At 38.7% G+C, this 1,014,815-nt stretch overlaps 47 protein-coding genes, 2 long non-coding RNA genes and 2 other non-coding genes across 61 annotated transcripts; 23 read left to right on the forward strand and 28 right to left on the reverse strand.

Annotated features, from left to right (window-relative positions):
- The first annotated feature begins 229 nt into the window (after positions 1–229).
- On the forward strand, positions 230–956 carry LOC134749972 (uncharacterized). Its single transcript, XR_010128531.1, has 2 exons — positions 230–365; positions 736–956. It is a non-coding gene; the product is annotated as an uncharacterized LOC134749972 (long non-coding RNA).
- Positions 957–11,239: 10,283 nt separating this feature from the next.
- Positions 11,240–16,886, forward strand: LOC134750371 (uncharacterized). Its single transcript, XM_063685532.1, has 4 exons — positions 11,240–11,272; positions 11,545–11,817; positions 14,241–14,394; positions 16,222–16,886. The coding sequence occupies exons 1-4, from the start codon at positions 11,240–11,242 to the stop codon at positions 16,884–16,886; spliced, it is 1,125 nt and encodes a 374-aa protein (XP_063541602.1).
- Positions 16,887–27,086: 10,200 nt separating this feature from the next.
- Positions 27,087–28,072, reverse strand: LOC134750410 (glucose 1-dehydrogenase 3-like). The gene has a single exon (XM_063685583.1). It carries the CDS (start codon positions 27,996–27,998, stop codon positions 27,237–27,239), a length of 762 nt encoding a protein of 253 aa, XP_063541653.1. The 5' UTR covers positions 27,999–28,072; the 3' UTR covers positions 27,087–27,236.
- Positions 28,073–31,314: 3,242 nt separating this feature from the next.
- Positions 31,315–32,356, reverse strand: LOC134750204 (uncharacterized). The gene is made up of 2 exons (XR_010128549.1): positions 32,279–32,356; positions 31,315–31,493 (listed from the first exon to the last, which is right to left on the reverse strand). It is a non-coding gene; the product is annotated as an uncharacterized LOC134750204 (long non-coding RNA).
- Positions 32,357–40,612: 8,256 nt separating this feature from the next.
- Positions 40,613–46,706, forward strand: LOC134750071 (hsp70-binding protein 1-like). The gene is made up of 7 exons (XM_063685158.1): positions 40,613–40,926; positions 41,596–41,676; positions 42,018–42,210; positions 42,952–43,170; positions 44,122–44,277; positions 44,892–45,053; positions 45,858–46,706. The coding sequence occupies exons 1-7, from the start codon at positions 40,810–40,812 to the stop codon at positions 45,998–46,000; spliced, it is 1,071 nt and encodes a 356-aa protein (XP_063541228.1). The 5' UTR covers positions 40,613–40,809; the 3' UTR covers positions 46,001–46,706.
- A 518-nt stretch (positions 46,707–47,224) lies between these two features.
- On the reverse strand, positions 47,225–53,464 carry LOC134749878 (trypsin-7-like). Its single transcript, XM_063684876.1, has 8 exons — positions 53,378–53,464; positions 52,417–52,471; positions 51,789–51,948; positions 50,955–51,121; positions 49,735–49,842; positions 48,898–49,046; positions 47,885–47,993; positions 47,225–47,363 (listed from the first exon to the last, which is right to left on the reverse strand). The coding sequence occupies exons 1-8, from the start codon at positions 53,423–53,425 to the stop codon at positions 47,236–47,238; spliced, it is 924 nt and encodes a 307-aa protein (XP_063540946.1). The 5' UTR covers positions 53,426–53,464; the 3' UTR covers positions 47,225–47,235.
- Positions 53,465–56,826: 3,362 nt separating this feature from the next.
- On the reverse strand, positions 56,827–59,880 carry LOC134750180 (DNA repair and recombination protein RAD54-like). The gene has a single exon (XM_063685305.1). It carries the CDS (start codon positions 59,785–59,787, stop codon positions 57,499–57,501), a length of 2,289 nt encoding a protein of 762 aa, XP_063541375.1. The 5' UTR covers positions 59,788–59,880; the 3' UTR covers positions 56,827–57,498.
- A 1,864-nt stretch (positions 59,881–61,744) lies between these two features.
- LOC134749964 (leucine-rich repeat-containing protein 47-like) lies at positions 61,745–67,361 on the reverse strand. The gene is made up of 6 exons (XM_063685002.1): positions 66,643–67,361; positions 64,910–65,341; positions 64,439–64,598; positions 63,859–63,961; positions 62,762–62,914; positions 61,745–61,870 (listed from the first exon to the last, which is right to left on the reverse strand). The coding sequence occupies exons 1-6, from the start codon at positions 67,262–67,264 to the stop codon at positions 61,760–61,762; spliced, it is 1,581 nt and encodes a 526-aa protein (XP_063541072.1). The 5' UTR covers positions 67,265–67,361; the 3' UTR covers positions 61,745–61,759.
- A 1,622-nt stretch (positions 67,362–68,983) lies between these two features.
- On the reverse strand, positions 68,984–96,025 carry LOC134750372 (collagenase-like). Its single transcript, XM_063685533.1, has 8 exons — positions 95,989–96,025; positions 93,426–93,465; positions 92,049–92,211; positions 91,102–91,271; positions 89,996–90,097; positions 77,926–78,074; positions 77,688–77,796; positions 68,984–69,354 (listed from the first exon to the last, which is right to left on the reverse strand). Exons 1-8 carry the CDS (start codon positions 96,007–96,009, stop codon positions 68,984–68,986), a joined length of 1,125 nt encoding a protein of 374 aa, XP_063541603.1. The 5' UTR covers positions 96,010–96,025.
- A 2,013-nt stretch (positions 96,026–98,038) lies between these two features.
- On the reverse strand, positions 98,039–104,249 carry LOC134750373 (uncharacterized). Its single transcript, XM_063685534.1, has 8 exons — positions 104,111–104,249; positions 103,285–103,324; positions 102,368–102,530; positions 101,348–101,517; positions 100,679–100,780; positions 100,020–100,165; positions 99,772–99,880; positions 98,039–99,069 (listed from the first exon to the last, which is right to left on the reverse strand). The coding sequence occupies exons 1-8, from the start codon at positions 104,159–104,161 to the stop codon at positions 98,039–98,041; spliced, it is 1,812 nt and encodes a 603-aa protein (XP_063541604.1). The 5' UTR covers positions 104,162–104,249.
- Positions 104,250–107,453: 3,204 nt separating this feature from the next.
- On the forward strand, positions 107,454–183,564 carry LOC134749903 (cholesterol transporter ABCA5-like). The gene is made up of 37 exons (XM_063684907.1): positions 107,454–107,650; positions 150,217–150,379; positions 150,836–151,015; positions 151,318–151,490; positions 152,396–152,633; positions 153,088–153,314; positions 153,871–153,949; positions 154,365–154,472; positions 154,878–155,021; positions 155,412–155,562; positions 155,878–156,019; positions 157,036–157,266; positions 157,785–157,899; positions 158,830–158,979; positions 159,467–159,634; positions 160,110–160,185; positions 160,618–160,794; positions 162,733–162,905; positions 163,222–163,317; positions 163,740–163,896; positions 164,196–164,384; positions 164,821–164,983; positions 165,405–165,591; positions 166,014–166,130; positions 166,652–166,871; positions 168,821–168,908; positions 169,256–169,424; positions 170,223–170,372; positions 171,080–171,286; positions 171,484–171,644; positions 172,153–172,360; positions 172,851–172,942; positions 173,020–173,107; positions 173,307–173,385; positions 174,205–174,331; positions 175,021–175,184; positions 175,407–183,564. Exons 1-37 carry the CDS (start codon positions 107,592–107,594, stop codon positions 175,523–175,525), a joined length of 5,535 nt encoding a protein of 1,844 aa, XP_063540977.1. The 5' UTR covers positions 107,454–107,591; the 3' UTR covers positions 175,526–183,564.
- A 46,166-nt stretch (positions 183,565–229,730) lies between these two features.
- On the reverse strand, positions 229,731–233,140 carry LOC134749953 (mitochondrial fission process protein 1). The gene is made up of 4 exons (XM_063684989.1): positions 232,703–233,140; positions 232,032–232,159; positions 230,645–230,742; positions 229,731–229,944 (listed from the first exon to the last, which is right to left on the reverse strand). Exons 1-4 carry the CDS (start codon positions 232,749–232,751, stop codon positions 229,767–229,769), a joined length of 453 nt encoding a protein of 150 aa, XP_063541059.1. The 5' UTR covers positions 232,752–233,140; the 3' UTR covers positions 229,731–229,766.
- LOC134749910 (prestin) lies at positions 232,079–285,051 on the forward strand. 4 transcript variants are annotated; one of them, XM_063684920.1, is made up of 18 exons: positions 233,495–233,730; positions 244,604–244,797; positions 258,816–258,916; positions 259,544–259,705; positions 261,753–261,898; positions 262,445–262,520; positions 262,796–262,872; positions 264,250–264,414; positions 271,419–271,523; positions 272,690–272,823; positions 273,240–273,402; positions 273,735–273,815; positions 276,681–276,844; positions 277,327–277,407; positions 277,676–277,799; positions 280,604–280,804; positions 281,389–281,515; positions 282,025–285,051. In XM_063684920.1, the coding sequence occupies exons 2-18, from the start codon at positions 244,730–244,732 to the stop codon at positions 282,180–282,182; spliced, it is 2,133 nt and encodes a 710-aa protein (XP_063540990.1). In that variant the 5' UTR covers positions 233,495–233,730; positions 244,604–244,729; the 3' UTR covers positions 282,183–285,051. The 4 variants fall into 4 exon arrangements, with proteins under 4 accessions (XP_063540991.1, XP_063540990.1, XP_063540989.1 ...); XM_063684919.1 differs by lacking the exon at positions 233,495–233,730 and adding an exon at positions 240,048–240,138; XM_063684921.1 differs by lacking the exons at positions 233,495–233,730; positions 244,604–244,797 and adding an exon at positions 232,079–232,207.
- On the reverse strand, positions 248,694–250,745 carry LOC134749898 (uncharacterized). The gene is made up of 2 exons (XM_063684901.1): positions 249,484–250,745; positions 248,694–249,404 (listed from the first exon to the last, which is right to left on the reverse strand). Exon 1 carries the CDS (start codon positions 250,613–250,615, stop codon positions 249,662–249,664), a length of 954 nt encoding a protein of 317 aa, XP_063540971.1. The 5' UTR covers positions 250,616–250,745; the 3' UTR covers positions 248,694–249,404; positions 249,484–249,661.
- Positions 285,052–285,174: 123 nt separating the features above from the next.
- Positions 285,175–302,954, reverse strand: LOC134749920 (protein adenylyltransferase SelO-like). The gene is made up of 12 exons (XM_063684938.1): positions 302,621–302,954; positions 301,161–301,324; positions 299,713–299,793; positions 299,404–299,567; positions 297,752–297,927; positions 297,455–297,551; positions 296,547–296,707; positions 295,999–296,120; positions 295,364–295,493; positions 287,943–288,069; positions 287,089–287,201; positions 285,175–286,421 (listed from the first exon to the last, which is right to left on the reverse strand). Exons 1-12 carry the CDS (start codon positions 302,810–302,812, stop codon positions 286,299–286,301), a joined length of 1,650 nt encoding a protein of 549 aa, XP_063541008.1. The 5' UTR covers positions 302,813–302,954; the 3' UTR covers positions 285,175–286,298.
- On the forward strand, positions 289,343–292,205 carry LOC134749924 (cytochrome P450 6B2-like). The gene is made up of 2 exons (XM_063684943.1): positions 289,343–290,723; positions 292,019–292,205. The coding sequence occupies exons 1-2, from the start codon at positions 289,358–289,360 to the stop codon at positions 292,186–292,188; spliced, it is 1,536 nt and encodes a 511-aa protein (XP_063541013.1). The 5' UTR covers positions 289,343–289,357; the 3' UTR covers positions 292,189–292,205.
- Positions 302,955–303,193: 239 nt separating the features above from the next.
- Positions 303,194–308,112, reverse strand: LOC134749851 (protein adenylyltransferase SelO-like). The gene is made up of 12 exons (XM_063684850.1): positions 307,881–308,112; positions 307,655–307,818; positions 307,318–307,398; positions 307,028–307,191; positions 306,418–306,590; positions 306,004–306,103; positions 305,645–305,805; positions 304,942–305,063; positions 304,726–304,855; positions 304,335–304,461; positions 303,997–304,130; positions 303,194–303,380 (listed from the first exon to the last, which is right to left on the reverse strand). The coding sequence occupies exons 1-12, from the start codon at positions 308,022–308,024 to the stop codon at positions 303,258–303,260; spliced, it is 1,623 nt and encodes a 540-aa protein (XP_063540920.1). The 5' UTR covers positions 308,025–308,112; the 3' UTR covers positions 303,194–303,257.
- Positions 308,113–308,699: 587 nt separating this feature from the next.
- Positions 308,700–310,474, forward strand: LOC134749922 (dolichyl pyrophosphate Man9GlcNAc2 alpha-1,3-glucosyltransferase). Its single transcript, XM_063684941.1, has one exon. It carries the CDS (start codon positions 308,812–308,814, stop codon positions 310,411–310,413), a length of 1,602 nt encoding a protein of 533 aa, XP_063541011.1. The 5' UTR covers positions 308,700–308,811; the 3' UTR covers positions 310,414–310,474.
- Positions 310,475–334,815: 24,341 nt separating this feature from the next.
- LOC134749937 (mevalonate kinase) lies at positions 334,816–373,130 on the forward strand. Its single transcript, XM_063684957.1, has 9 exons — positions 334,816–335,004; positions 357,067–357,161; positions 361,210–361,491; positions 363,096–363,398; positions 364,388–364,610; positions 370,155–370,384; positions 370,654–370,719; positions 370,885–371,012; positions 371,325–373,130. The coding sequence occupies exons 3-9, from the start codon at positions 361,354–361,356 to the stop codon at positions 371,455–371,457; spliced, it is 1,221 nt and encodes a 406-aa protein (XP_063541027.1). The 5' UTR covers positions 334,816–335,004; positions 357,067–357,161; positions 361,210–361,353; the 3' UTR covers positions 371,458–373,130.
- A 1,759-nt stretch (positions 373,131–374,889) lies between these two features.
- On the reverse strand, positions 374,890–374,961 carry Trnat-cgu (transfer RNA threonine (anticodon CGU)). The gene has a single exon. It is a non-coding gene; the product is annotated as a tRNA-Thr (tRNA).
- Positions 374,962–382,957: 7,996 nt separating this feature from the next.
- LOC134749908 (two pore channel protein 1-like) lies at positions 382,958–425,738 on the reverse strand. Of its 2 annotated transcripts, none has more exons than XM_063684916.1 (18): positions 425,577–425,738; positions 404,680–404,813; positions 404,029–404,193; positions 402,836–402,961; positions 402,455–402,635; positions 399,268–399,400; positions 398,812–398,911; positions 398,149–398,329; positions 397,086–397,174; positions 394,859–394,982; positions 393,190–393,330; positions 392,375–392,543; positions 391,230–391,400; positions 390,163–390,358; positions 389,505–389,610; positions 388,040–388,146; positions 385,420–385,528; positions 382,958–384,310 (listed from the first exon to the last, which is right to left on the reverse strand). In XM_063684916.1, the coding sequence occupies exons 1-18, from the start codon at positions 425,677–425,679 to the stop codon at positions 384,204–384,206; spliced, it is 2,442 nt and encodes an 813-aa protein (XP_063540986.1). In that variant the 5' UTR covers positions 425,680–425,738; the 3' UTR covers positions 382,958–384,203. The 2 variants fall into 2 exon arrangements, with proteins under 2 accessions (XP_063540986.1, XP_063540987.1); XM_063684917.1 differs by lacking the exon at positions 425,577–425,738 and adding an exon at positions 411,495–411,603.
- Positions 425,739–425,886: 148 nt separating this feature from the next.
- LOC134749946 (large ribosomal subunit protein eL6) lies at positions 425,887–433,757 on the forward strand. 2 transcript variants are annotated; one of them, XM_063684977.1, is made up of 6 exons: positions 425,887–426,019; positions 426,397–426,550; positions 426,904–427,055; positions 429,753–429,924; positions 431,726–431,911; positions 433,572–433,757. In XM_063684977.1, exons 2-6 carry the CDS (start codon positions 426,404–426,406, stop codon positions 433,731–433,733), a joined length of 819 nt encoding a protein of 272 aa, XP_063541047.1. In that variant the 5' UTR covers positions 425,887–426,019; positions 426,397–426,403; the 3' UTR covers positions 433,734–433,757. The 2 variants fall into 2 exon arrangements, with proteins under 2 accessions (XP_063541047.1, XP_063541048.1); XM_063684978.1 differs by lacking the exon at positions 425,887–426,019 and having other exon boundaries at positions 426,378–426,550.
- Positions 433,758–434,724: 967 nt separating this feature from the next.
- Positions 434,725–448,742, reverse strand: LOC134750374 (SANT and BTB domain regulator of class switch recombination). Its single transcript, XM_063685535.1, has 17 exons — positions 448,072–448,742; positions 447,883–447,977; positions 447,651–447,798; positions 447,486–447,576; positions 446,869–447,028; positions 445,264–445,377; positions 444,938–445,044; positions 444,623–444,787; positions 443,750–443,851; positions 442,956–443,097; positions 442,517–442,648; positions 441,851–441,998; positions 441,401–441,532; positions 439,589–439,701; positions 437,887–438,026; positions 435,261–435,421; positions 434,725–434,828 (listed from the first exon to the last, which is right to left on the reverse strand). Exons 1-17 carry the CDS (start codon positions 448,472–448,474, stop codon positions 434,725–434,727), a joined length of 2,457 nt encoding a protein of 818 aa, XP_063541605.1. The 5' UTR covers positions 448,475–448,742.
- On the reverse strand, positions 447,064–447,135 carry Trnae-cuc (transfer RNA glutamic acid (anticodon CUC)). The gene has a single exon. It is a non-coding gene; the product is annotated as a tRNA-Glu (tRNA).
- A 160-nt stretch (positions 448,743–448,902) lies between the features above and the next one.
- On the forward strand, positions 448,903–465,302 carry LOC134750223 (TBC1 domain family member 22A). Its single transcript, XM_063685364.1, has 5 exons — positions 448,903–449,559; positions 453,819–454,031; positions 455,364–455,630; positions 456,365–456,575; positions 457,595–465,302. Exons 1-5 carry the CDS (start codon positions 449,017–449,019, stop codon positions 457,786–457,788), a joined length of 1,428 nt encoding a protein of 475 aa, XP_063541434.1. The 5' UTR covers positions 448,903–449,016; the 3' UTR covers positions 457,789–465,302.
- Positions 465,303–483,815: 18,513 nt separating this feature from the next.
- Positions 483,816–499,626, forward strand: LOC134749954 (uncharacterized). The gene is made up of 4 exons (XM_063684990.1): positions 483,816–483,980; positions 498,026–498,211; positions 498,873–499,044; positions 499,448–499,626. The coding sequence occupies exons 1-4, from the start codon at positions 483,973–483,975 to the stop codon at positions 499,478–499,480; spliced, it is 399 nt and encodes a 132-aa protein (XP_063541060.1). The 5' UTR covers positions 483,816–483,972; the 3' UTR covers positions 499,481–499,626.
- Positions 499,627–501,452: 1,826 nt separating this feature from the next.
- Positions 501,453–522,607, reverse strand: LOC134749914 (uncharacterized). Its single transcript, XM_063684927.1, has 12 exons — positions 522,329–522,607; positions 520,837–520,973; positions 519,818–519,908; positions 518,654–518,811; positions 517,506–517,911; positions 516,486–516,655; positions 515,068–515,299; positions 511,781–512,078; positions 510,259–510,308; positions 508,853–508,973; positions 505,206–505,379; positions 501,453–504,532 (listed from the first exon to the last, which is right to left on the reverse strand). Exons 1-12 carry the CDS (start codon positions 522,361–522,363, stop codon positions 504,491–504,493), a joined length of 1,914 nt encoding a protein of 637 aa, XP_063540997.1. The 5' UTR covers positions 522,364–522,607; the 3' UTR covers positions 501,453–504,490.
- Positions 505,675–507,234, reverse strand: LOC134749931 (adenosine deaminase 2-like). Its single transcript, XM_063684952.1, has one exon. The coding sequence runs from the start codon at positions 507,208–507,210 to the stop codon at positions 505,807–505,809; it is 1,404 nt and encodes a 467-aa protein (XP_063541022.1). The 5' UTR covers positions 507,211–507,234; the 3' UTR covers positions 505,675–505,806.
- A 1,070-nt stretch (positions 522,608–523,677) lies between the features above and the next one.
- Positions 523,678–549,332, reverse strand: LOC134749934 (arginine/serine-rich coiled-coil protein 2-like). Its single transcript, XM_063684955.1, has 12 exons — positions 549,133–549,332; positions 548,375–548,437; positions 545,124–545,193; positions 544,451–544,577; positions 543,143–543,227; positions 542,353–542,411; positions 537,550–537,657; positions 536,477–536,617; positions 533,745–533,836; positions 528,574–528,704; positions 527,381–527,531; positions 523,678–526,038 (listed from the first exon to the last, which is right to left on the reverse strand). The coding sequence occupies exons 1-12, from the start codon at positions 549,202–549,204 to the stop codon at positions 525,884–525,886; spliced, it is 1,254 nt and encodes a 417-aa protein (XP_063541025.1). The 5' UTR covers positions 549,205–549,332; the 3' UTR covers positions 523,678–525,883.
- A 631-nt stretch (positions 549,333–549,963) lies between these two features.
- LOC134749960 (protein strawberry notch) lies at positions 549,964–616,000 on the forward strand. The gene is made up of 30 exons (XM_063684998.1): positions 549,964–550,203; positions 551,046–551,148; positions 559,631–559,735; positions 560,321–560,431; positions 561,818–561,886; positions 566,452–566,615; positions 567,110–567,188; positions 567,649–567,757; positions 568,767–568,867; positions 569,563–569,738; positions 570,462–570,626; positions 571,266–571,507; positions 573,759–573,912; positions 574,749–574,883; positions 575,229–575,374; positions 580,542–580,708; positions 581,435–581,617; positions 582,473–582,664; positions 583,470–583,633; positions 584,544–584,734; positions 585,157–585,233; positions 588,224–588,412; positions 595,035–595,129; positions 596,058–596,135; positions 597,175–597,286; positions 597,682–597,824; positions 598,316–598,503; positions 600,109–600,283; positions 606,039–606,186; positions 606,910–616,000. Exons 1-30 carry the CDS (start codon positions 550,201–550,203, stop codon positions 607,011–607,013), a joined length of 4,068 nt encoding a protein of 1,355 aa, XP_063541068.1. The 5' UTR covers positions 549,964–550,200; the 3' UTR covers positions 607,014–616,000.
- Positions 576,825–579,843, reverse strand: LOC134750097 (uncharacterized). The gene is made up of 2 exons (XM_063685191.1): positions 579,572–579,843; positions 576,825–579,003 (listed from the first exon to the last, which is right to left on the reverse strand). The coding sequence occupies exon 2, from the start codon at positions 578,994–578,996 to the stop codon at positions 576,903–576,905; it is 2,094 nt and encodes a 697-aa protein (XP_063541261.1). The 5' UTR covers positions 578,997–579,003; positions 579,572–579,843; the 3' UTR covers positions 576,825–576,902.
- Positions 616,001–617,676: 1,676 nt separating the features above from the next.
- On the forward strand, positions 617,677–624,421 carry LOC134750002 (uncharacterized). Its single transcript, XM_063685053.1, has 3 exons — positions 617,677–617,807; positions 619,061–619,183; positions 622,021–624,421. The coding sequence occupies exons 1-3, from the start codon at positions 617,766–617,768 to the stop codon at positions 622,189–622,191; spliced, it is 336 nt and encodes a 111-aa protein (XP_063541123.1). The 5' UTR covers positions 617,677–617,765; the 3' UTR covers positions 622,192–624,421.
- Positions 624,422–631,445: 7,024 nt separating this feature from the next.
- On the reverse strand, positions 631,446–662,020 carry LOC134750375 (uncharacterized). Its single transcript, XM_063685536.1, has 29 exons — positions 661,995–662,020; positions 660,492–660,614; positions 659,314–659,428; positions 658,709–658,836; positions 657,916–658,077; positions 657,381–657,467; positions 655,279–655,390; positions 654,266–654,468; positions 653,458–653,575; positions 651,830–651,958; positions 650,090–650,215; positions 648,967–649,098; positions 647,093–647,197; positions 646,119–646,217; positions 645,149–645,303; positions 642,941–643,100; positions 642,401–642,609; positions 642,153–642,275; positions 641,905–642,027; positions 641,657–641,779; positions 641,409–641,531; positions 641,161–641,283; positions 640,913–641,035; positions 640,665–640,787; positions 640,434–640,539; positions 639,801–640,033; positions 638,640–639,108; positions 637,544–637,712; positions 631,446–637,031 (listed from the first exon to the last, which is right to left on the reverse strand). Exons 1-29 carry the CDS (start codon positions 662,018–662,020, stop codon positions 636,820–636,822), a joined length of 4,239 nt encoding a protein of 1,412 aa, XP_063541606.1. The 3' UTR covers positions 631,446–636,819.
- Positions 662,021–662,907: 887 nt separating this feature from the next.
- LOC134750378 (uncharacterized) lies at positions 662,908–718,451 on the reverse strand. The gene is made up of 17 exons (XM_063685539.1): positions 718,265–718,451; positions 701,781–701,878; positions 692,124–692,273; positions 691,332–691,494; positions 690,561–690,670; positions 689,992–690,055; positions 683,899–683,993; positions 681,964–682,099; positions 680,772–680,904; positions 671,860–671,921; positions 669,102–669,192; positions 667,568–667,730; positions 666,223–666,392; positions 665,669–665,770; positions 665,065–665,204; positions 664,116–664,230; positions 662,908–663,426 (listed from the first exon to the last, which is right to left on the reverse strand). Exons 1-17 carry the CDS (start codon positions 718,283–718,285, stop codon positions 663,038–663,040), a joined length of 2,202 nt encoding a protein of 733 aa, XP_063541609.1. The 5' UTR covers positions 718,286–718,451; the 3' UTR covers positions 662,908–663,037.
- Positions 704,727–706,597, forward strand: LOC134750315 (uncharacterized protein K02A2.6-like). The gene is made up of 2 exons (XM_063685479.1): positions 704,727–706,397; positions 706,439–706,597. The coding sequence occupies exons 1-2, from the start codon at positions 704,727–704,729 to the stop codon at positions 706,595–706,597; spliced, it is 1,830 nt and encodes a 609-aa protein (XP_063541549.1).
- A 306-nt stretch (positions 718,452–718,757) lies between the features above and the next one.
- Positions 718,758–746,391, forward strand: LOC134749919 (coronin-1C-A). Of its 4 annotated transcripts, none has more exons than XM_063684933.1 (13): positions 718,758–718,895; positions 719,160–719,318; positions 719,915–720,112; positions 729,825–729,947; positions 730,921–731,064; positions 732,249–732,379; positions 733,982–734,089; positions 734,453–734,627; positions 734,993–735,056; positions 735,383–735,471; positions 736,741–736,881; positions 740,245–740,451; positions 740,828–746,391. In XM_063684933.1, exons 1-13 carry the CDS (start codon positions 718,869–718,871, stop codon positions 741,020–741,022), a joined length of 1,761 nt encoding a protein of 586 aa, XP_063541003.1. In that variant the 5' UTR covers positions 718,758–718,868; the 3' UTR covers positions 741,023–746,391. The 4 variants fall into 4 exon arrangements, with proteins under 4 accessions (XP_063541003.1, XP_063541004.1, XP_063541006.1 ...); XM_063684934.1 differs by having other exon boundaries at positions 740,266–740,451; XM_063684936.1 differs by lacking the exons at positions 718,758–718,895; positions 719,160–719,318 and adding an exon at positions 719,429–719,613.
- A 1,399-nt stretch (positions 746,392–747,790) lies between these two features.
- On the reverse strand, positions 747,791–755,724 carry LOC134749864 (probable ATP-dependent RNA helicase DDX55 homolog). The gene is made up of 9 exons (XM_063684861.1): positions 755,358–755,724; positions 754,990–755,184; positions 754,323–754,457; positions 753,584–753,726; positions 753,100–753,300; positions 752,308–752,548; positions 751,877–752,015; positions 750,207–750,415; positions 747,791–748,027 (listed from the first exon to the last, which is right to left on the reverse strand). The coding sequence occupies exons 1-9, from the start codon at positions 755,652–755,654 to the stop codon at positions 747,800–747,802; spliced, it is 1,788 nt and encodes a 595-aa protein (XP_063540931.1). The 5' UTR covers positions 755,655–755,724; the 3' UTR covers positions 747,791–747,799.
- A 2,833-nt stretch (positions 755,725–758,557) lies between these two features.
- On the forward strand, positions 758,558–768,852 carry LOC134750376 (transmembrane protein 134). Of its 2 annotated transcripts, XR_010128556.1 has the most exons (4): positions 758,558–758,834; positions 760,723–760,964; positions 763,560–766,521; positions 766,666–768,852. XR_010128556.1 is itself a non-coding variant. In XM_063685537.1 (3 exons), exons 1-3 carry the CDS (start codon positions 758,680–758,682, stop codon positions 763,661–763,663), a joined length of 501 nt encoding a protein of 166 aa, XP_063541607.1. In that variant the 5' UTR covers positions 758,558–758,679; the 3' UTR covers positions 763,664–766,601. The 2 variants fall into 2 exon arrangements, 1 of the variants encoding a protein (XP_063541607.1); XM_063685537.1 differs by lacking the exon at positions 766,666–768,852 and having other exon boundaries at positions 763,560–766,601.
- A 651-nt stretch (positions 768,853–769,503) lies between these two features.
- On the reverse strand, positions 769,504–770,081 carry LOC134750377 (translation machinery-associated protein 16 homolog). The gene has a single exon (XM_063685538.1). It carries the CDS (start codon positions 770,007–770,009, stop codon positions 769,518–769,520), a length of 492 nt encoding a protein of 163 aa, XP_063541608.1. The 5' UTR covers positions 770,010–770,081; the 3' UTR covers positions 769,504–769,517.
- Positions 770,082–770,387: 306 nt separating this feature from the next.
- On the forward strand, positions 770,388–774,169 carry LOC134750184 (RNA polymerase II-associated protein 1). Its single transcript, XM_063685309.1, has one exon. The coding sequence runs from the start codon at positions 770,485–770,487 to the stop codon at positions 774,052–774,054; it is 3,570 nt and encodes a 1,189-aa protein (XP_063541379.1). The 5' UTR covers positions 770,388–770,484; the 3' UTR covers positions 774,055–774,169.
- A 1,316-nt stretch (positions 774,170–775,485) lies between these two features.
- LOC134750202 (cell division control protein 45 homolog) lies at positions 775,486–783,302 on the forward strand. Its single transcript, XM_063685334.1, has 11 exons — positions 775,486–775,663; positions 775,733–776,023; positions 776,328–776,405; positions 777,302–777,433; positions 777,970–778,143; positions 779,618–779,775; positions 780,568–780,702; positions 781,286–781,352; positions 781,598–781,792; positions 782,784–782,947; positions 783,144–783,302. The coding sequence occupies exons 1-11, from the start codon at positions 775,613–775,615 to the stop codon at positions 783,289–783,291; spliced, it is 1,593 nt and encodes a 530-aa protein (XP_063541404.1). The 5' UTR covers positions 775,486–775,612; the 3' UTR covers positions 783,292–783,302.
- A 678-nt stretch (positions 783,303–783,980) lies between these two features.
- On the reverse strand, positions 783,981–785,754 carry LOC134750203 (venom serine carboxypeptidase-like). Its single transcript, XM_063685335.1, has one exon. The coding sequence runs from the start codon at positions 785,718–785,720 to the stop codon at positions 784,317–784,319; it is 1,404 nt and encodes a 467-aa protein (XP_063541405.1). The 5' UTR covers positions 785,721–785,754; the 3' UTR covers positions 783,981–784,316.
- A 1,263-nt stretch (positions 785,755–787,017) lies between these two features.
- On the forward strand, positions 787,018–788,564 carry LOC134749932 (venom serine carboxypeptidase-like). Its single transcript, XM_063684953.1, has one exon. It carries the CDS (start codon positions 787,062–787,064, stop codon positions 788,460–788,462), a length of 1,401 nt encoding a protein of 466 aa, XP_063541023.1. The 5' UTR covers positions 787,018–787,061; the 3' UTR covers positions 788,463–788,564.
- On the reverse strand, positions 788,547–791,015 carry LOC134749933 (venom serine carboxypeptidase-like). Its single transcript, XM_063684954.1, has one exon. It carries the CDS (start codon positions 790,970–790,972, stop codon positions 789,641–789,643), a length of 1,332 nt encoding a protein of 443 aa, XP_063541024.1. The 5' UTR covers positions 790,973–791,015; the 3' UTR covers positions 788,547–789,640.
- A 427-nt stretch (positions 791,016–791,442) lies between these two features.
- On the forward strand, positions 791,443–793,198 carry LOC134749930 (venom serine carboxypeptidase). The gene has a single exon (XM_063684951.1). The coding sequence runs from the start codon at positions 791,593–791,595 to the stop codon at positions 793,027–793,029; it is 1,437 nt and encodes a 478-aa protein (XP_063541021.1). The 5' UTR covers positions 791,443–791,592; the 3' UTR covers positions 793,030–793,198.
- Positions 793,199–794,402: 1,204 nt separating this feature from the next.
- On the reverse strand, positions 794,403–796,019 carry LOC134750175 (ATP-dependent RNA helicase WM6). Its single transcript, XM_063685299.1, has one exon. It carries the CDS (start codon positions 795,875–795,877, stop codon positions 794,600–794,602), a length of 1,278 nt encoding a protein of 425 aa, XP_063541369.1. The 5' UTR covers positions 795,878–796,019; the 3' UTR covers positions 794,403–794,599.
- A 2,109-nt stretch (positions 796,020–798,128) lies between these two features.
- Positions 798,129–850,246, reverse strand: LOC134749929 (nucleoredoxin-like). Its single transcript, XM_063684950.1, has 7 exons — positions 849,283–850,246; positions 823,901–824,131; positions 823,127–823,236; positions 799,628–799,832; positions 799,207–799,297; positions 798,623–798,826; positions 798,129–798,346 (listed from the first exon to the last, which is right to left on the reverse strand). Exons 1-7 carry the CDS (start codon positions 849,691–849,693, stop codon positions 798,129–798,131), a joined length of 1,470 nt encoding a protein of 489 aa, XP_063541020.1. The 5' UTR covers positions 849,694–850,246.
- A 3,029-nt stretch (positions 850,247–853,275) lies between these two features.
- On the forward strand, positions 853,276–857,703 carry LOC134749849 (crossover junction endonuclease EME1). 2 transcript variants are annotated; one of them, XM_063684848.1, is made up of 10 exons: positions 853,276–853,564; positions 853,646–853,750; positions 854,143–854,334; positions 854,948–855,078; positions 855,290–855,463; positions 855,824–856,064; positions 856,604–856,709; positions 856,962–857,044; positions 857,232–857,344; positions 857,495–857,703. In XM_063684848.1, the coding sequence occupies exons 1-10, from the start codon at positions 853,519–853,521 to the stop codon at positions 857,648–857,650; spliced, it is 1,347 nt and encodes a 448-aa protein (XP_063540918.1). In that variant the 5' UTR covers positions 853,276–853,518; the 3' UTR covers positions 857,651–857,703. The 2 variants fall into 2 exon arrangements, with proteins under 2 accessions (XP_063540918.1, XP_063540919.1); XM_063684849.1 differs by having other exon boundaries at positions 853,277–853,564; positions 853,646–853,738.
- A 125-nt stretch (positions 857,704–857,828) lies between these two features.
- LOC134749935 (required for meiotic nuclear division protein 1 homolog) lies at positions 857,829–872,475 on the forward strand. The gene is made up of 8 exons (XM_063684956.1): positions 857,829–858,316; positions 859,554–859,712; positions 860,439–860,516; positions 861,623–861,700; positions 862,449–862,575; positions 865,693–865,848; positions 866,336–866,499; positions 872,221–872,475. The coding sequence occupies exons 1-8, from the start codon at positions 857,946–857,948 to the stop codon at positions 872,315–872,317; spliced, it is 1,230 nt and encodes a 409-aa protein (XP_063541026.1). The 5' UTR covers positions 857,829–857,945; the 3' UTR covers positions 872,318–872,475.
- On the forward strand, positions 866,496–869,828 carry LOC134749905 (uncharacterized protein PF3D7_1120000-like). The gene has a single exon (XM_063684908.1). The coding sequence runs from the start codon at positions 866,519–866,521 to the stop codon at positions 869,732–869,734; it is 3,216 nt and encodes a 1,071-aa protein (XP_063540978.1). The 5' UTR covers positions 866,496–866,518; the 3' UTR covers positions 869,735–869,828.
- A 5,947-nt stretch (positions 872,476–878,422) lies between the features above and the next one.
- Positions 878,423–882,239, reverse strand: LOC134749951 (apolipophorin-3-like). Its single transcript, XM_063684987.1, has 4 exons — positions 882,107–882,239; positions 880,688–880,891; positions 879,392–879,550; positions 878,423–878,606 (listed from the first exon to the last, which is right to left on the reverse strand). The coding sequence occupies exons 1-4, from the start codon at positions 882,146–882,148 to the stop codon at positions 878,457–878,459; spliced, it is 555 nt and encodes a 184-aa protein (XP_063541057.1). The 5' UTR covers positions 882,149–882,239; the 3' UTR covers positions 878,423–878,456.
- Between the last annotated feature and the right edge of the window lie 132,576 nt (positions 882,240–1,014,815).

The raw sequence follows: 1,014,815 nt of genomic DNA on the forward strand, positions 1-1,014,815 counted from the left end.
TTTTTTGGCTTCTAGGATTTTTAGACCTGGCGTATAGGGTGTCAAAATAAACCGATTTTAGTGTAGAATCGATTGGTAACATCACTGTTCAAATTAAAAAAAAAAAAAAAATTTCTTTCCCACATGGCTTGGCATGGTCGTCCACGTTGGCATAACTTTAAGGGTTTAATTATAGGTAACTAGAGATATGAATTAATTTATTATATTTCCGTGTTCGTTAATTGGATGTGCAAAGCGCCGTGCTATTTCTGCAAAGCCAAAGGGCGAGAGGACGAAAATAACAATGTCTCTAGCCACTAGATAAGCTTTATCGTATGCCTTATGTAATGTTTAAAACACGTGGTGTACTACCATATAGGCTACAGGTCTGTTACCCTGCTTCACTCGATGCCTAAACCGTTATATGCGCAGCAAAATGAACTAGAAAACTATGACGAAATAGTAAAAGTTTAGAGAAATGCTAAGTACATTTTCCACTGGTGACACTAATTAATCACTTTTCTAATAGTCTAAATGGGTTTTGGATAGAGGAAGACCGTTTTAAACGTACCTTTTTAGCTGTAATCCAACGTGGTGGCTCCAAGCAGATCGCGACACCACACAAGACACGACAATGGAACTTCGCACTTAGAAAACACACAAAATAACGCAAACGAACGCTTTAAACAACACTTACAACGATTTCCAAGTTAACACATGCCGTTTTACGTATACTGACACGTTTTTAGTTTTGAGAAAGTCCATTGAACTGTTTAGTATGAAATTTACGTCGAGCGAAATTATACGGAGTGGCAACGCCGTAGAGACGATCGTGTTGCGCGGCGCGACCGCCAGGCGGCGCGACCGTCGGGGGGAGGGGCCGAGCGAGACGAAAGCGAGTGGGACAGAAGACATACAAGACGCCACGTCGTAAGATTATTTTTTTAGTTATGGGATAAAATAAAATTGTATGAAACTGCGATTGTTTAGCCAAACGAAGACATTAGCGGACGGTGGACGCCGCGGCTGGTGACCTTTCAGATCGCGTCACCGCGGGTGGCGATAGCGAGGTCGACGCGCGACGTTGCGAGCTCGCCCAGGCATTCGGTACCACGTTCCACGGATTACGAAAGTGCTGGGACGGGCGAAATCCCTCGTGGGCCTTTTGATACCTGACTCTGGTATAGATATAGAGATCCTAGCTATCTAGACATATATGCGCATTGCCCTAACCCACATAGTTGCTGGCAGGATCGTGAACTATGCTAAAATCGTGTGGCGTACGAATCCGGCCTTCCCAACGGTGTCGTTTTCATTCTACGCGTGGAATTTTTATGAAAAATTGCACTTTGAGGCAGAATTACGTTGGAAATTGCCGATAAAAATGCCTGGCAGAGCATAATTCCATTAGCTACACCTACATACCTACTATTTTGTATCGTTGAAGGTGTTTGACATGACAATTAAAAATACTTCATAAGGAAACTCGATGCAACAATTCGGTCAATTCAAAGTTTGAATTTCAAACTAAAATGCACCTATTATTTTAGCCAATTTACCTAAAGGTATACACAGTAATACTTGCAATGCCAGGTGGTCTGTGCCCTCGGACCCCAGTTGTAGGAAACCTGTTTTGCAGTCACCTCAGTTGCACCCAGCCAGCGTAGGTAGATAATGTAGTATTCCGTGCGTTGGCAGTTTGTGTGGCAGTTTGGCACGAAATTTAGAAATTGCCTTGGTCTCGATCACAATCTGCCGCATTTCACATTTCAAATTATAATGTCTTAAGACTTGGCAAGCTACGGAAATCCTACCCTACCCTACTGTATACCCTAGGGTCAGGTGGGGTAAATAGGAAGACACGGGTAAAAATAAGAGTAAGTTTTTAACACTCAAAAACTTATTACATTTCATTCTTATTCCATTTAAAAAGAAGTCTACACAAGGCTTCTTTATAAATGGAATAGGTTGTATATTTACCCGATACAAGATCCGACATGCGGGTTCTGCCAGGAGTCAGAGGAGACTGCAATGCACATTCTCTGTTCCTGTGGACCATGTCAAAAAGAAGTACCTACTTAGGGCGGCACGTACTGCAACCCTATGAGGTACAGAACATTACGGCCAAAAGAATCTGGAATTTTCTGGATTCAACGGGCAATAGTAATGAGCTTTAAAGGGCCGTCACAATAGATCGCTGTTTGGTCGACGTGAAACTCAAAGGCCCACAGCGCCCCAATAATAATAATAATATTTACCCCACCTGAACCTGACCTTACAAGACGTAACGTAGATTGAGAGTATTTGAGAGGTGCTTACCTATGTTATCTATGTTCTTGCGTTTTGTTTTTAAATAGTTGTACATTGGTACTTTGGCTAATGGCTGGCACCTACAGATAAAAAAAAACTAAAGTTAACTAACGCTTCCTAAACGAATAAGCAAAAACTCAAGGACCATAGATTAAATTGTTAGTATGAGTATAGCGGGGCAAATTGCGGGGATCTTTCTCTTTTACTCCAATGTAAGCGTAATTAGAGTGACAGAGAAAAATGCCCGCAATTTGCGAACTTCGATTTTCGCGGTTATAGCCCAGTCGCTATCAGATATATCTGAGTGGCTTCTCAAATATCTCAAGTATCTCAACATAAGCCTCTTTTATCAAGGCATTAAAGTGCATGCTCAGATATTTATGAGCACCCTGGCAGCTCCGATGGGCATTTTTATCTTACTTGTACTTGAAAGCGTCACATTCCTGACAATATGTATGGGCATAGAGTAACTTATACTAGAGCGGTACTGTCATAGTAAATTTTGTAACGGGTAAATTCACTGCCATCTGTCGACACACTTTAAAACTAAAAATGAAGATTTATAAAAATACGATAGAATGTATTTTAATATAGATAAATGATTTTTTTTATTTGCATTAATTATTTTTATGATTTTGCACCATGTTTTTTCACTGATATGCGTTAAAATTGTTAAATAACAAACGAAACCGTCAACGCCATCTATACGACTGTAGGCCAAAGCTAGTAGCGCCCTCTGATCGAGAGTCAAATTTTCTTTATTTTCGAGGCACGTTTTTTCCTTAGACTGTATCTATCTATTACGGAGTTATATGTATCTTTGGTATGGGATTTGACCACAGACCTAAAATTTATGCTCTAGTTCTGTGGATTTGACATTGACCGTCAGTTTTGTGACGATTGCTAACCGGCCGTTAATGGTACAGTTAAGTGAAAATGCCCCGATATACCTAAGTATCTGTAAAAATATCGCAAATAATAAGAGACGCTACGTCATTAAAAGGGACGAAACCCTTCAAAGTACCTACGTTCTGCAGAGGGTTGCAAAAGGGGACTAAATTGCAGGAAATGCCTATTACTACGTAAAAATTGTCCAGTACGCGACGGACGGGAAAATGTAGGGAGGTAACTATGACGAGTATTATGGTATGCGGAGGGCAGGCCCCGCTGACCCTACCTGGATACAGTACCTACTTTCAAAGATTTATTTCAGAACATTTTGTTATTTATGTAGTTTCGTTCTTTAACATTAGCATCGATCCAAATAAATTCAGGCAATAAAAAGAATATCCCAAATTATGTAATTGTAATTTCCGGAATGTCACGTTTTACTTACTTCTAAAACTTATGAACTTTTTATATGTGTGACGCACCGGAAAATCAGTTTTACTTTAGAAATAGAAAATATTTATTTGGCGTTAAACATTGTACCCCAAATTAATTGTAATTTCCGGAATGTCACGATTCAGTAGGTATGAAAGTATGAACTTATATGTGTGACGCACCGGAAGAAATAGAAAATATTTATTTGGCGTAAAACATTGTACGAGTACAGTGAGGTTTGAACTTGCATGGAAAAATTATTAATGGAATTCAGTCATAATTTCTCCATGTAATTTCGAACCTCACTGTACCTACATGCATAGGACAAGCCTACAAACAAGAAACAACAAATTAATTAAATTAATTACAGATAGGTAGGTATTAGGTATACCAAATAGAAAGCCGCTCAGCATAAGTCGTGTCCTAGACACTACACTGGTTTTCAGTGCACCCAGGAGTAAAAAGTGTCCTACGGTTTTTTTTTGCTTTGTAGATAGATAAACATTCTAATTAGGAAAACGCTTGCGACGAACAAAAATTTCGTAAACCACCCAAATGTCAAAAGTGTGACTGTGAGTGTGTGAGAAGTTGATGGTTTTGGGATTCTGACGAAACCTAACCTCTGTGGAAGTATTAATGGATTTGAATTGACAAATCCATAAATAGGTACTTACTTCCACCTCTGTAACCAAAAACTTACAAACTCATGACCAGACCATGGGGATCATGTTAGCGATTTTAAAAATAAGTACTTAGTTTCAGATTGGAAAAAGTTTTTTCTCAAAATCAGAATATATATGATTCTTCTTTATAAAATAGGTTATAAATAATTGTAATATTTTTGTATAAGAAAAAGTGCTCCTGTGCGTCACGCACTCACGCAAAATTATTTAAATCCTCAAAACGTGACGAAACCGGGAAATACAATATGGTACTTATTTACTGGCCGAGATAATTAGATAAATGATTTTAACTATAATTTGAGCAAGAAAACCCATTTTTTTTTTAAATCAAGATTTTTTTTGTACAAAAAGTTTCGAAATCGATCATGTCAAGCTGTTTAGGAACAAACATAACTTAATGACGTGCCACGTCGAAATGACATAAATGTCAATTTCACTATGGAGTGATCGACGCGTACGGACGGAGCTTGTACGGAGGCCGGGTCGGGTCCGGAATACGGTGTGCACGCTTTGGGGCTTTGGAGGAGTCTCGTTTATGTTTTATTTTATTTTATTTAATGTGGATCTTGGTTATCTAAATAAAGAACTTTTATTATTATTATTATAAAAAGTGGCTACATAAAGGAATGCAATTATTTTTATTATACCTCCGCATGCCGTTGTTCCGTAGCCAAATGGCAAAAAACTGAACCCTTATGGATTCGTCATGTCTGTCTGTCCGTCCGTCCGTCCGTATGTCACAGCCACTTTTTTCCGAAACTATAAGAACTATACTGTTGAAACTTGGTAAATAGATGTATTCTGTGAACCGCATTAAGATTTTCACACAAAAATAAAAATAAAAACATAAATTTTTGGGGTTCCCCATACTTAGAACAGAAACACAAAAAAATTTTTTTCATCAAACCCATACGTGTGGGATACCTATATAGGTAGATAGGTCTTCAAAAATGATATTGAGGTTTCTAATATATATTTTTTCCTAAACTGAATAGTTTGCGCGAGAGACACTTTCAAAGTGGTATAATGTGTGTGTCCCCCCCCCTGTAACTTCTAAAATAAGATAATGATAAAACTAAAAAAATATATATGTTAGGTACATTACCATGCAAACTTTTTCTTTCAATGATGAATAGGCAGGTGTTTGACCACGATCCCACCTGATGGTAAGTGATGATGCATCAGTCTACGGTGGAGCACGCTTACCTAACCTACTCTTCCACCGAAAATTGGTTTGAACGAGATCTAGTACTTAAGTAGTTTTTTTTAATACGTCATAAATCGTAAACCGCAATTTACCTTTCATTCAATCAACTCGAATATAAAAATAAAAAATATAAAAAGTACGGAACCCTCGCCCTCGGTGCGCGAGTCCAACTCGCACTTGGCCGGTTTTGGTAAGCATTGAAGACATTTAATACTTAGAAGTAAGGCGCAAAGTTCTTAAACAATTTTGCAAATGGAGATTAGATAACCGACATAAAACGACTGTATGTATTTTTGTGCTCTTAACTTTTGACTGTTCTAAATCAACAATCGATCTAGGTATCTTAACCCTTTTCTAGAACGCACCAATCTACAAGGTAAATAATAAATAATCCAAATACATACATATTCCAATTAATCCAGCTTTGATGGTTTTGAAGACAAAGTCACATCACATTTACCGAAAGTAGGTAGTGTTAGCATTTTATATTCTGTACTATTTTTATATTATATAGTATTATTCCAAGCTTAACAACGTAACGGCTTAATAAAACAATATGGCTAATACTGTACCAACCATGAAGTTATACCCTAAACAGGAGCGAACTGTCACTTTTTTTGCCATACTAAATTGAACCTTATCACCGAGCTAGAAAGGTGTTCGTACCAGACTAGAGAAAACGGTCCACATGAGATAGCAAAAGTGGGTCGCGGTGTCCCACTCGCACATGTTGCCAATGTTAAAAAAATACCATTTTGGTAGTATTTATATCAATACCTACTAAAATTAAATACCTTCTTATATTATTTGAGTGCTATATTCAGAGTGCGGTTCTGATATCTTTTACGTAATTTGTAAATAGTTATAATGTCAATATTATTAACTGATTTAACCAAGCATGTGCACAACAAAAAATACATTAATTTTAATATGGTAGACATTGTAGTAACTTTGAATATTAATTGGTATCCCCAACTTGATAAAGAAATTTTCAAAATACATGAATGGCGGCGCTCAAGATTTATTTGCGAAATAAAGTATAAAATGGGTAAAAGATGTTGTGTGAAAGGTTGCAGAAGTGAAAGTTTTGTTGATTGTGGTATATCTTTTCACAGGTAAGCCTCAACTATTAAAGTTTACGATAAAAATACAAGAAAACATTGTCAAACTCATTAGGGCGACTATGATGTCGGCACGATGTGAATCGGCCTTACAGAGTTCTTATTACCTACATACTTACTTAATGTAAAAATAAGTTTACCTAAATAAGTATATCTTTATTTCGGCATGTTTAATTATTTGGTTGATAGATAGATAGATAAATGATTTATTTGTGCACGTAATGAGAGCTATATAATTGCCAAAATTTAAATCCAAAATCCTTAAATATTACAAACACATTTATACATAATATTCTATATAGGTTGAACACACATTTCCGTCAGTACACAAAGGCGGCAAATTAAAAAAAAATGGTGCAATTAACTACGATGACGCTTAAAGAATAGCTGAAGTGTGCAAAAGAGAAGCCATTACGTATATGAACATACCATGAGTGCGAAAGAGGCAGACTACAAATGAAAAAAACGTGACCATTTTTAGGGTTCCGTACCCAAAGGGTAAAAACGGGACCCTATCACTAAGACTCCGCTGTCCGTCTGTCAGTCTGTCTGTCATCAGTAACAGCTTTTATAACGACTAAATTAAGTAAGGTTTTGTGAAGCGTTTTACAGAGGAGAAAAAAACTATATCCATTCTCTCTGACTTCCTATGCATGAATGAAAAAAGATCTTGGCCAAACTATACATTCCAACTTATCCTAATATCCCACATACATATGACTTATGGTCACCCTAATTGGAAAGAGATGCAACCGCCCACTTTGACTTCTCATGTGGACACACTTTTTGGCCCGTGTACTCCATCCGGTTTATTAAAATCTAAATCCGTGGTACCAACATAAGGTGATTGTAATATTAGTTCTAATGACAGTTATTGAAAGCCCGCCAAAAAGCATACTTTGAGCGTGTAGGGCTGATATATGTTATCTGTGATAACTTAGCTTTGCCTGTCAACTTGTCAAGAATTACGGCTTAAATGAGAAAACCAGATTTGTAAAACTAGTATTAATTAAAAACCTGTCAAGAAGAACATCATCTTTATATTTGTAGGCAGCATACGAATCCCCAGAACGAGGCTCACAAGGTGGGCTATCAGTAGGTAGGTACCATACATATATATTCCAATTAATCCAGCTTTGATGATTTTGAAGACAGTCACATTTCCCGAAAGTACCTAACAAACAAACTATTATAATACCTAATACTCATCGAGACGATTCAAATAAACATGCAATTAGGTTGCGTTGTTTCATTACAGAGTTCCTATGGCCACCTCCTGTATCCATCAGATCTCAGTGGTGCCAGAATATTACATTGTCATCCAACTTAGATGTGAAGTTTAATTGAAAGGAAGTGGGTCTAATGTACCTTTCAAGATTTGAGCCAAAAATCATACATACATTGCAATACATACAAATAAAAGCACATAAAAAGTATTCCCAAATATCCTCCCTAAAAAGCATGGAATCCCTACCTGACAGGGTAGGGCAGTAATTATGTGTCGCGTCCACGAAGGTCGCCCCCCCTCACCCCGAGGGTGCTCCCCCACCACCCTCCCTTCGCGGGGCTGTAGCTCTACGTATTGTGCGAGTTTTCAGAATGGATAATGTATTTACGCATGTAGAAGTAGGTAAATTTCGAGGCGGGTTCCACACGATTTACAGGCAAATAGATAAAACTCATAAAACTTGAGGCCCTACCGCGAACGTTGAAAATCTAAATTTCGTTTACTCTGCTCTGCCTCTATCTATATCGCTCTTGAGTCACGCATATTTATTTTGAGTGATGACGAAATTCTGGTTTTTATTATACTTTATACAATAGCGATAGCGGTAGACCATCTAGATTTATTTGTAAAACGATTTTTGAAGTAAAACTTCTTTAGGCGCGACTAGAGGGAAACTCAGTTTTTTACTTATTCTGTGCAATTCTGTGGCTCAGTAGTGACACACGCACAATAGGACACACGTCAAAATGCCAACATAGCGATAAACGTCATCGTCAAAGAAGTTTTACTTCAATCGCGCGTAAAGAACACGCACACACTTTTTAGGGTTCCGTACCCAAAGGGTAAAAACGGGACCCTATTACTAAGACTCCGCTGTCCGTCTAGCTGTCCGTCTGTCTGTCTGTCACCAGGCTGTATCTTATGAACCGTGATAGCTGGACGGTTGAAATTTTCACAGATGATGTATTTCTGTTGCCGCTATAACAACAAATACTTTTTAAATGATTTTTTTTGCTGTTTATTTCCGTAATGGTACGGAACCCTGCGTGCGCGAGTCCGACTCGCACTTGGCCGGTTTTTATTGATGTTATAACTTATGTATGGGATAGTGTCTAGGGTTCAGACATTCGAATATAATGGAATTACTACTAAAAATAATATAATAAATAATCTCACACAAGCCCAGTACAGTCAGCGTCAATAGTAGCGGGAACAACGCACTAAATGTATCTTCCATCCAAGAATACTCTTCAATTAGCCTCATGCATGAAGTTTATATTTGAGCGAAATATGTTTTATTCGGATGTTTGTTACCGTTATATCATGTTACAAATGCATACCCGTTTTTAAATTACCATTTAATTACTTAAAATTATAAATAAAAAGTACAAAAATTTGCCCGCGAAAAGCTAGTGAGCGAAACGCTCGAAACGCCACGTGACGTCACGCGTTTGACAGATTAGTGTCATTAGTAGCAAACGTCAGTTGGGCCGCCCAACGTGTGACGTCATCACGCTCTGTCGAATTCGCTCCAAAAATTATGAGCGTTTCAACCGCTCAAAAATTTTCAACATTTTAAATATTTTTTAATAAAATAATGTTAAGGTTTACAAAAGTATTTTTATCATTTCCGGTGTTCCAACGATATAAATTATGAATCCAAAAATAAAAATAAATTCATGCATGGAGCTAATTGAGATATATATATCTCAACAGTTTGCGTTTAAAAGTGAATGCTACAGTTTAATTCTACATAGGCAAATGTGTCTTGGTTACATGAAATAAATGTATTGAATTGAATTGAAAGGCATATCTTTGTTTTTTATGCTATTAAAGAATGGTAGATGCTTTTGACGCGTAGTCTGGTCACTGGTCCTTTTTTTTTATCCTGACTTGGGCTCTATTGCACTAGGGCAATTACAGCGGTAGGACTGTGTGGGGGGATGGTAGCCTGGGAAAATTCCAGAACCCTTCCGCATCACACGAGACGGTACGGTCACTGGTCCGTTACTTTAGATGCTGAGGTGACTGTACATAGTTATTAGACACTAGTTAAGCCTGATGGCTTTAATAGAAACTCCGCTACGACTGGAAGTAATCCAAAGAAAATCGTTGACAGCTGGAACTTTTTCAATATTTCTGCCGAAAAAAGTTGTTTGTGATTTTTTCTTGGCGCTAGTCTAGGTTTTCTGAACACAATTAATGCCCAAGTTTATCTATATAGGTAGTTTATGTTTATATACCAAGTCAAATGGTTTTGGCATCAAACTATTTTTTAAACTATGTATACTTACCAATACCATCTAATACTATTATTTGGCAGAATTTAAATTATTTTTTTAAGACCAACAAAGGATCAATTTCGTTGTTAGTAGGTACACACACGAAAAAATTGTATTTCGAGTGTTTGTTTTTAATTCTAAATAATCTGACCTGCGTTTTGTATCACATGTTTTTAAGTTATTAGTTGGCACCGGAAAACACGATATTATCAACTCTCTCTCGCTACAACGTAAATCCGTAAGGAGTTCGTTTAGGAGGTGCAAGCGCGCACTGCTTGCCCTTAGAGCTGGTCAAAGACGCCTAGTCTTACTAAGATGGCATATAGTCGAGAAATTCAGACGGGCACCACCGTGGCGGGGTGGCCTAGGGGTTCATGGCGTTAACCGCGATAGCTAAAGACGCCGGTTAGAATCCGGCCTTCACCACTGGAGGGCTTCGTCACTTTTTCTTTAATATATGACATGTATTGCAGTTTTTACGATATTATCAAGTTTTATCTTAGTCTTACTTAAATTAACATGCATCATTGTTATGTTTACAATAAGAATCGTTCACACTTTCGATTTAGGCAATAAAAAAAATCGTATTTCCGGTATGTCACGCAAAAAACAAGTAAGTACCTACTTTATTATAATTTATACAGTTGTTCCAAACGTGACGATCCGGAAAGGACAATTTGGGGCATAAGTATTTTTATTTCGAGTAAAAAAAGTATGTCCTAATTGTTAGCGCCTCGTTGGTGCTACCTTCATGCGTTGCTGGCCGCTGATCGCCGTCTTTATTTTGAATTGAGATTACTGACATTGAGGATACATGCCAATTTTTTGATTCGGTGTGATAAAATATATTATAAATAAATGTTATTAATGTTATTATATTAAATGATTGTATGTTCTCAAACATATTTTGGTGACCCCGACGTGATATATTCGCAATATTTGTATGAAGATTGCGCTGAGCTGAAATGAAAATTATCCTTCGGAGAATCTCCCAATTTATCCAATAACGATTACCAGATGTTGTGAGTTTAAGCCGGTGAGAGCACGGATGGCTATTGCTGGCACCCATCAACAATCAATCGCTATTAAATTATCGTAAGTAATTAATGGGTAATTCTACGAAGCGCGAGATTATTACTGTAAGTACCTCTATGTACCTAAATTTGCTTTAATGCGTATGCAAGTATAATTTACCAGTTTAAAATAAGCTCGCACCCTCAAAATGGAGGAACTCAAACGACAAAGAGGAACAGTTCGGAGGGTTTTAACCCTATTCAAAAAATTCCTCACGCCGTTGTTAGAAACAAAGAATCTAACTCAAGTTCTTGTTAATGAATGCACTCTTAGGTTGTCTAAAATACAGGAGGCATTTAATCTTTTCGATGAAATTCAAACTAATATTGAATTACAGGATGATTCTCAGAGTGAGCTGGATGCTCGCGAGGCCACAGAAAATGAGTTTTATTGTTTAATGGCTCAGGCCCAAGAGGTAATTGCCGCCTTTAAGGAAAAAGACCATCAAGGGGACGAGTTCTTCAGCCAGAGCAGCCGTCAGCGAGGAGGAGCTAAGAATGTGAAGCTCCCGCAGCTAAGACTTCCTCCCTTTGATGGAAAGACAGATAAGTGGCTTGAATTTAGAGACCTTTACCTGTCTTTAATACATGACAACGAGAACATTGATGACGTTTGTAAATTTCACTATCTCAAGTCATGCCTTCAAGGCGATGCAAGCTTAGTTATTAATTCTGTGTCCGTCTCAGCTGAGAACTATCCTGTCGCTTGGTCGCTTTTACGCGAGCGATATGATAATAAACGTTTGTTAATCAACCAGTATTTAAAGGGTTTGTTTAGTATAGAGCCTTTGTCGAGGGAAAGTGATGAGGGTTTACGCAAATTAATTGACAGTTTGTCAAAAAATTTACAAGCACTCAAGTCTCTTGGTGAGGAGACCGATAAGTGGGATACCTTGGTTATCTATATGGCCTCGTCGAAACTTGACTTTAGTACCGCGCGAAAATGGGAAGAGTTTCGTAGTGACATAACTTCTCCCTCATTACAGGAGTTTTATAAATTCCTTCGTAACAGAGCTGACGTTTTAGAAACGGTATCTAGTTCGAGGAACGACAAACGTCAATTTCAGACGGATTTAAATAAAAACGATAAACGTCAAAATGTTACTCGAACTAAATGCTTTGTTTCGTCGGACCTGTCACCGAGATCTTCAACTATCGGGGTGGTAAATGAGTGTCATTATTGTAAGCAGGATCATAGGCTGAGCGATTGTCCCAAATTTAATTCCTTATCGGTTGATGAGCGCATTCTACAGGTGAGTCAGTGGAAGTTGTGCAAAAACTGTTTACGCCCCGGCCACACTGCTTATCAGTGCCGCACCAGTACTGCGTGTAGGGTTTGCAAAAAAAGGCACAACACCATATTGCATAAAGAAGTGATTAACCAGCCGCAAGATGAAGAGGAAGCAGCTGCCGGACCTAGTAATAATATTTCACGTCCTCAAATGTCAGCAGCTCCTTCGCCTTCAAGCGTAAGTCAAGAAGCTAAGCCCCAAGCATGACTAGCACTGTCGCGCGCCGATCCGTGGGTCAAGTCGTGCTCTATGTATAAAGACGCTAGCGGCGGCGCAAGCTATGATGAGACTTCTGATTCGGCTATCGCAACGAACTCGACTAACACGACTGTCACGTTAACAGCGGCAGACCGTCGTCATATTATATTGGCTACAGCTCTAGTTGAGGTGACTATTCACGGAAACAAGTTTGTTTTGCGTGCATTGTTAGACAATGGTAGTCAGTCCTCATTTATAACTGAAAAGGCTAAACAAAAGATAAGTTGCAGTACAATTATTGTAAATCGCTCCATTTCGTGTCTTAATAAAATACCTTTGTTTATAAATGAATATTGTGATCTTAATTTACATTCACTCATACGTCATTTATAGCTGAAGTGAGGTGCTATATCATACCAGAGATTACGGAGGAGCTTCCTGCAGTCAAGATAGGAATAAAAGTCGGTATTCCTAACAATATTACCCTAGCTGATCCTAAGTTTCAGTCACCGGCAGAAGTCGATCTCTTGCTTGGTTCCGACATATACTGGGACTTGATTGGGCAAAGAAAAATTAAGCTAGGTATAAGACAACCATATTTAGTAGAAACCGAGCTAGGTTGGATAGTGGCTGGCCCTACGGGGGGGAGGCCCAGGGACTCTACGAGTTCTCATACTATCCGCTGTAACTTTTCACAAGAAATTAAAAACCAGTTGTCAAAATTTTGGGAACTGGAAGAGTTACCTAGTTCAAAACCTGTAGTATCTTCAGATGATGCTTATTGTGAAAAGCTTTTTAGCGACACTACCCACCGTAATGGTGACGGAAGATATATTGTGAGTATCCCATTTCGAGAATCGCCAGATGCCCTTGGTGATTCATACAAAATGGCCGAAGGGATGCTCTATAGCATTGAAAGAAAAATGTCTAGGAATCCTAAACTTAAAAAAGGTTATTCTGATTTTATTAAGGAATATGAAGACCTTGGGCATTTGACTGAAGTTTCGAAAGCTGAAGAAGGTAGTCAGTTTCTTCCCCATCATGCTATTTTAAGGGAACAGAGTGAAACTACCAAACTACGGGTCGTGTTTAATGCGTCAGCAAAAACTACGTCAGGCAAGTCCTTAACCCTTAAATGCATGATTTTTTGTATAACTTTTTAATAAATTGAAATAGATGTGTCATGCTGTATAAAAGTAATAAATGTGATTTTGGATAGCTGCATATTGAGCCACGGACCATCAAATATACGATGCATATATACATCATTATGCATTTAAGGGTTAAATGACGTACAGTATGTAGGACCCGTAGTGCAAGACGACTTGTTGTCTATTTTGTTAAGATTTAGGCAACATAAATACGTAGTTACAGCAGATGTAGAGAAAATGTACAGACAGATTCTAGTAGAGCCCAGCCAACGTAAATACCAGCAGATTCTTTGGAAAGACCCAGATACTAAAAAGATGCGTATATTACAATTAAATACGATTACATACGGTACTGCTTCAGCGCCTTTTTTAAGCACGCGATGTTTGCTGCAGTTAGCGAAGGAATGCGACAGTCAAACTATCGCCCAAATAATAAAGCATGATTTCTACATGGACGACCTTTTGACTGGTGCGCAGACTGAAGCGGAGCTCGGCAACATATGCGAATCAGTTACCAATATATTAAACGGAGCTTGCTTACCTCTTCGTAAGTTCCATACGAACGCTCCTACTATTGTCAAAACCAGCCTAAGTACCATGATACCTAAAGATTTAGATTTAGCTGGCCAGTCGAGTGTTCTGGGCTTAAAATGGCAACCAGCACCCGATTGTTTACAATTTTCAGTGGACATTGAATACCAACCGCCAGTAACAAAACGTACTATTTTGTCAAACTCGGCAAAAATATTTGATCCTCTCGGCTTATTAAGTGCGGTTACAATTACACCTAAAATCATTCTTCAGAGGTTGTGGTTATCAAAACTGGACTGGGACGATCCAGTTCCAGCTGATTTATGTAAAAAATGGACAGATTTTGTAGGCAAGCTCAAAGAGTTGACAAAAATTAATATACTGAGATACGTATTGTGTAGTCAACCCGTAAACATTACTCTACACTCATTCTCAGATGCATCTCAGGATGCGTATGCTGCATGCATTTATTTAACCTCCTCAGATGTTGAGGGTGCTACACTTACACGTCTACTGTGCGCAAAAACAAAGGTTGCTCCTTTGCGGCCGACGTCTATTCCACGTTTGGAACTTTTAGGCGCGTTACTGTCTGTTCGATTGACTGTTAAGGTCCAGAAATCGCTACGCTGTAATATTGAGCAAGTTTTCCACTGGACTGACTCCGCTGTCGTTCTAAGTTGGCTTCAAGCGGAACCTCGGAGTTTAAAAACGTTCGTAGCAAATCGGGTTGGTGAGATTCAAGAATTGTCTCAACATAGTTCATGGAGACACGTGCCAGGAGAGATGAACCCTGCTGATTTGGCATCAAGGGGGGTTGACCCTCAAACATTATGTACCGCCGATATTTGGTGGCAGGGTCCCTCTTTTCTTAATGACCATATGTCAAACTGGCCACAACTGAATCAGCTCATCAGCGATACTAGTTGCATACCCGAATTGAAAACATTTACTCTTATCGATAATACAGTAGATAAAAACTACGGTGTCGTAGACTTTGAAAGACATTCGAAGCTGACGACTTTGCAAAGAGTCTTTGCATATGTGCAAAGATTTATCTACAATTTAAGAAATCCTGCGTTTAAACGTTGTTGTTATTTAACTACAGAAGAATTAAATTCATCTTTAAAATATCTGACGAAGCAATCTCAACTAGAGTCTTTCGGTGATGATCTTTGCACACTGCAAAAAGGTAAACCTTTACCTTTAAAGTCTCGAATACTTAAGCTTACACCATTTATAGATGAGGACGGACTACTACGTGTCGGTGGTCGTATTCAGAATTCTTCAGTCAGTTACACGCAAAAGCACCCCGCATTATTAGATGCTAAACACACATTTACAAAGCTGCTTTTTCAGCGTGAGCGTAATAAAACTTTGCATGGACCTGTTACACTAATACTAAATAATCTACGCAATCAATTTTGGCCTATACGCGGGAGAGGTTTAGCTAAGAGTACGATGAATAAATGTAAAAAGTGTTGGATTATGAAAGCAAAAACTGTAAATCCTATAATGGGGAACTTACCTGAAACCAGAGTCACGCCAAGTCTGCCCTTTAAGGTTTGTGGAGTTGACTTTGCGGGACCCTTCTTGATCACAGATCGTAAAGGACGAGGCTGTAAGATAACCAAGGCTTACTTAGCTCTTTTCGTTTGTTTTTCGACAAGAGCTTTACATTTAGAACTCGTAAGTAGTCTTTCTACTGACGCCTTTATTCAATGTCTCCGACGGTTTATATCTCGTCGTGGTTATCCACGCGAGATTTATTGCGATAACGGTTCAAATTTTGTGGGTGCGAGTAACGAACTTGCTTCCTTTCTGAAGTCTAGCAATAATTCTGTAGCTTCGTGGGGGGCTAATGAGGGTATAAAATTCGTGTTCTCGCCGGCTTATTCTCCACATTTCGGAGGGATATGGGAAGCCGGAGTGAAGTCAGCCAAATTCCATATGGCGCGGGTCCTAGGCAATACCCACATGACGTTTGAAGAATTGTCAACGCTTTTCAATCAAATTGAAGCCATTTTGAATTCGCGGCCGCTGACCTATTTATCGACCGATCCCAACGACCTGGAGCCATTGACGCCCGGTCATTTTCTGATCGGTCAATCATTGATGTCGTTACCTTCTCCGAACCTGTTGGACATCAACCCAAATCGGCTAAGCAGATACGAGCACATCGAGCAAATGCGGCAGCAATTTTGGAATCGCTGGCACAAGGAGTTTCTGGCCGAATTACAGGAACGGATTAAGTGGAAGGTCGACACACAACAACTTCAAGTTAACGACGTGGTTGTTGTTAAAGAGACAAACGTCCCTCCAATGAAATGGAGAATGGGCCGAATAGTTAAGTTGTTTCCCGGACAAGACAACGTATCCAGAGTGGCGGATGTTGGCACGGCACGTGGCATAATACGAAGAGCAGTTCATCGTCTATGTCCACTACCCAAACCGGAAGAAGCTTTCTTCGTCCTCGAGGCTCTACCTCCTCGAGGGGGGGGAGCATGTTAGCGCCTCGTTGGTGCTACCTTCATGCGTTGCTGGCCGCTGATCGCCGTCTTTATTTTGAATTGAGATTACTGACATTGAGGATACATGCCAATTTTTTGATTCGGTGTGATAAAATATATTATAAATAAATGTTATTAATGTTATTATATTAAATGATTGTATGTTCTCAAACACTAATTCTAATCTTAATTCGAAACGATATCGCAAACTTTATGGTTATAGGCTTATAGGTATGTAATTTTTCATAGTTCATATGAGAGTTACACAGGGTGCTAAAACCAACGCCAACACAAAGGGCTTATAGAATAGCTGATGGGCTACAAGATTAAGTTAATTTACCCTTAATGAAAATCTTATTTTTTTTAGATATTTGAAACAAATATACACTGAAACAAACTTACTGCGGTCGGATAAGTATAAGTTTCAGAATTAGGCTCATAACTATAGGTATCTATATATATACATATTTGTAAAGGTCTGTAAAACACCTAAAGGAACTTTTGTACTTACATTACGATCCTACCGTACCTACAGCATATTAATCAATAGTTGTTTTATGGCTTTCCCGTAAAAAAACTCCCAAAGTAATAAACAAAAACTTTTACCCCGACTGGAAAGCTTTATGCATATTTCAAAAGCTTTAAAAAGCTTCCCAGCGTAGGTTTTTTGCAACACATTTAAAAATTGGCTCCATAACGATTGCTGCTAAATTACTTTTAGGTTTTTACTTTGGAAAATACATTTATTTACATACAAGATATATACAGTGGTACTACGTAAACGAAATTAATAACTAGCTTAAATCTAAAATAGGCCCTTGAGGCATTGTACCAAGGATGCTGGCGGCATTTCCCCGCTGTATCGCAATGCTGATACGTTGTGCGAGAAAGCCGCCAGCTCTTCGGTCACCAGTTACGTCAACCAGACGCTTCGCGATTTCTGCAAACAACTTATGCGCGCTGGGACCCCATGGACCTAGAGTTTCAACTCCAAATGGAACGAAATGATACTCTCTACCGAGGCTCTTATTTTTTTTACGTTTTACTTTTACTTTTAGATTTATTATGTAGAAGGATTTCCAGCTAAAAGTTTAGGATATGAATTAGTGACGTGTCAAAGCGTCAATTAGCTATTAATCGTTTATCTTTAGAAAATCACGAAAATTTGATTCTCGATCAGATGGCGCCACTGGTTTTGGCCTACTCTCGTATAGAGGGCGTTGACTGTTTCGTTTGTTATTTATAATTTTAACGCATATCAGTGAAAGAACATGGGTCAAAATCATATAAAAATAATTAATGCAAATAAAAAAATCAACTATCCATATTTAAATACATTTTATCGTATTTTTATAAATATTTATTTTTAGTTTTAAAGTGTGTCGACAGATGGCAGTGAATTTACTGGGGTTACAAAATTTACTATGACAGTACCGCTCTAGTATAAGTTACTCTATGTCTTAAATTTGTCAATTGACTTATGTATTTTATTAGAAAGGTTGAGGCTTGTGAAGTTATTTTAGCGCCGGAAAGACGACCAAAAGTAAAGCAATATCGTAACGTAAGTTTTATATTTTTTATTTCTTCAAAACTTGTGCGCTTGTGTGGTTATCAATCAATTCATGTTGTCGCGCGAGTGACTAAAACAAATGAGTCTAAACCGTAAAATGATTAATTGTTAGTATGTCTCACAACAGTTTAAATTCGATTCATGTTTGATGTTGTACAAGAATGAAGGTTGTATTGTATATATACGAGTCCGATTCGCACTTGGCTGAATTTTATTAATTTCTACATGCCAGTAACGTGAACTTTCTTTTGGTATCTAAATCAAGCAGATTAATTATTGTTCAGAAATAATTTACTAAAATGAAAGAATAAAAAAAAAGTGTATGGTTAATACCTACGTAAGAACTATTTCGCTCTTTTTTTTTATAGTTCGGTCATCCTTGAAAAAAATTGAATATGTACTAATCTCCGAACACCTACAGAAAAACTGTATTCCAATATGCATTTAAAAATTGATCGAGTGGTCTCTTATAATAATTTAAATTCAAATAAGACGCCTACATGCGGTCAAGATACTTGTGGTTCTCTTGGAAAGGCGTGCACGGAGTGGCAACGTCGCCTGTATAAATAGCTATACCATAGTTATTTGCCATGCTGCTTTCATTTTTATTTATTTATCTTTTACGAAGTCTATGCTCACGCAAATTTAGATAACCCTGTTTTGATACAAAAAAAGGTGTTATTATTGCTACCTGGCCTACCTGCATACAATTTAGTACCTGGCATGTCATAGACCATAGTACTCAGTAGTTACATTACATATTAGCCAGCAAAAGGTTTTCCCGAGGGGCTACAACATGGGGTTCTTCAAAAAAGGAGTGTACAGGTTTTTAAAGGGTCGGCAACGCGCGTGTAATATCTCCGGTATTGCAGGCGTCCATAGGCTATGGTAACTGCTTACCATCAGGCGGGCCGTATGCTTGATTGCCACCGACGTGGTATATAAAAAAAGAAGAGCATTGAATTGAATAGGGTGCATATTTTGGACGCTGGCTAAGGGTTAAAATTAAATAAAAAAATTAAACAATGCCCTTAATGTGTAGTTATTCTAAATTTTGTTTGTGTAATAAAACAAAAATTAATTATTGCTTGATAAACCACGACAAATTCGGTCCATTTTTTTTAACCAAACAGACACAAACAGACAGACAGACGCTAGACGTAGGTACAATTAATAAATACAGAATAATATACGAGTAATGTTACGGTCATTTAGCATGTCACAATCATTAATTTTACGACTACGACGGAAACGAACTATTCCAACGGGAGTGAAACTCGTAAATTAACTAAATTAGCCGATATTAATAGAGGAACATTAATTAAATAATTAGGGTTTCGACCTATTTTGCTTACCTATATATCGTAGTTTGCGTTTGATTTAGCATAAAAATACAAATACACAACATAAAAATGTTTTCCTTATAGAGTTGCCTATAATCAAAAACCAAAAACTTTATTTTGCACTTAATATCATAAAATATAACAAATAAGTGAACTCGTCAAGATAATTAATTATTAGTATAGGTACTCATGTAAGTGAATTGTAATATTCTTATGAGTAATAAAATTCATGAAATAAAACTATGAAAACGGATTATATCGCGTATATTGAATTTATAATTCATCCCGACGTTTCGAACTCTTTACAGCGTTCGTGGTCAACGGGTGACAAAATAAAAAAAAAAAAAAAAATTCTTTAAACCTATATTTAGGTAAGTCACCGTCAGATATATCGGAGCGGCCGAGATGCTCACAAATATCTGAACACGCCTCTATTGTCAAGGCGTTAGAGTGCGTGTTCAGATATTTCTAAGCACCTCGGCCGCTCCGATATATCTGATGGCGACTGTACAGTGAGCTGCGAAATTGCATGGAGAAATTATAAATGAATTTATTGATATATTCGCCATGCACTTTTACGGCTGATGGTACCTGCATGGTATTCGATATCTTTTACAACAACATTTTCAGTAACAAATTGGTTTGTACAAGTGATGATTTGAAAAATAATATTAAACTCCGCGATAAAAAGCTATCAAAACCTAATATGCATCCGTCTTCCAGCTATAAGTATATGTGATTATGTGCAATTAATACTGTTTCCATTATAAAAACCTGTCATACAAACATGCATAATGCGTAGCAAGGCGTCTTTGTAGGAAGTTCTCACCGAGTCTCTTTACTGCACTAACTGCACTTTCGAATTCAATTTATTATCTTAAGGCGGTTCCCTGAGCCGGAAGGCGAAAAATCTCCTTATATGATCATGTTTTTCTAAGAGGCGTTGATATACGTGGACGTGGAAAAAATATATGTAGTTCTTGACTATATTATTCTTAACAACATAGCTTCCGATACAGGAATTATGACACTTCGCTCGATACAATTAATTCCCAAAATAAACCTCTAACTCGGACTTGTAATCCTACTTTACTCGGTTATTTATTATGTGATACTAATAAACAAAAAAAGAAGAAAAAACAATCTTAACTTAAATAGTAATTTCATAGCTTTCGAATTTCTATATTGTAAGGTAACGTTTTTAAAATAAATAAAAATCGACAAAATTCGATCAAAATTGACACTTGGCGCGTATGATCTTTCCCGTTCTTTCTTGCGAAATGTGACAGTGACAGCGGCAAACCGATGGAACGGCCTTAATGTAGAATGTTCGAAACAGAGGATGAAAATAATTAATTTTGCTAACTGCCTATTTGATATTAATTAACCTATACTTATGTATTTATATAACAATTACAAGGAATATATTTATGCAGATAGGTATAAGCATATTAGTAACGAATAATAAGGTAATGTTTTACTAGTGTATTTTTGTATACACGGTGTTACTTGAGCCACTGTAAACCTGAGACACCCCAACAGCTTTTTTTTTATTTTAAACTCGTCTTGAGTAATTATTCTTTATTCCGATAAATATTTAAAAAAATATTCGTTGTTTAGTTTTCTTAAGAATTCTATTCGACTGGTAATTCTACACAAGATACTTCGTCGTTTTAGTGACATCAAAAAATTGCTAGTTTGAGTAGTTACCATCGTAAACACTGTTAACTGACCATTTGCATACCTTACTGCAACGAGATAAGGTTTACCAATGGCCAGTTAAGGGTGTTGCTCATTGACAAATAACGTGTCAAATGCTAGTTATTGATATTGTTGTATTACAAACTTGAATACTGAGCATGTAAAAATAATAATAAAAAAAAAAAAAAATTGCCCCCATTGAAATATAGCGCAATCGATTCTCCTATCGATTCTGAACAAACTGTTTTTAGGTTATGGGTCATGAAACACCGTGTATACATATATATGTAACATGTTTGTATCTAGAGTCCGTCAAAGCTAGATGCACGGTGTTCGATAGCACAGAGTGGAATGGAAGCGTTATTTTAAACTTTAAACGTCATCATTTCATAGAAGTTGAGTTGAGCAGTTTCATAGTGTGACCGATATGATAACACTTCCACACTCTGTGCTATCAAACACGATGCAGAGTTAGCTTAAACCGACTTTATTTCTTTGTAGAAGTCAGTAGGTACGAACAAAGATAGATATAACTCCGTAATAGATGGATACAGTCTAAGGAAAAAACGTGCCTCGAAAATCACGAAAATTTGATTCTCGATCAGAGGGCGCCACTAGTTTTGGCCTACACTCGTATATAGGGCGTTGACGGTTTCGTTTGTTATTTATAATTTTAACGCATATCAGTGAAAGAACATGGATCAAAATTATAAAAATAATTAATGCAAATAAAAAAAAAACATTTATCCACATTTAAATACATTTTATCGTATTTTTATAAATATTTATTTTTAGTTTTAAAGTGTGTCGACAGATGGCAGTGAATTTACTGGGGTTACAAAATTTACTATGACAGTACCGCTCTAGTGTAAGTTACTCTATGGTACGAAATAGGTATAGGATTTTGTATGTACGAATCGTGACAAACCGGAATATAATTTTTATACCCTACAAATTTTTTGCAGGGTACATTAGGTTTTAACTCACTTGAGGTGAGGCGAAATTACAGACTATGTACTTTAGCCAGTAGAATTTTACGTGGGGATTCTGACTGCCCCGAACTAGTAGCTCAGTTGCTGCGTCTATATGTTCCCTCACCGACTAGAGTTCTGTTTCGACCGCGTTGTCGCCATTTGTTAGCGCTGCCACCAGTACGAACTGTGTCCCGCCGTAAATCACCGCTTGTTCAAGCCTTGCACCTGCTAAACTCACTCCTCGAATCAGCACCAAACTGTGATGTGTTTGCGAGTGGATGGTTGGACGTGTGTTATGAATGCTTGAGGTTCTGCGAGACGAGGAATGAACGGCCTTCTTCTGTTATATGTTAGTTTAGATTTGTGTACTATGTGTATGAAATGTCTATTGGTTTCACAGTGCTTTGGATCACTGTTATGCTGTGAAATGTAATGAATAAAAAATAATAATAAAAAAATAAATAAATAATTTTGGGATATTTAATTTAATTAATGATTTGAATGATTCTCCTATTGTGTCGTGTTTAATAAAAGCTCTTTTTACCCCCTTTATTATACCTATCACAATAAATCCATTCTGTTCAACATAATTATTTTATAGCTGTATATACCTACCTATGTATTTGAAACTGGTGTGAACAGAATGGAATTGTTGGGTGAAAAGAATCGAAAATTAAATATTCCCATATTTTATTCCGATTCGTCACGATTCACGAAAGTAAAATTACAAAAATGTTTATAGGGAAATTAGGAAATCCTGATTTCTGTCTAAACAATATTTTTTACACAAAAACAGGGTAAAATGGGTTATGAAATTGTGAAAAATAAAAAATACAAGTAGGTAGGTACATACAACAACAAATACAATACAATTATTAGGGGTTTTCTGTGGTTCCAAATGAATTTTCTAGAGCATTAATTAGGTAAACTATTAATACTACTTACTTAAGTATGTGGTATATATATGTATAGGTACTTACTTATGTATCTTTGTGATAGCCTTTTTTTTAATTTTACCTGCGTGCCTTAATTGTGTCTTCACAATTCAAATTCTATTCACGTAAGTAGGTACCTATCCCAAAGAGTAGTATAATACCTATCCTCAAAATACATTAAAAATTAAAAACTATAAACCTACCGCTCACACGTACCTGAAGTCGTGTGCTTACACATTCTATATCCCATTACAAATTGCAACTAAGTTGTAACGCAAAAAGAGTAGTAACATTAGTAACAAACCTATTTTTATAGTTATAACCTAGCTGGGCAAAGAAACTACACGAATCTCTTTGTACAATAGGTTATATGTACACGAAAAGACCACGGCGCGTACTCCCTTCTTTCGTAGCCAGCTCAGGCCGGGCCGCTTTCGCCGATCGATACGCGGCGTTGCCGCTCCGTGCGTGTTTATTTTTATTATTTGTTGCCAATCAATTGTGATGAGGGAATAATGACACCTGCCGCGCTGTTAACATTTGTTTTTACATGTCAGTTGGGACCATAGGGTTGTGCTTTTAGGTTTTTAAATCATGACATCCGGGAAAAAGTTATAAGATAAATTTCCATGCCTTAACCACCTGTCTACAGCTCTTACTATTTTCGTAATTACAGAATTATAATGATACAAAGGTATAATAACAAATTATAATTTCTTATCTTATTTTGATACCCTAAATAGTGACACTAGCCGTACAACAGACACATAACACAGAACACACACAACAACCAGCTTTGCGATTACTGGAAAAATGTCGTTCTTAACGCCATCTAGTATCTTTTTACTTGAACGTCCTACCAATCTTTATTCTTTTATCCCCGCATTTTATTTTTTAAGGCATTTGGCACGTTTGGGCATAGAGAAATATAAGTAAGAGTGTAGTAGTAAAGTGCTCTATATCAGTTTTCTTACCAAAACGAGTTATTTTCGTAGTCGACATCTAGCGTCGAGTAGCGAATTTATCAGTACTGCTAGTTGACAATAGATGTCGCGACAAACGAAAAGTCTAACGCTCAACAATTTTCAGCTAATATATTTTACCCGGATTAACTGGAACTCTATTTTCAACTCCTTCTGGTTGTAATACTAGTTGTAAATTGTTCTAGCATTAACATTTTTGTCAGTCGCGACTTCGCGGGTGTCGGTGCTGTACTGATAAATCCACTTCTTGACGCTAGATGCCGACTACGAAATAACTCGCGTTTTGGTATGAAAATATAGGTATGGAGCACAGAGTAACTTATAGTAGAGCGGTACTGTCATTTTGTAACCCCAGTAAATTCACTGCCATCTGTCGACACACTTTAAAACTAAAAATAAATATTTATAAAAATACGATAAAATGTATTTAAATATGGATAAATGATTTTTTTATTTGCATTAATTATTTTTATATGATTTTGACCCATGTTCTTTCACTGGTATGCGTTAAAATTATAAATAACAAACGAAACAGTCAACGCCCTCTATACGAGTGTAGGCCAAAACTAGTGGCGCCATCTGATCGAGAATCAAATTTTCGTGATTCTCGAGGCACGTTTTTTCCTTAGACTGTATCCATCTATTACGGAGTTATACCTATCTTTGGTATGGAGTTAGCACTATTTCCTTACCTACTTATTTTATTTATTTTATTTTATTTTGAAATTTAATTCAGGCAACATATATATACTTCTATTTATTTCTCTAAGGTTTGGGCCGGCGCGCCTCATAATACGCACTTTTGGTATAATTTCAATTTACAAATGTTCGAAAAGTATAATACGAGCAAATACGAGTAAGGGGTCATCTAATAATTAGGTACGTCACACGTTTAGGGGGAGGGAGAGGGTCAAGAAAATGTGTCAAGTGTGACAAGGGGGAGGGGGAGTCACACATTTGGTGAGACGTCACTTCTTTAACATCAACTGTTGTGACGTAAAATTGTTTTAAGTTTTTTTTTTGATAAATTGAACCACGATTCCAGTGAAACATAAAAATTTTCACCAGTCAACACACCACACCAACCCCAATAAAATAATAAAAGTATAATTATAATAACAGTAAGATATCAAACAAAATCAAATCCAAATTTAGATTTAAGATTTTAGATTTAAGCTAGTTATTAATTTCGTTTACGTAGTACCACTGTATATATCTTGTATGTAAATAAATTTGTGAGTTCAATCCAAATGAACGTTATTAAATATCATAATATTATTATCTGATTACTTTGCCCCACATGTGGAGAAAATGCAACTTTCTAATCAGTTTTTGAACAATCAAGACAGCCTTTACCAGCTGGTGTGGTGAAAAATAATATGTTTGTACAATAATAAATGTTTATATTCGTGTAAATTTTATTTCTAATCGGATTTGTGTCTTTCCATTTTCTAATATTTGCTTTTATCGAAAATAGGTTATTTTTTAGTAAAATAGTAATTAATATCTAATTAGAATTGCTGATTTCATTAATTGACATCCAAATTTCCAAAAATGTGACGTTACATTAGAGGGGAGGGGGTTGCCATGCCAAATGTGACCTGCGTGTGATGTGAGTGACAACTCATGAAATGAGTGTGACGTAATTTATAAATGGCCCCTAAGATACTAAAATAGTGAAAGAAAAAAAAAACCGGCCAAGTGCGAGTCGGACTCGCGCACCGAGGGTTCCGTACATTACATAATTTTAACAATGTATTTTCTATGCGAAACGTGAGTGAAAGGTATATTGCGGTTTACGATTTATGACGTATTATAAAAAAAAACTTCTTACCAGATCTCGTTCAAACCAATTTTCGGTGGAAGTTTGTATGGTAATGTACATCATATATATTTTTTTCAGTTTTATCATTCTCTTATTTTAGAAGTTACAGGGGGGGGGGACACACACACACACACCTTTTACCACTTTGGAAGTGTCTCTCGCGCAAACTATTCAGTTTAGAAAAAAATGATTTTAGAAACCTCAATATCATTTTTGAAGACCTATCTATAGATACCCCATACGTATGGGTATGATGAAAAAAAAATTTTGCGTTTCAGTTCCAAGTATGGGGAGCCCCCAAAATTTATTGTTTTTTTTATTTTTGTATGAAAATCTTAATCGGTTCACAGAATAGATCTACTTACCAAGTTTCAACAGTATAGTTCTTATAGTTTCAGAGAAAAGTGGCTGTGACATACGGACGGACAGACAGACAGACATGACGAATCTATAAGGATTCCGTTTTTTGCCATTTGGCTACGGAACCCTAAAAAAGGGTGTTATTATTTCGGACTAAGTATAGATGTCCGAAATGACTTTGACATGTCATAATTTTCTATTGTTTGGTTGAGTTAATTGTAGTGCATGTTCTAGAATAGCGGAAGAAGGAACATATTTTTTATGAAAAAACAACAGAAGTTACGAAAACTATAGTTGGTCAGGCAAATCTTGTCAGTACAAAAAGGCGGCAAATTTAAAAAATGTCGGCGCGAAGGAATATCGTCTCCGAAAATTTGAATTTCGCTCCTTTTTCTACTGACAACATTTGCTTGACCAACTATAACTTCTTATGCCATTCACTTTCCTTCAATATGTACTTAGCCAAACCAAACTAAAAATAAAACAAAAAAACACCCGTAGAATTCTTTATTAATAAAGGAATACATAATTCATCAACGGCACTAATCTAACATAATAATATAATTATTATGTGAAATACTTTTTTGATACATTTAGGTTTTGAACCATAAACATTTCTAATTAAGTACATAATATATTGTACTTTGAGATTGCATAGCTTTACTTTAACAAGCTACCGCCATCTATCACGTAACAAGATCCAGTAATGCTTCTTGCTTTGTCGCTCGCTAAAAATGCGATGACGCCAGCAACCTCATCCACCTCCAGGGGCTTCTTCAGCGGCATGTTGTTCACAATATTCTGCACGACCAGCTCCAATTGGTCTTCCGATAATCCCGCATCACTCAGGATATTCGTTTTCACAAATCCAGGGTTCACGGAGTTGACGCGAACCCCATCTTCCGCTAATTCCAGCGCTACGCATTTTGTAAACTGATCCAATGCGGCCTTCGAAACGTTGTAAGCTATGGTTAAAGCGCTAGGCTTCGTACTATTTATGCTTGACACGTTGACAATGCAGCCTTTACTTTCGACGAGATGACGCGTAGCCCGCATAGTTAAGTGGTAAACGGCGCGCATATTCGTAGACATGATAGTGTCATAGTTACCCATATCGGAGTTCTTCATTCCGCCCGGCTTTAAAATGCCGGCACTGTTAACCAACACGTCCAGCTTCCCGAAATGTCCCACGGCATCGTCGACGATCCTTTCTACGTCTCCGTCCTCAGTAACATCTGCGACTATAGTAAAAGGTTTTATTCCTTTTGCATTCTCACAATATGCAGCGATTGTCCGCAAGGCCTTTTCTTTACGGCCAACTAATACCAGCTTTGCTGACAGGTTGGCAAAGTAAATAGCGGTAGCCGCTCCAATTCCTGAACTGCCGCCGGTTATTAAAACAACTTTGTCGCTGAAATCCATTTTGTTTGGTTTATTTTGTTACTGCGCACAAGGTCGAACAGCTGACTGATACGAGAGCGCCGGCGCGTTGAGTCGACTACTGAACAGACTGGAAATAATTTAGCCAGACATTATATAGGCATATACTGCGCATAGACGGATATAGTCGCATTTAGTAAACAAAGTAAACAAAGGTGTGACCGGTGAAAAATAACTGGAACATTCGAGATTGATTCGAGATATTGACTTTTCGCAGTTTCTATATAAATAAGTAATGTAACTTATATTCTACTGCGGCAGTATTTATTTCATTGATAGAAAACTTAATTTTTACATAAATACTTTTGTACCTATGTTAAAAGAGAAAAAATGAAAAGTATTGTTGACACCATAATTTGTTTATTGCACTGGTATCACTGTCTGGAGGACACAGCGGAGGGCACACAGGGCGACCAAGTTGCGGCCGCTTCTAATTGCTCGTTTCACAGATGATTGAGATTTAGTGTTTCTATAATGGCTAATATTAGTTACTTAGCTAGTTTGTTAATGCATTTTTTACAGACTTAGGTTAATTATGTTCGATTGTATCCTTTTTAGGGTTCCGTACCCAAATGGTAAAAACGGGACCCTATTACTTAGACTCCGCTGTCCGTCTGCCTGTCTGTCACTAGGCTGTATCTCATGAACCGTGATAGCTAGACAGTTGAAATTTTCACAGATGATGTATTTCTGTTGCCGCTATAACTATAAATACTAAAAAGTACGGAACCCTCAGTGCGCGAGTCCGACTCGCACTTGGCCGGTTTTTTACTTTTTAGGGTTCCATCGTCAACTAGGAAACGTAGTCAAATAGTTTCGCCATGTCTGTCTGTCTGTATGTCCGTCCGCGGAATTGCTCCGTGATAGAAAGCTTGGCTTGGATACTTACCTAAATCAATCATGCTGACCAAGTGGTAATATAAAAAATAACTTTTTTTTAGTGTCCCGAGTCCCTCCCCACACGTGAAGTGGGGTGTAAATTTTTTTTTTCGTTTTAACCCTATCACAGAATAAATAATAATAGTACTAGGTAACCCTATGGTGTGGGGTGTCGTTGAATAGGTATTTGAATACGATTATGGGTCTTCACCAACCATTTTCTGATAAGGAAATAATTTTTGGAAACAATCGCTCCAATGAAAAAAAAATTTTTGAACCATGAGGTCCATATGAGTCCAAAAAATATGAAAAATATCATGAAAGTAAAGCTTAATAAAGACTTTCATTGAAAAATTAAAACTATATTAGCTTAACCTCTTCGCCAGATTTTTGAGTGATTTAAAAAAAAACATAATGATTAGGTACCTTATAGTGCGACATAAAATATATAGTAGAAATTAAATAAAATGGACCAAAAAAAATTTCCATACCTACTAAATTGATGCCCTGTTTAAGCATTTCACGTTTAAACTGTGACAGTTACTTACAGTTACGTTAGGAAGTGGTGCGGCACCACTGGTGCTCTCAATAATTTTCTACAATTTCTTGATTACCTTTCTTAATTTAATTTGTACATCACAGTTCAAGCGAAATTATAACTATATCTCCATTGCGGGCCTTATACTGTTAGGTACTGTAAACAATAGTGACGTCTGTTTGTTTATTTACAATAATTCTGTGAGAATAAAAATGATAAAAACTTATACCAGAGAGACCATACGGCTAATATGACAAAACTCAGCCAAAAGTGAACCCGAAACACGATGTATGTGAGGATGTGTGCATGCGTACTGCGAGTAGGTATACCTAAGGGGAGGGGGTCGAGCCGAATCTCAGTCAAAAACGCCTGACGTAATTAATGGACGCCCCCAAGAGTTCATGTGACTATGGAACCCTAAAAAGCTTCGTTGTTATAAATTTTAAATATACACACTTGCAAATTACTGATAAATGATAATCCTGTATAAGGTGTTTTTAAAATCACCGTACTTTCAGGGGAATAAATTTAATAAAGAAATACTGTAAAAGTAATCCGTTCCGCGATATAATCCGTTTTCATAGTTTTATTACATCAGTAATTATCGCGGTAACCGAAAACAATATTACTGTAAAAGTAACTAAAGTAAGTATATATTACCTTTATATATATTACATTATAAGCTGAATATACGTTATTCTGTTACTTAACTACCTGTTTGGGCCAATTAGCTTTGTGACAAAACAGATAAGATATTTCAATAAGTAACTACATATTACGTAGTGAGATACTCAACTACTCACTAACCGATTCTAGCATTGCTACACTCGCTAGCATTTCTAAATATTTCACTACTACTTGTCATGTCCACCTTATTTTTGTAGCGCTTAAAAATTTGACAATAGCGTCGAATAGCGACATTAGCGACGTTACAGTAGTCTGTCAAATTCTTGTTTTTTTTATGGCCTCGATGCCAGCCCTTTAAGCCAAATCTCATAGAACAAAACAAGAGAAAGGGGCAATCTATGATGGCGCCATCTATGCAAACCTTTGACAGTTTCCATCCCCATTACCACACCGCATTTTGTGTTTTTTTACACACTAAGTCTGGCTATGAGTGTAGTTAACCAACTGCTGACAGTGACACTGATATGTATGCTTGTTTTGCTTGTTAAAAATATTAAAAACGTGTAGCGCTTAAAATATTGAATAACAGCGCCATCTAGCGTCGGATAGCGACGTTATCCCTGACGGTGGCTGGTCGTATGTAGACGTCGGGTTGGTCGTGTGGGGGGCGCTGCAGTCGTCGGGGGGCTAGGGGCGGTTTGTAAGCATAAATTTCAGGTCTGTGGTTTGTACATCCTCTTTGGTACTGGGGTGCGCTCTGGCGGCGCGATCATTACTGAGATATTCCAAAGCTATAAAAGTAATTACTCGTATCGTATGATTAGCCAACTATAGGTACAAGTTAGATTAGTTAAATCCAAAATTAAAATCATTTATATCAGACTAGACTTATATTTTTTACACATAATACAGATACCTTAGAGACTAAATTATTAATATGACAATTCTAATGACAATACTCGTAATCGTAATAGCTAGTGTTCAATGTTTATGCCGAAATCAGACGATATTTTTAGTCTCATATCCAGAATTAGATAGTTTTGTTTAATTAATAAAGTGATCGTTTTACGTTACACGATACCACGCTTTCTAAATCATATTTGTTTATAACATATTTATGAATCAGAAACATTGTTTCAACCTACCTATTGTCATTTAATATTTACCTTTCTAATACTGGATATGAGTGTTGTAACCCGACTGTTTACAGTAACACTGACAGTGCTTACAGTTAAAATTTAAAATCAAGGTTAATAATAACGCCACCTAGCGTCGGATAGCGATGTTAGGCCTGACGGTGGCTGGTCGTATGTAGACGGCGGGGTGGTCGTGAGGGGGGCGCTGCAGTCGTCCGGGGGCCGGGGGGCGGGGGGCTGTTTGGACTGGAGCGCGCTCTGGCGGTGGAGATATGATCTCTTCCCGGGGCGCCATTGCTGAAATTACGAGGGAAAAAGTTACGGTATTTGATACATGAAAGTCCACCCGTCGGTCTTATTTTGAACGTAAATCTTAGATTTCAGAACGTTGCTATACCGGAAACTTGATTGGACAAGAAAAAAACACATTCAATTTTTATTGCAAATCGATAAAGAGGTCAAAATTATGAATTTTGTTTATGTAGTGTTTTTGTCCCAAAAAAATGTGACGGAGTGGAGCTTAATTATTGTATGGGGTGAAATTAAATTTTTATTTTTTCTTAAGATAGTTATAATCTACGGCTAGAAAGACGTGTAAATAGCACTCAACTTTTTTTTATTGAATTTGAAAAAGACAAAAATAGAAGCGTGACAGAGTGGTCGGAAACAAGACAACGAAAAGAATTTTGACCCAAAGCACCCCAAAGACAGATTAGCGCTCAAGGTACATTACATGCTATGGCATACCCATTTGAGTGCAGTTATGATAATACTATTACTTGTTCTGTACAGTCAGCCGTCAGCGTCAATAGAAACGGACCAGACAATACCCCAAACCCAAAACTATTTGCCGACACCGACAAGATGCTTAATTGTTTTTTACCTTCAGAAATATAATTCTGTCTGTAAAGCTATTGGATTGGAAAACGATGATATTAACTGTATAAATTTGGCTACTCAAAATCTGACAATGATAAAGCTGCCTTGACCTAAATAAAGGCATTGAAAACAATAGATTTAGTATTACATCTAGATTTAATTTAAAGTTAAATTACCTCAATAATAATATTAATATCACTTACCAATTTAATGTTTCAAACTGTCAAGTATTTTAAGACTAAAATGAATACATTTAAGCGTTGTTATGTATCGGAGTGACGGTAGCTACTAGCTACTTTGATTGTTGTTTTGAACGTTGCAAGAGCTAAAGATTTGTTATCGCTATCTCGGGATTAGAGAGTGATAAATATTACAGGTGAATAGATACCTAGATGTGTTTTATAAGCCTACGTGATTTTAGCCATCTATATAGTTAGGTTTTAAATCCTGATCAGGAATATATGATCATGCGCCATGTTGCGGAATTTCACTGGAACTAATATTTTCATACTATACTGAACTGTCACCCTATACATGAAAATAACAGCGCCCTCTTGACAATGATCATATATTCCTGGTCAGGCAGATAACAAAATAATATGCATAATGCATGTTACTTTTACATTTCGCTTGAATTTTTGTTGTTGTTAGTTTCAGTTAATTTTTAAAGTGGTAGAAATTTTACAGGTATCATTGAAATATTAATAGTACATTATGATACAAGTGTGCTAAGTTGGTCATTGCACACGAGGCGATATTGTGCGCGCGAGCTGTAAGCGAGCGCGCATAAGAAAGCCGATGTGTGCAATGACCAATCCATACGCGTTTCATACGACGTTTTTCAACACACTTGCGAGAAAAAAAAAGAAACTCATATTAATCGAATTTTAATATTAAAACAGTTAGTACTGTGTGTTGCATCTGTCATACTGCCGGCCGCCCCTCGCCCCGGCCGCGGGCCGCGCACCGCGCAGGCGGTCGGGCGCGCCGGTGCCCGCCAGTCTGACCAATTAAAGAAGGCTCCCTTTTCATGCATATTATTAGCAATCAGTTACCTTCTTAACTCAGTCGGATAATATAATGAAAAAGCACGAGTGGAATAATACACTGAAAGAGCACGCGTGTTTAATATCTAGAATTATGAGCCAAAAATCGGTGGAATAAAAACGTCGTTTTGAGCAAGTGTGTTGAAAAAATACTTAAGTACTTCAAATTTTCTTGACGTCTCATGATTCGTGCCATGTTGCTATACTACTAAAATAGAATGAGGGTAGTTTTCCTTCCGTGACAAATGTTAGTCTCGAAAAAAGTCAATAGCGCGTTATGCTAGCACGCCGGCAAGGTAATTCGTGCTAGCCACGCAATGTGGTATAATGCTGGCACCACACTTCGCCTTATGTGGCAAATATTCGTGTTGCATCTCTTTCCTTTGACATACAAAACAAAAGGGATGCAATACGAATATTTGCCAAATACAGCGCAGTGTGGTGCTGGCATAAAACTGATTAATTAATAGTACCTGTTTTAACCGTAATTTGAAACCGTTTCAAAATTAAAACGAATGTGTAATTGAGTCGCGCGTCATTTACATTTTAGAAGTGATAAAAACCGCCATTATCGTAATAATAGCTTATTAATAATTTATAACGTTAACGGTCATAGTCATAAAGTCATAACTGTATAGGAAGTTCATAGAATTTGTGTCCTTTTTTAACAAATTAGTAACGGCACCAGTCATGGGACATTTAAGATGGAATTTGGAGTATTTGTGATATTTTATTTCCCTGATACATGTTAAAGTTCCACCGCTTAGCGTGTTAAAACTTAAAAGATGAATGTCCTATTCGGTTTTCATGTTTCAGGCGTCTTGTATCAAAGATACCGCAATTAGTTTTCACATACTAAAATGAAAACTATTTTTTTTCTCCAGTCATCGTCACCAAAGCTCCAGTAATGGTACCCCGGTAATGGGCGTGGATCCAGTAATGGGCCCCCTATAATGGGCATTACCCTATCAGTGTAAAATATTGGAATACGGAATAAGATTATGGCAAAAAAATTATATAGTGCGCGTGTGTATCACCTGTGAGTCAAATCCATAAGAGCGTATGTCACGTACATTTCAAGCAAAGGACGAGTGACCTTATAATTAAAAGTTTGGGTGCTAGTACTAGTGTAAGACAAAGATAGTATGATTCTCTTTGTCTACGTTTGAAATGAGACAGTCCTTTGACAAACTATATGTGTCACTGATTTGCAATATGCAGTCCCTATATTGGGCCAACGTAGGCCAATCTAAGGGACGCATTTATGCGTTAGAGGGAGCAAGTGATATTGCTATCTCATTCCACCGCATAGCTGCGTCCCTTATGGCCGTAACACACCATCGCACCGCACCAAGGTCATTGTGCGACGTACCCACAAGTAACTCAGCCTCTTTGCGGATCATCCGTGGTCCAAAAAGAGCCGGTCACAAGCCCGGATAAATGAGGAGTGCAAGGGTCGTGTTGTCGTCTTGGAGGAAACCCCATCATGGCAACACGCCCCAAAACCCCCAGGGTCAAGGTGGGAGGACGTGCCAAGGACCCTCACAGCCGGCTGTGGGCAGCGGGGGGTTGGTGCTGATTGGGCTCGCAAGCGGAAGAGGGGAGGGTGGACAGGGCCTGTGGTGTGTCTGGTTGAAGGGGAGGTGCGGCTGTCGGGGATCCCCGGGGCGTCGAGGAGAGATGCTCTTGGGGTGAACTACTGCTGCGTCAAACCGGAAACTGGAGTGGTAGGAAATATGTGTGCAATGGTTCGCCCCGGGAGGTCAGGAGAGATCTCCTAGGGGTAAACCGACGTGCACATTCTCACCACAAACAAGCAACACAGGAGCTGTCTTCCCATGCCTGCGAGCCTACTTAGCACAATCGCTGCCGTTAACGACTATGCGCAGGGGGGTGGCACCACTGCGTAGGAGTAAATGTAGCTGGATGGGCGGTAAGGGAGCTCTGCCACCATTCTAATGTATTTCTTCCCATTATCTAGACAGTGAATTATGAGTAATAAAATGAATGCCAATGAAATAAACACCGCGTCAGCGGAGAAGCAGCCCGAAAGGGCAAAAGTGCGAGAGGGTGTGAAACCAGCCGGTGGACCCCCGACCGTGCTAATAGAAGGAGGAACTCTGAGTACTGACGAGGAACTCCTAGCACCGAAGCAAGGAAGATCCGGACAGGGTACCCCAGATGTCCTTATGCTGGGGAGCCTGACACTGGAAGAGGACGAGCTGTTGCGGTCACCACCGGGGGGGAAAACCGTTAGGGAAGTCGAACCGGTGTTGGAAGGACAGTTTCACAAGTATGAGTCGAAGGCACAGAAGAAGAGGGCAAAGCTGCTTAGGAGAAAGGCTGCGCTTGCGGGGGATGGGGGTGGCATTCCCGAGATTAAAATGGGGGAGGCCAAACCTGGCCCGGGCAAGCGCGGTCTGAAGGTGAAGAGGCAAAGTACGGATGAGGGTCGCTCAGAGCGTCCCCCGGCGAAGCGCCCCAACCAAGGTAAGGCAGCCGCTGACGGACCACGGAGCGTAGCTAAGGCGTACCGTGGTCTGGCAGTGGCTGTGTGCCGAGAGGATGGTGCTTCGGTGGACGAGGCTCTGGCGAAGCTCATCAGGAAGAGGCTTACGCACCTGATCGAGGTGGTCGTCCTAAAGGTAGTGAGGGGGGAGCCTGGCTTAGTAGCACCGAGATTTGCTACGTCGGGGTTGGTGTCAGAAGGGTTTTTCCTGGTGACACCAAAAACGGCGGAGTCGAGGGAGTGGCTACTAAGTCAGGACTTCGGAGAGTTGGACGGCCACCGGATCATCTCGCGTAAGCTAGAGCAGAATAGGGTGCAGGTTTGGGTTCCGGGAGATACGGACACTGAGCACGTAAAGGAGTTCCTTTTTGCGCAGAATCCCGATCGGCCGGAACTCAAAATTCTGGGCTGGAAGGCAGTAGGTAGGGAGGCTCTAGAGCTGGGGACCCGTCTGACCTATACGGTTCCTGATGGAGTCGAGGAGAGCTGGGGGCCGGAAAAGACCAAGGTACTGGACTTTTCGGCTACCAGTGTACGAGTTCGGATTCTGAGGGCCAATTCAAATCAACAACCCTCAGAATCCAAACCAGAAGGGACGACAGGAGAACCCGTGCTGAAGCAGGAGAGCGCAAAAACCGACGATGTCTATACAGGAGGAGAGGAGGGTATGGATGTCGCCGGCGTTGAGCTCTCCGAGTAGCAGCTCGGGGACAACTACACTACACACTGAATGAAAAAGAAGGGCGACACAAAGGGAACACTACACAATAACACACACACAAATACACACACAAGAATATGCCAAGTAAACCTCCAACATTGCAAGGACGCAATGTCCGAGTTAGGACAGTATGTTAGGAGGGCCAAAGTAGACATAGCACTGATGCAAGAACCGTATGCATGGAGGAATCAGGTGTCAGGCCTGGGACATCTGGGGGGAGCTCTCTACTATGAACATAATGGTGAGCTACCTCCTAGAGCATGCATATATGTGAGCAATAATGTGAGAAACATGGGTTGTGTCATGACCTTATGTTACAGAGACCTTGTTGCGGTGGAAACTCACTTCATAGAGGATGATGGGAGAAGATACAAGGTGGCGCTAGCGTCCTGCTACCTGCCGGGCGATGGAGTGACACCAACAAAGGAACTAGAAGAAATGGTACTGTGGTACAGAGGTAAGGGAATTCCCCTGATTATTGGCTGCGATGCTAACGCACATCACGAGGTGTGGGGTAGCACCGACACCAATGAAAGGGGGGAATCAGTAATAGAATTTATAATCAGCAATGACCTAGAGATCATGAATATTGGTAACACACCAACGTTCGTAACGAGGGCGAGAAAAGAAGTACTTGACATCACCATGGCAACGAAAGAGATGAGCGATAAGGTAAGGGGCTGGAGGGTGGATGCGGAGGATAGCATGTCTGACCACCGCAGAATACTCTACAGCATCGAAAGCCGAGTAGAAAAGATGAAGGTAAGAAATCCACGCAAAACCGACTGGGCGAAGTATGAAGAGGAGCTAAGGGAATTGGCTGACTCGGAAGTCAGGTATGAGAATGTGGACGACCTAGAATATGGGGCGCGCAGACTGAAAGAGATTATAATGGGAGCTTACCACAAGGCATGCCCGGAGAAGCTGGTACAAACTGGCAAAGGGCAGCCATGGTGGAACAGAGAACTACAAAAGGTAAGAAAGAAGGTGCGTAGGGCAATGAGAGTAGCGACAAAGAGGGACGACTCTCAGAGCTGGGAAGCGTACAGAGAGGTCAGGAACAAATACACCAGACTGAGAGAGAAAGCTAGACAAGAGGGTTGGAGAAGGTTCACGGGAGACATAAACAGCTACTCGGAGGGGGCGCGAGTGGTAAAACTGCTGGCGGGAGACCGAGCGAGTCAACTGGGCAGCCTGAGAGTGAATGGAGACTTAGTCACAGAACCGGAAGAGATATTAAGCGTCATGTTGAAATCTCATTTCCCGGACTGTAAGGAGTCGACAGAAGGTGAGGAACAGAGTGGTCGGGGGGGCTCCGACTGGGCGGCGGCATTGGAGGTGGTGGAGGAGGAAAGGGTAGAATGGGCGATCGGCTCCTTTGCGTCCTTCAAGGCTGCGGGCCCGGACGGAGTCCTACCGATACTACTGCAGAAGGGTTACAGATTCATAAAAGAGGACCTGGTGAAATTATACAGGGCAAGTATAGCACTAGGGTACATTCCGAGGGTATGGAGAGAGGTGAGGGTGGTCTTTCTGCCAAAACCGGGTAAGAAATCGTACCAAGAAGCGAAGTCATTCAGAAGCATAAGTCTATCGTCGTTTGTTCTGAAGGCTTTAGAGAAAGTGATAGATAGGCATATAAGAGAGAAAGTGGAAAGCAGTGGGGACCCGCTGCACGGGAACCAGCATGCTTACATGGCAGGAAAGTCAACGGAGACCGCTCTACACAACCTAACGGTAAGGGTGGAGAGGGCACTAGAAACGAAACAATATGCATTAGGTTGCTTCTTCGACGTAGAGGGGGCCTTTGACAAGGCAACTTTCGAGGCCGTGGAGGAAAGCCTAAAGAGAGAGGGCATCCGACCGACTATAGCACAATGGATTGAGAGAATGCTCAAAGGAAGATCCATAACGGCGGAGCTAGGAGGAGTAGTAAAGACGATTAGTCCAAGGAGAGGATTCCCACAAGGGGGATGTCTGTCCCCCCTAATGTGGTGTCTTCTGCTAGACTCAATGGTGAAAGAGCTGAACAGAGGAGGTGTGTACATGCAGGCATACTCTGACGATGGAGTGCTGCTAGTGAGAGGGACGGTTATCAGCGTCATAAGAGATATAATGATAAGAGGTCTCAGACAGGTTCTGGGATGGTGCAGAGAGAGAGGACTGGATCTTAATCCGGCGAAAACAAAGCTAGTGCTATTTACTAATAAAAGGATAAAGGAGATAAGACCCATAAAGATACAAGGCACGGAATTAGAATTGGTGGATGAGCTAAGATATCTGGGCGTTACTCTTGATAGTAAACTCAGGTATAAGACTCACATCAAGGAACAAACGGCAAAAGCTATAAGAACACTGTTTCAATGCAAAAGGGCAGTGGGAAAGAACTGGGGATTGAAGCCGGGAATGATGCACTGGATCTACAAGGCGGTAATATTACCCAGGGTGCTATATGGAGCCGTGATATGGTGGCATAGGGCACAAGTTAAAGAATACCAAAAAGAACTAACCAAAATACAGAGACTAGCGTGCCTCATGATGACGGGGGCGTTGAGAACGACCCCGACACACGCGATGGAGGTAATGCTAGGTTTGAAGCCTCTATGGACTGAAGTGGAGAAAAGGGCCATGGAACAGTGGTATAGAATGAAAGCGTGCAAGGAATGGAGAGGAAGCTGCGTGGACAAGAGACACGCACTGATACAAAGAGAGGCGCTATCAAAATTCGATATGCTGATGGCCAATAATGACCTTATAAAGAGGCAGGAGATATTTGACAAAAAATACAGAGTACATATAGGAGAGAGGGACAACTGGAAGGTGGAAGTCAGGCACCCAACGACTATCTGCTTTACGGATGGGTCAAGAAGAAGCTCGACGAATCTAGCAGGGGCGGGCATAGTTATCCCTAAACTGGGAGAGAAGGTATCGGTACCACTGGGTAGGTATGCCAGCGTGTTCCAAGCAGAGGTATGTGCTATAGCGCGCTGTGCGCGTATAGTGAATGAGAGTATGCAGCAAGAGGGCGCTGTTGTAATATATACAGACAGCCAGGCAGCACTGAAAGCACTAAAGAAAATATCGGTCACCTCCTCTCTAGTGAGAGAATGTCGAGAGGAGCTGAACTCGCTAGGCAAGCATAGAAATGTCACGGTGGCATGGGTACCAGGACACCAGGGGGTGACAGGAAATGAGAAAGCGGACGAGCTAGCGAGGATAGGGGCGGAGACGGAATATATAGGTCCGGAACCGGCTCTGCCTATGTCAGCGGATGTCACAAAGGGAGTCATCGAGAAGGTAAAAGAGATGGAAGCACAGAGAGAATGGGTAGAAGAAACAGGATGCAGACAGTCGAAGATGATGATTAAAGGGATAGACCACAGGAGAACCAGGTATCTCTTGAAACTAGGTAAGAGCAGTTTGAGACTGTTAACAGGTATTATTACAGGTCACAACACTCTCAATAGACACCTTAAGATAATGAGAATCAGTGCGGACGCCTCCTGTCCACACTGTGGTAGGGAGGAAACTAGCTTGCACTTACTAGCAGAATGTATTATGTACGCAGCACCGCGATATAATACATTTGGTAGAGACATACTAGAAGAAAACGAACTAAAGGATATCGAACTTAAAGATGTCCTTCTGTTCTGCAGGAAAACAAGAAGATTTGAGGAGAAGGGTGTGGGAATGCCGCCGGAACAGTAACCTGCAGCTCCAACTACAGGGAATTGGGCTGAATGAACACGACATGTGATCGACAGCCCGCCTGCTTCCGGCCGGGCGTCCCTACACTACATCTACATCTACATCTAAGAGCGAGAAAGCGATATCATACATATTGCATATTATATATCATATATATATATAAGCGATATATACTTATCGGTGCGTCGCACAATGACCTTGGTGCGGTGCGATGATGTGCTACGGCCATTAGATTGGCCTACGTTGGTCCAATATGTGGACTCGGCATTAAATTGAGTCAAAGTTGTATATCAAGCAAATCTTGTCAGTAAATAAGAACAAAAAAAAACTATACTCATCCTTTTCTTTTGGGTGCTAGTACTAGTGTAAGATAAAGATAGTATGATTCTCTCTGTCTATGTTTGAAATGAGACAGTCCTTTGACAAACTATAACTATAATTTTAATAATTAGCACTAGTTTAATTTGGACCAAACACTAGGTCATGATGACAGCATTGACACTTGACAGCTCACTTTTGACTTTGACAAGTTTGACAGTTGTAAAATAAAGCAAGAACTGCAAGAAGAGCACGGTGTTACGGTGTTGCTTCGAGAACTCCAAAGAACGCAACAATTTCTAGAATTTACATCAGCTTTCGTGAATCATTCCAAACGATATAAACCCACGCTATAATACATATTCAACCAGTGTCACAATAACTACAAGTTTGACTGGTTGGTTAACCTCAAATAAGTTGTTAATTCAAAACATGGCTTCGAGTAATCCTGGCGGTAACAATCCTATTGCTGGAGCCCCGACGTTCCCCAGCAGGAGTGAGGATGTTCATCGAATGGCGGAGCAACCTCGGCAGCCACGGAATTTACAGGCAAGTATCACTACATATTATCCTCGTGAGTCTTAACTGTACATTAAAATGTACATATTCATTGCAATCTAATTTGAACCTTTTGAAGAAACAAATAGAGTAGCATTTCTTTTGTTTCACTACGTTGTAAAACAAACGAAATTCGTTCCAATTTACTTATAGAATACTTACTTTTTTTTCTTATAGAATGAGGATCAAATTAAAAATTGAAAAACTTTAAATGGTGGGTCTTACTAAGTTATAAAAACAAAGTCTACTGCCGCGTCTCTCTGTGTATGTATGTTCGCGATAATCTATATATATGTATAATTGAGTAGGTACCAGTTTTTAAGAACGCTACAAGTACAACCATCTATACAAAACAAAAATTCTACTGGAAGAGGCCTATACCTCTTATGAGGGTTCAGTGGGCGCAGCACGGTCGCATTTTTATCGCTTGTCACCATGCATGTCACATTCTAACAAGTATGTAAGTGCAAAAGTGACGGGCATAGTGACAGGCGATAAAAATGGAACCATGCTGCGCCTGCTAGAGTTAACTTTCTTTTTCAGTAATTAAGATTTATTTTAGATACAGAGCTAGATTTTTTTTTAAAGACTATTTTAAATGCCAGAGTATTTATTTTGTGGTAGTGTAATAATTGAATTCTTCAATTTTAATTATTTCAGGGTCTCCTCAGGTTTGCTATGGAAGCAACGAAGGCTGAAGATGCCCCAGGGAATTCAGAGTTAGGTCCAATGGATGAAGAGGTATGTTATTATAAACCCTACCTTAAAGTTTTTTTTGAGAATCTGCAATATGGGGTTTTAAAAAAAAGGAGCATACAGATCTTTCAAGTTGGCAATAAGCATATGGAACTGCTGAAGTTGATAAGTAAGTTAAGAAAATTTATTAAAATTACACACACAGTCTACACATTTGTTTCAAATTTGGGATTTATGTTGTTTAGGACCATTTTTTTCTTTTATGGGAATCAAAAAGCTCGTTATTCTGACATAAAACATCCATATTTAAAACAAAATTCATAACTTTGTAAACTTTTAGGTGAATTATCAAAATACATTTATTATTTGACATCTTATTATTCCAGCGCAAGCGTTTCTTAGAAGATGCCCTCAAAAGCCTCACAGTGGACGTAGCAAAGGTGCTACAAGATGCCATAGCTGTGCTGTCAGACGCAGACAAGATACACAGTGTGCAGTTAGGGCAGTCGTTGCCCAATGAGATCAATCAGGCCTTCACTAGCATCATGGACTTCATTGATGACATTGACACCGCTAATGGTTAGTCTCAGCATATATTGTAATTTAATATTATGAAATAAATAAATCTAAATCTAAATCATACATACAATCTTCTTCTTCTTTCCCTAGCCTTAATCCCATCATTTGGGGTCGGCTCTCCTGGTAATTCTTCACCAAGACTGTCTGTCCCAGGTGGTTGCCGCATGACGTGACCATACCATCTGAGTCAGGTTTCTTGCAATTTGCATGTCAGGGATAGGTTTTACTCTGAAGCTGCCTCGTATGTGTAAGTTTCGTACGCGATCCAGTAATGTCACACCACCTGCCCAACGCAACATTCTCATTTCCGCAGTGTGCAGCTTATTTTTTAGGCGTCTTTGACCAACTCTAAGGGCAAGCAGTGCGCGCTTGCACCTCCTATACGAATTTCTTACGGCTTAATATTTAATAAAATAATTTGATTCGTTTCCATAGTTGTTTCCATTAGTCTATGCAACTGTAAAAAGCCTTACTGCCATACCCTTTCTCTGTAAGCTGCTTGCTACCTACGTTAGCCGGGTCCACACAGAGCGGACATATGCGCGAGGCAATTTCCTCTCGCACAAAACGGCCAGTGTAGACGTGTCTTGGCCGAGGCGGCGCGCGCGAGGCACGTCTACACTGGCCGTTTTGTGCGCAAGGTAATTGCCTCGCGCGTATGCTCGCTCTGTGTGGACCCGGCTATTCACTAAAAATACATTAATTTTACATAAATTACACCAACAACCAATATCTTTCCAGATTTCTACAAACTAGGCGGCTTCTCCGTCTTCCCCGTCTGCTATGGCAGCGAAAACGAAGAAATCCGCACCCGAGCCAGTGGAATACTGGCAGAATTGTGCCAGAACAACCCCTTCTGCCAGTCGCGAGCGTTGGAGAGCGGGCTGCTCAATGTGTTGCTGGCTTTAGCGAGGACAGAGCGCGGGGAAGCGTTGGCGAAGTGTGTCGCTGCTATCTCTTGTAAGTATGGTTAACTGTGCACTCTGTGGTTGACTGTGTACTCTGTCAGTCTAGTGAGCAATCTAATCAGAGAACAATTATTCAGACAACAACATACAATTATGCGGACCGTATGAAAGAAATACATCATCTGTGAAAATTTCAACTGTCTAGTTATCACCAAAGATAGATATAACTTCGTAATAGATGGATACAGTCTAAGGAAAAAACGTGCCTCGGAAATCAAGAAAATTTGATTCTCGTTCAGAGGGCGCTACTAGTTTTGGCCAACTGTCGTATAGATGGCGTTGACGGTTTCGTTTGTTATTTAACAATTTTAACGCATATCAGTGACAGAACATGGGTCAAAATCATAAAAATAATTAATGCAAATAAAAAAATCATTTATCTATATTTAAATACATTTTATCGTATTTTTATAAACCGTCATTTTTAGTTTTAAAGTGTGTCGACAGATGGCAGTGAATTTACTGGGGTTACAAAATTTACTATGACAGTACCGCTCTAGTATAAGTTACTCTATGTTATCATGGTTCATGAGATACCGCCTGGTGATAGACATACGGACAGACAGACAGACGGACAGTGGAGTCTCAGTAATAGGGTCCCGTTTTTACCCTTTGGGTACGGAACCCTAAAAGCAGCAATGTACATTTCGTCGGGTGACAAGCAAGTCACTAAGTACCACGACAAGTTGATAGTCATAGTGAACCGTATTATTATCCGTTTAAGGTTGATTTTTGTTTAATAATTTTTAGTAATTAGTGAGTTTTGCTTGTTACCTGACGATTTGTATTTGTGTTGTTTTCAATCAATAGGTACCACATTGTCGCTTGCCATAAGGACGCTCTGACATGTTATTCGTATAGAGATACAATCCAATTTCGTCCTTATGGTAAGCGACAATGTGGTACCTTTTGATTGAAAACATCACATTTGTTTTCTTATCAGGTACATGTCGTGAATATCCCCCCTCCTGCCGTGAGCTGGTGTCCCAGGGTGGATGTGATACCATAGCCACCGTGTGCGGTGCTACAGACGTCCGGGCTAGGACAAAGGCCGCGCTGCTGGCTCGGCATCTTTGTGATCACTACCCTGAGGCCAGAGGTTAGATTCAAATTCAAGATTCATATCATATCATATCATATCGTTTATTGCATACATGTGTTTGCATACATATATTAACCATGGCTATGCCCCTAGGTTTGACTTTTTTAGATTTTTCGATTATTGTTAAAATTAGGAGCGAAAAACAAATTTCATTCAAATTTTAAAATGCTCCTTGCTCTTATAATAATAATAAAAATTAGAAAAAAAAAATACTGTGGTTGATATACAACAAATCGTGTCAAAATATATTTTCAGTACATATGGTGCTACTTTCTCGCACTAGTGCGTAAAAGGGCCATTTTTCGTGCATATGTCGAAAGTTTAAAGGGCCATATGTACTGTAAAACGTTGTACGATACACGTGCGAAAAGGTAATTCGCAACTCGTGTCGATTTAAAACACTCCCTGCGGTCGTGTTTCAATTTATCGCCACTTTCGAATTTCCTCAATAACTATTTCAATAATGTTAATATCCATAGAGGAAAATGAAGACTACGTTTGTATGAAAAGGCGATTTCACGCGGGTCCGCCTCTTTCGTCTTAAGAGTTGAATAAAAGCATAGCTGATCTTCAGAACCTTAAGAATAAATCACATAAAATTACTTTTCCAGAAAAATTGGCGCAGTTGAACCTCGTGAAGACATTAGCAGAGCAACTGTCAGCGGGCAGGGATGCATCATCAGAACACCTGCTGAACACATTACTTACTCTTCTGGCTGACTTGGATGAGAGGGTGTTGGCGCAGTGTAGGGATCCTGGCTTAGGGCTTAAAGGTATGATCATCATCAATTCGTCCAGTTGAACGTAGTGAAGACACTAGCAGAACAAATGTAGCGGGCAGGGATGCATCATCAGAATTAGAACACCTCCTGAACACATTACTCACTCTTCTGGCTGACTTGGATGAGAGGGCGCTGTCGCAGTGTAGGGACCCTAGCTTAGGGCTTAAAGGTATGATCATCAGAACACGCGCTAAACACATTACCGACTCTTCTGGCTGCCTTAGTTAATAGCCAAGTACACACAAAGCGAGCATACGCGCGAGGCAATTTCCTCGCGCACAAAACGGCCAGTGTAGACGTGCCTTGGCCGAGGCGCGCGTGTTGTATCATCATTTTTAGACGTGCCTCGCGCGCGCCTCCTCGGCCGAGGCACGTCTACACTGGCCGTTTCGTGCTCGAGGAAATTGCCTCGCGCCTCGTGCGTAAGCATGGTATAATAATATACTTCGCCTGGTACTCTCTTCCGAGACTCGCGACCCACGTGACTGACACAAGCCTATGTTACCTCTTCACGCTTAAAACGCTGAAGCGATTTAGATGAAATTTGGCATAGAGATAGTTTGAGTCCCGGAGAAGGACAGGATAGTTTTTATCCCGAAAATCATCCCTTAAGAAAGTGAAAAGCGGGATGGAACAGAGATAATTTATGAAATGCCTGCTAATTTGTGTGCATACTATTCTCAAATTGAATAATTGCCATGAGAATTTTTCTAGGCGCTATACTTACTTTAACTGAACATCAGTCCGCGCAGACGAAGTCGCGGGCAAAAGCTAGTTTATTATATTTTTCCGCAGGTATCCTAGAGAGGCACCTAAAACACCCGGAGCTAAAAGACGACACGTTCAGAGAAGAGGTGGACTACTGCCAAGAGATCCTCTGCAAGGTGTTCCTGAACCGACCAGACGTGGTGCCAGCCAACGAGGAAGCGGACAGATAGGATTTCACAGACTCTTAGAGCCGGTGACTCTTAATTCTTTAGGTTTTTTAGCTTTTTATGCGTGTTTGCGGATGCGAAAAAAACCGGCCAAGTGTGAGTCGGTCTCGCGCACGAAGAGTTTCGTATCATTACGCAAAAAACGGTAAAAAAAACATGTTGTATGGGAGCCCCACTTAAATATGTATTTATTTTATTCTGTTTTTAGTATTAGCGGCAACAGAAATACATCATTTGTGAAAATTTCAACTATCTACCTATCACGGTTCATGAGATACAGCCTGGTGACAGACAGACAGCGGAGTTTTAGTAATAGGGTCCCGTTTTTACCCTTTGGGTACGGAACCCTAAAAAATCCATACTAATATTCCATACTAGTCCATACTAATATTATAAATGCGAAAGTGTGTCTGTCTGTTACCTCTTCACGCTTAAACCGCTGAACCGATTTAGTTGAAATTTGGTATAGAGATAGTTTGAGTCCGGGGGAAGGACATAGGGTAGTTTTTATCCCAGAAGTCATCCTTTAAGGGGGTGGAAGTTTGTATGGGGAATTGTTAAAAAGCAGATTGGATAAAGTTACCCAAATTACTAACTCCACGCAGATGAAATCGCGGGCAAAAGCTAGTGGTGTTATAAATGGACTTAACTTATTTGTATGTACGAGAGAGAGCTTTAAGATCTAATATAATGTTTTTTTTTTATATCACTGAAGTTTTTTTATTTCAAGTCCCACTGCTATGCGTTTATTTGCTGCTGGAACAATCTATGTAGGTATACCTAGGTAATCATCCCTGGACTTAGAAACTACAACTTTTAGCATAGGTATAACCTTCGATATGGCTTTGTATTAACGCTCCAGGTGTTGACCTAGGTTTTCAGGGGTGCAGGGTCTAAAAAACCGGACATCGAGGATTCCGTACTTTTTAGTATTTGTTGTTATAGCGGCAACAGAAATACATCATCTGTGAAAATTCCAACTGTTCATGAGATACCCCAGGTAGCAAAGTGACGTCAGCGACCTCATAATGACGTTATTATGACGTTATTATGACGTCATTATGACGTCGCTGACGTATAAATGCTACCTGGGACTGCCTGGTGACAGACAGACGGACAGTGGAGTCTAAGTAATAGGGTCCCGTTTTTACCCTTTGTAAGAAACCCTAACAAAAATGAAACAAAATACTATCTTAAAAAGTATGCATTTATTGCAAAGGTTCTCATGTCAAATAAATCTAGATTTCAAGGCCTTCAACGGGTTGTATGTGTTTGTATGAAGTCTCCAGGTCTTCGCTGGACCAGTCGAAGTTGATGCCAGTTATCTCCAGGAACCAGTCGTGGTAGTGCCCGGGACGAACGTACGCTGAAAACGAAATAAACATTAGTGGCGAGGGATAAAGTAGGGATTAAGGACGCTAAGCACGAAAAAATTCGTTCAATAGGCGGGTCCACACACAACGAGCCGCCTCGCGAGAAAATTGCCGTGCGAAGCAGCTCGGTCTGTATAGCCCAAGTAGCAAAGTGACGTCAGCGACGTCATAATGACGGAATAATGACGGCATTATTACGTCATAATGACGTACAAATGCTACCTGGGGATGTGCCACGCTCGAGGCAATGCGGCCGTGGCACGTCAATACAGACCGAGCTGCTTCGCACGGCAATTTTCTCGCAAGGCGGCTCGCTCTGTGTGGACCCGCGCGCCTACTCGCACAATGGCATTGACCGCCGGCGTCATAGTACGAACCGCATGATGGTAGGTTGATGGTTTTATACTAAGTAGCAGTGGATTCGGCATTTAATTACCTACTTGGGATAGGAATTTGTTGGTTTAGTAAGTTTAAGATGAGGATAATGGTTTATAGGTACCAAAGAGATACTTACCAGAGGGGAAGGGGCTGTTGCAGCCGGCCGAGGAACCGAAGCTAACGATGCCCACCATGGTCGGCTTGCCATCCAAGTCCACTTCCGTTAGGGGACCGCCGCTGTCACCCTGTAAAAAAAAAACCATTTAAATTTTCTTGGCAAATTCAATAATCTTCGAAATTGAGGAAAATATTTATTAAAACTTCCAATGCCATTTGCCGATTAGGCATAGGCACTACATTGAATGGGCTGCCTCATGAGAAAATTGCCACGCGAAGCAGGATTGTGTAGACGTGTCTCGGCTCGGGCGAAACAAAAGCCATCGCGGCCGCAAAGCTTCGGGCGAGGCACGTCTAACGTGATTAATGTCATTACCGGGTCTAACGCGATTAAATTCCATTATTTTGCCATTAATTATGACATAATTAATTAATTAATTATGACATTATTCATTATTAATTCATTATTCATTAATTTTATGTGAAAAAAACGCGGGAGTTTAAAGTGTTATACGTCTAACGTCACGTCTTCACAGATCGAGCTGCTTCGCGGCAATTTCCTTACGAGGCAGCTTGTTCATGTGTAGACACTGTAGATCTGCTTATTTGGATAACCTTCGGTGTCCCAGCGGCCAGTGTCATGACGAGATTGAATTTCGCCGGGATTTATATAATGTAACGTTGTCGAAGGTGAAAATATCGATCAACACAAAGAGCTCAAAAATATGTGAACACCACTTTATTGTCTAAAGCGTTTCTAATCTTGTTAGTACTGTGACCCTTTTGACTAACTAGGGAACTCGATTTTACCCCTCCTTCATAATCATCAATATTTTACCCCCGTATAATGCCAGTTTTACCCCCGCGGGGGTAATTACCCCCAGGTTAGGAACCGCTGGTCTAAGGTGTAAGAGCGTACACATATTTTTGAAACTTTGGGAATGTATACATATTTATGCCCTTGACTGTATGTATATGTTAGGCTGTGCTGACGCTCAGGCTCTAACTTCAGATGTACGTGATGGCTCTTACCTGGCAAGATGACTGTGCTGTGTCGTTATAGTATTCAGCGCAGATGGTCTCGTCCTGGACGACGGTGCTGGTGCTGTACCACTGCTTACACTCCTCGTTGGAAATGCCTCGCAGGTGCACCCAGCGTAGGACCTCGGAGGCTACGCCACCTGGTGACAGAACCATGTAGATAGGTACACTGTATTTTTATATCCCAATCTACTGGACCTAAAGTGCCCAATCCATCTGTCTTTTTAGTACAAAACTAGACAAATTTAACCAGTTTAGTGGTCATTTTAGTATTTAGCTTAGTACTTAGGTAGTTAGATCCGTACACAAAGTATGACAGTACCGCCAGTACCGTTTTTAGGGTGCCGTACCGTACCCGAAGGGTAAAAACGGGACCCTATTAGGTACTATTAAGACTCCACTGTCCGTCTGTCTGTCACCAGGCTGTATCTCATGAACAGGGATAGCTAGACAGCTGAAATTTTCATAGATTATGCATTTCTTTTGTAGCCATAACCAAAAATACTAAAAAATAAGTTTGTACGGAACCCTCGGTGGGCGAGTCCGACTCGCATTTGTCCGGTTTTTTAGTCAGCCCGTTTGTGTGACACGCACACTACCAAACACGAACAAGTAGAAAGAGATCGTTCGGAAAACAATTCGTGGAGGTCACATCGGTCACAACTTTCAGCAATGAGGAATACGCCGAATACGATACGACTCAAAGAGGATGGGGGAGTGTTTAAAGCTGCGCAATGGCCTGTGTTTAAGAAGATGGCTTGGAGGCTTTCGATAGCGAGGGTGTGTGCGGTGAGGATGTGGGCCAAGTGTCTAAATATTGATGCAAACCGTTGATGGGATCTTCAGTCCTGCCGTAGCCGCTGACGGTCAAGACTACTCCGGTGTATACGTTGTTCTTTTTCTCGCTGTTCTGCAGGCGGCAGGGCTGGATGAATTCTGTTAAAGAAGTTCTATTAGTGTGTGACCTTGATAGATATATACAAAAATTAAACTAGAACACAAACTAAACTATTTTATTATTTGTTCGAAGTTTGAATGTAATATAAAATTTAATCTGATATTATTATTAGGCAATTGTAACATTTTCACACATAATAAATTTAATTTATAATTTTATTATTATTTTGTGATTCATTAGAGGATTCTTAATCGTGTCTTTTGAAAGTTGTGATTTCGCGTAGAACGCGTGTATATAGTACATACGTACTCGTAGGTACAGTCGCCATCAGATATATCGAAGCGGCCGAGGTGCTCACAAATATCTGAACACGCCTCTATTGTCAAGGCGTGCGTGTGCGTGTTCAGATGTTTTTGAGAACCTCGGCCTTGGCGACTGTACGCGGAACGAAAAAGGCGTGAAGGCCTGACCATAATCTGAATGCACCTTGGTGACCGGTGTTTTGTTGCTCGGTTGTTCACCGACCCGTGAAAAAGATATAGTAAAAGAAGGCTTGTCAGGGACCTACTATTAGGACGGTGGAAAAGCTGAATTGTGAGCCGTGATGGTGCAGAAAACTGACTTCATCGCGACCTTCAGTCAGGAAACGAGGATGAACATTGTGTAAAACTTCAGAAGCATCCCGAACTTTTTTTTAATTTATTTATTCACTTTAAATATTCAACTACAATACAACTTTTGCCAGCATGCCACTATTGTAAAGCTCTATGGTTTATCTAATAGTTGGCGAGATCGCGCGGTCCGATCAGCGTTTGCTTAATACTATTAGGTATATAATTATTATACTTTTATATATATAAAATTAATCTATACACATCAAATCTCTGCATCTATTTTATACATTACTCTACATTATTTATTATTTTAATTTATTTAATTTTTATTTTAGTTGTTATGACAGTTGTATAATTTTTTGTGATTATTTCTATCTAAATGTATGATATTATGAATTGTCCTAGTATATAAGCGACTTGGTTTCTGTTGACTGTAATGCTTATATATTTTGAAATAAATAAATAGAATTACTCTAGACTTTAGTATTTTTTTTAGTTTTGGCATACTTTTAATAGTGTATACGCTCTTGACTTACCTCCGTAAGGGATGCTCTGCTCAAGGCCCAACAGAGCAATATCATCTGTCTGTACCCCTGCCCAGATTTCATGGTATTTAGGGTGGATGAATTTGCGGGACGTCTCCACGATGTACTCTGGGCGGGTGAGGTTGGTCAGGCCTAGGCGGACCACGAAGGTTAGACGGCTGTGGAGTTAAAGTAGGAATATCAAGAATAGGTCTAAATATAAGATTTAGGGGCAATCGGCAATAGACGAGAAATACTTATAAATTGGACAAAACTTCGAATAAAATTTCTAATCTATTAAAATATTGCGAAATTTGTAGCAACTTTGGAAATAAATAAAACATATAAACGCCACAAGATATATATATATTGTTATTTAAAAGCCACGGAAATCAACCTTATTAAATAAAATGTCACGGAAATCAATTTTATGAAAAATGCCACGGAAATTAACCTTATTAAATAAAATGTCACGGAAATCAATTTTATAAAGAATGTCACGGAAATTAATCTTATTAATAAAATAAAAAACAAAGATAGAAATAGTGTACATAGGTACAAAACAGCTGGAGAACGTCCTTCTGCAAAATAAACTGGGTATCTTCCTAAACGACGATAAAGATTAATATTCAATAATTTACGATTGTAGGCTGGTACCTACCTAATCAACGCACTGAGCAGATCAGGTGACTAGAAAGTAGGTGCAGGCAGCAGCCATCCGCCATGAAGCCAGTCAAAGCTGTTCTTAAGAAACTTTTAAGTATCTAAGGTACTTATATCTAGGGAGATGGCACCGAGATTGCTCACCATAGATTGGTCCTAGGCAACCTGGGATTTAAAACTTACTTGGCCACGCAGTGGGCGGCAGTGATGACCCACTCATGGTGTATGATAGAGCCCCCGCAGGAGGACACGGCGCCGAGGACGCTGACCATGCGGAGGCTGATCTGATGCGGGATCTGGCCGTCTTTGGCTTCCCAGCCGGCCACAATGCGGCCGCCGTTACCTAAAAATATATATTTTAATGTCACACAAAGACAGAAAAATAAAATCACTTCCAATGTGTTTGGCTTAGCGTTGTTCATGAATATTCCAGATTTCAAATCGATAGCATCAGTAGTTCTCGAGATATTTAGCAATGTGACAGACAGACAGACGGACGGAAAGAGTCGCACCATAAGGAATCCTTTTGTACCTTTTTGGTACGGAACCCTTAAAACTGACTTCTCAAAACAGTGAAATGCCGTTTTAATTATTTACCACCATAGTGCCATTCATATCAATTTCAATTAGCCCCAAGACTTACAAAAACCTTTTGTTATAGAGGAGTTCCATTTTGGTCTTCATGAGCAGTTCCATTTTACCAAATAGCAGTATCTAAAAGCTTGTAAAGGCAGCCACGTGAGCTACGACCTCGTAATGGTTTTGATCATATCTTCATTAGTACTTAAATTGGGATTAACCCAATTCTTACCCATTCGCAAGTCCTCAATGATAGCGGGGTCGTTATCTCTTTGGAGAGGTTCACTCTGTAAATGTAAAGGCATGTAAATAAAGCTTAATTTCTCGTCACTAATTATTGGCAGAGAAAAACCACTTAGTTCAGCGCATTATGACGATAAAAAAACCGGCCAAGTGCGAGACGGACTCGTGCACCGAGGGTTCCGTACTATTTAGTATTTGTTGTTATAGCGGCAACAGTGTATCATCTATGAAAATTTCAACTGTCTAGCTATCACGGTTCATGAGATACAGCCTGGTGACAGACAGACAGCGGAGTCTTAGTAATAGGGTCCCGTTTTTACCCTTTGGGTAAACTAAAGATATGGATAGAGAAAATAAAAATTATGAAACTTTTGAAGAGTTATCACTTTGTTGTCCATCCGTCTGTCTGTCAAGACCCTTTATTTTGGGAACGCGTGGAGGTATCGAATTGAAATTTAAACCGTATACTCAGATCTACGGTCCCTTGAAGTTTTGAAAAAATTACACTTCTAAGTTAACGTAAAAAAAAGATATTGCAGTTTATGCCGCAAAAACGTAGGTGTACTTTGACACTCAAGGAAATCAACATTGATAGGGTTCTTCCCGTTGACCTAGAACTATGAAATTTGGCAAGTAATATGGTCTTACACTACAGATACGGGGAAAAATTTGAAAACTAAATTTGTAAAAAATAAAATTAGTCAAATTTGTACGGAACCCGTGGTCATTGGTGGGCGAGTCTGACTCGTTTTTTGGTTTTGGCATTATATATGTGGAAGCTTGTAATTTGCATTTAGTAGATAAGTCCATTAACCTATGCAGTAAAGCATCCCGAATAAAATAAAAAATATATATATCCCTAACCTACGCCCAGTGTATGCCCGCCGGATCGACAGACCCGAAAGTTTAAAAATGACGGCAGATATTAGTTATTAATTAATATTAATTACCTGAACCAGCCCAAAGATAAACAAAACTAGAAGATACGCGGCCGCCATTCTTCGATCGACTCACGAAAGTGATTGAACCGTTGAGTACCTATAGCGCTAATCTCTCATTAACGCAAACTTATCAAACATTATAGTGTTAACCCGCTGCGTTGCCTAACTTGTATTACTTGTAGATTGTATATTAATGCCAATTTAAAAGGATCTACCGCGAAAATATAATGTATTTTGTTATGAAACTATAGGTCTGATCTAGGGCTCCCGGTATCCGTGTTACACGCCGATACGAATACCCGTGTTCTTAAGCCCGGCGGTACTAAGAACCCGGTTTACACGGAACCGCCGGGATTCGAAAACGTTTCGAAGGAACGTTCCCAAGAAACGTATCTCAGACACGTATCTCCGTTTACACGGGTACTTAAGACCGTTCCGAACGGGTCCAAATACTCCGAACCAGTTTGAGCCAATGTACAATGGTAACAAGGTCCACTATTATTATGTTGACTTCAGATGAATTCGTTTGTCGTACGATGTTTAAAGTGAAGCTTTTATTCTATCGCCCCAATTTATTAAGTTAAGATTAAAACCGCGATTTTAATACCGTAAATCGAATTAATTTCCGATTTTTTTTAGTTAAATGCCTACAATCCGAAAAAAGTTTCACTTGCATCGTGGTTTCATAAAACCGCACAATTACTTTTTTTTTTTATTGTTTTTAACCGTATTAATAAAACATAGGTACTGAGCCATCTTCCTAATCTTCCTATGTTTAATAGTAGGGATACATAATTTTTATTTTAAACTATTTATATCATTTAATAAAACCGATCGCTTCTAAGCTAATTACAAAAATTTGATATCGATCATAGTTTTTTTTTATAATTACATAATGGTATAGTATTTTCGTTAAAAATAGGTGTGCAGACAGAATACAATATTAATTAAAAATAACAGTTTAATTATTTCGTGGTTATTTTTATCTCGGATCTATTACTGCTTTGCGAAAACAACAAACCTGCCAACGGCGCAAAAATGTTATTAGTAGGTACACAAAAGCGGGATTATCGAGTAATTTTACCCAAGAACCATAAAAACCCATACTACCTTGGATAACTATTGCTAATTACATTAAGATAGATCTTTAAATTGGTAATCATTCATAATTCACTTTGGTCATTTTCGCACTAGCGTTCAGGTAATAAACTTAAATGCGCACGTTGCCGACCGGTGGTCCATCCATCCATTGTTTTCCAATATCCTTTTGTTTGTCATCGTCGAAAACATGTAGGTTCCCAAACTATTATCACAAGTGTCACCGCCAATTACAAGCTTTATGTCGTTGTAATAAGGTCAAAACATCTGCACAAGAAAATGTTTTCAATTGTTTTGTAGCTGCACCGCACTAAAAAGCGTTTTACTGTGGTAAGAGGTACCTAAAGTAAAAACAATTAGAATTTATTGAGAAGGTGCAATTTTATCAAGTTGATTTAAAGTGTTTATTAATAACTATAGCGACCCGCCCCGGCTTCGCATGGAGAGTCAAGCATAATAAAATACATTCTGTAACAAGTATTCACTTCGGAAGCCTAATCATACTAAGAGTTCAATGTCCATTTATCTGTCACCACTCACTAGGCTGTATCTCATGAACCGTGATAGCTAGACAGTTGAATTTTTTACAGATGTATTTGTACGGAACATTCGGTGGGCGAGTCCGACTCGCACTTGTCCGGTTTTTTTAAAAGTTAATAATGGGTTAATTATTCTTAAAATATAGACAGACAGCCATCGCGCACTTTTTTGTAGACCAATGAAAGAGAGACAAGTCCACCATACATTGATATCAAATAGATTGGGCAGCGTTTTCGATTAAGCCAGCGTGTTTTTTTTCTAACTTCATTAGCAAACATCGTCATATTTCTACCAATTTAAACAAAACCTTAACAAAATATACACAAACATTCCCAAAGAAAAACTTCATTCATAGGTGAGGTCTGGTTATCGCGAACATACAGACAGACATACGGACCCGGCGGGGGACTTTGTTTTATAAGGTTTACCTACATTATATGACAAGAAATACAATTTCATATCATGTTCTTAAATTAAACTTAAAATAAAGAAGCAAGTTAAAATTGTATTTTTTTATAAATACTTACTTAATGCCAATTTCGAACATTAGTTTGACTTCCTGCCTACATACTGAACTCGATGGTTCTAATATTCTTTTTAAATAGGCACTAGCAGGTTTTTATATTATATTGCTAACCCGCAACGTAAAAAAAAGTAGCTATTTAAAGTGCTACATAAAATACTATACTTTGATAAGAAGCGTGAATACTCTTAATACCTAATGCAAGCCAAACGCCGCCACTGTTCATGTAGACCTAGCAACAAGCACTTATGAATGGTGAATAATATGTACATATATATTATCAATATTATCTTAAGCTAATTATCAGAGCAATTTATTGATGTTAATATTATTCCATAGTAATATTGAATATTATACAGATCAAATTTTATACTAAAAATTTCACAAAAAGATTAAAAAAAAACAAAAAAAAATAAAATTAAAATATAGGTACCTACGTAATAACCGTATAATAATGTTTGTATTATCTGGGATAATTAATTGTTTAACGATGATTAATATCAGACACTCGAGACTAGGTATATTATTTTGATTCAAAGTGAATTGTGTTGCCAAACGTTTTAAAGATATGTACATACATATACCCAACTAATCTATTGTAATCACAGGGACCGTTACAGGTATAACTAAAAAAAAAAAACAAAATCTCATAGCATTCTCAATATTTATTTGATATTATATATTATAGAATAGTATTTAGGTAAGGATAATGATTGATCGTGAATTGATCAGATTAGCTAAATTAAGTGCAAAAATATACATAAACAACCGTGATACCGAATTGAATACTGGTTAATTTGTATGAAAAATATACCGGTATTCGGTCTCTGATTGTAATACCGCCTGCCTAAAAAAACGGCTATAGTCCGACGAGTGTATAAAGGAATATGAAATCATCTTTACGCACGTGTATCATACAATGTTTTACTATGCATTGTGCGAGTAAATAAAAAAACATATTTATTCATTATCTATTCAACAATATTTATTCATGGCAAATAAGTTTAATACTTTTCGTGCATATGTACTGTAAAACGTTGTACCTACGATACACGTGCGAATAGGTAATTCGCAACTTGTGTCGATTTAAAACACTCCCTGCGGTCGTGTTTTAATTTATCGCCACTCGTTTCGCGGAGTTAAAAAAATAATAATTGAAAACAAAAAGCACTAGTGCGGAAAAGTAGTACTTTCCGCATGATATGGCTCCGTAGGAAACGCACTCTTCGAGCACATGCATTGTAAAATAAGTAATGAGTCACATGGCTTAGTAGGTCTTGAAAAATCAAATGCAAAATTATATACAAATGGAAAATATAATCACTCCTCATAATAGTTAACTTAGAACAGAATTATTTACATTTCAAGAAATTTATGTCACAGAAAACTCTCTCATTTTGCTACAAATTTAAACAAAAGTTAACTCATATTTTGGGGGTTTTCATACATTTCTGCAACAAAACCAACCTTATAGTACAAAGTAAAAAACAACCTGAAATAATATGATAGAAATCGTTGGTGTACTTGAAAATATGTCAGTGTTTTTCGAAAGGTATCTGTTTTTTAGTAGATTGTGCAAGCGCAAAAATGAGTTCTTCAATATTTATATAATAACATAATTTCTTCTTCTATCGTAAATTAAAAAAAACTAACTAAAAACTTTAAACTTTTTAACTAAAAAGGTCACTGAAATTCTGACGCATATCCAGGCAAAAATATTGGGTGCCAATATGAAAATCGGCGGGTCCACACAGAACGAGGTGCCTCGCGAGGAAAATGCCGCGCGAAGCAACTCCGTCTGTGTAGACGTGCCTCGGGCGAAGCAAACGCACTCGCGGTCGCAATGCCTCGGGTGAGGCACGTCTTCGCAGACCGAGCTGCCTCGCGAGGCGGCTCTTTCTGTGTCGAGTTGTGGACCCGCCTAATCTAAAAGTGTCTGAGAAACAAACAAAATAATACATGATTTAAACTAAGCATAATCTTCATCAGCACTGTCATCTGGCTCTGAATAATCTTCATCTATCTCAATTTTCCTTCTCTTCTTTTCCTGTACATTTTCCTTATCCTCTATCTCGTTCTGCGCTTCAGTCTTAGCTGAGCGGTGATGGAAAACGAAGGAAATACTCTTTGCGAGATCCCAGCATTGCTTAAGAACAAGATCTGCTAAGTTTTTCTTGTCGGCACAGTGATACCAGTTAGATAAGTCTGATGTACAATCTGAATTCTCTGGAGGTACGGTAATTTGGATGTTATTTACACATCTTCGACATTTAAACTTGCTGTGAGTGTCAGACAATGTGTTCTCTTCCAATCTAAACAAGTCTTTCAAGTCATCTGAAGTGAAATGCCTTAGAGATTCCTCATTTTGGTCTACAACAGTGTCACTTAGGGCTTTCTTGTGGGCTTGTCGTTGGAATATCTTCTCTTCTATTGTCCCTGTGGCTAGGAGTCGGTAGATGTAGCAAGGTTTCTTTTGTCCATCGCGCCACACTCGAGCCATAGCTTGGTCATCGTTAGCCGGGTTCCAATCGGGATCAAACATGATCAAACGGTTTGCTCCTATGAGATTCAATCCACATCCTCCCGCTTTCGAACTTAACATGAAGATCCATTCCTTAGATTCCTTATTGTTGAAGCTCTCAACAACTTTAGCTCGTTTTTTGATCGTCATAGAGCCATCCAGTCTTACATATTGGTAGCATCGTTTACGGCAAAGCTTTTCAAACAGATCTAAAGTTTGTGTGTAGTTTGATACAAGGACTATCTTGTCATCTGTGTTCGTTTTCAGATTAGCAAGAATGCAATCTAGGATCATGAGTTTTCCAGAGTATTCGGGCTTGACATCTTTAATGTCATAGTGGTTTGGCAGTAAGTCTTTCGCCTTTTCAAAACCTTCTGATCTTTCTATAATCTTGTCATAAATTAGGTCAGGATGGTTGCAGAGCTTTTTCAGTGAGGTGATGCTTGACAAGGCACTCAGAGTATTCTTCTCTCCATTGCCGGAGAATTTATTTCGAATTGCATCAGAATTGATGAAGTTCTTGTAGATTTGAGTCTGAAGTGGCGTCATTTTCACGCAAATGACCTGTTCAAACTTGACCGGCAAGTATTTTGTGAGCAGACTGCTTGTTCTTCGGATCATACATTTGTTGACTATTCCAGTGAGGGTAGCTAGGCATTCCTGCGCCTTTTCTCTCTCTAGCTCAGTTGCTAAGGCATCCTGGCCTCTTAAAATTGCGTTTTCGTATTTCTTCTTGAACTCTTGTGCCGTTCCAAGAATCCCTTCATTGACAAAGTGTACTAAACTGAAATATTCAGTCAAATCATTTTGAATAGGTGTGCCTGAGATCAAAATCCTCCTTTTAGCTTTCAAACCCATCAGTGCTTGGTATGTCTGATTCTCACTGTTCTTTAATCTGTGGCCCTCATCACAGAGGACCAAGCCGACCTCTGATGAGTGCAGTATATTTGAGTATATCCTGAATGTCTCGTAGGAGATTATCAACACTGGAGTAGCAACTCTAGTCGCAGAGTACGTGTTCATGAATTGCTGTAACTTCAAGGTTATGTCTGCTTTAGAACCTCCGTCCATAGCTAAAGCATTAATCCTTGACGCAAGCCATTTCTGTATCTCATTATACCAGTTCTTCACCAAACTGCTGGGGCACACGATGATTGCCTTACAAATGGTTGGTTTGCACTCCGGGCTCTGTCTTAACAATGTCCATAGTAAAGTTATGCATTGGAGAGTCTTCCCGAGACCCATTTCGTCAGCCATAATACAGCCAAAGGCGTTTTCAATCTGCTGTCCGGTCACGCAGTCGTACATGAATTTAACTCCGTCGCGCTGATGCGGCCTTAGTATATTTCCTAGCACGGGATCGACCACAACCCCTACTCTAATGTCTTTTGGGTTCATTTTCATCTTTTCATGTTCAGGTATATGAGGAGGGCGATACAGAACCAACGCATTCGGCTCATCGGGGTCGTGTAGAGCCCGTCTGACTTGTGTCCGTTTTAACCCTAAACTTTTGCTGCAATACGACGAAACGTAGTTCGGAATGGGCACTTTGAACGGCTTGCTTAATATCTGCTTGATTAAGTTCTCGTGGTCTGATGCAGACATGGATTGAGTGAGGGTTCGAGGTGCGACCGTCTTTGTGCATTCTCGCTTCTTGCGTTTGGACGAATTTAGCAGAGGGCTTTTGAAAACACTGTCTCCGGAGCCGAGTTGGCTCGGCGCTAGACTGCGTCGCATTTTGTCAGTTCACCATAGCGGAATAAAAGGTAAAATCTTGAAAACAAACTATTTTTGAGGGAAATGAACCAATTTGAAACAAATCAAGACTTGTTCGAGTTGTTTGACATTTAACCTGACAGTGTTGCTGTAGTCTTCAAAAGTAATGTCGTAACTGTCAGCGTGAAAGAATGTAGCTCAAACAGTCGCGAAGAATAGTTTTGGTTTTGAGCACGGCAGTGGTAACGTCAAGCTCAGATTTTGAACAAATTTTGCATTTCAATGTACCTATAAAAAAATATTCGCACAGTTAGTTATAATTAGGTTAGGATTACAAGAATTTAAGGTTACTAACGAATCAAAACATAGATACAATGAAAAAATATTTATTAGAAAAACAAGCGTTGACACTTTTTCATAACATTAGGTACCTATTTGATGTTTCACATCGACAAATTGGTGGTTTAATCACAGAGATTTTAAGAAACAACCTTAAAGCTAACACACTCGTTAATTTCAATTCATAACACTGTTTGACATAATTTAGCTTAGGTTTTTTTTAATTACTGGGAAGGTTTAAAGGGGCCCACCGATTATCAGTCCGCCGGACGATATCAGCCTGTCAGAACAAAAATTTGACAGTTCTGAACAACCGACAGGCCGATATCGTCCGGCGGACTGGTAATCAGTGGGCCCCTTAAGAGTAACAATCGATATTATTCACTGTGAACATGACATTTTAAACTGTAAAGCAAAAAACTGTTGTATCAGATGTTTCTACTTATATTTGACTTTGACATTCATTAAACACAAGTCTGACAAAAAATATTACCAAATACGAGTCTGATGAGGACAAGCACCTCAGAAACAAAATACTTAACTTATAAAAAAATAAAATAAAAATAAAAACAAGTAAAAAATAAATCACCGTCTCTGAGAAAGGAAATGACAAAGAAAAAAATAACTGGGTACACAATTACACTGCACTTTTCTTTGTCAATCGTCTAAGAAGGAATTCATTACACTCTCTAGCACACTACAAGAACGCCAATAACAAAATACTGTGTAGAATCAACACCTTTCGACTTTCACCATTAACAAAAGGATTCACAATACATTCACTTCTTGAATCAAAATTTGGAAATTATAGTGTTAAATCTGTTAAAATTCAGAACTATAAGAACTAATAATTATACAACAAGATCCTGTCAAAATTTAGTCTAGTTGGAAACATGTAAGTTTATCATTATCATATATGTAAAAGTCTCTACCAGTTTCAAGGGCCTGACACTCTTTGATAGAGAAAGATAGTCTTATTGCGATTCCTATAAGAGGAAAGAGAAAATAGTGCCATGCTTTGTCCTTATCCCCAACCGGTTTTTTTTTCATGGTCGGGTTATGGCAGCATAGGTAGGAGGCGATGGCGAAATACCGAAATTTATAAGAGTGAAAGAGAAAGGATTATGCTGCCATACATTAACCTGTCATTACATGAATATGTCTTTCTTATACCCCTGGTCGCTCGGTTTCATGTCTATAACTACTATTGACCAGTTTCGTTTATGAATGAAACTTTTTTAACAGTCAGACCATGAAAATTCTCAACGATTTTGATAGCACACGCGGTGCAAGTGTTATTTTAAACGTCAAACTTCTATGAAATTATGACGTATAAATAACACTTGCACTGCGTGTGCTATCAATATCGTTGCAGACTTATCTTGGTCTAACTTTATACTTCTAAAAATACAAGAAAACTTGGCTTAAAAAATGAACAATTACTAAGCAAAATAGGCTTCTCCGCATTCTCAAAAAAAAAAGTGTTTGTAAGCGACATTCAGGGCCCCATTTTATAAAAATACAGATTACAATTTTACAAGTGTAAAACGCAAGATTGATGTAACTTGTTGAAGTTTGGGCTGTCGTCAAATCCAAATTAACAAAATCCAACTTTTTAAACAAAGAAAAAGGCAGTGCGTGATTTTTCCACAGCTTATTTCTTGGGCAGCCGGAACACTTTGACGTTTGCCGCGTCCTCGTACACGCAGTCCGTCCGCGACGGGTACACGCTTTTCAGGTTGCCTTCTGTGTCCACTATCTTCACCTGGAAATAAATTTACGTAATTATTATTTTTTATAGTATGTCAAGCAATTTCCGTCAGTAAAAAAAAGCGGCAAATGTTAAAATTGTAGGCGCGAAGGGTAATCGTTCCATAGAAAATTTGAATTTCGCGCCTTTTGCTACTGACATACTTGATTGACCCGCTATAGTTCCTAAGAAGCGGGCACACTTTTAAGAGCCAGCCAGAGCAAAAAGTTATAATCACCAGAGAGAGACACAAATATGGAATTTCTGTTTTAAAATTAGATGATAAAAAATGGAAATGCCTACCAAAAATGTGTACGTATTCATTAAGGCGGTTATTACACTTGTACAATCATTACACGGTAGCGAAGTGCGAAGCGACGAATTCGCGTGCGGCGACGACGGCACGATGGTGCGGTTTTCTCCGTATCTTCGCGCGAAGCTGCGATGCGCGACGAATCGCGTTTATGAACAAAAATCAGGACGCAACAGGTCAGGGGTAAGGCGTTTAGCACACTGGATCCGTTTTGCACGTCGCTCTGATGTTTAAGCGAGACAACGCTATGCGCGTATTATAGCGACATCCCGCTGAGCGGCACGTTGAGCGAGTGTTACCCCTGAACCGCTGCATCCGGCAGCCCTCCAGGTGTTCCAGGTCTTGCGGAAGTTGCATACTCTACCTGCTGCACGTTCAACGTGTGGTAGCCCTGGTCCTGACCAGCCTGCCCCAGCAGCAGCGTCTCCAGCAGGAACTTGTCGAGGACAGTCCTGCAGATGTTCCAGGTCTTGCAGAACTCAACCTGCCTACAGCATACTGTAACACCAGCTTCACATTTAGCGAGTTTACCCCTCATCCGAGGCACTCAGCAGCCCTCCAGGTGTTCCAGGTCTTGCGGAAGTATACTCTACCTGCTGCACGTTCAACGTGTGGTAGCCCTGGTCCTGGCCAGGCTGCCCCAGCAGCAGCGTCTCCAGCAGGAACTTGTCGAGGACAGTCTTGCAGGCGCCGAGGGACGCGTGGGAAGTCACCTCCACGAACATGCTTGTGCTCTCGTGCGACATCTGAGGAAGTACGAGTAAGTTTACTATAGTAGTGGGAGTAATCATAGAACATAAATATAAAAGGCCCTTATACAATTTATTGACATTATGGAGAAAAGGAGATGGCGGGACTTGGACGCATTCTACCCAAAATGGTGGGATAATGCCGATGACAGGGTCGAGTGGAGAAAACGAGGGGAGGCCTTGGCCCAGCAGTGGGACACCAAAGTAGGCTAATAAAAATAAAATAAAAATCTATACATTTTCTGTATCAACCGCCGTCTTCTATTTCTTAGTTTTCGTCATAATTTCATATCACTACACATAGTATAAAACAAAGTCGCTTCCTGCTGTCTGTCTGTCCATATGTATGCTTAGACCTTTAAAACTACGCAACGGATTTAATGCGTTTTTTTTTTAAATAGAGTGTTTCAAGAGGAAGATTTATATGTATAATACATCAGCATTGCACCCATGCGAAGCCGGGGCGGGTCGCTAGTTTTTTAATAGTTCATACTCGGTTGACCGTTAGTCTCATTCCATCCCTACATTCTGGCGCCAAACGTGCGGCCAAGTGCGAAAACGGAAGGAAGACAAAAGGGAACAAAGTCGTGGTCTCGCCGGTTCATTCGGAATTTTGCAGAAGTGGCTAGACCCCTCACAAGTCTGACTAAGAAAAACACAGCATGGAAATGGGCAGAACCACAGCAAACTGCATTCAATATGCTTAAAACTGCTGGAAAAACTGATTGAATAATACGAAACTAAAAAATTTAAATACCAGAATTTCAAATTCAATATCGTAAAAATTTGCCCGATATCTTGAGATTCCGGTATACATGTAACATAATTATACTGGGTGATTTTGTTACCTTGCCATAATCTCATACCCGAGTTAGTCTAGGTCAGACTGAACAACTTAACAATGCGGACATGTAGTCCATTTGACTTGGCAATATTTTTACCTTAGTGACTTCAGAGTTGGTGATGGGCGGGAAGCTGATGACCTGCTTGTTGGAGTCCTGCAGGCACGGGTACTTCGGTTTGCCCTCCAGTAGGTACAAATACCTGGAATACAAAATAAAGTTCTTTAGTAGTCTTTTACCTTAAAACATTTTCAAACCATGTTTGCTTTCGATTATTCAAATATAATATAATATTAAACCTCATCTCGATAAATATGTATACTTGAAAATACTATTAATTATTTTTCCTATTGCATGCGTCTTGCTTTCTGTAAATCCTTGTAAAGGACTCGGCAGGACAGGCTCAGCCTAGTTTTGTTAATAATGTTTTTCTGGCAATAAATGTATTTTGTATTTTTTTTGTATGTTTCGGACAAAACTTCAGCTTGCAATCTTGGTTCATTAATCATCAAATCTTGGACAGAATTTACGGAACAGGAAATCTCCATTCATATTTTTACTTAATGTTCAAAATGATCTTGACCCGACTTTATTGTTAAGAGAATAAGAGCGTGTCTAGGTAATTTTGAACACCTCGCCCGCTTTGCAACTTCTGCTGACTATAGCTAAACTTCCATACTTATGTATCCCCGAGTAGACATTCCTCTTCTTTTCCTTCCGAAGCGCGTCGGCCTCAGCCACCAGCTGTTGAAACAGCTGTTCACCGGTGAAAGGCTTGGAGCGCCCGAGTGGTACCAGCTTGAGGACGTTCGGGGGCTTCGCTGTGTAGGTTAAGTTTCCTGTGAGGAAAGAATTAGAATGTAATGAGGCAACAAGGGACTCTCACGACGCAGCTTTCTCGCGCAAAGGATTGCTATAGCGCGGGAACGCTGCTTGCGTGGTGGGCACCTCGCCGAGGGGCCTAGGCTTAGAAGATAGGTTTTAGGGATATTTATATTTTAGTTAAGACCATCAAGGATATTTAGACATTGTAATGTCTTCGAAACTAAAATGTCTTATGTATTGTAACTAAATGTTACTTCTCAAAACAAACCTGTACAAAGATATCTTACATTAAACAAAATCATAAACATATTTCCAAACAACTCACCGGGTGCAATTTTCTTCAAGTCATGTGTGGCTATAGTTGCAACATTCCTCTTTTCACACACCGTGTCATGGAGCTTCGTCTGCATCTGAATGAACTTCTTAAAAGACGCCTCGGTAAAGTTCAAATCATTAACAATACAACACACTATGAATGGACGGACAGCGCCAACATGAGACTCTATGATTTGTACGTTAGGGATATTATCTTCGACATATAAAATCTTCATTGAATGGCATAGATCACAGACAGCTTCTTCGATAGGTGTGTCTTCTTGTTTTTTGGAGCCCTTTTTCCCTTTTCCTTTCATCTGCGCTTGAGGATCACTCGTCGGGCAGTGTTCCCTGACGTAATCAAGGACTTGCTTGGTGCGGCATTGGTCGACTAGTTTCATGAGACGCTTGTCAGTGAGCTTGTTGCCTTTGAGGTTTAGTTCTGGAAGATATGATGCAATTTTAGTTAATTTATAATCAAATATTTTTTGGAAGACTAAGCAGCATACATGCATATGTTGGTAGAGTACTGCAACTGAGGAGTGTCTTTTTAAAAGGGCCTTTTTTTGTATGGTGTTCAGAGAAATAAGCCCTTTTGAAAAGACTCTCTTCAACTAATGTATGAAAAGGAAATTTTTATTTTTTATTTTTATTTTCTTTATTTAGAAACAAACAGTCTCTTATATTAATAAGTTGTTACAATATAGGGTAATAGACTCATAGACCTACAGTTTCCTAAAAAATAGTATGAAAACCATGTGACTTATATAAATACTAAATTAAACTAGAAATAGAACTTCTAAGTTGTCAAAAACAATGTTACAAAAAAGAAAAAAAACTTTCATTTTAACAATAATAAAATAAAAATAAAAATAAAACTAAAAATAAAAATAAAACTAAACTATCATGTTTCTTAAGATACCAAGTCAGCAGTATATCTTTAGCATGACAATCAAATGTTGTGCAATATTGATGTCATTTACTAATATAATTTTGCAATATTGCATTTTTTTGCAACCTGTTCAAACCTTAAGTTATAAATAAATATTTTTACCTTTTAGATTTTGCAGATTGGCAAGCTCTCCCGGTATAACTTTGATTTTATTATCACCCATATCATAGTTCTTCAGCAACGGCAAACTTTGTGGTAAATAGCTAGGAATTGTCTCAATAGCAAAGAAATAAATACAAGAATTACCAATGGATGGAAAAAATATTGGTCTATGAAGGAAGTCATGAAGTCCACTAATCTCAGCATTACCATAAAAAGAAAAGTATTTAACACATGTATCTTACCCTGCATTACATACGGATGTGAGACATGGGCACTCAACAAAGAGCACCGAGACAGGCTTAAGTACTGCCAGAGATCAATGGAAAGAAGTATGACGGGAACACGCAGACTAGACAAAGTGAGAAATGAAGACCTGAGACAAAAAACAAAAGTGACCGACATACTCACTAAAATAGATCAGCAGAAGTGGAGATGGACTGGCCACATGTTGAGAGACAGGCGGGAAAAATGGAGCAAAATAGTAACGGATTGGTACACGGGGCCAGAGGAGACCTCGAACAAGATGGGAGGATGAACTCAAACTCACAGCGGGCCCGAACTGGAGAAGAGTGGCCCACGACAGACCTCAATGGAAAGAGCTAGAGGAGGCCTTTGCCAAGCGGCACACTGAGCTACGGGACATACTCTAGCTCAGAATAAAAGGGCTAGATAGATAGATAGATTTTTACCTTTTAGTTTTTGCAGATTGGCAAGCTCTCCCGGTATAACTTTGATTTTATTATCACCCATATCATAGTTCTTCAGCAACGGCAAACTTTGTGGTAAATAGCTAGGAATTGTCTCAATAGCGTTGCCTTTCAGCTTTAGATCCGTCAAATGTGGCAAATTAGAGCCTTCCAGATCTATAAACTCGGTTAATTTATTATTAGACACATCCACTATGATCAAGTTGGGAAAATCGACGAATTTCGGCATAGCTTCGATTTGGTTCGAACTGAAATTGATGCTTGTCAATTCTTTCATCTTATTCAGACTGTCTGGAATACTTTTAATCTCGTTTCTGGACAAGTCGAGCACCTTTAACTTCGGCAGAGAGGTTATATTTTCGTTAAAGTCTTGCAGTTTGTTTCCGAATAACAACAGCGATTGTAGGTTAACTAGCCTCTTTATATCATCAGGAATAATCGTGAGGCACGTATCACTAATATTTAGCAGGTTTAAATTGGTTAATTGGAACAAATTGTTGTCTAAACCTTCTTCGGATATTCGTTTTGATATTGATGCGCCAGACAGCTTGATTTCATGTCTGTTTTCATTTTTCACAGTTGTCACTTCTGGCCAAACTCCCATTTTGTATATTGATTACTAAAGAACTTGTTTTTTATAAAATTTAGATGAAATTTTGTTTTAAACACACCACGTCTTTCTTGTTAGCAAACTGAAAATGATATGAAAATGACAAATGAGGAGTGGTGTTGCTACACTCAAAAATAGTTTGAATTAAGTGTGTGCTAGACGGTCGCTGACAAGCCTTTAGACCGTCTGACCTTGGTCTGACCTTGGTAATGTTTGCATGAAATTTTGTTGGAAACACTGTCTACACGGTCCGTCCAGACCAAGGCCACGCGGTCCGGTCTAGCAAGCGCTTTAAGCTGTTCTAGTTACTGAATATACGGTTGATAAACTATAGCCGGCCAAACAACTTTTTCATTAGAAGGCGCGAAATTAAAATTTTCTATGGGATGATTACCCTTCGCACCCTGAACCCCCCCGATTATAGTCCCTGATTATAGTCTAGTAAGTCTAGTAAGTAGTAAAAAAGGTACGTATAGTCTTTCAAGCCATTTCCGTCAATAGAAAAAAGCGGCCAATTTAAAAAATATAGGCGCCAAGGGTTATCGTCCCATAGAAAATTTGAATTTCGCGCCTTTTTCTACTGGCAGTTGTTTGACCGGCTATAAGTAATTATATTTTTTAAAGGGTAAGTCATAGGTAAGTCACTTACTGACAATAAATTTCCATCTGTAAAATCTGCTGTAATTTTGAAAAATATAGACGCGAAGTTACAGGAAGTTATAGTCTGGCAAGAAGTTATTTTCCAGGGAATTATGAATTAAATGTCTAAAATGTTAATAAGTTTTTATAAACTTCTCCATCCTGTGTATCTTCTTAGATAGGACCAGCCTCTTTATATGATTCTCAGGGAATTATATAAATATAACCAAATATAACTAAAAAACACAAGATTTATTTCAAAATAACGTTCATTTTATTTAATTCTACTAATCTTCTTTACATCATGGGGGAAAGTAAAGCTCACAGACTCCGTTGGTTGAACCATCTTGAGAGAATAGATGAAGATCGGAACGTGAAAAGAGGAGAAGGAAGGAAGACGTCCTGTCGCACGCCCCAGGTATGCTAGGGCTGGTGCGACATGGTGGAAGCGGATCTGCGCGAACTTCGAGTTACCAATTGGCGAGAGGTCCCATAGGACCGAGAAAAGTGCAGAAATCCGACACAGGACCGCTGTCTTGTGTCGGAGGCCAAGTCTCATTTTGGGTCGCTGAGCCAACGGAGTGAGTGAGTGAATCTTCTTTAATCTAATATTGAGGCACCGCGGAAGACCGACCAGAAAACGCGAGACTGTTTTTCTCGCTAGTCTTTTCAGTTTTGTTTCCCCAGATTCGGCCTCAGTGGTCTCCGTAGATTCAGAAGACTCCTTCGATTCAGATTTTACAAATACAAATACAAATGAATTTTTTTCATTACTTTCTACAGCTGTTCTTAGTTATAGTGTAAGGACTGTAAGGTAAGGTAAGGTAAGGTCCGTAAGGTATCGATCCATCTTAAGTATAAAAAGCAAGTATTAGGTAAGTATTTATCTATACATTGTGCAACAATTTATTAGTGTAAGTAATGAAAAAGGTGCAGGTACAGCTTGCTGGATTTAAACCCGCCCTTGGTCAGCTAATTGGAAAGGTTTTAAAATTATATTAGAAACCATGCAATTAACATAAACAAAAGAACATTAGTAGGTAACAATTGTAACAATATTTTTCTACGGGGTACTTAAGATTTTTCTTCGCTGGACTCGCTAGAGCTGGAATCACTGGATTTAGACTCGCTGGAGCTGGACTCGCTAGAGCTGGATTCGCTGGATTTAGACTCGCTGGAGCTGGACTCGCTAGAGCTGGATTCACTGGATTTAGACTCGCTGGAGCTGGACTCGCTAGAGCTGGATTCACTGGATTTAGACTCGCTGGAGCTGGACTCGCTAGATTTGGACTTGCTAGAGCTGGATTCGCTGGATTTAGACTCGCTGGAGCTAGACTCGCTAGATTTAGACTCGCTGGAGTCAGTGGGCGGTTCAGGGACCCAGTCGAAATTGATACCGGTCACGTCGGTAATCCAATCGTGGTAGTGCCCGGGACGAATGAAACCTGGAAACAAAAAAGATTTTTTGCCATTGATATTTGTATGAAAAATTTAGATTTACAGTAGTAATATATAAAGGGCCACTTGCGTGTTTCAGGGTTAGCCAACTAACTTGGAGTTAACTGTTTATACAGGGTTAAATTGTACTGTTAACTCCGAGTTAGTTAGCTAACCCTGGAACGCGCCCGGAAGTGGCCCTAATAAATGTAATAGGCCCTTTCACCAAGTTTTGCCGAAGTGTCTTTTCGTGAAACGGTTATTTTGCGAAAACGGCATTTCTTTAGTAGAAAGATTATGGGAATATTTCGACAAAAGATTATGAAACTGAATAAGAACGAATAGGGAATATTACGCGAAACTCTGCGTGGTGGCGCCACTACCACAATCTGAGGGTCTATCGCGAAACAAGAAAATAAAAATTTCGTTATCTAACATCTCTGTCACTATTGGATATTCGAGCGATAAAGAGGCAGATAGCGAAGTTTCGGATTCGCGTTTCCCGGTAGGTCTTCTGTAAACAAACCGCCTTGATGCATCAATGTCATATTTTATTATCTCTGAAAATTTGTATAAAACCTATTAAAGGTACAGTATGTATAAGTTACTCTATGGTTTACTAAAAAGGCTAGTGGTGCACTCTGGTGGCAGAACATTGCAGTAATATCCCCTACCTAAGTCTTATTGGGACATGTAATGTCCATGTGCAAATTTCTATGTCGCCGACCAGGAGGGCTATGATGCTTTGTCACCATTTCATTTATAATTGTATAAGTGAAAAGACGACATATCTGATAAGTGATATAATTGGATATAAAGTCGCGAGGATAACGTATAAGTGACAAATGATAGCGATGAGGTTTTGAAAAATCAATTTTAAAGTCGATAACTTAAGGTGTATTTTAAAGAATAGATTGTTAAATCACATTCTACCACTTATCTATGTACAAATGACATAGACAGTTATAAATTATCCATGGTTTGAGCTTTTGAAAAATCAATTCTAAACAAGTTTAATTAAAGTGTATTTTAATGAATATTTGGCTAAATGACGTCCTATCACTTATCCATGTACATGTGATATTGATAGTTAAAAATTATCCATGGTGTAAGCTTTTGAAAAATAAACTCTAATTGAGTTTATTTAAGGCGTTTATTAAAGTAAAACTTTTATACCGTCGCCTCAAATTTAACCGTCTTTAGCATGTCGCATTACAGCAGTAGTAAAATTCTATTTTAATCATATATATGTAAAAATGTTCTTTTAAAATGGAAATATGCAATGTAAGAATTTTGTGGTACGGTTTGAAATTGTGTTACGATTACGACCCTATCGAATTCATTGTTTACCGATGTCCCCGAAGGCGCCTGTAAAAACTAGGCCTACCCATTGGAGTGCCGGCTTTCGCCTGCCCTTTAGCCCCTTTCGTTTCGACGCCCTGTCTGAGGCCTAGCGCTCCGGCTCCGACCAAGTCCCCGCTGCCGCCGCTAGATGCGACGGTGCACCGTGCACACATCGAGAGTGTATCGACTCTGCAGTATCGTGCCAGACGTTAATTGTGAATTGTTTAGTTATACATAATTATATACTGTGGTTTGTGTTTGTTATTTGATATAAGTTTCTCATTTACTATGTTACTATTTCATGGTGTTAGATGCAATGAGTTCTCTGTCTGAGTCGTCGTGCCCCTTACTGTCTTGACTCGTCGCGAGTGTTCACGTCCCGAGGTCTTAAGTCGCATATTACTCGTTAACACAAAGATGTTCCCCGCCTCATGCCTCCGCAACTCGCCGGCGAGGCCTCTGTTCGCTTTAATATCACACCACCATCACCAGCTCCAGCTTCACAAACATATAGCTGTAGCCTGGACCAACTTGTTTCATTAAGGGTCAGTGCGAGATTTTCGCCACATTCCAAAAGGGGCGAGGAGTATCGCCGCTAGTAACTGATGTAGTATCATTGATAATTGCATTACAATTAATGGATTGAACGAATGGTTCGCCCTCCTATCTTTTTCCTACAGAGCCCTACGAACGCCTGTATCAGAAGAAGCAGAATTTCTTACCGCCATGCCATTTTAAATGCGTCTATCTTTCTCAAACATGCATGAATTAGGTATTTTATTTAGTAACTAGCTTTTCCATGTGACTCTGATCCTATTAGCAGATGCTTTTAGGGGTAAACGCTATCCTATATGTTAATCTTATGAATGATACTTTTTGTTCCGCCATGTAAACAGTAATCTTCATGTAAGAGTCCCGGGCAAGCTCGGCCGAATTTCACCTTCCCATACAAACGGAGTTTCGTTCTCATTTTAAAACTACGTGTTGGATTTTAATGAAACCTTGCATATACGATAACATGAGGTATATCTAGGTCTGTAATTAGTTTATATAGCTCTCGTAAACGTAAACGAAATAGAGCAAAAACAAGTTTTCTATAAAAACTTATATTCGCTGTATTTTTTTTACTATGGTATCTGAAGCTACATAAACTAATTATAGCCGGGCTAGCACATGTTTGGCGCGAGAGTATTTCGTCACGACATAGACTACCCGACCCCCTTTAATTCATACAGAAAGACGGGTAGTCTATCTCGCGGCGAGATACTGTCGCGTCAATCATTAGGTAAGGGAAATTAGCTAAAATTACGGCATAATTAATGGAAGACTTTTTTAAATTGGGATATGTACGTTATGGACCGAGGTTATTTTTCATCAACCCTCCCCATCCCTCCCCCCTCTGCGTCACCCCCCCCCCACCCCCCGCAATGGGCCTGAAACCCGGGTTTTCTCAATTTTTAAGGAAACCGTTCAAGATACAGAAAAAGTGTGTAGGAACGAAGTGATCCTTAATAAATTTGCTATTAATCTCTTATACACACTACAGTGCTATCACTTATAGTTTTTGTGCAATCTGTCACCAAAGATGCAAATTTTTTAGCATTTAACGTTTTTTTCTTTTTTAAGATAACTTTTCTCAAAAAATTCTCACGATATCGCCCAATTTTGGTTTTATTTAAGTAAATAGTTAATATGTTCTTTAAAACTAAGTATTACTTATTATTAAACTCCTTCATTTGACGATTTTATGCCATTTTGAAAATACATCCTCGTCAAACATATTCAAAGTCAGCGAATATCCTTATTAACCACTTGTCTGTATGAAACGGACCCTAACCGAAATTCATAGCTAAAGCACAACCCGAGGGTGAACCCACGATTTTCGACCACCACATTTACATATGAAAAGTAATGAGCGAAAGAGATATAGATAGTTGGATTTTGCTGTTAGGACACTTTACGAATGGGAAACGTAAACATTTCAAAAGCTCCCTACGTGTGTCCAATGTATATGGTTCCTTGGTTACTTTTTAGGTTTCCGTACCCAAAGTGTAAAAACGGGACTCTATTGCTAAGACTCTACTGTCCGTCTGTCTGTCACCAGGCTGTATGTCATAAAGCGTGATGACAACACGTGCGCTTGTTTTTTAAGAAATTCAGCACCTGAATAGATATTCAGGTCAATTTGGTATAAATTCAGATATTCTTTGTCAAATAAACTGGTCGGAATGTTTATCCTACCTATTCATAAACTTTGTCTTAAACTGAAACTGAAAAGTCCAGACTCAAGGTTTGTCAGAGAGCAATGGAACGCAGCATGCTGGATGTTCGTAGAACCGACCAACCGAGCATATTACATATAAACACCGCACTGCGATCCAAAACCGGTATTGTGGATGTGGGCATGAAGGTCGCAAAGCTATAAGTGGGCTAAATGGGGCTGGGCAGGGCACGTTGGCCGAATTAACGAACTAGCCACATACTGGATCCCACAGGATGGACCTCGGAGCAGAGAAAGACCAAAATAGAGATGGCAGGACACTTATTTAGAAAAGAAGTGGGAGTGTACATTGGACAATTTGGATAGGACTAAATAGCGGTGAGAGGGAAGGCCTTTGCCGAGCAGTGGAACACTCTTATATGTATATGTCATCATCATAACTCTTAAGAGCCTGATGGCTCTTGTCGGTGGAGTAACCGCCACGCCACTCCGTTCTTCTTTCTGCCACTGTTTTGAGCTCCTGATACGTCACTACGTTGATTTTCTCTTTGGCTTGGTCCAAAAACGCACGTCTCGATCTTCCTCTGCCTCTCCTTTTTTCTATTCTTCCTTCTATTATATATGTATAGGCTAGTAAAAAAACACACAAAATAGGTGACATAGACAATATCTAAATTAATTCCGTGACCATAAGAGGTTCAAGTGCTGAATATCTGAAAAAAAGGCATAGAGCATGTCGGGCCATGCTCATTGTAGGGCTCCGTAGTTACCCGTCCGTCACAATAGGCTGCCTTGAATGGAACCTATTAGTAAGTAACAACATAACATAACAGGCAAAAGGGAGTAGGTGCATACCTTCGCAACGCTTTGTACATAGGTACGTCTTTTTACTAAGAAGGGAAGTTTTAGCGATAAGTCAAAAACGACTTTTCATTGAATGTCTTTCTACAGCTCTACATTCACGTTTTTTTTTTTGTTTTGAACCCATGGTTCAAATGATAGACTTTATACGACATATAATTTGATGTTTACCAGTCGCTTTTCGGTGAAGGAAAACATCGTGAGGAAACCGGACTGATCCTAACAATGCCTAGTTCCCCCTCTGGGTTGGAAGGTCATCAAATGAAAGAGCTCATTGTGAGAATCTCAAATATATATTTTTTATAATTTTAGGATAAACAATTTAGAAGTTATTCAAGAAAATAGACAAAAAATTACCATTCCCCCCCTTTATCTCCGATACTACTGGGTCTTAAATTAAAAAAAAAACACACAAAACAGATCTTTACATATAGATTACAGAAAAACCTACTAAAAATGTGCAGTCAAGTGTGAATTGGGCTTAATTACTTAGTTTTTGATCCTACCCCTACGGGTTTTTTAAAGACATTTCACTCACGTTTCACATAAAAAATACATTGCTTAAATTGTTAAATTGTGTAATGTACGGAACCCTAGGAACGCGAGTCCGACTCGCACTTGGCCGGTTTTTTTTATTCCCCATCGTAAATTTGAATGGTTTATGGTGGGCTACTCGACCAATCATATTGTCGCATTGCGTATGTTCTATCCCTCACGGGCGCACGCGGTAGGCCACTTCTATTATAGTTCGATAACTTTTATTATTCGATGACAATACAGCCCATGAGAAAAATCTAAGATCATCAGTATTTTTGTTAAAATGTTTTCAATCCTCGATTTATCGCAGGAAATGTCAGAAACTGTTTAAAAACCTCATATCATTTTTTTCGATTGATTTATATGTTATATATCCATGCCAAATTTCAGCTTTCTAGCACTAACGATCACGGAGCAAAGCCTCGGACAGACAGACAGACGAACGGACATGGCGAAACTATAAGGGTTCCTAGTTGACTACGGAACCCTAGAAAAGAAAAATCCTAATTCCCAACGATAGGCTAGCAAGCATGTAGACATCTCGGAAACCCCAGTATTTATAACGTGACCGTGAGATTCGTAACAACCTATGCGTAATCGGAGAGCTTACTTATACCGATTTCTTTAGCCATTGACTCGCGTATACACAATACTTGGTTGTATGAAGTAACATTGAGAAGGTTGCATATACCTACCTAATTTTTCAAGCCCATTATTTATTCATAATTTATTATTGATATAAAGTACATATTAATTACTTTCATCAGCTTTATGCATACTTATCTTATGAACTTCATTTTTAAGTTCCACATTTATTTATATTAATACAAAAAAATATCAAAAAATTTATTAGCTATATGTGTATTTATTTATATAACAAATATTAAAAAGTATACAGAAATTTACAAACTTAAAACCTACATCTAAAAATTATGGATACTATATACTAGGGTCGACTCGACAGGTACCCGGGTAAACCTCTGGCGATGGATTGCCGGGACCGCTCGTCTCCTGGGAAGAGATATCCATTTGTCCTTAAGTCTGTAAACAACCCACCACTTTTATGATTTGGTACCTTAGCTACACGTAGCTAATATTGAATAATACTTCCATAAATATGGAAGTACAAGCTTCGAAGAGTCCTAAAGAAGTTGCATTTAATAACAAAAGTTAGGTACATATGAATATGAATATGCATTGAAATATTTAGAAACACTTCAAATTACTTTTAATTTTCAAAAATACACATTCAAGCCTTATTTCTATTTCATAGTCCTCAAAATTCTACGTAAGTATGTATTAGGAAAAATGTATAAATATAATGTTACTGACTATGTATGTGATTACGCCGTATAAAAGGAACATCATTATAGTTCTCATCACCTGCGTCAGTGGTGTTCAGTACCAAAATGGACATACCTTCTATTCACCGCAGTCACAAATTGATCTAGGGACTTGCTGACGGTAGATTGAGCAATGGACAAGCCATGGTCTTGTCCAGTTCCCCTTTGGTAACTACCGTCAGTTAATAGGTGCAGTGATGTTAGAACCTAAAATAAAGAGTTGTAAGTTGGTATGTCATTATTAAACAAGTATTAAGATCAAGGTGGTGGTAAAGGTGACAAGAAAGATTTGAGGAATAGTGCAACATTATATCTTTACTTTAAGATGTGCCGGCAATCCATCGCCATGTTGAGGTTTGAGGTCGGCGTCGAGTTCGCCACACAAATAGAGTGCCAATTTTTTGCGCACTCTATAGGTATATATGTGACGAAACTCCTTGTTAGGCATATCGGTTGCATGCATCCCTTATGGCCCGTCGTTGCAGTTTTCTTTCCTCTTTTTTTAATAGCAGCAGCTGCCAAGAAGAAATGGTGTCTTGCCATCCCTACAAAGAATGTATTGATAATATTATATGTAAATAAATGGAATCCAAATTGTATATATTATAGTGAAAAAAAAAACAGATACTTACTGATATTTAACTCCAAAAACTGGTATATTTCACAATTTATATTCCACAAGTCTTTTTCGCTAATCTTAGCAGAACAAACGAAAGATGTACTATCCTCACAAAAAGACCTTAAACCAAACTTCACGGTAGAATATGATGGAACTTGCATTAATTCTAACTTAAGATCACATCAATGTACCATATTCTGACAAATAAATACTTTTAATTACATTTCATTTCATTTCAAATCCCCTTCTAGTATTCAAGTCTATGTGTTTCCACTTATCGTGCCCAGTGAGCACTACGATAAATTAATCAAAGGCTAGCCGTCAAAAATCGACTATATATCTATTTATCCAACAATCGTAGCCATTTACCGGCTATTGCTGTCAAAGTGGACAAAAGTGTATAAAAATGTATAAATCTGGACAAGTGTCATATATATCATTTAACTTATCCACTTATCATCAAATTTTAAGGTGGAAATGTGGACAAATGACATATTATCCAACGACCATGTTATGCAGTATATCATTTAACGGCTATCGTTGTCAAAAGTGGATAAGACGTCAAAACTGGATAAAATGTCAGTTTTATCATCATTTATACAGCTATATCATTTATACAGTCGAGCATCATAGCCCGGCAGCTGATTTATTTTACTCATAATTAATATCACTACAGATGCCGCTTTTATATTCAGCCGAAGTAAGCAGGGAAGTGGGCAAGACCAGTGTGTAAACACGATACTTCTCATGCCACTGCCATGGGGTTGGCCGGTCGAAATAATTAGCAGATGGCGCCAGCATAGCTTGCCCTGTCAATCCCTAGAATAGTGTAAAATTTTTGTTTTTTTAATGCCCTGGATGCCAGCCCTTTAAGCCAAATCTCATAGAAAAAGGGGCAAGCTATGATGGCGCCATCTCTGCAAACCTTTGACAGTTGCCAACCCCATTACCACTCGCGCTGCCCGGCGCTCCCCAAAAGAGCGTTTTTTTGCGCGGAAGTCAAAGGATCGGCAGCACGAGCGGCAGTGCGTGTAGTCTGTGTAATGTTAGTGTTTTAAGGTAGACGTCCAGTCCAGAGGGCCGCATTGCACGCATCGGAAGCATCGCACGCAACGGATTTTAGTATTCTATGAATAGAAAGTCACACAAGTGCGGCCACTGATCCGCAGTGGACGTCCGATGCGTGATGCGTGCAATGCGGCCCTGAGAACGTCTACCTTTACATTCCGCTCCGCCGCTCTAGCTCAGTACTCGCCAAGCGTCTGGAAGAGAAAGACTTCTGCCATTGCTGAAACTAGAAAGCGAAGTGAGTGACATGTATACACACTCGAGCTCGATCGTGCTGCAGCAGTATTTAGGGAATTATTGCCGGCAGCGGCAGGGGCTGAATGTAAATGTAGTAAAATAATTATTTACCGGCAGGCATGTCAGCATGGCAGCCTAGAGATGACACGAAGGAAGCGATGCCGACCAGCGTGTATTTGCCGTCTTCTTCCAACTCGACGAGAGGGCCGCCACTGTCACCCTGTAGTTAATAAGTAGGTACAATCATTATCGACACAGAACAGACTTATATTGCATGTGCCTGTTGCTTAATTGTTAGTCATCAAGTCAAGTCTGTCTTTATATTTTCTTTTTAGGTTACATTGTTTACCTGACAAGTAGACTGACTGGTGACATTGTAGCCACTAGCGCAGATGGTGGAATCTACGACGATGGAGCTCCCGGGGAAGAAGGCAGACCAGCAGCGTTCGTTTGAGTCTCCGGTCAGGTACACCCACTGCAGGTTTTCGGGAGTAGCTCCTGCGGATAGGTCAAACACATTTTACAAAAAGGTCACTTCTGTCGACAATACAATAAAGGTAACGACTCGGGTGCATATGTATCACGTTCTCTTATTTGTTTTTCTTTTCGTTTTACTAAAAAAAAAACCCTGTAAGGGTGCAGCGCAAAATTTTTACTGCGATGTCTACAGGAAAGACGCGAATAAGTTAAGCATAAAATGCGTATGATCCGGATAGATATACAGTTTGTTAGAAGGAAATTAGATTCGGACCACAAGATGGAATATACAAAACAGCCATGTCAACACAGGCGTCCCCGTAATAATTAAGAAAAAAACTTAGAATCCAGTGAGACGATTACGTAAATTAAAGATATCGACAACTGGGGGTGAATGGACGGTTGTAGTATAAAATGTTGCCTATATGGTCCGCGAGCCAGGCGAAAATTTCGTCAATCATCGCCTTCCTCGCGAAAACTCGTATAGTGGTTAACGGCTATTTAAGATGCACCCTAGTGGAAGTCAGCTGCCGCTCCGTTGGTGGGTTGAGGAATGGCAGCCACCGAAACACGTAAAAAAAAAAATGTTTTTAGTCATCGCCTTCCTCTTGATACTTTGTCAGATGGTAGTTTAGGTGCTATTGAAAGTAAAACCAATCGTCAGCCGGTTGTATCGCGGTGGAAACATCGTCAGCTGGTCACATGAACTTGTAAAAAAAAAAAATGTTTTTAGTCATCGCCTTCCTCTTGATACTTTGTCAGATGGTAGTTTAGGTGCTATTGATAGTAAAACCAATCGTCAGCCGGTTGTATCGCGGTGGAAACACCGTCAGCTGGTCACATGAACTTGTAAAAAAAAAAATGTTTTCAGTCATCGCCTTCCTCTTGATACTTTGTCAGATGGTAGTTTTGGTGCTATTGTTAGTAAAAACAATCGTCAGCCGGTTGTATCGCGGTGGAAACACCGTCAGCTGGTCACATGAAAATTTAAAAAAAAAGTTTCAGTCATCGCCTCCCGTTTGATACTTTGTCAGATGATAGTTTAGGATCTGTTGTGAATAAAAATAATCGTCAGCCGGCTGTATCGCGGTGGAAACACCGTCAGCTGGTCACATGAACTTGTAAAAAAAAAAAATGTTTTTAGTCATCGCCTTCCTCTTGATACTTTGTCAGATGGTAGTTTAGGTGCTATTGATAGTAAAACCAATCGTCAGCCGGTTGTATCGCGGTGGAAACACCGTCAGCTGGTCACATGAACTTGTAAAAAAAAAAAATGTTTTCAGTCATCGCCTTCCTCTTGATACTTTGTCAGATGGTAGTTTTGGTGCTATTGTTAGTAAAAACAATCGTCAGCCGGTTGTATCGCGGTGGAAACATCGTCAGCTGGTCACATGAACTTGTAAAAAAAAAACTGTTTTCAGTCATCGCCTTCCTCTTGATACTTTGTCAGATGGTAGTTTTGGTGCTATTGTTAGTAAAAACAATCGTCAGCCGGTTGTATCGCGGTGGAAACATCGTCAGCTGGTCACATGAACTTGTAAAAAAAAAAACTGTTTTCAGTCATCGCCTTCCTCTTGATACTTTGTCAGATGGTAGTTTAGGTGCTATTGTTAGTAAAAACAATCGTCAGCTGGTTGTATCGCGGTGGAAACACCGTCAGCTGGTCACATGAACATATAAAAAAAATTGTTTTCAGTCATGGCCTCCCGTCCCGTTGTTTGATACTTTGTCAGATGCTGCTGTGTTGCTGCTGCACAAAAAACTGTTTTAGGTGCAGAGCAGGCATGAGTTTCAATAAAATTTTAGTTAATTTACTTTCATATATTTAGTGATAGCATATCAGTAGTGTGTTAGTGCCGGTTCTAGACCAAAACTTTTCCGCTAGGGGACGACACTAAATCTAATAAAAAATACTGCAAAAATGGAAAATATATCCACCTGGTGCATCAAAACATTCAAAGTATTTAAGATGCACCCTAGTGGAAGTCAGCTGCCGCTCCGTTGGTGGGTTGAGGACTCCCGGTTGATACTTTGTCAGGTGGTAGTTTAGGTGTTTAGGTGGTCAGTGAACTTGTAAACTTGTGAACTTGTTGGTTGATGTTAAAATAAATGTATTTTCTTTGTTTCTTTCTTTCTTTCTTTAAAAAAAAATTGTTTTCAGTCATTGCCTCCCGTTTGATACTTTGTCAGATGATAGTTTAGGTGCTGTTGTGAATAAAAATAATCGTTAGCTGGCTGTATCGCGGTGGAAACACCGTCAGCTGGTCACATGAATTTGTAAAATGCTAATTTACTCATTGTTATCCTTATACATAGTAATTTATTAATCTCATGAAAAAGATCGTTAACTATTTATAAGCATTTGGGTATACATATTTTCATTCCTTTTGCTTGATACCCTCTAGCCACAAAGACGATAAAGAAATTAAAAGTAAAAAACGTTGAAACTTCATTCCCCTCCAATTCATTTCTATCCATTCCTTCCAATATTTTCGGAGAAAGAAATGAATCAAAGGACCACGGTGGGTACGTATTTTACCGGTCAATTAATTAATCTAATTCTGGTTGTTTAAATAAATTTAAATGAGTACTAAAATAAATAGATTAGCAACTAAAACGGAGCTAAGTTATACATATAAATATGAGTAGTGTTTTAATGCTGTTACAGCTTTTGTTTGTTTTCAGAAAGGTAACAAGTATTTATTTGGCAACTGAATTATTATAGGTACTCGTATTGGAGACCATTTATGAAGCACATTTTAAAAATAAATCGTCTATCTATTAATTCAAAAATGAAGTTGTTTTAAATCATGGGTAAATGTTGTTGTTGTTGTTGTTTGTTGTTGTTGTCCTATGGTACCCCATCGGTACAAAGGGCCTTCGTGAGACGTCGCCATCCGCTCCTGTCCTGCGCCTCGCGCTTCGCGTCCCTCCAACTCAGTCCTGCTGCCCGCAGCTCAGCGTCGATTGTGCGCTGCCACGTGCAGGGGTCGGAAACCGGTATTTGCTCCATACAAAAATACCGGTATTATTACGTTCTTTTTCGTTCTTTTGTTTATAATTTCATTTTTAATGGGACATTTTAATAATGCAAAATTGTTTCCTAAATACATGATTCAGTCCTACGTAATGAGCATAAAACAATTCAAAATATTGGGCTATTTCGGGGTTTAAAAAAAATACCGGTTCCGAGCCCTGGCCACGTGTGCGCCGGCCGGCCCTGTCGCTTGCTCCCGTGCGGCTTCCACTTGTAAGCAATCCTGGCCGTGTTGTCATCTGGTCTTCGGAGGGTGTGCCCTATCCACTTCCACTTCCGTTTCGCGATTTCTTGTTTGACCGGGACTTGGTGGCATCGATTCCATAGATCCTTGTTGCTGGAAATGGGAATCCTTGTCGAAGGAATGGATCTTAAGCACTTGGTAAATGAGAAAATTAAAAAATAAAGTTTTTCAAACTATATCGTGTTATATATCAAATGAAAGAACTCATTGTGAAAATCTCAAATATTTTTTGAAGTGAAACTTCTTATGGCACTTCCAACTGACAGCGTTAAACGTTTAACGCTACCATACATAATAATTTAATTTATACCATACATAACATACATACATATACCAGGCGAACATAACTATGAACATACAAATACAAGAGTGTGACCAGTAAGTTGAATAGGGTAATTTCCCGAAAGTAGGGTAATTGATGCTCTTCTTAATAAATCAAGAATAAATCGCTACCATAGATAATTTAATTTTATACTCTATTATTAACTCACTAAAGTTAACTTTCGCTCGACCAGCACGGTGTCTTATCTCCCTCTCTCTCTGTGTATACTTGTTTGATACATACATGTACCAGGCTAACATAACTATAAAGGAGGTTTAAGAATTATATAACTGGAGAGGTGACAGATAAAAATGCCAATAGATAATTTATACCAACGAGTAAAGTAAGTATAATAGGTAAAGAGAGCACTTGAAGCATTTTATGGAAACTGATTTGAAAGCGCCATCTTTGATTTTATTCTGAAACTAAGTATATATGTGTGCGTGCACAACTACATATGCATACATACGTGTACTTTCGTCCCACATAATATTAGGTCTACTTGGCCAGTTTACAAGTACCATTTTTTGTTTGTAACAAAAAACTTTTATTGATTGCAAGATATCAAACAAAAAAAATTACTTGTAAACCGCCCAAGTAGTCCTAATATTATGTAAAAAAGATTTAAAAGAGTTGAATGAATATAACAAAACCATAATAGTAAAGGAAGTATTTTTATTGCTTTTCAATTTGGTATAGAAAGATAGTACCTAATAAGAGCAGGTGTACCAGGTTGTCCCATAATGACCTGGACTGACCCATTTCTGCGCGACATGTCATGACATGTTATGCACTATTGGATAGCAATGTCCAAAATTGAGTACCGAAGTGTCATAAAATTCCTGTTTAAAGAAGGATTATCTCCCGCTCAAATCAAAGATCGTTTAGATGGCGTATTCGGCGAGTCTTCTCCTTCTTATAGCACCGTAAAAAACTGGGTAAACGAGTTTCGATTTGGTCGGGAAGCTGTCGAAGATCTGGGACATGATGGAAGACCAGTGGAGGTCCTCACTTCTGAAAATATCAACAGCGTCCAAGAGGAAGTTTTAAGTGATCGCCGCCTAAAGATCAGAGAAATAGCAGCAAGACTAGGGCTTTCTAAGAGCACCGTCCACCGCATAATTCACGATCATCTTCACATGAGTAAGGTCAGTGCAAGGTGGGTACCTAAACTTCTATCAGCTGTTCAGAAAGAAGAACGCGTGAAATGTGCCTCTAAATTTTTGGAGCTCTGTGGCGAAAACCCTAAAAGCATAATTAAACGGCTGGTAACTGGAGACGAAACAATGGTGCTTTATTATGATCCCGAGAGCAAACGCGAGTCGATTGAGTGGCGTTTTAAAAACGAAAAGCCCCCTATTAAAGCGAAGGTGCACCAGTCCACCAAAAAGCTGATGTGCACAATCTTTTGGGATGGCCATGGTATCCTGATTGTCGATTTTAAAGAACGTAATACCGTTATAAATGGCTCTTATAAATTTTTCAATATATTTGTACATTCTTATACGATGGCCCAGCGTAGGCCAGTCCAAGGGACGCAGCTATGCGGTGGAATGAGATATCAATATCACTTGCTCGCTCTCGCTCTAACGCATAAATGCGTCCCTTGGACTCCCTCGTGACCTTGTAGATACTACTACTTTCCGAATCAGAAAATAGATATTTTGTCAGCGCATAAGGTGGTAAAGATTGACAACTAACTGAACTAACGGATTAGCGTCTTTAACATTTCATACAAGTTATATGGGTCGAAATGGAAGTTTAATTTACGATTACTCCTGAGATATTAATTTAAATTGTATGGTGTAAGGGACCTTTGTAATCTGTATGAAATGCTTAATATAACTGACGTATTTAATTTGGTAATTATTATTAATACTGTATCCGTGTAAATAGCTTTGCAAATACCACATACTATGAAATCTTTTTGTAGTAAAGATAAGAATGGGTATAGTAAGTTATCCTTAAAAGATAGACATACACCATCGCGGACTTTTTTGTAGAGCAATGAAAGAGAGATCTTTCCACCATACATTGTTTTGTTATATCTCAAACGGGTTGGGCAGCGTTTTCGATTAAATGTGTTAGCCAGCGTGATTTTTTTCTGACTTGATTACCAAATATCGTCATATTACAACCAATTTACACAAAACCTTAACAAATTATACGACTTAACCTTCCTCAAGAATCACTCTATTCATAGGTGAAAACCGCATAAAAATCCGTTGAGTAGTTTTCACTGAAATTATTACGATATACTTACTGCTCGCTTAATACTTTGATAAAATACAAGCCTATAGTTGCAACCGCTGTGTGGCGCTGTCTTCGTGCACGGTCCCAATAACCATTATTCGATAAATTGTCCTTGAAATGAATAATGTGCTGATTTTATAACGTTTTCAAGGCAAAATCATATTTTTCTGCCTTAATTTTGATTTGAATTCTTTTTGCATACCTACCTACATCAAGCCTTTTAAGGCCATCCCGCCGATTCGTCGCCGCCGCCGACTAATTTTGACCGGCGGCGCTCATATCTAATCAGTAGGCCGAGCACATGATTGACGCGACAGTATCTCGCCGCGAAATAGACTACCCGTCTTTTACTAACTGTATGAATTAAAGAGGGACGAGTAGTCTATGTCGCGGCGAGATACTCTCGCGCCAATCATGTGCTAGCCCGGCTGATCACGTCTATTTTTGCATTAGCATATTATTACACTGTCATCGGACATAAAGAAGTAATTTAAATTTCAACTGAATCAGATCACGGTTGTTCCTAAAGGTAGGTATTTTAGTTTTTCGTAAATAACTCGTAACATCATATAGCAAATTTATATACAATTTTCCATAAAAAGTTTCTGAACACTCACTTGGATCAAATATCTGGACCCAAAGAGGGAACAGTGGCTTGGTAGAAAATAGGTGGCTGACCGAGCCAATTTTGATTCACAACAGCACCTAAGCTATAATCTGACAAAGTATCAAACGGGAGGCGATGACTGAATTTTTTTTTTTTGACAAGTTCATGTGACCAGCTGACGGTGTTTCCACCGCGATACAACCGGCTGACGATTGTTTTTATTCACAACAGCACCTAAACTATCATCTGACAAAGTATCGAACGGGAGGCGATGACTAAAAACAATTTTTTTTTACAAGTTCATGTGACCAGCTGACGGTGTTTCCACCGCGATACAACCGGCTGACGATTATTTTTAATCACAACAGAAGCTAAACTATCATCAGTAGGGTGCATCTTAAATAGGCGTTAACCACTATACGAGTTTTCGCGAGGAAGGTGATTGATCACGGAAACTGTTCGTGGCTCGCGGTCTATAATGAATTAATGCCTCAACTTAATAGTTAATAACCACCAGGTGGGGTTCGTTCACCAGACTTAGTTAATTCGGTCGTTAATTATATTAAATAGTCAGTTTAAATTTAAGGAACGTAAGGACATTGTATCCATGTCTGTTGAACGGACTATAGAACTAAGTGCAGTAGAATGGGAGCAATTTTAAGATAAAGCGGATGATACCTGTATTATTGTACAAGCGGATAATTTCAACAATTTAAAGTACAAACTCTGTCACGTGACAAGTTTAATCGAAAAATGGTTCTCTGCAAATGGCATGTTAATTAATCTTGACAAGACAAATATTGTTCATTTTCGACTATAAAATACAAATACAAATAAACTGAATATTGTAGTAAATGACACCTAAATCCCACAAGTAGACACTGTGAAATACCTAGGATACCAAATCGACTCAGGACTAACGTGGGCCCCGCACATACAATCCACCTGCGACAGACTTGCCTCAGCCTGTTTTGCGCTGTCCCGAATAGCACCCAGTTTATCTATTGAGAACTTAAAGACCGCCTACTATGGATATTTCCGCGCAATACTTTCTCAAGGTGTCGATCTTTGGGGTACAGCTGCTGATCGAGATAGACTGCTTAGAATGCAGAAACGCGCCCTTCGTATTATTGATGGCAAACCCGTTGACTATCCTGCACAATCTCTGTTTAAAAAACACAAGATATTAACGCTACCGTGTATATATATACTGACCGCATGTACGTATGTCAGAACAAATATGCACTTGTATAAATCCAGTGGATCTACCCGCAGTGGCCCAGCCCGCAGGTTGCCTATTCTTCTCGCCCCTAAATGCAGGCTCGCGAAGTCACGAAAGTCACTAAATATTATGGGACCAAAGCTTTATAACTCAGTACCGACCGATATAAAAGAATCGAAAAGTGACACAATATTTAACAAAAAGCTAAAATCGTTACTTGTAGAAAAGGCTTACTACTCGATCGACGAATTCATGATGTCTATGCGAAATGATCATTGATTCCATATCGTAACTTCCTCTAAACATTTATATTAACCTATTATTGTGTATAATAATTTTATCTTTATTTTATTCTTAAGAATTTGTGACTTGTAAAATGTACTTTATTTTACCAATAAAGATCTGTATATCTGTAAAGATGTAACACTTTAAACTCTCACGTTTTGTACACATAATTAATGTCATTACCGGGTCTAACGCGATTAAATTTCATTATTTTCCCTTTTATTTCGACGTTTCAACTAGGTTTACAGTTAAAGATAAAGATGTGTTTATTTGTACAAATGTAGTGATGAACATAGGTGGACGGTAATTTTGGATGCGTACATTTCACTTAAAGAAGCATGCAAATTTTTCTTACTAGCTACGTACTATAACTAATAAGTTATACAATAATAACATCATCGGGATACAGATCATACATGATTTCATTTCTACCTACGGTTTTACAATATTACTATTACATAAAATTATTTATTCAATTACAGATGTGAAATATTCATTAATTTTATAATAGCATTTATATAAGTAATTTCTTACTAGAAGGTGATATTTTAAGTAGGACAGATTCCATTATGCTTTCAAATATTTCAAAATTGCTCCAATTCTACTGCATCGTTCAACAGGCATGGATACAATGTCCTTACGTTCCTTAAATTTTAAATGACTATTTAATATCAGTTTAATGTCAGCGATGCGCACAGGGCCGCAAGAGAGAAATTTCACGAGTGGACACTCTGTGGTAGACCGGAAGTGGGCAGGTTATTTAATGAGATGTGTGAAACGCGAAGAATATTCAAATCTCGCTTAAAATGGTGCCAGGACCATCAAACCCAAATAAAAATGAATATTCTAGCTTCACAGCACTCCAAAAAGGACTTCCGGTCATTTTGGAACGCCACAAACAACATGAAGTTTCGACCTTCGTGCCCTGTGAGTGTTAATGGCAAAACTGACACCAAAGACATAGCTAACACTTTTAAAGATCATTTCGTTGTCAAATCACCTCTTGTGCGGTCGCAGGATGAGATGAACGGTGCTGAGGTCAACGTGAAACCTGGACCGGGATACTCTGCTAAGGATGTAGCAGAGGCTATTAAATCTATCACCCGAGGCAAATCCCCAGGACACGATGGCCTCAGCATCGAACACCTTCAAAATGCGGGTCCCCATATCTCGAGAGTGTTAGCTTTGTTTTATACGCTGTGTGTAAGGCACTGTTATCTGCCCGAGGATATGATGAAAACTGTAGTTATTCCTGTACCCAAAAATAAAACTGGAGATTTGTCCGACACCAATAACTACAGGCCTATATCCCTTGCGACTATTATTGCTAAGGTATTTGATAGTGTGCTTAATGTACAATTAAATAAGTACGTGAGCCTTAACCCCAACCAGTTTGGTTTTCGACCAGGGTTATCAACGGAAAGTGCAATACTGTGCCTTAAGCACACTGTCAATTACTATTTAAACAGAAAGACGCCAGTTTATGCGTGCTTCTTAGACCTGTCTAAGGCTTTTGACCTGGTTTCCTACAATATCCTATGGAAAAAACTAGAAGCCATTAAATTACCTAATGAGACCATACAAATCCTGAGGTACTGGTATGGAAATCAGGTCAATAGCGTTAGATGGTCAAGTACCTTATCGGACCCGTATCGGTTGGAGTGTGGGGTGAGACAGGGGGGGTTTGACCTCGCCCACACTTTTTAACCTTTACGTAAATGAGCTTCTCGAGGCGCTCGGCAAAACTCATGTCGGCTGCCATATCGACACAGTTTGTCTGAATAATTTGAGTTATGCAGACGATATGGTTTTGTTGAGCGCGTCGGCTTGTGGTTTGCGAAAACTTTTATGTATTTGCGAGACCTACGCCATCCATCATGGGCTAAAATATAATGTGGGTAAAACGCAATACATGGTGTTTGAACCTACTGGGTATCGGATACCCAAGGTACCTCCCATCAACCTGAGTGGTACTCCACTGGAAAGGGTGAGGGCTTTTAAATATTTAGGCCATGTTGTCACCTCAGACCTAAAAGACAACATGGATATCGAGCGTGAACGGAGGGCCCTGTCGGTGAGGGCAAACATGATTGCGCGTAAGTTTGCGCGATGTACTAGGGAGGTGAAATTAACTCTCTTTAGAGCATATTGCACTTCCCTCTATACGTGCAGCTTATGGACATACTACACGCAGCGGGCCTATGGGGCTCTCCGGGTCCAATATAACAACGCGTTCCGGGTCCTGGTGGGGCTGCCTCGCTTCTGCAGCGCGTCAGGGATGTTTGCTGAAGCACGCATAGATTGCTTTTATACGACTATGCGCAAACGATGCACATCCCTGGTGCGCCGGGTGCGGGCCAGCCCCAACCCCATCCTGCGGTTGATAGCCGAGAGGTTTGACTGCCCATATATGAGGCACTGTGAGGACATGCATGTTTCTAGAAGTACTTATTATGTATAAGCTACTTGGGTATGTACTTCTAGAAACATAAGTCAGTTCATTTCAATATTGTTTATTTTTTATTATTTATTGTAATGTTAATTTTTGTGATAATAATTATTCTGTATATATAGTGATAGATGTAAGCATTAACATAGCTATAAGTACTTACTAACACAAGCTATATGAGTCTGTAAAGTTACTCGAAATAAAAATGATTTATTATTTATTATTTAATATAATTAACGACCGAATTAACTAGGTCTGGTGAACGAACTTCCCACCTGGTGGTTATTAAGTTGAGGCATTAATTCATTATTAGTTCAGTAATACATAAAATATCAATATCAAAATCATTCAATAAAGTTCTATCTGTAAATATTTTCCTCTAATACATTGAATGTTTTAATGCACCAGGTGGATATACTTTCCATTTTTGCAGTATTTTTCATTAGATTAGTGTTGTCCCCTAGCAGAAAAGTTTTGGTCTAGAACCGGCACAAACACACTACTGATATGCTATCACTTTTTACAAGTTCATGTGACCAGCTGACGGTGTTTCCACCGCGATACAACCGGCTGACGATTGTTTTTACTAACAATAGCACCAAAACTACCATCTGACAAAGTATCAAGAGGAAGGCGATGACTGAAAACAGTTTTTTTTTTTACAAGTTCATGTGACCAGCTGACGATGTTTCCACCGCGATACAACCGGCTGACGATTGTTTTTACTAACAATAGCACCAAAACTACCATCTGACAAAGTATCAAGAGGAAGGCGATGACTGAAAACATTTTTTTTTTTTACAAGTTCATGTGACCAGCTGACGGTGTTTCCACCGCGATACAACCGGCTGACGATTGGTTTTACTATCAATAGCACCTAAACTACCATCTGACAAAGTATCAAGAGGAAGGCGATGACTGAAAACATTTTTTTTTTTTACAAGTTCATGTGACCAGCTGACGGTGTTTCCACCGCGATACAACCGGCTGACGATTGGTTTTACTATCAATAGCACCTAAACTACCATCTGACAAAGTATCAAGAGAAAGGCGATGACTAAAAACATTTTTTTTTTTACAAGTTCATGTGACCAGCTGACGATGTTTCCACCGCGATACAACCGGCTGACGATTGGTTTTACTATCAATAGCACCTAAACTACCATCTGACAAAGTATCAAGAGGAAGGCGATGACTAAAAACATTTTTTTTTTTACGTGTTTCGGTGGCGGCCATTCCTCAACCCACCAACGGAGCGGCAGCTGACTTCCACTAGGGTGCATCTTAAATAGCCGTTAACCACTATACGAGTTTTCGCGAGGAAGGCGATGATTGACGAAATTTTCGCCTGGCTCGCGGTCTAATAGCTCTTAGCCCTTCCTACGATTCCTGATACGATGGTCGTTTTTGTCTACACGACGGTGTGATAAAGACAGTGTCAGTCGTTTTCAATCGCGTGGTGTTAAAAAGTGACGGCTATTTTATCACGTGGATAAGGTCAACCATACTGGGACTTATATTACCGTTGGTCCAAGTGCGACCCCAGCCAGAAGCTTCAAGCCTGACGCCATCGTAGTTGCGGTTCTTATCGAGAGAGTTCTGAACACGGATGGGCTGCACACGGTCTGTGAAAGAGCAACACATCATTAGAATATAATGATATTGTATTCAAACCACATAATGTCTGCCAAACTGCATGATATATAGTAAGTATATGAATATGATTTATTTATGATTACAATTACAATTTATATATATATATTTATTTTAGTATATGAATTATCTCAGATGATTTTTTCGGGCTCGCGCCCTAATCTGTTAAACAAAAGGTATTGTTTCCTTTATGCAGTGGTTACCTAACTACACCGCTTACTGCTACATAACATTATGCCCCGACATAAGTAACGGGAACAAGCCCGTTAAAAAAGCAAATTTACCATCCTATTTGTATGGTTCAAATTCATGACACGGCCCATTCGGAGATAACACGTTTTGTTATCTCCAAAGAAAATACCACCATGATTGTTCTCTAAATGGGCTGTCACATAAATTTGAACCTTAATACTATCACGATAGTTGCTTTTTAAGCGACAAGGTTGCTTTGGCACGTGCTAAAGACCGCTCTTATAAGAAACAAAGGCTTTTGTTTAACAGATTAGGGCCGAGCCCGAAAAAAAATTATATAATTTATACTATACCAATCATCATTGGCCACAGCATATTTGCAGAAGATAGTTGCAGCGTCTAAGGAGGTATTTTGAAATTTTGAGGAGGTAGTCTACAGCCTACCTACACATTGACTGCGATGGCTGTATGGTCATGATCCAATAGCCGTTCGGCATTTCTTGCCGCATCGATCACAAGGAAGTCGTCTGCTAATGGCTTGTGACGTACAGGGGATGTTGTAGAGAAGTTGAAAACTTTTTTTTTTTGCGCGGCTGGCTGCGGTTTTCTGTAAGGTGGAGGTACCTCCCCAGTTGGGCTCTGCTCTAGATCTGGAATGACATCCGCTGTCCTGTGCCCTACCACACAAAGCGAGATGTCATTCACAGTGCCCATACCTCTCTTTTGGACGTAGTTTAAGCACATACCCGGGGTCCTTACTTACCGGGGAATACCGGGAACTTACCAGAGAGGGTGATAGTACGTTGGAACTTCATAATAGCGATGTCATGAGGCTGGACGAAGATAAGCATAGCATCATTATACAGGGGATGATTGAAATACTCGAAGGTCTCGAAGATGAGCTCAGGACGCCACAGGCTGACGGCGCCGGCGCGAAGCACCATGGTGACGCGCCTGGAACAGATATGGAAATTGTGTGTAAAGGGGTGATTATCAGTCCGCCGTACGATATCAGCCTGTCAGAACAAAAATTTGACAGTTCCGAATAACTGACAGGCCGATATCGTCCGGCGGACTGGTAATCAGTGAACCCCTTTATGGTTTACTCGTACATGTCACCTAGATATTTTAAACAGCGCTAAATTCGAACAGAACTGTCTTATATATTAAGCCCCCAACTATAGGGACATAACATAGCCAAGATCGTATATCGACAAATGCTAAATGAAAAGCAAAATTGAGTCGGGATGACAAATGATACGAAAAGTCACGTGATTATTTATTTCTATACATTGTTTAAGTTTCGACTTTTCGACTGGCGTTTTCTTTTAACGATCCTCTTGGCTACGCCCAACAATAGGTCCTGCCTTAAATGGTTCAGTCAGAAAGTTTAAACTGGGTATGTATTTAACCTCCCTATATTTATAGTTGGTCAAGCAAATTTTGTCAGTAGAAAAAGGCGCGAAATTCAAATTTTCTATGGGACGATATCCTTTCGCGCCTACATTTTTTAAATTTGCCGCCTTTTTCTACTGACAAGTTTTGCTTGTCCAGCTATATAATGTATATTTAATAAGCCCGCTTCAGACTACGCGGCGCGAAGCCGCGATTCACGCACGAGTGTGGAGGGCCCTATAGACACATGACAATGTTTGTGTCTCACGAAATTTTTGTTGCTAGAACCTTTGGTTAGAACTATGTATATTTATCTATTATTATTGTAATACGTACGTAGCAGTGCAGTGAGCGGCAGTTAGGCCCCATTCAGGGTGGATGATGGACCCACCGCAAGAAGTGACAGCTCCCGTTGGGTCCACCATTCGCAGGGACAGCTGCCATGGGATCTGGCCCTCTGCGGCCTCCCAACCGGACACAATACGGGCACCGGAGGGACCTAAAAATGTAAATGCAAGATTTTATTGCCGACTTTACGCTTTAGAGAGTCACTTTTAGGTGCTACGATAGGCACTCAACAAAATGGAGGCCGATTCTGATGATAAAATTACGGTTTAATCTAGTTATGATCCTATGACACGACTCGCTGTGCATCTCACACGCACCAATAAATCCGAGCGAAATGTGTATAGTTGAAACTTTTATTGCTGACCGTTTAGCACTTGAGAGATTATCTTGTGAACAATGACATTATTTTTTAATGTTTAATGCTACCGCTTATAACAAATAATAGCGACTAACAAAAAAACCGGACAAATGTGAGTCGGACTCGCCCACCAAGGGTTCCGTGTAGGCGTGTCTTTTTTTGTCACTAATTTTATAGTTTTCAGATTTTTTCTGTACTTGTAGTGTAAGACGACATAACTTGCCAAATTTCATAGTTCTAGGGTCAACGGGGAGTACTCTATAAATTTTGATTCCATTGAGTGTTGAAATATACGTTTTTTGCGGCATAAACGGCCGTATCTTTTTTTTTAAGTTAAATTAGAAGTCTTGACAGACAGACAGACGGACGGACAACAAAGTGATCCTATAAGGGTTCTGTTTTTTCCTTTTGAGGTACGGAACCCTAAAAATGCATACAAACTACCATCTTCTCTAATTCACAAGGTTGAAATTGCAATAAAATAGTACATTCGACAATGAGACTTGGACATTGAAAGCCGTACTCAGGTTCTTACTGGCGCAGCTGGCGTTGTAGGGGAGACCGAGGTAAGTTAACACAAAGATAAGTTGACACAGCGTCCATATCTCGCAAACTCACAAACTTGCTATTATTTGTTATAAGCGGGCAGCGGCAGCTTTTGGTAGCACGGGTCCGAGCCGAGGCTTTCCGAAACTTCGTTTTCTTTGAGGGTTGATCGGCGATCACGTGATGATTTGTTTACAAAACTAAAGTGTCAGGCGCCTCGGCCCAGACTACTAGAGTTAGACCAAGATAAGTCTGCAACGATTTTGATAACACACAAGTGTTATTTTAAACGTTAATCTTCTATGAAAAAACGAAAAAAAAAAGAAAAAAAAATTATGACATGTAAATAACACTTGCACTGCGTGTGATATCAAAATAGTTGTAGAATTATCTTGGTCTAACTCTATTACTATTGGGAATGTGTCCAACATTGGGACATTTGTGTTACTCGTGGTACTTACTTCTTGCATTTTCGGGAAACGCGAGATCCTCGGCGAATACCTAAAACATCTAGAGATGGGTCACGGGTATTTACCGAATTTACCCACCCAATACCCGGTAAATACCCATCTACCCGGTATTTATTTCAATTTCAATTATTTATTTATAAAATAATAATTTTACACGTCACATTTTCAAATTTACAATTATAATTTATATATTCCATATACAACAATAATTAGTATTAATTATAGTAGGTATTTATAGCTAATTATATCACTTGAGCTTGAGCTCCGAGTATGAATGTCACATGAATGTATTTAGTAACTCGACTGTACTTTTTTATAAACTTTTCTTATAATTTTACTTGCTTAAGAACTCTTGCAACGAATAGTACAACGAATAGTTTACTCGTACCCGTACCCAAATGGACGGGTAGATTCATTTCTTGTTGCACAATGTCAATTTGTGTTATAGTGGAGATATATACTGAGTAAGTGGTTGTAATTATTATGTGTCATTTAAAATGAGGAGGTTTCCGGAGGTCAGGGAATAATTTTACACGATTTGCATAATTGGACTGATATGTTAAAATCGAACTTCACCTCATAGAAACCTTTCCGTTATTTGAATATACATTATACTATTTATACTTAACATTACAAAAATTTACTTAAATTAATATTATTTAAACTCACACACCACTTAACACATCAAATTTTGAAGAAAAACGAAAATACCCGCGTATTTACCCGCGGGTAGGTAAATATTGGGTATCAACTTATTAAATTTAATTTTTAATTAACAAGATAAGTATTCTTATCAACTTTAATTTTTAATTAACAAGATAAGTATTCTTATCAACTTTAATTTTTAATTAACAAGATAAGTATTCTTATCAACTTTAATTTTTAATTAACAAGATAACATATTGAAATTACTGATATGAGTGATATGTAATGCTTATCGATGACGATAATTCGCGGTTGGACTAAAGCAAAGGGGGTGCCGACACTTAGAAAAATTTCACTTAGAAATCGGAGTGATGTTATTATGACACCTATTTTTTATTGTGTTATCGTAGAGAATACGCTAAAATAAGCATGTTTTGTAGGAAAAACTTTTCTCTAAAATCAAAAATGGCCGAGATATTTGACCCGCAACTTGAAACCACTACTTGACAAATTAAAATCAATCATTTGTAACAGTAAATTTAAGTAACAGAGACAAGATAGGTGCGACGACGAGCGAAGCGAGGAGGAGTGTGTTAGGTTGACCGCGATGATCGCGATCAAACAGAGCGCCAGAACAGACATGTTATTGTACCTACTAAAAAAATTCTAAGTCTTTTTTTGCACCCCTTTTTTTGCTTAAGGCCAACCTAATTCGCTCATTCTCATTCTCTGCTTTGTCTAAAGGTTAAGGTTAAAAGGGATCTACACATCGTTGGTTCAGCCCGTGTTAACCTATTGTTTGCCTGTTTGGGGTGGTGCTGCCAAGACTCGCTTTATAGACGTAGAGAGAGCTCATCGTAGTCTTCTCAAAATTATGTACTTTAAGAAGATGTGGTTCTCAACTGACAAATTATATCAATTGTGTAAGTTGCTTACTGTCAGAAAATTATATATACTAACCTCTGTTCTAAGAAAGCACAAAACAACTACTTTTGATTGCAACATTTTGACAAGACGGAGGAAAGATATTGCTATGCACCTACCTAAAACCAACACCACTTTTGCTAGTAGACAGTATAAATAAGCGTTCATCGCACCTATACATATAATACTTTAAACAAATCACTAGATATATACCCAAAGCTACAATATGATGTAAAAAATAAAATAACAAATTGGTTGGAAGATAAAAACTACGATCAGGTGGAAGACTTACTAGGATATGTAGCCTAGGCTAGCCACACACACACACACACACACACACACACACACACACACACACACAATTAATAAAGAAACATAGTTTTAAGAATAGTATAATACTAAATAATTGTAATTTAGATATGGAAGAGCGGTGCCTCCTAGCACAGGTTATTTTGTAAATAACTTAAAAGGAGACACCAGCAACTGTAATATTTGTAAAGTTTTTGAATGCAATAAACAATTTTGAATTTTTGACTGAGAGAATGCCTCATGGCATTAAGTCCGCTTTTTGTACTGTAAGTTATTATTTGTGCCATTTTCAATCAAAAGGGTACTTATTGTCGCTTGTCAGTAAGGCGCTATTTCCATATAGCTTCAATTAGAAATCAACCTTATCGACAACCGACAATGTGGTGCCTTTTGGTTGAAAACGTCACATTTTGTGCAATAAAGGTTAAATAAATAAATAATCCGTATGAATTGTAATCGTACACGGGCTAAATTCTAGAACAACTAAAATTAAATATGGAAATTGTGGAAAAACTACTCAAATCTGGAAAGCAGAAAAATAGAAAATAATAAATAAATATAAAACCTGGCCTTAATTACCGAAACTTGAGAAAAATTAGGAAAAAATTACAAAAACATTTATATAAATGTTTTCTAAGATTTTTTTGGCTAGTTTACATTATATTAGGTATAATACCTGTATCCCGGCAACAGCCATCAAAAACACTATCACTCCCCACGACTTCATCTTGTCAAGTAATTAATAAAATTGGATTATTTAATTTGGAAATAATCATTCGTGACGTACATAACAACATAAACAATCAATATAATCATGGCTTAAATGATAAAGCCGTGCATAATTCTGATGCACGGTAGTGCACTCGCCAAGTACTTACACAAGTCTAATCTGCCATAGCGGGGCTCTCGCCAGTAGTGGTATGTTCCGTTGTTCTATACAACATCAGAAACCTATCGAGAGCCTAATCACATTTTCACAAATACGCGCTGGAACTTCTGCCGTGCCATTAGAAGATGGGTGATAAGGCGCTGTTAAGCATTTATCGAGTCCCACGTTGAGAGTTGATCGTCGTTGATTTTTTCATTGTGATTGACATCTGCATATACAATTTATAAATTATGAAGCTATTCCTATTTTTCATACAAAATAAATATTATCTTCAATGTACGGCGTTACCATTGTGATTGACGTTGCTTGTCACGCCTTAAGCATAACAAAATTCGCAATACTCGTACATTCCGTCTTAGAATAAACTTTAAAGTGTATTAAAAATCAAAACACAAGTTATTTTTGAGAGTCGCTGAACAAATGTTCGTCAGTATAAGGAGTACAGCCTACAGTTTTTTTTAAACATTTATTTACATACAAGATATATACAGTGGTACTACGTAAACGAAATTAATAACTAGCTTAAATCTAAAATAGGCCCTTGAGGCATTGTACCAAGGATGCTGGCGGCATTTCCCCGCTGTATCGCAATGCTGATACGTCGTGCGAGAAAGCCGCCAGCTCTTCGGTCAACAGTTACGTCAACCAGACGCTTCGCGATTTCTGCAAACAACTTATGCGCGCTGGGACCCCATGGACCTAGAGTTTCAACTCCAAATGGAACGAAATGATACTCTCTACCGAGGCTCTTATATTTATTACGTTTTAAAATTTCGGCGCTTTCCGCCGCTCCGCCCGCTTTTACATTAGTCCGTTGGAGGTGGGACGGTGCCAGTGTGTCTACGCAGGTAGCATTCCACACCAACATCCGTCCCAAACTCCAAGGAACCAAGGACATCCCATCGGGCCTCTTGCCATCATCTCTGATAATGCCAGTCGGCTCAAGAAGAGCGGGTACATTGATGGTGGCAAGAGACCGACGGATTATGTCATTAAGGGACGCATGTCTTGAAAAACGGCCGGCACTTTTTTGACAAGATAATTTATTACATCATAATGACGTCGCTGACGTCATAATGACGTATTTATGCTACTGGGGTTATTACTAATGTAAACAACGGTAGTTTTTTTTTATATCGTGCCGCACATTTCTTAGGGTTCCGTACCCAAAGAGTAAAAACGGGACCCTATTACTAAGACTCCGCTGTCCGCCTGTCTGTCACCAGGCTGTATCTCATGAACCGTGATAGCTAGAGTAGCTAGACAGTTGAAATATAGTTGCCGCTATAACAACAAATACTAAAAAGTACGGAACCCTTGGTGGGCGAGTCTGACTCACACTTGTCCGGTTTTTTATCTACGTAACTTTCTAAGCGCCACTTGCATCATCCTACTAACCCGGGGTTAACCTGGAGTTACCATGGTTATTAGTACTATTTGACACGGGTAGGTTTAACCGCTTAACCCCGGGTTGGTACGATGGTGCAAGTGGCCCTAAATGAGTATTTTGTTTATGTTAATATTTAAGTATTTTTTAAAATTTTTGTCAATTTCTCCACCCTGTGTATCTTCTTGGATAGGACCAGCCTAGTACAGTCAGGTGTAAAAATAAGGGTGCATATAACTTGCTCAAAAATATGTCCCATAGTTCTTAATTCGCTGACATAAGAGCGATGGGACATATTTTTGAGTATGATGTGTGCACCCATATTTTTACACTTGACTGTACGACACTATTTATATGATTCTCAGGGAATTAAATAGTATATAACTAAAAGACACAAGATCTATTTCAAAATAACGTTCATTTTATTAAATTCTTCTATTCTTCTTTAATTTAATATTTGCCAAAGAGACGCAGTGAGGCACCGCGGAAAACTGACCAGAAAAGGCGAGACTGTTCTTCCTCAGTGGTTTCCTCGGATTCTGCCTCCGAGGTTTCCTTAGATTCAGAAGACTCGCTGGAGCTGGACTCGCTAGATTTGGATTCACTGGATTTAGACTCGCTTGATTTAGACTCGCTGGAGCTGGACTCGCTAGATTTGGACTCAGCGGTTTCCTTAGATTCCGTCTCTACTGTTTCCTGGGATGCGGTCTCAGATGTCTCCTTGGATTCGGCTTCACTGGTTTCCTCGGATTCTGCCTCAGCGGTTTCCTTAGATTCCGTTTCTACTGTTTCCTGGGATGCGGCCTCAGATTTTTCTTCGCTGGACTCGCTAGAGCTGGATTCACTGGATTTGGATTCGCTGGATTTAGACTCGCTGGAGCTGGACTCGCTAGATTTGGACTCAGCGGTTTCCTTAGATTCCGTCTCTACTGTTTCCTGGGATGCGGCCTCAGATGTCTCCTTGGATTCGGCTTCAATTGTTTCCTCGGATTCTGCCTCAGAGGTTTCCTCAGATTGAGCAGACTCCTTCGATTCAGATTTTTCTTCGCTGGACTCGCTAGAGCTGGATTCACTGGATTTGGACTCGCTGGATTTAGACTCGCTGGAGCTGGACTCGCTAGATTTGGACTCAGCGGTTTCCTTAGATTCCGTCTCTACTGTTTCCTGGGATGCGGCTTCAGATGTCTCCTTGGATTCGGCTTCAGTTGTTTCCTCGGTTTCTGCCTCAGAGGTTTCCTTAGATTCTGAAGACTCCTTCGATTCAGATTTTTCTTCGCTGGACTCGCTAGAGCTGGATTCACTGGATTTGGACTCGCTGGAGCTGGACTCGCTAGAGCTGGATTCACTGGATTTAGACTCGCTGGAGCTAGACTCGCTAGATTTAGACTCGCTGGAGTCAGTGGGCGGTTCAGGGACCCAGTCGAAATTGATACCGGTCACGTCGGTAATCCAATCGTGGTAGTGCCCGGGACGAATGAAACCTGGAAAAAATGGTATTAAAAGTTTGAAATCATATTAGGAATATAGAAAGAAATGTAATAGTCCCTTTCACTATGTTTAGCCGAAGTGTTTTTTTTTTGTGAACGGTTATTTTGCGAAAGTGGCATTTGTTAAGGAGACTAGGCAGTTTGGGAATTTTTCAAAAAAGACTGAATAACAATGATTTTAATTATTGGTACGTGGTGTTTACCTTTACAATTGATCATTAAATACTATAGGGACAGCTTATGACGTTGTCAGCATTCCGCGTGCCAACGGAAGGTCCAACGCAAAGTTCGCTCATTAGTTGTCGCCCGGTCGTGAATACTAAGTATTTCCTTTGTTATCATTTGAACTCGCTTGTAGTGATAACCTATAATTTTAGTTAAAACGTGTATTAGTATTCACGACCGGGCGACAACTAATGAGCGAGCTTTGCGTTGGACCTTCCGTTGGCACGCGGAATGCTGACAACGTCATAAGCTGTCCCTATAAATACTGTGATCATTTATTTTTAGAAATAATTTAGTAGCAATGGGGCATATTAAGGTATGTACGGTCAGCTGCAGAGAAAAGGTGCCACGCTGCATACAAACTTCTGGCATCTTTTCTCTGCAGCTGAACGAAGCGAATTTCTATGTACTATGTCGCCGACTAGCAGATTTCTCTTACTCATAATTGATATCACTAGAAGAAGTATTTACCGGCAGGCATGTCAGCATGGCATCCTAGGGCTGAGACGAAGGAAGTGACTCCTACCAGCGTGTATTTGCCGTCTTCTTCCAACTCGACGAGAGGGCCGCCACTGTCACCCTGTAGTTAAACTAGTTAATAAGTACAATTCATTATCGATACAGACTTATATTCCATTTCATCTTCCTGTTGTATAATTGTTAGTCATCAAGTCAAGTCTATGTTTATATTTTCTTTTTAAGTCAGGTACATTGTTTACCTGACAAGTAGATTGACTGGTGACATTGTAGGCACTGGCGCAGATGGTGGAGTCTACGACGATGGAGCTCCCGCTGAAGGCAGACCAGCAGTGTTGGTTCGAGTCTCCGGTCAGGTACACCCACTGCAGGTTCTCGGGAGTAGCTCCTGCGGATAGGTCAAATACATTTTAGAAAAAGGTAAAATCTGTGGACAATGCAATAAAAGGTAACGACTCGGGTAAATATATATATTAAGTTTGCTTATTTGAGTCTAATACTGAAAAAAATATCGCGCCTGTAAGGCAGCGCAAAAATTTGCTTTAGATTCCCATAACTTTGCGATGTCTACAGGGAAAACCGGATTGATATACAGTTCGTTAGAAGGGATTCCGACCACAAATCACCTCAACTACAAGATGGAATATACAAAAGAGCCAGTCAACACATCTTAGGCGCCCCGTGATCATTTAGTAAAAGAAACTTAGAATTCAGTTGAGTCCCCGTGAAAGGGTTGAATATAAAATGTTGCCTACAGCTCTTAGACCATTCTACGGATACGATGGTCGTTGTTGTCTACGCGACAGCGTGATAAAGACATCCGTCACTTTCAATCGCGCAGTGTTAAAAAGTGACGATTATATCACGTGGATAAGGTCAACCGTACAGGGTCTTATATTACCGTTGGTCCAAGTGCGACCCCAGCCAGAAGCTTCAAGCCTGACGCCATCGTAGTTGCGGTTCTTATCAAGAGAGTTCTGAACACGGATGGGTTGCACACGGTCTGTGAAAGAGCAACACAGAACATAATATTAATAAAATTGTATTCTAGCTTTTGCCCGCGACTTCGTCTGCGTGGAGTTAGTAATTTCTATTAAGCTTAGAACAAATTTAAACGTGGAAAAATTACTGCCTTGGGTGAGACTTGACTCTGAGACTGGTATCGATCCACAGGCCGTGAGTTCAAGTTTCACCCAAGGCAGTAATTTTTCCACTTTTAAATTTGTACTAAAATTTTTTTTTGCGAAATTGACCTAAGCTCATATTACATTTTTTCCTTTTTTTGGCCTCAGAAAAGCATGGTAAAATCTTTTGGGTTCCTGTGAACACCTTAAGTGTTGTTGAAACGATCGTGTCATGAATGAATGAATGAATGAAATCGTTTATTCACAATGAACATATGGTAACATAAGATCTTAATTTATATACATTGCTTCCCATTATACATTTAGTCAAGATAGACATGCGAAAATATTTGTCAGTGATATATATATGTCACTTAGTCTGATGAAATTTGAATTAAATACAATAACACGATTAATTACAATATGGCGCAAATATTTATGCTTACCAGAGAAGGTGATGGTACGTTGGAACTTCAGAATAGAGATGTCATGAGGCTGCACGATGGACTGCAGGGCATCGATGTACAACGGGTGGTTAAAGTACTCGAAGGTCTCGAAGATGAGCTCGGGACGCCACAGGCTGACGGCGCCGGCGCGGAGCACCATGGTGACGCGGCTGAAACAGTTATGGGAATGAGGGCTACCGTTTTTGTGCTCGCTAGTTGGCGCCACTGTAGATATAGGTATTTTTATAAAATCAATACGTTCCAATATACACAAAGTATTTTAACGTCTAAATGTGTAATTTTTTTCAACATGTTTAATTTTGCATATATTTTAGTTGGCACTTTTTTTAAACCACTAACATTTATTAAGCTATATCTATTTACCATGATTAATCAAAGATGGACAAAGATTTACCACAATTATGAATAAGGAGTGATAATTCCCGATAAAAAAGCTTGAAACCCCCAAAATTTCTATGCATTTAACATTTTTAAAGACATCCATCTACACTAGCGCCCCTAGCGGCAAAATTAAACGCGGTATATCATTGTGTGTTATGTTATCACCTTTATTTACATGAGAGATATTTCGAACAAAGATAAAAAGAGAGAGAGAGCGCTAGTAGCTTAGCGGTGAGGTGAGAGTATTGCGACTTTCAAAGCTCGTCTCGGGAGCTCGTGTCAATGAGTTTTTCGAAACATAGGTACGATATAGGTATCATTTGATATTTATCAGTCGCTTTTCGATGAAGGAAAACATCTGAAACTCTTCCTTTCACTGTGGCTGAGCGTTCTTGCCCTATGACAGTCTCCCCAGCAATAAATTTTATATGCCGGTCTTACCCCACTGTAGGCGACAGACTTACCGAGCTGCCGACCTCTGTGCTGCGCGCGTGATGGCCGGTTCGGATGCCGCGGCCAGCGCGCGTCTTTAATTGTTTCATAGTATACTTTTCCAACCTACACCCATATTGACCTTAGGTATGTGTATTTATCTATGGTAATATTGGTAATACGTACGTAGCAGTGCAGTGAGCGGCAGTTACACCCCACTCAGGGTGGATGATGGAGCCACCGCATGAAGACACAGCTCCCGTCGGGTTCACCATGCGCAAGGACAGCTGCCATGGGATCTGGCCCTCTGCGGCTTCCCAGCCGGACACAATACGGGCACCGGAGGGGCCTAAAAATGTAAATACAAGATTTTCTTGCTGACTGTACTTTGCTTTTGAGACATTTAGGTTCTATGATAGGGAACTTCACAAAATTAGTTAGTTTACAAAATTAATTAGTTAGTTAGTAGTTATTTTATTTTATTTTAAATTGTAATTTTAAATATATAATTATTGATTTTTAACTGTTATTTCTACTTTTAACTTTTTACACTTTTGTCTCATTTTTCATTTTATAGGTAATTTTGTGTTTTATACGGGTGCTTGCCTGAAATAAAATCAATTTATTTATTTATTTTAAAATGGAGACCGATTCTGTTAAATGATTTGTTACGCTTGATCTTGTTACGACTTTGACACGGTTCGCTGTGCATCTCACGCGCGCCAATAAGTGCGAGCGAAATGCGCAATGACATAGCTTCCAGTGCATTTTGCGCGCTTCTGTGGGAGAAGCAGGCAGCCGACCGCATGGAGATCTTTCGTGTTTAAGCAAACAAATAAAATTAAATTTTGCGAACGCTTTAACGGTGACAGACGGTTTGGTGTTGGTGCAACCGACCCTTAGCGCCACTTGCAGCATCCACTATCCCGGGGTAAACCGGTTAAACCGTTAACCCAGTGTCAACTTGTATTGATAACCATGGTAACTTCAGGTCTAACCGGTTAACCCCGGGTTAGTTAGTGGGATGGTCCAAGTTGCGCTTAGTAAATTTGTGTAATACTCTTAATATCCTATAATAATTATTCATTTATATATTTACTTACTTCTTGCATTTTCGGGAAACGCTAGCTCCTCCGCGAATACCTAAAACATTAAATCTTATCAATATTAATTTTTAATTAACAAGATAACACACTGATACGAGGGCCGCAGCGCGGCGCCCTCATTCTTTATTCCGTGAGGGGCCGCCTTTTAAGTCTTGTCGTTTGCAAATCTCTCACAATTATTAAAATAATTGTAATCATTTTTAAGAAAAAAAAAGTCGATGAAAGATTGTCGTTGATGGTCTACCTAATGGTTATTAATGTAAATGCTTAATTTTCTGATGAAAATACAAAAATATCTAATCTCTATACGTATGCTCGTATACGTATGAAAGTTTTGAGGAGTTCCGTCGTTTCCTCATGGATCCCATCATCAGAACTCGAGCTTGACAACAATGTGACTTAAAAACTTAACTTGCTTATCAAACATAACGAAGAGGACACATCACCAAACGTGTACAAAAACACAAAACAAAAATTGTTGAAATCGGTTCACATGATAAAGAATTAAGTATCCTTGAAAAACCGACATACTTACATACAGGTCGCGCAAATTAGTTAGCCAATTTGCTTTGCTTGCTTTGCTTATACTACTTCTGGTCAAGTCTTTCGTGATTATATTTACATGAGAAAATTGAAAGTTTGTACGGAACCCTGGGTGCCCGAGTTAAACGAACTCGCACTTAATCGGTTTATTTTACCCTTTGGGTACGGAACCCTAAAAACCTGGCCTTAATTACCAAAACTTGAGAAATAATAGGGGAAAATAACAAGTCATTTAATGGTTTTTTAAGAATTTTTGGCTAGTATACATTATAATATTAACCTGTATTCCGGCAACAGCCACCAAAAACACTATCACTCCCCACGATTTCATCTTGTCAATTAATTAATTGCATTGGATGAATTGATTTGGAAATAATTATTAGTGACGTACATAAATAATCAATATAATCATGGCTTAAATGATAAAGCCGCGGATAATTCTGATGCACGGTAGTGCGCCCGCCAAGTAAACAAGTCTAATCTGCCTACAAATGGGAAATCAAGATTCATATTTTGTACTTTAGTTTTTTTAACCGACTTCAACATTACAGGGAAGGGAGTTCTAAATTTGTCGGAACATAAGTTTTCTTATGTATATTTTCGATTTCTCGAAAACGGTTAGAGTGATCAGGATCTGATGATGGGATCGGGACAAATCGAGGGAACCCATAAATTTTATACGAATAGTTTTAGTGATTTCAGTATTTTTTTAAGTACTTAATTTCGTGCATTTGCTATAGAAAAGCATCATTAGGTTAAGTGGATCTGCAGATGATGACATATATGTATATTGAACTGTTTTGAGAAACAGTTCCTGTTTTTGTTAAAAGTTATTAGACTATAATTTTAAATTTCATAGATACAGTCGTTGTCAACATTTTTCGTCTTCTAAAGTAATTTCGAAGATTGTATAAAGTTAAATGTTTGTGATTGATGATACACATATATTTAAGCCACATTTCTAAATGCCACTTACCTACATATTTATTATACTTAATCGTAATGTGAAACTGTCTAATAATGACTATAGTTGGTCAAACCAAATTGGCAGTAAATAAGGACCAAAAAAACTATACTCATCCTTTTTTTTGGGTGCTAGTACTAGTGTAAGACAAAGATAGTATGATTCTCTATGTCTATGATTGAAATGAGTGAATCCTTTGACAAACTATATTTATATGTATAAAACTCCCGTGAGTCTCAACCACACACACATCTACACTGAAACATGTCGAGCTATTCGACTTAATAATACGTGAGTGACCCGGTTTAAAATAATCTAATATATTTATATGTGTTGTTATTTGTGTCAAAAGACATTGAGACTCCTTCGACTTGGCCTGCGTGTTTACAAATTTCAATTTTATTTTTTAATTGTCATAATTAATGGGTATTGTTGAGGTATTGTTATTATCTACTGTCACATATGCATACAATACAAGTCATCGATTAGTATATCTATGCATTATTTTTCACATAAAAATTTTTAGTCTGATAAAAACAAAGACTGTGAAAAAAAAAACGTTATGGGCCAATCACTTAAGACATGTAATTTTAGGGTAAAAAACGGAACCCTTATAGCATCACTTTGTTGTCCGTCCTTCTGTCTGTCAAGACCCTTTATCTCGGGAACGCGTGGAGGTATCGAGTTGAAATTAAAAATAAATACTGAGGTCCACGGTCCCTTGAAGCTGTGAAAAAATCAAACTTCTAAGTGAACGTAAACAAAATTAGTTTAATTTATTGTACATATTTTTACTATTATATTGTTTTATTATAAGAACCTAGTTTTCATTTTCTACCGCTCGCCGGCTACACGCTACGAGCGTAGCGTAGCAGTGAAAACATGCTAACACCTATTGCCGCTGCGCAACAGCAAATACCATTTTATGCTTTTGCTATTACAATTTGGGGCTCTTCAAGGCAAGAGTTAATAGGTATCTCATAGGTAAGCGTGCTCCACCGTAGACCACATCATCACTTACCATCAGGTGGGATCGTGGTCAAATCCTGCCTATTCATCATAAAAAAAAAAAAAAACTTGTAGGATCTTATCGATCTATGAGGTTTTTAGGGTCTCTATTGTTTCCCATATAGTTTAAAGTCTTATGTATTATTTGTCCACATTTTCGTTAGTCATAATTTGGTTTTTCTCAGAAACGCGTAACTTTTCAGGATTGCCATAAAACAAACCTAACCTAACCTAACCTATCTATAGAATAACCTGAGGAAAATCCTGAAAAATTAACGGTTTCAGAATTATGACTAATGATAATTAAAATAAATAAACTAACTAACTAATGGTAATATACTGATTTAAACTTTCACGATTTTTACTCATTATTATTTACAACGACGGGACTTAATCGCGTAAAATAAGTTTTAAATTTACCTCCGACGTTCGACTCCTTCGAGACCTCGGGGACAACGCCGTCCTCGAAACGTCGGAGGTAAATTTAAAACTTATTTTACGCGATTAAGTCCCGTCGTTGTAAATAATAATGATAATATGACAATCATTACATTATGACTTTCAATAATTACAAAGGGACCCCGGTTTGTTAATTTTACCGATTTCGACAGTACTAGTCGTATATGACATTCCTAAAAATGTACCACATTACGTCCTAAATCCTCAAGTGTCCGGATTGCGTCAACCGGAAATCGGAAGTCCGGCAAAATGGACGAACCGGAAAAGTAAAACTAGTCCGCGATTGCCTATAAATCTCGTAAAAATTGTTATTTATTGAATAATTTCAGTTAATATATTAAAAATGCTATTATAGCAAGCAAGCATTATCCAGGAAATGGTACAGCTGCGCCGGCAGAAATCATTTTCACATGGAATTGGATTTTCACGTGGATTTCATCGTTGAAACTGACTGGTCATACATAACCCTTATTGCGATGACATAAGACCGACCAAAGGGCAGTGAAATGTGTTACTGTACGTACGTCTGGCTTCTTGGTCGCGTGGATAATAAAAATAGGCGCAAGTCGCTCGCGTCGTAATGCAGTAGCGTTGACGCGCAGGCGCGAGAAGGTTGCCAGCCGTGGCAATCAATAATCCGAGAGAGGGTTAGTTTTCTGTAGAAATAAGTTTTTTGTACCCATATAACCTAAAAGTTCAATTAACGCGGCGAGTGACACGCGGCGAAGGTCTTTTTGCTGGCCTAGGCCGGTAATTTTGTACGGAAATTCATTGCCGGCGCGCTCCGCAGAGCGCGCGCAACGACGTTTCGCAGCCTATTATTATGAATTATGACAATATTTTCTTTCCAATCATCATTCGCTTGCTCTTATCCCATTCACTCGGGGTCGGCGCAACACAATATATTCTTTCCAATGTTCCTTAAAAATACTTTGAGACTGCCGTTTTCGTTTATATGTCGGCGGCCGATCGTAATATCCGCCCGGTCGTAAAGTTCATGTGTAATGTCTTGATGGACTAATGACGATACACCAATAGACAGGTAGGAATGTTGCATCAGATGCCCGAAGGGCAAACTGTCCAGAAATAGGCGGATATTACAATCAGTTGCTGACATATAAAATAAAACTTAAATTCCCGCTAACCGCCCTACCCTGGCAACACCTTATTAAAATTGGCGCGCGCGCGAATCGCTCCCCAAGTCTCATCATGGCCGCCGCTCGCACCGTGCGCCTCGCGTCTCAATAACCGTGTTCAAAGTGTCCAAAATAATGTTATAGTGCACAAAAGTGTCTGTTGTTTCGTGTCGAAGTGCCGTTTAGTTCTTTGCATGATTGACCGGCATGGCGGGGACGGCCGGGACTCGCCGGCCAGCACCGAGCAGCTAACGTTAGTAACGATTGATTTTTGTATTTCGAACGTGTTTTTAATGTTTTTAAGGTTTGGACGCGGTTGCAGCGCTTAGGGTTCTAGGTTTTTGAGCAACATTTTAAAAACCGTAAATTACTGTGCTTCGTTATAATTTATGTACATTTGTAACAATTGAAAATTATTACATATATTTCATGTATGTAACAGTTGAAACTATGTCATTATCTATAATTTAATGCATAAAAAATACTTTACAGAAATAACCTTGCAACGATTTAAAAGGTTTAGGGCTTTAAGAGATCGGCCATAGTTAACCTACATAGTGATTGCGTCTCTAGGTTAGTTGTCCGTCGCGGCTTTTCACAGTTCACTGAGTTTTCATTTTATTATGACAATTGTTCGTAGAATGAAAACTAAAATAAATAAATAATAATATCTACCCTTTGACCTTTGACTAATATGATTTGAAAATAATATGCTCTACATTTTAGCTTTGCCTGCGTGGCATGTCAATTCTACATATATTTTTTCTCGAACAGCGCAATGTTTCCGGTATCAAAGTTGAAGTAGGTATGTTGGTTAAATTATACGACTTATAAAGATTATAAACACGTATTCGTTTAAAAAACCGGCCAAGTGCGAGTCGGACTCGTCCACCGAGGGTTCCGTACTTTTTAGTATTTGTTGTTATAGCGGCAACAGAAATACATCATCTGTGAAAATTTCAACTGTTTCATGAGACAGACAGACTGACAGACAGACGGACAGCTGAGTCTTAGTAATAGGGTCCCGTTTTTACCCTTTGGGTATGGAACCCTAAAAACGCCACATAACTGATTTGTTTCGTATAAAACTTCGCCTTTTGGAAATCCATTTAAAATTTTGGCCTACCCCGGCCGTCTATGACCGTAAGGTCTGGATACCTCGTTCTCCAAAAGCTGCTAAATCTTTCATATAGTATATTCCTTCCTACTATACTGTTGAGGTGAAAAGTTGTAGGGTCATTGCGCTACTTTTCGTCAATTTGACGAAATTTTAATATGTCCTACATTGCTGCATAAAATTGGACTTATTGCAATGCAATCCTTAATGTCTAAACAATATATCTATCTACATAATAATTATATTTCGCGCACCAAGCCGTACTTTTTAGTATTTGTTGTTATAGCGGCAACAGAAATACATCATCTGTGAAAATTTTAACTGTCTAGCTATCACGGTTCATGAGATACAGCCTGGTGACAGACGGACAGATGGACAGCGGAGTCTTAGTAATAGGGTTCCGTTTTTACCCTTTGGGTACGGAACCCTAAAAATATTATTTACTAATCCGTCAAGTGGACGAAAACAAGAGCCCCCTAGTGGCCCTAGTCCCTCTTAGAGTCAGTTCTAATCTTATCTTATCTTATCTTTTTTTAAACAATTTGCTACCTCGCGAAATACCTAGTTATATCATAAATGCGAAATTAACTATGTTTCTTGTTGCCTCTTCACGCTTAAACCGCTTTTAACTTTTAATAATAAAAAAATAAAAACAGAAGTTATTAAATTCACTTGAAATGTAATATGAACTCAAAAATACAGCGGCAAAAAAGAAACTCAATTTGAAATGTTTTTGTTTTATTTTCAAATTTTTTAACAAACTTGATAAAATTCAATAAAATATCTTCCTGCACGAATCCAATAAGATACAGATCACATTTGAAATGTAATATGAATTTAGTAAAAACAAAATGCAATTTTCTCTTCACTCAATGTATTTTCACAATAAAAATTTAAAACTCAATAACATAAGAGTGCATATCATACTTGAAATGTAATATTAAACTCCTCGAAAATGCAACAGCAAAAACGAGATGCAATTTCCAAGTCACAAGGGCCCGATGCACGAGTACTTGAAGTATTGGAAACATTGATTGGATGCGCTCTCTAGATACCGATTCTGATTTCTCAACTTGTTACGGTTTTAATTTTTAATTTTTATGTTTTATTCCATTTATTTCACATTAAAAGTTATGTGCATTACAGTAGATGTGCATTATAGTATGTAGAATGTAGCCAGTAGGCATGACACCCGGGTAGGGCGCATAATGTTAGTACTTATGAGGTACCTAATTACCTACTTATTATACCTATTCTAGTGCTTATGCCAATTATAATGCATGGATATCTAATTTCATTGAACACTTTTATAAAAATTAATTCTAAACTTACAATAAAAAGTAACCTAAAATTAAAACTACCTACAAAACTAAAACTAATACCTAAAAAAGAAATAAAACATAACATGGGTGACCTAGCCTAATATGTATATATTAGGCTAGATCACCCAGGTCCGAGCCCTATGGAAGGGTTCCCATAAGGCTGGCTGCGTTCCCCCTTTGGATGGCTATGCCGATCCGTTGGCTGAGGAACGAGCCAGCCCTACGGTCCCCGGTGACCTTTTATAATATAATATTATCTTCGGTTACCGCGATAGTTACTCATGAAATAAAACAATGGATATATTATAAATTCAATATACGCGATATAATCCGTTTTCATAGTTTTACTTTTATATTAAATTAATAAAACTTTATTAATGAAAACTTAAGTAACATAATAATTATAAATTAATAATATATTACAAACAAAAACTACCATTAAAATAAACTATCTAAAACTAAACTAAACTTAACTATTACTTTTATAATATGTCAAGAAGCTAACAATTAAATTTTTCGTAAGTTTTACTACGATATATTACTTACTCAAAGTAACAACGAAGTTGGTGTAATCGTGAAGTTGGTCAAGCAAATCTTGTCAGTAGAAAAAGGCGGTTAAAAAATGTAGGCGCGAAGGGATATCGTCCCAAAGGAAATTTGAATTTCGCGCCTTTTTCTACTGACAAGATTTGCTTGACCAACTATATTTTGTTAATAGGAATATCGGGATGATTTGATTAATCAATAGTAATTTAGAAGTTGATTCATATATTTATTTAACAACATATTACCATATAATTATACAATTAAAAGTAAAACTAAAACTAAGAATAACAACTTATAAATAATAAAAAATAGAAAACAAAACTACTCTTAATTAAAAAACATCTAAATAAGGCCCCCGCGGCGTTGTGCCAAAGATGCTGGCAGCATTCCCTCGCTGAATGGCAATACTTATGCGCTTCGAGAGAAAGCCGCCAGCTCTCTGGTCTCATTTAGTTTTGTAATATTTGCTATAAAACTTCGGCCTAGTAAAGAACCTTAAACGAGATCGAATATTTAGCCATTTGAGGGTAAATGAAAACATTACACGATTAAATGAAATAGGTTAAAGCCAGAACGATGAAGGAACAATTCCAGGCAGTTTTCTATTTGGTTGGTTTACTGATAAATCTTTCAAGTTACTTACCTTCTTTTTCCTTATTGTGTCTTGTACATATATATGATACATATACATTAAGCATGCAGTTTGAGCGAAGTGATGCATTTGCACCACGCATAAACTTTAATAAGTTTCTGTGGCGAATCTTAGTTTTAAGTTTTTTGTTTTATGTTTTGTGATATAAATAAAATAAAAGAAGTAGTCAAAAATGTAAAAACCTACTGTTTACATTTATTTAACTACCTAGACATACAGACTGTGAAGTAAGTGCTAAGTGTTTCGTAGCAGTCTACGCCACGCGCGTAGAGGTCTCCCGGTCGTAGCCCCGTAGCGTGACGTCACAAATTAATTTACTTCGTAGACGCGTTTATGAGTGACACAGGCGAAAATGTGGAGCAAGCGGGTAATGAGGGGCGGGTTTGAGTTGGTTTAATAGCGTGACATAACTTTATTTTATTTGAAAATTAGCTAAAATTAGTTAGAATTTAGTATTTACAAAAGTTAATCATTGTAATAGTAACACAAACAGGAGAATTCGACCGTACACTGACATCAGAACGATATTTGAATCAGTTTATTTAGTTATCTTGCGTCTCGCGCTGCCCGCGCTAATACATGTACGGACAAGTATAGCGGAAATTGGCACAAAGGACTTAGGGTTATTAGGGTCTACGCTCAATAAATATAAATATTAAATATTATAGGGACATTCTTACACAAATTGGCTAAGTCCCACGGTAAGCTCAAGAAGGCTTGTGTTGTGGGTACTCAGACAACGATATATATAATACCTATACAAATACTTAAATACATAGAAAACATCCATGACGCAGGAACAAATATTTGTGTTCATCACACAAATAAATGCCCTTACCGGGATTCGAACCCAGGACCATCGGCTTCACAGGCAAGGTCACTACCCACTAGGCCAGACCGGTCGTCAAAGCTCAAGACTATTCTGAGTGCGCTGTGGTCTTAATTTTTGAACTTATTTTTTATTAGTCATAGTCATAGTTTATTCATAAACAGTTTTCACTGTGTTTGAAATTAATTTACATATTAATCATATTATATTCAAAAAATCTTATAAAAGAATTATAACAACATACAAAACGTCAAATTAAATACACTTTAAGAAATAATATTACATAAACAAAAGAAAAAAAAAACAATATGAAATCGAATGTCATGAACAATAAATATTGGAATTAAATTTCATTAAAAGGAAAATTAAAATGTAATACATCATTAGAACAATAATTTAACTTATCGCGAGGTCTACAGCTCACGCAGCGTACTACGTCGGCGAACAACATGCGAACGCGAAGCTGCGCGGGGTGAATCAATCCTTTGATACCTATAGAAGTGTCCTACGTGGGCGATCTCGTTGCGAACGCGAACTCCGTGGGCCCGCCGCGTCGCGCCGCTTCGTTTCGCGTTCGCGAATTGTTCGCTTACGTAAGACGTGTCACAGAGCCACTAGGTATAAGTTATTTGTGTGCGTATATGTAGGCATAATTTTTGCTGTAGTGTGAGTGACCGCTGAACAGCTGCGGCGCGTTACATCCGATGTCGGATCGGATAATGCGAAAACGCTCTTGAGTTCCTTTGTGTAGACAATTGCTAAACAATCAGTCGACGGCGTCGACGTTCAACCCTTCAGTCCTAAAACGTCAGGCAAATGTAAATCAATAATAGTACATTGTGATACAAGTGTGCTAAGTTGGTTATTACACACGAGGCGATATAAGCGAGCGCGCAATAAGAAAGCCAATGTGTGTAATGACCAATGCACACACGTTTCATATGACGTTTTTCAACACACTTGCGAGGAAAAAAAAAGAAAGTTTCATTTTAATCAAATTTTAATTGTTAAAACAGTAAAAGTCTGAAATCTGTCATACTGCCGGCCGGCCCTCGCCCCGGCCGCGGGCGGGTCGGTCGGGCGCGCCCGTGCCCGCCAGTCCGACCAATTAAAGAAGGCTCCCTTTCCATGCATATTATTAGCAATCAGTTACCTTCTTAACTCAGTTGGATAAAATAATGAAAAAGAACGAGTGTTATAATATACTGAAAGAGCACGAGGATTATGAGCCTAAAATCGTTGGAATAAAAACGTCGTTTTGAGCAAGTGTGTTGAAAAACACTTTATGAGTTATGTAACTTCGCCAAAGATATACACCAACCTTTTCAAGATTATCTAATATGTATGACTTGACTTCGGTGTTCTTCATAGCAAGTATGAGTGATTGAGGTTAGACTTTCGGTCATTTCCTCGCTAGAGTAACATATTGTGATTGTGAATCAATTATTATTTTACCTTTACATTCATAGTAAAGCGCTTAACACACCTTACTTAATTCAGTAACTGACGACAGGTACGCAGCTATATTAGACACGGTAGAGATATCTGTACCCCTACCGTGGTGGCACCAGTAATGGACAAGAACCAATTATGGACATTTTTTCCCGTAAACTCAATTTTTAAGAAACAGACATAATATTATATTTTTAAAGTACAGTTTGTCAAAGGACTGTCTCATTTCAAACATAGACAGAGAGAATCATACTATCTTTGTTTTACACTAGTACTAGCACCCAAAAGAAAAGGATGAAAAAGGATGGTTCAATATACGCGATATAATCCGTTTTCATAGTTTTATTTCATGAGTAACTATCGCGGTAGCCGAAGACAATATTAAGATGAGTATAGTTTTATTTGTTCTTATTTTAACAATTTGGTTTGACCAACTATAATAACACTATGTTTACCATAATAACTAGTAAATATCATAAATGGTGGGCTATAGGGCATTACAACTTTGCTGTCCATTACTGGTTACTACTGTGCTTATCATGTCCATGATTGGTGTCGTCACCCGATAGCGTGACGTGACGTGTTTCATTCGATAGCGTGACGTGACGTACGCGTTTGCGTTAAGCCTCATTTTGTATAAAAAAAACATTTTTTTTCAGGTCTTATAAACCCATATTTTACCACATTACAAAAATATAAAATAAAAATATAACTGATAAAAATTAATAATAAAAACAACACAATAACATTGATTAAATTAATTAATTTCATTTTGTATAGGATTATGAGTTTCTAAAACGTCCCGCTTGGCGCGCAGTTCAAAATGAGTATTAGCAAACGCGTCCGTGACGCTATCGGCGAATGAAATTTACACTAGGGGTTCTGTATAAGTATAACTTCTACGTATAGCTGCATGCTGTATCTCTGTCATCAGTTACTGAATTAAGTAAGGTGTGTGAAGCGTAATATGTATTTAGAACGAAAGAGTAATCGGAAGTCAGAATATTTTGGTGTTTGTTGAGTGATCGTTTTGAATATGCCCAGTGATGGCGCGCGGCCAACCGTTGCGCAATGAGGGAACGAACGAAACTTTGGGCATTTATGATTTGTTGATAATAACAACAAATCAATCAAAAGCCAACTCACCCCGTGTCTGCATGTCGAACGGCTGGTCGGTACCGACACTCTCCAACGGCGAGCTGATGCTGTAGTGGCTGCTGCGAGGGTTTTGAGCACACAAATCGACAGTTTTTTACACGTTTTGGGTTTATCACCGCGAACGAGCTTGCGCATACGAGAATGAGCGGCCATCGAATCGATCTACCTTCACCTGGCTTTTCATAAACGTCAAAAATATTCGAAAAACTACCCTACCTACTGTCGCTAATCAATGTATTCCATTTTACGATATATAGAATGACATTTCTCAAAGAAAATAACAAATTAAACTAAACTAGATATGGGTCCGGAACGATCATTCCGCCCACCAATACGAAGTATTTACGAATAAACTAGTCTAATAGGTAACATTGACACATACATTGATCAGTGAGATGAATGTGGAGAAGACCGGCATATAAAATTTTTGGTTGGGAAACCGTCATAGGGCAAACAACTCGTATTAAACGAGATAAAACTCTCGTATTTAAAATGGATGCTGTTTAGCAAAAAAACCGGTCAAGTGCGAGTCGGACTCGCGCACCGAGGGTTCCGTACTTTTTAGTATTTGTTGTTATAGCGGCAACAGAAATACATCATCTCCATCATCATCCCCTGTATCATGCCTGTATCACAAAAAATGTACATTTTTATGAAATAAAGAATTTTGTATTTTTTTTTGTATTTGTATCATCTGTGAAAATTTCAACTGTCTAGCTATCACAGTTCATGATATAGAGCCTGGTAGACAGACAGACGGACAGACGGACAGCGGAGTCTTAATACTCTTAATAATAGGGTCCCGGTTTTACCCTTTGGGTACGGAACCCTAAAAATGCAAATGTTTTGCCTTATTTAATATCCGCCGACAGAATCCACTTTCATCTATAAATACATCCGTATTTGTAGCCCATTCACGTCTATTAATACCCGTTTACACTTGGCGGGACCGGACTTTGCCCCCTGCGACGTTCGACTACGGGTACGTTGTTAGACGACAATCTATAATTTTTTTTCTCAAATATGCGTCGTAATAATATATCGACATTACCAGACAATAGGAAAGTTTAAGTTTGTTTATGCCGGGTGCTCTCATACAACATTGCTGGACTGTGGTCATTGCTGGTCTGTGGTCATTGCTGGTCTGTGGTCATTTCTGGTCTGTGGTCATTGCTGGTTTGTGGTCATTGACGTTCGTATTGCGTTCGTAATAGTAGGCTGCACAACATGCGTAAGTGAGCTTAAGTGAGGCGCAGTGGCAATGTATTTGCCGTACCTAGGATAGCAATAGTAGATTGTGTCACAAGGGAGCAAAATGACATATTTACGGCGAGGGCGTACATTGAATCTTGAACGAAGCGAAAGATTCTATAATTGAATCCTGAGCGTAGCGAGGCATTTTTAATTAGAATCCTGAGCGTAGTGAGGGATTCAAGTGTTAACGCCCAAGGTGGAAATAATTTTGCTACCGTGTGACACATACTGTTTTTCACACCACCTATGACGAAACTGTTATGTTCCAAAATATTATTTAACCTAAAAAAATTGTATGCAAAAAAGAAAAAATATCATGTCCTAGAACAGAAAAGTGTCACTTTGATCCCTCCTAGCTATAGCTATGAAAAATGACTTAGGGTGCGTGACATGCGCTGCACTGTATACATTGAACTGTAAGGTTATTATCATTTTTAGAAAACCTCGGCTGAGATAGGAATTACCGGCCTTAATGTTCATAAAATGGCCTCCCTTCGCTCGGCCTTTATATTATATCACACTCGACCAGCAATTCCCCATTTCCCGGCCTTTGTAGGTAATGCATTTAAATAACAAAATACTAATAGGACAACAACACACAAAACAACAAATACACACAATATACAATATTAAGCACAAAACAGTTTAAAATGCCAACATTTTGTGGTCTTCATTAGCAATTCCACTTCATCAAAAAGCTAGTGATTAAGAGACGTTCCCAAAAACACTACATTAAAATTAAAATACAGAATTTGAGAAAATCTTAAAAAATAATATAGTTACATGTAAAAAATCCGCAACGCAGGCTTCGTCAGGTGGCTACAAATGCAAATCAGCAACATGCTTCGTCCCAAAAATACCAATGATGATATCCGCAACAGGCTTCGTCATTTTTTTTTTGTTTAAATAAAATAACCGTCACGAATCGCACCTGGCTCAAATGTCCCCATTACGCTGGCAGCGTTACCGCGCTGAATGGCCAACGAGATCTGTTGGACCAGGTACGATCCGGACCGAGGGTCGCACCCCCTGTCCCTCAGCCGCCGACCCAAATCCCTCACAAAGTCCCTAGCCTCCACAGCCCAAGGTCCCGCAGTCTCGACTGCAACCTGCCGGTTCTCCGGTCTCGTTGGCCTTTGTGCCCAAAGTCGTACGTTGGTTCCAGGGCAGAGTACTTGGCATGCAAAAACATTTCTGAAAACGATTCTCAATTATAGTGCGACTCGGCCCTTCAATTTTAAGAACCTATATATTTTTTCTTTGCAAATATGAGGGCTATCGTTTTTTTGCTCACCAGTTGGCGCCTCTGTTGATGGTGGTCCAAAAGACTATAGAAAAGCTGTCAGTCATTGAAGTGACAAGTGACATTTGACATTTCGAACTATGGAAAAGACCACCATCTACACTAGCGCCCCTAGCGGCGAATTCATACGCGTTAGCCCTCATTGTTGCCATGTTTAAGCATTTTACGTCAAAAATGTGACAGTTTCGTAAGAAGTGGCGCCCTCAATAATTTTCTACAATTTCTTGTCGGGCTATACTTCAAAAGCCCAACCCAAAGCTCGTTTAACTAATTAGATTGATTGGAAAGGCGAGCGACTGTTTGATGCGTATATTTGTTGATGTGACGAACAAATGATTTTAAATTCTATAATTTCTATTTCTGTCCATTTGACCTGACCTTGTACAAGGAATCCAAAATAAACAAGATTTATTGATATTCCATATGGACGCTATAAATACAATTGAAGCGACAAATTACATTTCAACTTCGACTTGGGAGTCGATTCGAACTCGCAATTTGATTTAATTTGATTTCATTTCGACGTCGCTCCTCCATCTCGATCATACATTAGTTGTAAGTAAGATGTCTCATCTCTGGTCTGGCGCTCCACAATACCAGCTCCTTCCCCTTGACTCCATCCAACGGCGGGCAGTTCGTATTGTCGGCAATCCCGAACTTACTGACGGCTTAGAACCTCTTAGTCTTCGGAGAGACGTTGGCTCTCTTTGCATGTTCTACCGTCTGTACAATGGGGAATGTTCCGAAGAACTTTTTGATCTGGTGCCATCGTCTCGTTTCGATCACCGCACCTCCCGCCAAAGGAGCAAAGCTCATCCTCACTTCTTAGACACATGGCACACCATAAATAAGCGGGCATCTCGCTCGTTTCTTCCCAGAACGTGCAGAATGTGGAATGAGTTGCCTCCTGAGGTATTTCCTTTGTGCTACGACATGGGATTCTTCAAGAAGCGGGTATTTAGGGTTCTCAAGGGTCGGCAATGCTTAAGTGGCTCCTGTGATGTTGCTTACGTCCATGGGCGACGATGACTGCTTCCCATCAGGCGGCTCGTCTGCTCGTTTGCTGACTATCACATAAAAAAAAAGATGTGTTACGAGTATTAACATATCGATAATCAAAATATAAATCCGTCGCATTATATATGTCGGCGGCCGATCGGAAAATCCGGCCGATTGTAAAGTTGCTGTGTAATGTTTTGACTGGGTTACCTCATCTGGCAGAATATTATTTGTTAGAAATACACTTCGCATAACACATATCGCAGAAAACTTTTAGTCGAATGATACTTTCACATAAATAAATACTTGCCATAATAGTCATTTCGCATAATATTCATTGGGCAGAATTTTCTAAGTGGTTTAGGTTAGGGTTTTCTGCCAAATAATATTATGCGAAAAGAAATTCTGCAAAGTAATATTATGCGAAACGCAGTATGCCAAAATTATTTCTGCCAAACTATATTTCTACCAAATAACATTATGCAATACAAAAATATGTCAAATAACTTTCTGCAACACAATAGGGAACCGTTTTGACGTTAATAGTCACATTAACCCAATAGATAGGTAGGGTAGGATAGGTTCCTTAGGTTGCTTCAGATGCCATAAGGGTAAACTGTCTAGAAATAGGAGATATGCTCCGTTCACTGAGTGAACGAGACAAAGAACATTTGTTTTACACCGTTAGGTTGCTTTAAATGCCTGAAGGGCAAACTGTCCAGAAATAGAAGATAGGCTCCGTTCACTGAGTGAACGAGACAAAGAACATTTGATTTTCACCGTTAGGTTGCTTCAGATGCCCGAAGGGCAAACTGTCCAGAAATAAGAGATAGGCTCCGTTCACTGAGTGAACGAGACAAAGAACATTTGATTTTCACGTTTCACGATATGCCTAGGAATTTCACGATCTGCCTGATCTTACGATCGACCGCCGAGATATAAATACTGAAGAATACTGACAAAACACTGAAGGTAGGGTCGGGCCAAGCTAATTTTGCACAGACTTTTGCATGACTTTGCAATGAGAAATGGCGTTATTGTTAAACGCGTTACTGGCGAATTAGCTATGAATCGTTTGTCTTTATCTGTCATTTTGACTTATGTATTTGTAAGAAAGGGATAAAACATAATTTAACTAAATCAGACCCGTAAAGTTTTATGAATAAGGGGGAAAATGGTTATCAAATTTCTATGAAAATACGTTTATTGTACACGTGGACGTATTGTACACTTTATTGGGTCAAAGTCGGAACCGAGTGTCCTTAGAAGGACTCACGGACCTTGAAACATATAGTTTGTCAAAGGACTGTCTCATTTCAAACATAGACAGAAAGAATCATACTATCTTTGTCTTACACTACTAGCGCCCAAAAGAAAATGATGAGTATAGTTTCTTTTGTTTTTATTTACTGACAATTTGGTTTGACCAACTATATTTTTGAACTAGCGTAAATCTGCACTTAAAGATTTTTTTATATTCAACCTCAAAGCGGGTGAGAATGGGCTTGAAAGTTTTGGACGACATTTAGGTAGGTACAAGAAAATCAATAAACAGAGTTGTAGGTAATTATTCTTCAAGGACTGCTGTATTTGACATTATGACGTGTCCTATTTGTGCTCTCTTTGTTACTACAATACTGTTTGTATTTCTAAAAACAAATAACGGTAATTAGCGTCACGTATATTTGGGAAGGACAGTATTATTCCGAACGTTGTAATACGACCGAGGAACTAGACAGTAATATCGTAAGATTTTGTGTACACTAATTTAAATCTTTGCGCCAGGGGGGCCAACTCGGGGGGGACTTTTTGACTAGGCTTAAGTTTAGTCTTAAGTTGTTATTGTATTGAAATAAAACTATGAAAACGGATTATATCGCGTATATTGAATTTATAATACATCCGCGTATATATATATATCTTTACTTGAAAAATAATTATAGTGTATAACTAGCCTTATGAACCGATTTTGCATGTACAACCAGCCTTAAAGTTTGTAGTCTATGATTGTTCATTATTTTAGTATGTGGGTATTTTTGCATTTTGTAATTTTTCCTCAGTCACCCGTTGACCACGAACGCTGTAAAGAGTTCGAAACGTCGGGATGTATTATAAATTCAATATACGCGATATAATCCGTTTTCATAGTTTTATTTCATGAGTAACTATCGCGGTAACCGAAGACAATATTTTGTTATTGTATTGTTTTTTTTTGTTGTACTGACTTTTATTGAATAAAATTCTTGAGGGAATCTCAAATAAAGCTAATTTAAATCCGTCACTACTAATAATTACATTTCGGTTTTCGATTTTCGCGGTAGGTGCTCTGTGACAAGAACTTAGCGTAAAATAGACGCTCGTGCAAAGCACCCGTTGTAAAGTTGTAATGTTAGAGGTGATATGTCAGCTGTCACATCGCTAGCGTGTCCATGAACTCGCATAGAGCACGCAATTCAAGCGATTTGACAGTTGACATTATAATTACATAGTTTGGCATTTAGTTACATAATTTGTGCCATTTTCAACTAAAAGGGTAGTTATTGTCGCTTGTCAGTAAGGTGCTATTTCCATATAGCTTCAATTAGAAATCAACCTTATCGACAACCGACAATGTGGTACCTTTTGGTTCAAAACGTCACATTTATTTAACTGTTTTTGGGTAAAACCGGCCGGGTGGTTGGTGGTTGCACGATAGCGGAAGACAGGTTATGATTTTAACATTTCTATAAGTACTTGATATTTAATTTCAATGAAAATATGCCGTAAAAAATAACACTTCCATACACTGTACTATGAAACACGGAAGCGCTGGTGGCCTAGCGGTAAGAGCGCGCGACTTGCAATACGGAGGTCGCGGGTTCAAACCCCGGCTCGTATCAATGAGTTTTTCGGAACTTATGTACGAAATATCATTTGATATTTACCAGCCGCTTTTCGGTGAAGGAAAACATCGTGAGGAAACCGGACTAATGCCAATAAGGCCTGGTTTACCCTCTGGATTGGAAGGTCAGATGGCAGTCGCCTTCGTAAAAGCTGGTGCCTATGTCAATTGGAATTAGTTGCCAAGCGGACCCCAAGCTCCCATGAGCCGTGGCAAAATGCCGGGACAACCCGGGGAAGATAATGACTGTGCTATCAAACACGGTACAAAGTTAGCTTAGACAGACTCTATCGTTTCTTTGAACCGTCTCTAGATTTTGTTGTTATAAAACAAGATGTTGACAGTAATATCAACTGTCGGGTCGGGTCGAAATACTGGCGACACCTGGCGGCGCACTACTTAGTGTAACGTCCACTGTTACCGTGAGGGGGGCTTAACACAATGTTGTTATTTACGTTCACCGACGCTACGTCTGCTATCCGCGCCTTCTACCCTCGTACTGCCGGGAGCGGGCGGACCGCAGTGCACATTTATTTATGTTACATTAGGGGAGACCGAGGTGAGTTAACACCACGTTAACACAGAGGTAAGTTATCGAGCCGGATATACATCTATAAATGTTATCGAGCCGGAAATAACTATGTTTAACCTCGTCCCGCCGTCCGCTGGTCCCTCAATATGCGTCCTTGCCTCAAGACGGTTATAAATACCTCAAAATTGATGTTGTTTCAACTTCAATTCAATCGAAGTTTCAATTGAATTTGTACATATGTAAATAATTGTGAATATTTTGCATGTTTATGGCTAATTAAGGAGTATACATAAAAATATTATAATAACACCTGTAAATCAACCCTTATTGCTGTAAAATAAAATTGATGTATTGATTGATTACAATGATTACCTGTTTTAACTCAGTCTCCCCTACACTCAGCCTTATATGTTTTTATTATTTATAAATTTATAATAGAACATGTTGTACTAGAATACCGAACTGTCTTGGTTTACTTAGTTCACTAACGGTCGGTAAGTCACTAGAATACAACCAGACAGGTGGCGTTACACCCACTGTTTGCGTCACACCAGGCCTTTCCGCATTTTCAACCTAATATTAAAGGGAATAAAGTATAAATTGCGCTACCAACGATAAAATAACAAATAACAGTACTGAGACTAGACGTCACGGGTGTCATTGAGCGCTGTGACGTGACGTATGTACGTACGCACGAAATTGTACTATAGCGTCATGTGCTGTAGGGCCTGTAGGTAGGTATTACTAAGACTCTGCTCTCCGTCTGTCTGTCTGTCCGTCTGTCACCAGGCTGTATCTCATGAACCGTGATAGCTAGACAGTTGAAATTTTCACAGATGATGTATTTCTTGTACCGCTATAATAACAAATACTAAAAACAGAATAAAATAAATATTTAAGTGGGGCTCACATACATCAACAATCAACAAACGTTTTGCCGTTTTTTTGCGTAATGGTACGGAACCCTTCGTGCGCAAGTCCGACTCGCACTTGGCCGGTTTTATTTTTATTTAGGTAGGGGTGTTTTTTATGGCCACACTGGTTGGATAGGTCTTTAAAAACTAGAAGCTCTGTGTGCTTCAAACTCACCATCCTCCAAGGCTCTGCAGCCATTAAGGCCCCGTGGGTTCAGGTTCTTCTCTCACTTTCACCACAGATTAATAAATAGTTCTTTCACTGAGTGTAAGCGTGAGCGAGATGGCTGTCCGTGCCCGAAATCGCAGATATCATGTTTTTGAAGGGTGGACGCTTCGCGGTAGGCCCTGCGGCCGTATCACGGTCGCATTTTTATCACCTGTCACATGCCTGTCATGTAACAAATATGTAAGTGCGAAAGTGACAGGCATAGTGACAGACGATAAAAATGGAACCATGCTGCCACCGCTGGAAACCATAGCGCGATTATTTCGGCGCTTTCGTGGGAAACTGCCCAACCCGATACACCGGAACAGATGACGCAGCAAAATTGAAACAAAACACTGATTTAAACTTTCACGATTTTTACTCATTATTATTCACAACGACGGGACTTAATCGCGTAAAATAAGTTTTAAATTCACCTCCGACGTTTCGAGGACGGCGTTGTGCCCGTAAAATGGAAACAAGTCTTGGATATCGGCAGATTATTGATTGTGGTGCAATATTCAGGCGACCTTCATTGCGAGTCGGCCGCGCGCCAAATAAAAGCGCCGCCCGGTCTAGGATGCAGGACATTACAAGTCTCTATTGTTTCCCATAAAATTTTAAGTCATAACGTATTGTTTGTCCGCATTTTCGTTAGTCATAATTTGGCTTTTCTCAGAAACGTGTAACTTTTCAGGATTGTCATAAAACAAACCTAAACTAACCTATCTATATTTAGGATAACCTAACGAAAATTCTGAAATTTAACGGTTTCAAAATTATTTTATTTTATTTTATACTTTATTGCAACTGTGGTATTCATCAATATACAATTGTTATAAATAAAGTTACAGTATCTCATGGACCCTGATTAGGACATAGAAAATTACATATTTTAGCAACTGTATTTCACAATACTAATTATGACTAACTAGCGACCCGCCCCGGCTTCGCACGGGTGCAATGCTGATGTATTATACATATAAACCTTCCTCTTGAATCACTCTATCTATTAAAAAACCGCATCAAAATCCGTTGCGTAGTTTTAAAGATCTAAGCATACATAGGGACAGAGAGACAGCGGAAAGCGACTTTGTTTTATACTATTATATTCAATAATTGTGGTATTTTCTATAAAAAGGGACCTTATTGTCGATGGCGCTTACGCCATTATAAACGATGCTCCGATATAAATACAATACCGCGCGACGCTGTGCGTCGTAAGCGCCATCGACAATAAGGTCCCTTTTCATAGAAAATGCCCCAAATATCCTCCTGAAGCCCTTTCTCTCTGTTTACGGACATTATTTTTAATGCTAAACAAAGTACGTTTCAAGGACATATCGATTGGTGCGTATCGATAGAGAAAGTTCAACGAATGGAATTTGATTGTTAAAGGGCTTTGTACCGAATAGGGAATGATTTTATGTGAGCACTTTTTCTTTTGTGAAAACTTGATACGTGCCTATTTAAAGTATAGAAATAAGATCATAGATTAACATTTTTTGAAATAGTGCGTTAACGTTTTAATGGAATGGAAGGATTGAATGCAAACGAATTTTGGAACGAGATGGCAAATTATATACGAAGAGTAGCAAAAGATGTCTTGGGAGAGTCGAAAGGGAAAGGTGTGATAGATAAGGAAACGTGGTGGTGGAATGAGGAGGTACAGGGAGTATTAAAGGAAAAGAAGCAGGCATTTAAAGAATGGCAAAGTGTTGAAACTGGGCAGGAAGTTGAGAAGGAAATAAAGAGGACAGAGTATATAGAATGTAAGAAGAAAGCAAAGCGTGCAGTTGCTATAGCCAGAACCGCAGCACAGGACAATTTGTACGAGTCTTTAAATAGCCCTAAAGGCGAAAAGCAGCTGTACCGCCTAGCGAAAGCGAGAGAAAGAAGTTCTCGGGATATGGCTCATATAAAATGTGTGAAAGATGATGCAGGTAAGGTGATTACGAAAGATGAAGCGATAAAAGAACGTTGGAAAGTCTACTTCGAAAGGTTGATGAATGAAGAAAATGAATGGGGCAGGGTGCTAGAGCACAGGCTGATAAATATGGGTGCAGTGAAAGAAATATGTATGGATGAAGTAAGAACGGCTGTGAGAAGTATGAAAAAAGGAAAATCTGTATGACCAGATGATATACCAGGAGAGGTATGGAAGTTATTGCGTGAGGATGGATGTATGTGGCTGACTTTATTCTTCAATAAGTTGTTGCATGAAGAAACAATCCCCGACGAATGGTGTGACAGTTTGCTGGTGCCCATTTTTAAAAACAAAGGGGATGTACAGGAATGCAACAACTATAGAGGAATAAAGCTCATATCACATAGCATGAAAATATGGGAAAAAGTGATAGAGAGACGCCTGAGAGATGAGAGTGATATAACACAAAACCAGTTCGGGTTTATGCCGGGGAGAGGTACAACAGACGCCATTTTTGCACTTCGCCAAATGTGCGAAAAATACAGACATGCCAAAAAGAACCTGCATATGGTGTTTGTTGACCTCGAAAAAGCATACGATCGAGTACCCCGAGAGGTTTTGTGGTGGGCTCTGAAAGAGAAATGCGTGCCTGGGAAGTATGTGGAGCTAATCCGGTCAATGTACAACCGATGTTATACACGCGTCCGGTCAGCCGCTGGCACCACCGACAGGTTCAGTGTCACAGTAGGCTTGCACCAGGGATCGGCTTTAAGCCCTTACCTCTTCCTGCTAGTTATGGACGCTCTGTCGTCGGACATACAGGAGGAGGCACCTTGGTGTATGCTGTTTGCTGATGACATTGTGCTTGTAGGTGAAAACGAACTAGAGGTGCAGAGCAGATTTGAGAAATGGCGGCAAAAATTGGAGAATGTTGGCCTAAAGATCAGCAGATCTAAAACAGAACACATGTTCTGCGATTTTGGCGGTCTCTCCAGTTTTGCTGCCATAGAACTCGATAGCGTTACATTGCCGGTCTGCTCCGACTTCAAGTACCTCGGTTCGCTCCTACAGTGCGATGGCGATATTGACCGTAACGTGAAAAACCGGATTAGCACAGGATGGATGAAATGGCGACAGGTTACGGGAACCATTTGTGACGCCCGTATGCCCCTTCGGTTGAAGGGTAAAATTTATAAAACGATCATAAGACCTGTCGTCATGTATGGATCAGAGTGTTGGGCCCTAAAGGTGAGGGATGAAAAGAGATTGCATGTAGCGGAGATGAGAATGTTAAGGTGGATGTGTGGCGTGACGAGAATAGATAGGATAAGGAATGAGTATATAAGAGGAAGCCTGAAAGTTGCACCCATAACAGAAAAAGTAAGGGCAAATCACCTAGCATGGTACGGGCATGTGATGCGGAGGGATGAAAGTCATGTGACAAGAAAGGTATTAAGAATGAATGTGGAGGGAAGTACGAGGAGAGGAAAACCGAGGAAAAGGTGGATGGACTGTGTGAAAGATGATATGAAACTAACGCAAGTGAATGATGAGATGACGGGTGACAGAGATGTATGGAAGAAAAAGACATGCTGCGCCGACCCCAAGTGAAAGGGACAAGGGCAAGCGAATGATGATTGTCTTCGGTTACCGCGATAGTTACTCATGAAATAAAACTATGAAAACGGATTATATCGCGTATATTGAATTTATAATACATCCCGATACGATTCAATATACGCGATATAATCCGTTTTCATAGTTTTATTTTAATGTGTAGCGCCAGCTAGCTCGGGGTTCGATGACGAGGCTATATTTTAAAGTGAAAAGACACACATATCAGATTAAAAGTGTATTCTGCTAAGTATTGCACTGGTAGAGTACACAATTGGATAACTTAAGAGTTAAACACTGATTACTTTTATGAATTAACAAAATATTAGATAGAGGTGTATCAATTGTACCGCGTCGGTTGCCGGACTGCGCGGGAGCGGCGGGAACGTATCTGTATACGGTCGCTCACGCGCAGCGCGTTGCGATTCGGAGCCGTGATTGGCTCATGGGGTGCAGCAATGAAGTCGTCCAATACGCGAGCTTGGCTTGACGTTTGTGGTTGGCGCGTTATAAATGTTTAATTAAGTTATAAATATTGGACAATATTACCTGCACAAATCGATGGTTCCATGGTAACGGTCGCTTGGGTCACTCTTTAAACTTATTGTCGCCTGGCTGACGGGACAGAACAACAAAAAAAAACACTAATTCCCGGAAATTGATTTTACATAATCCAGCTTAGTACATAAATACTACTTAATATAACAAAAGCCTACGGCCCGATTCGAACAATGATTTTAAGAAGTCACAGCGGTACGATACTAATCCGTCAGTGTCAAAAGTGACGTAATTTGGTTGAAGAAATGTCACTTTTGACGCTGACAGATCGGTATCGTACCGTGGTGACTTCTTATGAGCATTGTTCGAATCGGGCCGCTGGACGATATCGGCCTGTCAGTTAGAACAAAAATTTGGCAGTTCCGAACAACTGGCAGGCCCATATCGTCCGGCGGACTGATAGTCAGTGGGCCCCTTAAGAACCTATAACTATCTAGAAAGCACAAGAAGCATACCTAATTCTTAAATAAAGGTCGCGGCACGCCTCCGCGCCGCGACGGCGGCGGCGAAGGCCATAATTATTGCAACGAAGGTTGTATGATTACGATTAGGGTGTTTTTACGATGAAAATCACAGACCTGTGTGTAAGTAGACCACGCAAATAGACTTCAATGATAAATAAACCCTTTTCGTGGCCGAAGACAGTAGCGATGCGTTTAACTAGTTGACCCACAGACTGCACGTGTACAAGGACTGGCAATATGATTTAAATAGGGTTACCTTAGTATCCCTTGAACATCGTGCCAACCTGCGAGCCACCATGTTACCCCTGACAGCCAGCGCCCTGCGCTCCCTCTCAATGTCTGGATCATCCGAGAGGCAGGTACTTTAATTTCTTGGTTCTGTTAAGAGGTATTCCATACAGCAAGATTTCCGGTACCCTGTATGCAAGTGTGATAAATATGTAGCTTTTATTTATAAGAATCGCGACCTATGCGTTATATATTTACATATATGTCTGTGGTAGCAGTAGGGTTGTTCTATAATTCATACAATGGGAATACCCGCTATGACAGTCAACAAGTAAAGTAGGTCCTATGTGAGGTCATTGGCAGTTACAAAACTGTTAGGTTATTTATATTGTCCATACTAATATTATAAAATACGAAAGTTACTCTGTCTGAATGTCTGTTAACTATTTACGCTTAAACCACTGAATCGATTTAGATGGAAATTTGAAGCCCGGGGTAGTTTTTATCAATCATCATCAAAAGCGGGCAAAAGCTAGTAACCTACTTAATAAGGTTAAATTAAAACGACATCATGACCTTATGACCTCATCCCCAATGAAATATCAATAGTTATTTGTGCAACAAGAGAGGAAAGTTGGCTTTTCTTGCGAGTGTTGATTTTGAGGCCCGAGTAAGCGAAAGATTCTAAGTTAAAATCTTGAGCGTAGCGAGGGACTCAAAAACACGAGATGTAAAATAACTTTGCTCTCGTGTTGCACATATAATTTTTCACCTCAGTAGTGAGAACATATTAAAGGTTAAAATGTATTTCGAATTTTTTACAGACCCCGAAGTATGAAGTGGCAGTTCATGGCCTTCACTAAATTAAAAAGCTACTTTGTTTCACGAAAGTAGGCTTGTTCGAGCTGCTGAGGTGAATATGTATATTGTATATTGTTATGTATTTGACGTTCACCCCCCATAACACTAATAGTAAATTATGAGCCATTTGTATTAATTAATACAATAGCTAATGAGGGTGATAAAATTTGCATAATTGGATGGGGCTTGCTCAGGTCGGTGTTTTGCTAGAATATATAGGTATTATGATTAGATGCCAATATACTTGATAACTTTAATCCATACTATCCATACTAATATTATAAATGCGAAAGTGTGTCTGTCTGTCTGTTACCTCTTCACGCTTAAACCGCTAAACCGATTTAGTTGAAATTTGGTACAGAGGTAGTTTGAGTCCCGAGGAAGGACATAGGGTAGTTTTTATCCCAGTAATCATCCTTTGTGGGGGTGAAAGGGGGGTGGAAATTTGTATGGGGAATCAATAACCGCTGAACCGATTTAGATGATATTTGGTATAGAGATAGTTTGAAATGTGGGTAGTGACAGAATAGGTTTTATCAACGAAATCATCCATTAGGGGGGTATAAAGTGGGGTGAAAGTTTCTATGGGGAATCAATAATTTCATTCTTATTACTAATTCCACGCAGACGAAGTCGCGGGCAAAATAAAAGCTAGTATTAAATAAAAGCTGTTACCTCTTAAAGCTAAAACCGTTTAATTTATTTAGTTGAAATTTGGTATTTTAAAAGAATGTCCTGCGGACATAGGATAGTTTTTATCCCGCGAAAAGCGAGCAGGAAGTGAGATAATTGATGCATCGCCTGATAATTGATGTAAGCATATGCTCAAATTGAATGATTGCTATTATACATTATCTAGGCGTTATTATATTATTATTAATTAATTTATTCATATAAAACAATTACACAGTTACATATATATTATAAATGCGCCAAACTGGAGTAATAACTGGTATAATTGTCTGTCAAATAAGAAAGTTTTTATGGGGCGTAAATAAAAAGCAGATTGGATAAATAATAAGCTATCCAAATTAATAATTCCGCGCAGACGAAGTTGCGGGCAAAAGCTAGCTATTAATAACTTTTTAAACAAAAAAGAAATTACTTCCCAAAATGGTTTTTAAAACCATTTGTTTATTTTATGTGGGCATTTTTCTGTGAAGTGATACACTCGATTTTTTTAAAGTAAGGAAATTTAATGTTATTTCTATCCAACCTCCTAGGAGAAAAAAATTGTCCCAAAATTGTCATACATATTACGTACTTTCCATTTTGTTACCGCCATACAAAGTGTGTGAAAAATGGTAACGGAATGGAAAAATAAAACTTTTTTTTCTCCTAGTAGGATCGAAAGAGCTCGTGATTCTCAGTAGGATAAACATTAAATTTACCTACCTTGGAAAAAAGTCGAGTGTATCTCTTTAGAAAAAAAACCGGCCAAGTGCGAGTCGGACTCGCGCACCGAGGGTTCCGTACTTTTTAGTATTTGTTGTTATAGCGGAAACAGAAATACATCATCTGTGAAAATTTCAACCGTCTAGCTATCACGGTTCATGAGATACAGCCTGGTGACAGACAGACGGACAGCGGAATCTTAGTAATAGGGTCTCGTTTTTATCCTTTGGGTACGGAACCCTAAAAAATGCCCAAGTACATCATAAGTCTGTTTTCATTAGCAGTTCCAAAGTGGTGTAGCAAAAGCAAAAGCTATTCAAATTGCAATTTTAAGTGGATTAACTTCCATTCTGGGTCAAATCGGGGTGTGATTTTAGACAACGCCCTTTAGATTACGAGGGGGTCGAGGGGTCGCCGAAAAATGGAACATAGGCAGTAGAGGGTCGAAGACAAAACTGTCTTACAACACGTTGATTTCCTCGTGTTTACACGTGACACGCACACATTCATAACTCGAAAGCGAGCGCTGAATGTCTCTAATCCGATAAGTGGTGTGTGTGCGAAATTGGTTATGCATGAAGTCACAATTTTGTAAATAAGAGGCCAGCCAAATAAAGCCAGGAAATTTGACGGAAATATTAAGATATGAGACGCCGCGTAAACTTGTGACGTCATAATTACATAGAAGTTTGAAGTTTTAAATAACACTTGCACAGTCTGTGCTATCAAAATCGCTGCCGAGTTAGCTTGTTCTGACTCTACTTTGAAAGTATGATTCTGTTAAAAATTCTGCTCGTCAGATTCCTCGGCTGTATCAGCTATAAACTAAATAAAAAAAAAATTTTACTCATTATTATTTACAACGACGGGACTTAATCCTGTAAAATAAGTATTAAACCCACCTCCGACGTTTCGAGGACGGCGTTGTCCCCGTGGTCTCGGAGAAGACTGACTAAAGTTGACATCAACATCAACATCTTCTAGGCGCACAACGCCGTCCTCGAAACGTCGGAGGTGGGTTTAATACTTATTTTACGCGATTAAGTCCCGTCGTTGTAAATTATAATAAAAATGACATATTTATGGCGAGGGCGTACATTGATTAATCCTAAAGGGATTCAAGTGTGTTACGCCCAAGATGGAAATAATTTTGCTACCGTGTGACACATACTGCTTTTCCACATCACCTATGAGGTAATTATGATGTTTAAAAATATTATATAAGCAAAAAAAATATTGTGCAAAAAAAATGCAAAAATAGTGTCCTAGAACAGAAAAGTGTTACTTTGATCCCTCCTAGCAGGGAAGAAAAGTGCCACTTTGATCCCTCCTAGCAGGGAAGAAAAACCCCTTTTTCGAATTGGTGATGTGAAAATTATATTGCTATGGTATGCAGGGTAATTATATATACAAATGAAAATCTTTATTAAAGCCCGCGCCCAATTTTCATTGATTGTGCGCAGCGTAACCTGCTCATAATCTAAAAACATCGATGTCGTAAAACCAATACCCTGATCCCACAATATAAACGTTACCTTCTAATTAACTCGCCTTTACGACGTACTGTGACGTCATAGTTTAGACGGCCTCCGATAGATTCCGTGTATACCTACCCTGGGGACCTACCCAAGATGACAAACGTTAATAATGCATGGTAATGATAGCGTTTCATTGCTTGCGAATAATTGTCAAGTTGACTACGCTGATAAGCTAAAACACAGTAATTTAAATGAAAAAATGCAAACATTGTACCTTCAAATATCAATCTGAATGTTCCATGAGTTCCATCAAGTTCATTTGTTTTTGGGATACCACCTGTGACATTTATATAATAAGTGCAATGCGAACTACCTGCAAGTCGACACTCCGTTGTCAACCGTCATGGCGAGCGGACAGGTCGTAAAGCACACGAGCACAAACTGAGTTTATTTACCACCTTCTAATACAATGGAGCCTAGACGTCACACCACCTTTTAGCATAGGGGACCTCCTGCCTATGTATGTAAGATGATTAAAAATTCGGTCAGGATTGTTATCATACAACAGTCCTGACCGAATTTTTATACATCTTTTTGAATTTTATTCAAGATCGATTATTTCTGCTCTATACAGCACAACCGAAGTTTTTTTATCTGATTTCCTTGAGTCTGCATTCTCTTGAACAATATTTAATTTTAAGAACGGTCCGGGTCCGGGCCGAGACGTCCAACAATTCATTTTCTATGATGAGTAATGTGATCACTTGATGCTTTCCATAGAAAACGAAACGTTTTAGCCTGAGTCAGCCGTAACTCAATTTAGCTCCGGCATGTTTTCGAACTTTTACGACGCTCTATACACTGGTAGCTTGAATAGCATGGCTCGCCCTTAATGCGCCCTCTAGCGGGCAAATGATTTGCGTCACGGCAATCAAGTTTGGAGGCCGGGACCCTGACGCGCCCTGCAGCCCTGGATTTTGTTTTCGCGTTCTTTGCTCCGCCTATATACATTCTGTCAGGGAAGGGGAAGCGTGGAATGCTTGATCAATTAAACATGCTAGATAATTAATTTGAGATTTTTATGCACTTAAACTTCGCTACTATCCTGTAATAGAGTTTACTAAGGCGCCTCTCCATAAAATGTTCTAATAATGTTCCTTGGATGTGTTTCACGATAGTGAAGTCTTATTTAAAACAAATTATTGTCTGTTGACAACCTCAGCTAGCTCGGCTAAGTTACCTTAGTTATTATTAATATTAACTATTAGGTGTCTTGTTAATTAGTATTATATACTTATTCTAAATTATTCTAATGTATACTAAGTCTTTTTCTAGGTGTTACTGTTGACTTAATGTTTAAATTAATATAATAATGCATGCTGTGATTGCCTGTAAGTGGGGGATCAATAAAAAATGTGCCCTTTTTGTAAGTTAATACTAGTATGTAAATTGTATAAATATAAATAAACAAATAAAAGAAACAAAGGCTTTTGTTTACCGGATTAAGGATGACTCACGTTAGACCGGGCCGTGTCCGGGCCGGAGCTTCCGGCGCTTCGTTTTCTATAGAAAGCATCACGTGATCACCTGTCATGTCACAGAAAAGTAAGCGCCGGAAGCTCCGGCCCGGTCACGGCCCGGTCTAACGTGAGTTATCCTTTAGGGTCTGAGGCCTCAAAATCATTTGAGAAAATTCATACCAAGAGGTTCATCTATTTATATTCCGGCGCTGGTTCCGGCGTCGGTGTTGAAAATTGTCAATTATTTTATCACGTGGATAACGCCGATCGATATAGAAGGTCGCGTCCGAAATTGAAGTGTTCGGATCAGATTACGAAGCCGTTGTATATTACGTGCTTTATCGTTGACGAGGGTAGAGCCGACAAAATCTGTCGTGTTTGAGAACATAAAATGTGATTGATGATTACCTACTGATTTAAACTTTTACGATTTTCACACATTATTATTTGCTAAGAGTTCCCGGCGATACAAACGTAGTTACGCTCTCATTTTAAAACGACTAGCTAGATTGCTCTGAAACTTTGTACTTACAATAGGATAAGGTATATCTATGTCTGTAATTAGTTTATGTAGCTTCAGATATATTAAAAAAATACAGCGAATTTAAATTATTCATACAAAACTTGTTTATGCTCTATTTCGTTTGTTTTATAAACTGGAGCTATATAAACTAATGAAAGACCTAGATATACCTCATGTCATTGTATGTGCAAAGTTTCATTACAATCCAACACGTGTTTTTAAAATGAGAACGAAACTCCGTTTGTATGGGAAGGTGAAATTCGGCCGAGCTTGCCGGGGCTTTCCCTCCAAATGTCAGAGGTAATTTTAAAGCTTAAGAGTTTAAGCTTCAAAATTACCTCCGACATTTGGAGGATGGCATTTCTAGGTAACGAGGGGTGTTCCTTAGGAATTTTCCGGAATAATCCTTGCCGCTTCTGTCCGCCATCGCTCGTCGCTATAACATTTCCATCTTCACCACTTAGATGGTTGGCAGTCCTCAACTTTACGTTTCTCTTGAATTTTTTGCCTCGTACAGCTAAACTATATGGAATGAACTGCGACCTTAAAAAAAAAATAGCGTACTCCCATCTTAAACTCCGGCAACGCTTTTGCAACGCCTCTGGTGTTGCTTACCACGGTAATAGAATATTTGACTATATTTAAAATAAATTATTTTACACCATGCAAAAAATAAATCACCTAAAGATTTATAGAGAAACGTAGACAACAGTTATTTTTAGACACAATTTCTGTTTTAAAACCCGTATAAAACTATAAAGAGTAGGTAATTTGATTGTGACGTCACATGCTAGTGTTTCATATAAATTCCATAGTAGCAAATCGTTTTGACAGTTCGAAAAAAGAAACTGATTTGACTAGATACTCTATTGCTTAATTTGCTTACGATTAGGCGATACGTTTTCGTCCTAGGTATATCAAAACAAAAAAGAAATATTGTTATTATTTTTCTCCTAACTCTTCAAATCATAGATATAGTATATACAAGTAGTTATAGATGCGCCACCGAGCAACCGGGGGTAAGAGAAAGAATATTCATATAAAATTTGGGCAGCATAGGATTTTTTCTCTTTTAAATTTCGGTATTTCGCCATCGCCTCCTACCTATGATACCACCCGGTCGGTGACAAGGACAAAGCATGGCACTATTTTCTCTTTCCTCTTATAGGAATCGCAATAAGACTATCTTTCTCTATCAAAGAGTGTCAGGCCCTTGCTTCAAATGTAAAGTGCTCGTGTCGGATTAGGAAGCCGTTTAATTCGATGACGAGTTCGACACGTGACGAGGGTTGAGCCGATTATACGTGATGAGCCTATAATCCGGAGAACATTGGTGTTATAAACACTAAAGGATGACGCACACGCACGGTCTCAGCCTGACATGTACGAGAATATAACCTGACTAACCGGTCAATTCGAACAACGTGATAATTACTAGATACGAGAACAATACGAAATCTAATAGATACGTTTTTGTTCTCAAGCTGTGTTCTCAAGTCTCAACCACGTCTCAACTCGTTATCCTTTGCAGTTCGATTCGAGAAACCAATTGTCATTTTACGCTATTATTGTGACGTATTGGGATATCCATTAGATATCCATTGGATGTCTAAGTAATATCTCAAGCAAATCTTAAAGAGATCGTACCTTTTGGCGTCGAGACCCTTGGTCCGTGGGGTCCGAACGCGTCTTCATTATTTAAGGAATTGGCTAAAAGAATAATAGACGTCACCGGTGATCGTAGAGCTGGCAGCTTCCTCGCACAAAATGCTTATTGCGATACAGCGAGGAAATGCTGCCAGCATCTACGGCACCATGCCGCAGGGGAATAGTTTTTAGTTATTTATTTTAAGATTAGTTTTATTTATTTTTAGTTTTAGTTTTTAAGTTTTATACGTTAGTTATTTCAGACCAAGATATACCTAAAAAAAAGAGATCGTTCAAGAGGATATTCGGAATCGCGGAAATGTCAAGTTTGACATGACTTTCTTAAATATCTCTTTATCGTTTCTATTTCATATGTAGTGCATATCTAAGAGTTTTGAATGATTCAAGGTTAGTTTCACTAGACTTATATTGACTGGGATATATACCGTGATTACCTTTTGTATTGTTTTTGAGCTCCCGATATTGCGACGCAGTTACGTGCATCTCCCATCTAGCATTATCTATGCATGTATCTGGTTGGATGACCCGTGAACAAGATGCATGTAACTGCGTCGAAAATATCGGGAGCTCAAAAACAATACAAAAGGTAATCACGGTACATATCCCGGTCAATATAAGTCTAGTGGGTATCTAGTTGATATTTAGATCATTGTTCGAATTAGCCCGTAAATGTTTATTGTTAGTAATAGGTAGTCTGAAATAGAAAAAGAATTGATCTGGAAAGGTCGTCATCATTATTTCTGTTCGCTTTTTATTAACGTCGGGTGAGAATACGTTAGTTTCATACGCCACTTATATTGGTTTGCAAGACAGCGAAAAAAAGCAAAAAAATAAATATTTACAGTACATATGGTGCTACTTTCTCGCACTAGTGCGGGAATGAGCACTTTTCGTGCATATGTCGAAAGTTTAAAGGGCCATATGTACTGTAAAACGTTGTACGATACACGTGCGAAAAGGTAATTCGCAACTCGTGTCGATTTAAAACACTCCCTGCGGTCGTGTTTTAATTTATCGCCACTCGTTTCGAATTTACTCTTTTCCGCACTTGTATCGTAAATAACTATTTTCGAAAAGTTTTATTTTTACAATGTATGACATGACACAAAGTTTTGGATATGTCACAACTTTTGTGATAATTTTCTGTTAACAGAGTGTACATTTTCTAGTTAAATGCGGATGAGACAAAAACTTTTGAAAATATTTTTTTTATAACCGATTGGTGTCAATAGCATATTTTTGTTATTTTAGGAATCATTAAAAAACGATTTTGTTTAAAAATGGATATGGGACACAAAAGTATTCTCGTTTACGATCGTCCATTGCGGGGCGAAATCCCTTTGCAATCGTAAAATCGCTGTATTATGGATTACCTTCGTGCCTCGGCCACAATATAAGTATACCTGTAATAATCAGTATCATAACCACATGCTTAAAATAACTGTGTAAGTGTAAGTAATTTAAAAATACAGCTGGTCAAGCAAATGTTGTCAGCAGAAAAAGGCGGCAAATTTAAAAAAATGTAGGCGCGAAGCGATATCGCCTCATAGAAAATTTGAATTTCGTGCCTTTTTCCACTGACAAGATTTGCTTGACCATCTCTAGCTACAATTTTCCTAAAACATACGCTGTTTTAAGCCCGCTCCAGACTACGAGCGCGAAGCCGCGAACGCGAGTGTGGAGTCGATTTCGTTATTTAGACGCCACACTCGCGTTCGCGGCTTCGCGCTGCGATTCGCGCACGAGTGTGGAGGGGCCTTTAAAACCAACAATATTGTATATTGCACGTTCAATCGATGTCAAAGATATGTTTACATTTTTCGACCTGTTACAAAGGAGTAGGGTGGATAAGTGTCAACATCTTTTCACCACACCAGCTTGTAAAGGCTCTCTTGATTGTTCATAAACTGATAAGAAAGTTGCATTTTATTCACATGAGGCAAAGTAATCAAATGCAAATTTTGAGTTGTTTTCTTTTAGGTTTGCTGGTAGAGTTGACTTTTAAATGATGATTTTGAATGATAATAACATTCATTTTGAATCGATTTGGTTTGATTTTGTTTGATATTTTACAGTTAGTATTTCCTTGTGTTGGTGTGGTGAAAAATTTTGTGTTTCACTCGGTGGCAAAATTTGTTTACCCCCGTGCCTTGAAACCCTCGCAACGCTCAAGATACCATTTTTTGAAATCTTTTCCTTGCTAGGGTATCAATATTCAATATTGGCACGAGAGGTTAAACAACAACTTTTCCCCCTTTTAAAACAAATAAGTACGTCGACTGTACATATGGCGGGGTCGTAACCGGTATTTACAATTTTTCGAATATCTTTCTTAAATATTTTACATTTTTCTATTTTTATTTTAAAATGGGAGTTTAGTGTTTATTAGCCTCAATCTATTAAATTAATTATGTAAAGAACAAAAAAACGCCACGGTTTACGATTAACCGAAATCATTAACCGATTAATTGTATGGAGAAAATACCGGTATGCGATCACTACCCATATGATAAAAAACTTCGTTTATATTATTTATTTATTTAAAATTTTAATCAGGCTACAAGGCCCATATTACAAATACCTTACAGACTAACATACAAATGTACGTATTTTATAAATTTAAAACTAAACACTATTTATGCGACAAACCGGCGTGGCTTCGTTAAATCGTCTGGTCTTGTGTCGGATTCGGCAGTTTGCCCCGGAACCTCCGAAACACGACAACCTTCGGCCAAAAGTCGGCGCACTCGATGGTCCCCTGCAGCGGTCGCGGCACGCGCACCACAAAACAATTGAAGTGCACGTAGTGGCGCGATCGAAGCTACAAATTATTGCATGTTACTGTACTGTGATATTTAAACTGTACTCAGACCTTTTCTCGTCCTTGGCATTTTGACGTTTCAGGCTCTAGCGAGTGTCGTAAAGTTGCCCATAATCGTAACTAGTAGCCTCCAGGGCTTACCAAGTCTTAAGTCTGAAGCCTGGATTTACAACAAAAACCGGCCAAGTGCGAGTCGGACTCGCGCACTGAGGGTTCCGTACTTTTTAGTTTTTGTTGTTATAGCGGCAACAGAAATAAATTATCTGTGAAAATTTCAACTCTCTAGCTATCACGTTTCATGAGATACAGCCTGGTGACAGACGGACAGACGGTGTTGGGCGCAGGTCGTTAAAGGAAACGCCAACATAAATTTTAAATTACAGACTATATTTCCACTTCCATATGTGCCAAAGGTTACCGTTAAACTGACTGACATTTTTCTTACTTTACCTACATGTCTAAATATCTAAATGTACGCTATGTATCGTACAGACGGACAGACGGACAGCGAAGTCTTAGTAATAGGGTTCCGTTTTTACCCTTTGGGTACGGAACCCTAAAAAGTATTTTTAGAATTTAGCATTAGTAACAGTAACAGTTTTGAATGATTCACGGTTAGTGTTACTAGACTTATATCGACCGGGTGCAACTGCGTCGAAATATCAGCTCGAAAAATAGCTCGAAAACAATACAAAAGGTAATCACGGTCCATTCCATATCCCAATCAATATGTTAAGTGACATTCGGCGCGATTCGGGAAATGAATTAGAGATTCACTAGATATAGATATGAAATAGTAAAGATATTTGACGTCCCACGGGTAAAGGTACCTTATGGCGGTTGGAGCTTATGCTATTTATTATTAACACCGCTCCAATTAATATTGGATGGTCGCAATAGTTTGCGACGCTATGAGACGTAAGCGCCAGCCGCCATAAGGTACCTTTTGCCGTGAAATGTCACATATATCTTTACTATTTCATATCTAGTGAATCTTTAATTAATTTAAATATATTAATAACGGGCCACTAACGTGTGACACTCCTCGGTACGGAGTGAAACATGTCGAGCGTTTTTCGACTTAAAATACGTGAGTGACCCGTTATTAATATATTTAATATGTCTGTGTCTCACGGAAGTTTTGTTTCTAATTCATTTCTCGAATCGCGCCGATTGTCGTTACGCCTACACGCAGCATTTTTGTTACATAGCGGGAAAGCTATGCGGCTACATTGTAGCGCTACGAGCGTAGCGCAGCGGTGAATGAGTTAAGAAAAAACATAATATATGTAGGGCTTAGTAAAAAATAAAAGCTTCTAGGAGGGAGGGCAATTAGAGCTCCCGCACATGTTGCTGCAAATATATATATGTAGTGGTACATATATGTACCTATTATGGGTATGAACAAGTACGAGCGAAATGCATATGCGAACAATGGTAAAATGACATCATTTAGATATAATTTTGACATCACTATGTAATATAACATCATATGGAGCCGTGGCAAAATGCCGGGACAACGCGAGGAAGATGATGATGTAATATAACATTTAAAACTTCGCGTTTTGAACACATATTAAATCACATTTATAAACGGGTCTATCGCGAATTTATTTTGTTACCTTTATTTACCGACGTTTCGACACAGGTTTCACTGGTCGTGGTCGCGGCTAACTGATGTCCCAGCAAAATGTCAAAACAGAGATATGTGTGACTACCCCACGAAAAGTGTCCTGTAACCTGTGTCGAAACGTCGGTAAATAAAAAATAAATTCGCGAGAGACCTGTTTTTAAATGTGATTTAATCTCACTATGTAAGTTCGAATTAGCTTCCTGACTAGAGAAGGTCTAATGTTTTGTTTGAACATGTAAAAACTATACAATAGGAGAATTATACCTAAGACATATTATTTTCGTCACACTGGTTTCTTTATTTTACTTATGAGCTGATTACTAAGGAGGGAATATTAAAAACATAAAAAAGCTCCCAAAATAGTTGTGGTTAAAGGATCTCACGCTAGACCGGGCCGGGCCCGGGCCGAGGCGCCCGCACGTCATTTTCTGTGACGGCTGACGGCTGATCAGTGATCACGTGGTGCATTCCATAGAAAACGAAGCGCCGGAAGCTCTGGCCGGGCCCCGGCCCGGTCTAGCGTGAGTCGTCCTTTATACACATCGAATTGACTAAAAATATTTTCTATTTAAATGATTTATTCCCCTTTTTTAGGGTTCCGTACCCAAAGGGTAAAAACGGGACCCTATTACTAAGAGTCCGCTGTCCGTCTTTCTGTCTGTCACCAGGCTGTATCTCATGAACCGTGATAGCTAGACAGTTGAAATTTTCACACGATGTATTTCTGTTGCCGTTATAACAACAAATACTAAAAAGTACGGAACCCTCGGTGCGCGAGTCCGACTAGCACTTGGCCGGTTTTTCTTAAGTATACTTATTCCGGAGAATGAACAGACAAATGGCGCAGAAAAAAGCCTATTTAAGCTCCGTCTGGTTCCGATCTGAATAAATTTACAACACGTCTTCTAAGCAAATACATTTTTCAAAAGACTAAAGACCTAAACGCCTAGTTCTTAACTTCTTACACTGGAACTTACTCTTTAGTCCTTTCGGGGCAAAACTTCGCGGCAAGGGCAGACTCCCCGGCGGCGGGGGTTGGCATTTATCCCAGAGAATCTAGGTTACCCGGGCAAAATGGAATGAATAACCGGTTCAAAGCGGTTTGGTGTAAGGAAAACTAGTTCAGAAAAATATTTATATTAAAATCTTTAGCCAAAAAAGATATGTAGGTATGCAAACCGATCTGCAAAATACAGTTGTGGTAACATTTCCGTCATCCGTTGACACATTTGTGCCATTTTCAACCAAAAGGGTACTTATTGTCGGTTGTCAATAAGACGCTATTTCCATAAAGCTTCAATTTGAAATCAACCTTATCGACAAGCGACAATGTGGTACCTTTTAGTTGAAAACGTCACATTTTTGAATTGGTTGCAAAGATAGCTGATATAATCGTGGCTATATACCTATTCGAATATATTAACACCTCGTTTAATATAAATCTGTAGTTTTGACCCATATGAATACGAGGGTTTAACGTAAATACCACAGGATTAAACCTTTGCCGTATTCGGGTAGAACAAGAACCTCACTGGGTATACAAAGCAATTAGGTTCACGTCTCTCCTATGAATATAAGTAGAAGTAGGCGCTCTTGATGAAGGGTCAGCTGAGGTGGTGTGGGCATGTTTGGCGTATGAGTGATTGTAGACTACCTAAAGCCGTTTTCTACTCCCAGCTATAACGGAAGCAAGGTGGGCAGCACCTACGTTACAAGGACATGCTTAAGCGTCACCTAACTGCCTGCGGTATACCACCTGACAAATGGGAGGAGTATGCTTCTCAGCGGCCAGAATGGCGTTCTCGTGTTAAGATGAGCGTAAAGAACTTTGAAGACGCTCGTCTCATTGAACTTGATACGAAACGTCAGATACGTAAGTCCCGGCCGAAACCCTCCTATAATTACACTTACAATGATTCTGGTCAGCTTTATTGCCCCACCTGCGATAGAGTTTTTGAAAAATAAGTTCGGCTTTGCCAGCCATGTCAGAGCCCACGCTCGTAACTAGCTAGGGTCGCCGTTGCCGATTACGGCATGGAGCTACATATATAAGTACCCAAAGTAAAGGGCTTTTAAGCGTCATGTTTTGGTTGATTCCTTATCCACTATATGTAGTCCCTGTGATAAAATCACACAAGTTAGTAACTATTGTCTACAGAATTGACAGACTTTGTTTTAAAATGACATATAATGTACATATAATCTAATAGTATTATTATTTTGACCATATATTTTATTTTATTTTATTGTAATGTATTTCCTTTGAGATTGTGTAATTAATTTCGACATTACTGGTAGAGTAATGTGTCTTATAAATGTATTTGCATGCATTATATACTATGTTTTATGTGCAAATAAAAGATTGATTGATTGATTGATTGAAAATATGTACATGACCCCACACCTATCTTGCAAAAATTCGTACGATCACAGTCAACCTTTTCTTATTTTTTACAGAGTATTTACACTCGGCAATCATTTTATCTATCGCACCATGGGGTTTGCATAAAATAGGCAATCAGTCAAACAAGTCACGTCTCCAATGCAATCAGTCCGTACCAGTATGATTGACAGATTAATGCGTAACTGTACTAATGAGCTGCGTTGAACAATGGAAATCCAATAGGTCCTTATTTGAATTGAATGTCGCATCGTGACCCAAAATAGGATTAGAGCGCATTTTGGGGTTATATGTAATTTATTTTTCACTTGTCATGCTCGTAAAGTTCGACTTTAACCCTTAAATGCATGATTTTTTCTTTTTGCCTGGAATTAATATATGTCTTACATAATTGTTTACTGATTCTAGGAAAAATAAAAATAAAAATTAAAACATCGATTTTTCACTGCTTAACCAGTATTAGAAGTTACATAGGGTAAATAATAATTTATGTAAATTTATACAATTATTGGTAAAAGATATATCAAAAATCTTACTACCATTAGAAATTTATACTATTTGTAATATACCTATAATAAAGATTTTAAATATAAATAATTACAAACCCCGAAAAAACCGCCTAAATTACATACTAAAAATCATCAAATTTTTCCAATTTTCCGCCATTTCGTGTTAAAACGTAATGTAATTTTTTTTAAACTTAAATACTGCGCAAATTTGAATAAAACAACGGAAAGCTTATTAATTTACGATCAAAATAATTATACAGGACCAAATAGATTTTACCTAATTATGCATAAAATTATATGTTTTTTGTTGTGTACATACATACATCACTATGCATTCAAGGGTTAAGTCGTGCGTAGACGACATAAAGTTGCTTATTATGTTCTAGAGCATAAAGTAAAATCATCTATTACGACCCTTATTGACTTAGCAATAAAGTCCAAAATCTGCCATACAAACTGCCAGCCCTGCCGGCGTGCCCCGCGCCCCCGACACAACAGAGTACAATTTACTTTAGTCTTGAATAAATACGGTAAAATAACCTAAAATATTGGATATTATTGTATATTTTAATTACACTCGAAGTGAAAAGCAGAGTATAACAGGCATAAATGTCCATTTTTATCCTCGACTATATTGCTTGAACAAATAAATTGCCTCTACTATTTATGTACTATCTACTATTTATAGTATTTTGTTACCCTCGTGCACGTGTATTAACTAAAATGGATCAATTTTTCGCAAAAATTGGGCTTAGTGACTCTTTTATCTGGACCTGCTCACAAAACCATAAAATACACGAGATGATAGTCTCGCAGCATTTTGTAACAACATCTGCCGCTTCCATCTGGAATGCATTGAAAATTGTAAAAAAATTGGTCACCTGAATATTTTTTTCCGAACATGAATGTCTTATTTCCGCAAAAAATGGTGCATAAATTAGGCCCTCTTCGCTTAAGGCATGTATTAAGGTGAAAGCTGGCAACATGGAATAATTATTTGGCATTTTTTATTCGTTATTAGACCCTTTATTAGGTATATAAAATTTTATTAAATAACTTTGAAATTATAGTCTAGAGACAATCAACTTTGTAACAGAATTTATGGCTAGACTAGGTAATAATCTTATAAAGTACAATTGCACATCAGGTATTTAGGTAAAAGTAACAAGTTTGTTAATAAAATAATACACTAATATATGACTACTCTGGTTAGCTTTATCTCAAGCTCTTCGGAATTTAAACTCATGGAATTGGAAAGTTTGTCAATTTTAAAGAAATAAAAACTATATTCGTAGATTTCGTAGACTGTATAAAAGTTATTTTTATTTGATGACCAGTTTTTCTGTGACTAGCACAACTACCTATATATGTTAAGTCACTATTAGTCGCAGAAAATGAGTCAGTCTTCTTGTTCTTTGTCGTACACTATATATTAGAAATAAATATTTAGATGTGCTAAAGGGCCTGAACACTGTTATGTATCATCAAACATCGTCATAAAGACATTACTCGTCAGCTGGACAGCTGCCGCGTGCCAGATTTACGACGAAAACCTTTTTATTCCAAAACAATATAAAACCATGAAAATTTCACGGCGTATAAGTCCTTCTTCCACTAAAACAGATGATACAACCAACTCCAAAACGTCTTGTCAGCTTATTTATGTAATGATTTCATGCTCTTATTCTAATGAAGACAGATAATATAGGGAAATGGATTCGCGCCAAAAATGGACGCTTTTGTGGCCTTCACCTCGTATTATTACGAGTTACGAGATTACGTTCGCGTTGATAGGAAACGGCGACGGTGTGCTTAATAAAAACAAATGAAATACCGCATCGTTTAAGGCGTTATGTTCAAGGAGTAGGACTAGTTACTCCTGAACATGGCCACAGAATAAGTAATAATACAGAACGGCCACGCACCGCCCCGCCCCGATTTGAATTACTTCCCCCGCGACAGCAGATTGACGACCTTTTGCCGACCGCTTAGTACTGTTTTAAGCAACTTACTCACACAATGGCGCATGCCGCGTGTACAGATGTGTCGTTGACACAGAAACGCAAGTGATTTTTGGTGTATAGCGTGTCCGCCCCTGTGACATGGCACTTAACTCGATTTTAGATACCTCTCTAAACGGGTCCCTCTTTGCACAGAACTAGATGACAAAGAACGACTGTCAAACCATATAAGTGCGACACTTATTATGTCATGTTACAACATGTTAATAATAATGATCTATCGGTGTTTGACTGCTTTATCCACTACTTTTTCAAATGCCGTTATTTTATCGAAATAAAAATGTTATTAGCGCTATTAGCGCCTTTTGTATCTTTAATTTTCCTTTCGAACGGAAATAAGTAAATAACGAAACTTGTAACCGAGGGCACAGTCAGAATCAAAGTGGATTAATATAGCCTCTTTGTCACTATAGCATATTCGAGTGATAGAGCGAGAGATAGACGAGACATCGATTTTAAATGTTCGCGAATATAGCCCTGGGGGCCTAGCTGAGATGCATTAGCATCTGCGCCGTTTGCGCGTCTCTCTGTCACTTCCATATTAGTTTCCATATTAGCGTTTCGTTCGCTACGGCGCAAAGGATTAGCATCTTGGTTAAGGCCCCCTAATATCAATATCGGTATAGGTATAATTACTCGTAGTCTTTGAGCGGATCGATATTACGCCAATAGCCAAGGACAGAATTTTCAATTTTTTTTCTAAATAGCTACAGATAAACAACGACTATACTAAATACTCGTAACTACAGCATATTAAATGTGAAATGCAAGAATGTTACTAATGTGAGCGAGTACCTACAAAATATCAAATCTGGGACTACAAATGAATATTAAATGAGAATTAAAACGAAATTTCACGAATTCAGCCGAAATATTCATGTCAAATGTACAACGGACTGTAAATATTGGCCGAGTTTCTTTTATGCCCTGTTTTTTGTAGCCCATGCAATGCCAACGAGTTTAACGACGCCGTGTGTTTGGCTTGGCCGATGAATCCCCGTTTTTTTGCATTAGAAAAGACTACACGACCTTGACGTGTCTTTTTTTAAACACGCTTTAAAAAAATAGTAACTATATAATAGTAACTTAAGAATGGAGCGGTGGTGGCCGAGTGGATATGACGTCCGACTTTCAATCCGGAGGTCGCGGGTTCAAATCCTGGCTCGTACTAAGTTTTTCGGGACTTATGTACGAAATATCATTTGATATTTACCACTAACTTTTCGGTGAAGGAAAACATCGTGAGGAAACCTGCATACATCTGCGAAGAAATTCAAAGGTGTATGTGACGTCCCCAATCCGCATTGGGCTAGCGTGGGGACTGGGGACTATAGCCCAAGCCCTCTCGCACATGAGAGGAGGTCTGTGCCCAGCAGTGGGACATATGAGTACGCTCGCGTAATTATATTCGGGGCGGAATGCAGCAAAGCCATTCTGTACGAGGTTAGATTTTTGAAATGTATTTTTGCGTCGGTTTTCTCCTTGAAGGTCGTGTCAAAACCATTTCAAACCCAAAACAAAAGGTTAAATCGGAATCGGGCTAGGTAAATGGCCGAACAGAATTCCAATGACCTGACTACTTCAGAATACTTTGCCAACTTCCATAATTCCAGTAACGCAAGTATTTATCTCATTGCTCACTTCCTTTATGATTCACAGATGAAAAATAAACTTCCTTGGAATTTATTTGATGTTTCATAATGTATTGAAATGAACTGTTTCTATAGTTTCAAAAGCTAGAACTTTTGCGTAGTTCGAATGTCTCTACTTTTTACAGTATTTAAATATGATTTGCAGTGACGATCTTTAGAGAGTGTTAGCTGCCAAGTTTATTGCACTTTTAGCACCACCTAGAGGTCACTTGTGGCGGTGGGTAACTTCCTACGGACGTAGTGCAATATCGACCGAACATAGTATTTAAATCAGGCGATTGTTTAATTTTCTCTACTACTAGGAACTTCTTCTTGTCCTGAGCCTTATCCCATCATCTGGGGTCGGCTCTCCTTGTCTGCATTTTCCACTGTTCCCGGTTTTGGGCTACTGTGTTGTCTATTCCTATTACTTTTAGGTCCTTCTGGACCGTCGTCAACCAGGAGTCGTAGCACGGTACGCTTATCACCATGCCTGTCACGTTCTAACAAGTATGTGAGTGCGAAAGTGACGGACTTAGTGATAGGGGAAACCATGCTGCGCGGGCAGGTGGCGGGTGGCGGGCCGTCTTCCGGCGCCTCGCGCTGTGGTGGGTATGCTCAGGGCAGCTCTCTACTACTAGGAACGGGCACAATGTTTTGTTTATCTTTATTGAAACGAAAACGGAGTTACGTACAATATATGTCACAGTTTTGAATGATTCACGGTTAATTTCACTAGACTTATATTGTTTTATATTTCCTTCCCCACATTGACCTGACTTCAAAAGGAGGTAATTCACAACTGTCGATCAAACCTACGCAAACGCTACTAAAAACGAAATCTACTTTCAAAGTGACTTTCACTTGTATATTAGGTTAAGTAATATTACAAATCAAAATGGATCGTTTTACCCTATAAAGCAGGTTTTTACCTTCCCCTGTCACCTTGGCCCCTCCGGAAGTGCTGTCCTGAGGGTGCGGTGCATATTGTATGGCAGGGACTCTATTCTGCAATATACACAAATATACCGTTTATTCGTACTAAGTATACAATGTTTTTGTAGTACAAACCAGTTGACATTTTTTTAAATAAAAAAACCATTTAGACATAATCTATAAATGAAATAAATATCATATACAAAGGAAAAAATTACAAAGGCCTCCAGTGTTCGGGGCTGGAATCGAACCAGCGTCCTCCGTTTACGCGACAGATGCCTCAACCGCTCGGCAAAAATAGTAGTGACACTTGTAAAAACACAAATTAAAAATTATTTTCATAAGAAAGTAATTTAATTTGTTCTTAGGGTAAACATAATCTAGTCAATCAAGCGCTAAGTAACTCACAAAATATTTTACTAATGTATCATTTAATGAAATGAAATTCTTAATTTTCAGGCAACTACTAAAAATAACTCTATTTTCTTATTCAACTAATTTTGAATATACAATGCCAATTAGAAACGGCACTGATGTACTAAGAAATAAAAATAGCCTATTATTAAACTTAAAATCGAAATGTATAAATTATCCAAAATCCACGTCAGGTCGTTGCGCCACAGCACTAAGTAGGTAAATAAGTAAGTAAAAGTTATCAACCTAATTTCAATAACATTCTTACCGCGCGAGAACATAGCCCCAGTTATAATGCATGACACTGGCGCCTGGGGGGCTCACTCATTAGGGCGCCCTAATAATCACTCACAATAAAGGTAGGGTTCAAAAACACGCATTAAAGGTAAAGTTAAACTGCATGTGTGCGTTAAATTACTAGGTTATCGTTATCGCACGCAATGGGGAAATTGACAATGTGACATTTCCAGAAATGAAAAAAACGAAAAAAGCAAGTTTAAATATGGCCACAGAATAAATATAGTTGGTCAAACCAATTTGGCAGTCAGTAACAACCAGGAAAATTATACTCATCCCTTTTCTTTTGGGTACTAGTACTAGTGTAAGACAAGATAGTATGATTCTCTCTGTCTATGTTTGAAATGAGACAGTCCTTTGACAAACTATAATAGGGTATTTGACTGTATTTAAAATAAATTATTTTACACCATGCATGAAATAAAGCACCAGAAGATTAATAGAAAAGCGTAGACAGCAGTTATTTTTAGACACTATTTCTATTTTAAAACCCACATACAATTATAAAGAGTAGGTAATTTGATTGTGACGTCGCATGCTAGTGTTTCATATAAATTCCATAGTAGTAAAATCGTTTTGACAGTTCGAAAAAAGAAGCTGATTTGAATAGTAGTCAAAGACCCTATAGTACTACCGTACAGAAAGGAAACAAAACGGAAGTTTGACAGCGGTTCAGGGTCGAATCATGCTGTCCCTTTCTAATATATGGCACTATCCCTTTCGGCTATTTATGGTTGTCAAAATTCGAGTCATTATCTTATCTGTGGTCGTGCACGCAAAGGGACGTCAAGTTGTGCCAACCCTAATACTCGTAATTGCTCGGAGCAATGCTGAGCCGAACGGAGCCGAGTTTGACCGAAAGGAGAAGTGTCCCCCCACTGGTCGTACTCCCTGTCTTGTGGACGTGTAGTAATAAAAACACGCTTCATTTTTAAGTAGTTCATTTCCGTATTCCGGTAAATATTTAATAGTAATGATCGAGACTCGACTTCTATAATTAACAATTCGCTATCGAGCTCCCACATAGTTATTAACTAAACTAAACACAGACAAAACAAAATACATGAGTTTTAGCATCACGAATTCCACCCAACCCAACTTTGATGAAGATCTAAAAATTCACACTTGTGACAGAACGAATCTAAAAAATTGTAGCTGCCCGATCATTGAAAAAGTATCAAAAATTAAATACCTAGGGATCACCTTGGACGAGCATCTAGATTGGTACGTTCACATTGATCAACTAATCTGTAGGGTCCGTAAGCTGCACTGGATCTTCAGGACGCTAAGGCATATTGTACCAGGTAGAGCACTAACAACCCCGTATAAACAACGGAATATATTAACAGAAATTTACACATCCCTGGTGCAGTCCGTCTTGGTGTACTGTATACCTGTCTGGGGTGGGGCGGCTAAAACGCGACTCATTAACCTGGAAAGAGCTCAGCGTGCACTCTTAAAAACAATGTATTTTAAAAAGATCCGTTTCCCCACAGAATCATTATACCATCTAACCGACCTATTATCAATAAGGAAACTATATATTTTACAAATGACCTTAAAAAAACATAAAACCCTTTCTTACAGTGCCGACTATGACTCCAGAAGGACAATAAAAAACGTTGCTAATATAACTAAAACTAAAACCAAGTTTGCGCGCTCACAATACAATGTGAAGTCTAGTCACATGTACAACAAAGTCAATAGGTGCCTAAACATTTACCCAAAACTTTACTACGATTGCAAATCAACAATTACAAAATGGTTAAAATCAAAAAGCTACGAGGAAATAGAAGACTTACAAAAATAAAATACTATATGTTACTAGAGATTCACACATCAACTTACTAAATACATACATACATACGCACACACACACACACACACACACACACACACACACACACACACACACACACACACACACACACACACAAATTACTGGCTCCTTTACTCCTTTTTTAATTTTAATTTTAATTCCTCTAATTCCTTTTTTATTACTGCATGTCTAACAACCCAGTTATTCACTTAGTTCTTTAAACAAATGTTATATATAAAATTTTAATTGTATACATGTTTATATTACTTAAACTAGTACTTAAAAAAAAAGTTTCGTGTAACAATCTGTTAATTAAGGAAGAGCGGTGTTGCCCAACACAGGCAAATTTTGCTTACCGGGCAGCACTATCCCCTACTTATAGACACCTGTATATTTTACGAAAATAAATAATTTTAATTTTAATTTTTTTTTAATTTTTTTTTTAATTAATAATTTCATATTAATTTAAAAATCCTTTAAAATAACATTACAATGCGGATTAAAATAACGGAGTTCAGTACGGATATGATAGTCGTTCTTGTCAACGTGACAGCGTGATAAAACGGTGTCTGTCACTTTCAATCCCGCGGTGCCATAAGTGACGGTTATTTTATCACGTGGATAAAGCCATCCATAATACACCTGCTGAGGTACCTAATTAATTATGATGATGACAATAAATAATTCACTCGATAACCTTTTAAATCGATTAAAAATAGGTACTAATCTCAAAACCTATAACCTGGGGTTCTATGTATAAGGCTGTATGTTGTTTACTTTTGTATTATATGTGTTTGCTTGTAAATTTATTTTGAGGTTAAGGCAATATAGAGGATTTGTATTGTATTGTAATCTCTATAGAATAGTGTTATGGTAGGTATAGTCTGAAATGTGGCATGATCATAACAATGACGGTCAACACTTATTGTTACAGGAAATGCGAAAAAGGCGCCGGCACACCCGACTGCGTGGCGGCGGGCAGCAGGCTGCGCGGGAGCATGGGCTCGCGGCCGCCCGCTCGCTTCTGGCCGCAGCTCTGGGCCACCACCGTGCGCAACCTGCTGCTCAAGAAGAGGGACACGAGAAAGACCTTGGCTGTGAGTAGGACACTATCACTCAGTTTAATCTGGGTTAAAACATGATTAATACGCTTCAAAGGTCAGATTGGTAAGAATCCTGGTCACGGCACCAACTTGTAACTGCTCATCCATTGTTAATTTAGAGATACGATACAGGTAACGATGATGCCGTTCTTATACCAGGTGTGGCTTGTAACACAAGCAAAACTTAAGTCTGTACACCTCAAACTATCCAACATTTAACATTTAAAACCTTCGCGCTTTGAACACATATTAAATCACATTTGTAATCGGGTATATCGCGAATTTATTTTGTTAACTTTATTTATCTTTTCGTCGGGTAGTCGCAGTTGAACCAGTGAAACCTTTGTCGAAACGTCGGTAAATAAAGGTAACAAAATAAATTCTCGATTTACTATGTATGTCTAGACAATCTTACTGTCCATTAATTTTGACTCATATATTATTTCACAGGAGGTGCTAGTGCCGCTATACTCATTGGGCGTCTTAATATTCCTGAAGATGCTGGTACCGAACCCCAACTTCCCTGAAGTCATTAAGCCTGGCCGAACGGTGCGCGTGCACTATGACGCCTTCCCAGCAAACCACTCTGTTGCTGTCGTCGCGGATTGGCTGAATGATAATGGGACTGTGGTGAGTACAAAAAGTAATACATTTGACCGGTTGTAACCAGATTTCGATGTAACTAACACAAAGGAGCCCCAGAACAAGTGTTGTGTTTTTTAGTTTCTTGCAAAGAATAATAACTAAATTTCTCTTATCCGTCACTGATTATCAGATCGTCAGAAGTCAACCAAATCTCACTAATTACTACTACAAGTTAACAGCCAAAGTGGACCATATTAACATCTAAATAAGGTTGTTTTCGTTTAATAATTTTTTAGTAATTAGTGAGTTTTGGTTGTCATATTCAGATTATATTATTCCTCCTGCAGGCTTTCCTCGAAGAACTGAACGAGATGCTATTGGAGTCCCATCAGCAGCCAATCCGCTGGGTGCGCTATAACAACACCACCGAGCTGAACGACGCCTACCACAGCGACGCCAAGAACTTCCCCATCGCCATCATATTCCATACGGATCCTACAAGCTTCGGGGAACCACTTAGGTAAGACAAAACCATTTTCTGCTAACAAATCTCTTCTTTCCTGTTTGACCCCGTCGGAGATCCCATTATAATGGTACCCTCTTCCTTATTCCCTACTGCCAGTACTGCCATTTAAAAAAATACATGAGTTGCTCTTAGATTCCTGGCAGTAACTCATTTAGGTGAACTTTAATAATACCACCGAGCTGAACGATGCCTACCAGAGTAACACCCATCGTAGTCATATTTCATACACGGATCCGAATAGCTTCAGGGAACCACTAAAGTAAACAATAACACCTTCACTAATGAAAAAATCCCTTCTCTGATCTATGACTTCGTCCGAGACCTCATGGTTTTTACTTCCATATTATACTGCTATCTTAAGATGCTATCAAAACCATCCCTTCGGTGAAATGTTATACTTAATGACACCACCGAGCTGAACGAAGCCTATCATAATTTCCGATATACACTGCCAGTTAATTGAAATAAAACTGTGCGCTAGATACTTATCGATAACTACGTTTGTTTGGCAACATTTCGGATTCCCTTTCGCTGTTTTAAACCACTCTAAACACAGATGCTAGAAGTACTGTTTCTATTTCCTGATACGAACGTATGAAATAACTTTACAATATGTAATGCAATATAGATCTCTTCGCAAGTCATTCTTTCGCGCCAGAAAAAGTCATTATTCGCTTTAACTTTACTTCTGTGCACATGCTTAGAAAGGTAACTCAGGGAGCTATGACATTGTGTAAATACCTTCCTGCTTACGCTGCTGCCGATATTTATGCTGCTACTCGAATTGCCGTCAGAGTAATTTTGAGTATGACAGTTTACAGTTTGCCCGATGCGGCGTGTTTACACAATGCAGCTCTGTAGCACGAGCGTGTTAACGACATATAACGCTTTTTCTGCAGATACACAATCCGCACAAATCCGTCAAACTTCGGGACCCCCTCAACTCGAACCCTCTACACATCCGACGCGTTCTGCCGCGAGGCTCCTCCGAAAGGTGACTGGTCGTCAGACTGGTCGCGCGGAGGACAGCTGATACCGCTGTCGGAGATGCACAGCGAGGATACGTGTCCTGTGCTGCAGTATTACTATTCTGGGTTCTTGGCGCTGCAGACTTTGATAGATTTTACGAAGATTAAGGTAAAACTTTTATTTATTTGTTTTCCACGGTAAAAGTTATATTGATACAATTTTAATCTCAGAAAGAGCCTATTCCATTTGTTTAAAGCTGTCAATCACTTTATTACCTACCTGTGTTTATCTTTAATCGAGGTTGTCAATGTTTTGCTATCAAATTTGTCTTTAGCTGATTAATATGACTTTATCCTCAAGTTCCTCAACTGCTACTGCCCTTCTTTATGAATTAATTTTTTAACAAGCAGAAACGTCTGCGATCGATGCTATCCAGAGGCCGTGAGTTCAAGTCTCACCCAAGGCAGTAATTTTTCCACTTTTAAATTTATTCTAAGCTTCTTTATGAATGTTCTGTGATTTGTATATCGTATGGATGTTCTCGTCATGATCATGAAAAACGTTAAATTTCGATTGTCGAATGGCTGTAAGTACCTACGTATGCACTTTTATCATTTTTCAGCTGGACACCGGCACACCCTTCCCCCCACCTCGAGTGGACCTAACCCAGTTCCCAAAACGCCAGCACACCGGCGACTGGCTGGTCATCTTTCGCGTCATCATGCCCATGTACATGGTGATGACCCTCAGCCAATTCATCACGTATCTGCTCATGTTTGTAGTGGGCGAGAAGGAAAAGAAGATCAGGGAGGGGATGAGGATTATGGGGCTGAAGGATTCTGTTTACTGGTAAGTTTTGTGTAAATATTATTATGCTATAAGGTATCCCCTCTTGCTACTGCCAATTATGTGAAAAGTTTCTATAGAGATTGGGCATCTTAGAAAAATCTGTTTGGTATTATTGAAGTTATAAATTACACACAGACTGAAAAATAAAAATTGCCCATTCAAATTCTGTGTACTTATTTAATCATCAAAAATTGTATCACTAATCGGGAATACTAATGACAAATGAGAACACTGAACGTGTGTATGCCGCACTGACTAATCATTTACGAATTGAGCCACAGGTCAAAGTCTTTCTCAAAGAAATAGGATTAAAAATGAGGTACAAAGTGAAATGTTTGATACAGAGAGGTACAGAGAGGTAACGCCGCCGGCGTAATGGGGTCCATGCCGCAGGCCGACCTGTTGGACGGGGCATTTTTTTATGATTGGGTTTTATGTTTTAGGTTAGTTTAATTTTTATACTCTATGTTTAGGTAGTTATTTATTTAATTTTAAATTGTATTTCTCAAATAAATGTTTGATTAATTTTAATGTATACCTATATTGTATCTTTAAGGGCATCATGGTTCCTGATCTACGCAGTCTTCGTAACAATTCTATCAGTCTTCAGCACTGTTCTACTGTTTGCTTTAAAGGTAAGATTATAATTGAGAATATTGCGAAATTTACTGTTGTAGCCCTGTTAAGAGTACGAAGACGTTCATAATAAATATTACAGACTACTGATGAAGATTACTGATGATACTGATGAAGGATTATTAGTTTTAGTTTTATAATTTATATATTATATTGTATATATTAGGTATATGTATATATATTATATGTATTGTATATGTATTTTGATGGTCTTGCATATGTACCTATATGTTAAATTTTAATTTAGCTTTGCGTATTATATTTTGTTAGTAGTAGTAGCACCGCCCACAATCTCTCTGCTTTGCCCTAAGGCTGACTGATAGAGAATGCTTTTGGCATTAAGTCCACCTTTTGTACGATAAGTATTTCTTTTGTGCAATAAAGATTAAATAAATACTGGTGTATCTTTTTCAGGTGTTCCAACATTCGTCGTACATCCTAATCTTCCTTCTGATGCTGCTGTTCGGATTCACGATAATCACCTTTGCATTCATGCTCACACCATTCTTCGATAAGGCTAGGGTGAGTATGATGTTTGTCAAAATTTGTATCAATGATATATTGTAGCTTCATAATTTATTTAAAAATCGATATGAGATCAGTAGGGTAGAATTCCCGATTCTGGACCAGTGACGTCATGATGACGTCACAGAGACGTCATCACATGACGAGAAGCTATAAGAAGGCTTGACAAATGAACCTAGGATCTTATTGGGTGTCAGTTGATTCTCCACGATGCAAAATATTCTGAGAAAACTTACATTGCATTGGTAGAAAGAAAAAGAGTGTGTGCGTGGGAGTCCCTCTCAAACCCTCTTGTAAAATTAGAGGAGGCTTCTGCCTAGTAGTACGGTATAACTATAGGCAAGAGATGTGATATGTGAGAAACTCTAGCATAAAACAATAATGTTATCTTTTTGTATCCAGACGGCCGGTATCCTAGGCAGCTTCGCAGTGAACCTGATGAGCGGCCTCTACTTCATCCAAGTGTTTGTGCAAAACGCCGACTCACTTGCCTTCTGGTTCGTCTCTCTCATCAGCTCCAGTGCATACGCGCTTGCTATGGATAAGGTGAGTTTTGTACTCCTGATTTTTGTCTCTTTGTGTTGTCGTGGCCAGATATGGCATTAATTTAAAAAAATATCGGTTGGCCACATCCTGAAAAAGTCAACCTTAATTAAGTGTATATTAGTAGCAAAAATTCTAAAATTATATTTTATGAAATGATCCTATTCTATGATCTGGCCACGACATATCTCCAGACTAATTATGACCACTACCCAACGACTGACGATGATCTTGTGTTTGTTCATGGATTATTACTTTGCTTGACTTAGCCTGGTTTTACCGTAAAAGGGTTGGTTAGCAGATCAGACGCATATTGCTTTGTTTGTGTATCTATTATAAGTTTTCTGTATTCTGGCAATAAATCAATTCTGTTTCTGTATTTGTATGTTCCAGGCCTTAGTACTAGACATGCAAGGGCAGGGCGTGACGTGGGATAGTCTTTGGAGCGGACCTGGAGTGCCATTCGGCGGCAGCCTTATCATGATGGCGGTGGACACAGTGCTTTACGCCCTCATAGCTTATTGGCTTGATGCTGTGATGCCCAGTAAGTCCTCTGGTTCCTTAGGGAAGTGGGGCGCCGCCTGCAGGAAAGGGGCTCATAGCATGCCCTGTCAATCCCTAGAATTGTGTCAACTTTTTTTTTATAGAATTTTATGCCCTGGATGCCAGCCCTATAAGCCAAATCTCATAGAAAACGGGGCAAGTTCTGATGGCGCCATATATGTAAACCTTTGACAGTTGCCAACCCCATTACCACAAAACTCATGGCGTCCTACAGCACCATCTACGTCTAAAATAAGTCCTCCTTGATTCAACGTTGTATGACTATGACTATACTAAAAAAACGTCTCCTTTCTAGGTGAATACGGTATAAAACAAAAACCTTGGTTTTGCCTGTTACCCTCCTACTGGGTTGGCAGTCGACGTGGGCGAGTGTCGGCCGTGCACTTCCACTCTAACGGCGACACGCAACATAATAAGGATATTGAGCCAGTGCCTAGGTAAATTTCAAGTTATATTCTTGATTTATATTTATTTTATGGACTATATATGGTACATTTTGTTAGCCGAAGCCTGCAACTTCGTCGGCGTAGTAGTCGTTAAAACTTCCATTGTCAGTCCCTTACTTACTTACTCCGTTGGCTCATCGACAAAAATTAGACTTGGCCTTCGACACCGGCACAAGTGTCTCGGTTTTCAGTTTTTACCTTAAGAGTTTAATTTCAAAAAATCTTATTGGAGTTTAAAATATTTCAAGAAAATGCGCTTTAAATTTGAAGGTCCTACATTCAACAGTTTAAGTTGTAAGTATCAGCATTCAACTATTTGTTAGTGTCCGATCGATACAAGATTATTTGCCGAAACCGAACCTACGGCCAAAACTTCAGTTGGGCACTACTATTTGTATGGGAGCGCTTACGTGTGGTGACCTTGATTATTCTATTTGCTTCGTCTAGTATTTGAGTTGGTCTGTGCTTAGCCCACACAACTATACTGGATATACGATATACGGCATAAGTAATTTTGCATTGATCTACACCAGCAAACGTTTGAGGAGAAGAGCCAACCACGCTAAAAATCCTCAGTTCTAGAAATCTCAGAGCCATAAAACTTAATTTGAGTCGTCTAAGCCCTATGTGAGTAATATTTAGGGTTTCTCGGATAGCCGCTATTGCAGCTCCAAATAGCCCCATGCAGCTCGCGAGCCGCAGTTTTCCGACCCAAGGTACAAGGTTAGGTACCGTACCTAATTCAGGCCCCGTAGACGACATGCCAATCGCTAGCGCTACGCAGCGAACGAAACGCAACTGTCACTGTCACACTAATATGAAAGAGTGATAGAGAGACACAAAGCGATTTGATGGCGAAGCGATAGCGATTGTCACCTTAGCTAGGCCAGCAGATATATTCCGAATTGGGCTGGATGTAGAATGTAGACCTGCATATATGGTCACAATCCTCAGACATTAGGGAACGACAAAAAAATCTATTTAAATTTAACGACCTTTTTCAACAGAGAACTCCAAGACAAAGAAGCCATCCGCATCGTTGGCCTCCAGAAGTCCTTCCGTCACTGCCGCAGACCAGAGGTCAAGGCCATCGACAACATAGAGTTGAGCATCTATGAGGGACAGATCACGGCGGTGCTGGGACATAATGGGGCGGGGAAATCTACGCTGTTTAACATACTGACTGGGTTGACCGCTCCCACGGCTGGGACGGCGTATGTGTATGGATTGGATGTTAGGTAATCTTTTAACTGTTTGTATATTTATTTATCAGGCTGTATTTAAAAATGTACAGCTACGAAGAGCAAACAGCAAATGAAGAGAACAGTAGTTTTAGGAAGACAATGGGGCTAAGAAATCCACCCTGTTTCCCTGACCTCGGCTGACGAATGTATTTGGATTGTATTGCATGTTGTATAAGCCCTCTGTTAAATCACAGAAAGATAATACATATATCTCGGTATCTATAGGTACATGGTGCCCGCACAAATCATTATTAAGTTTGCAATTTTTTTTAAATACAAAAAAAGGAAGATTTTCATTTCTGAATGTTCTCCAAACTCAAAAGAACCCCCACCCCCTCTTACAACCCCTTTGGTGTTGCGGGTGTCCATGGGCGGCGGTAATCGCTTACCATCAGGTGATCCGTCTGCTCGTTTGCCTCCTATTTCATAAAAAAAAATATTTGAGAATTTTCGAGCACTGATGTTTTTTTTTTAAATTATTAGCGAACTTAAACATTTGATGACGTTTTCAGGGACCCCAACGACATGCACGAGATCCGGCAGATGATCGGCGTGTGTCCGCAGCAGGATGTCCTGTTTGATCTGCTGACTGTACGGGAACATCTCCAATTTTTCGCTGCCGTTAAGGTGAGCCTTACAAAATACCGTGATTTGGAGTCCCTACATGCCTAGAGAACTGCAGATTAGTGAACGGACTATCATCATTAACTTAAGAGTTATTCTCTTGTCGGTGGAGTATCTTCCAGCTTTCCCTATCCCGCGCCAGCTCTTTGACTTTTTGATACGACACGACCCCTACTTTTTCTTTCACTTGATCTAAAAAGCTGCGTCTGGGTTTTCCTCTACCCCGCTTCCTTCCTATCCGCCCCTCCAGGATAGTTTTAAAGAAGTAGTCGTGTCGTATTAAGTGTCCAATCATTTTCCCGCGTCTATTTGCAATAGTGTTCAGAATAGCTCTTCTTTCACTCACTCTTCTTAGCACCTCCTCATTCGTTATCCTGTCTCTCCAACTAATGCCTTCCATTCGCCTCCAGCACCACATTTCAAATGCTTCCATTCTCTTTCTATCTCTTAGGGTCATTGTCCACGTTTCACTTCCATAAAGGGCTATACTCCAGATGTACACCTTAATCAGTAGAACGGACTACCTGGGTCAATAATATGACTTCTAATTCACTTTCGTAGATACGTATTTGGCGAATTCATTGCACTTCTTTTAGATAACCGGGCACGCGATTCTGAATAAAAGATTACTCCCGTTCCGTTCCGGGTCCGAGCAGAGGCATCCGATACTTTGTTTTCTATGAGGGGTGATCAATGACCACGTGATGCTTTCTAAACATGGAAAACTGAAGTGTCGGACGCCTCGACCCCGACCCGGCCCGTTCTAGCCTTAGTCATCCTTGAATGCTCGTTTAATCCACCTAGGGTCTTACATTTGTAAGATAAAAAGAGGGAAAAGACAAACAGAAGTACCTACCTGCAAATCCGTCATCTTATTTAAGACATTTGACGGAAATTGTACAGTAGACACCTTTATTTTTCTTTTTTTACCAGGGTATACCGCGCAAGCGTCAGAACGAGGAGATCAGCAAAGCAATGAGTGACGTCGGTCTCAAAGACCAGGCCAACGTGTTCTCCAAACATCTCTCTGGGGGACAGAAGAGGAAGCTTAGCATCGCTATAGCTTGCATAGGCGATCCCAAGGTAATTCAACCCTTTACATGTTCAGCTACTTTTCCCCATCCAACATACCATCTCTTGCTCCACGGGGCTACGACAATTAAATTCAGAGCGTCCGATACACGAGACCGAGAGTTGTGGGATATTTCCCCTTAATTAAAAAATTAGTTGATATATTTTCATTAGCCTGGCATGTTTCAGATAAAGGCTATTTTAGATAAGTGGGTATCAGGTTTTTAACATCTAGAGCTGGAGAAAGTTAGAAAGGTCATTCCAACAAAAGACATGCTCTTTAAAAAAATCGTATCTCCTTGTAGTAGGAAATAATGGAACATCGGAAAGTCAATTGGCAGGAGTACCTATCTTCTCGAGATCGGAATAGGTTCTGAATTCCAATTTGTGTTTAGTCTCTAGTTTTCTAAACAGTTATATGCTTTAAGGGTTAAGCCTAAAGCGATTTCCCGTTTTACCATAACAATAATTCTCAGATAATAATGATTATAATTCTCAGATAATAATCCTGGATGAACCAACGGCAGGCGTGGATCCCGTGTCTCGCAGACAAACATGGCGGATCCTGCAGCGGGCCAAAAAGGGGAAGGTTCTTCTCTTGACCACGCACTTTATGGACGAGGCGGACATATTGGGGGATCGGAAGGCGGTCATTAGTAAAGGCAGGGTGAGTAGCAAAGAACCCTAACCAGCCGTAGATGTACACTCGCAATCTAGAAACGTTTAAATATTCTTTCTTTTTTTCTTCTTTCTTTTTTTCTTTTATTTTCCTAAAAGTTTGGGAGATTGGAATTGCAGGAGATTTTTGTTTATTACACTGGTGACTCATTGCGGCCGAAACCGTCCCCAACGCAGTTTTGACCTTTAACCAAAAACTTCAACGGTTTCTGGGATCAGAAAATATAGGTTCATTTGCTAAATCTTTCTATGACCCAAATCGTTAGGGGTTGGGACCTAGCACTACTTATGATAATTATGATATTAGTGGCTATAGTTTGCGAACAAAATCCGAATAAGCGAAATCAAGTCCTGCTTTCGCCAGATGACCGGCTGTAGCACCCTCCCGCTTCTCAGACCTTCCATGAAACTCGTGCGGAACTTGTAAGAATTTTTAATATTTTTAATACCCAATTTGATTACAGGTGAGATGTGCTGGCACATCATTATTCCTGAAGAATAAATTCGGTATTGGATACCACCTCACTTTAGTATTAGATGGTAAGTATACTTACTTAGAGCCAATTGCACCATTCCACTTACCCGAGGTTAAGCGGTTAAACCGTTAACCCAGTGTTAAATTGTACTGGTAACCATGGTAACTCCAGGTTTAACCGGTTAACCCCGGGTTAGTGGGATGGTTCTAGCGGCCCTAAATAACATAGTTAAGTCTTATGTATACCAAAGCTGTATATACTTATTTCGTTTTATAGTAGATGGTAGTAGACGGTAGATGATAAGATAAGAAAGGATAAGATAATCTTTATTGGTACAATACAGATGTCGTTGCGATATCTATTGTAGCTTTCAACTTGCAATGTTCGGTTATCGATATGATATCATGAAGCCGCTGTGGGAAACTAAAAGTGGCCATAGGAAAGGAACTCTATGATAAAAAAACGTTTAAGATAAAAAATAAAACTTTTTGTCTAGGAGCGTGCCGTGAGCACCAAATAACGCGGCTGGTCCGCGGACACGTGCCCCGAGCTGAAAAAGCACGCAGACACGGACGGGAGCTGTCCTACATCCTTCCCCATTATGCCGTTCATCTATTTCCACCTCTTTTCCTCGCTATCGAGCAGGAGATACGGGAGAAGACTAATAGATTAGGTAAGTTTATACAATGCCATCTAGTGGTGCATTATGGAACTATACTATACGACGCCATCTAGTGGCGTTATATGATTGGTCTGTGGACACGTGCCCTGATAGCGGAAGCCGCTCGACCCCAATTTCAAAGGAATACCGCAAATCGATGTACAGGTAAGCCATTTGGCACACGCATACATAGAGGTCAAAACAAAATTTTTGACCCGCAGTTCCTAAAAAAATTTCGCTGGGGGGAGTGGTAAAATATTTATTTTTTTGTATGGAAAAAAGAAAAAAATCCAAAACCTATCGAGTGTGGTATCATACGAAAGGGCTTTTTGAGGCAATTCTAAAAATATATCACATCATTACATGTCGGGCATTTTTTTTTAATTAAAACAAAAAGAATTTTTGAAACATACCAAGTTTGGGCTCCTCCAGACACGATATGGCTGATTTTTTTTGTACAATATACCACAAATGATACGTGATATCCTCATGTCTAACCCCAAGAAAGCAATTTTGAAAATAATATCATTAACAATTTTTTTTTTTTCAATTTTACAAAGTGACACAGTTCTACTTCAATACCTTTTTCACGAGACATGTAACTATACTGCAGATACGGTACATATTAATCATAAAATGATACGTAATATCCATATATCCAACGGGAAATACCTCTTTAACCCTTTAACTGCGCCTTTTCATCAGTTGGTATAGTTTGTTTACTTATTGACACAAAATATTAAGGTCGTATCCTTCAGCTACGATATACCTTACTGATTTTTAACGAGAAGTAACCGACCGAAAGCCATGACTGCGGGCGGCTAAAGAGCAGTAGCTCGCGATCGGAACTCAGATCTTGAGGGACGGGCGGGGGGACGGGGGGAAAAAGACCTTATCATTTGTGATCGTAATCATCGATTAGATAACACCAATAATAAACAAAACAGCACAATCCCATACAATTCCATTACACTTTGTAACATTGAAAAATTATATACATATAAAATATTTAAAAAAAATACTAAATGAAACTATTTTCAATATTGCTTTCTTGGGGTTCGATATCAAGATATTACGTATCATTTGTGGTATATTGTACAAAAAAAATCATTAAGGTATATCGTAGCTGGAGGATACAACCTTGATATTTTGTGTCAATAACTAAACAAATTATACCAACTGATGAAAATGCGCAGTTAAAGGGTTAAAGAGGTGTTTCCCGTTGGATATATGGATGTTACGTATCATTTTATGATTAATATGTACCGTATCTCATCACACGATAGGGTTTGGATTTTTTTTTCATACAAAAAAATAAATGTTTTACCACTCCCCCCAGCGAAATTTTTTTAGGAACTGCGGGTAAAAAAAATTGTTTTGACCTCTAGTATGTGTGTGCCAAACGGCTAACCTGTACATCGTTTTGCGGTATTTTTATACGAACGGGTTAGACTATGAGCAGAGAAGGCTCGCAGACACGGAGCCTTCTCTTCTCGGAGCACGTTTGATAAAATAATTGTAATTCCATCTGGGGCCCATTTCTCGAAAGGTATTATACTAATATTATTGGTCCACGAACTGTCTAATCGTATGAGTTTCCATAGCAACACACTAATAATATTAGTCTAATATCGTTCGAGAAATGGGCCCCTGGGTTCCATTTCTGGAACGGTATTCGGGCCCTTCGTGGAGTATTATATATAAGTCTACAAGTTGTGGGTATTCAATAACGCGGCTGAAACTACTACATTGAATCTTGACCAGTAGGTCTTGACCTTCGTAGTAACATTAAGTAACGGATCTGCCAATAATCCAACCTCTAAAACCGATAATTCGATAGATATACAGAACTCATTTACCATCGGGCAGCTATTTATATTCAAAATATCATAAAAAAGTGCCTTGTAATTAATTTATTCCATACGTTTAATCCCTCTTCAACTATTCCAGGAGTAACAAGTTACGGCGTCTCAATGACAACTCTAGAAGAGGTGTTCCTGAGCTTGGAAGGTGAGAACGCCGAAGAGATTGAGGCGGTGGAAGGAGTGTCGTCAGTGAAGCTGGTCAGAGCTCGCGCGCTGTCCAGAAGCCTGTCGTTGCAGAGCAAGACATTGAGCTATCAGGTACCTAAGCTAAAAATGTCATATCGGTAACAACCAAATATAAAATTTCAAAAGCCTTCGGTGGTCAATGTCGATTTGAACTAGCATCTTTAGCTTTCACGGTTGACGCCATGACTATATCACCCAGCCCCAGGAGCCATTGTCATAATTTCTCGGATTTATGATTAGATTAGAAACATTGGGGCAAGAGAAAAACTTGTAGGAAATCCTCATCAAGTTTCCGTTAAGCTTATGGCGATGAAAACCTGATGGACCAGCCAGAACATAGAGCCAATACATAAACAAATACACAAATTGGCAGAAATGTATGTTTCAGGAGCTGAACGACAAGGACAACCAGAAGGCGACGTCACTACCCACAACTGCGTCGCATGCGTTACACTCAACCACGCATGGCGTGGAACATGTCAAGGTAATCTACGTACTTCATATAATTTTATTTTAATCTAAAGAGGGATTAAGTTACATTCCTTTAACTCACTTTCTTATTATTAGATTGAACTTCTCAAATATGGATGGATCATTTGGAAATTTCTTTAAAGAACCTTGCATGTTATCACTTTTGACCTTTAGAGGAACTGATTATGGGATCCTAGACTAGAGAAATCGCAAGAACTCTCTGAATATATAAACGAAAAAAAAAAAAAAAGTGTTACAGGCAAAACGATAGTTGTTGTGAATTTTATTGTAACATGCCTTTAAAAATTTGCTTGGAAAGTTTTGGTTCTGGACCACATAATTAGGGCATTTTTAGACTATTTTGTGAAGTTGATCCTTTATTTTTTAAACATCAAAGTTTTAAATTGTTTAATTAAATATTATATTTTGCATCAGGTGACTCCTGAAGCCCCAATCTCAGTGGATACACTGGGTGACGTGGTGAAGACCAACCCCTCTTGCTGGCGAACTTTCTGCGCATTAGTGTACATCCGAACCGTACGGATGATCCGTGATCCGTACAAGCTTTATGTCATGATCTTCATGCCTATTAGTAAGTGCTCTTATTATTAATGGATAATATAATATTGATGGCATATACTAAGAAAAAAGGTAGCCGAGGCTGGATTTGAACCGGCCTCTTTGGTTTCTCCAGCTGATACCATATCCAGCCAGACTTTTTAAATCTTCATGAATTGTATCATGGAAGGGACTGGAATTGTATCTTATGGAAATCATAAGTTGTCATTAGACTGTCATTTGTCTCAAAAGAATTGCGTGGTTTTAAATTATACATCATTTTAAATACTTGCTGTGGTATGAACTTTAAAAGACAGAAGTTTCTTTTTGCAGTATCTTGCGCTCTCGGTCTCTACATCAAATCGAAACAGATAGTATTCTTCAGAATGCAGCCACTAAAATTGGATCCTTATGCGTACCAAAATAAGACTCCAATTGCATTGTTCAGCGAGCAAAACAACACCAGAGACCTCCTTGATTTGAGGAGTTCATTGGAAGTTTTAGGAGCTACGCCGATTGGAGGTAAATCACAGTTTCATTCGTATATTGGTGATTGATTCTTATGATCTTGGCGTCATCTATTTTTAATGATGTGTTGAACCGTATGTTGTTTTATTATTGACTCATCAGCGATTGACCCTAGTCTCACCTGATAGAAAGCGACGACAGAGCCTAAGATTTAGCTGACTGATTCAGTAACAGCCTAACAGCCTATATTGATATCTAGATAGATGAACGGATTGTCCATCTAGTGGGATTTTATTAAACCATACTAACAAGTAAAAGTAAAAAAAATATAAAATTGTATGTGACGTCATAAGACAAGGTGGTGTCGAAAACTGCAAACCCCGTAAAAGGTGTAACTTTTAAATGCATAGCTCACATTAAACCCATATCACTTAGGTGAATCACTGCTTGAAATACATTGTTTCAATTTTCCAAACCATTGTATTTCCAGGCTACGATGGCGACTTCTCAAGCCTGCTAAAAATGGAGAACATCGGAGCTTTCAGCGTGAGAGACAGCGTGATTCCGTATGGGAAAATAATGACATACTACAATACCACCCTCACTCACGGCCTGCCAATAATTATTAATCTGCTCGACAATAGTATATTTAGGTGAGTTAATACATCACATATTTCTAAACCCAAAATCCCCTTACTTTTCAAGTGTTTACATGTCTTTGTCAGTTCAAATTTGTTGGAGATTTGGTTCAAAGTTCAGACGGACTCTTAGAAAGTATCATTAAGTCCTAAACTACTGGTCAAAGCCCTATCCCTTTTGACTCCAAGAATCTCGATTATATGCTTCTTCCGGACATTTGTTAAGGAAGCTGACTAAATTGATCCTCTATTTCCATTACCTGCAATCCTCGCCCACCTTTTGACTAGAACAAGCCCGCTTATCGCAATACATGCGGCAAACGCGACCGCCTCAGTCCTACATCAGCATGGTAATTTTCTCGCCTGAGCTATGTGGTTTTTCGAGGGTAGTATTCCTGATGTGGTCAAGAAACATTAACAAGCTTGTTCCTACCAGAATCCTAATGCACACATCGGGCCAGCCAGAAAACTTCAGGCCAATCGAAGTATTCGCTCACCCGTTCCAACAGACAGAGCAGCCAGAAGAATTTAACCTGGGCAATCTGGTCTGCGCCATCTTCATGGGCATGATCTTCGCATTGGTTCCTGTCACGTTGGCGGTGGACATCGTGTATGACAGAGAGGTGGGTTAAGTATGCCAGATGGCATTTTTTGTTAATGGTATTTTTCTTGTGAGTATCCAATGTCTATAATGTACAAATCGCGTTAGAGTCAGACCAAGATAAGTCTGCAACGATTTTGATAGCACACGTAATCATTTCATAGAAGTTTGACGTTTAAAATAACTTTAAAAAAATCGTCCCTCTTGTAGAAAGTGGATACGTTGTGGATCATTGCTCTAGACTAGAGTCTAGGGCCTTTAGACCAATCCTGAAGAGTCATCTAGTCTTCTCGCTCTTACTCGTCTAGTCTTGCGCATCTTAGGGTCGGTTTTTTTGTTGAGACTCTCGGCGAGAGGCTCTCGGCGAGTGTGTACAGTCGGCATGAAATCTCAGAGCGTATACTTGGTCGATTATATTTGAAGACAACCTTCTTCCATTTTCAGATAAAAGCCAAGAATCAACTACGAGTGAACGGGCTGTCAATGAGCATGTATTTTCTAACGTATTTCACTATCCTGATCTTCATTATGATTGTTACGAGCATCGGTGTCCTGCTCTTGGTAAGTTCATAATGATTATTCATAAATTAAATTAAATGATACTACGTTGGTGTTAAACAAGCAATTCAATCCGACTTGACGTGTACCTACATTCCTTTCTTGAAGGACCCTGCGATTCCCTAATACAATCCGTCGAGAATGCCTCGAGAAACTATTTTTATGTTAAATTGTGATTTGTTAGTTTAAATTAGTTTTAAGAAAGACGGATAGTCATAAATAATAAATACTTGGTTTATTGGCTTGGCTTATTTACACAAATACGAGTAGAAGTTTACTCTTTTAACACATTGAGTGCCGAGAACCCGCTTGACGGGTTCTCTGTTCGTAGTTACTTTTCTCGACAAAGTGGAAAAACGCTGGGATCGGCTTCGAGCATTGAGCTACGAAAACGTTGGCAGTGAATGCGTAAACGTATGTGCTAAAGGAAGGCCTAGTTTGAAGTTGAATAAAATTATTGGTTAATTGGCGACAGTAGACGCAACATACTTAATTAATTTAAACTTTAACTCATGATATTTCAGGTGATCCTAAACGACATCCCAAGCTTAACCAACGGCTCGGCCATCACGATGCTGTCCTTCCTGCTCGCTCTCTACGCGCCATCGGCCATTTTGTTCAACACATGCCTCTCATACGTGTTCGACAAGATGGACTCTGCGCAGAGCATCATGCCGAACATCACTACGTGGGTTGGCGTCGTGCCCTTCGTGCTCGTTGCTGTTGTTGAGAAGTTTACTAGAGGTCAGTACAAAATAATTAATCATTAAAACATAATCATTACTTAATTAATTTTGTATTAAGCAGAAATATCCGCATACGATACCAAAAAGCTTAGAAAAAAAATCTTGTTAAATGCATGATAAATCTGATAATCTTGTTGACTGCACGTGCATGGTGATTTTTGCGTATTTGGCGTATTTTTGCTTTCGACTGCAGACCGCACGTCAAATCTGTCACCTGCACTGAAATGTCTTTGGTCACAGTCACAGATATTAGTAGTTCTAAGCAAAGAGGATATAACCACTGCATTCTAAGGAGTTACAATTGAATTCTTTACCTTCAAGATTCCTAATTTCTGTTGGTAGATTGTTGTAAACGAGAATACAAATAATACGCATTCCGTTTGTAAATTTTAGTCTTACAGCGTGGCTGGTCTAAAAGATGCTCTGTAAGGTGCCCTCAAGTTACCTGCGAATACATCAGACCTTCTCTTAATAGTTATTTGTTATACAAGGGTGCAAAGTTGTATTTTACCCGCGAGTGTTTCAACACACGAGAAGTAAAATACATTTGCACCCGTGTGTAACACAAAACTTTTCCCCTCACTATAGCGAGGAAAGTGCAACATCCACAGGCGTTAGATCATCTTCATCACTGGAATCACTAATTTTTTTACGATATTATAACAGAAAACACTAGAAATTCTGATTTTTACGTGAGTCGGTGAGAAGAACAGTAAACATTTTGTTGACAATGTTGACATTTCTGTTCTGACGTATGAAATGTCAACGATGCGTTTTGAAATTGCATCGACTCAACTTGTGCGTTCAGAATTATATTTAACATCATTATAAAAAATCTAACGTTTCTTATGGAATTTTAAGGTTTATGACTTAAAATTATTAAATAAAGCTAAATTTGGTATCTTTTATTAGATTCTCAAACCATTTATTTAATGATAATTAATATCGAACGAACCATTATTATGAGCGTTTTACGTTTTCTTATCTGTCAAGCTACTTAAACACGCTCCATCCAAGGTTGAATTACTTTCCCCACTAGTGGACAAAATGCGTTTTTCCCCGCTTGTTTTAAATGATAAAAGACGGCTTTCCGAGCTAGTGAGGGGAAATATAATTATTTGTTGTACCATTTTTTTTTTCTAATTTTCAGAGCCAAATATATTATATTCAGTGTTGCATCGTTGTATGAAACGTCTGGTAGATGGCACTGTACTCAGTGAGTACTAGACAACTGTATGCTTCCACTAAAAGTAGGGAAGTATAGAATATTTAATTTATTTTCATGTTTACAAGACGGATACATTCTGAGAAAGAATTTTTTAAAACAGCAAACGCTGGTAAACAGCGGCGCTGTTAAACATTGCGGCCAAGTGTGAGTCAACTATCACATAATTTTTTAAATGATTTCTTCTTAAGATCGACTTACCGCGGTTTTTATTATTTGTTATCATGCAGTATATACAGGTGGTCAAACCAAACTGTCAGTAAATAAGAACAAAAAAACTATACTCAACCTTTTCTTTTGGGTGCTAGTACTAGTGTAAGACAAAGATAGTATGATTCTCTCTATGTTTGAAATGAGACAGTCCTTTGACAAACTATATTTTAGTTCATTACCACACCAGAAGGTCGATTGTAATTTAACAATTTCTTATTTAAACTGGTTTTGATACGACCCTCACGATTTTGAGTCACATCAAAATGAGATCAAAACCGTAACAAGTTATAAAACCGTTATGGAGAACCGAATGTCACCTTTATAATTAAAATCATTTCTTTACATACAAGATATATACAGTGCTACTAAACGGAATTAAAAGCTAGCTTAAATCTAAAATAGGCCCTTGAGGCAATGTACCCAGGATGCTGGCGGCATTACTGAGCTGATTATTTCCTTTTACTTTATAATTAAACTGATTTCATTGTGTATTTTATATATTGTTTCAGGCAACGACGTGGCATTCTGGCTGCACTTAATATTCAGCTTCCTGAACGTCTTGTACATACCGTACGCCATCATTTACTACGTTGATAGGTAAGACAGATCTGTTTATTATTATTGTTATTTTCGTGTTGCACCTAATTATTTTAATGAGAATGTTCTTTTAAACAATCTATTTAATTATCTGCTTCTATTTATCCAGCCTATATCCACCCACTGCTGAATTTAGGTGATTTCTTAGGCATTAAGATTCTTGTGAAAATGATGAACCCAGATCAGATCTCATTTTTACTTACAATACCCGCAGCAAAAGCGGCGTGCGTGCTTTCTTCGCCACGTCGTTCCAAAAACATCCTGGTTGATAAAGTATATTTACTTACTAACAAGCGTCAGTGAGCTTACTGTAGGCCGATTTGAGTAAGACTGTCAATATTTTCCAGGGTGTACGTGACATGCAACTTACGCGGGCTCTGCACCACGCCAGCACTGTGGAGCTACTTCACAGCGGAGATATGGGTGCTTATCGTGGCCATGGTGTTCCATGTGCCCGTCTGCGGGGCTGCACTCTTGGCAGCTGACCGACTTAAATCTGGTGGACGGCTCTGCAAAGTAAGAAGGAGCAAGTAAAAAAAAACTACTGTCGATTCTATTTTATTAGGTACTAGCTTCTGAACGCGACTACGTTTGCGTAAAATATACTTATTTTACATCGACACATCGCCTACATCGACATCCCACAATTAAAGTAACTTCCTCACCCCTTGTTATCCTTGTGGCATAATTTCAGGCATAAAAACTATCCCTATGTCCTTTCCCATGACTCAAATATCTCCATGCCAAATGTTGTCTAAATCGGTTCAGCAAGCACGCTTAAACAAGCGTGAAGAAGTAACAGACAGGGTTTACTTTCGCTCTTTCGCAGTGACACAAAAAATCACAATTATCTTCTGAACAGCTTTGTTTCTTAACAAACTCAGAATACTGGTTTTTCTTTGCGAACCGGTGAAAGTTTTTGAGAAATGCAATAATGCATAAAGTATTAAGTTTAAGACTTACTTTTTAGGGTTCCGTACCCAAAGGGTAAAAACGGGACCCTATTACTAAGACTCCGCTGTCCGTCTGTCCGTCCGTCTGTCCGTCTGTCTGTCTGTCACCAGGCTGTATCTCATGAACCGTGATAGCTAGACAGTTGAATTTTTCACAGATGATGTATTTCTGTTGACGCTATAACAACAAATATTAAAAAGTACGGAACCCTCGGTGCGCGAGTCCGACTCGCACTTGACCGGTTTTTTTAGCATATTAATGAAGCAAGAAGCTGCCGTGGCCGAGTAATTAAGGCGTGAGATTTTCATATTATACCTAAAGTTAAACTTCAAACTAAAACAAATAATTGTTTTTTTACAGAAAAGAGCCAGTGAGCCTCAAGAGCCCCCCGACCCTGAAATAGAAGCAGGGGGTGAGGCGGGGGAAGATGAAGATGTGAGACGGGAGCGGCGTCGGGTCGCCGCCATCTTGCAAAACAAGGGCAAGGCGGCGCCTGCGCTGGTGGTGCATGTGAGTAACACACTACATATTGGCTATATGCGACATCGGTGGTGCGGGAAATACAAGCAACGCCAACGCAAGACTCGGTGAAAACATGTACTTTCATGACACGACATATTTATTCTATTTGGCAGCTGTCAAGTAAGCAATGTGTCCCACACCCACACCCGCTAGGGCGGCGCCACAGTCATGCACGGAGCTAATACGAAATAACGATGATGACGATGTGTCATGTTCCCAAGAAGATTCGTTACCAGCTGAGGGTGTTCCCAGGGGCGTAGCTAGAGGATATGGCGCCCGGGGCAGTCACCAAATTTGCGCCCCCTGACGACTGACAAAAGTTTCCCAGCTGCTGTTGCCAATTAATTTTGGCGTCCCCCCTTGGATTACGCCCGGGCACTTGCCCCCTCTGCCCCCCCCTAGTTACGCCACTGGGTGTTCCAGCTACGATCTGGACATTACATGCATTTATCACCAATATTTTTACACACGTAACTCATCATTACACAAAGACACCGTCATATACAAATAAATATGCCATTGTATCGTAGGTATATCTTTAAAATTTAGAAGACACGGAAGTGTTGTTATTGCAAAAAAATCGGACTACTTCAGAAAAGGTGAGGTTAATATGATAAATCTAAATCTGCGCCAAATAGGTATATCGTAATCACCGAAACGATAATAAGTAGATTTACTTGTTACTTCTTTTTCAGAATCTCCGAAAAGAGTTCAAAGTCCGCGGCACGGGCGAGGCGGCCTGCTGCGGCGCCAGCGACGTGCCGGCGCGCAAGGCCGGCGTGGCGCGCCTCAGCCTCGCCGTGGAGGGCGGGGAGGTGTTCGGGCTGCTGGGCCATAACGGCGCTGGGAAAACTACTACTATGAAGATTATCACCGCTGAGATAAGACCGACTTGCGGCTCGGTAAGTGACAACTAGGCATATCAGCTTTTCACAAAAATACATGATGTGTGAAATGGAACCTGAAATTTCAGTCGAGTCCCGATAAATTTGCCCGGATACTGGTCAACCCTCTCTGATCCTGATGACGATCCCCTCCAAAATATTTGCTCTTCAATTTAATATACTCATTAAAACCAAATCTCCCGGTCTGATTGCAGGTGATGCTGGGCGGCCAGAACGTCTGCGACAACACAGCGTCAGCCTTCCAGGTGCTCGGCTACTGTCCACAGCATGACGCTCTGTGGAAGAACGTCACCATACGCGAGCATATCGAGTGCTACGCGGCCATCAGAGGTGTCAGCAAGTCTGATATACCCAAGTAAGTATCACAGAATCCAGAAGACTCCCTCCATTCGTCTCCTACTCTCTGTACTATTTGAAGAAAGTTTCAAGATTCTCCTGGTTAAAAGCCGTAAGCGATTTATCTATTTAATCTTATCTCTGACATACACTTTACACGGGCACAGGCGGGACACTTTAGCCGGGCGTTAGATTTGTTCGTCCTCAACCCTAATTTTGAAAGACAGTAATTTTAATTTTTTATTTTTAACAAATTTCTTACGTTAGTTGTTGCGAAGCGAATCCGGACACTTCAAAATTCAATATTATGTTCTAGTAGATGACTTTTAAAGCCGTCCGCTTCGCGTGGGCGGGTGCACGGGGGTGCCATTGTAGGTAAAATCCGTCGCACGCGTCCGCGCCAGTTAGCAATGCTCATATTATTTTTCATTAACCCGCTCACCCGCTCCGTGCGGTTGCACCAGCTAGCGGATGCCCTAAAACACTTGCCATATCGGATATAACCAATTCAACAACATTCTTTTCAGGATAGTAGACGCATACCTAAACGGTCTGCAAATAATGGAGCACGCACACAAGAACGCCGAAGAATGCTCGGGCGGCACGCGGCGGAAGTTGTCATTTGCGTTGGCTATGGTCGGGGGGCCGAGAGTGGTATTGCTGGATGAACCTAGCACAGGCATGGACCCTAGGTCCAAGCGGTTCCTCTGGAACACCATCCTGGCCAGCTTCCAGGTGAGAAATCCGACACTAAGGGCTTAATACTCTGAAAGTTACAATCCTGGCTTTTCGGGCAAGATCGATAGTGCTGCTCGCTACACTACAGTTACGCACATTTCCTTACGCGTAAGATTTGCTACCTTGTGTCCTATATCAGGAACTTAAACATGACTTTGACACTTTGCGCCGATACATAGAAGGCTCCTGTGTTGCAGCCTACTGAAAGAAAAAGAAAGAAAGAAAATAAATTTATTCAGGACGCTTACAGTATTGCTTAAATCGAATACAACACTTTTATTAACATAAAACATAAAGTCACTGAAAAGGTCTCCCCTCTAGAGTTTGATGGAGGAGCTTACCTTTCTTGACGCTGGTCTTCTGTTCATGTAAGCTTCCCATTTAGAATCAAAAATGTATAAGAATGTAGACGATTAGAAGTATCTATCATTACATCGTAACCTGAAGGTACCTGATGGCCTGTTTATAACTGACTATTTTTTCACAGGGTAAAAAAGGTGCTATTCTCACAACACATTCCATGGAAGAGGCTGATGCTTTATGTTCTAGAGTTGGGATAATGGTTAAAGGTGGCCTTAGGTAAGATATACCTCATCTTGATTTATTCAAATAAACTTGACCTTGACCGATTTCTTGTACCTTTTTTCCTTTTTTAGGTGTATTGGTTCAACGCAACACCTGAAGAATTTGTATGGGGCTGGTTACACGTTAGAAATGAAGATTGGACAGCCGTATCAGAAATCGGTATTTATTCATAATGTTGGCTAGACGACAAGTCTTAATTATTTGCGACGGATATCAAAGCGCCTTCCCGCAAACCTTTTGGCATTCAAACTCAAAACAAACCCAAAACTTTGAGGAACAGACTTAGGAGAAAAGTATAATATCAATATAATCAAGCTAGTCAAGTATAATCGATGTTAATACGAAAATGTTATTTCAGGTGCTAGAGTCAGAGTCGTTGTCACCTTCACCGCTGAGGTCGACAGAGAATTCTCCGTCATTAGGAGAAGCCGATGAAGGTACGATAATTAATCTTCAATCTATTTATCATCAATCAGATATATTTCGTATAAGTTTACTTTTGGGCGCCAAAGCGGTCCGTGGAATGGCTGACTCGAGCTCTTATGTTATTGTGAGACAGTTTATACATAGTAATAATAAAAATATCCGGACTTCTTTACAATAGCCCAGTCTCATTGCCCGCCCAAACTTCAATCCATAGATCGGTATATTGTTCACTTTTTCTACAATAGTCCTAATGCCTGCTGCGACCGGTTCATGGGTGTCTATTGTTGCGCCTGTGAATAAGCTACAGCAGGCGTTTTACATGACATTAAAGCTCTTCAAAGGGCCCCTACGTGTTGGATTTATATCCTCACGCAAGTCTATCAAAAGACCGGGATTTATACAACTTTTGAATTTCTTCGCAGATGTATGTAGGTTTCCTCACGATATTTTCCTTCACCGAAAAGCTAGTGGTAAATATCAAATGATATTCCGTAGGTAGTAGGTACATAAGTTCCAAGAAACTCATTGGTACAAGTCAGGACTTGAACCCGCGACCCCCGGATTGAAAGTCGGACGTCATATCAACTCGGCCACCATCGCTACACATACATGATTCTATTAATATTATAAATTGAAATTCTAAAGCTGGTATGCTTAGATGTTTATTGAGTAACAAATCAAAAAATACGGATATAATGTAACCTGGCATAACTTAAAGGACAGTTTTTATGATGAGGGTGAAATATAGGTTGAAAGTTTACTGAACGTAACAAATTTTACTGAACGACTTGACGAGTAGTTACCTAAATTATAATTTGGTGTATTTGCAGGTAACTCGCGCACGGCGTCGATGTGCGCGGAGGGAGCGGAAGCGGAGACGGAAGCGGAAACCGTGGACGTCAGTATACACACGCCATTGGTGGCTGGCACGCCAATGCGACACCAGACACACCAGAGGTATTGCGTCACGTCATATTATCGAAAGAGTCAATAGAAATAAATAAATATAAATATGATAGGGACATTCTTACACAAATTGACTAAGACTTTGCGTATTCATTTTTAAAATAGTTAATTGTAGGTAATCAATAAAGCGGTACCTACTGTGTTTTTCTATCTACGTCTCGTTTAGCTTATTGTGAATTTAGCTTAGGTATGTTGTTCTCAGAAAATATATATATGATGAAAATATGTATATGTATATGATCTAATTGAAAACTCGTTGGCGCCAAATACATTCATGAAATCACACCCAGCGCCGACAATTTTAAGAAAACTTAGGAGCACAATTACGCGTTCTATCAGAGCCTAGACTACCCTTACTATTCTACTCTGTACTCCCTTAACCTTATAACACAACCCTAAATAAGAGTACGAGTCTGCAATATAACATTTAAAACTTTCGCGTTTTAAACACATATTAAATCACATTTAAAATCGGGTCTCTCTCGAAAATCGGGTCGGGTCGGGAATCTCTGTTTGGACATTTTGCTGGGATATCAGTTAGCCGCGACCACGACCAGTGAAACCTGCGTCGAAACGTCGGTAAATAAAGGTAACAAAATAAATTCGCGATAGACCCGATTTTAAATGTGATTTAATAAGAATACGAGTCGTTCGATTTGACAGGTTCTTTTGTTTCTCAGGATGGAATCCTCAGGCGGTGTGAGCGCTGAAGCCTGCGTATCTCTCGTCAACCAGCTGTTCCCGGCAGCAGTTCTGGAAGAAAACTTCGCGGATCGTCTCGTGTTCTCCGTACCGCAATCTTCGGTCTCTAGTTTAGCTCGCTGCTTCCAACAAATTGAAGAAGGTAAACCAAATAACCTTGTACATCCAACTACAGATATGTTTGGATAATAATAAAATAAATATTGGCGCCCAACGTGTAATTTGTAAATTTAATGATGGCGCCCAACGTGGGCCGTAATACTTAACTAGTGTGTGAACTAACTTCTAACACTTCTAACAAAAATCTTCGAAAATTGCGTTACGTAATATTTGAACGCCCCCCTAACCGCAATTTTATTTTTAGCGAAAGAAAAACTGAACATCATAGAGTACAGCTTCAGTCAAACGACGCTCGAGCAGGTGTTCCTCAAGTTCGCGCAGTCGGAGAGCCACGACAGAGATTCAGACCAAAAAGCGGATTAGGGCTAGTTATTCCGAAACGCAGCTGGTAACACTGAGATTCAGACCAAGAGGCGGATTAGAGCTAGTTATTCCGAAACGCAGCTGGTAACACGGAGATTCAGACCAAGAGGCGGATTAGAGCTAGTTATTCCGAAACGCAGCTGGCAACACTGACATAAATTCTCCTTAAGGTTAATTAAAAATAAAGACTTGGCTTAAAGGTCTAGTAACCAGGCCATAAAATCGAAAAAAAAAATCCTTAAGGTTAACTTATAGGTATTGCAAATTGCAACCAGGCAACATTTTTTTTATACGTAGGTATACAAATAAAAGTTTATCGGTCATTCGGCGAATGAAATAGGTACCGTTGAAATAATAAATTATGATTTTTGTATCATTTGTTGAATGACAAAGCTACGTAGTTTTATTTGCTAAGATTGTTTTAAATGACGAAAACTTTTGTTGCCTGGCAAGACCAAAGAGGGAAAGTTTTACAAGTGTATCAAATACGCACGTTTTTAACTTCAATCCGTTAATCTTGTCTGAATTTTCTTGTTTCGTCAATAGAATTAGGGCACCCGCGACGAAACACATTACATGAAAATTATATTAATTTGAAGGATTGGCCAGTCAGTTAAAAAGGTCCTGCTTATAATACAACAGGGAAAAATAAACAAAGGAGGTTAAATAATTACTATTCATAGTGGGAATCCCAGTGATCCCGTTATTTTACTTAGATCGTGTAATGAACCTTAGAACAATACGAGTTCTTATAGTCTGGCCCTTTCACTGAACAAGAGCTAAATAAAAAAAAAAAAATCTACATTCAACATGCCGCGCTTTTTTTTGCGAACGCGAGTCTGGACCGGCTGTCGCAGAGTGTGGAGCGCGCTTTAGGTTGAATACAATTTGTTTATTCTAAATTAGTGTTGCCAGTTGTTTAAGTCGGTTGGTGTTAAAATATGGATAAAATATTAGTCTAAGAGCGATGGTGAGCGATGTTAAAGCTTTATTTTATTTGTAAGCTGTTTGTGGCTGACTATCCTTAAGGAAATCGTAATATTTATGTGATATTATCCGTGAAAGTATTCATAAGGTTCGTTTAGTAGGATTTAGTTTTTTTTATAAATCTTCTAAATAGGTGACACAAATGACAATTTTGTTTACGCTTTAAAAGGTAGAAATAAGTCAAATAAGTCGAGTCCAAGTTATTGAGCTTTTGGAGCACGAGTCACTGACAGTGTCAAAACTTACATATACGCTAACGTAATTACGTAATTTACTTTCTATACATCTCGCTCGCACTAGTATACGAGTACGAGCGAGATGAATAGAAAGTAAGTAAAGTAAGTTACGTTCTCGATAGCGTTTATGTCAGTGCCAAACTGGTGGTAGCCACACTTTATGATAAAAAATGCTTCACATATTTTTTGATGTTATTATTTTTGTGTTTTTTTAGGCTTTTTGTAAGTGTTTCCATTTGATGAGAGAATATTGTATCTAGTCGTGTTAGTAATATCTAGGTCGGGGTGACGTGATTTTTTTATAATTTAATACTTTGAGTAGCCAGTTTTATACATACTAAAGTAGACTTGTTACATTATGTTTGTTTTATGTGACTTTTAGAAAAGTTATTACCAATTTAAATGTTATAGATAATCTGCTTTTTTTAATAAGGAGTAATAGGTATATAATATACCTATCGAAATTCCTTTTTTCTAAGCCTCGTAATTACAATATATAGTCTAGGTCCTACTAAGTCACATACAACAGATATAGTGTATGTAAATACGTATAAAAGTATATCACCAGTACTTACGGTCTAACAGTGCCTATGACCACTTTCGTCAGTCCCAAACATATACAGTATAACAAAAATAATGGTGATCCGTTTAAGGGCGTAATCGGTATAGTGTCCAGAATCTTGACACTGTACCTAGTCATAGTCATGTAAGTCATAAGTAATTTATTTGCGAAAGATAGGGTATAGGTACATAGGATGTTACAGTTCACAGTAAGTGAGCCAAGCTACCTTGTCACACAGTGACATGCAAATTTCAAGTTTTATGCCCAATACTAAACATGCACTTATTTAGATAATGTCTAAACTTAATTTATATTTGGACTCCAGATAGGCAAAAAAAAATTTGGGCGCGGAAAAAACTTTTTTTACCTATAGGCCGGTCGTCCAAGTCAGCTAACCCTCCATACAAAGGTAAACCGTTTTTCGCGTGATATATTTTTTCTTCTACTTTTTCCTAATCAGAACAGATTATGCCCTTAATTTGATTACCATTATTTTAGTTATAACTATAACCTGTATAAACAACTTGTTGTTTGTATATTTTAGCGCTAAATTTATATGTAGTTGAAATAAATGTTCACCAGTACATTTTAATAATTACATGTTTAATTTATGTGATGTTTGCTAGTCAGGAATTTTGTATATAGCTTATGTACATAATTCCGATGTCTCTGAGAATACATAGTTTTTACAAATTTGGGTATATCGGATATTACCTAAACAACGTTTTTATTTTTTAGACATTCTAAAAAAACCACACTCATATATTAATTTGGCATGCTGCGATATAGGTAGATTAACTTGTAACTTGTAGAAATCTATGTTTCTTTTGAGACGAAATTCTTTCTTAAATAAAATTTGTGTTAACACAGATATATCATGTATATTTCTAATGTTGAAATTGTCGTATAATCCATATGTACGTTAAACATAAATCTATTCCAAGGATTATAAAGGAATGACTGGGATGTAAATTAGGTATGGGTTATATACCTATATACAGGGTGCTTTTCAACCCTTAGACCCTTATTTTGTCCTATATATATACATTATGGAAACAACCCAAACAAAATTAACTGTTTCATAGATTTTGGCTAATCAAAATCGATGTTTTGTATGGGAGCCAAATTATTTTTCGCGATTTCGAAGTTGGTCCCATAGTAAAGTTTCTAAGTATACTCAATAGTCAGACTAAGCTAACTCTGCATGACATGTGCACAAAAAACAAGTTGTGGTAAAGTCACTATTATCTCAATGGGTAAAGTCATCGTTAATGCCAAATTACTATGTTTTTTTAAACAATTATGGCCTGGATGCGAGTCCTTTAAACCACAAATTACTATGAAATTATGACGTCTTTAATGACACTTCCTCACATTGCTCTTATTAAGTCGATGCAAAGACTGCAAAGTTAGCTTAGACGGACTACACAAAATTTGGGTTTGGGTTGAAAAAACACTCCGTAAGAATCGGACACCAAAACACCTAAAAGTGCTTTTAGCAAGGGGATCATTGCTAGCGTATTTAAAAAAATATTTTTTTTTACTTACCGGCGCTTAGTGTTGCCATAGTCGAAAATAATCCGCCTCAGATTAGGCGCCAAATATGGGAAATGTAATGTCGTGTGATTCTTTGATATTAATACACTGATGCGGATCGATTTAAGTTATTATTTGAGCGTTTGTTGTGAGAACATTCGGGCACACATTTTTTAAGAAGTGGCAGTAGATTTTGGTTTAGTTTGCTATTTACTGGCAGGAAGTACATGAGTTTTAAATGTAAACAGCCATTTCGACAAAATTGTATGCCTTTCGAATTTACTACTTACCTAAAAAAATCCGCTAATGTTTAATTAATTTAAATATTATAAGTTAACAATGTTTATCTTTGATTTAATATTAGTAGCAGCCTTAACGATAACGTTATTATCTTATCTATGTCGTACACATCCTAAATTTCGCAGAAATAATTTATGACTATTGACTAAAACATGGGAATAATATTAACAAAATATGGTGTTGCTGTCTTATTATATTTTCAATATCATTATTGCTATAGTCTGACACACTACTTTTTCAGTACAAAAAGACGCGAAATTCCAGTTTTCTGTGGGATGATCTCTTTGCGCCTACATTTTTTTTAAATTTGCCGCTCTTTTCTACTAAATACCTTGACAGACTTCACAATAAGAATAATCACGCAAATCTTAACGCAAATGGCGATGCTATCGTTTAAAAAAACATGCCATGCGTTATTCCACATCGAAAGAACCATAAACCATAGAACACAGATTTTATTGGCATTCTGACAGTTGTTGTTGCATTTTCGTCAATAGAAAATGGCGGCAAATTTGAAAAATGGAGGCGCGAAGGGTTGTCCTTGCGAAGAAAATTTGAATTTCGCGCCTTTTTCTGCTGACAAAGTGGGTCTGCCAGAGTATATAATCTCTGGGTATTTAACCTGTCACACATCGTCACAATTTCCCATATATCAGTTTCAATAACGAAACATTGGCGATAATTTCTATACTTATCGAAAAATTCGACTTCATGTATAGTAAAGACGTTAACAATAACACTTTGCGAATGTATTTTTAAAGAACAATAAGTATGAATGAATAATCAAGATCAACATTTTTTAAATAATTTAGACAAATAACTTAGCAAAATATGTCTAAAAAAATTTATGTAACTTAACTTAGTCTACTAGTACCTAAACTAAACAAAAGCATACAACTTTGGTCTCCGAGAATTAGATATTATTTAATGTAAATTCTTCAGATAAGCCATTTAAGAAGACTTTGCAAAACTGAGGAGTATCGGGTGATTCCGAGAGGTTTTGAGTTAGTTCAGAGATGGTTCAGAGTAATGTGCGTCATTCGACTCGAAAGTCGAAAGTTATAACTTTTTTCAAGTGAATCTGGCAAACTGCTTGGAAATGGCTTGCCAAGCTATAGTTCTAGCTAGAATGTTGCCATTGTATATTTTAATAGGTAACGCGTAGATTAAGATTTTTGAAACTCCACAATTGGGGTATTTGGGGTATTCAAGGATCTCAAGGGTCCGCGTCCCGAGTGGCTCCTCCGATGTTAGTTATGTCCACGATGATGGTGACCGTTTTCCAGCAGGCGGCTCGTCTGCTTGTTTGTTGACTATTTAAAAAAACTTTATTTTGACTACCTAATTCAATTACTACTATAGTTTGGCAAGTCAAATCCGTGAGTAGAGAAAGGCGGGAAATTAAAAAAATTTAGGCGCGAATGGTTGTCCTTCCATAGAGAATTTGAATTTCGTGCCCTTTTCTGCTGACAAACTGGGCTTGCCAGAGTAGATGTGTTTGTACAAAAAAAATCGAAATGCAATCTCAAAAACAAAGTATTTTATAAATCACATCGTAATTATTTGAAATGGCTTTTCTGTTGATTTACTTTCTGAAACGTGGAAAAGGAAATGTAAGATCGTTATAGTTGATAAGTATATAAAGTGCTTGACAAAAAAGTTAAGGTTTTTATGCTTGTTTCACTCTGTTGATAATTTTAAACCGACGATCTAGTTCTAAAAAACATACAGTCCGACAAGAAATTGTAGATTTAAAAAGTGGCAATACTGTAGTGTCGTCCCGTTTTCTTAGATTGATTTGAAAGGGACAACACTACAGTGTTGCCACTTTTTAATTACTACAATTTCTTGTCAGACTAAAATACTGATACCTTTTGTTAGTGAAATAACAGACATATGGGATTTAAAGAGAGATGGTAATATTTAACCATATAACTTTCTTAGTTAAACCTCCTGAGACCCAGAAGCAGTTGTTTTTGAAATTGGAACGCTTTTTTTACCCTAAAAAAGTTCAGAATAGACTGTGGAATGCGTACAAAAATTTGTACGCGGGGTCTTAGGAGGCTAAGATAGATTCTCTTGCAGAACTACAAAAAAGACCGCGAGTATGTACTAGGCAATTCGCGTCGAAATCTGATACCTACTTCAGAATTAAAATTAAAATAAAGAATGACTGCATTGCGCATTGTGACTTTTTGGTATAAAAACTAGATCGTCGAAATGAAATTAGGCTTTGCATTCGACGTGGTCGCAACGTGTACGGGAGCAATTTTTAAAGACAATTGGGGTTTTGTATACTTGGATAATTAGTAACATTTTAAATAAAAATGTAGAAGTCAGTTGACCAAACTAAGTATTCATATTATGCAACATAGTGGCACCCGATTTGACCTTCACTCCTCAATTTTAGAGATTATAAATTTTACTTTAAAATAAGTATTTTTAAAGTCAATGTTTTTTTATGTAAACCAATGCTCAGAACTATTAATGATTGGGAATGGAGGCCTATTGGGCTTCTAAAACATAATGTCGCGCTAATGACTAAAAAAAATCCTAAAAATAGTTTAACACATTTTTTACTGAATGAATTAATGAATTTATTTAATCCAGAAAATATTACCATATGAGGTTATGAGGTTAAAACATTTAAAACTAATTATATATTAAATTTGATTAAATTAAATTAAGACGAAATATGACGTACCTAAAATAAGGGGATTAACTTTTATTGTCCTATATACAAATTCCAATTGTCTTTAATATTGATTTGTTATCACTTTTTACTATTTACAGAATGTCAATGATGTGTTTAAATTTGTAGTTGGACGTAAATTTTCGCTAAATTTAAGCAAAACTATGGCGTTCCATGCCTAGGGTCTTAAGGACCCTTCACTATGGAAAGCCACAAATGTTATCTAAAATTTGTAACGGTAAAAGAATTTGAAAATCACTCGGTCCAGATATAAATTAGTTTCACATTTCTTGCTTCATAATACGATATAGGACATTGACAGCAACTTTGTGTTACTCTAAGAACAAATTAAATTATTTTCTATGAAAATATTTTAATTTGTGTTTTTTCAAGTAGACAATGTATAGGTAGATGTTAACATGTAAAGTTTTTCACAGTCAATGGCACACTATCTAAAATTAAGAAGGGCTAACGCAAATGCCTAATTTTCATTATTTTCAGTCGTATATCGTTACTCTGCATGCCATTACCATATATAGCAGTATAATTTTAATACTTATAAAATATTTTTTATATTACGGCATTAGGTGTCCTAATGCCGTGCCGAGGGATGTAATAAGCAGTTTTAAACTGGACTATATTTTCAAGAGTAATTTTTTATTTTTTTATTTATTAAAGAACATCCACATCATACTTTACTTACACTGACACCATTTTAAAAGGTAATAAATACTGATATATATGACAATTATGGAGTACATGACATTGAATAATAGCATCATCATCTTCCTCGCGTTGTCCCGGCATTTTGCCACGGCTCCATGGGAGCCTGGGGTCCGCTTGGCAACTAATCCCAAGAATTGGCGTAGGCACTAGTTTTTACGAAAGCGACTGCCATCTGACCGTCCAACCCAGGGGGGAAACTAGGCCTTGTCGGGATTAGTCCGGTTTCCTTGTGTTTTCCTTCACCGAAAAGCGACTGGTAAATATCAAATGATATTTCGTACATAAGTTCCGAAAAACTCATCGGTACGAGCCGCGGTTTGAACCCGCGACCTCCGGATTGCGAGTCGCACGCTCTTACCGCTAGGCCACCAGCGCTCTGAATAATAGCATCGCGTAGTAATTGAGATATAAATAAGTGAAAATCCGCGCGAAGGACATATCTTCCGATGTTAGTTTCGCGCGGCGCGCATCCCTTGTAAATTCCTGGCATTATGCCTCTTCTTAAGGAGGGACATAAAATAACTACTATAGTTGGTCAAACCAATTTGTCAGTCAGTAACAACCAGGAAAATTATACTCATCCCTTTCTTTTGGGCGATAGTACTAGTGTAAGACAAAGATAGTATGATTCTCTCTGTCTATGTTTGAAATGAGACAGTCCTTTGACATACTTTACGTGTTTATTTACTGTTTAGGTATTATCGTGGGAGCTTAGTTTCAGTACTATTTTTTAATTGTTATAGGTAGTTAAATTATGTCGTAATATTTTTTAAATTTATCATTATGTTATATCAGGTTAAAATATCTTATGTAAAGTATATTACTAAATTTTTTAAAATATCTTATGTAAAGTATATTCGAGAAAGATATTTAAAATGCTGTTAATGTCCCATCGTATGTATGAAAGCAAAACGCAGTTTGTACAAATGTGCGCTTGGTTAAGTTTGATTTGTGAATTTTAGTCAATTAATTTAGTACAGAATAAAACAACCGACACGTATATCTGGTTTTAATTCAACACCTAAATAATGCCTATAAATAACACAGGAAAATAAAAGTACCTAAGTACAAACAGCTGCAGATACTTTACTAATATAATACATCTTTGGCAATAATTTCATTTTTGGAACAAGCTTTTATCTCTGACTGTACTTTTCTTTCCACAGGTAACTAATAGTCGCCGAGACAATTCTAACCCCAAACAATTAGTTTGGGTTGTTTTATCACAGAGTTCCCATGGTCACCTCCTGTCTCCATCATCAGTAAAAATACGGAAAAAAAAAAACTTTTGTTTTTAAATTATTTCATAAATTAAACCCAAATAAAAATACTTGAAGGAACTTTCATAGGAACTTTAGATGTGAGAGATATAGAATCAATTTCTATTGTCGCGTCCAAAGAGTATATAACCACTACGTTTTAGCGTCTAGCAACAGTCCGCCGACTTCAGTCCGACTTCAGTCCGCCGGACGATATCGGCCTGTCAGTTAGAAGAAAAATTTGACAGTTCCAAACAACTGACAGGCCGATATATCATTTGGCGGACTGATAGTCACTGGGCCCCTTTAGTAAGATGCCTTGGTAAGCGTTGCAGTAGCGAGTGCTGAATTGTGAAGTGCTTCTGGTTTTATAGATATTTGCCATTTCCAAAAATGCACCGCATTCAAAGTTGCCCCAATACAGTCTGGCAACAATACACTCCTTTTTTTGGGCAGTCGTGTAAAAAAGAGTAGAAATTAAAAAGTGGCAACACTGTAGTGTCGTCCCGTTTTTCTTAGATTGATTTGAAAGGGACGACACTACAGTGTTGCCACTTTTTAATTTCTACTCTTTTTTGCCAGACTGTATATATACATACTTTCTTGTTATAAATACTCTTTATCTCGTTACGTTAGAGATACTTTACCACAGAAATACTTTAGGTATACATATAATATTAGGTCAACTAAGTAGATACTAATGTTTTGTAATCAATCAACCGCACGCAAGTATTATTTGGAACCGTGTGAAAAAAAAACAATTATATTGATTAGGTCATGAGAACAATACATTCATGAACATATTTATATTTCAAGCGTCGTTTGTATTGTTTACAAAATGATGATGGAAAACAATCATACAGTCCGCTTGATAGAACAGACACAAATGGGGTTGGCAACTGTCAAAGGTTTGCAGAGATGGCGCCATCATAGCTTGCCCCTTTTTCTATGAGATTTGGCTTAAAGGGCTGGCATCCAGGGCATGAAAAAAACAAAAATTTGACACAATTCTAGGGATTGACAGGGCAAGCTATGCTGGCGCCATCTGCTAATTATTTCGACCGGCCAACCCCATTGTGAACTTCTGGGTGCGTAGCCAACATGTCAATCATTGACGCTCCGTAGCGTACTAAACGCAACGGTCACTGTCGCACTAATAAGCCAGCTCCAGACTACGCGGCGCGAAGCCGCGAACGCGAGTGTGGAGTCGATTTCGCTGATTAGCGAACAAGACTCCACACTCGCGTTCGCGGCTTCGCGCCGTGATTCGCGCATGAGTGTGGAAGGCCATAGGGCCTTCATAGGTATGGAAGAGTGATAGAGAGACACAAAGCGTTTCGTTGTGGTAGCGCAAGCGATTGTAACCTTGGCTAGGCACCCTGATCATTTATACCCTGATCTATTTTTATTTGGCTTCGCCAGCATATTGCGAATTTTCAGCGACGTTGAAAGTTATCAAATGTTACCGATGTAAACAAGAAGAAAAGATTTCGCAATTATAAACGATTTTACCACAAAAACGCATTTCTTTTTGTCAAAGATGCAAGAAAAACTATTTTGAATGTACAATAAGACATTTACATATTAATTAAAGGACGAAGGCTTGCCTAACATTCCCCTAAATTCACAAAACCTTAACATACTATACACCTCCCTCAAGAATCACACTATTGATAGGTGAAAACCGCATTAAAATCCGTTCAGTAGTTTTTGAGTTTATTGCTAACATACATACATACAAACAAACAGACAGACGCGGCGGGGAACTTTGTTTTATAAAGTGTAGTTAGGATTTAAATAATGTTGTAAGAAATCGCACATTCTTGTAATGCAAAGATTATACAAACAAATGACTAACTAAATATTTTCATAGACAATATAGTTATGATATGAATTCCTTCGCAAACGTGCTCAAGTAATGTTACTTTTTTAACAGATTGAAAATTTTCAATATTTCCATACAGGAGACATTGAACTATTATTACTAACGTATATAGTTGGTCAAACCAATTTGTCAGTCAGTAACAACCAGGAAAATTATACTCATCCCTTTCTTTTGGGTGCTAGTACTGTTGTAAGACAAAGATAGTATGATTCTCTCTGTCTATGTTTGAAATGAGACAGTCCTTTGACAAACTATAGAACCGGCACACAGAACCAGTATTTTGCACCATGAGTTAATGTTGTTTTGACAACAAACCATAGAAGCGGAGCGTGAATCTCACGACTAAACGCGTAAGCGCCATGAAGATAATGCGCGATAAAAGGAAGAAGACTAGAGTTAGACCAAGATAACTGCAACGATTTTGACAGCACATACTGTGCTCTGTTATTTACACGTCATAATTTCATAGAAGTTTGACGTTCTAGATAGCACTTTTACAGTCTGGGCTATCATAATCATAATCATAATCATAATATAATCATAATATATTTATTGTGACTATAGGTAAAAAAAAAGGTGTTACATTTTATGGGTACTAAAACCATAGCCTACCATCTTAATGGCGTACAATATTTCTTACTTAAAGCTAACAATAATATTTAATGTCAAAAGATAACATAATTAGTACCTATATTAACATAATTATATTTGGCTAAGCATAATAAATTATTACTAAGACTAATTGACAATCAGTTTAAAGTAGACATTTTTTATATAATAGTATTTAATTATAAGCACCCTTTATTATTTAAAAAGTCATTAACCGTGTAAAACATTCTATGCAGTAACCATTCATTTATTTTCCTTTTAAATTTGTTATCATCAAAGGATTTAAATTCGTCTGGAATACAATTAAATATTTTAATTGCCATGAAATAAATACTGTTCTTATAGAAGACAGTGCGTGGGCAATGAATACTAGCCAATTTATGATTGTTTCGAAAATTTCTGTTATACCTGGCTACTTTTTCAAACAGTTGTAGGTGTTTTTTAACAAACATCGCCACCTCTTTAATATAAAGACATGGTAGCGGTAATATCTTATATCTTATCTTATCAAAATCGCTTCAGACAAATCTTGGTCTAACTCAAGACCGATTTGAATTATCATTTGACAGAGTATATTTCACATCATCATCATCATAACTCTTAAGAGCCTGGCTCTTGTCGGTGGAGTAACCGCCACTCCGTTCTTCCTTCTGCCGCTGTTTTGAGCTCCTGATACGTCACTACGTTGATTTTCTCTTTGGCTTGGTCCAAAAACGCACGTCTCGGTCTTCCTCTGCCTCTGCTTTTTTCTATTCTTCCTTCTATTATAGACTTTATGTAAGTATCGTGACGTATCAGGTGCCCCAACATGTTTCCCCTTCTGTTTTCAATCATTCTCAGCAGAGATCGCTTCTCACCTACCAAGTCCAACACTTCTGCATTCGTTTTCCTCTCCTTCCAGCTTATACCTTCCATTCTTCTCCATGTCCACATTTCAAAAGCGCTTAGTCTGTCTCTATCACGCTGGGTTAATGTCCACGTCTCGCTACCATATAACGCTATACTCCAGACGTAGGTCTTGATAAATCGCTTTCTAATGTTTCGAGATATCTTTGCTTTAAATAGGTGTTTTTTGGTGTTGAAAGCTTTCTTAGGCATGGCTATGCGTGTGACGATATCCGAAGTGCATCTGGAGTTGCATGTTATAATGCTTCCTAAGTATTTAAAACTTTTTACTTGCTCAATGACTGTATTTCTGATTTTTATAGGATCTATTTTGTTATTGTGCTTGGATGTTATTAATGTTTTTGTTTTATTGATGTTGATTTTAAGTCCAAATTCTGTAAATATGTGGTCCATTTCCGTTACAAGCTGTTCAAGTTCTATAGAATTTTCTGCTATGGCTGCTATGTCATCTGCAAACCTAACGAAATAAAACCTTTCTCCGTTAAGTTTTACACCCCCCTTTTCTAGTTCAACAATTTTTCTGATGGCGGTTTCAATGAATATATTAAAAATTAGTGGCGAGAGTGGACAACCCTGACGCACTCCCTGTCTTACTTTCGCCTTTCCTTTTTCCTGTCCTATTTCTACTATAGTTTCCTGTTCCTTATATAATGCATGTATAATTCGTCTGTCTCTATAATCTATGCCTATTGTTTTCATAATGTTCATCATCTTTATCCAGTCTATCTTGTCAAATGCTTTCTCTAAATCTATAAATGCGATGTGGGTATTAAGCCCTACATCCAATCTTCTATCAATAATTAACCTAAGAGCGAGAATGGCTTCCCTAGTTCCTTTATGTTGTCTGAAACCGTATTGGTCGGGTCCTAAATAGCTTTTATCTATCGGTCTTATTCTGCTTTGTATTATTTTCAGAAGTATTTTAGAGGCCTGTGATATAAGACTTAATGTTCTATGCTCTTCGCATTTAAGTGTGTTTAATTTCTTAGGTAATGCTATAGTTTTACTAATTTTGAAATCACTTGGAACTTCGCCTGTATTGTATATATCCTTAACTATTGTAAATATTTCATTTTTCATGAATTCACACTCTAACTTGTTTATATATTCAATGTAAATTTGATCGTCTCCTGCAGCTTTACCGTTCTGAATACTATTTATCGCTCTATCAAATTCTTCTCTCATAATTTCTGGGCCTAATCTATCATCATCTACTTCCATTACGGTTTCTAAATCATTGTCTGTTAAACCATTGCCTTCATATAATCTTTCAATGTATCTTATCCATCTTTGCAAAATATCTTCATTGTTTATTAAAATTTTACCGTTTTCATCTTTTATTGTAGCACTTTTTGTCCTGTGGCGTTTTCCTATGTCTCTAACCACCTTATAGGCTATGTCTATTTTTCCTCTTTTCATACAACCTTCTATATTATCGCACGCTTTTTCAATATCTGCTGCCTTTGCTTCTCTGCACTTCAAGGTTATTCTATTTGTAAGTTGTTTATATTGTCTTATGCTTTCTTCATCTGTTCTATTCCTTACTTTCCGTCTTTTAATCATCAGATCCATAATTTCTGTAGTCAACCAATTCTTTTTAGGTGTAATTTTTTCCTTTCCCAGTGCTTCTTCCGCACTGGTCTTAATAATATCTCTTATATTATTCCATCTATTTTCTATACTTATGCTATCTAAGTTATCTATTGCATCATTCTTATACTGTTCTAATTTTAATCCTACCTTATTACTATATTGCACTCTGTGATTGCTATCGGTTTCCTTAAGCTTACTGAGATCGATTTTCTTTGGCCTGTTCTTCCTTTTTGGTCTATTGCTCGTGAAGTTAAATGTGCTAACTAGTAGATTATGATCCGAGTTTACGTCTGCCCCGGGCAATGTTTTACATGAACTGACTTGTTGATAATGTTTCTGTTTAGTAATAATAAAATCCAATTGATATCTACCTATGTCGCCAGGCATTTTCCAAGTATATAGCCGCCGTTTGGGTTGTTCAAAGATTGTGTTTGCTATGAATAAGTTATTTTCTTTACAAAACTGTACTAGTCTATTTCCTCTATTGTTCCTCCTTCCAAGTCCAAATTTCCCTACTATATTACCACGAATTAATAAACTAGTGGATGTGAAATGACTCCTATTTAGTATGAAAACCAGTGTCGCTAAACTCACACATTCATAGCCACGTTAAAATACGTCACACACTTACAAAATTGCTCTGATTCGTAGCAACTTTCCATACCAAAAAGTTATTACCGGTGGACATTTCTCGAACGAATATCAACTGTAGGCTACATGAGTGACGGTTTAAATTATAATGTCAAAGCTATATGACATACGACTCTTTCATTATCTCATTCATTTCACAAAAGCTCGCTCAACGTTCACCTAATACAACTACTCAACACCAGATGGCGTTATTTTATATAATTTTAAAATCACTTACTTATTACAGGCGAGAAAAGGGCTAAAAAACCAGTATAAGTAAGGTCTAATTACGCATGGTTTGTTACGGATCTCACGGTCACGTTACACTGGTGTTTTCGAGACCTCTACACGCCTGCGAGTAGCTAACCGTTGGAACTTCTTTCCATTCGACGATATAGGGAGGGGACAGTGTAATCGGAGTGTTTTATCGATATTTGTGTGTTCAGTTAGGTATTGATATTTCATTACCGTATGTTTTAACACATTTAGATGATACTTTACTTATGATTATAATATAGGTAGTGATAATCGTGATTGTATGAAAAATAATATGTAGTACAGTACAACAAATATCTAACTAGTTTCTTATTAATTGACCAACTAGGTTGTTAATGTGAACATTAAATATAGGTATATCTTAAAGTCAAACAGATAAAATCATAGTTCTTTAAAGGTCTATTAACTCGGTATTGCTGTTATTTTGTGATCACAAATCTGCAATTACTTACATAGGTAAGTATTCGTCTTTAACAATATATTTACTTGTAGCAGCATTTAAGGCCAATCTAGACGGGACAACCTGATTAAATTGTCAAATTAATTGTATGGTGTGAAAGCATACATGAAACTGGCTCATCGATCCCACTTGATTTGATTGTAAGATTGTGACCTATCAAATCAGGAAGGGGGGCGGCAAAATTCCAATATTTCACGCTAGTTTGCGTGGTACGGAACACTTTTTATTAATTAAGTGAGCCCGAATGTCACTAATAATTACTAAATTAGTAACTAAGTTTTAGGCGTGTGGACGCTAGATGAGATGTATGGCAATTTTATCCCCAGAAATCTTTCTCTAAGAAATGCTCCTAGCAAATGGTGCTATATTTTTGCGGAAACTAATTTTCTTGCCCAGTAGCATTGACCCATTTATTTTTAATATCGGCATCTTGTGGTAACCTACAATAATTAATAATAAAGAAATAGAAAATATAAAACGTTTATTCATGGCACATTGCATGCATTGTACGCATAAGTGCATTAAGTACCTAGTCTAATTATATTAACGATGAAAATATGATGGGTGTAAAAAACAAAAACGTATGTAAAGGAATACGAAGGTTTGAAAGGTTGCCATGAAATGACCCCGACTTAACTTAGTGCTTGATGACCAGAGCTGCCATATTTACTAAGACATTGATTATCCCAAATAATAATTAGAAACGTGTCTAAAATAATAATTTATTACCGAACTACCAAACATCAAACTTGAAATATCGTAACTTTAACTTTATCGATATAAATATCGACATTGCGCAGCATCTGAGTAGCGAAGTTATTTGACATTTAGGATAGCGAATATTCCAGATAAACGTAAAGAATAGTGACAAAGGATTGTGAACTCTTAAGTTCTAACTGATAAAATATAGATTTACTTAACGAACATTCGTAAATAATGCAATAGAAACAGATTTTTCGTATTTATCGGATTATATTTAAATAAATAACCACCGGTGATAAGAAATACCTCCACGTGAAAGATTTTTTAAACCGCTGTGATTTCTGCAGCTTAATACTGCACAATACGGCATTTTAAATTTAATTATCAATTTTTGTTAGACGAGCCTACGTACGACGTGAATGTCATTCGAGCATGAAGTTTACACAACAACTGAGCATAGTCTGTGCATAAAGTGAGTCGGTCGCTACTAACTGTCGGATAGACGGGAACGCCCAATTGCCATCTCCATCCTACTCCGTGTATATTACCTTCTGACCCTTCTCCCACGACTGAATTAAAATCCCCCATTACTATTAACATATCTTTTTCCTTAACAGAATCCAGTATTGTGTCGATATGGTTATACATCTCTTCGATATCATCGTCAGAATATCTGCTAGTTGGCATATATACTTGGACTATAATTATATTATCCGGACTATTTGTTAATTTTATCGCTGTTATTCTATCACTGTAATGTATTGTGTTTTCTATATTTGTACCCCATTTTTTGTTCAAAACTATAGCTGTACCGTTAGCTCCTTGTTCATCTCCAGTGTAAATTATCCTAAAATCATCGCTCCAATAGTCACCACTTCCTTCCCATCTTACTTCACTAAGTCCTAGTATATCTATATTTAGTCTGCTCATCTCTGCTTTTAATTCTTCCAATTTTCCTGGTGTGAGCATAGTTCTCACATTCCACGTTCCGATTTTGCAAGGGTTTCGCATGATGACGACCGAGTCAGCCTTACTCCTGACCCTGCCGGACTCAGACCGCCACGGAATGTTACGTCGTGGAAGCCCGTTGTCAAGAACGTTATTTCTTATTTGTGACATTTTCATTACTCCGTATCGGGAACTTGTTATGTGGTGGTTTCCCCACTTGCCTTCCACATCGCAGTGTAATGGCCGGTTTGGATCGCCCATTACTTTATGGTCAAAAGCCCTACCGGAACCCGCTTCCTCGGCCTCTTGCCACTACTGATATAGCTGCTGCTCTACATCAGGGGAATGCTTATTTGATGGCGGCATTTACTCGCCATGTCACAAGGTCTTCATAGGGCTCATGTAGCTTTTAATGGGAAGTCCGTCCCACCGTCCTACCCACTACGCCCGATGACCTCGCCGCTTCTTGATCGGGGACTGCTTATTCATCATATTCACAGCTAACCACCATATCTGATGGCCGTTCACTATCCGTCACCTGTGACCCCGTTGGTAGCCTGTAGCTCAGCCCCAACTTCACAGCCACAACTTCACTATTTCACAGTTGGTCTCATTTTCACTGGTCATTTCACAGATGTCATTTTATTTTAACTTTTACTATTTTAAACCGATTTAAATCACAGCCACAACTTCACTATTTCACAGTTGGTCTCATTTTCACTGGTCATTTCACAGATGTCATTTTATTTTAACTTTTACTATTTTAAACCGATTTAAATTAAATTTCATCCGTTCTGATTTTTGCTTAAAAACTACGTCCGCGAAAACATACACCTGCGAAATCTGCCCCACCGCACCTAGAAACTGTCTACGTGACTAATCTGCCATTATGGACTGCCTGCTGCTGCTGCTGGTGAAACCTGCTTAATACGATAACAATTAAATACGCTTAACGTTAATTACCCCTTTATACTGGTCCCTGAAACTTTTTTTCATCTATTTTTCACAATTAATACGCTATCCCGATTAAGGCACATTCTTCAGCGGGTTATACAGTATAAAGCTTTAAGGCCCGTCCAGACGCGAAAATCAAATTGTTAATTAGATCAGAAATTAAATTGACAGTTTGATTGTCAATCTAGCGGCAACACGTACACAATTTCATAGTGGGAATGTCGAGCCAAAATATCCTTGAATTTCATTTTTGCGTCGACACCACACAATTAAGTTTTCATCTGATTGAGCGGAAAATTGTCCCGTCTGGACATCCACTAATAACGGCCAACGGCTTATCGCAATTTTGACGAAAGTTGCAAAACATAAAGATATAAAAAGCAATTAAGGTAAGAAGGGGTAAAAATAACATAGTTTATTTTGCTCGGGGCAAGACTAAACAGTAGCGTAAAACCACCGTATACCGTACCGTACTATAGTCCAAAAGCTCCCAACTATGGTCCAAATTTAACTCTAATATCTTCGTTCAGGTGTGACTTTTATATGATTTTATAATAGGTCTCTATTGTTTCCCATAAAGTTTAAAGTCATAATTATGTCAAATAAAGGTATCCGTTTTTTAAGTTGTAAGACAAAATAGTATTACAATGATAATTCCATACAAGTGATAGTCTTAGGTACCCCACCTTACCTTACCTACTTAAAGTTAATTATTTTTACATGCACTGCTGGGCCCAAGACAGAGCGGCCTGGAGAGCACTGGTGAAGAGTGTCCACACTCGTCACGTCCCTCAGCCATGAGGTTACGACAAAGAAGAAGATATTTTACTACTTAATTACGCGTACTTACTAATTACATAATGGGAGTTGTCGGAAAATATACGTAATATTTTTACAACAGTTTACAGTTACTTAATTGCTTGATAATTTTATAAGATAGTGTTAACTACTTACGAGCTATCATTATCACGGACGTCATAAAACTCATAAATAATGTTGCATTTCAGTATGACGTTAGGAAACAAGGTTTTCACACTTGTATTCTTTAGCACTTCCTTCAATTTAAGATCAAATGTATGACGACGAAATTTTAAAAATACCTACTTAGGCCCACTTGCACCATTTCACTAACCCGGGGTTAGAAGCTTGCAATGCTATTACAAGACGACAAGTGAAACACGAAACCATACTAATACTGTCAGACAGTAAATCGGTACTACAAGCGCTATGCAGCGACAAACTTACCTCAGAGCTTATACTTGAATGCCATCGGAGCCTCACTGAAGTGAGCAAAGAAGGCAACAAAGTAAGAGTACAATGGATAAAGGGGCATAGTGGATCAAGAGGAAACGATGCAGCGGATGAACTGGCCAGAAAAGGTTCAGAAACACCGGCATATGGACCCGAGCCAATTATGCCTCTACCAATATCCTACATACACAACCAGCTAGAACAACATCACAGACAACTGCACAACAAGTACTGGAATGAAATGAAGACATGCAGGCAAACCAAAGAAATTCTACCGGAACTGAACCACAAACTTACCAAAATATTACTGAAAACACCAAGAAGCCAACTACGTAAAATAGTAGGATTAATAACAGGACATAACACACTAAACAAACACCTACATATCATGGGTAAAACGGACAGCCCCATGTGCAGAGCGTGCATGGCAGAAGAAGAAACAACAAAACATATTCTCCTAGACTGTAAACAGGTAGAAGTATATAGGAGCAAATACCTAGGAAATCCATGCACACTAAAGGAAGCAACTAGCAACCTGAAGACCTTGCTAGGCTTCGTGGAGGAGCTGGGGTGGTTAGAGTAGCGCTACCTCGTTTCACGCAAAATAGGCACATTGGATGTCGAGTTGCGGAAAATGCCCAGCAAAACTAACTAACTAACTAACCCGGGGTTAACCGGTTAAACCGACTTACCATGGTAACCAGTACAATTTGACACTTGGTTAACGGTTTAACCGCTTAACCTCGGGTTAGTGGGATGGTGGAAGTGGACCTTCAGATGGTAACTACAGCTGCATTACTGTAGCGGCGCGGCGTTACCGCTGCGTCCTACGCGGGCACTGTCACTGTTAGCGCCACTTGCACCATCCCACTAAGAGCGTTTTCACATTGTCCGATCATATATCGGATGTAGGATCCTACATCCGCGTAGCCAGGCCCCGGGGGCGCGCCCGGGCTCATGGTAGTGCACTGGCGTTCCCATGGCCTCGCCTTACAGCACCGAGGCGACAGACAGGTGGTTTTAGTGGGTATACCGGACTTACGTGGTGTCCCATATAACCATCCCGGGTACATCCCCGCGCCCGGGTGGTATGCGTAACGCATTTCCCCTGTATAAAAAAGGGGGCCCGGGCGCCGTCTCTATACCGGTCACGAACACTACAACAGTTTGGCCGGTTACTGCATTCCCTAATGGTGCTGCAGTAGCAAAAAATACATGTCACAGAAACAAATAATATACTAATTTTTTTTTTTCAGAACGCAACACCAACACAATAAATGTTTACTAAACATTGTAGTTAACGGTACAATTGTATATTGACTAACACGATTTTCACTCATAATAATAAATAAACCCACCGCCTTTAAAAAATAACCTTAAAAAACTGCTAATTGAAAAATGCTATTATACTGTTAACGAATTCCTAAACGACGCCAATGTATGACTTATTTAAAGTAATTTGATTGCCTAACTTTGACTCAAATATTGACGAATCAGAATTTATTTATTTAGCAAAATTATTGAGATTAAATCATTAGAATAAATTTACGGTTAAACATGTATGTACTCGTAAGTAAATTATGTGACGTATTATGAAGATTTGATTATTCTTACTGTAAATTATGTGTTAGATATAATTAGTAAATTGCTTCACCCTATCCGGGTTCATGTACCATAGTAATAAGTCCTAGACATAATTCATTGTACATGACTGCAATAAACGAATACGAATACGAATAAACGTAAGTTTTTACGCGATAAGAGGTTAAGCAACTTTGATTTACTTAAAAGCTGTTGAATGAAGTAAGTATCATATTAATTTTCGTCGTAGTACTTCTAAAATAAGGGAAAATAGTAAATTTTAAGCATATTTTCCAAAGAAAATTATATCGAGGAAATAATGAGCCATCGTGTTTCTGACAAGCAGATAACGAATTCAAGGACTGAAGTTATAGACCTGTACCGCTGGCTATATTTTGACCCCTAGGTTATAAAAATATTAAAGTCAATTCTGTTTTCGCTTATGAATACTTTGTTAAGATGTAAATCTTACATTTTGTTTTGTGTCATATATATAATTTGCTTTTCTAGTAATTTGTTATTTTGTGGTAATTATTTTTTATTTTGAATTATCTTGGAGAAAAAAATATTCGAGAGAAAACATGTAACTGTGTTGCATTTAGGATAGTGTTTTTAGTGTGAAAACATAGTTTGTGTCAATTACGTCCACTGCAATCTGATACTATGTCATAATATTCTAAATGACACAAAAAAAAATTAGAGTTAAAAAAAATTACTTAGGTCGAATTTAATCGTTTAAATAGGTCCATTAAATGATTTTGTGTCTTATTAAGGCTTAGCTTCATAAGATATTTGATAATTTTGTTGTAACAGGCTGTCACCGTTACAAAAGAATATTAAAGATATTAGAGTTTACATCTTATTAATTTGAAATGCGGGATAAATAAGATGTATGAATTTGTGTCACTTGCATCCACTGCATAAACAAATATTACAAAAATATTATTTGCGTTCAAACGAAGCTAGCGGGCGGTCTGAATGGGCAACGGAGGCCGTGCAGGGTGGGGCCGCGGCGTGACCTTGCCGTACGCAACGTATGTTTACTTCGCCTGTGCGCCAAATTAACGCAACTTATTCAAGGAAGTTACGCAAACAACACAACAACAAGCAACAAGCAAGCAAAGAATGCGTCGAATTATCTTTTACCTATTTAAAACTCATAGATATTGTACAATGTCACCATTATGCAAAAAAACTGTAAGTACATGTTTGATTTGCGAGCGAGCTGGCAATATTGCGCAGGGAAATCTTAAAAATATCGCGTTTACGTGAACGCCACATACATTTGTGACAGTGATAGGGAAAAGGTACCACTAAAGTAAAATTTGGTTATTAATACCGTGACTTTCTTTCATTCTTTGATAAAAAAAATGCTATTTATGCAACAAGTGCGGAAATCATCTTTACGCACGTGTATCATACAATGTTTTACTATGCATTGTGCGAGTAAATAAAAAAAACATGTCATGGCAAATAAGTTTAATTATTAAAAGGAGTGTTTTAAATCGACACGAGTTGCGAATTACCTATTCGCACGTGTATCGTACGTTTTACAGTACATATGGCCCTTTAAACTTTCGACATATGCACGGTAAGTGCTCTTTTCCGCACTAGTGCAAGAAAGTAGCACCATATGTACTGTAAAAAAAAATTGAAAACAAAAAGCACTAGTGCGGAAAAGCAATACTTTCCGCACGATATGGCTCCGTAGGAAACGCACTTTTCGAGCACATGCAGTGTAAAAAAATATATAGGACTGTATCTCCTAAACCATGCGTCGTAGCGCAAAAATAATACAATTTTCGTTCCCCTTTATCTAACCCAAAAGTAATACATGAGAAATACAATGAAAAAAAAAGAAACAAAATCTTTATAGGGCTGTATTAGCTGTATCTATCTCCTATATCGTGCAACGTAGCGCAAAAATAATCAAATTTTCGCTCCCCTTTAAGAAGCCCCTAATTAAGATTTAAAAACGCAAAAAAGAAAAAAAAGAGGAAAAAATCTTTATAGGGCTGCATCTCCTAAACCGTGCATCGTAGGCTACGATGCACGGTTTAGGAGATACAGCCCTATAAAGTTCTTTTTGTTATTTTTTTTCACTGTGTTTTTTATATATTACTTTGGGGCTTCATAAAGGGGAACGAAACTTTTATTATTTTTGCGCTACGATGCACGGTGTAGGAGATACAGCCCTATAAAGTTCTTTTTGTTTTTTTTTTCATTGTGTTTTTTTATATAAATATTACTTTGGGGCTTCATAAAGGGGAACGAAACTTTTATTATTTTTGCGCTACGACGCATGGTTTAGGAGATACAGCCCTATAAAGTTTTTTTTTGTTTTTATTTTTCATTGTGTTTTTTGTATATTACTTTGGGGTTCCATGAAGGGGAACGAAAATTTCGTTCCCCTTAAGAAACCCTTAATTAAAACTTTAAAAAAAAACAGGAAAAAAACTTTATAGAGCTATTATAGCTTTATATATAGATATAATATCTCCTAAACCGTGCGTGGTGGCGCAAAAATAATAAAAATTTCGTTCCCCTTTATGAAGCCCCTAAGTAAAAACACAATGAAAAAAAAGAAAAAAAATAACAAAAAAACTTTATAGGGCTGTATCTCCTACACCGTGCATCGTAGCGCAAAAATAATTAAAAAAATCCCTTTAAGAAACCCCTAATTAAGATTGAAAAACGCAAAAAAGAAAAAGAGGAAAAAAAATCATTTTAGGGCTGTATCTCCTAAACCGTGCGTGGTACCGCAAAAACAATAAAATTTTCGTTCCCCTGTATGCAACCCATAATTTATATTAAAAAAAAACGCAAAATTTAAAAAAAAAAATCTTTATAGGGCTGTATCTCCTAAACCATGCGTCGTAGCGCAAAAATAATAAAATTTTCGTTTCCCTTTATGCAACCCATAATTTATATTTAAAAAAAAACGCAAAATTAAAAAAAAAAAAACATTATAGGGCTGTATCTCTTAAACCATGCGTCGTAGCGCAAAAATAATTTAAAAAACCCCTTTAAGAAACCCGTAATTAATACTTAAAAAAAAAAAACAAAAAAACCAGGAAAAAAAACTTTATAGAGCTGTATCTCCTAAACCGTGCGTGGTACCGCAAAAACAATAAAATTTTCGTTCCCCTTTATGCAACCCATAATTTATATTTAAAAAAACGCAAAATTTAAAAAAAAAACTTTATAGGGCTGTATCTCCTAAACCGTCGTAGCGCAAAAATAATCAAATTTTCGTTCCCCTTTGTGGAACCCCAAACTAATATACAAAAATCACAATGAAAAAAAAAACAAAAAAAAAATCTTTATAGGGCTGCATCTCCTAAATCGTGCATCGTAGCGCAAAAATAATCAATTTTTCGTTCCCCTTTAAGGATCCCTTAATTAATACTTAAAAAAAAACAAAAAAAACAGGAAAAAATCTTTATAGAGCTATATCTCCTAAACCATGCGTGGTAGCGCAAAAAGAACAAAATTTTCGTTCCCCTTTACGGAACCCCAAAATAATATACAAAAAACACAATGAAAAAAAAAAACAACAAAAAAAATCTTTATAGGGCTGCATCTCCTAAACCGTGCATCGTAGCACAAAAATAATCAAATTTTCGTTCCCCTTTAAGAAACCCTTAATTAAAACTTAAAAAAAAAACCAGGAAAAAAAACTTTATAGAGCTATTATAGCTATATTATGTATATATATATATATATAGATATAATATCTCCTAAACCGTGCGTGGTGGCGCAAAAATAATAAAATTTTCGTTCCCCTTTATGCAACCCATAATTTATATTTAAAAAAAAAACGCAAAATTTTAAAAAAAATCATTATAGGGCTGTATCTCCTAAACCATGCGTCGTAGCGCAAAAATAATTTAAAAAAAACCCCTTTAAGAAACCCGTAATTAATACTTAAAAAAAAAACAAAAAAACCAGGAAAAAAAACTTTATAGAGCTGTATCTCCTAAACCGTGCGTGGTACCGCAAAAACAATAAAATTTTCGTTCCCCTGTATGCAACCCATAATTTATATTAAAAAAAAACGCAAAATTTAAAAAAAAAAAATCTTTATAGGGCTGTATCTCCTAAACCATGCGTCGTAGCGCAAAAATAATAAAATTTTCGTTCCCCTTTATGCAACCCATAATTTATATTTAAAAAAAAACGCAAAATTAAAAAAAAAAAAACATTATAGGGCTGTATCTCTTAAACCATGCGTCGTAGCGCAAAAATAATTTAAAAAACCCCTTTAAGAAACCCGTAATTAATACTTAAAAAAAAAAAACAAAAAAACCAGGAAAAAAAACTTTATAGAGCTGTATCTCCTAAACCGTGCGTGGTACCGCAAAAACAATAAAATTTTCGTTCCCCTTTATGCAACCCATAATTTATATTTAAAAAAACGCAAAATTTAAAAAAAAAACTTTATAGGGCTGTATCTCCTAAACCGTCGTAGCGCAAAAATAATCAAATTTTCGTTCCCCTTTGTGGAACCCCAAACTAATATACAAAAATCACAATGAAAAAAAAAACAAAAAAAAAATCTTTATAGGGCTGCATCTCCTAAATCGTGCATCGTAGCGCAAAAATAATCAATTTTTCGTTCCCCTTTAAGGATCCCTTAATTAATACTTAAAAAAAAAACAAAAAAAACAGGAAAAAATCTTTATAGAGCTATATTTCCTAAACCATGCGTGGTAGCGCAAAAAGAACAAAATTTTCGTTCCCCTTTACGGAACCCCAAAATAATATACAAAAAACACAATGAAAAAAAAAAACAACAAAAAAAATCTTTATAGGGCTGCATCTCCTAAACCGTGCATCGTAGCACAAAAATAATCAAATTTTCGTTCCCCTTTAAGAAACCCTTAATTAAAACTTAAAAAAAAAACCAGGAAAAAAAACTTTATAGAGCTATTATAGCTATATTATGTATATATATATATATATATAGATATAATATCTCCTAAACCGTGCGTGGTGGCGCAAAAATAATAAAATTTTCGTTCCCCTTTATGCAACCCATAATTTATATTTAAAAAAAAAACGCAAAATTTAAAAAAAAATCATTATAGGGCTGTATCTCCTAAACCATGCGTCGTAGCGCAAAAATAATTTAAAAAAAACCCCTTTAAGAAACCCGTAATTAATACTTAAAAAAAAAACAAAAAAACCAGGAAAAAAAACTTTATAGAGCTGTATCTCCTAAACCGTGCGTGGTACCGCAAAAACAATAAAATTTTCGTTCCCCTGTATGCAACCCATAATTTATATTTAAAAAAAACGCAAAATTTAAAAAAAAAAAATCTTTATAGGGCTGTATCTCCTAAACCATGCGTCGTAGCGCAAAAATAATAAAATTTTCGTTCCCCTTTATGCAACCCATAATTTATATTTAAAAAAAAACGCAAAATTAAAAAAAAAAAAACATTATAGGGCTGTATCTCTTAAACCATGCGTCGTAGCGCAAAAATAATTTAAAAAACCCCTTTAAGAAACCCGTAATTAATACTTAAAAAAAAAACAAAAAAACCAGGAAAAAAAACTTTATAGAGCTGTATCTCCTAAACCGTGCGTGGTACCGCAAAAACAATAAAATTTTCGTTCCCCTTTATGCAACCCATAATTTATATTTAAAAAAACGCAAAATTTAAAAAAAAAATCTTTATAGGGCTGTATCTCCTAAACCATGTGTCGTAGCGCAAAAATAATAAAATTTTCGTTCTCCTTTATGAAACCCCAAAGTAATATACAAAAAACACACTGTAAAAAAGAAAAAAAAGAAAAAAAACAATAAAAAAATCTTTATAGGGCTGTATCTCCTAAACTATGCGTCGTAGCGCAAAAATAATAAAATTTTCGTTCCCCTTTATGCAACCCATAATTTATATTTAAAAAAACGCAAAATTAAAAAAAAAATCTTTATAGGGCTGTATCTCCTAAACCATGCGTCGTAGCGCAAAAATAATAAAATTTTCGTTCCCCTTTATGAAGCCCCAAAATAATATACAAAAACACAAGAAAAAGAAAGAAAAAAATAATAACAAAAAAACTTTATAGGGCTGTATCTCCTAAACCGTGCATCGTAGCGCAAAAATAATCAATATCCGTTCCCCTTTAAGAAGCCCCTAATTAAGATTTAAAAACGCAAAAAAGAAAAAGAGAAAAAAATCATTTTAGGGCTGTATCTCCTAAACCGTGCGTCGTAGCGCAAAAATAATAAAATTTTCGTTCCCTTTTATGAAACCCCAAAGTAATAACAAAAAACGCAATGACAAAAAAAGAAAAAAAAAAACAACAAAAAAAACTTTAGGGATGTATCTCCTAAACCGTGCATGGTAGCGAAAAATAATCAAATTTTCGTTCCCCTTAAGAAGCCCTTAATTAAGATTTAAAAACGTAAAAAAGAAAAAGAAAAAAATCTATATAGGCCTGTATCTCCTAAACCGTGCGTCGTAGCGCAAAAATAATCAACTTTTCGGTCCCCTTTATGTAACCATTAATTTATACAAAAAAAAAAGTTTTTTTTTATAGGGCTTGATCTCCTAAACCATGCGTCGTAGCGCAAAAATAATTAAATTTTCGTTCCCCTTTATGAAACCCCAAAGTAATATACAAAAAACACAATGTAAAAAAGAAAAAAAGAAAAAAACAATAAAAAAAACTTTATAGGGCTGTATCTCCTAAACCGTGCGTCGTAGCGCAAAAATAATCAAATTTTCTTTCCTCTTTATTCAACCCTTAATTTATATTTAAAAAAAACGCTTTCACTAAACTGCTGTAACTCGGAAACTTAGAATCCACAAAGGGGACTTTACTAAATTATGACACATATTAAAGCCTGACCAGTAATATATGATCATTGTCAAGAGGGCGCTGTTCATTCTCATGTATAGGGTGACAGTTCAGTATAGTATGAAAAAATATTGTATTTAATGAACATCATCATCAATGTAATTAATGTTGCTTGCCACGCTTAAACATAACAAAAATCACAATAAATTGCGTCTTAAAATAAACTTAAAAAGTCTACTAAAAATCGAAACAAAAGTAATTTTTAAGTCGCTGATGTGACATTCTCAATCAAAAGGTAGGTACCACTTTGTCGTTTACCATAAAGACGAAATTTGATTATATCTCTATACAAATAACCTGTCAGAGAAAGTGGTACCTTTTGATTAGGAACGTCACAAATGTTGGTCAGTATGAGGAGTGCAGCCTACAGTTTATTTTTAATTATATTTATATACCTACTACGGTAAGATTGATAAGACAATGTAATTATGCCTCCGAATGAAATAAATACACTGTATCGCAAAACTAAGTGGCGAGACAGCTCATAATGCCATCTCTTGGTTGGTATTAACAAGGGTAAAGGAGATAGTATTAAGATCTCAGTCGCCAGCTGATATTGCGGCAAGTATAATAAGCACCCCACCCGCGTAGGTACCCTTCCCCGCGCACGCCCTTCTTGCTCAATTGAGTTTTATTTTGCCAGATGGTAAAAAAACCGTGGATCAAAATGACCCAAATTATGAATGATGTCTTAATGTGGTATTATAATATTGTAGACGTAAACTTAATAATATGAATTTTTTTTTGTGGCAGATACAGGGTGTTAATTAGAAATTTTTTTTTTTTTAATAAAAGCGGTGGATGAATTTGACACAGATTTGTTTGAATAACATATAACAATGTTCTGTAAAGTACAACACTTCACTTACCGACTCTAATATTTTTTTAGGCGTTTTAGGATCAATATTAGGTATTTATTAAATGCCATTATACCCGTGGATGAAAATGACACAAAATGCGTGTGTACGTCGGAAGCCACTTTGCCTTTACAGGGAAACAAAGAATTTCGTCTCGAATATTTTTTTTACAGAATGCTGATTGAAAAAAGAAATACCTAAATTTCTACCTAAGCAAATACCTAGGATGACACAAAATATTATTTTTAGGTTTAGTATATGGTCTGGAAACTATATATAAAAAATAAGCAACATTAATATTCTTATAACCTCAGAAGTTATTGGTACAGGTCTATTATATACATACTAGAAAATAATGCAGGAAATCCTTGTAAAAGTCTGTAAATATGGCTTTAAAATACCGCATTTTACTATACACCGCGCCTTAGTCCCGTGTTAGTTTAAAATAGCGCATTTTACTATACACCGCGCCTTAGTCCCGTGTTAGTTTAAAATAGCGCATTTTACTATACACCGCGCCTTAGTCCCGTGTTAGTTTAAAATAGCGCATTTTACTATACACCGCGCCTTAGTCCCGTGTTAGTTTAAAATAGCGCATTTTACTATACACCGCGCCTTAGTCCCGTGTTAGTTTAAAAGTATGCGACAATTGTACATCTTATTTTAACGACAGTGACTATAGTTGTGCCTACCTGGTAACTAAGACATCACTTTGTAGCAACTAAGATACCTAAACTATAGAGTAGTAAACCAAAAAGCAGACATGGTTCCTTCATTAATGAATAAAGATTTTTCGTTTTCATTTTAATCTTCAATCAATGCTACCCCACTACTTTACCGTGAAACCGTTATCTTTATGAATGGCATTATGTGTACACACAACAAACACCGGCAGCCGTTTACTATGTGATGATGAAATGGAAAATACATTTTAATTAATGATAAGATTCTTTCACCTTCAGGGATATGAGAGAAATATTATGGGCAGTAAACTCGCTATAATACAGCGAAATTAAAAACGGTCATATTCTCATCTCGGTAGGAAATAAATACAATACTGTAAAATATAATTGAGTAGTGATAGTGACACCCCCTTTTTTCTTACGTCAATTTTTTTTTACCTTAATTTTATTGTATTTTTTTTTTCATTTATTTCTACCTGAGAAGGTGTCAAATATAAGATCAAAGCAAATATGTAAGATTAAATTAATTCTTTGTAACTATAATTATATTGTATGGGTACAGAGTCTGTACTACAGACAACATCTGTATGCAAAAAAAAGACATTTAGGGTTGCCACTTGCACCATTCCCGAACCGGTGTTAGCCGGTTACCCCTGGAATACCATGGTTACCAGTACAATTAGACACAGGGTTAACGGTTTAACCGCTTAACGCTGGGTTAGTTAAACGGTGCAAGTAGGCCTTATAGGATAGCTAGTTTTTCCCTCGGGTCCGCAAACTAGGCTACTTAAATCAAGTAACCCATTGACAAGACCAGTTGACTAGTATCGACAAACGAAACCGGCTGTCACTGGCAGACAGGGCAAATTACAAGTCATAGGAGCCGTTGACCCTTTCACTGCCACAACACGGGTCATATGTAGATCGCTATGATTGCGGAATTTTCGTACATTTCGTACATTTCGTTCATTTCGTACATTTCTCGCTTATCGCGTTGATAACGACATATTGATCGTGTTTCTTTCCGCACAGCGTTTCTTGCTTATTGCGTCCGGTGTCAGCATGGTTGCAGTTTTATCACCTGTCACTATGCCTGTAACTTTCGCACTTACCTACTTGTTAGAACGTGACAGGCATGGTGACAGGCGATAAAAATGCTACAGTGCTAAGCCCGGGATCGGATACCGGTATTTTTTATATGGGAACGAAAACGGTATTTTTTCGTTCTTTGTTAATTATTTCATTTCTAATTGGGCAATCTAATAATACGAAGTCGTGACCTAAGAACACAACTGAGTTCTACATTAGTATAAAATAATTCGAAATATATGGTTATTTCGAAGTTTTTACCAAAAAACCAGTTCCGATCCCTGATTGCGTCAATAACGACAACGTTAAAGAGATTTTCTTTTTGCACGGCGTTTCTCTCTTATCGCGTCGAATAACGAATAAAATAGAGCGATTTTTTTGGCGGGGTATGGGATTTTTTTATAGGTAAGTACTAAGTACTTATATACTTTCTTAATGCATGTGTTATTAATTTTAATAACAAAACTTCCATAAATCAATCAATATGTTTAATATGCATGCCTCAACCGCCAGACGGTCCTTTAGTACCTACTTAAATCTTCCCTATCTTTAGCACAGAAAGTATCATTGGAGGTATGTATTCGCAAACTAGGGTACTTAAGTCGATCAAGTAACCCATTTACCAATCGACTAGTATGCGACAAACGAAACCGGCTGCCACTGGCAGACCGGACAAGTTGTAGGAGCCGTTGACCCTTTCACTGCCACAACACGGGTCAAATTTAGATCGCTATGATTCCACAATTTTCGCACGTTTCTCGCTTATTTATTTATTTTATTTATTTAACCTTTATGGCACAGTACAAGAAACAAACAGAAAATTTACAATTGGTGGGGAAAAGAAAATCAGTACAGAGATAAAATTCACTATCTGAATACTACTTACATACACTACTAATATACGTAAAATACATACACAATGTGTAATGTATACATACATATAATTATAATAATATTATTATCGCGTTGATAATGACATATTGATCGGTTTTCTTTCCGCACAGCGTTTCTTACTTATTGTTATTGCGTCAATAACGCCAACGTTTGAGAGATTTTCTTTTTGCACAGCGTTTCTCTCTTATCGAATAATGGAAAAATAGAGCGGTTTTTTCGGCGGGGTATGGGATTTTTTTATAGGTAAGGTACTGATATACTTTAGATGCGATGCGCTTATGAACGTTAAATAAAGCTACGCCAACTCTAACCCTACACCTCTTTCCCGAGAAGATTTTAATTTCTTAATGCTTGTGTTATTACTTTGCAAAATCACGTCTCAACTCAACCCCTAGAGGGTCCTTTAGTACCTATTTAAATCTTCCCTATCTTGGAGCTGGTCCTTTTGACTTATAGATTAATTTAGGAAGGGGAACCAATCAATTATTTTATGCGAAATTTAGACTTAAAGCGGAGTGCCCCCAAAAAAATTTAGAAAAAAATGCTATAAGGTCAAGTTTGATATTATTTTGATGTAAATCAGGAATGCTATAATCATTTCTGCTTTTTGATCTACCTATATTCCTTTTCATATACAATTTTAGAATAAACTTACAAAAATGATTTTTTCTTTTTTTTTTCAAATAAACGTCTATATTTTTTTAATTTTAATTTGTAGAAAATTAATGATTTCCTAATTATAAAAAGTTTACAAAAATGGTTACACCATTTTTTAAAAATTGGACAGATTGAAATAAAATGGGCACCAGAAAAGTATAAAAGTTCAATAATTACAAGTGTAGGTACTTCTTTACAAGTTTTTTTTCAGTAAGTACTTATTTTACCAGAGACTAAAATATAGGTACCGTATAATTCGTTAATAATTAATATGCTAAGGTTCTTCAAAGCGTAACATATTTCCATACGAATTAAAATTTCTTAAATAGCATTAACTACGTAACAAAAGCCATTATATTTTAAATAAGCAATTTAACCGAATTTTGCGAAAAATTTGATTTGGTACCAGACATTAATACGGCCTGCAACCAACTTCCTTGATATTTTCCATAATTTTGGTTTGTAATACTTATAAAATTTCGTAACGTAATGTGTGTGCTACTTGATTAGCCGGGCAGTATAAATAATGACCGGTCATTATGAATAATGCCCAATTTCTTTCTGTGTGGGATTGCAGTTCTAACCTTTTTTTTTTTTTTTTTTTTTACGCAGGGGTAAATGCATTTACGCATCTCACCCCCCGGGCTGGGGAAGCCGGGGGGGGTGGTATGTGGGACTCGCTCCTCCCGTACATCCTCTAACCAGAGGATGGGGAGGAGAATACCCACTAACATCCCCTGCGGCGTCACCCTCTCAGACGTTGTATGGGGGCATCATGGGCTCGCGCATTCATTCTTCCACCATGCCCCCCGCCTTTTCCCGGTCTTACACCGGGGAACCCGCGCCAAGGGAGGGGAGAATCAGGGACGCTTCTGATTCTCCCCCCAGACGTGTAGGACCGTGCAATGTGGGCCCCCAACCCACTAGCCCTACCGAGGGAGGACGCAGTTTACAGCGGCGTACTGCGCACGTCTTCTCCCTCTTCGTCTGCGCCGAAGCGGGGGCGCGTCGGCCGCGTCTTCGCGCCCCCGCTCCGCTGTCTCCTTCTGCAAGATGACCTCCTCGCAGAAGGAGATTACCGTCTTCCAGTTCCTCTCGCTGCCCAGCATGGCCGCAACTACGCAGTGCAGCGAGAGATCCGTCATTCCTATTGCTGCCGCAAGAGCGCGGCGATTCCCTTCCCAACGACTGCATACCTCTAGGGTGTGTTGGGCCGTGTCATCAGGGTCGCCGCACTCGTGACACTGGGGCCCCATTTCCCTCTTTATGTTGTGCAGGTAATGACCGAAGCAGCCGTGTCCGGTCATCACCTGCGTTGCCCTATATGATAGGGCCCCGTGTTCCCTCTTCAACCACGCCTCTATATGAGGGAGGATTGCCCCTATGGTGCGTGTTCCATAGAGGGAGTCCTCCAGGCCGGTCTCCCATAGCTCTTGGAGCCTGACCTTAGCCTCTCGGTCTGCCCGCTTTAACACTTCTGGGTCTAAACGCTCTCCTCGAGCCCTGGCCTCCGCCCTCAACACGTATCTCTCCGCTAGGACCCGCGCCTCGAGCTCCCACGGAGGGGTGCAAGCGAGGAGACACGCTGCCGCATGGGATACCGTTGAGTAGGCCCTAATTATTCTTAGGGCCACCACCCTTTGCGGTCGCCGGAGCCGGGATTTGTTCTCGCTCGACAGCCGGTCCGCCCAAATCGGGGCCCCGTATAGGGCCATACTTCTTACAACCCCCGCAAAGAGGCGGCGGCATGGGGCACTCGGTCCTCCCACGTTGGGCAGCAGCCTGCCTAGGGCAGAAGCCGCACCCACAATTCGGGGAGCAAGTCGGGTAAAATGTTCCCCGAAATCCCACTTTCTGTCCAGGACCAAGCCAAGATATTTGATGTTGGCCTTGACCTGGACAGGTTCTCTTTCCACCTGGATCGTCAAGCCGGCGGGCAGGCGCCATCCTTTTCCCCCAAAGACTATCGCCTCTGTCTTATGGAGGGCCACCCTTAACCCAAGCAGGCGTATGCGGCCTATCGTCAGTTCTGTGGCGACCGCCGCCCTCCTCAGGGTCTCCCCCAATTCTCTTCCCCGCACAGCCACCATCGTGTCGTCCGCGTAACATATGGTGGACATGCGGGAAAGCTGTGCCCCCCTTATTACCCAATCGTAGCCGATGTTCCACAGGAGAGGTCCTAAGACTGACCCCTGTGGAACACCGCAGGCCATTTCGCGCTCGCGACGGCCCCCTCTCATTTCATAGAGCACTACCCTCTCAGATAGGTAGTGCTCCACGATTTTACTCAGGTATAGAGGCACTTCGTGGTACCGAAGTGCCTCCTTAATCACAGTATACGGGAGGGTGCCGAAGGCATTGGCGATGTCAAGGGACACCGCCACAACACCCTCCCCTCTCCCCGCTGCATCTTCACTAAATTTCCTAAGAGAGGAAAGTGCGTCCATTGTGGACAGCCCCGCCCGAAAACCGAACTGCCTGTCGCTGACGTCCGGGCCGGCGTTCCTGAGGTGTTGGAGAATGCGGCCAGCGAGGATGCGTTCCAACATCTTCCCGACTTCGTCAAGGAGTACTAACGGCCGATATCCGGAGGGACTGTCCGGCGGGCGGCCCTCCTTCCTGAGGAGGCATAGCCTACCCCCCTTCCAGCATCTCGGAAACCGGCCCTCTTTCAGGCAATCATCAAATAGTTCCCTAAACCGGTCTCCGAGATGCTTTAGTACGATAGGGAGGACCTTCCCAGGTACCCCGTCAGGCCCAGGAGCCTTTTTACATCCCCTTAAGCGGATGTCTACCCTCATCATCTCGATATCAGAGATCACGGGGATCTCCATCGGACCCTCTGGTTCCGCCAGGGGGATCGACATTACCGGCGGTGTAAAGTCGGGCGCCGGTGGGAAGAGGCCCTCCACTATTCGCGTGAGGAGTTCCGGTTCCAGGGAGTCCATAGGGGGGGCAAGCTTCATTTTGTTGCGTACAAGCCTGTACGGTCGCCCCCATGGATCCCGGTCCAGTGTGGCCAGAAACTCCTCCCGCGCCTCATCCTTTCTTTTGGCAATTTCCCGGTTGAGAGCCTCTTTTGTCGTTTTGAGGGCCTGGTATGCTGCCTCTTCCTCCTCCTCAGTATGCCTCCTCCGTCGACATCGATTATATGCGCGGCGGCACGCGTTACAGGTGACACGGAGGGCCGCGATTTCTTCCGACCACCAGTATACACTCCTCCTTGCTGTAGGTCGTCCGGCACGTGGCATTGCTGCGTCGCATATTGATTGCAGACTTTCGCGGAGGCGTGAGGCACGCTCATCCACTCCTAGCGCTATTGGAGGAGGGTTATTCCACGCCTCAACCATTGCGGCTTCGTCCGCCATCTCGCGGTCCAGCTCTGATATTTTCCACTTAGGAAAACAGTTTCTTCTACTTCGGCCGGGCATCGGTGGGGCTACCGGTGCATTGTGGACCCTCATTTGTATATAAAGGTGGTCGGACAAGGTCTCCACCTCCTCCAGGACCCGCCAATTCGTTATACGCGCGGCGACGGCAGGGGTCGCGAACGATATGTCGACAATAGACCCCCCCTGCCGTCGCACGCATGTATTGGCGTTGCCCTGGTTCAGGACAGCCAAACCCGTCGCCACCGCCCAGTCCCTTAGGGCAGCTCCCTTTGGGGTTGTGAGGGGCGAGCCCCAAGCTTCACTTTTGGCGTTAAAATCGCCCAATACGAGCACCTGGCTGGGGCTCGCTCTCCTCACAATATTCCCGACCTCTTCTAGGAATCGCTCAAGATCGCGAAGCGGTTTATTGGGGGTAGTGATGGGTCGTTACCAGTAACTTACTCTAAAGTGGGAATATTCCCGGTAATGCTACCAGTAACATTACCCAGATCGGTAACATTGAGTAACTTTGAAAAAATTATTAGAATTGTATATGCTTTTTTCGTGTTAAATACTTAAGTAAATAATAATGCTATTATTTACAGTCATAAAACAGTCAAGGAATCTCTGAGAGAGTAAATTCCCAATGTTACCGGTAACATTCCCAATATTACCAGGTATTTTTCCAAAGTTACTGGGAACATTACTATCTGGAAATAATGATTAAAATAATGCTTAACTGTATAAAGTAAAAGAAAATATGTGTATAAATCAGTTTAATTATTAGAATAAACCAATCAACATCTAAATATATAAAAGAAGAAACTGACTGACTGACTGACTGACTGACTGCCTGACTGACATATCAACACACAACCCAAACCGTTGGTTCTAGAGATTCCAAATTTGGCACGTAGGTTTTTTATAAGCTCTAGGGGTGCACTGAGAAATAATTTTTCAAAATTCACCCCCCAAGGGGGTTAAATGGGGGTTCAAAGTTTGTATGGGGAAACAAGATTAGTTAGACTATTATATTCGAAACTTCACAGGAGTATTCCTAACGATAAATGAATAAACACGTGTTACAGGTTTTTATGCAAATATGGTAACAAAGTCTGAAAATCAACATGGGTATTGTTTCTATGGTTTATCGGGTCGCTAATTAGGAAAACAAGAACGATTTTAAAATCCAACGTGACGGACGTGAAAAAACCATCTCCCCTGTTGGGGTGCAATGGGGTTGAAATGTCTAAATATCAATATAGGTGTCGTTTTTATGGTTTTTTGGGACGTTAATTACGAAAATCGCATCGATTTTGAAATTGAATAATGTGCTCATAAAAATTCTTGAAAGTACTCGTATTTGTGCCAAATTGCAATTCAAACGGTCCTGTAGTTTCGGAGCAAATCGGTTGTAACAGACGGACCGACAGACAGCCACACGTGATCCTATAAGGGTTCTAATTTTGCTTTTGAGGTATGGAGACCCGCGTTATCCTAATAGATTTTTAAATTTGTATTTGGTGCCATCTCGATCGTCGTCAATCGGTACCTAGGCGAGTGCGGGCGGCGCGGCGGGATGGACGGGGCGGGAGGAGTAAGTCATCGGGAAACTTCCTGCATCCGTAATGAGTACATTCAAGGTGCTACAAGAAGGTAGCACCTTGAATGTACTCATTACGGATTTTGCTTCTTATAAGTTTAGGTTTCCATTCTAAGTAAAATGCAAAAAACATCGTAAGTACATATATATGTATTCTACCTACGAACCATATAAACCATCTTTTGTAAGTCGTTATAAAACCATATTTTCTCCTTCCCCTGCCTCCCCTGCACCCTGTACATCAGACAAAACGACATAGATTTATAAATCACGCGGGCGAAGCCGCGGGCAAAGTTTTGTATAACGTTTCAAGTGGAAACATTTCGATTTTATATTAATTAATCGAAGTTGAAATTAGAGTAGTAGTAGTAAAGGGATAATAAATAATGATCACAGTTTCCTATAAACTACTAGCTTTTGCCCGCGACTTCGTCTGCAAACAGTATCTACTGCACGTTAAGCGTGTGGTAGCTCTGGTCAGACGCCTGCTTCATCTGGCAGACCTCCAGGTGTTCCAGGTCTTGGAGAACTTAACCTGCCTACAGCATACTCTACCAACTTCAGATTAAAGGAATTTTACCCTCATCAGATACATCCAGCAGCACTCCAGGGGTTTAGGTCTTGAGCTATCTCCATCATACACTACCAACGACACGTTGAGCGAGTGTTACCCCTAACCTTTTGTACCCAGCAGCACTCCAGGTGTTCCAGATCTTGAGCTTTTCCCATAATACACTACTAGCGGTACGTTGTGCGAGTGTTACCCCTGATCCGTTGCACCCATCAGCACTCCAGGTGTTCCAGGTCTTGAGCTTTCCTCATCATATACAAACATCGTCACGTTGAGCGAGTGTTACCCCTGACCCTTTGCGCCCAGTAGCACTCCACATTGTCTTGAGCTTTATCCATCGTATAGTACCAGCAGCACGTTGAGCGATTGTTACCCCTGACCCGTTGCACCCAGGAGCACTTCAGGTGTTCCAGGTCTTGAGCTGCCTCCATCATACATTACCAGCGGCACTTTGAGTGAGTGTTAGAAGAGTGGAGAAGAGAACAGGATGTCTTCGGGAATAAAAACTACTCTACATCCTCCCCAACAATTAAGACTATCTCCATATCAAATTTCATCTAAATCGGTTTTATTGGGTTCCATACAAATTTCCACTCCCCTTTTCACCCCCTTTAGGGTTGATTTCTAGGGTAAAACCTATCCTATGTTCCTCACGCAAAATAGGCGCAATAGTAAGACGTCTAGTTGCGGAAACCAAGCTCGCGAATATCTATCCTATGTTCTTCCCTAGGACTTAAATTATCTCCATACCAAACTTCATCTAAATCGGTTCAGCGGTTATTGATTCCCCATACAAATGTCAACTCCCCTAACTTCCCCTTAAGGAGTGTTCTGGGATAAAAAGTATCCTATGTCCTTCCCCGGTACTCACTATCTGTATACCAAATTTATAAAATTGATCCCATAGCTCTTATGTCAGCGAATTAAGAACTATGGGACATATTTTTTAAGTAAGTTATACTAAAAAAATAAGTTTTGAACCTTATTTTATCTCATATAAGTCATCACTATCATCAGTTTCGTATGTTACCGGCTTTTGGGAATGTTACTGGTAACATTGGTAACTTACTAGTAACATTCCCAAATGGAAAATTACTGGTAGCGGGAATGTTACCGCTGCCCATCACTAATTGGGGGAAAAGTAACATGCCACGACTACAGTTTCACCCCATTTTGCCGCCGCGTATCCCCGGCCACGGGCTATAGGCGTAAGGGGCGGAAAGTCACCCACCGCCGGTACCATCATTGCTACCCTGTCGTCTGTGGCCCCCACCCAGTTAGTTTGGGTAGGAACAAAATATGGTTCCGCCACCACCGCTATGGAGATGCCCCACTCCGCCGTGGATTGCATGAGCAGATCTTGAGCACGAGCGCAGTGGTTGACATTACACTGTAAAATGTCCAGATACGGGTGTACTGGCATTAAAGATCCATACTTTGTCCCTCACTGGCCGGTTGGTCGGCGTTACACATTGGGGCTCTTTGGGTCTTCAGAAGAGCCTCTTTACCTTTTGCTGGTGGGGGCGCACAGGAGAAACCACCCATTATATGCTCCGCTGGACGTTTGGCCGCATGACACACAGAGCAAAAGGCAGCCTCCGCCTTGCAGTCCACTATCCTGTGGTCCGGCCTGCTACACCGAAAGCAGAGGCTGCTCCTGTCCACTGGCGAAGGGCACAGTGCTCTGGTGTGCCCCGTGCCCATACACCTGTAGCATCTCATCGGTGTCGGGTCCAGCGCCACTACCAGGGCCGAGGACCATCCTATCAGTAGTCGACCCGCTGTAGTGACTTTCTTGGCCGCTGTTATAGGGCATTGTGCCAGTGCCGACCCTGTTCCATTATATTGGGCCCTAATTTTTCCCACCTTAACTTCATTCGGTGGGCATTCGCCCAATCGAGCGATTGCTCCCGCGATCGCCTCTTGAGTGGCCGCCTCATCTAGGCCAGAAATGCGTAGGTCCGCCATTTTGGTGGGCCTGTATACACGGGCTTCATCTCCGATCACCTCCGCCATTCTTCGACAAAGTTCGTCAGCCGCTCTGCCATTGTCCGACCCAGACACCTCAATTATCCTGGCTCCAGCAGCTGTTTTGCGGACTTTGACGTGCCCTAGACCCACATCAGCAAGGTTCACCGATGTGGTGGCTTTAGACATGATTGAGGCGTATGTCGCCTCAGACTCCGGCTTCAAGGCCACCACAATCGCGGCCGTAGAGGGCACAACCAGCTTTCGTGGGCCCGCAGGTGCCGGTTTCCGGGCCGGAGCGGCGGGGGGAGGGGAGGGCTTGGATGATTTGCCGGATTTGCCCTTCCTGATAACCTGCGTCCAAGACTCATTAAGCTGTTGTGTTCTAGTTGCCGGCTGCGAGGAGGGGGGGGCTTTGGGCTCCTTCGCCATCTTCTGCCTGGGAGCAGAATTAGCCCTCTTCTTGGCCGCTGGTGTCGAAGGCTGGGCCGCAGGGGTCCTAGGTTGCCTAGCGGGCAGCGCACGTGTCTCTGTCCTTGGGGGTGCCTCAGGCAGCAGTTCCAGCTGGGGGGTGGGCTGACTCGCAGTCGTCTTACTTCTGTCCGCCGCGAGAGGGGGGCGGGGGACCGGCTCGGGGGTATAGCCCGTGCGGGCCGAGATCATGTTCCCCATGGTAATTGTAAGGTCCTGCTTCAGGTCCTCCTTCAGTTCCTTGAGGGCCTCAGCGAGGGCCTCAGCGAAGCCCGCCGGAAGCTGATCGGATTGAGCCGTCGGGGCCTGTGCTAGGGGCCGGGTCTCCCTCTCAGAAAAGGCTCTACGAAGGGCCTTCATCTCGGTCTGGCATTGAGCAAGTTGCTCCCGCATTCTCTTATTATCAGCCTTTAAGGCCCGCAACTCCTCGCCTTCTTGTCTATCCGCCAGACAGTCCGTGGCCGCCAATATGTCCCGGCAGGCCTGGTTCATTTTACCCCAGACTTGTCCATTTAGGTTGCCGGATTTCCCGGCAGCCTCTAAGACAATATGGGTCGAATCCCGCAGTATTTCAATGTAGTCCGCGTAGTCCGTGTACGGGAGCGGGCTGCGGCTGCGTACTCCACTTTCTCGGCTTGGGGACGGGGACGGGGACAGCCTCCCCGGCTCCTTATCCTCCTTCTTCTTGTTGTCCCCCTGGGACCTTGTTCGGCAGGTGGGGAGAGGGAGAACCATCCCCTTCACCCCTTGGGCGTCCCGCACCTCCAAAAGGAAGTCCTCCTTATGTGCCCTCAGTTTGGCCTTGGCTTTTGACAGGCCAGTAGAGTGGGATTTGGGGGCTTTCATCCCCACGGCCTTGGCCCTACCCCTCCGCCCGGTGCTAATCTTAGGCCCTCTTCCATGAGCTTCATGGTGCAGGTCCTCCTGGTCCTGGTCCCCCTCATGGGGCCTCTTGTAAGAGACGGCCTCGGCCATGTCCTGGCCCTCCATAGGTTCCTCACAGTAGGGCAAGATCGGAGAATACGCCCCTACAGCCCCTTTATGGGGCCCCGTAGTTGGAGCCCCCTCCGGGTTCGACCCCTTCGCGGAGTCTTCCATACTTTTACCACGCGAAAACCACCCCTTACGGGGTGGAATTCGCCGAAATAGGTGGAAAACCCAGAGACCTAATCTAACCTAACTATTTTGGTCAAGTGGGAGTCGCAGCAAAACCAAAATCGCAAAAACAAACTTAAATTTTTCTTATGCGACGGGCTGTAGCGTCACTCCTGGTTGAGCTACAGATCTCAAACCTGGGTCAAAAAAATAGCTCTAAGTATGCTCTATTTACCTCTAATTTTTGAAATAAAAATATTCAATATTTTACGAGTTATTAAATTCCTAACACAAAACCAACTTATGTTTTGTTGTTTTTAGCGCCTAAAGAACTTAATAGCAATCTTTCAAAAAAAGTAATAACTAATTAACTATACACTCCAAAGACTCCTTTCTAAACCTACACTACAGCTCATCTGTTTTATTACATTGCCCAACGTAGGGTGGTTATTATTCATACTAACCGGTCAAAGTGATTATTCAAGCAGTTTTAATTAAGTACATTACCCACTTGATGCGGGCATTATGCATACAGACCGGTCATTATTCATGGTGACCAGATTTATCAAGTTGCCCGTAACATATGTAGGTATGTAAACGCTTTAAGTACCTATCGTTTATAAGACAGGTGGAAATTAAAAAAAATAATAATAAGACTTTTATTGATTGTAAATATAAATAAAAAAAAATCGCTCCTAATTCATGTAAAAAAAATCTAAAAAAGTCAAACGAAATAATTTCCATAGTGTCAATATCCAGAGAGGAAAATGCGGACTAGGCGCGTTTTTATGAAAAAGCGGTGGATCACTTTCCCCCAACGAAGACCGTAAAATGTTTTTGTAAAAGGTTATTTTATCGTAAGTTAGCTACGCTAAACAAGGAGCATGCGTAATGAAGTAGTGATCGCACGTGTAAGAACGTAGTTATTATCAAACGTTTGTTTGCTTTAATAATGTTTTCTTATCTAACTGTGAAATTAAATACAAAATACGTAAAGATGTATAGTCAGACCAAGCTAACTCGGCAGCGATTTTAATAGCACAAACTGTGCAAGGATTATTTTAAACGTCATAATTTCATAGAAGTTTGACGTTTAAAGTAACACTTGCACAGTCTATATGCTATCAAAATTGCTGCCGAGTTAGCTTAATTAGTCTGACTCTAGACATGTTTTTAGCTGCTTTTTTTATGATATAAGAGGTAAACGAGCAGATGGATCGTCTGATGGTAAGCGATTACCGCCGCCCATGGGGTGTCCAACACCAGAGTTATAAGTGCGTTGCCGGCCTTTTTACATACACTAATTGACTAAGCCCCTCAGTAAGCTCAAGGAGGCTTGTGTTGTGGGTACTCAGACAACGATATATTATTAAAACTTCCCTTCAACCCTTCTTCGATCCGAGTACCGACTAGGCTAAAGCGGCCAGAATCCTATGGATGTTACTCTCACAAGATATATAGGTAGTATCAACATAATTAGTTCAAGCTCAAATAAGCCTTTCCTCTCGTCTCAGGTTTATGTAACGGTTTACTAATGGCTACAAGTCACAGGCGACACACAGTAGCTTCGAGGAACACCGGGAAGGGAGACGGCATTAGTATTATTTTTCCTCTGCAATACAACTGTACCTATGGCTACGCACGTGTTGTGACTCGTCCATACACAAAAAGAGATCGAGGTGTGCAAGATTTGTCTTTGACGTGTGTCATTTTCTATGTATTTGTCGTCATTACAGATTGGATTTTGTATGTAGTGAGTGAAAAGTGCGACTTTGTGCACGTTCCCGCCCGCAAATAATGGCGGAATGATTTATACGGTAAGATCTCGCTTGGGCTCCTCCCTTCCGACAAGTCGGAAGCCGGCGTTGCTCGAAGCACAGCAGCGTTGACGGTGCAGCATAATTGGGTCCAGTCGGTGCTGGACCGCACTGATTCGGACGAACTGGCTTCCTTCTTTTCTTCCTTCTTGAAACCATCCATTTCACATCGCGACTACCTTAGTGTCGGCTGTGATTCGTCCTTGTGAACAGGCTCACTAAGGCTCTGCACTCCTTTCTTCGGCCATTTTTTTTATACTACGTCGGCGGCAAACAAGCATACGGCCCGCCTGATGTTAAGCAGTCTCCGTAGCCTATGTACGCCTGCAACTCCAGAGGAGTTACATAGCGTTGCCGACCCTAACACTCCGCACCCTCATTGAGCTCTGGCAACCTTATTCACCGGCAGGAACACAACACTATGAGTAGGATCTAGTGTTATTTGGCTGCGGTTTTCTGTAAGGTGAAGGTGCTGTGCCTACCACACAAAGCGAAATGACATTCACAGTGCCCATACCTCTCTTTTGGACGTAGTTTAAGGACATTCCTGGGTCCGCCATTGCTTGGGCTTGGACACAGCAGGCGGTAATAGCAGCGGTAGAACGTTACGAGGTCCACGTACTTTCGCAACTGCATCTGCAATCTACTTTTGCAATCTGCTTTTATTTTTGCGACTGTATCGCTCCAAAAAGTCGCTGTGTGCGACCTCCCTATCCCGCTCATCGCTCCTCGCTTGCAACTCTCTCCCGTATCGCCCGCTATCGAATAAATGTTGCGATCGCTCAGTGCCGGCGCAGCCGCGATGATCGATAACCGAACGCTGCGCACAAGCAGTTTGCGCGAAATTGCAGACGCGGAAGTGTTAAGTTAAGAGGTAAGCTTCATGTCTCGTTTTAGTAAGTAAGACCCATTGGATTATTTTTAGGGCGAAAATATGTAGTCATAATGGCTCGCAAAATCAGGTTTTTTAACTAACTAGGGAATAAATCAAATTATTTTATGAAATATTTTTTGATTTGTGTTTTTAGGGTTCCGTACCCAAAGGGTAAAAACGGGACCCTATTACTAAGACTCCGCTGTCCGTCTGTCTGTCACCAGGCTGTAATCTCATGAACCGTGATAGCTAGACAGTTGAAATTTTCGCAGATGATGTATTTCTGCTGCCGCTATGACAACAAATACTAAAAAGTACGGAACACTCGGTGGGCGAATCCGACTCGCACTTGGCCGGTTTTTTTTAAATTATAAACTGCAATAGACAACACTATATATACGTGATATACGAATCAGACCTTGTATTGGAGCCTGAAAGTTTAAAATAAGTGTCCTGTTTTCAAGATATTAGGTTATTATTTAACTTGTCCTAAAATAATGAAAAGACGACGACGAGACGAGACTAAAACGAAGACGAGATTAAAAAGTTACCGTCAATAATATATTTTTATAAATACTTTTATTGATGTAGGTTCTCTCCTTTGCTTGCATGTTTATCAAGTAGGTACTTTAAAAGATTTTTCAAATCAGCCTAAACTTCATATTTCTCGGACTGACTGAACTCGGGTAAATCCCAGATTATGCGATTTTGGTATTAAGAATAATAGGGTAGATATTTGCTGAGGGTCGAATGGATTTACCCGGGTTTGAAGTTAAGTGACACAAATCTCCGTGCTCATCACACAAAAAAATCCCTTAAATCAAGATTCACACCTCAGAACCATCGGCTTCATAGGCTGGGTCACTGCCGAGTGCCGACTACAGATACACCTAGTGCGTAATTGTTTTCCATCGTATTTTATCCGAAACTTTCGTATTTGTCTACTTCAGTCAACCTCAGTACTCTTTGTACCGAGACTGACTGAAATAGCAAGACTCGTTCGTATTACGTACGTTTCCGTGAAAATACGATCGAAAATTATTTTTTAATACAGTTGCTCAAAAAGCGCTACTTTTCGTGGCTGTTTAGCGTGCGGAAAGTTGGTTTTCGCGAACTAGTGCTTTTTACTTTTCCAATTTTTTTAAATTTTTACTTGTGCCAATTCATGACTACTTATTGATGAGTGTTAATATTAGTTTCCTTTAAACGACGTAATCAACATAAAAACCTACTGTTAATGTAAGAATACGAAAAATATGCATATTTCATATTTTATTACTTACCTCTTCATCATTATAAGTATTATAACACGTTTTTTTTTAAATGTTGAAAAACCGTTCTTAATAAGTTGTCTGAATGGAACGGAACGCCTGTCAAAGAAGAGGCGTATTTTCTTACTGCAAGAATGTTTTAAGTTTCCAAAGGCAACATTCGATATTGTTTTTATAAATAGTACTATGTATTAATATTTACAATTGTTTCTGTCATATAGAACATGCATTTGAAAACAAAACTTTCATTGAAGTGGGTTCATTCTAGTCGAATAAAAGCTAGAAAAACACCTCTTCATAATGTCAATGATGTCACAGAATTAATAATATAAAAGTTTCGACTTTCGAATTCCATTCCTTACTTGTTGCTTTTCTTATTTTTTCGCAACTGTATTAAAAAACGTCGTTCGATACACGTGCGGAAATGTCATTCTTCCCTCGTCCCGAGTCTTGCCACTCGCCTACGGCTCGTGGCAAGATATCTCGGTGCTCGTGAAGTAATGACATACTTTCCGCACTAGCATCGAAATGTACTAATGCGCTACATCTCGCTGCCCTAATATTACAGGGTTCTATGTTACATTTTCAAGATCATAGTTGAAATTCGACTTAATGTCACTATGATGAAGTTCAAATTTCAGTTCGATAAAAGTGAAACATATAGAACCCTGTAATATTTATTGAGGCAGCGATCTGTAGGCCAGACCAGTCGTTAAAAATATCACACTACACTGCGCTCTTTTCCAAAGTCAAGGTAAGTTTATCAACAGCATTATGCAACTTAAGTGCAGCAAGGTTGCACATACACATATCAGTCAAGTCTGTTTCCGGCCCAAACTTGGAATTAATCGGTATAACCTTGGCTTTAATGTGAATGCCCTAATTGAAAGGAAACGCGATTATTCAATGTAATTTTTTTTTCTCGTAAATCGTGTTTTGGTTTGCATGTCAATCTGAAATAAAACTAAAATATTCCTTGATCCCAGAGAAAGATGGGATAATATTTAAAACAAAACGGCCAAGAGCAAGTCGGGTTATGCTTAGTGTAGGGTTCCGTAGTACCAATATTGTTAGAAATTTAATTTTGTTGTTGGAAGCTTTTGTTTTAAAGGGGTAATGCATTGACGATTTGGATGTACTAAAGACTTGGTCAAGGAACTGGTCGAAGTATTTTACAGATGGCGCTAGCATAGCTTGCCCTGTCAATCCTTAGAATTGTGACAAATTCTTTTTTTATGGCTTGGATGCCAGGCCTAAGCCAAATCTCAGAACAAAACTAGAGAAAGGGGCAACCTTTGACAGTTGCCAACCGTGCCAACCCCATTATTAAACAATCTTTGAGAGAAGCGTATGACCCGCAGTAACATTTTTACTCATGCATGATATGATATAGATATGCAGGCTTTAAAAAAATCAGCACATCACAGAGAGATTTAAATATCAAAGTTATCGCAGTGACTTGACAGGTTAAATAACCAGAAACGTAGGCATTCTTATTTACCGAGCAAACTTTACTGTCTTTCTCTTCATTGAGAAAATATTTTAGTATCTCATATTAATTTTAATAAACTTACTTTTATACCACACCAGCTCATAATCAAATGAAATCAAAAATCATTTCGAACCACGAGCGTAGCCACTGGTTCAATTTTACAATATTTCGCTTGCTAAGGTGTCAATATTAGCACGAAGAGTGATACAACAAGTTTTACCCCCTTTGTAAACTGTGACGATTTCTTAACCAAATGGCAATAATGGAACCCTCATTTATTATGTCCCTTCCGCCGACTTCATACTACTTCCCAATAGGGAATATTGCGCAAAACTCTGCGTCGAGGGCGTAACTAGCACAAAATCGAAAGTTCAGTTTCTGCCTCTCTATCACTTGCATATTCGATCGATAGAGAGACAGATAGCGAAATTTCGATTTTCGCGATTATTCAATGTAATTTTTTTTTTCTCGTAAATCGTGTTTTGGTTTGAATGTCAATCTGAAATAAAACTAAAATATTCCTTGATCCCAGAGAAAGATGGGATAATATTTAAAACAAAACGGCCAAGCCCAAGTCGGGTTATGCTCAGTGTAGGGTTCCGTAGTACCAATATTGTTAGAAATTTAATTTTGTTGTTGGGAGCTTTTGCTTTAAAGGGGTAATGCATTGACGATTTGGATGTACTAAAGACTTGGTCAAGGAACTAGTCGAAGTATTTTACAGATGGCGCTAGCATAGCTTGCCCTGTCAATCCTTAGAATTGTGACAAATTCTTTTTTTATGGCTTGGATGCCAGGCCTAAGCCAAATCTCAGAACAAAACTAGAGAAAGGGGCAACCTTTGACAGTTGCCAACCGTGCCAACCCCATTATTAAACAATCTTTGAGAGAAGCGTATGACCCGCAGTAACATTTTTACTCATGCATGATATGATATAGATATGCAGGCTTTAAAAAAATCAGCACATCACAGAGAGATTTAAATATCAAAGTTATCGCAGTGACTTGACAGGTTAAATAACCAGAAACGTAGGCATTCTTATTTACCGAGCAAACTTTACTGTCTTTCTCTTCATTGAGAAAATATTTTAGTATCTCATATTAATTTTAATAAACTTACTTTTATACCACACCAGCTCATAATCAAATGAAATCAAAAATCATTTCGAACCACGAGCGTAGCCACTGGTTCAATTTTACAATATTTCGCTTGCTAAGGTGTCAATATTAGCACGAAGAGTGATACAACAAGTTTTACCCCCTTTGTAAACTGTGACGATTTCTTAACCAAATGGCAATAATGGAACCCTCATTTATTATGTCCCTTCCGCCGACTTCATACTACTTCCCAATAGGGAATATTGCGCAAAACTCTGCGTCGAGGGCGTAACTAGCACAAAATCGAAAGTTCAGTTTCTGCCTCTCTATCACTTGCATATTCGATCGATAGAGAGACAGATAGCGAAATTTCGATTTTCGCGATTATTCAATGTAATTTTTTTTTTCTCGTAAATCGTGTTTTGGTTTGAATGTCAATCTGAAATAAAACTAAAATATTCCTTGATCCCAGAGAAAGATGGGATAATATTTAAAACAAAACGGCCAAGCCCAAGTCGGGTTATGCTCAGTGTAGGGTTCCGTAGTACCAATATTGTTAGAAATTTAATTTTGTTGTTGGGAGCTTTTGCTTTAAAGGGGTAATGCATTGACGATTTGGATGTACTAAAGACTTGGTCAAGGAACTAGTCGAAGTATTTTACAGATGGCGCTAGCATAGCTTGCCCTGTCAATCCTTAGAATTGTGACAAATTCTTTTTTTATGGCTTGGATGCCAGGCCTAAGCCAAATCTCAGAACAAAACTAGAGAAAGGGGCAACCTTTGACAGTTGCCAACCGTGCCAACCCCATTATTAAACAATCTTTGAGAGAAGCGTATGACCCGCAGTAACATTTTTACTCATGCATGATATGATATAGATATGCAGGCTTTAAAAAAATCAGCACATCACAGAGAGATTTAAATATCAAAGTTATCGCAGTGACTTGACAGGTTAAATAACCAGAAACGTAGGCATTCTTATTTACCGAGCAAACTTTACTGTCTTTCTCTTCATTGAGAAAATATTTTAGTATCTCATATTAATTTTAATAAACTTACTTTTATACCACACCAGCTCATAATCAAATGAAATCAAAAATCATTTCGAACCACGAGCGTAGCCACTGGTTCAATTTTACAATATTTCGCTTGCTAAGGTGTCAATATTAGCACGAAGAGTGATACAACAAGTTTTACCCCCTTTGTAAACTGTGACGATTTCTTAACCAAATGGCAATAATGGAACCCTCATTTATTATGTCCCTTCCGCCGACTTCATACTACTTCCCAATAGGGAATATTGCGCAAAACTCTGCGTCGAGGGCGTAACTAGCACAAAATCGAAAGTTCAGTTTCTGCCTCTCTATCACTTGCATATTCGATCGATAGAGAGACAGATAGCGAAATTTCGATTTTCGCGTTTCGCGATAGGCCACCTGTAGGTAAACAAACCGCCTTGATGCATCAATGTCATAGTGTCGGTAATGAAAGCCATGCGCCTAATATTTCTTTAAAATAACTTTGCTATTGTTATTTTCAAAGGAGTTATAAGATCGCAATTAATAAGAACAGAATTTTAACAGCACATTTATTAATCAATGATAACAATACTATTCTTAATCTTAATATAAAAGGTGTATATGTATAATAAGGTATTTGACTGTATTTAAAATAAATTATTCTACACGATGCAAGAAATAAAGCACCAGAAGATTAATACAGAAACGTAGATAGCAGTTATTTAGGTAATTTGATTGTGACGTCACATGCTAGTGTTTCATATCAATTCCATAGTAGCAAAATCGTTTGACAGTTCGAAAAAAGAAGCTGATTTGACTAGTAGTCAAATACCCTATTGAACAATAATATAAGATTTAAGGATTTCCAAATAAAACAGATCATTTGAATTATATTCGTTCAATAATCAATACATGTCAACAAAGTATCGAGACTTAAATATAATTTAATTTTGGTTTAAAATTTGTGTAATTAATAAATAATGCCTTTTTCTCATATAATTAACAAATAGAGGTTTAGTGTAACTCGTAATTAAACATACTTTGCATAGGGTCTTTCGACCCCGTCCCGCAGTGAACGTGTTCGAACTCAAATATATATTTTTTTGTCATGACACTGGCCGAACTATAAGCGTTTTCTACATTTTGCAATTTATTCTAATTTGACAAATTCTAACTGCATTTTTTATTATGTTCTACCATAACATACATACTGATAAACTAGTTTTAGGTAGTAAGTGATTGACAGATAGTTTACATTTAATTTTCTACTTAAAGCAAACCAAATTAAGTCGATATTTAAAACACGACCTGAATTACAGTATTTTTCTCATAGCTTGGGTACGATAACAGCTGTCATCTCAAACAATAACCTTAAAATAAAAATGCGGCTGTTACCGTACCCAAGCTATTTGTTAAATACTATATTAAGATTTTGTAGAAAATCAAATGTATATGTCATTTGTCAATCGCAAACAAGAAGGGTCCAAGGAACTAAAAATTACAGAAATAAACCTGTGAAAAAAAAAATATAAAAAAAAAATATAAAAAATAAATAAATAAATAAATAAACCTATTAAATTCAAACAGAAACATACATTTTCACAAGCGTGTCTAATACTGTGGAATCATTTCAACTATCACAGCAATTACTAATATAATAGAGAATAGAGGGAAATAGTCTTATTCTCTAGCCGCCCAGAGACCTATAAAAGGGTCTCCTATTTCATCTTTATTTTGACAAATCAAAATTGTATTTGTCTTGGCAAATTTTGACATCTGAGCGGCTAGATAGAGGATCAATATGCCATTTTGCCACGAACGTTACCCCTTTGATTTTCCTGCGAAAGCTAGTAAGTAGTTAACATATTATTAAATACTAGCTTTTGCCCGCGACTTAGTCTGCGTGTAACAGCAGCTAAAGTAAGTATAGCGCCTGGAAAAATTCTCATAGAAGTTATTCAATATTTTTATGCAAACAAATTAGCAGGCACTTCATTAATTATCTCAATTCCACCCCGCTTTTTACTTTAAGGGATGATTTTCGGGATAAAAACTATCCTATGTCCTTCTCAGGGACTTAACCTATATCTATGCCAAATTTCATTTAAATCGATTCAGCGGTTTAAGCGTGAAGAAGGAACACACAGACAGAAAGACAGACAGACAGAGACTTTCGCATTTATAATATTAGTATGGATAAGCAGGCGTAAAATCGTCTTCCTAGCCTTTATAAAGGTATTAAAGTATGGATATTAAAAGGTAGCGCTCGTAATTGACATTCTGTGTGCCTGGGAGCATCCAGGAAAACTCCCATGACCACTCAAACTAACTACTAAAATAGTGGTAAAAAAGTGTGTGCGTGCAATCTTTACGCTCGATTGAAGTAAAACTTCTTTGACGACCGGTCTGGCCTAGTGGGTAGTGACCCTGCCTGTGAAGCCGATGGTCCTGGGTTCGAATCCCGGTAAGGGTATTTATTTGTGTGATGATGAGCACAGATATTTGTTCCTGAGTCATGGACGTTTCTATGTATGTATAAGTATTATATATATCGTTGTTGAGTAGCCACAACACAAGCCTTCTTGAGCTTACCGTGGGACTTAGTCAATTTGTGTAAGAATGTCCTATAATATTTATTTATTTATTATATTTATTCTTTGACGATAACGTTTATCGCTATGTTGGCACTTTGACGTGTGTCCTATTGTGCGTGTGTCACTATTGAGCGTTACTTCCGTCAGGAAAAAAAATCTGAGTTACCCTCTAGTCGCGCGTAAAGAAGTTTTACTTCAAAGATAAAAACTAACTTAGTGTTTTGGTGATTGAATAAAGTATGTTTCTAATACTTTTCAAAGAGGGAGCATGCTCGTATTTATAATTTACACAATTAATTATTACCTTTATATTTCGTTTATTAAGGGTCTCCGGCAAGCTCGGTTCTCCATACAAACGTAGTGCCGCTCTCATTTTAAAACGACTAGCTAGATTGGTCTGAAACTTTGTACTTACAATAGGATAAGGTATATCTATGTCTGTAATTAGTTTATGTAGCTTCAGATACCATAGTAAAAAAAATACAGCGAATTTAAGTTTTACATACAAAACTTGTTTGTTTGTTTTATAAACTTCAGACCTAGATATACCTCATGTCTTTGTATGTGCAAAGTTTCATTACAATCCAACACGTAGTTTAAAAATGAGAGCGGAACTACGTTTGTATGGGAAGGTGCAACTCGGCCTAGCTTGCCGGGGACTCTTGAGACGCTTTTACAAAATTTAGAATTTGTGTCATAAACGTAACTAGACAGAGTCGCCATATCGGAGCGGCCAAGGTGTTCACAAATATCTGAACAAACTTCTTTACATATCTATCGTTACAGAGTAGATATGTTCAGATATCTATTTTAAATTAGCCGCTCTGATAGGTGTATCTGGGGGCTTAGATGCCAACCGTTTGCGCCAATTGCGCCGTAGCGAACGAAACGGTAATGTCTCATCATCACTTTTCCATATTAGTGCGACAGAGAGACATTTAGCATTTCGTTCGCTACGGCGCAAACGATTGGCATCTTGGCTAGGCCACCAGATGGCGCTTGTAGGTACGAGTTTGTGAATCCATACTATAATATTAATATTATAAACGCAAAAGTGTGTCTGTTTGTCTGTCTGTTACCTCTTCACGCTTAAACCTGAACCGATTTAGTTGAAACTTGGTATAAAGATAGTTTGAGTCCCGGGGAAGGATATAGGGTAGTTTTTATCCCAGAAGTCATCGTTTAAGGACTGAAAGGGGGGATGGAAGTTTGTATGGGGAAATTGGGGAATCGATAAAAAGCAGATTGGATAAAAAATAAGCTACTCAAATTACTAACTCCACGCAGACGAAGTCGCGGGCAAAAGCTAGTTCTATATAACACCATTTAAGTCCGTTCTAAGGCACCTCTCTACTCTCTTCTATGAAAAATTCTAATATAGTTCCTAAGGTGCCCGTATTAGCGCTAGTGTCACTAGGTGCATCTTACAATCGCTATTAAGCAATTTAATGGTTACTTTCTAAGCTATGGCAGTGTTGTACTGTACTAATACTTAGCTGTAATATTAGTTATAGTTGGTCAAGCAAATCTTGTCAGTAGAAAAAGGCGCGAAACTCAAATTTTCTATGGGACCATATGCCTTGCGCCTACATTTTTTAAGTTTGCCGTCTTTTTATACTGACAAGATTTGCTTGGCCAACTTTATATTATAAGCATAGCTGCATAGCATCGATTGTCTTGGCAATTAGCGTCGACTAATTTACTAATTTGTGTTTTATAATAGGTATATGGGGCATTTTCTATGAAAAGGGACCTTATTGTCGATGGCGCTTACGCCGCACAGCCCCGCGCGGCATTGTATTTATATCAGAGCATCGTTTATAATGGCGTAAGCGCCATCGACAATAAGGTCCCTTTTTATAGAAAATACCACATATGTTTTAGTAATAAGGTGTAAAGAACAGTATGGTTTAGTATGTAAGTCCAAGAAACAAACGCTTTGTTAGAATTAAACAAAATACTGAAGTTGACGGGAAATTATAATTTTGTATTTTTGTCTTAAAAGCCTAATCTAGACGTATTTTAAGGCCACTTACAATTTATTTGAATAGTATTTAAATTAAAAATTCTTGTATAATTATTTCTTGAGTTTCGATACAATACCTATAATTTGTTTTTTTGTTTTCGAATTCAATTAAGTAGCAATGAGGCAGGCGTGGCTCACTCCGCGATTACGTCGCGTCGCTACAAGTACATGCGGCCCACACCAATTTTGGTGTCTAGCCATAGTAGTTGCCGCGCACCGCCACGGAACGGAAGCAGCTCGCGCTTACGCCACCTAGCGGTCATATCTGTCGTAATTGACGTGTTTTGTTAGAGAGTGAACCTTCTGTACGTAGTATTATTATTTATTCTGTGCTTGATGTAGAATGATTTTTAACCATTCTTGTATCCTGATATCACTTTGTCATTGTATTCGATCTGTCTAATATCTTGGTCAAATGTGTATTTCGCGTCTCACATTTTGCTTAATGAGAGAGTGAGACGCAATGCACATTGGACAAAAAAATTGGACAGGTGAAATACCACCCTAAGTTCGAACATAATTAGGTAACCGATCAAAAGTCAGTTTCGTCGAAATTGCTCGTACAAAACTCATAGGCGTTTCGAGTAAGTACGCGATAATTCAAAAAGAAAAATATTATCAAATTATATTTGTATTGTTTTTTGTACATTGTGGTCCGAGAATTTTGTTTAATTTTACAAAAACTTTTTTTCGAAACCGTGTGGCCTAATAATAATGCACCAATTCTGTACTATAGTTAAATAGGTACCTTATGTACAGCCCTAATAATGTTTTAACCTATGGTTCATTTTGTTTTCCTTACTGAGTGGACTTTTATCTTCATCGATTTTCTTTGCTTACAATGCACCCATATGTATTTAATTTTTAAAAATTTCTATGAAGCATCTAAACACCAGCTAGTTCTATAATTGAGAAAGCGAGCTTTTAAAGATATTCCTTGTGCGCGTCTATATGCATTTTGTTCTACATTTATTAGCTATAAATTAAATCTAAACATATCATTATAATTTTTGTTAGTTACCAGATCTAATCTGCAGTTCTAATTCTAACGAATTTGAATAAAGAATATTTTGACTTTGACTTTGAAATAAAATATATAGGTATGGAGTGTGCATGAATTGTAGTGAGCAGTACCCCCTGTTTGTTAACGCGGAGTGTATGTCAAGTTTAAGTTTCCGATTTAGGCCACTAGGTGGCACACTTTACAACGCGCAAAGAAGGGTAAACTGTAGGGAGCAGCACCTGCTATTTATAGCATCTGTTGATTCCATAAATTGGCGTGAATGTCAATGTGAATTTTTCGATTTCGTTCACGAAAAGATCACCTTCTAATTCACTCTTTCCTTCCTGTGGGGACCGATAGAAAAATAAAGTATTTTTCTAGTTGTTCTTAGATTTGAAATTTAAGTGTAGGGTAAAACGGGGTGGCTTTCAAATGCAGGGGCGACTTTGAAATGTTAGTTTTTAAGCCATAATATATTTTTATGCGAGATTTTTTTACAGTAGGTAACCAGTAGGTTACAGGAACAGTTTCAGTAAATGTGACGTTTTCAAACAAAAGGTACCACATTGACGCTTACCATAAGGACGTAAATTGCTTGTATATTTATACGAAAAACCTGTCAGAGCGTCCTTATGGCAGGCGACAATGTGGTACCTTTTGCTTGAAAACGAAACAAATAATGGTAATTTTATGGCCGTTTTAAAACTATCGAAGTAACCCCAAATTTTCCTAAACCCACCCCGTTTAACGGTATTGTGGGTTTTAAAGAAAAATTGAGAGTGAATCATAATCACAAATTCAAGTTACCTGACTGCGTGTGTAGTTTAATGATGGTGTCCAAAGATAAGCCTGTATGTGACATTCATGAACATGGAAACTGCCCGGTCGATCGGAGTGACTATGATTGGGATGCAGGCCAGACCGACTGCGACCGGGGCAAACCGCTGCACTGCTGGAGGGACTGGTTTACCTTTCAGTGCTCTGCCTGTGTAGAAGACAATCCTGAAAAAAAAAAAAAACAATTTAAAAAAAAACACCTTTTTTTATAAAAAATCCTACTCCAACTTCAACTTCTTTCCTAAAACCCGTCAAAGTTGCACCGTAACTTTGCACCAATGTAATTTTCCCAGCAGCCATGACCCATATCATATTCACCTAATTTAATACCCATTTTTTTGCACTGCACTTACAACTTCACAAAAAGTCACTAACCCGGCCACGACATTGCGCGGCGGCGGCAGCGGCGAGCGGCGGCCATAGATTGGAGCGAGACACAGCGACCGGACCTTTCGTTCCCACCTATGGCTGCCGCTCGCCGCTGTCGCCACCGCGCGATGTCGTGGCCGGACCGTAACACAGTCTAATACACGCTTTTATTACCGATTTGTCTCGTAGCCACTATTATGTCGCGATATTATCACCGAAATTCGGGAGGACACATGTGCTTACGTACCTGACAAATCCAGACTGGTTTTCTTGAAGTACCCTCATATGTGGTATTTTCTATAAAAAGGGACCTTATTGTCGATGGCGCTTACGCCATTATAAACGATGCTCCTAAATAAATACAATGCCGCGCGACGCTGTGCGGCGTAAGCGCCATCGACAATAAGGTCCCTTTTCATAGAAAATGCCCCATATTTCAATACACTACAGAACAAAACAGAGAGAGAGAGAGGGTAATAATTTTAACATTAGGTACCTGTTGACGGTGATTCCTGGGATGACGATGGAGGCCAGGGTCTGCCAGATCAGGGCGTCGCCGGTGCCCACAATCATGCTTGAGATCTTACCCTCACGCTGAAATGCAAAATTAAACATGTATATTCCATTAATCTTACGTTTGTGTGTGGCAAAAGGAAGGTGAGAAAACCCATATCAAGATGGTCCAAGGATATCATAGCTGGAGAAAACTGGCTAATCAAGATTAAAGACCGAGAAAGGTGGAAAGATATGGAGGAGGCCTATACCCGACAGGGGTCCTCAATATAGTAAAATGAAAAAACAATACAATTAGAAAACTTTTATTCTGTAAAACTATTTTAAGGAAAAATAAAGGCTTAAATAAATAAAATAAATAAAAATCTTGCATTTGTACAACATACAGAAGGTAGGTAGAGCAAAAGGAGCGAAGCTAAGTACGTATACAAATATAGTATAAATCTTCTCCAACCACATGACAAGAAAAGTGAACTGGAACTCGAACTACATGGATATCCGTCATAAAGAAAGACCTCAAAAACTCCAACACGGACGCAGAGACGACCCAGAAAAGACCACTCTGGAGACTAAGGATTAGGAGAGCCGACCCCAAATAGAGATGGGAATAAGGCCTGAAGAAGAAGTCTAAATTTATAAATCTTCTCAAATGATTTTTACGTCTAAGAGCCTAATCTGTTAAACAAAAGCCATTGTTTCTTTTCTGCGAGCGGTCAGCCATTGTGTGCCATTGTCTTTGAGCGCGTGCCACGGCGCGTGATATTGTGTCTAACATTGGCACACAATGGCTCGACTACGAAATTTGGCGCGAAAACTGATGCATGGAGTTTACCACTATTTCTTTACTTATATTACTCTATGATAATTATAGTCACTTTCATTAAATTTCCATATAGCAGGTCACATTTTCTACATTTTCAGAAGCTATTTTTTATATAATTTCCTGTTCCTAAAAGGAAGGAGGAAGGGACAAGTTCACAGTTCACTTTTGTTCTTCTTACTAATTGTATGTAACTTTTAATATGTATTTTTGTACAATAAAGAGTTTACTAAAATTACAGTATCATTCATTACTCAATCTGTCTTAGAGCCAGTTGCACCATCCACATTTGACAGACTGATCAACAGCAATTGGCCTTGAACTATGAAACTTCCCATACAATAAAATTTTGCGAACACTTTAACGGTGACAGACGGTTTGGTTCAACCGACCCTAAGTTTGTACTAAAATGACCATTTGTCAGAATGAACAATACTCATACTCATACTCATATTATTTATTATATTTCTAATATAACAGGTCAAATAGCTTGGCTACTCAAACTGCTACTTTAGTATCTGAGATATAAAGCTCAGTTCAATACACTTACCCATAACATCTTCAAACTCTTGTCAGCAGTGTCAGCGAGCACATATGCCCCGGCCACCTTGTAGCTGAGGTTCACCACGTTCTTGGTGACCAGCGGCCGGAACGCCTCACCCACCTCATTGGCGTAGCCTGCAACATGAATCTGTTCAGCGACTTTTACATCACCAGAGATGAACAGTGAGTAATCCACCTTTATATCTTTTTCTTTATCTGTTTGTATTTCATGGTAGTGAAAGAAAACAAATAATTATGCGTCATAATCACTATATACATATACGCTTCCGAATATCACCCATAATTCCGTCAAATTAGAGTCCGCATTCTGAACGCTTCGGAATTACCCGTTATTTGTTTAGATGTATATTTGTTACGTATGACTATTATTAATATTATTATTCCTACAACAGCAAATAAAAATTAGGGATTGTAAATTTGTTTAAGGAGTAATAGTAACTAAGTACATATTGTGTGTGTGTGTGTAACTTCTAATACAGTTAGATATAGACATGGTACACTCTGCTTCACAACTTATTTCGACTTTAAACTTTATTACTTCTAAACTGATAGTTACTATTAGGGAATACATAAAATTTTCAGGCACTATTTCTCTGTCTATAAAAATCATTAGATTATTTAGGTTTATTAAATTGTCTACGGAAAAGGGAAACTTACCTAAATACCGCACTTTAGTATCGCGGAAAAAATCCCTATCGTTACCCATACTTAAATAGTATTATATCAGGATCAAATCAACTTCCGTCGTGCCCCCGAGGCGGCCTGCACTGGTTCAATTCATTGACGGCCTTCAAGGCTGTCTCGTTCACTAATTTATTTATTATTAAGATCATTTACGCTAACAGACGTTAGGTAACAGTTTTCAATCCATATTTGGCTTTCAGATAATTTTCTTTTAGAGTTTTATGTAAATAAAGGGTTAAGGTTGAGCTTGTGATTATTCTGTATGGGTTTACGTGAAATATGTTACATATTTTGTAATTTTGAGACTAATCTTTTTGAATTTTGATAAATTAGTGCTGTCATTTTCAATCAGTAAAATATTAGATCTGAATAAAACTGTTTTAATTAATTTGGTTATAATCATTAAACATAAAATCAACTCTAAAGTTAGTTTGATAGGGTGTATTTTATAGCAACGTATTGTCAGCAATTTAATGTAACTAGCGGCCAACAGCCCGTGTGTCAATTTGACATTGCGGTATTGCCATATCATAAAAATACGTCAATGTTATTGTCAAGTACAATCATAGTACAATAATATTTATATTTCTTATAAATTAAATACAAATATTTACCTGTGAATTTAATTATTCACAATCCACTGTTAATATACCCATCATACCAGATTTTTTAGAATGAATAAACTACAATCAGTTTGAAACGAGAAATGAGTGAGTAGCGCACCAAATCGTAGTAGCGCAGCGAATCAGCGATGTTTTGCAAAGTCAAAAACAGCTGTTTGTGCGCCCTTGACGGAGGTGCTTGTGTGACAATGACTTAGGTTATGTTATTAATTTGCAAAATATAACTAATGGACACTATAACAAAAACTAATAGTGCCAGTGAAAATAAGTGTTCTTTAAAATTAGTTCTGTGCGTATACAATCATGGTCATTCATCCACCATTTATTTATTAAGTTTGCGATATGTTGCGCTATAAGCCATTTGTTTTTATTTCTATGGTGAGTCTTCCGTATTTTCTGTTGCAAGAACCACCTTGACCATTAACCACTTGGTTCAAACGTTATATGTATGTATATAGTTTGATAACATGCTTTTTGCTTCCCCATAAAATTAATATCAATAAGTATTTATTTTACCACGTTAAACGTTTTTGTGGATGTTTTAAATGGACATTTGTTAACTTTTAACAGTTTTAACTTCAGTAGGTACAGTCGCCATCAGATATATCGGAGCGGCCAAGGTGCTCAAAAATATCTGAACACGCACTCTTAACGCCTTGACAATAGAGGCGTGTTCAGATATTTGTGAGAGCCTCGGCCGCTCTGATATATCTGATGGCGACTGTACCTATATCCAAGCAGTAGGTATCTAGTGATGGCTATAAGTCCATAATTAACAAGTTAACAAAGTTATCGATATTCTTAAGTCCATAATAGATAAAAAAAAACTTGAATTGTTGATTAGTCTACAGTAGATTATGTCAAGTGTATGTAAGACACATGAGACTAAATTAAATTATACTTTCTATTATCTCAAATAGGTAACTTATCATTTTCAATACCTAGATATGAATAATATAGCCCAGTGGTTGACTGGTAGAGAATGCCTTATGGCATTAAGTCCGTCATTTGTACTTATAATTTTATGTGCAATAAAGTTTAAAATAATAATAATAATAATATTCTTAAGCCATTCATTTACCATTTACATTTGTATAAATTGTATAATAGGTATTTACAGTACCTATTATACAAATCTACAGTTCCTGTGCGACAATAATATACGAAATAAAATTATATCAAACTTATTGCACATGTGACTAAAACGGGACCTAATCGCGTAAATAAACTTCAAAAATTAACCTGTGACGTATCGAGCGTGACATTACACTCGTAGCTGCATAAAAAAACCGGCCAAGTGCGAGTCGGACTCGCGCACGAAGGGTTCCGTACCAAAAAATGGCAAAAAATCACGTTTGTTGTATGGGAGCCCTACTTAAATTATTATTTTATTCTGTTTTTAGTATTTGCTGTTATTGCGGGATCAGAAATACATCATTTGTGAAAATTTCAACTGTCTAGCTATAACGGTTCATGAGATACAGCCTGGAGTCAGACGGACAGACAGACAGCGGAGTCTTAGTAATATGATCCCGTTTTTACCCTTTGGGTCCAGAACCCTAAAAAGGGTTAAATCATGTATATACATTTTCCAGTCGCGTGTTGTGCGCTGCACTAACGAACAACATTGTTGACCTCTCATTAGTCCCTCGCGATTACAATATTATAGAAGGTATAGGTAATGTATAGGCATACCAAACTAACGCTTAGTAACCTTAACTAAATTGAACCATATTTCATGGGTTTACATCGTTTTTATTCTAAAAAAAAACAACCGCGAAAAACGTCGCGATACTGAAGACCCATAATTATGTTGATCGTTATTTCCGTCGTCGTCTGCGCAATGGTATCAAGTTTTTAAACACCTGCTAAGAGTAAACAGAAAAAAACTCGTGCACCTGAGTACCTAATTTTTTCATTGCAGTGATTCATATGATTCATATCTCAAATATTTAATACATGACCGCGAATAACCTACTCGCAGTTTTTATTCATTTCGCAACGACTGCTTTTTGAATGACGCATTAAGAGGTAGGGAAACCTGCTGAGAACTATAGAAAATAGACGAGGCAGAATGATAGGTCACTTGATAAGACACGACACTTTCTTTAACACTATATTAGAAGGCAAGATAGAAGCGAGAAGAGGCCGCGGAAAACCACGAGCAAGCTACACACAACAACTGAAAGCGAAAGCAAATGTCGTGTCTTACAGGGACCTAAAGAACCTGGCCGAGGACCGAGAAAACTGGCGCATACTCCACCGACAAGAGCCATGCTCTTAAATTATGAATGAATGAATTAAGAGGTAGGTAACTACGGACTACCAAGTTGAGAATTATAGTCACGCAAATGTGTGTAAGCATGTGAATGAAATGATTTTTAAACTGCTTTGCTTTGGACTATAGTTTTCATTTACTTAAATTAGGTATAATCTCTATGGTTTTCGCAAAAGCTCTATAGACTTTTAATCAAATGAAATTAAAAATGCAGTTTACATTTTTATCAAGCAAAGTCCGTAGCTAACGTTGTAATTAATATAAGATATAAACAACCTTTACTCTCAGGTTTATCTGAAATCCTCTTACGTAAGTACAACATATTAGTTGCTTACGTATTTCTCAACATATGAAATGTGGATTTTGTACATTACTTATATCTCATAAAACCAGGACTAAAGATACGGTATAATAAACAACATAAGCTTACTCAGACCCATTATCGTACACTCAACAGTTTATCTGTTTGCAAGAGCCAGATTGTCTTAAGCATATTAAAATCATGTATAAATCCTACATTAATATGTTTACCTACTCATAAAATGAATCTTGTACCCAAACATGAAAATTGTCTGGTCTAGACGTAAGAGGAATATTTTAAATACAAGACAGCAAAATACGATTAAGTATATTTGTTAAAAATATTATTGAATTTAACGTTAAATATTTAGTAGACTTAAATAACTTCGTCTTATGTCAGACACTGAATACAATGCAAATCGTATAGGATCAGTGAAATCGCCTAATGCAAAATAAAAAAACCGGCCAAGTGCGAGTCGCACTCGCACACGAAGGGTTCCGTAACATTAACGCCCGACGTTGCTTAACTTCGGTCAAAAATCACGTTTGTTGTATGGGAGCCCCACTTAAATCTCTATTTTATTCTGTTTTTAGTATTTGTTGTTATAGCGGCAACAGAAATACATCATCTGTGAAAATTTCAACTGTCTAGCTATCACGGTTCATGAGATACAGCCTTGTGACAGACGGACAGACGGACAGCGGAGTCTTAGTAATAGGGTCCCGTTTTTACCCTTTGGGTACGGAACCCTAAAAATCGAGGAAACGATGCCTTCTCTTGATTATTTAGTATCCCTATACCCATAGAATTATAACAAGAAAGCGTAATGTAAAATCGATTTTGCTAGTGCTCCTAATGTAAACTTTTGCGAGTTACAGACTGCACACCTGTAGGTAGGTAAGGTAGGTATCTAATTACAGTGGAATATGGTATTGTGACAGCGTAAACTGATACCTATGTGATCACTTTCAACAGGAAAGCTATCGCACACTGACTTTTAACAGCGATGCATTTACACTTCTTCCTTAATGCTAGAGAAAAGCATCACCCCATTTTTTTTCCTAAGGTAGTCATAGTCAGCCTATCTTGTCAGCTTTTTGTTCGGTGGATTTACACATCTCTTTCGTTTTACTTGGGCTAACACATGAAGTCATCTGCTGTTTGTTTTGATTCAGTAGCAACATTTGCAGAGAGAGATTACGAGTACCTACATAGCAATTTGGGTTCGAATTGCTATGTAGGTACTCGTAATCTTAAATGATCATAACCATACAAGTGCAGGTTGATATAATGATATACATATAGGCTGTATAGACGTATAGGATAGGTATACGTTTTAACGCCCATGTGATAATTTACGGAAACGCTTGTGTCAACCTATGTGTTAATTTCCTGCTATCAAATTTGTAGCATAAAATAAATACATCTTTCGTACATGGATAGATTGGATATTGGATAGGCTAGTTACCTGTTAATATTTACTCCTAAAAGACGTTATGTTCTTCAATAGAAGTATTATAATTATTATTATGTAAATGAATAATAATTGGCGTAATCAACAAAAACAATAGAATTACCGCTACTAAAGCGAAATGCGTGACGCTGCTAAGATTGGACTGCCACTTTCCAATGCTCTATAATTAGTACACAAGGGCAATGTCGCTGCCATTGATCCTAATATTGTCTGCGACGGTTGCTGCCCATTTTATACAAATTACACATATTTATTTTATCAATCAATTGTTGTAAGGTTGTCTGGAAGAGATCGCTTTTTAGCGATAAGACCGCCTGTTGTTACCTGGTTCTATTTTTTCTTTAAATATTTCTTTGTAGTTTTACATGTATGTAAAATGTATAATTTTGGTGCAATAAAGAATATTTACTTACTTACTTACTTACTTACTTACATACATGTTTTTCAACGACAGTTGTAGCTATCCTAAGGAATCCTAAGCGTTTAAGATTATGTAGGAACCGCTATGGATTTCTCATATGTTACTTGACATTGGCAGTGACCTCGAGCACTAACCTTTAAAACACTGCGATATAACTGTTAACTCTACATTAATAACAACGATGACGTAGTTTTTTTAACAACCATTTAACAATAATTTTTAATTTTTAATACTTCTTAAGCGTTCTTGACTTTTCTTAAACATTTTTGTCTATTTACGAGTATTTGAAACACAAGAAGACATTAGTCTGAGTGCGTATAGTACAATACAATTCGAGAAAATCTAATGTTATTATTGTACTTTTCAATATCTGTTTGGTAGCAGTGACTTTTGGAGTTTGACATACTTAACCCTTTATGCTTAAAATGATACCTTAATAAGTAAAGTTTTCTTTCCATTTATCAGACGTCATATGTAATTGCCATTGATAATATAATGTATGACGCGACGTTTCATCATTTGATCTTATGTCCGGAATGTTCAATGTAACTAACATTGAAGTAAGATAAAATTGACATTGAAAATATTTCAATAAAAAACCGGCCAAGTGCGAGTCGGACTCGCGCACGAAGGGTTCCTACCATTACGCAAAAAACGGCAAAATAATCACGTTTATTATATGGGAGTTAAATATTTATTTTATTCTGTTTTTAGTATTTGTAGTTTGCGGCAACAGAAATACATAGACTGTGAAATTTTCAACTGTCTAGCTATCACGGTTCATGAGATACGGCCTAGTGACAGACAGATGGACAGTGGAGTCTTAGTAATAGGGTCCCGTTTTTACCCTTTGGGTACGGAACCCTAAAAATTATAATCAAACTCAACAACTACGAAAACAAAGTTATGATATAGGTACATCTGTTTTCATTAAGCTTTTTATTGTAAAAGAAATAAACATATAATTAAACCAACGTAAACTTGTATTTAAGGGCTCAAAATAACATTGTTAAGTCCACACAAAAAGATTTCTGCCAATTAAGATATTATTTAAAACACCAAGGTCAGACATATGTGGCTATTACAGTAATGTCATAGTGAACGTGTTAATTGGTCTCGTATTTTCCTTGTAGACATAGTAACTCATCTTACTAGTATTCTATCGCGCTAAAGATATTCGTATTTCGTACATATTTTATATATATTTCGTACAAGTGTATCGTTTTTTCAAATTAGTACGTGTGACAAAGAACTGCAATGCTTTTGCGACTGACATTCTGAAACATGTAGTAGACGTGGCTAAAGTAGAAAGTAGCATATTGTAGTTTTAATTTCACGGAAGACAAATTCTTTATACATATAATTTTTGTCAAATCCGTTGCTCAAATCATAGGTGCTATTGTTAATCTGACTAGAAATCTTATCATTATAAGATAAGTCTATCATATGTCGTAATATTATGAATCGCCTTTCAAGTCGTTCATTATATCTTAAATAAAATTGAATGTGCTATCGTGTTGAGGTTCCTTGGTTTAAATATATTTTGTAACTATTAGTCCACAACTCCACATAGAGATTTGTTCTATTTACATTTTTTTTTCAGAATTGAATGCCAATAATAATGTAATAATGTTTGTAAATCAAATTTACATTTTCGAAGAAATATTGTTGATTCATTCATTTAATTGTTCAGGTTGTTACAACAACCAAACACTATGACAACATGGCTGCTGCTTTTGTTGCTCTGCCGCCTAACAATTTACTAATTACTATCAATAATATAAATTGGCATCAAGGGATAGCATCTCATCATAATTAGATAGATAATGCAAAAACCGGATTAAATTAAAAACCGGTTATTAACCAAAAATTATACCTAAAGTTAACCAAGAAGTTCTTGAAAAAAATACCGAACCATTTTTGAGCGTTTTAGGTTATAACTAGATGTATTTTTTGTATACTGCATATATAAACTAAACAAGTATTTAAATATTTTAAATTATAATTATTTTGGCTTACTCACAGAATCTAAATAAGAAATCCCAAATAAAAAGCACACTAGTTACGGTCATATTTGAACAGAACCTTAAAACTACACATCTTATTAACATGAAAAAGTAATATGTATATTTTGCTTTATCATGAGGCAAATCTGTGCCTGTTATCGATACTTCAACTTGCCGATTTGAAGATTGCAAAAACGTCAGATCATATTGACAGTACACGGTTACCGCTCGATAAGGCGGGACGTGGGACATCACTACTTGGTCCCATTTTACGCGCTTTTTTTTTTAAGTGATAATTTTGTTGAAGTTTGTATATGTCATATATGTGTCAATGTTTATTTTTTAAATAACCCTTGCTTGTTTTAATAATTTGTATTTAGGTTTTAAAGCCTGGCCAGTAATATATGATCAAGCGCCATGTTGCGGAATTTCACTGGAACAAATTTTTTCATACTATACTGAAAAGTCACCCTATACATGAGAATAACAGCGCCCTCTTTACAATGAGCATATATTACTAGTCAGGCTTTATATAGATCACGTGTGAAAATATTAAATAATATAACCCAGTCTGTGTTAAATTATGATACTACAATGGAAATATTTATTGATTATAACTTTAAATGCCTGATTAATATTTTCATTAGGCATTCTAATCTTCATTAGACATTCTAATTTAATACAGCACTTGAAAAAGGAATTAGTGAAGTGAATGTATTAGGTCTTGCAAAATCCGTGCCCTAAAATTTAAAACCTGTTCAAGTGAAGGCTGAGTTTAGAAAGAAATCATTTAATCAAAAGACGTAATATTTAAAAATCTTTATCCTTATAGCAGAGGTGATTTCACTTGCAAGGTGGAAATCCCCATATACAGTGGTCAATATTTATCATACACATGCTTACAGGGGCCCGTTTCTCAAAAGCTTGTAGCTTGAAATACAAGTGGAAGTCCCTTTCTAACAAAAGCTGTCAAAAAGTGACATCCGCTTGTATTACAAGTTACAGGCTTTTGAGAAACGGGCCCCAGATATGTATATATGTAATCAAATGGTGGATGAGTGTACATATTTATTATCAAATTGTGTTAACTGTGTTTTAACAAAATTGCAGTCTTTATTGACATATTCATTGTACTAAATTTTCGTTGTGCAAAAATATACTAAATATTAATTGCATTTTTTTTACATTTTAATGAACTGATTAATTTCATCAAAATGCTATGATAACATTACATCGCCTACTAGAAAGCGATCTAGTCTTAAATTCATTCGGAAATTCGTTTAGTAAGTTTCGATGAAAAAATAAAAAGACCGATAAATTTAAAGCATGCAACGTGCACCTAAAGACTATACAAAATACAGTACGTAGCGGCCCCCTTTTTTGAATATCTATCGTTAATTTTAAATAAATCACAATTATTTAGCAGTGGCGCTAGTGAGCACGTTGATGGGCTCTTAAGTAGATCAATCTTTTTTTTCATTAATGGCTTTTAATCCTCGATCTAATATTAAGATCAAATTAGTGACGAATATAATGAAAATGGCATTGCATACCGGTGTCCACAAGACAGCATTGAATTCCAATGAATGCCGTAACATTGGCGTGTTTAAGGAAGGAAATTCCGAGGAATGACTGTGATGTGCTATAAATTCGAAGAGATTTCGTTAATATGACGGAAAAATACCTTCGAATAAAACCTTCGTCTTAGTATTCGCCAATACAGGTCTTGTAGTTTTTCCTTTTTTTAAGAGTTGGACACGAAAAGCAAATAAACAATTCTCGGTGGAACATAATGTTATTTTATACGCCATAAGTCTCAGAGCAATTAACTCAATGGTTTTGCAATTTATTCTTATCGTTATTTTTATCGGACAAACAGTATTTTTCTCTAGTTTATAATACAATCACCTAGATATTCTACCTCGATAGCTATGGTGGCTAAACATACAATTTGCTATCAATGTCAAAAAGTTGCATTGACGTCAGTACATCTGGTAGGTAGGTACACAATTATCTACGGCATTGGCTACTTTTGGTTCTTTAAGATTTTATTTTGTAAAGTAATTATTAAATTAATTTAATACTACTTTAGTTTAACCACCGCCCGTAACGACGTCCGCGTAGAAGTCTTAAAAAAATCCAACTCCAATTTTGCCCCCTTAGTAGTCGACATTCCAAAAATTCTTACTTAGTAGGTACATTAAATTTGTGACATATTTGTTTCAAATCTGAATGTCCTTCAATGGTGTCGTCGTCGTCCGTCGTTGCCTGTCCGTCTGTGCATTGCGAAATGCGATTTTTTAAGTAATTCCTAAGTTCCTAACGGCTTCTTTAATATAAATGCACCCAAGGACCCAAATAATGGTTTTAATAAAGTTTACTAATTGTTTGTTAACTGTGGACGATAGTACTATCTGCTCTGGCGTATCCTTTGTATTGTATATTATATTAGCAATTAATATTCTATTGCAATCTCGTTACGTTTCCTGGGTTCACTGTTTGCTGATTACTAAATCACTCCACATTCGTATTATAAATTACAGATAGGTGGTCTTGCTGATTATTAATAAGTAGAACAAATATACATACCAATATTTCATATAATATTGTCCTTTATTTCTAGAAAAATAGGTATGAAATTAGTCTTAGCCAATTGAAAAATAGTGCAGATAATTCTGACCTTCTTTTAGACAAATATTTTCATCAATGAACAAAACAGGAACAAATGAAATAAACTTTATTATGCTATGTACAGTATGTACATATTCACCACTAAACATAAATATTTCTAAACTTAAATATAAATATAAACCACACAATCAGTCGCACTCGAGCAGTGGCGAATTTATTCTAGAGTTAGACCAAGATAAGTCTGCAACGATTTTGATAGCACACGCAGTGCAAGTGTTATTTTAAACGTCAAACTTCTATGTAATTATGAAGTGTAAATAAGACTTGCACTGCGTATGCTTGTATGCTATCAAAATCGTTGCGAACTCTTCTCGGTCTAACTCATCAACTATTTTTTAACGTTATTAACTTATTAAATTATGATTAGGTATTTGACTCTAGCGGCCCCTAGATTTGGAAGAAGAGTCGAAAAATTATTTTCCTTGAGATCCAGTCACACTTGACGCTTGAAAATTTATTTTTTACAAAATATTAATTGTAAATTAATATTTAACAAATCGCTGGTAGCCAGTGGTGAGAGCGTCGGACTAAACACATATTAAATCACATTTAGAATCAGGTCTATCGCGATTTTATTTTGTTACCTTTATTTACCGACGTTTCAACACAGGTTTCAATGGTCGTGGTCGCGGCTAACTAACGTCCCAGCAAAATGTCAAAACAGAGATTTGTGTGACTGCCCGACGACCCGACTTTTTCATACACTTTTCGTCGAGTAGTCACACAAATCTATGTTTTGACATTTTGCTGGGACGTCAGTTAAGGGGCCCACCCATTACCAGTTCGCCGGACGATATCAGCCTGTCAGTTAGAACCAAAATTTGACAGTTCCGAACAACTGACAGGCCGATATCGTCCGGCGGACTGGTAATGGGTGGGCCCCTTTAGCCGCGACCACGACCAGTGAAACCTTTGTCGAAATGTCGGTAAATAAAGGTAACAAAATAAATTCTCTGGAGTTGCAGGCGTACATACTGTACATAGTTTGCCACCGACGTAGTATAAAAAAAAATCGCGATGGACCCGACTGTAAATGTTATTTAATAAAGTATTCACTGGCAATGGCAGATATTTTGATAACGGTAGTTACGCACAAACTCGCTATAGGTACTGCTGTAGCGAGCCTAATTGCTACTCGTATGTAAATGTAACTATAATAATTTTGAAGTGTCATTCAAATATGTGGAGGTCATATCTGAAATTAGAAGCTGAAAAGAATTACTGAAAAAAACATAGTTTTTATACAGCGTGTATTTTTTATATAACTACAAGCGAGTTTTAACTGATATGAAACAATGTTTACAACACTAAATGTATGTATGTATGTATGGGATGTATTATAAATTCAATATACGCGATATAATCCGTTTTCATAGTTTTATTTCATGAGTAACTATCGCGGTAACCGAAGACAATATTATGAAACAATGTTTAATAAAAAAAAAATGTTAACTGCCAGAGCATAATTTTTTTTTTTTTTTGAGCGGCCGTGTATTACGTAGTACGAGTAAGACCAAGATAAGTCTGCAATGCAACGATTTTGATAGCACACGCAGTGCAAGTGTTATTTATACGATATAATGTCATAGAAGTTTGAAGTTTAAAATAAAATTTGCACTGCGTGTACTATCAAAATCGTTGCAGACTTTTCTTGGTTCATTTTTACGTATCTACTTATCTAGCCATCAATAAAATTATGACAGTTGATATGTAGTAGTGATACACTGCGTGCTGAATAATTTTATAAAGTAAAATAAAAGCCGTACATTTAAAATAAAACATACATACCATTAAGATTTGTATTAACTACTCTTAAGGGGCCCACTGACTATCAGTCCGCCGGACGATATCGGCCTGCAAGTTAAAACAAAAATTTGACATTTCCGAACAACTGACAGGCCGATATCGTCCGGCGGACTGATAGTCAGTGGTCCCCTTTAGAAGAGTTAGAACATGTGGTCGTAATAAACATACACGCTATAAGCGCTATATACCAATCATGTATCAAGGCTATTTTATATATATTTTATCCTTACTAAACTCAGCTTCCATTAATATTATCATTATTTATTAAATTCAGAATACGCATCGCTTAAAGACGTATAACACAGAACTAACTAAACCCAGTGTGTGCTAGTTAATATATAGTGATACTGATGTGCGTAAATAGAAGAAAAGTATTTATATTTGAATAAATCAAGACAAAATGAGAAACGGCAATCGCCCTAGCAAAGATGAAGAAAAAGAGGAATTGAATCCCGAAAAAAATGGATGGTGAGTAAAATAATGTGTCGTTCTTAACTTAAAGGGATATTTTACAAATACACTCCACTTACGCGCTGGTGGCCTAGCGGTAAGAGCGTGCGACTTGAAATCCGGAGGTCGCGGGTTCAAACCCCGGCTTGTACCAATGACGTTTTCGGAACTTATGTACAAAATATCATTTGATATTTACCAGTCGCTTTTCGGTGAAGGAAAACATCGTGAGGAAACCGGACTGATCCCAATAGGTCCTAGTCCTAGTTTACCCTCTGGGTTGGAAGGTCATATGGCAGTCGCTTTCGTAAAAACTAGTGCCTACGCCAATTCTTGGGGTTAGTTGCCAAGCGTACCCCAGGCTCCCACATGAGCCGTGGCAAAATGCCGGGACAACGCGAGGAATATGATGAACGATCTTCACAAATACGCACCACGGTCCCTTTTTCACGGGGATCGCCTAGCCGCGAGCGGTTGGTGTAGCCTGCGGACACTTCCTCTAAATGTCAAATGAGGGCGCTGACCCTCAGTGTATTCCCATGTGTCATCGCCTAACTTGACCGCCGCCATACACGAGGCGGGGTCAAATGGGAATAGACCTGACCCTCGAAGTACCGATATTACGACAGTACGATTTACTTCGACTTGAGAAAACATTCCAAATTTCCAACGTAGTTGAATAGATTTTTTGAAATTTGTATAGGTAAGTATTTTTCCAATAAAACAATCAATAAGTCGGAAACTTTTTTATCTCGTCTCAATCTATAATGTGAAGTGCACCGCCCGATATTGGTACGTATTACGTATTATCTATAAGTGCGCACACGTTTTTATACTGTGATCGTCTGATCGTTCACGTGATGCTTCCCGTGAGCACGTGCTTTCTTTGTTCATTTATAGGAAAGGGGACGATCACTTCTCCATACAAATACAAACACAGTCCTCATTTTCCTCCCTGGATATTGTCAATATGCCCATTATGGAAATTACTTCAGCGGCAAGTGTCAGGATTTTTAGGAATGACCCACCGCAGAGCGCAGCGCGCCGCCGGTTCGTCGAAAGTCGAAAGCTACGCCAAATCTCTGTTACAAGAAATGTCAGGATTTATGTGGCAAACGGTTATCGGTGGCTTATCTATTCAAGTTGTTCCGGGTTTAATTACTTTTTATTATTTATTGTTGGGGTGTTGTGGGCCTGTGAGTGTCACGTCGACCAAGCAGTGATCTATTGTGACGGCCCTTTAAAGTTCGTTACTAATGCCCGTTGAGTCCAGAAAATTCCAGATTCTTTGGGCCGTAATGTTCTGTACCTCATAGGGTTGCAGTATGTGCCGCCCTAAGTGGATACTTCTTTTTGACATTAGTGGTCCACAGGAACAGAGAATGTGCATTGCAGTCTCCTCTGATTCCTGGCAGAACCTGCATGTCGCATCCTGTTTCTTCCCAATTCGGAACATGTGTTTGTTCAACTTACAGTGTCCAGTCAATATTCTAGTCACTGCGCAGGTTTTATATCTTTTGAGCCTTAGAAGCTCCTTAGCAGTTTTGCCATTGAACCCTTTGATTAGAGCTTTCGAGTGTTCTTGTCCTTTGACGAACTTCCACCAATCGATTGCTCTCGTTTTTTCTATGTTGCTGAGCAGAGAGTATGCATCCCGTTTTGTGATTCCACAGAACGGTTCTGGGCCGACCAGGGGTGTGTCTGCGCCCTTTCTAGCAAGTTCGTCCGCTTCTTCGTTTCCGTTAATGTCGGAGTGCCCTGGTACCCATCTAAGTATGACTTTGTTGGAGTTAGCCAGTGCATTTAGGTTTGTTTTACAGTTCTGGACTAGTTTTGAGTTTGACTCGAGGGAATCTAGTGCCAGCAGAGCAGCCTGGCTGTCTGAGTTGATGTAGATATGATGGTGTCTTAGGTTTCTATCCAGGTTAAGCTCCGCACATTTGTTGATGGCGAAGACTTCTGCCTGGAAGATTGATGCCTGTGTGCCCATGCTGACGCTAGCTCTGAGCTTAGGTCTCTCACCATAGATCCCACATCCTACATCATTGCCTTTCTTGGAACCATCCGTGTACCAAATATGGCTTCCCTCTTCGACGTACATTTGGTCGTTGGTCCATTTGTCTCTAGGAGGGATTTCTACTGTGTACAGTTTGGTAAAATGACATTCGGTGTGCGTGTCATCAGTGGGCATGCTAAGGGTTCTATTTGCAAATACCCAGGCCTTTAGTTTGGTTAGTGCTTGAGAGCGCCATTTTGGCCTGTTTAGCGTGCATATTCTGTAGACGCACTGCTTGGCCTCCTTTTGCACGTGCAGGTGGAGTGGTGTAATGTCCAGCAGTGCGTCTAGGGCCGCTCCCGGTGTCGTGGAGAAGGCGCCTGTTGCGGTTAAACAAGCCGTGTGTTGCAGGCTGTTTAGAGTATCTATCGCCGTCTTTTGGCTGGTTTTGTTACACCAGACTGCGGAGGCATAGGTGATAATGGGCCTCACTACCGCTGTGTACAACCACATAGCAATTTGGGGTCTTATGCCCCATCTTGCTCCTGCCATTCGACAGCATGACCACATGGCCATTTTTGCTTTTTGTATAATATTTCTCAAGTGAGGGTTCCAAGTTAACTTTTGGTCGAAAGTGACCCCTAGATACTTGACCTCTTCTGAGAACGGTATTATTTGTCCATTAAGTCTTGGTTGTGTAAGCTTTTCCAGCTTTCGTTTCCTTGTGAATGGTACTATTACAGTCTTGCTCGGATTAATGGACAAGTCATTTTCTCTACACCATTTGAATATAGTGTTTAGAGCTCCTTGCATTAGGTTGGAAATCGTGTGGAGGCCTTGACAATGACTACCAGGTCGTCGGCATATCCCTGTGTGTCATAGTCATGGCCTGACATAATTGCAAGAAGTTGGTCCACTGCTAGGGTCCATAATAGTGGGGATAGAACGCCTCCTTGTGGACACCCTTTTGTGGTATAAAATTCATGCTCTATGGTATTGAGGGTCAGAGTGGCTACTCTGTTCGAGAGCATGCTATGTACCCATCTGGTGGTGGTTTCGTCTACTCCCTTTGAATTCATACCATTGAGTATGGTCTCTGTGGGCGTATTGTCGAAAGCACCCTCGACATCAAGGAACGCACATAGAGCGGTTTGCTTTTCCTCTAGGGTTTTCTGCACCTTGTCAACCAGGTCGAGTAGGGCAGTCTCCGTAGATTTCCCCTTTTGGTAAGCATGTTGGTTTACACTTAGTGGTCTATCCACCAGGTATTTCGCTCTAATGTGTTGATCAATGATTCTTTCCATCGTTTTGAGTAGGAACGATGTTAGACTAATAGGTCTGAAGGATTTAGGTTGTGAATAGTCCTTTTTCCCTGCTTTTGGTATGAAGCGTACCTTGACCCTAGTCCATTCATCTGGTATAATTCCCTATGCAAAACTTGCTCGGAATATTCTGGCCAGATGCGGGAGGAGGAGTTCCTGTCCTTGCTGTAAAAGCGCCGGAAATACTCCATCTTCTCCTGCCGATTTAAATGGTTTAAATTTATCCAATGCCCATCTAATTTTGTTTGGTCTGAAAATGTTAGTTGCCAAATTCCAGTCGATATTGCTTGCCCTGTGGTTTCGAGAATTCCTTTGGGCGCAAAGTTGTGTGTTACTGGTTGAGTACGAACCGGGGAAGTGGGTGCTTCTGAGCAAGTCCAGAGTTTCCTCTTCTGTGTTCGTAAATGTGCCATCTGGTCTTTTAAGAAGACCGAGATAGTTGGTTGGTGTCTTGGAGAGTATTTTGTGAATTCTCGCTCCTTTATGAGTTTGGGCAATCTCTTCACAGAACTTCCTCCATGACCTTCTTTTTGCTTTCCTGATTTGTTTATTATATTCAGTCAGCGCTCTACCACACCTTTCCCATTCATTCGGTGTGGTCGAGTGATTGAATATGCGACGTGTGGACCTACGGAGATTTTCTAGCCTTTTGTTCCACCACGTCGTTGTGTTAGTAGTTTTTGACTCTTTCAGTGGGCAGCTTTGTTCGTAGGCCCTACGTATGCCTTCAGATATTAAATTAACTGCCAAGTTGAGAGAATCTGGGGTTTTGACATATTTTGGGACATCCTTTAGACGGTATTCGAGGTCGGCCTTGTAGGCTTCCCAAGACGTTTCTTTTGGATTTCTACGCGTAAGTGGTTCCCTATCTAGAGAGCCTTTTACCCTGAACAAAATATGTCTATGGTCCGACATTGAATTTTCGCTGCTGACACGCCAGTCGGCTAGGCAGCTCGCCGCCTTTTCAGTAGCGAAGGTTATATCTAATACTTCTTGCCTAGCTCTAGTTACGAAGGTGGGCGTATTGCCCTTATTCAACAAGTGCAGGCAATTAGTAAAGATAAATTGGGATAGTAACTCACCCCTTTTGTTGATTCCAGTGCTCCCCCAGATGGTGTGGTGGGCGTTGGCGTCACATCCCACAATAAGTTCCGCCTTTTGTGCCTGAGCGTACTCTAGCACTTTAGTCAGTTCTTCTGTGGGATCTTGCTTCTCTCCGGGCAGGTAGGCGGAGCAGACTATTACCTTGCGTGCTCCTCTCCCTTTGAGATCGACGTAGGCAGCTACTTGGTCTTCACTGCATAGTTCTGTAACAGGCAAGAAGTTAATATTTTTGTGAAATACGATGCAGGCTCTCGGTTTGGCACCTTTTTCGTAGATCAGTACCTTTCCTGCCCTGTTCAGTCCTGGTGCCATGGACTTGGTGTTGATCCATGGTTCTTGAATGAGAGCGATGTCCAGGCCATTTTCGCCAAAAAGCTTTTCAACGACCGCTGTGGCCGCTATGGCGTGGTGGAGATTGGCCTGAAGGAACATCACCCCCCTACCCCCGAATGCGTCGTGTTTATTTGCCACCGCGGTGGGCACTGGTGCGCCCTTGGTAGCCTCCTCTGTCCCCTTTACCCCTTGGGCGGTTGTTGCCCCTATGGCCTCCCCGGTTGGCGAGAAACCGCTGCGCGCCCGATGATCCTGGTTTGGGATTGGGTGTCGAAGGAGCCGCCCGTTTTGGACCTGAAGGCACCTTTCGGGCAGGCGTTTGGGATAAGGTGTTGGGTGGGTTAGGGTTTGCATCCTGCGGTGGTGGGTCTAGGGAAGGTTGAGTTTCGGTCTGTTGGGTTTTTGGTTGGCCCTTTAGCCGAAACTGGACCTCCCGGAAACCTAAGTTTGCCTTTAGGCCCTTTTTTTGTAGATTCTCCACCGACATGTCGTCCAGAGATAGGGTTACCATAGCCCCACTCTTCTCGACTTTGGTGTGGAGAATCTTCCAGTGCTCTGTGTACAGCCCCTGGTTCTGTGCATAGAGCAGAGATAGCGACTGCTTTACCTTGGAGTCGTCTATCTCTGGGATGAACACCATCCCTATATTAGGCTTGGGAAGCTCATTTTCAGGGATAACCCCGAGATTGGCTTCCGGCCATGGTTTTAGGGATGGTGTTATTAGTTCAAGCCAGGCTTTTGACCTTTGGTCACTACAGGTGATGAGTAACCAGCCTGGCTTGTATGAGTAACCCTTGAACTTTGGTCCCTCGTCCATCTCCAGGGTCGCAATCTTTTGCAAGATGGTATTGCAGAGGGACTCCAGTTGCGCGACACTCATCGGCTTGGAGTCCTTGATTCCGACTCGGACTTGGCTGAGGACCTCGTTGTAGGGTTGTGAGGGTTGGGGTTGGGTTGGGGGAGTCACAGTCACCCTTGGGTTCTTGCACATGTTACCCTGTGGTGATTTTTCCTCCGAGCGCGGCCGTTTGGCCGATTTTGGCTCGGGCCTGGAATGTGTGGACCCGAACTTGTACCCCATTTTTTTAAGCTCCGCGAAACCCTTTGCGGACAGTTGTAGCGCCTCCTCATGCGCAACTCCTAGTCCTCTAAGAGCTTTATAGCGGCCCTTCGCTGAGCCCGTCAATTTCTTGACGGACTTGCGTGTCTCAGGGTTGGGAGCCTTCGTTAGGTTGCTTGGGCGATGGGTATCGCTCCTTTCAACCGTGTCGGCGCTCTCCACTCCCTCCATGGCTTGCTCCGATGTTTGGGCAGAGTTTTCCGCGCCTACCATCAGGGGCATTAGTTCCTGGCATAGGTCTTCCAGGGTACCTTCAGATTTTTTATTGTTATTCTCCATACAAATCCCACGAGAAGCTAGGGAAAAAAGTGTCGGTTGCCAGCAGAGCCCCGCTTGCTGGAACAAGGCAAAATACACCTCGAGGTTGCCCGGTATCGAGGGTCATCGTTAGCGGCTGAGCTCCCCCTCAGCCACGCATCTCTCGGCACGATTGTTCGACCTTAGTTTGGGGTTTTTTAAAGAGGTTGTCTCCTCTTGGAGTGGAGTAGGAGTAATGGTGTGAAAGGAAGCCTAGGGTTTGCATTCCGGGTCCCAAATGTGCGGAGGAATTCCGCACATTCAGGCTCCGGACTGCAAACCCTAGGAGAAGGGAAGATAAGACGGAAATAACAGACAGGAAATGACGTTTTGGAGCATGGGATTACAGACGGGAATTCTAGGGTAAGGAAAGGAACACCTGGCGGGTGGGGATGCCACATCACTTGGCGTGGCCCACACCAGGCGGGGCCCTCATACTTGGCTACTAGTGGTCCGGGGTATGTTGGTAAATGTAGCGACGCCCGTTACGACCACTAGCATTGCCCGGGGGAGACGGCCCACCCACAAATGTAACCCTGGGTGAGCTCGTCCCTGATCCGCGGCGGCAGATACAGGGACGACGGGGACGTGTATGATGGACTTGAGGTGTAGGCCAATAGCCCAGCGTCGCATACCTGAGCGTACCTACCCCTCCACCCCCCCTTTTTTACTTACTTATTGGTCTTACTTAGGACGTCCAAAGTCTCGGTACAAAAATACGTAAATACTAAATATTGTGAACTATTATACTTATAATATTTTAAACTAGCTTTTGCCTGCGACTTCGTCTGCGTGGAGTTAGTAATTTGGGTAGCTTATTTTTTATCCAATCTGCTTTTTATCAATTTCCCATACAAACTTCCACCCCCCTTTTCACCCCCTTAAAGGATGATTTCTGGGATAAAAACTACCCTATGTCCTTCCCCGGGACTCAAACTATCTCTATACCAAATTTCAACTAAATCGGTTTAACGGTTTAAGCGTGAAGAGGTAACAGACAGACAGACACACTTTCGCATTTATAAAACTAGCTTTTGCCCGCGACTACGTCTGCGTGGAATTAGTAATTTGGATACCTTAATTCTTAAACAAATCTGCTTTTTAATCCACCCTTTTTTCACCCCCAAATTGGTCCACACTATATACACCCCATTTTTTACACCCTTAAGGGATGATTTCGGGGATTAAAGTTATTCTATATCCTTTCCCACAGCTCAAACTATCCCCATACCAAGTTTCATCTAAATCGGTTCAGCGGTTATTGATTCCCCATACAAATTTCCACCCCCCTTTTCACCCCCTTGAGGGGTGAGTTCTGGGATAAAAAGTATCCTATGTCCTTCCCCGGGACTCAAACTATCTGTATACCAAATTTCAACTAAATCGGTTCAGCGGTTTAAGCTTGAAGAGGTAACACACAGACAGACAGACTTTCGCATTTATAATATTAGTATGGATTAGTATGGATATGTATTTTTAAGTAGGTTTCTACATGAGTATTACCCGTTTATTTACTAAGGCGGTTACCGCCTTATGCCTTTGGAACTGGAACATATCCTATTGTTCCAACAGTAATATTAATTAGTTCACTGTGTCAAGCAAATACATAAATTAAATTATTAATAGGAGCTATATATTTTATTTATTTCTTTAGTAAACGACAGTTGCTACAACAGATAATGCCTACATCCAGGTACAATGTCCTTTAAATAAGTTATCTGTATAGAAGAATAACCACAGTTCTTATCTAATTTATTCATTTATCGATAAAAGTTTTGTCGATAAATCAGTGTACGTCACTGGCACGCTTCGTTGACGTTTGACATTATCGACAAACTCACGATGCGCTACCATGAGATCACGCTCGATGAATGTTGACAGCTCGAGTGAAAACAGCGTGAGATTTTGACGTCGCGTTCGAATGGCGGGATATTTAAAAAGTTTATATGTGTTGTCAACTGTACCTAAAACCTAGTTTTTGGGGTTCCGTACCCAAAGGATAAAAACGGGACCCTATTACTAAGACTCCGCTGTCCGTCTGTCTGTCTGTCACCAGGCTGTATCTCAGGAACCGTGATAGCTAGACAGTAGAAATTTTCACAGATGATGTATTTCTGTTGCCGCTATAACAACAAATACTAAAAACAAAATAATATAAATATTTAAATGGGGCTCCCATACAACAAACGTGATTTTTTTTGCTGTTTTTTTTTCCGTAATGGTACGGAACCCTTCGTGCGGGAGTCCGACTCGCACTTGGCCGGTCTTAATAGATACTGACGTACACTAACTTTACGCCTTTGTCTATTCAAGGTATTTATAGTTGGTCAAGCAAATCTTGTCAGTAGAAAAAGGCGCGAAATTAAAAAATTCTATGGGACGATAACCCTTTTTTAATTTTTTTTTAATTTGCCGCCTTATTTACTGACAATATTTGCTTGACCAACTATAGCTTAAATATAGTGGAAGTCCCTTTCTAACAAAAGAAACAGGCCCCTGGTCAATGCCCTTGTAATCGCAATAGTCGCAAAGGTTAGCTGCCATCAATATAATAGTGATATTACTACCTAATGACTTATTTATATTTGTAATATTTGTTGATACGGAATCACATGACTGGGTAAATGGAGCATTTCCAGATAAAGCCAGGGATCTGCAACCCTCTGACGAAACGAAATCATTATTTCGTTGGCTGAGAAATACGTTTGTGCCATGTCCATTTTTGAGCAAAATCGTTTTTTAATGATTCCTATAAGAACAGAACATATGCTATAATTGACACTAATCCTCTCTCTCTCTTCCAAGCTATATATCCCACATGGTGATGGGGTCAGCTTTCCGAATCTTTCGCTTCCACTTCGCCCTATCCCCGACGTCGTCTTCGGACACTTTGCACCCAATCATATCTTTTAGCACTACGTCTTTCCATCTTGTTTTCGGTTTACCTCTGCCTCTTTTACCGGGGATGGAAAGTCGCAGTGCCAAATTTCCAACGTAGTCTGGTGGTCTCCTCCTTACGTGGCCATACCATCGCAGCCTACTCTCTTGCATTTTGTCGGCGATGTCACGCACGCCCAGGCTGCCTCGCACGTATTCGTTGCGGATTTTGTCGAGCCTGGTAACGCCGCACATCCACCTCAGTAACTTCATTTTTGTTTTTTATCAAATAAATAAAAAAAGTTGAGTGCTATTGCATGTCTTTCTAGCTGTAAATTATAATTCTCTTGAGAAAAATAAAAACTGAATTTACCCCATACAAAAAGCTCCACTCCGTCACATTTTTTTGGGGACAAAAAACAAGACAACGAAAAGAATTTTGATCTTGTGGCCCTTTAAATTTTCGACATGAAAAGTGCTAATTAACGCACTGGTGCGGTAACGTAGCACCATATAGTAATATGTACCTATACTATAAAAATTACGTTAATTACGTTACATTTTTATAACATTAACATTTTTTTATTTTGTTAAGTTTTTGTAGTTACAGAAACATTAATATTCAAAATAAATCTCTAAGAGGGCCCGTTTCTCAAAAGCTTGTAGCTTGTAATACAAGTGGAAGTCCCGGGCCCGTTTATCAAAAGCTTGTAGCTTGTAATACAAGTGGAAGTCTCTTTCTAACAAAAGCTATCAAAAAGGGACATCCACTTTTATTACAAGTCACAAGCTTTTGATAAACGGGCCCCCTTTCTAACAAAAGCTGTCTAAAAGTGACATCCGCTTGTATTACAAGTTACAAGCTTTTGGAAACGGGCCCCTGTTGTATAACTAGTTTTGTCTCTCTGTATATTACGCCACATTATCCGTTCTAAAAATGTAGGCATCGGTTTTTGCCAGTTTGTACGAACAGGCTTCCATCATGATACTAGTCAGTGAAATTAACAAATGCTAATATAAACAAAATAAAATGTTATACATACATACATACATACATATAATCACGCCTTTTTCCTGGAGGGGTAGGCAGAGACCACGGATTTCCACTTGTTACGATCCTGACATACCTTCGCTTCCTTCACTTTCATAACATTCCTCATACACGCTCGCCGGTTTAGGGTGTATCAAAGGAGTATAATATATTATCAAAAAAACGCGTCTTCAATTTACCCGTTCCAAGAGTAAATTCAGCTTTTGGCAAACGTTTTGGGGAACGCATCAGGGCGTCTACATACAATGCTATAAATAAACTATGTAACCTCAGGGATTGCACACAAATGGAAGCGAAAAAACTGCTTTTCAAACTGCTGCACTCACAAAATTATGCCGAGACAGAAGCCATATTTAACAAAATTTAGTTTCAATATTGTGTCTAGATTAAGCCTTAGTTTGTAGTTTTAATTGTAACAAAGTCTGATATTTAAATTATAATTGGTTCCCCGCGATACAGGCACTGCCTAGTGCGGAGACCCCTGGAATGTCTGTAACCTTTAGCCGAAAATAAATGATCTTTATTCTTCTTTTATTCTTGACCTGGCCTTTCTTCAGGATTTCCCCGATCTGATCAGAGAAAGTCCGCCGAGGTCTACCCCTTCCAACTCCCGTTTCTACTTCTCCCTTATACACTCTCTTTGTTAGCCTTCTTTCACTCATTCTTTCCACGTGTCCAAACCATCTCAACATACCTAAAATTAAAATTTTATAATAAAATTTAAAAGCGGCAAAATACTGCCTTGGTTGAGACTTCAACTACCGTGTCCCGTGTTGAGGCTGTGAGTTCAAGTCTCACCCAAGGGAGTAATTTTTCCACTTTTAAATTTAATCGAAGCTTAATAGCATCGTTCGCAGTCGTTTCTGCTTGTTAAAAATTAAAATTCAATAATATTGTTAAAATTTAAAAACACTACCACAATATTTTGTAGTAATAATTAAGTTAGTTAATAAGTTAAGTACATAATATAATTAATATATGTAACTAAGGATGACCCCACAGTCAAACTCTTTATTGATCGAGTTTTGCGGGGCTTTGATTATATTAATAATTATCTTTATTTTACTAAATAAATAAATAATACGTATATGCAATCAAACAGCAATTAATCGCATATTAAAAAAGATTTCGTTTTAACTTAATGTTTTTACATTATTTTTCATTCATTTCATTTATTTATTTCTATAACAATATGATATTGTGTTAGAAAAATCTTATAAACTAATACATGCACATAAATAATAGCGGGACATGTCAAGAGATAAAATTCCAAAAATACACTTAAAACAAAAAACAAAAAAATAAGTACAGATCATCTTCCTCGCGTTGTCCCGGCATTTTGCCACGGCTCCATGGGAGCCTGGGGTCCGCTTGGCAACTAATCCCAAGAATTGGCGTAGGCACTAGTTTTTACGAAAGCGACTGCCATCTGACCGTCCAACCCAGAGGGGAAACTAGGCCTTGTCGGGATTAGTCCGGTTTCCTCACGATGTTTTCCTTCACCGAAAAGCGACTGGTAAATATCAAATGATATTTCGTACATACGTTCCGAAAAACTCATCGGTACGAGCCGGGGTTTGAACCCGCGACCTCCGGATTGCAAGTCGCACGCTCTTACCGCTAGGCCACCAGCGCTCTGATAATAAAAAAATAAGTACAGATAAAGTAGGTAATAAAAATGTCATCATTAATGTGTAAAGTTCTGGTAAAGTTACATAAGATAATTTTGTAAAAACAGTTTAATTTGCAAATATCTCGTCAATCCCCAATTTCCCCAATTTAATAACATTTGACCTTTATCTAAACTGTAATCGGTGGACCAACAGTTGTTCGCCCATCCACGACGTTGCGTTATCACGCTGCCTTACTGACCAGTAGCACACCAAATCTGCCCCAGTTACACACGGACTTTCTTATAAATCGAGTAACTTTGCCCGCAAAATACTAGTCAAATTAAATAAACGAGAAACTGAAAATGTGCCCGGATTATTGGATTTATTCGAAAAAACTGACGTGAAATTTTAGAGATTTTTAGAGAGATATAAGTCTAGTGAAATTTTAAGTGTTACATCAAGTGAAGTTAAAAAACAGAAGTCTCGTGATAGTTCAAAATACTAAGAAGGAAAAAATCTTGTGTGACTTATTTTTGGACAAACTTTATCCTTTCAAGTGGCATTGAGTTGCATTTTTGAGTTGAAGGAATTTCGATTTTATTTTAATTAATCAAATTCCAAATTTAAATGACGTTAATTGTCCGCGAGGCGGTTCCTCCCGGGTTAAACAAGATTTTCTTATTTGCCGAGAAAAGTTGGCATAACTATAAACAGTAAACATAAATTGATGGTGCCTAATTTTTATATGATCTTTCAGTGTTTCTTTTTAGTGATAAATAAAATAAAATCAAGCAATAATTTCCGTTTATATGAAAAGTTCACATTAAATCCTTCGTTAGTGTTGTGTTTTTCGCATAAATTCAGCATAAATCGGTTCAGTGATTAGAAAATTAGCTACTCATATAATTTGTATGTTCACGGATTTCCTAATAACATCGACGTAATGCCCGTTTTTTGATACCTGTGTATTTTGAATAGAGTTGAATAATGCGTATGAGAAAAACGTTTATATTCTTCGAGTCGGATCTGACCCGTCTCGGGGAGAGAGAGCCGCTCTTACAGGATTGCGACAATGAATGGCAAGTTACCTCAACACCAAGGGCCTGACACTCTTTGATAGAGAAAAATAGTCTTATTGCAATTCCTATAAGAGGAAAGAGAAAATAGTGCCATGCTTTGTCCTTATCACCGACCGGGTGGCGTCATAGGTAGGAGGCGATGGCGAAATACCGAAATTTATAAGAGTGAAAGAGAAATAAATTTTATATGAATATTCTTTCTCTTACCCCCGGTCGCTCGGTGGCGCGTATACTATGTCTATGTTCAACACCAAGTTTAGCTATAGCCTCACCACGAGCTTGACACTAACCTGATATACTCTGCATCTTCTCAAATGATTTTTTCGCCAAAGACTCTAATCTGTTAAACAAAAGCCTTTGTTCCTTTTATGCGTGCGCGTGCCCATTGTGTACAGTCGCCATCAGATATATCGGAGCGCCTAAGGCGCTCACAAATATGTGAACACGCCTCTATTGTCAAGGCGTTAGAGTGCGTGTTCAGATATTTTTGAGCACCTCGGCCGCTCCGATATATCTGATGGCGACTGTACCATTGAGTCTGAGCTCGTGCTACGGCGCGTGCCATTGTCAGACAATGGTACACAATATGCGGACCGCTCGCATAAAAGGAGGTTTTTGTTTAACAGATTACCACAGTCCACAGGAACTAAGAATGTGCATAGCAGTCTCCTCTGACTGCTGGCAGAACCTGCATGGCCCAATCTTTTTCTTTCCAATTTGAAACATTGTTGGAAAATAATTGTGCACTATATCTGTAATGACATTACTTTTAATTACATTACATTTAATTCAATGATGTGTAATTTAATTTAATTTAATTGGTTCATTTTATCCAATCAATTTAAAAAAATTAATTTAATTATTTATTTTAATTCTATTTTAATTGTAATTTTATATTTAAACAATACTATAATTTTAACTCTAATTTTGAATTTTATATCTAATTTTTTTTAAAGTTGATTGTATTTTAATTTTAATTTTAATTTTAATTTTAATTTTAATTTTAATTTTAATATTTGATATGTTAAATTGTATATGGATTCCGAATTGTCCGAAATAAATGAATTTTTTTTTTTTAAGTAACTACTTTTAAGTAATGTCATGGTTAGGAATTTTCGCTGCATAAAACGAAACAAGAACAATCCTACTGGGACCAGGAATTCCCGATTCTCGCCTTACAGGTTCCCTAAATTCCCTATGTTGCCGAGTTCCCATTGTGATTATTTTTGTTTTTTTTTTCCCAGGGCACGAGTGCGTCCAAGCCAACAGTTCAACGTCGTGCGACGTGTGTACCAACAGGACGCGCTGAACGAAGACGCAGACTACCACGAGCCTGTTCGACCATGTAAGTTGCCAACCACCAACAATACCTATTGCTATTTAATCGCTTATATTTCAGTTTTAAAATTACCTCCAACGTTTCAAAGACTGTGATATGCTGCGCGAGTTATTCGAACTACGCGCACTTGGTTTTGTTTATCAACTTGAACGTTTTACACACTAGAGAAGTAGAGATGTGGCGATAAATCCCGTTTTCGTTAATAATAATGTGTAAAAATCACATACGAGCAAACACTGTTCTACCATAGAGTTGGCAAAAAAATTTCGACCGTCATTTGGTTGGCTACTAAGGTAATGTCGTCTGCCGGGGATGCGGCACACGCTGGTTCGATCCCAGCCTTGGGTACTGGAGGTCTTGGTCACCTTTCCTTTCGTATATGACATCTATTTCAGTTTACCAATAATGTTACAAAGTAATATTTGAAATCTATTACACACAATTAAATCTAGCCAAAAAACAACCATAACCTGAAATAGATATCTCATACTGATGAAAAAGTGACCAAGCCCTCCGCTGGCCGAGGCCGGAATATAGTTGTGTACTTAAAAACATTAAAATTTATTGATAGATGATTTCAGTTTAAAATTGATTTTTGAAGCAAGGGTAAAACCAGTCTTCTATCGTTTACAGGGAAATACCACGTCAAAAAGTGCATCCGCGACTGTGGCATTGCAAAATGCATCTGTGGCGTCCTTCCCATAATAGACTGGCTTCCCAAGTACAAGATCAAGGAGTACACGATTGGGGACTTGACTGCTGGAGCGACTACTGCCGTCATGCATATCCCTCAGGGTAATGTACACTCATCATAAGACGACGAAATATTTTCTTCCCCTCATAGACTGACTTCCGAAGTACAAGCTCAAGGAGTACGCGATTGGGAAGTTGCCTGCTGGAGCGACTACTGCCGTCATGATGTGATGCATATCCCTCAAGGTAATGTACACTCATCATAAGACGACGAAATATTTCCTTCCCCTCATAGACTGACTTCCGAAGTACAAGCTCAAGGAGTACGCGATTGGGGATTTAACTGCTGGAGCCAGTACTGCCGTCATGCATATTCCTCAGGGTAATGTTCACTCATCATAAGACAGAAGAAATATCTATCCTTCCCCCCATTGGCTTCCGAAGTACAAGTTCAAGGAACATACATACTAAGCTATCTATATGCCAGATTATGTGGACGTCATATTTATAATAAATCTTTGTTATTACAATAATATATTTTTGAATGGCATGTTTATAATAAAAATATTGTTTTCTAGGTGTTAAAGCAAATAAATCAAACAGATGCAAACCATCTGTGCAAAGTCTGCAAGTTTTATACAAATATTGTGTTTTTTAATTACATGCACAGCGTGTTTCGACCACAGATTCGATACAAACAATCGTCGCGAATCATGTTGTGCAAAAGTGCTGCCTCTGGCGGTAGAACATTGCAGTATTACTCCCCATTGGTACCATCTTCGAGCAACACCGGCTTCCGACACATCGGAAGGGAGGTGCCAAAGCGATATCTTACCGTACAAATCATTCTGCCATTTTTTGCGGGGGGAAACGAGCACACAGTCGAACTTCTCACTCACTACATACAAAATCCAATCTGTAATGTATTGATGACACAAATACATTGAAAGTGACACACGTCAGAGACAAATCTTGCACACCTCGATCTCTTTTTGTGTACGGACGAGTCACAACACGCACCGCCATAAGGCACAGTTGTGTCAGTTGTGCCTATGCTTCGGCAGAGGGGAAATATTACGTAGTACGAATGCCGTTTCCCTTCTGCTGTCATGATTTATTTATGTTTATATGACAGATAGCAGTTGAATAAAAATTATAATGTGGCAACATCATTGCGTTACCCCGATTAGTACGGGGTAGTTGGGAAAATACCTGGCAACACGGTAGGTAGCTAGGTAGTGGGGCACGAAAGCCAGTTGGACTGGCTCGTGAGACTCGTTCACTTGGATCGAGGCAGTCAAAGAGGACACATCGTGAAGGATCAGTCAAGTCAGAGTACCTGCAAGTACCTCCATTGGGGTATAAGTAATAACAAAGATAGATATAACTCCGTAATAGATAGATACAGTCTAAGGAAAAAAGTGCCTCGAAAATCAAGAAAATTTGATTCTCGTTCAGAGGGCGCTACTAGTTTTGGCCTACAGTCGAATAGATGGCGTTGACGGTTTCGTTTGTTATTTAACAATTTTAACGCATATCAGTGAAAGAACATGGGTCAAAATCATAAAAATAATTAATGCAAATAAAAAAAATCATTTATCTATATTTAAATACATTCTATCGTATTTTTATAAATCTTCATTTTTAGTTTTAAAGTGTGTCGACAGATGGCAGTGAATTTACTGGGGTTACAAAATTTACTATGACAGTACCGCTCTAGTATAAGTTACTCTATGGTAATAATTAGAGTAACCCATAGAAGCTGAATCTTCACACTGTGTTGATCAATTTTTGTTGTATGGTGGACCGCTAGAAGCCTAGAGCACAGGGCGGACACGCTATACAACAAAATCACTTGCGTTTTTATGTGTGAACGGTACGTCTGTACACGCGTCATGCGTCATTGTGTGAGTAAGTTGCTTAAAAACAGTACTGAGCGGCCGGCAAATGGCCGTCAATCTGGTGTCGCGGGGCGAGGTAATTCGAGTCGGGGCAGGGCGGCGCGTGGCCGTTCTGTATGATAATATTATTACTTATTCTGTGCCTAGAGATTAAACGATTATTGCTCGCAGCAGTCATAGATCATGAAAAATTGAATGGCGTACCATTGCCTCTTACTTTTGATAATAAAACATTTTTCATTTTTCAGGAATGGCATACGCGATGCTAGCGGAAGTGGCCCCAGTAGCGGGTCTGTACATGGCGTTCTTCCCAGTTCTGATCTACGTTCTGTTCGGGACCTCACCGCACATCTCGTTGGGGACCTTCGCTGTGGCCTGTCTTATGTCTGGAAAGGTATATTATACAGGGTGGCTAAAAATAAGTGCATTCCCGTGTTGCCAGGGAGGTTTTGGGATTATACTGAGCAACTTTTACTATGGGACCAACCCCGAAATCGCAAAAAAGAAAATTAGGTGTTTCATACATTTTGGCTGGTCCATTTTCGATGGGAGGGTAACTGTCAGATTATAATTTTATTTTTGGTTTTTCCATTGCCTTATTTAACTTTAATAATTCATTATAATTCATATAATAATAATAATTCAGCCTATATACGTCCCACTGCTGGGCACAGGCCTCCTCTCATGCGCGAGACGGTTTGGGCTATAGTCCCCACGCTAGCCCAATGCGGATTGGGGACTTCACATACACCTTTGAATTTCTTCGCACATGTATGCAGGTTTCCTCACGATAATTTATATGCTTCTTGTAAATTCTTGTTAAGTAGATAAAATAATTTAAATTCAAAACAAATTCTAACTCGATTAAATTTAATTATTTTACCTTTTTTCCGACGTTAAAGTGTTATAAAATAATAGTTTTTCTAAATGTCTTTTCCAGGTTGTGAGCACTTACGCGAGGATGCCAGAAATGGACAATATTAGTAATATTACAAATGTAACGAATGTTGTTACAGGTAAGTAATGTATAAAAAAATTAACTCGTAAATTTTTCTTACTGCACCCACTTTGAAAATACAGACAGCAAAATAATTGAAAAAACAAAGAACCTAATTAATAAATTAAATTATTTAAAACTATATTTTTAATTTAGGATTTCTTATTTAGACATTTCTAAGCTATTCAATGAGTTTTTAATTTCTGTTACGGTTGTTTTTCACTAAGAATAACAAACAAGCTTTTTATTAACAATTTTTCAAAATGGTATCAATATTTTATGTCAACATTTCAGATTCAGGAAGCGGACCAATGGAGTACACTCCAGAGCAAGTTCTCAGCGTGTTATGTCTAACTGTCGGTATTATGCAGGTCGGTACTTCCTGTTCCTGATTTTTTTCAGATTATAAATTTTATAACCTCAAAACAAAGAGGGATATAATAAGATAGAGCGGTACTGTCATAGTAAATTTTGTAACCACAGAAAATTCACTGCCATCTATCGATACACTTTAAAACTAAAAATGAAGATTTATAAAAATACGATAAAATGTATTTAAATATGGATAAATGATTTTTTTATATGCATTAATTATTTTTATATGACTTGACCCATGTCCTTTCACTGATATGCATTAAAATTGTTAAATAACAAACGAAACTGTCAACGCCCTCTATACGAGAGTAGGCCAAAGCTAGTGGCGCCCTCTGTTCGAGAATCAAATTTTCTTGATTTTCGAGGCACGTTTTATGCATCTATTACGGAGTTATATCTATCTTTGCTTAAAAGTAGAGTAAGTAAAGACTAGGACAAATCGTGCTCCGAATTTGACAGCAAATGTAGATTATGCGGTAACAAAAGTTGACGTTTGACAATCATCCGACCACAAAACATAATTATGGTGCATTACCGTGCCATCTATACCAGCTGTCAATATCATCAGAACACGATTTTTGCATGAGATTTACATTACTACATAGTACAACCAAAGGGACATTGGTGTCCGCGCGCCAGTTCCGTGCATTCGGAGGTCGAGGAAGTGGGGGGGTGTGCGCCGCGCCCGTACGTACAAAATGACACCACTCTGTCATGACGCCCAACATTCCTAACATTCGTCAGCCGTGCACGGAATTCGCGCGCGGACAGTATTGCGTCAGAAAAAAGTCAATTATCTCTTAGGGCCATTGGCGCGTTCCAGTGCTGGGGTAGGTAGCTAACTAACTCGGATTTAACCGTTCATACATGGTTAAACTGTACTGAATAAACGGTCAACTTCGAGTTGCGAACGCGCAAGTGGCCCTTAATGTTTTAAAATTAAATATCATCATTTTGATTTTGATAAATAATTAAGTGATTTCCCTCCTATTCTCCACATATGTAACTATTAAATTCAGCTTACACACCATACCAGCAATTGTTCTGTCCAAATTCTAAAACATAGTTTACACTCATACATACATGTTAACATAATTCTAAGCCATTTAGTTTCCGACTAACAGCGAGTAAGGGATAATGTATCAAGGGTCTGCCTGAAAACCAGCGTTGTAGTAAATACACTGCAACATTATGCTGAGGCAAGCTCCTATTTAACACGCATGAATATTTCTCTCTGATATGTGCAACTCAATTTCTTAGTTTAAAAAAAAATGTACTACGCTATCTGTTAACTCTGCCATTTCATGTGATGTTGAATAAAAATGTTCTATGTCTGTCTTCTATTAAATCTAATGGACGCCTACGATTTCCAGACTTGTATGTGGATATTTCGACTTGGAGCGGTATCGACCCTACTCTCCGAGCCGCTGGTGTCCGGGTTCACGACCGGCGCCGCCTTCATCGTGATCGCCTCGCAGCTCAAGGACCTGTTCGGCATCAGGATACCCAAGTTGTCGGGGAACCATAAAATCGTGCTTGTAAGTCGAAAATCCAAGTCTTGAACACTGTAACTAACTTTTTTTTTAGTCTGGCAATTTTTTGATTTCATAATCTAGCTTTAGGGCCCTACGCGTTAAACTAGGGGGTATTCATTCTAAAGATTCAAAGATTCAAAGATTCAAAGATTTATTTGTTCAACATAGGTAAGTTACAAGATGTTAAATACATATTTCAGTATCACTATGTCGTGCCTATTGGCATACAAATTCAATAAAAATACACGCTAATCATAATATCACAGAAAACAATAATAGTCAAAACAGGGTTATGTCATGCAGTAAATCTTAATTAGGTAATTCAGTCAAAAATTCTAAAATAGAGTAATATGCTTTCTCGGTAAGAAAAGCTTTTAGGTTTTTTTTAAAAACATTATTCTTGTTTTTACATGCAATTATATTCGCCGGTAACTTGTTATATATTTTGTGAGCCATTCCAAGTATACTTTTTTGTAGAAGTGCCGTTTTATTTGGTACTTTTTGCATAGACTTTAGTTTGTTTTGAAGGCGAACGCTTTTAAACTTACTAAATAGGCTGTGGTTTGTATTTACAAAATTGGCCATTTCGTATATATACAAACATGGCAATGTAAGAATTTTGAGACTCTTGAAAAATGGTTTACATGGCTCACTTTCTTGGACACCGCAAATTGTTCGTATGCATTTCTTCTGAGCCTTAAATACAAATTCTTTATTGGTGGAGTTTCCCCAAAAAAGGATACCATATCTTAAATTAGATGTGACATAAGCATGATAGGCGGTTAAAAGTGTCGATTCGTTTGCGATTTTTTTCAAATTGTACAACGCGTATGAATATTTACTTAATTTATTACATATATTGTCAGTTTGTGTTTTCCATGTCAACTTATTATCTATACTTAATCCTAGAAATTTCGTTATGTCCGTTTCATTCACTTTATGTCCCTTATAAACTATGTTTAAACTAGTAGATTTGGTTCTTTGCTTAAATGTCATAATATTTGTTTTGTCCAGGTTTATTCTAAGATTATTGTTATCAAGCCATTCTATAATAGTTTCTAAGGTATTATTTATGTCAGTTTCATATGATTCTATATTTTGTCCAGAAAAAATAATGGTGCTATCATCTGCAAAGAGAACCATCGGGTGTACCGTAGCTTTAGGCATATCGTTAATGTAAATTAAAAACAATAGTGGGCCCAACACACTTCCCTGGGGTACCCCATAACAAATACTCCTAAAGTTAGATGAGTAGGTTTCCTCTTTTTTCGTACTGGGAGATATTCTTTTGATTTGTGTAATTTGTTTCCTATCTCTCAGGTAAGAACGGATTAGACTGAAAACATTACCGCGAATTCCATAAGCATGTAGTTTGTCTAAGAGAATATTATGGTCAACAAAGTCAAACGCTTTTGACATGTCCATATATAAAGCGCATGTAGGGATTTTTTTGTCCATGTTATTAATAACTTTTTGTACTAAATCGAAAATTGCTAAATTTATTGATTTTCCCTTTCGAAACCCTTTTTGTTCGTTTGCAAATAAGTTTTTTTTTTCAAAGTAATTGTAAAGACTGTTGTATATAACTTTCTCTATGATTTTGGCAAAGACAGAGATTAACGCAATAGGCCTGTAGTTCTTCATGTTATCTTTATCCTCCTTTTTATAAAGAGGTCTCACAATGGATAGCTTTAGTTTGCTAGGAAACTCACCATGCTCAATACATAAATTTACTATATGGCTGAGTATAGGAGAGATAATGTCAGATGTTTTTTTTATTATTTTCGTATGTATACCATCGTGTCCAGTGCTATTTGTATTTTTTAAAGAATTTATTATTATTTTTATGTCATTAGAATTTGTCGGCTTCATAAATAGGGAGTTAGCATAGTATGTCATTGTTTTCTTATAATTATTTTTGTTGCTAGTGCCACTATGAGGAGTAGCAAGACGAACTTGGTCCACGAAATAATTATTAAATTCCTCTGCAATATCTTTAGGATGTGTAACTGCCTTTCCATTGGATATAATTTGCTTAATATTTTCAGTAGGGTACCTAGCCTTAGATGGGTTAATAATTTTCCAGGTGGCTTTTGTTTTATTCCTTGATCGTTCAATGATACTGTCATGTATGGATCTTTGAACACTGCTTATAATTCTTTTAAGATGTCTGGAATAACATGTTAATTTTTCTTTTAGGTCCGATTTTCGCGTCAGTCTATATTTCCACAACAATTCTCTTTTCCGTTTACAACAATTTTTAATACCGTTTGTTATCCATTTAGGTTTAGTAGTGGTGTTAATTTTATTTAGTTTCTTAGGAAAACACAATTTATAAAGTAGGTTAAAGATCTCAAAGAAACTATCAAATGCTTCATTCGGATTGGTTGCTGAAAATACATCACTAAAACTAATATTACGTAGACAATCTATGAATTTGATAATGTTTTGGTCTGATAAATCAATTTGTTCTACAAACCAATATGGAATGGAGCATGTTTTCTTTACTGGACATTTTAACAATTGTGCGGTATGGTCCGATAGAGCAAATTCTAAAACCTCAGCTTTACTACCTCTAACATTGTGGATTATATTGTCTATGCAAGTGCGACTGGACAACCTAGTTGGCTGTAATATTCCTAGCTTAAGGTTGTAACTGCTTAAGAGGTTTTTGAAGTCAATCGAGTGTACAGTAGATTTGAGTAGATCTATATTGAAGTCACCACAAATGACAATCTTGTTCCCGGTGTGGCAGTACTTATTTAAGATCTCATTTATTTTGCATAAAAACAATGTTACTGTAGCTAAATTGTTTTTTGGTATTCTATATACACAGACAATGATGATTTTATGTTCTGTCAACTCAATTCCAGTACACTCTATGATATTAGGAATCGAGGTATTTGTGATTTCAGATATTATATTGAAACTGTGAATGTTTCGTATTAAAATACAAGAACCTCCATTTCTGTTGTCTCTTGTAAAGACTGCTGCTAATTTATAATTTGGAATAGAGAGGTTAACTTCATCGCCAGCTTTCATGTTGTGTTCAGTTATACATATTACATCGATTTGTTTACCAGAATCGTTTAGTTCTTGCAGATTAACGCATAATAAATCGGCTTTATTAATTAATCCATTGATGTTCTGGTGAAGCACATAAATATTTTTATAAGTTAGAATATCATTATTATTGTTTTCTAATAAGTTGTTACAGTCTAGTTTATCATTATTCATAAAAAAATATTACTGTTATAATATTTTTCATTCACAGTTTTCAGTATTTTGTTTACATGTTGTGCTAATTTATATTTCCCTTTATAATTTAATTGGTTACCATCATTTTGGTAATCTGTCTTTCCTAAATAAATACTATTAGATTGTAGCCATACATGCGGCATGCTGTCAAATTTGTTATGAATTGCTGAATTTAATTTATGTACAAAATTATTATAATATTCAGAATAATCATTAATGGAATACGGTATGTCACAAATAATTACATTAGTATGAGTAGCAGATTTAACAGTTGTTTCTAGAAGTCTTATGATCTTGCTAATTGGTGTGATGTTATAGTCACTGACTCCGCACATTATAACCAAACAGTCACTTTTCTTAAAATCTGCGATTTTTTGATGAACGTTGTGTAGGACCCGTTCCGTTGTTCCGTGGTTTATAATGTCAGCTGAGAAATCATAATCATTCCTTCTTAATTTGGAGAGGGGACGCAGTACGTCCGATCCGTGGTAATCAGACAAGAGCAAAAGCTTCGGCTTGTGTCTATATGGCTTCTTAAAGGTATTTATTAATTCGTGTTCTTCTTCTTCTTGCAGATTATTTTGGTCAGGTGACGGACGATGTTTTGTCAGATCTGGGTGATAGGTTTCAGAACTGGTATTATAGCTGACCTTTTCTAATTGTTTGATGGTCTTTTGTAGTGTTCTTGTTGATTGTTGTATGCGTGACAAAGTTACGCTTTTGTTTATTAATGCATCTGAGTTTTGTTTGATTTCTTTATTCGTAGTCAACGCCTTACTTAATTTAATCTGCAATGTCCTAATTTTTTTATTCAGAGTTTGTATTTCATTTTCTAGGTCCTTTATTTTATTATTAGTTTCAATATCAATGGTTTCAGTTAAAGGTAATGTTGGATTTTGTAATATATTTTTTGTAGGGGAGCATTTGCCTTGAGGGTGTTCTTTAAGTAGCGTGTTATATACGCATATTTTTTTCTTGTAATCATCTAGTTTTTTATTCAAGTCTTGATTTTCAGTATTAAGATTAGTAATTTCATCATGTGCGCTTGCCAATTCTACGGTAAGTTTTTCAACTTGTGCTTTCAGGGCAACTATTTGCGATGATTCCATGTTAGATATGCTCGGGAGGCTCCGAGGACTTTCGTACGTACTTTCATCTTTAAGCGTGGAACTTAATATATTATCATCAATGTCGGCATGCGATACGTCAAAGGAATTCGATTTTGATGGTAAAACACGTTTTCTCTGAGTTATGTTATCTGGTGATTTATTTACAGTGCTTTCAGTGTGCGAAATAATTGGTGGTGGGGTTGCCTTTTTCTGGGTATTTTCGTGGCAATTTCTGCACTTCCAGGCCAACTTATTGTTACTCGTCATTAATCTAAACCTCGCTGGAGTAACATTTCCTGTGCATTCAAGGTCGAAGATTTTTAAGCAGCCTGAGCATTTTAAGTATTCTTTATTTTTTAGTATTTTCTTACATCTAGAGCATGCATTTGAAGGTATTGGAGTCATTTTTATGTGATTATTATGTATTATTCTAATTTGAAACAAAGTTCGATGTCAATACTGTATTGTTATTGCCATAGTCTTCTTGGCGTGTCAATAGATGGCGCTCGATTCCGAGATGTGTTTGAGCTATCTTTAAATACGCCCAGCTGCCTATTCTGGTGTAGCAACACTCAGTTAATTTCTGTAGGTTGGCACAACATGCACTAGTGTTAACTGTCAGTCATGCAGCCAATTAATATTGGAGTGATCGCCGGAGTGTACCGTTAATTTCTTGAAAATAGACAGTTATTCCTTCATTTTGAATTTAAAGTATCTAATATATTAATATGTAACGGCTAATTAGCTTCTCACCTTTGTGTTTTTTGTTTAGTGCGTGCTTGAGATTGAATATCGGAATATGATAACCTGATGTAAGTTTATTGGTTATGTTTTCCTTTGCACTTTCACTGATTCTACATAGTGTTTACTATTATTTTAAGATAAAAATTCACGGACAATCTCTTTGTATGTGTTTACTTGGCTAGGGTTGCCAGGGTTTTCACATTGTTCGATCCGATATCGGATGTCGGAAGGAAGTAAAATGTAAGATATATATAAAAAAAATAAAAAAAAACTCAAAAATTATTTATTTCAAGTAGGGTAAAAATAAGCACTTTTGACAAGTCATACAGTCATAATCAAGAGAAAATAAAATATAACAAACATTCATTGAATTAAATAAAATTTTAAATTTATTATATGTTTTTCTCTGTATTTATTTATGCATTTAATAAATCATTATTACATAAAAAAACGATAAATAACTCAAAAAAGCGGACTTAATGCCAATTGCACTTTCCTGCAGCTGTTTTTGTCATAGGCGCCTTCCGACATCCGATATCGGAAAGGCGCTTCCGATAAATTCAGCCATGTCGGAGCCCCCCGTCAGCTGTCGGACTGATAACATACTTTATTTTAGACCATGTATACATATATACATTTGTTACCCTGCTACTAATATAATATGAAATAAATTATTAGCCTAATTATTATAATATTTGTTTGTGTGCGTATGTGTAGGCATAACGTGCTTGTTGTAGTGTGCGTGACCGCTTAAGACGGCGCCCGCGCCCCCGCGGCCTGACTACGCGGATGTAGGCTCCTACATCCGATATCGGATCGGACAATGTGCAAACGCTCTTACAATGGCTCGAAATTGGTCCCATCTTCTTCCTGCCCTTATCCCAGGTTATGTGGGGTCGGCGTCGGCACAACATGTTTTGCTCTTCCATTCTCTATCTTTCGTCACCTCAGCACACTTCTTTCTTTCTCATATCCTCTTTCATACAATCCATCCATCGTTTTTTGGATCTACCATCCGCTCTCCGTCCATCAACATTCATCCCTAACATTGGTCCCATCATCAGCATAACTTAAGACCTTTGCTCTTGTCGGTGGAGTAATTGTCAGTCCTTTCTTTCCTGAGCCAGTCTTTTGATTTGCTCGTACGATGCATTCTCTTTTACTTGGCTCAGATATGTGATTCTAGGCTTTCCACTGCCTCGTCTTTTCAATTTTCCCTTTCAGGATGTTTAGGAAAAAGTTGTCGTTTCGTATTAGGTGTCCTAACATCTTGCCTCTCCTATTCCTTATGCTATTTAATAAGCTTCGCCTTTCTCCTACCATACTCAAAACCTCATTGGTCCCATACCGATGAGTAATTTCTTGGAGTCCGTATTACCGGGAGTTCCCGGTTCTCGCCATACAAACTCAGTACCGGGAGCAAACCCTAGTCCGTATAGGTGTTGGCACGTGGGTGGAGATCGAAGGAGTCAGGCAGGAGTCGGAGAGAAAACAGCGTGTATATTGAATGGTGTCTATTCGTAAAGTGAGAGTACAATTTTATTATTACTAACTTAAAACCTAGATATTGATTAAGGCGCCACCTATGGGCCTTCTCTTGAACTACATACCCTAGTGGGTGCGTAGAATATAAGTCATCGAGGGTTCAATATAGAGTAGAGAGTGTCCCATAGATGGCGCTTGTTAACGCGAGTTGACAATAGGCGTATAACCCTCAGAATAATAACTAAAGCAGTATAACCTTTGCACAGACTTTAACAGAACAAAGTTACCCACAAGATGGCAGAACCTACTATGCACAAGAAAACGTACGAGACAGACAGATTCAAAAATTGTTACCTATATAATAAGTACTATAATGGTATTATACTAATATATGTGTATTGTTTGTTAAAGACAGTGATAGAGGTGTCAAAAGCGCTGCCGAACACCAACGTGGCGGCCGTCACCATCTCCTTCGTGGTGTGTCTCGTGATAGCCCTCAACAACGAGCTGTTCAAGGTAATTTAAAACATAAACGCGCAAAACGCAGGTGGCGCATCGTATTACCAGCTTTTTAAATTTGAAAAATAGATCTATGAGTTTAAAAAGGCACAGATTGAATGGTTTCACGAAACCAAAAAAAAATTGTAGTCTGTGTTTTACGTTTCTTTGGATTTTGTTAATCGAATCTAATAAGTAAGAGAATTAAGAAGACAGAGTTCTCACTCCATACATCGGTTTTGTTACCAAAAAGACTATTACTTTCGTAGTCTACATCTAGCGTCAAGTAGCTGAACTATCAGTACTGCTACTCGACAATAGATGTCGCGGCAAACGGAAAGTCTAATGCTCAACGATTTTCAGCTAATATTATAACTAAGAGTAACCGAAACTCTATTTTCAACTCCTTCTGCTTTTAATATTAGTTATAAATTGTTGAGCAATACACTTTTTGTCAGTCGCGACACATTCGACATCTAGTGTCGAGTAACAACGGATAAGGTTTATTTCAAATGGCGGCTTATTGACAACCGACAAGTACCCTTTTGGTTGAGAATGGCACGTTGTATTAAAATAACCGGCCAAGTGCGAGTGGGACTCGCGCACCGAGGGTTCCGTACTTTTTAGTATTTGTTGTTATAGCGGCAACAGAAATACATCATCTGTGAAAATTTCAACTGCCTAGCTATCACGGTTCATGAGATACAGCCTAGCGACAGACAGACGGACAGCGGAGTCTTAGTAATAGCAAAGATAGATATAACTCCGTAATAGATGGATACAGTCTAAGGAAAAAACGTGCCTCGAAAATCACGAAAATTTGATTCTCGATCAGATAGCGCCACTAGTTTTGGCCTACACTCGTATAGAGGGCGTTGACTGTTTCGTTTGTTATTTATAATTTTAACGCATACCAGTGAAAGAACATGGGTCAAAATCATATAAAAATAATTAATGCAAATAAAAAATCATTTATCCATATTTAAATACATTTTATCGTATTTTTATAAATATTTATTTTTAGTTTTAAAGTGTGTCGACAGATGGCAGTGAATTTACTGGGGTTACAAAATTTACTATGACAGTACCGCTCTAGTATAAGTTACTCTATGGTAATAGGGTCCCGTTTTTACCCTTTGGGTACGGAACCCTAAAAATCACATAGAATCATGTTTTATTTGCAGCCATGGGTAGCAAAACGCTGCCGCGTGCCGGTGCCCATCGAGCTGCTGGCCATCGTTGTCGGAACACTCGTCACCAAATTTAGCGGGTTGAAAGAAAAGTTCGGGATAGCACTCGTCGGGGAGATACCTACTGGGTAAGTCAATAAATTTCATATTAAAGATTAATTAGCCATTAACCCAGTGTCAAATTGTACCTTCAGAAAATACTGATAAACACACCACGGTGTAACGGGTTCTAAACGTCGGGATGTATTATAAATTCAATATACGCGTTATAATCCGTTTTCATGGTTTTATTTCATGAGTAACTATCGCGGTAACCGAAGACAATATTACTGATAGACAGATTTGTGGCATTCCATGCCTAAAGGTATGGTAACTAACCGGTTAACCCCGGGTTAGTGAATGGTGCAAGTGGCCCTAAGTAATATCTTCCAGTTAACCTTTGAGTACATGATAATATTAACATGATGGTTTCTATTTATTGGATATTTTACGCAAGTAAGTTTTACTTTGATTCCCAGGATCTGATTTTAATTTTATGATTCAGATTGCCCACACCGTTTGTACCGCCTTTGGAACTCATGCCATCAGTAGCGGTAGACTCGATCACCATAACCATGGTGACCTACACTATATCCATGTCCATGGCACTCATATTTGCGGCCAGAGACAAGTATGAGGTGGATTCCAATCAAGAGCTATTGGCGCTGGTAAGTTAACAATGCTCTTGCCCTTGTTTCCTCAACTAGGTATTTTTATACTACGTCGGTGGCAAACAAGCATGCGGCCCGCCTGATGGTGAGCAGTCTTCGTAGCCTACGGACGCCTGTATCTCCAGAGTACCCTAATTTTTTAATGATTGTATTTTTTTATTGTACCTAATTATGTTATTGTATATTTTTCTAATTATTTACTGTATCATTAAAACTTACTGCATCTTTTAAATAAAGGATTTTAGAGTTGTCCTGGTCGGTTATTTAGTTCTGCTGCTTGTACACAATATTTTGTTATTATTTAGTGTTTATTAGTGTATTACTTTCAGGGTGCCAGCAATGTAATGGGCTCATTTTTCTGCTGCGCACCGATTTGCGCGAGTCTTTCGAGATCTTACATACAATACCAGGTAATTAAGCACTTTTTAAAATATTACTTATCGGTTTATGTGTTCAAAATATTCGTGTCTCAAATTTGACTGCTGCAGTAGATGCCGCTCCGTACATTATTCAATAGGGAATATTACGCGAAACTCTGCGAAGGGGGCGCGACTACCACATTCTGAGGGTCTATCGCGAAACAAGAATTTTGAAATTTCGATATCTAACATCTCTGTCACTTGCATATTCGAGCGATAAAGAGGCAGATAGCGAAATTTCGGATTCGCGTTTCCCGGTAGGTCCTCTGTAAACAAACCGCCTTGATGCATCAATGTCATACTTTATACTTTATTATCTCTGAAAACTAGCCAAAAACCTGTTAAAGTACTATATGTATAAGTTACTCTATGGTTTACTAAAAAGGCTAGTACTGCACTCTGGTGGCAGAACATTGCAGTAATATCCCCTATTTATTCTATAACACTGGTTGTCAAATTTCACGTTCAACAATCCAGTTACGACAAAACATGGCGATGGAGCCGTACAACTCCATCTGATTCAGCTGTCAAAGACGGGCATGATTTTTTCTGACACTACCCCTTTTTTTAGATTAGAATTTTTCTAACCCTAAAAGTATTGGTAACTAACTTTTTCTTCCGAAATGCCAGGGTTCCTATGATATCTAATTAACGGCATAATCCAGTGCATAGTTACTCAGAATTAATATTGGAAAAAAAAAGTTACCACTACTTTTGAGGTAATAAAATTTCTAATACCTATTAAAAAAACTGACTATAAACGATGTGTGTGTGAGGTTTTTATATGTGCGTTGTGTTAATCTTTATTATGGATGGTATAGAAAGGATGCCAATCTCTTATGGCAGAATTGTTGCAAAAGTGACCGCTTTCAGCTTTAAATAATAGTTCCCAGGGGCGTATTTACCCTAGGGCCAAGGGGGCCATGGCCCGGGGCGGCAGGCTGCGGGGGGCGGCGCAGGCCGCCGCTGCCTTTCAGTTGCTTTCAGTTTTGGGTGCCTCAGTGGCGCCCCAATTTTTTTTTCTGGTGTTACTGGTACTAGACATAATTTAATTTAAAGTAAGTAACTACTTATTCGTTGTCTACCTATACTTCCAGTAGACATTACAATTTTTACAGTGCGTTTGCGCCCCTTTGCCTTCTACCTTCTTTACCCACGTCCACGTCGGATTGTCGTCGAGTTCTCATGATGTCGCCCTGTGACACATCGCCTTAAGGCTCCAGATGCTTTTTAGCGCTGCATGCTTGACGGCATAAACGCCGTGAGCGACGTGTAGGCGCCGGCCATTGCGTCAGCAGCCGCTATATCGTGTACGACGTCCGTACCTCTGTGGCGCACAGCGTCCAAACGCTGTTGCCGACGTCAACCGGAAACCGTACACTATATATATTAATAAGCTTAGAAAATGTAAAATTGAAAAATACTTAGTTCGTTGAGTCGTTATCACAGTGAACTCACAATGGTCGTAAGCGCCATATAGACGCTTTTGGCACTTAAGGGTTCCCCACGTATGTCGACGCGGAATCGGCAAAATCCGACAGGAAAAAGCTTTATGTCTGCGCAATAAGAGCGAAAAAGTTGTCATTCGGCTCGGCTCGCATCGGCCGGCGCCTGCTTTTTCGGTTCTATTGCGCGGACATAAAGCTTTTTCCTATCGGCTTTTGCTCAATGCGCGTCGATATATCTGGGGAGACCCTAAGTCCTTTATGCCAATTTACGCATTTTGAAAATTTTCCTAAAACTGGATCGACAATAAAATCTATTTTATCATAGAATGTGGTCACAAAATTTCACGAGAATCGGTAAAGATTTGCGCCCTGTAGAGGAAAACACCTGGACATACGAAAGCAAAATGCCCGAGTTAAAACGGAGACCTTCAATGACGCTTCGTCATAAAAAGAATGGCGGACTAACAGGTCAGGTTGCGAGCCCTGAAAAGCTTAAAAGTCGCGCCTTCCAGAAGAACCGAAGCATTCCAGCATTTCCAGCAAGTCGGTCCTCCGCTTTAATTTGAGCGAACGCCAAAGGTCGAGTAGCAGGAGAGCCGAGATCACATTGGTTCCAAGCTGCAAGCCAATTCCAAACTCTCCCCTCCTCCAGCTCGGTCTTCGGCCTTACGTAGCTCGGCCTTTGGTGTCACGTGTCACTTTAACTTGGTCATTGTTCCAATCCCAACATTGATTTTTTCCCACATCGACCTTTGGCTTTGCACGGAAGAGCGCCACAATTACAGGATCCGGGACTTTAGCAATATGTAGAGCTCGTCTACTTGGACGTAGGTTTTTGTCCCAGCTCAGCTCCACTGAAGCTCGCCCTTTAAGTCTCTTGGGCCCGCAGAAAACTTTAATCATATTCGTAGCCTTCAGCCTCCCTTAGACATGCTTTAAGCTCTGTTTTTCTGCAGTTCGGCCTTCAGCCTCACAGTGCAGCACACCGCAATCGGACGCTCCAGGCCTCCACCCTTATGCAGAGCTCGGCCGTCGGCCTCGCTCACAATTGGCTATAGGTTCGATTCCAAGCTCTGCGGAAAGGCACTAAGAGAAAATTATGCTTTTGTGTTTACTTCATGGGTGCTTCATGGGTCATGGGGGGCGGCAGGGACCCAATGGCCCGGGGCGCCAAATTTTTAAATACGCCTCTGATAGTTCCTAATCTCTCCGGTGGCGCTAGTTAGGCTCTGGGACATGAGTATAACATGAACCATATAAGGCAACTAATAACCCGACCAAATTACGTAGGTTGTTTTTGGTAGTATTTCGGTGTATGGTGGCGCCGCCTAATTACTGTTTTTTGTTGGACACTTTTCATGCATAGAGATTTGGCTCCTTTATATAGTCTCCATGATCTTTATTCTAGGCAGGTGCCAAAACCAATCTGACGCAAGTAGTGAGCGCGACGCTGATATTGTGCGTCCTGCTCTTCTTGGGACCGTTCTTTGAGGACCTGCCCCGCTGCGTGCTCGCCTCGATTATTGTGGTGTCTCTAAAGGGAATGTTATTGCAAGTTTTGGACCTTAAAAGGTACGTAGTAATATCTGAGGCCTGATATTTTAAGGATATAATAAGTAGCGTAACTATATGGGATGGCAAATTGGCAAAATGCCGCTGGCTGCCATTCAATTCGACCATAAATAGGGCCCCCAGTGAGCACAGCCCCCATTGCCCCGGCTCTCAGTTGGTACTTACAGCACTAGATTTAATCCCTGTTACAACTGTTTTGTTTATCTATATGAATTTCTAGAGGATAAATGTATAGCAGAACACCTTGATTACTAATCAGGCGACAGTTTCAATTTGGTGCCGTGACCAGGATATTTGTACGTAGCGTTATTTTTTAAGCCTATGTTTGACTGGAGAATTTGACATTAAGTTCGGCTTTCCCAACCACTTGCATGGTTCAATATTTGTTTTACATAAATATTCAACCACAACCTTCTAATTATTCTGCTGATCTTTTATCCTTCTTAGCCTGGTTTATAAAACTATTAATATTTTAATTTCAGGTTCTGCTATCTGAGTAAATTGGACGCAGCCGTCTGGCTTATAACCTTCCTCATCACTACTCTCGTCAACATCGATTATGGGTAAACTTTCAATTTAAATTAAATGTATGTAGTTCAGGCACGAAGTCATTAGGTCATTACACATCTGAGTAATGTTTTTATGTTAAAAATATTTCTAAAAAAATCTCTCAAAATTCTAAAATGATCTCGAAGTTGACTCAAAATTTAAATCAGAGTTCACAACATTCATACTTATTTTAGTGTTGATACCTAAGACAAAGGTTCTTCTGGTTTTACAATTGTAAAGTTAGTTATTATAAGAAAATAATATTTTTGTCTTATATTTTAGGTTAGTAGCAGGTCTGTTAGCAAGTGTGGGAGCGCTGTTCATTCGGTCTCAGAAACCGTATACCTGCCTGCTGGGACGAGTGCTGGAGACAGACCTTTACCTGGATATCAAGCGGTACCGAGCCGTAAGTAGATTTTTTGGTACATATATTATTTTAACAATGATCTGAGATCAAGGTATTTAAGGTCCTACTTAGAAGTGAAAGAAATTGTATATAGTATGAAGTGGACAAAAACAATAACAAGGACGAGGTGGTATACTGCCGGTCGTAATATCCTTGCGTTGGTTTGGATAAAATTTCATCAAAGCTACGTGACGGTCGGTCCGTATCGACGTGATCAAGGACTAACCGCCAGGATTAACACTCGGGACGCAAAAAACATAAGAATAAGTACAAAATCCAAAAAAGGAAGGTACCTAAGGATGGCAAAACAGCAAACGTGCAGCAGTACCTTGCACAACTCATCAGTCTCGTAATTTACAATATCATACAACTATGACACGTCTTACTACTTCACCTACTAGAGAAAAAGCTTTTGTGTGTAGATCGTTAGTCTTTGTAAAATTATGTCGGCGTCTTATCGTAAAATCAGGCAGATAATGAAATTCCTAGGCATATCGTGAATCGTGAAAAATCATTGCCTCGTTTCCGGAGTCGACCCCTATTTCTGGACAGCTTGCATGCCCTTCTGGGATCCTCGTCCCCTGAGTCGACGGAGCGCCGCTTAGCGGGGCTCCTATTTCTGGACAGCTTGCCTTTCGGGGATCTAAAGCAACCTAACGAACCTATCCTACCTATCTATTGGTTTAATACTACCGTCAAAACATTACAGAGGAACAAACGCTCGGCCGCCGACATTATACACTATAATTCGGAGTCTATACATATTTGCTAGTTTTCACCAAAAGAAATGTAGGTATTCTATACCCGATGATGTCAATAGTGGAAAGATTACACTTACCTCTTGAAATGGGGGCGTTTGATACAAAATAAAACACAAATTCTAATTACCATCATTTATCATTACCCAACATTCCCCTACTAGCCATGTCCAATTCCTCCTCTCTTCTGACCATGCCCAGAAAGAATCCAACCACATACATAACCAGCCAATATATAGCTAGGCAGACGAGCCATCTATACATATCCAATACACTGACTTCATAGTCTAAGGAGTACGGGTACTTTTTATATGGGAGTAGACGCATGGCGAATGGTTACAGGATACTGTTCTTATTATTCTTCGTGTATTAGATGAAGATAATATTATTATATTTATTATTTTATACTAGTGTAAGTAGTTAGAGGAATAAGTAGGTTATAATATTGAATTCTCTGAATATGTAGACATGTTGATTATGTTTGAGTTTGGGTTTTTTCTTGATGATATTTATCTGTAATTCTGTGATATTTTTGTGAGATGGGATAAATGGTTAATTTATGTTGGTTTGTTTATTTTATTTTGACATCTTCTGACTTTGACAAGATTGATTGACTATAGATAATAACTTATAATTGTTTGAAAGTTTCCGTTGCTAATGAAATACCTATGACTTAGACTATAACCACGCTAACTTTGCACAAACTTGGCAGTAAGAATGCATACAATATCCCTATAATAAGCTCCATACTTGACATAACACTTGAATCAGAATAGGGGATATTACTGCAATGTTCTGCCACCAGAGTGCAGCACAAGCCCTTTTAGTAAACCATAGAGTAACTTATACATACTGTACCTTTTAACAGTTTTTTGACAAGTTTTCAGAGATAATAAAATATGACATTGATGCATCAAAGCGGTTTATTCATGGAGACTGTATAAAGGAGCCAAATCTCTATGTATGAAAAGTGTCCATCAAAAAACAGTAATTAGGCGGCGCCACCATACACCGAAATACTACCAAAAACAACCTACGTAATTTGGTCGGTTTATTTGTTGCCTTATATGGTTCATGTTATACTCATGTCCCAGAGCCTAACTAGCGCCACCGGAGAGATTAGGAACTATTATTTAAAGCTAAACGCGGTCAGTTTTGTAACAATTCTGCCATAAGAGATTGCGATCCTTTCTATACCATCCATAGGTTTATTTACAGAGGACCTACAGGGAAACGTGAGCCCCATTTTCGCTATCTGCCTCTTTACCGCTCGAATATGCAAGAGTGACAAAGATGTTAGATAACGAAATTTCGATTTTCTTGTTTCGCGATAGACCCTCAGATTGTGCTGCCCCCTACGCAGAGTTTCACGTAATATTCCCTATTGTTTTATTTGCCAGAATACTTAAAAACTTGGCATGAAAACATAGCGTGATCCGAATCTAAGATAATAATAAATAAATCGATTGATACTTTTGGCAGATATTGAATTTCATTGCAATAAGTTTATATTTAATTTACCCTATACAACACATTTTTTTACCAAAGATTTTTTTACGTCACCCTCATTAAGCTCTGTGTTCAATCAACTATACAAACAACAATCCAAATTTTATTTTACTTTTATTTTATAATAAGTTTCAAATTCGGTGTTGCGGGTGTCCATGGGCGGCGGTAATCGCTTAGCATCAGGTGATCCGTCTGCTCGTTTGCCTCCTATTTCATAAAAAAAATAATTGCTACTGAAACTCAGGAAGTTATTTAATGTAGGTATTTCCTATAATCCATTTTTATTTTCAGGAAATTTTATAACCTCAAAAATGGTAATTTTTTACCTTTAAAATTAAATCTGAGTAACTATGTACTGATTTACAGCGTCGTTTACATAGTTGTACCGCAATATTAGATATCACAGGAACCCTAACATTTCAGAAGAATAAATTAATTATCATTACTTTTGAGGTTAGAAAAATTCTAATGTTAGAAAAACGGGGTATAATGTTAAAAACAACAACTTCCCAAATAACAACACTTTCCATCTTCCAGGCCGAAGAGTTCCCCGGAATCAAGATATTCCACTACTGCGGGGGCCTCAACTTCGCCACCAAGAACCTTTTCCGGGAAACACTCTTCCGCAAAGTTGGCTATATGAAGCCTATCGAACTCGTACCAGAGGACCATGACAGCAACAATGGGACCTTGAGCAAGAGCGAGAGCTATGTATGGGACCCCACTATTGGGAAGAAGGTAGGGTAAATCCCAGATTATTTATGACTGTGGGCTCTGATTGATGTGGGTCAGTCGACGTCAAAGATATGTTTACACTTTTGCACCTTACTCTTGTAATATGGCGAAAAATTTAAACACCTTTTTGACGTCCACTTCATAAAACAGTAACAGTTCAATTCAATTATTTATTTACTTCGAATCATTTTGATCCATAACACACAACACATTACATGCCATAATTTTTTGGTCATCACCATAAGTTCCATTTTACCAACCTTTACAAGAGCAAATTCACGAGTAGCGAGTATAATAATACCTAAGTAGGTGAGCTTATAATATTTGGAGAGTTCCTTCCGTCACTCAGGTTACAAAGGACCCCTGATGAGAATCAGACCATGAAATGATGTCAATTGGACTATTCAGACTAACTGTGAAGTATAAATAGAAAAATAATTGTCCAAATCGGACATTTTGAAGTCTGCTCAAACACATTGCTCTTGAGTGAAGCATGCCTGCTCTAAATATTACCAGGTTTAAGAAAAACAGAAGCCACCTACTGTGAAAGGTGGTAATCTCGCAATAACCTTCTGATTTGTCCTCAGGTCCACTGCGTGATAATAGACGCATCTGCGCTTTCGTACGTGGACGCACCGGGAGTCAAGACGCTAGTAGTAGTGTCGAAAGAGTTGGAGGCCAGTAACATTATGGTGCTGCTAGCGGGAGCCAATGGTAAGTTTTTAACATTGTTTTTAAGGTTCCGTACCCAAAGAGTAAAAACAGGACCCTATAACTAAGACTCCGCTGTCCGTCTGTCTGTCACCAGGCTGTATCTCATGAACCGTGATAGCTAAACAGTTGAAATTTTCACAGATGATGTATTTCTGTTGCCGCTATAACAACAAATACTAAAAAGTACGGAACCCTCGGTGCGCGAGTCCGACTCGCACTTGGCCGGTTTTTTTACATTTAATCCTGATTTATGTATGCTTCGCAACGCACTAAAAGCTGGGCACCGGGTGGTAAGAGCGAATCCCAAACCAGATTAAAATTTCCGGATAAGTACGAACTTTCTTGTTATATTACCCGGTTGCTCCATACATATCCGGTAAAGAAAATCAAGGGTGCGTTATAATTTAATTTAAGTAATGTAATTTACTAGTATTATTTTGCCAAAAAGACCCCGCACCACGCTGTACCACGCTCATTCAAATGTTTCCTCACAAATCTATGTTATCCAGGTCCAATGTTAGAAATGATCAACCGCTACAACGACCTGGAGACCACCAACCAGCTCCGTATCGACACCTTCCCCACGGTCCACGACGCCGTGGTCTACTACAAAGTACTCGAAGCTAAGAGGGGGGACGACACAGTTCCTGTCACAATTAATGGGTGACCTTACTAACACGAGTAGAGGTAGTGTTAAATTCGGGACTTTGTTCCTGTTTTATTTGTGATAGTAACTGGACCAATATCTTTGTTTTGTTCTTTAGAATGAAAAAGCAATCGTCCTGGAGATTTCTATTATTACAGTTACTGAATATAACTAAAACTAGAGATTAAGGTTTGCGCTCTTCAGATACTCCTATTACCAATTTATAGAAAAGCCAATCCTCCTCAAAAGTTTGCCAGTTTCTAGGGTCTAGCTGGACTCGAATTTTGTGTCAATAAACTTCTTTGTCTTCTAAGTGCCTCAATATCTGTAAGCTACATGCTTTGTTGAGAGAACCATGAATTTAAATAAACTGACGAGTACAGGAATGGTTAAATTCTTGAATTACGAGTAGGTAAAATTATATTCGGTCGAAATGTAATTGGTGCCGATTGATAATTTTTTATTTTTGTCATAAATAAAAAATGAAAATTTGATATATTTTTATACCAGTAAGTTATGAAATATACTGGAATATCTAACATATAGAAAATACAGATAGTTCTTGTCTAGAATCATGTTTTAATTGTATTGTAATGCAAAAATAAGTGATACAATTCCTGGACAGTAAAATAAAATAAGAAAATTATTTTGATTTTGATAGTATTTTGTTAGCTTAAATACAAATAGGTTTGACCGGAAAGAGTTACATATAAACTATATTCTTACTTACTTACTCCGTTGGCCCAGCGACCAAAAATGAGACTTGGCCTCCGACACAAGACAGCGCCACTTTTCTCGATCCTGTGCGACCTCTCGCCAATTGGTGACTCGAAGCTCGCGCAGATCCGCCTCCACCCTGTCGCACCAGCGATACCTGGGGCGTCCAATAGGACGTCTTCTTGCTGGGCGGCCCAGATATGCTCTTTTCACGTTCCGATCCTCATCCATTCTCTCAAGATGGCCCAACCAACGGAGTCTGTGAGCTTAAACTATATTCATTTGATAAAAAAAATCGCGATATATTTGTGCTAAAAGTGTAGTTTTGTATTTAAATTATTGATAAGTAGCTCCGTCCGGCTGTAAGTAAATTTAGGTTTAAAGTTTAACGAGCAATATTTATTATAATCAAATTATAAAATAAGTGTGATTTTAGATACTATTCTCAACTTAGTTGACATTTGGTAAACCAGTTTCAACTTCCAAACCATTTATCATCTCATTATAACAAAAGAAGCTAATTTCTAGTAAATAAAATAAGACTAGTATTCGAGTCCTTAATAGATTGTTTAATTTTAGAAATGAGTTTCCTCTTCTACACTTATTTTTTATTAGTTAGAGCAGAAGGGACACTTTTTGACATAACATGTTTTATACATCGAGGTAAAGCCTGTGCCATAGACAATAAAATACAGTAGAAATTATGTATAAGAGAACAGAGAAATACAATTACAGCCACATATAATCTATCTTTTTAAATTGTAGTTCTTTTTATTTATTTCTCACTTGCGTATTGGCTAAAATCTCATTTTCGATGGTATTTACACCGTCGCTATTAAAAGTTAAAACGAATGTCCCTTTTGCTTTATGTTTTGACCGTCCTCGTATCTGTTCTACAAGCATATCTCGGCTGTGTTAGTGATAAGTTCTGCCGGTCAAAAATTCAAATGGTGCTTTTTCAATGCTGATGTTTATAAAAATATACTATTACTGTTTTAGTCATCCCATACTTGGTCTTTTTTAATTAATCGACTATTGGTTAGAACAAAGTTATATTAAGTACTGGCCAAGAGGACACTAACGCGTAAAGCGGTACAACATATTGTAGCTGCAGTTTTGACAGCTAAAGTAAATGGCGTTAATGCTCTTATTTGAGACCCATATACTTTAGCTGGCGGCTATAATGTGAAAGTCTAAAGTATTGTCAATTACTAGAGAGCAGTTACAATTTGGTGCCGTGACCAGGATTATTATATTTAAGACGAAAGGGAACGACCGCCCCGAAATAGCTTTTTCATACAAACGAAGTCCTCATTTTCCTCTCTGGATATTAACATTATTCAACGTATTTTAAAACAATTTGATTAATTTAATCATAGCTATAGGTCGGGCCGTTTCATTTCTTTGGATTTTTTTATTATTATAAGTTAGCATTTAAAACTTCGTATGAAACTTGTTTTTCGCTCCTAACTTTTATAATAATAAATAAAAAACGAAAAACATCAAACGGTCGGGTATAGCTATGACTAAAATACATGAAATTTTGTAAAAATATTTACCATGATGTCAATATCCAGGGAGGAAGGATTTTGTCTGTCGAATGAGGTGACTGAAGACCATGTAGCTAGTTTCATACTTGAGTGAGTTGAGAGTACTTACTAGGTACGGATTGGGGCAACTTTACATTACTGTGTATTAAAAATGAAAGTCAGTGGGAAAAAATTGCTCTAACGGGTATAAAACATACTAATCTAAAAACACAACTGTAAGGATTACGGGCACTTCCGTTGGGTGTATTCCCATTTGTCCCCGCCTGGAACAGATGGATACACCTTCTGTTGTTCTGTTGCCAGTTCGGCAGGGCAAGTGCACCCGCGGTAAGAGTTGTGCTTAGAGAAAAAAAATATTATCTCATCTCACCTGACACAACTGATTTTACAGAACAAAATATAATTAAGTTAGTTACTCAGAAAAGTAAAATTGCCCCTTCGGTACCTACATAAATTTTTTGGTAATTTACATGTATTTTAAGAGAATGCTAGTGTTATTTGATTCGATGAATTTATTTATAGATATTGTTAATTTTAGATTGAACATTGTGATTGTGATACTTAGTACCTAATTGTTTGTACTTATGTAATAAATATGTTGAATTACCATTTACATTTTTATTTACTATTCTAAACTCCAAATGGATACCGGACGGATTTTTACAATGTATAATTGAAAATAGTTGGGTTTGACAATAAATAAGACAATATAGTTAAATAATAATAATAGTTAAACAAGAAGCACGTACTTTTTATAAAAATAAATATATTTAACAACACAACTGAGTACAGCTCATTCATAATTCCAGTGAATATTTAATTTATAATTTGATTGTCCATTAAAAATAATAAAATACTTTATCAATTGAAATAGGAATTAAAAACATTTTTATAATCAGCGATCCTTTCCCAAATTATAACAACAAAGGTTATTGCAAATGTTAAATATTACAAAATAACTATACCTACAGGGTAAACACTAGATATTTATACATACTTATTTAACGATTATATTTAAAATATCCTAACTTCTTCACCCGTCCCCAAGTTTGCCTAAATATTATTTTATTATGAAAATTATACTTATTCCATTGTTTTTACGTTTTTATATCGCTGATACTAAAATTACATTTCAATTGGCTAATTTACGATCCATTCATCCTGCTGATAAAACAATATTGTTACACAATATTATCGGTTTGAGAAATTGGGGTACAAATGTCATTATATCTCTTTTTTTTAATACCACAACGGTGGCAAACAAGCATACGGCCCGCCTGATGGTAAGCAGTCACCGTAGCCTATGGACGCCTGCAATTCCAGAGGTGTTACAAGCGTAAACCTGTACACTCCTTTTTTGAAGACCCCCATACTGTAGCCCCTCGGGAAAACCTCGGCAGGGAGCTCACTCCACAGCTGAAGCGTCCGCGGGAGGAAATTCCTCTTACCTAAACCGCACAGTACGCGACCATTTAGGTGCTGATGAACACCCTGCCGACGGCGAGCGTGCGGTGATAGAAAGTGGCCATTGGCAATCATCATCATCTCTCTGCCTAGCCACATCCCATTTCATTTGGGGTCAAGTCTCGTCAATCGTGACCACAGGGCGGACATGCTATACATCCAAAATCACTTGCGTTTCTATGTGTGAACGGCACGTCTGTACACGCGTCATAGTGTGAGTAAGTTGCTTAAAATAGTACTGAGAGCACGCCAGATTTCTGTCGTGGGGCGAGGTAATTCGAGTCGGGGCGGGGCGGGGCGTGGCCGTTCTGTATGATAATACTATTACTTATTCTGTGATCGTGACCGTATGGTCTTCGTTTCTGGATCGTCATGTCATTTCACTATGGGAATGTAAAAACAAGGTTTAGCTAGAGCAGCTCAGTTTGAGTCCGTAAGACCAACTGGGAGGTTGCGAGGAGTATCCAAGCTTCTCGGCCTCGGCGTTCACTTCGAATGGTCTTCTGAACAGCTCCAGGAGAAATCGCACCTGCAAAAAGAAAAAACAATAAAAAGGAGATTAATAGTTAGTCATTTCCAGCCGAGGTAGAATGTCTATTCTAGAGATGCAACGGATATCCGGTCACTATCCGGTATCCGGCCATTTTTTATCTATCCGGCCGGAGATATACCGGATAATTGCGTAGTATTCGGCCTGATACCGGATAGTAATTAAGCACGTTTATGAATAACATATGCACTAAACACTCAAACACCTGGACTGACTGGAAGAGATCCCTTATAGGGATAGGTCTGCCTTTGTACATTGTATATATTTTTGTTCTTTTATTGTTTGTAATCTGTCTTATGTACAATTAAGTGTTTACATACATACATACACCTTATAAATAACGAAGCAAAGTTAATAAACGCTATTCAATTATATTATAAATGCGCACTGTGTGAAAATTTAGTTTAGTTTTCTACCAACGACTGCCTATAACCAGAAACCGGTTGCAACCGGCACCAAACTATGCGCGCGCGCGCAATCTTAACACTTAGCCGGATTTTCGGTGGCCGGATACCTAATATTCGGCGGACGCGACGGCCGGATATCCGGTATCCGGCCACCGAATATCCGGCTATTTTTTTTAAATATTAATAAAATTTAAATTCTATTTTTTTTGTTAATTACGTATTTTGTTAGTTTAGTTCACCTTCGTGAAGTCGTCGTTTTCTGCGTCTGCGATGGCTTCCTGCATCATCCAGTTGCGCGGTACGTACACCGGGTTGACGGCGGACATGCGTGAACGGCGTTCTTCCTCTGAAACTGAAAAAATAACATAAATTAGCGGTAAAAGAATTTTATAGTAAATTTAACATAAAATGGTTCCCATAGTATTATTGACATTTGTATTTTTGATTTTTAATGGTTTTTGATTTTTGACATTTGTATATATTACAATTTTTTTTATATGTGGTTTTGTAATTATGGTCTTCGGTTACCGCGATAGTTACTCATGAAATAAAACAATGAAAACGGATTATATCGCGTATATTGAATATATTCATTCAATATACGCGATATTATCCGATTTCATAGTTTTATTACATGTGGTTTTGTTATTTAATTTAGGGTAAGTTGTGTATTTTTAATTTTATTTGTATAGTAATTTTTGACATGTGTTTTTGACAGTAAAGATTGATTGAATGATCCCATTCAGCAAAACGTGTGAAATTCGGTATGCGTGAACTAAAAAAACCCGCCCAAACCGCACAGTACGCCACCATTAGTCGGACTCTTAAAGGACCTCTTAAAGTTATAACCGAAACTAAAATACATAACAATAACTCAATTAAAGAATAAAACTCTGAAAACGGATTATATCGCGTATATTGTATTGAATGAAAAACTACAGAGTGCAAAATACCCACATACAAAAATAATGAACCATCCTAAACTACAAACGACGGGATGTATTATAAATTCAATATACGCGATATAATCCGTTTTCATAGTTTTATTTCATGAGTAACTATCGCGGTAACCGAACACAATTAGAAAACTAACCATTTTCTTTCTCGATCCTCTGCCTGTACTTGTCCACCCACGTGCCCCACCCTTTGGCCTCTCTGATCTTGTTGAGAGACCACTTGCTTTCCAGCTTAGAGACTTCCTCTAAATCCCCCAGGTCGACCTGTAAACAAACACCGATATTCACAACTTTGGGGACAAATCAAATTATTGTATTAAAATTTTTTGATTTGTGTTTTAAGTAGTCACACTACTATATATGAATTATAATACAAACTGAAATAGATGTCATATATTAAAGAAAAAGTGAGGAAGCCCTCCAGTGATGAAGGCCGGAAGACCACTGGAGGGCTTCGTCACTTTTTCTTTAACCCTTAAATGCATGATTAAATTAATTAATGTAATATAATTAATTAAGCGTATTATAATTAATTATGCATCATTATTGCTTTGTATACATTTGGCAACAATATGCATTTTAGGGTTAATATATGTTGATATTACAGTCGAATATATCAAGTGACAGTGTTCAGGTGACAACCGAGTCACTAATTAGGTAAGTACGAAAAAAATTACAAAAATATATCTCATAAAATGAAATATATATCATATACTAACGCAAAATTATCAAACATACACTAAAAACCTACTCAGATACTAAAGAGAGCTTATAATATGTGTGTAGATAAAACACTGTATTTAAATGTGCATAGTTCGAAAAAATACTCTTTATTGCACCTCAGTATAAGATACAGCTTAAAGGAAACAATTGAAGGCAGTAAAACACTCGTGTGATCCTTTTATGAAACTCGCTCTGCTCGTTTCATAAACCCTCACTCGTATTTTAATGCCTTTCATTATGTAGCAGTCACATAAACTACGATTATATTTATTGCGTTGCGAGTATGATCATACACTACAATAATAGGTTCAATGCATGTTCATAGATAAATATAGGTAACCTATTTATGCGCGTACATGTTGTCGTTTAGATAAGGAACACGTAGACAGCAATTACTCTTAATGGAACCCTATCAACGTTCATAAACAGTACTGTGACCAAGTGACAAGCGCTTTTAGGTGGCCCTATGCTGCCTGTGGAAGTCTAGCCTAGAACTAGTATTTTATAGCAGTGCTATGTTAGCATAGGTAATAAGGTTTAAGAGTTCGCAAAATGTTATTGTACGGAAAGTTTCATATTAAACCGCCGCGGCGCGCCGGGTGACGCAAATATGTATATGTACGGGAGCGCTTATGTGTGGTGACCTCAAGTGTCTTATGTGCTCTGTCGTTGAGGTGGTCAATGTAAATAGGTCAACAACGTTTAACCTAATACAATATATTATTATAAATACCCCAGTCTATACAACTTTTAGAATCATGGCCACCAACATCATAATAAATACACATAACTTAAAACGATACCGTTCAGTCGCTCTAACGAACACATAATGATCACTACAATACTACTCGCGTCTCTCATTTCACTATTTGCGTATTTATACTATGTGTCAACTAAGAAATTTAACTATTGGAAGAAAAGGGGAGTTCCATACGCAAAACCTATTCCTTTACTTGGAAATTATACAGGTTATATATTGACCAAGGAATACATAGGCTCGGAAGTGCAGAAATTATGCAAGAAATTCCCTAATGAACCTTATTTTGGAGCATTTTATGGGACGGAACCAGTTTTGATACCACAGGACCCTGAAATTATCAAGCTAATTTTAACGAAAGACTACGCTTATTTTAGTGGAAGAGAAATCACCGATTATTATCACAGTGAAACTATTACGGAGAATCTTTTCTTCTCAGGCGGGGACAGATGGAAAGTTTTAAAGCAGAATCTTTCTCCATTATTCTCTATAAAGAAGATGAGGAACATGTTCCATCTGATAGAGAAGTGTTCTAACATGCTGGGAGTCATGATGGATCACGAATTAGCAGAGTCAGAGGTAGCAGAAGTGCGTTCTTTAATGACAAGATATACTTTGGATGCTATTTGTTCTGTATCTTTTGGCGTTGATACTAATCTTATGGAGAAAGACTCTACTAACAATAACAATCCTTTTAGAATCATGGGTGATATGATCTTCGAGATATCTACATACAGAGCTTTAAAAGCCAACACTCGGGCGATATGGCCTGGAGTTTTCTATGGCTTAGGCTTCGAGAATTTTCCATCGGAAATAAAAAGCTTCTTCAGTAAACTAGTGAACGGAATCTGCGAGGAAAGACAACACAAACCGACGTCCAGAAACGATTTTATAGATCTGATATTAGCTATGAAGATTGATGGTAAACTTACGTTTGCTGGGGACAATATTTGGGGTGACAAGAAAATTGAGCTTGAAGTTGACGACGATCTGATAATAGCTTTGGTAGTTGGTTTCTTTGCAGCTGGTTTTGAGACGTCAAGTACTACTTTAAGCATGTGTTTATTTGAATTAGCTAAGAATGAGGAAGCTCAAGCGAAAGCGCACGAAGAAATCGATGAATATTTGAAGAAAACTGATGGTAAAATCACTTATGAAAGCATAACTGGAATGCCTTATCTCATGGCTTGTATGGACGAAACTATACGCCTTTATCCAGTGCTAGGGGTAATAACAAGGGAAGTAATGGCAGATTACACGATGCCTACAGGGGTGGTGTTAAACAAGGGTTGCAGGGTGCATCTGCCGATATACCATCTGAACCGGAATCCGGAATGGTTCGAGGATCCAGAGAGTTTCCATCCGGAGAGGCTGATGCAGGGGAAAGTGAGGCCGTATACGTTTATGCCTTTTGGAGAGGGGCAGAGGATTTGTGTCGGTAAGTCACTTTTAAGTTGTAATTTTGTACTGATTTAAACATGTAATAAAAATCGGCTATATTAGAGCAATAATTATTTGTGTGTTTAGGGAATGGTCATCTTATTTTGAAACAGTATTCTGCCCTCCTAAGCGCTATTACAATAACAAATGATTTTGAAAGTTGAACTATCAGCTATAGAAATTAAAGTATAGGTTAGCAATGAATTTTCTTGTGAGTTGTGGTTGGGTTGTGTGGTAAAGGTTGTCTGGAAGAGTTCGCTTTTGAGCGATAAGACCGCCTGTTGTTATTGTCTTTGTTTATGTTTCTGTACATTTATTGTTAACTATATGAGGTGTGCAATAAAGAGTAATTCTAATGCAATGTAGCGCTATTTGGCTTAGTAGGGCATTATTTTGATATTTTAATTTAAATGAATAAAAAATACAAACTAAGTTTGGTGTAAATTTTTATGAAAATGTGTTCTTTCTTAAATTTACTTGGTTGTTTGTTGAAACATTTTGTAAACGAGGTTTATTTTTGGAAGTCTGATGACAGTGTTGACACTTCTTATTAAAGTTAGTCCAAAAGTTTGGCGCTCCGGCACACAACAAACATTTGCATATTAAACTATCAAATCATAACCCTTCCTTTTGGCCGTAGTCGGGTTAATAAACAGTAGTTTTGTTTGATTACGAATATTATTTAAAAAAAAAATACTGCGTATATTAAATATACCGCAGTTGGCCTTGTACAAGGTTGTTAACGAAATATAATAATAAGTCTGACTGTCAGACTAAGATACCTAAATACTTACAACACGTTAGATTACAAATAGCTAGGTATGTTTTATGTATGTATGTATGGGTAATAGTAGTAGTAGGTATGTGTTAATAAGTGATGCTTAGCAGCACACTGCATGTATAATTTGCACACCTGGGGCTCGTTTATCAAAAGCTTGTAGCTTGTAATACAAGTGGAAGTCCCTTTTTGACAGTTTTTGTTAGAAAGGGACTTCCACGTGTATTACAAGCTACAAGCTGTTGATAAACGGGCCCCTGCATGCAGGTTGAATATGTGGAACTATTGTATTTTTAAGACCTTTTATCGTAACCGTGTTCTTGCAAATAAAAATTTATGATTATGATTAGTAGTTTATGTGACTGCTATATAATGAAAGCCGTTAAAATACGAGTGTTTTAATGCCTAATTATGCATTAATTATAAGATGCGCGTGCTACAAATCAAATTCAGTTCTATTTTGTTGCTCGATCGAAGAAGTAACATTATAAATTTAATAATGTTGTTGTCCTCAGGATACCTCCTAGCCAAGATGCAAGTGATCTCAGGTTTAATAGCGGTTCTCCGCAAGTACCGCGTGTCGCTCGCAGACGGGACGCCGCAAAAATTAAAAATGGAACCGAAGGCAACCGTCACACAGCCTATTGGAGGTGTCAAACTACGATTTACTAAACGAGAGAAGTAAGAATTAGCTATGTAGCTGTATTTGTCTCGTAATACAACAGGATGTATGTAAATGTACCATATAAACGCTACGCACCACTTAAGATACCTCCGCAAGTATGTACCGCGTGTCGCTCGCAGACGAGACGCCGCAAAAATTAAAAATGGAACCGAAGGCAACCGTCACACAGCCTATTGGAGGTGTCAAACTACGATTTACTAAACGAGAGAAGTAAGAATTAGCTATGTAGCTGTATTTGTCTCATAACACAACAGGATGTATGTAAATGTACCATATAAAAGCTACGCACCACATAAGATACCTCCGCAAGTATGTACCGCGTGTCGCTCGCAGACGGGACGCCGCAAAAATTAAAAATGGAACCGAAGGCAACCGTCACACAGCCTATTGGAGGTGTCAAACTACGATTTACTAAACGAGAGAAGTAAGAATTAGCTATGTAGCTGTATTTGTCTCGTATCAAAACAGGATGTAGATGTATATTAAAGCTACGCACTACTTAAGATACCTCCGCAAGTATGTACCGCTTGTCGCTCGCAGACGGGACGCCGCTCAAATTAAAAATGGAGCCGAAGGCAACCGTTACATAGCGTATTGGAGGTGTCAAACTACAATTTAGGTACTAAACGAGAGAAGTAGGGAAACAGTGTATACGGTCGGTCTCCGATTCAGCTTCGTCAAAAATGCTTTAGTATGTCCGAATGTTCTATTCTCTGCAGGTCGCATTTCTCAACCGATTCTCGTGAAAATTTGTGAGCAGATTTGATAGTTATATAGAATTTTTCTATCGTCTCGTTTTTTAGAAAATTTAAAAAATGGCGGAAATTGGCATAAAAAATGTAAGCGCCAGTAGCGTTTATGGCGGTTAAGATTTGTGAATTCGCTGTGATAATGAGAAAGCGAAGTATTATTTTATGTTTATATTTTTTAAGCTTATCGCGGGGTTTACAGGTCACAGAGCCACTAGTTTTAAATAACATTCTTCTCGGCAACATTAAATTGCTGTTTTGTCGTGTTAACAAACCAGAATTAGGCCCCATTCGCGCGAGAGCTTTTTCAACGCGCGTTAAAAAAGCGAATGACTCAAATGGATACGCACGAAGGCGGTTTTTAAGCGCGGCGCTTTTTTATCGAGCACTGTTCGCATCTCGGCGTTGAGCGTTGGCCGAATTGAATTGAGCATACGGAACTCCGTGTATCTGTTCTCACAAGCGTTAAATAAGCGCCGGCGCTGCTGCCAGTTGGCTGTCAAGTGTCAATCGTCATGGCTGCGCCGAGGCGTTTGAATACATTACTGTATATCGTACCATTCGTAATAAATAACTCTGGGAGCTCGATCGCGAATTGTAAATTCTAGAAGTCGAGTCTCGACCCTCGACCATTACTCTATGTTAAATTTTTACCGGAATACGCAAATAAACTACTTAAAAATGAAGCGGGTTTTTATTACTACACGTCCACAAGGCAGGGAGTACGACCAGTGGGGGGACACTCCTCCTTTCGGTCAAACTCGGCTCCGTTTGGCTCAGCATTGCTCCGAGCAATTATTAGGATTGGCACAACTTGACGTCCCTTTGCACGTACACGACCACAGATAAGATAATGACTTGAATTTTGACAACCCTAAATAGCCGAAAGGGATAGTGCCATACATTAGAAAGGGACAGCATGATTTGGTACTAAATCGCTGTCAAACTTCGGGTTTGTAGGAAGTGTACTTTCTGTACAGTAGTACTATTACTTATTCTGTGGTATGACTCACAAGTGATTTTTAACCGTTCATATGAACACAAATATTTCAAACGGTAAAAAAGCGCCAACGTCGGTTTTTAACGCGACGCTTTTTAAGCTCTCGTGCGAATGGGGCCTTACTCGATATTATACAACCTTGTTCGCGTGACTCGTTTGACAACTAGACTGCAACCTGACGACAATATTATGGAAATTGCATCAGGCGTCATTTTATGTAAATTGCATCAAAACAATTATAATAAATGTTTTATTTGCTGCGTATTTGGACGACCTTGCTTCCAACTTGATGCCTGTCACGTATTTTATTGTTTATTAGTTATTATTACGAGCCTATTGTGTCCCACTGCTGGGCAAAGGCCTCCCCCTCTTCTTCCACTTCTCCCGGTTTTGAGCTACATCATGGCCAGTTTATTAGTGATAATTAAAATATGTTCTTGAAACCAGCGTGGGGCCTGTAGCAAATTCTATCATGGAGCCCACGGATTGTAACGGCCACAATGCGCAGGTGCGCGGGGCCCCTAAACGCGCGGGGCCCGTGGCATTTGCTACTTTTGCCACGTAACTAATCCGCCACTGATTATCACCACATCTTATAAAACAAAGTCCCCCACTGCGTCTGTTTGTTTGTGTGTATGTATGTTCGCAATAAACTCGAAAACTACTGAACGGATTTGCATACGGTTTTCACCTATATACAGTGATTCTTGAGGAAGGTTTAGGTGTATAATATGTTAAGGTTTTGTGCAACCCGTACGAAGGCGGGGCGGGTCGCTAGACTCGCTAGTTTATTATTAAAATAAGTTGATTAAATCACGCCCGCTCCGTGCACCCCGCCAGCTAGCAGACGCTCGTTTCGATTCTTTGTCCCCTGGACAACTAACCATAACCATGGCGCAGCAAGTGACACTGAAAAGTTGATTGACCCTCACAAATTTTAGTAATATTTTGCCTGTGACGAATATGAACTTACCTCGACTAACAGTCCAAAAGGTGCAGGTGAAGTCAGCCATGGTATCCTGCATCAGATTGAGCAGGTCTTCCATCAGAGCTCCGTCGCCATCTTGAATTATAATATGAACTTACCTCAGCTAACTGTCGGAAGGTGCCGGTGAAGTCAGCCATGGTGTCCTGCATCAGATTGAGCAGGTCCTCTATCAGAGTTCCGTCGCCATCTTGAATTATAATATGAACTTACCTCAGCTGTCGGAAGGTGCAGGTGAAGTCAGCCATGGTATCCTGCATCAGACTGAGAAGGTCTTTTATCAGAGCTCCGTCGCCATCTTGAATTATATAAAATATGAACTTACCTCAGCTAACTGTTGGAAGGTGCCGGTGAAGTCAGCCATGGTATCCTAAATCAGACTAAGAAGGTCTTCTATCAGAGCTCCGTCGCCATCTTGAATTATATAAAATATGAACTTACCTCAGCTAACTGTCGGAAGGTGCCGGTGAAGTCAGCCATGGTATCCTGCATCAGATTGAGCAGGTCCTCTATCAGAGCTCCGTCGCCATCTTGAATTTCTTTCAGACCCAGTTTCAGAAGGTATGTGGACCTGGGGAAACGTTAAGGCTGTACAAACAGATGGCGCTATACTCAATTTTAAAGACTTCTAGATCGCGCCAACGTAGTTTTTTTAAGTCAAGAAAACAGATTAAGGGGCAGTTGCACCAGCCAATATTAGTGTACTGATGATGACATCACTTTGCAGTGAACTATGAAAGTTGGCCATACAATAAAATTTAGTGAACGCTTTAACGATGGCTGCCGGGTTAGCACATGATTGGCGCGACAGTATCTCGCCGCGAGATAGACTACCCTCTTTAATTAATGCAGTTAGAAAAAGACGGGCAGTCTATCTAGGGGCGAGATACTGCCGCGCTAATCATGTGCTTGGCTTACAGACGGTTTGACGCAACGCAACCGACCCTAAGTAGTCTTTTTAAAGACTCGTTCCGGTTTTCAAGATGCTTTCTTGCTATCAAATGTGAATGATTCGCAAGCATTTATTGTATAATTCTTAATGTAAGTATTCTCAAAATAAAAAAATAAAAACTTACAGCACTTTCCTCTTGACATACTCTTCTAATGTTGCTTGAACTTCTTTTATCTTCTGTTTCTGATCTTCTGGAAGGATGGGTTCTAACGCGAGAGCGAATTTTTCCAAGTTCCACAGCAGGACCTATTAAGAAATTGAATTGATATTTCAAACTCATTAGAAAAAACCGGCCAATTGCGAGTCGGATTCGCGCACGGAGGGTTCCGTACCATTACGCAAAAAACGGCAAAAAATCGCGTTTGTTATATGGGAGTCCTACTTAAATATCTATTTTATTCTGTTTTTAGTATTTGTTGTTATTGAGGCAACAGAAATACATCTGTGAAAATTTCAACTGTCTAGCTATCACGGTTCATGAGATAAAGCCTGGCGACAGACAGACAGCGGAGTCTTAGTAATAGGGTCCCGTTTTTATCCTTTGGGTACGGAACCCTAAAAAGAAAGATATGAGATGGTTTTTTAAACTTCTTGTCTCTCGTCTGGTTTAGTTCGTTGTCTGTGTTTAGGACGTTGGTGAAGCCTACACTATAAACTAAACACTATACTAACATGGGGTTGTCTGTCAAAAGCATAGCGGCCGAAGTCGTCAGAGGTATTAGGCACGTAGCTGCCGTAATAGTGGTCTACGAACCCATACGGCCCGTAGTCTATGGTCACACCTAGGATGCTCACGTTGTCTGTGTTTAGGACGCCGTGGGTGAAGCCCACACCTGGAAAGTGAAAAATAAAATAAGATACATCTGGGAAGTGAAAAATCAAATACCCGCAATTTTCGCCATACAATTGTATACAAAAAATATTTTCATAATCATACTGTTCGATCGCAGGCAAATGACTCTCTTACATGTTGGATTGAATTTTTATTTAGGTAAATATATTGAGCCTCAAATTGTTGCCAAAGACATCCTTTAAAATTTCGACTTTACTTTATGCAACGATTTAAAAAACCCTTATGTACTAGTTCATACAAAATAAAACGATTTTGTACTGGAAAACGATTTGTGGATTTTTCTACGCTTGCCATTTGGTAAATAGGCAATGTACACGAATATTCTGCACATCATTTTGAAGCTCGATATGTCTGTTAAATTAAAAAAATAAACTGCACAAAAAACTGTTACCCGACTGCGACTTAGCGGTATAATTCTAAAAGTCGATTTTGTATACAATTGTATGGAAAAAAATCATCATCATAACCCTGGTTCTTGTCGGTGCAGTAACCGCCACTCCGTTCTTCTTTCTGCCACTGTTTTGAGCTCCTGATAGGTTATAGGTTTTCGCGGGCTAGGTTTCCGCAACTCTACGTCATATATTGCGCCTATTTTGCGTGATGCGCTATACGACGCTATGCTATGCGCTATAGCCGCTATATGACGTGCTATGATGCGTTGACCTCCTGATACGGAAAAAAATACGAGTGCATAAATAGTTATGAGCGGTAGTGTATTTATTCATACCTTGCCAAGCTGCCACCATGTCTAAATTCTTGTGCGCGACCTCCGTGTAAAACTTGACGAATCTGTCTTCATCCTCACTGTCTATAGGAAAATGGTGCTGAAACAATCAGAATTAATTAGTTAATAAATTTATTGAAAAAGAAACAGACTTAGACGTCCTTTGTATGATGACATATACAGGACGATCGATCTGAGAAACTATGAGAGATAGCGACATCTGTTGTTAGGAAGCATGGCTTCGATTTTAGATTTAATAATAATGGTATTGGCATTGGCAACTAAAGATTAATAATTTACCTTTATAATAAACTCGAAAAGTGTCTTCATAGTTTCAGGCTCCTTCCTCTTGTCGAGTATCTCAAAAGATCCAAGTCTGTACCAGGCAGGGCACACTCGCATTACTATAGCTGCTCGCTCCTGCTTCGCTCGCCCGGAGTACATCTTGTCGCGCCATACCATGTGGTCATCGCTCACTAATATGAAATTAATATGTTATTCAGAATTTCATTTTGAATGTTATGCATGATTTAGGCTAAATTATTTTATTGTATATAATTTTCCATGACACATATCTTAAGAAAGCAAATAAAGAACTGAAACTGAAATATAAATTTTATTAATTAAGAGGGGACGTTAAGGTAGTAATTTAAATGGAAACAAATATGGCGTGCAGCGCGAGACCTGCGACGGAAGATATGGCAATCGCATTAGTTTTTGCCTTTTATCTCAATGACTGAAAATATACAAATTTTTGTCATCAGATCAATCGGCTATACCAAAGATAGATATAACTCCGTAATAGATGGATACAGTCTAAGGAAAAAACGTGCCTCGAAAATCAAGAAAATTTGATTCTCGTTCAGAGGGCGCTACTAGTTTTGGCCTACAGTCGTATAGATGGCGTTGACGGTTTCGTTTGTTATTTAACAATTTTAACGCATATCAGTGAAAGAACGGGTCAAAATCATAAAAAATAATTAATGCAAATAAAAAAATTAATTTATCTATATTTAAATACATTCTATCGTATTTTTATAAATCTTTATTTTTAGTTTTAAAGTGTGTCGACAGATGGCAGTGAATTTACTGGGGTTACAAAATTTACTATGACAGTACCGCTCTAGTATAAGTTACTCTATGGCTATACCTATCACTAGCTGATAAACAAGACCAAGTGCGAGTAGTTGGAAAAACTCGCGCGGCTTAAGTAATACAGTACCGGCCAATAATATATCACCTTTGAGTGTTTTTGTATGAGCTTGTATAGAGTAAACAATATAGGTTAGTTTGTAGATTGCATATTTTACTGTCATTTTATACAAATATTTCATATTACAATAGGATACTCAGCATATTACTAAAAAACCTCTAATAAAAAAATTAAGTTAACAATACATTTAAAAAAAAGCTCTATGAAAAATCATTACATTAGACCATTTTTTCTCATCGCCCGTACAAAGGAATACTACTAGACTTCCTAAAGTAGCGAGGTGGAAGTCACTCACAAATATATAAAAAAAGTTATACCATAAAAACATGGAGGTGATATATTATTGGCCGGTACTGTACATGTTAACTTTAGCCAGTCTTCTCCGAGACCACGGGGACAACGCCGTCCTCGAAACATCGGAGGTATAGTTGGTAAAGCAAATCTCGTCAGTAGAAAAAGGCGGCAAATTTAAAAAATGTAGGCGCGAAGGGTATCGTCCCATAGAAAATTTGAATTTCGCGCTTTTTTCTACTGACAAGATTTGCTTAACCAACTATAAATCTTAAAAGTTAAAGACGCGATTAAGTCCCGTTTTACAATTTAATAATCTATCACTAGCTATTTTATATTAATTATAAACAAAAAATATACTATGGAAGCTACAGCTTGCATTTCTCAACCCATTTAATTATTGGATTTTTTTCAAAATAGCGTAGCACAGAGTAAAAAAAAGTCTTACCCACCAAAGCAGCGGCGCGGGTAGTGGGCACGCCAAGTCCGACCATAGCCTCTGAAGCCAACATCTCGCGGACACTCGAGCGGAGCACGGCGCGCCCGTCGCCAAAGCGCGAGTACGGGGTCTCACCGGAGCCCTTTAGCTGGGGTTGCCAGCTTTCACCACGGCTGAAAAAAAAAAGTTTGGTATAAAAAATTGTAAATAGTATATAGGGTTGGTGACACATGTTGAATTTTATATCTAAATCTAGATAAATAGATAGAAAATAAGCAATTTATAACAATAAATTGGAAACTTGATAATTTTAGTTACCTGTTAACATATTCACCAAGGACATGGGCTCTGCCGTCACCCAATTGATCGGCCCAGAAGGCAAATTGGTAGCCTCCATACCTGAAATACATTGTTAGAAATATCAATGAACCAGTATTTCTTTCAATAGTCATTAATTCATTAATTTAAATGATAAATGTTAAAGAATTATGGTCCGATTGATTTAAAGTTTTAACATATAACATCTCGGCATCTTGAGGGCGTTTGCGGAGAGGTTTGATTGCCAGTACTTGAATCACTGTCAGATGATTTACGTGCTGGTGTCCAAGCCTTCCTAAGGCTCGACCGGGCGTTATTGTTTAGGTTAGATTTTAAGTAATATTTATGATTTTATTAATTAATTTAATTTTAATGTTAATTTTAACTTTGCTATAATTTTATTATTTAATGTAATGTCCCAATGTAATGTGATATGATCCTAAGTTGGTCGAAATAAATGATTTTATTTATTATTATTTATTTATAAGCCAATGGAAAATGAGTTTTATGAACACCCTGCAACCGGTGTAGCTATAGTTTGTCAAAGGACAGTCTCATTTCAAACATACATAGAGAGAATCATACTATCTTTGTCTTGCACTAGTACTAGCGCCCATAAGAAAAGGATGAGTATAGTTTTTTTTTTTCTTATTTACTGACAATTTAGTTTGTCCGACTATATTCAAATTAATATATTAAAGTATAAAGTAGTTTTTAACCGCCAAAATTTGTGAAAGCAAGAAGCAATAGGGGATATTATTGCAATGTTCTGCCATCAGAGTGCAGTACTAGCCTTTTTAGTAAACCATAGAGTAACTTATACATACTGTACCTTTAACAGGTTTTTGACAAGTTTTCAGAGATAATAAAATATGACATTGATGCATCAAGGCAGTTTGCTTACAAAGGACCTACCGGGAAACGCGAATCCGAAAATTCGCTATCTGCCTCTTTATGGTTCGAATATGCAACAGTGACAAAGATGTTAGATAATAAAAAAAAAACCTGTTTAACGATAGACCCTCAGATTTTAGTAGTGGCGTTCTGGCGCCCCCTAGGCAGAGTTTCGCCTAATATTCTCTATTGTTTAAAGTCAATGTGGGGAAGCTCTTTTGTCACTTTTAATTCTTGCATTTGTACACATACTCCGCTTACAGGTCAGTATAGCAGAAGGAGTGAAGCTCTTCCTTTCTGAGTGTATCTGAGCAACATATGTAAACAAATATGATAGTTCTTGCCCTATGTAGGTCCCTGCAATAAATTTTATATGCCAATCTTCCCCCCCCCCCTTACCCTCCCCCCCACCCCATTGACCTTAGTTTCTTAACACGTTTGCGGACGGTAAGTGACGTCATGTTGCATAGGCCTAAGGAAACAAAAAAAACTACGTGAATGCTATAGCATTTGTGTCCGCGAAAGTGTTAATTTAGATATGAACCTTTTTTTACCTATGGCTAACACTCAGCCCTCCAGGCGGCTGATATTTCCCTGCCACAAAGTTTATAAAGTCCTCAGACTCAGCCACACTGGGATCCAGGTCAAACAGGTCTTTCAGGGCATCCTCAGACGCACAGACTAGACGGATGTTGCCGGTTAAAGGCTCCGTTGGTACCTGGAATTTTTGAATAGGACAAGGTAAAAATAAGTGAATAAATAATATTTTTATACAGATTGACTAAGCTCCATTGTAAGCACAAGAAAAAAAGTGTGTGCATGTAATCTTTACGCGCGATTGAAGTAAAACTTCTTTGATGATGATGTTTATCGCTATGTTGGCACTTTGACGTGTGTCCTATTGTGCGTGTGTCACTACTGAGCGTTACTTCCATCAGAAAAAAAAATTTGTTACCCTCTAGTCGCGCCTAAAGAAGTTTTACTTCAAAAATAACCGAGATTTTTTTAAATTAGTGAAATATTATTTTTTGTCTTAGATTGATTGGAAATTAAATAAAAAATACCACACACATCTCGGATCCCCGAGAGACCTCCCCGAGGTCCTACTCAACATCAAAGGTTTGATAGGTTCCCTCGAGGAGCTGGGCTAGCAGGACTAGCCCACCCCCATGTCACGCAAAATAGGCGCCAGTCGTCGAGTTGCAGAAAATCGCCCGAACTACAATACAATACAATACCACACATGGCAGGGTAGCATTTTACCATTGCGGAAAATCGCCCAATCTACAACACAATACCACAACATGGCTTGGGCATCACTTTTTTACCTATTAACCAACCAAATAAATGCCCTTACCAGGATTCAAACCCGGGACTCCTGCTGGATAGGCAGGGTCGTAGGCTAGATGATTGAAAGCCACTTTTGTTATATACGCTAGTTTTCAGTTTAATGGAACACACAGGAGTTGGACTTACTTAGCTAAAATTATTAGAAAAATGTAGATTAATGTTGATGCCAAATGGTTAATTTAACCCACATTGACTGTAACTGTTACTTTTTAAAACATTATTATATGGAACACCACGCTGCGCGCAAAAACCCGCATTGCTGACGTCGGTGAGAAGACTGCTAGGCTCAAATGGGACTGGGCCGGTCACGTCTGCCGCATGCATCCAGACAGATGGGCTAGCATAGCCACCAAATGGATGCCAGAAGAGGGGCGCGGACCCGGCAGGCCCAGACGGAGATGGCGGGACGACCTAGACACCTTTCTCAACAACTGGCCGGAGGAAGCACTATATCGGGAGTCGTGGAAAACAAGGGGAGAGGCCTTTGCCCAGCAGTGGGACACCATAACGGGCTAGTAAAAAAAAAATATATATATATATATGGAGGAAACCTGCGGGAAAGTTAGCTAAATAAGATGACATTATCGAATTAAACTGACAAATACAACTGTTAATATGTCAGATCTTGGTATAAAACGAAGAATAAAACATTGTAAAAAATTACCTTAGAAAACACAGCATTCTTCACAGCCACGGGCTCGTTGTACGCTGGATTTTCATCAATAGGAAGCTCTGCATAATTTGGTGGATATTTAAATTTCCACTCCTTAAAGTTATTCATTAATTTCATCTTAGAAACTGCTCGCAAAGTGCTGTCGTTTTGGAGAGCGGCAAGCACGCAAAACGCCCGCTTCATGGAAATATCCGCTTATAATTATATCGATTATATCTTGCATATCATCATGCGACGATATTTTGATATGACAGAAATTGGTACGATTTTGTAAACAAGTTTTTTGTTGAAGTTGAAATGTTGTGCAATAGATTTGATTGTCAAAATTTGATACTAGTGACAGTGACACTACTGGATGCATACTGGATGTTTACTGTTTAGTGATGTCAACATACCAACATAGTGATGTCTTCAAGTGGTAAAATATGCATCCAATGGATGTCAAATTGGAACTGGCGTGGTAAATACAAGGGGTTTTCAAATTAGCATTTAATTTATTATTAATACAACAGATTGAGATTCAACTATAAGTTAAACTGAATTAACAATTCATGTATCATAATACAAGTACCATTATAATAAAACATATCCCATTCTTTGCTATTACAGCAGCAAAATATTGTTTTCCTTAAGTAGAACAGCTTATTTTGAGGGCGTATGCCCACTGTGGTGGTTGCGATGCAAACCCTCGAGCCTCGGCTTCCGGCTGTACATCATAAGGAAGACGCATGACATCCAATAGAAAACGCGCCTGAAACAAACCAAATACCTAAAGTTGACTGTAGTTAGTAATGAAATAGTTGACCCACCCCCCCATGCAAACACATTTCTATGCAGGGGGGGGGGGGGTCACTTATCTCTGTAGCTGACTGTACTTATGTAAGGTAAGGCGAGAGCTACGGATATACCTAACCGATTTGAGTCAAGTGAGTGTATGCCCTGCAGCAGTGGGACATATTGTACGTATAGGTTGGTGGTTGGTGATGATATGATGACGATTTTATGTAATATTCAGCTAACGAGCAGACGAGCCACCTGATGGGAAGCGATCGTCGTCACTCATGGACATAAGCAACATCAACCGACTTGAGACTCTTGAGAATCCTAACTACTCGCATGTCCAATTGTCCACACAGTGGCGTAGAGTGAATTAATCTAGCCGTGGACGAAACAGCATCAGGCCCTTTTCATTCAATGTGTAAATACATTGGGAAATCCCAAGGTAATAAAAAGAGTTCCTTCCTTCCTTCCTCCCGCAGGCCCCCTATGCAGTACAAGGCCATCGGCGAGGGAACGCTTCGCCCATCCCATAGGTAACTTGACCACATACTCCATGACGACAATACAGAAACAAATGAAAAAAATACCTTTCGGAAGTCATTCTTTTCAGCATCGTTTACTGCTTCCTGCAGCAACCAGTTCCGCGGCACATACGCTGGATTCACATTGAGCATGCGTCTGCGACGCTCGTCTTCGAAAACTCCAACAGTGCTCGCGTCAACTGAGGGTTAAAAAATTAATCATGAAATTACACTACGTTGGAGTTTTGAACTTACCTATACCTATAGAGGAGTATCGGTTTACCAACTAACCTACTGATCCTTAGCTTACTCGATAGGTGACTAATATTTCCTTCAAGTTTTAAGAAACATTAACTGGTTATGTAATATGTAAGACAGACATCTTAGCTTGGTCTAACTCTAACCTGCTTCCTTATCCAGTCTTTCACGGTATTGGTCCAACCAGCAGCCCCACGAAGCATGCGAGGACAAGCGTTTCAGTGACCATTTCTCATTCAGTTTGGTTTCGTTTACCATTTCGTTAGGTTCCAACTGCAAAATAAAAATAATATTTTAAGTTCAAAATCCAAACAACAATACAAATTAAAAATATCTAGAATCAGGAAGGTACATTAAGTAAACTATATGTTTGTAAATTGAATGTTTAAATGTAAACTATTGTAGTTGTTTTATTTTGTTATTTAAGTGTAAGTTTGCTGCGCCCTTGCTGGGTCTATGTATATTATGTAATATGTTCGCAATTAATGCTTATGTCTTGTCTTAAGATCAGATGAGATGTATTTTGGTTGATCTGACCTCTGCAAGTTGCCTGAATGTAGCCGTGAAGTCAGCTCCAGTTTTCTGCATCATATCAAGTAATTTTTCGATTAGTTGCTCATCTCCCCATTTTTCTTCTTTCAAACCAATTTTCAAAAGGAAAGTTTCCCTAAAAATTAACATAACAATACTATGTAGTATAGATAGTAGTTAGTTAACTTCTATTTTTTTTTTTTTTTGTGGTTAAGTTCTTACAGTATTTTGTTCTTGCAGTATGTATCCAATGTTTTCAATATATGCGCCATGTGAACTTGCTGAGAAGAAGTCAACAGTGGCTTCAGTGCATTTGCCAGCTGTCCAACATTCCACACAACTACCTAAGAGCAAAACATTATTTCAGTAAGCGCTCTTGACTAAATTAAGTTATGCATAAACTCCGTTACGAATTATTGTTTATTTAGTAGGCTTAAGTCTAAACTATCCGTAGGTACCTATGCCAAAAGTAAAGTTTTCATTCAGCAAATAGGCAACAACGGCACTTATACACGCGTCAACACGAAATTTACATACAATTAAAAGAAAACAGCAACAATTAAAAAATATACAACTGCAAATATCAATTCAAACTAAAGTATTACTTATAATAGGGTAAGATTAATAATTTAATAATGTAAACATCCAAAGAAAGGAAAAGTGACCCTGCCTGTGAAGCTGATGGTCCGGTTTCGAATCCCGGTAAGGGCATTTATTGTGTGATGAACATAAATATTTGTACCTGAGTCATGGGTGTTTTCTATGTATATAAAGTATATATTTATCTATATAAGTATGTATATCGTCATAGTAGGTACAAGCTTTGCTTAGTTTGGGGCTAGGTTGATCTGTGTAAGATGTCCCCTAATATTTATTTATTTAAGTATAATGTAAGCTAAGCAGGAAAGGAAGCAAGAATCCATACGTCAGGTTGTTTAGCCAGTGAATATCTTCCCTCGCCATCAGAGCAGTTGGCCACAAAGCCACCGTCGTACGAGTCAACAAAGCCGAATGGACCGTAGTCTAATGTGATGCCCAGGATACTCATGTTATCCGTGTTTAGGAGGCCGTGGGTGAAACCAAAGCCTAGAAAATAAAATTGGAAGACGATTTTATTCGAATTAATATTTTTTGTCCATCTTTTTTCTTGATTTTTTAAAAAAACCTTGAGTTTATAATAATTGCTTATGCCCTGCAAACGCATTTCGCACGTTGACCTCACCAAAACTCAAATTATTAATTACAGAGGGTTCCGAGCGAACTATATTAATTGATTAAAGTCACCTTGCCATTTTGCCACAAGGTCCAACGTCCGATGAGCAACTTCGGAGAACAGCCTTATGAAACGATTCTCGTCCGAGAGCTGAATATCTGGAAAATGCTCCTAAAAAATAAAGTAACTATGTAGGTAAGTATATAAAAAAAATCTAGTTATCCGGGTTGAGATCAGACGACAATTGCTACCTATCGACAAAAAACTAGAGCCTGTGACAATTCTTGGGATTATGCTGAGCCGAGCAGACCCCATGCTGCCTTAGATGGCCATCGCAAACGCTGGGACAATAATAAGAAAATTATGACCAGCTATTACTATTAAATAATCCTCACGTCAAAAAATTATTACGTATAAGGCGATTAAGAGTGGTGATCAATTTCGATATTAGAGATATGGAATAAAATAAGTCTTTAATAAATAACCTTTATAATAAAGTCAGCGAGCTGTCTCAGTACAGCGAGTTCCCCAGTCCTCGCCAGGATTTCCAGCGAACCAAAGCGGAACCAGCACTCGGCAAGACGGAGCAGAATGGCAGCGCGCTCGCGACCAGGATTGCCGGTGAAATACACGTCTCGGACCACTGCTTCGTCACTTACTACAATAAAGTTCAAATTGTTTGCTTAAGTTATCTAGTTGCTTTTCTCGGTAGTCAATTTAAATGATACTTTCTTTCTCTCTTAAAAAAGGGCGTGATTGCGCTATTACCAAAAGAAGCCACGGCCCGGGTGACATAAGCCGAACGTTGGAGACAGTTTTGGGGGGCTATATGGGGCGGCAAATATTTTAAGGTCCAGGATGCTATAATCGCAACTGTTAAAAACTTGTGTCTATACTGTCTACATAGCCCATTAGGACGAAACTGGGGAATATGCGACGCAAGAATAATGGCTAAAAATTATAAAAGCCTTGTTTGTTTGCATTAGATTCTATCATCGCATGACTTGTCAATAAAATTAAAGCGAGGATATTACACAAATGTTGTTAATAGAGTAGAAAATCCAAGAAAAGCGTTACCGTCAAACAATACTTTACCAACAAGCCCCGCCGCTCTCACAGTAGGTATGCCTAAGAAATGGCAAGCTTCACAAGCAATCATCTCCCTCAAAGCGGACCTGAGAACTGCTCGACCATCATGCATTCGCGAATATGGTGTTAGTCCAGATCCTTTTAACTGTAGCTGCCAACGTTCACCGAGTCTATACAAATAAATACAAGCTATGAACCACAATATCACACTTGAAATCGTATCACATAAGGGAAAAGCTAGGTATAGAACACAGGCGCCAAATTTTCACTAGAAGAGTCAGAAGAATGTAGCTTACCTATTTATGTATTCTCCAAGGATATGCGCTCTTCCATCCCCTAACTGACCAACCCACATTCCATACTGGTGGCCTCCATATCTAAAAACAAAACACCCTATTATACAATACATTTTTTTTATTTCCATTACTTTGGTCCCATTTTCGCATCCATAATATATAATAATTTTATATAATTCACCGTAATTTTTGTTCCAATTTCGCATCCAACTTAACATACCTAGTATAGTAGTCGCTTCTTGTATGTTTTATAGATTAATTAAGTTTAAAGTAATGCAGTAAAAGTTATATTCGAGAAACACAATAGCGCTACGCTATGGATTGGATAAATATTCACCGATGAGCGACGGGCAAGGCGCCGTACGGCAACTTCCGACCGGCAATAAACTCAGCAAACTCCTCCCGATTAGCAATATCCGGATCCATATCCAGAATACTGATTAGCGCATCCTCTGAGACGCACACTAGTTGTATGTTGCGTTCTAGCGGACACGGTGTAACCTACAAAAAACAGTTCCTTTGCAATAAAAACTTAAATATAACACTATATAATTCTTACTAACCTCAGAAAAAACAACATTCTTTATATTAGAACAAATTTGATCATTGTTTTCGTCAATCGGCAATAATATGTATTTTGGATATTGGTTGAATCTCCATTCAGTTAAATTTTTCTTTAACACTGTTAATTCTCCTTCCATCTTCATTGTAAAACAATTTTAGATTATCAGAAATGGGAAAGAGTGGGAATGAGCCAGAAGAATCAGTTCGAAAGACTTATTTTATTTTAAATTTGTCCGCCATGCGCCTTTGTCATAGTCTATGGTAGGTCAAGGATGGGTTGCCATGTGTCTCCTACTTCGATTTACTAAATTTATTTGATTCAATATTTTCTGATTTGTTAATATTCTAAAATAAATAACATCTGTTTTTATAATAAATAGTACATAATGAATTATATTACAATTTATTTTTCAAGGTCATGGTCATGGCTACGCAACAGAATTGCGTTAATCCTACGTAACGTGATCTTTGACCGACAACAAAGGCAATTGGAAATTAGTCGGATTTTAGCCTGCGGAAGTCGTCCGGTGTGAAATTCGTCCGATCCAGTCAATCGTCCGCAATTCAAGTTCACTTTCTCGTGCCACTTTCTCATTTCACTTTCGAAAAAAACACTAAATACTGTATCAGTTCGGGTTTGGTATCCGCGTTGTATATTCAGGCGCGCGGTGTAATATTATTATTGTGATCAGTGGATGAGTTTTAAGTAACCATTTTTGCGATTTATGGACTTTCATTGACGAATATGGTGTATACGGAAGGATATTTGAAGGAAAAGCTGACCAAGGAATTGGACGCCGTTCACGTCGTAAGTACTGTCAAATTTTCTAGCTGTCGTGTTGTCACGAAAATCATTAAATTTAAGGTTTTAAACAATTTAAAAGTTTTATTCTTAATAAATGAAACGTTAGATAATTAGTGATAGCAGCGATGGGTAGAGTAAGAGCGGATCCCGATAGGTTTACAGTGACGAAAGATGCACTGTTGCCAGGCGTGTTTTTCGCTCTACTTGTTCGGTGGTGTGTAGCTTCCTACCCTTACTCTGGATACAAGAAGCCGCCAATGTACGGCGATTATGAAGCTCAGAGACACTGGCAGGAGATAACCGTGCACACGCCGGCAGCGACGTGGTACTTTAACACGACCCAGAATGACCTTCAGTACTGGGGGTTGGACTACCCGCCTCTAACGGCGTACCATAGCTTGTTGATGGGGAAGGTAGCAGACTGGATTGATCCGGAATCTGTGCGCCTGTTCGCGTCGAGAGGTTATGAGTCTGAATCGCACAAAACATTCATGAGATGGACTGTTTTCTTGAGTGATGTTTACTTCTATGTGTCTGCTGTGTTAGTGATATGTATAGACGGTGAACGCGTGAAGCCTAAAGAGGTTGTTAATGTATTCAAACGGACTGACTTATCTACCATCTTATTCTTATTGTATCCGGGTTTGATTCTTATAGACCATGGCCATTTCCAATACAACTGTGTATCTTTAGGTTTATTTTTATGGGCCACATTTTATATAATAGCCATAGAGAATGATGTTTTAGCAACTATTTTCTTTGTCCTAGCTCTAAACTATAAGCAAATGGAATTGTATCATGCATTGCCGTTTTTCTTTTATTTGTTACGTAAAATATTTATAGAACTGCCACACAGGAGTAGAACAGCTCATCTTGTGCACCGTTTCAACAAGCTAGCTATCTCGGTGATTGCTACTTTTATTATCATCTGGTATCCGTTTTTTGGGTCATGGGAGAATATTTTCCAACTTGTCCGAAGACTGTTCCCTCTTAGCCGAGGAGTTTTTGAAGATAAAGTGTCAAATGTATGGTGTGTTATCAATGTGTTTATTAAACTAAAGACTTACTATTCAAATGAAGAAATGGCAAAGACTTGCCTTATAACTACAGCGTCAGCAGCGCTTCCATCTTGCATAGATTTATTCTTCCGAATGAACAGAAAGAAATTTGTCCTTTGCCTTATCAATGTATCATTAGCCTTCTTTCTATTTTCATTCCAAGTTCATGAGAAAACCATTTTGCTAGCAGCCATTCCTGTTGCCATTCATTTTCCTGAAGACCCGTTCATGTGTTTCTGGTTCCTACTTGTGTCTACATTTAGCATGCTTCCTCTTCTGTTAAAAGACGGGTTGCTGCTACCATTCATTGCTACAAATATAATTTATGTTAGCTTCTATAGTATAACATTGAAGCTAGCAATGCCTAATGCTGGTTTTTTTACTTTCTTTAACGCTAAAAAGGTTTATAAAGCGGTACAACCTGAAAAAATGGAAAACTCGGTCCTACTTAAACTCCTCAGCGTCAATTTCTTGTTCTCCGTTCTAGGAATGATAGTTTTAACCGCTGCCTCAGTTTATGTTGCTCCGCCGCCTCAGTTCCCAGATTTATTCCCGTTGCTTATTTCTGTATATTCCTGTTCTCATTTCTTGTTATTCTTTTTCTACTTCTATTACACACAGTTCCATTTGCCAACATGTTTGCCAACAACTGTTAAAGTTAAGAAGTAATGTAATGTAGTACTTAATTTTTAACATTCCATTTTAACTAGAGTAAATGCTTCAAGTTTTATTTAGTGTTTTATTACTGGTACATATCATTTGGTAGTTTTACCGATAAAATGCTTGAACTGATAGTATTGTAATGTCTAAACAACATTATTTGAGATTTTTTTTTAAGAAAAAAACAACACGTATTCATCTTTACAAATTCAGGTTAATCATACACAATACATTGGGGCATTTTCTATGAAAAGGGACCTTATTGTCGACGGCGCTTACGCCGCACGCATTGTATTTAAATCGGAGCATTGTTAATAACGGCGTACGCGCCATCGACAATAAGGTCCCTTTTTATAGAAAATACCACCATTAATGAACTATACTCGTATAAAATTTAAAAGAATAAGGTGTGTCTTTCCTGTAGTTGACCTGATTCCTACCTACACTAGGCGATGCCTGTCCTGAAGGACTAACTCGCTTACCATCAGGTGAGATTGTGGTCAAATGCTTATCTTTTTCGAAAAAAAAAACCGTCCAAGTGCGAGTCGGACTCGCGCACCGAGGGTTCCGTACTTTTTAGTATTTGTTTTTTATAGCGGTAACAGAAATACATCATCTGTGAAAATTTCAACTGTCTAGCTATCACGGTTCATGAGATACAGCCTGGTGACAGACAGACAGCGGAGTCTTAGTTATTACTAAGACCCCTATTGGGTCCCGTTTTTACCCTTTGGGTACGGACAACTAACAACCAGCTTACATCCGATCCGAGTTATAAATTTACAGAAAGCTATGTATTTAACAATTCTAAGTTTATCTAAGCTAAAACTAAATACTAACTAGTCCAAGGTAAACAAACAGTGATTCAGATAGATGAAGGTTAAAAGCATTTTGTAATTAAATTATTAATTTGTAGTTTACAAATACTACCATTACAATCTAATCTAGCCTCAACAGCAGTCTGCATTTGCATATAATATGTTGTAAAAACTAAGTCTCAGATAAAGCTAGAAAGTTTAAGACGAAAGTGGCGGACCCGCGCGAAATCGCCTTTTTATAGAAACGTAGTCCTCATTTTCCTCTCTGGATATTAACATTATTGTAAATATTTCGGCACAACTTATTGTATATCAACCACAGCTATGCCCCTACGTTAGATTTTTTACGAATTATTAATTATCACAAGTTATTAAAAGCATTTTAAAATCTGTCTCGCTCCTAATTTCTACAATAATGAAAAAATCGAAAAAAGTCAAACGTAGGGGCATAGCTATGGTTAATATACATCAAATTATATAAAAATATTTTCCATGTAACACTACTACATACGCAAGGTGATCTTTGTGTTGTTTTTAAATAACATTTTAAGAACATTACGTTTGTATGAAGAGCGGTCGTCCACCATCTTCTTAAAGTCCATGTTCAAATATTTTTGAGCACCTCGGCCGCTCCGATATATCTGATGGGGACTGCACAGTGGGCATGAATAAAGGCCATGCATACAGAACCCCCGATGCACGCGCATGCGCACAGCTCACGTGCGCGCCGCGAAATCATGCGTATAATTATGCAACGGAGAAAACGCGCGCGCAACCATCTGCCCGAAACTTGATTTATCGATGTACGTATGCAGTTCAGCGTGTTGTCACAGTCAGGGACTTGTGACCAAACCCCGTTAATGTTGCAATACATTGAAAATTAGGTTGGCAAAACTGACTACCGTATAGGGAACCCTAACTTCTCCGATGGTACACGACACGATGGATGGATTGGATGGTAATGGTGGCTTCGCGTAGAGTTGCCATACGTCAGGATTTATCCGGACATGTCAGGAATTTTGACCCTTTGTGCGGATTGCGTTGCGGCAAGTGTCAGGATTTTTAGGAATAACCTCATAATAAGAGCGCAGCGTCGTTCAAGCTACGCCAAATGTCTGTTACAAGAAATGTCAGGATTTTTAGGGTGATTTCAGAATTTTCAGGACATTTAATTCTTCCATATGGCAACCCTTACAATGTGTAAATCGGGCCAGCTCCTAGTCCCCAGCAAGCGCAACCGAATTTCACCTTCCCATACAAACGGAGTTTCTTTCTCAATTTAAAACTACGTGTTAGATTGTAATGATTTTAATGATTCTGGAGGTTAACAGAATAAAGTTCATGCCTTTCTACTATATTTAAACGTGACCCTAATCACCTGTACTTGTAGATAAGCAACGCACCGTTTTATGAATGAACCGACCCGCCAGACGAGTCTATATTTGACTCCACTCGACTTGCTCAACGTACTTAGGGGGCAAATCCGCACTTTCCCAACTGACCGGTTTTGTGACCCGGCAAGAATACTCACATAAGGATTTCTGGGTCGATTTCTGATCTAATGACAAGTGTTAAATGGGAGGATCCGGTTATGTTTAGTGACGACATTTTTATAGATCGCTTTCAGGGGGTCTATATCACAGATTTAATATATACGCTAGATGACGCAAATAACGATTTGTATTGAAACCAAGCGTGCCGACTTTTTCATACAAAATTTACGCATAATATAATTTTAAAATTACTTATCTGTAGTAGGAATTATGTTCTTGCCTTTGGGTGCTAGCAATTTTTGGGCTGTTGCAGTTAATTATTTAGTTTATTTTATTAATTCAAAAAATTTACACAGCATTACAGCGAACTAATACACTGATAAATTTATAATAGAAAGTATTATTATCATGCAACGAAGCATTTTTTAAGTTTTCACGGCTGCAACAACTGACGCGCGTGAACTGTAAAGAGCGACGGTCAACCTTGACGCTTGGTCGGGGTTCGGACACGCGAAGTAGATGCATTTGCGTCTTCTATAGTATATTTATTTCCGTGGTATAGACCACTACATACACATACATATGGTGGTATACATATAGATGTATATTTTGACCATTGGGTCGTTTGCGACTTGCGACCCACTGGGATAAAAACTCATTCCTTTATAGGTATTCATAAGTATTAATCATTATTACTCAGTTATTATCAGTGATCAGCACGGACGGTGCCACACCGCGGGTTTCCGAACAATAATCTTAATATGGACATTAATGGACCATTTGGACATGACTCAAATGCAACGATCTTGTTAATTATTAATATATACGTTAATTAATATTTTTTAAGTGTTTGAAAAAGATTTTTACTCGGAAACCTTAAAAATAAGAAGTCTGTAGTCAAACATTGTTAAATAAGTGCGAAATACGGCAAAAAAATCACGTTTGTTGTATGGCAGCTCCACTTATTATTTATTTTATTCTGTTTTTAGTATTTGTTGTTATAGCGGCAACAGAAATACATTATCTGTGAAAATTTTAACTGTCTAGCTATCACGGTTCATGAGATACAGCCGTGACAGACAGACGGACATAAAGACAGACAGTGGAGTCTTAGTAATAGGGTCGCGTTTATACCCTTTGGGTACGGAACCCTAATTAAATAGCCTAATAGGGCCGTAAGTAAAACCCATAAAACTACTAAAATAACAGTACCGTTTGGGTGATGTCATTTCTCGTTACTTCATTAAGAGCTCATTACTCTTTAAACACTTATTAATATTTACTTAAAACTACGTCATCTTTAAGATACCTATTGAATACCATGGTCTGTTTTACATAATGCTCGAGTTAGGCTGCCTTTCCACTGAGGCAGAAATGGGAGGAAAATGAAAATTTTCATTTCAGCCATTACAGGCGTTTTTTTTTAGTTTAATTAATAGCGACCCGCCCCGGCTTCGCACGGGTTACACAAAACCTTAACAAATTATACACCTAAACCTTCAATTCAATTCAATACTTTATTCATAAAATACAATTTTACAAGTCAGGTACATCTATTGATAGGTGAAAACCACGTGAAAATCCGTTCAGTAGTTTTTGAATTTATAGCCAACATACATACACACAAACACAGGCGCGGCGGGGGACTTTGTTTTATAAGGTGTAATGATAATTTTAAAAATACAATTCAAACATTAAATAATAATTTACCTACTTATGGATGCATGGATGGAATAGTGTGGCATATCAATCATAATTGCCAAACCATTTTCCTTCTATTTTATATACAGGCTAAATAATAAGTGCATTCCCGTTGCCAGGGAGGTTTTAGGATTATACTGAGCAACTTTTACTATGGGACCATGGGACCAACCACGAAATCGCGAAAAAATTTTTACCCACCCATAGAAAATGGACCAGCCAAAATGTATTAAACAGCCAAATTTTTTTCTCGATTTCGGTCCCATAGTAAAAGTTGCTCAGTATAATCCCAAAACCTCCCTGGCAACCGAAATGCACTTATTATTAGCCACCGTATGGTATTAGCAATTAAAATACTTTAAAATATAAACGTTTCATGATTAATTGATTATTGACCGCGATGTACCAAATTATTGTAAATTATTCTAAACGATTAAATAAGTGTAATTTTCGGATTGGCATGTAATTTACATAAGTGTGATAATAATAGTAATTTAATAAATTCTGGATCACCTTGATCATCATTAGGCAACCGAGCGATTTCTATTTATTATTTTGTACAAAAAACGAATGATTTTTTGTACGAGAAACGAACCAGTCGGTATAGTGACCCTGTCTATGAAGTCGATGGTCCTGGATTCAAATTCTGTACGTTGTGGAACACGTAACTAATCATGTCCAATAATATTTACAATTTTTTTTTTTTTAATAATAAATATTATAGGGACATTCTTACACAAATTGGCTAAGTCCCACGGTAAGCTCAAGAAGGCTTGTGTTGTGGGTACTCAGACAACGATATATATAATACTTATACAAATACTTAAATACATAGAAAACATCCATGACTCAGGAACAAATATCTGCATGTGTTCATCACACAAATAAATGACCTTACCGGGATTCGAACCCAGGACCATCGGCTTCACAGGCAGGGTCACTACCCACTAGGCCAGACCGGTCGTCTGTATTTAATATCATAGTTAACCTTTTTGGGAATTTCTTAGTTGCAATCGTTAGCACTTTCGATTTATACAATTAACATACTGTTATTTCCGGATCGTCACGTTTTAGCATGATCTTTTATTTTGACGAGTGTGACGCAACTGGAAATTCAAACTGCAATAACAACGTCGGTGCAGAGGTAACTTAGATTAACTCTATGATATATCTCTACGTTCTGTATGTTTCAAAACGGTAGCCATCTTTTTTTTCAATTGCGTCGAAAGTTCAATGAATCTCAGACAGACCGACAGACAGCGGAGTCTTAGTAATAGGGTACCCCTTGAGTACGGGGTACGGAACCCTATAGAGACTGACAATTCCGGGTACGTCATATAGTAGACGTTCATTCGCTATCGGGTGCAAAGTAATGTGTGCTTTTTGAACAAGGTGAATGGTTTAAATTAGCATGTGTATATGCTAAAAGCGTACCCTTTTTATAAGGCTAATCATTATTATAAGCAACATGCTTGTATTGGTGAGCGGATGATAAGGGGTTTGTAAGGGTATCTGGATACGCCTTAATCATATGGGTTAGCGCTTAGACAAGGGCTTTAAAAGCAAAATGAAACGGTTTTGTCGGGTAAAGGGTATGGTGAGTTAAGCCTTATCAAAACCCATGCAAAACCCTTTATAAGGGATAGCGGGCTGGCCCCTGGGCGATGCGCGAGTTCTGAGTTCGGCGCGAACTTCTAGTAATACTTGGCGCGTAGTCTCATTCGCTACCCCATTGATGTTTATCCCAAACAAACCCATGCCTCATTTATCTAGAAATTACGTCCCACATCTGACAGTTCCCGTTACTACCGTTTAGAACTGAGAATTAGAACAATGGTGGGCTTCCCAGGAATGTGGCGTGAGTCATATGCTAAATCTGGATTCCGCGTGCGATGTCTCAAATCGCAACACATGAACCAAACCAAAAATATACCTTATGTTATTGGATTAAGGTTCTAGAATGGTCGGTTAATTATGTCGATTTTGGTAGACATGTCTGAGGGATTTTATAGCGGCCAGTGATATTTAACCATATAGTCTGAGATATGATGAAATGATAGCCGGTCAAACGACTTTGTCTGAACTCAGTAGAAAAAGGCGCGAAATTTTCTATAGGACGATTAACATTCGCGCCTACATTTTTTAAATATGCCGTTTTTTTCTTCTGACGGAAATGGCTTGACAGACTATATCTCTGAAATTTGATAGCTGTCAACTGAGAAGAAATGTGTTGCACAGCATGCACAGTGCGAATTTATTTATGTACCTATGTGTGCGAAGTGTGTTGTGGCGGAAATAAAAGCTACTTATGCACGATGCGGCAAAAATGATCATGGCTGTTAGGTTTCCTTTCCACTGAGGTCGCGATCAGCCGGGCTAGCACATGATTGGCGCGAGAGTATCTCGCCGCGACATAGACTACCCGTCCCCTTTTAATTCATACAATTAGTAAAAGACGGGTAGTCTATTTCGCGGCGAGATAGTGTCGCGTCAATCATGTGCTCGGCCTACAGCGCAGATAAGAAGAGACTCAATCAAGTTGTAATTCAGAGGGGCGGAGATGAGATGTGGATGTGGATTACAAGTATTACAAACCAATGTTATTGGTTGATTCTCGCACGTCTCCTCTCATCTCCGCCTCAGTGTAAAGGCAGCCTGAGTGGTCGTAGTGGTTTCGTCGACCGAATATTCATATTAATTGGCGTCTGTCATCTGTCAAATAACTAATGTGTCCCATTATAGTCGCCTGTCATTCGGCTCTTTCGTTTGAAGAGAAACGATCTGTTGCCAATTGCCATTAACATGACTAGAGCACCATCGCCTTAAATACCTAATGTCAAATGAGGCCATTTTTGGAATTACATAAATAGGATATTTTTTTTAGAACAAAGATTACTGACGCGCTTAAACATGCACTCACACTAAAGTGGAAATGGGCTGGCCACATCTCACGTTACACAGATAAAAGATGGACCAAAACAATCACACAATGGAAGGGGCCAACAGGGAGGAGAAAAATTGGAAAACCAAAAAGAAGGTGGGCTGATGACATAAAAGACGCAGCAGGAAGCAACTGGATGTATAAAGGAAACATGGCATAAGATGGAGGAGGCCTTTACCCAATAAGGGGTCCATATTTCAATTGAACTTATAATATATAAACTAGCCACACTAACATTAATTCTAGGGAAAAAGAAACAACTAAAATAACAACACATCAGAATTGTAATTATCGTTTTATGTGAAATATGGAATAAATGGCTTTATTATTATTATTTTTTATTATTAAATAGGATATTTGCCCAAAGTTTGGACGAGACAAAACATACAAAACACATCGTATTAGTTCATGTTTAGTGCGAAAATAAATATTAATTTTACACACGATGATACCTAGCTACGTTAGAATATGTAATAATACTAGAACTTACATGCATACACATTTCAAAAAGCTCCTAATTATTATAAAAATAAAAATAAATCGCAAAAGGAAAACGAAGGGGCATAGCTGTGGTTAATACATCAAATTGTATAAAAAGAGAGAAGAAAATGGGGACTATTTTTGTATGAAAAAGCCCTCCTCCAAACTTCACTTCCACTATCCTCTTAAGAGCGCGTGATATTTTGTTGAGATAATTGAGAGTAATTGGGATTATTTTTATATGCATCCACACTTAAACGGATCTTACTCGTATTTACCTATAACTCCTAAATAAGCTAATCTCGTCAATAATTAAAAACAAGTTTGAACAACCTGTTAGTACTAAAGACTCACAGTGGGAATTTTGGGATTCCAAGAATGACTAGTCATGCTCTGATTCCAATACTAAGTGTACAGGGTACTAAGTATTCAATGCGCGAACGCAATATTTGCATATGATGTCATGTGTGCCATTCCTCGAATCCTATGTGTGCCGTGTTCAAGTTATACCAACTGTAGCCGCCGTGCAGGTCTCGACGACTCAAATAAAAAGGACTTCGATTTGAAGTAAACTGATATAATCTTCAATAGGTACTGGTTACAGAGGTACAGTTGCCCAAAACGGTTAAGAGGTGTAGAAGTGGTGGTTAGGTATGGAGGCTGATGAGAGTGATGTAGCGAAATTGAACAGTAAAAAGGTGGTTTAAATTTAGGTGCCTCTAATTGGCCGCGATACAAATTATGTGGAGCGCTCCTATCGGTGCTTTAAAAAAGCCTCCGCATACTAACCGAGCCCGACGGCTGCGTTTAGCTACTGCTAGGAATATTTTATATAAATAAAAAGTTGCTTTCGCAACACCAACTCCGTAGATACAATACCAAATGGTGTACGGTGTCCGTTTGTTGTATAGTTTTAACACTTCGACGACGTCCAAAATCCTGCCCCTTAGCATAAATGTAATTTTTAGGGTTCCGTACCCAAAGGGTAAAAACGGGACCCTATTACTAAGACTCCGCTGTCCGTCTGTCCGTCTGACCGTCTGTCCGTCTTTCTGTCACCAGGCTGTATCTCACGAACCCTCGGTGCGCGAGTCCGACTCGCACTTGGCCGGTTTTTTTAAGAAATGGGCTGCGGTCGCGATTCCCGCGCGCCGCATAACTGGAGTAGTAGGGTTAGAAGCGCATTAAATATGCATTTTTGTCTTAGGCGATGCCGGTTGGCACCATTGTTTCTTACGGTAAGGGAACACAAATTAAATTATTTTTGTCAGCCCACCTATTGACAAACAGACACAAATTTCACGTCACCCTATCTGGGTGCCCGTGCCAAAAAATAGCAATACTTACTAATGGCCGCTTAGTCTAGTTTGTGAGTAGAGTAGTGACTCTGCCCACGAAGCAAAGCAAACGTGCAGTCGAATCGGCTGGTGGCAAGCCATTACCGTCGCCCATGGAATCCTGCAACATTATAGGGGTTGCAAGTGCGTTGCCGGCCTGTAAGATGGGGGTACGCTCTTTTCTTGAAAGTTTGAAGGTCGTATCGGCCCGGAAATACCCTTGACGGGGTTGTAATCTTGAAATCTCATTTATTATGTCTGATGAGCATACATATTTGTTCCAGTCAGAGCGATATTCTAATCCAGCAAAGTTTACGTTCTAAAGGAAACTAAATTCAATCTGGAATATCAAAAATCGGCTTGGATATATCTCGCCTTAAACAAACGTGGCTTCAAAGTTGTCTATCTATCCTGTGTGTTTGTCTATCTGACCTACAAAGAATTACTTTCAGAGCTACCGCACTGTTGTCTATCTATCCTGTGTGTTTGTCTATCTGACCTACAAAGAATTACTTTCAGAGCTACCGCACTGTTGTCTATCTATCCTGTGTGTTTGTCTATCTGACCTACAAAGAATTACTTTCAGAGCTACCGCACTGTTGTCTATCTATCCTGTGTGTTTGTCTATCTGACCTACAAAGAATTACTTTCAGAGCTACCGCACTGTTGTCTATCAATCCTGTGTGTTTGTCTATCTGACCTACAAATAATTACTTTCAGAGCTACCGCACTGTTGTCTATCTATCCTGTGTGTTTGTCTATCTGACCTACAAAGAATTACTTTCAGAGATACCGCACTGTTGTCTATCTATCCTGCGTGTTTGTCTATCTGACCTACAAAGAATTACTTTCAGAGCTACCGCACTGTTGTCTATCTATCCTGTGTGTTTGTCTATTTGACCTGGCTATAGTTTTCCACTCATCTACTCGAAGGTTAGCTGGAAGAGATCCCTTATAGGGATAAGTTCGCCTTTGTACTTCCATTACTGTTATTTATTTTTGTAAACCTGTGTTTTGTACAATAAAGTGATTACTACTACTACTACTACTACTACTACTACTGTTATAAAAACTAGTGCCTACGCCAATTCTTGTGATTAGTTGCCAAGCGGACCCCAGGCTCCCATGAGCCGTGGCAAAATGCCGGGACAATGCGAGGAAGATGATGACTACTGTTGTTATCTCTAGTATTTGAAAAGATTAAATGCTAGTCAACTTTAGGGCTTTTCAGAAGATAACTTTTTCATGTGCATGTGGAATACCAGATACTACGACAAAGCCTAGAATTATCTTATCATTTCAAGGGCCCCTGTGGATTACACTTCGACCCATCGAGATCTTTTTTAAATTAAATTAAATTTCTTTATTTGACAGACAACATATGATCCATAAATTTGTTAGTTATAGCTTATCTTATGTTAGTAACAACAACAACAGTAACCTAATAAAATATTTAATAAATTATAAAAAACAAAACGACTTGGTCCGCTGACCCATTGCCCATAACAAAGGACAATCTAGCTTATTAGCTATCATGTTTAATGCTGTTGCTACTCCCACGCACTCTGTCAAGCAGTGAGGCCGTTTTCTTTCGCCACACGGCATCGAAACCGTCTGGGCGCGCCTCGGCGAACATGGACGATGCGCTGCAGAAACGCGGCAGTCTCAACAGCATTCTAATAGTACATTTTACAACTAGTGTGAAAAGACATTTCACACGTGTTGTAAACGACGTTTTTTAATACAATTGCGAAAAAATAATAAATAAATATATCATTAGTAGAATCATACCACCAAACCAAACCAAAACCAAAAGTACCTATACAGCCCGCGATACCTTCACACTCGTGCGCGCCCCGGCCGCGGCCGCCGCGGGCCCGGCGCGGGTTGGTCAACGACACCTCCGAGTAACTCATGAGGCCCTGGTACCTGCTCCGCGCTAAATTCAATTTTAACTGCGTTTCGAAAGTATAGTTTGGAACTAAAAAGTAAAAAGCACTAGTTCGAGAAATTGAGCTTCTCGCACGCTACGCAGCCACAAAAAGTACCACTTTTTGAGCAACTGTATTAAAAAAGCATTATTGTATTGAATGCGCAAGGCATTGTAAGCTCGCTGAGTATATCTAACCCACAGACTTGACGTGTACAGTGATGTACAGTAAGCTTTGAAGAGTGTGATTTTGACTTCATCTGTTTTTGCAATCGCCCTCACAAGAGCGACCTTTTGCCCACTCAAGAGCTTTATCGACCATGTTTCTCCATCGATTCATCTCCATGTGTGGGATGATATGATTAAGGTCAAGGGCAGCGCTTTGAACTCCTTCGGTTCCAGACAGCCTGGTATAATTTCCGCCATGTACAAAACAAAAATGCATCTCTATTCTGTACCAAAGACATACGGTTCATAATTTATAGTCAAACGCTTGATAGTAATAGTAACATCGGATCGTAAAGGGGCTCACTGACTATCAGTCCGCCGGACGATATTGTCCTGTCAGTTGTTCGGAACTGTCAAATTTTTGTTCTGACAGGCCGATAGCGTCCGACGGACTGATAGTCAGTGGGCCCCTTAAAAGGGCAAAACCATTAGTGCTGCCCGAAATTCAATCACACGTCCCAAATGTGGAACACACATATACTACCTGTAGTACACGCATAGCCCGTCAGGCATTCGAACCAAAGATTACTTACCTCTACTACAACAAGACAACAACACAACAACAACAATAACTACTACTACAAGATGAAATATGTACACCTCACAACAACAACCTCTACTCACCTTGCAACCAATCGCATGTGATTTTAAATACACCGGCTAGTAGTAGTTAGTAGGTCCAACAAATTCAATTTCAATTAAATCGATCAAAACTATCAAAAGCAGCGTTGTATTATAAAGCGCATGCGATTTGTTGCAAGCCGAGTAGAAGCCTGAAGAAAAGCCAAATCTTAAAACCGTCAACCCTCGAACCAACTGCTCTAACGAATGCCAACCCTGAGGGCCTAACGCGAAACACGAACGAAGTTTTGTCTCTCTGTCGCTCTTACGTACGAATTTACAAGTATAGTTTTGCCTCGTCAGAGAGGCAAAACTTCGGGTCGTGGTTCGCGGTAGGCCCTCTGGTGCGGTTGGATAAGAAAGAAGCTGTCCATTAGTTGCTTGGGGGTATTATTGACTATTATATTATGTAACATATTAGTTGCTAGCGTATATAAAAGGGTTAGGAAAAGATAGATACGAGTACGGTCGAATTAAGATGTTGCTCGTGTGGTGTTAGTTGCACTATTCCCACTGTATTGTATGTGCCTCGCACTCATCGTGAACGGCCTTTGAACGGCTGAACGCTACATGATGCGGCATCTGTGTACTAAGTCTGTGGTCCGAACGCACCTAAAATACCCAATATGCGTGTGAATACATTGTGCATTAAATACGTAATCTACCCGTTTTGGGTTTGCCGGCACGTTACATAATATGTGTCATCAATCTTGTGACCAAATTGGGAGGGCAAGGTTTTAATGGGTGCTTAATGGACGTTCATACTTGATATAAATGGTAAAGAGGATATTTTTTGCCACTATGTTCCGCTTTATCTAGATTATAGTTTTAACGTTAGATACCCATTTTTAGGGTTCCGTGGGTACAACGTGACCCTATTACTAAGACTCCGCTGTCCGTCCGTCTGTCACCAGGCTGTATCTCAAGAACCGTGATAGCTAGACAGTTGAAATTTTCTCAGATGATGTATTTCTATTGCCGCTATAACAACAGATACTAAAAAGTACGGAACCCTCGGTGGGCGAGTCCGAATCGCACTTGTCCGGTTTTTTTCTTATTATTACAAGTATCCTTGAGGAGCCCCAACAGAGACTTTGCGGAGCCCTAGGGGTCCGCGGAGCACACTTTGAGAATGACTGATCTATAGATTATAGTTTTAAGGATTTGCCGCACTGGATGCGTTCTGCGGGCAGCAGCGGTCAGGTCAAACCCGCATTATGTATGAAGAACATTGACAGCAACCTTTGAAGTTGAAGTTTGACCTGACCGCTGCCCGCAGAACGCATCCAGTGTGGCAAATCCTTTAACGTTATATACCCATTTTTTATGATATAGGAGACAAACGAGCAGACAACAAATGTGACGTTTTCAATCGAAAAGGTACCACATTGTCGGTTGTCGATAAGGTTGATTTCTAATTGAAGCTATATGGAAATAGCGCCTTACTGACAAGCGACAACCCTTTTGGTTGAAAATGACACAAATAAATTTTTTATTTATTTTATTAACTGATCGGCGATTGGCCCTAGTCACACCTGATGGAAAGTGAAGACAGGGCCTAAGATGGAGCTCACCGGTTCAGTAACAGCCTATTCACTCTTGTTTTAAAGAGACCGAGGTCATATTATTCAGGGAATACCTTAGCCGTCCGTACCAAAAAGGAGGAGGCAAAACGTTTCGTCCGAACAAATGGAATCTGCTAAGAAATTCAAAGTTGTGTGTAAAGACAGAGGTCTGTCCCCAGGAGTGAGACATTAGGCTGGTGAAGTGGTGATGATAATGATAGTGATATTACGAGTAGATCAAAATAATTAAGTTGCTTCATAATTAGGCGTGATGTTGGAAAAAACTTTCCTTTATCGTAACGACCACAAATATTTCTTAAATATTTTTCAAACGATTTTATATTTAATTCAAATACCAATAAGGTTCAATGTGAAAAGCAGACATTAGACGTTAACCGTATTGACCTTGGTACTGCAATTTACCTAAAGTAGGAGTGATTTAGAATCTAAATTTCATCAGTGCTCAGTGAATAAAGCTAAGGCTGCAATCCACTTGAAGCTAATAACTTATGTTTAACTGCACCTAAATTTATGTACAGTCAACTGTAAAAATATAGGTGCATACAACTTACTCAAAAATATGTCCCATGGTTCTTAATTCGCTGACATAAGAGCTATAGGATATATTTTTGAGTATGATGAGTGCACCCATATTTTTACACTTGACTGTACCATAATCCCATTGCAACAAGCGATTAATTTAGGCATATAAAATAGCGGTAAACCTATAAATATCGCTTGAGGTACGGCACAGTCCGCGGCACGTTGGCAAATCGCTGCGTTCGCGCAATATTACAGCTCGGAGGCCATTGTCCAACGATGACAGATCCGGTGATTCGCGGGTTGCCAGTTGCCACACGCTCCATACATAATACTGTCAAGTAGGGTTGGACAAGTATTTTATCTATGAACTATCGTGAGACATATTTCAAAATATTTCGCGGACACTCGTGCCTGAGGAAGGATTCCCGACGAATACAAAACATGTCGCCAAAAGCGACTAAAAATAATAGTTAGTGAAACCGTACTGATCTCAATATTTTGGTATATTTTCTTTGTCTAAATGTTATCCCCTGTCCCCAGTTATCCTACTTGACGGTACGGTAGGAAGGCGCAGTGGTAGGACTGGGGCCTTCATACAATACAACTCGTTATCCGCCGACTTGACTATTTTTTTTTTGAAATAAAACTATGAAAACGGATTATATCGCGTATATTGAATTTATAATACATCCCGACGTTTCGAACTCTTTACAGCGTTCGTGGTCACCCGTTGACCACGAACGCTGTAAAGAGTTCGAAACGTCGGGATGTATTATAAATTCAATATACGCGATATAATCCGTTTTCATAGTTTTATTTCATGAGTAACTATCGCGGTAACCGAAGACAATATTATTTTTTTTTTTTGAAGAAGAAGAAGAAAGACATTTATTCCATAAAGCACACATACACAGGACAATACAATGAAAGAAAAAAGATGTTTAAAAAAGGGAATATAAAAATAATTGCAAAAAAAAAAAATATATTTACACATTAAAAACATAAAAGTTACACACGGGTCCAGCAATGTGTGCAGTAGGGAAGAGGCCCTGTCTCAGCATATTGTTGCAATTTGCAAGCGAGGCAAATTCCAACGCTGTTATTCTGCCAAAGCCTTAGGGAGTGACATATAAATATTAATAAGATGTATATAAATATATATAAAAAAAAACATAATAAATGAATAGTCATTGAATGCATTGTAATATTTGTAATTTTTATAATTTAATGTAAGGATATGAAACATGATGTCAATTTAGATTTTTGACAATTCCTAAAGCTTTGAACAACACCCTAAACTACAGCTCATTAGCATAAATAAATAAATATAAGGGGACATCTTATACAGATCAACCCAGCCCCAAACTAAGCAAAGCTTGTATAAGTAATAATTTAATCTATAGGTGTTGTATGTTAAAATACTCATGAAATTCTATTAGAAATCACTTGAATGATTTACGAGTTTTACGATAACAGTATCGCTCACGTCACATTTTCAATGCCAAGAGCACTAAGATGCGTTCGGTAGTTTCGCAAGTCGATTCAAAATAACATTAAGGAAGTTTTCACGGAACTAAACTGAAGACAATCAAACGGAGGTCAGGTAGGTGCATGAGGTGAAGTCAATTTTGACCTTTTTTTAACGTTCTGCATTCAGAATCTCGCTAATCCGGACGGGCAAAAAACATGCATACAAGCCACAAGGTGACGTGATCAGTACAGAGTAAAAAAACCGGCCAAGTTCGAGTCGGACTCGCGCACGAAGGGTTCCGTACCATTACGCAAAAAACGGCAAAAAAATCACGTTTGTTGTATGGGAGGAAAATGGTCTCCCATTCCATTCTAATATTAATCTTTATTTTGTCAAATCATAATTGTATTTGTCTTGACATGTTTTGATGTAAGTAAGTGAGTAAGTAAATATTCTTTATTATGCACCATGCATAAAGTTAAAAAATACACAGAAAGCGAAATACAAGCTTAAGATTAGGTAATTGCCCCAGCAGTCACATCAGGGTATGCATGTCAAAGATACTTTAGGAATTGTAGACATTGTAATCCAGTCTTCCGAGTACTGCGAGGCATGTCATAATTAGTAGATTTCGTAATTTTTCCATTGCGTTGCTTTAACTAACTTGGCTGTACAGGTTAGGTCGGATTTTTACCTGTTTCTCTTTACGAGGTCTAGCCTACTTATCTAGGTACCTTTGGTTTGGATCGAATTAGGTACAGTCAGACAACAGATCTGCAATATGTACCAGATTGCCTGAAAATTAACAAAAGTACGACCATAATCGGGATGGCGTCAAGTAACATTGCATGGAAGTATTTAATTTAGAAATACCTAATTTGAGAATGCGTAAATTATTTGCTGTTGTAAGGTTGTAAACATGATATAATCGCCCACCGTATATCCCCTGAAAGAATACAGCTCTTTGTATCTTCCAGTTCGCTTCCAGTTCCTTACGCTTTGATACATATAAGCGGCCGCTGTGAGGCTTATAAGTGGTCACGTTTTTTCATTTGTAGTCTGCCTCTTTTGCACTCATGAAATGTTCATTCATATAAATAGGTATGGAATTAACTTCCATTTGGCTCACTTCAATTATCGTAAGCGTCCTAGACCTGCGTGACTCAAGACACGAATTTTAACATAAACAAAGCTGAAATCGTGGGATCCTGGGGAAATACAGCCAAAAGTGAGGGAACTCTCAAGCTTGAGCTTAAGCCGGGTGACCTCCCCCCCATCCCTCTCTCTTCTAAATCACATACCCGATAACCATAACCACATGTCCTGCTCAACCTTGCAGCGGACACGGTTACGCAAGAGATAACTCGTTATTTTAGCACGTACTGTTTGAACACTATTATGTATATGGAATGTTTGCCTGTTTGCTCTGAGCTTGGGTTAAGTGATGGGTAATTGCGTTAAGAGGTTTTGTATGAGTTTTTGAATCTTACTTCGACCCGTGAAATGCAGTAGTTATTTTAGAATTTTGAACCAACATTACAGGATATATAATACAACGGACTTCTTTATACTAGAGTGAGTTTGAAATCCCAAGACCCTATCAATGGGTGTCAACAAAATTGTTTCATAGATTTTGTGTTTCTTATTTTCGGTCCTGCGACGAAAAATGATCTTTCAAGCCATCGCTTCTTCTACTCTTTACAGGAATTTCCCACCTTTTTTACATCGACGCTTCCTTGGTACAACTTTTTTCCTGCTCAGTACCAAGAAATCTACGTCTACGGCTCACAATTTATGTTAATTATCTGTCAAACCAAAACATTGGCGGACATAGTACAAACATGTTTGTCCTTAAAAGAAAGTGAAAGCGTGTTCCGGCCATTATGAGAAACATAACCGAATCAACTTCTTGGTCGTCCGCTGACCTTGCCAGTGACCATCAGCTGTTCCAGATTTTTGTTTCTTTATGATACAGGTGGTTTGGGCTATTCCACTGTCTGCCGCTTTCTCTTATTAACAATATTTACAAATGGAGAAGGTACTTAAACTCCTGTGAGACTCTGTTATTAAAATGTGTCACTTTTATTTATTTATTTTATTTTAATGTTTAAATCAAGCCAAAAAAGTCGTTATTACAAATGCCTTTGTAAAGTATAAATTTCGTAAACTTAAAACTAAACACTATTTTGGCGACAGAACGGCGTGGCTCCGTTGAATCGTCGTCGTTTATATCACTTATAGGCATTTGCCTCCACAGAACTCCTGAGCTGGACTAACATGTTAATCCCATATGGCGTAAGTAGGTCACGATCTAAAGTATTACTATTACAACTATAAGAAGCCATTTAAATCCGCCTCCACTTTCTTCGTAAACCGGACGGAAGGACTGCAAAGTATGTAGTGTGTATGTTGTGCAATTTAACCTATTATATTGGTAAAATGACTTCGATATTATTTTATTTCATTTTGTTACTGCATGATTTGTATTAGGTAAGAGTTTTGATTATGATTTATGGTTTTATTAATGCTTGACATCATTCATGTAAGAGTACATAGGAAATGTTTGTTTGTACACCTGTAAAAGTAGAGTCTTGGTGAGTCCACATAAAATTGTTACATTAGTAATTACAATGTACCCATTTCTCACAGAAAATAAAGATTATGATTATAAAATATTTGTATTTTCTTTTGTATATTGTACTGTACTGATATAACCGAGACCTTGACAGTCTAAATGTTGTTGAGGGCATATTGATTTACACCTACTTTGAGTATAAGAGCCAAACTTCTTCAAAGACAAGGGTCAAGCCTCTTCACCTTTTGAGCCACTCGTAGTACCCATAGAGCCAATAATGCTTTCAAGTCAGATTTATATCTTCGGACCTGCAAATGCGCTTCTTTAAGGCTCCCAAAGAGTTACCGGGTAGAAGACTAATCAGGTGAATTGTTGTGTCCCTTTGAAGTTACTAAGCTAAGACAGATGATTTCTACTGGGGTTGGCTCTGCTTGATCACAATGACAATGATGTTGTCATTTGCTTAATTTTTTTATGTGTTAAATACGTAACATGCAGGAATTACACTTCTTTAAGCAGATTTCAGTATTTACAAGTAAATTCCTTGGTATTCGCATATTGGTCACGGCACCAATTGAACACTTGTGCAATTCGACCTTTGTGGTCTCTAAAATATGTTTTGGGTAATTCAATTAGAGTGTTTAGGGCTAATAGACGTGTACACAATGACTTGGAACTATTATGGCATAGCAAAACATTGATTTAAAAGACAAAATTCATGTGAGTATAGTATTATTTACGATAAAATGTTCAAACAGACACGTGGATTTAATACGATTGAAATTAATTGATAAACAAAAACTTCACTTTTGTTCGTACAATATCATCCTTCACACTGCTGACATTCGCAAAGTATTCTGAAAAGACAAAATTCACACACATTCCAAGCGTTACATTTTATTTTTTAAATTGCATTTTCCTAGCCAAATTTTGAATTTAAGATTATTTACAGTACATATGGTGCTACTTTCTCGCACTAGTGCGTCAAATAGCACTTTTCGTGCATATGTCGAAAGTTTAAAGGGCCATATGTACTGTAAAACTTACGATACACGTGCGAATAGGTAATTCGCATCTCGTGTCGATTTAAAACACTCCCTGCGGTCGTGTTTTAATTTATCGCCACTCGTTTCGAATTTCCTCTTTTCCGCACTTGTATCGTAAATAACTATTAGATAATAAACACCCAAATGGAAGTCTCTCACGTGAGTTCGAAAATGCATTTATCGTTGCATTACGAGCACATTGTAGTAATAATCCCGTGTATGTGCAAAACCGGTTCAATGAAAGGCTATCGAAACGTTTTCCTTTCCGGTGAGGATGGTTTGATTGTTTCCGTGCAACACAGGGTTATGCGGTTCGCAACGTGAACTAATTCATTTTATAGGCAAATAAGCATTGTTTTATATCGGGTATATTATTTTAGTGGCTCTATGAGCTGTAGACTGATGTGCATCCTCATGGCGCCACCTTTAAAGGGGCCCACTGACTATCAGTCCGCCGGACGATATCGGCCTGTCAGTTAGAACAAAAATTTGACAGTTCCGAACTACTAGTCTACTACTACTACACTAGTCAGTGGGCCCCTATCGAGAGACCTTTTATGTCTTTGACAAAATACAATTTTTTTAATTTAAAACAGCAGTGATGACTTTAAAAAATACTGCCAATGATTGTAATTTACACTGACAATTATTATTAGTATTATTTATCATACTCGTAATTAGAGAAACAAATATTTATTGGGTTTTTACAATTGCTGCCTTTCAATAACAGACTCACAAATCCACTGAACAAGATATGCCATTAAGAATTAAATGTACACGAGTATGGATGGTACAGAAAGGATGCCAATCTCTTATGGCAGAATTGTTGCAAAAGTGACCGCTTTCAGCTTTAAATAATAGTTCCTAATCTCTCCGGTGGCGCTAGTTAGGCTCTGGGACATGAGTATAACATGAATCATATAAGGCAACAAATAACCCGACCAAATTACGTAGGTTGTTTTTGGTAGTATTTCGGTGTATGGTGGCGCCGCCTAATTACTGTTTTTTGATGGACACTTTTCATACATATTTTTTTTTTTATGTGATGTTCAGCAAACGAGCAGACGAGCCGCCTGATGGGAAGCAGTCATCGTCGCCCATGGACGTAAGCAACATCACAGGAGCCACTTAAGCATTGCCGACCCTTGAGAACCCTTGAGAACAAAGATAGAGAGATTTGGCTCCTTTATACAGTCTCCATGGTACACGAGGAAAGTTTAACGCCAGTTTTTACGTAAAATACAAGCTTTCCTTTGAATGAGATCATCAACAGGGTTTTAAGTGCAGTGCTCAATGCATTATGTATTGTTTTAACGACAATTAAGTGTAGATTAATATCAACCATTTTTCTGAGCTTCTTTTTCTTCTATTTTATGGCGTTCTGGTCAAATACTTGGCACAATCACAATGTCGATTCACAATGTAGATTCTTATAAATTATAAGTGCACTACGTATAGGCATTTTAAACGACTTTGAAACAAAATTATGATTTTACGTGCGTTCGTTGCCTCGCAAGAATAAAGAATGAGCAATGGCGGCAAGCCGCGCGCCCCATCAAGGAAAAGTAGGGATAGACCTGTTTGAGTTAAAGTTTTTGCTACCTACTTTAAACATGCGATGAGTTGCCTAGTAGGTTAAAGGACTACCTGGTTTTTATATCTGAAGAATGAAGCTTGAGAAATATAATGTAATTTGTACTGTAATCATATGTTGTGAAATAAATATATGTAATCTAATCTAATCTAATCAAAATTACCAGTGTTAAGTTTTTCACTGAATTTTACTGAATAGAAAAGGCCAACAAAAACATCTGTCCTGGTTAGCTAAAAAGCAGGATTTTTAATAAAAATTTAATGCAAACATGTATGTACTTTAAAATTTTGGTCTTGTTTTTTAGATACTTTCAACTCAAGAGGGCAGACATACACTAATGCCCTCACAGAACAATTTTGTTAGATCCCAAGCTTGTTGTTTGTTTATGTGTATATTTTTATTTTTTATATACCAAATACCTGCCTATCCATTATCAAATTGTATGTTAAAATCTGTATTGCTCAGTTGTCACGTTGGCCACATCACCACAAAATAAGTAATAGCAAAGATAGATATAACTCCGTAATAGATGGATACAGTCTAAGGAAAAAACGTGCCTCGAAAATCACGAAAATTTGATTCTCGATCAGATGGCGCCACTAGTTTTGGCCAACTCTCGTATAGAGGGCGTTGACTGTTTCGTTTGTTATTTATAATTTTAACGCATACCAGTGAAAGAACATGGGTCAAAATCATATAAAAATAATTAATGCAAGTAAAAAAATGATTTATCCATATTTAAATACATTTTAACGTATTTTTATAAATCTTCATTTTTAGTTTTAAAGTATGTCGATAGATGTCAGTGAATTTACAGTGGTTACAAAATTTACTATGACAGTACCGCTCTATGCCAACATTATAACGATTAAAATTATCTCAGTTAAATAAATTTGGTTAAATAGAAATTTCGAACCTGCCAAGGTTTCATTATAATCAGTCTCGCATTTCGCAACATACCCTTGATCTGGTCTGTCACAACTCTTGTCTAATCCACGTCTAATCCAAAACGTAACTAGTATGTAGCACGAGTCTTCTACTAAAACTAAAGGGGCCCACTGACTATCAGTCCGCCGGACGATATCGGCCTGTCAGTTGTTCGGAACTGTCAAATTTTTGTTCTAACTGACAGGCCGATATCGTCCGGCGGACTGATAGTCAGTGGGCCCCTTAATGATAGGCTAAGTGTACATTTGACGGTAGACCATAGACAAATTATTAGACATTGGTACCTAGGTAGTTTTTACTGATGTCTTTTTAGGGTTCCGTACCCAAGGGGTAAAAACGGAACCCTATTACTAAGACTCCGCTGTCTGTCTGTCCGTCTGTCACCAGGCTGTATCTCATGAACCGTGATAGTAAATATTTATTTTATTCTGTTTTTAGTATTTGTTGTTATAGCGGCAAACATCATCATCTGTGAAAATTTAAACTGTCTAGCTATCACGGTTCATGAGACAGCCTGGTGACAGACAGACGGACATTGGAGTCTTAGTAATGGCGGGGTCCCGTTTTTACCCCTTAATTCTATTGCTCTTAATTTGTCCAACCGACCAGTCATATAAGGGCTTCTACAAACGTTGCAACAAATGGCATGCGTTTTAGACAAGGGCCTGACACGCTTTGATAGAGAAAGATAGTCTTATTGCGATTCCTATAAGAGGAAAGAGAAAATAATGCCATGCTTTGTCCTTATCACCGACCGGGTGGCATCATAGGTAGGAGGCGATGGCGAAATACCGAAATTTATAAGTGAAAGAGAAAAAATCCTATACTGCCTAAATTTTATATGATATATTCTTTCTCTTATTTCTCTCCCCGGTCGCTCGGTGGCGCGTCTATAACTACTTGTATATACTATGTCTATGGTGTTAGATAATTGCGGTCTAAATAGGAGCAACTAATTCGATCAATCTATCAAATGCCGCAATATATCGCGAATCGCATGCGATTATCGGTGACGCTTGTGGAGGCCATTCGAAGATACTAAATTGGTACAGTCGCCATCAGATATATCGGAACGGCCAAGGTGTTCACAATATCTGAACGCGCACTCTAACGCCTTGACAATAGAGACGTGTTCAGATATTTGTGAGCACCTCGGCCGCTCCGATATATCTGATGGCGACTGTACAAAAGCAGGATGATTGACCTGTGAACAGCTTAGCTGACAATCACTGCATGCCGCAAACAAGTCGATTAAATTGAAGATTTTTATCATCAACACTATACAAGGTGTTCACGAGGAAACCGAAAGATTTTAACCACGCTTTTCTGAGGCCAAAAGAAGGAAAAAATTTAATAAGTTTAGGTCAAATTCGCAAAAACAGAAATGTTTGTTTTTTTTTATTAGATTTTTCAGATGTATTTGTACTTTTTTTTTTCGTAAAACGTTATAGTTTTTACAAAGTGTTACTTGTCACTTTTTGACATCTATCAATAAGGTTACTTAGACTACGTCCCACAGTGACAACATCGACATCAAAAATGCGTTTTGCACTATGTAACAATAAAAACTTCTTTTTTTTTTAATTGGTATTAACTCTGAAACTAGGCAAATTACAGAAAAGTTTATAGGACAATGATCAGGAATACGCTGTTAAAATTATTCGGTATCCTCATGTTACACTGTGTATATCTAAAGCGTGTATAGTTAGTTAGTTAGTTTAGTTTCTTTATTCATAACAAGAGTTACATGTCAATTTTATTATACATATTTACATCTTGTGTCTATTTTATATTAACAATAATCAGTATCCCATTTTAATAATAATCACATAACATTGTTTTTATTCATAAATTCATCTAATGAGTAGAACGCCTTGTCTGATAATTCAGCTACACATACACACACATATACATATACACATACATAGAACACACATACATACATACATACATATACATAGAATAGAGCTACATACTTTTTTCAATCATCTTTAAGATAATTGTATGTACGTATACAACAATCGAGGCTACACGTAAACTGCATAATCCGTGTAATTTGTGTCAATGATGCATATTTTACGTAAAATGACGTGATTGCTAAATTATTAACAAAACGACGACCTCTAATGCTTTTTCAGTATGCTGTAACGGTCGTAAAAGTCTATTCCAAGCGCATCTGAAGCGTTTTTCTGTTCTTTAAATTATGGTTTTAGTAAAACAAAAATAGTCCCTAACGGACCGCGTTGCATCACGGCTTCTCCATAACAGTTTCATCATGAAGATCGATTACTATTAAAAAAATATAATTTATTAGTGAGCTTATTATAGTTTTAAATCGCTGCCGATTTTAGATTATCGAGTTCTAAAGGGTCTGCTCATAAGTCCACAAAATTATTAAAAAATCGGCCAAGTGCGAGTCGGATTCGCGCACCGAGGGTTCCGTACTTTTTAGTATTTGTTGTTATAGCGGCAACAGAAATACATCATCTGTGAAAATTTCAACTGTCTAGCTAGATACAGCCTGGTGTCAGACAGACGGACAGACGGCCAGAGCATGGAGACTGTATAAAGGAGCCAAATCTCTATGTATGAAAAGTGTCCATCAAGAAACAGTAATTAGGCGGCGCCACCATACACCGAAATACTACCAAAAACAACCTACGTAATTTGGTCGGGTTATTTGTTGCCTTATATGGTTCATGTTATACTCATGTCCCAGAGCCTAACTAGCGCCACCGGAGAGATTAGGAACTATTATTTAAAGCTTAACGCGGTCACTTTTACAACAATTCTGCCATAAGAGATTGCGATCCTTTCTATACCATCCATAGGCCAGAGGGACAGACGGACAGCGGAGTCTTAGTAATAGGGTCCCGTTTTTACCCTTTGGGTACGGAACCCTAAAAACGAATTAATAATTACAAAAACATCAACACACTGAAATTAATTTTGAACAGTGATAAATACTACTTTCGAAGATACGATATTTGACGCAAGCGACGACTGGTTAAGTCCTTTATTTCCCATGTCAAGTAGAAGAAAACCCATGCTTTTTAACCAGCTGTCTATATTTCGACAAAAAGATCAATAAAAAAAAATTGATGCACAGCAAAGGCACGCCTGTATTCCGCCACGATTAAACCCATCAGTTCTCCGAACTGCGTTCCTCCATTTTTGAAGCGAGTTGTCTAACCTCCGCGGCGCGGGAAGTCAGTTCGCGGGCTCGCGCCGGTCCGCACTGGCCGCTTACAACGCGCGAATAAAAAAAACATATTGTCTATGGAATAGTGCGTGAAATTCGAAAAATCGGTACTTGCTTTTTTTTGGAACGCGCTTGAGTCTTGTTTGTATTTTATGTTTATACTTCTGTGAAGTGTTTTGTGAATGTTCTTTGTTATGTTTATTTCTTATCGCTTACCTTGACTAAACAACCTCTTTAGTTCTAGCAAACGTGCGCATAAGGCCAAAGTTAATAGGTTTAATGCAGCCTTACACAAAAAGACTGACCTCTTCAATATGAGTAGTTATAAGTCTTGACCGTGACTAAACTACACAAATAAAGTCAAGTGTGTCTGTATTTGACGATTGATATTACATTAGAATCTTACGTATTCATTTTTGATGTAATATAATAAGTAATGCGTTACAATTAGACATTGTACTTATATAATTTTTCGATTGGAATACAAAACATTTATTGCATACTTCTTAATACTTATACATGGTGTTCCAAAAACCCTTTCTACTGACATTAGTTCAGGTCTGGTCATAAGACCAATAACAGGTATAATCTGCATCATCTCAAATGACTTTTTCGTCTAAGACGGTAATCTGTTAAACAAAAGCCATTGTCTCTTTTGTGCGAGCTGTCAGCCTTTGTGAGTTAGCGCGTGCCACGGCGCGTGCGGCGCTCACACACAATGGCCGATTGCTCGCACAAAAGAGACAATGGCTTTTGTTTAACAGATTACCGTCTTAGACGAAAAAGTCATTTGTGAAGATGAAGACTATCGCAGCAAATATGCAAATAATTCAAAAAATGTTTCAAGTTTTCGCAAATTTTGACATAAAAAAAACCTAATCTAATCTTAAATACCTATATGTATACTAACAATCTGTTTTGATAACATCCGATAGGTATTGCCGAATCGCCATCAAAGATATAGGAGCGACCAGGGTGCTCAAAAATATCGGAACGTGCCCTTTACCGTCTTGTTGCTTTGTTCAGGTATTTTTGAACACATTGGCCGCTCTTATATCTGGTGACTGTAAACAGTAGTGTCTCTGTCTAGTAATCGACGAAGTTTACGTTTACAAAAATAACTTAGACGAACGAGGAAGAGAAATCTAATTAACTAGATAGAAAGCGTATAGAATAGAAAACGGCAAAGATTACATATGGTAATCTATGAACTGCGAAATATAAGTCTAGAGACATGATTTTCACCACTTTATCACTAAATAGTATAAAACAAAGTCCGCTTTCCGCTGTCTGTCCGTCTGTCCCTCTATGTATGCATCTCTATGTATCATTAAAACTACGCAACGGATTTTGATGCGGCTTTTTTTAATACATAGAGTGATTCAAGAGGAAGGTTTATATGTATAATTTGTAAAGGTTTTGTGTAAATTAGTTAAACTACCCGTGCGAAGCCGGGGCGGGTCGCTAGTCATTTTATAAATATTGGAATATCTACCTCTAGCAGCTCTAATCATTATTTTGCTTTTTTTACACACTTTTATTTAGCTTTACCACGTGTATGTTAATATATTTTTCCTTTTTTATTGTGGGACGTACTACAATCATCATCGATCATCATTGATCATCGTTGATGTTTTCATTGTGATTGGCATCTGTATCTACAATTTGTAGATGTTCACCACGTATATTTGTATATACCTAGTCGGCTCATAAGTTCTGTCATATACATAGTATCAAATAAAATCAAAAGTTTAAGTTTATTCCGTATATAATATTGTCTTCGGTTACCGCGATATATATACCGTGAGACCTAGGTCTGCTGTCTGTGAGCATGTCATGGATAAAGCCAATCACTCAATCAAGTTTGATAAGCCTCTGGTTCTTGCCAAGGAGAAGCGTTACATACCCAGAATGCTGCGCGAGGCCATTGAGATTAAGAAATATCCAAACTTTAATAGGGAAGATGGCTTTTCTCTACCACCAGCTTGGGATCCTGTAGTCCACCTGATAAAGGAGCAAGCGAGACATAGACTGTGAGACCTTAGTGTTGGATGATGCTGGACATTCTGATGTTTTGAAAAGATGTGTCCCGCCGAGTTTGTTGCCGGTCCCATATTGGGATACCCTCCTACAATTTAGGAGGTAATTAAATCTTCTCGGGTCCGTGGTGTAGGGTTGGAGCCGGCATAGTTTTTTTATCGCGTATATATATATATCTTTACTTGAAAAATAATTATAGTGTATAACTAGCCTTATGAACCGATTTTGCATGTACAACCAGCCTTAAAGTTTGTAGTCTATGATTGTTCATTATTGTAGTATGTGGGTATTTTTGCATTTTGTAATTTTTCCTCAGTCACCCGTTGACCACGAACGCTGTAAAGAGTTCGAAACGTCGGGATGTATTATAAATTCAATATACGCGATATAATCCGTTTTCATAGTTTTATTTCATTTATTCCGTATAATTTGTACAGCGTTTGAAAGCTTATAAACTAGAGAATCTAAATGTATAACATTTATTCAAAATGACCGCCATAATTATCTACACAGGCTTGAAGTCTTCGTGGCCAGTCGTCAATGGATTCACGCACCACTTTCATGTCGATATTGGCCACTGCCGTAGCAAGAGATTTTTTCAGCGAGTCTAGATTTGCATGAGGTTTTGAGCACACCTTTTCCTCTAAATACTGCCATATTTTATAGTCTAAAGGATTAAGATCTGGGCTAGAGGAGGGCCAATCTTCATGCCGAATAAAGTCGATTTTATTGGAGGCGAGCCAGGCTTGTGTAGACTTTGCCTTATGGGCTGGAGCAGAGTCCTGCTGGAAAACCCAATGCTGGTTTAGAAACATCGTATGGGATAGTGGTTTCACAATATTAGTCAACACCGTGTCTTGGTACACTTTGGCACTAGTTTTTACTCCTTTCTCACAAAAATGCATACTAGTGACGCCCGCATAAGAAACTCCCAGCCAAACCATCACAGATGAAGGGTGATGACCTCTTTCATACGGGGAATGCTATTAGACGCTTCTTTACTATTGCGAGCGTACACTCTATCATTTTGTTTATTACAGTTTTCTTCTATGTCAAAAATTTTCTCGTCCGAAAACAGTATACAACGGTTTTTATTTTTAGCGTACTTCTTCAATAAAGCTTTAGATCTTTTAAGCCTTAAAGCTTTAAGCCGACCATTGAGAAGATGGCCAGTTTTTCGTTTATAAGCACGAAGTCTCAGGTCTTGATTAAGCACTCTTTTCACCGTGTTTTTGCTCAAACCCATCTGGAGGGCCATAACTTTTTGTTTCCTAGCGGGATTTCTGGCATTGCGTGCCCTAATTGCTTGTACAACCGCTGGAGTCCTAGCTGTACGCGGACGACCGCTTCTTTTCTTGTCATTTAAACTAGAGACCTCACTGTATCTTTCTATGGTACGATACACAAATCTTAGAGAGAATTTTAAATTTTCAAGTAGCTTAAAAATTTTAGTCGGCGAGTGACCGCAACGATATAGTGCAATTATTGCGGTACGGCTATCTTTAAGCGTCCACTCCATGTTGAAGAAAACAGAAAATTGCAAAATTATACTACTCAAATATTTAATAAAGATTCGAAATTCAAATGCAGAACGGTTTTTGTTTTAGGAGTTCCAAATTTAAATTTTAAAGGCCAGTGACAGAACTTATGAGCCGACTAGGTACGTATATTTATTTCTACACGGTGGCTAAAAAATAAGTACATTTCCGTTACCAGGGATGTTTTGGGATTATACTGAGCAACTTTTACTAATTGACCAACCCCGAAATCGCGAAAAAATTTTTGGCTGTTTCATACATTTTGGATGACCCATTGTCTATGGGAGGGTCGGGAAGTGACGACCCCATCGCCCGCTGGGTGCAGTCATGCAGTGCAGACAGTCAACCGATCAATGGCGGTCAATCCATTTAAATAATATAGCGGAAGTAAATGCTCGCTCCAGGGGTGGGCAGCAGCATCCCTGTGATAAGACTTTCGCTTCCTGCGGTCAACACGCTAACTATACGCGGCCACCTCCCGCATAGCGTACGACAAAGTCCGCCTCGACAAGGAAGGCAGCTCACCGCAGATATGCAACAGAGTTTGGCTGACTCGGCGACTCGGCAAGGCAAGGTGGATGGCCCAGGGCGACGGTAGAGGGCGTAAAGTTACCGTCGGCCAGACATATCATCTGACCTCTCCTCCAGTCGTAGCGGTTTCCCGTTCCACTGATCCGGGGAGAGGGAAGACGAGTGTGTGCGTCTGTGTCTGCGCGAACGCTTACGCACCTCAATATATCCTGCGCAATTGACCGCTCCTGAATAATGGACTCCGATTATGTCCTAAGTCCTGTGGCGACGGGAGGAGGTAGAGAGGTCAGGCGCGATGCACGCCAGGCTTTGTCTGACTCCTGCACACGGGCGATCCTAGGGGTGTGAGTACACGCCGTGGTCGCTTTCGTACTGCAAATCTGGGGCGACAGTATGGATTCGGCAGCACCTAGGATGACAAAGCAGCCCTATTTAGGGAGGCACTGCTTTCCCCGCTTAGCCAGGGAGAGGGCTAGAAAAGGTGCCCTAAACAAATGCTCGTCCCTTTTTGGAAGGTGGTAGTAACCGCGGCTGCCATCGCATCAACTCAATTCGTGGTCGTCGCAACAAAAATAACAGCATGAAATTAGCTATGATGACATTCGGCGCGTGGAACGTCAGAACGCTCATTGATCGAGATGGTAACGCCTGCCCTGAACGCAAAACCGCCATAGTAGCTCGAGAACTTCGTCGTTATAACGTTGATGTGGCTGCTCTCAGCGAAACGCACCTTGCCGACGAAGGAGAGCTGGTGGAAGATGGTGGCGGCTACACTTTCTTCTGGAAGGGTACCGCTGCCTCCGAACCCCGGCGTTCAGGTGTAGGATTTGCCATCAAGACCCAGTTAGTCAAGCGAGTGGAGGAGTACCCTGTACATATCTCGGACCGCGTGACCACATTGCGCCTTCACCTGGATAAGGACAACTTCCTTAATGTCATCAGTGTCTACGCTCCAACGCTAGATAAGTCTGATGACATGAAGGACCAATTTTACGACCAAATATCTCAATGCCTCGATGGCATAGACGCCAGAGAGCAGGTTTTATTGCTAGGCGATTTCAATGCCAGAGTTGGACGGGACTATGAGGCATGGCCTGGAGTTCTGGGTGGACACGGAGTGGGCAATATGAACAGTAATGGTCAGTTGCTACTCAGTTTTTGTGCTCAATACGAGCTGGCAATATCGAACACAATGTTCAGGCTTGCCACTAAGTACAAAACCACGTGGATGCACCCAAGATCCAAACACTGGCATTTGATAGATTATGCCATCGTACGGCAAAGAGACTTCAGTCAGGTGCAAATCACCCGAGTAATGCGTGGTGCGCACTGCTGGACTGACCACCGGCTCATTGTCACTAAGCTTCGACTCCGTCTCCGTCGCCCGCGCAGATCTATAGTGAAAAAGCCTGCGTCTTTGAACGTGGACAGGCTGAAAGATCACCAGGTGGTTGAAGAATATCGCAAAGCCTTGTCCGAAAGACTTCTGCCTATTAGTGTCAGGAACGATGTCAGTGCTGTTTGGGGGAAATTGTCTACTCATCTTATGGAAGCCGCTTCTCTTACCTTAGGTAACAAAGTCCGGCGAAGCGAAGATTGGTTTGATGATAATGATGAAGTTCTCCGGACAGCATTTGGCAAACACCGAGACCTCTTAAGACAGCGGTGGCAACAAGGTAGAAGCGAGGCAGCAGTCAAAGCGAGTGACCAGGAAATGCGCAGGCTGTCTCGACAAATTAAGGACAGGTGGTGGCGTGACAAAGCTTGTCAGATACAGTGGCTCGCGGACACCAACCAGCTTGGGGAGTTCTATTACGAGGTGCGGAAACTGATTGGTATGTCTTTTAGAGCGAAAGTGCCTCTGCGGGCTGTAGATGGCAACAGCTTGCTGACTAGCAAAGAGGACGTACTGCAGCGTTGGGCAGAACATTTCAACTCTTTGCTCAACGTAGATCGATCAGCTGATCTAGCACACATCAGTTTAATGCCCGAACTCCCCGTAGCCATCGAGCTGGACGAGCCCCTGACGCGTGACGAGGTTGTCACAGCCATCAGACAGCAGAAAAATAAGCGGGCAGTTGGTATAGACCTTATACCGGGAGAACTGTTAAAATACGGCGGTGAGGAGTTGCATTCCTTTATTTGGGAGCTGTTTGTTCGTATGTGGGAGGAAGATCGAGTCCCGGATAGTTTTAAAGTGTCTCGCATACAGGCTCTCTATAAGAACAAAGGTGACCGTTCGGATTGCAACTCTTACCGCGGTATTTCGCTTTTGACAGCTTCTGGAAAGGTCTTTGCCAGAACACTGCTAAACCGCCTAATGAATTTGTCAGAAAAAATCCTGCCTGAAACCCAATTCGGCTTTCGACCTGACCGAGGCACCTGCGAAGCTATCTTCAGCGTGCGTCAACTACAAGAAAAAAGCAGGGAACAAGGCCGTCAGTTGTACCTCTGTTTTGTTGACCTGGAGAAAGCGTTTGACAGTGTGCCTCGCGAAGCCCTTTGGTTGGTACTGAAGAAGCTGGGATGCACGGAGAAGTTTGTTAGACTTCTGAGACTCCTGCATGACGACATGCAGTGCTGCGTCGCCGTAGACGGTGAACAGTCTGATTTCTTCCCCGTTACCTGTGGGGTGAAACAAGGGTGTGTCCTAGCCCCTACACTGTTCGCTCTATACTTTGCAGTTGTAGTCAAGGAAGTCTTACAAACAGTATCCGAAGGTGTCCGCATACGCTTCCGTACCGATGGCAGTGTTTTTAACTTGGCCAGATTTAGGGCGCGAACGAAAGTTTCACATGCATTGATCACAGAGATCATGTATGCTGACGACCTATGCTTTCTTGCAGAATCCCCAGATGGCCTGCAACAGCTGATGTCTGTTTTTCACCAAGCCTGCTGCAAGTTCGGCCTTAAAATTAGTGTCAAAAAGACGGAGGTGATGTCTTTGGACTCACATGGTCACGAGACACTAGCCGTACAGCTTGGTGAGGATGTGCTGAAGCAGGTCAACAAGTTCCGTTATCTGGGGAGCACTATAGAATCGAAGTGTGACCTTGACGCTGAGATCAACAGCAGGATCGGTGCTGCAGCTGCAGCGTTTGGAAAACTGTGTTCCAAGGTCTTCTGCTCACACGACCTAAAACTGGCCACCAAAATTTCTGTGTACATGGCGATCGTGCTGCCAAACCTTTTATACTCTTCCGAGGCGTGGTGCGTGTACCGTCATCACATTCGTACCTTAGACCGGTTCCACCTCAAATGCTTACGTAAGATCATGAACATCAGATGGTCTGACCGAGTGCGAAATACCGAAGTTCTGCGACGAGCCAAGGTCGGTGGAATAGAGGCTTACCTGATGCGTCGACAGCTTCGGTGGTGCGGTCACGTATCACGTATGGCGGAGGAGAGAGTGGCGAAGCGCATCTTTTTTTCTGAACTAGAGGAGGGTAAGCGGAAACCTGGCGGACAACTCCTCCGATACAAAGATGTTCAGAAACGAAGCATGAAAAGATGCAACATCGAGCCCTCTCAGTGGGAAGGTTTGGCAGCACAGCGTCCTGAGTGGCGCAGGCTGGTGCTGGACAAAGTCCGCGATTTCGAGGAGCAACGCATAGTTGACCTCGATGCTAAACGCGACGAGCTGAAAGCACGCCAGCCTGCTTCCATTCATTACCATTATGTGGCTGGTGTTCTCACGTGCTCTCAATGTGCACGGGGGTTCGCCTCGAAGATCGGCTACATCAGCCATATTCGGGCGCACGAGCGCCGTGCTAACTGTAACAGTTAGCACCTAGTTACTAGGAGTCGAAGTGGTCGCCATGGTCGAAATCGGCCGGAAGGATCATCATCATGGGAGGGTATTTATTTTTTCGCGATTTCGTGGGTGGTTTCATAGTAAAAGTTGCTCAGTATAATCCCAAAACCTCCCTGGCAACAGCAATGTACTTATTTTTTAGCTACCCCGGTGTCTGATTGACCTGAAATGTAGCATTTCCGTATTTCCGATGACATTGCAAAAGGTAAATATGATCTGGTGATGCTATAATCTACAGGTTGACCTTATCCATTGGACAAACCCCAAAATCCCATTCCCACGTAGGGTTACTTCTCAGGAATGCTCTAACGTTAATATTTTTTTAATTAGAACAAAAGATAAAAAATAAATTTTTAAACAAAAGTTATTTCCAATAATCGACAACAAAAAGAAACATGCTGTATTAATCATTGGCAGTGCTTTTGACAATTTGTTCAAAAATGTGCGGCAATGATGACATTTGTCAAAAGTCAGAATCTTATTAGTGTCATAAATAAAAAAGATAATCACAGAGGTCGAAGAAGGTTTCTTAATATTTATTACTTACCTCAGGAGCTACTAACACAGCATACAGTGCGCCAAAGTAAAAAAAAAATCGTAATTTGTTAATTTCTTCGTAACCGCTACACCGGTTGTTATGATACTTTGTATACTGGTTCTAAATACACTAATGCATATGTACATTTCGGCTGTGTCCAATGGCTAGGGACACCCTGTATAATCAATAATTACTATATACTAGACCGTGACATGGGGGTGCATGCTTTATAATAAATAATAATAATAATAAAATAATTTATTTCAGGTCTTACAAACCCATATTTTAACACATTACAAAAATTACAAAAAGAAAAATTTATTTAGGCTGCACTTTGCAAAATAAACAATTGTTTAACTACAAATCAAATTAAACACACCTCTTTTAAACCGGTTAATGCTACATTTGTAAAATAGCGTGTTATTTATACTTGAATTTAATACTTAAACTCGGTCAAGATCAATTCGCCCTAAAATTTCAATCAAAATGCACATAATACGCGACTACTACTACTGCGTTAAACACGTGCGTACGAAATTCAACTTTAAAACATTTATTATAAGGTTTATTTTGGAAGCAGTAAATGTATGTTTGAGGGGCTAACTTGATAGCCACTGTCCACTATACAGTCACCTGCAATAATATGTTACTATTCGAAGGCCGCAAAAATATGTGACACGCTCTTATGGCTCTACAAATAAGATCGTGTCAGATATTTTTGCGGCCTTCACAGAGTAACATTATTATTGCAGGCAAATAAGAAAGTTAACCCAAAGTTTTTTTTTACAAAAAAGGTCACAAGTGCGACTTAATATAAATAGATTCCATATATAATACACTCCTTTTAAAGAAGCAATACTAAGGTTAGCTTCTTTGGTGAAAAATTATTAAATGTGTCACAATATTGCGATGATTTTAATAATTTTTGACCTTAGAATCGGTATGGATTATGATGATTTTATGATAAATTATTTACCTCATCACATTAAATGCGAAGGTGACTTGCCTGCATACTCGTAGTAATGGGTGGATCAACTATTTTTGGCACTGAACTCTTGGGTTACACTTAAAAAACAAGGTTTTATAGTAGGTATATTAAGTCGCTACACATGCATTTTTTGTGGTAGTTATATTCCTAACGATTTCCAGCTTACTGGAAACTCCTCAAAACTCTTTTTATGGACCTAATTTGTGGCATTTACAACAAAAAGGGTACTTATTGTCGCTTGTCAGTAAGGCGCTATTACCATATAGATTCAATTAGAAATCAACCTTATCGACAACCGACAATGTGTTACCTTTTGGTTGAAAGCGTCACATTTGATTAGAATAGAATAGAATTTCATTTAATCAAGTAGGATCCCCACAGTCGAGCGCAGGCCTGCCATTCTGCCTTTTGTCAGGGGGGTCACGGACAGGATCAGCCACATCTTGAAGCGTGCTTCTATAAAAACATATTTCAAGCCAATGAAGAAGATGTCACAATTCCTGAGGCCTGTAAAATGCAATACCCCTCTACAGACTGCAGGAGTGTACAGGCTGGACTGTGAGTGTGGCCTATCATATGTCGGGCAGACGAAACGGAGCATTTCCACTCGGGTGAAGGAACATATAGCTGATGTCAAGCACCGTCGACCTAGGTCTGCTGTCTGTGAGCATGTCATGGATAAAGCCAATCACTCAATCAAGTTTGATAAGCCTCTGGTTCTTGCCAAGGAGAAGCGTTACATACCCAGAATGCTGCGCGAGGCCATTGAGATTAAGAAATATCCAAACTTTAATAGGGAAGATGGCTTTTCTCTACCACCAGCTTGGGATCCTGTAGTCCACCTGATAAAGGAGCAAGCGAGACATAGACTGTGAGACCTTAGTGTTGGATGATGCTGGACATTCTGATGTTTTGAAAAGATGTGTCCCGCCGAGTTTGTTGCCGGTCCCATATTGGGATACCCTCCTACAATTTAGGAGGGAATTAAATCTTCTCGGGTCCGTGGTGTAGGGTTGGAGCCGGCATAGTTTTTATCGCGTATATATATATATCTTTACTTGGAAAAAAAGAAAAATAATTATAGTGTATAACTAGCCTTATGAACCGATTTTTGCATGTACAACCAGCCTTAAAGTTTGTAGTCTATGATTGTTTCATTATTTTAGTATGTGGGTATTTTTGCACTTTGTAATTTTTCCTCAGTCACCCGTTGACCACGAACGCTGTAAAGAGTTCGAAACGTCGGGATGTATTATAAATTCAATATACGCGATATAATCCGTTTTCATAGTTTTATTTCATGAGTAACTATCGCGGTAACCGAAGACAATATTATACATTACAACTAAAAAAAAAAAAAAAATAACAGCTTACAAAATACAAAATTCAACAATTAAAATTTCAAATACAATACTAATACATTTCATAATTTATTCATTTACTTATAGAAGGCCATGCATTTTTATCATTAATATACTCTTCGACTGTGTAATATGCCTTATGCAGTAGACCAGATTTAACATATTTTTTAATTGATTGGCGTATATACCATGTAAATTTGAGCGTGTCATTCTTTTCACTATGAAATATTTACAATTTACATCTCTCCCTACAACATATTTTAAAGTAGGCTAGAGATAGACCATGAAAAGTCTGCAGAGATTATGACAGCACACGCAGTGCCAGTGTTATATATACGTCATAATTAGCCTCATGCATGAAGTTTATATTTGAACGAAATATGTTTTATTCGGATGTTTGTTACCGTTATATCATGTTACAAATGCATTTCCGTTTATAAATTACCATTTAATTACTTAAAATTATAAATAAAAAGTACAAAAATTTGCCCGCGAAAAGCTATTGAGCGAAACGCTCGAAACGCCACGTGACGTCACGCGTTCGACAGACTAGTGTCATTAGTAGCAAACGTCAGTTGGGCCGCCCAACGTGTGACGTCATCACGCTCTGTCGAATTCACGCCAAAAATTATGAGCGTTTCAACCGCTCAAGAATTTTCAACATTTTAAATATTTTTTAATAAAATAATGTTAAGGTTTATAAAAGTATTTTTATCATTTCCGGTTTTCCAATGATATAAATTATGAATCCAAAAATAAATTCATGCATGGAGCTAATTTCATAAAAGTTTGACGTTTAAAATAACATACTGATTTAAACTATCACCATTTTCACTCATAATTTTAAAACTAACACACTCACACACACACACACACACACACATCCTACCTGTGACCACGAACGTAACGTCACGTTCGAAACGTCAGGCCATAAATAAACATAAGTTTGTTACGCGATTAAGTCCTGTGTTAGGTTTAAAATAACACCTGCACTGTGTGCTGTCAAGACTTCTGCAGACTTTTTTGGTTTAACTCTAGTAGATATTGTAGAGCGGCGTTATCAAACTTTTTAAGTGTCAAGTCAATGCCTTAAGGACTAGTGGGCATCAATGTCATGTTCTCAGTTTCACTATAATTCAGATTCGGATACACTTTCACATTCTTTTCTTTAGTGAGTCACCGTTTCAAGACAGACATCTTGTAGTCCATGGATGTAAGTAAAACCTACATCTATGTTGTAGTCGAATATTACGACATTTATTAAGTCATCGTTTTCGTGTTTACCGTGGGACTTAGTTCCCGAGATACAGGCTGGGCCTAGTTTGGGGCCGATGGATATTAGCTTAATTGTAAAATCTAATTTTTTGTTAAGTTCAATCTGTGATCTGTGTGAATCTGTGTAAGAATGTAATATTCATTTATTTATAGTCAACAGCTACAGCAAGTAACTAAGCGAGTGAGTTGTTGAAAAAGATCTACACATTATCTTGTATTAGTCGTGTCAAGCCAGAAACAGAAGAAATGCAACTATTGCCATTAAAAAATGGGTTAAATTACATAGAAGTAATTAGCCCCATGGGTAGGGTAGGGCCTTACAAGGTTAGGTTATTACACTTAATACTTTATTAGCTACAGCACAATTTACAATCGGGTCTATCGCGAATTTATTTTGTTACCTTTATTTACCGACGTTTCGACACAGGTTTCACTGGTCGTGGTCGCGGCTATGTGTGTGTGCGTGTGTGTATGTGTGTGTGGATATGTGTTCAAAAGTTTTAAATGGTATATACAGCACAAATGATAAAATCCAAAATAGATGAACGAACGAAGTGGTTTTTTGCGCTTACTGTCCAGACCTTTAAATAGAATCGAGGCAGTGTCCTCATCAGGCTTACTGCGGGGCTTAAGAGCCAACAGGAGTGGTCATTTCTCCATACAAACGTACTCGACTGTTTCCTCCCTGGTTTTTGAAGCTAGAGGAATGATTTTTTCAACACAGATTAATATTGTCAATATCTGTGTCGGTGTGTTTTGCTTTTTTTGATATTTTTGTTTTTTAAGGCGCTAGAGCCCTTCAAACATGGCCAAAAATGGCCTCACTGACTATGCCGCAATGAGAGGCGTGGTATTCAAAACTGGTATCAATTAGCCAAAAAATCAAAACAGTCCGACACAGACAATTTCATAATCATTTAGATTTCCAAATTTGGTTACGATTGCTTAAGTTTTGGAGGAGGAAACAGTCGAGTACAAAACCTCGATTTTTGAGATTTTTACGCAGGATTTTTCGCCTAAGCTGCAGTTGTCCTTATCGCACTAATTTTAGGGGCGGGGTCAAGTTTCTAAATACGTACACGGACAGAAAAGTGATGGGCAATAGTCGACATTTAAAGTCGATAATCTAGTGATGTGATAAGTTATCGATAAACCATAACAAAGTCGCGATTTGCCTCTTAGTAGGCGAAGTAAGTAAAGTGAGTATGCACTTTGGCCTCAGGGGATATCGTTTAACACTATTTATTATTCCTTGGTTCATACAAAGCTGAGCTGACGCACTAGCTACGAGATTAAGTCCTGGCTACCCCCCAAAAAGGGAGGGGAAAAGTCGGCTTCTGCGCTCCAGTTTGCCTCTATTTCTATCTCTTGATATGAGATCAAATTTGGTATAAATTTTGTGTAAATTAGGGACGAATAATTTATTTTAGAAATAATAGTTTCACATTTTCATACACAAATCTGAATATACGAACGAAAAATTAAAACTATATATAATTTTTGGTCACAGATTTGCTCTTTAGAAGCAAATTGTGGTGATTTGCACTAAAAATTAATTACACAATTTAGTTTATTCATTCTTTATTTAGAAAAGTATCAGTTCTAAGTACGTATTATTATATTGCTTTATATTTTACAACAAAGTATTAATTTTATTAAAACTTTTGTGACGTGATCTCATGAAAGGGGCTCCACGAGGCGAAATACTTTTTACGCCAATTATTTTCTTTTTTTTAAATTTACAACAGACGAAAGTTCGAAAAAAATGTGGTTACTTAATAATTGCCTAACTTGTTGAAAAAATTACTTTACATAATATCAATTTATAACCGTAGTATATTCCATGATATGTTTTAAATACACCATATTATTTCCTAATTTTTAAAAGAATATTTAATACCTTTAAAATAATATCTGTCTGTCTGTCTGCCAATCTGCCTGTCCGTCTGTCACCAGGCTGTATCTCGTGAACCGTGATAGCTAAAAAGTTGCAATATTTACGGATGATGTATTTCTGTTGCCGCTATAACAACAAATACTAAAAACAGAATAAAATATTTTTTTAAGTGGGGCTCCCAAACAACAAACGGGATTTTTTGCCGTTTTTTGCGTAATGGTACGGAACCGACTCGCACTTGGCCGTTTTTTGTTAATAGCTTTAAACTTTTTTTATGTGGGAATAAACGCTTCGAATACATTTTTCTAGACATCATTCTGAATCCAATGAGGTATCATACGTATTTTTAGGAGTTAGTATCTCTATTAGTGGCAGCCGTACAAGCCCAATTTCAAAGAAAAACCGCAAATCGATGTACAGGTTAGCCGTTTGGCACACGCATACTAAGAGGTCAAAACAAAATTTTTGACCCGCAGTTTCTAAAAAAAATCCCTTAGGAGGGGTATGCTGAAACATTTTTTTTGTATGAAAAAAAAAACATATTTTTTTTCCAAAAACCTATCGTGTGTGGTATCATACGAAAGGGCTTTTTGAGGCGATTCTAAAATTATACCACATCATTACATTTTAGCCATTTTTTTGTAAATTAAAACAAATAGAATTTTCAAAACACACCAAGTTTGGGGTCAAGTTAAAGGGTTAAGTAGAACTGTGTCACTTTGTATTGAAAAAAAAAACTAAATAAATTTTTTATTGCTTTTTTGGGGTTACATATGAGGATATCACGTATCATTTGTACAAAAAAAATCAGCCATATCGTATCTGGAGGAGCCCAAACTTGGTATGTTTTGAAAATTATTTTTCTTTCAATTTAAGAAAAAACCGGCCAAGTGCGAATCGGAATCGGGCGCCGAGGGTTCCGTACATTACACAATTTAAACAATGTATTTTTATGTGAAACGTGAGTGAAAGGTAAATTGCGGTTTACGATTTATAACGTATTAAAAAAAAACTACTAACTAGATCTCGTTCAAACCAGTTCTCGGTAAAAGTTGGCAAGGTAATGTACATCATATATTTTTTCAGTTTTATCATTCTCTTATTTTAGAAGTTAGAGGGGGGGTTACACATTTTACCACTTTGGAAGTGTCTCTCGGTCTCGCGAAAACTATTCAGTTTAGAAAAAAAATATATGAGAAACCTCAATATCATTTTTGAAGACCTATCCATAGACCAACCACACACGTATGGGTTTGATGAAAAAAAAATTTTTTTGGGTTTCAGTTCTAAGTATGGGGAACCCCTAAAAATTTTTTTTTCCTATTTTTGAGTGAAAATCTTAATGCGGTTCACAGAATACATCTACTTACCAAGTTTCAACAGTTCTTATAGTTTCGGAAAGAAGTGGCTGTGACATACGGACGGACGACAGACAGACAGACATGACGAATCCATAAGGGTTCCGTTTTTTGCCATTTGGCTACGGAACCCTAAAAATGGCTAAAATGCAATGATGTGGTATATTTTCAGAATCGCTTCAAAAAGCCCTTTCGTATGATAGATGAGAAGTATACGATAGGTTTAAAAAAAAAGTTTTTTTTTATACAAAAAAAGGTTTCAGTACTCCCCTCCGAAGGGAATTTTTTTTAGGAACTGCGGGTCAAAATTTTTGTTTTGACTAGTATATACGTGTACCAAACGGCTAACCTGTACATCGATTTGCGGTTTTTTTATGCGAACAGCTTACACTATTTTTTTCACCACCTTGAACCTTTTGTAGACTAGACTATTGTCCCAAAATATTGGGCGACGCCCGGTCGTCTGGCCTAGGAGGTAGTGACCCTGCCTGTGAAGCCGTTGGTCCTGGGTTCGATGATATGATATGATGAGCACAGATATTTGTTCCTGAGTCATGGGTGTTTTCTATTTGTATTTAAGTATTTATATATTATGTATATCGTTGTCTGAGTACCCATAACACAAGCCTCCTTGGGCTTACCGTGGGACTTAGTCAATCTGTGTAAGAATGTCCTATAATATTGATTTAATATTTATTATTATTTATTTATTTATTGGGTTTCATATTTATTCCGATCAGAATTAGGAGCTCTTCAATTTATACCTATTTTTATCAAAATCTGACACATAAATAAAAAAACGGACCATCAATAAAACTGTATAATTACATCAAAGTAAGAAATATCACATGTCACATGTTTCTTTATTATGATAATTTTATCTAACCTGAGGCTTTCTTTTTTTCTATTCAACGGAGCCGGAGAGCGGCAAATTTGTTTTTCAAGACGCTTGCTCGAAAAGATCTTATTTCATGCAGGTGTACTGAAGGGAAAAGGCCTATATTGTTCCCGCGGGAGTTATAGCTTTCTTTTTTAATTAGGTATGTCACTAATTCATACGAACCAAGTAAGTTATAAGTAAAATACTTTGTTTAAAATCAAGGTATAAGGGAGTTTTACTTTTAAAATACTCACGACTATAATTTAATATTTTTGTTTATCATATTTAAAAATATTTAATTGGATTAATTTAACAGCCGTTATCTTGTATGTTTTTATACAACAATGTTTTCTTGTATGTCCATGTTATGTTATGTTTTTTTACTATTCTGTAACTCGAAATGTTAATTAGATTGCAGGTTGTAGAAGGATATTGAATTTAGTTACTAAAAACGCGAGCGGCGTGAGGCCGGCGAGGAGCGCAAATAACGTGCGCGTCGGTGTGCGTGCACCACACACACTGGGATAGTCCCTCGGTACGCGGTACCGCCCCCGTCAGCGCGACGACGATATTCTCTTTCAAATCTCAAAATTGAGTTTGGTCTCGGCTCCTGTTGGCTCTTAATACTTGTTTTTCAACATTAATACATAGTTTTTAGGGTTCCGTGCCCAAAGGGTAAAAACGGGACCCTATTACTAAAGGGGGCCATCGACTATCAGTCTGCCGGACGAAATCGGCCTGTCAGTTGATCGGAACTGTCAAATTTTTGTTTTAACTGACAGGCCGATATCGTTCGGCGGACTGATAGTCAGTGGGCCCCTTAAATACAAATAACTTTATTTGGCATGAAATATGGTACAAAAGGTGGTCAGACAATATTATACATAAGTAACACATATTTCACCAGCATCTGGCATGCAAAAAACTAAACTTACAACTAAAGCTGCTTAGCTTTAGTTGTAAGTTTAGTTTTAAACAATCATAGTCAAGGGTTATAATACTTATAATTATCATGCACCTACCTCACTCAAAAGATGTCATGTATTCCTCAACTTAAGACTCCGCTGTCCGTCTGTCTGTCTGTCACCAGGCTGTATCTCGTGAACCGTGATAGCCAGGCAGTTTAAATTTTCACATATGTATTTCTGTTGCCGCTATAACAACAAATACTAAAAACAGAATAAAATAAATATTTAAGTGGGGCTCCCATAGAATAAACGTGATTTTTTGCCGTTTTTGCGTAATGGAGGAGCCCGTCGTGCGCGCGTCCGACTCGCACTTGACTGGTTTTTTCGTTTTGTGTACATGAACTTGCAACTTGGAACGCGACTTGAAGGCCAAGGCCTCGACAGGGGATTTTATGAAGCGAAAACAGCTTACAGTCTGCAGTGACAGGTTTAGGATACAGACCTGTTGTGAAATAAAACTGTGAAGAGCTCTACCTGTTCTTTGCTAGGTACTTAATACGGAGCTTTAGCCTTTAGGGCGTCCGCTATAGCTGGCGCGGGTGCACGGAGCGGGCGGGATTAACAGAAAATAGTATCCCATCAAAAACATTACATGTAAAAAGATGCAAGTCTCGCAACCCAGTTTTTCTACTACAAAAAAGTTTTGAGATGTAATGTGATACCAAGTCGGTTATTTTAGTCAGTGCCAGGGGGTGTTATAAGTGTTATAACCGTAATAATATTAGATACTTACCTTTACTTTTTTAATACTTATAAGTTATAATGACTTGGCAATCGCACGGCTACATAATGACATAAGGATAATTATTCAACTGTTTGAAATAATCCTAATGGGGTTGGCCGGTCCGGTCGAAGTGTTTAGCAGATGGCGCCAGCATAGCTTGCCCTGTCAATCCCTAGAATTGTGTCAAATTTTTGTTTTTTTAATGCCCTGGATGCCAGCCTTTTAAGACAAATCTCATAGAAAAAGGGGCAAGCTATGATGGCGCCATCTCTGCAAACCTTTGACAGTTGCCAACCCCAATTAACATAGCGCTAGCCCTAATACAATTTGAGCAATACACATACGAGTACAAGCATAGAGTAACTTATACTAGAGCGGTACTGTCATAGTAAATTTTGTAACCCCAGTAAATTCACTGCCATCTGTCGAAACACTTTAAAACTAAAAATTAAGATTTATAAAAATACGATAAATTGTATTGAAATATAGATAAATGATTCTTTTAAATGCATTAATTATTTTTATGATTTTGACCCATGTTCCCTCACTGATATGCGTTAAAATTGTTAAATAACAAACGAAACAGTCAACGCCATCTATACGACAGTGGGCCAAAACTAGTGGCGCTCTCTGAACGAGAATCAAATTTTCTTGATTTTTGAGGCACGTTTTTTCCTTAGACTGTAAACATCTAGTACGGAGTTATATCTATCTTTGGTACAAGTAAAGCATTGTGTGCGATTGCCAAGTCATTATATGTATTAAAAAATAAAGGTAAGTATCTAATACTGTTACGTTTTTAACACCCCCTGGCACTGACTAAAATAACCGACTTGTTATTATACACAACGACGGGACTAACCGCGTAAAATAAGTTTTAAATTTACCTCCGACGTTTCGAGGACGGCGTTGTCTCCGTGGTCTCGGAGAAGACTGGCTAAAGTTGACATCAACATCTACGCGCGCGAGTTTTTCGAACTACCCTCACTTGGTCTTGTTCCTGTTTATAACCGACTTGGTATCACATTACATCTCAAAACTTTTTTGTAGTAGAAGAACTGGGTTGCGAGACTTGCATCTTTTTACATGTAATGTTTTTGATGGGATCTCATCTTTAGAGCCAAGGTAAAAAATGTGTATTCTGACTTATTGGACACGGTACACGGTGTATACAATGGACCCACGCGCGTGCCCCACTCCTTGTACCCGCGCCAGCTAGTGACGCCCTAAAAGTCAATAAAACCAAAGATAGATATAACTCCGTAATAGATGGATACAGTCTAAGGAAAAAACGTGCCTCGAAAATCAAGAAAATTTGATTCTCGTTCAGAGGGCGCTACTAGTTTTGGCCTACAGTCGTATAGATGGCGTTGACGGTTTCGTTTGTTATTTAACAATTTTAACGCATATCAGTGAAAGAACATGGGTCAAAATCATAAAAATAATTAATGCAAATAAAAAAAATCATTCATCTATATTTAAATACATTCTATCGTATTTTTATAAATCTTTATTTTTAGTTTTAAAGTGTGTCGACAGATGGCAGTGAATTTACTGGGGTTACAAAATTTACTATTACAGTACCGCTCTAGTATAAGTTACTCTATGATAAAACCTTTCTGCGGTCTGATTTGGAATACTGACTTTTGCAAATGTTTGGCTACAGCTGTTGTTTACCTAATAATTTTAGTTGTGTAGCGAATCCACATGGCTACGTTGAAAATCCATTACCTCGTATGATTCGGTTCGTACCCGATCCTTGATGTTTCGCGCCTGTTTGCGATAAACATAGTTATTCTCACTCAAATATCAGGCCAGGCTACTATTATGCCGCCAGAAAGTTGCCAATATTTCGAAATTTCTCATGGGAAATTTCGGAAACTTCTCAGTTTTCCATTTCCGAAATAAAAGCTTCCTTTGTTTCCAGTGAAATTTTCCTGAAATTTCCAAAAACTTTTCCTAACTTTAAAAAAAATAATTGCACACACTTATTTTTTATTCTTGTTAATTCTGAATGAGAACAATACATCGTTTAAGAATTCGCCTTGATTTTATGCAGTATAATATATGCACTTTAATAGTATTTTGCAGCTGCGTCGTCATTGGTAGTTGATTCAATTGTTTCCTTATGGGTCACTCGACCAATCAGTTGCGGAGTCTAGATGTGTGCTGAATGGTAAATCACTGGGAAATCTATTGGGTGAAGAATTTTCCTAATGATGACAACAATGGGAACGAATGGCATGACATATTATATAAACTCTTTGTATAGGTATTCCAGATTATAAAATGTCACTTGTCAGGTTGGTTTCCCAATTTGCCCCATTCAACTTATATTAGTATCTGGAATACAAATAGTGTTAGAATTTAAACAGAATGGAAAACAGTAAGTCTAAATTCCAAAACGCTTTTTCTCACTTGACATAGTGTGGTGGGTGATACAAATTATGTACAAAGTAATATATCAATTGTCGCGTACTGAGAGAAATTTCTCCCGCGGACGCTTCGGCTGTGGAATGAGCTCCCTGCCGAGGTTTTCCCGAGGGCCTACAGTAGATATGGGGTTTCAAAAAAGGAGTGTACAGGTTTTTAAAGGGTCGGCAACGCGCATGTAATATATCTGGTGTTGCAGGCGTCCATAGGCTACGGTGACTGCTTACCATCAGGCAGGTCGTATGCTTGTTTGCCAGCGATTTTTAAATACCATTTAAAAAATGCTAGACGTGCCGTTGTGTCCGTCACTTTGACTTACAGTGCAAAACCTAAAATTCTAGATTCGTTACGGGTAGATAAAAAGAGAAAAACCCGCTATACCTACATAAAAATATTAATTTTCATTCTTAAACAGTGACAATGATGCTAGGGATATCGTATTTTTGCATTTTTTGCTACTGTGACCTTGCTAGTGCTACAGCAATGAAATTCCTTGAACGCAGTAAAGTGCTTGGAACTACATTGTACAGTGTACACTGTGTACAGTACAATGCACACATTCCGATTCCGATATCACCTTTACGCGGGCCTTGAGATTGGTCAAAGTCATTGCCGACTGACTCCTAGGGAATTTTCCTCATAGCGAAGTGTTTGTGTAACGTGGTATCCAGGAATAGAGTAGACGGACGTTTTCACATTGTGGTGTTAATCTTACACATTATTATGTAAAAAGTTATAATTAGAATAATTGAACTGTTATTTTTACCGTACCTACCGTACCTACATACGTAAAATTTGTTTGGGCCAAAATAACCACAGAGTGGGTGCCCCATGAGTCAAACCGGGGATCCGGCAGACCTCGTCGGCGATGGCGGGATAACTTGGACTCCTTTTTGAGCGACTGGCCAGATGTAGCTCAAAACCGGGAGGAGTGGAAGAAGAGGGGGGAGGCCTTTGCCCAGCAGTGGGACACAATAGGCTCGTAATAATAATAATAAACTTTATTTGTTTCTTCGCAAGAGTGATGAGAAACATTGTTTGTTCAGCGATAAACACGAGTCATAAGTTTCCCTTCGGGCATAGGATTTCTAATAGCTCTCGTTTAAAATTTAACTTAATTGTACTACCAGCAATTAACCTCGGGTTAGTGGAATGGTGCAAGTGGCGCTTAGTGTCTTTAGATCTAGTCAACAACCCAACCCAAACACACTTTCGAACACCAAACACTAAATTTATGGGTCACATCCAAAGCCTCGTGGCACACTGCCCCGAATTTGGGTCGTCTGATTGTCCGCCAATTGATCGAATTGAACATTCGCGATTCGCGGAACGGAATGGCACTTTTTGGGTCGATTACATATTCTATTAGTAGGGTGGCCGAACAGGCTTAGGTTACTTTTCGCTCATGTCGTCTCGGGCATGGGTATATTTGGTATCAGTACATTCAGTATGATGTCCTACAAATATATGCGATGACAAGCGCGAAAGTGGTGGAGGTAGTTGCTGTGACGTCATAAAGTCGGCAGTACAAACTTTTTCTCTGTCCCTGTCTTATCCTTTTAAAATAGTAATGAATTGTATTATTTTTATATCGAGACTTCGCAATCACGCTTTAAATTCAAGTGTATAATTCGGAACTTGACAACTTTGTCAAAACTTACTTCGGTAATTAGGCCTTTACATTACGTTGACAAGTGTTTTAATTCCGACCTATTTATTTTAATAGTCTACGTTCTTTAGCAGCGCGTTTTAGCATTACGACAGCGCCATCTATCGAATATCTGGCATAATAGGCAAAGCCCTAATATAAATATATTGTTCCAGGTAGTGACGGACGAGAGTGACGGCTGTGGCGCCAAGTTCTCAGCGCTGATCGTCTCCGACAAGTTCCAGGGGAAGCCTTTGCTGGCGCGCCACAGGTAAAATGTAGCTTTCCATCACAGAAGGGTCGTCCTTATGCTTCAAGTGCAATAAGGTCCTTTTTATCCAAAGAGGACGGCCAAGGAAAGGAGTGCGCTCCCGCCATCTCTATTTCCTGAGAAATATGACCTCGGGCTCTTTAAATAAAGTAGAGAACTATCAGAGAACTATCCTATCAACATATCGTCACTAATACTTTGAAAAAACCTCGTATCTTGTTCTGTCAATAAAAGGAAAAATGTAGTAACTACATGTATGTGATGCATATAGTTACTGCGTTTAAACTTTGATTAGCAGGTGTGTTTTTTTTAAAGTATTGACGCGATATACCTTCATGCTACCTTTTATATACAAAAACTCTTATAATTAGGTAACTATCTTGAATAAGCTTACGTGATTGTTCTCACATACACCATTAACAGACCAAACAGTTTAGATCTCAATATATAATATCATTTATCTGAATCTAAACCTTAACGCAATGAGATAAGGTTTATTATAGGTTAATTAACTTTATTTTCTGGGGCTCAATTTCATATGGATAATGAAATAAAACGGCTTGTATTGGATGTAGTGTTCATTATATGATTATTATAGAATGTTTTGTTTGGCGATCCTGGGTCCGAAAACCGGTAAGGATGCCTTATTTGTGTGATGAACTCGGAGATTTGGTTCCTGATTTGTCTTTTATGCACTAGCTTCGTAGGCAGTTTTTTTAATAACGTGGTGACTCAGGTGACAACCAAAGCTTACTAATTACTACAACAAGTTTACAGCCATAATATATCGTATACGTTAAAAAAAAAAACAATCTTGTTTCATCAATAGACAAAACAAGATAGATTTTTGTTTAATTATTTTTTTGCAATTAGTGAGTTTTGGTTGTCACCTGTCGATAATATTAATATCCGCCGCGCTCGGGAAAGCTTTGGTAACCTCAGCCGATAGAGCGGTGAGCCAGTGTCCTTGGAAGACCCCGAGTTCTAATCCTTGTCTAGGTATTGAACTTTTGGTCTCTCCATTATTAAAAAAAATGTTAAACATAAATACTAATCTTATTCTGTTGCTTACTTTATAAAACGAACTGTGTACAATCGCCCTCGAGTAGGACAATTGTATTTCGAGAGAAATTTAACGATCTAATGCCAGTGAAAGCGAATCAATCAAAAGCCAACTCACCCCGTGTCTGCATGTCGAACAGCTGGTCGGTACCGACACTGTCCAACGGCGAGCTGATGCTGTGGTGGCTGCTGCGAGGGTTTTCAGCACACAAATTTTAACACATTTTGGGTTTATCACGACGAACGAGCTTGCGCATACGAGAATGAGCGGCCATCAAATCGATCTACCTTCAACTGGTTTTTTATAAACGTCAAAAATATTCGAAAAAACTACCCTATCTACTGTTGCTAATCAATGTGTTCCATTTTACGATATATAGAATGACATTAAAAAAAAAAAAAAAACAGAAAACAAATAAAACTAAACTAGATATGGTGTCCGGAACCATCAAACTAAACTAATATATAGTTATTTTTTCACCGATAAACACGTATTGTTATTATAATTTTTTTCATGACAATAAGATAACATTGTATAGTTTCGTACTGCGTAAATACTTTGAACAGTAAAATGATATGATCAAACGTTTCTTTCTAAACAGTTTTCCTTGATTATATCGCGAAGTTGAAAGGTCATTTTCAAATAAAAAAAAATGGTAGGAACATGTCTAATTATGCCCGCGGTGTAGGGTTCTGCAGCCACTGATACAAACATAATTTGGAAGACATAAAAAAAAAAAAAACCAGTAGGTGTACACAAGACACATTGAAATTACAATAACAGTAGGAATTCAATGTACAAAGACGTACTTATTCCTATAAGGGATCTCTTCTAATTAAATCTGTATAATTATATCCTGTATGATATGATATGTTAGTTGTAGGTTGTAGCACAATACTGAGCTTGAGCCACCTAGTGTCATAAATCTGAAACTTAAACTTGACATTGACTTATAATTAAATTAATTTACTAACAAAGTGCAGAAGGCAGGAAAGGAACTGACCTCTATACAGTCTATGCACGCACTTCTGCGTGTTAGGTTTGCCACCTAGTTGCATAAATGTAAAACTTATACTTGACATTGATTTTTCATGCCAACATTAAGCAGGTGCTGCCCCTGTAGTTTACGCATGCTCCCTTGCGAGTTAGAGCGGCTGTCACCTTGTGTTTTAAATTTGAAACTAACTAAAATGTAATCTTAAAGGGTATATCGTATGTCTATTACCTAATGATTGACCTGCTAAATACATCAAATACATTTTTGTAGGAAAGACACCAATCATTTGGAGGACGTTAACATTAGTACCTATGTACCTTTAGTCAAATCTATGCCGAAAATAAGCCCGTGCATCGAAAATGGTGTTTTTCTACTCCAGCACTCTTATTTGTATATTAAATGACTGCCAGTGAGATCGAAATCGACTTCAAAAGAAGCGCGGCGCGCGGCGCAGTGTTATAAGGATCCTTACAGCAGTGTTTTTAGGGATATTCATACATTTTTTTTAACCACGTCGGTGGTAATCAATCATACAGCCCATTATGCAGCAAATATTAGGTGTTTGCCGCTGTCTTAGAAAAAATACTATTAAATATCGCTGGTAATTTTAAAACACTTCTCCAACGTGACAGACGGACGATGCAAAACTGTGAATACTGTGATGGTTCCGAATTCTGTTGGAATTTCAGATGGAATCGTCCTTATTGCACTTGAAACATAAGGACCCTTCTGTAATGGAAAGCCGCATATATTTCCTAAACCTAAATCACTGGACGAGCATCACTGTCACTGTCAATAAAATGGTGAGGACGGTGCGGCTCATGCCGTAGTATTTTACATTCAAAAGACCTAGTATAAAGATGGGCCGAATATTTGGCAATTACTAATTATTCGTTTGTATTCGGTCGAACTATTCGGTTAAAAGTGCCGAATATTCGGCAAATATTGTTTATTATGTTTGTCTTGTTACAAGTGTTACAACACAGTAAAATGTACTCCTCCAGAACTTTTAAAGTACTTTCTTCCATCAGGTTACGTTTTCACGTTTGTCATTAAAACACAATATGATGAGATATGTTGAAACCATACAATGTTTTGATTACTTGGAGGGTGCTAAAACTTTTGTTGCGTCTCTTGCCTTTTAGCCAGTTTGGTTCTAGGAAATTCTAGGAAAACAAATATCTTTAGCTGCTGCTCGTAATGTAATTGATGCATTTTTAAATTGTTTCTTAGAATGATACCGATGAACCAAATAACTCGGCTGAATATTCGGTTCGGTAATATCTGAGCCGAACATTCGACCGAATATTCGTATTCGGCAAACTCCATATCGCCGCTATACTTACTCAACCTCGTATCTGCAACACGCATTTGATGACAGACACCCGTATTCCGAATGAAAGAAAAGCGACATTTCCATCAAATAATTGTTGCAGATATGAGGTTGAGTAAGTATAGCGACGATATGCCCATCTCTAATGTATAGCAAAGATAGATATAACTCCGTAATAGATGGATACAGTCGAAGGAAAAAACGTGCCTCGAAAATCAAGAAAATTTGATTCTCGTTCAGAGGGTGCTAGGGGCCAAAGCTAGGGCCTACTGTCGTATAGATGGCGTTGACGGTTTCGTTTGTTATTTAACAATTTTAACGCATATCAGTGAAAGAACATGGGTCAAAATCATAAAAATAATTAATGCAAATAAAAAAAATCATTTATCCATATTTAAATACATTTTATCGTATTTTTATAAATCTTCATTTTTAGTTTTAAAGTGTGTCGACAGATGGCAGTGAATTTACTGGGGTTACAAAATTTACTATGACAGTACCGCTCTAGTATAAGTTACTATGTGTATAGTAAGTATAATAACCACGTATCGCAAAAGCTTTTATGTGTATTCCGGTTAGGTGTATGTCTGAAACATACAGAACCCCATTAAAAAAACAATTGACGCTGACTAATCTATATATTCCTTGCCCGCAGACTTGTCAACTCAGTTCTTCAGGGGGAGCTCAAGGAGATACACGCGTTTACGCAGAAAACTCTCACTCCCGACCAGTGGAAGGCTCAACAATAATGTACTAGAATTAAATGAGAATTTAAAAAGTAGTTTTTTTTTTATTGAAAATGTTGAGCGGCGAGAATTTGTATACCGTGAGTGTGTCGGCGCCGGGGAAGGTGATCCTGCATGGGGAACATGCGGTGGTTTATGGGAAAACTGCTATCGCTGTCAGCCTCGGGTTGAGGAGTTCCATCGTTATAAAGGTATGTTTTTTTTACTAGGGTGGTTTAAAAAAAATTTCTTCACGTTATTATCGGCAATCATCATTTTCATGTGCAGCGGGTGCTAGTCCATTCTACTCCTACGGGCCTCTTTTTCTAAATCATGTCACTAACTCATACGAACCAATTGGGTCGTAAGGAAAATACTTGTTCAAGTCAAGGTATAATGAGTTATACTTTCATAATACTAACGTTTATAATTTAATTTTTTTTTATGTTTAAAAATATATAATTTGATTATTTTGATAGCCGTTTCGATGCCAGTAAAAAAATGACAATATGGCGGACGAATGTCTGAAATGTCAGTATTTAAGAATTATTTCCCTTAAAATTTAGTTTAATTTTTCTTTGTAAGTGTGATGAAAAACATTGTTTGTAACCCCGGGGGTAAAAATATTGCAAACTCGAGTCTATAATTCACTTTTTAGTTAGCAAAATTTTACTTACTCCCCTCGTTGCACAATGTATTATTTTACAAATGGCCACTATATTACAATTTAAATAAAACTTAAACGTACCCGACACTGTTTTCATTTTACACCTAAAGATTTCCCAAAAGGTCTGAAAAAGTCATTTATTTTTATCTGCAAGTTATCTTATCAATTAAAGTCGACAATCACAAGGAAAGTGACTAATTTACGTAGTGAATTATTGTGTTAATAATTCTATATAATTATTAACTTTTTCTTTTTTTTTTATTGGGCAAAATCGAAAAACATTGACAACATTTTCACAGTTATATTTTTTTGGGACAATACTTACCTTTTACTTTAGAATTTTCGTATTCATTAGTCTTAGTCTACATTTGTTATTAGGCTTACAAAATGGTCAAAATGGTTATTGGACAAATGCAAATAATGCAGTAGTAAGTTTTGAAAACATTGTAAAAAGAAAAGATATCCAATAATAAAGCTTGAACTAAGAAAATAATACTTACCTATGTTAAAAATAAATATCTCAAAAATATAGACTATTAAGCTATTAGCAATTTTGTTTGCATATCCTTACGTAAGTAATTAATTAATTGTTTTTATTAACTGGCAAGACTGAACTTAATCTACCTCCACACCACAGGTACCAAATTTCATCTAAATCGGTTTAGCGGTTTAAGCATGAAGAGGTAACAGACAGACAGACAGATACTTTCGCTTAAATTAGAATATTATTAGCAGGCATGTTCATGCTGTTAATAGCTGTATGTTTGTGTGTTTTCCTGCTTGATATGAAAGAGCTTTTAGCTATATTTGTGTTTTCACAGAAATAACATATGTATGAGTTTTAAGGTCATAAGAATCTACAAATGCAGCATGCAAAAATAATAAAGTTGGGTACTAACGCTGTGTAACTAGTTATTATTTAATAAATATAAAATCATAATGGAAACTAGCGAAAAAACAAGCATTTGTAACGCTTCACAACCTTTTCGAGACGTGCATGTCTGCTCCATCCAGGCGGGAGCCAACACCACAACCCAGGTAGCAAAGTAACGTCAGCGACGTCGTAATGACGTAACAATGACGTCATTATGACGTCATAAATGCTACCTGGGACTGAACCAAGCCCTCACACACCTCCCATCTTTACAGGAAGTTAAAACCGTCGGAGAACCAGCGGTCTACATCCACCTACCCTGCGTCGGTCTCCAGGAGACGATACCCCTCAACCCCACCGTGAAGGCTCTCTTCAACCCGCAGCTCTGCCACGGCGTCACCGGCAAGTTCTCCTGGAAGATACCAGGGCATCTGGACCATGACAATCATCTCAGGAAGGTCAATGAGTTCCTGCATCAGATCAAGCCAAATTTCGATGAGCTGCCGAATAACCAGAAGAATTCTTTGAGGAGCTTCCTTTATATGTATTCGGGGATTTTTGGGAGTACGAATTTGCAGGTAAATTTTATCTTGTTATATCATAATTTTGAACTATTTATCGAACGTACTTCTGCAAACGATACGTGATTTCTTTATGCCATAATTTTTCTCCCGTATCCCGTATTACATTTAGGTATCCCTTAAAACAGATGGGTAGTCTTAGCTAATTACATAGCCTACATAGGTACATCTCATTGTTTACAGTAGTAACTTCAATTTAATTTTGTATAACAGAAACATTTTTAATTTAACCTTAAATATCCTAAATGACTTAAGTACATTCCCTTACTTTATACGGTATGTCATTATACAATTTGGGGACCAAGTACTTCCTACTTCTTTTTCCATAATAATTATTACCACAGACGGAACCTCTTACATTTTTTTACTCATTGTTCTTGTTAATCAAGGCGATTTATATAAGTTAAATTAAATTCATCTTTACTGAACTGCTCTAATGCCAGCAACCTCCCTACCTCCACATACATGTTTATATGCAAAAAAAATAATCAAAACTATTCTACTACATTGTGTTTGTATTGTAAAACTTCACTTATTCTAATTTCTACTGGCCCCAGAACATGCATTAAATTTTATTTGCATTCTAACTAAAAAAAATCCAATAAAGCGTGGAGTGCGGACAATAAATACCAAATAAGGTGAAGGATTCCAGCCGGGCTAGCACATGATTGGCGCGAGAGTATCTCGCCGCGACATAGACTACCCGTCCCTCTTGAATTCATACAGTTAGTAAAAGACGGGTAGTCTATCTCGCGGCGAGATACTGTCGCGCCAATCATGCGCTCGGCCTACAGAAGAGAATAAATGAGGGACTTTATTAAAATGAGATCTTTAGCGAGGCAAACTGCCTCGCTAGGAAAGAATTAAGAAGGGTAATATATAGGAAGAAGGAACTAAAAATACTTAAAATCTATTTTCCTTTCCAGAATGTAGGTTACGTTTTTATCTATTTAAAAGACATTCATATAAATATCAAATCTCCCCAGGTGAAATCCATGGATATCTCCATGGGCTCAGAGCTAACCATAGGCGCTGGGACCGGCAGCTCCGCCTCTTTCGCAGTCTGCCTCGCGGGTGCGCTCTTACGGCTGATGGCGCTGCGGGCGCGAGGCAGCTTCGAGCCCCCCGGTGATTTTGAGCCGCGCGAGGCAGAAGCGATTTCAGCTTGGGCGTATAATTGCGAGCGGATCATGCATGGGACGCCTTCAGGTGAGTCTTGCTTATATTTAGACATCTTTTCAATCTTTGTTCGGACAGTGGGGTGGGCTCAAGACTAGACTCTGACCACGCTGTGCAAAAACTTGGCAGTAAGAATGCATACATATCCGTATAAGTTCCATACTTGACGTAGCGCTTGGCATAAAATCTTAACTAGCGTCGGCCGACTCTGTACTTCTGTTGGCATCGGGAAGACTATAATCCGCAATTTTAGTCACTTTTTTGTAGTCAACAGCCAGCAACTCATACCTGAGGGCCACGGAACGAACGCTCCAAGCATGTGTTTCGTGGCTGGGCTTATAACGTACAGTGAGCTGCGAAATTGCCCGGATAAATTATAAATTAATTCATTGAAAAAACTCTCCATGCACTTTTACGGCTGATGGTACATCTCCGTACACCCAGCTGCAAAAGTACTACATGGCGAAGCGCCTCGTGGAGGCGACGGGTGACAGAAGGGCTGGCTCCTACCTTGCGCAAAGGATTGGCGGACGGCAATGCCGCCAGCCTTCTTGGCACCCTCCCACGAGGCGCCGAGCTAAAGACAGTTTTTTATTTATAGTTTTAATTGTAGTTTTTAAGTTTAGTTTATAATTTTTACTTTAAGGATTTATTTATTTTTGTTTACTCTAATTAATTGTTATGGTTTGACTGAATAAATATGTATCTATGTTACTATACCTACATGGCCACTTTATGAATGAACTTATTTCTAATGTGTCGATACAATTTTGTAGCTCGCTGTACGTGATGTCTGGTCATCTTTTCACGGCTTAGCTAATTGGAACGAATACATTTTATATAAATTCTCTCCGTCGGTTTTTTCTTATTCAATCCACGGGTTTGCATCCAAATTCCAGAATCATCGAAGCAATTGGCAAATGCCCTTGGCACACATCGCGGATTCGAACCTTGTACCTCTGTACAGCGCGGCCTTGCACTGTCAAATGCGAATCACTTGACGTAAATTGGCTTCCGAACTTATTTATCTGAATGTATCATCTTTCACTGAAACTCAGTTAACATACAAGTTGTTAAGAGGCCGGTGTCGATTTTAGTCGCAAAAATGTAAAATTGATAGATTTAGTCCGTGAAATTTTACACCTTTTGTTACCTAATTGAAATAACAAGTACTGGTTTCTATTAGCACGTCTTCTTATCTTACCTTTTATCAGATCAATTTTTTGAAAACAGACTCACTAAATTAGTAATGTTTGCTTTTCTGATGGACGTTTAGGTAAACGCGCGTAAAGCACTGATTTTGTCGCTTTTATTTGTAAATTTCGTAAAGTTTGGACGGCTAAACATGGTAATTTTGTATTACACATATCCTGTACTTGACGTTTATCAGACTACATTTTTATTATTATGACTTTGAAGTAGTGTAAATGAAAGTTAGACAAAATCAATTTTCTTCAGAAATTACTTCAAAACAAGTGACAATTTCTCTGAAAATCGACTTAATTTCAACGTAATTTTGATACTTAAACAATCTACAACATTTGCTGAAACTATTCTTATACATCAATTTGTATAATGTACCACCATGATTTTTTGATGAATTTTTAAAAACTGCCCCTTCTCTTCATGCATTACCGGTGACGCACTCTCGCGACCTCATTATTAAAAGGCAAGATGAGAAGGCGTGCTAATAGAAATCAATACTTGTTATTTAGATATTACGTAACAAAACGTGTATAATTTCAACGACTAAATCTATCAATTTTACATTTTTGCTCCAAAATCGACTACGGCCTCTTAAACCGTATTGGAAATGGATTTACCTGTGGTCAATTAGCCTAAGACCCAAGGCAATTTTAGCGCTTTTGAATTTCAAAACTTTCTTTTATTTCTGTATAATTTCAAAACTCGAACTGAATTTGTACTTGTGTACAGTCGCCAACAGATGTACCTATCTAAGCGGCCCAGATGCTCAATAATATCTGAACGCGTACTCTGACGCTTTGACAAATAGAGGTGTCATATTTGTGAGCACCTTGACCGCTCCGATATATCTGATGGCGACTGTGCAAGTACGCAGGGACAGTCGCCTTCAGATGTATCGGAGCGGCCAAGGTGCTCAATAATATCTGAACACGCAGTCTAGCGCCTTGACAATAGAGATGTGTTCAAATATTTGTGAGCAACTCGGCCGTTCCGATATATCTGATGGCGGCTGGACCTACGAGGTTAAGATTGCTGTTAGTACCGACAGCAATACACTTGGAGACCTTGTGATAATGCTTTTTTAATTTGCCGATGGTCATTTTGAAGTGCTTATTTTGTATTAGTGTTGCATTTTTTATAAATGCCTTGAAAAAATATAACCAGTCGATCTTAAAAGTTAAGATGGTGCTAATCATCATCTTCCTCGCGTTATCCCGGCATTTTGCCACGGCTCATGGGAGCCTGGGGTCCGCTTGACAACTAATCCTAAGAATTGACGTAGGCACTAGTTTTTACGAAAGCGATTGCCATCTGACCTTCCAACCCAGAGGGGGAAACTAGGCCTTGTTAGGATTAGTCCGGTTTCCTCACGATGTTTTCCTTCACCGAAAAGCGACTGGTATAAATATCAAATGATATTTCGTACATAAGTTCCGAAAAACTCATTGGTACGAGCCGGGGGTTTGAACCCGCGACCTCCGGATTGAAAGTCGCACGCTCTTACCGCTAGGCCACCAGCGCTTTTTTTGGTGCTAATGTTGGATAATATGTACGTATCAGCTACATACGTATATAATATCGACATAAAAGTTCATTGCTTGTGTAAGATGTATTTGTAAGAGGAGTAAGAAAATAACAGTTAAATATTAACGAATTTCAAATTTCGTCAGTTTTGCTAAAAAAAACTCTATTGAATCAAATCAGATACAGGATTAAAATTCTTTGGTTGAATGGGAGGTAACAAAATTTATTTGCCATTATAATAAATTAATTAATTAAACTCGCACTGGTATAGCACGGGATACATCTCCAATATACCTAATATATAATTAAAATAAGTTAAGTTAATGTATATATAGAATAGAATAGAATAGAATAAGATTTTATTCGTAAGCACAAACAAACATGACATTACATAATATGAAAGAAAACATAAAATAAGATTAAAGTGCCACGAAATGGCCTCATCTCAGCATGTTGCTGGCGGCTTCCAGCGCTGATCTTCCAATGAGACCATCAGGTGAGAAGAATCACGGAAGGTAACAGACAAGAAGAAAAGAGACATAAAATAACATACAATGAACAAATAGTTAAGTAAGAAAAAGGTACACAGCAAGAAGATACAACATAACGATTAATTAAAAATTATTTATATAAAACAAGCATCGCACTTATAACATAACACTCAGTCACTGTATCGGTCCGGTCCAACATTACAGCAACATATGCAACTAGCGCCAACCGTAGCTACACGAACTAAAATATATGTAATAATAAGAATAACTCAAAACGGATACCTAGACAATCCAACAGAACAAATTGAGCATGCACGTGATGAGATTGTCAATGTCAATATCGAACGTTCCTTCCGAAGCTAGGAACGCCTAGCACAGTTACGTCAGTTACTAAATCTATTGTGACGTCACACGTCTGTATCAAATAGGTATGCGAACAATATGTAAATAACTTTGATCGTAAACACTGTTCATGCATAGTTACATTATGCAAAACTTTATTCAAATTTCTATGTTCAATGTCCAATTTCAATAAAAAGTTTTGTTTTAGGCAAAAAAAAATTAATTTCATGATTTATGTTTTTTAACTACGGACGCAAATAAATGTTATAAGTATACCTTAGATTGTTTCTGCTACAGACGAGAACATGTTAGTAACCCCCTTATGATACTTATATGACTGTGAAAATCGGTATAGCCTCCTGAGACCCTGCATACAATTTTTTTTACGTAATTCATAATAATTTATTTGCAAAAAAACCGGACAAGTGCGAGTCGGACTCGCCCACCGAGCGTTCCGTACTTAGTATTTGATGTTACGGCAACAGAAATACATCATCTGTGAAAATTTCAACTGTCTAACTATCACGGTTCATGAGATACAGCCTGGTGACAGACAGACGGACAGCGGAGTCTTAGTAATAGGGTCCCGTTTTTACCCTTTTGGGTACGGAACCCTAAAAAAAGGAGTTAAAAAAGTAACTCCTTATTCCGCATATTCCGCAATCTATTCTGAACGTTTAAATAATAGCAAAGACAAAACCAAAACAACACCTTCTGGGTCTCAGGAGGATAGTCCTATGTCACCGTTGAAGCGTTCAGTAAATTTCATTTTATGGGAAGTTTCATATTTCACTAGACTTATATTGAACCGTGAATCATTCAAAACTGTTAGTTTCATATTTTACTGCTGAGTAGGGCTTCCAAATACCGGACCTCTCGAAATACTGGTATTAATACCGAAACTCTCTTCGTCAATCCCGGGATCCCGGTATTTATTATGCATTCTGACTATTCGGAGTTTTATTAAAAATTGGGAATTAATATGGCCAAAGATAGATATAACTCCGTAATAGATGGATACAGTCTAAGGAAAAAACGTGCCTCGAAAATCACGAAAATTTGATTCTCGATCAGCTGGCGCCACTACCTTTGGCCTACTCTCGTATAGAGGGCGTTGACTGTTTCGTTTGTTATTTATAATTTTAACGCATACCAGTGAAAGAACATGGGTCAAAATCATATAAAAATAAATAATGCAAATAAAAAAATAATTTTACCATATTTAAATACATTTTAACGTATTTTTATAAATCTTCATTTTTAGTTTTAAAGTATGTCGATAGGTGGCAGTGAATTTACAGTGGTTACAAAATTTACTATGACAGTACCGCTCTATCTTATTATATCCTCATTGATATGGCTAAATATTACACCACGTAAGTTCTAATAGCTTTAAAGGACAATGGACAATCAAACAATGTCGCTATCTGCAATGATTACATTTTGCTGCTCGTAAGGGCTAATCACACTGCTTCGGATTTTTAGTTCAACGTTATAACTCACTTTATGTACCTAATAACACCATACATCACTTACATGATTAGTTTATTAGTCAATACAATGGGTAGCAAAGAAATATACAGAATAATACAATGCCGTACCTTGCAGTTGCTTGTGTACTTTACAAAACACATGTTTTGATAAAACAGAAAAAAGAAAAACGTTGACACGACATATGTGACGTTTTCAACTAAAAGGTATCACATTGTATACTTTCTGTTTAATTGTATATCTTGACCTGTCTTATGTGCAATAAATGCATTGATTTCAAATTCAATATTTATGGAAATAGCACCTTATTGACAAGCGACAATAAGTACCCTTTTGGTTGAGAATGGCACATATAATTATGTTATAAATGCATTCAGTTGCTTTTTTAAGTATTGTTCACAAATTGCTTATTGCGTCGTCCGACAAAATAGAAACTTATCCACGAATTGCCCTTTCCCGGCCTCTGCAATCATCTCTGCGAATGAGGTTTATTATAAATGCGTATAAATATTTGTTCTAGGCATAGACAACGAGACCTGCACATTCGGCTCCATCGTCTCCTTCAAGAAGGGCACGAAAGCGCGCCACCTCGACATCCGGTTGAACCTGCGAGTACTTCTCGTAGATTCGCGCGTGAATCGCGAAACGCACGCCCTGCTCGTAAAAGTCGCGGGCATACGGCAAAGGAACACTGCGGCCGTGGACCACGTGATGAACGCGCTGGACGACATCGCACACACTGCCACGCAGGTTAGTACATAAGCCAAACGCCTAGACCACGAAACGCAGCGTGCGCGCATTGGTTAAAACAAATGTGTGACAGTTGGAGTCAGCGTCGAGCGAACGTGCGTTCTGTGTCTGTAGCCCTTGGATAAGATCTAAGGGAGCAAGTATTATTTCTTAGAACGTTTCGAAGACAGAGTTTTCTAATGTCATTGATGGTACATCTATATAAGCCTTAGTTTGGTTTAGTAAGAACCTTGGATTCATTGTAAGTTTTTGACGCTATATTTTTTCAGGTTTTGGAAAAACTCGCTGGTGGCAAGTGTCCAGCTGACACGGACGCAGACTATCAACACTTAGGAGTAAGGATTATTTTGTATATTGCACCCTTCAAAAGGAAGTTTTTCTTCCCTTACCTAATCATAATCTAAATTATTTATGGCCTGTGTTACCTGGAATGTTTTAATACATATTTATTTACCTACATTTACATAATATTATGCTAAAGTATACTATAAATGTTTCAGGAACTGTGGGACATGAACCACTGTCTTTTGGCGGCGTTGGGCGTGTCACATCCAGCCCTAGAAGCGATCAGGAGCCAGGCGCGGGCCCGGAACCTTGCTTGCAAGCTCACGGGTGCAGGCGGCGGAGGGTGCGCATTATTTTCCTTTATTAGTCCTTTTACACTTTTTATATTGATTAAGATCGCGTTAATTGCGCTGAAATGTACTTATTTATGTTATCAACTCAACTATGAAATTCGTCCTTCGAAAATCTGAAAAAAATTAGATATACTTGTTTGTGTTTACACTTTGATGCCGTGACCAGGATCCTTGCAGATTAGGCTAGTGTAAAATAGGAAACCGATTTGTATAATTTTGCCTCTTTTTCACAAAAGCCTTTTCAATCAGAAAATACGTTGTGTAATTTGTCACCCTAATTATCATTTTTATTTCTCTTACAGCTACGCGATGATCCTCATCCCGCCTTCAACTCCACGCACCACTGTGGACTCCCTGACGGGGCAGCTCCTCGAGAACGGCTTCCGCGTCACCGAGACCTGCCTCGGTGGCCCCGGCGTGCAGCTCGAGATGTGACACAGAGAAAAAGGCTAAAGCTCTGGTACTATACTGCTCTTAGAACTATTTTAGCAGCGTCCGAATAAGAAGCAAAGGAAAAGTTGACCATGACCTGTTTTCCTTCGACTAAAATCGTTAGTGCTACGCGGGTACAACACTGATTCCAGCAGCGACCAGCCGTCTAACTAAAAGACATGAAAAAGCTGTCAATGCCGTGGTAACCTGGACTTAAGCTGTCAGTTTTACTTTGCTTCAAGACTCCTCCTAAACCGATTTCAGCAGCGTCCGACTTAAAAACAAGGGCAAACTGTCTATGACCTGTCGTTTCCTGGATTAATGCTGTCAGTCGTACTGTGGTACAATGTTGCTCTTAAATTAACTGCAGCAGCGTCCAATTACAAGACAAAAGCGATCGTTGGCATGTCAATCCCTGGTATAATACAGCTCCTAACGTCGTTACAACGGCGTCCGTCTCGAGAAGTAACAAAGCATAAACGGAATACCGAGCCTCCGTGTCGGTTATATTTGCCCGTGCAATCTAACATCTACGAATATGTTTTGCTATGTCATGTCATATATATATTAGTTGGTATTCGATGCTAAAGGAATGAAAATTTTACAAATTATGAAAGAAATGCAAAAAGTTGCAGATTATTGTTTTATAATCAAGGACTGGACGGTTGTAACATAAAAGACAATTTAGAGAAATACGGACTAATAGCTTAATAATGTGTGTGTTTTTATACTGTGTGTTGGTGATGGACAGATGAATATTTTTAATAAGTAGTGGTCTACTTAATATTGTATGGGCGATATGTTTGTGAAAAATGACATACGTGGTTTTAAAAACACCATTAAATGTATGATGCTTATGTATGCTAGCGTTAAACGCAAGGCTAATTATATGAGGAAACTGGCCTTATTAACTTGACAATTGTCATCTACCATTGATAATTCGTTGTCATTTAACGGCCATATTTTTAGTGACCTTCGCTTTGGCCCCGGCTTCACCACGGTGACAATAAAATTGCCGCCTGATACTGACAGTTCAACGTATTATCGCTGTATCGATGTCATTTCTTTTCTTTACAGGAATGTCACCCAGAATTGTACAGGAAATTGTCAGTCTCAGGTGTCAATTGTGAAGTCGGTGAACGGCAACTGAAGTGTATGAAAATTGTCATTGTCAGATGACAAGTTGAGAAAGGCAAGAGACAAGAAATACTGAATAAATGCACACGTAAAGGATAAAAAGAAAGAGTTCAGTTGCCGTATTATGGATGGCTTTATCTACGTGATAAAATAACCGTCACTTTACACACACAGGATTGAAAGTGACGGACACCGTTTTATCACGCTGCACGTTGACGAGAACGACCATCATATCCGTACAGAATGTGTTGTGGTCTAATGATAAAAGACAATATTAGTAATATTACGATATTATGATTAAAGTTTAATTTGTATTATACGCCATCTCTGTTTAACTTAAATCAAACCTATATTTTTGTTAAATATAGTTAGTTTAATTTACGTTAATCAGACTATCATCACTGTATTACAGTGCAAGATTCTCCATACAAAATACCTCAATTCCATACAGTATTTTGAATGAATAGATCTGTCAATAATTGAAGATTATTATTGTATATTGAACTCTGTTAAAAGGTGAATGTAACATTTTGTGTAATTTTAGAAAGATGCTTATTCATATTGTTGTAAATCACGTCTAAGTTATGGACATATACAGTATTGTATACATGCCTTTAAAAATATATTTTTTACATTAAGTCATACCAAAAAACAGAGTAGGTAGTTTATGATTTTGATTTGCTCAAAATATTATAAGCGTCTTTTTGAAAACATTCCTATGAATGAATCGAAAATAAACAAGAGCCGTTAAATCAGGACACATTGCATGGAAATCTCCATACATACTGACCCGTTTTGTTCTTAAACGTGTATATTTACAATACACCAATGTTGAGTATTTCCTATTTGTTCCGTGGAACTAAATAATCCATAATCAGACAATTCAATGGAACTAAAATAATGAATAAAAATGAAATAAATCAATGATATGAATCATGAAATCCATGAACCAATGCTTTAGCATTATTTATTGTTTATTTTAATTATTACGTTTATAATTAGTTATTTATAATAATTATGCATGTTTTTACATTTCTGATTGTAAGGGATGCCAAATTTGACTGATGTTATAAAATTACTCAATAATCATGCCCAAACTCCATGGATGTTTTATAGTCAACTAAAATAAGATGCCTATGCGATGCCTGAGTCTGAGCCATTGAGCTTTTCTCAGACAAACAAGATTCAACCTTGTAAGGCCCACTGTCCTACCTGTAGTACTAATTACTTCAATGAAATTTTGACCATATTCAATTGGAACAAAGTTGTATTTCTTTTGTCTCTTTCGATTTCAAAACAAAAGAAATTCTACCATATTTCCTTCTATTAATTTCAACTTTTTGTGGGCCTTATTAGTATATTGAAATATAAATTATTATTAACTTAGTATAAATAAAATCTGACTGTTGAGTAATCTTATGCCTTTTTTCATAAACGCTTGTTTCCATGTCTATTATCACAGATATAAATATACCATAGATGACGCAAATGCATCTACTTCGCGTGTCCGAACCCCGAGGAATCCTCGGGGTTGACTGTAGCTCTTGACAGTCCACGCGCGTCAGTTGTTGCAGCCGGACGTCCGTGAAAATTAAAAAAATGCCTCGTTGCGTGATAATTAACTGCAACAGCCCAAAAATTGCGAGCACCCAAAGGCAAAAACATATTTCCTATCACAGGTATGCGTAAATTTTGTATGAAAAAGTCGGAACGCTTGGTTTCAATACAAATCGTGATATTTGCGTCATCTAACGTATATGTATATTAAGTTTGTGTCTATTATGATATTTATGTGTTTTATAAAGAGATAAAAAAATTTAACAATTACGGGCATTACGTTTTATAAATGCTTAAATTTGGCATCACTTAGTATTAATGGTTTTTAGTTAATTTATTACCCACCTAAGTTTCAACTGCGTGTTGGACAGCGCGTTACTGCCAGGCAGCTTCTACTTGTACAGTTATATTGTAATAGCCATTCGTTCAGAAATATATATACATATTTCACGTCATTTTAGACTAACCCTGTGACCGTTAAATTCAAATGCCGCGCGCGGCTGCAAAGATTTAAAAAAAAATCTCCGTTAATTCATGCGCCGTGTGAAAATATTAAAATTAGTTATATTGGCAAATTATAAATTACATTTTGTACTTTTATATAAAATATTGTAAATAAAACAAATTTTTGGTTAATTACATATCGATGAATTATTTTATTATAAAAATAAATTAATAATATTATTTATTATAAACTGAAATAGATAACATACACTAAAGAAAAAGTGACCAAGTCCCCGGTGGCCGAGGCGGGAATCGAACCCGCGTCTTCAGCTTACGCGGCTAACGTCCTGACCACTAGACCACCCGGCCACGGCGGTCCCAAATTGTGTGTGACTACTTAAAAAACACAAATCAAAAAATAATTCGATTTGTTATTAGTTGAATATTATTTATTATTATTTTATTTGGAAAAAGTTGAAATGTTTGTCATAAATCATAATTTTGAAAGAAATTTTAGCTTTGCATGTTTCGCTTTTAAAATTGTTTACCGTGTTCAATTATCATATGTTATTTAAAACACGTCTATCTTATACAACTTGGCATCATGAGAACATAAATTTAATTTTAAATACTGCTTTAATACATACATACATACATATAATCACGCCTATTTCCCGGAGGGGTAGGCAGAGACCACGGATTTCCATTTGCTACTATCCTGACATACCTCTTTCGCTTCCTTCACTTTCATAACATTCCTCATACACGCTCGCCGGTTTAGGGTGCTCTTGACCTGGCCTTTCTTCAGGATTTCCCCGATCTGATCAGAGAAAGTCCGCCGAGGTCTGCCCCTTCCAACTCCCGTTTCTACCTCTCCCTACTGCTTTAATATTTGTGAAAATAAACCTTTTCCACTGGTCAGGTGAAATTAAACCTTATGTTAATGTCAGAAAGGCTGTTTTCACTGTATAACTTGCCTATAACTGGTTTATGTTATGTATGAAAGTTATATTCGCGTTTTGGTATAATGCTATAGCTGATTATCGCGAACATCAAAGATATCTTCGTCTCTTTCGCCCGAATGTTGCAAAAGCGAGACGGGCATAAATATCGAAGTTCGTGGTATAAGCCCTGTTCAAATTATAAGAATCATGTGCAAATACGTTTGAATCATGTCACGCAAAGTCTTCCAGAAAACCTTTTTACAGTTGGCAGCAAAATGATAACCTTAGTGCAGATTAATTTAATCACAAAAGTATTATCTATCCTCGTGGATCCCAAAGTCCTTAATAAAGAACAAAATAGTTTTTTTTTTGTATTTTAATACAGTAAAGTTTCAATTTAAAAAAAATTAAGGGATACAGGATGCTAGATTTTTGGGTTTATTTTGGGGTTATTTAGTATTCCCCTCAAAAAAAAACGTAGGAACACTAAAAAACGTTTAACTGCTGTTGACTGTACGATTGTCAAAATGTATTTATTATTGTCATTTTAAGTTCCTGAGCTTATGTGTAATTTTTGTGTTTCATAATATCTGAAATTTCAAAGAGTGACGTCATTTTGTTTACAAAAAACTTGAATAGCCCTTAATTTCTACTTAAAATCATTCCTCAAGGGCGAATTCCTTAGTGGGATGATTTTTCCTACGTTAGCCTCTAAACAGTACTAACATAAACATTATTACCAAAGGTTTACGAATTGTTAGTTATCCTCGTAATGCCCATAGTCCTACCAGTAGGACTAATTTCTTTTATTTAAAACATTTTCAATGATGGCTACCGTTTTTGTGATCACCAGTTGGCGCCACTGTAGATGTAGGTCTAAAAAACAGATCTCAAAATTCTTCTATGCTTATTTTTATAAATCAATACGTTCTTATACAGAAAAGGTATTTTAACGTCTGTATGTGCCATTTTTTGAACCTGGATAATTTTCCATATATTTTAGTTGGCACTTTTTTTAAACCACTAACATTTATTGAGCTTATATCTATTATTTACCAGGATTAATAAGTGAACATGATAACGTAAGGAGTGAAAATTCCCGATAAAAAAGCTTGAAACCCCCAAAACTTCTATGCATTTGACATTTTGAAAGACCTCCATCTACACTAGCGCCCTTAGCGGCGAGATTAAACGCGGTAGCCCTCATTGGAATAAAGTTGCATTTCTTTTGTTTCGTACACATTCAAAACAAGAATTTCAACCATATTTCCTTCACAATTGATGTCAAATTCAAATGGTATTTATATATGATGGGCCTTAGGAGGTTAAATAACAATACAATAACCTTTCATCTGACCTAAAATAGTGACCTTGAAGTTCAAAAATTTGAATTTAAATTGGCGCAAAAACTGATGCCCGATTCGGGTCTCCCACAGATGAAACGATAATTGATATCGCCATATAAAATACCTTGGGTTCACCCAGCTGTAAAAGCGCATGGCCACTTTATGAATGAATTCCATTCATAGTGTTCGTGCACTTTGCTCGCTGTAGGTGTAAATGTTTATTTAAAAGTGGAAAAATTACTGCCTTGGGTGAGACTTGAACTCACGGCCTCTGGATCTCACGGTCTCGTGAGTTCAAGTCTCACCCAAGGCAGTAATTTTTCCACTTAAATTTATTCTAAGCTTAATAGCATCGATCGCAGACGTTTCTGCTTGTTAAAAATTAATGTAAATGTTTATGTTCTTAATTTTTGCCAGAATTCTTAAGATAAACTTGTGACGTCATTTCTTTAAATCCCGCAATTCAGCTGTAAGTTTAAAAAACTATTTGTAGCCACAATAACGGGTAATTCTCAAGTGTTATATTACCTCATTGAGCCAGATTTTAACTTTTTTAGAAAAAAGACTCGCTTGTATTGGCTATGTGCAAAATGCGGAACTTTCGTGCGACTTTTGACATTAATCAACTGTCAAATGAGTTCCATAACCACCAGGCGGACGCCAAAGTCACGCATGCAGCCAATTACAAGTTACAAGCTTTAATAAACGAGCTCTTGTTGTAAAAATAATGTTAGTATCTATACTAACCTTCTTTATTAATTGTTAGGTTAATAAAACTTCCAATATGTTAATTTTGCTTGCACACGGAGCATGTAACTTGCGCATGTTGTCACACTTGCCCCGAGTTATGTGCATTACATTGTGTGCCCAGTGACTTGAATTGTCCTAGTAAAAATGCGGGACAGCGCAAGTAACTTTAGTATACTGTTCGCGCAAGTAACTTGCGCAAGTCCGTAGCGCATACTGCTCGCGCAAGTCACTTGCGCATACTGCTCGCGCAAGTCACTAGCGCCTTTACTTGCAACGTGTGCAAGCAAAATAAGTTTTTTTTTCATGACAGTGTATTATTTATTGTATGCGCTCAATGGTAGGGTATTTGGTGCTACGTGGAATAACTAGAATAATGTTAAACTATGAACTTAGCTGTATTAGTAAATTGTTTCAAGTATTTATATTGAGTTTTATTTACATGAAAATTCTTAGGACCCGAATAGGGCGTATTACTGCAATGTTCTGCCGCCAGAGTACAGCACTAGCATCTATCGTAAACCATAGTGTAACTTATACATACTGTGCCTTACTGTTTTTTGACAACTTTTCTCAGATAATTAAATATGACATTGATGCGTCTAGGCGGCTTGTGAAAGGGCCTACTAAATCGAAATTTAGTTATCTGCCCCTTTAGCGCTCGAATATGCAAGAGTGATAGAGAGGTCAGATTGTGATGGATTTGTGGTAGTGGCTCTCCCTATGCAGTGTTTCGCGTAATATTCCCCACGTCAGACCTAAACATACGACTAGCGTAAATAAGCCACGTACAGATATAACCGCGAGCAGGCGTCCGTTCCGTAGCGGTGCGCGGCAACTACTATGGCTAGACACCGAAATTGGTGTGGGCCGCATGTACTTGTAGCGACGCGACGAAATCGCGGAGTGAGCCACGCCTGGTAATAATGAAATAAAAGACTATATTATCTAATAGTGCATTTTATTTAAATATTAACACTTCATTTACAATTGTTTTGCGACTCAACAACGTGACATTTAATAAATTAATTGATAATATTCATTGTAATACTGACATTCAATGCGTAATCTTCGCGTATACAGATTTTCGACCCTACTGTGTAGGAATAGAGCACACTTTCGTTTGATGAATCAAGTTCAAAAGACAGACTTTACTATTACAAATATTAGAAGTTCTAAATGTCTTAAATATGTCCTTGGGCTATGGTAACCACTTCTCATCAGCCGGTCTGTATGCTCGTTTGAGCTGTTTGCTGTACATGTTATAAGGATCCCAAAGAGATTTGTGGCACCGAATAATTCAGGGGACCAAACCAAAGATACAATGATTGCGTAAAGTAAAAAAAAATCGTTCTCCCGAGTTTGACAGCTAAAGAAGATGGCGCTGTACGGCACCATATAACTTGGAAGGCTGTAACAAACCATCTGCTTTAGCTGTAAAATTCGAAGCAATAATTTCTCATTCAAATCAGTCAAAATAAAATGATCTTAGGGTTCTAAAGGGTCAAATGAACTTATCTTACCTCACAAAAGTGTGCACATTTAAGTAAACGAAACCACAAATAAGGGAACAAGTGGAAGACATCACATGCAAACCATAAAACAGTCAGCAAGTTTTTTTTTTTAAATAACATTAGATTATCAAATTAGACCTTATTTTAAACATAAGGCATTTTTTTTTTCTATCGCCCATATCGACATTATTATTTTATTCTATGAACTTTTTCTTGCTGACTGATTTAAAAAAAAACACATGAAGAGTAAGAAGTAAAGATTACAATTACAAATTAATAAAAAAATATTTTTACAAATTATCACAAGAATCTTTTCTTGGGAATGATAAGAGGAGATAATACTTTTGTAACTATATATGAAAATTATTTAAAACTGCTAATTTCGGTACAATCACATGTAAATCTGTTTTACTTTTCAAAGGGGTACTAATAAAACAAAACATACAGAGTGACATCTACAATTGTGATCAAAAAACTAGGTAATACTTAATTGATCATCAATTTGACTACTACACATTCGCCTACCGTTAGCGCTTTACTTAAATTACATTGTATTATTGTTATCGTTCAAGCGAAAGCACCGTTTCTATAATATTTATACCAGATTTCAAGGCATATTTTACAGCCAACCATTCATCTCTTTCTAGCATGTACGTCTAAGAATTACCTCCCTGCCGAAGCGAAGTTGTAGGGACTACAATATGATGTGGCCAGGGGCGTAGCTAGAGGATATGGCGCCCGGGGCAGTCACCAAATTTGCGCCCTCTGACGACTGACAAAAGTTTCCCTGCTGCTGCCTTTTGCCCATTTTGGCGGCCCCCCTTGGATGGCGCCCGGGGCACTTGCCCCCTCTGCCCCCCCCCCCCCCCCTAGTTACGCCACTGGATGTGACCTTTGGATGGAGTTCTTAAAAAAGTAGTGTACAGGTTTTTAAAGGGTCAACGCGAATGTAACCCCTTGTGTTGTTCGGCTATTATGACCACTTACTATCAGGCGGGCCTTATGCTTATTTGTCACCTAACTGGTATAAAAAAGTAGGTGACAGAGAGACGAAACTCTTACAGGCTTGAGAGTCAGGCTTTCCGCTTACGATTACATTACAAATATAAATACATAATTAAACTAGTAATGACTGTAATGAGTTAGTAATTCCTTTGGTACAGGACAGCTTACAAAGTGTACAAAATGGACATTTGTGGAAAATAAAATAAACATTTTCCGGAGTGTAGTATTAAATATATGTATATAGTTTTAATATAACCCTGTATACTTCTTTGAAGTCCTACGTTATTTAGAACTTCCTTCCTCTTCACTAGTAAGTTAAATGGAGGAATTATCTTCGTTAGCTGCTGCTCTGTATAAGTAAGAAGTAAAGGTTTCTGTTTCTATTATTTTAACTGAACTAACTTTCACTTACTTTAAGTTTGACGCTTTCATGTTCGCACATGACGCGTTTTTGAAGAATTTATCATATAATAATTATATGTGAATATAGCTACACATTCATGAGTCCTTAAATATCGCCACATTACCCTGCTGACTTACATTAGAATGACTGTAATACCTAATAACCCGCGGTGACACGCCCTTGGCTCTTGCATAAATTTGATTTAACACGTTCACTGTCCCCATACAATACGATATGACAAAGTCGCACGTCCAAGCGTACTTTCACTTTGAAGTTGTGAACGCATAGTGGAAGCACGGACTCCTGAAATAAAACTTCATGACCCCACATTGGGGGGCACCCGGACGCGCACGTGCTAAGAAAATAATAGGTAATATTTAATACAAATAATATGGTTAAACAAAGTTAATTACTTGATCAGACACATCTACTTACCTATTTACATGATTAACACATATAATACTGAACATAACTATAATATTTTAACACAATAAATAATATTAAAAATATCGTTCGGTCAAACAAATAAAACTTAAATCGTAATAAAATATTTATACCACTATATGGTCCACACTTATCACAAGAATGACTATGCATTACCATCTACAAAATTAAAATTAAATTATTCTCGTTTAGGATGGTCATTGGATAAGGCTGAATATTTACAATAATAATGTCATCGCGTAGATTTCTTAAAATTAATTATTTATATTCTACTATAGACAAACCGAATTAGACAAATGAGAATGTTATATATTTATTTTTGCTGCCAAAACTGTTGCTATATTAATACTATGCATTTAGTAAACATCTTTTTAAAAACTGTATTTTTAAATATATTAATAACGGGTCACTCACGTATTTTAAATCGTAAACGAGGGTAGTTTCTCGCCCCCCCTGCCGCCACCGGCGCCCGCGCCGAGTCATCGGGCGCGGAGGGCTGCGGCCCGCAGTCTGCGCCGGTCCGTCACCGTCGACGCAAGCTCCTGATGACGCTGCCCGGTACGGAGTGAAACATGTCGAGCGTTTTCGATTTAAAATACGTGAGTGACCCGTTATTAATATATTCAATATGTCTGTGTCTCACGGAAGTTTTGTTATTAAAACTGTATTTTTATTGTAAATTCATAAGAAATTAATAGCTAATAGTTTCAGCGCGTGTTTAGGTAATATGAACATGAATAGTCTACCTACAGTCAATGTAACTTTAATTCACTTTTAATACTATCTCTATGAAGGCAATCTCTAATAATCTCTATCATATAATTTTAATAATCGAATCTCTTAGAATCAGCGGCCTCTCAAAATACTCTTATAACTTAATAAAATCAAGCTTTGGTTAATTAACAACCAAATAAAGTATAGGTTGTGTCAAATACAAGACTGTATAGGAAATTAATTTATAACCTAAACATTACTTATTTTATAGGTTATAAATTAAAAATATTTGCTTGGTGTCAAAATTGTCTACTTATCTGCCGGTGACTACAATATAAATTAATAATGGGATTATCTGACGCATAAAAAAAGGTTGAGTAAAGTCTGACCAGGAATATATGATCACGCGCCATGTTGCGGAATTTCACTGGAGCTAATTTTTTCACACTATACTGAACTGTCACCCACATGAGAATAGCAGCGCCCTCTTGACAATGATCATATATTACGTCAAGCTTTACATGTGAGCACACAACGGTTTGACACAACTCATTATAAAAATCTCATTTTGTTCTTACTGGCTCAAGTCTAATTTAATTAAATAAATAAATATTATAGGACATTCTTACACAGATTGACTAAGTCCCACGGTAAGCCCAAGGAGGCTTGTGTTATGGGTACTCAGACAACGATTAAAATTAAAATTATAATAAAATGAACAATCTCAAAATTCAACGAAAAATTAAAAATCTCGCTTTGAATCCTTTCTATCACAGATGTTTGAGATGTTACACATATTTTGTTATTATTATTTCATTATTATCTATTCATTCATCCTTTATGTTAAAATTAATTAATTATTTTTATTATTTAACAGCAAAAGTCACTTGTTATCAAGTCAACACATTTCAAGTCGATTTTCAAACGTATACAATTTGACAGGGACATGGACAGGGATAGTATACAAATGATAAGTATTTTTACAATGTATAAAACTCAACCTGACCTCTGAACTAGTGAATAACACACTAGGTATAGGACAAATCGCTGGCCCAATATTACAGGGTTCTATGTTTCACATTTATCGAACTGAAATTTGAACTTTATCATAGTGACATTAAGTCGAATTTCAACTATCTTGAAAATTTAACATAGAACCCTGTAATATATATTGGGGCAGCGAAATGTCTATTTTATTAAAAGGCCATCAACGTGCTTACTAGCGCCACTGCTAAATAATTGTGATTATTTAAATTTAACGATAGATATTTAAAAAAGGGGGCCGCTACGTACTGTATTTTGTATTTAAGTACCCTTTGAATACATTATAATAGTTTTTACGTTGCTGGATTCGTCAATCTATGCGTCCAAAGTTAAAACCGCCGATTTGTTTTGAGTTCATAGATCGACGAATCCAGCAACATAAAAACTAGTTTGATGTATTCAAAAGGTACTTAAATACAAAATACAGTACGTAGCGGCCCCCTTTTTTAAATATCTATCGTTAAATTTAAATAATCATAATTATTTAGCAGTGGCGCTAGCGAGCACGTTGATGGGCTCTTAAATATGGACGACAAAGTCAATAGATTAAAAAAGAAACATGCTTTTGGACAGACAATTTTGTGGAATAGTCACTCTGTAAATAAATAACACCGGAGCGTTAGACTTCATTTTTACAGAATAGATGTAAAGCCTGACCAGAAATATATGATCACGCGCCATGTTGCGGAATTTCACTGGAACTATTTTTTTCATGCTATAGTGAACTGTCACCTTATGCAATGAGAATAACAGCGCTCTCTTGACAATGACCATATTATTACTGGTCGGGCTTTACTTTATGTAAGTAATCTTAAATTCTGTATTTTCAAACCTAACACAATCGTCAAACGAGACAAATTTTATGAGCCACCACAAACCACAAAATACATTTTCATTGTTTACATATTGTAATGGAAACCTGTAAGATAAATTTCACAGAATTTTAATATAGTCTCTCAAGCCATTTCTGTCAGTAGACAAAAGCGGCAAAATTAAAAAAAATATGCGCGAAGGGTAATCGTCCCATAGAAAATTTGAATTTTGACCGGCTATAACTGTTAAGCATGTGCCAGACGGCAGACAACCACAGTTTCTGCAACATGACCTTGGTAGAAAAACAATGACCTTTAAACGCCCTTGGTAGACAGGCGTGCTATGCCAACCAATGGCAGAAGCAGTGGCTTAAAATCGTCTAGCCGCTTGTTGTAAACCACTCGCTTCTACCAAGGTCATGTTGCAGAAACTGTGGTTGTCTGCCGTCTGGCACATGCTTTATTCCAATCTAACAGATTTCCGTTTCCGTTACCCTTAGAATCATAGACAAACCTCGTTTTTTTTACAAATGGCACCGGAACGTAGCATTCAGCCAGCGCGCCACGCCGGATCATAAGGCGCGCATCAAACCCCGCAGCGCCTCTAGCCTATAGTACAGGACGTCGATGAGTAGGTTCTACAACTGGTAGCCTGGTCGGAGCTGGTGGTTGGTTTCCGCTTCCGGTTGCTGGATGAGGGGCGGGGCCAGGGGGTCGTTTGAGGTTAGAGTTGTTGAGGGTGGAACTGAGAAAAAGTAAAAAAATTTATAAAAGACTGCTTTTATTACTGAACTTAAGACGCATAATTATAGCCATTAAAGCACTTCAGCGGGCTGAGCACGGTAGCATTTTTGTCACATGTCACCATGCCTGTCACATTTTAACAAGTATGTAAGTGCGAAAGTGACAGGCATAGTGACAGTTGATAAAAATGCAACCATGCTGACACCGCTGGTCTAATAAATTGAAAGCTGTATCATTTAACATGTAGCTGTAATAAAAATATACAATATATCCTGCTATAGTTTTTTATATTCTAAAAAAAATCATAGCAAATGAATACAACTCTTCAAAATTTTATAAATAAAGACGATGCTACTCTAACCGCCCTAATCCTACAGTAAATTTTATAAGGCGCGTAATAGATAGATAAATAAATGTTTACAGACTGGCAAAAAGAGTAGTAATTAAAAAGTGGCAACACTGTAGTGTCGTCCCTTTCAAATCAATCTAAGAAAAATGGGACGACACTACAGTGTTGCCACTTTTCAATTTCTACTCTTTTTTACCAGACTGTACATTCAAAAAATATAAGTCAAAATAATCGATGCATATCACACAAGTGAATAGAAACCAGGGATTCGGATCCAGAAGGACCACCTGCCTCATAGGCACATTTAGTATAAATATTATATGATCTGTGGTACACATAAATAAAGTCGTTACCGGGTCTAACGCGATTAAATATCATTATTTTACCTTTTTTCTGACGTTTCAACTAGGTTGCACTAGCTGTGGTCACGGAACCTAGAACCTAGTTGAAACGTCGGAAAAAAGGTAAAATAATGAAATTTAATCGCGTTATTTCATTTCATTTCATTTATTCCTTGCTTAGTGTGTGTACAAAAGATCTTATGCATAAATCATTAAATGTCTCAACACAACCCTGTGAGGGTATTGCAATACATTTAAGAGCTAAGAGCTAAAGAACCTATACATAATAACATTTAATGTACAAATGTAATGTTAGGCATTAGAAAATACGTTACGTTAGACCCGGTAATGACATTAATTATGTGTATAAAACGTGTTATATCTGTGGTACAACCTGAAGTTTAATAATCATGTTTTTACCTTCGTTATCATCCTCGTCGGCGAGCCACTTCTGAATATCTTGGTGGTACATGCGCCGTTGCAGCACCTCTTTCGTGCGAGGTCGCGACCCGATGAATGTCACCTCCGTCTGCAAAAAAAACCAAAGATAGATATAACTCCGTAAAAGATAGATACAGTCTAAGAAAAAAACGTGCCTCGAAATCAAGAAAATTTGATTCTCGTTCAGAGGGCGCTACTAGTTTTGGCCTACAGTCGTATAGATGGCGTTGACGGTTTCGTTTGTTATTTAACAATTTTAACGCATATCGGTAAAAGAACATGGGTCAAAATCATAAAAATAATTAATGCAAATAAAAAAATCATTTATCTATATTTAAATTGATCATGATATTCTAATATCTAAGCTTTACTTAATTGGTATAAGGGGTGATCTTTTAAGATGGTTCATATCTTATATAAAAAATCGATGCCAGTCGGTGGTGATCAATAATTATATGTCAAGCTGGGTTGCTATACCAAGCGGAGTGCCCCAAGGCTCTTTATTAGGTCCACTTCTATTTAACATATTTATAAATGACATTAGTACCTGTTTCCAGTTTTCAAAATTACTTAGTTTTGCTGATGATATGAAAATTTTTGCTAAAATTGATACGCTTGCCGATACATATGCATTGCAATCCGATCTAAGCCGGCTGGATAGCTATTGTATAAGAAACAAGCTAGATTTAAACCCCTCCAAATGTTTCACTGTAACTTTTTCTCGTAAACGTGACATAATTCCTGCTTCATATTCGTTAAAAGGTGACATTCTACAGCAAGTAGAGAGCATGAGGGATTTAGGTGTTATTCATGACTCCAAGCTTATTTTCAATGACCATATTGACAGTATAGTGGGTAAAGCAGCTAAGTCACTTGGGTTTATAATGCGTAGTTCAGCTTGTTTTACTCGTCCTAAGACCCTTAAAATCCTGTATTGTGCTTATGTAAGGAGCAAGCTGGAATATGCATCTCAGATTTGGAATCCTCAATATCAAATTTATGTTGATAGGATTGAGCGATTACAAACTAAATTCATAAAATTCCTCTGCTTTAAAATGCATGTAAATTATAATTCTGCTAATTATTTTAGGCTGTGTAAAAAACATCACTTAATCCCACTTGTTAAACGCCGGGAAATTGCGGATATTTTGTATTTAATAAACATTATTAAAAGCCATGTTGATTGTCCTAGTTTACTTAGTAAAATCTCTTTCACTCTTCCATCGAGAAGGTTAAGGCACTTACGTCCCATTAGTACTAACGAGGCTTCCACTAAATATAGAAAAAACAGTTTTTTGTGCAGGGCAGGCAAGACTTTAAATAAAGTTTTGCTTAATTTAGACTTCGATATATTCAATGATAGCATATCTGTAATAAGAAAGAAATTAATTGCATTTTATATGGGTGATACTTCTAGCGCAGGTTCGGGCTCGGCTTACTAAAGTTGTCCTTTATAGGTGTATTTGCTTTTTGTTTTTTTTTTTTTTTTTTTTTGTTTAATCTTTAAAGTTTTGTGCAGTCAGCGGTTGAAGTGCATGGTTACTTTATGAATGAATTCCATTCCTGTTGTGTCTATGCGGTTTTGCAGCTGGCAGTACACACTAACCTTGGCTTGTGCTGTCGGTACTTGTGTGTTGAACTGAATTTTAGTTATATTTGATTTTTGTATATTTAATTTTTATAAGTGAGAACCTGTAATTGGCTCTGTAATTCTATTGTAGCTTTATAAATGTTTATAGCTGTTGGTTTTCCATGTATGAAAAAAAAAAAAAAAATACATTCTATCGTATTTTTATAAATCTGCATTTTTACCGCTCTAGTATAAGTTACTCTATGAAGTTACGGAGCCATCATATAACACATACAGACATGTGAATCCGCCACTGTTATTTTATTTTTTCATTTCTCATGCTCTGAAAGAGGGTCATTGTTGTTCTTTGTTCTAAAAGGTGTGCAGAAAATGATACGTGTCTGCGCTAGAGCATTTTATGTGGGAACTTCCAGTCAATGGTCAGTATTCAGTGAATACTGACTCTAAAACTGCATTAAGACCTAATTGTAACGTATTCTGGCAAATAAACATTTCTATTCTATTATATTCTATAAGATATAGCCGTAAGAGACTTGACTGACAGACTGACCAACGTAAATCCCTAGTAGCTAAGGTTATTAGCATCTGTATCTTCATCTTTAGACATACTTTTTTTTTTTTCAATCTAGTTTTTAATTCACAAACTGGTCGGCCAAGATACAGGCTATGCCTAGTTTGGGGACCCCTGTTCATACTGTTATAAATGTACCGCTGTATGCGCGCAACCTGGACCTCATGTATACGCCATCTGCAAATTCCCATCTTTGTGTGCAAAATAAATATATTTTTCATTTTTTCATTTTTCATTTTCATATGAGAATATACCTCGTTTCTTTGAATTTGTGTACTGATATATAATAATAAAAAAAATTGTCATACCTAGTTCCAGATTGTATACTGTACCTTGTTTGTATGTATTACTTTCTGTCCTAAATTTCGCAGTGCATTAGTACCTACTGTAATGCTGTGTAATTTTTTGAACCAATAAAAAAAAAAAAAAATAGTTACCCCGGCAGGCAGGAAAGGCCGCAGCTCGTCGGCCAACTCCCCGCCGGCACCGAGTCTTGTCGCTTCCTCCCAGCTCGTGTGGACTTCTTCGTGGAGTAGCTTTTCCTCTGCACAAGGAAAATAAAGCATAGGTACATATAGCCATCCATGCCGTAATCGGCAAAGGCGACCCTAGCTAGTTCTAAGGTGAATGAACTTGTTTTCAGCGTTTTAGGCAGTTTTGGCCCAACCGAATATTCGGCCCATCTCTAATATGTATGTACCTATACCTACCTACACATACACATATAGCCATCCATGCCGTAATCGGCAACGGTGACCTTAGCTAGTTCTAAGCTGAATGAACTTGTTTTCAGCGTTTTAGGCAGTTTTGGCCCAACCGAATATTCGGCCCGTCTCTAATATGTATGTACCTATACCTACCTACACATACACATATAGCCATCCATGCCGTAATCGGCAACGGTGACCTTAGCTAGTTCTAAGCTGAATGGAATTGTTTTCAGCGTTTTAGGCAATTTTGGCCCAACCGAATATTCGGCCCGTCTCTAATATGTATGTACCTTATATACCTACCTACACATACACATATAGCCATCCATGCCGTAATCGGCAACGGTGACCCTAGCTAGTTCTAAACTGAATGGACTTGTTTTCAGCATTTTAGGCAATTTTGGCCCAACCGAATATTCGGCCCGTCTCTAATATGTATGTACCTTATATACCTACCTACACATACACATATAGCCATCCATGCCGTAATCGGCAACGGTGACCCTAGCTAGTTCTAAACTGAATGGACTTGTTTTCAGCGTTTTAGGCAATTTTGGCCCAACCGAATATTCGGCCCGTCTCTAATATGTATGTACCTTATATACCTACCTACACATACACAAATAGCCATCCATGCCGTAATCGGCAAAGGCGACCCTAGCTAGTTCTAAACTGAATGGACTTGTTTTCAGCATTTTAGGCAATTTTGGCCCAACCGAATATTCGGCCCATCTCTAATATGTATGTACCTATACCTACCTACACATACACATATAGCCATCCATGCCATAATCGGCAACGGTGACCCTAGCTAGTTCTAAGCTGAATGGACTTGTTTTCAGTGTTTTAGGCAATTTTGGCCCAACCGAATATTCGGCCCATCTCTAATATGTATGTATGTACCTATACCTACCTATACATACATATTAGAGATGGGCCGAATATTCGGTTGGGCCAAAACTGCCTGAAACGCTGAAAACAAGTTCATTCAGCTTAGAATAAATTTAAAAGTGGAAAAATTACTGCCTGTTGGGTCTCACTTGGGTTAAGTTTTTCTTTCGGAGCGATTATTTCCGAAAATATTAACTATATCAAAAAATATTTTTTGTAGACCCTTATTCATTTTGAAAGACCTATCCAGAATTGCGACAAAGCAAAAAAAATTGTATGGGCGGTTGTTGTTAAAACTTACCGTCCCTCTTAGTAGTAGAGCGCTTGTACTGTATACGGAACCGGAAGGCCTCTAGCACGCTGGCCACCACGATGGTCAGCACCACCATCGTGAACAGGTAGAACACCTAAAACAATAAGTCAGTAATGTTGTAAAGTAGTAAACTTGTACTGTGTTGAGCGCCATCTATTGGTAAGTAGATAAACATGTTGAGTAACAATAGATCACGTTAATTTTAACACAGAGAAAGAGTTACAGGGACTTCGGGAAATAATCAAGTTATTTTATTATTATTAAATATTACGGATGTCCATGATGGGGTAGCTTTAGAGGCCCATAAGAGATATAAAGCAGTGCGAATCTAAAACTAAGCTTCCTTGCATTCTCCTGGCATTCTCAGAAAAATCAAAAGAGTAGAGTTTGGAAACGACAGCGCCATCTATCGCTCAGCGGCTGAACTAACAAAATAAACGCTTACCATGAAACAAATCCTGCTTAACTTTTCCGCGACGGTCGCGTACGCATTCATAAGTATATAAACCAGTTGTTGACAACTGTAAGCTCGAACAGAGACACACCGCACTGTCTGTCTGTCTATTTATCAATACGTAACTACGCTTTTACACCAACGCCATCTAATGTCGACTAGAAAAACTAACACAGAACCAACAATACTTACCATAAAATAAATCCTACTAAACTGCCCCGCGACGGTCGCGTACGCATTCATAAGTATGAACCAATTATTGACAACTGTAAGCTCGAACAGAGACACGCCACTCGTGATGAGATTCTCGAAGTTGTTGAGATAGTAGTATCCGAGCGCTGTTGAACTGTTCTCCGAGTATTTGTAGAAGTCTTCTACTGTTGTGTTTCTGTAATGTAAAAAATCTTAGTGATTTAAGGGTCTCCGGCAAGCTCGGTTCTCCATACAAACGTAGTTCCGCTCTCATTTTAAAACGACTAGCTAGATTTCTCTGAATTTTTGTACTTACAATAGGATAAGGTATATCTATGTCTGTAATTAATTTATGTAGCTTCAGATACCATAGTTAAAAAAATACAGCGAATTTAAGTTTTTCATAAAAAACTTGTTTTTGCTGTGATTAAGTCCCGTGTTAGTTTAAAATCATGAGTAAAAAATCTTGTCAATTTTAAACGAAAAAATTCAAAAATGTCCAAATAACATTAATTTACATTTAGATGGCGATGAGTTCACAACTTAAAATAGTATAACTACATTGGTGCCACCTGTCGTGGAGTAGCGAAACTGTTACAACCAGCGAACGACAATAAATGAAGCTCTAACACAATGTGACAGCGTCATTTTATTATTACATCATCCATAAGCTAGGCTATATGTATTTAGGGCGACTTGCACCATTCACTAACCCGGGGTTAATCGGTTATCAGTACAAATTGACACTGGGTTTACGGTTTAACCGCGTAACCCCAGGTTAGTGGGATGGTGCCAGTGGCGCTTAAACTAAGATCTTAACAACGGAAGTAGCAAACAAAATAGCATTTGATATATATCTGTCGTTTTTCGTCACAAAGAAAAATCAAGAAACCAGACTAATCCCGAGAAGGCATTTAATAAAAACTAGTTCATGCACCAATTTCTTCCAATGAGTACACCAGGCTCCCAGGGTACTATTTAAAATGAGTAACGCCATCTCTATATCAATGGGCCAACCTCTACACGGTTTACAACAGCGCCATCTAATGTCAAGTAGCAGAACTTACACGCAGCAGTTCCTAAGGTCTAATCCCGCGAAAAGCTCCATGCCGACGATAGCGAAGAAATAATACATGACGAGCATCACGCAGCCAGCTGACGACATGAGTGGTGTCAGTAGCACCAGTGTGCCGAACACGTCGCGGTAGCGCTTCTTTAGCTTGTAGAGACGCATTAGTCTGAAAGTAAATAAAAAGGAATAATATAATGAAAGACGGATATAACTCCGTAATATAGTTTGTCAAAGGACTGTCTTATTTCAAACATAGACAGAGAGAATCACGCTATCTTTGTCTTACACTAGTACTAGCACCCAAAAGAAAGGGATGAGTATAATTTTCCTGGTTGTTACTGACTGACAAATTGGTTTGACCAACTATAGATGGATACAGTCTAAGGAAAAAACGTGCCTCGAAAATCACGAAATTTTGATTCTCGATTAGATGGCACCACTACCTTTGGCCTATTCTTGTATAGAGGTCGTTGACGGTTTCGTTTATTATTTAACAATTTTAACGCATATCAGTGAAAGGACATGGGTCTAAATCATATAAAAATAATTAATTCACATAAAAAAATCATTTACCCATATTTAAATACATTTTATCGTATTTTTTTACAAAACTCACTATGACAGTACCGCTCTATCCTATTATATCCTCTTTGATATAATTAAACAATCATTTACTTACTTACTTAATGGCGCAGCGACCCAAAATGAGTGTTGGCCTCCGACACGAGTAAACGCCAGTTGTCCCGATCCTGCGCAATCTCCCGCCAGTTATCGGCTTGAAGATCGCGCAAGTCCGCTTCAACCCCAATCAACAATCATTTGTCAGACAAAATTTCACGCATTTAAGAATTTTAATATAATATATTATTCGATTATTAGACGATTGAGAAATAAGTGCGCGAAGCAATTAGAATCAGGAAACATCGAAAATCAACTTTTACTTGAAAATCGATGTGTTAGTCCTTTTCTGGGTTTTCGTAGTTGTGGATTTTATAAAAATAAATAGACTTCATTTATTTTTATAAAATCCACACGCACGAAAACGTTTTGGATTTTAAGATGCAGTCCATGAACTTTTTCGCGAAAGTCGTTATGTTAGGTTTGACTAAATTCGAAGCTTCTTCTAATAACAATCCTTACCTTAAAGGTCTGAAGATGACAACGATATACAGTTTAGGCGCTATAGTGAGCATGACAGCCCCCATTAGTGCTAGTAGGGTCACGCTGAGATCGAACACGTTCCATCCGCTCTCTAGGTACGCCGTCACGCCGGAAGCCATCATACGGAGGGCTGCTTCTATTAAGAACACTGTGGAAAAACAATTTTTTTTATATAATAGGATGCGTCTTCTTCCTCTGATTTATCGCTTAGATTCTCGAATTTTAGTAAGAAAACATTTTTTTTTTCATACATGGAAAACAAAAGCTATAAACATTTTTAAAGCTACAATAGAATTACAGAGCCAATTACAGGTTCTTCAATTCAGTTACACACACAAGTTCTACAATTCAAGTATTATTTATTGAAATAAGACGCCAGCCATTAATGCCTCTGTCCCACAGTAAAAGTTGCTAAGTATAATCCCAAAACCTCCCTGGGAACGGGAATGCACTTATTTTTAGCCACCCTGTATATAATTTATTTTTGTCTATTATTACAACTTTTGGAGCATATGTATTTTTATGGACTATTTTTGTACAGTTTTAGTTTATCATCATCATTCGCTTGCCCTTGTCCCATTCACTTGGGGTCGGCGCAGCATGTCTTTTTCCTCCATACATCTCTGTCACCCGTCATCTCATCATTCACTTGCGTTAGTTTCATATCATCTTTCACACAGTCCATCCACCTTTTCCTCGGTTTTCCTCTCCTCGTACTTCCCTCCACATTCATTCTTAATACCTTTCTCGTCACATGACTTTCATCCCTCCGCATCACATTCGCTCGCACTTACGCGAAAGGAAAAGCCAGGTGTCCCAGGAGGCACAAAGTAACCTCGCGCTGTGCTGCAAGCCCGGCAAGCTAGGGTCTGCGCCCGCGCCGGCCTCTAATGCCCGCAGCACCATCGCCATGCCGTTACCTACTATTAGTGCGTCTGAAAATATAATGCAACATAGAATCATCAAATATAGTCAATAAGTTTTTTTTTTTTCTTACCTCTGGATTTTTTTAGACTACTGGATAGTTCTAATTTATAATTTAACTTCCTATTATCATATTCCTCATCTTGCATCTACCGTCCTCGTTTGAAGACTGCATTTGCTTCACGAGGGTGCTCCGGAATGGGGTCATGGATGTCAAGAAAACTATCTTTAATTTAAATACTAGATCATAGGTCTAGATAAACTTATTTATTTAAGACGAGAACAAGTGTATCACGTATGTAACCGAACCTTGATGTGCTTATGATAAATACATGTTTGTTAATTTGTAAATGGTGGTTTTTTTAAACATGTCATACGATTGATAAAGATTTAGATCTAGGGCGTCCTTTTTAAATACTAGATCTGGATTCCTTGCTCCTAGGGTGGCATACCTACGACCCTATACGCGTCTCATATTAGCTCGGTGCATTTTTATTTCATTTATGAAAAATCCCATATATGAGTAGTGAGGTACGGGGAGCTCTGGATCATTCATTAAAATTTATTCTTTTCTTTTGTCCGGAATAACGTCCCCATACCCCTACTCCAGCCGATTACAGTGGCAGTGATTCTGTATTATCATACAGAACGGCCACGCCCCGCCCCGCCCCTCCTTGAATGACCTCGCCCCGCGACAGCAGATTGACGGCCGTTTGCCGGCCACTCAGTACTGTTTTTAAGGAACTTACACTATGACGCAAGACGCGTGTACAGACGTGCTGTTCACACATAGTAACGCAAGTGAGTTTTTGACGTATAGCGTGTCCGCCCTGTGGTCAATTATGTTGTCGAATATAGGTAAATCAATAAGGTATTTGACTGTATTTAAAATAAATTATTTTACACCACGCATGAAATAAAGCACCAGAAGATTAATCGAGAATCGTCGACAGCAGTTATTTTTACACACAATTTCTATTTTAAAACTCGTATAAAACTATAAAGAGTAGGTAATTTGATTGTGACGTCACATGTTAGTATAGAAGCAAAGTCGTTTTGACAGTTCGAAAAAAGAAACTATTTGACTAGTAGTCACCCTATTATGTAATTCAACCAATCTGGCGTTTCGCAAAGCGCTGATGGCCTAGCGGAAGAGCGTGCGACTTTCAATCCGGAGGTCGCGGGTTCAAACCCCGGCTCGTACCCAATGAGTTGCTCGTAACTTATGTACGAAATATCATTTGATATTTACCAGTAGCTTTTCGGTGAAGGAAAACATCGGGATTAATCCTATCAAAGCCTAGTTTCCCCTCTGGGTTGGAAGGTCAGATGGCAGTCGCTTTCGTAAAAACTAGTGCCTACGTCAATTCTGGGGATTAGTTGTCAAACGGACCCCAGGCTCCCATGAGCCGTGGCAAAATGCCGGGATAACGCGAGGAAGATGATGAACCAATCTGGCGTTTCCAAATTTGTCTGAGGAATCTTGCCACCAATTTTGTCAAGCAAACTTTTTTGCAAGACGAAATTTTAGGTACTTACAGATGATATACTCGAAGTAAGGCTTATGGACGAGCTGGCTGGCGGCGCGCGCGCACGGCTCCAGCCAACACTCCGCGTACCACGGCGCGCGCGCCGTCTGCGGCGCCCAGCGGAGCGCGAACACCTACAACCAGACATTTTTTTTTTTTTTTTTTATTTATTTATTTAGAAACAAACAGTCTTATAAAACATGTAGGTGAATAAGCTGACAGCTAGAATTTATTACAATTTTGTAGACCTATAGTTTCCTGTATGTAAATTATTAATAAAACTTAATACTATGAAATGCTATCTGAGACAACAGTGAAATTAACAAATAATGAGATAACTTAACCTAGCTTTAATACTAATTTAATAGAGAATAAACTTTCTTCTTAAATAACCCTAAAGAACTGCCAAATATATCCGCGTTCATACACTTTTCATTATACAACCTGCATGCGCGTTTAATATATGATTGCTGTGCATATTTAGTGCGACATGTCCCAACACTGAACAGCATTTTGCTCCGACAACCACGTTCTGTTCTACGAGGCACTCGAAAACCTATATTATGTAGAAGTTCAGGGGCATCTACAAGATTATCGGTTGAATATAATAGAATAGAATAGAAATCATTTATTCAGACAACACATCAATACAACACATATATAGCAAATACAAGACAAAGATAAACGAAACAGTAGAAATAGAGATGTGAAGCCGAAATGGTCTCCACTCAGCGAAACTTTGGTGCCGATGAGAGACGTATGACGTTAAGTCGCATATAGGATGTTTTTTTAAAACAACATTGTAACACCTCAATGATTCTTAATAATGATGATATATATAATATAATTGTATATTTATGAAAATGCTTGGTAATTTACACAAAAAATAAGTAAACAGAAATTGGTTGTCATTTCCAACAATCTTGTTTTTAACATGACAAAGACAAACGCCATGAACCCCTAGGCCAACCCACCTCGGCGGAGCCCGTCCGAATTTCTCGACTATATGCCATCTTAGTAAGACTAGGCGTCTTTGTTTTGTTGTTGTTGTACGTGCCCAGTACATACAAAAACTCAAACTCAAGTTTCAATATCAGTAAACTAAAGAGGCTAATAAGTTGTTATTTGATTAAGTATCTATTATCTAGAGAACAACACTCTGTATTTAGCTTAAGGTCATACGTCTGTCATCGGCACCAAAGTTTCGCTCTCTGCCACTCAGCAATGCAGCTGGCACGACTAGCGTGATCAACGGCGCTGGTTTTCTGTGGAGCCAGCGGAGTGTGCGGGACAGCATAGTGCGGGACGGGACACGTTGTGGACGACGTGACATAATAATATTGAGTACTACTAATATAAATATATACATCATCGAATTTATATATATATTGCCCAAGCCGTCACATTTATTTTTCTTTAACGTACAACGATTTCGCCGATATCTTGAATAAAAACCGGCCAAGTGCGAGTCGGACTCGCGCACGAAGGATTCGGTACCATTACGCAAAAACGGCAAAAAAATCACGTTTGTTGTACGGGAGCCCCACTTAAAATACGTGAGTGACCCGTTATTAATATGCAAAGATAGATATAACTCCGTAATAGATGGATACAGTCTAAGGAAAAAACGTGCCTCGAAAATCAAGAAAATTTGATTCTCGTTCAGAGGGCGCTACTAGTTTTGGCCTACAGTCGTATAGATGGCGTTGACGGTTTCGTTTGTTATTTAACAATTTTAACGCATATCAGTGAAAGAACATGGGTCAAAATCATCAAAATAATTAATGCAAATAAAAAAAATCATTTATCTATATTTAAATACATTCTATCGTATTTTTATAAATCTTCATTTTTAGTTTTAAAGTGTGTCGACAGATGGCAGTGAATTTACTGGGGTTACAAAATTTACTATGACAGTAACGCTCTAGTATCAGTTACTCTATGTTAATATGTTTAATATGTCTGTGTCTCACGGAAGTTTTGTTATTAAAAAAGCTGATAATTTCTATACAATTCAGTGGCTCCACCGCGAAAAACGATAATCGACTTTTCTGTATGTGCCTCTCTATCGCTCGAGTATGCAAGAGTGATAGAGAATTTTCGATTTTCGTTTTTCGCAGTAGGCCCTCAGAAACTGCGTCCAGTGTGACGCCGAACGCCGGATGGCCTAGAGAACAAATTGGTCAACGCTCAACGAGTTGCCTGTGACTCAACTTTTTATTCTACTTTTTTCTTACCTCATATAGATTTGCAAACTCTGAACGGGAAAGACCGCCGGTCCCGGACTGGTTTAGTTGCTTAAACATTAGGTACACGTCCAGCCCGCCTGCGAACAAACACAAAACCATAAAGGAAAATTTTACACCTCATCTAGATGGTGCTCTACGATTCCGTATATTATGCGGTATCTAGGATTGGCAATCCACAAGAAAACATATAACGTCGCTTACATAAAAAAAGGAATATGATGACATAGGAAAAGAAAAATGCCACATCACTCACTTACACTGGCAGTCTTATGAGTAATTCGTGGTTCGAGTAATATTTTCTAACGATTTGTACAGTACTATTTGCTATTAATAGATTTTACGATTTAATAGGGAGTATTACTGCGATGTTCTGCCGCCAGAGTGCAGCACTAGTGCACATGCAAAACCATAGAGAACGTATACTATGCCTTAAACAGTTTTTTTTGACAAGTTTTCACTATACTTAAATCATTTTACGGTTTAGACTCACTTGTTTTAGTCACTCGCGCGACATGTTTCGGAGAGCCTAGGTCTCCTTTCTCAAGCACTAATAGTGCGAGCAGCGTTCACGACGACCGTGTATTGCGTACTCGTGTGCGGCCGTCGTGAACGCTGCTCGCACTATTAGTGCTTGAGAAGGGAGACCTAGGCTCTCCGAAACATGTCGCGCGAGTGACTAAAACAAGTGAGTCTAAACCGTAAAATGATTTAATGTTAGTATGCCTCACAACAGTTTAAATTCTATTTTCACTATACTTATATTGACCGGGATATAAACCGTGATTACCTTTTGTATTGTTCAAAACTCTTAAGTTTTCACTATGACATTGATGCATCAAGGCGGTTTGTTTACAGGTGGCCTACCGTGAAACGCGAAAATCTAAATTTCGTTATCTGCCTCTCTATCGATCGAATATGCAAGAGTGATAGAGAGGCAGAAACCGAACTTTAGAGTGAACTTTAGACTTTCATGTTTCGCGGTAGGTGTGATTGTGCTAGTGACGCCCTCTACGCAGTTTGGTGTAATATTCCTTATAAGAGTGCAACTTACTGTAGTGCGGCGCATAGTGTCGCATTAGCCCGGCGAAGTGTCGCAGCCTCACCGCGTCCGGGGCGCGACGCGACACGAGCAATCTGAACGCGTGTCGCGCGGCGCGACGACGGTGGAGTAGCAAAGCGCGACATTTCTCGCGCTCTATGCGGGTGAAGGTCTCGTATACTACGGCTAACATCTGAAATATTGCCACTATAGTGATTATTCTATCTTCACTCTTGTGTAGATCTTCAAAAGTAATGTCTGTGGGGATTCGTCGTGGAATGTATGGGGCCCAAAACATTCCACGACCCACGACTCCTCTTTACGAACAGACTCTACATATAAATTAGAGTCCGTCTAAGTTAACTCTACACTGATTTTGACAAAACAAAGATTTACAGGCTATAGATTGGGCAGACTCTAAACCTCACTAATAACTCATGTATCGCCACCATTAGTAAACTATGATCTACTTTTTTGAAAGTTGTTTAAAAATGATTAACTCTTCTGAATAACATAAATAAAAAGATAATACGTTGATTGCTAAAACCATATCCGTTCCTTTAGCTTTAGACGATTTTATTTTCGATCAATTGAGAAAATCAGACGGTTCCTAGATACATTAGTTGGTGTTGACATACCTGTCATATGTTAAATATGTATGTAATCTATACTTACTAAATTCATAAGCACGTAGAGCACAGTGATGATATACAGGATGAAGAACACCGCGTACCACTTGGATTTGGCGTACGACGGCATCATCACGTCCGGAAAGCTGTACACAAGACAACAAAAGTCAGGGTAGTGTTTGATGCACGTTTGGTGGGAACAGTGAGCACAAGAATACTCGTAATTAACAAGTTCGTTTGTCAAACTATATCTGTTCTAAATTAATATTTTTATAGTTTAGCCAACCATTTCAGCCGCGGCACGAAACAAAGCGCGATTTTTTGTAGGTTATCTACGTTCTGACACAATTAGTGGCGCCATAGACTTGCCAGCCTATATTACGCGAGCAAAAAGTTGGTGAATTTAGACACAATATTCTAAAGGCCGAAATAAATCAGTAATAAACGAACTCAAAAAATTGTCATACTTAATTATGATTCTTGTATAATTTATTCTACTCACTTGGCGGTGGTGAGCAACACAAACATGCTGACGAACGAGTCACTGATGGTAGAAAAGTGACCATTGTCGAGGTGTTCTGAGAACAGGTAGTAGCCCAGCAGAGAATACGTGGCCACGAAGAACATTAGGAGCCCTGTAAAAATCGGGATAAAATGTATACTTGTTCCTATTTCTAACGGAGACGCAAATATCCTGCCCGGCGGACACTGCATACCTACTATATCCCGGCTATACACTTGAACACAAGTTCATGAGACGCGCTGGTGTATGCATGTATGCCCGGCAGGAGGTCTGCTGTCGCCGCCTCCATGCCTTTGAAGACAGGGACCTGTCAGTTCTGTGGGTGCGTGTGGACTACAGCGGCCACACTCGTGTCTACGCGTGCCTGTACAGGTCTCATAGCGGAAACACGGAGACAACCCGGCTCTTCGAGCACCTGCAATCGACGACTGACAAACTTCTAGAGCAGTACCCTTCCGCAGAGCTGGTGATTTTAGGGGACTTTAATGCCCACCACGTTGAGTGGCTTGGTTCCCGGTCCACCGACCACGCGGGGAGGTCTGCTCACGAATTTTCTCTGGCCTATGGATTCTCGCAACTGGTACATTCTCCCACGAGAATACCAGACATCGAGGATCATACTAGCTCTTTACTGGACCTCCTGCTGACTACATGTCCGGACGGATATTCCATCTCAGTGAATGCACCTCTCGGTTCGTCCGATCACTGCCTCGTCCGGACACAGGCGCCTTGCGCGCAGCCCGATCCACCACGGCCAACTAGCTCGCGACGCGTGTGGCAATATAAATCAGCAGATTGGGACGGACTGCGTGAATTCTACGCTTCGTACCCATGGAGGCAGCTCTGCTTCACATCAGAAGATCCTGACTCCTGCGCAGCCAATGTTGCCGAGACCATACTGCTGGGAATGGATTGTTTCATTCCCAACACGGTAATAGCAGCGGGAGCAAAGCGACGACCTTGGTTTAATCGGCCTTGTAAAGAGGCTACAGTTCGCAAGCAAGCCGCTTACAGGGCTTGGACCAAGGCCGTAGCTAATAAGGATCCGAACGTCTCTGATGTGAAACGCGACTTAAACGCTGCCTCGAGGTCCAGTAAAAAAGCCATTGCCAGGGCTAAATACGATTTCGTCGGCAGAATTGGCGACAAGCTAGCGGGCTATCCCTCTGGGAGTCGCGCGTTCTGGTCGCTCGCCAAAGCTGCCGAGGGAAATTTTTGTCAGTCGTCTTTACCACCTCTGCGAAAAGCTGATGGTGATCTGGCCCACAGTGCAAAAGAGAAAGCCGATCTTCTTGGTACTCTTTTTGCCTCGAACTCGACCTTGAACGACGACGGTAGCGCCGTGCCGCCCACCATCCCGCGGTGTGCATACTCCATGCCCGAAATCTCATTCACGCAGAGGGATATTCGGCGGGAGTTGCTATCCCTAAACGTTCATAAGTCGAGCGGGCCAGACGGCATTCCAGCACTTGTGCTTAAGCAGTGTGCTCCTGAGTTATGTTCCGTGTTGGCGCGTCTTTTCACACTCTCTAGCAACAAACGGCATGTTCCATCTTCGTGGAAGACGGCCCTTGTGCACCCTGTGCCTAAAAAGGGCGACAGATCGGACCCATCGAATTACAGGCCTATCGCTATTACCTCCCTTCTCTCTAAGGTCATGGAGCGTATAATCAACGCAAAGCTCCTGAGATACCTAGAAGAACACGACCTGATCAGCGACCGTCAGTATGGTTTTCGCCACGGTCGCTCGACTGGTGATCTTCTAGTGTATCTCACTCACCGCTGGGCTTCGGCCATTGAGAGTCAAGGTGAGGCATTGGCAGTTAGCCTAGATATAGCGAAGGCGTTCGATCGGGTCTGGCATCAGGGTCTCCTGTCGAAGTTACCATCTTATGGATTGCCGGAGGGACTATGCAAATGGATCGCTAGCTTTTTGTCTGGCAGACGCATACGAGCCGTAGTAGACGGAAGCTGCTCCAATAGCATGGACATTAACGCTGGCGTTCCGCAAGGCTCTGTGCTATCCCCAACGCTGTTTTTGCTGCACATCAATGACATGTTGTCTATCGACGACATTCATTGCTATGCAGACGACAGTACTGGGGATGCCTATTACGCAGGCCGTGCCAACATCCCTCGTTCCGTGGTGCTAGAGAGTCGTGAAAAGCTTGTGTCGGATATTGAGGGCACTCTATCCAGAGTTTCGGTGTGGGGCCGGGACAATTTAGTGCGATTCAACCCCACCAAGACACAAGTTTGCGCGTTTACCGCTAAGAAAACCCCATTTACTGTGGTCCCACAGTTCGAAGGCACAGCCCTTACCATGTCAGGGAGTATTGGGATCCTCGGTGTCGACATCTCCAGTGACGTCCAATTCCGTAGCCACCTGGAAGGGAAGGCTGATCTGGCATCCAAAAAACTCGGTGTGCTCAATAAAGCACGGCGATACTTTACTCCGGGGCAAAGACTGCTGCTATATAAATCGCAAGTCAGACCCCATATGGAGTACTGCTGTCACCTTTGGGCAGGAGCACCTGGATGCCAGCTTGGACCCTTCGACTCAGTCCAAAGGCGCGCTGTACGAATCGTCGACGATCCCAAACTCACAAGCGGTATCGAACCTTTAAGTCTAAGGAGAGACTTCGCCTCCTTGTGTGTGTTCTACCGCTTGTACAATGGGCTGTGCTCTGAAGAATTGTTTGACATGATGCCAACGGCCGCTTTCTATCACCGCACTGCTCGCCATCGGCAGGGTGTTCATCCTCACACCCTAGCACCTAAATGGTCGCGTACTGTGCGGTTTAAGAGGAATTTCCTCCCGCGTACGCTTCGGCTGTGGAATGAGCTCCCTGCCGGGGTTTTCCCGAGGGGCTACAGTATGGGGTTCTTCAAAAAAGGAGTGTACAGGTTTTTAAAGGGTCGGCAACGCGCGTGTAATATCTCCGGTGTTGCAGGCGTTCATAGGCTACGGTAACTGCTTACCATCAGGCGGGCCGTATGCTTGATTGCCACCGACGTGGTATAAAAAAAAAAAAAAAAAATACTTAGTATTGGATTAAGGAGTTACAGTAAACTAGTGATACTATAAAAAAAATGGAGGATCCCTGTACTAGATATGTTCACGGGTTAATGTCTTTAGGTGCCTACATAAGTATAAACAACTTACCTAACATGTCTAAAATAGGCGGCAAACTCTGCAGGATCTGTCTTATAAACCGCCTGACGCCGCCACAATGTCTTGTGTCAACCAGAAAGATGGGCCGCAGGGCTCTGGTCACTCGGAAGTGAGATGATTGTCTGCACAACACTACTACTGCCTCCAAGACCATTATTAGTAGGGTTACGCCCTAGAAAAGACAAACAATATATAAGAACGCAGAAAAACACAAGTTTCCTCTTCTGTACCTGGAAGTTAAGGATGCAGGAGTAACATTTTTGGTTTTGGGCTCCTTTAGGATCATCAATATCATCATAAAGGAAGAAAGCGCAAAATAAACGCAAGCGTAAGCGGATCCAGGGGGGTAATGGGGGACATGACAGACTCTACCTTGATCATGGTCCTCTTGTGTTTGAGGATGGTGCTCCATCCGATCCATTTCAGCTTCAGGTGAAGTTCCACGCCAATCACCACCAGCGCCAATAGTTCTATCGTGCCGTGGGCCCATACTGGCAACTGCAAAACAAATTTCAAATTGAAGGTTTAGTTGTAGTATCTTATTATTATTATTTTTTTTTGTTTTTTTTTGTATTTAGTATTAATAATTTTAGTTTTAATTTTTAGTTAAGAACTTACTAACAATGCTATGGACCTATGAGTTGTCTGAAAATAAACGATTTTTTTTTTTTTATAACGACAGTTTCTTAACTCTGACCTCTAAAGACGTTAACTGATGCGCGCGGCTACAGCCCAATATCAACCTTCGTGTATCCCGATAAGGTTCACAATTACGTGCCACGCATGATAGGCGTGGCGTTCAAATATTTGAGAAACTTTAAATGTTCCACCACAGAAGGGTCCTTATGCTTCAATTGCAATAAGGTTCTTTTTATCTGAAATTCCGACAGAAATTATATATAGGCGTGGCGTTCAAATATTTGAGAAACTTTAAATGTTCCACCACAGAAGGGTCCTTATGCTTCAATTGCAATAAGGTTCTTTTTATCTGAAATTCCGACAGAAATTCTGATAGAAAGGTCCTTATTGTACATGAAGCATAAGGACCCTACTCTGATGGAAAGCCACAAATAGTCATTATTTTACCCTTGGATGGCAAACAACTCGGAGCATAACTAAGCTACAGCAAGTAAAATTGGAAACTCAGTTTGAACTTGGACGTGTGAGAAAACGAAACAGATCTCTGCGGGGCTAAGATGGACGGCTGTCTGTCAATTGTCACGATACCTGTCACGCTCTAACAAGTACGTAAGTGCGAAAGTGACGCATGATATGACAAGTGACAAAATCGCGACCATGATACCGGTGCAGGACTGGACGGATTATAAGCATGATGACAGTAATAAAGAATCAACTTGATGGATGTTTGTATAATAAATTACCTCGAAAACTGGTACCGCAAAGTCTTCGCGAGCAGGATTAGTACCAGTGAAGCCAACAGGTCCAGTTCATGGTACGTACAGGTGTTGTGGAGTCGCCGGTATGCGGGCCTGGACGGCCTGAAGAACTACGGCATATTATTCTGGTTTTTTGAGGGGGCACAAGTTGATTGAATGGTAATTTACCTCAAAAGCTGGTACCGCAGGGTCTTCAGTAAAAGCGAGCAGGATTAACACCAGGGAAGCCAGCAGATCGAGCCCATGGTACCAAGGGTTGTGGACTCGAAGGTAAGCAGGTAGCTCCTCAGGACTGGACGGGTGGGAGTCGAATTTCTCGTTGTTAAGGCCTTCCTGGGGGCGAGGCACGTTAGTTGGTGGGTGGTTATATTTTATACAGTAACGTATAACAATTAAGAAAATGAATAGTTCGAAAGTCCTTCTAAGATCATTTATAAGGAAGGGCTTTAAGAGTTATTTTTAAAGCGTTAGGAGCCAGCAGTACAATGGACTTTCAAACCGGAGGGCAGAAGTTTCTGATCCACGGTTCGTAGGTAACTGCCAATAGTTTCTCGAAACTTTACGAAAAATCATTTGGTATTTACGAGTTAGTTTTTGCAGCAAAACATTGTCAGGATACTCAGGATACAGGAATAACCCAATAAAGTCTTGTATCCCCTTTGGGTTAGGGAAGGCCAGATAGCAGTCGCGTTCGTAAAAACGATTAAATTTCCGAGCGAGTGACAAAACGCCGAGGCAACACTAGGAAGATTATTGAAAAGAAATTTCATTCTTTTACGCTATGCGATGATTACGGGAATCGGATATTTCTAACTATACCTCCAAATAGATGGCGGCCTCATGATAATTCATCTCCCAATGCTCGTCCTCGGACATATGCAGTCCTGTGTGGAGGGAGGAGCGGCTGCCCATGTCCAGCGTGCCGTCGCCGCCGCCATCGTCGGTCCGCGTGTCTGGAAACATCGTATTTCTCGCTTAATATGATCACTAAAATTAAAATAAAGACTTTAAACTCTCGCGTTTCGTACACATAATTAATCGCGTCAGTCAGATATTTATTTATTTATTTAATTTATTTATATATTTGGGAAACATACAGCACATAATAATACAATAGGGTAAAAGATATAGTTAGAACATAGGCCAAAAGAGTTTCCACTTATAGTTAATACAAAATTCCTTTGCTCCGAAAAAAAAAGTACAATTATTAGGTATTTTGAATAAGTAGTATATAGGTATAGATATAGGTAATGTGTGGACCTATGTTGTCTTTTAATAAACGGATTTATTATTATTTATTATTATTGCCGCGCGGCAGTACGCAACAATACACGGTCTTCGTGAACGCTGCTCGGTGCTCGCACTATTAGTGCTTGAGAAAGGAGACCTAGGCTCTCCTAAACATGTCGCGTGAGTGACTACAACAAGTGAGTCTAAACCGTGAAATTATTTAATATAAGGAGAAGGTAACTTGACCGTGACGTCATTTTTCATACAGATTCCATAGTGACTAATCGTTATGACAGTTTGAAAAAATAAATTGATTTGACTAAGCAGTTTGTTGTTTCCCAACGGATCTGCTGGCGGATTAGATGGTTTGTCTCCACAGCACCTAAAGGACCTGACCACGAAGTCTCTAGGCGAAGCAAGAGCAGAGTTACTAAAGGAACTCACAGCGTTAATAAACCTAATGCTATCGGGCCGCGTACACCCCGAGATCGTCCCGCTGCTGTACGGTGCTAATCTCGTGGCCCTATCCAAAAAAGATGGCGGGATTCGCCCGATCGCCGTGGGTTGCACCATCAGACGATTGGCTTCAAAGCTCTGCTGCAGAAAGCTCAATAAAAAACTGACAAACGCCTTCAAACCTCGACAGCTGGGTTTTGGAATCAAGGGCGGCTGCGAGGCAGCGGTACACGCTGCGCGCACTTTTTTGAATCGTCCGGACTTTGAAGTTTTTCTAAAATTAGACGTTAAAAATGCCTTTAATTCGGTTGACCGCGGTGCTCTGCTAGCAGAAGTAAAAAAAGAACTGCCAGACATTTATAATTATTTATGGCAATGCTACGGAGCACCATCAAAATTATTATTTGGAGACAAAACTATTTTATCAAGCATGGGCTGTCAACAAGGAGACCCGCTTGGGCCCGCCATTTTTAGCTTAGTCATTCATCCAATCATCACTAAACTACATTCAAAATTCAACCTCTGGTATTTAGATGATGGATCCCTTGGTGGTGATGCCATAAATGTTCTACAAGATGTTCAATACATAATAAATCAATTTTCCAAAATCGGACTTGCGTTAAACTTTACCAAATGTGAGATTTTCCTACCAGATCACCTTTCACCGGAAAGAAAAATTGAAATTTTAACTAACTTTAACACGGTCCTGCCAAATATTTCTGTTCACTCTAAATCGTCCCTCACCCTTTTAGGCTCTCCAATTTTCGATGAATCAGTCACCCCTGTAATTAATTGCAAACTAAATTTATTCAATAGTACATCGGATATCTTGTTTAAAATAAATCCTCATATGGCGCTTTCTATCATTCGTTTCTGTTTGTTCACCCCAAAATTTATGTACTTACTCCGCAGCTGCCAAATTTGGAAATTCCCATCTATCCTTTCATCGATTGACTCCTCCCTTCAGACAACTTTATCCAAAATCCTCAACATTGATTTTGAAACTAGGCCCTGGACCCAAGCGGTTCTCCCAATAAGATTTGGGGGGCTGGGTGTTCGCACATCCGCGAGCATAGCTCTACCTGCTTTCCTGTCCTCTGTGTACGGCTCGCTTTCTCTCGTCGGTATTATTTTAAACCGTTCCTCGATACCAGACGATGAGATAGTGAACCTGAAGGAGGCCAGGGAGGCCTGGTGTGAGTCGTGCCCGAGTGCGGACATCCCAGTTGCCCGTCATTGTCAGCGGGATTGGGACTCCCCACTTCTAAAGATAGCCCATGCCTCACTCATGGAACACAGCCCGGACGATTTCGAACGTGCGCGCATTCTGGCAGTTTCCGCCCGCGAGTCGGGCCACTGGTTAAAAGCTCTCCCATCAAGACAGATCGGCACTATTCTGGACCCAAGTAGCTTAAGGATAGCAATATGCTTGAGGCTTGGGTCCAGAATATGTGTTCCTCATACTTGCGTCTGCGGCAAGGATGTGGACCAGTTGGGCCGCCATGGCCTCTCATGCTCAAGAAGCGCCGGCCGAATATTCCGCCACGGCACCATTAACGATTTGGTACGTCGCGCGCTTGCCACCGTGTCTGTGCCTGCGGTTTTAGAACCTGTGGGCATGGCAAGGGACGACGGCAAGCGTCCTGACGGAGCCACGTTGGTGCCGTGGAAATTAGGAAGGGCCCTGGTGTGGGACGCAACTTGTGTCGACACCTTTGCACAGTCCCATATTCAGGGGACCCGCATTCGGGCCGGCGCTGCGGCAGACCAGGCCCAAGTACTCAAGCGCCGCAAATACTCAGCGTTGCTTAACGACTATGAGTTTGCGGCGCTCGCGGTTGAGACTTTGGGTCCCTGGTCAGCCGACATGAAAATATTCATGGGAGCACTGTCGGCGCGGCTGGTCGACACCTCAGGGGACCCCAGGGCTGGCGCGTACCTCTTTCAACGTATTTCCCTTGCAATACAGAGAGGTAACGCCGCCAGTGTCATGGGGTCCATGCCGCAGTCCGACTTATTAGAAGGGGTATTTTCTTTGTAATTGCGTTCGTTTTTTGTAGGTAAGTATATTTTATAGCTTTTAGATAACTACGGTTTTACTCACACATCAGCACATCACACACATACTCACACGAAGTCGCGGGCAAAAAGCAGTCAATTACGCTATTCAAATACCTACCTATCATCTCCGTTTTGTCAGAAATAGTATAAGTGTTAGAATAACTTATACCTAATGATCATGTTTCGTGGTTTGACGTTTAGTCTTTACGCCTCCAAAATTCTTATTTTTGCGTGTATTCTGACTATTTTAAAATGTCGGTTAATACGGAAATATTACAAATAATTCCACCATTTTAAAGTCCATTTAGGGTTCCGTAAATCCGTACCCAGAGGGTAAAAACGGGACCCTATTACTAAGACTCCGCTGTCCGTTTGTCTGTCACCAGGTTGTATCTCATGAAGCGTGATAGCTAGCCAGTTGAAATTTTCACAGATGATGTATTTCTATTGCCGTTATAACAACAAATACTAAAAAGTACGGAACCCTCGGTGGGCGAGTCCGACTCGCACTTGTCCGGTTTTTTAATTACCCGACATTTTGAACATTTCGAAATCACCCGAATACACCTTAATTTAGTACCTATTAATTGTCACTTAAGTACTTATGCACTTTATTGAAATAAATACGTGCGTAACTGTTGGTGTATTGTGACTTAAACGAACGCGATTTAGGCAACTGTCATACCGCCGGCGTGAAGAGAATAGCGTTGAGCGAGGGTTTTTAATTGTATTTTAAACATCTGTTTATACAATAGCAAATATCGCAATCATAAATGCAATAAATAATCCTCGCTCAACGCTATTCTCTTATCGCCGGCGGTATGATAGTTACCTAAATCGCGTTCTGGTTTAAGTCACAAATTCAATAACAGATAACAGTAACCTTTTCATAATTGGATTAGCGACTATTGCTACCTATATTAATAAATGTAGCCTACCTTGTAATTGAATATGATTCTCTTTATCCATATCGCAGCGATCTACCGGAGTGCGAACCGTGAAGTGCGTATGCGCATCCGATTGATACGCTCCGGCGCGCGGCGACCACAGTACACATTTACACAAACTACTCAGACAAATGACTCAAATCGAAATTCGTGAAAAATCTGATAGACGAATTTTTGCGGCAGTACAGTGAGTTGTAAATCCATTGACACGATGCCATTTTGCGGCTCGATGGATGTGATGTATAGGTACCTAAGTGACCTCGTAATCTCTAACTCGCTTATTCATAGAACTTTACAGGCCTCAATTAATTTAGGTTTTATCTCTTTCTTACAAATACATATCATATTTGTAATAAATGATCACTACATAGTATAAAACAAAGTCGCTTTCCGCTGTCTGTCTGTCCCTATGTATACTTAGATCTAAACTACGCAACGGATTTTGATGCGGTTTTCACCTATCAATAGAGTAATTCTTGAGGAAGGTTTTAGTGTATAATTAGTAAAGGTTTTGTTTTGTGTAACCCGTGCGAAGCCGGGACGGATCGCTAGTTATTAATAATACCAAAGATAGATATAACTCCGTAATAGATGGATACAGTCTAAGGAAAAAACGTGCCTCGAAAATCAAGAAAATTTGATTACCAAACATGACCCCACTTTAATCACAACTTTAATACATCACTTGTTTATAGAAAGAAAACTAGCTGCAGGGTGCAGGGGCGGCCTTAGCCTTCACGTGGCCACAGATAATATAATAGTTCTTACGAACAGATACAAGATAAAAACGTGCCTCGAAAATCAAGAAAATTTGATTCTCGCTCAGAGGGCTCTACTAGCTTTGGCCTACAGTCGTATAGATGGCGTTGACGGTTTCGTTTGTTATTTAACAATTTTAACGCATATCAGTGAAAGAACATGGGTCAAAATCATAAAAATAATTAATACAAATAAAAAAAATCATTTATCCATATTTAAATACATTTTATCGTATTTTTATAAACCTTCATTTTTAGTTTTAAAGTGTGTCGATAGATGGCAGTGAATTTACTGTGGTTACAAAATTTACTATGACAGTACCGCTCTAGTATAAGTTACTCTATGATAATACTTAAGTCAATAACAAATAAAGTCAATTGATTATTAGCCAGTATTAGGTAATTGAGGCTTGTAGCGCGTTTATTAATAACGCCATTAGTTTTCCCTATTTACCCACTTAGTTCACGTTCCGATTGTTTTTTCACGGTTATAAAACTGCTAAATATGTTTAAACTGTGCTGTAGCAAACAGATCGGTCACCTCGAGTAATAGTGAAATCAGTTACTTTAGTTACTTAAAATCTACAGAACACATAACATACTTCTTTAAATTGGTATGTTTCTTAATTTCCTTAACGGTGTTTTAGTCACTATCAGAATTTAGCAAGTAGCGTCACTACGCTACACCACTGTGTGTAAGGAAATCCACCAATAGAAAAGAAACGTGCGCACCAATAAGTACCAAAACAAGACCCCACTTTAATCACAACTTTAATACATCACTTGTTTATAGAAAGAAAACTAGCTGCAGGGTGCAGGGGCGGCCTTAGCCTTCACGTGGCCACAGATTATATAATAGTTCTTACGAACAGATACTTATCTCTCAAAGAAAACGCAAATACCGACCGTTTTGATACCTACACAAAAATACAATGGAGTGACCTTCAACGTGCCGCTCCCCGCTACGCACCGCACGAGCCGACACAACGCTAGGGTTGCCGACGCTTCTTTCAAATACTTAATTATGGTGTCTAAAGTAGATATCTAACTATAAATGTACCGTAAAAAACATTACCTACATCTAAAAAGCAATTTAATAACGCCTACGTAGCTTGTAACTATCGTAAGAATAATAACAGAAGGTGTAAGTACCTATATTGAGAATGTCTACTTACTTTTCCTCGTCTGTCGAAAGAGGAAAAAACTATAATTATTTTTTATTTATATTGTTGTTTCTCTATCCATCCACAAGCTGTGTTATTCAGGGCTCGGAACCGGTTTTTTTAAAAAACCCTGAAATAGGCCAATATTTTGAATTATTTTATGCTCATTATGTAGGACTGAATCACGTATTTAGAAAACAATTTTGCATTATTAAAATGTCCCATTAAAAATGAAATTATAAACAAAAGAACGAAAACGAACGTAATAATAACGGTATTTTTGTATGGAGCAAATACCGGTTTCCGACCCCTGGTGTTATTTGTTCGTGACGAATACAGCATTTCCTTGGCATAGCGCGCGGTGACGTCCGCGTGCGTGAGCGCGTGTGGCAACCAACTAGCTGGCTTTTGTACCGCCGGCGGGACGAGATTCGTAGGCATAAAACCGAGCTCACGCGGAGAGTTCCATAGGCCTGACGAGGCCCTTGCCTTCAGTCTCAGTATTTGATATAGCCCGTGATATGCCATCAAATTGTAGGTATTGCTCTCTGACTAATGTCAGGGAAACATGTTTATTTAGAGCAAGAATTCATTTAGAAGAAGTTTTCACCCTGTTTCTCTTTAAATTATTTTAAAACGGGTCACTCACGTATTATTAAGCGTACACGGCGCGCCCTCGACCAGTAAAGACGTGTCGTTGCTCCGTGAAGACGGTCCTCGTAAATTGGACCGAAACATGTCGAGCTATTCGACTTAATAATAAGTGAGTGACCCGTTTTAAAATAATTTAATATGTTTGAGTCTCACGGGAGTTTTATAGTTAAAACTGTCTCTCTTTTTTATACTTTCCCCGCTTATGTTTAATGTGCAATATAGTGACGAACATAAATTAAATTCTGCTAAGCAAGAATTAAATAGAAGTATATCTTGTATAAATTATATCTTGTATGTAAATAAAGTTTGTGGTTAATATAATTAAAAAAATCGGAAGTCAAAATGGAAATATATAGACAACTTACTCAAGAAATAAGAGAATGTCGAATAAACTGTATCAGGAACTGCACTTTTTGACGAATATAAAATTTTATCGAACCTCATCATTATTCTCAATATAATCTATAAATAATTTATACTCAATTTAATTATAAGCACTGTGTTCACTATTCCATTGCTGATCTCATAATAAAAGATAAGTAAATTGCTTCACTATCTAATGATCTTGACACTCGGCAAATGTTAACATAAATAATATCAACAATCTGCAGCCAGAGGGCCTACCGTGAACCACGTTCGACATGTTGCCTCTCTGTCGCACTTGTTAATTCGTACATAAGTGTGAAGGGAGGCAACACGTCGAACGTGGTTCGCGGTAGGCCCTCAGACGTTATATTTATTACTCATCATCGTCATCCTTATATATACACATTTTACAAACATTTCGGCAAACAAACCTCTAACAAACGGAAACGAGTAACGTACATAATGATATATTCGTAGGTGTTCTTTCAGTAAACAAGAAATTGGCGGACGAGCGAGAGTGATTTTTGATTTAGTGGTTGAGGCAGGCAACACCTGTCCCCTTCGTGGAACCTTGTAAACGGTAAACAAGTGTGAAAAGCTTCGTCAAGAAAGAAAACCTTTTTTAATTAAAATTCTTACAGAAGCACCGGGCGTAAGTGTAGAAAGATTTACATTGCTAAGTTAACCGACAAATTATAAGCTTATTGCAAACATACAAAACCCACCGATATTCACGTGACATTCAACTGAGCTGTTAGCAAGTTAGAATTTTTAGGGTTCCGTACCCAAAGGATAAAAACGGGACCCTATTACTAAGACTCAGCTGTCTGTCACCAGGCTGTATCTCATGAACCGTGATAGCTAGACAGTTGAAATTTTCACAGATGATGTATTACTGCTGCCGCTATAACAACAAACAGAATAAAATCAATATTTAAGAGCCAACAGGAGCCGAGACCAAACTCAATTTTGAGATTTGAAAGAGAATATCGTCGTCGCGCTGACGGGGGCGGTACCGCGTACCGAGGGACTATCCCAGTGTGTGTGGTGCACGCACACCGACGCGCACGTTATTTGCGCTCCTCGCCGGCCTCACGCCGCTCGCGTTTTTAGTAACTAAATTCAATATCCTTCTACAACCTGCAATCTAATTAACATTTCGAGTTACAGAATAGTAAAAAAACATAACATAACATGGACATACAAGAAAACATTGTTGTATAAAAACATACAAGATAACGGCTGTTAAATTAATCCAATTAAATATTTTTAAATATGATAAACAAAAATATTAAATTATAGTCGTGAGTATTTTAAAAGTAAAACTCCCTTATACCTTGATTTTAAACAAAGTATTTTACTTATAACTTACTTGGTTCGTATGAATTAGTGACATACCTAATTAAAAAAGAAAGCTATAACTCCCGCGGGAACAATATAGGCCTTTTCCCTTCAGTACACCTGCATGAAATAAGATCTTTTCGAGCAAGCGTCTTGAAAAACAAATTTGCCGCTCTCCGGCTCCGTTGAATAGAAAAAAAGAAAGCCTCAGGTTAGATAAAATTATCATAATAAAGAAACATGTGACATGTGATATTTCTTACTTTGATGTAATTATACAGTTTTATTGATGGTCCGTTTTTTTATTTATGTGTCAGATTTTGATAAAAATAGGTATAAATTGAAGAGCTCCTAATTCTGATCGGAATAAATATGAAACCCAATAAATAAATAAATAATAATAAATATTAAATCAATATTATAGGACATTCTTACACAGATTGACTAAGTCCCACGGTAAGCCCAAGGAGGCTTGTGTTATGGGTACTCAGACAACGATATACATAATATATATATACTTAAATACAAATAGAAAACACCCATGACTCAGGAACAAATATCTGTGCTCATCATATCATATCATCGAACCCAGGACCATCGGCTTCACAGGCAGGGTCACTACCTCCTAGGCCAGACGACCGGTCGTCGCCCAATATTTTGGGACAATAGTCTAGTCTACAAAAGGTTCAAGGTGGTGAAAAAAATAGTGTAAGCTGTTCGCATAAAAAAAACCGCAAATCGATGTACAGGTTAGCCGATTGGTACACGTATATACTAGTCAAAACAAAAATTTTGACCCGCAGTTCCTAAAAAAAATTCCCTTAGGAGGGGAGTGCTGAAACCTTTTTTTGTATAAAAAAAAACTTTTTTTTTAAACCTATCGTATACTTCTCATCTATCATACGAAAGGCCTTTTTGAAGCGATTCTGAAAATATACCACATCATTGCATTTTAGCCATTTTTAGGGTTCCGTAGCCAAATGGCAAAAAATGGAACCCTTATGGATTCGTCATGTCTGTCTGTCTGTCGTCCGTCCGTATGTCACAGCCACTTCTTTCCGAAACTATAAGAACTGTTGAAACTTGGTAAGTAGATGTATTCTGTGAACCGCATTAAGATTTTCACTCAAAAATAGGAAAAAAAAATTTTAGGGGTTCCCCATACTTAGAACTGAAACCCAAAAATTTTTTTTTTTCATCAAACCCATACGTGTGTGGTATCTATGGATAGGTCTTCAAAAATGATATTGAGGTTTCTCATATATTTTTTTTCTAAACTGAATAGTTTGCGCGAGACCGAGAGACACTTCCAAAGTGGTAAAATGTGTAACCCCCCCTCTAACTTCTAAAATAAGAGAATGATAAAACTGAAAAAATATATGATGTACATTACCTTGCCAACTTTTACCGAGAACTGGTTTGAACGAGATCTAGTTAGTAGTTTTTTTTTATACGTTATAAATCGTAAACCGCAATTTACCTTTCACTCACGTTTCACATAAAAATACATTGTTTAAATTGTGTAATGTACGGAACCCTCGGCGCCCGATTCCGATTCGCACTTGGCCGGTTTTTTCTTAAATTGAATGAAAAAGAATTTTCAAAACATACCAAGTTTGGGCTCCTCCAGATACGATATGGCTGATTTTTTTTTGTACAAATGATACGTGATATCCTCATATGTAACCCCAAAAAAGCAATAAAAAATTTATTTAGTTTTTTTTTTTCAATACAAAGTGACACAGTTCTACTTAACCCTTTAACTTGACCCCAAACTTGGTGTGTTTTGAAAATTCTATTTGTTTTAATTTACAAAAAATGGCTAAAATGTAATGATGTGGTATAATTTTAGAATCGCCTCAAAAAGCCCTTTCGTATGATACCACACACGATAGGTTTTTGGAAAAAAATATGTTTTTTTTTCATACAAAAAAAATGTTTCAGCTTACCCCTCCTAAGGGATTTTTTTTAGAAACTGCGGGTCAAAAATTTTGTTTTGACCTCTTAGTATGCGTGTGCCAAACGGCTAACCTGTACATCGATTTGCGGTTTTTCTTTGAAATTGGGCTTGTACGGCTGCCACTAATAGAGATACTAACTCCTAAAAATACGTATGATACCTCATTGGATTCAGAATGATGTCTAGAAAAATGTATTCGAAGCGTTTATTCCCACATAAAAAAAGTTCAAAGCTATTAACAAAAAACGGCCAAGTGCGAGTCGGTTCCGTACCATTACGCAAAAAACGGCAAAAAATCCCGTTTGTTGTTTGGTAGCCCCACTTAAAAAAATATTTTATTCTGTTTTTAGTATTTGTTGTTATAGCGGCAACAGAAATACATCATCCGTAAATATTGCAACTTTTTAGCTATCACGGTTCACGAGATACAGCCTGGTGACAGACGGACAGGCAGATTGACAGACAGACAGACAGATATTATTTTAAAGGTATTAAATATTCTTTCAAAAATTAGGAAATAATATGGTGTATTTAAAACATATAATGGAATATACTACGGTTATAAATTGATATTATGTAAAGTAATTTTTTCAACAAGTTAGGCAATTATTAAGTAACCACATTTTTTTCGAACTTTCGTCTTTGTTGTAAATTAAAAAAAAAAGAAAATAATTGGCGTAAAAAGTATTTCGCCTCGTGGAGCCCCTTTCATGAGATCACGTCACAAAAGTTTTAATAAAATTAATACTTTGTTTAAAATAATAATAAAATAATAATAATAATAAAATGCTTTATTGTGCACACTACATGAAAAAAAAATACAGACATTGAGAAAAGATATAAATTGGTAGGTAACAACAGGCGGACTTATCGCTAAACAGCGATCTCTTCCAGCCAACCTTCAGATAGAGAGATGGCGAACGAAACGGTAGTTATCGGGTGGTGCAAAATAAAGAAAACAATAAAAATATAATATAATACATATACTACACATATATAGTTAAATTAGACTACATGTATTATTGTATACAAATATATATATATATATATATATATAAATATATAGTATACATATATATATAAATGACAAAGGAAGCCATAATAACGACAAATAAATTTTAAAAAATAAATAAAATAAATTTTTGAATAATAGTAAAAATTGTAAAATATAAAGCAATATAATAATACGTACTTAGAACTGATACTTTTCTAAATAAAGAATGAATAAACTAAATTGTGTAATTAATTTTTAGTGCAAATCACCACAATTTGCTTCTAAAGAGCAAATCTGTGACCAAAAATTATATATAGTTTTAATTTTTCGTTCGTATATTCAGATTTGTGTATGAAAATGTGAAACTATTATTTCTAAAATAAATTATTCGTCCCTAATTTACATAAAATTTATACCAAATTTGATCTCATATCAAGAGATAGGTAGAAATAGAGGCAAACTGGACCGCAGAAGCCGACTTTTCCCCTCCCTTTTTGGGGGGTAGCCAGGACTTAATCTCGTAGCTAGTGCGTCAGCTCAGCTTTGTATGAACCAAGGAATAATAAATAGTGTTAAACGATATCCCCTGAGGCCAAAGTGCATACTCACTTTACTTACTTCGCCTACTAAGAGGCAAATCGCGACTTTGTTATGGTTTATCGATAACTTATCACATCACTAGATTATCGACTTTCAATGTCGACTATTGCCCATCACTTTTCTGTCCGTGTACGTATTTAGAAACTTGACCCCGCCCCTAAAATTAGTGCGATAAGGACAACTGCAGCTTAGGCGAAAAATCCTGCGTAAAAATCTCAAAAATCGAGGTTTCGTACTCGACTGTTTCCTCCTCCAAAACTTAAGCAATCGTAACCAAATTTGGAAATCTAAATGATTATGAAATTGTCTGTGTCGGACTGTTTTGATTTTTTGGCTAATTGATACCAGTTTTGAATACCACGCCTCTCATTGCGGCATAGTCAGTGAGGCCATTTTTGGCCATGTTTGAAGGGCTCTAGCGCCTTAAAAAACAAAAATATCAAAAAAAGCAAAACACACCGACACAGATATTGACAATATTAATCTGTGTTGAAAAAATCATTCCTCTAGCTTCAAAAACCAGGGAGGAAACAGTCGAGTACGTTTGTATGGAGAAATGACCACTCCTGTTGGCTCTTAAGTGGTGGTATACGGAACCCTTCGTGCGCGAGTCCGACTCGCACTTGGCCGGTTTTTTTACCCGATTTATATTGCATTACATTACAATAGCTAGCGACAGTTGAAACGAATCGCTTTCAACGATAGCCGTGAGTGCCGTGACTGTGCGAGGTCGCACAATGCCGCGAATTTCTGATTGTTTGTGCTAACTTGATTATTAGAGACTACGAAATGATACTGATGTTTATTTAATAGGTATTAAATGCAATCATAACATATTAATACTTATAGAAATGAGAGATTGACGTAATTTACAAAAAAAATCCAGGCTGTTCCCTGACTTTCTGTTACTATTTCTTCAAATTTCCCTGATCAGCAATGATAACATGTTTTTCGTAAATTATGAATATATAGGTATATTTAATAATGAAAAAATGTACACCATGTCGGTGGCAAACGAGCACACAATTTTTATTTCCGTTCACTGACAATCCGTAGCTTAGTGGGTATGGGTATATATGGTTTTTATTTACCTCGCGCTGTAGATTAGGGTTCATCCATTAATTACGTCACACGAATTTCGAGGTTTTTTGACCCCTCCCCCCTCTCCTTGTCACACTTGGTCACATTTGGCAAACCCCTACCCCCTGGTGTGACGTCCCATTTTTTGAATGAAATCGGCCAATCGAATTAAGTATTATTAATATTTTATCAAAATATTTATGACAAAAAAAGAAATATTTGTAATTTTATAACCCAAAACAGATTAGGAAAGAAAATTAAACGATTTAAAACGATTATCGTTTCAAAAACTTGGAATAAAATAATTTAAATAAGTTAAAGTGACGTCACAAAGTTTGTGACTCCCCCTCCCCCTTGTCACAACATGTCACATTTTCTTGACCCCCCCCCCACCCTAAACGTGTGATTGTAATTAATGGATGACCCCTTAGGAGTCTAAGGGTCTGTTGCACCGCACTGTTTGTCATCGTTAAAGGTTTCATAGTAAACCGCCGCGACGCGCCGGGTGACGTTGATCAGTCTGTCAAGTGCGGATGGTGCAAGTTCCACTTACTTAAACACTTTAAACAGTGGTTAATAATACTTTTAGGCTTAAGTGCAAATTCCGAGATTCAATCAGAGCTGAGATCAAAGCTGAGAGCGTAAAGAGCCTCCCCCATCCTATTACTGTATTTTTTTTTACTCGCGACAATACTTTTACTTACTTTACTTATATATTATAGTTACTTTTTTTATATATTATAGGTATCTACCTCTTGCAAATTTTAAGCAAACCAAATGGCTTCGCTCATTTTCCCTGACCTCTAGAATTTTTCTGACTTTCCATAACCATCATTAGCTTTCCTGAATTTCCAGAAAGTAGACAACATCAGTTAATGACAAATTATACATATCAAAATATGTATATATTAAAATTTGTATACAATGTAGGTAAATACTGCCCAGAATTGGATTTTCCAATTTTTGTGGTTCCACAAGGGACAAGGCTAAATTCCATCATTAAAATCTCTGGTCAGACTAATTCCTAAAACTAGTAGGTATAAGTTATAACACTTAAAAGGTTTACGACTGCTGCCAATTTTGCTTGTTGTAATTTTTTCAGGAACATCAAGGAACTACCTATGCGAAGTATTCAAACTATCAATAGAAGACATTTTTGCATGTAGGTACTTAAATAGTCTGAAGAACCAAGGAATATACTGCTATATACCACAGATTAATAAATAGTTACTACGTAACAGATACATCATTAACATACAAAAGCGAAAATACCTACTCTATAATAGCCTACAAAATCTTAATAATAATACCTGCTGCTCAGGACGAGAAGAAATGTACCATAAGTATGCGCACAAAGAGTCGAGACTGCCTTGCTCGCCGTGCGAGCCACGTGCCAACGCGTCATCGTAAGAATGCGCTAGGGTTGTACTGTTACTTATGTTATTATTGTAATAAAACGAATGTTGCGAATCAACCATATTTTATATTAGTCAATCAAATATTTAAAAACAACACTTATAATACCTGACTCAAAAAACTCCTTAATTTACGATTTATCTACTTATGTTCAAAGAAATAAATAGTGACAAAATTCATAAAGATAGATTTAAAATACTACTCACCTTTCTTCGTCTCTCGGAAATGAAAAAACCGGCCAAGTGCGAGTCGGACTCGCCCACCGAGGGTTCCGTACTTTTTAGTATTTGGCGTTATAGCGGCAACAGAAATACATCATCTGTGAAAATTTCAACTGTCTAGCTATCACGGTTCATGAGATACAGCCTGGTGACAGACGGACAGCGGCAGCGGAGTCTTAGTAATAGCATAGAGTAACTTATACTAGAGCGGTACTGTCATAGTAAATTTTGTAACCCCAGTAAATTCACTGCCATCTGTCGACATTTTAAAACTAAAAATGAAGATTTATAAAAATACGATAGAATGTATTTAAATATAGATAAATGATTTTTTTTATTTGCATTAATTATTTTTATGATTTTGACCCATGTTCTTTCACTGATATGCGTTAAAATTGTTAAATAACAAACGAAACCGTCAACGCCATCTATACGACTGTAGGCCAAAACTAGTAGCGCCCTCTGAACGAGAATCAAATTTTCTTGATTTTCGAGGCACGTTTTTTCCTTAGACTGTATCCATCTATTACGGAGTTATATCTATCTTTGGTAATAGGGTGCCGTTTTTACCCTTTGGGTAAGGAACCCTAAAAAAAACGACAAATTTTCTTTTGTTTTTTGACTTTTACACCCATCTACTGCACAATAATTACGTGGTTTCGGCATTTCGAAGCGTAAGCGCGGGAAACGTGCGGTGCGAGCGCTCAGGCGGGCGTTCGGCGGCCCTCTGTCGATTATATCGTCGACGATACGCCGAGCGGTAGGCATATAGCGCGTGGCTTTGAGCGAGTGAAGGAGGCCTGTATATACGCAGGGCCGGATCTAGGGTAGAGCAAGTGGATCGGCCGCTCTAGGCGCCGGATGGCAAGGGGGGCGAAAAATGTGCAAATGAGAAAAAAAAAATAAGTTTTTCCCCTCACTAGGTCGGATAGTTGTCGTTTATCCTTTAATACAAGCGGGGAAAAACACGTTTTATCCACTAGTGGGGAAAGTAATTTGACCTTGGATGGAGCGTGTTTAAGTAGCTTGACAGATAACAAAACGTAAAACTCTCATGATAATGGGTCGTTCGATATTAATTATCATTAAATAAATGGTTTGAGAATCTAATAAAAAATACCAAATTTAGCTTTATTTAATGATATTAAGTTTTTAATAATTTTTAACCTTAAAATTCCATAAGAAACGTTTGTTTCTTTATAATGATGTTAAATATAATTCTGAACGCACAAGTTGAGTCGATGCAATTTCAAAACGCATCGTTGACATTTCATACATCAGAAATGTCAACATTGTCAACAATTTTTTTACTTAAAACCTTTTCTCACCGACACGCGTAAAAATACACAATTTCCAGAGTTTTCTGTTATAATATCGTAAAGAAATGAGTGATTCCAGTGATGAAGATGATCTAACGCCTGTGGATGTTGCACTTTCCTCGCTATAGTGAGGTGAAAAGTTTTGTGTTACACACGGGCGCAAATGTATTTTACTTCTCGTGTGTTGAAACACTCGCTACGCTCAGGATTCTATTTTAGAACCACTCGCTTCGCTCGTGGTTCACCTATAGAATCCTTTCGCTTGCTCGTGTTTCAATTCTACACTCGCGGGTAAAATACAACTTTGCACCCTTGTATAACAAATAACTATTATAAGACGCGAGTGTGACGCGGGCCCATAATACGGTTAGTTTTGCTTTTGGGTAAAAAGCTTCAACGAAGGGCGCCAAAACCCGATTTCGCTCTACCCTGACCAAGGACTCGGGCCGGCACTGTATATACGTCTCTGCACTAAAGCATTTTACGTTCGAAGTACGTTTTTTTTACGGTAAGCAATTGAAATTTGGGTTTAAATAATTTTTGTTATAAAATTTCCTTTATGTGAATTTCCCAAGTCTTTCATCCCTTGGTTAACAATCTACTATTTACAATGATGGTTACTCACATGATTTCAATCGATACCACTGGTGTCTAAAGTAATAATACACTTGGTCTGACAAATTCACTTTAGCCATTGTTTTATTTAGAAATACTTCGACTCACGAATATCGTCACATTTTAAAGTTAATGTCAACTGCAAACGCTGAATCAAGAGGGAAAATCGCACCTCGAGGAAACACAGGGGTGGACAACCTTAGGTTCCGTTTTATTTACAAATTTAAAATCAATATCGCTGATTCGCTGCAACACTTGATCAAAATAAAGTAGCTATAAGTTCTTAACGCATTCACTGCCAGGGGGCGTGGCCTAGGAACAAACTTGTATGACGGTGAACGCACATGTGCGTTGGGGGCAGTGAATGTGTTAAATAAATTCTTCAGTGGGTAGGTGGATTCTCCGGCCTGCGGCTGCGGTGCGGAAACCCAAACCATCCAGTTTGTATAACTGCCCTCTATATGTCGCCGCTCCTACCCGAAGACCTGGCCGCGTAGCCAAGGTAACAATCGCTTGCGCTACGATAACGAAACGCTTTGTGTCTTTCTCTCTTCCATATATTAGTGCGACAGTGACGGTTGCGTTTCGTTAGCGGAGCGTAAGCGATTGGCACGTTGGCTACGCGGCCTGATCACCCTGGGCCACAGAATAACCATAGAGTAACTAGAGCGGTACTGTCATAGTAAATTTTGTAACCCCAGTAAATTAACTGCCATCTGTCGACACACTTTAAAACTAAAAATAAATATTTATAAAAATACGATAAAATGTATTTAAATATGGATAAATGATTTTTTATTTGCATTAATTATTTTTATATGATTTTGACCCATGTTCTTTCACTGGTATGCGTTAAAATTATAAATAACAAACGAAACAGTCAACGCCCTCTATACGAGTGTAGGCCAAAACTAGTGGCGCCATCTGATCGAGAATCAAATTTTCGTGATTTTCGAGGTACGTTTTTTCCTTAGACTGTATCCATCTATTACGGAGTTATATCTATCTTTGGAATAACTAATAGTACTACGATACTACCTGCCTGAGCGACAAAGCCAGCTAGTCTTTGGAATTAACTAGTTTATCTACTGATTTTATTAGTACAATATGTTGCCATACGATTAAATAAATAAAAATTAAACTGCTATTTTCGTATAGTTTCCATATTTTTAGAAGTTCCTCATTCATATTAAATATATTAATAACGGGTCACTCACGTATTTTAAGTCGAAAAACGCTCGACATGTTTCACTCCGTACCGAGTAGGTCATCAGGAGCTTGCGTTGACGGTGACGGTTTCGTAAAAATTGGCCAAGAAGCTTGTAGCTTTAACTTTACGGTGGAACACTCCATACAGTACAGATTTACCTATCTAGTCTTTTACATATAGACTTCTAAACCCTTAAGCCCATAACCTTTCTCTTGGCTTTTCCATAGTCGAGTACATAATAAGTGATTCTAAGAAATCGGACGGCTATCAAAAGTCGCGCGTAATTTAAACTTGTGTTGACGTATTTTACGAAGTTTATTGACTAGAACAAACAATGAGATGACCTCATTCACTTTCTCACAAAAGTTTTTGCTGTTTAGCAGGTATTTTATTTAACTTAAATTTAACGTAATCTGATAATTCTATATATTTGTTAAGCACCTTAAGGGGATCCCATGCCCCAATGACCTTCGATTTGAATCCCTTAGTTTTCTAATGTTTTTTGTAGCTTATCATATTAACAGCAACGGATTTCAGCAATATAGTATCCCATATTTACTTCAGTTCATTGTTTTCGAAATATTTGGCATCAAAGTTGAACAATTTTAGGCCAAAAAACTGGTTTTCTGGCCATAACTTTTGTGTTAATTAGTTTAAATTTAAAACCTTAGACAAATTTTTAGAGACGTCTAAGACGAACCCAAATATGTAGATTTCGTATAAGTAAGATCTTTCACAGCAATCGAGATACGAAAAAAGTGTTTTTTTAGACAATGTTTAAAACAATCATAAATAAATAAGTATTCATTTTTTTCACAATCCGGTAGACAAAAATGGAGATAAAAGATTGAAGAACCGATAGCCGCTTGTCTTATAATTCTATATGTAGTGCAAAAATAGGAGATACAATTCAAAACATGTCAAAAATCGATGAAAACCTCAGGTAGCCCCTTAAGAGGTCCAAAGTCTAGAGAAGCCTATTTAAAACAGAGAACAGGGCAAAATACCTATAGAAAAAATAAATATATATATATTTTTTTAAAGTATCTATAGCCTATCAGTCAAAATTCCAAAAAAGTTTACCCATATTGTAGTCATTGTGTAACCTCCACTCCTGATAAATCCTTTTTCCTTTAAAATTTTTGAGTGATGTGCACAAATATTTACATAAAACTTATAAAACCAAACATAAGCATATTTATACTTAAGTTTGGACAATGATATTCCAATAACCAAAGGTGCTGTACACCTGTCTGATAATAGATGTCAGCCGCTGATAAGGTTGATAAGTGTGGCAATGTGAATGTAGTATAAGTTATACTACATAACTGAGATAAAGGGGTAGGATGGTAGTATATACACAGGAGTATAACAGAAGATCTAATGATTCTAAAAATACCTTTGATAACATTTATTTTAATCATTAGGTCATTAGTAATGTCTGTGACCTTAGAAAACTTGACCCAATTCTTAAATGCCAAGCAAACCTAATATTTGGTGTCTCACTTATTATTCTCAGTTTATTTGAACTAATTTGATTAAATTTAGTCTTTAATGTAATTGTAATTTTATTTTATTTTAGTTTTCCTTTTCTTTTAAAAGTATTCTAACATAGTTCTTAAGTAAAGCCTTCATTTTATTAAACTATACCACTATTTTGTTTAGTAAAGAGTTACTAACCATATTATAGAACCTATGTTTTCTGAAATAAATGTTTATTTTTTATTTTATTTTTTTTATAATGAGAATTATTAACTACAGTTTTTTGGTCAATGTTTTATACATTGTTAATTGTTATTGAAGTCCATGTAAAAGTAAAAAAAAAAAACTTCGTTTTTGATGATTTGACCAGGTTTAAACCGTTGTACTCATAGTCCTTCTATGGTGGAAGACAGCTATCTGTTTATGAGATGGTGATTCTCATTATATCACTAACCTAGTCTAGCAGATACCGCCACTCTCACTTGGATGTAGTAGGTTTAACCTTTTGACATAGTGTTTTGTTTCTTAGTCTGGCGGCCAATAGGTTATCAGACAGTACTAAAACTATTTATTTTTTTACACTAAGTGGTTATTGACCCTAGCCTCACCGGGATGTTATATCAGGGCCAAAGTTGGAAGCTCACTGGGTCAGTTAGCATATTCACTCTAGGTTTGATGACTCCAAGGTTTTAGTTATCAGGAAACACAGCATACTGGAGCATTTTCCATTCTTCTTGAGATTGATCAGATTTTAATAAGATCATTGACTTATATATAAAGACAGGCTTTACGGGCACTAATAATGGTGCTAGTTCAGCTGTGTCACTCACGAATTCGAGCCAATTGTGCAGTCTAACACAAATATTTGCGACCAATCGCGCGCGTGATGCGAACTCATCAACCAATCGCGTTGTGGCATTAGACTGCATGATTGGCTGGAATTCGTGTGTGTGACACTGCTGTACTGGCACCATTTTTATTGCCCATAAGGCCCATCTTTACGAAGTAATATAATAAGTCAATGAATAAGATTGATGAATTATCCTATGTTCAAGCTATAGTAATATGGTGAGATAATAATAACAATGTGATGCTACAAATTGATATAACATATGTTTTGTACTTATACTGTATTTTATTGTAATGTTAATGCCTGTTCTTATAATGTTATTGTAAATCCAATTTTGTTAAATGACAATCATCAGGAATAGTGAGAATTGTTTTGAACCTAGTCATGGAATATATGTACTACAAAGTTTATCAGTCTACAAGCTACTTAGGTTCTTTGATTTGGTTCGGATAAAAGGGACTCTAAGCAGTCTAGGTCAGATCTAACTGGATATATCATTAGAGATCAAAAGATACACGCGTAATCGGGGCTTTATAGTTACCGCTAGCTGCCCCTATTGTAATACTTACAAGGTTATACACTTAGTTATGAATTAAAACTGTAATTAACATTATATTTACTACAATTATTACGTTTGTGAACATGCAAAAAGCGACTACAGCCATGCGAGAACTTAGCGAAGGATTCTTCAAGAAACCGCTGCATAAAAGAATTTGGGTCATCTAATGTGCATTGTTTATAATATACATAAGTTAGTGTTTAGACGGCTATGAGTCATAGATTTGCGTCATTATCCATTTAAGGTATTACAGGAACACTTGTTCGATCGGAAAGGGTAGCGTTACTGTAGGTAATGTATGAGTTACGGCATAGAATTAGCGTAGAAAATTAAAACAATGTTAATATGCATAACAAAATGTATTGTAAGTACAAGGAAAGCGTACACGGGTTATGCGGCTACAGTGCATAGTAAAATCTTAGCTTCTGATTTACTTGTGACGTTCGAGCCGTAATTGTTGATGCTGGTGTTTGCGAAATCGTCACTGAACCTTTTATAGCCGTCGGACGGCGAAGACGGGCTCCTCAAGGAAGCCATTTTTCATCACTAATAATTTTTTTAATTTCAAATAATTTGACGTTTTAAATAGGGTTGCTAGCAAACAAAGAACTAAAAAAAATTGTAATGCTTGGTTGACCCATGTTTAGAAAATTATATAAAAACGTGACGTGGACGTGGTTTATATTTCATTACTTTAATAAAATACATGTATATATGTTACATTAATTAATCCCTTTTTTTTAAATATTTTAAGTTATCCATAGCCAAGAAAACGAATCGTAAAAACCGATAACTGTCATAAAATATACATCACTATCATGCCATAGACACGCATTTTTCTTTCTGTCAAATTCTTTTGCTTGAGCCCGGTTGTAATGTGAGTTGAAATAATATTTTATGAAAAGAAATCCATTTGAATACTATCGAATTCGTGTTAATTCGTGAATACCGTGTATGATTATTAATCTTAAGGCTAGGTATAAGTGATATTGTGGCGTATTTTGATTTAAACGTTGTTGTTTTTCACGAAAAATGTTGATAAAAATTTGACGTTCATGACCAAAAAGTGCTTCCACTGTGAATAAACCCTTGAATAAACCCTCTCTCCAGTGCTAAAACACTTAATTAGGATCATAATAAGCATCAAACTTAATTGATTTAAAGTCTCAATACATGTTGTGTCGTGTCAAAACAATTGTAACCTAAAATTTATTTGAGGTGTGTTGTTATTGAGGTTGGTTTCTGTTTGTGCAGTTAAGTCATGGCTCCACCACAGCCCAAGGCGGCGGCCAAGCCCGCCGCGGCGCCCGCGGGCGGAGTGAAGAAGGCCAAGGTTGGCAAGCCCAGGAATTACGATTTGGGCAATGGAGTTGTCAGATTCTCCAAGTCTAAGATGTACCACAAGAAGGTTCGTTTTTTCAATTTCTTGTAAGTAATTTTGTAATTCTATTTACATTCATAATTTTATATCGTTTTAATCTGTATATTTAAGTAATGGTAATGAATTATCCAAAACAATATTTTAGTACTGTTTTTATAACCTCAAAATGTTCTCAATGTATTATTGCAAGAAAAAGAAAAACAAATATTAGCTATGAGAAGATTACTATGATTTATGACTGGCCCATACCATAGAGAAATGCATCAACTACTGTAACTTTTCAGACTAAAAGTGAAGACCATAGACTGTTTATTTTGTATTATAGTATGTGTAAAATCTGTTATTTGTATTCTCCTGAAACTTTAAATATCTTTTTCCAGGCCCTTTACAAGTTTGTTGGCAAGAAGAACCCTAAAGCCGAGAAGCCCAAGAAGCCCTCCGCGGTGGTGAAGCAGGTCGGTGGTGACAAGAATGGAGGCTCCCGTACTGTGCTGCTCAAGCGCAGGAGGTCTTTCTACCCTACACAGGACAAGTAAGTAACTCTGTTATAATTCAGACTATATTCCTCATGAATAATAAGAAAAGATTGTTTAAGTAATTTCATGGTTTAGACACTTGTTTTAGTCACTCGCGCCGAAACCGTGAAATTATTTAGTGTTAGTATGTCTCACAACAGTTTAAATTCAAAAAGATTGTTTGTTTATCAGAAAATAATTGAAGTAAAAGTTTTAACATTTATCCAAACAACGTTTTACAGTGCATATGGCCTTCAAACTTTCGACATATGCACGAAAAGTGCACTTTACGCACTAGTGCGAGAAAGTAGCACCATATGTGCCGTTTTCAACCAAAAGGGTACTTATAGTCGCTTGTCAGTAACACGCTATTTCCATATAGCTTCAATTAGAAATCAACCTTATCAACAAGCAACAATGTACCTTTTATTATTATTATTTGTAATGCAGGCAGGCAGTTTAAACAACTGATAATGCCTGTATCCAGAGTCATAAACATGCATTGGTAAACTTAACCTGGACCTTTTGCATATCCAGCAGTGGTCTGAGAGGTTTGGCCTCTTTGTAAATCCGTCAAAGTGCCAGGCTATCGTTATAGGTAGTTCCAGACAGCTTGCAAAACTAGACTTGGACGCACTTGCACCTGTAAGCTTTAACGGCTCCCCAATAAGATTTAGTCAGAGCGTTAAAGACTTGGGTGTTCTTTTTGACAATACCCTGAGTTGGAGGGCACAGGTTACTGAAATCAGCCGTAAGGTCATGGGCTCACTTCATTCTCTCAACAAACTGAAACACTTTTTACCGATCAAAACTAAAGTTGCATTAATGAACACCCTTATACTGCCCATTATTGATTATGGTGATGTTTGTTATCCGGACTTAAACGAAGAGCTTCTCGACAAATTGGATCGCCTGATGAATAACTGCATTCGCTTCATTTTTTGCCTCCGCAAATATGATCACATTTCTTCCTTTCGCTCTCAGCTTGGCTGGCTTCCAATTCGACAACGTCGCAATATTCGCTTGCTTTCCACTCTCTTTTCTGTGCTTAACGATCCACACTCTCCTGAGTACCTCAAATCCTTATTTCAATACTACGGCATTTCTCGCGACCGCCAACTTCGCTCTTCTGGCAATATGTCTCTGTCCATCCCTTTTCACCGAACCGGGTTCATGTCGTATTCGTTCACTGTGCAGGTGGCGCGCCTTTGGAACGGACTTCCTTTTAACATAAAAAATGCGCCAAATAAGTTCGCGTTCAAAAAATCCTTACGTGCTTTCTATGCTAGCGGAAATAAAGTTTCTTAGTGTATTTTTATTAGTTTCATAATGAGTCTCGTCGTTATTTATATATATATTATATATGTATATTATATTTGTATATATATGTGATTATATGTTATTTTTATTTTATTTTTGCTGTTGTATTTGTAGCACCGCCCACAATTTCTCTGCTTAGCCTTAAGGTTGACTGGTAGAGAATGCCTTATGGCATTAAGTCCGCCTTTTGTACTGTAAGGTTTTCTTTTGTGCAATAAAGATTAAATAAATAAATAAATAAATAAATAAACCGAATTCTCAGTGTTGAGTAGAATTTGCTTTGTGCTGATCTAATTTATTGTTAAACTCATTGACACTTTGGGCCGCTACTACATCCTCTGGGAGTTTGTTCCAAGCGTTGACCACTCTGTTGCTAAAGAAGTGTCTATGAGGATTATTGTAGGACCTGTGAGACACCAGCTTATACTGATGACCTCTCAGACGGTTGTTACTATTGCGTTCTAGCATCTTATGGAAATCTTTAAGGTCGTAGTGTTGGGTTAGTATTTTGTATGTCTCAATCAGATCTCCGCGTTCTCTGCGCTCCTTCAAGGTTGTGAGCTTTAAGAGTTTTGGTTGAAAACATCACAAATATAGAATTATCCACATTTTAAAACAAACATGATGAATGGTCCTTGAATAAGTAATTTAAGTTCATATGAATTCTGTTATTTATGCTATAATTCCATTGCATCATAGCTCCATGGCTTATGAACCTATTTGACTCTAAATCGCGGTAGACCCCGTATAATTAAATATGTATTTGAGTGTGGCTTTCAGTAAATAATTTGTGAATGATCTACGATGGTCCTTCATTCATGCATATAATAATAATAATAAAAGACGTTTATTCAAGAAATTTGTACAAACTAATTGAAAGGGAAGGTGGCTCAGCTGATGTCTGTGCCAAAAAGGCTTCGGGGCACAGCAACCCCAAAGGTTTTCAGCAACGGACGCTGTTATTCTGCCACCGCCGTAATTGTATATAGTAAGGCTCCCATTGATAAATTCTTAAAGGGAAATTACCTTGTCTGTGTAAGGTCTTATTTGAAATGTCCACATGCATATGCATATAAGTTCTTTATTTAACAATATATTACAAGGTAATTACTTAATCTAGTGTACATTTGGCATCCTAGACAGTAATATTAAATTATTGTTAATACTGTCTAGGATGCCAAATGTACACTAGATTAAGTAATTACCTTGTAATATATTGTTAAATAAAGAACTTATAAAAAAAAAAAACATGCATATGAGGAAACTTAGAAAGAAATAATCCCTGCACACAAGATGTTTAATATTAAAAATGTTCTTTCTCCGAAACATGTCACGCGAGTGACTGAAACAAGTGTCTAAACCGTGAAATTATTTAATGTTTAATGTTCTTTCAGGATCCGTTCCCGCCCCCACCACAAGTCGTTCAGCAAGCACGTGAGGCGGACACGTCCCAACCTCACCCCCGGCACTGTGTGCATCCTGCTCGCCGGTCGCCACGCCGGCAAGAGGGTCGTGCTCGTCGGAGTCCAGCCCAGCGGCCTGCTGCTGGTCACCGGACCCTTCGCAGTAAGTAATATGACTTATTAAACCTTCCAGAATAGGCGAATCTATTCAGATGCCTCCAGTGAAGCAACTCAGTTTGTGTAAACGTGCCTCAACATTCACAAGAGACAAATACACGCGCGGTCTCTGCAATTGAGTGTGAGGTGGCTTGTCTTGTGTTGGTCTATATACCTTCATCTTCTTGTTGACTGCATTCTAGTGTTATGGTGTTAAATAACCAATATAAGGAATAGTGAGGCAATTCAACCTAGACATAAGCAGCATAAGCTTGTATGATTATCATTAATAATTTAACAATCAAGAGCATTAATTAAAGCAAGTCATTATACCTAGTCGGCTCATAAGTTCTGTCACTGGCCTTTAAAATTTAAATTTGGAACTCCTAAAACAAAAACCGTTCTGCATTTGAATTTCGAATCTTTATTAAATATTTGAGTAGTATAATTTTGCAATTTTCTGTTTTCTTCAACATGGAGTGGACGCTTAAAGATAGCCGTACCGCAATAATTGCACTATATCGTTGTGGTCACTTGCCGACTAAAATCTTTAAGCTACTTGAAAATTTAAAATTCTCTCTAAGATTTGTGTATCGTACCATAGAAAGATACAGTGAGGTCTCTAGTTTAAATGACAAGAAAAGAAGCGGTCGTCCGCGTACAGCTAGGACTCCAGCGGTTGTACAAGCAATTAGGGCACGCATTGCCAGAAATCCCGCTAGGAAACAAAAAGTTATGGCCCTCCAGATGGGTTTGAGCAAAAACACGGTGAAAAGAGTGCTTAATCAAGACCTGAGACTTCGTGCTTATAAACGAAAAACTGGCCATCTTCTCAATGGTCGGCTTAAAAGATCTAAAGCTTTATTGAAGAAGTACGCTAAAAATAAGCACCGTTGTATACTGTTTTCGGACGAGAAAATTTTTGACATAGAAGAAAACTGTAATAAACAAAATGATAGAGTGTACGCTCGCAATAGTAAAGAAGCGTCTAATAGCATTCCCCGTATTCAAAGAGGTCATCACCCTTCATCTGTGATGGTTTGGCTGGGAGTTTCTTATGCGGGCGTCACTAGTATGCATTTTTGTGAGAAAGGAGTAAAAACTAGTGCCAAAGTGTACCAAGACACGGTGTTGACTAATATTGTGAAACCACTATCCCACACGATGTTTCTAAACCAGCATTGGGTTTTCCAGCAGGACTCTGCTCCAGCCCATAAGGCAAAGTCTACACAAGCCTGGCTCGCCTCCAATAAAATCGACTTTATACGGCATGAAGATTGGCCCTCCTCTAGCCCAGATCTTAATCCTTTAGACTATAAAATATGGCAGTATTTAGAGGAAAAGGTGTGCTCAAAACCTCATGCAAATCTAGACTCGCTGAAAAAATCTCTTGCTACGGCAGTGGCCAATATCGACATGAAAGTGGTGCGTGAATCCATTGACGACTGGCCACGAAGACTTCAAGCCTGTGTAGATAATTATGGCGGTCATTTTGAATAAATGTTATACATTTAGATTCTCTAGTTTATAAGCTTTCAAACGCTGTACAAATTATACGGAATAAACTTAAACTTTTGATTTTATTTGATACTATGTATATGACAGAACTTATGAGCCGACTAGGTATATCGAAATTTCCTTAAAATGAAACTCATTTTCATGGTCATACTAGTAGTATTAAAACACTTTGTTCCACAAAATAACAGCAAAAGACACAACATTTATACAAAAGCGAACTTATCTTATTTATATTGGTGGTAAATATTATACAAACTTAAAATGTACTTACAATTTTTGTAAATTTCCAGCTGAACTCGTGCCCGCTGCGCCGCATCCCGCAGCGGTACGTGATCGGGACCTCCACCAAGCTGGACCTCAGCACCTTCAAGCTCCCCGAGCACCTGGACGACGCCTACTTCAAGAAGAACAAGAAGTCCGCCAAGCGCAGCGTCAAGCGTAAGCAGGGAGAGGACATCTTTGCCACCAAGAAAGAGGTTTGTTATGTTTCATTCTTAGTATTTATACTACTAAAACCACAAATGTAATATATACTAATACGCTAGATGACGCAAATGTCACGATTTGTATTGAAACCAAGCGTGCCGACTTTTTCATACAAAATTTACGCATAATATGATTTTAAAATTACTTACCTGTGATAGGAAATATGTTTTTGCCTTTTTAGTTAATTATCAAGCAACGAGTCATTTTTTAAGTCTTCACGAACGTCCGGCTGCAACAACTGACGCGCGGGGACTGTCAAGAGCGACAGTCAACCCCGAGGATTTCTCGGGGTTCGGACACGCGAAGTAGATGCATTTGCGTCATCTATGGTTTATTTATATCTGTGACTAAAACTGTGTGCTATTGCTTACATTACTAACCTACTAGTGTTTTCTCGACCAGACGTCGGCTCTTTGGAAGTGCGACCGTGGTGTGGGTCTTCAAGTCACCCAAAAATTTAACACTTAGTGCAGTAAGCTAAACTTTGTCCATAAATTTACGTATAAAATTAATATCATATAGCACTGTTATTTTAACATTTCTAATTCCTTTTAGTGCTTGTGACTTGTGACCATTACAGAGTTGACCATAGTTATACAGACCACCATTTTTGACCAAATTAGTGTTTGTATTGACAAAAAAAGTCTTGTCACTTTCTGCAGAACTATGGTCAGTTTCTGTTCTTTTTCCATTTACTAACTTTTAGCTGCTGTTTTAACCAGAACCAGCTTCATCTAACCAGCATGGACTCTACCTAATGCTATACGTTTCTGGCAGTATGGCTCGGTGGAGAGATGGGTTGGCTTTGTGCCCTCTACCGAGCCATATTGCCTGGAAACACTAGCTGCTAACACTACGGTGGAGGAGGAGGGGCAACGGCGGCATTACATCAATTTTTAACAAGATTTGTAATGGGTGTATTAAACGATTACAGGATGTTTGGAAGATTATGAAGATTTGCCTAGGAATAATGGAGTATTGTCTCGAAATATACATAAATGTTTCTTTTTGTTTTAAATTTTGTCAGTCTAAACATCCTGTGTGAAACGTGTTTGTGTGTACTTTTTATAATTTCAATATTAAAAATATTATGCTGATTTGTAAATCTAATTATCATTTATTGTAGCTGAAATGTTTAATATTTGTTTGAAGAAATTTAGCAACGTTTGACAATGGAGATACTGTTTATTTTATGCTAATTCAAATATTAATTTATTAAAATGTCAAGCGGAAGTTTGAAGATACAATAATAAAATAAATAATTTTTTTTATTTATTTATACTCGGTTCGACCAGTCGCGATAAAGTAAGGCTTAATTATTTTTAGGGTTCCATACTCAAAGGGTAAAAACGGGACCCTATTACTAAGACTCCGCTGTATGTCTGTCACCAGGCTTTATCTCATGAGCCGCGATAGCTAGACAGTTGAAATTTTCACACATGATGTATTTCTGTTGTCGCTATAACAACAAATACTAAAAACAGAATTAAATAAATATTTAAGTGGGGCTCCCATACAAGAGTGATTTTTTTGCCGTGTTTTTGCGTAATGGTACGGAAACCTTCGTGCGCGAGTCCGACTCTCACTTGGCCGGTATTTTTTTAATTAATTTGGAGGCCCATGGAAACTAACAATTTATTTGTCTTTCAGAAATACGTTCCATCAGAGCAGCGCAAGAAGGACCAGAAGCTGGTGGACGACGCCGTCGTGAAGGCCATCAGCGCGCGCGCAGACCGCAAGGCTCTGCGCGGATACTTGAAGTCGGCCTTCGGGCTGCGCTCCTCGCAGTTCCCGCACAGGATGAACTTTTAGGCTAAATAAAAGTCGTTGACAAAATGCGGCCTTTTATTTCTTGGGAAGTTACCGTCACCTGAGAACCTTTTCGACACCGTGTCAAACACAAAAGCTGTCACTCGGACGCCACGTCACCGAAGTGTCAAAACCGAAATTTAACTTTATGCACATGCACGTAGATCTATGTTGCTCTGTGGTTTGTGACCAATTAATCCGTCTTTGGCGTTGGACCTGGGGTGCCGATATATCCGTTATTGGCGTCCAAAAAGTTAAAAGCTGCCATTTTTGACAACAGAGGGGCAACGATTTATGACTTCATCAGATTGCAGCGTGGCGCGTCGCAATAAACTAAGATGCTATACTACCAATATATAAGTACGCACTGAGCGGAGCGTAAACAATGCGCGGTGCGCTGCGACTGTGAAGCGCTGCAATGTGACGAAGGCTAGCGAACTTCCTAAAGCCCGGTTGCACCATCCCACTAACCCGGGGTTAAACATTTCGACGCCGTGTCAAACACAAAAGCTATCACTAGGACACCACGTCACCGAAGTGTCAAAAACTGAAATTAAACTTGATGCACATAGGTCTATGTTGCTCTGTGGTCTTTGACCGATTAATCCGTCTTAGGCGTTGGACTTGCGGTGCCGATATATCCGTTATTGGCGTCCAAAAGGTTAAGCGGTTAAACCATTAACCCAATGTCAAAATGTACTGGTAACCATGGTAACTCCCGGTTTAACCGGTAACCGGATAGTGGATCGGTGCAAGTGGGCCTAAATGTCATGGCTTCTTCGGACTGCTTTCAGTCTTCTACACTCATGGACAAATTTAGAGGAACGCAAAAAAAAATGTGTCGCTCGTGAGTCGCCAGTCGCCACCCCGCCTTTAACAGTGTATTATAGTAACTTGGGTATTTTGCTGCGTGTATATCCATGGTTTGATGGGTATCTGTGGTTTACCAAGGAATAAAAAAGTATCTGTAGTTCAAGTCTCATCAGTATATTGTTCACTTGTACCGCGGCGGCAGGCGCACTCGTGCTGAAGTGGCTGCGCGTGCGCGTGCGCCGTGTCGCTCGCGCCACTCTGCTTCTAAACGCGCGTATACTCCGCCTGCAACACGAATATGTGCACTTAAAACTTTCGCGTTTTGAACACATATTAAATCACATTTATATTTTGTTACCTTTATTTACCGACGTTTCGACAGGTTTCACTGGTCGTGGTCGCGGCTAACTGATGTCCCAGCAAAATGTCAAAACAGAGATTTGTGTGACTCTGACTACCCGACGAAAAGTATATTTAAATTTGGGGTAATGGGGGTAATATACATCACATTTTCAAACCACCCACTACACATAAATGTTAATTATTGTCAGTAGTCCGACACGCAACACTCACAACATCCGCGCACACATCCAAAGATAGTCCCTTGGCTCCCGATTTTAAATGTGATGTAATACGAATATGTGCGTAACATAGACAATCTAAAACATTCGAGGCGCCACTGTTCGTCCTGTGACCTAGCCTGCCTGTAACGCCTACCTGGTGGCGCTTTCTGTTTCCCTGGCATGGTATTGCCCCGCCGAGTTAATACAGTACGCATTTGGCGTCCAGCGCGCTCTTCGAATCGCCTCTGCCCGTCTTGGTTGCTTCGCGCTGACAGTGACGTCACCCACTGCCGTCCTATCACCCGGGTGCGGCGGCTGCAAAAAGATGATTAAATATTTTCAGATATGGTTTACTGTCTGTGCTCTGTTTCTTACAATTGCGAGTGGTTATAGGCAAGAAACTAGAATAACTAGAAGCAAAGACAATTAAGTAGACATAGAGTGCTCATACATCAGTTTTACCAAAAATTGTTATTTTCGTAATCGACATTATCTAGCGTCAAGTATCGGAATTATCAGTACTGCTACTCGACACTAGATGTCACTTGTATCGCGACTAACTAAAAGCAAAGAGGATATAAAGTTATATCTATCTTTGCTAAAAGTGTATAGTAGCAATTTACAACTATAGCAGAAGGAATTGAAAATAGAGTTCCGGTTATAATATTAGCTGAAAATCCTTGAGCATTAGACTTTCCCATGCAATAAAAATATGAACTGATTATATCGCGTATATTGAATTTATAATACATCCCCACCGTTTGGCCCACACTCACAAACGGTGGGGATGTATTATAAATTCAATATACGCGATATAATCCGTTTTCATAGTTTTATTTCATGAGTAACTGAAGACAATATCATTAGACTTTCCGTTCGTCGCGACATCTATTGTCGAGGACTGATAATTCCGCTACTTGACGCTAGATGTCGACTACGAAAATAATAGTCGTTATCAAAGATAGATATAACTCCGTAATAGATGGATACAGTCTAAGGAAAAAAACGTGCCTCGAAAATCAAGAAAATTTGATTCTCGTTCAGAGGGCGCTACTGGTTTTGGCCTACAGTCGTATAGATGGCGTTGACGGTTTCGTTTGTTATTTAACAATTTTAACGCATATCAGTGAAAGAACATGGGTCAAAATCATAAAAATAATTAATGCAAATAAAAAAAATCATTTATCTATATTTAAATACATTCTATCGTATTTTTATAAATCTTTATTTTTAGTTTTAAAGTGTGTCGACAGATGGCAGTGAATTTACTGGGGTTACAAAATTTACTATGACAGTACCGCTCTATTATAAGTTACTCTATGGTCGTTATGGTAACAAAACTGCATGATGTATGGACTGACACTGTCTACTTAATTCTCTTTGCTAGAAGCAACTCCGTAATAGATGGATACAGTCTAAGGAAAAAACGTGCCTCGAAAATCAAGAAAATTTGATTCTCGTTCAGAGGGCGCTACTGGTTTTGGCCTACAGTCGTATAGATGGCGTTGACGGTTTCGTTTGTTATTTAACAATTTTAACGCATATCAGTGAAAGAACATGGGTCAAAATCATAAAAATAATTAATGCAAATAAAAAAAATCATTTATCTATATTTAAATACATTCTATCGTATTTTTATAAATATTTATTTTTAGTTTTAAAGTGTGTCGACAGATGGCAGTGAATTTACTGGGGTTACAAAATTTACTATGACAGTACCGCTCTATTATAAGTTACTCTATGGTCGTTATGGTAACAAAACTGCATGATGTATGGACTGACACTGTCTACTTAATTCTCTTTGCTAGAAGCAACTCCGTAATAGATGGATACAGTCTAAGGAAAAAACGTGCCTCAAAAATCAAGAAAATTTGATTCTCGTTCAGAGGGCGCTACAAGTTTTGGCCTACAGTCGTATAGATGGCGTTGACGGTTTCGTTTGTTATTTATAATTTTAACGCATATCAGTGAAAGAACATGGGTCAAAATCATAAAAATAATTAATGCAAATAAAAAAAATCATTTATCCATATTTAAATACATTTTATCGTATTTTTATAAATCTTCATTTTTAGTTTTAAAGTGTGTCGACAGATGGCAGTGAATTTACTGGGGTTACAAAATTTACTATGACAGTACCGCTCTAGTATAAGTTACTGTACCATGCGCATGTCAAATATTGTATTTGATGAGTGTCTTTTAAAAACCATACAAAAATAAGCCTAGTGAAAAGACACACAAGGCTTATTTTCGTATGATTTTTCATAGACAAAATAAACCCTTTTGAAAAGACACTCCTCATTTGAGGTGCGGCGCGCTATCTATCAGTTGAAGGGTATGTTATTCCTTATTCCAAAGATAGATATAACTCCGTAATAGATGGATACAGTCTAAGGAAAAAACGTGCCTCGAAAATCAAGAAAATTTGATTCTCGTTCAGAGGGCGCTACTAGCTTTAGCCTACTGTCGTATAGATGGTTTAGAACGGTTTCGTTTGTTATTTAATAATTTTAACGCATATCAGTCAAAGAACATGGGTCAAAATCATAAAAATAATTATTGCAAATAAAAAAATCATTTATCCATATTTAAATACATTTTATCGTATTTTTATAAATCTTCATTTTTAGTTTTAAAGTGTGTCGACAGATGGCAGTGAATTTACTGGGGTTACAAAATTTACTATGACAGTACCGCTCTAGTATAAGTTACTCTATGCTTATTCTAATAGGTAGATGTAGATGTCATGCTGATGGGGTAAAAATGATGCCATGAGTCACCTGACTCTGGGCGGGGGCTGGCGCTTCCTCGGGCTCCTGGGAGCGTCTTCATCACTCCGCCCGGAGCTCTGCTCGCTCTCGTCTGAGGAGGAGGAGCTCTCCTCGCAGCCCGGGGAGTCGCCGCTGCCGGGAGTGCCTTTCTTTGTGTAAAGCATTTGTTAATTATTATTGTTTGATTCAGGGTTACATTTTAAGTACCTACTTGAACTATAAACAAATTTCTGAAATAGTTTAATAATTTTCAACACACTCGCTCAGTAAATGTGGAATTGCACGCAGGCTTAGCGGGAACTATAAAAAAAGCGTTTTCCCTATGGAGTTATGAAAGTTACTAGTATTATAATTAACAGTTTTTTGTCTTTATACTACTTCATTTTTGTATCACAAGTGTGATGAAAACATTGTGTGTAACTCGGGGCGTAATAATATTGCAAACTCGAGTCTATAAATCGCTCCGGCAAGCCGTCGCGGGCGTCGCGATTTAACTATACTCTCGTTTGCAATATTTAACTTACGCCCCATGTTGCACAATGTACTATAACTATCTACGTTTTGATAGACAGTAAAATGCGAAGGTATGTACTCAGTATGTAGTCTGTGTTACTAATGTAATATGTACAATATTAGCAATAAAGATGTTTGAGTTTGAAACTGCATTATATGGTCCTGGTGTATTTTCCAATGCTAATTAATTTTACCTAGTTTTTGGGTCAATTAGGTTATACAAAAATACCTACCCAAGCATGAATCTTGTGCTTTCTATCTGTCATACTGTGATTTACTTTGTAGTGAAGTTCAACTGTTCACTCACTAGAGTGCGCTACTACCCAGGTAGCAGTTTCGTCAGCGACGTCATAATGACGTCAACATGAAGTCATAATTACGTCGCTGAAGTCATTATGACGTCGCTGACGTCATAATGACGTATAAATGCTATCTGGGTAAGTACTATGACAGATCCCTTTGTTTGACATAATTATTGAAAGTCATAATGAAATGATTATCAGATTATCATTAGTCATAATTCTGAAACTTTTAACTTTTCAGGATTTTCGTAAGGATAGATATAGGTTAGGTTTGTTTTATGGCAGTCCTGAAAAGTAATGAACAAATAAAATAATACATTATAACTAAAAACTTTACGGGAAACAATAGAGACCCGTACTAGGAATATGAAGTACAAAGGACGTACTAACGTACTAAAAGTAAGTAGGTCGCTATTAACAAAGATAGATATAACTCCGTAGTATAAGTTATTCTATGTTAATTAGTAAAGGTTTTGTGTAAATTAGTTGAACTACCCGTGCGAAGCCGGGGCGGGTCGCTAGTAAACTATATACCTATCTAGATTAAGATCATAAGTGTAAAGATACTTACTTAAATACATCTAGCATCTGCCAACTGTGGCATTATACCTACTAGTTAGTCAGAGTAACGTAAAAATTGATTTGTGACAGTTATAATTTGACCCATAGGTATAAGTAATTTGAAGCTAAGGCAATCAGTTAAACGGTAGGTTTTTTAGCTTTATATATTTTATGTATGGGTACATTCATAACTATAAAAAACAATTGTTACGTTGTTCTGACTAACCTATGGGGGCTTAGCCATGTGAAAATTTTACCTTTCAGTAGGCGTTTGTTGATAAACGAATTGTTATCTTGGCTACGGCCCCAGTACTAACACAGCACCCCAATCTTACCTTCCTCGGCGAGTCCTCCTTCGGCCTCTTCTTGTCCGTGACAACAGCGGGGGCAGCCACCGACGACGAGGAGGCGCGCGCCGCCAGCGCCGGCGAGCCCGGCCGGGCTGACGCTAACGTGCAGACGAACAACTGACTATTCGCACTTATTGAAGGGTTGGTTGCACCAAACCGTCTGTCATCGAAGTACCGTATATATTTTTTGTACGGGAAATTTCATCGTTCACTGTTGAACCGTCTATCAATTGTGGTTGGGTGCATCTTGCCCCTAGTGTGAACAGCTGCCATTCATCTGCCACTTACAACCAACTACCTACATCTGAAAGACTAGGGGCCTAGACAGGATAAAAATCGTTTGCAGAAAACGAAACGAAACGCTAAGATAAAGGTAAATAATGTTATGGAAATGACGATAGCGTTTCGTTTTAATTATGCAAACTACTTAGTGTCATCTTGACCAGGCCCCCTGTCACTCAGTAGCAAAATTAAACGAACATTATAACGTTTAAAAGTGACAGACTGTTTGGTGTAACCGACCCTAATAAGTGGTACCAAAGAGAATTGATTGTAATAGAGAGTCTAAGAAATAAAACGTCCGCCTTATTTTGAAATCCAAAACAGATGGCGCTGTATTGCATGCCATATGTTTAGCGGTCACTGAATTGTCAAACGTCAACTTTTGACCACCTTTTGACAATCAGAGTTACCGTAAAATTTATGGAGCTGTACAGCGCCATCTCGTTTACCTGTCAAATTCGAAGCACGAAATTGTCTTAGATTTTACGCATCTTACTCAATCAATGTATCTTTGGTGGTACGAATGCTCAGTAAAAGGTGTTTGTACAGAAGGTACGTGGGGTTTGTGAGGGTTCATACCGAGTGGTAACAATGTGTTATTCTAAATGTGGGCCTTGAAAGTCGTGAAACCCTTGTAAAGTTCAAGCTTCCTCATTTTCAATTTTTCGCTCGCTTTGAATATTGGAATCTTTCGCTTACTCTGGTTTTTAAGGTTTTATAAGTATACAAAACAACAATTTGTTCACTCGTTTTGCGCGCGGAAGTCGTATAATCAGATAGTTACCTACATTATTACAACTCGATATCTTCACTCTATTATTGTGTATGTACACCAATGCCTATCGCCAATTAAATGAAGTAACATAAGAGTAATATAATCGTATAGGTATAAGTAAAATAAAATTATAGTCCGTCCGAACCAGTGACGCTTCTATACCGAACATTTCTTTATGACCGAACAAAGTATGAACATACTACTCTTATGTTTCGTTTACGTGTATGTACAGTTAGCGTCAAAAGTCGCTGTGAATTTTATTCGAACTACTTACTTTTGTCGTTAACTATACACCAAATTATCGATGGGGCATAGCAAATGTACAGCGGCAATTTTCCTATGTAATTTTGGATCGTAATATCTTAAAAAAGTTTCATTTGCAAATTTCGTTGGAAACAAGGTACCTAGTTTTTTTAAGATTTCTCTTGTATATTATGTTTTGCAAAAAGACCAGAATAATCTGCAAAAGATAATTTTAAACACCGGAGCTTTTGCAATGAGATGGACATTTTTCCAATAGACCTGAAACCGAAACCCGAAACGGATGGTTTCCCTTATCAAATCTATGCTGACCGCATTGCAACAAGGTCATTCTTAAAAAATATGTCTGCGGTCTAATTGCCGCGACCCATACAAAATGTACGAAAAGAGCCGTGGCAATTAGACGCAACCGCAGACATATTCTCAGAGAATGACCAACTCAGCGCGTGTGAAAAGGGTAAGTCGGAGCAAAGTCTCACGGTTGAACTTGGTGTCGCTGGTGTATAGTTTCCCGAGGAGGCCTAAGGAAGGCCGTGGTGGAGCCAACTGGATGCCCTCCCACCAGAACACCTCCTTGCATTGCAGACGACCGGCGCTATCCTCGGTTGTCTCTGTGGAGAAGATCACGTTTTGAGTTTTGAGCTATCTTGTGGTATACTAGCCTGTAATGTGACTTTACTTTCCGATGTTATTCTTCCGCCCAACGCGTGGCTATACGTACATATCCCTACGTTTTCTTCGTCACATTCTCTGGTCCGATCACATGCCAGAAGAAATTAAGTAGGTACACGTTAGCGTATTTGCGGAGAGGCGCCGCGTTGGGTTCCACCAGGGGCTCATTGTGTTTCCTCGGACCTCGTGCACAAAATGTAGTGAAATATCCAGTACTACAGAGTACGGGAGAGAATTGCTTGCCTTCAACATCTTACCTCTGGGTACAAGCCTTGTGAGGCGCTCCGGGAACATTAGTTGCGGCGGCCTCATGGCGATCATCTCTCGGAACTGGCTGTAGATCTCCATCACGGCCGCGTCCGTGGGGAGACGCTCATCTGGTACGTGCTCGCGGAATTGGCAACCCTAGGAAGATACACGGCAGAAGTTATGTAATTGACAACCCTGGGGACAGGGGACATACACGGCGGCGCATTGTAAGCGTTTGTTATCTGGTGCCTGGTACAGAATAGTGTCAAGATTATTATAGTACATTTTGATGCCGGTAATCAGTAGCGAAGCGTGAACTAATCTACCCGTGGGTTAACTCGCATAGTCTGCGAGGCCCTTTTCTTTCACTGTGCCCGAAGGGGCTTCGCGCGAGGTCCCCCTTATTGGGGCACGAGGCCGTGGGCGAGAGCCCACGCCCTTAGACTTTGGTGCTTTAGGCATGGTGCTCTAAACAAGAGCTTAATTTACTTATTGCTCTGGCATTGGTTTATATAGACATATGGCCAACTCAGACGAATGAACGCAAGTGTCCAATATGTGTGCAGTACCTACATTCAGCTAGTCTCGACGAGTGGCCGCCATTGTGGATTAGCCTTACTATATTATGACTGAGGTTGAGAAGAACAGAATAGAAAGTAGGTTAGTTATCTTACCGTGTTGCGGGTGAGAGTCTCGAAGCGATAAGCACGTTCGCCACAGCATGGGTAGCGACCAGCAGGCAAAGCTGGGCGATTTTCCACCGAGAACATATGCGGACCTTGCTCGTGATGGGAACACCATTCCATCTGCAAACAAGTCGATTTTATGGATGGGAACGCAAGTCATAGGTCATGTTTCTCAGAAAAAAGTTAACACCGTGAAGTAGAATTTTTCACGCATGGTAACAGCAACATTTAGCGGATAATTCTGTAAGTAAAATTCATATATACCTACCTGGTAGTTGGGGAAGTAGCTGACAGCGCAAGAAGTGGCAGCTGGCAGTCTGCCCATAACCTCCAATAAACACGGCGCCATGTGATGTATTCGACTATTCGTTGAGGCTCCACGATGGATCTCTGGCAAGAAACAGATCTTGTTATACTGCCAAAATACCTGGTAGTTGGGGAAGTGACTGTCACACAGCTGGCAGCGCAGGAAGTGGCAGTCTGCCCACAGCCGCCAGTACACGCGGCGCCAGGACCGCAGCTCGCCGTACAGCCAGGTGATGTATTCGTTGAGGCTCCACGATGGGTCTCTGTCAAAGAAATACGTTTATTTCTTACATATAGGTATATATGACCTGCCGATGCCGGGCTAGCACATGATTGGCGCGAGAGTGTCTCGCCGCGACATAGACTACCCGTCCCCCTTTAATTCATACAATTAGTAGAAGACATACGGGTAGTCTATCTCGCGGCGAGATACTGTCGCGCCAATCATGTGCTCGGCCTACTGCAATAGTTCCGGTACTTGAGACAATAATAGACAGGCAATGAACAGCCTACACCGTTGAAGATAAGGACCTTGAAATTAGAAACATATTCCTCAAATGTGGAGCTCTACTTACCACCATCCGCTTTATGCACCCGCTTAACTGTATTGACGCAGCGTCTGATGTCAACAAGTCAAGGATTATTAAGTCTTTTTACACGCTACAGGAGTTTTTTGAAGACAGAATGTTGTTTTATTACTTAGTTTTATTTTGTTATTTAATTGTAAGATTGCTGCGCCCTTGCAGGGTTTATAATATTATGTAATTGTACTTAATATGTTCGCAATAAATGCTTTGTCTTTGTCTTAGCTTAGATGATGGTGAGGCGATATCGAGATGAAAGAAAAACTAATGATTTAGGTATCGTGTGTATAGACCACATTAATCTGGTCTGATGATGGATGAAGGTACTCACTTGGTGTGTGAAGAGATGACGTTGCCCCGTCGGTCTACGCGCATGTTGACCGGTTGGCACGGCACCTGCTCGGCGATGTGGCGTCCCAGCAACTTGCAGCATCTGGTGTTCAGAAGATACTCGTACAATACGCACCACTTTGTTTGACATAATTATTGAAAGTCATAATGTAATGATTGTCATATTATCATTAACTAAATTCTGAAACAGTTAACTTTGCAGGATTTCCCTCAGGTTATTCTACAAATAGGTTAGGATAGGTTAGGTTTGTTTTATGGCAATCCTGAAAAGTTACGCGTTTCTAAGAAAAACTAAATTATGACTAACGAAAATGTGGACAAACAATACATTATGACTTTAAAGTATATGGGAAACAATAGAGACCCTCGTACAATAAGGTAACTAAAATACGGAACATATCATTCATCTGGTCCATTAGGGATAGAAAAACTTAGTTATACAGGACGCAGTAATCTCATTGCACCGCTTAACTGTTTTTAGGGTTCCGTACCCAAGGGTAAAAACGGGACCCTATTACTAAGACTCCGCTGTCCGTCTGTCTGTCTGTCACCAGGCTGTATCTCATGAACCGCGTTAGCTAGACAGTTGAAATTTTCACAGATGATGTATTTCTGTTGCCGCTATAACAACAGATACTAAAAAGTACGGAACCCTCGATGGGCGAGTCTGACTCGCACATAGCCGGTTTTTTTGTAAAGGTCTTTCTCCGTAATAAGGGTAGCGTAGAGTGAGGCTACCTATACCTAAAACTTCTTATAATATGGGCAGAGGATCCGATGTTGAGCGTTTTTGAGAGTCTTGAAGTTAGTTCATATCTAACGAATCTTTTATAAATTTATGTAGGTTACTTACTTGCTACATTTAAAGAGCGTGGCCAACGTAGCATAATGTCCTCGTAAGGTCTCCGGTACAGGCTCGGCTAGAGACAGGATCATCTTGCAGTAAAGACGAGACTGGATCTTGTCCTTGCGGTCCCGTATGGCTTCTAGTTCTGCGTTCGTGTACATTGCAGCCAATCTGATATAGGTAGAGAAGAGACCAAGACCACATGCATTTATAAAAGTACACGATTTCCAGTTAGCATCAAATCAATAGTAGTAGAATAGAACAACTGCGTACAATAGGTATACTTACATAATGGCCAATAATGGGGTGGTTGTTACCTACCTGGTGAGCAGAGCATCGCTGAGACAGGCTAAGTTGGTGGACGTTTTTACTATTTCGCTCATGTGTGCGTGGCAGTAGATGAGGCAGTCGTGCAACAGTGGCTCCATCTGTTAACACAATAGTTAACAAACCTTATATATTATTGCAAGTAGGTACCTGATCTATTGCATTAAGTGTAATAGGTACCAAAAGTCTTTCTAAAAGTATTTTTTTGTAAAAAAAAATGTTGCATCATACATATTTTTAGCATTCTATATGCTTTGGGCCACTTGCTATGGGTGTAACAAGCGCGTTGCCGACACTTTTTATTTATATGATTGACTGACCTGTAGAAAAGATGCGGAGACGAGTATAGGCACCACATTGTGAGGGTCCAGGAGGGGCCAGTCCGCCACCAGTATGGAATCCCGCTTCACCCAGCGCATTAACCAATCGAAAATCTGAAATATGTGAAATTATTTAAATAATCATAATCAATCATGATCATATTTATTTTATTCATAAAACAAATTTACATGTCAAAAACTTAAAATAAGAATCACATTAGAATACAGTTAAAATATTAATTGAGATAAAACTTTAAAATTAAAATCTAACAAAAATAAATATACAATTAGGGGCCCGTGTATCAAAAGCTTGTAGCTTGTAATACAAGTGGAAGTCCCTTTCTAACAAAAGTTGTCAAAAAGAGACATAACAAAACTAGGTATAATTAAAGTAAACGCTTATTCACATGGCCAAAAAAATTAGAAATACAGTTAAACTTAAAAATAACATCGATAAAAAAAATATCAAGATCTAAATTAAAAATGTTACATGTAAAATAATACAATCAGAATTATAGTTAAAATTAACAGTAAAAAAACAGGATTAAAATTAAAATTTGCACCGAACTCTCGCATGTGGGATGAAGAAAATTATATTGCTACAACCATACGTAAATAAAAAGTTGTAATAAAAAGTTGTAAAGTTGGCGAATGTGACAAAGATATCTTAGTCTTAGTATGGGTGTTTTCGTGAGACGTGTTGGGCTGTGTCTTGGCAATTGTAACGCAATATAGGTGGGCAATTAATTTTAATTTGATTTGATTTATACATGTGTAATTTTAATATGATTGATTTATAATATGAGTGATTTATATAAACTTGATAATTTTAGGAATAAGGTTTAATGTGCAATTTGAATTATTTATAATGTAATTTAATCATATGACTGAGTACAATTGGTAGTTTAAATTTTAAATGATTTAAATTATAGTTTGACATGTAAATTAATATAATGTAATATAATGTAATTTAATAATATGATTTATTGTAGTATGTAAGTGCTTTGGTTTAGAACTGTAAACTTGCATATTTGGAAATAAAATAATAATAATAACTTTAAATTACTTATGTAACTTGGAATGTTGGCGTGTAAGAGCAATTCATGATCTTCAATTAATTAACCAGCTTACATTTAAGTTTATGTAAAACACATCCGCGCATGTAATACGTCTGAAGTTATAGGCGTCCATAGGCTACGGTGACTGCTTACCGTCAGGTCCATCAGGCGGGCCGATGCTTGTTTGCCGACGTGGTAGGTATAAGAAAAAACCGGCCAAGTGCGAGTCTCACTCGCGCACGAAGGGTTCCGTGCCATTACGCAAAAAACGGCAAAAAAATCACGTTTGTTGTATGGGAGCCCCATTTAAATATTTATTTTATTCTGTGTTTAGTATTTGTTGTTATAGCGGCAACAGAAATACATCATCTGTAAAAATTTCAACTGTCTAGCTCTATCACGGTTCATGAGATACAGACTGGTGACAGACAGACAGACAGACAGACAGAAGGGACCCTATTACTAAGACTCCGCTGTCTTAGTAATAGGGTCCCGTTTTTACCCTTTGGGTACGGAACCTTTAAAACATCAAATGATTTAAACAAACCTGTATATCGCAGTGCACCGATATATCCATATCCTCCAACCTCTGCCCCGCCGTGACGTCAGCAAAGTATCCCATTTTAGACACTAACAGCTTTTGCGGACACCTGAAGTCTTTTTTCAGGCCTTTCACTTCGTCGCATACGTGAATTTCTACGTCTCCTCTAAAAAAGAAAAATAGAAAAAATGCAAAAAGTAATTCCGATACCGGGAATCGAACCCGAGCCTCCTGGGTGAGAGCCAGGTATCCTAGCCACTAGACCATATCGGATGTTGATGAGAGTGTTGAAATTACGATACAGTTGTTGTGGATTCAGTCAATAAAATTATTAATAGAAATTGGAAAAAAGCTAAGAAGTGCAAAAATAAAGATTAGCTAATTTATAAAACAAAAAAATGGTAAAATTATCAAGCATTTTACGTAGCTAAATGCACGTACAAGAATTATTTTGTTTTATACTTTTCTATAAATATCATCATGTTCGTTAATCTTATCCAGTAAATAATTGTTATATAAAATAAAAAAACCAATAGAAACAGGGGTCTTACAAAATAAAAACAAAATCAGCAGTAAGATGCATTGATAAAAGCGCCATCTAGTAATAGTTTGTACAAACTTACTCTTGCTTCTGGTTTAACTTTTCTTGTAATGCTATTATCGACGATTTGCGTCTTCCTAATCGGTCTCTTGATTCCTTTTCGCATACAAAATCTAAAAATATACGTTATTTGCATCACTCGAAGTATTTTTTGTTGTACGTATTAAAAGCAAAGAAATAGACTAACTTCCAAAACTTGCCGGCTTTTTCACTTCGGTACTGGTACTTGACAAGGGCTTCTTTATAATCGGTGTGTATGAACTAGTAGTTTTGGTAGGTTTCTTATATCCGACTAGATAAGGTAAAATTGAATCCAAAATGCCTTCATTTATAACCTGAAAAAGATTTTGCATTAAGCGCCATCTGTCGGCAATAATTGGTACATGAATTAATTTTATATTATTTATTACGTTTCTTACATCGTTTAATTTACAGTTCAGATTTGCCTCAGTCCAAACTCCAAGCATCTCTACCTTAGCTTCAGAAATAAAAGACTTTCTTCTCGAACCACCTTCTGAAATTTTATTCACATGAGTAAATTATACATTGTAAAAAGGGAGTTACAATAACAATAATTACAATAGTTTAAATATTACAATTAAACTTACGCTCAATTTCGCTGCAACTCATTCGTTTCTCAATACTTTTACTTTCTGTTTTCTTCTTTTCCAAAGTTGTGTCGCTCTTGCTAGTGATGGGCTTGGGTTCCGCATAAGCAGTTTGGTACAGCAAGTCTCGTTCTTGCTGTTCGATAACGTGATTAATAACCGTTAATTTCGTTAATTCCTCCCAGTCAATCTTCGCTCCTTCATCTTCATCACCTTCTAAATGCTCGTAAACTTGATACGCTGTCTTCATAAAGTCGAAGAAGTCTTTCACTGTTATAATTTCTACAGGTTGCTCTTTAGTTTTCCTCCTCGTATTTTCATCTGATAGTAAAGGGCTACCCTGCCTTTCTCTTCGGGCCATAAACATTGATGTGGCATCGCCTTCTGGGCTTGGGCTAGCCATCTTTCCTTAATTTTTGAATGAATTCCCTTAAGAGATTTCAGTTTTTGATATTGATCTAACAAGCCACCTAGAAACAGTGATCTTAAAATGAAAAGCGTTGTCTAAAGAAATTTGATGACCTATTCATGTGATTTTGAGATAATTATGTTTATAAATTTTGTAGTTTAATTGCTAAATGTCTCAACATTTAAATAACGATTAATAAATAAACATTTTTTACAATATTTACAAAAACAACCGGAATACCAAGTCCAAGACGGAAATAATTTGACAAATAACGTCTGTCTAACCTAACTCAAAAAAGATCCAGTAATTACGCGACTTTTTTTAAATATTTTCTTTTTTTTTATATGTATACAAACTTTTCTTGTTTTTAGTAATCTCCAAAACTGCGCAAAGAAAACGCACCCATGGGGTACGTAACCAAGAGTTATTTTGTCTATGTCCAATTGTCCAAGTGTCATGTCATATCAAAAACATTTTCCTTCTACTATTTTGTTGTTCAACAAAGTTATTTAGAATGTTCCTTGCTGTATATTATTATGGAAAGTCACCAACCCGAACATGACAAAAACGGGTTACCTGACACGTTTTGGAAGACCCCACAGCGCGTACCGGGCAGGCCCCAGCGGGGAGTGGAGGTTATGTCTGGGTCTTCTTACCAACAGTTCCAGGCTTCGGTGAATGATGCCTGGGACCTGGGGGACGACGAGATCATATCAGGGATCGCGGAGACGAAGATATCTAAAGCCATATCGCAAACCGCCGCTTTGAACGTTATAAATTCGCATAGGAATAGTACTAAGAATGTAAAGACAGTGAAGACTGAAGTGGAAAGTGAAAAGGAGAAGAGGGAGGATGCAGTGCCAGTGAGGAGGAGTGAGGGGCGGAGGAGCGGGCCTGGGGGCAGCGCGGGGCCGCTAAGGCACTATCCTGGGCGGCCGCGGGCGGTGCGGCTCTCGGCGCTCACGTCACGAGAGGAGAGCAGTGAATCTAAGCTGGAAAGGTTTCAGCAGCTGCATGATAATGCCGTTATTAACTTGGATGAGCTGAAGCAGATTAGCTGGTCTGGGATTCCAGTAAAGGTAAGTGCGATACATAATATAGATAACTTATTTAAGGCCCAAGCCTTACACCAATGTAAGAACTTTTTTAAACAAAGTTAATTGTGTTGTTGCTGGCTATATATTGAGTTGGTGTTTGGCAACATGATTCAAGTCAAAGTGAATTCCTTCATTCTGAATGGCCTCACTGCATAAGTCTCAAAAAAAAAACATTTATTTCAGACTATACAATCCATATTTTGTTAGTTACAAATATACTTAAATTACTCTGTTAGTACCTAACCTAAGATGTTGGGAGGTCCAGTGCCTAATTGTTGGCAGTGCCAATGTTCTATACTAAAACACAGAATATCTTTGTCATTCCAATATGATTGTTTCCGCCAGACAAAATATTTTTGAGGGAAAAATATCTACTTTGTTTTCTTACTTCTAAGAATCGAGTCACTGTTTGATGAAATTAATTCTGGCCTGATTTGACAAGGTAAAATCTTGCACTATCGGCTGTTGACTCCAAAATGGTGGTTAACCACGCTTTGAGATTAATTCTCCATTCACTGCACACTACCACATTAGATTACTGTATAATAAAGCTATCGATATTACACTAATTAAAGCAGTGGGGGCCAACTGGATATGGGAGGCCCAAGACCGAAGAAAGTGGTAGAATCTGGAAGAGGCCTATACCTCTTAGGAGGGTTCTGGAGTGATCATTAAATATTAGACATATTGGGTTTAAAAAAAAAATTGATTAAGTTTCATTACCCAGAAATAAAAGGCTTTTTTATTTTTATTTTATTTATTATTACACTAAACAATATTAATTAATGAGCAAAACACAAAGCAATTAATCACGAGGCTACTGTCAAAATGGCGTTCGAACCGGAAGTCCTTATTTATGGTTGATACACTTTCGCTTGTGACTCGTTTTTGACATGATCCCTACAGAATTTTCTTAAACAGGTTTTGCTGTAACTGAGAAATGTGCATAAATACTTATTTCCAAATTATGGATGATTTCTATGTATGTGTTTATCCTCTAGCTGCTCAGGGGCCTTATAAAAAGGTCTCCCATTATGAAATGGGACGTTTTCAATCAAGTGGTACCACATTGTCGCTTACCATAAGGACGAAAATTGCTTGTATATTTATAAGAAAAACCTGTCAGAGCATCCTTATGGCAAGCGACAATGTGGTACCTTTTCCTTGTAAACGACACATATTTTGAATTGCATTTGTCTTGGCTAAGATATTATGTTGTTGCATATCTATCTGACTTATTTACTTTCACAAGTTTGTGTGTACTATGAGACTAGCCTGTTTTGTATAAGATTGTGTCATAATATTTATTCAATTATAACAGTGAAAATAAAAAGAACTACTATCAGCATGTCAGAAGCTGCCAAGCCAGATAACTCCATACTGTATTATTTAAAAACTCATTTTGGCTAAATTGTTATCAGTATAATTATGCTTAAAAACTGCCTCTCAAGATAATCATCTAACATCATTATGATAAGCCTTCATGAATTGGTATTTTAAATGAAATAAAGGTTTATTTGGGTAAATCCAGATACTTTAGAATGTTGTAATTATTGGTAACTTTTGTAATTATAGTCAGACCAAGACAAGTCGACAACGATTGTGATAGCACATGCAGTGCAAGTGTTATTTATACGTCATAATTTCATAGAAGTTTGACGTTTAAAATAACACTTGCACTGCGTGTGCTATCAAAATCGTTGCAGACTTATCTTGGTCTGACTCTACCTAACATTCTGAAGTAAACCAATACACCTTACCATTTGTCTAGTCATCGCTACATAGCAAAGATAGATATAACTCCGTAATAGATGGATACAGTCTAAGGAAAAAACGTGCCTCGAAAATCAAGAAAATTTGATTCTGGTTCAGAGGGCGCTACTAGTTTTGGCCTACAGTCGTATAGATGGCGTTGACGGTTTCGATTGCTATTTAACAATTTTAACGCATATCAGTGAAAGAACATGGGTCAAAATCATAAAAATAATTAATGTAAATAAAAAAAAATCATTTATCTATATTTAAATACATTCTATCGTATTTTTATAAATCTTCATTTTTAGTTTTAAAGTGTGTCGACAGATGGCAGCGAATTTACTGGGGTTACAAAATTTACTATGACAGTAACGCTCTAGTATCAGTTACTCTATGCTACATAGTATAAAACAAAGTCGCTTCCCGCTGTCTGGGTGGATGTCTGTCCCTATGTATGCTTAGATCTTTAAAACTACGCAACGGATTTCGATGCTTTTTTTTTTAAAAAGTGATTCAAGAAGAAGGTTTATATGTATAATTTGTAAAGGTTTTGTGTATATTTATTTATTTATTTATTTATTTAAACTTTATTGCACAAGCAAAGAAAAATGTACAAATGGCGGACTTAATGCCAAAAGGCATTCTCTACCAGTCAACCATTAGGTCAAACAGAGACATAAATGTATATTAGTTGAACTAGCCGTGTGAAGCCGCTAGTTGTTACATAATTAATTATTAATGAGTGGGAGGACTTGTAAGTAAATATTCTTTATTGTGCACCATAAAGTTAAAAAATACACAGAAAGCGAAATACAAGCTTGACTAGTTAACAGCAGGCAGTCTTATCGCTAAAAAGCGATTTCTTCCAGACAACCTTTGGGTAGCAGGAAAGTTAAATACTTACAACAACAACAGGTTAAGTTGATTTGTTTGTGTAATCAAGATACTAATTGATATGATAAAACACTTGTTATCACTTCAGTTTTATAAATGAAGATATTTATAAACTGTAATGTGTAGACCCCGTTATCTTGTCGCAATGACATTGCTTTTCAGTAGAGTGTGAATGTTTTTTTTATCGACTATTTAAATGTGTATATAATGCAATAAGTATATGCTCAATCTCAATGAAAACTTTTGATCTCACACATTCGGGTTTTTCAAGACGTTTCACTCACTTTTCACGTACAATAAAAAACATTGGTAAATATTGCGTGATGTACGGAACCCTTGAAACGCGAGCGACTCGCACTGGACCAGTTTTTTTATCATATATTTTTTTATCTAAAGTGCCTATCTAGTGACACTCTTTGAAATTATCAGTGACAAGTGACATATAACTTTCGCTATTTCGGGGTTGGTCCCATAGTAAAAGTGGCTCAGTATAATCCCAAAACCTCACTGGCAACGGGAATGCACTTATTTTTTAGCCACCGTGTATATATTACAAAATTAGATGGTGGATATTAAATTTATCTTTGAAAATATGTCCAGTTTCTCATCGTAAATCTCCACGGCATAGTTCGCCGTCGTAAAAATACGATTGAAGCCTGAATCGGCGTGAAATTAGCGATCCGAGTGTAAAATCAGTTCCATATTCATATTTATAATGTTTCACATATAAAACTAATGTTGTTTAATGTTTTTAGTTTTTTAGATCCTGTATTTTTTATCATTTCCGTATATTATTTTAATATCCACATTATTGTGATAAATTGCTCATTTGCTATCTATTTTACTAGATTTTGTTATAAAATTCAACATGTGTCATCATCCCTATTGTAGCTAGGTTGGTCCGTGTAAGATTGAATCAATAATAATTATACTAATTTAGCGGTACTCATACTCACGTATTTTTTAGGCACTCTTGTGACATGTTTCGGAGAGCCTAGGTTTATTACTTTAATGTTAGTTTGAATTACGACAGTTTAAATTAATAATTTTAAACTAACACGGGACTTAATCGACTTCCGGTTCGAGCGCCATCTTGATAGCATCGTGATTAATTACTTTGTTTTTTTGCTTATTAATATTGTTTAAAGTGTAATATCGATAGCTTATTATACAGTAAACTAATGTGGTAGTGTGCAGTGAATGGAGAATTAATTTTGAAGCGCGTTTAACCACCATCTTGGAGTCAACGGCCGGTAGTCCACGTGCTTCTTGTAAAGACTAGCTATCGATTTACAAGAGCTAACAAATCACCGTACACTGTCTTGTACAACCGTACAATTTTTGTCGTTTGTAAACCTCTCAATACCTTGATACTGGCGAAATAGTCCCACTGGGCTGAAGCCATAATTTTAAAAGAAGAAGAAGGGACTTAATCGCGTAAATACTTACGTTTATTTATGGCCTGACGTTACTTTCGTGGTGGTGGAGTTTTTACGCAATTAAGTCCCGTGTTAGTTTAAAATTATGAGTGAAAATCTTGTTAGTTTAAATTAAATTGTGTATTGTTGTAAATAATCGTTTCCTCCCTGCAGGCTCGTGCAAACACATGGCGCCTGCTAGCCGGCTACCTTCCCGCCAACACCGAGCGTCGCACCGAGACTTTAGAGCGCAAGCGAGCGGACTACAAGCATCTAGTGAGACAGTACTACGATGCAGAGAGAGACGACGATACTTACAGGCAGATACACATCGATATACCACGGATGAGCCCTTTGGTCGCACTTTTTCAACAGCACACTGTACAGGTTAGTTCTATTCCTATTTTAAAGTGTCCTAAAAGCATTGGCAGGGTCGCCATGTGATGCTGCGCTATTATACTAAAGTGTTAGAGTAAGGGAGCCAACACCGAGCGTCGCACGGAGACTTTAGAGCGCAAGCGAGCGGCCTACAAGCATCTAGTGAGACAGTACTACGATGCAGAGAGAGACGACGATACTTACAGGCAGATACACATTGATATACCACGGATGAGCCCTTTGGTCGCACTTTTTCAACAGCACACTGTACAGGTTAGTTCTATTCCTATTTTAAAGTGTCCTAAAAGCATTGGCAGGGTCGCCATGTGATGCTGCGCTATTATACTAAAGTGTTAGAGTAAGGGAGCCAACACCGAGCGTCGCACGGAGACTTTAGAGCGCAAGCGAGCGGACTACAAGCATCTAGTGAGACAGTACTACGATTCAGAGAGAGACGACGATACTTACAGGCAGATACACATTGATATACCACGGATGAGCCCTTTGGTCGCACTTTTTCAACAGCACACTGTACAGGTTAGTTCTATTCCTATTTTAAAGTGTCCTAAAAGCATTGGCAGGGTCGCCATGTGATGCTGGGCTATTATACTAAAGTGTTAGAGTAAGGGAGCCAACACCGAGCGTCGCACGGAGACTTTAGAGCGCAAGCGAGCGGACTACAAGCATCTAGTGAGACAGTACTACGATTCAGAGAGAGACGACGATACTTACAGGCAGATACACATTGATATACCACGGATGAGCCCTTTGGTCGCACTTTTTCAACAGCACACTGTACAGGTTAGTTCTATTCCTATTTTAAAGTGTCCTAAAAGCATTGGCAGGGTCGCCATGTGATGCTGCGCTATTATACTAAAGTGTTAGAGTAAGGGAGCCAACACCGAGCGTCGCACGGAGACTTTAGAGCGCAAGCGAGCGGACTACAAGCATCTAGTGAGACAGTACTACGATGCAGAAAGAGACGACGATACTTACAGGCAGATACACATTGATATAACACGGAAGAGCCCATTGGTCACACCTTTTCAACAACGCACAGTTCAGGTAATTGCATTTCTGGAGTGTTCTAAAACAGAGTTGCATTGGCAGGGTCGCCATGTAAGACGACGATACTTGCAGGCAGATACACGTTGATACACCGCGGATGAGTCCGCTGGTAGCACTCTTCAAGCAGCATACGGGTCAGGTAGTCTATTGTCTAGAAACAATGAACCTTCTAACAATATTTATAGCTATACTAGTATTTTAAGCAGTCAGGTTTTTTGTTTTTAATAATATTTTTTTTCTAGGTAAATTAGTAAAGCATTACTCTATTTTCAGGTGATGTTCGAAAGAATCCTCTACATCTGGGCGATCCGGCACCCCGCGTCCGGCTACGTGCAAGGCATCAACGACCTTGTGACACCCTTCTTCATGGTGTTCCTCCAGGAGGCCATACCTGGCGAAGAACTGGATAATTATCCTCTGGATAAGCTGGAGGAAGCTCAGCGGGATGTCATAGAAGCGGACTCGTTTTGGTGCCTGTCTAAGTTTCTGGACAGTATACAGGATAATTATATATTTGCGCAGCTTGGGATTCAATATAAGGTTAGTTTCGTTATTAAATGTATTTTTTTAACATGATTACACAGTTTGGCCGAAATAGTGACCAGCGACTGCTTATTTTGTGAAAAGATTGGTGTCGCGGCCGAAAGGGCCACGTCACCACCGAAATTAAAATGTCATCTTACTCTCATTTGAGCTATCCATCTATAGGGCATGATATTCATGTGTGTTTATACTCGATGAGGATGAAATAAAATAAATGTTTAGATGATTTCATTTGTTCAAAATAAGTTACTCATCACGAACAGGAAAACATCAAGGTACTTAATACCAACGTAAAAGATCCAAGTTTATATTAAATGTCTTTCCGTTTCACGGGACAATGATGCCCGCCAGGGTGTAAAGACGATTGAGAGTTGTAGCCATTGGGTGAAAAAACAACAATCGGATATATTTAGTTATAGTATTCGGGATTAAAGTGATGGACTACCTAAATACCTAACTCTAGAATAACTAAAAACTGGACGCCTGCCTAATAAAATTGTATCTGGCAGTACTTTATTTTTTTTTATGATCACTCACTTATTATAAGTCGAATGTAGCTTAACATTTATCCATTTTAAGGGTTATTATCAAGAACTGTTCACGATGACTTACTAACAAAAACTAAATTAGTTTCTTGCTTCCCCTAAAAAAGGAGATTCTATGCGAACATCGCAGTCAGATTCCGATTTACTCTATAACCCGTCTCAAAGCAAGTAACACTTTGTTTCTAGGTGAACCAACTGAAAGACCTGATCCGCCGCATCGACCTCCCCCTCCACACGCACCTCCAGAACCACGGCGTCGACTACCTCCAGTTCTCCTTCCGCTGGATGAACAACCTCCTCACCAGAGAGATACCGCTCCCCTGCACCATTCGGCTGTGGGACACGTACTTAGCTGAATCTGACGGCTTTGCTACCTTCCAGCTGTACGTGTGTGCAGGTAGGTTCACATTATACTACCTCTAACCTCCACAGCCACACCAGATAAATACCGCCCCCCTGCACCATTCGGCTGTGGGACACGTACTTAGCTGAGTCAGACGGCTTTGCTACCTTCCAGCTGTACGTGTGTGCATAGGTTCACATCAGACTACCTCTAACCTCCACAGCCACACCAGATAAATACCTAGTTCGAGTCCCGGGGAAGGACATAGGGTAGTTTTTATCCCAGAAATCATCCTTTAAGGGGGTGAAAAGGGAGGTGGAAGTTTGTATGGGGAATCAATAACCGCTGAACCGATTTAGATGAAACGGGGTATAGGGATAGTTTGAGCTGTGGGGAAGGATGTAGGATATTTTTTTATCCCCGAAATCATCCCATAAGGGTTTAAAAATGGGGTGGAAATTTATAGAGTGGACCAATTTGGGGGTGAAAAAAAGGATGGATTTAAAAGCAGATTTGTTTAAAGATTAAGGTATCTGAATTACTAATTCCACGTAGACGAAGTCGCGGGCAAAAGCTAGTTTTATATAAACGTGGCTTAACGAGTTAAGAATAAAAAATAGTACATTTGATAGCAAGTGTGCAATGTGTGTGTCATTATGTACGAGTCCCGATATGTCTTTCATGAGCACGATTTTTTCTTACACTATGTATCTTCTACCATCAATGAAAAAAACACTGCTTTTTACGGTTCCGTACCCAAAGGGTAAAAACGGGACCCTATTACTAAGACTCCGCTGTCCGTCTGTCTGTCTGTCTGTCTGTCACCAGACTGTATCTCATGAACCGTGATAGACAGTTGAAATTTTCACAGATGATGTATTTCTGTTGCCGCTATAACAACAAATACTAAAACAGAATAATATAAATATTTAAATGGGACTCCCATACAACAAACGTGATTTTTTTGCTGTTTTTTTTTCGTAATGGTACGGAACCCTTCGTGCGCGAGACCCACTCGCACTTGGCCGGTTTTTTTCTTCTTGTAGACAGAACCATTCACTTTCCTCTTCCAGCCTTCCTCCTCCACTGGCGCGAGCGTCTCATGCTTGAACGCGACTTCCAAGGCCTCATGATCCTCCTCCAGAACGTGCCCACACAGAACTGGACGGACTCCAACATCAGCGTGCTGGTGGCGGAGGCCTACAGGCTCAAGTTCGCGTTCGCCGACGCCCCGAACCATCTCAACGCGGGGAAGTCGGACAGGTGACGGGACGTCGTTGTTGGTTGAGCTCATGATTTTTGTATTGCAGCATTCTATGATACTGTAAACTTTAAGATCGTGATAGGATCACAGAAAGAACTGCTTCACACGTAAATTTTCTTGCGGGTTGCTCCTAATTAACCTCAAGGTGCAGTGATTTCAGGTTCTTCTTCGAGCGCAGCTCGCTGAGCATTAAGCGTACGGCTGTGCACGGCGCAAACTGTAATTTTTGACAAAAAAGGGTAATCGATTAATAGTACATAACTACAGAGGCCGTGAAGCAAGGGGTTGCCGGCCGAATAAAATTGACGGCTTAACGTAGTGAGGCCGAATAGTTATGAGACCGGCAAACCCTAAAAGACCCTATAAAGTTTTTTTCCTGTTTTTTTTTAATTAATAAATTAAGGGTTGCTCACATGAGAACGAAAATTTGATTATTTTTGCGCTACGACGCACGGTTTAGGAGATACAGCCCTATAAAGATAAAAAAAAAAAATGTTTAGCCTGTTCGCCTTAACACAGACGCCATATTTACATTAAAATTTTAAATAAAATTACTTTCCGGCCTAGGCCTTCAATTTCGTATGAAATTCCTTTACAGTTCTCTCGACTTGCTCCGCCCGAAACGTGATACTTTGAAGCCTGTTATGACGCACGTAAGGATGATATTTCATTGCATGTTTGAGATAATATTACGCATTATTAGAAACAACTTTCATGATTATATAATAGTGCAATATAAACCTATGTTCGTGATTTTTTCTATCGAGCAAAAGTTGTTTAATCATGTTTCGTATCGATTAAGTTACTAGGGTAAGGCCTCAAAATTGCTATTCATATTTTTTTGCGACCGTATTATGATCATGATCTAAAAAAGCACTAGGTACGATTTTTCAAAAACTGTTGGTTAAACCCATTGCACCTTTTATAGAATTATTAATCAATAATTGTCAGTCAAGTCTGCAGCGATTTTGATAGCACACGCAGTGCAAGTGTTATTTTAAACGTCAAACTTCTATGAAATTATGACGTATAAATAACACTTGCACTGCGTATGCTCGTATGCTATCAAAATCGTTGCAGACTTATCTTGGTCTAACTCTTATGTATCTAACTATTTAAGACTTTAGTTATCGTGAACGTAAATAAAGATTCAGATGTCATAAAACCGCAGTTTTTTGTCGATTGCCGCAGCTTCCGATTTTGTATACAACAAATATTATCTAAAAAGTTTACAGTGTCCGAAAGTTGCTGTCAAATCAAACACTTGTCAAATGTTTGTAAATCATAACCAAATACCCGCACACAAGTAGCAAAAATAACTACGCGGGCAAAGTGCTTATAATCGTTAAAAAAAACCTTATTATCCCTAAAATAAATTCATAATTTTGAATACTTTATCTGCGTAGCTACTTTTGTTCTCGACTGTACATAAATGCACCAATATCGTTAATATTAACAATGTACCTACACTTCCGCTCAAAAGTATTTAGGCACCCGCAGTTTTCACCATACAATTGTATACAAAAATTATTTTCATAATCATACTGTTCGATCGCAGGCAAATTACTTTCTTACATGTTGGATTAAATTTTTATTTAGGTAAATATATTGAGCCTCAAATTGTTGCCAAAGACATCCTTTAAAATTTCGAGTTTACTTTATGCAACGATTTAAAAAACCCTTATGTACTAGTTCATACAAAATAAAACGATTTTGTACTGGAAAACGATTTATGGATTTTTATACGCTTGCCATTTGGTAAATAGGCAATGTACACGAATATTCTGCACATCATTTTGAAGCTCGATATGTCTGTTAAATTAAAAAAGTAAACTGCACCAAAAACTGTTACCCGACTGCGACTTAGCGGTATAATTCTGAGTCGATTTTGTATACAAGTGTATGGAAAAAATTACGAGTGCCAAAATAATTATGAGCGGTGGTGTGTAGTGTACCTATACATAATGAGGTTAGATAGTTATACACTGTCACATATAAAAAGAGACCTTGTCGTATTGTGATAAGGTCCAGTATGGAAAGATAAACGAATCAACTGGATTGCAGGGTAAGTGTCACGGTGTTATAATACTGATGAAAAGTTTTTTTTTTAATTTATCGTTACATTAATACTTGATAACCGGTTCTTTTATATGAAAAACCGGTTTAATAAAATTGGTATTTTTTCAATTTCAAAATTCCTTGAATTAATGCTCAAAATATGATTCATATAAATGTCAATGAGTTTATATCGAGCGAAAGTTATAAACTTTAAAAAAGTTAGTTTAAAAGTTTAATTTTAAGTTATAAAATCAGGCTTCGAATCGATGAAGTTTCTAGAGAAATGCTTCAAGAATAAATATTCATATGTTTAGGCCAGCCATTCTCAAAGTGAGCTCCGCGGACCCCTGGGGCTCCGCAAAGCCTCAGTTGGGGCTCCGCAAGAATACTTGTAATAATAGCAAAGAAAACCAGCTCTTCCATAGGTATATCTGGTCTACATTGACGAACGAAAATTTTTCATTTGGGGCTCCGTCAAATATTTCGCTTTCCAAAAGGGTTCCGCAACAAAAAAAAGTTTGAGAACCGCTGGTTTACGCAACCTTATTACGAGTATGATCTAAAAAAAACACTAAAGTCGTCAATAGAACTTGCGAACAATGTAAACAAACCGTTTTACCTTCCTTACTTCGTAATCTCGCTCTTTAAAAGGACAACCATGACCTTATCAACAGTCTATATACTTAAATATTCTATTTATATAAATTTTTAGTTAAACTAAATGTTAATTAATTTTTAACAAGCAGAAACGTCTGCGATCGATGCTATTAAGCTTAGAATAAATGTTAATTATTAATAATTCAGCGAAAATAACCTTCGTAAAAATGTTAGGTTATGTGTCAAACGCTAACAAAATCTGTCATATTTGTCTACATTGTTTGCAAGTTCTATTGACGACGACTTTACGATTTTTCAAAAACTGCTGGCTGAACCCACTGCACCTTAACTGGTAACCGGTTTCGGTGAAGCGATTTTAAATTTTTATAGTTTCCAATGCTTAAGATGAAAGTGGACCCGCGCGAAATGACCTTTTCATACAAATGTAGTCCTCATTTTCCTCTCTGGATATTATCGTTGTTGAAAATATTTAAACAATTTGTTGTATATCAACCACAGCTGTTTAATTTTTTTTTTGAATTTTTTATTGTTATAAGAGTTAGGAGCATTTAAAAATTTGTATGAAATCTAACACTTTAAACTCTCGCGTTTAATACGCATAATTAATGTCATTAACGGGTCTAACGCGATAAAAAAAAAAAGAAAAAAAAAGGTAAAATAATGAAATTTAATCGCAATAGACCCCGTTAATTACATTAATTTTGTATGAAATCTATTTATCGCTCCAAACTTTTACTATAATCCAAAAAATCTAAAAAAAGTCAAACGTAGGGGCATAGCTATAGTTATACATCAAATTATGTAAAAATATTTTCCATAATGTCAATATCCAGAGAGGAAAATGGGGACTATATTCTGGTTTTCTGTTCCGTAGACTAAAATGACATTTCATGTGGTACTAAGAAATGTCATGTCTTACAGATGAAACGTCATTTTAGTCTACGGAATAAAAAAAAACAGACTTTACGTTTGTATGGGGGAGCGGCCGTCCCCTTTCCGCTTAATTTGGTTCTAGTTAAAAGTAACATAGGATATTTACAGTATCCTTGAAGCAGTATTTTATCACCTGGCACTCTTGTAGTTGTACTGTATATCATATACCGTTGGCTTAAGGTCTAAATTCAAATGGCAATGTAAAACTTTTATATAGCGAGGTATCTGTTCGACTCTCGTCTTCCTCTTCGAACATGTAAGTTTAGAAAAGGACCGCGAGAGTCAAAATCTAGAGTGTACTTTATAATGATAATGAAAAATATAAAAAAAAAAACCACGCTTTTTTCATTAAAAAAATTGTTTCTACAGAATTACGATCTTTCGGTCCTAATAAATTATCAGAGAAATATGGGCTTCCCAGTTGATACCAAAGTGAGAAAAAAAATCACAACTTGGTGGTGATAACTGGGAATATTGTGAAAAAAAATTTTTTTCTATTCTTTTACCATTTTTCATATTATTTTTATGATGGTCAGAAAATAGATGGGACGAAAAATGTATGTATGTGGAAGGCCTAAATTAAGTGATTACCTATATTTATTTAAATAGTAAAGGAGGCAGCTTCAATGATGGTAACCGAGGGTCCATTTGCTCTCTATTTGAGCTGGCTCATAATTTCGCAATTTATACGAGAGAATCTTGGCCATATTTGGACATGATGTAAAGGGATCTCTATTGTTTGACATAATTATTGAAAGTCATAACGTAATGATTGTCATATTATCATTAGTCATAATTTGGTTTTTCTCAGAAACGCGTAACTTTTCAGGATTGCCATAAAACAAACCTACTATCTATAGGATAACCCGAGGAAAATCCTGAAAGTTAACGGTTTCAGAATTATGACTAATGATAATATGACAATCATTACATTATGACTTTCAATAATTATGTCAAACAAAGGGATCCCGATGTAAAGTCGTGACGACCTTTAATGTTAACGATCGAAATGAATTACTAAAAAATATATATGTGACGTTCCACAGGTAAAGGTACCTTATGGCGGTTGGCACTTACATTGCGCAGCACCGTATTTGTATTGAAGCGTCGGTAATGAAAGCGTAAGCGCCAACCGCCATAAGGTACCTTTATCTGTGGAACGTCACATGTATCAGTTATTTCACCTCAGAATCAGGAGTACTCTAAATATTTTTGTTTTAAAAGTAGGTATATAATTCTTTGTCACTATTTGACACCTTTTCACACACATTTTGTATGTATCGACACAAATTGACCTTATAAACTTACGGCTTATAGTGACCCACTCAAATAGACTCGAAACTTTCAGAAATATTAGCACAACTGCGCGATATCTTGTGTTGCCATGAAATTATTAAACTTTTTACGGTACTATGGTGATGGTGCTACTTTACCGCACTAGTGCGATAATAAGCTCATTACGCAACTGTGTCGAAAATTTAAAGGGCCATATACTACTAAAACGTCGTACGATACATGTGCGAATAGGTAATTTTTCGCACTTGTATCGTAATGTACCTACTATTATGTAAATGATTTTACTGGCGAGACGTATAGCCCAACTGCGAATGTTTCTGTACCTATTTAGATTAATTATGGTTGCGAAGGGACAAGGGCGTCGCCAGCTGATGGGCTAGGGGGAGGGGCATACAATTAGTTAGAAATTTTGTTCTGATGACAATCGATTTTCCATGTTCTTGTTAAGCCGGGTCCAGATGGCTGTAACGTGTAATGTAGAATTGTTTTATTGCATATCACATTACAAACATGGATGGAATAGAACATAAAGGTATACATGTGACACCCTGCAAGGGCACAGCAATATAAGAGTAGAACATAAAGGTATACTGCAAGGGCACAGCAATATAAGAGTAGAACATAGAGGTATACTGCAAGGGCACAGCAATATAAGAGTAGAACATAAAGGTATACTGCAAGGGCACAGCAATATAAGAGGGCTACAAGTAGGTAGGTGATTTGATTACAATTATTTTACACATTTCATTAAATTAAGAGTACACATACATTCACACATTATTACATTATTTCCTTACATAAACATAGCACGGTAATATTTTCACCTATTGACTTGATCAAAATATTCATTAATACTATAAAAACATCCACTAATCAAAAATAATTTCAGCTGTTTTTTAAATTTGCCTAGATTTTCCAGATCTTTTATAGAATTTGAAAAGTGATTATAGATGTAATCCATTGTGTAATGTAACCCGAATTCTGCGTATGGATAGCACTACGAGAATTCAAGGGCCTGACACTCTTTGATAAAGAAAGATAGTCTTATTGCGATTCCTATAAGAGGAAAGAGAAAATAGTGCCATGCTTTGTCCTTATCACCGACCGGGTTTTTTTTCATGGTCGGGTTATGGCAGCATAGGTAGGAGGCGATGGCGAAATACCGAAGTTTATAAGAGTGAGAGAGAAAAAGGATTATGCTGCCATACATTAACCTGTCAATACATGAATGTTTTTCTCTTACCCCTGGTCGCTCGGTTTCATGTCTATAACTACTATACTATGACGAGAATTAAATGTATCGTGCGGCATCCATCGCCTGTCGGTTCTTAGCGCGCGTCCACACGTTCACGCTATATTACACGTAATCTTACGTTACACGTTACACCCGTCTGGACCCTGCTTTAAGTCCTCTGTATCCTACTAAAAGCGCCATGATCTCGGTTGGAAATGCATTGTATAAACGAAATTTTGTAAGAAATAGAGATGATTATAAAATATAATATTTCACTATATTTCATATCGATGTTTTATTTTAGGGATTAACAGGAAAATGAGGCGTTTTTTTACTTTTTCTTGTCATATCGGGAATCAGACAATATGTTTGTGATTGCCTCAGAACACATTTACAATGCCATTATCTTTATTTTGTGTTTTGAATTATGACTATAACAAGGTAGAATATCACTAAGTACATCTTATAAAACAGTCCCCCGCCACGTCTGTATGTATGTATGTTCGCGATAAACTCTAAAACTTATAAACGGGTTTTCATGCGGGTTTTCACCTATTAATAGAGTGACTCTTGAGGAAGGTTTAGGTGTATAATTTGGTAAGGTTTTGTAACCCGAGCGAAACCGGGGCGAGTCGCTAGTCAAATATATAAAAAAATATCTATTAAGCACAAATTAAGGATAAGGCGACGGTGGACTTCGCGGGGATCTCTGCTGCCGCGGCGTGTGGGATGCACAGAGGGAGGCGTTATTTAATATCCGTGTCGTAGACACCGACGCTCCCTCTTATATCTCACGTCCGGTAGCACCCGTCCTAAAATCCGCCGAAGAAGAGAAAAAAGAAAATACTCGAACGCCTGCGAAAAGCGTCACGCAACTCGCTCCCCTCGTCACATCCGTCGATGGAGTCTTCGCTCCGCAAATGTCCACCTTTATCAAACATCTCGGTGAAGCCATCGCTGACCGGTGGAATAGATCCCTTAGTGTAGTGGGCTGGCTATGATCCAAAATTACGATTTCGGTAATCCAAGCCACCAGCATGTGTATTCGTGGGATACGGCACAGATTCTAATCCATCCAACATTTCGGTTTCAATGACGGGTTGGGTAGACCCGTCTACCTCTACTCTGTACTAGCGTCGTTTTCTTGTTGGTCATTTCTGTTTTTTATAATTTTACTTTTTTGATAAGTAAATAAAATACAAATAAGGATAAGTAAGAGCACTGTATGAATGATTTACTGGTCCCAGTCGGGTATAACCTAAAAGACAATTTTTTTTGATCGGCGCGTTAGGCGCCTTGTTTATATTTTTTGTAACGGTTTATGTATTATTTTATTTTAACCATGTTACTTTAAATTATAATTATAGCGTTACTATATCATGAGTGTTTCATTATTTTCCTTTTTAGGGTTCCTTAGTCAACTAGGAAACCTTATAGTTTCGCCATGTCCGTCTGTCTGTCCGTCCGTCCGAGGCTTTACACCGTGATCATTACTGCTAGAAAGATGAAATTTGGCATGGATATTTTTCGGGTCTCTATTGTTTGACATAATTATTGAGTGAATGTAATTATTGTCATATTATCATTAGTTATAATTTGGTTTTTCTCAGAAACGCGTAACTTTTCAGGATTGCCATAAAACAAACCTAACCTAACATTTCTAGATATAGGATAACCCGAGGAAAATCCTGAAAAGTTAACGGTTTCAGAATTATGACTAATGATAATATGACTTTCAATAATTATGTCAAACAAAGGGACCCCATATTTTTCACGAACGAACGAATGGTTCTAAAATTGGAACCTTGAACGTTGCGAGTATTTCAAGGCACGAGGGTTAAACAAACTTTGAATCAGATTTACCACACTAACGCGAGAAAAATACTAACTGGACTGGTTTTAGATAACGACTTTAATTCGTAAATACGTTCATATGGAAAGAGTGACGAGCAAAACCCATATGGGGACCCGTAAGAAAGCCTTAGAAAGGGTAACCCGGGGAACGATTTTAAAAATAAAAAGGAGTTGGTTGCGCATTGAAATCTGCGGTTCAAATATTCCATGGTCGCAATCCAGCGAAGCGGAGACGAGATGTGGATTAAAACCACTATTGGTTGATTCCGTTACGTCTCCTCTCATCTTTCCCTCAATAGGAAGGCAGCTTGTATGTGGCTTGCTGAGTCTTGTATTTCTTCTATTGAAACTGCTAACACTATACATATATTATTATACTCTTTGCTGCTAACTAGGTTAGTAACCAAGTTACTACGAGATTTGAAACATTCGAACGGAACCATGGAGTCTGCAAACCATATGCAAACAGCCTTCTTATTGGTGCCTTAAAGTCTGATCGACAAGGAGTCTAACATATATTATTATACTCTTTGGAGTCAAATGTGTCAATGTCACTTCGCAAAAACGGTCAGTTATTAAACGATGCATTTCCTAATAAACACAAACTAGAAGAATCCCGACAGAATTATTGGTAAGTCCACCTTATGTTATGTATACAATAAGTAATTAAAAGTAGTACTGTATTTACATAGTCGTAAAAAACGAACCTACTATGATGGAATTCTCGCAATTTCACAGCGCCTACAAAAAAGAAATAGCAAAATTCTGCTATTAAATTTCCCCAGGCGTCACATTTTCCTTGATGGCAACAGTGGCAACCCTCGATCCTGACTTGCGCGGTATCCGACCTTGACCCAGAACTTGGCATTGACAGTCGGAAGTGACCTCGAAAACGCGAATCCCGGTATTGGCTTTATCATTCATAAAAATCTGGTTTTATAATCAATTTGTAAGTGAAAAGTGCTTATTTTTGTGTTCTTTTTGTGATTGATCTATCGAGCAATGTTGATTATAAGTTTTTTGAGTGGTGAAACGAGATTGAGGTCAACATGGGACCTTACCTCGGGCCTGTCCGGAGCCGAAGTAGGTCACTTCACTAGCTAGTATTCTTTGGGATGGTTAATGCTTTATGCTTCCGTAAGCATTAAAATGTGGTTATGCCGAATAATTAGTTCACACAGTTTGTTTTTGACGAATTAAAAATAATTGAATTGATAGGTAAAAGTAAATTAAATGCAAATAAACAAGTTTGCTAAAGCAATTATCCAATTTGAGAGCTACGACGAAATGTAGATATTCACCTCTTATTTATTTATAATTACCTACGTACTTTATTAACGTTATCCCAATATTATCAGCGAAACGAAATCCCACAGACTTCGCTGGTTCGGTCACCTATTAAGAATGGGAGAGGATCGGGCTGCCAAAAGGGCGTACATGGGAAGACCGACTGGTGGCCGCCCGGTAGGTCGGCCCAGATACCGCTGGGGAGACAATGTAGAAGCGGATCTGCGCCAGCTTCAAGCCGATAATTGGCAGGAAACGGCGCAGGATCGGGAAAAGTGGAGTGCTTTCGTTTCGGAGGCCAAGACCCTCTTTGGGTCGTTGAGCCATATTAGTTAATTAGTTAGGTGCGTACTTTATTAATCAGGAATTTTATTTAGATACTAGATGGTACTCACTATATATAAACGTAAGCATAAGTCTAAAATACAAACCATCATCTTATTCTAGATTCACAGCGCAGGACCTATAGGTATATTCGACAAGAGATACCTACTCGTAATTGATATTTAAACTATTTCAAAATTGAAACATACCGACAACTTTTTTTTTAATACTACGTCGGTGGCAAACAAGCATACGGCCCGCCTGATGTGAAGCAGTCTCCGTAGCCTATGTACGCCTGCAATTCCGACTGCAACTTTTTCGACACACCGGCCGAAAAGCGTGAACTTTCGGCCCGCTGCTCTAAACGAAGTTGCCGCTTTCCGACTCCGTCAAATAGAAAAACCGGACAAGTGCGAGTCGGACTCGCCCACCGAGGGTTCCGTACTTTTTAGTATTTGTTGTTATAGCGGCAACAGAAATTTGAAATTGAAATTGAAAATCTTTATTTCAGGCCTGTCGGCCTATATTTTGTTAGTTTACAGTTCTTAAAAATATATTAGTAAACACACATAAATTGTAAAATAAATAAATTAAATAATATTGTCTTCGGTTACCGCGATAGTTACTCATGAAATAAAACTATGAAAAAACGGATTATATCATTTATATCGCGTATATTGAATTTATAATACATCCCGACGTTTCGAACCCTTTACAGCGTTCGTGGTCAACGGGTGACTGAGGAAAAATTACAAAGTGCAAAAATACCCACATACTAATTACCACATATTATTTTTAGTATGTGGGTATTTTTGCACTTTGTAATTTTTCCTAAGCCACCCGTTGACCACGAACGCTGTAAAGGGTTCGAAACGTCGGGATGTTTGGATTATAAATTCAATATACGCGATATAATCCGTTTTCATAGTTTTATTTCAAAATTAATTAAAATTAAAATTATAAATAAATTAGCTTTAATTCAATAAAATTTGATTAAAAATTACACATCCATTAAATTCCATTAATTTACATTTAAAATTTATAAGTCAATTAAATTAGATCTAATTACATTAAAAATATTAAAAATGAATTGTTAAAATTTCAACGTCTAGCTATCACGGTTCATGAGATACAACCGTGACAGACAGACAGACAGACAGAGGAGTCTTAGTAATAGGGTCCCGTTTTTACCCTGAGGGTACGGAACCCTAAAAATTGTGTAAAAATATTTCCTATATCTAATGTTAATATTCAAAGAGGAAAATGGGGACTACATTTGTATATATAGAAGCGGTCGTCCACTATCCTCTTAACCCACTATTACCTACCTGTAGACCACTGAACTATATTCTGTGCTGTAGACCTTATATGACCTTATATCTACCTTAGTAACAAGGCTCATAATGGTCATTAAATAGTGTCCGCGTATTGCGCAATGGAATTAAAACACGTGTCCCCTGGTTTTCCTGTTTTTTGTTGAAACAGGACAATGGATGTCCACTATCGGGACGGAAAACCACAACTCTTCGTTAAATGGTATATTTCACTCTTCCCTATTGAATGTTAATTTAAAATAAACTTAGAAAAATTATTGTTCTACAATAAAATTAGGTACTCATTATACTAATATGTACATACAAATGAAAAATAAAAAAAACTTCACCGTGTTGTAACACTTGTAACTGATGAACCGATTTTGATAAAACATGCACAGAACCAGCGCTAAAAAACCTGTTTCAAATAAAAAAAACCGGCCAAGTGTCGGACTCGTGCACGTAGAGTTCCGTACCATTATCTATAAAAACAGAAAAAAATCACGTTTGTTGTATGGGAGCCCTAAAGGCCCTATACTTATTTTATTCTATTTTTTAGTATTTGTTGTTATAGCGGCAACTGATATACACATAACCTGTAAAAATTTCAACTGTCTAGCTATCACGGTTCATGAGATACAGCCTGGTGACAGACGGACGGACAGCGGAGTCTTAGTAATAGGGTCCCGTTTCCATCCTTTGGGTACCGGCCTGGGGATAAACACATTGTTTTGGGTGTAGTGTATTGTTGCATTTTTTTTATTGATGAATGAATGAATGAATTAATATGTATTTATTTCCACAACAGCGAATACAGAAAACACAATATCAAAAAGTTACTTAACCTATAAACATTATATCTATAATCTATAATCTTAACCTAATATCTGTAACTTAATAACTAAACACTAAACATTTGCTGTGACAAATGGTTTGGGCGTCAGCATAATGCTGCCAGCATCAACTCAGCGTGAGTGACACTGCAGCGCTGTTTTTCAGCCCAGACCAAGATACCAATTAAAATAAATTAAATTAGCTCCGTATTTAACTACACAACACAAATACAATTCTCACTTAGCCAAATCTCAAACTTCAATTTATATAAATAACAAAGTGCTGAAAATCTCTAAGACTACTCATCTATTTTTATTTATTTATTTATTTTATTTTTACCTTTTTTTAATTTTATTTTTATCTAACTTATCTAACTTTGGATATCACTTATAACTCTTATAAGTACCATTGTTCTGTGATATCACCATATTTGCCGTACCGGGATTCGGGGCGAACACATTGTATTGTTTGGTTGCTGTAGGAAATGTTGCTGTTATCAGGGCTACCTACGGTGGCAGCCGGGCCTTCCTGCGTGGCTTCCGCCGATAACGGCCAGTAGTGATGACCGCGGTGCTTTTAATTTTGAATTTTAAGGCTTTGTATTTTATTTGTATAAATTAGTCTTACGATTAACGAAAAAAACGGCCAAGTGCGAGTCGGACTCGCGCACGAAAGGTTCCGAACCATTACGCAAAAAACGGCAAAAAAATCACGTCTGTTGTATGGGAGCCCTACTTCAATATTTATTTTATTCTGTTTTTAGTATCTGTTGTTATGACGGCAACAGAAATACATCATCTGTGAAAATGTCAACTGTCTAGCTATCGCGGTTCATGAGATACAGCACCGGCACGGCACCGCACCGGCGTGCGTGCGTTCGCTACGTGCAATCGTCGATGCTAGCGGGCGCCCTAAGATTTACTAATTTTACTATTAAAACCTAAGATTTACCACCACGTGTTGTTAAATCCAAAATGTCACTAGTAATGTAGTAATCGGTTTAACAATCGTCCGATTGGACTAACACCGACGTTGACTCGGTAAATCTTATTATAGACAGAACATTAGCAATATCTTGTTTCAAAATGGACTTCAATTTTGAAGTTCCATTTTTCCAAAATGAAATTGAAATTTACCTTCACTTGCCTTGTACTAAAGATTAGGACTCGCAGCAAAAATAGTTATTTGTTATACAAGGGTGCAAAGTTGTATTTTACCCGCGAGTGTGGAATTGAAACACGAGCAAGCGAAAGGATTCTATAGTGGAACCACGAGCGAAGCGAGTGGTTCTAAAATAGAATCCCGAGCGTAGCGAGTGTTTTAACACACGAGAAGTAAAATACATTTGCACCCGTGTGTAACACAAAACTTTTCCCCTCACTATAGCGAGGAAAGTGCAACATCCATAGGCGTTAGATCATCTTCATCACTGGAATCACTCATTTTTTTACGATATTATAACATAAAACTCTGGAAATTCTGTACTTTTACGTGAGAAGTTTTTAAGTAAAATTTTTGTTGACAATGTTGACATTTCTGACGTATGAAATGTCAATGATGCGTTTTGAAATTGCATCGACTTAACTTGTGCGTTCAGAATTATATTTAACATAATTATTAAAAAACAAACGTTTATTAAGGAATTTTAAGGTTTATGACTTAAAATCATTAAATAAAGCTAAATCTGGTATTTTTATTAGATTCTCAAACCATTTATTTAATGATAATTAATATCAAACGAACCATTATTATGAGCGTTTTACGTTTTGTTATCTGTCAAGCTACTTAAACACGCTCCATCCAAGGTCAAATTACTTTCCCCACTAGTGGATAAAATGCGTTTTTCCCCGCTTGTTTTAAAGGATAAAAGAGGGCTTTCCGAGCTAGTGAGGGGAAAACCACTTTGCTATCTCTGCATATATACTACTGTTTCACAGTTCATACAAAAATCTGAGAAATCAGTAAATAATTGATTAAGGCGTGCACTATGGGTATAACACGATGACAGGTAAATGCTTAATTATCTACATTTATAAAAACATTCACGACTCAGAAACAAACACCTAAGAAGTACTATATACTTACGTTTATTCAGTGGGCAATGGTTGTTCATATTTCTGGAAACTAAACAGACGATGTGGTTAACATTGAGTCACATCCCTAACGTATAAAGTATTGTTTTTTTATGATAAGAACTTTAAAGTTAAATAATAAAAATCATTTTTGATTGGCAGGGTGATTAAGCTAGTTTTTAAGAGCGGCGCACACTGAGATTTATTTTTCCTATGGTTAACTTTATAACAATTGACCCCTAAAATTAGAAACATTAGGTAATTACAGAAAGCACACTTTTCCCAGTTAATTAGGGTAGATAATACTTACGAATGTTTAGATTTTCGTCAACAAAATTCCCGAATAATATTTTTTGTAAGTGTTTAGGACAATCAAAATAGGTTGGTTCGGAGAATTAATTGCCAAAATATTTTGTCAAAAAATCAATATGATTCTAACATCAAAGCTTATTGACCGAGCATTGCGAAGGGCTCTATAAAAGCTTGGGCAAAAATGCTTCCGATGTATGTGTGACTGTCCGGCCGACTGTTCTGTTCGACTCGACAGGCCACATTCTCAACCGATTAAATTTTTGGGAATAATTTTAAAATATGCTAGCTAAGACGGTTTGTGATGTCTACAGCTCACACTAGTCTTTAAATGAAATAGTTGCCGTTATCAATAATATCCCTCTGCAGTTTGCACAATGTACAGCAAATATGCAGCACCGCTTAAAAAGCCTAATGCGAAAATCGAAATTTCGTTATCGGTCTCTCTATCACTTGCATATTCGAGCGATGAGGCAGATAACGAAATTTCTATTTTCGCTGTAAGGTCTCTGATCCTTCCACAAAGCGATTGCCGAGGGTTGCCACCCAGTGTCCGCCGCCCCTTACATTTAACAGTATAACTTCATTTCAGTGGCATATGACATTGGCAGCGCACCTAATTAGGGTATTATTAGCCATTATAATAACGCGGCTTTCCTTATAGATAACCCTCTATATAATCCGTTGGGCTGCTGTACGGCCATCATTCCCGCCGCTGCGGACAATGGAGTCTCAAGGAAAAAAGGAATAGGGTAAGTCCTTCACTTTTATTTAATTATAAGTGACGCAAATGGGAGGTTACAGTGTGAGTTTGTGACATCGTAGTTAAATGGGTGAATTGATTTTGGCCACAGTTTTTAATTTGAAGTATGACTGGGAATAGCCTAAGTTGGGATAATATGTAGTTAATTTTATTGAATTATACCTAACATTAATTAACTTTCGGAAACGAATAGGGTAAGTTCTTTACTTCTGTTTAGTTTTAAATGACGCAAATGGGGTTAAATGTGTTTATGTGACATCGTAGTTAAATGGGTGAATTGATTTTGGTATAGTTTTGAATTTTAAATATAGGTAACTGACTACATTTTTGGGAACAAAACAAATTATTTTATTAAATATTATGATTTGTTTTTTAAGTAGTCACACTACTATGTATAAATTATAAACTGTAATAGATGTCATATAATAAAGGCGGGGTGGCCTAGAGGTTCATGGCGTTAGCCGCGATAGCTAAAGACGCCGGTTCGAATCCGGCCTTCACCTTCCTCCTCCTTTTTTTTCTTTATTATATGACATCTATTACAGTTTATATGTAACTGAGTTTGTGCTCAGTTGGGATTAAAGTTATTTTTGGGATCCCTTTGTTTGTTTGACATTATTATTGAAAGTCATAATGCAATGATTGTCAGATTATCATTAGTCATAATTCTGAAACCGTTAATTTTTCAGGTTTTCGTAAGGTTATCCTATAGATAGGTTAGGTTAGGTTTATTTTATGGCAATCCTAAAAAGTTTCTGAGAAAAACCAAATTATGACTAACGAAGATGCGGACAAGCAATACATTATGACTTAAAACTTTATGGGAAACAATAGAAACCCGTTATTTTTTATTTAATTGCAAATTAATAAACTGTCGGAAAGGGATAAGTCCTTTAGTTCTATTTAATTTTAAGTGACGCAAATGGGGTGTTAAAAGTGTATGTATTTGTGGCATCGTTCGTAGTCAAACGGGTGAATTGATTTAGGTATAGGTCGTTTGAGTTTCAAATACTGACCTTGTCCTAAGTTGAGATAAAAGTTATTTTTATTTAATTGCAAATTAATTAATGTTCGTATAAATTAATGTTTGTGATGATAGGGATTGGACGGGGTTAATTATTAGGCATACATTCAATATTTAAAAATATAAGAGATATTTCAATGGTTTAAATGTTTTATTGAATTTAAACATTATTTACATTCTCTGCTTATTATTGGTATTATTTTTCACTAAAAGACTAAGATTTTCCCATATCTAATCTTTATCTCTATCTATATTTTTTTATACTCTTGTTGCTTCATCATTGAACCAATTTCTGTGATCAAGTGATTTCTACCAAAAAATTACCGCTATTGTCTTCCGCAATACATGATTGGGTTGAGTAAAACGTTTTAATAATTAAAACACGTTGTTCCGTCGTAAAACGCGCTCGATAACAAATTTGCCAACACAATAGTAATTTTCATGCAACAACTGTCATATTTACCGCCAAAACAAAATGGCGGCAAAAAAATGTTGTGTACCTCCAAGTTGGCCACTCTGTAGAAGATATACTCAAGAAAGAAGAGAACAGAAAAGAAGAAAGCTCGTAGTCAGTTGCGGCTCATCGTATGGCAGTTTGCTTTTGTGGTTTTGCCAGCTGCCTAGCGAAGGGCAACAAAAGACGGAGCTGATCTACGGAATGAAGATTCTAGAGGATTGAAGAAGATGTGTATCTACTTATTGCAGACATTACCGGGAATGCCAGAAAGTCGACATTTAACTCAGAAACTGCTGTAACTCTGTTTGTCTGTCTATTACCTACCTCCTCACATTTTAATCAAACCGCTGAAACGATTTACATATTAGAGTTTTGAATGATTCAAGGTTAGTTTCACTAGACTTATATTGACCGGGATATAGACCGTGATTACCTTTTGTATTATTTGTGAGCTCCCGATATTTCGACGCAGTTACATGCATCATGTTCACGGGTGACACGATTTACATAGATGAACTTTCGCTATTAGAGGGGATAGTTGACCAACTATAAGGAATTTTAAGCTTTAAAATATATCCCCAAGTTTAGAAAAAATGTGCGGGCGAGCCCCAAAAAACATTTATCGCAAAATCTGCTGATTAAAACCCTGATTATTTATGCAGCTGTAAATGATTTGTTAAAACACGACCAGCTGATAGGTCACCACGTGCTGTGTATAGGTTGTTTTGTGTATAAGCAACTTAATATAAGCAGTTCTGATATAATAAAACGAAAATATTAACTGTAAATGTACTTAAAGTTCATATTCTAATCTAAACTAACTAATATTGTCTTCGGTTACCGCGATAGTAAACTAACTAAATTATGCAAGGAAAAAAAATGTAACATACGTAAACATAGTAATACCTCATTCAACTTAAAGTCGATTATTCACGGACTTCTTTTAAGTCTAGCCTGTTAAAATAACCTGCGCGTGAGTAATGCCATCGGAAGCGTGGATGTGCATCTCAGTTTTATCGATCTTTATATCGAATTCGTAACAGTTAAAGGAGATGCACAGTTGTTTATCTTGAAGGCCTTGTGTAAACCTAAACCTTTTTGTGTTGTAAACCGATATGTATGTATTGTTGGCTAAGGTAGATAGACAGAGATCTTTATTTGTGGTATTTTCTACAAAAAGGGACCTAATTGTCGATGGCGCTTACGCAATTATAAACGATGCTCCGATATAAATACAATGCCGCGCGACGCTGTTCGGCGTAAGGGCCATCGACAATAAGGTCCCTTTTCATAGAAAATGCCCCATTTGCATGCCAATATGTTACATACGTACCATCGCCCACACTGATAAACTGTCCATCGGTAAACCTAAAAGGCATAAAGCCCACCGATGGACACTATGGACAGTTAAGTGTGTAGCTGTTTGTACATAAATGGACCCTGGAAAGGGTAATATAAGCAAAACATATAATTGACACTAATTATTTCCTATTACAGTTTAGTCAGTAAAAATATTTTAAGTTATAACAAATAACATAACACAGATAGTCTATTTTAATTATAACTCTACTTATTACCTACTGTTTAGAGCCGATAATTAAAAAGTGACATCTAGCAATATCGATATTCGTTAAATATCTTTATTGCCATCCCCTGAGGTGAGGACTCGCAAAAGTAAAATAGAAGAAAACAATACCTACAGGTTACAAACAACGTTAAAATATGTATAAAGAATTAAATCGTGAACTGTTTAAACTTGACCCTACTCTATAAAACAATCATAATATATTAAAGCTTATGCGGACTGGAGAATTCATAGTTAAAAATAGGGGGGCTAAGAGTTAAATGCCATAAATAAATGTTTAAATTGTGCTGTAGTGGTTGCCGAGCGCAGTGAGCTCACAATGACGGCTCGTGCGTGGTTCTCCAAGTCTCCTTACAGACTTAGTGTCGAATCATTTCTTTTTTGGTACAGTAAATTAAAATAGGGGAGTAAAAGTTATTAAAAGACTTGTTATAATGTTTTAATCGTGCTGTAGAACTGGTTGCCGAGCGCCATGAACTCACAAGGACGGCTGGTGGCTCTCCACTGACTTACTGTGTCGAATCATTTCTTTTTTGGTACGGTAAATTTAAATAGGGGGGTAAAAGTTAAAAGACGTATAATAAAAATGTTTAACTTGGGAGTAGGACTGGTTGCCGAGCGCCGTGAACTCACAAGGACGGCTCGCGGCTCTCCACTGAATTACTGTGTTGAATCATTTCTTTTTTGGTAGGATTAATCTCAATATCTCGCTCCAATGGTCGGGAATCGGAAAGTCCTGGTAAGGCACCTTTATAAGTAAAAAGTATCAATCTAAGTCTCATACAAGTAAAACACAAGGAAAAATTATATACTTATATATTTTTTAATATAGGTATATTTTTTTCTTTATATACTTTTCCACAGGAAATACGTGAACATAGTTTTGTGTTTGACCTTAATGTCGTTAATTTGGACTTTCATCCTTTTTCCACTCTCCTATTCAAATGTAGGTAAATGTTTACGCTAAAGCCTTGTCGACACAAATGGAAAACGGCAAAATAACTAGTGCAGTAAACCTAAAGGCCGAGCGCATCTCGGATCGTAAAACTAAAACTGCCACAAAAGGCTATAACTCAAATAATTATCCCTTACAAGCGGCCCTTTTTATGAACGCAGGCACTGCCTTCGGCCAGTCAACGAAAATTAAACGAAAAATAACAGAGATGCTACACAGAAAAACGACCCAACCAATACCATTTTAATTATAAGGTAATTGTGCTGTTTTTAAATTTAGCGAGCGACGATCAAGTATGAGAACCATTATTCTACTATGAAAAATTAAAATAACTCCGTCAAGTGCGAATCGAACTAAGTACTGAGGGTCTTGTGTCATCCCTACTTAATATTTTGTATTTCTACGGCCTCAAACTCTCCAATCTCTCCATACCAAATTTCATCTAATATCGGTTCAGCGGTTCAGGCGTTCGTGAAACTGGTAACAGACAGGCATACAGAGTTATTATATACCTACTTTCACATTAATTTGTTTATTATATGCTATGTCCTTCTACGGGCCTCAAACGGGTCTTTATTGTTTGACATAATTATTGAAAGTCATAATGTAATGATTGTCATATTATCATTAGTCATAATTTGGTTTTTCTCAGAAACGCATAACTTTTTAGGATTGCCATAAAACAAACCTAACCTAACCTAACCTATCTATAGGATAACCCGAGGAAAATCCTAAAAAGTTAAGGATTTCAGAATTATGACTAATGATAATATGACAATCATTACATTATGACTTTCAATAAGTATGTCAAAGGGACCCCGCCTCAAACATATGGAGATAGTTTGAGGCCTGTAGAAGGACATAGGATAGTTTTAAATAATGAATCATCAGCATCATTTCACACAGAAGAAGTTGCGGGCTAAAGCTAGCATGATATACTTACCTAAACTTCTTGTAGTTCCTTTCGTTCGTGTGTCACAGATCATTTTAATGGAAATTAAATTACTTAGGAGTTAGGAGTATGTTCAGGACTAAACTATTTGGTTCAGAAAGTCGGAAAAATTCCGATGGAAAAATTATATAAGATCCGCGTAGCGCCACTTGCATCATCCAACAAACCCGGGGTTAACCGCATAACCGGTTAAACCGTTAACCCAGTGTCAAATTTTACTGATAACTGTGTCCAGATTTAACCGGTTAACCCCGGGTTAGTAAATGGTGCAAGTGGCCCTAAGTAATTAAGATACAACACGTTGGCTGCCCACCATACTTCACCTAATTAAAGTGTTGCTCCCACGCCCCATACAAATTTAGTGATCCCACCGATGATGCTTCACAGCATCGGACTATTACTGAGGTTAATAAAGAGCTTTGATCCCACTGGTGATGCTCATGGCCACACAGAGAAGATTATGTTAATATCCCACCGGTGAGGCGGTGATGCTCATATTGCTCATGGCAGCCAACGTGTTAATACCGTGAGACCAAAAATAATACGTACAAAAGGCAGATTTACCTAACTCCAAAAAGCATTCTCTACCAGTCAACCTTAAGGCAAAGCATAAGGAGATTGTGGGATGCACTAACTAACAAAATTACAAAACATAAAAACAAAGCTAAATTAAAATTTAACATTAAATATGCAATGTTACAGGCTCTTATTAATTTGTCCCTTCTGGCTTCGGATTGGAACCCTAAAACCAATGTAAGCGTATTACATGTGTGTCTTCAGTTTTTACGTTTTAATCTTGGTCCATCTGAATAATGTTAACAATAACATAGCAAATACACCTTATTCACATAATATAAGGTTCAATATTAAATAAAGTTCTCGCAGTGATTACGACCATGCGTATGAGTATGTTACGAAGATCCGACCGTACTCGTATTTTATTATTCACAATCACATACGATCCGAGTTTCATTAAGGTAACTTATTAAAATGAGACATTTCAGACGTTTATGTGAAAAGTACCTTGTACTAATTTAGTTTCACAAGACTATTTTTATTGGGTATCTAATTATCTGGTTTGTAGTTGAGATACCTTTATTAGTATGTTACATAGTAAGCGCCAAATACTTCTGAGGGCAGGCGTACCGCCCCCCGCGAACACTGACGTTCGCAAATTGCGGCCATCTTTCTCGGTCAGACTGGTCAGAGTAAAAGATAACTTTGCAATTAGCTCCGGTGTTCGCGTTAGGCCCTCTGTATTGTTGGTTATTGTGCGAAGTGCGTGATGGAGGAAATACGAGAGACGACAACGCACGATGTAGCAAAAACCGGCCAAGTGCGAGTCGGACTCACACACGAAGGGTTCCGTACCATTAACTATAAAAACGGTCACCCATCCAAGTACTGACCCCGCCCGACGTTGCTTAACTTAAGTCAAAAATCACGTTTGTTGTATGGTAGCCCCACTTAAATCTCTATTTTATTCTGTTTTTAGTATTTGTTATTATAGCGGCAACCGAAATACATCATCTGTGAAATTTTCAGCTGTCTAGCTATCACAGATCACGAGATACAGCCTGGTGACAGACGGACAGACAGACGGACAGCGGAGTCTTAGTAATAGGGTCCCGTTTTTACCCTTTGGGTACGGAACCCTAAAAATGGCAATTTTCATTCATATGACGCATTTACGATACAGTCTACTATTTCGCATATACATATTATTTTCATTTAATTTAACAAATTTAATTCATAGCATAGTGATGCCAAGTTAAAATAACACTAAGTAGGTAACGCCTCTTTACAGCCATAATTTAATTAATATTTTGACAAAAATACTTGAATTACAAACAACTGTAATTTTACTGCTGCCTGATAAAAATATGACTATTAAGCCACGGGTATTCGATGTATGTCCGTCGATACGATGATCTTGGATCCGCCGATAGTTTTAGCATTCTACTCGATCCTAGACATGCGAGGTTAAAGCCAAAAACTGTAAGTGACCGTTCGATCTATCCTAGCCCGTTCCTGGCTATATGCCCGAACTACATGCCAAGCGGTATTTATTGTTATTTTACGAGAAATAAAAATAATATATTATCTTTTCACCATGTATTGCAGTACGAAAAATACTTATATGAGAAATTTTATGAAGTGTTCTGTAATTTGTAACATTTATTCACCACAAGGTTCCCAAAAAGAAATAATAAAGTAGTTAATATGTATTTGCTGATAATCTAGCTAGAAGAAAGAGGACTCATTGAATATCAATTTAGTAAGAATACCTTACAACAATAAAATATAATTTAAAACTATTAGCTGAGCGTCATTCTAAGATGCCGGACATTCATATTGGATGAGATGACGATGTCGCAATTAAGATCAAAGTAGGGTTTTTCTTGACTTTTTTAAAATTTTATTTGAACGTTTCGTTATACTTGAAGATTCTTAGATAGTTTGAGTCCCGGGGAAGGACATTGGGTAGTTTTTATCCCAGAAGTCATCCTTTAAGGGAGTGAAATGGGGGGTAGAAGTTTGTATGGGGAATTGATAAAAAGCAGCTTGGATAAAAAAATAAGCAACCCAAATTACTAACTCCATGCAGACGAAGTCGCGGGCAAAAGCTAGTAGAAAATAAATCGTTAAAATAATTTTAATACGTAGGAATTCCGGAGGTGACGTGTATAGCTTGTAACCTTAACCAAAGGCTAGAATCCCCGGAGCAATACATTTACTTCTTCCTCGGTCCCTCATTGCTGAGGATCGCGACCATGTATGTATGCTCCGTCTCCATATTGTGCGGTCATAAGCCATATGGGTCACGCACTGCATGTGGCCGCCAACTACCCTCTTCACAGCATCAGACCATCTCGTGGGTGCTTTTCCTCGCGCACGCTTGCCATCCATTTGACCCAAGATAATCTGCCTTTCTAGGTCTTGCTTTTTAGACCGCATGATATGACCAAAAAAGCTGAGGCGCGTTCTTGACAATAGATTTATTTAGAACATTAATATTTTCTTCGAATTGTTGGAAACTGAAACCTTATAAGTTCCAGTTGAAATTTAACAACCTTAGTTGATTCGTAAATGATTAACTCTATCTCGAAGAAACTGGAAAAGTCAGGATTGAATCTATTTCGAATTTCGTAACCCATGCCCTTATAACCTACTGCTAGGCAAAGGCCTCCCCTCTTTCCCTCTATTTGGTCCTGTCCAATGCACACTCCCACCGTTTTTTACAATACCTATGTGTCTTGAAGTCTAGGTAGTCCCTCCACCATCATTTTAGTCTTACTCTGCCCCGAAATTCATCCTGTGGAATCCAATCTGTGGTTAAATAGTAGGCCTAAAACAAGAGTGGCTGTAGACTGCACGTCTTTTCCAGTGGCGTAACTAGGGGGGGGCAGAGGTGCCCCGGGTGTAATCCAAGCGGGGGGGGGGGGGGGGGGCGCCAAAATGGGCAAAAGGCAGCAAGCAGGAAAACTTTTGTCAGTCGTCAGGGGGCGCAAATTTGGTGACTGCCCCGGGCGCCATATCCTGTAGCTACGCCCCTGGTCTTTTCCTCACTTATTTAATTAGAGAGGGACGGGTAGTCTATCTCGCGGGCGAGTTACTGTCGCGCCACTGCTGTGCTACGCTTACAGAGCTCTGGTGCATTCGGCAAACGTGCCCTATCAAGGCCCCGCCCAATCCCATTTTAGCTTATACAGAATATTCGATTTAGGTACAGTCGAGTTCATAAATATGTATACATTTATTTACCTTAATCCATTGCAATAAGGTGAAAAAATGTATACATATTTATGAACTCGACTGTACAAGCCTTTCTGCTACAGCCACTACATTGAGAGACTAGCCCACTCATAGGTATTTAGCATTAGCACCCATATTTGCTCCTAATCACAATGAGCCTGGAAACAATTAAAACCGCATATCCACCATACTTGCGCCGACGCATGCGTTGACATAAAGCTACGAGGTCACCCATTCATTTACTTCTTATGTCATTTCATTTCTCACAGCGCTACCATTGAATGTAAGGGCAAGATTTTACTAATGAAGTGTGATGAGTACCTTACGTTTTACGTTGATGCTCAAATTCAAATAAGTATGTTAGCGCTTAATAGCGTGTCTGATGTGAGATGTCCCAGCAAACTGTACCTATAGTTTCCAAACATAAAATAAGTAAATCACTGTCTATGAGTTAATGCCTGACCAGTAATATATGATCATTGTCAAGAGGGCGCTTTTGTTGCGCATGTATAGGGTCACAGTTCAGTATAGTATGAAAAAAATAGTTCCAGTGAAATTCCGCAACATGGCGCGTGATCATATATTCCTGGTCAGGCTTTAAATATATAAGCAACATATAAGATTGCAGGCCCACTCTGGAGGAGAGAAGCAGCAAAGCGTGCTGCTTGGAGGAGATTTGGAGAGGCGTATGCCCAACAGTGGGCGCATACTCGCCGAGGAAGAAGCAACAAGCAACACATTTTTTTATTACTGGTTAACAAAGTTAAACAAAGTGGGGCTCGGTCGATCTTTTTTTTTATACTACGTTGGTGGCAAACAAGCATACGGCCCGCCTGATGTTAAGCAGTCTCCGTAGCCTATGTACGCCTGCAACTCCAGAGGAGATACATGCGCGTTGCCGACCCTAAACCGCACCCTCGTTGAGCTCTGGCAACCTTACTCACCGGCAGGAACACAACACTATGAGTAGGGTCTAGTGTTATTTGGCTGCGGTTTTCTGTAAGGTGGAGGTACTTCGTCCCCAGTTGGGTTCTGCTCTAGATCTGGAATGACATCCGCTATGCTGTACCCTACCACACAAAGCGAGATGACATGACCATCGCGAGTACCTTCACAGCGAGTACGTTCACCACTTCACAGCGAGTACCTTCGCGAGATGACATTCACAGTACCCGGGCATACTGGGGATCTGTGTAAGATTGATCCATATTTAATTTAATTTTAAAGTTACTGATATAAAAAAGAGCAACTTGAACGTGCTAATAACGAGGCTGTTATCAAAACCCGTACCTTTAATGGTTTTCCTATAGGAAAGTGATAACGCTAAAAGGTTGGATAATAAAAGTACCCGGTCTATTAAAAGAAAAAAACACGTGGTTACCCATGAATCTAGTATAACTGGATCGGTCATGAGGGGTGGGGGGAAATGACCGAACGGGATAGTCTTATGTATCTTTCAGTAGGAGTAGCAGAGAAAGCGCTGTTATTGTTTGTCCTTGTCACACTCTCACATTTTTTTATTCCCTACCGTAAATTTATTATGGTTTATAGTGGGCTACAAATCGTCTCGATCAATCATATTATCGCATTGCGTATGTTTTGTCCCTTACGAGCGCACGCGTATAGCTGATCTATGTAATACTAGGTCTATGTGGTTACCGCAGCTATTTAATTATTATGGGCAAAGATATTTTTCACATCACCAATTCGAAAAAGGGGTTTTTCTTCCCTGCTAGGAGGGATCAAAGTGGCACTTTTCTTCCCTGCTAGGAGGGATCAAAATAACACTTTTCTGTTCTAGGACACTATTTTTATATTTTTTTAACACACACATTATTTTTTTAGCTTAAATAATATTCTTAAACATCATAATTACCTCATAGGTGATGTGAAAAGCAGTATGTGTCACATGGTAGCAAAATTATTTACATCTTGGACGTAGCACACTTGAATCCCTCACTTCACTCAGCATTCTACGTTAGAATCCCTCGTTACTCTCGGGATTCTATTATAGAATCCATCGCTTCGTTTAGGATTCAATGTACGCCCTCGCCGTAAATATGTCATTTTGCTCCCTTGTCACAATATACTATTTTTTATTCGTAGAGAAGGGGGAGAATCCCTGGTGCAAAGGATAGACATAAATATATAAAATAAAAAGCCTTTTGTTTCGTTGCAGATTACAAAAAAAGACGAAAAAAAAAATAAGTTAAATTTATACGGAAGCCTCGGTGCCCGGTGGGTGAGTCCGACTCGCACTTGCCCTTTTTTTTCTTCATGTTTGCATCCACCGGTACAAACACGGACACCTATTACGCAACCAGCCACCGGCCGATGTTTTTCTAAACTTCGATTATCGCAGATAATGAAAACTAATCGCCTTGTGGGAGACTTCGGAGACTCCCCACTCGTACTCGCGCCATTCAGCCACAGTACCTTTACCGTTGCCCGCGAAAAAACGCGTCCGTCAATTTAAAAAGTTTCGTTTTATTTTTAAATTGCGTAGATTATAAATAGTGGATGCTCACCGCGTGAGCCGCTGTGCGAGACACGACGCAGAGACATGTACCGGTTAGTGCATTAAATTTTCTTTTTATTGTTTACGGAGGTTCATGGTTGTTTGGCGGGAAATAAAACAACATTTTTATACTTTTTTTAATAGTGATGACATGGTAAGATTTTTTTTATAGAGATGTTGTTTGATTAATTGACAATAATATTATGTTATTTTCGTTCTTAAGTTTATAAACATTTCCAAATTTGACACAATACTACGTACCTACAAATGATCTTTCGCGGGGCCCGTTTCTCGAACGATATTAGACTAATATTATTAGTCCACGAACTGTCAAATCGTGTGGGTTACCATGGCAACACACTAATAATTTTAGACTAATACCGTTCGAGAAATGGGCCCCTGAAAATGTTTTTCGATTTCATAAACTTACATTATTTTTTAGGGTTCTGTATTCTGTACCCAAAGGGTAAAAACGGGACCCTATTATATACTAAGATTATGTCCGTCTGTCCATCTGTCTGTCACCAGGCTGTATCTCATGAACCGTGATAGCTAGGCAGTTGAAATTTTCACAGATGATGTATTTCTGTTTTAGCTATAACAACAACTAAAAAGTACGGAACCCTCGGTGGGCGAGTCTGACTCGGTTTTTTATAAACAATGCCAGTTTATCTATTTAAACAATGAAGTATCAATATTCAAACTCAAACAACCAAAGTGTCATTGTCAGTGGTCTGTGGTGGTGGTTTGGTTTCGCTTATTCTTACTTTTATTTTAACCACAAAAACCACCTACTGCTGCATACGTTGGTCCCGCCAACATTTTTTAGATTAAAAATAAATAAGTAAGTAGTTTAAATAGCCAGCACAAACTAGGATTCTTCTAAAAAGAAAATGTTAAAGGGTTAAGTCAATAGTGTATATAGGACGCCTTATCAACCCATTTCATGTTATCATCGGTTAAGGGACAAGCCCGGCAAAAGTGTAAAAGTGTAATAAAAAAGTGTAATATTTTCGTTATCGGAGGTTTATTTTTTTATTTTGCCGGACGGAAACGAAAGTAAATATTTATCAACGTTCGCTCTAATGATCTAACGTTCTAAAGTTAAAAATATTGATTGTATTTAGAACTTCGGGGGCTGCAGGGGGCTGTAGGCTGGCCCAAAAATATAATAAATATATAAGGTATATGTTCTTACTTACACGACTTATCAAAATGTGATTAATAAAATTAAACTACAGTAATTTAACTACAACAAAACGTATTTATCGGGATGACATATGGAACGAAAAGTGATGATATGATATCATTTCCATACATCATCTAATTTGATTTGGCGGTTTCTAATAACACATAATCGTGAATTGGTTGGGCTAGGCACCTTTATAGTTCCTAGGGGTTTTATCAATATGCCAAGGGAGGTAAAATGTGAAAAAAAAAACCACACGTATTTGACGTATTGATTGACGGTTCTTAAAATTCACAACCACCAGGGTAACCAACATGTATTTAAAAAAAAACCGACCAAGTGTGAGTCGGACTCGCATTCCAAGGGTTCCGTACATTACACAATTTTTAACAATATATTGTTTATGTGAAAAACCCCGTACCCGTAGGGGTCGAATCATAAAATAAGTAAATAAGTCCGACTCACGCTTGACTGCACTTTTGTAATAGGTTTTCCTGTGATCAGGTAAAGAACTAATTTTGTGTATTTTTTCAAAATTTTAGACCCAATAGTTTCGGGGGAATAGTCATTTTTTGGCTATTTTCTTAAATAACTTCTAAACTATTTATTCTAAAATTACAAAAATAATATACTTGAGATTCTTACAATGAGTTAATTCTTTCATTTCATATGTAACACGATATATGTAGTTTTAAAACTTTATTTTTAATTTTCTCATTTACCTCCCCAAATTGTGGCCCCCATTTGTTTACGTTACATGTCCGTCTTTGGGTCACAAACTCACATGTGTCCCAAATTTCAACTTAATTGGTCCAGTACTCTCGGAGAAAATAGGCTGTGACAGACGGACAGACAGACAGACGCACGAGTGAACCTATAAGGGTTCCGTTTTTTCCTTTTGAGGTACGGAACCCTAAAAACTGGTTTGCTAAAAAAATATAACTACTAGTCAAAAGCAGGTAACTACTAAAAAAAAAAAAGGTAACTACTTATAAATTGCATTTTAACCTTTAGTTCACACGTACGCGATAATCTAACATCAACAATAATACTTCACGCAGAGGAAGACGGAAGTTTTTGTTACCTGTATAAATAACTTTTCTCGCGGTAATCACATATCTTGCATCTGTGTGAATAAAATATAAATTAAAATATTTTTGAACCAGTGTTTTACTAATTAAAAATCTTAAGAACTAATAACTTAATACTGTAGGGGGCATGCCACTGAAAGTGTCGATTACGTAACTCTTTTGTTATTGCTTACTTACTTACCAATTACTTACTTACTTACCAATTACTTACTTACTTGCTTGCTTCTGACAGTTCTGACAAATCAAAGCAGCCTAATATTTGGCATGACAACATTTGCTAACTCAGCTTTAAATGCAAATGTGTATTTCCAGAAATTCATCACGTGTCTAATGTATAAAAACAAAATATAATGTTCGGTCAGACCGAACCATTTTTTATGCAGGTAGTAGCACGTGCGGTTTCACTTAACAATAGACAAAGGAATTAGCCGGGGCCAGCTACAAATTGAACGAATATGCCATAGGTACGCGTTAGAGCGTTTTCACATCGTCCGTTGTAAAATCGGATGTCGGAATGAATGAATGAATGAAATCGTTTATTCACACATAGGATCTTAATTTATATACCTACATTGCTTCCCATTATACATTTAGTCAAGATAGACATGTGAAAATATTTGTCAGTGATATATATATGTCACTCAGTCTGATAATAACTCGGATATGACTACAAAGAAGCAGAACGCAAACAAGTGCCTTTTATATTTTTTTAATGTAATTATTGTTTGTTGAAAAAGCCTACATAAATGAAAGGACCGAGAAAGGGTGCTTCTATGCAATTTTGTACTGCGTTTGATTCTTCATTACCATCATTATTGGCCGTTTTATAAAAGCAAACAGGATCATAGTGACAAGAACAGCAGAAGCACGGGAGTGCTACAAGATAACCGAAAATGACTTCACCATTTATACGCAGTTCGTCAATAATGTGGTAATGGTAATGAAGCGATTGGTGCGACTGAATAAACGCATATTAGAACTACCCGAAAACGCTTTTGACAATGTGGAAACGCTCTACGGTCCCACAAAAATTTACATTCTGCCATGCCTATACTTACATACCTTTATTGCCTGCATAGCATGGAATAGATATAGATACCCATATTTGCACCAGAAAAATTATAACGAACAATGACAACACTGACAACTGACAACATGCTTTGAAATGTTAAATATCCGATTAGCAAAGTTAAGAACAATGTTCCTACATAGTACGGGTACTCCTATTGTGTACGCACAATGCACGGTTTTTGTGTACGATTGTCTACAATTTCCGATAAAAAGTTATGAACATACTTAGATTTAATGTAACCTACAGTATACTGATTTAAACTAACACGATTTTCACTCATAATTTTAAAACTAACATGGGACTTAATTAGTAAGTTTGTACGCGATTAAGTTCCGTGTTAGTTTTAAAATTATAACGTACAGTATACATAGTTTAAGTATACGGCGCCGTGCCCGAGACAAAGGCCTTAATTGACATGCTTTTAAATTTATTTATTTTTTTATTTAAAATAATTGTATTTTATTTTGTAAGTAATTATTTTTTGTCTTATATGAAAAAGTTTTTTCAGAAATAAATTAATTTCACTCATTCATTAATTCATTCGTTAACCTTTTTTACATTAATTGCTGGTTAGGTTCGTATAAAAATGAGTTGACGTTATTTTATTTTACTTAACTTTTATATTATCTTAGAATGTGGACTCATAATGACGAAACAGACCAGAAATACCTAAGGGCCCTTTTTATAAAGAACGACACAAAAACTAATCATCGTACAGTTTCGCATGAACGAAAAGTCGACAGTTTATCTTAAAATTTTTCACATCCGCTTGATCATTAGCCGACGATGGTAATTAATAGTGTACCGTCCCATTAATTACATGTGGCATAAACACTTCTAGGTAATTACCTTGACACTAGATAATCGTTTTTTGACAAACGCCAATCGAAAAGTAAAGTCAGAGGTCAGAGGGCCAGAGTCGCGGTAGTGAACCACGTTTGACGTGTTGCCTCCTGTCACACTTAGGTACGAATTTACAAGTGCGACAGGGAGGCAACACGTCGAACGTGGTTCGCGGTAGGCCCCCTGATGTTGCCGGGGACCTAGCCAACATGACAATCGTTGTCACATGACACACCATGTTAGCGAAGTCATGACCTATCAAAAAACCGTGTCGAATTGCCTCATGTAATTATGTAAATATTTGTAAGAAATAATAAATTAATAATATTTTTAGGTATATTGTATGCAAATAAAAATTGTAGCTTAGAAATAAATGGGGAAGACCATTATAGGATTTACATAATATAATAATTGCACTTAAAAAATAGAGGCCTCATCGAATCCTATTGAATCTATCTGGGGGCATATCCGACACTCTGTCGCACTAATATGGAAGAGTGATAATTGAATATGATATTATATAAGTATGTAAAGTCCACAACCCGCATTGGACTAGCGTGGGGACTGTAGACCAATCCCTATCGTGCATAAGAGGAAGCCTGTGCCCAATAGTGGGACGTATATAGGCAGAAATATTATATAACAATGAAGGACGCACTTACGCAGCAAAAGAAAATGGATGTATGGATGTTTCAACAATCTTATAGACTGTGTCTTATGTACTGTTGACCCAGTTGTGTTATAACTCTGGTTCAACGACTTGTGACAATGTGCAACAATACTACAATTAAAATTATCACTCATCACCACAGTGACCAGTGAGAACGCAATGTTTAATGACTTACCGTCCGCGTCCTTGTGTTGTGCAGGCTTCTTACTAATCTGGTGCTATATCTTTTTAGGGTTTTGTACCCAAAGGGTAAAAACGGGACCCTATTACTAAGACTCGGCTGTCTGTCTGTCTGTGCGTCTGTCACCAGGCTGTATCTCATGAACCGTGATAGCTAGACGCTAGACAGTTAAAATTTTCACAGATGATTTTCACAGATGATGTATTTCTGTTGCCGATATAACAACAAATACTAAAAACAATAAAATAAATATTTAAGGGGGCTCCCATACAACAAACGTGATTTTTTCACCGTTTTTTGCGTAATGGTACGGAACCCTTTATGCGCGAGTCTTGGCCGGTTTTTTAAAATGATAGAGGACCTGGGGGCCTAGCCAAGATCACAATCGTTAATAGAAAACACGAATCGAAAAAGCTTGTAATAAAAACAAAGGTTAGTGTCAATTTAAATGATGCACTAAAACAAAAAATTATTACTGATATTAAACCACATTTAAAAACTTTCTTTTTTTTTTCTTTTTTTTTTGCTGGGACATCAGTTAGCCGCGACCACGACCAGTGAAACCTGTGTCGAAACGTCGGTAAATAAAGGTAACAAAATAAATTCGCGATAGACCCGATTTTAAATTTGATTTAATATGTGTTCAAAACGCGAAAGTTTTAAGTGTTATAATCATTAGTGATCCATTATATAATATTTGTTACGTTAATTATTTGTGTAATAAAAAAATATTCAATGATATTCGTGCATAAGTAACAGAGGAAGTGCGTGAGTAATGCACATGCAATGCTTGTGTATTGTGTAACGCATTATATGCGCTTAATAATGATTTTAATTGCATTTTATGCCATCACACATTGATACTTACGGATTACATGATATATAAAAAAAATTGCCATACCTAGTTCCAGATTGTATACTGTATACTGTACCTTGTTTGTATGTATTACTTTCTGTCCTAAATTTCGCAGTGCATTAGTACCTACTGTAATGCTGTGTAATTTTTTAAGACAATAAAAGAAAAACCGTATCTGATGATCAGGTTCCGAAGAAAGTTATTTTGAGACTTGATAAAACCCGCGACTTTACCTGCATGGGATTCAATTTGGTGCTTTTCCTTTTTTTGATAAAATAACCACATGTCCATCTTTAGGTCTTAAGTCTTAACATAGGAGCCAGATTCAGGTTTACTAACTTGTTACGGTTTGATCTTATTTGATCTTATAAGAAGAAGAAGTGAAAGCCGTACGTGAGATGCGCGCCAATCACCAAGACGATATTCAAGGTCGTATCAAAACCAGTTCAAAGCCATAACAAGTTTTTACATCTAAATCGGCCTCCTTTACCACATAAAACATAACTAGTTATAATGTAATCCTTTAATTCCGTTTCCCCGTTTTACTCGTTTGGCTGAATGCGCCAGGAGCGCGATGCCATTAATAATAAATAAAAAAAAAGACAATTCGCGGACGTCGCGGACTCCAAATGTATAGGCCCTTCCGTACTAATTTAGTATGGAAACGTAACCGATATATGGTGTTTTTTTAGTCTTTGGGTTAAGACTTCTACCAAAGATAGATATAACTCCGTAGTAGATGGATACAGTCTAAGGAAAAAACGTGCCTCGAAAATCACGAAAATTTGATTCTCGATCAGAGGGCGCCAGTAGTTTTGACCTGCTCTCGTAGCGTTGACGGTTTCGTTTGTTATTTATAATTTTAACGCATATCAGTGAAAGAACATGGGTCAAAATCATACAGAAATAATTAATGCAAATAATAAAATCATTTATCCATATTTAAATACATTTTAACGTAATTTTATAAATCTTCATTTTTAGTTTTAAAGTATGTCGATAGATGGCAGTGAATTTACAGCGGTTACAAAATTTACTATGACAGTACCGCTTTATCTTATTATATCCTCTTTGCTTCTACTTTGTAAAATACATATGACTAAAATCGGTTCACTAGTAAGGCCGTAAAATGGTGAAAAAATAGAATATTTAATTAACGATTAATATTAACGATGAATTTCAAATTGTTTTTTGCCCCGTTTTTTTTTTCAGATTAGAAATTTTATAACCTCAAAAGTAGTGGTAACTTTTTTCCTCCAAAATTAAATCGGAGTACTTAACTATACACTGAATTATAGTGTCGTTCACATATTATTGTACCGCAATATTAGTATCATGGGAACCCTAGCATTTCGGAAGAAAAAAACCCGGCCAAGTGCGAGCCGGACTCGCTCACGAAGGGTTCCGTACCATTACGCAAAAAACGGCAAAAAAATCACGTTTGTTGTATGGAGCCCCACTTACTTAAATATTTATTTTATTCTGTTTTTAGCTGTTATAGCGGCAACAGAAATACATGCTGTGAAAATTTCAACTGTCTAGCTATCACGGTTCATATTAACGGTTCACGGGTTGAGATATAGTCTGGTGACAGACGGACAGACGGTATTAGTAATAGGGTCCCGTTTTTACCCTTTGGGTACGGAACCCTAAAAAGTGCTCGATTAAAGCACTGTTTCATGTCTCAGTGGTCAGGGTTTTATCATTTTTAAGCTTATTTAATGAAAAAGGTCATTCACTTTACGTGAATAACGTAAATTATCGGCAAATTCGTTTCCATTGTTCTAAAGTTAACTTGTCTCAATTACTTTGAACGATTGTTGACATTATACTCAACTGACGCCTCTGAGACACAGACAATAAGGTTGTGTATATTTATTTTTTGGAGGTTGGCTTGTATAGATGTTTGTGAACTCGTCTGTACAAGGCTGCTGTATGTAAACAAGAGTGTGACCCTCCGACTATCAAACAATACTAATGGTTAAGATTTGTTAGTTTTAATGAGTTAGCTTATCGGTGTTGCTGTGCTTGTAATAACGGACGTTCACAGGATATATGTTTACGGTTTCTTATAATTACGTTAACCATTTTAATGTTTATATATTTTTGAGTTGTGACAATTAGACCTTAGACTTTCGGAAAATTATAGATAAACATTACTTTCCTACTTTGCTTAAGCTTCACTGATATGTATAGGTACAGCTAGCAAAACTTTTAGCTTAGCATCCTTGCATACAAATATGTATGTATACAAGATGTTAAGCTAATAGTTTTGCTGGCTGTACCTACCCAGTTAGCGACTAGTGTTGTTAGAACTTGAGCTAAATTGAATCTGGTAAATAAGTAACTTATCTTGTGTCATTTCCTCGAGTCAAATAGGCCCCCAGTTCTTGGAAAGGTTTACCCATTTGGAATATTGAGATTTGAGAATATTTTCGCTCTGAAATTCTCATAAAATCTCATACAAAAATCAGAAATCCCATACCAAAGCGGAAATATTACAGGAGCATTACAATAGATATGTTGCTGCATACCGCATACCTATTAAAACATAATAATTTCTAAGTTCACAGTGACGAGTTATAAAAAAAATGAGGGTTTCTTTTGTACCTTTTTAGACTTAAAGAATAGCTATTCATGCCACAAGTGCGGAAATCATCTTTACGCACGTGTATCATACAATGTTTTACTATGCATTGTGCGAGTAAATAAAAAACATATCATGGCAAATAAGTTTAATTATTAAAAGGAGTGTTATAATCGACACGAATTGCGAATTACCTATTCGCACGTGTATCGTACAACGTTTTACAGTACATATGGCCCTTTAAACTTTCGACATATGCACGAAAAGTGCTCTTTTCCGCACTAGTGCGAGAAAGTAGCACCATAATATATGTACTGTAAAAAATAATAATTGAAAACAAAAAGCACTAGTGCGGAAAAGTAGTTTTTTCCGCATGATATGGCTCCGTAGGAAACGCACTTTTCGAGCACATGCGAGCATTTTCCGACTCGTATTCCTTTATACACTCGCTCGCTTTGCTCGCTCGTGAATAAAATTCCGCTCGTCGGAAATCATACACTTTCCGCACTTGTTGCATCAATAGCTATTATATCATAACATAACTTTTGGCATGTTGAGAATGCATATTGTCGTGTTCTCAACTTCTCATATTTACATTATGTACTGAGTTATGTAATTGCTACGAATCCTTTGTACGATTTCGTGTGTATTGTATAAGTTAAACAAATGTGTGGACACTGGAAGACGGTCAGGGTCTGCCATGTTTGCCGATATTTTTACCACACTGCGTAATTGTTTGAACCCACAGACTATTTTAAGCGATAGTACGATTTAAACAGTGTGAAACATATTTTAAAAGGTGGATATACGAGTATTAATCTTACAAACAGTACAACCCTACAAACAATAAGGTAACCTTTTTTAACAAGAAAAGTTTTGTGAAGAAACTTAATAACGGCCCAACCGATCATGTTGAACATAATTTTCTTTTTAAAACTTCATACTACTTAGTTATTTTTTATTTTGACAATTTTTATCTATTTAAATGTAAAAGGGAGGTAAGATACAAGTAATATTTACTTATTAAAACCACGTGCAATGTCTGTGACATACTTACGAACAGACAGACAGACGGACATGATGAAACTAGGCTGTCGTTTTTCGGCATTATCATTATTGTATATTCCATAGAAATAGAAATAAGTAAATAAATATCAGGGGACACCTTACACAGATCAACCTAGCCCCAAACTAAATGGGTGCTAAGCTAGGCGACGATATACATACTTATATAGATAAATACATACTTATATACATAGAAAGCACCCATGACTCGGGAACAAATATTCGTGTTTATCACATAAATAAATGGGATTCGAACCCAGGACCATCGGCTTCACAGGCAGGCTAACTAGTGTCACTACCCACTAGGCCAGACCGGTCGTTAAACCTGATAAACTTATTTATAGTATATAAAACCTGATAAACTTATATTTTATTGGTATAGTTTCAAGCATGCCATACATGGTAGGTATAAAGCGACAAAAGTTTGGTAGATACCAAAGAGGATATAATAGGATAGAGGGGTACTGTCATAGTAAATTTTGTAACCACAGTAAATTCAGTGCCATCTATCGACACACTTTAAAACTAAAAATGAAGATTTATAAAAATACGATATAATGTATTTAAATATGGATAAATGATTTTTTTATTTGCATTAAATATTTTTATGATTTTGACCCATGTTCTTTCACTGATATGCGTTAAAATTGTTAAATAACAAACGAAACCCTCAACGCCCTCTATACGAGAGTAGGCCAAAGGTAGTGGCGCCATCTGATCGAGAATCAAATTTTCGTGATTTTCGAGGCACGTTTTTTCCTTAGACTGTATCCATCTATTACGGAGTTATATCTATCTTTGGTAGATACCTAATTATATTATTTTTAATAGAGCTGGTTTCTTCACAGGCAAATGAGGCAAAGCTAATAACCTCAAAATTGTAGGTTATGGAATAAATATCACTGTTTATCAATTTATAAGGTCTGCCATGAAGTTCGATAAATTAACAGACGAGCCGGTCATTGTGCTTTTTAACCGACTTCAAGATTTCAAAGGAGGAGGTTCTCAATTCGGTTGTATGTTTTTTTTTTTTGTTTTTTTTTTTTTTAATGTTTGTTTGTTACTCCGTCATTTCTGGACCGATTTTGAAAATTCTTTTTTTGATTGTAAGTATACACATACAGATTGGTCCCGTTTTTGTCAAGATGCAGTTCTGATGATGGGATCCATGAGGAATCGAGGGAACTCCTCAAATGTTAAAGGCATACATATAGTGATTTTAGTATTTTCATCAACAAATGAAGCACTTACATTTAAAAAAGTGACATTCGATGAAGTGGAACTGCTGATGATGATCAGAACGGAACTCTTCAATGACGCATAGTTCACGTTTGGCGATTTGTCCTCTTCTTTATGTTTGTTAAGCAAGTTAGGTTTTCAAGAAACATTTTTGTCAAGCTCGAGTTCTGATGATGGGATCCATGAGGAATCGAGGGAACTCCTCAAATATGAAAGGCATACATATAGTGATTTTTGTATTTTTATAAACAAATCCAGCACTTCCATTTTAAAAAGTGACATTTGATGAAGTGGAACTGCTGATGATGATCAGAACGGAACTCTTCAATGACGCATACTTCACGTTTGGCGATTTGTCCTCTTCGTTATGTTTGTTAAGCAAGTTAGGTTTTCAAGGAACATTTTTGTCAAGCTCGAGTTCTGATGATGGGATCCATGAGGAATCGAGGGAACTCCTCAAATGTGAAAGGCATACATATAGCGATTTTTGTATTTTTATCAACAAATCCAGCATTTCCATTTTAAAAAGTGACATTTGATGAAGTGGAACTGCTGATGATGATCAGAATGGAACTCTTTAATGACGCATAGTTTACGTTTGGCGATTTGTCCACTTCTTTATACATACATACATATAGTGATTTTTGTATTTTCATCAACAAATCCAGCATTTACATTTAAAAAAGTGACATTTGATGAAGTGGAACTGCTGATGATGATCAGAATGGAACTATTCAATGACACATAGTTCACGTTTGGCGATTTGTTCTCTTCCTTATGGACCCAAACCCAAACTTGGACCCGGACTCGGACCCGGACCCGGGTCTGAACATGGACCCCAACTCGGACCCGGACCCGGACCGAACTCTGACCCAAACCTGGACCCGGACAGCCGGACACGGACTCGGATCCGGACCCAGACCCGGACCCGGAAATGCTACTAGAAAAGTGGGTTAGGTGGGTGGGTGGGTTTTGAACTGCGATTCTCACAGAACAGAACTGCTATCAGAAAAGTAGGTTAGGTTAGGTTAGGTTAGAGCTGTGACCCTTACAGAAACGAAATGCTACCAGAAAAGTAGGTTAGGTTAGGTTAGAACTGCGACCCTTACAAAAACGAAATGCTACTAGAAAAGTGGGTCGGTTTACCTCCTTTTCTACATAATTAGGCAAAAGATGCTGTCTTTTTCATTTCATTGTCTGGAATCTAAGAATGCTTTCAGCGGCATCCCCCATTGAAGTCGGTTTTTTTTCTTAAAAATTATTATATTCGTTAATATATTTAAATTAAAAATAAATGTTTTGCATATTTCGACGTCTATTATAAAAACATATGGTTTTTGTAGAGATATGGGATCTTATGGAAATTTAACTGTCCCCCCTTGCGACCAAAACAAAGTAAAGAAAGGAACTGTCAATACATCAACCTTGCAAGTTATATCCTAGTATTTATGTACTATGTATAATATGCAGCCAAGATACGACAAAAGAGATGTTAAAATTATTCATCTACGTTTTCTATACTAGAATCTGCCTATACATTTCCGTTGTAACTATACTCTGGCAAGCTTGGTCAATAGAAAAAGGAGACAAATTTTAAAAATGTAGACGAAAAGGATCGATCTCCTATACAAATTTTGAAAACCGCGCCTTATTTATGTTGCCTTAATCTGAATAAAATTGACAGCAAATCATCTTGTACTTCAGGTCCAACATTCTGAATGTCATTTAAAGATTTTCTGGCATAGTTTTTGTTGATGCGTAAAAACAACACGCTAATCGGTAGTTTCACTTTGCTCCCTAAGCACAGCAGATGGGGAATCTGAGACTACCTATTGTTAATAAAACGAGTGCGACTTTGTACTTCAAATTACAAACGTACGATGAACGATTGTACGACAGAACTGGGGGCCAAGCCAAGATGACAAACGTACAAATGTCAAACGAAAAAAAATCGGCCAAGTGCGAGTCGGACTCGCGCACGAAGGGTTCCGTATATATATATAACGCAAAAAACGGCAAAAAAATCACGTCTGTTGTATGGGAGTCCCACTTAAATATTTATTTTATTCTGTTTTTAGTATATGTATGTATGTATGTATGTATGTAAACACTTTATTGTACATAAGACAGATTACAAACACAATAAAAGAACATAAATATATACAATGTACAAAGGCGGACTTATCCCTATAAGGGATCTCTTCCAGTCAACCTTTGAGCAATTGAGAATGAAACAATAAATAGATCAAGATAGACAAACGTATATAGGTAGGTATATATGTTGGTTGTATGATATATGTTGTTATAGCGGTAACAGAAATACATCATCTGTGAAAATTTGATTCAGGCAACAAGATCCATATTACCTTATAGACTACCATACACCTATTTAGACAACAGAACGGCATGGATACCTTGAATTCTTTCTACTATTGTGTCGGGTGCTGTTTGCCACGGGACCTCCAAAAAACGACATCGAAAACTCTAAAAATATTGTATTTATCTACTTGATATTATCAAACTTAAACATATTAGGTATTATTTAAATTAAATAACGACATATAAGGTAAACGTACGTCTAATGTCGCAGTGAAACACCAAACCGCATTTTATCACAGCCAGTTCGACTTTAATTAACCATAACATTAATTAATATAACCGGTTGTTTACAATATGGGTAACGTAAAGTCATTTGGGTTAATAATAATTTATTATTAGCAACATTTTAGTAAAAACTTAATAGCTATATGATTACTAGGAATTTACTACACTATTAAGAACACCAAAACTAGATTCGTTGAATTTCTAACTGATCATTCGTAATAATAACTGCCATTTTAAATTTATTGGTAGAATAAACAACAGTTTATAGGATTCTCAAATTTAACTTATTATCTTTTCTTTATTTTCTGACTCTAAATCAGACGAAAAACTAAACTACAACTACCTAAATAAAAATCGGCGAAGGTACCAATACAATAGCCCCATCATTTTACAAGGTGATAAGATAGGCCATTACTGAAAAATGTTTACATTGCATACTAAATAACCATATTAAAATCTGAGAACGCGAAAAAATATATATTTCGTATACAATGCGGCGGATCAAGTCACGATGGCGAGGTGTTTAAACGAAGCATTCTGTAGGTATGTACCTAGATTTAATATGGCAAAGTAACATGTAGGTGTAGGTATACATATAAATTAGTACTTATCTACTTCAAACTTATGTATGTACCCTACAAGTTTAAGTTCCAGTTTTAATACCTACAACCTATATTCAATATATATTGTATATATTTCAGACTAGCAATCCTTTTGATCGCCACCGCGGCTGCCGCGCCGCAGGACAACAGCATCACCTTTATAAAAAGCCTGCCACGGCCTGAAGAGCCGCTGCCTCCGCCCGAAGAGCTGGTCCCAGCGCCCTCTTACGCCTCTACACATATAGAGAATCTGCCTCTGAGCATCCAAGATGCCTCGGATTACAGGTTAGAGCTATTAGTCTCGTTGTTTCTATCAAAGTAACAACAGCATAACCTAGATACACATAGTCTGCCTCCGCCCCAAGAGCCGCTCCACTATGCCTCTTCGCATACTCATAGAGAACTTGCCGCTTAGCATTCAATATGTTCTGTGGTAAAACTCTCATTTTGCTGACTGGTGAAATTGGGGAAAGTAGAGACTGGGGAAAGTGGAGACCATTTCAGCCTCACATCCTTATCTGTTAGTTTTGTATTTTTCACCTTTGTTTTTTTTTTCTTGTTGTTGTTAATGTATCTTTGTAATGTAATAATGATGTGTTGCCTGAATAAATATTATTCTATTCTATTCTAAAACCAGTAACGAATCGAAATAAAAGAGCAAATCAAGAAATGTCAAGAACCTTCTCCTTTACCTTAGCGTTTTCCTGGTTGTCTCTTAAAGGAGGCCGGGGTCAACCATGGCAACTTGATCCTATCGATAATCCAGAGAAGAAACTAGGCCTCATCGAAATTCGTCCAGTTAAAATGATATTCTGTACAAAGTTCTAAGAAAGTCGTTGGTAACGAACTGGAATTCACATCTGAGTAGGTGTGGGTTTGAAAGAAAAATATTTACTCGAATCGTAAAGAACCTACAGATTTCTGATGTATACTTTAATTTTGACAGGACAGAAGAGGACAGCAGTAAGCAGGAGTACTTGGATACTTCAGCTGACTCGAGTCCAGATGAGCAGACCACGGATTCCACGGAGGATGCCACGTTGGAAGAGTCCACGGAAACCAACGAGGCCACTACGGTTACGGAGAGATACCAGCCTAAAACTACGAGTACACCTAAGGTAACTAATATCCATTTAAACATCTAAACTTGGGGTCGGCAAACCTTTGGAAAAAAGCGAATTGCAGCAGTAGCAATCACCGGTGTTATGCCGAGTACACACTCGTTCTCGGCCTACAGCCCGCATAAGGAACTTCAAAGAGCCGAGCCGAGGTAAACACTCTTTTATCAATTAGGTACTTTACTCTTCAGTTTGTGAGAAATTGTAATGAATTGATATTAATTATAATAGGTATCTTCTTCTTCCAAGTCGGATAGTCTTGTCAGCAGCAGTCGTGGTTGAGGTCGTTGTACCTACGGCTTTTTTCGTTGTTTCCCGCCCTGCTTCTCTATTTATTGCATTCCGTACGCACAGATAATATATATAGGTACCTACTTTTCTGTTAAAAAAATTCTCTGTTCAGTTTCAGGTTAAAAAATCCCCACCAAAATTCTAACTCAAAACTGAGCTATTTCGAGAAGCCCAGCTATTCCGCGCCCACCAACTTAGTGGACCGCTCCGCCAAACGCAAGTTCCGATCTAAATGCCGCTGCGAGAAGCTCTCCAACTGTCCCAAACTGCAGATCACCGTGCCACGGTGTCCGGAGGATTATTTCTTGTGCTGCTTTTAAATAGTTATACTGTCTAGACTTATCGTTTGTTCAAAATGAATGTAATGCCACAGAATAAGTAATAGTATTATCATACAGAACGGCCACGCACCGCCCCGCCCCGACTCGAATCACCTCGCCCCGCGACAGAAATCTGGCGGACTTCTGGCGTACTCTCAGTACTATTTTTAAGCAACTTACTCACACTATGACGCATGACGCGTGTACAGACGTGCCGTTCACACATAGAAACGCAAGTGATTTTTGATGTATAGCGTGTCCGCCCTGTGGTAAAGCCCGCTCCAGACTACGCGGCTTCGCGCCGCGATTCGTGCACGAATGTGGAGGGCCCTTAAGGTCAATGTGGCATGGTTGACATGATAATTTTGTTCTAGTAGCTCTCGCTCCTGTCAACCTCAGTACTTTTTGAAGCGAGATTGACTGAAGTAGCAAGACATGTTCGTAAGTTTACGTGAAAATACGATGGAAAAATAATTATATATGCACTACAGCAACTGGCACATATCTCAGCAATTGGCAACTCATTCATTTGTTTATTGTTTTAATACTAAACAAATTTAAAATTCAAGCTTTTCCATGTATGACGGTTTCTACAAACGAATTTAATTATCTGTTGGCCAGGCTTTTATGTATGTATGCGTGATGGGCAGAATGGTGCATTTGCTTCTTAAACCATCTAGGAATGGTAAAGTAGTAGTAGGGAATGCAAACCGGTTTTTAATTGTATGAAAAAAACGGTTATTAACCGAAATTTCATACAAATAAAAGGGAAATATCATATAATCGACGATAAAAGTGCGTACAGATGTAGTGCATGATTATTTTCCTTCTTATTTTCACGGAATGACGTGCATAACAAATACGAACGTTTCCGAGAAAATACGATGGAAAACAATTATACACTATACACTACATCGGTATCTCGCTGACTGTATGAATTTTCTTGCGAAAAGCATCTTGTTTTATGATGGGTGCAAGTTATCAAAGACTTATTTTATTGTATAAAACATTAATCTTAAGTATTTTAGTTTTAAATATAAATTAAGGCTTAGTGAAGGATTATTTTTTTCCTAAATTATCTTCTGTATGAAAATAATTGTTTCAGTACTAAGCCGAATGAAAATTGTAATCGATACCTTTAAGAAAGTTGAACGACAAATAATAATGTCAGATGGATACGACTATTAGTAGCGATAAATAGCCGATATTTAAGCCAATTGTATTTGACTAAGGCATATTTTTTTAGAATGACCCTAAGATGACGGCTCTGATATCTCTCAATATCTGATTGCTAAAGGGGCCCACTGACTATTAGTCCGCCGGACGATATCGGCCTGTCAGTTAGAACAAAAATTTGACAGTTCCGAACAACTGACAGGCCAATATCGTCCGGCGGACTGATAGTCAGTGGGCCCCTTTAGATGGCTATACTAAATGGCCAACTAGGAGTATACAATGTGTTCTGTAAAACCCCACCGAATACAGTTTCAGAATGTTATAGTCATAACCACAACTAAAAAACTATATAACAAACATTACTGAAATATCAACCTTATTATCTAAGCTACACCGTGCAAAATTGAATGAACCGCTATGTCCATTTTATAAATATGTATAAATTTAACCTTATGATTATGACCGCCATTATTATTAAGGTCCATTTATACCCTAATGTGTGTGACTGTGGCAGGCAAAGTGTTAAACTACAACTGGTGTTGTATTAAAATAGCAATAGAATGTGTACAGACTTTAAAATATTGTTAATTTATAAAAAAATAAAACATGGACAAACAATTGTATTTTATTTATTTTGGAATATAATAGCAACATTAGAAATTATCAATTAGAATAATAGCAACACAGCACAAATTATACTTATTACAAAGATTTAACAGAAAACAGTCAATTCTTATATTATCTTTTGAAAAATAGTTGTTATACATACATATCTAAATATATTTTCCAATACCCTATAGTCATATTCTAAAATGCGTTTTACGCTTGGCACTTTTTTTACTAAATATTCATAGCCTACGAAAAATATAGTCATTTGACCAATCACAAAGACTGATTGTTTTTTTTTCTTAATTATACTAAAACTATGTCTCTATTTGAGCAGTTAACAGTTACTTGCGTCGCAAATGCCTTACTGAAAAATGCCTTGTATATTCGTAAATACTCGCGACATTTTGAGAATGACGTTTGCCTCGTCAGCTACAATAATAAATGCATTCACAGTGGCTGCTCAAATGAGGACACAGTTTGAAATAACAAAGATATGTGGTTTTCCATAAGATAAGGTTCTTCATACTTCATGTACAAAAGGATCATTCTATCAGAATCTATGTTGGAATTTAGGATAAAAAGGTCCTAATTGCAATTGAAGCATAAGGACCTATCTGTGTGGAAAGCCACATATCAGTAACTAAAAAAGTACAAATACGTATACATCAAAAGGACTGATATTTGAGACAAAGATCTAAGATATTTTTTTTACTTACTTTACTGGCGCATTTTGGGGTCAATTTAATAAATATATGATTACTTACAATTAGAAGGTCTCATAAACGGTTTTATTATATGCGATCGTATTTATAGAGTAATACCAATCCATACTAATATTATAAATGCGAAAGTGTGTCTGTCTGTCTGTCTGTCTGTTACCTCTTCACGCTTAAACCGCTGAACTGATTTAGTTGAAGTTTGGTATAGAGATAGTTTGAGTCCCGGGGAAGGACATAGGGTAGTTTTTATCTCAGAAATCATTCTTTAAGGGGGTGAAAAGGGGGGTGGAAGTTTGTATGGGAAATCGATAAAAAGCAGATTAGATATTTTGTATGGGATATTGAACAGCGCGCCAAGCGGGACGTTTTGGAAACTCAAAATCCCATACAAAATGACACTTAACGTAAACGCGTACATCGCGTCACGCTATCGAACAAAATGTACAGTAGGCATTATGTATTATAAAGATTAAAATTAACTTGTTGGTTTTATAAGTAAACAAATAAAAATATAGGTAATAATGTACATAAATCGAAATAATACTAAAACGCATATAATAGTGCAATAATATTGTAGCCGCAAATATGTCAGAAGATTGCACTAGAATCGGACCAAACTAACTCTGCATGGCATTTGCAATGGCAAAGTGTGGCCATGTCTTCATTGATGTCAAATTTCTATGAAAATATGACGTTTAAAATGACAATCGCTCACTTTGTTCTGTTTTAACCCTTTAGGCTTCACCGCATACGCAGTCATATATGGCAGTTATAATACTCAACTTTATTGATATAGTTGGTCAAACCAAATTGGCAGTAAATAAGAACAAAAAAGCTATAATCATCCTTTTCTTTTGGGTGCTAGTACTAGTGTAAGACAAAGATAGTATGATTCTCTCTGTGAAATGATACAGTCCTTTGACAAAATATAGCTATTAAAGCTTAAAATTAAACAAATAATTTTTTTTAAACACGAGGTAAGGGGTAAAGTTACTTTAAACGGACTCTATACGCTTTCTGGTAAATGCATTGACAAACCTTCAAGAAAAGAGCGTACTCCCATTGTAAATTCCGGCAACGCACTTACAAACAATCTGGTGTTACAGGTGTCCATGGGCGATGGTAATCGCTTACCATCAGGCGATTCGTTTGCTCGTTTGCCTCCTATATCATAAATAAACGTTAACCTTATAACCGGGTCCACACAGAGTGAGCATACGCGCGAGGCAATTTCATCGCGCACAATACGACCTGTGTAGACGTGCCTCGGTCGAGGCGGCGCGCGCGGCACGTCTACACTGGCCGTATTGTGCGCGATGAAATTGCCTCGCGCGTATGCTCGCTCTGTGTGGACTCGGCTATTTACGTATAATTTACAGGGCCGTCTACATCAGCTGTCAAATTAACATACATACATATTAGAGTTTTGAATGATTCACGGTTAGTTTCACTAGACTTATATTGACCGGGATATAGACCGTGATTACCTTTTGTATTATTTGTGAGCTCCCGATATTTCGACGCAGTTACATGCATCATGTTCACGGGTGACCCGGGTGACAAATTACAAAGTAGTGTCAGGATTTTTTTAAACTCTACCTATGTAACTTTGTAGTATGTATGTTTAATTTAAGTTCCTAGAGATACTCGTAGTTCGAAAAATGTATACATGTTCATGATACTGACTATGTATTAACAGTATAAGTGTCTTGGCGTAGGTCGCTGTAAACTTATACTTGTGTTTGTTTGAATAAAGAATAAAGAATAAGAATAAAGAATAAAGTAACTGCGTCAAAATATCGGGAGCTCACAAATAATACAAAAGGTAATCACGGTCCATATCCCGGTCAATATAAGTCTAGTGATACATACATATATATTCAACTTAAACATGAAGTTCTCACGATTGCTATTTACGACTCCAATATGCACTATTTTATGCATTTTGGCATTCAGAATCATTTAAACTACTGTCGTGGAAGTTTAAAAATAATTGTCATGCATTGAGTCGTATGTGGCTTTCCATCAGAGAAGGTTACTTATGCTCCATCTGCATAAGGACCCCATCTCTGATGGAAACGTAAAACGTTCCTTATGTAAATGGTGCATAAGAACCCAACTCTAATGGAAAGGTTCATTATGCAAATGAAACGTCCTTATGTGAATGTGCTTCTCTAATGGAAATTCACAATATAGTGTATGTGGCTTTCCATCAGAGAAGGGTCCTTATCCTCCATCTGCAATAACATCCTTATTGCACTAATTGAAGCCCTTCTGTGATGGAAAGCCACAGTATGTATTAGTAGCTATATGTTGAACGTCAACATAGTCTTAGTCCGGGTATAACACGTTCGCATCTCGACGACACCGCTCCTGTAAAAGATAATCATATTTCAGTATAAGTTTAAGTTACCTAACTTGTGTGATTACCTTTTGTATTGTTTTCGAGCTCCTGATATTTCGACGCAGTTACATGCATCTTGTTTACGGGGAACTGAATAATATATCTTATTTATTATTTTTCTGCCAACAATATTGTTATATAATTATTTTCTACGAATATTCCGAATAAACATTGATAACTACGCCTGATTGTTTTGGAACTGCAATGCCATCCCTTAGGATTGCTTTATTCCTGGCAATTTTACAAAATATTCTACCAGATGTCTTACCTGATGTTCACTAATAAGGTAGACATCTTACCTGATGTTTACTAAATAATGTAGACGTCTTACCTGATGTTCACTAATAAGGCAGACATCTTACCTGATGTTCACTAAATAAGGTAGACGTCTTACCTGATGTTCACTAATAAGGCAGACATCTTACCTGATGTTCACTAAATAAAGTAGACGTCTGACCTGATGTTCACTAATAAGGATTAATCTTACCTGATGTTCGCTAATAAGGTAGACATCTTACCTGATGTTCACTAATAAGGTAGACATCTTACCTGATGTTCACTAATAAGGGAGACATCTTACCTGATGTTCACTAATAAGGTAGACATCTTACCTGATGTTCACTAATAAGGGAGACATCTTACCTGATGCTCACTAATAAGGTAGACGGGGAGCGACTCGGTGCAGAACTCGCACGGTATGACGGGGTCGTCCATCTCGGCCGCGGTGCGCGGGCGCGGGGGGCGCGGGGAGCGCGGGGAGCGCGGGCGGGGGGACTTCTTGGGCCGGTACTGGGTTAAGTCGGGTCGGCACCCAGTCTGAAACAATGTACATCAGATATGGAATTACTCCTTGAGAACGAAACGACAGTGCGATTATAAAAACGTCGGACTCGCGTACGAAGGGTTCCACCATTACGCAAATCACGTTTTTTGTATGGGAGCCCCACTTAATTATTAATTTTTTCATGTACATGAGATACAGCCTAGTGACAGACGGACAGTGGAGTGTTAGTAATAGGGTCCCAATTTTACCCTTTGGGTACTGAACCCTAAAAACGCATTAAACTGGTATAAATGGGCGCTGTAAACAGATCATAATACTTACATATTCATAGCCTGTCCCGTTCGAAAAATACTTGTTGTACTAAACAACTTTTGTTATAATCAAGTACTTATTACGAGAGAATATAATATTTAATATAAAATATAATATAAACAGATAAACTAAACTAAAACAACACATTCAACAAAATTCACACATGTCATATTCTTCAATAACAACGTTTACAAACTCTAACCACTTCTTCTCAAAAGTTCTAAACAATTTCTTCTTTCCTCTATCATCTAAAGCGCTGTATCTTATAGAGTTAATCGCCAGTTGCTTCAGCAGTCGCAGGTCGTGGTGTTTGCTGGCGACAGCCGTGAAGGCGACGTAGAAGTCGTCGGTCAGAGGCCGCGCGCCCCACACGCCGGGGTCGTCACTCGATAACACGACGGGGAGTCCCAGCGACAAATATGTCGCTAGCGGATGACTACGGATATCCTTCACCAACGATAACACTGAGTTCGATATCACGTTCACTTCCACAGCTATGTCATTACGGTGTACGGTTTTAATAAGAACAGGATGCTTGATCAGAGCATTAGCGTGACCTATCCTTTTCGTTCCCAACAATATGGCGTCGAATAAATTCTCATCCGTCGATGTACCGTGCTGGTTAGTCTCACCGGCGTGAAAATAGTAATCTATTCCATTTTTCGCTTGTAACAGAATTGGTAGGAACTCCTTTAGGGATCTACCTCCATCTTCGTGGCCGACTAGATCAAAACCAACAATGGCATCAGGCAGCGTCTGTTTCGCTGTAAGAGCTTGGTTTACTTCATATTGCATATCTTCGGTACTAAGTTTTCTACTAGGAGAAAGAATAATCTTCAAACCGGCAAAGTCAGGGTTCACCTCCATGAATTTCCTCGCTACGTTATTATGCAGCGACGCCATGTACATTCTGTCATGAACTGTACCGTTTAGTTCATATAAAGGGAAGAGATTAATTCTAATCTCGACGTACATGACGTTGTCATCATATAGGTTCTGCAACGATTTATAAATGTACTTCTCGCGTATAGGTCGGTATTCTATCAAAGAAAGGATCGAAGCCATAGTTCGTCCGAATAGCTTCCACGCTTCATTTTCGTCAGAATCAAGGTTTAAACCATCCTCGGGGCCTAAAGTTAAACGCTCTTTTAGCATCCTGTCAAATTCTGAAACATTTGAGTGATTCATTCTGATATCTTCGACGAGTTTCCACGCAACAGGGCAGGGTTTCTTCGGGGTGGTACGGGAGAAGTAAAATTTTAAATGGCTTAAATGAAGACAAATGTACAAGTACTCCTCGTAAGTTAACTTTAACAAGTCCTCGGGATCTAGCATCAGCGAGCCGTGTACGTGCAACGCGGCTCCCTTCGGCATACGTCGAATCATTTGATACAATCTCGAGCGCCTCATGTTATCTTTGTACTGAAAATAGTGTCTATATAACGGTACGTTATCCAAATCTACATTTTTGGAAAACATTAGTTGACTGTTGACAAGTTCCTCTCTGTATGAGAGAAGCTGTTTGCTTCCAACTGACAGTTGGGTGTCCATTACGATTAATTTTGTTCGTATTTTCATATACTCAGCGATATTTTCTGCGTTAAATTTACCAAGGAGTGTTAAACACAAAACGCAAGTCGCGATGTCTTTCATGGTTTCATGGACACACACTTCACATAAAATGACCAGTACTTATACTCGTATCATCTTCTTATAGCTGTATATACAAGTCTAATAAATTATTAGTTTAAGCATCGGTTGTGCCGAACCATATGTTGGTGTTAAAACGTTCGCTATGCTTTATTGTGTAGGAATTTTCATAGTTCACTGCTTGCCGTTGATCAGGCCGTCAATTGTGATTGGTGCAACTGACTTTTTTGGCCGTATAACACATAGGACAATTTTATTTTACGAATAAAATGATGAGATCATTTGGTCTGTTCAACCCATAGGTTTTCTACTTTTTGCTGCCATTCACTTCTTGGAACACAACACTTTTTATATTTTCACGTCACAATTTTCGTAAAAAATAGGAAGATAACCGTCTTGCTGTCGCCTCAGCCGTACACAGTGCTCTTAAAAACTCCGACGTAGCATTTATATTGTTCCGATTACTTAAATTTAGTTGTTTACTTAAACGTGTGTGTTTATACTGTTTATATAAATATTTCCTTTGAAACGGCCCATTATATTTCGTAACACTAGACTTTTCATTGATAATGTAAACACCAGACGCGTCTGATAACAATGAAATTTGATATAATGATATTTAAAATGAGGTTATTTAACGACCATTTAAATCAGTTTGTTCTACATATGACAGTAAATGAAACTTTTGAAAGACAATTTGGCTATATTTTATTTTATCTGATGATCAGATTTAGTTGCTAGTTGGTACTACCTTAGTTTCACTTGATTTTTGTCAAATCTTGTAACTGAAATTTGAACCACTTCCCGGTGTCTAAACCATGATGATGATGAGCCATGAGCTCGAAATAAACGATAATTTAATTTAATTTTAATTTTAAACGTCATTAAATTTGGCAATGCAGTCAAATAGTAACATAAGATAAGATTTGATGTACTGTTGCATTCGGAAAGAAAGTATGATAAACATGCAAAAAAGAGGAAGTACTGTCAGCGAAAAGTCGGACTCACGCACCGAGGTTCCGTACTTTTTAGTATTTGTTGTTATAGCGGCAACAGAAATACATCATCTGTGAAAATTTCAACTGTCTAGCTATCACGGTTCATGAGATACAGCCTAATGCCAGACAGATGGACAGCGAAGTCTTAGTACCTAATAGGGTGCCGTTTTTACCCTTTGGGTACGGAACCCTAAAAAGTATTTTTGACAGTAAAATAGTTTTGTTACACACTTTTATTTAGCTTCACTGCGTATACTAAAATTTGAACCACTTCCCGGTATTTGATTCAGTTGAAATTTGGGGTACTGTCGTAATTCCGGTGATAATACAATAATATGCTAACATGGAGGTGTTCTGATGATGGAGCCGGTAGGTTGCCAAAGGAACTCCTCGATGGAAAAACACAAACACATCAAGTTTAGGCTCATTAGAAAGGTCTCAAGAAGTACTCGATAGACATGCAATTGAGAAAAAGTACAGTCAGCAATAAAAGAGTGTCACAAAAAAAAATTTTGACAGTTGTTTTATAATTTTAAAATAGTTACCTGGTGTAATACTAAGTCGTCGGCTAGTATAGGGACGCCGCAGAACTCGCACGGGAGCCGCAGCTCACCGTCGGCGTCGGCGTCGGCTGGCGGGCTCGGCGGGCACACTCGATTGCTGTCTCTGATTGACAATAGTACATAATGTACTGTACATTACGATACAATTGCGAAAAGTAAAACATTTACACCTAGTGGCGGTAAATTAAAACACGACCGAAGGGAGTATTTTAAATCGACACGAATTACCTATTCGCACGTGTATCGTTCAACGTTTAACATTGGTAATTACAGCACCAATGCGGTAAAGTAGCACCATATGTACTGTAAAGTATGTTAACATACTCTTGCATGCATTTACAGTGCTTACTCCAAACAGGGATAAAAACCATTTTTCTGCCCTCCGGCCGGAAAGTGTCAACTTTCGGCCCGCTACGCTAAACGAAGTTGCCGCTTGCCGGCTCCGAGAAAAACAGTATACACACCTCGACCAGTACATAAGTATGAAGTTGTATTATGGGCTAAAAGCCTGAAATAAACGATATTTTATTTTATTTTATTTTTATTCAATTTTTTTTTATAAAAAACCCTCAGATCACATGTAATTATCTGCCGAGATTCCGACAAGACATTTCTTACTTTACTGCCCCATGTATGTGAGGAGTGTCTTTTCAAAAGGGTTTATTTCTCTATGAAAACCATACAAAAATAAGCCTTGTGTGTCTTTTCACAAGGTATACTTTTGTATGGTTTTCATAGAGAAATAAACCCTTTTGAAAAGACACTCCTCATGTAATATACCTACTATTGTACAATATTCAAAAGAATCAAGTGGGCAAAGTCTTTAAAAACAAATTGTAGGTACATGGCGAAATTTTAAATTCTATATGATAAGAAAAAGTGATAATGTAAATTGGTCCTAAATATGTGCCATTTTCAACCAAAAGGGTACTTATTGTCGCTTGTCAGTAAGGCGCTATTTCCATATAGCTTCAATTAGAAATCAACCTTATCGACAAACGACAATGTGGTACCTTTTAGTTGAAAACGTCACATATTTAGGACCAAAGGTTAAAGATATCATATAAAAATTGTATTTTAATAAAAATTTATTGAGTTGGTGCTCATCACTGCACCCATCTGATATTTCTCTGTTTGGCGCTGTGGTTGACTGGTAGAGAATGCCATTAGGCATTAAGTCCACCATTTGTACCTTTTTGATGTGCAATGTTTAAAATGATAAATAAATAAAGAAATAGAAATTGTGTAAATAGTTATGTCACTAGTGTTTTGTTTAACATAGATACACTCACTTTACCAACCTATTGTTTGTTATATTAATAATCATTGTTTACTCTGATTTTTAAGTTGCTTTTATAAAATAAATGGATTATAACTATTGTACTTACATGTTAGTATTGCTGGTAGCATTTGACGCAGAGTTGTATGGTGCCGTTACCTGAAAAAAAAAAAAAAAAAAAACTTAATTTTAAACATGCGTATTGTCATGAGAAAGCTGCCAGCTCTTCGGTCGCCAGTGAAGTCGACTAGTCTTTTGGATAGCTCTTTAACCCTTAAATGCATATTGTTGCCAAATGTATACAAAGCAATAATGATGCATAATTAATTATAGTACGCTTAATTAATTAATTAATTAATTAATTATACTACATTAATTAATTTAATCATGCATTTAAGGGGTATTTAATCTACGCAATATTTTATTTATAAAAATTACATTCGTTTTAAGACAAAATGTCGGAAAATTTGAAAAAATCCTGAATTTGATGATTTTTATCGGGGTTTGTAATTATTTTATATTTAAAAACTTTATCATAGGTATATTACAGATAGTGTACCTTTCTGATGTCAGTAAGAATTTTCATATATCTCTTGCTGAAAATTATATATTTACATAAATATGATTTAGCCTGTGCAACTTCTAACACTGATTTTTCAGTGAAAATAGATGTTATAATTTTTTTAAATTTTTTCCCATAATCAGCAAACAATTACGTGACACATATATGACATATATTAATATCGGGCAAAAGGAAAAAATCGTGCATTTAAGGGTTAAAAAGCAGTAGAACACGAGTGAATTGAATATGTATAGGTAATAAATAAAACATTTGTTACCTATTTAAGGCGGTTCATTTCATTTCATTTTCATTTATTCATATACAATAATACATTGTGTTTGAATGTTTACATTATTAAATAAAACATGCAATATTTACAAATAATTTACAATTAAATAATTTCATTTACAATTATACAAAAATGTCAAAATAATACAATATGTCAAAAATAAATAGGTAGCCAATAGTCGAATCATGATTAAGCCCCTGTTCCCTGAGCCTGAGCCAGAAGGCGAAAAATCTCCTTATATGATCATGTTTTTCTAAGAGGCGTTTATATTCGTAGACGTGGAAAAAATATATGTAGTTCTTGACTATATTATCTTTAATATCATAGCTTCCGATACACGAATTATGACACTTCGCTCGATACAATTTATTCCCAAAGTAACCTCTAACTCGGACTTTTAATCCAACTTTACTCGGTTATTTATTATGTGATACTATAGACAGAAAAAAGAAGAAAAAACAATCTTAATTTAAATTGTAATTACATAGCTTTCGAATTTCGATATTGTAAGGTAACGTTTTTAAAATAAATAAAAATCGACAAAATTCGATTAAAATTGACACTTGGCGCTCATGATCTTTCCCGTTCTTTCTTGCGAAATGTGAGAGTGACAACGGCAAACCGATGTTTCTGTTACTGTGCGGAGGCCAGTTAAGGTGTAGGGGGTTCTGTCATCAGTTTTTGAAAAATCGTAGCGCTTTGATCTAAAAAAAGCGATACCTACGATTTTTCTAAAACTCCGCTCTCTGAATCTACGGCGTCTTAAATAAATCGTAATACCTCGTTGAGCCCTCGTCGCAGCTCCCTTAACGAGGACTTGATCTCGCTGAAGCGGTCCCCGCTGGAGGCCGCGCGGCCCGGACAGGTCCCGGAGCCCCGCGCGGGCGACGTGGCCTCGCGTCCCGGACAGGTCCCGGAGCCCCGCGCGGGCGACGTGGCCTCGCGTCCCGGACAGGTCCCGGAGCCCCGCGCGGGCGACGTGGCCTCGCGTCCCGGACAGGTCCCGGAGCCCCGCGCGGGTGACGTGGCCCCGCTCGTGGCGGGACGACGCTCGCCGCCTAGTTGGAGCTCTTGAAATCTAAACGTAAAAAACATATTAAACATATTAATACGCATAATACGTGAGTGACCCGTTATTAATATGTTTAATATGATTTACAGTAAGGTGAATGTGATGAAAATCGTCTATCAGGTGAGGCCGTCTAAATAGTTGTACCTTGTTTTGCAGAAAATTGTTTCATAGAATGTAATGTTTCGCAGAATTTTAATTTCATAGAAAACATACTTTTTACAAAAGGGTTACAGTTCCAACCTAACCTACTTTTTTGTTAGACCTAATGGGTTCTACACGATTACCTTTTAACTGTACCTAAAAAGTTAACGGTTTTTGAACAAAAAAAAGGTTCTAACTACATGCTCTTTCGTCGCTTTTAACTCTTGTTTTTGTACACATACTACACTTCCGGAAGGCCAGTAGAGCAGAAGAAGCGAAGCTCATCAATTTCGAGTTCAGGTTCAAATATACTTTTTCTACTCGTCGACTATAATGTATGTATTACAACTTCACATGCAACACTACAACCTTAGTCTTTTCAACCTTGGATAGTCTATGGCACTTCCGACTCAAGCATAAGACATAAGAATTTTATCGATACGGTTTAGTCAATAGGGGATATTACTGCAATGTTCTCCCACTAGAGTGCAGGACTCAGCGATTGATAATAAACATAGATGACGAACTAGCTCTGCAAAATGACCCCACACATTTTGTGCCACGCTGGGAGGGGCGTAAATATAGAGCCACGGCGCTATTTAGTTCGCAAATGGCGGCCCGTTGTCACGGTCGTAATAATAAGTATTTAGATTATTTCTTTAAGGAATAGATATGCCTTATTGTGCGGTTAAATGATGTGCTAGCCGTTACAGCAAACACTGAAAATATTATAGGATTACCTTTCACGTATAATTTGGCCATGATAATATTATTTTGATTTCTTTTGCTCATGACAGATTTTATATGGGGATGATGTTATGCAATTTTTTAAACATCAGCTATTGATATTAAGATCCTATTATTTTAAATTTGTTAAAGTAGTTGTTTAAGCCCAAGCTGCCCAAGACCGAAGTCAATGAAAGAACAAGATTCGAGCCCTACACCCCAGCAGAGGGTAACAGGACATGAAGAAAAAGAGAAAGTAGTTGTTTTGATACAGTCCGTTTAATTTAAATTAGTGATAGTAAATACTAATCGCCGCTGTAGGTGGCGCTTTTTTAATGTGTATATTTTAACATGTCCCTGGCATCTTGGCTCTTGGCTCAGCCCCTTGGCTAAAGGACCGATGTGGCTAATTTTGGTATAGAAATATTTGTGGCAGACCAGTAGGCCTAGCACATGATTGGCGCGACAGTATCTCGCGGCGAGATCAGAATCTTGCCGCGAGATGATGTCGCGCCAAACATGTGCTAGCCCTACAGTGACGGTTAGAATGGTGAGAAAATATGGAAATTGCAAGGAAAATATTAAAAACAACAATGTTATTTTCCCACACAAACTGTTCTTACGACGTGTCAAATAAGAATTTCTGCGTTTTGTCTCTGATCAAGATGAAAATCGATATCTGCGAATCTGAGAAAGGCTTTTTATTATGATTCTGAGGTAAAAGCGGCAAGAACGGCCGCCACATTGAATTTTTCTATTGTAGTTCTAATCAAGATGAAAATCGATGTCTGAGGATCAAAGAGGACCTTTATTATGAATCTGAGGTCAACATTTATAAAAACGTTTACGTTATTTACAGTACATCTGGTGCTCCATTACGACACCCTGTGCTATAACAAGCACATTACGTAACTATGTCGAAAATTTAATGGGCCATATGTACTGTAAAACGTTGTACGATACACGTGGAAAAAGGTAATACGCAACTCGTGTCGATTTAAAACACTCTTCGGTCGTGTTTTAAAATTCGCCACTCGTTGCGAATATCACGCTTGTATCGTAAATAACTATTAAAAACGTGCGACAGACGTACATGGCCATCAATAAATTATTCACTTAAAAATAACATAATAAATTATCGTACAAAAAAATTGCATATAAAACATGTTCTATATTGCATGAAACCGTCTACTAAGAGACAGTTTTTATTGTCGTGTATTTTCAAGTGACAGTGTTACAGCAGGTTACGACCAATCAGAGCGACTAATTTTATAATAGACCAATAGTATTTCGGATCGGTGAAATTGACCAACCAAAATCTTGGTCAAAGAAAACCCATACCTAAACTTTGACTTTGCAATTGGTCCGCTGGTGAGCATGCGTATTCTAATTTTGTAGCCTTTTAATATTTTCTCTTTTCTTATTTCTTTCATTTTTTTTTTTTCTTTTTTTGATATTTTCTTTGAAGCTAGTCATCCATGTTTATTATCAATCGCTGGCAGCACTAGCCTTTTTAGTAAACCATAGAGTAACGTATACATACTGTACCTTTAACAGGTTTTTGACAAGTTTTCAGAGATAATAAAATATGACATTGATGCATCAAGGCGGTTTGTTTACAGAGGACCTACCGGGAAACGCGTATCCGAAAATTCGCTATCTGCCTCTTTATCGCTCGAATATGCAAGTGACAGAGATGTTAGATAAATAAATTTTCTTGTTTCACGATAGACCCTCAGATTGTGGTAGTAGCGCCCTGGCGCCCCCTGCGCAGAGTTTCGCGTAATATTCCCTATTATAAAAATTTTGAAAATAGAACTTCATACATTTCGATAAAATATTTCTTGTTTAAGTCGTGTGTTGTGTACTTCATAGTTTGATTCTGACAAACCTGCGCAGTCATAGGTCGCAGGTGGCTTAGATCATCAATCCGACCGTCTCGGCCTTCTCTATCAGGTTCTCCAAGTCTATGGCCCTCTGGCTCGGTGGGTTGCCATACTCGGCCTCGCAGCTTGTGACTGTAGCCCTCTTCTAGCTCCCGGTTGTGGAGGGCGTCCATTTTGCGAAGCTTGTTGAGTTCTTATTATTACGGGGATATAGGTCGTTATACTTTAGTTTGTGTACTAACCTGTCCATAAATTGTTGAGCAGTCATAGGTCGTAAGTGGCTTAGATCGTCGATCTGTCCGTCCCGGCCTACTCTGTCAGGCTCGCCTAGTCTATGGCCCTCAGACTCGGTGGGTTGCCATACTCGGCCTCGCAGCTTGTGACTGTAGTCTTCTTCCAGCTCCCGGTTGTGGAGGGCGTTCATTTTGCGGAGCTTGTCGAGTTTGGCCGCCGGGGAGAGGACGGGGGGGAGGCCTAGAAGAAAAACTTGGTAGTTCCGTACTAAAATACTGAAAAGTTAAATCGGGGCATCAACAATAAGACGATGAACACGGATGAACATAATTTCAGTTCGTTTTAGAGCGCTCCAGGGAGGCCACGGAGCGAGGCACCGCTTTTTTTTATTTATTTTTTTATCCTATCTGGCTTTTACTCCCCGCAATTTTGCACGGGGTGAATTTGCCAATGTCGGTTTTTGACTTTCACACGTGAGGAGAATGTTCGGTAGTCTGGGAGGTGTGGTTGGGAAAACCTAAAAACGAATAATTGTTATGAACATCACAGACAAACACATGACGAATACAAAAATTTGTAGAAAAGCGGGAAGTGGGTGACAGAACGTTAATAGTGCCAACATGAAGGAAGTGGAAGAGAAGAAAACGATATATAAAATAAATATGAAGTATAGAATAAAACATAAATAGTTAGACGCATTAGATTATAAAAGATAAGACGCTATTTAGAGTTTAATGTTGTTCGTTTGTAAATATTTAATGAGTATAGAAGTAAGCCTAGTATCCATGTGACAAAGCAGTGAGCTAAAGCATATAGGTCGTGGAACATTTTCGGGTAATACATCGTACAGTGAATAGCTAAACCCTGAACAAGCAAAGAAGATGTGGTCCAAGTTACCCTCATCCAACCCGCATTCACACAATGAGTTCGCACGGACACCAATCATAGCCAGAAATAACGGAGTACATACTTTACCTAAGCGTAAACGACAAATGGTCGATATTACCCATTTCGGAGAAGTACGAAAACGATAGAACCACGGTTTTCGAGTAATTCGAGGTTGTACACAGCCATAATGTTTACCTGTCTGTAATCTAGAGGTATCCCATTGCTTCTGCCATGTATTAAACATATTGGATAGCGCACAATTCAATAGGTCAGTACTGTAAATTTCCTGCTTTATTGATCCGATGTCAATCGCTCATTTTGCCCACATATCAGCCATCTCATTGCCGTTAATACCACAGTGGCTTGGAACCCACCCGAGAACAATATGTAGGCCCCTTGATTCACACCTACGTAGCACAGCTTTAATTTCGAGAATCAATGGAAATTTTGCTTTGAATTTGAATTGGTTGCCTACAATAGCCTACCGCTTTACGCCACTGTTAGAACATGTCATACCAAGTGTCATACATTAACTTACCGACAGAAAGGTTGTAAGCAGTTTGTTCTTGCCTCTTGCGTTCTTCGTCCTGAGCTCGCTTTTGAGCGCTCCAGTAAGGGAGGTCACGCGCGGGGTCGGCCGGGGGGAGGGGGGCCGGGGGGAGGGGGGGCGGCGGCGCCGGACGCTTCTTGACGGCGCCGCGGGACGGTCTGTAAGAGAAAACAATTATGGAACGGATTTTAGTCACTAAGAAAAAACAAAAAAACCGGCCAAGTGCGAGTAGGACTCGCGCACGAAAGGTTCCGTACCATTACGGAAAAAACAGCAAAAAATCACGTTTATTGTATGGGAGCCCCATTTAAATATTTATATTATTCTGTTTTTAGTATTTGTTGTTATAGCGGCAACAGAAATACATCATCTGTGAAAATTTCAACTGTCTAGCTACCACGGTTCATGAGATACAGCCTGGTGACAGACAGACAGACAGACGGACAGCGGAGTCTTAGTAATAGGGTCCCATTTTTACCCTTTGGGTACGGAACCCTAAAAAGATCTAAATTCTACGTCTCATGGATTTCATAATTACTGTGCAATCTTTTTTTATCCAAAATAGAGACAGCAAATCACGTCACAAACTATTTTTTAAATTATGGCAACAATTTTACTCATCTCTTGGTTATTAGTTAGCAGCTAAACTGTCACAATTAAGTATTGAAAACGATCGTAGTTGTGAAAGCATTTACAGTACCTACGCATGTACTGCTTAGTCTGCTTTCAATTTAAAAAAAAAAACCTAAAATGTTATTTTTATATAGTTATTTTCGATACAAGTGCGGAAAAGAGGAAATTCGAAACGAGTGGCGATAAATTAAAACACGACCGCAAGGAGTGTTTTAAATCGACACGAGTTGCGAATTACCTATTCGCACGTTTATCGAACAACATTTTACAGTACATATGGCCCTTTAAACTTTCGCCATATGCACAAAAAGTGCACTTTACGCACTAGTGCGAGAAAGTAGCACCATATGTACTGTAAAAGTAATTTTTACTTACAGTTCCTTATGCACCTTTTCTCTCGGCTCCACACTCGTATTAATCTGCGGCTGATCGTTCGTCCTCTTCAGCGTCACCTTCCCATTCCTCTCCCCACTTGCCACATTAGATACCCTATCTATACCAGCTCTCTCGTTTCTAGAACTATCGCTCGCTCTATGTTCTATGTTTCTACCTCCATTAAACCCGTTCACAACACTACCTCTAGTGTCTTGGCTTGACCCTGGAAAGTTTCTTATCTCAGTCTGAGGTCTAATGGTTTTAAGGTCAGATCTAGTGGGACCGGTCTGAGGTATGACAGTTTGAGGTCTAACTCTGTTGGGTTCGATCTGACGACTGGTGGATGGGTTTGCGAAGCCGTTGGTGATGGGTTTCGGTTTTGCTTTTATTTCTATTGGCACAGGATCTGAAAGAATGTATAAATTAGATGAATGATAAGATTGATAAGTATATAATTTATAAAATAAATATAAGTTTCCGTCCTTTAGCCCCTTGACACATCAAGTGTAAGATGCGTGTAAGTTATAATATTATAAAGGTACCCCTGAAACTTACAATTTAAAAAATAATTGATATTACATAATTTGGAGTTTTTACACACGTGTGTAACACATAAGGTATACGATGTATCTTAATAGAATTCCTTGTACTTATCTATACAAAAAGAGCCATGTGGCAAATGGTCCTTTTCGATGTAATAGTCAAGAAATGAGCAACAAGCCGCCTGATAGGAAGCGGTCACCGTCTCCCATGGACATAAGCAACATCGGAGGTGCCCCTTATGCGTTGCCGACCCTTGAGAACCCTGAATACCCGCTTCTTGAAGGACTCCATGTAGATACCACAGGAAGTCCTACCGTCAGAGAGCCGAATAAATTCGTGGTTAGAGTCCAATATTCCTCACACTCCGGGCATTGCTTGCTGCGCGCCCAGCAGTACAAACAGCAACACTTAACTTTGAACCTCTTCCTCTCTCCTCCTCCTCTTTCCTCTTTCTCTCTTTGAGCTTTCTTCGGTGAACCTTATGTCTTTTGTAATAAGGTCCAAGGACAGTTAACATTGTGGGCGATGTTACGTCTCGTGTGTCGGTTATGCGTGACATGGGAGTTCTAACTCGCATTATCTGGGGAAACACTTGTTATAATTACCGTCAGAGAGCCGAATGAATCCGTGGTTAGAGTCCAAATGCAGCTGCCGGTACTTGATCATGACGTATTCCTTGCACTCGGGGCATTGCTCGCTGCGCGCCCCGCAGTACGTCTCGTGGGGGGGTAGAGAGTGGCGTGGGAGTTCTAGCTCGCAATATCTGGGGACACAGAATACTTGTAAGGCAGGTTGATAATGTGCGAGACACATTATACAGTCGAAGGCAAAAATATCGATCCAGACAAATGGCTCAAAAATATATGATCACGACTTTATTGTCTAAGGTGTAAGAGCGTACACATATTTTTGAAACTTTGGGAATGTATATATATTTATGCCCTTGACTGTACGTATAAGTTGTATTTTAAGAGCAGTTAAATAAGAAAGACAGAGTAATATCTCGCTAGCTATCTCGGAAGCGCTGGTGGCCTAGCGGTAAGAATGTGCGACTTTCAATCCGGAGGTCGCGGGTTCAAAACCCCGGCTCGTACCAATGAGTTTTTCGGAACTTATGTACGAAATATCATTTGATATTTACCAGTCACTTTTCGGTGAAGGAACACATCGTGAGGGAACCGGACTAATCCTAACAAGGCCTAGTTCCCCCTCTGGGTTGGAAGGTCAGATGGCAGTCGCTTTCGTAAAAACAAGTGCCTACGTCAATTCTTAGGATTAGTTGTCAAGCGGACCCCAGGCTCCCATGAGCCGTGGCAAAATGCCAGGATAACGCGAGGAAGAAGAAGAAGACAAATATCTCGCTAGAATCTGCGCATCATTACATTATCATCTAATTCTAAATCTACCCAACTTAAATAATCCAGCCTATATATGCATCCCACCACGTATATACTTCCCACTGCTGGGCACAGGCCTCCTCTCATGCGTAAGAGGGCTTGGGCTATACCTAGTCCCAACACTGGCCCAACCTCTGAATTTCTTGGCAGGTTTCCTTGCGATGTTTTCCTTCACCGATAAGCTAGTGGTAAATATCAAATTATATTTCGTACATAAGTTCCGAGTAACTCATACGAGCCGGGATTTTTCATTTTCATTTTTTTTCCCACGACCTCCGGATTGAAAGTCGGATGTCAGATCTACTCGACCACCACCGCTACCCAACTTATCTTATAAGAATACTCAAGAATGAGAAAGTGTAACAGTCTGACCTGCATGGCTTGATAGTTTGAGCGCAGGAATCTCGTATGTGGTCCTCAAGGTCTGTCCCACAGACGCTCTCGCCACACTTCTTACACGGCACTGTTCAGAAACATAACATTTATTAAGGCAAGGTTTCTTAAAGTGGGGTCCATGGGCCCCTTAGGGGTCCGTAGTATGTTTGTGGTTATGGTGAACATGTAGTAATTTTATAACTAATAAGTAATACATTTACGCATCATCCAGATACCAGGTGAGGCGTTTAGGGGAGGTCGAGTCAAATCATGCTGTCTAATGCTCATCCAGAACTCCCAGAAGAAGGTAAGAAGGTTAACTGGGAGAAATCCCTTAAAGGGATAAGTTCTCCTTTGTACTAAATAAATAAAATAAAAATAAAATAAAATAAAAATAAAATTCATTTATTTCGGACAATTCGGAATCCATATACAATTACAATTATACAATTTAACATATCAAGTACTGCCTATCCTGTGCCATATTTGTGTTTTGTACAATAACTAGCGACCTGCCCCGGCTTCGCACGGGTGCAATGTGGGAGCAATGCTGATGTATTATACATATAAACCTTCCTCTTGAATCACTCTATCTATTAAAAAACAGCATCAAAATCCGTTGCGTAGTTTTTAAGCATACATAGGGACAGACAGACAGCAGGAAGCGACTTCGTTTTATACTATGTAGTGACGAGTTTATACATACATACATACAGAAGCTCATCAATACAAATTTGAAGAATTGAATTTAAATTGTTTTGAATTTGATTTTTTGATATAAATGTACTCAGTTCTGACAATAAAGAAATCTTATCTTATTTTAAGTTTAGTTACGCTTCGGCCATGAAATGCACCGAGCGTGCACGCTCGACGGAACCGTTATATTGGTTAAAACGAATGAATGGAGGCCAGCGTCAAGCGTGCACTCGGAGCGCGCGTTCCGTGGCCCTCAGATAAGGGTTTTGCGCCTTAGGTCTTGAGTGGTGGTCTTTATTACGACCTAAACCTCTTCCTACCTTCTTTGTGCAACGCGTCGTGGTGCTCCTGCAGTTGTGCCATTGGCACAGGCTCCTTGCAGACGGGGCAGTTGCGTAGGTTGCGCGCACAGTGCACAGAGTGCGTTGTGAAGTTGAATGAGGGTATCTCGCGCTTGCTGTAACATGGCATGCAATAGGGTTGTTGAATTTTATATTATAGCGACATACTAAACTACCGGCTAGTCAAAGCCAAAGGAAACGGTTAATTTTAGCAGTCTATGTAGGTATACAATATAAAAACGACTTCCAAAAAAGATTCTATACGAAAAAAACCAGACCTCTACCTCTACCAAGTTCTACCTTACCTTGACGCGTTCCCGAGATAACGGGACCTCATTTGATGTAGGTAGGTGTTTTTTTCCTCACATATACTTAGTGAAATTTGTAAGGGCATGTGCCCTCACTGATGCCCTCACAAATGCTTTAAAACTTAAATGGGGCTGGGCAGGACATGTAGCCCGAATGACTGACAAAAGGTGGACCAACATAACCACTAAATGGAAAGCACCAGCAGGCAAACGGTCCATAGGAAGACCAAAAAACAGTGGGCAGACGACATATTCCATACAGCTGGAAAACAATGGATGGAGAAAGCGAAGCAGAGAGATGATTGGATAAAATTGGAGGAGGCCTACACCCAAAAAGGGATCCATATAGAAGATAACATTTAAATTACAAATACAAAAACTATATAAAACTTCTTATGGAATAAAGGGCTATAATAATACTTAGTGAAATTAAAATTTCAACACCAAAGTTATCCTATACATGCTCCGTGAATAATTTTTGTATGGAACACTAAAATAAATGTTTTTTTTTTGCACTGTCAAAAAATTTCAAATAAATGTACCTATTTCTGTTCTCGAACTTTATCATTAGCCTATATGTGCCTCATTGTTGGACACAGGCCTTCTCTCTTTCTCAAAAAACAATACCAACAATAAATTCATTCACTACTTCCTATTTGCAACAAAACCTTTGTATATTTGATTGTTCAATGAGCCCATACAATACAAAGTCAATGATAAAAGATGTAAGTGGCAAGACAATTTGCTATACCTATTCCTGATTACAAGCGTTAATTGCAATTCAGTATCGAATGTTTTCATATCTAATCTCATTCTTGTGAGGATTTTAAGTCGTCTTTTAGCATTTTTTTCGAGGAACAATTTTTCCTGCTCAACCGAGGAACACAGCAGATATTTTTTAAAAGAATAAAAAAACATTTCAAATTAATAAACAAAGTTATGGGTTAAATTAAAAATAATATTAAAGTAAGCAACATTCTGTCTGGTGCATGTTAGATCAAGAATGTTTTCAATTTCTTTCCGGCGATTCTTTCCGTAAGGTAAACAACCGGAGCAGTTACAACAGCTGTATTGCTCTACATCGGCTATAAATAAACGGTGAGAGCGCATGTTAGTATAAATAGGACGATTTACACAACACGCTCTAATGGCGTTGTACTTACCAATTGGGACATTGTTTCGTATCCTCCTCCTCCATCTTATAGTTTTAACTTTTTAATTACTAATAAACTAACGAACTTAAACTGCTCAAGTTTCTTAAATCAGCAAAATAAATACGAAATCATACGGTTCCTGCCGCTTCTCGCAACGCAAATATGACGCAAATAATCCGCATGAAGTCGGTCAATATTCTCACAGTAACTTAAGTACCCTCTTATCACAAAAAGCGATAGAAATTATTTTATATTTTGTTTCTCGGTGAATCCCATGAAAAAGGTTGTTGTCAACTTGTCAAAGTAGTGATGTCACGAAAGTAACGACGTTATAACGGTTACGGTTATTTGTCAATTGACAGCCAGGAACTCGTTATTGACCATAGACAATAAAATACGTGTCTGCGTAGTATTTTCCTTATGTTGGTTATCCTGTGTATCCTTACGAATTACTCTCAAGAAGAGTTTCAGAGGCCCCACCGCAAAAACGAAATCTATTTATCTGCGTCTCTATAGTTGGTCAAGCAAATCTTGTCAGTAGAAAAAGGCGGCAAATTTAAAAAACGTAGGTGGGAAGGGTTATATTCCCATAGAAAATTTGAATTTTGCGCCTTTTTCTACTGACAATGCATGTAATAAAAAATATTTGTTTAAATTTGAACTTTAATACCTGTCAATAGAGTTGAATATCATAACCGCTATATATGGCTACGTATGCGATAAGAGGTAAAATGGGAAAGAGCAATAGAGAGGCAGATAACAACATTTCGATTTTTGTTTTCCGCCGTTGGGTTGGCCCTCAAACTGCTACGGCTCGTAGCACGGCTAAAGACGAATGTTGACTTCTGTTATCTGCTTCTCATATGTAATCTGGCAAATCGCATTTGTCAGTAAATAAGAACAAAAATATATATACTCATCCCTTTCTTTTGAGTGCTAGTACTAGCGTAAGACAAAGACAGTATAATTCGCTCTGTCTATGTTTGAAATAAGACAATCGCTGGCCAAACTGTACCTCATATATCTAGAATACTCCAGCAAACCTACTTTGTCAGTAGAAAAAGGCGCGAAATTGAAGACAATAAACAAAGGATAAAATAAAGTTTGTGAAAGGACTGTCTCATTTCACACACAGACAGAGAATCATACTATCTTTGTCTTACGCTAGTACTAGCACCCAAAAAAAGGATGAGTATAGTTTTTTTGTTCTTATTTACTGACAATTTGGTTTGACCAACTATATTTTGGTTTCCTCGCGCGTGATGTCACTTCACTTGTGCTGACCATTCTTAGTGAGTGAGAGGATAAAACAGTAGTTTTTAATCTAAATGTTGTGATAAGTAAAATAAAACTAAATATAAATTAATAATAACATTTATTACCTTACATATAAATTAATAATAATAATCATTGCATGGACTATGACTACCGTTTCCTATGTCTACTAGGAATTACAACTATCAGCATTACAGGAAGATCTGTGACCACACAATAATTATTTCTCACTAGAATATAATTTATCACACAAATAGCAGGTAGTATCTACACTAGCATTATCAATAGATAATCAGACGTGGTTCAATATAGAAATTAGAGTCGGACCAATAGTGCTAGAAAGGCAGCTCACTTTATTTAGGCAGAAAACAATAAAAATGTGCCTTTTATTCTAGAGCGGTCTATATTACATATGGAACTTGTAAAAATGACGAAGACTCAGTCGTTCGGCGTTCAACCAATGGCATAAATACAAAATGTACCTATTGGTGGAATGACCGAGTCATTGTGGTTTCTTATGAATACAGATGTAAGTGAGTCCGTTAGTGACACGGGTAAATTTAAGACAATATAAAAAAACATCGTACACACCTCAGTTTAATTTGTTTCCCTTATTAGGTACTTTTTGTGTCCATTTCGCAATAGACTAGGTAGAAAAGGAACAACTGAGTGTTAAGTAAAAAATGCTCTTGGTATTTAGATAAATTTCAAGTATTTAACGAAACATACATAACTTTTTATTAGTAGTAATCAATATTAGATAAAAAAAAAACTATTGTCTATTATCACTTAAAGTTACACATCATACAAACTGTATGATGTGTAACTTTAAGTGATAATAATTTTACATACAGACCTAACTTCCACAGAGCCCTCTGAAATGCACATATTTTACACTTTACCATACTTATAAATTGATACGCACTTTACTTTTATAATGTTTACAGAGAAAAAATATGTGCCACATATCTGTACTGATAAAAAAAATTATACATTCAAAAATGTTGATATACAAAAATTTATTTCTTAAAAAATAGACATATTATGAGACAATATTTTCACAAATTTTAGAATGGAATAGGAATTTTGGCCGTTTGAAGCCCGTTCAGTACACAAACCAGTTATAGCTTATTATATTATAGTTTTGAAAACAAATATTAGGTTATATTTTAAAATTGTATTATTAGCCTGGTTCAGTTGTCAGCACGTAAAAAAATAGACGTATATTATTATATGAGAGCGATTTTCCAGATTATATTACAAACCAATATGGGACTAGAGGGAAGACATTTAGATTATCATTCTTCTCATGCTTCCAGTGTATAAACCACAGTGGATGGAACAAACTTCTAAAACCAGATACTTTCATTAGAAAAAAAAACTGCTTGCATTTCTAATCTATCAGCACAATGGGGTTGGCCGGTCTATGGATGGTATATAGTCTCCATGAGCCGGTCGAAGTATTAATCCCTAGAACAGTGTCAAATCTTTGGTTTTTTAATGCCCTGGATGCCAGCCCAAGCCAAATCTCACAGAAAAAGTATGGATGTCTCCATGAGAAAAAGGGGCAAGTTATGATGGCGCCATCTCTGCAAACCTTTGACAGTTGCCAACCTCATTGTCTGTGATTTCTGTCAAAGCATTCAAATATACATTCACTCACGACAACCATAGATAAAAAATATGCTAAGATGCGTATAGCGAGGCAAAATATTGTAATCGCAAAGTTAACTAAAGTAAGGTCTGTTTTTTTCATTCCGTAAACATGCCGTAAACTAAAATGACGTTTCATGTGTAATACATGACATTTCTTACTACCACATGAAATGTCATTTTAGTCTACGGAATAAAAAAACAGAATATAGATGACGCTGTAAGGCGCCATTTAGGGGTAGTTGTATAGTCAAATTACAGTTTGACAACTAGAGACCGCATAATGTACAGGGCCGTATTGGCTATGTGCGAATTTGAAGCCACAATATTTTGCAACTTTATGAATACTCATTCATTTATCAATGACCCCAAAATAAACATTTATTCCATTCACCTCCATTCACTAATACTGTCCGCGCTGGAACCCGAGGCCTACGCCCCGCATCGTGTGCGCGGTGGCTCGCGCTACCTCGTACTGCGCTTGCATGGCTTTGGAACAGTTCCTTTTGCTTTTTGATAGGGTCTGCTATCTCTGGAAATTCCTGTGTGACTGTTGTGTTCAATCTTGCCGTGGAACAGTCCTATGATACTAAAACGCTTAATATAAGATTAAGTCCGTCACACGAGGCACTAGCACTAGTACTGTCCGCGCTGGAACCCGAGGCCTACGCCCCGCATCGTGTGCGTGGTGGCTCGCGCGACCTCGTACTGCGCTTGCATGGCTTGGAACAGTTCCTCTTGCTTTTTGATGGGGTCTGCGGTTTTTTCTGGGACCTCTTGTTTGACTGCGTCTGTGGGAGATATGTTAGTTTGAAAAATTGGTAAGATATAATGTGAAACACTGCATAAATCGTTGCAAAATATTGAGCACATGAAAAGTCAAAAATTTCTGACTTACAGGTTTTTAACACATGGCTGGGACTCAAGAGGTAAAATCAACAAAAAAGTAGCAAAACCTCCTTTTAGAAGTTGGTTAAACAAAGTAACCTTGACATAGGTTAGGTTAGCATAAAGTCAGACTATTAGAATATTTAGAATTAGTAATAGTATTATCATACAGGATAGATACGCTTTTCCCCGCCCCGAATGGATTTACACTAGCCACTTTGAAAATTAATACAATTACTAAATCGACAAAAAAAAAACATTTTTACGAGAACCAGTTGTAAAATGCGATCTGTAGAGAAGAACGGCTGGACTTATAGGATTTTTGCCCAAACTGAAACGAAGACGCTTCGCGCCCGCTTGGTCAAAATTTCCAAAGCTCAGACATAAGCGGATAATTAGAAGTCAAGCCAGACAGCCCGACTAATCGTCGCAAATCGAAAGCATGCTCGACCTGACGTGCTGACGTCCATTATCATTAATCATAGCGGACGTCATAGCACTTGGCGGAACGCCCGAACACAAATAGTTACGATTCTTTTAAACTATGTAGTTCAATAAATTCAATGTGTATTATTATGTTTAGAACACTTATTCTAAACTCTGTACTAATGTAATATTGTAAATGCTGAACCCGTTATGTTACCGTCTGATCGAATTCGACATCAGTTTTTACGTATATAGAAATTTGTACTAAAATTGGACAAAAACTTACATAAGCTTTTACGGTGCTAAAATCTATACAATGCTCAGATTTCGAAAGCATCTAGTAAAGCAAGCATTTTTATACATCAATTTATCTTTACCTACAGTTCGCACACGAATATAATATAAGGGTGGAATCACATCTATCAGCATCGAGCCGCATTATATATATGAGAAATTGCTCGTTAAGTATAAAGATGCATACGCACGCTTTCAGCTTTCCAATGCGTACGCGTCTTAATTTCATACTAGCGAGCGATTTGTTATATATAAAATGCGGCTCGATGCAGATCGATGTAATCCACCGTTTTCGTGCCCGCTCATCTTCTTTCTTTCTTGCGTTGCGTTTACCTAAGAGACAGTAACAGAGTACTCACCAGGGTCTCTGATGCCCATGAGCCGCATGAACCTGGAGGCTTGCTTGCCGTCCTGGTCTGATGCACCGGGCCAGGGTGCCGCCGTCTCAGCTTCAGACTTTTTATTCTTATGTGCCAATAGCAGCTTGCGTTTCGCTACCTATGAGACAGTAAGAAAATTACTCACCAGGGTCCTTGATGCCCATGAGCCGCATGAACTTGGAGGCCTGCTTGCCGTCCTGGTCGGCCGCGAAGCGGGTACCGGTCCAGGGCGCCGCCTTTTCAGCTTCAGACTTTTCTTCTTTTTTGTGTGCCCATAGGAGCTTGCGTTTTGCCACCTAGGAAGAGAGAGATAGAGAGTTAGGGTCGGTTGCACCAAACTGTTTGTCATCGTTAAAGAGTTCGCTAAATTTTATTGTATGGAAAGTTTCATGGTAAAACGCCGCGGCGCGCCGGGTGACGTTGATCAGTCTGTCAAGTGTGGATGGTGCAACTGGCACTTAGTAATCAAAGTTCTAAGTGAATGAGCTTGGTCCTTACAACTTATGGGCCAGAGACTGTGGCCCAGAGCCGAACAACCACTTATAATTTACAGTAGATCTAGCACTGGAGTCGCGCGACAGTATCTCATCCGCGAGATAGACTACCCGTCTTTTTCTAACTGCATCAATGTGAGATACTGTCACGCCACTCCTTTGCTAGTCCCACAGCTAAGCTATTCGTCGAAATGCCTTCATCCATACCCGTGTGATGATAATTTACGTAGCCAACTTATTGGCAGGTCACAGCAGCAAAGAATCCATAGACAAAGGTTTAATTTTTTGTGTAGAGTCTGGCTAATGAAAGTTGAACCTGAAAAAATGCGGCAATTTAAAAAAATCTGTAGCAGGCGGCTCTTTGATAACAAGGATTGCATAATTTCTATATTTTTTATTATTTCTAGAATATGAAAATTATAAAAAGTATAAAAGTTATGCAATCATTGTAATCAAAGAGCCGCCTGCTACATTTTTTTTTAAATTGCCGCGTTTTTTAGGTTCAACTTTCATTAGCCAGACTCTATAGGTGTACCTATAGTCTGCATCTTCTCAAATGATTTTTACGCCTAAGACGGCAATCTGTTAAACAAACATTGTTTCTTTCGTGCGAGCGGTCGGCCATTGTGTCTGACAATGGCACGCGCCATAGCACGCGCTCAGACACAGTGGCTTTTGTTTAACAGATTAGGGTCTCAGACGTAAAAATCATTAGAGAAGATGCAGACTATAATTAAGTTGATACTTTTCACTTAATTCTAGTCTTCATTGCCTAGGTCAGAAATTAATATCTGTGTCTATATTTATATACAAAGTATGAAAAGCTAAGTACACAGTAAGTTACCTGATCGAGTATTTTATTAGCCTGAGGGTTGTAATAGGAGGGCAGCGGCGCCGCGTGCCCGGGCTCGTGCGCCGCCGCGCGCAGCTGCTGCGCCGTCGCCATGGACCCGTCGGGGGTCTTGATCTGCAGACCTGCGTGCAGGTGCAGGTGCAGGGCCCGTGAGATTACATTCATTTATTTGTTATAGGGTCTCCTTCAATTAGGAAAGACCCGACTGAGCATGGTAACCAGTGTCATAACAGGTCATGGACTATTTAACAAACATCTTTTTATAACAGGTGTCACAGACAGTCCCCTATGCAGAGGATGCATGGAGACAGAAGAAACAGCCTCTCACGTGGTGCTGGAGTGCAGCGGAGTGGCCCCATACGGGGCAAAACATCTCGGTTCCCCGAGAGACCTCCCCGAGGTCCTACCCAACATCAAAGGTTTGATAGGTTTCCTCGAGGAGCTGGGCTGGCAGGACTAGCCCACCCCCATGTCACGCAAAATAGGCGCCAGTCGTCGAGTTGCGGAAAATCGCCCGAACTACAATACAATACAATTGTTATAGGGAGCGTGCATCAACTATAGGGGGCAGCTCAGGAGCCGTCAGATTTTTGGCGCAAGGCGTAAATGTGAGATTTATGCTTCCGATGTAGCCCACAAGATGGCAGAACCTATTAAAAATAAATTAGCAGACCCTCCAAAGCGCACGGCCCCTATAGGATCATGTAATAATGGGCATCTATGACAAAGAGCGGCACGAGCCCGAAAGGAATACACAGATACAAAATATACATCACATAAGTGGATGACTTTGAAAGTTAAGCATAAAGTAACATAAAACAATTATATATTACACGACAAAATATATCAGTTTCACGATGAATGCCATAAGTACAATAGACACATTTACAGTAATAGACAAATAGACAAAAACAGTAACATAATTTTGGGCGGTGCAAGTGTCAAGTCGATAATCGCTCTTGAAATTTGAAACCGCCGACCGAGTTGGAGCATTCCGCAAACATGTAATTTCGTCACGTAACTCGGCGATAGTGACTAGGCTAGCTTCAAACTTCATAATAACTTCGGCTAATCTTGTATTTAGGGCCACGATTTCCTTAAACAAGAGGCGAACGTCGACATTATCCGGAGCACACGACGGCAGGATAGAGGCACCCGTCGCCACGAACTCCGGAATCCGATCCTTCTTTTCACTCAGGATTTTCATTATGTCCTCAAGGGACTTCTTCCCGGATTCGTCCCCTCTCCGGTGAGGTACATATGTGCCGACGATCCCAAGGGACTGGCACAGCACTTGCTTCGCTGCACAGATGTCTTCCACGGTGAAACTCGACGCACGCGAACTCATCTGGACAGCAGTCACCGCATCCATCGCTCCTTCCTGCACCAGCTTGTTTTTTAGTTGCAGGAAGGCGAGGAACTCATTCACGATGGGTTGAGTCTGTTAGGAGTCACTCATCGCGTCAATTTCCGAGCGGCGGCCGAGCCGCGATAATTTCGCAATTAATAATTTAATTACATATCAATGCGTCTATGTCGCTGCGCGCATTGGACGCGAATCAACGCGTGATGGACGTGATGAAACTCTTCGGATGCTAGGCAGTCCCGCAGAACTTCTTGCTACACAGAGCGCGTATTTACTACGACAACAAGCCGTAGTGTCAGGCCTCCTTCACTCGCTCAAAGCCACGCGCTATATGCCTACCGCTCGGCGTATCGTCGACGATATAATCGACAGAGGGCCGCCGAACGCCCGCCTGAGCGCTCGCACCGCACGTTTCCCGCGCTTACGCTTCGAAATGCCGAAACCACGTAATTATTGAGCAGTAGATGGGTGTAAAAGTCAAAAAACAAAAGAAAATTTGTCGTTTTTTTAGGGTTCCTTACCCAAAGGGTAAAAACGGTACCCTATTACTTAGACTCCGCTGCCACTGTCCGTCTGTCACCAGGCTGTATCTCATGAACCGTGATAGCTAGACAGTTAAAATTTTCACAGATGATGTATTTCTGTTGCCGCTATAACAACAAATACTAAAAAGTACGGAACCCTCGGTGGGCGAGTCCGACTCGCACTTGGCCGGTTTTTTCATTTCTGAGAGACGAAGAAATTTGAGTAGTATTTTAAATCTATCTTTATGAATTTTGTCACTATTTATTTCTTTGAACATAAGTAGATAAATCGTAAATTAAGGAGTTTTTTGAGTCAGGTATTATAAGTGTTGTTTTTAAATATTTGATTGACTAATATAAAATATGGTTGATTCGCAACATTCGTTTTATTACAATAATAACATAAGTAACAGTACAACCCTAGCGCATTCTTACGATGACGCGCGTTGGCACGTGGCTCGCGCGGCGAGCAAGGCAGTCTCGACTCTTTGTGCGCATACTTATGGTACATTTCTTCTCGTCCTGAGCAGCAGGTATTATTATTAAGATTTTGTAGGCTATTATAGCGTAGGTATTTTCGCTTTTGTATGGGAATGATGTATCTGTTACGTAGTAACTATTTATTAATCTGTGGTAGTGTGTACTATCCGTGTACAGGCAGCTCCGCACAACTGCCTACTTTTCCATTTGTAGTTGCAAAAGGGAAGAAACTCGAGTGCTAGACAGTCCTGTCACAGGACTCCTGTGGGCTTGGAACGTTTGAACGTTTGGGCTAACATCTCTGTCACTCTTGCATATTCGAACGATAAAGAGGCAGATAGTGAAATTTGGGATTCGCGTTTCCCGGTAGGTCCTCTGTAAACAAACCGCCTTGATGCATCAATGTCATATTTTATTATCTCTGAAAACTTGTCAAAAACCTGTTAAAGGTACAGTATGTATAAGTTACTCTATGGTTTACTAAAGAGGCTAGTGCTGCACTCTGGTGGCAAAACATTGCAGTAATACCCCCTATTCAATCTCCATTTTGGAGGGTAAACTTAACACATTGCCACCACGATCTTTACATCGGTGTGAACACATCCAAGAGATGAGCGGGACAAACAGTTTTTTATCAGGACAGTGTAGACTATAAGGTAGTCCCGCGGACCGGCCTGTACGCCGAGCGAGTGTGTACTAGGACAGGGCCCTAGTGTACGTGCAGCTCCGCACAACTGCCTACGTTTTTCAATTCAATTTTATTTGCTTATTATTTTCATATGAATAATTGTCTTGAACACAGAGCGGCTATATGTATAGTAACGAGCCTGTATAGGAACCGTGCTTGGAGTATTTCTAAGGTAAACCTTGTGGCATCTTGCAATTTCTTGTCAGGATAGCGTAGCGTAGAGTATAAAGCAGTCCCGCGGACCGGCCTGTACACAGAGCGATTGTGCAGTGACCAGGACAGAGTCCTGATACGATCCGGGTACAGGACGCTCCGCGCAACTACCTCGTTCGGGAGCTCTTCTGTTGCTTACTTCGTGAAATGATATACAACGTAGTGTGTATTTGTCAGTTCTCTGACTGATGGCGATCAATAAGAGGCGAGTAAGTAATCACTAGACTTATAAACGAAATAAATATCATATACAAAAGAAAAAACATAACACACAACATACATAGGACATAAACATATACAGGAAGGAAGGAAGGGAGGAAAGTAGGGAGGAGGAAAGGGAAAGGAGGACGCTGGTTCAATTCCAGCCCCGGGCACTGAAGCCTTGGTAATTTTTTTCCTTTGTATATGATATTTATTTCGTTTATAGTTTAAATAGTAGTGTGACTACTTGTAAAAACACAAATTAAAATATTTTCATAAGAAAGTAATTTAATTTGTTCTTAGAGCAATAGACTTATGTAGACTGGGATATGGACCGTGATTGCCTTTTGTATTGTTGAGTAAGTGATGTTGCATAGCAAAAATACTCGTCTGTAGTCAACCCAACACCGATACTTAAACGGATCTCCACTATTTTTGTTACAACCTCTATACAAACAAAATCTCTGGTAACGAACAGATAAATAATAAGTATGACACATTACACGGAGCTTATCAAGGCCTTCAGCAAAAAGGCGTCTTCGAGCGCCTTGGCGCTGCCTAGGAACCAACTGCGCAACTTGGTTAGGGTGCTTACCGGGCACTGCGGCCTAAATAAGCACATGCACACTATGGGGAAACGTGACATGGGGCAGTGCAGACTCTGTATGGAGGCAGAGGAGACGCCCCTACACATCCTCACAGAGTGCCCTTGCCTAATGCGCACTCGTGACTTGATCCTGGGTGGACATATATTGCGCCCGGAGGAGTTAAAGTCTCTTGAAACCAAAAAGATCCTGCAGCTGTTTGAAGTTGCAGGTTTGGATCGAGAGTTGATCAGAGATGGTCGCAGTGATACATAGGCTCTGGAGCCTTACATAGCCCCTAGAAAAAGAAGAAGAAGACGAAGAATGACACATACAGTATAAGGCTGGTTTTAGTGTCACGCGGACCGTCCGCGCGGGGGCGCTAAGCGCCGAACCAAAGATAGATATAACTCCGTAATAGATGGATACAGTCTAAGGAAAAAACGTGCCTCGAAAATCACGAAAATTTGATTCTCGATCAGATGGCGCCACTAGTTTTGGCCTACACTCGTATAGAGGGCGTTGACTGTTTCGTTTGTTATTTATAATTTTAACGCATACCAGTGAAAGAACATGGGTCAAAATCATATAAAAATAATTAATGCAAATAAAAAAATCATTTATCCATATTTAAATACATTTTATCGTATTTTTATAAATATTTATTTTTAGTTTTATAGTGTGTCGACAGATGGCAGTGAATTTACTGGGGTTACAAAATTTACTATGACAGTACCGCTCTAGTATAAGTTACTCTATGGCCGAACCAATATGTATTGAGTTCAGGGAGCGTTTTAGAGTAGACAACTTTCTCATAGAATTTGGCGGCGCGGAGTTCCGCGCGGACGGTCCGCGTGACACTAAAACCAGCCTAAATGTCCACATAGAATGAGCCATCTCCAAAAAAATCGAAATTTTGTGTGACGTAATTAATGGATGACGCTTTGTGTCTTTTAAGCGTCGGCGTCTAGTCAGCGCTATGGAAAATGGCGTCGCTGCGCAGTTGCGCCAACGTTGAATCGAGCAGGAGTTGAGTAGACGCTCGGGACACGCTAGTGTGGGGTGGCCTTTAGTGTGGATCCGCCTATTGTTTGTGGTTAACTTACCCATTTTCTCCATAACCTCCAGTTTTCTGTTGACTTTGAATGAAGAAGGTTTGTAGTCACCGTCGCCGCGGCGCTCGCTGTACCCGGAGCTGCTGTATAATGACGAATTTTTATTATTGTTTTGTTTAAAAATGCTATAAAAATGATATTTGCAACTTTAAGATAAGACTTGATTCGTATGGTCATTTGAAAAACCAGACAAGTGCGAGATTTGTTTTTATAGCGGCAATAGAAATACATCATCTGTGAAAATTTCAACTGTTTCAACTAGCTATCACGGTTCATGAGATACAGCCTGGTGACAGACAGACAGATGGACAGATGAATCTTAGTAATAGGTACCTTTGGGTACGGAACCCTAAAAAACTGTTAGAAACTGGATAAGGTTTATTGTAATAATCACTTTTTGCGGGATCCCGTTGTTTGACATAATTATTGAAAGTCATAATGTAATGTTTGATCATATATCCAGCTACCGCCGCCAGCTCAAGTGGCTCCCCATACGTCAGCGCCGATCCTTTCGAATACTCTCCTCACTCTTCTCTATCCTATTTGAGCCCATCACTCCAGAATATCTAAAATGTAATTTCAGCTTTATTACCCCACGCCCAGGCTGCGAGCTGCGCGCTGCCCGTTCTCTTAAACTCTCTTTTCTCCCTCACCATACCGGTTTTCTCACGTCTTCTTTCGCTGTTCAAGCAATCCGTCTTTGGAATTCGCTCCCTCTAACGATTAGACAAGCCCCAAACAAGCTGACTTTCAAACGAATGCTCTACAAGCACCTGCTAGATACTGTCTAGTGGGACCCCCTCCCCCCTTCCCCGCACATGCAAATATATATTTATGTATATTATATGATAAATTTGTATATGTATTTATATTGTTTATTTATGTAGTTTATAAAGGTATTATAGTATATAAATATTACTAGTTTGTATATTGGCGTTAGTATTAGAATTTATATTTAGATTTTTTTTTTCGCATCGCACTGCACCCACCTTAACAATTTCTGTTTGGCCCAGTGGTTGACTGGTAGAGAATGCCTCAAGGCATTAAGTCCGCCTTTTGTACTTGTTCTTGTGCAATAAAGTTTAAAATAAATAAATAAATAATGTAATGATTGTCAGATTATCGTTAGTCATAATTCTGAAACCGTTAACTTATCAGGATTTTCGTAAGGTTATCCTATAGATAGGTTAGGTTAGTTTTGTATTATGCCAATCCTGAAAAGTTACGGCGTTTCTGAGAAAAACTAAATTATAACGAACGAAAATGAGGACAAACAATACATTATGACTTAAAACTTTATGGGAAACGATAGAGACCCCACTTTTGCAGCTATTAAATATGGCGATAGAAACTGCGATCCTCAGTGATGAGGAAACTGATGCAAAAAAGAGAAGTTGCAATGTCGATCACTGTGGGTAGTTTATTGTAAATCGATTACCGAAGCCCCATTCATTATGTGTGATGATATAATTGATCATATTTTGACATTCTATGTTAAACGAGTTAAGCATAACTTTGTTTATTACTTCATGATTCTCGTGTACATCCTCTGTATTTTGCACAAGTGGGTCAATAAAAACAGCATGGCTCAAGTGGAGATCTCTTACTGGAGTTCTCTGTGACGCAAGAATGCCAATTAAAACCAAGGGTACCATGTACAAACGAGCAGTGAGACCAGCTTTACTTTACGGATCCGAATGTTGGGGAATGAGAAAGTGTGACGAACAGAAAGTACATGTCACTGAAATGTAAAATGTGTTACTCGGTCAGACAAAATTCGGAATGAGTATATCCGAGGCACTTTTAAAGTTGCAGAGATACATCATAAGATGCAGGAGGGCCGATAACGCTGGTATGGCCATGTAATGCGCAGAGACGAACACCACATGACGAGACGAGTTATGGCTATAGACGAGAGCAAGAGAGGCATAGACAGCCCGCCAACCAACTGGACTAGAACCATCTCCAAGGACATGACGGAGCTAGGTCTAACGCCAGCAATGACTAAAGATTGCAACAAGTGGCGATCAAGTATCGATTGCAACAAGTGGCGATCAAGTATCAGGAGGGCGGACCCCAAATAGGGAATGTGCCAGGAGAATGATGATGGGTCTACTGCGTTACCTAATAATACAAGTTCACTGGGAGTCCTTGAAGAGGTTCTTTCACGCGGTGTCATTAATGTCATTTCGTTTTTTAGCATTAGAAAAAAGGTAAACAATCTTGACGTATCTTTAGAAAAACGCTAGTTCATATTACTTATGAAAGCAAAAGAATGTAAAAGATCGTATATAATTAATAATTGTAACATATTTGCTGTGACTTATTTCTAAAAAGTGATTTTTAATAAAAAGTCACGTCTAGATCGCTCACCTTCTTTCTAATGCTCAAAAAAACGAACTATAGGTACTCTTACAATGGCATGCAAAGATTGCGACTTGCGGAGCTCTCTTCAGTCTCATAAAGCAATATAGGTATAGTATGCGGTCTATCTACTGAGCTCGTTCACTTACCTGTACTGACAATGGCATTCTGTTAAACAAAGGCCATTATTTCTTTTGTGCCTGAGCGCGTGGCCTTTGTGCCTGATCGCGTGGCTATTGTGTGGGAGCCTCACGCACAGGCACAAAAGACATAATGGCTTTTGTTTAACATAATGCCATTGTTAGTAGGTAAGTGAACGAGCTCAGTAGAGATAGCGTTAACTATATGTGTATAGTTACCCGGCGACATGTTGCGACGGCGGGGGGAAGGCGGCCCCGGGGGCGCGCGGGCGCGGGCGCGGGCGCTCCTCGTGGCGCTCGCGGGACTCGCGGGGCTCGCGGGACTCACGGGGCTCACGGGAATCTCGGGGTTCACGGGACCTACCACCAAAAACATTTAGATATTATATGAAACAATAGGGTATTACACTGTATTTAAAATAAATTATTTCACACCATGCATATAGCACCAGATAATTATTAGAAAAACATAGATAGCAGTTATTTTTAAACACAATTTCTATTTAATCTATCGGATTAAAGTAAAAGATAGGTGAGTTGACCGTGACGTCAGTGATCCCACTGTGTAATGTTTCATATAAATTCCATATTAGCAAATCGTTTTGACAGTTCTAAAAAAGAAACTGATTTTACTAGTAGGAGAAAACCCTATTCGTAGGACCATGTGGACTAATGATGTACCGCTAAAGTACATCTTCAACGTAGCATACCCGCGTTGCTATGTGTGTACCTTTTACCGACGTGTGTGTACCTAAGGCTGCGCCATATTTCACGTACAACTCGGCGGACGACCTAGCGCGGTCGGACTAACATACTTTACTTTGCAAAACATAAATCCTTTGAATAAATTTGACAAAAAATAGAAAAGAGATTGTAACTAGGGAACGCAATCTCGATCTCGTAATTTCGAGATCTCGCACGAATTTTCGAGATTCAATCTCGTTTAACCGGAAATCTCGATTTTGACAGTCTCCGTCAAGATCTCGCTTAATATTTTCGAGATCTCGAACGTGATTGAAAGCGAATTACTTTGTTTTATAATAATAATAAAATCATTTATTCCAGATAACATTGATCCATAGGTATAATTTACATTTTACAATTGAAATAAAGATTTAAAATAAATAAATAAAGTTTTGAGCAGTCTTTTTGACCTTAGATTCTTTGTTCATGTTTATAGTTTAAATAGTAGTATTACTACTTGTAAAAACACAAATTAAAATATTTTCATAAGAAAGTAATTTAATTTTTTCTTAGAGTACCTATAATTAATAAGCATCAGCCAGCCATACCTTCTATCATCATCACGGCGGTCTCTGTAGCGACCCTCTCTGTTGTCTCTGTCACGGTCGCGTTCTCGCGATCCTCTGTCTCTGTCGCGACGATCGCGATCAACAAATCTACAAGACAAACAAACAATTCTGTATAAACACAACGATCATTCAAATAAAGGACAATAGGAAAAATTTGGACCCGGGTATGTCCTTAAACTACGTCCAAAAGAGAGGTATGGGCACTGTGAATGACATCTCGCTTTTGTGGTAGGGCACTGCACAGCGGATGTCATTCCAGATCTAGAGCAGAGCCCAACTGGGGAGGTACCTCCACCTTACAGAAAACCGCAGCCAAATAACACTAGACCCTACTCATAGTGTTGTGTTCCTGCCGGTGAGTAAGGTTGCCAGAGCTCGAGGGAGAGGAGTGTTAGGGTCGGCATAGTGATGGGCAGCGGTAACATTCCCGCTACCAGTAAGTTTCCATTTGGGAATGTTACTAGTAAGTTACCAATGTTACCAGTAACATTCCCAAAAGCCGGTAACATACGAAACTGATGATAGTGATGACTTATATGAAATAAAATAGGGTTCAAAACTTATTTTTTTAGTACAACTTACTCAAAAATATGTCCCATAGTTCTTAATTCGCTGACATAAGAGCTATGGGATCAATTTTATAAATTTGGTATACAGATAGTGAGTACCGGGGAAGGACATAGGATACTTTTTTATCCCAGAACTCACCCCTTAAGGGGATGGAGAGGGGGAGTTGACACTTGTATGGGGAATCAATAACCGCTGAACCGATTTAGATGGTTTGGTATGGAGATAATTTGGGGCCTGGGGAAGGACATAGGATAGATATTCGCGGGCTTGGTTTCCGCAACTCGACGTCTTACTATTGCGCCTATTTTGCGTGAGGGACACAGGATAGGTTTTACCCTAGAAATCAACCCTAAAGGGTGTGAAAAGAGGAGTGGAAATTTGTATGGAACCCAATAAAACCGATTTAGATGAAATTTGATATGGAGATAGTCTTAATTGTTGGAGAGGGTGTAGAGTAGTTTTTATTCCCGAAGTCATCCTGTTCTCTTCTCCACTCATCTAACACTCACTCAAAGTGCCGCTGGTAATGTATGATGGAGGCAGCTCAAGACCTGGAACACCTGGAGTGCTCCTGGGTGCAACGGGTCAGGGGTAACAATCGCTCAACGTGCTGCTGGTAGTATACGATGGATAAAGCTCAAGACAATGTGGAGTGCTACTGGGAGCAAAGGGTCAGGGGTAACACTCGCTCAACGTGACGCTGGTTGTATATGATGAGGAAAGCTCAAGACCTAAAACACCTGGAGTGCTGCTGGGTGCAACGGATCAGGGGTAACACTCGCTCAACGTACCGCTGGTAGTGTATTATGGGAAAAGCTCAAGATCAGGAACACCTGGAGTGCTGCTGGGTACAAAAGGTCAGGGGTAACACTCGCTCAACGTGTCGTTGGTAGTGTATGATGGAGATAGCTCAAGACCTGGAACACCTGCAAGACTTTGGTGACCAAGTTTCTGCTGGAGACGCTGCTGATCTCCCACCAGGGGGCTACCACAAGCTATTCAGCGGGTAAAATTTAGGTAGTAAAAAGGGGTGGAAGTTTGTATGGGGAAACAATAAATCTAGCTGATTGTTTAAAAATAAGCTACCCAAATTACTAATTCCACGCAGACGAAGTCGCGGGCAAAAGCTAGTATTTTGTATAAAACTGTGATCATTATTTATTATCCCTTTACTACTACTACTACTACTACTTTAATTTCAAATTTGATTAATTAATATAAAATCAAAATTCCAACAACTCAAGAATGACGTTTGTCACTTGAAACGTTATACGAAACTAGCTTTTGCCCGCGGCTTTTTGTCTAATGTACAGGGTGCGGGGGAGGCAGGGGAAGGAGAAAATATGGTTTTATAACTACTTACAAAAGATGGTTTATATGGTATATGGTTCGTAGGTAGAATACATATATATGTACTTACGATGTTTTGCATTTTACTTAGAATGGAAACCTAAACCTATAAGAAGCAAACAGACAACCACCTTCTTGTAGCACCTTGAATGTTTTATTACGGATGCAGGAAGTTTCCCGATGACTTACTCCTTCCGCCCCGTCCGTCCCGCCGCGCCGCCCGCACTCGCCTAGGTACCGATTGACGACGATCGAGATGGCACCAAATACAAATTTAAAAATCTATTAGGATAACGCGGGTCTCCATACCTCAAAAGCAAAATTAGAACCCTTATAGGATCACGTGTGGCTGTCTGTCGGTCCGTCTGTTACAACCGATTTGCTCCGAAACTACTGGACCGTTTGAATTGCAATTTGGCACAAATACGAGTACTTTCAAGAATTTTCATGAGCACATTATTCAATTTTAAAATCGATGCGATTTTCGTAATTAACGTCCCAAAAAACCATAAAAACGACACCCATATTGATATTTAGACATTTCAACCCCATTGCACCCCAACAGGGGAGATGGTTTTTCACGTCCGTCACGTTGGATTTTAAAATCGTTCTTGTTTTCCTAATTAGCAACCCGATAAACCATAGAAACAATACCCATGTTGATTTTCAGACTTTGTCACCACATTTCCCCCTATTAGAAAACCTGTAACACGTGTTTATTCATTTATCGTTAGGAATACTCCTGTGAAGTTTCGAATATAATAGTCTAACTAATCTTGTTTCCCCATACAAACTTTGAACCCCCATTTAACCCCCTTGGGGGGTGAATTTTGAAAAAATCATTTCTTAGTGCACCCCTAGACCTTATAAGAAACCTACGTGCCAAATTTGGAATCTCTAGAACCAGCGGTTTGGTTTGATATGTCAGTCAGGCAGTCAGTCAGTCAGTTTCTTCTTTTATATATTTAGATGTTGATTGGTTTATTCTAATAATTAAACTGATTTATACACATATTTTCTTTTACTTTATTTCCAGTCCACTTTTAATCATTATTTCCAGACAGTAATGTTCCCAGTAACTTTGGAAAAATACCTGGTAATATTGGGAATGGTACCGGTAACATTGGGAATTTACTCTTTCAGAGATTCCTTGACTGTTTTATGACTGTAAATAATAGCATTATTATTTTCTTAAGTATTTAACACGAAAAAAGCATATACAATTCTAATAATTTTTTCAAAGTTACTCAATGTTACCGATCTGGGTAATGTTACTGGTAGCGTTACCGGGAATATTCCCACTTTTGAGTAAGTTACTGGTAACGACCCATCACTAGGTCGGCAACGCGCATGTAACTCCTCTGGAGTTGCAGGCGTACATAGGCTACGGAGACTGCTTAGCATCAGGCGGGCCGTATGCTTGTTTGCCACCGACGTAGTATTAAAAAAAAAAAAATTGTCTCGGGTGAAATTTAAATAGGGGATATTACTGCAATGTTCTGCCACCAGAGTGCATCAGTAGCCCGTTTAGTAAACCATAGAGTAACTCATTCATATGTATATAAGTCATAATGTAATGATTGTCATATTATCATTAGTCATAATTCTGAAACAATTAACTTTTCAGGATTTTCCTCGGGTTATCCTATAGATAGGTTAGGTTAGGTTTGTTTTAAGGCAATCCTGAAAAGTTACGCGTTTCTGAGAAAAACCAAATTATGACTAATGATAATATGACAATCATTGCATTATGACTTTCAATAATTATGTCAAACAATAGAGACCCGTAACTTATACCAAAGATAGATATAACTCCGTAATAGATGGATACAGTCTAAGGAAAAAACGTGCCTCGAAAATCCACGAAAATTTGATTCTCGATCAGATGGCGCCACTAGTTTTGGCCTACTCTCGTATAGAGGGCGTTGACGGTTTCGTTTGTTATTAATAATTTTAACGCATATCAGTGAAAGAACATGGGTCAAAATCATATAAAAATAATTAATGCAAATAAAAAAATCATTTATCCATGTTTAAATACATTTTATCGTATTTTTATAAATCTTCATTTTTAGTTTTAAAGTATGTCGATAGATGGCAGTGAATTTACAGCGGTTACAAAATTTACTATGACAGTACCGCTCTATCTTATTATATCCTCTTTGCTTATACATGCTGTGCCTTTAACAGTTTTTGACAAGTTTTCAGAGATAATAAAATATGACATTGCTGCATCAAGGCGGTTTATTTACAGATAGATAGGTTAGTTTAAGTTTGTTTTATGGCAATCCTGAAAAGTTACGCGTTTCTGAGAAAAACCAAATTATGACTAACGATAATATGACAATCATTATATTATGACTTTCAATAATTATGTCAAACAATAGAGACCCGTAACTTACACATAGTGTGCCTTTAAGAGTTTTTTGACAAGTTTTCAGAGTTAATAAAACATGACATTATTGCATCAAGGCGGTTTATTTACAGAGGACCTACCGTTGTTCGGGAAACGCGAATCCGAAATTTCGCTATCTGCCTCTTTATCGCTCAAATATGCAAGAGTGACAGAGATGTTAGATAACGTAATTTAGATTTTCTTGTTTCGCGATAGACCCTCAGACTGTGGTAGTGGCGCCCCCTACGCAGAGTTTCGCCTAATATTCCCTATTGCAAAACAAGTGGAGTGTTGAACATAATATAGGGCATTTTCTATGAAAAGGGAACTAATTGTCGATGGCGCTTACGCCGCACAGCGTCGCGCGGCATTGTGTTTATTTCGGAGCATCGTTTATAATGGCGTAAGCGCCATCGACAATAAGGTCCCTTTTTATAGAAAATACCACATATGTAATGATAGGTTACCTGGGCGACACGGCGTCGCGGGCGTCGTGCCCGAGCTTCAAGTCCATGAGCGCCGGCGGCTGCAAGGACAACATTACATTACAATACAATCATTTATTAATAAAATTAAAATTTTACACGTCATAATATTTACAATACATTACTATTTTAAATTACATAATTTTTCATACACCTACATACATTTCATTGTAACTGTGTAGCTAAATAATCTTTTGTAGCTTGTTTCCTAGGTTACCCACTTAAAAACCACTATGACAATAAACAATAACAAAAAATATTAGCTAAATAATCTTTTGTAGCTTGTTTCCTAGGTTACCCACTTAAAAACCACTATGACAACAAACAATAACAAAAAATATTAGCTAAATAATCTTTTGTAGCTTGTTTCCTAGGTTACCCACTTAAAAACCACTATGACAACAAACAATAACAAAAAATATTAGCTACCGATATTGAAACGCAAATTTATCTGACACTTTACACATGTAATACAATTAATATGTTTTTAGGGTTCCGTAACCAAAGGGTAAAAACGGGACCCTATTACTAAGACTTCGCTGTCTGTCTGTCCGTCTGTCACCAGGCTGTATCTAAAGATAAAGATAAAAGATAAAACAGACAGAATAAAAATGAAAATAAAATGAAACAGAATAAAATAAATATTTAAATGTGGCTCCCATACAAAAAACGTGATTATTTTGCCGTTTTTTGCGTAATGGTACGGAATCCTTCGTGCGCGAGTCCGACTCGCACTTGGCCGGTGTTTTCAATATAATGAACGTGTGTATACCTTGTCCGGCCTGTCCCCGGGCCGGTCGCCCAGCAGCCCGCGGCGCGGGGCTTCGTGGCCGCGGCTGCGGTCCGGTCTGTCCGATCTGTAACAAGTTTTGACAACTTTATTAATGCTGTTTTTTGTCTCGTAGAAAAAGTATTGTATACAATAGTGGTATAACCAAGCTTTTCAATCTCGTTGCTTAAACACGGTACTCGACTGAAAAGCTCTCTATTATATTACGATTGTATAAAATACTATTATTTTCTACTCCAGCACTTCAATCTGTCAATTAAATGACTGACAGTCATATTTAAATCAACCTAATTTTAAAGCGCGGCGCAGGAACGCGGTGACATCTACTTATATTAGCGCCACTTGCACCATCCCACTAACCCGGGGTTAACCGGTTAAACCTGGAGCTATCGTGTTTACCAGCACAATTTGACACTGAGTTAATGGTTTGACCGCTTAACACAACTACTTATTAGCAGTCATTTTATGAATATTCATACTATAAATTTATGTATTTATATAAAGATATTTATTTATATATAGGTAGTTTATAGTATTTAATATTATACATCTAATTACTTTAGGTCTAGATTTTAATTACTTCTTTAGGTTAACTGGAACTTATCCCTCTTAGGGATAAGTTAGCCTTTGTACTACTTTTATCGGATGTAACCTTGATTCCTTTCTTTTTTGTACAAAAAAGAAAGTTTGTTTTTGTTTGCTAGGTATGACCTATAAAGTCACTACGCAGAGTATGAACGGTGGTTAAAATTTCATTTCACCCTGTATAGTGTATAGGCAATATACATATATAAATGGAAGATTTATCGTCTGGCTCCTAACAAAAACTTGTAGACTTGCCACAATACAATACGAAGCTTTTAAGAATGCCAATATAACAGTATATATAATTGTAACTACTGTTGGCAGACCTTTTAAATAAATAAGAATAAAAAAAACAGCTACCGAGCTTCACTTTTTTTGCTGCAACTGTTTCATACGAAGGTTGAGTTTGTTAAATTGTAGTTACCTGTTAGATCTGTCATCGCGCCGGGGCGACCGACGTAACCCTGATGCCGGGGGAATGGCCATGTCGCTCAGACGCATAGTATATAGTATAATCGAAAAACCGAAAAATGGAACCTTCAAATCCTCCTCTCCCCCCCAGCACCAGGGTTACGGCCGGGGACTTTTGATATGTTCACCTCCTAACTAGTCCAAACAAAGCTACGAAGAGTACGAAGTTACCGAGCTTTACTTTTTTGCTGCAACTGTTTCATACGAAGGTTGGATCTGTTAAATTGTAGTTACCTGTTAGATCTGTCATCGCGCCGGGGCGATCGACGATCACGTTCGCGATCACGCCGCGGGGACTCGCGGCGACGATCTCGATGGTCTCGGGAGCTCCCGCGTGATCTTTCGCGATCGCGACTGTCGGCTGTTAAAAAAAATGTGTTAAAAAATATTTGAAACAAACAAGCAATGGGTCTGAATTATTTTTGGTATAAAACCGATAAATACCAATGACAAAGCCGTATCCTTTTTTTTTAAAGCAAAATAAAGAAAAAAAATCGGAAAAAGAGTCGGACTCGCGCACCGAGGGTTCCGTACTTTTTAGTATTTGTTGTTATAGCGGCAACAGAAATACATCATCTGTGAAAATTTCAACTGTCTAGCTATCACGGTTCATGAGATACAGCCTGGTGACAGTCAGACAGACGGACAGCGGAGTCTTAGTAATAGGGTCCCGTTTTTACCCTTTAGGTACGGAACCCTAAAAATGTTTCTAAAGGTCGCAATAGTTTGCTCGATGCGGCAAATATTTCAATTTTTTTCGATTATAATATTCTGATTTAACTTTTTTTTACTATATGTATACACAAGTAGTCTCTGACTACCCCTCCGGGAAATAGGCGTGATTATATGTATGTATGTAGTAACATACACATAAATGCAAAGTATAATAAAGGATTGTATGTATTACCCTTACCGGAGCCGCGGTCGTTGGGGCGCTCCGCCTGCGGCAGCTCGGGCTCCGACTCCTGCTGCGAGTCCTGCGACAATAAACAATAAGCTCCATCGTGACACTATTACCGATACATGGGGCAGGGTTGCGATAGGTATATCGCAACTTCGAAACATTATTCCAATGTTTCATTTGACCGGTTTTTATATTTTTAAACCTTTGTTTTGTAGAAGGGTCTCCAATCTTACCTATTAACTATTCGATTAACTGGTGTACACATCTAGCAGCAAAAAAACGTCATGGCCACTTTATTAATGAATTCGTTTGTAATGTCATAATGTATTGTTTGTCCACATTTTCGTTAGTCATAATTTGGTTTTTCTCAGAAACGCGTAACTTTTCAGGATTGCCATAAAACAAACCTAACCTAACCTAACCTATCTATAGGATAACCTGAGGAAAATCCTGAAAAGCTAACGTTCAGAATTATGACTAATGATAATATGACAATAATTACATTATGATGTGACTTTCAATAATTATGTCAAACAAAGGGACCCCGTGCGGGGTTTTGACATGTTTTAGAATATACTTAACGCCGAACAACAATGTTATATTTATTGTTTTATATTAATTGGTATTCGTTTCTTCACAGAAAAACATCTCCGTGGCTTACCGTTGCCGTGGTGACATGCAAAGTCGAGTTATATTTGATTGTTTTTAATATTTATAGGTCGAACCTTAAATTTTCGTACAAACTACAATGAAGACAGCTACAGGGAAACGTAGTACCTTACCTACCCCACTCAATAGAAATGTATCACGTCTCTAGCTGAAAGTCTAGGGATTTTAAGACTTATTTCATATTTCGATTATATATTTATTTTATGTACATGTCTTATTGTATATTAATTCTAATATAGAATGTATGGATAGGCCAAAATTTTACTACATATCGTCGTATCCAAAGACGTAATCCCTATCAAAAAACCTTGTATAAAACATGTAACCCACGTATTAAATCAATCATACCGCATGTATTCGCGATAAATCGTAGCTAAGTGTAAGCGATAAGACTAACCATGTTTTATTTATCGCTAGACGCTCCCGTGGCGATAAACTAGACTTGCGTAGTTTCAGTTTAGACTGCAGTGTTGGCCGACACGTTAATGCAATTGGTTAATTGCATTAACGTGTCGGCCAACACTACAATTAACCAGTACAAATTGAACCGTAAACTGTAACCGTCCGTTACGGTTTACGGTTCAATTGGTACTGGTTAATGGTTAATTGCATTACTGTAACTGTAACCGTCCGTTACGGTTTACGGTTCAATTTGTACTGGTTAATGGTTAATTGCAATTAACGTTCAGCCAACACTGTTAGACTGATTGCTTTCGAGTTGTAGATTTGCGAAAGAACTAGAGCCTAATATAAGGTTATTTTTCAATTATGATTGTTTTCTTTCGAGTTGCAGACTTGTAAAAGAGCTTTGGCCTAAGAATATTAAGCTACTAAGGCCTGATAAAAATAATAAAAACCTTTAAGGTTTCTGACGATTCTATGCCTCCAAGTGAACCTGGAAATGATCTTAAATTAAATATTTTTTATCAGATTATAGACCGTCACCTTTTATAATTGTGCAAACAATTAATTATAATATTGAATATATTTCTTTGAAATAATACAAAACAGTATATTATATAGACTGTCTTAGGAAGGACCAAGGCCTTAAAACATAATTAAATACATATGTGCCTAACCAATATACATAGCCAATACATATTAATATAATGAATCAAGATATTCATGATCTTGAGTTATGTAACCAAACCAAATAATAAATAGACATGAATAAACTATGTCTGGAGAGATATAAACTATGATACAAATATATACAATTCTCCATTTTTGGCCACCAACAGCAGGGGCTTTTACCACCACCAATTACTATATTAAGATACATATACTTTTCATAGAATACTGTCAAAGATCTGAAGTTATAAGTTTTGTTTTATAAATACGCCCAAACATGGTATCCATTGTAAAACTTTACATATTCAAACTGACATTAAAATGCCATTAACTATTTAAAATACAAACTCTTAAGTTAAGGGTTTCTCATGTTAACTTTATAATCTTTTTCTGTCTCAGAATGTCTATTCTAAGTACTTACGTGAACCGTAGCAGCGAGAAGCCCTCAGTCCGTGCGAAGCCTCACCGGGATTTGACTTTGGTTTTGTGTCAATTTACAAATGGGTAACCATATAAAATAAAAGTGTTAATATCATCTTTGAAAACATCTGATATATAGAGTATACTATAGTGAAGTTTACTTGTGATAGGCTAACATAGTCTATACTTAATGGCTGGGCATGGATGAGGTCTCTGGTTGAGTTCCTATTACATATTGGTAGTCAATAGTCTATTATTTGGAAAAAAATTGTAACCAAATTGAAATTCAACTTGTTTAAATATTTCTAGTCACAGATTTTAATTATAACTTTGTACTTTTACAGTTTTAAACTTACACTAACTTGAGTAGGAAACATATCGTCACCGTAGCTAGTTCACAATCTTACTAATTACGTGGAAAATTTGGTCGTAATATAGACCTTTTGTTTGCGCACTATGGTACTAAAAACAACAAAATTTTCGCCGTAATTAGTACGATTGTGAACTAGGGTGACGATATTACAAATTTTGATCAGCCATTGTACATTTCTAAAAAAAAAAACGAATCGAACACACCAATGACTCGTCAATGATGTTGATCTATGGATCAACTAATTATTGTATTAACTACTAAACTTCTGCAATTTTTTTTTAGCTTAACCTCTTATGTCTCAACCAAGAAGAGCAATCTCATCTTATTTCTTACCTAATTGCATCTCAGAGCCAAGGGTCTGCTATTAGCAACACAATCCCAAGAATTGCGAGTATAGTCAAGGGCACAAACATGTTTACTAGCAAACATTCCAAAAATATATTTCTTCTTCTTCTTGCTGTGCCATATCCTCAGCGGATGTCGGCGACCATCTTACGGAACTTGGTTCTATTCTGTGCCAGTCTATATATTCACACAACCTTATTATCAGTAAGTTAGAGGCATGTAAATATATTTCTGGAATGTTGGCTTGTAAAGATGTTAACACAACCGTACGAAAGTACAGCAGACGCTGGGCTCCAAAGCAGTAGCTGAGAATGCAACCAGGGTAAAAGCTAAGATGATGGAGGAGTAAATGGAAGGGCAATATGAAGGTAGTTACCTCGCTCATGTCCATGTTGACTTCCTCGTAGTTGGTGTCATCCTCGCGCCGCCGCCCCGCGCCCTACAAAGTCATTCTATTGTCAAGAGAAGGCAGATTAATAACTATATCTCAATTTTTACTAAATATGATAGTCTAATGTATTTGTATGTATGTATAGAGCTATAGCTGTACACAAACAAGCTATATGAGTCTGTAAAGTTGCTCGAAATAAAAATGATTTATTATTTATTTATAGAACACAAATATGGCACATGATAGGCTGTACAAAGGCAGACTTATCCCTTTGAGGGATCCTTTTTGTTTGATTCTGGCAGCCAGTCTAAAAATAATTTATTTAGTAAGCAAGGCTTTTCAGTGACGTTGAAAACTAAGCACATAAATTTTCAAGTGCTTTTGTAACAGCAGTGGCATAACAAATGTGGCCAATTAAGTCCTTTTAAGGATTTATAAGAGGACTAATAAACTTAAAAGATATGGATACATTACCTTTTTTTTTTATCATTTATGGCCGGATACATTACCAAGGCTAGTCATAATTACAAATGTAGATTTTGCTAGATATGGTAATTGTTTATAGTATTACTACTACCTACTAGTATTACTATTAGTGCTGTTATCAGCAGCTTAGTCAATTTGTAACATATGGACTATTATGAAATCTTGAATAGACCATGTTTCTTTTAAATTTAATAAAGATGCGTACATTGTTTAGGTAATAGGCTGAGAAAAATCAAAATCAAAATCTTGAAACTTACCGATGAGTGATGACCACCATAGCGATCGGTTTCGTGCTCATCGTCACTTCCGTAGCCTACCAGAGAATCCATGGCTCGTACTCTGAGGCGTAACAAACTCTTAGAATAGATTATTCAGACAATAATATCAAAATAACAAACGTAGTACCGAAACAAAATGTCGAAAACTTTCGTTCAATATGGGCAGCCAATATGGCGGACAGCGGTGCTTTCGTAGGTTTCAATGAACAGCCAAGAATGGTACGGCCTGATGAATTTTAGGTATAGGGCTCTACAGACCTTACGACAAAACACTTTTGTGTTTATACATTGCCGACTAAGTAAGTGCAACGAATTTAATCGTCGATCAAAAGCCTCAATGTATAATCGTATGCGATTAGTTGTAAAGTGAGTAGAGCCTGTTTAGGGTTTAATTCCATGGTTGCAGCTCAACTACTGTGACAAATTTTCGATGCATTGCTGACTACTAACGTGTTAGAAATTCAATAGATGGATCAAATACCGCAATGTATCAGAAAACTTTAGACCTTAGAGCTGAAGACATGCTGAAGAGTTCATACTTTGGTTCATACGCATGCGCTGCTTGATTTTTTTTTATACTGCGTAGAACGAATCATACGTTCGAATACTAGTAGTACATTTAAATCAACGGTCAGGTTTTACAATTCGATAAATAAAATTCTTTAATTTGAAAGAAACAAATTTATAATTTTACTTAATTAAATTAACATTTTATCACTTTTACTAAATATCTGTTTATCACAGTATTACATAGAATGCATAATAACATTTTTGAATCAATTCGTCATATCATTAACTCCTGCATTGCCTTCATAATAGTATCCGAACATAATTTTTCTGCTTACTTTTTTTTTTCTTTTATTTAATATGGCGGAAGCATTGACCGCCGACGGGACGTCTGATTTTTTCATTATTCAATTACGAATCACTTTTTCGCAATAATTTCGCGTGTATGTGATACAAAAGTGAACATTAGAAGCTTGTGTGTTATTTATCGACATATAATTATTTTAACAGTGCGCTGAAAAAGCTGGCTCTTCTATAAAAATGGTAATGATAGTTTTTTGTTTTGATACTTTTTTACGAAGTTGAGTCTCTTGAAAAATGTGTTTACAGTCATTATCATTCAAAAATTGCTAGTTTTAATGATAAATACGGATAGTTTAATGTCAATTTTTTATTAAACAAGCGCAAAAAGTCTATTTTTTGCCTTTTTTTTCTTTGTTTTCAACATTCTAACCAAAAAAACTGTCATCAGGTGAAGACCATATCACATGTTTCTTGTTCTCGGATATTTTTGACCATCTCCTGGGATGGCTTAGAAGATTTGGGATCTTAATTATGCAAGCTTGGGTGTGGCTGTATTGATTTTCTTGGAAGGTTCTAGGTATAGCGTTAGAATAGGTCTTGTTAGCTGCACTTAGCCTATGCAGAGGATAGTCGAACAATGCGGTTAGAGCGTGCGGGATCGATGTTTGGTGCTGAGTAGCTCATCAATTATTAATAAAGACCTGGTATTTTGGCTTATTAAGTGCAGAAGACTACCACAATACTGTGCATGTGAATTTAAAGAAACATGTTTTCTTGCAATGTCACTAAAAAGCATGTAAGAGATTGATGTCAAATTTACAACATAAAATTGTGATGAAAACGCATAAAACCTATAAAATTGCAGTGTAAACATTTCTTATCGGTTATGCAATCAAACTACAGTATTATATGAAGCCAGAAATAGAAAAATGAATGTTTTGGTTTCTTTGTCATACCTGTCATTCCCATGGCCAGAGATTTTTTCATTGTTGCTTTTTTTTTCTTTTTTAAAGGGGATTATTGTTTTATTGCACAAAGAGCATGCTTTGTAAAGGAAAATAATACTCTTGTTTTCTTTTTAGTCTAAACGGGCAGCATATGGGGATGATGAGGACAATCCACCCACACCATCTGATGACTCGGACTTTGATGATGACGAAGACCCAGATAACTTGGAAGTCCCAGGTGAGATTCATTTCATATTAGATTGAAGTAAAATGGGACTATTGTGTCCAAGTAGCACATGATTGGTGCAACAGTATCTCACTGCGAGAGATAGCCTACCCGTCTTTTTCTAACTGTATTAAGAGGCCGGTGTCGATTTTAGTCGCAAAAATGTAAAATTGATAGATTTAGTCGGTGAAATTGTACACCTTTTGTTACCTAATTGAAATAACAAGTACTGGTTTCTATTAGCACGTCTTCTTATCTTACCTTTTATCAGATCAATTTTTTGAAAACAGACTCACTAAATTAGTAATGTTGGATTTTCTGATGGATGTTTAGGTAAACGCGCGTAAAGCACTGATTTTGTCGCTCTTATTTGTAAATTTTTTAAAGTTTGAATGTTTAGACATGGTAATTTTGTATTACACATATCCTGTACTTGACGTTTATCAGACTACATTTTTATTATTATGACTTTGAAGTAGTGTAAATGAAAGTTAGACGAAATCAATTTTCTCCAGAAATTACTTCAAAACAAGTGACAATTTCTCTGAAAATCGACTTAATTTCAACATAATTTTGATACTTAAACAATCTACAACATTTGCTGAAACTATTCTTATACATCTATTTGTATAGTTTACCACCATACATTTTTGATGAATTTTTAAAAACTACCCCTTCTTTTCATATATTACCGGTGACGCACGCTCGCGATCTGATTATTTAAAGACAAGATGAGAAGACGTGCTAATAGAAACCAATACTTGTTATTTAGATATTACGTAACAAAACGTGTATATATAGGTTATAGGTGTTCGCGGGCTAGGTTTCCGCAACTCGACGTCTTACGATGCGCCTATTTTGCGTGATGGGTTGCCGGCACTACTCCTGCCAACCCAACTCCTCCAAGAAGCCTAGCAGACCCTTGATGTTGCCGACGACTTCTGGGAGAGACCCCGGCGAACCGAGGTATTGTGCCCGGTATTCTGCCACCCCTGGACATTCGAGGATGACGTGGGCGGCTGTCTCTTCTGCCTCCATGCATGCCCTGCAAAGGGGGCTATCTGTAACACGCATGGTTAGTAAGTGTTTGTTTAGTGAGGCGTGGCCAGTTATGGCTCCAGTTAGTAGCCGGAGTTGTGGCCTCTTCAGCAGTCGCAGCCTCCGTGACAGACCTGGGTTGATCGTCGGGAGGGCTTCCTTCGCCTGTCTGCAGGTACCTAGGTTAGTCCAATACTGTTGGTGTTTTACCTTGGTGTTGTGTCGCAGCATGTTCCGGAGCCAGGCATATGGCAGAGGTAGGATTGGCTCCGGTCCTGCCACCTTCAGTTCCGAGCCTCCTCTTGCTAATATGTCGGCTGCATCGTTACCTCGCGAGTTGCTGTGTCCTTTAATCCACTGCAGAGTTACGCTATTGGTGGTACATACCTCTGATAGAGCTTTGTGGCATTCGTAGATTAGCCCTGAGGTCAAAGTATAACTTTGCAGGGCTTGTAATACCGACCGACTATCGGAGAGTATGCGGATGGGGTAGTCCAGTACTTTCCTTGAGACGATTGCGTGTGCTGCCATTATGATGCCCATACATTCTGCCTGGAAGACTGTGTTATGTGCACCAAGTGGTGTCGAGATGTGTATGTTTAGGTCCTCTGAGAATGCCCCAGCGCCAGTGCCTGACCTTGTCTTTGATCCATCCGTGAAGATTCTCAGCTCCCTTGGGTTGAGTCCTTCATGGGGTTCTTCGTGTAATTGTATTTTGTACTTTTTGTCGAAGACGAATTGCCTGGGTATCCTGTCAGTCACCGCCTCAATTAGCGGTTCCTTACCTATGGCCTCGTAGAGGATCTCGGTGTGTGGCACCCTAGGCGGTCTCCAGAGATTAGATTTTTTGAGACGTACCGCCGCAGCTAGCGCTTCCTGTTGTATAAAGAGGTGCAGCGGCGGCAGGCCCAGTAGGGCTTCCAGGGCCGCAGTTGGTGTTGTTCTCATGCAGCCCGTGGCCGCCATACAGGCCAGCCTCTGGAGTCGTTGTAGTCTAGCTTCCACTGTGGATAGTTTGGTGCGTGGCCACCATACTATCGCGCCGTAGCTTATTATTGGTCGTATGATTGCCTGGTAGAGCCATAGAATTATCCTGGGAGTTAGTCCCCAGGTTTTACCAACCATTCTACGACATTGCCAGAATGCGATTGTAGCTTTGTCAATTTTGCTGTTTAAGTGATTGCTCCAATTTAGTTTGCTGTCGAGTATTACCCCTAAATACCTTACCTCTGCAGATAGTTGGAGTTCTGTATTGAACAGTTTGGGAAGGCGGTAGTTTCCCAAATTGCGTTTGTTGGTGAACATAACCAGCTCCGTCTTGCGTGGGTTGACTGTGAGTTCGTTGTTAATGCACCAGCGCTCCACGATGGCTAGTGCAGAGCGGGTAACCTCGCACACCGTACCTGAATGATTGCCGCTCGTTAGTATCACTATGTCGTCGGCATAGCCGATCGTGTAGTAGTGATTGTTGTTTAGTGTAGTGATCAGGTCGTTCACCACTAGGTTCCATAGAAGTGGTGATAGGACTCCGCCTTGGGGGCATCCCTTTGCCACTAGTGCCTGTTGTGTCTCACCTGTCCCGAGTTTGATGACTCTCTGGCTCAACATGTTGTTTATCCATTTGGTCATAACTGCATTCGCACCGTGCCTTACCAGTGCTGCTGTTATGCTGCTGAACCTGGTCCTGTCGAAAGCTCCCTCTATATCAATAAAGGTTCCTAAGCACATGGACCTGCTTTTGATCGCCACCTCGATTTTGCTTACCACTGCATGAAGTGCCGACTCTGTAGATTTGCCAGGGCTGTAGGCATGTTGGTTGGGATGTAGGGGCACATTACTTAGCACCCTCTCCCTCAGATACCTGTCGCACAACCTCTCCAAGGTTTTCAGCATGAAGGAGGTCAGGCTGATGGGCCTAAACGATTTAGGATCCGAGTAGTCGCCTTTACCTGGTTTCGGTATGAAGATCACTTTGACCTCTCTCCATCTTTTCGGCACATATCTGTGAGCCAGGCAGGCGCGCAGAACGATGGTCAGCTTCAGGGTGAGATGCTTCCCGCCCCATTTGAGTAGCGCAGGGAAGATCCCGTCCGTTCCTGAAGACTTGAAGGAGTCAAAGCTGTTTATGGCCCACTGCGTGCGCTGTAGGCTGATTACCTCGTGTGTCTGTAGCCACTCGTCCTCTGTCGGAGTAGTCTCCTCTTCCCCCAGACTCACTGGGTGCGATATAGCGCAGTCCGGGAAGTGTGTTTGCACCAGGACCCGCTCTGCTTCCTCCGGTGAGTTGGTGAGAGAGTTGTCTGGCTTACGCAGGGATCCTAAGGTAATAGTCGAGTTGGTGGAGAGGACCTTCCTTACCCTGTTAGCTTGCATGGTGGTCTCAATGTCAGTACAGAACTTGCGCCATGAGTTTGTGCTTCTGTACCTGAGACGTTTTTTGTACGCGGCCTTGGTGGACTTGTAGTTATCCCAGTCCTCGTCGGCGCCAGTGTTCATAGCTCTGTTGAGTTGCCTCCTCATCTTGCGCCTGAGTCTCTCCAGCTCAGGTCCCCACCAGTTGTTCTTCCTTCCGCTTCCTGTCGGTGGGGTGGATAATGGGCATGCCTGTTGGTAGCAATCCAGGATAGTGTTCGTGAGGATGTCTACCTGTTCTTCAATTCTCGCTGTGCCTTCCAATTTGAGGGGACCCCCCTGCTGTTCCAATGCTGCGCTTAAACGCAGGGTGTAGAGGTCGCGATTCGTCCTACGTGGGTCCCGCCTTGGTACTGCTGTGAGTGTTTTTACCTGAATGTCAAATCGAATCCACCTGTGGTCTGAGCACGACACCTCCTCCGATACATGCCAGTCCGAGACGAGTTTCGATGCTTCTTCGGTCGCTAGGGTCAGATCAATGATTGTTCTGCTCCGTCTGTTTATGAATGTCGGTTGTGAACCTGTGTTAAGGAGGTTAAGGTTTGTGGTGAATAGGTATTCGACGAGCTTCTTACCTCTCTCGTTACCTGTCTCCATGCCCCATAGGGGGTGGTGTGCGTTTGAGTCGGTAGCCACGATGAGTTCGAGCCCCGCCTCTTCGCAGTAGTTGACCAGCCTTGTCATATCGTGAGGTGGTGGGTCGTCCGCCTCCGGCATGTACACAGAGGCTACGACCATTTCCTGCAGGCTGGAGTCTTGCGCCCCGTGCAGCCTTATGGCACACAGGTCTCTGGAACAGAAGCTCGTTAGAGGTTGCGCATGTATATCATTAGTTGTGTATATGCAGGCCCGGGGGTTGTCCGGACCCGAGTAGACTGTTAGCTTACCTCCTAAGTTACGGAGCCCGCAGACAGAGCCTCTTCTGACCCACGGCTCCTGGATCAGAATTACGGCTGTGGTGTTGACCTCCAACCACTTCCGGATCTGTGCCGTCGCCGTTTCGCTGTGGTGGAGGTTGGCTTGGAGGAACTTACCAGTCGGCGAAGGGAGCTCCACTACTGGGATCACCCTCCTCCATCGGTTCCTCCTCCTTGCCGATGGCCAGCTTACCTAGCCCCTGCGCGCATTCCCCTTCATCCTCCGAGGAGACAAGGAGAAGTTCTTCTTCATCCTTCTCGGAGACGGGAGCGGACTGCGCTGGGGCTTGGGACTCAGGTACCTGGACTTCGTCCACAGGTGCCTGCGTCCCCTCGGTAGTGACCATGGGCTCGGGTGGTGCAGTGGTTCTGTCGTCAGTGGTGACAGTGCTACTGGCGGGCGGCTGCTCCGTGAACTTGCCGCGCTGCCCCTCGAACTTCACGTACACCGACCCCAGCATAAAGCCGAGCCGGCGCCCGTGGTCCATCAGGGGCTTCACGGCCGTTTCCGGAACACTGACGACAGCGAACGTTTCCGTTCTCTGCACCTCGCGCCGGTTGAGCAGCCAGCGGTCTATTTCCGCCCACGGGTTCTGGTAGCGAAGGGCTCTGCCTACTTCGCCGAAGTCTTCCCAGACACCCGGGAACAGGATGCCGCAGCGTACTCGTTTGGGCACCTCGCTCTGGCGCTTGACCACCACCTTCTCCCCCTTATCGAGGGTGATGGTAGCCGCGCTGCGCTTGAGCCATGCCAGTGTGGCCTGGTCCTCGCACCACAACCTAAGGGAGCCGTTAGCCAGTGTTGGCTTGCCCCTAAAGATCGGGCCTGCGGGAAGGCGTTCGGTGGGCTGCTTAGCTTCCTTCGAGAGAAGGGCTAGCAGTTGCCTCTGGACTTCGTCCGACTGCTGTGGGGTCAGGTGTCCTGAGGTGGCAGTGGTCACCGCCACCAGCAGGTCAGCCTTTGCAGCCTCCGCATAGTCGGCGCGGAGGATTTCACCAGGCGCTTCAGTCCTCTGCTTCTTAGGCTCGCCTCTGGGAGAGATGGTCTCATCCAGACGAGCCCTCTTGGCAGACGACCGGGCACCCTGGTTACTCCCTCCTTCAGCCCTGGTCCCTGGCGCGCCCTTTGCCTTGGTGGGGGCACGGTTTGTAGCTGGTGGTCCAGCTGTTGTCCGCGTCTCTCCCTTCCCAGGGGCGCCTTGTGGGGGCACTGAGGCGGTGTTTAGAGCCGCTTGGCGCAGCTTCCTTAGTTTCCGCCGCTGCTTACTGTTAGGCTTGTGCGGCTTGGCCGTAGCTGTAACAGTGGGAGGCGGAGGCACAGGGAGTTCCACCCGCTTACCGGGTTTCTTCTTCCGCGCCTTTCTGGACACTTGTATGGTCCATCCGGCCTCCAGCTGAGCGGAAACGGGGTCCAACGCCGGGGTCTGCTCCGTGACAGGGGGTTTCCCTCCTGCCGGAACAGCACCCGTGGATGTTCCCGGCGTTGGCAGTAGGGCAGGACGCTGTGGTCCTGAGCCTACTGGTCTGGGGACGAACGCAACAGGATTTCGTGCCTTCGGTTTCCCGTCAGCTCTCCGTCCCGATGCGGTCTGCCCCCTGGGTGGCGGTACTGTCGAGCCAGCGCCGCCACGGGGTCTGTTGTGTCTGTGTCTGTGTGGTGTCCCTACAGGCAGGGTTGCTTCCGCCTTCCTGCAGGCACGTGTTGAGGAAGGGGGAACTGTCAGGACAGCTCCATCTCCCTCTGGTGTATTGTGTTGTGTGGAGGGGGGAACTGTCGAGACAGCTCCATCTCCCTTTGGTGTGTGGTGTAGGGTGGAGGTTTCCAGTACAGCCGGAGCTGCGCCGTTTCCCTCCGGTAGTGGGGTGTTTGGGGATCTAGATGTATCCATTTTTTATTGTCTGTGATTTCACCTCTCGAGCTTCCCACCCTCCATGGAGCCCGCACCTTTGGGGATGTCACTTGGACACCAGGAATACCCAAGAGGTATAGGTGTGTTGAGGTGGGACTCATGCGCGACATCGGGAGCTGCAGACACGTGGCTGTGGGAGACGATCCCATCTCCCCCAGTGGTTCCACGCGCCCTTGCCCCGTCAGCATGGCCGAGCCCCCGGCATCCTCCCAGAGGACGCCCCTCCCCACACCTTGCCAGCGGACCGTACCACCTCGACCGTACGGGACGCGTGTCCAATACCCTGCAGTGGCTAGTTGCAGGGCTACCGTTTCGCCGGAAATTCGGACCAAAAAGGGCGTATTGGCCCACAGGGGGTAACTAACCCCGACCCCCTGCAGGCCTCAGCCCCCAGGACTCCTGCATCCCCGCTTACGGCGCTCTACTGCGCAGGACTTACGCAGGTAGGTGAGTATAGTCCGCTTAGGTCACCTACACCCTAAGCGGAACTGGGAGATCCGTACAGCATAGCTAGCAATTTGACCTAAATCAAATTACTAGCCATGCCGTACTGGAATCTCCAGAGTGTGTCATATCCCGTTCGGGTTTTTAGGTCCTCGCGGGTTATGACGTCGCCTTCATACTTAGCTACTGGTGGCCCGGGGCAGATGTAATGTGCGACGCCCGACCGACCACCAGTATTACCAGGGTGTACGGCCCACCCAAGTGGGGTGGACTCGTCCATGGCCCGCGGCGGCAGTGCCATGGACGACGGGGACGTGGTATGATAGACTTGAGGGGGTAAGCACTGTGAGTTCAGCGTCGCACACCTGCACTCACGCACCTACCCCCCCCCTACACCCCAAAAAAAGTGTATAATTTCAACGACTAAATCTATCAATTTTAAATTTTTGCTCCAAATTTGCTCCCTTAATTAGAGAGGAAGAGATAGTCTATCTTGCGGCGAGATACTGTCGTGTCAATCATGTGCTAGCCTGGCTGGTTATGAAGATTCTAATAGGTCTTTGACTTTATTTAACCTTGTCATATTTTTCACTTTTATTACTGCAGGAAAAGTCAGTCAATTTATGTTTCTGATTCAGGCCACAAGATGGCAGACCCTCCAGGCCCCTATAAAACCTCATGTGGAATTGAAATCAAAATTCAAAGATACAGAGTGGATACATTTTAAATAGATTAGTGATGCAGCATCTAAATATTGTGTCAATGTTACATAACTTTAAACTTATGATAATTTGCATTACCAATACTTGAGAAATAAACATTTGACCACAAGAACAGGTTAGAATTTTATTTTATGATAGGTTTTCGCGGGCTTGGTTTCCGCAACTCGACGTCATATATTGCGCCTATTTTGCATGATGGGTTGACGGCACTACTCTTGCCAACCCAACTCTTCAACTCTTTATTTTATGATAATAAAGGGCCACATAAGCATGATAACTTTTTCCAAACAAATATGGAAAAGTTAAAACTAAAACAGCTTCTCAATCTCTCTCCTTATTACATATTCTTGAAATATTTTATTTGTGTCAGAGTCTTTTATAGTGTAATGCAATAAAAATCATTTATATTCTTATTAACTATTGTGTAAAGTGTATTTGGATAATTCCAAATACTTACAATGTGAAAAAATCAGAAAATCACCAGTTTATTTTCGGAATTACCTGACATTCAGAATTAATACCGAAATACATGTTAATTGACCGAAGCATAGCGCAGTCTCGAGCATTTTGCTTTTGTATGTCCGAATGTTGTCCAATCGAGCCAAGTTGTGTTGTGTGTGTTGTCGACTGTTGTCCTGTGGTACCCCATTGGTACAGAGAGCCTTCGTGACACGTCGCCATCCGCTCCAGTCCTGTGCCTCGCGCTCCGCGTCCGTCCAACTCAGTCCTGCTGCCCGCAGCCACAGAATAAGTAATAGATCATACAGAACGGCCACGCACCGCCCCACTCCGATTCGAATTACCTCGCCCCGCGACAGCAGATTGACGACCTTTTGCCGAATGCACTACTGCAGTACTGTTTTTAAGCAACTTACTCACACTATGACGCATGCCGCGTCTACAGACGTGCCGTTCACACATAGAAACGCAAGTGACAGGGCGGACACGCTATGCATCAAAAAATATTTTGATATATAGCGTGTCCGCCCTGTGCCGCAGGTCAGCATCGACAGTACGCAGTAAAAGTACTAAAACCAATCTTGGTCTGCAGGCGGCGGCAAAACACTGGCAGCCGCAGCTCAGCTGGGGAACAAACCCAAAGTCACAGCGGCACCGATGCCGGTCACAGTCAGAGCTACTACAAATCCGTTAGCTGGTGAGTTATACTAACAGTAACACTCTAAACTGAAAGAGTCAAAATTATGACACTGATTTTCTAACCAAAATGTTAATACTTTATGGTCGTTTTTTGGCAAACAAAATTTAGACTTGTTGGAGTTTAGGGGATTTTATATACTTATGTAGGATATTATATTGCCACTGTGAAAATACTTATTATAAGTATATTTCATTTGTTCTAAAAGGGTCTCTATTGTTTCCCATAAAGTTTTAAGTCGTAATGTATTGTTTGTCCACATTTTCTTTAGTCATAATTTGGTTTTTCTCAGAAACGCGTAACTTTTCAGGATTGCCATAAAACAAACCTAACCTACCTATAGGATAACCTTAGGAAAATCCTGAAAAGTTAACGGTTTCAGAATTATGACTAATGATAATATGACGATCATTACATTATGACTTTCAATAATTATGTCAAACAAAGGGACCCCGTTCCAAAATTTAACGGTTTATATTACTAGTTACGATATCCAAAACATTTTTTTCGCAAAAAGTATTACCCAGGCAAAAATTTACGAATTATCACTACACAGATGGGCTTATGCCATGTTTTTGTCCACAGCCGCATCAGGACTAGCGTTCGGTCAAATGGCCAACCAGGTGAAGCCTATCAAGATATCTGCCAGTGCCTTGTCCAAACCTATCAACCTGGGCGGCTTGCCTCGCGGTGGTGGTAAGTTGTTTCCTCATTACATGCAGTTTAATGGTTAAAAGTTAACTTAAATAAATAAAAGAAGTAAAGAACACCATGTCGCGTAGTGTGTTCAATTTTGACAATCCACTTACAGAAAAATGTATGGCGCCATTCAGCGCCAATTAATTTACCTGTCAAAATTAAGGCCTCAATATTTTTTACTTGTTTACGCGTGGAAGAAATTGACAATACGACTTTATACCCATAAATCAGGCCTCTCAGCGACTTCAGAAAAGCTGTCTGAACTTTTATAATATTTTAGGGGCACATATAAATTAATGCTTGCGTCTGGAGAAAAACAGATTTCCTTGGCAATAGACAATTCTATCTAAAATACTCATGAACCATAGATATTCTATGTGTGTGGCTCAAGTGTGAAGAAATAGCATTATATATGAATTAAATAAAACAAAGACGTAATTAATTATGACGTCATATTATCTCTTTCAGTGGGATTTCCATAGCATTTTCGGTGGTGCAGGAGAAATACGTCCTAATTAAAGAAAAATCTACCTTAACTATTTAGAAGCATGGTTGTTTTTACTGTGCATTTCTAGCCGATTTTATGAGCTGGAATTCACAAAGTATTTTTTTTTTTTCGTCGTGACCTCGATATAATTATCTTGTAGGTTTATGGCGTGTTTATGGAGTTGTGAATAAATTGATTGTACATTTTGAGGTTAAGGTAAAAGTCTAGGAACTTTATTTAATAAATGCAACTACCAAGGGGAGAAACAAAATATCCCTGTGATAAAATAGTTGTTGTTTTATATTATTTACATCGTTGTTTTCTTACATAGTTTTGATTTTGACAGCAGTTACTTAGAAAACAGTAAATAAAGCCTCCTATGGCTGCCTTTCCAATGAGGCGGAGATGAGAGGAACCAACCAATAGCATTTTTTATAATCCAGCGGAGCGGATAAGAGCATGCTATTGGTTGATTCCTCTCTTTCCGCTTAAGTGGAAAGGTAGCATAAGTCTACATGGTGTATATTGATTGATAAAGCACCTTTATGCCATATGCAGCACACAGCGTTAAACTTATAGATGTGCGGAGAGTTTCCAAAAAGTTGAAAAATTACTTGAAACTTTCTGAAAACTCAAGAACGTCATACAAAAATTCAAGAACTATCCTAATATTTTTCACATGGAGAAATATTGCAGTTTTGTAGACTTTCCGTCGGCAAACTAGTACCTAAGGGTCGGTTGCACCAAACCGTCTGCGTCCTTTAAAAGTTCCCAAAATTTTATTGGATGGGAATTTTCATTGAAGTGATGTTGATCAGTCTATCAAGTGTGGTCGGTGCAACTGGTCCTAAGTTTACCGGAGACCAGGGCCTAAATTGATGATTGGTTGCGGATAGCTGCCGCGCCGTCGCCCTTCGCGGCGGGCTCGTCGGCCGCGTACAGCGCCGCCTCGCTGCTCGCGCAGAGTGAGTATAGGCATAATTAGTACTGTCAACGTCATACATTTGCACATTTACCCTCATTCTAATTGGTATATAGGCCCCGCGTGCGGGACTTCGTGGTTTTTTAGATTTTTCTATAAAATGAACGTCCTATGGCGTATAGCAAAATTCATGTAAGAAGTCAGTGATAATATCCAAAGGGGTGTAAATTTTGCCCAGGTCAGTTTTTGTTGTTATTTCTAAATTTTATCCTCTTTGGGGTTCAAAGTCCTAATACTATACAAATCACCTCCAATGAAATTTGAAGCATAATGAAATTCGACAGTTGCTTTTGTTTTGCTTCGTTCGATTTTAAAACAAAACAAATTCATCTCTATATTCTAACACCTTTGATTTAAATTTGACTGGCAATTTTTCATGAATGGTAGACCGCTAAAGGTTAAATTTCATTAATAAAATAATTTCAAATATATGGAATAATTTGTGTTATAAGGGGTTACATGAAAAAAACAAATTAGTACCTACCTAATTCAACGAATGTGTGACCTTTGCAGTGTGCAGATGTTTATGACATTGACAACCACCATAAGATTTCCACTATTTCTTGTACATACCAGTATCAATCTTTGTCAAAATTTCGAGTTTCCTTATATGTGGTATTTTCTATACAAAGGGGGACCTTATTGTCGATGGCGCTTACGCCATTATAAACGATGCTCCGATATAAATACAATGCCGCGCGACGCTGTGCGGCGTAAGCGCCATCGACAATAAGGTTCCTTTTCATAGAAAATGCCCCATATAAAGAAAATTATGGAATTAAAAGTACCTTATTCATGCAGAAGCTTACTTATTTTCGGTTGTCAATAAATCACTACTGCTATGTATGAATGATAAATAAAGTTATAATTTGATCTTATTGACAAGACATTGAGTGTCACATCAACATTTACATTGCCAACAATAATAATAACCTGGGTTTCTATAATTTTGCAAAGACTTGTCCGGATTTGATCCCCGGATATGTAAGTATGAAATAAATTAATAAAGTATGTGTTAAAATTTTCGAATGCGACCTTCTAAAATAGCTAATCTTAGAGTAAATCCTTTCTTTTAGTATTTCTTAGTCTTCTTACAGACCCGGGCAGTTACCACGAACATCTAAATTCGAGAATTGTCTCTTTGTGTCCCTGTCACTAGTATAACACAAGAGTGATAGAGATGGATCGTCCATCCTGTTCCACATAATTCGTAAAGCTTATTGCAAAGGTCCACCCATGCCATGGCAATAAGGGTGTTGCTTTTAGGACTTGGACTTTCTTAAAATTTTGAATTTCGGGGTAACCGCACTGTAGAAAACACTACCTAGAAGCGAAGATAAGTTTGATAACTAACCACGATTTGCGCATTTAAGTTTTAAGTCAGGGATAGACTAGTGGACCGCGAGCCAGGCGCAAATTTCGTCAGTCATCGCCTTACGGGCGAAAACTCAACCCACCAACGGAGCCGCAGCTGACGTTCACGAGGGTTCATCATACATAGCCGTTAACCACTATACGAGTTTTCGCCCGGGAAATGGTCATGGAAATCTATTCCTGGCCCGCGGTCTATAGGGGCTAGTCTAGTTGTCAAATACGTGCAACGTTTTTTTTTAAATTTCTTTTTGAAAAATAAAATAGTAAAATCCTTGTGGAAATCTTGTGGCGGGTTATTAAGTAGTTTTTTGTAGATTACATATATTATAGAATACACAATGACCGCATGCATTTGTGGCATGAGCCTAATTGTGTTCCTGCCGGTGAGTAAGGTTGCCAGAGCTCAAGGGTGAGGAGTGTTAGGGTCGGCAACGCGCATGTAACTCCTCTGGAGTTGCAGGCGTACATAGGCTATGGAGACTGCTTAACATCAGGCGGGCCGTATGCTTGTTTGCCACCGACGTAGTATAAAAAAAAATGAGTGACAAAATATCTCTTAGTGAATTTTACGTCAACCCCTTGTTATAGAAAGATAACAAGATAGATAAAATTAATTTATTGTCAAAACTGTGTACAATGAGATCGCATATCAAAATATACAATTGAGAAGTTTTATTATGAAAGCGTAAACAATTGAGTTAAAAAATGGTTCATCTCTGAACAATTAATCGACGCTCCGTTTTGTATGAAACCGTCGATTCCAAACTGATACAGGTCTTAAGCTCTCATCAACTTTGGCCACATGTGTCCTTATTGTCCAGTCGCCATCAGATATATCGGAGCGGCTAAGGTGTTCACAAATATCTGAACAAAGCCTCTATTATCAAGACTTCAAAGTGCATGAAATAAAACTATGAAAACTGATTAAATCGCGTATAATACATCCCGACGTTTCGAACCCTTTACATCCCTCCCCCCTTCCCCTCTCCATTTCCCATTTCCCCATGGCGACTGTCCATTGTCCAATGATGATACATTGGACTATAAAGTTCAATACAGTCACAGATTAATAAATAGTTACCACGTAACAGATACATCATTCCCATACAAAAGCGAAAATACCTACGCTATAATAGCCTACAAAATCTTAATAATAATACCTGCTTCTCAGGATGAGAAAAGACACGCGCAAAGAGTCGACACTGTGTTGCCCGCCGTGCGAGTCACGTGCCAACGCGTCATCGTAAGAATGCGCTAGGGTTGTACCTATGATGATTATTGTAATAAAACTGATGTCAACCACATTTTTTATTAGTCAATCAAATATTTAAAAACAACTCTTTTAATGAAATAAAACTATGAAAACGGATTATATCGCGTATATTGAATTTATAATACATCCCGACGTTTCGAACCCTTTACAGCGTTCGTGGTCAACGGGTGACCCGTGAGTAACTATCGCGGTAACCGAAGACAATATAACTCTTATAATACCTGAATTAAAAAAACTCCTTAATTTACGATTTACGTACTTATGTTCAAAGAAATAAATGGTGACAAAATTCATAAAGATAGATTTAAAATTAGTATTTTCACCTTTCTTCGTCTCTCGGCAATGAAAAAAACGACAAATTTTCCTTTGTTTTTTGACTACTGCACAATAATTACGTAGTTTCGGCATTTCGAAGCGTAAGCGCTGGAAACGTGCGGTGCGAGCGCTCAGGCGGGCCTTCGGCGGCCGTCTGATGGTTGTATTGTCGACGATACGCCGAGCGGTAGGCATATAGCGCGTGGCCTTGAGCGAGTGACTGGGGCCTGATACAGTTAACTAATTCGTTAACTTTATTCGGAAGACGTAAAGCAAAGCATGGACTTACAGTACAGTACTACTTGAATTACAGTATCTACGAATGTGATTGTTTGAAGTAGCTGGATGCGTAGCCAACGTGCAATCGTTTACGCTCCCTAACGAACGAAACGCAACTATCACTGTCGCACTAGTGTGGAAGCGTGATAGAGAGAGATGACTACGATACGCTACGGAGCGTTAACGATTGGCACGTCGGCTACGCGACCTGGGTAGTTATTTCGGTGTTTTAACCGTTTTTATCTTCCTGACAGCTTTTAAAGGATTTGCCACACTGGATGCGTTCTGCGGGCAGCGGTCAGGTCAAACTACAACTTCAAAGGTTGCTGTCAATGTTGTATACATAATGCGAGTTTGACCTGACCGCTGCCCGCAGAACGCATCCAGTGAGGCAAATCCTTAAGGGGCCCACTGATTATCAGTTTGCCGGACGATATCGGCCTGTCAGTTAGAACAAAAATTTGACAGTTCCGAAAAACTGACGGGCCGATATCGTCCGGCGGACTGGTAATCAGTGGGCCCCTTTAGTGTCAATCTTTCAATTTTAAAGTTGTTACAAATCATTTCAATTTGGTAGAAGTTTTCGATCAATACCAAATAACCGATAATGCTATAAAATCTACAGGAACATGAAAGCAACTAAAACGCTGCAAGAACTATATTTTGAAATTTCCTGTTTATTATTTTTATTGCATTGAATGTAATTTTAATATTTTTGTTTTCTATCTTCTCATTGGATGTGTTTATTTTCGTAGGTTTAGTTATTCTAGTAGTTTTAAGTATTTAGTTTCTTTAGCTTTGACATGTGTAGTATTTAGTTTATCTTCCTTAATCCTTATGTCATGCATTGTGATATGCTTGTAACTATTATTTAATGGAACTTTACATGGACCAAATATGTTGTTTTTCGTACTCCATCCACTGCTTCCGAATGACTACTTCCCTTGTATTCATAAGGATGCTTAACTGGGCATATATAATAGATAGGCTGGAAATATATAACTAATATGCTACATCAGTAGATTATTATCGTGATGTTTTTCTCTTATGGTTTGGATTGATTGGATTCATTAAATCTGAATAATGATATAATAAATCCATGAATCATCCAGGAAGTCTGAAAAAGGGTCACTTTCCTTCATTGGTTACTTAAAAGAGAAAGAAAAGTGCATCTCTTTTTGTAAACTGCTCAAACGGCTAATTGTGTGCAGCATAACCAATCAAATATGGTAGAACATCAGTTTTTGGTCCGTGTAAAATCTCAACCACTTAGTCATGCGTTCAACTAACTGTAATTTATTTTGCAGTGGAAATGGCGGGGATACCGGGGATGAACTCGTACCTGCTCCAGAACCTAAATCAGATATTAGCGTCGGGCATGGGTGGGCCTTTGGCAGGCATGCTTGGACAGTTTGCACAGCTCACTACACCTAATTGGGGACCTAAGGCTGGTCTCTTTCCGCAAGACAAGGTAAGTGTCTATATTCCAAAGTACCTGTTCGATTTGAAAGCTTAAGCTTTCAACAAATCTTTAAAGCTATTCGTCTTGGTAGAAAGTCGAGAAAAATGGCTGGCGTCCGGGGCATGCATTCATACCCGCTTCACGTGTTTCGGGCCTTATTAAGAGCGGTTTATGTTGACCCCTCACCTTGTTCTGCCATAAGTCGGGTGGAGCGCTAGGCTCGCAAATACAAAACCGGTTGAGGGTAGATGGTTTACAAATTGGTGCCGTGACCAGGATCTAGATATTCTTTTAGTTAACCCTTTAAACAGCACGCATATCGTTACCGTGAACCTTGTCGCAATGCACGAAGGTTGATATTGGGCTGTAGCCGCGCGCGTTAGTTAATGTCCTTGGCGGTCAAAAGATTAAAATTATTGTTTTCGTTCTAAATTCTCATTTATGCCAAAATAACACTAGTGTCACATACAGTTGACGTGATTCATAGGTTTTTGTTTACGCAGATGCACGGTGACGAAGAAGAGGTGGACGATGAAGAAATGGGCGTGGCAGAGACGTACGCCGACTATATGCCTACTAAACGTAAGTTGTTTAGAGTCCATCGGCGTTATATCTGCAAGAAAAGTTCTACGTCTAGTATGTCGTGATCTTACTTGGTCACTCGCTAAGCTAAGTCTGTACAGATATAGCGTAGACGAACATTATTATTGTCTAAAGCGTTATAGTTTACTTATGCAAAAAATTCTATATAGCGCTTGGAAACTTCCACTTCATATCACAACTGTTTTGAAAAATCAGAAAAATGTTTATTCTTTTCGTGTTACTTAAAGATATTTGTTGCCAATTTGTTGACAATTGTTGCCAAAGTTTACATATATGTGGTATTTTCTATAAAAAGGGACCTTATTGTCGATGGCGCTTACGCCATTATAAACGATGCTCTGATATAAATACAATGCCGAGCGACGCTGTGCGGCGTAAGCGCCATCGACAATAAGGTCCCTTTTCATAGAAAATGCCCCATATTAATGTTTATCCCCAGTGAAACTCGGACGCAAGCACCCTGACCCTGTCGTAGAGACAGCCTCGCTCTCCTCCGTGGAGCCCATCGATGTGCACTACACCGTCAGCTTACCAGACGAGACGATACGGTATTTATCAGCTTTTGTTTACTTTTATCCGTACGTAGAGAACGGATAAGGACATACAACACTAAAGGTTAACGTTAAATATGGCAGCGGGAGCTGTCGTCCCATAGATAACTGTCAGACTTTGGATGACGATGACGAATGGCTTGGTGCTATCGGCCCTAAGACGCGTAAACTAGTGTGGATTCAATATTTCGGAAAACTTGCTTAGTTTACACACACAGGTTGGAAAGAACGAAAATTAACTGAGATGCCAGCAAAATACATTCTTTGTCAATTATATAGTTGGTCAAGCAAATCTTTTCAGTTGAAAAGGGCGCGAAATTCAAAAGATTCTATGGGACGATATCCCTTCGCGCCTACATCTTTTAAATTTGCCGCCTTTTTCTTTGCTTGACCACAGCTATAGATTCTAATATTATTTTACGATTCTGTTTTATCGCCGTTACGCCCCGGCCGTGACCCGTGACTTCGCGTGGCATCGCTGCGCTAGTGTTGATATGAGTATGTGTAAAAAAAGAGCGTAATATAAATCTCTGCGTCTCACTCCAACGCACTATACGTTCACTCGCTCTCTGGTGCCGCTGCCACTGCCACGAGATGTGGCTTATCCGTTAAACTTTAAATGTAATCCCTTTTCCAGACCAATCAATAGTTATTTGTGCAACAAGAGAGGAAAGTTGGTTTTTCCTGCGAGGGACTCAAAAACACGAGATGTAAAATAACTTTGCTCTCGTGTTGCACATATAATTTTTCACCTCAGCAGTGAGAACATATTAAAGATTAAAATGTATAACAATTTGTAATAGAAGTATGAAGTGGCAGTTCATAGCCTTCACTAAATTAAAAAGCTACTTTGTTTCACTCCCTGGAGTGAGAGAAGTCGCACTTTCGTCACTCCGTGGAGTGAGGAAAGTCGCACTTTCCTCACTCCAGGGAGTGACGAAAGTAGGCTTGTTCGAGCTGCTGAGGTGAAAAATAATAGAATTAATCGATACATCACCTCTATCAGGAACGGGCTGCTATCCGCTCTGCAGTTGGAGGCCGTGGTGTACGCGGCGCAAGCCCACGAGCACACGCTGCCGGACGGCACGAGGGCCGGATTCCTTATAGGTAACAAATGGTGATGGAAATTGTGTGAATTGCTTCGTCTCGTCTCGATCTACCTACATTTTGTAAGCATAGCCGTTTTTGCTAACGATGAAAGTTTTATCAATTAGGCGGCTGAGGGCCTATCGCGAACACACATCTTTCTCTTTTACTTCAATTAAGACTAATTTAGAGTGCATGACAGCGAAAGATGCCTGCAATTTACGATTTTCGGTGTTCGCGGTCTCAGATTTTGCAAAATTAGCAAAAGTGGCCGCCGTTTTATACATTTTGTTGTTGGGCCGACCGATTACATTTTTGACTACAAATAAGTGCATTCCCGTTGCCAGGGAGGTTTTGGGATTATACTGAGCAACGTTTACTATGGGACCAACCACGAAATCGCGAAAAAAATTTACCCTCCCATAGAAAAGGGACCAGCCAAAATGTACGGAACAGCCAAATTTTTTTTCGCGATTTCGGGGTTGATCCCATAGTAAAAGTTGCTCAGTATAATCTCAAAACCTCCCTGGGCAACGGGATTGCACTTTTTTTTTGCCACTGTGTATAATACTCGCCAACAAACTGTCTACAGTTTGGCGAAACTTTTGTATAAGTATATTTTTTGAAAAAAAATAATTGAATGTTTTTCATAATGATGTATTTTTGAATAAGTACTATTTTTTTAAATACAAAATATAATTGTAATGTATTCATAGGTGACGGCGCTGGTGTGGGCAAAGGCCGAACCATCGCCGGTATAATCTTCGAGAACCACCTGAAGGGCCGCAAGCGCGCCATCTGGGTGTCCGTCTCCAACGACTTGAAATACGACGCGGAGAGAGATCTGAGGGACATCGGGGCTGGGAAGATTGAAGTTCACCCTCTGAATAAGGTAATGTACACACACGTAATGTACACGTCGGTAAATAAGCACACGACCCGCCTGATGGTAATGGATGACCGACTGACGTATAAAATGTAAAATTTTATGAATAAATAATTGAATTGAATTGATCAACTAGGAATATCCAATGCGCGTTGCAGACTGTTATTAAACAGTTTACGGAATAAATAACCAACATTTTTATATTTTTACTTAAACTAGCGACCCGCCCCGGTTTACATACGTATAAACCTTCCTTTTGAATCACTATCTATTAAAAAAAACAGTAGCATACGTAGGGACAGACAGACAGACAGCAGGAAGCGATTTTGTTTTATACTATGTGTACTATGTAGTGAAGACCGCTTAATGTCGTACTTACGTATAAGATTAAAAAAAATGTTTCGCGACAATGATACGGTAACTCTGATCACTCTAAATCTAATTGATTTTCTGTGATTGTAAGTCTCAAAATTGATTCTACGGTGACTTATTTGAATGAAATATCGGTTGCGCAATTTCAGTTTAAACACCAAAATGATTTGCTACTAAATAAGTAAGAGACACGCGTGATATAATCAAGCTTTTCAATCTCGTACCTTCATTGGGCCACTCAGCAAGCTTCGTGGCCTAAACACGGTATTCGACTGAACGGCTCTCTATTATACCACGATTTAATAAAATACTAGTTTGATTCGTATCTTTTTATTCAAGAGTTCCTTTTGTCCCTAGTTCAAATACGCAAAGATCTCATCAGCGGTGAACGGCAACGTGAAGAAAGGCGTGGTATTCTGTACATACTCTGCGCTGATCGGCGAGACGCAGTCGAACACGACTAAATACAGGACGAGGCTCAAGCAGCTGCTGCAGTGGTGCGGGGAGGACTTCGACGGATGCGTATCCTTTTGGAAATGGATGATTAGAAAATTAGCAATCTGTTGCAATGTAACTCAAAATTAAAAAAAAAAACCATTAAACCCTGAAAAGATTGAGTCGTTTCTAGGTATTTTGAACCATCGATGTTAGTTGTGCGACACATTTATTGATATAACAAATTGCGTTCACAAGCTCAACTATTTATACTGAATGATTTTGGGGTCGTGATCCTGAATGTCAAAAATCTGTTAAGATGGCCATTCTAAACTAATTTCCCCATGGGACTAACCACAAAATCGGGAAAATAAATCAAATGTATTCCTTTGGGCGGCCGAAGTAGACGAAATATGTGGGCGCAATGTATTTTTTTCACGATTTTCACATCGGTCCCATGGAAAACCTTGTTCAGTATGACCTTCTCAATACATTTTTGACATTGGGGATCACAACCCCGAAATCACCCAATCCCAATATATAAAAAAATTGGTAGATGTAATGGAGTCCACCTGTGTAGAGATTGCGTTTATAGAAAATTCCAATTTTTATACAAAAAAAATCAGAATGAAAACTGTTGGTTGTAATTTTAAACACGCGAAAGAAAGCAAATTTAAAATTTCATCCTTGTAAGTGTCTCCATAAAACCTTACATCATCAAATCAGATCGTATTTGACGAATGTCACAAAGCGAAGAACCTCTGCCCCGTCGGCTCGGGCAAGGCCACAAAGACCGGCCTTACCGCTCTAGAACTACAAAACAAACTCCCCAAGGCTCGCGTAGTATACGCTTCGGCCACGGGAGCGTCTGAACCTAGGAACATGGCGTATATGGTGCGGCTTGGGATATGGGGAGAAGGAACACCATTCCCTACGTTTATGGACTTTATCAACGCTGTGGAAAAAAGGTGAGACCCCTAAACCGTGGAGTCAAAGCAAATTTTACTCTGTAAGTATATACATTAGGTTCAAAACTCCAAAACAAGCTCCCCAAGTCTCGCATATTATACGCTTCGGCCACGGGAGCGTCTGAACCTAGGAACATGGCGTATATGGTGCGGCTTGGGATATGGGGCGAAGGAACACCATTCCCTACGTTTATGGACTTTATTAACGCTGTGGTAAAAAGGTGAGACCCTTAAACCGTGGAAACAATAGTACATTATTGTCGAGGCTCGGAAGTAGCTACTTGCTGGCCGAGGATTCGTTTTAAACGGACGACCTTGGGAGTCCGTTTAATTGAATCCGAAGCCAGCAAGTAGCCTTCCAGCCGAGTCATATATAGTGCTTTTCTCAAAAATGGCGCAATAAATACAAATATAATAGAAATATTTTACAGAAGCAACGTTCTTATGTATATATTTTCACAGAAAAAAGTAATAAGCAAATCGCTTTGCCGCCGTTTTATTTTTTTAATTAAAAATAGAAGTGTATTTTTCTGCTAAAAATACGCCAACCTATTTGAGACACCTAAATAGTCGCGGTACCAACATTATAATTATAAGTACTGATCATTTGTTTGGCTGTTTAATGGACCTATGCCTGCATTTGATATGGCCACTTCAACTTTTAAAAAGTTTGGAACTCGACAAATAATGGAATTTGTATGCAACATTGCAGTCCGGAAATCGAGACTGCAATGTTTTTAACTTTTTAATTTTGTGACTGACCATAAACAACGCACTTCGCGACCTACTTTTTAACTGGCAATGTCGACTGCCGTCCATTTTTGAGAAAAGAACATTTAACTTTGTAAGTATATACATTAGGTTCAAATTCGTTCGTTGTGGAACATTAGGTGGTTTTAGATAAACTCCCCAAGGCTCGCGTAGTATATGCTTCCGCGACGGGAGCGTCTGAACCTAGGAACCAGGGATGTTGCGGATGCCGATTTTTTGACATCCGCGGATGCAGATGCGGATTTTTAAGGCTCACATCCGCGGATGCGGATATCGAGATTAGGCACATAAAAAACGTCACTTTAGTAATTTTTATTTAAAAAAAAAACGAAACTTAGTATTTGGACAAGAATATAGGTGCCCCACAATCGCATTACTATACTAAAGTCCAAATAAAACACATTATTCACTTCTTGTCGCTGTCCGTCATAGGCTAAGTGCTCGATCGACGAATCACAAAAACGAAACCAGTTTCCTATTGGCTAATGACGAAATTACCTAGCACTTACGCCGCTGCTAAGACGTTCCTGTACCTACCTGTTCCCCATCCGCATCCGCATTAAGCTCCCCATCTATTTTATTCGGATGCGGATGCGGATGTTGAAAATAATGCAGAAGTTCCGCGGTTGCGGATGCGGATTCGAACATTCGCAACATCCCTGCTAGGATCAGATGCTGCAGTACGTGACGCCCGCCCGTCGTGACCGCTACTCACTCAGGCACTGTTAGTGCTTGAAAATGGAGACCTTAGCTCTCCGAAGTTACTAGAAATACGTGAGTGAAACCGCTAAGTTAGCTAAGTGAATCTAATCTAGCCGCCCAGAGGCCTATAAAAAGGCGTCTCACTTAATTGAAGGCATGTTTACAAAAACAACATAACTACACTAGACATGAATTTACAGGAAACGAAAAAAACTAAATATCTTCTTATATATTAGTTATTGGACATAAACATTGTATAGGTAATGTTAGTAAGTGGCCAATAGTTCCGAAATATACGATTGCACATTTCAAAGACCAGTATTTTTGAAAAAAAATGGATAAATAAGTTCGTCACTTATGCTGTTTTTGTAAAATTTCGTTAGTTATGTTCTTTTTGTAAGAAAATAAAACAAGTTTCTATAGAAATCATGTTTTGTATTCTATCAGAGAGGTACAGATTTATCTTACTTAACTAGTGGATTTATTTTTGGGGACTGATTTTGGACAATTGGGGTCATTTTTGGACACTACCTTTTGCTCTACGTGTAGATCCTGCTTAGACGAATGCTATGATACCAAAAACTGAAATCCGCAAAAAATGTTAGTTATGTTGTTTTTGTTAACATGCCTTCAATTGTGTTTTGCATATTTATTATAACAAATCAAAATAGCATTTGTCATTTGCAAGTTTTTCTTAATGGGCGGCTAAGGTAGAAGGTATGAACTCAAGAAATTAACATATTTATGCGTTTGAATAAATATGAAATCGTTTTCGCAGAGGTGTCGGCGCCATGGAGATTGTAGCCATGGACATGAAACTCCGGGGCATGTACATCGCTCGGCAGCTCTCGTTCCACGGCGTCTCGTTCAAGATAGAAGAAGTGCCGCTATCCGACGCCTTCCGGGAGACTTACGACAAATCTGTCGCATTGGTGAGTATATATTCAAACATTTTGGGGTGCCTAGCCAAGACAAACAAACACATAACAAAGACAAAGTTGGTGTGACAAAGGCGCAAAGGCTTCGGTGGCTCGGCCATCTGGAGCGAATGGGAGGCGATCGGGCGGTGAAAAGAGCGTTTGAGGGAAAACCGACAGCACGCCGCCCGGTCCGGCGACCTGGGTACCGATGGGGGGGATGTGGTGGACGCTGATCTGCGCGAGCTCCAGGTCCAAGACTGGCGAGAAACTGCACAGGACCGGGATCAGTGGCGAACAATCGTGTTGGAGGCCAAGACACATTTTGGGTCGCTGCGCCAGAGGAGTAAGTAAGTAAGTAAGACAAGACAAGGAGTTTGATAAATTGAAATTGAAAATATTTATTTCAGATTTACATCCATATTTTTGTTAGTATAAGTTAAGAACTAAATAAAAATATGTATAAAATAAAGCTTCACCAAGAGAAACATCGTTATGCTTCCACCGCCATGCATTGTTTTTACGCAGTGTATGTTGTGACGATGTCTACACGCGTCTAAGATTACGCGACTCCTTGTTAGCAGGATAACGAAAAACAAAAAATATCGAGTCGAGCGGCTTCGTTCGAAACATTGTTCTTGGTCAATTTATTTGTGTACAGTTTAAGGGATAGCCGAGACAGTCAAAGAAGTTTTTATGTATGATGTATGCCTCATCGGCCAGTATTCTTCATTATTTTGTTTCCACGGCATTGTTACTTTATGTGGCAATATGCAACCTTTCGCCTGAAAAGTAACACTGTAAGTAAATCCAACCAGGCCAAGGAAGTAAAACGAAAAACGTTGTTCTAGTGGGTGGAAGCCATGCAGCGGTTCACAGAGGCAGCAGAACTCATCGATGCGGAAGCTCGCATGAGGAAGACGATGTGGGGGCAGTTCTGGTCGGCGCATCAGAGGTTCTTCAAGTACCTGTGTATCGCCGCTAAGGTATCTTCAGGGTTTTTTATTATAACGATATATCAATATCTTAAAATCCCAGTGTTCCAACATTTTACAAACCGCTACGTCTCACACATTTTTAGTTATTTATGTACATAAAGGTGCCCGATATCTCATCGGAGAATTTTTTGCTGACGCGTACCGCGTCGTTGGGAGTTGAGTTAAGCAGCAAGAATAAACCTGCTTAAAAACTCAGAAGAAAAGTCATCATTGTACTTTTTACCCTACTAATATTATTCTATGCTCCTAGATTATTTTGTGCATTGCCCACATAGCTTATGAAAGCTAAGTTTAGTAGAGTTCTCTTTATTAATCATATGATATCTTCTATAGGTGCATCACGCAGTAGTAACAGCTCGAGAAGCCGTCAAGTGCGGCAAGTGCGTCGTGATCGGCTTACAGAGCACGGGCGAGGCTCGAACCCTGGACCAGCTGGAGAGAGACGACGGAGAGCTCAGCGACTTCGTCTCCACCGCCAAGTAAGTATATACTATTGGCTCTGTGATCCATAGACCTTGCGTTTCTGTCAACCTCTATGGCTCCTCCATTTTCAAAAATCTCAAACATTTCCACAAACTGCATCGACAAATATATTTCCAACCATCGAACTAGCTCACAAAATCTTACGAGAATCGGTTGAGAAATGTTGAACTTGACTAAGCGTACGCTGCTACGGCTTAAAATCATTAAATAATTTTTCACTTCAGTAGTGTGACATATTAAAGGTTAAAATGTATTTCGAATTACACAGAATAATGCAAACAAAAAAAAATATAAAAAGAATTTGTAATAGAAGTATGAAGTGGCAGTTCATGGCCTTCACTAAATTAAAAACCTACTTTGTTTCACTCCCTGGAGTGAGGAAAGTCGCACTTTCGTCACTCCCTGTAGTGAGGAAGGCCGCACTTTCCTCACTCACTAAAGGCACCTGTCCGCCTAAATTAGTCATTAAAGTAATTTCAAACTAGTGCCAATAACATTATGCGTGTGGAGAAGTAGACGGCTACGCGGAGAGGTATTCCTGGGTCAAAGGTAGCGGTAAGTCGAGCTCGCACGTTCTCCGCCGGCACGGAATCCTCAGGGAGCGAGCCTAAATCTACACGAACCTCATCCTCATCAGAAATCCTCATCGCCTGCGGTATTTCCGGACCGATATGACCTTCAAACCTTCAAGAAAAGAGCGTATTCCCATCTTAAAGGCCGGCAACGCACTTACAACCCCTCTGGTGTTGCGGGTGTCCATGGGCGGCGGTAATCGCTTTCCATCAAGTGATCCGTCTGCTCGTTTGCCTCCTATTTCATAAAAAAAAAAAAAAGTATTTAGTTGTGCACTATCTCTCTTAGTACCTTGTTTGAAAAGATCTAGAAATTTAGCATTTAATTTGTCGTTTTGAATTTGATATTATGTAGATATTTTTATTGTACAACCATACAGTCCATTTAATTTCGTACATTCAGAAACATTTAGTCTTGCGAAAGCTTTTTTGCCCAAACTGAAACAAGATGGTTCGCTCGTTCAAGTCTTTCATTTATACATTATTTATGTATTGTTGTCTGAGTTCCCATAATACAAGACACAAACTTTGTTGAGCTTCGGTTTGGTTTGCGGGGCTTAGTCAATTTGTGTAAATGTTATAGGTAGGACCTATAACATTTATTTATATTGGATTGTGATAGAGTCCTTTATTGCTATATATATATATTATAGGTATAGTACTTATACCGTATGTATCCTTGTCATAACTCATTTGAATCTACCTACACTTATGAAAGGATCCAAATCGTTTGCAAATGACATAACATCAAAAGAAATTAACTCAAATGGAATAAAGTCGATATTTTAAACGACATCGCCTAACTGTATGATTCTTCTTAAATATACTTTTTCTAATTACTGTACAGTTTAAATGAAAATAAAATAGGACGTAGTTAGTTCTTAATATTGTTTATTTAGCTCTGATATAATTTTATAATTCGATAACAACAAATCCTGAGAACTCAACATATTCAGGAGTCCATTTGGACAAACATATTCGAAAAATCCGTCTCTTCCACTGGTCTTATTTTAGCCAATTCTTTAGCTAACCGCGCCATCGTCTCCATGTTAGCTTTATTCGGGTTATTCTTAAACAATCTGTTCAGTCTTCTGAACTCGTCATTCAATGCCTTCATGTTTGCGTCATATTGTGCTTTTAAATTTAAAGTTACAACATTATCTATGCAGTAATTTGCATTTAGTGGATCTATTTCTTGCTTTATTTCGGTAGAAACATCACTTTCATTTGATGAAGCTGACATAGGTCTATCAGTTGTGTCAAAGGGCATCTCACAATCTTCCATTTCTTCCCTATTATCATTTTCAACTTTTACTTTAACCTCACCAGCTATTTTATAAACCACATCAGTATCTATGGAATCGCTAGCGTTATTGTATTTGTAGTTGACAGTATTTAGTACGCTTGTTAAATGTTCACATATTCGTCCTTTCACACCTACTTTACAATCACAGCAAAGGGAATCTGTATTCAAATGATAAGTGGTCTTTCCATCGCCTGCAACTATATAATCATTAGGTCCCTCTTTGTGTATAGATTCTGAAGTAAGGTCAATTTTTGATAGGAACTTTGTATGCAAACCTACAACATCATTGTTTATATATGCAATTATCATTTTCTGAAAGTGACTCTCTAGAATTTTAGTAACAACGTCCATCATCACACATAAATTAAAAGACTTACATTTCTGTATAAAGAATTCTTTTATAAATATTATAGGCGCTTCAATATGTTTTCCGTTGAAGTCTTTTACCCCCATCCATTGCTCCCAATCTTGCCAGACGGATTCCATTTTTTGCAAAAACGGTTGCATTATATCATTGTTTACTAAACTATAATGTATTGTAATAGCTTCTTCTATATTATCAGAATAAATTAAAGACTTGAACAATTGCATAATTTCATGGCGTTTGCTTTTTTCTACTTTATTGTCGTCATCGCAAATAAATTCCCAGAATTCTCTACAAATCTCAAACCTGTCCGGTTTTACCACTATTCTCGGAAACATCGAAGTTAAAGCTTCTTTTATGAATGTATTTCCAAATGAAACTAATTTAGGCTCGAAGCGTTTTGCGAAACCTGTCTCAATGGCTGATGATATAGCCAGAAATATGTGCTCATATATACCTACGTTTCTGTCATTGAATATAACACATGCGATGGGCAGCGAACCAAGCGGCGTAGGCACAAATACCATCATAACAAAAGGCCCAGTATGTATTGGTGTTACATCTATTAATACGCTTTCAATACTAAATTCTGTCACAACTCGCCCCATCAGCGGGGTAATAATTACAGCAAACTGATTGCTCGTAGAGTATTTCACTATATGACCACTTTTCTGTAAAGTCTCAATCTTTCTATTAATAACATCATTAGTATCTATAGTTTTTTGAGTCCTTTTCTTTTGAAATATGTATATGATGTGTCGCAGAGTAGGATTTACGCTTGCATTCTCGATAATTCCACTATCTGGTTCATTTTGCTCTGTTAGAAGCAGTTCATGGTAACATTTAGCCATCGAAGGCGAGTAACCATCATTAAAATATTCGTAGAAAGCAGAATCAGCTTGACTAGAAGTTCTTAACTGGCTCAGACACTTCGGGTGGCGTATTAAGTGACTATGGTTAAACTCAATGCTAATATTCATATTTAGACCCATTCTCAAATCTAAATCTTTTCTTGTAGTATTCCTATTGATAATTTTTATTTTGAAGTCGATTTTGGCTCTGCAGTTTAGATTCTTGGTTCGTTCGGAGGTTTTAGATTTATTTTGATTTGAACGATGGCACCAGAATGATTTTCTGTACACCAGCCGTTTCATATTTGGAAAACAGTTGTGTACAATCCATGTAGTGTTAGTGAATCCGGAGAATCTTCTTATCCATTCTTTTGTATAGTTGTTATAGTGCTCTGTATCACCCTCTTCTACCTTACATTTTAAGAGGACGGTGAATATTTCTGCTGATGTATAGCTGAATTTGGTAAATTTTGCTTCGGCTGATATCTTCTCTAAAAATACTTTTAATTCCCTTTTTGTAGACATTATCTTTCTGGAAAATATGAAAAACAAATTTCGTTAGTCAAGTATATAGGAGTGAAATTCTTTTAATTTTATTTTCTATTCTTATTTAATCTTTTTTTTTTTTATTCCGAAAAACACTTAAATGACTATATACTATATAATATATAATGAATACATAATACAAGCATAATACAATATTTTCGCCAAACTGAAGACAGTTTGTTGACGAATAGTGCGTTCTTACAGAGTACAGAACAAACTGTAGGTATCTTCTTATTAGGTTTACCTATTATTTATTTATTAACATTATGTTTAAGGCTAAATTTCTTAAGAATAATAGTTTTTTAAATACTTTATAGCTATTGTCTGTACCTACTTCATTACTATCATTCCCCCCTGAGGCTAAAACATACTTATAGACATCTTAAATTAATGATTTATCTGTTCAATGATTGCTATTACACGTATACCTATCGTGTTTGAATAAATAACAGTAAGTTTTTGTTTAATAACTAGTAAACAGTTTTGAGGTTATGTTTATGTTTCACTTCATAGTACAAATACTACAAATTTGTAAACATTTTTGTTAAACTTACCTTTATTATAACCGTTTATTCAATGTACTTGTAACAAAAAATACGTTAATCGATCAATTATTCAACTTCTTTCTACTTTTACATGAAAAACATTTATATTCACACATTGCGATGTCAATATAACATACTTTTTACTGTCTTTCATTCCAATATATACGAAACATCACTAAGAATTACTAAATATACTAAATACAAAACAATATAATTTTGAACAAATGTAAATAACGCGTATTACCAAACTATCATAGCATTACATTACACGCTACAAACCCTAGTCGATTGACGTGCGATCAATGCGTTCCGTTCCGCGCAAGTCAAGGTCGGGGCGAATGACCGCGCGCAATGCGGTACGGTTTGTCCTGGCGGATCGGTAGCGTGCTACCGGCGCGGCGCGAAAATTCAAACCTGCACGCGCCGTTTTTTTTTAACTTTTTAACTTTAAAAAGTTATGTAGTTGGTCAAGTAAATCATGTCAGTAGAAAAAGGCGCGAAATTCAATTTTTTTATGGGATGATATCATTGATATCCCTTCGCGCCTAAATTTTTTTAATTTGCCGACTTTTTCTACTGACAAGATTTGCTTGACCAACTATAGTACCATTTTTAAATGGAAAAAATATATGGCGTGTGTTTCTGTCGCTTTCTACTAATACTTGTAATGTTGATATTTAACGGATTTAGCGGCAGATTTCTGTGAAAATTATTTTAGTATAGTTATTAAAGTTTGTGTATTTGTCATGATTTCAATTTGTACCTAAATATTTTTGTCAAAGTTCAAATATACTATTCATTTAGGCCTAGCAACAACTTATGAATGGTGAATAATATGTACATATATATTATCTTAGGCAAATTATCAGAGCAATTTATTGATGTTAGTTCATCGGAGTCATTCTTTATCGTTATAAAGGTATGCATAATTATGACAACATAGTTATTATATTTTTTGATAATTGTTTTTTTTTTCTAGGGGCGTGTTCCAATCCCTGGTCGAGAAACACTTCCCCGCACCGGACCGCGAGCGCATCAACCGGCTTTTAGGCCTCGAGGGGCCTAAAAAGGCCCTTCCTACACCCACACCCAATGGACGTACTCCTACTGTAACGGCCTTGACCGGGGAGTCCAGTAAGAGGAAATGTGAGTATTATCTAGCGCAATAACCGGCATTTAGGCCTCGAAGGGCCTCAAAAGCCTCTTTAGGGGTATGCTAACATCACTGCGTTATCGAAAGTCCAGCAAAAGGAAACGTAATTATAAACAAGTTGGTGCTTTAATTAATTTGCAGTAAATTAAACTACGGTCGGCAACGCGCATGTGACTCCCTTAGAGTTGCAAGCGTCCTTAGACTACGGTGACTGCTTACCATTAGGCAGGCCGTATGCTTGGTTGGCAACAATGTGGTATAAAAAAATATTACACTGACATCAATCAATCAAAACAAAATGTGATCGTCTCGATTTCGTCCAACAAGTAAAGCCCATATGTATATGTCGACGCGGAATCGGCAAAATCCGATAAGAAAAAGCTTTATGTCTGCACAATAAGAGCGAAAGGGTCTTCGTTCGGCTCGGCTCGCATCGGCCGGCGCCCGCCGACGCGTCGACGACTTTTTCGCTCTTATTGCTCGGACCTAAAGCTTTTTCCTATCGGCTTTTGTCGAATGCGCATCGATATATCTGGGGAGACCCTTATGAATGAGTTTATATTACTTAACTTTTGTTTCACGCTTTTTTTTACGCGTAATATTACTGGTCTTAATCTTTCTGGAGTTCTGGATCTCTGGATGTCAATCTACTTAGCAACTTCCATTCCTCCCATCCCTACTGTCGTCAGAAACATCCCTTTATTCCATTTTCTTTCCAGTAACATCACGACAACAAGCCAACATAGCGGCAAAGAGAGCTCGCGGAGGTTCGTCTTCGGACGAGTTCATTAGAGGATCCGACGACGAAGGAGAAGCAGAGTCGGGTGACGAACGCAGGCGGTCCGACTCGGAAAGCGACTCCAATCCGTTCCGCGCCGGATCCGGCACGGACTCGGACACTGGTGAGTTTTACATCTATTTAACGAAACTATACAGGTGAAGAGAGCTCGCGGTGGTTCCTCTTCCGACGAATTCATTCGTGGGTCCGATGACGAAGCGGAAGCGGAGTCGGATGACGAACGCAGACGGTCCGACTCGGAAAGTTACTTCAATTATTTCCGCGCAGGATCCGGCACGGACTCAGATACTGGTGAGTAGGATTTACCAAAGAGGATATAATATAGATAGAGCGGTACTGTCATAGTAAAATTTGTAACCACAGTAAATTCACTGCCATCTATCGGCACCTTAAAACCGAAAAATGAAGATTTAGATAAACATGATAAAATGTATTTAAATATGGATAAATGTTATTTTTTATTTGCATTAATTATTTTTATATGAATTTGACCCATGTTCTTTCACTGATATGCGTTAAAATTGTTTAATAACAAACAACCGTCAACGTCATCTATACGAGAGTAGGCCAAAGGTAGTGGCGCCATCTGATCGAGAATCAAATTTTCGTGATTTTCGAGGCACGCTTTTTCCTTAGACTGTATTCATCTATAACGGAGTTATATCTATCTTTGGAGTTACTTATCCGAGAACGAGAATCATATGCCGAAGCAGAGGCAGAGTCAGGGCACGAGGGTTGGATACTCGGATAGGTGACAGATATTCATCCGCGGGTTAGGGGATGAAGCAAAGGCAGAGTCGGCGGGGGACGAGCGACGGAAATCCGACTCTGGTCCAATTCGTTCTGTGCCGGATGGCATTGACTCTGGCACCGAGTCAAACAATTTTCCAAATGTTATCGAATATGAATACATTAATTTGTATGTAACTATATCTTAATCTGATAATTATTTCCATAGAACCCTGGATGAGAAAGAAGAAGCCCCTCAAGAAGAAGAAAGCGGCGTCCCCCAAAAAGAAGCCGTCCACCACACAGGACAAAATCGAGAATATGTTCTCCAGGAAGACCAGTACCGCGCCCGCGGTCACCGTCGCCGCGCCCAGCGGGGTGCTGACGGGGACGCCGGTCGGGACCAATGGGCTCTATCTAGGTAGGTCACGTTCTCAATATTTATTTCTTTAAAAACTAGTACCAGGCCTCCTTCACTCGCTCAAGGCCACGCGCTATATGCCTACCGCTCGGCGTATCGTCGACGATACAACCGACAGAGGGCCGCCGAACGCCCGCCTGAGCGCTCGCACCGCACGTTTCCCGCGCTTACGCTTCGAAATACCGATACCACGTAATTATTGTGCAGTAGATAGGTGTAAAAGTCAAAAAACAAAAGAAAATCTGTGGTTTTTTTCATTTCCGAGAGAAAAAGAAAGGTGAGTAGTATTTTAAATCTATCATTATGAATTTTGTCACCATTTATTTCTTTGAACATAAGTAGATAAATCGTAAATTAAGGAGTTTTTTGAGTCGGGTATTATAAGTGTTGTTTTTAAATATTTGATTGACTAATAAAAAATATGGTTGATTCGCAACATTCGTTTTATTACAATAATAACATAAGTAACAGTACAACCCTAGCGCATTCTTACGATGACGCGTTGGCACGTGACTCGCACGGCGGGCAACACAGTCTCGACTCTTTGTGCGCGTACTTATGGTACATTTCTTCTCGTCCTGAGCAGCAGGTATTATTATTAAAATTTTGTAGGCTATTATAGCGTAGGTATTTTCGCTTTTGTATGGGAATGATGTATCTGTTACGTAGTAACTATTTATTAATCTGTGCTAGTACATACATTTGATACACGGGAAACGAACTACTTCGTCTAAAATTGTACTCAATTATTAATAAAAATTTTAAACTTAATATTTTGTCACCTAAACTTGTTGTAATATCACAGGTCCGGCGCGCAACAACCAGCCCCCACCGCGCTCGGCCATCGAGCGCGCCTGCAGCATGAAGGAAGAACTCCTCGCCGCCATAGAGCGGCTCGCCAAGCGCCTGCCGCCCAACACGCTCGACCAGCTGGTCGACGAGCTCGGCGGCACCGAGAACGTGGCCGAGGTACTAGGGATTTTACGGAGTTCCGATTCCGTTAAGTCGGAACTTCCGATTGGTATTCGGTTCCGGCTTCGTTACTTTTGAATCGGAAGTTATATTGGATGTCAAAGCTTAGCGCGGCGGCGGGACATGAGCGGCGTACATCATAAACCAACAAGTTTATACCTGTCATTCGCTCATCTCCCCACTTGCCACGCGCTGCACTAGTTAGTTAGTGCTTCTGGGCTTTTTCCACAAATCGACAACCATTGTGCCCATTTTGCGTGAAAACGAGGTAGCGCTACTGCACTAATTAGTTGTTTTATTTTGTTAGTGTTACTAAATTAAAAATACCTATTCGTATGTGTTGTGTTGTGTAATGTACTGACAGTACTGACCTGGGTTCCGATTCTGGTTCTGGTTCCGATTCCGTTTCTGGTTCCGATAAACTAAATTTAAAACATCTGATTCCGTTTCCGGTTCCGATTCCGTTTCTGGTTGCGATAAACTAAATTTAAAACATCTGGTTCCGATTCCGTTTCTGGTTCCGATAAACTAAATTTAAAACATCTGGTTCTGTTTCCGGTTCCGATTCCGTTTCTGGTTCCGATAAACTAAATTGAAAACATCTGGTTCCGCTTTCGGTTTCGATAAAACCACATCCTTTACATCACTGCTAGATACTCCTACAATGTTTTTAAGTGTACAGGAAATTGTCATTGACAGATGGCAATGGTCTAGTTGGTGAAATAGGCACCCTAAGTCTTCGGTCAGTGCGAGGATAACTTAATTACTACTATATGGCATTAACACACTTTGTCGCTACAAATTCAGTGCAGAGTTAGCTTAGGCGAACTCAAGTTGCATTATTAGTACTATGCACATAACTAAACAGTCTAAAACCATAGATTTTAACACCTTGCTTTGTCCACAGATGACAGGACGCAAAGGGCGCGTAGTTCAAACGGAAGACGGGCAGATCCTCTACGAGAGCAGATCCGAAGCCGACGTGCCTCTGGAAACGCTCAATCTAACGGAGAAGCAGCGATTCATGGACGGCGAGAAGGATGTAGCCATCATTTCTGAGGCGGCGTCCAGTGGTATCTCACTACAGAGTGACAGGAGGTAAGGTTTCATTTACAACTGATATGAAAGGCGCTTTGCCTTTTAAAGATAGCATACACCAGAGTATTTGGGACGAATACCGCCGTGGCTAGGTGGTCTAGTAGACCGCGGGCCTGGAACAGATTTCCATGACCAATCGCCTCCCGGGCGAAAACTCGTATAGTGGTTAACGGCTATGTATGATGAACCCTCGTGAACGTCAGCTGGCGCTCCGTTGGTGGGTTGAGGATTGGCAGCAAATAGTCTATACAATTTTTTTTGTCATCGCCTCCCGCTTGATACTTTGTCAGATGATAGTTTAGATGCTATTGTAAATAAACAAAATCATCAGCCGACTGTATCGCTGTGGAAAGACCGTCAGCTGGTCACATGAACATGTAAATGGTAGTGTATCATTATTTAAATTACGGTTTTGTATTCAGGGCGCGAAACCAAAGGCGGCGCGTACACATCACCCTGGAACTACCGTGGTCTGCCGACAGGGCTATACAGCAGTTCGGTAAGTTTCTTATCCTACCTAAATCTCTGGTTTCCTAGAACAGCGGTGCCGACTGCCGTCATATAGCGGCCGTAATATTACGGACGCAAAAAGACGACCGTCTTTACGGTGACGACACGAAAGTTCCACGGCCGTATAACACCGTCGGCCACCAATCATTTATTCAAATCTCGTGGTACAGAAGGTGCATTTGAAGTTTCTTGTCCTCGCTGCTCCAGTTGGAGTAGGAACTCATTTTGCACGTCGGTTCGCTCAAAAAAACCCAAATACCTATAATATAATTATAGAAATGATCACTGCTATCAAATAAAACGTTCACGAACCTATCGACACCGTCAAGACGGCCGTCATGCAAATGGCGGCACCGCCTTTTGACGTTACGGTGTCAATCACCGCCCTTTAGGAAACCGCGCCATTTTGTTTACATAGTCAACGTTCTAGTGACGTCACCGCTGTATTACGGCCGCTATATGACGGTACCGCTTTCCTAGGAAACCAGAGCTTTACCCTAACCCTAACTTATCTTAGATCTAAATTATAATCTTAAGGCAAAGCAGCATATTGATATATCCCCTTCATTCTTGTTGACAAAATTTGAAACTGTAAACCAAATGTCCCTTGTCAATACAAAGTGTATTTTCTGTTAAGTTTTACTATTCACAGCGACAATTTGCAATTTTACATTGTAGCAATACTCCCGGAGCTCTCATGAAGTCTTAACAGCATTTTTCTGTACTAAAACCATAGATATCAGTTGGTAGGTACAGTAAGTGCCCCCACAGTAAGTGGGGCACGTTGTCATACTAGCTAAAAAAAGTGGATACTAATGTTTGGGAAATGACCGTACCATTTTTAGGGTTCCGTACCTAAAGGGTAAAAACGGGACCCTATTACTAAGACTTCGCTGTCTGTCTGTCTGTCACCAGGCTGTATCTCACGAACCGTGATAGCTAGACAGTTGACATTTTCACAGATCACGTATTTCTGTTGCCGGTACAACAACAAATACTAAAAACAGAGTAAAATAAATATTTAAATGGGGCTCCCATACAACAAACGTGATTTTTTTGCCGTTTTTTTGCGTAATGGTACGGAACCCTTCGTGCGTGAGCCCGACTCGCACTTGGCCGGTTTTTACCTTTCATTATGCGTGTTCAACCTTGTTTGTGATGTATAGAGTAGAATAAAATAAAAGATGAGAAAAATCTCGAGATAATGCATGAAGATGGCAAAAAAATATTATCGAATCGTTATCACTTATCATAGACAGACAAGAAGTTAACTTTGTTTTTAATCGACTTCAAGATTTCAAAGGAGGAGGTTCTCAATTCGTTTGTTTTTTTTTTTTTTTTTTTTTTTAATGTTTGTTACTCCATAACTCCGTCATTTCCGGACCGATTTTGAAAATTCTTTTTTTGATTGTAAGTATATACATACAGATTGGTCCCGTTTTTGTCAAAAAGCAGTTCTGATGATGGGATCCATGAGGAATCGAGGGAACTCCTCAAATGTTAAAGGCATACATATAGTGATTTTAGTATTTTCATCAACAAATCAAGCACTTACATTTAAAAAAGTGACATTTGATGAAGTGGAACTGCTGATGATGATCAGAACGGAACTCTTCAATGACGCATAGTTCACGTTTGGCGATTTGTCCTCTTCGTTATGTTTATTAAGCAAGTTAGGTTTTCAAGAAACATTTTTGTGAAGGTCGAGTTCTGATGATGGGACCCATGAGGAATCGAGGGAACTCCTCAAATGTGAAAGGCATACATATAGTGATTTTTGTATTTTTATAAACAAATCCAGCACTTCCATTTTAAAAAGTGACATTTGATGAAGTGGAACTGCTGATGATGATCAGAACGGAACTCTTCAATGACGCATAGTTCACGTTTGGCGATTTGTCCTCTTCGTTATGTTTGTTAAGCAAGTTAGGTTTTCAAGAAACATTTTTGTCAAGCTCGAGTTCTGATGATGGGATCCATGAGGAATCGAGGGAACTCCTCAAATGTGAAAGGCATACATATAGTGATTTTTGTATTTTTATCAACAAATCCAGCATTTCCATTTTAAAAAGTGACATTTGATGAAGTGGAACTGATGATGATGATCAAAATGGAACTCTTTAATGACGCATAGTTTACGTTTGGCGATTTGTCCAATTCTTTATGTTTGTTAAGCAACTTAAGTTTTTAAGACATATTTTTGTCAAGCTCGAGTTCTGATGATGAGACCCACGAGGAACCGAGGGAACTCCTCAAATGTGAAAGGCATACATATAGTGATTTTTGTATTTTCATCAAGAAATCCAGCATTTACATTTAAAAAAGGGACATTTGATGAAGTGGAACTGCTGATGATGATCAGAATGGAACTCTTCAATGACACATAGTTCACGTTTGGCGATTTGTTCTCTTCCTTATGGACCCAAACCCAAACTTGGACCCGGACTCGGACCCGGATCTGAACATGGACCCAAACTCGGACCCGGACCCGGACCGAACTCTGACCCAAACCTGGACCCGGACAGCAGGACACGGACCCGGACTCGGATCCGGACCCAGACCCAGACCCGGACCCGGAAATTCTACTAGAAAAGTGGGTTAGGTGGGTGGGTAGCTTTTGAACTGCGATTCTCACAGAACGGAACTGCTATCAGAAAAGTAGGTTAGGTTAGAGTTGTGACCCTTACAGAAACGAAATGCTACCAGAAAAGTAGGTTAGGTTAGGTTAGAACTGCGACCCTTACAAAAACGAAATGCTACCAGAAAAGTAGGTTAGGTTAGGTTAGAACTGCGACCCTTACAAAAACGAAATGCTACTAGAAAAGTGGGTCGGTTTACCTCCTTTTCTACATAATTAGGCAAAAGATGCTGTCTTTTTCGTTTCATTGTCTGGAATCTAAGAATGCTTTCAGCGGCATCCCCCATTGAAGTCGGTTTTTTTTTTCTTAAAAATTATATTGTGTATGTATGTGTGTACAGGTCGCACACACCGATCCAACCAAGTGAACGCGCCGGAGTACATCTTCCTGATCTCGGACTTGGCCGGCGAGCGCCGCTTCGCCTCCACCGTGGCCAAGCGGCTCGAGTCCCTCGGCGCGCTCACGCACGGGGACCGCCGCGCCACCGACGCCAGGGACCTCAGCCAGTTCAACATCGACAACAAATACGGTGAGAGCTTTGTGTATGTGTGTACAGGTCGCACCCACCGTGGCCAAGCGGCTCGAGTCCCTCGGCGCGCTCACGCACGGGGACCGCCGCGCCACCGACGCCAGGGACCTCAGCCAGTTCAACATCGACAACAAATACGGTGAGAGCTTTGTGTATGTGTGTACAGGTCGCACCCACCGTGGCCAAGCGGCTCGAGTCCCTCGGCGCGCTCACGCACGGGGACCGCCGCGCCACCGACGCCAGGGACCTCAGCCAGTTCAACATCGACAACAAATACGGTGAGAGCTTTGTGTATGTGTGTACAGGTCGCACCCACCGTGGCCAAGCGGCTCGAGTCCCTCGGCGCGCTCACGCACGGGGACCGCCGCGCCACCGACGCCAGGGACCTCAGCCAGTTCAACATCGACAACAAATACGGTGAGAGCTTTGTGTATGTGTGTACAGGTCGCACCCACCGTGGCCAAGCGGCTCGAGTCCCTCGGCGCGCTCACGCACGGGGACCGCCGCGCCACCGACGCCAGGGACCTCAGCCAGTTCAACATCGACAACAAATACGGTGAGAGCTTTGTGTATGTGTGTACAGGTCGCCTCCACCGTGGCCAAGCGGCTCGAGTCCCTCGGCGCGCTCACGCACGGGGACCGCCGCGCCACCGACGCCAGGGACCTCAGCCAGTTCAACATCGACAACAAATACGGTGAGAGCTTTGTGTATGTGTGTACAGGTCGCACCCACCGTGGCCAAGCGGCTCGAGTCCCTCGGCGCGCTCACGCACGGGGACCGCCGCGCCACCGACGCCAGGGACCTCAGCCAGTTCAACATCGACAACAAATACGGTGAGAGCTTTGTGTATGTGTGTACAGGTCGCACCCACCGTGGCCAAGCGGCTCGAGTCCCTCGGCGCGCTCACGCACGGGGACCGCCGCGCCACCGACGCCAGGGACCTCAGCCAGTTCAACATCGACAACAAATACGGTGAGAGCTTTGTGTATGTGTGTACAGGTCGCACCCACCGTGGCCAAGCGGCTCGAGTCCCTCGGCGCGCTCACGCACGGGGACCGCCGCGCCACCGACGCCAGGGACCTCAGCCAGTTCAACATCGACAACAAATACGGTGAGAGCTTTGTGTATGTGTGTACAGGTCGCCTCCACCGTGGCCAAGCGGCTCGAGTCCCTCGGCGCGCTCACGCACGGGGACCGCCGCGCCACCGACGCCAGGGACCTCAGCCAGTTCAACATCGACAACAAATACGGTGAGAGCTTTGTGTATGTGTGTACAGGTCGCACCCACCGTGGCCAAGCGGCTCGAGTCCCTCGGCGCGCTCACGCACGGGGACCGCCGCGCCACCGACGCCAGGGACCTCAGCCAGTTCAACATCGACAACAAATACGGTGAGAGCTTTGTGTATGTGTGTACAGGTCGCACCCACCGTGGCCAAGCGGCTCGAGTCCCTCGGCGCGCTCACGCACGGGGACCGCCGCGCCACCGACGCCAGGGACCTCAGCCAGTTCAACATCGACAACAAATACGGTGAGAGCTTTGTGTATGTGTGTACAGGTCGCACCCACCGTGGCCAAGCGGCTCGAGTCCCTCGGCGCGCTCACGCACGGGGACCGCCGCGCCACCGACGCCAGGGACCTCAGCCAGTTCAACATCGACAACAAATACGGTGAGAGCTTTGTGTATGTGTGTACAGGTCGCACCCACCGTGGCCAAGCGGCTCGAGTCCCTCGGCGCGCTCACGCACGGGGACCGCCGCGCCACCGACGCCAGGGACCTCAGCCAGTTCAACATCGACAACAAATACGGTGAGAGCTTTGTGTATGTGTGTACAGGTCGCACCCACCGTGGCCAAGCGGCTCGAGTCCCTCGGCGCGCTCACGCACGGGGACCGCCGCGCCACCGACGCCAGGGACCTCAGCCAGTTCAACATCGACAACAAATACGGTGAGAGCTTTGTGTATGTGTGTACAGGTCGCACCCACCGTGGCCAAGCGGCTCGAGTCCCTCGGCGCGCTCACGCACGGGGACCGCCGCGCCACCGACGCCAGGGACCTCAGCCAGTTCAACATCGACAACAAATACGGTGAGAGCTTTGTGTATGTGTGTACAGGTCGCACCCACCGTGGCCAAGCGGCTCGAGTCCCTCGGCGCGCTCACGCACGGGGACCGCCGCGCCACCGACGCCAGGGACCTCAGCCAGTTCAACATCGACAACAAATACGGTGAGAGCTTTGTGTATGTGTGTACAGGTCGCACCCACCGTGGCCAAGCGGCTCGAGTCCCTCGGCGCGCTCACGCACGGGGACCGCCGCGCCACCGACGCCAGGGACCTCAGCCAGTTCAACATCGACAACAAATACGGTGAGAGCTTTGTGTATGTGTGTACAGGTCGCACCCACCGTGACCAAGCGGCTCGAGTCCCTCGGCGCGCTCACGCACGGGGACCGCCGCGCCACCGACGCCAGGGACCTCAGCCAGTTCAACATCGACAACAAATACGGTGAGAGCTTTGTGTATGTGTGTACAGGTCGCACCCACCGTGGCCAAGCGGCTCGAGTCCCTCGGCGCGCTCACGCACGGGGACCGCCGCGCCACCGACGCCAGGGACCTCAGCCAGTTCAACATCGACAACAAATACGGTGAGAGCTTTGTGTATGTGTGTACAGGTCGCACCCACCGTGACCAAGCGGCTCGAGTCCCTCGGCGCGCTCACGCACGGGGACCGCCGCGCCACCGACGCCAGGGACCTCAGCCAGTTCAACATCGACAACAAATACGGTGAGAGCTTTGTGTATGTGTGTACAGGTCGCACCCACCGTGGCCAAGCGGCTCGAGTCCCTCGGCGCGCTCACGCACGGGGACCGCCGCGCCACCGACGCCAGGGACCTCAGCCAGTTCAACATCGACAACAAATACGGTGAGAGCTTTGTGTATGTGTGTACAGGTCGCACCCACCGTGACCAAGCGGCTCGAGTCCCTCGGCGCGCTCACGCACGGGGACCGCCGCGCCACCGACGCCAGGGACCTCAGCCAGTTCAACATCGACAACAAATACGGTGAGAGCTTTGTGTATGTGTGTACAGGTCGCACCCACCGTGACCAAGCGGCTCGAGTCCCTCGGCGCGCTCACGCACGGGGACCGCCGCGCCACCGACGCCAGGGACCTCAGCCAGTTCAACATCGACAACAAATACGGTGAGAGCTTTGTGTATGTGTGTACAGGTCGCACCCACCGTGGCCAAGCGGCTCGAGTCCCTCGGCGCGCTCACGCACGGGGACCGCCGCGCCACCGACGCCAGGGACCTCAGCCAGTTCAACATCGACAACAAATACGGTGAGAGCTTTGTGTATGTGTGTACAGGTCGCACCCACCGTGGCCAAGCGGCTCGAGTCCCTCGGCGCGCTCACGCACGGGGACCGCCGCGCCACCGACGCCAGGGACCTCAGCCAGTTCAACATCGACAACAAATACGGTGAGAGCTTTGTGTATGTGTGTACAGGTCGCACCCACCGTGGCCAAGCGGCTCGAGTCCCTCGGCGCGCTCACGCACGGGGACCGCCGCGCCACCGACGCCAGGGACCTCAGCCAGTTCAACATCGACAACAAATACGGTGAGAGCTTTGTGTATGTGTGTACAGGTCGCACCCACCGTGGCCAAGCGGCTCGAGTCCCTCGGCGCGCTCACGCACGGGGACCGCCGCGCCACCGACGCCAGGGACCTCAGCCAGTTCAACATCGACAACAAATACGGTGAGAGCTTTGTGTATGTGTGTACAGGTCGCACCCACCGTGACCAAGCGGCTCGAGTCCCTCGGCGCGCTCACGCACGGGGACCGCCGCGCCACCGACGCCAGGGACCTCAGCCAGTTCAACATCGACAACAAATACGGTGAGAGCTTTGTGTATGTGTGTACAGGTCGCACCCACCGTGGCCAAGCGGCTCGAGTCCCTCGGCGCGCTCACGCACGGGGACCGCCGCGCCACCGACGCCAGGGACCTCAGCCAGTTCAACATCGACAACAAATACGGTGAGAGCTTTGTGTATGTGTGTACAGGTCGCACCCACCGTGGCCAAGCGGCTCGAGTCCCTCGGCGCGCTCACGCACGGGGACCGCCGCGCCACCGACGCCAGGGACCTCAGCCAGTTCAACATCGACAACAAATACGGTGAGAGCTTTGTGTATGTGTGTACAGGTCGCACCCACCGTGGCCAAGCGGCTCGAGTCCCTCGGCGCGCTCACGCACGGGGACCGCCGCGCCACCGACGCCAGGGACCTCAGCCAGTTCAACATCGACAACAAATACGGTGAGAGCTTTGTGTATGTGTGTACAGGTCGCACCCACCGTGGCCAAGCGGCTCGAGTCCCTCGGCGCGCTCACGCACGGGGACCGCCGCGCCACCGACGCCAGGGACCTCAGCCAGTTCAACATCGACAACAAATACGGTGAGAGCTTTGTGTATGTGTGTACAGGTCGCACCCACCGTGGCCAAGCGGCTCGAGTCCCTCGGCGCGCTCACGCACGGGGACCGCCGCGCCACCGACGCCAGGGACCTCAGCCAGTTCAACATCGACAACAAATACGGTGAGAGCTTTGTGTATGTGTGTACAGGTCGCCTCCACCGTGGCCAAGCGGCTCGAGTCCCTCGGCGCGCTCACGCACGGGGACCGCCGCGCCACCGACGCCAGGGACCTCAGCCAGTTCAACATCGACAACAAATACGGTGAGAGCTTTGTGTATGTGTGTACAGGTCGCACCCACCGTGGCCAAGCGGCTCGAGTCCCTCGGCGCGCTCACGCACGGGGACCGCCGCGCCACCGACGCCAGGGACCTCAGCCAGTTCAACATCGACAACAAATACGGTGAGAGCTTTGTGTATGTGTGTACAGGTCGCCTCCACCGTGGCCAAGCGGCTCGAGTCCCTCGGCGCGCTCACGCACGGGGACCGCCGCGCCACCGACGCCAGGGACCTCAGCCAGTTCAACATCGACAACAAATACGGTGAGAGCTTTGTGTATGTGTGTACAGGTCGCCTCCACCGTGGCCAAGCGGCTCGAGTCCCTCGGCGCGCTCACGCACGGGGACCGCCGCGCCACCGACGCCAGGGACCTCAGCCAGTTCAACATCGACAACAAATACGGTGACCAACTCAAGTTCTAAATCATCCTCGCTTTCTTGACACGTGGCAAACCAATAGACCGCGGGCCAGGAACAGATTTCCATGGCCAATCGCCTCCCGGGCGAAAACTCGCGTAGTAGTTAACGGCTATGTATGATGAACCCTCGTGAACGTCAGCTGCCGCTCCGTTGGTGGGTTGAGGAATGGCAACAAATAGTCTATAAAAAAATTTAGTCATCGCCCCCCGCTTGATACTTTGTCAGATGATATGATAGTTTAGATGCTATTGTCAATAATCAAAATCGTCAGCCGATTGTATCTCTGTGGAAAGACCGTCATCTGGTCACATGAAAATGTAAAAAAAATATCTTTTCAGTCATCGGCGTCATCGCCTCCCGTTTGATATTTTGTCAGATGATAGTTTAGATGCTATTGTTAATGAAACAAATCGTCAGCCTGTTGTATCGCGATGGAAAGACCGTGTTACGCGTTTCGGTGGCTGCCATTCCTCAACCCACCGACGGATTTAAACCGCGTCTGTATGCGAGGGACGACGTCTCGTGCGAATAAGCCAATGCGAGACCGGACCCATGATGTATGTAGGTCACAATTTCTGCATTTCTTACTCTGGTTGCGTAGAAGATAGGCAGGGGAGAGAACATCAGCAAGTGATATAATAATTAAAAAATGTTTTGGTCTCATAGGCATTTTTGGACTTAAATGTTTTGGCAGACTAACAGAAACTAACAAAAAAATATGCTTATATTGACCGGGAGATAGGCCGTGATTACGTTTTGTATTATTTATGAGCTGCTGATATTTCGATGCAGTTACATGCATCATGTTCACGGGTGACTGAAGATAGCGGGTGGGTGTCAAAGTTGTGTAGACCGCGCTCGGTCTACCCTCATTCTTGCGCGTCGGCTGTCGGTTGGGTGTCGGGTCAATATAAGTCTAGTGAAACTAACCGTGAATCATTCAAAACTCTAAAAAAATATATTTTACTAGTCTATTAGATTATTTTAAACCGGGTCACTCACGTATTATTAAGTCGAATAGCTCACACGCCGCGCCCTCGACCAGTGAAGACGTGTCCTCGTAAATTGGACCGAAACATGTCGAGCTATTCGACTTAATAATACGTGAGTGACCCGGTTTAAAATAATCTAATATGTTTGAGTCTCACGGGAGTTTTATAGTTAAAATTTACTAGCCTACTTTAAATGTCCCACTGCTGGGCAAAGGCCTCCCCACGATTTTTCCACTCGACCCTGTCATTGACTTTGTCCCACCATTTTGGGTAGAATGCGTCCAAGTCGTCCCGCCATCTCCTATTCGGTCTGCCTGCACCCCGGCCTGCACCGTCTATGGTGTTCCGTGAGTCCCACTTAGTAACCATTTTTAAATCCGAAATAATATGTCTAGAATATATATTAGGCATAATAAGTACGTCGCTTAGAGATATACGAACCGATATTATAACCACAATTTGATTAACAGGTCGGACGGCGCTTGAAGCTGTGATGAAGGCCATTATGAAGTACGAAACGCCGCTAGTGCCCCCGCCGAGGGATTACAATGGAGATTTCTTCCAGGTAACTTATCTAATAGTAGTAATAATCGTATACCTTAAAAAATAACATAATGCTCGGGATGAAGTGAAGATGAAGTAATTTACCAGCCATTTCTGAGGCCCAAAAAACAATCGCTATAAATGACCTGGTAAAGATTTTTTGTTACGATATGTTTGCAAAAGAGTTACATATTTTATTTTTTTAATTTTCTCATTTACCCCCCAAAAGTGGCCCCCATGTTTAAAATTCATTTGTTTGCGTTACATATCCGTCTTTGGGTCACAAACTTACATATGTATACCAAATTTCAACTTAATTGGTCCAGTAGTTTCGGAGAAAATAGGCTGTGACAGACGGACAGACACACAGACGCACGAGTGATCCTATAAGGGTTCCTTCTTTTCCTTTTGACGTACGGAATATTTGTCTCTTTTATGTCTTAAAAACTGAAATAAATATCATACACTAAAGAAAGAGTGACCAAGTTCACCGGTGGCTATTTCAGTTTATAATTTATAATATAATTATATTAATTATTTAAAAAACACAAATCAAAATATTTCATTAAATAATTTGATTTATTCCCTAGTTGTTCTTTTATGTCTGTCAATGAACATCTCAATTTTTTTTAAAGATTTCTAAATAAGATTAAATCTAGGACAATTTATTATTGAAATGCGTGAGAAATTACTACTAAAATACGCAATCATCTTCCGGATTTGCCCCAAGTATAATCTTTTTTGACAAAGAAAATTACTTAAGCACATAATAGAGGATTATGGGGCATAACGCGCTATGCCAATGGAACTCCTGAAGACCTGCTCGTCCATAGCGACGAGGCCATCGAGGGGCTGATTGGACTCGAATTTGTATTTATAACTGTTGTTCTGTTTATCATACTATGCCATACCATTAAATAAATGAGTAAAACGTAATGTTTGCATCGCAGGATATCGCCAGCGCGCTCGTGGGAGTGGGACTCATTACCAACAGCGAGTCTGCGCCCGGGGTGCTCACGCTCGACAAGGTACGTGTGCATTCGGCTTGCCTCACATCAAAGACTATGTAACTCCGTATAAGATGGATACAGTTAGTCTTCACACACACATATACACTCCACACATACAGTTCACTCCTATCCTGACCCAGCTGAGGACCTGGATGCCCTAACTGCCTGGCCACGACATTGCGCGACCTGCGGCAGCGGCGGCGGCGAGCGAAATGCGAATGTTACAAAATAAGGCGAAAGAAGAGAGAGGCCACGACCCGCCGCTGCCGGGGCCGGGGCCGGCGGCGACTCGCGCGAATATACTCGAGGGGCGGGGGGCGCGGGGCGGGGCCGGGGGGCGCGGGGCCGGGGGGCGCGGGGCGGTGGAAACAAACACGAGGGCGCGAGGAACGCGGCCACGACGAGCAGCCAAAGGGTTAAAACGGGACCCTATTACTAAGACTACCGATGTTTGTCTGTCCGTCTGCCACCAGGCTGTATCTCATGAACTGTGATAGCCAGACAGTTGAAATTTTCACAGATGATGTATTTCTGTTGCCGCAATAAAAACAGAATAAAATGAATATTTAAGTGGAGCTCATACAACAAACGTGATTTTTTCCCGTTTTTTGCGTAATGGTACGTGTCCAGACGGACAAAAAATTAACCCAGCAATAGTTTATAAATTTTATTACTAGGTTTACAGTTTGAATTAGTTACGAAAATACAGAAATTGGCTCTAGGCAGCGTGCGGCCTGCGCCAGAGTGTGCCCGTCGACTCAGTCGACTGACTTGCCCGGCTCTTCTCGCCTCGCGTGCTGCGTCCCGCTCTCGCATCCGATCGCGGCCGGCGGGCGCTCGTACAGTGCGGAACCCTTCGTGTGCGAGTCCGACTCGCACTCGGCTGGTTTTTTTAAATCAAATATTTAAGGATTGTGGCTCCATCTATTTAAGTTTTTTGACTGACAGTTTTTCATTGTTCATTATTCAGTGTTCTCCTTACCTGTACCCTCCATACTCTTGCTGGCTGTTACCTCCAGTTATTAAATATGTGGTGCTTATATTTTATTTGTTCCAGGACTACAATAACATGTCGAAGTTCCTGAACAGGATATTGGGTATGCCGGTGGAGCTGCAGAACAGGCTCTTCAAGTATTTCACGGACACGCTCAACGCCGTCATGGAGCAAGGTATCATTAAATACCTAAATCTAGTTAAATAGAATACAAGACATTAAAGTAAAAAAATAAATAACTTCTAAATAGGAAAAAAATGGTACCATTCGATTCCTTACATTTTATTTAAAAAAAAATTGTATGGCAACAATATACATAAACGCAATATTTCACCGACAAAATCGCAATTTCCTTGTTTTCCACGGCTTTTAACTCTTCTAAACGATAGCGTCGTTACATGCTGACGTCACTATGTAATGTCATTTTGTATGCAGCGTTTCGTAAGTAAAATGCGGGTGCCAGAATGACCATTTTAACGGGCCTTGAACCAAACAGCCCGCTGCTTTGCGTGCTGCCTTAGTGGGGTTAGTGTGAATGTTAGCAGTCATTACAATCGTATGTGTTTGCAGCCAAACGCAGCGGGCGGTTCGACCTCGGCATCTTGGACTTGGGAAGCGCCGGCGAGTGCGTGCGGCGCGTGCGCTGCGTGCGCTTCGTGCGCCGACACGCCACCGGCACCGCGCCCGTCGAGCTACACACTGTGCATTCTGAGGTAGATACTACTACTAACAATCTTTTGGAAACTACTGTTTCTCAATCCACCAACGGAGCGGCAGCTGACGTTCAGAAGGTTTCATGGTATATCTTTAGCCAGTTTACAAATTGTCTTTACTTTGGTCAGTGTAAAGTGGCTATAATACATGTTCGTACTCGAACTATTGAATTGAATAAAATGTGCCATTTTCAACCAAAAGGGTACTTATTGTCGCTTGTCAGTAAGGCGCTATTTCCATATAGCTTCAATTAGAAATCAACCTTATCAACAAGCGACAATGTGGTACCTTTTAGTTGAAAACGTCACAAATATTGAAAATACATGCGCCAATTCTCGGGATTAGTTGCCAAGCGGACCCCAAGCTTCGTGCCAAAAATTCGGGTTAACGCGAGGAAGATGATAATTGAAAATACGTACCTTAAATTTAATGTCTTACTCATTAAAATTCAATAAGATCTCAATTTAACTAACTAAATATTTGTCCCCAGCGCGGTATGGACTGGACGGAGGCGCTCGAAAAGCACTCACAACACGACGGGCCCAAAGAGGGCTTCTACCTATCAGTAGCGCAACGCAACGGAAAATATACCGCTGTGTTATGTATCGCCGTAGGGAACCAGCACGCGAGAACACAGACCAAGCTCAGCAAGAAGGAGCAGATGTATCAGATATACAGGTGAGTGACAGAGATGGAAGACTTCTATCAGTAGCGGAACGCAACGGCAAATATACCGCTGTGTTATGTATCGCCGTAGGGAACCAGCACGCGAGAACACAGACCAAGCTCAGCAAGAAGGAGCAGATGTATCAGATATACAGGTGAGTGACAGAGATGGAAGACTTCTATCAGTAGCGCAACGCAACGGCAAATATACCGCTGTGTTATGTATCGCCGTAGGGAACCAGCACGCGAGAACACAGACCAAGCTCAGCAAGAAGGAGCAGATGTATCAGATATACAGGTGAGTGACAGAGATGGAAGACTTCTATCAGTAGCGCAACGCAACGGCAAATATACCGCTGTGTTATGTATCGCCGTAGGGAACCAACACGCGAGAACACAGACCAAGCTCAGCAAGAAGGAGCAGATGTATCAGATATACAGGTGAGTGACAGAGATGGAAGAATTCTATCAGTAGCGCAACGTAACGGCAAATATACCGCTGTATTATGTATCGCCGGTAGGGTTGAAAAAACCCGAAAAAATTCCCGTTTTTTTTTTCAGATATATAGGTGCGTGGGATGCGAGAACAGAGGAACTTTTTCACCTTTAGCATAGAGTAACTTATACTAGAGCGGTACTGTCATAGTAAATTTTGTAACCCCAGTAAATTCACTGCCATCTGTCGACACACTTTAAAACTAAAAATAAAGATTTATTAAAATACGATAGAATGTATTTAAATATAGATAAATGATTTTTTTTATTTGCATTAATTATTTTTATGATTTTGACCCATGTTCTTTCACTGATATGCGTTAAAATTGTTAAATAACAAACGAAACCGTCAACGCCATCTATACGACTGTAGGCCAAAACTAGTAGCGCCCTCTGAACGAGAATCAAATTTTCTTGATTTTCGAGGCACGTTTTTTCCTTAGACTGTATCCATCTATTACGGAGTTATATCTATCTTTGCCTTTAGCTAATAAAAGCGGAAAGTCAAATGAAGTTGAAATCTTGGCAGGGTCGCCATGTAATGTTGAGCTGTTGAGTATGAAAACTACGTCGAAAATAAGTAAATTTTCGGAGAAATTACCACTTGTTTTGAGGTCATTTCTGGAGAAAATTGAATTCGTTTAACTTTCATTTCCTCGAACTCTAAGTCATATAACAAAAATGTAGTCTGATAAACGTCAAGTACAGAATATGTGTAATACAAATTTACCATTTTTAGCAATCCAAATTTTACGAAATTTACAAATAAGAGCGACAAAATCAGTGCTGTACGCTATTACGCGCGTTTACCTAAACGTCCATCAGAAAAGAAATCATTATTAATTTAGCGAGTCCGTTTTCAAAAAATTGGTCTGATAAAAGGTAAGATAAGAAGACGTGCTAATAGAAACCAGTACTTGTTATTTCAATTAGGTAACAAAAGGTGTACAATTTCACGGACTAAATTTATCAATTTTACATTTTTGCCACTAAAATCGTGACTGGGCTCTTAATGTTACTTTGATGGCATGTCTACTGCTACAATTGCTGTAAATTGACATTTTCACTTAGTTTCATCTCATTTTCTCATTATAATTTCTAAATTACATTATTTTTCCGCAGGCCTAACACCGGTCTTCAGCTGCGTTTAGAATCCCTAGCGGAGATCGAGAAGAAATACAAGCGGGTAACGGCCGAGGACGCCGAGACATCGTGGCGCGCGCAGCACGCGGCGTCGCTGCGCACCTGCAGCCACGCCTACTGGCGCGCCTCCTGCAGGAACGCTGCTAGCTGTGAGGTCAGTGTACTGTGTAGTGTAGCGGGCGGGTAGCGAGACATCGTGGCGTCGCTGCGCACCTGCAGCCACGCCTACTGGCGCGCCTCCTGCAGGAACGCTGCTAGCTGTGAGGTCAGTGTACTGTGTAGTGTAGCGGGCGGGTAGCGAGACATCGTGGCGTCGCTGCGCACCTGCAGCCACGCCTACTGGCGCGCCTCCTGCAGGAACGCTGCTAGCTGTGAGGTCAGTGTACTGTGTAGTGTAGCGGGCGGGTAGCGAGACATCGTGGCGTCGCTGCGCACCTGCAGCCACGCCTACTGGCGCGCCTCCTGCAGGAACGCTGCTAGCTGTGAGGTCAGTGTACTGTGTAGTGTAGCGGGCGGGTAGCGAGACATCGTGGCGTCGCTGCGCACCTGCAGCCACGCCTACTGGCGCGCCTCCTGCAGGAACGCTGCTAGCTGTGAGGTCAGTGTACTGTGTAGTGTAGCGGGCGGGTAGCGAGACATCGTGGCGTCGCTGCGCACCTGCAGCCACGCCTACTGGCGCGCCTCCTGCAGGAACGCTGCTAGCTGTGAGGTCAGTGTACTGTGTAGTGTAGCGGGCGGGTAGCGAGACATCGTGGCGTCGCTGCGCACCTGCAGCCACGCCTACTGGCGCGCCTCCTGCAGGAACGCTGCTAGCTGTGAGGTCAGTGTACTGTGTAGTGTAGCGGGCGGGTAGCGAGACATCGTGGCGTCGCTGCGCACCTGCAGCCACGCCTACTGGCGCGCCTCCTGCAGGAACGCTGCTAGCTGTGAGGTCAGTGTACTGTGTAGTGTAGCGGGCGGGTAGCGAGACATCGTGGCGTCGCTGCGCACCTGCAGCCACGCCTACTGGCGCGCCTCCTGCAGGAACGCTGCTAGCTGTGAGGTCAGTGTACTGTGTAGTGTAGCGGGCGGGTAGCGAGACATCGTGGCGTCGCTGCGCACCTGCAGCCACGCCTACTGGCGCGCCTCCTGCAGGAACGCTGCTAGCTGTGAGGTCAGTGTACTGTGTAGTGTAGCGGGCGGGTAGCGAGACATCGTGGCGTCGCTGCGCACCTGCAGCCACGCCTACTGGCGCGCCTCCTGCAGGAACGCTGCTAGCTGTGAGGTCAGTGTACTGTGTAGTGTAGCGGGCGGGTAGCGAGACATCGTGGCGTCGCTGCGCACCTGCAGCCACGCCTACTGGCGCGCCTCCTGCAGGAACGCTGCTAGCTGTGAGGTCAGTGTACTGTGTAGTGTAGCGGGCGGGTAGCGAGACATCGTGGCGTCGCTGCGCACCTGCAGCCACGCCTACTGGCGCGCCTCCTGCAGGAACGCTGCTAGCTGTGAGGTCAGTGTACTGTGTAGTGTAGCGGGCGGGTAGCGAGACATCGTGGCGTCGCTGCGCACCTGCAGCCACGCCTACTGGCGCGCCTCCTGCAGGAACGCTGCTAGCTGTGAGGTCAGTGTACTGTGTAGTGTAGCGGGCGGGTAGCGAGACATCGTGGCGTCGCTGCGCACCTGCAGCCACGCCTACTGGCGCGCCTCCTGCAGGAACGCTGCTAGCTGTGAGGTCAGTGTACTGTGTAGTGTAGCGGGCGGGTAGCGAGACATCGTGGCGTCGCTGCGCACCTGCAGCCACGCCTACTGGCGCGCCTCCTGCAGGAACGCTGCTAGCTGTGAGGTCAGTGTACTGTGTAGTGTAGCGGGCGGGTAGCGAGACATCGTGGCGTCGCTGCGCACCTGCAGCCACGCCTACTGGCGCGCCTCCTGCAGGAACGCTGCTAGCTGTGAGGTCAGTGTACTGTGTAGTGTAGCGGGCGGGTAGCGAGACATCGTGGCGTCGCTGCGCACCTGCAGCCACGCCTACTGGCGCGCCTCCTGCAGGAACGCTGCTAGCTGTGAGGTCAGTGTACTGTGTAGTGTAGCGGGCGGGTAGCGAGACATCGTGGCGTCGCTGCGCACCTGCAGCCACGCCTACTGGCGCGCCTCCTGCAGGAACGCTGCTAGCTGTGAGGTCAGTGTACTGTGTAGTGTAGCGGGCGGGTAGCGAGACATCGTGGCGTCGCTGCGCACCTGCAGCCACGCCTACTGGCGCGCCTCCTGCAGGAACGCTGCTAGCTGTGAGGTCAGTGTACTGTGTAGTGTAGCGGGCGGGTAGCGAGACATCGTGGCGTCGCTGCGCACCTGCAGCCACGCCTACTGGCGCGCCTCCTGCAGGAACGCTGCTAGCTGTGAGGTCAGTGTACTGTGTAGTGTAGCGGGCGGGTAGCGAGACATCGTGGCGTCGCTGCGCACCTGCAGCCACGCCTACTGGCGCGCCTCCTGCAGGAACGCTGCTAGCTGTGAGGTCAGTGTACTGTGTAGTGTAGCGGGCGGGTAGCGAGACATCGTGGCGTCGCTGCGCACCTGCAGCCACGCCTACTGGCGCGCCTCCTGCAGGAACGCTGCTAGCTGTGAGGTCAGTGTACTGTGTAGTGTAGCGGGCGGGTAGCGAGACATCGTGGCGTCGCTGCGCACCTGCAGCCACGCCTACTGGCGCGCCTCCTGCAGGAACGCTGCTAGCTGTGAGGTCAGTGTACTGTGTAGTGTAGCGGGCGGGTAGCGAGACATCGTGGCGTCGCTGCGCACCTGCAGCCACGCCTACTGGCGCGCCTCCTGCAGGAACGCTGCTAGCTGTGAGGTCAGTGTACTGTGTAGTGTAGCGGGCGGGTAGCGAGACATCGTGGCGTCGCTGCGCACCTGCAGCCACGCCTACTGGCGCGCCTCCTGCAGGAACGCTGCTAGCTGTGAGGTCAGTGTACTGTGTAGTGTAGCGGGCGGGTAGCGAGACATCGTGGCGTCGCTGCGCACCTGCAGCCACGCCTACTGGCGCGCCTCCTGCAGGAACGCTGCTAGCTGTGAGGTCAGTGTACTGTGTAGTGTAGCGGGCGGGTAGCGAGACATCGTGGCGTCGCTGCGCACCTGCAGCCACGCCTACTGGCGCGCCTCCTGCAGGAACGCTGCTAGCTGTGAGGTCAGTGTACTGTGTAGTGTAGCGGGCGGGTAGCGAGACATCGTGGCGTCGCTGCGCACCTGCAGCCACGCCTACTGGCGCGCCTCCTGCAGGAACGCTGCTAGCTGTGAGGTCAGTGTACTGTGTAGTGTAGCGGGCGGGTAGCGAGACATCGTGGCGTCGCTGCGCACCTGCAGCCACGCCTACTGGCGCGCCTCCTGCAGGAACGCTGCTAGCTGTGAGGTCAGTGTACTGTGTAGTGTAGCGGGCGGGTAGCGAGACATCGTGGCGTCGCTGCGCACCTGCAGCCACGCCTACTGGCGCGCCTCCTGCAGGAACGCTGCTAGCTGTGAGGTCAGTGTACTGTGTAGTGTAGCGGGCGGGTAGCGAGACATCGTGGCGTCGCTGCGCACCTGCAGCCACGCCTACTGGCGCGCCTCCTGCAGGAACGCTGCTAGCTGTGAGGTCAGTGTACTGTGTAGTGTAGCGGGCGGGTAGCGAGACATCGTGGCGTCGCTGCGCACCTGCAGCCACGCCTACTGGCGCGCCTCCTGCAGGAACGCTGCTAGCTGTGAGGTCAGTGTACTGTGTAGTGTAGCGGGCGGGTAGCGAGACATCGTGGCGTCGCTGCGCACCTGCAGCCACGCCTACTGGCGCGCCTCCTGCAGGAACGCTGCTAGCTGTGAGGTCAGTGTACTGTGTAGTGTAGCGGGCGGGTAGCGAGACATCGTGGCGTCGCTGCGCACCTGCAGCCACGCCTACTGGCGCGCCTCCTGCAGGAACGCTGCTAGCTGTGAGGTCAGTGTACTGTGTAGTGTAGCGGGCGGGTAGCGAGACATCGTGGCGTCGCTGCGCACCTGCAGCCACGCCTACTGGCGCGCCTCCTGCAGGAACGCTGCTAGCTGTGAGGTCAGTGTACTGTGTAGTGTAGCGGGCGGGTAGCGAGACATCGTGGCGTCGCTGCGCACCTGCAGCCACGCCTACTGGCGCGCCTCCTGCAGGAACGCTGCTAGCTGTGAGGTCAGTGTACTGTGTAGTGTAGCGGGCGGGTAGCGAGACATCGTGGCGTCGCTGCGCACCTGCAGCCACGCCTACTGGCGCGCCTCCTGCAGGAACGCTGCTAGCTGTGAGGTCAGTGTACTGTGTAGTGTAGCGGGCGGGTAGCGAGACATCGTGGCGTCGCTGCGCACCTGCAGCCACGCCTACTGGCGCGCCTCCTGCAGGAACGCTGCTAGCTGTGAGGTCAGTGTACTGTGTAGTGTAGCGGGCGGGTAGCGAGACATCGTGGCGTCGCTGCGCACCTGCAGCCACGCCTACTGGCGCGCCTCCTGCAGGAACGCTGCTAGCTGTGAGGTCAGTGTACTGTGTAGTGTAGCGGGCGGGTAGCGAGACATCGTGGCGTCGCTGCGCACCTGCAGCCACGCCTACTGGCGCGCCTCCTGCAGGAACGCTGCTAGCTGTGAGGTCAGTGTACTGTGTAGTGTAGCGGGCGGGTAGCGAGACATCGTGGCGTCGCTGCGCACCTGCAGCCACGCCTACTGGCGCGCCTCCTGCAGGAACGCTGCTAGCTGTGAGGTCAGTGTACTGTGTAGTGTAGCGGGCGGGTAGCGAGACATCGTGGCGTCGCTGCGCACCTGCAGCCACGCCTACTGGCGCGCCTCCTGCAGGAACGCTGCTAGCTGTGAGGTCAGTGTACTGTGTAGTGTAGCGGGCGGGTAGCGAGACATCGTGGCGTCGCTGCGCACCTGCAGCCACGCCTACTGGCGCGCCTCCTGCAGGAACGCTGCTAGCTGTGAGGTCAGTGTACTGTGTAGTGTAGCGGGCGGGTAGCGAGACATCGTGGCGTCGCTGCGCACCTGCAGCCACGCCTACTGGCGCGCCTCCTGCAGGAACGCTGCTAGCTGTGAGGTCAGTGTACTGTGTAGTGTAGCGGGCGGGTAGCGAGACATCGTGGCGTCGCTGCGCACCTGCAGCCACGCCTACTGGCGCGCCTCCTGCAGGAACGCTGCTAGCTGTGAGGTCAGTGTACTGTGTAGTGTAGCGGGCGGGTAGCGAGACATCGTGGCGTCGCTGCGCACCTGCAGCCACGCCTACTGGCGCGCCTCCTGCAGGAACGCTGCTAGCTGTGAGGTCAGTGTACTGTGTAGTGTAGCGGGCGGGTAGCGAGACATCGTGGCGTCGCTGCGCACCTGCAGCCACGCCTACTGGCGCGCCTCCTGCAGGAACGCTGCTAGCTGTGAGGTCAGTGTACTGTGTAGTGTAGCGGGCGGGTAGCGAGACATCGTGGCGTCGCTGCGCACCTGCAGCCACGCCTACTGGCGCGCCTCCTGCAGGAACGCTGCTAGCTGTGAGGTCAGTGTACTGTGTAGTGTAGCGGGCGGGTAGCGAGACATCGTGGCGTCGCTGCGCACCTGCAGCCACGCCTACTGGCGCGCCTCCTGCAGGAACGCTGCTAGCTGTGAGGTCAGTGTACTGTGTAGTGTAGCGGGCGGGTAGCGAGACATCGTGGCGTCGCTGCGCACCTGCAGCCACGCCTACTGGCGCGCCTCCTGCAGGAACGCTGCTAGCTGTGAGGTCAGTGTACTGTGTAGTGTAGCGGGCGGGTAGCGAGACATCGTGGCGTCGCTGCGCACCTGCAGCCACGCCTACTGGCGCGCCTCCTGCAGGAACGCTGCTAGCTGTGAGGTCAGTGTACTGTGTAGTGTAGCGGGCGGGTGGCGGCCGCGTCCTCGGACACGCCGAGTGGAGACACGTGTATAATATGTAATGATGTGTGCAGGTGGGACTGAGACGGCGCACGTACCACGTGCTGTCCGGGTCGGTGCTGGCGGTGTGGGCGCGCGTGGAGGCCGTGCTGGCGCAGCGCTCGCAGCTCAACAAGATGCAGGTCGTGCGCATCAAGACCGACCAGGGACTCAAGATTGTCGGTGAGCTACACAGACACACACACACACACACACACGTTAAATTTGACCAAAGATAGATATAACTCCTTAATAGATGGATACAGTCTAAGGAAAAAACGTGCCTCGAAAATCACGAAAATTTGATTTTCGATCAGATGGCGCCACTAGTTTTGGCCTACACTCGTATAGAGGGCGTTGACTGTTTCGTTTGTTATTTATAATTTTCACGCATACCAGTGAAAGAACATGGGTCAAAATCATATAAAAATAATTAATGTAAATAAAAAATCATTTATCCATATTTAAATACATTTTATCGTATTTTTATGAATATTTATTTTTAGTTTTAAAGTGTGTCGACAGATGGCAGTGAATTTACTGGGGTTACAAAATTTACTATGACAGTACCGCTCTAGTTACTCTATGATTTGACCCACTTCCCGATTTCCAATGAGGCAGATAATTTGAAAAACAAAAAACAAAGATTATCCTTAAAATGTATTCAGCAGCCATAATATCGTTTTTATAAATAAAATAAAAAAATGTATACATATGTAAGTTGAGTGACAATGCAATAATGTGATGACATGGGGCTGATCTGATGATGGAGACAGGAGGTGGTAATTGTAACTCTGTGATAAAACAACGCAACCTAATTAGTCGCCTGTGGAAAGAAAGGTACAGTCAGCGATAAAAACTTGTACATTTTTTTTTACAAAAACTTATTTAACATCTTTTTCCCAGGCACGGTGATCCCAAAGAACTGCGTGGACCCGCTGAGGGAGACGCTCTCGTCGGACGCCGTGAACGTGTCCGAGCAGTCGTTCGAGCAGACCGACCTCAAGTGAGCGAGCGAGACGGAGTGAGGGCTGGAGGGTGAACACTGATCATAGGTGAACCACTGTTCAACTGGACTGGACATATGTTGTGGTATCCCTCTTAAACTAAACGTACGTCATTGTACTATAACAGCTCAGGGCACAGAATAAGTAAATAGTACAGAAAGGCCACTTCCTACTAAGTCTGACAGCGATTCAGGGACGAATCATACTGTCCCTTTCTAATGTATGGCACTATCCCTTCCGGCTATATAGGGTTGTCCAAATTCAAGTCATCTTATCTGTGGTCGTCCACGCAAAGGGATGTCAAGTTGTGCCAACCCTAATAATTGCTCGGAGCAATGCTGAGCCGAACGGAGCCGAGTTTGCCCAAAAGGAAGAGTGTCTCCCCACTGCTCAGGGTTAATAGGGAGTATTACTGCAATGTTCTGCCGCCAGAGTGCAGCAACAGCAACCCCCTACGCAGAGTTTTGTGTAATATTCCCTATTGTGGTTGGTGTAACTGGCGGTAACTGTTTTAAACTATGGTCTGGATGTACATAAAAAGAACATATTCACTTATTTGGAGTAATTCACAGTATACAAAAAAATTGTATACATCAGCATCCCAGTTGAATGTCAGAGCTTATGCTGCAATTAAATTAATTGCGATTGTACAAATGTAGTGCAAAATTATTTTCCATCGTTTTTTCACGGAACCGTACGAACGTCTTGCTATTTCAGTCAGTCTCGGTACAAAAAGTACTTCGGTTGCATGAAGTAGCCTGACAAAAATACGAACGTTTCCGAGATAATACGATGGAAACCAATTATGCAACTAATGTGTAGTATATGAGGGGGTTTCAGAAAAAAGTGTACCTTTTACTTTTTTTCGAAAAACTGACAATTCTTGGGTTATTTCGACTCAGAAGCACGAGGACTATTGATTAAAACAAAGAAAATATGTTTCCCCAGATTTTCATACAAATTTTGGGTGTCAATTTTGTGAGGGTCCATACAAAATGTATGTACAAAAGTCACAAAGATTTTGGATACTTTTTTTTTTCCTTTTTTATTTGATATTCTGAGTAGAAATAACCTAAACGTTGGTGGTTTTTTCAAAAAAAGTTAATGGTACACTTTTCTAAAAAATGACCATATATCTCATGCAAGAATAGATATGTTATATCCATCCATATGCTAACTGCAACAATTTTGAAGTGTGGACATACCAAAAATGCTCCATCTCCATACATTATGACAGAAACATTCGATAGACCTGGCTGGGTTCGGGACCATGGTCATGATGGGCCATGGTCGGGTGTGATAGGCCTTGCCTTGCCGTCGGCTTCGGCTCACGTAGTCAATTATCGATTATTTGGATCATTTCTCATTCAGCCTCCCGTTGTTCTAATTATGGAAACGCTTGACTTTATATGCCAACGCTTGTCAAGGTCGAGAGAGGGTATGTGGGGCCTTAATAGGCTAAATGTGGCTTTCCAACACAGAAGGGTCCTAGTGCTTCAAGTGCAATAAGGGTCTTTTTATCTGAAATTTTAGAGGAAAAATCACAAATGCTCATATTATTGACATTAAATGAAGAATAGAAATGAGTAAGCTTTAGAGTGCTTACTTCAAACATAGCTAAAACCCGATTTATCCTAAGGCACAGCCATACAAATGAAAAATTCAAAATCTGCTACTGAAATTTTAACCTATAGTGTAGGAAATAGAGTTGATTTTGTTCTGTTTGAAAATTGAACGAAACAAAACAAAATCAACTGTTCCAATTGAATATGATTAAAATTTCATTGAACTGAATAAAGTACCATATAGCTAGGACCGTGGGCCTTAGGTGGTTATAATAAGTTTTATTCTTATTTATTATAAGACTCAAGCTTAAATGAAACGTATTAATCATAAGTTTAAGGCGCTTCGCGCAGTTTTTGGCCAAAAACTGTTACTTTTTAGAGCTTATAACTTCTAAATGAGTCAACCAAAAATTATGAAAAAAATATATATGCATCTTCACTCTATGGACAACAATCGCAACATTTGACTTTTTTCCTGAAATTTGTAGTTTCACCGAAAAAAAAATAACACGACAGGCCGTTTTGCGGCTAACTTTGCTTATAACTTCTAAACGGCTTAATCGATTAAAATTATTTTTAAACTAACAAAAATGTTTTAACAGGTTCTACAAATGCAACATAGCTTTTCTTAATCAAAAAATATTTTCTTAAGAAATCGAACGTTTTTCTACATTTCATGCGTATGCAGCCTGAAAATGGCGTGGCCGGCAGTCGTGTGCCAGCTTTGAGACGAGAAGGCTGTGTCGCTCGTCGCTCCGTGCCTTGAACAAGCAAAGTGCTATAATATCGGAGTTATTGTGGCCAAAGAATAAATAACTGCAGAGCGCTGATTTGGTTGCGACGCGCATTAGCGAGCGCAACACGGTATTTTTCGGTCTATTACTATGAATGTAATGATAATATCCGTATATATTATACTATAATATACGTATGTTTGAGAAAACTTCATTTGAAATAAATAAATAAATGTTTTCTAACCGACATATTATAATGTTAACCACTAAAAAAATAAATGACTGCAAAGCGCTGATTTGGTTGAGGCGCGCTTGTAATAAAAACCGGCCAAGTGCGAGTCGGAGTCGCGTTTCAAGGGTTCCGTACATTACTCAAATTAAACAATTTATTTTTTATGTGAAACGTGCGTGAAATGTCTTTAATAAACCCGTAGGGGTTGGATCAAAAACTAAATTATTAAGTCCGACTCACGCTTGACTGCTCATTTCTAATAAGTTTTCCTGTGATCTATAGGTAAAGATCTATTATGTGTATTTTTTTCAAAATTTTATACCCAGTAGTTTCGGAGATAAAAGGGGGGAATGCTCATTTTTTGCCTATTTTCGTGAATAACTTCTAAACAATTTAAAAGTGCTTGTTGCTAGGCCTATTTGAATAAAGAATATATTTAATTGAATTGAATTGACTGTTTATCCTAAAATTATAAAAAATATATATTTGAGATTCTCACAATGAGCTCTTTCATTTGATATGTAACACGATATAGTTTGAAAAACTTTTTTTTAAATTTTCTCTTTTACCCCCCAAAAGTGGCCCCCGTGTTTAAAATTAATTTGTTTACGTTACATGTCCGTCTTTGGGTCACAAACTTACATATGTATACACCAAATTTCAACTTAATTGGTTCAGTCGTTTCCGAGAAAATAGGCTGTGACAGACGGACAGACAGACAGACGCACGAGTGATCCTATAAGGGTTCCGTTTTTTCCTTTTGAGGTACGGAACCCTAATAATGATGATATTCCCACGTAATGATTGAGAAAACTTCGAACTTCGTAAAATAACAAATTTGTAGTAGTATATGAAGCTAGTAGGTACTTTAATTTATAAGTTAACTATTAATGGCATTATTTATATTAATTTAATACGGATACAAAAAAACTGTATAAAATAAACGCACTGTACGCCTCAATTTAGTACATACCAAGCTTTAGCTATAAATCTTAATCCGTCGATTTGACTTAGGTATTTATTTGTAAGAAACAGATAAAACACAAATTAACTAACTGAGGCTTGTAAAGTATAATGCATAAGGGAATATATTTTTATTATAATTTACGACCTCCACTACACGCATGATCTACTCATACTCAAACAACAAAATATCTGCATAAGATACACAAATACGAGGTATAGCGCCAAATGCCGCGCGCCTCTGGGCTGTAGGTTATTCTTTGAACCTCGTTCCGCCGCAGTCGCCGCACCGAGACGAAATTCACGTACGATTGCAGTGAGCGGGGTGCGGGTACAGAGACGCTGAGACGCTCAAGGCCAAATAAGCGAGAATCGTCTTAATCATTAAACTTATTATTTAAGTAAGTACCTTAGAAAATCCGTGTTTAGAGTGAGCACTCTAAACTTGCTTACGCTATGCCAAGGGTTATGACGTCTGAAGTAATAAAGTTTTTTGCGAATTTCATTCTAATTTCGCAAATAAAATATTCTTAATATTCCAAAGGAATTCAAACAATCTTCTAACAATATGTCAATAATTGTGTGCTTTTACCCTACTTAGGAATATGTTAGATTTGTATAACTTTTGTACAGTCAAGGGCATAAATATATATACATTCCCAAAGTTTCAAAAACATGTGTATGCTCTTACACCTTAGACGATAAAGTCGTGTTCACATATTTTTGACCCATTTGTCTGGATGGATATTTTTGCCTTCGACTGTACAGGGTGACATTGACAAGAAAAAATTGGCAAATATGGTCCAAGTGTATCCCCAGAGGTCCTTTACAAGGCTATAACCGCGTAAATCCGAAGTTCGCAAATTAGGGGGATCTTTCTCTGTCACTCTAATTACTCCTTCATTGGAGTAAAAGAGAAAGATCCCCGCAATTTGTGAATTTCGGTTTTCGCGGTGGGGGCGTCGCCCTGAAACGTTTCCGATATATCGAAGCCAAATTTCGCTTTTCGATTGCTATCTACTCGCGAGTTTTGGGATAACGGTTATATCTATTAATAAAGCTGTTATAGTAATGCCCTCTTTCTCACTCATACTAAAATATTTGCGACGTTCCATGGTAAAAGGCGCCTTTTGGCGGTCGGCGCTAATGCGGTGCTACGCGACGTAAGCGCCAAAAGTCATAAGTTACCTTTACACGGGGAACGTCACATTTGTGTATAAAAGAGACAAAACGTATGTTGTAGCGAATGCAACCGGTAAACATTTAGTATGAGTAATATATGTAACATGTATTAAATTACTGTTTGTGTTCTAAATTAAAAAAAAAAACCTGTAATTTCTACACATTTTTTTACCGAATTGCATTTCCTAGTATGTTGGCATTGGCACGAGAATGGTCCTAATTTGTCAATATTTTTATAAATTTTCGGCGTTAACTCAATACGTGACAATTGCTTTATTCTTAAGCTCGCTACAGACTACGCGGCGCGAAGCCGCGAACGCGAGTGTGGAATCATTTCGCTGATTAGCGAATTAGACTCCACACTCGCGTTTGTGGCTTCGAGGCCGCGATTCGCGCACGAGTGCGGAGGGCTCTATAGGCTGACCATGTACTGTCACGGACTTTAATTGTTGAGCCATGAGCCATTTAGGGTTCACTTTACATTGGACATTTCATAACGTTAGTATTGACAACCAAATGAGCTTGAACCCTATATGGATCAACAAATTAGTCTGTGGCCGTACCTAATTTCGATTAATCAACAGATTTGACATAGAAACATGATATTATTTATGTAGCCGCCGCCTGGCGTTAGTACCTATAGTTATAGATGACTTAAACCCTGTTCATTGTATCTTATTTCCAAGTAATTAGGGAATGCAAACCGGTTTTTAATTGTATGGAAAAACCGGTTAATAACCGAAATTTCATACAAATAAAAACCGGTTTACATTCCCTACCCAGTATTAAGGGCCGTTGTCCTACGGTCACGGTGAGCAGGGTATAGTCCCGGTAACTGGCATTCAGTTTCCTATAAATATAATTAATTGTTAGTGTATGTCATGCGTATGCATCGATTATTAGTTTTATATAATTTTAATTATTTATAGATTTGTAATGGCGTGTCCATATCGGCGTAGAAAAACGATGTTCGACATAAAGTAAGGACGCTAAGCAAAAAGAATTTCATATATTGACCCGACTGTTCCTATCTCTATCTCACGCACATAATAGGGTAGTTGACATTTTTTTATGAATGGAAGTCGATCAGGTTTGTTTTGAGGATAAAATGTCAGTATGGGACCCATTGCCTTAAAGCAATACAAAAGTCACAAATGATATTCAGTCTGACAATCGCACTTTACTGACGAAACGGTCCTAACAAAATGGCAATACATCGTGACGTCACCATGTAACAGAAGCCGTTTCGATGTATGAAAAACAAGGTAATTGCGATTTTGTCGGTGAAATATTGCGTTTATGTGTTTAAATAAAATGTAAGAAATCGAGTGGTGGTATTTTTTTCCTTTTTGGATGTTTTAAAAATAATTACATATTGAAACTTTGAGGTTTTGTATTTTTTATTATTCCAATATATTTATTAAGTTTTCAATTTATTGTGATAAATTGCTAATTTTCAATCTATATAACTAGATTTAGTTATAAAATTCAACATGTGTCAACAACCCTATTATATTGGTGTCCCGTCGATGATGGCGGCGGTCATGTACAGTCGCCATCAGATATATCGGAGCGGCCGAGGTGCTCAAAAATATCTGAACACGCAGTCTAGCGCCTTGACAATAGAGGCGTGCTCAGATATTCGTGAGCACCTCGGCCGCTCCGATATATCTGATGGCGACTGTACGAAACTCTTTGTGCATAGCGTCCTTACTTTAGTTGCCTAAACAGTTTTTTTTTTTATTTGTGTGGAATAATTATTGTTCGTTTTAATATGCCGGTGTGGACGCACCATAGACATCAACTCGATGTGTAGGTTTTTTGTCAATTTTATATAGGAACTAACAAATTGTGTCGCCAAGTAGTAGAGTTCAACCTTCGGCGTCTGTAAGAACTGAAATCAATGTTTAATTTGTACAAAATGTAGCAAGTTCTAATTATATTTTTAATCTTATTTGATTAAATTATTCTGGTAATCAACATACTTCAATCAACGCGATTTTTTACTGACAAAGTTCCATTATCCTTATATTTTACCAATATACGTTGATTGTCTGGATATCTAATTCCAGCTTTGGCTAACACTAGTTAAATCTAGTCTTTTTAATTGATTATTAAAATAGTTCCGAGAAGATACTATAGACACTAGTGCTTATTTCGGTTTCTAAATTTATATTAAAAGTAACTTTAGTTTATATTAAAAGTATCTTAAAAGAAATAAGCTCCTATTAGTATTTGAAAGAATTGTTTCTTTATTGTTTTATTTGGACGCAGCATATAGCCTATAACTACGTAAATTGTATAGAATACATTATATATAGCGCGTGCAATACGAAAATGAACTCTATTGAGCGGTTATAAGGTAGGTATCCCATCGGCGTGGACTTAATGAGAAGTATATTTTGTATTTAGATTAGTGACACACGTTGGCTTAGGGCCAGTTATATAAAACTTATACTCGAAATACACGAAATTCTATTGAGTTTTAACATCTACAATTAGATTTGTAGAATTATCATCCGACTTAGATAAAATTTCTTAGTCCCTCTTCTTGAGAATGACACAGCCAAAAGGTGCATCCACACCGCAGGTACCTTTTGTGGAGCAACACTGCAACAGTAAGTAACTAGGTACAGGTCGATTCACAAAAGCTAGTATGAATGGAATGAATGAGTGAATGGAAATATTTATGTGTATCACATTAACCTATAGGGGATATTACTGCAATGTTCTGCCACCAGAGTGCAGCAATAGCCTTTTTAGTAAACCATAGAGTAACTTATACATACTGTACCTTTAACAGGTTTTTGACAAGTTTTCAGAGATAATAAAATATGACATTGATGCATCAAGGCGGTTTGTTTACAGAGGACCTACCGGGAAACCCGAATCCGAAATTTCGCTATCGGCCTCTTTGGCGCTCGAATATGCAAGTGACAAATATGTTAGATAACGAAATTTCGATTTTCTTGTTTTGCGATTGTGGTAGTGGCGCCCCCTACGCAGTTTCGCGTAATATTCCCTATTAAGTTATGGCTCTGACAATATACGGATACAGGTGTCACTCATGCAATTAAAGTTTCATTCATTCCATTCGTGCCAGCTTTTGTGAATCAACCTTGTAAGTTACCTAATGTTACCGTGTTGCTCAAGGGCCTGACACTCTTTGATAGAGAAAGACAGTCTTATTGCGATTCCTATAAGAGGAAAGAGAAAATAGTGCCATGCTTTGCCTTTATCACCGACCAGGTGGCATCATAGGTAGGAGGCGATGGCGAAATAGCGAAATTTTATAGGAGTGAAAGAGAAAAAATCCTATGCTGCCCAAATTTTATATGAATATTCTTTCTCTTACCCCCGGTCGCTCGGTGGCGCGTCTATAACTACTTGTATATACTATGTCTATGGTGTTGCTCTGCAATAGTTAACTGCGGATGTTAATGTTATTTATTTTATTATCAATACTGATTATAACCTCGTGTATTTCGAATATAATAATGATTAGTGATATCGAATCGAATCAACCAAATATATGATAGTAAGAGCACGTGCTAGGTAAGATGTTTTTTTTATAAAACTGGCCCTAACGCCAGCTACTAATGGTAAAGATTATTGTTGTTAGCTGTCTGTAATACTGCGAAATATCTGATTATATCACTAGGTGCGCTGCGGATTTACATAGTAAATGCATTGTAGAAAATTTATTAATTTTTATTTTTATGCTAGGGTGACTACTATAGTTATTGGCCACTTCATAGTAATTGGCCACTCCGTAGTAATTGGCCACTCCTAACAAATCAGAAAGAAACAAGCCAATAGAACTCTTATTGTTAACAGTGGCCGATAACTTTAGCAGTCACCCTATATGTACGATACGAACAACAAATGGAATTAGTTTTTTTAATCTCAATTTAATCAGAGTATTTTGTTAATACGATTAGAATTTATTTACGATTTTAAACACCAATTTCCATACATACATATACATTATTATTGCTATATAAATCTGTAACACACTATATCTATTAGTTGGAATTGTTAAATTCATTACGGTTTTTCTTACCAGGTTAGTCTCTCGCACTGATTGCGGGTAATACAGGAATAATGTAAAATATTACAATATCCACTCACAGAGTAGGGATTAAAACAGATGCAACAAGGAAAAAGGACCATTTGGATTGAAGCGTAACTTTTGTAATATGTGATTTGTGTATCTGTATTTTTCCCTACTCTGCGCTTAAACTACTCAAGTCATGGCACTTTAAATTTCGTCTGTCTTAATGAATAAAGACAAATAAATGTATATAAATACGATCTGGTTTTTTATTTACCGTAATAGACTTTTAAAACAATAGCATTACCGCTGAAGTGTGAGAACTTGTGATCTCTCCCGGTATTCCGGTATAAATAAAAAGAAATCGCTCCTTCTCAGGTTGGGACAATAATTTATCATATCAATTATAGGAATAAATCACAAACAGGCGAAATATGAAAATAAATGCTGGTTAATTTGTATGAATTTGACACCTTGGTTCTCTTTTAGCGACGAAGACTCCTGAAATCATTAGGTCCTATATAGTTGACGGGTCCTCAATTTTTTCACGTAAATTAATAAATAGTAGATTGTACAATACGGGCATAAAGCGAACCACTTTACAACCGAGGCAATTTATTGGTCCGAGCGCAGCGAGGGCCAACATAGTCGAGGATAAAAATGCCTGAGTTATACACTACTTTTCACTTCGATTGTTAGTAAAATATACAAAAATATTCAATATTGTAGGTTATTCTACCGTATTTATTCAAGACTAATGTAAATTGTACTCTGTTATGTCGGGGGCGCGGGGCGCGCCGGCAGGGCTGGCAGTTTGTATGGCAGATTTTGGACTTTATTGCTAAGTCAATAAGGGTCGTAATAGATGATTTTTCTTCATGCTCTAAGTAGAACATATGTATAAGCAACTTTATGTCTACGCACGACTTAGTCGAACTTTACGAGCATGAGAAGTGAAAAGTAACTTATTATACAAACACAAAAAGAAATTTAACAAAATATACCTATAATTTTTTTTTTATAATTCCCGCGTAAAGCGTTTCATAAATGCAAAAATTGTATTCGACATATAATATATAGTTTGTCAAAGGACTGTCTAATTTCAAACATAGACAGAGAGTATCATACTATCTTTGTCTTACACTAGTACTAGCACCCAAAAGAAAAGGATTTATAGTTTTTTTTGTTCTTATTTACTGACAATTTGGTTTGACCAACTATATTGCCTCAAAATCAAATTGTAAACATTATAATTGCAATGTGCCTTTTTTATGCATTTTAAGAAATTAAACATGCACTATTCGTGTCATTTTTTCATTTCCGCGTATCATTAATTGCGTATTAACCATGAATCTAGTAGGTATAACTGGATCAGGCATGAGGGGGGGAATGACCGAACGGGATAGTCTTATCTTATGTATCTTTCAGTAGGAGTAGCAGAGAAAGCGCTATTACTGTCTTCCTTGTCTCAGTCGCACTTTTTTAATCCCTACCAATCCCCACCGTAAATTAAGTATGGCATTGCGTATGTTCTGTCACACCTATAGGATCCTACCATCTATGGTATTAACGTAAAGCTCGCACCAACGCGAGTGTGGAGTCTAGTTCGCTAATCAGCGAAATCGACTCCACACTCGCGTTCGCGATTTCGCGAAGCGATTCGCGCACTAGTGTGGAGGGCCCTTAATGCGTATGCGTATATTGCAATAACTAAACGCAGTATTTGATTTGACGTTTCAATTTCATGATGCGTTTGCTATGGGTCAATTTCTTCTACTACTTACAAAAATATCTGAATTTACATTAGGCGTAATTGGACCTTATTGATATGACTCTAAAGAAGCAATTAGCAAAACTTATTGCGGTATTTTCAGCAAAGTTAAATGCGTTTTGCATGAAACAGTCCGTACTACATTTATAATAAACGTCAGTTGACTCGGTTTCCTGAAAATGGTCGTCTCGCTTTTTCGGGCTATGTTTTTTTTCTAATTAATTGACTGAAAAATTCGAAATTACGGCTTAAAGATGACTGATAAAGAAATTACGATGGAAGATCTGGAGGAAACGGTGAGTAACTTGTTTGTTTCGTTTGTTTGTAGCGGTAATATGGAAGTGGGTCACAGAGCCGCCCGTACATGCCTATAAATGCTAGGATGCTGAAAGGGCAAAGGCGACTGATACTAGGGTATTGGTTATTTCTATGTGCTGATTTCTATCGAATAATTGCAGTTTTAAAGGTCACGTATGTTTTATTTCAAGAAAAGCGGAAAAGCCGATTGGTAGGTCCGTTATGATAATAATTTCGTTACATTCATCTTTACGTTGGATTATTGTGCCAAGTTGTTTTATTAAATTAAATTTACGTCTCCGATGATATCTGCGTAGATCACAGTGTAAATTGTACATGTTTCATGTGTGATTCATTCAAGAGTGCGATAGTAAACACGCTCATTAGTCATGAAGCGCTGCCAAATATATGAACATTGCTAACTATGCTATTAGAGGCCCTGATTGTAGCAAATTCAGCGCAAGGCTCTCATAGATTTTGTCATAAATAGGTGCCAATGTGCTCTACATTACCTGTCCTGTTTATGGGTCTTTCTACTTTTTACTGCAGGTATTTTTGTCCCCAGAAGAAATTATTTTATTTTTTATATTTGTAAATTATGTAATTTTTTTATCAATTGTATATTAATATAAAGCACATTTTAATGCTGCACTAAGGATACCTTGTAACCAAAGTAAAAAATCTTTTATCTATTTTTAAGGTAACAAAGTTGTCATTATGAGTGAAAGTGTAGGGATGGTAACAAAGTTGTATATTTGCCTACTCCAGACTATAAATACAAAAAAAAAGTTAAGTGTCAAATATTGAGGACTATTCTGTGCATATCATCTTTTAGTAGCTAGTGTAACACCCTACGAATATTAAAATTTCAAGATTGTTTGAAATCATAAAAACCTGCAGTAAAAAGTAGAATGACCCTTATCCTGTTTAGCTAAGCCAAACGTTTGCCCAGTGGCGTAGCGTGAACTAATCTAGCCATGGGCGAAATCGCATCTGCGAGGCGCTTTTGTTTCACTGTGCCCGTAGGGGCCTCGCACGAGGCCCCCCTTGCGGCCCGAGACGGTGGGCGACGGCCCACCTCGCCCACGCCTAGCTACGCCACTGCATTTGCCTTAACCCTTGTGAATGGTACTAATTTGTATGAATTCTTTGAGTATACAGCATAAATTCAGTCCACCAAGTGAAAAAAGCTGGTGAGGTCAGACAGGATATCAGTCTAATCTAGAACTTTTCTTACACTATATCAACACAGGCCCAAGAAACCGAGGAGCAGCTAGACCTGCTGGCGTGGAAGATGGAAGGCGACAAGGACCTGGCCGTGCCGGTGGACAGCCAGGACATGTGCGTCATGACTCTGCTCAAGTCAGTCTCGGAGGTTAGTAGCCTTTGTACTATAATGTATGCAGCATACAGTCACTTCTCAAATATTTGCAGGAATTCATCATGTAGAAGTTTAGAAGGCTATGGAACCAAGAGCTCGTTATTATAAACAAAACTCATGACTTGACCATTTTGCCAAGCATACCAACATTTTGTATGATGTGTGTTTTGTTTGTTTTTAATCTTTTAAAAACCTAAAGAATGAATCTAACATTTGAATTATATTTAATTGCACCAAAAACTAACTTTTCTTATTCTGACCCACTTGTGTACTAAAATAACTAAGCTGTTAGTTAGAATAAATTCAAATAAAAATTCATTTGTGTATGAAATATTTAACTATTTGCTAAAAAATATTTATGTAAATATTTACATGGTAGATATGTATATTAATCAATAATAACAAAAGAAATATCTTCAAAAAGTGTATTACATTTGTAGTGAGACCCACTAATTCTACCTATACTAAGCTGCATACATATTTGTTTTCAGCCAGTTGCGTTTACGCTGACAGAAGGTCAGAAGAATACTAGCGTTCTGTCTGTGCTGCGGCTTGGGATCTCTGTTACCATCTTAAAATATTAAAAAAAAACATTACCCCAATATAAGCCTAAAGTTAATATTACAAACAAGGTTCCATTCCATTCTTTATCCATTCCAATGCAAACAGTTTTTTTTATGTATTTATGTAGGCCAAAGGTCTCCCTTTCTTTATTTTACTACCCTGGTCTTGAGCAGTCTTCTTTTCCATCAATCACCAAGACAGCCAGGGCTGCCTACAGGGCAATGGCATCCATCGTATGAAAAAGTAACCTCGACACGAAAAGAAGAAGAAGCAAGAAACACGTCAAGTTCGTCTCTCAATCTTTTACGTATCAACTGCGTTTGTTTCGGTCTTGATTTTTGTTACATTATCTGACAGACTTTTTACAAATGGAGTAATGGAGTCGATCCTACCGACTGCGCCACTCAGTCCATTATTTGTGATAAACTTGAATTTGTAATACCTACGATTGTAACAAGAGGTCCCAAGCCGCAAGATTCATGCTTATCGGTATTAGCCCCGGCCCAACGCTACGGTTGGCCGGCAAAGCCCGCAGACGGGCCCCGCTTCATGACCACCGGCCGTTTCGGTCGGCACACACGTTTACTTATTATGGATAGGGCGTAATCGAGGCAGTGATACAGTGCACTGTTTACAATAGATAGATACAAAAAGTAAAAAAAACACAAAATAAAAACAATGTAGGCACAATAATTTACAAATATTTGTAAAGCAAAATGACTCAGAGCCAGCTGATTTTCAGTTGCCAACCAAAAGGCTAAACAGTTAACTACCAAAACAATAACGAAGTTGATACATATAAATACGTATTACCAAGGCATTTGTGATAGGCAGTGCACTGTATTGCTCGTCAAGGTGTCCTGCATTTTCTTTCGAGCGCATCTATGCGAGTAGCGGCACTGCGTCTGCTCAAACTACAGCTGCTGTTTGACACGTGTCTGATTGTTGACCACTTAAGTGGACATCGATTTTAATAATTTTACTTACTTAATGGAGTCCTAAAAACGTCTACATTATTGTTCTTGTATCGATCAAGCTGGGGCGTGGACAGTAAAGTAAAGGTCTCTTACGATAAGTATTTTACAGTATTTATCTATACTAGTATGCAATATATGTGCATGGGTAAACAATAAATACAGTTGATTAAATAAAGGTGTGTTCATCGAATATGCAGTACACATTCTCGGTAGACGTCTGAGCCTCTAGAGCTGTTAACTTGAGTACCGATGGTGTTATGCACTTTATTTAAGCATAATGTCATCGTTTAAACGCAAAGGTTTAAAAGTCAGTGTGTAATAATTATCATCTATCTTTTCGTCAACGGAACAAAAATTTACCTATTAAAGGAAACTTTAAGAACCTAAATTTATCATAATCATAATATCGTTTATTAGGTCATATCTTGATAATATATCTGACTTTTGAATAGAAGTGGAAAATAAGTCAACTGAAAAAGATTTACAAAGCTAACGATCGAAACTTAAAGCTGTATTTCATAAACGTTTTATTGGTAAGTATATACATTATCTGGGGCATAGGGCATAGCAGTACCCTGCCAAGTCGAGCTTTATCATATACGGAATTATATTTATAACTATGGCTTCATATCTAGAATATTTTCGGTAAACTTATTTTCCATATCTTGAAATCCAGCTACGACAGCTTTATGTATTTGGTTCTCAATCTCATGCCCACTATACTTCAGTGAGGGCGCCATCTGTGTCATGTTTTCAATTTAATTCAAACTCCGAGGAAAGATGCTTTTATTTCAGAGTAATGGCATGCTTTGGCCAAAGTGTATGCAATGATAGCATTTTATTGTTGACGCAGATTTCTAAATTCCATTTAATATTTCGTGTAGCAATAAGCATGTCACTACTCTAGAATGCTGTTCTAAAAATAATTCTATGTATAACAAGTGTTGGCAAGTATTGAACCACTCGAATAAGAAGTATTCAGTTTCAAAAAACCACTAAAAATTAGTATACTTACGACAATTCCACCAGTGTCGCTTATTTAACGCTTCTTTTTAATACTTCTCAAAATGCTTGACTTACAAAAACAGAGTTAAGAAAAACCCGGCTTCCTAGCATTCTTAGAAAAATAATGAAAACAGCATTCATAAGCGCAGCTGATGAAATTCTTTATATAATTTTTTAGTATTACATTTAGCTAACTGCAACTCTTGTATCAGGAAGTTATTTTTAATCAGTACATAAGAGCATCTATCCCACTTCCCCGTCCGAGCTCACAGCGAGTTCTCCTAGGTGCGGTCGGACTACTCGGCGCTCCGCCGCGAGCTGGTCGAGGTGCAGCAACTACAGCGGGAGCTGTCGGCGCGGCTGCGGGCTCAGTTGAGGCTGGTGCATGGGAAGTTTGCTAAACTACGGCAGAGGCTCGCCGTCGCTGACCAGCATATGCAGGCTCATCAGCGATAAACACATTTTCAGGAGACTATAGTACAGCCAATTTTCACTTGTAGTAATTGTATGTACTATACAGTACAGTGTACCTACAGCAGGGGTCTCCCAACTTTTTGACTCGAGGGCCACGGTGAGGTCCCCGACTAGAACTTTTTGGAAGGTGTGGGGCCAAAAGTAAGGGCACTTGAGCCGTAGTTTGAAGACTTCTGATCTAAAAGATATACTTAACAGGAAGTATATAAGAAGATAAGGTTCTCCCAAGATTCTATAGATTTAATCTCATGCCAAAATAGTTCCCATGCATTTTTATCCAACATACTCACGACACGGTTTTATACTGGTGAGTACTGACTACTGTACACACTACTCACACTAGACCCTCTAGGGTACCCTTATGAATTTATAACTAGTCAAACCATCACAGATTTTATCTAAGAACAATAAATTGATCTTTAATATGTAATCGAACTATGTGCCAATAACTTAGTTTTAGAGTATCAAGCACGGTTGTAGAATTATCTTATTCCTGAGATATATTGATAGAAAAAAGTATACAACATATATCAATTCATCAATGTACCTCCGGCCTTACTGAAACTTTCGTAATTTAGCAACCATTTTCTAATACACGACTGTGTATAACACACTTAAAATAGCAAATTAATATTTAATAATACGATGATATATAATACTTAAAATATTCACACATGGGCATCTGCACCTTAGTACACTAAACAGCCCCAATCGAAATTGTACCTTACGTTATAAGACTTAGAGCTCACATTGTAGAGACCTGATTGAGTAGGTATCATTTAGATTAATTAGGTGATCTCAAACGAGTGAGTGAAATGACTGATGTTTATTATGTTTAAATAATGTAGGGAATCAATGTGAAACTTTCCTTTTTTGATCATAGGTATATTGAATAAGAAAAACCTGCGTTTTGCCTGGCACTCACGATTTTTGCTAATAATTTTAATGGAACGGGGCTTACTTGTTAGCAATTGTGTTGTTATGCCCGTTGACGCAAATACTCTACTCATATGGATGAATACGTACGACACTTTTCATACCAGTGAAAAAAAAACGTATTATTAAAAAAAAGTTAGTTGATCAAATAGAGAAAGTTATGATATTGATTAATAATTGCTCAATTTAAATTGAGCTATGATGTGTGGTGTGTTGTATGTCAAACCAAATGTTAAAGTCATACCCAGATTACGCATATTTTGCAATATTTAAATGTTGTTTGATTAATGTTTATATATGTATTGTATTACTTGTATTATATTGATAATGAACTTTAATATATGAAATTGTTGAAGGTACACGTAATTAGCCTCATGCATAAAGTTTATATATATTTGAACGAAATATGTTTTATTCGGATGTTTGTTACCGTTATATCATGTTACAAATGCATTTCCGTTTTTAAATTACCATTTAATTACTTAAAATTATAAATAAAAAGTACAAAAATTTGCCCGCGAAAAGCTAGTGAGCGAAACGCTCGAAACGCCACGTGACGTCACGCGTTCGACAGATTAGTGTCATTAGTAGCAAACGTCAGTTGGGCCGCCCAACGTGTGACGTCATCACTCTCTGTCGAATTCGCGCCAAAAATTATGAGCGTGTCAACCGCTCAAAAATTTTCAACATTTTAAATATTTTTTAATAAAATAATGTTAAGGTTTACAAAAGTATTTTTATCATTTCCGGTGTTCCAACGATATAAATTATGAATCCAAAAATAAAAATAAATTCATGCATGGAGCTAATTGTGCACGTAATAGGTGTATTGGGGTAATTTCGGCAAAGGCATAATTTCGAAAATAGTAAATGCCAATGAAACTAGAAGCACTTTGACAACTTTGGCAGCATTTACGCCTTATTAACGCTTATCAAGGAGTCTTGGGAAGTGTTGCTATAATATTAAGTACTCGTTTAGTTGATTTTTCACCGGTTTCGAGATTGCCCCCATGTACCAAAATTTTTATATACGTGAGTTTTTTTCACTTACCGAATCTTTTTAAAATGAGTCTATTAGACGACAAAATCTTTGTGAAATGAATTTCCAATAACTTATTGCTGTGAATGTCAGTCGTTGTAGCAGAGAGAGAGGGAGAATAATTAATAAATTATAATGAAGTTAGATAAGTCAACATCGCACTATAAAATACTAAATACAGTAAATAGTAAGTTTTTCTCTCATACACAATAAAAAGACTTTTTTTAAAGTGCGCTGCACGATTAAAATCCCAAATAATGTAACGATTCTGTCTTTTTCTACAAGCCTCAATTGAGTCAAATCTCCTCTCTGACTGTAGTCAATTTGTGAATGCGGTGGATCGAATTTAACATAGCGTGCTATAGGATAACACGATGAGTGATGTTTCTAATTATTTGTAAAAGTGAGGCCTTTTGGTTTACAATTATGTAGCACATTTTGTAAAATTTGAATGTCAGATAATACAAATGTATCTTATGGACGGTTAGGTACTGTAAAATTGTACACACGTGTGTATACATTAGAGAAGTAAGTTTAGAATGGTCACTCCATAAATGGTTATCCTTACATATTAAAGGGTACATAAAATAAGTTTTTACGAAGCTCGCTTCAAACTTATTGTAAATGGATTGTAATTCATAATTCTTTATTGCAATGGTACAGTCAGCTGCAGAGAAAAGGCCCCCTGCATACAAATTTCTGCAAATTTGTATAGACGTGACATACAGTATATATGTCAATTATAATATACAATGTATCACATGGACCCTGTAAGGGCACAGCATATCAATAGCTTACCATTGTCCATCCATGTATGGAGTGAGAACTTTACTTCTTATTTCCCTACGGTTGTACATAACATGCACAATATGCTGGAGCCATTGTAATGTATATGATTTCCAGATACGACTGTAAGTTACTGATTGCTGCGGCTTTCAGACATTTGTGACATGTACGGCCACCACTAGTTTGATACTGACTTATTCGGTAACGTCTGCGTAACTGACTTTCTATGCATCTCGCTCGTACCGACATATGGGGCATTTTCTATGAAAATGGACCTTATTGTCGACGGCGCTTACGCCGCACAGCGTCGCGCGCCATTGTATTTATATCGGAGCATCGTTAATAATGGCGTAAGCGCCATCGATAATAAGGTCCCATTTTATAGAAAGTACCACATATTAGTGCGAGCGATATATATAGAGATAGAGTTACGCAGACGTTATCGAATATGTCAGTTTGACTGGCAGTCGTGGTAAGGCTAATGAGCCGAAAGCGATACCTACAAGTGCAAAACAGTATATTCTACTTATGGTTTATGCATGCTTTCAGTTTATATGTTATAAATAATTAATGTCATTAATTATGTGTATAATTAACGCTATCTCTACTGAGCTCGTTCACTTACCTGTACTAACAATGGCATTCTGTTAAACAAAAGCCATTATTTCTTTTGTGTGAGCGCGTGGCCTTTGTGCCTGAGGCTCACACACAATGGCCACGTGCTCAGGCACAATGGCCACGCACTCACACAAAAGAAATAATGGCGTTTGTTTAACATAATGCCATTGTTAGTACAGGTAAGTGAACGAGCTCAGTAGAGATAGCGTTAACTACACAAAACGCGATAGTTTAGTGTTATGTATGTTGTAGCTTTTGTTTTTTTATGACGTTACCAAAAACGTTGCATTTACTAGCATTTATTATTTGTAGATAGATAAAATGTAGAGAAATAATATCAAAGATAGCAATAATTTTGTCTCATTTATCTTATTGCACATATCACGCACTGCATGATTATATTATTACATATTTTTAATCGATATCGAATAAGGCAAAATAATTTCAAATATTTTTACTGTTTGTGTTTTTTATTCTTTTTAATATTGCAACGTAATTCAAAATAATTTGGTTTTGTTATTAATTTTTAATGTAATAGATTTGTTCGCGATATTATTAGCCAGCCATATATTCTAATTTTATGTCAATGTTGTAAATACGACTTAAAATTTGCCTATTCGATATCTAAACTGCAATAAATTATCTTTAAGCAGTTTATTGATTCCAAAAATGCGAAAATAAAACAAATCCACAAACCATTACATTAAATACGCATTGTACTAACTGGCCACATTTGTCTCTGCTAAATTAGCAGTGCTAATAACTATATACAATTAAATATACATTTATTAAAACTAGTCACTCGCGAATAAATGGTGCCGGCGTCAGATAGCCAATACGAACGGTTCTAGATAAAGTTCCTCGTTACAGTCGTTACAGAACGAAGCATGTCGGGATATTTTCCACTATAAACCTGAGTGAGCGGTTCTAATATAATATATATTTAATATGTCAGAAGGGCCAATTAGATCCACGCGTTACATCGGGCCCGAAGCGCCCGAGCTAGAGTCGTTTACCGTTTCACGAAATACCAGAACACTATGTGACATGTAAAAACTACTTTGTCTAATTACAGATGTTAAATGTTTCATATTATTGCACTTGAACTACTTTTTCACATTTAAAATATTCATGAAATAAAACTATGAAAACGGATTATATCGCGTATATTGAATTTATAATACATCCCGACGTTTCGAACTCTTTACAGCGTTCGTGGTCAACGGGTGACTGAGGAAAAATTACAAAATGCAAAAATACCCACATACTAAAATAATGAACAATCATAGACTACAAACTTTAAGGCTGGTTGTACATGCAAAATCGGTTCATAAGGCTAGTTATACACTATAATTATTTTTCAAGTAAAGATATATATATACGCGATAAAAAAAAAAAAAGGATCAGCCACATCTTGAAGCGTGCTTCTATAAAAACATATTTCAAGCCAATGAAGAAGATGTCACAATTCCTGAGGCCTGTAAAATGCAATACCCCTCTACAGACTGCAGGAGTGTACAGGCTGGACTGTGAGTGTGGCCTATCATATGTCGGGCAGACGAAACGGAGCATTTCCACTCGGGTGAAGGAACACATAGCTGATGTCAAGCACCGTCGACCTAGGTCTGCTGTCTGTGAGCATGTCATGGATAAAGCCAATCACTCAATCAAGTTTGATAAGCCTCTGGTTCTTGCCAAGGAGAAGCGTTACATACCCAGAATGCTGCGCGAGGCCATTGAGATTAAGAAATATCCAAACTTTAATAGGGAAGATGGCTTTTCTCTACCACCAGCTTGGGATCCTGTAGTCCACCTGATAAAGGAGCAAGCGAGACATAGACTGTGAGACCGTAGTGTTGGATGATGCTGGACATTCTGATGTTTTGAAAAGATGTGTCCCGCCGAGTTTGTTGCCGGTCCCATATTGGGATACCCTCCTACAATTTAGGAGGGAATTAAATCTTCTCGGGTCCGTGGTGTAGGGTTGGAGCCGGCATAGTTTTTTTATCGCGTATATATATATCTTTACTTGAAAAATAATTATAGTGTATAACTAGCCTTATGAACCGATTTTGCATGTACAACCAGCCTTAAAGTTTGTAGTCTATGATTGTTCATTATTTTAGTATGTGGGTATTTTTGCATTTTGTAATTTTTCCTCAGTCACCCGTTGACCACGAACGCTGTAAAGAGTTCGAAACGTCGGGATGTATTATAAATTCAATATACGCGATATAATCCGTTTTCATAGTTTTATTTCATGAGTAACTATCGCGGTAACCGAAGACAATATTATTTAAAATATTGTTGACGATGTGCTGATATTTCGTGAAACGGAAAAATACTCTTGCTCGGGCCCGACATCGGGCCTGGGCTATAACCGCGAAAATCGGTGTTCGCAAATTGCGGGCATTTTTCTCTGTCACTCTAATTACGCCTTCATTGGAGTCATTTGGAGTAAAAGAGAAAGATCGCCGCAATTTGCGAATTTCGGTTTTCGCGGTAGCCCCACTGACATCGGGCCCGTTCGCAAGTGTGGTTGTAATAGGCCCATTAGTCTCAAGGGTGTTTTGTATTTAACAACCAATAAACTACTTAAAGTACTCATATAATGAGTTAAATCTAGTAGTGTTTAAGGAAACTACATGTCTGATACTATGTAAGGTAAGGTCTAATCTAAATTATCGTTTATAGCCTAGGACTAGGATACACGTAGCTCCTATATGATTTTTGATATGTTTTACAAGTTTCAAACGGTACCTATATTAAGAGGCCGGTGTCGATTTTAGTCGCAAAAATGTAAAATTGATAGATTTCGTCGATGAAATTGTACACCTTTTGTTACTAAATTGAAATAACAAGTACTGGTTTCTATTAGCACGTCTTCTTATCTTGCCTTTTATCAGATCAATTTTTCGAAAACAGACTCACTAAATTAGTAATGATTTTTTTTCTGAAGGACGTTTAGGTAAACGCGCGTAAAGCACTGATTTTGTCGCTCTTATTTGTAAATTTCGTAAAGTTTAGACTGCTAAAAATTGTAAATTTGTATTACACATATTCTATACTTGACCTTTATCAGATTACATTTTTATTATATGACAAGGAAATAATAATAGTAAATTTTAATGAAAGTTAAACGAATTCAATTTTCTCCAGAAATTACTTCAAAACAAGTTACAATTTCTCTGGAAATCGACTTAATTTCAACGTAATTTGGATACTTGAACAATCTACAACATTTGCTGAAACTATTCTTATACATCAATTTGTATAATTTACCACCACAATTTTTTTATGAATTTTTAAAAACTTTCCCTTCTCTTCATATATTACCGGTGACGCACGCTCGCGACCTCATTATTAAAAGGCAAGATGAGAAAACGTGCTAATAGAAACCAATACTTGTTATTTAGATATTACGTAACAAAACGTGTATAATTTCAACGACTAAATCTATTAATTTAAAATTTTTGCTCCAAAATCGACTACGGCCTCTTAATTACATTGCATCGCATATGTTTGTGTTATAGTGAAATATATGTGCCATTTTCAACCAAAAGGCCAGCTATTTTCATTTTTATTGTCGCTTGTCAGTAAGGCGCTATTTCCATATAGCTTCAATTAGAAATCAACCTTATCAACAAGCGACAATGTGGTACCTTTTGGTAGAAAACATCACATATTTTTAACCTTACCTTTACCAGACTAAGGGATATATATTTCTTGCATACGGCACTTTTAACATGTGTTCTATTTTCGATGAGTAAGATTGACATTCGATTGTCATTTTGAAAATGTCAGCCTGGTAAAGGGTTAAACGCCACGCCTTTGAACCTTGACGGAATGCAAGAAGGTGAAAGGGTTAGAGTTTCTGAAAAGGGTCGGCAAGGTGCATGTGACACCTCGGAGTTAAAGCGCTCATACAGTATGTATGCTTACATGGACGATTGTTTACAACCATCGAAGTATAAAGTAATTTAAACAAAGCTATAATACAAACATAATGAACATTAAATTTAGACAAAGTATAAAAGTCGAATATTAGCGTAGTTAGAGGACATTGTCCTTAGTATATGTACTAATATTACGCTTATTAACACTTTACACTAAATCATTCGAAACTTTTCAAAATAAGATCGTATTTCGGAAATATTTCTCATTGATTTATTATGTACTAAACTAGAAGACCCTTAAGAGACCCCACACACTAGCGTCGGGAGAGCGTCGCCGTCTGGTCAAATCTATAATGGCTGCTGCTCGACGCAACGTTGGCGCAACTGATCAGCGACACTATTTTCCATAGCACTCACTAGATGGCGATGCTCAAAAGACGCTAGTGAGGGACCCCTCTATAAAAAAGAAAGGCCAAAATATACTAAGTGTTAAGATGGAAAACGCTTTATTGACATACCTCAGTAACAGAATACATAAAGAAAAACAATTGATTAAAGAGGCAGATAACCGGTGGTCTTATCGCTCGCTCTTGGGTAATTGTACTACTAAACGTTAATACATGATACATCAATGTTTTTGCTATTGATATTTGAAATAACTTTAATATCAGCACGTCCAGCACTTTTGTATCTTCTTGCTCTATATATTATGTAGACAGGCTTCTATTTACTATGAATCAATTTTTTTTTCTATAACACAGACCAGTAGAATGAACTATATTTAGATTTGATTGCAAAGTTATTTTTAGAATGCTTTCGAAGTAGTTTTACAAAACTGAACAAAAATCAATTTATTTAAGAGTCAATTTTACACTCATCTACTCCATTTACAGCCTTCTATAACTTGTCATTAATTTAAGGCGAGGCCCTTCATAGACGGTCAATTTTATTGTGCAATGTTGTGCACGTAGGAGCGAGATTTGCAAGTAAAACTAGAAACTTAAAAGGTCCTAGGGACGGACCAAGCTTAAGGCATTCGCAATGACAAAGTTTGCCTATGTCATCATCAGCAACGAAAACGATAGGCGTCGTTTATTTACCATTATTGTGGTTTGAAAAGTGTTTACAATAAATTTGATCGTCTGTAGAGGCCTAATGTTCGAACCTCGATGTCCAAAGAAGACAATATGCACTCTGTATCCTATTTACGCATAGATTTCTAACGAATACTTCAATGATTGTGTTAACACTGTGTTTCTAGTTTAGTTTATAGGTAATTTAGAAGAATAGTTGAGGAGTCCTCTCGGTTGACCCGTTTGTATTTGTTTTTGAATAAAGATATATTTTATGGTTTTTTATTGTATTTATTTATACCTAAATGACTAATTGTCTGGTCTTATAACTTCCATGGCAGTTTGGTTATATCCTCTTAGGGCGGGCCGCAGGTTGAGTTGAGTACCGCTGCTGTAGGTATATATAGTCTGCCCTCCCTCCACTCATTTGTTTTATAATTTGTCCAGTAGTTAAAGCAAAGATAGATATAACTCCGTAATAGATGGAAACAGTCTAAGGAAAAAACGTGCCTCGGAAATCAAGAAAATTGATGGCGCCACTACCTTTGGCCTACTCTCGTATCAATCGTATAGATGGCGTTGACGGTTTCGTTTGTTATTTAACAATTTTAACGCATATCAGTGAAAGAACATGGGTCAAAATAATTAATGCAATAATTGCAAATAAAAAAAAAACATTTATCCATATATAAATACATGTTTTGATAATTTTAGTTTTAATCGTGTGTCGATAGATTGCAGTGAATTTACTGTGGCTTCAAAATATACTATGACAGTACCGCTCTATCCGATTATATCCTCTTTGTTTAAAGCGTATTTTTATATCTCTCTTTGACAAAACCGAGGGTATGTGGAGTGTGAATAAGTAGCAAGAAAACAAAACATCGTTATATAATCCTTTATTGATTTGTACTTAAACGATACTAAATAGTAAATACAATAAAATCTGGAATGCAGGAGACGGAAATACTCGTTGTTACACTGTTAATGTGTTAAAATATTCATAGGAAGTTATTAGTGTACCTAGCTTTCATACAAACAAAAATCTAATATACACCGGACCTAAAATATTAGGCAAGACAGTCACTATCGATCGGCAATACTACCTTTTAAAACAGGTTTTTTTTATGAACAAGTTTCGGAATCAAATCAAATTATTTTATTAAATATTTTGACGTTTTTTTAAGTAGTCACACTATATAAATTATAAACTGTAAAAGATGTCATATATTAAAGAAAAAGTGACGAAGTCCTCCAGTAGTGAAGGCCGGATTCGAACCGGCGTCTTTAGCTTTCGCGGCTAACGCCTAGGCCACCCCGCCACGGCGGTACACGTCACAATTTCTCGACTATATGCCATCTTAGTAATACCAGGCGTCTTAGCTCAAAGACGCCAGTTTGAAACGTCGCGATGTAGCATTAATCCGTTTATATAAATAGTTTTATATCGTTATTATTTTGTTGTTTAGTTTGTATGAAAGCTGGCGCCAACGTAACCTCAACTTTAACGTAACTATGGCCATAAACTAGACACCTATAATACTCGTTATTGCAACATTTTACAAACAAAATGTATCACAGATAAAATATACGTGAGCACTCTACACTAATAAACAGAAACAATGCTTTCATCAAAATTATTTGAAAATAATCAAATTTCCTTCATTCACAAAAAAAAGGTGGTTTTACTAAATGGAACAGGGTATTTTTGTATGATATAGGAAGCAACCGAGCAGACAAATCGCCCTATGGTAAGCAGTTACCGGCGCCCACGGACACCTGCAACACCACGAACTTTTCTTGAAGGTTCAAATTTCGATCAAAGCATTATTAGGAAAAAAATGGCACCCTGTTTCAAAGTAAACTTCAGACTTCAAACATTAAAACTTAGGCTACTAATGTTAATAAATTAATACAGTTAATGTATTGTCATATTCTAATACTAGGTCTAATTACGGTACTAACCGCAACACTTAACTGAGGGCCTAGCCAACATGACAATCGCAGAGAAACGAAACGTTATCTGTCTCTATCACACTGATATGGAAGAGAAATACTTAATAATGTTTTGTTTCGTTTTCTGAACGTTTGTCATCGTGGCTAGGCCCTCTGACCATCTGTGGACTTTATGTCTTTGCAATAAGTTCGATTATCAGTTAACAGTGGGCGATTATGACAGTTTAGACACCATGGTACAGTTTGAACCAATTTTATAGTTTTATAACAAAACTTCCGTGAGACTCAGACATATTAATTATGTATACGAATACGGGTCGCATTGGCTCGTTTTAACATTATATGATATGCCAGTTGGAATTTACAAACCAAATACCACTTACACTCATGGACAAATTTAGAGGAACGCAAAAAAAAGTTTAATTACTAATTTTGAAATTACTTTAGGTGTTGTAATCCAGTAAATAAACCTTTTTTTTTGGTTCCTCTAAATTTGTCCTTGAGTATATATATACCTATGTATAAAATTTAAAGAACAAGTGATGGATCAAGAGCTTGAATAGTTCCGGCAAATAATGTATCTCTTTGTGTCATTTTTTTAAAAATATTCCCACCTTGTTGTATTCCTTTGATGACAAGAATATATACTTATATAGGTATATATGTTATATAGAGATGTGTACAAGAGTATTTTTCGAGATTTTCCAAGGTATTAAACATTCAAGTATAGCCACTACTGTAGGAAGTTTCAATTTAACACACAATGATAAAATTCAAAAATCAACAGGTAAAATAATGTCAAAATTAATAAACTTGAATGACAAGCTACTTATTTGAGATTCCAAATGCAAAATTATAAATACAAGTAACTATTGGAATATTTGGAATACGTAATGAGATTCAATTTATCAGATATATTCAATACTATTCGGTATAAATATAACATGGCACTCAGTGTAAATATTTGTCGAAGCCAACACATAAAAACACATACAAATATTATTGCAAGTCTGCACCTAATTGTATAATATTGAATATCTAGTATAAAAAGCTATTAAGGCATTATATAATATTGCTCTAAAAGTTGGACAGAAGAATATTAATAAAATGCTATTAATTAATAGATAATAGAGACGAATACGACGTGTATATTTTAGGACTTATAAATCGCAATAAAAATGTAGTAATCTCCAAAAAATCATATACATTTAATATAAGTACAGTAACATAATTTCGTGGACCAAATTTTTACGTCCACAATGCGTAGATTATTTTTGTATGTCATTATTATTTATTATAGTTTAACTACGTATCTGCCTTAAAATGGGTCAAGTAAAGTAAACGACCACCCGCCTTCCGACTCCGGCCTTCACCACTGGAGGGCTTCGTCACTTTTTCTTTAATATATGACATCTATTACAGTGTATATACAGGTTATAAAGTAAACGACTTAAAAAATCGCCGAATAACTACATCGCGTATAACATCTTTTAACACTATGTTACAATACGATAGAACATTGGTATAAAACCTAACTCGTGTATAATGTGTATACGACAAGCAAACGCTACAGAATGCCCTCATCTGGGTTCTATTTTTGTATTTTTTATTATTTTTTGTTGTAATACTTAGGTCAATCAGATGCAATAACTCTCGTCTCTTTCGCTCGAGCCAGATAAACTGAAATGAGCTATAGAAAGATTTGATATTATTATACAAGTATCAAACCACGCTCACTTGCATATTATAATAACTAACGAAGCGTACAAACAATTGACCGCATTCATTTACGTAGTGTCAAACATCTAACGATAACATACAGTACCGGCCAATAATATATCGCCTTTGAGTGTTTTTGTATAAGCTTGTATCAAAGATAGATATAACTCCGTAATAGATGGATACAGTCTAAGGAAAAAACGTGCCTCGAAAATCAAGGAAATTTGATTCTCGTTCAGAGGGCACTACTAGTTTTGGCCTACAGTAGTATAGATGGCGTTGACGGTTTTGTTTGTTATTTAACAATTTTAACGCATATCAGTGAAAGAACATGGGTCAAAATCATATAAAAATAATTATTAATAAAAAAAAAAACATTTATCCATATTTAAATACATTTTATCGTATTTTTATAAATCTTCATTTTTAGTTTTAAAGTGTGTCGATAGATGGCAGTAAATTTACTGTGGTTACAAAATTTACTATGACAGTACCGCTCTATCTTATTATATCCTCTTTGCTTGTATAGAGTAAACAATATCTTAGGTTAGTTTGTAGATTGCATATTTTACTACTCATTTTATACAAATATATGAAGAATACTGCAATGAAATACTGTGAATTACAATAGGAGACTCAGCATATTACTAAAAATCTGTACAAAAAAATTGAAGTAGACAATACATTTAAAAAAACCATAACATGAGACCATTTTTCTCATCGCCCGTACCCCCGTAAGGAGTACTACTAGACTTCCTAAAGCAGTGAGGTGGAAGTCACTCACAAATATATAAAAAAGTTATACTGTAAAAACATGGAGGTGATATATTATTGGCCGGTACTGTACATGTGTACATTATCACAATTACGAATAAACTGCATCAAAATTTGACGTATAAATTCTAGAAAATCGGCTTAGCCGCAGTTAAAACAGGACATTAGCACTAGGGAATGTAAACCGGTTTTAATTTGTATGAAATGTCGGTTTAGATATAATTAAAAACCGGTTTACATTCCCTGATTAGCACATAAAACAACCGTCCTTTTCACACTTTAATGTTAGAGTAGGACGAATGCTTTATAGTGTGCAGTTGTCCAAAGTATATTTTCCTATAAACGTGTAATATATTTGATTATGGGTGCTCTTATAACTACACAACTTGATATATTATTGTATAGACGATGGTACGCATTTTATGCTTTATATTTAACATGATTTTGTAGAAACACCCTGATATACGCTATACGTATATACGCAAAAGCTTTAATACAAACGTTCTATCTCGATTACGTAGAAGCACAAACCACAATAATATAATTACTCGTATCATATATATGCCGCGAATTGGCAAGTATACTGGGAATGGTCCAAAAGGCGGGAAATCCTAAAATTGTAATTGTCTTTAGTGTTGTATTAATACACGTCATTCATGGCTTTATTGTTTCTATCATTATAACATTACATATGGTGCTACTTTACCGCACTAGTGCGATAATTAGCACTTTACGTAACTATGCCAAAAAAATTAAATGGCCATATGTACTGTAAAACGTTGTACGATACATGTGCGAATAGGTATTTCGCAAATCGTGTCCTTCGGTCGTGTTTTAATTTATCGCCACTCGTTGCGAATGTCCTATTTTTCGCACTTGTATCGTAATGTACTATTAATAGCGTATCTTATCCTTCCTTTCATATCTTCCTTATCTTCTTTCTTATCTTTCCTTTCTTTCATATCTTTTCCTTGTAACATGTGTTCATCGACTGCAGTTGTTTCTGTATTTCAAAATTAGTTTGTGTTTGGTTCTATTTGATTTTCACCCTTAACACACACAAATAATGTAAATATTTTAAAACAATGACATGCTACGACGCTTTTTAATAATGGCTTAATGTTTATTATAGTCGTTCGATTTGTAGCTGGCCCCGGCTAATCCTTTGTCTATTGTTAAGTAAAACGGGTCGTATAATTCTAATACACGGTGGAGGCGGATCTGCGCGAACTTCGAGTAATCAATTGGCGAGCGGTCGCACAGGACCGAGAAAAGTGGCGCTGTGTTGTGTCGGAGGCAAAGTCTCATTTTGGGTCGCTGAGCCGACGGGGTAAGTAAGTAAGTAGTATAAATTCTTATTGGCACCTGAGCGCGGGCTAGTCCAACGCTAAAAAAAACCAATGTAAGTGTGCTCTCCGATAACGCACCTTTGTTACGCATCTCGACAACACATTTTAGACTGGTTATGTAGCGTTCCACTCGCCCGCACTCAATAACCGTAGAGGGAACACACACACACTCGAAAAATATTTGTCAATGAGTTCATGTTGAATCTTATTCTAATTACTATAGAGTCGTAATTCAAAAACGGAATAAAGCTACCCAAGCTTTTTTATGCAGGTAAGTAGCACGTGCGGTTTTTACTTAACAATAGACAAAGGATTAGCCGTTCGGGGCCAGCTACAAATCGAACGACTATACAACATGGTATAATCAAATGTATTAAAACGTTCATTCAAAGTTTATAATATCGACTTTACCTTCATTGTGTTAAGGTTGAAAATCAAATAATAAAAAATCTACTGTACCCTGTCTAAATGACCCGTTCGACCGGCGAACTATCCTCTCTCTTCTTCTCGAATTCCTTCTTGCTGTTGATCTTGAGGTTGGCGAGGCTGACGTAGTTGCTTCTAGAGATTCCTTCTCGCCTCTTCTCGGGTTTATCTACTTCTAGAGGCACGTTGGTGGTTGGTGAGCAGCGGATTAGAGGCTTGGCGGGGGCTTTGATCCTGTTCCTTCCCAGTTCTGTAAGAAATTAATTTATTTTAATTTAAAATTATAGGTGTACATAACAAATTATGAAGCAGATTGTATTTTGCCCCACCCACTCTTGTGAGGGATACATAACGGCTTCGAAACTTAAATCTCGATCTAATCCGTATAAAAGATATTGTTCTGTTTACGGATCTCTGAATAAATGGAAGAACAAGGAAGCAGAAATGACATTTTTTTAAATTCCGGACGATATTGAAAGGTGTGGCACTCTGTGGTACTTCCGTGAGAATAAGACATACTATCTCCGGATAAAAAAATTATGTTTACAGAATCAACGTTTGTAATTCCTACATATTTATCTTAAAAATAATAAATCAGTAGGTATAGGTACAAAAACTTGTGGCGTGACAACCCCCCGTCGTCACACCAGGAGTGTGGGGTTAGCCAAATGTGACCAGGTGCCAAGGAGGGGGAGGGGAGGGGTAAAAAAACCTTCAAATTGGTGTGATGTAATTAATGGATGACCTTTGGATTGACCTTACCTATGAACTTGTCGTCCCTGGGCTTGCGGTCGCGGCAGCTGAAGCGTCCGTCCGCGAAGGCGGGGCGCTCGCGCTCGGAGACGGCGTGGCGCCGGAATATCGGCGTCATCGGCTTGCCCAGGCTCGCCAACTTCAGGTCGCTTTTCAGTATGTGGTTCTCCTTTTTGTCCTAGAAAACAAAACAATAAATAAATATTATTCTTACACAGATGACTAAGTCCCACGGTAAGCCCAAGGAGGCTTGTGTTATGGGTATTCAGACAACGATATATATAATATATAAGTACTTAAATACATAGAAAACACCCATGACTCAGGAACAAATATCTGTGCTCATCACACAAATAAATGCCCTTACCGGGATTCGAACCCAGGACCGTCGGCTTCACAGGCAGGGTCACTACCCACTAGGCCAGACCGGTCGTCAAAATAGTAGGAGACAATATTATATAAACACAAATCTATATTAGATTTACGAATTTTTTCTTTTAATTGATGAATAAAAATAAACTGTATATTTCTGATGCGGTTAGAGTAACTGCATGGATGGGTATTTCAACAGGTCACAAATTTGAAACTCGTTAAAAGCAAATTTTCCGTTAACTGAAATAATTATAAAATTTTCTCTTAACTGAAAAATAATAAAATTTTCCCTTAACTGAAAAAATACTCAAATTTTCCCTTAACTGAAAAAGAATTATCATATTTTCCCTAACCTAATTTTTTTTTTATATTTTCCCTTAACTGAAATAATCATAAAATTTCCCTTAACTGAAAAAATAACAAAATTTTCACTTAACTGAAAAACTACTCAATTTTTTTCTTAACTGAAAAGAGAATCAAATTTTTCCTTGACTGAAAAAAATTATCATTTATTCCCTTAACTGAAAAATAATCAAATTTTCCCTTAACTGAAATTCAGCTCTTGCCTAAAGATGGAATCCCATCTGTCGAATTTCTTGGTCCAATGTGTATTTGCGTCTCACATTTTGTTTAATGCACGTCGGACCAAGAAATTGGAAGGTGGAATACCACCCTAAGACTTGTTTACGTAAAAATCAACTAACATTTTATGAAGATGTAGACAATTCCTCACCTTGGTATCCTCAACGGGCCGTACTCGATGCCCTCTATACAAGTTGCTCGGCGACGCGGGCCGCTGTATAAAGAACTTGCTCCGACTCTTTTCCTCTTTATCATCCATCTCTGTCTTACTCCGCACCACCTCCGCCGTGTTCGGTTTGAAGAGTCTACTAAATTTAGGCGAGAGTAAGGTTTTAGTAAAAAATCCAGTTTTTTCCACAGGTTTCGCTTCTTTTTGAATGTTTTTAACAGCTACAGCCATAACAGGACTTTTATTCAAATAGTCTATATTAAATCTCCTACACTCTACTTCAGGTATTTTCCTCTCGTCTGGGTTCCTCAGGGTAACGTTGGTGACATCATAGCTGTTATTCTTGAGTAGATTCTCGCCTTTTTTCACGATGCCCGACAGGAGGTTTTTGGGTTGGTCGACTTCCATTTTTTCGATCTTTTTGAAGGACGTGCCGACGGTCGAAACGTTTCTGAAAAGATCAATAATTTTAGTAATAAACTATGGAACTGAAATTGTAAGGTAATATTTTGCCAATCGCAAATAAAAACATTTAACATCTCAACTCCCGGCACTTTGATGTGTCAAAAATGTTAAACATGCGTCTTTCAATTTTAATTTTTTTAGGGTTCCGTACTCAAAGGGTAAAAACGGGACCCTGTTACTAAGACTCCGCTGTCTGTCTGTCACCAGGCTGTATCTCAAGAACCGTGATAGCTAGACAGTTGAAATTTTCACAGATGATGTATTTCTGCTGCCCCTATAACAACAAATACTAAAAACAGAATAAAATAAATATTTAAGTGGGACTCCCATACAACAAACGTGATTTTTTGCCGTTTTTTGCGTAATGGTACGGAACCCTTAGTGCGCGAGCCCGACTCGCACTTGGCCGGTTTTTTTTTATGAAATCGCGTGTTCGATATAGCGACAATGCAATACAATACAAATCTTCTTTATTGCTCACCAATATAAAAAGGACATGACATACAAATTAAGCGACGTTCAGGGTCGAGGGATTAAACGATAATTTACTTCAGTGATAAACAACGGTACATTGGAGGTTAATTTAATACGAGACAAAATTCTCGGGGCAGGCTATAGATAAATTTTAGGGATAGATTTATCAGGACACTCGCTTACGATACCTCTTTTTGAAGTTACCTGTGCCAATCCGTAATATCTTCAAGATCGTCATCGGAAGAATCAGAGTCGTCATCATTGAGCGGGCTGTCGTCCTGGCACCGGTCCGGGATGCTGTGGTGGCGGCAGAAGGGCGCGGGTGCGTCGCGCTTGGCGCGGGTCTCCAGGCCCTCGACGGACTGGTTGCGGAGGAAGGCCGGCATGCTGGGGGAGTCGCTGGGCCGCGGGTCCAGCCACGCGGAGATGTCGTCCACCTGACACGAACGATATTATATGTGCCATTTTCAATCAAAACGGTACTTATTGTCGGTTGCCAATAAGGCGCTATTTCCATACAGCTTCAATTTGAAATCAACCTTATTGACAAGCGACAATGTGGTACCTTTTGGTTGAAAATGTTATATATAAATCCTTTGCTTACTAATATTATGAATGCGAAAGCAACCTGTTACTTCTTCCCGCTTAAATCAGTGAAGAGTGAACCGATTAAGATGAAATTTAGTACGGAAATAAAGTTAGACCAAGATTTTGACAGGACACGCAATGTTGCCAGGTCGCTGTCGCAGTATGTAGCCCGGCGTGTGTAGCGTGTTGTGGCTGCGGCTCAGGTTGGTGACGGTGACCACGTGGTGGTCACTGTTGATGGAGTAATACCTTGGTGATGTCAATGTTGCCAGGTCGCTGTCGCAGTATGTAGCCCGGCGTGTGCAGCGTGTTGTGGCTGCGGCTCAGGTTGGTGACGGTGACCACGTGATGGTCACTGTTGATGGAGTAATACCTTGGTGATGTCAATGTTGCCAGGTCGCTGTCGCAGTATGTAGCCCGGCGTGTGCAGCGTGTTGTGGCTGCGGCTCAGGTTGGTGACGGTGACCACGTGATGGTCACTGTTGATGGAGTAATACCTTGGTGATGTCAATGTTGCCAGGTCGCTGTCGCAGTATGTAGCCCGGCGTGTGCAGCGTGTTGTGGCTGCGGCTCAGGTTGGTGACGGTGACCACGTGATGGTCACTGTTGATGGAGTAATACCTTGGTGATGTCAATGTTGCCAGGTCGCTGTCGCAGTATGTAGCCCGGCGTGTGTAGCGTGTTGTGGCTGCGGCTCAGGTTGGTGACGGTGACCACGTGATGGTCACTGTTGATGAAGTAATACCTTGGTGATGTCAATGTTGCCAGGTCGCTGTCGCAGTATGTAGCCCGGCGTGTGTAGCGTGTTGTGGCTGCGGCTCAGGTTGGTGACGGTGACCACGTGATGGTCACTGTTGATGGAGTAATACCTTGGTGATGTCAATGTTGCCAGGTCGCTGTCGCAGTATGTAGCCCGGCGTGTGTAGCGTGTTGTGGCTGCGGCTCAGGTTGGTGACGGTGACCACGTGATGGTCACTGTTGATGGAGTAATACCTTGGTGATGTCAATGTTGCCAGGTCGCTGTCGCAGTATGTAGCCCGGCGTGGGCAGCGTGTTGTGGCTGCGGCTCAGGTTGGTGACGGTGACCACGTGATGGTCACTGTTGATGGAGTAATACCTTGGTGATGTCAATGTTGCCAGGTCGCTGTCGCAGTATGTAGCCCGGCGTGGGCAGCGTGTTGTGGCTGCGGCTCAGGTTGGTGACGGTGACCACGTGATGGTCACTGTTGATGGAGTAATACCTTGGTGATGTCAATGTTGCCAGGTCGCTGTCGCAGTATGTAGCCCGGCGTGTGCAGCGTGTTGTGGCTGCGGCTCAGGTTGGTGACGGTGACCACGTGATGGTCACTGTTGATGGAGTAATACCTTGGTGATGTCAATGTTGCCAGGTCGCTGTCGCAGTATGTAGCCCGGCGTGTACAGCGTGTTGTGGCTGCGGCTCAGGTTGGTGACGGTGACCACGTGATGGTCACTGTTGATGGAGTAATACCTTGGTGATGTCAATGTTGCCAGGTCGCTGTCGCAGTATGTAGCCCGGCGTGTGTAGCGTGTTGTGGCTGCGGCTCAGGTTGGTGACGGTGACCACGTGATGGTCACTGTTGATGGAGTAATACCTTGGTGATGTCAATGTTGCCAGGTCGCTGTCGCAGTATGTAGCCCGGCGTGTGTAGCGTGTTGTGGCTGCGGCTCAGGTTGGTGACGGTGACCACGTGATGGTCACTGTTGATGGAGTAATACCTTGGTGATGTCAATGTTGCCAGGTCGCTGTCGCAGTATGTAGCCCGGCGTGTGTAGCGTGTTGTGGCTGCGGCTCAGGTTGGTGACGGTGACCACGTGATGGTCACTGTTGATGGAGTAATACCTTAGTGATGTCAATGTTGCCAGGTCGCTGTCGCAGTATGTAGCCCGGCGTGTGCAGCGTGTTGTGGCTGCGGCTCAGGTTGGTGACGGTGACCACGTGATGGTCACTGTTGATGGAGTAATACCTTGGTGATGTCAATGTTGCCAGGTCGCTGTCGCAGTATGTAGCCCGGCGTGTGTAGCGTGTTGTGGCTGCGGCTCAGGTTGGTGACGGTGACCACGTGATGGTCACTGTTGATGGAGTAATACCTTGGTGATGTCAATGTTGCCAGGTCGCTGTCGCAGTATGTAGCCCGGCGTGTGTAGCGTGTTGTGGCTGCGGCTCAGGTTGGTGACGGTGACCACGTGATGGTCACTGTTGATGGAGTAATACCTTGGTGATGTCAATGTTGCCAGGTCGCTGTCGCAGTATGTAGCCCGGCGTGTGTAGCGTGTTGTGGCTGCGGCTCAGGTTGGTGACGGTGACCACCCGCGGCGGCGCGCCGATGTGCGACGCGGACACGCACTTGCCCAGCGCACGGCCGGTGTTTGAGGGGGTCGCCGTGATGGTCACCGTCGATGGGGACTGGTAAAAAAATCTATATTAGCCCGTAATTCTTAGAATCGTTTCTATAGTCGAAGTAACGTAAGAACGTAACCTAACTGGCAATTTAAGTATATAGCTTTATCTCAGGTTGGCATTCCATCTGTCCAATTTCTCGGTCCCATGTGCACTGCGGCTCACTCCCTCACTAAACAAAATGTGAGACACAAATACACATCGGACAAAGAAATCGGACAGGTGGAAAGCGACCCTAAAACAGTGAGAAGGGGGTGGAAATATCCTGAATGGCTCCATGAAAAGTGGTTATATGGCTGTGCCTACGTTGTTTGCTCGGTTTAGAGACAGGGCTCACCTTGAGCACCTCCAGCAGCCCCCGCAGCTCCCCGCCGGGCGCGGGCGCTCCGCCCGCCGCGTACTGCGCCACGTCGGCGAGCAGGCGCGCCTGCGCAGCCGACTTGCCCATGTGCATCAGCAGCGTCTCTAACCATATCTCGATCACTTCGAAGGTGGGCCTGCAACACATCAATATGGGTCGTAAAAACAGATTTCAAATTCGATTTTTCTACTCGTCGACTATGATCTGTGTATTACAACTTCATATACAACACTACTACCTTACTTTTTTCAACGTTGGATAGTCTATGGCACTTCCGACTCGGGCATTAAGAATTTTATCGATACGGTTTAGTCAATTATAAAAAATTTGAAAATAGAACTTCATACATTTCGATAAAATATTTCTTGTTTAAGGAGACTCGATTCAATGCAAATTAGCCTACTTAAACACGCTGCTGCGTCGCATCTGCTTTGTGATTGATTGGCCAACAAATACATTTTATTTTATGTTGTAGTAGGAACAATTGCTTCATAACTCAGAAACGCGCATGTGACACCCTTCATATAGTAACATCCATACCCTACGAAAACCGCTTAGCGTTGCTTGTTAGTCTCTATAGGCTACGGTGGCCAAAATCGAGAAAAAAACTGTCTTAAAATTGAATTTAGCTTGAGCAGGTACCAGGGCCTCACTCGTTACTCCTCGGTGTGGTTGATCAACCCGCCGAGGGCGCCGGGCGCGCAAGAGTAGGAAGGTATCGCGGGCTGCAGCAGCTCAAGTATCTTAGCTGTATACTTTTGGTTTGTTTACCTATATGATTCTACTAGTTGAAAGTATTATTACTTTTGTCTCGTAGAAAAAGTATTGTATACAATAGTGACATAATCGAGCTTTCCAATCTCGTACTTTACTTAAGCAACTCAGCATGCTTCGTTGCTTAAACACGGTACTCGACTGAAAAGCTCTCTATTATATCACGATTGTATAAAATACTATTTGAATCAGTCAAAAAAAGCTCCCCAAGTGTCTTTACAGTCTTAACTTTTAACGCGATCAGCGAAGCCAAAACGTTCACAAGTTGCGCCACTTGCGAGGCCAAAATCCGAGCTCCAGGAACTTAGAGCATAACCCCTTTATTTATAAAATTTACCTCAAAAAATTTAAATTAACTTTCTCTCTTTCTAAAAAACAATTTGTGTCAAAAATGACGGATTATCATCCATTGATAAAACAGAAGTAACACAACATAAAATACAATTTTAAACATCCCAGATGGCCCTCGGGTCCCGCGCTAAAAGCATAGTTATAGTTTAATTATCTTTAAGCCTTTTTTATACATAATCTTTATTCATCATCATCATCATGTCAGCCGATAGACGTCCACTGCTGGACATAGGCCTCCCCCAAGGCTCGCCACTCTGACCGATCCTGTGCCGCTCGCATCCACCGAATTCCCGCGACCTTCACCAGGTCGTCGCTCCACCTCGTTGGAGGCCTACCGGCAGTTCGTCTTCCGGTACGCGGACGCCACTCCAGAACCTTCCGGCCCCACCGGCCATCAGTTCTGCGAGCAATGTGCCCCGCCCACTGCCACTTAAGGTTTTCAATTCTGCGAGATATGTCGGTGACCCTAGTTCTACTGCGGATATCATAATTTTTGATTCATAATCTTTATAAAAACTCTTTATTTACATACAAGATATATACAGTGGTAACTACGTAACCGAAATTAATAACTAGCTTAAATGTAAAATAGGCCCTTTGAGGCATTGTGCCAAGGATGCTGGCGGCATTTCCTCGCTGTATCGCAATGCTGATACGTTGTGCGAGGAAGCCGCCAGCTCTTCGGTCACCAGTTACGTCAACCAGACGCTTTGCGATTTCTGCAAACAACTTGTGCGCGCTGGGACCCCATGGACCTAGAGTTTCAACTCCAAATACTAATAATTACCCTGTGATTTTAATGGTACCTATAAATGAGCAACTAGTAGCGACACGCGGAACAGTGTGGCAGTGCTTTTCTAAGAACTCGATTATACAAGTCTAAACTAAGTGCCAGACCGATGTCAGAATATATACCTGTGTCCGGGAAGTAAATGGGCGGCAAGTAACGCTACGGGGACGTGGGAGAGCGGTGGCGGGCAGTTGTGGCAAAACTTTTCTAAGAACAGAAGCTCGTCTAGAGAAGTCTAGACTAAGAGATAATTCTGTTTGAGCGTGTACCTGTGTCCGGGATGTAAATGGGCAGCTAGTAGCGCCACACGAGAGAGTGGTGGTGGGCAGTTGTGGCAAAACTTCTCTAAAAATAAGGGCTCGTTGAGACCGAAGTCCGGCCGCCGCGGGAGGAAATCTGGATCAGCCGATACGCGCCCGATTATCTAAAGGAAAAATACTTATTAAAAGATTTACAACTTAACTTATATTTACAATTCTTGTACAGCACAAGTCAGAAGTGTACCCACAGATGATTTTCATTTTGTATAAATTCCAGTGAGTTTTGTTATTGGCTATGCTTAAGTTCTCATGTTTTTTGTATATTATTTAATGTAAACGCTGTTGAACTTCTCAATAAATAATAAGCAAAGCACTGTTGAAACGTTCAATTTTAATAAAAACCTAAAACACGGACAGACAATTATCAACGACATTTTAGATTTTAATATTAATCCATACTAATATTATAAATGCGAAAGTCTGTCTGTCTATCTGTGTGTTACCTCTTCACGCTTAAACCGCTCAACCGATTTAGTTGAAATTTGGCGTAGAGATAGTTTGAGTCCCGGGGAAGGACATAGGATAGTTTTTATCCCGAAAATCATCCCTTAAGAGGGTGAAAAGCGGGGTGGAATCATGATGGAATTGAGATAATGAATGAGTTGCCTAATATTTGTGTGCATATTATGCTCAAATTGAATGATTGCTATAAGACATTCTCCAGGCGCTATTCTTTCTCTAGCTGGGGTTACTAAGTCCACGCAGACGAAGTCGCGGGCAAAAGCTAGTAATAAAATAATTTAGCTTACGCAGCTTGTGGCGAGCTGTTGGGGAGTAGCGACCCCACGTACCCGAGTTCTGTTACCCGCAAAGAGGGTGGGTAGGACAGGATTCTATGCCTCTGGCTGTCTGGCTTGCATTGACCGGCCGGTTTTATTACATAACACATAAGGGTGATAATAAGTAAGGATGTAGTTACCTCGCAAAGTATGATCCCGAAGGAGAACACGTCCACTTTCTCATCGTAAACGTTCCCGTTCATCATCTCCGGCGCCATCCAGTACGGGTTACCCACCACCTGTAATACATTTAACATTAAAGACTCCCCCTAGAAGAAACACAGCGCCGTCTAGTGAATTGATATCTACCTCAAACCATCTATAATTACTTACTTACTTTCGCTTTTAAAATCACTGCACTACGAAATAAACCTCTTCCACAAACAGTAACTCTTTTGTTTGACGCAGGGATGTTGCGAATATTCGCATCCGTATCCGCAACCGCGGAACTTCCGCATTATTTTCAACATCCGTATCCGCATCCGCATAAAATCGATGCGGAGCTTAATGCGGATGCGGATGTGGAACAGGTAGGTACATATTCATATTCATATATTTATTGATAAAGCTAATTACATGTCCAGAGTACATAAAATCAAGCTACAAATGTAAACATCATCACTTCAATTGTTTAAACTTAAAAACAAATCAAATTATACATATATCTTAAAGCGAAAATACAATCATGTCATGTCAATCGTAATTATAAATTAAAATAATTCTAAATTTGGTCACATAACGAACACACAGGAACGTCTTAGCGGCGGCGTAATTGCTAGGTAATTCTAATTTCGTCATTAGCCAAGAGTTTCGTTTCGTTTTTGTCATTCATCGATCGAACACTAGCCTATGACGGATTGAGACAAGAAGTGAAAAGTTTGTTTTATTTGAACTTTAGTATAGTAATGCGATTCTAGGGCACCTATAAGTCTTGTTCAAATACTAAGTTTCGTTTTTTTTTAATAAAAATTACTAAAGTGTAATATTTGACGTTTTTTATGTGCCTAATCTCGACATCCGCATCCGCGGATGTGAGCCCTTAATAATACGCATCTGCATCCGCATCCGCGGTTGTCAAAAAATCGGCATCCGCAACATCCCTGATATGACGTACCGTATACCGTTTCCTCCGTAATGTGGAGTGGCGCTCGAGCGAGCTGCTCGCCGTTCGTTGTACAATCCGAGCGAGCCCGAAGTCCGCCACGATCACTGTCTTGTCCTGCAAACCCATATACTTTATCAATATCAATACAGATGACAATAGGCTACATGACAAATTTTCATTAATGGTATCAAAGATAGATATAACTCCGTAATAGATGGATACAGTCTAAGGAAAAAACGTGCCTCGAAAATCAAGAAAATTTGATTCTCGTTCAGAGGGCGCTACTAGTTTTGGCCTACAGTCGTATAGATGGCGTTGACGGTTTCGTTTGTTATTTAACAATTTTAACGTATATCAGTGAAAGAACATGGGTCAAAATCATAAAAATAATTAATGCAAATAAAAAAATCATTTATCTATATTTAAATACATTCTATCGTATTTTTATACATCTTCATTTTTAGTTTTAAAGTGTGTCGACAGATGGCAGTGAATTTACTGGGGTTACAAAATTAACTAAGACAGTACCGCTCTAGTATAAGTTACTCTATGATGGTATCAATCGATCAGGTTTGTTTTTAGGATCAAATTGTCTATGTGGGACCCATTGCATTAAACCAATACAAAAGTCAGAAATGACAGTCAAAGACAGTCGTACTTCACTCGCGAAACGCTCCTAACAAAACGATAAGTGAACGTGACGTCAAGGTCACTGAGGGCCCATCTTGAAGTATGGACAACACAAGAATATTGCGTTTTTGTCGGTGAAATATTGCGTTTATGTATATAGTTGCTGTACAATCTTTTGTTGAATAGAATGTAAGGAATCGAATGGTACCCTTACTTTTTTCCTTTTTGGAAGTTCACACGCACAGGCCTTAATTTGGTATTATCGAGCTAATTTAATTAAAAATTAAAATTGATTCGTTTCGACCAACACTCTCCTGAGGGTGATTGCGGAAAGGGTTGACAGCCCTCTCACAACTCACTGGATGTCAATGCATGTTCGATCCAATGAGCATTATGTGTTCTACTAACATTAACGTTTATTTTTATATATAGGTAGTTTTATAGTATTATGTTTTATTTTTAAGTACTAATATAGTCTTGTAGAGAAAAATATGGACACCTGGTGTCTGAAATAAATATTTTCATTTTCATTTTTCATTTAATTTCATTTTGACGAGTCTAAGTGCCAGTTGCACCATTCGCACTTGACAGACTGATCAACGTCACCCGGCGTGCCGCGGCGGTTTACTATGTAACTTTTCATACAATAAAATTTAGCGAACTTTGTAACGATGACAAACTGGTGAAACCGACCCTAATTCTTTGGGGGCATTAAAACAGTCGGCAAGTTTTTAAAAATGAAATGTTGGCAGAAACTTATTCGCAGTAAAAACGCCATTGAAAGTATATTAACCTCGTGACTCTAAATATACATTAAAACGTACATATTCAGTGCAATCTAATTTGAACCTTTCATGAAACAAATAAAGTAGCATTTTATTTGTTTCACTGCGTTGTAAAACAAACGAAATTCGTACCAATATACTTATAGAACAAGGTTCAAATTAAAAATGTGAAATGAAATTATGTTACATCAAGTCTAGTATTATTTGTAAATAGTCACCATTAGTATTAAGATTATATTGCCATACCCTAACAGGGTACCATGTACAGACTTTATAATGTTTCAATACCATCCTATGTAAAATGAACATGGACGCAATAAAGATATATGAAATAAAAAAAAAATAGAAAAACTTTCTATGGTGGATCTTACAAGGTTAAAAGAAGATAAAATGGAGTAGGATGAAATTAAAAGATTTGGATGGATAGATCACGACAAAAAGGCCTAAAAGTGGGATATAGAAGCTTACCTCGCGCACTAGACAGTTGTGTGAGTTGAGATCCCGATGTATGACGTTCATGCGATGCAGGTACCCCACGCCCCCCGCCACGTCTCTCGCGAGGCGGACGCGCTCCGTCCACGACAACTCCGTACTAGTATCCTGTACACAAGGCACTACTTTATAACCGCCATTTGTTATAACCAAATCGTACACAAGCATCGACACAAAATTAAAATGACTACACTACCTTATATTATCTGAAAGCCACAGGTTTGGTAGCTAAAACTACAAATGAAGGGTACACGGAAAGAACATGTGAGTTATCACTGTTTGAAAGGAACGATGTAGGTAATTAACCATATTATTTTCGTGTAGTAGTGATTTTAAAGTGAGAAAAAAAGGAGTTAATTGCAGCGAACAACTTTTAGGCCTTTTTGCCGCATAATTGCAGCGGTAACAGAAGTTATAACTAATAGTTCATTGAGGGCTCTATATTTTGAGATTAAAACTCATTTTGGAAAAAAAGTGACTAGACATGTTCCTAGGGACCCTATTACTAAGACTCCGCTGTCCGTCCGTCTGTCTGTCACCAGGCTGTATCTCATGAACCGTGATAGCTAGACAGTTGAAGTTTTCACAGATGATGTATTTCTGTTGCCGCTATAACAACAAATACTAAAAAGCACGGAACCCTCGGTGCTCGAGTCCAACTCGCACTTGGCCGGTTTTTTTAGAACTGTTTTCATTTTATAGGATACACGTAATTATTGCAAAAAAAATATTAATAAAAAATCGACTTTAATTAATTTAGTGTTTAAATTTCGCACAAAAACGCTCCAAGCTGTCACGTGATCTGGATGACGTAACGATGTGATAAACAAACTGCTGTCAGTGCCAGAGGACCGCCAGGTTTGACAACTTGTCTGTGCGTGTTTCTCACACCGTGACGTCACGCGCTCTGATTTGCATTTGCAGTCACGTGATGCCGGGCATTATTTTAAACACTTAATTATTTTTAATTAATTTATTACGCATTTTTACACTTACAAAATATAATTTCAGCATTCTTATATTCCCTGCTATGGTAAAAACATACCATTCTATATATTCGCGATTCATGTCAACATCCCTATCGTATACGAAATCTTACCTGTATGAGATTGTATAGAGTCCCTCCGGCGACGTATTCGGTCACCAGATGCAGTCTTTTGTCTCGGTACAGCACCCCAATGAAACGCAACACGTTCGGGTGAGACAGAGAACGCAGTACCGCCACCTGTAGGACATTAAATAAATATACAAAAAAATTTTACCCTCCCATAGAAAATGGACCAGCCAAAATTTATGAAACAGCCAAATTATTTTTCGCGATTTCGTGGTGTTTCCCTTAGTAAAAGTTGCTCAGTATAATCCCAAAATCTCCCTGGCAACGGGATTGCACAATTTTTTTAGCCACCGTGTATATTTGGAGACGACTCGCACAAAACGACCTAGCCTCAAACTAAGCACAGCTTGCACTATGGGTACGAAGCTACAATACATACCTAGTCCTGTACCCCTTTGACCGCTAAAGACGTCAACTGACACGCGGCTGCAGCCCAATATCAACCTTCCTGCATCCCGACAAGGTTCAAGATGACTCAGCGCGCACGATAGGAGTAGCGTTCAAAGAGTTAAGAGTCCCCGGCAAGCCCGGTCTAATTGCACCTTCTTTTCATACAAATGTAGTTCCGCTCTCATTTTAACTCTACGTGTTGGATTGTAATGAAACCTTGCACATACAATGACATGAGGTATATGAAAAAATAAAAATGAAAAAAAATTAAAAAAATAAAATAAATAAACGAAATAGAGCAAAAACTAGTTTTGTATGAAAAACTTAAATGCGCTGTATTTTTTTAGCTATGGTATCTGAAGCACAATAAACTAATTACAGACATATACCTTATCCTATTGTAAGTACAAAGTTTCAGAGCAATCTAGCCAGTCTTTTTAAAATGAGAGCGGAACTACGTTTGTATCGAGAACCGAGCTTGGCGGAGACCCTTAAAGCGCAAAAATAGCCAAGTTCGAATCCCGTGCAGACCGAATTTTTCCTTTATCCAAAAAATTAATTCCACAAAACAACATTAGAATTAAGTAATACAGGGTTGACAAATTCACATCCGCAACGTAGGCTTCGTCATGGGTACAACCATAAATCGGCAACAGGCGTCGTCATTACACACAAACAATAAAGCTATCCGCAACAGGCTTCGTCAATATCCCTTATGATAATAATTATTACAAAGTCATTTTAAAGGACCGCCCCGAATCGCATCGGGCCCAAAAGTTCCCATCACGCTAGCAGCGTTTCCACGTTGTATAGCCAACGAAATCCCCTGTACCAGATACGACCCGGAGCGTGGATCGCAGCCCCTCTCTCTAAGCCGACGACCAAGTTCCTTAATGAACGCTTTAGCCTCCATTCCCCAGGGTCCCGCAGTCTCCACTGCAATCGGCACAAACTCGTACATTGGTTCCAGGGCATTATACTTAGTGTGCTTGAGTTTTGCCGCGTATTCAGCGGCTGACCCAGCAGACCTAAGCGTGAGGCTAAGGTGGGACGGTGCAAATGTACTGACACACGTGGCGTCCCACAAGAGGCACCGACCCTTCTGCCATGGAACCAATGTGAGACCGTCTGGCCTTTTGCCATCCGTACGAGACAACCCTGGAGGCTCTAAAACACAAGGAATATTGGCTGATATCAGAGCCCGGCGGACCGCAAAAAATTGTAAGTTACCTCTTTGAGAAGGTTTCTCTCTTATTACGAGAGTTGTTTGAGAATTGAGAAGTTACCTCTTTGAGGAGGTTTCTTTCTTATTACGAGAGTTTTTTGAGAAGTTACCTCTTTGAGAAAGTTCCTCTGCGCGTCCTCGTCTAATCTGTACAATTGCTTGAGCACCATCACCTCGCCGGTTTCGCTATGAGTCACTTTGTACACTTCACCGAAAAACCCAGATCCCAGTAGCTCGCCCTGTCAACAAACATTCAACATTTTATATTCTTGACTAATTGTTTCAGTGTAAAAGGTCACAGAAGCATACGAAGTACTCTGCCTTGGAACCAATGTATGATTTTATACCAGTTGCGGTGGAGACTGCAGGACCTTGGGGTGCGGAGGCTAAGGAGTTTGTGTGGGAATTGGGTCCGCGACTGAGAGATAGGGGTTGCGATCCTCGCTCCGGGTCGTACCTGGTCCAACAGATCTCCTTGGCAATTCAACGGGGCAACGCTGCCAGTGTCATGGGGACGTTTGGGCCGGCTACGGTCCGGGGTGGCACCATAGCCTAAATAGTTTAATTTAGAGGTTAAGATTGACAAAGCCTGTTGCGGATTACATCATTTGTAAGTAGATGACGAAGCCTGTTGCTGATTTGCTTTTGTGTCCACTTGACGAAGCCTGCGTTGCCGATCACGATCTATGCATGGACTTTCTATTTACTGTTTTTTTATTTAATTACATAATATACATTTTGAAAGGTCACTAGTAACACCTATCGTGGATTTGAAACTATAATTTTGTCATTGACAGACTCACTCATCGATCATCAAAATTCTAAGGTACTTCTAGCTGACACAAAAGCTTCAAATTTTGAACACAAACAGTGATCACTCTATACAACAAGGAATAAGTAAAACATACTACAGTTGCAATATAGTTTTATATACAAAAAGCTGTTTTTGGAGTAACCACAGAATAAATAATAGTACTAAGTATAGAAGATTCACTCTCTAACAAAACGCGTCTATTACGACAGATATGACCGCTAGGTGGCGCAAGCGCGAACAGGCGTAAGTTCCGTAGCGGTGCGCGGCAATCACTATGGCTAGACCCCAGAATTGGGGACGACCGCATGTCGCGGCGCGACGAAATCGCGTAACTAATAGTACATTATTGTCGAGGCTCGGAAGTAGCTACTTGCTGGCCGAGGATTCGTTTTAAACGGACGACCTTGGGAGTACGTTTAATTGAATCCGAAGCCAGCAAGTAGCCTTCCAGCAGAGTCATATATAGTGCTTTTCTAAAAAATGGCGCAATAAATACAAATATAATAGAAATATTTTACAAAAGCAACGTTCTTATGTATATATTTTCACAGAAAAAAGTAATAAGATTTGCTTTGCCGCCGTTTTATTTTTTAAATTAAAAATAGAAGTGTATTTTTCTGCTGAAAATACCTATTTGAGACACCTAAATAGTCGCGGTACCATAATTATAATAATAAGTACTGATCATCTGTTTGGCTGTTTAATGGACCTATGCCTTCATTTGATATGGCCACTTCAACTTTTAAAAAGTTTGCAACTCGACAAATAATGGAATTTGTATGCAACATTGCAGTCCCGAAATCAAGACTGCAATGTTTTTAACTTTTTAATTTTTTGACTGACCATAAACAACGCACTTCGCGACCTACTTTTTAACCGGCAACGTTGACTTTGCCGTCCATTTTTGAGAAAAAGTATTTTAACCTGTAATAAATCGCAAGCGCGGAAAACTCGCTGCGTGACGTGCCGCGGCTCCGCCCGGAACGACCGAGCCCTTGATAGGTCACATAGTACGCCCGTTGGTTCCGGATCACCATCAACACTACAACAAATTCAAATTCAAATGTTTTATTCGTGATAAACTTAAAACTAAAATTACATACAAAAGTATACTAAAGCTATAGGAACTTATAAAATAGGTAGGAGTTGAAGTTTACCACGAAATGGTCTCGCCTCAGCATAATGCTGAACCGAAGGTCAGCGCTGATCTTCCGGCGGGACCATTTTGGGTCACGATCGCAGCCGTACGACACGGCCCAACCATAAGCTGAACGCAGCCTTTGCAGCAGCGACCAGCGCCATCTTGTCTACTGTCTATGGCAGTACAACAAATAAAATTAAGGCTCATCAAATAGTACCAATTTCGCATCTTTCGGCTTCATATAGGGCTATTGAGTACCTAGCAAATAATATAATTAAAAAAAACCGGTCAAGTGCGAGTCGGACTCGCGCACGAAGGGTTCCGTGCCATTAAGCAAAAAACGGCAAAAAAATACGTTTGTTGTATGGGAGTCCTACTTAAATATTAATTTTATTCTGTTTTTAGTATTTGTTGTTATAGCGGCAACAGAAATACATCGTCTGTGAAAATTTTAGCTGTTTAGCTATCACGGTTCATGAGATACAGCCTGGTGACAGACAGACGGACGAACAGTGGAGTCTTAGTAATAGAGTCCAGATTTTACCCTTTGGGTACGGAACCCTCTAAAAATATATACAAAAATCGACTCACGCATCCAACAACTTGGACATGCTGCTACTCTTTTCCTTATCACATAGTAAAGGCGAGCTCGGCTGTCTCCTCTTAATGACCCTTTTGTTCGCGCCGTCTCCCTTCCTCTTGAACAGCCGCTCCTTCTTGCCGTCCCCTTCTAACGAGGGCTCCGTCTCAGTCTGTATGTTGCACATTGGTGTTTCTGGTGGTTCTATAGTAAGCTGCGAAAGAAATATAATAATTTTGATACAAATTTTAGAAAAAAATGTGTAAATCTAACTAATATTTAACCATTAACCTTATGCGTATTGTATGTGAATTGTGTGTGTGATTGTGTAAATCTAACTAATATTTAACCATTAACCTTATGCGTTTTGTGTGTGAATTGTGTGTGTGTGCACGGTTGCCTAAGTGTTGCATTTTTGCTTAGCCTGTATGAATTTACGGAGGTGAATTTTAAAGGTGGACACGGTTTTAAAATTAGGTACTGGTGGTGGCAAATCATTCCAACACTTGGTGGCAGCGAAACGAAAGCTGCCACGGAAGGCAACCGTGCGATGTGGAGGAAATGTGAGTCGCGATGCGTGTCTTATGGCGCGCCGAGAGAAGTTAAGCTTTTCGTATAGCTATTTATACTCTGCCTATTCCGATCACAGGTTAATATGTCTCACAACAGTTTAAATTCGACCAATAACCTCGTAAGGCCAGCCATACGTTTTCCTATTTTAATTTGAACCTTGTTGTGTAGTAATTTGGGTTGAATTTCGTACGTTTGAGAAACAATGTAACAAAAGAAATGCTAAAACCTGACCAGACATATATGATCATTGTCAAGAGGGCGCTGTTATTCTCATGTATAGGGTGACAAGTATAGTATGAAAAAATTAGTTTCAGTGAAATTCCGCAACATGGCGCGTGATATATTACTGGTCAGGCTTTACTTTATTTATGAAAGGTTTTAATTAAATTGAAAGAGAGTGTACATTGTAATGTACATTGGGCCTTAGAGATTAAGGTGTTTTATCCATTACCTGTATAACTGTGTCTTGTATTTTATCAGGCTCGTCCTTGGGTTTAGGCGGGTTGATCTCCAGTATGCGGTCCCCGATGTGAAGGGTCAGCAGACCGCAAGACGAGTCTATCCTGTGGAATAACAAACCAATTAATAAGTTTTTTTTTGTTGACCTGATACCGCGTCGGTGGGAAGTCATTCATCATTCGCTTGCCCTTGTCCCATTCACTTGGGGCCGGCGCAGCATGTATTTTTCTTCCATACCTCTCTGTCACCCGTCATCTCATCATTCACTTGCGTTCGTTTCATATCATCTCTCACACAGTTCATCCACCTTTTCCTCGGTTTTCCTCTCCTCGTACCTCCCTCCACATTCATTAAATACCTTTCTTGTCACATGACTTTCATCCCTCCGCAACTGTGCAACTTTCAGGTTTCCTCTTATATACTCATTCCTTATCCTATCCATTCTCGTCACGCCACACATCCATCTTAACATTCTCATCTCCGCTACATGCAATCTCTTTTCATCCGTCACCTTTAGGACCCATCGGCCTAACACTGATCCATACATGACGACAGGTCTTATGATTGTTTTATAAATTTTACCCTTAACCGAAGAGGCATTCGGCCGTCGCAAATGGTTCCCGTAACCTGTCGCGATTTCATCCATCCTGTTAATCCGATTTTTCACGTCACGGTCAATATCGCCATCGCACTGTACGAGCGAACCGAGGTACAATTATAAATATTACAATTCCGTATTTAACAAGCATTAAGTGTAGGTACTTATAACCTCGTAAGGCCCACCATACAAAGTTTCCCTATTTTTAATTTGAACCTTGTTGTATAGAAGATTAGGGTGACTTTCATTTGTTTTAGAAAACAATGAAACAAAAGAAATGCTACTTAATTCAGTTAGTGTAAGGTTCAAATTAGATTGAAACAGTGTACATTGTAATGCACATTGGGCCTTACGAGGATAAAACAAGCTGTGAATGTATCTTTTTTAGTAAAACATCATAAATTAAAAAAAAAAATTAGTAAAACATCTTAAAGTACTAAATTATAGCATCAATTTATCAATAGATTGATTCGCAAAAAGTTTACGGTGTGATAAAAACTATACTCACATTTATATAACTAACATGACAAACTTATTATTATCATTTGCACTATATTTACACCTTTCTATAATCACAGTGTTATAAAAACGAATCACTATCGTAAATTCAAACACTTTATATGAATTCATTCATAAACGCGATGAAATAAGTAGGTAAGCACTAAAACTTTTACTTTAGTAGTATACGTACGTTCTATTTAAAATCCCTAATGACACTGACTAAAGGCTTGAGGTGGAGAGTCAGACTTCCATTTTAAATTTCATTTTGAATCTTATTAAATTGTACATAAGGTGCAAATTACAGTGTGCAACAGTGAGAGTCAGATTAATGAATGAAATAAATTAATAATATAGTTTAATTGATACTGGCCTGTGCTCATCGCATAATTAGGATTTATTGTATTAGACAATTAATAAAAACCATTCTTGAATGAGATGAGATCAGCTTTATCTAAAACAATGATGACATTTTGACTTGTGTAACAGGGATGTTGCGAATATTCGCATCCGCATCCGCAACCGCGGAACTTCCGCATTATTTTCAACATCCGCATCCGCATAAAATCGATGCGGAGCTTAATGCGGATGTGAAACAGGTAGGTACAGGTACAGGAACGTCTTAGCGGCGGCGTAAGTGCTAGGCAATTTCGTCATAAGCCAATAGGAATTTCGTTTCGGTTTTGTGATTCGTCGATCGAGCACGGACAGCGACAAGAAGTGAAAAGTTTGATTTATTTGGACTTTAGTATAGTAATGCGATTGTGGGGCACCTATATTCTTGTTCAAATACTACGTTTCGTTTTTTTTAAGATAAAAATTACTAAAGTGTAATATTTGAGGTTTTTTTTTCTGCCTATTCTCGACATCCGCATCCGCATCCGCGGATGTCAAAAAATCGGCATCCGCAACATCCCTGCTTTAGACAGGTGACGTATGTAAGTGGAAGTGGCAATATGTGTCGTGTCCAGAAGGTTGTTATGTTAGTGTGTTAGTACCTATGGCAGGTGAGCTGGACGCAGGCGGTGAGGGCGGCGCGCAGCACGGCGCGCACCACGGCCGACATGTTGTGAGCGCAGCGCCCTCTATACAGTTAGTGGGTTACTTAGTTACTTTAGTGGTACAGTTCACGCACGAAGTCCAAGGAATCCTTAGTCTTCGCGTTCAGCACACTCGCTTCCACTGCTTGAAATTCCTTACACTTCGAGCGCGAACTATCGGTTAGCAAATATGTGACGCTCAAACGTTTTGGACTGCTACTGAACAAAATAGAATAGAATAAAATACATTTTATTTTGCTTTTAGCTATTTACCTGACTAAAGGGCATTCTCATATTGATACAGTTCCTCGCCAGTCTGCCGTCTGCCTGACTACGAACGTAACGCCACGTTCGAAACGTCAGGCCGTAAATAAACGCAAGTTTTTACGCGATTAAGTCTCGTGTTAGTTTAAAATTGTGAGTGAAAATCGTGTTAGTTTAAATCAATATACTTAAATTGAAACCGTCAAAAGTCAGTATTGAGTAAACTTACTCAGTATCTTTGAGCTTGGCGGCCGGCACCGGCACCGGCACCGGTACCCGCACCGGCACCGGCACCGGCACCGGCACCGGCACCGGCACCGGCACCGGCACCGGCACCCGCACCACGCGCAGCGCGCGCGCACCCGCCTCTGAACGCGCGTAACATGGAGAACTAAACACAAATGATATACTTAACACATATGCTTACCGTAGGACTTGGTCAATTTGTGTAAGAATGTCTCTATAATATTCATTTATTTATATGTATAGTCAGAGAAACCAACACTGTTAGTGGAATAAAGCGGAACATTTGAAAGAAGTAGGCGCCAAAGATCGACCTCCTATACAAATTTTGAATTCCGCGCTTCTATCTACTGACAAATTGGTTTGCCAGACTATTCGTTGTATAAAGCCAGAGATAACTTACGAGTGAAAACTTTTTTAGATTAAAGTGTTGGTCCTAGGACACTTCCTTGTGGTACTCCAAAATTAAAAAGCGCGAATCAGAATGTAGACTGAATTTACTTTGACGATATGTTTTCTTTTTCCGAATAGATAACTAATAAACCAGGCCAATAACATGCTTCGAAATCCTAATATTTCAAGTTCGTACAGAAGAATTGGTTTGGATACTGTGTCAAAGGCCTTAACTAGGTCTAGAAAGATTTCAATGTGGTTTGAGTTGCTTTGTAAGAAGATCAATTTGTTGCAATTAGGTACGTGCGTTTTTTAAACAAATTGTCCATCAATAAATAAATTATGTATATAGTTTATGTTTTTGAGAATATGTTGTATATACTAACCAATACAACCGTTCTTGCTGCACAGCATAGGGCTCCTTGTCGTCGATGGGGGCTCCGCACGTGTTGCATGCGAAGCACTCTGGGTGATAGTGGCGAGTACCGGCCGCCATAACTGGGCCCGTCATCACCTGCGATGCAAAAAACATTATTTAGTTTAACTCTTGATAATGATTTACAACAAAACATATGGTATTTTACAGGGCCATTTTCTTCGTTATTATACATCTTCCGCAATCAATAGCTCTTTATTAAAATAAACTAACAGAGACAAGAAGAAAATGTTTCTGTGATACATTTATTACGATTCCGTACCCGAAGGGTAAAAACGGGACCCTATTACTAAGACTCCACTGTCCGTCCGTCTGTCACCAGGCTGTATCTCATGAACCTAGACAGTTGAAATTTTCACAGATGATGTATTTATGTTGCCGCTATAACAACAAATACTAAAAACAGAATAAAATAAATATTTAAGTGGGGCTCACATACAACAAACTTGATTTTTTTAAAGTTTTCTGCGTAATGGTCGGGACCCTTAGTGCGCGAGTCCGACTAGCACTTGGCGGTTTTTTACAAATTAACAGTTCTTCAAACAGTAAGTTAACCTTTTGACAGTGGTGACAAGGCTCGCCGAAGCGCGCCCAGTAGTCCTGTTGACAGAACAGCAGACCGCCCTTCTCATGGTACCATGTTGATAGCATGCAGTCGCATACTGAGCACCTGTAACAGAATCCGCTTGTTATCACGAGATCGCGCGGTGGCGGCAGTGGCGAGCGGCGGCCATAGGTGGGAACGAAAGGTCCGATCGCAGTGTCTCGCTCCAACCTATGGCCGCCGCTCGCCGCTGCCGCGCGATGTCGTGGCCGGGCCGTTATGATCATCAACATCATCAGCTAATTTACTTCTTACTGTTAAGTGGAGGTGGAGGCTTCTTTAATGAGTAATTCTTGCAAGGTAATTTGACTAACTGCCAAAAGTATCAAATTCAAACAACCTCAATTATTTATTTGGTCTGCCTAAACCCCTAGAGTTCCGTGGACGGAATATTGAGTTGGTACAGTCGCCATCAGATATATCGGAGCGACCGAGGCGCTCAAAAATATCTGAACACGCACTAACGTCTTGACAATAGAGGCGTGTTCAGATATTTGTGAGCACCTTGGCCGCTCAGATATATCTGATGGCGACTGTACCATCCGTTAACTGTACATTGGTGGACCTTATTAGGAAAGGCATAAAGTCCACCGATAGACAGTTAAGAGTGTTACTGTTTGTACAAAGATTCAAAAATTATAATCTAAATATGTGAAGTTTTCAAGCAAAAGGTACCACATTGTCGCTTACCATAAGGACAAAATTGGATTGTATCTTTATACGAATAACCTGTCAGAGCGTCCTTATGGCAAGCGACAATGTGGTACCTTTTGATTTATAACACATTCATGACACATATTTAGATCAGTACGGTTTCACTCACTATTATTTTTAGTCGCTTTTGGCAACATGTTATTTTGACTGATCTAAATATTTAGAAATATGTCTCACGATAGTTTAATTTCAATTATAATCTAACTTCATGCCTTCAAAGTTGATTTTTGACTGACAAGCTTCAAACCTTGGAGTTATGTTCAATTTGGGGTAGAGTCAACTTGTATCTCAAAAGACCCACGGTTTTCTAAGGGGTTAGCCTACACAGTCTACTGTCTACAGTTTGGCGAAACTTTTGTATACCTAGACATAAGTATATTATTTGAAATAAATAAATTAAATTAAACAAGTTAACCTGAAGCAATCTGTATGCCATTCTTGTTCCAACGCTGACACATAGTCATTTTCTCCAATGTTGTTCAAGCACCCGGCACAGTTGATGGACTCTGGAGCACATAAAAAAATATTATGCCATAACCTTCAACTATAGATTGATCAAACTAAAGGGGCCCACTGACAGACAGGCCGATATCGTCCGGCCGACTGATAGTCAGTGGGCCCCAAGGAGCACAATAAATACTTCCTTATTTAGTTCTATACTTAGATATCTGTTATTTTTGATTAATTTTCGCATTCCATTCATCTTTGTTATACTCGTTGTTAAACATGAGCTTGTCTCTTTCTCTTTCAGTGAGTGTGCACATTTCTCGCTTGCCCAGGTGTGACTAAAGGCAACTTGTACTGTAGTCACCATCAGATATATCGGAGCAGCCAAGGTACTCAAAAATATCAGAACACACACTTAACGCCTTGACCATAGAGGCGTGTTCAGATATTTGTGAGCACCTCGGCCACTCCGATATATCTGATGGCGACTGTACAATTTGTTACAAGGTAAGTGCTCCAATATTGGAACGCCTGTCCCAGAGTAAGTTCAGTAAAGAATATGTTGTTAATATTAATTAGATGATCATAAATGGATACTTAGATATATTAAATATTTATACACACAAAAACACCCATAACTTAGCAACAGATATCCTACTCATTTCCACACTTTGCAATAGCAGATGCAATGCAGAATTAGCTTGGTCTGACTATTTAAAAAAATCTAAGTTTATTGTGAACAGACACAGACAGACAAACAAACCAATTAAGTTGATTAACAAGTCCAACCTTTTGAAGTTATGTATTAAAATTATGGCATAATTTTTGGCACTCAAATTAGAGTCACATTGTTTTGATAAATGTGTTTCATTGAACTTTGATAACAAAAGCCACTTTGTTTTTGAACAAAGTGTTGTTGTGTATTGAATAAACTATCAACATTATAATTAATCATAGATGGTCATAAATTATATTTTATTGATATTACTTGGGAGCAATACAACAGAAACTATTCAGTATGCATATGCAATTAAATCAAACATTATTATCTTATTATCTAATTTATGCAATAATATTCATGATAGTGGCAGTTTCTATATGAACTATAGAATTTAAGTTCTTCTAGCTGAAAATGCAGCGTTCAAATGAAGGTCTAAAGCGTGGTATGAGTCGAAAACATTGAACCTTCACAACAACATTTTGAAACAGTCGTATATACACGGAAGTACGACGCACTTCCAAAGGTACTATCAAGCTCAGTATTAGAGTTAAGTTAATGCTTCGAGAGTATTAGCTTAGCAAGATATTCAAGGGTTAGCGTCTTAAAGGTGAGGCAGGTAGCAAACAAAAGATAATTTACGACTTCAAACGAATTTCGCCCACACAAAAACATCCAAGTGAATATACATAAAAACTTAACAAAACTTGATACTTATGAAACTTTTTTTATGATAATGTTGTTTAATAATACTTGCCTTTAGTACTCGATCCCTCCATTTCATTTCAAAAACAAGCATTTATTGTAAAAACTTAAAATTGTAGTAACTTTGCCTGCACCCATGAATACTTTCAATGACGCAAACGTCAAGTTAGGGTGACCAGCGATTGGAATCGAATAAGAGATAATTGCACGCGGCGGATGTTAAGTGGGCTACATCAAAGAATATAGTATAGTTTGTCAAATTACTGTCTCATTTTAATCATAGACTGAGAGAATCATTCTATCTTTGTCTTACATTACACTACAGTTGTACAACACTACAAAAAAAAAAGGATGAGTATAGTTTTTTTTGTTCTTATTTACTGACAATTTGGTTTGACCAACTATAATACTTACTGGCTACGTACTCAAAAAGCATTTTAAATACTTTTTAATGCACATACACCAGTTACTTATGTGTGCTTGTGCATTATGCTTTGATACTTGTGCAAGCATAACGGGCAATTGGGCATATTATTTTTATAAACCCGCGCCTTGCTCCTGTTACGTAGAATGCGCAAGTTATTCGCACTAGCTTATGCTGTAAGACCCGCATCCCGCATGCTACTTTATACCGTTCTTTACACGATGTATGTGAACCAACCAACATGGGCATGTTACGTGCACCATGTGCATGATAGGCATGCACATTGATCAACAAAGTGCTTTTGATGGAATCATATCCATAATTGTAGTAAGAAAAATATAATTTACATGAGAATTTTAGTTGTTTACGGGTATAAACTCCTAAATCCCATTATTTTATAATGCAAAAATTAAAAAAAGATGTAATTTGAGCTTGTATTAATTATGACAAAGTTCTAACTACTAAAATAAAACAAAGGCACTGTTTTACGCTCAGCCAGGAAAATATTATAGTACTCGTAATAAAAATATATCTATGTAAGTTGCTCAATTATTTATTTAAATGTAAAATATACAATATGCAGACTTTATACAAATTGGTACACTCCATTACTCAAACAGTAGGTACATGGTGGAAATATAAAAGTTGTAATAATAAATGTTTACATTTATTTTTTAACGTGAACTTTGTGTTTCCTGCCATACTTGTTCAATTTGACTTTAACGTTGACTTTGACTTCCAACTTCTTCATGAACTTAGACAATTCGCGGTCATCATCATCAGATTCATCGGAATCCTTCTCCTCTGAACTGTCCTCTTCCGGTTCTGGTGCTTCCGTTGACTCGTCTTCTCCGGACTCGTTGGAATCTGGGGATTCAGTCACTGGTGGCTCAGCTGGAGCCTCAGTTGGTGGTTCAGTTGGGGCTTCAGTTGGTGGCTCGGTTGGTGCTTCAGTTGGTGGCTCAGGTGGTGCTTCGGTATCTTCTTCTAGGATATCGAAATCAATGCCAGTCTTCTCGGTAAACCAGCTGTGGAAAGGTCCGAGGCGGATGAAACCTACGAAAACAATAGGTTCATTTATAAGATTGAAATTGATCTTTAAGTGCAGTTTGCAATTTACCTAATGCTCATGCTCGCTTTTATGCTTTATCGTGGACGTACCTGTCCATGTCACCTTTAATCGTCACGTCAAAGTAGGGGATCTGCATATAATCGTGGGAGCTTCCGGTACATGGCAACTCGGTGCTGGAATAACATCCCACCTCCCCTCAGGAACCCACAAAGTGTTGTAAGTATTAAAGCCAAACTCATGAGTTTGTATGTAGGGACCAATTTTGGATTTTTGTTTCGTGGACGTCATCGTCCACGGTAAACTATATGATAGCGACTAAAGTATAAAAACTAACACATAGGTATTACACTAATCGCGGCTGTAAATCCTTTCTATATATAATATTGAACATGGCGTTATACCGTATTGTTTTTCGTGCTATGTCGATTTCGGCGGCCGATCGTAAAATCCGGCCGATCGTAAAGTTCCCGTGTAATGTTTTGACGGTAGTCACATTAAACCAATAGAAAGGTAAGATAGGTTCTTTAAGTTGCTTCAGATGCCCGAACGGCAAACTGATTTTCAGGTTTCACGAAGTGCCTAGGATTTTCATGATCTGCCGGATTTTACGATTGGCCGCCGACATCGATCTGATGTCATTGCACAAATAGTTTCTTCCAGTAAAGTGCATTACCTGCAGGATGACCGGCGTGGCAGCCCGATTCACCGCCAGCCACGAACGCCGCTACTCCGATAAGGATTGGGACTCCGTCGTCGTTCACGTGGACTAGAGGGCCGCCGCTGTCGCCCTGGACAATAAATATTATAGAAATTATTATTATTAAAGTGCTATAGGGACCAGGAGCGTTGAATTGAAGGGAGACCTTAATCGAAAATATAGTATCACCTACATCATTAGGTAGTACCTACATGCATCAAACAACACTATAATATCATTAATATCTGATAATGACTATCAGTCGGTCGGTAAAGTCTGTGACGTGTTGATCAAGATACACGATATGATATCATACGGTAGCCAAGATGAAGATACCATATGATATCATAAGGGTTTTTTTTAAACCAGAGTATCAGAAAACAAGACAAGGCACCTTGCCCCGGAACCCTTGAAACACGACACCCGTGTGTCACACGGCGCACTCGATTATCTCCCATACGAAAAGGAACTAAGTAATATTGACTAAGCTAATAATGCGGTTTACTTAGGTCTCCCTTTTCAAGCACTAACAGTGCATGAGTAGCGTTCACGATAGTCGCGTGCCGCGTACTGCTACACGCCGCGCAGCACGCTGGGCGCGCGATGAGATAACCGGTTGGGGGTGGTCTTGCGCTGTCGTTGTAGGCGGGCACGGTGGAGGGTAAGTAATATGCATTCCGGAACTGCTTCAGTTCAACATGACACTGAAGTCAAGTCATTTGACCAACAACTAAAGACTTGCTTGTACATATTTTTTTTAAAGAAAATATTTCACCTGGCAGGTAGACTGTGACATTTGAAGCACCTCGCGCAGATGGTGGTGTCAGTGATGATAGTGCCGAAGGAGAAGCATAGCGTGTTCGATACCCCGGTCAGGTACACCAGTTCAAGTCCTAGTGGTACCTGGGATCAACAAAGATCTCACCGAGCAAGTAGACTGTGAGGTGACATTAAAGAACCTCGCGCAGATGGTGGTTTCGGTGATGATAGTGCCGAATGTAGAGAAGCAGAGGGCGTTCGATACCCCGGTCAGGTACACCCAGTTGAGTTCCTCCGAGGTGGCACCTGCGAGCAATGACCAATATTGCCAATCTTTTAAAATTGAGGTTTTGGAAAGGTCTGCAATCTTGGTGATAGAGTATGAATTTATGAAGAAAACAAAAAAGTGAAAAATATATTTTTTAACAGATTAAGCAGAAAGCGATATTGTTGGTAATGGTCGATAAAGTTGGACCAAGCTAACTCTGCAGCACGGCATTTGCGATGACATTTATTAGACCGGAAGCCATGTCTTTATTGGTTAGGGCCAGGTGATCCTGGTATAGATCCTTGCCATCCGATCACCTTTAAGCAAATTCCTCTTGCGGCCCGAGGCAAGGCAAAACCATATTAGTGGTTCCATAAAAAAGGTTGAGTATGGCTGGTTTAGGACCTTCTGATCGCTACTCTACTCATAAAGCCATGCTGGGCCATATTGTGTGCTGATTAAAAGAAAAGTAAGTTGTACGACAAAAAAGAATGTTACTTACCTCCTGTCCAGACACGTCCAAAGCCGCTAGCGATGACCTGCTGGTTGGAGTAGTCCTTGTACGCATCAGCTGATGACTGCATCTGGATGGGCTGCAGCAGATCTGCACACAGAATTTTTGAGGATAATTAGTTTTCGTTCAAGCCGTTACAGACGGGCGTACCGGACCGCGACCTCACAAAATTTGCACACCTCAAAATAAACAGTAACAAAGAAGCACAATTGAGTGAAGAATAAACATAAGTTTCTTCTGTCTTCGACAAGGTTGACGTTAGAACGAAGTGATAACTTACGGCTAGTGAGCTCGACAGGAAACGAGATGAGCTGGCTCGGCCGCCAACCTCGTTTCCCTACAACTATGTAGGTGGTGCGCTGACGTGCATTTTGGCGCTCGAGTTTTTACCAAGAAGATAGGGTACGTGAGCCACCTAAGGGCGCACCAGAGACCGGACCAGCTACATGCTAATAACGCGAATTAAATATTGCCTACTCCAAAGCACACAGTCGCTGTGGCCGAAATCGGTCAGGAGAGCATCATCATCATCATCAACTTACGGCTGAAAGTGAAAGGCTCGTCGACGTGTGCGATGGCGATGTCATCAGGCTGGACGATATGCGCCAACTCGTCCACGAACGTGGGATAGTTGTACCACTCTGTCGTCTCCGAGTCATATTGGGGCTGCAAGATGTTCACGAGACCGGCGCGGACCAAGAGTCTCACTTGTCTGGGGAGAAATGGATATAATGAGTTACGTATCACGAGAGATCAATTAATTACCCAGTACACATATCAGGGCTAACGTAGGCCTATCAACTAATAGGGACGCACCAGTTAATACGTTAGGTTAGAGGTGGCCTGCGTTCCTGCGTTAGTTCAATAAGGGTCGGTTGCACCAAACCGTCTAGCTGTCACCGTCAAAGCGTTCGCTAAGTTCCATATTTCACTGCTGAGTGAGGTTGAGGCTGATCAGCGGACTGATCGCTGACGGTAGTTGGTGTCCGTAAAGTGAGGTCGTCTAATGGTTACCTATTCGGACCAGTGTAACGGTAAAAAAAAAACATATTTACATGCTCCTCCGCATCAACGCCTCAAACGCATCACACCCGAAAATTCGTGCTTGCTTTGGAGTGTAAGTGGAGTGTAACAAGTAACATAAGGTCGATTTTCGATGTTTCAAAGTAGGACCTTCTGTGCCGTGCAATGTGCAGCGGTAATGAACCAGTACTTATGCACCACAGAGCGAGGGTAGATCTAGTGCGATGTGCGATGTTTAGTTTAGTTTAGTTTACTTTATTCATTAACCATAACGTAATATGATCATTACATGGTAAGTCAACATTTCATACAATATTATACTTATAGAGAGAGAATTATGGATTTACACAAGGTAAATACGCTTAATAATAATTGAAATCTAAGATTTACAGTTTGCGTCAATTAAAATATGTTTTAATGATAAATATTCAGTAATCGAATAGAAGGCATGGTTTTGGAAAAATGTCTTGACTGTGTTTTTAAATAAATTAAAAGGTAAATCCGTGACATCTGTGGGCAGTTTATTGAAAAACTTTATTTTTAAAAAAAATCCCTGTTTTTGACACTTTTTTAATCTTAGTGATGGAAGTATTAGTTTGCTTTTGTTCCTTGTATTATTATAATTGTGGCAATCCGAACGCTTAAGTAGAGTGCTTGCTTTCTTGTGAATTTCTAACACAGAGTTGTATATAAACAATGATATGACCGTCATCATGCAGTTCAAGCTTAACAAAGTAGGACCTCGCAGATGTCAGAGTCTAACATACGAAACATGCCGTCAAAATTTCCACGCATGTTTCCGGGAATTCAGTGTAACGTAAATAACATAAGGTAGATTTTCGATGTTTCAAAGTAGGAGCTTACTGTGCCGCGCAATGAGCAGCGGTAATAAACCAGTTCTTATGCACCACGGAGCCTCCACAGGCGCTCATGGTACCAGCTGCGTTGACCATACGGAGGTAGATCTGGTGAGGATGCTGGCCGGGGTACGCTTGCCAGCCTGATACGATGCGCGACATTGACGTTTCTAGAAACAGATGAAAATTATACAGATACCCTAACAGCATTTATACGTCATTATGACGTCGCTGACATCACTTTGCTACCTGGGTATATTTACTGAATAAAGCTATAGCCTTGACATGGCGATCCTGCCATCACTAAGAGTCGGTTGCACCAAACTGGGTGTCATCGTTAAAGAGTTCGCTAAATTTTATTGTATGGAAAGTTTTATAGTAAACCGCCGCGGCGCGCCGGGTTACGTTGACGCCGGGTTACGGGATCATGATCAGTCTGTCAAGTGCGGATGGTGCAACTGGCACTAACTCTCTAAAAGTTACGTACCTACCTAATTACATCAGTCAGAGAAAGATAAATGTTATTCTCCCGGCACTCAGTAGCAAGATAGCAGAAAGTGTGTGTGTGATTAGTGCCTCTGTGATCTTGCGAACCTCCATGGCTCCACCATTTTGTAAAAATCGAAAACTTACTGGATCGTCAAAAACTTAAGACTATACGAACGCATTTTTGTCAAAGCTGAAATGGAGACATTACATCGCTTCGCTCGGTCAATTAGTATAGAATCGTTTGTTGCGAACTATAATGGTATTACATTACATATCATCATCATCATCATCATCATCATCATCATCATATCAGCCCTTTATCGCTCACTGCTGAGCATAGGCCTCTCTTCCAGTACACCACTTGTCCCGGTCCTGAGCTAATCTCATCCAGAAGTGACCCGCAATCTTCCGGATGTCGTCCACGCAACAAGCCGACGGACGCCAGGGGCTTCATTCATTCGAAAGCGGCCACCATTCCGTTAACATTTTAGTCCACCTGCCATCACTCTGCCTAGCAACATGTCCCGCCCAACTCCATTTTAGTTTGGTAATGGCGAAACCAACGTCATGCACCTTGGTGCGTCGACGGATCTCGACATTCCGTACTCGGTCTTGAAGCTTGATACCGAGCATGGCGCGCTCCATGGCTCTCTGTGCTTACATATACATATATGTATAGTTTTAAATTGGTTTTAAAATAAAATTTGTTGAACACGTGGCACCCTGGCAGGGTATTCCAAATAAATCTTAGTAAGGTATTTCGGGAATAATTTTTAGACGTAGTGTTTGTAATTGTGAATAAGATAAATATAGATCCTAAATAAAAACAACATTATCCTAATTTATTTCTAGTATTAAGTAAAAAGTCTGAAGTTAGATAATATTTACACAAGGGATTAAAGAGTAATAATACAATTAGAGGTAATAAGAACTATTCTGACAGGTAGCAGTGACGTCAGCGACGTCATAATGATGTGATTATGGCGTCATGATGACGTCGCTGACGTCATTATGACGTATAAATCTGTTAGGGCGTTGACATTGGTACTTACCAGCGTCAAGTTCGGAGCCAGCTTCGACCTTGAGGACATTTTCGATGAAGTCCACCTCGGTGTACCCCGGCTCCGTGGGCAGCGCCAGAACCTACCACCAGTGGTCAAATATAATAAAAATATGGAATGAAAATGAAAAATCGGGATAAATAAACATTCCTTCATGTCAATCGTTGAGTGGGGTGTAACTTGGAACTACTAAAAATATCAAAGTCCTCCTAAATATAGTCCGCGCGCGAATTCCGTGCACGGTTGAGGAATGTTAGGAATGTTGGGCGTCATGACCGAGTGGTGTCATTTTGTAAAGTTCGTAGATTTCAAACAGTCCCCTTTCGGCTTATCCTTTGTCTATTGTTAAATGAAACCGCACGTGCTACTTACTAGCATAAAAAAATGGTATGGCCGTTTTAGCCGGTTATTCAATTACCACTCTATGGAGATTGCAATAAGGTTCTCTCTCAATTGCTCTCCGATAACGTGCCTTTGTTACGCATATCGATGACACATTTTAGACTGGTTCTGTAGCGTTCGACTTGCCGGCACTCAGTAACCGCAAAGACCACACAGCTAAGGAATATGTTTTCCCATTAGTTCATTTTAAACCTTATTGCAATCTCCATAGAGTGGTAATTGAATAACCGGTTAAAACGGCCATACCATTTTTTTATGCTAGTAAGTAGCACGTGCGGTTTCATTTAACAATAGACAAAGGATAAGCCGAAAGGGGACTGTTTGAAATCTACGAACCATACGTACGGGCGCGGCGCACACCCTCCCACTTCCTCGACCTCTGAATGCACGGAATTGGCGCGCGGAGCTAACTTTGCACCCTGAGCAAAGAGAAAGCGTATCGTTATAAACATCATAATTTCATAGAAATTTGACTGATGACGTTGCCCAGGAGCGGTATTCGACATGCGTTAAGTGACGTTTCGTATTGAACTTCAGTTGAATGGAAGAAATCGTGTGTTGTCAAATAGGTAAATTTGACATTAGCAATCCACAGTTAGGTGACAACGGAACCAAACCGAACCACGCAGAGTTCAGAGCCATTTTAAACCGTATAGTAGTAAGAAAACAAAGTTGATTTTTGTTGCATAATTTTTTCAATGAATGAGTTTTGGTGTACAACCAAATGATACTTTCCACAGTTGATGAACAAATGATTCATTCCACTGTTGAACTGATGTTGAAGCCGAAACTGACAGTTGTGCATCTCGAATAGGGCCCCTGTTTCATTGCAAATGCCAGGCAGTTAACTTTGGGCCGACTCTACGCTTGCCTCTAAAAACAATATTTCGGTTCAGCCGGCCTAGCCAAGGTGACAATCGCTATCGCTTCGACAACTAAACGCTTTGTGTCTCTCTATCACTCTTCCATATTAGTGCGACAGTGACAGTTGCGTTTCGATCGCTACGGAGCGTAAGCGATTGGCGTGTTGGCTACGCGGCCAGGAGTGCGTTTGTAAGATTTTATTTTATAGTGCAAATTATAGCCAATCATTTTTTTTAAAGGGATCTAAGGTTCCGGGATACCGGGATAAATGCGTTCGTTTTGAAGATATCTTCAAAAAACGCATTTATCCCGGTTGACCTTATGATGAATGTATCTATGACGTAGTTGTAAAATTTTCCTTGATAATGTGATAATTAGTTATACTGATAGTCTATATCGGTATAATTCTAATTAATTAAGTATCACTAGCTTCTGCTCGCGACTTCGTCTGCTTCGAATGATGATAATTACTTACTTACTGCTGTGGCGCGACGACCCGAAGTGGATTTTGGTCTCCGACACCAAAGACCGCCATGCTACTCTGTCCAAATGATGTCGAATGATGATGACATGATAAAAACCACCCTATGTTCCCGAGCCTCAAACTATTTCCTTACCAAATTTCATCTATAACTATAGATACAGTGTATAGTAGTTTCATCTATGTATATAGGGCAGACAGCGTCTTTTGAGCGTCGGCGTTTATAGTCAGCGCTATGGAAAATAGCGTCGCTGCGCAGTTGCCCCTGTGGGGACATATATATATACATATATAGTGTATAGTAGTTTCATCTATGTATATAGGGCAGACAGCGTCTTTTGAGCGTCGGCGTTTAGTCAGCGCTATGGAAAATGGCGTCGCTGCGCAGTTGCCCCTGTGGGGAGACACTCCTCTTTTCGGGCAAACTCGGCTCCGTTCGGCTCAGCATTGCTCCGAGCAATTAGGGTTGGCACATCTTGACGTCCCTTTGCGTGTACCACAGATAAGATAATGACCTGAGTTTTGACAACCCTCAATACCCGAAAGGGATAGTACCATACATAAGAAAGGGACAGCATGGTTAGTCTTTGAAACGCTGTCAAACTTCGGGTTTGTAGTGTCCTTTCTGTACGGTAGTACTATTACTTATTCTGTGGTTGCGCCAACGTTGCGTCAAGCAGCAGCCATAGTGTAAGGCCTGAGTGGACGCTCGAAGCGGAGTTAGGGGCGTGCAGCTTGGCGTCGGGCTCACAACGTATTCAATGTGAGCAGCGTGCACTAAGGCCGCTCCTATACGTTTGCATTTGTTTAACATTCACGCCGCACGCCCCGCCCCGCTGCACGCAACTTGAGTGGACTCAGGTCTTACACATAGAGTTGACTAGACGGCGACGCTAGGGAGACGCTAGTGTGGGGTGGCCCAGCGTCAAGAGGTAGCAGACCTATAGCTACTTTCACATTTATAATATTGGGATTAATAAACTTGACTTTTTAATATCTTACCTGGCTTAAGCCCACGATTAAGAAGACCGTTTTGAAGAGCATCTTGGATACCACTAAATCCACTAATCACCAAAGTGCTAATTCAATAATAAATCTGTTAAATCATAATCAATTAATGATAAGAGTATCTGTAAATAACAGAAATCAGCGATAATCCTTGATAATGAACTTTGGAAAGTATGCATTTTGGGATTTCAACATTTTAGGATTTCAACTTTCAGTTTGTAAAGAAAAAATTTCAGCCCCCAAACTTTATACTTTAGTTAGTTGAAAAACGAAATATGTGACGTTTTCAACCAAAAGGTACCACATTGTCAGTTGTCAATAAGGTTGATTTGTAATTGAAGCTATATGGAAATAGCGCCTTACGTAGCGACAATAAGTACCCTTTTGATTGAAAATGGAACATATGATCTTTCTTCAATATTTTTTTCTAGCTAGCCGATTTTGACGTGCGTCACGTATAATTCATCGTGCGTAGCGTCCTTTCTTTAAACGAAAAATGTTTCTTGTAGAATATAGACCATCTGTTTTCTGTGTATCTGGGATATAAAAACCGGCCAAGTGCGAGTCGGACTCGCGCACCGAGGGTTCCGTACTTTTTAGTATTTGTTGTTATAGCGGCAACAGAAATACAACATCTGTGAAAATTTCAACTGTCTAGCTATCACGGTTCATGAGATACAGCCTGGTGACAGACAGACGGACAGACGGCTAGACGGACAGCGGAGTCTTAGTAATTTACCCTTTACCCTCTGGGTACGGAACCCTAAAAACGGGGCGTAGGGAAAGTGAGGCACAAATAAAACACGAGTGAATAGTCTATACATTTATAAAACACTCAGTGCAACAATTGCGGAGCCCCGCCATCACTATCAGATGACATATCACATCTATTTGTTAATACAATCGCTACCATTCGTCCCACAAGCCACTACGAATTTACCTAGTCCTAAACTATACTAGATCATACGTAAGTAACGTTTCACGGGTAAAGGTATAGTATGAATTATCTCAGATGATTTTTCCGGGCTCGGGCCTTAATCTGTTAAACAAAAGGTATTGTTTCCTTTATGCAGTGGTTACAATGCTTACTGCCCCGACATATGTAACGGGAACAAGCCCGTTTAAAAAGCAAATTTACCATACTATTTATATGGTTCACATTCATAAAACAGCCCATTCGGAGATAACACGTTTTGTTATCTCTAAAGAAAAACCGACCCTGATTGTTCTTTAAATGAGCTGTCACATAAATTTGAACCTTAATACTCACGATAGATGATTTTTAAACGACATCGCTGCTTTGGCACATGCTGACCGCTCTTAAAAGAAACAAAGGCTTTTGTGTGCAAAGGCTGCGTTCAGCTTATGGTTGGGCCGTGTCGTACTGCTGCGATCGTGACCCAAAATGGTCCCGCCGGAAGATCAGCGCTGATCTTCGGGTTAGCATTATGCTGAGGCGAGACCATTTCGTGGTAAACTTCAACTCCTACCTATTTTATAAGTTCCTATAGCTTTAGTTATACTTTTGTATATAATTTTAGTTTTAAGTTTATCACGAATAAAACATTTGATTTGATTTGATTTTGATTTGTTTAACAGATTACGGCCCGAAAAAATCAACTAAGTAAATTCATACTATATCTTATGGTGCATGGCGCTTGCGTCGCATTAGTATTGTAGCGACGTTAACCTTTACACCATTTAATAAAACTATGAAAAGGGATTATATCACGTATATTGAATTTATAATACTTCGCACTGGCCACGGTCGCTGTGCTTACTACAAACACCTCTGTGGATGGGTGGAATCCCCGGCTTGCAGTTGTGGCGAGGCTGCACAAACTATCAAACATAATAGAGGATTGCCCCATAACCCGCTATGCCAATGGACCTCCTGAAGACCTGATCGTCCTTAGCGACGCGGTCATCGAGTGGCTGATAGGACTAAATTTGTATCTATAACTGTCTTACTATGCCATACGATTAAATAAATAATACATCCCGACGTCTCGAACCCTTTACAGAGTTCGTGGTCAACGGGTGACTGGAAAAACTACAAATGTAAAGAGCAATTCATAATGACTTGGTTGAGACGAATGTTATTTTTCAAATAGCAACACAGATTCTAAACGAGTAGGTACATCTAGTTATATATTACGGGACAATGACTTGTATACCTATGCAATAGTCTTTATTCGAGGAAGATCTGTTAGGAAACTTTTTTAAATTACTAAAGTTAGATTAGTAGTTGTTAAGTGTGTAAAATGATCTGAAAAGCGATCTTTTCAATAATAAGTGTGCTTAGATCATTTTGAACACCTGTACCGCTTAGATACTTCTGCAGCTGACTAGTATGTTTTTACAAAGGGGGTTTGTATATATATGTATTAAAGATGCTTAGCCTATTTGTGCCATTTTTAACCAAAAGGGTACTTATTGTCGGTTGTCAATAAGGCGCTATTTCCATATAGCTTCAATTCGAAATCAACCTTATCGACAAGCTACAATGTGGCACCTTTTGGTTGGAAACGTCACATTTATTATACAACAAACTTATTGTTTCGAAAAAAAAGTTTCGACATTTGAAAAATAAACACAAAACGCACTTAAAACTACGTGCAAGGAAATCTTTAGACAAATCTGTGTTGCCACATGAAAAGGTTTACTATTAATAGGTACAAATGGAAAATTGTCAACTCGAAATTATACGTCAAAGTAGAAGAATGACAATTTAAAATACATCAACTATGAAAATTGTCTATCCAGCATAATGTCGAAAAAGAATTATGTCCAATAGTAAAAATGTCAAATATGATACAGGTTGAAACATATTTGTCAAGTTTTGTTTACGTACAGTCAAGAGAAAATATAATTTATAATGGACAAAATTCCATTATGGCTTAATTGATTTACGACGATTACAAATATGGTTAAAAATGGTTTTTAGCACAATTACATTTTGACTAGATTCACTTTTGATACTATTCCATTTGATCCAACTTCAGAATGGTAATTTCATGTGGACGATTTTCCATTTGTACCTAATGACAGTAAACCCATGAAAATCACACTAAGAATAATTTATACATCTATTATAACACTGGTAACACCGTTAGTACATTGTACAGTCATCACGTAAAGTTATTTTGATAACTTCAGTTTGCACATACAGAGATTCAGACACATTAGGCCTAAATTTTAAATATTAAAAGCCTAGATATAGTATATCCCAGGTAGCATTTATACGTCATTGTGACGTCGGTTACGTCATTATGACGTATAAATGACGTCATTATGACGTCGCTGACGTCACTGCTACTAGGGATATATGTGGTCAATGTACAACCAATCGTGGAAACAACTTGTGCCTAATACTATTTTAACCATAATACATTTTAATAATGCCCAAATAATATTTTCAGAAATATACTAATGCATGTAAAAAGTAGTGCAAATTATTGTACCCATACTTTTGACAGCTAAACTTGATGCCGCAACACATAATATGATAGCTGGTTTCCGTCCTCATCAAAATAACTTACCGACAAAAATACGAGGACCGTAAAAATAAGATAAAAGATAAAGATAGTTTATTATTCAAGTATAGGCATATTACAATGCGCTTATGAAAAGCAGCAAGACTACTCCCCAAGTCCCCACGGTAGCAAAGTGACGTCAGCAATGTCATATTGACGTCTGTATGAAGTCATTATTACGTAACGGACGTCATAATGACGTATAAATGCTACCTGGGGCCAGCAAACAATTTTGCGGCATTTTTTTTTATTTTTACTACGTCAGGCGTCTTCGTAGGTTTAGAACCATTTAAAACGTTTGCTATGAAAATCTCCATTACAAAAATTTCAAAAAATAAATCATCTGTAGAAATAAAACTATGAAAGCGGATTACATCGCGTATATTGAATTTATAATACATCCTGACGTTTCGAACCCTTTACCGTATTATAAATTCAATATACGCGATATAATCCGCTTTCATAGTTTTATTTCATATAACTATCGCGGTAACCGAAGACAATAATAAAATCATGTGTAGTTTTAAAAACTACTTTTGGTTATGATCATACCACGATCCGTTGTATCACCGACCTAATAACTTACATTGTAAACATTAAACTATGGAACGATGGAAATCATAAGCTCAGTTTCTAACAGTGAGTACAAGTATATTAAACATATTAATAACGGCATTTACAAACGGGTCTATCGCGAATTTATTTTGTTACCTTTATTTACCCGCCGCCGCGACCACGACCAGTGAAACCTGTGTCGAAACGTCGGTAAATAAAGGTAACAAAATAAATTCGCGATAGACCCGTTTGTAAATGTGATTTAATATGTGTTCAGACCGCGAAAGTTTAAAATATTATATTAATAACGGGTCACTCACGTATTTTAAGTCAAAAACGCTCGACATGTTCCACTCCGTACCCGTGACCCCCCGTCCCGTCCCGTGAGTGACACGTTATTAATATGTTTAATATGTCTGTGTCTCACGGAAGTGTTGTGATTACGAGTAGTATATAGTATTTAAGTCATCTAAGTGTTTGGCTCAATGGAAGTATAGCATTTGAAGGGATGTCCGATCTATAAATTGTATATACAGATGTCAATCACAACCACAGATGCCACAGATGTTGTGGGATGTTGTACGTCCCACAATAAAAAAGGAAAAATATATTAACATTTTGGGATGTCCGATATTGATTCTATCAATCGAAAAGAAAAACATGTACAGAAACATAGTACAAACAGTAAGTCCACCCGATTAATCGGAAATAATCGATTAATCGAAAAGGAATAATCGATTGGCAGAAAATCGAATAATAATACATCGATTTGCATGCGTATGTGAAGGAAGTTAAGTATTTATAATAATATGAATACAGATATTAGCCTCTAGAGCAGAGGCAAGATACATTATAGGTACAGTCAACCAATTTGATTCCTAGGTCACTATAGAACCTGCTCGCTTTAACTACTAGATTCATCACACAATACACAGCTGAGCGTAGCGAGGGACTCAAAAACACGAGATGTAAAATAACTGCTCTCGTGTTGCACATATAATTTTTCACCTCAGTAGTGAGAACATATTAAAGGTTAAAATGTATTTCGAATTATACAGAATAATACTGAAACAAAAAAAAGGAATAGAAATATGAAGTGGCAGTTCATGGCTTTCACTAAATTAAAAAGCTACTTTGTTTCACTCCCTGGAGTGAGGAAAGTCGCACTTTCCTCATTCCAGGAATCTATTTCTTCACCTCAGCAGCTCGAACAAGCCTACTTTCGTCACTCCCTGTAGGCCGAGCACATGATTGACGCGACAGTATCTCGCCGCGAGATAGACTACCCGTCTTTTGCTAACTGTATGAATTCAAGGGGGACGGGTAGTCTATGTCGCGGCGAGATACTCTCGCGCCAATCATGTGCTAGCCCGCCTGTCAGTACAAGATTTTCTCAATTTTTTCTTAAATAATGACAGATAAAGGGATACAATATACAAGTAATCATATGTCAGACAAGAATTTTCTAAATTTTCGTTTTCAAAATTCTATAGCCTAAAAGCTCTGTTTTATAACTGAAAAATATGTGCCGTTTTCATGAAAAAGGTACCTCAATATTGTCGTTTGCCAATCTCAAGAAGGCGCTAATTCCGCAGAGATGCAATATACAAATCGTCCTTATAGACAACCGAAAATGTTGCACCCTTTGTCTGATAACGCCATGTTTTTTTTTTTTTTTAGGAAACCAATCTTAGTTTTACAAATAAAACTTTTAAAGATAAATTTTAAACGCCTAAACATAATAAATTTATAACAATTCTAACTCAGATCACCTAAAGATTATCCGTTACCATATATTATTTTAATTTTAACATCAATAAAAAGAAAATCAACAAAATAGTAAATACACCCAAAACTTATTCTGACAACTGTCAAAAATCACAACACACAAACAGTTTAGTTGCCAGAAAATATGGGTAAGGTCAATGCGGGTAAGTGTGGGTGGCCGTCAATTTGGGCCTGTCTTTCTTTACACATTCATTAGTTATTGCAAGTTCATATATTTATCATTAAGCGCAAGTAGCATGTAGCCAATGTATGAACACGCAATAAACACTAATCAATGTGTAAACAGGCCCCAATGTGAAGGCCATCCACACTAACCCCTATGCCACACTTGAAAAGGTTTCAACTAAGACGACAAATACGTCAGTTCAAACTCCTAAAGCAACATCGTATTTATTACTATTTATACGTCAGAATATTCTATGACTTTCTTTACAATGCGACTTTAATATAGGCAGCCCATTCAGAATTCTATACATATACAAGTGTTAGTTAAACAAAATTGAATTCCTACATATATATACGCAATATACACAATACACATGTATAAATTCATTAAAATGCCGTACTATAATTGCGAATCGTAAATACATAATAACAAATTAAATGCAAATCGTAAATACTGTAATGACAGATCTCGTTCTGATTCTAAACAAATCTCAAAGATGGCGCTATTGACGCCACAGTGGATTGGTTCCAAATGACAGTTAACATGAATCTAATGTGAGCTATTAGCTGATTATGCAAAAAACCTATATTAATGGGTATGGTATTTTAAAAGTCTTAAAGTGTACGTTAGAGATAAACTAGAGTCAGACCAAGATAAGTCTGCAACGATTTTGATAGCACACACAGTGCAAGTGTTATTTTAAAAAACTGTCTTAGTCTAAACTGGCACATCTTTAGTAATTTTATAGATACATGCTTTCTGCTCGTTTCATAAACCCACACTCTTATTATAATGCCTTTTATTATGTAGCAGTTACATAAACTATTATTGGTTTATCTCTAGCTTAGTCCTATACTACATTTTGTAGCTACATATTCGGTTGGATAAGCACCATCAAAAAGTGTTTAGCTCTTTAGGTATAGTATGATATAACATATCTTTTACATATTGCATGCTATGTTGCCTATTTATACTATAATTACGGTAACTTGATTTATATGGACAATGCCATTAAAATTCTTTACAAAATAAACAAAACAGTTTTTTTGGAAGCCAAAGTTTAAAATCTTAGAGTTGGGGTTTATGACAAATAGGCCAAAAAATGAGAGAGGTAACAATTTAGTTTTCCACTTATTTTAACTTTTATAAAATATGTAAAAGAAACATTTTGAAATAGATCATGTGTCTTAAACTCCCGCAATAGTATTGCCTTCTTTAAATGTTACACGAAGTACTATTTCTTTAATGTTGGTATCTGAGTATACTGTATCTAAATTAGTAAGTATGACGTACCTGTTGTTGTTACTATTGTACGAGTAGAAGCACATTTAAGATTTAGTCAACTGGTAGACTGTGTTTTGGTTTTAAGCTAAATTTTTGTTATTTGTCTTATAGAGCTGCCTTTTAAGCACATTTCTATAAATTATGTCTACAAGTATTAAAGTCCATATTATCCATTTATTTAGATGTACATAACATATATATATTATGTATAACACAAGTGCACATTTTGTGCGGAAATAATAAATTAGTGCGTTCAGTAAATATGTACAATCACAATGACGAAAATTAAAATAAATTAAGATACGGGATAGTCCGATCAATTTTTTTTTAAATATTCAACCAAGTAAATAATGGTTGATTGAATTATTTAATTGTATTGTAATATTTGTAATATTAATAAATTAACCAACGAAAATATACAAAGTTACAATTGCTTATGTTACTGAGTGGAGTATAGTGCAATGATTTTAAGTGTAAATTTCCCATTTACACAAATATGTTAAATACAAGATCGAACTAGAATGTCTAAAAATTCTAAGTGTTTTAAATCGATAATCATCATTACAAGTATGGTATATTTCTAAAACTAGAAATCAATGATATACAAATACATACATGTTTCAAGACCGCTTTTTAAAAAACCGGTTATTAATTATTATATAGTTGTCAGGGCACGAAAATTCCGTCCAAATTGAAATAGTAAAAGGGTTGGAAGAGGGCGGGAAGTACTTGAGTATAGTTGGTTGATCTTTGGTACATTGCGGTATTTTCATTCCACTTCCACCCTCGATAGTGAAGCTGGCGTCACAAATACGAAATAAAATTAAATGAAAAGTTTAGGAAAAAAGAACGAAGGCTCTGCCTCTAGCAGTAATGTAAATTAATATAAGATGATATACTAATAACAAAATGTCAAGTAGTATGTGTAGAGTTGAAATGTAAACTACATTTACGCGTAAAAATAGAGCTATGTGAAAAGTTCCCTGTAGTGTCAAATATGTAGAGCTATATGTAGAGTCGCATACGTAGAATAGCATATGTAGACCCATATGAAAGAAAATGTGCGACGCCAACTTTACTATTCCGCGTCGAAAGTAAATCCTTACTTTTTAATATTATAAGAAACAAGATAAAGTAAGGACGCCAAGCACGAAAACTTTCGTACATCCACCCGCCTGTTCCTATCTCTATCACACGCGCGTAATTATATTACACGCACACACACGGCGGTCAATGCCACTTTGCAAAAGCGACAGTAATATAATTATGCGCATGCGATAGAGATAGCAACACGCGGGTCAATGTACGGAATTATTCCTCCTTAGCGCCCGTACTTGAATACAGTCCACCCAATATTTTTAACATAAGATTGACTGAAATTTAATAACTTATGTTTCAAAATCATTTAATAGATATTTTTAACATAGGTCTGCCACATGAAATTTAACTTTAATGTATGTTAAAAACCTGCAAAGATGGGGATTAAAAAAAATATAGGGTGAACGATACTCTTCACCTGAGTAATGGGCACCGCACCGGTGAAGGGTGTGTCTACCGCCTCCTCTTGCGCTTGGGTCAACTGCGCTTGTCGTCGGCCTTGGCGAGGAACACCTTAAGGGCGCCGGCCGACATCAGGTAGAACCAGTACAGTTGAGGCAACAGGAGGATCAGTATGGAGATCTTGCAGCCGGTTGGTAGCGATTGCACGGCCTGGAGATGGAAATTAAAATTTATGTACAAAATTAGGCATTAAAATACGAATGTGGGTTTATGACGCTTGGAGAGCCTTTATACCTCCAAATCTTATTAGTACTTTACTCTGACATTGAGGACCTTATACATCTCCAAATTTAATGTTGTATTAATTAACCATGGAGACTAATTCCTGTTATATTGTAGTAGTTTTTTATTTTAAGATTATTATACTGTAGTGTATTGTAGTGTTTACCAAGGCTGCTGTATTAATGAATGTTGCTATGTATTTTTCATGACACTGTATGATATCACTGTAAGTGTTGTATTGACTGGTGAAAGAGCCCTTGAGGCCTACTTATAGAACACATTTTTGAATTTTGAATTTTTGAGCTGAAAGCTAGTTTCATAAATGCCTCTCATTATTGAGCAGTCACATAAACTACTATTAAAGGCAACGATTGAAGATACTTAGATTATATTTTCCAATAAATTATTTATCTTATAGGTTACCTGTACGTAAGACATTCCCACGGCCTTGCTGTACATGTGGCAGACGTACGGCAGACTGAGCACGGCAGAACAGGAACGTCAGTAACATTAATATGCCGTTCAGCAGCTAGACCCGGGTGGACTTCATCTTATAAGTTACCTGTAAGTAAGACATTTCCACGGCCATGCTGTACATGTGGCAGACGTACGGCAGACTGAGCACTCGGCAGAACAGGAACGTCAGTAACATTAATATGCCGTTCAGCAGGTAGACCCGGGTGGACTTTATCTTATAAGTTACCTGTAAGTAAGACATTCCCACGGCCTTGCTATACAAGTGGCAGACGTATGGCAGACTAAGCACTCGGTAGAACAGGAACGTCAGTAACATTAATATGCCGTTCAGCAGGTCGACCCGGGTGGACTTCATCTTATGTTACGTGTAATTAAGACATTCCCACGGCCTTGCTATACATGTGACAGACGTACGGCAGTCTGAGCACTCGGCAGAACAGGAACGTACGTGAGTAACATTAATATGCCGTTCAACAGGTAGACCCGGGTAGACTTCATCTTATACGTTACCTGTAAGTAAGACATTCCCACGGCCTTGCTGTACATGTGGCAGACGTACGGCAGACTTAGCACTCGGCAGAACAGGAACGTGAGTAACATTAATATGCCGTTCAGCAGGTAGACCCGGGTGGACTTCATCTTGAGCCTGCAGAGAATATAATAAAAAATAAATATTATGGGACAATCTTACACAGATCGAACTAGCCCCACAGTAACTTTAATAAGGCTTGTGTTTTTGGCCCAATACCACCGTTTCTAACCCTACAGTTTTGTTATGGCTTATGTAGTGAGTTATTGTTATATTTTACAGAAATCTGTAAGTGCAAAAATATATAACTCTTCTGAAAGATATAATATTTTTTCCGTTAAGCATATTATCTCAACATTTTAAGGTAGTTTCCTAGAAGGTCCAATAACTTCCGCCATGCATCCTTAAAGAGCAAGTATGATGATAATGGATGAGTGTACTCAGTGTACCTTGAGAGGATCGAGGATCAGTTACTACTAATCTTCTGAAAGATATAATACTTTTTACATGAAGCATATTCTCTACGTTTTAAGGTAGTTTCCCTATATCGCCCAAAAACTCCACCTACCCCACTGTCGCTTACGTAACGCTTTCGCCTTGTATGGCAGCTACCTCTATCAAATCTGTAAAGCTCGAAAATATACTGCTAAATATTTAGCCAAGTCATAAAATATTACCAGACTCATTATCGTTTTCTCAGCATTTTTAGAAGTATTAGAAGAATGGCATTACATAAGCCACATTCTCGTGGAATAGGGATGTTGACATGAATCGCGAATATATAGAATGTTATGTTTTTCCCATAGCAGGGAATATTAGAATGCTGAAAATCATATTTTGTAAGTGTAAATGTGCGTAATAAATTAATTAAAAATATCCCATATTGGGATACCCTCCTACAATTTAGGAGGGAATTAAATCTTCTCGGGTCCGTGGTGTAGGGTTGCCGGCGTAGTTTTTATCGCGTATATATATATATATATATATATATATATATATCTTTACTTGAAAATAATTGTAGTGTATAACTAGCCTTATGAACCGATTTTGCATGTACAACCAGCCTTAAAGTTTGTAGTCTATGATTGTTCATTATTTTAGTATGTGGGTATTTTTGCACTTTGTAATTTTTCCTCAGTCACCCGTTGACCACGAACGCTGTAAAGGGTTCGAAACGTCGGGATGTATTATAAATTCAATATACGCGATATAATCCGTTTTCATAGTTTTATTTCATGAGTAACTATCGCGGTAACCGAAGACAATATTAATTAAAAATAATTAAAAGTATTTAAAATAATGCCCAGCATCACTTGACTGCAAACGCAAATCGGAGCGCGTGACGTCACGCCGTGAGAAACACGCACAGACAAGTTGTCAAACCTGCCGGTCCTCTGGCACTGACAGCAGTTTGTTTATCACATCGTTACGTCATCCAGATCACGTGACAGCTTGGAGCATTTTTGCGCGAAATTTAAACACTAAACTAATTAAAGCCATTCTAAGAGCCAGGTCGGCTGCCTTCCGGGCGAGACTGCTAGCCTCTAACAATGAAATTCTGTCACTGGTAGCTAAAGACTACTACAGTGACGAATTTAACAAACATTGGCGAAAACTGCACCGGTCCGAGAACGGCCATCTTTATTGCATAAGTTTGTAAATGTTTTATTTCATTGTTTTAGGTTGTAAGTTTTAGTATTTTGTACTGTATTTTTTTTTGTTTATTTGTACACCTTTATATTAGATTGTAAAAATTGGGTTTCTTGCCTGCTAAATAAAGAATTTATTTATTATTTATTTAAAGTCGATTTCCTATTAAAAATTAATGTTTTTTTTTGAATCAATTACGTGTGTATCTATAACATGAAAACAGTTCAAAAACAATGTCAAAAGCAAGTGGAAATGAATGAGTGTACCTTGAGAGAATACCGCGCAGGGACACGAAGGGTGTGGAGAGCTCCATGAGGTACACGAAGCCGAACACGCAGTCGCCGAGCCCGCCGCGGAAGTACTGGGGGTGGAAAACAACATATTCAAAAAGTTACTTTGCTGTGCGAAAACAGTAAGCAAAATCTAATTTTGCTCACGATGCATAGTCATTTCATTTGTTGAATAATCAACAAAATAATATCAAACTTCTTAATATAACCTATAGTCGGATTATTGTCCCTATGACAGTTTCTTAAAATCTCTTTTGGTTAAATTAAAAAATAATTAAGGTGGTTCGATTTTCATACAAAATTCAATCTGCTTTAATTAAGGCACTACACACGATTACTACACAAATATTTGCTCATTTATCTACTTTCGAATATTCGTTTGCGCTAAATTAATAGAAAAACTTTGTTTCATACAGAAATCATACATAAATCAACGTAATTTTTTCATCAATTTTACATATGTGTGTGTCACAAATGTCGTGTACAAATACGTTGCGTGCGGCGTTGCCACTCTATGACGTTGGCGACGTTGCCTGGCCGACCTGGCAGGATTTGCAGTGCCGTCATGTTTAGTGCATTTTTATTTGACAGTGTTGACACTGACACAGAGGGTCATGTTTATTGTGACTTATCAACATGGATACCTACATCTATGCTTATCAATTTGTTTGTATAAATTGAAAATGATAGCAACGTCTAAATCAAGTTACAAAAATCATCGGTGTTCTGGTCCGCGAAAATCCAGAAAAATTCAGACTCAATTGAAGCGGAATTCATGATGGTGAAGTTTCGTAAGGTAGGTACAGTTTCATTCCTTCATTGTACATTGTAATTTTCTCGTGCCGATCTTTTTAGAAAATAATTCTCACTTCTTCCGTAATGGTAGATATAAGCAGTGAACAATACCTATATAATGTAATTATTACTGTTTTGGTTGCCGAATAGTCAATGTGTCACTAACTCTAGGTTTTTTTAGGTATTGTGCAAAATGAAGAGGCGTTCTTGGAAATAAAATGTTTTCCTTCATTAGCCTGAAAAAATCAGGACATCCTCACTGCAATAAAGTAAAATAAAACATTTCCTGGGGATGAAAATTATGGAATTTTGTCTATGAATGAAAAACACAATTATTACTAGGTATCTTCTTCTTCTTTTTCTAGGGGCTATGTAAGGCTCCAGAGCCTATGTATCACTGCGACCACCTCTGATCTATTGTGATCGCCACCTACTACAACTCTCGATCCAAACCTGCAACTTCGAACAGCTGCAGGATCTTTTTGGTTTCGAGAGACTTTAACTCCTCCGGGCGCAATATATGTCCACCCAGGATCAAGTCACGAGTGCGCATTAGGCAGGGGCACTCTGTGAGGATGTGTAGGGGCGTCTCCTCTGCCTCCATACAGAGTCTGCACCGCCCCATGTCACGTTTCCCCATAGTGTGCATGTGCTTATTTAGGCCGCAGTGCCCGGTAAGCACCCTGACCAAGTTGCGCAGTTGGTTCCTAGGCAGCGCCAAGGCGCTCGAAGACGCCTTTTTGCTGAAGGCCTTGATGAGCGCTTTGGAATGGTTCAACCCTGGTTTTTCCCTCCAGAGTTGAATGGTTTTGTAGTGACAGTAGGTCTTTAGGGTGAGCCGCGTTAGGCTTCTGGGAATCCCACAAAACGGCTCAGGACTGTAGTTCTTCCCCTTAGCCCCTGCTCGCGCGAGTTCGTCGGCCTTTTCGTTTCCAACGATACCCGCATGCCCCGGGACCCAACGTAGAACAACCTTGTTCCTGGCTCCAAGGTTGTTCAATAATTGCCTGCAGTTCTCAACCAGCCTCGATGTGGTGACATCAGAGGTTAGGGCTAAGAGTGCCGCCTGGCTATCCGAATGGATATAGATAGTATGGTTGCCGTAGTTGCTTTGCAGATTTATTGACGCACATTCAATAATGGCGTATACCTCTGCCTGGAATATAGAGCAAAAACGCCCTAGGTTTAAGCTGATGCTTTTCCTGGGCGCTTCACCATATACTCCGCAGCCTACTTCAGATCCGGATTTGGAGCCATCAGTGTACCACCTCAGGCTTCCTTCTTTCCACTTAATTTGACTGTTTGACCAGTCCTCCCTTTTGGGAAGTTCCACTGAGTAGAGTTTGAGTGGACAAAATTTGGGTGCCATAGTGTCGGACGGCATCCCAAGAACAGGAATATCGTACACTGTATTACTAGGTAAGTAAATGATAACTTTATTAGAATCCATATTGTTGCATCATCTTTCTTCCTATAACATTAGAGATTTTGTGCTATCATGATATTATTTTTCTTTCAGGTACAGGGACAACTACGGATAACAAATATGAAAAAAATGTTATTTCATTTGTTGTGTGAATCCATCTACACCAACAAGACATCCACTGCTGGACATAGGCCTCCCCAGGGATCTCCACAACGACTGGTCTTGCAAGACCGGCCAAAATATCGAGAAATAAATAATATAAATAAACATGATAAATATCCCGTTTTCTATAATAGTTATAATTAGAAGGCCATGCAATGTTGTTACTCACTGTACCTACTTGAATCCAAAAAAAAAATATATAAAAAAAGTTTTAATTTTATTTTACAATTACTACTTTATTATTAGTACATTACGATACAAGTGCGAAAAGTAGGAAATTGGCAACGAGTGGCAATAAATTGAAACACGACCGAAGGAAGTGTTTTAATCGACACGAGTTGCGAATTACCTTTTCGCACCTGTATTGTACAACGTTTTACAGTACATAATTATGGCCCTTTACATTTTCGACATATGCACGTATTGTACTAATTACCGCACTAGGGCGGTAACGTATAGTAGTAGTAGTAGTAGTAACCTCTTTATTGTACAAATATACATATTAAAAATTACATGGTACAAATAATAAGATGTACAAAGGCGAACTTATCCCTTTGAGGGATCTCTTCCAGTTAACCTTTGAGTAGATGAGACGTATACGTAGCACCATATGTACTAAAAAGTATTTTACAGTACATATGGTGCAACTTTCTCGCCCTAGTGCGTAAAGAGCACTTTTCATGCATATGTCGAAAGTTTAAAGGGCCATATGTACTGTAAAACGTTGTACGATACACGTGCGAATAGGTAATTCGCAACTCGTGTCGATTTAAAACACTCTCTGCGGTCGTGTTTTAATCTGTCGCCACTCGTTTCGAATTTTCTCTTTTCCGCACTTGTATCGTAAATAAATGTTTCAAACTGCAAGGGTACGATGTTCGATGATAGATCTCAATTCAATATAATTTTGCAACATTTGGCATTATTAGGTTATAAATTGTATGGAGATGAAATCTATCATCGTACCCTTCCAGTTTGAAAAATACTATAGAGGCTGGGCAGTAAGGGATTGCTTTACTTGTAGAACTATATTTAGCGCTTTAAAAAAAAACTGATACCTGACACTTACAAACCTGGACTTCCTTGGGCTAGTGCTACTAAGAATCGTCAGTATTCTCCATCCTTTCTGAGTTGGAAGAACCCAAAAAGGTGAGATTTGTGAAAGTCAGGTTTTCAATAAATGTGGCGTTTTCAACCAAACGGGTACCTACTTATTGTTGTCGTATTTCCATAAAGCTTCAAAATGAAATCAACCTAATCGACAACCGACAATGTGGTACCTTTTAGTTCAAAACGTCACATATTTTTATAAAACGTTATAAACTAATTTATTAATAATACTGAATATCTGGGAGAAAAAGAAAACATAAGTAAAAACTCAAAAACGCTCGTTTTCCCAGAGATAAGACCTAGCTAGATCGAACCCCTTACAGCAAATTTCATCGAAATCTTTAGAGCCGTTTCCGATATCACTGAAATATATTTCGGTTATATCGGAATCGGACAAGAATTCGAAGAATAAAAGGTATAAGAAACATAAGATAACACAAAAAGGACAAAAAAAGTACCCCTGACGTACCAGTCTCGAACCCGAATCCTCTTGCACGTATTTCCACGAACATACCGCAACGCCATTGCAGCATACTTACACTGCATGAAATTGTCTACTACAAGCATCACGGAAACACTGTTTGCATGTGTGAGTAATAGTAGGAAATAGCATGACAGAAACACTCTGTCGACTTTAAAAGTGTTTTTTGCACTAATGAAGTATTCAATGTTTATTATAATAGTTCAATATTTATGTAAAGAGTGCGCTAAACATACTTTTAAGTATACAGATACCAACACTATTCCGCAAAAAAATAAAACCTGAAAATTTGCGAAAGTGACGCCATCTAGCGGGGTTTAAGCTTTGGGTAACCTAGTCGAACCACCTTAAAGCAATACGTTTTTACCGTATTTTTATTACTTGTCACATGTCTAAATAAATTAATGTGCTAAACTTTTCGTGACAGCTATTCCTATGGTTCGTGAGATACAGCCTGGTGACAGACGGACAGTGGAGTCTTAGTTATAGCAAAGATATATGTAACTCCGTATAAGATGAGTAGTCTAAGGGAAAAAACGTGACTCGGAAATCAAGAAAACTTGATTCTCTCACAGATGGCGCTACCACCAATACCTTTGGCCTATTCTCGTTTAGATGGCGTTGACGGTTTCGTTTGTTATTTAACAATTTTAACACATATCAGTGAAAGAACATGAGTCAAAATCATATAAAAATAATAAATACAAATAGAAAAAGAATTTATCCATATATATATATATATATATAAAAAAAATTGATATTTTTATTTTTAGTTTTAATCGTGTGTCGAATGTCGATAGATGGCAGTAAATTTACCGTGACTACAAAATTTACTATGACACAGTACCCCTCTATATTATATGATTGTCCTTGGTAAATGGGTCTCGTTTTTACCCTTTGGGTACGGTACCCTAGTTAGTTAGTTAGTTTTGCTGGGCATTTTCCGCAACTCGACATCCAATGTGCCTATTTTGCGTGAAACGAGGTAGCGCTACTCTAACCACCCCAGCTCCTCCACGAAGCCTAGCAAGGTCTTCAGGTTGCTAGTTGCCTCTTTTAGTGTGCATGGATTCCCTAGGTATTTGCTCCTATATACTTCTACCTGTTTACAGTCTAGGAGAATATGTTTTGTTGTTTCTTCTTCTGCCATGCACGCTCTGCACATGGGGCTGTCCGTTTTATCCATATTATGTAGGTGTTTGTTTAGTGTGTTATGTCCTGTTATTAATCCTACTATTTTACGTAGTTGGCTTCTTGGTGCGGTACGGTACCCTAAAAATGAACTGTCATAGGTACTAGCATGCAACGCGAGGAGTATGATTTATAAATGTTACTTATCATATTGTTTTTGTTCTTGCTGCTTAGGTGAAAAGATGTATGTGCAACACGAGACCAAAGTTATTTGCAGCTTGTGCCCTTGAGTCCATCGCTACAATTAAGATTCCATAATAATAATAACACATAATAAGTTTATTCACTTAGTAAATGTGTTATAGAACGATTTCAGTATGACGTACTATAATAATATAAATTACCTATTGTTTTCATAATGTAAACAGTAATAACCAACGGCTTTGTTATTTAATGTTTTCTCCTTGAGGCAAACAATTTTTCTTTTTTAGAGACACGCATTAAAATTTGTGGACACCATACTCTGTTCCCTAATAAAGAGAAGTCAAAGGCATTGGTGGTAGCGCCATCTGTGAGAGAATCAAGTTTTCTTGATTTCCGAGTCACGTTTTTTTCCCTTAGACTACTCATCTTATACGGAGTTACATATATCTTTGCTATAACTAAGACTCCACTGTCCGTCTGTTTGTCACGAGGCTGTATCTCACGAACCATGGAATAGCTGTCACGTAAAATGCTTTTAGACATTTTTTTGGAAGTTTAGCATATTAATTTATGTGACAAGTAATAAAAATACGGTAAAAACGTATTTCTTCAATTATTTTTTAAATTAAGCCCAACCAAAAGAGATTTAAATTTGTGGACACGCTACTCTGTTCCCTGATAAAGGGAAGTGATAACGTATACCAAAAAGTGGACATTTAATAATTACAAGTTTGATTATTTGTAAGAAAAGAAGACTCACCACAATAGTTAGGAAACCAAAACCACCGATGAATAGATGATGCATCAGAATCACGGGCTCATGTCTGAAATAGGAAATATATATAATACACTGTTAAAACTATACTAGTCTATTTTTTATTCCGTAGACTAAAATGAAATGAAATGTCATTTTAGTCTACGGAATAAAAAAAAACCGGCCAAGTGCGAGTCGGACTCGCACACGAAGGGTTCCGTACCATTATCTATAAAAACGTTCACCCATCCAAGTACTGACCCCGCCCGACGTTGCTTAACTTCGGTCGAAAATCACGTTTGTTGTATGGGAGCCCCACTTAAATCTCTATTTTATTCAGTTTTTAGTATTTGTTGTTATAGCGGCAACCGAAATACATCATCTGTGGAAATTTTAGCTGTCTAGCTACCACAGGTCACGAGATACAGCCTGGTGACAGACGGACAGCGAAGTCTTAGTAATAGGGTCCCGTTTTAACCCTTTGGGTACGGAACCCTAAAAAGTGACTGTACTATACTACACTGTTAGAATAAATTTAAAAGTGGAAAAATTACATATTAAATATGTATGCTTACTTGCAGTATGCGAAGAAAGACGGCGCCTGTTTGACAGGCACAGAGGTCAGTGAACCGTTTTTGGTCTTCCGCTTGCCTTTGGCGTCTCCAATCGTCATTTGGACGTGTACCTTTAAAAAAAAACTTGTACGTGTACCTTTGATCTTTTTGCTCCGGGGAATAATGCTCTGTTAGCGACAGTGTACCTTACGGCTATGGAAATAATTAGTTATTTGCAGACATCGGATTTTTGGGGGCGAAATTAAACGATAGGGACTTTCTTCATCGACAAACTCATTCCATTAATCACGTCACACGAATTTCGAGATTTTTTACCCCTCCCCCCCCCCCCCCCCCCTTGTCACACTTGGTCACATTTGGCAAACCCCTCCCCCCCTAGTGTGACGTCACATTTTTTCAATGAAATCGGAAATCGAATTAAGTATTATTAATATTTTATCAAAATATTTTTGACATAAGACATATTAGTAATTTTATAACCCAAAACAGATTAGGAAAGAAAATTAGACGATTAAAAACGATTATCGTTCCAAAAACTTGTTATTTAACTGTACAGCGAATTAAATAATTTAAATAAGTTAATGGGACGTCACAAAGTTTGTGAGTCCCCCCTCTCCCTTGTCACAACATGTCACATTTTCTTGACCCCCCCCCCCCTAAACGTGTGATGTAATTAATGGATAACCCCATACTAGTCATTGCTCCTAGATTCTGTGATCTAATATCCGAAACAGAGTATAGTCTGTGTCGCTACAACACTACGGCACTCACCGAGTACATGGACCAGATGTCGTAGAAGAAGTAAGCGGCCCCGAACCACGCGTAGGCCTCGGACACGAAGTGAGAGGTGCGCGCGAAGTCGCGCGTGCACGACCACAGGCACACGATGGCGCCCGTGATGCAGCAGAACGCGGCTTGGACCGCTGACACTAGTCTGTGGAATATTTCCAAGTTAGTCTGTTGCTGTGGATACACTCTAAGATAAAGTCTGTATCGACTTTGTATACCTGGAGCGCTGCGCACACACGCTGAAAGCGTCCACATATGGGAGGCGCTGCGCGCGCTCCTATGCTGAAGGTGCCCTGATCCTGAGTTTGGCTCCAATGCCAGGCGCCTCATAAAATTTGAGTTGGGCGAAACCCGACCTACGGGAGGCGCTGCGCGCGCTCCTATGCCAAGGCGCCCTGATCCTAAAAGTTTTGACTCCAATGCCGGCCGCCTCACAAAATTACAGTGCGGAACCCAAAATTCATTCAACGGTAGTAGTAGGTTTCGGTAGCCAACCGCATTGCTTAACAGATTATAGAATTTATATACGTCTAGTAAATAGTTCTAGCGTGTTTAGTGTCTCTAACAGCGTCGTGAAATACACGAGGCCGAGAGCTAGGCCTCGCCTGTCCAATGACTCACTTGTCGGTAAGTTAGTAACGTCGAGGACATCGCCGCAACTAAGACGTTATTTTTGTCGGAGACTAGTGGACAGTGCGAGCGTGTTTAGTAACTCGAACAGCGTCGAGAAAAACACGAGGCCGAGAGCTAGGCATCGCCCGTCCAATCACTCACTTGTTGGTAACGTCGAGGACATCGCCGCAACTAAGCCGGTATTTTTGTCGGAGACTAGTGGACAGTGCGAGCGTGTTTAGTAGCTCAAACAGCGTTGTGAAATACACGAAGCCTAGGAGTGTCAGCACGCAGCCTCGTCTTGGTGTGATCCTGAAATATAAACATACATAAGTCAATGATTTTTAGTTAAGTTAAATATATAAAAACGAACACCAGTTACTAAAACGAAAATGATTAAATAAATCATCCGAAAGAAGCTTCCGTTTCCGTTTGTCATCTCATCATGTTTTATCAAAATCAGTATAGTTAATACATGCATTACATAGACTAACTTTTTCATAACATAACATTCGGTGGCTCTTTAAACACCAATCTTTTATGAAAGAGCCATAATACATTTTTTTATGCAAATCCATAGTATAATAAATCAATATTAATTGTGAAAACAAATATCACTCGTTTCATTAGCATTCTTCAGAAAACTGCATGGCACTCCTCCCCTACAATTCATTCTATCGCGGCACAATACCCGTGGAGTCATTTTTGAGCTTTAAGTCAGGCTACTACTCAATCTACTCATACATTATAACCAAACCATTAAATGTACATCTGGTCTCCCGCGATACAGGCCTAGCCTAGTGCGGGGTCTCCTGGAACCTCCGAATGTCAATTCAGTTATGCACCAACTCTTTTCTGTAACTTGTGATATGTACTTACTATGTACTACAATTGTATTCGTTCTGTGCAATAAAAACATTTTTTATCTTTATCTTTAAACCATATATATATATATCCTTTATATATATATGGTATCCTTTTCTCACAAGTGTTAGAAGAATCCATAGAATTTCGTAAGGGCCATTCTCGTGGATTGGCTCTACAGCGCTATAATAATATGGGTCGGTTTTAGACTTAAGGAGCTGAGGGTCTACCGCGAACCACGTTCGACGTGTTGCCTCCCTGTCACACTTACGTACGAATTCACAAGTGCAACAGAGAGGCAACACGTCGAACGTGGTTCGCGGTAGGCCCTCTGATTACCAGTCCGCCGGACGATATCGGCCTGTCAGTTGTTCGGATCTGTAAAATTTCTGTTCCAACTGACGGGCTGATATCGTCCGGCGGACTGATAATCAGTCCCCCTTACACGGCCCTTGGGCCCCTTTAAATGTTTACGCCAACCACAGAAAAATAAAAATCTGTGACGCCAACTCATTTATAGTGTTTTGCCTGACCAATGACACAAGCGTTCTGTCAGTTCGAGGCAACTTTCCTAATTCGACTGATTTAATGAATACCTAGTGAATACCTATAGTCATGGTGAAGAAATAATTTAAAAGACCGCGTAGTTACGCAATGAAAACCTCTTTAACCTCATGAATGTTAAGGGCCTACCCATATATGTTTGACTACTTTTGCCACCTAAACTGTTTCATTGAAACATTAATATGCATACATCGCTGTTGCGTGAGTTTATATTAATAAATAAACATAAATTTTAAGTCAAATCTAGTTGTCACTCAGTAAAACGGCAGACACCATGCTGACATCGTCGAACATTCTAAGTACATAGCTTAAAAAAAACCGGCCAAGTGCGAATCGTACTCGCGCACCGAGGGTTCCGTACTTTTTAGTATTTGTTGTTATAGCGGCAACAGAACAATCACGGTTCATGAGATACAGCCTGGTGACAGACAGACAGACGGACAGTGGAGTCTTAGTAATAGGGTCCCGTTTTTACCCTTTGGGTACGGAACCCTAAAAATCATTTTAGCGCAAAGTATCTATGCTAATGATGACGCAAACATAAATATCTTGTTAAAGACTGCGAACTTAATGTCTATGTAGTACTAGTATGATGTAATGAGGGCTATCGTTTTTTTGCTCACCAGTTGGCGCCTCTGTTCAATCAATCAATCTTTAGGTAGTATGGCTCCATCGATACTGTCGATGATTTCGCCAACGTCAAAGTGGGATCCACGTGGGATCGAATTAATATTTCAGCCAGTGTACGGTAAATAATAAAATACTGGGCCTCTAGGGCTCTAGCCAGACACGGTTAGAGGTAGAAATACCAAATGCTCTTAGAGCACGACGTTGTTCGGTAGTTATTATTTGTAGTTGACTCGTAAAACCGATAGCTGGATTTTACGAGAAGCACGTGGACTACCGGCCGTTGACTCCAAAATGGTGGTTAAACACGCTTTGAGATTAATTCTCCATTCACTGCACACTACTACATTAGATTACTGTATAATAAAGATATTAATGAGCAAAAAACAAAGTAATTAATCACGAGGCTACTATCAAGATGGCGTTCGAACCGGAAGTCCGGCGCCTCTGTTGATGGTGGTCCAAAGACTAAAGAAAAACTGTCAGTCATTGAAGTGACAAGTGACATTTCGAACTATGGAAAAGACCACCATCTACACTAGCGCCCCTAGCGGCGAATTCATACGCGTTAGCCCTCATTGATGTACTTATATAGGAGTAACGCGTTTTGGGAGACAATCAAGGAGACGAATCGCATAATGGTAAGCCATTACCAGAAAGGTTACAAGTGCGTTGCCGGTTGCCGGCCCTTAAGTATGCTCTTTTCTTAAGGGCTTCAAGGTCGTATCGGTCCGGAAATACGCGACAGTTCATTATACAGAAACAGTAAAGAATAATTATTACACCCATAAACGCGAGGCCCATGTATCTCGACATAGATACGTTGTTGACGACCGGTCTGGCCTAGTGGGTAGTTACCCTGCCTGTGAAGCCGATGGTCCTGGGTTCGAATCCCGGTAAGGGCATTTATTTGTGTGATGAGCACAGATATTTGTTCCCGAGTCATGGGTGTTTTCTATGTATTTAAGTATTTATATATTATATATATCGTTGTCTGAGTACCCATAACACAAGCCTCCTTGGGCTTGGACTTGGTCAATCTGTGTAAGAATGTCCTATAATATTTATTTATTTAATATTTATTTATTTATTTATAGATAATTAATATTGTCTTCGGTTACCGCGATAGTTACTCATGAAATAATCCGTTTTCATAGTTTTATTTCATAGATAATTTTGTCATTGACTTAAGTCAGAGTATATTTACCATTTAGCTTAATACATGCAGCAAATTCACCCAGATTGTATATCAAATTCAACGGTGAATTATTAAGAGAGATTAAGCAACAGTATGCACGTTACGCAACCCGCTATCATCTAAAATCCGCCATCCACATTAGCAAACGTTGGATAACAGTAAACACACATTGCGTAATATTCTAGAAGATAACCGAATATGCAAGCGAGGTTGTAAACAAGTGTTTTTCTTAAATGTCTTACTGGTGGTACAACTATTTCTGTTTGTTATTCTGTACCGTCAGTTAGAAAATAAGTAACACCCATAGTCCCTAGAATCCCAATGCCAAAAATTTGCCCGCGGTATGTCCGGACTCCGGACCCATACGACTTTCAAGCCTTCAAGAGAAGAGCGTTTTCCCATCATAAAGCCCGGCAACGCACAACACAGGTGTTCATGGGCGACGGTAATGGCCAGGGGCGTAGCTAGAGGATATGGCGCCCGGGGCAGTTACCAAATTTGCGCCCTGACGACTGACAAAAGTTTCCGTGCTGCTGCCTTTTGCCCATTTTGGCGCCCCCTCTTGGATAGCGCCCGGGGGACTTGCCCCCTCTCCCCCCCCTAGTTACGCCACTGGTCATGGCTTACCATCAGGCGATTCTTCTGCTCGTTTGCTTCCTAATTATGGCCGATTATAGACGTCCGGTGTTTTCGCCAGACAATTTGTCTTGTTTTCTTGGGCGTAGTTGTCGGTACGGTAGCCACAAACAAAACTGGACGTAGTCGCGTAACACGGTCCGGTTTCCGGCGAAAACACCGGACGGAAAAAAAAATTGCCAGAAAAACTATGGCCAAGTGGGATTGGGAATTATAACTATGTTTTGATCGAAAAGCGACTGGTACATACAAGTAAAAATTGCACATACAAATCAGTTTAGAAGTTGTATAAATCAGGGACCGGCCCGCTATCCCTTATCGGGGTTTTATAAGGGTATTGCATAAGGCTTAACTCACCATACCCTTTGCCAGACGAAACCCTTTGTTTTGCTTTTAAAAACCCTTATATAAAGCTACCACATTTGAGTAATCGGTAGCCCAAATACCCTTAGAAAACCCTTATCATCCGCTCACCAACACCTTGCATATTGCTTATAAGGGTTAGCCTTATAAAGGGCTTCACTTTTAGCATATAAGCGTGCTAATTTAAGTCGTCTACCTTGTTCATAAAGCACACATTACTTCGAATCCGAGCGATCGTCGGCGGCGACGGCGGCGTTCTTTGACTAGGCACGTATTTTCTTTCCTTTTCATACACTACCGTAGATATATACTAATCCTGTCTCTTTCACGCAAAGGGAAACCTTTATAAAAAGCGCTTAAAGATAAGGGTAACCCTTATTAAGGGCTAGCCTTATTTTTGGTTAGCTTTTCGGTAAGGGTTAGTCAAAGGTAGGGGTATGAATGGGCTTGCAGTTCAAAAGGGAAAGTCTTTCAATGTGTTAGCCGTGTTTAAGTGTCGCCCATTGAAAGGGTTTTATCGCGGAAAGGGTTGTCCGGTCCCTGGTATAAATTCTATAATGCTTGAAAGTGTAACAACAATCCTCACAAACTTTTACATTTATAATAGATATGTATAAATGCCTAGGAATTGTAGGATAGTATGCTAGGAATATATTAATATTCACAAGTTACTGTTAGCCGCGTGCTAATAACGGTTATAGCTAATTAAAACACAGAACGTAAATCTTCAACTTGTCGTCTACGACCTTCGGCCGTCGCCGTAAAATTGTATGACCTATGAAGTGAAGGTGGATTTTCCTTTTCTAGACAAAATCGCATTTTTACTTATTTTCCATACATTCAAGAGGGGCTCTCAGTGACCTTGACGTCACGTTCACTTATCGTTTTGTTAGAAGCGTTTCGCGAGTGAAGTACGACTGTCAGACTTTGACTATCATTTCTGACTTTTTTATTGCTTTGATGCAATGGGTCCCATATAGACATTTGATCCTAAAAACAAACCTGATCGACTGATACCATTAACGAAAATTTGTCATCTAGCCTATTGCTACGTATGGCGCTAATATTATATTGAAATTTCATTATTTTTACCTTGTCTGATGTTTCAGCTGGGTTGCACCAGCTGTGTTTAAAATGACCCGCCAAAATTTCAAAACCTGAACGCTTAAATATAGTTTCATTACAGACAAGGAATTTGATTCCCTATACCCATTTCGTCAAAATGTTGTTAGACATTCGCAATGCATTAAAGTCGAAAATTGCGACATATCAAAGCAACGTCACGCTCTAGCTAGCTCTTATGGTAGCTCTTATGATAATTATGCATGTGTTAATTTTGTTATTTAGTTACACAATTTTGTTATTTAGTTACAGGTAAGTCATAATTATATTGTACGTCCGTGTGATGGATAAACTGTGGCTTCTTAAATGTGATTGTCAATATCTCTGTACACAGTTATACCATAAATCTTATCTTATCTTATCTTATCAACCTTATTAATCTTAGGTGGGTTGGAAATTGAATTCCTTGACAGTACAGTAACAAATTTATATGCAGGGGGATCGCTTAACTCTGCAGCCTCCGGTACCTTACCTAGATTACCTACATATGAAGTTGAAAAAAACCGGCCAAGTGCGAGTCGGACTCGCGCACTAAGGGTTCCGTACTATTACGCAAAAAACGGCAAATAAATCACGTTTGTTGTACGGGAGCCCCACTTAAATATTAATATTATTCTGTTTTTAGTATTTGTTGTTATAGCGGCAACAGAAATACATCATCTGTGAAAATTTCAACTGTCTAGCTATCACGGTTCATGGGATACAGCCTGGTGACAGACGGACAGACAGACAGCGAAGTCTTAGTAATAGGGTCCCGTTTTTACCCTTTGGGTACGGAACCCTAAAAAACAGCGAATATACTTACTGACGCTGTCTACAAAGTTGATGGTCCTGGGTTAGAATCCCGGTAAGAGCTTTTGTACTTAGCTATTATTTGTATTTTGTGTAGTTATCATGGATTTTTTTCCTCACAGTAATGGAGAAAAAAAAGCGCGTCTTATCCAACTTTACCTACTTATAGATCAAAGTAAAATTTAAGAGGTAAAATGTAAACGAACTTTATCTCTGCCTCGTAAAAAATGTAAACGAACTTTTATCTCTGCCTCGTAAAACTAAGGCATTTATAAAACGTTGATAAATATTTATGTCTTATTGAAGTTACTGTAAATTACGCTCTTTTAAAATTGAACAATAAGATAACGGAGGTGCGTAAGATAGATAGCATTTGTTTTATTTAAAGACTATTGTTGTTTTAAACTTGAAATTCCTAAACGATTATACCAGGTGTTCACGAGGAAACCGAAAGATTTTAACCACGCCTTTCTGAGGCCAAAAGAAGGAAAAAATGTAATAAGAGTTTAGGTCAAAATAGCAAAAAAATATTTTTTTTTTGTTTTTTTTTAGATTTTTTAAATGTATTTGTACATAAAAAGTAAATGTTATTGGTAAACTTGTCACTTAAAATGGACTTTTTCTTTTTTAGGGTTCCATACCTCAAAAGGAAAAAACTGAACCCTTATAGGATCACTCGTGCGACTGTCTGTCTGTCTGTCTGTCCGTCTGTCACAGCCTATTTTCTCCGAAACTACTGGAGTTACTGGACCAATTAAGTTAAAAATTTGGTACACATATGTAAGTTTGTGACCCAAAGATGGACATGTAACGTAAATATATTAATTTTAAACACGGGGGCCACTTTCGGGGGGGGGGGTAAATGAGAAAATTAAAAAATAAAGTTTGTCAAACTATATCGTGTTACATATCAAATGAAAGAGCTCATTGTGAGAATCTCAAATATATCTTAATCTCCGAAACTACTGGGGTCAAAAATTTTGAAAAAATAAACAAAATAGATCACCGGAAAACCTATCAGAAGTGTGCAGTCAAGCGTGAGTCGGACTCAATTACTTAGTTTTTGATCCGACCCCTACGGGTTTTTTAAAGACATTTAAAAATACATTGTTTAAATTGTGTAATGTACGGAACCCTTGGAACGCGAGTCCGACTCGCACTTGGCCGGTTTTTTTCGTAAAACCTAGTTTTTACAGTGTTACGATTGTCACTTTTTGACATCTATCAATAAGGTTACTTAGACTACGTCCCATAGTGGAAACATCGACATCAAAAATACGTTTTGCACTATGTAACAATAAAACTTGTTTAAAAAAAATTGGTACTAACTCTGAAACTAGGAGAATTACAGAAAAGTTTATAGGACATTTTAGTGTTTAAATATGATCAGGAATATGCTGTTAAAATTATTCGGTTTCCTCATGTTACACCGTGTATAGAATAGACGCACAGCTGAAACAAGACCCTAGTGCGCCTATAAAAAAGTTCAAAATCGAACGTCAATGCTGTTTAAACAGTAAATCTCAGAATGTTATGACATTCAATAGGCATTTTGTCTCCAGAAATAGGTCGTTATCAAACACTTGTGTGCGAGTCTCTTATTATTGAGTGGTCGACTTAAAATTACCATCTACACTGATAATGGACAGTTCGACAACCTTGTTGCAAAGACATAAGGTTCAACTACTCGTATTATAGTCCAGAATATTTGACAGTAGAAGCTAAACTAAATCATCATTATAGGTATTTAATATTGTCTTCGGTTACCGCCATAGTTCATCATCATCATCATCATGTCAGCCGATAGACGTCCACTGCTGGACATAGGATAGGCCTCCCCCAAGGCTCGCCACTCCGACCGATCCTGTGCCGCTCGCAACCACCGAATTCCCGCAACCACCGAATTCCCGCGACCTTCACCAGGTCGTCGCTCCATCTTGTTGGAGGCCTACCGGCAGTTCGTCTTCCGGTACGCGGACGCCACTCCAGAACCTTCCGGCCCCACCGGCCATCAGTTCTGCGAGCAATGTGCCCCGCCCACTGCCACTTAAGAAGGCTCAAGGTCACGCAAAGGGCAATGGAGAGAGCTATGCTCGGGGTTTCTCGACGTGATCGAGTCAGAAATGATGATATCCGCAGTAGAACTAGGGTCACCGACATAGCTCGCAGAATTGCAAACCGCCATAGTTACTCATGAAATAAAAGTATGTAAACGGATTATATCGCGTATATTGAATTCATAATATATCCCGAATTAAATCTTCTCTGGTATGCTTATCTTTACTTGAAAATAGTTGTATTGTATAACTAGCCTTATGAACCGATTTTGCATGTACAACCAGCCTTAAAGTTTATAGTTTATTATGGTTCATTATTTTTGTATGTGGGTAGTTTTGTACATTGTAGCTTTTCCTGGTCACCCGTTGACCACGAACGCTGTAAAGGTTTCGAAACGTCGGGATGTATTATCAATTCAATATACGCGATATAATCCGTTTTCATAGTTTTATTTCATCATATAGGTACTTATATGACTTATGAAATATTATGCAAGGCGGTGGAATTCCCTGTTGAGGTTTTTTCAAGAGACTAGGATGAAGGAGTGTCAGGATTTTTAAAAGGTCGCAACGGGGGGTATCTTTTAGGTAAATACGATGAATATGTGGACGATATGAACTATCAATACATTTTCCAAGCCTCCAACCCGCTCGAGCGGCCTCGCGGCGCGATAATTGTTCAGTGATCCGGGCAATAATTGCCGCAGGTATTAGGTATGTGAATGTTTGCTAACCAATGCCACTAATGATCTACCTCATTGTGCAAATGGAGGTATAAATCGGAAAAATTAATATTAAGAGGGGGCACAAAATAAATAATAGTACTAGGTACAGAAGATTCACTCTCCAACTAAACGCGTCTATTACAACAGATATGGCCGCCAGGTGGCACAAGCCCGAACAAGCGTTCGTTCCGTAGTGGTACGCGGCAACTACTATGTCTAGACACCAAAATTGGTGTGGGCCGCATGTACTTGTAGCAACGCGACGAAATCGCGGAGTGAGTCACGCCTGGAGGGTGGGTAAAACTAGGAAATTAGAAAGGGACATAAGGTAAGCGCCGCACGAAAGTTGCGACAGAAGATTGGACGACTGCGTGCTCCGAAAGTATATTTCTGATCAAAATTTTGCTAGTCAAACCCCTCGGCTAATAACTGGCCACCCTTCAATAACTAGCCACCTTATACTAAAATGAATTCTGTATATATAAATTGTAAATAATTATAAATCGACTGTTGACGTATAAATTGGTTTTATAAATAAAGATGATTATGATTATAGGTGAATAGAACTCGGTTGTAGGCTAAGGTGGTGGTGTATTAAAGAGTGGCCAGTAATTGATATCACTAGCTATCTTATACTATACTAAAACTATAAGAATATATGTTTTCGTGATTTTTTCTATCGTGCCAACTCTAGTTTAGTCTAATTTCAGAGTGAATTTTTTCATGGCGTTTTCCCTTGATTAAAAAACGTGTAAAAAATCAATATAAAACTGCAATTTCGCGTAAGCCAACATAGGACAAACAGGTTGCGATAGCATATATGGACTATGGTTGACTGGCAGAGAATGCCATGAGGCATTAAGTGACTTACTTATCTGAAGGGTGCAGGTCGGCGACCAGGTTGAGAGCGGCGAGAAAGGACCCGACGTTGGCGACGCCGAGGACCGCCGCCAGCCCGCCTCCCCGGCCCTGCGAATAATATAAATGTGCCATTTTCAACCAAAAGGGTACTTATTGTCGCTTGTCAGTAAGGCGCCATTTCTATATAGCTTCAATTAGAAATCAACCTTATCGACAAGCGACAATGTGGTACCTCTTGATTGAAAACGTCACAAATAGTGATACAGATTAAGCTCCTATTTGACCAACTTGACAATTGATACGTGACACCGTATACATATTTCCGTATATTTAAGTATTTATGTATTATATCGTTGTCCAAGTACCCACAACACAAGCCTTCTTGAGCTTACTGTGGGGCGTAATCAATCTGTGAAAGAATGATCTATAATATTCATTTATTTACTGTGAAGAGCTGAAGAGATGGCGTGACGACCTCGACGCTTTTCGCAGCGACTGGCGGGAGCATGTTAGGTGGCTAGGTGGGTGCTGAGACTGCTGAGTGGCTAGGTCAATGTGGGGAAGACTGGCATGTAATTTTTGGTTGGGAAGAAAAAATTAGCGAGAATTTACCTAACCTAGCCACTCAGCGAAGCCCCTTGAGCGAAGTACGTATACAAATATGTATAGGTACTTCGCTCAAGGGGCCCACTGCCTACCACTGCATCAACTGCATGCCAGCCACATTTACCTAGCTTAAGGAGATCCCATGCGCCAATGACCTTCGATCTGAACCCCTTAGTTTTCTTATATGTGGCATCAAAGTTGAACAATTTTAGGCCAAAAAACTGATTTTCTGGCCATAACTTTTGTGTTAATTAGTTTAAAATTAAAACCTTAGACAAATTTTTAGAGACGTAAAAGATTAACGCAAATATGTAGATTTCGTATAAGTTCATTCATAGCAATCGAGATACGAAAAAAGCTTTTTTTAGACAATGTATAAAAAAATCATAAATAAATAAGTAGGTTTTCATTTCTTTCAAAATCCGGTAGACAAAACTGGAGATAAAAGATTGAAGAACCGATAGCCGTTTGTCTTATAATTCTATATGTAGTACAAAAGTAGGATACGATTCAAAACTTATCAAAAATCGATGAAAACCTAGGGTAGTCTCTTAATTCGGTTAGTTTATTTTATTATTTGATCAATAACTTTGGTATCACCATATCGTGCAATCTACAAGCCATTGATTTAAATCTAAACATTCGTTCAGAATTGAGATGGACAGCACAACAATAGAGGGCCTAGCCAACATACTAACAACATACAACCTCGACAAACTTAACATTTCAATATAGCTCTTTAACTCAATATAATAAGAGTCAAATTCGATTGGTAAGAGCCGATAAATTTTAAAGATTATAATAATGGAGTCAAGGACGGGTCTCTTTATTACAACAATATGCGTAAGTGATGAGTATAAAAATACTCGATAACATTTTCGATAGAGTTTTTGTATCACAATGCTAGCAAACAAGCGTACGGCCAGCGTGGTAAAAATGAAGATTTATAAGAATACGATAAAATGTATTTAAATATGGAATTATGGATAAATGATTTTTTTATTTGCATTAATTATTTTTATATGATTTTGACCCATGTTTTTCACTGATATGCCTTAAAATTGTTAAATAACAAACGAAACCGTCAACGCCCTCTATAGGAGAGTAGGCCAAAGGTAGTGGCGCCATCTGATCGAGAATCAAAATTTTCGTGATTTTCGAGGCACGTTTTTTCCTTAGACTGTCTGTATCCATCTATTACGGAGTTACGAGTATAAGCTAAGATTCAAAATGATCTTTACGCGACTTTATTGTTAAGAGAATAAGAACGTGTCAAGGTAATTTTGAACACCTCGCCCGCTTAGCAACTTTTGCTACTGATTGTATGCGTATAAGCTGTGGATAGAATACTAATATTATAAATGCGAAAGTGTGTGTCTGTCTGTTACCTCTTCACGCTTAAACCGCTGAACCGATTTAGTTGAATTTTGGTATAGAGATAGTTTGATTGAGTCCCGGGGAAGGACATAGCCGACATAGGGTAGTTTAAATCCTAGAAATCATGCTTTAAGGGGGTGGAAAGGGGGGTGGAAGTTTGTATGGGAAATCGATAAAAAGCAGATTGGATAAAAAATACGCTACCCAAATTACTAACTTCACACAGACGAAGTCGCGGGCAAAAGCTAGTAGTTATATAATATCCTTGAGAGCATTGAGATAGTCTAGGTAGCAGCATTTCTCAACTGATTCTTGTGAAATTTTGTGAGCATATTTCATAATTGTATGATTTTTTTTTTTGTTTAAAGATTGTCCATACATTTCTTTAGTTTAAAGTTAAAGATATGAAGAGACAGACTCGTAGGTATTTGATTTAGTAGTTATCTACAATGGTATGGTTTTAATTACCAATCTCATACAATATTTATAATATTGTCTTTATGTATAATATTGTCTGACCCACCTTTTGTACCATATTTCATGCAAAATAAAGTTATTTTTGCGATGTATTAAATAAGGGTAGGTTAAGATTTACGCGCCTACCTACTGAAGGTAAATAAATCAGTCTCGAATATACTTGCGCGCTGTGTTATTTGACTCCCAAATATTAATTCCCAGTACATAACATTGGCTGACGAGGATGTCGAAAACACTACCTTTTAACATTAAGGAGTTTAATTTACGCTCGGGAAAGTGGAATACGTATATAAGTCAGTTAACGGCATGGTTTGAGGTAACAAACGTAAAAACAGAAAATCGGGTGCAGTACCTCATTGCGGTGGTTGGAACGGAAACTTTGGACTTAATAATAGATTTGTGTTATCCATCGTTGCCGGCTACAGTGAGTTTCGACGATATAGTGTCAAAAGTTCGCGAACATTTATCACCTAAGCGATCCGAGCTGGCAGAGCGTATGACATTTCGGGCATGTAAGCAAACGGCCGACCAGTCCATTAATGAGTACGTGGCGCAACTCAGGCAGCTTGCGCAGAAATGCAATTTCTCCAGTTCCACGTACTTAGAAGAGAACCTACGTGATCAGCTGGCATATGGATTGAGAAGTGATGCGATACGTTTCAAGCTGTTAACGGAAGACAAATTAACATTCAGCCGCGCAGTGGAAATAGCGACGTCGCTGGAGGCGGCGGATCGAGACTCGAAGGCCAGCGGACCTAGCAGCGGTGCTGGGAGCGGGACATCGGCGTCGATGTCGACGCGAGAAGAGGACGTGCACGCGGTGCGCGTCGGCGGCGGCGCGCGTGCGCCCCCGCGCCGTAGGCAACCGGCGGCGGCGCCGCGCGCGCGCTGTCCCCGGTGCTTGGGCACGCACCATCCGAGGAGCTGCTCATTCATGAACACGGAGTGCTATGTGTGCGGCAAGAAGGGACATATTGCTAAAGCGTGTAAAAACCGGAAACATTATAGCGTCAACGCGTGCACGGAGTCTACGGACACGAGCGACGACGTCGGGTCGGAGGACGGCGACGACGAGTACGACGTGCCGTTGTACTCTATAGACGACGACACCGGCGGTGATCAGCCATGGTGGCGTACAGTGACGGTCAACGGAGTCAAGGTGCGCATGCAGCTGGACTGTGGCTCTGCGATAAGCGCTGTGTCTAGCAATTTTTTTAATCAGCTGTTTAAAAATGTTAAATTGTTGCCTCCTAAGACAAAGTTAAAAATGTACGCGGGACAAAAAGTCACACCGAAGGGCATTATGTTGTGTGAAGTTATGTATGGCGATAAAAAGAAATCAAATTTAAATTTAGTCGTAGTAGACACAGACGACAGCCCGCCCATTATCGGACGTCGGTGGATGACGGCGTTAGGTATACAATGCAGTCCTGAGACTCCCGAGTCGATATATAGTATTATTAAGGATCGTGAGCGTGTAGGGACACAGCTGGCTCGAGAATTCCCGCAGGTGTTCGCGCAGGGAACTGGCACGTTCACTGGTAAGCCCATACAACTAAGAGTGGCCAGCGATGCGCGGCCCGTATTCTGCAAGCCGCGGCCCGTGCCGCACGCGCTGCGCGCCGCCGTCGAGGCCGAGCTGGAGCGCCTGCAGGCGGACGGAGTCATCTCGCCGGTGGAGACTAGCGAATGGGGGACGCCTGTCGTGCCCGTCATCAAACAATCAGGTGAGGTGAGACTGTGCGGGGATTTTAAAGTAACACTAAACCCGGTATTAGAGGATGACAAATACCCGATACCTCGTATCGATGAAATATTCTCTAATTTGCAAGGAGGGCAACTGTTCAGCAAAATAGATTTGAGTCATGCTTATCAGCAATTACCGCTTACAGAAGAATCAAAACAGCTGTGCGTAATTGTGACGCATAAGGGTAGCTTTTGTTACAATAGATTACCATTCGGTATTAAGTGTGCCATGAGTAAATTTCAGCGCGTCCTTGATAGTCTATTCAAGAATATGAACCTTATTGCAGTGTATTGCGATGATATTTTAGTCACGGGAGTTAATGACGATGACCATTATAAACGCTTGATATCGGTATTCAAAATATTGTCTAAGGCAGGATTAAGAATAGCACAAAATAAATGCATTTTTTTTCAAAAATCTGTGTCTTATCTAGGTTACGTTATCGACGCAAAGGGCCTGAGCACACAGACGAGCAAAATAGATGCCGTTCAGGCAGCCCCGGTACCGGACACCGTATCGCGTTTAAAGGCATTCTTAGGGTTGGTCAATTATTACGCGAAATTCATACCCAATATAAGTACCGTTTTACACCCGCTTTACGAGCTATTAAAAAAACATAACAAATTTATTTGGTCTAGGGAATGCAATGAAGCATTCACGAAAGTGAAACAAATGTTAGCCGCAAAACCAATGTTAATGCATTATAAACCAGATGCTCCCCTATGGCTTTATTGTGACGCATCTCCTTACGGGGTCGGGGCAGCGCTGGTACAAAAGGGCGAGGGGGGTGATCTGCCAGTGGCGCACGCCTCGCGAGCTCTCACACCGCCCGAACGAAATTACGCGCAAATATGTCGTGAAGGGCTGGCAATCATTTTTGGCGTTCAAAAATTTCATCACTACCTTTTTGGTAGACGGTTTACCTTAGTTACGGACTGTAAACCATTGGCGCATATTTTTAGCCAACATAAAAGTATCCCGCAAATGGTAGCGGGGCGCTTGCAGCGGTGGGCGGTAATTTTAAGCGGGTACGACTATGAGATATCTTGCGTTAAAGCGGAACAAAATTGTTTAGCCGATAATTTGTGTTAGATGTTGAGGATATCTCAAACGGCTTTTAGTTTTATTTTTAAATATCTGACAAGTGACAGATGGTTTGCCGCGGTTTTGGACAATAATGACATTGACAGGGGATTAAGTTAAGACAGAGAGAAAAACGCAAGTTGTTGGATAAGAGATTTGTATTGCTTTAATTATAGAAAACTCAAAATAAATAATCTATTGTAAACTAATTTGGAGTTTTAGTGAGTGTCTTATATCAGAAGTGGCAAGAACGTTGAAGAATGGGCCTTAAATGTCAAAGAACAAATGATATAAAAGCGAAACCTACTGACTGAGCAAACTGAATGCTTTAGTGCAAAATCTTGAATATTGAGTATTGCACATATGCAAACATTTTACAGCCTACATTCTTAGCTATGATGGCATATACGCATGTCAACAACTCAACAACAATGACAACCTTAGTGACAAGGTTATGCTAACCTTAAAACATGAAGAGAAATGTGTAAAATAAAAGTTGGGTTATTTATATAATGTTGAGTAATTGCTTCATGTTGATAAATATTTTAACTATTCTAAGATGAAAAGTAACGAGATTGAGAACTACATGCACAGATGATGATAGTTTGGGTGTTTGGATATCCACAAAGAACGAATTGTTGAAGAATTATAATGAATTATTGCAATGTGCTATATCGCCATATATAAAAGGTTTATGAAATATAATCAGCCATATAAGATTGAATGAAAATGTCAAAGTCTTTCCCAATGATCACTGCAGCTGCTTGATGGGAATCTTCACCAAAATGTGCACAAGGATTTTTTTTTTCAGCGAAAGCAAAGAGCATTGGCAAAAGAAAATCTGCGGTGAGAGATGACTGCAGCTAACTATTATGTCAAAAGTTACCAAGTGGATACTGCATTTGCTACTATGACAAAAGTTAAGTAGTCTCTACACAAGTTCTTTGTTTGTTGGCTGTTGGCTTAAGGGTATACTTATCTAATCAGGTGAAGGATATTATTATTATTTTGTTTTAGACAGGCAGCTAATGCTGGTACGTCTAAATCATAGTTCACTTAGCATGATTTCACAGTTTTGATAGTTTGTCTAGTCTATTTTTAAATTGATTCACACTTGTAGAGTTCACAACTTCAGAGGGTAATTTGTTTCAAGCCTTTACTATTCGGTTTGCAATAAAGATGCAAGATAGTATGCTATTTGAAGTTCTCCAACAGTACTGCCATAAGTCAGTATTGGCTCACACTTCAGTGTCAGACACTTAAGGTTGAGACCAATTTGTGAGACTTCAGTGGAAATCGTGGATCGTGTAACTGTATGAGATATATGTGCGAGTTATCACTGGGTTAAGTGTTGTGTATAGAGGTGTTATGAAAAGTGTAGGATGCTGGCATACAAGAGAAATAAAATAAGACAGATTAGTATATGAGGATGGTAAATGGGCGATTTATAGTTATTTAAGAAGGGAGTAAATTTAGAGGTTGAGTTTTTGATCAAAAGTTGAGGGTTAGATAAAATAGTTGGTAAAAAGGTAAAAAATAATAATATGATATTAGACCGAGCAATTATTCCGTAATTTGGGTAAGGTCTACTACAATCCATTAGAATTAAAAAAAAAACTTGATTAAGAACAGGAACATTGGAGGAGGGGTTGGAGTAGTGGAGTGTTAGGTAGAGGAGCAGGTACTAGTTGTCATGAACGGGCTGCGCAGTAGCATAGGGCTGGTCTCTGGTCTTGGTCCGGGTTTGAGCATGTTGGTGACAGTGTGAGGGGAGAGATAGATGGAGCCTCACTCAACAGGGTGTTGTTAAAGGCAGGAACCAGGAACAAGGATATTTAGAGGTGGACTGGTTACAAGAGGTCATGTATGTTCTTAATGGATTTACTATTTGGATCACATCACAATATAAAATATAGACTTAGAAAACTATGTAAGAAAATGTTGATATTTACTGATCAAAATTTTGTATTAAACTCAAAATTAAAACTAAGAAAAGGGAATTTAGAATGTTATGTGCCAGAAATAGTATGAAGGTTGATAGTGTAACGCTTCGTAAAACCGTGGTACAAAAACTATAGCACAGGTTACAGTATTGGACCTACACCTTAGATCAATATTTTGATCACATGTTTTATTGATATTACTGAATGCTTATAAAACTTATTTTTACAAGTTTTTTATTTTTTTATTTACTTGCAATGTATCTATATAACTATGTATGTTTGCACGGGTCAAATCTTGCAAGCTAAATTTGACCCACTTTCTTGTTTCCGATGAAGCTAAAAATTGGCACACATAAGTGCCACAACAAGTTGGACAGCTTTGCAGCTATTTTGCGCAAAAGAGTGGCATCCTTAGTGAAGAGGTTGCGGGGCAGCCCAAACAGCATACTGAACACCATTGCAGAGCGATGTGAGGGGCGCTTCCAGAAGCACTGGAACCTTTTGCATTGCTCGCTAGGTTATGTATGATTGTTCTTGAGTGTGTTATTATGTATATATTAATTTAAGGTGCCTACTAATACTAGCTCTAAGTAAACTTTTTTTTTACTAACAACTATGGACATTGTTTCCGAAATAATTTCGAATTTGAATAAGTAAGTTGCGTGACAATGCAATATTATGGTACCATCCAGCTGATCTGATGATAGAGACAGGAGGTGTCCATAGGAACTCGGTGATAAAACAAGGCAACCTAATTTGCAAACCAAACCGTGTTTGGGATTATTGGAATTGTCTAAGTATTAGTTGTCTGTGAAAAGAAAAGTACAGTCAGCGATAAAAGCTTGAACCAAAAATGAAATATTTGCCAAAAATTTTTATAATATGAGGGATAGAGTTACCTAATCAAGAATCTCAATAGAGTATTTGACTTGTTTTGTAAGTGTACATCTTAGTGCATGTTGATATTGTTGATGTAATTGAAGCCTTCATCATTAATAACAGATGATGTCCCAGTGCTGGGCACAGGTCTTCTCCGCAAGGTCATATTTAATCCTTCTGATCACACATAAGTTTGATAAATTATTAGAAAAATGTTAGTGAGTCAAGAATAGTTGAACCGAAATTTGAAATGTTGAATCCAAACATGCTTTAACATGACGAATATAGTTATTGCCCTGAATTATGATTGCAGAATGTACTGGCAAGAGTCTGCGCACTTGAGCGGCGGTGCGAGTCTGCGCACTTGAGCGGAGGTGCGAGTCTGCATACTTGAGCGGAAGTGCTAGGCTATACGTCTAAGCGGCGGTGCGAGTGTGTGCGCCTGTGTGGCGGTGCGAGTCTGCAGGCCTAAGCAGTGCACAGTCATCGGGGTCAGTGGAGTCGCTGAGGACCAACTTAGCTACGTCGCAAATCTCCTGATGCGATTTAGAAGGCGCACGAGGTGTAGAAGATCTGAAGTGCTGCTTGCTGACCTTATTGGGCGAAGGCTTTTCATCATGAGGTCGAACTGATAACTGATTATGACGCTTGCTCGAGTGCAGTGCAGCCCTATGTTCAATGTTGCAGATGGTCTGATCACTATATACTGTTGTGGCCAGAGCATTGCCCATCATTGCTGGCGTCATTATGTGGTCTACCTAAACTAATGCTTATCCTAATATAATATAATATCTAATGGTTAATCCGTTATTTAATGATACATGTATGGTGTTTCTTCTTTAACACTACTAAACGCTTGTGACATCTCAGAAAAAATATGTCTAGGTTAATAATTGTATACAGTCATGCATGTCAATAGTACAAGATTGAGATGATTGATATGATATGTTGATGATTCAGGTTCGGTAGATTCATTAAAATATGATTGACTTTTACATGAAATATTATGAAATGTACGATATTATGGTATTAGGATATCTGAAACAAAGTAACAGATAGCGAAAAGAGAATAGTTAGTAAAATAGAATTATTTGGTTGAGAAAGAAGCTATTCCACCTAAGTATGCATGTCACGTAATGTGTTTCTTCTTTAACACTACTAAACGCTTGTGACATCTCAGAAAAAATATGTCTAGGTTAATAATTGTATACAGTCATGCATGTCAATAGTACAAGATTGAGATGATTGATATGATATGTTGATGATTCAGGTTCGGTAGATTCATTAAAATATGATTGACTTTTACATGAAATATTATGAAATGTACGATATTATGGTATTAGGATATCTGAAACAAAGTAACAGATAGCGAAAAGAGAATAGTTAGTAAAATAGAATTATTTGGTTGAGAAAGAAGCTATTCCACCTAAGTAACGTGATGTAAATAGTAAGGAAAAATGAAAGTCAAAGAAAATGATTGTTGTTTATGAAAGTCATGTTTATATATGTGAACATATATTTAATTATGATAATACTTACTGCCTTTAGATGAATACTAAAGGTTATAATGTTGCCTTTTTGCCGCTGAGATTGTTATTTGTTGCAAATATGGATAAGTATACTAAACAAATGAGCAGGTTCACCCAGCCACACTGGTGACTGGTGTGGTGCAGAGCAAAATGCCTTCTTAGGTGAATACTGTTAATGTTTTAGACTGAGTGACCAGGTTCATCCGGCCCTAGTGTGGTGCGGAGTGAAATGTCACCTCAGGTGAATATTGTTAATCAGTTAATGTTTAGACTGAGTGACCAGGTTCATCCGGCCCTAGTGTGGTGCGGAGTGAAATGTCACCTCAGGTGAATATTGTTAATCAGTTAATGTTTAGACTGAGTGACCAGGTTCACCCGGCCCTAGTGTGGTGCGGAGTGAAATGTCACCTCAGGTGAATATTGTTAATGTTTAGACTGAGTGACCAGGTTCACCCGGCCCTAGTGTGGTGCGGAGTGAAATGTCACTTCAGGTGCATATTTTTAATGTTATAGACTGAGTGGCTAGGTTCGCACTGCCGCAAGTAGAGACTAATATGGTACGGAGTGGAATGTCACATCAGGTGAATGTTAATAATGTTTTAGACCGAGTGGGTAGGTTCACACGGCCGCATTGGAGGCTAATGTGGTACGGAGTGGAATGTCACATCGGGTGAATATTCTTAATATTCAAGACTGAGTGGGTAGGTTCACACGGCCGCAAGTAGAGACTAATGTGGTACGGAGTGAAATGTCACATCAGGCTATAATTTTTGATGTTAGGTATAGACTGAGTGGGTAGGTTCACACGGCCACAAGTAGAGACTAATATGGTACGGAGTGGAATGTCACATCAGGAGAATGTTGATAATGTTCTAGACCGAGTGTGTAGGTTCACACGGCCGCATTGGAGGCTAATGTGGTACGGAGTGGAATGTCACATCGGGTGAATATTCTTAATATTCAAGACTGAGTGGGTAGGTTCACACGGCCGCAAGTAGAGACTAATGTGGTACGGAGTGAAATGTCACATCAGGCTATAATTGTTGATGTTAGGTATAGACTGAGTGGGTAGGTTCACACGGCCGCAAGTAGAGACTAATATGGTACGGAGTGGAATGTCACATCAGGTGAATGTTAATAATGTTCTAGACCGAGTGGGTAGGTTCGCACGGCCGCATTGGAGGCTAATGTGGTACGGAGTGGAATGTCACATCGGGTGAATATTCTTAATGTTTAAGACTGAGTGGGTAGGTTCACACGGCCGCAAGTAGAGACTAATGTGGTACGGAGTGAAATGTCACATCAGGCTATTATTTTGAATGTTATGGACTGAGTGGGTAGGTTCCCACGGCCGCAAGTAGAGACTAATGTGGTGCGTAGTGGAATGTCACATCAGGTGAATGTTAATAATGTTCTAGACCGAGTGGGTAGGTTCACACGGCCGCATTAGAGACTGATGTGGTACGGAGTGGAATGTCACATCGGGTGAATATTCTTAATGTTTAAGACTGAGTGGGTAGGTTCACACGGCCGCAAGTAGAGACTAATGTGGTACGGAGTGAAATGTCACTTCAGGCTATTATTTTGAATGTTATGGACTGAGTGGGTAGGTTCCCACGGCCGCAAATAGAGCCTAATGTGGTGCGGAGTGAAATGTCACATCAGGTGAATATTTGTCGCATTAGAGACTAGTGTGGTAAAGGTTGCATGAAGGCATGTCACGTAATGTAAATAAGGCTAATGAAACAAATTCTTTACGAGACTTTAGACTAATCTGTGATAAGTAAAAATGTTAAAATAAGTTAATATTGAAATGTAATAAGAGTCGTGTGGTACATTGGACAAGAAGGTTGTGAAAAGTTAAATCCTAGAGTGAGTTTGAGGACAAACTCCTAGATTGTCAGGATGGCCGAATGTTAGATGTTGAGGATATCTCAAACGGCTTTTAGTTTTATTTTTAAATATCTGACAAGTGACAGATGGTTTGCCGCGGTTTTGGACAATAATGACATTGACAGGGGATTAAGTTAAGACAGAGAGAAAAACGCAAGTTGTTGGATAAGAGATTTGTATTGCTTTAATTATAGAAAACTCAAAATAAATAATCTATTGTAAACTAATTTGGAGTTTTAGTGAGTGTCTTATATTTGTCACGCCTGCCGTTAGACATCAGAAAAAACGAACAAAAAAGTAAGGGATCGTGCGAATTTCTGAATTTTATAGATGACGGTATATCGACAAATCATCGCGATATTGCAAAAGCGACACGCCAAGATCCGGTTTTGCATAAAGTATTCAACTTATTAGGCCAAGGCTGGGAGTATTGCGGAGACGAAAACTTAAAACCATTTTGGCGCGTCCGCAATGCGTTAAGTCGCGAGCAAAATTGTATAATGTTTGAATACAGGGTGGTGGTACCTACGACTCTGCGCGCACGCGTGCTGCGCGAGTTACATGCAGCGCACGGCGGCGCGGTACGCACGAAGGCGCTGGCGCGCGCCTATGTATGGTGGCCCGGGCTGGGCGCGGACGTGGAGCGGGTGACAGCCGAGTGCGCAGCGTGCGCAGCGGAGCGCCCGGCACCAGCACGGGCAGCCACGCATCCGTGGGAGTGGCCGCAGGAGAGGTGGTATCGAGTACACGTGGACTTTCTGACGCCGACAGCTGGTACGTATTATTTTGTGCTGATTGACGCCTACTCCAAATGGATTGAGGCAAGCAAAATAAGAGGCACGCGCGCCGACGAAACCATTACCCTACTACGCGAAATATTCGCCCGTTTCGGAAATCCATATGAGTTGGTATCTGATAACGGACCACCGTTCACAAGTGGTCAGTTCGAATCATACCTAAAGAAAGAGGGCATCAAGCACATCCGCATTTCCCCGTATAAGCCAAGTAGCAATGGGGCTGCCGAAAATACAGTTGGGTTAATTAAAAAATGCCTAAAAAAGGCGGAACGGGATAATGCGAACGTGCATGAAGCATTGCAAATATACCTATTAACTCATCGCATAACCCCGCATTCTACAACCGGTAAGTCGCCAGCGGAACTATTGTTAAAGCGCACCATACGCAGTCGCTCTGATTTGTTGCGGCCAGACCCGAGAGAAGAAGTGCGGGAAGCTCAACGAAAGCAGATAGGTATGGACGCACCGCCGACTCGCGAATTTAAGGTAGGAGAAAAAATTATGTATCGAGTATATCAGCAAAACAAGCAATTTTGGGCAGCGGGTTCCGTCATCGAACGGCTGGGCCCCTTGACATACCGGGTAGAAGGGGCCGACGGACGCAGTCACAAAAGGCATATTAATCAATTGCTTAACGATCCCGTCATTAGCACATGTTCGGACTCCCAAGAATTGAACCAGGCTACCTCGCTGGCTCATGCGATTCCGGCCACCACTGAGTCACTACACCGCACAAGCAATGACAATAACACGACTTCGGAACCAAATGTACCTATACAAAGACCGAAACGCATTCGTCGTCCACCGATAAGATACGGGTTTGAATAATCTCATAGTAAAAAAATAAAATAAAATACAATGTTAGTATAATGGCAAGCTTGTCGATTATAAACCTTATCCAATAGTGTTAAAGGCGCCTTAGATTAAGTGATAATATTGGTGTGAGTTAGGCGCTCATTAGTTGCATGTTTAGTTGTAAATACTATTTAAAAAAATAAAGACTGTTGTCATAATCTGTAAACTTAATATCGCTCGATATCGCCGACTGAGTATAACAATAAGGTACTTTTTATCACATTATAGTAAAATAGTAATATAGCGGGCAAAACATATGTTGTAAGTATTTAGTTAGAATAAGGGTTCAATAGCCTGTATGTTATTAACCAAACATGTATGTTATACGAGTAATCAGCTAGCAACGAAAGCTAGATTTGGGATAGACAAACTGACACTTAGCATAATTACTATTAAGTAGCTATTAATAAGGTAATTTACTGTAAGGGGGGAAGGATGCGATGTATTAAATAAGGGTAGGTTAAGATTTACGCGCCTACCTACTGAAGGTAAATAAATCAGTCTCGAATATACTTGCGCGCTGTGTTATTTGACTCCCAAATATTAATTCCCAGTACATAACAATTTTCTTTCTTTCTTTCTTTCTATTAAATATTAACAACGGGTCACTCCGGTCACTCGCGTATTTTAAATCGAAAAACGCACGACATGTTTCACTACGTACCGACTTCGACTTAAAATACGTGAGTGACCCGTTATTAATATATTTAATATGTCTGTGTCTCACCTCACGGAAGTTTTGTTATTAAAATATCATACCATTATAACCTGAGTATGAGTAAGTAAAGTTGATGACGTCAGGCAGACCAATGACTAAATGTAACAAGCACTTTGGCTTCGTAAGAGGCTCTTTTTATGAGAGACAACATAATGTCATATCTTCTCTTGTGTATGTCTGTATGTTGTTTTAGTGTCACGCCTTGCAGCCCAAACAGTTTGTCGACTTTTTAAAGTTGATTGTTAGATTTTTCTCTGTGGTGTGGTGGGGGTAACAGTTTTTTAAAGTTGTTTGTTAGATTTTTCTCTGTGGTGTGGTGAGGGTAACAGTTTTTTAAAGTTGTTTGTTAGATTTTTCTCTGTGGTGTGGTGGGGGTAACAGTTTTTTAAAGTTGTTTGTTAGATTTTTGTTCGTGGTGTGGTGGGGGTAACAGTTTTTTAAAGTTGTTTGTTAGATTTTTCTGATGATGATGAGATGAACAGACAGCAAGGTCATCCCATTTATTTTCCGATTTAACAATTTGTTTTTAGGGTTCCGTACACAAAGGGTAAAAACGGGACCCTATATATTACTAAGACTCCACTGTCTGACTGTCTGTTTGTCCCTCTGTCTGTCACCAGGCTGTATCTCATGAACCGTGATAGCTAGACAGTTAAAATTTTCATAGATGATGTATTTCTGTTGCCGCTATAACAAAAAATACTAAAAACAATAAAATAAATATATGTGGGGCTCCCATACATCAAACGTGATTTTTTGCCGTTTTCTGCGACTCACTTGGCCGGTTGTTTTAGCCACTGAGTTTTTTCCATTTGTACACAAATCTACAGACATTTTTTTTATCTAAAAAACAATTAATGAAAACCTAAACCATTAACTATTAGGAATGTATGTATGAGCCGATGGCCAAGGGGAGGGAGAGGGGAAATTTTATCCTCTAGCTAGGGAGGCAGCTGACTCGCCCTGCCACCCCCCGGCGACACCCTTGTATGAATACTATACAAATTTCATTATAATTGGTAGAGTAGTTGTCTGCCGATAAATACGTGTATTTGGGACAAGAGATATCATCATCATCATATATTTAAGAGTCTTGTCGGTGGAGCGATTTCCATATGTGTCGGTCCTCTGCCTTCTCCTTGACAGCCTGATACGACACGACGTTGAGTTTTTCCTTTACTTGATCTATGTATGTTCTCCTTGGTCTCCTCCTCCGTCTCCTTGCCTCAACTCTCCAAGAGATAGTGACTGGGAAAAAGAACCAAACTAATAAGATAAACAGACGCGTATGTCTAGCCTGGGCAGCCTATTCCAATCTTCAAAGCCTTCAAAATGAACCTTAAGGCCGAACAAAAAGCACGCATATTTGACCAATGTATCCTGCTTGTTTCTCACTTATGGAGCTGAAAACCTGGATTTTCACCAAAGACATACTACGTAAATTGAGCGTTGTCCAGCAGGCGCTATAGAAAACTGGTGGGGATCACATTGAGAGACCGTAAAAGGAATGACTAGTTGAGACAGCAGAGCAAGGTCATTGATGTTGTAAAACGCGTAGTTTGAAGTGGAAATGGGCTGGTCATATAGCACGAAAGACCGATTTGGAGTAAACAACTACTCGAGTGGCGACCATGGGGGGAAGAGCGTCCTCAAAGTAAATCTCAGATGCATTGGGACGACGACATCAAAAGGAGTGCGAGTGGCGTAAAATGAAGCAGGCTAAAGAGAGAGAGTTACTGTACCATTCGTCTGTTACTCTAACATTCTTGCAAGTTTTTGACCCACTTCCCAACTTCCATTGAAACTGAAAATTTGCATACATATGTAAGTCGGGTGACAATGCAATATTATGGTACCATCAAGCTGATCTGATGATGGAGACAGGAGGTGGCCATGGGAACTGTGACAAAACCATGCAACCTAATTGTGATTGGGGTTTTTAGAATTGTCTTGATGAGTATCAGTTGCCTGTGGAAATAAAAGTACAGTCAGCAATAAAAGCTTGTACCAAAAAATTTAATTTTTGCCAAAAACATTTCCAAGCTAACATGTTATTGGTGCTTTCTGTTTAGTGTTAATAAATAATACAAAACTTCTCATGTAGTTTTATAGTCACAATGATAAATTAAAATACTAAATGCTTTTTAATGGCAGCCATGAAATTATAATGTTTGTGAACTTTCAGCCACAAATACGGTGATGAAGCATATCATGTTTAAATCATCATTAACCTTGAAAATAATAACTGCAACTAATATTCATGAAGTTTTTTTAACTTTGAGTAGGTAGACAGTTAGGTATATATTTTAAATTTATTTCATACATACCATTAAAAATTTGCGATGTTAGATAAGTATATTAAGCGGCACAATTTCAAATAAGCAGGTTTAGAAGTGAAATACTTGTTAGTATATATATAATTATACAATATTGCTAAATACCTTTATGAAAGCTTGTAAATAAACATCACTTACAAGTTTATTCGAGCCTCACAGTATGGTATTATTTAAATATTTATTTTATCATACAAAATATCAAATATATAGCAAGGCATAAATATACCTATAAAACAGGAGAATAATAAAATTACCTTAGAAACTGTAGCCTCCATATCCCGTAAGCTTAATCAATGCCAAATCCGGTTAACATCTAGTTATATTATAACATTTTACACAAACACAGAAATTCACTAAAACTAAGCGTTTAAATTAACAAAATGTTTCTTAATTTTTTTCACCGAAAGTGCGTTTTTCCGTCGCTGGCTGCTGTCAAATCTGAGTAATCTGACAATTTTTCTCATTGGTCAAGTGCGAATGCGAACTGCAAAATAAAGGATGCGTTCATGAGTGAATGTAGTTATAGGATTCGATTCATGAATGTAATTAGATTTGATTGCTAAATATAAGTGTAATACTATAATTTGTAGCTTTAATTTTTTTTCTTCAAAAAATGTATTATAGGCGACATAAAAAAACACTGGTTTGGAACTACTACTCTTTGTTTAGAACACAGTTTAAATTAAATGGCTAGTCAGTTTTTGCTATCTACCCACAGTTTTATATTATTATGATTCTTACGTAACTGTGGACCATAAAAGATTTTCTGCTATATCATTCCTTTTCTATAATACTTAGTGTTTAAATTTGGATTGAGTTCACATATAATTAAGTGTAAGAGAAGTTAAAGATTTTAAGATGAACATGAACATGGAAGTAGATGGGGTGAGTATTGTATTGTTCTTTGCTTTCTTAAACGAACTTAACCCTAAAGAGCAATTTATCGCCTTTGAAGCACCGACTATAATTACTCTTTTTCCTTCCACTGCCTGTGCAATGTAACGCTATAATTATAGTTCTAAAACAATGTTTTTTACTTTTTTTCTAGTCTAACAAATTTATAGTGAAATTAATAAACACATATATATGTATATGTAGTTCAAAAGATACTATTTTTAACATTTGTTTATTATTTAAACTATTTTTCAGGAAGTGCGGAGGCACAATAGCTTTACGAGCCCAAATATATCTCGTGCACCGGTTGCAAAGAGATTAGGAAGAGAACGATGTCGAAGTTATCACGCGCAAACACCTGAGGCTGAAAAAAATCTAGCTCGAAAAATTGCACCTATGAGAATTGTGCCTAAAGTAAGCTGTCACAAATTTTTAAATTATAGGTATATCGAGTTGATTCGATTTTTAATTCGATCAAAGATTGAAATTTTCATGAGTTTAGTTATGAACGCATCCACTAATTTGTTGAATCTGACATTCAGTAGGCGCGTTCATAAATAAAGAAAAGTTTACCCAAAAGGAAACTTGATTTTCTATTCTAATATGGTCGAAAATATTAAATAAATTAAATTAGTATATTTTAAACTAGTCACTCAACCATAAAAACCCTCCTTCAAGATTGGTAACATATTAGAAAAGCAAAAATAAAGTTAGTAAATGTTGTGGCAGTAGGCATTACCAAATATGGAGTTCGCTCGTTCTCCCAACCGTCCCCCCTTCGTTCCTTAGTAGCTCTCAATTTTATTTTCTGTTAAATATTGAGTAAAATTCAAATGTTTTCATTGCATTTTCTAGTGTAAATACTATAATAGATATATACAAATAAAAGTGAGTTGGTAATCTTAACAAGTTAACAGTGTCAAAATATAGGTCATACGTATAGGTTATGTTACAGATGAAATTACTTAAACAAATTCGTTGGCTGTAGTCGGACTGTGTTTCTTTTCCAGATGTCGTTTAGAGTGGTGCGTAGTTCTAAATTTCGCCATGTGTACGGGCAAGCCCTCAAGCGGGAGCAGTGTTACGATAATATTAGGGTGTCCAAGAGTTCTTGGGACTCGACGTTCTGCGCCGTGAACCCCAAGTTCCTGGCCATCATCGTGGAGTCAGCGGGAGGCGGCGCCTTCATCGTGCTGCCCCACAACAAGGTGAGTCCACTCTTTCATTTATCACTAACTGTATTTTTAAATCTAAAAATAACATAGTAACCTGTGAAGCATCTAGCAATAAATCTAATGTTGTGGGCAGTGTTAAGACTATTTACATTTATTACGGATATAAATGAGAATAAATAAATCAGTTCACAGTCCAAAATTAGTTAATATGTAGTCTATACCGGTGAATAATTTATAAACAAATGTAACACTACTGAATCTATTCTCCTATATTACAGTACAAATGGTCTCACTAGTAACAAACATCATTCTCAGCTGGAGGCATGAAGCATTATTTAAAACTTTTTCAAATATACTCATGGATTACAGCACCTAAAGGAATTTCAAAATTAGTAATTAAACTTAGGTATATTTTGGTGCGACAAACTAAGTTGTTATCTCGTAACGGTGACTACTGTTTGGCTCATTAGTATGTAATCAGTGAAGGTGAATGCCATGCTGAGCATTCTACGTTGATAAGAACTATACCTTAGGAGACATCAAAACTATTTTGTTATATAAAGGTTCTATTAATTGTAAGGTAAAACTTGGTTTGAGAAACACGGGTAAATGTTAATGTCTATTTTGAATACAAAATTTCCATGAGATATTAGACTTTAACATGAGGCACTTATTTTATAAGTGAAAAATTGAGCAACATGATTTTCTTCATGGGAGGTACAGCTACAGACAGATGTAGTGCATAATTATTTTTCATCGTATTTTCACGGAAACGTACGAACGTGTCTTGCTATGTCAGTCAGTCTCGGTACGAAAAGTACTGAGGTTGACTGAAGTAGCATGACAAATATGAATGTAGTAGTAGTAGTAGTAATCAGACAGACAGACCGACAGTGGAGTCTTAGTTATAGGGTCCCGTTTTTACCCTTTGGGTACGGAACCCTAACAACATAGTTTAACTAGATTTAAACCTAGATAGTGGCAAGCATTCCTGGTCGAGAAAAGCACAATACTGGGAAAATTATAACATTGTGCAACCATTATGGCTGACAATGGGGTGTCGTAATACACACTGTTTGTGTCATTACACTGCACTTGTGCTTTCGATAGTGTCTATGAGATATACTGTAAAATGAATCAGCAATAGGCTCGGAACCGGTTTTTTCTTCATACAAAAAATACCGGTATTATTACGTTCCAGTTCCATTTCGTTCTTTGGTTTATTATTTCATTTTTAATGGGACAATCTAATAATACGAAGTTGTTACCTAAATACGTGATTCAGTCCTACGTAAAGAGCATCAAAGAATTATAAATATTGGGCTATTTCGGGGTTTTGAAGAAAACCGGTTCCGAGCCTTGATCAGCATAGCTTTATTAGGGTTTCGTACCCAAAGGGTAAAAAAGGGACCCTATTACTAAGACTCCGTTGTCCGTCTGTCTTTCACCAGGCTGTATCTCATGAACATGAACAGTGATAGCTAGACAGTTGAAAATTTTCACAGATAATGTGTTTCTGTTACCGCTGTAACAGCGAATACTAAGAAGTACGGAACCCTCGGTGGGCGAGTCCGACTCGCACTTGTCCGGTTTTTTAGTTTAACTGACAATAACAGACTTTGTGTGTTTGCTTCTTGATGTTGGCTTACCCCTACCTCTACATTATTCCTAAAACAATACAATCATGAGTTTATGCGCTGTTATCATTAGAATCGTCTTGGTAAGTAGATACTGATAGTAAAATGTGCTGTTTTCAATCAAAAGGTACCACATTGTCGCTTGCCAAAAGGACTCTCTGGCAGGTTATTCGTATAAAGATACAATCCAATTTTCATCCTTATGGTAAGCGACAATGTGGTACCTTTTGATTGAAAACGTCACAAATGATGGCATACAATGTTTGTCAACACTTGTTACTTACAGTAGCTCTTTGAACTGTAGACCTCGAGAAACCCCGTGGTGCCGCCATTGGTAAAAAAAACCGGCCGTGCGAGTCGGACTCGCGCACGAAGGGTTCCGTACCATTACGATAAAAAACAGCAAAAATAATCACGTTTGTTGTATGGAAGCCTCATGTAAATATTTATATTATTCTGGTTTTTTTTTAGTATTTGTTGTAGCGGCAACAGAAATACATCATTTGTGAAAATTTCAACTGTCTAGCTATCTCGGTTCATGAGATGCAGCCTGGTGACAGACAGACAGACAGACAGACGGACAGCGGAGTCTAAGTAATAGGGTCCCGTTTTTACCCTTTGGGTACGGAACCCTAATAAAGCTATGCTGATCCCGAGCCCGAAATACCCCAATATTTATAATTCTCTGATGGTCCCGTTTTTACCCTTTGGGTACGGAACCCTAAAAAACATATAATTATCGACAGGGACGAGTGGAGAAAACGATAGGAGGCCTTTGCCCAGCAGTGTGACACTAAAGTAGGTTAATAAAAAAACCGGGACAAGTGCAAGTTTGACTCGCCCACCGAGGGTTCCGTACTTCTGTTGCCGCTATCTGTGAACATTTCAACGGTTCACGATTCACAGTGTTCATACAGCCTGGTGACAGACAGACAGACGAACAGACGGACAGTGGAGTCTTAGTAAATAATAGGTGGGAAGCTGGGTTCCGTTTTTATACAGAACGTTATGAACGAAGCGATGACACTGCACGGCGTAGCAAAAATCGGTACGAACACCGAAGTTTGCAAATTGCGGCTATCTTTCTCTGTCACTCTAATTACGCATTAGTTGGAGTAAAATAGAAGGATGCCCGCAATTTGCGAACGTCAGTGTTCGCGGTAGGCCCCATGATTCTGACATCAGTTACTTCGTACCATATCGAACAGACTGTCAGTATATAGTCACCATATAGTCACCTAAACAAAACGCCGCCTTAGTAATAAGCAGATCAATTCAAACTTCTCCAAGTTTCAACCGTGTGTATATTGTATTACAGTTGAGTTTTGATCGTAGTTTAGTAGCGTGCAAAATGTACAGGTGCCATGAGTCATGTAGGTTCATTGATGACCGCTCGGTTGTAACATTATTGACATTATTTTACTTATACTAAAACATATGTTTAAAAAATACATCACATAAGTTTTAATTTTATGTCAAGTGACAAATGCATATACAGCATATATTGCGTATACAGCGTGGAAGCGTGATTATAAATAACAAACGAAACCGTCAACGCCCTCTATACAGTAGGCCAAAACTTGTGGCGCCCTCTGATCGAGAATCAAATTTTCGTAATTTTCGAGGCACGTTTTTTCCTTACACTGTATCCATCTATTACGGAGTTATATCTATCTTTGACGCAACGAAATCCCCTGTACCAGATAAGACCCGGAGCGTGGATCGCAGCCCCCATCTCTAAGCCGGCGACCGAGTTCCTTTATAAAGGCCTCAGCCTCCGTTCCCCAGGGTCCTGCAGTCTCCACTGCAATTAACACGAAATGTTACCATCGCCATCAGATTCATCAGAGCGGCCAAGGTTCTCAAAAATATCTGAACACACACTAACGCCTCGACAATAGAGGTGTGTTCAGATATTTGTGAGCACCTTGGCCGCTCCGATATATCTGATCTGATGGCGACTGTACATTGGCTCCAGGGCAATATAAAATCATTGCAATTACTTTTATCGCGTATTTACGATATATTTTATCGAATTCTATTTACTAAGTTGGCGTGCATTATGATCTAAAAATATACGATATTCTCGTGATCGTCTAATAATAACAATTGGTCATACGAAAACAATATTTGTTGATGTCATGTTTGCTCGTAAGATAACTAGTATTTGGACTATTTGGAATATTAGATAATTAGTGATAGTGACTGCGTACGAAGTTATGGTTCCGGGTTTTAACCCGATTAGGGAAGAATTCTAGACTTTTAGAATAGTATTATAGGCTGCTGAAATGATGATATCCGCAGTAGAACTAGGGTCACCGACATAGCTCGCAGAATTGCAAACCTTAAGTGGCAGTGGGCGGGGCACATTGCTCGCAGAACTGATGGCCGGTGGGGCCGGAAGGTTCTGGAGTGGCGTCCGCGTACCGGAAGACGAACTGCCGGTAGGCCTCCAACAAGATGGAGCGACGACCTGGTGAAGGTCGCGGGAATTCGGTGGTTGCGAGCGGCACAGGATCGGTCGGAGTGGCGAGCTTTGGGGGAGGCCTATGTCCAGCAGTGGACGTCTATCGGCTGACATGATGATGATGATTATAGGCTGAAAACGCACTGTGATTATTTTTTTGCGGTTTCAGAACCGCAAAAAGTGTAACGTACGGCATGCTAAGCGCAAGCTTTCATAGCGGTCCCACTACCCTGCCCGAAAATATTGTTGGGGTAATTATCCGGATCTGAACTAAACCTTGTTCTTATAAATCTGGATTCTTTTTTTACAACTTGTACAACATATTATTATTCAATTCAAAGTAAAACTAAAACTAACTAAGAATAACAACTTATAAATAATAAAAATTAAAAAACAAAACTACTCTTAATTAAAAAACATCTAAATAAGGCCCCCGCGGCGTTGTGCCAAAGATGCTGGCAGCATTCCCTCGCTGAATGGCAATACTTATGCGCTGCGAGAGAAAGCCGCCAGCTCTCTGGTCACCGGTTGCGTCGACGATCTTTTTACTAAGTTCTTTTGTTCTTATTGTATCACGAATACCTACAAAAATGTCACTTAGAATGCCCCTTGTTCAATCGATCTGTCATGTTACTCATGTTTTGCCTTTGTTGAGGTAATAATAAGATTAATTTTAGGCTTAGAAGGCACTGCGATTGATTTCTTGCGGTTTTGGAACCGCAAAAAGTATAAGGTACGGCAATTACGGCATGCTTCATAGGCGCACGCAATTGCAAGACTGAAACCGCAAGTAATAACACTGAATCCGCAAGAAATTAATCGCAGTGTGTTCTAAGCCTTAGGATTTTTTTGTCTGTTTGGTTTGGCATAGTGGTCTTTTTTTAAAGGAAGTATGAATTATATTTAAAATAAAAGCAACTGTCTCCGTTTATACGTCGCAGGTAATAAAATGACCGTTAAATTGGCCAACCTACTCCCAATCATTCTACTTTTGTATCCGAAATATTTTTGCGTCGAAAAAATTATTTTACTACGCAATTACGCATTGACTTATATATTACTTCGTAAAGACAGGCCTTACGAAGTGGGCCAGATCGTTGGTGCGCAAATCGCGTTCGAGCACATGTTCGTTGGTGCGCATGTTATATGAGCGGGCCTGTCTTTTCTTTTGAAAACTTTGCTACTACGAAGTTCGAGTATGAATCATATATGCAGAATGCCCAATCGATTAGCAGCTTGGCTGAATGACAATGGCGTATCATTGTCTTAAAAATATAACAAACTAATAATGCAAGCATGTGCCAGCCTGATTAAACAGATTGGAGTGCTTAATGAGTTATATTTGAGCATTTCTTTCTTGTAACTCTTATACAGTGAGATTACCTGAATGTATCAGAAAACCCAATTTTACGCTATGTCTATCACGAGAACCCTTAGTCATAATCTGCGAAATTAATGTATCTACAGGTAATCCCGTAATCGCAAAATATTATAGGTACCACTAAAGGATTTGCCACACTGAATGCGTTCTGCGGGCAGCGGTCAGGTCAAACTTCAACTTCAAAGGTCGATGTTCTTCATACATAATGCGGGTTTGACCTGACCGCTGACCGCATCCAGTGTGGCAAATCTTTTAGTCGCAGAAAAAGCTGTACCTACCATAGAAAACATTTCAATCCAGCCAACTATAAGAGGTATGAAACAGCAAGTTTTTTTTTACCGCCTTGATTGTTGCTAAGGTTAGGAAAAACACTGTAGGAAACATACATTTGTAGTTACAGCTTTCCACGTGCAATTTTACCGATACGACTTCCAGCCCTTCAAGAAAAGATCGCACTCCCATATTAAAGGCTGCATCTCACTCCCCTCTGGTGTTGCAGGTGTCCATGGGCGACAGTATAAGTAATCGCTTACCGTCAGGCAATGCATCTGCTCATTTGCCTCGAATATTATTCAAAAAACTGTGTAAATGTTATGCTGGCACCACACTTCGCCTTATGTGGCATTCGTGTTGCATCTCTTTCCTTTGACATACAAAAGAAAAGGGATGCAACACGAATATTTGCCAAATACAACGCAGTGTGGTGCTGGCATTAGGCTTCGGTGGCATAAGTAGAAATAGCAGTTAGCACAGAGTAATAAGAGAAGTGAGGTGTGACACTCCAGTGACTCTATCCATTACGTTATCATAAGCTACAGATTTGTGCTAGTTACCGGAACATATTTGTGTACAATAGAGATGAGATAAGAAAATAAGAAAGCAGTACTATTTTTGTTATGATTTGTCCATTTATTAGTGGATACGCCGCTAGGAGACCCTTACGTTATCATATTATAAGCTACAAATAGTCGTGTTGTGAAACACCGCCCACGCGCGTCTAAAAAAGTTATGGAAACCTCGGCGCGCGAGTCCGGCTCGCACTTTACCGTTTACTAGTGGATACGCCGTTTGGAGACCCTTACGTTATCATATCATATGCTACAAATAGTCGTGTTGTGAAACGCCGCCCACGCGCGCCGAGAAAAGCGGGAAACTGCGCGCTGCACGGTTTCGCGTTACATTCCGATTACACGAGTACCTACACAATTACACACACTTCAAATGCAAAAAATATTTCAAAAGTCAGCCAAGTTCCTAAGGGTTACGTGTAATTCCACACATTTGAACACTGTTTTAATTTTCTTCTTAAAAGCGACTCGCGCCCGACCGGATTCCATCTTTTCTTGTTACGAGTCATGCGAGATTTTTTTAATGACCGTCTCCCTTAATTTTATAAAGGAAAGGGGAACACATTTCGTGGAAGTTTCTATACTGTATCTATTATGGCTCCTCAGATACAGCCAGTTGCTAGACAGACGAACAGAGGAGACTAAGAGGGTCATTTACACTATTTACAGTATCGGGGGGCGTCGCGGATAGAATGCCGCAAGCGATCCCATGACGCTCCCCTAATGGCAAAGAGGGTGACGCCGCAGGGGATGTTAGTGGGTATTCTCCTCCCCTCCCTCTGGCTAGCAGAGAAAGCTACGGGTGGAGCGAGTCCCACATACCACCCCCCAGTGGGCTTCCCCAGCCCGGGGGTGAGATGCGTAAATGCCCCCTGCGTCAAAAAAGAGAAGCGGGTGTACAAATCGCTGGAAGATTTGATAGGTAACGACATAGCTAATACACTTCGGTCGGTTGCACCTAACTGTTTGTCATCCTTAAAGAGTTCGCAAAATTTTATTGTATGGAAAGTTTCATAGTAAACCGCCGAGGCGCGCCGGGTGACGTTGATCAGTCTGTCAACTGTGGATTGTGCAACTGGCACTTAGTTACTGCTATTCATGCTGAGTTAGCTAGGTCTGACTGTAGTCCTGGTACTATTGAGGTCCTGGTATTGTCAGCTGGTAAAGGTTCTCTTAATTGTTCAAAAACTGATGAGAAAGTTGCATTTTATTTTATCCACATGTGGGACAAAGTAATCAGATGCAAATTTTGAGTTGTTTCCTAGAATTGACTTTTAAATGATGAGAGTTTTGAATGATTCACGGTTAGTTTCACTAGACTTATATTGACCGGGATATAGACCGTGATTACCTTTTGTATTGTTTAAATGATGATTTTGAATGATAAATATTTAAAAACATTTATTTGTAATTTATTTGACATTCACAACTCAAAATTTGCATTTGATTACTTTGCCCCACATGTGGATAAAATGGAACTTTCTCTTAAGCTTTTGAACAATCGAGAGCCTTTACCGGTTGGTGTGGTGAAAATAAAATGGTATATTTTTGGAACGTTGGCTTGTCGAGATGTTTGTGAACTGTACAGGGTTCGATTTGAACCTAGACGTCCGGTTTGGAAGCCGCACGCTACACCGCTCGGCTACCAAACCACTTGTGAATATTTTGCGTAGTTTAAAAATATCCTTGTATTTAATGTACCTGCGCTTATTCTGGGTTTGACCCCAAAACGCAGCTGCCAACTTTCTATACTCGTCCTTGCTAATATTACAAAGACCTAAATGACTCGGAATGTCTTAAATTCGCTGCTTCATTTCCTACGCAAAACTAAAACATCTTATTGTAACCTAGGACACATTGGAGAGCTTGGTTATCAACGAATGAGCTACACTTAGATATCACACACTTAGAAAATGTAATAGGTCTCTTCGAATGTGGACGTGTAGAAACATCATCGCCGAACCTGCTTACAAAATTTCACGAGATGTGGTTAGGTACTGCGATTTGTAAAGCAGCCGGGCAGGCGAAATCATTTTTACCCAAGCTGAAATGAAATGTTCACGTTCCGCTCGCGCTTCGTGCTTGCTCAGTCAATTAGTCCTATTTTACGGCGCTTTGGGCTAGAAAGGGGTACTAGACTTATATTGACCGGGATATAGACCGTGATTACCTTTTGTATTATTTGTACACCCAAGGCCAAAAGTATGGAAACAAGCTTGTATTTCAATAGAAAAGGTGTGATATTTTAAGCGATGGATTATATACTACTAATTGACAATTTGGTAAAAATAACAATAGAACATTTTAAAAGTAAATTACTCTGGCTGTGATAGTTGCCAATTCAACATTTTGTCATGTAATTAAAGGGTAGGTATAATTATGTAACTTTTTCCTACTTTATTTTTTTAGCTTTTTGACAATATTTTAGGATGTTTTGATATTAAGCGTGTACTTTTAATCTTTTGGGTTTGGGTATATTAAAGAAAACAACGTTGTTTCTATAGTTTTGGCCTGGAATGTAAGTCTAGTGAGACTAACCGTGAATCATTCAAAACTCTAGAAAAGGGTAAACCATAACAAACAAAAACATATCGCCAGTTATCCTTGGGTGTCAAAAAGATCAAGATCTCAGTCAAAACTGCAAATCTCAGAAACAGAATCCCAGTTTAATAACTTTCTCGGCTTAACAGCGAAAGTTCATTAGCGAGCAGCTAATTATCTGCGCGCGACGGTCTAGCACTTGACTTGCTTGTTTACATACGCGTGCCTTAAGGGACACTCAGATCGTCCTTTTCTAGACTCCAACTCTAAACCCAGTGTTAAATTATTTTAACAAACATTAATTTCCATTTACAAAGTGAGACAAGGTGAAAGGTTATAGGTATTAAATAAAATGATGAAAACTAAAATATGTATATCTAAATTACATTAGCTTTCATTTATTATTATTATTATAAACTGATCGGCGATTGGCCCTAGTCACACCTGATGGAAAGTGAAGACAGGGCCTCAGATGAAGCTCACCGGTTCAGTAACAGCCTATTCACTCTTTGTTTTAAAGAGACCGAGGTCATATTGATCAGGGAATACAGATGGCGGGAGCGCATTCCATTCCTTAGCCGAAATATTGTTATGAAAATGAATAAAACCGTTGCCAGTTAAGGTATTTTTTTTTTGAAATGAAACTATAAAATCTGATTATATCTTCTCCTTCTTCCTTCCTCTTCTTCTTCCTCTTCTTTTTCTTCTTCTTCTTATTATCTGGTTATCGCGTAACTATCGCGGTAACCGGAGGAGACAATATTTATGTATTATTTGTTACTTTAACATCTTTAAGTCCTAGCGTAGAAAGACATAAGTATTTTTTTTTTAAATTAAGAGTGATATAAAAGTGTTTATCAACTTGTTTCAGGTCGGCCGTATCCCAGCAGATCACCCACTGGTTGGAGGTCACAAAGGCCCAGTATTGGACATCGCCTGGTGCCCCCACAACGACAATGTCATCGCCAGTGGCTCTGAAGACTGCGTCGTCAAGGTAAACCTAACAGAACCAGTAGTATGCATACCCCAACTCTGGAGACCCAGTGGTAGGCATATCCCAACTCAGCAGGCAGACCTACTGTTGGACAGAAAGGCTTAGTGTTGGACATCACCTCGTGCACCCACAAAGACAATGTCATTGCTATTGACTCTTGAGACTGCGTCGTGAAGGTAAACCTAACAAACCCAGTGGTGGGCATGGGATAGGCAGCAGACCCAATGTTGGACACAAATACAATTTATACAATGTCAGTGGCACTGGCACTAAATATTGCGTTGTCGAAGTAATCATTCCAGATGCGATACTTGGGATGAGATTTGAATGATAATTTTCTTACAAAGTTCTAGACGACAGTTTGAATATTTATTACTTTTCAAGAATCAAGAATCAAATGTTTTATTCGTGATAAACTTAAAACTAAAATTACATACAGAAGTATAACTAAAACTATAGGAATTTATAAATTAGGTAGGAGAAAATTTACCACGAAAATGGTCTCGCCTCAGCATAATGCTGACCCGAAAGTCAGCGCTGATCTTCCGGCGGGACCATTTTGGGCCACGTACAACACGGCCAATTTCCTAATCCTCAGGCCCGGTGGGATGCTTCATTCATCTTTAAATTTACCTAAATAATAGTACCTTAAAATCGTAAAATTTTACACAAATCTGGATCGGATGCGTATGCTGTTTGATTATGCCCCCTCTACACTATCGGCGATGATCGTTGATAGTACCTATCATCGTCTACTTCGGCAAGATCATCGTGCAAGCATCCACATGATCGCATGTACAACGTAATCATCCGGTTATTCCCTTGATCCCTTTGATGCGTGCCCAAAAAACCGATAACTCACGGGTCGCAGGCGGGGACTACCGGGTATGTCTTCTACACTATCGTGCCCGCCAGTCATCGTCTATCATCGCTGATAATGTAATTTTGTACAATTGCTAATTCATAATTTCAGGTATGGCAAATTCCCGATGGCGGCCTATCGCGGACGCTGACGGAGCCAGTGGTAGACTTGGTGTTTCACCAGAGGCGAGTCGGTCTCGTTCTGTGGCACCCGACAGCGCAGAACGTTCTGTTAACAGCTGGATCTGACAATCAGGTAATAATTGTCGAATCATAGCTGACTTCTGTAGATCTGGTGGAAGGTAGAACATGGGTATCAGAGTGTCACGTTACCCCGCTGGATATGACAAGCAGAAACGTTCTGATATCCAACTATATAGGGAACAAATCAAATTATTTTGATGTATTTTTATTGTTTTTAAGTAGTCACAAAGCCATGGAGGTTCGCAATTTGCTCAATTACATCGAACACACGCTCCACTCACGTATCCTGGCAGGGTGGCAGGTAGATTGACCGGCAGTATACGATAGGAGCGTCTTAAAGACTTCTGCTAGACCTGAGGGCATACCGCGAACACCGAACTTCGCCAATTGCGGGCATCTTTCTCTGTCACTCTAATTACGAATTATTTGGAATAAAAGAAAAAGATGCCCGCGATTTGCGAGCTTGGATGTTCGCGGTAGACCCTCTTGGACTTTCCGCTGACAGTTATACACTCATGGATCATGGACATATTTAGCGAAACGCAAAAGAAGTTAAATTACTAATTTTAAAATTACTTTAGGTGCTGTAATCCATGTATTTGTGACTTAGCTAACTTAGCGGTTTCACTCACGTATTTTTAGTCACTCGCGCGACATGTTTCGGAGAGCCGTCGTGACCGCTACTCACTCGGCACCGTTAGTGCTTGAAAATGGAGACCTAGGCTCTCCGAACCACGTCGCGCGAGTGACTAAAAGTACGTTAGTGAAATCGCAAAGTTAGCTAAGTTAGTATGTCTCACGATAAAATAAAACTATGAAAACGGATTATATCGCGTATTTTGAATTTATAATACAGCCCGACGTTTCGAACCCTTTACAGCGTTCGTGGTCAACGGGTGACTGAGGAAAACTACAAAGTGCAAAAATACCCACATACTAAAAATAATGAACCATCATAGACTATAACTATACTTTGTAGTTTTTCCTCAGTCACCTGTTGACCACGAACGCTGTAAAGGGTTCGAAACGTCGGGATGTATTATAAATTCAATATACGCGATATAATCCGTTTTCATAGTTTTATTTCATGAGCAACTATCGCGGTAACCGAAGACAATATTATGTCTCACGATAGTTTAAATTTGATTATTTTATTTGTGTTCCCCTTTTGTCCATGAGTATAATTTAGGCGGAACTTATTTATTACGTATCTGACTTATCGGCATGTTCTTGCAGATCGCGATATGGAACGTGGGTACCGGGGAAGTCCTGATCACGTTGGATTGCCACCCCGACCTCATCTACTCGGCGTGTTGGAACTGGACCGGCAGCAAACTACTCACCACTTGCCGCGATAAGAAAATTCGGTACTTATACGATTTTTTTAACGTGATAAAGATAACTTTTTCACTTCTTATGCTCGTAAAGTTCGACTTTAAGTCGTGCATAGACAAAAGCGCTTTTTAAGCTCTAGTGCATAAAGTAAACTCATCTATTACGACCCTTATTGACTTGGCAATAAAGTCCTGCATCTGCCATACAAACCGCCAGCCGTGCCAGAGCGCCCCCGACACAACCGACTACTATTTACGAGTAGTATTTAATAAATACGGTTAAATTACCTATAATATAGGATATTTTTGTATATTTTACTCACAATCATACATATATAATGTAGGCATAAACAGGGGGGTGTTACTTCGCAGTTTAGGTACATTTGGCCGGCGCGCCTCCCGGGCAGGCGTATGGCAATGGACTGCCGCTCGACTCGCGCAAAATTGAAAATACATAATGCCTTCCAAACCTAAATCTATAGGTATTGTTCTTGTATTGTATGCGATTATGCGAGTGGCTTAAATAGCATACATACGCCGTCTCGTGTGTCCTTGTGTTGGCGGCAAAGCCGTAAAGAAGGAAGTGTCACTGTCTATGGTACGATGGCGGAAGGCTATTGGATTACTGTTGTGGAAGTGAACTTAATGTGTATGCAAGGGCATTGCCGAGCGGGTGTTTACAATAGGTGTTGTATAATTACCAATTTAACAAACACTATAGTTCTGGTTACGGATGTCTGAATAAACGGAAGAACAAGGAAGCAGAAATAACATTTTTTTTAAATTCCGGACCATATTGACCGACATATTTTAAAAGGAATAAGTACTTCTGTGGCATACCTACTTCCGTGAGAATCAGACATACTATCTCCGGATAAAAAAAATATGTTTACAGAATCAATCACGTTTGTAATTCCTACATATTTATCTTAAAAATAATAAATCAGTAGGTATAGGTACAAAAACTTGTCAAGTGACAACCCCGTGCCGACACTCGCAGCTCGGTCATAAAACTGCGGCGCACAAAGAAGATTCACGGTTCGTGCGCGGTTATAAGTTTCAATTTTGCTTGCAGGCGGCGAGTATAGGTATAATTTTATACCTAAATCTGACTTTTGTGAAGGAGTGAATTTTCTGTACGGTAGTACTATTAGTTATTCTGTGGCATAAATGGCCATTTTTATCCGAGGCAATATAGTCGGCGAGGATCGCTTTATGCCCTTGTTGTATAGTCAACTGCAATGGCTGCAATAATATATTACTCTTCGAAGGCCGCAAAAATATCTGTAACGGTCTTATTTGTAGAGCCATAAGAGCGTGTCTTATATTTTTGCGGCCTTTGAAGAGTAACATATTGTTGCAGGTGACTGTACAATCTACTATTGTCGCAGCCTGTTGAATTTTTATTGCCTCCGCTGTGTTGCGCGAGTGTACGGAGCGGGTGGACCCCCTATTGAAAAATAGTATGAACGCTTACAGACGCGGACGCGTCCGACTATTTTACCCGAAAATGGTACCCGCGCAAGATAGCGGGACCAATTAAGTCCGAAGCTACAAGAAATTCAATCTCAGAACAGATACTCAGTACTTAACTTAAAATGCGGGGTGGAAAATGTAAACTATTGTTTGTTGCAGCATCATCGACCCACGCAAGGGCGAGGTGGAGGCGGAGGCGATAGCGCACGAGGGTAGTAAGGCTTCGCGCGCCATCTTCCTAAAACATGGACTGGTCTTTACAACCGGGTAAGAGATTCATATTTAAAACGTCACACGTAGTTAAATTAACAAAACATACGGACAGACAGACGGACATGACGAAACGGTATATTTATATGGTACTATTTATTGAAGTTCTGAAGATAAATAGAATTTTAAGACAGGATTCTTAAGAATGATGTCGCTATCCCTTAACTAAAGCTACCTCTACCTGTAATTGAAAATTTAAATAAGTATTTTAATAAACATTATAACTCAGGACGTAATTTTGTAACAATACAATTAATTTTACAATAACCATTGAAATAATGAAGTGTCCATCACTGGTACCTGTCAGCTTTAACTGTCCAACACTGGTATATTTTTTAATAATTTGTTTCCTTTCAACAGTTTCAGTCGCATGTCCGAGCGGCAATACTCGCTGCGCACCCCGGACGCGCTCGGCGAGCCCATCGTGACGGTGGAGATCGACACCAGCAACGGCGTCATGTTCCCGCTCTACGACCCCGACACCAACCTCATCTACCTCTGCGGCAAGGGCGACTCGGTCATCCGGTACTTTGAGGTGGGTGGGGCTCGAGAAAGTAGCGAGGGATTGGACTTGAAATGAAACTTCAGCGGCGTTTTTGAATTCTTTTTTAGGGTTCCGTACCCTGTCCGTCTGTCTGTCACCAGGCTGTATCTCATGAACCGTGATAGATAGACAGTTGTAATTTTCACAGATGATGTATTTCTGTTGCCGCTATAACAACAAGTACTAAAAAGTACGGAACCCTCGGTGCGCGAGTCCGACTCGCACTTGACTGGTTTTTTGTTTCTTTTTGGGTAAAAAATGAATTGTATCACACCCAAGAAAACTTTCGTTGATACAAGTACTAAATGTAATACCTACCTACAGCCTTTTTACACATTTAATTCACATTTTTGCAGGTAACGCCTGAACCGCCGTTCGTGCACTACATCAACACCTTCCAAACGCCAGACCCGCAAAGAGGTTTGTAACCAATAAACCCTATAAATGTGAGAAAGCTGAAGTTCAGGTCGATTATAAATTTATAAGACTGATATATCCTATAAAGATGTAATAAAACAACGCAACCAGTGTTGGACACTTTAAACTGACAGGTACCAGTAATGGACATATCATTCTTATTTTCAATGTTGTAATTTGAATGCAAATAGAGGATTGTTGGTTAGGCCAGTATTTTGGAAGAATTTTGGATATATAAATTAACTGTTGCAAACAAATGCATAAGTTTGGCATGACATTGACATGAAAAATGCGTGTGCAAGGTGATATGATGGTCATTATTGTTTTAGGTATCGGCATCATGCCTAAACGTGGTTGCGATGTCGCGACGTGTGAAATTGCCAAATTCTACAGGCTCAACAACTCGGGCCTGTGTCAGGTAACAATATCGGTTTTAAATGTTTTGTTTACGTACTTTAAATCTTGCTCGAATGAATATACAGTAGAATCCGCTTATAACGACATTGAAAGGAAGTGACAAATAACGTCATACTAAGCTGATGTCAGATAAACCATAGTTTTAAAAACTCTTTATTTACAGTGGTACTACGTAAACGAAATTAATAACTAGCTTAAATCTAAAATAGGCCCTTGAGGCATTGTACCAAGGATGCTGGCGGCATTTCCTCGCTGTATCGCAATGCTGATACGTTGTGCTAGGAAGCCGCCAGCTCTTCGGTCACCAGTTACGTCAACCAGACGCTTCGCGATTTCTGCAAATAGTTGATTAACATCTTATTTTTGGTAATTTTTTCAAATGAATCTCAAATTCCTTTGTGAGAGATGAGTTTTATTAACCTTGTATCAAGAATCAAACCTAAAACAACTTACACGTCACGCACGCCTCAAACGTTCTCGCAGGGAATTAAAATGTGAGGACGGCTACGAAAACCAGCGAATGTGTCAGTATAACCGGACATAATTTCATGAAAATAGGATTTATAGGTCATAGTAAGCGGTTTGTCACTATAAGCGAAGACATCTTATCCGACTTTGTCACAAAGAATTTTATATGAAAACCAAACTTCACACAAAAATTACGTCATAGTGAGCGGTTGGTCAGTATAAGCGGAGTCATATTAAGTCATAGCAAGTACTGCCATAGACAATAGACAAGATGGCGCTGGTCGCTGCTGCAAAGGCTGCGTTCAGCTTATGGCTGGGCCGTGTCGTACGGCTGCGATCGTGACCCAAAATGGTCCCGCCGGAAGATCAGCGCTGACCTTCGGGTCAGCATTATGCTGAGGCGAGACCATTTCGTGGTAAACTTCAACTCCTACTTATTTTATAAGTTTCTATAGCTTTAGTATACTTTTGTATGTAATTTTAGTTTTAAGTTTATCACGAATAAAACATTTGAATTTGAATTCATATTAAACGGTAAATTAAAAAAAAAACCGACGGACGGATAAGACGGTTAAATAAAATAAAATAAAACGGTTTCTACTGTAACTAAATTTGCAATGTTATTTGCAAAATTTCGGAGGAGGAGGATTTTAGTTATTTATTTAGGTATGAATTTTTTGTCACATGCATTTTTACTTGCGGTTGCTCTACAAAAAATAATGTTAGAAAAAGTGGAACTACTGATGTTGGCATTATAAGCTATTTTGTAAAATGAGTTTTGTTAAAAGATTTTTTTTTCCAGGTGGTATCAATGACCGTGCCCCGAAAATCGGAGCTGTTCCAAGAGGACCTGTACCCCGACACGCTCAGCGATGAGGCTTCTCTCACGGCCGACGAGTGGGCCGGCGGCGAGGACGCGGAGCCCTGCACCATGTCGCTCAAGGTACCCCAACATTCCCGTTACGAGGTATCACTTGACATTATAGACGGGCGAAAACTCGTATAGTGGTATGATGAACCCTCGTGAACGTCAGCTGCCGCTTCGTTGGTGGGTTGAGGAATGGCAGCAAATGAAGTCTATAAAAAAATTTAGTCATCGCCTCCCGCTTGATACTTTGTCAGATGATAGTTTAGATGCTATTGTGAATAAACAAAATCGTCAGCCGATTGTATCGCTGTGGAAAGACCGTCAGCTGGGCATATGAACATGTAAAAAAGAAAATTATTTTCAGTCATCGGCGTCATCGCCTCCCGTTTGATACTTTGTCAGATGGTAGTTGCTATTGTTAATAAAACAAATCGTCAGCCGGTTGTATCGCCGTGGAAAGACCGTGTTACGCGTTTCGGTGGCTGCCATTCCTCAACCCACGTTCACGAGGGTTCATCATACATAGCCGTTAACCGCTATACGAGTTTTCGCCCGGGAGGCGATGACTGACGAAATTTGCGCCTGGCTCGCGGTCCATTAGGAGGTCTTTGCGGCCCGGCCCACCCAGGATAGATGGTAGCCCCGTCTTGTGGCGGTACCAGTGGTACCACCGAAATGAAGTGGCAACAGCTTCTCGTGAGTCGTGAACTAGGGAAACCAACTGTTCCCGACCCACGGAACCGCAGCTGACGTTCACGAGGCTTAGTGATACAAATCTCCGAAGAACCCTATGAATCGTTTATAGAGAGGATATGAGGTATTTTTTATAAAAGGGACCTTATTGTCGATGGCGCTTACGTCATTATTAACGATGCTCCGATTTAAATACAATGCCGCTCGACGCCGTGTGGCGTAAGCGCCATCGACAACAAGGTCCCTTTTCATAGAAAATGCCCCATATATTGACGGTTTTATTCGTGGAACGTAAACAACAAATTTTACTCGAATAGTAATAGAAAGAAGAAATAAATTCACATGTATCGCATGTGTAGTTAATTTCTATAATCTAATAAAGTTCCTAGAACGGGTCATTCCACGGTAAAGTAACGTGAGACACGTATTTTTTCGTGTCGTGGCATTCCACGCCAGGGTTATATATAGGGACGCCGCTATACGTGAGAAACGATAGGATGTATCTCTTATCGCGTCTCATGTATAGCGGTGTCCCTCTTGTTAGTCACTAAATTAGGATAGTGTAATAAGCTCTTACAACCTCAATCAATACACAACATCGTCAAAGGTTTGTTTTTGTAGCCATGGTTGTTTACTAACATTATACAGGTAAGTTTTCATTTGGGCATTCTAATAAAGTTAATTAATCATATCATTTAGTCATTAAGCTCTACTTGTAAATAACAAAAACAAAAGTGTAGGGGTGCATTCGATTTTACTTTGATAAGATAATTATCACAACTTCATTCGTGATACATGCGACAGTTATCAATTTCAATGGTAATAAAAGTATAAAATTGCGTTTGCGACTATGATTTTACTTTGATAATTATCAAAATTTTATTTGTGATTAGCGACCCGCCCCGGCCTCGCACGGGTTACACAAAACCTTAAGGGGCTACCTGAGGTTTTCATCGATTTTTGACAAGTTTTGAATCGTATCTCCAACTTTTGCACTACATATAGAATTATAAGACAAGCGGCTATCGGTTCTTCAATCTTTTATCTTCATTTTTGTCTACCGGATTGTGAAAAAAATGAATACTTATTTATTTATGATTGTTTTAAACATTGTCTAAAAAAAACACTTTTTTCGTATCTCGATTGCTGTGAAAGATCTTACTTACACGAAATCTACATGTTTGGGTTGGTCTTAGACGTCTCTAAAAATTTGTCTAAGGTTTTAATTTTAAACTAATTAACACAAAAGTTATGACCAGAAAACCAGTTTTTTGGCCTAAAATTGTTCAACTTTGATGCCAAATATTTCGAAAACTGAACTTTGAAGTAAATATGGGATACTATATTGCTAAAATCCGTTGCTGTTAATATGATAAGCTACAAAAAACATTAGAAAACTAAGGGATTCAAATCGAAGGTCATTGGGGCATGGGATCCCCTTAACAAATTATATACCTAAACCTTCCTCAATAATCACTCTATTGTTAGGTGAAAGCCGCATGAAAATCCGTTCAGTAGTTTTTGAGTTTATCGCGAACATACATACATACAAACAGACGCGGCGGGGGACTTTGTTTTATAAAGTGCATTGATATAACACCAAGATTATAAGACTCATGATTTTTTGAAAACTAATGGAATGTGTTTAGTTTTGTACTCTCTTGTTAACTAGAAAAGGTTGATAAAAAGGGTTGTATGTCATTTTATCTACATCTTCTACAACCAAGTCAACCAACCTACACATAATGTGGAATGAGACCATTAATAATCAACCTTCTCTACGTAACTATGGAATACTGATTAGATCTCTCTTTCTTTGGTTCAATACAATGACCGTGAAGAAAGAGACAGTTGTTGTTATGATAGCATTTGTCTGGCTCCAACCTGTTGGCTTCCTCTAACTTCCTAATTTTCCCGTGTGTGTGTGTGTTTACTGTTTATGTAATAACTATGGATTTTATAATAATATATTAATTAGAGTTTGAACTAACAATAGTTTTGATGAATAGCCTTTATGGCCATCCATACATACTTCCCTGTGTTTGCGTTTTGGCTATATTAAGGAAAGAGATGTGACACTAATATTTGGACAAATACCGCGAAGTGTATTTATTGCACACCTTTTTTTTTAATTACTGTGTTATATGCTGTAATGTTTGTTTATCCCCTCGGGCGACAAAGCAATATTTTAAATTCATAATAATTTTATCGCCCTTAAAGCCAACCTAGGCCCCCAGTACCTGTGGCCGGATTCGAATTGGCGTCTTTCCAATTTTTTACGAACACACGTGATAATATAAAAACTCGGCCAAGTGCGAGTCGGACTCGCGCACCGAGGGTTCCGTACTTTTTAGTATTTGTTGTTATAGCGGCAACAGAAATACATCATCTGTGAAAATTTCAACTGTCTAGCTACCACGGTTGATGAGATACAGCCTGGTGACAGACGGACAGTGAAGTCTTAGTAATAGGGTCCCGTTTTTACCCTTTGTGTACGGAACCCTAAAAAGCCACCTTGTAGTTGTAGGCTAGCTATTGTTTTGATTTTGTATCTAAAATACTTTAGGATTTTGTAGTTATTAAAATGCTTTTCACATATTAGTCAAATCAAATTATTTTATATTACATATTTTAAATGAACTATTTATTCCTCACACACACGAGGACCCTTAAGTTCACCACCACCGCCAACAAACCCGAACCTAGACAGATGCTAAAGCTAGGGAGTCCCCTAACCAACTACAGGAGCGTGCTCTTGTCGTACAGGGCGGCTACGTGTCGGGCCGCACCGCGACCCAACTCCACGTCACCAAGAAGGCCAACGCCCTCGCGGGTGCGAAGGAGAAGGAGCGAGACAAGGACAGGTCCCCGACGCCCGCGCACAAGAGGGACGACAGTCAGTGCGTCACGCCGGCCAGCGCGACGCCTCCGCCGGCTGTTACTGCCGTCATTGTAAGTATAAAAAGGGTTAAGAAGTAGGACCAAAAAACGGGTAAGCACTAGGAACATATCCTTCATAAGAAGGCTAAAGCTTTAGCTGGAGCGAAAGAGAAGAAAATAGTGAATAACAACATATGATATGTGTCTATAGATGACTAGAGAAAGCGTTACGAAAGAGCATCAAACCCAAGAACTGCATCTCGCTTACACAAGTCACCTTATATTAGTACAAGTAGTGTTATTGACTTTTCTTTTGTGGTGCAATAAAGTGTATTTACTTACTTACTTACAACTATACAATTTTAGTAGGCAGACTTCTCTTTCGTTCTGTCCATTGTAAATACATATAAGTACGTTTTTTTAAAAAAAACCTTCCTCGTTTCCACAGGAGAAACAGCTCTCCGACCTAATGGACGAGATCCGGAAACTGAAATCCGTGATAGTGAAACAAGAGAACCGCATCAGAGCGCTCGAGGCCACCGTGAAGGAGGTCACCGTGAAGGCGCCCCCCTCCCCGCAGCCCTCCCCCCAACCCTCCCCGCAGCCCAACCACACCGAGAACATGGCGCCCGATGAGGTGTGAGCACGGCTGGGACAAACGAGGTCTGTTACAAAAGGTGTCGCTGGCTAAACATATTTGATTGCTATACAACAGGGAGACTTTTGTTATGTGTATTTTTTTATAAAATAAAATTAAAAATATAATAACATTTTTGACGAGTTCGTTCAGATTTTTAGGACGATTTAGTTGATAAAAAGGGATGCCCTGTCCGGTACAGGCCTCGCTTTTTTTCTATACCAACTGCTAGTGACATCTCACGGATTTCGGTAATAAGTTTGATATCTGATTTGTTGAAGTAACGTTCGTTTTTATTTTACTAAAATTATATTTGACATTGTTTCGATAACTAAAAATAAATACGAGGACGGTATTTTTGGTGTTAGTTTGATAGCAATGCCAAGCGTTGGTGGAAACATCTCAAACCTTACTGTCGTCCTGAAGAAAATACAATGTGTTTGTGCTATAATAAACGTTTTTAAATATTACTAGTAATGAAATATGATTAATAATAATTATTATCTCTGTATTTTTTATTAAAAATAACAGTCTCTGATAAATTATCTATGCAATAAATGTATTTAATCTTACATACACATTTTTGTGCAGTAAAGTTTAAATAAATAATGTACTTTCTCTTTGGACGACAGGTGTGTGATGTAATTTCCAATATGCAATAAATTCGGTCAGGTATTTAAATAATTTTACAATTCAATATCGGTACCATAACTTTGATAATTTGATTTTACTTTGATAATTATCAATAATTTATGTCATAAATACATATATTGTTTTGCCTAAACGACTCAAATAATAACGTTTTAGTCTGTTTTTATCGGTTCCATTTGACTTTTCGAAATTATTTGTATACTTAACCGAATCTAGTATATTTTTATTTATTAAATAACATTGTAAATATTAAGGTTAGCGAGTGATACGCAATAATGTGCCTTATTTACACTATACAAAGTAGCCATTTTGATGACGTCACAAAAGTTAAAAAAAAGAACAAATTGGTGATGATTTTTTTGCATTTAGTGTTCCGTAGGTTTTACAATTCGCCACTTTTGGCGCTAAGGCACTTCTAAAAATCTATATTTCCCAAACCCTATAATTTTTCAAATGTTTCAACTGACAACTGATGAATATATCTTATTGTCCCATCTAGGGTTTTATGATATCTTTATTCAACGTTTCAGTATCATTCACATGTATTTAGTTTTATAATAATGTCGACATTGCATTATGGACTTTAAATTCTAGATTTAAAGCTGTTTTACTTAACATAGGCCTTGACAAAGTCTTATGAATCTTATGATATGTTCTTATATATTTTTGTAACTGTATTTTGGACAAAAGGTTGAGATATCTTAATGATTATTAATATAAAAAAAAACTTATGAGCTTTTAAATTACCTTTGTTACAATGGTCTTATTCGAATAATTTTTAAATTTTACGTTCATATTGCAATGTCGTCAAAATCAGAGATTGTCAAAGTATTTGAAATAATTAGTTTATTTATTCGATTTGTATGCAATTGCGTTTACTAAGATTATTCGTAACGTAAAGTATGATGACTTATAATTTAAAAAGTACCTATATGTAATGAATTATCAATAACTCCTACAATATATTATACTATTTTGTAAATTTATTTATGCAAGAAATCACTGGTAGTATTTAAATTTGAACTGCGTTGTAGTAAAGTTAAACATATACTAGTTTTTATTTTTTTCGTCCATATTTAATTGTAAAATAATGTATGTGTTCTTTCTTATTTTACTAAGTGACCACGTTATGGATGTAACTTTTTCGTTCTTCTTTTCATTAATTTATCAGTCATCATACCCGGCGTTTCTCGGTATTTAGTGTTAAGAGTCCAGTAACTCGGTGCTTATGTTCTAAACCCTATTACTAAGGCGTTACGCTTCTAATTTGCTGGCTCAATGCATTATTAACTATAACTATTACTGCATGTTAATAATACTCTTAGAAATTTAAACTATACATAAATGTCGGCAACACTCAAAAGCCAAACGATCAGAATAAAAAAAGAAAACGAAAAGATTGTCAATGGCATGTAACTCGTTTGGTTGACAGTTTAAATATATAAAAAGCTTTATTTTGAACAAAAACATTTTCTAAGAGTATTGTTAATATGTTATTCTATTATAATACTATTATTCTTATAAATAATCTAAGTTTGCTGTTTGTTTTAATAACACTTATTCTGGCGTCCGCCGTTTTTACTACTTTGACAGTTATAATCAGTCATTTTTATTGTGATTTTGACAGTACTGAACCACTTTTGTTAACATAAGGTGTATTATGATTTAACAATGATACATATTACTAGTTGATATGTACTGGATTGGTTCTGATAGACTTAAGAATTCTCAATTATTAAATAAGTGAAACATAGCAAATTAAAACGCTTTTAAGGAAAGGAATACTAAAACGCTCATAGTCGCCATCAGATATATCAGAGCGGCCAAGACGCTCACAAATATCTGAACACGACACTATTGTCAAGGCGTTAGAGTGCATGTTCAGATATTTTTTAGCACCTCGGCCGCTCCGATATATCTGATGGCGACTGTACACCAAAATAATTTGAGATCTGAAATAGATAACGCTATACGCCGTTAAAGGGTTACTGTTATAGTTATTGGCCACTCTTAACAATAATACGTATATTGGCTTGTTTCTGTTTTATTTCTAAGGAGTGGCCAATTACTATGTAGTGGCCAATAACTATAGGAGTCACCCTACGTTTTGTGGTGACTGGACTGTCAAACGATAGCGCTAGTTACTTAATGCTGTAAGGGAACGTACAGCACCGTCGACATCAGCTGTCAAAATTCCATCTAAAATATTGATAATACGCGTATTCCTGTCTTTATTATCCTAATGTCTTCCTATTTATAGTACAACATTAAAAAATATTGTCGTATTTATTCAGACTAGGATACATATTAAAAAAAAAAAAGTATCCTAGAGATCTCTTTCAGAAAAACTAACCAATCCAGCACAATCACGAATCACTCCAATGATATCTAACAGTTCTTATTGACAGCTAGTCATGTCATAAGCAACTGTCATCTGACAGGTCCTGTCACTCGGCAGTAAGTATTATAGCGAAATAGTATTATGAGGATTTTCTTTTTTTTTCTATTAATTTAAGATGGCGTATATTTTAGGATTTAGAAGATCATGACAAGGCAATGTATGTGTTTTTTTTATAATTTGTATGATGCTTGTTTTTTTCATTTTATTTGATGATTTGTGTAAATTATTTCATCTTTGTATGGAGCTTTGTATTTATTGAATTTTATTTCGATAATTAACTGATGTTAACTGTAATTGTGACGTAACTCTGGAAACTATTTGATTTTCTTAATGGAAAGAGACAGAGATAGGAATCACGCTAATTTGTACGAATATTGTCTATTATTTAGTCTATATACAAGATTAGCCATACTTTACACCACGAAATCGTGAAAAAATTGTCTGTTGAAACATTTCGGCTGCTGATATCTTGATATCGATGTTTTATACATATAGGAGAGCCATTTTTTTTCGTGATTTCGGGTTACTTTAAATAATAAAAGTTATTCGATAAAACTTTTAAATTCACCTCGCATAGTATGGCTAAAGTTGAGAAAAAAAAAAACACTTTGTATAAACTTCTATTTCCGTAACCGTAATATGTATATTTTTTCGTCTCCACAAATAAAACTACCATTTAAACCTTACACTGTTTCTAAGTAAGTATAAAACACCTAAATACATTGCAAACAATATCGAATTCGCAAAACGGTGACATGAGTTGCGTCGCTTTTGGATAATAACGTGTACATTTGCCGCTGTTGACATTTAAGTGGAGGGCCGAGCGATAAGGGACCATCGGTCTCCGTCGGTATATAAACTTCATGTAGTAAATGTAGCTAGGTTGATTGTACTTTGTAAATTACTGCGCCTCATTCAAATTACATTAAGTTATGATATACAGTAGCGGAAAAAATGTACCTTACTGCTATTTTTTGCAGGCATTCATTCGAGAATTCGTAAAATTAGTTATCAAAGTGTGCCGCAAGAGAGGTATGGGCACTGTGAATGACATCTCGCTTTTGTGGTAGGGCACTGCACAGCGGATGTCATTCCAGATCTAGAGCAGAGCCCAACTGGGGAGGTACCTCCACCTTACAGAAAACCGCAGCCAAATAACACTAGACCCTACTCATAGTGTTGTGTTCCTGCCGGTGAGTAAGGTTGCCAGAGCTCGGGGGAGAGGAGTGTTAGGGTCGGCAACGCGCATGTAACTCCTCTGGAGTTGCAGGCGTACATAGGCTACGGAGACTGCTTAACATCAGGCGGGCCGTATGCTTGTTTGCCACCGACGTAATATAAAAAAAAAATGATAATTATCAAAGTAAAATCAACCCACTATCCGACCGTGACTGGTGTTCCCATACCGATTCGGCTGCTATTTGGTGTTTTTTTTACCACCGCTTTAAGCTTTCCTACTAAATATAGTTGTTTATAATTATGTCACATAATGGGAAACTATGACTAATTCGCCCAGGCTGGCTTGTGGTTATAAAAAACATATTTTTGTTGAAATAAAGATATATGAACGGGCCTGAACTGTTGAAGCCTAATGTAGGAGAAAAATAAATAAAAAATAAGGTCACAAAATTAAATACTTGTATTTTTTTAAGGGCACTGTCCCATTGTGTGACTATTAAAGATTTTTTTTTAATAAATCGTGCAATGAAATCTGTGTACACAGCTGCTCATCTTATATTATTTTGTAAATATTTACTCCTTTTTTTAAATTAGAAAATGTGATGTTACAAAATGGAAAATAGTAAAATATTTGATACGCACAATAATGTAAGTGTTACCGGTGCCTTTATTTTATCGAGAGTTGATAAAAAAAGGCCAAATTCATTAAAACTTATGTAACTGTGTATATTGCACATAAAATATCCTCATGGAAAAGGTATGATTATTAATTATATCGAGAGCCTTTATCTTTTGTCGACTCTCGACAAAACTATTGCTAAATATAACATTGTATTATGGTGCTTCCCGACCGTCAAAAATGTTAACAAATTTAAGGTTTATATAGCTCAATTGTGCACTAAATTTATTTCAAAATTCATCTTAAAAGTGTAAGGCAAGAGTGTAAATAATTGAGGTTGGTGTAAAATATACCTTATTTACTGAAAGTTAAGGTTGAATTTATGTTGACGGTCGGATGGTATTGGTGCTAGTGCCAAGTGTCAAATGGGCGCGCGCCCTGTAGTTAGGCCTTGTTGTTGTGAATACTCATCATGTTGCAATTATAAGAGTTGAGCAGAAATAAATGTCTATTTTACTATTTTCATTGCTGGTATTATTTGTTATCCTAACTTTTATTAGTTTACTAGCTTTTGCCCGCGACTTCGTCTGCGCGGACTTAGTAACATCAGTTAAAGTAAGTATAGCGCCTGGAAAAGTTCTCATAGCAATCATTCAATTTGAGAATATTATGCACACAAATTAGCAGGCACTTCATAAATTATCTCAATTCCATACCGCTTTTCACTTTCTTAACCCTTAAATGCATGATTTTTTGTATAACTTTTTAATAAATTGAAATAGATGTGTCATGTTGTATAGATTGAGGGAATAATATTTTGGATAGCTGCATATTGAGCCACGGACCATCAAATATACGATGCATATATACATCATTATGCATTTAAGGGTTAAGAAATGATTTTCGGGATAAAAACTATCCTATGTCCTTCTTCGGGACTTACTATCTATGCCAAATTTCATCTTAATCGGTTCAGCGTTTTAAGCGTGAAGAGGGAACACACAGACAGACAGACTTTCGCATTTATAATATTAGTATGGATTAGTCGGCAATAGAAGCACACTGCTACCGTACAGAAAGGAAACTGGAGTTGCAGGCGTACATAGGCTACGGCGACTGCTTAACATCAGGCGAGCCGTATGCTTGTTTGCCACCGACGTAGTATAAAAAAAATCCCTTTCTAATATATAGCACTATCCCTTTCGGCTATTTAGGGTTGTCAAAATTCAAATCATTATCTCACCTGTGGTCGTGCACGCAAAGGGACGTCAAATTGCGCCAACCCTAATAATTGCTCGGAGCAATGCTGAGCCGAACGGAGCCGAGTTTGCCCGAAGCGAGGAGTTTCGCACCCCTGATAGAAGTAGCTATAAGCGGGTTAGGTGTTCACAATAATCTACACATATGTAGTTTTATTAAAATAATAAGAACTTATATGGATCATTTTGTATCGCTTAGCAATTTTTTTTGCTTACTGGTTAAGAGCACTGGCTATAAAATGTACTAAAATAAGCCGCCCTTTGTATAAAATTATTCGTACAAGTTATAGTACAGTCGCCATCAGATATATCGGAGCGGGCGAGGTGCTCAAAAATATCTGAACACGCACTCTAACGCCTTGACAATAGAGACGTGTTCAGATATTTGTGAGCACCTTGGCCGCTCCGATATATCTGATGGCGACTGTACAAGCGATTTTTGACTGACCTTGGTGTAGTTTCCCATGGCGGTTTCTAGAAGAATTAATTGTATTCTAGGGAAAAATATCAAGATGAAAACAAAACGCAAATTAAATTGCACATTTGTTCCATTTTCAATCAAAATGGTACTTATTGTTGGTTGTCAATAAGGCGCTATTTCCATACAGCTTCAATTTGAAATCAACCTTATTGACAAGCGACAATGTGGTACCTTTTGGTTGAAAATGGCACATTTATTTATCCCCATCGAACTGTTCATCAAACTGTTCTTTAGTGATCTTCCGTTTCTTTAGCTTCTTCATCAGCGCCACGTCGGCTGCCAGCTCGTCTACCTCCTCCTGCGTCACCGCCCGTCGCTTCTTGCCTTTTTTGCCTTCTTGTTTTTCCACTTTGCGCTTTTTTCGGCGTTCTTTCTTGTCTTCTTTGTTCTGTTTCGCTTGCTCCCAAGGTTGCGTTTTAACCTAAAAATAAAATATTTAGTTAAGATCCAAATAAATAAAACCAGTCCCCCTTTTTAGTTTAATTCAGGGGTCTTCCAACTGTTTTACCCAATTTCCTTCAAACCTTTACAAAATTCCAGCTGGCCTCAAGACTTGGTAACGCACGGCTAAGCAGTGACCACGGAAGATAAGTTTTTGGTCGTATGGGATCCTATTGGAAGTTGCAGGATATACGAATGATACGCATGTTCTTGACTATATATATTGGAATGATGGCGTGGTTATGTTTGATACACAGGTTACAGTATGCATGGACTTATACGGCTGTCGTAGGTTCTTGGTGCGTACGGTCTACGTTAGTATCCGATTTCGATGACATGGGAAAGAGAGCTAGAGTGAATGGTGCTTGCGTTTATATACTGCAATCGTTCACTCCGAGCAGATTGAACGGAATGCCTCACTCGCGCTAGCTCGACCAATCAGTGATCTGCTATAACCGCGAAAATCGAAGTTCGCAAATTGCGGGCATTTTTCTCTGTCATTAATTACTTCATTGGAGTAAAAGAGAAAGATCCCCGCAATTTTCGAATTTCGGTTTTCGCGGTAGCCCTTCTGATCGCTTGAAGACCGGATCAATGCAGCCAACATTTATGGTTAAGGGTCTGTGTGACGATCGGGCGCCACAAGTTCTTTAAATCTTCTCGGGGTAGGGTTAGAGCCGGCGTAGCTTCATTTGACGTTCATAAGCGCATTGTATTGCAATATGCCTACTTGAATAATAAACTATCTTTATCTTCTTTGACGTTATACCTACTCTTTGCAGAGTTTCGTGGTCAATTGCTAATATCAGGCAGATGTTGCTTGCCGTACAATTTCTCGCAATTTTTCGCGGTTGGAGTTAATTCTGGCAAATTTGTTCAGGGGTTGATAACAGATTTGATCTGGTCAGTCCATAGGTGTCCTAGTGTCCTACTTTTAGGCGGTCTTGTTCCCTTTATGGAGCCATTGTTTCGTTTCGAGAGGTGACCAAAACTGAGTACGAGTCGAAAGGAAGTAGATAAGTTAGGAAGTGACTGTGATGCACATTCTCTGTTCCTGTGGACCACATACTGTCAAAAAGAAGTACCTACTAAGGGCGGCACGTATTGCAACCCTATGAGGTACAGAGCGCCCTATGAGGTAAATCTGGCGGAAGATTCTGGGGCCTATCAGAGAAGATGGAACTTGGAGGCGCAGGAATAATAGAGAGGTAGAGGAGCTGGTTACGGTGCCCAATATAATTGGCGAGATCAAAGCCACACGACTCCGCTGGCTTGGTCACCTGGAGAGGATGGGAGAGGATCGTGCTGTGAGAAGAGCGTATGTGGGGCGCCCGGGCGGAAAGCGTCCGTCTGGGCGTCCCAGATACCGCTGGAGTGACGAAGCCCTAAAGACCTGTCCGCCCTCGGAATACCCAACTGGCGTGAAATGGCGCAGAATAGAGCAGAGTGGCGCTCTCTTGTGTCGGAGGCCAAGATCCTTTTTGGGTCACTGAGCCAGTGAAGTAACTAAGTAAGTATGAGGTACAGAGCATTACGGCCCAAAGAATCTGTAATTTTCCGGATTCAACGGGCATTAGTATTTAGTAGTGAACTTTAAAGGGCCGTCACAATAGATGGCAGTCCAGGGATGTTGCGGATGCCGATTTTTTGACATCCGCGGAAGCGGACGCGGATTTTTAAAGGCTCACATCCGCGGATGCGGATGTCGAGATTAGGCACATAAAAAACGTACTTTTTCTTTTAAAAAAAACGAAACTTTTGGTATTTGAACAAGAATATAGGTGCCGCACAATCGCATTACTATAGTAAAGTCCAAATAAAACAAACTTTTCGCTTCTTGTCGCTGTCCGTCATAGGCTAAAGTGCTCGATCGACGAATCACAAAAACGAAACGAGATTCCTATTGGCTAATGACGAAATTACCTAGCGCTTACGCCGCCGCTAAGACGTTCCTGTACCTACCTGTTCCACATCCGCATTCCCATTAAGCTCCGCATTGATTTTATGCGGATGCGGATGCTGAAAATAATGCGGAAGTTCCGCGGTTGTGGATGCGGATGCGAATATTCGCAACATCCCTGGATGGCACTCAAAGGCCCACAACACCCCAATAATAATAGGTAGTGTTATATATCAAGGTGGCATTTAGCAAAACTTACCATTTTCTTTTTCTTCTTACTCGGCCAGACCCCAGTCTTCCTATACTCCTCTAACTTCTGCAGCCTGCTGGATTCCTTCTGCTTGTCCTTGTACGGTATGCTGTTGAGGTCCACCTCCTCCTTGGGTCCCACGAACTGGCCTTTATGTTCCTGCTTGAGCTCCGGCATGAGAGGCAGCTTGAGGAGGCCGTAGCTGGTCGCTATGTGTCCTGCAATAAAATAAATAAATATTATAGGGACATTCTTATGCTGGCACCACACTTCGTTATGTGTTATTCGTTATGCGTGTTATTCGTCCGAATACGACAAAGTGTGGAGGACTTATTCGTCTGTATTTGTCTTATTCGCACGCATAACGCATAAGCGCAAATAGCAAATAAGCGTATCCGTTCACTTGTCGGTTTTTTGATACACTTCAAAGGACACGATAAAGACGCAGCGCAATTATTCGCCAAATACGGCGAAGTGTGGTACCCCTATTTGTTGTTCGATTCACATAAACATATATTTAGGCAAATACAGCGAAGCCGCATAACGAATGACACATAACAAAGTGTGGTGCCAGCATTACACAAATTGACTAAAGTCCCACGGTAACCTCAAGAAGGCCTGTGTTGTGGGTACTCAGACAACGATATATATAATATAAAAATACTTAAATACATACATAGAAAACATCCATGACTCAGGAACAAATATCTGTGCTCATCACACAAATAAATGCCCTTACCGGGATTCGAACCCAGGACCATCGGCTTCATAGTCAGGGTCACTACGCACTAGGCCAGACCGGTCGTCAAATGGAATTCTTAAGACAGCTAAAGTATAAGTGCAATTAATTGCGTACACTGACCCGCCTGTTCCTTTCTCTATCACACACGCATATAAAAAAAACGTAAAACATATTTATTTCTCTTTCCAATTCCGGTTGATTATACACAATATACTTATATTAATGAACTTACAGGTACGTATAAAATTTGAAAGAATAAAGGAATACCTTTCCTGCTGTTGGCCTGATTCCAACACTAGGCGATGCCTGTCCCGTAGGAAACCACCTTACATCCTAGTTACAAATATAGTATGAATGGCACGCGCTCAGACACAATGGCCGACCGCTCACACAAACGAAACAATGACTTTTGTTTAAAAGATTAGGGTTTTAGGCGTAAAAATCATTTGAGAAGATTCATACTATAATTATGTTACTGTCGCGCTCGCAGTGGCATTGACAGCCGGCATCGTGGGAAGATTACGCGCGTGCGATAGAGATAGAAGCAGGCGGGTCCTTGTTACTTTACACACAAAAGATCTGTGCCTTTTGCCCAAGATGTCTCGTGTCTAGTTACTGCCAGAATGTTACTCTACCGTCTGTACCTATAGGTAGCCGCTTGAACCACATGAGCAGGTGGCACTCGTGTGCGATACAAATGATATAATGTTAGGCCCCATTCGCACGAGAGCTTAAAAAGCGTTGCGTGTGTGACGCACCCACAAGTAAGAGCGAGAAAGAGATATCGCTTTCTCGCTCTTACTTATAGGTGCGTCACACACGCAACGCTTTCTAAGCTCTCGTGCGAATGGGGCCTTAGCAACTGTTGACTGGCCATAGTAAACCTTATAGTTGCGAAATAAGGTCGATAAGTAGTATAATGTTAGTTAGTACCTACCTAGAGGTAATTGCTTAAACTGTAGAAGTAAGTTACACTCATGTTTGCTGTAGGCTCTCATGTGTGATACAAAAGCTCGTTGACCTTTGTCCAAGATGGCGCGGTCTCGTTTTTGGTGCTCGTGGATAATCGATGTTACCTGGAAAAGAAGGGCTTTTTTAATTCTCGGGTTAACATCCATTCCATTCTTATAGAAAGAGGACGTGAAAATGGTGTACATTGTGTACAACCTATAAAATGATTTCAAAATCAATTTTATCAAAAATATAATTCTGTGATTGTGAGTTTTAGATTAAAATTTATCCAGTTTCAGAGTCATTTAGCAACGTCTATACATTTTGGATATGAATTCTGATGTCGGTGATTTTATGATTTTATAACGAAAGAGAAAAAAAGAGGCAGGTACTGCCAGGTACGGAAAAAAAACTAACCTTATCCCTAAGTTTCTGCGTAATCTTAATCTCATCTTCGGACCCTCGCCAATCCTTTAGCTCGACCTTCTGGTTGGCTGCTATGAACGGCACATATGTGTCTTCAGTAGGCAGAAGTGGTAACAGGGAGCACCCCGCCGCGCCGCCGCGCGCCGCGCGCCCGACGCGGTGGACCAGGGACGCCGGGTGTGTGGGCGGCTCCCATTGGAGCACCCATTCTACTTCCGGGATGTCGAGGCCTCTGGGGGGGAAAATATCACATATATCATCACAGCTACACACTGGTAACCTAAGCTATACTCTGATTTGTAATTAAATTCCAAAAAACTAACCTCACTCGGATCCTTTTTATTTCGTAATAATGGAAAATATGTAAAGAAGTAAACTCAAATTTCCGTTTTGCATACATTTAACATTTCGAACACCTAAATAGTTATCTATAGCTAGCCAATAAATCTGTGCACAGTAGAATAGGCCTACGGTTCCTACTTCTATACTGATTCATTTTGCCATGTATGGCAAAGACGTATATCAGGAAGACCGAGTGTATTGTTGTTACATGAGGCAGTGTCTCACATGTGGTTCAAGCGGAGACACGAACTCTAACTATTCATACATAACTTACCTAGTACTACTTTTCTGTTTCGTCTTGCCATCAGGAAAAGGCCGAGTTTTAGGGTGCTGTTAGCTGAGCTAGTGTCTCGCATGAGGTTTAAGCGGAGATATCGGAAAGGGCGAGTGTGTTGTTACATGAGGCAGTATCTCACATGTGGTTCAAGCGGAGACACTTACCTGGCCAATAAATCCGTGCATAGTAGAATAGTCCCCTCACTCTCTCGGAACTTGTCGAGGATCCTGCTCCTCTTCTGTTTCATCTTGCCGTGAATGGCGAAGACCTTGACGTCAGGGAGGAAGGCGGGCAGCACGTCCGCCCAGTAGTCGACGCACGCGCAGGTTGGGAGGAAGAACAGGCCTTTTACTATCTTGCGGTTTCTGGACAGACGAATATTGTGGCTTTCCATTAGAAAAGGGTCGTTATGCTTCTTGTGCATTAGGAACCTTTCCTTTCTAGGGTCCTTATGCACATGGAGCATAAGGACAAGGACTTTAAAATCGTTGAAAGTACAAAAACGCTTAACCTTGATTTTTGACCGTATATTCCCATGCCACAGTAAAATATGTAGTTTTGTTTTTCTATAGGAAATTAGCCTATAGTTGTATTAAAATATTTATTTCTTTAATGTAAATTGTAATCATTTTTTCAAAGCCAACACACCTGATAAAATTCAACAGAAAAAGAAATTTGTCCTGCGGTTCCACGATGACGTAGTAATTCTCCAGCAGCAGAGGGGTCGATATCGTGGATTTTTCCTTGACGCTCACCACCACTGGGTTCCTTAAACCCGCACGCACCAGATCCTGAAAGAGACACATTTCTTTTTAAATCTGTAAACTAAGCCCCATGAAGTGCCAGATTCCATAAAATCTGGCTCACGAAAAGTGCTTGCTTTTGAAACCTCAAACCAGAAAAAGATTTTGAAGTTTTAGAAGCATGGCCTTCTTAAATAAATTTGGAGCGTTAAATTATCATTGCTTCCCAGCATCCTTGTAGCATTTTATTACCACCACATTACCACGGATGACAGGAGGCTGGTGACCGCTCGGCTAATCCCAAGAATTGACACGTTTTTGTATTGTATTGTATTCATTTAATTCAAGCAACATGGCTCATAAAAGCTTTGAAACATAAAGTTTTACAATGTCATAATCTCGTCTGCGAAAAGAAAGCGTGAGAACCGAAGGCCTGGCCTTGGCCCTTGACTCAAAAAGTTTGGGGATCCCTACATTAGGCGAGGAAAAAGATCCACAACCAAGGGCTAGAGAAAGGGTTGTTGAGACGACTAAGTGATAAAATATCTGGTTGGTTAAAATTCTTAAAAATAAACCTTTTCTATCGCAAACAGGCCCAGAAAGCCCAATAATGGCATTGTTCGTTGATGTGTCTTTTTGAATACCTGCAGCTGCTTAGTCTGCGTGGCAGAGAAGAGTCCGGTGCGGCGCTGGCGCGGCAGGTATTGCAGTATGGTGGTGAGTGCTGATGAGAACCCCAGATCCAGGAGACGGTCTGCTTCGTCCAGGACTAGGAACTCCTGGAAACCACTCCAAGTTATAAATTATTTGGTATCTCTGGACTATTACTTTAATTGAGCAGTAAAATTTAATGGATTCAGCAGGTCTACATAAAAACAGAATAAGGTGCCTCATGAGGAAATTCTTGCGTGAAGCTGCTTAGTCTGCAAAAACGGCTGAACGAATTATTATTATTTGTAATGCAGGCAGGCAGTTTAAACAACTGATAATGCCTGTATCCAGAGTCATAAACCGAGTTCTCAGTGTTGAGTAGAATTTGCTTTGTGCTTATCTAATTTATTCTTAAACTCATTGACACTTTGGGCCGCTACTACATCCTCTGGGAGCTTGTTCCAAGCGAATCTTAATAAAATTGGGCACACAGTTTATAACTTAGAAAAGGATATAGGATACATTTGGTTCTGGTATTTATCCCCAAAAGTGGTGCAATAGAGGTTGCAATTTAATAGAGCACTTTTGCAATTGCAATTTTTTAGAGAGATTTGGGTAGGAGGCAGTTTAACTTCATAGGCAGAGTTAGAGAATCGTTACCAATTCCTTAAGTCTTCCAGCCAAGTTGGCCTGCTTCCGCTCCGCCAACAAGTCCTCCAGCCGTCCCGGAGTGCTGACTATGATGTGCGCTCCTTCCTGCAGACTGGCTATGTCCATGTCCACGGAACGGCCGCCGACGAGCAGACAGCGGGTCACGTGGGAGAGCTCGGACTCTTCAAGGAATAACTCTATGACCTTGAATACAAATAAAAGTTACATTGTTTATTAATTTTATTATGTAAAGAATATAATAAAATTTTACTTGTAACACGTATCTATAGATACTGCATTAGACATACATAACTACACAATTAACAATATTTCAAATTATAAATTATATTTCAAAACACTTCTTTTACAATACTCACTTTCAAAATCTGTGTGGCAAGCTCCCTCGTCGGGGCTATAATAACTCCATAAACAAAGTCCTTCCGCAGCGGCGCCTCCTTCTGCTTCTTTAGCAGCATCTCCAGCAGCGGCACCACGAACGCCAGCGTCTTGCCCGACCCTGTCACCGCCTCCGCCACTACATCTTTACATGACAAAATTAAGGGTATCACGGCGGCCTGAATAGGCGTCATAGACACGAAACCCTGCTTCTTTATACAATTTAGCACGGGAGCCGACAACCCAGGCTGCACTTTTGACCAGTCTTTATTCACCATTTTGATTATTTACATTTAAATCAAAGAAAAACACAAATTATCGCAACACTTCGGAATCCCATGTGCGTTTGACAATGGTTTGACATCTGATAGATGACAGCTGATTTTGACGTTTGCAGTGTTACAAGATACGAAAAAGATATATAAATATTGAAAACTTTATCGATTGAGACAATGAGGGCTAACGCGTATGAATTCGCCGCTAGGGGCGCTAGTGTAGATGGTGGTCTTTTCCTCAGAATAATGACTAAAGCAAAGAAGCCGGGCAAAAATAAAAGCTTGGTAAAAGATATCGTATTCACAACACGTTATTACTTTTTGTCTATGAGTGAGTGAGACAACAATCCGCAAGTTCTTTCGTTTTTTTCAGTATTGTCATAAGATAAACCGAGGGAAATGTCAAATGGTCCTATGTGGTTCTATAATATAATCCAGCCAAATAAAATATATGTTCGTTATTTCACAGGTAGGTGTCAACTGTAACAACTTGACATAGTCGTATTATTTTAGTTGAAATATTTCGGGATGTTTCAGCGGTCATCTTGGTTTATTTTAATTTAATTTTTGCTATTCCTGAAAGATTGTTGGAAAACGTGCTGAGTTTTTATTTGTAATGGTTTGAAGTTCCCTTTGTGATAATGTCTTGTGTGATCGAGGGCTGTAAATCGCATACAGGAAGAAAAGAAAATACGCACGAACCGATAACCTTTAATCGGTGAGTTTTGTTCAATTTTGAAAAAAATTATTTATAGGACCTGACCCTAAACATAGAAATCGATATGTTGTTTATATAATTATTACTTGCATTCAAGTCTATATAGATTTTTGCATATATTTTCGAACTTTTCTGCTAAGTATGAAAGGTTATATTTTTGGCATAGTGATGTATCGACCTCAGATCAATAACCTATCGACATTTACAGCTTTCTTATAGTTTGGCCCAGGACTGTCTCATTTTAATTGATGAGTACAGTCAAGGGCATAAATATATATACATTCCCAGTCGCAAAAATATGTGTACGGTCAGACAATAAAATCGTGTTCACATATTTTTAAGCCATTTGTCTGGATCGATATTTTTGCCTTCGACTGTACCTATAATTTTCTTTGTTTCGTTTTTACCCTTTGGGTACGGAACCCTAATAAAAAAGACATTAATGATCATTGATGAACGTTCCTTTTATTAATATTGTTGGTCACAACTTTTTATTTCAGATTTCCAAAGGACGAGGAATAGGGGATATTACTGCAATGTTCTGCCACCAGAGTGCAGCACTAGCTTTTTTAGTGCACCGTAGAGTAACTTATTCATACTGTACCTTTAACAGGTTTTTGACAAGTTTTCAGGGGACCTACCGGAAAACTCGAATCCGAAATTTCGTTATCTAGCTGCCTCTTTATCGCTCGAATACGCAAGAGTGACAGAGATGTTAGATAACGAAAGTTCGATTTTCTTGTTGCGCGATAGACCCTCAGATTGTGATAGTGGCGCCACCTACGCCGAGTTTCGCGTAATATTCCCTATTATTAAATAATTAAAAAATATTACACGAACGTTTTTTTTTATTATTTCCTATTTGGTACAGTCAGCTGCAGAGAAAAGGTACCCCACGTCCATACTAATTTACAGAACTTTGTATGCAGGGGGGTGCCTTTTCTCTGCAGCTGACTGTACATGACTAGAAACTATACTTAGTCTTTTAGCATTAGAAAAAACGGTAAACCATTTCCACGTGTCTTTTTATTGACAAGTTTTTTTTATAAATATAACAATATTTTACGTATGAAAGCAAAAGTATGTAAATGATCGTATATTATATTTGTTGTGACTTATTTTCAAAGTGTTTTTCGATAAAACGACACGTTAAGATCGCTCGCCTTCTTTCTAATGATAAAAAAACGAGAGGTATAGTTAGACGGTTCTGAGTGGTAGTGGTAGACTGCAAATGAGATAAAAGCTATATTAGGTACATGCATTAATCCTCATATCAGGCGGCTCTTTGATTCCAAGGTTTGCATATTTTTTATACTTTTTAATGATTTTTAGAATATGAAAATTATAAAAAGTGTAAAAGTTATGCAATCCTTGTATTCCACGCATTTCATTTCATTTCATTTCAACGAGCCGCCTGCTACAGATTTCTTGAAATTGCCACGTTATTTCAGGTTCAACTTTCATTAGCCAGACTATTATCAATTTGCCAATTTCGTGATTATTATTTTACACGGCACATAAACTTATGCATAATTTATCGATATAAAAAGTCGACACAGTTACATCCCTAGCAAATTATCAAACTTATGACACCGTACGTAAATGAGAAATAACAAGCATATATGCATCTCTTTTCGGCACATTATCTAATTCGTAAGGAAGTAAAGTACGGGTATACATATTTGCGAAGCATTTTTGCCCGACTTCTATGCTTTAGTCATTATTCTGAGGTCTTTTCCATAGTTCGAAATGTCAAATGTCACTTGTCACTTCAATGACTGACAGCTTTTCTATAGTCTTTTGGACCACCATCAACAGAGGCGCCAACTGGTGAGCAAGAAAACGATAGCCCTCATTCAGTAAATTTAACATTTGAACTTATAATGTTATAAAAATGAAATAATTAGAATATAAATACATCAACAAACTTAGTATAAACATAAAACCAAAGCAAATTATAAAGTACGTTTTAATTTTGTTGTTTTGTTGACGTTCTGAATCCTGAATCCTTTTGTGATGTGCGCGTAGTTTACTCGCGCTCCTTTTATTTAAAGAATGTGAGCAGAAACGACGTTACTGCAAGTAATTATTCCCTGCTATTAAGTGCGGTTCACAAATTTTATTCTATAACTAATTAATAACATACAAAAACACATTGCAATTTATATAATTTGATTAATGATGGTTTTTGAACATAGCGAAATCAATATGGCGCATGTTGATATGACAAATTGACAGCATTGTTTTGTCTTTGTAATAAGTTGTAATGTTTCTTTTACTTGTCCAATTAAAGAACAATAAAATTTAATAATGACGAGACCGTTCGGTAATAGTGACAAACGATTTTCAATCGACGACGCCTTCGAGGAGGAGACGGACGAAGCTATAAAAGTGTATGGCGCTACGGGCGACAGATCGCCGTTGCAGAATAATAAATATAAGAATGGAAGTGAATATTTGTCCAGGTAATTATTTATGACGTTATTGTTTTATAGCGCAACAGCTGTGAGTTTAATTGAGCGTTATTCCGAACATTTCTTTGTACCATACTGTCGCGATCTTGACCTTTACGTGAGTCAGAGACTGGCCTTAATGGGGCAAAAGGCTTTTGAACTGGTCTAATCGAGCCAGCCGTTACTCGCGCCCCGCAGACCTACTTCACACTTCATTTTACGCTAATTATCGGTCTAATTATTGCTAATTTAAACTAGTGCAATGACCTGTATTTCCTTATTGACAAGATTATTGTTATGAGAAGTGAAGCAAGTCAAGTATTTTGAAATATCGGTCATCGTTTCATCGGCAGTAACTTTTGTTTTATTATTATTGCAAGCTTTTTATTAACTTGCAATGTAACTATGTTTGTACGGGTCAAATCTTGCAAGTTAAATTTGACCCTCTTCCCGACTTTCAATGAAGCTGAAAATTTGTATACATATGTAAGTCGGGTGACAATGCAATATTATGGTACCATAGAGCTGATCTGATGATGGAGACAGGAGGTGGCCATAGGAACTCTGTGATCAAACAACACAACCTAATTGTGTTTGGGGTTTATAGAATTGTCTCGATGAGTATTAGTTACTTACCTATGGAAAGAAAAATACAGTCAGCGATAAAAGCTTGTTCCAAAAAGGAAATTTTTGCCAAAAATTCATTTGTGATAGTTGTTGCAATACGCAATGTGATGATAAGATTATGTTTTACAACTTGCCCTGTTGAAATAGAGTAAACACTGTAAATACTTAGATAACAATATGTGTTCAGCTTAGCAAAATCCTAAAACAACGTAATACTTTCAAATATTGTTGTTTATTTACTTCTCAAATATGCTAGAATACAATACATATGAGATTAACTTATCATATGTGCCATTTTCAACCTAAAATGTACTTATTGTCGGTTGTCAATAAGGCGCTATTTCCATATAGCTTCAATTGGAAATCAACCTTATCGACAAGCTACAACGCAGTACCTTTTGGTTGAAAACGTCACGTATAGTGACTTAGTAGTAGTAGTAGTGCTAACTGAAAGTATGTATTTGTCTAATTCAAAACCTATTTATTAAATAATTATATCTGCCTTCCTCTTTGATAAGTCTTTAAAAAATATAGTTTGAAATGATGAAAACATGTCAAAATATATTTATTTTCGTGATTTCGTGATTGGTCCCATAGTAAAAGTTGTTCAGTATAATCCCAAAACCTCACTGGCAACGAGAATGCACTTATTTTTTAGCCACCCTGTATGTGGAATAGTAGACATAAATAAGATCTTGTATATAAGCATTTCAGTAGACTTAGATCACTGACCTGAATATTAATTTATATGGAACCAGTTTTAGTAACTTTAAAATACGTTTACCAAAATTTATTAACCAAAAAAACAAAACCATAGGACTTTAAAATTGGTTAGTTTTTAGTTTGAGGTTTTCCTGTAAATAATGACCTAATTTATGACATATTTGTTTTGATCTTTAGTCTGCTCTCATAGAAAGTTGATTCAGAGTATCTAGACTGATTCATGTTTATTTAAAGCCTGACCAGTAATATATGATCATTGTCAAGAGGGCGCTGTTCATTCTCATGTATAGGGTGACAGTTCAGTATAGTATGAAAAAATTTGTTTCATTGAAATTCCGCCACATGACGCGTGATCATATATTCTTGGTCAAGCTTTATATACTGCATTGCTGCATACCTAGTCTGTCATTATTAGATATGTTGGTGTGCTGTAAAATAATTGTTACCTGAATAAATGTATTTTTATATAGGTTAATATTTTCTGGAATTCATTTAGACATAGCTAAGTGCATTTTAAATAACTGCTAATTAATGTTATTTCTTTCTCCAGTAATAAAACATACAAATGCACAGACGACACGACCTCCCGAGACTCTGACTCTCTAATCCACGAGTATGTAGAGGCCACACAAGCAACGTACTGCTGGAACCATCCCAAAGTCAGAGAGAACTGGAAGACAGTATGCGCAGCTGTCATTCTGTTGGTTGTTGGCGTGGGTTTACTGGGGATGGGAGCCTTTGCTGTTGCGGAGCCAGAGAATGGACTGCAGGGGGCGGTTTTCTTTGTAGCAGGTACTTTTTTAATGAAATACATTACGCGAAAACTACTATCAATGACACCTTTTTTGTAGGAAAGTTACAACAGCCGCTGTTGAGTGGAATTCCCAATATTAGTATAGTTTATTTTATGAACAAATAAGAAAAACTGACGATAAAAGTTTCTATCAAAAATTTAATTTAACTAATTTAGCGGTTTCACTCACGTATTTTAAGTCACTCGCGCGACATGTTTCGGAGAGCCTAGGTCTCTATGTATGGAGACCTAGGCTCTAGGCGCGAGTGACTAAAAATACGTGAGTGAAACCGCTAAGTTAGTTAAGTTAATATGTCTCACAATAGTTTAAATTCGAAAAATTATTTTTTTTGCCAAAAAACTTATTTGTTAACATTCTTACATGATCCATATGGATTAGACTACAGATACCCTATAATTACCAGCCGTTATCAAGAAGTTGTTACCATTTGTAATAGCTGGGATTTTTTTTACGCCTTTCACCACAGGGAAAAACATTCAATTAAAACATTCATTTCAAACTGAAAAATCCAAGACAACAAGTACCAGCTGGCTACAAGTACCCGTACCATAAGTCACTGACAGTGTCAGAACTGACACATAGGCTAACGTCTACGTAATTTACTTTCTATACCCCCGTAAGGCCCAATGTGCATTACAATGTACACTCTGTTTCAATCTAATTTGAACCTTTTCCATACTAAATAAAGTAGTATTTCTTTTGTTTCATTGTTTTCTGAAACAAACGAAAGTCACCCTAATAGGTTCAAATTAAAAATAGAGAAACTTTTTATGGTGGGCCTTACGAGGATACATCTCGCTCGTACTTATATGCGAGTACAAGCAAGATGCATAGAAAGTAAGTTACGTTCTCGATAGCGTCAAAGATAGATATAACTCCGTAATAGATGGATACAGTCTAAGGAAAAAACGTGCCTCGAAAATCACGAAAATTTGATTCTCGATCAGATGGCGCCACTAGTTTTGGCCTACACTCGTATAGAGGGCGTTGACTGTTTCGTTTGTTATTTATAATTTTAACGCATACCAGTGAAAGAACATGGGTCAAAATCATATAAAAATAATTTATGCAAATAAAAAAATCATTTATCCATATTTAAACATACGACTTTGTTCCGGTCGCTATAGAAACGGCGGGGCCTTGGTGTGCGGAGGCCAAAACATTTATAAAAACTTTGGGGCGACGTTTGAGGTATAGGGGCTGCGACCCCCGTTCCGGCTCTTACCTGGTCCAGCAAATATCGCTTGCCGTGCAACGCGGCAATGCCGCTAGCATTTTTGGCACGATTGGACCAGGTGACAGTCGGAACGGGACATAGGCCTTTTATATACCTACCTATACATTGCCTGATAATTTCATAGTTCTATTATATAATATATAGTTATTTCTTTAATAAACTTACTATTATGTATAAGAATAGTTTCTTTAATACATTTTATCGTATTTTTATAAATATTTATTTTTAGTTTTAAAGTGTGTCGACAGATGGCAGTGAATTTACTGGGGTTACAAAATTTACTATGACAGTACCGCTCTAGTATAAGTTACTCTATGATAGCGTTTATATCAGTGCCAAACTGGTGGTAGCCACATTGGGCCCATTTAAACGGCCCGCGAACTCACATGCGAATTTAATTACATTGCGGACTATTAAGGTTACATCCAATTCAGCCGAACGATCTAATATCGCAATGTAATGAAATTCGCATGCGATGCACCGTCTAAAACTAAATGAACACTAAGAGTTTTGAATGATTCACGGTTAGAATATTTATCAGTACGGTTTTTACTCACTATTATTTTTAGTCGCTTTTGGCGACATGTTTCGGATTCTTTGGGAATCCATCCTCAGGCACGAGTGTCCCAAAGAATCCGAAACATGTCGCCAAAAGCGACTAAAAATAATAGTGAGTAAAAACCGTACTGATAAATATTTTGAAATATGTCTCACGATAGTTTAAGTGCGATTCACGGTTAGTTTCACTAGACTTATATTGACCGGGATATAGACCGGGGGATGGGACAACATTGACACCCACCCGCTATCTTCAGTCACCCGTGAACAAGATGCATGTAACTGCGTCGAAATATCGGGAGCTCATAAACAATACAAAAGGTAATCACGGTCTATATCCCGGTCAATATAAGTCTAGCAAAGATTGGATACAGTCCAAGGAAAAAACTTGCCTCGAAATTTGATTCTGAATCAGATGGCGCCACTACCTTTGGCCTACTCTCGTATAGAGGGCGTTGACGGTTTCGTTTGTTATTTAACAATTTTACCGCATATCAGTGAAAGAACATGGGTCAAAATAATATAAAAATAATCAATGCAATTATTGCAAATAAAAAAAATCATTTATCCATATATAAATAAATTTTTTGATATTTTTATTTTTAGTTTTAATCATGTGTCGATAGATGGCAGTGAATTTAATGTGGCTACAAAATTTACAATGACAGTACCGCTCTATCCTATTATTATTATATCCTCTTTGGTCTAGCAAAGATAGATATAACTTGAAGTTCTAGTAAGTGAACCCTACCTCGTAATTCATGTACTCTGTTGTAGGTATGATCTGCTTCGTCCCCGGCGCCTACCACGTGGTGTACATCTGGTTAGCAGCGCGCGGGCAACGAGGCTACGACTTCTACCATCTGCCGCTCTTCACCTGATCGCCTTGAGTAAGCCTTCGAATTCATCACACTTTGTTAGGTAGGACCGGTCAGCTGCTAATTTAATGTGTTCAATATTATACAGTCGTGTTTTTAATTAGCTAGAGTAAATAGAGCGTTTAGAAAAATTGACATATAAATGATAATAAAAAACAGATAACCCTTTGAACGCTACACCTGCGTGCGCGGCGCGTCATCGTGAATCTTGTTGTATGCAGGAAAATTGATATTGCGCTGTACCCGCGTGCGTTAGTCGTCGTCTTTGGCGGTAATAGGGATGACGTGTGTGGTGGTCAAAAATTGCGGGTTCAAACCTCGGTTGTGTTGTATAGAGCAGAAAAAATCGTTCTCGATAAAAATGCAAAAAAGACTCGAAATTCGACCAGAATTTTTATCATACAAAATACAAGAGGTTTTATTTTCACGCCCGCGCCCAGAAACGTCAATTTACTCTAATGAGGTAATTAAAAATGTCATTGATCTCCTAACCATAAAATTTAATTTTGAGCACTTACTACATTTGTTACTGACTGTCCTATCATGTAGGAACTTTGGAATAATGACTGGTACCATATAGGGAACATTCCTATTATGGGAATATTCCTGTAAATGGCATATCAGTATTTGCTATAAGTGTCATCCGCAGTTAGTGGTGCTTTGTCACTTCATTTTGAAAAATGAGAAAATTATTTGGTTTTATCTTCTCTTAAGTTCTCTTAATTGTCTCTTTAAGAGGAAACCCTTTAAGAGAAAATAGAATATCTTCTTAATACCTACTTATTGTTTTAGGACTATAAATTGATCTATAACTGAATTTAACTCAGTTCATATCAGTGTTTTTAAAAATGTAAGCAATTAAAACTATGTGACTTTGTCATTCTGCCGTTGAAATAATACCAATGTTACAAATCACTATTGTTTCTATTAATCTTAGAATCCTTTCATATCAATGGTATTATGTCATAGGCTAAATAAGTCACTCAGTTATGTTTGTCTGTAAACATCAATATAACATAAAAGAAATGGAGCATAATTTTATTAAATTAATATTTCATAAAGTTATATCGAAGATCCTCCTAATAGGAGGAATAAAAGATAATGACGAATATTAATTTAGTACAACTTAAATTGATGTATCGACATTATGTAACGAAAATTTGTCATATATTTATACTACACGTTACTTCGTTACACAAAGGATAAATTAAATTGTAGATAAGTGCTTACTGTTTAACTGTGTTCTTAATCACCCATAATAATTTCCAGGTTGATATTTTATTTCAATTCGTCGTTCTGTCATTAAGGATACAAATATGATCAGTTTCTTACGGAAAGATCAGAAATATATATTTGGGGACAATCTTACACAGAATTGTACTAATTTTTTTTACCTTTTTTAAAATTTTCAAAGGGGCTATCAGGAATGCCTACCATTGTTCTATGTAAAGGAATGACGATGACGATCTGATGATTAAGAATTTGATTAATTTATATTCTTCGAATAACTAATTACGCATAATTTATATTAAGTTATGTTATTTAAAGTATTGAAACTGGATAATAATGTAAACTTCGTAAGTAGTAAACAGGAGGGGGCATAGATAAAGTTAGAGAAAAACATATAATATACATCTACCATTATTTTCATGGAATTAAAATAAAATATTAAGGCAAAGAGTCAAAGGTTCCTCTTTGTTACTTGACTTACATTGAGGTTTGTTCTCTATGTATTAGTGCGTTTCAGTAATGATTGCAGTCTATATTTTTCATGATATTGATTTTAAATTGCAAAAAGATACAATGTAGAATGTTCCTCCCCTTTGAGGTATTTTTGTTGTCAAATTTCATTACATAAATTCGATGACGTCGCAATTCAATCAATCAATCATTCAATCAATTAATTTATTTTGCTGTAATACACAGTGTGTTTTGTGTGTTACAGCAAAATAAATTAATTGATTGAATTATATAAAGCTATACAATATAGCTATACATACAGGGATAATTTAAAATAACCGTTTGAAATAGAAGCGATGGTTCGAATTTCTCTGATATTTTTAAGAATTAAGATAACTTGGTCCTGTTTATGATATTTTATTCTGATCTCAATATAATGAAATACATAAATGTTTTAAATTATCTCCTTCAATAGATTTACAATTATTAAGTAAAGAAAATATAAAAATAAACAACTGCATCCATCTCCAAAATATTTAGTTAGTTTAAGAGTTGCAACATTTTTTTACGTGTTAAGAACTTAATTTGTCTAAAATTAATTTCACTGTGTTACGAAAATTGGTCATACATTTAACCGACTACGACGAAGTTAAAAGATTATTATATTAAAAACATTAATTTTAATTCAAATTATTATGAATACACGGTACAATATTAGGTACGCTAGGCTTAGGTTTTGGGCGTTACGGATTAATTTAAAGATATGCAAAACAGTTCGAAAAACAAAGTTCTTACACTGGCACATAACTTAATGAGTACCTAGTGTTGTATGGATGAATTTAAAAAAATTACACAGTTAAGCAATTTAATTGCTTAATTCGTGTAAAAACAAATTTTATGACTAATGATCGTTACACAATGGAATTAATTACAAACTGATTAATGCCTTAAAATGTGCAAAAAAATGAAATTATATTATTATTAATAGAAAGAATTGGGGTTGTATAACTGTCTAGTCTACTTTTTTTATCCATTAAATCTCACTTAATCCATTAATTTGCCATGCGTTAGAAATTTATATCACTATACTCGTATGTCTTAGACCCGTAGGAGACACATTTTATAAGTTTATATTCATATGGCACCAAATTGAAGATTAAAAATGTGTTACCTTTACCTGAGTACTTCACAGTAGGCCGAGCACATGATTGGCGCGAGAGTATCTCGCCGCGAGATAGACTACCCGTCTTCTAACTGTATGAATTAAAGGGGGACGGGTAGTCTATGTCGCGGCGAGATACTCTCGCGCCAATCATGTGCTAGAGTAGCCCGGCAGGTGTAATAATGTGTATAAATTTCGTCAGTGTTTTGTGTTGTGTATTTTTTATGTGATAATTTGTATTTTATAAATAAATCTGTCCGACTAATATGTATAAAGTCTACTATTATAAATGTATGTATTTAGTAATCACATGTAAATATATCATTAATTTATTCAAATTACTCTTAAATTAAGATAAACTGGATTACTTAATGCTTATTGTAATAAAGAAAATGTTAATCACGCAAAATATGCAGTTTAAAAAAAAAAAATTTAAACGGCCAAAAAATGTCATAATAAAAAAAAGAGTGTAAATTATGATCCTAGTTGGTCGAAATAAAAATGATTTAATTTACAATATAAGGATGACTGGTGTTAACTGGAAGAGTCTTTAATATCAGTTTCGATAATCTCAAATAATTTTATTATTTATCTAAATACATCCTTGCTTAATATTATAGTTAGGTACAGATCTTAATTTTGACCATATATTTCATAGCATCTTGGCCGTTCACCCATACATGTTTACATTTCAATTAGTCATTTCCATGATGTAACGAAACCTACCCATTTATTCATATGGCTGATTTTCGTACACAAATAATGAAAAAACTATTTATGGGGCCTGTAGACTGGCCATATTTTCACTGCAATATGTGGCCAGCAACTATTGGTGTCTTCCTCTAACATGTGAGTAAGAGGGGGACACCAATAGTTGCCGGCCACATATTGCAGTGAAAATAAAATGTGGCCCATCTAGGCCCCTTTAGGGTCGTACAGACGAGGAAAAATAAAAGTTCTCTTCCTTTTTTTTAAGTTAAAGATCCTGGAGTTAAACCAAGAAAAGTCTGCAACGATTTTGATAGCACACGCAGTGCAAAGTGCAAGTGTTATTTTAAACGTCAAACTTCTATGAAATTATGACGTATAAATAACACGTTCGTTCGTAACAGTTCGTTGCAGACTTCACTTAGTCTGACTCTAATTAATTCTTACTTATGAAAAATTAGCCTCATGCATGAAGTTTATATTTTAACCGAAATATGTTTTATTCGGATGTTTGTTACCATTATATCATGTTACAAATGCATTTCCGTTTTTAAATTACCATTTAATTACTTAAAATTATAAATAAAAAGTACAAAAATTTGCCCGCGAAAAGCTAGTGAGCGAAACGCTCGAAACGCCACGTGACGTCACGCGTTCGACAGATTAGTGTCATTAGTAGCAAACGTCAGTTGGGCCGCCCAACGTGTGACGTCATCACGCTCTGTCGAATTCGCGCCAAAAATTATGAGCGTTTCAACCGCAAAAATTTTCAATATTTTAAATATTTTTTAATAAAATAATGTTAAGGTTTACAAAAGTATTTTTATCATTTCCGGTGTTCCAACGATATAAATTATGAATCCAAAAATAAAAATAAATTCATGCATGGAGCTAATTGCCCCAGATAGCGACGACTTTTTGAGTTGCTTAACTTCAAACTCTGATAACTCCATCTGTCAGTTCAGATTATACTATTTTGGTATTAAGAAAAGGTAATAGGGTAGATGATATATTTGCTGATAGGGGCGAGTGGATTTATCAGAGTTTGAAGTTGTGACACTTTTGACAACATCGTTTCTCCCGTCTTAAAATCGTATACCATCCTTAATTTTCAAAAATAGCCAGAACCTAAATATCTGCATGACCCTTCACTGCCTTTCCATTGAGGCGGAGATGGCCTCCCATTCAACGTTGTAAGGGCTCCTCTACACGATGGCCCAGCTTAGGCCAGTCCAAAGGACGCAGCTATCTCATAGCATTATCACTTGCTCCCTCTAACGGCGAAGTGGAGAAGAGATGTGGAAGTGGATTACAACCAATCTCTGCCTCAGTAGAAAATACCTAAATGCATTTTACTAACATCTTGATCTATGGATTATGTTAGTCCGAAATAAACAATTTTTTTTTACCATATTTATAAAACAGAATTTACTTGAATGTATGATGTTGACTCTAAAAAGTCCATCCAAAAGATCAATCTTCATTATGTTTAATCTACTTTGAGGAGGCAATTGTTTAAAGTAATTAAGTTAAGTAATGTTATAGACTATTCAAAGTGCCTAGACATATGTTTGAGATCTAAAAGCATCATTTACATCCTTTCCTCATTAGTATAAAAGCAATAAAAAATGTTTTAGCTGAATTGTGTTTTATTTCTATGTAATAAAATTGGTTTTACATTTACCTTTCGTATGCAGTAAAATTGTGGCTGTTCAAAACATGGCCTTAATATTTGACATGCTTAATTTAAGGCCGTTCCATTGGTTTGCTGCTGTTAATGGAGCTAGCTGTATTTTGTTTTGTTAAAAAATATTTTATCAGTTTGGGACAAACAGTGATACCAGTTGATAACAAAATTGGGCTACTAAACTAAAACTACTAAATTGCTATTGTCACAGATTGAAAATTAATGGCTATCAAATTGCTGTTCTAATTATTATTAGTTATTGAAAAGTTGGCCACTAGATTCAAGATTGAATGTTTTGAGTCAACGCCACTGAAAGCAAGGTCACTGTGGGGAAAACCGGCATATACAATTTTTAGTTGGGGAGACCTTCACAGGGCGAGGACTCAAATTTGTACAGCTTTGCTTAGACACGTCAGAAAGGAAGAGCTTTGCTCCTTCTGCTCTACCAACCTTCTGTAAGTAGGGTATGTGTACAAATGCAAGAGTTAGAAGCAATGACTGAATGAATTACGGTTCAATTTGTACTGGTTAATTGCAATTAACATTCGGCCAACACTGGTGTCATGTGTGTATTGAAATAGTGTGGAAGGACGCAATAAAAGACAGTTGTCTACTTAAAATTATATTAAATGCTTTCTAGCAAATCTTTTAAGCTTAAAATGCTGCAGAAACCTTAGTTCTCCGTTCCAGTTCCTCAAAACTTGCACCTGTTCCGCATTCAGGAGGTCCGGCATCTCCAGACCACATGTCTCAAACTCATCCTGCTCCCTCTTCTTAGTAATGTTAATGATGTCTTCCCTACTCGCATGCTGATGACGATTCTTACGATGACCTATAGAATTCTTTAAAGCAATCTGTTCTAGCTCTTCATTAAATCTTGCTAAATAAGTTTCGACCAACTCCAGAGTCTGCTCCTTCGTTAATACTAGACAATCTTCAGGAATCATATCCTTGAACCAGAGGATTTTTTCACCAATTAAATTCTGTTTGATGTGAGTGCCAAGTTTGTTGTTGTCTTTTCTTTCGTTTCTCTTCATTTTCGATGCCAGTTTTTGAGTTTTCCTGCTGTTTGGATGTTTCAGTCTCTCCATATTTTTTTTCACGTTAGGCATTTTGAGGTTTATTATTTTTTATCCTTCACTAACAAAACAAAACTAGTGATTTCAAAATAAAATCCTAACCTATAAACCTTATGTCATGGTCACGTGTTCGTTTTGACAGATAAGTTTTGCGTTTACGAATAGCGCTAGTTAAAAACCATGATACAAATACTTTTCGATTCCTCAATAAAAATATCTCAAAGTAAAATTGAACGTGTCAAAGTAACATATAAACATTTTATTTCATTTACAAGAGCTTCACATTAAAAATTATTGGAAGTTGACGTGTTTCTGTTGAGTTGGCTTACTTGGCTTATTATGATCGTGTAGAATGGCAATATTAGCAATCTTCACAAACCATCATCTAATGTCACACCATGAAAACAATCTGAGACGCACTCCGCACTCGCTTGCAGCATTTCATTTCATAGCGAAATTATCGTTATTCGCACATTTGTTGATATATCGGCAATATTATTTATACAAAATGCTCAAACGTCCCAACCCTGAAGAAGATGAGGAAGACATTCTACGAATGCAAGAAGAATACTTACGTGAAAAGAACAAAGACGCTAAATTTCGCCCGTCGGCTTCTGTAACAAATCTGCGGCCACAAGTGACAGAAACTCCAAAGCCCCCAAGCAGTAAGCCTGAGAAGTCTGTTGGGCGTAAGCCTTCAAAATACGCACAGTCTAAGGGCCTCAATAATGAAAAGCGAGTCCGGTTCGAAACCAGTACTGGCTCCGTTATGGGAGACATTTTGGAGAAGAATATGGAAGAAGTTCCCAAGGAAACAGAAATGGACGATGACAAGGTATACTATCCAAAAATTATAGCTTCAGTTATGAGCAATATCATAGAAAAAAACACAAATTGTGATGTAGATTTGAGTTTCCAACCAATGCCTACTCAAGGCTTTCCTGTGGCTATGAAATGCGATTTTAATATAGCTCCCAGTTTAAAAAGTATCCATTCATTATACATTCAAAAGAAGCAGCAAGAGGAACCGTTAAAAATGGATATTGATGAGCCAACAAACTCAAGTAAATCAGACATGTCTAAACAGGTTAATCTTCCAGAAAAAAGTTACATTGTATCTTCAAAAGATGCTGATGTCATCCATACTGAAAATGTTAATCTGTTAAGTAAAATGTCTGAAAAGGAAATATTAGAGGAACAGCAAAAATTACTTGCTGAAATAGATCCTAATTTGATAAAGTTTATTAAAGCTAAAAGGAAAATTGAGAACGCAATCTCAGTAGGTGATAAACATTCACCAAAGAGCCAAAAAATGACACCACAGGATGTACCAATGGTATCATCAGTGACTGACGATGATACTTGGGATAATGACATATTATCACACCCCAATGTCAATAAATGGCTGCATTTTGACTCATTAGAGAAAGACAAACTTGAGTGGATTAAAGCCACCAAGGAAAGCAATAACATTACCCCTGACAAACCTTATGAAGCCCGCTTTGATTTCAAAGGGTACCTTTTACCATACACCTTACCTTATACAGAAGAAACAAAAACTCTTTTCCATCACGGTGAAGAACCTCATAGACCGGGATACACCCTTACAGAGCTCTTTGAACTAACTCGCTCCATGGTAACTCAGCAAAGAGTCTTTGCTTTAAACACATTAGCAGGAATACTAGAATACTACTCCGCAGGCACTTACAAAGGCATAATAGACATACCTCTCAGTAAAATACTTTTTGTATTGCGATTTTCGTTAGATGATAAGGCAGAAGCTATTATTGAACCTTCTTTGAAAGCAATAAGGAACCTAATTTATAATAGGATAGAAGAAGCAAGTTTAGATGCCTTATTAGGATTTGAAGCCGGTCTGCAGCAGCCTTGTCTGGAAAATGACAAGTCAGAAATTGAAGAATTGGAATCAAAAGAGTCAGAATTAAAAGATTATCACTTGGCTGAAGTTGATATTATAGCCGCTCTATTGAGAACTGATGTTCTTACAAGAATACAGTACATTTTAGGAAATATAAAACCAAATATAAATTCAGTTCAATATTGCTTGCAAATTTTGACTAGACTTGCTAGAGATTCACCTGAGACAGCCATGACAATAGTTAAAATGGAACATTTGATGAACAATGTTAAAGATATCTTTAAGAATTACAAGAATAACCAGCTGTCACAACTGACTATGAGGTTACTCAGAATCCTTTCTTTACAATCAAGAGAAATCGGAGACATATTACTATCAAAGTACTCTATATTAGAACCTGTTTTGCAATGTATAAGCACAGAAGCAGACAGGACAAGTGGTCTACGCGTACAAATAGAAGCCTTCTGCATCATGACTAACTTGCTACATCATGATCTTGGTGTGGATGAATTCCTATCCATATTCCCCATTGTATTATCAGCTTTGTACATACATGTCCAAAACACAGATGTGTTTGTTACATCATCAGTATTAAATGCTACACATGCGGCAGTAATTCTACAATTTGCCAGCAAAATATGGTGCACTCAAAAACTGCCTGATAGTAATAAAGGGCAGCTCTGTATTTTACTGAAAGGAGCAAGAAAATGGCTGGCACAAGTATCTCAAAGTGAAAGTTACACTTGTGGTCATCTACGTCTGCTCTGCTCCGTTCTGGACTGTTGTAAAACAATTATTACATTTGATCAAGTGGATATGGGCTTCTTGAAGGAATCCTTGACTAAACTTTCGAATTCTGCTGGATTATTAAACATCATAGCACACCTTGAGTCCAGTTCGAATCTGTTATCAGGGATAGAAACTAAAGATTTGCATTTCACTAAAAACTTGATGAGCCTTGGCGCATCAGTTGTTGACTCTGAACTAAAAACATTACCAATACTAAACAGTTTGTCACCTATACCATTCCTAGCATCCTTGTTCAATCTTCTTGAAGCATTAAACGAAGAAAAAATTGCGCAGACTTTCGTACAAAACCTTGAGCCGTATATCGAGAAACTCGCTCAAAAATCGCCAAGCCTTAGTGATAATTGGTTCACAAGAACGGAGACAGATCTTGTAATCAGCATAATAAAAGTTGCCGTGAAAATCGACGTCCCTGAATCAAAGAAAGATTTGTTGTACGCTGTGGCTAACAAACTATGTTACATTCTCAGAGTTGATAAGGGTGGTGACCTGGAGTTCTTGTTTAGAAACATCGTGTTCAATAAGCAGTGGTTCACAGCGGAAAGGTTAATGAACCTGGTGTCTTTATCCGATGCCGATGGCTTCTCGAAAGCGCTGACATCAATAGAAGAGATAAAATTGTGTTACAGCACAGTTATAAACCTTAGTTACAAAGACACTGGCGCTAATATTGTACTCAGGAAATGGCAGGAACCGATTCTACCAAGAGACTGGATATATTTACCCATTTTACATCTATACAGCAAGAGTCAAGAGCAGACTTCTCAAAAAGTTCTTGGATTAAACATAAAAGAATCAACAGCGAAAGAATTCGTCATCAGGAGCAGTTTAGAATGGATCTTATTTAACGAATACTGCTTTCCTGATCTCCTGAAAGACATAAATGTGACCGATAGATTCTGCCGATTAATGTGCGTTTTTCTGTGTGACAATTCCTTATTCTTGGATGCGAGGATCAAGATCCTGTTACAGAAATGCCTTGAGGTTTTGTTTAAGAGGAGTAGCGAGTTCAATTTTGATCAACAGCTAACTGGATTGAGTAATTTCCAAGGATTTTATACGCAGTTTCTTGAGCAGTTCCAGTCAGTTAGTTATGGGGATTGCAACTTCGCTGCTTGCGTTTTAGTGCCTCTAGCTCAGAGGCATGATGTAAAATGGCGGAAGCTCATTTGGTCTGAGTACGCTGGTTGCTTGAGGGCTCTGGATTGCCCAGAAGACCGCTTGTGCTATGAATTGAAGGACTATTTGTATCCAGAGGAAACTGAAGTGTCTCTAATAAAGTCCTATCATCGCGCTTTGACGTCGAATCTGGTGAGACCCGGTACAACTGCATATGCGATAGCGCAGCACCACGTTGAAGCTTGCAATCGCTGCAAAGATCAGCAGATCTAACATATTATATGTAGATCAGAATTAAAAACTCAACCTCGAAAAAAAAAGAAGTTAAGTTTTGTCGTTCTTCTAAGAAAATCTAACTTTCTAGGATTTAATTTTGTAATATTGTAATTAAAATAGTCCGACGAAAAATGTGTTTAATTTTATTTGTACAACCACTGATTAAGGCGATATCGCTACCCCACCTGCTATTTTACAAATATTGCAGCAGTAGGGTTAACCGGCGAGGTCTGATAAAGTTCCGAAATTTCTTGACACATTTATCACAACTGAACGGTTTTTCCCCAGTGTGTATTTGTTATATGTAGCGATAAAGCCTGAGTTAGACAAATATTACAAGGCTGTAGTTAAATGTTTATTCCTCATATTTCTTCTAACTATGCTTCTGGACTAAATATTGCTTTGCTTGAAACTGATATTTACATATATCGCAGTAGTAGGGTTCTCTGTCATGTTTTTTTAGTGTTCTTTAACACACCATCGCACCGCACCAAGGTCATTGTGCGACGTATTCATAAATAAGAGCGAGAAAGCGATATCTCTTTCTCGCTCTTATGGGTGCATAATGACCTTGGTGCGGTGCGATGGTGTGTTACAACTTTAACTCGGATGTGAGTTTTATTGCGGTATTTGTTCGGACGGTTGAATTGGATGTAACCTTAATAGTTCGCATGCGAGTTCGTGCGCCGTCAGAATAAGCCCTAAAACCAGCCTTAAAGCATGGGGTATTTCAGGTTAGTGCAGATTCTTGTGCAGGCAGAACCTAAGCTGGATGCCCGAGTTATTGGAAAGGGCAGAGGGCCTACCGCGAACCACGTTTGACGTGTTTCCTCCCTGTCACACTTACGTACGAATTTACAAGTGCGACAGAGAGGCTCGCAGACGTGGTTCACGGCAGGCTCTCTGATCACGTGGGTTAGCCGTAACAGACTACCGCACCACGACCTTGGTGCGTCAAAATATCTCTTTCTCGCTCTAACTTATAGTTGCGTCCTTAACGCACATACGACGACCACCTTACACACTAACGATCATATCGATATCGCATCAAGGTCGTGGTGCGGTGGGGTAGTCTGTTACGGCTAGTACTTGGGCAGATGGAGATGGTTCATTGCGGCTGCGCTAGTACATGCTCGAGATCGTGTACAAACACGATGCATGAAACCTGCGCAAACGCTTCTACATGCGCAAGCTTCATTCTCTGTGTGCAAGCAGGGATATTTTCAGTTCATTTATTTGGTAGTGATAAAATTATCATGCAATAAATTAAACAAATATGGACATAAAATAACACAAATTCTTAAAGTTGAAATGATATTCAAAATCAACCTATACATATGTTATGTGTGCTTTGATAAATTTCTGAACGTACACAAAAATTGGCGCCAAACGCGTGACATTTCTCTTCTGATCTGACGGATAATTTCGACAATCGACAAGACAGGTGTTCGTGTTTTTGTCCTGCGATAACGGTGAAAAGAAAATAATTTCGTCCAATTTTCAAAGCAAACATGAAATCCTAATTTTTCGACAATAACACCCGTGTAGATCCAAAATGTTCGTCGAGGACCTGAAAAATGATTTCTACAACGTACTTTTAGGAAACGTAAGTAAAGTGTGTATTTACTTGAATGCGCTTACATTTCACGCGTGTAACATTAAATATTTCTTGCAGAGGGTGTTGTTGTTGGTCCACTACGACGTCGACGCGATATGTACTTGTAAGATACTCCAGGGTTTGTTCAAATGCGACAATATTTCGTATACTTTAGTGCCTGTGGGGGGTATCGCGGAGTTGAAGCAAGCTTATGAGGAGAACAATGAGGAGATAAAGTACGTGTGCCTGGTAAACTGTGGGGGCACTATAGACTTGGTGGACATTCTGCAGCCGGAGGAAGATGTGGTGTTCTTTGTACTGGATTGCCATAAACCTACAGATGTGTGCAATGTTTACAGCGATGGGCAGGTTAGTGCATTTATTTGTATTATTCTAGCTCGTGTATATATGTGTGTAAATACTTCAATTATTTGTTTATGTATGTTAAGTAGAAACATGTAGGTTTCAATACAATTTCATCATATCATAAATATATAAAAGCATTCTAACATTGAACATTTTGTGCTATTAGGGCTTATTTTGTGCTACAGGTTAGGGTTATATGTGGTTGAAGAATTTAAAAAAAGAATCTTCAAAACTGACCCTGAGAGAAGAGAATCTAATTCCAAAATGAACATATTTAATATTTGCTAAAGCTATCATAATATTTCAGGTGAGACTAGTATACAAAGATGAAGAGGAGAAGATCCCAAACTTTGATGACATCTTCAGGGATGATGAGGATGAAGAGGTTAGTTGAAATCACTTGTATATACCTTGCATAACTTACTCATACTCATTTATTTATAATAATATTTCATATTACACGTCATAATTGGATTTACATAATATATTCAATTCATTCAAAACAAGAAGTTAACTAACACCTGAGGCTGACATGTTCACCTTCCAAAGTCCAAAGTCCCTTTCATTGTCCAAAGCCTCAATAAAAACCAGATTTAAAAAAAACTAACACCTGCACTATAATATTGCTTTTTAATAGTGCTTTACAATTCTAGAAACTTATGAAGTTTAATGCATAGATACTGTGCCTAGTTATTAGTTTAAATAAAATTTAAATAACTTGTAAATTATAAATTGAAATAGATGTCATATATTAAAGAAAAAGTTGTTATAATCTTGAAAATGGAAACAATAAATAAAGCCTTACAGAAAAAAATAAACTACAATTAACTAAACTAAAACTACTATAAAACTAAAAATCTAAATCTAAAATGGGCCCCCATGGCATGGTGCCGAGGATGCTGGCAGCATTTCCGCGCTGGATCGCTATGCTCAAGCGTTGGGCGAGGAAGCTGCCAGCTCTCTTATCTCCGGTCCCATCCACCAGCCGTTTCGCCAATTGCCGGTATAGGCCCTGTGCTGCGAGGCCCCATGGACCAAGAGTCTCGACTTCAAATGCAACAAAGTTGTAGTTGGTGTCGAGACTCCCGTATTTGCGCTTTTTGAGGGCCTCGGCCGCCTCCGCTGCCGCGCAAAAAAAAAAGTGAAAGCCAGTGGTGAAGCACAGATTCGAATAGCCGTTTTTAGGTGCTGCCTCAGAACAATACCTTTCAGACTTTCATTGGCTTCTCTAAAGAGTTCTTCTTTGGTGATAGGCCATGAGTAAGTAAGGTGTTATTTCAGGAAGAGGAGTCCGAGGGCGGGCGCGAGGGCCTGGAGGCGATGGTGGAGCGCCGCCGCGCGCGCCGCGCTTGGGAAGAGCGCCGAGATACGCTCATGTTCAATTACACGCAGTTTTCGTACTACGGCAAACCTGTAAGTACAATATTATTCCTTGGTTATCCTCATTCATGTTCACAAGACAAACTATAAAAAATAAAAAGACTAGCAACTGTTGTGTTTAGTTGATTTGTTTAAGTTTGACTTAAGTATCAGAATGATATTTGAATCATACTCTGCCTCTAGATGTTATTCTGAAATCAGTGTACACTCAAATTGGTCTGATAAAAGCTTGTATCTAAAGTGAATTATTTGAAATAAAAAAACCGTACAAGTGTGAGTCGGACTCGCCCACTGAGGGTTCCGTACTTTTTAGTATTTGTTGTTATAGAGGCAACAGAAATACATCTGTGATAATTTCAACTGTCTAGCTATAACGGTTGATGAGATACAGCCTGGTGACAGACAGACGGACAGAGGAGTCTTAGTAATAGGGTCCCGTTTTTACCCTTTAGGTGCGGAACCCTAAAAACCTACATACACAATTTATACAAACCTCCGACTCTGAAGATGGTTTATAATTATGTAGGAAAGTTTGTTTTTTTATAGTTCTTATTTTCTGATTATTGTAGAGTGCGCTGGTAGCCCTAGATCTATCATGGCTAGTATCCCGCCTAGGGCCCCGAGAAGCCTGGGCCGGGGCGGTGGCCAGCGCGGCTCACGAGGCGTGGGGAGCCCGAGGCGCGGCCGCCTGTCTGCTGGACGCAGGTTTACTCACGAGGGCCCGGAGTCATAGTAGTGACAATGTAAGTATAGTTGGTCAAACCAAATTGGCAGTAAATAAGAACCAAAAAAACTATACTCATGCTTTTTTTTTGGGTGCTAGTACTAGTGTAAGAGAAAGATAGTATGATTATCTCTGTCTATGTTTGAAATGAGACAGTCCTCTATTACCTAATAACCTGTGATCGGAATAGGCAGAGGATAAATACCTAAACTTGGTAGAACAAAGTCATAAAGTGGAGACTGCCTTGCGATAACATTTTTAATTAAATTTAACGTACTAAGTAAATTGTTATAAATACGGTAAAAAACAACGCATTCTTCGTTTTGTGTCCAATACAATCAATAGGCGTAAAAAAATTTTTAGGGTTCCGTATTGTAACTTTCTATACTATATACTGCTCAAAAGAAAATAGGGGCCACTACGCGTTTTGAACGTTACGTGAAAAGCGCAACGTGAAGACTGGGTGTTTGGTGCCTCGATTACCAAAAAAAATTGGTTGTTTTATTTTACGCCTAACGAGGAAGCATTGTTTTTTCCGTATTTATATCGATATTATGGACTTAGTACATTTCCGGGACTTTATAGACCCGCAAAAAATTTTTTAGCGCAAGGCAGTCTCCACTTTATGACTTCTACCAAGTTTAGGTGTTTATACTCTGCCTATTTCGATCACTGATAATAACCGCCATTTGTCACGAAAATGTCTAGCCGCTCCCACCAAAAATGTCACGTTTTTACGTGAACTTCATAGATATCGGCACCAGAGTTAAAGTCACGTACACGACAACACGTTTTGCTATGAAAGCAGAATTTTGAAATTACTATTCGTTTTTGTATCAGCTGCAAGTTCAACAATAAATTGCAAATTTGACCAAAAACTCTATTTAACACGTTCGCGGACGGAGACGTCACGTGTGGTGTGTTCGAAACCAAAAACTACGCGAATGCTATAGCATTCGTGTCCGCGAATGTGTTAAGTAGTTCATAAGACGGGCACTAAAATCAGGTTCACTCATTCATTTATTTACGCAAGTTCTTGGAATATGCAGCTATATGGTAATCGAGCAGACAAATCGCCTGATGGTAAGCCATTACCGTCGCCCATGGACTCCCGCAACACCAGAGGGATTGTAAGTGCGTTGCCGGCCTTTAAGATGGGAGTACGCTCTTTTCTTGAAGGTCTAAAGTATCAGTTCAGTTTTTTTCTTCCGTGGAGTAATGCAGTTAGGCATTCCGCCCAGCGGAACATGACCCCAGTAAAAGTAGCATGGTTTTCGAGTTATCGATGCTGTAGCAGGTAGGTACTAAAAATTTTAAAACAAATAGGGAATATTCTCAATTTTTATTTTTTATTTCGCTAATAACTCGAAAACCGTGCAACTTTTACTGGGGTCATGTTAGGCTGGTTACGTTCCTCTTGAGTTAACCTACCTCCGGTGTCACTGTGACGTGGTACTTCTGGGACAACCTTTTTTGACCTTTTTTCATTTCAGTCAGTGGAGCTAGTTTTAGAGAAAGATGCCCCTCTGCCGCTATACCGCTGGTGGTCCCTGGAGAGTGCGCTCAAACACTCGCCCAGTATTGGGCCGTTCCTCAAACTCCATTCCCTCGCCGGGGTCTCCAGATTACGGCAACTGTTAGCTGATATGGGGTAAACATAATCCTCATATAATTATATACACGGTGGCTAAAAAATAAGTGCATTCCCAATTAGAGTTTTGAATGTCTCAGGCTATCTTCAGTCACCCGTGAACATGATGCATGTAACTGCGTCGTAATATCGGGAACTCATAAATAATACAAGCGGTAATCACGGCCTATATCCCGGTCAATATAAGTCAAGTGAATTCCCGTTGCCAGGGAGGTTTTGGGATTATACTGAGCAACTTTTACTATGGGAAAATGCCCGAAATGGCGAAAAAAAATTTGGCTGTTTCATGCATTTTGACTGGTCCATTTTCTATGGGAGGGTAAATTTTTTTCACGATTTCGCGTTTGGTCCCATAGTAAAATTAGTAAAGTAATAAGACGACCGGTCTGGCCTAGTGGGTAGTGACCCTGCCTGTGAAGCCGATGGTCCTGGGTTCGAATCCCGGTAAGGGCATTTATTTGTGTGATGAGCACAGATATTTGTTCCTGAGTCATGGGTGTTTTCTATGTATTTATGTATTTGTATATTATATATATCGTTGTCTGAGTACCCATAACACAAGCCTTCTTGAGCTTACTGTGGGACTTAGTCAATCTGTGTAAGAATGTCCTATATTTATTTATAAAAAAGTATAATCCCAAAACCTCATTGGCAACGGAAATGAACTTATTTTTTAGCCTGGTGGCCTTGGATGTAAGCCTTGTTTCCTAGATACTAAAATGAAATATGTAAATATAAAAATATTAACATGCAAATAATGAGTAAAAGAAATCCTAAATCTTGTATTTTTAGATTCCCATTACAACAAGCACGACAAGCGTACCGCTCCATGGACGTGGAGCTCCGCCGAGGGTTGCTCGAAGCCCTGGAGACAGCTGGCGGGCGCTTAGGGCTCCGCGATGTGTCCCGGACCGCATATATACTTAGGTATATAGCCTGTGCTTAGTATTCAATTTAGCACCCTCAGTGCAGTTGGAGGTGGATAGAGAGGTTGATTTATTGACCGAGCACCGGTCCGAAGCGCGAGCTGTTCTTTTGGTCGCATTTCTCAACCGATTCTCGTTCAATTTTGTGAGCAAATTCGATAATTAGACGGTTTTTTATTATCTATACCAAGACTCCGCTGTCCATCTGTCCGTCTGTCTGTCACCAGGCTGTATCTCATAAACCGTGATAGCTAGGCAGTTGACAATTTCACAGATTATGTATTTCTGTTGCCGTTATAACAACAAATACTAAAAAGTACGGAACCCTCGGTGGGCGAGTCCGACTCGCACTTATCCAGTTTTTCAAAATGGCTAAGACATGAGTGTGAGTTATGTAAGTGTGTTTCAAATCTTGCAATCGATTTTTCGACCACTTCTACTGAACCGATTTCTATAAAATTTCGCATGCATGTAAGTCCCCGTGAAAATGCCCTTTTATAATATTTTTAATTTTAAGATTTTGGTACACTATCTAAAAAACCATTTAATGTTATGATAAAATTTGTGATGATATATATTTCCAGACGCGCGCACGCGCCGCCTCTGTCGGCGTTGGACGCCGTATACGCTACTGCCGCGCTGCTCGAACACGTGAGTCCGTCTCTTTCACACAACACTTGTTACATAACCAATACAGCCAGCACTACTAAATTATGGACGCTAACACACACACACACACACACACACACACACACACACACACACACACACACACACACACACACACACACACACACACACACACACACACACACACACACACACACACACACACACACACACACAAGATCACAAGAAGACAGACCGATTGACTCAAAATTACTTTTACATTTCAGGAAACCATATCCCGCTCAGAAGGCTTCCAGCTAGCCCTATCCGCCTTAGACCTAGAGAGTGAAAACGAGAGCCTTCGTCTAGGCATACAGTCCGCACAACAATCACTAGAAGCTGTGGCTAGACTTGTCAACGCTACTTTGTCAGCGAGAGCCCTACATCTGGCTGGACCCTTCACATACTTCATCGTTCACGAGGTAAGGACTTTATGTTATTGCCATAAGGTTTTAAATTATACGTGGTACTTAGACTTATATTGACCGGGATATAGACCGTGATTACCTTTTGTATTATTTGTGGGCAAACACACGAAAGGTAATCACGGTCTATATCCCGGTCAATATAAGTCTAGTGAAACTAACCGTGAATCATTCAAAACTCTATACGTGGTACTTTGTGTTAACGATGCTACAGTCGAAGGCAAAAATGTCGATTCAGACAAATGGCTCAAAAATATGTGTACATGACTTTATTGTTTAAGGTGTAAGAGCGTACACATATTTTTGAATCTTTAGGAATGTATATATATTTATGCCCTCGACTGTACATAGAGAGTGAAAACCGGAACCTTCGCCTAGGCATACAGTCCGTACAAAGATCTCTAGAAGCGGTCGCTAGACTTGTCAATGCTACACTATCAGCTAGAGCCCTACATTTGGCTAGACCCTTCACATACTTCATCGTTCACGAGGTAAGGACTTTATGTTATTGCCATAAGGTTTTAAATTATACGTGGTACTTAGACTTATATTGACCGGGATATAGACCGTGATTACCTTTTGTATTATTTGTGGGCAAACACACGAAAGGTAATCACGGTCTATATCCCGGTCAATATAAGTCTAGTGAAACTAACCGTGAATCATTCAAAACTCTATACGTGGTACTTTGTGTTAACGATGCTACAGTCGAAGGCAAAAATGTCGATTCAGACAAATGGCTCAAAAATATGTGTACATGACTTTATTGTTTAAGGTGTAAGAGCGTACACATATTTTTGAATCTTTAGGAATGTATATATATTTATGCCCTCGACTGTACATAGAGAGTGAAAACCGGAACCTTCGCCTAGGCATACAGTCCGTACAAAGATCTCTAGAAGCGGTCGCTAGACTTGTCAACGCTACACTATCAGCTAGAGCCCTACATTTGGCTAGACCCTTCACATACTTCATCGTTCAATTGCAGGGTACCCCGGAGGCGGCTTGGGTGTCGGGCCCCATCTGGCTGAGCGTGGCGGCGCGCTGGGCGGCCGACGCGGCGGGCGCCGGGGCGCTGGTGGCGAGCGCGCCGCTGGACTCGCAGCGCTGCATCATGCTGGGAGTACCGCCCCGGAGGCAGGAGCCCGCTAAGTAAGTATTGTGCGTTTCCATTCCAATAAAAAATTCGTCCATGTATTAAAGTCTCATTTCGGCTGCTCGACGACGATCGAAAACCTGTATAAACTGAACTATGTAAAAATCGAGAATATGCAATTAAATGTGTATTCGATACGAATCGAAGAACGGTGCCGAGGAAACTCGAGTAAAAATAAACTATTTTTTGCAGCTTATTCGGCGCCGCCTTCTCCCAAGCCGCCGCCAAGAGCGGCGTGTCGGTGTCGCTGGACCACGTGGACTCCTCGGTGGTGACGCTGCCCGCGGCGCAACGAGCGCAGTTCCTGGACGCCCTCACCGCGCTACTCGCCGATACCTGAACCCGAACACTAATTACAAAAAAAATTACTATAGACTCGGACCGATCTAACTCTGCATGGCATTAGTGTGGTAATGTCATCTTTAATGTAAATTTCTATGAAAACACGACGTCTTAGTGACACCCTCACTTTCTTCTATTAAAGGAGGTGCAAAGTTAGCTGAGACGGACTCTGTCTAACGTAATATGGACCTTCTATGATTGAAAGCGGACATGGACTTTACGTTAAAATTGGATGTTCCATCTAAATTCTAGTCTAGACCATTCTGTTGAGGCCGTATTCATTTTATCATTACTGGGGCTGTACATAACTGGGAACGGGTTAGTAAAACAGTGTTATTCTAATGAAAATAATAGTGTGACTTGGGTGCTCCTTACTTAGAAATATGACATTAATTTCTTCAACGCATGTAAAATGTACCTTAAATATCAATACAATTTTTGAATAAGTCTATAACTGTTGATTAATTATGATTTTTTTGCTGAATGTATTATTCCATTCAGCAAAAAACCATAATGAGAATTTAATGAATAACAAATAAAACAATTAAACTTGAAAATAACAGCCAATTTAACCTCATTTCTAATATAAGTTTAATAATTGTAAGTATGTATTTATTAATTAGATAAAGAAAATGAAATGTAAACAAATTAAAATGTATTTTATTCGTAAAAAACTTATGTGCACCAAAATTATATACTAATACCTACTGTCCACAATACAAAAAATCTAAAAACTATCTCTAAGCCAATCCAGCACCATATTTTATATAATAAAAGCAATATGAGTATTAATTACAATTATTAAAATGTTGCAAACTTGTTACTTTGCTCCCATTCATTATTTAAATTAAAATACAATGAGATAGGTACAGTCAGATATGTTTACACTTTTGTAATAAGGCGAAAATTGTAATTGTGAAAATTGTAATTGTTGTTGTGATTATTATTGCTATTATTAAAATTGTAAACAATATTTGACGTCAACTATACAGCATAATGGTGTCATGGTTAAAATATATTAAATCACATTTTGCCTTGAATAAAACGCGTGATCATATCAAATGCCCACTTGGGCTGATCATGGGGCACCATATGGCCAGCATTTCTCACCAGCAACTCTGTCAAGTTGCCAGCTTTCTTCTTATACCCAGCCACCTCATCCCCGACCCTCCATATCTTCCTCGGAGCAGTTTTATACTCCTCAGCAGAGCTGAAATCTAAATTCTGTAGAAACTTTTCTGTTAGCGGATAAGCAACAATAATATCTAGCTGTCCGTTGTATATAAGCATTCGGTAGTGAGACAGCAATGTTTTAACATATGGTGCCACAGATTTCAATATGTCTAGTGCTAAATGTAACTGCACTTCTTTACCCGAGTTAAAAGGCAAGTTTCCAACATGAATGCTCTCTCGAGCTTCGTCATCCTGCAGCAATTTAGCAAATATGGTAATGTCGACTTCACTCGTTTTAAGAAAATTATAATAATTATCAAAACCGGTGTAGTTCTTGAAATATGAGAAGTTTTTCACATCTCCATCCATCATTATATCCATGAGTAAATCTGCTTGTATCCAGTTTTCTCTGCTTATTTCAGCGGTGATTTTTGCTTGGAGCTTCTCAAATACTTGAAGCTGATTATTATCTATAAGTCCATGTTGATACAAGTAGTTACCGTAATCTAGCTGGTTAGCAGGATCACAGTAAGCATTTCCCATTGCCATACCTTGTAGGTTAATTTTATTAGCAGCTTTAGGATTTTGATTATGTATCTCCATACCTAAAGCTGGTATATACTTCCCCGCATAAGATTCCCCAGTTATAAAAAACTTGTGGCTTCTTAATTTAGGAAATAGGGTGAAGAATTGTTGCATTGCATTGTACAAGCCGAGTGCAACACAGTTTTCGTCAGTACAATAACCTTCTTCATTGTTAGTAAAACTAAATCCTGTGCCAACTGGGTTGTCTATGAAAATAAGATGGCTATTCAATGCCCAGTGGTGCTTCCTCAATTTAAAGCCTTTCTTAGTTGCTATTAAAGGCCCTATTTCCGTGAAAAGTCCGAATAAGGAGCTCCCGCCGGGCCCGCCTTGCAACCATAGAATGACTGGTGCATTTGGATCGTCGGAAAACGTTGGAAAGTACCAGAAGTACAGGTTAGATTGATAATGTTCGTCCACGGTGAAAAAGCCCGCATGACTCTCGAAGCCAAGTTTTGTAGTCAAAGATACTCGGGAAAGCTTTTGCGCTGCGTCTATGGAGCCATTCTTCAGAAAAGGAGTGAGATATAATGGTGTACCGGCGGCTCCAGTGAGCGATGCAGCAAGTTCAATCCTAGGATACACGTAGGGGAACAACGCAGATACAAAACTTACGTATGTAAATAGAAATAATAAAATTAAATGCATTTCAACAATAAACAATAACATAAATATCTTCAAAACAATTTTCCCGAGTTTAATTTGACGTTCGATGTCAACTTCAACGTTTCAAATGTCAATTCTACCCACAGACAAGATAATCTCAATCGGATTATGACTAAAAAGCTTATTACACTATCCTAATTTAGTGACTAACAAGAGGGACGCCGCTATACGTGAGAAACGATAGGATGTATCTCTTATCGCGTCTCACGTATAGCGGCGTCCCTCTTGTTAGTCACTAAATTAGGATACTGTAATAAGCTCTTAAGAGCTATCCTGATTTAAAAAAAAAACCGGCTATGTGCGAGTCGGACTCGCGCACGTAGGGTTCCGTGCAAAGAATATAATACTCACGTTCCGTGCCATTACGCAAAAAAATCACGTTTGTTGTATGGGAGCCCCACTTAAATATTTATTTTATTATGTTTTTAGCAGTTTTTAGTATTTGTTGTTATAGCGGCAACAGAAATACATCATCTGTGAAAATCTAGCTATCACGGTTCATAAGATACAGCCTGGTGACAGACAGACAGACAGCGGAGTCTTAGTAATAGGGTCCCGCCGTTTTTACCCTCTGGGTACGGAACCCTAAAAATACAGCGAATTGAAGTTTTTCATACAAAACTTGCTCTATTTCATTTGTTTTATAAACTGGAGCTATATAAACTAATTAGGTGCAGACCTAGATATACCTACTTCATGTCATTGTATGTGCAAAGTTTCATTACAATCCAACACGACCTTTGACGACCGGTCTGGCCAAGTGGGTAGTGACCCTGCCTGTGAAGCCGATGGTCCTGGGTTCGAATCCCGGTAAGGGCATTTATTTGTGTGATGAGCACAGATATTTGCTCCTGAGTCATGGGTGTTTTCTATGTATTTAAGTATTTATATATTATATATATCGTTGTCTGAGTACCCATAACACAAGCCTCCTTGGGCTTACCGTGGGACTTAGTCAATCTGTGTAAGAATGTCCTATAATATTTATTATTATTATTATTATATAACACGTAGTTTTAAAATGAGAGCGGAACTACGTTTGTATGGGAAGGTGCAATTCGGCCGAGCTTGCCGGGGACTTAAGTAATTAACTTGCTTTAACGAATTTATATATTTAGATGAAGAGATACGGTTTTTTTTAATACTTGAAGGCTACTAAGTCGTATGCATGTGACTTGTTTGGCATCACTGAGTGATATAAACGTGAATAATGGCAGTCATTGTGTTTGCTTTTATTTTATTGTGTGACAATATACACAGTAAATCATGTTTAAGACATACTAACTTAGTATATAACACTGTAGAGCGGTATTTTACTGGATTGTTTGATCACAAACTGTAACAATGAAGGTTGTTCTGTGGATTATTTTGCAAATCATAGCATGTTCTCAGTGTCTGCATCCTTACCCGAAGATAAACCTAAGCAAAAGAGCCGTTGGAGATTGTGGTGAGCCTCTATTACTAACACCACATATTGAAAATGGTCAAATAGCCAAAGCCAAGCAGCTAGCGCGAGTTTCAATAACAGATGACTTGAGCATCGAGAGCTACGCGGGCTTTTTCACGGTTAACAAAACGTTCGACTCGAACCAATTCTTCTGGTACTTCCCGAGCATGTCAACAGATAAAGATAAGGCGCCTGTACTTTTATGGCTACAGGGTGGCCCCGGCGGCTCATCGATGTTCGGTCTCTTTAAGGAAAATGGACCCATACGAGTAAGGAATGGCAGTTTTGAGCGTAGAGAATACCACTGGGCGTTGAATCACCATCTCATTTACATCGACAATCCCGTTGGCGCAGGATTCAGTTTCACTAACCACGAGGAAGGATATATCTCTGATGAGATACAAGTCGGTGAGCAGCTATACTCCACCCTGACTCAGTTCTTCAAGGTGTTTCCAGAACTACAGCAAAATGAGTTCTTCATTAGCGGAGAGTCTTATGCTGGAAAGTACGTCCCAGCTCTAGGCTACACTATCCATAAGAAAAATCCTTCAGCGGAAAGCAAAATAAACCTCAAAGGGTTAGCCATCGGCAACGGTTTAACCGATCCTGTGAACCAAGTTGTCCTTTACAGCGAATATTTGTACCAAATAGGGCTTGTCGATTTAAATGAACGAACAAGAATCGAAGGATATGAGAATAAACTTAAGAAGCATATAGAAAACAGTGAATGGGACCAAGCGAGCGATATATTTGACACTCTTCTTGGGAGAGACATGATTGAAGGCAAAAGCTACTTAACCAATGTGACCGGCTTCAATTCTTGGTTTAATTACTTACGTACAGAGGACTACAGTGATGGAGAGGATTTTGGCCCTATGCTGCAGAACAGCACTCTTCGGAAAGGCATCCACGTGGGACAAGCTTCTTACAACGAATCATCAACGATAGTACAAAAACGATTCAAACACGATATAATGCAGTCAGTCGCTCCGTGGCTTTCTGAACTACTAAATGACTACAACTGTCTTATTTATAACGGGCAAGTGGACATTATACTGGCTTATCCTTACACAGTCAACTACTTGCGGAAACTGAACTTTTCCGGTTCAGAGGAATATAAAACGGCTGAACGTAATTTTTGGAAAGTGGACGGGGAACTGGCGGGGTACGTGAAGCGAGCCGGGAAGCTGGTGGAGGTCCTGGTGCGGAACGCAGGTCACATGGTGCCGACGGACCAACCAAAGTGGGCCTGGGACATGATTACACGGTTCACACATCACATTTCGTATCTGACTTAAAGCATTGTGTGGTGTGTGTTAAAGAAAAAAAACTTATTTAGTTAAATGAATGCATAGCTATTTATTTTTGTAAGTTAGTAATAAATTCTGCTTATCGTTTAATGCCTACTACTTTTTCTATTAACAGATCTCTAAGACTAAGCTTAAATATTTTCTAAAGGCCACTTTACAATGAATAAATTACACCATAGGTAACATTGCTGCGAAAAAAATAGGTACAACATAAAATTATACAATAGTAGATTGTTAACCAAGGGATGAAAGGTACTCATTCCTGCCGAGGTAGTTTTGCGCTCACTGCGTTTGAGCGCCAATAGTCCGAGGCTGAAATGATGCCTTTCACCCGAGTTAAACACTACTTTTCATTTCGAATACGAGGAAAGTAAAATGCGTGTTTTTTTTAAAACTGACTAACTATAATTTTTTGTAGTATTTCTTGAGCCACTTTAAAATTTAGGCAAAAGTATCGTTATTTTCGGAATGGGGATTTAAATCCTTATTATATAACAAATCCATTTAAACCCAAATTTCAATTGCTTATCGTAAAAAAATGAAAAAAATCGTACATGGAACTAAAAATGCTCTAAACTGAAATAAATGTCATATACTAAGAAAAAGTGACCAAGGCCTCCAGTGCCCCAGGCTGGAAACGAACCAGCGTCCTCTGCTATCACGGCAGGCGCCTGTGCCATTGGGCACAGCCTTGGTCACTTTTTCTTAGTATATGATTGATTGATTGATCATTTATTTGTCAATATGGGTTACAGAGGTCTTAAAACTATTTACAATATGTAATTACATAGGATCTCCACATTGTGCCTACAAACTGGCATACAAATGACATTTATTTCAGTTTATAATTTATACAGTAGTTTCTACTTAACAAATTAAAGTATTTTCTGTAAATAATTTAATTTGTTCTAATACTTCTAACAGTAAAAATGCTCTAGTTCAGATACGTATCATTTCTGCACACCTTATAGAACAACAATGACCCTCTTTCAGAACATGAGAAATGATAAATACCTATACAACTTATTTGATACATAATTTGTATGTATCAATAAGTTGTATAGGTATTTACGTAACGGTATGTACATAACTTTCAAACATTTTTTTTGTAATTACATGCTTAAAAGACGTTTGAATAGAAATTAATTAATTTTAAAACTCATGTTTCAATCATCCTTAGCTAAATATTCATCCTCAGATGGGGTCGAGCAGATTTCTTCGAGATCGAAGCCTTTCCCATAAGTAATCCTCGTGATCATGTCCCAGGCGCGCTTGGGCTGGTCTTGAGGCACGAGATGCTTGGCGTCCAGAACGTAGATCTCCGTCAGCAAGCGCGCGCGCCGCACGCACCCCGCCGGCTCGCCGTCCACCCTCCACTCGTACTGCTTTGCAGACTTGTACTCCGAGGCGCCCGAGAAATTGAAATGATTCCGCAAAAAATCTACAATCCCAGCGTAATATACTGTAGTGTCATTTTGTCCACCATAAAGAGTAACTGGATAAACGTCTAGTATTTCCGACAACCAGGGGGCCATAGATTGACAAAAATCAACGTGCATTATATTAAACACAGACCAATTCATTTCAGAATATGACAAGTCCCCGACATGGATAGCTCTTCTTACAGCATCTTCATTTAGCACTGGACTGAATTCGCAATCATCCCATTGGAGCCATTTGTCTCTCTTATGGCTTTTCAGTGTCCACATTTGTGTCACATGATTCGAAAGTGGTTGATTATGGTCAATGTTGGCGCAGTCAGAGCGGTAATTCCAATATTTCTGACTATCAGGATTTATCCAAGCCCCACCAATAACAAGTCCTTTAAGGTTTACTTTAATTTTGGCTGTGGAGTTTTTCTTAATGATGGTGTGGGCGAGTGCCGGGACAAACTTTCCGGCGTAAGATTCACCCGTGATGAAGAAATCATTTTGCTGCAGCTCCGGGAAGAGTTGGTAGAACTGTGTTAGAGTTGAGTATAGTTGTTCACCGACCTGCGTTTCGTCTGTACAATACCCTTTCGGATCCTTGGTGAAGCTGAACCCCGCGCCCACGGGATTGTCAATATAAATGACGTTGTGATTCAAAGCCCAGTGATATTTTCTGCGCTCGAATTGCCCATTTACTGCTCTAATGGGTCCATTTTCGCAGAATAAACCGATGAGTGATGACCCTCCTGGACCGCCTTGCAGCCACACAAGCACGGGTGCCTTGGCTTTGTCCGGGGACATGTCAGGGAAGTACCAAAAGAATTGGTTTGACTGGTATGCCGTATTGACGGTAAAGAAGCCCGCGTAGCTCTCTATGTTCAAGCTGTCGTTGAGCGTAACTCGTGCCAGCCGCCTCGCTTCTTTGACGTTGCCTCGCTCGATATAGGGCGTCAGAAATAAGGGCTCTCCTGGACCCGTGTCGTCAGTCACGGGCATACGCGCTCCCGTGACGTCTTGGACACATAGTATTGTTGTCCAAGCAAAAACTACCCACAATAAACTCGACATTGAGACGGTGGTGAATTAAATGTTGAAGGAAAATGTACCAAAGAACTACATCGTTCTATCGTTCTATTTAAATATGAACAGTATAATATTGTGTTATCTAAGCTTCGCATACCTTAGTAAAAATATTTGAGTCGTTAAAATATGACTAATGGAAGGACAGATGACGAGTGTTTGTCTGTATGTATAGTGTTCCTACTCATAGGTAGCTCCCCACCCTCCCGGTATAATTAAAAGCGACGAGAGAGTTGTTTTGAATTTGAAAGTTTTACAAATGTCATCTACTTCCACAGATAAAGCAATCAAAACAATCCATCGAATTTGAAAAAAGTTGTGTTTATAATAGGTTTGTTACTTTATTTGCAGTTCGAGGATAAATAAACCAAAAGGAAAACTACCTTCACTTACTTCATTTTACCGTTGTGCAATGCACAGTGCGACTTTGTTATAATTTCCGCTAGCTAACTACAAAATATAATCCAATTTAAAAATAACTACACTGATAAGTGATAACCTACGATTTCTAAACGGTCATATGTCAACAATCAACATGAAGTTTTGCGTTATCATAGCGGCAAGTCAAGCGGTATTTAATAATATTAATTAGTCGCTTTGTTACAGTTATGGCAAGGTTTCTGGGGGTGATTTTACTCGTTCAAGCAATAGCTTATTCTCAATGCTTCTTGCATCGTTATCCAGAGCTGAATTTGGGCGAGAAGGATGGCGGAGACGCCGGCGAGCCGCTATTTCTGACGCCGTACATCGAGAGCGGGAACATTGCTGAAGGCAAGCGGCTGGCGCGCGTGCCGTTCACAGAAAGTCTGCGAATCAAGAGCTATGCCGGCTACATCACTGTGAACAAGACTTATGACTCTAATCAGTTTTTCTGGTACTTCCCGAGCATGTCGCCGAACAAGGAGCTGGCGCCGGTGATCGTATGGCTGCAGGGTGGCCCCGGCGCGACGTCTCTGTACGGCTTGTTCACTGAAAACGGCCCGATCCGCGTGAGGAACAACAAGTTTGAGCGCAGGAAGTACAATTGGGCTTTGAATCACCATATTATTTATATTGACAACCCTGTAGGCACTGGATTTAGCTTTACTAAACACCAGGAAGGCTACTGCACTGATGAGACACAAGTTGGTGAGCATCTATACTCTACTTTGACTCAGTTCTTTAAGCTCTTCCCAGAGCTTCGGCAAAATAAATTCTTCGTAACTGGCGAGTCTTATGGGGGGAAGTATGTACCTGCCCTCGCCTATACTATTCACAAGAAGAACCCTACAGCTGAAACCAAAATCAACCTAAAGGGTATTACCATTGGCAATGGATTAAGTGACCCGGAGCACCAGCTTATTTATAGCAAATATTTGTACCAAATAGGCCTCATAGACTGGAATGCACAGAAAGTTTTCGAGGATTATGAAGCTAAGGCCAGAAGCTACATACAAAACAACCAATGGGATGAAGCTTTTGATACCTTTGATACACTCCTGAATGGAGACTTAATTGATGGGAAAAGCTACTTCTACAATGTCACTGGATTTAGCTTTTATTTCAACTACTTGCACAGCGAAGATTATAAGAGTTCCGAGACTGGAGATGACTTTGGGCCCATGATCCAGAAGAGTGCTATCCGCAAAGAAATCCATGTCGGGGACATGCCATTCAATGATGGAAAAGAAGTAGAGAAGCATTTAAAACAAGATGTTATGAAGTCTGTCGCTCCATGGATCTCTGAGCTACTAGACAACTATTACTGTGTTATTTACAACGGACAACTAGACATCATAGTAGCATATCCTTTGACTCTCAACTATTTGCAAAACCTGAACTTTACTGGTGCTGAAGAGTACAAGACGGCTAAACGCTACATCTGGCAGGTGGATGGAGAGATCGCCGGCTATGTCAAACAAGCCGGGAAACTTGTTGAGATCATGGTTAGGAATGCTGGTCATATGGTCCCTGCAGATCAACCTAAGTGGGCTTTAGATTTGATTACTCACTTCACCCATGAAAAGCTCTTTTATGATAAGAAAACTGAGTATAAAGGTCAATAATTATACTGTAATTTAAGTATAAAGTGTGTGTGAGGCTTAGGTGTATTGTTACTATGTAAATGAGTACTTATGCATGAGTCATCCTTCATGTTCATGTTAAGTTTATGTTGATTTATCGTTTTGTACTAAATACCTACTTTTATAGCAATAAATACCAAAGCTGTTTGAATATGTTGTTTCATTTGTTTTACATTCTCAGGTGGCACATAAAAATTATTAGCTGGCATGTTAGTAATAAAGTTCTATCATTAAAAATAACTTGCTTGATGTTGCTACAAGTATTTTAAGATCATAAAAAATAATGAGCTGTGAATGTACCTATTATGTATGGTACCGCGTTCATGTTCATACACTGTTTATTGTACAACTTACAGAGGTGTTATGTAATACATGTGAGTTCCACCCGTGGACCCATACGGTTCGGGTAGACAATGGGCACTTAAAACTAAGGAAGACTTAACTATTATACACGTACATAGCATATCTGTCTGTACAGAGTAGGGTTGTCACCTTTTTTCTATACACACATAGTATTTTTGTCAAAATATTGAAAAAATATAGTATTTACTGGGAAAAATAAAATAGAAAATAGGACGCCGATTTGAGGCGAATTAAAAATTCAAGTGGAATTAAATATCGGTGACATTTAGTATAACCCTTTCTTGAGTGATGAAAATATAGTATTTTTCGTACTATATTGTTTTTGTATAATATATAGTACAATTGACTGAAATATAGTACGATACTATATATTATAACCCTAGTACAGAGTATACATCATGAAGAATAGGTATAATAATTCAAAGAAATCCTTTAGACAATAGAATTCATTCTAAAGGATAGGTTAGTAGTCCTATGGTTACTGGACGTAAATTTTGTTGATTTTCAATTGATAATGACTCTAACATCAGGTCCCACAATGGTGTATAGCCCTGATTCTTTGTTCTGTCTAATTAAGTCTTCAAGTATTCATGATAGCTATAAATTACCATTCATGATAGTTTATACACCTAGCAAAAGATAATAAAAGAAACTTATTACTGTCACTGCTCTTGATTTAAAATTGAAATGTGACCAAGTTCTCGAGTTTTATGAGGAAGATGACCATTAACATTCTTTTGTTATAAAACATTAGGTAATGTTTTCTTTTTATTGAAATATATAGAATTTTGGAGGTTTTTGGTATATATCTTTAGCTCAAATATTTCGGTGTGTCCAAACTTAAACAAATGTATATATGTTTGAAAACTTGTTGCATTTTGGATTGGATCTAAACTGTTATGCTATCTTGTGCAAGATTATTTATTAATATAAGCATAATCCTAAAATACAATAAATTTCAAGTAGGGTTTTGATTGAATAATAGTCTGAAGTCACAATATCAAATGTCACTTTAATTAACTTTATTTACTTAATTTCTACTATTAGTATTTAAAGGTATTGACCCTGGGGCCCTACACTCAGGTAGATGTAACTTTTACAAACCAAACGACTTATTCTAGTCACTATAGTGAGGAAAACAGTTATGATTGTAATTACAAACTTTGTATTATGGAATGGAAAGCTAAATCTATCGTCCCTCAATGTAGGTAGATAGCTCAATCTCTTCGGGAAGCTCAGTAATGTTGACATCAAAGCGGTCTTGGACTTCATTCAGGATCTTAGCGTCACCTTCGTCAGATACCATGGTAATGGCCAGGCCTTTGGTACCGAATCGTCCGGCACGTGCCACACGATGCAGGTAGGTGTCGGAATCTTCAGGCATATCATAATTGAAGACAATGTTGACTCGCTCAATATCCATACCACGTCCGAACAGATTTGTAGCTACAAGGATTCTCTTCTGGAAGTCCTTGAATTGTTGGTAGCGGGACAGACGCTCGTCTTGGGTCATGTTACGATGGATTCCAATAGCAGGGAAGTTCTGGTCGGTCAGCAATTGAGCTAGAGCTATGCAGCGCTGCACAGATTTCACAAATATCACTACTTGATTAAATTCCAATACATCCAGCAGCTCAAAAAGTTTCTTGTTCTTCTCATTCTCCTTTAGCTTAACATAGTGCTGCTGCAGACCATGCAATGTCAGCTTAGCTTCGTCATCTACATACACTTCCATAGGGTCCTGCATGAACTTCTTGCACACTGGCCTGATTTCCTTGCTCAATGTAGCGGAGAACATCATCACTTGCTTCCCGTGAGGTGTATTTCTGAAGATCTCCTGCACGTCTCTTCTCATGTCTAGCGACTCCAACATTTTGTCACATTCGTCCAAAATGAAGTGTTTCAAATGCTTCAGGTTGAGCTTCTTGCTGTTGACTAGCGCCAGGATTCTGCCCGGTGTGCCGACGACAATGTGCGGGCAGGCGGTCTTCAGTACCTCCTCGTCCTTCTGGATCGGCATCCCACCGAAGAAAACAGAAACTCGCACGCCAGACATGTATTTTGAGAAACGCTCGTACTCTTTACTGATTTGGAACGCGAGCTCGCGAGTGTGGCACATAACAAGCACGTACACATGGTTTTCCGACGGCTCGATCTGTTGAAGCGTCGCTAAGACAAACACAGCTGTCTTACCCATACCGGATTTGGCTTGGCAAAGGATATCCATACCAAGGACGGCCTGCGGAATACACTCATGCTGCACTTCTGACGGATGCTCAAAACCGCAGTCGACTATAGCTCGCAATATTTCGGGTTTTAACAGGAAATCTCTGAAGCCGGAACTGTGGATAGATACGTAGGATCCCTTAACCTCTTTCTTTGGCGCCGCTTCTGTCGCTCCGTCGGCGGTTTGCTGCTCTGCCTGCTCCTCGTCTTCGTAGTCCAAAAGATCGTCATTATCAGCCATGATTTACTAATTATTAATATTACGGTAACTGTTTTTATGTTTTTCACGCTAAATACACGTGAATTTTATTTTTAAAAACACAATTTTGTGGTTTTACAATAATGGCGTCGGCGGCGTCGTGAGAAGAGTGTTGCCATATAAAACTAGTTATTTCTACTATATTGCTTTTAATAAACCTAACCTTTTAACATTCACGTATAGACTTTTTAAATATTTTGTTTATATATAGTGTTCGAAAGGTGAGTTATAGTTGGTCAAATCAATTTGTCAGTAAATAAGAACAATAAAACTATACTCATCCTTTTCTTTTGGGTGCTAGTACTAGTGTAAGACAAAGATAGTATGATTCTCTATGTCTATGTTTGAAATGAGACAGTCCTTAGACAAACTATATTTTGTTAAATAACAATGAATTACTTATTAATAATTATTTAAAGTAAAACAATTATTATATTCATGTTATTTTAAAATATATAAGTTGGACTTTGATTTTACATATAGTTTGGCCAGGAACTGTCTCATTTCAACAATATACAGAGAAAATCATACTGTCTTTGTCTTACGCTAGTACTCGCACCCAAAGGAAAGGTGTAATCATAAAGACAAAAATTTACTGACAAATTGGGTTTTGTCCAAGGGCCTGACACTCTTTGATAGAGAAAGATAGTCTTATTGCGATTCCTATAAGAAAAAAGAGAAAATAGTGCCATGCTTTGTCCGTTATCACGTGGTTACCACCGACCGGGTTTTTTTTCATGGTCGGGTTATGGCAGCATAGGTCATCACCTATGCTGCCATACCGAAATACCGAAATTTATAAGAGTGAAAGAGAAAAAGGATTATGCTGCCATACATTAACCTGTCAATACATGAATATGTCTTTCTCTTACCCCTGGTCGCTCGGTTTCATGTCTATAACTACTATACTATGTCTATGATGGTTTTGCTAGATATTTTAAATATTTATTTTATTGTAGCAACTTTAGCGGGGAAATGTCATCTTTAGGGTGGCAGCAGATAAAATATTACCCTGATTTTCGGGTAAAAAAAAATGATTTTCATGAGCGTAATTATTTTATTTTGATAAAAACAAATGATCACAGTTTTACAAAAATACAAAACTTATTAAATAAAACTACAACTTTAATGAAAACTATCACATTCTACATGCCTACACAAAACTGTTTTTTATTCTGAATTTTTAGAAAACTATTTAAAACTGCTATTTTCTACATTCATATCATAATACTGGAATTCTAATTAAAATATTGCTAGCGCATATAACTATTGATTCATTTATTAAAATTATTACAGTCAAGATTTTTCCTTATACAAAACAATATTATTAAAATTCGAAAATAAATCTTGAATCAATTTGAAAGTAACGTTTATTTAACTTACATTTCTTTTGCATAATTGAAAACAGCTAGCGGCTGCATTGAATTCTAAATTACTTTAATTGAATGTGATAAAGTGAATAGTAACCCGGGCTAAACTACAATGAGAAGATCTTTCACAGGCGAACAAACTTACTTAAACGTGCTACAATGGCGCTGTCATCGCAAAAACTCTAGTATAGTATGGGAATTCGTTAGTTCCATTTTTTGCCACGGCAGAAGAAAATATTGCACGGTAAAGCCCCTTTGAGGGTGATTTGGGAACCTATTTCTGCGCCTGAATGCATCGCCGGCTGATTGTCCGGGTGTAAGGGGATTATTTGATTAGGTTTGCCGAGGGTTTTCCAGTAATCAGTTGTTTAATTGTGTTATATTTCTATGCTCTCTCATCTTCACTTTAGTTACTTTTGAGGAATAATCAAGAATTTGTAAAATGCGTGAAACTGTTCGGTGGAGTTGGCGGTAATGGCGACGCACATGGGGATTAGGTAAAAATTGTCACTTAACAAAAATCCGTAACAGACTACCGCACTGCACCGCGACCTTGGTGCGGTGCGGCGCACGTATCGATATTGTGTAAGGTGGTCGTCGTACGCGCGTTAAGGACGCAGCTATAAGTTAGGGCGAGAGAGTCGGGGGAAATCCTAACATATGGCAACCCTAGTCACAAACAAACAAAACAAAAACATTTTGACTGACAAGATTTCCTATGAAATCTAAAGGGCTCTCCACACTCGTGCGCGAATCGCGGCGCGAAGCCGCGAACGCGAGCTTGGAGTCTAGCTCACTAACCAGCGAAATCGAGTGTGGAGTCACTCGCGTTCGCGGCTTCGCGCCGCGTAGTCTGGAGCAGCTTAACATTTATCCGTCTGTGGTTGTAGAGGCACGCACGCTGCTTGGCCACTTAAATAGGCGTCGAGAAAATGCTGCGTGGAGTCGGCGGTGATAGCGGCACCGACGCGCATGGTGGCGGCGCGCCGCTTGGGGAAGTCCACGGCGGTGAGCAGCGGCACGGCGTCGTCCAGCCCGACGTGCTCGCGTAGCATGTCGGCGGCTTCGGTGCCGTCTATGCCTGGGGAAAATAGGGAAATTAGCTTCGGTTCTATCTTGAACTTTCAAGTTAGGTACATGAGCCTATGGCCTCGTCATCTGTGAAGGTCTGGTACAGCGGAAACCTTGGAACTGGATGCTGCACTCCTCGTAGCATGATATCTAATTATATTGAAAGTATTACATACATATAATCCACTTACCTATGTAGAACATGACGTGTTTAAACGGCTTCGTGACGTGGGATAGTCAAAGTCCATCGTCTCGTCATCAGAGATCTGGTATGAACAGAACTTACCTATGTAGAACATGACGTGTTTAAACGGCTTCTTCTTAATTTTGTGAGCACGTGACGTGGGATAGTCAAAATCCATGGTCTCATCATCAGAGGAGGTCTGGAACGGGCAGAACCCTGGAAACTGGATGCTGCACTCCTCGTAGTAGGACTCTGCTGAGGGCGTGAGGACGGACTCGGCGAATTCTATCTCGGAGTCTTCATCGTCTGTGGATGAATATGATCTTACTTTCAAAACTGGGAGCTCAACTGGAATATTTTGGCCCTAACACGATACTACACTCCAGAGATTAGGGCTCAGGAATAGGTGAACCAGGGGGCCTAGCTGAGTGACAATCGTTGATGCCAATCGAAAGTGAAACAATGTATGGAAATGATCACTTGACTTTTTCTCACATCTGTCATCCGACACAATTTTCTTTCGATCGGCATTTGTCATCATCTTGACTAGACCCCAGGACAGGAATTTCGGAGCAACAAGAATTTTATAGCAACTAACTGTTGAGTGGTTGACAGTTTATTAATTTTGTTGGTAACTAACTTCTGAAATAGTTGATTTAAATACAGACTGTTCAGCTTAATCTTACCTATGAATAAAACGACTGCGGGATGTCGTGCCATCTTCAGTAGCGCCTGCTCGGTCAACACCGACACCGGCCTCTGCGCCCAAGGGAAGTTCTGCAAAATAAAGTAAATAAACAATCTCATACATGATGGTCATATTTCAGGCTGTAACTTTAAACTCGCAAACATTAATATAATCCAAAAAATCCTTTTAAATGTTTATCATGGTTACGTTACCTCTATTTTGAAATATGGTGTAACATTATGGGGTATGGTTCATAAGTAGTATTCACAAAATACTTCTAGAGTAAAAGCGGTGTATAATGTTATTTAATGTATGTACGTGTGTTTGGAGCGTGTAATTCGTATTTGTTGGCTTATAACTTACATTACAAGTCTGTCAAATAATACAATGATATCAGTTTCTCAAGTAATCATGCTTACCAATCCTAAAGGATCTCCAGCAAGATGCTGTCTTCCGTTAGCAGTCAGAACCTTCCCTGCCGAGTCCGTGATGACCAGGGCAGGTATCCCAGCGACTCCCAGGGCCGCCGGGAGAGCCGCCCGGGCTTCGGCGGCGTCCCAGGGCACAGCTAGAGCACCCACCGAGGACACGGACTGGACTGTGCGGGTGAAGGACTGCTCGCTCCTAGAACAAATTATCACAATTTCAATGTAAGTAAAAATAAAAAGTATTTTTCAAAATTTGCAGTGAGAAGTGTCGTTTCGGTTGCCAATTTTGCAGTAAACAAGAATCATTTGGTACATGAATGATTACAATTCAATTCACTATATCTTGTACGAGGGGCTGAAATGATTGGAAATCAAAGATTCATTTAAAAAGATTGATAAAATACCTTCCGAGTTTTCTTCATTTTTTCGGTGAAAACAGGGTCGCATAATATTTTTTTATCGCAAATTGTACTTATATTTTGCCCTCAAAATAATATTATAGCAAACTTTAACTTTATGTGAACCCATAAAAAAAAATCATAACTATAGGACCTATTTTGCAGTAAATTTAAATATTTTTAAAAGACGTATAAATCACGCTGCACGGACGTTGCGCGCTCAAGCCGCTCAGCTCAGTATCCGCCGGGCGTGCTTAGGGGACGGACCTGTGCTCGATCGTCAGGCGTTTGTTGCGTTCGTAACCAGCGAGCTAGTTCCGAGAAGTGGTGTATACTGCGATTAGGGAATCTTGATCCTTAGGTGATCAATGTAATCATAGGTACATTTTATAGCACAAATATTAATTTTTTTCGCCTAGGTGATCGTCTGTTCAGGGTGCCTAGCCAAGATGCCAACCGTTTAGGTACCTATAGTTTACATTCAAACCAAATCTGTAGCTGGCCTCTGAATGGGTAGTAAAAACGGGTTCCGTATGTCTTTCCCTTTCCAGATGACCAAGGTGCCTAGCCAAGATGCCAACCGTTTAGGTATCTATAATATAATTTACATTAAAACCAAATCTGTAGCTGGCCTCTAAAATGGGTAGTAGAAACGCGTTCCTTATGTCTTTTGCTTTCCAGATGACCAGGGTGCCTAGCCAAAATGCCAACCGATTAGGTACCTATAGTTTACAATAAAACTAAATCTATAGCTGGGTTCTGAATGGGTAGTAGAAACGGGTTCCGTATGTCTCTCCCTTTCCAGATGACCAAGGTGCCTAGCCAAGAAGCCAACCGTTTAGGTACCTAGAATATAATTTACATTAAAACCAAATCTGTAGCTGGCCTCTAAAATGGGTAGTAGAAACGCGTTCCTTATGTCTTTCGCTTTCCAGATGACCAGGGTGCCTAGCCAAAATGCCAACCGTTTAGGTACCTATAGTTTACGTTAAAACCAAATCTGTAGCTGGCCTCTGAATGAGTATTAGTAGAAACGGGATCCGTATATGTCTTTCCTTTTCCAGATGGCCAGGGTGTCCAGCCAAGATGCCAACCGTTTACGCTCCGTAGCGAACGAAACGCAACTGTCTGTCGCATTAAGAGTGATAGAGAGAGATTACCCTATCATTCGCTACGGAACGAACGACTGGCATCTTGGCTAGGCACCCAGGTTTAGGTACCTATATTTTACATTAAAACCAAATCTATAGCTGGCCACTGTAATGGGTAATATAAACGCGTTCCGTATGTGTTTCGCTTTGCAGATGACCAGGGTGCCTAGCCAAGATGCCAACTGTTTACGCTCCGTAGCGAACGAAACGCAACCGTCTCTGTCGCACTAATATGGAAGAGTGATAGAGAGAGATTACCCTATCGTTCGCTGCGGAACGAACGACTGGCATCTTGGCTAGGCACCCAGGTTTAGGTACCTATAGTTTACATTAAAACCAAATCTATAGCTGGCCACTGTAATGGGTAATAGAAACGCGTTCCGTATGTGTTTCGCTTTGCAGATGACCAGGGTGCCTAGCCAAGATCCCAACTGTTTACGCTCCGTAGCGAACGAAACGCAACCGTCTCTGTCGCACTAATATGGAAGAGTGATAGAGAGAGAGATTACCCTATCGTTCGCTGCGGAACGAACGACTGGCATCTTGGCTAGGCACCCAGGTTTAGGTACCTATAGTTTACATTAAAACCAAATCTATAGCTGGCTACTGTAATGGGTAATAGAAACGCGTTAGACTTAAACTGCAGATTAGGTTTTAATGTAAACTATAAGTACCTAAATGGTTGGCATCTTGGCTAGGCACCCTGGTCATCTCTGGGTACAAGTATGTATATTTTCTTAACATAATAAACTGAAATTACTACTACCATGCATATAAAATAAAATAAAACAGTGGCTATAACAATAAAATTAATGTTACTTGCTATTGAAATCGACAAAGATCAAGATTATTCTTTTCTACGTTCAAAACGCGCGTCAACGCCATCTATTGAGTGTTATTTCGTGAAATCGATGAACGCTCCAGGGAATAAGGCCTCTTAAACGGAATAATAAAATTAGGATTGTTAGGGGTAGGTAGATTAGTGATTTTAAATACAAAAAAAACTCCTGAAAACAGTTCTGTCTCTCATCCACCCATGTTCTGTTTTGAACACAAAGATTAAACATTTACCTGGATTAACATTTCAATATCTATCCGTTACCTGAACCGTATTTAAACCAACGCCATGCACTAAATTCAACCTTACAACAGCTTCATAAAGTTTAATATCCCCTAGCTTCCTAGGTTATGGATTTGTGTCCGTTTTCGTGTAAATGTAAAGTTGTCCCGCTGGGGTCGCATGTTATGCTTTAATAAGGGATGTATCGTATTCGTATCGATATCTCGTGTTCGTAGTTCGTACTTGATACTCATTATAGACAGCCGAAGGTAGGTAGACAGCGTTTGCGAATACTAAGTTCAGTGGAATTTTACTTTTACTTAATGATTTGCTCGATAGAGTCTGTGCGAAAAGAGAAGAGTCGTGCACTGTATGGGGTCCAATACATTCCACAACTCTTCTCTTTCCGAATAGACTATACTCGTCATTTTCACACACTCAATCTCGGTCCCTATTTGACACGTGAAATGGCGACTGATTGTCTAAAGCGATTCGACGTGGATTCGACATATCACTTTGTAGGTGCCAAATTGTAGGTACAGTCGCCATCAGATATATCGGAGCGGCCGAGGCGCTCACAAATATCTGAACACGCCTTTATTGTCAAGGCGTTAGAGTGCGTGTTCAGATATTTTTGAGCACCCCGGCCTCTCTGATATATCTGATGGCGACTGTACCTTTCTGTGGCCATTATTGGCTATGGTCTCATGGTCAATCGCGCGTCAATTATTAATTGATCTGTTGTCTAAATCAAATAATACCTCTGTTAGGGATTTCATGGGAGAGTGCTACGTGTGATAAGCGAATTTAGATTTAAAAAAATATCTTTATTTAAAAACCTATTGTGAATCGTCCTGTAAATAACAATAGGTACTTCCGTTTCAATCCGCCAAGTATAATACTTAGAATAGAATGGAAATACATAGCTACAATACCATACACTATGCAGCTACATTTTGTACCTAATACAATGGCAAAGCCATCACTATACCGCCGCATTCGTTGAACGTGTTTAATGACCCATAACTTTGTAAGCTGTATTAGTTCACAAAACATTGTTTCACGAGAACCAACTGTTTACGATCGCTTCATTGCCATACCAAAAGTATAGTTGCAAATCTTGTCAGTAGAAAAAGGCGCGAAATTTACTAACTTTCGCCTATTCCAATTAAAACTAAAACTAAGCTAAACCCAACTGTCACGTAATGCACAATAAAGCCGGAAGATGGCATTTTTACGAGCAAACTTCGGCCATAATCCGAGGATATACGAGGGGTATTACCTACTGATATTGTCTGATATTAATTTCGAAGATTAGCTGGCTCCTGCTTACTTAGATCTTTGCGCTGATATATTGTGAGTTGACCGAGATGAAATGAAAACTTAAGACAGGTTTCACAGGTTACATAGGCAGGCTACGTTGTGAACCATTTTAGAGGACACAGAACCACCACGAAACGGGTTAAATTTTACGTACCTATCAAACTTGTAATTGTAAATCACTTTCGTCCTTCGTTTTATTAAGGGCCCTCCACACTCGTGCGCGAATCGCGGCGCGAAGCCGCGAACGCGAGTGTGGAGTCTAATCCGCTAATCAGCGAAATCGACTCCACACTTGCGTTCGCGGCTTCGCGCCGCGTAGTCTGGAGCGGGCTTTAGGTCTAGAATTTTTGGCCTAGAAATTCGGCGTGTGTCTGTCCGTTTGTACCTAAGTAGTATACCTTGAACCTCGAAGGCAGTATGAACGGTAAACTAATAATTAATGAAACATAAACATAAAATACACTGTCTTACCAACCGTGCCTCAATGGCTCGCAATCACCGTTAAGATCAAACAAGATAATAAAAGATTATGAATATACTAAATCGCAATCCTTAATGCGCAAACTTTCACTCATCCTATTCCAATGATTGACGAACTCTCTTCTCTAATCGAACCAGCTAAATTTGATCTCCAACTAAAATTTGCTGTAAACGAATGTTAGAGCTACAACAACACATCTTACTTAATTCAATCGTTCTAACTGGCATCCTAAGATTCCTAAGAAGGATCCTAAAAGAATGTTCCTTGCAGTGGGTGCAGCCTGATTCTTAAACTTAAGCAAGGCGTTTAAGTTATATCAATTTTTTTATTTTATTTTGCCCAACAAAAAGCGACTTGGAGGAACTGTCAGGGATCATCACTTGACTCGCCACGTATAGGCGGTATAGCTAATATAGCGTACGTACAGCCGAGATAAATTGTTTTGTGTTGGGACAAAACTTGGGACAAACGACATCCGACCGGCACCAGATACCGTCGGCAGATATGTCCGGTTTGTGAGCTTTCTGCTGACCGTACTGAGCCGGCGATAGATCGCTAAGATGTAAATAAGAGATAAATTCCATGTGACTTTGCAATGGGTAATAATTTGTTTAAGAAAACGCTCGATAATAATTATGATGCGCTTATAGGAATACAAAAGGATTATGTGACATTATTTATTGCGCATTTTGCGGAATTGGTCGACTGTATGTCTCTATACTGATTTCAACTCACGATTTTTATACATTATTATTTACGAAAACGGGACTTATTCTTATTCGTGTATTATTTGAGTTTAAAAATACCTCCGACGATTCCGACGTTTCGAGGACGGCATTGCCTCTAAAATAAACATGTTAACCAAATAAAGTTCAGTCCTCATTTATTCAGGTAAACAATATCTAAATACAGACAAAAAAATACAATACTATAACTAAAACTAAACTAACCCATAAAAACTAATATTGTCTTCGGTTACCGCGATAGTTACTCATGAAATAAAACTATGAAAGCGGATTATATCGCGTATATTGAATTTATAATACATCCCGACGTTTCGAACCCTTTACAGCGTTCGTGGTCAACTGGTGACTGAGGAAAAACTACAAAGTGCAAAAATATCTACTATATTTAAATGGTCGTGGAATATGTAGGTATTGTAAGTGTTCGTAGAGATTCAGTTTCTGAGGCTCTAACAAAATACCAAAATACCAAAATACAAGTTTGTGTGTTGTAGCTAAAAAGAAAGTCAAGTATGAGTAGAGGTAGATGAAAAGTAAATATAGATGAAATAATAACCGCCTAGGGCGGCAAAAGTGAATTATAACTGGTATAATCCAACGCGTCGAGATCTACCCGAAAATGGCGGCAATGGCGGGGACGATAATATTCCCGCCATAACTCTCGCACGAACCATTTACCCCGGCGCGGCTTTTCTGCGTTATAAGCTAAATTAAAGCATGAAAAACCGACCGAAAACACATCAGGATGTCGATTCCAATTTAATAATTTGTAATTGTTTTGAACTGGTTTTGATATGACTTTGACCATCGGCTAGGTTAGCTGCAGCATTTGAGTCATCTGATTCACGACAATTACTTCATTTCACATGCACTAATCAGCGTCCGATCAAAACCGTAACAAATTGTTAAATCAGATTCGGGCTCCCGGCCATGCTCATATTTCGATTCAGACGATTCACCTAAACATACCTAACCTAAATACTTAGTTCGTTGAGTTGTTATTACAGTGAACTCACGATGGTCTTAAGCCCCATAGACGCCATTGGTAAATATATTTTTTTAAATCATAGAATCTGGTCACAAAATTGATTGCGATCCCGTAGAGGAAAACATCCGGACATACGAAAGCAAAATGCCCAAATTAAAACGGAGACGTTCGCTTACGCTTCGGTCAATAATTCCATGGTTTCCAATCACAAAAAAAAACAAAAACAATGTTGCCCTCCTAAACAAATAAATCTACCAATGGCAAACTGCCGACACTGGCTGCGTAGTAAGTAGGTAACGAATAGTAACAATCTAATTCAGTTTAAGTAATGGAATCCTTTTCGGGTAAATAGGGGTAAGCCAGGGGAGTTTTATCAGGGTCCGTGGTATAATAAAAGCCGTGTGTTTTTATTACGCTTTCTGTTGAGCATAAATTGGTGCGGCTGTTTGGCCGACGCCTTTGCCACTTACACTTTTTCATTTTGACTGCTCGTTGCTGAAAGCTGATAGTAAATGAAGGACCGGAAAGGCAAAAGTGGTGTTTATACATCTAATAAAAAAAATAAGTATTATTTTGTACGTGTTTGACATATAGTTGGTAAAGCAAAACTTGTCAGTTGAAAAAGGCGCGAAATTCAAATTTTCTATGGGACGATATTCCTTCGCGCCTACATTTTCAAATTTGCCGCCTTTTTCTACTGACAAGATTTACTTGACCCGCTATAGTTACTTTTATATTGAAAACAAGTCAGCGATAGATCATTTTAATAGGATAGGTAAATTTAATAAAATACGTACTATATTTGGTGCTGTTTTGTAACACTTTATTTAGCAAATACTTCACAAATTGTGATGCTAACAAGAGATTTGTTTAACTGTCCCAATGTTTTGTATTATGGGTAAAACGCTGGATCATGTCTAAAGCCCACCTGGGCTGATCCATTGGGACCCCATGTCCCGCGTTCCGGACCAGCACCTCCACCAACCTCCCCCCACGCTTGGCGTACCCCGCTATCTCCCCGTCCACGCGCCAGATCGAGCGCCGAGCCGTCTTGTACTCCTCAGAACCACTAAAGTTCAGCTTCTGCAATTAGTTGAGTGTTAGAGGATAAGCCACTATAATGTCCAGTTGTCCGCTGTAGATCAAACAATGATATACCATTATTACCGATAGCTAAACCTTTGAAGTTTATTTTGGTTTCCGCTGTGGGGTTCTTCTTATGGGATAACTGGCTTTGCTATTCTAATTGCAGAACCTGGTTCTTATTTCAACAATTTTACTGGGTTTGATGCTTATTATAAATTCACTAATCCTAGTGAACTTTTTACCTGGCATTAATGAATTTCAGTATATGTTGCAAAAGAATGCTACTCGAAAGGGAATCCATGTGGGAGATTTGACATTTCACAATGGATCTGTGGTGTTTAATCATTTAAAACAAGACATGATGAAGTCTGTCGCGCCGTGGTTGTCTGAGCTCTTGGATCACTATCACTGTTTGATCTACAGCGGACAACTGGAACATTATGGTCGCTTATCCTCTTACACTCAACTACTTGCAGAAGTTGAACTTTAGCGGTTCTGAGGAGTAAAAGACGGCTCGGCGTTCGATCTGGCGCGTGGACGGGGAGGTAGCGGGGTACGCCAAACAGGGGGGAGGTTGTTGGAGGTGCTGGTCCGGAACGCGGGGCATGTGGTCACAGTGGACCAGCCCGAGTGGGCGATGGATATGATACAACGTTTCACCTATAATGACAATCACTAAACTAAACCATGTGAATTGTGAAATTAATTTTCGGACTGTTATTATACCACATATTATAATTATAGAAATTGTAGTTAAATATTTTATTTTGTAATTGATTAGGCGATTGCTGCACAATGACCAAATGTTTATCAATTCAATTGTAATGTGCAGTAAAAAGTATACAGTGATAGTATTTGTGTACATTAACATTGTAAGAAAGCGGCTTTCCTAATACTGATAATTTTGACTTCCATTTGCTACTAGACAACTTCTCAATTTTCGATAACCGTTGACATTCAGATCAGAATTATGCGGGCTGATGCTAGCGGTGTCTAGTCTAGTCTACATGAATTTTAAATCCGTCTATATACATAGGTTAAAACCGAACAGACAAGACCAAAGAGTTGCATTATGCAGAAACTTGATTAGAGCGCAAAACGCGCCATTACACACGCTTTGATGTCGCGCCTCTATCGCGGTTTCAGTGGTTACCGGTGTGAAAAAATGCATGGTAGAGTTATTATGAAAGAATGTAAAAGATTCAGGAAAACTGTGATCGATGAAAACGGTTATTTGTAATGAGAATGAAAGACCAAAGTTGTTTTTTTGCTGCGAATGCTAAAATTCTGTACTTTATAGAATCACGAGCATAGCCAGAAGGCAGAGACTGATAATTTTGGACTCGCCAACTTTGCCACTTCTTGCTGATACTCTCTTCAACTTAAGCGTCTTACTTAAGCGTCTATTAACCTATCGAAAATATGCTAATACGTGGAGGTACTTCAGGGGTAAAAAACTTCTTGCTTGTCCCAATTCCCAACGCGAATTGTACACTAAATGGAGCTAGTTAAAATTGTACAAGATCGTATCACCTGTTTTCTTATAGTTCCGGTACTTCGTGTGCATTCCTATTGCGGGCGCAAGTGAGACGAGCTCTCGGTTAAACTCGGTAGCGTGGTCTTCAGAGAAAATTTTACCAGACCTAGTACCTTGGCACCTTGTTTTACGCTGGTTCGTCAAAGTGTTCAACTCATATTGCAGCCACTCAAACCAATACAAAAGTGTAGGTAAGGGGGGATGACGTCACCGTCGCGCCGGCTACCTGTCTGCCCCCTCGATATAGATAGGGGTTCTGAAAATAGGTGCGCCGTTTATTGATAATTGTCAGGGTAGAATGGAATAGAAGTTCCTAATGAAAGGCACAAGTAGTTTGAAAACAATATGGCTGAGTTGATAAACAAACTATAGACTTAGGCTGCGTTTTAACCAGAGATGTGCTAGGATACGTTGCGAGGGATGTGTTTTAAGAACTAATAATAGAATCAGTGGCACGTTGAGCGAGGAAAACAAACACTTCTCTGGTATCCTTATTCATATATCGTCACAGTAATCCCTGCTAATATTATAAATGCGAACCCCTGTTTATATATGTCTATTAACCTCTTTTCTGTGGTCTCTGTATGATAAGTTAATAAGGATCTTGACCGTTTTTAGGGTTCCGTACCCAAAGGGTAAAAACGGGACCCTATTACTAAGACTCCGCTGTCCGTCTGTCCATCTGTCACCAGGCTGTATCTCATTAACCGTGATAGCTAGACAGTTGAAATTTTCACAGATGGTGTATTTTTGTTGCCGCTATAACAACAAATACTAAAAACAGAATAAAATGAATATTAAGGGGGGCTCCCATACAACGTGATTTTTTTTGCCGTTTTTTGCGTAATGGTACGGAACCCTTCGTGCGCGAGTCCGACTCGCACTTGGCCGGTTTTTTTTCAAGAACGATTTTTCTGCACTATCCGGGACGACGGGGATTTGAACCCACGAATTTTGACCACTACACAAAGGCAGGGACCGGACAACCCTTTCCACGATAAAACCCTTTCAATGGGCGACACTTAAACACGGCTAACACATTGAAAGACTTTCCCTTTTGAACTGCAAGCCCATTCATACCCCTACCTTTGACTAACCCTTACCGAAAAGCTAACCAAAAATAAGGCTAGCCCTTAATAAGGGTTACCCTTATCTTTAAGCGCTTTTTATAAAGGTTTCCCTTTGCGTGAAAGAGACAGGATTAGTATATATCTACGGTAGTGTATGAAAAGGAAAGAAAATACGTGCCTAGTCAAAGAACGCCGCCGTCGCCGCCGTCGATCGCTCGGATTCGAAGTAATGTGTGCTTTATGAACAAGGTAGACGACTTAAATTAGCACGCTTATATGCTAAAAGTGAAGCCCTTTATAAGGCTAACCCTTATAAGCAATATGCAAGGTGTTGGTGAGCGGATGATAAGGGTTTTGTAAGGGTATTTGGGCTACCGATTACTCAAATGTGGTAGCTTTATATAAGGGTTTTTAAAAGCAAAACAAAGGGTTTCGTCTGGCAAAGGGTATGGTGAGTTAAGCCTTATGCAATACCCTTATAAAACCCCGATAAGGGATAGCGGGCCGGTCCCTGCACAAAGGTTAAATAGCTGAAGCTGAACCGAGTTAAATTAAATTAAGAGAGAGGAGATAGGATCATTTTTATTGAAGAAATATTTGTCGAAAAGGGGGGTTGAATTTAGTATAACAGTGGGATAAGGAAGAACTAAATAGGTATACGCGGACGCTAAAGTATGTTATAAGATGACATTATTTTCCGGTACCTAAGTAGATAGATGTGCGTTAAAATAATAAAAAATCCTTTTCAGAAGTCCCATACAATCTGAATTGTATCTGCATATACAATTATGCATTGATAAAGAATGCATAGACGGATGCTAATAACCTTTCGTTTTGCAGTCGGTTAAACAAAATCCAAGCATCCAATTACACCGCTGCTTTTGAAACTAAAAAAAAAACGGCCAAATGCGAATCGAAATCAGAAACCCCTCTTTCCTCTTACTTTAAAAATAAATAAAAGCGCTCTCAGGGCAAAAGAAATTACGTAAACTGCCTACCTATTTAGCTGTTTTTCGCGAACCTTAACTTTCAGCAAATTCATCTTTTTTTTCAAGTTAATTGCTCTTTTCAACTGCCGGTGCTTATGTTTAATTATTTTAATTACCCTCTGGAGTTTTCGTTTTAACTTCTGGACCTTAGTTAACTGATAATTTGTTGCAAGGCTACGGGTCAAAACAAAATACTAGGTAAATAGGTACGACACGGGTTGCAGAAAGTAATATTTCCGATGAGTTTGGTCCGGTACTTTAAACAGCATTCTAAAAGCATTATTGATGTATTGAATGCGCAAGGCATTTTCGTTGTAAGCTCGTTGAATATATCTAACTCACAGACTTGAAGTGTACAGTGTGTACAGTAAGTTTTAATAAATTTGATCTGAATTTATTATGGAATATGATTTGTCCTCATTTGTCAGTGTTAAAAGTAACGTTTCTGGCTATAAAAATGTCACTTTTTATTCTTTATTTTTCAATTTCCGTCGAATAAGACTTTAAGAAGTTTAGGATTTTTTTTAGGTTCTAAGGGGCTACCGCGAAAACCAAAATTCGCAAATTGCGGGGATCTTTCTCTTTTACTCCAATGAAGGTGTAATTAGAGTGATAGGGAAAAATGCCCGCAATTTGCGAACTTCGATTTTCGCGGTTATAGCCCTGGTACAGTCTCGATAATTTTCAATTTCCTTCTTTTAGGCAACGGCTATTTTTTAACGTTTTCGGATTCGCTCATCGGCATTCAAGGAGCTCGCGATCGGACCGTTCCTTTTTCAATAAATCGAGATTTTACATTCGTCCCCCTCCTGCTGTTTTACATATTGCTGCACACCTGAGAAGTTAAGGGGATTTAAGTAGATTTTCTTTTCTTCCGAAATGTATACAGATTATTTGTTTACCTGAAGATTTTGGACAGAATTAGATGGACCAAATTGAGCGTTACATTTGCTAAGGAGTTATGTTGCGGCAAGCAAGAAAGCATACTCAATTTCATGGTAGATGGCGCTGCGCTGCACACATCGCGCGCTACGGGTTTCCTGCGACCTATATAAGCGCGGCCATTGTCAAGCTTTTTATTTTTTGCAATATCCTTCAAAGAAATAACATGTCATGTATACGTGTCTAATTTATTAATAATATAATTGTGTTGCAAATCGGCGTTTCAATTCTTATTTCACGTTATGAGGAACTAGAGTCTACAAAGTGGTCCATTAGAGCCGGAAATATAGTGAATTAGTGGTGAAAAACGAACAATCGCAGTGAAATAAGAATAATTTTGAGAGATTATAGACGTCACGCATCGAACATTCTAGAACAAAATAAATGAAGAAGGAACAAGAGTGAAAAAACAAAATACGAACAATGATGAAAAAAATACTAAAAATACGAGAAATAAACGATGAATGAATAATATTTACGAGGTTTCAGTGCATAAATACAATAAATAACCATATCGAGTACCGCGAGAACAATAATTGAGTGATTTTCGTAAAAATAGTCGGCGCTTCGGTGTAAACATTGGTGTAAACAATGGACATAAAACTGTGAAAATACATCGAGATTCGTAATAATTTTGAAGAAAACGTGTAAAAACGAGCAAAGCTACGAACATTTAGTGTTTTTCAAGCCAAAAGAGTGAAGATTCAAGATATTTCGTAAGATTTTACTACATAACCTACAAAATGGATACTTACGTGTCGGAACAAGAAATTACTTACGAATTAATAAGAAAGATCGGGATAAACTTAAAGAAGCAAGGAAAATCACGTATTACGAAAGGCTATGTACAAGCTAGAATTGATACATTGAACGAGTATTGGCAGAAATTTCAAACAAACCATTTCCAAATCTTGAAATATGCAACTACGGCTCAGAAAAAGGAGCATAATTACTTCACAACCGACTTGTACTCCAATGGAGAAGAAGAGTATTTTGTGATTAAAGGAGAGTTATCGGATACTATCGAGCTATTCAACAAATCCGAAACTTTGAGTGAGCAACCGCAATCGCAACCGCAATACAAGTCAACGTCGGAAGTAAACAAGCATTCTACGCAAGAGGTGAAGCTTCCAAAAGTGATCCTGCCCCAATTCTCTGGAGATTATCAAGAATGGACGTCATTTAGAGACCTGTACACGTCGCTCGTTCATAATAAAACATCGCTGAGCAAGGTACAAAAACTTCATTACCTGAAATCAAGTGTCACCGGTGAAGCTGAACAATTATTGAAGCATCTGCAAATAACCGAGAAAAACTATGATGTTGCATGGGAAACTTTAGACAAGAGGTACAACAACAAACGCATGATAGTAAATACCATCTTGAATAGATTTATGAATCAAAAGAAAGTGTACAACGGCACATCTAGATCTATCAGAGAGCTACTCGATACTACCCAAGAATGCCTGAACAGCCTTAAAAACAACGACGTAAAGATTAACGAGTGGGATACTATCGTGATTCACATTATACTCAACAAATTGGATGACGAGACGCGCAAACAGTGGGAAGAGGAGATAAAAGCGCTACCTGTACAAGAGTTGCCGAAACTAGAGAAGTTTACAACCTTCTTAGAGACACGTTTCAGAGTGTTAGAAATGGTTCCATCTACAACCTATTCGAAGGACAGAGAGAGAGCTATCGTGAGACAGAGATCCTTTCTAACAAGCCCCGCTACAACTACAATACAGTGTTCCTACTGCAAACAAAACCACTTCACCTATCTATGCAAAGAATTTGCAAACCTAGATGTCAACAACAGAGTTCAACATGTCCAAAAGGAAAGACTTTGCTTTAACTGCATGTCATCAAAACATAATGTGAAAAATTGTAAATCCAGAGTATCTTGTCATCATTGCCAAAAAAGACATCATTCTTTACTTCATTTTGAAAACCAACCAACTGAGAAGAGAGAAAATCCAATACAATCTACATCGAGAGAAACCGCTACAAATTTGAGAGAAGAGACTACTACAAAACCTTCAGATACGCCAAAAATAAGAAACTACCTTATCACTCAGAGTCATACTGCGCTCATGGCTACCGCACTAGTAAACATTAAGACTGGCCATGGTATACAAGTTCTACGAGCACTCATTGATCCCTGTTCACAAGAATCATTTATAAGTGAAGCAACTGTCAAACAATTACAGCTGCGAAGAAAACCAGCTGATGGATTAGTTACCGGAGTGGGTCATATGTCAACAAGAATCAAGTCCGCTACAGATATAGAAGTTTACTCAAGGTTCAATGACAACTTCAAAGTCAACTGCACAGCCTACATTGTTCAAGATGTCACCGACATTATGCCTGAAGTCCCAATCAGTCCACAGAAATGGAGTCATCTGCAATACTTGTCACTTGCAGACCCAACTTACCATACACCAAGCAACATTGATCTACTACTTGGAGTTCACATCTACACAGACATTTTGATGAACGGAGTGATTAAAGGAGAACCAGGTACTCCCATAGCACAACAAACTCGCTTGGGATACATCCTGTCAGGAGGTCAGTTGAACAACAACCACATGAGAGAGTTCAAAAGCATGCATCTGAACATAACATTAGAGAAGATGGTAGAAAAATTTTGGGAGACAGAGATATTAGAGTCAGAGGAAAACGACACTCTCACCCCACAAGAACTTCGAGCTGAGAACATTTATCAAGATACAGTAGCAAGAGATACAAACGGAAGATACATCGTATCACTTCCATTCAAGTGTGACAAACCTACTTTACCAGAGAATTCTAGAGAAATCGCACTGAGAAGATTCATGAGAACTGAGAGAAGATTAGAAGCAAACACAAAATTGAGAGAATCCTACAATGAGGTCATGAGAGAGTACATAATGTTACAACATATGGAATTAGTTGAACGAGATGAACCTATGAGAGAGCCAGACAGAAGAGTATACCTGTCACATCATCCTGTGATCCGTGAAGATAGAGACACTACTAAGCTTCGGGTAGTTTATGATGCTTCATGCAGAGGAACCAACGGAGTAAGCCTCAACTCAGAACTGCTAATTGGTCCGTCACTTCTGGGAGATCTTCGAGACATTCTTATGAGATGGAGAACGCATAAAGTCTGCTTTGTCGCCGATGTCATCAAAATGTACCGGCAGATCCTTGTAAGAAGAGAAGACACAGACTTTCAGAGAATACTTTGGAGATTCAGCCCTGATGAAGACATAAGAGAGTATAGAATGCTAACTGTAACCTTCGGAACAGCATGTGCACCATTCTTAGCAATCAAAACCCTGAGACAGATAGCAATCGATGAGGCAAACACAGAAGATTATGCACAAGCTCGAGAAATCATCAACCATTCTTTCTACATGGATGATGTACTGTCAGGGGGAAATACAATAGAAACCGCAGTAGAGGCTAAACGTCAACTGACAGAAGTACTAAGAAGAGGAGGCTTCGAGTTACAAAAATGGTCTTCAAACAGCAAAGAATTCATAAACACAGTAGAACCAGAGAAGAGAGCGAAGAATTCTGAGATAGACATCAACAAAAAAGAGACAATCAAAACATTAGGAATCACTTGGAACTCAAACGAAGATACCCTCTTAGTAACAAACAAAATCAACACTTTATCTGAGCAGCGAGTAACAAAGAGAAACGTCTTAACAGTCATCGCTTCCCTGTTTGATCCAATGGGTTGGCTAGCACCATCTGTAGCCATGGCGAAAATATTTCTACAGAAGACCTGGTCCAGAGAATTATCATGGGACACAGAGTTACCTGAAGACTTGAAGACAGAGTGGAAGACTTTCTGCAGAGGCATAGAGCACCTGTCAGACGTGAAGCTTGAGAGATGGATCGGAACGACCAACAACAGCGAGTTAGTAGAACTGCATGGCTTTGCTGATGCATCAATGTCAGCCTACGCAGCAGTAGTCTACAGCAAAGTAATCCAACCAGACGGAGAAGTCAAAATATCACTCATCATGGCAAAAACAAAAATCTCACCGTTGAAAAAACAACTCACTTTGCCCCGTCTTGAACTGAGTGCAGCACTGCTACTGAGCCAACTACTGAAACACGTCGCTACAGCTATGAGAATCGAGCACAACCATACATACGCTTATTCAGATTCAAAAATAACCTTAGCCTGGATTCTCGGAGACCCGCTGAAGTGGACAACATTTGTGAAAAACCGAGTCATTGCAATCAACAACAACATAGATACAACATGGTCGTACGTGAACACAAAAGAAAACCCTGCAGATCCAGCATCGAGAGGAGTCACACCTGAGAAATTAAAAGAACATACACTATGGTTTCAAGGCCCAACATTTTTACATCAAAGAGAATGGAGAAGAGAACACTATGAAGTAGAAGATACAGATCTAGAAACAAGAAAATCTATCAAATGCGCAACTACTACCTTGTCAGAGAAGACTCAGAAGACAGAAGATTTCATACTTACAATTTCAAAGAGATATTCATCATTGAGAAAACTCATCTCAGTCATAGCCTACTGTAGAAGATGGCTTATCTTAAAAAACAAACATGTAAAAGAAAACTTACCTCAATATGTAACTCATGATGAGCGAGAAGAAGCACTTACAACATGTATCAAGCTTTCTCAACAACTAGAATTTCCACAAGAAATCGAAGCTCTAAGAAATCACACAACATTGAAGAAAAGAAGTCGTTTACTGTCATTTACGCCTTTTCTCGATGAAAAACAAATCCTGAGAGTTGGAGGAAGATTGAAACATGCAGATTTAGAGTTCCTGAGCAAACATCCAATTATCCTGTCCAAGAACAACGTACTGATACCACTTTTACTTAACGACGCACACAAGAAGACGTTGCATGGAGGCCCTCAACTGATGACTACATATCTTAGAGGAAGATACTGGCTGATTGACGCAGGAAACACTATAAAAACATACGTGAGAAATTGCTTTCCTTGTGCTAAACAAAAAGCAAAGACAGTAACTCAACTGATGGGTGACTTACCTGAGATACGAGTGAAGCCGTCAAGAGCGTTCCTTACAACTGGTGTAGATTTCGCAGGTCCAGTAAACGTGCGCATGAGCCCTGGACGAGGAACAAAGACTTTCAAAGCATATATAAGCATCTTCATCTGCATGGTAACTAAAGCAATACATATAGAATGTGTGAGCAACATGTCTATGGAAGCGTTCATGGCAGCATTTAGAAGATTTACATCACGAAGAGGATTCGTCAAGGAGATGTGGAGTGACCACGGGACTAACTTCATTTCCTCGAGCAAAGAAATACTAGAGACTTGGAGACTTGGCAAGTCAACAATCCCCGTTGAACTAGCAGCCCTACTAGATACAGAAGGCACCAAGTGGAAGTTCATCCCTCCTGGATCACCAAACCATGGCGGATTGTGGGAGGCCGGAGTCAAGAGTATCAAGTTTCATCTTAAGAGAACTCTCGGAGACGCTACACCTACCTTCGAAGAATTTACAACTCTTTTGAACCAGGTCGAGGCTTGTCTGAACTCAAGACCTTTATCACCACTGAGCGATCATCCTGATGACCTAGAGCCGCTGACACCAGCACATTTTCTTGTCGGAGAACCGTTAGTCACCATCCCGGAGAGAGATTTAACACAACATAAGACAAATTCATTATCAAGATGGCAAAACATTCAGAAAATGCTACAAATATTTTGGAGAAAATGGCAAACTGAATTTCTAACAAGATTACAAGAGAGACCGAAGTGGAAAATCAGAAAACAAGAGTTTAACGTCGGAGACCTCATACTAATTAAGGATCATAGATTACCTCCTAGTAAATGGCTACTAGGTAGAGTTGTACAGAAACACCCTGGACAAGACAACGTGACACGAGTCTACGAAGTCCGCACAGCAACTGGAGTGCTAACCCGCTCGATTTCGAAGCTCTGTCCACTACCAGATGTGAGAAGAAAGGATTCTGCTATTCTTTAGGCGGGAGTATGTTGCGGCAAGCAAGAAAGCATACTCAATTTCATGGTAGATGGCGCTGCGCTGCACACATCGCGCGCTACGGGTTTCCTGCGACCTATATAAGCGCGGCCATTGTCAAGCTTTTTATTTTTTGCAATATCCTTCAAAGAAATAACATGTCATGTATACGTGTCTAATTTATTAATAATATAATTGTGTTGCAAATCGGCGTTTCAATTCTTATTTCACGTTATGAGGAACTAGAGTCTACAAGTTAATAATAAAAAAGTTCATTGGTATGAGATGGGATAGAATATATTTGTATCAGTTTTCATTAAAATTTAGTTTAATATGATTAGGCGCATGACGCATGACAATAAACTATAAGTAGGTAGGTATGTACTTATTTTTATTTCGTGGCACTTTCTTGTTTTGTTTGTGTTACGGAATAAAATATGTAAATTTCTATTCTAAGATGTCTTAAATACCTATATACAAATTAAAGGCACCTAATTCTGCCTACTTTTCACGGATATATTACTGTACAGATGCGGGTGAAGCTCGTCACGCAGAAAGGTTTAAACAGTTTAAACCCTAGGATAGGTACTACTTCGAAAATCCACCAGTTGTGGGGAAGGGGAATAATTCAGTTCCAACTCTAAATTAAGATGGACGGACGGGCAAATACGCGGGCACAGTTAGTAGTAAAACAAAATAGAATTAAAAACAAATGGTAGTTGTTCTCTGTTAAAATCTGTAGATTCAATCAAGGTGAAGCGAAACGAGTTGTTGAATATTTCATGTCGGCTTAGATCATTTATATTTTATTCCGGATTATTACCTTCGTTACGGAAAATGGAATCTAGGAGGATTTAAGAATAATTTATTGCGGAATGTATTTAAGTTATACTTATATCTTGTATAAGTAACTTAGATTCGGATGAATGATAAAGTGTGGCAAAGTTAGCCAATGAAAATATGATGTTTATAATAACCCACTCACATTGATCTATCTATTCAAATCTTCTTGGTTAGCTTAGACGGACTTATTTAGGTGCATTTAGATAGGGATAAGTTATATGCGAGTATTTTATACAAGAAGATAATTTTAATTTGTTTATTGTTTCTACTTTTATTGTTCTTGTGTGTTGTGTTTTTATTGTTTAGTGTAAGTTTTGACATTGTAAATCTACTTATATTTTGGATTTGTAAGTATTTATCTACTTACTCTTATTGTAATTGTGTTGACAATCCTTATTGGAGCTATAATTTTATTTTCATCAGTATTGTTATTATTTTCATTTTTATTTTTATTTTGACGATCATGATAGAAATTCTTATATTTTTGACATTAATGCAAACTTATTATGTAAATTGTCTTTCATGAAATAAATCATCTAATCTAATCTAACTTTATTCATGCATCTATAGACCATTGTAGCTCTTTGATTTCTTAACGAATTAAATTGAACCATGATGTGTGTCAAAAATCGTATCATTAAGGACGTATGGATATCAACTGCAGCTGCATTACTGTTGCGGTTTAGAAGCCGCCGTTGTATCTGTCAATTTTCTTAATAGAATGAGTGACGTTAGCCGCCGCATTAATACCGCCATTATGACGTTCACTCATTTTATCTATTGAACTAAAGAAGACCAACGTACTTTGACACCAAGCTGAGTGGAAACCTTTTCAGTGACTTAAAAAAAAAAACCGTTTAAGTGACATGTTTTTGTATAAAAAACGAATGGAATGCGCTCCCGCCATCTGTATTCCCTGATCAATATGACCTCGGTCTCTTTAAAACAAGAGTGAATAGGCTGTTACTGAACCGGTGAGCTCCATTTTAGGCCCTGTCTTCACTTTCCATCAGGTGTGACTAGGGCCAATCGCCGATCAGTCTATAATATAAAAAAAAAATGTTGTTTAAAAACGTTCTGAATAAATTTTATTCTATTCTATTCTTATGTATAGAACCGGCACAGATAATCAGTATTTTGCGCCATGATGTTGTTTTGACATCAAAACATAGAAGCGGAGCGTGAATCTCGCGACCTAAACGCTTAAGCGTCATAAATTTTACGGGCTTTACTCGTACCTCGGCTTTACGGCGCTAAAGACGTTTTGGTCGCGTAGTACAGGTTGTGATTGCAACGATTTCATATTAGGGGTCCGTACCTCAAAAGGAAAAAACGGAACCCTTATAGGATCACTCGTGCGTCTGTCTGTCTGTCCGTCTGTCACAGCCTATTTTCTCCGAAACTACTGGACCAATTAAGTTGAAATTTGGTACACATATGTAAGTTTGTGACCCAAAGGTGGACATGTAATGTAAACAAATTAATTTTACCCACGGGGTCCACTTTTGGGGGTAAATGAGAAAAGTTTGTCAAACTATATCGTGTTACATATCAAATGAAAGAGCTCATTGTGAAAATCTCAAATATTTTTTTTTATAATTTTAAGATAAATAGTTTAGAAGTCATTCAAGAAAATAGGCAAAAAATGACCATTATCCCCCCCCTTTATCTCCGATGGGTCAAAGATTTTGAAAATAATACACACAATAGATCTTTACCTATAGATCACCGGAAAACCTATTAGAAATGTGCAGTCAAGCGTGAGTCGGACTTAATTACTTAGTTTTTGATCCGACCCCTACGGGTTTTTTAAAGACATTTCACATAAAAAATACATTGTTTAAATTGTGTAATGTACGGAACCGTTGGAACGCGAGTCCGACTCGCACTTGGCCGGTTTTATTTATTTTCTTCTTCTATAGTAATTTTATCGAGGAAATTAACAGACACAACAGCATCCGAACGTCTCCCTTATCTTTACAGGCAAGATGTCAACTAAGTATAAGAATTATCTTGTCAAACTCTAGCATGTTTCCCTACAGTTTGCCTTCCTTGTAGTTAGTTGAATGCTCAGTGATCAAGATCGCACAAACTTTATGCCGAATCTTAGTAAACACAAACCTCAGTTCCCTTGTAGTAAACAACACTCCCTTCGTTCCCTAAGTACCCTATTCTGAGCGTTCCTGAGCCATTCAGATAAGGACCGTGCCTTTCTTAGTAGGGGCAGAGTGGGGGGGTTATTGCGAGATGTTTCTGATGAATGCCGAGAAGTCAAATGCTCTGGCAACCAGTATAAGGGCTAATGCAGACTACGGGAATTCAGATTTGACAGTTTACCACTGTTTTGAATAAAGACCTAAATCACAGAATAAGTAATAGTACTATTATCATACAGAACGGCCACGCACCGCCCCGCCCCGACTCGAATTACCTCGCCCCGCGACAGCAGATTGACGAGTGGACGACTGTTTGCCGGCCGCTCAGTACTGTTTTTAAGCAACTTACTCACACAATGACGCATGCCGCGTATACAGACGTGCCGTTCACACATAGAAACGCAAGTGATTTTTGATGTATAGCGTGTCCGCCCTGTGCCTAAATTAAGCGGTAACGCCAGAGACTGCTTATGTCACCAAAGTTAGTTCCACAGTACAAACTTTCGTACATCTTTATATGAAATTCGACTATGTTAAAGAGTCCAAACAATCGAATCGATGCTTTCTCCATTGGACATATTTTAGTTTGGTGTTGAATTCAAAGATGGAATTCTGATACTCTGTGACGGCACTTAGACCACCTTATCCTGGTTCAAGTGAGCATTCGACTCGCTTGCACTCGCAACAACCAAGCGAGAGTGAAAGAGCTAGCACGATTATATTTGATGAAGGGTGCCAAGCAAATTAAGGTTTATGGCTTGAAGCTCGGTACTAAAGTTAATACAGTGGAAGTTTATAGTCTTCTGTGTCGTTTAATATTATAATGGCGGGCCAAGGAAATGCGATACGGCATATTAAAGTTAAGCAATTTAAATGGATTACAGCAGTATATTATTATGGCCTCTCCAAACTTCACTGATATACGCAAGCGATTCGCAATACATTGCGGCTTTGGTCTATCGATGATATTTTGTTTACTATGCTTACATAATGTTAATTCAATTAAACAATAACGGTATCACTTTTAAGAAAAGCCAGTCAATCACGAACATAGAGCAAAGCTAGCAAGAATTTGCATGCAAGTTTTTGCTACCTAGTCTAAACCTCGCTTTACTCTCAACTCGCCCAAAAACCTACCACAATTAGGGTTACCAGACGTCAGGAATTTTGGCCGTTTGTCGGGAATGCAGCTACACGTTCCTGGGCCGGGCGAAAAGCCCGGATATCTGTTCACCAAAATACGTATTTCCGCTTTCCATAATCGACATCGACATGGTCCTCGATCTACCAGACGATATCTTCTGGAAGCACATCCCCACAAAACCGTTGCTTTTATAGTTTGTTTTCGGTATCTCGCAACCAGGTGCTGGAACAATATTTCTCCACCTATTCGTCGTATGAAAACTAAGCATTATTTCAAATTTCATTTAAAGACAACTTTTGGAGAAGCAAAGTTTGGGAGTCCCTCACGGTTACCTGGTTGCTGATTACCGAATTTAGTATTTATTATTACAATTTTTTTTTGTTTGGTCTTAGTAATTAATTAACATGTTGGCGCGCAGGTTTGCTCGGTGTTCCAGCGACGTGAAGTTGACGCTGTTCAAAGCCTACTGCACGTCGCTGTTCACGTGCAGCCTGTGGGCTAACTACACACAGAAAGCATACAATGCACTTCGCGTCCAATACAACAACGCGTTCCGGGCAGTGATGGGGCTGCCTCGCTACTGCAGCGCCTCGGGAATGTTCGCGGCAGCGCACACGGCGTGTTTTCATACCACTATGCGACTGCGCGCCGCGTCCTTGGTCCAGCGGGTGCGAGCCAGCCCCAACACAGTCCTAGCGATGATCGCGGACAGAGTGGACTGTCCTTACATCATGCACTGCTGTGACAGGCATGTAATTAAGACTGGGATAGGATAGGGACTTAGTGTATGCTTTAAATTTATTTTATTGTTTTATTAATAGGTACCAATTTTTCGATTACAATTTCAATTTTAATTTTATATTTGTTTTTATTATTTTTATAACGTGTAAAAACTGATTATGAGCCTTGCAGCTTGAAATAAATGTTTTTTTTTATTTATTTTTTTATTTTTTTTATTTTTTATTTTTTTTAATTATGTATAATTTTTATTTGTTATAACTATACCTAACCTAAGTATTACTTATATGTATGGAACGGTATTTCAATGTATTTTTTCTTTCTATTTCAATTTCGTAAAAATCTGTGTTTCTCTTGTTTGATTTTGTATTATATATCTGTTTTTTTTGTCATTTTATTTTTTGTATTTTCTGTGTGTATTGTGGCAAACAAATAAACGGATTGTCTATCTATCTCTATTTATCATTCAGACAGTCATAAAGCGCTGAATTGATTGATTCAAAAGTCTTTTGTCACAAGTTAGCTAAAAGTTCCAGTTTCTGCAGGATCAATAAAACTGCATGTTTGTTTGTAACTTGTCCAGTGTCTTTTGATATTCTTGACTCTTCCAAAATAAAGTATGATCGGGTTACCTTAACAAGAATTTCGTACATTCAACCGCCTGTTCTTATCTCTATCGAACGATTCCTCTCTCTCTATTGCTGTCCCGCCGATGATACCGGTCATGCCACTGTGCGACCGAGATATGATAGAGACAGGAACAGGGGTCAATGTACGAAATTTTTGCTTGGCATCCTTACTTTAGTGACTAAACCTACAGCTACCAAAATCATATTTACCTGTCGCTGGAGACGAGTATGAGATGCGTGTTCGCGTACTTGGCGCGCCGCTTGCGCACCGCCGACAACGCTGCGCAGAGGCTTGGAGCAAAGGCGCGGCAAGGCGGACACTGTAAAAGAAAATGTGATATCATATCACTTCATCAAAAAATGTGATATCACTAGGTACATAGTATAAAACAAAGTCGCTTTCCGCTGTCTGTCCGTCTGTCCCTATGTATGTTTAGATCTTTAAAACTGCGCAACGGATTTTGATGCAGTTTTTTTAATAGATAGAGTGATTCAAGAGGAAGGTGTGTATGTAAAATTTGTACTGATTTTGTGTAAATTAGTTGAACTACCCGGGCGAAGCCGGGTGGTCGCTAGTTATAAATATATCGAAAGTGAAAAGTGAGCATTTGAGCAAAACGAAACAAGTTCCTGCAGCTATAAAGGCGATCAGCAAATAGTAAATAAATAAATATTATAGGACATTCTTATACAGATTGACTAAGTCCCACAGTAAGCTCAAGAATAAGAAAAATAGAAGAATAGTGTATTAGCAGTATTTGCTAACGACGATTATGGAGTTTGGTTAAAACTCCGCTTAAGTTACTTTATAGACAGATCAAGCCCGGCAGATATCTAATTTGTAAGTAGAGATACTCTACAGGTGGGTCAATGATAATGTCGTCAGCGAGTTACTCCACCATCTTTATATGTTGAGTTCGACTAACACAGAAGTAGAGCTACTTTACAGACAGCACTATTATGCAACTAAGTAACTCCACTTACCCAATGAGCAGCAAAATAGAACACCCTCACAGCATCCCCCAGATCCTCATAGGCTTTACTCCCATCAGGTTCTTGAAGCTGAACTCCTCTTAGGACTTCATGTAAAGGCGGCGCTGGCCAGGGGAAGCTGGAGGCGGTTGGATCTGCTAGCAGGGCAGCACGGACTGGGCGCCCTCGTATGATGAGGGTGGGGACGCCTACTGCGATGCTGTATTTTTGGGTGAGGCGCCGCTGTAAAGAAAATTGAGGGTTTAAGATGGAGTTAATTGTGTCAATGTGGGAAAAATCGGCAAATAAAATTTAAAATTTATTGCGGAGACTTTTGTATTTGTATGGGTACATCGCTCAGAAAGGAAGACCGCGAAATCGGCAAAATCCGATAGAAAAAAACCTTTATGTCTGCGCAATAGCACTACAGCCTGGTGACAAACAGACAGATAGACGGACAGACAAACGGACAGAGGAATCTTAGTAATAGGGTCTCGTTTTTACCCTTTGGGTACGGAACCCTAAAAATACCATCAGCTGTCTGTATACATATACTGCTCCGTACTTATCTATCAATCAATGTTACGAAAACTCGGTAAAAACAGCAACACTATTAACTGTCCATCGGTGGACTTTATTACAAAAGACATAAGGTCCACGGTCCACCTATGACAGGTAACAGTGTGGCCCAGTGTGGGCGATGGTACAAGGAAGTCCCCGAAGCAATTCCCGCTATCAGAAATTGCAAACCTAAGCGCGCGATTACACCCTGAATGTGTCAAGCAGAACAAAACGCCTTTACGACATTTTTGTAGCGTTCGTCAATTATGAAAGGACGTATATGCCATTGACAAGTGACATAAGCGCCGTGAGCCCGATTCAGTAAAAATTTCATATAGGCGTGAATTACGCGTTCGCGTTAAGTGTCATTTTGTAGGGGATTTTGAGTTTCCAAAACATGCAATATAAAATCCATACAAAAATAGACATAACGCAAACGCGAACGCACGTCACGCTATCGAATGAAATTTACACTAGGGATTCAGAACAAAACGCCTTTACGACATTTTTGTAGCGTTCGTCAATTATGAAAAGACGTATGTATATAGTACATGCCATTGATAACATAAGCACCGTGAACCCGATTCAGCTTGTAAAATTGTTATGGTTTTTAAATCGTTTTGATACGACGGTTTTTAAGGGGCCCACTGACTATCAGTCGGCCGGACGATATCGGCCTGTCAGTTAGAAAAAAGATCTGACAGTTCCGAACAACTGACAGGCCGATATCGTTCGGCGGACTGATACTCAGTGGGCCCCATTAGACACCGAAATTTTTGAAACCACACACACACGGAGAATTTAATTGAAACCAGTCAAGGCAAGTTTTGTGGCTCTTCGGCATTCCTAAAACTGATGATTTCTATTATTTTCTACTGTGGTTGGCTTACTTCAAAAGTTTTCGGACCCTGACCAAGACGATTGTCAAGGTCGTATCAAAACCAGTTCATAATCATAACAAATTGTAAAATCTAATCTTACGAGTATTTTAAAGGCACTTACGTAATTTTAAAGTTTAGATCGATTTTCCTATAACAGCACATTTTGAGTTACGCCATTTTAGTACAAAGCGTCATTTGTGTATAGAAATAAAAAGACGTATACGCCGTTGAAAATCTATGGACTTATAGCCGTTCTAAAATTATGTGTTTAGCTATTTATTATGCTGTACGTAACGTAGCGTAGTTCTGGAGTTACGTGATCCTCATAACCGTTCAAGCGAAATATTTTGTTTGTGGAACACACTGGGTGACAGCGGCGACGTGCTCAGAAATCGAGTAAACGGTAATTGAGCGTGTACATGTTAGTTTTACCCGACGTATTGTAGGAAGGTTTTTTTTTACAAGCTTATGTTTATTAACTAGCAATGCACATATGTATGGATCAAATCTTTACTAAAACTGGGTAAAAACGGGACCCTATTATACTAAGAATCCACTGTCCGCCTGTTCTAGAGCATGGATACCAGTATTCGATAATATCGAAATTTAGATAATATCGGACGAAATTCCGATATTCTATTATCGATATTACATTATCGCTATAACAACAAATACTTACTAAAAAGTACGGAACCCTCGGTGGGCGAGTCCAACTCGCACTTGTCCGGTTTTTTCATTAAAATTTAATTGTGGCCTTTTTCTATATAATACTTAATTCACGCTAAAACCATTTAGGTAGATTGTCGCAAAAGGTCTACATCTTAAAATTATGTTCTATATCACAGTAATATTATTATAGGTAGTTATAGGTATAGCTCTCTCGCAACCAGCAGGCGTAAATATTATTGTGTACACGTGTCAGAAAGTCAGAATGTTTACCGCACGCCAGACGTGAGGGAGACAGAAGGCATAATACTCATAATGTGGAGGGGAAATTCTCGTGCGTAAGTTAATTTGTACTTGTTTGCAAGTAAACGCACCTAGCGTTTCAAGTTCTGGGTGATTTTAATATCTCCATACGCTGATATGTAAAAATGGTGATAAAAAACATCTATCCATTAGATAACATCGATATACCTGCCTAGCTCGCTGAAATATATGAAACCTAGTAAAAAATGTTCATTACCTACATTTTTCCCTCTACCTGCTAGTGTGGCCAGACATACAGAACTAAATCATTCTGTATTTTAGTAAAATACTGTCAGTTTTATAAGTCTAGTGACACTCTAGTGAAATACTGTCACATTGCAAAACCATCCAATATGGCAATGTTTGACAGACATTTATCTTGGCATCATGGAGACTGTATAAAGGAGCCAAATCTCTATGTATGAAAAGTGTCCATCAAAAAATAGTAATTTGGTCGGGTTATTTGTTGCCTTATATGGTTCATGTTATACTCATGTCCCAGAGCCTAACTAGCGCCACCGGAGAGATTAGGAACTATTATTTAAAGCTTAACGCGGTCACTTTTACAACAATTCTGCCATAAGAGATTGCGATCCTTTCTATACCATCCATACTTGGCATATTAAAAATACCTTCTACAGTGCTCAAAGTTTGATTTCAATAGGTATCTTTCAATATTGTCTGAAAACAATTCGACACAATTAGCCTCATGCATGAAGTTTATATTTGAATTAAATATTTTTTATTCGGATATTTGTTACCGTTATATCATGTTACAAATGCATTTCCGTTATTAAATTATCATTTAATTTCTTAAAATAATGAATAAAAAGTACAAAAATTTGCCCGCGAAAAGCTAGTGAGCGAAACGCGCAAAATGTCACGTGACGTCACGCGTTCGACAGATTAGTTCACGTTCACATAAGTGTCATTAGTAGCAAACGTCAGTTGGACCGTCCAACGTGTGACGTCATCACGCTCTGTCGAATTCGCGCCAAAAATTATGAGCGTTTCAACCACTCAAAATTTTTCAACATTTTAAATATTTTTTAATAAAATAATGTGAAGGTTTACAAAAATATTTTTATTTTTTCCGAACGATATAAATTATGATTACAAAATTTAAAAAAAACATGCATGGAGCTAATTGAAGACAATACGAATAAGATGGTCTTTCGCTATAACAGGTGACCTTTTAGTTCGCTTTCCTCTCCTAGGCCTTTAACCGCATGACCTAACCTTATTGTTGTGTGATTGTGTATTGTTCTATTTTCCTTCACCTTCTACCGTGAGAACGAAGAGCAAATATAAAGAAAAATGTATGTGCGAATTTTTGCCACACTGTATACATAGTTCGGTAGAGTATGTCATTGAACGCAATGAAAACAATACAAAGCGGTTTAAAACTGTACAATCCTTATACTTATTTTAATAAATAAAAGAGACAGTGAAACAGAATGCTGCTAAATCTCTTAAGTATTTAGGTACTTTGTAATCAGTGGCGTAGTAGGCGTGGGCGAATGGGGCCTTCGCCCAAGGCCTCGCACTTAGGGGGGCCTCGCAAAGCCAATCTTTTTATTACCTCGGGAAAACACAAAAAGGGCCTCTCAGATGTGGTATTTGCCCACGGCTAGATTGGTTCACACTACGCCACTGCTTGTAATATTACAAATGCGAAAATAGCTTTTAGTCCCGAGGAAAGACATAATATGATAGTTTCTGCCCTCAATCGCAAAACGTCAACTTTCGTCGGTGCGCTAAATATGTTGCCGCTTTCGGTCGGCCGGTTCGTCGGAAAGAAAATAGTATACACACCTCGGCAAATTAACAAGAAAGCCTCAGATCACACGTTTGTCGACTTCGGCTTCGCCTCGGCCGACAAATATAGTGTTCTGGGAAATTTCTTAACGAAAATTACTACTACAAATACTATTTCATCACGAAAATTGCCCTCTGCATGGAAACTTGTTTGCAGGGGGGGGGGTCGTCTTATCTCTGCAGCTTTAATTACTGTACATAAATAATATAGCCTATTGCTTGAAATTAAATAGCCCTGAAACGGCATAAAAAAATAGCATTACGATTTAACTCAATGCAAAAAAAGAATCACCCTAAAACTAGGGTGCATTAATTCTCCTGGCAATCCTATCTACAATAAAACGTATGCCTTATTACAAATAAATTAAGTTTAAATTCGTATAGATTTTATTGACCACGACGTCCTCAACACCGTCACTTGTTTTGTTATTTTGGTTTGACGCAAACCAGACGCGATAGCTTTTACAAGTAGACGTTAATACCCTATACATGGTAAACATGTGGATGGAAAGGAGAAATGGGATGGAAATAAATAAAAACAACAAGCCATTTATACTTAATTAAATAAATACATTCCTTGAAGGCATTGAAACTTTTTCAAAAATTAAAATATCTCCTCACCCGTTCCACTGGTGACCGCAGGGCTTTCTCGTTCCTTGCTCAGCGCATTGACATTGCCATCCAGCGAGGAAACGCGGCCAGTCTTGTGGGCACACTCCTCAGTGCCAGCGGCATAGGGTAGACATATCATTTAGACCCCATAGGTTAAAAGGTATAAGTGTGTGATTATTGAGACTTTCAAATAGAGGTCTGTCAAATACACTCATGAAATTTCTAAGGTTTGGTCACGATTGGAATATCTCTTTAATAAATCAGACATTACTCCATGTTGGCACAAAATTCCATTTTGCTATAACCTGCATTATGTGCTACCTGTTCTTTTGCCATTATGTTTTGCGACTCTTCTAACGCACATAGTATACATACTATCATACACGTATCTGTCTGTCTGTACGCACAATGACAAGCAATCAGGCTAAAAGCCCGGCTCGAGATATCGGCGCCGTTCACGTCAACCTATCGTGTGTACCGATCTCATGTGATGTGTTTATCCAGAGAGAGTGCGATAATATGCGACTCCTGTGACATGTGTCATATATGAGATTATCTGTGGGAACGGACACTGACAAACATGGCGTCAAGGAATACATTTTCATGATCAAAAAATTGTTGGCCTTTGTATAGAGGTTTGACCAACTTAGACGACCTAGACATAAAAAAATCCCGTCAAAAAATGTTTCTTCTACTTTATAAGAATACGATAGGTACCGAATGGGTATGCCCTTAAACGGATCCTCACTATTTTTAGTTACACCTTGTATAAATACAATACAAATACAATACCTCAATAATAGAAAACGGTACAAATCACTAACTAAATAAAAAAATATTCGATTATTTTCAGTGAAGTCGGCGCGGTTTATAATCCAAATAGCATGCTTTGAAATTCATAATAACCATGTGAAATTGAAATTAAATTCTAATTCCACTAAATAAATTTGATAGTTACGGAAAAAGCAAGCAAGTAACAATTAAATGAATAAATATTTCTATATTCAGACACAGTATTCCAAATTATGAATTACATTTGTTAAAAACGAACTTAAGTATCTATAAAATAAAACTAAATTAATACTAAAAACTAAAATACATCTAGAAAATGTGGCCCCTTTGGCATGGTGCCGAGGATGCTGGCAACATTTCCCCGCTGTATTGCGATGCTATAACGTTGCGCGAGAAAGCTGCCAGTTCTTAATTCGGTCGCCAGTGAAGTCGACTAGTCTTTTGGATAGCTCTTTAAAAAGCTGTAGAGCATAAGGACCCCACAGGCCAAGGGTCTCAACCCCAAAGGACATGAAGAAGGGTAGGCCAAGACCCCTGTATTTGTGAATCTTGAGATTTTCGGCCGCTTTAGCCGCCGCACCTACTTGATTACTGGTTCCGGTGAGGTGGGAAGGAGCCAGTGTGTCTACACATGTAGCGTCCCACACTAGCACCCTTCCCAAACTTCACGCAACCAAGGACATACCGTCCGGTCTCTTGCCGTCGTCCCTGGCAATGCCAGTTGGCTCCAGCAAAGCTGGCACGTTGACGGTTAGAGACCGACGGATTATGTCATTCGGTGCGGCGTGTCTCGAGAAGCGGCCAGCACTTTTCTGGCAGACCCGTGGTGTCCTAATCCGTCGACTTCACTGCCGCAGGACTCGGCAGACGGACTCCAAGTCGAAGACAGGTCGCGATGCGGAGTGTCCGGCGTGAGGAAGGTTCCGGTGTTTGGTGAAGGATATGCCCGGAGCCACTCACCGGACTCCCTCGATGGCACGTTTACGACCCGTATTTCGGCTTCGTAGAGAATTTACAGAAAAGACTAATAAAATATTTTTACACTTAATTACCTAATTTAAAAAATAAACATCCCCTCAATTGGGAAAATTAGATCTCAAATCTCAAATTAATGGGATAGGTCACAGACAGGTAGCGGTTGGTTCTGTAAATTGGTATGGACGTGGGGTACCTTTTCTCTGCAGCTGACTGTACTATGAATAAATTTTTAATTTAAAACAACAAACAGCATTTTGAATCCAAAAAGTCACACTGCAACCGACCGAGGGAAGCAACCGTTTGTCATATATGCGGAAATTGTAAAATTGTATGGAAGGGTAACAAATGTTGTGAGCATATTTAAAAAACATGACCAGGAAATTTTTTGAACGAAAACAATTCCACTCTCAACTCCACGTTTACGCACTGAGGAACAATAAAAATCTAAATTGCACGAACCGACCTAATATCAGAACAAAACATGGCCCCGGCGAAAAAAATTAAAAAGTTACTTTATGCTCTAGGGTGGGCGGGGAGGCGACCATAGAGCTAGAGCTGTAGAAAAAGCTGAAAGACTAATTATAGACCAGTTAAAATTGAGCGAGTCTTCCCAGGATTGAGACCGAACAGAAAGACTGAATGAAAACAATTCTTAAAAAAACACTAATATTATTTATTCAACTTTCCACCTAAGAATATAAAATACGTAAGGCAATATTCATCTCCTACTTACGGTTTTAAAAGGTGAATGGTGAATGTAAATTAATAAGAAGAAATGTTGATAATATGATTTTCGGTTATATAAATCCATAGATTTTTACCTAAATAAATTGAAAAAAAAAAAAAAAAAATTAATGTTGTTCTCTATAGAGAAGTTCAGTTACAAAGTGATCCTTCCTATACTGGTTATATATGAATTGGAATGATGGTAAAAATAAATTTTTCATTTCTCAAGCTCTGAAAGAGGGTCATTGTTGTTCTAAAAGGTGCGCAGAAAATGATACGTGTCTGCACTAGAGCATTTTACGTTCGAAGTACGACTTTTTTAATTTTTTTACGATACGCAATTGAAATTTGAGTTTAAATGGATTTGTAATAAATTTTTCATTTTGATATTTGACTCTCCATTCCATAAATAACGATACTTTTGTCTGAATTGTTAATTGAAAGTACCCTCAAGAAATACTATAAAAATGTATACTTAGTCATGTTTAAAAAAAAAACACATGTATTTTACTTTCCTCGTATTCGAAATGAAAAGTAGAGTGAATAACTCGGGTGAAAGGCATCATTTCTGCCTCGGACTATTAGCGCTCTCACTGCGTTCGAGCACCAAAATACCTCAGCAGAAATTAGTGCCTTTCATCCCTTGGTTAACAATCTACTAATGAGTATGGTAAAACGGTAATCTTTCAGAAGTGTGTGGTGGTCAAAATTCGTGGATTCAAAACTCGCTTGTACTGCATAGAGCAGAAAAAATCGTTCTCGAAAGATATGCAAATAATTTGGTTAGGATTATTATCATATGCAGACAATAAGAGGCTAATATACTCTTTTGGATGGCGCATCTATCAGACCTAATTCCACAGCCCACCCTGTGAAACAAGGGAGGGTATCGTCTGGTTCACTTTCGCTAGCGCCTGTCGGAAGCGCTTGAGCCAACGCACTGAGGTTGTGAGCCGGTAGCGAATGGCACTCGAAATTGATTGCAAAAGTGGGAAGTGTTTTTCAACGTTTTTTACAATCTAACAAAGGATGGGCTGTAAGATAGGAAATAATGCGATCCAAATGGCCAGAGAGCCTACCGTCAACATCGAAAAATCTAAAATCGTTACGTCTCTCTGTCATTCTTGCTTATTTTCATCTAGGATCGGCGAGCCAATTTAATTATATTGTGCGAAAAATTGTCCCGTCTAGTGTCCACAAGACCAAATTTCCATAAAATTTACCAATATAAAATTGAATAAGAGAAAAGGACTTGAATTGCTAATCCCACTACGCAGCGAAATTGAATCGGCGCGCGGGACGCGCGGGGAGTTTAGCGTCCGTGGTGTAGGTTCTCACGGGCCCCGCCACTTCTTTCTGTACTATTATTGTGTGACCACGTAAAATATATAGTTAGTAATTCTGATTTTTAATGTGTCACCACCTAGTCTTCTAGACCTTGAGCGTGCGACAACATCAAGACCACAAGTCGCAAGTTCGCAACACTACGTGACACTACGAACATCGGGGCAAAAAGTACACTTCATGGAATCATCATATTTAGTGTTCGTGCCCCAAGGAAAATAAACTATGTTCTTCTTACTTGATATCACTATAATTCATTTTATAAATAAATATTTAAACACTATAATTCTAGCAGGAGTCCGTCTAAGATTTATAACTTAGGTCTTAGAAATAAATTAAATACTCGTTTATAAAATAAATAAAATAAAATAAAATAAATAAAGTTTTATTTCAGGCAACACGTACAGTTGTACACCCATATCAACATATATACAATTTAAAGTTTATGCTTAAAAAATAACTTAATCTTTTTTTTTTTTCTTTATAAGAAACAAATAGTTTCGTGTATGTAATTAGGTACAAGGGTAGTTAGTAATATTGTAGACTTACAGTTTCCTTAATTAAATTTATGTAAACCTAAACATTAAAACATTTAATTTGAAAGTATTTATATTATATGAGTAACACAGATAACACACTGTGAGGGAGTGCCATAACAACATCATATTTTCATAGAAATTTGACAATAATGATGACATACCACTCACTGCCATTTCATTGCAAATGCCATACAGTTAGCCAGGTCCGACTCTACACATTTTCATTTGTCCCTTGGTTAAATTTGCGTGAGTTTACGTGAATTACCCCCTCCCCCCCTATTTTCCACTTAGAAGCCCGGCAACACCCGCGTTACTTTCCTGCTTTAAAACGCAGCATACTTTACTTCCCTGCGTATAATATACACAATACTTACATTAATGCCAGTACCTACTTTGAATAAGCTCTGAATACCGCAAAGTCCGCAAACGTCGAATTTAGGCAGATAGCGAAATTTCGATTTTCAATGTTCGCGGTAGACCTTGTTAGACTCCACTGTCCGTCTGTCTGTCACCAGGCAGTATCTCATGAACCGTGATAGCTATAAGCAGTTGAAATTTTCACAGATAGTATTTCTGCTGCCGCTATAACAACAAATACTAAAAAGTACGGAACCCTCGGTGGGCGAGTCCAGCTCGCATTTGTTCGGTTTTTTTCATTACAGGGTGGCCCAAAAATTCGTTGATAATTTTTTTAACCCTTAATTTGGGAGCAAAAAGTCTAGGTAGTGAGTTCAAGCGTCCTCGAAATTCGATAGTTGTAATGATTCTGGTTAAGGCTGTTCCATCGGTTTGGCGCTGTCTTTGTCACATTTCGCAAGAAAGAATGGGAAAGAACATACGCGCCAAGTGTCAATTTTGATCGAATTTTGTCGGTTTTTATTTATTTTAAAAACGTTACCTTACAATATCGAAATTCTAAAGCTATGAAATTACTATTTATGTTAAGATTGTTTTTTCTTCTTTTTTTGTTTATAGCATCACATAATAAGTAACCGAGTAAAGTAGGATTAAAAGTCCGAGTTAGAGGTTACTTTGGGAATTAATTGTATCGAGCGAAGTGTCATAATTCGTGTATCGGAAGCTATGTTGTTAAAGATAATATAGTCAAGAACTACATATATTTTTTCCACGTCTACGAATATCAAAGCCTCTTAGAAAAACATGATCATATAAGAAGATTTTTCGCCTTCTGGCTCAGGGAACATGAACCGAGAACAACCTTGAAACATGAAGATATTATATTGTTTTGCTTTGATGACAGTTTTATACTTTCATCAAAGCAAAACTCCTTCTTCTTCTTTTGTCGCGACCTTTTCCCATCTACTTGGGGTCGGCCCTCCTTATCCTTCTCTTCCACTGTGCTCGGTCTTGAGCTGTGCTAGCCAGTGTTGCCAGATCGTCCCAAATAGGACGATTTTCCGTCCTTTTTAATGCCACACCGTCCTTTTGTCGTCCTTTTCAAACTACCGTCCCTTTTGGGCATCAAGCGTCCAGTATAAAAGATTTTGAAAATCTTTACCAAAATACCGTCCATCGACGGTAAATATCGAGTACCTAAGTAGCATTTGCCTATGTGTTCGTCTATACATCGATCATTTGCCTGTTTTGAAGAAGCCTGATGTACTAACGACACACTAACATTGATAGTTTTGACTATTATCATTGATCGCAGGTACATAAATTATGATAAAAATGTTCCAACTTTGTTTTCATCCCATTGTGATAAAAACCGTCCCTTTTTAGATTACATATCGTCCGAGACTGGGAATACGGGCTGGTAACACTGGTGCTGGCATCCAATCCTAATTGTTTTAGGTCTTTCTCGACCGTCGTAAGCCAAGTGGCGGGTGGCCTTCCAGGTCCCCGTTTCGTCGTTGGCAAATCTAGGGCTAGCCTTATATGGTCCTCTGGCCGTTTTTGGATATGCGTACCAGCGGAGGCGGTTTTCTTTAACTTTTTCTGTGATAGACAGAACCTTAAAACTTCCACTGACAAACAAGGAAATCAATAAACAATATACGAAGCGAAATAAACTACTGTTTAAACTACGTTAACTGTGGCTAGGTCGACGCTTGCTGTAGGGCTCTTCCTTAATGCAGCCCTTTCACTGCGTTCTAAGGAGAAAAGATACCCGTTGCCCGTTAAGTCGTTGAGTTAAGGTTCAAAATCGTATTCGTAAACGTAGCTAAAGCTAAACAGCGAACCCAGTATGCATACATTATGTACCTTAAGCCGGTGAGGTAAGGTCTGAAATTGTGTATGTTAAACTGAAGCTAAACACCGAATACGTTTTGCAAAAATACAAGGAAATGTTTGTAAATTCTGTTCAAAGTTTGAAGTGTGTTGTGTTGCCGTATGTGATGCTGATGTAAAAAGCTACTAGCAAAGATAAAGGCATACTAAAATGCGTAAACTATAGTTATAGTTATTTGTGCAACAAAGAGAGGAAAGTTGGTTTTTCTTGCGAGTGTTGATTTTGAGTCCCGAGAAAGCGAAAGAATCTTGAGCGTAGCGAGGGACTCAAAAACACGAGATGTAAAATAACTTTGCTCTCGTTGACACATATAATTTTTCACCTCAGTAGTGAGAACATATTAAAGTTTAAAATGTATTTCGAATTGCACATACAGAGAGAATAATACAGAGAAACAAACAAACAAAAAAAAAAAAACAAAAAACGAATTTGTAATAGAAGTATGAAGTGGCAGTTCATGGCCTTCACTAAATTAAAAAGCTACTTTGTTTCACTCCCTGGAGTGAGGAAAGTCGCACTTTCGCCACTCCCTGGAGTGACGAAAGTAGGCTTGTTCGAGCTGCTGGCATAATACTATTACTTATTCTGTGACAAAAGGATTCAAGTATCATGACCTTTAGTGTCGTACTATAATTACGTCACAGTGTTGTCAGCATAGCAAAATCTGCAAAATCCGTAAAATAGCACCGGCACGCCCTCAAATCCTACGACGCTTCTTTTTCCGCACAGACTTCTATAAAAAACCGGCCAAGTGCGAGTCTGACTCGCGCACAAAGGGTTCCGTACCATTACTTTTATATAATGCATATGTAAGGTCATATTTTGAATACGCATCTACAGTTTGGAGTCCCAACTATTTAGTGCACATTAATTCATTAGAAAGTGTTCAAAAAAAGTTTCTTAATCGTATGAAGTATAAATTCAAATCTTTTAAGCCCGAGAATTTTGAGTCCTTGCAAGTGAGAAGAGAAAAGCGGGATGTAATTTTCTTGTACAAAATATTAAATAATTTAATTGATTCAGAAGAACTCAGCAAGGTGTCATTTAGATGTCCTACGTATCGTACACGGTCCACCGCTTTACTATCAGTTCCATTCACTCGCAAAAAATATGTAAACAACAAATTTTTAGCAAGAGCATGCAATATATACAATAAGAAATATTCACACATTGATTTGTTCCAGCATAGGTGTAATAGATTTGTTTCTGTCATCAAACAAAATAAAAATATATAATAAATGGCAAATTTCGTTAACTCGTAGCTAGTAATAAAATTGTAATCTTGTGTTGTATTGTTATGATTATTATTGTAATTGTACCTATTTGATTTCAAATTCTAAATTGAAAATTGTGCTTGTTATTTTCCAAATTCTAAATTATTATTATTACACAATGTTATTGTTAAATTCAACTTTAAATTCAAAATACCTAATAATTGTACTTTTTTTTTCGGAGCAAAGGAATTTTGTATTAACTATAAGTGGAAACTCTTTTGGCCTATGTTCTTACTATATCTTTTACCTTATTGTATTATTATGTGCTGTATGTTTCCCAAATATATAAATAAAATAAAAAATAAATTACGCAAAAAACGGCAAAAAATCACGTTTGTTGTATGGAAGCCCCACTTAGATATTTATTTTATTCTGTTTTTAGTATTTGTTATAGCGGCAACAGAAATACATCATCTGCTATAATTTCAGCTGTCTAGCTATCACGGTTCATAAGATACAGCCTGGTGACAGACGGACAAACAGCGGAGTCTTACTAATAGGGTCCCGTTTTTACCCTTTGGATACGGAACCCTAAAACTACAATGTTGCGTTAGCCCCTATGGCCCCTAAGTGTGGCCGATGGTAATTACTTTAGCTTACGCCAGTGCAGCCAACCGTATCGCTCCCATAAACTGTAACGTCCAGGGTTCCATAATCCGTAAGTAATTTACCCTGGTCACCCGTCTGGAACAATCTTATTACAGGTATATTCCTATCTAAAGATAAAAGGACATTCAAATATGAGCTCTATCCTGTAGTTGTTACGGTTGCTTTTGAATCGAAACAAATAAGAGAGATAAGAGTTTTGAAAGTAAAGAATACATGCGTCTGGTACAATCAGCCTAAAATTGTGAACGTTTATTTGATAATCATAACGCATTTAGAAATTAACTCTAACTCATAGCGCATACGGTTTACTTTGCCTTAAGCTAATTGGAAGAGATAGGAGGTTTGTAAATTATTAAGATGTCTAAACGTCCATCGTAAGTTTTGAAAAGGCTTCTCAAGCCTAAGCCGTTAATAGCATTTAAGATGTTTTGGAAGTAAAATGAACTTGCGCGGTGAAGCATATACATAGTCCAGTATTGCGTTCCCTTAGTTATATCACCCTTACGAAAACCAATTATGTTAGCTCCTTATAAAATATAAAACTTATGCTCGAGTGTTTTCTAAATAAACAAATTGGGGCAATTAAGTTTTATTTATTTTATAACACTTGGGTTTTTTCACCTAGGTTATACGTATTATAAGAACCGAAAGTTTGTGATTATTGTGTTGTATTAGAATTAATGTTCTAAGATATTGTTTTATAATTCTTGAAATAAATAAATTTCGGATTTAGATTTAGATTTATTTATTTCAGGATAAAAATTACACTATAAATTTGCATCAATGTCAAAATTATGCTTATCTTCTTATCATGATCGTCAAACGTTACATACTAAAAATATAAAATAAATAAAATATAAATTAAAATATTTTTTTAATTAGGAGATGGCGGGACGACTTGGACGCATTCTACCCCAAATGGTGGGAAAATGGCGATGACAGGGTCGAGTGGAGAAAACGAGGGGAGGCCTTTGCCCAGCAGTGGGACACCAAAATAGGCTAATATAAAAAAAAAATCTCCCAATAAGGATCGTCATAAAAGTATGTATAAATAAAATCATAACCTAAGAAAAACCGGCCAAGTGCGAGTCGGACTCGCCCACCGAGGGTTCCGTACTTTTTAGTATTTGTTGTTATAGCGGCAACAGAAATACATCATCTGAAAATTTCAACTGTCTAGCTATCACGGTTTATGAGATACAGCCTGGTGACAGACAGACAGACGGACAGCGGAGTCTTAGTAATAGGGTCCCGTTTTTACCCTTGGGGTATGGAACCCTAAAAAAAATGACAACATATTGTACCTATATCACATTTATTTAAATACAACCTACTTATGAAAACAATTTTCTTGATCCGAATCATCATTTTCCTCCGCTTTCCAGGCAATGAAAGCGTAAAGAAAACAAGGGAACCAGAATGCGTAATCTATTGTCTATGCCCCATTGTGAGGACAATACGAAATCCAAGCATTTCATTACCCCATTTACCCTGAATTACCCTCGTTTTTCCTGGGACGCGACTTGAATTTCCTTATGGTTTTGTCACTTTAAAACCTATGCTGCGCCATCTGTAAAATATTTCAACCTACCAATCCCAATTTAACAATCAAAGAATATTCAAGCTTTGCTTCCCACTTAATTGTCTAAAACTGAATTATGCGTATAGTAGGTTCCCATTAAGTGACATCGTCACTGAGTGACGAAACCCCAGCCTTTAAAAAAATAGAAAAAAAAGGTTCCCATTATGTTTATGTATGTTAATATTATAATTACCCCGAACCTGGGCTGGGCTGGGCGTTGTATACAACCGCGAAAATCGAAGTCGCATCGCATTTTTCCCTGTCACTCTAATTACACCTTCATTGGAGTAAAAGAGAAAGATCCCCTCAATTTGCGAATTTCGGTTTTCGCGGTAGCCCCTCTGCCCCGAACAGCCGAACCCTCGCACGCTGGCAACACCGGACTGACAGATGGCGCCATTAATCTACCCTCAGGTGCTTTTAGTTTATTGATGTTAAATATAAATTACCTTGTCGGTGAACGCATTATTCATTATTCAATGGGTATAGGGTGTCCCAGCGGTTCCGGTAGCTATCTTATAGCCCTCGTTGTTTTATGGGATACAATTCATACAATAGCACATTGTGCAATTTGTGCAACGTGGGGGGTAAGTGTAAATGTGCAAATGAGGTCTTTAGATGCACGACAGCCGCAGGCTGGAGGTATTTCGCCATCGTCTCCTACCTATGATGCCACCCGGTCGGTGATAAGACTGATAAGGACAAAGCATGGCACTACTTTCTCTTTCCTCTTATAGGAATCGCAATAAGATTATCTTTCTCTATCAAAGAGTGTCAGGCCCTTGTGTCAAGAGGTTGGCAACCCTACATTACCTGTTTTTGCAAAAGTCGACTAATTAAGCTCGCTTAATTAGCAACATAAAAGGTATTTACCAAACCTCATTTCCCCTATGTCCAAGTTGCGAACGTCCTTTGTCCAGCACACAATAGCTCAGCTGAGCTATGCTCAATGTTCAATGCTCAATGCTCGACGCTCAATGTTCAATAATAGGGTATTTGACTACTAGACAAATCAATTTATTCTCCTGGCAACACTGAAGAACTTGAATTTCCTCGTGGTTTTGTCCACGCCTGCGTTGCCGATCACGATCTATGCATGGACATGGACTTTCTATTTACTGTTTTTTTTATTTATTGTGACGTTATAATGTAAGTTTCATAAAATAAATATCATCTCTTTTTAGGATTCCGTACCCAAAGGGTAAAAACGGGATCCTATTACTAAGACTCCGCTGTCTGTCCGTCTGTCACCAGGCAGTATCTCATTAACCCGTGATAGCTAGAGAGTTGAAATTTTCAAAGATGATGTATTTCTGTTGCCGCTATAACAACAAATACTAAAAACATAATAAAATAAATATTTAAGTGGGGCTCCTATATTCTTTATTTACGTAAATTCGGCCTAAGCTAACTCGCATGGCATATGCAATGATAAAGTGTGGCAATGTCATTATCAATAATTCCAAATTTCTAAGACACAACCACACACACAAATGGGTCTTTATAATGTGTGTGTGGTATAGAGTCTGGTGACAAAAACAGTGTAATGTATACTTACAAAAATCACAGTTCACAGTGTTCAGCGGTAGAGGTGGACTTACTGGATGGACTAGGCTGGTTCAGTAATCAGTAATAGGCGAGGAAAGAAAGTCCGTCTTGATGGTCACAATGTAATTATATTTTTAAAAGCACAATATTAAGCACCTGTAAGGTGAAATGTGAAGGATAAGACTAATGTTATCTCGTTTACATGGAAACCGAAAATAGAAAAAAGTAAAATAACACAGTGCAAAGCACTGTAAAAAGGAGGTAATATATTATATAATATTATGTTCTGTTGGACAGCATGTCCCTTTTGGTGAATCAATGTATTGTGTATCATTTATATCTGTCAAGGGTGACAGGAAGAACCCGCATCCCACGTCAACCTCGACTTCTACGTACTGCGGAGTACGGTTTGCAAAACTGATAGGGGCAAGTATAGTATGTACATACCTATACTTAACAGTTAGTTAAAATGATCTGAGAACTTTTTGAGAGCTTTAATTTAGTGTCCAGTCGAAGATTCAGTTTCGTTTTCATCATAAAAATCCTGTTTCGGCCGAAGCTTTGGTTTCAGCCGGAAAACTGGCGAACCTTTCGGCCGGCCGAAACCAATTTCTCTTTGCCGAAACTACAGCATAACCGAACCTAAGGTTTCGGTTTCGACTCCAGCAAATATTCGGTTTAGGTCGGACACATTTTTTTTTATTAACCGTATTTGTATTATTTGAGCGTGTTTTGTAGGTGTTTTTGCGCTATAATTTTTTTTTAAACACCTAACATGAGAGTTGATCCAGAGGCAGACTTATTCTAAAGTTTTGTTGAATTTCGTTCCAGTTTTAACACCTATCTTCTAATGTTTTATTTCAAAAAATAAAAACCGAAAAACTCTAACCTCTTAAACAAATCCAAGCTACCACAGCTATAACTGTTTACCCCAACCGAGCATCAAACCTGACCAAACCCTAACTAAACCACCAACTTCATTGCACTATCTGCAGTTACCACAACATCTGCGCTATACGAGAATCGAGTATAACACAAATGCAGTGCATGCGGTACAGACTTCTAAACTACTTTAGACTTTATCTTCAACAAATAAGGTATAAAGTTTTATAGATGTTTTTGTAGCTGACTTAGCAATAACAATGTAGAGATCGTGGACAAACAGTGCAGTGTCTGGGAATCTATTTCGTTTATTATATCTATGCGACGTTTTCAGCAAAAAGTTATGCCATATTAAGTTATGCCATATTATTGAATGACGTTCTAGTCTAGTTTTAGCTTAAAACGCAAATAGGGTCGTATGAGATATTTTAGTTAAGCCACTGCTGAATTTAGCTTGCTGATTATATTGTGAAGTGATATTATAAAAAATAGCAAAGATAGATATAACTCCGTAATAGATGGATACAGTCTAAGGAAAAAAGTGCCTTGAAAATGACGAAAATTTGTTTCTCGATCAGATGGCGCCACTAGTTTTGGCCTACTCTCGTATACAGGGCGTTGACGGTTTCGTTTGTTATTTAACAATTTTAACGCATATCAGTGAAAGAACATGGGTCAAAATCATGAAAATAATTAATGCAAATAAAAAAAAATCATTTATCTATATTTAAATACATTCTATCGTATTTTTATAAATCTTCATTTTTAGTTTTAAAGTGTGTCGACAGATGGCAGTGAATTTACTGGGGTTACAAAATTTACTATGACAGTACCGCTCTAGTATAAGTTACTCTATGGCCATATTAAGTTATGCCATATTATTGAATGACGTCCTAGTCTAGTTTTAGCTTAAGGGGATCCCATGCCCCAATGATCTTCGATTTGAATCCCTTAGTTTTCTAATGTTTTTTATAGCTTATCATATTAACAGCAACGGATTTTAGCAATATAGTATCCCATATTTACTTCAAAGTTCATTGTTTTCGAAATATTTGGCATCAAAGTTGTTCAATTTTAGACCAAAAAACTGGTTTTCTGGCCATAACTTTTGTGTTAATTAGTTTAAAATTAAAACCTTAGACAAATTTTTAGAGACGTCTAAGACGAACCCAAATATGTAGATTTCGTATAAGTAAGATCTTTCACAGCAATCGAGATACGAAAAAAGTGTTTTTTTAGACAATGTTTAAAACAATCATAAATAAATAAGTATTCATTTTTTTCACGATCCGGTAGACAAAAATGGAGATAACAGATTGAAGAACCGATAGCCGCTTGTCTTATAATTCTATATGTAGTGCAAAAGTAGGAGATACGATTCAAAACTTGTCAAAAATCGATGAAAACCTCAGGTAGCCCCTTAAAACGCAAATAGGGTCGTATGAGATATTTTAGTTAAGCCACTGCTGAATTTAGCTTGCTGATTATATTGTGAAGTGATATTATAAAAAATAGCAAAGATAGATATAACTCCGTAATAGATGGATACAGTCTAAGGAAAAACGTGCCTCGAAAATTTACGAAAATTTGATTCTCGATCAGATGGCGCCACTAGTTTTGGCCTACTCTCGTATAGAGGGCGTTGACGGTTTCGTTTGTTATTTATAATTTTAACGCATAACAGTAAAAGAACATGGGTCAAAATCATAAAAATAATTAATGCAAATAAAAAAATCATTTATCCATATTTAAATACATTTTAACGTATTTTTATAAATCTTCATTTTTAGTTTTGAAGTAGTAATGATAGATGGTAGTAAATTTACAGTGATTACAAAATTTACTATGACAGTACCGCTCTATCTTATTATATCCTCTTTGAAAATAGTCATGCCTGTCATACCTAAAATAAAAAGTCCTTGATATGGTCCTTGATAAAAAATAAATTAAGCACGAAAAAATTTACCCGATTTTGGGGTATTCCCAGTCTAGTCGCAGTGGGGTAACCTAAAAAGATACAAAAATTATCCGATTTTTGGGGTATTTGCAGTGGGGTAAACTAAAAAGCTGTCGTTGACTCTTTCTGCTTTGTTTGGAACTTTTAAAAGTTAAAATGCAGAGTAGCATACTAAATAGAACGCTGTTTCAAACTAAAGCGGTTTTTATATCAGGATTTTTAGTAAAAATGGATGTGTCATATTATATGACTAGTAAAAAATTTTGACATATGACATATCCATGGCAAAGTTGGCTTAGGCTGTAAATGCTGTGATTAATTTTGCATTCAATGAGTTTAACTAGTACTGCATAATGTATTTCTTCATTAAATATGTACATATATTATTTAGTATCGGTACTATCGGTGATATAAACACAGAGCAAGAGCACACATAGTAATTACTTAATTTATACCTACGGGTGTACCCTATATGTAGTCCTCTTACTGAATTAAAAAGCAAAACAAGGAAGGAATAATGTGTACTAATGAGTGAGGTGTAGTACTAATTAAAAGACAGGTCTTAAAAACAAAAACTTTAAAGAGAACAAAACAAATGTTATAAAAGTCGTCTCTTTATCATTTCCTCCTGGGTTGGACGGGTACGAGAAAGGTACTTAGTACCCTCTTAGTATAGTTAACGCTATCTCTACTGAGCTCGTTCACTTACGTACTAACAATGGCATTATGTTAAATAAAAGCCATTATGTCTTTTGTGCCTGAGCGCGTGGCCTTTGTGCCTGAGGCTCCCACACAATAGCCACGCGATCAGGCACAAAGGCCACGCGCTCAGGCACAAAAGAAATAATAGCTTTTGTTTAACAGAATGCCATTGTCAGTACAGGTAAGTGAACGAGCTCAGTAGATAGACCGCATACTATACCATCTTAGTACGTACTTAAGCATGTATTTACGGCTTTCATTCAGTTAATACAATAAGGATAATAAGTATGTACAACCCGCCCGCATGGCAACAGCACGCTCCGGATGCCCTTGCATAAAATTTAAATCGAAATCGCTATCTCTAAAATCAAAACAGCCTAAGTCTTTACAAACTTATTTTAAACTATGTCGTTTAGTTCGGCGCGACGACGGTACTAAGTATCGTAAAATCATAAGGGCGTAAGTTTACGAAAGTTGTGGTAAGTTTGAAACATTTTTAGTTTTACATAGATTTGGTATGCTTCGTTGAAACAAAAGTCTCAAGTAGGTACCTATTAATACACACGGTGTGACCAATGTCAATTTTTATGATATAGGAGGCAAACGAACAGACCAATCGCTCGATGGTAAGCGATTATTGTCGCCTATGGACACCGGCAACATCAGAGGGGTTACAAGTGCATTGCCGGACTTTAAGATGGGACTATACGCTCTTTTCTTCAAGATTTTCCCAGTAGCAAAACGGACTTCAAACATGTCGATCGATACCTAGTATGCTAAATTAACCTCCTGAATACGCCCCCAGAGGGATATAAAGATCTATACCCTAAAATCATATTTGCTATCAGATCACAGGCCCACTGAAAGATCCCAATATTTCAATTCTCAAATTTTGCCAAATTGTCGTTGAAAGTTCTGCAGGACATTATATCTTTCGCATTACGACGTCAAAGCTTGGACAAGCCAGATCTAATAAGGCTTTCTTTTGGAGGAGAAGAAGAGCTCAGAAAATGTGGCATGCCGGTTAAAATCGAGTTCTATATATGTAGTAGAGGTACCTAATCACGGTAGCTAATTTCGATAGAGTTACGTCGTTCTAGAATGTGATAGTATATATATTATGCGTGGGCCGAGTGCAGTGCTCGCGCGTTGAGGCATACTATTACTTATTCTGTGGCATTACATTTAAACGATTTGTTTATATTACGGCACGCAAATAATGAGAGAGGTTTGGTCGTATTATTGATTAATATTTTTTTTTTAATAAACGGAATTAATACTAGCTTAAATCCTTAGGTCCAGGTTAGGTTAGGTTAAGTTAGGTTAGGTAGGTTAGGTCCTTATAGGTCCTTGAGGCAGTGTACCAAGGATGCTGGCGGCATTTCCTCGCTGTATCGCAATGCTGATACCTTCTTCGATCACCATCAGTTACGTCAACTAGACGCTGAATCAGGTGATCCGAAAGGTTCACCTGATAATAGCTCCACTAACTATACTTACCTAAGAAATATTTACTTTTCTGTTGCACGCCAAAAGACATTATTGTGTCGGATTTGAATTATTTTAAAACTTTTGGACGCTCTATAAAATAAAATAAAAGTTTAAATAATATATTTTTTTTTCTAAGTATAAAATAAATATTACAAATAAATAAAAAATATATTTTTTGGTAGCAGGATTTAGGCAAACCGAATTTCTACGGAAAATTATAATTTTCGGTAGTTTCGGTAAAGTAAGTTGAGGTGTAAAACATATACGAGAGGACGGACGAAGTGCTGAAAGAAATTAAACAAAATCCAATTGTAAGTCAATGCCTTAAAGACTTTTTATTTCATTTTTCGAGAGACCTTTAAGTCCTAAAGAACCTCAAGAATTCAACCTCAAGAGCAATTTCCCGTATCTGTAGCCACCCCTTTACATGAAAACACTATCCTTCAAGCGCTTTCTCCCTTCGTATCAATGTATCATCAGTGCACCTGTCTCAAGGGCTGGATCCCCCTAGGGTCTAGGGTTTTCGCAGTCTACAGATATTACACAGTATTTTGGCCGTTTATTCTTACCTTGTCAGACCGAAACAGGATTTTTTGCCGAAACTTAAATCGAAGGTTTCGTTAGGCTCTAATTTCGGCCGAAACATGATTTTTAAGCCAAAAACCTGACGAAACTGAGAACTCGGTCAGACTACTGGCTAATTGAAGGCATAAGCTTATTAAAGCTGTCAGTTTTTTATAAATTTAGCTTGTAAAACACAAATAATGGTTTCTCCTAAGTGACAGATGAAAATTTTTTTTAATGAAATTCCACTTTCTCATTGTGCTATGTACCTACCTAATTAAACACAAAACAAAAACATTTTATGAGATACATGATTATTTTTCTATATATATATAATTTACAAATTAACTAGGTATCCGACATCTTGACGTTAATATGCAATTAGAGTACTGGTAAATTTATTGTGGTGTGAGGGGAAGAAAGTAATTATGGGGTAATACACGGTAGAGGTGGCAACACCGAACCCCACGCTTTCACATAACTACTCGACAATAATTTATATCCGTTTTGGAACGTACACCCATAGACTAAAGATTCATTGTTGTGTACTTTTTCCGATGCAATTTAAATTTCGAACAAGTAGCGGTTGAATGATTTGTTGAGTTTACCTACTTTGAGTTTCTAATTAAGATTAATTGCGTTTACTTGACTTTAATAAGATATGTGAATTACTAAATAACTTCTTAGCTTCAATCCAAAACGCAGACATATTCGCAGACAAGTGGCCGTCCTTACAAAGTAGTGTCAGGATTTTTTTAAACTCTACCTATGTAACTTTGTAGTATGTATGTTTAATTTAAGTTCCTAGAGATACTCGTAGTTCGAAAAATGTATACATGTTTATGATACTGACTATGTATTAACAGTATAAGTGTCTTGGCGTAGGTCGCTGTAAACTTATACTTGTGTTTGTTTGTTTGAATAAAGAATGTGGTAAAAGCCTACAGTGCTATTTTAAGTAGTTGCAGTTTAACAAGAAATGTAGAACGTTATTCATTATTATTCACAACGACGGGACTTAATCGCGTAACATAAGTTTTAAATTTACGTTTTAGTTGTGGTTCTTCTCCGAGACCACGGGGACAACGCCGTCCTCGAAACGTCGGAGGTAAATTTAAAACGTATGTTACGCGATTAAGTCCCGTCGTTGTGAATAATAATGAGTAAAAATCGAAAGTTTAAATCAGTGTTTAGAATGTTATTGACGTTATTGTAAAACGGACTGGTTTCTGTTGTTTTAATTAAAATAAAACGTTACGTCGCCAGGAGCAGTAAATAACAATTGTGAATTTAGCCCGCATTTTACGAGCTATTATTTTGCTTGCAATGTTAGTAGGTATCATGTCTAAAATTCGGAATCAAAACTTGTTAACCATTTTTCTATTCCTTGCTTGTATGACTTGTATATGGTTATGATTAGATTACACCAGAGTAATTAACTAAAAAATATAACTTCATGAAAACCGCAAACAAAGATGTGCCAAGGAGTTTTATTAAAAAATAACACAATTAAAATTAACTAGGTTTGGACTTTTTTAAATACCTACTCTCAGTAAATCGTCGTTTCGTATGGAAATGGTTTTTAGGGTGGCAAAAAACGGAACCCTTATGGATTCGTCATGTCTGTTTGACTGTCTGTCTGTCTGTCCGTCCGTATGTCACAGCAACTATTTTCCGAAACTATAAGAACTATACTGTTGAAACTTGGTAAGTAGATGTATTCTGTGAACCGCATTAAGATTTTCACACAAAATAAAACATTTAATTTCATAAACAAACCTTATTTTGGGGTTTTTTGCGTAATGGTACGGAACCCTTACCCTATAGTGCGCGAGTCCGACTCGCACTTGGCCGTTTTTTTTTATCATAAGGCAACATCAACCTTTACAGCTTTGTACTAAACAGGTCTGCAATTTAAGTTCCAATGGTAAGTTGTAGCTGTCCAATTAGTTGTTTCCTAATTAGAAAACACAGAACAGTGTACAACGAACTTAAATTAAACTTTTAAACTTACAGGATTGCTTACAGGATTGGTTGTTGCAGAATAGATGAGTGGTAAAGTTTTGATTTAAAAACGGGTAGCTTTGATTTTTAATTGTACAAAATTTAATTGTAGAGCCTATATAAATCATCTCATCATCTTCCTCGCGTAGTCCCGGCATTTTTCCACGGCTCATGGGGGTCTGGGGTCCACTTGTCAACTACTCCCAGGAATTGGCGTGGGCTCTAGTTTTTACGAAAGCGACTGCCATCTGACCTTCCAACCCAGAGGGTAAACTAGGCCTTATTGGGATTAGTCCGGTTTCCTCACGATGTTTTCCTTCACCGAAAAGCGACTGGTAAATATGAAATGATATTTCGTACATAAGTTTCTAAAAACTCATTGGCACGAGCCGGGGTTTGAACCCGCGACCTCCTGATTGCAAGTCGCACGCTCTTATGATCTATATTATAATATAGTAAATTCTCGCGTTTTGTGTTCATATTTAGTGATATGACAGGGTCTAACGCGATTCATACATTTAATGACAATAAAAAAAGTGTGTGCGTGTAATCTTTACGCGCGATTTAAGTAAGACTTCTTCGACGTTTATCGCTATGTTGACACTTTGACGTGTCCTATTGTGCGTGTGTCACTACTGAGTTACTTCCGTCAGAAAAAAAATCTGAGTTACCCTCTAGTCGCGCCTAAAGAAGTTTTACTTCAACTATTTTCTGTATAGCTTGGGACTTCCGGTTCGAACGCCATCTTGATAGTAGCCTCGTGATTAATTACTTTATTTTTTGCTCATTAATATTGTTTAAAGTGTAATATCGATAGCTTTATTATACAGTAATCTAATGTAGTAGTGTGCAGTGAATGGAGAATTAATCTCAAAGCGTGTTTAACCACCATTTTGGAGTCAACGGCCGGTAGTCCACGTGCTTCTCGTAAAATCCAGCTATCGGTTTTACGAGTCAACTACAAATAATAACTACCGAACAACGTCGTGCTCTAAGTGCATTTGGTATTTCTACCTCTAACCGTGTCTGGCTAGAGCCCTAGAGGCCCATTATTTTATTATTTACCGTACACTGGCTGAAATATTAATTCGATCCCACGTGGATCCCACTTTGACGTTGGCGAAATCATCGACAGTATCGATGGAGCCATACTACCTAAAGATTAATTGATTGATTATGTATAGCTTAGTTACCTAGTCATAAACAAAAAGACATGTAAGCAATAAACTAAGTACATAGAGAGTAATTTAGACCAGTAAACTGGGTCGTATACCTATAGGCTGATGAGATAATGAATAGGAACTCACTTTAGTATCCACATCGTGAAAGGGCACAGCAAACCACTGCTTCCCGGTCAAACTCCTCCTGAATCCAGCTTCTCTCTCCACTGGACCCTCCGGCGTCCCCACATGGGCCCACAATACCACCTCCACAACCTTCAGCCTTGGTAACACTTTCTTATACACCTCCTCCAAACGAACTCCGAAATCATCACTTTCCTCACTTATGTTAGCAAATGAGAAGTAAATTCCACACACAACACCTTCCCCTTCTTCCACACAGTCGTTTAAGGCTTCCGATGTTGGAATATTCTCAAATTGTCCATTATGCCCTGAAGAACACTTTACCAACACTTTCCCAAAGAGTTTCTCGCGCCAATCCATTTTATAAGTCCTAGATATCTTCAAATTTCTTAAAGCGTTGATATTGTTTTGCATTTGAATTAACTGGTCATTGTTTTGATCTCGATTATAATTCCACTTTTTAATTTGACTAAATAAAAGTTGACTTATGCAAAAACAATTTATTCACGCGTTGATAAAATAAAAAATAACGAATTTATTTTATGAATTTATCACTTGTGACGGCTTCAGCAAGCAATAATAATTTAAATGTGTCGCACTTGAATTGTTTTAGTTTATGGTTTAGAGCGGATGCGTGACGCAAAGTTTTATTTCTAAAAATGGCCGTCCGCGCGGGCAACGACCCTCTGCGTTGGAGGACAAAGAGTGACTGGAGGGCAGGCGCCCTCCGATATAGAGTAAATATTTGGGATGGAGAGGACTCGTTCTATGCATGTGCAAACAACACACGGCCATGTATAAATTAGAAATCTGAATGGCTGTGAAGCGGTATGAATGGAATACTAATAGAGGAACATATTTTTGGTAGTTTCAGGTTTTTTGAACTTAAATAGAGAAGTCGCATTTTGGAACATAGCCTTACTTTTTGATTAGGAATATTGTGTGACAAGTAACAAATGACATATAAAATTTATTCATATAACAAATCAGAAAGTTTAGCGTAAATAACCTGATTTTCCAGTACCATAACATTTCATTTTATTGAAAATTTGAACACATTATAAGAAAAAGTCTCTCAGAGAGCTCTTCGTCTGATTACAAATGTCTTGCCTTATTCTTTGGCAAAGCTCTTTCATACCTCATAAAAGTTGGCATTGCGTAGCTCAATTTCAGGATTCGATAGAAAAATCAATGGAATTATGGCTGGAGGGCGCCTGAATGACTTTATTAATTCTGTTTGAAAAGCTTTCGAATCGCGCCAAAGTACGTCAAAGGCAAAAATATCGATCCAGATAAATGGCTCAAAAATATGTGAACACGACTTTATTGTCTAAGGTGTAAGAGCGTACACATATTTTTGAAACTGGGAATGGATATATATTTATGCCCTTGACTGTACATGAGTGTTTTCAAAGTTAATCCTAATTTAAAATTTGAAACAAGTTCAGTTAAATATTTCTTTTTGACTATAGCTTTAAAACTTTCTACTTTAATGATATGCAATGAACAAAATGAAATAGGTGATGTCAAAGGTGCACTTATTTATGGCATTAGTCCACTTGTCATTCGTAAAATTTTCTACATAACTGGCAATCAAAATTTGCTCATCCAACCCCTACCATCTTCTTCCTTTCCTTTTAGCACGGTCTTATACAAATCCTATCCAGTCAATTAAGTATAATTATAATTGCTGTTAATAATATTTAACTCTCAAAAAGTAAGGTGTCAAGTAGTACCTAAGGTGCTCAAAAATATCTGATCATACACTTTATCGTCTTGGCATTATAGGCTTTGTTCAGATATTTGTGAACACTTTGTCTGTTCTATTATATTAAATGGCGAATGTACACTGCAAATACTGGAATAGACCAGATACGAATAATTTAGAAATTATCTTTTAACAATAGTAGTGACTAACGGACAGTAAGGACTATCTACTAAGTTGAAATGACGTTCCATTGAACGCTGAAAGGTTTCAAAGTGCTCTTTCACGAGAAATTAATTATTAGTAGATTCGTATTTACTCCCACTAACGGAATGACTAACCGTTTAGCGACAGCCCATAAATTGAACTAATTAACGACGAATCCCTCTTAAAAGCTCTTTTAATTTTGTACCATATTAGTCTTTATTACGTTAAAATAAAGTTCATATTTACTAAGTTTGATTTTAAAAGATAGGACATTGCCAAATTACCCTAACAAAATGTATCAGCAAAGTGTACGCATGTGCTGTCATTAAGAATTCATGTTATGATTATAATGTGTCACTTGTGTCAGTATTATGCAGGGAAAACACTGAATAATCCTAAAAAAAACATTTTACTAATAAATGAGTGTTTTCAACAAGAAATACGACCGTAATGTTATGGAAATAGGGTTTAAATTCCGTCTAAACAAAGCACGATACATGCAAAAGTTTTCTCTCTATGTTTCGAACTCGTGTCGCGCTCGTGTCGTTACAAAATTAAAAAGTTAACATTGTCATTATTCACAACTTTTACTGGCTGCACGCAAATAACTTGTTATCTTATTCAAATGTAATAGAGTTCAATTCGGTCTGGTAGAGGCCGAGTTAGTAACGTTCTTCCCGTAAGCGTTCCATTTCTGAAATCAAAGCTGAGGGTGGGGGTTGAGTTGAGGCATGATTTATATGATGGCTTATGGGAAATCAATACGCGCCTTTGTCGCGCTGTCAAATCAGCCTTTTTATTATCGCTTCATAAGCTGCCGTTTTTTATGAAGATTTATGGACAGATTGACCGCACTTTTGGGTCAAGTGAGGAATTATTGTGAAAGAAAGTGTATGAATTTCATAAATGCTTTTGAAAAATAGTTTCCTGCGTATAAATGTTCTAATAACCTAGAAGAGTGGACGAATATAGGAACTAAGATTAATCCCTTAATTTACCCGTTATGTAATGATTTGTTATTTCGAGATAAGTATATACTTATACCGCGACACTCGACAGTGGCGAACAAGCATAAGCGAAAATCCTAGATCTGTGCATAAGCACACATTGCCGTGGTGTCACATGCGCGTTGCCGATATGTTAGAACCTGTTGCGTACATCTTTTTTAAGAACCCCAATATACAGTATGTCTCCGATCATGGGGCTTTATATTCAAGGCTTGATTCTACTATATGTGAGCATATACGGATATGCTGTAGTCATTGAAAAAAACCTTTGCCGATTGCAATACCTACATGTCCTACATATTTATTATCGCTAATCGCCTTAAAACATTATACTTTAAAGAGAAGTTACACCAACCATTTTAATAACAATTTCAATGCAATTATGACTTCAGTGTATATGTGTTTATTTTATTAGACATATACAGGGTGGCAACAAAAATAAGTGCATTCCCGTTGCCAGGGAGGTTTTGGGATTATACTGAGCAACTTTTACTATGGGACCAAACACGAAATCGCGAAAAAAATGTACCCTCCCAGCCAAAATTTATGAAACAGCCAATTTTTTTTTTCGCTATTTCGGGGTTGGTCCCATAGTAAAAGTTGCTCAGTATAATCTAAAAACCTCCTTGGCAACGAGAATGCACTTATTCGATCGGGATATGGACCGTGATTACATTTTGTATTGTTTTCTAATGAAACTAACCGTGAATCATTCAAAACTGGTAGAGTCTGCGCGGTAAGAGAAGAGTCGTGAAATGTATGGGAACAAATACATTCCACGACTCTTCTCTTTCCGCACAGACTCTATTGTTTATTTTATGTTTAATCGATACAAGCACTACTATAGCCGGTCAAACAACTTTGTCAGTAGAAAAAGGCGCGAAATTCAAATTTTCTATGAGACGATTACCCTTCGAACGTACATTTTTAAATTTGCCGCTTTTTTCTACTGACGGAAATGGCTTGACAGACTATTTAGTATTTTATTATTTGTTTAGGGTAAAAGTTTTCTTTTACCTGACAACACTCTATAATTAACTGTCACCTGTCACTTTGACGTTTGACAGGAACCGTTTGTTTGCTGAGGCTGACCGTTTCGGCTTGCCTGTTTCCACAAATGTTTATTTACATTTAGAAATTTGTTTATTTAAAAATACATTTTATGCCAAAATAATAAAGACTTTTATGGTTTAATATTTCACCGGACAGTTATGCCAAATTTGTTACTAAAATGACTGAACCTGTCCATTTGAAGATCGCTATTTCACTGCGAATAAATATCTTGTTTTCTCACATAATTCATAATTAAACGAATTAACAATGAGTGTTTACGTATTATCGGATGATAGTGACCACAGTAACTATGGTGAGAATACTTCATAAGTCGATTTTTAAAGCTTTTTTTTTTAAATTATGTGCTGCATGTTAATATTCCAACTTTTTTCAGAGGACGTCGATTTTATGAAGAAGTATGAAGATGATGCCAAAGAAGAGTGTGTAGATTTAACTCAAGAGGATGTGGAACCTGATACTGAACCTTGTAAGCATACTTGTAAGTTACTTGTTAGCTTATTTACTTAAAAAAAATGGTAGACTATTTAGAAAAGTTCGTCAACTTTTTTTTTACAATTATGGCCTGGATGCGAGTAGTTCTTCATCTGTTATTAGCTATAAACACTAAAGTGCATTGGGATGACTTAGAAGGCGAAAATAAAAGCACTAAACTGTAGCAACAGAACAACAGTAAGCCTAAGCAACAGTTATTCAATTTCAATTTATTAAATAAAGATAACAATGATCTTATTTTATGGACAAAGTCTATAACGCGAGGAAGAAGAAGAAGAAACATTTTTTCACAAATCTATTTGAAATTGATAATATTCACCTTGCTAAAATCAGCAAGGAATAAAACCTTCATAAAGAAAGTTTCTCATATTTCTACAGACCGCTCACCCTACAGCGACCCATATGAAGATCTGCCTCCTGTCCAGCTGAGTGGACCAGTGGCCACTTTGAGCTCTGGGAGCAATACTGTGCCACTGGCCGCTTTTAGCTCTGGGAGCGCTACTAGCTCTGGTACCAGCTCTAGTGGTTACGGAGGGTCTGAATGCTCTAGTGGTAGCAAACGGGGGGCTGGTAAGTTTCCATAACCTAAGTTTTATGTGTAGTATGTTTCAAACAGCATAGGTACGGTGACACATGCCATCTCCATACAATTTAATACCAAAACGCAAAATCTCGCAAAATTTTATTGAGATGATATGACATGTGTCACCGGAGTCCGGACCATGCTGTTTGAAAATACACATCTTTGCTCTCTCTCTATGCTTATTAATGATACAGGGTTTTGTAATGAACAACCTGGTTAGCTTTACCATGTCTGTTTATTTGTCAGAGTCTTATGTCTGTAGGCTAGTCTTTCGAGCACTGATTTCAAACTAGGGATAATTACCCTCCATAGGAGTAAAACAGCCTTTCTATGTAGGTTACCTTGTTGATAACTAAAACTTATTTGTATTTTCTTGTACTAATTGCTTAAATAAAATCATGTGATAAAATCAGGTGAATTGGGTCCCTCTGAAATGAGATTAGATTAAATAAGTAAATAAATAAAAGTTGTTTATTAAAAGAAAGAATTTAAAATTACACAGGCTCAGTGGTCCCACACTAGGCTAGGCCTGTATCGTGGTGATACATACATACATACATTACACACTTAGTTCAATCAACATGTTTCTTTTCTGTTTAGAAAACAAAGATGCTAAAAGCAGGAAGAAGGCTGATGCACAAGCCAAGAAGCAGAAGTTGGCTCAGGAGCGAGCAGCCAAGGCAGCTGCCGCTGAAGCCAACAAGGTTTACAAGCCCGGAGAGTGTATGAAGGTACTCTTTTATTCTTATTAGCTATGTTAAAATTTTCAAACCTTTTATTCTTCTTTCGAAACACCACAAACACACAAGGCTTCTTAGGAGGGTTCTGGAGTAATTTTTCAATATTATACAAATTAGGTTTACAATTTATGATGATTTTTTTTTTCTATTAAGTTTTATTACCCAGAAATAAGGCTATTTTTTTTTTTTATTCTTCTTTCAGTACATGCACATAGAAATGCACCCATCCCTGCTTGAGCAATGGTACTGCGCGGATGTGAGCCGAGAGGCGAGTGCAGTCGGTGCAAAGATCGAGGTTATTAAAGACCTGTGCGATCCAGCTCTGGTCATGTGGAGCCGGAGGGTACCGAGGGCGCTTACGGCGGCTAACGGACAGGTTGGTACTTGCTAATATAAATACAAATAAAGTTGCTATAATGGTCGTACCACACCATCGCACCGAACCAAGGTCATTGTGCGTCGGTGTGTTACGACCTTAAGAAGAAACAAATATTTTGTCAAACCCTAAAAATCCCGACATATCCTGGACGGTAATTTCTTCAACATCTCAAAAGCGCTCATTAATTCCTTTATACCAAACCTTTATGGGCCATTAGCCCCTTAACTCGCCATTTACTACAGTATCTGGCGGCGAGAACTTTTTCTAGTGGACAGTTGAAGTTCATTAAAAACCCTGATAATCTTCAAGCAACCCTGACCAAAACGAAGAAAATTGATGAATATTTGAATGTTGCAGGTAGAACTATCGCCCGCCCGCCAACGTTGTGACCGAGCGTTATACATAAGCACGATATCGGATATATCATCTCTCGTTCGCAACCGATCTTTATCACCACATATTAAACAAGCGGCAATGCTTGCGGAATGCGAAGTGACATTGGTGGTGCATGGGGTTAAAGATTATTTTAAAGCGGCGAATCGGAGGCAGAATAGTAAAGATTTGATCACGGAAATTGAGCTTGAAATGGCTTTGACAGGTAATACTGAACTATCATCATATGAAAATGGAAATGAAAATATTGTCGTTTTTTTTTTTTTGATTAGAATAACAGCGCCTTCTTGACGATGATCATAATATTTTACAGATAGGCCAGTCGAAGTATTTTACAGATGGCGCCAGCATTGGTTTTCCTGAAAAAAGGAAGATTCCTGAGAGGAAATTTCCTGGAAGTCCTAAAAAAAGTGTCAATTTAATGTTTTTTATTTTATCTTTTTTTTTTAATTTTGTGGCCTAGGTGCTAGTGCTTTAAGCCTGATCTCTTAGATGGATAAAACCTATGATGGCGTTATTTACACAAACCATTGATATTTGCCAACCCCATTAAGTCCCGAGGAAGTATAGGATAGCTTTTATCACAGATAATTTTTAAACAAAAACCAGAGACTATAGAAAGACAATATTTAACATTGTACTTTCATTCAGAAATCATAGAAATTGAGATTCTTAATTTTGTGATCGTGTGTGGTGAGCTGATGAGCCTTGGGTGATTGTGGTTAATCTAAGTTTTTTTTTCAGATCTGTTGGTGACCGCCGGGTGTGACGCAGCGTTGGTAGACACACCCAATGAATTGGCTCTACTTATTGTACAGTTCACTAAAGCAATAGCTGAGGAACCATATAAGCAAGCAATTTTGTTATTTGTATTGTAGTAATAGCTATAACAGACAGGCGTACCGGACCACGATCTTGGTCCGGTCAGCATATCTCTTTCTCGCTCTCACATAGCTGCGTCTTAATCGGCTAACGGCGGGCCACCTTCCACTCAATCGAACTGGCATCGGACCAGACCTAGGTCGCGGTCCGGTACGCCCGTCTGTTACAGTAACTTTGGACAGGTAAAAAGAACTTATTAAACACTTGTTTTGTTATTTAGGAAAACGAAGCGAGGCTTCGATGAACAAGCAGAGTTCTACATGAGAGGAGACAACAAGAAATGCGTTCCTGTTGATAAAGATGGTAAGTTTTTAGTGAATAAATCAATTGTTATAGGTAATATTGCCAAAAAAAATTTTTTATTTAAATATAGAGGTCATTAAAAAACAAAGAGTTGACAACACGCATGTGACACCCAGAGTTGGGAGTGACTATAGATTACGTATATAAATATTATAAATATCTGAAATTACCTAGTGTTTTGTTACAGGGAATGGAGCTAGTAGATTATGGCAGCAAATGATAGCTGTGCTTCCTGGATCCAGCTTAGAAACCTCTAGATCTGTCTGCCGGCAATACAAATCGCCTCTTGCCCTTTATCAGGTATTTATTTTTAGCTGTTTGGCAACAAGCTGTTCTAGTTCCATTGCCTTTCCTATTTCAGTTTATTAAAAAAAGTCAGTGTTGCTGTTGCTTATATCAGTAGTAGAAATGGTAGTTTTTGAATTAACTGAATTGTTTTCGTCGTTACAGGCGCTGCAACTTCCGAATGGAGTAAATAATTTGGCTGATATAGGAGTTTCAAGAACGGGAGTTCCTGGATCTAAAAGTCGTCGTGTAGGGCCGGAGTTTGCTAGGAAATTACGAATATTATTTACTGCTGAAGATGGAGATGTGTTAATAGACTGATAAGTTATGCTATATTGTTTGTAAATCATGTAAGAGGAATAAATATTGTTTTCGTTATTTAATGTTTTTATTTTGTAACATTTTTGTAGCAAAGATACCGCAAAATTGCTAGCTCATGTTTGGTCGCACCATGAATGGCCGTCTTTACTCATTTTATACACTGGCAACAATAGCCTTAATGTCAAAAAACTTCATAACTTCAAAATAAGCAGATAACCATACATTTTATGTAATAATATCTTGAATCGCAATAAATATTAAATTACATTACCCATAAATGTGAAGAAACATCAGGATGTCTCTGTTTTTATCGAGAATCATTTTAATTCCGACGCGGAGCGCCTTTACGAAGAACATTTCGCTAAAAACACTGTCGGATTTAACATCGTTGAAACACCACAATTCTCTTTGCCAAGGCGGTTTATATTCTCTGTCCCGTCATCTAGGAGTTAGAGAATGTAGTTCAGATTCTATACAGCCGGTGATAGCTTTGGAAAACGCGACTAGTCCGGTTAAAAAGAAGACGATATACAAGAAGGCAGTCTTGGAAGATGTTAGTAAGAAAGAAGGGCATTACTTGGCGTTGGCGTACGCGACTGCCAACGCGTATGACCTGAAGGGTCTTAAGGAAGCCCTGCTTGAACAGAAGCTGTATGAACCTGGAACGTAAGGATATTTTGATTAATTTCAAGGATTTATCATGTATTTCATCATCATATCTGGTCACCAGCTTTAACTACATTTATATTGACCGGGATATAGACCGTGATTACCTTTTGTATTGTTTTTGAGCTCCCAATATTTCGACGCATTTACATGCTTCTTGTTCATGGTAAACTGAAGATAGCGGGTGGGTCTCAAAGTTGTGTACACCACGCTCGGTCTACCCTCATTCGTGCGCTTCGGCTGCATTCGCTTTCAATGTTACCACCGGTCTCATTCAGACATTCACACTCGTTGGTCTGGTTGCGTTCACACTCGTTGGTCTGTCCAAGCACACTACAATTACAGTAGCATAGTAACGCATGTTTAGTTCGGATATCACTGGTTGTTTGCACAAACAAATCACAGGATACAAATCTAGTAATACTAACCGTGAATCATTCAAAACTGGCACATGCTTTAAGTTGAATTTAATAGTAAATTTTGAGAATATTACTCTATTATTGACAATGTATTTTCTTGTATATTAAATACCTAAAAGTTTTGCATTTAAACCAGCAAAGCAATAAATACAATTTATTGTCCTCAACTGCAACATAAAGCAATAAAAATAGGTCACATTGTGTGGCAATCTCTATACAATATTAAATATTTTTATTGCTCCTGGACGCACACTGTATTTCTGTGCCAACTTACCTAATTAGTTCATTATGTGTTTAGGATTGATGTCTCATTATACTACTTTTATAGATTTTTATAGCCTATTGTTTTAAACCATTTGTAATCATAAATAGCCGGGTCCACACATAGCGAGCATACATGCAAGGCAATTTCCTCGCGCACTAAACGGCCAGTGTAGACGTGCCTCGGCCGAGGCGCGCGTGTTGTATCGACATTTTAGACGTGCCTCGCGCGCGCCGCCTCGGCCGAGGCACGTCTACACTGGCCGTGTTGTGCGCGAGGAAATTGCCTCGCGCGTATGCTCGCTATGTGTGGACCCGGCTAATTATGTCTGTTTCGTTCAAATATAAACTGGCTAGTGACCATAAAACAAGTAATAAAAGGCAGAATTAAATGTGTTGTTTTAAATTACATACCTACAAGCCATAAAGAAAGAAGCAGACAAAACAGAAAGCCAGTAAGCAGTTGGCTCCCATACTAAATTTGTATGAGAGACCTATTTGTGTGACTGCGAATTGTTTCATATGTTCCATATAGTTGAATTATTCTGTAATTTCAGATTAAAAGCTCAAGAGATTGACGATGATGTGGTGATAGCAAATGCGGTGTACACGGTAGGCTCGGAGCCGCGGGAGATCATTTTCTTCAAAGAGGGTGCTGTCGTCTTCTGGAACTGCACGGAGCTGGAAGCCAGCAATGTACTCGACTTTGTCAGGAGGTTTGTTTCTCTTTGACACATTTATATAAGATCTAACTTTTAATTTAGATCCCTAAAAGCACAATGAATTTAAGCCATAAAATACTATGTTTTATTACTTGTCCTTATTTTTTTGCATGTTGTAGTAAATGTATTATTCGTAGGCAAAAGCTCAGCTTCATATGAACCTCTACTTTGATTGGTAGAGAATACCTAATGGTATTAAGTTTGCCTAGTGCACTTACAGTAAAACTGGTGCAATAAGGATTGAATAATTGAATAATTAATAAAAAATAAAAGGTACATATTAAGACACAAACTAATTTCCTTTTTAAATTTGGCAGTAAGTCCGCCATTTGTACATTGTTGTATATATTTTGTGCCATAAGGTTTAAATAATAAGTATATTTAAATAAAATAAAATTAGTGCACTTTTATATCATTTTCAATAATTCAAGAATTGGGTAATTTAAAATTCCCAGAGAAAAGTGGTACTTGGATATAGTATAAAAAAATTAAACGAAATAAATATCATATACAAAGGAAAAAAGGGCAATGGAGGCCTTGGTAATTTTTTTCCTTTGTATATGATATTTATTTCGTTTATAGTTTAAATAGTAGTGTGACTACTTGTAAAAAAAACACAAATTAAAATATTTTCATAAAAAAGTAATTTAAAATGTTCTTAGAATATAAAAAAAAAATCTTAGGAAGTTCTAGTAATCTTATAAAAATATATTGTTTCAGATATGAAGTGGAGAGCTACCCTCAAGATGTGGTGGAAAGAGAGAAAGAAATCATGACATATGTGTACCAGCCCAATGCGTAAGTTGACACAAAAAAAATTCAACTCAAAAGCTGACAAGTGTGTCTAAGCCACCAATTTTATCAAAAACAACAAAACATGGATTGTATCGTCCGTTTTTTTTGTAATGTATGGGAACACAATACTTGACATAACACTATTTGTGCCATTTTCAAAAGGGTACCTATTGTCGCTTGTCAGTAAGGCGCTATTACCATATAGCTTCAATTAGAAATCAACCTTATCGACAAGCGACAATGTGATACCTTTTGGTTGAAAACGTCACATTTATTTTATTTATAACACTTGGCTTAAATTATTCTTTATTTCTATAACTTTCTAAAGCAAGGTTAGACTAGCAATAAATTGCATGCAATTTAAGTTACATGAAAATGAAAATGAAAAAAATGAAAAATATATTTATTTTGCACACAAAGATGGGAATTTGCAGATTGAGTATACATGAGGTCCAGGTTGCGCGCATACAGCGGTACATTTAAAACAGTATGAACAGGGGTCCCCAAACTATTTATAGCCTGTATCTTGGGCGACCAGTTAGTGAATTAAAAACTAGATTGAGAAAAAAAAAAAAAGAAAGTATGTCTAAAGATGAAGATAGGTGCTAGTGCTAATAACCTTAGCTACTAGGGATTTACGTTGGTCAGTCTGTCAGTCAAGTCTCTTACGGCTACATTACCGACTACTCAGGTGAACTGCATTCAAAAGTTTGATCAGATACCTCAATGTAATGAAAATTGCTTGCTTTATATCTGAGTGACTTGATCAACATAACTAGGTAGTTATTGAATATGATAATTATATTCTGTATTTCTATCTGACTCAATTTTAGGGTTCCGTGCCCAAAGGGTAAAACGGGAACTTATTACTAAGACTCCACTGTCTGTCTCTCTGTCTGTCACCAGGCAATATCTCATGAACCGTGATAGTTAGACAGTTGAAATTGTCACAGATGACGTATTTCTGTTGCCGCTATAACAATTAATACTATGAACTAAATTTGTATGGAACCCTCGGTGGGCGAGTCCGACTCGTGCTTGTCCGGATTTTCGTTTTTCATGTGGTATTGGATTGATACAGGACGCTAATTGTTTTTTTTTGATTTCAGAAAGAAGTGTAATTTGCAAGAGTCAAATTTCGTCATGGCACCCGATAGAGACAACTCTTTAGAAAAATATACATTCAGGTGAGACATTTATTGCAAATATATTATTAGAGTTTATGTATATGTTATTTATTTATGTAGTTTATAAGTATATTTTGCTATTTTTAGTGTTCCGTACGTAAAAACGGGACCCTATTACTAAGGCTCCGCTGTCTGTTTGTCTGTCCGTCTGTCACCAGGCTGTATGTCATGAACCGTGATAGACAGTTGAAATTTTCACAGATGATGTATTTTTGTTGCCGCTATAACAACAAATACTAAAAACAGAATAAAATAAATATTTAAGTGGGGCACAAACGTGATTTTTTTGCAGTTTTTTTACGTAATGATACGGAATCCTTCGTGCGCGGGTCCGACTCGCACTTGGCCGATTTTTTTTTAATTCATTCAATATATTGCTCTCTCTGCACCAATTGTAGGTATCCTTGTTTGGCCCTATGGTTGACTGGTAAAGGATGCCATTTGGCATTAAATACTTCCGCCATTTGTACATTGTTGTATTTGTATATATTTTGTGAAATAAAGCTTAAATAAATGAATATTTTTTTCGAAATTAAACTATCGTGAGATTCTTGAGACATATTTCAAAATATTTATTCACTCACTATTATTTTTAGTCGCTTTTGGCGACATGTTTCGGATTCTTCGGGAATCCTTCCTCAGGCACGAGTGTCCGCGGCGGCTGTACGCCGTGCGTCGTCGTGACTAAAAATAATAGTGAGTGAAACCGTACTGATCTATATATTTAGAAATAAATATGTTTGGTCAGTCACGCGATGGCGCAGTCGGCGCGGCTGGGCGCTTGGGAGGCGCGGCTCGAGGCGCTGGCGGCGGCGGCGCGCGCGCACGCGCGGACCATGGAGCAGGACGGCACTACACATTTAGATAAAAAGGAGGTATATGTTGCTTTTGTTATTTTTCCACCTTTTCTCAAGCCTTGGGCACAGAATAACTAATAGTACTACCGTACAGAAAATTCACTCCTTCACAAAAGTCAGATTTAGGTATAAAATTATACCTATACTCGCCGCCTGCAAGCAAAATTGAAACTTATAACCGCGCACGAACCGTGAATCTTCTTTGCGCGCCGCAGTTTTATGACCAAGCTGTGAGTGTCGTGTCGGCACGGGGTTGTCACAAGTCGCTACAAGTTTTTGTACTGAATTATTATTTTTAAGATAAATATGTAGGAATTACAAGCGTTGATTCTGTAAACATGAAAATTTTATCCGGAGATAGTATGTCTGATTCTCATGGAAGTAGGTATGCCACTGCCGTATTCCTTTGAAAATATGTCAGTCAGTTCCTAATATTGTTTCTGGGCAACCAATATTCAATAAATTAAGGATGTTTTATACGGATTAAATCGAGATTTAGGTTTCGAAGCCATTGTGTATTGTCAATTTTGCACGAGCGCCACGTGACTCGACTATCGTGCGAGTCGAGCGGCGAGCGGCAGCCCACTGCCATACGCCTGCCCAGGAGGCGCGCCGGCCAAATGTACCTAAACTGCGTAGTGACACCCCCTGCTTGGGCCTGATCGGTGAACAGCGAGTATTGATATGCGATTACTTTTCTCGTGGGCAAATGTTTTTTTAAAGAAAAGTGAAGTCTGAACAGCCCCTTTTTCCGTTCCCACCCACACCGGCGTTTCACCCTCTTTTCCATTCATGAGGGCGCACTGGGATCGATGACATTTCACCACGCAGTCTGAACAGCCCTACATAAAAAAATATTCTTTACTAGCTTTTGCCCGCGCCTTCGTCTGCGTGGACTTAGTAACAGCAGCTAAAGTAAGTATAGCGCCTGGAAAAATTCTCATAGCAATCATTCAATTTGAGCATATTATGCACACAAATTAGCAGGCACTTCATTAATTATCTCATTGCCACCCCGCTTTTTACTTTCTTAAGGGATGATTTTCGGGATAAAAACTATCCTACGTCCTTCTCAGGGACTCAACCTATCTCTATGCCAAATTTCATCTAAATCGATTCAGCGGTTTTAGCGTGAAGAGGGAACACACAGACAGAAAGACAGACAGACTTTCTCATTTATTATATTAGTATGGATTTAAGTAGGTTGCTAGAATAAGCACTTTCTAATTACAGAGTTGTTGATTCTAGAAGAGGTGTAAAGTCTAACCCCCTTATATTGAGAGGGAACGCAGGGCACTGGCAGTAAGAGCTAATATGTTGATTCGCAGGTTTGCGCGTTGTACAGTGGAGGTCAAGAAAACATTGTTCATGTCGTATTGCCAATCATTCTACACGTGCGGCCTGTGGATCAATTATACGAAGCGTGCTTACAGTGCTCTGCGTGTCCAGTTCAATAACGGCTTCAGGATGCTGTTGGGGCTACCACGCTTTTGCAGTGCATCAGGCATGTTTGCACAAGCACGAATGGACGATTTTCATGCCATAATAAGAAAAAGAATCGCCTCTCAAATGTATCGCCTGCGGGGTAGCACCAACAGCTTGCTGGTAGATATAGCCGAGAGGTGGGATTGTCCGTTTTTTAGCCACTGGGCGTCGGCTCATCGTCCTGTTTACCGGGACCCCAAATAAGTAAAAAAATAAGAACTGTAATGCCTAGGTTAAGATGTACTAACTCTAATATTATAAGTCTGTATATAACTAACAATCTATGGGCAGTTTGGCCTGAAATAAAGAATTTTATTATTATTTATTATTATTATTCATAAAAGTTTACGGGCCTGATCTAGTTTAAATATGTTTTATCCTTTTTTTTACAAATACTTAAGTCAGAATGACAGATAAAGACAAATGATTCATACCTAATTCAGGCTTGTAATGCGTTTATAAATAACGCCATAAGACAATATCGTTTTTTGATAACTGAATATTGAATTGATAATTGAATTGTCAAATTGTTATCTTTTGGCAACCACAGTTACCAATATTTTTCTTTACTTCATTTAACTTCGAATAACTGCTAGAGTTAGACCAAGAAACGTTTGCACCAAGTTTGATAGCACACGCAGTGCAAGTGTTAACACGTCATAATTTCATAGAAGTTTGACGTTTAAAATGACACTTGCACTGCGTGTGCTATCAAAATCGTTGCAGACTTATCTTGGTCTAACTCTATGTATTTCTTTAATACAGTTGCTCAAAAAGTGCTACTTTTCGTGGCTGTTTAGCGTGCGGAAAGTTGGTTTTCGCGAACTAGTGCTATTTACTTTTCCAATTTTTTTAAATTTATACTTGTTCCAATTCATGACTACTTATTGATGAGTGTTTATATTAGTTTCCTTTAAACGTCGTAATCAACATAAAAACCTACTGTTAATGTAAGAATTCGAAAAATATGCATATTTCATATTTTATTACTTACCTCTTCATCATTATAAGTATTATAATACGTTTATTTTTTAATGTTGAAAAAATGTTCTTAATAGGTTGTCTGAATGGAACGGAACGCCTGTCAAAGAAGAGGCGTATTTTCTTACTGCAAGAATGTTTTAAGTTTCCAAAGGCAACATTCGATATTGTTTTTATAAATATACGATACACAAATAATGGTAAATAACGATATTTAGGTAATAATAGTACAATGTTTTAATATTTACAATTGTTTCTGTCTTATAGAACATGCATTTGAAAAAAAATGTCATTGAAGTGGGTTCAATAATAATAACAAAATCTATTCTAGTCGAATAAAAGCTAGAAAAACACCTCTTCATAATGTCAATGTCAATGATGTCACAGATTTAATAATATAAAAAGTTTCGAATTCCATTCCTTAATACTTGTTGCTTTTCTTATTTTTTCGCAACTGTATTAAAAAACGTCGTTCGATACACGTGCGGATATGTCATTCTTCACTCGTCCCGAGTCTTGCCACTCGCCTAAGGCTCGTGGCAAGATATCTCGGTACTCGTGAAGTAATGACATACTTTCCGCACTAGCATCGAAATGTACTAATTTATTGCTATCTAGACAAAAAAATATTAAATTAATTTTCACATCAAAAATGTTCTTTCTTCGCAGGTGGTCCGTAAGCTAGGCGAGTTATTTTCCCTTCGGCATCGCATCAACGTGGAATCCGATCTTCTTGATACACCCGATGTATACTGGGAGGAGGAGAGGCTTGAGAGACTGTACTCCAACACCGTAGCCTACTTCACCATACCCAGAAGGACACGGGTAAAAGATTACAATTTGAAACATTGAATTAGGATTAATACAATTTGAATTAGGATATCGATAGGTTTTGTCTGATTTTAACAGTTATGTTAATAAGGATTTGGGCACGAATTGACACACTCGAACTCTTTAACCCTTATAATAATGGGCATAATGGTGTTTAAAAATACGCAAAACTGAACCCTATCAATTTGAAATAAAGTTCTAAATCATTGTGGGAAGTATCGTAGTTTGAAAATGCCACATCCGCCGGCTCTTCTGCATTCAGAAGATTTCCATCTTTATCTTTCTCAGATTTTATTTTCTATGTCTAAAAAGATCTAGCGGGAAATTTACTGTAAAACTTAGTTTTTAAAAATGGATGTCATGTGAAAATATGAACATTTTGAAAAGCGAAGAAAGGGACTTTATGCACCCTAATGGCCGCTAATTGATAATCGCAGGTACTGAATGCGCTCTAACCTTTACTTCCGATTACCTTCCCCAGGTACTAAACGAGCGCCTATCCCACTGCGTGGAGCTCCTCGAGCTCCTCTCCTCCTGGGCGGCCGACCGTCACCACGTCCGGCTGGAGTGGATGGTCATCGCCCTCATCCTGGCTGAGGTGTGCTTCGAGCTGCTGCACTGCTTCGAGCGGTATGTGCTGGACAGGTGAGGAACGGAGAATAGGATGGAGGGAGATGGGACAGAAACGGTGGGAGATGTGAGTGAAATTGAAGATAGTGGGGCTATGGCACAAACTGTTGGTGCAGAAGGGATGAAAGGTGTGAGTAAAATGAAAGGTAATAGGGATGCAATGGCACAAACTATTGATAGTGTAGGTGTGAGCCAAACAAAAAATAATGGGGATGCCATGACACAGGCGATTGATAGTATAGATGGTAAAAAGGTGCGTGAAATGAAAAACGATAAGATGAGCGTAAATATTGAAGTAAAAGAGGAAGGGATGCAAGTAAAGAGGATGAGAATGGCAAATATGGAAGGTATTGTGAGAGATGGAATGAAAGTGACGGATGGGACAGTAGCAAGAATGAATAATGTAAAAGGGATGAATGTGCTGGGTATGATTGAAAAAGGTAACGGTATGAAAGATAAGAAAATAGAAAATAGCGATGATATTGATGTAGGAGCCAACCAAATAGGATTATTAGAGAAAGAAGGGGTAGTGAAATTGGCAACACCAGAAACAGTTGCAGAAGAGAAAACACCGATAGAGGTCAAAGCAGAGGCTATAAACACTGATACTGATATAAAACACGTAAACTTAGAACAAGCAGGGATAGAAAGATTAGCAAAAATGGAGCGATTAGCAGAAAACGAACGGCAATCAAAGATAAAACGAAGAGAAGAGTTAGATCGCGTGGCAAGATTGCAACGTATACTGGCGCTTGTACGTGCGCCAGAATTGGACAGTGTAGCTAAGATAAAACAAATTAATTTGGAGCATGAGAAAGAGATAAAACGTGACGGAGATATCAATGTTTTAAAAGAGTTGGGTGTAAATACAGAGATAAATCCAATTATAGATCATTTGAGTATTGATGACAAACAACTAACCAAAGTCAGAACAGTGGTAGATAAGGCACATACAAATAAGCAACAAAAAGAATATGAAGGAATAGAAAAGTTGGAGCGTATGTCGAAAGAGGAACGCATTTTAGAGATAGACCGTTTAATGAATTTAGAGCTTGAGGCGGAAGCGAAACGGAAAGCAGACATTGAACATGCAGCAAAATTAGGACGAGAGGCTGAATTAGAACGCGAGACTAAAATGAAATATTTAAGAGAGTTAGATCTTAAAGCAGAGTTGGACCAGGCAGAGAAAAAACGTTTGGCAGAAATAGAGCGTCAAAAAGTGATGGAACGAAAGGAAGAATTAGATCGTATAGCTAAGTTGCAACGTGTATTGGTTATGGTGCGTGCGTCAGAAACGGATCGTGTCGCAGAAATGAAACAGGCAGAGTTGGAACAAACTGCTGAGATGAAACGTAAGGAGGAAGTTAAACTTTTGGAAGAATTGGGCATCTTGCCAAGAGGCACTGAAAAGGATAGTGCGAGAAAGTTGAAACCAGTGGAAAAGGCAAATCTTAAAGAGGTCGATATTAATTTAGTCAAAGAGGTCAAACTAATTACAGATGTGAAAGAGAAAGTTGTGGATCCAGTGAAAGGAACCATACCAATATCAGAAATACAACAAGTGGACACGCTTGTAGAAGTAGACACATTGGGCAATGCAGAACAACCGACACAAAAAGAAAGTGAACCGATAAAAGAAATGACAGCAGACACACAAAAGGAAGCTAGGAAAAATGAAGAAGCAGAAAGTCAGACCAATATAAATTACGAAGTAAGAAAGAAACGTACGGAAGAATTAGAGCGTGTTGCAAAATTGCAACGCATAATAGCGACGGTACGCAATGCAGAGCCAAATGGTGTTGCACAGGTAAAACTTGATGTTGAGGTAGATAAAACAGGTGATTTGAAACGTACCGAAGAGATGCAACTATTACAAGAGTTGGGTATTGTGTCAAAAAAGCACGTGACACAGAAAGAGAGTGGGATTGATAGACCTGTGGAAAAGTTAAAGGGCCAACCAAACAATTTAAATTTAATTAAACGAATGAACCCAGTTACAGATGTAAAACGAGTTGCAGAAGTAAAGGCGGATGTGACGAAAAGCACAGAGTCAAATGCAGAACAGTTGCCTGAGAAACTAGCTGAGATAGAAATGGAAAAAGTAGTAGGGGCAGAAAGAGAGGCTAAAATAAAATGCGCGAAAATAATGGAACGTAAGGCACAAGCAGATCGCGAGGCAAGAATCAAAAGGAGGGAAGAATTAGATCACATGGCAAATTTGCAACGTGTTGTAGCGTTGGTATCTAATGAAGAGTTCGATCATGTTGCAAACATGAAAGAAGCAGAGTTGAAACAAATAAAGGAGAAGAAACGCGAAGAAGATTTAAAAGTTCTAGAGGCATTAGGCATTGTGCCAAGAAAGGAAGCCACACAGACGCAAAGCGAAACGAATTTAAAAACAACAGATAAAAAGGAGACTATAACGAAGATGGAAAATACAACCGATGTGAAATTTAAAATAGAGAAAGATGACATTGATGTTGGACCTGCAAATGCAGATAAAATGACAGAGCGTATAGTAGCTATGGAAACAATGACAGAAAAAGAAAGAATGGCTGTGAGGCAAGATGTCGAAAGACGTATAGCAGAGCTACGTGTAGCGCAGATGAAACGCGTAGCAGAGTTAGGAAAAGAGATGAAACAGTTGACAATGATAGACGAAGACTTAAAATCGCAAGAAAAAACTAAGCAGACGATCACTAATGAGTATAAAAACAAGGACGTTACAGATGAATCTGAGCAGATAATAAAAACTGAGCATAAGAACAATGATGTTACAAATGAATCTAAGCAGATGATAGAAACTGAACATAAAAATAAGGATCCTAAAGAGGTTAAACGAATAGAAGATAAACAGTTGAAATATAGTCTGGCAGAGGCCAATAGCGAGTATATCTCAGAAATTAGACGTAAGAAGGATTCCAAGCCTTTAGTAGATTTAAACTCGGAGAAAGCAAAAGTGATTAAATCTGTAAATGAGGTAAACCGAAAGGAAGAATTAAATCTATTTGCAGATTTCGAAATACCAGAGATAAAACGGGAAAGGGTTGAATCAGGAGGGATGAAAAGTGAGAAAGTGTTGAAATCAACGGCTGTGCCATCCTTGATAAAAGTAAAGCCAGCACCAGGGATGAAATTAGTGGAGTTGAAACTTTTAAGTGAGATGAAAGTATTGGGAATGGATCGAGTGAGTCGGCGCGATTGTGAGTGGGATGGACAAATGATGTATGTAGGTAGAGAGCGTTTGTAATAATTAGTTGTCATTGTGTCTAGATTAAGCTACTTATTAATAGAGATTAAAGGTCAAAAATAGCGTGAATAGGTTGACTGGTTTAAATGGCTCTCAACTACAGAGTTAAGTTATTCTAACTATATTTATATTAATTATTATTCGCAACGATTGCGAATAATAATGAGTAAAAATCGTGAGTTTAAATCAGTGTTTTATATTTATATTTATTATTAGTCATATTAAAATATTTATTGCTTTAAATTTTGTACGATTTTCTTCAATTCTCATAACTAATATTTAAAAGTTAATGTTAGTGTGAAAAACGAAATTGATGCATTTGTAACTAACATAAGTTCATGTATTATTTCAATACGTTTATAGCACTGATGAAGTGGTTTTTACATGTTATGTAATTAATACATTAAAATTTTCACCAAAGAGTTTATGGTTGTTGAAGAGGGGCAAAGTCTATGAACTAGGGAGTGCTCCCGGTACCGGTTTTCTATACAAATACAGTACCGGAACCGGGAATTCCCGGTTCTCACCATACAACCTACTATGAACCGTGCCCCCAAGTTTGACCGCCGAAACAGATGGCGTTTTGCGGCGCCAGTTTTTTGGCAATTTCAGACAACCAAAAATACCGCATAATGTACGAATTCATACAGTGACATCCACTTTAGCTGTCAAATTAGAAGCACGAATATTTCTTGGACTTTACCTTTCTCGATTAATAAATCTTTGGTTTCACGTAGTCAACGTAGTTGCTATAAAACTGGATATTTACGAATATATGTTTATTACTAGGATGATATAACCAAACGGAGCCGCCACGTCTGTAATTTGCTGTACAAAAAAGTCTGCCAATTTTTGCGGGGTAGGGGAACATCAAATGTAAACGTAACGTCAAAATGCCATGTCAGATAAACGTCAGTCCATACATTGTGTATGACCATTGGCCGACTATTTTCGACAGAGGGGAATGCCTGTTAATGGCTACTCCGTTTGGTTATATCCTCCTAAGTTTATTATGTAAAGTCAGGATTAAGTAGCTGGTAATTGTTGGTATATATGTGTATAAGTTAGTATATGTAGTATATTTACTAAATACGATGTCAGTAGAAATAACTACGTATACTTATGTATTATATATAGCACAAATAATAATCATATTGACTAATACAATTGTAATAGGCTTGCAGTGAGTATCGTTAAAAATTAAAATAATGAAATTAGCCAAATATTTGCTTACAATGTAGAATGTATTGTAGATTATTCATTAGATATACTCGTATATCTTGTTAAATATTAATAAATATGTAAAAATAATCTATGTATTTTGTATAATTCCTTCCAATATACCCCCTATACATATACATCGAATATAACACTTTAAACTCGCGTTTTGAACACATATTTAATTATACGAACAAAACAATGAAATTAAATCGCGGTAAGTAGACCCGTTTGTATAATTAAATATATACATCGAATGTACCATAAAGTCGATGAACCTACACAATACAATATGTATATGTGTAACATACGCATATTTTAGGCGTTAAATAATAGGATGGAACTTTTATGATGTTAAGGCCAATGTGGGCAAGACCGTATATCAGATAAGAACGTCTACAAGCTCTTTCGTAGCTTCTAACTCGTGCACACGTACTTCACTTACAGACATCGGTAAAGCAGAATGAGCGAAGCTTCTTATTTCTGACTGTGTCTGAGCGAATCAGGGGCGTAGCTAGAGGATATGGCGCCCGGGACAGTCACCAAATATGCGCCCCCTGACGACTGACGAAAGTTTCCCTGCTGCTGCCTTTTGTCCATTTTGGCGCCCCCCCCCTTGGATGGCGCCCGGGGCACTTGCCCCCTCTGCACCCTTCTAGTTACGCCACGGGAGCGAATTACATGTACCAATGAGGATATAATTAGATAGAGCGGTACTGTCATAGTAAATTTTGTAACCGCTGTAAATTCACTGCCATCTATCGACATACTTTAAAACTAAAAATGAAGATTTATAAAAATACGTTAAAATGTATTTAAATATAGATAAATTATTTTTATATTTGCATTAATTATTTTTATATGATTTTGACCCATGTTCTTTCATTGATATGCGTTAAAATTATAAATAACAAACGAAACCGTCAACGCCCTCTATACGAGACTAGAACAAAACTAGTGGCGCCCTCTGATCGAGAATCAAATTTTCGTGATTTTCGAGGCACGTTTTTTCCTTAGACTGTATCCATCTATTACGGAGTTGTATCTATCTTTGCATGTACTAATACCAGAGATCTTGCTCTATGACGGTCTTTCCCACATTGAATTTACATGGGTCATAGGCTCGTAGTAAAGACGCTTTAGCGGAACTGTTGGAATTCGTATATATGTGTATATTATTTACATATAAATTATACAATTTTATTCGCGATTGATCCGCTAAAAATATAATTTAATACTTCCTACTCCATCTCCTTTTACTCACTTAGGTTATCAAAAACAACCGAGCGGCGGCGAGGTCGCTCAGCCTTCGCGGACGAGACAGAAGAGTATATGTTTCAAGATCTCTCCATATTGGATATCTAAGGAACTTAGCCTCAGATTAAATGTAAACAAGTGACAAAAAAGACTGAAAATATATTCCTACCTATACATATTTTTGTAATAAGAGGTATGCCAGAAAAACAAGTTTTTATTAAGATCGATAGATGTAAGATTTTATGTAAAATATATCATTTATCATTTATTCCATTGTAATCATGTTCATTTGTACATACTGGTCTTACATATTGGTCAAGTAGGTACATGATACCCTGCTAGGGTGTACAATATTGGATCTTAAACTACTTATTTTGAACTTATACTTAGTTTTAATTTCTTATATAAACTTTTAAATAAAATAAAATAGTGTCCAAAAAATAACAATAATAATAAGATAGAACTAATTCATGCGTTAATCATTAATAATCATAAATTATAGTCATACTCATACTCGAATGAAATTTAACAATAAATTATTAATAGTTATCATAAAATTCATAAACAATTTAATCATTTCGCATTATCCAGACTTTCATCATTAAAAAATTCATCCATTGAATAGTAACATTTTTTTAATAACATTTCCTTTAACTGTTTCTTAAATAATTTATCGCTAACTTCTAGATTTAGAAAACCAAGAACTTTGTTCATTACACGCACACATCGACAGTAAGGGCCGTTTCTTACCATAGCTAATTTGGAGGGTGGCAATAATAGTTGGGGAACGACGGGTTTGCGATTTGGTCTTGACAGTTTTTTTATCTCAAACAACTGAAGGTGATGAATATATTATGTGTTATGACACATAATATATTCATCATATGAGTTATGACTCAATAAATAACGCTGTTAGACTATATTGTTGTATTAATAGCAGTGGTATAAGTTGATAAGAGTCCCGCTGCCGTGAATAACCATAAGTTTTGAACCAAAGGTGAAATTATTTTGATAACCGCGGACGTGATCCATCACCATAGACGGAGAGCTGGTGGAAATTTGGAGTAGGTCCTTGAGGCAAGCTGAAAATTTGCCTGATGCTTCTCCTATCTTACCCTACCTCAGCACTACAAGTCTGGCTGCAGGGTAGCGGGTCTAAACCAACCTATAAATTTTTAAAGAATTTTTTTTTTGGTGCCCAAAAAAGGTTCTTGAGGCAATCTGTAATTTCTACAAGTGAAAATTGAATATCTAAATAGTCATAAAAAATTATGCCAGACGATTTGGCCGGGTCTTTAACCTTGCCAGACGCGTGCAAAATATTTTTTCAAAAAATTCAAAAAAGGTTCTTGAGGCAATCTGTAATTTTTACAGGTTAAAGTTAAGTATCTAAATAGTCATATAAAAAATAAGCCAGACGATTTGGTCGGGGCCTTCTACCTGCCAGACGATCTAGAAAGTTACGTATGGCACTTACTCGCACGCAAAATTAAGTTTGTTATCCTGTATAAATGTATGCTAATACAAAGTTAATTTTGTAGTGCAGAAAATTAAAGATAGAAAAGTACAAATTTGGATGTACGATGTGATTGTGAGTATATATTTATGATAATTATGGGTATGAATAGGGTGTGGGCATAGTACATATGAAATTAGCGACAATATGTCCAGCTGTATCTCTATTGTAGATACATGGGTAGTTCATTAGTTATGACGAAGGCCTAGGCCGGGAAATATTTTTATTTTATTTTAATGTAAACATGGCGTGCATGGCTGTGTTCATGATTTTTTTTTCATCTTTCATATATCATATAATATAATTAAATAATAAATAATTTATTAAATAATTAATTAATTATTTTAGGGGTTTAATATAATTTTAGTCTAATTTAATTTTAATTTTAATCTTAACTGTAATATAATAATTTTATGTAATGTTATAATGTAATGTATTATGATCCTAAGTTGATTGAAATAAATGAATAAATGAAATAAAATTAATTACATCACACGTTTAGGGGGGGAGGGGGTCAAGAAAATGTGACATGTTGTGAGGGAGTCACAAACTTTGTGACGTCACTATAAGTTATTTAAATTATTTTATTCGCTGTACAGTTAAATAACAAGTTTTTGGAACGATAATCGTTTTTAATCGTTTAATTTTCTTGACATGCAATGAAATATCGTCCTCATGTGCGTCAAAACAGCCTTCAAAGTATCACGTTTCGGGCGGAGCAACTCGAGAGAACTGTAAAGCGAGGTTTAGACTAGCAAGAACTTGCATGCAATTTACGTTACATTACCGACTACTAAGGTAAACTGCATTCAAAATGTTTATCAGATACCGCAATGTAATGAAAATTGCATGCAAGTTATTGCTAGTCTAAACCTCGCTTAAAGGAATTTCATACGAAATTGAGTATTTTTTTTTATTTTAATGTAAACATGGCATCTGTGTTCATGCGAACGGGCTAAACAGCTGAAATTTGTTTTAGTCGGAGCGCAAAAATAATCAAATTTTCTTTCCCGCGTAAGCAACCCTTAATTTATATTTAAAATAAACGCAAAAAAAACAAAATCTTTATAGGGCTGTATCTGCTAAAGCATGCGTCGTAGCGGAAAAATAATAAAATTTTCGTTCCCCTCTAGGTAACCCTTAATTTATATTTGAAAAAAAAAACCAAAAAGACAAAAAAATCTTTATAGGGCTGTATCTACTAAACCATGCGTCGTAGCGCAAAAATAATAAAATTTTCGTTCCCCTTTATAAAACCCCAAAGTAATATAATAAAGAACACAATGAAAATCAAAAAAGAAAAAAAAAACAAAAAAAAATATAGGGCTGTATCTCCTAAACCATGCGTCGTAGTGAAAAATAATAAAATTTTCGTTTCCCTCTAGGTAACCCTTAATTTATATTTAAAAAAAAAACAAAAAAAAAAATCTTCATAGGGCTGTATCTTCTAAACCATGCGTCGCCAAAAATAATAAAATTTTCGTTCCCCTCTAGATATGATCCTTAATTTATATTTGAAAAAAAAAAAAACAAAAGAAATATCTTTATAGGGCTGTATCTCCTATTTTCGTTCCCCTTTAAAAAACCCATGTGATAAATAAAAAACACAATAATAATAAAAAACAACAAAAAAACGTTATAGGGCTGTATCTGCTAAACCGTGCGTCGTAGCGCAAAAATAATCAAAATTTTCCTCCCCTTTAGGAAAGCTTTAGGAGTTAATATAAAAAATTACCAAAAAGAAAAAAAAACAACTTTATAGGGCTGTATCTCCAAAACCGTGCGTCGTAGCACAAAAACAATCAAATTTTCGTTCCCTTTCAAGGAACCCATAAGTGATATAAAAAACACAATGATAAAATAAAAAATAAAAAAACGTTATAGGGCTGTAACTGCTAAACCGTGCGTAGTAGCGCAAAAATAATAAAATTCTCGCCCCCTTTTACCCCACACACTGAATAACCTATGAGTACATGAAACAATCACCATCATCATCATATTTGTATTATTATTTGTATTATTCAAGCATTAATAATAAAATAACAAATTCACACATTATAATAATTACAACACATTACTATTCTGTATTTAAATTGTACATGTATTTATTAAAATTACAATACATTCTTATAAATTCGGTCATATTACATTTACTATATCCCTACTAATACTCAGTGTACATAATTATCATAAATATACAAATATTCATAATCACAATCACATCGTACATCCTAATTTGTACCTTTTACCTTTAATTTACTGCACTACAAAAATAACTTTGTATTAGCATACATTTATACAGGATAATAAACTTAATTTTGCGTGCGAGTAAGTGCCATACGTAACTTTCTAGATCGTCTGGCAGGTAGAAGGCCCCGACCAAATCGTCTGGCTTATTTTTTTTATGACTATTTAGATACTTAACTTTAACCTGTAAAAATTACAGATTGCCTCAAGAACCTTTTTTGAATAAAAAAAAAAATATTTTGCACGCGTTTGGCAAGGTTAAAGACCCGGCCAAATCGTCTGGCATAATTTTTTTATGACAATTATATATTCAATTTTCACTTGTAGAAATTACAGATTGCCTCAAGAACCTTTTTTGGGCACCAAAAAAAAAATTCTTTAAAAATTTATAGGTTGGTTTAGACCCGCTACCCTGCAGCCAGACTTGTAGTGCTGAGGTAGGGTAAGATAGGAGAAGCATCAAGTAAATTTTCAGCTTGCCTCAAGGACCTACTCCAAATTTCCACCAGCTCTCGGACCACCAGATCATCACTATAAAGGGGACCTAAATGTAGATTAGTTTTTGCAGTCGCTTTTAGTTTTAGTGGACAGTACATAATATCGTGGACGTCCACATTTTCCAAATATTTATACATTTGCCGTTCAGCTCTACCGATTAGTAGATCGGTAAAAAGCTATGGCCAGCAATGGGCATTATTCAAATATTTTTTATCGGAATAATCATTCGAATAAACAATAATTCACGATTTTATTATTCACGAATGATTTATTCGCGAATAATTTATCCGCGAATAAATCATTCGACCGCTTTTCACAATGACGAATGGTTTATTCGTTATTTAATTCTAACAAATCCACGAAAAATATTAAAATTTTGTGGCTTATTCCACTCAAATAAACAACACGAATAACACGTTTAATATGACTCGATTTTGCTGTATATTCGTTCTGACACATTAAAGATTGTTAGGGCCACTTGCACCATTCACTAACCCGGGGTTAACCGGTTAAACCTGGAGTTACTATGGTTACCAGTACAATTTGACACTGGGTTAACGGTTTAACCGGTTAACTCCGGGTTAGTGAAACGCCATTCATTTATTACATTTATAATACTTAAGATGATTTATTGAAATCGTAATTTTTGTTTCATGCTGAATAAAAATGTTTGATTTTTGAGTTTTGAGTCAAATGATATTTTGTAAAAGTCAAATTTTGTAAAAGAAGTTTAAGTAAGAAAATTACTCTTAAAATTGTCTTGTCAATTGGCATGTTATATTAAATATATTAATAACGGGTCACTCACGTATTTTAAGTCGAAAAACGCTGTCAACTTATTTTTGTGCCACTTTGTGCCTTGAGCGTTACCTACTTTGAAGGGTTAGTCCTGGTTTAAATTTTGAAATTTATTCAAAAAATTAAATTATTTCTGATTTTCATTTTCAGACATTTTGTGCTCCTGTTCATGATGTAATACAAATCTAAATTATTGACTACAAGTTCATGTTACTTTATCAGTATTTCACCTAAAGGCCACAGGCCACTATCTACAATTTCAGCAGTCAGATAAAACTAGGGTCAGGGGCGACAAAAACAACAGTTTGTGATACTGATATAATTCTTTATTAAGACGAAAGTGGATGTCCTCACGAAATCACCTTTTCATACAAACGTAGTTCTCTTTTTCCTCTGGATATTTACATACATTTTTGAAAATATTTTAACACAATTAAAAAGACACACATTTATCACACAATTAATAATTTATCTTGTTTTGTTGTTCTTACCATTTTCTCTTTATCTTATTTATTTCATCTTATTGTTCTGTGTATGTGTGGTTTATGGAATAAATGGGGCATTTTCTATGAAAAGGGACCTTATTGTCGATGGCGCTTTCGCCGCACCGCGCGGCATTGTATTTTTATCGGAGCACCGTTAATAATGGCGTAATCGCCATCGACAATAAGGTCCCTTTTTATAGAAAATACCACAAATGTCTTTCTTCTTCTTCAATTTGATGTATATCACAGCTTGGTTTGATTTTTTGAATGTTTAATTATTATGAGTCAAGAACATTTAAAAATGTGTATGATTGTTTTTCGCTCCTAATTCTTATAATAATTAATCAATTGTAGTTTGTTTTCATAATGTCAATATCCAGAAAGGAAAATGGGAATTACGTTTGTATAGAGAAACAGGGTGCCTAGCCAAGGTGATCAACGACACTACAATAACAAAACGCTTTGCATCTCTCTATCACTCTTCCATATTAGCGCAACAGTTGACCGTAGCATTTCGTTCGCAACGGAGCGTAAACAATTGGCATGTTGGCTACGCACAGAGGCATCTTCATTCCTAAGGATTTGCCACACTGGATGCGATTATGTATGAACAACATTGACAGCAACCTTTGAAGTTGAAGTTTGACCTGACCGCTGCCCGCAGAACGCATCCAGTGTGGCAAATCCTTTAAAGTACAGGTTCTTATTGCTTGTTGACGGCCTCTTGCACCTTCTTCTGTACGACCTCAGCTTGCTTAACGAAGTCGTCGTAAGCTTGCTTGAGCTGGGGGGCGAGTTTCTGGTTGGTAACTTCAGCGTTAGCCTGGACCTCCTTGGCGAGTTTTTGGGTCTCCTGAATGGAAAGTTACATAATTAGATTCGTATTTTAGAATCGCGCTGTATAATACTTTTTTTTGTCGTACATGCGCGCACTGACGTTTTTTATTTTATTTTTTAATTTATTTTCAAAAAAGTATAACACATTTTAAACTTATACAAGTTTCGCCAAACTTGCGTTTAACGGCGAAATGATGCACTCATTTTCAATGTTAGTACCTTAATCTAAATTTAATGATTAACTTATATTACTAAGGTTAATACTTTTATATTACATTAACAAAGTGTAAGTTGTAGGTATATATGTTGTTATTCTTTAAGAATTTATTTTTAGTTTTACATGTGTGTAAAATGTATGATTTTGGTGCAATAAAGGATATGTAAACAGATACGTTGCATTTCTGCGATAAAATTATCGCACGACAAAAAATCATAGTGCGCGCTTGGCCATACGTTGCATTTTTACGATAAAATTATCGCACGACACAAAATCGTAGTGCGCGCTTGGCCATACGTTGCATTTTTACGATAAAATTATCGCACGACACAAAATCGTAGTGCGCGCTTGGCCATACGTTGCATTACTGCGATAAAATTATCGCACGACAAAAAATCGTAGTGCGCGCTTGGCCATAGGTCTATTGACGGTGCATATATGTGTGATGGTCAAAACAAAAACTGTGGGTTCAAACCTTCAAACCTCGGATGTGCTGTATAGAGCAATTTTTTTTTGCTAAAAAGATGACTAAACATTTCATCAGGATCCTTTTACATAGACGAGAGCTTAAAACTTGTTATTACCTGGACGGTGTTCTGGACAGCCTGTTGCAGCTTGTCGCGAAGATGGGCTGCCTGCTGCTCGACCTCAGGGTGCTGCCTCTTCAGCTCGTTGACTGTCTGTTCGATCCTCTGCTTGGTCTGCTCCAGGGCTACCTTGGTCTTACCGGAGGCATCGTTGATCTGGAATAAAACAATTTAAAACATCTGTAACACCATGGTAAATAAAATTAAATGGTTTATGATTTATTAACCAAACTCTTAGTAATGTCATCATCATCATCATCATCATCATCTAATGATGATGATGATCCTTCCAGCCGATTTCGGCCATAGCGACCACTTCGACTCCTAGTTAGTTCGGTGCTCGTGATGATCTAATTTCTGAAGATGATGATCTAAACAGTAGAATAAAAACCAGGTGATGCTTGAAAAATTTCATGGCCATAGGTATTAGTTATTTGTGCAAAAAAAGGAAAGTTGGTTTTTCTTGCGAGTGTTTATTTTGAGTCCCGAGAAAGCGAAAGATTCTAAGTTAGAATCTTGAGCGTAGCGAGGGACCAAAAAGCACGAGATGTACAATAACTTTGCTCTCGTGTTGCACACATCATTTTTCACCTCAGTAGTGAGAACATATTAAAGGTTAAAATGTATTTCGAATTTCACAGGATAATACAGAAAAAAAAAATTGTAATAAAAGTATGAAGTGGCAGTTCATGGCCTTCACTAAATTAAAAAGCTACTTTGTTTCACTCCCTGGAGTGAGGAAAGAGGGAGTGAAGAAAGGAGGCTTGTTCGAGCTGCTGAGGTGAAAAATATTATTATACCTATTCGCAAATCCCAATGCTAATCGTAAAAAAATAAAAAATAAATACTTGAAACTAAAAGTAGCTGGGGTCGCAACGTAGCTAGAGGTCAAGCTAACTCTTCAGCGATTTTGATAGCACGGACTGTGCAAGTGTTATTTTAACCTTTTCGACGCCGTGTCAAACACAAAAGCTGTCACTCCGACGCCACGCCACCGAAATGACAAAACTGATATTGAACTTTATGCGAATGCTCGTAGGTCTATGTTGCTCTGCTCTGTGTTCTGTGACGGATTAATCGGTCTTTGGCGTTGGACCGGTGGTGCCGATATATCAGTCATTGGTTAAACGCCACAATTTCATAGAAGTTTGACTTCTACCTTTCCTGCAGAGTTAGCTTGGTATAAACCTAAGATCACTTTTATTTCGACTCGCTTAGATACCTAATGTTATCCCAGTTCCTAAACTAGCTTGATTGCCCTAATTTGTCACAAATCTCACGGAGGGTACTTACAGCGCCTTGCAGAGCGTTAGAGAAGGAGGAGAGCTGAACGAGCACGGAGTCTGAGCCCTCCTTGAGCGACTTGGTGACCTCCTGGGTGCTCTGGCTGTTGACGAGGGCGTTGAACTGTTCCGTGAACGTCTTCTGGAAGTCTGCTGCGTGCTTCTGGATGTCTTCCAGAGGGTTGGTCTCACGACGGACCACGCGGGCGTTGGCCTGTGGGAAAAATCACTAGGTTTAGGTTATGCGTTGGTAGCTTAGCGGCAAGGGAGTAACTTTCAAACTAGGCGTACCAGTGAGTTTTTAAGAGCTTATGTACGAAATATTATTTAATATTTACCAGTTGCTTACCGGTGAAGGAAGATATCGTGAGGAACAAATCCCAATAAAGGTATTGTTCTACTCTAGAGGTGGCCAAAGGGCGCCGTGACCCAGGTGGCCGAGCGTTTAGGTATCTGCCGCGATTGCAGAGGACGCTGGTTCGATTCCAGCCTTGGGCCCTGGAGGCCTTGGTCACTTTTTCTTTCGTATGTGACAGTTATTTCAGTTTATAATTTATATTATAGGTACATAGTGATAACAGAAGTTAGAATAATTAAAATAATTTTCTTTGTGTGTTCATAGTGTTGTGTCCCTTTTGTGTTAGAAGGTCAGATGGCAGTCGCTTTTGTAAATACTATTGTAGAGATGGCAAAAACAATAAGCCTAATTTTTTGATTTAACCCTTTATCCGGAAGGTACTCCATGTCTTATTGTACATAGAAGGGACTATATATATATAGTAAACAATATGTGAGCGTAATATTGTCTTCGGTTACCGCGATAGTTACTCATGAAATAAAACTATGAAAACGGATTATATCGCGTATATTGAATTTATAATACATCCCGACGTTTGGAACTCTTTACAGCGTTCGTGGTCAACGGGTGACGGGATGTATTATAAATTCAATATACGCGATATAATCCGTTTTCATAGTTTTATTTCATAATATGTGAGCGGTTCATAGAAAAGAAGTACCTTCCCCTTTAGTGGATATAGTTTTCAAATATGTTTATGACCTTAGCTATGGGTACGATGTGTAAGATAATAGTAGTAGTAGTAGTAAATCACTATTGTACAAAAAAAAAATATTAACATGAAATTCATATAAATTTAGGTACAAACGCGAGCTTATCCCTATAAGGAATCTCTTCCAATAGTCGGAAAAATTCCGGTCAATTTGTAGAATAAACATTGTATTAGTTATATATAACTTTGCTATTACCTACTTGATATTTACAAATGTCAGCACATTTCACGATTTAGCTACAGAACATGGATAAAATATGGAGATGGTTAGTCCTGGGACATAATTTTTATTTACCAAAGTACTTTAACGTACCTAAACTCAAAAACAACAAAATATATCACAAAATATTAGTACTCACCAGAGCCAAGAAAGCAAGGAAGACGACGAATTTGACAGCCATTTTGAAAGTGTCGGTCGCTGAGCTCGCTCTTCCACAGTAGGACTGATGACTCCAGGGGGCGAAGCGCGTTATATAGGCGATAATGTTTGCTTATCTGTGTTCACATAAGCACTTACGACTTGTATTGGCCAGTATAACTTGACCATAACACCACTTAACTATCACTAAGAACAGTACTTTCAAGTCTTTCAACTGACCATTTTACAACCGGGTGAACCAACTTTTACTTGTCACTCGTGTCCATGTTTACGTTCGTCTGGGTCACTCTTGAAACCCCGATTTTATGGTAATTATAATAACCAAACATGCATTTTTATGGTAGATATAAGGCCTTTCCACTGAGCTACCACTAATAACCACGTTTGTAGATCGTTCCGACATTCCGTCTAACAAACTGCTAATATTGTCCCCTGGCTGACGGGACACAATAACAACAAGAAATTGTTGATTCACCCAACTAATCTAAAGCCTAAGCTTTTTTTTAATAAGGTTTGAAAAAAATTGTCAGTGAATAGTGTACATAAAGTAGACTTTGTTCGGAGATCATTCTTATAACAGTTTGCGATAGTTAAATGCTTGCTAATGTTGTTATAATAGCAAAGTTTGAATAACGATTAATTAATGTACAAGGAATACTATCTATTTTAAACCCGGATTTTGAGACGGAAATGTTTCGTGCCCTCTCTTCTGTCACTGTTTTTGGGTTATCAAAATCCGTGAGTAAGGTTGCCAGAGCTCGAGGGAGAGGAGTGTTGGGTCGGCAACGCGCATGTAACTCCTCTGGAGTTGCAGGCGTACATAGGCTATGGAGACTGCTTAACATCAGGCGGGCCGTATGCTTGTTTGCCACCGACGTAGTATAAAAAAAATCCGTTTCACCCAGAAATGAGGAAGAAGTATAAAGAGTTCAATAAAATTTAAGGATATAATTAATATAATATATATATTATATATATATTATATAATTCTGATTTTAATTTTATTTTATTAATAGTATATAGTAGTAGTTAATTCAGTGCAATCAGTAAGTAGTACCTGAGCCTTTTCAGAAAATAGTGTACCCAATTAGCGTGAGTTGTTAAGAAAAGTTAATCACTGCTAGTTTTGTGACGATAATTTAAAGATGGGCTCGTCGACGGAACCGGTGACCAGAGAGCTGGCGGCTTTCTCTCGCAGCGCATAAGTATTGCCATTCAGCGAGGGAATGCTGCCAGCATCTTTGGCACAATGCCGCGGGGGCCTTATTTAGATGTTTTTTAATTAAGAGTAGTTTTGTTTTTTAATTTATTTATTTATTTATAAGTTGTTATTCTTAGTTACTTTTAGTTTTACTCTTAAATAAAAAGATGGGCCGAATATGGAGTTTGCCGAATAAACATTTTTACAGTTTTGTAAAGCCTCTGTAATTTTTGTAACACTTTTCATAAACTGATGACTAAAATGACATAATACCGAGCCCTACAGTGGACGAGGCCGAATTCGAACCGGCGCCTTCAGTTTACACGCCTAACGCCCTGATCTGACCTAGAGGTCAGGCCCAGAGGCCATCCGGCCACGGCGGTACCCATCCCAAATTCTCGAGTAAATGTCTTTTTCTCTTGCAGCATCTTTGACCAACTCTAAAGGGCGAGCAGTACGTGCTAGCATCTCCTATAGTTCCTATACAGGGTGTCCCCAGCCATTGGACACAGCAGAAATGTACATATGCATTAGGGTATTTAGAACCAGTATACAAAGTATCATAACAACCGGTGTAGCGGTTCCGAATTAATTAACAAATTACGATTTTTTACTTTGGAGCAGTAAATAGTATGAAACCTTTTTCGACCTTTTTGATTATCTTTTTTATTTATGTCACTAATAAGATTCTGACGTATGGATGGTATAGAAAGGATGCCAATCTCTTATGGCAGAATTGTTGCAAAAGTGACCGCTTTCAGCTTTAAATAATAGTTCCTAATCTCTCCGGTGGCGCTAGCTAGGCTCTGGGACATGAGTATAACATGAACCATATAAGGCAACAAATAACCCGACCAAATTACGTAGGTTGTTTTTGGTAGTATTTCGGTGTATGGTGGCGCCGCCTAATTACTGTTTTTTGATGGACACTTTTCATACATAGAGATTTGGCTCCTTTATATAGTCTCCATGTTCTGACGTTTGACAAATGTCATCTTTGCCGCATATTTTCGAACAAATTGTTAAAAACTGCCAATAATTAATACAGTATGTTTCTTTTTGGTTTGATTATTTTAGAAATAACTTTTGTTTGAATTTTTTTTTTGTTATTTGTTCTAATAAAAAAAATATTAACGTTAGAGCATTCCTGAGAAGTAAGCCTACGTGGGATTTCAGGGTTTGTCCAATGGCTAAGGTCACCCGTATACTAATCCCTTACGGGACTACAGCGCAGCTAGAAAGATGGTGCTGCCATCTACAACTAGGGAACAGCATGTCATGTATTTCAGTTTATAATTTATAGTACTAAAACCAAATCAAAATATTTAATAAAAATAGTTTTAAAAAATCCCTAGTTGTAAGTAACATTTCATATACCTTCATCTACTACATATAATACATATCCGTCTGATAATTTTTTCTTCGCTGTCTAAAGGTTATCTATCACTTTTTAGCGATAAACTTAGTGTTAATGGACTGCAAAAACACGGACTTGCAAGTGAACTCAGATTTTACATGTTGTTTTACTAACCGCGTAGCCAACATGCCAATCACTTACGCTCCGTAGCGAACGAAACGCAACTGTCACTGTCGCACTAATACGGAAGAGTGATAGAGAGACACAAAGCGTTTCGTTGTCGTAGCGATAGCGTTTGTCACCTTGGCTAGACCGCGTAGCCAACATGCCAATCACTTACGCTCCGTAGCGAACGAAACGCAACTGTCACTGTCGCACTAATACGGAAGAGTGATAGAGAGACACAAAGCGTTTCGTTGTCGTAGCGATAGCGTTTGTCACCTTGGCTAGACCGCGTAGCCAACATGCCAATCACTTACGCTCCGTAGCGAACGAAACGCAACTGTCACTGTCGCACTAATACGGAAGAGTGATAGAGAGACACAAAGCGTTTCGTTGTCGTAGCGATAGCGTTTGTCACCTTGGCTAGACCGCGTAGCCAACATGCCAATCACTTACGCTCCGTAGCGAACGAAACGTCAACTGTCACTGTCGCACTAATACGGAAGAGTGATAGAGACACAAAGCGTTTCGTTGTCGTAGCGAAAGCGTTTGTCACCTTGGCTAGACCGCGTAGCCAACATGCCAATCACTTACGCTCCGTAGCGAACGAAACGCAACTGTCACTGTCGCACTAATACGGAAGAGTGATAGAGAGACACAAAGCGTTTCGTTGTCGTAGCGATAGCGTTTGTCACCTTGGCTAGACCGCGTAGCCAACATGCCAATCACTTACGCTCCGTAGCGAACGAAACGCAACTGTCACTGTCGCACTAATACGGAAGAGTGATAGAGAGACACAAAGCGTTTCGTTGTCGTAGCGATAGCGTTTGTCACCTTGGCTAGACCGCGTAGCCAACATGCCAATCACTTACGCTCCGTAGCGAACGAAACGCAACTGTCACTGTCGCACTAATACGGAAGAGTGAAAGAGAGACACAAAGAGTTTCGTTGTCGTAGCGATAGCGTTTGTCACCTTGGCTAGGCCGCTAAGTCATCTGTCTCTATCACTCTTCCTAAACAGGATGGAATAAAATTATGGGCAATGGAGGGAAAGTGCTTTTAAACGGCCGGTCGCTCGGTGCCAATGCGTATAACATTAATAGGCTTGCTACTTGAAAAAAGACGAATAAAATTTGCGATTGTGAATATTATCTAACAAATCGGGTATATGCAATTTTTTAATTAAATACACAAATATTTATTTAAGTGAAAACATAGTTTTACAACATTCAATACTTAAAAATAATACTTAACTAATACTAAACCTAAACTAACCCTTAAAAACTAGTCGAACAACCCACCCCGCATCGCTCCCGACGCAATGGTGCCCACCACGCTTGCTGCGTTTCCGCGTACAATGAGGGCTATCTTTTTTTTGCTCACCAGTTGGCGCCTCTGTTGATGGTGGTCCAAAAGTCTAAAGAACAGCTGTCAGTCATTGAAGTGACAAGTGACATTTGACATTTCGAACTATGGAAAAGACCACCATCTACACTAGCGCCCCTAGCGGCGAATTCATACGCGTTAGCCCTCATTGCGTGCAATTTTTAATTTAATCGGAAATCGGGAAGTAGGCAAAATTTTGCTACCAAGATTTGACCCACACTAACTAACATAATTACTAACAGGGCAAGTTAAATAAAAGATTGTAAAAAATGATTTAGACAAATGAACAAAACGATAATTTGTAATTCATTAACAAACTATTTGACCTTCGGTCCGACAACGTCAATCGGGTCAGCTAATAAGTAAAAGCAAATAAATAAGATAAAATAAATCAATATTAGGAGACAATCTTAAACAAATTGACCTATTTTCGTCAATTAATGTTCTTAGTACCAGCAATCATTTGTAATTTCACTGAATAATCAATTGGTAGACCTTATTTTGATGCAATAAGGTTGGAATTAAGTGATAATTTAAGAGGATAGTGGAGCGCTATCCATACAAACGTGGGGGCTTTCTAGATATTGACATTATGGAATATTCGATTGTTAACCAAGGGATGAAACCATGATGAACGGTGCTTTTCATCCGAGTTAAATACTCTACTTTTCATTTTGAATATTACGAGGGAAGTAAAATACATGTGTATTTAAAAAAACACGGTTAAGTCAGTTAAGTATAAACCTCAGTATATTTCTTGAGGGTACTTTCAATTAAACAATTTAGGTAAAAATATCGTTATGGAATGGGGAGTTAATTATCAGAAATTCATCGATAACTGACCACGACTTGATCTTACTGGGCATTACTTCACCTAATACCTCGACTGGTAATATTGCCAAGTCCCGTATTCATTCGGATTCTGACGCGATTGCCTCCGAGTTGGAGCATCAAGACTGGTCTTCAGTTTTGAATGAAAGGGATGCCTCCAGATCGGCGACTATCTTTATGTCTATACTAAGTTCCGTGATCGGCAAGCATAGTAACCGAGTCAAGTTGAAACGGTCAAAACATCCAGTCAAACCGTGGATGACCCGTGGACTTTTAAAGTGTTCTTTACATAGAGACAAACTTCATGCTGATTATAGAGCAAATCCCAACGATCCTATCAAAAGGCTTATTTACACTAGATACAGAAACTTTTATACTGATCTTCTCCGTAAGCTTAAAAATGAATACTACAAGAGCTTACTAGCGGCTAACAAAAATAATTCTAGAAAACTCTGGAAATCCATCAAGGATATGACACATTCGCACCCTTTACAGAGTAATTATGATATCTTGGGTACCATCGAGGCTACGGAAAAGGCGTCTCTAAATCACTGCAATCAATATTTCTCTTCTATAGGTGAAACTTTATCAAACAAAATTCTATCTAGCATAGGTATCTCGCATAACGACCTTGCTGCTAAAGCTCATCAACTTGGCAATTCTCCGCCATATTCCTTCTTTTTACATCCAACCACTACCATCGACGTTGGTAACCACATTAGAGACCTTAAAGACGACAGTGCGACAGGTCTTGACGGAATTTCTAATCGCCTCGTAAAAAAAGTTCAAAGGTACATAGTAGCTCCTCTCACCCACGTGTTTAACCTAAGCCTCTCATCTGGGGTCTTTCCGGAAGTTTGGAAAACTGCAGCAGTTTGCCCGATATACAAAAGTGGCGATAGGAGTTCCCCGGTCAACTATAGGCCTATTTCTCTTTTAAGTACATTTTCAAAGTTGCTTGAAAAGATTGTCAATCAACAGCTGGTCAACTATTTGGAGAAAAATTGTATCATTTCTAATAACCAGTTTGGTTTCCGTAGAGGCAAATCTACCGAAGACGCCGTTACCCTTCTGACTAATACCGTTGCTAACTATCTGGACAAGGGTCTAAAAAGCATTGGGGTCTTCCTAGACTTAGCCAAAGCTTTCGACACAGTGTCTATTCCCATTTTGTTAACGAAGCTTGAAGGTTCGGGAATTAGGGGTCTTGGACTTGAGTGGTTTCGCAGCTACCTCACAAATAGAAGGCAGTGCGTAAAACTGGGTACAGCCACAAGCGACCAATTGGGGTTATGCTTTGGAGTTCCGCAGGGGAGCATTCTGGGTCCCACATTGTTTTTAATATACTTGAACGATCTAGCCTCAATAGAAATGCAACACGCTGACATGATCAGTTACGCTGACGACACAGTGATTATTTTTCACGGGTCGACTTGGGGCGAGGTCTTTCAAATAGCTCAACAGGGCCTGCTTCGAACCGCGAAATGGCTGAGCTGCAACCTCCTTAGCCTAAACTGTGCCAAAACGAACTACGTGTGTTTCTTTAAAACCAGCGCATCGAGTCCACCAAGTGACACTAGTTTAGTACTTCACACCTGCAATAATCCTGCCGCCATTGCCCTTCGTCCTGATTGTACCAACTGCCACTCTATTTCACGCGTAGAAGCCTTAAAATACTTAGGCGTAGTAATTGACGAAAAACTATGTTTCAAACAACATATTGTCGCTACGTCAAAAAGAGTTCGGAAGCTCATATACACGATGAAACTGCTGAGAGATGTAGCCGATAGTGAAACCTTAAAACTAGTGTATTTTGCCCTTTGTCAGTCGGTTCTAACATATTGTATCTTGGCGTGGGGGGGCTCAGCATCCTCATCATTGATAGATTTGGAGCGTGCGCAGCGCTCAGTACTTAAGGTTATGCTCAAAAAGTCACCACTTTTCTCAACGGACAGACTTTTCAGGGAGGCCTGCTTACTTAGTGTTAGAAAACTCTTTTTGGTAAAAATTGTCACCAGGGCCCACCGAAAGGTCTCGCTCTCGGTTGGACCGGTTGAATCCAACAGGCTCAGAAACCGTTGTTTTAGGATGCCATTAATGCCCACAAAGACTAGTTTCTGTAGACGTTTCAGTTCCTACCTAAAACCGTTCCTTTACAACAAGTTCTGCAAGATAGTTGACCTCCAAAAAATGACTGAAAGGGAAGTAAAAATTGTCGTGACTAGAGCATGCTTGGACTGGAACTATCACGAGACTGAACGTTTCTTAAGAAACGTTCTCCTCCTTCTTCTCCCATCCTCCCTCTTCTTTCACACCCTTATATACAAACACACCCACACACACGCTCTCTCACACATACTCACTCACCGACTTTAATTTGTAAATTTATTAGTCGTTATTAGCTGTAAGTTTCCTCTTATTTTAATTAATCTCTTCTTTTCCTTTTCCTTTTATAGTAGTATAGTTTTGTAGTTTTAATTATTCAAATTTAAATAAAATAGGTGTAATATTCTTTAATGTCAACTGCATTCTAGGACCCCAAGTCACAGGCATAGCCTAGTTTGGGATCCACTGTATCCATGTGTCTGAAAATTGTTCTCTATTGTCAATAAAAATTATTCTTATTCTTATTCTTATTCTAGAATGAAAATTGTACTACAAATAACAAATCCAATATATAAAATATTATGTATTCTAATTATTTTTTGAAATGAAATTAAATGTGTTAAATTAAATGTACCAATTAAAATGTGTTAAATGTGTAACAGTTAAATTGAATATGTACCTATTGAATATGTACCTGATGACATGTAACTTGGCGTTATGAATAAACTATCTGTATCTGTATCTGTACCATTTAAAACCAGAAGTTTAATTGCTTATCGTAAAAAAAGGAAAAAACGTATTACATACTTACAATGTTATTTTCACTTCTCATGCTCGTAAAGTTCGACTTTAAGTCGTGCGTAGACGACAAAAAATCGCTTTTTAAAATCTAGTGCATTAAGTAAAATGACTGACAAAACTGCTAGCCCCGCCGGCGCGCCTTCGACCGGCCCGAGTACAATTTTCTTTAATCTTGAATAAATACGGTAAAATAACTAAAATATTGTTAGATATTTTTTTTATATTTTACTCACAATCTAAGTGAAAAGCAGAGTGCATAACTTAGGCATAAATGTCCACTTTTGTCCTCGACTATATGGTCCTATTGCCTCGGATATAAATGGATCGCTTTATGCCCTTTATAGAAGAGGAGAATGAAGAAGAGGAGAATGAAGAGGAAAAGGAATTTAGAAGAGGGATTTCGATAGTTTCGGAAAAGTAACACACAAGCAGCTGACTTACTCGCACCAGGTTTAATAAAGTACTGACATAAAAACATGAATTACAGACATACGTCAATGGTTTAAAAATAGAGTTCTAGAAAAGGAACTTAAAACTAAACATAGACAATAAATAAGTATCAAAAACTATACAAATACAAATACAACCTCAACATCCTTGTTGTACAATCTACTATTTCGCATTTATAATATTAGTATATAAGTATAACAATGTAAAACTGCTCTCCCCAAAACAGTGTTGCCAATTAATTTTTGGTGTTATTCATAATTCATAATTTATTAGTCCCAAAGGTGACCGCTAACACTCGTGGGGTTACTTTTTATTGCGAGGGTATCTGTTTATAACACGAGGGATGAAAACCTGATGACAATAAGTAGCTACTGTTGGTGACTTTTTGGCCCATAATTTTAGTGAGTCTATTGTCCACAGGAGTGACTTATTTTTGTCTGTATAGATAGGCTGGCGCAAAAATACGATGGCATTTTTTTTTGTTTTTTTCTCTTACGCATCTTTTAACTAAAACAAAACCTTCAAAATATACTCTTTTATACGATTGTTAAAATTATCAACAATATGCCACAAGATATTTAGATCAGTACGGTTTTTACTCACTATTATTTTTGGTCGCTTTTGGCGACATGTTAAAACATATGTATACACATGTATATGTATAAACATGTGTATATGTGTAAACATGTGTATGTGTATGTTTATGTTGTGTAAAAATAATAGTGAGTAAAAACCGTACTGATATAAATATTTTAAAATATATCTCACGATAGTTTAAGTTCGAATATGCTACAGTAAAAAAATTGACAATCTATGCTTGTTCCATCCTGTATATGACTTATCGATCCGCCGCATTGGGTTTCCTGTTTCACAATAACATTTAAGATGTATTTACTACTGCAAGATGCAAGTGCAGCTAAGAAAACAGCAAATAACCCCTAGCCACCCTCGCAAACAACCCCTAAATAAAACCCTTATACGCATGCGCGTACCACCCGCCTGTCAACTAGTCTAGTCAGCTGTCATATACCGAAGTAACACGTCGCGAATTTTACGAAAAAAACGTATCAAATATTAAATTTTAGATATACCGTAGCAGCTAAATAAATAAAGGGTTCAGGAGAGAAATGGATTAGATCGTGTGAAGTGACCAATACAGAAATGATCATATGAAAATTGGGTGGGAAATTCTATTGCGAAAACTGTGATTTTATGGTCTGTGTTTATTTGGTTTGATTTTTGAGATTTGAAGTATCCAGGTAGTATTATAGAAATCTAAAGCATAGATATAAAGCTTCGTATTCTAGTACATCTAGGCTAGGTATCCCACAATTTATTAATTTCGACCTTATTATAAGGAAGTAAGGACGTTGTAACATACATTTATCATTTATCATTTATTTATTGTATTGTCATGTACATAATAGGTGTTACATAATATAAAGTCAGATCATGACACCCTGTAAGGGCACACAATAGTAATATTATTCTAGGCTAACATAACACTAACATTAACATTCTCACATGATAAGTGTTTCATCTCTTTCAATTTAGTGAGATGTGAAGATAGATCTTTTATTTAAGTATCTACCTCAGTACCTACCTCTAGCAGCAACTACAGTAAACAACAATTAGACAGTGACCAATCGCCTCCCGGGCGAAAACTCGTATAGTGGTTAACGGCTATGTTTGATGAACCCTTGTGAACATCAGCTGCCGCTTCGTTGGTGAGATCCGCCCAGGAGGCGATGACTGACGAAATTTGCGCCTGGCTCGCGCTGGTCCATCTGTTTTCAGTTTCATATAGCGGCCGGCCGTCTCCATACAAAATAATAAATATGGATGAGTAGTATTTTATATGGAGACGGTCGCTACGAGTATAAGACTAGGACTACGAGAATAAGTTATCCTAGGAAACCAGATCTTAACAAATAGAGCATACTCTGCATCGATTTGTCAGGCAGCAGAGTGTGGAGTGCCACCATACACCTCAAATGTCTATGAAAATGACGTGTGATATTTCCACACGTATACCTACACTGTAAAATCTGTGTGTTAGCTTTGACGGACTCTAATCAGCTTTCATTTGGTACAGAATTTCAATTTTTTTTATTTCAGGATTTCAAATTTTAAATATTATGAGTTACCTAGTTCTAAATTGATTTTTCTTAATATACCAGTTATAAAAATCAAACCATTTCATTAGTGTATTTCAGTGTATATGCGTGTGTGATAAAAAACTTTCGTGTAGTGTCGGCCTTGGGATAACCCTTGCCAGTGTCAGTGATAAGATAATATATACCTATTACATGTGGTTCCAGTGAGTGCCGAGATGAGTCGAATGGACGTCGAGACCCACAATCACTTTGAGGTAAATTAACTCTAAAAAATTGGTAAAGTGTAAGCTTTTGCATTCGGTCGGCCTACTGTCCGCGCGCGAATTCCGCGCACTGCTGAGGAATGTTAGGAATGTTGGGCGTCATGACAGAGTGATAGTGACTGGTGTCATTTTGTACGTACGGGCACGGCGCACAACCCCCCACTTCCTCGACCTTCGAATGCACGGAATTGGCGCGCGGACAGTAGTCATGATGACAATCGCACATTGACAAACGCCAAGCGAAAAAAACTGTATCCATCCCGGTATAGTGACTACATTATACCTACATTATTTAAATTTCAATTTGCGCTTTCTATCAATGATTTACATCTTGGTTAAGGCCCTTAAAGTCTAATGCCACGGTCTTAAACAATGGGGAATACAGAAGATCCTTTTTTGCCTAAATATGACCCTTTTTAGGGTTCCGTACCCAAGGGACCCGTGTCTGTCACCAGGCTGTATCTCATGAACCGTGATAGCTAGACACTTTAAATTTTCACAGATGATGTATTTCTGTTGCCGCTATAATAACAAATACTAAAAAGTACGGAACCCTCGGTGGGCGAGACCGACTCGCACTTGGCCGGTTTTTTAACTATCTTTCATGACGTCGTCGCGCGGTACCCTTCAGATCATTTGTAAAGATTGATAATTTTGTGGTTTCAATTTATAACAACATTAACGACACACGATTTGGCATATATATGCCATAATATTATAATATTACAAATTGCAAACTCCTTGTGGTTGCGCGCACTCACGAGAGTTCAGCCTTTATACCTATAGTTGTGTGCGTTAGATTGAATTTTCAAACCAAATTACTTTATCCTACGTCTTTAAATCAAGCTTCACAATGTCTTTAGCCATTCAATAATCGTCCCCGTGCCCTATTATCGGAATTTAAGGGAAATCGTGCAAGTTTCGCGCTTGACCGAGCGGAATCCCCCTAAAAGGGGGCATTTGTTCACATTCGGATTTGCGGCGAATTGTGGGGTTTCGTGTTTACGTGAATTAATCGCGTAATACGTGGATTATATTAGGTCAAGTATAATTTATATATGAATCTTTATAATACGTTAACATAGCAGTGAGAAGTTTTACGAAACCTATTACTATACTGATAATGTACTTCCATTATATTAATTCATCATCCGTGCGTTCCACCTCTTCTCTTACTGTAGGTAGTTTAAAAAAGAGTCGAGGGCTTCTTCTTTTTCCGTAAGCTGATTTATAAATTAAACGGGTCTATGCTATGTTGTACTTGCTGCATATGGTGTCGTGGTTCGTTCTTGCGTAAAGGAACCAGTAATCAGTAATTTATTGCTTTCATAGGTACAATAAGGTCTTACATTAAAATGGTGATCTAGCTATGAACCCTGTAAGGGCACTGCAAATTGAGCACGTAACTTAATACTATAATATTACATAATATATCCCATATATATAAATTTAACATCATGAGAGGGAGGAGGCCTTTGCCCAGCATTGGGACACAAACCTTGGGCCTTGGGCAAGTTCGTACTCCTAGCGAGGACCGATTGACCCTCACCTAATACCAGTATAATAAAAAAAAACCTTCTCTTCAGCCGGACATCACCAATTTTAGCGATGCAAGCTATAATATGTCTGCTCCTAATCGCACAATAAATACATATCACTAGCCTTTAGGCACGGGGATACAAAATAATAGGTTGTTCCCGTTGGGACGACGTGAAAGGTGAGACTACCTGCTTGCCCTTAACTTAATACAAAAGTATTTTGGGGAATTGGGTTCTTGTATCTCGATGTTTTAATTTAATCAATACTTAATTTATATCATTGTGCTTAAGTACGCATATGTTCTGTTTGGAAACGTACTCAAATAATGTAATCTTTCTTGCTCATAGCAGAGAAAACATACGTACATTTGAATAAAAATAAAAATTACAAATAAACTAAAAACCCATGCCAAAAATGCCATCATTATAGAAAAAGAGCTGATAGCTACTCTTCAAAATGCTGGATCGATTTTTATCGAATAGCTAAGAACCAAAACATTAAAATCGGTCTATTCGTATAAGAGCTATGATGCCACACAGACATATATTGGCGTCAAACTTATAACTGGCGGGAGCAAACGTACTTACTTACATAAAAAATAAATAAACTTAAAATAGTTTTCCAAGAGGCGACTAATTCAGTTCGAGTTATAGCAAGTGGTGCATTTATCGCTTTGCTTTTTTATTTTATTAGGCGCTTATTAAAACCAAAACATAACTTTAAACACTTTTTATTATTCGGTTAAATGCAAACAATTAGCTATGACAAGTATATAACGTATTTTTCTCGTTTCTTAAGCATTGTCTGCTTTTTATTAAAACTAAAAACGGCTTAAGATTTTTTACCAAAATGAGCGCTTCTGGACATTTTCCACAAGGGTTCTCAAAAAAGGAACCCCAAATTTTTTCTAAGGATCGTGCCCAACTACTCGTCGACTCAAAAAACAGACTACACAATGCAACACTTTTTTTATAATCATCTAAGAAACCCACCAGACTTTGTGAAATAAACCTTATTATTAATAAATGAAGGTTGAGAATTGATTGTCAAAATACCATTAAGGGGCTGGATGATGGTGTGTGAATCTATTTTTTCTGAGATTTGAATATATGAATACAATTAAATGAAGCCCTTGGGCCTTGAGTTTAACATGTTAAACAAAATGTTTCGATCAGATTAGTAGAACTCGCCAATGTTACTGCATGAGATGATCAAGTAATACAAATGTGGTATTGCTTATTCATTTTATGGAAGACTGATGTGTGATAGGTATATGCATTATCATTGTTAGCAAAAACAGGATTTTTAATAACAAAACTTTTGTGGGACACAGACATATTTATATTAAGACTAATTTATTTGGAGTACGGAGTGAAACATGTCGAGCGATTTTCACCGGTGTGAAGTTAGCGGCCAAAGTTATCGGCCAACGATAACCCGACCAAATTAAGAAGTCAAATTTTTTTACTTGTGCATTTCTATAAAAAGAGCTTAAGTCGGATATTTAATGGTCAAAAGTGAAGGAAAAGGTGAGGCGTCACTATTAATAACATATCAGGATACATTTTACCAACTAGGTATCAAAAATGGCTTGAACAGATCCCAACATAATGTACTATACAAACCTACTATAAACGCATTTTTAGATACCAAGACGCTTCAAATATATTATTTACAGAAATAAAAAGCTTTTATCAAAGCTTTTAAACCCAATTAACTGCGCTTTTCAGAGTTGTTTCACGAAAACTATCCATTGGCCGAGTCAGCGGCCGAAAGCTTCACAAATCACCAATTTTACCCAACTTCTAGAAATAAAGACACTTTCATACTTACTTCAACGTACACAGCTGTCATAAGCTTTCATAAAAAGCTTTCCGAACCGACTTTCCTCGCTAAACATAGATATTGCAACAGAAAAATCGTTAGCGGCGGAACGATTCTGAAAATATATTTTTAAATGATGATAATTTCTAGATATGGAAAGTAATTATTACATCAATGTAAACTGTAAATCAAGAGCTTTTGTCAAAAGCTTTCAAAACCCAATAACCGCGCTTTTCACAGTTGTTTCACGAAAAATTTCCATTCACCGAGTCAGCGGCCGAAAGCTACACAAATCACTGATTTTACCCAACTTCTAGGAATTAAGACACTTTCAAACTTACTTCGTCGTACACAGTTGTTATAGGCATTCCAAAAAAAGCTTTCAGAACCGACTTTCCTCGCTAAATATAGGTATTGCAACTGAAAAATAGTTAGCGGCCGAACGATTCTGAAAATATTTTTTTTAAATGGTGATACACATCTAGATATGGAAAGTAATTATAACATCAAGGATAAATATAAATCAAGAGCTTTTGACAAAGCTTTCCAAACCCAATAACCGCGCTTTTCAGAGTTGTTTTACGCAAAATATCCATTGGCCGAGTCAGCGGCCGAAAGCCACACAAATCACCGATTTTACCCAACTTCTAGAAACAAAGACACTTTCAAACTTACTTCATCGTACACAGCTGTTATAGGCTTTCCAAAAAAAGCTTTCAGAACCGACTTTCCTCGCTAAATATAGGTATTGCAACTGAAAAATAGTTAGCGGCCGAACGATTCTGAAAATATTTTTTTTTTAAATTGTGATACAGATCTAATTATGGAAAGTAATTATAACATCAAGGAAAAATATAAATCAAGAGCTTTTGTCAAAGCTTTCCAAACCTAATAACCGCGCTTTTCACAGTTGTTTAACGAAAAATATCCATTGGCCTAGTCAGCGGCCGAAAGCTACACAAATCACCGATTTTACCCGACTTCTAGAAACAAAGACACTTTCAAACTTACTTCATCGTAAACAGCTGTTATAGGCTTTCCCAAAAAAGCTTTCAGAACCGACTTTCCTCGCTTAATATAGGTATTGCAACTGAAAAATAGTTAGCGGCCGAACGATTCTGATTTTTTTTTTAAATGGTGATACACATCTAGATATGGAAAGTAATTTTAACATCAAGGATAAATATAAATCAAGAGCTTTTGTCAAAGCTTTCCAAACCCAATAACCGCGCTTTTCACAGTTGTTTTACGAAAAATATCCATTGGCCGAGTCAGCGGCCGAAAGCTACACAAATCACCGATTTTACCCAACTTCTAGGAATTAAGACACTTTCAAACTTACTTCGTCGTACACAGCTGTTATAGGCATTCCAAAAAAAGCTTTCAGAACCGACTTTCCTCGCTAAATATAGGTATTGCAACTGAAAAATAGTTAGCGGCCGAACGATTCTGAAAATATTTTTTTTAAATGGTGATACACATCTAGATATGGAAAGTAATTATAACATCAAGGATAAATATAAATCAAGAGCTTTTGACAAAGCTTTCCAAACCCAATAACCGCGCTTTTCAGAGTTGTTTTACGCAAAATATCCATTGGCCGAGTCAGCGGCCGAAAGCCACACAAATCACCGATTTTACCCAACTTCTAGAAACAAAGACACTTTCAAACTTACTTCATCGTACACAGCTGTTATAGGCTTTCCAAAAAAAGCTTTCAGAACCGACTTTCCTCGCTAAATATAGGTATTGCAACTGAAAAATAGTTAGCGGCCGAACGATTCTGAAAATATTTTTTTTTTAAATTGTGATACAGATCTAATTATGGAAAGTAATTATAACATCAAGGAAAAATATAAATCAAGAGCTTTTGTCAAAGCTTTCCAAACCTAATAACCGCGCTTTTCACAGTTGTTTAACGAGAAATATCCATTGGCCTAGTCAGCGGCCGAAAGCTACACAAATCACCGATTTTACCCGACTTCTAGAAACAAAGACACTTTCAAACTTACTTCATCGTAAACAGCTGTTATAGGCTTTCCCAAAAAAGCTTTCAGAACCGACTTTCCTCGCTTAATATAGGTATTGCAACTGAAAAATAGTTAGCGGCCGAACGATTCTGTTTTTTTTTTTAAATGGTGATACACATCTAGATATGGAAAGTAATTTTAACATCAAGGATAAATATAAATCAAGAGCTTTTGTCAAAGCTTTCCAAACCCAATAACCGCGCTTTTCACAGTTGTTTTACGAAAAATATCCATTGGCCGAGTCAGCGGCCGAAAGCTACACAAATCACCGATTTTACCCAACTTCTAGGAATTAAGACACTTTCAAACTTACTTCGTCGTACACAGCTGTTATAGGCATTCCAAAAAAAGCTTTCAGAACCGACTTTCCTCGCTAAATATAGGTATTGCAACTGAAAAATAGTTAGCGGCCGAACGATTCTGAAAATATTTTTTTTAAATGGTGATACACATCTAGATATGGAAAGTAATTATAACATCAAGGATAAATATAAATCAAGAGCTTTTGACAAAGCTTTCCAAACCCAATAACCGCGCTTTTCAGAGTTGTTTTACGCAAAATATCCATTGGCCGAGTCAGCGGCCGAAAGCCACACAAATCACCGATTTTACCCAACTTCTAGAAACAAAGACACTTTCAAACTTACTTCATCGTACACAGCTGTTATAGGCTTTCCAAAAAAAGCTTTCAGAACCGACTTTCCTCGCTAAATATAGGTATTGCAACTGAAAAATAGTTAGCGGCCGAACGATTCTGAAAATATATTTTTTTTAAATTGTGATACAGATCTAATTATGGAAAGTAATTATAACATCAAGGAAAAATATAAATCAAGAGCTTTTGTCAAAGCTTTCCAAACCTAATAACCGCGCTTTTCACAGTTGTTTTACGAAAAATATCCATTGGCCTAGTCAGCGGCCGAAAGCTACACAAATCACCGATTTTACCCGACTTCTAGAAACAAAGACACTTTCAAACTTACTTCATCGTAAACAGCTGTTATAGGCTTTCCCAAAAAAGCTTTCAGAACCGACTTTCCTCGCTTAATATAGGTATTGCAACTGAAAAATAGTTAGCGGCCGAACGATTCTGTTTTTTTTTTTAAATGGTGATACACATCTAGATATGGAAAGTAATTTTAACATCAAGGATAAATATAAATCAAGAGCTTTTGTCAAAGCTTTCCAAACCCAATAACCGCGCTTTTCACAGTTGTTTTACGAAAAATATCCATTGGCCGAGTCAGCGGCCGAAAGCTACACAAATCACCGATTTTACCCAACTTCTAGGAATTAAGACACTTTCAAACTTACTTAGTCGTACACAGCTGTTATAGGCATTCCAAAAAAAGCTTTCAGAACCGACTTTCCTCGCTAAATATAGGTATTGCAACTGAAAAATAGTTAGCGGCCGAACGATTCTGAAAATATTTTTTTTAAATGGTGATACACATCTAGATATGGAAAGTAATTATAACATCAAGGATAAATATAAATCAAGAGCTTTTGACAAAGCTTTCCAAACCCAATAACCGCGCTTTTCAGAGTTGTTTTACGCAAAATATCCATTGGCCGAGTCAGCGGCCGAAAGCCACACAAATCACCGATTTTACCCAACTTCTAGAAACAAAGACACTTTCAAACTTACTTTATCGTACACAGCTGTTATAGGCTTTCCAAAAAAAACTTTCAGAACCACTTTCCTCGCTAAATATAGGTATTGCAACTGAAAAATAGTTAGCGGCCGAACGATTCTGAAAATATTTTTTTTAAATGGTGATACACATCTAGATATGGAAAGTAATTATAACATCAAGGATAAATATAAATCAAGAGCTTTTGACAAAGCTTTCCAAACCCAATAACCGCGCTTTTCAGAGTTGTTTTACGCAAAATATCCATTGGCCGAGTCAGCGGCCGAAAGCCACACAAATCACCGATTTTACCGAACTTCTAGAAACAAAGACACTTTCAAACTTACTTCATCGTACACAGCTGTTATAGGCTTTCCAAAAAAAGCTTTCAGAACCGACTTTCCTCGCTAAATATAGGTATTGCAACTGAAAAATAGTTAGCGGCCGAACGATTCTGAAAATATTTTTTTTTTTAATTGTGATACAGATCTAATTATGGAAAGTAATTATAACATCAAGGAAAAATATAAATCAAGAGCTTTTGTCAAAGCTTTCCAAACCTAATAACCGCGCTTTTCACAGTTGTTTAACGAGAAATATCCATTGGCCTAGTCAGCGGCCGAAAGCTACACAAATCACCGATTTTACCCGACTTCTAGAAACAAAGACACTTTCAAACTTACTTCATCGTAAACAGCTGTTATAGGCTTTCCCAAAAAAGCTTTCAGAACCGACTTTCCTCGCTTAATATAGGTATTGCAACTGAAAAATAGTTAGCGGCCGAACGATTCTGTTTTTTTTTTTAAATGGTGATACACATCTAGATATGGAAAGTAATTTTAACATCAAGGATAAATATAAATCAAGAGCTTTTGTCAAAGCTTTCCAAACCCAATAACCGCGCTTTTCACAGTTGTTTTACGAAAAATATCCATTGGCCGAGTCAGCGGCCGAAAGCTACACAAATCACCGATTTTACCCAACTTCTAGGAATTAAGACACTTTCAAACTTACTTCGTCGTACACAGCTGTTATAGGCATTCCAAAAAAAGCTTTCAGAACCGACTTTCCTCGCTAAATATAGGTATTGCAACTGAAAAATAGTTAGCGGCCGAACGATTCTGAAAATATTTTTTTTAAATGGTGATACACATCTAGATATGGAAAGTAATTATAACATCAAGGATAAATATAAATCAAGAGCTTTTGACAAAGCTTTCCAAACCCAATAACCGCGCTTTTCAGAGTTGTTTTACGCAAAATATCCATTGGCCGAGTCAGCGGCCGAAAGCCACACAAATCACCGATTTTACCCAACTTCTAGAAACAAAGACACTTTCAAACTTACTTCATCGTACACAGCTGTTATAGGCTTTCCAAAAAAAGCTTTCAGAACCGACTTTCCTCGCTAAATATAGGTATTGCAACTGAAAAATAGTTAGCGGCCGAACGATTCTGAAAATATATTTTTTTTAAATTGTGATACAGATCTAATTATGGAAAGTAATTATAACATCAAGGAAAAATATAAATCAAGATCTTTTGTCAAAGCTTTCCAAACCTAATAACCGCGCTTTTCACAGTTGTTTTACGAAAAATATCCATTGGCCTAGTCAGCGGCCGAAAGCTACACAAATCACCGATTTTACCCGACTTCTAGAAACAAAGACACTTTCAAACTTACTTCATCGTAAACAGCTGTTATAGGCTTTCCCAAAAAAGCTTTCAGAACCGACTTTCCTCGCTTAATATAGGTATTGCAACTGAAAAATAGTTAGCGGCCGAACGATTCTGTTTTTTTTTTTAAATGGTGATACACATCTAGATATGGAAAGTAATTTTAACATCAAGGATAAATATAAATCAAGAGCTTTTGTCAAAGCTTTCCAAACCCAATAACCGCGCTTTTCACAGTTGTTTTACGAAAAATATCCATTGGCCGAGTCAGCGGCCGAAAGCTACACAAATCACCGATTTTACCCAACTTCTAGGAATTAAGACACTTTCAAACTTACTTAGTCGTACACAGCTGTTATAGGCATTCCAAAAAAAGCTTTCAGAACCGACTTTCCTCGCTAAATATAGGTATTGCAACTGAAAAATAGTTAGCGGCCGAACGATTCTGAAAATATTTTTTTTAAATGGTGATACACATCTAGATATGGAAAGTAATTATAACATCAAGGATAAATATAAATCAAGAGCTTTTGACAAAGCTTTCCAAACCCAATAACCGCGCTTTTCAGAGTTGTTTTACGCAAAATATCCATTGGCCGAGTCAGCGGCCGAAAGCCACACAAATCACCGATTTTACCCAACTTCTAGAAACAAAGACACTTTCAAACTTACTTCATCGTACACAGCTGTTATAGGCTTTCCAAAAAAAGCTTTCAGAACCGACTTTCCTCGCTAAATATAGGTATTGCAACTGAAAAATAGTTAGCGGCCGAACGATTCTGAAAATATTTTTTTTTTAAATTGTGATACAGATCTAATTATGGAAAGTAATTATAACATCAAGGAAAAATATAAATCAAGAGCTTTTGTCAAAGCTTTCCAAACCTAATAACCGCGCTTTTCACAGTTGTTTAACGAAAAATATCCATTGGCCTAGTCAGCGGCCGAAAGCTACACAAATCACCGATTTTACCCAACTTCTAGAAACAAAGACACTTTCAAACTTACTTAATCGTACACAGCTGTTATAGGCTTTCCCAAAAAAGCGTTCAGAACCGACTTCTCGCTTAATATAGGTATTGCAACTGAAAAATAGTTAGCGGCCGAACGATTCTGTTTTTTTTTAAAATGGTGATACACATCTAGATATGGAAATTAATTTTAACATCAAGGATAAATATAAATAAAGAGCTTTTGTCAAAGCTTTCCAAACCCAATAACCGCGCTTTTCACAGTTGTTTTACGAAAAATATCCATTGCCCGAGTCAGCGGCCGAAAGCTTCACAAATCACCAATTTTACCCTACTTCTAGAAATTAAGACACTTTCATACTTACTTCAACGTAAACAGCTGTCATAAGCTTTTATAAAAAGTTTTCCGAACCGACTTTCCTCGCTAAATATAGATACTGCAACAGAAAAATCGTTAGCGGCGGAACGATTCTAAAAATATTTTTTTAAATGTTGATAATTTCTAGATATGGAAAGTAATTATTACATCAATGTAAACTGTAAATCAAGAGCTTTTGTCTAAGCTTTCCAAACCCAATAACCGCGCTTTTCACAGTTGTTTTACGAAAAATTTCCATTCACCGAGTCAGCGGCTGAAAGCTACACAAATCACCGATTTTACGCATCTTCTAGAAACAAAGACAGTTTCAAACTTACTTCATCGTACACAGCTGTTATAGGCTTTCCAAAAAAAGCTTTCAGAACCGACTTTCCTCGCTAAATATAGGTACTGCAACTGAAAAATAGTTAGCGGTCGAACGATTCTGAAAAACATTTTTTTTTTAATTGTGATACACATATAATTATGGAAAGTAATTATAACATCAAGGAGAAATATAAATCAAGAGCTTTTGTCAAAGCTTTCCAAACCCAATAACCGCGCTTTTCACAGTTGTTAACTAAAAATATCCATTGGCCTAGTCAGCGGCCGAAAGCTACAGAAATCACCGATTTTACGCATCTTCTAAAAACATAGACACTTTCTAACTTACTTCATCGTACACAGCTGTTATGGGCTTTCCCAAAAAAGCTTTCAGAACCGACTTTCCTCGCTAAATATAGGTATTGCAATTGAAAAATAGTTAGCGGACGAACGATTCTGTTTTTTTTTTAAATTGTGATACACATCTAATTATAGAAAGTAATTATAACATTAAGGAAAAATATAAATCAAGAGTTTTTGTCAAAGCTTTCCAAACCCAATAACCGCGCTTTTCACAGTTGTTTAACGAAAAATATCCATTGGCCTAGTCAGCGGCCGAAAGCTACACAAATCACCGATTTTACCCATCTTCTAGAAACAAAGACACTTTCAAACTTACTTCATCGTACACAGCTGATAATACCTATATTTAGCGAGGAAAGTCGGTTCTGAAAGCTTTTTTGGGAAAGCCTATAACAGCTGTGTATGATGAAGTAAGTTTGAAAGTGTCTTTGTTTCTAGAAGTTGGGTAAAATCGGTGATTTGTGTAGCTTTCGGCCGCTGACTCGGCCAATGGATATTTTTCGTAAAACAACTGTGGAATGCGCGTTTATTGGGTTTGGAAAGCTTCGACAAGAGCTCTTGATTTATATTTATTCTTGATGTAAAAATTACTTTCCATAATTCGATGTGTATCACAATTTAAAAAAAATATTTTCAGAATCGTTCGGCCGCTAAATATTTTTCAGTTGCAATACCTATATTTAGCAAGGAAAGTCGGTTCTGAAAGCTTTTTTTGTAAAGCCTATAACAGCTGTGTACGATGAAGTAAGTTTGAAAGTGTCTTTGTTTCTAGAAGTTGGGTAAAATCGGTGATTTGTGTAGCTTTCGGCCGCTGACTCGGCCAATGGATATTTTTCGTAAAACAACTGTGAAAAGCGCGGTTATTGGGTTTGGAAAGCTTCGACAAGAGCTCTTGATTTATATTTATCCTTTAATGTTATAATTACTTTCCATATCTAGATGTGTATCACCATTTAAAAAAAAAAATTCAGAATCGTTCGGCCGCTAATTATTTTCAGTTGCAATACCTATATTTAGCGAGGAAAGTCGGTTCTGAAAGCTTTTTTGGGAAAGCCTATAACAGCTGTGTATGATGAAGTAAGTTTGAAAGTGTCTTTGTTTCTAGAAGTTGGGTAAAATCGGTGATTTGTGTAGCTTTCGACCGCTGACTCGGCCAATGGATATTTTTCGTAAAACAACTATGGAAAGCGCGTTTATTGGGTTTGGAAAGCTTTGACAAAATCTCTTGATTTATATTTATCCTTGATGTTAAAATTACTTTCCATAATTAGATGTGTATCACAATTTAAAAAAAATATTTTCAGAATCGTTCGGCCGCTAACTATTTTTCAGTTGCAATACCTATATTTAGCGAGGAAAGTCGGTTCTGAAAGCTTTTTTGGGAAAGCCTATAATAGCTGTGTATGATGAAGTAAGTTTGAAAGTGTCTTTGTTTCTAGAAGTTGGGAAAAATCGGTGATTTGTGTAGCTTTCGGCCGCTGACTCGGCCAATGGATATTTTTCGTAAAACAACTGTGAAAAGTGCGGTTATGGGGTTTGGAAAGCTTCGACAAGAGCTCTTGATTTATATTTATCCTTTAATGTTATAATTACTTTCCATATCTAGATGTGTATCACCATTTAAAAAAAATTTTTTTTAGAATCGTTCGGCCGCTAACTATTTTTCAGTTGCAATACCTATATTTAGCGAAGAAAGTCGGTTCTGAAAGCTTTTTTTGGAAAGCCTATAACAGCTGTGTACGGTGAAGTAAGTTTGAAAGTGTCTTTGTTTCTAGAAGTTGGGTAAAATCGGTGATTTGTGTAGCTTTCGGCCGCTGACTCGGCCAATGGATATTTTTCGTAAAACAACTGTGAAAAGCGCGGTTATTGGGTTTGGAAAGCTTCGACAAGAGCTCTTGATTTATATTTATCCTTTAATGTTATAATTACTTTCCATATCTAGATGTGTATCACCATTTAAAAAAATTTTTTTTTAGAATCGTTCGGCCGCTAACTATTTTTCAGTTGCAATACCTATATTTAGCGAGGAAAGTCGGTTCTGAAAGCTATAATAGCTGTGTATGATGAAGTAAGTTTGAAAGTGTCTTTGTTTGTAGAAGTTGGGTAAAATCGGTGATTTGTGTAGCTTTCGGCCGCTGACTCGGCCAATGGATATTTTTCGTAAAACAACTGTGGAAAGCGCGTTTATTGGGTTTGGAAAGCTTTGACAAAAGCTCTTGATTTATATTTATCCTTGATGTTAAAATTACTTTCCATAATTAGATGTGTATCACAATTTAAAAAAATATATTTTCAGAATCGTTCGGCCGCTAACTATTTTTCAGTTGCAATACCTATATTTAGCGAGGAGAGTCGGTTCTGAAAGCTTTTTTGGAAAGCCTATAACAGCAGTGTATGATGAAGTAAGTTTGAAAGTGTCTTTGTTTCTAGAAGTTGGGTAAAATCGGTGATTTGTGTAGCTTTCGGCCGCTGACTCGGCCAATGGATATTTTTCGTAAAACAACTGTGGAAAGCGCGTTTATTGGGTTTGGAAAGCTTTGACAAAAGCTCTTGATTTATATTTATCCTTGATGTTAAAATTACTTTCCATATCTAGATGTGTAGCACCATTTAAAAAAAAAAATTTTCAGAAACGTTCGGCCGCTAACTATTTTTCAGTTGCAATACCTATATTTAGCGAGGAAAGTCGGTTCTGAAAGCTTGTTTTGGAAAGCCTTAACAGCTGTGTAATATGAAGTAAGTTTGAAAGTGTCTTTGTTTCTAGAAGATGGGTAAAATTGGTGATTTGTGTAGCTTTCGGCCGCTGACTAGGCCAGTGGATATTTTTCGTTAAACAACTGTGGAAAGCGCGGTTATTCGTTCGGCCGCTAACTATTTTTCAGTTGCAATACCTATATTTAGCGAGGAAAGTCGGTTCTGAAAGCTTTTTTTGGAAAGTTTATAACAGCTGTGTACGATGAAGTAAGTTTGAAAGTGTCTTTGTGTCTAGAAGTTGGGTAAAATCGGCTTTCGGCCGCAGACTCGGCCAATGGATATTTTTTGTAAAACAACTGTGAAAAGCGCGGTTATTGGGTTTGGAAAGCTTTGACAAGAGCTCTTGATTTATATTTATCCTTAATGTTATAATTACTTTCCATATCTAGATGTGTATCACCATTTAAAAAAAAAAATTTTCACAATCGTTCGGCCGCTAACTATTTTTCAGTTGCAATACCTATATTTAGCGAGGAAAGTCGGTTCTGAAAGCTTTTTTGGGAAAGCCTATAACAGCTGTGTACAACGAAGTAAGTTTGAAAGTGTCTTTGTTTCTAGAAGTTGGGTAAAATCGGTGATTTATGTAGCTTTCGGCCGCTGACTCGGCCAGTGGATATTTTTCGTAAAACAACTCTGAAAAGCGCGGTTATTGGGTTTGGAAAGCTTTGACAAAAGCTCTTGACTTATATTTATCCTTAATGTTATAATTACTTTCCATATCTAGATGTGTATCACCATTAAAAAAAAAACAGAATCGTTCGGCCGCTAACTATTTTTCAGTTGCAATACCTATATTTAGCGAGGAAAGTCGGTTCTGAAAGCTTTTTTTGGAAAGCCTATAACAGCTGTGTACGATGACGTAAGTTTAAAAGTGTCTTTGTTTCTAGAAGTTGGGTAAAATCGGTGATTTGTGTAGCTTTCGGCCGCTGACTCGGCCAATGGATATTTTTCGTAAAACAATTGAAAAGCGCGGTTATTGGGTTTGGAAAGCTTTGCCATAAGCTCTTGATTTATATTTTTCCTTGATGTTATAATTACTTTCCATAAATAGATGTGTATCACCATTTAAAAAAATATTTTTAAAATTGTTCCGCCGCTAACTATTTTTTAGTTGCAATACCTATATTTAGCGAGGAAAGTCGGTTCTGAAAGCTTTTTTGGGAAAGCCTATAACAGCTGTGTATGTTGAAGTAAGTTTGAAAGTGTCTTTGTTTCTAGATGTTGGGTAAAATCGGTGATATGTGTAGCTTTCGGCCGCTGACTAGGCCAGTGGATATTTTTCGTTAAACAACTGTGAAAAGCGCGGTTATTTGGTTTGGAAAGCTTTGACAAAAGCTCTTGATTTACAGTTTACATTGATGTAATAATTACTTTCCATATCTAGAAATTATTATCATTTAAAAAAATATTTTCAGAATCGTTCGGCCGCTAACTATTTTTCAGTTGCAATACCTATATTTAGCGAGGAAAGTCGGTTCTGAAAGCTTTTTTGGGAAAGCCTATAACAGCTGTGTATGATGAAGTAAGTTTGAAAGTGTCTTTGTTTCTAGAAGTTGGGTAAAATCTGTGATTTGTGTAGCTTTCGGCCGCTGACTCGGCCAATGGATATTTTTCGTAAAACAACTGTGGAATGCGCGTTTATTGGGTTTGGAAAGCTTAGACAAAAGCTCTTGATTTATATTTATCCTTGATGTTAAAATTACTTTCCATAATTCGATGTTTATCACAATTTAAAAAAAATATTTTCAGAATCGTTCGGCCGCTAACTATTTTTCAGTTGCAATACCTATATTTAGCAAGGAAAGTCGGTTCTAAAAGCTTTTTTTGGAAAGCCTATAACAGCTGTGTACGATGAAGTAAGTTTGAAAGTGTCTTTGTTTCTAGAAGTTGGGTAAAATCGGTGATTTGTGTAGCTTTGGGCCGCTGACTCGGCCAATGGATATTTTTCGTATAACAACTGTGGAAAGCGCGGTTATTGGGTTTAGAAAGCTTTGACAAAATATCTTGATTTATATTTATCCTTGATGTTATAATTACTTTCCATACTTAGATGTGTATCACAATTTAAAAAAAAAAAAAACAGAATCGTTCGGCCGCTAACTATTTTTCAGTTGCAATACCTATATTTAGCGAGGAAAGTCGGTTCTGAAAGCTTTTTTTGGAAAGTCTATAACAGCTGTGTACGATGAAGTAAGTTTGAAAGTGTCTTTGTGTCTAGAAGTTGGGTAAAATCGGTGATTTATGTAGCTTTCGGCCGCTGACTCGGCCAATGGATATTTTTCGTAAAACAACTCTGAAAAGCGCGGTTATTGGGTTTGGAAAGCTTTGACAAAAGCTCTTAATTTATATTTATCCTTAATGTTATAATTACTTTCCATATCTAGATGTGTATCACCATTAAAAAAAAAATATTTTCAGAATCGTTCGGCCGCTAACTATTTTTCAGTTGCAATACCTATATTTAGCGAGGAAAGTCGGTTCTGAAAGCTTTTTTTGGAAAGTATATAACAGCTGTGTACGACGAAGTAAGTTTGAAAGTGTCTTTGTGTCTAGAAATTGAGTAAAATCGGTGCTTTGTGTAGCTTTCGGCCGCTGACTCGGCCTATGGATATTTTTCGTAAAACAACTGTGAAAAGCGCGGTTATTCGGTTTGGAAAGCTTTGACAAGAGCTCTTGATTTATATTTATCCTTAATGTTATAATTATTTTCCATATCTAGATGTGTATCACCATTTAAAAAAAAAAAAATTTAGAATCGTTCGGCCGCTAACTATTTTTCAGTTGCAATACCTATATTTAGCAAGGAAAGTCGGTTCTGAAAGCTTTTTTTGGAAAGCCTATAACAGCTGTGTACGATGAAGTAAGTTTGAAAGTGTCTTTGTTTCTAGAAGTTGGGTAAAATCGGTGATTTGTGTAGCTTTCGGCCGCTGACTCGGCCAATGGATATTTTTCGTAAAACAACTGTGAAAAGCGCGGTTATTGGGTTTGGAAAGCTTCGACAAGAGCTCTTGATTTATATTTATCCTTTAATGTTATAATTACTTTCCATATCTAGATGTGTATCACCATTTAAAAAAATTTTTTTTTAGAATCGTTCGGCCGCTAACTATTTTTCATTTGCAATACCTATATTTAGCGAGGAAAGTCGGTTCTGAAAGCTATAATAGCTGTGTATGATGAAGTAAGTTTGAAAGTGTCTTTGTTTCTAGAAGTTGGGTAAAATCGGTGATTTGTGTAGCTTTCGGCCGCTGACTCGGCCAATGGATATTTTTCGTAAAACAACTGTGGAAAGCGCGTTTATTGGGTTTGGAAAGCTTTGACAAAAGCTCTTGATTTATATTTATCCTTGATGTTAAAATTACTTTCCATAATTAGATGTGTATCACAATTTAAAAAAAAAAAAAACAGAATCGTTCGGCCGCTAACTATTTTTCAGTTGCAATACCTATATTTAGCGAGGAAAGTCGGTTCTGAAAGCTTTTTTGGGAAAGCCTATAATAGCTGTGTATGATGAAGTAAGTTTGAAAGTGTCTTTGTTTCTAGAAGTTGGGTAAAATCGGTGATTTGTGTAGCTTTCGGCCGCTGACTCGGCCAATGGATATTTTTCGTAAAACAACTGTGAAAAGTGCGGTTATGGGGTTTGGAAAGCTTTGACAAAAGCTCTTGATTTATATTTATCCTAAATGTTATAATTACTTTCCATAATTAGATGTGTATCACAATTTAAAAAAAAATATTTTCAGAATCGTTCGGCCGCTAACTATTTTTCAGTTGCAATACCTATATTTAGCGAGGAGAGTCGGTTCTGAAAGCTTTTTTGGAAAGCCTATAACAGCTGTGTATGATGAAGTAAGTTTGAAAGTGTCTTTGTGTCTAGAAGTTGGGTAAAATCGGTGATTTGTGTAGCTTTCGGCCGCTGACTCGGCCAATGGATATTTTTCGTAAAACAACTGTGGAAAGCACAGTATCACAATTTAAAAAAAATATTTTCAGAATCGTTCGGCCGCTAAATATTTTTCAGTTGCAATACCTATATTTAGCAAGGAAAGTCGGTTCTGAAAGCTTTTTTTCTAAAGCCTATAACAGCTGTGTACGATGAAGTAAGTTTGAAAGTGTCTTTGTTTCTAGAAGTTGGGTAAAATCGGTGATTTGTGTAGCTTTCGGCCGCTGACTCGGCCAATGGATATTTTTCGTAAAACAACTGTGAAAAGCGCGGTTATTGGGTTTGGAAAGCTTCGACAAGAGCTCTTGATTTATATTTATCCTTTAATGTTATAATTACTTTCCATATCTAGATGTGTATCACCATTTAAAAAAAAAATTTCAGAATCGTTCGGCCGCTAATTATTTTCAGTTGCAATACCTATATTTAGCGAGGAAAGTCGGTTCTGAAAGCTTTTTTGGGAAAGCCTATAACAGCTGTGTATGATGAAGTAAGTTTGAAAGTGTCTTTGTTTCTAGAAGTTGGGTAAAATCGGTGATTTGTGTAGCTTTCGACCGCTGACTCGGCCAATGGATATTTTTCGTAAAACAAGTATGGAAAGCGCGTTTATTGGGTTTGGAAAGCTTTGACAAAAGCTCTTGATTTATATTTATCCTTGATGTTAAAATTACTTTCCATAATTAGATGTGTATCACAATTTAAAAAAAATATTTTCAGAATCGTTCGGCCGCTAACTATTTTTCAGTTGCAATACCTATATTTAGCGAGGAAAGTCGGTTCTGAAAGCTTTTTTGGGAAAGCCTATAATAGCTGTGTACGATGATGTAAGTTTGAAATTGTCTTTGTTTTTAGAAGATGGGTAAAATCGGTGATTTGTGTAGCTTTGGGCCGCTGACTCGGCCAATGGATATTTTTCATAAAACAACTGTGAAAAGTGCGGTTATGGGGTTTGGAAAGCTTTGACAAAAGCTCTTGATTTATATTTATCCTAAATGTTATAATTACTTTCCATAATTAGATGTGTATCACAATTTAAAAAAAAAAATTTTCAGAATGGTTCGGCCGCTAACTATTTTTCAGTTGCAATACCTAGATTTTGCGAGGAAAGTCGGTTCTGAAAGCTTTTTTGGGAAAGCCTATAACAGCTGTGTATGATGAAGTAAGTTTAAAAGTGTCTTTGTTTCTAGAAGTTGGGTAAAATCGGTGATTTGTGTAGCTTTCGGCCGCTGACTCGGCCAATGGATATTTTTCGTAAAACAACTGTGAAAAGCGTGGTTATTGGGTTTGGAAAGCTTCGACAAGAGCTCTTGATTTATATTTATCCTTTAATGTTATAATTACTTTCCATATCTAGATGTGTATCACCATTTAAAAAAATTTTTTTTTAGAATCGTTCGGCCGCTAACTATTTTTCAGTTGCAATACCTATATTTAGCGAGGAAAGTCGGTTCTGAAAGCTTTTTTTGGAAAGCCTATAACAGCTGTGTACGGTGAAGTAAGTTTGAAAGTGTCTTTGTTTCTAGAAGTTGGGTAAAATCGGTGATTTGTGTAGCTTTAATGGATATTTTTCGTAAAACAACTGTGAAAAGCGCGGGTATTGGGTTTGGAAAGCTTCGACAAGAGCTCTTGATTTATATTTATCCTTTAATGTTATAATTACTTTCCATATCTAGATGTGTATCACCATTTAAACAAAAAATTCAGAATCGTTCGGCCGCTAATTATTTTCAGTTGCAATACCTATATTTAGCGAGGAAAGTCGGTTCTGAAAGCTTTTTTGGGAAAGCCTATAACAGCTGTGTATGATGAAGTAAGTTTGAAAGTGTCTTTGTTTCTAGAAGTTGGGTAAAATCGGTGATTTGTGTAACTTTCGGCCGCTGACTCGGCTAATGGATATTTTTCGTAAAACAACTGTGAAAACCGCGGTTATTGGGTTTGGAAAGCTTTGACAAAAGCTCTTGATTTATATTTATCCTTGATGTTAAAATTACTTTCCATATTTAGATGTGTATCACAATTTAAAAAAAATATTTTCAGAATCGTTCGGCCACTAACAATTTTTCAGTTGCAATACCTATATTTAGCGAGGAAAGTCGGTTCTGAAAGCTTTTTTGGGAAAGCCTATAACAGCTGTGTACGATGAAGTAAGTTTGAAAGTGTCTTTGTTTCTAGAAGTTGGGTAAAATTGGTGATTTGTGTAGCTTTCGGCCGCTGACTAGGCCAGTGGATATTTTTCGTAAAACAACTCTGAAAAGCGCGGTTAGTGGGTTTGGAAAGCTTTGCCAAAAGCTCTTGATTTATATTTTTCCTTGATGTTATAATTACTTTCCATATCTAGATGTGTAGCACCATTTAAAAAAAAATTTTTTCAGAAACCTTCGGCCGCTAACTATTTTTCAGTTGCAATACCTATATTTAGCGAGGAAAGTCGGTTCTGAAAGCTTGTTTTGGAAAGCCTATAACAGCTGTGTAATATGAAGTAAGTTTGAAAGTGTCTGTTTCTAGAAGATGGGTAAAATTGGTGATTTGTGTAGCTTTCGGCCGCTGACTAGGCCAGTGGATATTTTTCGTTAAACAACTGTGAAAAGCGCGGTTATTGGGTTTGGAAAGCTTTGACAAAAGCTCTTGATTTATATTTTTCCTTGATGTTATAATTACTTTCCATAATTAGATGTGTATCACCATTTAAAAAAAATATTTTCAGAATCGTTCGGCCGCTAACTATTTTTCAGTTGCAATACCTATATTTAGCGAGGAAAGTCGGTTCTGAAAGCTTTTTTTGGAAAGTATATAACAGCTGTGTATGATGAAGTAAGTTTGAAAGTGTCTTTGTTTCTAGAAGTTGGGTAAAATCGGTGATTTGTGTAGCTTTCGGCCGCTGACACGGCCAATGGATATTTTTCGTAAAACAACTGTGGAATGCGCGTTTATTGGGTTTGGAAAGCTTTGACAAAAGCTCTTGATTTATATTTATCCTTGATGTTAAAATTACTTTCCATAATTCGATGTGTATCACAATTTAAAAAAAATATTTTCAGAATCGTTCGGCCGCTAACTATTTTTCAGTTGCAATACCTATATTTAGCAAGGAAAGTCGGTTCTGAAAGCTTTTTTTGGAAAGCCTATAACATCTGTGTACGATGAAGTAAGTTTGAAAGTGTCTTTGTTTCTAGAAGTTGGGTAAAATCGGTGATTTGTGTAGCTTTGGGCCGCTGACTCGGCCAATGGATATTTTACGTAAAACAACTGTGGAAAGCGCGGTTATTGGGTTTAGAAAGCTTTGACAAAATATCTTGATTTATATTTATCCTTGATGTTATAATTACTTTCCATAATTAGATGTGTATCACAATTAAAAAAAAAATATTTTCAGAATCGTTCGGCCGCTAACTATTTTTCAGTTGCAATACCTATATTTAGCGAGGAAAGTCGGTTCTGAAAGCTTTTTTTGGAAAGTTTATAACAGCTGTGTACGATGAAGTAAGTTTGAAAGTGTCTTTGTGTCTAGAAGTTGGGTAAAATCGGCTTTCGGCCGCAGACTTTTCTATCGCTATTACCTCCCTTCTCTCTAAGGTCATGGAGCGTATAATCAACGCAAAGCTCCTGAGATACCTAGAAGAACACGACCTGATCAGCGACCGTCAGTATGGTTTTCGCCACGGTCGCTCGACTGGTGATCTTCTAGTGTATCTCACTCACCGCTGGGCTTCGGCCATTGAGAGTCAAGGTGAGGCATTGGCAGTTAGCCTAGATATAGCGAAGGCGTTCGATCGGGTCTGGCATCGGGGTCTCCTGTCGAAGTTACCATCTTATGGACTGCCGGAGGGACTATGCAAATGGATCGCTAGCTTTTTGTCTGGCAGACGCATACGAGCCGTAGTAGACGGAAGCTGCTCCAATAGCATGGACATTAACGCTGGCGTTCCGCAAGGCTCTGTGCTATCCCCAACGCTGTTTTTGCTGCACATCAATGACATGTTGTCTATCGACGACATTCATTGCTATGCAGACGACAGTACTGGGGATGCCTATTACGCAGGCCGTGCCAACATCCCTCGTTCCGTGGTGCTAGAGAGTCGTGAAAAGCTTGTGTCGGATATTGAGGGCACTCTATCCAGAGTTTCGGTGTGGGGCCGGGACAATTTAGTGCGATTCAACCCCACCAAGACACAAGTTTGCGCGTTTACCGCTAAGAAAACCCCATTTACTGTGGTCCCACAGTTCGAAGGCACAGCCCTTACCATGTCAGGGAGTATTGGGATCCTCGGTGTCGACATCTCCAGTGACGTCCAATTCCGTAGCCACCTGGAAGGGAAGGCTGATCTGGCATCCAAAAAACTCGGTGTGCTCAATAAAGCACGGCGATACTTTACTCCGGGGCAAAGACTGCTGCTATATAAATCGCAAGTCAGACCCCATATGGAGTACTGCTGTCACCTTTGGGCAGGAGCACCTGGATGCCAGCTTGGACCCTTCGACTCAGTCCAAAGGCGCGCTGTACGAATCGTCGACGATCCCAAACTCACAAGCGGTATCGAACCTTTAAGTCTAAGGAGAGACTTCGCCTCCTTGTGTGTGTTCTACCGCTTGTACAATGGGCTGTGCTCTGAAGAATTGTTTGACATGATGCCAACGGCCGCTTTCTATCACCGCACCGCTCGCCATCGGCAGGGTGTTCATCCTCACACCCTAGCACCTAAATGGTCGCGTACTGTGCGGTTTAAGAGGAATTTCCTCCCGCGTACGCTTCGGCTGTGGAATGAGCTGCCTGCCGAGGTTTTCCCGAGGGGCTACAGTATGGGGTTCTTCAAAAAAGGAGTGTACAGGTTTTTAAAGGGTCGGCAACGCGCGTGTAATATCTCTGGTGTTGCAGGCGTTCATAGGCTACGGTAACTGCTTACCATCAGGCGGGCCGTATGCTTGATTGCCACCGACGTGGTATAAAAAAAAAAAAAAAAGACTGGGCCAATGGATATTTTTTGTAAAACAACTGTGAAAAGCGCGGTTATTGGGTTTGGAAAGCTTTGACAAGAGCTCTTGATTTATATTTATCCTTAATGTTATAATTACTTTCCATATCTAGTGTATCACCATTTAAAAAAAAAAATTTTCACAATCGTTCGGCCGCTAACTATTTTTCAGTTGCAATACCTATATTTAGCGAGGAAAGTCGGTTCTGAAAGCTTTTTTTGGAAAGCCTATAACAGCTGTGTACGATGACGTAAGTTTGAAAGTGTCTTTGTTTCTAGAAGTTGGGTAAAATCGGTGATTTGTGTAGCTTTCGGCCGCTGACTCGGCCAATGGATATTTTTCGTAAAACAACTGAAAAGCGCGGTTATTGGGTTTGGAAAGCTTTGCCAAAAGCTCTTGATTTATATTTTTCCTTGATGTTATAATTACTTTCCATAAATAGATGTGTATCACCATTTAAAAAAAATATTTTTAAAATTGTTCCGCCGCTAACTATTTTTTAGTTGCAATACCTATATTTAGCGAGGAAAGTCGGTTCTGAAAGCTTTTTTGGGAAAGCCTATAACAGCTGTGTATGATGAAGTAAGTTTAAAAGTGTCTTTGTTTCTAGATGTTGGGTAAAATCGGTGATTTGTGTAGCTTTCGGCCGCTGACTAGGCCAGTGGATATTTTTCGTTAAACAACTGTGAAAAGCGCGGTTATTTGGTTTGGAAAGCTTTGACAAAAGCTCTTGATTTACAGTTTACATTGATGTAATAATTACTTTCCATATCTAGAAATTATTATCATTTAAAAAAATATTTTCAGAATCGTTCGGCCGCTAACTATTTTTCAGTTGCAATACCTATATTTAGCGAGGAAAGTCGGTTCTGAAAGCTTTTTTGGGAAAGCCTATAACAGCTGTGTATGATGAAGTAAGTTTGAAAGTGTCTTTGTTTCTAGAAGTTGGGTAAAATCGGTGATTTGTGTAGCTTTCGGCCGCTGACTCGGCCAATGGATATTTTTCGTAAAACAACTGTGGAATGCGCGTTTATTGGGTTTGGAAAGCTTAGACAAAAGCTCTTGATTTATATTTATCCTTGATGTTAAAATTACTTTCCATAATTCGATGTTTATCACAATTTAAAAAAAATATTTTCAGAATCGTTCGGCCGCTAACTATTTTTCAGTTGCAATACCTATATTTAGCAAGGAAAGTCGGTTCTAAAAGCTTTTTTTGGAAAGCCTATAACAGCTGTGTACGATGAAGTAAGTTTGAAAGTGTCTTTGTTTCTAGAAGTTGGGTAAAATCGGTGATTTGTGTAGCTTTGGGCCGCTGACTCGGCCAATGGATATTTTTCGTATAACAACTGTGGAAAGCGCGGTTATTGGGTTTAGAAAGCTTTGACAAAATATCTTGATTTATATTTATCCTTGATGTTATAATTACTTTCCATAATTAGATGTGTATCACAATTTAAAAAAAAAAAAACAGAATCGTTCGGCCGCTAACTATTTTTCAGTTGCAATACCTATATTTAGCGAGGAAAGTCGGTTCTGAAAGCTTTTTTTGGAAAGTCTATAACAGCTGTGTACGATGAAGTAAGTTTGAAAGTGTCTTTGTGTCTAGAAGTTGGGTAAAATCGGTGATTTATGTAGCTTTCGGCCGCTGACTCGGCCAATGGATATTTTTCGTAAAACAACTCTGAAAAGCGCGGTTATTGGGTTTGGAAAGCTTTGACAAAAGCTCTTAATTTATATTTATCCTTAATGTTATAATTACTTTCCATATCTAGATGTGTATCACCATTAAAAAAAAAAATATTTTCAGAATCGTTCGGCCGCTAACTATTTTTCAGTTGCAATACCTATATTTAGCGAGGAAAGTCGGTTCTGAAAGCTTTTTTTGGAAAGTATATAACAGCTGTGTACGACGAAGTAAGTTTGAAAGTGTCTTTGTGTCTAGAAATTGGGTAAAATCGGTGATTTGTGTAGCTTTCGGCCGCTGACTCGGCCTATGGATATTTTTCGTAAAACAACTGTGAAAAGCGCGGTTATTGGGTTTGGAAAGCTTTGACAAGAGCTCTTGATTTATATTTATCCTTAATGTTATAATTATTTTCCATATCTAGATGTGTATCACCATTTAAAAAAAAAAAATTTCAGAATCGTTCGGCCGCTAACTATTTTTCAGTTGCAATACCTATATTTAGCGAGGAAAGTCGGTTCTGAAAGCTTTTTTGGGAAAGCCTATAACAGCTGTGTACAACGAAGTAAGTTTGAAAGTGTCTTTGTTTCTAGAAGTTGGGTAAAATCGGTGATTTGTGTAGCTTTCGACCGCTGACTCGGCCAATGAATATTTTTCGTAAAACAACTATGGAAAGCGCGTTTATTGGGTTTGGAAAGCTTTGACAAAAGCTCTTGATTTATATTTATCCTTGATGTTAAAATTACTTTCCATAATTACATGTGTATCACAATTTTAAAAAAATATTTTCAGAATCGTTCGGCCGCGAACTATTTTTCAGTTGCAATACCTATATTTAGCGAGGAAAGTCGGTTCTGAAAGCTTTTTTGGGAAAGCCTATAACAGCTGTGTATGATGAAGTAAGTTTGAAAGTGTCTTTATTTCTAGAAGTTGGGTAAAATCGGTGATTTCTGTAGCTTTCGGCCGCTGACTAGGCCAGTGGATATTTTTCGTTAAACAACTGTGAAAAGCGCGGTTATTGGGTTTGGAAAGCTTTGACAAAAGCTCTTGATTTACAGTTTACATTGATGTAATAATTACTTTCCATATCTAGAAATTATTATCATTTAAAAAAATATTTTCAGAATCGTTCCGCCGTTAACGATTTTTCTTTTGCAATATCTATATTTAGCGAGGAAAGTCGGTTCGGAAAGCTTTTTTCGAAAGCTTATGACAGCTATGTACGTTGAAGTAAGTATGAAAGTGTCTTTATGTCTAGAAGTTGGGTAAAATTGGTGATTTGTGAAGCTTTCGGCCGCTGACTCGGCCAATGGATAGTTTTCGTGTAACAACTCTGAAAAGCGCGGTTAATTGGTTTTAAAAGCTTTGATAAAAGCTTTTTATTTCTGTAAATAATATATTTGAAGCGTTTTTGTGTCTAAAAATGCGTTTATAGTAGGTTTGTATAGTACATTATGTCGGGATCTTTGATACCTAGTTGGTTAAATGTATCCTGATATGTTATTAATAGGATGATGCCTCACTTTTTCCTTCACTTTTGACCATTTAATATCCGACTTAAGCTCTTTTTAATAGAAATGCACAAGTAAAAAATGTTGACTTCTTAATTTGGTCGGGTTATCGTTGGCCGATAACTTTGGCCGCTAACTTCACACCGGTGCGATTTTCGACTTAAAATGCGTAAGTGACGCCTTTTAATATATTAAAAAAAGGAGTTATTTAGGAGTTATTAAATGTTAAATAGAGACGAAGTAGAAACAATTTTTTTGCTGTCCTGAAACGGGTTGTGTAATTCTTCAACGATCAACGAGTAGAATAGTAGATGTCACTTCGGTCACATTATGTGACTCACATAGCTTGTAGAGACCCTTTACCCTTAGAGAGACGCTTTCCACAAAACAAACTAAACGACAGAGAGAACTGGGAAAATTTACAGAAAATATTGTATTCCGTGGGAAAATTTATGACACGATCCTCAGCAATCTTTCAGCAATAAAAGAAAGGTACCTATAATATTCTTTTCCCCTCACTAGCTCGGAAAGTTGTCTTTTATCCTTCAATACAAGCGGGGAAAAACGCGTTTTATCCACTAGTGGGGAAAGTAATTTGACCTTGGATGGAGCGTGTTTAAGTAGCTTGACAGATAACAAAACGTAAATCGTTTATGATAATGATTCGTTCGATATTAATTATCATTAAATAAATGGTTTGAGAATCTAATGAAAAATACCAAATTTCGCTTTATTTAATGATTTTAAGTCATAAACCTTAAAATTCCATAAGAAACGTTTGTTTTTTTATAATGATGTTAAATATAATTCTGAACGCACAAGTTGAGTCGATGCAATTTCAAAACGCATCGTTGACATTTCATACGTCAGAAATGTCAACATTGTCAACAATTTTTTTACTAAAAAACTTTTCTCACCGACTCGCGTAAAAATACACAACTTACAGAGTTTTCTGTTATAATATCGTAAAGAAATGAGTGATTCCAGTGATGAAGATGATCTAACGCCTGTGGATGTTGCATTTTCCTCGCTATAGTGAGGTGAAAAGTTTTGTGTTACACACGGGTGCAAATGTATTTTACTTCTCGTGTGTTGAAAGACTCGCTACGCTCAGGATTCTATTTTAGAACCACTCGCTTCGCTCGTGGTTTAACTATAGAATCCTTTCGCTAGCTCGTGTTTCAATTCCACACTCGCGGGTAAAATACAACTTTGCACCCTTGTATAACAGAGAGAGAGAGAGAGAGAGAGAGAGAGAAAATTTATTTAACATCACAAAACATGAAACATAAAATATGTAGGTTAATAGTTTACTAATGTACCTAACTAGATACATTACTTCTTAACTAAATTAATTGACATTGGCATTAAAGACAGCGTGATGTTAAAAAGGAGTCTCGACTCAGCATAATGTTGCAGTAAATTTACTGCAACGCTGGTTTTCAGTCGGATCCTATAAACAAAAAGAAACACTAAGTACCTATTACATAATAAAAGGAATAAAGACAAAAAAAGTTTTAAGTGATAAAAGAAAAAAAAAGAAACCTTAAGTATTAAGAACATTAAATGAGAAAAAGAAAGATAAAGAATAGGTATATGGAAGGTGTATGAAATGAAAGTGTGCATTGTGTTGTTGAGTGTGTAGTATTATTATAAGTACTTATAAAATTATAAAGGATTTTTTGTGTTTTTGTTGGTTAAGATATATATTTATACGTAGGTAAGACTGATACTGAAGTGTAAAGTGTGAATGTGCGTATTTGTAAATAATATTATATTAAATGTCATTATTGTATGTATTATATGGCTGGGCTATAATCAAAGATAAGAGGGTATTGCTCTACCGCCAAGAGGTAGTTCATTTTGAATCTGAAGAAGGTGTCGCTTAAGCTGTGTTTTAAAACTTTTAAGAGAATTTAATATCTTTAATGGCGGAGGTATATTATTCCAGCACTTAGTTGCTGTGTATTTAAAACTACCTCGAAATGCGGATGTGCAGTAATGAAAAGTTACTAATTTGTTGTTGACCGATCTAAGACCATATTTCATAGAAGTGTTTGAACGCCAGGTGAACTTTTGGAAGAGGTACTCGGGTTTTGAAAACTTTAATACTCCAAACAACAAGGAAGATAGATGAAGTTCTCTTCTGTAAGTCATTTTAAGAATGCCTGATGAATTTAAGTAAGGTGTCACGTGCGTTCGTGGAGGGATTCTAAAACAGTAACGTGCACATGCATTCTGGACTCTTTGTATAATGCGTTCAGTTCTAGCTAACAACCGTGGTCCATAAACCACGTCCGCGTAATCAAACTTTGAGAGTATTAGCGTATCACAAAGGTTGACTCGAAGGTCTACGCTAAGAAAATCACGGATTCTATAGAGGACCTTAAGTCTATAAAATGAGTTTCGGGCAATATCTGCTATGTGACTTTCAAAACGAAGACATTCATCCATTATAACACCTAGATTACGCGATTCAGAAACACGATCTATTTCTTCGCCTGAAATGGAAATGATAGGTTTATGGTTATCTATTTGTATTATTTGATGCTTGGAGCCAAAAATCATAACTTTTGATTTATTAGGATTAAGTACTAAAGAGTTCGATGATGACCAAGTTGTTATGTTATCTAAGTCTTCATTTATTTTGGCAACTGCTACAGCCACATTAGCAGGATCACATGGGATGTAGATTTGGATATCGTCTGCGTATATGTGGAAGTTACTATGTTTTATTACATCACGGACATCAGCTGTATATAGGATAAATAAAAGCGGGCCTAAGATCGACCCCTGTGGCACTCCTCTAGATAAAATAGATGGTTTGGATTTCAAAAACATACCGTTATTATCTGTAAGTTTGATAACTTGCGTTCGACGATTAAGATAACTCGAAAACCATTTAATTGAGTCTGGTTCAACGCCATAGTATTTCATTTTGGATAACAATAATTTTGTATTAATAGCATCAAAGGCACGTGAGAAATCAAGAAGTGTCATTATAGTTTCCCTGCCCATATCCTGTGCAGATAGTATATTGTCTACTACATCAAGAAGTGCAGTTGCCGTACTACGCGATTTACGAAACCCAGATTGTTGAATAGGAAGAATTTGATTTCTTTCAAGAAAAGCATATAACTGTGTGTATACAATGCGTTCCAATATTTTAGATATACAAGGAAGAATGCTTATTGGTCGCAAATCTTTAAAACTAGTGATATTATTTTTTTTAGGAAGAGGCGTTACCAAAGCCACTTTCCAGGCATCGGGGAAGACTGATGATGTTATGGATTTATTTATTATTACAGTTATTGTACTAAGTGAACGAGGAAGAGTTAGAAGTAGCATATCTAAGTTAATACCGTCATCACCCAGAGCAGAGGATTTAAGTGATCTGATTATTTTAAGCACAGAGATCTCATCTACTGGCTCTAACCTAAATGATGAAGTATGATAGTGGTTGGATTCAAAGTAAGCCTGATATGGTTGTGGAGCTACAGGACTGCCTGGAACTTGGAGGAAATGTGAATTAATAAGATCTGGGTCACGTAAATGAGTAGGAATTTCATGGTTCTGAGAGTTATGAGTTATTTTCACGGTACGTTTAAGATTGTTCCATAGAGACCGAGAGTTATTAGCATTATGGTTAATATTTTGGTTGAAATAAGCCCGTGTTTCATTAAATAGAGCTTTGTTGACGCAGCTTTTTAAATCAGTGTAGTATTTTTTATGTTCATCTAATCCAGATGCCCTAAACCTATTATGAGCCTGAACACGCAGGCGCATCATTTCCCTAATCGTATATGTTATCCAAGGATAGCTTCTTTCTCTGATAATAACCAGTTTTTGAGGTGCATATAAGTCGAACAGAGATAAAACTATGCTATTAAAAGAATTGACCATATCATTTACGGTTGATAGTGAAATGATATTGTCCCATTGAATATATTCAAGAGATTTGTTAAATATTAGTAAATCAATATCTTTTAGTGGTCTTAGAATAACTTGCTGAGGCAAAGGTTTAATTTTCTTTATATTTAGTTCACAAGTTAGGAATGCATGGTGACTAAGAGTAGGTATATAGTCTACTTGAGTGTTTAAAACGGCAATGTTGCTACAAATCAAATCTATCAATGTACTGCTATGACTTGTAAAGTGAGTTGGCTCATTAACATATTGTGTAAAATTTAAATAGTTTAAAAATTGAGTGAGTTTAGTACAATTTCGGTCTTTATTTAACAAATTAATATTAAAATCTCCCATTAACGTAATATAGTCATAACTAGAGAATGAGGAAATAGTTTCAGTTAGTGAATCTATAAAAGTATCAATGTCTAACCATGGTGGCCGGTAAGCTGTTCCTAGAAGTAAAACTACACCTTTAATAGATAACTTAAGCCACATTTGTTCAACTACGGAGTCAGAGGGATGAGCACAGCGCCGCGCAGTAATGCCTTTCCTGATGTAAAAGCCGACGCCGCCACCGCGTTCGCGCACCGAGCGAGGCCGTGGGACGTGGCGCAGGCTATAGTTCGGCAAGACAGGTGCCCGCCCCTCTTCCCCTTCCCGAAGCCAGGATTCATTTATAGCCAAATAACTATTTGTTATTTGTTATTTTAAATAACAAATAACTATTTCACTTCTCATGCTCGTAAAGTTCGGCTTTAAGTCGTGCGTAGACATAAAGTTGCTTATTATGTTCTAGAGCATAAAGTACTACGACCCTTATTGACTTAGCAATAAAGTCCATAATCTGCCATACAGCCGTGCCGGGCGGCCCCGACCACCGCGCTCCCGACCCGACCGGCCTGCCCCGTGCCCCGGACCGGCCCGCTCCGAGTACAATTTTCTTTAGTCTTGAATAAATACGGTAAAATAACCTACAATATTGGATATTTTTGTATATTTTACTCACAGTGGCTTATAATATTCATCAATTTTAAGACCTTGTCCTCTTTTTCATGTCTACAATACCCAGACCGTATTAGGTATTAATGCTTTCCACGACATCCCCAGTTATCACGAAACAGCTAGTTAGAAGTCTATAACAAAAAACATTGAACATTGGCGAACCTTATGTCTACGCAATAAGGTTGAAAATTGGTCAGTTTAGTGGTTAGGTAAACGTATTATTTGATGTTCACAATCGTAGAATTCTACGTATCGTATCGTATAATTATGTTGCGTGCGCCGCCTCCCTGTCTGGCTGCCACCCCCACCCTTTAGCCACAGAATATAGCTAGCCCTAGACGAGTATTAGGATGCATTTTGGACTGACTGGATATCATTCGATACCTCCCTGGAGGGAGGTATGAGAGGCCGCCTTCCGGGTGCGACGGTTGTTACGTGTTGCTCCCCACCGATGTGGGAAGGTCAGGCTTCGTCAATTTGAGGACGAATTGGCTGCTGGTGTAGGCCAGCTCTTCGCTACCTACCGTTACCCAACCCCACGACCCCTAGCCTGGTGATATTTTGGATTCCTGTCGTGATTGCATTTTGGATTGCTTATCTTAGTTTTCAAATGCCGGCCGTCACAAAGACAATGGCCGGCAATAAACTTTACCTGTGCTAACCTTTTTTTTCAATATCCACATTTTTAAGTGCCATGCTATTGGTCATCACTTTTATGATTCGCCTGATCGTCTGCAAGACGTTTAAGCGATTTTTGCCCTTAAGGTGGTTCACCGGTAATGTCCCCAATTGTACCTACCCTATAGGCATGCTATATGAGTTTATGGATGAGAATAATGAGACCTGACATTAAAATAAATAAATATTTACCCAAATTGACATCAATTTCTGTATTATTATTATTGTATTCTTAACTTTTCTATAAGTGAAATGTATATACCAATGACAATGTATGATTATTACTGAATAAATGATATGATATGATATGATATGATATGATATGATTCTATAAGAAATTTACAGCATATTGTTAATAACTAAGGGCCTATCGCCAATATTCAAAAATCGAAAATCGTTCTTGCATATTTGAGCGACTGAGAGGCAATAGTACTTTACGACTGAGAAGAAATCCCTATGCTACAGATGTAGGTAGTGCATAATTATTATCCTTCGTACTTTCACGGAAACGTACGAACATGTCTTGCTATTTCAGTCAGTCTCGGTACAAAAAGCACTTGACGTTGACTGAAGCAGCATGATGAATGATGAATACGAACGTTTCCGAGAAAATACGATGGAAAACAATTATGCACTATATACATCTGTACTACACTTGTAAAACAAAGAAATAATTTTTTCTGTGTTCCGAGAAATGGTCCACTTAGGCTTAAAAATGTATATAGGAATATTAGGAATAAGAATAAGAATTATTTATTGCCACATATTCTATTATGTAAGAAATATATATCCCAAAAAGAAGATGAAATTTTAATTGCATCTAGTTTATGTCTGTAAGTAATATAAAAAAAAACCGACCGACTGTCTAATAATGTCTAATATGGAAGCAATGCGAATGAAATAATATTCCGGTTGACACAAAAAAATGGTCCGTCCACTTGTTGATCTAAGTTTTCGAGAAATCGGGGAATATAATCATATCAACATACCTGCATGTGAACTGCTAAAAAACAATGATTTGCAACTAATTGTCATGATTTTTTAGTAATTAGGTATATAAAGTGCAAGCAAATATGAATTTTACCTGGCAACATTCTTAAAATACCTGACTTTAATATTAGGGTGATGGGTGTTCAGTCTCGTTCACTTGGATTGGGGAAGTCAAGGAGACGACATCTTGATGGTAATGGGTGGGCAAAGTTTTGGGCAAACCTTCATTTTATAATAAGAGCTATCATAGAGATAATGTTTATAAATTTTATAACATAATTAAGAACCTCAAATCACTCATCTACATGCCTCATACTCTATGCGCAGACTTCATCGATGGCAGACTTCTAAAACATGTAGAAGTGGCGCCTAGCGTTTGACATGCGATTAACTACACCGGGGAAAAAGGTTGTAACTTCAACGAAACTTTACAAATGAAACACAATTTTACCATGCTGACATAAGACTGCAAATATTGTGACAAATTGTGACGCTGAAATGATTCATTTTATAATCGGAGAGGCAGTTACTGAAACTCCGCATGTTTCGTATTTGAACACGATATGGGTATTAATTATTTATATATTAGTTATATTTTAATGCATGTGCCTTCATGGGGTGCAGATTGGTTTAAGAGCTCATTCAGTACCTACAAAATGTAATCTTAATCTGACATTAATATTAAGGCGTCGAGCTTTGAAAACCGTTGCTTCTGTGGTTCATGATTTTTTATCTAAAAAAAGTATATTCATTTTACCTAAAAGTAGTAGGTATATTCATTTTTAGGCCCTCAGGAGCCTAAAGAGAGCCTAGAGAAATTCGAGACCTGACTTTAAAAACTATAAAGGGGCCCACTGATTATCAGACCGCCGGACAATATCAGCCTGTCAGTTAGAACAAAAATTTGACAGTTCCGAACAACCGACAGGCCGATATCGTCCGGCGGACTGGTAATCAATGGGTCCCTTAAAATATTATCCAACTAGGTAACAAATCAAATTATTTTATGAAATATTTGTGACATTTTTAACCAAATGGTACCACATTGTCGCTTGTTAATAAGGTTGATTTCAAATTGAAGCTATATGGAAATAGCGCTTTATTGACAACCGACATAAAGTACCCTTTTGATTGAGAATGGCATGTTTTTTGATTTGATTCCCGCCTCAGCCACCGGTGGACTTGGTCACTTTTTCTTTTGTGTATGATATATATTTCAGTTTATAAAATATTATAACATATATAATTTACATAATTATCTAATGATTGTGTGTCCGAGAAACTGATATTTGCCATACTCTGTTCTCTTTATGTAATTCATACAGTCAAGAGATTAAAGTGGGTACTTACCTACGAGTATCATGTTTTATGCATTGTTTGTTGTAATTACTGTAATGCTGTCTTAACAATTAGGGAAAAACGCCTCTATTATATTAAAGTCACCTTAATAATACAAATATTTTATCTATTCAATAAAATATTGACCGTAAGTGCCCCTCGAAAGTAAACAATAATTCCCATTCACTCACATCCGGCGTCCTTTGTGCCGTTAAGTCGATCATTCGCTCATTCATTCACTTCCGCTCGGTCCCTACTAGAGTGGAACCGGATATCGATAGGTTGTGATAGGAATGAGTATTTTAATATTTGAGAATAGCATCTTTGTGAAGTGATTTTGGGTTAGGTCAGTTTTACGTAACGTGGTAAAAGAACTTACTTACTTCTTCAAAAATAAGACGTTACAGCTTATACAACTTAGCATAATGAAGCTTAGAAACCTAGCTAGTTTCATGATTACAAATTGAAATATACGTAGATGTCCTATACTAAAGAAAAAGTGTCCTCGCCTTTTTTACAAGCTTTTTATTAACTTGCAATGTACCTATGTATGTATGTATGTACGGGCCAAATCTTGCAAGTTAAATTTGACCCACTTCACAACTTTCAATGAAGCTGAAAGTTGGCATACCAATGTAAGTCGGGTGACAATGCAATATGATGGTACCATCGAGCTGATCTGATGATGGAGACAGGAGGTGGTCATAGAAACTCTGTGATAAAACGACGATACCTAATTGTGTCTGGGGTTTTTAGAATTGTCTCGATGTGTGGAAAAAAAAGTACAGCTTAAAGCTTGTACCAAAAATGAAATTTTTGCCAACAACCTATAATTTCTTTTCGTTTGGCATTTGTCGATGTATTCTTGATTGTCCTGTTGGGTAGACCCTCTGCAGTTGAGCTGCTTAAGCTTCGATTCATTTCGCTGCGCCATATTACCTACTCTTCTCTCGAAATTATAAATTCCGTAATTAAATGCTTTTGACACTTCATCAAAAATATCTCGTTTTACATATCATGCTAACCTTTTAACACAATAATGCACTCATTATCGATATTAATTATCTTATCATAATCGATATCAATTAATGTAAGCCAATTTTAAATTCAATTGGCCTTTTGTGGCAAGATTGCATTACGGCGGCACGAGTCATTAAACTCTTTATCTTTCATTGTTTTAGTTAATTCGACTTTATTTTGTATGGATATTAAATTAGATACGACACAAAATAATATCGCAAAAAAGTAATTAACCAACACTTAACGTCCTTGCGGCTGTAATTTCCGCTATGTGATCTGTCTAATTTTCGGGAAAGAAAAATGTATGTAGTGTTTTTAGGGTATTATTTCGGTTTACAAAAATTGAGCACAGTATGTCGGAATTACAAGCGCGGCCACTTATGTTATGCTGAATCGTTCATGCAATCCTCCATATTTTCAAACTGTGCGTCGAAAAGTATGATAGTACGGAAACTACGGAACTCTTCATTGCACACGGTCCAACGTGCACTTGAAGGTACAGTTTTTATATCTGTCTCAATCGACACTGAGAAATGAATACCATTTTCTGTACCGATTTTTTGCTTAATATTGCCTTCGGCTTGTCAACCGATCAATCACAAACTTATCGATAACTTCCCCTCTCTACTTCCCTCCGGGTCAGTCGTTAACTGCACTCTAATGCACTCAACTGCATTTGTCTCCTGCATAGGGTCATGTTACGATCGTATTCAAAATGGCGGATCTTCATACGCCATCATTGGCGGTTACAGCGTTTTAGCCGCGGAGGGATGCAATTGAATGATTGTCTCGAATGTTTTAAGTTTTAAGTGTAATATTGGTATTAAGGGCTTGGAGTGGGTCAATGGCCTGGATGTAAGAGCTATTAGGCCCAAAGTCAGGGTACTCTTAATTTTGTCCTTTAATTTATACTCACTGCTGTTGAAATGTTGTTTAAAATCCATTATATAACAGGGTTTTGTCTATAGTCCTCATGTTAGTCCGATGCGGATTGGGAATTTAAATTTTTAAATTTTTTTAAGTTCTTAGGAAATGTACCTACCTATTTTTTTAACAATGTTTTCAATCACCGAAAAGCAACAAACATCAAATGGCATTTGGTGTTTGTATCTAATCTAAATAGGACTATATTTTTACAGTTAATATAATACGTACTCTTGTTTGTATACTCTTGATATAATGACGAAAGTCTAAAAAACTTCAGCAAGATCTCAGTACAGAGTTCCATTTTCTCATGACGCCTGGAAGTCAAATTTGCTAGCTTAAATTAAACTGTCAAACTTACACAAAGGCAAAACTCAAAGAGTCAAATTAGGCCTTTGTTTGTAGCTTTGTACTACCTATGTGCACTAAGGTTTTACTTTTCGAAGGCCGCAAATTAAGTGACAAGGTCGGCTCTACCAATAAGATCTTGTCATATATTTTTGCGGCCTTCGTTGGGTAACATATTATTGGTGACCAGGTAGCATGAGTTGCGTTCTCGCGCGCGACTCCATACATCTAGCGCGATTTCAAGTGTGGACTCGCGTGCGAGAACGCAACTCATACTATGCTAGACCGCCAGGTGACTGTACTAATACTCATACTTATAATAGTCATAATCATAACCTTTATTGCATATCACGCGTACGCGGGTCGTCAGGAGGATGCATACGAGTATACGAGGACTTTAAAAAACCAGTCTTTGTCAACAGTTTCGCATTCGCTAGTCATGTTTTTTCTTCTTTGGAAAAATAAGTCGTATGTGAGCAAACTCACGTAGTCCCATTAGCCCACGTGTGACGGAATGCTTCTATAGTAATTTACGGCTTATTATTGGCTGTTATCAGCGATATTAATACGAGGAAGCGATATCGCACGTTATTTTGGGCGTGGGATGGTTAATGGCTTAACAATGCAAAATGCATTTAGAAATGTAAAACTGTTTAAAAAATACGCTTAAAAAGCTTCTTCTAGAGAAAGCATATTACACAATAGACGAATTTCTAAATGACCAAACACTGAAATAATGCTATGTACTTACCCAAATTGAATTAATTAAATTTTATTGAAATATTATTGTAAACATTTATTGACATTTATGCATTCTCTAAAATGACATATAGTTAATTAATATTAACTATAATGTTTCACATTATTTAAATCTATTTATAAATTAACCTGGACATTTAACATTTAATATTTAGCATCATTATTTTATTATTTTACTAATTTTCTAAACGAACTTGACATTTAACGTTGCATAAACGTCGATAAAATATAAAGTTATAAATATAGATTTTATTGCTATTTGTATGAGATGCATGTAATTACCTAGACTTAAGAAAATTGAGTGCCCTGACAGGGTGTCATGTACCTACCATCCTCAAACTGTAACACATAATGTATTATGAACATGACTGCAATACAATAAAGAATAAATAAAACTCGAACTTCGACAAAACCTAAGCAAGATTTTGACAGCATCTATGCGTCATCTATAAAACGGTGTATCAGAAATCCACAGAAAATCATAAAATTCCCACATTATTGGTGGTTTTTCAGTGTAATTAAAATATTCTGTTTACGAAGTAAAGGAAAGGGTTAAAAATATCTTAATAATTGTTACAATAACATTGTTTTATACATGCAGACCATGCAGTATACTATGAATAGAAGCCATACCAAATATTCTATATATGTATTAATATTATATATGTGAAAGTAAATTTGTCTGTCATTTGTCATTTATCATTGTCATGAAATTTGGTATGGAGCTATTTTGAGCCCCGGGAAAGGAATATATGTGAAAGTAAGTCTGTCTGTCTGTCTCTCTGTCTGTCATTTATAATTGTCATGAAATTTGGTATGGAGATATTTTGAGCCCGGGAAAGGACATGGATTAGTTTTCGTCACGGAAATCATCCCTTAAGAAAATGAAAAGGGAGGTGAAATTGACTATGGAATTAGTATATGGAAGTACCGATTCTACGCAGACAAAGTCACCTACAAATAAGCATTGACATGTAAAATCAGCGTAACGCTAGTAATGAATAAATTTTTATTCATTCATTTATTTATTGATTAAACGGTACAACACATTTTACAGTACATATGGTGCTACTTTCTCGCACTAGTGCGTAAAAGAGCACTTTTCGTGCATATGTCGAAAGTTTAAAGGCCCATATGTACTGTAAAACGTTGTACGATACACGTGCGGATAGGTAATTCGCAACTCGTGTCGATTTAAAACACTCCCTGCGGTCGTGTTTTAATTTATCGCCACTCGTTTCGAATTTCCTCTTTTCCGCACTTGTATCGTAAATAACTATTACATGTCAATGCTTACTTGTAGAATTAACAAAATAATGCTTTATTATTATAGATACCTACAGCCCAGGAATCCGTTTGGCAATAAGACCTAGGAACCAGATCCCAGTTTGTAAATCAGTGCAACAAGTTGCATTGTGCAACTTCATGCTAATTGTATGCGTTAATTGTGGTCTGTCTAGACACTGATAACGGCTGCGTAGCTAATGAGATATATTTGTTTTGTAAACAAGTAAATAGGTTTTAAGAATACGTTTAACTTTAAAGTAGGAACCTAAAAATGCATGCGTAACACCAATTCAGCGCGGCAACGCCGCCAGCCTTCTGGGCACCCTACCGGACGGCACAGACCTGGGGCCAATTTTTTATTTATAGGACTTTTTAGGTAGTTTTAGTTTAGTTTATTTAGTTCATAGTTTAATTTATTTTTGTTAGTTTTAATTTGTTTTTATTTATTTTATAAGGTTTTAGTTTTATTTTAATTTAAGATTAGTTATTGTATTTTAAATGTAATTTGTATGTGAAGTAATTGTTATTTAGTATAGTTAATTGTAATTTTAGTCACAATCTGTTTTAACACCAATATATAACATACAACATCCACAACATCCCTGAAACATACCGGATTAAGGTAAAATAGGTACTACATTCTCACATGGGGTTTGGATCCTCGCTCTGGGTGGGGTTTGGATCCTCGCTCTGGGTCCTTCCTGATGCAAAGATTGTCCATCGCGGTTCAACGTGGCAACGCGGAGCGTCATGGGCACCTTTGCATCGGGGGGGGTCGCGGGACGATTTTCGGGACGGCTGAAGTGTGACTTATTATTATTATTGTTAGTTTCTAGGATAGTATAGTTTAGAGTAAGAGTAATTTGGCATTCTCATTTATAATTGAGAATATTATTCGTATATAATTAGATCCTGGGCTAGTCTCATCCAAAAGTGCCCAGCGATTTTTCGAACGTCATCCACCCAACGAGCCAACGGACGCTGGCGCTTCTTTTATCTGAAAGTGGCCACCAATCCGTCAACATTTTGGTCCACCTGCCATCACTCTGCCTACGGGATAAGTGGCGTACACGAAGAGAGGCCTATACTCAGTAGTGGGCGACTGAAGGCTAAATGATGATGAATTACTTAGATCTCGTCTTTATTAGCAACCGCCATCATGTTCCTTGTATATCATTTATTCAAAATACTTTTTTTTCTGCACTAATTGTATGTATTCTTATGGTTGACTGGTAGAAAACGCAATTTGGGATTAAATCCGCCATTTGTATATTGTTATATATATTTTGTGCAATAAAGATTAAGTAAATAAATAAACATTTTTGTGTAGGATTTTAAGAGCAGTTCTGATTTTTTATTGGGAAAATTATGATAAAACCTAGGACAGATTGACAGATTGATATGCTTACTATAACTACAATTAGACAGAAGTGTGCTTAGTTGTTCATATATTTATGCAGATAACTGTACATCAGCTGTTGGAAGCGGGAAATAAAAACATTTTGTTAAATTTAAGTTTATCACATATGAGATTTATAATAACAGATAAGTGAAATTACCTCAGTAAAAGCTTGTATGAATCAAGTTCCAAAGATCAGGGCGCGCATTAAAAAAGGGCGCATTTTGACCAGTTATTGACATTATGAAACTTAAATTGAGATGTGTAATAAAAGCATTCAATTAATTATACGGTAGATCGTCCTTAGCATTCAGCCGAGTTATGTGTGTCGAATCGAACCCACGCGTTGCCGGCGGTGCCTATTGTCCCGTACATGGTACATAAGTATAAATACGGTTAAAATGCACTTTTATTTACTCGTTGTTAATATGTTTTAGGTTTTAGGTAATCTGGATCAAAACGAAACCTTTTCAAATATACAGTAAGCTGCAGAGATAACTGACCCTCCTGCATAAAAACTTGTTCAGTCAGGGGTTCAGTCATCTTTTCAGTTTACTCACATATAATTAAAAAACACCGATCCGGCCTTCACCACTGGAGAGCTTCGTCACTTTTTCTTTAATATATGACATCGATTACAGTTTTTCATTAATGTTTGTTAATATTGCTTTTGTCGCACGCTTTCGACTTGGGGTAGCAGCTAGTTTAAAGAAAAAATCTCCAACATAAGTATTATTATGAAAAATATTAGCTTTAAGCCGTTAGCTCATATAATTTTAGCATACCAAAAACCGGTCTAAAAGAAACGAAATAGTTGAAGTATGCGAGTTATTTCGACTAAATAATAATAAGATAATAACATTAATTCCAAGATTAGTCTATACTTTACAATTTAATCTCAAAGCTGGTTTAATCAAAACCAACCTGAATAGGCTACTAAAATTTAATCCGTCCAGTATTGCGTCCACTCGATTTACTATATTGCTCTTTATAAATATTAATTTGTACAGCTCAATGTATACGAATTACAATAATTGTCAGAAGTCCGGAAGTGACATAGGTCAGATGTCAATGACAGGCGGGACACTGATTTGACATGTTGGCGAGTAAATGCCTGTAAATGTCAATGTTGCGCGTAGGCTGTTGACAGAACTTACAAGTTGGTCGACGAGATAAGAATGAATTAATAAATGAAGATTAATAGGGCTACCGTTTTTGTGCTCACCAGTTGGCGCTACTGTAGATGTAGGTCCAGAAAAACAGATCTTAAAATTCTTCAATGCTTATTTTATAAAATCAATACGTTCTAATATAGGTACACAAAGGTATTTTAACGTCTAAATATGCCATTTTTTCAACCTGTTTTATTTTGCATAAATTTTAGTTGGCACTTTTTTAAACCACTAACATTTATTGAGCTATATCTATTGTTTACCATGATTAATCAAAGATGGACGAATATTTACCACAATTATGAATAAGGAGTAAAAAAGCTTGAAACCCCCAAAACTTCTATGCATTTGACATTTTGAAAGACCTCCATCTATACTAGCGCCCCTAGCGGCGAAATTAAATGCGGTAGCTTTCATTGGAAGGGGTGAATAGGGATGGCTGGGGTGAATAGGGACAAAACTTAAAATTTAATTTACCTGACAATTAAAAAAAAAAACTCACACAAATTGTAACATTCGGTTTAAAATAATAGTAGATTTTGTATGATTTAAGAAATTGTCAGGTAAATTACTTTTTAAGTATTGTCCCTATTCACCCCAGCCATCCCTATTCACCCCGGTTGACGGTACCTAACTTTTAGTACTGTGTATGTATTATTAAAATATTGCTCTGCTTTAACATATCCACTCAAACTCAAGTTTACTTTGATTAATTAAGCGAACGCAAATACTAATTATTGAGTTATAATTAGCAAGCTAATGGTAAAAGTCGTCGATTATGAGGTCGTGAATTATAATTTTGTCATGCCAATTCTTGGGATCAGTTGCCAAGCGAACCCCAGGCTGTTTTGTCCTAGCATTTAGATCAATGCGAGAAGCCCTTGACCAGCAGTGGGACACTAAATCGGCTAGATTTGTAAAAAAATGTGGTATTTTTTATAAAAAGGGACCTTATTGTCGATGGCGCTTACGCTATTATAAACGATGCTCCGATATAAATACAATGCCGCGCGACGCTGTGCGGCGTAAGCGCCATCGACAATAAGGTCCCTTTTCATAGAAAATGCCCCCAATTAGTTTTATAGCTATTAATAATACCGTGGGAAATTAGATGATATAAATATTTACGTGAAGCAATTAAATAGTGTTAGTTTACGAATGAAATATAGTTTGTTTATGATAAGAGTATTTACAGATTGTAAACAGTCTTTAGGAGTAAACTGATAAGTGATAACATAACAGTCTCGAGATCGAATTGTTCTTACGGTACTTCTTCAGTAATTCAACTGAAAGGTAACCTTTAAGGGGCTATCCGAGGTTTTCATCGATTTTTAATATAATAAGTAAGAAAATATGACATTTTACTTTACAGTACCTATTGTATAAGAAAATACCTATTGTGTAAGAAAAGTACGATACATAGTTCTATGCTTTACAGTACCTATATATAAGAAGTGCCGATTAGTACATCACCTCACCACCTGCACTCACACGATCTCATACACCTACACACACACATACACACTCACTCACTCTCTCTCTCACACACACACACACACATACACATTTAATGTAGATAAAATTGTATTAGCTTAAGTTTTCTTTCTGCTTTTGTTAAACTAAAAATTACTTGTTGCTACGGAGGAGCGGGGCTTCCTGATACAGGTATAATATACTTAAAAGGAAGTCCCAACCTACTACCTTGTAATGTAACTTTTTATTAATGAAATAAAATATTTTCATTTTTTCATTCATTTTCATTTTCATTTTGACAAGTCTTGAATCGTATCTCCTACTTTTGCACTACATATAGAATTATAAGACAAACGGATATCGGTTCTTCAATCTTTTATCTCCATTTTTGTCTACCGGATTTTGAAAGAAATGAATACTTATAATTTTTTTTAAACATTGTCTAAAAAACACTTTTTTCGTATCCCGATTGCTGTGAAAGAGCTTACATATCCGAAATCTACATATTTGGGTTCGTCTTTGACGTCTCTAAAAAATTGTCTAAGGGTTTAATTTTAAACTAATTAACACAAAAGTTATGGCCAGAAAACCAGGATTTTGGCCTAAAATTTTTCAACTTTGATGCCAAATATCTCGAATACAATGAATTTTTAAGTAAATATGGGATACTATATTACTTAAAGCCGTTGCTGTTAATATGATAAGCTACAAAAACATTAGAAAACTAAGGGACTCGGATCGAAGGTCATTGGGGCATGGGATCCCCTTAATGAGTTTAGAAGGCATGAAAAATAAAAAGTATAGATTTGCGCCAAACATACAACCTCGAAGATACGTACTTACGAAGACGGTTCTATCAACTTGGTGACGAAATCGTCACATTATATTGATCCGTATATCGCATTGTCAGTTCACGTCAGTATTTGTCACCATCACGAGCGATGGAGACAGCCTACGCGGTAACTGTAGCTTTGTCAAACGCCTAGTGACCGGATGATCCAGTTTTAGTAGGGTTCTGTACGCAGAATATTATTATACCAATACAAACTGTACATTTTTCATATGTTTTGTGGTGTAGGGTTAGGTTAGGTTAGTGATATGTGATAGGGGTGACAAAATATATACATGATACCCCGAAATCACGAAAAAAAATTAGCTGTATTTTGACTAGTCAGATGATGATGTTTTCTGGGGGTAGCGAATTTTTTTAATTCCCGATTTTGGGTTTGGTCCCACTAAAAGTTGCTTAGTATGCCCTGTTACATATTCACATCGCAAAATATTGCCGGTAATAAAAAAAACACACTGTATATATTGTTGGCACCCCTATCACAAGACCGTCTCGCGCTTGACCAATCGTACCGCGATCAAGTACTTATCGTTTCGTCACTAGCGCGCGCGCCGATCGATCACGGGCGCGCAACGTAGGGCTGTCAGCGATTTAATTAATTCCGTTTCGAATTGCGATTATAGAATTAATGAATTCGATTATAAAACACAAGGTCGTGTGTGACGGAAATAGTGCAGGATTTTATGACGGGTTATAGAGGTTCAAATTGTTCATGTCGCAACTTCGAAATATATTTGCGGTATTTGCCCAATGTTACATTTGACCGAACGCGTTTCTTTTCAAAAACCGTAAAATTTCCTAAACTTTTGAAAAAGGCATCCTGTCGAAGCCATTAGGTTAGGAGTTAGGATAGATTGGTAACTCCTCTAAAAATTCAACTTTAGAAAAAACGCGTTCGGTCAAATGAAAATTTCGGGATTTTAATAATCGGCTAAAGTTTTCGGAGATGAGATAGGTCAGATAGGTAACCGATCTAAAATTATTTGATATTCTTATTCTTCTATGCTGCCACAATCAGAACTGCCGAAATTCCAATAGTTTACATTTTTTAAGGTTTTACCACCTGTCATAGGTATTGTATTTATGGATCTTTTAAACAGTATATGTCATTCATGTAGAAAGCAGTCTTCAGATGGGTCCTTACATCATAATACAGATTTTATTTAGGGGTTGAAGTCTAACATAAACACATTAGTTCCTAATAAAAGTCATTACCGGGTCTAACGCGATTAAATTTCATTATTTTACCTTTTTTCCGACGTTTCAACTAGGTTGTATGAGATGACATTTCTTAGTACCACATGAAATGTCATTTTAGTCTACGGAATAAAAAAACAGAAAATAGTGCAACCTAGTTGAAACGTCGGAAAAAGGGTAAAATAATAAAACAGACAGGTCTGTTTTTTATTCCTTAGACTAAAATGACGTTTCATGTGTATGAGATGACATTTCTTAGTACCACATGAAATGTCATTTTAGTCTACGGAATAAAAAAACAGAATATAGCTGTGGTCGTGCGAAAAGTAACCTAAAGCCTGTTCGGCCACCTTTACTACTAGAAACGTCGGAAAAAGGTAAAATAGTAGTAGTAGTAGGTAGGTAGGTAGGTAGGTATTGATTCCTCTTTGAGCAGCGTGGTGATATGTTTATCATGCTAGGGGGCTGAAATGCATTCAATTTAAATGTCAACTTGTCCGGCCGCGCGACAGCATCCGTTTGCCCAGTCGGGCGGACCAATGTGATATATGACATAACTAATGCAGGTATAGTCAGCATCTATAGTGGCATGAATACCATTCTCTAATAATTTTCTTACTTCTACCATAGAGTAACTTATACAAGAGCGGTACTGTCATAGAAAATTTTTGTAACCCCAGTAAATTCACTGCCATCTGTCGACACACTTTAAAACTAAAAATGAAGATTTATAAATTACGATAGAATGTATTTAAATATAGATAAATGATTTTTTTTATTTGCATTAATTATTTTTATGATTTTGTCCCATGTTCTTTCACTGATATGCGTTAAAATTGTTAAATAACAAACGAAACTGTCAACGACTGTAGGCCAAAACTAGTAGCGCCCTCTGAACGAGAATCAAATTTTCTTGATTTTCGAGGCACGTTTTTTCCTTAGACTGTATCCATCTATTACGGTTATATCTATCTTTGCTTCTACCTTATTCAGAAATACACAAACCACGTTCATAGCTAAATAAATATTTAAGGGTTTTTTTATAGGTATACATCGGTGGCAAAAGGCGGTCCCCCTGAAACACCTTAATGTGTAGATATCTTTGCTTGCTAAACCCCGATTCCTGAATCGGATTATTGTTTTAAAAAATACGTACTTTTTAGGGTTCCGTACCCAAAGGGTAGAAACGGGACTCCGCTGTCCGTCTGTATCTCATGAACCGTGATAGCTAGACAGTTGAAATTTTCACAGATGATGTATTTCTGTTGCAGCTATAACAACAAATACTAAAAACAGAATAAAATAAATATTTTAGTGGGGCTCCAATACAACAAACATGATTTTTTGCCGTTTTTGCGTAATGGTACGGAACCCTTCGTGCGCGAGTCCGACTCGACAAGGCAAACATTTCATTCTCGTTTTACCGTTAAAATTCAGTTAAACAACATAATACCTAAGGACTTATTTTTGACAACTTAAGTGACACTTTAACAATATAAAAACAAATTAGATACTCTATTAATAAAACACAGAGGTCAACGACATTATCTAGCTGCAGTGATAACAGCACACATGTTTGCTCATGTGCGTCGCCCTTTACTTTGTGAGTCATCGTGAGTGCTGGACTTTATTAGCTCAGGATCATAAGGGTGCAAACATATAGGTATTATCATGTTTATTAAATACTCGACATGTTTCGCAGTTGATATGACGATAATGGCCAAGAGTAGGGACGGGTATACATAGTCCCCCCCCCTGGCGATACCCTTGTAACTATACGAGACTTCCAAACGTTTGTGGCACAGAATAAGTAATAGTATTATCATACAGAACGCCCACGCATCGCCCCGCACCGATTCGAATTACCTCGCCCCGCGACAGCAGATTGACGACCTTTTGCCGACCGCTCAGTACTGTTTTTAAGCAACTTACTCACACAATGACGCATGCCGCGTGTACAGACGTGCCGTTCACACATAGAAACGCAAGTGATTTTTAGGGTTCCGTACCCAAAGGGTAAAAACGGGACCCTATTACTAAGACTCCGCTGTCCGTCTGTCCGTCTGTCTGTCACCAGGCTGTATCTCATGAACCGTGATACCTAGAGCGTTGAAATTTTCACAGATGATGTATTTCTGTTACCACTATAACAACAAATACTAAAAACAGAATAAAATTAATATTTAAGTGGGGCTCCCATACAACAAACGAGATTTTTTTGCCGTTTTTGTGTGTATTGGTACGGAACTCTTCGTGCGCGAGTCCGACTCGCACTTGGCCGGTTTTTAGGGTTCCGTACCCAAAGAGTAAAAACGGGACCCTATTACTAAGACTCCGCTGTCCGTCTGTCTGTCCGTCTGTCACCAGGCTGTATCTCATGAACCGTGATAGCTAGACAGTTGAAATTTTCACAGATGGTGTATTTCTGTTGCCGCTATAACAACAAATATTAAAAACAGAATAAAATTAATATTTAAGTGGGGCTCCCATATAACAAACGAGATTTTTTTGCCGTTTTTGTGTGTATTGGTACGGAACTCTTCGTGCGCGAGTCCGACTCGCACTTGGCCGCTTTTTAGGGTTCCGTACCCAAAGGGTAAAAACGGGACCCTATTACTAAGACTCTGCTGTCCGTCTGTCTGTCCGTCTGTCCGTCTGTCACCAGGCTGTATCTCATGAACCGTGATAGCTAGACAGTTGAAATTTTCACAGATGGTGTATTTCTGTTGCCGCTATAACAACAAATATTAAAAACAGAATAAAATGAATATTTAAGGGGCTCCCATACAACAAACGTGACTTTTTTGCCGTTTTTGTGTGTATTGGTACGGAACCCTTCGTGCGCGAGTCCGACTCGCACTTGGCCGGTTTTTGATGTATAGCGTGTCCGCCCTGTGGCTGAAGACGCCGGCTTGATTCCGGCCTCGTCCACGGTTGGTCACTTTTCCTTCAGTACGTATATTGTATAAAATCTGTTTCAGTTTATAATTAAGTAAAATGTAAGCTGATGTCTTACGACTTAGGACAAGCTGTAGCGGTAGCGAGTCGTAAATGTAACCAGACCCTTAAAATACAAATAGAGCAGGAGCAAAACATGGGGGCATTAATGTTTAACGTTAACTTATTTGTACAAGCTTTATTACTTGTGGATTAACGTTAATGAGGGTTCACAGAATTTAGATTAAGTTGTGTGGGCGGCGTATTGGCTATGTGCAAGCATGGGGTGCAATAAAAGATTGCTGCCTGAGCCGTGATAGAAAATCTTTCGGTCATTTTCTTCTATTAAGATCGAGAGAACTTGTGATTCTGAGTAGAAATAATATAAAATCCCCCAAAAAAAAAAACATTTAAAATTTTTGGTATACTTATGTAAGTTTATGACCCAAAGATGGATATGTAACGTAAACAAATGAATTTTAAACACAGGGGAAACTTTTGGGGGGTAAATGAGAAAATTAAAAAATAAAGTTTTCAAACTATATCAAATGAAAGGGCTCATTATGTGAATCTCAAATATATTTTTTTTATAATTTTAGAATAAACAATTTAGAAGTTATTTATGAAAATAGGCAAAAAATCACCCCCCCTTTATCTCCGAAGCTACTGGGTCTAAAATTTTGAAAAAATACACAAAGCAGATCTTTACCTATATAGATCACAAAAAAACCTATTAGAAATGTGCAGTCAAACGTGAGTCGGACTTAATTACTTAGTTTTTGATCCGACCCCTACGGGTTTTTTAAAGACATTTTACTCACGTTTCACATAAAATATACATTGTTTAAATTGTGTAATGTACGGAACCCTTGGAACGCGAGTCCGACTCGCACTTGGCCAGTTTTTTTAAAATCATCAGTATTGCACCCGTGCGAAGCCGGGGCGGGTCGCTAGTACACCATAAACTGTTGTTTATGCAAGCATGCTTTACATGCAAACCGAACATCCCATGTTTGTTTACTTTACTTTTTACTGCAATACTTAATCTTTTACTACCAAGCTTCCTTTCTTAGCAATATCGTCAACTTACTTTGCTTTCTTTTTAAAAATCTACTCTAAATACATTCACATAAAGTGCTATTTCAAATAATCTGAAATTGTATGTATTGATATGTGAAATTAGCCTTTAAAGTAGTAGTTTTAAAGGATACATTTGATAATATTGCGGTGTAGCCTGTGATCTATTTTGGTGGTTGGAAAAAACATATGTTGTGATGTAATAAGTTAGGTTTTGTCGTATGGAAGAGTCTGTGTTTTAAAGTTTTTTTATGGCGTGGAGAAGGAAGGCAAGCAATTAAGTGAATAGTAAATTACAGACAGACGGGGCATTTTTTTCAGTACCATAACTAATAAAGTACCGTCACAGGGCGGACACGCTATACATCAAAAATCACTTTCGTTTCTATGTGTGAACGGCACGTCTGTACATGCGTCATGCGTCATAGTGTAAGTTGCTTAAATATAGTACTGAGCGGCCGGCAAACGGCCGTCAATCTGGTGTCACGGGGCGAGGTAATACGAGTCAAGCGGGGCGGTGCGTGGCCGTTCTGTATGATAATACTATTACTTATTCTGTGGTACCGTACAATTTACAGAAAACTACTAATTTGTACAATGTAATTCAGGAGTAACCCAAAATTGTAACCACACATTTCTGAATCCTTAAAAATATTTATTTATAAACATTATTGCAGAAAATATATACAACAATGTACAAATGGCGGACTTAAGGGCCAAACAGAAACACTTACAATTGATGCAGAGTGAAAAAAAAAACAATGAATTAAAAGAAAAACAAAGTAATATATGTATTTATAAACTACATATGTATATAACATACATACACACTATAAATATAATATACACATACAATAATAATGTTGAATATTATTCAAAGTCTTGTTTTAGCAAATGCTTACGTAACATCTGCTTGAAAAATATTTGTCCTTCGGTGAAGGAAAACAAGGAAACCTGCATACATTCGCGAAGAAATTTAAAGGTGTGAAGTCCCTAACCCGCTTTGGGCTAGCGCGGGGACTCCGTGGGGCCCAATGCTTGTCGTACTTGAGAGGCCTGTACTTACATATAGGCAGCCTGCGAATATGTTTCTTTTTTTTTATATTCGTCCTTCTGGACAGGCTAAGACCATAGGCCATGAAAATATGTTTCATATCAAGTGAATAGTTTTTTTTTCTTTTTTTTTTGGTGAATAGATTTTTTGGTGAATAGGTCGTGAATAAATTGAGAAATGTGATCTATAGAGAAAAACAGCTGGATAGGCCTATAAGCGCGAAAATCGTAGTTCGCAAATTGCGGGCATCTTTCTCTGTCACTCTAATTACGCCTTCATTGGAGTAAAAGAGAAAAAACCCCGCAATTTACGAATCTCGATTTTGGCGGTACCCTCAGACATACGAAATCATTTATGCGCAAGCTGAAAATGCTGAAACGGAGACCTTCGGTCTTGCGGTAGATTAATCCCTATTACTCATTCCTAATGAGTTTTTAATGACCAAAGTTACAGTAGATCAATGTTAAATTCACTTGTATTAAGTTATTTTTACCTCAGCAGCTCAAATAAGCCTACTTTCGTCACTCCCTGGAGTGAGGAAACTGCGACTTTCCTCACTCCAGGGAGTGAAGAAAGTGCGATTTTCCTCACTCCAGCGAGTGAAACAAAATAGCTTTTTAATTTAGTGAAGGCCATGAACTGCCACTTCATACTTTTATTACAATTTTTTTTGTATTATTCTGTGTATTTCGAATTACATTTTAACCTTTAATATGTTCTCACTACTGAGGTGAAAAATTATGTGTGCAACACGAGAGCAAAGTTATTTTACATCTCGTGTTTTTGAGTCCCTCGCTACGCTCAAGATTCTAACTTAGAATCTTTCGCTTTCTGGAGACTCAAAATAAACACTCTTAAGAAAAACCAACTTTCCTCTCTTGTTGCACAAATAACTATTGTGTGTCTGTGTAATTTATATTGTAATTTTATATTATGAGAATAAATATCTAAATCTAAATCATCGCCCACACTGTTAACTGACAGTTCGTAAACCTTATAACAATGCACATAAGGTCCACCGATGGACAGTTTAGAGTGTTGCAGTTTATACAACAAATTTAACACAAGACAGAACCCTCCCCTTTGTTCTGGGAATCTAAACAGGATGTCGTAGCGCCGCCGGGCGTTTAGTGTGGTCCAGGGAAGGAGGGAGGAGCGGATGGATCGCTTTTGGGCTGCGCGTGCGCCACATGCGGGTGCTAGGGCTGGCGCTGGCGCTTCAAATATATTCTATTGGAATATTGAGAATACGTAACATTTCACTAACCAAGTTAATCCATACTATAATATTATAAATGCGAAAGTCTGTCTGTCTGTCTGTTTGTGTGTTCCCTCTTCACGCTTAAACCGCTGAATCGATTCAGATGAAATTAGGCATAGAGATAGGTTGAGTCCCTGAGAAGGACATAGGATAGTTTTTATCCCAAAAATCATCCCTTAAGAAAGTAAAAAGCGGGGTGGAATTGAGATAATTAATGAAGTGTCTGCTAATTTGAGTGCATAATATGCTCAAATTGAATAATTGCTATGAAAATTTTTCCAGGCGCTATACTTACTTTAGCTGCTGTTACTAAGTCCACGCAGACGAAGTCGCGGGCAAAAGCTAGTAATAAATAATTTCTTTATTAAGACATAGTCCACATTTCTTACTCAGCTATAGGATAGACTAAATATATACAGGTTTTTATTTTCTTAACCCTTTACCGCATACGAAGCCATTTATGGCGGATATATGGTGAGTATGTATTGTATTGTATTGTATTGTATTGTAGTTCGGGCGATTTTTCCGCAACTCGACGACTGGCGCCTATTTTGCGTGACATGGGGGTGGGCTAGTCCTGCCAGCCCAGCTTCTCGAGGAAACCTATCAAACCTTTGATGTTGAGTAGGACCTCGGGGAGGTCTCTCGGGGATCCGAGATGTTTTGCCCTGTATGGGGCCACTCCGCTGCACTCCAGCACCACGTGAGAGGCTGTTTCTTCTGTCTCCATGCATCCTCTGCATAGGGGACTGTCTGTGACACCTGTTATAAAAAGATGTTTGTTAAATAGTCCATGACCTGTTATGACACTGGTCACCATGCTCAGTCGGGTCTTTCCTAATTGAAGGAGCACCCTTGTGAGCTTTCCGCTGATGCCAGGCATGGCTTGTTTGGCCTGTCTGCATCCAGTCTGGTTTAGCCAATGTTCTGTGTGTAGTTTCCCTGTACGTGCCAGCAGCATTGAGCGTACCTTGCTAAACGGTATCGGGAGGATCGGTTCTGGGCCAATCGCTCCCGCACTCGATCCTTGCCTGGCAAGCTCGTCCGCAGCATCGTTACCCCGGGATCCGCTGTGTCCTTTGATCCATTGTAGGGTGATCTTATTGTTATGACATACCTCCATTAGTCGTTCGTGGCATTCGTGTATAAGTTTGGATGTGACTATATGGCTTTTTAGAGCCATCAAGACTGCTCTACTGTCGGAGAGTATGCGGATGGAGGATCCTACTACCTTCCTTGCAGTGATGGCAGCCGCCGCGTTTATGATGCCCATGCACTCAGCCTGGAATACCGAGTTATGGGCTCCTAGCGGAGTGGTAATTGACATGTTCAGGTCTTCTGAGAAGGTTCCAGAGCCCGATCCGCTGTCTGTTTTGGACCCATCAGTGAAGATTCTGAGCTCCCGAGGATTGAGTCCTTCGTAATTGTCGTCCTCGTATAACTGTATTTTGTACCTTTTGTCGAAGATAGCTTGTTTATGAATCCGATCCGTGCCCGAATTGAGCACTGGAAATTCGTCATATACCTTAGCCAGGCAAGTTGTGTGAAGAGCTCCTATGATGTTGGACCATATATTAAGGGCTCGCAGCCTTACCGCTGAGAGACTGGCCTCTTGTTGTATGTGTAGGTGCAGCGGTGGAAGGCTTAACATGACCTCCATGGCTGCAGTCGGTGTGGACCTCGTACAGCCAGTGGTGGCCGCGCATGCGAGCCTTTGGAGTCTTTGTAGCTTGTCTCGTACGTTGCCTAGGTTTGTTCTTGGCCACCAAACCAGAGCACCGTAACAGAGTAAGGGGCGGATTATTGTCTTATAGAGCCAGAGAGTAATTTTTGGGTTGAGTCCCCACCTCTTACCAATCATCCTTCTGCATTGCCAGAAGACAACTCCCGCCTTGTCTATACGTTTGTTGATGTGATTGTTCCAGTTGAGTTTACTGTCGAGAGTTAGCCCTAAGTACTTAACTTCATCGGTCAGCTGTAGCTCGGTTTGGAAAAGTGTTGGTCTGGTAAAGTTGCCAAGCGCTCTTTTATTGGTGAACATTACCATTTCTGTTTTGGTGGGGTTGACTGATAGGTCGAATTCTCTACACCAGCGTTCTACAATCCGAAGAGCAGCCTGGGTGAGATCGCAGACTGTACTGGCAAATTTACCTGATATTAATATTGCCAGATCATCAGCGTAGCCTATTGTGTAGAAGTGTTCCTCGTTCAGTTTGGTTATAAGGTTGTTGACTACTAGGTTCCACAGCAGAGGTGACAGGACTCCCCCTTGAGGGCATCCTCGCACCGCCGCCACGGCCTGCGGTTCACCTGCATACCTTATAGTTCTTTTGTTTAGCATGTTCATAATCCACTTTGTTAGTCCGGGTTCCGCGCCGTGGCTATCCAAGGCATTCCCTATGCTGGTAAAGTGGGTCTTGTCGAAAGCGCCCTCGATGTCAATGAAGGTGCCAAGGCACAGTTCTTTGGCATGGATGGCTCTTTCAATGCGGCTGACGACCATGTGTAGTGCCGATTCTGTGGATTTACCTGAGCTGTACGCGTGCTGGTTGTTGTGCATCGGTGTGTTCTTTAGCGTTCGATCCCTCAAATCCCTGTCGCACAGTTTTTCCAGTGTTTTCAGCAGGAATGATGTGAGACTGATGGGCCTGAAGGATTTAGCCGCCGTGTAGTCATTCTTACCTGGTTTTGGTATGAATATCACGTTCACATCCCTCCATCTCCTGGGCACGTACCCCCAGGCTAGGCATGCTGCCATGATGTTGGTCAGGGTTTCCTGGATGAGCTCTAGACCCCACTGTAGGAGAGCAGGGAAGATCCCATCCGGACCAGCCGCCTTGAAGGGATGGAAACTGTTTATAGCCCACCTGAGTTTCTCAGCGGTGACGACTCTGTGCGCCATTTGCCAGTTGTTGTCTGCTGTACTGTATACCTCATCCTGCTGATCTTCATCGGCGAGACTTACGCATCCTGGAAAGTGAGTTTCCAGGAGAAGGCGTTGGGTCTCTGCAGGGGAAGATGTGTACGTGCCATCGGGTCTCCGGAGTGAGCCCAATTGTGATGTGGTCTTGTACGCTAATGTTTTCCTTACACGGTTGGCGTGGTCTAGTGTTTCGATGCTGCTGCAGAAGTTCCTCCATGATAAGGATCTCCAGTACCGCAGTCTTTTTTTGTAATTGGCCTTGGCTTCATAGTAGTTGTCCCAGTCTACCTCGGCCGTTGTGTTCATGGCCCTGTTGAAGAGTCTCCTGGTTTTCCGTCGGAGTCTCTCCAGTTCTGGACCCCACCACTTGTGTCCCGTTATGGCAGTCCTTGCCGGTGGTTTTAAGGGACACGCCTTGTGGTAGCTGTCTACGAGGGCATCGGTTAAGATGTTTACCTGCTGTTCTATTTCAGTCGGTTCCCGGAAGTCGTCCCTCGGAGGAAGCAGGTCGAGGCTTTCACCTAGGACATTCCTGAAGGTGGCTCGGTCCGTTTTCCTGGGATTCCTTCGGGCGGTTGGTGTGTCACAAGATGCTAGTAGATTGAAGCGAATCCATCTATGGTCTGAGCAAGAGGCCTCCTGGGAGACGTGCCATCCCATGACTAGTTCACTGACCACCTCCGAAGCCAGAGTCAGGTCAATAATCGTCCTGCATCGTTTGTTTACGAATGTTGGTTCGGCACCTACATTTAAAATGTTTAGATTAGTAGTCACAAGATATTCAACAAGTGTCTTACCTCTGTTGTTACTGGTCTCCATTCCCCACAGCGGGTGGTGTGCGTTGGAGTCGGCCCCGATGATTAATGCGAGGCCCACTCTCTCGCAGTGGCTGACCAGTCGTTGTAGTTCGGCGGGCGGCGGCTCGTCCTCTCCGGGCATGTACGCCGAGGCGAGGACTAGGTCGCGACAGCCTGTTGGCAGTGGAACTTGTAGTTTAATCGCACACAGGTCTCTGGAACAGAACTCAGTGAGCGGTTGTGCAATGATATTGTTAGTGGTTAGGATACAAGCCCTAGGGACGGCGTGTACCGTGGAGTAATAGAGCTTACCTTTCGTGTCGGAGAGCCCGCGTATGTGACCGTTGCCCACCCATGGTTCTTGTAGGAGGGCAACGGCTGTTGGCAAACCTACCAGGCAGCGTCTCAGTTGGGCCGTAGCGGCCACGCTGTGCTGGAGGTTTGCTTGTAGGACACTAGCCGGTGTCCATGTTGTCGGTGGTGGGGTCTCCGTCTTGCATCTCCCCTCCCTCCTTCAACATGTCGGCCAGCCCCGTCTCTATCCAAGCCGACAGGTACTCACTGGTGAGTATGAGTATGAGTATAATATTTAACTCTATTGGCTAAACAGCTAGCTGTGCAAAGTTGGTGATTTAGGTATATTCTGTAAATGAAAAAATTAAAAAAATGAAAATGAAAAATGATTTATTTGTGTATCAAAAATGCAGCTTATTACATAGTAGTATTAGTAAGTAATCGTTAAACCGTTGCGAATGGCATAAGCTAAGGGTTCATGTGGAACTAAAATATGTGCTATAAATCTTATAACTACTATATTGACTGTATCTCCTAAAAGCTAATTAGTTGAAATAAGATTATTTATTTAATCGTATGGCGATATAGTCACATAGGCAAAAATTATGTACAGTATATTATTTTATAAGGCAACATCCAAGTTTTGCAACCACTGCACAGCATCGGCCGTCAAGTCTAATAGGTCATCCGGGCTACCCGAGTATGCGCGGAGTGGGCACCGCTGGATGATGTGCTCCATGGTCTGGTCCTCGATGCCGCAATCGCACAGCGCAGAGTCACTCCAGCCCCACTTATGCCGGAAGAAGTTGCATCGCCCGTGCCCGGTTCTTAGGCGAAATAAGATACATAAGATACATTGGATTGGATGTTTTAACACGCTTTGAACATCAAAACATACTGCGAGGTGTCAGCTTCAGCGTCAGTGATGGCGGCGCAAACTTTTTTTCGTGGACATGGGATTAGATAAGTGGCAACCCTGGACCAGTGTCACATTACGCAACCGCGTTATGAAGTGCAGATGGCCTGTACATTTACTCTGTTCGCAACAATACAAATATTAAGTTTCTTGTAAGTGCACGGAACATTCGGTACGGAGTGAAACATGTCGAGCGTTTTTCGACTTAAAATACGTGAGTGACCCGTTATTAATATACTAAATAAATAGCTAACATATAAAACTTAAAATCTAAAACTAAAAATAAATAAAACTAAGCTTAAAATAGAAAAAAACTAAAAACTATTCCCATGCGGCATGGTGCCGTAGATGCTGGCAACATTTCCTCGCTGTATCGCAATGCTTACTCTTTGTGCGAGGAAGCTGCCAGCTCTACGATCACCGGTGACGTCTACTATTCTTTTAGATAATTCCTTAAAAAGTGTGGTTCGGACCCCACGGGCCAAGGGTCTTTTAAGTTAGTTATGTGAGTGGTAAACGTCACGTCCGTCTATCAGGCGTCCCAGATACCGCTGGAGTGACGAAGCCCTAAGACCCAACCGGCGTGAGTGGTACAGAATAGAGCAGAGTGGTGTTTTCTTGTGTCAGAAACCAAGATGATGATAGAGTACAAGAGAGTATTAGAAAGCGAGATGCCTGAAAGTACCATATCATAATTTAGTATGTTAAAATTGTTTAATATGTTCCAATTAGTGCCACTTTGGCAATAGATGTTAGGTGAAAATTGCAATTTGAAATCAATCAATCAATCAATAATAATTTATTTCGAACAAATAAGTCCATAATGTGTTAGTAACATACATACTAATACTTAAATCTAGGGTTAGTACAAACATAATATTAAAATAGAATTTCATATAATGGGGCATGTAGCTGCACCCAGTGCTTCAGCCACGGTGAGTCCCACCGGTCAGCCAACGTGCAGAGGATGGTATTCGAGCTGGCGCGCCATCGCCTCAACAGCGAGCTACACCGCTTCCTGATGATCGCGTGGAAACCATCGATCCGTCCCTCCGTGAACATACCCGATGCGCTACAGTGTCGCGGCAGCCCGAATACCACCCTGTACGCGTTGTTGTACTGTACCCGCAGAGCGCTGTATGCCCGCCGCGTATAACTGGTCCACAGGCTGCACGTGTAGAAGGACTGGCAATATGCTTTAAAAAGCGTAGCCTTCACCTCTTCAGTACATCGTGCAAACCTACGAGCCAGCATATTGCAGCGCACCGCCAGCGCTCTGCGTTCCCTCTCGATATCCATATTGTCACACATGTCTTCAGTGACCCAGTGGCCCAAATACTTAAAATGCTTAACTTGTGCCAAAGGAGTTCCGCAAAGAGTCACAGGGGGCACGCTGTAGGTCTTATTACCCGCTTTAAACAGCATAAACTCGCTTTTGTTTGCATTGTATTTGAGCCCATGGGCCTCTGCATACGACTCACATTTGCGCAATAAACTAATTAAACCACTCACTGAGGGGCTCAGCAGCACCATGTCATCCGCGTAGCTGATGTTATTAACGCGCACTCCGTCTATGGAACATCCCACACTGGCACTGCTGAGCTCCTCCAGCAGTCGATTCATATACAGGTTGAAGAGGCGGGGTGAACTTAACCCCCCTTGCCTCACCCCGCACTCCAACCTATATGTCATCGAATACGCTCCAGCCCACTTCACACAATTTTCTTGGTTACCGTACCAGTATTTAAGCAACGAGGTAACTTCATACGGCAAATCCGTATCAGATTGTAACTTATGCCACAGCACGTCGTAAGATACGAGGTCGAATGCTTTTGACAGGTCCAAATAACAGGCATATACAGGCGTTTTTCTTGCCGTATAGTATAGAAATAATAAATAAAGTTCCTTTTTGGGTCACTGAGCCAAATAAGTTTTTGACATTTCCAACTACCTAAACTTCAAGATGTAAAAATTATGCAGATGTGAATTAAGGAAGGTTTCCAGTTAATATGTGTTTGTTGTAATTGCTAGTTTTAGACTAATTCTGCATCATGAGTGTAGCAAAAGTCTCAAAAGGCATTAGGTGAGGAATAACTTTTACTTATATGAATTACGAATTATAAATCAAAATCTTTTTAGTTTTATGGTAGTTTGAAAAACTAAGAGAAAGTAAGTTTTCCTCACCGGTCAAGTTTCTTCGCTGTATTCAAGCAGCAAAGTATCCTTGTTTAAGCTTCTGAGACCACGTTTCTATAATTTCTAGACCGATTAATCGAAAAGCGTATAGCATCATCAGCTGTCGTAATGCTGACTGAACATGTCATTGTACTGCCCGCAATATTTTAACTATAACTGCACCGTGCGGTACAGTTAGATGCACAAATGCACCCGCCTTATATGCGCCCTTTATCTTGCACACACGTGTTCGTGTTTAGATAATTTGAGTGACACAACTGCGAAACAGAAAACGTTTACGTTTTTTAGATTGGACTAAGCAGGTATATACAGTGGTTCTGTCTTTCAATCTTTAAGTGCCACTTGAGATTTTTAGTTTTATAGCACCATAGGATGGATTTTAAAATTTTATTTAATACGCATCATATATGCAGTTTTGTGATATGGGCCATTAAAAAAAATTTGACGATTTTATTTTTATGTCAGATTTTGATAAAAATTGGTAGGTTTGAAAAGCTCCTTATTCTGGTCGGAATAAACACGGAATCCAAATTCGGAACAAAAATAATGTATGAAAATTCCCATTGAGTTACGGAAAATTCCATACGTTTTCCGTAACTCAGTGGAATATTTTGTAGGACATACGGTGAAATTACGCTTATGTTGTACCTATATATCCACCAAATGTTATCAAAATCTGAAAAAATAAAAACTGGACTACTATAGCCGACCCTACCAACTGAGCTATCGAGACATTGAGTTTGGATCTCGCACGAAATACATTAGGTGAAAGAGTCTATAATATTTCATTTATTTTTATAATTATTCTGATTCTAGCGAGTAATGTAAGTAAATGCAAAATAAGCAAAAACATATTAAATATATTAATAACGGGTCACTTACGTGTTTTAAGTCGAAAACGCTTGACATGTTTCACTCCGTACCGGGGAGAGGAGGATGAGGAGGAGGGCAATAATGCCGTAAACGAGGGTAGTTTCTCGCCCCCCCTGCCGCCACCGGCGCCCGCGCCGAGTCATCGGGCGCGGAGGGCTGCGGCCCGCAGTCTGCGCCGGTCCGTCACCGTCGACGCAAGCTCCTGATGACGCTTCTCGGTACGGAGTGAAACATGTCGAGCGTTATCGACTTAAAACACGTGAGTGACCCGTTATTAATATATTTAATATGTCTGTGTCTCACGGAAGTTTTGTTATAAGCAAAGACGTTTGGGATAGAATACTTATTTGATTAGCATTTGATACACAATAACTATATGCCTTAAGTAATATATGATCACGCGCCATGTTGCGGAATTTCACTGGAACTAATATTTTCATACTGAACTGTCACCCTATACATGAAAATAACAGCGCCCTCTTAACAATGATCATGAATATATTCTATGCTACCCTATCTGTATGTACCCAAGTCCGAGCTCACTATTTGTATATAAAAATAATATTAAGTTAGTTATACATATTTTTCGTGTAAGTGAAATGTAATTTCTTATGAGAAAATAAATGTCTTTAAACCGATATTCCTGGTCAGGCTTTAGTGTTAACACGACTGCCATAGCAATATCAATATTTTAACTAACTGGCATAGGATTCTAAGCAATTCGTCTCTAATGCATCTTTTGAAAGTCGTTTAAAATGAATGACAGTTTCATGAATGAATAAAAGGCGTGAATTTGCCAGTCTGTGACGTCATTCTATTTGACAGCTAACAGTGACAGAGGAAAGGCGTTCACTCGTTCCAGGCCGGATTGACAGCAGGAAGTGTGGATTGACAGATTAGAGTGTCACGAAATGACAATTGATTACAGTTATGTAAATTATGGATGGTATAGAAAGGATGCCAATCTCTTATGGCAGAATTGTTGCAAAAGTGACCGCTTTCAGCTTTAAATAATAGTTTCTAATCTCTCCGGTGGCGCTAGTTAGGCTCTGGGACATGAGTATAACATGAACCAACAAATAACCCGACCAAATTACGTAGGTTGTTTTTGGTAGTATTTCGGTGTATGGTGGCGCCGCCTAATTACAGTTTTTTGATGGACACTTTTCATACATAGAGATTTGGCTCCTTTATAATAGTCTCCATGGTCTCCATGATGTAAATTTTGGAGCACAGTTACGCTTAAGAGGGCGCGTAAACCCAGCAAATTAGAAAGGAGTAAAAAATACGGAGCGCCGTGCGAAACTTGCGATGGAAGATTTACCGATCGCGCGGGTTTTAACGTTTTTTCTCGATAACTCTTCTGATTAAAATTTCGTTGCACAAATCCCTCGGCTGTATCTAGCTATTTTATACTAAAATGATACTGCTATGGAATGCTGGGTAGTGATATACAATTGAAAATTTATGAAAATTAGACATGATTTCGTGATATTTTCTATCGAGCCAACCTTTTAATCTTTTAAGGTTTTGCTTGCTAGGTAATACTTATATGTATAATTAGTAATCGTAGTATGTGTGTTTGTGTTTAATAGTCTCCATATTTAGCTCCTTGCACTACCTGTTGACTTTTGTATGAGTTCTACATTTCCTGCTACCCAAAGGTTGTCCGGAAGAGATCGCTTTTTAGCGATAAGACCGCCTGTTGTTACCTAGTTCTATTTTAGATATTTCTTTGTAGTTTTACATGTAAAATGTATAATTTTGGTACAATAATAGTACATTATTGTCGAGGCTCGGAAGTAGTTACTTGCTGGCTGAGGATTCGTTTTAAACGGACGACCTTGGGAGTCCGTTTAATTGAATCCGAAGCCAGCAAGTAGCCTTCCAGCCGAGTCATATATAGTGCTTTTCTCAAAAATGGCGCAATAAATGCAAATATAATAGAAATATTTTACAGAAGCAACGTTCTTATGTATATATTTTCACAGAAAAAAGTAAAAAGATTTGCTTTGCCGCCGTTTTATTTTTTTATTAAAAATGGAAGTGTATTTTTCTGCTGAAAATACGCCAACCTATTTGAGACACCTAAATAGTCGCGGTACCAACATTATAATAATAGGTACTGATCATCTGTTTGGCTGTTTAATGGACCTATGCCTTCATTTGATATGGTCACTTCAACTTTTAAAAAGTTTGCAACTCGACAAATAATGGAATTTGTATGCAACATTGCAGTCCCGAAATTGAGACTGCAATGTTTTTAACTTTTTAATTTTTGACTGACCATAAACTACGCACTTCTCGACATACTTTTTAACCGGCAACGTCGACTTTGCCGTCCATTTTTGAGAAAAGAATATTTGCCCTCGAAAATATAGTCTAGTTTCTATATGATTTTTTCATCGCATTTGCCCTTCATTAAAACGTGTAAAAATTCAAAATAAAAACTGAAATTTTGCAGGAGCCCCCTCTTAAGGCCCCGTCGGTTCTGGTTCTTTTGTTACTTACACTGAGCGTAAGCATGAGAGAGATGGCTGTGCGGGCCCGGGATCGCAGCACAGTTTTGCTAAATTTCTTGACTCTGGCATGCTCACGAAAGCTATTTAAGAGTTGAATTAAGTAGTAACAAGTTAAATGTCTTGGTTAAATGCGGTGTTGCAGGCGTCCAAGGCTACGGTAACTGCTTACCATCAGGCGGGCTGTATGCTTGATTGCCACCGACGTGGTATAAAAAAAATGGAAACTGTATACTGTATAGGTTTGCGTTATCTCGTGACAAGTGGTAGACAGACAGATAGTTTACCTGTAATTGGTATTGTTATCTATCACTTAAATATGTCAATACGAAGGGCGGCTACATTCGCGATGTTTAAGAATTGTGTTAATGACTATTGACCGTTTTATAAGTACAGTAGAAACTCGATAAATCGACCCTCGATAAGGCGAAATCTTCGTTAATACGAAATAAATTGCTTTTCGCTTCCCTTCAAACCTAAACTTCTATAACTCGGAATATTTAACCTCACTAAGACCAACTAAGACGAAGTAACAAACAATACCCGTACCATTTTCAGTATAATTTTTACCCCCATAGCTCGTAAAATAAAATACGAAATCCTCGAAAAACCAGACATATTGTTTTAGCGCCACTAATATACCTCAAAGTAAAAAAAAAATCCTCTGTAACCGGGCGGTTATAACAAGATTGGCATTTTACCTAATATGTATAAAACGAATAATTATGAGTATGGGATAACAAAATTACGCCATAAAAAAAACCGGCCAAGTGCGAGTCGGCCTCGCCCACCGAGGGTTCCGTACTTTTTAGTAGGTATTTGTTGTTATGGCGGCAACAGAAATACATCATCTGTGAAAATTTCAACTGTCTAGCTATCACGGTTCATGAGATACAGCCTGGTGACAGACAGACGGAGAGCGGAGTCTTAGTAATAGGGTCCCGTTTTTACCCTTTGGGTACGGAACCCTAAAAATGAATCATTTAACTATGTACCTATATCCTTTCGGAATACGGCGATTTAGTTCTAAAACCCTGGTTTTATGATTATTGGTATGTATGTGCTTGCTTCAAGTATACCTACTTAAACGCAATGAGAACATTCTATTTCTTACGGAAATTAAATAGTGACCCGTTTTGATTCTCATAAGTGTATCATACATTATGGATGAAATTAGAACCTACTAGAACCTCTATCTATAAGGTCATAGCTAATTACATTACGATTAAGGGTCCCAACGTCACCTATTGACGTATTCGCACTCATTGGCATTCAAATAGCTATACAAGAGACTATGATTGAATCAATTATGCAGAAATCTATATTTGACTGGGGTTAGTCAAGGGTTAGCCATATGCAGGCATCGGATTTTAGAAGGCTAAATTTTTTGGGCTATCTAAATCGCTGCCAACTTAGCTTGGTCTAACTCTAGGAGGACATGTAAAAATTGTTGGTCCGAACTGGCGCTGTGCGAACATGAGTAATAGTGACAGGGCGCGGACATGCCATACATCAAAAATCACTTGCGTTTCTATGTGTGAACGGCACGTCTGTATACGCGGCAAGCGTCGTAGTGTGAGTAAGTTGCTTAAAAACAGTACTGAGCGGCCGGCAAACGGCCGTCAATCTGTCGCGGGGCGAGGTAATTCGAGTCGGGGCGGGGCGGTGCGTGGCCGTTCTGTATGATAATACTATTACTTATAGTTTAAAAATCGAGGATCAATGTATCCCCATGATTAAAAGACTTCAAAGTACTTATTCAAAGTATCATTAAATTTAATGGTACAAACTATAGTACATTGAGTTACTTATGAGGCTGCCGAGTCTCCATTGTGTCTTGTAAATGAATTTATGAAACACGTGTTTGATAGTTTGCATCACACATGCATCACACCATCACACGTGCCTCGTATTGTGTTTCCTGGAAATCGCAAGATTAAATGTAATTCAAGAAAGCCCTTGTTCGAAGTGTGCTTTATTAATTTTATAATATTAATTTATCGATTGTTTTTTTTAGGGTTCCGTACCCAAAGGGTAAAAACGGGACCCTATTACTAAGACTCCGCTGTCCGTCTGTCCGTCCGTCTGTCCGTCTGTCCGTCTGTCTGTCTGTCACCAGGCTGTATCTCATGAACCGTTATAGCTAGACAGTTGAAATTTTCACAGATGATGTATTTCTGTTGCCGCTATAACAACAAATACTAAAAACAGAATAATATAAATATTTAAATGGGGCTCCCATACAACAAACAAGAGTGAATAGGCTGTTACTGAACCGGTGAGCTCCATCTTAGGCCCTGTCTTCACTTTCCATCAGGTGTGACTAGGGCCAATCGCCGCTCAGTTTATAATAAAATAAAAAATAAATAAAAAAAAACATGATTTTTTTGCTGTTTTTTTCCGTAATGGTACGGGAACCCTTCGTGCGCGAGTCGGACTCGCACTTGGCCGGTTTTTTTTATTTGTACATATTTTTAACATAATCGCCCAACCTCTCTGGGATGGAACGTCAGAGGCTACCGCGAACACAGAAGTTCGCAAATTGTTCAATTAAGCGGTAATTAGAGTGATAGAGAAAGATGCCTGCAATTGGAGAACTTTGGTGTTCGCGGTAGGCCCTAATGGCAGTCACTTTCGTAAAAACTAGTGCCTACCCCAATTCATAGAATTACTTGCTAAACAGACCCCAGGCTGTCATGATCCGTAACAAAAACCAGGACATCGTTAGAATGATGAATTGTCTAACTAAAACATACATTTAATATCTAACTGAAACTGTTTTAGTTTCAGCCGAAATCGAAACAGATTTTTTGCCCGCTGATTGATGTCACCTGCATATATTTTTTATCATATCCACAACTCGATAATTATCAGATTTTCAGAAAAAATTATACCATTAACTTTTTTCGAAAAACTATCAACTTTTGGGTTATTTAGACTCAGAATCACCGAGTATTTTAGAATGAGAATAGAAAAAAGTGTCCCCAGTTTTTTATACAAATTTTGGGTGTCAGTTTTGTAACGGTCCATACAAAATGTATGTGAAAATGCGTTACAAAACTAACATTTTTTTGGGGACATATTTGTTTTCTTTTTAAATCGATAGTCCTCGTGATTCTGAGTAGAAATAACCCATAAGTTAATGGATTGCCGAAAAAAAGTAAATGGTACACTTTTAAGTTAAAATGCGCAGATACTTGTCACGTTTTTTTAAGTTTTTATAAATGAATGACGTTAACTTTATTGACACGTCTAATCGCACGAGATTCCCTGACAACAAATACAAATACAAAATACAAATGTTTATTTCATAGAATATGGTACAAAGATGGTCAAATTACAATAAGTGCGGCATATTCTGCCTCTATCGGCGTAGAAATATGTATTACTTACAACTAAGTTGCTATACCTACTTGATTATTACTAACATGCATATAATATATTTTAATATTTACATATCGAGTTTTTACAAACCTTATAATTACCTAGGTATTGGCACAATAGTAGTTAAGTCAGGAATCAATTACAATACATTAAAATTATATTACAACAATAAAATAATTAGTTTATTAATAATTAAGGAACTCATTGATCGAATAAAAACACATGTCAAGTAACCAATCAAACATTTTTTTCTGAAATTTATTTATATCTAGTGATTTTATGTCATTTGGAATCTTATTATACAATTTAATTGCCATGATATAAACATTTTTACTAAATATGTTTACTTTTTGTCTTGGAACAAATAGTTTGCTTGGATACCTTCCACTTGTTTTATTATGAACGGCATCATGTAGAGGAAATAGATCTGGGTGTTTTCTGACAAATTTAACAACCTCATATATGTACAAGCAGGGCAGGGGAAGAACTTTTAGCTCCTTAAATATTGGTCTGCAGTGGGCTAAATATTGAGCGCCAGATGCAGCCCGAATACACTTTTTTTGAACGATGAATGCCCTCTGTATATCAACTGAGTTGCCCCAAATGATCAGTCCGTAACGTAACACAGACGACACATATCCATGATACGCAGAAAGAGCGGCCTCTTTAGATGTTAAAGTTCTAAGCTTTCGTAGTGCAAACACAAATCTGTCTAATCTGCTGCATATGTTATCGATGTGTTGTTTCCAGTTTAGATGTTTGTCTATCGTCAAACCAAGGAAGGAGGCTGAGTCGACTGTGTTTATTAAATCGAAATTTAGATTGATTTTGAGATCTAGATTTGGAGAATTATAGTTCTGAAAATGAATTATTTTAGTTTTGTCTGCGTTCAGTTTGAGTTTATTATTCTCTAGCCATTTAATAACCTTACATATTTCAGTATTTGCTTCGGTTTCTAGGTCATTCCTATTTCTACTTTTAATTATTAATGTCGTATCATCGGCAAAAAGTATACAGTTGTGACTTAGGGATGCCGGTAAATCATTAATGTAAAGCAGGAACAAGAGGGGACCTAAAACGCTACCCTGTGGAACGCCACTATGGGTTGTTTTTGGAACAGATTTATAAATGCATTTCTTATTTTCTATAATTTTTGTAATTTCAACGTATTGTTTACGCTTGCACAAGTAATTTTGTAGCCAGGAATAAGCATTACCCCTAATACCGTATTTCTCAATTTTATTTAGTAGGGTTTGATGACAAACCAGGTCGAAAGCCTTACTCATATCAAAAAAAACTGCCAGCACTGATTGTTTATCGTTGAGGCACTTACTAATATTCTCGACTAGGGTAAAGCATGCAAGAGAGGTGGAGCTATTTTTCTTGAAACCAAACTGGTTCGGGTTTAAAACATTAGTCTTTGTTAGAAAATCGTCTAGTTTAATATACATTGCCTTTTCGAACACTTTTGATAATACGGGTATTAAAGCTATGGGTCTATAGTTATTCATTACTTTCGGGTCGCCTTTTTTAAAAAGTGGCTCAACTATCAATTAACATTTAAAACTTTCGCGTTTAGAACACATATTAAATCACATTTAAAATCGAGTCTATCGCGAATTTATTTGTTACCTTTATTTACCGACGTTTCGACACAGGTTTCACTGGTCGTGGTCGCGGCTTACTGACGTCTCAGCAAAATGTTAAAACAGAGGTTTGTGTGACTACCCGACGAAAAGAGTATTTAAAGTTTCAATAAATTAGTTTAAATAAATTCACGATAGACACGATTTTAAATTTGATTTAATAACGTTCTATCAATTAAGACAAATGAGACGCCTGCTGGAATGTCAGTTAGTGTCAATTACATAAATAACTGCAGCACGTGGCACTATGTTGGTATAGCTATTATAGCTGGTAATTGCAGTAGGGAGCGAGATGAAGATTTACGGGACCACGGGACTATGCGTTCAATTGTGCGCTGTTTGTAAACAATGTACATAAATGTGATGTTTTCAATCAAAAGGTACCACATTGTCGCTTGTCGATAAGGTTGATTTCAAATTCAAGCTACATGGAAATAGCGCCTTACTGACAAGCGACAATAAGTACCCTTTTGGTTGAAAATGGCACAAATAATGAATAAAAGGGTCATACTCAGAAATTAGGTTCACATCTCTAGCACAGCACAGTCTATAAAACAACTTTTTACACTGTGTCTCTAGTAGAGAGAGAGAGAGAGACAGAGAGAGAGAGAGAGAGAGAGAGAGAGAGAGAGAGACTCTCTACCATGGACATTATAAAAAATATGGACTGGAAATACCCCAACTTACGGAACTACATATTAAATCACATTTAAAATCGGGTCTATCGCGAATTTACTTTGTTACCTTTATTTACCTTTAAATACACTTTTCGTCGGTTAGTCACACAAATCTCTGATTTGACATTTTGCTGGGACATCGCGACCACGACCAGTGAAACCTGTGTCGAAACGTCGGTAAATAAAGGTAACAAAATAAACTCGCGATAAACCTAATATGTGTTCAAAACGCGAAATTTTTAAATGTTATATTACGAAACCACAGTTTAGATTTAGATTTATTGATTTCATATTTACAGTATATATTATTTTAAGTTAATCTATAGTTCGTTTTTTTAGCATTAGTAAGAAGGTACTTATAAGCGATCTTGATGTGTCTTTTTATTAAAAATCAGTTTTGAAAAAAAAAAGTCACAGCAAATACCTATGTTAATTATCAATATCTAAATAAATTATTTACAATGTCAAATAATAGTAAGTTAATTACGGAAAAATGACAACATGGTTAGTATGTACAGTTACCTGCAATAACTGCACAACGAAGGCCACAAAAATATCTGACACGATCTTATTTATAGCCATAAGAGCGTCTCACGTCACGTCACATATTTTTGCGGCCTTCGAAGGGTATATTATTGCAGGTGACTGTACATTTCGTCGCTATACTTACTCAACCTCATATCTGCAACAATCATTTGATGGGAATGTCGCTTTTCTTTCATTCGGAATACGGGTGTTTTTGTCATTAAATGAGTGTTGCAGATACGAGGTTGAGTAAGTGTAGCGGCGATTTGTTATGATCAGTCAATTGATATTCCCAACGACTTTTAAACAACTTTACAGCATTTTAACACAACTTTAAGGCCGCAAAATGCATCGCCGCGACAGAAATTAGCACAAATTATACTTATTTAACCTAATTTATAAGCGCTGGTTTGCCAATATACTGCAGTTAGGTCTCGAGGCTTACAGGTTATAGCCAAGTAAATGCGGTAGGTATAATATTTATCTTATACATTTAAACGAGGAATTCTTGTATATATATTACGGGGATCTCGGAAAGCTCTAACGATTTCGATGAAATTTGCTATATAGAGGTTTTTGGGGGCGAAAAATTGTCTGCTAGGTCTTATATCTGGGAAAACGCGCATTATTGAGTTTTTATGTTTTCCGAGCGAAGCTCGGTCTCCCAGATATTGTTTTTAATTATAGTAAGCTTGTTAAGATGACCGAATTGTAGAAGGATCATAGGTATGTAGGTACGTATCTAAAGAATCGTGTAGAAGCACACCAACCAAGATCAACAGTTTTATTACAACGAAATGATTCTAAAAATATTTTTTTTTACATAAAAAATATTGTAATATTAACGTTGTACCTTCGTGTTAGTGAATTTGTAACTTGTAAAACTTTCAAAATATTTAGATTAGTACGGTTTCACTCACTATTATTTTTAGTCGCTTTTGGCGACATGTTTCGGATTCGTCGATTGCACTCGTGCCCGAGGAAGGATTCCCGACGAATCCGAAACGTCGCCAAAAGCGACTAAAAAAAATAGTGAGTGAAACCGTACTGATCTAAATATTTTGAATTATGTCGCACGATAGTTTACAATTTATTGCACACCTCACATAAATAAACACAATTGGATAGAGGTAACAACAGGCGGTCTTATCGCTTAAGAGCGATCTCTTCCAAACAACCTTTTGGTATCGGAGACAATAGAATAGAATATACGCAAAGGTGGCAAAGAAATAAAATATGAAAAGTCGACCAGTTTAATTTCGATTGTAAAACATTCTCGTTGACTGGGTTAAGTAGGATGCATTTCGCTGATTGGTTTAAATGTAAGTGATGTCGGAATGCGGTCGGAATTGCATTTGACAGTAGCCATTTTATTCCGACCGCATTGCCCGTTAGGATCGGATGACAATTGGGTCGTTTCTGCAATTAGTTCAATTGTAATGTTTTGTTGTTTGAAAAATGATTTTTATACCGAAATCGGCTGAAACAGAATCAGACACTTCGATCGGTCACTACCGAAAATAAGGTTTCGGCAGTTTTTCGTCGTCGAATCAACATCCCACATGGCGATTATCACGTGAGCCAAAAGTCTAGGTACTTACTGGACTTGTCCTTCTCGGCTTTATTATTATTATTATACATATTAACAAAGTACGTATGTATTTAACTTGATGGTCCTTAGCAACTCTGCATTCTTTGGGACTTGTAACTTGTTCAACTTTGCCCACGCCACCCCCGCTTAAAAAACTACAGATCTACACATCCCACAACCTTATAGACATTCATGTAAAGACTAGTATCGCTTAACTCAGATGTAAATATATCTTGGACATCATTCGATTTTTTGCAGACTATTTTAGAACTTTTTCGCAATAACAAAACTACACTGAGACGTTGAAATGTGTCACAGCAGTTACAACGACAAGGTACTAAAATGATAGTTGACAATGATAACAATATATGTCTAAGACCTTCTTACATTGATATAAAGATTAATATTGCTTGACAAGATTATAGATTACAGTTAGATTTTTTTGCACGTTTTAATATTGTCCGCTTTATTAGGAGAGCTACGGACATCTATTAATTAAATGGATTAGTTTTTTTTATGAAGCTTCCTTATAAAATTTATCTAAGACGTAGTTAAGAGTGTCAATAGAAAAACAAACTTAGTACTCTAAGAACAAATTAAATTATTTTCTATGAAAATATTTTAATTTGTGGTTTTTCAAGTAGACACACTACTATTTAAACTATAAACTGAAATAAATATCATATACGAAGAAAAAAATGACCAAAGCCTCCAGTGTCCAGAGCTGGAATCGAACCAGCGTACCCCGTTTACCGGACAGGTGCAGGTGCAGGAGGGGGCGCCACAAGCCTTCGGGAATTGTCATATACTTGGAAATTTCGACCCATGCCACCGTGGTCGGATAACCGAGCGGTTCAGGCACCTGTCCGGTAAACGGGGTACGCTGGTTCGATTCCAGCTCTGGACACTGGACGCTTTGGTCATTTTTTCCTTCGTATATGATATTTATTTCAGTTTACAAACTTAGTAGTCTAGTCGGGAGTCATACCTCGAAATTGGGTGCCTGGTTTCAAATCTCACTTACTTACTTACTGCTGTGGCGCGACGACCCGAAGTGGATCTTGGCCTGCGACACCAAAGACCGCCATGCTACTCTGTCCAAAGCCGTTTCTGTCCAGTCGACGGCGCCGAGTTCGCTGAGGTCTTTCTGCACGGTCTCTCCAGCGGTACCTAGGGCGTCCAGACGGCAAGATCTACCGCAAGATATTGGGACCCACACGTCTCTTTCTTTTCATGATGGACTTGAGGGCGGTGTTGCCCGTAGCCAATGTCACGTAAAAGGGTAGGAACAAAATAAATGCTCTTAGAGCACGACGCTGTTCGGTGGTTGTTGTAGTTGTCTCGTAAAACCGATAGCTGGATTTTACGAGAAGCACGTGGACTACCGGCCGTTGACTCCAAAATGGTGGTTAAACACGCTTTGAGATTAATTCTCCATTCACTGCACACTACCACATTAGATTATTGTATAATAAAGCTATCGATATTACACTTTAAACAATATTAATGAGCAAAAAACAAAGGAATTAATCACGAGGCTACTATCAAGATGGCGTTCGAACCGGAAGTCCATTCGACCCACACGTCGAGAGGATGGAACCTGGAGACTCCGTAAGAACCAGGAGATTGAAGATCTGATGTCCAAGCCGAACATCATTTGTTTCAAATCTCAGTAAGCCCTAATCACAGAAGGGTATAAGGTGTGTAGCCTCGCCCTGCATTTTCTATCGCATGTATAACGTGGTGCTCTGAGAAATTGTTCGGGAAATTAATCCCTGCCGCTTCTATCCGATCGTTCAACGCGACAACATTTCCATCTTCACCACTTAGATGGTCGGCAGTACTCAACTGTGTATTTCTCTAGAAACTGGCTGCCTCGCACAACTAAACTGTGGAATGAACTGTCGCCCGCAGTATTTCCGGACCTATACGACCTTCAAACCTTCAACAAAAGGGCGTACTCCCTTAAGGCCGGAGACGCATTTGCAACTCCTCTGGTGTTTCAGGTGTCCTTTGTGACTGTAATTAGATAAGGCCGTTGTTGTACGTTTGCGTACGTGGTCCACAAATGGTCTCGCCGGAAGACCAGCTGACTTTAGGGTTAGCATTATGCTGAGGCGGGACCATTTCATGGTAAAGTATATATTATTTATTATTATTATTTTAAACTTTATTGCACAAGAACAAGTACAAAAGGCGGACTTAATGCCTTGAGGCATTCTCTACCAGTCAACCACTGGGCCAAACAGAAATTGTTAAGGTGGGTGCAGTGCGATGCGAAAAAAAAAATTCTAAATATAAATTCTAATACTAACGCCAATATACAAACTAGTAATATTTATAACTATAATACCTTTATAAACTACATAAATAAACAATATAAATACATATACAAATTTATCATATAATATACATAAATATATATTTGCATGTGCGGGGAAGGGGGGAGGGGGGGGGTCCCACTAGACAGTATCTAGCAGGTGCTTGTAGAGCATTCGTTTGAAAGTCAGCTTGTATGGGGCTTGTCTAATCGTTAGAGGGAGCGAATTCCAAAGACGGATTGCTTGAACAGCGAAAGAAGACGTGAGAAAACCGGTATGGTGAGGGAGAACAGAGAGTTTAAGAGAACGGGCAGCGCGCAGCTCGCAGCCTGGGCGTGGGGTAATAAAGCTGAAGTTACATTTGAGATATTCTGGAGTGATGGGCTCAAATAGGATAGAGAACAGCGAGGAGAGTATTCGAAAGGATCGGCGCTGACGTATGGGGAGCCACTTGAGCTGGCGGCGGTAGCTGGATATATGATCAAACTTTCGAATTCCAAAAATGAACCGTATTCCGTTGTTTACCAGTCGCTCGAGTTTGTTAAGAGAATTTTGATCCATGTTGGTTGTGCACACTTCAGCATAATCAATGAGCGGGAGGATGAGTGCTTGAACGAGCAATTTCTTTGTGCATACCGGAAGGAAGTTTTTGAACCGGTAGAGTGTGTGTAAGGTACAGGTGACCTTCCGGCTGATCTCAGAAAGTTGCCCGTCCCATGAGAGATGCCTGTCAATGATTAAACCGAGGTCCTTCACTTGACTCGAAACTGGGATAACCGAGTCGTCAAAAATTATCGGTGCAACAGAAACCGCATCCAACTTCAAAAGTTGCCATCGACTACCCAGAATAATGGCCTGGCACTTAGATGGGTTGACAGAAATGCCAAAAGAACCAGACCAGTCATTTATGTGATCCAGGTCATCATTGATAGCCGCAATAGCGCAGTTGACATCCGCTACCTCGGCTTGGGCGTATAATTGCAGATCGTCTGCATACAGATGATGATCGCATTTGAGTCCGTGCGTGATGAAATTAATAAACATCGAAAATAACAATGGAGAGAGAATACCACCTTGTGGTACTCCGGTGTTCAGATCACGCCAATCAGACATACACCTATCTCTACGGACAGCTTGGCTGCGACTGGATAGGTACGAATCAAACCACGCCATTGATTCCGAGGAGAACCTGAAATGGGAAAGAGCAGCCAATAGAAGGTCGTGGTCAACAACGTTAAACGCATTTGAAAAGTCAATGAGAACAAGTACTGTAACTTTCGAGGATTCCATGCCTTGTCTTATGTCCTCAGTGACCTTCAAAAGCGCGGTGGTCGTACTATGCCCTGCCCGAAAACCAGACTGGTATGGAGACAGTAAACGGTTGAAATTAATAAATTTTGAGATTTGGTTATGTGCTGCAGCCTCTAGTATCTTGGACATGAATGGGAGAATAGATATAGGCCTGAAGTGACTAAGAGAGCTGGGGTTAGAAACTTTGGGAAGCGAGATAACAAAGGCTTTACGCCAAGAAGATGGAAATTGTCTAGTGTGAAAAGAGAAATTGATGATATGGGTTATTACAGGAAGAATACTTTCCAGAACAAAGAGAATCATAACGCGACCTATATCGTCATGGCCTACTGCTTTGGACTTAATAGAGCTAATGATTTTACGTACATCCTCGATTGTGACAGGGGCAAGATGAAAAGGTGTAATGTTAGGAGACGGAAGAGAAGCAATAAAGGAGATGGTTTTAAATTTGATGACAGAGTTTAATGTTGTGGTGTTCGAGAAATGGGCGTTAAGACTATCTAGGGAGAAAGTTGATGGATCGAAACTGTTCGTGGAATTGCCAACACCCAAAGACTTTAAAAATTTCCAAGTGTCCGTAAGAGATGCTTTCGAGATGTTGTCATGAATGTATCGGCGTTTCGCGACCCTCACCATCTGGTTACAACGGTTTCGAGCAACCTTGAAGAGACGCCAGTTTTCGTCACACCGATCACGCTTATATTTACGGAAGGCTCGATCCCTTTTCGTCATCGCCATTCGTACTCCCCTGGTAATCCATGGAGCTGGGGGCCGCCTAAGTCGGACGTCGCGCGCCGGCGCATGAGCATCGAATAACTCTAGAAGGACTTTATTGAGAGCGAGCACCTTATCATCTACAGCTTGTGCATCAAATGTCGGCGCCCAGTTAGCAGCAGCGGCATCCAGCTTTAACTTCTCGATATCCAGGCGAGCATAGTTTCGAAGACGCACCACGGTAGGCTTCGGTTTGGGCACTTTGACTTTATAAGTGGTGTAAATAAGATCATGGCGCGAAAACCCAGGAGCCAACATCTGCCCTGAATCTATGACATGCTCCGTGGAGGACGTAAGTATCAGATCCAACCATCATATAATTTTTGTTTTAAATATACTTTTTTGTAATACGTTTGTATAAGAATATGAATAGTTTATTATCTTAACAAAATACATTGTAGTTGCACAAAATGTTGTCCTGTGTGTCCCAAACTAGGCTGAGCCTGTATCTTGGGACCCACCGAGCCGGTTCTACATTAACATTTTATTCAATTTAATACTAGGAAGTATAACAAATTATTTTGTATGAAATGTAGTGTGCTATATGCCATGAATAAATAAATTATTCTATTCTATTCTAATTCTTATTACGTACCGTCAGGCGATTCGTTTACCTCCTATAAAAAAAGTAATCTATTTCAGTTAATATATTATTTATTTACTTCTTAAGTAGAGACAACTCAAGTCTCACCATCATCATCATCATAACTTAAAAGCTATCATCGGTAGAGTATTAATCGCCAATCATTTCTCAACAACAAAACTTCCGTGAGACACAGACATATTAAATATATTTAATAACGGGTCACTCACGTATGTCACTCCTCGGTACGGAGTGAAACATGTCGATCGTTTTTCGACTTAAAATAGGTGAGTGACTCGTTATTAATATATTTAATGCATTTCTCAGCAGTGGAACAGTAATAATTTCGTCTTGTTTAATATTCTATTTATAGTATTTTTAATGACATACGTTCTTTTCTTGTAAATAGGTTATTACTACACAAGTGAACTACATTTTCGGACCTGCTGTAGTTATTTTTGACATTGCAACCTAGGTCAATTTGTAATAAAATAAAAGAAATATGCAGCAATCTGTTTATTATGTTCATATAAGGCATAGGTACATTGCGTCATGTAAGATATTAAGTGCGTTGTACACTTGACAGTATCCGGTCGCAAAATGGTGATTCCGAGCCTTTTATTGCTATTTTATTGTCTTTACGAGGACGGCCTACAGGTTGAAAGTGTGCGCCTAAAAAGGAGTAAGAATGTATCAAAGTCTTAATACTGTTACAGGTTAAAATGCAGTAAGTCACTTTTCTTACCTCCATGAAGGCAAACAATAGTAGGTAGAATGTGTCACTAGGAAGCAAAATGACATATAATGATACATTGGATCCTGAACGAAGTGAAGGGTTCTACAATTGAATCCCGAGCGTAGCATTGCTTCTGTTTCTTAGTTTGTACTGATTCTCCATTTACAGACCGTCGATAGAGCAGAATGAGCGAAGCTCTTGCTTTCTGTGTCTAAACTCTGATTTATAATTAAATTCCAATAATCTAACCTCACTTTTTCTCTTTTCCGTATGTTTTAAGAAACTAAACAAAGCTTAAAGGATACATCTATATTTATTAAAGGGAAATTTGAGTTTACTTCTTTACATATTTTCCATTATTACGAAAGAAAAAGGATCTGAGTGAGATTAGGTTTTTGGAATGTAATTACAAATCAGAGTATAAGCAACGTACGTATATACAAATACGAGAGTTCTTTTCCTAATAATGACGACGACGGTCTACCCGAGCAAAACTTTTACACGCCGCTTTTCCCCGCACATTACCTTATTTATCTAAGATATCGCTGCCCCAATATAACAGGGTTCTATGTTACATATTCAAGATAGTTAAAATTCGCCTTAATGTCACTATGATAAAGTTCAAATTTCAGTTAGATAAAAGTGAAACATAGAACCCTGTAATATTGGGGCAGCGATATATTACATCGTCTAGTAGCCACAATACAAATTTCATTGATAAACGTGTTGAATAATCGTTTTTAGGGTTCCGTACCCAAAGGGTAAAAGCGGGACCCTATTACTAAGACTCCGCTGTCTGTCTATCTGTCCGTCTGTCACCAGGCTGTATTGAACCGTGATAGCTAGACAGCTGAAATTTTACAGATAATGTATTTCTGTGGCAGCCATAACAACAAATACTAAAAACAGAATTAAAATAAATATTTCAGTGGGGCTCCCATACAACAAACGTGATTTTTTTGCCGTTTTTGAGCGTAATGGTACGGAACCCTTCGTGCGCGAGTCCGACACGCACTAGGCCGGTTTTTTTTATTATATATATTTTATCTCTGACACCTAGAGACTTTTACATCTCTAAACAGTTTTAGTACTTGTCTGTTGTTTGTATATATTTTTTTTGTGTAATTTTACATTTACACTGGATACATCTCTAACAAAGTATCTAATATTTCATTTATTCCATATTTGATGTTTGATTGATCTTGTGGGACTAGGTTGGTTTATGTAGAAAAAAATATAATAATACTGTCAACATTAGGCGCTATTGCGTTTTATATTCATGTAGATACTGCCTTTCGCGTTCGCACTGGACCATATGTTTAATGACCTCTGAATTGGTTGGTGTGAATTTGGCGGTTCCGTATGAGCCACTTCCGACTATCACAATAATCTCTATATTTGGACGGAATGCCCGCCTTTATCCTTTCATATAGGGTTGTCCAAACGATAGATTAAGTATTTAATTATTTAACATAATTAAGATTTGGTTAACATCATTAAACTATTTTATTTTATTTATTTAAACTTTATTGCACAAGCAAAGAAAAATGTACAAATGGCGGACTTAATGCCAAAAGGCATTCTCTACCAGTCAACCATTAGGTCAAACAGAGACATAAATGTTGGTGCAGGATAGATTCATAAATTATAACGAGAAATAGAACCAAAAAAATTCAAATATTATGTATATATATATAAACATAATAACGTAAACTAACAAAATTATGATTAAATACTAATACTTATATGATATACAAAAGATAAACTAATACATATTAGTACATACAAGATGGAGAACATTATTTAAATTCTTCTGACAGAAGATGCTTGCGGAGTAGACGCTTAAAAACAGGCTTGCTTGGGGCTTGTCGAATCGAGAGAGGAAGGGAATTCCAGAAACGGATTGCCTCAAACTATAGTGAAGCAGAAGAGTTATTACGAAGCGTGTTCTAGTACAATTCAAAATAACTAGACACACACGCGCATTACACACAGAAACACACACATATCCCAAAAATCAGACACACATAAACACATAATACTCACTCACGCGCGCGTACATACACATCATCATAGTCTCAAATGTTTACTTCTTTCTCTAATTTAAATATTGTTAAATTTATATTTTAAAATGTCTAACATTGTAACCACACGCTTGTAACCGTGAAGAAACTGGCTCTTGAGACACAGGGAAACCTACTTTGAGAGCCATGAACCAATGTTATGTAATAGTTTAAAGTTGCAATAAAGATTTTTTTTTAATTTAAAATTTCACCATTTTTTTGTAGAGCGCGAGGTTGCGCTTGAAACGTCTACTAAGGTACTAAGCCACTACGAGGGCTGGTCCAAAAGTTTTAAGGTGGTTCGACTAGGTTACCCAAAGCTTAAACCCCGCTAGATGGCGTCACTTTCGCAAATTTTCAGGTTTTATTTTTTTGTGGAATAGTGTTGGTATCTGTATACTTAAAAGTATGTTTAGCGCACTCTTTACATAAATATTGAACTATTATAATAAACATTGAATACTTCATTAGTGCAAAAAACACTTTTAAAGTCGACAGAGTGTTTCTGTCATGCCATGCTCCCGTTCTACTGTCTATAGTCACTACTGTTAAGTCATAGTCATATTTAATCAACCTAAGCGATTTAGACGTAAAAAAGGTCCAGATTCGCAATTGGCAGCACCTAAAAAACTAATTATTTTTTAATTAAGTTACTGTTTACAATAAGTTTTTTTGTTAAAAATTTAATTTAAAAAATTTAAGCTTTTAACGCTGACTGTAATTTTCTTTCAGCAGGCAAATAATTATCATGAAAACAATTTTTATACGTAAACCCTAGTACAAGCACAAGTACAAATACTCGTAGTTCCTTTCCTATCCTACCTTTCCTATTGTTATATCACAAATTTCCTATGGCCACCTCCTGTGTCCGACCATCATCAGATCAGCTCGATGGCACCATAATATTACATTGTCACCTATCTTACATATGTACACTACCGCTCATAACTATTTAGGTACTCGTAATTTTTTCCATACAATTGTATACAAAATCGACTTTCAGAATTATACCGCTAAGTCGCAGTCGGGTAACAGTTTTTTGTGCAGTTTTCTTTTTTAATTTAACAGACATATCGAGCTTCAAAATGATGTGCAGAATATTCGTGTACATTGCCTATTTACCAAATGGCAAGCGTAGAAAAATCCATAAATCGTTATCCAGTACAAAATCGTTTTATTTTGTATGAACTAGTACACAAGGGTTTTTTAAATCGTTGCATAAAGTACACTCGAAATTTTAATTAAAGGATGTCTTTGGCAACAATTTGAGGCTCAATATATTTACCTAAATAAAAATTCAATCCAACATGTAAGAGAGTCATTTGCCTGCGATCGAAGTATGAAGTATGATTTTGAAAATAATAAACTAAAGTCTATGCAAAAAGTACCAAATAAAACGGCGAATATAATTGCATGTAAAGACAAGAATAATGTTTTTAAAAAAAACCTAAAAGCTTTTCTTACCGAGAAAGCATATTACTCTATTATAGAATTTTTGACTGAATTACCTAATTAAGATTTACTGCATGACATAACCCTGTTTTGACTATTATTGTTTTTCTGTGATATTATGATTAGCGTGTATTTTTATTGAATTTGTATGCCAATAGGCACGACATAGTGATACTGAAATATGTATTTAACATCTTGTAACTTACCTATGTTGAACAAATAAATCTTTGAATCTTTGAATCTCTTAATTTTTGTATACAATTGTATGATGAAAATTGCGGGTGCCTAAATACTTTTGAGCGGTAGTGTAGTGTAGGTATGTGAAGTTTAACTTGTATGTAAAATGTAACGAATACCCAATCAGTACGTTGCTTTTTGATTTTAAGAGACTGAGATTGAATTTTTCAGAGAATTTAGACGTAGCGAATTCCATTCCTTAACAGATTATACTAGGAAAGACGAAGCAACGCTTAGTGCGATCAAATTATTTCATAATCATGACACATTCCTAATTAGTAAGTAACCTTGATCAAAGAGCATATAATAGGGCGGTACTGTCATAGTAAATTTTGTAACCACAGTGAATTCGCTGCCATCTATCGACACGCTTTAAAACTAAAAATGAAGATTTATAAAAACATGATAAAATGTATATAAATATGGATAAATGATTTTTTTATTTGCATTAATTATTTTTATGATTTTGACCCATGTTCTTTCACTTATATGCGTTAAAATCGTTAAATAACAAACGAAACCGTCAGCGCCCTCTATACGACAGTAGGCCAAAGGTAGTGGCGCCATCTGATAGAGAATCAAATTTTCGTGATTTTCGAGGCACGTTTTTTCCTTAGACTGTATCCATCTATTACGGAGTTATATCTATCTTTGCCGCATACAGCAACTAATCACAATTAACATTATAATTAAACACATGCCAATACTTATACTCTGACAGCCCTAAAGTAAGAAAAAAAACATAAAAGGTCATCTCGGTTTAGCCGCTAGGCCGACTGAGAGCTTTTGTCCAAATCGGGCGCTGGCCGCGGTGATATGGCCTGGTGAGTAGTAACGATCAACTGTGGCTGCGTTTCCATTTAAATACGTGACTTACGGGCCAATTCGAATAATGATCTAGATATCAACTAGATATCAACTAGATATCAACTAGATATCAACTAGATATCAACTAGATATCAACTAGATATCAACTAGATATCAACTAGATATCAACTAGATATCAACTAGATATCAACTAGATACGAAACAGAAACGATAACGAGATATTTAAGAAAGTCATGTCAAATTTGACATTTCCGCGATTCCGAATGCCCTCTTGAACGATCTCTTTAAGATTTATTTAAGATATTACTTAGGCATCCAATGGATATCTAATGAATATCCCAAAACGTCACAATATTGTAGCGTGAAATTTGAGAACTAAACTATAGCGTATCTATTAGATCTCGTATTCTTCTCTTATCTAGTAATTATCACGTTGTTCGAATTGACCGGTTAATTGATATGTGGAAATGTGAAAGTCTGTGAAAGCCAGGGGTAGTAGAGAAAAACTAACTGAATGGAGTATTGATTTCAATTTACGAGATTGTGCTGTGTCTTTGCAAAGGTCGGTGTTGAAATCACCCATGATCAGGTGATGTGTGTAGTCCGCGCTCAGGGACTCGAGAATGTGCTCCAGATCAGAGAAGTAATCAATGGTAGTGGGACAGTAAACTACGCCCTAAACGGCTTTAACCCCTTTGACATTTATCTCAAGAAATAACCATTCCGCTGTGCCAGAGTAGAGCGAACGAGTTACAGATAGAATTTTGTACGGAATGGAACTTCTGAGATAAATGGCAACACCACCGCCACCCTTGCCAGTTCGGTCATTTCTGATTAAAACATAACCAGGCAAGGAATAAGACGTTGATTCTAGGGTGGGTTTTAACCAACTCTCCGAAACAAGAATCGCATGCACACATTCGCTTTGAAAACTGTCAATAAGCTCACTATAGTGAGAGGGGATACTCTGGGCGTTAATGTGACACACGTTGAAATGACGAGAGTTATGAAATTCGCGAGCCACAAGATTACCCAGTGTAAGAGAATTATCAGCGGAACAAAAAGAATGGAACATAGAACTATCATCGCTAGCAGAATAAAAGGATTCAGTTTCGTTATCTGATATATAAAAATAAAATAAATATATTTAATAAAAAATCTTCTTCTTCTTCCCGCTAGACCTGTTCCCATTTACTTGGGGTCGGCCTTCCTTGTCCTCAATTTCCAATATATTTAATAAAAAATATTATAATAAAAATAAAAATATACCTAAACATAAAAGCATGGAGATGTCCAAGCAAGAAACTAAACAAAGCTAAAAGAATACATCTATATTTATTTTAAATCTAGAATATGCAAAAGGGAAATTTGAGTTTACTTCTATTACATATATAGCCGTAGTTGCGATACAATTTTAAGATATTTTGCGTCCCGAGGAAGGACACAAGATAGTTTCCATCCCAGAAATCATCCCTTCAGATGTGAAAAGGGGGGAAGATTTTAATATGGAAGTGGTATATGTATAAATTCTTATTCTACGCAGATGACTTCGCGGGCAGAAGTTAGTAAATAAAACTTACTTAATGGATGATGTATCATCTCGCTTGTGGCCCCTTTTTAGGGTTCCGTACCCAAAGGCTAAGACTCCGCTGTCCGTCTGTCTGTCTGTCTGTCACCAGGCTGTATCTCATGAACCGTGATAGCTAGACAGTTGAAATTTTCATAGATGATGCTTGCCTTGCTTCGGTTGCCGCTATAACAACAAATACTAAAAACAGAATAATATAAGTATTTAAATGGGGCTCCCATACAACAAACGTGATTTTTTGCTGTTTTTTTCCGTAATGGTACGGAACCCTTCGTGCGCGAGTCCGACTCGCACTTGGCCGGTTTTTCTTCTTCGTCTGTTACTCCCCTGTACTCGTTCGTAGGCTACACTAACGTCAATTACGCATCTTGTAACTATTTTAAAACAGTTGGGGGTTTTAGGAACGGGACTAAGGGGTCCGGGTTAGCACATTGTAAAATTACAAATATCTTTGACGTATCGTGTCGTTCAGTGTAATGGAAACGGCGAAACAAGTGGTTTTTAGCCGGCCATTCCGCCCACCGCTGGGCCTCCGTGGGCGAGGTTTCGCAACTCTCAGGGTAGCGAGAGCAAATGACTGACAAATTGACAACAGTTTACAGGTTTTTATCTTAAGACCCCAGTTGTTTATTAACTTGAATTTATTTCTTTTCAACTTATGTGAGTTTAAGTCCTTAAAAAGAGTATTTTGGTTTAATAAGAGAATATAAGTTTCTATACACTTAGTCAAATTAGATGTGCCCGAAAGTAGGTATTACTTATTAGGAGTCATTTTAAGAAAACTTCGTACTTTAAAAAATACTTATTCTTATTTTGGACAAATCTTATTCTTTCTTGTTATTGTGATTTTAGCAGTGTATTTGAAAGGGGTGTTAGGGGGGTGGTGGTTGTTAACAACAGGCTGGAAGAAGCACAAAAGCACAAAATCGGGATAAATAAAGTATCCATCGATTTGTTTTTATAACGTGACTAGCGACCCGCCCCGGCTTCGCACGGGTTACACAAAACCTTAACAAATTATACACCTAAACCTTCCTCAAGAATCACTTTATTCATAGGTGAAAACCGCATGCAAATCCGTTCAGTCGTTTTTGAGTTTATCTCGAACATACAGACATGCGATCTTTTATAGGATACATTTCGGAGAGTGTGCCGAGGAACTGCACAACCTTATTCCTCCGTTCCATTTTTACCATCGGACAACAAGACAAACGGCACTCCGGCATCGCTTCAAGGTAGGAACTCCAAAAATACGCACGAAGCGTTTTGCTTCCACATTTCTTATGCGAACTGCCAAGGAGTGGAACGTCCTGCCCGAGTCTGTGTTTCCGCATGAGTACAATTTGGGGCTATTCAAGGCAAGAGTTAATAGGTATCTCATAGGTAAGCGTGCTCCACCGTAGACCACATCATCACTTACCATCAGGTGGGATCGTGGTTAAACGCCTGCCTATTCATCATAAAAAAAAATGCAGACAGACGCCGCGGGGACTTTGTTTTATAAGGTGTAGTGATTATGACAAAGGCCATACATTTTAAATCGATTCTGAAAGAGATTTTTGACGAAATAAATCATAGTCAAGTTTAAGTATTTGAAAATAAATGTCACTAAATTCTGTATCTACCAGTTTAAAGTTTGCATTCGTATTTCAGTCAGTATAACACAGTTACGGTAAATTTTTATAGGCACAGATAAGGATCAAAGGCCTAGAAAAAAGCAATAGATACCCAATAAATCAACTGGCCCCATGACCTGTCAACTAACTGTCAGCTTATTAGCATGCAATGCTAACGATGTTTGTCATTCGCATTAGTAGTAAATTTTAGTACAGTCGGTTTAGTATAAATCCTAAAGAAGAAGTTTAGTAAATTAAAAAGAAATCATTTCATGCCTACTTAATTTTATATTATAATATAAGGTATTATAAATGCGAGTCTGTCTGACTGTATGTCTGTTACCTATTCACGCTTAAACCACTGAACCATATATACATATACAAATTAATTTGATATGGAGATAGTTTAAGGCACGGGAAAGTGATATTTTAAAGTACATAGAATCATCAATATTAATCATCATCATCATCAATCCACGCAGACAAAGTTGTGGGAAGAAGCTAGTGTTCTATAATTAAGAGAAAATCACCAAAATTTACGGTTCCTGATTTGAATGTGACGGATCCTGCACCAGATACAATTTGGTGTAGGATTCGTTATTTATTATAAAAAAAATCGGCTAAAAATCAATCATTTTGGTACTTCCTGCGGGGCTACCGCGAACCACGTTCGACGTGTTGCGTCTCTGTCGCACTTGTGAATACGTGCGTCAGTTTGACAGGGAGGCAACACGTCGAACGTGGTTTCCGGTAGGCCCTCTGCTTCGTAGGATGGGTCGCTTGTGCCGTTCCCGGTAACTTTTCCCTTTTTGTATGGGGAATGTGCCGCGCGAGAAATTTCCCCATACAAAATGGGAAATGTTACCAGGAACGGCACAACTCTAGTCGCTAACGACTAGGCTATGAGGCATATATAGTACCTATATACCACGCCTTCGCCTTACACACATATTATTAATATTATTATAACACAACCCGTCCTGGGTGCGTAGCCAACGTGCAATAGTTAACGCTCCGTAGCGAACTAAACGGAACTGTCACTGTCGAACTAGTGTGGAAGAGATGACTACGATACGCTACGGAGCATTAACGATTGGCACGTTGGCTACGCGCCCTGGTGCGTAGGTACGACAAACAACAGATCTTTAAAGATACCGACTGTACAGAGTTCACGTACACACGCTAAAACCATAATGATTATGTTTTCGCGAAAATGTTTGTTTGCTCGTGCCAATTTGGGCTTGTATTGTTTGTTATTCCTTGCTGATTATCTCTGTACACCCACCATATACATTTTTTATGTGATAATCAGCAAACGAGCAGACGAGCCGCCTGATGGAAAGCAGTCATCGTCGCCCATGGACATAAGCAACATCACAGGAGCCACTTAAGCATTGCCGACCCTTGAGAACCCTAAATACCCGCTTCTCAAGGCCTAAGGACTTAGGTACTATTGAACTTAAAAATGACTTAAATGACACTAAAGTACCTACCTATTAGGCAGTACTTAAAGTTAATAAGTGAAAAATGAAAAAATGAAAATGAAAAAAATGTTTATTGGTTCCTTACAAGTAGTTTACAGCATGGGATGGGATCTTCTTTTAAGCATTAGATATGCTTGTGACAGAAAACCCCGCTCTTCCGAAATCGCTAGTGTATAAACCATTATGTTTGTGTCTTTAAATCTAGTATTTAACACTTAAATCTAAAACTAAATACTTCTTTTATACTAAAAAGTAGTACTAGCATGATGGTTACAATTTTTTTTTTAATTATTTAATACTTATTAATTACTTCAGTAATAATTCCTATATATATAAGTATGCAGGCAAAATGGGAAATGAGAAATTGCGATTTTCAATTGCTACTTCCAAAGTTTTTCATAGAACACGAATTAGTGAAAATTAGTTTTCACCAAGGCTATTTGCGAAAACCAGAACAAAAATTTGACATTTCCGAACAACAGGCCGATATTGTCCGGCGGACTGGTAATCATCAGTGTGCCCCTTTTGAGGCCTGAGACTGTGAGAAGAAAATCATTAGAAAACTACAAGTCTTACAAGTTAGATTAGGGCATGAATAAGGTATGTATGTATATAAATACGTGTATTCGCGAGTCAGCAGCATCGGCATACCCAATCTAAATATAGGTATACATAAAACTGATTTTAGCTGTGCCTGTGCTAACTAGTCCGCCTGCAGTCTCTTCTATCGGGCGCGGCCTGCTATCCCAGGCCGATAAAGTCTACAATGTCTACATACAATAAGCGATTATTGCCTGCCGGCAATGGCCTGCTGCCACATCTGCTACTACACAGTACACACTAGCAGCTGAGAGTCGTCAGTTTTCGACCCAAGACCACGGACGCTGACCGGAATCGTCAAGCCGCCACACACTCGGTTCGTATTAGTCGTCAGGCCGAAACCTGAAATGTAACTGTTAGTGTGTTACCTTTTGCGATTAACTGACAGACTAATTTAGTAATTATCATCAGGCGAACTGGTAATCTGTGTCTTTAGTCTCAGGACGTCATGCAACTTATCGAGTTGAACAGTCGCTATTCGGGCAGTGACACCGTACGTGTTTAGATTGGGTACGCCGATGCCGCAGTTCTGCGAACTGATGTATGGAGATTTGTGCTAGAATCCGAGGTAACTGTTACCGTTCATTGTTAGGGCTTGGTACTTTTATGGATATTTGTAAATAACAGTAGGCGTGGGAAATTACTTTTTTAACCCCTGACGGAAAAAGAGAGCTAGGTGTTTAGTACAGATTTGATGTCTACCGTTCTCCAATTCTCCCTCAATTGCTCAAAGGTTAACTGGAAGAGATCCCTGAAAGGGATAAGTTCGCCTTTGTACAAATGATATGTGTTTTTCCTGTTTTATGTTTCTTTTTGTACAATAAAGAGGCTTACTACTACTACTATAGTTTAACATGTGTATCTGTCTATGGTATTGTAGCTCCCCAACAGATAAAATGATTTGAGTGCAATTTTTTTATTGCATATTCACACGAAAATAACTCTAGGCTTCATAGAAATAAAAAAAAACATGATACCTATTTCTGACAAAACAATCTCTTGGTCATAACTTGAGATATAACTAGTGAAGAAAGATTTTCGTAGATTCACTACCCAGCGGGCGCAGCACGGTTCCATTTTTATAGTCTATCACTATGTCCGTCACTTTCGCACTTACATACTTGTTAGAACGTGACAGGCATGGTGAATAGCGATAAAAATGCGACCGTGCTACCCCCGCGACTAGATTCGAACATGCGGCCTTAGTTATCCAGCTAATCGGTCTACAAACTGAGTTACCAAAGCCACAGAATAAGTAATAGTATTATCATACAGAACGGCCACGCACCGCCCCGCCCCGACTCGAATTACCTCACCCCGCGACTCCAAATTGACGGCCGTTTGCCGGCCGCTCAGTACTATTTTTAAGCAACTTACTCACACTATGAAGCATGCCGCGTGTACAGACATGCCGTTCACACATGATTTTTGATGTAAAGCGTGTCCGCCCTGTGACAAAGCTTTCAACTGAGCCGAACATCTCCATTTATACTTCATTGCAAATGTCTTCGGGGGCCTAGATAACTAATAGACGTCTATTAAGAGCCATAGATTAAGTAAACTAGAGGCTGCAAGCATATTCAACCGCGTGAAAACCAAAAAAATCAAGATCGATTTACACCATAAAAACAAGTTGTCATCAAACCAATACGAACGTTTTATATAAAGCTCCAAAATAAGCACGAAATTAATGCAGTTGCCAAAAACTTAATTCAAAAGATTAACGTACACGTGTTAACTGTTAATTACTTGTTTATGTTAATATTAATGTTAATACATGCACATTCAATTAACTATATTATGTAACGGCCGCCCACTAACAGAGGTAAAGGTAAAAACTATTTGCGCATCTAAATGGCACTTAAAGTTTGCACAGGGTATGAAATTAACAGATTATTTTATAAGAGTATTAAAACCTAACTTAAGTTACACGGATATGCATATGTATGTAATTGTAATAAAAATTCTAATCTATTAGGTAAGCTCTAAAATATTAGGTACAGTCGAGGTCAAAGATATCTTTACCATTGAGTGTAAGTATCTAATTTTTTATTAATTCCATGTGTAATTGTTGTTTGTAATTTTGGGTTAATCTAATTACTTGTAAAGATTTACATGTAAAAGTGCCCCTGTGGCGTATTTGCTGAATAAATGTTAGATGTTTGATGTTTGATGTAGTGTTACAAAAATATCTTTACATTTAAATAAGTTTACATACAGCGTGACAAAATACGCTTATTACAACGCACATCACAATTTTGTCTTTTCACTTAATGCACCAAAGTTATATTTGCAATCTTTCTTCCACAGAAAAGTTATCATTCATTGTGACAAATATATGTTTACATATTGAACGTTACAGAAAATAATATTTCCAGTCATTGTGCCATTAATATATTTACACTCACTTAAAACTTAACGTAGCGTACTCTGTAACCATTTCAATGACAGATGTCCACCGCCGACAGATTTTGCCTTAAACGGCGCAAGTTTTTCCGTAATCCGCTAATAGTCAATTTGTAAGTTAACCGTGCAATCAATGTAAGGCTTTCCGTTTCGACAGAGGCGCTTGATGAATATGTTTCCCTTTTTGTGTACCTACATGCTGTGAATTCACTTTGCAAGTCTGATGTGGTGAAATGACGGTTTTTTACCATTTTCAGCTATGTTTACTTGAAAGTGAGTAGGTACTTGGCATTGGAGGTAAAATTCATTAATTAAAATAACTAGCTATTCAAGTGACTACCTACGTTAGAAAGGTAACAAAAATATATGGAGCAAATGGTACCGCAAAGATTTAGAATTAGAATTAGAATTGTTTATTGCACTCATATTAGTATACAGTTCTTAAAACGATTTAATACAGTTCCACATGAACCCTGTAAGGGTATAGCAATATACTTAACACTAACTTATGAGATAACATGCATCATAGGCATAAGCCAATTCCTAAAGACTAGTGTATAATTTATAATGGTCACTCTTGTAACCTTTTTTTCAAACTTTTATCAGTGTCGGTAACGTTAAAACTTTGCCTTCTCAACATAGTTTAGCTTTGCCAACTGCCGTACTTATCCCGGGTGATTTCCGTACTCCGGAGTTTTGGATGCCCAAATGTTTTACACTACCCAAAAATAGGTAAAAATTGAAACTATTTTAACGTTTCTAAGCACATTTGGAGCTACCTATTTTGAATTCATAGTTTGGTAATTGTTTTTCAATAAACAAAGTTTTATGTACACGAAATCATTCCCACACCCAAAACCCCGGGGAAATTTGATTCATTCACCTTTATTGAAAACAGGGACCGGCCCGCTATCCCTTATCGGGGTTTTATAAGGGTATTGCATAAGGCTTAACTCACCATACCCTTTGCCAGACAAAACCCTTTGTTTTGCTTTTAAAAACCCTTATATAAAGCTACCACATTTGAGTAATCGGTAGCCCAAATACCCTTACAAAACCCTTATCATCCGCTCACCAACACCTTGCATATTGCTTATAAGGGTTAGCCTTATAAAGGGCTTCCCTTTTAGCATATAAGCGTGCTAATTTAAGTCGTCTACCTCGTTCATAAAGCACACATTACTTCGAATCCGCGCGATCGTCGGCGGCGACGGCGGCATTCTTTGACTAGGCACGTATTTTATTTCCTTTTCATACACTACCGTGGATATATACTAATCCTGTCTCTTTTACGCAAAGGGAAACCTTTATAAACAGCGCTTAAAGATAAGGGTTACCCTTATTAAGAGCTAGCCTTATTTTTGGTTAACTTTTCGGTAAGGGTTAGTCAAAGGTAAGGGATTGAATGGGCTTGCAGTTCAAAAGGGAAAGTCTTTCAATGTGTTAGCCGTGTTTAAGTGTCGCCCATTGAAAGGGTTTTATCGCGGAAAGGGTTGTCCGGTCCCTGATTGAAAAACCTATATCATCTTAACTTGAACCACATGGCGTTAGGACTTCATTATAGCGTCAAATGCATGAGTCATCTTATGCATGCATGCGTGCACTCGAGTCACGTTAAGTCGCACCTTGACCGCGCTACCCGTTAGTTTGGATTAGCTACTGTGTCCATTATATTAACGTACTTACTTACGTACGTAAGTAGCCACACGTTTAAGACTAAAGGTAAAATATTCGTACCTGTGATGTTCCCACTTTGCCATATACTCTATGCTAATGATATCCAAAATGGTAACACATGAATTTTATTTTAATTTTGTGAGACTTTTCGCCGCCATTGACTTGATATAAAGTCAGTACATTCCTTGCGCCACACGCCACGACGCCCACGACTATGTTATACGGGTTGTTTACGTGGAATTTTTTTGCTTGGCGTGTATGACACTGTTACTTCATTGACGTGGCGGCGAAAAGGTTAAATTATCTTTTTAGGACCGGTAGCGCCAACCCTGACAAGAACATTGTAATCGAATTTAAACTGTTGTGAGACATACTAACATTAAATCATTTTACGGTTTAGACACTTGTTTTAGTCACTCGCGCGACATGTTTCGGAGAGCCTAGGTCTCCTTTTTCAAGCACTAATAGTGCGAGCAGCGTTCACGCAACGCAACGTTGTACGCAATACACGGTCGTCGTCACTTGTTTTAGTCACTCGCGCGACATGTTTCGGAGAGCCTAGGTCTCCTTTTTCAAGCACTAATAGTGCGAGCAGCGTTCACGCAACGCAACGTTGTACGCAATACACGGTCGTCGTCACTTGTTTTAGTCACTCGCGCGACATGTTTCGGAGAGCCTAGGTCTCCCTTTTCAAGCACTAATAGTGCGAGCAGCGTTCACGCAACGCAACGTTGTACGCAATACACGGTCGTCGTGAACGCTGCTCGCACTATTAGTGCTTGAAAAAGGAGACCTAGGCTCTCCGAAACATGTCGCGCGAGTGACTAAAACAAGTGAGTCTAAACCGTAAAATGATTTAATGTAAGAACATTGTATTTGTAAAAAGTTTGACAGTTCTATAATTCCATATGTACATATCCAACATTCATAAGTTCAGTGTTAGAGCGTGGTGTAATCCGCCCTTCCTATCATGCCGCCTTGATGTCGGCTGCATGAATAAGAAAATAATTGGTTTCCTAGAATATTGTAATAATTACTTACTCGTCTATAAATAGACTGCTAGTGAGTACCCAAGACCAGAAAAAAAACTGTCGCTAGAACTGATTTAATTTAGGGTTCCGTACACTGTTAAAAGTGTTTTCTCAAGTATCTGAGTATAATTGCCTGTTGTCTACCATAGTTTAAGTGCTTAATTTGTATGTCATGTTCTTTTCATATTGGTGAGCAATAAAGAATATTTGTGTTGTATTGTATTGTATTGTATCTATCAATCAAATAAAAACTCAAATTAATTGTATGAAAATAAATAAAATAATAAGAAGAATAATACGGTGTAGGGATGCGACTATGGGGTCGTATCAGTTAAGGCAGGCGCTGGTTACCCCCCCCACCCCTCCCATAAGGTACTTGTTGGCGGTCCCTGTGTGGGGGTGAGGTCCACTGAGGTGAAGGGGTGATTTCCAACAGTTGGATCCGAGTCCGGACGGCCGCTGGCGAGATTGCGGAAGAGTACTTCGGCGTTCCTGAGACCTCGCCGTATAGCAGTGAGCAACAGAGGGGTTTTATTTATTTATTTATTTTTCGGAGAACTAACAGCTATCAATTATACAATAGTTATATAAGTAAATAACAAAAAGCCAATTATAGGTTCCCACCAATAACCACCTTAGTAGGTAAACCATGGGTCCCATTAGCCTGTATCGGAGTCCCACGCATAATCATCCCAGGCCCGTCCCCGTGCCTGGTATGCGTAATGCGTTCGCCCTCTATAAAAAGGCGCTCCTGGGGCAGCTCTGTCACTTGCCAAGTACGATGAGATGGGTCTTTATCCAGCAGCAGTATCTATAAATGGATAAATGGAACCCATTCTTCTCTAGTTACATATTCGCTCTTGTCCAACTGCTTCTAAGCTAGTTAAGCTCGATTTTTTGCAAACTGCAAATACCTAGCATATGGGTACGGCGGCGAGCGTAGGCAGCATGCTTCTACCATATACATGCACCGACAATACACACTTACTATTATTATGTCTTATTGCAACGGAATAAGGTATAAGATCAGTTGGACTAACTGCATGGCAGTTGTAATGACGTCGACGTGAGTGTGGCAATGTCTTTATTAACATCATATTTAGTTTATTTATTTTAAGTTTATATAGGCATTGTCATGTGTGCTCAAAATTTTTGAACCTGAACCTGATTACTAGCGTGTCGCATATGTTTTTGGGATCTCTGTCCGGTCTGGGTCCCCACGATACAGGCTGTGCCTAGTGTGGGGATCACTGTAACTTTTATATGTGTACAAATGGACTTTTTGGCAAATAAATAGATTTTGTATTTGTATATTTCTATGAAAATACTCACTTTTTCTTTAAAAAAAAATCTTTATTTCGGAAAATTAACAATTCCATAAAATATTACTATCATCATATATATCATTATAGCTACATGTACATGTTAGTAAGTACATTGAAATTAATCATAAAATTATAGAAATATTCGACACAATACTTTGGACAATGAGATGAAGATTTATAATGAAATTCAAATAAATTAAAATAATGAATATATTCGCACGTCGCACGACGTACAACCGCCGCGCTAAAAGCGACTAAAAATAATAGTGAGTAAAAACCGTACTGATCTAAATATTTTGAAATATGTCTCACGATAGTTTAAATGAATATATTAATAAGTCGGTGCAAAGTTAGAGCAGCGGTTCTCAAACTTTTTTGGCGACGGAACCCTTTGACGGAAATATTTGACGGAGCCCCAAATAAAAAAAACGTTCGTCACTATTTAACTGTAGACCAGAGATATAGAAGAGCTGGTTATTGATTTGTTTTTGATTTTTCTCGCGGAGCCCCCACAGAGGCTTTGCGGACGATTTTTTTACGATAAGCAATTTATATTAAGCAATTAAATAAGAAACACCACGCTGCGCTCAAAAACCGGCATCGCTGACGTAGGCGAGAAAACCGCTAGGCTCAAATGGGACTGGGCCGGTCACGTCCATCGCATGCATCCGGAGAGGTGGGCTAGCTTAGCAACCAAGTGGATGCCGGTAGAGGGACGTGGACGGGGCAGGCCCAAACGGAGATGGCGGGATGACCTGGACAGCTTCCTGAACAACTGGCCGGAGGAAACACCAAATCGGGAGTCGTGGAAATCAAGGGGAGAGGCCTTTGCCCAGCAGTGGGACACTTAGTAGGCTAAAAAAAAAAAAAAAAAAAGCAATTTAAACCAGGAGTCGTAGCACGGTACGCTTACCACCATGCCTGTCACGTTCTAGCAAGTGTGTGAGTGCGAAAGTGACGGCCTTAGTGATAGGGGAACCATGCTGCGCGGGCTGGTTTTAATTAGATTTGTTATAGAATTTTCATTCTGATTATTAATTGTTAATTGATAGTATCCTCAAGAAATAGTTTATGGTCTTGAATAACAATCTTCTGCCTGCAACTCAAAATTACTAATCATTAATTGCACGTCAAAAAAGTAGTTACAATTTTTTTTTTATAATGCCGTTTTATCAATATAAACATTAGTTTGGGACCAAATTGGCCATGACGTACGGACCCACTAAACAGGAAGAATCCTATAAGGGGAATATCTTGTTCCTTTTGAGGAACCCTATAAAGCTTATAAAATTGCGGACCACGGTCAAGCACATTTTCATGAAATTATTTTTTCTATGAAGTTTATTCTCAGGTTTTAACTATTCTGCTATCTGCCATTAATTTGTACAAATTTATCTATTTTATTTTAAACTTTATTGCACATAAAAAGTGTACAACAGGCGGACTTAATGCCATTATAGGCATTCTCTACCAGTCAACCATAGGGGTAAACAGAAAAGCGTCAAGGTGGGTGCACTGAGAAAAAAACAAAAAAAAAACGTAACTTTTGGGCGAAGTAAAACTTCTACATAAATAATATAATATGTTTAATATACTATATAAATAATATACGTCAGGACTAAAGACATATTATCTCAGGACTAAAGACAACACTCTGCTAACCCTTTCACCGCCAAAGACGTCAACTGACGCGCGGTACATAATAGCCCAATATGAACCTTCGTGCATTCAGACAGGGTTCATAATGACGCGCCGCGTACGATAGGCGCCACGTTCAAAGGGGTAAAATTATACTTGATGCACATGCTGCATTTAATGTACTGCGTAGTTTAATGTTTGTTATGTTTTCATAAATGCACCAGAGTTCAACGACTCTGATTAGATAACACGTGTGTTCCATACGTGACCTATTTCTGATGGCTCCAGGACACATCAAACATGTAATAACAGACGGTTGACTAAAATAAATGTTAACATGTTGGATGTGTGGAGGTGCGGAGCAACTGACAGCATCATGTTTTATCAAAAAAGTTATATGCATGGAATACAAAAATATGACATGTTATATATTCGCCATTCATGTCAACATCTCTATTAACTGTGATTTTTTAATATTGTCTTCGGTCGGTTCGGTTCGGTTCGGGTTCGGATAAGCCTCTGGTTCTTGCCAAGGAGAAGCGTTACATACCCAGAATGCTGCGCGAGGCCATTGAGATTAAGAAATATCCAAACTTTAATAGGGAAGATGGCTTTTCTCTACCACCAGCTTGGGATCCTGTAGTCCACCTGATAAAGGAGCAAGCGAGACATAGACTGTGAGACCGTAGTGTTGGATGATGCTGGACATTCTGATGTTTTGAAAAGATGTGTCCCGCCGAGTTTGTTGCCGGTCCCATATTGGGATACCCTCCTACAATTTAGGAGGGAATTAAATCTTCTCGGGTCCGTGGTGTAGGGTTGGAGCCGGCATAGTTTTTTTTTTATCGCGTATATATATATATCTTTACTTGAAAAATAATTATAGTGTATAACTAGCCTTATGAACCGATTTTGCATGTACAACCAGCCTTAAAGTTTGTAGTCTATGATTGTTCATTATTTTAGTATGTGGGTATTTTTGCATTTTGTAATTTTTCCTCAGTCACCCGTTGACCACGAACGCTGTAAAGAGTTCGAAACGTCGGGATGTATTATAAATTCAATATACGCGATATAATCCGTTTTCATAGTTTTATTTCATGTGATTTTTTAGCCAATCTATACTATATACTAGTACTTTTATAGTGAATAATTCATAGGTAATGGTGTTGGCTATGTTATCTCTAGAATAGAATAGAATATAAAATATCGTGAGGCAAATTTATTTATTTTTAGTTTTTTTTCCCTTTTTTTTTAACATGTCGCGCGAGTGACTAAAAATACGTGAGTGAAACCGCTAAGCTGGCTAAGAATAGGATTTGTTTATTCATTATATCATAGAGTAACTTATACTAGAGCGGTATACTGTCATAGTAAATTTTGTAACCCCAGTAAATTCACTGCCATCTGTCGACACACTTTAAAACTAAAAATCAAGATTTATAAAAATACGATAGAATGTATTTAAATGTAGATAAATGATTTTTTTTATTTGCATTAATTATTTTTATGATTTTGACCCATGTTCTTTCACTGATATGCGTTAAAATGGTTAAATAACAAACGAAACCGTCAACGCCATCTATTCGACTGTAGGCCAAAACTAGTAGCGCCCTCTGAACGAGAATCAAATTTTCTTGATTTTCGAGGCACGTTTTTTCCTTAGACTGTATCTATCTATTACGGAGTTATATCTATCTTTGATTATATAAACACAATATAAATGTGTATCTCAAACATATACGTATTTTAAATACATATTGTCAAACATCAGTTTAATAACTCAAATTGATTCGATTTATAGGGTAACTAATCACTGTCGGACCCTGTATTAAAAATCTCTAGCCAATGCTTAATACGAGATTGCCAAAAACAAGCATATTTCAGAGTTATCAAGACGCTACTGACTTATTTATTTACATTAAAGGTGTTCCTATTATTTCTCGCGTATAAAAGCGAAAATTGTATTATTATACTACATAGAATGTAGTTTCTTGGCTGCGAAGAAGTTTAACTTCTATTATATTTAGTTTTCTGTGCCATCATCCAGAACGGATGTAGGATATCGGGTGTGCAATGAATAAACGTTTTCATGCTCCGTTGACTGGCGTTTGAGACGAAAATGGAATAAATAGACCTTACTGGTTGGACTAAAGTAAAGTGGCTTTATATATTTCACTCTTTAATGATAATATTAGTTTATATTTGTGTCGTAGTTACAATACGCATAATAATTATAGTAAATTATCATTCTTCTTCGTCGTTGTTCCCTCATGACTGAGGATCTTGACCAACAACTATATCCCTCCATTTAACGCGATCAAGGGCTATGTGGGTTGCCCTCCATGCTATGTGGGCTGCCCTCTGCATGGATCCACATGCTTGTTTAATGGAATCCGACCATCTTGCAGGGGCTCTTCCTCTTGCGCGCTTGCCTTCAACTTGCCCCAGTATGATGTCACGTTCAAGGCAATTAATTATCATTAGTATATATAGTCTTGTGAGTTATAATACCTAAAATTTTGAAATAAGTTTACGCTTTAAATAATTCTTAAATTTATTAAGACACTATTCAGTAGATATATATAGATAAATACTAAAATACATAAAAAACATCGCTCAGGAACAATCGCTCGTATTAGAATTCGAAGGTTTTGCGAGCCACGTTAGGTCATTTCATAATCCGGATAAGAATTGTTGATGGGGTCGCCATTGCCGGATGCGGCAAGGAAGATTGATGACCAGGCTAGAAGACCGTTCCTTACCCTTAAAACAAAAATGTAGGCGCGAAGGATTATCGTCCTATAGAAAATTTGAATTTCGCGCCTTTTTCTACTGACAAGATTTGCTTGACCAACATTATAAGCCGATTATTGTTGTTGTAAATTTTTTTGTCGTCAGATTCCGATAAAATTTGATGGATAGAGAGACAGAGAGAGAGAGAGAGAGTTTCCTATTCTGCACATTAAGCGCAGTACTAAAATTCCATTGAGTTACGAAAAAGTATGGTGTTATCGTAACTCGACCTCGACGGGAAATTACATAATTTTTTTCGGGGCAAGTTGTAATTTCGTACTGATTCTACCCAATGAGGAGCTCTTCCAACAAGCCAAATGTTATACCAATCTAACAAAATTTAATTGATTGCGAAAGTAAAACCGACCCATTTACATATTTATAACCATAAACTATTTATTATTCACAACGACGGGACTTAATCGCGTCTTCTCCGAGACCACGGGGACAACGCCGTCCTCGAAACGTCGGAGGTGTATTTAAAACTTATTTTACGCGATTAAAACCGTTTGTGAATAATAATCAGTAAAAATCGTGAAAGTTTAAATCATAAACTATTTGTATAAAAATAGTTTACATTAATGGCATATTGCGATCGTGATCTATTCGGGCTGCCACACGCTTTCAATATTAAGTGCACTCGCCAGAATGCAATAAGAGTTCGGATATGGGCGCGATTCGCATTGGGTATCGAGATGAAGGTAGCCGAACCAGGCGATCTACCAGTGTTGGCCGAACGTTAATTGAAATTAACCATTAACAAGTACAAATTGAACCGTAAACCGTAACGGACGGTTACAGTTAACGGTTCAATTTTTATTGGTTAATGGTTAATTGCGTTAACGTTTCGGCCAACACTGTAGACCGCAACATCGAAAATAGAAATAAAGATAAAGATAGTTTATTATTTAAGTAACGTCAAATAAAGCTACGCCGGTTCTAACCCCACATCTCTGCCCCGAGAAGATTTAAATCCCCCCTCAATTGGACTTTTCATTAAGAGGCTAACCAACATTTTAGTTTTTATCTTAAATGTTAACATGTCGTTAAAATCACACGGTTACTAGTCAGTTTTAAGGGCAAACCCTACACGAAACTTGAAAAGTTACGAAAACAATAGAAAAAGTTACGAAAACATGTCTAATTGATTTTGATGATTTTATTTCAGTTGTACATCATAACTCTCCATACCAATTGTAATTTTAGTATAAAATTGCTAGTGATAATTTATAATAGCCAAGAGATCTGACAAAATTTTAAATTATATTTTCTGAGTAATTAAGATAAAAAGTAAAAACCCGCCCAACCGCCATATCTTACGTTGCAAACTTCGCGCGGCGCGTCATATCTTTTGTTCCCTTCTATATTCCTGGCTAAGGGTCGATACAGACGGACTGCAACCCGACTGCAATTTGTATGGGAACTGCACGACGACTGCACCCCAACTGCAATGTCGGCTTGCAGTATTCATACAAGTTGCAGTCGGGCTGCAGTCCGTCTGCTCTAAATCATAAAAAAATGAGGTCATATTGAACTGGCCATCTGATCGTTCGACTAGCTTAGGAAACCAAGACAACCCACGACCAGGAATAGACAGACGGACAGACGTATTAATAGCGCGGCAGTTCAAGAGCAGGAATGCACCGGGGATAAACTAGGATTTGTGCACGCTTAGATTTTCTGAAGAACGAGACGGAATATCTTAATATAAATGTCGCATATTTGCGTATTGGAGAGTGAAAATTGATATTCAGAAACAAAGTCTGGCAATCGCACTTTACTGACGAAACGCTCCTAACAAAATGGCAATACATCGTGACGTCACCATGTAACGTCGCTATTACCAAAGATAGATATAACTCCGTAATAGATGGATACAGTCTTAGGAAAAAACGTGCCTCGAAAATCACGAAAATTTGACTCTCAATCAGAGGGCGCTACTAGCTTTGGCCTACTGTCGTATAAGGTAGATGGAGTTAACGGTTTCGTTTGTTATTTAACAATTTTAACGCATATCAGTAAAGGACATGGGTCAAAATCATAAAAATAATTAATGCAAACAAAAAAAATCATTTATCCATATTTAAATACATTTTATCGTGAAATAAAACTCATCTTTCATAGTTTTATTTCATGAGTAACTATCGCGGTAACCGAAGACAATATTATACATTTTATCGTATTTTTATAAATCTTCATCTTTAGTTTTAAAGTGTGTCGACAGATGGCAGTGAATTTACTGGGGTTACAAAATTTACTATGACAGTACCGCTCTAGTATAAGTTACTCTATGCTATTACTTAAAAGCCGTTTCGATGTATGGAAAACAAGGAAATTGCGATTTCGTCGGTGAAATATTGCGTTTATGTATATTCTTGCTGTACAATTTTTTTTTTTTACAAAATGTAAGGAATCGAATGGTGCCATTATTTTTTACTACTGGTGATTAAGATACCCAATATGTTGTCACCAGCCCCTTGAATTTCCGCGTTACATTTGTCATACATTCGCCGCCGAAAAAATCACACCTCTTTCACAAATCAGACTAAAGTAATTCTAGCTCTTAGTATAATAATTGTACTACTTGATTAATGTTAGTATTAATTTGAAGTGCCTTTACATTGATGTATTTTGTGTTGTCATTTTATATTTAATATAACAATTTTCTGCATTTATCTAGATTCACATAGTCTGGATCATTAAAAGTGGTATTTGTATTACTTACTGTTTTCACCAAAGAAAATGAGGCTTTTATCTTCACTTGCATAATTATGCGGGTTGACAATGTTTACTAGGTTCATAAATATATGAAAATTGTCCGCGTTAGCACGCACGACGCTTCTGTGCCGTTATGTGGCGTGGGACAAGGCAAAAGAGCACAGCGAGATTCATTCATGCATGGAATTATTCTACTTTGCCTATCCAGCGTTGTTCAACTCGTATTGTTCACTCACCCTCAGATCAGGTTGAGACCGCTCAACCGATCTGCGCTGGAGCGAAAACTCTTTAGGAGTATTCCAGCGTAGCAAAAACCGTCTCGTGTGATGCGGAAGGGTCCTGGATTTTCCCCAGGCTACCATCCCCCCACACAGTCCTACCGCTCTAATTGCCACCCCTGCAATAGAGCCCAAGTCAGGTTCAAAAAAAAAAAAAACATTGTTCAGTCACTATCAGTAGGGGAAATAACGCGCCAAAAGTATTAGAGCGTTTTCAAATTGTCCGATCCGATGTAGGATCCGACATTCGCGTAGTCAGGCCGCGGGCGCGCGCCCGAGCGCCGTCTTTAGCGGTCACGCACACTACAACAAGCATTATGCCTACACATACGCACACAAACAAATATTATCGGTCCGGTAGCTGACGGGGGCTCAGACATGGCTCAATTTATCGGAAGCGCCTTTCCGATATCGGATGTCGGAAGCGGCCTATGACAAAAATAACTGCAGGAGAGTGCCATTGGCATTAAGTCCGCCTTTTTTACGTTATTTATCGTTTTTTAGTAATAATGATTTAAATGCATAAATAAATACAGAGAAACACATATTTCATACATTTTACTTCCTTCCGACATCCGATATCGGATCGGGCAATGTGAAAACGCTCTTAGGTATCCTGGAATACTTTTCCAAATACTTAAAGATTTTTCTCAACAGTTCTCGAACAAAAGTATCTGAAAGAGTCTACTTGCTCTACATACGCAAACAAGCAAAATCTCTTTTTGTTATATTAATAGACACTTTTTAAGTGTAGTTTGGTCCGCTACTTTTGATGCTGACTGTTCTCGATCTCAAACACATAGACGGTTTCCAACCTGTCCTACTCACATTATGATGACCGTACCTCCCCCAAAATTAACAAACCTCAATCTTTTCCTCCCTAAAACGTGCAGGATATGGAATGAGCCGAATGAGCTAGCGCCCTCTGATATATTATGTTTCTTTTGCGCTCATGGAATTTACAAGAAGCGAGTATTGAGAAATCTCAAAGGCCAGTATGTTTTTATTTATATGGGCGATGATGACTGTTAAGCCGCCAGGTAGCTCAGCGTCATTTTATTTAGTAGCTGAAGATTTGATAGCATTTGGAGAATTCAGTAATGATTAAGGGCGTATTCTGGTGTCACAGTTAAAAATGTACGCTTGAGGTATCAAAATCGCTCTCATCCTATAATTTGCATCCACCGTCGAGCCTACTTCGATGAGCTTCCAGTCCGTTAACAATGAGCGACAACATTGACTACACGCACACTTCCTTTGTCCCCACTTTTACCCCCTTAACATGTTACTGACAATAGCTATTTTGCATATCTCCTGGAACATGTATAGTTTCTAGAATGTTAAATGCAGCTAAGTATTGTTTTGGTTTGAGCATGCTTGAGTTCCCATTTTGTGTTCCCATTGGTCTCCGCCCAACGTGAACTCCGGCCACAGATGGGAATGAATAGTGACCGCCTCAGTTTCCTCCTCTCTATTCACTTCAGCCGTGTCTATTCCATTATAAATAAATAATTTGATATGTTTTCTGAAAAAGCTACTTATGATTTGATGTACATATGTACCATTTTCAACCAAAAGGGTACTTATTGTCGCTTGTCAGTAAGGCGCTATTTCCATATAGCTTCAATTAGAAATCAACCTTATCAACAAGCGACAATGTGGTACTGTGGTACGTGGTACCTTTTGGTTGGAAACGTCACATATATATATTTTTAAATCAAATTTCTATAAAGAAAAGTACCCACTGTATGTAATTGCATGAATTCTATAGTAATTTAAAATTTTTTTATTTTTATTTACTCGTAATGCATGTTAATTATAAGATGTATTGTTTTGAAAAGATGTGTCCCGCCGAGTTTGATGCGGGTCCCATATTGGAATACCCTCCTCCAATTGAGGGGGGATTTAAATCTTCTCGGGGCAGAGGTGTAGGGTTAGAGCCGGTGTAGCTTTATTTGACGTTCATAATCGCATTGTAATATGCCTACTTGTATAATAAACTATCATTATCTAATGTCGATTTTGGTTCTGCCATGTAGTACCCCGTCCCCTGACAGCATTTGAATTTTATTTAGCGCTTGACATGAAAACTTATCTTAGCGGGGTGCGTATTCTTCTAAATAATGTCATTCATAAATCAATTAAGGCAATTGAATGTGTTGGGTCCTGAAGAATGTAGTCGAAAAACGATATAATGATGAGTGGTAACACGAATTGAGTTGCAGACAGGTAAAAAAGAATTATTACCTGAATAAATAAATTAAAACTTTACTAAGTACCAAAGATAGATATAACTCCGTAATAGATGGATACAGTCTAAGGAAAAAACGTGCCTCGAAAATAATTCTTCAAGAAGCGGGTATTTAGGGCTCTCAAGGGTCGGCAATGCTTAAGTGGCTCCTGTGATGTTGCTTACGTCCATGGGCGACGATGACTGCTTCCCATCAGGCGGCTCGTCTGCTCGTTTGCTGAATATCACATAAAAAATAAAAAATAAAACACGAAAATTTGATTCTCGATCAGATGGCGCCACCAGTTTTGGCCTACTCTCGTATAGAGGGCGTTGACGGTTTCGTTTGTTATTTATAATTTTAACGCATAACAGTGAAAGATAATGGGTCAAAATCATATAAAAATAATTAATGCAAATAAAAAAATCGTTTATCCATATTTAAATACATTTTAACGTATTTTTATAAATCTTCATTTTTAGTTTTAAAGTATATCGATAGATGGCAGTGAATTTACAGTGGTTACAAAATTTACTATGACAGTACCGCTCTATCTTATTATATCCTCTTTGCTAAGTACTCATGGCCCTCATGAACAAATTAAACAACCGCGAATACACACATCACAGTCATTTACAGTTGTTGTTATAAAATATTCTCTTTTGCCTTGCTTCGAATATAACACATTATTTTGTAATAAGTAATATTTTACCAGACAAAACTATACGCTCATAAACAAGTAAACAAAAGCTAAACACAAAACCACTAAAACAATGCGTAGAAAGTCCGTCCGTCCGTGTGTGATATTCTTCTTCTTCTTTTAAAATTATGGCTTCAGCCCAGTGGGACTATTTCGCCAGTATCAAGGTATTGAGAGGTTTACAAACGACAAAAATTGTACGGTTGTACAAGACAGTGTACGGTGATTTGTTAGCTCTTGTAAATCGATAGCTAGACTTTACAAGAAGCACGTGGACTACCGGCCGTTGACTCCAAGATGGTGGTTAAACGCGCTTCAAAATTAATTCTCCATTCACTGCACACTACCACATTAGTTTACTGTATAATAAGCTATCGATATTACACTTTAAACAATATTAATGAGCAAAAAACAAAGTAATTAATCACGATGCTAACTATCAAGATGGCGCTCGAACCGGAAGTCCTATTGTCTCCATGAATGCTCGGCGCTTGACAATACTCTTTGTGATATATGCGTTGACATTTATTTGACATGTCGCAAATTGTCTGGGAAGTGCCTCCGACATATATGAGCTTCATATATATGTACACAGTCACTTGCAATATTGCCTTGCACAAAAAAACATATTTTTTTATATCCCGCCTAATGTTAAGCAGTCTCCGTAGCCTATGTACGCCTGCAACTCCAGAGGAGTTACATGCGCGTTGCCGACCCTATCACCGCACCCTCGTTGATCTCTCTGGCAACATTAAGGGGTCCACTGACTACCAGTCCGCCGGACGATATCGGCCTGTCAGGTAGAACAAAAAATTGACAGTTCCGAACAACTGAGGCCGATATCGTCCGGCGGACTGATAGTCAGTGGGCCCCTTTAAATCACCGGCAAGAACACAACACTATGAGTAGGGTCTAGTATTATTTATCAACTAGGGAGGAGTCAGTTCACCATTTGTACTAATTATTTTGTGCAATAAAGTATTAAAAAAAAATAACACGCAACATTAAAAATGTATACATTTTTTTTGCACAAAAAGCTAAAAATATGAATATTGCTTCTAAAAATGTGCAATTTTATTTTCGAATATTGACTGAGATTATTTTGTTAGACCAAATTCGACTTTATTTTTATACCACGTCGGTGGCAATCAAGCATACGGCCCGCCTGATGGTAAGCAGTTACCGTAGGCTATGGACGCCTGCAACACCGGAGATATTACAAGCGCGTTGCCGACCCTAACACTCCTCTCCCTCGTTGAGCTCTGGCAACCTTACTTACCGGCAGCAACACAACACTATGAGTAGGGTCTAGTGTTATTTGGCTGCGGTTTCCTGTAAGGTGGAGGTACTTCCCCAGTTGCGCTCTGCTCTAGATCTGGAATGACATCCGCTGTCCTGTGCCCTACCACACAAAGCGAGATGACACTCACAGTGCCCATACCTCTCTTTTGGACGTAGTTTAAGGACATACCCGGGTCCAAGGACGTAGTTTAAAGACAAGCAGTTTTTGAAAAATCGTAGCGCTGTTTTAGAACATAATACGGTTATCAAAAATATGAATAACAATCTGTGAAGTCTATCTCTAGTAACTTCATCGATTCGAAACCTGATGAAACAACTTTTGATCGATAGAAAAAAATCACGAACATAGTTCTAAAAGCCTGCACCAACAAACGTCTCTCTTTGGCCCAGTGGTTGACTGGTAGAGAACGCCTTAAGGCATTAAGTTCACCATTAGTTAGTTAGTTTTGCTGGGCATTTTCCGCAACTCGACATCCAATGTGCCTATTTTGCGTGAAACGAGGTAGCGCTACTCTAACCACCCCAGCTCCTCCACGAAGCCTAGCAAGGTCTTCAGGTTGCTAGTTGCTTCCTTTAGTGTGCATGGATTTCCTAGGTATTTGCTCCTATATACTTCTACCTGTTTACAGTCTAGGAGAATATGTTTTGTTGTTTCTTCTTCTGCCATGCACGCTCTGCACATGGGGCTGTCCGTTTTACCCATGATATGTAGGTGTTTGTTTAGTGTGTTATGTCCTGTTATTAATCCTACTATTTTACGTAATTGGCTTCTTGGTGTTTTCAGTAATATTTTGGTAAGTTTGTGGTTCAGTTCCGGTAGAATTTCTTTGGTTTGCCTGCATGTCTTCATTTCATTCCAGTACTTGTTGTGCAGTTGTCTGTGATGTTGTTCTAGCTGGTTCACCATTTGTACTTATTGTTTTATGTGTAATAAAGTATATTAAAAAATAACACGCAACAATAAAATTTTATAACAATTTTTGCACAAAAGCTAAAAATATTGAATCATTATTCAAAAATAAAACAACTCAATTATTATTACTATTACTTATTATTTTTTATTACTATTATTACTGACTAGCGACCCGCCCCGGCTTCGCACATGTAGTTCAACTAATTTACACAAAACCTTTACAAATTATACATAATTATAAACCTTCCTCTTAAATCACTATCTATTTAAAAAACCGCATCAAAATCCGTTGCGTAGCGTAGTTTGAAAGATCTAAGCATTCATTGGGACAGACATACAGACAGCGGACTTTGTTATAATGTAGTGATTATTTTGTTACACCAAACTCGACTTTGGTATATTCCTACTTTTGAAACAACTAATATACAAGATTTAGGTTGACACGGTTCACCAAGAACACAAAATTGATGAATCATTGTACAAAAATAAAACTATTACTTATTATTACTGATTACTACTATTATTACTACTATTACTTATATTTTTTTATTATTATTATGATGATGAGGTAGACATACTGGACATATACCTACAGAGCGATCTCTTATTGACAAAAGTAGACGCAAAACAAGTATTATATGTACCTTTTCGATAAATTAAATTTAAAATCCATTCGCACTCAGTCGTCATTTCTCTCATAACATCCTTAATTGCCAATAAGCCACTGTTAGTTTCACTTTCCATGTCGGGATTCGAACCCGGGTCCATTTAGATGCGGATATGATTAATGTCACTTTCGTTCTCAAATGGTTATGATAGATATGTTACATGTCTGGTTGGTTACGTGTGGTGATAGGAATTGCGAAGGGAATTTACAGAAAGGGATTTTTTTTAACTTTGAACTCTCGCGTTTTGTACACATAATTAATGTCATTACCGGGTCTAACGCGATTAAATTTCATTATTTTACCTTTTTTCCGACGTTTCAACTGGGTTGCACTAGCTGTGGCCACGGAAGACTTGACGTCCCAGCAAAATGTCAATTGAGATATAATGTTAATTGAAAAGGTAAAATAATGAAATTTAATCGCGTTAGACCCGGTAATGACATTAATTAAGGGATTTTAGTTAACGGACTCCTAGCCTGATCGCAATAATTATAGTGGCATGAATCTGGTCGAAATCTGGTAACAGCATTTCTTTATCACGAATGTTTGTTCCTCATTTATAGATGTTATCTAAGTACAGTCACACAAATAAATGCCACCACTGACCGGAATTCGAAGTTAATTTCAAACCCAGAACCATGCACTAGCTTAGTAGGTAGTGTCCCTGTCCCTACCAACTTGTCTTGTAGCCGAGCACAAATGATTGACGCGACAGTATCTCGCCGCGAGATAGACTACCCGTCGCTTACTGACTGTATAAATTAAAGGGGGATGGGTAGTCTATATCGCGGCGAGATACTCTCGCGCCGCGTCAATCATGTGCCAGCCCGGCTGTTGAGCGTTATTTACTTACTTGTTTGAGTTTTACGTAGCTATATTGTCATGACGATACGTAATATGACCATTACGGGTCATCGAATTGTTTCGGGTCATGGGATTAATTGATTGTAAGTATTTTGACAGATCCGCCATCTTAAAGAGGCCTCTAAACTATTAATAATGTTCGTATACTTTATTTTACAACATATTTTTTATACCTAAAATGAAAACGCTCTATGCTCGGGGTTTCTCTGCGTGATAGAGTCAGAAATGATGATATCCGCAGTAGAACTAGGGTCACCGACATAGCTCGCAGAATTGCAAACCTTAAGTGGCAGTGGGCGGGGCACATTGCTCGCAGAACTGATGGCCGGTGGGGCCGGAAGGTTCTGGAGTGGCGTCCGCGTACCGGAAGACGAACTGCCGGTAGGCCTCCAACGAGATGGAGCGACGACCTGGTGAAGGTCGCGGAAATTCGGTGGTTGCGAGCGGCACAGGATCGGTTGGAGTGGCGAGCCTTGGGGGAGGCCTATGTCCAGCAGTGGACGTCTATCGGCTGACATGATGATGATGATGAAAATGAAAACTAAAAGAGGAGACATGCCTCCAGCGCGAAAATTTATATTATTTCGTGAATTATTCTTGTTAAAATATAGAGTTTATGTTATAATTATTTCACTATAATACAGGCTGGACAAAAATAATGGGCCCTGAAGGGAAAGTGCCTTAAAACCTTAAGTTCATTTTACTTAAAGGAAACATTCTTCTATTTTTAAAAAGAAACAACAATCGCCTGGGAATCGAACCGACTAAAAAAAAAACCCATACGGTTCATGTTAATGTTAAAGTTTCTACAAGAAATATTGGGTCTTATACTCGCCTATCGTACAGAATATCATTAAAGTCGAATATAAAGTATTTTTTGAATTTTAAATCGGTTCGATTCCCGGGCGAGACAAGCAAATAAAAAAAAAACTTTATAAAAATAAAAGAAATGTTTCCTAACGTATGGTTTTAAGGTACTTTCCTTCCAGGGCCCATTAATTTTTTCCACACTATATATGTATAATACTTTTAGTTACTACGAGTCAAGAGAAATAATATTCAAAAATCAAAATTGTATTTAAGCTTTCCCTTATTTATTTTTTACATTGTGTTCACTAGTCCATCTACTGGGCCTTACTGAAAATCAGAGTCGCGGAGTGTGCCGTGTTGGCTCACACCGTGACACCAAGCTGAGTAAGGACCATTTAGCGCAACCTCATTCTGTGTAATTATTTCTAGTTTTAGTCTTATGTTATGTTGTGCTAATAAATGCTTTTTCTTTCTTCTTTTCTTTCAAAGTTTCAGAGAAACGAAGTGTGCAGGTCTGTTGTTTTAGATGTTTGTTAATATCTTTTTCACCTCAGCAGCTCGAACAAGCCTACTTTCATCACTCCCTGTGAAACAATGTAGCTTTTTAATTTAGTGAAGGCTATGAACTTCATACTTTTATTACATTTTTTTTTATGGTACGGTACGGTACGTTACGGTACGTTACGGTACGGTACGGTACGGTACGGTACGGTACGGTACGGTACGGTACGGTACGGTACGGTACGGTACGGTACGGTCCGGTCCGGTCCGGTCCGGTCCGGTCCGGTCCGGTCCGGTCCGGTCTCGTATCGTATCGTATCGTATCGTATCTTATCGTATCGTACAAATTATAATACTTTTTTTTCTGTTTATTCTGTGTAATTCGAAATACATTTTAACCTTTAATATGTTCTCACTACTGAGGTGAAAAATTATGTGTGCAACACGAGAGCAAAGTTATTTTACATCTCGTGTTTTTGAGTCCCTCGCTACGCTCAAGATTCTACCTTAGAATCACTCGCTTCGCTCGTGATTCAATTATAGAATCTTTCGCTTCCTCGGGACTCAAAATAAACACTCGCAAGAAAAACCAACTTCCCTCTCTTGTTGCACAAAAAACTATTGTTTTATACCATGACTTTTAAGGGTTTTCTGCCTACAAAAGGTTTCATAGATTAGATAGACTGTTTACAGAACCCTAAAAATTAACTAAAATAGCAAAGGATCTATCTACACTGGTTATGTTTGCGCCGCGGGCATCTCATAATAAGCCAAATGATCGATAGATCACATTATGTTTGCCATTTGACGTGCTATACCGTATCTATTGATCTGATGAGGTTTTAGTAGCATGTAAAAATTTACCTTTTCATCTATCTATCTCAAGATTATTATTTTTCGTTTAAAGAGAAGCTATTTACAGTATTTACGACCGGTGCGGTCCGGACCGGTCTGGCCTAGTGGGTATAGTGACCATGCCTATGAAGCCGATGGTCCTGGGTTCGAATCCCGGTAAGGACAGATATCTGTTCCTGAGTCATGGATGTTTTCTATGTATTTCAGCATTTGTATATATGGCATATATATCGTTGTCTGAATACCCACATCTCAAGCCTTATTGGCTTACCGTTACCAATTTGTGTAAAAATGTCCCTATAATATATATGCGCGTGTGACGGACTCAGTTATCAAACGATAATGACAAGATAAATAATCTTTTTATCAAGCGGTGTCAAAAAGTGACGTTTGTTCTATCACGTCGTTATCACCATGTGAAATCAGGGGTCGGGAAACTTTTCAAAAGATACACTGCACCCAGGTAGCAAAATGACGTAAAATGACGTCAGCGACGTCATAATGACTGCATTATTACGTCATTATGACGTCGCTGACGTCATTTGACGTCATTTTGCTACCTGGGCAGTAGTTGCCCATGGAAACCATTTAAAATAAGTGCCTTGCATTAAAAGTCTGTAAAATTAATAAAAAAGTGGTCTGTATACGCATGATGAGTGTTAGGCCTGTTGCTGTTTTTGAAAAAAAAAAAAAAAAAGTATAACGAGGAATGCTCCGAGGAATTGTTCAGATTAATCCTTACCGCTTCCTTCCGCCATCGCTCTACGCAACAATATTTCCATCTTCACCAATTAAATGGTTGGCACTCCGCAACAACTGCGCGTTTCTCCAGAAACTGTCGCTCGCGGTACTTCCGGCACGACATTCAACCCTTCAAGAAAAGAGCGTACTCCCATTTTAAAGGCCGGCAGAGCAGTTACAATTAACCCCTCTGGTGTTGCCAGTGTCCATGGGCGACGGTAACCGTTTACTATCAGGCGATTTGTCTGCTCGTTTGCCTCTTTTATCATGAAAAAAAAAACCGTATAATACCTAGTTTCCCCTCTGGGTTAAAAGGACAGATGGCAGATGGCAGTGAACCCGGGTATGTCCTTAAACTACGTCCAAAAGAGAGGTAACGGCACTGTGTGGCTTTGTGTGGTAGGAGACGGCACAGCGGATGTCATTCCAGATCTAGAGCAGAGCCCAATTAGGGAAGTACCTCCACGTTACAGAAAACCGCAGCCAAATAACACTAGACCCTACTCATAGTGTTGTGTTCCTGCCGGTGAGTAAGGTTGCCAGAGCTCAACGAGGGTGCGGAGTGTTAGGATCCGCAACGCGCATGGAACTTCTCTAGATGCAGGCGTACATAGGCTACGGAGACTGCTTAACAGGCGGGGCGTATACTTGTTTGCCACCGACGTAGTATTAAAAAAAGTCACTTTTGTAAAAACTAGTGTCTAACACTACACTAATTCTTGGGATTCGTTGCCAAGTGAGCCCCAGGCTGCCATGAATCGTGGCAAAAAGCCGGCAACGCGAGGAAGATGATGATGATGGGATTGATGGGCTAGACTAGGTCAACATAGGTAGCTGGTACCGTTGGCACGGTCGAAGGTATGCTGGCGCGGCGCCAGTGGCGAGGCGTTTCCGCGGACGATGCGTTTTGTCGCATAGCGCATACAGGTCAAAGGTCAATGACCTGCTTATTAAAACATCAACCTTAAATATAAACTTTGTTAAATATGAAACTGTTATACAGCTTGGAATAAAAATGGAGTAGCGGGGCAACTTTGATGGAGTCAGTTTGATTTGGTCAGTATAAATTACAAAAGATACCTCTGGATAGTGACCCTGCCTATTGAAGCAGGAAGTCCCGGGTTCAAATCCTGCTGTGTGTTTATCACAGATATTTTTCCTGACTTATGGATGTTTGTAAGTACCTATATATTATACTAGCTTTTGCCCCCGGCTTCGTCTACGTGGAGTTAGAAAAAAAAGTGCATTCCCATTGCCAGGGAGGTTTTGGGATTATACTGAGCAACTTTTACTATAGGACCAACCACGAAATCCCTCCCATAGAAAATGGACCAGCCAAAATGTATGAAACAGTCAAATTTTTTTTCGCGATTTCGGAGTTGGCCCCATACTAAAAGTTGCTCAGTATAATCCCAAAACCTCCCTGGCAACGGAAATGCAGTAAATTTTTTGCTACCGTGTATATTTCGGGGATCTCGAAAACGGCTCTAACGATTTCGATGATATTAGCTATATGGGGGTTTTTGGGGGTTGGGGGGTTTCGGGGGCGAAAAATCGATCTAGGTCTTATCTCTGGGAAAACGCACATTTTTGAGTTTATACAAGTATATACTTTCCGAGCAAAGCTCGGTCTCCCAGATCTTAAAAATAAACTCGCATCATATTAAATTTCTCCTAGCACCATCTGACAAATAACTCAAAATAAAGTAAAACTTCAGTTTTCCTGAAATCCTGAATCACTGCAGTAAAGTCCGTAGTTAATGAATGAATCACAGTATGTGTCATCACTAAAGTCAAAGATAGATATAACTCTGTAATAGATGGATACAGTCTAAGGAAAAAACGTGCCTCGAAAATCACGAAAATTTGATTCTCGATCAGAGAGCGCCACTAGTTTTGGCCTACACTCGTATAGAGGGCGTTGACGGCGTTGACGTTTGTTATTTATAATTTAACGCATATCAGTAAAAGAACATGGATCAAAATCATAAAAATAATTAATGCAAATAAAAAAAATCATTTATCCATATTTAAATACATTTTATCGTATTTTTATAAATATTTATTTTTAGTTTTAAAGTGTGTCGACAGATGGCAGTGAATTTACTGGGTTACAAAATTTACTATGACAGTACCGCTCTAGTATAAGTTACTCTATGCTAAAGTGTTGAGTAGATTTCACCGCCCGCCTAATGGAGCATTTACGCACACTACGAGTATTATAAGCTATTTGCATGACTGTGACATAATGTCAAAATCACAAATTTCATCTTCAAATTATGTCTATATATCCTGAAATCCTGAATCACTGCAGTAAAGTCCATAGTAAATGGGTGAGTCATACTTACGGTCCGATTCGAACTTTAAGATATGTTAAATAATACCTCTAGATACGATATGAATTAGATATGTCAGTGTTTGGACGTTTCTTCAAACAAACAAGTCACTTAACACTGACTTTTATCTTATCCATATCGTATCTAGTTGTATTATTTGACGTATCGTACAGTTCGAATCGGGCCGACAGTATGTGTCACCAGTAAATTCTCGTGTAGAGTTCGCCGCCCGCCCAACGGGACATTTACGCCCACTTCTGGATATGTGCACGACAGCCCGGCATTGGGACTATTTACTATGCAGTAGAAATTTTCAAAGGCTTATTATTATTCGGGCATCTAAAATATTAAACAGCATATAATAATATAATTTGGCTGTGTATTAATATTTTAGCGCCAATAAAATATTAGCCTCAAATGTAGGCAAGCATCATATTATTAAAAAATTGGCAGTAAAATCAAGCCACCCAAAAAATTTATATAAAATACAACTCATATAGGCTCCGTTTTTGTTGCCAATCTATTAATTTTAGTACCCATTTCTATTTTTTTAAACTACCCAAATCCGATTAACGATACATGAAAACTATTTTTTTTAGGTTTTTAAGGTTAAGGTTTTTATTGCTATGTAAGTATGTAATGAGGGGACCGATGTACAACTGTAAATAAATTAAACTTAGATGTTTTCATGATATAATTCTATCGCAGTTTTTTATCATTATCACTATTATCAGTAAATTCTGGTTACAATTGTCTCAAGATCATAACGAGTGTTGACAATAACAATGTTTTAATCTATTTATCACTACAATATCTGTATGACGCATATAATTAATAAAAACCCCGACTTAGCTATTCTAAAAATAGGATAGGAAACGTAGTAAATGTCACACTATCGATTGATAAGTTATCAGTTCTGTGATAGTGTTCCCAGCTTCGTAGAAGAACGGCAAGGGTGTATGAATACTACGCATCGCGATTAGGTACTTAGGTTATAGATGTAGTCAGACTAAACTGTGACCACGCTAACTTTACAAACTTGGCAGTAAGAACGCATAATATATATATATATATATCTCTATAAGCTCCTTACTTTTGACGTAGCACATTTTACACGATATCTTCCCTTTATGCCTATTATCTATCAAAATGTATCGCAGTACAAGACAATGACAATATGGATCTGTAGTTATCATTTTACAATCAGATTAACATTATTTATTTTTATCTTTATTTTATTATTCAAATTAGTTACCTACACAGCATTACAGTATTACTACTAAGGCACTGCGAACTACAAAACAAATAAAAATACAAAGGTACGAGAAAACACAAATAATACCAAAATACAATTTTGGCATTTTTTATGAAAAGGGACCTTATTGTCGATGGCGCTTACGCCGCACAGCGTCGCGCGGCATTGTATTTATATCGGAGCATCGTTAATAATGGCGTAAGCGCCATCGACAATAAGGTCCCTTTTTTATAGAAAATACCACAATTTAAGTAGATTTGGGCGATGACATAACAGCGTGGCTCGTAACATCGAAAAACTTTTAATAGACCGCGGGCCAGGAACAGATTTCCATGACCAATCGCCTCCCGGGTGAAAACTCGTATAGTGGTTAACGGCTATTTATGATGAACCCTCGTGAACGTCAGCTGCCGCTCCGTTGGTGGGTTGAGGAATGGCAGCAAATAAAGTCTATAAAATTTTTTTTGTCATCGCCCCCCGCTTGATACTTTGTCAGATGATAGTTTATATGCTATTGTGAATAAACAAAATCGTCAGCCGATTGTATCACTGTGGAAAGACCGTCAGCTGGTCACATGAACATGTAAAAAAGAAAATTCTTTTCAGTCATCGGCGTCATCGCCTCCCGTTTGATACTTTGTCAGATGATAGTTTAGATGCTATTGTTAATAAAACAAATCGTCAGCCGGTTGTATTGCGGTGGAAAGACCGTGTTACGCGTTTCGGTGGCTGCCATTCCTGAACCCACCAACGGAGCGGCAGCTGACGTTCACGAGGGTTCATCATACATAGCCGTTAACCGCTATACGAGTTTTCGCCCGGGAGGCGATAACTGACGAAATTTGCACCTGGCTCGCGGTCTATAAATTGTGCATACGCTGGAAGTTTAAAAATATTAATATTTTTGTAATACACATACAGGGTGAAATCATCCTATAGGCCCGAAATCATCGTTCAAGATGAAACTAATTACGATCTCTGTTTTGCAGTAAGTGGCATAGGTAAAAGTGAAACAGTAACAGCAGTGAGAGTGAAGGGTATTAAACTGCATGCAGTTAACCAATAACCTATCTCCTTCACACGTTAATACCCTTGTTAATTTTATTACCTACTTTACCGTGTTCCCGCGCTTTCAGCTTTTCCAATCATTGACAATGGGAAAATCGCGGAGAAATCCACTCATGCGCACACTTGCAAGTATGCGCGAAATATATGCGCAGAAAGGTTATGGCACAATAAAATAGAGTAAAATACTAACTCTGATTTTAATAACAGGTTATGAATAAGATCTGGATTAGATATGGACCTGCTCTGTCAGTGTGAAGTGACGTTTTTGATTGAAAAAAATATAAAAAGATGATGTCAAAAAGTGATTGTTTTTGCCGTGTAATATGTTTGTTTGTTTGTGTTCTCTATAAAGGGTTAAAAATTGACCCTTTTTATTAGGGTTCAGTACCCAAAAGGGTAAAAACGGGACCCTATTACTAAAACTCCTCTGTCCATCTGTCTGTCTGTCCGTCTGTCCTTTGGCCGTCTGTCTGTCTGACTGCCTGTCTGTCTGGCCGTCTGTCTGTCTGTCCGCTTGTCCGTCTGTCTGTTACCAGGCCACCAGAAGTGTATCTCATGAACCGTGATAGCTGGACAGTTGAAATTTTGACAGATGATCTATTTCTGTTGCCGCTATAACAACAAATACTAAAAAGTACGGAACCCGCCGTGGGCGAGCCCGACTCGCACTTGTCCGGTTATTAAAATAACACCACTGTTAAATACTTACCTACCTATTATTTCTGTCAAATTTTATTCAACATAGTTTTGGTTTTGGTTTTACGTCGACAATATTAACTCAATATTAGAAGACTAAGTATATCTTTTAACTTTTAAGCAAGGTTTAGAAATTCTTAGTTAAATGTATACCTGGATCTTCGATGGAGCTAATCAAATAAGTCATATTTAAATAGGTTAAGCATACATTTCACTATTCATTAACGAACCTTATTGCATTGACCTTAAGGTCTATTCATAGTCAATAGTTTGTGTCTTCTTTTTAAAACATATAACTTTTTGGTTTTAGTCGACCAGAGGGGTGCATTCTCGCACCACCGACCATTTTTTGTTTCAAATCTTTTATTTGGTATCAATATTTGGTATCATTCAGAATACATAACTTTGCTATTGAACTATTGAAAGTTTTAAGACGTTTCACGCTGTATAATGGTTTTATAAAAAAAACCAGCCATGTGCGAGTCGGACTCGCGCATGAAGAGTTCCGTACGATTACGCAAATAACAGCAAAAAAATCACGTTTGTTGTATGGAAGCCAGGCTTAAATATTTATTTTATTCTGTTTTTAGTAGGTATTTGCTGTTATAGCGGCAACAGAAATACATCATCTGTAAAAATTTCAACTGTCTAGCTATCACGGTTCATGAGATACAGCCTGGTGACAGAGGGATGGACAGACAAACAGGCATACAGCGCGGTCTTAGTAATAGGGTCCCGTTTTTACCCTTTGGGTACGGAACCCTAAAAATCGGTATACTCACGCTACGGAGGAACTGATTTTAAATAAATAGTATTTTGACTATTTTAAAATTAATTTATAAATAAATTTATTTATACTCGTCGGTGGCAAGCAAGCATACAGTCCATCCAGTGACGACGCATATCAGCGAACAAAGTGGCGCCTCAAGATTAGGAAAGCCGACCCCGCGTAACGGGATAAGGCGAGGACAAAGAAGAAGAAGAAGGAGGTGGCAAACAAGCATACGGCCCGCCTGATGGTAAGTAGTCACCGTAGCCTTTGGACGCCTGCAACACCAGATATTACATGCGTTAATAACCCAAGGGTAATTACTTCAATACTTTCAATATTGGTAAATGTGACATACGAATGTGTGGCTGGCCTTCACATTGGGGCCTTTGTATATATGATTACTTGATTAGTGTTTATTGCGAATTCATATTTTTGCTACTTACTACTTCTGTGGCCCTAGCGAATAATGGTACAAGTCTCGGGCAGCGCACGTGTCAAAGGGTATGGTATGGGTAAGGGGCAAAGAGGATATAATACGATAGTGCGGTACTGTCATAGTAAATTTTGTAACCACTGTAAATTCACTGCCATCTGTCGACACACTTTAAAACTAAAAATTAAGATTTATAAAAATACGATAAAATGTATTTAAATATGGATAAAAGGTTTTTTTTTATTTGCATTAATTATTTTTATGATTTGGACCCATGTTCTTTCACTGATATGCGTTAAAATTGTTAAATAACAAACGAAACCGTCAACGCCATCTATACGACAGTACGCCAAAGCTAGTAGCGCCCTCTGAACGAGAATCAATTTATTTTTATTTTCGAGGCACGTTTTTTCCTTAGACTGTATCCATCTATTACGGTGTTATATCTATCTTTGGTAAGGGGTTAAGGGCCCTTAAATGCATTGTGATGGATGCAGCGTACACAACAAAAACATCTAATTTTATATATTATTAGATAAAATCTTTTTGTTCCTATATACTATTTCAATAGTAAAACTAATCCGTTTTCCGATTTTTAATTTATATTTACGCAATATTTTCATTTATACAAATTAGACAAAATGTCGGAAAAATTTGAAAAAAATCCAGAATTTGATGATTTTTATTTGTGATTTTGTACGTTTTTTTGGGGCTTGTAATAATTTTATATTTAAAAACTTTATCGTAGGTGTATCACACATAGTGTACCTTTATGATGGCAGTAACATTTTTCGTATATCTCTTACTGAAAATTATATATTTACATAAATATGATTTAGCCTATGCAACTTCTAACACTGACTTTTCAGTGAAAATCAGGGACCGGCCCGCTATCCCTTATCGGGGTTTTATAAGGGTATTGCATAAGGCTTAACTCACCATACCCTTTGCCAGACGAAACCCTTTGTTTTGCTTTTAAAAACCCTTATATAAAGCTACCACATTTAAGTAATCGGTAGCCCAAATACCCTTACAAAACCCTTATCATCCGCTCACCAACACCTTGCATATTGCTTATAAGGGTTAGCCTTATAAAGGGCTTCCCTTTTAGCATATAAGCGTGCTAATTTAAGTCATCTACCTTGTTCATAAAGCACACATTACTTCGAATCCGAGCGATCGTCGGCGGCGACGGCGGCGTTCTTTGACTAGGCACGTATTTTCTTTCCTTTTCATACACTACCGTAGATGTATACTAATCCTGTCTCATTCATGCAAAGGGAAACCTTTATAAAAAGCGCTTAAAGATAAGGGTAACCCTTATTAAGAGCTAGCCTTATTTTTGGTTAGCTTTTCGGTAAGGGTTAGTCAAAGGTAAGGGTATGAATGGGCTTGCAGTTCAAAAGGAAAAGTCTTTCAATGTGTTAGCCGTGTTTAAGTGTCGCCCATTGAAAGGGTTTTATCGCGGAAAGGGTTGTCCGGTCCCTGGTGAAAATTGATGTTATAATTTTTTTTCTATTTTTCCATAATCAGCAAACAATTACGTAATACATATATTACTTTCGGGTAAAAAGAAAAAAACATGCATTTAAGAGTTAAGTTCCACGTGACACTTATAATAAGCCCTTTTACATCTAAGCTGCGCGAGACTTGTACCCTTTTTCACTAGGTCTACACACTTGCATTTAGTGGCAAAGGTATCTCTCAATAACACTATAGTTGGTATGTATTTGATTAGATTAGATTAGATTAGATTAGATTAGATTAGATAAGATTAGATTAGATTAGATTAGATTAGATTAATTTATTTCTTATTGGGAATTACATGATATTTAACAATGTCACAATGTATCTAAATAACATGAACTCACAAAAAGATCGTCAAATTGTAAAAAATAATAATTCAGTAAAATAATTAAAAAATAAATAAAAACAAACAGATCATAACAAAATAAAAAAATTAAAAGTCAAATACAGTGAGATAAAATGTCAGAAAGTAATGATAGTTATGCTAAACCCAATGTCAAAAATTATCTCTTCAGAGTATAAATAAGCGGTCAAAATATATATATTGCTAGGGCACCCTAGTTAATATAATGTCAGAATTAATAATAGTATTGCAAAATCAAATTAAAATAAAATTCTAATTAACAAAGTAACTAAAAAAATAAGAAATAAAAAACAACAATAGAACATAAAAATAACAATAACAATAACAATTGCATTTGCCTCGCTTAAGTCCACTTTTGTACAAATTTCCTTTTATTGGGTGTTTAGTAAAAGTTACAACTACCTATTGTGTAGTAGTTAAGGTATTTTAATCCCTTTGGAATTTAACTCAGGAGTTTGATTCAGATTTAATAACTTGTTATGGTTTTGATTTTATTTTGATACGACCGACATTCACGATCGTTTGTGGTGATTGGCGCGCAGCTCACACTTGACTTTCGATTCATTTTGTACCAAAGAGAATATATAAAAAGGGGTACTGTCATAGTAAATTTTGTAGTCACAGTAAATTTACTGCCATATATCGACACACAATTAAAACTAAAAATAAAAATAACAAAAAATGTATACATATATATAAAAAAATAAAAATCATTTATTTCAGGTCTTAGAACCCATATTTTATCATGTATATATGAATAAATGATTCTTTTATTTATATTCATTATTTTTATATGATTTTTACCCATGTTATTTCACTGATATGTGTTAATATTGTTAAATAACAAACGAAACTATCTTCGCAGTCAAAATAAGATCAAATCCGTAACAAGTTCTTAAATCTGTATCGGTCAGGGCTCGGAACCGGTATTTTTTAAAAACCCCGAAATAGCCCAATATATTGAATTTTTTTATGCTCATTACGTAGGACTGAATCATGTATTTAGGCAACAATTTTGCATTATTAAAATGTCCCATTAAAAATGAAATTATAAACAAAAGAACGAAAAAGAACGTAATAATACCGGTATTTTTGTATGGAGCAAATACCGGTTTCCGACCTCTGGTATCGGTTGCCAGTTTCTTTTGAGCAGTTTTATTATAGGTATTGTATTCAATAGAACATTGTGCTTATGCGTGTTTATGAATGGACTGGAGAGTTGTGAATGAATATATGCCAATATTTTTGCACTACTACGTATAAGTTATTGTAATTCTTATAAATAACAATTAATTTCACTAGAACTGACGTTATAGTATTGATCATTCTACTTGTAATGAAATAATACGGGCATTTCACAAAAAGGTCCACTTTGTCGAGGACGTGACACGTGACCTTAATGACTTGCAGAAATATGTACATATACATACCTATTATACCGGTATAAAGGATTAACTTTCCAAGGAATATTTCTTAGTGGAGTTCGACAACATTTGAGGAATATGTAGGTATATTTTTCAAATTTCAGGTTCAGTTTCAGTTCAGGCTGTGTGAGTATATATCTAAATAACGGAACTGTTATTTTAAAATACTCATGGAAAAATGAAGAGGAAAGCAAAAAAGGTTTTATTACTGGATTACACTTAAAGTACCATAAAATGGGGTTACTTTGATTCGCGGGGATCATCGATTTTTAAGAAATAGGGAGTTGATTTTTGAACGCGAACTTTTTATGATGTGATTGGCATGCTTAACAGAAATAGTTGATGAAAGCGTACAGAAACAAATTCCTTATAGTTTAAAAATCGATGATTAATGTTACCCCACGAATCAAATTAAGTAACCGTTAATTTCAAAATTAGTATTTTTTTTGCGTTCCTCTAAATTTGTCCACCTTTGCCGCTTCTACATTCATTTGCTCTTCGCAAGTAGCGTATTACGAGAAAATCATAAGTTATATTAGTTGATCACTAACTTTCAAAAGGTGTCATTTCTATTTTAATCCCTTCAAATATAAACCATATTTTTAACACCAGAAGATTCATTTTTAAAGTATTTAAAGTTACGTGGAAAATAAGTTTTTTTCTAGTAAATAGTTATAGTCTGTTAGCTATTGTTTGAGGGAAATCGCGTGGGAACTAGTTTTTGTGCGAGTCTCTTACGTTGTAATTATGCTTAAGCTAACTGTAACACTGTGTAATAGAAGTTTTTCTAATATGTCAATAAGTAATATAGGTTTAACAGTAATAGTCTTGAAAAAAAAGCTCTAAATAAAATGTCATATTTTTTTACAAAAATAAGTAAATAAAAATAAATAAATACATATTATAGGACATTAATACACAAATTGACTAAGTCCCACGGTAAGCGGAGTAAAGCTTGACAAAGCTTCAAAGCTTTTCATATTTAGATCAATTGAAAATTCAAAATAGTTTTAATCTTTTATGACATTTTGTAAAAGACGTGTGTTAGAAAAATCTTTCTAATTTTTTTTCAACATATAGGTATATTAGTACGAAAAAACCACATACATACTGTTAAATTATACTTTGATAGTCAAAACATGACAGAAGACGATTTTAAAACTTAGGCGTTATGGCGTTAAACATAAAGTTAAAGTACTGGTTGTAATATTTATATCGTGCGTAAATAATAGGGAAATACCATCTGCGTGAAATATTGCAGTTCCTGACAATTAACTTGATTATCACATATTTTGTAAAACTTGTTGCTTTTAAAGCATACTTTATAGTGCTTTGTTTAATTGATAATTTCCTTTCTAAAACCAATCATGAGAATTATATATTTACAGTACATACATACATACATTTCATTCGATAGCGTGACATACGCGTTTGCGTTAAGTGTCATTTTGTATGGGTTTTTGAGTTTCCAAAACGTCCCGCTTGGCACGCTGTTCAAAATTCCATACAAAATGACTTAACGCAAACGCGTACTTACCTACGTCCGTCGCGCTATTGAACGAAATTTACACTAGGGGCTCTGAAGATATTACCTAACCTAAGTCCCAGCTTTTTTTAAACGTCATAGTCCTAGAGGCCTCTTGTTCATTTTTTTGCACATAATAAATATTTGCTGTCAGTCCTGAACAGACTATTTACAACTCTATGGACTGTCAGAATACTCCGCGCGAGCATTCAAATTTGAAAGCGGGGGGCATCTAAACATTTTGTACCGAAATATGTACTATCGGTATTTATTACTATAGTACTTTACTTAAAGCATAAAAAGCATGATAAAGATATTGAAAGGAGAGTGAGTGCTGGAAATCGCGTGAATGGGGCACTTAACGCTTTTATGAGCAGCCAGAAGGTGTCGCAAAAGGCACGGTTGGCTGTGCATAGAGGGGTGCTGGTGCCTACACTTATGTACGGTAGCGAAAGTTGGGTATGGCAGAAGAGGCATCAGAGCCAAGTGAATGCAGTGGAAATGAGAGCGTTGAGAAGTGTGTGTGGTGTGAGATTACAAGATAGAATTAGGAACAGTGTGATAAGGGAAAAGTGTGGACTGAGCGAAGATGTAGTGACAAAAATTGAGAAAGGTATGTTGAGATGGTTTGGACACGTGGAAAGAATGAGTGAAAGAAGGCTAACAAAGAGAGTGTATAAGCGAGAGGTAGAAACGGGAGTTGGAAGGGGCAGACCTCGGCGGACTTTCTCTGATCAGATCGGGGAAATCCTGAAGAAAGGCCAGGTCAAGAGCACCCTAAACCGGCGAGCGTGTATGAGGAATGTTATGAAAGTGAAGGAAGCGAAAGAGGTATGTCAGGATCGTAGCAAGTGGAAATCCGTGGTCTCTGCCTACCCCTCCGGGAAATAGGCGTGATTATATGTATATATGTATGTATGTATGTACTTTACTTAATGCTGGGACTGAAGGGTGACTTTTATTATGTACATAATTTGGTACCGCAGGACTTAGGAGGCTAGAGTAAATTTTGGGCCATAGTTGGGAGCTTCTGGACTATAGTCTGGAGTATAGTCGGGTGGATTTATGGAACATGTTTTAGCTAGGAACGTAAACCATACCAGGGGTCGGAAACCGGTATTTGCTCCATACAAAAATACCGGTATTATTACGTTCTTTTTCGTTCTTTTGTTTATAATTTAATTTTTATTGGGACGTTTTAATAATGCAAAATTGTTTTCTAAATACATGATTCAGTCCTACGTAATGAGTATAAAAAAATTCAAAATATTGGGCTATTTCGGGGTTTTAAAAAAATACCGGTTCCGAGCCCTGGACCATACATCCAAGGACGCCACCCCGTGCGATGCGCCCAAATGAAGTAAACGAAAAAAAACACCATTAAGATTGATCTCGGAACTGCACGCGCCAAGGTCACCCGCGCAAGCGCAGGGTTGGTTGTGACTTTCTCATTTTAACTTATTTTTAAATAAATTGTTCTAAATAACTGGTTGTTATTCTTCATTCTTGAATAATAACTAAAACATAGTACCTAATGTGTCGATTGAAATTACACTTTTTGGGGGGCTTTTCTGCAGTTTTTAGAAACATTTCAAACCTAATTTTTAGCTTTAAAGTTCCTTTTTACAATAACATTTGTGAATATAATACATAAATGCCTTCTTTATCTTATTTGACTTGTGTAAAAAAATATATTTTTAAGAATATTTAAGTCCTATTTAAAACTAATATTTCTAAACGCAATCATAATGTCAAATAAAATAACAAGAAATTTTAGTTAATATTAATTATAGCTATGCGCTTTATTACCGGTATGTTAGGTTCACATATTTAATTAGAAATGCGATGAATAAATAATTCTTAGTGATCTTGGCCTTAATAATAATTCTTGAAATTTTTGTTTGAAATAAACAGGAGCTCGTCAATTTCTTATGTTAGTTTATTTCAAGCCAAGGAAAACAGTTTTCAAGATTCAAGATTCAAGCATTTATTCATAAAACATAGTGCTTTACATGTCAAGTTTCATAAGTATATACAATTTGATACAATTCATTCACAAAATTGGGTAGGTACATAATAGGTACACACATAGTTATGATTAATAATATCGTACAAGGTTTAGGTTTTCAATTTAGTCACTACACGCTTCGACAAATTCGTCAATGGTATAGCAGGCGAGGTTTGTTAGTAGCGTTTTTTTTTTTTTTTTTATTGATAATAACATGGAAAATACAACATGTGCACCATAATACAATGTTTCGCCAAACTGCGGAGCAGTTTGTTGGCGATGAGCTCGCTCTTTTATACATCAAAAGCAGGTACATAATTTTTGCACTGTCCTACCGTCCCAGCGTAGTCCTTTTTTTTTTTATCAATTTAGACGTTTTGCAAAAGGGATATCGCTTCCTACTAGTTTTAACTCCGTAGGTAGTGAGTTATATAATCTTGCACAGTATGTATGTACTTAATTCGACGTCTACTTAAGTTATTTAAAGTTCGTTATTAAAATTGTATTTTTTTAATTATTTTCATTGATGATAAAGGAAACCATTAGGTAGGTGTATACTATACTACATAATATATTCGGGGTTCCATAATATATTAGTAGTAGTAGTAGTAAAACATTTTATTCTACAAAAACAAAACAGGAAAAACAACATTCGTCATTAGTACAAAGGCGAACTTATCCCTTTAAGGGATCTCTTCCAGTTAACCTTTGAGCAATTGAGGGAAAATCGGAGAGCTTACTTATAATAACCTACAATATACATACAACTAAATACATACATTATATATTCTATAATACATATTACATATATACAAAAACTACAAATAGTATTTTTATATGACCCCACAAGACAACACGTTATCAATGCTATCATTATTTTAACCGCTGCTAAAGACAACGTAAGGTAAATATTTATTCAGGTTGTTGTTGAAATTTAAAATAGATAAATGTACAAAAG

This window comes from Cydia strobilella, chromosome 19, assembly GCF_947568885.1.
Source record: "Cydia strobilella chromosome 19, ilCydStro3.1, whole genome shotgun sequence".
NCBI classification, from domain to species: Eukaryota; Metazoa; Arthropoda; class Insecta; order Lepidoptera; family Tortricidae; genus Cydia; species Cydia strobilella.

Excerpts from the sequence above, each read along its gene's own strand:
- LOC134750371 (XM_063685532.1), top strand. The coding sequence starts at position 11,240 with ATGGGTAATTCTACGAAGCGCGAGATTATTACT. Across the intron at positions 11,273-11,544 it reads CGAAGCGCGAGATTATTACT|GATGATTCTCAGAGTGAGCT; the intron begins GTAAGTACCTCT and ends ATTGAATTACAG. Across the intron at positions 11,818-14,240 it reads ACAACGAGAACATTGATGAC|TTAGCGAAGGAATGCGACAG; the intron begins GTTTGTAAATTT and ends TGTTTGCTGCAG.
- LOC134750410 (XM_063685583.1), bottom strand. The coding sequence starts at position 27,998 with ATGGATTTCAGCGACAAAGTTGTTTTAATAACCGGCGGCAGTTCAGGA.
- LOC134750071 (XM_063685158.1), top strand. The coding sequence starts at position 40,810 with ATGGCTTCGAGTAATCCTGGCGGTAACAATCCTATTGCTGGAGCCCCG. Across the intron at positions 40,927-41,595 it reads GGCAGCCACGGAATTTACAG|GGTCTCCTCAGGTTTGCTAT; the intron begins GCAAGTATCACT and ends TAATTATTTCAG. Across the intron at positions 44,278-44,891 it reads TCACTACCCTGAGGCCAGAG|AAAAATTGGCGCAGTTGAAC; the intron begins GTTAGATTCAAA and ends TTACTTTTCCAG.
- LOC134749878 (XM_063684876.1), bottom strand. The coding sequence starts at position 53,425 with ATGGCGGCCGCGTATCTTCTAGTTTTGTTTATCTTTGGGCTGGTTCAG. Across the intron at positions 52,472-53,377 it reads TTATCTTTGGGCTGGTTCAG|AGTGAACCTCTCCAAAGAGA; the intron begins GTAATTAATATT and ends TTACATTTACAG. Across the intron at positions 49,047-49,734 it reads GACTGAAGATCCCATCAACG|GTGGCGTAGCCTCCGAGGTC; the intron begins GTTTGCATCAAT and ends TTCTGTCACCAG.
- LOC134750180 (XM_063685305.1), bottom strand. The coding sequence starts at position 59,787 with ATGCGACGCAGTCTAGCGCCGAGCCAACTCGGCTCCGGAGACAGTGTT.
- LOC134749964 (XM_063685002.1), bottom strand. The coding sequence starts at position 67,264 with ATGGGAGTTTGGCCAGAAGTGACAACTGTGAAAAATGAAAACAGACAT. Across the intron at positions 62,915-63,858 it reads CCAACTCTGAAGTCACTAAG|ATGTCGCACGAGAGCACAAG; the intron begins GTAAAAATATTG and ends GTACTTCCTCAG. Across the intron at positions 61,871-62,761 it reads ACACGTTGAACGTGCAGCAG|GTGAAGATAGTGGACACAGA; the intron begins GTAGAGTATACT and ends ATTTATTTCCAG.
- LOC134750372 (XM_063685533.1), bottom strand. The coding sequence starts at position 96,009 with ATGGCTGTTGCCGGGATACAG. Across the intron at positions 90,098-91,101 it reads ACGTACTATCACCCTCTCTG|ACCGTGTGCAGCCCATCCGT; the intron begins GTAAGTTCCCGG and ends GCTCTTTCACAG. Across the intron at positions 77,797-77,925 it reads CCAGTCAGTCTACTTGTCAG|GGTGACAGTGGCGGCCCTCT; the intron begins GTAAACAATGTA and ends TATTAACTACAG.
- LOC134750373 (XM_063685534.1), bottom strand. The coding sequence starts at position 104,161 with ATGAAATCGTGGGGAGTGATAGTGTTTTTGGTGGCTGTTGCCGGAATA. Across the intron at positions 103,325-104,110 it reads TGGCTGTTGCCGGAATACAG|GTATTCGCGGAGGAGCTAGC; the intron begins GTTAATATTATA and ends TTAATGTTTTAG. Across the intron at positions 102,531-103,284 it reads GTTTCCCGAAAATGCAAGAA|GCCCCTCCGGTGCCCGTATT; the intron begins GTAAGTAAATAT and ends TTACATTTTTAG.
- LOC134749903 (XM_063684907.1), top strand. The coding sequence starts at position 107,592 with ATGATTGACCGGCATGGCGGGGACGGCCGGGACTCGCCGGCCAGCACC. Across the intron at positions 163,897-164,195 it reads CATGATCTTCATGCCTATTA|TATCTTGCGCTCTCGGTCTC; the intron begins GTAAGTGCTCTT and ends TTCTTTTTGCAG. Across the intron at positions 174,332-175,020 it reads CGACACCAGACACACCAGAG|GATGGAATCCTCAGGCGGTG; the intron begins GTATTGCGTCAC and ends TTTGTTTCTCAG.
- LOC134749953 (XM_063684989.1), bottom strand. The coding sequence starts at position 232,751 with ATGGGTAACGATAGGGATTTTTTCCGCGATACTAAAGTGCGGTATTTA. Across the intron at positions 232,160-232,702 it reads TACTAAAGTGCGGTATTTAG|GCTACGCCAATGAGGTGGGT; the intron begins GTAAGTTTCCCT and ends TTCATGTTGCAG. Across the intron at positions 230,743-232,031 it reads AGAGTTTGAAGATGTTATGG|CGTGAGGGTAAGATCTCAAG; the intron begins GTAAGTGTATTG and ends TTTGCATTTCAG.
- LOC134749910 (XM_063684920.1), top strand. The coding sequence starts at position 244,730 with ATGAGAAACGGCAATCGCCCTAGCAAAGATGAAGAAAAAGAGGAATTG. Across the intron at positions 258,917-259,543 it reads CCACGAGCCTGTTCGACCAT|GGAAATACCACGTCAAAAAG; the intron begins GTAAGTTGCCAA and ends TATCGTTTACAG. Across the intron at positions 271,524-272,689 it reads TCAACAACGAGCTGTTCAAG|CCATGGGTAGCAAAACGCTG; the intron begins GTAATTTAAAAC and ends TTTTATTTGCAG.
- LOC134749898 (XM_063684901.1), bottom strand. The coding sequence starts at position 250,615 with ATGGGGTACAAGTTCGGGTCCACACATTCCAGGCCCGAGCCAAAATCG.
- LOC134749924 (XM_063684943.1), top strand. The coding sequence starts at position 289,358 with ATGATCACTACAATACTACTCGCGTCTCTCATTTCACTATTTGCGTAT. Across the intron at positions 290,724-292,018 it reads GGGGCAGAGGATTTGTGTCG|GATACCTCCTAGCCAAGATG; the intron begins GTAAGTCACTTT and ends TGTTGTCCTCAG.
- LOC134749920 (XM_063684938.1), bottom strand. The coding sequence starts at position 302,812 with ATGAAGCGGGCGTTTTGCGTGCTTGCCGCTCTCCAAAACGACAGCACT. Across the intron at positions 299,568-299,712 it reads CTTGGTGAATATGTTAACAG|CCGTGGTGAAAGCTGGCAAC; the intron begins GTAACTAAAATT and ends TTTTTTTTTCAG. Across the intron at positions 286,422-287,088 it reads AAAACGACGACTTCACGAAG|GTGCGATTTCTCCTGGAGCT; the intron begins GTGAACTAAACT and ends TTCTTTTTGCAG.
- LOC134749851 (XM_063684850.1), bottom strand. The coding sequence starts at position 308,024 with ATGAAGATGGAAGGAGAATTAACAGTGTTAAAGAAAAATTTAACTGAA. Across the intron at positions 304,856-304,941 it reads TACTGCAAGAACAAAATACT|GGAAACTTTCCTTTTGAAAA; the intron begins GTAAGAACTTAA and ends GTTAATTTTTAG. Across the intron at positions 304,131-304,334 it reads AAGACTGGATAAGGAAGCAG|TTGACGCGAGCACTGTTGGA; the intron begins GTTAGAGTTAGA and ends TTTAACCCTCAG.
- LOC134749922 (XM_063684941.1), top strand. The coding sequence starts at position 308,812 with ATGGGTAGAGTAAGAGCGGATCCCGATAGGTTTACAGTGACGAAAGAT.
- LOC134749937 (XM_063684957.1), top strand. The coding sequence starts at position 361,354 with ATGTTGAGCGGCGAGAATTTGTATACCGTGAGTGTGTCGGCGCCGGGG. Across the intron at positions 364,611-370,154 it reads CATGCATGGGACGCCTTCAG|GCATAGACAACGAGACCTGC; the intron begins GTGAGTCTTGCT and ends TATTTGTTCTAG. Across the intron at positions 370,720-370,884 it reads CAGACTATCAACACTTAGGA|GAACTGTGGGACATGAACCA; the intron begins GTAAGGATTATT and ends TAAATGTTTCAG.
- LOC134749908 (XM_063684916.1), bottom strand. The coding sequence starts at position 425,679 with ATGGCTTCCTTGAGGAGCCCGTCTTCGCCGTCCGACGGCTATAAAAGG. Across the intron at positions 404,194-404,679 it reads AGGCCGCCATCTATTTGGAG|GAAGGCCTTAACAACGAGAA; the intron begins GTATAGTTAGAA and ends CCTCGCCCCCAG. Across the intron at positions 391,401-392,374 it reads GTCATCTTCAGACCTTTAAG|ACTAATGCGTCTCTACAAGC; the intron begins GTAAGGATTGTT and ends ATTTACTTTCAG.
- LOC134749946 (XM_063684977.1), top strand. The coding sequence starts at position 426,404 with ATGGCTCCACCACAGCCCAAGGCGGCGGCCAAGCCCGCCGCGGCGCCC. Across the intron at positions 427,056-429,752 it reads TTCTACCCTACACAGGACAA|GATCCGTTCCCGCCCCCACC; the intron begins GTAAGTAACTCT and ends ATGTTCTTTCAG. Across the intron at positions 431,912-433,571 it reads TCTTTGCCACCAAGAAAGAG|AAATACGTTCCATCAGAGCA; the intron begins GTTTGTTATGTT and ends TTTGTCTTTCAG.
- LOC134750374 (XM_063685535.1), bottom strand. The coding sequence starts at position 448,474 with ATGGCTAGCCCAAGCCCAGAAGGCGATGCCACATCAATGTTTATGGCC. Across the intron at positions 445,378-446,868 it reads CGGTGCACTGCGATATACAG|ATTTTCGATTGGTTAATGCG; the intron begins GTTTGTTTAAAT and ends CACATATTTCAG. Across the intron at positions 445,045-445,263 it reads TCTCCGCATCTTTTCTACAG|ATGGAGCCACTGTTGCACGA; the intron begins GTCAGTCAATCA and ends TTGTGTTAACAG.
- LOC134750223 (XM_063685364.1), top strand. The coding sequence starts at position 449,017 with ATGGAAAGTCACCAACCCGAACATGACAAAAACGGGTTACCTGACACG. Across the intron at positions 449,560-453,818 it reads GGTCTGGGATTCCAGTAAAG|GCTCGTGCAAACACATGGCG; the intron begins GTAAGTGCGATA and ends TCCTCCCTGCAG. Across the intron at positions 455,631-456,364 it reads AGCTTGGGATTCAATATAAG|GTGAACCAACTGAAAGACCT; the intron begins GTTAGTTTCGTT and ends CTTTGTTTCTAG.
- LOC134749954 (XM_063684990.1), top strand. Across the intron at positions 498,212-498,872 it reads CAAGATGCCTCGGATTACAG|GACAGAAGAGGACAGCAGTA; the intron begins GTTAGAGCTATT and ends TAATTTTGACAG. Across the intron at positions 499,045-499,447 it reads AAACTACGAGTACACCTAAG|TTTCAGGTTAAAAAATCCCC; the intron begins GTAACTAATATC and ends TTCTCTGTTCAG.
- LOC134749931 (XM_063684952.1), bottom strand. The coding sequence starts at position 507,210 with ATGGACACCCAACTGTCAGTTGGAAGCAAACAGCTTCTCTCATACAGA.
- LOC134749914 (XM_063684927.1), bottom strand. The coding sequence starts at position 522,363 with ATGGAGGAGGAGGATACGAAACAATGTCCCAATTG. Across the intron at positions 510,309-511,780 it reads TGCGACGAGGGCTCAACGAG|GTAACGGCACCATACAACTC; the intron begins GTATTACGATTT and ends TTTTTTTTTCAG. Across the intron at positions 505,380-508,852 it reads ACGACTTAGTATTACACCAG|ACTGGGTGCCGACCCGACTT; the intron begins GTAACTATTTTA and ends ACATTGTTTCAG.
- LOC134749934 (XM_063684955.1), bottom strand. The coding sequence starts at position 549,204 with ATGGATTCTCTGGTAGGCTACGGAAGTGACGATGAGCACGAAACCGAT. Across the intron at positions 528,705-533,744 it reads GGAGGTTATGGAGAAAATGG|GTCTGCAGATCAAGACCCCC; the intron begins GTAAGTTAACCA and ends ACCTGCACGCAG. Across the intron at positions 527,532-528,573 it reads CTAATAAAATACTCGATCAG|GTGGCAAAACGCAAGCTCCT; the intron begins GTAACTTACTGT and ends CTCTCTTCCTAG.
- LOC134749960 (XM_063684998.1), top strand. Across the intron at positions 581,618-582,472 it reads CGGCACGGACTCGGACACTG|AACCCTGGATGAGAAAGAAG; the intron begins GTGAGTTTTACA and ends TTATTTCCATAG. Across the intron at positions 596,136-597,174 it reads GGGTGCTCACGCTCGACAAG|GACTACAATAACATGTCGAA; the intron begins GTACGTGTGCAT and ends TATTTGTTCCAG.
- LOC134750097 (XM_063685191.1), bottom strand. The coding sequence starts at position 578,996 with ATGTCTACAAAAAGGGAATTAAAAGTATTTTTAGAGAAGATATCAGCC.
- LOC134750002 (XM_063685053.1), top strand. The coding sequence starts at position 617,766 with ATGACTGATAAAGAAATTACGATGGAAGATCTGGAGGAAACG. Across the intron at positions 617,808-619,060 it reads TGGAAGATCTGGAGGAAACG|GCCCAAGAAACCGAGGAGCA; the intron begins GTGAGTAACTTG and ends ATATCAACACAG. Across the intron at positions 619,184-622,020 it reads TGCTCAAGTCAGTCTCGGAG|GTGCGGTCGGACTACTCGGC; the intron begins GTTAGTAGCCTT and ends GAGTTCTCCTAG.
- LOC134750375 (XM_063685536.1), bottom strand. The coding sequence starts at position 662,020 with ATGGAGGGATCGAGTACTAAAGGCAA. Across the intron at positions 657,468-657,915 it reads GCCAAGCTCAAAGATACTGA|AGGGCGCTGCGCTCACAACA; the intron begins GTAAGTTTACTC and ends CTAACTGTATAG. Across the intron at positions 653,576-654,265 it reads ATGTCCAAGTTGTTGGATGC|TGTTGATGGTGATCCGGAAC; the intron begins GTGAGTCGATTT and ends AATTTGTTGTAG.
- LOC134750315 (XM_063685479.1), top strand. The coding sequence starts at position 704,727 with ATGACATTTCGGGCATGTAAGCAAACGGCCGACCAGTCCATTAATGAG. Across the intron at positions 706,398-706,438 it reads GCATTTTTTTTCAAAAATCT|CACACAGACGAGCAAAATAG; the intron begins GTGTCTTATCTA and ends AAAGGGCCTGAG.
- LOC134750378 (XM_063685539.1), bottom strand. The coding sequence starts at position 718,285 with ATGGAGGCTACAGTTTCTAAG. Across the intron at positions 701,879-718,264 it reads TGGAGGCTACAGTTTCTAAG|GGCCGGGGAGGCGGGCTGGC; the intron begins GTAATTTTATTA and ends TATTATTCGCAG. Across the intron at positions 663,427-664,115 it reads CCACGCCGGTCATCCTGCAG|GTTTCATCCGCCTCGGACCT; the intron begins GTAATGCACTTT and ends TTGTTTTCGTAG.
- LOC134749919 (XM_063684933.1), top strand. The coding sequence starts at position 718,869 with ATGAACATGAACATGGAAGTAGATGGG. Across the intron at positions 734,090-734,452 it reads GGACTGGTCTTTACAACCGG|TTTCAGTCGCATGTCCGAGC; the intron begins GTAAGAGATTCA and ends TCCTTTCAACAG. Across the intron at positions 734,628-734,992 it reads CGGTCATCCGGTACTTTGAG|GTAACGCCTGAACCGCCGTT; the intron begins GTGGGTGGGGCT and ends ACATTTTTGCAG.
- LOC134749864 (XM_063684861.1), bottom strand. The coding sequence starts at position 755,654 with ATGGTGAATAAAGACTGGTCAAAAGTGCAGCCTGGGTTGTCGGCTCCC. Across the intron at positions 753,727-754,322 it reads CGCAGACTAAGCAGCTGCAG|GATCTGGTGCGTGCGGGTTT; the intron begins GTATTCAAAAAG and ends TGTCTCTTTCAG. Across the intron at positions 752,016-752,307 it reads CGCAGAAACTTAGGGATAAG|GTAACATCGATTATCCACGA; the intron begins GTTAGTTTTTTT and ends CTTCTTTTCCAG.
- LOC134750376 (XM_063685537.1), top strand. The coding sequence starts at position 758,680 with ATGACGAGACCGTTCGGTAATAGTGACAAACGATTTTCAATCGACGAC. Across the intron at positions 758,835-760,722 it reads GGAAGTGAATATTTGTCCAG|TAATAAAACATACAAATGCA; the intron begins GTAATTATTTAT and ends TTCTTTCTCCAG. Across the intron at positions 760,965-763,559 it reads GGCGGTTTTCTTTGTAGCAG|GTATGATCTGCTTCGTCCCC; the intron begins GTACTTTTTTAA and ends ACTCTGTTGTAG.
- LOC134750377 (XM_063685538.1), bottom strand. The coding sequence starts at position 770,009 with ATGCCTAACGTGAAAAAAAATATGGAGAGACTGAAACATCCAAACAGC.
- LOC134750184 (XM_063685309.1), top strand. The coding sequence starts at position 770,485 with ATGCTCAAACGTCCCAACCCTGAAGAAGATGAGGAAGACATTCTACGA.
- LOC134750202 (XM_063685334.1), top strand. The coding sequence starts at position 775,613 with ATGTTCGTCGAGGACCTGAAAAATGATTTCTACAACGTACTTTTAGGA. Across the intron at positions 776,406-777,301 it reads GGGATGATGAGGATGAAGAG|GAAGAGGAGTCCGAGGGCGG; the intron begins GTTAGTTGAAAT and ends GTGTTATTTCAG. Across the intron at positions 781,793-782,783 it reads CATACTTCATCGTTCACGAG|GGTACCCCGGAGGCGGCTTG; the intron begins GTAAGGACTTTA and ends GTTCAATTGCAG.
- LOC134750203 (XM_063685335.1), bottom strand. The coding sequence starts at position 785,720 with ATGTTATTGTTTATTGTTGAAATGCATTTAATTTTATTATTTCTATTT.
- LOC134749932 (XM_063684953.1), top strand. The coding sequence starts at position 787,062 with ATGAAGGTTGTTCTGTGGATTATTTTGCAAATCATAGCATGTTCTCAG.
- LOC134749933 (XM_063684954.1), bottom strand. The coding sequence starts at position 790,972 with ATGTCGAGTTTATTGTGGGTAGTTTTTGCTTGGACAACAATACTATGT.
- LOC134749930 (XM_063684951.1), top strand. The coding sequence starts at position 791,593 with ATGGCAAGGTTTCTGGGGGTGATTTTACTCGTTCAAGCAATAGCTTAT.
- LOC134750175 (XM_063685299.1), bottom strand. The coding sequence starts at position 795,877 with ATGGCTGATAATGACGATCTTTTGGACTACGAAGACGAGGAGCAGGCA.
- LOC134749929 (XM_063684950.1), bottom strand. The coding sequence starts at position 849,693 with ATGCAAAACAATATCAACGCTTTAAGAAATTTGAAGATATCTAGGACT. Across the intron at positions 823,237-823,900 it reads TCTATTTTGCTGCTCATTGG|TGTCCGCCTTGCCGCGCCTT; the intron begins GTAAGTGGAGTT and ends TTTCTTTTACAG. Across the intron at positions 799,298-799,627 it reads CTGGAGATCCTTTAGGATTG|AACTTCCCTTGGGCGCAGAG; the intron begins GTAAGCATGATT and ends TTTATTTTGCAG.
- LOC134749849 (XM_063684848.1), top strand. The coding sequence starts at position 853,519 with ATGAGTGTTTACGTATTATCGGATGATAGTGACCACAGTAACTATG. Across the intron at positions 855,079-855,289 it reads AGCCCGGAGAGTGTATGAAG|TACATGCACATAGAAATGCA; the intron begins GTACTCTTTTAT and ends TTCTTCTTTCAG. Across the intron at positions 855,464-855,823 it reads TTACGGCGGCTAACGGACAG|GTAGAACTATCGCCCGCCCG; the intron begins GTTGGTACTTGC and ends TGAATGTTGCAG.
- LOC134749935 (XM_063684956.1), top strand. The coding sequence starts at position 857,946 with ATGTCTCTGTTTTTATCGAGAATCATTTTAATTCCGACGCGGAGCGCC. Across the intron at positions 862,576-865,692 it reads CACATTTAGATAAAAAGGAG|GTGGTCCGTAAGCTAGGCGA; the intron begins GTATATGTTGCT and ends CTTTCTTCGCAG. Across the intron at positions 865,849-866,335 it reads CCATACCCAGAAGGACACGG|GTACTAAACGAGCGCCTATC; the intron begins GTAAAAGATTAC and ends TACCTTCCCCAG.
- LOC134749905 (XM_063684908.1), top strand. The coding sequence starts at position 866,519 with ATGGAGGGAGATGGGACAGAAACGGTGGGAGATGTGAGTGAAATTGAA.
- LOC134749951 (XM_063684987.1), bottom strand. The coding sequence starts at position 882,148 with ATGGCTGTCAAATTCGTCGTCTTCCTTGCTTTCTTGGCTCTG. Across the intron at positions 880,892-882,106 it reads TCCTTGCTTTCTTGGCTCTG|GCCAACGCCCGCGTGGTCCG; the intron begins GTGAGTACTAAT and ends TTTTTCCCACAG. Across the intron at positions 878,607-879,391 it reads CTGTCCAGAACACCGTCCAG|GAGACCCAAAAACTCGCCAA; the intron begins GTAATAACAAGT and ends CTTTCCATTCAG.